This window comes from Narcine bancroftii, chromosome 2, assembly GCF_036971445.1.
Source record: "Narcine bancroftii isolate sNarBan1 chromosome 2, sNarBan1.hap1, whole genome shotgun sequence".
NCBI classification, from domain to species: Eukaryota; Metazoa; Chordata; class Chondrichthyes; order Torpediniformes; family Narcinidae; genus Narcine; species Narcine bancroftii.
The window spans coordinates 173644428-174797860 of record NC_091470.1 but is presented as its reverse complement, the minus strand read 5'-3'; the positions used below and the strand labels follow the sequence as shown (position 1 = coordinate 174797860).

The window sequence follows — 1153433 nt, the reverse complement described above, 5'->3', positions numbered from 1 at the left end:
GAACAAGTAGGTGTGCTGGGGAACATCTGGAATTTCATTCACTTACAAGATCAGTCTGAGCCGCGGGGAAACATCTGAAACTGCATTACCGAACCAGATCAATGGACAGCAGGCAGGGGGAACATCTGGACTTGTATCTCCTGACGAGAGCAGCCCTGAGCCGGGAGAGTGGCTGGGAAAGTCTGGAACTGCATCGCCTAACTGGAGAGGCAATGAGCAGGGAGGGGAAGCTAGGGATCATTCGCAATTTCATTCCCTGACAGGAGAAGTGCTGAGCCGCGCTGGAACATCTGGAACTGCATTGCCTAACAAGAGCGGTGGTGAGCAGGGAGGGGAACTATCTGGAATTACATTGCCTGACCTGAGCAGCACTGAGCCGGGAGGAGACTGGGGAACATCTGGTGAACAGTTCCTGATCTGAGTAGTGCTGATCCTGGTGGGGGGGGGGGTGGGGGGGGACGTCTGGAACTGCTTTGTCTGACTGGAGCAGCGCTGAACCAAGGCAGAGGAAACATTTGGAATTGAATTGCCTGACCAGAGCTGCGCTGATTCGGGAGGGGTAACATCAGGAACTGCATTGTCTGACTGCAGCAGCTCTGAGCCAGGGGATGTTTGGGGAACATCTGTAACTGCATTGGCTGACCAGAGCAGCGCTGAGCCAGGAGGGAGCGAACATCTGGAATTGAATTGCCTGATCAGAGCTGCGCTGAGCAAGGAGGGAGGGGACATCTGGAAATGCATTTCATGGCGAGAGCAGCGCTGAGTTGGGGGGTGCAGGAGAACATATGAAACTGCGTTGCTTGACCAGAGCAGCGCTAAGCCGGGAGGGAGGGAACAACTGAAATTGCATTGCCTAACCAGAGCACCACTGAGCTGGGAGCTTGGTATCATCTAGAACTGCATTGCCTGACTGAAGCAAACTGTGAGCTGGGTGGGGTGAGGGGGACATATGAAACTGCATTGCCTGACTGAAGAGCTCTGAGCCTAGAGGGGATGCTGGTGAACATCTGGAACTGCATTTCCTGACCAGAGCAGCGCTGAGACGGGAAGGGGAACATCTGGAATGTCTTAACCTGACAAGAGCAGCGCTGAGTTGGGAGGGCGGGGGTGTATGTGGAAAGACATTGTTTGACCAGAGCAGCGCTGTACCAGGTGAGAGTGAACATCTGGAATCCAATTGTCTGACTATAGCAGCGCTGAGCAAGGAGGGAGGGCACATCTGGAACTGCATTGCCTGGCAAGAGAAGCGCTGCGATGGGGGGCCGGGGAAATATCTAAAGGCAATACATGACTGGTGCAGCCTTACCCGTAAGTGAGGTGGGGGAACATGTAGAACAGTATTGTCAGACCAGTGCAGCACTGAGGCGGGAGGGGGTGGAACATCTAAAACTGCATTGCCTGACCAGAGCATCGCTGAGACGGAAGGGGGAACATCTGGAATGGTTTTGCCTGACAAGAACAGCGCTGAGTTGGGAAGGCGGGGCAGATGAATATCTGGAAAGGCATTGCCTGACTGGTGCAGCGTTACCCAGTAGGCGAGGCGTGGAACATCTGGAACTGTATTGCCTGACCAGAGCAGCACTGAGGCAGGAGGGGGAAAGAACATATGGGACCGCATTGCCTTACCGGCGCATACTGTGCCAGAAGGGAAGCTGGGGAATATCTGGAATTTCATTCCCTGATAAGAAAAGTGCTGGGCTATGGGGGAACATCAGGAAATGCATTGCCTGACCGGAGCAGCGGTGAGCAGGGAGGGGGTACATCGAGAACTGTATCGCCTGACCAGAGCAGCGCTGAGCCGGGAGAGGGGCTGGGAAAATCTGGAACTGCATTGCCTAACTGGAGAGGCACTCAGCAGCGAGGGGATGCTGGGGATCATCCGCAATTTCTTTCCCTGACAGGAGAAGTGCCGAGCCGCGGGGCAACATCTGGAACTGCATTCCCTAACTAGAGCAGCGGTGAGCAGGGAGGGGGACTATCTGGAATTACATTGCCTGACCTGAGCAGCACTGAGCGTGAGGGGGGATTATCTGGAACTGCATTGCCTGAACAGAGCAGCGCTGAGATGGGAGGGGGCCTGGAGAACATCTGGAATTACATTACCTGACCGCAGCAGCGCAGAGACAGGTGGGGGGTGGGGGAACATCTGAAACTGCATTACCTGACAAGAGCAGTCTTGACCCGGGGGGGGGTGTGGGGTGGTGCGATCATCTGGAACTGCACTACTTGACCGGAGCTGCACTAATCCGGGAGGCGGGCTGTGAAACATCTGGAACTGCATTATCTGACCAGAGCAGTGCTGTGCTGGGGTAAACATCTGGAACTGCTTTGCCTGCGGTGTAGCGCTGCGCCAGGAGGGGGAGGGAGAACAACTGGAACAGCATTACCTGACAAGAGCAGTGCTGAGCCGGAAGGGGGAACATCTGAAGCTGCATTACCTGACAAGAGCAGTGCTGAGCCGGGGGTGGGGGTACATCTGGAACTGCATTGCTTGACTGGAGCTGCACTAAGCCGGGAGGGGGGCTAGGAAACAACTGGTACTGCATTTCCTGACCTGAGCAGTGCTGAGCCTGGTGGGGTGGAACTCATCTGGAACTGCATTGCCTGACCAGAGTAGTGCTGAGTGGGGATGGGGGAGTGGGGAAACATCTGGAACTGAACTGCCTCTCGGGAGCATTGCTGAGCCAGTAGGGGAGAGCAACAACTGGAACTGCATTAACTGAACAGAGCAGCCCTGAGCCGGTAGGGGGGAGGAACATCTCGAACTGCGTTGTCTGACTGGAGCTGCGTTGAGCCGGGAGGGGGAGGGGAACAGCTATAACTGAATTACCTGACTGGTCTGCACTGAGCCAGGAGGGGGTGCTCACATCTGGAACTACATTGCCTGGCCGGAGAAGCATTGCGAAAGGAGAGGGAACATCTGGAACTGCATTGCCTGACCAGAGCAGCACTGAGTAAAGAGAGAGGGAACATCTGGACTTGCATTGCCTGACCAGAACAGCACCTAACCGGGAGCGGGTAACATCTGTAACTGCATTGCCTGAACAGAGCAGTGCTGACCTGGGAGGGGGCCTGGGGAACATCTGGAACTGCATTATCTGACCAGAGCAGTGCTGTGCTGGGAGAAACATCTGGAACTGCTTTGCCTGCGGAATAGCGCTGAGCAAGGAGGGGGAGGGTGAACATCTGGAACAGCATTACCTGACAAGAGCAGTGCTGATCCGGGGGAACATCTGGAACTGCTTTGCCTAACCAGAGCAGCGCTGAGTGGAAGGGAGAACATCTAGAATTGCATTCACTAAACGGAGCATCTGTGAGCCCGGAGGGGGTTGGAAGGAACATCTAGAACAGCATTAACTGAACAAAGCAGCGCTGAGCCGGGAGGTGGTGCTGGGCAATATCTGGAAATGCATTGCCTGAGCGGAACAGTGATGAGCCGGGAAATGAGGACAAGAGCATTGCTTAGCCAGGGTGAGCATCTGGACCTCCTTTGCCCAACCAGAGCAGCGCTGAGCGTGAGGGGGGATCATCTGGGACTGCATTGCCTGAACAGAGCAGCGCTGACCTGGGAGGGGGCCTGGGAAACATTTGAAACTCCATTATCTGACCAGAGCAGCGCTGAATCAGGAGGGGGAAGGGGAACATCTGAAACTGCATTACCAGACAAGAGCAGTGATGAGCCAGGGGGGGATATCTGGAACTGCATTGCTTGACCGGAGCAGCACTAAGCAAGGAGGGGGGCTGGTAAACATTTGGTACTGCATTTCCTGACCTGAACAGCGCTGAGCTTGGTGGGTGGAACACATCTGGAACTGCATTGGCTCACTGGAGCAGCGCTAAGCCAGGAGAGAGGGAACCTCTGGACTTACATTGCCTGACCAGAGCAGCGCTGAGCCGGGAGAGGGGAACATCTGGAACTGCATTTCCTGACAAGAGAAGCGCTGAGCTGGGGGGTATGGAGCATCTGGAAAGGCATTACCTGACCGGTGCAGCACTATGCTGGGAGGTGAGGCGAGAGAACATCTGGAATGCCATTTCCTAATTGGTGCAGCACTGAACCAGGAGGAGGGAGGAACATCTGGAACTGCATTTCCTGACCGTATCAACCCTGAGCCAGGGGGGCAGACATCGGGAAATGCATTGCCTGACCAGAGCAGCGCTTAGCTGGGAGGGAGTATGGGGAACATCTGGAACTGCATTATCTGAATGGAGCAGTGCTGAGCCGGTAGGGGAAGAAACATCTGGAACTGCGTTGTCTGACTGGAGCTGCGTTGAGCCGAGGGGGGGAGGGGAACAGCTAGAACTGCATTACCTCACTGGTCCAACACTGAGCCGGGAAGGGGTGCTAAGATCTGGAACTACACTGCCTGGCCGGAGGAGCATTGAGAAAGGAGGGGGAACATCTGGAACTGCATTGCGTGACCAGAGCAGCACTGAGCCAGGAGAGAGGGAATATCTGGACTTGCACTGCCTGACCAGAACAGCGCATAACCGGGAGTGGGGAACATCTGGAACTGCATTGCCTGACTGGAGCAACCCTGACCAGTGCAGCGCTGAGCCGGGAGGTGAGGCGGAAGAACATCTGGAATGACATCACCTGACTTGTGCAGCACTGAGCCCGGAGGGAGGAGGAACATCGGGAACTGCATTGCCTGACCAAAGTAGCGCTCAGCAGCAGGGGGACATCTGGAAGTGCATTTCCTGACCAGAGCAGCGCTGAGCCTTGTGTGTGTGTGGGGGGGGGGGGGGGGACACATCTGGACGCATTCCCTGACCAGAGCAGCGCTGAACCGGGAGGGGGGTACATCTGGATTTGAATTGCTTGACCGGAGGAGCTCTGAGCCAGGAGGAGGGGTTGCTAGGGAACATCTGGAATTGCATTGCCTGTCTGGAACAGCGCTGAGACAGGAGAAAGGGAACATCTGGAACTGGATTGCCTCTCCGGAGCATTTCTGAGCCAGTAGCAGAGTGGAACATCTGGAACTGCATTAACTGGACAGAGCAGCGCTGAGCCGGTGGGGGGAGGAACATCTGGAACTGCATTGTCTGACTGGAGCAGCGTTGAGCCGGGAGGGGGAGGGGAACAGCTAGAACTGCATTACCTCACTGGTCCAGCACTCAGCCGGGAGGAGGTGCTAACATCTGGAACTACATTTCCTGGCCAGAGCAGCATTGCGAAAGGAGGGTGAACATCTGGAACTGCATTGCCTGGCCAGGGCAGCACTGAGCCAGGAGAGAGGGAACATCTGGACTTACATTGCCTGACCAGAACAGCGCCTAACCGGGAGCGGGAAACATCTGGAACTGCATTGCCTGACCAGAGCAACCCTGACCAGCACACCGCTAAGCCACGAGAGAGGGAACATCTGGACTTGCATTGCCTGACCAGAGCAGCGCTGTACCGGGAGGCAGTAAACATCTGAAACTGCATTTCCTGACAAGAGCAGCGCTGATTTGGGGGTGGGTGGGAACATTTTGAAAGGCATTACCTCACCGGTGCAACGCTAAGCCGGTAGGGGAGGTGGGAGTACATCTGGAATGCCATTTCCTGACTGGTGCAGCACTGAGCCTGGAGGGGGAGTAACATTTGGAACTGCATTGACTAAACGGAGCAGCTCTGAGCCAGGAGGAGGGAGGAACAGCTAGAACTGCATTGCCTGACTGGAGCAACCCTGACCAGTGCAGCGGTGAGCCGGGAGGTGAGGCAGAAGAACATCTGGAATGACATCACCTGACTTGTGCAGCACTGAGCCTGGAGGGAGGAGGAACATCGGGAACTGCATTGCCTGACCAAAGTAGCGCTGAGCAGGAGGGGAACATCTGGAAGTGCATTTCCTGACCTGAGCAGCGCTGAGCCTTGTGTGTGTGTGGTGGGGGGGAACACATCTGGACGCATTTCCTGACCAGCGCGAGCAGCGCTGAACCGGGAGGGGGGTACATCTGGGACTGAATTGCTTGACCGGAGGAGCTCTGAGCCAGGAGGAGGGGGGTGCTAGGGAACATCTGGAATTGCATTGCCTGTCTGGAACAGCGCTGAGACAGGAGAAAGGAAACATCAGGAACTGCATTGTCTAAGCAGAGCAGCGTTGAGCTGCGATGGGGGATATATCTGGAACTACATTGCCTGATAAGAGCAGTGCTGAGAAGGGAGGGAGGAACATCTACTTTTCTTTGGCTTGGCTTCGCGGACGAAGATTTATGGAGGGGGTAAAAAGTCCACGTCAGCTGCAGGCTCGTTTGTGGCTGACAAGTCCGATGCGGGACAGGCAGACACGATTGCAGCGGTTGCAGGGGAAAATTGGTTGGTTGGGGTTGGGTGTTGGGTTTTTCCTCCTTTGCCTTTTGTCAGTGAGGTAGGCTCTGCGGTCTTCTTCAAAGGAGGTTGCTGCCCGCCAAACTGTGAGGCGCCAAGATGCACGGTTTGAGGCGTTATCAGCCCACTGGCGGTGGTCAATGTGGCAGGCACCAAGAGATTTCTTTAGGCAGTCCTTGTACCTTTTCGTTGGTGCACCTCTGTCACGGTGGCCAGTGGAGAGCTCGCCATATAACACGATCTTGGGAAGGCGATGGTCCTCCATTCTGGAGACGTGACCCATCCAGCGCAGCTGGATCTTCAGCAACGTGGACTCGATGCTGTCGACCTCTGCCATCTCGAGTACTTCGACGTTAGGGATGTAAGCGCTCCAATGGATGTTGAGGATGGAGCGGAGACAACGCTGGTGGAAGCGTTCTAGGAGCCGTAGGTGGTGCCGGTAGAGGACCCATGATTCGGAGCCGAACAGGAGTGTGGGTATGACAACGGCTCTGTATACGCTTATCTTTGTGAGGTTTTTCAGTTGGTTGTTTTTCCAGACTCTTTTGTGTAGTCTTCCAAAGGCGCTATTTGCCTTGGCGAGTCTGTTGTCTATCTCATTGTCGATCCTTGCATCTGATGAAATGGTGCAGCGGAGATAGGTAAACTGGTTGACCGTTTTGAGTTTTGTGTGCCCGATGGAGATGTGGGGGAGCTGGTAGTCATGGTGGGGAGCTGGCTGATGGAGGACCTCAGTCTTCTTCAGGCTGACTTCCAGGCCAAACATTTTGGCAGTTTCCGCAAAGCAGGACGTCAAGCGCTGAAGAGCTGGCTCTGAATGGGCAACTAAAGCGGCATCGTCTGCAAAGAGTAGTTCATGGACAAGTTTCTCTTGTGTCTTGGTGTGAGCTTGCAGGCGCCTCAGATTGAAGAGATTTTACCTAACCAGCGTAGCACAGAGCCGGTAGAGGGTGTCCATCTGGAGCTACAATGCCTGGCTAGAGCAGCACTGAGCTGGGAGCGAGGCTGGGGAACAACTCGAACTGCATTCCCTGACAAGAGCAGTGCTGAGCCGGGGGGAACATCTGGAACTGCTTTGCCTAACCAGAGCAGCGCTGAGTGGAAGGGGGAACATCTGGAACTGCATTCACTAAACGAAGCATTTGTGAGCCGGGAGGGGGTTGGAAGGAACATCTGGAACTGCATTAACTGACCAGAGAAGTGCTGAGTGGGGAGGGGGTGGGGGATAATCTGGAACTGAATTGCCTCTCTGGAGAATTGCTGAGCCAGTAGCGGAGAGGAACATCTGGAACTGCGTTGTCTGACTGGAGCTGCGTTGAGCCGGGAGTGGGAGGGGAACAGCTAGAACTGCATAACCTCACTCGTCCAGCACTGAGCCGGGAGGGGTGCTAACATCTGGAACTACATTTCCTGGCCGGAGCAGCATTTAGAAAGGAGGGGGAATATTTGGAACTGCATTGCCTGACCAGAGCAGCACTGAGCTAGGAGAGAGGGAACATCTGGAACTGCATTGCCTGACCAGAGCAACCCTGACCAGTACACCGCTAAGCCACGAGAGAGGGAACATCTGGACTTGCATTGCCTGACCAGAGCAGCGCCGAGTTGGGGTTGGGTGGGAACATCTTGAAATGCATTACCTCACCAGTGCAACGCTAAGCTGGGAGGTGAGGCGGGAGAACATCTGGAATGCCATTTCCTGACTGGTGCGGCACTGAGCCTGGAGGGAGGAGGAACATCGGGAACTGCATTGCCTGACCGAAGTATCGCTGAGCAGGAGGGGGACATCTGGAAGTGCATTTCCTGACCAGAGCAGCGCTGAGCCTTGTGTGTGTGTGTGTGGGGGGGGGGGGGGGGGGTGGGGTGGGAACACATCTGGACGCATTCCCTGACCAGAACAGCGCTGAACCGGGAGGGGGAATTGCTTGACTGGAGGAGCTCTGAGCCAGGAGGAGGGGGGTGCTAGGGAACATCTGGAATTGCATTGTCTAACCAGAGCAGCGTTGAGCTGCGATGGGGGAAATATCTGGAACTTCATTGCCTGATAAGAGCAGTGCTGAGAAGGGAGGGAGGAATATCTACTATGCATTACCTAACCAGTGTAGTGCAGAGCCGGGAGAGGGAGTCCATCTGGAGCTACAATGCCTGGCCAGAGCAGCACTGAGCCAGGAGCGAGGCTGGGGAACAACTCGAACTGCATATCCTGACAAGAGCAGTGCTGAGCCGGGGGGAACATCTGGATCTGCTTTGCCTAACCAGAGCAGCGCTGAGTGGAAGGGGGAACATCTGGAATTTCATTCACTAAACGAAGCATCTGTGAGCCGGGAGGGGGTTGGAAGGAACATCTGGAACTGCATTAACAGAACAGAGAAGTGCTGAGTGAAGAGGGGGGTTGGGGTACATCTGGAACTGAATTGCCTCTCCGGAGCATTGTTGATCCAGTAATGGAGAGGAACATCTGGAACTGCATTAACTGGACAGAGCAGCGCTGAGCCGGTAGGGGGGAAACATCTGGAACTGCGTTGTCTGATTGGAGCTGCATTGAGCCGGGGGGAGGGGAACAGCTAGAACTGCATAACATCACTTGTCCAGCACTGAGCCGGGAGGGGGTGCTAACACCTGGAACTACATTTCCTGGCCGGAGCAGCATTGAGAAAGGAGGGGTAACATCTGGAACTGCATTGCCTGACCAGAGCAGCACTGAGTCAGGAGAGAGGGAACATCTGGACTTACATTGCCTGACCAGAACAGCGCCTAACCGGGAGCGGGGAACATCTGGACTGCATTGCCTGACCAGAGCAGCGCTGTACCGGGAGGGGGTAAACATCTGAAACTGCATTTCCTGACAAGTGCAGCGCTGAGTTGGGGGTGGGTGGGAACATCTTGAAAGGCATTACCTCACCGGTGCAAAGCTAAGACGGGAGGGGAGGTGGGAGAACATCTGGAATGCCATTTCTTGACTGGTGCAGCACTGAGCCTGGAGGGGGAGTAACATTTGGAACTGCATTGACTAAACAGAGCAGCTCTGAGCCAGGAGGAGGGAGGAACATCTGGAACTGCATTGCCTAACTGGAGCAACCCTGACCAGTGCAGCGCTGAGCCGGGAGGTGAGGCGGAAGAACATCTGGAATGACATCACCTGACTTGTGCAGCACTGAGCCTGGAGGGAGGAGGAACATCGGGAACTGCATTGCCTGACCAAAGTAGCGCTGAGCAGGTGGGGGACATCTGGAAGTGCATTTCCTGACCAGAGCAGCGCTGAGCCTTGTGTGTGTGTGTGTGTGGGGGGGGGGGGACACATCTGGACGCATTCCCTGACCAGAGCAGCGCTGAACCGGGAGGGGAGTACATCTGGAACTGAATTGCTTGACCGGAGGAGCTCTGAGCCAGGAGGAGGGGGGTGCTAGGGAACATCTGGAATTGCATTGCCTGTCTGGAACAGCGCTGAAACAGGAGAAAGGAAACATCAGGAACTGCATTGTCTAACCAGAGCAGCGTTGAGCTGCGATGGGGGAAATATCTGGAACTACATTGCATGACAAGAGCAGTGCTGAGAAGGGAGGGAGGAACATCTACTATGCAATACCTAACCAGTGTAGCGCAGAGCCGGGAGAGGGGGTCCATCTGGAGCTACAATGCCTGGCCAGAGCAGCACTGAGCTGGGAGCGAGGCTGCTGAACAACTCGAACTACATTCCCTGACAAGAGCAGTGCTGAGCCGGGGGGAACATCTGGAACTGCTTTGCCTAACCAGAGCAGCGCTGAGTGGAAGGGGAACATCTGGAACTGCATTCACTAAACGAAGCATTTGTGAGCCTGGAGGGGGTTGGAAGGAACATCTGGAACTGCATTAACTAACTGCTGAGTGGGGAGGGGGGTGGGGAACATCTGGAACTGAATTGCCTCCGGAGCATTGCTGAGCCAGTAGCAGAGAGGAACATCTGGAACTGCATTAACTGGACAGAGCAGCGCTGAGCCTGTAGGGGGAGGAACATCTGGAACTGCATTGTCTGACTGGAGCTGCGTTGATCTGGGAGGGGAGGGGAATAGCTAGAACTGCATAACCTCACTGGTCCAGCACTGAGACGGGAGGGGGTGCTAACATCTGGAACTACATTTACTGGCCGGAGCAGCATTGAGAAAGGAGGGGGAACATCTGGAACTGCATTACCTGACGAGAGCAGCACTGAGCTTGGAGAGAGGGAACATCTGGACTTACATTGCCTGACCAGAACAGTGCCTAACCGGGAGCGGGAAACATCTGGAACTGCATTGCCTGACCAGAGCAACCCTGACCAGTACACCGCTAAGCCACGAGAGATGGAACATCTGGACTTGCATTGCCTGACCAGAGCAGCGCTGAGTTGGGGGTGGGTGGGGACATCTTGAAAGGCATTACCTCACCGGTGCAAAAGTAAGCCGGGAGGTGAGGCGGGAGAACATCTGGAATGCCATTTCCTGACTGGTGCGGCACTGAGCCTGGAGGGGGAGTAACATTTCGAACTGCATTGACTAAACGGAGCATCTCTGAGCCAGGAGGAGGAACAGCTGGAACTGCATTGCCTGACTGGAGCAACCCTGACCATGCAGCGATGAGCCGGGAGGTGAGGTGGAAGAACATCTGGAATGACATCACCTGACTTGTGCAGCACTGAGCCTGGAGGGAGGAGGAACATCGGGAACTGCATTGCCTGACCAGAGTAGCGCTGAGCAGGAGGGGGGACATCTGGAAGTGCATTTCCTTTACAGAGCAGCGCTGAGCCTTGAGTGTGTGTGGGGGGGGGGGGGAGACACATCTGGACGCATTCCCTGACCAGAGCAGCGCTGAACCGGGAGGGGGGTACATCTGGAACTGAATTGCTTGACCGGAGGAGCTCTGAGACAGGAGGAAGGGGGTGCTAGGGAACATCTGGAATTGCATTGCCTGTCTGGAACAGCGCTGAGACAGGAGAAAGGGAACATCTGGAACTGCATTGTCTAACCAGAGCATCGTTGAGCTGCGATGGGGGAAATATCTGGAACTACATTGCCTGACAAGAGCAGTGCTGAGGAGGGAGGGAGGAACATCTACTATGCATTACCTAACCAGTGTAGTGCAGAGCGGGGAGATGGGGGACCATCTGGAGCTACAATGCCTGGCCAGAGCAGCACTCAGCCGGGAGCGGGGCTGGGTAACAACTCGAACTTCATTCCCTGACAAGAGCAGTGCTGAGCCGAGGGGAACATCTGGAAGTGCTTTGCCTAACCAGAGCAGCGCTGAGTGGAAGGGGGAACATCTGGAACTGCATTCACTAAACAGAGCATCTGTGAGCCGGGAGGGGGTTGGAAGGAACATCTGGAACTGCATTAACTGAACAGAGCAGCGCTGAGCCGGGAGGTGGTGCTGGGCAATATCTGGAAATGCATTACCTGAGCGGAGCAGTGATAAGCTGGGAACGGTGGACAAGAGCATTGCATAGTCAGGGTGAATATCTGGACCTCCTTTGCCTAACCAGAGCAGCGCTGATGTGAGCGGCGGATCATCTGGGACTGCATTGCCTGAACAGAGCAGCGCTGAGCTGGGAGGGGGCCTGAGGAACATCTGGAACTGCATTATCTGACCAGAGCAGCGCTGAATCTGGAGGGGGAAGGGGAACATCTGAAACTGCATTACCGGACAAGAGCAGTGATGAGCAGGGGGGGGGGGATATCTGGAACTGCATTGCTTGACCGGAGCAGCACTAAGCCAGGAGGGGGACTAGTAACCATCTGGTACTGCATTTCCTGATCTGAACAGTCTTGAGCTTGGTGGGGTGGAACACATCTGGAACTGCATTGGCTCACTGGAGCAGCGCTTAGCCAGGAGAGAGGGAACCTCTGGACTTACATTGCCTGACCGGAGCAGCGCTGAGCCGGGAGGGAGGAACATCTGGAACTGCATTGACTATATGGAGCATCTGTGTGGCGGGAGGTGGAGGAACATCTGGAACTGCATTGCCTGATCGGAGCAACCTTGAGCTGGGGGGGGGGACATCGGGAACTGCATTTCTTGACCAGAGCAGCGCTGAGCCAGCGAGGAAGATTTGGAACTGCATTGATTGACCAAAGCAACACTGAGCCAGGATGGGGTTCTGGGGAACACCTGGATCTGCATTGCTTGACTGGAGCAGCTCTGAGCCAGGAGAGGGCTGGGGAACATCTGGAACAGCATTGCCTTGCCAGAGCAGCGCTGAGGAGGGAGGGGGAGGAACATCTGGAACTGCATTGCCTGACCCGAGCAAACCTGATCCAGGAGGTGTGCTGGGGAACATCTGGTACTACATTTCCTGATCTGAGCAGCGCTCAACCTGCTGGAGGGGGGGGAGGGGTGGACGTGAACTTTTGGAATTGTATTGTCTGACTGGAGCAGCGCTGATCCAGGATCGGGGGTACATCTGCAACTGCATTGCTTGACTGGAGCAGCTCTGAGCCAGGAGAGGGTTGGGGAACATCTGGAACTGCATTGCCTGACCAGAGCAGCGCTGAGATGGGACGAGGAACATCTGCAATTGCTTTGCCTGACAAGAGAAGCGCTGAGCTGGGCTGGGGGGAGGGCGGGGGAATATATGGAAATGTTTTAGCTGACTGGTGCACCGTTAGCCGGTATGTGAGGCGGGGGAACATCTGGAACAGCATTGCCTTGCCAGAGCAGCGCTGAGGAGGGGGAGGAACATCTGGAACTGTGTTTCCTGACCCGAGCAAACCTTATCCAGGAGGTGTCCTGGGGAACATCTGGAATTTCATTCCCCGACAGGAGCAGTTCTGAGCCGAGGGGGAATCATCTGGAACTGCATTGCCTATCAAGATCAACGGAGCAGGGAGGGGAAAATCTGGAACGGCATTGCCTGACCAGAGAAACGACGACACGGGAGGGGGAACATAGGTAATTGCATTGCCTGACCAGATCAGCGCTGAGGTGGGAGGGGGAACATCTGGAATGGATTTGCCTGACAAGAGCAGCGCGGAGTTGAGAGGGCGGGGGAATATATGGAAAGGCATTACCTGATTGGTGCACCGTTAGCTGGTAGGTGAGGCGGGGATCATCTGGAACTGCATTGCCTGACCAGAGCAACCCTGAGCCAGGAGGTGTGCTGGGGAACATCTGGAATTTCAAACCCTGACACGAGCAGTTCAGTTCCGCGGGGTAAAATCTGGAAGTGCATTGATGACCAGAGCAGCGCTGAGCCAGGCGTGGTGCTGGAGAACATCTGGAACTGCATTACCTTACTGGAGAGGCACTGAGCAGGGAGGGGATGCTGGAGATCATCCGCAGTTTCATTCCCTGACAGGAGCAGTGCTGAACTGCGGGGGAACGTCTAGAACTGCATTCCCTAACCAGAGCTGCGGTGAGCAGGGAGGGAGACTATCTGGAATTACATTGCCTGACCTGAGCAGCACTGAGCCGGGAGGGCATCTGGGGAACATCTGGTACTACATTTCCTGATCTGAGCAGCGCTCAACCTGCTGGAGGGGGGGGGGGGTGGGGCGTGAACTTTTGGAATTGTATTGTCTGACTGGAGCAGAGCTGATCCAGGATCGGGGGTACATCTGCAGCTGCATTGCTTGACTGGAGCAGCTCTGAGCCAGGAGAGGGTTGGGGAACATCTGGAACTGCATTGCGTGACCAGAGCAGCGCTGAGATGGGACGAGGAACATCTGCAATTGCTTTGCCTGACAAGAGAAGCGCTGAGCTGGGCTGGGGGGAGGGCGGGGGAATATATGGAAATGCTTTAGCTGACTGGTGCACCGTTAGCCGGTATGTGAGGCGGGGGAACATCTGTAACAGCATTGCCTTGCCAGAGCAGCGCTGAGGAGGGGGAGGAACATCTGGAACTGCATTTCCTGACCCGAGCAAACCTTATCCAGGAGGTGTCCTGGGGAACATCTGGAATTTCATTCCCCGACAGGAGCAGTTCTGAGCCAGGAGGGAACATCAGGAAATGCATTGAATGACTGGATATCTCTGAGCCGAGGGTGCTGAAGAACACCCAGAACTGCAGTGTCTGACCTGAGCAGCGCTGAACCATGAGAGAGGGAACATATGGAATTGAATTGACTGACGAGATCAGCGCTGAGGTGGAAGGAACATCTGGAATGGCTTTGCCTGAAAAGAGCAGCACAGAGTTGAGAGGGCGGGGGATTATATGGAAAGGCATTACCTGATTGGTGCACCGTTAGCTGGTTGGTGAGGCGGGGGATCATCTGGAACTGCATTGCCTGACCAGAGCAACCCTGAGCCAGGAGGTGTGCTGGGGAACATCTGGAATTTCATTCACTGGCAAAATCCGTTCTGAGCCGCGGGGAAAACATCTGGAACTGCATTGCCGAACCAGATCAAGGGACAGCAGGTACGGTGAACATCTGGAATTGCATTGCCTGACCAGAACAGCGCTGTGTCGGGAGGGTTAACATCTGGAATGGGTTTGCCTCATAAGAGCAGCGCTGAGTTGGGAGGGTGGGGGAATATATGGAAAGGCATTGTTTGACCGGAGCAGTGCTGTACCAGGAGAGAGTGAACATCTGGAAGTTCATTGCCTGACCAGAGCAGCGCCGAGCCAGCGAGGAACATCTGGAATTGATTGATTGACTGGAGTAGCTCTGAGCTAGGAGGGGTGATGGGAAACATCTGGAACTGTATTGCTTGACCAGAGCGGCACTGTGGTAGGAGGGGAAGGAACATATGGAACCGCATTGCCTGACCTGCGCATACTGAGCCAGGAGGGGGGCTTTGGAACATCTGGAATTTCATTCCCTGTCAAGAGAAGTGCTGAGCCACTGGGGAAACATCGGGAAATGCATTGCCTAACTGGAGAGGAACTGACCAGGGAGGGGATGCTGTGGATAATTCGCAATTTAATTCCCTGACAAGATAAGTGCTGAGCCTCGGGAGAACATCTTGAACTGCACTCCCTAACAAGAGCAGCGGTGAGCAGGGAGGGGGTTACCTGGAATTACATTCCCTGACTTAAGCAGCATTGAGCCGGGAGGTGACTGGGGAATATCTGGTGCTACATTTCTGGATCTGAGAAGCGCTGATCCTGGTAGGGGGGGAACATCTGGAACGGCATTGTCTGACCACAGCAGCGCTGATCCAGTATCGTGGGAACACCTGGAACTACATTGCTTGACTGAATCAGCTCTGAGCCAGGATAGGTTTGGGGAACATCTGTAACAGCATTTACTGACCAGAGCAGCGCTGAGCCAGGAGGAAGCGAACACCTGGAATTGAATTGCCTGATCAGAGCTGCGCTGAGCAAGGAAGGAACATCTGGAACTGCATTGCATGACGAGAGCAGTGCTGAGTTGCGTGGGCATTGGAACATCTGGAACGGCATTGCCTGACTGGAGCAGCGCAGAGCCGTGGGGGAGAGAACAACTGGAACTGCCTTGCCTAACCAGATCAGCGCTGAGTTGGGGGGTCGGGAGAATATCTGGAAAGGCATTACGTGACTGGTGCAGCCTTACCCGTAAGTGAGGTGTGGGAACGTGTAGAACGGTATTTTCAGACCAGCGCAGCGCTGAGGCGGGAGGGGGTGGAACATCTGGAACTCCATTGCTTGACTAGAGCAGCTCTGAGCCAGGGGATGTTTGGGGAACATCTGTAACTGCATTAGCTGACCAGAGCTGCGCTGAGCCAGGTGGGAGCGAACATCTGGAATTGAATTGCCTGATCAGAGCTGCGCTGAGCAAGGAGGGAGGGAACATCTGGAAATGCATTGCATGGCGAGAGCAGCGCTGAGTTGGGGGGTGCAGGGGAACATATGGAACTGCGTTGCCTGACCAGAGCAGTGCTAAGCCGGGAGGGAGGGAACAACTGAAACTGCATTGCCTAACCAGAGGAGCACTGAGCTGGGAGCGTGGTAACATCTGGAACTGCATTGCCTGACTGAAGCAAACTGTGAGCTGGTTGGGGTGCAGGGGGACATCTGAAACTGCATTGCCTGACTGAAGAGGCTCTGAGCCTAGAGGGGATGCTGGTGAACATCTGGAAATGCATTGCCTGACCAGAGCAGCGCTGAGACGGGAAGGGGAACATCTGGAATGTCTTTACCTGATAAGAGCAGCGCTGAGTTGGGAGGGCGGTGGTGTATGTGGAAAGGCATTGTTTGACCAGAGCAGCGCCGTACCAGGTGAGAGTGAACATCTGGAATTCAATTGTCTGACTATAGCAGTGCTGAGCAAGGAGGGAGGGCACATCTGGAACTGCATTGCCTGGCAAGAGAAGCGCTGAGATGGGGGGCCGTGGGAATATCTGGAAAGGCAATACGTGACTGTTGCAGCCTTACCCGTAAGTGAGGTGGGGAAACATGTAGAACAGTATTGTCAGACCAGCGCAGCGCTGAGGCGGGAGGGGGTGGAACATCTGAAACTGCATTGCCTGACCAGAGCATCGCTGAGACGGAAGGGGGAACATCTGGAATGGTTTTGCCTGACAAGAGCAGCGCTGAGTTGGGAGGGCGGGGCAGGTGAATATCTGGAAAGGCATTACCTGACTGGTGCAGCGTTAGCCAGTAGGTGAAGCGAGGGAATAACTGGAACTGTATTGCCTGACCAGAGCAGCACTGAGGCAGGAGGGGGAAGGAGCATATGGAACCGCATTGACTGACCGGCGCATACTGAGCCAGGCGGGAGGGCTGGGGTACATCTGGTATTTCATTCTCTGACAAGAGAATTGCTGAGCAACGGGGGAACATCGGGAAATGCATTGCCTGACCAGAGTAGTGGTGAGCAGGGAGGAGGTAAATCGAGAACTGCATTGCCTAACTGGAGAGGCGCTGAGCCGGGAGAGGGGCTGGGGATCATCCGCAATTTCATTCCCTGACAGGAGAAGTGCTGAGCCGCGGGGGAACATCTGGAACTGCATTCCCAAACAAGAGCAGCAGTCAGCAGGGAGAGGGACTATCGGGAATTACATTGCCTGACCTGAGCAGCACTGAGCCGGGAGGTGACTGGGGAACATCTGGTATTACACTTCCTGATCTGAGGAAAGCTGATCTTGGTGGGAGAAACATCTGGGACTGCATTGCTTGACCTTAGCAGCGCTGAGTCAGGAGGGTGGGAACATCTGGAACTGCATGGCCTGACAGGAGCTGCGCTGAGTTGGGGGTCGGGGGATTATCTGGAAAGGCATTACCCACTGGTGCAGCGTTAGCCAGTAGGTGAGGCGGGGAACATCTGGAACTGTATTCCCTGACCAAAGCAGCACTGAGGCAGGAGGGGAAAGGAGCATATGGAACCGATTTGATTGACCAGTGCATAATGAGCCATGCTGGGGGCTGTGGAACATCTGGTATTTCATTCCCTGACAAGAGAAGTGCTGAGCCACGGGGGAACATCGGGAAATGTATTGCATGACCCGAGCAAACCTGATCCAGGAGGTGTGCTGGGGAATATCTGGATTTTCATTCCCCGACAGGAGCAGTTCTGAGCCGAGGGGGAAACATCTGGAACTGCATTGCCTATCAAGATCAACGGAGAGCAGGGAGTGGAACATCTGGAACTGCATTGCCTGACTAGAGCAACGCCGACACGGGAGGAGGAACATCTAGAATGGCATTGTTTGACTGGAGCAACGCTGTACCAGGAGAGAGGGATTATTTGTAATTGCATTGCCTGACCAGATCAGCGCTGAAGTGGGAGGGGGAAGATCTGGAATGGCTTTGCCTGACAAGAGCAGCGCTGAGTTGGGAGGGCGGGGGAATATATGGAAAGGCATTACCTGACTGGTGCACCGTTAGCCAGTAGGTGAGACAGCAGCAGTGCTGAACAACGGGGAAACATCTGGAACTGCATTCCCTAAACAGAGCAGCGGTGAGCAGGGAGGGGGACTGGGGAACATCTGGTACTACATTTCCTGATCTGAGCAGCGCTGAAGCTGATGGTGGGGGGGGGGGGGGATGGGAACTTCTGGAATTCTGTTGTCTGACCGGAGCAGCGCTGATCCATGATCGGGGGAACTTCTGCAACTGCATTGCCTGACCAGATCAACACTGAGCCAGGAGGTGTGCTGGGGAACATTTGGACTTTCATTCCCTGATACGAGCAGTTCACAGCCGCGGGGGAACATCTGGACGTGCATTGCCTGACCAGAGCAGCGCTGAGCCAGCGAGGAACATCTGGAATTGATTGATTGATTGGAGTAGCTCTGAGCTAGGAGGGGTGATGGGAAACATCTGGAACTGTATTGCTTGACCAGAGCGGCACTGTGGCAGGAGGGGGAAGAAACATATGGAACATCATTGCCTGACTTGCGCATACTGAGCCAGGAGGGGTGCTTTGGAACATCTGGAATTTCATTCCCTGGCAAGAGAAGTGCTGAGCCACTGGGGAAACATCGGGAAATGCATTGCCTAACTGGAGAGGAACTGACCAGGGAGGGGATGCTATGGATAATTCGCAATTTAATTCCCTGACAAGATAAGTGCTGAGCCTCGGGGGAACATCTTGAACTGCACTCCCTAACAAGAGCAGCGGTCAGCAGGGATGGGGTTACCTGAAATTACATTGCCTGACCTGAGCAGCACTGAGCCGGGAGGTGACTGGGGAATATCTGGTGCTACATTTCCTGATCTGAGAAGCGCTGATCCTGGTAGGGGGGGGGGAACATCTGGAACGGCATTGTCTGACCACAGCAGCGCAGATCCAGTATCGTGGGAACACCTGGAACTACATTGCTTGACTGAATCAGCTCTGAGCCAGGAGAGGTTTGGGGAACATCTGTAACAGCATTTACTGACCGGAGCAGCGCTGAGCCAGGAGGGAGGGAACATCTGGAATTGAATTGCCTGATCAGAGCTGCGCTGAGCAAGGAGGGAAGGAACATCTGGAACTGCATTGCATGACGAGAGCAGTGCGGAGCTGCGAGGGCATTGGAACATCTGGAATGGCATTGCCTGACCGGAGCAGCGCAGAGCCTTGAGGGAGGGAACAACTGGAACTGCCTTGCCTAACCAGAGCAGCGCTGAGTTGGGGGGTCGGGAGAATATCTGGAAAGGCATTATGTACTGGTGCAGCCTTACCCGTAAGTGAGGTGGGGGAACGTGTAGAACGGTATTGTCAGACCAGCGCAGCGCTGAGACGGGAGGGAATGGAACATCTGGAACTGCATTGCCTGACCAGAGCATCGCTGACCCGGAGTGGTAACATCTGGAACTGCATTGCTTGGCTAGAGCAGCTCTGAGCCAGGTGATGTTTGGGGAACATCTGTAACTGCATTGGCTGACCAGAGCTGCGCTGAGCCAGGTGGGAGCGAACATCTGGAATTGAATTGTCTGATCAGAGCTGCGCTGAGCAAGGAGGGAGGGAACATCTGGAAATGCATTGCATGTCGAGAGCAGCGCTGAGTTGTGGGGTGCAGGGGAACATATGGAACTGCGTTGCCTGACCAGAGCAGTGCTAAGCCGGGAGGGAGGGAACAACTGAAACTGCATTGCCTAACCAGAGGAGCACTGAGCTGGGAGCGTGGTAACATCTGGAACTGCATTGCCTGACTGAAGCAAACTATGAGCTGGTTGGGGTGCAGGGGGACATCTGAAACTGCATTGCCTGACTGAAGAGGCTCTGAGCCTAGAGGGGGATGCTGGTGAACATCTGGAAATGCATTGCCTGACCAGAGCAGCGCTGAGACGGGAAGGGGAACATCTGGAATGTCTTTACCTGATAAGAGCAGCGCTGAGTTGGGAGGGCGGTGGTGTATGTGGAAAGGCATTGTTTGACCAGAGCAGCGCTGTACCAGGTGAGAGTGAACATCTGGAATTCAATTGTCTGACTATAGCAGCGCTGAGCAAGGAGGGAAGGAACATCTGGAACTGCATTGCATGACGAGAGCAGTGCGGAGCTGCGAGGGCATTGGAACATCTGGAATGGCATTGCCTGACCGGAGTAGCGCAGAGCCTTGAGGGAGGGAACAACTGGAACTGCCTTGCCTAACCAGAGCAGCGCTGAGTTGGGGGGTCGGGAGAATATCTGGAAAGGCATTATGTACTGGTGCAGCCTTACCCGTAAGTGAGGTGGGGGAACGTGTAGAACGGTATTGTCAGACCAGCGCAGCGCTGAGACGGGAGGGAATGGAACATCTGGAACTGCATTGCCTGACCAGAGCATCGCTGACCCGGAGTGGTAACATCTGGAACTGCATTGCTTGGCTAGAGCAGCTCTGAGCCAGGTGATGTTTGGGGAACATCTGTAACTGCATTGGCTGACCAGAGCTGCGCTGAGCCAGGTGGGAGCGAACATCTGGAATTGAATTGTCTGATCAGAGCTGCGCTGAGCAAGGAGGGAGGGAACATCTGGAAATGCATTGCATGTCGTGAGCAGCGCTGAGTTGTGGGGTGCAGGGGAACATATGGAACTGCGTTGCCTGACCAGAGCAGTGCTAAGCCGGGAGGGAGGGAACAACTGAAACTGCATTGCCTAACCAGAGGGGCACTGAGCTGGGAGCGTGGTAACATCTGGAACTGCATTGCCTGACTGAAGCAAACTATGAGCTGGTTGGGGTGCAGGGGGACATCTGAAACTGCATTGCCTGACTGAAGAGGCTCTGAGCCTAGAGGGGGATGCTGGTGAACATCTGGAAATGCATTGCCTGACCAGAGCAGCGCTGAGACGGGAAGGGGAACATCTGGAATGTCTTTACCTGATAAGAGCAGCGCTGAGTTGGGAGGGCGGTGGTGTATGTGGAAAGGCATTGTTTGACCAGAGCAGCGCTGTACCAGGTGAGAGTGAACATCTGGAATTCAATTGTCTGACTATAGCAGCGCTGAGCAAGGAGGGAGGGCACATCTGGAACTGCATTGCCTGGCAAGAGAAGCGCTGAGATGGGGGGCCGAGGGAATATCTGGAAAGGCAATACGTGACTGTTGCAGCCTTACCCGTAAGTGAGGTGGGGGAACATGTAGAACAGTATTGTCAGACCAGTGCAGCGCTGAGGCGGGAGGGGGTGGAACATCTGAAACTGCATTGCCTGACCAGAGCATCACTGAGACGGAAGGGGGAACATCTGGAATGGTTTTGCCTGACAAGAGCAGCGCTGAGTTGGGAGGGCGGGGCAGGTGAATATCTGGAAAAGCATTACCTGACTGGTGCAGCGTTAGCCAGTAGGTGAAGCGAGGGAATAACTGGAACTGTATTGCCTGACCAGAGCAGCACTGAGGCAGGAGGGGGAAGGAGCATATGGAACCGCATTGACTGACCGGCGCATACTGAGCCAGGCGGGGGGGGGCTGGGGTACATCTGGTATTTCATTCCCTGACAAGAGAATTGCTGAGCAACGGGGGAACATCGGGAAATGCATTGCCTGACCAGAGTAGTGGTGAGCAGTGAGGGGGTAAATCGAGAACTGCATTGCCTGACAAGAGCAGCGCTGAGTTGGGAGGGCGGGGCAGGTGAATATCTGGAAAAGCATAACCTGACTGGTGCAGCGTTAGCCAGTAGGTGAAGCGAGGGAATAACTGGAACTGTATTGCCTGACCAGAGCAGCACTGAGGCAGGAGGGGGAAGGAGCATATGGAACCGCATTGACTGACCGGCGCATACTGAGCCAGGCGGGGGGGGGGCTGGGGTACATCTGGTATTTCATTCCCTGACAAGAGAATTGCTGAGCAACGGGGGAACATCGGGAAATGCATTGCCTGACCAGAGTAGTGGTGAGCAGGGAGGGGGTAAATCGAGAACTGCATTGCCTGACCAGAGCAGCGCTGAGCCGGGAAAGGGGCTGGGAAAATTTGGAACTGCATTGCCTAACTGGAGAGGCACTGATCAGGGAGGGGATGCTGGGGATCATCCGCAATTTCATTCCCTGACAGGAGAAGTGCTGAGCCGCGGGGGAACATCTGGAACTGCATTCCCAAACAAGAGCAGCAGTCAGCAGGGAGAGGGACTATCGGGAATTACATTGCCTGACCTGAGCAGCACTGAGCCGGGAGGTGACTGGGGAACATCTGGTATTACACTTCCTGATCTGAGGAAAGCTGATCTTGGTGGGAGAAACATCTGGGACTGCATTGCTTGACCTTAGCAGCGCTGAGTCAGGAGGGTGGGAACATCTGGAACTGCATGGCCTGACAGGAGCTGCGCTGAGTTGGGGGTCGGGGGAATATCTGGAAAGGCATTACCCACTGGTGCAGCGTTAGCCAGTAGGTGAGGTGGGGAACATCTGGAACTGTATTCCCTGACCAAAGCAGCACTGAGGCAGGAGGGGAAAGGAGCATATGGAACCGATTTGATTGACCGGCGCATAATGAGCCATGCTGGGGGCTGTGGAACATCTGGTATTTCATTCCCTGACAAGAGAAGTGCTGAGCCACGGGGGAACATCGGGAAATGTATTGCATGACCCGAGCAAACCTGATCCAGGAGGTGTGCTGGGGAATATCTGGATTTTCATTCCCCGACAGGAGCAGTTCTGAGCCGAGGGGGAAACATCTGGAACTGCATTGCCTATCAAGATCAACGGAGAGCAGGGAGTGGAACATCTGGAACTGCATTGCCTGACTAGAGCAACGCCGACACGGGAGGAGGAACATCTAGAATGGCATTGTTTGACTGGAGCAACGCTGTACCAGGAGAGAGGGATTATTTGTAATTGCATTGCCTGACCAGATCAGCGCTGAGGTGGGAGGGGGAAGATCTGGAATGGCTTTGCCTGACAAGAGCAGCGCTGAGTTGGGAGGGCGGGGGAATATATGGAAAGGCATTACCTGACTGGTGCACCGTTAGCCAGTAGGTGAGACAGCAGCAGTGCTGAACAACGGGGAAACATCTGGAACTGCATTCCCTAACCAGAGCAGCGGTGAGCAGGGAGGGGGACTGGGGAACATCTGGTACTACATTTCCTGATCTGAGCAGCGCTGAAGCTGATGGTGGGGGGTGGGGGGGATGGGAACTTCTGAAATTCTGTTGTCTGACCGGAGCAGCTCTGATCCAGGATCGGGGGATCTTCTGCAACTGCATTGCCTGACCAGATCAACACTGAGCCAGGAGGTGTGCTGGGGAACATTTGGAATTTCATTCCCTGATACGAGCAGTTCACAGCCGCGGGGGAACATCTGGACGTGCATTGCCTGACCAGAGCAGTGCTGAGCCAGGAGCGAACATCTGGAACTGCATTGATTGACTGGAGTAGCTCTGAGGCGAGGGTGCTGCAGAACATCTAGAACATAGTGTCTGACCAGAGCAGCGCTGAACCATGAGAGAGGGAACATTTGGAATTGCATTAATTGGCCAGATCAGCGCAGTGGTGGGAGGGGGAACATCTGGAATTGGTTTGCCTGACAAGAGCAGCGCGGAGTTAAGAGGGCGGGGGAATATATGGAAAGGCATTACCTGATTGGTGCACCGTTAGCTGGTAGGTGAGGCGGGGGATCATCTGGAACTGCATTGCCTGACCGCCGCATACTGAGCCAGGAGGGGGCTGGGGAACATCTGGAATTTCATTCACTGGCAAAAGCAGTTCTGAGCCGCGGGGGAAACATCTGGAACTGCATTGCCGAACCAGATCAACGGACAGCATGTACGTGGAACATTTGGAATTGCATTGCCTGACCACAGCAGCGCTGTGTCGGGAGGGGGAGCATCTGGAATGGCTTTGCCTGACAAGAGCAGAGCTGAGTTGGGAGGGCGGGGGAATATATGGAAAGGCATTGTTTGACCAGAGCAGTGCTGTACCAGGAGAGAGTGAACATCTGGAAGTTCATTGCCTGACCAGAGCAGCGCTGAGCCAGCGAGGAACATCTGGAATTGATTGATTGATTGGAGTAGCTCTGAGCTAGGAGGGGTGATGGGAAACATCTGGAACTGTATTGCTTGACCAGAGCGGCACTGTGGCAGGAGGGGGAAGAAACATATGGAACATCATTGCCTGACTTGCGCATACTGAGCCAGGAGGGGTGCTTTGGAACATCTGGAATTTCATTCCCTGGCAAGAGAAGTGCTGAGCCACTGGGGAAACATCGGGAAATGCATTGCCTAACTGGAGAGGAACTGACCAGGGAGGGGATGCTATGGATAATTCGCAATTTAATTCCCTGACAAGATAAGTGCTGAGCCTCGGGGGAACATCTTGAACTGCACTCCCTAACAAGAGCAGCGGTCAGCAGGGATGGGGTTACCTGAAATTACATTGCCTGACCTGAGCAGCACTGAGCCGGGAGGTGACTGGGGAATATCTGGTGCTACATTTCCTGATCTGAGAAGCGCTGATCCTGGTAGGGGGGGAAACATCTGGAACGGCATTGTCTGACCACAGCAGCGCAGATCCAGTATCGTGGGAACACCTGGAACTACATTGCTTGACTGAATCAGCTCTGAGCCAGGAGAGGTTTGGGAAACATCTGTAACAGCATTTACTGACCGGAGCAGCGCTGAGCCAGGAGGGAGAGAACATCTGGAATTGAATTGCCTGATCAGAGCTGCGCTGAGCAAGGAGGGTGGGAACATCTGGAAATGCATTGCATGGCGAGAGCAGCGCTGAGTTGGGGGTTGCAGGGGAACATATGGAACTGCGTTGCCTGACCAGAGCAGTGCTAAGCCGGGAGGGAGGGAACAACTGAAACTGCATTGCCTAACCAGAGGAGCACTGAGCTGGGAGCGTGGTAACATCTGGAACTGCATTGCCTGACTGAAGCAAACTGTGAGCTGGTTGGGGTGCAGTGGGACATCTGAAACTGCATTGCCTGACTGAAGAGGCTCTGAGCCTAGAGGGGATGCTGGTGAACATCTGGAAATGCATTGCCTGACCAGAGCAGCGCTGAGTTGGGAGGGTGGTGGTGTATGTGGAAAAGCATTGTTTGACCAGAGCAGCGCTGTACCAGGTGAGAGTGAACATCTGGAATTCAATTGTCTGACTATAGCAGCGCTGAGCAAGGAGGGAGGGCACATCTGGAACTGCATTGCCTGGCAAGAGAAACGCTGAGATGGGGGGCCGTGGGATTATCTGGAAAGGCAATACGTGACTGTTGCAGCCTTACCCGTAAGTGAGGTGGGGGAACATGTAGAACAGTATTGTCAGACCAGCGCAGCGCTGAGGCGGGAGGGGGTGGAACATCTGAAACTGCATTGCCTGACCAGAGCAGCGCTGAGCCGGGAGAGGGGCTGGGAAATTTGGAACTGCATTGCCTAACTGGAGAGGCACTCAGCAGGGAGGGGATGCTGGAAATGCATTGCCTGACCAGAGCATCGTTGAGACGGAAGGGGGAACATCTGGAATGGCTTTGCCTGACAAGAGCAGCGCTGAGTTGGGAGGGCGTGGCAGGGGAATATCTCGAAAGGCATTGCCTGACTGGTGCAGCGTTAGCCAGTAGGTGAGGCGGGGGAACATCTGCAACTGTATTGCCTGACCAGAGCAGCGTTGAGGAGGGAGGGGAGGAACATCTGGAACTGCATTGCCTGACCGGAGCAACCCTGAACAAATAGGTATGCTGGGGAACATCTGGAATTTCATTCACTTACAAGATCAGTTCTGAGCCGCGGGGGAAACATCTGAAACTGCATTACCGAACCAGATCAACGGACAGCAGGAAGGGGGAACATCTGGACTTGCATCTCCTGACCAGAGCAGCGCTGAGCCGGGAGAGGGGCTGGGAACGTCTGGAGCTGCATCGCCTAACTGGAGAGGCAATGAGCAGGGAGGGGATGCTGGGGATCTTTCGCAATTTCATTCCCTGACAGGAGAAGTGCTGAGCCGCGGGGGAACATCTGGAACTGCATTGCCTAACAAGAGCGGCGGTGAGCAGGGAGGGGAACTATCTGGAATTACATTGCCTGACCTGAGCAGCACTGAGCCGGGAGGAGACTGGGGAACATCTGGTGAACATTTCCTGATCTGAGTAGCGCTGATCCTGGTGTGGGGTGGGGTGGGGGACGTCTGGAACTGCTTTGTCTGACTGGAGCAGCGCTAAACCAGGGCAGACGACACCTTTGGAATTGAATTGCCTGACCAGATCTGCGCTGATTCGGGAGGGGGAACATCTGGAACTGTATTGTCTGACTACAGCAGCGCTGATCCAGCATCGGACGAACATCTGGAACTGCATTGCTTGACTGGAGCAGCTCTGAGCAACGAGAGGTCTGGAGAACATCTGGAACTACATTGTCTGAGAGGAGCAGCGCTGAGTCGGGAGGGATGGAACAACTGGAACTGCATTGCCCGAGTGAAGCAGCTGTCAGCTGGGAGTGGGCAGGGCGACATCTGGAATTGAATTTCCTGACCAGAGCAGCGCCGAGACGAGTGGGGAACATCGGGACCTGCATTGCCTGACAAGAGCAGCTCTGAGTTGGGATGTCGGCGGAATATCTGGAAAGGCATTACCTGACTGGTGCAGCCTTACCTTTAAGTGAGGTAGAGGAAAATGTAGAACGGTATTGTCAGAGCAGCCCCTTCCTGCTGTCCGTTGATCTGGTTCGGTAATGCAGCGCTGAGGCGGGAGGGGGTGGAACATCTGGAACTGAATTGCCTGACCAAAGCATCGCTGAGCCGGGAGCGGTAACATGTGGAAATTCATTGCTTGAATGAAGCAGCTCTGAGCCAGGAGAGGTTTGGGGAACATCTGTAACTGCATTGGCTGACTGGACCACCGCTGAGCCAGGAGGGAGGGAACAAGTGGAATTGCATTGCCTGACCAGAGCAGCTGTGAGCTGGGAGTGGGCAGGGCGACATCTGAAACTGCATTACCTGAATGGAGAGGCTCTGAGCCGGGATGGGGTGCTGGTGAACATCTGGAACTACATTGCCTGACCAGAGTAGCACTGAGGCGGGAGGAGGAACATCGGAAATGGCTTTGCCTGAGAAGAGAAGCGCTGAGCTGTGGGGGGTGGGGGGCGTCTGGTGAATATATGGAAAGGCTTTACCTGACTGGTGCACCGTTAGCTGGTAGGTGAGGCGGGGGAACATCTGGAACTGTATTGCCTGACCAGAGCAGCGCTGAGGAGGGAAGGGGAGGAACATCAGGAACTGCATTGACTGACCAGAGCAACCCTGAACAAGTAGGTGTGCTGGGGCATATCTGGAATTTCATTCACTGACAAGAGCAATTCTGAGCCGGGGGAAACATATGACACTGCATTGCCGAACCAGATCAACGGACAGCAGGCAGGGGAATCTTCTGGAATTGCATTGCCTGACCAGAGCAGTGCTGAGCCGGGAGAGGGGCTGGGGAACATCTGGAACTGTATGACCTGACCTGAGCTGTGCTGAGTTGGGAGGGGGAACATCTGGAATGTCTTTGCCTGACAAGAGCAGCGCTGAGCTGTGAGGGCGGGAGAATATATTGAAAGGAATTGTTTGACCGGAGCAGCGCTGTACCAGGAGAGAGTGAACATCTGGAAGTTCATTACCTGACCAGAGCAGCGCTGAGCCAGCGAGGAACATCTGGAACTGCATAGATTGACCGGAGTAGCTCCTAGCTCAGAGGGGGGCTGGGGAACATCTGGTACTGTATTGCTTGACCAGAGCTGCACTGAGGCAAGAGTAAAAGGAACATATGGAACCGCATTGCCTGACCGACGCATACTGAGCCAGGAGGTGTGCTAGGAACATCTGGAATTTCATTCCCTGTCAAGAGGTACTGAGCCACGGGGGAAACATCTGGAACTGCATTGCCTAACAAGAGCAGCGGTGAGCAGGGAGGGGAACTCTCTGGAATTACATTGCCTGACCTGAGCAGCACTGAGCCGGGAGGTGACTGGGGAACATCTGGTGCACATTTCCTTATCTGAGCAGCGCTGATCCTGGTGTGTGTGTGTGTGGGGGGGGGGGCGTCTGGTACTGCGTTGTCTGACTGGAGCAGCGCTGAACCAGGGCAGAGGAAACATTTGGAATTGAATTGCCTGACCAGAGCTGCGCTGATTCAGGAGGGGGGACATCTGGAACTGCATTGTCTGACTACAGCAGCGCTGATCCAGCATCGGACGAACATCTGGAACTGTATTGCTTGACTGGAGCAGCTCTGAGCAACGAGAGGTCTGGAAAACATCTGCAACTGCATTACCTGAGAGGGCAGCGCTGTCGTGAGGGAGGGAACATCTGGAACTGCATTGCCCGAGTGAAGCAGCTGTCAGCTGGGAGTGGGCAGGGCGACATCTGGAATTGAATTTCCTGACCAGAGCAGCGCCGAGACGAGGGGGGAGCATCGGGACCTGCATTGCCTGACAAGAGCAGCGCTGAGTTGGGGTGTCGGCGGAATATCTGGAAAGGCATTACCTGACTGGTGCAGCCTTACCTGTAAGTGAGGTGGGGGAACATGTAGAACGGTATTGTCAGAGCAGCGCAGCGCTGAGGCGGGAGGGGGTGGAACATCTGGAACTGAATTGCCTGACTGGAGCAGGTCTGAGCCAGGAGAGGTTGTGGAACATCTGTAATTGCATTGGCTGACCAATGCAAACTGCATTACCTGACTGGAGAGGCTCTGAGCCGGGAGGTGGTCCTGGTGAACAACTGGAACTGCATTGCCCGACCAGAGCAGCCCTGAGGCAGGATGAGGAACATTCTGAAATGGCATTACCTGACAAGAGCTGCGCTGAGCTGGGGGGGGGGGGGGGAAGATAAGGAAAGGGATTACCCGACTGGTGCAGCGTTAGCCAGTATGTGATGTGGGGGAACATCTGGAACTGTATTGCCTGACCAGAGCAGCACTGAGGCAGGAGGGGGAAGGAACATATGGAACCGCATTGCCTGACCGGCCAATACTGAGACAGGAGGGGGGGCTGGAAAACATCTGGAATTTCATTCACTGACAAGAGCAGTTCTGAGCCGCGAGGAAACATCTGGAACTGCAATGCCGAACCAGATCAACGGACAGCAGGCAGGGGGAATATCAAGAATTGCATCGCCTGACCAGAGAATCGCTGAGCCGGGAGAGGGGCTGGGAAAATCAGGAATTGCATCGCCTAACTGGAGAGGCAATGAGCAGGGAGGGGATGCTGGGGATCTTTCGCAATTTCATTCCCTGACAGGAGAAGTGCTGAGCCGCGGGGGAACATCTGGAACTGCATTGCCTAAAATGAGCGGTGGTGAGCAGGGAGGGGAACTATCTGGAATTACATTGCCTGACCTGAGCAGCACTGAGCCGGAAGGAAACTGGGGAACATCTGGTGCACATTTCCTGATATGAGCAGCGCTGATCCAGGTGTGGGGGGTGGACGTCTGGAACTGCTTTGTCTGACTGGAGCAGCGCTGAAGCAGGGCAGAGGAAACATTTGGAATTGAATTGCCTGACCAGAGCTGCGCTGATTCGGGATGGGGGACATCTGGAACTGCATTGTCTGACTACAGCAGCGCTGATCCAGCATCGGGGGAACATCTGGAATTGCATTGCCTGACTGAAGCAGCTGTCAGCTGGGAGGGGGCAGGGGGACATCTGAAACTGCATTGCCTGACTAGAGAGGCACTGAGCAGGGTGGGGGTGCTGGTGAACATCTGGAACTGCATTGCCTGACCACAGCATCGCTGATGTGGGAGGGCATGAACATCTGGAACTGCATTGCTTGACTGGAGAAGCTCTGAGCCAGGAGGTTTGGGGAACATCTGTAACTGCATTGGCTGACAAGAGCAGCGCTGAGCCAGGAGGGAAGTAACAACTGGAACTGCATTGCCTGACCAGAGCAGCGCTGAGGCGGGAGGAGGAACATCAGAAATGGCTTTCCCTGAGAAGAGCGGCGCTGAGCAGGGAGGGGAACTATCTGGAATTACATTGCCTGACCTGAGCAGCACTGAGCCGGGAGGAGACTGGGGAACATCTGGTGAACAGTTCCTGATCTGAGTAGCGCTGATCCTGGTGTGGAGTGGTGGGGGGGACGTCTGGAACTGCTTTGTCTGACTGGAGCAGCGCTGAACCAGGGCAGAGGAAACATTTGGAATTGAATTGCCTGACCAGAGCTGCGCTGATTCGGGAGGGGGAACATCTGGAACGGCATTGCTTGACTGGAGCAGCTCTGAGCCAGGAGAGGTCTGGAGAACATCTGGAACTACTTTGCCTGACAGGAGCAGCGCTGAGCCGGGAGGGAGGGAACATCTGGAACTGCATTGACTGACTGAAGCAGCTGTAAGCTGGGAGGGGGCAGGGGGCATCTGAAACTGCATTGCCTGACTGGAGAGGCTCTGAGCAGGTAGGGGGCTGGTGAACATCTGGAACTGCATTGCCTGACCAGAGCAGCGCTGAGGTGGGAGGGGAGGGAGATCTGGAACTGCATTGCTTGACTGGAGCAGCTCTGAGGCAGGAGAGGTTTGGGGAACATCTGTAACTGCATTGGCTGACCGGAGCAGCGCTGAGCCGGGAGGGAGGGAACATCTGGAACTGCATTGCCTGACTGAAGCAGCTGTAAGCTGGGAGGGGGCAGGGGGCATCTGAAACTGCATTGCCTGACTGGAGAGGCTCTGAGCCGGGAGGGTGTGCTGGTGAACATCTGGAACTGCATTGCCTGACCAGAGCAGCGCTGAGGCGGGAGGAGGAACATCAGAAATGGCTTTGCCTAACCAGAGCAGCGCTGAGCTGGGGTGGGGGGGGGAGGCTGGGGAAAACACGGAAAGGCTTTACCTGACTGGTGCACCGTTAGCTGGTAGGTGAGGCGGGGGATCATCTGCAACTGTATTGCCTGACCAGAGCAGCGCTGAGGAGGGAGGGGGAGGAACATCTGGAACTGCATTGACTGACCGGAGCAACCCTGAACAAGTAGGTGTGCTGGGGAACATCTGGAATTTCATTCACTTACAAGATCAGTTCTGAGCCGCGGGGGAAACATCTGAAACTGCATTACCGAACCAGATCAACGGACAGCAGGCAGGGGGAACATCTGGACTTGCATCTCCTGACCAGAGCAGCGCTGAGCCGGGAGAGGGGCTGGGAAAATCTGGAACTGCACCACCTAACTGGAGAGGCAATGAGCAGGGAGGGGATGCTGGGGATCATTCGCAATTTCATTCCCTGACATGAGAAGTGCTGAGCCGTGGGGGAACATCTGGAACTGCATTGCCTAACAAGAGCGGTGGTGAGCAGGGAGGAGAACTATCTGGAATTACATTGCCTGACCTGAGCAGCACTGAGCCGGGAGGAGACTGGGGAACATCTGGTGAACAGTTCCTGATCTGAGTAGCGCTGATCCTGGTGTGGGGTGGGGGGAGGGAACGTCTGGAACTGCTTTGTCTGACTGGAGCAGCGCTGATCCAGCATCGGACGAACATCTGGAACTGCATTGCTTGACTGGAGCAGCTCTGAGCAAGTAGAGGTATGGAGAACATCTGGAACTGCATTGCCTGAGAGGAGCAGCGCTGAGTTGGGAGGGAAGGAACATCTGGAACTGCATTGCCTGAGTGAAGAAGCTGTCAGCTGGGAGTGGGCAGGGCGACATCTGGAATTGAATTTCCTGACCAGAGCAGCGCCGAGACGAGTGGGGAACATCGGGACCTGCATTGCCTGACAAGAGCAGCACTGAGTTGGGGTGTCGGTGGAATATCTGGAAAGGCATTACCTGACTGGTGCAGCCTTACTTGTAAGTGAGGTAGGGGAACATGTAGAACGGTATTGTCAGACCAGCGCAGCGCTGAGGCGGAAGGGGGTGGAACATCTGGAACTAAATTGCCTGACCAGAGCATCGCTGAGCCGGGAGCGGTAACATGTGGAAATGGATTGCTTGAATGAAGCAACTCTGAGCCAGGAGAGGTTTGGGGAACATCTGTAACTGCATTGTCTGATTGGAGCAGCGCTGAGCCAGCAGGGAGGGAACAAGTGGAATTGCATTGCCTGACCATAGCAGCTGTGAGCTGGGAGTGGGCAGGTCGACATCTGAAACTGCATTACCTGAATTGAGAGGCTCTGAGCGGGGATGGGGTGCTGGTGAACATCTGGAACTGCAATGCCTGACCAGAGCAGCGCTGAGCTGGGGGGGGGGGTCTGGGGAATATATGGAAAGGCTTTACCTGACTGGTGCACCGTTAGCTGGTAGGTGAGGCGGGGGATCATCTGGAACTGTATTGCCTGACCAGAGCAGAGCTGAGGAGGGAGGGGGAGGAACATCTGGAACTGCATTGACTGACCAGAGCAACCTGAACAAGTAGGTGTGCTGGGGAACATCTGGAATTTCATTCACTGACAAGAGCAGTTCTGAGCCGCGGGGGAAACATCTGAAACTGCATTACCGAACCAGATCAACGGACAGCAGGTAGGGGAAACATCTGGAAATGCATTGCCTGACCAGAGCAGTGCTGAGCCGGAAGAACGGCTGTGGAACATCTGGATCTGTATGGCCTGACTAGAGCTGCGCTGAGACGGGAGGGGGGTACATCTGGAATGGCTTTCCCTGACAAGAGCAGCGCTGAGTTGGGAGGGCTGGGGAATATATGGAAAGGCATTGTTTGACCGGAGCAGCGCTGTACCAGGAGAGAGTGAACATCTGGAAGTACATTGCCTGACCAGAGCAGCGCTGAGCCAGCGAGGAACATCTGCAACTGCATAGATTGACCGGAGTAGCTCTGAGCTAGGAGGGGGCTGGGGAACATCTGGAATGTATTGCTTGACCAGAGCTGCACTGAGGCAGGAGTAAAAGGAACATATGGAACCGCATTGCCTGACCGACGCATACTGAGCCAGGAGGTGTGCTGGGGAACATCTGGAATTTCATTCCCTGTCAAGAGGTGCTGAGCCACGGGGGAAACATCTAGAACTGCATTGCCCAACAAGAGCAGCGGTGAGCAGGGAGGGGAACTATCTGGAATTACATTGCCTGACCTGAGCAGCACTGAGCCGGAAGGTGACTGGGGAACATCTGGTGCTACATTTCCTTATCTGAGCAGCGCTGATCCTGGTGTGTGTGGTGGGGTGGGGGGGGGGGGCGTCTGGAACTGCGTTGTCTGACTGAAGCAGCGCTGAACCAGGGCAGAGGAAACATTTGGAATTGAATTGCCTGACCAGAGCTGCGCTGATTCGGGAGGGGGAACATCTGGAACTGCATTGTCTGACTACAGCAGCGCTGATCCAGCATCGGGGGAACATCTGGAACTGCATTGCCTGACCAGAGCAACCCTGAACAAGTAGGTGTGCTGGGGAACATCTGGAATTTCATTCACTTACAAGATCAGTTCTGAGCCGCGGGGGAAACATCTGAAACTGCATTACCGAACCAGATCAATGGACAGCAGGCAGGGGGAACATCTGGACTTACATCTCCTGACCAGAGCAGCGCTGAGCTGGGAGAGTGGCTGGGAAAATTTGGAACTGCATCGCCTAACAGGAGAGGCAATGAGCAGGGAGGGGATGCTGGGGATCATTCGCAATTTCATTCCCTGACAGGAGAAGTGCTGAGCCGCGCTGGAACATCTGGAACTGCATTGCCTAACAAGAGCGGTGGTGAGCAGGGAGGGGAACTATCTGGAATTACATTGCCTGACCTGAGCAGCACTGAGCCGGGAGGAGACTGGGGAACATCTGGTGAACAGTTCCTGATCTGAGTAGCGCTGATCCTGGTGGTGGGGGGGGGGGGTGTGGGGTGGGCGGGGGGAACGTCTGGAACTGCTTTGTCTGACTGGAGCAGCGCTGAACCAGGGCAGAGGAAACATTTGGAATTGAATTGCCTGACCAGAGCTGCGTTGATTCGGGAGGGGGAACATCAGGAACTGCATTGTCTGACTGCAGCAGCGCTGATCCTGCATCGGACGAACATCTGGAACTGCATTGCTTGACTGGAGCAGCTCTGAGCCAGGGGATGTTTGGGGAACATCTGTAACTGCATTGGCTGACCAGAGCAGCGCTGAGCCTGGAGGGAGCGAACATCTGGAATTGAATTGCCTGATCAGAGCTGCGCTGAGCAAGGAGGGAGGGGACATCTGGAAATGCATTTCATGGCGAGAGCAGCGCTGAGTTGGGGGGTGCAGGGGAAAATATGAAACTGCGTTGCTTGACCAGAGCACCGCTAAGCCGGGAGGGAGGGAACAACTGAAACTGCATTGCCTAACCAGAGCAGCACTGAGCTGGGAGCTTGGTATCATCTAGAACTGCATTGCCTGACTGAAGCAAACTGTGAGCTGGGTGGGGTGAGGGGGTCATATGAAACTGCATTGCCTGACTGAAGAGGCTCTGAGCCTAGAGGGGATGCTGGTGAACATCTGGAACTGCATTTCCTGACCAGAGCAGCGCTGAGACGGGAAGGGGAACATCTGGAATGTCTTAACCTGACAAGAGCAGCGCTGAGTTGGGATGGCGGGTGTGTATTTGGAAAGACATTGTTTGACCAGAGCAGCGCTGTACCGGGTGAGAGTGAGCTTCTGGAATCCAATTGTCTGACTATAGCAGCGCTGAGCAAGGAGGGAGGGCACTTCTGGAACTGCATTGCCTGGCAAGAGAAGCTCTGCGATGGGGGGCCGGGGGAATATCTGGAAAGGCAATACATGACCGGTGCAGCCTTACCCGTAAGTGAGGTGGGGGAACATGTAGAACAGTATTGTCAGACCAGTGCAGCGCTGAGGCGGGAGGGTGTGGAACATCTGAAACTGCATTGCCTGACCAGAGCATCGCTGAGACGGAAGGAGGAACATCTGGAATGGTTTTGCCTGACAAGAGCAGCGCTGAGTTGGGAGGGCGGGGCAGGTGAATATCTGGAAAGGCATATCCTGACTGGTGCAGCGTTAGCCAGTAGGTGAGGCGGGGGAATATCTGGAACTGTATTGCCTGACCAGAGCAGCACTGAGGCAGGAGGGCGAAGGAGCATATGGAACCAATTTGCCTGACCGGCGCATACTGAGCCAGGAGGGGGACTGGGGAACATCTGGTATTTCATTCCCTGACAAGAGAAGTGCTGAGCCACGGTGGAACATCGGGAAATGCATTGCCTGACCAGAGCAGCGCTGAGGAGGGAGGGGGAGGAACATCTAGAACTGAATTGCCTGACCGGAGCAACCCTGAACAAGTAGGTGTGCTGGGGAACATCTGGAATTTCATTCACTTACAAGATCAGTCTGAGCCGCGGGGAAACATCTGAAACTGCATTACCGAACCAGATCAATGGACAGCAGGCAGGGGGAACATCTGGACTTGTATCTCCTGACGAGAGCAGCCCTGAGCCGGGAGAGTGGCTGGGAAAGTCTGGAACTGCATCGCCTAACTGGAGAGGCAATGAGCAGGGAGGGGAAGCTAGGGATCATTCGCAATTTCATTCCCTGACAGGAGAAGTGCTGAGCCGCGCTGGAACATCTGGAACTGCATTGCCTAACAAGAGCGGTGGTGAGCAGGGAGGGGAACTATCTGGAATTACATTGCCTGACCTGAGCAGCACTGAGCCGGGAGGAGACTGGGGAACATCTGGTGAACAGTTCCTGATCTGAGTAGTGCTGATCCTGGTGGGGGGGGGGGGGGGGTGGGGGGGGACGTCTGGAACTGCTTTGTCTGACTGGAGCAGCGCTGAACCAAGGCAGAGGAAACATTTGGAATTGAATTGCCTGACCAGAGCTGCGCTGATTCGGGAGGGGTAACATCAGGAACTGCATTGTCTGACTGCAGCAGCTCTGAGCCAGGGGATGTTTGGGGAACATCTGTAACTGCATTGGCTGACCAGAGCAGCGCTGAGCCAGGAGGGAGCGAACATCTGGAATTGAATTGCCTGATCAGAGCTGCGCTGAGCAAGGAGGGAGGGGACATCTGGAAATGCATTTCATGGCGAGAGCAGCGCTGAGTTGGGGGGTGCAGGAGAACATATGAAACTGCGTTGCTTGACCAGAGCAGCGCTAAGCCGGGAGGGAGGGAACAACTGAAATTGCATTGCCTAACCAGAGCACCACTGAGCTGGGAGCTTGGTATCATCTAGAACTGCATTGCCTGACTGAAGCAAACTGTGAGCTGGGTGGGGTGAGGGGGACATATGAAACTGCATTGCCTGACTGAAGAGCTCTGAGCCTAGAGGGGATGCTGGTGAACATCTGGAACTGCATTTCCTGACCAGAGCAGCGCTGAGACGGGAAGGGGAACATCTGGAATGTCTTAACCTGACAAGAGCAGCGCTGAGTTGGGAGGGCGGGGGTGTATGTGGAAAGACATTGTTTGACCAGAGCAGCGCTGTACCAGGTGAGAGTGAACATCTGGAATCCAATTGTCTGACTATAGCAGCGCTGAGCAAGGAGGGAGGGCACATCTGGAACTGCATTGCCTGGCAAGAGAAGCGCTGCGATGGGGGGCCGGGGAAATATCTAAAGGCAATACATGACTGGTGCAGCCTTACCCGTAAGTGAGGTGGGGGAACATGTAGAACAGTATTGTCAGACCAGTGCAGCACTGAGGCGGGAGGGGGTGGAACATCTAAAACTGCATTGCCTGACCAGAGCATCGCTGAGACGGAAGGGGGAACATCTGGAATGGTTTTGCCTGACAAGAACAGCGCTGAGTTGGGAAGGCGGGGCAGATGAATATCTGGAAAGGCATTGCCTGACTGGTGCAGCGTTACCCAGTAGGCGAGGCGTGGAACATCTGGAACTGTATTGCCTGACCAGAGCAGCACTGAGGCAGGAGGGGGAAAGAACATATGGGACCGCATTGCCTTACCGGCGCATACTGTGCCAGAAGGGAAGCTGGGGAATATCTGGAATTTCATTCCCTGATAAGAAAAGTGCTGGGCTATGGGGGAACATCAGGAAATGCATTGCCTGACCGGAGCAGCGGTGAGCAGGGAGGGGGTACATCGAGAACTGTATCGCCTGACCAGAGCAGCGCTGAGCCGGGAGAGGGGCTGGGAAAATCTGGAACTGCATTGCCTAACTGGAGAGGCACTCAGCAGCGAGGGGATGCTGGGGATCATCCGCAATTTCTTTCCCTGACAGGAGAAGTGCCGAGCCGCGGGGCAACATCTGGAACTGCATTCCCTAACTAGAGCAGCGGTGAGCAGGGAGGGGGACTATCTGGAATTACATTGCCTGACCTGAGCAGCACTGAGCGTGAGGGGGGATTATCTGGAACTGCATTGCCTGAACAGAGCAGCGCTGAGATGGGAGGGGGCCTGGAGAACATCTGGAATTACATTACCTGACCGCAGCAGCGCAGAGACAGGTGGGGGGTGGGGGAACATCTGAAACTGCATTACCTGACAAGAGCAGTCTTGACCCGGGGGGGGGTGTGGGGTGGTGCGATCATCTGGAACTGCACTACTTGACCGGAGCTGCACTAATCCGGGAGGCGGGCTGTGAAACATCTGGAACTGCATTATCTGACCAGAGCAGTGCTGTGCTGGGGTAAACATCTGGAACTGCTTTGCCTGCGGTGTAGCGCTGCGCCAGGAGGGGGAGGGAGAACAACTGGAACAGCATTACCTGACAAGAGCAGTGCTGAGCCGGAAGGGGGAACATCTGAAACTGCATTACCTGACAAGAGCAGTGCTGAGCCGGGGGTGGGGGTACATCTGGAACTGCATTGCTTGACTGGAGCTGCACTAAGCCGGGAGGGGGGCTAGGAAACAACTGGTACTGCATTTCCTGACCTGAGCAGTGCTGAGCCTGGTGGGGTGGAACTCATCTGGAACTGCATTGCCTGACCAGAGTAGTGCTGAGTGGGGATGGGGGAGTGGGGAAACATCTGGAACTGAACTGCCTCTCGGGAGCATTGCTGAGCCAGTAGGGGAGAGCAACAACTGGAACTGCATTAACTGAACAGAGCAGCCCTGAGCCGGTAGGGGGGAGGAACATCTCGAACTGCGTTGTCTGACTGGAGCTGCGTTGAGCCGGGAGGGGGAGGGGAACAGCTATAACTGAATTACCTGACTGGTCTGCACTGAGCCAGGAGGGGGTGCTCACATCTGGAACTACATTGCCTGGCCGGAGAAGCATTGCGAAAGGAGAGGGAACATCTGGAACTGCATTGCCTGACCAGAGCAGCACTGAGTAAAGAGAGAGGGAACATCTGGACTTGCATTGCCTGACCAGAACAGCACCTAACCGGGAGCGGGTAACATCTGTAACTGCATTGCCTGAACAGAGCAGTGCTGAGCTGGGAGGGGGCCTGGGGAACATCTGGAACTGCATTATCTGACCAGAGCAGTGCTGTGCTGGGAGAAACATCTGGAACTGCTTTGCCTGCGGAATAGCGCTGAGCAAGGAGGGGGAGGGTGAACATCTGGAACAGCATTACCTGACAAGAGCAGTGCTGATCCGGGGGAACATCTGGAACTGCTTTGCCTAACCAGAGCAGCGCTGAGTGGAAGGGAGAACATCTAGAATTGCATTCACTAAACGGAGCATCTGTGAGCCCGGAGGGGGTTGGAAGGAACATCTAGAACAGCATTAACTGAACAAAGCAGCGCTGAGCCGGGAGGTGGTGCTGGGCAATATCTGGAAATGCATTGCCTGAGCGGAACAGTGATGAGCCGGGAAATGAGGACAAGAGCATTGCTTAGCCAGGGTGAGCATCTGGACCTCCTTTGCCCAACCAGAGCAGCGCTGAGCGTGAGGGGGGATCATCTGGGACTGCATTGCCTGAACAGAGCAGCGCTGACCTGGGAGGGGGCCTGGGAAACATTTGAAACTCCATTATCTGACCAGAGCAGCGCTGAATCAGGAGGGGGAAGGGGAACATCTGAAACTGCATTACCAGACAAGAGCAGTGATGAGCCAGGGGGGGATATCTGGAACTGCATTGCTTGACCGGAGCAGCACTAAGCAAGGAGGGGGGCTGGTAAACATTTGGTACTGCATTTCCTGACCTGAACAGCGCTGAGCTTGGTGGGTGGAACACATCTGGAACTGCATTGGCTCACTGGAGCAGCGCTAAGCCAGGAGAGAGGGAACCTCTGGACTTACATTGCCTGACCAGAGCAGCGCTGAGCCGGGAGAGGGGAACATCTGGAACTGCATTTCCTGACAAGAGAAGCGCTGAGCTGGGGGGTATGGAGCATCTGGAAAGGCATTACCTGACCGGTGCAGCACTATGCTGGGAGGTGAGGCGAGAGAACATCTGGAATGCCATTTCCTAATTGGTGCAGCACTGAGCCAGGAGGAGGGAGGAACATCTGGAACTGCATTTCCTGACCGTATCAACCCTGAGCCAGGGGGGCAGACATCGGGAAATGCATTGCCTGACCAGAGCAGCGCTTAGCTGGGAGGGAGTATGGGGAACATCTGGAACTGCATTATCTGAATGGAGCAGTGCTGAGCCGGTAGGGGAAGAAACATCTGGAACTGCGTTGTCTGACTGGAGCTGCGTTGAGCCGAGTGGGGGAGGGGAACAGCTAGAACTGCATTACCTCACTGGTCCAACACTGAGCCGGGAAGGGGTGCTAAGATCTGGAACTACATTGCCTGGCCGGAGGAGCATTGAGAAAGGAGGGGGAACATCTGGAACTGCATTGCGTGACCAGAGCAGCACTGAGCCAGGAGAGAGGGAATATCTGGACTTGCACTGCCTGACCAGAACAGCGCATAACCGGGAGTGGGGAACATCTGGAACTGCATTGCCTGACTGGAGCAACCCTGACCAGTGCAGCGCTGAGCCGGGAGGTGAGGCGGAAGAACATCTGGAATGACATCACCTGACTTGTGCAGCACTGAGCCCGGAGGGAGGAGGAACATCGGGAACTGCATTGCCTGACCAAAGTAGCGCTCAGCAGCAGGGGGACATCTGGAAGTGCATTTCCTGACCAGAGCAGCGCTGAGCCTTGTGTGTGTGTGGGGGGGGGGGGGGGGACACATCTGGACGCATTCCCTGACCAGAGCAGCGCTGAACCGGGAGGGGGGTACATCTGGATTTGAATTGCTTGACCGGAGGAGCTCTGAGCCAGGAGGAGGGGTTGCTAGGGAACATCTGGAATTGCATTGCCTGTCTGGAACAGCGCTGAGACAGGAGAAAGGGAACATCTGGAACTGGATTGCCTCTCCGGAGCATTTCTGAGCCAGTAGCAGAGTGGAACATCTGGAACTGCATTAACTGGACAGAGCAGCGCTGAGCCGGTGGGGGGAGGAACATCTGGAACTGCATTGTCTGACTGGAGCAGCGTTGAGCCGGGAGGGGGAGGGGAACAGCTAGAACTGCATTACCTCACTGGTCCAGCACTCAGCCGGGAGGAGGTGCTAACATCTGGAACTACATTTCCTGGCCAGAGCAGCATTGCGAAAGGAGGGTGAACATCTGGAACTGCATTGCCTGGCCAGGGCAGCACTGAGCCAGGAGAGAGGGAACATCTGGACTTACATTGCCTGACCAGAACAGCGCCTAACCGGGAGCGGGAAACATCTGGAACTGCATTGCCTGACCAGAGCAACCCTGACCAGCACACCGCTAAGCCACGAGAGAGGGAACATCTGGACTTGCATTGCCTGACCAGAGCAGCGCTGTACCGGGAGGCAGTAAACATCTGAAACTGCATTTCCTGACAAGAGCAGCGCTGATTTGGGGGTGGGTGGGAACATTTTGAAAGGCATTACCTCACCGGTGCAACGCTAAGCCGGTAGGGGAGGTGGGAGTACATCTGGAATGCCATTTCCTGACTGGTGCAGCACTGAGCCTGGAGGGGGAGTAACATTTGGAACTGCATTGACTAAACGGAGCAGCTCTGAGCCAGGAGGAGGGAGGAACAGCTAGAACTGCATTGCCTGACTGGAGCAACCCTGACCAGTGCAGCGGTGAGCCGGGAGGTGAGGCAGAAGAACATCTGGAATGACATCACCTGACTTGTGCAGCACTGAGCCTGGAGGGAGGAGGAACATCGGGAACTGCATTGCCTGACCAAAGTAGCGCTGAGCAGGAGGGGAACATCTGGAAGTGCATTTCCTGACCTGAGCAGCGCTGAGCCTTGTGTGTGTGTGGTGGGGGGGAACACATCTGGACGCATTTCCTGACCAGCGCGAGCAGCGCTGAACCGGGAGGGGGGTACATCTGGGACTGAATTGCTTGACCGGAGGAGCTCTGAGCCAGGAGGAGGGGGGTGCTAGGGAACATCTGGAATTGCATTGCCTGTCTGGAACAGCGCTGAGACAGGAGAAAGGAAACATCAGGAACTGCATTGTCTAAGCAGAGCAGCGTTGAGCTGCGATGGGGGATATATCTGGAACTACATTGCCTGATAAGAGCAGTGCTGAGAAGGGAGGGAGGAACATCTACTTTTCTTTGGCTTGGCTTCGCGGACGAAGATTTATGGAGGGGGTAAAAAGTCCACGTCAGCTGCAGGCTCGTTTGTGGCTGACAAGTCCGATGCGGGACAGGCAGACACGATTGCAGCGGTTGCAGGGGAAAATTGGTTGGTTGGGGTTGGGTGTTGGGTTTTTCCTCCTTTGCCTTTTGTCAGTGAGGTAGGCTCTGCGGTCTTCTTCAAAGGAGGTTGCTGCCCGCCAAACTGTGAGGCGCCAAGATGCACGGTTTGAGGCGTTATCAGCCCACTGGCGGTGGTCAATGTGGCAGGCACCAAGAGATTTCTTTAGGCAGTCCTTGTACCTTTTCGTTGGTGCACCTCTGTCACGGTGGCCAGTGGAGAGCTCGCCATATAACACGATCTTGGGAAGGCGATGGTCCTCCATTCTGGAGACGTGACCCATCCAGCGCAGCTGGATCTTCAGCAACGTGGACTCGATGCTGTCGACCTCTGCCATCTCGAGTACTTCGACGTTAGGGATGTAAGCGCTCCAATGGATGTTGAGGATGGAGCGGAGACAACGCTGGTGGAAGCGTTCTAGGAGCCGTAGGTGGTGCCGGTAGAGGACCCATGATTCGGAGCCGAACAGGAGTGTGGGTATGACAACGGCTCTGTATACGCTTATCTTTGTGAGGTTTTTCAGTTGGTTGTTTTTCCAGACTCTTTTGTGTAGTCTTCCAAAGGCGCTATTTGCCTTGGCGAGTCTGTTGTCTATCTCATTGTCGATCCTTGCATCTGATGAAATGGTGCAGCGGAGATAGGTAAACTGGTTGACCGTTTTGAGTTTTGTGTGCCCGATGGAGATGTGGGGGAGCTGGTAGTCATGGTGGGGAGCTGGCTGATGGAGGACCTCAGTCTTCTTCAGGCTGACTTCCAGGCCAAACATTTTGGCAGTTTCCGCAAAGCAGGACGTCAAGCGCTGAAGAGCTGGCTCTGAATGGGCAACTAAAGCGGCATCGTCTGCAAAGAGTAGTTCATGGACAAGTTTCTCTTGTGTCTTGGTGTGAGCTTGCAGGCGCCTCAGATTGAAGAGATTTTACCTAACCAGCGTAGCACAGAGCCGGTAGAGGGTGTCCATCTGGAGCTACAATGCCTGGCTAGAGCAGCACTGAGCTGGGAGCGAGGCTGGGGAACAACTCGAACTGCATTCCCTGACAAGAGCAGTGCTGAGCCGGGGGGAACATCTGGAACTGCTTTGCCTAACCAGAGCAGCGCTGAGTGGAAGGGGGAACATCTGGAACTGCATTCACTAAACGAAGCATTTGTGAGCCGGGAGGGGGTTGGAAGGAACATCTGGAACTGCATTAACTGACCAGAGAAGTGCTGAGTGGGGAGGGGGTGGGGGATAATCTGGAACTGAATTGCCTCTCTGGAGAATTGCTGAGCCAGTAGCGGAGAGGAACATCTGGAACTGCGTTGTCTGACTGGAGCTGCGTTGAGCCGGGAGTGGGAGGGGAACAGCTAGAACTGCATAACCTCACTCGTCCAGCACTGAGCCGGGAGGGGTGCTAACATCTGGAACTACATTTCCTGGCCGGAGCAGCATTTAGAAAGGAGGGGGAATATCTGGAACTGCATTGCCTGACCAGAGCAGCACTGAGCTAGGAGAGAGGGAACATCTGGAACTGCATTGCCTGACCAGAGCAACCCTGACCAGTACACCGCTAAGCCACGAGAGAGGGAACATCTGGACTTGCATTGCCTGACCAGAGCAGCGCCGAGTTGGGGTTGGGTGGGAACATCTTGAAATGCATTACCTCACCAGTGCAACGCTAAGCTGGGAGGTGAGGCGGGAGAACATCTGGAATGCCATTTCCTGACTGGTGCGGCACTGAGCCTGGAGGGAGGAGGAACATCGGGAACTGCATTGCCTGACCGAAGTATCGCTGAGCAGGAGGGGGACATCTGGAAGTGCATTTCCTGACCAGAGCAGCGCTGAGCCTTGTGTGTGTGTGTGGGGGGGGGGGGGGGTGGGGTGGGAACACATCTGGACGCATTCCCTGACCAGAACAGCGCTGAACCGGGAGGGGGAATTGCTTGACTGGAGGAGCTCTGAGCCAGGAGGAGGGGGGTGCTAGGGAACATCTGGAATTGCATTGTCTAACCAGAGCAGCGTTGAGCTGCGATGGGGGAAATATCTGGAACTTCATTGCCTGATAAGAGCAGTGCTGAGAAGGGAGGGAGGAATATCTACTATGCATTACCTAACCAGTGTAGTGCAGAGCCGGGAGAGGGAGTCCATCTGGAGCTACAATGCCTGGCCAGAGCAGCACTGAGCCAGGAGCGAGGCTGGGGAACAACTCGAACTGCATATCCTGACAAGAGCAGTGCTGAGCCGGGGGGAACATCTGGATCTGCTTTGCCTAACCAGAGCAGCGCTGAGTGGAAGGGGGAACATCTGGAATTGCATTCACTAAACGAAGCATCTGTGAGCCGGGAGGGGGTTGGAAGGAACATCTGGAACTGCATTAACAGAACAGAGAAGTGCTGAGTGAAGAGGGGGGTTGGGGTACATCTGGAACTGAATTGCCTCTCCGGAGCATTGTTGATCCAGTAATGGAGAGGAACATCTGGAACTGCATTAACTGGACAGAGCAGCGCTGAGCCGGTAGGGGGGAAACATCTGGAACTGCGTTGTCTGATTGGAGCTGCATTGAGCCGGGGGGAGGGGAACAGCTAGAACTGCATAACATCACTTGTCCAGCACTGAGCCGGGAGGGGGTGCTAACACCTGGAACTACATTTCCTGGCCGGAGCAGCATTGAGAAAGGAGGGGTAACATCTGGAACTGCATTGCCTGACCAGAGCAGCACTGAGTCAGGAGAGAGGGAACATCTGGACTTACATTGCCTGACCAGAACAGCGCCTAACCGGGAGCGGGGAACATCTGGACTGCATTGCCTGACCAGAGCAGCGCTGTACCGGGAGGGGGTAAACATCTGAAACTGCATTTCCTGACAAGTGCAGCGCTGAGTTGGGGGTGGGTGGGAACATCTTGAAAGGCATTACCTCACCGGTGCAAAGCTAAGACGGGAGGGGAGGTGGGAGAACATCTGGAATGCCATTTCTTGACTGGTGCAGCACTGAGCCTGGAGGGGGAGTAACATTTGGAACTGCATTGACTAAACAGAGCAGCTCTGAGCCAGGAGGAGGGAGGAACATCTGGAACTGCATTGCCTAACTGGAGCAACCCTGACCAGTGCAGCGCTGAGCCGGGAGGTGAGGCGGAAGAACATCTGGAATGACATCACCTGACTTGTGCAGCACTGAGCCTGGAGGGAGGAGGAACATCGGGAACTGCATTGCCTGACCAAAGTAGCGCTGAGCAGGTGGGGGACATCTGGAAGTGCATTTCCTGACCAGAGCAGCGCTGAGCCTTGTGTGTGTGTGTGTGGGGGGGGGGGGACACATCTGGACGCATTCCCTGACCAGAGCAGCGCTGAACCGGGAGGGGAGTACATCTGGAACTGAATTGCTTGACCGGAGGAGCTCTGAGCCAGGAGGAGGGGGGTGCTAGGGAACATCTGGAATTGCATTGCCTGTCTGGAACAGCGCTGAAACAGGAGAAAGGAAACATCAGGAACTGCATTGTCTAACCAGAGCAGCGTTGAGCTGCGATGGGGGAAATATCTGGAACTACATTGCATGACAAGAGCAGTGCTGAGAAGGGAGGGAGGAACATCTACTATGCAATACCTAACCAGTGTAGCGCAGAGCCGGGAGAGGGGGTCCATCTGGAGCTACAATGCCTGGCCAGAGCAGCACTGAGCTGGGAGCGAGGCTGCTGAACAACTCGAACTACATTCCCTGACAAGAGCAGTGCTGAGCCGGGGGGAACATCTGGAACTGCTTTGCCTAACCAGAGCAGCGCTGAGTGGAAGGGGAACATCTGGAACTGCATTCACTAAACGAAGCATTTGTGAGCCTGGAGGGGGTTGGAAGGAACATCTGGAACTGCATTAACTAACTGCTGAGTGGGGAGGGGGGTGGGGAACATCTGGAACTGAATTGCCTCCGGAGCATTGCTGAGCCAGTAGCAGAGAGGAACATCTGGAACTGCATTAACTGGACAGAGCAGCGCTGAGCCTGTAGGGGGAGGAACATCTGGAACTGCATTGTCTGACTGGAGCTGCGTTGATCTGGGAGGGGAGGGGAATAGCTAGAACTGCATAACCTCACTGGTCCAGCACTGAGACGGGAGGGGGTGCTAACATCTGGAACTACATTTACTGGCCGGAGCAGCATTGAGAAAGGAGGGGGAACATCTGGAACTGCATTACCTGACGAGAGCAGCACTGAGCTTGGAGAGAGGGAACATCTGGACTTACATTGCCTGACCAGAACAGTGCCTAACCGGGAGCGGGAAACATCTGGAACTGCATTGCCTGACCAGAGCAACCCTGACCAGTACACCGCTAAGCCACGAGAGATGGAACATCTGGACTTGCATTGCCTGACCAGAGCAGCGCTGAGTTGGGGGTGGGTGGGGACATCTTGAAAGGCATTACCTCACCGGTGCAAAAGTAAGCCGGGAGGTGAGGCGGGAGAACATCTGGAATGCCATTTCCTGACTGGTGCGGCACTGAGCCTGGAGGGGGAGTAACATTTCGAACTGCATTGACTAAACGGAGCATCTCTGAGCCAGGAGGAGGAACAGCTGGAACTGCATTGCCTGACTGGAGCAACCCTGACCATGCAGCGATGAGCCGGGAGGTGAGGTGGAAGAACATCTGGAATGACATCACCTGACTTGTGCAGCACTGAGCCTGGAGGGAGGAGGAACATCGGGAACTGCATTGCCTGACCAGAGTAGCGCTGAGCAGGAGGGGGGACATCTGGAAGTGCATTTCCTTTACAGAGCAGCGCTGAGCCTTGAGTGTGTGTGGGGGGGGGGGGGAGACACATCTGGACGCATTCCCTGACCAGAGCAGCGCTGAACCGGGAGGGGGGTACATCTGGAACTGAATTGCTTGACCGGAGGAGCTCTGAGACAGGAGGAAGGGGGTGCTAGGGAACATCTGGAATTGCATTGCCTGTCTGGAACAGCGCTGAGACAGGAGAAAGGGAACATCTGGAACTGCATTGTCTAACCAGAGCATCGTTGAGCTGCGATGGGGGAAATATCTGGAACTACATTGCCTGACAAGAGCAGTGCTGAGGAGGGAGGGAGGAACATCTACTATGCATTACCTAACCAGTGTAGTGCAGAGCGGGGAGATGGGGGACCATCTGGAGCTACAATGCCTGGCCAGAGCAGCACTCAGCCGGGAGCGGGGCTGGGTAACAACTCGAACTTCATTCCCTGACAAGAGCAGTGCTGAGCCGAGGGGAACATCTGGAAGTGCTTTGCCTAACCAGAGCAGCGCTGAGTGGAAGGGGGAACATCTGGAACTGCATTCACTAAACAGAGCATCTGTGAGCCGGGAGGGGGTTGGAAGGAACATCTGGAACTGCATTAACTGAACAGAGCAGCGCTGAGCCGGGAGGTGGTGCTGGGCAATATCTGGAAATGCATTACCTGAGCGGAGCAGTGATAAGCTGGGAACGGTGGACAAGAGCATTGCATAGTCAGGGTGAATATCTGGACCTCCTTTGCCTAACCAGAGCAGCGCTGATGTGAGCGGCGGATCATCTGGGACTGCATTGCCTGAACAGAGCAGCGCTGAGCTGGGAGGGGGCCTGAGGAACATCTGGAACTGCATTATCTGACCAGAGCAGCGCTGAATCTGGAGGGGGAAGGGGAACATCTGAAACTGCATTACCGGACAAGAGCAGTGATGAGCAGGGGGGGGGGGGATATCTGGAACTGCATTGCTTGACCGGAGCAGCACTAAGCCAGGAGGGGGACTAGTAACCATCTGGTACTGCATTTCCTGATCTGAACAGTCTTGAGCTTGGTGGGGTGGAACACATCTGGAACTGCATTGGCTCACTGGAGCAGCGCTTAGCCAGGAGAGAGGGAACCTCTGGACTTACATTGCCTGACCGGAGCAGCGCTGAGCCGGGAGGGAGGAACATCTGGAACTGCATTGACTATATGGAGCATCTGTGTGGCGGGAGGTGGAGGAACATCTGGAACTGCATTGCCTGATCGGAGCAACCTTGAGCTGGGGGGGGGGACATCGGGAACTGCATTTCTTGACCAGAGCAGCGCTGAGCCAGCGAGGAAGATTTGGAACTGCATTGATTGACCAAAGCAACACTGAGCCAGGATGGGGTTCTGGGGAACACCTGGATCTGCATTGCTTGACTGGAGCAGCTCTGAGCCAGGAGAGGGCTGGGGAACATCTGGAACAGCATTGCCTTGCCAGAGCAGCGCTGAGGAGGGAGGGGGAGGAACATCTGGAACTGCATTGCCTGACCCGAGCAAACCTGATCCAGGAGGTGTGCTGGGGAACATCTGGTACTACATTTCCTGATCTGAGCAGCGCTCAACCTGCTGGAGGGGGGGGAGGGGTGGACGTGAACTTTTGGAATTGTATTGTCTGACTGGAGCAGCGCTGATCCAGGATCGGGGGTACATCTGCAACTGCATTGCTTGACTGGAGCAGCTCTGAGCCAGGAGAGGGTTGGGGAACATCTGGAACTGCATTGCCTGACCAGAGCAGCGCTGAGATGGGACGAGGAACATCTGCAATTGCTTTGCCTGACAAGAGAAGCGCTGAGCTGGGCTGGGGGGAGGGCGGGGGAATATATGGAAATGTTTTAGCTGACTGGTGCACCGTTAGCCGGTATGTGAGGCGGGGGAACATCTGGAACAGCATTGCCTTGCCAGAGCAGCGCTGAGGAGGGGGAGGAACATCTGGAACTGTGTTTCCTGACCCGAGCAAACCTTATCCAGGAGGTGTCCTGGGGAACATCTGGAATTTCATTCCCCGACAGGAGCAGTTCTGAGCCGAGGGGGAATCATCTGGAACTGCATTGCCTATCAAGATCAACGGAGCAGGGAGGGGAAAATCTGGAACGGCATTGCCTGACCAGAGAAACGACGACACGGGAGGGGGAACATAGGTAATTGCATTGCCTGACCAGATCAGCGCTGAGGTGGGAGGGGGAACATCTGGAATGGATTTGCCTGACAAGAGCAGCGCGGAGTTGAGAGGGCGGGGGAATATATGGAAAGGCATTACCTGATTGGTGCACCGTTAGCTGGTAGGTGAGGCGGGGATCATCTGGAACTGCATTGCCTGACCAGAGCAACCCTGAGCCAGGAGGTGTGCTGGGGAACATCTGGAATTTCAAACCCTGACACGAGCAGTTCAGTTCCGCGGGGTAAAATCTGGAAGTGCATTGATGACCAGAGCAGCGCTGAGCCAGGCGTGGTGCTGGAGAACATCTGGAACTGCATTACCTTACTGGAGAGGCACTGAGCAGGGAGGGGATGCTGGAGATCATCCGCAGTTTCATTCCCTGACAGGAGCAGTGCTGAACTGCGGGGGAACGTCTAGAACTGCATTCCCTAACCAGAGCTGCGGTGAGCAGGGAGGGAGACTATCTGGAATTACATTGCCTGACCTGAGCAGCACTGAGCCGGGAGGGCATCTGGGGAACATCTGGTACTACATTTCCTGATCTGAGCAGCGCTCAACCTGCTGGAGGGGGGGGGGGGTGGGGCGTGAACTTTTGGAATTGTATTGTCTGACTGGAGCAGAGCTGATCCAGGATCGGGGGTACATCTGCAACTGCATTGCTTGACTGGAGCAGCTCTGAGCCAGGAGAGGGTTGGGGAACATCTGGAACTGCATTGCGTGACCAGAGCAGCGCTGAGATGGGACGAGGAACATCTGCAATTGCTTTGCCTGACAAGAGAAGCGCTGAGCTGGGCTGGGGGGAGGGCGGGGGAATATATGGAAATGCTTTAGCTGACTGGTGCACCGTTAGCCGGTATGTGAGGCGGGGGAACATCTGTAACAGCATTGCCTTGCCAGAGCAGCGCTGAGGAGGGGGAGGAACATCTGGAACTGCATTTCCTGACCCGAGCAAACCTTATCCAGGAGGTGTCCTGGGGAACATCTGGAATTTCATTCCCCGACAGGAGCAGTTCTGAGCCAGGAGGGAACATCAGGAAATGCATTGAATGACTGGATATCTCTGAGCCGAGGGTGCTGAAGAACACCCAGAACTGCAGTGTCTGACCTGAGCAGCGCTGAACCATGAGAGAGGGAACATATGGAATTGAATTGACTGACGAGATCAGCACTGAGGTGGAAGGAACATCTGGAATGGCTTTGCCTGAAAAGAGCAGCACAGAGTTGAGAGGGCGGGGGATTATATGGAAAGGCATTACCTGATTGGTGCACCGTTAGCTGGTTGGTGAGGCGGGGGATCATCTGGAACTGCATTGCCTGACCAGAGCAACCCTGAGCCAGGAGGTGTGCTGGGGAACATCTGGAATTTCATTCACTGGCAAAATCCGTTCTGAGCCGCGGGGAAAACATCTGGAACTGCATTGCCGAACCAGATCAAGGGACAGCAGGTACGGTGAACATCTGGAATTGCATTGCCTGACCAGAACAGCGCTGTGTCGGGAGGGTTAACATCTGGAATGGGTTTGCCTCATAAGAGCAGCGCTGAGTTGGGAGGGTGGGGGAATATATGGAAAGGCATTGTTTGACCGGAGCAGTGCTGTACCAGGAGAGAGTGAACATCTGGAAGTTCATTGCCTGACCAGAGCAGCGCCGAGCCAGCGAGGAACATCTGGAATTGATTGATTGACTGGAGTAGCTCTGAGCTAGGAGGGGTGATGGGAAACATCTGGAACTGTATTGCTTGACCAGAGCGGCACTGTGGTAGGAGGGGAAGGAACATATGGAACCGCATTGCCTGACCTGCGCATACTGAGCCAGGAGGGGGGCTTTGGAACATCTGGAATTTCATTCCCTGTCAAGAGAAGTGCTGAGCCACTGGGGAAACATCGGGAAATGCATTGCCTAACTGGAGAGGAACTGACCAGGGAGGGGATGCTGTGGATAATTCGCAATTTAATTCCCTGACAAGATAAGTGCTGAGCCTCGGGAGAACATCTTGAACTGCACTCCCTAACAAGAGCAGCGGTGAGCAGGGAGGGGGTTACCTGGAATTACATTCCCTGACTTAAGCAGCATTGAGCCGGGAGGTGACTGGGGAATATCTGGTGCTACATTTCTGGATCTGAGAAGCGCTGATCCTGGTAGGGGGGGAACATCTGGAACGGCATTGTCTGACCACAGCAGCGCTGATCCAGTATCGTGGGAACACCTGGAACTACATTGCTTGACTGAATCAGCTCTGAGCCAGGATAGGTTTGGGGAACATCTGTAACAGCATTTACTGACCAGAGCAGCGCTGAGCCAGGAGGAAGCGAACACCTGGAATTGAATTGCCTGATCAGAGCTGCGCTGAGCAAGGAAGGAACATCTGGAACTGCATTGCATGACGAGAGCAGTGCTGAGTTGCGCGGGCATTGGAACATCTGGAACGGCATTGCCTGACTGGAGCAGCGCAGAGCCGTGGGGGAGAGAACAACTGGAACTGCCTTGCCTAACCAGAGGAGCACTGAGCTGGGAGCGTGGTAACATCTGGAACTGCATTGCCTGACTGAAGCAAACTGTGAGCTGGTTGGGGTGCAGGGGGACATCTGAAACTGCATTGCCTGACTGAAGAGGCTCTGAGCCTAGAGGGGATGCTGGTGAACATCTGGAAATGCATTGCCTGACCAGAGCAGCGCTGAGACGGGAAGGGGAACATCTGGAATGTCTTTACCTGATAAGAGCAGCGCTGAGTTGGGAGGGCGGTGGTGTATGTGGAAAGGCATTGTTTGACCAGAGCAGTGCCGTACCAGGTGAGAGTGAACATCTGGAATTCAATTGTCTGACTATAGCAGTGCTGAGCAAGGAGGGAGGGCACATCTGGAACTGCATTGCCTGGCAAGAGAAGCGCTGAGATGGGGGGCCGTGGGAATATCTGGAATGGCAATACGTGAATGTTGCAGCCTTACCCGTAAGTGAGGTGGGGAAACATGTAGAACAGTATTGTCAGACCAGCGCAGCGCTGAGGCGGGAGGGGGTGGAACATCTGAAACTGCATTGCCTGACCAGAGCATCGCTGAGACGGAAGGGGGAACATCTGGAATGGTTTTGCCTGACAAGAGCAGCGCTGAGTTGGGAGGGCGGGGCAGGTGAATATCTGGAAAGGCATTACCTGACTGGTGCAGCGTTAGCCAGTAGGTGAAGCGAGGGAATAACTGGAACTGTATTGCCTGACCAGAGCAGCACTGAGGCAGGAGGGGGAAGGAGCATATGGAACCGCATTGACTGACCGGCGCATACTGAGCCAGGCGGGAGGGCTGGGGTACATCTGGTATTTCATTCCCTGACAAGAGAATTGCTGAGCAACGGGGGAACATCGGGAAATGCATTGCCTGACCAGAGTAGTGGTGAGCAGGGAGGAGGTAAATCGAGAACTGCATTGCCTAACTGGAGAGGCGCTGAGCCGGGAGAGGGGCTGGGGATCATCCGCAATTTCATTCCCTGACAGGAGAAGTGCTGAGCCGCGGGGGAACATCTGGAACTGCATTCCCAAACAAGAGCAGCAGTCAGCAGGGAGAGGGACTATCGGGAATTACATTGCCTGACCTGAGCAGCACTGAGCCGGGAGGTGACTGGGGAACATCTGGTATTACACTTCCTGATCTGAGGAAAGCTGATCTTGGTGGGAGAAACATCTGGGACTGCATTGCTTGACCTTAGCAGCGCTGAGTCAGGAGGGTGGGAACATCTGGAACTGCATGGCCTGACAGGAGCTGCGCTGAGTTGGGGGTCGGGGGATTATCTGGAAAGGCATTACCCACTGGTGCAGCGTTAGCCAGTAGGTGAGGCGGGGAACATCTGGAACTGTATTCCCTGACCAAAGCAGCACTGAGGCAGGAGGGGAAAGGAGCATATGGAACCGATTTGATTGACCAGTGCATAATGAGCCATGCTGGGGGCTGTGGAACATCTGGTATTTCATTCCCTGACAAGAGAAGTGCTGAGCCACGGGGGAACATCGGGAAATGTATTGCATGACCCGAGCAAACCTGATCCAGGAGGTGTGCTGGGGAATATCTGGATTTTCATTCCCCGACAGGAGCAGTTCTGAGCCGAGGGGGAAACATCTGGAACTGCATTGCCTATCAAGATCAACGGAGAGCAGGGAGTGGAACATCTGGAACTGCATTGCCTGACTAGAGCAACGCCGACACGGGAGGAGGAACATCTAGAATGGCATTGTTTGACTGGAGCAACGCTGTACCAGGAGAGAGGGATTATTTGTAATTGCATTGCCTGACCAGATCAGCGCTGAGGTGGGAGGGGGAAGATCTGGAATGGCTTTGCCTGACAAGAGCAGCGCTGAGTTGGGAGGGCGGGGGAATATATGGAAAGGCATTACCTGACTGGTGCACCGTTAGCCAGTAGGTGAGACAGCAGCAGTGCTGAACAACGGGGAAACATCTGGAACTGCATTCCCTAACCAGAGCAGCGGTGAGCAGGGAGGGGACTGGGGAACATCTGGTACTACATTTCCTGATCTGAGCAGCGCTGAAGCTGATGGTGGGGTGGGGGGGGGATGGGAACTTCTGGAATTCTGTTGTCTGACCGGAGCAGCGCTGATCCATGATCGGGGGAACTTCTGCAACTGCATTGCCTGACCAGATCAACACTGAGCCAGGAGGTGTGCTGGGGAACATTTGGACTTTCATTCCCTGATACGAGCAGTTCACAGCCGCGGGGGAACATCTGGACGTGCATTGCCTGACCAGAGCAGCGCTGAGCCAGCGAGGAACATCTGGAATTGATTGATTGATTGGAGTAGCTCTGAGCTAGGAGGGGTGATGGGAAACATCTGGAACTGTATTGCTTGACCAGAGCGGCACTGTGGCAGGAGGGGGAAGAAACATATGGAACATCATTGCCTGACTTGCGCATACTGAGCCAGGAGGGGTGCTTTGGAACATCTGGAATTTCATTCCCTGGCAAGAGAAGTGCTGAGCCACTGGGGAAACATCGGGAAATGCATTGCCTAACTGGAGAGGAACTGACCAGGGAGGGGATGCTATGGATAATTCGCAATTTAATTCCCTGACAAGATAAGTGCTGAGCCTCGGGGGAACATCTTGAACTGCACTCCCTAACAAGAGCAGCGGTCAGCAGGGATGGGGTTACCTGAAATTACATTGCCTGACCTGAGCAGCACTGAGCCGGGAGGTGACTGGGGAATATCTGGTGCTACATTTCCTGATCTGAGAAGCGCTGATCCTGGTAGGGGGGGGGAACATCTGGAACGGCATTGTCTGACCACAGCAGCGCAGATCCAGTATCGTGGGAACACCTGGAACTACATTGCTTGACTGAATCAGCTCTGAGCCAGGAGAGGTTTGGGGAACATCTGTAACAGCATTTACTGACCGGAGCAGCGCTGAGCCAGGAGGGAGGGAACATCTGGAATTGAATTGCCTGATCAGAGCTGCGCTGAGCAAGGAGGGAAGGAACATCTGGAACTGCATTGCATGACGAGAGCAGTGCGGAGCTGCGAGGGCATTGGAACATCTGGAATGGCATTGCCTGACCGGAGCAGCGCAGAGCCTTGAGGGAGGGAACAACTGGAACTGCCTTGCCTAACCAGAGCAGCGCTGAGTTGGGGGGTCGGGAGAATATCTGGAAAGGCATTATGTACTGGTGCAGCCTTACCCGTAAGTGAGGTGGGGGAACGTGTAGAACGGTATTGTCAGACCAGCGCAGCGCTGAGACGGGAGGGAATGGAACATCTGGAACTGCATTGCCTGACCAGAGCATCGCTGACCCGGAGTGGTAACATCTGGAACTGCATTGCTTGGCTAGAGCAGCTCTGAGCCAGGTGATGTTTGGGGAACATCTGTAACTGCATTGGCTGACCAGAGCTGCGCTGAGCCAGGTGGGAGCGAACATCTGGAATTGAATTGTCTGATCAGAGCTGCGCTGAGCAAGGAGGGAGGGAACATCTGGAAATGCATTGCATGTCGAGAGCAGCGCTGAGTTGTGGGGTGCAGGGGAACATATGGAATTGCGTTGCCTGACCAGAGCAGTGCTAAGCCGGGAGGGAGGGAACAACTGAAACTGCATTGCCTAACCAGAGGAGCACTGAGCTGGGAGCGTGGTAACATCTGGAACTGCATTGCCTGACTGAAGCAAACTATGAGCTGGTTGGGGTGCAGGGGGACATCTGAAACTGCATTGCCTGACTGAAGAGGCTCTGAGCCTAGAGGGGGATGCTGGTGAACATCTGGAAATGCATTGCCTGACCAGAGCAGCGCTGAGACGGGAAGGGGAACATCTGGAATGTCTTTACCTGATAAGAGCAGCGCTGAGTTGGGAGGGCGGTGGTGTATGTGGAAAGGCATTGTTTGACCAGAGCAGCGCTGTACCAGGTGAGAGTGAACATCTGGAATTCAATTGTCTGACTATAGCAGCGCTGAGCAAGGAGGGAAGGAACATCTGGAACTGCATTGCATGACGAGAGCAGTGCGGAGCTGCGAGGGCATTGGAACATCTGGAATGGCATTGCCTGACCGGAGTAGCGCAGAGCCTTGAGGGAGGGAACAACTGGAACTGCCTTGCCTAACCAGAGCAGCGCTGAGTTGGGGGGTCGGGAGAATATCTGGAAAGGCATTATGTACTGGTGCAGCCTTACCCGTAAGTGAGGTGGGGGAACGTGTAGAACGGTATTGTCAGACCAGCGCAGCGCTGAGACGGGAGGGAATGGAACATCTGGAACTGCATTGCCTGACCAGAGCATCGCTGACCCGGAGTGGTAACATCTGGAACTGCATTGCTTGGCTAGAGCAGCTCTGAGCCAGGTGATGTTTGGGGAACATCTGTAACTGCATTGGCTGACCAGAGCTGCGCTGAGCCAGGTGGGAGCGAACATCTGGAATTGAATTGTCTGATCAGAGCTGCGCTGAGCAAGGAGGGAGGGAACATCTGGAAATGCATTGCATGTCGTGAGCAGCGCTGAGTTGTGGGGTGCAGGGGAACATATGGAACTGCGTTGCCTGACCAGAGCAGTGCTAAGCCGGGAGGGAGGGAACAACTGAAACTGCATTGCCTAACCAGAGGGGCACTGAGCTGGGAGCGTGGTAACATCTGGAACTGCATTGCCTGGCAAGAGAAGCGCTGAGATGGGGGGCCGAGGGAATATCTGGAAAGGCAATACGTGACTGTTGCAGCCTTACCCGTAAGTGAGGTGGGGGAACATGTAGAACAGTATTGTCAGACCAGTGCAGCGCTGAGGCGGGAGGGGGTGGAACATCTGAAACTGCATTGCCTGACCAGAGCATCACTGAGACGGAAGGGGGAACATCTGGAATGGTTTTGCCTGACAAGAGCAGCGCTGAGTTGGGAGGGCGGGGCAGGTGAATATCTGGAAAAGCATTACCTGACTGGTGCAGCGTTAGCCAGTAGGTGAAGCGAGGGAATAACTGGAACTGTATTGCCTGACCAGAGCAGCACTGAGGCAGGAGGGGGAAGGAGCATATGGAACCGCATTGACTGACCGGCGCATACTGAGCCAGGCGGGGGGGGCTGGGGTACATCTGGTATTTCATTCCCTGACAAGAGAATTGCTGAGCAACGGGGGAACATCGGGAAATGCATTGCCTGACCAGAGTAGTGGTGAGCAGTGAGGGGGTAAATCGAGAACTGCATTGCCTGACAAGAGCAGCGCTGAGTTGGGAGGGCGGGGCAGGTGAATATCTGGAAAAGCATAACCTGACTGGTGCAGCGTTAGCCAGTAGGTGAAGCGAGGGAATAACTGGAACTGTATTGCCTGACCAGAGCAGCACTGAGGCAGGAGGGGGAAGGAGCATATGGAACCGCATTGACTGACCGGCGCATACTGAGCCAGGCGGGGGGGGGGCTGGGGTACATCTGGTATTTCATTCCCTGACAAGAGAATTGCTGAGCAACGGGGGAACATCGGGAAATGCATTGCCTGACCAGAGTAGTGGTGAGCAGGGAGGGGGTAAATCGAGAACTGCATTGCCTGACCAGAGCAGCGCTGAGCCGGGAAAGGGGCTGGGAAAATTTGGAACTGCATTGCCTAACTGGAGAGGCACTGATCAGGGAGGGGATGCTGGGGATCATCCGCAATTTCATTCCCTGACAGGAGAAGTGCTGAGCCGCGGGGGAACATCTGGAACTGCATTCCCAAACAAGAGCAGCAGTCAGCAGGGAGAGGGACTATCGGGAATTACATTGCCTGACCTGAGCAGCACTGAGCCGGGAGGTGACTGGGGAACATCTGGTATTACACTTCCTGATCTGAGGAAAGCTGATCTTGGTGGGAGAAACATCTGGGACTGCATTGCTTGACCTTAGCAGCGCTGAGTCAGGAGGGTGGGAACATCTGGAACTGCATGGCCTGACAGGAGCTGCGCTGAGTTGGGGGTCGGGGGAATATCTGGAAAGGCATTACCCACTGGTGCAGCGTTAGCCAGTAGGTGAGGTGGGGAACATCTGGAACTGTATTCCCTGACCAAAGCAGCACTGAGGCAGGAGGGGAAAGGAGCATATGGAACCGATTTGATTGACCGGCGCATAATGAGCCATGCTGGGGGCTGTGGAACATCTGGTATTTCATTCCCTGACAAGAGAAGTGCTGAGCCACGGGGGAACATCGGGAAATGTATTGCATGACCCGAGCAAACCTGATCCAGGAGGTGTGCTGGGGAATATCTGGATTTTCATTCCCCGACAGGAGCAGTTCTGAGCCGAGGGGGAAACATCTGGAACTGCATTGCCTATCAAGATCAACGGAGAGCAGGGAGTGGAACATCTGGAACTGCATTGCCTGACTAGAGCAACGCCGACACGGGAGGAGGAACATCTAGAATGGCATTGTTTGACTGGAGCAACGCTGTACCAGGAGAGAGGGATTATTTGTAATTGCATTGCCTGACCAGATCAGCGCTGAGGTGGGAGGGGGAAGATCTGGAATGGCTTTGCCTGACAAGAGCAGCGCTGAGTTGGGAGGGCGGGGGAATATATGGAAAGGCATTACCTGACTGGTGCACCGTTAGCCAGTAGGTGAGACAGCAGCAGTGCTGAACAACGGGGAAACATCTGGAACTGCATTCCCTAACCAGAGCAGCGGTGAGCAGGGAGGGGGACTGGGGAACATCTGGTACTACATTTCCTGATCTGAGCAGCGCTGAAGCTGATGGTGGGGGGTGGGGGGGATGGGAACTTCTGAAATTCTGTTGTCTGACCGGAGCAGCTCTGATCCAGGATCGGGGGATCTTCTGCAACTGCATTGCCTGACCAGATCAACACTGAGCCAGGAGGTGTGCTGGGGAACATTTGGAATTTCATTCCCTGATACGAGCAGTTCACAGCCGCGGGGGAACATCTGGACGTGCATTGCCTGACCAGAGCAGTGCTGAGCCAGGAGCGAACATCTGGAACTGCATTGATTGACTGGAGTAGCTCTGAGGCGAGGGTGCTGCAGAACATCTAGAACATAGTGTCTGACCAGAGCAGCGCTGAACCATGAGAGAGGGAACATTTGGAATTGCATTAATTGGCCAGATCAGCGCAGTGGTGGGAGGGGGAACATCTGGAATTGGTTTGCCTGACAAGAGCAGCGCGGAGTTAAGAGGGCGGGGGAATATATGGAAAGGCATTACCTGATTGGTGCACCGTTAGCTGGTAGGTGAGGCGGGGGATCATCTGGAACTGCATTGCCTGACCGCCGCATACTGAGCCAGGAGGGGGCTGGGGAACATCTGGAATTTCATTCACTGGCAAAAGCAGTTCTGAGCCGCGGGGGAAACATCTGGAACTGCATTGCCGAACCAGATCAACGGACAGCATGTACGTGGAACATTTGGAATTGCATTGCCTGACCACAGCAGCGCTGTGTCGGGAGGGGGAGCATCTGGAATGGCTTTGCCTGACAAGAGCAGAGCTGAGTTGGGAGGGCGGGGGAATATATGGAAAGGCATTGTTTGACCAGAGCAGTGCTGTACCAGGAGAGAGTGAACATCTGGAAGTTCATTGCCTGACCAGAGCAGCGCTGAGCCAGCGAGGAACATCTGGAATTGATTGATTGATTGGAGTAGCTCTGAGCTAGGAGGGGTGATGGGAAACATCTGGAACTGTATTGCTTGACCAGAGCGGCACTGTGGCAGGAGGGGGAAGAAACATATGGAACATCATTGCCTGACTTGCGCATACTGAGCCAGGAGGGGTGCTTTGGAACATCTGGAATTTCATTCCCTGGCAAGAGAAGTGCTGAGCCACTGGGGAAACATCGGGAAATGCATTGCCTAACTGGAGAGGAACTGACCAGGGAGGGGATGCTATGGATAATTCGCAATTTAATTCCCTGACAAGATAAGTGCTGAGCCTCGGGGGAACATCTTGAACTGCACTCCCTAACAAGAGCAGCGGTCAGCAGGGATGGGGTTACCTGAAATTACATTGCCTGACCTGAGCAGCACTGAGCCGGGAGGTGACTGGGGAATATCTGGTGCTACATTTCCTGATCTGAGAAGCGCTGATCCTGGTAGGGGGGGAAACATCTGGAACGGCATTGTCTGACCACAGCAGCGCAGATCCAGTATCGTGGGAACACCTGGAACTACATTGCTTGACTGAATCAGCTCTGAGCCAGGAGAGGTTTGGGAAACATCTGTAACAGCATTTACTGACCGGAGCAGCGCTGAGCCAGGAGGGAGAGAACATCTGGAATTGAATTGCCTGATCAGAGCTGCGCTGAGCAAGGAGGGAAGGAACATCTGGAACTGCATTGCATGACGAGAGCAGTGCTGTTGCGAGGGCATTGGAACATCTGGAACTGCATTGCCTGACCAGAGCATCGCTGACCCGGAGTGGTAACATCTGGAACTACATTGCTTGACTGGAGCAGCTCTGAGCCAGGGGATGTTTGGGGAACATCTGTAACTGCATTGGCTGACCAGAGCTGCGCTGAGCCAGGTGGGAGTGGAACATCTGGAATTGAATTGCCTGATCAGAGCTGCGCTGAGCAAGGAGGGTGGGAACATCTGGAAATGCATTGCATGGCGAGAGCAGCGCTGAGTTGGGGGTTGCAGGGGAACATATGGAACTGCGTTGCCTGACCAGAGCAGTGCTAAGCCGGGAGGGAGGGAACAACTGAAACTGCATTGCCTAACCAGAGGAGCACTGAGCTGGGAGCGTGGTAACATCTGGAACTGCATTGCCTGACTGAAGCAAACTGTGAGCTGGTTGGGGTGCAGTGGGACATCTGAAACTGCATTGCCTGACTGAAGAGGCTCTGAGCCTAGAGGGGATGCTGGTGAACATCTGGAAATGCATTGCCTGACCAGAGCAGCGCTGAGTTGGGAGGGTGGTGGTGTATGTGGAAAAGCATTGTTTGACCAGAGCAGCGCTGTACCAGGTGAGAGTGAACATCTGGAATTCAATTGTCTGACTATAGCAGCGCTGAGCAAGGAGGGAGGGCACATCTGGAACTGCATTGCCTGGCAAGAGAAGCGCTGAGATGGGGGGCCGAGGGAATATCTGGAAAGGCAATACGTGACTGTTGCAGCCTTACCCGTAAGTGAGGTGGGGGAACATGTAGAACAGTATTGTCAGACCAGTGCAGCGCTGAGGCGGGAGGGGGTGGAACATCTGAAACTGCATTGCCTGACCAGAGCATCACTGAGACGGAAGGGGGAACATCTGGAATGGTTTTGCCTGACAAGAGCAGCGCTGAGTTGGGAGGGCGGGGCAGGTGAATATCTGGAAAAGCATTACCTGACTGGTGCAGCGTTAGCCAGTAGGTGAAGCGAGGGAATAACTGGAACTGTATTGCCTGACCAGAGCAGCACTGAGGCAGGAGGGGGAAGGAGCATATGGAACCGCATTGACTGACCGGCGCATACTGAGCCAGGCGGGGGGGGCTGGGGTACATCTGGTATTTCATTCCCTGACAAGAGAATTGCTGAGCAACGGGGGAACATCGGGAAATGCATTGCCTGACCAGAGTAGTTGTGAGCAGTGAGGGGGTAAATCGAGAACTGCATTGCCTGACAAGAGCAGCGCTGAGTTGGGAGGGCGGGGCAGGTGAATATCTGGAAAAGCATAACCTGACTGGTGCAGCGTTAGCCAGTAGGTGAAGCGAGGGAATAACTGGAACTGTATTGCCTGACCAGAGCAGCACTGAGGCAGGAGGGGGAAGGAGCATATGGAACCGCATTGACTGACCGGCGCATACTGAGCCAGGCGGGGGGGGGGCTGGGGTACATCTGGTATTTCATTCCCTGACAAGAGAATTGCTGAGCAACGGGGGAACATCGGGAAATGCATTGCCTGACCAGAGTAGTGGTGAGCAGGGAGGGGGTAAATCGAGAACTGCATTGCCTGACCAGAGCAGCGCTGAGCCGGGAAAGGGGCTGGGAAAATTTGGAACTGCATTGCCTAACTGGAGAGGCACTGATCAGGGAGGGGATGCTGGGGATCATCCGCAATTTCATTCCCTGACAGGAGAAGTGCTGAGCCGCGGGGGAACATCTGGAACTGCATTCCCAAACAAGAGCAGCAGTCAGCAGGGAGAGGGACTATCGGGAATTACATTGCCTGACCTGAGCAGCACTGAGCCGGGAGGTGACTGGGGAACATCTGGTATTACACTTCCTGATCTGAGGAAAGCTGATCTTGGTGGGAGAAACATCTGGGACTGCATTGCTTGACCTTAGCAGCGCTGAGTCAGGAGGGTGGGAACATCTGGAACTGCATGGCCTGACAGGAGCTGCGCTGAGTTGGGGGTCGGGGGAATATCTGGAAAGGCATTACCCACTGGTGCAGCGTTAGCCAGTAGGTGAGGTGGGGAACATCTGGAACTGTATTCCCTGACCAAAGCAGCACTGAGGCAGGAGGGGAAAGGAGCATATGGAACCGATTTGATTGACCGGCGCATAATGAGCCATGCTGGGGGCTGTGGAACATCTGGTATTTCATTCCCTGACAAGAGAAGTGCTGAGCCACGGGGGAACATCGGGAAATGTATTGCATGACCCGAGCAAACCTGATCCAGGAGGTGTGCTGGGGAATATCTGGATTTTCATTCCCCGACAGGAGCAGTTCTGAGCCGAGGGGGAAACATCTGGAACTGCATTGCCTATCAAGATCAACGGAGAGCAGGGAGTGGAACATCTGGAACTGCATTGCCTGACTAGAGCAACGCCGACACGGGAGGAGGAACATCTAGAATGGCATTGTTTGACTGGAGCAACGCTGTACCAGGAGAGAGGGATTATTTGTAATTGCATTGCCTGACCAGATCAGCGCTGAGGTGGGAGGGGGAAGATCTGGAATGGCTTTGCCTGACAAGAGCAGCGCTGAGTTGGGAGGGCGGGGGAATATATGGAAAGGCATTACCTGACTGGTGCACCGTTAGCCAGTAGGTGAGACAGCAGCAGTGCTGAACAACGGGGAAACATCTGGAACTGCATTCCCTAACCAGAGCAGCGGTGAGCAGGGAGGGGGACTGGGGAACATCTGGTACTACATTTCCTGATCTGAGCAGCGCTGAAGCTGATGGTGGGGGGTGGGGGGGATGGGAACTTCTGAAATTCTGTTGTCTGACCGGAGCAGCTCTGATCCAGGATCGGGGGATCTTCTGCAACTGCATTGCCTGACCAGATCAACACTGAGCCAGGAGGTGTGCTGGGGAACATTTGGAATTTCATTCCCTGATACGAGCAGTTCACAGCCGCGGGGGAACATCTGGACGTGCATTGCCTGACCAGAGCAGTGCTGAGCCGGGAGCGAACATCTGGAACTGCATTGATTGACTGGAGTAGCTCTGAGGCGAGGGTGCTGCAGAACATCTAGAACATAGTGTCTGACCAGAGCAGCGCTGAACCATGAGAGAGGGAACATTTGGAATTGCATTAATTGGCCAGATCAGCGCAGTGGTGGGAGGGGGAACATCTGGAATTGGTTTGCCTGACAAGAGCAGCGCGGAGTTGAGAGGGCGGGGGAATATATGGAAAGGCATTACCTGATTGGTGCACCGTTAGCTGGTAGGTGAGGCGGGGGATCATCTGGAACTGCATTGCCTGACCGCCGCATACTGAGCCAGGAGGGGGCTGGGGAACATCTGGAATTTCATTCACTGGCAAAAGCAGTTCTGAGCCGCGGGGGAAACATCTGGAACTGCATTGCCGAACCAGATCAACGGACAGCATGTACGTGGAACATTTGGAATTGCATTGCCTGACCACAGCAGCGCTGTGTCGGGAGGGGGAGCATCTGGAATGGCTTTGCCTGACAAGAGCAGAGCTGAGTTGGGAGGGCGGGGGAATATATGGAAAGGCATTGTTTGACCAGAGCAGTGCTGTACCAGGAGAGAGTGAACATCTGGAAGTTCATTGCCTGACCAGAGCAGCGCTGAGCCAGCGAGGAACATCTGGAATTGATTGATTGATTGGAGTAGCTCTGAGCTAGGAGGGGTGATGGGAAACATCTGGAACTGTATTGCTTGACCAGAGCGGCACTGTGGCAGGAGGGGGAAGAAACATATGGAACATCATTGCCTGACTTGCGCATACTGAGCCAGGAGGGGTGCTTTGGAACATCTGGAATTTCATTCCCTGGCAAGAGAAGTGCTGAGCCACTGGGGAAACATCGGGAAATGCATTGCCTAACTGGAGAGGAACTGACCAGGGAGGGGATGCTATGGATAATTCGCAATTTAATTCCCTGACAAGATAAGTGCTGAGCCTCGGGGGAACATCTTGAACTGCACTCCCTAACAAGAGCAGCGGTCAGCAGGGATGGGGTTACCTGAAATTACATTGCCTGACCTGAGCAGCACTGAGCCGGGAGGTGACTGGGGAATATCTGGTGCTACATTTCCTGATCTGAGAAGCGCTGATCCTGGTAGGGGGGGAAACATCTGGAACGGCATTGTCTGACCACAGCAGCGCAGATCCAGTATCGTGGGAACACCTGGAACTACATTGCTTGACTGAATCAGCTCTGAGCCAGGAGAGGTTTGGGAAACATCTGTAACAGCATTTACTGACCGGAGCAGCGCTGAGCCAGGAGGGAGAGAACATCTGGAATTGAATTGCCTGATCAGAGCTGCGCTGAGCAAGGAGGGAAGGAACATCTGGAACTGCATTGCATGACGAGAGCAGTGCTGTTGCGAGGGCATTGGAACATCTGGAACTGCATTGCCTGACCAGAGCATCGCTGACCCGGAGTGGTAACATCTGGAACTACATTGCTTGACTGGAGCAGCTCTGAGCCAGGGGATGTTTGGGGAACATCTGTAACTGCATTGGCTGACCAGAGCTGCGCTGAGCCAGGTGGGAGTGGAACATCTGGAATTGAATTGCCTGATCAGAGCTGCGCTGAGCAAGGAGGGTGGGAACATCTGGAAATGCATTGCATGGCGAGAGCAGCGCTGAGTTGGGGGTTGCAGGGGAACATATGGAACTGCGTTGCCTGACCAGAGCAGTGCTAAGCCGGGAGGGAGGGAACAACTGAAACTGCATTGCCTAACCAGAGGAGCACTGAGCTGGGAGCGTGGTAACATCTGGAACTGCATTGCCTGACTGAAGCAAACTGTGAGCTGGTTGGGGTGCAGTGGGACATCTGAAACTGCATTGCCTGACTGAAGAGGCTCTGAGCCTAGAGGGGATGCTGGTGAACATCTGGAAATGCATTGCCTGACCAGAGCAGCGCTGAGTTGGGAGGGTGGTGGTGTATGTGGAAAAGCATTGTTTGACCAGAGCAGCGCTGTACCAGGTGAGAGTGAACATCTGGAATTCAATTGTCTGACTATAGCAGCGCTGAGCAAGGAGGGAGGGCACATCTGGAACTGCATTGCCTGGCAAGAGAAACGCTGAGATGGGGGGCCGTGGGATTATCTGGAAAGGCAATACGTGACTGTTGCAGCCTTACCCGTAAGTGAGGTGGGGGAACATGTAGAACAGTATTGTCAGACCAGCGCAGCGCTGAGGCGGGAGGGGGTGGAACATCTGAAACTGCATTGCCTGACCAGAGCAGCGCTGAGCCGGGAGAGGGGCTGGGAAATTTGGAACTGCATTGCCTAACTGGAGAGGCACTCAGCAGGGAGGGGATGCTGGAAATGCATTGCCTGACCAGAGCATCGTTGAGACGGAAGGGGGAACATCTGGAATGGTTTTGCCTGACAAGAGCAGCGCTGAGTTGGGAGGGCGTGGCAGGGGAATATCTCGAAAGGCATTGCCTGACTGGTGCAGCGTTAGCCAGTAGGTGAGGCGGGGGAACATCTGCAACTGTATTGCCTGACCAGAGCAGCGTTGAGGAGGGAGGGGAGGAACATCTGGAACTGCATTGCCTGACCGGAGCAACCCTGAACAAGTAGGTATGCTGGGGAACATCTGGAATTTCATTCACTTACAAGATCAGTTCTGAGCCGCGGGGGAAACATCTGAAACTGCATTACCGAACCAGATCAACGGACAGCAGGAAGGGGGAACATCTGGACTTGCATCTCCTGACCAGAGCAGCGCTGAGCCGGGAGAGGGGCTGGGAACGTCTGGAGCTGCATCGCCTAACTGGAGAGGCAATGAGCAGGGAGGGGATGCTGGGGATCTTTCGCAATTTCATTCCCTGACAGGAGAAGTGCTGAGCCGCGGGGGAACATCTGGAACTGCATTGCCTAACAAGAGCGGCGGTGAGCAGGGAGGTGAACTATCTGGAATTACATTGCCTGACCTGAGCAGCACTGAGCCGGGAGGAGACTGGGGAACATCTGGTGAACATTTCCTGATCTGAGTAGCGCTGATCCTGGTGTGGGGTGGGGTGGGGGACGTCTGGAACTGCTTTGTCTGACTGGAGCAGCGCTAAACCAGGGCAGACGACACCTTTGGAATTGAATTGCCTGACCAGATCTGCGCTGATTCGGGAGGGGGAACATCTGGAACTGTATTGTCTGACTACAGCAGCGCTGATCCAGCATCGGACGAACATCTGGAACTGCATTGCTTGACTGGAGCAGCTCTGAGCAACGAGAGGTCTGGAGAACATCTGGAACTACATTGTCTGAGAGGAGCAGCGCTGAGTCGGGAGGGATGGAACAACTGGAACTGCATTGCCCGAGTGAAGCAGCTGTCAGCTGGGAGTGGGCAGGGCGACATCTGGAATTGAATTTCCTGACCAGAGCAGCGCCGAGACGAGTGGGGAACATCGGGACCTGCATTGCCTGACAAGAGCAGCTCTGAGTTGGGATGTCGGCGGAATATCTGGAAAGGCATTACCTGACTGGTGCAGCCTTACCTTTAAGTGAGGTAGAGGAAAATGTAGAACGGTATTGTCAGAGCAGCCCCTTCCTGCTGTCCGTTGATCTGGTTCGGTAATGCAGCGCTGAGGCGGGAGGGGGTGGAACATCTGGAACTGAATTGCCTGACCAAAGCATCGCTGAGCCGGGAGCGGTAACATGTGGAAATTCATTGCTTGAATGAAGCAGCTCTGAGCCAGGAGAGGTTTGGGGAACATCTGTAACTGCATTGGCTGACTGGACCACCGCTGAGCCAGGAGGGAGGGAACAAGTGGAATTGCATTGCCTGACCAGAGCAGCTGTGAGCTGGGAGTGGGCAGGGCGACATCTGAAACTGCATTACCTGAATGGAGAGGCTCTGAGCCGGGATGGGGTGCTGGTGAACATCTGGAACTACATTGCCTGACCAGAGTAGCACTGAGGCGGGAGGAGGAACATCGGAAATGGCTTTGCCTGAGAAGAGAAGCGCTGAGCTGTGGGGGGTGGGGGGCGTCTGGTGAATATATGGAAAGGCTTTACCTGACTGGTGCACCGTTAGCTGGTAGGTGAGGCGGGGGAACATCTGGAACTGTATTGCCTGACCAGAGCAGCGCTGAGGAGGGAAGGGGAGGAACATCAGGAACTGCATTGACTGACCAGAGCAACCCTGAACAAGTAGGTGTGCTGGGGCATATCTGGAATTTCATTCACTGACAAGAGCAATTCTGAGCCGGGGGAAACATATGACACTGCATTGCCGAACCAGATCAACGGACAGCAGGCAGGGGAATCTTCTGGAATTGCATTGCCTGACCAGAGCAGTGCTGAGCCGGGAGAGGGGCTGGGGAACATCTGGAACTGTATGACCTGACCTGAGCTGTGCTGAGTTGGGAGGGGGAACATCTGGAATGTCTTTGCCTGACAAGAGCAGCGCTGAGCTGTGAGGGCGGGAGAATATATTGAAAGGAATTGTTTGACCGGAGCAGCGCTGTACCAGGAGAGAGTGAACATCTGGAAGTTCATTACCTGACCAGAGCAGCGCTGAGCCAGCGAGGAACATCTGGAACTGCATAGATTGACCGGAGTAGCTCCTAGCTCAGAGGGGGGCTGGGGAACATCTGGTACTGTATTGCTTGACCAGAGCTGCACTGAGGCAAGAGTAAAAGGAACATATGGAACCGCATTGCCTGACCGACGCATACTGAGCCAGGAGGTGTGCTAGGAACATCTGGAATTTCATTCCCTGTCAAGAGGTACTGAGCCACGGGGGAAACATCTGGAACTGCATTGCCTAACAAGAGCAGCGGTGAGCAGGGAGGGGAACTCTCTGGAATTACATTGCCTGACCTGAGCAGCACTGAGCCGGGAGGTGACTGGGGAACATCTGGTGCACATTTCCTTATCTGAGCAGCGCTGATCCTGGTGTGTGTGTGTGGGGGGGGGGGGGCGTCTGGTACTGCGTTGTCTGACTGGAGCAGCGCTGAACCAGGGCAGAGGAAACATTTGGAATTGAATTGCCTGACCAGAGCTGCGCTGATTCAGGAGGGGGGACATCTGGAACTGCATTGTCTGACTACAGCAGCGCTGATCCAGCATCGGACGAACATCTGGAACTGTATTGCTTGACTGGAGCAGCTCTGAGCAACGAGAGTCTGGAGAACATCTGCAACTGCATTACCTGAGAGGGCAGCGCTGTCGTGAGGGAGGGAACATCTGGAACTGCATTGCCCGAGTGAAGCAGCTGTCAGCTGGGAGTGGGCAGGGCGACATCTGGAATTGAATTTCCTGACCAGAGCAGCGCCGAGACGAGGGGGGAGCATCGGGACCTGCATTGCCTGACAAGAGCAGCGCTGAGTTGGGGTGTCGGCGGAATATCTGGAAAGGCATTACCTGACTGGTGCAGCCTTACCTGTAAGTGAGGTGGGGGAACATGTAGAACGGTATTGTCAGAGCAGCGCAGCGCTGAGGCGGGAGGGGGTGGAACATCTGGAACTGAATTGCCTGACTGGAGCAGGTCTGAGCCAGGAGAGGTTGTGGAACATCTGTAATTGCATTGGCTGACCAATGCAAACTGCATTACCTGACTGGAGAGGCTCTGAGCCGGGAGGTGGTCCTGGTGAACAACTGGAACTGCATTGCCCGACCAGAGCAGCCCTGAGGCAGGATGAGGAACATTCTGAAATGGCATTACCTGACAAGAGCTGCGCTGAGCTGGGGGGGGGGGGAAGATAAGGAAAGGGATTACCCGACTGGTGCAGCGTTAGCCAGTATGTGATGTGGGGGAACATCTGGAACTGTATTGCCTGACCAGAGCAGCACTGAGGCAGGAGGGGGAAGGAACATATGGAACCGCATTGCCTGACCGGCCAATACTGAGACAGGAGGGGGGGCTGGAAAACATCTGGAATTTCATTCACTGACAAGAGCAGTTCTGAGCCGCGAGGAAACATCTGGAACTGCAATGCCGAACCAGATCAACGGACAGCAGGCAGGGGGAATATCAAGAATTGCATCGCCTGACCAGAGAATCGCTGAGCCGGGAGAGGGGCTGGGAAAATCAGGAATTGCATCGCCTAACTGGAGAGGCAATGAGCAGGGAGGGGATGCTGGGGATCTTTCGCAATTTCATTCCCTGACAGGAGAAGTGCTGAGCCGCGGGGGAACATCTGGAACTGCATTGCCTAAAATGAGCGGTGGTGAGCAGGGAGGGGAACTATCTGGAATTACATTGCCTGACCTGAGCAGCACTGAGCCGGAAGGAAACTGGGGAACATCTGGTGCACATTTCCTGATATGAGCAGCGCTGATCCTGGTGTGGGGGGTGGACGTCTGGAACTGCTTTGTCTGACTGGAGCAGCGCTGAAGCAGGGCAGAGGAAACATTTGGAATTGAATTGCCTGACCAGAGCTGCGCTGATTCGGGATGGGGGACATCTGGAACTGCATTGTCTGACTACAGCAGCGCTGATCCAGCATCGGGGGAACATCTGGAATTGCATTGCCTGACTGAAGCAGCTGTCAGCTGGGAGGGGGCAGGGGGACATCTGAAACTGCATTGCCTGACTAGAGAGGCACTGAGCAGGGTGGGGGTGCTGGTGAACATCTGGAACTGCATTGCCTGACCACAGCATCGCTGATGTGGGAGGGCATGAACATCTGGAACTGCATTGCTTGACTGGAGAAGCTCTGAGCCAGGAGGTTTGGGGAACATCTGTAACTGCATTGGCTGACAAGAGCAGCGCTGAGCCAGGAGGGAAGTAACAACTGGAACTGCATTGCCTGACCAGAGCAGCGCTGAGGCGGGAGGAGGAACATCAGAAATGGCTTTCCCTGAGAAGAGCGGCGCTGAGCAGGGAGGGGAACTATCTGGAATTACATTGCCTGACCTGAGCAGCACTGAGCCGGGAGGAGACTGGGGAACATCTGGTGAACAGTTCCTGATCTGAGTAGCGCTGATCCTGGTGTGGAGTGGTGGGGGGACGTCTGGAACTGCTTTGTCTGACTGGAGCAGCGCTGAACCAGGGCAGAGGAAACATTTGGAATTGAATTGCCTGACCAGAGCTGCGCTGATTCGGGAGGGGGAACATCTGGAACGGCATTGCTTGACTGGAGCAGCTCTGAGCCAGGAGAGGTCTGGAGAACATCTGGAACTACTTTGCCTGACAGGAGCAGCGCTGAGCCGGGAGGGAGGGAACATCTGGAACTGCATTGACTGACTGAAGCAGCTGTAAGCTGGGAGGGGGCAGGGGGCATCTGAAACTGCATTGCCTGACTGGAGAGGCTCTGAGCAGGTAGGGGGCTGGTGAACATCTGGAACTGCATTGCCTGACCAGAGCAGCGCTGAGGTGGGAGGGGAGGGAGATCTGGAACTGCATTGCTTGACTGGAGCAGCTCTGAGGCAGGGGAGGTTTGGGGAACATCTGTAACTGCATTGGCTGACCGGAGCAGCGCTGAGCCGGGAGGGAGGGAACATCTGGAACTGCATTGCCTGACTGAAGCAGCTGTAAGCTGGGAGGGGGCAGGGGGCATCTGAAACTGCATTGCCTGACTGGAGAGGCTCTGAGCCGGGAGGGTGTGCTGGTGAACATCTGGAACTGCATTGCCTGACCAGAGCAGCGCTGAGGCGGGAGGAGGAACATCAGAAATGGCTTTGCCTAACCAGAGCAGCGCTGAGCTGGGGTGGGGGGGGGGGGGGAGGCTGGGGAAAACACGGAAAGGCTTTACCTGACTGGTGCACCGTTAGCTGGTAGGTGAGGCGGGGGATCATCTGCAACTGTATTGCCTGACCAGAGCAGCGCTGAGGAGGGAGGGGGAGGAACATCTGGAACTGCATTGACTGACCGGAGCAACCCTGAACAAGTAGGTGTGCTGGGGAACATCTGGAATTTCATTCACTTACAAGATCAGTTCTGAGCCGCGGGGGAAACATCTGAAACTGCATTACCGAACCAGATCAACGGACAGCAGGAAGGGGGAACATCTGGACTTGCATCTCCTGACCAGAGCAGCGCTGAGCCGGGAGAGGGGCTGGGAAAATCTGGAACTGCACCACCTAACTGGAGAGGCAATGAGCAGGGAGGGGATGCTGGGGATCATTCGCAATTTCATTCCCTGACATGAGAAGTGCTGAGCCGTGGGGGAACATCTGGAACTGCATTGCCTAACAAGAGCGGTGGTGAGCAGGGAGGAGAACAATCTGGAATTACATTGCCTGACCTGAGCAGCACTGAGCCGTGAGGAGACTGGGGAACATCTGGTGAACAGTTCCTGATCTGAGTAGCGCTGATCCTGGTGTGGGGTGGGGGGAGGGAACGTCTGGAACTGCTTTGTCTGACTGGAGCAGCGCTGATCCAGCATCGGACGAACATCTGGAACTGCATTGCTTGACTGGAGCAGCTCTGAGCAAGGAGAGGTATGGAGAACATCTGGAACTGCATTGCCTGAGAGGAGCAGCGCTGAGTTGGGAGGGAAGGAACATCTGGAACTGCATTGCCTGAGTGAAGAAGCTGTCAGCTGGGAGTGGGCAGGGCGACATCTGGAATTGAATTTCCTGACCAGAGCAGCGCCGAGACGAGTGGGGAACATCGGGACCTGCATTGCCTGACAAGAGCAGCACTGAGTTGGGGTGTCGGTGGAATATCTGGAAAGGCATTACCTGACTGGTGCAGCCTTACTTGTAAGTGAGGTAGGGGAACATGTAGAACGGTATTGTCAGACCAGCGCAGCGCTGAGGCGGAAGGGGGTGGAACATCTGGAACTAAATTGCCTGACCAGAGCATCGCTGAGCCGGGAGCGGTAACATGTGGAAATGGATTGCTTGAATGAAGCAACTCTGAGCCAGGAGAGGTTTGGGGAACATCTGTAACTGCATTGTCTGATTGGAGCAGCGCTGAGCCAGCAGGGAGGGAACAAGTGGAATTGCATTGCCTGACCATAGCAGCTGTGAGCTGGGAGTGGGCAGGTCGACATCTGAAACTGCATTACCTGAATTGAGAGGCTCTGAGCGGGGATGGGGTGCTGGTGAACATCTGGAACTGCAATGCCTGACCAGAGCAGCGCTGAGCTGGGGGGGGGGGTCTGGGGAATATATGGAAAGGCTTTACCTGACTGGTGCACCGTTAGCTGGTAGGTGAGGCGGGGGATCATCTGGAACTGTATTGCCTGACCAGAGCAGAGCTGAGGAGGGAGGGGGACGAACATCTGGAACTGCATTGACTGACCAGAGCAACCTGAACAAGTAGGTGTGCTGGGGAACATCTGGAATTTCATTCACTGACAAGAGCAGTTCTGAGCCGTGGGGGAAACATCTGAAACTGCATTACCGAACCAGATCAACGGACAGCAGGTAGGGGAAACATCTGGAAATGCATTGCCTGACCAGAGCAGTGCTGAGCCGGAAGAACGGCTGTGGAACATCTGGATCTGTATGGCCTGACCAGAGCTGCGCTGAGACGGGAGGGGGGTACATCTGGAATGGCTTTCCCTGACAAGAGCAGCGCTGAGTTGGGAGGGCTGGGGAATATATGGAAAGGCATTGTTTGACCGGAGCAGCGCTGTACCAGGAGAGAGTGAACATCTGGAAGTACATTGCCTGACCAGAGCAGCGCTGAGCCAGCGAGGAACATCTGCAACTGCATAGATTGACCGGAGTAGCTCTGAGCTAGGAGGGGGCTGGGGAACATCTGGAATGTATTGCTTGACCAGAGCTGCACTGAGGCAGGAGTAAAAGGAACATATGGAACCGCATTGCCTGACCGACGCATACTGAGCCAGGAGGTGTGCTGGGGAACATCTGGAATTTCATTCCCTGTCAAGAGGTGCTGAGCCACGGGGGAAACATCTAGAACTGCATTGCCCAACAAGAGCAGCGGTGAGCAGGGAGGGGAACTATCTGGAATTACATTGCCTGACCTGAGCAGCACTGAGCCGGAAGGTGACTGGGGAACATCTGGTGCTACATTTCCTTATCTGAGCAGTGCTGATCCTGGTGTGTGTGGTGGGGTGGGGGGGGGGGGCGTCTGGAACTGCGTTGTCTGACTGAAGCAGCGCTGAACCAGGGCAGAGGAAACATTTGGAATTGAATTGCCTGACCAGAGCTGCGCTGATTCGGGAGGGGGAACATCTGGAACTGCATTGTCTGACTACAGCAGCGCTGATCCAGCATCGGGGGAACATCTGGAACTGCATTGCCTGACCAGAGCAACCCTGAACAAGTAGGTGTGCTGGGGAACATCTGGAATTTCATTCACTTACAAGATCAGTTCTGAGCCGCGGGGGAAACATCTGAAACTGCATTACCGAACCAGATCAATGGACAGCAGGCAGGGGGAACATCTGGACTTACATCTCCTGACCAGAGCAGCGCTGAGCTGGGAGAGTGGCTGGGAAAATTTGGAACTGCATCGCCTAACAGGAGAGGCAATGAGCAGGGAGGGGATGCTGGGGATCATTCGCAATTTCATTCCCTGACAGGAGAAGTGCTGAGCCGCGCTGGAACATCTGGAACTGCATTGCCTAACAAGAGCGGTGGTGAGCAGGGAGGGGAACTATCTGGAATTACATTGCCTGACCTGAGCAGCACTGAGCCGGGAGGAGACTGGGGAACATCTGGTGAACAGTTCCTGATCTGAGTAGCGCTGATCCTGGTGGTGGGGGGGGGGGGGTGTGGGGTGGGCGGGGGGAACGTCTGGAACTGCTTTGTCTGACTGGAGCAGCGCTGAACCAGGGCAGAGGAAACATTTGGAATTGAATTGCCTGACCAGAGCTGCGTTGATTCGGGAGGGGGAACATCAGGAACTGCATTGTCTGACTGCAGCAGCGCTGATCCTGCATCGGACGAACATCTGGAACTGCATTGCTTGACTGGAGCAGCTCTGAGCCAGGGGATGTTTGGGGAACATCTGTAACTGCATTGGCTGACCAGAGCAGCGCTGAGCCTGGAGGGAGCGAACATCTGGAATTGAATTGCCTGATCAGAGCTGCGCTGAGCAAGGAGGGAGGGGACATCTGGAAATGCATTTCATGGCGAGAGCAGCGCTGAGTTGGGGGGTGCAGGGGAAAATATGAAACTGCGTTGCTTGACCAGAGCACCGCTAAGCCGGGAGGGAGGGAACAACTGAAACTGCATTGCCTAACCAGAGCAGCACTGAGCTGGGAGCTTGGTATCATCTAGAACTGCATTGCCTGACTGAAGCAAACTGTGAGCTGGGTGGGGTGAGGGGGTCATATGAAACTGCATTGCCTGACTGAAGAGGCTCTGAGCCTAGAGGGGATGCTGGTGAACATCTGGAACTGCATTTCCTGACCAGAGCAGCGCTGAGACGGGAAGGGGAACATCTGGAATGTCTTAACCTGACAAGAGCAGCGCTGAGTTGGGATGGCGGGTGTGTATTTGGAAAGACATTGTTTGACCAGAGCAGCGCTGTACCGGGTGAGAGTGAGCTTCTGGAATCCAATTGTCTGACTATAGCAGCGCTGAGCAAGGAGGGAGGGCACTTCTGGAACTGCATTGCCTGGCAAGAGAAGCTCTGCGATGGGGGGCCGGGGGAATATCTGGAAAGGCAATACATGACCGGTGCAGCCTTACCCGTAAGTGAGGTGGGGGAACATGTAGAACAGTATTGTCAGACCAGTGCAGCGCTGAGGCGGGAGGGTGTGGAACATCTGAAACTGCATTGCCTGACCAGAGCATCGCTGAGACGGAAGGAGGAACATCTGGAATGGTTTTGCCTGACAAGAGCAGCGCTGAGTTGGGAGGGCGGGGCAGGTGAATATCTGGAAAGGCATATCCTGACTGGTGCAGCGTTAGCCAGTAGGTGAGGCGGGGGAATATCTGGAACTGTATTGCCTGACCAGAGCAGCACTGAGGCAGGAGGGCGAAGGAGCATATGGAACCAATTTGCCTGACCGGCGCATACTGAGCCAGGAGGGGGACTGGGGAACATCTGGTATTTCATTCCCTGACAAGAGAAGTGCTGAGCCACGGTGGAACATCGGGAAATGCATTGCCTGACCAGAGCAGCGCTGAGGAGGGAGGGGGAGGAACATCTAGAACTGAATTGCCTGACCGGAGCAACCCTGAACAAGTAGGTGTGCTGGGGAACATCTGGAATTTCATTCACTTACAAGATCAGTCTGAGCCGCGGGGAAACATCTGAAACTGCATTACCGAACCAGATCAATGGACAGCAGGCAGGGGGAACATCTGGACTTGTATCTCCTGACGAGAGCAGCCCTGAGCCGGGAGAGTGGCTGGGAAAGTCTGGAACTGCATCGCCTAACTGGAGAGGCAATGAGCAGGGAGGGGAAGCTAGGGATCATTCACAATTTCATTCCCTGACAGGAGAAGTGCTGAGCCGCGCTGGAACATCTGGAACTGCATTGCCTAACAAGAGCGGTGGTGAGCAGGGAGGGGAACTATCTGGAATTACATTGCCTGACCTGAGCAGCACTGAGCCGGGAGGAGACTGGGGAACATCTGGTGAACAGTTCCTGATCTGAGTAGTGCTGATCCTGGTGGGGGGGGGGGGGTGGGGGGGGACGTCTGGAACTGCTTTGTCTGACTGGAGCAGCGCTGAACCAAGGCAGAGGAAACATTTGGAATTGAATTGCCTGACCAGAGCTGCGCTGATTCGGGAGGGGTAACATCAGGAACTGCATTGTCTGACTGCAGCAGCTCTGAGCCAGGGGATGTTTGGGGAACATCTGTAACTGCATTGGCTGACCAGAGCAGCGCTGAGCCAGGAGGGAGCGAACATCTGGAATTGAATTGCCTGATCAGAGCTGCGCTGAGCAAGGAGGGAGGGGACATCTGGAAATGCATTTCATGGCGAGAGCAGCGCTGAGTTGGGGGGTGCAGGAGAACATATGAAACTGCGTTGCTTGACCAGAGCAGCGCTAAGCCGGGAGGGAGGGAACAACTGAAATTGCATTGCCTAACCAGAGCAGCACTGAGCTGGGAGCTTGGTATCATCTAGAACTGCATTGCCTGACTGAAGCAAACTGTGAGCTGGGTGGGGTGAGGGGGACATATGAAACTGCATTGCCTGACTGAAGAGCTCTGAGCCTAGAGGGGATGCTGGTGAACATCTGGAACTGCATTTCCTGACCAGAGCAGCGCTGAGACGGGAAGGGGAACATCTGGAATGTCTTAACCTGACAAGAGCAGCGCTGAGTTGGGAGGGCGGGGGTGTATGTGGAAAGACATTGTTTGACCAGAGCAGCGCTGTACCAGGTGAGAGTGAACATCTGGAATCCAATTGTCTGACTATAGCAGCGCTGAGCAAGGAGGGAGGGCACATCTGGAACTGCATTGCCTGGCAAGAGAAGCGCTGCGATGGGGGGCCGGGGAAATATCTAAAGGCAATACATGACTGGTGCAGCCTTACCCGTAAGTGAGGTGGGGGAACATGTAGAACAGTATTGTCAGACCAGTGCAGCACTGAGGCGGGAGGGGGTGGAACATCTAAAACTGCATTGCCTGACCAGAGCATCGCTGAGACGGAAGGGGGAACATCTGGAATGGTTTTGCCTGACAAGAACAGCGCTGAGTTGGGAAGGCGGGGCAGATGAATATCTGGAAAGGCATTGCCTGACTGGTGCAGCGTTACCCAGTAGGCGAGGCGTGGAACATCTGGAACTGTATTGCCTGACCAGAGCAGCACTGAGGCAGGAGGGGGAAAGAACATATGGGACCGCATTGCCTTACCGGCGCATACTGTGCCAGAAGGGAAGCTGGGGAATATCTGGAATTTCATTCCCTGATAAGAAAAGTGCTGGGCTATGGGGGAACATCAGGAAATGCATTGCCTGACCGGAGCAGCGGTGAGCAGGGAGGGGGTACATCGAGAACTGTATCGCCTGACCAGAGCAGCGCTGAGCCGGGAGAGGGGCTGGGAAAATCTGGAACTGCATTGCCTAACTGGAGAGGCACTCAGCAGCGAGGGGATGCTGGGGATCATCCGCAATTTCTTTCCCTGACAGGAGAAGTGCCGAGCCGCGGGGCAACATCTGGAACTGCATTCCCTAACTAGAGCAGCGGTGAGCAGGGAGGGGGACTATCTGGAATTACATTGCCTGACCTGAGCAGCACTGAGCGTGAGGGGGGATTATCTGGAACTGCATTGCCTGAACAGAGCAGCGCTGAGATGGGAGGGGGCCTGGAGAACATCTGGAATTACATTACCTGACCGCAGCAGCGCAGAGACAGGTGGGGGGTGGGGGAACATCTGAAACTGCATTACCTGACAAGAGCAGTCTTGACCCGGGGGGGGTGTGGGGTGGTGCGATCATCTGGAACTGCACTACTTGACCGGAGCTGCACTAATCCGGGAGGCGGGCTGTGAAACATCTGGAACTGCATTATCTGACCAGAGCAGTGCTGTGCTGGGGTAAACATCTGGAACTGCTTTGCCTGCGGTGTAGCGCTGCGCCAGGAGGGGGAGGGAGAACAACTGGAACAGCATTACCTGACAAGAGCAGTGCTGAGCCGGAAGGGGGAACATCTGAAACTGCATTACCTGACAAGAGCAGTGCTGAGCCGGGGGTGGGGGTACATCTGGAACTGCATTGCTTGACTGGAGCTGCACTAAGCCGGGAGGGGGGCTAGGAAACAACTGGTACTGCATTTCCTGACCTGAGCAGTGCTGAGCCTGGTGGGGTGGAACTCATCTGGAACTGCATTGCCTGACCAGAGTAGTGCTGAGTGGGGATGGGGGAGTGGGGAAACATCTGGAACTGAACTGCCTCTCGGGAGCATTGCTGAGCCAGTAGGGGAGAGCAACAACTGGAACTGCATTAACTGAACAGAGCAGCCCTGAGCCGGTAGGGGGGAGGAACATCTCGAACTGCGTTGTCTGACTGGAGCTGCGTTGAGCCGGGAGGGGGAGGGGAACAGCTATAACTGAATTACCTGACTGGTCTGCACTGAGCCAGGAGGGGGTGCTCACATCTGGAACTACATTGCCTGGCCGGAGAAGCATTGCGAAAGGAGAGGGAACATCTGGAACTGCATTGCCTGACCAGAGCAGCACTGAGTAAAGAGAGAGGGAACATCTGGACTTGCATTGCCTGACCAGAACAGCACCTAACCGGGAGCGGGTAACATCTGTAACTGCATTGCCTGAACAGAGCAGTGCTGAGCTGGGAGGGGGCCTGGGGAACATCTGGAACTGCATTATCTGACCAGAGCAATGCTGTGCTGGGAGAAACATCTGGAACTGCTTTGCCTGCGGAATAGCGCTGAGCAAGGAGGGGGAGGGTGAACATCTGGAACAGCATTACCTGACAAGAGCAGTGCTGATCCGGGGGAACATCTGGAACTGCTTTGCCTAACCAGAGCAGCGCTGAGTGGAAGGGAGAACATCTAGAATTGCATTCACTAAACGGAGCATCTGTGAGCCCGGAGGGGGTTGGAAGGAACATCTAGAACAGCATTAACTGAACAAAGCAGCGCTGAGCCGGGAGGTGGTGCTGGGCAATATCTGAAAATGCATTGCCTGAGCGGAACAGTGATGAGCCGGGAAATGAGGACAAGAGCATTGCTTAGCCAGGGTGAGCATCTGGACCTCCTTTGCCCAACCAGAGCAGCGCTGAGCGTGAGGGGGGATCATCTGGGACTGCATTGCCTGAACAGAGCAGCGCTGACCTGGGAGGGGGCCTGGGAAACATTTGAAACTCCATTATCTGACCAGAGCAGCGCTGAATCAGGAGGGGGAAGGGGAACATCTGAAACTGCATTACCAGACAAGAGCAGTGATGAGCCAGGGGGGGATATCTGGAACTGCATTGCTTGACCGGAGCAGCACTAAGCAAGGAGGGGGGCTGGTAAACATTTGGTACTGCATTTCCTGACCTGAACAGCGCTGAGCTTGGTGGGTGGAACACATCTGGAACTGCATTGGCTCACTGGAGCAGCGCTAAGCCAGGAGAGAGGGAACCTCTGGACTTACATTGCCTGACCAGAGCAGCGCTGAGCCGGGAGAGGGGAACATCTGGAACTGCATTTCCTGACAAGAGAAGCGCTGAGCTGGGGGGTATGGAGCATCTGGAAAGGCATTACCTGACCGGTGCAGCACTATGCTGGGAGGTGAGGCGAGAGAACATCTGGAATGCCATTTCCTAATTGGTGCAGCACTGAGCCAGGAGGAGGGAGGAACATCTGGAACTGCATTGCCTGACCGTATCAACCCTGAGCCAGGGGGGCAGACATCGGGAAATGCATTGCCTGACCAGAGCAGCGCTTAGCTGGGAGGGAGTATGGGGAACATCTGGAACTGCATTATCTGAATGGAGCAGTGCTGAGCCGGTAGGGGAAGAAACATCTGGAACTGCGTTGTCTGACTGGAGCTGCGTTGAGCCGAGGGGGGGAGGGGAACAGCTAGAACTGCATTACCTCACTGGTCCAACACTGAGCCGGGAAGGGGTGCTAAGATCTGGAACTACATTGCCTGGCCGGAGGAGCATTGAGAAAGGAGGGGGAACATCTGGAACTGCATTGCGTGACCAGAGCAGCACTGAGCCAGGAGAGAGGGAATATCTGGACTTGCACTGCCTGACCAGAACAGCGCATAACCGGGAGTGGGGAACATCTGGAACTGCATTGCCTGACTGGAGCAACCCTGACCAGTGCAGCGCTGAGCCGGGAGGTGAGGCGGAAGAACATCTGGAATGACATCACCTGACTTGTGCAGCACTGAGCCCGGAGGGAGGAGGAACATCGGGAACTGCATTGCCTGACCAAAGTAGCGCTCAGCAGCAGGGGGACATCTGGAAGTGCATTTCCTGACCAGAGCAGCGCTGAGCCTTGTGTGTGTGTGGGGGGGGGGGGGGGACACATCTGGACGCATTCCCTGACCAGAGCAGCGCTGAACCGGGAGGGGGGTACATCTGGATTTGAATTGCTTGACCGGAGGAGCTCTGAGCCAGGAGGAGGGGTTGCTAGGGAACATCTGGAATTGCATTGCCTGTCTGGAACAGCGCTGAGACAGGAGAAAGGGAACATCTGGAACTGGATTGCCTCTCCGGAGCATTTCTGAGCCAGTAGCAGAGTGGAACATCTGGAACTGCATTAACTGGACAGAGCAGCGCTGAGCCGGTGGGGGGAGGAACATCTGGAACTGCATTGTCTGACTGGAGCAGCGTTGAGCCGGGAGGGGGAGGGGAACAGCTAGAACTGCATTACCTCACTGGTCCAGCACTCAGCCGGGAGGAGGTGCTAACATCTGGAACTACATTTCCTGGCCAGAGCAGCATTGCGAAAGGAGGGTGAACATCTGGAACTGCATTGCCTGGCCAGGGCAGCACTGAGCCAGGAGAGAGGGAACATCTGGACTTACATTGCCTGACCAGAACAGCGCCTAACCGGGAGCGGGAAACATCTGGAACTGCATTGCCTGACCAGAGCAACCCTGACCAGCACACCGCTAAGCCACGAGAGAGGGAACATCTGGACTTGCATTGCCTGACCAGAGCAGCGCTGTACCGGGAGGCAGTAAACATCTGAAACTGCATTTCCTGACAAGAGCAGCGCTGATTTGGGGGTGGGTGGGAACATTTTGAAAGGCATTACCTCACCGGTGCAACGCTAAGCCGGTAGGGGAGGTGGGAGTACATCTGGAATGCCATTTCCTGACTGGTGCAGCACTGAGCCTGGAGGGGGAGTAACATTTGGAACTGCATTGACTAAACGGAGCAGCTCTGAGCCAGGAGGAGGGAGGAACAGCTAGAACTGCATTGCCTGACTGGAGCAACCCTGACCAGTGCAGCGGTGAGCCGGGAGGTGAGGCAGAAGAACATCTGGAATGACATCACCTGACTTGTGCAGCACTGAGCCTGGAGGGAGGAGGAACATCGGGAACTGCATTGCCTGACCAAAGTAGCGCTGAGCAGGAGGGGAACATCTGGAAGTGCATTTCCTGACCTGAGCAGCGCTGAGCCTTGTGTGTGTGTGGTGGGGGGGAACACATCTGGACGCATTTCCTGACCAGCGCGAGCAGCGCTGAACCGGGAGGGGGGTACATCTGGGACTGAATTGCTTGACCGGAGGAGCTCTGAGCCAGGAGGAGGGGGGTGCTAGGGAACATCTGGAATTGCATTGCCTGTCTGGAACAGCGCTGAGACAGGAGAAAGGAAACATCAGGAACTGCATTGTCTAAGCAGAGCAGCGTTGAGCTGCGATGGGGGATATATCTGGAACTACATTGCCTGATAAGAGCAGTGCTGAGAAGGGAGGGAGGAACATCTACTTTTCTTTGGCTTGGCTTCGCGGACGAAGATTTATGGAGGGGGTAAAAAGTCCACGTCAGCTGCAGGCTCGTTTGTGGCTGACAAGTCCGATGCGGGACAGGCAGACACGATTGCAGCGGTTGCAGGGGAAAATTGGTTGGTTGGGGTTGGGTGTTGGGTTTTTCCTCCTTTGCCTTTTGTCAGTGAGGTAGGCTCTGCGGTCTTCTTCAAAGGAGGTTGCTGCCCGCCAAACTGTGAGGCGCCAAGATGCACGGTTTGAGGCGTTATCAGCCCACTGGCGGTGGTCAATGTGGCAGGCACCAAGAGATTTCTTTAGGCAGTCCTTGTACCTTTTCGTTGGTGCACCTCTGTCACGGTGGCCAGTGGAGAGCTCGCCATATAACACGATCTTGGGAAGGCGATGGTCCTCCATTCTGGAGACGTGACCCATCCAGCGCAGCTGGATCTTCAGCAACGTGGACTCGATGCTGTCGACCTCTGCCATCTCGAGTACTTCGACGTTAGGGATGTAAGCGCTCCAATGGATGTTGAGGATGGAGCGGAGACAACGCTGGTGGAAGCGTTCTAGGAGCCGTAGGTGGTGCCGGTAGAGGACCCATGATTCGGAGCCGAACAGGAGTGTGGGTATGACAACGGCTCTGTATACGCTTATCTTTGTGAGGTTTTTCAGTTGGTTGTTTTTCCAGACTCTTTTGTGTAGTCTTCCAAAGGCGCTATTTGCCTTGGCGAGTCTGTTGTCTATCTCATTGTCGATCCTTGCATCTGATGAAATGGTGCAGCGGAGATAGGTAAACTGGTTGACCGTTTTGAGTTTTGTGTGCCCGATGGAGATGTGGGGGAGCTGGTAGTCATGGTGGGGAGCTGGCTGATGGAGGACCTCAGTCTTCTTCAGGCTGACTTCCAGGCCAAACATTTTGGCAGTTTCCGCAAAGCAGGACGTCAAGCGCTGAAGAGCTGGCTCTGAATGGGCAACTAAAGCGGCATCGTCTGCAAAGAGTAGTTCATGGACAAGTTTCTCTTGTGTCTTGGTGTGAGCTTGCAGGCGCCTCAGATTGAAGAGATTTTACCTAACCAGCGTAGCACAGAGCCGGTAGAGGGTGTCCATCTGGAGCTACAATGCCTGGCTAGAGCAGCACTGAGCTGGGAGCGAGGCTGGGGAACAACTCGAACTGCATTCCCTGACAAGAGCAGTGCTGAGCCGGGGGGAACATCTGGAACTGCTTTGCCTAACCAGAGCAGCGCTGAGTGGAAGGGGGAACATCTGGAACTGCATTCACTAAACGAAGCATTTGTGAGCCGGGAGGGGGTTGGAAGGAACATCTGGAACTGCATTAACTGACCAGAGAAGTGCTGAGTGGGGAGGGGGTGGGGGATAATCTGGAACTGAATTGCCTCTCTGGAGAATTGCTGAGCCAGTAGCGGAGAGGAACATCTGGAACTGCGTTGTCTGACTGGAGCTGCGTTGAGCCGGGAGTGGGAGGGGAACAGCTAGAACTGCATAACCTCACTCGTCCAGCACTGAGCCGGGAGGGGTGCTAACATCTGGAACTACATTTCCTGGCCGGAGCAGCATTTAGAAAGGAGGGGGAATATCTGGAACTGCATTGCCTGACCAGAGCAGCACTGAGCTAGGAGAGAGGGAACATCTGGACTTACATTGCCTGACCAGAACAGCGCCTAACCGGGAGTGGGGAACATCTGGAACTGCATTGCCTGACCAGAGCAACCCTGACCAGTACACCGCTAAGCCACGAGAGAGGGAACATCTGGACTTGCATTGCCTGACCAGAGCAGCGCCGAGTTGGGGTTGGGTGGGAACATCTTGAAATGCATTACCTCACCAGTGCAACGCTAAGCTGGGAGGTGAGGCGGGAGAACATCTGGAATGCCATTTCCTGACTGGTGCGGCACTGAGCCTGGAGGGAGGAGGAACATCGGGAACTGCATTGCCTGACCGAAGTATCGCTGAGCAGGAGGGGGACATCTGGAAGTGCATTTCCTGACCAGAGCAGCGCTGAGCCTTGTGTGTGTGTGTGTGGGGGGGGGGGGGTGGGGTGGGAACACATCTGGACGCATTCCCTGACCAGAACAGCGCTGAACCGGGAGGGGGAATTGCTTGACTGGAGGAGCTCTGAGCCAGGAGGAGGGGGGTGCTAGGGAACATCTGGAATTGCATTGTCTAACCAGAGCAGCGTTGAGCTGCGATGGGGGAAATATCTGGAACTTCATTGCCTGATAAGAGCAGTGCTGAGAAGGGAGGGAGGAATATCTACTATGCATTACCTAACCAGTGTAGTGCAGAGCCGGGAGAGGGAGTCCATCTGGAGCTACAATGCCTGGCCAGAGCAGCACTGAGCCAGGAGCGAGGCTGGGGAACAACTCGAACTGCATATCCTGACAAGAGCAGTGCTGAGCCGGGGGGAACATCTGGATCTGCTTTGCCTAACCAGAGCAGCGCTGAGTGGAAGGGGGAACATCTGGAATTGCATTCACTAAACGAAGCATCTGTGAGCCGGGAGGGGGTTGGAAGGAACATCTGGAACTGCATTAACAGAACAGAGAAGTGCTGAGTGAAGAGGGGGGTTGGGGTACATCTGGAACTGAATTGCCTCTCCGGAGCATTGTTGATCCAGTAATGGAGAGGAACATCTGGAACTGCATTAACTGGACAGAGCAGCGCTGAGCCGGTAGGGGGGAAACATCTGGAACTGCGTTGTCTGATTGGAGCTGCATTGAGCCGGGGGGAGGGGAACAGCTAGAACTGCATAACATCACTTGTCCAGCACTGAGCCGGGAGGGGGTGCTAACACCTGGAACTACATTTCCTGGCCGGAGCAGCATTGAGAAAGGAGGGGTAACATCTGGAACTGCATTGCCTGACCAGAGCAGCACTGAGTCAGGAGAGAGGGAACATCTGGACTTACATTGCCTGACCAGAACAGCGCCTAACCGGGAGCGGGGAACATCTGGACTGCATTGCCTGACCAGAGCAGCGCTGTACCGGGAGGGGGTAAACATCTGAAACTGCATTTCCTGACAAGTGCAGCGCTGAGTTGGGGGTGGGTGGGAACATCTTGAAAGGCATTACCTCACCGGTGCAAAGCTAAGACGGGAGGGGAGGTGGGAGAACATCTGGAATGCCATTTCTTGACTGGTGCAGCACTGAGCCTGGAGGGGGAGTAACATTTGAAACTGCATTGACTAAACAGAGCAGCTCTGAGCCAGGAGGAGGGAGGAACATCTGGAACTGCATTGTCTAACTGGAGCAACCCTGACCAGTGCAGCGCTGAGCCGGGAGGTGAGGCGGAAGAACATCTGGAATGACATCACCTGACTTGTGCAGCACTGAGCCTGGAGGGAGGAGGAACATCGGGAACTGCATTGCCTGACCAAAGTAGCGCTGAGCAGGTGGGGGACATCTGGAAGTGCATTTCCTGACCAGAGCAGCGCTGAGCCTTGTGTGTGTGTGTGTGGGGGGGGGGGGGGGGGACACATCTGGACGCATTCCCTGACCAGAGCAGCGCTGAACCTGGAGGGGAGTACATCTGGAACTGAATTGCTTGACCGGAGGAGCTCTGAGCCAGGAGGAGGGGGGTGCTAGGGAACATCTGGAATTGCATTGCCTGTCTGGAACAGCGCTGAAACAGGAGAAAGGAAACATCAGGAACTGCATTGTCTAACCAGAGCAGCGTTGAGCTGCGATGGGGGAAATATCTGGAACTACATTGCATGATAAGAGCAGTGCTGAGAAGGGAGGGAGGAACATCTACTATGCAATACCTAACCAGTGTAGCGCAGAGCCGGGAGAGGGGGTCCATCTGGAGCTACAATGCCTGGCCAGAGCAGCACTGAGCTGGGAGCGAGGCTGCTGAACAACTCGAACTACATTCCCTGACAAGAGCAGTGCTGAGCCGGGGGGAACATCTGGAACTGCTTTGCCTAACCAGAGCAGCGCTGAGTGGAAGGGGAACATCTGGAACTGCATTCACTAAACGAAGCATTTGTGAGCCTGGAGGGGGTTGGAAGGAACATCTGGAACTGCATTAACTAACTGCTGAGTGGGGAGGGGGGTGGGGAACATCTGGAACTGAATTGCCTCCGGAGCATTGCTGAGCCAGTAGCAGAGAGGAACATCTGGAACTGCATTAACTGGACAGAGCAGCGCTGAGCCTGTAGGGGGAGGAACATCTGGAACTGCATTGTCTGACTGGAGCTGCGTTGATCTGGGAGGGGAGGGGAATAGCTAGAACTGCATAACCTCACTGGTCCAGCACTGAGACGGGAGGGGGTGCTAACATCTGGAACTACATTTACTGGCCGGAGCAGCATTGAGAAAGGAGGGGGAACATCTGGAACTGCATTACCTGACGAGAGCAGCACTGAGCTTGGAGAGAGGGAACATCTGGACTTACATTGCCTGACCAGAACAGTGCCTAACCGGGAGCGGGAAACATCTGGAACTGCATTGCCTGACCAGAGCAACCCTGACCAGTACACCGCTAAGCCACGAGAGATGGAACATCTGGACTTGCATTGCCTGACCAGAGCAGCGCTGAGTTGGGGGTGGGTGGGGACATCTTGAAAGGCATTACCTCACCGGTGCAAAAGTAAGCCGGGAGGTGAGGCGGGAGAACATCTGGAATGCCATTTCCTGACTGGTGCGGCACTGAGCCTGGAGGGGGAGTAACATTTCGAACTGCATTGACTAAACGGAGCATCTCTGAGCCAGGAGGAGGAACAGCTGGAACTGCATTGCCTGACTGGAGCAACCCTGACCATGCAGCGATGAGCCGGGAGGTGAGGTGGAAGAACATCTGGAATGACATCACCTGACTTGTGCAGCACTGAGCCTGGAGGGAGGAGGAACATCGGGAACTGCATTGCCTGACCAGAGTAGCGCTGAGCAGGAGGGGGGACATCTGGAAGTGCATTTCCTGTACAGAGCAGCGCTGAGCCTTGAGTGTGTGTGGGGGGGGGGGGGGAGACACATCTGGACGCATTCCCTGACCAGAGCAGCGCTGAACCGGGAGGGGGGTACATCTGGAACTAAATTGCTTGACCGGAGGAGCTCTGAGACAGGAGGAAGGGGGTGCTAGGGAACATCTGGAATTGCATTGCCTGTCTGGAACAGCGCTGAGACAGGAGAAAGGGAACATCTGGAACTGCATTGTCTAACCAGAGCATCGTTGAGCTGCGATGGGGGAAATATCTGGAACTACATTGCCTGACAAGAGCAGTGCTGAGGAGGGAGGGAGGAACATCTACTATGCATTACCTAACCAGTGTAGTGCAGAGCGGGGAGATGGGGGACCATCTGGAGCTACAATGCCTGGCCAGAGCAGCACTCAGCCGGGAGCGGGGCTGGGTAACAACTCGAACTTCATTCCCTGACAAGAGCAGTGCTGAGCCGAGGGGAACATCTGGAAGTGCTTTGCCTAACCAGAGCAGCGCTGAGTGGAAGGGGGAACATCTGGAACTGCATTCACTAAACAGAGCATCTGTGAGCCGGGAGGGGGTTGGAAGGAACATCTGGAACTGCATTAACTGAACAGAGCAGCGCTGAGCCGGGAGGTGGTGCTGGGCAATATCTGGAAATGCATTACCTGAGCGGAGCAGTGATAAGCTGGGAACGGTGGACAAGAGCATTGCATAGTCAGGGTGAATATCTGGACCTCCTTTGCCTAACCAGAGCAGCGCTGATGTGAGCGGCGGATCATCTGGGACTGCATTGCCTGAACAGAGCAGCGCTGAGCTGGGAGGGGGCCTGAGGAACATCTGGAACTGCATTATCTGACCAGAGCAGCGCTGAATCTGGAGGGGGAAGGGGAACATCTGAAACTGCATTACCGGACAAGAGCAGTGATGAGCAGGGGGGGGGGGGGATATCTGGAACTGCATTGCTTGACCGGAGCAGCACTAAGCCAGGAGGGGGACTAGTAACCATCTGGTACTGCATTTCCTGATCTGAACAGTCCTGAGCTTGGTGGGGTGGAACACATCTGGAACTGCATTGGCTCACTGGAGCAGCGCTTAGCCAGGAGAGAGGGAACCTCTGGACTTACATTGCCTGACCGGAGCAGCGCTGAGCCGGGAGGGAGGAACATCTGGAACTGCATTGACTATATGGAGCATCTGTGTGGCGGGAGGTGGAGGAACATCTGGAACTGCATTGCCTGATCGGAGCAACCTTGAGCTGGGGGGGGGGACATCGGGAACTGCATTTCTTGACCAGAGCAGCGCTGAGCTGGGAGGGGGTGCTGGGCAACATCTGGAAATGCATTGTCTGAGCGGAGCAGTGATGAGCCAGGAACGGGGGACAAGAGCATTGCTAAGCCGGGAGAAACATCTGGAATTGCTTTGCCTAACCAGAGCAGCGCTGAGCGTGAGGGGGGATTATCTGGAACTGCAATGCCTGAACAGAGCAGCGCTGAGATGGGAGGGGGCCTGGGGAACATCTGGAACTGCATTACCTGACAAGAGCAGTGCTGAGCCGGGGGGGAACATCTGGAACTCCATTGCTTGACTGGAGCTGCACTAAGCTGGGGGGGGGTGGGTCTGGGAAACATCTGGTACTGCATTTCCTGACCTGAGCAGCGCTGAGCCTGGTGGGGTGGAACTCATCTGGAACAGCATTACCTGACAAGAGCAGTGCTGATCCGGGGGGGGGGGTAACATCTGGAACTGTGCCTAACCAGAGCAGCGCTGAGCGGGAGGTGGGAACATCTGGAACTGCATTGCTTGATCAGAGCAGCATTAAGCTCTTGTTTACAAGAGGGGCTTGTAAACATCTGGTACTGTATTTCCTGACCTGAGCAGCGCTGAGCCTGGTGGGGTGGAACACATCTGGAACTGCATTGCCTGTCCGGAACAGCGCTGAGCCGGTGGGGAGGGGGTGGGGGAACTTCTGGAACTGCATTGCCTGACCGGTGCAGCGCTGAGCCGGGAGGTGAGGGGGGCTAGGGAACATCTGGAACTGCATGGCCTGACCGGTGCAGCGCTGAACCGGGGGGGGGGGGGGGGTCTGAGGAACATCTGGAACTGCATTGCCTGACCGGTGCAGCGCAGAGCCGAGGAGCAGAGCTCCAATCACATCTGGATGATTGACAGCCGCGGAAGGTACCATTCCGGAAATGTAGGGGGGGTGGTGTGGGTGGAGACGGGTGACCGTGGACAGCGATGGACCACGTTGCCTCGTGCCTGCTGTGGTGAACGGTGACTGGGCTGTGAGCGGCACATTGAAGGCGGCGGCTGCCGGAGAGGCGGCGCGGGTCGTCGCGCCGGCGGCTGTGAGGCGACCCCTCCCCGTGCCGCGGATGGTGCGGCGCTGTGCGGCCAGGGCGGGCAGTCGGTGGCGGAGGCTGAGGCAGGAGGTCGGCGGCTCCGCGCTCCCCACAATGGCCGTCTTCCTCATCGTGTGGCTGCTGCCGGCCGCGGGGGCGCTGGAAGGTACTGGCGCTCGGGGCGGGCGCGGGGACCCGAGGGCAGGGATGCCCAGTGCTCCCACCCCGGGGGGCGCTCCCTCCCCGGGGTTGGTGGGGGGGTGCACAGGCAGGGAAAGTTGTCCACTTGTGTGCACGGAGTGACTGAGCCCGCACCATCATCGGCTCAGGCCGGGGAAGCCCCCCCATCCCGGGTGGGTGTTCCGATCCAGTCTGGGGGGATGGGATTCCGATCCTGTTCGGGGGAGGACTCTCGATCCAGTCTGGGGGGGGGGGGGGGCGGGGTATCACGATCCGGGGTAGGGTTCGCCCGATCCGGAGTGTGGGTCTCCCGATCTGGGAGGATCCCGATCCAGTCCGGGAGGGGGGGTGGAATGGTCCAGCAGTCTGGGAGGGGGTGGGTATCCACAGGAGTCTGGGAGGAGGGGTGGGTGTACACAGGAGTCTGGGAGGGGGGTGTCCCCGACCAGGAGTATTGGGGGGTGTCCCTGTATAGGGGTATCTGTAGGCGGGGGGTGGGGGGGGGAAATCTCCTGGTCCAGTGATGCCTTTAAGAGGGATGGCTAGATGTGGGTTCAGTGTGTATGTGTGGGGGTGGGGCTGGGTGGAGAGTGGTGGATGTGGTGCTACAGCTTAGGGGTACCCGGTGTATGAGAGTGGGTGGGGTGTGGTGGTGGGGTCCCGGCTAGGGGTTACATTCTGACTGTGCTCTGGTCCTGCAAGCCATGGATTTTTCCTCCTGACCTCCTGACACATGGCCATCCAGGACAACTCTTACCCTCTCTGCATAGTCTTGATGTTTCAAACTTTACCTATCCCCCACCTCCTTCTGTTTCCATCTCATCTTTACTCACTCTTATGCTAATTTTTCCTGAGGTTTGCCCCTCTACCTGCCTCTCCACCTCTCACACCTTCTGTCCCATCAATCCTGCTGCCCCCATCCCAGCTTCTTTTCCCCTTTGTTCACGGGATATCACCCAGAATGTTGATCTCCCATTTCTACCCATGGATGAGCCTGACCTGCTGGTATCTCCAGCAGGTCCTTGCCTGCTCCACATTTTCCTGCTAGAGGAAGAGTTTCTTGTGGCCTGTTACTGACCCTCCTGCCTTGATGTTGGGTCACTTGCCAAAAGTGAGCTCAGTGGGAGTGCAGAATTCATTTCCATCATGGGATCCAGTTTGTAGAATGTTTGTTTCTTTAATGGCATGTTCTCTGTTTTAGTGCTGGGTGAAAACATTTGTTGAGTACATTAAACGTCCATCTGTGCATGGTTAATGGGATGGTTGTGTCAATGGGAAAACACTCGTTCATAATCCACATCGAAAATTTGTGATTTTGGATTTACTGTATGACTTGCTCCTTGTCCTAATGCTCCCTGGCTGCGAGTCCCCACTGTCAGGAGTAATAAATCGGGAGAAGCAGTTTCATTCAGAGTGATGTACGATCATGGCATTGAGTAAAAAGATTGATGAAGTGGAAGGTGCTCTAGGATGTAAGAGGATACAAGGGCAGATTGAAAGTTCATGTAGAACATTTTGGTGCTGTCAGATCTGCTGGATCTGGACTCTGTGGTGATTGTGGTGCCAATGTGAGTGACTTGTTATTCTGTGTTCATCAACCAAAGCCATCAAGCACCATTCCTTGGCTCGTGAGTTGGCCCGGCCTGGATCTTGGGCTATTTTGGGCTCTCTTTGACTGTGAGCCAACAGAAAGGTGTTTCACAAGCCATCTCTCACAGTGAGATGACTTGAGGACCACATGCAAATACAGTTACATATTTCACCATACATTATAATGTTGATTTGCAAAGCATGAGAACTCCGTTATAGTGAGGGTACATTTGCCGCGTGGTTCACAAATTGTGTATGTTTCCAGACAAACTTCCAGAACCTTCAAACAGAGTTAAGATGTTTCTGAGGATTTGTTCCTTACCCAATATTTTACTGCCTTTGGAAATAAGGAGTCACAGCAGAATCATCAAGCCACCCAATGGAATGTGCTCTGCTTCTCTACGTTTGTCAATCATATTCCGCATGAAGAATGCACTCTGTTGGCTCCCGACCACTCAGTTCAGGGATGGATCTAACGTGGGGCCTTCCAGGTGATCTATTTCTCCTCTGCTCCAGGATGGATCTAACGTGGGGCCTTCCAGGTGATCTATTTTTTCTCTGCTCCAACACCAAGCTGCTCGATCCTCCTGACGTCCTGTTTACTCCACTGTCGGTATTTCCCACTTGTGTCTGCACAGTTCTTGCTAATAATTTTCATGCCAGCCCTGGCTACCTGAAGCTGTTTTACTGCAGTGATGAGACTTCCCACGCGTTTTCCTCTTTGTTTTGGTTCCGTCGATAGGATCTGTGCAGATATTTGCTGGTTGAATGCAGCCAGCACTGGGCCATATTGTACGGACAGAGCATTCCCACTCTAGGCAAGCACTCGATACAGGAGGAAGGAACACTAGGTCCGGTTCTGGTTGACATCGCTCTGCTTTTCTGGTGTGCAAGATCCAGGATGATATTGGTTCAGGCAGAAATGCTCGTTTTGAATTCATTGTGGCTGTTGTAAGAAGGATTGCCCTGAGGAAAGCTGGATTTGTGTAGTGATCAAGATGGGTTGTCTTTCCAGTTGATGTTAACTTTTCTACCTGTACGGTGTGATTGGGTTAATTAGCGGGAGGGACCATGAGTCAGTCTATCAGGGCTACACCAGCAGGATGAAGCTGGCTGCCTGCTCAAGGAGTTAGGGAGAGAGCAGCTGCAGGTAGGTACACATGGAGTAGCTGGAGACTTTAGTTTTCTCCCAGTTTTACATAAAAGGTAGAGTTTAGATAACAGTTATTTGTGAAGTTCTTCAGCCAGAAATTCGTGAGTCAGCTGTGGAAGTGAGGCCGTTGGGTGTATTTAAGGCAGAGATTGACAGGTGTTTGGTTCGTCAGGCCATCAAGGGTTACTTACGGGAAGAAAGCAAGGTTGTGAGTGGATGGATCAGCTCATGATTAGAATGGCGGAGCAGACTCGATGGGTCACTTTCTGCTCCTATATCTTGTAACCTTGTAGATGTTTACAAGAAGCAAAGTGTGCAAGTGGTTGGTGGTATGGAATGTGCCCCTAGCATGGAGTTTGGGGCAAAAGGTCATTCCCAATCAACATGCCATGGTTCTTTCGCCTGGCGCTCTGCCACTCTTTGCCAGTTCAGAGTTGCTCCCACCGTAACCTTTAGTCAGAAACTGCTCAAGCTCTGCATTAAGCCTAAAAAGTAGGGAATTTTGTCTTTATGCTTCAGGCTGACTCAATGTTTTGTGCCAGACTTAATTATATCAAGGATTAGTTTACATTGAACTGACGCAAACCCAAAAAGAAATGATAACTTGAATATAAGTGAGAAAATTGTTTTTGAGACGAGTGACAAAACAAGCTGACAGTTAAGTGAGGCGTCAAGATGAATTGGGATCCATTGAATATTGTGCATTTGGAGAATAGAACAATGGAGGGAGTAATGCTTGCATGTTATAAACATGAAACTGGAAGAGGTTTAATGCTGCACCTCAGAGAATGATCAGAACTGTTCTTTACCTACAAATCCAAGGCGTAGAATTGCATCTTTGTCTTCTAGTATCCAAAGGAAACTCCCTGCTTGCTGTTCTCTTTATTTTGGTCCTTTTTGGTCACATTGTGCGCTGATGAGTGTGTCATCACGGGAGGGTTTCACGGAGAATGCTAATGTCGAGCTGCTAAGCTATCGTTTTCCTTTGTTCCACTTTATTCGATTGGGTGCATTATTTTTATTGAAAGTGCAATTGCAGGCCTGTTGCAGGAAATAACTTGATTGCAAATTGCAGCTTAAAAAAAAACTGGTAAAATTAATTTGCCCCTCATATCGTGTGTTTCGTGGTGCCCTATAAGTTAAGGGGCAACAGTTGCGAGCTCCTGCATGTGGAAGTCTCCCTTCTCCAATGCTAATCATTTGGTAAATCTCCAGCATTCAATTTGACATACAGACTGCATACGTAGTACATCCTCAGCTGAGAGCTCACTCAAAATCACATGGGCTGCATGCTACTTTTTACTGCAAATTAAATGAAGCATTCTGAGCAGGAATACGTTTCGCAAATAAAGTTTTTAAGAGGCATTGATATTGCAAAAGGAAAACAGAATGTGGATACTGTGGTTTTCTGAATAGATTTGGCTCAACATCACAAAACCTGCATAAGGATTCTAGAAGATAAATGTAGCATAATAAATTGAGGTGGTGTGAACATTGTTGTATTCCAGAGCGATGAATTAATGATATGTGTTCACCTGTTTGAGGATTGGCATCTTAAAACTTTTGGTGTGAGCCATATAACCATATAACCACTTACAGCACAGAACAGGCCAGTTGGGCCCTACTAGTCCATGCTGTAGCAAATCCCCACCCTCCTAGTCCCACTGACCAGCACCCGGTCCATACCCCTCTAGTCCTCTCCTCTCCATGTAACGATCCAGTCTTTCCTTAAATATAACCAATGATCCCGCCTCGACCACGTCTGCCGGAAGCTCATTCCACATCCCCACCACCCTCTGCGTAAAGAAATTTCCCCTTATGTTCCCCTTATAATTTTCCCCCTTCAATCTTAAACCATGTCCTCTAGTTTGAATCTCCCCCTTTCTTAATTGAAAAAGCCTATCCACATTTACTCTGTCTGTCCCTTTTAAAGTCTTAAACACCTCTATCAAGTCCCCTCTCAATCTTCTACGCTCCAGAGAAAAAAACCCCAGTCTGCACAACCTTTCCCTGTAACTCAGACCCTGAAATCCTGTCAACATTCTCGTGAACCTTCTCTGCACTCTCTCTATTGTCAGTCATGTGTTGCTGCTGTGTACTTAGGGATTTGAGGTTTGCGGCGCTAAAGTTCAAGATGTAGACATACGTCCCCACAACCCAATTATCCTCCAACCTTGATACGTTTTGAAGGGTGGGAGGAAAATGGAGCCCCCAAAGGAAACCCACGCAGCTGCGGGATTTGAACCTGTGTGCTGGTTCATATCAAGTTCATATTTTTGTCACATGTACCAAGCTGAGAAAGTTTCTTTTGTGAGCAGTCCAGGTAGTCAAACCCTTCATAGTGCAGCAGTTAAAAACAGTGAATGTGTAGAGTTACAGAGGGATGAATTGGTACACAGCAAACGCAACATTGTTTTGCTGTATATCAGGTGTCTGATAACCGTGTGCTCTTGAATCTGGCGGTGTGAGATCTCACACTCATGACTTTTCTTCCCTGTGGGGGGGGGGGGTGAAGTGTGTGTATCTGGGGTGGGATGGGTCTTTTAATATGCTACCTGCTTCTCCAAGGCAGTCTCCCTCCCACCCCACCTTCCCCCTTCAACGTAATCCAGTGGGATTGTTGCCTGAAAAGGGCACGCAAAATTGTTGAGGACCCCTTCCACCTGACACACAGCATCTTTCAGCTGCTCCTCTTGGGTGGGAAAGAATTGCAGGAGAATTAGAGCCAGCGCCACTAGGCTGAGGAACAGCTTTATCCCCCATGGGCAGGGAGAATGCTAAACGACCATAGGAACTGCTCACACTAACTCTCAAATTGACAGAACTATTGATTTATTTGTATTTATGAAAATTTGTCCTACATATGTATTGTTTGTCTGTATGTCTGTTATTGTCTGGTTGTGACTCTGCATGTTTTCCACTGAGGTCCAGAGACCACTGTTTTGTCGGGTGGTACTTGTGCATTCAAATGCCAATAAACTTGACTTAATTTGAAGCATTCTGACTGGATCTGTGGAAGTTGCTGGGAGAATGCAGGTGGCATGCCAAATTCTCTTGGCCTTCTGAGGAGGCCGAGGCGCTGATTTGCTTTCTTTGCCATTACGCCAGTGTGGTTGGACTAGGACAGGTTGCTGGAGGTGTTCATTCTGAGGAACTTAAATCCTCCTTCAGCAATTCAGCCAGCTGAGTGACAGAAGCCATGAAAATAGAACTTGCAGCTTCCAATCTGGAAGAACTGATTTGGTAGTTTGAGCAAAGCTTAACTATTTCTTCCAATGTGTGATCTAAATGATGCCAGACTTATCTTTGAACTTGGTATTTGGCTCATAATAACATGCTGCAATGGAAATGAGAGATTATTGGGAAGACTTGGCCTTTGCGAACCATTCTGACAAAAAGTCTGTCTTATTACTTGTATCTTGAAGAAAATCTGAAATTGGGGTGTCACGCAGCGCGATCACAGCCCCACAACCCAGGTCCCAATGTGGTGTGGTCTGTAAGGAGTTTGTACGTTCTCCCTGTCTCTGCGTGGGTTTTCCCTGGGGGCTCCAGTTTTCTCCCACCCTTCAAAATATATTGGGTTGGTAGGTTAATTGGGGTATTTGGGCAGCACGGACTTGTGGGCCAGAAGGGCCTGTTACCGTGCTGATTGTCTAAAATATTAATTAAACCTCTAAATGTAGGTTTCCTCTCAATTTTATCTCAAACTAGATGTATGAAAGAGTGCTCTTTTGCCTTCAAGCACCCTTCAGGCCAAAAGATTGTAGCTTGGCATGAGTTGGTTGAGAAAAGGTCACAACATTACCGTTGGTTCCAGACTAATTGACATTTGGGTTCTAATTTGGTTGCTGTTGGAAGTAAGCCACACAAAAGAAGGTTGCATGAATCATTATTATGTGGTTTTACTGGTCCAAAACATTGCTGTGGTGTGTTCTAACTTCATGCCTGAAACCCAGAAGGGAGGGTGGGAGTCAGATTTGTCAAGATAAATAAATCCATTTCTACATCCACCAGAAGAGTGCCATGCTTTGATGCCTCGAGTTTTGTTGTAACGTGTGCTTATGAATTCAGCGTCAAGTTAGAATTGGAACAATTGCAAGAATTAATATTGACTTTAAAGCATAGCTGTGCTTAAGGGAAAGTCGCATGGGGCTGACACGTTGGACTAGTAATTTGGGGGATAGGACATTGTCTGTAGATGTGAGTTCTGATTCTGCCACAGCAGCTGGAGAAATAAGTTCATTAAATCTGGATGGTAGGAGAAGGTTCATCCCATATATTTCGGTGTCTGTCGAGTCTCGAAACCCTCAAAAATCTGTCAAAAAATGGGGGTTGTCTTATAGATATACTGTTGAGACCTTAAATTCAACTCAAAAAAATGCAAGACGCAAATTTGGCGTAGAAGGTGACCCTTAAAAACCGATTGGACAAATAAATTTACCCTTGAAAATCAAAAAAAAACACATTTAGAATCCTTCAAAATCACATTCATCGTCTGAGGCAAAGATTGTACGGGTCCCAGTTTGTGTCTGATGAGGCAGTTTCAGCTTCATCGTCAGTGTCCCACAATAAATCATCTTCCGTACCGTGCATTGCACAAGAGATACCGTACTTATTAAACTATTATTAGTCTCTGCTTTCATTTTATCCCATGCTTTGAGCACATCAAGTGATGCAGCAGGCATTGCTCCGCCTTTTGTAAATGATTTTTCTGCCATTGACATGTATTCCATTCCTCGTGTATATAGTCTTTGAATGGCTTGTTCAAGCAGACATTGAGAGGTTGCAAGAGAGACGTCAAACCACCTGGGATAATCACCATCTAAGTTTTATGTAGTGCTAATCTGCTTGTGGTGTTCTCAGTTAAGTGGCTATGAAGCATATCCCAGACCATCAAACTCCGTTCCTTGAGTAAACTGCCTGGCCACCTGTTCCACCCATTGTCTATCCATAGTTTTACACCATTTTTCATCCATCCATCCTTTTTCATGAAAATGTACAAAATTACAGGCACCAGACTTTACTCCATTGAAGATATCTACATAAGGTAGTGTCTTTAAAAAAAAACGCTGCCTCTATCCTCAAAGATCCCCACCACCCAGGCCAATTTCTGAGCAATTTTTGTTTTTTTTTTGTTTTGCACCAACCAACTGTAGCCTCAAAATCTTTACTGCATCCTGGGAGCGACTTTGCCCACTCCAGTCCAAATGTTCTTATTTTATTTCATGTAAATCTAGTAACCTTGCCTTTGTTCACGTACCCATGTTGCGACATGATTTTCCAACAAGTGATTCCTCTTCACGTCGAACGTTGTTTCTTTTTGTATTTTTCTTAGAGTCTCTTCTTTCTTTCTCCAATCTCTTACCAATTTCTTGTATATATCAAATTTTCTTGCAGTGACACAGTTGTTAGTTTTCTTGGCCATTTCTATTACTTTTAACTTAAATCTCGCTTCATACTTCCGTTGTTTTGCTGGAGGCTCCATGATAACAACGAGCCAACCCCCAACAGCTCAGTCATCGCGATTTTTGAATGTCGACCATATGCCAAATATATGATTAAAAACCATTAAAATTAAGTTGAAAAAGTGGGGTGGGGGGGGGGGTCAGCCTATCTACTGGTTGACTTATACATTGAAATATATGATTAACAACAAGCTGCCTAAAACCCAAACTTGCTCACTACAGACAGACATCCTTTGAGTAATGATGTCTGCAGTGCCTCACTGGTTTGGCCCAAGTGCAACAATAGAAGAAGAGTTAAGCTTAACACAGCCATCCAATCCACCACACCTGTGGCGAAGGACATTTTTAATATTTCTGCCAGAGCTCCTGTAATTTCTACACTACCCTCCCTCAAGTTCCAAGGGAATATCTTGTCAGGCTTTGGGGATTTATCCACCCTTATTTGCTTTGCACTCCCTCCTCCTTAATCAGTATAGGTTCCATAACCTCATTGCTTGTTTTCCATACTCCCCATGGCTCTGGGCTAGTTTCCTGAGTGAATACTGATGGAAAAGACATTTAAGATCTTTGCCCATCTATCCTGGCTCCATATAAAGCTGACCACTCTGATCTTCAAGGGGACCAATATTGTCCCTTACTATCCTTTTGCTCTTCATATACCTGTAAAAACACATTGGACTTTCCTTCACATTGTTTGCCAAAACAATTTTGTGTCATCTTTTAGCCTTCTTCATTTCTTTCTTGAGGTATTTCTTGCATTTTTTATTCTCCTCGTATCTCATTTGCTAAACCCCTCTCTCTTGTTCTGAACCAGATCCCCAATATCCCTTGAAAACCAAGGTTCCCTATGCCTGGTAACCTTGCCTTTGATCCTGACAGCAAAAAGACAAACTCTGTCCTCTCAAAATTTTACCTTTGAAGGTCTTCCACTTACCTCACACATCCTTGCCTGAAAACAACTTCTCCCAGTCCATGCATTCTAGATCCTTCCTCATTTCCTCAAAATTAGCCTTTCCCCAATTTAGAATCTCAATCCAAGGCTCAGACCTATCCTTCTCCATAATTAACTTGAAACTAATGGCATTATGATCACTGGACCCAAAACACTCCCCTACATGTGTCCCCTGTCCTGTCTCGTTCCCTAATTGGAGAGCCAATATTGCACTCTTTCTAGTTGGTACCTCTATACATTGATTTATGAAACTTTCCTGAACACAATCTCCAAGCCGTCCAGCCCTTTTACAGTATGGGAGTCCCAGTCAATATGTGGAAAATTAAAATCTTCTCCTATCACAACTTTATATTTCCTGTAGCTGTTTGCTCTCTCTCTCTACGGATTTGCTCCTCCAACTCTCTATTGGGTGGTCTATAAAACAACCCCATGAGTGTGATCATACCTTTCCCGTTCCTCAGATCCACCCATATAGCCTCAGAAGACGAGCCCTCTGGTCTGTCCTGTCTGAGCACAGCTATGATATTTTCCCTGACAAGCAATGCCACTCCTCCCCTTCATTTCCCCCCCGTTCCATCGTGTCTAAAGCAACGGAAGCCAGTCCTGTTCCTCCTGCAACCACACACAATTCCACATGACAATCCTCGCTCTAAGTTCATCCTCCTTTCCTACAACACTCCTTGCATTGAAATAGATGCACCTGAGAACATTTCCACCTCATACAACCAGTTGACTTCTCATGGTGTCAGCAATTTTCACATCATCTTTTCCCTCCTCCACTCCTCTATCTACTCTTACACTCTGGTTCCCATCCCCCTGCAAATCTAGTTTAAACCCACCAGATCAGCACCAACAAACCTTCCCACAAGGATATTAGTTCCCCTTCAGTCCCATCAGAACAGGTCCCACCTGGCGAAGCTTCTCTGCACTACATCCAAAGCCAGTATAGTAAAGCCTCCGGTATCTGGCACCTATGGGGATAAATGAATTTTCCAGTTGCTTGAGATTTCGTGTTGTGTGGTTGGCAACCTAAGCGCAAGAGGCACCAATTTTTAATGTTTGTATTTTTTACCTGTGTATTTTCTGCAATTTTTTTTGCTGGTTGCTTGAATTCTGGATAACAGGGATTTTTCTGTCAATCTCCAGGAGTAGTCTCACCAGTACTCTGTACTGTTCAGCAGAACATCCCTGCTCTTACATTCAATCCTTCCACCAATAAAGGCCAATGTTCCATTTCCTTTCTTGGTTAAAACTTGCAACCTTTTGGGATTCACACACCAGCACTCCAAGGTCTCCCTGCACTCTTTCAACATTTGTATTCATCGGATTTACTATCTTTCTTCTAAAGTGGATGACCTTGCATTGACCAACATTGTACTCCATCTGCCAGGCCATTGCCTGCTTATTTAACCTTTCTAGATCTCACTCCAGACTCCCTCTCTATACAATTTGCTTCTTGACTCAATAAACTTCAGTAAGCTTAGATAAGCTTCGCTTGCCCTTCCTCCAAATCATTAATGTGCTTTGTGAACAATGTGGGCCCAGCACTGACCCCTGCACCACTCCACTCATTATGGATTGATGAACACCCATTTGTCCCAACCGTCTGCCTTCTATTGGTTCACCAATCCTCTATCCATGCTAACACATTACCCCTAACTCCATTGATCATTATCTTGTACTGAAATCTTTTGTGCAGAACCCTGTGGAATGCATCTGTTCTCCTTTCTCCACTGCCCTCATTATTATCCTCAAAGAAAATCAGTAAGTTTCCAAAACTTGACCTACCCTTCCTGAATCCATGCTACATCTGCCTGATGGCACAATTTCTATCTAAATATCTCTATATTTCTTCCATAATGATAGCTCCAAACAGCTTCTTGACTGGCCTGAAATTATCTGCCTTTAGTCTATATCCTTTTTTAAACAGTGGTGCAACAATCACTGTTGTCCAATCCACTAGCACCTGCCTAGAGTCCAAAGTATTCTGCAGGCACCGTGGGAATATCCAAGATCGCTAATCCTATTACTTTGGTGTGATAACTACTGTGTAGACCGACACAAAATAGTTGTTCAAAGCCTCGACCATTTCCGCATGGCCTCATATAGTAAAACTCCCAGTATCCGGTTCCTATGGGGATTGGTAGTTGTTGGATAAGTGAATTTTCCGCTTGTTTGAGATTGCATGTTGAATGATTGGCAAACTGACCACTAAGGGCGCCAATTTTAAACTTTTGTACAGGTACACAATCCTTTATCTCGAACCCTTGGGGGACAGTGTGTTCTGAATTTTGGAATTTTCCAGATTTCGGAAAGCCAGATTTAAGCCCACCTAAATTGTGCTGCGGTATCCTTTCCAGCATGCTGCCGTCTCCCCCCTCCCTTGCCCGCCCAACGCGCTGCTTGTCTCCCTCGCCTGCCCGACTTGTGTTGCTAGTCTCCCCCCCAACCCCCGCCCGCTTGATTCGCGCTGCTGCTCTCCCCTCCCCACCGCACCCGCCCAACTCGCGCTGCCGGTTTCTCCCCCTTGCCCACCTGACTCACGCTGCTGTCTCTCTCCTCACTTGCCAGATTTTGGAGCTTTCTGGATTTTAGATGTCTGGATAAAGATCGTGTACCTGACGTTTAAATCTATTTATTTTCAATATTTTTTTTTGCTGTTTGTTTGAATTCTGGATAATGGGGAATTTACTGTATTCTCGTCATCAAGGGACCTATGATGTCTCCACCTCTCCCACCTTCTGAAAAATACCCTCTTGGCCCATCCCCAGCTTCTTTCCCCTTCATACAGGTGATATCACTCAATTTTTTCTTGAATTTTGATGAAGGGTCTTGCTCTGAAACATTGACCATTTCTCCCCATGGACATTGCCTGACCTGCTGAGCTCCTGCAGCTGCTCATTGTATCCCACACTTTCCATGTCCAGCATAACGTGATGCGTGTCTTGTAACATCTGCCAGGTGGTCTAGCTGCTGCTACTGTGGGTACATCTGTAATTCCCCACATCCTACTGGTTGAGCACTCCTCTGGTCTAACATCCATGGCCTTTATCCCAAAACCTTCTGCTGAGAAAGAGAACAACAAACTTACCTGGTCAGTACTTGCCCTTCTCCCTGCAGGCTGCACTTTGACCTTGACCAGAAGCACTTCATCACCAGCCCCATCTCCGCCCCCCCCCCCCCCCCCCGACAATGGCCACTGTGGGTGGGTTGGCCTCTCCCTTGTGGACAAGCGCTGTTGTTGTACCACTGCACGACTCATCTGCATGTCTCAACGATGCCTTAGCATGGCACTTGCTCCACTCCTCCTGGTATTAGTGAAAATTAGCCAAAAGACAAAGCAGGATAAATCCATCTGGCCAGTTGCTGGAAGAGTATTCTCAGCCATCATTAAGGTGATGGAAACAATTGCCGATGGTGCTCTCTGCTGCATGGCCTCAAGGCAGTGGCTACCAGATCCACGCAGCTCCTGGGTTGCAAGATGGGGAGGGGGGGGGTGTGTGGAGAGGGGGTGGAGGGGTAGACCTTCAAACTGAACTGTGTAGGAGCCACCTCTCACAGAGGAGGGTGATCATAGGAATGCTGTATTCCTGTGTTGATAATAGTGGGCCATTAGGAATACGTAAATAGGAACAGATACATTTTTGAAAGGCCAGGAAATCGAGCTTGATGGAGTGCATAGGAATATCAGAAAAAGGAGCAGGAGTCAGCCATCTGGCCCATCAAGGCTGCTCCAGCATTCAATAGATCGTGGCTGATTTGGCCATGGACAGCTCCACCTACCCACCTGTTCCTCATTACCCTTAATTCCCCTGCTGTGCAAAAATCTGGGTCTTAAACATATCCTCTCCTGCTTACATGGGCAGGCCCAAAACCAACACCTGCGGCACCCGGCTCACCACTGATTGCAAACCAGCACTCTGCTTCCATTGGTTAACCAATCCTTTATCCATGCTAATATATTGCCTCCCAACTCCATGCATCCTTATCTTGTACAGAGGTCTTTTGTGTGGCACCTTATCGAATGTCTTCCGGAAATTTAAGTAAACCACACTCAGCAGTTCCCCTCCATCCACTATGAACATTACATCCTCAGAAATCTCCAGTACAGTGGTTCATCATGTCCGCCCCATTCTGAATCCATGCTGTGTGAGCCAAATGGAACCGTTTCTATCCATATGTCTCATTATTTCTTTCCTAATGATAGATTCAATCATTTTTTCGAACTCCAGATGTTAAGCTGACTAGCGTACCTTAGTGAAGTTCCTTTTCTCTGCATCCTTTTGAGAAACAGTGGCATGAAATGTTTATTTTATTTCATATTTCTCATTTATTCATCATGGATGAATGAAGTGGTTCAGTAAGTATGCAGATGATACCAAAGTTGGAGGTGTTGTGGATAGTGTATATGGTTTTCGTAGGTTACAATAGGATACAGACAGGATGCAAAGACGGGTGGAGTTTAATCTGGATAAGTGTGACCTGATGCATGTTGGAAGGTCACACTTGAAGGAGGAGAACATAGATAATGGTAGGATTCTTAATGATGTAGAGGATTCCATGTGTAAGAATGCCATGCAAGTTGATGGGGTGGTTAAGAAGGTGTATGATGTTCTGGCCTTCACTAGATGGGGGTTTGAGTTCAAGCTGTGAGGTAATGTTGGAGCTCTATAAAACTCTGGGGAGGCCACACTTATTCAGCTCTGGTTGCCTCATTACAGGAAGATACAATGGAGAAGGTGCAGAGGACATTAGGAGTGGCATGGTTTACCTAGAGCAGTGGTTCTCAATTAGATATGATCAAAACAGTGGTTTTCAAACTTTTTATTTCTATCCACATACTACTTTAAGTAATCCCTATGCCATAGGTGCTCTGTGATTAGTAAGGGATTGCTTAAGGTGGTATGTGAGTGGAAAGAAAAAGGTTGAGAACCACTGGCGTAGAGGCCAGCTCCCGTAATCGGGACCATGGTTCGAAGAAGTTTGTACGTTCTCCCCGTGTCTGCATGCGTTTTCCCTCCCACCATTAAAATGTACCGTGTGTAAATTGGGTGGCACGGACTGGTGGGCCGAAATGGTCAGTACCGTGCTGTATATCTAAGTTTTAAAAAATTTACCAGGATGATGCGTGGGTTGGAGAACATGTCATCTGCAGCAAAGTTATCAGAGCTCAGGCTTTGGTCTTTGGATGAGAAGAGATTTAATAGAGGTAGATAAGATTCTGCTGGGTTTGAATAGGGAGGACAGTCAGCACCTTTTCCCAGAAGCGACAGTAGCAAATACCAGAGGACATCTGTTAAAGATGAGTGCACGGGGAGAATGACCAAACTACTTACAGGCAGTGAGGGATTCAAACCCAAATCCCAATTGCTGGTGCTGTCATGCATTGTTCTAACCATGCCACCCTAAATTTAAGGGAGACCAAAGAGGCTAGTTATTTATATTGTGGTAGGTGCCACAATAGGTGGTATTGTGATGAAGCCTGGTTCAATAGGGACATTTAAAAAATTCTTAATTATATGTAAGAAAAATAGAGGGTTATGAGTATGTGGTATGGAAGGTATAGATTGTTCTGGAGGAGGATGGGCCTCTACTCTGTTGTCTCTGTACTGTCAGGTTCTTGATTGGCCAGGGAATCAAAGGTTATGGGGAGAAGACTGAGTGGGAAAATGATTGAATGGCAGGGCAGACTTGATGGGCTGAAGAGCCTATTTCTGTCTTCCAGTACTGCTTTTAGCTTTATGTTCTATATTTGCTCTAATCCAATCCACTGGAACCTGTCCAGAGATTTACTTGAATGTGGTAAAATATGAGAGTGCTTCAAATATAGGGTGCCATTTCCTTTAGGATGCTGGGATGCATTCCCTCAGGACCAGTGACTTATTTAGACCCAATGGTTGGCTCAGCACGACCTATTCAGTGATCGTAATTATAAGTCTCTCGCATCGCTTCCTATACCTCAATCGTTAGCATGTGACTCGTGTCTTCCAATTGTGAAGATTGGCACAAAATACTACGACAAGGCCTTGGCCATTTCTGCCTGACCCATTATTAATTCCCTTTCTCATCTTCTCTGGGACCTGCGTTCATTTCAGCCATTCTTTTATATTTCAGAATTATTCAGTAATTATCTGAAATTCAAGCAAATGGCAAAAAATAGAGGAAAATGAATTTTAAAAAATTAAAATAAATAAGAATAAAATAACAGGTAAAAATTGGTTTACAAGTTTAAAATTGTGTAAGTAAATGTTCCCTGAAGAAACGCATGAACCTTTGGGAGCCAATATTCAGCCAGCGGAGGCCTTGGTCAGGCTTTGCTCGTAGCAGCGGTTTGAATAAAGTTGTGTGAAACAGCAATGGTGTCGCCCAGGATGAAGAGGTAGTAGATGCCGCTCGCCATTGGGGTGACTCTCTTAAAGTATTTTCTTATCCTTGCTTAGTAAGAGTTGCCCTGGTCAAAGGCTTTATCTGTAAACTTGGGATGGGGGGGGGTTAATTATCTATAATGTTATTGTTCGTCTTTCAGGAGTCTCCTTGGGGGGGGGGAGGAACCTGCAGATGCAGCGATGGTTAAATGTTTTCAAAGAATGTGTGTGAAAATAAAGTAAAATGCTTTAAGGTTTATATATTCATACAAGTGAAGTTTGGTCAGTGTAAGTACAGGATAGCACCGTAGGTGCTGGATACCAGGGGTTTTATTATCTTTTGAAATTCTTTGTTAGTTTGCTTTCTTCCTTTATTGCTATCACAATTGTTAGTTTTAAGTTTCCCAGCCTTCCAATTGCTCAACTACTCTTGGCAACTTTGTGTGCATGAGCTTATCATGAATTCTTCGTTAATCTTGGCTGGCTATCCCCACCATCCATTCATTGGTCATAACTGGAATATACTTTTGCTGTGAAAATTCTTTGAAGATCCTCCACTGTTCTCCAACTGCCCCACCATTGTCTCTGCTCCCAATCTACATCGCTCATCTCTTTCCTCAACCCATGGTCAACATACCAGGATCACCCTTTCCCAGATAACCCCAACGATTGAGAACTCTGGTGAGACCACACTTGGGCTATTGTGCTCAGTTCTGGTCATGTCATTACAGAGAGGAATTGGAACCTTTAGAGAGGGTGCAGAGGAGATTTACTAGGATGTTGCCTGGACTGGAGAACTTGTCCAATGCAAAAAGGTTGACAAAGTTAGGGGTTTTCTAACTTTGGGGCAACTAAGGATGAGAGGTGTACAGGATTATGAAAAGCATAGAGAGGGTGGATAGCCAGGGTGGCAATGGCCAATACTGTCCATATAAGGTGAGTGGAGGGAAGTTTACGGGTGATGTCTGTCAAGTTTTTTTTTCACACTGAAGGTAGTGAGTACCTGGAATGCTTTGCTGGGGTTGGTGGTGGAGGCTGGTACATTAGGGGCATTCAAAAGACCCTTGGCTAGATGCATGAATATGAGAAAAATTGAGGGTTATGAGTGTGAGGTACAGAAAGAATTGATTGTTATGCAATAGATTTGCACACATAGGTCGGCATTACATTGTGGGCTGAAGGGTGTGGACCGTGCTGCACTGTTTCTTGTTTTATGTTGGCATGAAGGTATTGTTTTATGTTGGCATGAAGGTAGTATTTAATTGGGTGTGTATTTGGGAGCTCTCGAACTTGCCCAACAACAGGGGAGATGCTGAGAAGGTTCACCAGGATTTGCTTCAGCTATGAGGAGAGCTGGCTGTATGTGTTTGGTGTGCTTGGACTCCCAACCCCAAGACAGTCGGCATGTGGGGGTATCATACCGGGCAAGTGCTTGGAGCTGCCCATCATTCTGAATTGTCAGGGTCTCTCCAGTCCTCATTTGTTGCTGGGTCTAACCTTGGTGTTCTCTACATAGTGGCACATTCCATCTACCCACAGCAGTCCAACAGGGTAGCTCACTGCCAGCTTTATCAGGGGGATTTAGGGAGGGCAATTAATGTTACTCGTGATGGCAGGATCCGAGAATAATGACAGCTATCGCATCATTGGTTACTTTAACGATCCTTTGAAATTATGCAGAAAACAAAGCATTTATGATAAATGATTTGATGAAAAAATGTCCATTAGGCACCATATGTGGCCTGCAGTCAGGCCCAGCTTGCAATAAGAGAAGGGAATGGAGAAGTTGAGGTGGTGAATGTCTTGGAAGTACATATCTGTCTCGTCTTCTAATCCAGGCAAAATCCTTGTGAAGGAAAACAAGAAAATCTGCAGATGCTGGGGTCCAGTACGGTGCACAAGAAGTACTAGAGCAGGGGTGGGCGGATCGGGCCTGCGATCCAAATTTATCCGTCTGCAATGCAACCCAATGATCAGCAATTGGCTATGTTTTTTTTTATACCCTGCCTATATTAGCAGCTTGCATGAAACCCTTGCTTTGGTTACCATAGTGGACCATACCATAGTGGACCATACCATAGTGGACCATACCATAGTGGACCATACCATAGTGGACCATACCATAGTGGACCATACCATAGTGGACCATACCATAGTGGACCATACCATAGTGGACCATACCATAGTGGACCATACCATAGTGGGGCAATTGAGCGGTGCCATGCCAATGGGCACGTGGATCCGATTTTGAATGGAAAACCAATGAGTTTGGAACACATGGTTTTGGCTCGCAGGTAACATGCACTGCCATCATTGGGCCGGCGGGGCGAGACCAGGCCGTCGGCGCCAGCAGGTGAACAAGGGAAGCTGGTGTCCAGATCCCACAGGCTGACAGCCAGTGTTTGCTGGCGGGCTCAGACAGGGGTTCCCTGGGTCAGTGGGCCACAGCTGGTCGGTGCCACAGGAAGTCATTCGAGGATGAGGAGGTTAACTCGACTGCAGGACAAGGAGCATCAAGGAAAGGAGGGAGGCAGGTGAAGAGAGTGGACATGAGCTGGGGTACAGGTTGGTCCAGTGTGACCTAATGTTAACACCGTTTGCATCATCATTTTTTTGGTTGATCTCGTTGCTTGAACTTTTTCTGTGGATGTTTTTTTGATAAATTATCATCAGTTATGTCATACATTGTACATTACGTACTTCAAGCAGAGACCATCAGAAACTTCAATTACATTATGCATGCGTTTCAGTATTTATTTCATTTATGGTATGCTCAGTGCAGCCCGCCGTTCAACCACTGACACACCATCTGGCCCACGCATGGTAAAAGGTTGCCCTCCCCTGTGGTAGAGGAAGTCAGCAGGCCACACATCATCCACAGGAAGTAAAGCAGCAGCCGATATTTTAGGCCTGAGCCCTTCATCAGGAATGTTGAAAATTGGGCAGACACCTGAATGAAACAGTAGGGGAGGGGAGATAAAGGGGGAGTCGCACAGACTAACAGGTAACAGGTGGACACAGGTGGGAGTCTGGAGAGAAAGCAGCTGAGAAGTGATAGGGGAGAGGGAAAAAGGATTGGAAAGGAAGGGGGTGGGAACTGGATAATGGGACAGAGGGGTAAGGAAAGAGCAAGTGATGGGGGTAGGGCCGAAGGGAAATTGGAGGGCGACCTTGATGCTGGCTGGTTGGAGACTGCGAAGTGGAATGTAAGGTGTTCCTTCAATTTGTGGGTGGCCTTGGTTTGGCAGATCATGGACAGTATGGCACTGGTGTGTGGAATTGAATTGGGTGGCCACTGGGTGGTCCTTGCTTTTTCAGGGTGAAGGTGCTCCATGAAGTGATCTCCCAGACTCAGGGTTGGTGCCAAGGGGGGCATCCGCGGAGATTTCCCCCCTCCAAGCGAGGTGCTATGCCCCTTCCCCCACTCGATCGCGGCCATCACTCGCTGTCAGACCAGCCCCCTCCCCGGTGTCATTAGTGTGTGTCTAGTCACACCTGATGCAATAAAAACAGGGCTCTCGTCACCTACTTGGAGGGGCAGGTGATGTTAATGTTTGTGGCAGGTAGGTCCCAGCATCCAACAGCAACCCACCGTGCCCCCCCCAACACACTAATACCCCCTCTAATATTCATTCTGGCACCAACCCTGCCCAGTCTGCATCCCGTCTTTTTGATATGGAAGAGACCAGAATGGGAGCACTGGATGCAGTCGATGATCCCTGCAGATTCACAAGTGAAGTGTTGCTTCACTTAGCAGGACTGTTTGGGGCCCCGAATGGTGGTGAGGGAGGAGGTGTGGGCACGTGTAGCATTTACATTTTCAATGTTTAAATTCGATTTGCAGCCTGGTGGAAGCCAATGCTGGCCATTTAAATGGGTGCCAGGCAATTACACCCAATTACCTAGAACCCTGTATGATCTGGAGGGTGGGAGGAAATCGGATCCCCCGGGAAAAACCCATGCAGACACGAGGAGAATGTCCAAACTCCTTACAGACAGCGCGGGATTCGAACCTGGGTCACACTAACTGCTTGTGGTCATAGTGGTAGGGGATGAGTGGATGAGGGAGTCCTGGAGGGAGCAGTCGCTGTGGAAGGGGTAGGAGAGGGGAAGTCATGTTTTCTGAAGAAGGAAGATATCGTGTGAACCTTTTTCTACGCTGTCTTGTTCAGCCTCTCCCCTCCCCCTTGCCTTTTTATTCAGATGGACATGGGCTAAGTGTGACCGGGGAAAAGTTTAGGGGGAACATGAGCGGGAGCTTCTTCACACGGAGTGTGTGGAACAAGTGGAAGTGTGAATTCAGGCTCACTTTTGACCTTTAAGAAAAAATTGGGCAGGCATGTGGTGGGGTCAGGTATGAAGGGATGCAGGTCAGTGGGATGAGGCAGAATAATCGTTTGGCACAGACTAAAAGGGCTCTGCTCTGCTCTGCCTTATTTTTGACATTCCTGTATGGTGGTGACCGGACCTCTCACATTTGCATTGTAGTCCAACAAACACTTAATCTAGCTGTAACATTGATCCTGGAAGGTACTATTTTAATGAGGTCAGGGTGGGGCTCTACTGACAGGTTAATTCTGGACCTTAGTGTTTCTGATGCGCGTGAGTAGTGAGCTTCCCCACCGTTGAAGAGGATTCAGTGCCTGGTTACTTCGGCAGAATCATTTACTCTGCATGACATCAAATATTGAGAGATGGAGGTGATCAGGAGACTTGGACACGAGGAGTTGAAGGAAGGAGGAAAATGAGCATCGTGGGGAAAATTGTAATTATGGTTTGGCAGTAACCACAGGTAAATGACAATGTGCTACAGGAGTGATTCATTCCTTAAACAAGTGCTTGCAAGTGTCAGTCTGGTGCTCAAATCTGTTGCATTGATACGAGGTAAGAATCAGCTACTTAAACTTGAGCTGTTTAATTCACAATCTGTCAAAGGAATTGTGGAATAATTGGTGACTGTTGGACAATGGAGCTTGTGCAAGAGCAAATTCAACCAGATGTACTGCTTAATTCTTTCCCCGTGAATCTTTGTTTTCTCGTGAAATACTTTCAGAAAGATGCAGAATCAGAATTTACTGTCAGGACCATGTTGGGGATTTGTTGTTTTGCGGTAGTATTACAGTGGAAACATTTATATAACCTTACAAAATAAATAAAAATAGTGCAAGAAAAAGACAAAGTAAGGACGTAGCTGTGGTTCATTGTTCAGGAATCTGATAGAAGAATGGAAGAAGTTGTCCTTGTGCTCGTCTTCAGGCTCCTGTACCTTTTCTCAGAGTGAAGAGAGCATGGCCTGGGTGGAGAGGGTCCTTAAGGATAGAGCTGCTTTCTTAATACACCGCCTCTTGTAGATGTCCTCGATGGAGTGGAGACTCACACTTGTGATGTCGCAGGCAGAGTTAACAACCGTCTGGTTTTTTTTTCTCTTGTCCTGAGCATAAGCACTTCTGTACCACACAGTGATGCAACCAGCTAGAATGATCTCCACAGTTCACCTGTAAATGTTTTCCAAGAATCTTTGGTGACATACTGAATCGGGACAGCTCCTTGTGTGGTGATGTCACACTGTGTTCCAGGTCGGACAGCTCCTTGTGGGGGGACGTTAGTCAGTTTTCCAAATCGGGAGCATTTCAGTGAGAGTGACCACAACTCCTTGAGTTTTAGCACAGCTATGGACAAGAATAAAAGCAAATAAAATGGGAAAACGTTTAATTGGGGAAGGGCTAATGAGGCAGGAACTAGCGAGATAGGTTGGTAGTGTATGTTCACTGATGAAAGCACAGAACTAATGTGCAGGAAATTTAGGGTTCAGGATAGGTTTGTTCCACAGAGTAAGGGAAAAGAGGGTTGGAAAAGGGAACTGTAGTTGATAAATGAGGGAGTTTGTTAAGAGGAAAAAGGAAGCATACATTAGATTTAGGAAACAGGGAGGGCTTGTGAGAAGCATATGGTAGCCAGGAAGGAACTTAAGAAAGGCCTTGGCATGTAGAATTAAGGAGAACCCCAAGGCGTGCTATGCGTATATGAGCAGAAGGATGACGAGAATGAAGGTGGGGCAACCCAAGGATAAAGGAGGCAATATGTATCTGGAGGCGGAGGAGGTTGGGGAGGTCCAAAATGGATCATTATTCATAAGGAGAAAGGACCTTGGTCAGGTTAAGGTCAGAATAGAACATGCCTGTGTTTTGGACAATGTGGTGATTAAGGAAGTGGAAGTCTTGGATCTTCTTAAAAACATTAAGATTGATAAGTCCCTGGGCCAGACATGATATACCCAGGCTGCTGAGGGAAAAGAGGGAAGAGATAGCTGGGGCATTAGATATGATCTTTGTGTCCTCCTTTGCCAGAGGGGAGGTGTCGGAGAATTGTAGAATGGCAAATATAGTCCCCTTGTTTAAAATAGGTAATAGGGAGAATCCTGGGAATTATAGACCAGTGAGTCTTACATCAGTGGTGTGCAAACTATTGGAGAGGATTCTTAAGGACAGGATCAGTGATTATTTGGAGAAGTCCACTCTACTCAAGGATAGTCAGCATTGCTTTGTGAAGGGAAGGTCGTGCCTCATGAGTCTAATTGAGTTTTTTGAGGAGGTAACAAAAGAAGTTGATTTTTGGGCATTAAATGTGACGTATATGGATTTTAGTATGGCATTTGACAAGTTCTCATGAGAGACTCTTTCAGAAAGTCATGGGGCATGGGATCCACAGAGCTTTGGCTGACAAGATTTTTTAAAAATTGGCTTGCCTGTAGAAAGTAGAGAGTGCTAGTGGACTGGAGGTCAATGGCTACTGGAGTTCCACAGGGATCTATTCTGGGATCCCTCCTCTGTGATTTTTAGAAATGACCTAGTTAAAGAAGCAGATGGATACATCAGCAAGTTTGTGAATGATGTGAAGTTTGAAGGAGTTGTGGATAGAGCTGAAGGTTGTCGTAGATAACAAATGGATATAGACAGAATGCAGAGTTGGGCGGAGAAGTGGCAGATAAAGTTCAACCCGGATAAATGTGAGGTAATACATTTTGAAAGGTCAAACCAGAAGGCTGAGTACAGAGTTAATGGTCGAATACCTAACAGTGTGGAGGACAGAGGGACCTTGGGGTACAAATCCATGCATCTCTCAAGGTTGGCGCACAGGTTGATAGGATAGTTAAGAAGGCCGATGAGATGTTGGGCTTCATTAATAGGGGGATTGAGTTCAAGAGTCGAGAGGTTGTGTTGTAACTACAAATCTCTGGTGAGACCACACTTGGAGTATTATGTTCAGTTCTGGCTACCTCATTATTGGAAGGATGTGGAAGCTATGGAGAGGGTGCAGAGGAGATATACCAGGATGTGGCCTGGATTGGAAAATAAGTCTAATGAGACAAAGTTAGCAGTGCTGGGACTTTTCTCTCTGGAGATGAGAGGAGACAATAGAGGTCTACAAGATTCTGAGAGGCATAGATACCGTGGACAGCCAGCGCCTAGTTCCAGGGCAGGAATGGTAAACCGGGGAACACCTCCACAAATTGAAGGGAGTTATGTTTAGGGGAGACATCACCGGTAAGTTTTTACACAGAGAGCTCTGGGTGCTTGGAATGCCTTCCCAGAAGTTGTGATGGAGGCTGAAACATTTGGGGCATTTAAGAGTCTCTTAGGCAGACACATGGATGGAAGAAGAATAGAGGGTTTTGAGGTATGGAAGGTTTAGTACTTTTTATGGTAGGAATATATGGGTCAGTACAACAGTGAGGGCCAAAGGGCCTGTAATCTATGTTCTATCCTTGTGTGGGGACATTGGACTGTGTTCCAGATTGGGACAGCTCCTTGCGTGGGGATGTTGGACTGTGTTCCAGGTCGGGACAACTCCTTGTGTGGGGATGTGGGACTATGTTCCAGATCGGGACAGCTCCTTGTGTGGGGACGTTGGACTGTGTTCCAGCTCGGGACAGCTCCTTGTGTGGGGATGTTGGACTGCGTTTCAGGTCAGGACAGCTCCTTGTGTGGGAATATGGGACTATGTTCCAGATCGGGACAGCTCCTTGTGTGGGGACGTTGGACTGTGTTCCAGCTCGGGACAGCTCCTTGTGTGGGGATGTTGAACTGCGTTTCAGATCAGGACAGCTCCTTATGTGGGGATGTGGGACTATGTTCCAGATCGGGACAGCTCCTTGTGTGGGGACGTTGGACTGTGTTCCAGCTCGGGACAGCTCCTTGTGTGGGGATGTGGGACTATGTTCCAGAATGGATATCTCCTTGTGTGGGGATGTTGGACTGTGTTCCAGATCGGGACAGCTCCTCGTGTGGGGATGTTATTTCCCCACATCTCCTTTGCTTCATTGTCACTTTATCAGATGTCCTCTCCCTCTCAGGACAATTCCCTGTATTTTCTGCGTGTATCATTCTGAGGAATAAAATCAAAGTTGCCTGTAAAGTGTTAGATAATCGGCTCACTGTCCCTGATTTAAATGGGACAATTAGTTAACACAGAGGGTGATGGATATGTGGAAGTGGTGGATATTGGGACATTTACAATGCTTAAAAGACATATTGATAGGTTCATGGATAAGAAAGCCTTTTGGAGGGACATGGGCCAAATGGGACGAGCTGAGGTAAACGACTTGTCTTGGCATGTCGAAGGCACTGTTTCTGTGCTATCTGTCTCTGACCCTCTTATGCTGAGGCTCAATGTTGGGAAAGACTGCTGGATTTTTGTGTGTCCTGGCAATGATTTTGCAGGATTTAGTGGAGGCAACAGATGTAGTCGAGCACTAGTACATTGAAGTGTCCACTGTGGTTAACTATATCTCTGAAGCCTATAGTCCGGTAGGAAGCACTCGTGAGGTTGATGCCAGATTTCAAACATCCTTTTCATTGTTCCGGACTCTGGAGGCAGTAGGTATTGGAAGAAAGTCATGAAGTTAGAAAGGATGTAGGAACTGGTAAACTCTTGCTGCACAAATAAAGAGGGTTCACACGATTTGTGTCGGCAGATAATCTTGTGACATTTATTCTTCGTTTTTCACTGTAACCTTCTAATTCCCAGCCTCCCCTTCTCTGTTGCTCCTTCCCCTCAGGTGACTGCGATGCTGCCCTTGCTCCCATTGTTGTCCCACGTATGCTTGTTTGCGCCTCCCTTCCGTCACCAGCAGGGACTGGCCCAACGCAAAGCCCACGTGGGCATGTGGCTGCAAGAAGGGTTCAAAAGAGATAGTCCAGGATGTTACCAAGACTAAAGGGCTTGAGTTTCTTTTAAGAGATAAAGCATGGTAATAGACTGTTCCGGCCTACAAGCCCGCGCTGCCTGAACATACTCATGTGACCAATTAACCTACAAACTCTGATGTAAATGGCTGCTCTTTTTTCTGTGCTTTGGCCAATGAAGGCCAGTGTGCATTCTAGCCACCTGCTTGTCTCTCCTGCTTCCCTCCTGATCACACCTGCCTTCCACTCCAGTGCTTCCACCTCACTCCTCTCCGGCCTCACCCGGTCACCTTTCCCTCCCTTTGTCTGTCTCTTTCCCTCCCTCCTCTCCCCCTTTTCTAAGGAGGAAATGTTTTGGTAATCTGGATAAAAACTATAGACAAATTAATTAACATATGAGATTTTTTTTAGCAACGATCAAATAAACTTATTTAGTGAGGCCACTTGTGTGATTGACAGAAAGAACCATCTGGGGATCAGAACACTTGACTCCCGACAACATCACCGGCAACATCCATTTCCGTCACCGTTAGGCACAGGGGCTCCCGTCAATGCCAGCAACATCCATGTCCGTCACCGTCAGAACAGTGACTCCTGACAGCACCAGCAATGTTTATGTGCGCCACTGCCAGAACAGGGATTCCCGACAACACCAGCAAGGTCCTGGCGTGAGGACACTGTACTCCTGTACATATTCTGATCTGCTGTGACCCAGGCCTTTGTGTGCAGTCACATGCATACATCCGGAATGTATTGAGGACAGGGAATGGTAAACCAGTATGGACCGCTTTCTTTTATTCTTTATTTTTTTAAAATCTTTCACAACAGCACAGAAAACAGGCCATTCAGCCCTTCTAGTCTGTGCTGACCACTATTTCGCTAATCCCACTGGCCTGCTCCCGCTCCATAACCTTCCAGACCTCTCCATGTATCTATCCAATCGATTTTTAAAACTCAAGATTGAGCCCACATTCACCACATCAGATGGCAGCTCGTTTCACGCTCCCAGTGCTCTCTGGTGAACTTTCCCCTAATGTTCCCACTAAATCTTTCCCCTTTCAGCTTAAAACTATGAACCAAACTAAGTGGAAATAATCTACTTGCATCCACTCTGTCTATTCTTCTCATAATCTTGTAAACCTCTATCAAATTTCTCCTCATTTTTCTTCACTCCAAAGAATAAAGTCCTCACCTGTTTAATCTTTCCCTGTAACTCAACCCCTGAAGAGCTGGCAACATCTTAGTAAATCTTCTTTGCACTCGTTCAATCTTATTGATATCCTTCCTGTAATTAGACAACCAGAACTGCACACAATATTTTAAATTTGGCCTCACCAATGTCTTAAACAACTTCAACATAACATCCCAACTCCAATACTCACTACTTTGATTTATAAAGGCTAAGATGCCAAAAGTTTTCTTTACAACCCTGTCCACATGTGACACCACCTTCAGGGAACAATGTATCTGTATTCCCAGATTTCTGCTCCTCCACACTCCTCAGTGCCATACCATTTACTGTGTATCTTCTACCCCCTTCCAAAATGCATCACCTTACACTTCTCTACATTAAACTCCCTCTGCCAATTTTTGGCCTATTCTCCAAACTGGTCCAGATCCCTCTGCAAGCTTTGAAAATCTTCCTCACTGTCTACAATGCCTCCTATCGTTGTGACATCAGCAAACTTTCTGATCCGATTCACCACATTATCATCCAGATCATTAATATATACAACAAACAAGAATGGTCCTAGCACCGATCCCTGAGGCACACCTCTAGTCACAGCCTCCAGTCCGAGAAGCAACCATCAACTACTGCTCTTTGTTTTCTCCCACAATTCACAACCTCTCCAAACCTGAACTCTGAAGTGTTACATAGAGGCATTGAGATTAAAGGACCTGTTCATTGGACAAACTGCAGTGAATGACAGTCAGTCTGGATGGGAATTTCAATGACTGACCTGCATGGGCATCCTGGTGACATCTCCCTTTATGTCATTCTCATTTTCAACACTTAGTAGGTGAGCAATGAAGAACATTTGAAGTGATTTAATCCATTACAGCTGTCCTATTATATGTGGCCCTTGTAGTAAAAGATGGCATTACATGTGAATTTTCAGCTTCCTCTTGGTGGTAAACCATTCTCAAGTGTTGAAATATAAACAGGAACTTCTGGAAATGCCCAGCAGGTCAGGAAGTATTTGTGGAACGACATCCAATCCAAGATGCTTGGTCAGGTGACGTTCCCAGACCTGTTCCAAGTTCTGGAGATGCTGCCTGATCTGCTGAGCGTCTCCCGTATCTGTTTTAATTTCAGTTTTCCAGCATCTGCGGTCTTTGAGTTTTATTGGAAGTGTCGAGGTTAGAGATGGTTCAGAGGAGTTTCACGATTCTGGGAATGAAAGGGTTATCATATGTGGAACATTTGACTGCGCTTGTCGGAATTGAGGAGAATGGGTGGTGGGGGAGGAGCATTGGAGCATTTTGAATGTTGAAAGGCATGGACAGAGTGGATGTAGAAAGGTAGTTCTGCACACGGAGTCTCTGAGTCAGGCTCATTCGCCATCTCCATCATCAAGGCTAAGGTGACTAGTCATCAAGTCCTGCCACAACCTCTTGTGGAACCGCACCATCCTTAACTTTGTTTACACTTAGTTGTTTAAGGGACTTGAGCTCACCTGCTAGTGTAGATGTGGGGACAATCTCCACCACTGCCACACTTACAGCCTGGTGGAGAAGCTGTGGGAACAGTGCCCCCACACGTCAGCTGCCCCTGTCATCATGGTTGGGACCTGCATTGCTGGAGTGGTCTAGACGAGTGGCAGAAGCGTGCTTTGCTGTCACCCCACACTCTGCAGCTGTGGTGGGGGGAGCGAAGAATCGTTCAATTGTTGGGGTAGTGGACACAGCTCAGGATATCATAGGCAAAACCCTCCCCACATCAAGAACATCTACAGGGAACGCTGCCGTCAGAGAGCAGCAGCCATCATCACACACTCTGTTCTCGCTGCTGCTATCAGGAAAGAGGTTTCGGTGCCACAAGACTCGCACCCACCAGGTTCAGGAACAGCTGCTACCCCTCCACCACCAGACTCCTCAATGACAAACTCAGTCAGGGTCTCATTTCAGGACTCTTATTGATTTTTTTCTCTCTGTATTGCATAGTCAGTTTGTTTATATTTCTTAATTTGTTTACATGTGTACGCTGAGTACAGTTTTGTTTTTTCCCTACCAATAAGTGGTGATTCTGCCTGGCCCACAGGAAAAAGAAACTCAGAGTTGTGTGTGATACTCTGACAACAAATCTGAAATTGGAGTTTTGTGGTTGTATTCAGCTTTCCACGAGCTGTTGGTACTACATTCTTCCACCAGACACCAGACTCAGAGTAAAGAGTCCTCACTGGAGGGGCTCAGTGGGTGACTGACTTGCTTTAATGTGTTGTGAGTGGGATTATGCCCCTGAAGCAGTGGAAGGAAAATGGTCCATGAAGGTGTGACCCGCACAGGGCGAGCATGGAGCTGCACACCAACGTGCTCCAGGGATCCGTCCTTGGTCTGATGTCTTTGACGTGAACCCTTGCTTCTCTTAGTGCAGGTGCCCCCCTGACCTGCTGAGTGATTCCAACATTTTCTGTTTGATTTCCGCCAATTCCAAGGTTTTGCAATTGTGAGCAGAAGAAATGGAATGAACAAGGCCTATGTGATTACCAGTGCTCGGACACCTGCTGGTTGGACACCTTCTTTGAGAAGGGTTTTCCCAGTGAATCGACATAATAAAATAATGGTTGGCAATTGATAGTGAGAGACCAAGATAAACTGCTCATTAATGGACTAGCTCTCAGGGGCTGTGGTAACAGCAATTGGGTGGAATTAATTGGAGCTAAGCAAAAATGCAGATGATTAAAATTACAACAGCAAGATGGAACACACACCAGAGTTTTCTACCAGTGGGCCACACTCATTCTAGAATTGAAAGCAGCATTCATGAATAGACAAAGAACATGGATTCACAAATTTTGCAGAATACCTTAACAGACAGCAAACACGATAGTCTGCAGACACCGCGATTGAAGTAAAAACAATGCTGGGAACACTCAGCAGGTCAAACAGTGTCTGCTATAGAGTAAAGATACATGATGAAAATGTATCTTAAATCGGTATGATCTTTGCTCTAGAAAAGACACCGTTTGACCTGCTGAGTCTCTCCAGCGTTGTGATTCTAGCAACAAGGAGCCTTTGAGGGAACGCACCCTTTATGAATATGACATATGATTCACATCTGTGGTCAGATCACAAGGAGCTGGAGCAGACGAGCTATTGGAGCTAACTTGAGAAGACAAAAGTCCCAACGGTCAATGTTTAAGATCATGCCCCTCAGAAATAAAATATTGCACTGGAGCTGTGGGTTATCTCTCTCAAGTTGAAGAATTATTTACATGTTCGTTATAAATCTTTTAATTATCATTGTGTCTGTAATCACATATTCAAAGCTGCTTCCTTCTGGTAACCTCAGCCTGCTTCCCGATTTGTCCTTTAAGTAGGCTTTCAGTTGATGGTATGCAAACATTGTACCATTCCATATTTGTACTTCATTTGTTCAAATGTTAATAAATTATTTCCCAAAAAACAATTTTCTATTCTTTTAATTCCTTTCTCTCCCATTCTCTAAAGGAAAGGTTATCTATTGTAAAAGGGATTAGTGGATTTTGCGTCAATAATAATTTTGGTAGTTGGCAAGCAAGAAAAGGAAAATGATGAAAAAAGCTACAAACCCAAACAAAAATGGGAAAAAGATTTAAACATAAAGATAAAAAATGAAACATGGGAAAAGTTATACTCTGGAACTATGAACAATATAATAAACACGAGGTTACGCATGATAGAGTATAATTGGTTAGACAGGTTATATATCATGCCCCAAAAGTTAAAAAAATGGAATCCAACATTATCAGATAGATGTTTTCTCTGTAAGAAGGAAACGGGAACAACAGTACATGCAATTTGGGCATGTGAGAAAGTGGAAAAGTTTTGGGAAGATCTAAATCAGGTATTAAATAAAATCACAAAAAGCAACATATCAAAAAATCCAGAGATCTTCCTTCTAAGTAATATAAGAAGTAAAGAATTAGGCCTCAAATTGGATGAAGCGCAAAAAAGATTTATTATGATAGCCTTAGCTGTAGCAAAAAAATGTATAATGTCAACCTGGAGATCAGAAGAGAGCCTGAGAATACAGCAATAGTACATAGAAATGAATAAATGTATTCCATTGGAAAAAATAACATATAATTTACAAAATAAAGTCACATTATTTGAACAAATTTGCGAACCGTACATGGAACACAACAGACGAGAGGGCTTGCCCCGGACATCCACCCCTTAAAATGATAAGAAGACAAAATGACTTGATCCAGTGTGTAAAAGTAGATGACATATTTTTATTGTTTAATTTTCATTGTATGATAACATTGTTTAATGGTTTTATTGTATTGTATATGTTGAACTTTAAATGGGTTTGGAGGGGGGTGGGAAGGGGGAAGGAAAGGTAGGGGGGAAAAGGGAGGAAATGACACTGTGTATATTTAAGAGGGAAATGTTTGTATGTATTTTGGTTGATATAGTTCACAGTGTGAAAAATTTTTTAAAAATTTAAAAATTTGAAGAATTATTCATGGACATGCAAGGGAAGATGGGCTGTGTTGCTAGAATTAATATGTGGAAAGACAAGGCAGGCATATTGATCACTCCCTACAATCTCTGGCAGACACATTCCCAGGACAGAGCAAGTGACTCGTGCTGACTGACACAGGCAAGGACAGAACGGTGTGGAACACTTCGTTGCTGCTACTGCTATGCCTGTGTTGGCCGGACGTGTCTGTATGTACTTGGGGCACTCACTCCTCAGATGCAAAGTTTCCTTAATCATTTCCAAAACTAATCTTTGTTTTGCAGTTGTAAAAAAGACCGTATAGTAAAAACCCCTACTGTCCAGAATTCAACCAACCTGCAAAAAAGTAGTGGAATATAAATAGGTAAAAAATACAGGGTTAAAATTGGCCCGTTAGTTCACTAATCATGCAACTGGAAAATTTACTTATCTGGCATCTACCATTCGACATAAGTGCCAGATACTGGGGGTTTTACTGTACGGAGAAACTCAAGTCGGACAGTAGAAGTGAAGAGAGAAATGGTTTCTATTTTAAGTCAATGATATATCATCAGGATCTTTCATGCCTAGACAGTCCAAAGGTGCTGAGGAGCAGTGCTGCATATTTGTTTTCCTCTGGTGGGGAATGGATGAAGTTGTCTACCCAGGCAGCAGTTTCCTGAACCAAAGAGATCACTGCATGGAATTATTTTGGGGAGTCCGATGTTATTTGCCTTATCTGGAACTGTGCCTCCGCTTGGCTGAACCAAGTGCGGAGTCGTAGCGTCCAGAAGGTAAGTAATTTGAACGCAACGGCCTTCACTGCTGCTGCTTCCATAATACTGGGTCAAAAATACCTTTTAGACCGTCAGGGTCACCAATGTAGCATTCGCGCTAACAGAGCAAATAATGAAACTGGCAGTTGACAGGTTCATTCCAAAGCTCGTTGATTTAATATTTGGTTCGCCGAAGTTTTTTAAAGACGCCACCTGTTCCCGCTGTTGGGAAGTCGTGTCACTGACTAGCAACTATTCAGATTTCGCACATGTGGACTCTTTCCTTTGGGGGAAGGGGAAGATGCCCAGCACCATCTTTAGTGCAGGCTGCTCTGACTGTATGTGTGTTACAATCGGAGCTGGTTCACCTGTACACCAAAATCGTCGGTCGCCACAACATATACAAAGGAGAGAAATGTAAGCAAACTGTGCAATACAAAGAAAAATAAATATTCAGATATAAATAATCTGCACAAGTAAGAGACCTTAAACAAATTTCTGATTGAGTTTGTCGTTGAGGAGTCTGATGATGGAGGGGGAGCAGCTGTTCCTGAACCTGGTGGTACGAGTCTTGTGGCTTCGATACCTCTTTCCTGATGGCAGCAGCGAGAACACAGCATGTGCTGGGTGATGTGGATCCTTGATGATCGCTGCTGCTGCTCTGTTCCCTATAGATGTTCTCGATGATGGGGAGAGTTTTGATTGTAATGTTCTGGGCTGCATCCACTACCTTTTGCAGAGCTTTCCAATCAGGTGTATTGGTGCCCCCATACCAGGTTGTGATGCTGCCAGTCAGCACACTTTCCACTTAACATTTGTAAAAGTTTGCCAAGGTTTCCAATGTCATATCAAACCTATACAAACACCTGAGGAAGTAGAGGGGCTGACATGCTTTCTTCACGATGCCATTAGTGCGTTGGGTTTATGAAAGATCCTCCGAGATAGTGACTCCCAGGAATTTAAATGTGCTCACCCTCTCCACCTCTGATTTTCCCCTCCTAAAGTCTACAATCAGCTCCTTGCTCTTGGTGACATTGATTGTAAGGTTGTTGCTGGCGCACCATTAAGCCAAGATTTCAATCTCACTCCTGTCTGCTGACTCAGTGCCCCTTTTTACACAGCCCACTACTGTGGCATTGTCAGGAAATATGTAGATCGTGTGGTCGCACTGAGCCACGTGGTCATCGAGGTGAGTAGAGCAGGGGGCTAAGAACGCAGCCCTGTGGTGCTCTGGTACTGATGGAGATTGTGGAGATGTTCTTACCAATCCTCACTGATGAGTGTCTGGAGGTGAGGGAAATCCAGGATTCAGTTACACAGTGGGGTGTTGAGGCCCAAGTCTTGATCTGTCTGCAGAAGCGGTGAATGAAAGAAAAGTGAAAAGAGAAAACAATGAGATATAAACTGGAGCAAAAAAACATTGCGGCTGTAAGAAATCTTTAATAAAAAAGGAAGAGCTAGAAATCCTCATCAGGTCGGACACTATCAGGGAGGGAAGATACACATATCGTTACTGTCCAACAACCTTTCATTAGAATTGGCCAATGCTGACGTAGCTCTGAGGCTGGTTTTCAGTGGAATGCAAGCTGCCCTCTGAGGTGTCAACACAGGTGATTGGGTGGTATGGTGGTAGAAGGCATTGCTGCCTTTGTTGGTTGAGGACTTAAAAAAAATCAGGAAATCATGTTATGGATGATGACACAGTTAGTATAGAGGTTAGCACAATGCTGTTACAGCGCCAGCAACTGGGGTTCAAATCTGGCGCTGCCTGTCAAGAATTTGTATGTTCTTCCTGTGTCTGCGCGGAGTTCCCCTGGGTGCTCTGGCTTTCTCTCTCCGTTCAAAAAACACATCAGGGGTGTAGGTCAATTGGGCATATATGGATGGCACGGGCTCGTGGGCTGAAAGGATCTGTATGCCTAAAATTTAAAAACAACGTCAAAAGATGTGCAAAATTTTGCTGGCACTACACCTGGGGTATTAGGTGTAGTTCTGGGACGTTTGGAGAGGGTGCAAACGAGGGTCACCAGGATCTTGTCTGAATGTGTGTCTGTTTGCTGCAAGGAGGTTGTATAAAGTTGGACTGTATGTTTTGGAAACGGTAGGGGAACCTGATAGAAGCATATAAAGTTATCGGAGGTGTGGATCGGGTTGTTTTCGTCAGGGTGGAAATGTCAAATACAGTACTAGAGGACGAGGGAGAATATTTCAAGGAGAGTGGTTGGTGCCAGGGATAGTGATGGAAGCAGGTAACCATAGCAACATGGAGGAGGTACAGTAAAACCCCTCGTCTCTGGAATTCAAGCAACCGGCAGCCTCAACAACTGGGGAAGAAAAAAAAATCATTAAGAATAAAATAATTGTTTAAAATTGTAAAAGTAAATGTTCTCTGAAATACACCAGTGGTTCTCAACCATTTTCTTTCCAATCACTGATCACTTTATGTATTCCCTTTGCCATAGGTGCTTTGTGATTAGTAAGGGAAGGTTTAAAGTGGTTTGTAAGAGGAAAGAAAAAAGGTTGAGCACCACTGACATAAATCTTTGGTGAAGATGGGAGCAAATATTTCCTTTAGGATAATGGGATGCCTTCCCTCAGGACCAGGGGACTTATTTAAACCCAATGGTTGGCCCAGTATGACCTGTTCAGCGGTCGTAATTGTAAGTCCTCATCTTGCATCGCCTCCCATACCTCAATTGTTTGCATGTGACCCGTCTCTTCCACTTGTGAAGACTGGCACAAAATACTACGACAAGACCTTGGCCATTTATCATTCTCTCTGGGACCTGTGTTCATTTCAGCCATTCTTTTATATTTCATACAATTATACAGTAAAACTCCAGGTATCTGAAAAAATAGAGGAAAATTTATTTTAAAAATTAAAATAAATAAGAATAAAATAATAGGTAAAAAACTTAAGTTTAAAATTGTAAAAATTCATGTTTTCTGAAGTAACATATAAACCTTTGGTGAAGATGGGAGCAAATATTCAGCCAGCGAGTGTCTTGGTCGTGCTCAGCTTGTAGAAGCTGTTTGAATAATGTTATGTGAAAAAGTAATGGTGTCGTCCAGGAGGAAGAGCTGGTTGATGCCGTTTTCCGTTGAGGCGACTCTCTTAAAGTGTCACCTTATCCCTGCTCAGTAAAAGTTGGGATGGGGGCTTAATGTTATTGTTTGTCTTTTGGGCTGCTCCGTGGAGGGGGAGGAACCTGCAGATGCAGAGACGTTAAATGTTTTCAAGAAATGTGATTGAAAATAAAGTAAAATGCTTTAAAGTTTATATATTTATGCAAGTAAAGTTTGTTCAGAGTAAGTACTTTTTCCTTAAACTGTTTATTCTTAATGCAGTTGTATTAGTTAGGCATTGTAAGAGTAAATCTCAAGCAACCAGAAAACACACTTATCCGGCATCTACCAATTCCTATAATTGCCAGATACCAGGGGTATTACTTCATTCAGATTGGCATGTGAAAAGGCAAGGGATGGAGGAGTACAGAGCATGTGCAGTTTAAGTTGGTCTTGTGGTTCTCTCTTTGACATGGGTGAGGTCCTCAAAAAATTCTTCACATCTTTTTTCACCAAAGAGAAGTACATGCAGATAAAGGCACAGTATTTATGTGATGGCTGCAGTTGATTATCAGGTCAATGGTGTCTGCAGCAATGGTCTTGGAAATTCAGCTCTTTTGTCCCAGTTTTGGACAAAAACCTGGAGTTGAGTGGATCTGGCACAGGCCCATCCAGGGATCACAGTCTAGATTTTTGGGGTGTACTGATTGTGCTTTGTCCAACAACATGGCATGGAATGCCAGTGAGAACAGTCAGTGCAGCCCCATAACTGGGGGGACTGGCCTGGCTTCTGCCATAAAAACACACAGAAATGCTAGAGGAACTCAGATGGTCTCACAACATCCATTAGGAGTTAAAGATATATTACCGATGTTTCGGGCCTAAGCCATTGAAAAAGCAGGCAGGTGTCTTGATAAAGAAGACTGGGTAGAGGAGGGGGAGGAGTCCAAACCACAAACAAAAGGTGTTAATTGGATATGATAAGAGGAGAGGGGAGAGTGAGCGAGAAGGGAGGGAGAGAGAGGAAAGGAGTCGGGGGGGTCGAAGAAGGGTGGGATGGTGTGCCAGAATGACGCAGCTCCAGGCTCGTTACAGTGGCTTCCCGTCCACCTTGTCCCACAAGCTCTTCACTGACAGCATTTATTGCACTTGCAGCTCAGGAGTGAAGAATGTGCTTCATCAGCACGGATTGTATTGTCCTTCAGGGAGAAGTGGATGTGATCGAAAGCTCTGTTGTTTATGAGGGGGCCTTTGCACTTTGGGAGTCATCATCTGCCAAAAGCAGTGACAATGCAAGGTTGTGCCTTGTTGTAAATCAGTCACAGTTATGCTACCCACACTGACCAGCTGATTTATGGATAGGTATTGCAAAGTCTTCCAAGGCATTTGGCAGCTCGTCCTTGGCGCCACAATGTCTTTGTAGGACCTTTTTTATTCCGAGAGCTTTATGTCCAAAGTGACAAGTGCTGTATCGTGGCTGTGCCTGCCATCTCACCAGCTGCTTCAGTGCAGAAATTGCAGACCAACTATTAATATATTGATTGATGCTGTCAAATATCATGTCAAACATTGAGCTGTCCCTCCGGACATATACAGACGGCCAGTCAGTCAACAAATAGAATTAACCACTGCCGTTCATGTCACCGACAAACTGTGCTGTCAATCAGGGCTATTGGTTTGTTTTCATAATACTTGGGTGTAAATTGGGTGGCACAGACTCGAAGGCTGAAATGGCCTGTTACCTTGCTGCATTTCGAAATTAAAAAAATACATTAAAAAATTACTTTTACATACAAAGTACCATAAACAAAGGAAAACGTTATCTCAGTGTATCTACCACAATTAAAAAGATCATCTATATTTTGAAGAGATGATCGGAACAATTCCAGTGATTTTCCCCACATGATCCACGATTCTGAAACCCAGTCCAGATTCACAGGAGCATCAGAGGCCACTCAGCCCAATTCAACTGGACAAAACATTACTGAACCATTCCTGGCACTCCTTTCCTCCCTGCATTCGTCCCCTCCCTGCGACCCCTGCTCCTACCTCCCCATTCCATCCCTCCCCACTCTCTTCATCCCTCCCCACTCTCTTCATCCCTCCCCACTCTCTTCATCCCTCCCCACTCTCTTCATCCTTGCCCTCTTCATCTCTCCCTGCCCCCTTCATATCTCCCTGGCCTCTTCATCTCTCCCTGCCCTCTTCATCTCTCCCCACTCTTTTCACCTCTTCCTCCATCCCTCTCCTCCCTCTTCATTCTTCCTCTCCCTCTTCATTCTTCCCCTCCCTTCATTCATTCTCTCCATTCTTCCCCTCCCTTTTTATCCCTCTTCATTCCTACCCTCCCCTCCATCCCTTCCCTTCCTCTTCATTTTTCCTCCATCCTTCCCCTCCCTTTATATCCCTTTTCATCCTTCCCCTCCCCTCTTCATCCCTCCCCTCCCCTTCATCTTCATCCCTTATCACCCTTTCCACAAACTGTCCCATCCCTCCATCCCCATACCCTCCCACCCTCTGACCCTCTCTACCTCCTGACCCTATAACTCTCCCGAACCTCTTGACCTCACAACCCTCCCACCCCTCCATCCCTCTCAACCCTCCATCCCTCCCAATGCTGCCAACCATCAGCAGCTCGTGTGTCAGTATCGACAGGTCAGCATGTACATGACTGCCTGATGCAGTGTGGCTGATGTACAGAATGCACCATGGATACTTACCCAGGCTCCTAGCAGGTCTGCTCCAACCCACGGCCTCCAACTCCATGAGGGACATGGACATCACTACCTTGTCCCGACTGAGGTGCTGGTACTTCATTCCCATGGGTCCCACTTCTGGATGTCCAGTCCCTGCGCTGAGCACCCTCCCACAACAGTCTGAGAGGCAACTTCCCATCACCTTCTCCAAAGCAACAAGGGACAGGCCTGACCAGAACGGCCATGGTCAAGCCTGATCCCACGGGGCTGCTATTGAGGCACACAATGGATCCCATCCTCCACACATTTACACAAGGGTTTAATGCTGACATGTTTTCTCGTCTGATGCTCCACCACTTCATTCCTCTCACCGCCCAGCGCCGTACACTCCATCCCAGCTCTCTCTCCACACTTCGATACAGAGTATTCCATCCAGTTCTGCACATTTGCCCACACACAATACTCCATGTGGTCCAGATCCCATTGCAAGCTTTGTAAGGTTTCCTCGTTGTCCACAACGCTTCCAATCTTAGTGTCATCAGCAAACTTGCTGATCCAATTCTCCTCATTATCACCCAGATCATTGATATTTGAGGCGCACCACTAGTCACAGGCCTCCAGTCTGAGATCCAGTCATCTACAGCCACTCTGTGGCTTCCCCCATAAAGTCAATGGCGAATCTGGTTTATGAACACTGAATCTTCCTGACTAATCTCATGTGGGACCTTGTCAAAGGCCTTACTAAAGTCTTTGTAGACCACATCCACAGCCTTTCCTTCATCAATTTTCCTGATAACCTCCTGAAAAAACTGTAAGATTTGTTAAACACGACCTACAAAACCATCACGACTAACTCTAATCAGTAAAAACTCAGGAATGCTGGAGGAGCTCAGCAGGCCTTGCAATGAGCATAGGAGTTAAAGATAAATAACCAACATTTCAGGCTTGAGCCCTTCTTCAAGGCATCAGAAAAAAAGCCAAGGAGGTACTTGAATGAAAGGAATAGGCAGTGTGCAAGTCCTGTCCATCAGACGAAAGGTATTAATTGGATATTGAGAGGAGGACAAGAGAGTCGAAAAGTGAGGATTCAGTGGGGGTGGGGGTGGTTTGGCTCTTTGAATGCAGCGCTGGCGGAAAGGAATCAGAGGAAAGAGAGAGAGCTGGAGGAAGTCGTCAAGATATTGTCATCTGATTCCACAAGTACAACCCAATGAAACAGAGTTCTCCGGTCATCGGTGCATAACGTGTAGACACACAACCAGACATAACACGCATACAGACAAATATACAAATGCAGGACAAGTTTTCAAATATCAAAATAAATAAATACATAAAGTTTTGTACATATGAGGATCTCAGAGGGTGAGTGTGAGCAGTTCCTTTGGTCGTTCCGTATTCTCACTGCCCGTGGGAAGAAGCTGTTCCTCAGCCTAGGTGCTGGCTCTGATCCTCCTGCATCTCTTCCCCAATGGGAGCAACTGATTTTGTGAGCCCTCTTCAGAAAATGTTCCTTGTAGATGATGGGAGTGGGTGGGGGGGGGGGGAGGGAATGGCCCCAGTAATCCTCTCTGCCATTCTAATGGTCCTGTGGATTGACCTCTGATCCATTTCTCTGCAGCAACTGTACCCACACTGTGAAGCAGCCGGCCAGGACGCTCTCAATAGAGCTCTTGTAGAAGGTTGACATGATGGTGGCCGGTGGCCGGTAGCCTTGTCCACTTCAGTTTTCTGAGGAAGTTCAGTCACTGTTGCGCCTTCCTGATAAGTGAAGATATGCTGAGTGTCCATGATAGGGCACTAGTTAAGTGAACTCCAAGGAACTTGGTGCTCTCCATTGCAGAGTTGTTGATGTGTAGTGGAGGGTGGTCATTCCTGGTCCTCCTGAAGTCCATGATCATCTCCTTATTCTTGACAGATTGAGACTCGTGTTGTTGCTGTTTAAATACATTTAAGAAATAATTTCACCGATGAAAATAAATCCTTTGTTCCTTTAAATTTAAATTTAGATATACAGCACAGTAACAGGCCCTTTCGGCCCATGAGTCTGTGCCACACAATTTATGCCCAATTAACCTACACGTTTTGAATGGTGGGAGGAAAGCGGAGCCCCCGAGGAAAACCCACTCAGGCACGGAGAATGTACAAAATCCTTACAGACAGCGCGGGATTGGAATGCCGCTGCCGATTTCTGGTGTTGTGCCAAGCGTGCTGCCTCAAACGAAATCTTTGACATTACTCTTTCTACTTTCGTAGAAGAAAATGAATTTTTCCTCCAGATTTTACCTTCCCCCCCGCCCCCACCATTTTATATTTACTGCATGAACAAATTGGAGCAGTATTTTAACCTCTACAAAACAAATCTTGAACACTGAGGGGAAAACACGGGTGACACAATTAGTGTAACAGCGCCAGCAACCGAGGTTCGAATCCACTGCTGTTGGTTAGGAGATTGGACATTCTCCTTGTTTCTGTGGGTGTTTCCTCCGGGAACTCCAGTTTCTTTCCATGTTTCAAACACATGTGGGGTTAGTTGGTTCATTGGTCACATTGGTGTTAATTGGGCAGCACAGGCTTGTGGCCCAGAAGGGCCTGTTACCGTGCTGCAACTCTAAAATGAACCAAAACATAATTAAATGGTGTGCAGTGACTGGGACCATGTCAGCTGGGGCTCTTCAGTATGAAATCAGTATGAAATCCATGAAATTGTCAGTATGAAATCCAGTCTGAGAAAAATAAACATTTTTTTCTCACAGTTTAGCTGAAATCTGGATCTGGGATGAACTTGGTAAAATACGATTGCTAATTTATTTGGTATAATAATGCTGTTGTTTAAGTTAAATACCAGGAATTCATCAGCACGCTGTTTTCTAATTAAATTATTTCAAATGGTCTATCTATCACTGAGCCCTGGGTTGTAACGTTCACTACTGCTGAGTGTGCATGTTGACAGCAGTTGCATTGTGATGGTCACGAGCTACCGTTCCTGCATTGGCTCTCGGGGAGGGGGAGGATTCTCAGTGGTCAGCACGGAGCCCTGAAACTGAACATCGTTTGGGAGCAGATGAATATTGACTCCGGGCTGTAGCTGAATGTGACTTCACATCTTCCTTTGCAGCAATGTGATTACCACGTGAACTTGTATGAACATAGATCTGGACGCACACTGCACAAGTGTTCTTGCCTGCTTCGTATCTTCAAAGGTGCGCACCAGGAATACATGAATTCATTTGGTGCAAGGTTAGTGTAAAAGAGTTGCGCATATAGTATGTTCCACCAACAGAGGATGAGTTCAGGCAAAGAAAGGATTGTGGGAGCTGAGTGAGTGTGTTGTGGATGGCTAATAAATTAGCCATATGGTCAGGCCTCTCAAAGGAGGCACATTGTGATAAAATAGGGGGTTGTTGGAAGAAGTATAACTGTGCAGAGGGTGATGTGCTTGGGTAAAATCACCCAAATCCAAAGACAAAAGAGCCGAATTGAAAGCAAAAAATCTCCACGATTTCTCATGACGCCTTCATTAATGGAAAACGTTCTGAGGGTATTTCAAATGCATCCAGTAGACCCCTTTAATTCAGTTTATTTGCAAGTTCGTTGGAGAAAGAAAAAATGCTGGAAACGAATCAGGCAGCATCTGTGGAGACACAAGCAACGTCAAAGTGTATGTGGGTTGAACGAGGTAATTTAGTGGGTCTGTACACGGTAGTAGCATGGTGGGAAATGTCCCAACTGGGCAGGGGAGTAAAAATCAACTGGGCTATGACTCTTGGTGGGGGCAAGTGTCAGAGCCCGGCTGATTTAACTCGTTAATCACTCTGTGGCTTTGTGAATGGTCTACTCGAATTACCGGGTACTGTTAGTGCCTGCATGCTTGCTTGCAGCAGTCTGTCAGAGCACAGCCAGTGAGGCTGTAGAATATAACTGTGCATTCGGCGGGGCGGCTGGCGGGGCTATTAGTGTGTACCTGTACTTTAAATCATTATAAGATTACTACCTAATACAAAGTAAATTGTTGTTATATACTTTATTGTTTAGGGAATAATGACAAGCTGCTTTGTCGGTTGGCCTAAGTTTGGACAGGCTGAAGCCCATTGCGGTAGATTTTTCCAGTCTTTTATACATCTAGCATGTATCCGCTTTATTCCCACTACAGTTTTACGGCCCTGCAAGTATGTAACATTGTAACTTGTAATGTTGCCGCTGGACCCCCCCTTAAAATCCCAGGTTCCCCATGAACCAAGTAAATCACGGTGCAGTGGGAAAGGCTTCTTGTCTGCAGCAGGCCCGGTAAGTTTACCCACTTCCTAGGAGGGTTGGTGGTGTGAAAGACAGGTCCAAGACCCTTAATTAGTGCTGGAAAGAGAGAAAACTCGTTACATTTCAATAGCAGAAAAGATGGGAGATTGATGAATATAACTAAGTGGAACTTAGTTCATTACGTGAAAGCAAATGGGTTCATTTTTTAAAAAACATACAGCATAGTAACAGACCCCTTTGGCTCACGAAGGGAATGAATAAATTCGTACAGACAAGCCGGTCAGGATGCACTCAATGAAAAACTGAGCCATAATGATAACGGACAGAACAGATGAATGGCCAAAACCAGTGGTTTTCGAACTGCCCCCTCAAGTCGCATTCCACCTGAATGCCACTGTTTTAATCGTACCTGATTGACTCGTTATGGGCACGGTTTCATAACTCCAGAGGAAATGGGCCAATGACAATTTTTCTCAAGCAAAAAATTTCAGTAAGAATTGGGTCTTGAGCAGTGATTCTCAACCTTCCCTTCCCATTCACATCCCACCGTAAGCGATCCCTTACTAATCACAGAGCATTTATTGTATAGGGATCGCTTAAGGTGGAATGTGAGTTTAGGTGAGCAGTTTGAAAATCACTGCTATAAACTCTGGTGAGTTGAAAATTGAGTCGGAAAGTCTGCTCTGATACCAGTGCGGACTAGAAGGGCCTAATGGCCTGTTTCCGTGCTGTAAATTGTTATGTTATGTTATGTTATATTTAAATCAACCTTGTGTGAGAGAGAATCAGGATTTATTGTCATAAACAAGTCATGAAATTGGGTGTTTGTGGCAGCATCAAGGGACAAACATTCATATTATAACCATCTTACAACATTACTATAAAAAACTGCACCAAAAAGTAAGGCAGTGTCTTTGGTCAACACTATTATCTAATTCATAAATTAGATCAGCCATGATCGTTTTGAATGGCGGAGCAGGCTCAATGGGCCATTTTTGGCATACTCCTGTTCCTACTTCCTATGTTCCTATGTTGGTCCATTGATTATTCAGGAATTTGATGGCAATGGGGAAAAAGCTGTCCTTGTGCCACTGAGTGCTCGTCTTTAGGCTCCTGTACCATTTCCCTGATGGTAGCAGAGTGAAGAGGGCATGGCCTGGGTGAGGGGTGAGGGGGTGGGGGGAGAGGTTCTTTGAGAATAGAGGCTGCTTTTTTAAGATAACTCTTCTTGTAGGTGTCTTCGATGGAATGAAGGCTGGCGCCTGTGACGTCGCAGGCTGAGTTAACAACCCTCTGAAATTTATTCTTGTCCTGAGAGTTGGCGTCTCCATTCCAAGGCAGTGTTGCAACCAGCCAGGATGCTCTCCACGGTCCACCTGTAGAGGTTTATGAGAGTATTTGGTGACATATTGAATCTCCCCAGATACTTGACAAAGTATAGCCACTGGCAAGTCTTCTTTATGATTGCAGCAAAATGGAGGCTCCAGGACAGATCCTCAGAGATATTGATGTACAGGAATATGAAGTTCTTGACCCTCTCCACTACTGAGCCCTCAATGAGGACTGGGTCATGTTCCCCTGACTTCCTCCTGAAATCCACAATCATCTCCTTGGTTTTGCTGACATTGAGTGCGTTTGTTGTCGTTACACCATTCAATGAGCTGATCTACCTCCCTCCTGTACGCTTCCTCATTGTCGTTTGTGATTCTGCTGACAACTGTGGTGTCATCAGCAAACTTGTAGATAGGACTGGAATTGTGCCTGGCCACATAGTTTTGGGTGTATAATGAGTAAAGCAGTGGGCTAAGCCTGCATCCTTGGGATGCGCCTGTGCCATTTCAGCCTACAGGGCTGTGCCGCCCAATTATACCCAATTAACCTGGACCCCCCTCCCAGTACGTTTTCAACAGTGGGTGGAAACCAGAGTCGCCAGGGAAAACCTGGGGAGAATGTACCAACTCCTTACAGACAGTTCAGGTTTCGAACCCCAGTGTCGATTGCAGGCATTGTGCTAACCACTACACCATCCGTGCTGCCCCGGTCATCCCCTTTGCAATGAAAAGTAGAAGGTCAGATAATTATTCAGAAATATATATAAAATATGATGAAAAGCTAAATGGAGGCAGGAAAGTTGTTTTCACTGGCAGGTCAGAATACATCCGGGGAACAAAGCCTTGAAATTTGAGGGAGTAGATTTAGTACGTCATAGTGCAAACATTCATATTATAACCATCTTACAACAATAAATAAAAATAATGCATGCACAAAAGCTCATGAAAGGTAGTGTCTTTGGTTCATAGATTATTCAGGAATCTGATGGCAGCAGAGAAGAAGCTGTCCTTGTGCTGCTGAGTGCTCGACTTTAGACTCCTGAACCTTTTCCCCGATGGTAGCAGAGTGAAGAGGCCATGGCCTGGGTGGCAGGGGTCTTTGAGGATAGAGGATGCTTTTTCAAGACACTGTCTCATGTAGATGTCCTCGATGGAGTGAAGTTTGGTGCTCTTGATAGCGCAGGACGAATGAACAACCCTCTGGAATTTTTATCTTGTCCTGAGAGTTGGGAACTTTGTACCAGGCAGGTTGCTCTCTACAGTACATCTGTGGAAGTTTTGGGAGTCTTCGGTGGCATACCGAACCTCAAAATATAGCCACTGGCGAGCCTTCTTCGTGATTCCATCGACATGGAGACTCCAGGACAGATCTTCGGAGATGTTGACACCCAGGAATTTGAAGTTATTGATCTTCTCCACTACTGAGCCCTCAATAAGGACTGAGTCGTGTTCCCCTGACTTCCTCCTGAAGTCCACAATCAACTCCTTTGATTTGCTGACGTTGGGTGCAAGGTTGTTATCGTTGCACCATTCAATGAGCTGATCTATCTTCCTCTTGTACGCATTCTTATTGCCGTTTGTGATTCTGCCGATGACAAAGTTGGTGTCATCATCAAATTTGGAATTGTGCCTGGCCTCACGTCATGAGTATATAGTGAGTAGAGCAGTGGGTTGAACAAGCATCCTTGATAATCACTGAGGAGGAAACATTGTTTGCAATTTGTACTGAGTGCTGTCTTCTGATGAGAAAGTTAAGGATCCAGTTGAGGGGGGGGGGGGGGATACAGAGACGCAGGGTTTGGAGTTTCTTAACCAGCACTGGGGGAATAATTGTATTGAGGGCCAAGCTGTAGTCGATGAAGAGCGGCCATATGTATGAATTACTGTTTTCGAGCTGAGTGGAGAGCCAGCGATATTGCATCCACTGTGGAGCGATTGTGATAACAGGTGAATTGCAGTTGGTCCAGACCTTTGCTTAGGTACGTGTTAATTTTGGCCAAGTTAGTGGTGCTGGGCGATAGTTGTTGAGGCAGCTCATAAGTACCGGGATTATTGATGCCTTTTTAAAGCAGGTGGGAACCTCTGACTGCACCAATGAGTGTCCGTGAACACTCCAGCTAGTTGGTTGGCACAGATTTTCAGTACCCTGCCAGATATGCTGTCAGGCCCTGATGCTTTGCGAGGGTTCACCCCCTTGAATGATGTTCTGAAGTTGGCCACAGAGACAGATATCCCAGGATCCTCAGCCTTTTCTGGATTCTGGTTGGCACTGTTGGGTTTTCCTTCTCCAAGCAGGCATAGAAGGTATTCAGCTCACCGGGTAGTGAAGCATCGCAGCCGTCTAAAGTGTTCACCCTCGCTTTGTAGGTTTTCCCAGAGAGGGGTGAATCTGTGGAATTCTCTGCTCAAGGAAGCAGTAGAGGCTGATTCATTGAACATATTTAAGATAGTTAGATAGATCTTTGTACAGTTGGGAAAGCAAAGGTGATGGGAGAAGGTAGGTCAGTGGAGCTGAGTCCAGATTAACCAGATCTTAATGAATGATGGAGGAAGATCTCCATGGTCCTATTTTTTTTAGATTCTTGTGTATGACCTCACCAAGGCTCTATATAAATGCAGAAAGACCCTGCTTCTATATTTAATGCCTCTTGCAATAAAGGCCAACAGGTAATTTGCTTTCTTCTGCACCTGCGTTTTAACCTTCACTAACTGTTTAAATCATTAGGGGATCTTTAACCTGTACCTTCTCATTTTAGATTTCCCTCCCATGGAGGGAAGACGATGACCATTCACTTTATTTATGCCCCTCGTATATTTATTAGCACCGCTTCACAAAATCACCAGCGTCTTCGGTACAGTGAATTGTCAGGCTTTTCTCAAGGGTGGGGAATCTAACACGAGGCATAGGTTGAAGTTGGGAGGGAACGATTTACTAACCTCCCGAGGGACACCTTTGACCCAGAGGGTGGGGGGGGGGGCAGTTGGAGTTCCCAGAGGAAGTGATGGAAACCGGCACAATGGAACGTCTCAAGACATTCAGACAGGTCGGCGGATGGGAAGGTTTCGAGGAATTTTAGCTGAAAGAAAGCAAATGTGACCTATGGATCGGCATCCTCCCGGCATGGTGAAGAGCCTGTTTTCACGCCGCCTCACTCGGTGACTCTGCGACCGTGGCTATGGTGCATCAGCGCAGACTGGCTGCTGGGTCCAGGGCTCAACTATCCTGGTGAAACCGAAGATTGAGGAGATCAAAGAAGTTGGTGTCCAACCTTGCAGAATAGACGAAGTTGAGTTGTGGGGGGGTCAGGTATCCCAACCTGCCAATGTCAGTCAGCTGTAGTTCAGACCAATGATTGACTCATCCTTCTTCGCTGTCATTCGTAAGGTCAGAAGTGGGGATGCACATTTCCATACAACCATAGGATTTAGAGGGGCTTGTGGTGGTGTCGGTCCTTGAGATGCCTGTGTCAGTCTCCCATCTCAGAAAGTCAAAAGGCATGGCCCACAAGATCATTCTAAGATCTTGATATCGAAGCATCCTTTCCATCAATTGATGAGGTGGTGCAGTTTACGGAGGTGTGCAGGATCAGAGGATGTTCCAGTATATAGGATCATAAATGTGGAAGGGCGAGTAAAGTACAGAAAAATCCCCATTATTCAAGCAACTGGCAAAAAAAATCACAGAAAAAAAAGGTGAAAAAAATACAAAAGTTTAAAATTGGTGCCCCTGGAGGTCAGTTCACCCGTCACACAACACACAATCTCAAGCAACCGGAAAATTTCCTTACCTGGTATCTACCAATCCCCATAGTTGTCGGATACTGGGTCTTTCTGCATATGGATTTTCTTAAAGAATAGAACAAAAAGAAGGGCACATTGCACATGTATTTTAAAAACAAGACCCAGAACAGATCACAACTTCAACGTTACATCCAATTCTGGTCTCTTTTCTTTCAGAAGGAATTGAAAGCCTTTGTTCAGGTGTTGTAAAGACGAACGCTCCCAGACACAAGAGTGAAGGGTTTCATTTCCAGGCTTCAGGAGGTGGAGGGAGGATGGTTAGGCTGGAAGGGACAAGTGTCAGAGGGCACAGATTCAACACTTTGGGCAACAAAGGAAGGGAACTGAAGGAAAGAGAGAAATGTCATGTTCCAGAACTCAGTGCTTCACTCAATCTGGGCTTTGAGAAGGTAGTTTGATCAGTACTGCAGAGAAAACGATTTACAGGGACAAGCCAAAAAAGGTAGAAAGTGGGAGCTGGCACAGTCAATGGGCCAAATGGCCTCTACCCCTGCTGTCCATTCTTGTCAGTGTAATTTAACAACAATAACTGTACAATGGCAAGTGTTTCTGGCTATCTTGAAAAGAATGGTGATATAATTCAGTATTTTTTCCATTTATTACACTCCACACAATGAAGACATCAAGCGGGAACACATACCACGCTGTTAAAAGTCATTGCCTCCGGCAAAGATGTCACTCACTGGAATCAGGCTCCCTCCCATTCAGAAAAATTTCCTTTCCTCTGCTCCACTCTTGTGGCAAGGTAACTGCAGAGGTTCTTGGAGTCAAATGGAGCAGCTTGGGCTGCAGCTTCCCCTGGTGGTGTGAGAGAGCAGGACCGTCGGCAAAGCTTGACAATCAGTGTCCTACAGAGAGAAGGCGGCTCTTCAGCCCACCCTGCCTTCGCTCACCATCAGACCCCAATCAATACCAATCTCATTCACCTGCTCTCGCTCCGTTAGCCTTGGCAATTCACTTACTTGTCCAAATATTTAAATGATGTGAGGTTATGTGCCTCCCACACCACCCAGCACGTGCTCTGTTCTTGCTGTTACCATCAGGAAAGAGGTATTGGTGTTACAAGCCCCACACCACCAGGTTCAGGAACAGCTGCTCCCCCTCCACCACCAGACTCCTCAACGACAAACTCAGTCAGGGACTCATTTAAGGACCCTTACTTGTGCACATTATTTTTTTTTCTCTCTGTATTGCTGTCAGTTTACATTTTTTTTGTTTACATGTACAGTATATGTATCTTCTTGAGTACACTATTTTGAACTACCAATACGTGGTCATTCTACCTTGCCTGCAGGAAAAAGAATGTCAGAATCTTGTCCTCCTTGTAGTTGTTAGCAGTTAGTCCCATCTGCCATCCTTACACCTTGAATCTCTGATGATCCCCTCATTAACTTTTATGTCATCTGACAAATTAACCAGTCGTTCCCCAAGCATTCTTATTCCACTTGTCGATCTATGTAATGAAAAGTCACTGATCCTGGTGACACGCCACAGGTCGCAAGCATAACAGAAGGAAACTAATACCATCGCCCGATCTTACGGTAGACAAAAGTTAAATAATTCATGTATGTTACATTCTAAATGTAGCATTATGTGACAAGAATGGAACCTTTACCTTTTACCCTATTATTTTTGCACCATTCCAAAATATGGTTAGTTACCTGCTTCTACGAAGCCTATTTTGGGGACTGTAGACTGCTCCCTTCCTCTTTGGCTTTCACCCACACTGACCGAATAAACAATCCGGCCACAATATCCTCACTTTTTACAGCTGTGATTCTATCACTGATTCGTAATGCTACCCCCCACTCACCTGCATCAGCCAATCCCGTCCTTGTGTCAGCCAAGTCTCTGTAAATGCCATGAAATTGTAATTCCACATACTGATCCATGATCTAAATTCATCTCCTTTAATGTGAACATTTCATTCCTTCCAACTATCCACGTTCATGCTTCCTCCACTGCCTGTCCTTCTTCATAACCTCATCATCCTTTCCACCATCTGCTCCATTCGCTTCCCCAACATTCCGGTTCCCACTCTCCTGCCAACTAGTTTAAACCCTCCCCAACACCTCTAGCAAACCTCTCTGTCAGGATATTGCAACCTGACCTTTTTGTACAAATTGTATCTCCCCCTGAAGAGATCCCAATGATTCAGACACCTGAGAACCTGCACCAGTTACATAGCCTGCATTCATCTGCCTTATCATCTTCGTCTTGCCCTGACTGGCGTGTGCCTCAGGCAGCAATCCTGGGACAGTGACGCTTGTAATCCCATTCTTCAGCCTCCTACCTCGCTCCCTGTATTCTCACTTCAGGAACTCATCCCTTCTCGTACTTATTATCAACAATACAAATATGTTCCACGACTTCTGGCTGATCATCCTCCCTTTTCAGGATGCCTTGGACACAATCTGAGACATTCCTGATGCGGGCACCTGGGAGGCAACAAAGCATTTAGGTGAGAGAAGTGAGTTGAGGCTTTAGACTGGATAAACTGGGGTCCCTGTGGAACAAAGAAGGGTGAGGAGTTTTGACAGATGGGGGAAAGACTGGGTGGCGTGGTTAGTGCCACACAATTACAGCACCAGTGACCCCCGTTTGACCCCCATTGTCTGTTAGGGAGTTTGTTCGTTCTCCCTGAGTTTCCTCTGGGAACTCCGGTTTTTCTCCACACTCTAAAAACATACAGGTTAGGAGGTGAATTGGACATATGGGGGCGTTTGTACTCATGGGCCAGAAGGGCCTGTTATTGTGCTGTATCGCTGAATTAAATTAACATTTAGAGGGATATGAGGAGTGCCATGGTCCTCTCTCACAGATGATTCAAGGTCCATGAGGGTGGGACTTTCAGTTGTGGACTGTATTGACCTCTGCTCCTCCAGCGGTTGTGTGAGCAGAGCTTGTCACTGGACCTACTTGTGTGTGTTGGCCAATTCTGCAAGGATATGAGGATGACCCAGGAAATGTCCCCAACGGCTACCTCAGCCTCCCTCCCACCACCTGTTGATTTGAACCATCCAATCTTGTACTGTTCTGAAAATTAATTCAGGAGGGGATCTGGGTCAGACGGACTGCACACCAACTCTCTTGATCAGACCTGTTCCCATCCTGGACACTGACTCCTTGGTTCTTCTCCCCAGCTCACTGACTGGAAGTCAGGAGAGTGGAGTATTACCTCAGCTTTAGATTTGGTTCACTGCAGATACACTGCGGATAACAACCTTTAGGATAATCCCCAAAATACAAGCAGCTGTAATAACATTTGCAAATCACACAAGTCCTCAGCTTGGAGATTACTCTGTAGATTGTTCGTGCTTTGCTGGAGGATACCCTCCTCTGCTGGATGGTTTCGGCCAGAACTTTTCACTGTTTGATGTCTCACTGTTGCAGTTGGAATAACCAATGACATTGGTTACTTGACTACAGTGGATCTTAAATTTAATTTTAGGCATACAGCACGGTAACAGGCCCTTCCGGCCCAATTACACCCAATTGATCTACAACCTCGGTACGTTTTTGAACAGTGAGAAGAAACTGGCATTTCCAGAAGCAGTCCCCAGAGGAAATCCACACAGACACGGGGAGAACGTGCAAACTCCTTACAGAAAGCGCGGGATTCGAACTCTGGTTATTAACGCTGAAACAGTGTTGCACTAACTGTACCACTCTTAGCATATAAATAACGCCAAGCCCACGTTGTGCAATTGTACTTCTTGTTGCCAGCAGGCAGTGGGTGAGATTTGGCATCTTTTCCAGGCTTGGCAACCTATCATCACCCTCCAGTGGGATACTGGGCGTGATCGACATCTGTTGGCCCTCAAAGATCAATCCTGATGGGGACATCTTAAAGCTTCATTATTCCATGTGTTGGGACACCTTTGCAGGGGACACCGACTGGTCCATTGCCGATTCTTTTCACCCTTCCACATTCTTGTCCCCAAAACCTCGAAGAGGAGGTGTTTGAAAATTAGCCAAAAGTCCTCAGAAGCATTTGGAACACATGAATCTCTCTGTATCAGACGTGCTGGGGAACTTGCTTCCATTGTCAATACATTACACAGCTGTAGCCTCACCTGCAGAAACATCCAGTCTTACAAAGTTTTAACAGGAGCTCTTTTCTGTCCTCATCTTGCACAATGTGCTAACAGCAGTGATGTTTTGTTTTTAAAAACAAATGTTCACTTCTCTCAAGTAAAACAGCTCAGGTTTATTAAAATGACAATGTCAAGGAGTGTGCTGAAAGGTACATTGGCCAAGCTGGGTCAAGTTGGATGATGTAACATCACCAGAGATGCTGTGAATGTATAAACCACCTGGACTTGTCTAGATCTTGTGCTTGTAAAATTTATGTCATCAGTTTGTATCACTGATTTCTATTGTGGATAATGGAAATCCCAGTGCTTCAAGCTGAAAATAAAAAGAAAATCCCTAGAAATAACTGGCAGATCAGGCAGTGTCTGTGGTCAGAGAAGTTGCCATTTTTCAGGTTGATAAACTTTACCAGAACTAGGTGAAGTTAAGTGAAGACAATAAGAATCTGCCCTTCAGAAAACATTCCTTCCCCTCCACTGCCACTAATTCACCCTTTGCCCACATCTCTGTATTGCCAGCACATCTGCCCTTGCCCCGCCACCTTCTCTCCCCCACCCCTCCCCCCACTGCTACCCTTAGATGCCACAAGGACAGATTCCACCATGGTTACCGTAGTGCTGTTACAGGGCTAGCAACTGTAAGGTAAAACATCATGAGATGGGAATGTGTAGGGAGTTACCCTGTACAGGGCAGTAACAAGAAGGGGAGGTGTCCTTGTACTCCTGTTAGGTAAAACATCATGAGATGGGAATGTACAGGGCTGTAACAAGATGTAAATGCATCCTTGTACTTACAAGATAAGAGAGACATTGATGGATTGAGAGGCAGGAAGCTAGCAGGGAAAGGATAGCAACAGTTTTAGTCATTGGACAAGTAATGATATGATGATGTTCTAAGCATGTATCCAAGGGTATAAAAAATCACCATTTTGCTGATAACGGCAGAATGCATTCTCCGACTAACATGTTTAGTCGCAAGTGTTACAATCCGGTAATAAAGAACAAAGAACCCTGATTTCGACTCAGCCTGGTGTTTGTCTCACTCATTCATGAACAAAGCAGACCTAACACAACCCAGGTTCGAATCGCGCGCTGGCCTATAAGGAGTTTGTTTGTTCTCCCCGTGTCTGCATGGGTTTTCCCTGAGGGGGGGGCGTTCTGGTTTCCTCCCACCCTTCAAAAAATTTACCAGGTTGTAGGTCAGTGGGGTGTAATCGGGCTTGTGGGCTGATAGGGCCTGTAACTATGCTATTTGTCTAAATTAAATAAGTTATAAATTTAAATATTATCCCCCACAATTTTCACCATTTACAATTTGATCCCACCACCAGACTCACCTTCCCCTTCCTTCTGCTCTCCACTTTCCACCGGAACTACTGCCTCTGTGACTCCCTCCTCCTTCCCCAACCAGTCAACCCCTGGGTACCTTCCCCCGTGACCGCATGAAGTGCCACTCACACCTCTTCCGCAGGACTAATAGGGAGCCCTCAGTGGCCAACTATTTTTATTCCACATACCGTTGCCACCCTGACATGACTGTCCATGGCCTCGTGTCCTGTCAAACTGAGGCCATTGGAGGAACAACCCTCGTATTCTGTCTTGGCCCTCCCCAACCAGACGGCATCAATATCGACCTCCAATTGCTGTTAACCCCCTCCCCGGTCTCTCTTTTTCCCCACCCTTCTGGCTTCATTCCTCCAGATCCTATCAAATATCAGCTTTTTCTGTTCTCACCTATTGCCTCTGAGCTGTTAGCCTGGGCTCCTTCCCCTTCCTTCTCCTCCCCCTCCCCTCCCCTCCCCCCACCTGTTTTACCATGCTCCTGATAAAGGGCTAGACCTAAAGCCTCAACTGCCCTTTACTTCCTCTGGACGCTGTGTGACCTGCTGAGTTTCTCCAGTCCATTTTTGTATTGAACGTCTTTGGAACATGGGAGGAAACAAGAGCCTGCAGGGAATACCCCCACAGTCACAGTGGGAGCACACCCAGCGCCAGAGGTCAGGACGGAGCCTGGGTCACGGCAGCTGCGATGGAGATGTACCATTGTGCTGATGTTTTGCCTTCAGATTAGACTCATTTCACCACTTCTATTTGAAGAACCACTGATCTCCAGATTTCTCCCTCTGTATTTTCTGATCTTCTCATTCCGATCGAGTTCACTCTGGACTGTGACGGTGATGACTGTGCTATCTGATCTCCTCGTTTCCTCTCTCTCACACTCACCCTTTCCCCTCTCTCTAACACACTCCCCCTTTCCCCCCTCTCCCCACAGACCCTCCTTTCTGCTCTCACACACTCCCCCTTCCCCTCTCTCTAACACGCTTCCCCTTTTGCCCTCTCCCACACATTCCCCCTTCCCCCTCTCTCCCACACACTCTCCTTTCCCCCTCTCTCCCACACATTCCCTCTTTCCCTCTCTGCCACACATTCTCCTTCCCCCTCTCTCCCACACACTCCCCTTTCCTGCTTTCTCCCCACACACTCCCTCTTCCCCCCTCTCACTTCCTTTGTCTGCTCCCTCCTCCCTCACTACATCTTCAAATCTGCCCATTTTCTCACTTTTCCCAGACCTGTTGAAAGGTTGTGGCGATGAAATATCTTTCTGCATGTTCCCAGAAATTTGTGTTTTGTTGTATTGTAGACTCTGCTTTTGGCTATCTTCCAGAGAAACATTAAATCTTCCAGCGAAACATTAAATCTTCTAGGGGAACGTGATGATGTGACAGGGACATGAAATAGATTTTATTGTTTTCTATATGCAAGGTCCAATTTTTATGTGACTTGCTGCACTGTGTTAATGAGATTCAGAGTAAGGTGTTGACCCAATTATTAGACGGAAGGAAATGATAATATCTCAACAGTTCTAGACAGGTTGTCACAAAGGTCTCCAACCTGTATCAGCAGATTGATCCAGGGAAGCAATGTCGTAGTTGGAAATTTGCTCGTGATAAGGGAGAGGGATGTGAGGACACTTCAGGGGAACATGGACAAGCTGGGCACAGGATGAGAACAGAATGTGCTTACCCACCTGTTGGATGTCAGAGAGAAGCAGAGCATTTGTTTAATGGCCCAAATGGGGTTGAAAAGGATAGAGCAAATCACTGGAGGCCAAGACGTAGCTGCACCCAGTGATAGGAGAGCATACACTGTGTTAGCCTTTGTAACACGAGGATATAATAGGGTGGTATGGTTAGCACCACACTGTTACTGCACATGACCATGGTTCTGGAAGAAGTTTGTACCTTCTCCTGTGTCTGCATGGGTTTCCTCTGGGTGATCCAATTTCCTCCCACCCTCCAGAACGTGCAGGGTGACAGGTGAATAAGGTGTAGTTGGGCAGCATGGGCTGGAAGAGCCACCGACTCTGCTATTTTGTTAAAATTACAATTAGGAAGAGATGCTGGAGCGAGAGAGCAGTTCAGGCAGCGTTCATAGAGAGAAATGGTGAGTCAACATCGGGTCGGGACTCATTTTGTGACAGGAGGGCAGACCAGGTGAACAAGAGAGACTTCCCAGAGTTGTGTGGGACCTTAACAAGTCTGCACCCAGTGCTGAGTACAGCTGTCCTTCCCCTAACCCAAGGAAGGAGGTATTGAATTCAGGATGCGAGAGGGTGCAGGAGGCCTCCTGATCATGTTGGAGGTGTGTGCCTGGAGCTCAGCTTGCCGAGCTGAGGAATGTGAAGGCTGTGTGACTGTGGGAGCACTGGAGACAAATCCATGGACAATCAGTGACTCTAGAGGGACTTTCTTGTGCTTCTCTTTCTCGGACTGTAAGGGGCACTGGGCAATTTCTGCTTATAGAGAATTTTTGTCTACCTTACGGGAGACTAAAGGAAATTTTGTGTAATGTGATGTTTTCTGTTTTATTACATGACAATAAGATAATCTTGAGTGAAACATGAAAGTCTGAAGATGTAGTAAAACCACATAGAAATGCCGGCAGAACTCAGCTGGTATTTCAGCGTCCATAGAAGATGGAGATATATCACCGACGTTTCGGACCTGAGCCTTGCTTCAAAGATTGAGCAGAATGAGCCATAAAAGGAAATCTCAGAATTCAGACAGTGCCAACTGGGGGTGGAATCCCGACCAACAAAAGGAGTTAATGGGATATGATAAGGGGGAGAGAATTTGTCATGTCTGTGAGAGATTTCCTGCTTTTGGTTCATTCTTTCGAAGGCCCTATCGCTCCATGAAACCCGTGCCACCCAATTAACCTACCCACCCTTCACAAGGGAGGAAACCCATGCAGACACAGGGACAACGGGTAAACTCCCTAAAGACTTTGCCAGATTCACAAGGAAAGGATTGAGGTGATGAGAATTTTCTTAATTCAAAGGATGGTGAAACTTTGGAATTTTCTCTCCTTGGAGAGCTGTGAATTTTCTCTCCTTGGAGAGCTGTGAAGATTCAGTCATTTTGTTTATTGAAAACAACTGGATAGGTTTCTGGAAATTTAGAGTAAAGGTGAATATTTGAAGCAATGTGTGCTGTCATTGAATGTAAATGTCTCTTCAGCAAACATGATGATGGGATGTTTGCTGACTTGAAGCAATTCCCAATGGCAGCTGATGTCAGGCAAGAGAAGATTCCACAGCGATTCCATGACACATGCCATCTTTTCACCACCGTTTCCATTCAGTCTTCTGTAACATGGCATGAGAACATATGAGGTAGGAGCAGGATTTGGCAATCTGGCCCGTCGAGCCTGCTCTGCCGTTCAATGAGATCACTGCTGATCTGGCTGTGGATTCAGCTCCATCAACCTGCCTTTTCTCCCTCACCCTGCTCTGCAAAAAACGATTATACAGTAAAACCCCTGGTATCTGGCTGAAAATAAATTTAAAAAATTAAAATAAGAATAAAATATTAGGTTAAAAATACATAAATATAAAATTATAAAAGTAAATGTTCTCTGAAGTAACACATAAACCTTTGATGAAGATGGGAATAAATATTCAGCTAGAGGAGGGCCTTGGTCGCGCTATGCTCGTAGCATCTGCAGTGAACTGGGATTTACTAGTAGGGTGTTGTGCTGGTGGCTGGCTCCGCCTCCTGGCTCTGCCCCCTTTGGCCCACATATAACCCTGGTTTCCCACCTAAACCAGAACCCTTCTAAGGACTACTGCTGGACCCTACCCATAGTTAATAAAAGCATTTGTTTTCCCTCCAGTCGTGAGAGCTTTTATTCAGGCTACAATTTTATTAGCTTATTCCCTAAACGATGGAAGTGCTCCTCAAGCCTGGTTTGCTACTGATAGACCCTCTGTCCCCTAAGTGGCTGAAGAGTTCACATACTAGCTAGACGGCTTCCAGGCGACCAGTGATGTCTTCCACACCGATGAACTCACTTGATTCGAGGGTAGGAATGAAAGGGTATGCAGTCATCAGGATCTGGACTGCACTGCATATGATGCTGCCATCGAGGCTTTGAAGGCAGAATGAAGTCCTAGTGAAGCACTGACTCGCTCTAAGTCACCAGTGGCCAGGAGAGACCATGATGACTACCTGCTGGATCTGTGGACGCTTCCCAAGTGCAGGTATGGAGTGGCTAGGGGCTGCATTCATGAGGAAGAACAAATCCAGGACACTCTAGTCGTGGATGTCCACTTGAGGTACATGAGGCAGCGACTTCTCAAGTAGAGAAAGAAGGACCTGGCTTCATGTTGAGCTGGTCAATTCGCTGGAACAGGCCAAACTCGAGAATGACAACCTCGAAGCTAGCAAGCTCCCCACCCAGCTTCCAAGGATCAGCTGCTCCCACTACCCCTGCCCTAATAGCTGCAGCTTCCTGCACTAGGGGGTGCTTTTTCTGTGCAAGAGCTGATCTTGTTTCCCAGCAAAAGACTTAGTGTGTCCCATCTGTGGCAAGAAAGGACATTAGGTGAGGATTTGCCGCGCGAGGGGAAGCTTGGGGAAGTCCGCGGCCTGCACTGCTCCTGGATCAGATTCCAGCCCCAAGCCGTCTGCCCCGAATTCACCCAAACCCTCTTGCTGCACAACACGCTGATGCAAGGTAGCAGTGACGAAATGGCGCGAAAAGGCTTGGTGGCCATCTTGCAGCGACCCAAATTCAAACTAGCCACCATCATCGTCGGAGGAAGAAGGAGGGTGGCCATCTTGTCACGCCACGAATTCGATGTCAGCTTACCCACGCAGGACAACCCAGGACGGTGGGAGCCACTCGCGTGAGGAGTATGGAGTCTCTGGAGTCCTAGCCTCGATGGTTCTAGATCAGGACAGACCTCACCAGCTCAGCAACTCCATAGTGACTGTGAAGGTAAATGGACTCTCCACTAAATGCCTAATCGACATGGGCTCTACTGAAAGCTTCATTGACTCATGGACTGTGCAAAAATACAACCTGAAGATGTATCCTTCTAATTACCGCATATTTCTCGCTTCTCATTCATATTCTACGCATACAATAACATTTGAATCACATCTGTCATTTGAAGGGGGAAGATTTCTGTAAATTTCGCTTGTATATTCTTGATGAATTGTGCACTTAGGTCTGGACTTCCTGTGTCACCTTAAAAGCGTGACCTTGGAGTATTCTGGTACCCTCCCCCCCATAAAATCAGAACCCCCATGCAGCCTCTCCACACTGAATATAGACCCCCCCCCCCCCACCCTTCCTCTCTTCCCGAATCTGTCTGCAAACTGCAAGCCCATTGCTGCTAGGAGCAGGAGGTACAGTGCAGCAGACCGAGAGTTTAGAAAGATGGACACTCAACGCCTGCTGGATGAAGGTATCATCGAACCAAGCACCAGCCCGTGGAGAGTGCAAGTGGTAGTGGTAAAATGGGAAAACAAGTCCAGGGTAGTAATTGACTATAGTTAAACTATTATAATTGGTACACACTCCTGGACGCTTACCCCCTCCCTTGTATTTCAGACATGGTGAATGATATTGTGCAGTATTGGGTCTATTCGACCATCGACCTGAAAGCTGCTTATCACCAGTTGCCAATCTGTTCTGAGGGCCATCCATATACGCATTTGAGGCTAACTGTCGTCTCTATCAATCCCGTAGGGTCCCTTTCAGTATTATTCATGGGGTTTCTATATTCCAGAGGCAGACGGACAGAATGGTGGATGAGCATGGGTTGAAGGCTACCTTCCCCTACCTTGATAACGTCACTATCTGTGGCCACACCTTGGAAGACCATGACACCAACCTCCAGAGTTTTCTCCATGTAGTGAAAGCGCTGAATCTCACTTATAACTCTGACAAGTGCGTGTTCAGGACTAAACAGCTGGCTATGTGGTGGAGAATGGCATCATTGACCCAAATCCCGATAGAATTCCCCATCCCCAGGACCACAAAGGCTTTGAGGAGATGCCTGGGGTTTTTCTCATATTACGTCCAGTGGATCCCTCAATACGTTGATAAGATTCGCTCTCTCTTAAAAGCCACTAATTTCTCCCTCTCGGCTGAAGCCCAAATGGCTTTTAACTATCTCCGGAACAATATTGCAAAAGTCGCCATGCACATGGTGGACGAGAATGTACCTTTCCAAGTGGAAAGCGACAGTTTGGATGTAGCCCTGTCCGCTACTCTCAACCAGGCGGGCAGGCTGGTTGCATTCTTTTAACAAACATTACAAGGCTATGAATTCCAGTATGACTCTGTGGAAAAGGAGGCTCAAGGCATTGTAGAAGCCATAAGGCACTGGAGTCACTACCTGGCTGGTAGGAAATTTACAGTCCTCACTGACCAGTGCTCAGTCACATTCATATTCAATAATGTCAAGAGGGGAAAAATCAAGAATGACAAGATTGCTAGGAGGATCAAGCTCTCCACCTACAATTATGACATGGCCTATCAGCCAGGAGCCCTTAATGACCCTCCAGATGCCTTATCCAGAGGAAGCTGTGCCTCTGCACACACATTGGCAAACTACAGTCTCTGCATAATGAGCTGTGCCATCCAGGGGTTACCCACATGGCTCATTTTGTCAAAGTGCACAATCTGTCCTACTCCATGGAAGACGTCAGGGAAATGACCATGTCTTGCCAGGTCTGTACGGAGTGGAATCTGCACTTCTACCGCCCCGCAAAGGCGCACCTGATCAAGTCATTCAGGCCCTTCAAATGGCTCAGTATCAATTTTAAGGGACTTCTCCCCTCCACGAACGGGAACACCATTCCATGGCGAACACGGGTTCGCCATTCCATGTCCAGACATGTCCACTTCATCAGTCATGAAAGCCCAAAACTCCATTTTTACTCTGTTCGGGTATCCCTCTATATACATAGTAACTGGGGTTCATCTTTTATGAGTGACGAGCTGCGTCAATACCTTCTGGTGAGGGGCATCGCGTCCAGCAGGACTACTAGCTACAACCCTTGGAGGAACAGGCATGTTGAAAAGGAGAACGCCACGGTCTGGAAAGCTGTCAATTGGCCCTGAAGTCAAAAGGCCTTCCAGACTCACCCTGGTAGGATGTCCGCTCCATGACGCTCCATTTCATCCGGTCGCTACTATGTATCATGACCAATGCTACTCCTCATGAGCTCCTATTCATTTTTGAAAGAAGGTTGGCATTGGGAACTCCCATCCTGGTCCACCATTTCTGGTCTAGTCCTTCTTAGGATGTACGTGAGGAGAAGCAAGACTGGCCCCCTGGTGGAAAGGGTGAAATTGCTCCAAGCCAATCCCACATACGCTTATGTGGAGTACCCAGATGGCAAGGAGGACACCGTCTCCCTGGGACCTAACACCCGCCGGAACAGAGGGTCCATTACCTTAAGTGCCCTGCAAGTCATGGAGCTCATTCTCACCACCCCCAATCAGGGCCTCGGGGGATCCGATTCAGGAGGAAAGTGCATCCCCCTCCATCGTCAAGCTGGAGACCCAGGTCACCTCTCCTCCTCACAAGGGGACCAGGAGACCCAAGGAGTCCAAAGCCTCCTGGTGCTAAGGTGCTCCACCAGGATCTCCAGACTCCCAGACCGCTTAAACCTGTAAATTACCACTTGTTTCTGAACCCATGTTTTCTGTCTTCATTCACACACCCTAAATTCTACAGGAAGGGGTGAATGCAGTGAATTGGTAGGGTGTTGTTCTGAAGACTTCTGTTGAACCCTACCCTTAGTTATAAACTAATAAAACTAATGAAAGCATTTGTTCTCTCTCCAGTCGTGAGAGCACTTATTCATTCTATACTCTCTTAAAGTGTCGCCTTGTCCCTACTTAGTAAGAGTTGCTCCAGTCAGAGGCTTTATCTGTAAGCGTGGGAGGGGGAGGGGGTTAATTATCTATAATGTTATTGTTCGTCTTTCAGGCGGCTCCATGGAGGGGGGAGGAACCTGCAGATGCAGCGATGGTTAAATGTTTTCAAAGAATGTGACTGAAAATTATGTAAAATGCTTTAAGGTTTATATATTCATTATATATTCATGCAAGTGAAGTTTGTATTTTAAACTGTTTATTCCTAATGCAGGTGTATTAATTAAGCATTGTTCAGCAACTGGAAAATACACTTACCGGCATCTACCAATCCCCATAGGTGCAAGATACCAGGGGTTTCACCGTATTTAATGAGACAGTCTCTAATGTGTCAGGGCCAATAGAAGGCCAATAATCTAATCCAATGTTACTAGCTCAATGTATGATCTTTTTTGCACAGAAACTCTGATGGATTCTACAACAGCCACAGCGGAACTGGGATGGACTGCATTTCCTTCTCTTGGTGTAAGTATCTTCTCTGCACAAAACCATATTTGCCTATAGAGCAGAAGAGTTTTGAGGTAGCAAAGGATGGTCTATAAGTTTCTAGGGGTGTTGAGGAGAGAGAGGCTCTAACAGAAAAACATCACAACATTTAGCATTGAGTAACTCCAGGTATTGGCAAGGGTTTCATGCAATATCCCGATCTCAGCCACTTGCTGTAACCCTCGGGCTTCATGGCCTCATTTATGGCCAGCCCGCTGTTAAATTGGTGATGAGGGCATAGAAGAGGAGAACTGGGGGATGTGTTTGGTGAAGCTTGAGGAGATTATGGTTCAGGATTAGGGCTGCAGTTTGTCATGTTAGTCCCATTCAGTCAAACCCTACTGTGATATCTTTTATTTAAGACAGAGATTGATTGGTTCTTGATTAGCCAAAGGTAATGGGGAGAAGGCTGGGTGCTGGGGCTGAGTGGGAGAATGGATCAGCTCATGATTTAATGGCCGGACAGACTCAGTGGGCTGAATGGCCTATTTCTGTTCCTCTGTCTTTTGGTCTTATTTCTGGCAAATTTGCTGCAGCAACACGAAGGGAGATAAATGTACCTTGTGCCTTCATCTTATTTGCAATGTTGTTTTCCCTTTTGTTTTAAAACTTGCTAACCATAAACTTCTAATGCAAATAACAAAGAATAGGTACACTAAAACTCCTGCTATCCAGCACCTATGGTGATTAGTAGATACTGAGTTAGTGAATTTTCTGGTTGCTTGAGATTGCGTGTTACATGATTGGTGAACTAATTGTGAAGCGTGCCAGTTTTAAACATCCGTACATTTACCAAAATTTTTTTTTACCGGTTGGTTGAGGCTGCTGGTTGCTTGAATTCTGGATAACAGGGGTTTTACTGTATTTCTCTCTCTCTCTCTCTCTCTCTCTCTCTCTCTCTCTTTCTCTCTCTCTCTCTCTCTCTCTCTCTCTCTCTCTCTCTCTCTCTCTCTCTCTCTCTCTCTTTCTCTCTCTCTCTCTCTCTTTCTCCAACATCCCACATAATCCTGGGTGAACGTGGGGTATCTATTTTTTGTTTGTTTCCCTCAAGCCAGAAACATAGCATCCTGGGCATTCATGTTTCTGTGTTGCTACTAAGTGTTAGAGGAGAAGGTGGGGTGGTGGGGAGAGAACTAGTGTTCACGCTTGATGGATGAATGTCAGGGAGAAATGTACCTCACCACCTGCCTTGAGCTCACTCGGGTAATTCTCTGCAAGATCCCTTCCTGAGGAACCCAGTGGAGACCCAAGCAGTTAATCGTGTCCTTCTGTGGCAGGTCAGACCTTTCCTGTTTGGACTGTTTCTCTTGGTACTCCAGTAAAACAGCGGTTCAAGGAGCACCTGGGGAGAGAGAATCAGATTTAATGTTTCAGACCCGAGATCCTTTGTCAGACTGTAAAAGAGACGTTTTCGGTGGCTGAGGAGGTTGTAGAAGGCTTCAAAGAGCAAAAGGGAATATCTCTGATGCCGTGAGACCAGAAGGGTTAGTGTGGCATCCTACGACTTGTCTTAGTGTTGCTAATTGCCCAGTAGGCCAGACAAGGAGCTGGAAGGCCTCAGCAGGTCCGACAGCTTCTATGAAGAGAAATGGACAATCAACATTTTGGGTTTCCGACCTGGAATAGGGTCTGATTCACTGAGTCTCTCCAGCTTCTCTCTTTGATCGGGATTCCAGCATCTTCATCTAGTCAGACCAGACTGCACAAATAGAGAGAGAAAATCAGAGAGGAATGACTAGCAGAAATGGCAGTTCTGATGTTGTTGTGCTGAAGAGAGAGCAGAGGAGATTCACCAGGGTGTTGCTTGGATGACTGTCGATATGGGGAAAGACTTGGTGAAGTAAGGGAGACTGAGGGCTGATTAATGGAACACAGCACAGTGCATGCCTTTTACCCGATGATGCTGTCACATGGAAACCTATCCACATCCCCAACCTAACTCTTCCCTCCCTCACACCCATAACCTTACATTTTTCTTATTGAATGTCCCTATTGCACCAGCCTTCACCACCACTCCTGGCAACGCATTCCAGGTACCCACCACGCTCTGTGTTAAAGAACTTACCTGTGACCTCTTACCTGTTAGCCTGTGCTCATCCCACTGTCCTTCCTCCCTCCTCTCATCTTTCTCTTTCCCACTCTCCACCTTTTTATTCTGGAAGCTGCTCGTTACTGTTTATAACTGACGAAGGGCTCAGGCCCAGATTTACCCTATACTTCCTATGGATGCTGGGAGACCTGCTGAGAGTCCCGCCACGTTGACCCCAGCGCCTGCCAACTTTCCTGTTCAACTCCAGCCGCTCCACTGCAAAGTCTCTGCGAGAGATGTCTATCTCGAGCAAGTTCTTCCCTCTCTCTCTTATGAGGTGGGAAGGGTTTAGTATTTTTTTTGGTAGGAATATATAGGTCAGCATAACGTTGAGGACCGAAGGGCTGTATTGTGCTGTAATGTTTTTTGTTCTCTCCTCCTCTTCCCTGCACTCCGCCCCCACCTTTTTTCCTCAGGCTTATATTTTTGCTTATACCTGATGAACAGCCCAGGTCCAAAACCTTGCTTCCCCTTTACTTCCTACTGACGCTGCCTGATCTGCAAAGTTTCTCCAAAACGCTGGTGTATTGCCCTCAACCCCAGCGTCTGAAGATTTTTTTGTTGAACCCTGAAACATTTCTCTCCTCAGATGCCAGCTGAGCCGCTAAGTTCCTCCAGCAGTTTCTTTTTTGGTCTGTGCCAAAGTCCTGGCACCTCTCTTCCCCCTGAAGCTGATTCACCTGCGTCGTGCCTCCGCCACTTTTAATTTCTTGTGCTTTAACAAGTAGCTTCATCCTTTCCCAGTAACAGACCCGTCAACTCAACTGCATCCCCACGACGGTTAAAATCTTACTTTAAACATCTTCCATCTCCATGGGCACTGCAGTCCCATTTCATTAATGCACACTGAGCCTCAGGGTGAACTGAAACATTGACAGACAGTCTCTCTTTATGAGTCAAATACTCTCTGTGAGGCTCCTTCAAATCTCCACTGGAAGTTCTAACCAATTACAGAGCCTTGCTGAATATTTTACACACAGTTAATTCTAATCTGCTGTGACAGGTATGGTCCTTTGAAATGGAACATGGATTCAGAATCAAAAAGCAGGCAATGCATGATCTCCCAGCAATGGTAATTCAATTAGAACTGTTAATATTTTGGACCTAAAAGTACAGATTGATTTTTCATAAATAATTCATGTTTCTGGCTTGCTGCTGTTCAGAATTTGATATTGGGTCAGGGTGGGATTGATGACTGAATGTTCCAGGGTATAGGAGCAGACAGAGGAAAATATGTAAGAGAAAGGGAAGTTAGGCCCTTGAATTTGGAGACTATCAAGGCCGTACTTTGAGAGGATATCCTGGAGTGATTGCCCAGTAAGCCCATTGGTGGAATATAGGGTCATCAAGTTTATTGTAATCTGCACAAGTACAACCCGACGAAACAGCGTTCTCCGGTCCTCGGTGCCAAACAAGACATAACACACATACAGACAAACGATGCAGGACAAGTATTCATATATACAAATAAATAAATATTGTGTGGTCAAAATGAGAGTCTCGGATGGTCAGCGTGAGCAGTTCCTTTGGTCGTTCCCATTCTCACTGCCCGTGGGAAGAAGCTGTTCCTCAGCCTGGTGGTGCTGGCTCTGATCCTCCTGTATCTCTTCCCCGACAGGAGCAGCTGAAAGATGCTGTGTGTGGGTGGAAAGCGTCATCCATCATTTCTCACTCCTCTCCAGGCAATGATCCTGGTAGATCACGCCAATCCAGGGGGAGCGAGACTCCAGTGATCCTCTCTGCCACTCTTGTGGTCCTGTGGATTGACCTCGATGCCATTTCTCTGCAGCAACCGTACCACACGGTGATGCAGCCAGTCAGATGGCTCTTGATAGAGTCCTTTGAATGTTGGCAGGAGGTCCTCCTAAAGTTCACGATCACCTCCTTCATCTTATCCACAATGAGACTCAGATTGTTACTCTTGTACCATATCATGAGATTTTTCCATCTTTTCTCTGTAGCATGACGACAGATGGGCAATTCCTTTAACATGGAACACAGAACAGTCCAGCACAGGAACAGGCCCTTCATCTCACGTGTCTGTGCTGAACATAATGCTCGAATTAAAGTTCTTTTGCTTATAATCTAAGGCTTGGGATCTGCTCCACCATTCAAATCATGGCTGATGTATTTTTCCTTTCAACTCCATTTTCTACCTTTTCCCCATAACCTATCAACCTCTGCTCTAAGGACACATAGTTAGTATAGCCATTAACATGACACTATTATGGCACCTGTGACCCGGGCTTGAATCCCGTGCTGCCGAGAAGAAGTTTGTACGTTTTCCCCATGACTACATGCATTTCCTCCAGGTGTTCTGGTTCCCTCCCACCATTTGAAGATGTATGGGATTAGTAGGTTAATTGGTCGCATGGGTGTATTTGATCATCACGGGTTCATGAGCCGAGGGTTTGCTGTATCCCTGAGTTTGAAAAGATTTAAAATATTCTGAATGACTTGGCCTCCTCAGCTGTCTGTGGCCTCGAACTCCACAGATACACCACTCTCTGACTGAAGAAACTTCTCATCTCTTTTCTAAAGGGAAATCCTTTTATTCTGACACTGCGCTCTCTGGTCGGAGACTTCCATGCAACTTGAAACATCTTCTCCATGTCCAGTCTATCCAGCATTCACTGTTCAGGAAACTTGCAAGATACTTTACCTTTCATCCCTCCAGATTCATGTGTCAATCCTGCAGCCTTTGCACCAGGACTGTTGTTTCTGTTTCCACCAGTACCCATGGCTGCTCGTTCCAGACACCCACCTCTCTGTGTGTGTAAAAAAAAATTCCCTGCACATCCTTAAACTTACCCCCTACCCAAACCTTGAATTTATTGCCCACTAGAGTGTAATTTCTTTTACCTGAGGGAAAAAGATTCAGGCTGTCTACACAATCAATGTCTCTCATAAAAACTACGATCAGGTTTACCCGCAGTCTCTGATGCTCCGAATAAAACATCCTATTGGCCCAATTCCCATTCTGAGTCATCCACACTAATCCAAGCGATATCCTTAATGAAAGTTCAAAGACTGCAGACACAAGAATTTTGAACAGACTAAGAATTGCTGGAGGAACTCAGCAGGTCAGACAACGTGCAGGGGTATAAAAGGTCAGTCAGTGTTTTGAGTATGAACCCTTCATCAGATGGAATAGATGGAATTACACATATTCATAATTACACATAGTATATCTATACAAGAGCTCTCTCTCTCTCTCTCTCTCTCTCTCTCTCTCTCTCTCTCTCTCTCTCTCTGTGTCTCTGCATATATTTGTGTACACACAGATGTATGTGGGTTTTATCAGTGACTGCCCTCGCCTGTTATGAAAAGAACATTCTGGACGTTCTGTAGTGGAAGGCCTCATGTGATGGAGGTAGAGGTATGGAGAATGTAAGGATGTCATTCCCTTTTTCCCCATATTTGTTCCTAGGATACACTCTCACTCTCCCCCCCCCCCACTCTTCTCTTGCCCTCTCTCTCCCCCATCTCTTCCCCCATCTCTCCCCCAGACACAGATCTATATGTAGATAGGTATGGGTATAAATGGAGATAGATAGTGACCCCACCATGCCCTTTGTAAGGATGCCACCCCTTTCTCCCAGACCTCTGAGTCCGCCACATCTGTTCCTGTAGCTAACTGTTTCACCTCCCCCACCCCTCCAGTCACTGACGTGTTTGTCCTTGTCCTCATCCATTGTTGGGGGAGGTCCAGCATAAACCTGAGGAACAGTGCTTCACATTTTTCCTGGACACCCTCATACATAATTTTAGATAACCCCCATGCCCATCTGATTCCTCTGTTCCCTCCTCTTCCTTACCTTCTCCTGGGCTATTTTTCCCCTCTCTATTTCTTCACTTTCAGTCTGATACCCGATCACCTGTGGGCCCCACCCCCAAGTTTTTTTACCCCTTTACATACGCAACACTCACTGACTATTTCTGCCCGTTGATGCTGTCAGATTTGTTGAATTCCTCTGCTCAACCTCCAGATAAACCTCTTCGGTATTTTTCCAAAGCCTCCCATCCTTCCTGTGATGGGACAAGTGGTATTGCACACAATACTCCAGACGCGGCCTCACCAACATGATTTAGTACCCTTTATTCTCATTGCCCTTCCCAAAAGAACAAAGCATACTGTACACCTTTTACTTGTGTGGCCATTTTGGAGGATCTGTGGATCTGGACCTCTGATCTCTCTGCTCATCAAAGGCCCTGCCATTAACTCAGCTCCCAAAGGGCAACATCTCACACATATCCATCTGCACTTTCTCTGCCCATATCTGTGACTGATCCATATCCTGTTGTATTTTTCAGTTGTCCTCTACACCATGCATGACTTCACCAATCTTTGTGTTTCTGCAAACTTACTGACCTACCCACCTATTTTTCATCTAAGTCATATATGTATGTCACAGACAACCACTGGTCATGGCCACCCCCTCACTACCCCCTGTCTATGGGCCAGCCAACTCTTTATAAGATCATCAGACAGGGGCAGAAATAGGCTATTCAGTCCATCAAGTCTGTCCTGGCATTCAGTCATGAGCTGATCTTATTTCTCCAAGCAGCCCCACAGCCCAGCTTTCTCCCCATAATCTTTGAGGCCCTGGCTAATCAAGAACCTATAAATCTTTGCCTTAAATACACCCAAAAAGTTGGCCTCTAAATTCAACAGATTTACCATCCTCTGGCCAAATAAATTTCTCAACATTTCTGTCCTAAATGGAGACCCTTCAATCCTGAAGTTGTGCCCTCTTGTCCTAGCCTCTCCCAGCATGGGAAGCAACCTTTCAACACCTACTCTGTCCATGCCATTCAGCATTCAATGTTTCAATGAGATCCCACCCCCCCCTCCACTTCTCCTAAAATCTAGTGAGTACAGACCAAGAGTTGACAAACATTCCTCACATGATAACTCTTTCATTCCCAGAATCATCCTTGTGAACCTCTCTCCAAAATCAGCACATTCTTTATTAGATGAAGAGCCCAAAACTGCTCCCAGTGCTCCACGTGAGGTCTTACCAGTGCCATATAAAGCCTCAACATCACATCCCTGCTCTTATATTCTATTCCTCTTGAAATGAACACCAGCATTACATTTTCTGTCTTCACCACTGACTCAACCAGCAAGTCTACCTTCAGGCGATTCTCCATGAGGGCTCCCAGGTCCCTTTGCATCCGGAAATTTTCAATTTTCTCCCCATTTAGAAAATAGTCTGCACATTTATTTCTTATCCAAACAATCAGGTCACCATGGATCTCAGGTATCTTCATATGGATCATTCTACCCCTTGTCAAATGCCTCACTCACATCCATATTGAGAAAATCCACTGCTCCACTCTTGTTTACCACTTTTGAAACCATCTCTCACATTTGTATGACTTAAGATGCTCTCACAAAACCGTGTAGGCTCTCCTGAAACTCTCATGCTTTTTGAAATGTGTATTAATCCCATTTCTGAGTATTCTCTCCAGTAGTTTCCTTACAACCGATGTGAGGCTCACAGCCATTATCCCCATTTCCCTTTTTTTATTTTGGACTACATTCATGACCTCTTTCACCATTCAAAGTTTTCTTCCCTGTCCATCCCGTCTTTCCTCCTTACTGGAACATGTTGGTCGTAGAACCTTAGCTAGTTTTAATTTAAACTTACAGCATGGTAACAGGCCCTCTCGGACCTCCATTTACACCCAATTGATCTACAATATGGTACATTTTGGAGGGTGGGAGAAAACTGGAGCCCCCAGATGAAACCCACATAGAAATGTAGAGAACGTACAAACTCCTTACAGACAGCTCCAGATTCAAACTCCGGTTGCTCGCAATGTATCAGTGTTGCGCTAACTGTGCCCCCCCCCTGAACAATCCCCACATCAGTTGTACACTTGTGCGATAACACCTGATCTCAGTGACCTTTCTTCCTGCCTCAATATGTCTTCATTCCCCCTTTCCCATACTAATGTTGATTTATAACTATCTTGAAACTTCGAGATTCATACTCATTATTTCCCAGAATGCTCCCCCTCTGAAACTCCCATCACTTGGCCGGGATAATTTCCCAGGACAAAGTTCAGTACAGCCCAGTGAAGGAGGATGGGGTCTTGGCGATGGAGGGTTGGGGACATGGTAGGATCCAATCCGTGCCATTGGTGCTCCTCCTTGCACATAACAATGAACTAATAATGCTCTCAGCTCCTGACTGTCCAGTGGATATTGGTGTGAAGGCGACATTCCAAGGTTATAGAATTTCTAACCCCCCCCCCCCCCCGCCACCCCCGTGATATGGGGAAGAAGTTCAGCAAGTTTGACAAGCAATGCATCTGAACATGTTAATTACAGCAAAGATCTTTATTTGCCCATGCGGAGAAAGTTGTCAGGGATCTCATGCACACACAAGGTACATGCATGTACAAGCACACAAGGTACACACACACACACAAGGTACACATGCACAGACATCCAAGGTACACACAATACACTTGCAGTGAATGCAAATGATAACAATGGCAACAATTAACTATAGTGGAAAGACATATCAAATGGTACCCACCACCTCTCGATCAGGTGCGAGCATGGCACCCCATTTAATTAAGATAAGTATCTACAGTGATTCTCGCTCCTCAGGCACAATAGTGTATCTAGATATGCACCTCGATAAGCCCTCAACCCTTTACCAGCACACACCTTGCAAATGTGTCATCCATGTCTCACAGCTTGGTTCTTTCCCAGGAGAAAAGGAACTAGCTGCTCCATATGTTGGCCTTTATACCCCAGCCAGCATTTGGGCTGGCTCAGGTCTGCCCAAAATAGGGCAGGTGAAGAAGGAGGCTAATGGCAAGGTGTGTGCTCACTCTGGGTGATTTCAACCTTGACTGGCAGATGTGGTGGCTTCCAACTAGGTTCCCACCAGAAGGGGTCGTATGAGTCTCCATCCACCAGAAGGGCCATGTTACCCTTCATACTACAACCCTCCCACAGGGCAGCACGTTTAGCATAACTCTATTACAATGTCAGGGACTCCGGTTCGAATCCAACACTGTAGGGAGATTGCAGGGTATTGGGGTTGAAGTTAATTGGCATATTTGAATGTCATGGGTCTGTGTGCCGGGAGGGCTGTTACTGTGCTGTATGTCTAAATTTTAAAATAAAATTACACCACTCATTGAGCATTTTTAAATAAAATTAAATGTTAACACATAGGATTTTGAAAACTGGGAAACAAAATGAGCTTGTGCTCAGGAAAAGCTTTGGAAGAAAAACCTAGGGATGGTAGAAGAATGGAGACCAATGCTATTGGAGAGGGGTGATGAGCTTCCTTCAATGCGGTTCCATCCATCAGAATGACATTTCACCCACAGGTGGGGCGTGAGATTGATTCAGATGGAAGCAGTGACAACCCCTGTCCCTGCCTCTTCATGGTGTCTGTCACTCCAAACTCCTGCTGCCTACCTCATATGCAGGAGAGGTTCCTCAGATGTCCTGTGGCTGGGTGGGTTGGTGATAAAGAGGTGCACTGACACATTATCTGACTGTTTCAATCAATCACGGCCAAGGCTTGATCTCAACAATAACTGTCCTTGATCCACATCCGGTTATTCCCAAAGAGGCAAGAAGGAAAAATCTAAGCTGCATCGCTAACGTACAGGAGAGTGCACGTGTTTTGGGGGGAATGGTGGGGAGAAAGAGAGTGATGGGGTGAGAGAGTGATAGGGGAGAGTGGTGGGGGGAGGGGAATTGGTGCGGTGGAGTGGTGAGGGGAGGGGAAATGGTGGGGGAGAGAGTGGTGAGTTGGAGTGGTGGGGGAGTGGTGAGGCGGAATGGTGAGGGGGAGGGGGAGTGGTGGTGGGGCGGAAGTTGTTGGAGAGAGTTTGGCCCATTATGTCTGTAAGCCTCCTCCATCTACCTGTCTCAATATCTTTTAAATGTTACAATTGTCCCCATCCCTTCCACTGGCAGTTTGTTCCATATACCCTCCACCCTCCATGTGAAAAAGGTGCCATTCAGGTCCCCTTTAAATCTTTCCTCTCTCTCCTTAAACCTGTTCCCTCTAGTTTTAGACTCTCCTACCCTGGGGAAACATCCATCTTCATGATTGTATAAATCTTGATAAGGACTCCCCTTCACCATATACACTCTAGAGGAACAGTCCCATCGTATGCAGCCTCCAGCCCACCAGACCTGGTAACATTATCATGAATCTTGTCACCACCTTCACTGTCTATTGATATCTGCAGCTTAGTGACCAGAACTGCATACAATAACTTGAAGAAGGACTCAGACCCAACATGTTAATCTTTGCCTCCTGTGGACGCTGCGAGGCCGGCTGAGTTCCTCCACCATCTCTAGTTTACACTGCACACAGTATGACATGTGTAGTCACACAGTCTTGATCAGGGGTGTCAAACTCAAATTCACGGAGGGCCAAAATTAAAAACTTCGACTAAGTCGAGGGCTGAACTAAATATTTATTGAAAATTTTCAACAACATCTGCATTTTTTCTCTTCTTTCAACATATGTTAAACTTTAGGATATAACTTTAGGAGTATAATGTTACAGGTCAGGAGTAGGTAGCTCAAGTTCACCCTTTGCTTGACCTGAAGGAAACATATTTGGTCCCTGTGGAGATGTAGTCAGCATTCACAGGCTGTGTCCATTTTGGCCTGCATCAGGACTCAGCATTTCCTGCTCACTCCTCAGGCTCTAGGCCTCTATTCACCCTCGACCCACCATCCCTCTACCTGACCAATCCTTTACCCAACCTCTACTCACCCCTCACTCCACTCACTCTGCCTCTACCCACCCCATCCTATACACGCCCCTCTACTGCCTCTCCCCTCAACCTGTTCCTCCCTCTACCCATCTCTCACCCTCTAATCACCCGTCCGCTACTCGCCCTGCCCCTCCCCTTTTACCTCTTCCCTATCCACCCCTCCTTCTACTCATCCCTCCCTCTAACTGCCCCTCACACCACCATAACTTCCCCTGCCCATTACTCCTCACCTACACCCTCTGCCCACCCCTGCTTACCCACCCACTCAGGCCCAGTGCGCTGCCGATCAGCCTTTGCGGACAGCCACCATCTCTCTCTTCACGTGCAGGGCCGAACCAGCCATCCCTGGGGTCCGCGCGGGTGCAAGCGCTGAAGGCCGTGGCGACTGGGAGAAGTGTGCTCACGCTGTGGAAGGGCCGTCCGGTGCCAGTCGCGTAGGGCTCACGCTGCCCGGGGGCAGTGCGCAGCCTGCCATGCCCATCGCGCGACAGGAAATCACAGGCGCTCGCCAATCCGCCGCACCGCTCGACAGGTGGGAGAAGTGACTGGTTGTGCGGGGAGCCTTCCAACCGGCTTGCTGGCTGATGACATCGACAGACTTCTCGTGTTACAATTTCTCGTGTTACAATGGGGAAGGATGTGCAATGAAGGGGGAGTATGGTGGGGGTGACATTACCAAAAAACAGCATCGGCTCTCGCTGCAGGGCGGGCCACCTCTAATACATTTTTGAAATGATCTTGCGGGCCAAATATAATTATCGGGCCAGAGTTTGACATGTGTGAGTTATAACATGATGTCTCTGCTCCTATGTTCAGTGCCCTGACCGATGAAAGCAAGCGTGTTAATTTCCTTTGCTATGGTGTTCAAGTGATGTAGAAAATCTGATTAGGAAAAGAAAACCATGTGAGAGATTCAAACAGATAGGAACTGATATAATTTTTCCAGCATTTTTGTGTATGAACCTGTACACTTAGCCTCTCCCTGTTCCACAACACCCTCTAGAATAGCTGTTCTCAATGGGACCTACAACCACTGAGTGGCCACAGCAAATTTAAGGGGGACTCACGTTTGTAGTCAGTAGGAGAGAGGTACGGAAGAAACCAACTAAAATTGACTGCTTCACAGGGAAGGGGGGCCCATGAACTTTGAGCAGAGACCTTAAGGGGGTCACAGCCAATAAAAGGAAGGGAATGGCTGCTTCCTGGCATTACCATTCACCATGTTAGTCCTGCCGGTTTCACCTTAGAATGCAGCACCTTGCATGTGTCTGAGTTAAACTGCAGCACACATTATTGGATGTGCTTTGCAGCTCTGGATTCATCTCGATTGAACCTCCCGCCTGATCACTGTCGGAGCGAGTAAAAGTGCACCTTACATATTGCATTTTGCAACTGTTTACATTTTTCTGGACTTTTATATTTATCGTTTTTCACTCGTGCACTGTGTTAATTGAAGTGTACTGATTGACCTTGGTGTATGTTACAGACCAGTGTAGCTGCAGCAAGCAAGAATTTCATTGCATCTGTACATTGTGCTTCCATCAGAATCAGGATTTATTTTCACGAACATGTCATGAAATTCAGTGTTTGCGGCAGCGTCACAAGGGAAAAGTTCATATTATAACTATATTACAACATTACTATAAAAAATAAAAATAACAGTGCACGAAAAGTTTATTGGTTTATTGGTTATTCAGGAATCTGATGGCAGCTTTGAAGAAGCTCTCCTTGTACCACTGAGAGCTCGTCTTTAGGCTCCTCTACCTTTTCCCCAATGGTGGCAGAGTGAAGAGGGCCTGCCCTGGGTGGTGGGGGTCTTTGAGGATAGAGGCTGCTTTTTCAAGATACCGTCTCTCATGTCGATGTCCTCGATGGAGTGAAGTCTGGCACCTGTGATGTCGCAGGCCGAGTTAACAACCCTCTGGAGTTTATTCTTGTCCTGAGAGTTGGCACCTCCATACCAGGCAGTGATGCAACCAGCTAGAATGCTCTCCACATTACACCTGTAGAAGTTTACAAGAATCTTCAGTGACACACCAAATCTCCTCAGACACCTCACAAGGTATAGTCACTGGTGAGCTTTCCTTGTGATTGCATCAACATGGAGGCTCCAGACAGAACCTCGGAGATGTTGACACGCAGGAATTTGAAATTCTTGACCCTCTCCACTACTGAGCCCTCAATGAGGACTGGGTTGTGGTCTTCTAACTTCTAACTTCCTCCTGAAGTTCTGGTCCGCAATCATCTGCTTGGTTTTGCTGACATTAAGCCCAAGATTGTTATCATTACACCATTCAACGAGCTGACCTATCTCCATCCTGTACACTTCCTCATTGCCGTTTGTGATTCTGCCAACAACTGTGGTGTCATCGGCAAACTTGTAGATAGCATTGGAATTGTTCCTGGCCAACAATTATGGGTGTATAATGAGTAGAGCAGTGGGCTAAGCACGCAACCTTGGGGTGCACCTATATTGATAATCAGTGAGGAGATGCTGCTTCCAATTCGTACTGACTAAGGTTTTCTGATGAGAAAGTCAAGTTGCAGGGGAGGGACAGTGGCCTAGAATTTGAAGCTTCTTGACCAGCACTGAGGGAATATTGGTATTGAAGCCCAAGCTGTAGTCGATGAAGAACAGATATATGTATGAATTTGCTGTTTTTGAGGTGATCCAGAGCTGAGTGGAGAGCCAGCGATATTGCATCTGCTGTGAAGACAATAGGTGCTGGAGTAGGCCAATTAGCCCTTCGAGCTTGCACCGCCATTTATCGGATCATGGCAGATCTTTCCCTTTCAATAACCAATCCCAGCCTTATCCCAATAACCCTCAACTCCCCTGCCCACAAGAGCCTTATCCAACTCTCTCTTAAATCTATCCAACGAATCTGTCCCCACTACCCTCTGTGGCAATGCATTCCACAGACCCACAACTCTCTGGATAAAAATATTTCTCCTCATTTCTGTGTTAAATGGCCTTCCCTGTATTCTTAAACTATGCCCTCTAGTCCTAGTCTCTCCCCATCATTGGGAACATGTGCTCTGATTGCACCTGTCTAGCCTTTTGATAATCCTAAATACCTCAATCATGTCTCCCCTCATCCTTCTAAACTTCATTGCATATAATCCAAGTCTTTCTAACATATCTGCGTATGACAATCCTGCCATCCAGGAACTAAACTTGTAAACCTGCGCTGCACTCTCTCCATAGCAAATATGTCCTTTCTTAAATATGGTGACCAGAACTGGATGCAATATTCCAGGTGAGATCTCATCAGGGCCCTGTACAACTGCAGGAGAGCTTCTCTACTGCTATACTCCAATCCCCTCTTTATGAAAGCCAACATACCGTTCGCCTTCTTCACCGCTTGCTGAACCTACACACTAGTTTTCAATGACTGGTGGACCAGTCCACCCAGATCCCTTTGCACTACCCCACTCCCTAGCTTAATTCCATTTATATAATATTCTGCTTTCTTGTTTCTGCCTCCAAAATGGACAACCTCGCATTTGCTCACATTAAACTTCATTTGTCATCTTTCCGCCCACTCCCCTAAACTGTCCAAGTCCCCTTGCAATTTCTTGACATCCTCCTCGCTCTTTACATTACCACTCAGTTTAGTGTCATCTGTGAATTTGCATATGTAGTTATTTATCCCCTCATCCAAATCATTTACATAAATGATAAACAACTGAGGGCCCAACACCGACCCCCTGAGGGATCCCACTCGTCACATCCTGCCACCCAGAAATTGACCTGTTTATCCCAACCCTTTGTTTCCTATTTCTCAACCAATTATCTATCCATGACAGCACCCTACCCCTGATACCATGCTCCTTGATTTTGGAAACTAGCCTCCTGTGTGGGACTTTATCGAAGACTTTCTGTAAGTCCAAGTATACCACATCCACCAGCTCTCCCGAGTTCACCCTCTTTGTTACGTTCTCAAAAAATTCCAGGAGATTAGTCAAGCAAGATTTTCCTTTAAGGAACCCATGCTGACCAGCACCGATACTATTATTCCCTCCTAAGTGTTCTGCTATTTCTCCTTTAATGGTGGATTCCAATACCTTCCCCACCACCGATGTAAGGCTGACCGGTCTATAATTTCCTGTATTCTCTCTCCCTCTCTTCTTAAAAAGTGGTACAAAACATCAGCTACTCTCCAGTCTGCAGGCACTTCCCTGGAATCTAAAGAACTTTGGAAAATGTCAACTCGTGCTTCCACAATTTCCAGAACAACCTCTCTAAGCAGCCTGAGATGCAGCCCATCAGGCCTAGGGGACTTATCAGGCTTCAGTTCCAATAATTTGCTCAGAACCACCTGCTTCTGGATCTGAATATCTATCAAATTCTTGGTTTCCTTCGGTAATTTCACCAAGTCCCTAGATACTGCTTGACCCCTACCCCTATTCTGATCATAACCTATATCCTCCTTGGTGAAAACAGATGCAAAGTAATTGTTAAATTCCTCAGCCATCTCCATGTCCCCATGTGATTGTTATGATAGGCAAATTGCAGCAGGTCCAGATCTTTGCTTAGGTACGTATTAATTCTGGCCATGACCAGCCTCTCAAAGCATTTCATCACAGTAGAAGTTAGTGCTTTCATCACAGTAGAAGTTAGTGCTATTGGGCGGCTGTCGTTGAGGCAACTCACATTAGACTTCTTGGGCACTGGGCTGATTGATGCTCCTTTGAAGCTGTTGGGGACCTCTGACTGCAGCAATGAGAGGTTGTAAATGTCTGTGAACACTACAGCTAGTTGGTTGGTGCAAATTTTCAGTTCCCTGCTAGGGCCTGATGCCTTGCGAGCGTTCACCCTCTTGAACGATGTTCTGACGTCACCCTCAGAGACAGATATCACATGGCCCTCATCCTTTTCAGGGATTCTAGTGGGCACTGTTTGGTTCTCCTTCTCAAAGTGGGCATAGAAGGTGTTCAGCTCATCGGGTAATGAAGCATCACAGCCATCTACAGTGTTCGCCCTCGCTTTGTAGGCTGTAATGCCCTGCACTCCCTGCCATAACTCTGTCTCTAGTTTCCTCTGGAATTGCCATTTTGCTTCAGAGATGGGTTTCTGTAGGTCGGTCCTGGAGTTCTTGTAAAGATCTCGATACCCGGCCTAAATGCTCTCACCCTCAACTGGTTACAAATTCTCTGATTCATCCAGGGCTTCTGGTTGGGGAACACCCAGTATGTGCGTGTGGGTTTTCATAAAGTCGGTGGATGAATTCTTGAATATGTTCCATTCCACCGAATGGAAGCAGCCCTGCAGACGCTCCTCCTCCTCTCTTCGCTGTCTTCACCACTAGTGCTGTGGTCTTCAGTCTCTGCTTGCATGCCGGGAGCAGAAGTACAGCCAGGTGATCAGACTTGCTGAAGTACAGTCGTGGTCTGTCTCGGATTGCGCTCTTCCTGGTGGTGTAGCAGTGGTCGAATGTTTTGGTTCCCCTGGTCTCGCATGTGACGTGATGGTGGTGGTTTGTCAGAGAATTCTTCAGGGAGGCCTGATTAAAATCTCCCACAGGGTGTGCTGCCTTGTGGCTGTTTACTACAGTGCTCAGCCCCTCCAGTGCCAGCCTGACGTTAGCTGGGGTAACATCAGGTTAGGACGTAATAATCTAATCATCAAATGTAAATACACAATGCTGGAGGAACTCAGCAGGTCAAACAGTGTACTTGAAATAGCAAAGATATGTGACAAATCTTTTGGGGTTGAGCCCTTTATTAAGGTATGATGAGGGGCTCAAGCCTTTAACGTTTGTTGTGTATCTTTAACTTTGCGACTGAATATACTCATTGATACTGTATAACAGTCGACCCCTGCTTTTTCGGGCCAAAAATCATTGTTTTCGTATGACCTATGTAAAAGTTGTTTCCCCCACCCCCACTTTGAAGAGAAGGAAAGATAAAAGGAGAGCAGTAGTGATAGGAGATGCAAGACTTCGAGCAACAGACAGGAGATTTTATGGACACGAAAGAGACAACAGAGTTGCCTCTCAGGGTCTAGGAGTCTCAGATTGGGTCTATAGCAACCTGAGAAGAGAGGGTGAGCAGCCAGAAGTCATGGTACATAGTGGTACCAACAACATTGGGAGCAAAAGAGTTGAGGTCCTGAAAAGAGAACTCAAGGAGGTAGGTCGGAAGTTGTAAGGCGTTGTAATCTCTAGGTTGCTGCCTGTGCCATGTGCCAGTGAGGGTAATAGGCAGCTGAAAGTATGGCTGTGAAATTGATACAGGAGGCAGGGTTTCAGCTTGCTAGATGCCACAATGTTGGTGTGGGGTCAGTTTGTCATCACCCAGTCAGTGTGGGTCAGCGTGGGTCCCCACCCAGTTGGTGTGGGTTGGAGTGGGGCAAAGGACACGGGTTGATATTGACCGCACTCTGGATATTGAGGAAGGCCCATCCACACCTGGGTCAAGAGTGCCTTGGAACACAGCCCTACACAGAGGCACCTGCTACTTCTGAACAATGCGCACCCTCCCCCTTCCCCTATCCTCTCCCCTTCCCCCTCCCCATCCCCTACACCCCCAACCCCCCTCTACCACACCTCTCTACCTCACCTACCTGCCCTACCCCCCCGACCTCCTACTTGGTTCCCTATTCCCTTTCTCGACCACTTACACTGCTTTCTCCATCCCCCTTCTCCTCTCTCAATCCCCTCCTCCCTATCCCCCATCTCTATCCCCTCTCTTCCCCTCATCTCTTATCCCCCATCTCTATCTCCCCATCTCTATCCCTTCTCTCTATCCCACTCTCTATCCCCCTCACTATCCACTATCCCCACTCTCTGTCCCCCCCACTATACCCCTCCCCTCTATACCCCCTCTCTATCCTGCCTCTCTACCCACCTCTATCCCCCACTCTCCCTGTCCCTCTTCCCCCTCCTCGACAACCCTCCCTCTCTAGACCCTTCCATCTCTTACCTCTCCCTCTCTTACCCTTTTGCTCCCATACCCCTCCCTCTTCTGCCCCCCTCCCTTACTTCCTCCCTCTCTAGCCTCTTCCATCATACCCCCTCCCTCCCTCACCCCCTCCCTCTACCTCCTCCCTTCCTCTGTCTCTAGCTCCTTCCATCTCCTACCCCCTCCCTCTCCTTCCCCCTCCCTCTCCAACCCCCTCCCTCCCCTACCCCCTCCCTCTCTACCCCCATCCCTTACCCCCTCCACCTCCCTTACCCCTTCCCTCTCCTACCCCCTCCCTCTCTACCCCCTCCCCTAACCCCCCTCTCCCCCTTCCCCCTCCCTCTGCTACCCCCTCCCTCTCCTACCCCCTACACCTTACCTCCTCCCTCTCCTATCCCCTCCCTTCCTTACCCCCTACCTTCTATCCCCTCCCTCCCTTACCCCCTCCCTCTCTAGCCCCTTCCATTTCCTACCCCCTCCCTCTCCTACCCCCTCCCTCTCCCACCCCCTCCCTCTCCAACCCCCTCCCTCTCCTACCCCTCCCTCCACTACCCCAACCCCTACCCCCTCCCTCTCTACTTCCTCCCTCTCCTGCCCCCTTCCTCTCTACCCCCATCCCCTACCCCCTCCCTCTACCCTCTCCCTCCCCTACCCCCTCCCTCTCTACCCCTCCCTCCTACGCCCTCCCTCCCCTACCCCCTCCCTCTCTACCCCTCCCTCCTACGCCCTCCCTCCCCTACCCCCTCCCTCTCTACCCACTCCTACACCCTCCCTCCCCTACCCCCTCCATCTCTACCCCCTCCCCTACTCATCACTCTCTACCCCTCCCTCCCCTACCCCCTCCATCTCTACCCCCTCCCTCCCCTACTCATCACTCTCTACCCCTCCCTCTCTACTCCCTCCCTCTCCTACCCCCTCCCTCTTCTACCCCATTCCTCCCCTACGCCCTCGCTCTCTACCCCTCCTCGCTACCCTGTGCTGTAGAATTTGTAGGAGTGTATAGTTCAGGTACTTTTTGGAAGGATTCCTTTCTGTTCTAGACTGGTAAACAAGGTTGTGGAAATACATTTAGTTTTGATGAACTAATTAAACAAATCTCAGAAATCATGTCCAATTTACATGTTGCTATTGAAATTCACCCAGAAAATGCATGTGGGCTGATCATTCTGCAACGTCTGTACTTGGGTGGATTTTGTTGATGTATCTGAATATTTATATTGACCAATGTATTCTGCTCACTGGTTTCCTCAGAAATTCTCATGTCTGTGTCTGTTCAGGACGTTAAAGAGATAGAAGACTGAAATTCCAAAAACGTCCAGCCCCTTCGGCCCATGCCAAACTAACTGATCTTTCCCTACTTCATAACCCTCTATTTTCCTTCCATTCATTCCTTTCTGTATCTTTTAAATGTTCCTATTTTATCAGGCGACACCACCCCTGGCAATGCAAAAAAAATACTTGCCCTGACGTCTCCCCTAAACATTCCTCCCCTCACTTTGTACAGACGTCTTCTGGTGTTGGATGCTCTTGCCCTGGGAAGAAGGTGCTGGCTAACCACCCTGTCTGTGCCTCTCATAATCTTGTAAACTCTCTATTAAGTCACCTCTCATCGTTCGCTCCAAAGAGAAAAGACCCAGCTCTGTTAACCTTGCCTCATAAGACCCGTTCTGCGATCCAGCCAACTTCCTGGTAAATCTCCTCTGCTCCCTCTCCATAATGATCTTAAACCACATAGAAGAATGGTCATTGGTTCCCAGAGGCTCATCCAAAACATTTCATCCACTTGGCCTTCCTAATTTCTTGTCTAGATCAAACAGTGCCCTCTCCCATGTGGGAACCTTCCAGAGGACATTCCTGAACACGCTTGACACCGTTTTAACCTTTCACACTGTGACTTTCCCAGTCAATATTTGGAAAGGTAAAATCCCCTATTATAACCTTATTTGACCTGCAGCTGGCAGCAATCTTCTGCAATGTATGCTCGTTTAATTTTCATTAACTATTTGAGTGCCAATAAGGTGCTCCCCAGCTCTATCCTTATAGCCTCACTAGCCGACATGTCTTTAGTGTCACCTCTGACCATTGCCGTAACATCCACCTTAACCAATAACACAGCACCCCTCTTTTAGCCCATCTCTGTGCCTCCTGAAGCTCATGTACCCTGGAATGTTGAGCTGCCAGACCTGCCCCTCAACCAGGTTTCCTTGATGGTGACTACATCGATGTCACACTGCCAGAGATTCGCGATTCATTCATATCTATATTCTCTTTCTATTTTGGTATTTGGATATGTAATGTTGCCTTTGTCTGAATAATTTGTCCTTCTGTTTTCAGTGGGTGACATGGATTATTTGAGTTGAATTAGTCTCAGTGTGGCTGATCATCTCCTCCCATTCTCATGTTCATTGTGAGTTTATTGTCATACACTGAAGTACAATGTACAGATGCTGTGTAAGGAAGCAGAACCATGCTGGTAAATGATGTCATCCACTTTGAAAGAAAAACATAGATGAGATTATTATTTAAATGGTGGAAGATTGCAGTGTGCTATTGTGCCGAGAGACGTGGAAGTGCTTGTGTGCAAAATGCAAAAAGTTGGTTGGGGGTACAACAGTTAATCAAGAAGGCAGATGGGATGTGGCCTTCACTGTCATAGGGACTGAATTAAAGGCAGGTTCTCCTGTAAGTGGACAAGGTACTGGTGAGGCTGCACCTGGAGTACTACATGCAGCTCTGGTCTCCTTACTCGAGAAAGGATGTACTGGCTTTGGAGGTGGTGCGGAGGAGATTCACCAGGTTGATTTATGAGGTGAGGGGGTTGGCCTTTGGGAGATCAAATCACCTAGAAATGTACTCTTTAGATTTCAGAAGAATGAAGGAGGATATTATAAAAAAACATAAAATTATGAATGGAATAGATCATCTCGAGGCAGGGAAGTTATTTCCCCTAGTATGTGAGGCAAGAATTAAGGGATGCAGTCTCAAGATTCGAGGGAGTAGATTTGGGTTAGAAATGAGGGGGATGTGCTTTTCCCAAAGATTAGAGGATGTGGGAGGTCAGGGACAGCACGTTTGTTCCTGATGACGACACCTGCAAAAGGTGCATCCAACCTCAGCTCCCGACAAACTGAGTTTGGAGCTGGATGAACTGCGGATCTTGAAGGAGGCAGAGGAAGTGATAGGCAGGAGTTACGCGGAGGCAGCCACCCCTAAAGGTCAGGAGACAGGTAACTGGGTGGCTGTCAGGAGAGGGAAGGGGAAGAGGCAGAAAGAGCAGAGCCCCCTCCCCCCCACCCCTTGTGGCCATTCCCCTCAACAAATATACTGTTTTATATACTGTTGGGGATCATTCCAGAACGTCGAGGTTGTCACATCTCCGCACAGAGGCTGGCCCCCCAGCTCAGAAAGGAAATGGGGAGAAAGAGGAGAGTGATGGTGATTGGGGGCTCATTGGTTAGACAAGTGAATATGAGGTCTGTGAACAATATTGAGGCTCCTGGATGGTATGTGCCTTCCAGGTTCCAGGGTCAGGGACGTCTCTGATCAAGTTCACAGGATTCTGGAGGGGATGTCCTGGTGCATATGGGGGACCTGGATAAAGAGGCAGATAGATGGGTCATTAATTTTGGAGGAGTTATGGATGGAGCTGAAGATTGTCGAAGGTTCTAAGAGGATAGAGACAGGATGTAGAGTTGGGCAGAAAAGTGGCAGATAGATTTCAATCTGGATAAGTGTGAAGTGATGCATTTTGGAAGGACAAACCAGAAAGCTGAGAACAGGGTTAATGGTCGGTTACTTAATAGTGTGGATAAACAGGGTGATGTTGGTGTGCAAATCCATGATGAGGTTGATAGGATAGTTAAGAAGGACTATAGGATGCTGGGATTCATTAATAGAGGGATTGAGTTCAGGAGTAGAGAGGTCATGTTGCAACTCTATAAATCTCTGGTGAGACCACACTTGGTGTATTGTGTTCAGTTCTGGTCACCTCGTTATAGGAACGATGTGGAAGCTATGGAGAGGGTACAGAGGAGATTTACCAGGATGTTGCTTGGACTGGGCAACAAGTCTTATGAGGCAAGGTTAACAGAGCTGGGACTTTTCATTTTGGCGAGTAGAAGGATGAGAGGAGACTTGTTAGAGGACTACAGGATTATGAGAGACATTATCAGCACCTGTTTCCCAGGGCAGGAATGACAAACACTAGAAGACATGTACAAAGTTAAGGAAGAGAAGTTTAGGGGAGACATCAGGGGTAAGTTTTTTTTAACACAGAGTTGTGGATGCCTTGCTGGGGTTGGTGGTGGAGGCTGAAACGTTAGGTGCTTTCAGGTGGCCAGAATTCCTGAATATAAAGCCGCCTAAAATGCCAGAATGCGGCTGTCGGGAGGCCATCTGAAAGTGGAGAACCCGGCCCCGAGGAGCACTTACCCAACCCTCCTCGGGGAGGTATATTCTCCGGCTCGGAGCGCTCCCCCTAGGCACCTGAAAGCAGCAAGGCAAAGCTGACTAGCAGCTTTCAGGTGCCTAGCAGCAAGCAGGCTGTTAATAGTCAGCTGGTGACCCGCTGACAGCTACCCTACACGCTGGTGACAGCTACCCTCCCCGCTGCGGACACCTACCCTTCCCACTGCGAACTAGAGTCAGTGTGGGACAGGAGTCCCCACTGGCAAAACCTACCCTCCCTGCTGCTGAAACCTACCCTCCCCACTGGTGACACCTACCCTCCCCGCTACGAACTGGGGACAGTGTGGGACAGGAGTCACCGAGCGGACCAGGGACAGTGTGGGACAGGAGCCCCCAATGTCGAAACCTACCCTCCCCACTGCAGAAACCTACCCTCCCTGCTGGTGACACCTACCCTCCCCGATGGCAATACCTACCCTCCCTGGTGCTGACACCTACCTTCTCCGCTGCCTGACAGTACCCTAGCGCAGGGTTATGGGGCTAGAGTGGCCGGCGCGGGACTACAGGGCTGGAGCGGCCGGCACGAGACGTCAGGGGCCGTGTCAACATTTGCGTCCTTAAACTGACACCCTCAGAAATTCTGTCATAAATGATCATTTATCAAGAGGAAATGATACATCAATAGGGAGCAATGCGCAGAGAAACTTGTGAAAACAAACCAACAACTGTTTTGTGGACAACAATTAAAGCTTATTTCTTTTCCATTATTTTCATGTAGTGCTGCTACAAGATGCTCCATAAACAAGAGTGACTGCGGCCACAGGAGCCGGGGTTTGTCGGACGCATCTCCTTCAGCCGGCACGTTCAGGTGACAGAAAGGCATCTTCTCCGCGGCCACCTGAACGTCCCAGCTGCACTCCTCCAGCCGCGTCTGCCGGCGCGTTATCTGCGCACGAGCACCTGAAAGTGGCTATTGAGGGCACATAAGAGAATTCTAGACAGGCTCATGGATGGAAGGAAAATGGAGGGTTATGGGGTAGGGAGGGTTTAATACTTTTTTTTAAAGTAAGGATTATCTGGGTTGGCACAGCATCGAGGGCTGAAGGACCTGTACTGGCTGTATGTTCTACATTTTGTAGAATTCTCTGCCCAAAGAAGTGGTAGAGGTTGCCTCATTGAATATATTGAAGAGAGAGTGAGATAAATTACTCACTGTAGGGATTATGTGCAAAGGCAGTAGAGTCCATGGCCAGATATATTCCATTCAGGTATGGAAAGGATGGAAGGTGAAAGAAATCTGGTGTGCAAGGGATATAAAAAGTCATTAAGAAAAGAAAAGTTCACAAGAGGTTTAAGAACTAATAGACCTCCAGAGAATTCCAAAACTAGAAAGGGCCATGAGAAGGTCTTGGTGAGGAGGATTAAGGAAACTCCGAGGAATTCTACAAGTATGTGAAGAATAGGAGTCTGAGGATAGGACCCAGCAGGGGTGATGGTAGAAGCGTGTACATGGACGTAGCAGAGGTCCGTAATGAATACTTTGCTTCAGTATTCGCCAGAGAAAAGCATCTTGGCAATTGTTGGGGATGACTTAAAGCGGACTGTTTGAGCATGTTGACATTAAGCTATCAAGACCCTAATTAGACTCCACTTGTAATATTGTGTTCAGTTCTGGTCACTGTAATATAGGAAGTATGTAGATGCTGTAGAGAGAGTGCTGTGCAGAGAAGATTTATGATAGAGCATGAGGGGTGACCTGATAGAGGGGTATAAGATGATGAGAGTCTATCGTGTGGACGGCCAGAGACTTTTTCCCAGGGTGAAATGGCTAACACAAGAAATTTAACATGCTTAATGAGTTAGTGCAGGGGGGATGTGAGATGTAGGTTCGTCACACAGAGAGTGACCTATTAGAGGTAGGTATAATGGGATCTTTTAAGAAACCCTTAGATAGGTACATGAAACTGAGTAAATTCAAGGGTTATCCAGTAGGGAAATTCTAGGCAGATTATTAGGTCAGCACAACACTGTGGGCTGAAGGGCCTGAACTGTGCTGTAGATTTCTAAGTTCTATGATCTCATTGAATGGCGGAGCCATATCGCCAAATTCTGCTCCTTATACACCAAATTTCTTATGAGCTGCAGCCACACAGGTATGTAAGATGCATCAACTGGAATAATAAACAAACTGACCACAAATGCAAGAAAGAGACCTTAAATATCAAAGCATAATTACATGAGCATGCACAGTTGTAGATTCTCACCCAATTGGCCTAAAACTCCCGGTACGTTTTGAAGCATGGGAAGAAACCAAAGCACCCGTGGGTAATTCATGCAGATACGGGGAGAACGTACAGACTCCTTACAGACAGTGCTGGATTCAAATCTGGGGTCCTGGTACTGTAATAGTGTCATACTAACTGCAAAGCTAAGGGTGTCACCACTACCCTCACTGTGCTGTCCCTACGCTAATCGTGCCATGCCAAACGGTAACCGCGCCCACCCCTATGTTAACCGTGCCCACCCCTACGCTAACTGTGTCGCCCCTAAACTAACCGTGTAACCCCCATGCTAACCACGCCCACCCCAATGCTAAACGTGCCACCCCTATGTAAATGAGTGTCTCTATGCTAACCCTATGCTAACTGTGCCACCCCTCCGCTAACCGTTTCACCACTACGCTAACTGTGCCACCCCTACACTAATCTTGCCGACGCTATGCTAAACATGCCACCCCTACGTAAATGTGTTGTCCCTACGCTAACCATGTCACCCCTACACTAACTGCAATCCTTAGCTAACCATGCCACCCCAACTTTAACCGTGCCACCTTTAGCTAACTGCACTGCCCCAACTGTGGCGCCCCAACATTAACTGTGCCACCACTACATTAACCATGCCACCCTTAACTAACCGTGCTGCCCCAACGCTAACCGTGTCACTCTTAGCTAACCATGCTGCCCTTAGTTAACCATGTCACCCTTAGCTAACTGTATCACCCTTAGCTAACTGTGTTGCCCTTAGCTAACCACGCTGTCCCAACATTAATTGAGCCACCCTTAGCTAACCATGCTGCCCCAATGTTAACTGTGCTGCCCCTAAGTTAACTGTGTCACCCTTAGCTAACCGTGCTGCTCCAACGTTAACCATGCCACCCCTACACTAACCGCGCTGCCCCAACATTAACCGCGTTAACTGTGCCACCTGTAGCTAACCGTGCGGTGCCCAACGCTAACCGTGCTACCTCCTCTGTTAACCTTTTTGCCTCGGTTAATCGCGCCGTCCTCTAGGTTAATTGCACTGTCCCTATGCTAACCGTGCTGCCTGCTACACTAACCTTGTCGCCCCCTATGCTAGCAATGCCACCTTATGATAACCATGCTGCCCTTATGTTAACCATGCTCCAAGCAATAAGTGACTTCTCACTAGTACAGACAGACTAAATCAGGGGTGGGCAACCATTTAATTTTCAATTTGGACATGCAGCACGGCTCACGAGTTCGGGCTACCAGATTACACCTACACTCCCGATACATACTCGTGGGCCTTATTGGCCTGTTACCGTGCCATCCAAATTAAAAATTAAAAGTTGCGGCTTTTTTTAAATTATTACAATATTTTAATGGAATTTAAAGTAAAACAATTTAGAGAAAAAAGATTACAAATATGATCGTAATTAAGAAATCCAGAGCACATTCTTAATAATAGAATAAAACACAACCACAAAAACACACAATAGAGAAAAGAAAGGAGGGAAAGCATTTTAACCCCCTTCTCAGAGAGGGACAACACGGAACCAAAATTCCAGAACAACACGGAATCTTAAGATTATGACAGTCGTCCATAAATGAGCCCATGTCTTTTGGAATTTCATATTTGAATCTGTGATATATCTAATTTTTTTCTAGATTTAAGCAAAAAACAATATCGTTTAACCCACTGTGCATATGAAGGAGGGGTATTACCTTTCCATTTTATCTGGCCATCACGAATTAAAAGATAAACTTTGGCTCTGACTGGAAGTCAGTAAAACATCATCTTCCTGAGAGGCAAGGTTCCAATTTTAAATTTAAAATCACAGATAGTGTTTGAAAAACATCTTTCCAAAATTTTTCTCAGCTAGGACAGGGCCAGAACATATGAAATAAAAAGGCATCACCTGTTTTACATTTGTCACATAAAGGACTCATATCTGAATAAAAACAGGAGAGTTTAACTTTAGACATATGTGCTCTGTGGACCACTATAAATTGCAGCAAACAATGGGATGCTCAAAAGGAAGTAGTGTTTTTTACAGTCGCTTTGAGATAGGATGCCAGGGAACATCCAGAGGAAATCGGATAAGCCTTAATTTAAAAACAAAATGACCACCAAAACAAAAATCAGAAATGTAGGCAAAACTCAGCAGACCAGGCAGCATCTAATGATCCTGCTCTCTATGAAGAGATTACATGTTCCTCCTGAGAACACATGGGTCTTTTACTCCCCCCACCCCAGGTTTTCTTCTCCGATCCCAAAGATGTGCAGGTTGGCAGATTAACTGGCTGCTGTAAATTGTGCAACATGTGGAGGGAAAGGTGGTGGGGGGGGGGGGGGGGTAGGGGATAGGGGAGGAGAGTGAGGGGAATGAGAGAATAAAATGGGATTCATGTGGGGTGTGTGACAAAGGGACATTGACTGTCAGCATGAACCCAATGGGACGAAGGTTCTGTTTTCACTTGGAGTTACTCCATGACTAAATGCACATCATTTGAAATTCTGGAAGCTTCCATGGCTGATCTGACCACACCTATAGCAGGTGATGCTGGTCCCAGATTCAGGGGTAGGAGCAGGGGAAGGGCTGCTGCCTGCCTTCTGATGGACACCTGCTAGAAATGGCATCCTGTTCGCCCACCATCTGCAGTCCATGTTCATCTCACTGCTTGCCAAATCACTGCTTTACTCTTTCTCTTCCAGTGGGAAGAAGTCAGCGGGTACGATGAAACGATGAACACAATAAGAACGTACCAAGTCTGCAACGTGTTTGAAGCCAGTCAGAACAACTGGCTCCGCACCAAGTACATCAGACGTCGAGGGGCCCAACGCATACACGTGGAGATGAAATTTTCCGTGCGTGACTGCAGTAGCATTCCAAATGTTCCCGGTTCTTGCAAGGAGACCTTTAATCTCTACTATTATGAATCCAACGCAGATTCAGCAACAAAGGCAGCTCCAGACTGGATGGAAAACCCCTGGATGAAAGTCGATACAATTGCAGCAGACGAGAGTTTTTCTCAAGTGGATCTGGGAGGTAGGGTGATGAAAATTAACACAGAAGTCCGAAGTTTCGGCCCGGTGTCCAAGAATGGCTTTTACCTGGCCTTTCAGGATTACGGGGGATGTATGTCGCTGATCGCGGTGAAGGTCTTCTACCGAAAATGTCCACGTATTATCCAAAACGGGGCGATTTTTCAGCAAACGCTGTCCGGGGCAGAGAGCACGTCGCTGGTGGTGGCTCGGGGGATCTGTGTCCCAAATGCCGAGGAAGTGGACGTGCCGATCAAACTGTACTGCAACGGAGACGGAGAGTGGATGGTCCCGATAGGGCGATGCATGTGTAAAGCTGGCTACGAGTCTGTAGACAATGGCACCGTCTGTCAGGGTAAGAGCCCGTCCGTTCCCATTGCTTGTGGGGAGTGGGGACATGTCAGTGGTGGGTATTGACAGAAGGAGAGACTTTAATTTTTAAGCATTTCCTGCATTTATATGTTTGCATTTTATGACATCCCCATTAGAAAGGACAATGACAAATTCAAATATAAAAATACAATAATGAATAGTTGAAGATGATGGTGTACAGCATGTCAGAGCTGACCGGATTCCCCATCCCCTGCCGAGAGGCACGTGTCAGGATCTGGTGCAGGGCACTCCTGGAGTCAGGAAGGACTCCCAGCTCTTTAGCCTGGCTATTCACACTGTGTGTGAAGGACAGCATGGTTGGTGTAAGGGAGGCATGGTTGGCGTAGCGGTTAATGCAACACCTTCACAACACCAGAGATCGTGACTGGGGTTCGAATCCCGCACTGTAAGGAGTTTGTACTTTCCTTCCCATGTCTGCATGGGTTTTCCCAGAGGCTTCTGTTCCCTCCCACCTTTCAAAACGTACCGAGGGTATAGGTCGGTTGGGTATAAATTGGGCGGCATGGGCTCGTGGGCCAAAGTGGCCTGTTACTCTGCTCTACGTCTAAACCGGAGCCCCTGGAGAAAACCCACGCAGACATGGGGAGAATGTACTGTTACGGGAAATGTTAGAATAGTTATGGGTAAAATATGTTTTAAAAGCGATAGATTGTGGGGGGGGGGGGTGTTTGTTTAGGTAACACTTCACAAACAGAGGAACACTTCACAAAAGACATCTAATTTAAAATGTGAGACGCTATGTCACCAGTGACTTTGCAGAGACAATGCAACTGCTTTAGAAAGGACTTCACATGGAGGTGTAAGTGGAACGTAACATAATGTTGATGATGTCCAGTCTCAGATACTGATAAGATCTTTCAAAAATTTGGTTTGGTGCCTTGGGAGAGGTCATTTGTTTTTTACAAGCAGAGAGAGGAAAAAAACAAACAGATGATTATCTTTCTGAGAAAGAGAGAAATTCAGTTCTGCAGCAGTAGTTGAGGCTGCAACATGGCCAGCTGGCGACTTGTTGAAAACCCATTTTGAAGTTGGGTTATAAGTTCTGAGTTCAGCCTGTTCAAATTCCTTAAAAGAGGAAATGGCGGGCTCGAGTGTTTCTCCTGAAATAAGAGAAACAAGAGGAACTCTGTGGTGACCTGGAAGAAGAGGTTATCATTTGGAAAACCCATGATGGGCCAAGTTTCTTTGGCAACACACAGAAGTGACTGATTAGAGGAATCAGTTTGTGTGTGTCCAATGAGCAACAAATCTCTCTCTGAAACCAACAAGAACCTTCCTGAGTGGTAACCATTTAACTTTAAGTACCAGAGCCTGGTGGAAATAATAAATGCTGAATTCTGGGCACAGTATGAGAATTGCCTGATGCTGGTGAACATGGAGGAGTGAGAAGTGAGATTGGACTGTGAATCAAAGAACTTTCCTGAACTTATGCACATTAGATACACATGTGCTTAGAATTAGAAGGGGGTTAAGTTAAGAGTAAAAAAGTTAAAGATTTATCCTGTAATTATGTTTAAAGAAAATTAAAAGCAACTTTTGTTTAAGTAACCATTGTCTTGGTGAATTTCTATTGCTGCTGGGTATTGGGGTCGTAACAGTACAAACTCCTTACAGACAACGTGGAATCCGAACCCTGATCCAGTCCTGATTGCTGGCGCTGTAAAGGCATTGCACGAACAGCTCTGCCAACTGTGCTGCCCTTTTTCCTTAATCCTGCTCACCAAGGCCTTGTCCTAAATCCCTTCTGAAGCTTTCTTGGTATCATTCTCTCCAATCTTCTTAAACCTCTCGTAAGCTTTTCTTCTTAACTAGATTTTCTATATCAATTGTACATCACGGTTCTTTCCCCTCACCATTCTTTCAGGTTTATCTTCCTAGCTCATGAAACCTTATCACGACTTAATTTACCCGATTGCAGTCGCTGGACCTTGTGATGCTGTTGTGGCTGAGGCAACGAGTGTTTTGGTACATCTGAGAATTGTCCTTATGTTTATGGCAATAAGCTCCCACCCCACCTCATCCCCACCCGAACCCACTCAGTCCCCACCTCTTCCCACCCACCCATCTCCTTCCACCGCCTCAACCTACCCACCTCCTTCCCCTCACCCCAACCCACCTCGCTCCCCACCAATGCAAACTCATCCTCCCTCGCCCCACCCTGGAAACGACTAACAGGGCCAAGAAAAGTGAGTAGGACCCGGCGACCAACACAAAAGCATTTTCTAAAAGTAGCCGAGGAGTCAGTGGGGCCCATTGTTGAAACATTTCATCACTAGTTTGGATGCAACAGATTTGAACACAGCAAATGTGCCTCCCTTGTTGAGAGAGACTGAAATACAGGGCAATGTCGGTTCATTATCCAAATATCTGTTGTGGTAAAATCTTCACTCCAGGATGGAATAATTGGTAATTTATCAAGTCATAGAGTCAGACAGCGTGGAGACAGGCCCTTTGGTTTAACTTGACAACATCAACCATAATGTCCCACCCACACCTCGAACCACCCGCCTGCATTTGATCCGGATCCCCCTAAATCCATCTGTCCATCTGATCCATGGATCCGTTGAAATGTTTCTTAGACATTGCAATAGTTCCTGCCTCAACCAAACCTCCTCCTGTTCCATGCAACCCACCAACCACTGAGTAAAAAGGTTACCCCTCAAGTCCTTGTTAAATTCCTCACCTTAAACCTCTGTCCTCTGGTTTCCGATTCCCCTACCCTGAGCAAAAGCGTTATGTAACCACAGCAAGGCAACATGGTGAAGATAAATCCCAACTTGACACATTTTCTGGAATTCTTTAAGGCTGTGAGCAGAGTTGAATCTGTAGATGGAGGATTTCTAGTAAACATTTGACAGGGTGCCAAGTCGGCTGGTATGTGTCCACAGTATTGGGCATGTGTTAGCATGGATTAGAAGTGGGTAATCACACAGAAGATAGAGAGTTGGAATAAATGGGCCCTTTACATGTCGGATGACGTAAATACAATAAAACCCCTAGTATTCAGCACCCACAGGGATTGGTAGATGCTGCAAAATTGAGTTTTCCAGTTTCTTGACATTTACTCTTATAATGCACCTTAAAAGACAAAAATACTAGACTGCACTAACACTGAACAAAGTTCACTTGCGTGAATATATAAACATTACAGCATTTTACTTTATTTTCGGTCATATTGTTTGAAAACATTTAACTGTCGCTGCATCTGCAAGTTCCTCCCCCTTCACGGAGCTGCCCGAAAGGTGAACAATAACATTATAGATAATTAACTCCTCTCTCCCAGGTTCACTGATAAAGCCTGTGACTGGGGTGACTTACTAAGCAGGGATAAGGTGGCATTTTAAGAGAGGCACCCCAATGGCGAGAGGCATCAACCATGGGCGATGCCATTGCTCTTTCACACAACTTTATTTAAATAGCTGCTCTGAGCAAAGCCCAACCAGGACCTCCGCTGGCTGAATATTGGCTCCCATTTTCACCAAAGGTTTATATTTTACTTCAGAAAACATTAACTTTTTCAATTTTAAACACATATTTTTACCTTTTCTTATTAATTTTAAATTTTTTAATTTATTCCTCTATTTTTTTTTGTCGGTTGCTTGAAGCTGCCAGTTGCTAGACCAGGGGGTTAACTGTAGTGAGAATCTCAAGCTTCAGTTCACAACCTTCAATGGGACCTGGAGAGGGAAGAGTATTCATGTTTGCACTTGGCACTAAAATAGTTGCAATTGGGACATTTGGACATGGATATGAATGAGTGAGTGGAAACTGGGCAAATGGATTTAATGTGGGAACATGTAGAGTTGTGGACTTCAGGAAGAGGAATCAAATGGCAGATTATTATCTAAACAGAGACATATTGCATGAGTGAAGTTCAGAGGGAGTTCTGAAACCGGAAAGCAGACATGCTGGAATAGTAAGCAAGGCAATTGGTAACTTACCCTCTATTGCCAGAAGGTTGGAGCTCAGAGATAGAGAGATTTTGTCCAAATTGCTGGGCCTCATTAATCGGGGAATTGAGTTCAAGAGTCGAGAGGTCATTTTGCAGCTCTGTAAATCTCCGGTGAGACCACACAGAGTACTGTGTTTAGTCTGGTCATTTAGAAAAGATAGGGAAGTTTTGGAGAGGGTGCAGAGGAGATTTAACAAGATGTTGCCTGGATGGATTGGGAAATCTATTTTATGAGGCAAGGTTAACGGAGCTGGGGCCTTTCTCTTTAGAGTGATGAGAGGTGAATTAATAGAGGTCCACAAGATTCTGAGAGACATCGATAAGGTTGACAGTTGGAGCCTTTTTCCCAGGGCAGGAATAGCAAACACCAGAGGACTTTTTTTTTTACACAGAGAGTTGTGGTTGCCTGGAGGGCCATTTAAGAAATTCTTAGACAAGGACATGGATGTCAGATAAAGAGAGGGTTATGAGGTAGGAAAGCTGTAATTATATTTTTAGTAGAAATATATAGGTCAGAATCAGAATTTATTTTCATGAACAAGTCACGAAATTCGGTGTTTTGCAGCAGTATCATAGAGCGAACATTCATGTAAACCACTTTTACAACAATATATAAAAAATAATAATGCACGAAAGAAAGGCAGTGTCTTTAGTTCATAGATTATTCAGGAAGCAATCGTTGTGACACTGAGTGCTCGACTTTAGGCTCCAGTACCTTTTCCTTGATGGTAGCAGAGTGAAGAGGGCATGGCCTAGGTGGTGGGAGTCTTTGAGGATAGAGGCTGCTTTTTTAAAGACACGGCCTCATGTCTATGTCCTCGATGGAGTGAAGTCTGGAGCCTGTGATGTCACAGGCTGAGTTAACAACCCTCTGGAGTCTATTCTTGTCCTGAGAATTGGCACCTCTGCACGAGACAGTGATGCAACCAGCCAGAATACTCTCCATGGTACATCTATAGAAGTTTTCGAGAGTTTTCGGTGACGTACCGAATCTCCTCAGACCCCTCATAAAGTATAGCCGCTGGCGAGCCTTCTTTTTGATTGCACTGATATGGAGGCTCCAAGACAGATCCTCGGAGATGTTGACACCCAGGAATTTGAAGTTCTTGACCGCTGACCCTTTGTGGAGGACTGGATCATATTCCCTTGACTTTCTCCTGAAGTCCACAATCATCTCCCTGGCTTTGCTGATGTTGAGTTGTCATTACACCATTCAACGAGCTGATCTCTCTCCCTTCTGTACGCCTCCTCTTTGCCGTTTGTGATTCTGCCGACAACTGTGGTGTCATCGGCAAGTGTGTAGATAGCATTGGAATTATGCCTGACCACACAGTCATGGGTGTATAATGTGTAGAGCAGTGGGCTCAGCACGCATCCTTGAGGTGTGTTGAAAATCAGTGAGGAGGAAACATTGTTTCCAATTTGTACTGACCTTGGTTTCCGATGAGAAAGTCAAGGATCCAGTTGCAAGGCCTAGAGTTTGTAGCTTTTTGACCAGCACCAAGGGAATAATGGTGTTGAAGGCTGAGCTGTAGTCGATGAAGTGCAGCCATATGTATGAAATGCTGTTTGAGGTAAACCAGAGCTGAGTAGAGAGCCAGCGATATTGTGTCTGTTGTGGAATGAGAGAACTTGTATGTGCTATAGTGTTCTATGTTCCAGGTGTGAGTAAGGCCACTGTGTAGTGAAATGTGGAAACTTATGGCCACCTTCTTTCTGAAAGCTTCTCTGATATTGGAGGCGGACCAGAAGAGGCAAATTCCTGGGATGAGAAGTCATGGATCAGCCATGATTTTGAATGGCAGGACAGACTTGAGAGACCCCTCCTCCATCCCACCCTAGGTGGTGCAGATGAAGGAGGGATGGATGAGATGTGGATGGAGTTGATAGAGGGAAGGTGTAATGAGGTGTAGATGGAGTTGATGGAGGAGTGGGGAGGGGTGGATGGTGTAGACAGAGTTGTTGGAGGGGAGGGGGGTTGTGACGGAGTCAGTGGAGGAAGAGGGGGTTGTGATGAGGAGTAGATGGAGTTGATGGAGGGGACGGGGTTGTGATGAGTTGTAGATGGAGTTGATGGAGGGGACGGGGTTGTGATGAGTTGTAGATGGAGTTGATGGAGGGGACGGGGTTGTGATGAGTTGTAGATGGAGTTGATTCCACTGTTCCATCTTTATCTACAGTGCCCCCCCACTGAATCGTCCCTCAACCCCCCCCTCCACATCTTCTGTTCTATGACCTCTGGGCTTGCCCCAGTTTCCTTCCCCGTTATAGAAGTAAGTTCACCTTTTTGATTTTAGTCTTGATTACAGGTTCAGATCCGAAACATTGGCTGCCCATTGCTGTCTAACCTGCTGACTTCCTCCACTAGTTATTTGTCTTATCGGAGTAATGATCAAACACATGGGGAGTGGTAACGTGGACAGTCAGAATCTTTTCCTGAAAGCATCACAGGCTAGAGGGCATGTTTAAAGTGAGGGGGAGGAGATTTAAGGGAGATGTGCGGGGTAGGTGTGAATGCCTGGAATGGTGAAAGCAGATACAATGGTGTATTGAAGAGGCCTCCAGATCAACACACGAATATAAGGAGATAGAGGGATATTTGTCAGGTTCCACTTAATTTGGACATTGTTCCTGCACTGTTCTCTTCTATCTTCTGTTCATTTGGAGATTGAGGAAATTAAACTGTAAAAATGTATAACCCTTAAAAATCCAGAACCAAGAAAATTACAGCACAGTAATGTTGGAAGCATTTGGAGATGCAAAGCCCTATCAGGGATAGTCAGCATGGCCTTGTGAGGAGCAGGTCATGCCTCACGGGTCTAATTGAGTTTTTTGAGGAACTGACAAAATAAATTGTTGCAGGTAGGGCAGTGGATGAGGCATGGGATCCATGGAACCTTCGCTGTGTGGATTCAGAATGGGCTTGCCTGCAGAAAGCCAGAGGGTAATAGTAGATGGAAAGTATTTTGCCTGGAGGTAGGTGACTAGAGGTGTGCTGTAAGGATTTGTTCTGGGACCCCTGCTTTTTGTGATTTTTATAAATGACCTGGATGAAGAAGTGGAGGGGAGGATCAATAAGTTTGCATATGACACAGAGTTGTAGGTTACAAGAAGATATAGACAGGATCCAGAGTTGGGCAGAAAAGTGGCAGATGGAGTTCAATCTGAATAATTATGAGGTATGCATTTTGGAAGGTCAAACCAGAAGACTGAGTACAGGGTTAATGGTTGGATATTAACAGTGTGGAAGAGCAGAGGGACCTTGGTGTCCAAATCCATGCATCTCTCAAGGTTGCTGCGCAGGTTGATAGGATAGTTAAGAAGGTCTGAGGAATGCAGGGCTTCATTAGTCGTGAGATAGTTGGAAGTCATGAGATCATGTTGCAGCTCTTCCATTCTCTGGTGAGACCATACTAAGAATATTAGGTTCAGTTCTGGTCACCTCATTACAGGAAGGATATGGAAGCTATGAAGAGGGTGTAGACAAGATTTACCAGGATGTTGCATGGATTGGACAATATGTGGCAGGGTTAGCAAAGTTTCTCTTTGGAACGATGAGAGGAGACTGAAAAAAGATCTAAAAGATTATGAGAGGCATAAATCAGGTAGACTGCCAACACCAACTTCCCAGGAAAGGAGCAGCAAACACCAGAGGCTGCTCACAAAGTGAGGTGAAGATAGTTTATGGGAGACATCAGGGGTAAGTTTTTTATATACAGAGTTGTGTTTGCCTGAAATGCATTGTCGGGGGTGGGGGGGCGGGTGGTGGTGGAGGCTGGAACAATAGGAACATTTATAAAGCTCATAGACAGGCACATGGATAGAATAAAATAGAGGGTTATGAGGTAGGAAGGATTTTTTTGGTACAAAACATTGAGGGCCAAAGGGCCTGTACTGTGCTGTTCCACATCCTCTCTCACACACACACACACACACACACACACACACACACACACACACACACTCACTCACACTCTGAACTATCAGCCTCAATCTCCATACCTCCATTGAATGTCCACGTTATCCCTCCATTCTCACTAATTTACATCTCTCTTCCTTCTACTGTTAGCCCAAAGGACCCCAAAACCCAGCAGCAACAGACATTCACCAAGACAAATGGCTTTCAAAACAAAAGTTATTTTTAATCAACTTCAAACATGAAAATAGAATCAAACTTTAACTTAACTCTATTCTTATACTATACTCTATACTAAGCCAAATTACCCCCTTCTAATTCTAAGCGCACATGTATGCAATTTGTGTGTAAATTTAAGAAAAGTTCTTTGGTTCACAGTTCAATCTCATTTCTTCTTCCAAGTTCTCTGGTTGCAGGCAATCACCATACTGTGCACAGAATTTAACACATAAAGTTCACCAGGCTTGGTGCTTGAAAGGTAAATGTTTACTGCTCAGGAAGGTTCTTGTAGAGTTTGCAGAGAGAGATATCTGTTGCTCCAGGATTTCCACAACTGAGGTACCACCACTAGTCACCTCAGGGTCTTGCTGATGAAACTTGCCCCATCAGGCCCTTCTAGATGGTCCACTTTCTTCAAGCTACCACAGAGTTCCATTCCTTCCTCGATTTCAAGAGAAACATCAGACAGATAGCACTTCCAGCCATCTACTGCTCTGGAACTTGCTTTCATCAGTTTCAAACAGTTTTCCCTGGATTGCACTTTTCAGTTACTTGTCCGTGTCCTACACACTGACTGGTTGACTGACTGAGCTGTTAACTCAACTCTCTCTCTTTTCCAACTGCAACTCCAAAGAGCGCATGTGACTCGTGTCTTGCAAAACCTCCACCATCTCCAGCAAACAACAGAAGAATTTTTCTTCTTCTCAAGTTGTTATCTTAGGTCTTTCTTTGGCTTGGCTTCACGGACGAAGATTTATGGAGGGGTATGTCCATGTCTGCTGCAGGCTCGTTGGTGACTGACAAGTCCGATGTGGGACAGGCAGGCACGGTTGCAGCGGTTGCAAGGGAAAATTGGTTGGTTGGGGTTGGGTGTTGGGTTTTTCCTCCTTTGTCTTTTGTCAGTGAGGTGGGCTCTGCGGTCTTCTTCAAAGGAGGTTGCTGCCCGCCGAACTGTGAGGCGCCAAGATGCACGGTTGGAGGCGATATCAGCCCACTGGCGGTGGTCAATGTGGCAGGCACCAAGAGATTTCTTTAAGCAGTCCGTGTACCTCTTCTTTGGTGCACCTCTGTCTCAGTGGCCAGTGGAGAGCTCGCCATAGAACACGATCTTGGGAAGGCGATGGTCCTCCATTCTGGAGACGTGACCCACCCAGCGCAGTTGGGTCTTCAGCAGCATGGATTCGATGCTTGCGGACTCTGCCAGCTTGAGTACTTCAATGTTGGTGATGAAATCATTCCAATGAATGTTGAGGATGGAGCAGAGACAGCACTGATGGAAGCGTTCTAGGAGCCGTAGGTGATGCCGGTAGAGGACCCATGATTAGGAGCCGAACAGGAGTGTGGGTATGACAACGGCTCTGTACACGCTGATCTTTGTGTGTTTCTTCAGGTGGTTGTTTTTCCAGACTCTTTTGTGTAGTCTTCCAAAGGCGCTATTTGTCTTGGCAAGTCTGTTGTCTATCTCTTTGTCGATCCTTGCATCAGATGAAATGGTGCAGCTGAGGTAGGTAAACTGGTTGACCGTTTTGAGTTCTGTGTGCCCGATGGAAATGTGGGGTTGCTCGTGGTCATGGTGGGGAGCTGGCTGATGGAGGACCTCAGTTTTCTTCAGGCTGACTTCCAGGCCAAACATTTTGGCAGTTTCCGCGAAACAGGACGTCATGCGCTGGAGAGCTGTGTCTGAATGGGCAACTAAAGCGGCATCCTCTGCAAAGAGTAGTTCATGGACTAGTTGCTCTTGTGTCTTGGTGTGAGCTTGCAGGCGCCTCAACAATGAATACGGTGTTTACATCCGGTACCGCACGGATGGCAGTCTCTCTTATCTTAGGTAAACAATTCAGAATTGACCTTTCTGTGAACACTTTGCAGAAAGGGTTCTGATAGACAGCATGAGTCCAACAAGACAATGTTCAAGCATTTTATGATGTCAGTTCAATTAACACCTACTTGTGAAAGATGCTTACATTCTCCAGAGATCTTCAGTCTTTCAAATATGATCTGTTTTAAAATGTGTTTATGTATGTGACCTACTCTAAATCTTATAAATTCTTCCCAAATATTAATATTGTTACTACTCCATCCCCTCCTCCCGTTTCTTTTTCCTTCTCCATTTATTCTCAGCATTCCTTTTTCATTCTTTCCCCTTTGCTCCTCTTCTATAATGTTCTTTCTTCTTTCTTTATGCCTCTCCATTTTGAAGTTCGTTCCAGAGTCTGATAACAGTGGGGTGGGAAAGAAGCTGTCCTTACACCTGGTGGAGGTGTGAACCTTATTCCTGATGCCATGGGTGGGATCCATTATTTAACATGTTCGTTATTTTGCTGAGCAGTGGGGTTTATAGACGGAGTGAATGGAAGGGTTTAGTGTAAAGAGGAACAGACAGAGTTGATGGAGAGGAGAGGGTGTGTGATGCAGTGTAGACAGAGTTGATGGAGGGGAGGGGGCTATGATGTGGTGTAGATGGAGTTGATGGAGGGGAGGGGTGAATGAGGTGCAGATGAAGGAGGGATGGATGAGATGTGGATGGAGTTGATAGAGGGAAGGTGTAATGAGGTGTAGATGGAGTTGATGGAGGAGTGGGGAGGGGTGGATGGTGTAGACAGAGTTGTTGGAGGGGAGGGGGGTTGTGACGGAGTCAGTGGAGGAAGAGGGGGTTGTGATGAGGAGTAGATGGAGTTGATGGAGGGGACGGGGTTGTGATGAGTTGTAGATGGAGTTGATGGAGGGGACGGGGTTGTGATGAGTTGTAGATGGAGTTGATGGAGGGGACGGGGTTGTGATGAGTTGTAGATGGAGTTGATGGAGGGGAAGGTGTAATGAGGTGCAGATGAAGGAAGGATGGATGAGATGTGGATGGAGTTGATAGAGGGAAGGTGTAATGAGCTGTAGATGGAGTTGATGGAGGAGTGGGGAGGGGTGGATGGTGTAGACAGAGTTGTTGGAGGGGAGGGGGTTTGTGACGGAGTCAGTGGAGGAAGAGGGGGTTGTGATGAGGAGTAGACGGAGTCGATGGAGGGGACGGGGTTGTGATGAGTTGTAGATGGAGTTGATGGAGGGGAGGGGGGTTGTGATGAGGTGTAGACAGCGTCGATGGAGGGGAAGGGGTGATAATTCACTCACTCTTCCTTGTCACTGACCTTTCTCTTCATGTTTCAGCATGTTCATTGGGATCATTCAAGCCTATCCAAGGAGATGATACCTGCCTGAACTGCCCCATCAACAGCCGGACGAGTAATGAAGGAGCCACAAGTTGTGTCTGTCGGAATGGATACTATCGTTCTGACTCTGACCCACACAAAATGCCCTGTACTAGTAAGTTCAACATAACCATCTTCCACAGTGCAGCTGAGGTGCAGACTGGGTCAAATGGACAGATTAACAGTGGAATTAAGGAGGTTCAGGTGGATGGGAGGCACGGAAAGCGGAACAGAGCTGATTCTCACCTATCCACATGGAAGATTTAGAGCCACATGTCAGTGAATGTAATCCAATTATATAGATCTGAGGAGCCAGTCATAATTCACAGTCAAAAACAGGTGTATTCATCAGTGAAAATTAACCTGTTCAAAACTGGAACACGGAGATCATGATCCATAGGGAAAAAAGCAGAAAATATCGGGGTGTTACTGAGCTACACACAGTGGGAATTATCCGTGTGTTACTGAGCTACACACAGTGGGGATTATCGGAGAGTTACTGAGCGACACACAGTGGGAATTTGGGGATTATCGTGGTGTTACTGAGCTACACACAGTGGGGATTATCCATGTGTTACTGAGCGACACACAGTGGGGATTATCCATGTGTTACTGAGCGACACACAGTGGGGATTATCGGGGAGTTACTGAACTACATACAGTGGGGAGTATCCGTGTGTTACTGAGCTACACACAGTATGGATTATCCGTGTGTTACTGAGCTACACACAGTGGGGATTATCGGAGAGTTACTGAGCGACACACAGTGGGAATTTGGGGATTATCGTGGTGTTACTGAGCTACACACAGTGGGGATTTGGGGATACGTCGGGGTGTTACTGAGCTACACACAATGGGGATTTGGGGATTATCAGGGTGTTACTGAGCTACATACAGTGGGGATTATCCATGTGTTACTGAGCAACACACAGTGGGGATTATCCATGTGTTACTGAGCTACACACAGTGGGGATTATCAGGTATTACTGAGCTACACACAGTGGGGATTATCGGGGAGTTACTGAGCGACACACAGTGGGGATTATCGGGGTGTTACTGAGCTACACACAGTGGGGATAATCGGGGTGTTACTGAGCTACACACAGTGGGAATTATCCATGTATTACTGCGCTACACACAGTGGGGATTATCGGGGAGTTACTGAGTGACACACAGTGGGGGTTTGGGGATTATCATGGTGTTACTGAGCTACACACAGTGGGAATTATCCATGTGTTACTGAGCTACACACAGTGGAGATTATCGGGTGTTACTGAGCTACACAGTGTGGATTATCGGGTGTTTCTGAGCTACACACAGTAGGGATTATCGGGGTGTTACTGAGCTACACACAGTGGGGATTATCCATGTGTTACTGAGCTACACACAGTGGGGATTATCGGGTATTACCGAGCTACACACAGTGGGGATTATCAGGGAGTTACTGAGCGACACACAGTGTGGATTATCGGGTGTTACTGAGTGACACAGTGGGGATTATCGGGGTGTTACTGAGCTACACACAGTGGGGATTATCGGGGTGTTACTGAGCTACACACAGTGGGGATTATCGGGGTGTTACTGAGCTACACAGTGTGGATTATCGGGTGTTTCTGAGCTACACACAGTAGGGATTATCGGGGTGTTACTGAGCTACACACAGTGGGGATTATCCATGTGTTACTGAGCTACACACAGTGGGGATTATCGGGTATTACCGAGCTACACACAGTGGGGATTATCAGGGAGTTACTGAGCGACACACAGTGTGGATTATCGGGTGTTACTGAGTGACACAGTGGGGATTATCGGGGTGTTACTGAGCTACACACAGTGGGGATTATCGGGGTGTTACTGAGCTACACACAGTGGGAATTATCCATGTATTACTGCGCTACACACAGTGGGGATTATCGGGGAGTTACTGAGTGACACACAGTGGGGGTTTGGGGATTATCATGGTGTTACTGAGCTACACACAGTGGGAATTATCCATGTGTTACTGAGCTACACACAGTGGAGATTATCGGGTGTTACTGAGCTACACAGTGTGGATTATCGGGTGTTTCTGAGCTACACACAGTAGGGATTATCGGGGTGTTACTGAGCTACATACAGTGGGGATTATCCATGTGTTACTGAGCTACACACAGTGGGGATTATCGGGTGTTACTGAGCGACACAGTGTGGATTATCGGGGTGTTACTGAGCTACGCACAGCGGGGATTCTACACAAGTTTCAATTTGTCAGCTGAGAACTGGAACAGTGAGATGTATTCCTCAGCGATCTGTCTATTCTGTCAACTTTAACCTTCATATGGCTGCCTCAAGTAGAACAAGAACACAAAGCACCCGTTAGTGTAAAGCCAGCATGGCACTTTGTGGGGTTTATTCCAGAGCCCGATGGCTGTGGGGAAGCAACATTGTTGTAGAAAGTTGGTGTGCACTTTCACACTCTTGAACTTTCCCTCTTACATGAAGAGGTCTGATTGGTTCTTCAGTGTGTTAGCTGCCTTTCTGAGGCTCCGGGAGGGAGGCGATGAAGCCGATGGGGGGAGGGAAGTTTGCATGGTGTTTTGATTGTTTTTAGCGAAGGGTGTACGTGACGGCTGCAGGGAGTGTGGTACTGCAGTTTCAGTGTGGTGAAGATTGGAAAATGTGTGGTGAGGACTGGAGATGACTGAGAACAAGAATTGTGTAAAGTTCGTCTGCTGGAGAGCTAGCACAGGGAAACTGGCCAAATGGCCTTCACTTCTCCTCTTGTCTTAGATTGTTAGGAGAGACTGGATAATACGATATTCGTCATTATGGAGCATAGAAAGGGTGATGCGGATCTTGCAGAGTTTATGAAATGCCGAAGTTAAGGAGTTTATTGTCCAGCATTTTGTGCAATGTTCGCATGCACTGAAATTCTTACTGCTGCAGCCAACAGGTCTTTGACAAGAAAAACTTTAAAAGTACAGTGAATTGGATTAGCAAATACGGAATAAATATTCCCAGTGATCCCAGTGATAAAGAAATTGACTTGCAGCAGTGCAGACGGTCCTTTTGAGGTGTTGGAATGGTCCCTGAATTGTGTAACAAGGGTCAGTTCAGGTAAAAGCATGAGAGGCAACGATAAAGTAAATTATTATCGAGTTGTTTTTGAGGAATGGGAGTCAACATTTTGTATTCTGTCTGGCAATCTCCAACTAGACGGCACTACATTGAATTCTCAAAGTTCAAACTTATTGTCAGAGAATATACTGTCCACCCTATCGCTACCACTCATGACTTTCTCAACGAGCCTAACATGAGGGACCTTGCCAAATGCCTTACAAAAACCTATGTACATCACATCTACAACATCCTACCTTCATCAGTTTCTTTTATCACCTTCTCAAAAAACTCAGTTTGGCTCGTGAAACAGGACATGTCTGTCAAAGATCATGCTTCTCTAAATGCTGCCCCTGAGAATCCTCTCCAATAGTTTGACCACCACTGATGCAAGACTCACTGATCTATAATTCCCAGTATTCTCCCTCTTACCTTTTTAAGCAAGGGAACATTTGCTGTTCTCCAATCCTACGGTGCCTCTCCTGTGACCAGGAAGTAAAGACCATCGCCAACACTCCAGCAATCTCTTGTTTACTGTAGTACCTGGTCCTGGCACTTTCCTATCCTTAATATTTATTACCTAAATTAATTAATATGGACCAAACAGGCTTTGTTAAAAAGAAACAGTTAGCTGATAATGTGGGTAGATTACTTGGTATTATACATTTAGCACAAAAAAGAAAAATCTCAAGTGTCACTCTGGCCTTAGATGCAGAAAAAGGTTTTGATAGATTGGAATGGGATTTTTTTGTTTAAAATTCTGGGTAAATTTGGATTTGGAGAAACTTTTATAAATTCGATTAAGGCACCATGTAATGACCCTGAAGCTAAAGTAGTGACTAATGGGCAAATATCTACTTCATTTCAACTGACGAGACAAGGATGTGCTTTATCTTTAGCTTTGTTTATATTAGCTATAGAATCATTAGCAGGTTATTAGAAGTGATTTGGAAATTAAATGATTTAAAGTTGGTCAAGAAGAGTAAAATTAGTTTGATTGCAGATGATGTTTTAATATATTTGACAGAATCAGAGGCTTCTTTAAGGAAATTACAAGTGAATTTAGAGAATATAGTAAGATTTCTGGTTATAAAATAAATTAGGATAAAAGTGAAATTATGCCTCTTACAGAAGGAAATTATACCCTCTATTAGAGAAATACTCAATTTAAATGGGATTAAATACTTAGGGGTACCTGTAGATAATAATTTTTAAAACATATAAATTGAACTACTTTCCATTACTTAAAAAGTTGAAGACGATTTTAAAAATTAACAGGAAGAGTTAATGGTATAAAGATGAATATATTTTCAAGAATTCAATATCTTTTTCAACCTTTACTTATATTAATACCACAAAAGTTTTTCCAAGAATTAAATAAATATGTAAGGAAATTCCTTTGGAAAAGTAAAAAGCCAAGAGTCTCTATAGAAAAACTACCATGGAAATATAAACAAGGAGGTCTACAACTCCCTAACCTGATATTCGTTGCATCTTTCTTTGAAGAAGTAGAAAAGCCGGCATGGGTTAGCATAGAACTAGATAAAACCAGAGAGATGATAGCAGAGGAATGAACATATAAATGGGATTCTAAATTATTAATTGGGGCTAAAGAGACACCATTGCTGAAACACTTGATTACTATTTGGAATAAGATAAATGATGAAATTGGAACCAGAGGAAGTATGTTGTCTAAATAGCCTTTTTATTCAAAATCAACTTGTACCTTTTCAAAGATAATTTATTTTTAATCACTTGGTCCAAAAAGAGCATTAAAAATATTGAAGATTGTTATGAAGAAGGACAATAGATGTCATTTGGACAACTGAGGAACAAATGTGGAATCCTAATAATACTTTCTTTTGTTATTTCCGACTGAGAGCAGACTAAGGGAAAAAAACTAGGTTCAGAGATGTTACCTATTTGTAGCGAGGTGAAAAATATCATCAGGAGTGGAAACACTGAGAAATTTACATTAGCAATATATCTTTTACTGCAAAAAAGAACTATTAAGCAAGGACTACATAAATGGGAGCTGGATGAGCAATACCCTTTTTTAATAAATTTTATTTTTGGTTTTCAAGCATATATCAGATATACAGCCTTTACATAAATATAGAAAAATGGCCTATTTACATACAAAATATAAATTCTCTTTTTTATAGAAAAATACAACATCCACACATATTGAAAACAAAACCAAAATATAATCCCAAAGCAAAAACATTCCAGCAACACCCCCCCCCCCCCCATTTCCCCTTTCTCCTTAATTTAAACAAGGTAAATGGATATAGGGCCTTTCCTTCCACTACCGGAGCTCACAGTCTATTTTACTAATGAAAATAATAATATAAATTTGAGGGCGGATCACGAATTTGCAGCACCAATATTATACTTGTGCACCAATGTAATTCAAATACAGTTGCCAGGTCTTCAGGAATGTGTCATGTTTATTTCTTAAATTATGAGTAATCTTTTCCATGGAATACAACTATCCATTTCTGCTATCCATCTTTTCAGAGAAACCGGCGTGTCTGTCTTCCATGTGACTGCAACACATGTCTTGGCTATGGCCAGTGCAACCTTACTATCAGTTACGTAGTTACTGATATCTATGAAGTTCCCCAATAGATACAGTTCTGCATTACTGGGAAAGTTGACTCCAGTAATCTTTATTACACTTCCAATACCTCTTGCCAGAAAACATTAACTTTCACACACACCCATACGGAGTGGAAAAGTGTCCTTCTATTTCACATCGGGAACATTTGTCTGATATTCCTGGCTTTGATTTGTGCAATCTTTGCAGAGTCAAATATAACTAATGGAGAAAAATTTATTGGACCAAACCGTACTTCACATAATAATTGGTTACCCCATCCTTACACCATTCAGTCCAAGATTGTCCAGATATGTTCACTGTTAGATCCGCTTCCCAACTTTCCCTGGACCTATGAATTCCCAATTTTTTCCCATCCATTTCCAGGGCATAATATATTTAGGGAATAAATTTAGGTATATTACCCATCCATAATGTGCGTTCCAGTTGACTTGTCCCTGGTGGAGTCTTATTATTCCCCCAGCTTACTCTTAGAAAGGCACTTATTTGCAGATAGCAAAGAAAGGCGCCATTTGGAACATCATAAATTTGCTTCATTTGTTCAAATGACATTAAGACTCCATCCTTATAACAGTCCACAGTGTACCCAATTCCTTTTTGAGACCATATATTTAAAATCCTATTCCCCATTATCATGGGCAATATTGGAGACCTTAAAAGAAATTCCAGTTTTCCTTCCTATACTATCATTAATCTCTTTCCAAATTTTTATCAAATGAATCAGAATAAGGTTTGAATTCTTTTTCTTGATTAATTTCAGGTTCCATCTATAGATAAAATCTTTGGGTTATACTTTGTCTATCTCATGTACCCATTTTGGTAAGTCATTTTCAAAGAAAATTGCTAAAAACCTCAAATGTGAAGCCAGATAATATTTCTTAAAATCTGGAAGCCTCAGACGTCCTGATTTGTAGTCCCATGTCAATTTATCCATTGCTATTCTTGGCAAGCTCACACCAAGACACAAGAGAAACTTGTCCGTGAACTACTCTTTGCAGACGATGCTGCTTTAGTTGCCCATTCAGAGCCAGCTCTTCAGCGCTTGACGTCCTGTTTTGCGGAAACTGCCAAAATGTTTGGCCTGGAAGTCAGCCTGAAGAAAACTGAGGTCCTCCATCAGCCAGCTCCCCACCATGACTACCAGCCCCCCCACATCTCCATCGGGCACACAAAACTCAAAACGGTCAACCAGTTTACCTATCTCGGCTGCACCATTTCATCTGATGCAAGGATCGACAATGAGATAGACAACAGACTCGCCAAGGCAAATAGTGCCTTTGGAAAACTACACAAAAGAGTCTGGTAAAACAACCAACTGAAAAACCTCACAAAAATTAGCGTATACACAGCCGTTGTCATACCCACACTCCTGTTCGGCTCCGAATCATGGGTCCTCTACCGGCATCACCTACGGCTCCTAGAACGCTTCCACCAGCGTTGTCTCCGCTCCATCCTCAACATTCATTGGAGCGACTTCATCCCTAACATTGAAGTAATCGAGATGGCAGAAGCCGACAGCATCGAATCCACGCTGCTGAAGATCCAACTGCGCTGGGTAGGTCTCGTCTCCAGAATGGAGAACCATCGCCTTCCCAAGATCGTGTTATATGGCGAGCTCTGCACTGGCCACCATGACAGAGGTGCACCAAAGAAGAGGTACAAGGACTGCCTAAAGAAATCTCTTGGTGCCTGCCACATTGACCACCTCCAGTGGGCTGATATCGCCTCAAACCGTGCATCTTGGCGCCTCACAGTTCGGCGGGCAGCAACCTCCTTTGAAGAAGACTGCAGAGCCCACCTCACTGACAAAAGACAAAGGAGGTAAAACCCAACACCCAACCCCAACCAACCAATTTTCCCCTGCAACCGCTTCAACCGTGTCTGCCTGTCCCACATCGGACTTGTCAGCCACAAACGAGCCTGCAGCTGACGTGGACATTTACCCCTCCATAAATCTTCGTCTGCGAAGCCAAGCCAAAGAAAAGAAAATTCTTGGAACTTTGTTGTTCCATAAAAATTACCTAACCAAGCCCTTTATTATTTTGAAAAACTTATTTGGTAAATATATTGTTATCGACTGGAACAAATATTGAATCTTTGGCATAATCATTTTAACACAATTGACCCTTCCTATTAACGTCAGGGGAAGGTCCTTCTATTTCTGCAAATCTTTTTCTACTTTTGCCAGCAGAGGAGAATGATTCAATTTGTATAAATTATTCAAATTATGATCAAGTATGATTCCCGAATATTTAATTCCTTCACTTTTCCATTTGAGAAAACTATTTACTTTAAAGCACTCTTAGTCCTGATTTGTTGTTGGTAAAATTTCCCCTTTTTCTATTTTATTTAGTATCCTGATACTCTCCCATTGTAGTGGGTGCACAGCACGGTATTGCGAAACGCCACCGTAAGTTCACAGACTTATCTGGCACATCGTGGACTCGCAGTGTTGGGCGCCAAAGTACAGCGAGTGGTTCAGATGAAGCCCCTGCCTAAAGGCACGGGGCACTAATGGCTCATAGCTTTAACCTGCTGGCCATTAACAGGCAGGGAATAAAAGGTCTGTGTATGTCTGCAATAAACCAGTCTTGAGTTGACTACCTTTGTGTGTGTTTTCCTTTATTTAGTAGCATATACCATAGTAGCCGCTACACCATATTATTAAAATTTCCTGTAATTTTTCCATCGACCCTCATCATTTCTGCTAGAGCTTTTATTGCCATAACGAATAATGCCGGAGAGAGGGGGCAACCCTGTCTTCTCAATCTGATTATTAGTTATTATTTTCACCTGTGGATTTTGTTATAATGCCCTAATCCAGTTTATAAATCCTCGACCTATCCCCAATTTTTCCATTGTTTTAAACAAGAAAGGCCATTTGACTCTATCAAATGCTTTTTCTGCATCCAAAGATATTACTATATTGGGGTCCTTCCATGATTGAGCTAAATGTACTATGTTAAATAATCACGCCAGGTTATTTGATGCTTGTCACCCCTTAACAAATCCTACTTAATCTGTATATATTAGTTTAGTAAATACTGTCCCAGCCAGTGTTTTTGCTATTATATTATAATCTATATTTAAAAGTGCTATTGGTCTTTTAGAGGTTTACAGAGGATCTGTATTATTTTTTGGCAACACAGTGATTATTGCTGTTGAGTCTGGTAATGTATGAGATTTCACTGCTCGCTCTATTACATCCATAAAACATAGGCACTAACCGTTCTTTAAATTCTTTATAAAATTCCAACTTCAGGAATTCCACTCCATGAAGAACTTCCTTTATTCCAACCTCATCTCCTGGCGAGTCAGATTTATATACATTTTTATAATATTGTTGAAATGTCTCATTTATCTTTTTCCAATTATATGTAATTGTATCATTTTCCTTCTGTATAGCATTTATGGCTCTTGCTGATTCTTCAGCCTTCACTTGCCATGATAGTACTTTATGTGCCCTTTCTCCTAATTCGTAGTATTTCTGTTTTGTGTTTAATATTGTCTTCTCTAATCTATATGTTTGTTAAGTATTCGATCTTCTAATTTTCCATTGTTCTATATTTATCCTGGTCTCCCGTTCTCTGATATTCTTTTTCTAATTCCCCTATTTCTGTCTCCAGTTTATTTATTTCTGCATTAAATTCTAATATTTTTTGTGTATGAAATAATTTGTCCTCTCAAGTATGCCTTTAATGTGTCCCATATCAAAAAGCAGTTATCAGTGGAACCCAAGTTAGTTTCACAGAAATATTCGATCTGCTGTCTTATCAATTGTCCAAAATCCTCCCTTTTCAGTAACATCGTATTTAATCGCCATCTATATTTATTTTCCTGTTTCTCCGATAAGGTTAGCAGTGAGTGATTCAAGTACAGCCTAGGTAAATATTCTGTTTTTACTACTTGGTCTTTCAGATTTGACGATAATAAAAATAAATCTATTCTAGTATGTGAGTCATATTATTTTGAAAAAAATGAGTAGGCTCTCTCCTTAAGATTGGACAGTCTCCACACATCCATCAAATTTAAATCTTTCATATAAGAAAGAGTACCTTGGCTGTTTTAGCTCTTGTTATCATTTTTTCCCCGATTTATCAAGGATCAAGACAAAAATTAAAGCCTCCTCCAGTCAATATATTTTTCCCTCCCTCTGCTGCTTTTAAAAATACAACCTTCAGAAAGGCTTCGTCGTCATAATTTGGAGCATAAATATTCATTCGCATCCAAGATTCTGAGTGAAGTTTGCCCTTTATCATTACATATCTACCCGCTTGGTTCATTGAAATACTTTCCAAGGCAATCAGGACATTTTGATTAAGCAGGATTGCCACTCTCGCTGCTTTTGAATTAAATGATGAAAAAAGACCTCCTCCCCACCCCCACAACCACCTCAGTTTATCATGTTCCACTTTAGTAAGATGTGTTTCTTGGAGAAATACCACGTCGGCTTTTATCTTTTGTAAACATGTGAGTATTCCTTTCCTTTTGACCGACCTATTCAAGCCATTAACATTAAAACTTATAAACTTCAATGGCTTATCTATAGTAGCATATTAAAAATTCTGTGCAAATAAATAAATATGTAAATCGTGTTGTCATCTGTATCCCCACCATATATATCATGCAACCTCCACTCCAGCAGGGACATAGACAGGAAGACACTGAGGCCAATGAAAAAAAGCCTGCGAAAGCCTCCAGGGATAAAGAAGAAGGAGAACCCCACCACAAAGCACCATCTTGAAAACTATACTCCCCATTACCCCCTTAGCCAAAGTTGTATCGTGCTGAACCTTCAGTACCTTATTTCCACTATCTGAGCTCCCAGAGAACCATAGATAGGATAAAACTTTGACTTTTAATAATAAAATTAAGACAACCTTCAAACAAAAAAAACTAAACTTTTACTATGTCTTTAAATATCTTATTTACACCAGTCTTTTCACAGTCAACTTTCTTGTTCTTCATGACTGTTGAATAAACTCTTCTACCTCCTCCTTCGATTTAAAGTATCTTCGGTTATCTTCTACTCTCAGCGTTGCTGGGTACAACATTGTGTATTTTAAGTTCTTTTCACGGAGTTGCCTCTTGACCATGTCGAATTCTCTTCTTTTCGGAGAGTCTCAAACTTCAGCAGCAGGACCATGGCTTATATTACCCAAAACCTGCTTACCCAAGCACCTATTCCCAGCACATTGCTGAAATCCTGGAAGAACATAAATTTTTGGATTGTCCCATTATATGGGAGAATGAGAGTTCCATGTATTCTCATAAGCAGCTCTCAGGATCATCTCTCTGTCCTTGAAGCTCACCAATCTCACCAAAACAAGTCTAAGGTGGGCTTCACCCATTCTCCTTGGTCCCAGTGCTCGAGCACATTCAATATGCACTTGTTTGCCGAGTTTCTCGGTGCGAAGGACTTGAGGGAACCAAGTTTCAAAGAATTTTAAGGCATCTCTGCCTTCTGCACCTTCTCTCAGGCCAACTATCTGCACAGTTTTCCTCCGACTGAAGTTCTCCGTGTGATCCAGTTTATCCAGAAGAAGCTGCTTATCTGTGACCCATTGTTTTTTTAATTCCTCGATTTGATTATCTCTTTCTGCGTCATCCATTCTTTCAGTTAAGTCATTAATGGCTTCACCCACCTTTCTCACTGAAGTGGTAAGCTCTTTAATGGCAATTTCCATATTTGTTAATCGTTGTCCAAGACCTCCAAATTCTTGCAACAGAGTTTCCAGGTCCACTGTTCATTGGGAGGAGGAGGCATCTCCACCCATATTGTTCGTCAAAGTGACTGGCGAAGCCGTAGCATTTTCCATTGCAGATTTTGTTTTTTCCCGTGTGATCTTCAGTCATCCTTCGGTAGTTGTCTTCAGAAGATATTGTCTTGGGTAAACTTATACCTCTCATTTTGTTCAATTTAGTTTGGTCACAGTGTTTGAGCTACCGAAAGAAAATAGACACACACACACTGAGAGCAGTTCAGATTATACAAATGTTTATTTACAAATTCAAAAGCTGATTTCAAACTACAATATGCAAGCCCTTCCCAACTATACTTATCAATGCCTGGACTGGTCCCAACTGCCGAAGCGAGGCAACGACTGCACACTTGTAGTTGGTTGTCAGGGTGCCGGTAGCAGCTTCTCCACCTCCCCCGACCGGGACGTTGGCTGGACTCTAGAAGTGCTTCTTGCTGAGAGTTGTTGCCACCTCTCGGAGAGTCTCAAACTTCAGCAGCAGGACCATGGCTTATATTACCCAAAACCTGCTTACCCAAGCACCTATTCCCAGCACAGCAAGAAAGATAAGCGAGCAAGCTAGCATGCTAGGCTTCTATCGAATAGCATAATTTTCAGCTTATCACTTTGAATACAATGGTTTATTTTGCAGCAAGGCTAGGCCTCTTGACAGTCTGTGACCAAAACAAGCAGGAAGATTAAATGTTCTTGGTATACAGATGTCCTTTCGTCAGATAACAGCATCTCTGGCCCTTCGGTGGAATTTAGCTTACGTCTGCTGATTCTAAAAACAAGTAGGTTCTCAGCCTTCCAGAAGCAAAGGCTGCAAAAGTAAAAAAAACATGGTTAAAATCTTCCAATACAGATATATCCATACTTTTGGAGTCAAAAAATTCTATCAAAACCACTCTTTGGTCATCTTTTAGAGAATTTTCTCAGGGAGCTCGGGGAAGCTTGTCTGCTCAGCCACACAGCATGGCCACCTCTCCGACGAGCAAAGATGGTCTGATCTCTGTCAAAACAGCATGACAATACTATTTATGTAAGATATAGATTGGTTCAATATCATTCATATTTAACACCACAAGAATTGAATAGAATTAAATCAGATTTATCAGATCATTATTTTAGGTGTGGTGAAGAGACGGGTACTTTTTAAAAAAAAAACACGAGTTGGTCATGCTCTAAGTTAAAACCTTCATGGGCAGACTTAAAGGAAATGTTTAGAACAAGTTACAGGTGTAGTATTCCCTTTAAATTCAGACTTATTTTTATTGGGGAATATAGAAAGAACAAGACCTAAACTGAAATTATCAATTTGTCAAATGAAATTTGTTAAAATAGCTTTAGCAGTAGCGAGGAAATGTATTGCAATGACTTGGAAATCAGACTCACATTGAGGAATGGGAAGATGGAATGCTGAAATTCAAAGCTGTATCCCTTTAAAGAAAATGATATATGATTTGAAAAATAAATATATTGTATTTTTGTGAATTTGGAGCCCATATGTGCAAATATTAGGCATAAATATGAAGAAATGTTCTTCCAACCTCAAGCCCTGTGTTAACCTTCTTCCTTAAAATGAAATGACTATATAAGATTTGTTTAATTCTAATGTGTTGGAATACGATGCTCCAGGGAATCCAGGGAAACATACTGCTTCTTTCTTTCTTTTACTATATATAACCTATTTCACATATATAGTTTTATTAAGGTGGGGGGGGGGATTGGGGAGGAAGGGAAGGGGAGGGGTATAGACAACACTTTCCAGGTTCTAGTATTTCCAAATTTCAAAATGTGTCATATTCAAGGAAATGTGGCAACGGTATTCCGAATTACTATCATATTAATCCAATAAGCCAACTTAGTAGGTGCATCTTTTATGTAGCTTTAATTCATTGATAAAATGGATAAACATTTTTCCTAACTTCGCATTGAAACTTTCATAATGATGAATAAACAAAGCATTTGCTGTCTTTAAAGATATAATAATATTCAACTTTAAAGAGATATACAAGAAGAAATAAGATGAATTCAAAGAAAATTATCTCGAGCTCACGTCCCTTCGTAGTTTGTCGATGAATGAGATGCAAGCTCTTAGTCTGCATGTGACGTATGCATGTGACATATGACATCATGGTGACACTACAAACAATACTTTTCCTTAGAGACGCACAAAATTAACTAAGAAGCAACACAAGGTTTTAACATTCACAAAGGGATATAACCATCATGTAACAAATGAAAGTCTCTTCCATTTAAACACTCTGTATTGTGTAATGATTTAAAAATTTTCAAAAAAATATCTAGCTGTAAAAGTAGAAAATAATGCTAAGTACTTTCAAATGTTTAAGACATATTTCTGTCATTTGGGTTACATGAGGCTAATCATTTTGCTTCTACTATCTTCAAGCAACACCATCGGAGCCACAAGCTGTTATTTCCAGCGTAAATGAGACATCCCTGAACCTGGAGTGGACGTCTCCTCGGGAGACAGGAGGCCGTGAAGATGTGGTTTACAACGTGATCTGCAAGAGCTGTGGTTCGGGCCGGGGGCCCTGCACTCGATGTGGGGATAACGTGCAGTTCGTCCCTCGGCAGTTGGGCCTGGCTGAGCCTCACGTCTACATCAGCGATCTGTTGGCGCACACACAGTACACCTTCGAGATCCAGGCTGTGAATGGAGTATCGGACCAAAGTCCCCACTCACCCAGCTTTGCGTCAGTCAATATCACCACCAACCAGGCTGGTAAGAAATCTGCTATTTTTCATTCTGTCTGGGTGTATTGGAATACATCAGTAGATCATTCCTACTGCATATTCATGAACACTAAGCTGAAAGAAAATCACTCACCCTCATTTAGAATGCAGGTTCCAAAACAGATATCGGATTTTTGCCTGTCAGGTGACGAGTCTAATGCAGGAATCTGCAGCAACAAACAATCTGCTGGAGTAACTCAATGGATCAAGCAGCATCTGTTCCAGGAGGAAAGGAATGAACAAAGTTTCAAGCCTGAAGGGTTAATAAGGGTATCAGCTTGAAAAGGCCATACCTTTTCTCCCATGGACACTGCTCGACCCGTTGAATTCCCCAGCAGATTGGTTTGAACAGCGCTTCTTTATTGTGGTGCATAATCTTTCCGGAATGATTGGCTCAGTGGGCTGATCCCCAACACTGCTCTGCCGCTGAAGCTAAACGAAGAAGGTTGCAACTGCTGTTGGGAATATGCACCTGTAAATAGAGCCATGGGACTCTACAGCACAGAACCAGGCCCCTTCATCCCTTCTAGTCTCTGCTGAACCATTTTTATTGGTGGAGTTCCATTGTCTTGCTCCCAGTCTATAGCCCACCATTCCTCTTCCATCCGTGCACCTGTCCAAATTCTTCTTAAATGTTCAAATTCAGCCCGCATTAACCACCACAGCCGGCAGTTCGTTCCTCACTCCCACCACTCTCTGTGTGAAGAAGTTTCCCCCTCATGTTCCCCCTAAACGTTTCCCCTTTCACCCTTAATCATGTCCTCTGGTTTGTATCTCTCCTACACACAGTGGAAAAAAAGCCTATATACACATTTACTCTGTCTATCCCTCTCATAATTTTAAATACCTCTAACAAATCTCCCCTCATTCTTCCATGCTCCAGGGAATAAAGTCCTAACCTGTTTAACCTTTCCCTGTAACATCAGTTCCTGAAGGCCGGGCCACATCCTAGTAAATCTCTGCCCTCTTTCTATCTTATTGATATCTTTCCTATAGTTAGTACTGCTCACAGTACTCCAAATTTGGCCTCACCAATGTCTCGTACATCTTTACCATGACATCATAACTTCTGTACTCAATACTTTGATTTATGAAGGCCAAGATGCGAAAAGCTCTCTTTACTACCCTGTCCACTTCTGACTCCACTTTCAGGGAATTATATATCTGTATTCCCAGGACTCTCTGTTACTGCGCTCCTCAGTACCCATGTACGTCCTTCCAAAATGCAAAACCTCACACTTGTCTGCATTAAATTCCATCTGCCATTTTTCATCCTATTTTTCCAGCTGCTCCAGATTCTTTTGCAAGCTTTGAAAACCTTCTTTGCTGTCCACAACAGTTCCAATCTTAATGTCATCTGCAAACTTGCTGATGCAATTTACCACTTTACCATGCAGATTATTGATATATATGACAAACAACAATGGTCCCAGCACCGATCTATGAGGCCTTCAGTCTGAGAAGCAATCCACTACTCTTTAGCTCCTCCCATCCAGCCATTGTCGAATTCAGTTCACTACTTCACCTAGTGTTGAAATCTTCTTGACTAACCTCTCATGTGGGACCTTGTCAAACGCATTACTAAAGTCCATGAGGCCAACATCCACACCTTTCCTTTGTCAATGCTTCTGGTAACCTCTGTGAAAAAGTCTTTCAGATTGGCAAAACCTACCACACACAAAGCCATGTTGACTATCGCTAATCAGTCCATGGCTAAACAAATAATTGTATATCTGATCTCTTACAACACATTCCAATAAATTTACCTACTACTGACGACAGGCTCACTGGCCTATAATTTCCAGGGTTACTTTTGGAACCTATTTTAAACAATGGAACAACGTGAGCTACCCTACAATCCTCCGGCACCTCACCTAAGGGAGCATCTCAGATAGATGTCTACAATGCACGGAAGGTGACTATGATGGATCTAGCTACATTTGCAACCACCTGGAACCTGAATTCTCAGACATTTAAATCAAATTGGATTTGATGCAGGAAAACAAATGCACTGAAATCTTTGACAGGGAAGAGCTGGGAGGAATTGCAGACAATCTTGAGTGGGGAGATGTCACTGTGGGGTGAGGGGAGTGCGGAGATGTCACCGTGGGGTGAGGGGAATGCGGAGATGTTACCGCAGGGAGAGGGGAGTGTGGAGATGTCATGGCAGGGAGAGGGGAGTGCGGAGATGTCACCGTGGGGTGAGGAGAGTGGGGACATGTCACGCGGGGAGAGGGGAGTGTGGAGTTGTCGCCATGGGAAGAGGGGAGTGTGGAGATGTCACTGTGGGGAGAGGGGAGTGGGGAGATGTCACCACAGGGAGATGGGAGTGTGGTGATATGACTGTAGAGAGTAGGGAGATGTCACAGTGGTGGGGAGAGGGGAGTGCGGAGATGTCACCGTGGGGTGAGGGGAGTGTGGAGATGTCACCGTGGGGGGAGGGGAGTGTGGAGATGTCATGTCAGGGAGAGGGGAGTGTGGTGATGTGACTGTAGAGAGTGGGGAGATGTCACCGCGGTGGGGAGAGGGGAGTGCAGAGATGTCACCGTGGGGTGAGGAGAGTGTGGAGATGTCGCCGTGGGGGGGAGAGGGGAGTGTGGAAATGACACCCGGGGGGAGAGAGGGGATAGCGGAGATGACACCGCGGGGAGAGTGGAAGGCGGAGATGTCATCACGGGTGGGAGAGGGGAGTGTGGAGATGTCACCGCAGGGAGAGGAGAGTGTGTAGAATTCATGCAGGGAGAGGGGAGTGTGTAGATGTCATCACGGGGGGGGGGAGAGGGGAGTGCAGAGATGTGACTAGAGAGTGGGGAGATGTCACCGTGGTGGGGAGAGAGGAGTGCGGAGATGTCACCGTGGGGTGAGGGGAGTGTGGAGATGTCACCACAGGAGGAGGGGAGTGTGGTGATGTGACTGTAGAGAGTGGTGAGATGTCACCGCGGTGGGGAGAGGGAAGTGCGGAGATGTCACCGTGGGGTGAGGGGAGTGTGTAGATGTCATCACGGGGGGGGGGGAGGGAGAGGGGAGTGCAGAGATGTGACTAGAGAGTGGGGAGATGTCACCGTGGTGGGGAGAGAGGAGTGCAGAGATGTCACCGTGGGGTGAGGGGAGTGTGGAGATGTCACCGCAGGGAGATAGGAGTGTGGTGATGTGACTGTAGAGAGTGGGGAGATGTCACCGCGGTGGGGAGAAGGGAGAGCGGAGATGTCACCGTGGGGTGAGGGGAGTGTGGAGATGTCGCCGTGGGGGGGAGAGGGGAGTGTGTAGATGTCATCACGGGGGGGGGGGAGGGAGAGGGGAGTGCAGAGATGTGACTAGAGAGTGGGGAGATGTCACCGTGGTGGGGAGAGAGGAGTGCGGAGATGTCATCGCAGGGAGAGGAGAGTGTGTAGAATTCATGCAGGGAGAGGGGAGTGTGTAGATGTCATCACGGGGGGGGGGGGAGAGGGGAGTGCGGAGATGTGACTAGAGAGTGGGGAGATGTCACTGCAGGGAGTGATTATTACATCTGCCATGAAATTGAACAGTGCAGTCAGCTGGAGCCACTCTCGCTCCTCACTTGTGTCATTCATGACTGTGGAATCACTGCCAGTGGAATCGTTGCTTTATGCCTGAACATATAGCCAGTGGGATGCTGTTACCCACAAAGTGCCTCGCTGAGATCAGTGCCTACCACCCTCTTTCAACTGGGTCCATTGCTGGGATAAGACACATCGAGGTGGGCTTGCTCCACAGATCCCTCTTCCAAGCCCAGTATCCACTGAGACCCCATTGAGATAGTTCATTCACTGACAACCTTCAAAGTGATCCTTTCCGGATAAGTGCGATCTTGACACGCAATGTCAAATATTGGAGGCAGAGCAAAGTCTGAGATGGAGATTAAAGGAATTTAAGGTGATGCAGTGAATGGCGGATGGAATTACCACTGAATTGTCGGCAATATAAAGGACAGGGGCTAGTTCTGGACGGGCCATTTCACGTTTCATGTGAATGGTTTTGTGTTGATAGCAAAGTGGTTTAAAAAAAAACATGCAGAATCCTGAGCTTCCTAAAGCCAGGCCCAACAAGGAATATCTGATGAATCTTGATCTAATCCTGCTCTAGCACACCTGGAATACTGTGTCCAGATATTGGCACTGCTTTTCAGAAAATGGCCTTCATGACCTTCATGAACATGTGTAATTAAAATCTTTTGTGAATGACCAACACATCAAAATTGATCAGAATTTTACTCAGCGTACTCTTTGAACTCTGTAAATTTATTGTTTTAAATTGAATTAAATTTAGAGATACAGCCCTTCTTCCCCACAAGCTCTTGCTGCAGAAATGCACCCAATTAACATTGGGAAGAAACTGGAGTCCCCAGAGAAAACCCACAGGGAAGATTGTGCCAAGTGCTTACAGCCATCGTGGGTTTCGAACCCGGGTCACTGGTGCTGAATTGGTGTTGTGCTAACTGCTACACAAACTGTGCTGCTTTTCGTTCACGCAAAGTGAACAACGGAAAGAAAGAACAGAATTTGAAAAATTTCCAAAGAAACTTTTCTTGGTTCCCAGGCACTATGAATTGGAGGACATTGTCAAGGTGCTCCTGGCTACCTGTGGAATTCCAGTGTAGTCTCTTGCTGATCAACGTTGACTAATTGGGCCAGGGGCACGATCCCATGAACTGAGCACAGGCGGGACAGTCCCAAAGGGAGGAATTTGCCTCAGCCGATTTCCAATGGCACAAATCTTCCCAGTTGCAGGAGGTTGGGGTTGGGCACAAACGTGGGACAAGTCTGCTCAACCCTGACAGATGCCTCCATTGCCAGGGTGAGTCGCAAACATAGAGTCAGACTTCTGCATGCGATTTGAAGAGACAGTTGGTCAAGAATCGGAAGCTCTTTAAAAGAACGAGGACAATGTTAATTAGTTCTAAATGTAAGTTTAGATGTAAATGATGGTAAGAGGCCTTCCGGCACACGAATTGACCTAGCCCACTACACCTCTGGTACGTTTTGAAGGGTGGGAGGAAACCCACGCAGACACGGGGTGAACAACCAAACTCCTTACAGACAGCTTGGGATTCAAACCCTGTCACTGGTGTTGGGCTAACCACGCTGTTCTTTTGTGATCTATCACATAAAATCCGAAGTAAAATTCTTTTGTCATGTATTATTTTCAGTATTTTACACATCATACGAGGGATGATTGTCATTTCATTCAAATTAGCATCAAGACTGAGTCCTGAATTGTTCTTCACCCTCCCCCAACTCCCCTTCCTGGACAAATAAGTATGACTAAAGGCTACCCCTGGATGAGAGACACAGTTAGCCTAGCAGTGCCAGCAACCCTTTGTACGTTCTTCCTATGTCCACGTGGGTTACATCCAGGTGCTCCAGTTTCCACCCACTGTCCAAAACATACCAGGGTTATAGGTTAATTGGTGGATTTGAGCAGCATGGGCTCGTGGACTGGAAGGGCCTGTTACTGTGCTGTATGTCTAAATTTAAATTGAAAAACAACCATAACAGTTCCAGAGACTTTTGATACCCGGATTGACTGGAGAAGAGCGGGCTGTTCTCGTTGGAGAGGAGGTGGTAAAGGAATCTGGCTGAGGTATTTAAATAGATGAGGGATATGGTGGGTAGAGACACGCTGTCTTACTGGAGGAGAGAGCAACCAGGGACATGGACGGTGATTGGGGTAAGATCCAAACATGACACGAAGCAACCTATATTTATGCAGCTCGTGTTTCAGGTCTGGAAGAGCAGCCAAGGCTTGTGAGAGAAGATTCATTTGTGGATTTCTAAAGGGTGCTGGGTGAATTTCTGATAAGAAAGAATATGCCGTGGAAGGAGGGAGGAGTGGGCCCTGAGACTTCCCATGATGGGCTGGGGCAGACTCGATGCCCTGAATGGTCTTTCATGCTGTGACCACGATGACTGGAACGTAGGCTGCTGTGAATGGAGAGAGAGAGAGAGAGAGAGAGAGAGAGAGAGAGAGAGAGAGAGAGAGAGAGAGAGAGAGAGAGAGAGCGAGGATCAGAATATGCTGTTCATGTTCAAAACATGTAGATTGTGGGTGGATTATTCAGAGAATCACTTTGTTAAGGGATCTGACATTTTCCAACATTCAAAACGCACTGAATGAAGTAAAAACACAATGCTGGAGGAACCCAGCGCCCCACACGGACATGTCTGTTCATGGGCCTCATGCACGGCCAGACCAAGGCCACCCATATACTGGAGAAGCAACACATGATTTTCCATCTGAGCACTCTCTAAATGGATGCCATTAACATCGACTTCTTCCATTTCTGCTAGCCCACTCCCCATTCTCCTCCTCCCCGTCCCTCAGTCTCTCCACCAGCTCTCCACCCTCTTCACAGAGCCATTCCCCCTTCCCCCCCCTCCCAGTGTTTACTGATGAGGCCTCCCTCCCTTATCCTCCTATTACCTCCTGCCTGTGGGCCTGTGCTCCTCCCCCTAGCATTTTGTTCAGACCCCTGCCCACATTTTGCTTAGAACTTGATGAAGGCCCCAAGTCCAAAAGATTGGCTATTTATCTTCATCTTTGATATACGAAGAGCGTTGCGTGACCTGCTGAGTTTCTCCAGCGTTGTGTTTTTACTTCAATCCCTGCATCTGGAGTCTTTCATGTTCCACTCCATGCACTGAATGAAGTCACAGTTCACCTGCCGAGCATTTTCGCCCTGACTCACAGAAATTAAGCTGCTGTGTGTCACGAGTGAACTTTGCTGACATCCACAAGGCAACCAGGAAGGACGATGCTGAGACAATGGATGAGCAATGTTCTCTTGCCTTCATTTCAATACTGAAGGTGGTGGAAACCTCATCCCACACGACTCATGTTGGTGCCCTGCTCCACCATTGCTGCCTCACCACACACCATAATCCACACGGTTGTGTGGAGCCATCCACAGCCAGGGTTCAGCAGGTCAGGTCACCCAGGGGTTGGCTGGATATTTGAGAGTTCATAGGGCCATCCTTTCCTCCCCCCCACCACTTCCAGTGTTTTTCCTTATCTCACGAGTCACCTTTCAGTGTGGGGAGAGTTCCTGAAAGGTTCCACATATTTCCAACGCTGGGAACCTCTTGTCAGAGACTACATAGAAATGATGGGTCTCAGTTAACAACACAAGTGCTGATTTTAAAGTCCAATAACACGATCCACAACTCGCGTGACAGAAAAGAAGGAAATCTAATTTCTGTGTGTTTAATTCCTCTGAGAAATATCTCCCATGTAATCCATGAGAGCATTGCTGAAAAGCCTCTGTAACTGTCTGAAGTATAATCATTGGGTGGGTGTCACTGTGTGTGAGTGTGAGCAGGAGTGTAAGGATGTGAGTACAGGTGAACAGAAGTGTAAGGACATGAGTGCGTTTGAACTGGAGGGCAAGGATAGTGTGTTTGTTAGTGTGTAAGTTGAGTGTGAGAAGATGTGTAAGGATGTAAGAGTGAGCAGGAATATATAGACATGTGTATGTTTGAACTGGAGGGCAAGGATAGTGTGTTTGTTAGTGTGTACATGACCACCGCCAGTGGGCTGATATCGCCACAAACCGTGCATCTTGGCACCTCACAGTTTGGCGGGCAGCAACCTCCTTTGAAGAAGACCGCAGAGCCCACCTCACTGACAAAAGGCAAAGGAGGAAAAACCCAACACCCAACCCCAACCAACCAATTTTCCCCTGCAGCCGCTGCATCCGTGTCTGCCTGTCCCGCATCGGACTTGTCAGCCACAAACGAGCCTGCAGCTGACGTGGACTTTTACCCCCTCCATAAATCTTCGTCCGCGAAGCCAAGCCAAGCCAAGTTGAGTGTGAGCAGGTGTGTAAGGATGTGAGTACATGTGAACAGAAGTGTAAGGACATGAGTGTGTTTGAGCTAGTGTGTAAGGATGTGTGTGAGTTTGAACAGGAGTGTAAGGATATGTGTGTTTGTTAGTGTGTAAGTGTGAATAGGAGTGTAAGGACATGTGTACATTTGAGCCAGTGTGTAAGGATGTGTGTGAGTATAAACAGGAGAGTACAGATATGTTTATGTCTGTTAGTGTGTAAGGTAAGTGTGAGTGTAAGATCACGTGTACGTTTGAGCCAATGTGTAGGGATGTGTGTGAGTTTGAACAGGAGTGTAAGGACATGTGTGTGTTTGTTAGTGTGTAAGGTGAGTGTGAGCAGGAGTGTAAGGTTAGCTGAATGTTAGCTGGAATATAAGGAAATATGTATGTGTGCGCCCGTACGTAAGGTTGTGTTTGAGTGTCCATGGGCATGTAAGGATGTGAGTGTGATCAGGGAGCCGGTGAGTAAGCATGTGTGTAATGTGTGTAATTGTGAGCAGGAATATCAGGATGTGTGTGAGTATGAGCAGGTGTGCAACATTCTCCATCCGGTTTGATGGTATGTTAATTTTCTGTTCCAGCGCCATCCCCAATTTCATTCATGCACCAAGTGAGCAAGACAATGGACACCATAACATTGTCCTGGGCTCAACCCGACCAGCCCAACGGAGTCATCCTGGACTATGAGCTGCAGTATTACGCGAAGGTATGGAACCTAGAGTTGTGAAAGAATTTAGAATGAATGATCTTGAACCTCAAAGACTGGAGGGCAGCATATTTACTGTAGCACCAACGATCTGGGCTGTCTGTAAGGAGTTTGTATGTTCTACCTGTGACCGCATGGGTTTTCCTCTGGTTTACTCCCACGCTACAAGGCCAAAAGGCCTTCTACTATGTGGGATCGGTGAAATAAAATTTGGGGGGAAGGGGTGGCGTAGAGGTGAACGAATGAAACTAGATAAGGGTGACTGGAGTTAGGATTGGAGGCTTCATGCCACAGAACAAGGTATCGGACCATGCAGAGCAACACTGGTTGGGACCATGGGTAGCAACCTCGGGTCCATGGGCACTGTGTTACCTGCCTGCTAGAAGGAGATACCTCCAACTAAACTGTACTGTTGTTTTATGGGGAATGAGCAGTGCAGGTCACACCATGTCAATGATCCATGTGCCATGCCAAACAGTGACATCATCAGCTGTGCCAGGCACATTGGCCAATGACTCCCTGGGTTTGGTTCCCGTAGGACTATAAATTGATTCAAACACTTCAAATGTCAGAGCTCGACACAACTTGCACATCAGAACACGTAGAAGAGGATTCTTCTAATCTACTTGCTGGGCTGGTTTTAATAGTCTTTAACACTTGATTGAATGTTGTAAACGAAAATTTACATAGAAAACACAGCACAATAGTGTGTCATTAATCCCAGCTGGTTAATAATGTTACCAATTAATCATTCACTATCCTCTGCTTTGAATTCCAACAGCGTATTGTTACGAGCCCAGAGGTCCCCAAAACCCAGCAGCAACAGAAATTCACCAAGACAAATGGTTACTTAATCAAAAGTTACTTTTCATTATCTTTAAACATGAAAACAGGATCGAACTCTCACTTATTACTATTAACTTACTTAACCTAACTTAACCCCCTTCTAATTCAAAGTGCACATGTATGTAATGTGTGTGTAAGTTTAGAAAAGTTCTTTGAGTCACAGTTCAAGTTCGCAGGTTGCAGACAATTCTTATACTGTGCACAGAATTTAACATTTATGAAGTTCACCAGGCTTTGGTGCTTGAAAGGTAAATGGTTACCACTCAAGAAGGTTCTTGTCGGTTCTCAGAGAGATTTGTTGTTTGCTGGACACAAACTGATCCCATTTAATCAGCCACATCAGTGACTTGCTGAAGAAACTTGCCCCATCAAGGTTCTCCAGATGATAACCTCTTTCCTTCAGGTCATGACAGAGTTCCTTTCTGTTTCCCTATTTTCAAGTGAAACATGAGGCAGCCAGTCCTCTCCTCTTGTATGAACCACAAGGGCTTTAACCAGGCTGAACTAAGCACTCACAACCCATCTTCAAAATGGGGTTTTTCCACAAGCTTGCCAGCTTGTCCTGTTCCAGTCCTTGCTGCTGCTGCTGAACTGAATTCTCTCTCTCTCTCTCTCTCTCTCTCTCTCTCTCTCTCTCTCTCCCTCCCCCCTCAGAGAAAAGCGTGTTTTATTCCCTCTCTGCTTGCAAAAACCACATGATCCTCTTAGAACAGCAACCTGCACTCCGTCAGCCTGCGGCATCTGTTGGTTTTCAAAACAACGATCCATTAATGAAGTCTCTATAGGCACTCCCCATAGCTTTTGCAAAGGCACTCGGAGCCAGACTGTCTGGCTGGAGCAGAGCTCCAGTATTTTAAATGAGATCTGTTTTGAAGTGTTTGTATGTGATGAAACCCTGCCACAATTGATCTGCTTTTAAACTTATCTATTTACAATATAAAATACAGCATAATCTGTCAGAGTATCCTTCAATTCCTTTCTGCTGTTCAATAAGTATGTAGATGCTGGAATAAAGTGCAATACACAAATGTGCTGGAGAGGCTCAGCAGGCCACGCAGCGTCGTTAGAAGTAAAGGGTAACCAGTGTTTCGGGCCTGGGCCCTTCGTTGAGGTATGAGCTAAAAGAAGGCAGGTGAGTGTGGGAAGAAGAGGAAAGGAGGGGGGAAGGGGAAGGAACACTGGCTAACAGGTGGGAGGGGTGAAGAGAAAAATGCTGAAAAATGATGGGGAGAGTGTGGCTCTCTGAGAGGATGAAGGGAAGAGGGTGGGGATCTGGAGGAAGGGAGACAGAGGGATGAGGGAAAAAGAGAGACTAGGGAAGGGATCAAGAGAAATTGGAGCATTCTATAAATGCTGTCTGGTTTGAAGTTGCGAGACAGAATAAAAGGTGCTGTTCATCAATTTGTGGGTGGCCTTGAACAGGCCGTGCATGAGGCCATGACAGATATGTCCATATGGCAAAGGTCTGTTAAAATTAAAATGGTTGGCACTGGGAGTCCTTGCTGTTGCTGCAGTCAGAGCTAAGGTGCTCAACTAAGTGATCCCCCTGTTTGCGTCCAGTCTCACTGATGTAGAGAAGGAGACAATGGGAGCATCAGGTGCAGGAGATGTCCCTGCCAGATTCACAACTGTTGCTTCACTTGAAATAAGTTTGGCCGAATGATGGTGAGGGAAGAGGTGTGGGCACAAGTGCAGCATCTCCTGTGGTCTCGGGGTGGTCAGTGGAAGGGATGTGTAGGCGACAGAGTAACAGAAGGAATGAACCCTACAGAAAATTGATGAGGAGAGGGGAAGATGTCTCTCTTCATGGGATCCTGTTGCAGATTGCAGAAATTTTAAATTTAGCCGTACAACACGGTAACAGACCATTTCGGCCCACGAGTCCCTGCCGCCAAATTTACACCCAATTAACCTACACCCCCGGTACGTTCAAATGGTGGGGAAAACCCAGGCAGACATGGGGAGAATGTACGAACTCCTTACAGACAGTGTGGGATTCGAACCCCAGTCCCAATCACTGGCACTGTTAAGGTCTTGCGCGAACCGCCACGCCCACTGCCCGCTCTATTGTGGTCATCATTGTATTGGAGAAAAGTTGAAGAGCCTTGCCTTTATAGGTGCACCATGGATTTCTCCATGTAGCCAACACAAAGGCATCTATAGCTTGGACTCATGTGGGTACCCATGGGTACTGCTTTGACTTGGAGAATGTGCGGTGAGTCAAAGGAGAAGTTATTGCACCCACCCACTCTCCACGTTGCAACGTGTTATTCTCTGCAATTTCCACCACCTATATCTCCTTCATTAGCTCAGAGAGGCTCTGATAGCCCAGTGGTTAGAGCACTTGTAAACCAGGAGTTGCAAGTTTATTCTTCGCTGGAGCCTCATTTCTGTGAACAGATGGACAATGTGGTGACTCTGCTTCCTTATGGTAGACAAAGTAAAATAATTTCATGTATGTTACATTCTAAAAAAAAATGTAGTATTACGTGGCAATCATGGAGCCTTTACCAGCTCCCCAGCACATTTCCTTCCCTTTCCTGTCACAGAGCTACCCTGCTCAGCCCTGCGCTCTCTCCCCTTTCCTATCTCTTCTCAGCTTCTCTTCTACCCTCTCACCTGTATCCCCCTGTTACCTTCTCCTGCCGCTGCCCCTTCCTCTCCTCCCATCCATTGCCCTTCCCCACCTTTTTCTTCAGGTGCCTATGGATGCCTTGTGACCTGCTAAGTTTCTCCAGCACATTTATGACCTTTCCTTGCTTTTAGATTTTAATATGAACCCTGTAATGATAACTGTCTCGGCACAGAAAGTTGTTGAGGCCGATACATCTGATGCATTCAGAAGGCAATTGGAAGTGGCCCTTATGAATAAAGGATAGGGCACTAAGGTCATGTGATCAGCGGTGAATGCATTGAATGATGGAGCAGGTTCGAAGAGCTGAATGACCTTCAGCTCCTGTTTTCCATGTTCCATAGCTGACATTTCCCCACTACCTGGTGAGAGAGGTTTCTCCTGATACGTCTCCCAGTGACCATCATATTTTCTTTGTCCCCTAGTTTTGGATATCCCGCATATATAGGTTTGTATGGGTCAGCCCGACATTGTGGCCTGAAGGGTTGTATTGTTCCATATGGAGGTATGCTAGCCTGGAATTGAAGGTGGTAATGATGAGATGTTTGACACAGAGACTTCAATTCCCATCATTGTGTGGTATGGTAGCTGTAAACCATCAGACCAATACAGAGGTTTCATCAAAACAGCTGAGAAGATCCCCTATTGACAACATTCACCGGGAGCACTGCTTAAGTAGGGCTCAAATAATTATTAATGATCCTTCCCATCACGGCATGGTTGGCGTAGCAGTTAGCGCAACGCTGTTACAGCGCCAGCACGCGGGGCCGCGGTTCAAATCCTGCGATACCTGTAAGGAGTTTGTATGTTCTCCCCATGCCTGTGTGTTTTGTCCCCAGATACTCCGGTTTCCTCCCACCGTTCAAAACGTACCAAGGTTGTAGATCAATTTTGGGGGTAATTGGATGGCACGGACTCATGGGCCTGTTACCGTGCTGCATGTCTAATGAATTATGAGGGACCTTTGACCCACCACCATCATGAAATAGGAACAGGAGCATCAATATCAGGACTGCCTGGCTGGGAAATGGCTTCTTCCCCGAGAAGTTATATTTCACCCGGTTATAAATGTGCAGGCAGATGATGATAAACTTGGGGTTTCTGTGTACGTATGTTTCAATGTGGAAACTCCAAAGCTGCCACATTTTTCGAAACAAGGATGTGTATTAACGTGATGCATGAACCATGTGGCAGGGTGATGAGTGAAAGCACTGGCAAGTTGGAGCCACAGTGGACTGGTCCCAACACCACAAGGAAATGGCGTTTGGATCAGATGCAGATTAACTACCACGCGGGCCCTAAACTGAGCATTAGTAGGGCCCCCCACCGACCTTGCCATCCCCGTCCCACAGCCCCCACCCTTCGTTGAATAGAATAAAGTGAAATTGTTCCATTTATTAGCCCTCACATATTCCAAATCTATCTGCTGGGTATGTGCTGGGAATACACCAGTTGGAGTTTGATTGGAGGAGGGGAGAAAAACTTCATTAAAATCAAACACAAACTTCACCTTCCAGAAGCCGTCAGCTTGCCCCAAATAATTTGAAAAGTCTGTTTGTTACAAAAGGAGAAATAAAATCAGTTCTAAAAAAAGTCTCAATATAGGAGAATGGAGAGTCTTTTTTAGAAAAGTAAACCTCCCGTGAGCGACGCTGCATGAGGCAGACCTCAGACTCACGCGCGAGTACAAACACGGGCATTGATTGACGGGTATCATTGGGACCGGCGAACCCCAAATTGATCGATGGGATTGAGACCCCGCTCCTGATTGGCAGGTGAACCCTGTACTTCCGTGAGCGTCTATTGTTGGCTGGACCCAGGACTAACGCTAGGCCATCTTGACTAGTGGTTACATTGGAGTACCAGTGGTTGCAAGGGGGCCCCTTTACCTTCCGTGCTTCTAGGCTTCAGCTTAATGGTTAATCCGCCACTGGTTGGGGCCAGTCACGACAAGAGGGTTGCCTGTCCTGAGGCTGCAGAGATCTCAGAACCTGGTTCTTTGCTTCTTGGGGAGTATGTTCGTACTCTAAAGCGAATTAGCATTAATGAATTTGGACAAGAAGTGGCCATGAAAAAGCTATATCAACGCTTATTAAAAAAAAAGTCCACTACAAGTCCCTGTTATCCAGCAGCCTCAAGCAACAGCCAAAAAAGTGGAAAAAAAGTTTTAAAAAACCAAACATTTAAAATTGGCGGCTCCCCAGGAAAATTTGCCAAACATGCAAAACTCAATTGCAAGCAACTGGCAACTTCATTAAAGAGGCTTCTCTCAATCCCCATAGATGCTGGATACAAGGTTTACTCTGCCTCTCATTTATTCAGCCCTTCGGCAATAGACATTGAAAATTTCACTGCCTTGCTTGACAAGTCTCACTGCCCATTCAAAATCATCCCTCCAGCCCCACACCCACCCCACCACCCTTTGGCCCTGTCAGATGTTCCCCTCCCCCACTCCCTTGATAATTCAACAGACCAGAAATGGAAGCAGTCCTGATGACTTTCAGGACGTCAAGTTAAGGTGTCAAATATAACGCTTGTCACACTGGAAATGTTAGGAGACACACTTACCGGGGATGGAGTGGTGGGAGACAGGATGAAAGACATTAGAGGGGAGAGAGAGAGAGAGAGAGAAGAGAAAAAGAGCAAAAAACGAGGAAACACTGGGCGAGAGGAATAAATGGATCAGGGAAGGCTGTGAGGAGAGAGAATGTTCTGCTCACATTGTTCACCTCCCTCTAGTGGTTAGACAATGGCACAAAAATAAAGTGGCTTTATATACTTTGAGAAGAACTTGTTGATACCCAACAATGAACGTCCTTAATGTGTGCAGATCCTGAATGATGCTGTTATGGTCACCAGTCACAAGGATGTACACAAATTAACCAGGATGTTTACTGAGGTGTTGTCTGGCTTCCATCAGATACGAGAGTCAACATTCAAGGTTATTTTCATGTTGTATAATAAGTACACAAAATTCATCAACTTTTGCTTGCCATAAAGTCACACAAAGGGGTCTGCAGTCCCCCATCAATAGGAGAAAGAGGAGTAAAGGGAGTCCCATCAGAGACATCGTGTGTCTTTTTTTATAAATTTATTTTTCAACGAATGAAGGAAAACTTTAATGTTCCAAATAGTACCTTTTTTTATTATTATCAGGTGAGGGCTTTCTTGATTGACAAGTTAGATCATAATTTGCTATTACCTAGGCAGAATGAATTAGAATTATTGATATGTAAAGGCAGTATAAATAAGTTTATTTCAGAGATATATAAATTACTTCTAAAAGCAGCTCCTAAGTTAGGAATTCATAAATCGAGATTAAGATGAGATTTAAATAGACGAATAGATGAAAATGACGAGTTGCAATTATGTAAAGAAAATATGACGAGACTTATTAATGTTAGGTATAGACTGGTTCAATATAATTTTCTACATCAATTCCATTTAACTCTGCAAAAATTTATAAAAGTTGAATCCAGCATTATCAGATTTATGTTTTAGATGTGGTCAGGAAGGTGGTTCATTTTTTTCATTTACTTGGGAGTGTCCTAGAGTAAAACCTTTCTGGTTAGAGGTAGGACATTTTTTGGAGAAAATATTGAACTCCCACAGGACCTGATGCTATTTTTGTTGGGTAATATTAAAGTGATTAGTTCTGAATTAAGATTAGCTTTGTATCAAATTGAATTCTTATGACTGGCTTTAGCTGTTTCTAGGATGTGCATAGCCATTACTTGGAAATCAGATACGGATTTAGAGATGGAGAGGTGACAAAATGCTTTTTTTTAAATTCTTAAATAAAATGTTCAAAGGAAAAGAGACATTGCATGTGTGTGGATTTGCCTTCTGCGCTCCTGAAACCTCTGCAGCCGTATGGCCTCTTGTCCATTCTAGCGATGACCCTGAGCTCCCAGTTACAGACCTCCAATATAATCAGGAAACTGTCAGCGCTCCAGGAACTTCTGCATCAGCATCCTCCTGGATCCTGGTCCCAATCCCTGGATGCCACAAGCTGGTCACAGCAGCCTAAGGCCTGTCTGAGACCTTCAGCTCCCAAGCCCCTCGCTCATCTCCTGCTGTGGTCTCCCAGGGTTCTCGTGAAGGGGTAGGGGGAAGTGGCGTTTTCCCAAACTGGAGCCCTGTGCCAGTCCTCTGCTCCCACAGAGCCAACACCCTTTGTGGTCCGCTGCCAAGCATGGGCGCTGCCATCTTGGGTCCGGACCTCCATATTATCACAGATATTTTTTTTTTAAATCACTGCCTCTGTTCCAGAGGCTGTTTAAACTCTGTCTGTGACTGTTGGCAGTAGGCCTTCAGAGGAGCACTGTCTCTGTATAACAAGTGGACAATAGAACCCTGCAAAGGAACACAGTGTTTCCACTCCACAGGGTCATCAACATAGCGGCTGTGGAAGAGCACTGAATCTTCGTTCCCCTGGGGTACAGGGCCATCAGGGTAATGGGCGGGCAGTGGGACCCTGTAGAGGAGTGTCATTTCTCCAGTCTCTGCTTTCCCATGGTTATTCAAGTAATGGGTGGATGATAGGACCTTGTGGAATATCACTGTTCATACACCCTCATAGCTGTTGGGTTAATGAGTGTGGAGTAAGACCTTGTGGTGGAGCACTATGTCCCCGCAGCCCCCAGGCCTCTTGGGGTAATGAGTGATGTGACAGATTATGTCATATTTTATATTGAGTATAGCTATGTTCTTGAAGGAGATCATTTGTGGGACTAGTGTAGGTCACAAACAAACACAAACACTTCACAAAACAGATCTCATTTAAAATCCCAGAGCTCTGCTCAAGCCAAACAGTTCAGGCTCCGAGTCCCTTTGCAAAAACTTTGAAGAATGCCTATAGAGACTTCACAAGTCGGTGTTAATTGGACCTGCTGTGGAGTAATGGTTATTGTTTTGAAAGCAACAGATGAACGTATCAGAAGATTGGGTCTAATGCCGCAGTCTGTCTGGATGGAGTTTGCTGTTCTAAGAAGATCATGTGCTTTTGCAAGCAGAGAGAGAGAGAGCTGGTTTCTGCAGCATGGCAAGCTGGCAGCTTGTTGAAACCCCATTTTGAAGATGGGTTGTGAGTTCTGAGATCAGCCTGTTGAAAAAATTTGCAGTCCATACAAGAGGAAATGGCTGGCTAGAGTGTTTCACCTGAAATAAGGGAAACAAAAGGAACTCTGTGGTGACCTGCAGAAGAAGAGGTTATCATTTAGAAAACCCTGATGGCGCAAGTTTCTTCACCAAGACACTCAAGTGTCTGATCGGAGGGAATCAGTTTGTGTTTGTCCAACGAGCAACAAATCTCTGTCTGAAACCAACAAGAACCTTCCTGAGCAGTAACCAAATACTTTTGAGTACCAGACCTTGGTAAAAATTCATAAATGTTCAATTCTGTGCACAGTATAAGAATTGCCTGATGCCAGTGAACTTGGAGGAGTGAGATTGGACTGTGAATCAAAGAACTTTCCTGAACTTACACACACATTACATACACGTGTGCTTAGAATTAGAAGTTAGGTAAAGTTAATAGTAAAAAGTTAAAGTTTGATCCTGTTTTTATATTTAAAGAAAATTAAGTAACCATTTGTCTTGGTGAATTTCTATTACTGCTGGGTTTTGGGGTCATCTGGGCCCATAACAGTGGGAAGTAGGACCCTGCAGAAAAGTGCTTGTGTCTCCCTCTCCAACTCCTCCCCCCTCTCCGGGGTTGCACGTTTCTCATTCTCTGTGTTTGGAGCTCTCTGTAGACTGAGCTATTGGGCCAATTTGTTTACACTTGTTCTCCCATCACACATTAGAGGTCACAATGACCTCTTGCGGCATGTTATTCCCTTCAATTGTTCCATGGAGATCACTGTGAATCTATGGAACTTTACTACAACCAACATCACAGGGACCAGAAGTGATCCAGGTGGTCCCAGCCTTGTCCAATTGGTAAAGGTCTTGTTACTCTCAGCAATACGAAGGTGTGTTGAAGAGTTAGAGTGGTGAACACCTCCTGCAGCAACAGGCCAAAGTTAACAGGATCTCCAGGTGCTGGAGATTTGTGCAAAGTGAAGGGAGGGAAGTTTAGGGGAGGCCAGGGGTATTTTACACAGAGAGTGGGGGTGCCTGGAATGCCTTGCCAAAGATGGAGGTGGAGGCTGAAACATTGGGGGCATTTAAGAGATTCTAAGACATGTTATTTTTTGAGAGGACTATATAAGTTGCCCCATCAAAGGCAGAAGGGCATTGGTGAATACAGTGGTGGGGGGGGGGTGTCCATGAGTCATAGGGCTATAGTGTTTTGGGGATCATGGTGGGGGAAAGTCCAAGCAAGCTTATTGAGTTAGAGGAAGCAGATATTTACTTTTACCCAGGTGACGAAGACCAGGTTAAACAAGCACAGGATGTGGAACACCACACAACAGACTTCATTCCTGACTAGGGGTTCAGGCCCAAAACGTCCACTGCCTGTGGTGTCTGCACGCCTGCTGCCTGACCCGCTAAGTTCCTCCAGCATTTTAAATTTAAATATTTCAAATTTAGCCCTACAGCATGGTAACAGGCCATTTAGCTCGCGAGTCCGTGCTGCCCAATTTACACCTAATTAACCTACATCTCCAGTTCGTTTCGAACATTGGGAGGAAACCAGAGCTCCTGGGGAAAACCCACGCAGGCACAGGGAGAGCATACAAACTCCGTACAGACGGTGTGGGATTCGAACCCCAGTCCCGATCGCTGGCACTGTAACCACTACACCAAACTTGTTGCTTTATTTTGTGCGTTCTTCTAGTTCTCCAGCATCTGTAGACTTCTTGTTTAAGCACAGCGCCCAAGCGAAGGCTCTGGGTTCATGCATTGTGGTGGTTGGGTGCCACAACATCTTCAGGAAAGAGAAGAATCTCCAATGTGGGTGACATTACGTTATAGCAGCATCTACACTGAGTGCAGACACATAGACTGATGGTACATCTGGAGGTCCAACAGTTTGTTTGAAAACAAAGCAGGAACACAGTGGAATGAAGCCTTTTAGGAAGAATATTGGCAGTTATTGTGTTCATGTATAATGTGAAGATCAAGGTGCATGGTGCAGATGGTCAAAAGCCCACAAATTAGTATTAAATTGAAACAAAGAGATTGTCAATGTTGCTACAGTATACGTTAAAGTTTATTGTCATCTGATTGTACATATACATAAACAACGTGACGAAACAGCACATCTCCAGACCCTAGTGCACTCTATACACAACGGACTTAGATACATACCGATCGAAAATTAATATACAGGATGCCAGGGTTGTTGAACTGTCTGCCAGTCCTGGTTTCTATGCTCCTGTACCTCGTCTTCGAAGTTTGTCTCTCAAAGATATTATCGTCTGGATGGTAAGGTCCTTGATGATTCTCTGAGGCCTGTCTAAACACCATTCCCTGTAAATATTGTAGCGCCACTGATTTACCACAGCTTACAAACAAATAAAGAATACACTCACTCATTTCTTCCAGCACACCATGAAGTCGACTTTCTTTTATTAATCACTAGACGCAATGATGCAATCTTCCACTCCCCAAACACCACCTGACCTTCTCATTGCCTCACTGCCACACGGTGATCCTGACACTCTCATTCTCCTCCTCCTCCTCCTCCTGCATCTGAGATTCATCTCCCGTATACCGACGCTTAATACACCCGTTCATGCATGCTATTATCCCCGCGCGTCGTATCGTTTACGTCATCAGAGGCAGCCGGCGCAGCTCCCAACAAAGATAAGTAGGTGACTCCAAGACATGCAAGGAGGGGACTGATTGGAACTGTCCTGCTACGTAACGATCCAGAGGGCTGACAGTTCGGCCCAACTTCGTACGATAGTGCAAAACAGGTGATGCACGATCCAACTGGCAAGGGTGTAACTGGTCCTCTGGCTCTGATGCAGAGCATGGACCGGTGACGTACGCCAACATCAACCTGTGGATGGAAACCACGTCAGCCCTTTCATTCCTATCGCTAATGAAAGTATTCAGGTGGCGTCGTAAGACCTGAAAATGATTATCATAAACAGGTTGAAGAGGTTTGCAAACAGCATCATGGCAGAGGAACACATGAGAACAATGTGGTAAATCATTCAGCACATGTACTGCAGGTGACACGTGCCACGTAGGAGTAGTTTCCCGAAGATGATCGACATAACTAACCGGATCATAGAGCTTGGATTTGGGTTCCCAAACTCACCTGGCAAGGTTAACTTAGTGCCATAAACTAGCTCTGCCACCAATCATCGACAATCTGCCTTAAGAGCAATACGAACACCAAGGAGAACCATGGGCAAATGTTTGCTCCACATAGAATCATCACCACCTGCTCTTAATGCTGCCTTTACTTGTTGTCCTGCGGATGGTAAGGCGTTGTCCTGCGGATGGTAAGCCATAGTGCGAATATGGGTAGTGCCCAAAAGATCAGTGAGAGCTCAGAACAACGCCAACTCGAACTGAGACACTTGATCCATTGTAATAGTGACCAGAACCCTGAAAGATGGAATCCAATGTTCCATGAAAGCCCTAGCAACCATCTCTGCAGAGATGTCAGTGATAGGAATGGCCTCCTGCCACCTGGTAGTCCGGTCTTAACAGATAAGTATATCCCCGAGATGGCGGAAGCAGGCTCACCAAATCTCGGTGCACATGCTGGAAACGGGAATCCGGAACAACAAAATCCCCCAGCTTGGATTTCGTGTGTCTGGAGACTTTCGAGCGTTGACATGTCAGGCAGCTCCACGCCCATAATCCAACATCTCATTTAACATGAGGCCAGGTAAAATGCTCCCACCTTGGAAATGGAATGGCCTTTGGACATGGTTCCTTTTAGTAGTTCAGTAAGGGTAACGTCGTGCCATAAACTAGCTCTGCCACCGATCATCTACAATCTAGCTTAAGAGCAGTACAGACACCAAGGAGGACCATGAGCAAATGTTTGCTCCACGTAGAATCATCACCTGCTGTTAATGTGAATGCCACGATGCTTATGCATCAAAAGCCTTTCTCTTTCTTATCACAGATCCTGCAACATTCGGCAGGAATCGGTGATAAAAATCGACCATGCCGGAAAAACGTCGCAATTGGTCAAACGTGGCGGGGTTTAGGAAATTCTCTAATCTCTCGCACTTTCAATTCATCAGGCAGAATATCATGTTGAGTAACTCTGTGTCCTAAAAATGTAAGATCAGCAGCGCCAAAAATGCATTTACTGGGATTGGTCTCTTTTGCTTCCCTTTCTCTAAGTATAAAGGGAGCTGGGCAATGCTAACTGTGAATCTTCGTCTGCTTTACAACACACAAAATGCAATTTTGTGTAATATTACATCTGTTTTATTATGTGACAATAAAAGAATATTGAATCTTGAAGTCAGAAGAGATAACAATGAGCAGAGAAGCAAAGACTCCTGATGATTTGTTTGTTCAGCCAGGAGGGGCGCTCTTCATCTACGGTGACACAACAGCCACCTGCACGTCAAGGTAGATTGAAGTTCAAAGGGGTATTCAACAGATTGCATCATCTCTGTTAATCTTCCAGAGATTGATGGGCACTCTCATCTATCCTGGTATCGGAAAGACAAAACAAGGATCATTTGGAGGGCATTCTTTGACAATTCCAGAAACACAGCCTGTGCTCTTGATGATGCATCAGTTATAGAGGGCAGAGTTACAGAGTGATTGGTCAGTACAGAGCGATGGGGGGGTGAGGTTCATTCAAGAATTTGATAATGGTGGGAACAGAACTGGCCTTGAATCTGCTAGTGTGTGATCTCACATTTGTGAACCTTCTTCCAGATGGGTGGAAGCTTTCTGGTGCTGTCTGTAAGGAGTTTGTACGTTCTTGCCCTTGTCTGTGGGTTTTCCCAGGTGCTCCAGCCACTTCCCACCCTCTAAAATGTACGGGGTTGTAGATTAACTTTGATGAAATTGGGCATCATGGGTTTGAATGGACGGTTTCTGTCGTGCTGTGAATAAATTTGAAGTGGGATCAGTCTTTCAAATTTGACTGCTTTTTCAAGGGAGAGGGAATTATTAATGGAGTCAGTGGAGGGGAGCAGGGTGTGTGGTGGACTGAGCTGCATAAACAACTCTCTACGGTTTCTTGTCATTTTGGCTGGAGCAGTTCCCGTCCCACACAATGTGTTGTGCAGATTAAACCCTGCCTTCTGCAAGCTGACAGAGGTATCTTCTTTGTGCAGGATCAAACCGAGTACAACTCCTCAACAGTGAAGAGCCAGACAAACGCAGCCACCATCGGCAACCTTCGTGCCGGCACCATCTATGTGTTCCAAGTGCGGGCACGGACTGTGGCTGGGTTTGGCCAGTACAGTGGGAAGATGTACTTCCAGACAATGACAGAAGGTAAACGACCTGCCTCAGTGGAAGAAGTAATGGCGAGGTTCTGTATTAATGATGTGCATGAAATGAATTGCTTATTTTCACATGCACCAAGATACAGTAAGAAGTTGTGTGCTCTCCAGGCAAGTCAGCTCATGCAGTAGATGGTGCTATAGGCAAATAATTTCCAGTATAGGGAATAGTGTTAAGATACACTATTAACAGGCTAGAGAGAAGTACAAGTCAAACAAATCCGTGAGAGATCTCTAGGCCTGAGAACAGCAGGGAAGAACTGCTGAATCTGGAGGTTATAAAACATGAAAGTCTGCAGACACTGTGATAGCAGTAAAAACACACCGGCATTTCGGGCCTGAGCCCTTCTTCAAGGAATAAGCAAAGAACGGGAAGGCGTCAGAATAAAAACTGAAGACTGGCAGGGGGAAGAGTCCAGGCAACAAAAGACATTAATTGGGTATGATAAGAAGAAAGGTGAGAACTGATTTTGGCTCTGTGAAAGGGACAGAGGGAAAAGGGAGAGAGAGCTGAGGTAAAGGCCACAGAGCGAGGAGGGGAAGGTGTTTAACAGGAAATGGAGGTTGATGGTAGTGCCATCTGGTTGGAGGGTGTCCAGATGAAAGATGAGGTGTTGTTCCTCCAATTTGCAGGTGGTCTCAATCTGGCAGGGCATGAGATCATGGACAGAGATGTGACATCAGCAAGGGAATGGGATGGGCAATTGAAATGGGTGGCCACTGGTCAATAAAGAAATGTATTTTCAAGTTCATGTATCTTCCATTCAGTGGATTTGGTGGGGAGAGTGGGGGGGGGGGTGCAGGAGAAGAGAGTGTGACTGTGGTGGGAGGGACCCTTTGATATTTAGCAGCCTTCTGAGGTTTAGGGAGGGGTGAGTGGACAGAGTTGATGAAGGAGAGAGTGGTTTGTGTGAGGTAGACACGCTGTCTGATTTCAAATGTTAGAGGACCAAAAATGTCTACTACAAAGATTCCAAAGTTAAATGCAGCAAATTCTCAGCAGGTCAGGCTGCCTTGATAGAAGAAGAAATAGAGTTAACACTTCAAGTCGAAGACTCCAAACTTGTTGATTAGCAGCACAAGGTCTTTTTTTTTAATATTTAATGTTGTGGTCAAACATGTATCAAGAAATAACAATTAAGTAAGTACATTAATTGAAATGAAAAAAAATCATTGGTACGAGTTGGCCATATCTCCAAACAGCCACGTTCCCCCCTCCCCTAATCAAAACCCCCCAAAATGGAAAGATAGAAAGAAAGAAAATAGAAAGAGAAAAAGAAATAGAAAAGCGGAAAAGAAGAAGAAACTGTCAGGAGGCGGGGTCCCCTTCAGAGGATTTCATTTCTTTTCTTACCTAGATCTCAAATAGGGGAAAGAACAAGGGCGTAGAACTCGGGAACAAAATATGTATCCTTAAATATTCAACCCTGCCTTCTGCAAATACGGCTGCAAAACCTGCAAAAACATGTTGATCTTCTTCCTTCAACTGTAAGTGATTTTCTCCAGGGGAACACAACCCTGAATCTCCTTATTCCATCAGGCAATACATTTCCTGGCCACCACCAGCGCAACTTTAAGAAATTCTAGTTGGTACTTAGACAGCCTCATTTTAGGTGTTATATCCACAATATTTCCTAAGAGAAACGATTCTGGACTTATTTCCCAATAATATAATTCTTGAATTTTCCCAAAAAGGTTTCACTTTAGACCATGACCAGGTTGAATGTAAAAAGGTTCCCATTTCTTCACCACATCTAAAACATATATTCAATGTATTGGAATTTAATTAATGCATCTTCTGTGGGGTAAGATATAGCAGTTGCAAGATGTTATATTGCATCAGTCTAGATCTTACATTTATTGTATTGGTCATGCAGTCCTGACATAAATCGGACCAGTCCTAATCACCAATACTAATATTCAAGTCTGATTCCCATCTTTGTTTTGATTTGTATAACTCCCACTTGGAAGTTCCTGATTGAAGTAGGGAATACATTGTAGATGTAAACTCCCTTGTGTTCCCCTTTGGAATCAGAGTCTCCATTTCACTGCACTCTGGTAACATCATGACCGATCCGAATTCATCTCTGAAAAAAACCACAATGCCTGTGTTCATCTTTATTGCTAAAAAACAATGATTGATTGTAACTTATATTCATTTTATCAAAAGAACAAGTCTTCACTTTTATAACTGTCTTTGGAGATGCAGCAGTGAGTAGTTAAAATAGCGGTACCTCATCTAAACCTCCCCCCGCCTCCCTCATCCTCAATGGCCATCGCAAGAAGCTACGGATGGGAGACACACCTGTGCTGGCCAGTGAAGGGGAATAAAGTATTTATCCGTTTCCTCGCCAGACTCTCAGTCACAGGTGGGTCTGTCGGTGATCATTTTTAGTAGATTTACAACATGATAGAAGTAAATCCCAGCCATTACGTTTTGGAGGGTGGAGGAAAACCAGAGCCCCTGGAGGAAACCCACATATACACAAGAAGAATGTATAGAATCCTTACAGATAGCGCTGATTTAAACCTGAGTATCTGGCGAGTAATAAATAGAATCATGCCAAGAAGGATGGATCTAGAATCACCTAACCACTCCGCACAGGGAGCAGGCAGTGATGGGAGCTGTACGTAGCAATAAAACTGAGATACAATAACATCTCATTCCAACCATGACCACGTCAGCTCGATGAACTGTACAGGCATGGAAACACAAGCCATTCACTCCCGTTGGTCAATAGTGGGCAGGTTGATGTCACTTTCCTGGTCATGAGGCACCTTCAACATGATGGGATTTCTGCCCCAGTCATCCTTTCAGATAATGAGATCCTGATACCTCCTACTCATTGAGTGAAAGGTTTTCTCCTCAACTCCCCACCCATCCTGCTCTCAGTTAAAATCAAACAAATGTTCCTCTGCCAGGGGAAGCAAATCCTACCTGCTTAACCAATATTTGGATGCACCTCAGCTAAATTTCCCCTCCACCTCCTTTTTCTAGAGTTATTCCCAACATGACTACACTTCTCCAGCCTTGGTAACATTCCCTTGTCCCCTTCTCCAGCCCTGATAACATTCCCTTAACTCCCCTTCTCCAGCACTGGTAACGTTCCCTTAAATCCCCTTCTCCAGCCTTGGTAACATTCCCTTAAGTCCCCTTCTCCAGCCCTGGAAACGTTCCCTGAACTCCCCTTCTCCAGCCCTGGTAACATTCCCTGAACTCCCCTTCTCCAGCCCTGGTAACGTTCCTTTAAATCACCTTCTCCAGCCCTGGTAATGTTTCCTTAAATCACCTTCTCCAGCCCTGGTATCATTCCCTTAACTCCCCTTCTCCAGCCCTGGTAACGTTCCCTTAAATCACCTTCTCCAGCCCTGGTAATGTCCCCTTAAGTCTCCTTCTCCAGCCCTGGTAACATTCCCTTAAATCCCCTTCTCCAGCCCTGGTAACGTTTCCTTAACTCCCCTTCTCCAGCCCTGGTAACATTCCCTTAAATCCCCTTCTCCAGACCTGGTAACATTCCCTTAAGTCCCCTTCTCCAGCCCTGGTCGTTCCCTTAACTCCCCTTCTCCAGCCCTGGTAACATTCCCTTAAGTCCCCTTCTCTAGCACTGCCAAACCTTTCATGTAATGTGGTGACCAGAACTGTCTACACAACTCCGGCTGTAGTCCAGATGGTATTCTCTTCACTGCTTGTTCTCATCCAGATGTTCTATATGATCTAATGTGACCTCCCTGCTTTTACCTTTAGCGCCTCAGCTAATGAATGTGAGTACTGTATCGAGTAGTGCATCTCAATCAATTTATAGAAACATAAAAACATAGGTGCAGGAGTAGGCCATTTGGCCCTTCAAGCCTACACCGCCATTCAATATGATCATGGATGATCCATACCCGGTTCCTGCCTTCTCCCCATACTCCTTGATCCCCTTAGCCACAAGGACCAAATCTAACCTACTCTTGAATATTGGCAAGGAACCGGCCTCAACAACTTCCTGTGGCAAAGAATTCCACAGATCCACCACCCTCTGAGAGAATAAATTTTTCCTCATCTCAGTCCTAATAAACTTCCCCTTTATTCTTAAACTGTGACCCCTGGTTCTGGTTTTTCCCTTTTCTCTGGCTTGGTAGTTCATACACAACCCGATGAAACAGCTATCTCTGCACCATAGTGCGCACACACACAGACACACAGTACGCCCTACACACAAATGACATAGATCCAAAATAAATATATATAAAAATAATGTTCAACCGTCTCAGTGTCTGCGGGAAGAAGCTGTTTCCCAGCCTGGCAGTCCAGGTTTTTATGCACCTGTACCTCTTTCTTGAATGGAGTTCTCAAAGATACTGCTGGCTGGATGTTAAGGGTCCCGTGGATATCATCGATAGAGGGAAGGGAGACCCCAGTGAGGTTCTCAGCAGTTTTAATTACTCTCTGTGCTGACCTCCAATCTGTTGCTCTGCAGCTACCATACCATAATGCAGCCAGCAACCTCCTGACCAGTTGGCCTTTCCTGACTGATGAGGAGGGTCCCGGATAGGATGGCCTTGAAATAGACACCAAGGACCTTTGTGCAGCCCACTCTCTCTTCGACAGAGCCATTGATGTGTAGTGGGGAGTGGACCTTCTTCCTCTTGAAGCCCACAATCACCTCCTTTGTCTTGTCCACGTTGAGACTCAGACCATTCCGTCCACTGAATCTGTGTAACCCATTTCTACAATGCGATTTCCACTCTGCATGTTTTTTTTGCACGCTTCACCAATTTCTCATTATCTTCCTTTATCCAAGCGCTTTCTTCCTTGTTATCAGTCACTTTGCCAGTCTTGGATTCATTTGCAAATTTTGTGATTGTGGCCCTGATGTATGAACCAGATGATTTAATCGAGTGACCTGGTATTGACTCTCACTGCATACAGCTCTGCCTGACACCCTTCTAGCTTGTAATCAAATGCCACTTTCCCTTGAATCCTATGGGAATTTATATTCCTGATCAATCAGCCAAATTGGATTTTTCAAATGCTTTCCTAAAATCAAATCTGCTGCCAGATTGACATTCCATGCTACTGCCCTCAAACATCAACACATCCAGTAAAACTCAACTTCTCCTGAACAAATTCATGCTCGCTTCCTGATTTGTGCTTCTCTAAATGTTGATGGTGTCGCAGAATTTCCTCCTGACCTCTTCCAGACTGACCCAGTTACTTGCTCCATCTCTTTCCCTCTTCTTAAACTGGTACCACATCAGCCATTTCTGCTCCTCCGACTGCAGCCACATGGAATCAGAACGTGAACCTTCGTCACTGTCATTGTTTCCTTTGAGAGTCTAATTCTGGTCTGGCCTTCCACCCACAATGAAAGTATTCAAGAACCAGCATATCATTTCAAACACTATCTTGTTTCCCCTGCACCTGTGACATCCCTGGTCCCCAACACTCCAGGGAGGAAAAGAGGGGAGGAGGGGCTTCCGAGAGGCTTCTGATGCTGAAGGTCTCATGATTGTATCAGAGGTGTGGATCTGGAGCTTGGGTTACCAATGAATAGAACTGGAGTATGTGTGGCTGCAGAGGCTGTGGGGAGGTGGCAAATCCACCAATGTTCAGCGACTCTGAAGGGACTCTCTTTTGCATCTCTTTCCCTGACTCTATGTGGTACCAGGCAATTTTTGCTGATGGCAATTCATTGCCTCATAACAGACTAAATGCAGTTTCATTCGATCAGTTCTTCTACATGACAACAAAAGAATCTTGAATCCCTTTTTCACAATCAGTCAGAACTTTGCACACACCTGTTGCCTCCGCCCTTCAGCTCCAGCCAACCCCACTCTTCTCTTTCTATTCCTCTTCTCTGGTGATTTATAAGAAATCTTGGGGTTTTGCTTGTCTTTGTTTGCCAATGCCATAAAACCCCTGGTATCCGGTACCTTGCAGGATTGGTAGATGCTGGATAAGTGAAGTTTCCAGTTGCTTGGATTCGCAAATGAATGATGAGGTGCACCAATTTTAAACTTCTGTATTTTTTACATATTTAGTTTCTGCAATTTTTTTTGCCGGTTTCTTGAGGCTGTTAATTTGCTTCAGTAACAAGGGTTTTACTGCACTTCAATTCCAGATAACAGGGGTTTTACTGCACTTTCTTGTGCACCTTCCTTGACTTCATAATTTCCTCTTCAATTTCACTGTTGCACTTTTTTATTCCAATAAATTTTTCTCAGTGCTTCAAGTAACTGCCAGCATTGTTACTTTATACTGCTCTGGAACACATCACATCATATCAGATACAATTTATTGTCATGTAACAATACAGAAATGTAATTTTATACAAAATTGCTGTAAGGCAGACTCTAACCCCTTTCACACTTGCAAGTGATCCCAGGAATCGATCACCAATCGGCCTTTAAAGTGGCAAATGTGAAAGCAAAATCAGCTCAACGCCGGCGTGAGATGACGTCATCTCACGCCGGGGATTGACGGCCTCAAGCCAAAGTCTGCAGATGCAACCAGGCAAGTGTGAAACAGGTAATTGCATTCTGGGATTGAAATTACCCAAGATTTTTGCATGAGTGCAGGAAGAAAAGATTAAAATGAAAATATAAACTTGGCCATGGGAAAATCTCGGGTGGGGGGGAGAGAGAGAGAAAATAAATAGCAATGGAGGACAATTTTTAAACAGCATGAGAAAATTGGTAATGCTATCGTGCAGAATTTATAAAGACCATAGGGGAAAAAAAAGCAATGGTGGACCTGACTTCCCAGAATGCCTTGCAGCAGAGAAACCCCTCTATTACTGCTCCATATATGCAGCCGGGCATACAGCCCTTTCTCTGTCGCATGGAATTCTGGGAGGGAAGGTCCGCCATTGGTTTTTACCATCGTCTTTATAAATTGTAACGGGTAGTGCTATCAACTTCCCACCCTGTTTAAATTGTATGCGATAATGCTACCAACTTCCCATGCTCTATAAATTGTGCGCTATAGTGCTGCCAACTTTCCCACCTTGTTTAAAAATTGTCCACTATTTATTGCTTGCACTTTCCCACAGTCCTTTATAAAGGTTTATATAGGTTGGCACAACAACAACAGGGGCTTCAGGACTCATACTGTGCTGTAGATAAAGCTTAATTATGTTATAATTAGGCATGATTAATTTTGTTCAAATATAAGATCATAATACATTGATCAGGATTTAAAGCAGGTCCACCATCACTCGATGTGTCAGGATGTTAACAGTAGAAGGTAGAACCCCAGGGATGGCTCCTTGGAAGTGTGAAAGCATTCAGTGGCCCAGTTAGGAGTGGTCAAGTGTGAAAAGCCAAACCCCCTCACACAATCCTATCGCAGGACACTGAATAGACAATTTTAGTGGGATGCATGTGTTAAAGGGGCTAAATATTCACCATTAGCATTGCCCAGTGCCCTTTACAGTCAGAGAAAGAGAGGCAAAAGGAGTGTCCCCCTCTCCCCCACCCACCACCCCCCCCCCCCCAGGGAGGTTAAGAGCTTCTCCTTTAATCAGAAGCAAGTTTGTTCTGAACATTCTACAATGCCGTGAAACACGGGCATCTGCAGACACTGTGATTGTGGTAAAAACATGCAGAAACGCTGGAGGAACTCAGCCGGTCTCCAGTGTCCACAGGAGGTAAAGATACATTACTGACATTTCGGGCCAGAGCCCTTCATCAGGGTACAAGAAAAAAGCAGGCAAGTGTCTGAATAAAAGAAAGGTCAGGGGGAGGAGCACAGGCCAACAGTGTTGCAGTAAAATCCCTATTATCTGGAATTCAAGCATTACAGCATCTACTTCAGTAGAGCTACTAAAGCAATACACACACACACACCAGGTTAGTCAACACAAGAATGTTTTATTTAGACTTTACAGGCCTCTTTTATATTCCTCACGTCCCGGGCTCCACAGGATGGGGTGGAACATCATTATGAGTTTGCTGCCGATCCACGGAACTGGCAGGTTTAAGTTAAGCACAGTGTAAGTCCTGCACTTTTCAGCAGGAGGCTCAGTAAATCAATGTGCCGTTACTCAGCACGTAGCACCTCGCGCGTGCGGTCCATTAAATGGGTGAGTACCCAGCTGTCTGTCTTACGGCTCCGCGTGCCCGCTGAAGAACCACGCCGGCGACATTTCACAATACTGTGCGCCCACTCGGCCCACTTCACAGCCGCTACACCAACTCCCCCCCCACAAAACCGTCGCCAGAAACCAATACACCGGCTGCATGCACCTTAGGTGGACACTCTCGCAGCCTGGGCTGGGGGTAATGAATGGGTGAAGTGGGATCCACATGGGCAGGCTTGAGTCTGTCCACACTAAACAGTTGCGAACGCCCCCCAATCTCCAAAGTAAACACAACCCTGCCTTCTTAATCACATGGAAAGGGCCCTCATACAGTCATAGTAACAGCGCTCCTGGAATCCGTCTGCGTACAAAAACAAAATCAGCGTCCAGGAGCGGTGGGGGAACATGCCGTTTAGGGGTTCCGTGCCAGTTGGTAGGAACAGGTTTGCTGATTACGAAACCACATCAAAGCTGCTGAAGGACCTTCAGGTCAGATTTGGTTGTGAAATGAATGTCCCCTGGAACTGTAAGGGCTGTACCATAAACCATCTCCACGGTTGATGTAGGCAAATCTTCCATGGTAACTTGTCGATCCAATTGGGACTGGTGAGTCGGGCCTGAAGTCTGGGCTTTAATTGTCTGTGGGAAAGTTTCACAAGGCCGTTGGATTGTGGATGGTACACTGTGGTGTTGTGCAGGTGTGTGCCACAAAAGTGCGCAAGGGCACTCCATAACGCAGAGATGAATTGTGCTCTGTAGTCTCAAGTTATATGCGTCAGGACACCAAATCTAGTGAACCAATTGACGATGAATGCTCTGGTGTATGTCTCAGTGTCACTGGATGGGAACGGGATGGCCTCTGGTCAGCACGTGAAACAGTCTACGACTGTTAGGATGTATCTCATGTTTTGAGATACTGGCAATTGTCCGTCTAGGTCCACATGCACATGTTCATACCGCAGAGAAAGGTTGAAGAGGCACCTTGGTGTGCCGCTGAATTTTGGAAGTCTGGCAGGAGGTACCTCTGCGGGCCCATTGCACGGCGTCTTTTTTCAGTCAATGCCATACATATTTATTTGACATGAGCTTGACAGATGTTCTGATGGATGGACGAGACAAGCTGTGTACCTGGTCAAAAAAGCATCGCCTGCAAGATACCGGAATCACTGGTCTAGGGTAGCCCAAAGACATGTCACAAAGTAAAGTTGGCCACCCAGTTGTGGTGACACCTGCTGTATGTCCAGGTTAGTAATGGCCGTACTGTATGCCTGAACATCAAGGTCCATTGCCTGTACACTGGCTAATTCAGGAATATCAATGCCACCCTGAATATGATATACATTCATTCTGGACAGCATATCCGTGATGAAATTGTCTTTACCAGAAATATAGTGCACGTGGGTGGTAAATTCGGAAATGCATGTTAGTGACGTTGCTGTCTTGTCGACTATGGGTCCATTATTTTGCTGAAGGCAAACACGAGCTGCTTGTGGTCTGTAAATACAGTGAAATGCTAACCCTCCAAAACAAATCGGAAGTCCCGTGTGGCTAGATAAAATGCTAACAGTTCCCGATCAAATGCACTATATTTCATCTCCGATGGACATAGATGTCGGCTAAAGAAAGCAAGGGGTTGGCAATGGCCATCGATGTACCGCTCAAGAACCACTCCCATGCCTGTTCTCGAGGCGTCAGTGCTAAGTGTCGAGGTTAGGATGGGGGAGTATTGCTGCGTTGGCTAAAGCGCCTTTGGCATCGTAAACCCAACCTCTGCCCCTGTTGTCCAGGGAACGTCCCTGTGCTTTGTGGTGAGGATCGGAAACCGTGGTCGAAGAATGCCAGCAGCTGCTGGAATGAACCGGTGATGGAAGTTTCTTATGCCCAAGAATTTCTGCAGGCCCTGAACCATGGTAGGTGTTGGAAAAATACGGACTGTGTCTACCTTGCTGGATAAGGGAAAGACATTGTTGGCCTGATCTTGTGTGCCAGGAAGTCGACGGTGGACTTGCCAAATTGACATTTGCCAAGGTTGATGGTAAAACCGAATTTCTGCAGCCATTGGAACAGGCGGCGTAAATGCAGTTGGTGATCCTGTTCAGTTTGACTGGCTATGAGGATGTACCCAAAGCGTCTATAAGATGCTGGAAAGTTTGGGTGGCGTTCTTCAACCCAAATGGTATCCTTAAGAAATTCAAAAAGCCCGAAAGGGGTAATAATGTCATCCTTGTAGACCGGGATCTGATGATATCTCTTGACAAGATCAACTTTGGAGAAAACACAGAAATTCTGCAGATGGGCAGCGAAATCTTGTATATGAGGGATCGAGTATCTGTCGAGTGTAGTTATATCATTGAGCCTACGGTAATCGCCGCAGGGTCTCCATCCACCTGTTTTTCTTGGGTATCGTGTAACGGTGATCCCCAAGGACTGTTGGAGTGCTGAATGATACCTAATTCCTCCATTGCAGTAAACTCTGCCCTTGCCTGCCATAGTTTCTCAGATGGAAGACGACGAGCCCTGGCATAAATCGGCAGGCCTGAAGTGTCTGTGTAATGGGACACACCATGGGCTATTTGGAGGCATTGAAATTAGGAGACGGAATACCGGGAAATTCTCCGAGCAGGGCATCTTTGTGCAGGGTATGTATCCCAAACTGGGAAACTGTCCCTTTACTGCATACCAAGGAAAAGTGGGGGCATTAACTAATTTCCTCTGCTTCATGTTGACCAGCAAGTCATGGGATCTTAAAAAATCTGCACCCAAAATGGGCTGTGCAACGTAAGCCAATATGCAATTCCAATGGAATGTCATACCTTCTATCCCAAACGTGACCCGTCGTGTGCCGAAGCAGGGAATTGTAGTCTCATTTGCTGCTTGAAGAGCCAGGTGTTGTTGCGTATGTGTCTTTTCAAAATAGGTTGGCGGGACCAAACTGACCTCAGCGCCCGTGTCTACCAGAAACTTACACTTGCCAGTATCATCTTGAAGATAAAGTTGTGCCAGCTACCGAGGCCACTACTGGCAGCTGGCTTTTTTGTTTCCTGCCTTTTTTATGTAATGCGGGACACATTTATGGGCATTTTTTCCCCAACGACGATGGTAAAAACACCATTCTCACCACCAATCAGTGCGTTCATCCTTCTTTGACTGAATCACAGATATAGGAGGCTTGTAGAACATGGGGGATGGATCTTCTGTGAAAACAGTCTGTATGTGAGCAGACTCTTGCATTGGAGTATGACAGAGCTTGTCAGCCTCCTGCGCTATGTCATGAGGACGGCGAAAATCCGTGATAGCAATTGGTATTGTGACAAGACCTGGGAGTTTGGAATAGAGTCTCAAAAAGTAAACAATGAGAATGACCATCTGCTAATGCAGGCATCTCATTCATTAGATCAGATGAATTCCTGTCACCCAGGTCCTCCATATTTAAAAGTCGCATGCCGCGCTCATGTCTAGTTAATTCCAGCGTGTCCAGGAGAAATTGGCGGAATCTGGTTCTCCACCGAGGGATTGGCAATAAATTTGCTTACTTCAGCTGCTGTGGCAGCGTCCAATGCACCTACTACGTGCCATAATTTCATGTCCTCTGCCATTATGCCACAAAGACAAAACTGGGTTTCAGCCTGATTAAGCCATACCCAAGGTTGATGGGTCCAGAAAGGAGGCAAGTGAAGTCCCACCACATTAACTGCAGCCGTGGTGGCACTTGCTGCTGCTGTGGTCGTGTCCATGAGAACTGGAGATTCAAGCTTCGGCTGAATCTTGCAGTCAGGGTCACCAATTATTCGCAATACCATGCTGGGCACCCACTCAGCCCGCTACACGGCTACTACAGCATCCAGCAGCCTCAAGCAAATGGCAAAAAAATCACGGAAAATAATTAGGAAAAAAATACAAAAGTATTTCCCCCCCCCCCACCCCATGGTTCATTTGCCAATCCACGCAACACACGAAGCAACCAAAAAATGTACTTATCTGACATCTACCAATCCCCATGGGTGCCAGACACCGGGGGTTTACTGGAATTGGATATGCAGAGGAGGCCAGGAAAGAGGAATTAATGGGGAGAGGACAGCAGGTTGGGGGGTTATGTTGGATCTGTGAATGCAGAGCTGGGACAAAGGAGACGGAAAGAAAAGGGGAGAGGGAGAGATAGATTGAGGAAAGGAAGGAGACATAGGAGAGTATGGTGGGGGTGGGCTCACAGAAATTAGAGAAGTCTAATTTCTTTTACTGTAAAATTGCTTTTACTGACTCTACCATTTTAACATAACTCTCCTCCCTTACTAAAACCGTTCTTCAAATGAGAGGAAGTGACCTCGCCCTCATTTACGACTGTGAACTCTGATGTCTAGTCTTTTCCTTAATTAGGTTTAATCTAACTGAAGTTTGATCTCTCCCGTTGTCACCATCACCACAGCCATCGTTCATTACCTCTCAAAGAGAGACTTTGGAGTGCAGGCACAGAGTTGCCTGACTCTGGCAACACAGGTAGACAGGGTGGTGAAGGTGGCATTTGGCAGGCTTGATTTAATTGGTCAGAGCATTAAGTACAGGAGTTGGGATGATATGTTACACATGTACAAAATGTTGGCAAGACCACACTTGGGGAATTGTACACAATTCTGGTCACCCGGCAAGGGGTGCAGAAAAAAAATCACCAGAATGTTACTAGGACTCATGGGCTTGAATACAAGGATACTCTGTATAACACGGTCAATACTTCCCAAACACGTTCAGTGTTATGGAAAACCACACTGTTCAAGCAGTGTTTCAATGTACTTTTATGTCATACGCTCCAGTCCTACAATTATTTATTAATTTTACCTAGAACTCTTATGCAAACATGTGCATATAATATAACATATAATCCTGAAAAATGACAAAGATCTTTATTGGCAATAAGTGAACAATCCGGTTTTGTCAACATTGAAAAGGTGCTCATCTTTGTAGCCTCCTTGGTCAATTACTTCTATTAGTGTAGCAGTTAGCTCAATGCTCTGACAGTGCAATCGACCCGGGTTCGAATCCTGGAAGGAGATTGTATGTTCTCCCAGTGTTGCGTGGATTTCCTCCAAGAGTTCCGGTTTTCTTCCATCTTCCAAAATATACGGGGATTGTAGGTTATTTGCGTGGCACCGGATCATGGGCCAGAAGAACCTGTAACAGTGCTGCATGTCTAAATTTAAAATCAGCTATCATCCTTTTCAATGATGGAAACAGAGATCTGATTTAATCATACAGACTTCTATCAGGTCTACCCTCAGCCTCTAATTCTCCAGACAATACATCCAGGACAGTGGTGGTGTGTGTGTGTGTGTGTGTGTGTGTGTGTGTGTGTGTGTGTGTGTGTGTGTGTGTGTGTGTGTGTGTGTGTGTGTGTGTGTGTGTGTGTGTGTGTGTGTGTGTGTGTGTGTGTGTGTGTGTGTGTTCATGTTCATGTTCCAGTATCTGGGTGGTGGTGTGTGTGTGTTTTCGTGTTCCTGTATGTGAAAAATGGTTAAAAGTGATTAAACTCGCACCATTCTGTGAAAAGTGATGGAATGCAAAGTATGTAGATTAGAGCTTGAGAGTAGACAGTACTAGCTAGTGGGCCCCTTCTTATCTCGAGCCCCAAGGATGCAAGGATCTGGTTCAGGCTGGTACCGTGACCTAAGGTAGTCTATAGCTAGTACTGCACTTGCTTAATAGAGACATGAATATTAACTTAGACGCCCCTAAGGAGAGAATGAACTAATTAACATAACATGCGATGTATGAAGAGGGAGGAACTGAGTGATACCTGGACTGATGGAAGGAAGAAGGAGAATGTTGTAATGTATTGGGATTCTGATTAGAAGAAGGTAAATGAAGGTGGGGTGATGTTGAGCGCGGGACTGTACAAAGGAGTGATGATTCTGAACCTCCAATGTGTCTTCAGACCAGGGACACCCGACACTGCAGACTCGAAATAAAGCTGAAACTGTTCTCCAAGACTTTGTCCCCAGAGTAGTGATTGTGAACACTTTATATTTCACACTGTATCTGAGCAAATACTAGGCTACACCCTGATACATCTCTTCTGCACCTTCTCTGAAGCCTCAACATCCTTCCTGTAATGAGGCAATTCCACAAATCTCCACACAATTCTCCAAATATGGAGATTATTACTGCATCAGTTAATGTGGGTCTATAACTGCCCCAGTTAATGTGGGTCTATAACTGCCCCAGTTAATGTGGGATGTGTTACTGCCCCAGGTAATGTGGGGACTGCTACTGCCCCAGTTAATGTGGAGATTGTTATGGCCCCAGTTAATGTGGGTCAGTTACTGCCCCAGTTAATATGGGTCTTTTACCGCCCCAGATAATGTGGGATCTGTTACTGCACCAGTTAATGTGGGGACTGTTTCTGCCCAGGTTAATGTGGGGACTGTTTCTGCCCCAGTTAATGTGAGAACTGTTATTACCTCAGTTAATTTGGGGACTTTTACTGCCCCAGTTAATATGGGTCTGTTATTGCCCCAATTAATGTGGGGACTGTAACTGTCCCAGTTCAAGGAGGGATTGTACTGTTCTGGTTCATGTCACAACCGGTTTAAACCAGTGTGGATACGAAGTGTAATGTATATTATGTGAAGCTGTGCCCCTCTTGCAATCTTGAAGTGTTCCATTTGTGAATGGATATTTGTGAAAGGATATTTCAACGTTAAATTTAAATTTAATCTTATAGCAATGAAACTGACTATGTGGGCCCACGACTTCATGCCACCCATTTACCCCCCCCCCCCCTATCGACCTACAAGCCCCCAGTACCTTTTGAAGTGTTGGAGCAAACTGGCCCCTTGGAGAAAACCCATGCAGACATGGCGAGAATATACTGGATTCGAATCACTGGCACTGTAGCTGCATTGCGCTGTCTGCGATGTTAAAAGGATGGTTTAGTACAGACCGGAAATCTGCACAGGCTGCATCTCATTCAATCAGTTCACTGTCGGTTGACACTACGGACAGTATCCATCAACCTACTGCATTCCATGATCTCCATCTCATCCCAGAATTGGTTGTACACTTCTCTCTGTGCATTGAATTGAAGTGTCGTAGGTCAGTTCTCTGTCCTTTATGTGCTCCTGCTCCCACCATATCCCACTCCACTCCTCCCTCCTTGCTCACTGTGCTGGGTATTGGGTCTTTTTTGTCTGCAGTCACTGGGAAACCTGTGATGTGGATGAAGAGGTTGTGGCTGGGGAAGGGTGGGGGTTAACATCACAGGGCTCATATGTACTTAATATTCCAGCGATACAGCGTTGGGGCCAGGAGGACGGGACCGGGGCAAGGGCACGTCTCAGCAATGGCTGAGTTCAGGTGTTGAAGAACCCAATCCCAGAGCCAGGTGTTAGATCCGAATGGTCACTGCAGCCATGAGCAAAAGTGGACCTCACTTAACTTGTGCAAGAGTGATCCCAGCAGTTGATAGGCATCACGCACACAAGTGAGCCCTGCACAACTGAATTGAAAGCCTTTGCTTCATGTTGCCTGTGAATGTCTGCATGGCTCTGTACAGATATTTCACTGCCAAAGTCTACTGAGCCTTGAATAGGATGACGGATAGCTCAAAGCGCTTGTGTTGGGTGAGTTGCACGAGAAGGCAGAGAGAGGGTCAGATCAAGCCCAGTTTGCCACTTTAGCATTGTCAAGCCTTTGGCCTCCTTACTGAAGCAGCTGTTGGCTGTGCTCAATGCAGAGATATGTCCGTGGGAATCAGAAAGCAAAGGCCAGTGGTGATGAAAGCCATGGTCTCTTGAGTGGTGCACCTGGGCCATCCGGTTCTTATCCTGTGTTCTTGTATGTCTCCAGCAGAGCCCAGGAAGGATCTGGAGGCAAGGAAGTGGTGACTGAGAAGGGTGGACACGAGGTCCAGCAAGCAGCAAGTCCTCTCCCAGGAGGCTGCAGATGTCTGCCGGCTCCTGATGTGAATCCTGTGCCACTCCAGTCACTGCTGCTCTCTCTTGTCAAAGAGAACCGGCCTGTGCCTCTCCACTCGCTGTCATGGGCTCCTCTGCTCTTCCTGTCTCTGCTCCCATCTCCCCCCTCCCAACGCCCCCATGTTGCTTCAGCTGCCCCCTTTGCGATAGCCTGCCTGCTCTGCTCTCCGGTGTTGCCTGCTCTGCTGCTCCCTCTTGCTACTGCTGCCCCTGCAGGTCCCCCCTCTGCTGTCTGGCTGCAAGCCATTGAACAGCAGGCTGGTGAGGTGGTTGTGGTTACGTTGTTCCTTGCACAAGGTCTAACCAGAGGCAGCCAACATTGCCACCTCCCCGCTCTGACGGAGGAGAGCTCCGAAGTGTGGGAACAACCTCAGAGCTAAACATGTGAAAAAAACTTTCCCCATTAGGTAAGACCTCAGCTGTGAGTATTGGGCAGACCTTGCAATGTGTTCATGAAATTGAATCTGCCTTGTCAATTACTCTTCTGTCTGCCACCTCCCTCCCACTGGACAGTTTTTGGAAGCTTGAGACACCGATGAATTCTGATGAACTGGAAAGTCAGTGAAATATTCCTCAATTGGGGAAGAGCTAATTACGATGGGATGAGTTAGGAACTAGGGAGAGTAACAGATGTTCACGGAAGAAAGCCCAGAAGTAATGTGCCTGTCTCTCGGCAGATAGCAGGTCAGGTGCTGCAGTTCACTTCCCAAGACAATGTCATCTTCATTCCACCCCCTTTGCCCTACATCAAGACCACCAAGTTAACCTTGTCCTTGCTTTTCATCATCCAAGGTGCAACCAACTGCAACTAAATGTGCATTTATTGTTCATGTCAGTTTTTTGCCCAAATGTATTTATTTCTGCTATTCCCAGAACATTGTGGTTTGTAACTGGAGAGGGATCAATATCCTGCTGGGAAAGTTCACTGGGGCTGTTGGGGGGGGGTTTCATCTAGTTTGGTAGAGGGGTGGGAACCAGAATTTGAGGTAGAGAATAGGGCAGAAAGTGGAAAGTGTGTAGTGGGTTTGTGCGGAAGGACAGGCAGGGGAGGAAGCAGAAATGTAGTCGGTTGGAGGAAGGGTAATGCATCTATTTCAATGCAAGGAGTATTAGGAATAAAGGAGATGAACTTAGAGCTGGGTCAGTATGTGGAACTATGATGCTGTGGCCATTGCAGAGATTTGGCTGGAGGAAGGGCGAGATAGGCTGATGCAGGCACTAGAGTTTAGGTGTTGTAAAAGGAATAGGATGGGAGGTAGAAAGGGGGAGGGTGTTGAGTACATTACTGGTCAGGAATAATATCACGGCTGTAGAAAGGGAGGACGTTGTAGAGGGTGTGTCCACTGAGTCAGTGTGGGTGGAAGTCAGAAATAAGAAGGGAGCCTCACTGTGCTGGGAGTCATCTATAGGCCCCTAAATAACCCTCGGGACACCGAGGAGGAGATAAGCAGGCAGATTTTGGAATGGTGCAGGAAATATAGGGTTGTAGTTACGGTAGACTTCCACTTCCCTAATATTGACTGGCACCTCCTGACTGCAAGATAGATAGATGGGGCTGAATTTGTCAGGTGGGTCCATGAACGCTTCCTGACACAATATTTGGACCAACCAACTGGAGGAGAGGCCACACTGGATCTAGTGCTGGGGAATGAACCTGGTCAGGTGGTGGACCTCTCGGTGGAGGAGCATTTCGGTGAGAGTGACCACAACTCCCTGAGCTTTAGCATAGCTAGAGGCAAGGATAAAAGTAGACTAAATGGGAAAGGGTTTAATTGGGGAAGGGCTAATTACAATGGGATGAGGCAGGAACTAGCAAGAGTAAATTGGGAGCAGGTGTTCACGGGAGAAATCACAGAAGTAATGTGGTGGATGTTTCAGGATCAATTGAGCAGTGTTCAGGATTGGTTTGACCCACTGAGACAGGGAAAAGATGGTAGGAAAAGGGAACCGTGGTTGACCAAATAGCATTTGGTTAAGAGGATGAAGGAAGCAAGAAAACAGGAAGGCTCCTGAGAATTATATGGTAGCCAGGAAGGAACAAGGGTTTAGGAGAGCATAAAGGGGCGTGAGACGGCCTTGGCAAGTAGGATTAAAGTGAATCCCAACACATGTTACATAATGAACAGAAGGATGATGAAAATGAAGGTGGGGCCATTAAAGGGGACCACATGTGCCTGGAGGCAGAGGAGGTTGGAGAATGAATACTTTGCATAAATCTTCACCAGAGAAAAGGATTTTAATCAGGGTAAGGTCTGAATAGGACAGGCTTGTGTGCTGGACGGTGATGAAATTAGGCAAGAGGAAATGCTGAATATTCTTAAAAACATTAAGATTGATAAGTCCCCATGGCCAGATGATGCTGAAGGAAAGGAAGGAAGAGATAACTGGGGCAGTGGTGAAGATCTTTGCATCCTCCTTGGCCACAGGGAAGGAGCCAGAGAATTGGAGAATGGCAAATATGGTCCCCTTGTTTAAAAAAGGTAATGGGGAAGAATCCTAGGAATTATAGACTGGTGAGTCTTGCATCAGTGGTGTGCAAACTAATGGACAGGGTTCTTAAGGACAGGATTTATGACCATGGAGAAATACTCAGGGATAACTGGCTTTGTGAGGGGAGGTCATGTCTCACAAGCCGAATGAGATTTTTTGAGGAGTTAACAAACAAAATTGATGAGGTAGAGCAGTAGATGTAGTCTATGTGGATTTTAGTAAGGCTCTTTACTTTTAAGGTCCCCCATGAGACTTGTTCAGAAAGGCATGGGATTGTTGGCTGTGTGGAATAAAAATGAACTTGCATGTTGAAAGCAGAAAGTAGTAGTTGATGGGAAGTATTCTGCCTGGAGGTCAGTGACTAGTGGAGTTCCGCAGGGATCTGTCCTGGGATCTTTACTCTGTGATTTTTATTAATGATCTAGATGAAGAGGTTGGAAGTATGGGTCAGTAAGTTTGCGAATGATGGGACATCACGGTTGGGCATAGTGCTTTGCACAATGTTGTTACAGCGCCAGAGATCGGGACTGGGGTTCGCTGTCTGTAAGGAGTCCGTACGTTCTCCCCGGGTCTGCATGGGTTTCCCCGGGAGATTCAGTTTCCTCCCACCATTCAAAACATGCATTGTAGATGAATTGGGCGGCACAAACTCGTGGGCTGGAAGAGCCTTTATGTCTAAATTTTTAAAATGCAATAAGTTTGGAGGAGCTGTGGATAGAGTTGAAGGTTGTCATAGGTTACAAAAGGATATAGACAGGATGCAGATTTGGGTGGAATTGTGGCAGATGGAGTTCAATCCGGATAAATGAGATGTTGCATTTTGAAAGGTCAAACCTGAAGGCTGAGTACAGGGTTAATGGTCAGATATTTAACAGTGTGGAAGACAGAAAGGCCCTGGGCTCCACATTCATACATCACTCAAGGTTGCTGCACACGTTGATAGGATAGTTAAGAAGGCCTATGGGATGCTGGGCTTCATTAGTCGGGGGATTGAGTTGAAGAGTCGAGAGGTCATGTTACAATTCTACAAATCTTGTGAGACCACACTGTGTTCAGTTCTGGTCACCTCATTATAGGAAGGATGTAAAAGCTATGGAGAGGAGGAAGAGGAGATTTACAAGGATGTTGTCTGGATTGGGAAATAAGTCTTAAGAGGTAAGATGAGCAGGTCTTCAAGATGGAAAGCCGGCACCTCTGAACCCAGGCCAGGAATATCAAATACCAGAGGATAAAATTTAGGAGCGACATCAGGGTTAAGGTTGTCACCCAGAGAGTGGTGGGTGCCTGCAATACATTGCCAGGGATGGTGGTTGAGACTGGAACAATAGGAACATTTAAGAGGGTTATGAGATAAGAAGTGTTTATTATTTTTTTGCACAACAACAAGGGCCGAAGATCTGTACTGTGGGATACTTTCGTTGAAGTAAATTACCTCTCATGTTTCAAATTTAAATAATTGCACCTCAAATGCACTCACCAAATGATTGGGAGAGAGGTGCCCCTCTAAAGGGAATCACTGGAGAGAGATATGTCACTGACAGGAATCACGGAGAGAGAGGTATGTTACTGACGGGAATGATAGGGAGAGAGGTATGATACTGACGGGAATGATGGGGAGAGAGGTACATTACTGACGGGAATGATGGGGAGAGAGGTACCTTACTGACGGGAATGATGGGGAGAGAGGTACATTACTGACGGGAATGATGGGGAGAGAGGTACGTTACTGACCGGAATGATGGGGAGAGAGGTACGTTACTGACGGGAATGATGGGGAGAGACATACGTCACTGACATTTCTTTATGCCAGGGTATAGTTTCAGTCCAACAATGAATCCCTCAGGTGTCAGTCTGAGAACGCAAGGGAGTGCTGCTGTGGGTTATTGAACCCAAGAAATGAGAGAAATAAATTAGCAGAAAATTCAAAGTCCTCCTCTGGGAGGATGTGGGAGTTGAATGAAGCCACCAGTACCCCTGATGACTTTACATGTCAGGTGTGCCCCAGTAGCTGATAATTGAAGACCTCATGGAGGAACTGGAGCTCGATGAACCACATCATTCGAGAGGCAGAGATAATATTTGTAGGGAAACAGTCCCTCCTAGAGGCAGGTAGCTGGATGACATTCAGGGGATGGAAGGAGAACAAGCAGTGGAGTCCACCATAACTCCTGCAGTATTTTGGATACTGTTGAGGGCACAACCTACCAGGGAAAAGCCACAGCGTCATGGCCTCTGGACCAGTGTCTGGCTCTGTGGCTCAGAAAAGAAGCAAAGAAAGGAGGAGAGAAATAGTTCCAGGGCAATCATTGCTGTGAAGAATAGTTAGGAGAGACTGTGAAGATGGTCAAGACTCTCGGATGGAATGTTGCCTCCCAGGTGTCTCTGCCCGTGTCCTCTTGAGAGGGAGGTTGAGCAGCCAGATGGGGTGATGCACATTGGTACCAATAACAGAATAGGATCTGAAGAGTGAATATAGGGCTTGGGAAAGAATATAAAGAGCTGAGTTTGGGATTGCTGCCTGTGTCTCATGCCGGTGTGGTTATGGAAGATGAATGTGCGGCTGGGGACTTGGTGCAGAGTGCAGGGTTCAGGTTTGTGGACCATTGGGAACTCCTCTGGGGAAGGTGTGACCTGTACAATAGCAACGCTGTTACAAAACCGGCAACCCAGGTTCGAATCCAATGCCATCTGTAAGGTGTTTGTACGTTCTCTCCATGTCTGAGTGGTTTCCTCTGGGTGCTTCGGTTTCCTCCCAACGTTCAAAACGTATAGTGGTTGTAGATTAATTGGGGTAGTTTGGCGGCACGGGCTCATTGGCTGGAAGGGCTGTCTGTCTAATTTGAGAAAAAAGATGGGTTGCACCTGAACTGGAAAGGACCAATAACCTTGCGGGCAGGTTTGGTAGGACTGTTGTAGAGGGTTTGTACTCACTAGGCAGGGGTTGGGAACCAGAGTGTTAGGTCAGATAATAGAGCAGTTGGTGAACAAAAGCAGATGCTATGTGTAGTGAGACTATGAGGAAGAACAGGCAGTCTGTTGGATAGTTTGAAATGTGTGTACTTTAATACAAGAACTATTAAGAATAAGGGCAATATAGAGCATGGATCTATGTATGGATTTGCAACGTTGTGGGCGTTAACAGACTTGGTTGATGCAAGGACAGGAATGGCTAATACAGGTACCAGCATTTAGATGTTTCAAAAGGGATAGGAAGGGGGGTAAATAAATAGGTGGAGGGTGTTGTGGCATTGTTAGTCAGGGATAGTATCACAGCTACAGAAAGGAAGGGCATTGTGGAGGATGGGTCTTCTGAGTCACTGTGGGTGAAAGTCTGAAACAGGAAGGGATTGATCACTCAATTGGGTCGGGAATCTATAGGCCCCCACATAGCCACCAGGGCCCTGAGGAGGAGGTAAGTCAGCAGAAACTGGAAAAATAACAGGGTTGTTATTATGGGAGACTTCAATTTCCCTAATGTGACTGGGAACTCCTTACTGCGAGATGGATAGATGGGGCAGAATTTGTCAGGTGGATTCCTGACGCAGTATGTGGACCAGCCAACCAGGGGAGAGGCCAGACTGGATCTAGTTCTGGGTGATGAACCTGGTTAGGTGACGGGCCTCTCGGTGGGGAACATTTTAAGATAGTGACCACAACTCCTTGACCTTTAGCATAACTAAGGATAGAAGTGCACTAAATGGGAAAGTGTTGAAAGGGGGAAGGGCTAATGATAATGGCATCGGGAAGGAACTGGGGAGAGTGAATTGTGAATAGATGTTCTCAGGGAAATTCACAGCAGAAATGTGAATGTTTGGTGACCACTTGCACAGAGAGAAGGATGGTAGGGTAAGGAACCATGGATGACAAGGGACAAGGAATAGTGAGTCAGGAGAAAGAATGAAACATGCTTTAGATTTGAAAAGATTAGGCAGAGTTCATGGGAATTATAAGGTAGCCAGGAAGGAACTTAAGAAGGCACTTTAGCAAACTGGATTAAGGAAAACCCAAAGATGTAAGAAACTGGAAGATGACTAAAGTGAAGAAGGTAGGACCACTCAATCACAAAGAGGGAAGCATGCCTGAGGGAAGAGCAGGTAGGGGAGGTCCTCAATCATTACTTTACTTCAGTGTTCACGAGGGAGAGGGACCATGGTCAATGTGAGATCAGTGTAGAATGGGTGACTGCGGTAGTTAAGAATGGGTAAAGAAGATGTGATCCTGGGACTTATAGACAAGTGAGTCTTACATCAGTGGTGGGCAAACTATTGAAGAGGATTCTTAGGGACAAGATTTATGAGCATTTGGAGAAGCATAGTCTTCTCAGGAAAAGTCAACATGGGTTTTATGAGGTCATTCTTCATAAGCCTAGTTGAGTTTTTTTTGAGGCGGTGACAAAATTAATAAAGGTAGGGTGATAGATGTGTATATGGACTTTAGTAAGATCGTGGGCCAGCGATCCATGGAACCATGGCTATGTGGATTCTGAATTGATTTGCCTGCAAAAGTCAGAGATTGGTAGTAGATGGAGTGCAAATCCAATTGCATGAACATCACTTTTTCTCATTTCTATCTGGTTCCAATATTTACATCTCTTTACTTACTCCAGATCTTACTTTTCTTTTGAACTTTCCCTCCCCCCCCCCACCTCCAGTGGTCTCTTTCTTGCCCTGTCTCCCCACCTCTCCCCCCTTCTCTCCAATACCTCTTGCTACTTAGCCCCTGTTTCTTCTACCCCTCGATATTGTGATACCTTCCTTCCCACGTTGGTCTCCATTAAGGGTCCCAATCCGAAACATTGACCAATCATTTCTACTTATGGGTATTGCCAGATTTGCTGAGTTCCTCCAGAGGATCAAGGCACACTGGAATCTGTCCAAACACAATCTGCCGTAGGAACTCAGCCAGTCGCACAGCATCAGTGGGTGAAAAAGAACCATCGATGTTTCGTGCTGAAGCTCTTCATCAGGGCTGTTGTAAAGAGGACAGGGTGGAGGATGAGGCAGGGCCCCTAAATGAGATTGGCCAATCAGTCAGAGGTGAGACATGGTGAACCGGGGCAGTGGCAGAGGTCAGGCAGTTGGAGGGAGAGGCAAGAGTAACAGATGGGTCAGGTTGCGGAAGATGAGTCGTACATGGTGGAGCGGGTGAGAAGGTAGGGGTTGACAGGGAAAGTAAACTAGTCAGGATGGAATGGCAGGATGGACTTGAAGGGCTGAATGACGTGGACTTTCTGGTAACAAAGGCTGCCAGTCCTGGAACCTGAAAATGGAGGAGAGATAAAGAGAGATCAGATGGAACTAAGGGAGGGGATGGGAAAAGGAGAGAGAAGGTTGGGGAGATGGGATAGAGAAGACCAAAGAGGAAGGGGATGAGATATATGGGGGGCTGGTTAGGAAGGGAACCCAAAAAGGGGGAGTAAAGATGGGGGCACAACAGGAGAGAGAAGGTCTCATTGCCTGAAATGAGAAAATTCAATGTTCAAAAGCTGTCCAATCGGAATATGTTGTTCCTCTGGTTTACATTGGGCATCACTCTGGCAGTGGGGAAGGCCGAGGACAGACAGGGAATGAGAAAGAGAGGTGAAATGACAGCCACTTGGAGCTTAGGATGGCCATTGTAGACAAAGTCCAGGTGCAACAGTCCCCATTTGGCCTCACCGATAGGGAGGAGGCTACATGGAGAGCACTGGATGCAGATGATGAAGTTGGTGGAGGTGCTTCAGAATTATTCAGGACACTTGATTAAAGTTTAATTAAGATTTATTTATAGAATTTTGAAATATATGAGACACAAATAAAGGGCACTGTCAGTACTGGTAGAGAACAACTTGAAGAAGAGCGCCACAGTTAGCGTAACGCTGTTACAGTGCCAGTGACTGAGGTTCAATCCTGTACTGTCTGTAAGGAGTTTGCACGTTCTCCCCGTGTCTGCGTGGGTTTCCTCCAGGCCTGGTTTCCTCCCTCTGTTCAAAATATTAATTGGGCGGCACAGGCTTGTGGGCTGAGAGGGCCTGTTACTGGGCTGTGCGCCTAAATTCAAATTTAAAATCTCTTACTGGATCTATCGCCAGCAAGAAAGGGCTTTTCAGGGACACATCAAGTAAAGATTAACGCTGGGGAGAGATTTCACCTCTCCCGTGCATACAGGCAGCGAGTTCCACGCCTCACCAACTTCCGCTGGAAAATATTTTCTCTTTTTTCCTCTAATCCTTCCACCAATAACCTCAAATTCATTCCCCTGAATTTTGGCTCTCTTTGGAAAGGGAAATTAATGGTTCCAGTTTTACTCTGTTGGGTTCCTTGTAATTCCATGAACTTCAACTCCTCCCCCAGTCTCTGTTCTAATAGCTAATAGCTAATCCTCAGAGCTAATGTTTTCCTATCTTGGCAACATCCTTGTGAATCTCCTTTGCACTCTCTCCAGTGGAGTCGTCTTTTTCTGTAATGTGTGACCAGAACTGCATGGGATGTTCAAGGTGAGTCTTAACTGTTCACATTCTCGTCACCTGATTTTCTGCCTCTGGGTGGGCTAATGAACAAAGCACCCACATTCTGAGAGAGTATTGTTCTGCTACCATAAAGACACAGATGCTAGAAATTTGGAGAAGGTTGCTTTGGCGATGATGGGGTATTGATTTGGCAATGGTGAGTTATGATTTGGCCATGGTGGCATATTGATTTAATCATTGGGAGCCTGTGGCCAGTAATATGCCACAGGGATCACGCTCCTTGTATATACATTGAGAGCATTGATATCATTAAGCAGCGAGCATTATTAGCAGATGATACAACAAATCAAGCCACAGAGAGATATTGATCAGTGGAGGAGATGGAATTTAAACATGACAAATGCAAAGTGCTGCATTTTGGAATTTTAAACAAGACCAGAATGGTTGACCATCATGAATGGTTGGACCTGAGGCAAAATGAAGGAACAGAGCGACCTTGGTGGACAAAATTTCCAAAGGTCGCAGGAGGGATAGGTTGGGTTATAAAGAAAGGGATGGTGGCTTTTATTAGCCGGGACACCGAATACAGCAGCAGAGCATTATGGTAAACTTCAAGAAAGCCACACCTGCAATATTGTGGACAGTTTTGGTGGCCACAATATAAGAAGGATGTGATTGTTTTAAAAAGGTGTAGAAAAGATTCACCAGGATGATACCTCAGATGCAATGTCTCAATTACAAGGAGAGACTTGGCTTGTTTACCTTGAAGGAGCAAAGACTGAGAGAAGATCTGATGGAGGTGTCAAAGATTATGATAGACATAGTTAAATACGCAGTAAAATCTACCCCCTACTCTTAATCTTCTTGTTGTTCCAATGTCTATCAAGCCCTCTGGACTGTGGGACTGGAGTTCCCAAGATCCATTTCATCCTCCTTAAATGTGCAACTTCTCATTTTGAAATCTTTCTCCAGAACTAGGGATAAGATTTCACCACATCTCTATTTTAAATTGGTGTCCTTTACTGATGAAGTTGTGCCCTCTAGCTCTAGACTCCCAACTATGGGAAGCAACTTTGCCACATCTACTCTGTCCTGGGATTTCAACATTCGAAATGCTTCAATGAGATCCCCTCTCATTCTGACCTCCAAGGAGCACAGACCAAGAGCCGTCAAACGTTCCTCATATGCTAATCCCTTCATTCCAGGAAACAGTCTTGGGCATCTTCTCTGAGCCCTCTCCAATGCCAGCACATCCTTTCTTAAACAAGGAGCCCAAAACTGTACCCCGTCCTCCAAGTGAGGCCTCAGCAATGCCTCAACATCACATCCCTGTTCTTGTATCCAATTCCTCTAGATATCAATGTCAACATTGTATTCGCCTTCTTCACCACTGACTCACCCTGAAGGTTAACTTTTGGGGTATCCTGCCCAAAGTCTCCCAAGTCCCAAATTTTGATTTTTCTCCCCATCCAAATAATAATTTTATTCTTTCTACCTGGAAGAAACCTATGCAAACACGGGGAGAACGTACAAGCTCCTTACAGACAGTGTGGGATTCAAACCCTCTAACTGCTATGCTAACCGTGCTGCCCCTGCCCTGGGAGTCTAACTGCATGCTTTACATGCACCTGGACCCCCTGATCCTTTTCCAGTTCAACACTATTAATGTAATTTTCATTTCTTTCTCCCTTCCTAAGTGAATATTTTCCTTCAAGATACTGCATCCATGGATAGGTTGTCACGGACTTATTGTTCATTGAACCAGTCCATATCCCATTGTGTCTCCATCATACCTTCAGTTCTCTGAATTAAATCCACTTTGCTATTTCTCCATTTAATTAATCCTGCAGTCTGGATAATCTGGATAATGTCGTTCTCATTTGCAAAACCTTTATCACGCCACCTCCATTTACCACGAGGTTAGTTGACAGTAAGTAAAGGCTGTAAACTAAATCCAATGGAATCTCACCATTCACAGATCCCCAGTCACTGATAACATTTGCCTTCTGTCACTGTGCAACCTGACACCAGCTCTCCCATTGGACCATGTGGATTCCAATGATGCAGTTAAGTGGCAGGTCTGTGGCTGTCTCTCACAGTGAGCTTTGGCAGTCCAAAACTCTAAATTTCCAATGACTGAAAGTCGGTGGTATCAATTGGAACTCTTCGTTCCAAAGGGCAGTTTCAACCTATGCTAAATATGGTTGGATGAATTGTACAAAGGGTTCTTCAAGAAACATGACTAAAATTACACCGAATCTGCAAGGATTCCCCCATTGAATGTGTGTTTTGCTTTGCAGATGAATACCAGACCAATCTACACGAGAAACTTCCCCTCATCATTGGGTCAGCGACTGCTGGCCTGGTCTTTATCATCGCCATTGGAGTCATTATCATTGCCTGTAACCGGTAAGTCTTTGCTGCATGACCCCCAACCAATTGTATTTCTCGGGCTGATAGAACATGTCTTTCTACGACCAAAAACTTTCATGAAATCTGAAACACTGTTCATGATTTTCTCAACAATCAGTCTCACCCATTTAATTTAGTTTATCAGCTTAGTTTAGGAACTGATTAGTTTTCTTCTTAGACTCTGCTTGGGACGCACTGAGAGCTAGTTGCATCAACAGCAGTTTTCCTTGTCTGGGATTGCTTCAGTGCAGACACTGCTCCAGTCTCCCGATCAGCTGCTACGTGGAATGGGAGGAACCCTTGGTCCAGTGCTCTGTGCCCATGCTTGCCAAAGCTGGTCTTTACATGACTTTCCTGCTTCAGTCCATTGCACTGGGTCTCATCTCTTCAAGGATTCCTCCAGCTATGTTTAAAGTGGGAAGTGATTCCTGGTCAGCTTCTGAGAACCTAGTTGGACGAACTGGGCCTTCAACTTTTCCCTGCTACAAGCTGATGTTCCCACCTGCTTCTAGAAGACTGCAATCATCCAGGTCCAAAAGAATCACAAGTTCAATGTGCCTCAGTGATGACCTCCCAGTGGCTCTGATGTCCATTCAAGGGCAGCATCGCGAACGTAGCGGTTAATGTGCCAGGAACCTGGGTTCGCATCTGGCACTGTCTGTAATGCGCTTGTACATATTTCCCGTGTCTGTGTCGGTTTCATCCGGTTTTCTGTTCAAAAATGTAACAGGCCTTGTAAGTTAATTGGAGTATTTGGACAGCATGGGCTTGTGGGCCAGAAAAGCCTGTTACCATGCTGTATGTCTAAATTAAAAATTGAACCTACCTCTCCTCCCCCTACACCTCCCGTCGTCTCAGGACACCCGCCAATATATTGAAGGACTTTTCCCGCACCAGTCACACTCCCTTCTCCCCTCTTCCATCTGGCAAAGATCCATGAATCCTCCAGATTCAAGAACAGTTTCTTTCCCACTCTTATCAGACTTTTGAGCAGATTCTCTTTGGTAAAAGATGATGCCTCTCTGCACTGTTTTACGGTACTTTTCTCTATATAGTACACTTTGTCTCATTAACAGTGCACCTTGACTAACTTAACTAACGACTGACACGATATCCTTTCAGTATTACACTACCTGCTGCACTCAAATATGAGTTGACTAGCCTGGATAGCACGCAAATCATGTCTGTTCACTGTATCTGGTGCATGTGACAAAAACATTTCAATTCACTTTACTTCAAAGTGTGTTGAGAGTTTCACATCCTGTCAGACAGTGAGTTTGAGGTGCTCATTGGTGTTTGAAATATTTTCTCAGCTCTTCCCTTGTTCTCCTTCCATTAAGTTGATGAATCAGTCACCGAAGGAAAATAAACTTCTGACTGCTTCCTGTATCTTAGCCGGTGAATTGCTGGGGATGGCTGGAACAGCACCTGCTGAGCCTCGTACAGAACCACTGGGATTCCCAAAAAGTGCTTGTTTCATGTGTAGAAATGTGGCCCTTCTGGCCCACAAACTCACACCACCCAAATACACCCATGTGGCCAATGAACCTGTACGTCTTTGTAATGTGGGAGGAAACCAGAGCCCCCGGAGGAGACTGATGCAGTCACAGGAAGAATGTTCAAACTCCTCACAGATAGCGGCAGATTCAAACCTGGGTCACTGGTGCTATTACAGCATTATGCTAGCCATGCCACAGTAAACAAAGAGGAGATATTCCATGGTGTTAATCCCCACCCCTTCCACCAAAGATTGAACCTACTCTTCACTGTGTCCATTGAATCCATTTCCTTCTTATGGCCTGGTCACCGGACCTGTGCAGTGGCCAAAATAATATTCCACCCAATTTGAGTGTGACCTCATCTCTCTTGTACTCTGTGAATCAGCCAATAATGACTTATGTCCTCCTTCTGTCTCTCACCTTCCCAGCTGCCTTCACTGTGGCTGTTTGTACCAAAATCTTTCTGTGAAAAGAGAAATCCACGACCCTGGGCTTTCACAATAAAACCAGAGGCTTGATGGGCCATATAATCTCCTATATCAGAGAAAAGGCAATGAAGTCACGTTTCTGCAATTTTAAAAAATTTTAAGTTAGACATACAGCACAGTAACAGACCAATTTAGCCCTATGAGTCCATACTGCCCATTTTACACCCAATTAACCTACACGTTTTTGAAGGGTGGGAGATGACCGGAGCCCCTGGGGAAACCCCACACAGGCATGGGGAGTAAAAACCCCTTACAGATAATTTTCAGATTTCATATTTATTGTCAGAGTACATACAAGACTGTTGTGAGTGAGAAACACAGTTTTGACGTAGGGATTTTATTTGCAGAAGGCGAGTGTGGGAAATGGTAACTGAAATAGCACGCACATGCACACACACACACACACACACACACACACACACACACACACACACACACACACACACACACACACACACACACACACACACACACACACAGTTTGCACCAGCCATTGGAAAGAAATAGTGGACAATTAATAATACAAGGGACACTAATTAAACGCTCCCAACCCTTTAACAGTGCGCATCTTACAACACTTTCTCCAGCACCCTTACACATTTCTAGGCCTGGAGTGAAGCAGGGTGGTCCCAAGCTGGCAAAGAGAGAGAACAATAAACACATGGCATCTTTATAGTGCTGGAGGTTCCAGCCAGGTCATTAGCAGGATCAAATGGCTCGGTGCCAGGAGGGTTCATCCAATTACAACAACCAAGGCCCAAGGCCAAGTACAGGCAGGCTGAAGAGTGGAGTCCAGGTAATTTACATGGATCCAACAGCAAGGTGTGCACTAATGGGTGGGGTGGAACCAAACCTTGATTGGCAGCTGTTTGTCCTCCGACTAGGTAGGGGACAGTGCTACCACATGACAGTTGCAACCCTTTCCAATACAATGCATCCCTTGGAGGCCACACCACTCACCAATCATGAGACAATCAATAACTCTATGCATATGTTATAAATAAAAACAAAAAGACCTGTTTAAAAGAAATACTAATCAAGTGGGTCAATATATGCACTAGTTCCGTCTGAATGCTGGACAAGCCACATAGTCAAATTCAGGGGTTGTTATGTTATCAATTGGGCAGGGTGCTGTGTGAGCTGCTCCCCAGTGCCAGAGGGGAGGGTAGAAAAAGGAAATTATTTGATTACCGACTCTTACACCTGGGTTTTCCGGCTTTGCTGGCAAATGTGAGCGCCCTTACCACCAACGTCTGTGAGGGGCCCGTGCAAGGTCATCCATCAGGTGCCAGAGCCCTCTCTTGCCTTGCGCCTCCCACGCCTTGGCCTCACGCTTGGGCGCTCCCTACGCACACAGCCCAAATGCCTGTCATCGTGCTACTCCATGGTGAGGCAGGGGATAGGCTGGCAGGTATACATCCAGGGTGTACCCGGGGCACCTGCTTTTCTGGGCAAACATTTGACACCAGGTTGCCATTACTGCTTGCGTTCTCTTTCAACAGGTGCCCCAAGTGCCTGTGTTGTATCCCTGTAAGAAAAGCCAGGAGGAGTCAGGACAGAAAGTTAGTCCATTTAGTGTTTTTAAATAAAGGTTCCCATAGTCCCCACCCCATGAGGTGTTTTTCTGTTAATGGGAGTTCTGGAGTGATCCTGTTATTGTGAAACAAATTATATACAATGTTTCCTACCATGGTCAACTTACAAACTGTAACTTTACATCCACAGATTGCAATTATGTATCTATAAATTATATGTTAAGTTACTCTGAGTGCGCTTAGAGACATCATGCATGGTAAAAGCCACAGCTAAGGGTGCCATTTTAAAAATAAATCAATTACAAAGGCTTGATAAGATAGAATGTCCAGTGATAAAGTTTCCATAAAAACAGCTGTTCTCTGGCTGAAACTTTTTTTGCATAATACATGGTGAACTGTCACATTGGTCAGTAGTCAGTTCAGTGTCACTGTGCAGGTGCTCACAAAATCACAAGCGACCCTGAGCAGAGTGTTGGCCTATGTCCCGTTATCGAATGGGTTTTGGGGGCGGCACCAGGTATAGAGATTTTGTCCAGAAGACTTAGCAGAACTCTGCACCCTTGGATCTTCTGCCAGAGGTTCCATTCGGTGACCACCTCACTGGCCGAGATCTGTAATCTAAAAGGAATACCTGCCTGGTGGGGGGGGGTGGGGTGCAAGTGGAAGTGCTTGTTCAACAGCTTGCTTTGCTGTGTCAAAAGCTGCCTGTTGTTCTGGTCCCCATAGGAATGTGTTTTTTTTTTAATGGGAGATCCTATAGGGTGGTTCAAAGTGTATGATAAGGTGGGGTATGTGCTGCCACCAATAACTTAGGAGGTCCACAACATTCTGGGTGTCTGTTGTATTTGAGGGGATAGCAAAATTCAAAATTTCATTCTTGGCAGTGTCAGAAATATCTCTGGCCTAAGCACCATTGTATCCCCAGAAACAGGACATTCTCGTTGGGGCAAACCTTGATTGGCAGCTGGTGTGTCCTCCAACTAGGTAGGGGATAATACTGTCACATGACAGCCACAACCCTTCCCAATACAATGACATCACATACAACCCTGAGATTCCTTTTTCCTGCAGGTACGGCAGAATTACCACTAATTGGTAGTGGAAAAATTAAACTGTACACAATGTAAACAAATTTTTAAAACTGTAAACAGATAATGAATATAAACAAACTGACTTTGCAATACAGAGAGACAAAGAAAATCAGTAAAGTGCACAAGTAATAGTCCTTAAATGAGTCCCTGATTGAGTTTGTCGTTGAGGAGTCTAATGGTGGAGGGGTAGCAGCTGTTCCCGAACATGGTGGTGCGAGTCTTGTGGCACCAATACCTCTTTTCTGATGGCAGCAACGAGAACAGAGTGAGGCTGAGGGGTGACCAGATCGAAGTATATAAGATTGAGAGGTATAGATTGGGCAGATAGCTGGAATCTTTGTCCTATTGTAGAAGGGATCAAAAACAAGTGGGAAGCGGTTAAAGTTGAGGGGAAGAAGTTTCAAAAGGGGATCAGAAGGGGTTTGTTTTTATACTGCCAAATGGTTAACATCAGAGGAGACAGTGGAATTGAGCGCAATCACCACGTTTAACAGGCATTGAGATGCAAGGCTGAGAAGTATGCGGACCAAACAGGCAAATACAATTCATGCAGATAGATAAAAACAATGTTTTGAATGAGGTGGGGTGACAGGCCTGTTCCTGTGCTGAGCCACTCTTTGATCCATGGAATCAGGCGAAGGTCGTGGAACGGGCAGGGAATTTGCTTTGTGTATGAAATCGATATGTGGAGCTGGATCTATCCGCTTGAGATGCAATTTACAGGGATCAGTTTGGGTCCAGTCTTCCAATGGCTATCTTTAAACAACTCTGCCTCGGGTGCATTTTACCATTTCCAGGCGGCAGTGTCGAGGAGTGTTCAAACTATAGAATCACGTGGCTAAAGGGAAAGCTTTTTGAGTCATTTATTGTCATATAAACTAAGAATCAGTGAATAAGTTTGCTTTGCGGATTATCCAGCAAACTCACCTATCCATACTTGGGTACAGCGAGTAGGCAAGAATAATCCAATTGTGTTAGAGTTGAAGTAGAGTGGAACAAAGGTAGTGGATGAAGGAAAGGATATGCAGGGACAACTTGCCAAACATAGCCACAAAAGTGGATGTGAAAATTCTGGGTGGGCAGAGAGACTTTCATATCCCGGTGGAGTGAGTCTGCAGATGCTGAGATTGTGTTTAAAAACACAGAAATGCCGGAGAAACTCTGCAGGTCTCATAACAGCCACAGTAGATAAAGATACATAACTGGCGTTCCGGACCTGAGCCCTTCTTCAAGGTCACAGGCAGGCATCTAAATTGGAAGAGTGGGCAGGGGAGGAATTACTTGGAGATGGCCACATCCAATAAACACCTTTTGTCTGTTGCTCTATGCTCCTCCCCCCGCCCTTTCTTCCTTCCACCCAAGCCTTTTAATTCAAGCGCCTGCCTGCTTTTACTCATCCCTTGGAAGAAGGGCTCAGGCCTGGAATAGCAGTTGAAGATCTTTACCTCCGATAGACACTGCAAGACCTGCTGGGTTCCTCCAGCATTTTTGAGCTTTGGATATCCAGGTGCACTAAAGCTTGAATGTGGAAAGGGAATATGTCAACGTTTTCTAAACAGAGCTCAAATGATGTAAATCTTAATAAAGCATGATTACATGAGAAGCCTCTATCCTCAAAGACCCCCATCACCCAGGCCAAGCCCTCTTCATTCTGTAACCTTTGGAGAAAAGATACAGGAGCCTAAAGACGAGTCCTCAGTGGCACAAGGACAGCTTCTTCCCCCTGCCATCAGATTCCTGAATAATCAATGAGCCAAAGACACGGCCTTACTTTTCGCGCCCTGTTATTGTTATTTATTTTTTTATATAGTAATTCGTAAGATAGTTATGTTTGCACTGTGACGCTGTGGCAAAACACCGAATTTCATGACTTGTTCGTAACAATAAATCCTGATTCTGATTTGGAGTGCAAAGAACAATTTAAGGCCGCACACTTCAGTGAGGACATTGGACGTGGGACAGTTCAGCAAGGATGTGGGATGAGGAACGCCCTGCAACACAGGAGCTTCACCAGAGGTGACCGGCATTGGTCACAAGCAGAGATTAGACAGTTCGATGGTGAAAAGCAGAATCGTGTTTACAATATTCTTTCTGGGCAGTGGTCAAGAGTCTGAGATAGTAGAACTGACATTATTGACAAAAACTGCAGTGGGCTGATGAGCATTTTTTCCAATTCCTTCGCAAAAAGAACGGTCATGTGACTGAGTACCGTTGTTCCAGCTCTGACTAAGTTTCTTCTTATTCAATAAAGGAATGAACTTGAAATAAGAACAAAGGAACATATGACCAAATTGCAGAATTATTCATACCATGTCTCATGATTTCTATTTTTCCAGGAGGCAAGGATTTGAGCGAGCAGACTTGGAATACGCAGACAAACTGCAGCATTACACCAGTGGTCACAGTGAGTGGAGATGCCATCGTTTTATTGATAATAAGTTAAACAGAAAGTTGCTGAACCAATCACAGAACACACCCTGGTGTACTTCCAGATCTGATCTGTTGGTCCTGCCAGGGTTCTGGGGACAAGCTTTGTATGAAAAATCCTTTTCATGCTTGGTGAAAAGGAAGAATGGGAGAAGAAGGTTAAAAACAGAGGTGAAGGCAGGATTAGTTTGAATGGGCCAGTAGTAAAGATGGGCTGAAGGGCCCGTTTCTGTGCTATAATTCCCCCTCCCCTCCCAAGGATTCTCACACAGTTTGAGCCTCGAAAAGTTCCTGAGCCAACTTTGGAGAACCCAGAGTTGAATGTTGTCTGATCATCGCTGTACCAGCCTGTATTTGCAGGGGGGATGGATGCTGTTGAACAACGTGTCTCAGTGGCACCACTTTAGCTTGGTTACTGGTAAAACGTATACAAAGATAAAGAACGCAAAGATTCAAGAATGGAGGCTGGAACTTGCAGCATTTAGTTAAACAATAAAGTACGGTCCTGGGAAAGAGAATGTGGTCCCTGACATATTTAGTCTGGCGTAAACTTCTTCAGCCTTTACTGCCTCCACCCTCGCTGACATTCACAAGTCTTTGTCATCCAGGAATAACTCGGCTGCTACATTTTGTTAGAGAAAAGAATCTCCCTTTTTCTGCAGAAGATGTCAAGAAGACGGGCTTCATGCAGGGTCTGTGCTGAACTAAAGCCTCAATTCTACCACCAACCACGAGAGACTCTTCAAAGCAACAAAATGTATGGAACTGCTTAGTATTGATTTCAAGGGCCCCTGGCCCACAGCTTCGTGCAACCCACATCTACTTACAGTAGTTGATGAATGCTCACGTTTCCCAATGTGTTTGCATGTCCCAATATACCTACTACAACATTGATCAGATGCCTGGATCTGCTATTTAACCTTTGCAGAATGACAAATTACATACACTCTGATCGAGGCACCACCTTCAGAAAGATTATCTCTCCCAGAAAGGGGGTTGCCACATGTCATAATACCAATTGGGAATGGGCAGATAGAGAGGTTCAACAGCCATCATATGGAAGACAAACCGTTTGGCCCTTAGATCATGTAACTTGCCCAAGAAATATTGGGAACTATTGCTTCCTGAGGTACCACACTCCCAAAAATCACTGTTGTGTACAACAATAAATGAGTGTTTTTTTTTTGCATTCCAATGCTGCTCATCCCATGGAAATTCACTGGCCTCCAGGCTAATGACCCCTGGACCCCGACTTCTACGAGGGTTTGTGAGGAGTAACAAGAACGAACCTCTTGTAGATCAAGTTGAACTTCTTGACAGTGATCCAACAGATGCAAACTTCAGGTACTCAGATGGATGAGAGTCTACTATGTCTGTGACTTGGCACCTTGTCCAGAAGCCCAGGCAGTCCCCACATCTCCTATTGTGGAGCAAGATAAAAGAAATGTGGTGGTACCAGTGCTGGAGGAGGAGGAAGATATGACTTGCCTTAGCATGAAGGATGATGAAACAGGAGGTCCACAAAAACTAAGGAGATCCTGTCATCCACCAAAACCTCCCACTCGATATGGATGGGAGTCGTCCTGTAAAGTGTTGCTTGATCCTGCTCGTGTTTCATTTAGGAGGGAACAATGTAATATTACAAAGTTATTCTTAATTGTTCTTCCACCCATCAGCTTTTCGCTGCTGCCTTGCGCCTTTCTTTTAAATTCTAACTGTAATGGGACAATTAAGTTGAGTAAAACTTCCTTGTGGCAAGTTCAGAGCATTGTACAATCAAAAGATCACAAGAAAAAGGAACAGAAGCAGGCCATTTAGCCCATCGAGTCTGCTCCGTGAAACCTCCCTGAGCTAAATTGTTCTTGCATCTAGTTCCAAGTTCCAGCCTTATCCCCATATCCCATGACACCCCGACTAATTAGAAACCTATCAATTTCCCCTTTAAATTCCCCCAATGGTCCTGCCTCCACATTTGGCAATGAGTTCCACAAATCCACGATCCTCTGGCTAAAGAAATTTCTCCTCATCTCTGTTAGAAATTGGTACTTTTTAATTCTAAGATTGTGCCCACTTGTCCTGGAATCACCCAACAGGGGAAACATTTACATCCACTCTGTCCAATCCATTAATTATTCAAAATGTTTCTGACATCCCCTCTCATTCTTCTATATTCCAATGAATCGAGTCCAAGAGCCGCTAAGTGTTCCTCACATGTTATCCTTCTCATTCCTTGAATCATTCTGGTAAACCTCCTCTGTACCCTCTCCAACCCTGCTATATCCTTTCTAAGATATGGGGCCCAAAACTGCACACAGTTCTCCAAATGAGGTCTCCCCAGTGCCCCATAGAGTCTCATCAACACCTCTTTATTCTTATACACAATTCCATTTGAAACAAATGCCAACATAGCATTTGCCTTCTTTACCACCGATCCAACCTGGCAGTCAACATTCAGGTTATCCTGCACTATACTTTGTACTTTGTCCCTTTGTACTTCTGAGGTTTGAATTTTCTCCCCATCCAAATAATAATCCATTTATCTCCTTGACCAAAACGCACAATCATACATTTCTCAACATTATATCTCATCTGCCATTTCTTCACCCGTTCTCCTAAGCTGTCCTAGTCTCTCTGCAAGCTTTCAATTTCTTCTACACTTCGTACTTTGCCACTTTTCTTCATGTCATCTGCAAACTTTGCCACAAAACCATTTAATCCTTAATCTAAATTATCAATGTACATTGTACAAAGAAGCGGCCCCAACACCGGCCCCTGCGGACACCCCTAGTAACAGGCAACCAACCAGAACAGCCTTTGCTTCCTGCCTATTAGCCAAAGCTCCACCCAATCTATTAATTTCCTGTAATTCCATGGGCTCTCATCTTATTAAGCAGCCTCTTATGCAGCACCTTATCGGAGGCCTTTTGAAAGTCCAAATACACAACATCCACAGCCTCTCCCTTGTCCACCCTACTTGAGATTTCTTCAAAAAATTCCAATAGGCAGGATCTTCCCCTCATGAAACCTATCATGGACCTGTCGTACCATGCACCTCGAAGTATTTCATAATGTCGTCCTTGAGGATCGATTCCATATCTTTCCAACTACTGACGACAGACTAATAGGCTTATAATTTCCTTTTTTCTGCCTCTCTCCTTTCTTAAACAGTGGAACTACCTTTGTGACCTTCCAATCCTCGGGAACCATGCCTGAATCTATTGATTTCTGGAAAATCAATTCCAATGCCTCTACAGTCTCCAAGGCCACCTCCTTCAGAACCCGTGGGTTCACCTCATCTGGTCCCGGAGATTTATCTACTTTTAGTCCATTCAGCTTAATAAGCATTTTCTCTCTAGTCCTCCTGGCTGTACTTATTTCTATTCCCGGAGACCTTTGAATATCATTGACTATTGGGCCAATTTCATGCAAAAAGTCAGTGCGAGAGAGCATGGAAAGGGTATAGGAAACACAGAAATGTCTGCAAAGTATCTTCTAAGCATGCTAACATAATTTGACAGTATAGCTGTTCTTTTCAAAGTGTGTGCACAAATTTCTAGCTCCTGATTGGGTGAATACTGATGAAAATGTAAAGATATCAGTGAGTCCCTAAAATCTTTGGTTGCAGCTTCTCAGGCAGTTGGATTGAGGACAATAGATCCCTGTATGATGGAAAACACACAAATCCTGGAGAAATTCGGCAGGTCAAACAGTACCTTTATGTAGCAAAGGTGAAGATACAGAACCAACGTTGATGATGTATCTTCACCTTTGCTGAATAAAGGCACTGTTTGACCTGCTGAGTTTCTCCAAGATTTGTGCGTTTTTCCACTTCACCACAGTGTCAACAGAATCTTGGTTTTACCCTTGCTTGATCCCTGTATGATGTTTTCTACCACCATCTACCAATCAAAGTTTTGAGTATCAGTCATGTAGATTCATGTCCTGACACACGTTGAGCTCTCCAGATTTTAGGCGTGACTTCTCTGAAATATTTTGAAAGAATATTTTGGCTCCTTAATGTTTTCTATTTGTTACAGTGACTGGCACTCACTTTAAAAGCTGCTGTGAATTCACAGTCAATAAAGCTACCTGAAGACTTTCGCAGGAAAGTTCTTGGTAATGCTTGATGTCTAGATACGTTGAAGAAAGATGAGCATGGTTAGTGTAGCAGTTAGCACGACGCTGTTACAGCGCCAGCGACTGGGGTTCAAATCTGGTGCTCTATTCCTCCGGATACACGAGTTTCCTCCCATCCTTCAAAACATATGGGGGTTGTAGATCAATTGGGTGGCACGAACTCATGGGTCTGTTACCGTGCTGTATGTCTACATTTTAAAAAGATTCTCACAGGCCAATTTTCTCCTGGCAGTGACTCCTGGAATGAAGATTTACGTCGATCCTTTCACTTATGAAGATCCAAATGAGGCTGTAAAAGAATTTGCTAAGGAGATCGACATGTCCAGTGTGAAGATTGAACAGGTCATTGGTGCAGGTATGCACACATTCTCACGGTCTTATCTTGCTTATTTTAAAGAAGTCTGATTACATTTCCTGTATTTTGCCAGGTTATACTAAGCTGCTGGTAATAATAAACTGATTTCCATTCAGTATTGCAGAAGGCAGAGTAGTAAACACTTCCCTGAAAGAATGGGCCCATTTGAAGAAAGAAAAACAGAATCTATACTTCAGGTGGAAGATTTTTAATCGGAATTGGGATCGAATAGCATTTGGCCAAAGTGCAGTTTTCAGGGGTATTAGTAAAATGGATCATGGGAAGCAAGACCCACCAGTCAAATGGTATTAAGATTGACAACGAGATGTTGTCACCATAGCTAACTGAACTCAAAGGAACTTGGTGCTCTCAACTCTCTCCACCACAGAGATGTTGATGTGTCCTCCTGAAGTCCATGATCATCTTGTTCACGTTGAGACTCAGGTTCTTACTCTCGCACCACATCATGATGTTTTCCATAGTGCGACTCCTCGTTGTTGCCGATCAGGAGACTGTCGCGTCTCCTGCAAACTTGATGACTCTGTTGGAGCTGGTTCTGGTGACACAGTCATGGGTCAGTCGCGTGAACAGGAGTGGCCTGGGCTCACAACCTGAGGTGTGCCCATGGAAACAACTTTCCTGCCTCTATCTTATCTATCCCTTTCATAATATTCTATGTTTCTATAACATCCCCTCTCATTCTTCTGAATTCCAGCAAGTACAGTCCTAGATGACTCAATCTCACTCAATGGTGGAGTAGGCTCCACAGACCAGAAGCCGGTACCTGCACCTGTTTCTTATGTTCTTATTGCCAGAAAACGTAAAATGCAGGATGCTGGAAATCTGAAATAGCAAAAATGTTGAAAATTCTCAGGCAGCCTCTGTGATAGTCAAGCCATGGACAGATCTTTAATAAAATTTTCGGCCTGAATAAAATCTTCAGCCTTTAATAAAATCTTCAGCCAGTCACATGAGATCCTGCCAGCCACGCCAAAGGTTAAAGTGAATTCTATGTAGAGGGCACAATAAAACTACAGACCCCATATCAACAGTTCAACACAATAAAGCAAATGGGAACTTTCTTATAAGCAAAGCCATTGTAACGAACAACAACTGGGTTTTACTACAAGAAAGCTGGTGCTCCGAGACACAGATATTTATAGAGGCTGGCTTCCTTGTCACCCTATCTTACAGTCACCCTTCCTCCATAACATGGCAATTAAACAATTCATCAAAAGCGGCATCAATGCAATATGTGAAGTTAGCTATCCTGTCCCACAGTCCTTATCAAAGGTTGTTTATCAGAATGACCACTATAAATTATGTCGAGTTCAAACACCTTATCTCCCAATGGTTCCTGACCAGAAATGCCTCAAAAGGTGTTTGTCACGTGCCTGACCATCTGTTTGGTCAAACGTTTCTAAACCATCGCTTTAATTGTGAGATAAGGTGTGATCAGTTCCTGTGGCCCCACCACAGGCAACAACTACACCATTGTTAAGATAAATATTCAAATCTATTTTCTCTCTGGAGCCATACATTTACACTCGTGATTCCCCAAACTGTGTGCTGACCCCCCCCCCCTCCAAGATCCAAGGGAACGGTGAGGAAAAACTCGGGGTGGCCATGGTGAGCAAAATAAATGTTGCCAAGGCATCCTCACAACAGCTGATCTTGGTGGCCACCATGTTGTACTGGCATCACAACCCCCTGGACAGCACCACCACTAACCCCACTCTCTGCACCACCACTAACCCCCCTCAGCGCCACCACTAACCCCCCCCTCTCAGCGCTGCCACTCACCCCCTTCTCAGCATCTCCACTAACCCCCCCCCCAGTGCCACCACTAACCCCCCCCCTCTCAGTGCTGCCTCTAACCCCCCGCTCAGCACCACCCGGTTCAGTGCCATCATTTACTCCCTTCCCAGCTCAGCACCACCACTACCACCCCCGCCCCCCCCCCCCACAGAACCATTTTATGGGGGGGTGGGGATGCTCAGGATGTGGCCTGGCAGCCAAGGGGGTGGCACCCAATAATGTTTGGGAACCACTGGTTTACAAGAGTCAGGGAATTCCCAGCTGTAAGAATACCTTATGGGGAGAAGAGACAAGTACTCTTGTTTCGACGTCCTTGGGTGTACCTCGTACACCAGATTGATTCCTGCTTTGCCGGGGCTATTGACTGAGATAGGCCTTATATTTTGATGCACTTTGAAGAGTGAAAGATGAAATCTGTGAAGTACTTACTTGCACCTGCCCATCAACGGCCTTTGTCCACCATCTTTCACCGGTCCCTGGTTCAGCTATCCCTTGTTGTTCCTCTATCTAATACCTCGTCCCACCAGCTATCTCCCATTTAACTCCAGTCCCAATGAAGGCTTCTGGCCAAAAACATTGACATTTTTTTTCTCTGCTTGAACCACTGAGTTCCCCCAGAAGATTGTTTGACGCTTCAGATTCTAGCATCTGAATTCTCCCCTGTGTCTCCAGTACTTCCAAGTCTTGACAAGATAGAGGCAGAGTTGAAGTCTCCCCTGGCTGTGTTTCTTAAACCAGGGGTCCCAGTTCCAAAAAAAGGAAAAGTAATAGATTCAGGAAAATGAGAAAAATATCCTTTCACCACATGATGTGGTGCGAGAGTGGATCGTTGGATTTTCTGCATAAAAGAGTTGTTTCTGGTCGGTTGTGATTATATTCAAGTCAAAAGTTGATAGATTAATTTTTAAGGAATGAAGAAGATGATGTTCATGCAGGAAGTGGTGTTCATTCAGTGGGATCAATTAGTGTAGCTGTTGGCGCAACACTGTTACAGCACCAGATCGAATTTGGCACTGTCTGTAAGGGGTTTGTACGTCCTCTCTGTGTCTGTGTGGGTTTTCTCTGGGTGCTTTGATTTCTTCCTACCGTTCAAAAACATATGAGAGTTGTAGGTTAATTGGAATATTTGGAGGAGATGGGCTCGTTACTGTGCTGTATGTCTAAATTTAAAATCAGCCATGATCTTTTTGAATGATGGAGACAAGATCTGAAGGGCCTCGACCTGCTACAATTTTTTTTACTGAAAAAGAAGAGGTGTGATTAAATCATGTCAGTATGGAAGTTCTCCAAGTGTGGAATCAAGATTGATGACATCGTTAATTTTAAGACTTAGCTGCAGGAACTGTTGATGAATCACGAGAAGGAATTCCTCGATTTGCCCTGCTGGAAAGTGGATCCTAATAGACACTGTGCAACAGTTATTCTTTTGGGTTTCTCTTCAGGTGAATTTGGAGAGGTGTGCAGTGGGCATCTCAAGTTACCAAGAAAGAGGGAGATATTTGTGGCAATCAAGACCTTGAAATCTGGTTACACAGAGAAGCAGAGACGGGACTTCCTGAGTGAAGCGAGCATCATGGGGCAGTTTGATCATCCGAACGTCATCCATCTGGAAGGTGTGGTCACCAGGAGCAGTCCAGTGATGATCATCACAGAGTTCATGGAGAACGGGTCTCTTGATTCCTTCCTACGGGTAAGATATCAGCCATTATGTCTTGTTTCTGGAAATGAAGGTGTTTCACTGACTGAGACAGAAATGGAAATGTGTCTCTGTCCAGGCAAAGGAACAAAGTCATCTGGCCCTTCTCACAGCCAGAATCCAACAGACAGGAATACTCTTTAGAAAGGAACTGAACAAGCATTAAAAAGATGCAAATAGACTCTTTGGGCTATGTAGAGCATAAATTAAAGACACCTGGTGGTTAAATGGCAAATGTGATTTTACCCAGAGCAGTAGAAAGACCAAACGAGAGAAATGCATATGGTTTGGTGAGTGGAGAGAATGCAGGTGAAAAAGTGCCTTTCTAAATGGCATAGTTAGAGTAACGATTAGTACAATGCTGGTACAACACCAGCGATTGGGACTGGAATGCAATGCCTCATAGTCTGTAAGGAGTTTACACGTTCTCCCCATGTCTGCGTGGGTTTTCCCCAGGGGCTTCAGTTTCCTCCTACCGTTCATAACGTATCGGGGATGTGTCAGTCGGGCTGTAATTGGGTGGCATAGATTCGTGGGCCGAAAGGGCCTGTTACCATGCTGAATATCTAAATTTAAAACTATAAAGTAGGAAAGTGTAGCTGGCAACAATATCCCAAGACACTTGTCGACACCTTGTTTGGACACTACCCCACAAAGAATGTTCCAGCATGGCACAAAATGAAAATACAAAGTCCACCACCCCCCCTCCAACTCCAGAAATATGTTCACTGTGAGCAAGAAAATGTGAACTGGAGAACAGTGCAGATATGGTGAGACCACATCTGGAGAACTGCATGCAGTCTAGTCTCCTCACTTGAGGAAGGACGTACTGGCTTTGGAGGCGGTGCAGAGGAGGTTCACCAGGTTGATTCCAGAGATGAGAGGGTTAATCCATGAGGAGAGTTTGAGTTGTCTGGGACTGTACTTGCTGGAATTATTATGAAAGGCATAGAAATGATAGAGCTAGGTAAGTTGTTTCCATTGGTGGGGTGGGGGGGGGGGGGTGGTGGTGAGACTAGAACTCGGGGACATAGTTTCAAGATTCAGGATGGTAGATTTTGGATCGAGATGAGGAGGTTTCACCGGACTTCTGAATGAATTCTATGGAATTCATTGCCTATTGAAGTAGTGGAGGTGACCTCAGTAAATATATTTAAGACAAGGTTGGATAGATTTTTATGTAGTCGGGGAATTAAGGGATATAGGGAAAAGGCATGTAGGTGGAGATGAGCCTATCATCAGATCAGCTATGATCTCATTCAATGGTGGAAAAATGCCCCATAAAACTTTTCATGTGCTTCAAGCATTGTTGGAATTAGGAAGGGGATTTTTTTCAACTAATTTTATCTGTTGCCCACCGCTGCCAACTTCTCACGAGACGCTGTTTTTTACCATAGATAGGCTCAATTTTCACCATAATCGCCACATTTTACATTTTTTCTTTAATTTTTTTGTAATTTCAGTAATATGTGCAGATGGGCGTAGGTCCCAAGTCGGGGAGTACCTGTATCCTGATCTCCGCTTGTGTGTCCATTTTCAGGGAACTGCAGACGTGCCCCACAAGATCCCTCCAAGCATCACTGCTCCAAAGGGTCCTGCCATTTACAGTATATTTTCCCCAGGCATTTGACCTCTCAAAATGCACCACCTCAAACTTGTCCGGATTAAACTCCATCTAGCATTTCTCCAACCAAATTTCAAACTGTACACTTAAAAAAATGGTGGTACTGGTGATGAAGTTGAAGATGAAGTGGAGCGGGGGGAGTGGAGACACAGGGCTCTCTCGCGGGGTCCTTCCACCCATTCCTATTGCAGATGGCTCTGCCCAGGATTTAAATGGCCTGTTAAAGGAGCCAGTGGTGTTTTAATTTAAAATCCTGCGACTACGGGGTCTGGGTCATGAGAACCAGATATCAGAACCGGGATTCAGAAGGGTCCTGGGTGCAAGAAGGGCTCCAGAAGGGTTTCCTCATGGTGTTGGAGGTTTGGATCTGGACTTGGATTGCTGATGGTTTGAAATGAAGTCTGAAGTTAAGCACAAAGGTCTGGACACCGTGGCTGAAGTAAAGACACAAAGTCTGCACAGCTGCAGAGACTGGGAGCGCTGGAGATAAGTCCCTAGATACTCGGAGTCTCTGAGGGGACCCTCTGTTGCTTCTCTTTCTCTGACTGTAAGAGGCACCGGGCAATGCTAATGGCAATTTCTGTTTCATTCATTCATTCAAGTGCCTTGCCGTTCGGCGGGGAGCGATCATGCTTCACGATCTCTGACCCTCCCCTGTTCTCCATCTTTGAGCTGAGACCGTCGTCGATGATTATACAAGGGAAAAATACTGAAGTGGTTTCCTGTTCTTCAGTTGCAGTGTCCATACTAGACAGGTCTCCCTGACCATTGATCAGCAGATTAATCTGCCCAGCGATTTTAGTTTTGCAACCATAAATTCCGATTTGTAGAATCTGCTTGTTAAAAACCATCCACCCTCTACAATCCATGTCTTCACGTGACCCTGATTGGGAGGCTAAACAGGTCCTACACCTTGCCCAAGGGTGTCCTGTAGGCTATCGAATGGAAGGAACACCTTACACTTGCTTTTGCTGAGAAATTGCATAGCACCGACACCGATAATGTTCTATTACATGACAATAAATAGTATCTAATCTGATGTGACAATTCTGATAGCCAATAGCTATCCAATTTATGTGTTGACAGCAAAATATCAGACCTCAGACCCAACATATACCATCATAGGGTCCTGACTCTGATCCTTACAGAATACAGTCGCAGTCCTTCAGAGAAACACTCTCCATCATTTCTGTCTTCCATGGCCAAGCCAATTTTGTATCCAACACCCAACTCCACCGTAGATCCCATGTGCCTTATCCTTCTGTGCCAGCCCACCATGAAACCACAGTCGTCAGCAAGAAAAACCTGCCAGGAGCATCTACAAAGAAATGATGTGATCCCTTTTGTTGTTTATTTTCCAGCAAAACGATGGACAGTTCACGGTCATCCAGCTGGTTGGAATGCTGCGTGGGATTGCTGCCGGGATGAAGTACCTGGCAGACATGAGCTACGTGCACCGAGACCTGGCGGCTCGCAACATTCTCGTCAACAGCAACCTTGTGTGCAAAGTTTCCGATTTCGGACTCTCCAGGTTCCTCGAGGATGACACCTCAGACCCAACATATACCAGCGCTTTGGTAATTCACACGATTGTAGTCGCCATTGAGCCTCGGGAATACTGCACGTCCTAATGTAATTTATTTATTTTTAATTTAATTTAGAGATAGAGCACAGTAACAGGCCTTTCCAGCCCATAAGCCATGCTGCCCAATCACACCCACGTGACTAATTGACCTATACCCCCGTACATGTTTGGAATGTGGGAGGAAACTCATGCAGGTCATGGGGAGCATGTGCAGACCTCCTTATAGTCAGTGCCAGATTTGAACCTGGATCACTGGCGGTGAAATACAATTGTGCTAACCGTTACACTCTCCGCACCAGCCCAGTCCTGCTTCAACACCCATCTTCCCCGCAATGCCCACTGCCTGTACTTTTGCTCTTTACCCATTTCTTGCCTCATCCTTCACTGCGATGTTGATGTCCCTTGTCGGAATGAGGGAAGTGGTCCAGGGTCTCTGCTGCAGGTTCAACCACAGATAGGGGCGTTATGGTTGGGACTGGAGTTCAAATCCTGCGCTGTCTGTAAGGAGTTTGTACGTTTTTCCCATGTCTGCTGGGTTTTACACAGGGGCTCCGGTTTCCTCCCACCCTTCAGAATGTACTGTGGGTGTAAGTTAATTGTCTGTAAATTGGGAAGCACGGGCTCATGGGCTGAAATGGTCTGTTACTGTGCTGCATGTCTAAATTTAATAAATTTAAACAATTAATATTCATATTAGAGTTTCCAATCAATGCTTTAATTGACAATTAAGCAATAACAATGTACAAAATCCAAAGCAATAACACAATGTTGTACGTGTACTGAATGGGCTCAGACAGGAGGGGCTGGCTCGATGAACTTTCTCTTGTTCCTTGTTCTTCGAACATCAATGTTAAACCAAATCCACGGTGACACACAAACCCTTCCTTTTATTCCCTGTGTTTCCACCTTTCACTCTCCATTCTATAATGTATTTTTCAGAAATACCTAAATGTTTTATCACAATACTCCATCTTTTTGGTTCTGCTGTTTCAACCTTGCCATGCTACAGGTTCACTTGGCTATCCACACAGGAATAGGCCTTTCAAGCTCTGCTCTTCATGGCTCATCGTCCTTCTGCTTTCTCCCCGAATCCTTCTCGCACTTAGAGAAACACTCAACTCCACCCTGAGTACATTACTGGTTTGTCTTCACCTCCTTCCTGTGGTCCAAAATCCCACAGGTTCACTGTTCTTTGGGAGAAGAAATTTCTCCTCCCTTCCATCCTAACTGGCTGTGAGCCTGGCCCTGGCGGCATCCCATCTGTTCTATTCTGTGGGAAGTTGCAGATTTTGTTGGGATTTCAACTCGATCTCAGGATTTCTCCCGGTGCCACACACCAGTGAGTGGAAGAGTAGGACAGTATGGTAGATGAATGTGTGGCTGTGGAGGAGGTAGGGCTTCTAGATCATTGTTCCTTCTGGGGAACGTTCAATCTATGCAGAAATGACAGGTTGCACCTGAACTGGAACGGGCAATATTCTGGACGAGACGTTTGTTAGAGCTGTTGGGGAGGGTTTGGCAGGGGGTTGGGAACTGGAATGATGGGGCAGAGAAGAGAGCAGATGGTGGAAAGATTGATGCAATGTGTAGCTGAATGGTGAAGAAGGATCAGCAGTGGATGCATGTGGTCAGTTGGAAGGATTGAAATGTGTTTACTTCAACACAAGAAATTTTGGGACCAAGGGTGATGAACTTCGATCATGGATCAGTTCGTGGAACTGCAGTGTTGTGGCCGTAACTGATTCTTGGATTGGATGATGCAGGTACTGGGGTTTAGATGTTTTTAAAGTGATAGGAAGAAGTGTAAAAGATGGGGGGGAGGGGAAAAGTAGCATTACTAATCAGGGATAGTATCACAGCTGTTAAAAGGGAGGACACTGTGGTGGGAGAGTCTACTGAGCCAATGTAGGTGGAAGAAGAAAGAGTTTATTAACCCCCAAACAGCCCTCCAGATACTGAGGAACAGATAAGTAGACGGATTTTGGGTTGGTGCAAAAATAACAAGATTGTTGTTATCAGTGACTTTAATATTGACTGGCCGCTCGTTCCTGTAAGTATCGAATTTGACAGGTTTATCCAAGAAGGATTCCCGACACAGTAGGTGGACCAGCCAACTAGAGGAGAAGCCACACTGGGTCTAGTACTGGGTAATCAACCTGGTCAGGTGACAGACCTCTCAGTAAGAGAACATTTTTAAAAAATTATATTTAAATTTAGACATACAGCACGGTAACAGACCATTTTGGTCTGGACAAATATAGGAGTGGGCAAAATGGTAAAGTAGTTAGTTGGGGAAGGGCTAATTATGATGGGATGAGGCAGGATCTGGGGAGAGTAAATTGGGAACAGTTGTTCTCGAGGGGGGGAAAGCACAGAAATAATGTGGAGGTTGTTTAGTGATTGTGGATAGGCTTGTCCCACTAGGGCAGGGAAAAGATGAGATGATAAGGCAACCGTGAGTGACAAGAGAGGTGATTCAGCTAGTGGAGAAGGAGGTATGCGTAAGGTTTAGGAAGCAAAAATCAGGAAGGGTTGTGGGATTCAGTGCCCCTCTCATCCATGCCATGGGGTTCCGACAGGGGTTTATCAGGCTTTACCCCTCTTTTACCCAACATTATTTCTCCACTGATTTCATTCCGTTCATCTTTCCCACAAGGCCGTCTGCTCCCCAAATCTCTGGAAAACCTCCTTTGGTGAAGTCAATACGCCAATATGTGCTTGAAAGAAAAAGAAAAGAAATGGTGGAAGAGCTCAGCAGATCAAGCAGTGAATTAACTTTTTACATTTAATTTAATTCAGTTGGGTAGGCCTTCCGGCCCACGGGCATGCGTCGCCCAGATACACCCATGTGACCAATTATCCTACCAACTCCAAACATCGTTAGAATGTGGCAGAAAAGTAGAGCAGCTGGAGGAAGTGCTCACTGACACGAGGAGAATGAATAAACTCCTTGCGGATGGTGGAGGATTCGATCCTGGGTCATTGGGACAGAAATAGCATCGTGCCCCTACTCCCCAAATAGCGTAATACTGCACTCGCTCACCAGCACTTGTGTGGCACAGGAGGTCCTCCTGAGATGACCTCCTTCGAAATGCTACTTATTAATTCAGTTACTAATCCTGTAAATTGAAGGGGGAGAACGACCATCCTGGATTCCCGTTCTTTCACAGAAACATCTGTTTGCTCCCCTTGCAACTCAATCCCCATCAACACAGCTGCAAAAGATCTTTGTCCACTCCACCGGTGAAGCACAGCCATCCATAAGGCCTCCTGAGAGCCCAGAAGTGTCCAACACCCTATCCCACTTTGAGAGAGTGGTGGGGGGAAGCCACAGGAGTCTCCTACACTGCTCCTGTTGGTCATTCACTGATGGTCTGGCTGCGGAGCCGTTGTGACCACAAAATATGTAATCAAGGGTGCTCCGCCGTGACTCCTCCTGCAGCTCCAGATGATCGCGGTCTTGTTTCAGCATTGTGGGGCCTCCACCATGAATCCTCCCACACCTACGGTTGTGCACCGTGGTCAGTCAGGAGCTGCAGTGGGGCACACTTCCTGCACACACCAAGCCCAGACTGCTCCCTGCACACTCAAACATTCAGGGAGGAATTGATCAGGTGAATACAGAGAGTTGGGGAATCAGAGGGCAACGGTTTAAGGAGAGGGGAGATGGGGAGATTTAACAGGAACCTGAGGGGTAATGTTTTTTACACAAAAGGTGGTGGATGTATGGAACACTGCTGGAGGAGGTGGGTGAGAATGTTTAAGAAGCAATTGGACAGATAGGATAGGCCAAACACAGCTATGTGGGACTAGCACAGGAGGGACATTTCAATCGGTGTCGACAAGTTGGGCTGAAGGGCCCTGTTTCCACACTGCGTGACTCTATGGCTCTCCCATGTCCCTGAACACCCTGTGAAGACTCCTGAGATGCCCTTCCTGCTTTGCAATCACTACACTCTCCTCAAACCCTAATCTCTGCTCTCTTCCCTCGTACACTCCCCCTCGCCCTCTTCACACACACACTGAGCCCAGAGCGATCAGAAGGAGTCACTGAGACTGAAGGATCTGTCGAGCGCTGTTATCAACATCTCCCCATCTTCAGCTACAGGACCATCTACTGCTTCGCCTTTTATCCCAGCAGAGTTTCAGAAATCCTTTTGGTTGTAATTGTCTTTTGATTCAGCAGTTAATCTCCACGATTCATGGCTTGATCTGCCAGTGCTGTTCTGTGATATGCAAAACACAAACTTTGAGTTTTGCATATCACAAGTTTGGAGTTTGGAGCAAGCATTCAGAGACATAAACCCGACTGCTTGACCCATTTAACCCTTTCCTGGTGTTTATACAGGAAAGCCATTGGAGCCAACACTGGCAATAAAGCAAATGGGAGAAGGTGCTTCAGTAAAATGTTTCTGCCAATTCTTCATGCATTTAAGTTAACTTGAACAAAATTGATCTGGTATATCTTATCTGCCTCCACATCCATTCCAAAGGATTCAAAGCCCTTTGTTTCTTCCTCAGTAACAGACCCAACTAGTCCCTCTTCACCACCACCCTTCTCCACTGGCAGAACTTGTTCTCACACTCAGTAATTTCTTTGGCTCATCCCACTTTCTCCAAGTCAAAGGGGTAGCCATGGGTACCCGCATGGGGCCCAGCTACACCCACCTTTTTGTTGAAGATGTGCAGCAATCACTGCTACAAGCCGACACAGGCCAAGCTCCTCAACTCTTCCTCCACTACATTGATGGCTGCATTAGAGCTGCCTTGTGCACTCATGATGAGCTCATCAACTTGCTGCTAACTTTCACCCCGACTTCAAATTCAATTTGTCCATCTCTGGCAGCACTTTCTTCTTTTTCAATCTCTCTGTCTCCATCTTGGGAAACAAACTCTCAACAGAAATTTTCTAAAAGCCCACCAACTCCCACATTTACCTCGAGAACACTTCTTCACACCCTGTCCCCTGTAAGGATTCCATTCCTTTCCCTCAATTCCACTGTCTCCATCAGATCTGCTCCCAGGGCGAGGTCTTCCATTCCAGATTATCCGAGATATCCTCCTTCTTCAAAGAACATGGCATCCGCTCTACTACCATCAATTCAGCCTTACCTGCATCTCCTCCATTTCCCTCCCGCACATCTTCCCTGGATCCCTCCGTCCCTAGATGCAACAAGGACAGGATTCCCCTTGTCTGCACCAACTACCCCACCAGCCTCTGCATCAAATATGAATGTTTCTTTGCAATCTCTGTAACCTATAACATGATCACACTACCGTACACATCTTTCCTTCTCCCCTTAAGGCCATCCACAGAGACCACTCCCTCTATGACTCCCTCGACCACTTATCCCTCCCCACTAATCGACCCCTTGGTACCTTCTCATGTGACCTCAAGAAATGCTGCCTTTGCGCTTGCATCTCCTCCCTCACCACCACTCGGGACCCCAAAAAGTCCTTCCAAATGAAGCAAGACTTCACTTGTGAATCTCCAGGGTTATCTACTGCATCCAGTTCCCTCATTGTGGTCTCCTCTACGTTAGAGAGGCTGGACACAGACGTGGAGATCATTTCATTGAGATTCTTTGCTCTGTCCACTGAAACAGCGGGGGTCAACCATTTTCATTCTGCACCCCATCCTCACATGAATGTATCTGTCCATGAACTCATGCATGGCAAATCACTACTACCTACAAATCAGAGGAACAGCACCTAATGTTTCATCTGGGCGCCCTCCAACTAGTTGGCATTGACATTGACATCTCCGGTTTCTTTTAGGCCCCTTCTCTGTCTCTCTCTATTTCTGTATCCCTCTGTCCATTCCTCCAGCTCCAGACCCCCTTCCCTCTCCATTCAGAGAGCTACCTCCCTCCTCCTTTCACCTCAGCTTTTTTCTCCACCCCTCCCACCCATATACACCTCTTCCCTGTGCTCTTCCCTCTACCCCTTCTTCCCCTCCTTTTATTCAGGTGGCTGTCTGCTCTTTGCTCTTACCTTGATGAAGGGCTCAGGCCCGAATTGTTGGCTATATTTCTTTGCTTCCTGTGGACGTTGTGTGGCCAGAGTTTCTCCAGCACTTTCATGTATTGCAATACAAATCATACCTCTGCAGACTACCTTGTTTAACTTGTATGTCTCTTGTGCTTTAAAGTGCTTCCCTTTCCTTTCAGGGAGGGAAAATTCCAATACGCTGGACAGCTCCCGAGGCCATTCAGTACAGGAAGTTCACGTCAGCCAGTGATGTGTGGAGTTATGGTATCGTCATGTGGGAAGTAATGTCCTATGGAGAGAGGCCTTACTGGGACATGACCAATCAAGATGTGCGTTAATTACTCTGATGTTATTTTATCTGAGGAATTTTAACAAGGTTGTGAAAATGACTGTAAAGTCAACTGAGTCCATGTGATATAGATTGTGCCATCAACACATCTTTCAAATTGAGGAGGTTACTAAGAAGGTAGAGGAAGGAAAGGTTGTGGATGTTGTCTACGTAGACCTTAGTAAGCCTTTGGCAAGGTCCCACATAGGAGGTTAGTTCAGCAGATTATGACACTAGGTATCTATGGAGAGGTTTTAAACTGGATTCATAATTTGGCTGTGTGGGAGAAAACAGAGAGTAATAGTGGACGGTTGCTTCTCAGACTGGAGGCCTCAGGGATCCGTGTTGGGACCATTGTTGTTTGTTTTATATATTAATGATCTGGATGATAATGTGGTGAATTGGATCAGAAAGTTTGCTGTTGACACAAAGATATGAGGTGTTGTGGACAGTGAGGAAGATTTTCAAAGCTTGCAGAGGGATCTGGACCAGCTGGGAGAATGGGCCAAAAAATACCAGATGGAACTTTAATGCGGATAAGTGTGAGGTGATGCCATTTGGAAGGGCAAACCCAGATAGGAGATGTACAGTAAATGATAGGGCACTGAGGAATGTGAAGGAGCAGAGAGATCTGAGAATACAGATACATTGTTCCCTGAAGGTGGCATCGTATACGTCAGGGTTATAAAGAAAACTTTTGGCATCTTGGCATTCATAAATCAAAATATTGAGTATTGTGTGCAGTTCTGGGCACCAAACTACAGAAAGGATATCAGTAAGATTGAACGAGTGCAGAGAAAATGTACAAGGATGTTGCTGGGTCTTCAGGAGTTGAGTTACAGGGAAAGATTGAACAGGTTCGGACTTTATTCTTTGGAGCGGAGGGGAGATTTGAATGAGGTTTACAAGATTATGAGAAGTATAGACAAAGTGGAAGCAAATAGGCTTTTTCAACTTAGATTGGGGGAGATAGATTTAAGCTGAAAGGGGAAACATTAGGGGCATAAATACAGGCTTGATCTTGTATTTTAAGAATACATTGGATCGATACATGGATGGGCGAGGTCTGGAGGGGTATGAAATGGGAGCAGGTCAGTGGGACTAGCGAAATGATGGCCAGCACAGACTAGAGTGGCTGTAGCGTCCTATGGTTCTAAATAGTAGATAAGTATTTCAAACAGGGGGAAGGGATGAAACCCAGTAGCCGCTGACCAGTCAGATGAGACTCAGTATCAGATTCACTTCAGGAGCACTTGCCAAGAACAAATTGAGCAGGTCAGGTGTGATGCAGATAGAGTGACAAAACGGAACCAGGAGAAGCTGGTCTTTTACAGGAAGACAAGGTGTCAGCAGTGGGACACCACTGGAACCAGTACTGAGGTTTCAACTATTTATGGAACATACAACATGACAGCACAGTACAGGCCCCCACCACATGTTCTATCAGTGATGAAGGGATCAAGTGTATTGTAGAGTCTGCAATGGGGTATTGGTACATATGGAGAGAAATTGGCAGGAACAATGGTGAGAGGAAGGTTCAAAACTGAATCTTGTTTAAAACCAATAACTCCAGAGTCCTGCAATACAAAGTCACAGAAGGTAAACGTATCCCTCCCTGTTCCCCTCACTACCCCTCCCTCTCCCCCTTCCCACTACTCCTCCCAATCCTCCTCTCCACTCCCCCCTCACTACCCTTCCCTCTGCCCCTCCTCTCACTATCCCTCTCCCCCTCCCCACTACCTCTCCCTCTCCCTTCCTCACTACCCCTCCTCCCCTCCCAACTCTCCCTCTACCCTCGCTCTCCCCTCCCCACTACCCCTCCCTCTCCCCTCCCCTCTCCTGCTCATTGCCCCCCTCCCCCTCATTACCCCCTCTCCCCCTTACTACCTCGCCCACCCCCTCACTACCCCTCCCTCCCCACTTCCCCTCACTACCCCTCCCTTTCCCCACTTCCCCTCACTACCCCTCCCTCTCCTCCCCTCCCCACTACCCCTCCCTCTCCCCCTCACTACCCCTCCCTCTCCCCACAGTTTCCCTCTCACTCTCCCTCCTACTCCCCCCTCACTCTCCCTTGCTCTCTCCCTCCTTCTATCCCCCCCACTCCCACCACACTTTCCCTCCTATTCCCCCTGTCTCCCTCCCTCTCTCCCAGCTCTCTCCCACTCACCCTGAGCTACCTGTTAGAACTGGCCTGCAGTCCATAACAATGCACTTGTTCTGCTGTGATTTCCACATTGTACGTTGCTTTGTATTATAAGATTATAAGATGTGGTTGTTCAGTGAGCCTGACGGTTCCAGGAGTCCCTTCTCCTGTCTCACCATGTTTGTATGGTTAAATTTAAAAGGTGATTAATGCGATCGAACAGGATTATCGCCTCCCTCCACCCATGGACTGTCCAACAGCTCTCCATCAACTAATGCTCGACTGTTGGCAGAAGGACCGGAATAATCGGCCGAAGTTTGGGCAGATTGTGAACACCTTGGATAAACTGATCAGGAACCCAAACAGTTTAAAGACCCTGACACCATTACCTTCGGGGTAGGAGCACTCTTTCTTATTTCTCCCCTGATTATCCGGGACTTGCTTCCATCTTATTCTGAACTTCAGGAACGGGAGGTGCATGAATTCACATGGAAATTTGCATGTACGTCTGATTGGCTGAAGCTTCTTCATTATTAGGCAAAAATCTTTAGTGAAGCAGTCCGTCATAAACGGGGCCAAACCCCATGGAATTAATGTAGCTACTCTATATAACTAGAGAAGGCCTTTAGTATGAACAATCATGTCACATCTTTTACCCAAAACAGAAATACTGGAGGAACTCAGGAGGTCTCTCAATGTCCACAGGAGGTACAGAAAGAGCTTTGGCCCGAAACATCAGTGACGTCCTATGGACGTTGTGAGACCGGCTGAGTTCCTCTAGCATTTCTGTGTTTTGACTACAGTCACAGCGGCTGCAGACTTGCGTGTTTCACTCTATCCTTTACCCCAACACATTCACTTCCTTAATATTTAAAATTGTATCGACCTCTGGAAAATCCTCCCAACTGAACCTCCAGAACCCACTTGGAAACAGAATTCTACAGATTTATTGCAATTGGTTCAACTGCTACTTCGAAACTGTGAATCCTGGGTTCTAGATATCATGGCAATGTGACATCGAGAACCCATCCTTGCCTTGACTTTGTTAAGCTCTTGAGGCAGGACGGTAGGTGTAACGGTTAGCACAGTTCCTGTACAGCTGTGGCGATTGGGACCGTACCTGGGTTTGAATACTGCACTGATGTAAGGAGTTTGTACGTTCTCCCCATATCTGCATGGGTTTTCTCCAGGGGCTCCAGTTTCCTCCCATCCTTCAAAAACGTCCTGGGGTGTAGGTTAATGGGGTGTTAATTGGGCGACCCGGACTTGTAGGGCCGAATTGAAGGATGTTATCATTTTCAACGAGGACATCTCCGATCCTTCTAGACTTGTGGTATAGTTCCAGTCTAAATAGTTTCTCTTCTTACAACAACCCACAACTCATATTCACCATTCAGTGAACATTTTATTGACTCCCCTTATTTCAAGAATGCCCTTCCTTCAGTAGGGAGACAACACCACAATTTCCCAGCTGCTTATGAGATCCCCGATAGTGTCTTTACCTTTGCAATTAAATACTCTTGTCGTGAAGATCACACACTTTTGGTCAATCTAACTGCTGGCTGTAGCTTCACGTTAGCATTCAGTAAATATCCAAGGCCACCAGGGTCCGTCTGAACACCAACACCTTTGAATATCTCACCATTTAAAGAGATGCTGAGAATGGTGCGCTCATTGGAGTCAGCGTGAATATTTCTGTGAAGTTTGACCAGATTCAGATGTCTATGCTCAATTTCCTGAATTCTGTTTTCAGGGTCACTTTACCTTTGCTCGACCGAACAGTTCCCGATTTTTCCAGCTTTTCCACTGTAAGTGATTGGTTGGAGGCCATTAAGATGGGTCAATATAAAGAAAACTTTTTGAATGAAGGCTTCACATCATTCAACATTGTCTCTCAAATGACTGCAGAGTAAGTTTGCAATTTTGTCTTGCATGATTCTATATAGAATTCTTGAGTCATGCTGTACAGATGTGTGGAATCACCCTCTGGGATAAAAAAAAACAACCCACTAAACCTCTTGCACCTTTCCCTGAACCTACAGCCTCTGGTCTCACACATCTCTGCCATGGGGTAAGTTTTCTTCCTATCTGCCTCATCTATATGCCTCCCAGAATTTTAAATTCCTCTAAGAGCCTCCCGTGCTCCAAGCCAATCCAGTGTCTCCCTCAGACTGAAGCAATCCATCCCAGACAACATCCTTCCAACAATGTGTTGGCCAGAACTCCCCACAGTTTCCAAACAAGAATCTGTAAATTTGAAGCAAAACCTCAAAGGCTTTGCATCACAGAAGTCCACCATCACCCTGCCTCTCAATGTCAAGCCGATTTTCACCAGCATTGTTAAAGCCCTTACCAAAGTCCATGTAAAGCACACTGTCAATATATAAAGCAGAACCCTTGGTATCCGGAACCTATGGGGATTAGTAGATGCTGGATAAGTGTATTTTCCCATTGCTTGAGACTCACTCTTACAATGCCTAACTAATACATAGGCATTAAGAATAAACAGTTTAAAAGACAAAAGTGCTATCCTGTACTTACACTGAACAAACTTCACTTGCACGAATAGATGATCCGTAACACATTTAACTTTATTTTCGGTCACATTGTTTGAAACCGTTTAACCATTACTGCATCTGCAGGTTCCTCTCCCTCCACGGAGCTGCCTGAAAAACAAACAATAACATTATAGACAATTAACCCTCCTTCCCCCCCCAAAGTTTACAGATAAAGTCTCTGACCGGGTCGACTCTTACTAAGCAGGGATAAGGTGGCAGTTTAAGAGAGGCACCCCAACGGCGAGCGGCATTAACCGTGGGCGACGCCATTGCTGCTTCACACAACTTTATTCAAACAGCTGCTACGAGCAAAGCCTGACCAAGGGCCTCCGCTGGCTGAATATTGGCTCCCATCTTTATGTGTTGCTTCAGAGAACATTTACTTTTACAATTTTAAACTTGTATATTTTTTACCTATTATCTTATTCAGATGCAATTTTTAAAAATTTTATTATTTATTTTCCTTTATGTTTTTGCCAGTTCCTTGAGGCTGCCGGTTGCTTGAATTCCCGATACCAGCAGTTTTACTGTAGAATGGTTAAATTTGCGTCCAAATATCCTAACTGAGCCCAACCATCTCTCCTCGTAGGTGCCTCCATTCCAGGCACCATGCTTATCAATCTCTTGTAAATTCTTTTCTGGGGTGTGGTGACCAGAACTGTATACAATATAAACAGCAATGGTCCCAGCACCGAACCCTGTAACAGTCTTCTGGTCCAGAAAACAACCTTCCACCATCACCCTCAGCTTTGTACCATGAAACCAATGTTCCATCCATTCTATTGGATAGGTGTGACAAGACTTGCCCCACCAGGTTCAGAAACAGCTGCTCCTCCTCCACCATCACACTCCTCAACAACAAACTCAATCAGGAACTCATTTAAGGATTTTTACTTTACACTTTATTGATTATTTTTCTCTTTGTATTGCACAGTCAGTTTGTTCACATTTCTTTATTTGTTTACATGTCTAGGTATCTTCTTGAGTATAGTTTTTTGCACTGCAGTCAAGTGGTAAAAAGTAGAATCCCATTATCTGGAATTCAGTCAACCGGAAACCTAAATATTTGGCAAAAGAACATAACATAACATAACATAACATAACAATTACAGCACGGAAACAGGCCATTAGGCCCTTCTAGTCCGCACCGAACCAAACACCCCTTTCTAGTCCCACCTCCCTGCACAATGCCCATAACCCTCCATCTTCTTCTCATCCATATACCTGTCCAACCTTTTCTTAAATAATACAATTGACTCCGCCGCCACTATTTCTCCCGGAAGATGATTCCACACAGCTACCACTCTCTGAGTAAAGAAGTTCCCCCTCATGTTACCTCTAAACCTCTGCCCCTTAATTCTTAACTCATGTCCTCTTGTTTTAATCTTTCCTCCTCTTAACGGAAATAGTCTATCCACATCCATTCTGTCTAACCCTTTCATAATCTTAAATCTTAAATACTTCTATCAAATCCCCAAATCGAGGAAATAAATAAATAAATACACTGAATTGTAAAAGTAACTGTTCTCCAAAGCAACACACGACCCTTTGGTAAAGATGAGAGCAAACATTTCAGCCTGCGGAGTGCCCCGGCAGCGGCGCCCAGGATGAAGAGCCGGCTAATGCTGCTTGCCTCTGAGGAGACTCTCCCAGAGAGTCTCCCTATCCCTGCCTAGTTAGGGACTATATTTTTATTAGTGTTGGGTATATCTTTAAGGCCTTGTTCATAAACTTGTGGGAGGATGTGGGTCAGTTATGATGGCAGCATGGTGACTAGTGCCACGCTGTCACAGCACCAGTGACTGCAGTTTGTATCTTAATTACCTGATTAAAGTGAACTTCACATAATTAAATACAACTATACTGATTTTATTTTCAAATTACTTTACATTTGGCAGTTTTGTCTTTTAAACTGTGTATTTTTAATGCAGGTGTATTAGTTAGCATTGAAACAGTGTGTCTCAGTCAACCAGAAAATTCACATATGCGGCATCCATGATCCACCCAGCTCCCAGATAATGGGGATTCCACTGTAATTCTGCCTCACCCACAGGAAAAAGAATCTCAGGGTTGTATGTGATGTCCTGTTCTGACAACAAATCTGAACTTTTGAACCTTCCAGAGCAGGCTTTGGAATTCTCTTTTATCAAAAGAGCCATTTCAAATCCCCTTTTTACCTTCCAAGCTGCTTTCTTAAGATCTCTCCTGCACCCTCTATAATTTTCGAAGAGATTGATAACAATGCCAAGCAATGGAAAAACTAATGGCAGATTGAATTTGAAATAGCAATGAATTGAATCATATAAATATCTCAGATCTACCTTAAATTCCATAAATGAAAATGTTAAATTACAGATTTGGTTATTTCCACTGCAATTACTGCAATAACCCATGTCGCTACTGAATAAGCAGTGATTCCGGTTGCGTAATCCAGCGGGAGAGAATATCCTGTAGATTTCACATTCCTTACGATCCCCTTTTCTTTCCCACTAGGGACATGCTTCGAGTTGGTGTAACCTTGGCAGGACATCAGAAGAAAATCTTGAACAGTATTCAGATGATGCAATCACAAATGAATCAAATTCAGTCGATGGAAGTCTGATAGCGGGTACGGTCTCTATAAAGACTTTCCAGACCACCATTCTGGGTAATCTCAAACCAGGAATCATTGTGAGACTCGGGCATTGCTCCTGAACCTTCACAGCCCTTCCGAGAGCTTCAGTGGAAACTGAATAAACTGTGTGAAACAAGATAAGTATTTACATTAATCCAGGAAAACCCTTTAAAAGGGTTCAGTCACCTGTACATAAAATGAACAGGATATTAAGGGACCCTGCATTTAACTCACGGTCTTTAAATACCATAAACACTTTGTGTGATCATTCACATTGTGACCAAGGTGCCAGAGACATTATTTTTACTGAAACTACCATAAAAACAACAAAATGATGTGTATAATGAACTCAGTTTGGAAGTATACATATCAGAATTGTTCACAGCCATTTATGTGCAAGAAAAAACTTCAGGGACTAGAGGTAGTGCAAGTTCAGAGGCTTTCAACGCAAGTTGTGTGCATCTCTCCGAGAGAAAAGCCGAAGACCAGCAGAAGAGGCTACGCTGGCAACTGTCGAACCTTTGTCAGATGGAAATGTGACTTGAAGCTGTTCCTTTGATTCTTTCCTTAGAACTTGTAAAGATTTTCTGACCTTCAACACCTCAATGTTGTTGTAGTGCACTTTTCCCCAATGGTCATTATCCTGGTCCAATAGGCGAGACGATACTGGCTGAGTTTAGAAAAAACACACCACAATTATTTTATTCTGCTCTCACAAAGAGAGTTCTTTCACATTTTACTAAATCTTTATAATGTACAGCATATGTTTGTTGACAGGGGATTGACGTTCAGGTCTGTCACACACATACTTCTACTTGAATTTTTAATGTGGAAGATGACCAGCTAGGTTAAAACTCCACTGCAATATGTGTATGGAGAGGCCAGGAAGACATTGCATGGTTATTTTGTGTCTCATCCGTGTGGTGTGAAGACACTCACCACGATGGCGAATAGGTCAGAAGACAACCCCAAGTGTAATTGAATCCAATGACTGACTGTCAATTTCTACCCAGTGACCAATGATCTTTGCTGATACCTCACAGAACAGAGTTCAAATATTGTTGCTTGTAAAACACAAATCTTCTTTGTTAAACTTGCCAACAAAAATTGACATTTTATGAAACAATTCACACTGTACAGAAAAAAAATTGAGCTGTCTGTATTATAAAGTTTAAGATTGCTTTGAATTTTTGTTCAAGTACAAATTGCTGACAGGCTGGGCTGTGGGACTATTCTCCTGCCTGACAGATCTAAAAGAAGAAAACAGTCTTAGGACCCAGGGTAAGATGATGCAGAGGAATATCTTCACACAAAGCATAGTGAACCTGTAGTGTTCTCCACTACAGAGGCGTGAAGGGCAAGGCCACAAATATCAACGAGGAAAGTAGGAGGTCAGTTTCTAGATTCATACAGGGGCATAGATCGAGGATCAGGCAGGATCATACTGACAGAGAGGCGTGAAGGACAGAATGCCCCCCTCCTGCTGTAATTTCCTAAGTTTCTAGACCATCTGACCATGATGGATGGAGTCCCTTGGTTATGCATGGCCCAAGCCAATAAATGAAGGGTCACAAAGAAATTTAAGGAAGGAATGAAAGGACCAAGAGTGCCCACTACTGAAGTAAATGTTCAGAACATCTCTGGAGCACATTATAAAATGGAGAAAAATCCTTTTAATATTGTCCAATGGAGAAAAATTCTTTTAATATTGTCCAATGAAATCCTAAATAGCAGAGAATGTCAGTGCTAAAAGCAAGCATTCAATGTTCTTTTGAGATCTGCTCACTCACTGGTTTGCTGACTATATCCTAAATTACGCAGACATTAATAATCTCCAAGAAGTCAGAATGTTGTAGCCAGTGTATTTCCAACATTAATGCATTAGAAAGATCTCCATCAAAATACAGGGCTTTGAGCATGAAGCAAAAACGGTGGGAGTGAAGAAGATGGGTAAAATGATGGACTTAAAAATGGAGTGGGGGAGTAGATCTTACTGAGGGAGAGACTGAGAGCAGAGTGGGTGTCAGCGAAACATAGGGGTCCAGAGAAGGTGACAGAGAGAGTAAAAGGCAGAATTAGAAAAAGAGAGAAAGGACAAGCAGATTACGATTCAGGAGAAATGAAGGAAATGAGAGAGAGAGAGAAAGAAGGAAACATTCATAGGAAGAGAATAAGTGGGAGTGAAAGGGAACACGAGTCTGCCACAGAAACTGTTTTAGTGACTGAGAGGTGAAGAGGGAAACTGAAACAGGTCTTCAAAGGGGGGGGTGGGGAGGCAGAGACACACAATGGCAGGAGGAGGGAGACTGAAAGGGCAAGAGGACATTAAAGAGGGAAGGAGAGATGTTGTGTAAGAGAGAAGGAGAAATGAACAAAGAGTGGAGAGGGAAAGTTAGAGCAAAAGGTAGGAAGTGAGGGGGACATGGAGCAGCACAGTTAGCTGAGCGGTTAGCTCACATTGTTACAGCGGCAGCAACCCTGGATTGAATCTGGCGCTGTCTGTCAGGAGTTTGTATATATTGTGTGTGTGTGTGTCCATGTCTGTCTGTGTATGTGTGGGAGGGGGTGACTCTGTGTTTGTGTGTGTCTGTCTGTCTGTGCGTGTATCTATGCCTCTGTGTGTGGGTGGGGTTATCTGTGTGTGTGTGTGTGTGTGTGTGTGTGTGTGTGTGTGAGGAGGTGTCTGTTGTGTGTGTCTCTCTCTCTGTATGTGTGGGGGGTGTCTCTGTGTGTGTCTGTCTGTGTGGGGGGAGAGTGTCTGTCTCTACGTCTGTGTGTGTGTGGGAGTGTCTGTATCTGTGTCTATGCCTCTGTGTGGGCGGGGTTATCTGTCTGCGCGTGTGTGTGTGTGTGTGTGTGTGTGTGTGTGTGTGTGAGGGGGTGTCTGTGTTTTGTGTATGTCTCTCTGTATGTGTGGGGGAGTGTTTCTGTGTGTCTATGTCTGCGTATGTGTGAGAGGGTGTCTGTGTGTGTGCGTGTGTGTGTGTCTATGTGTCTATGTCTGTGTGTGTGGGGGAGTGTCTCTGTGTGTGTGTGCCTATGTCTGTGTGTGTGTGTGACTGTGTGTGTGTGTGACTGTGTGTATGTGTCTGTGTGTGTGGGGGGGTGTCTGTGTGTGTGTGTGTGTGTGTGTGTGTGTGTGTGTGTGTGTGTGTGTGCGCACGCGCGCATGTTTCCTCCAGGTGCTCCGCTGTCCTCCCACCCTTCAACCCTGGGATGTAATTGGGTAGCAGGGCCTCGTAGCCCAGAAAGATTTTATTACAGTGCTGCATGTCTAAATTTAAAATCTGCTTTTATATTTAAAATAGAGAGAGACAGAGAGTGGAGCAGGTAGACAGAAGGGATAGGCAGGCAGAAAGAGGATGGAAATTTAGAGATGGAAAGGCAAGGACTGTGCCAAAGTCCTGGGATCATAAAGCACAGAAACTGGCTCTTTTCCCCACATCCGCACCCTTTGCCCATCTACTCGGATCCAATTTGACCATATTCGGTTCATCTCTGCCTTAGCAATTCAAGTGCCAGTCTCTGTCATACAAACAAGCTGGTTGTATCTGATTAGACCACCACCTCAAACACACTCTGCATAGAAACAAGCTTTCCCCTCAAATTTCCTTTAAAATTCCTTCTTTCCTGTAAATTGTTGCTTATTCTATGTCTCCTTGCCACAGTATAAAGGTCCTGACTACCCTTTCAATGTCACCTCTCAGCCTTAGCTCCGAGGATAAGATACCTATGCAACTTCTCCCCAAACTAAAGTCCACCCATCCAGGCAACATGTTGCTGAAGCTTCTCTGCCCTCCCTCCATTGAAACCACATCCATCCAAGTGGGCCTATCGGAACTGCACACAATGCACCAAGTACGACATAATCCGTGTTCAGTAAACTTGTAACGTAACTTACCAGCTTTTATACTCTATGTCCTAGTTAGAACCAGAGAACAGTACAACACAGTAACAGGCCCTTTGGCCATCTAGACTATGCCAAACTGTTAATCTGCCTACTCCTATTGATCTGCACCCAGTCCGTAGCCCTCCAAATTTTGTCCAAATTTTTCTTAAATGTCAAAATGGAGTCCACATTCACCATTACATCTGGCAGCTCGTTCCACACCCCCACCACTTTCTGCATGAAGAAGTTCACCCTAAATCTTTCCCCTTCTAACCTTAGCCCATGTCCTCTGGTTTGTATCTCTCCTTCCCTCAGTGGAAAAAGCCTTTTTGCATTTATTCAGTCTATACCCCTCATAATTTTAAATACCTCTATTGAATTTCTCCTCATTCTTCTACACTCCAAGGAATAAAGTCCTGACCTGTTTAACATTTCCTTGTAACTCAGTTCCCTATAAATCAGTTCCTCAATCTCTGGCAACATTCTTGTCAATCTTCTCTGCACTCTTTCAACCTTATTACCTTAGTTAGGTGACTAAATTTCCACAAAATGCTCCAAATTTTGCCTCACCAATTTCTTCTATGCTTCACCATAACGCATTCATTGTTTTGATTTTTGAAGGACGTGTCAAAAGCTCTCTTTATGCCACTTTCAGGGAATTATGTACCTGTATTCCCAGAACCCTATGTCCTTTTGCACTCCTCAGCGATCTATTGTTTACCATGTATATCCTATCTTGGGTAGTCCCCCAAAAATGCAACACCTCACATTAAATTCCATCTGCCATTTTGCAACCCATTTTCCAGCAGGTCTGCATCTCGCTGCATGCTGAGAAAGTTTTCCTCACTGTTCACAACGTACCCAGTTTAATGAGGTCAGGTGTGCTGTACGACATCATCACTGCCTGTGTTGCCATGTTTAGGGAAGTGTGGAGTTAAGTCATTGGTAGGAAAGTTATTGGAAACTTTCCTTGGGACAGGATAATCAAAGATGGTCCACATGGCTAATTCCTGCCAGATAATTAATTGCATGATGAAAGAGATAACAAACTGGACAAGGGAAGTGTGGTTGATGTTTTCAATATCCACTTCAGCAATGTTCCACATCAGGGACTGGTTGAAGCCTAATATAGCTGGGGGAATCAGTGGCAGATGCAGCATTGTACCACAGGAGAACTTTAAGCTTGTTACATGCATTAATTGGAATATTAACGTGGGAGGTAGGTGAATACAAATGGGAGGGGGAAGAAGAGAAAGGGACTGGGCGGTGATAGACACGGTGAAGATAGCTCTCTGATGGGGGAGGAAGGACAGGGGACAGAGAACGAGGAAAGCAGGCAGAGGGCTAAAGAAAGAGAGACTGGGTGGAGGGGGGTTTAATGGAAATTGGAGGTCGCTGTAGATGCCAATCTGTTGGAGAATGCCAAGGGAATACAAGATCCCAGTCGCCAACCACTGACATTCATGGCCTCATGTACTACTAAGTTGTAAATTAGAGGAACAACATCTGATGTTCCTCAGCCCCCGCCCCATCATCTCAGCTCCCTTCTTTTCTCTCCTGTATCCACCTACCACCTGCTAATCTGAGCCCCTACCTTTCCCATTCCCAAACATTTTAATAATTTTTTTACATTTATTCATACAACACAGTAACAGGTCATTTCAGCCACCCAATTAACCTACAACTCCCCCCCCCCCCCCCCCCCGCCCCGGTACATTTCGAGCGGTGAGAGGAAACTGGAGCCCCCAGGAAAACCCACACAAACACAGGGAGAATGTGCAAACTCCTTACAGACAGCATGGGATTTGAACCCCAGTCCCGATTGCCAATGCTGTAAAGGCCTTGCACTAACCACTAGGCCAACTGTGCCTCCCTATTGGCCTGTCTGCCTGAGTTTTTCCACATTCCTGAAACATCAACGTTCCATGAATACTGAGATTCTCCAGCACTTTTTGTGTACTTCAGAGAATGAGTAGACACAGACTGAGGACAGAGAGGGAGAGACTGACTGTGGGTGGAGAGAGAGAGAGAGAGCCGGAGGATGGGGAGAGAAAGAGAGCATCAATAGAAGGTAAAGATATATTACCGATGTTTCAGACCTGAAACAATCTCTACTTCCTATGGACCCTGTGCGACCAGCTAACTTCCTCCAGCATTCCTGTTTTTATTAGGAGATGGTGGGAGAGATGGAGAAAGGAGAGGACAGAGAGATGGACAGGCAGAGAGAGAGAGGAAAGGGAGGAAGAGATGGACAGAGAGTAACATGGGTAGAAATAAAGGGAGACAAGTGAAAGAGAATGAGGGATTATTTTGATATCAAATTGGCTAGCTCACAAATGATACAGGGTAGTGATGGAGGCTGTTACCTGTGGTTACTTAGACACATCTAGGTGAGTGGGTTAGAAATTTTGCAGATGATGCAAAGATTGGTGGGGTTGTGGACAGTGAAGATGGAAAGCAACACACACAGGTGTCAGCAACACACAAATTGCTGGAAGAACTCAACAGGTCATGCAGCCATGGGTGACAGGCAATGTTTCGAGTGAAAGCTTTCATCTTGTTTACAGCAGTATAGAGTCCACTTATAAATATGAGAAGGGAGATGGCAGATGGAGTTTAATTCGGGTAAGTGTGAGGTGCTGCACTTCGGGAGATAAATGTATATTGTATGGTTCTTAAAATTGTTGATGTGTTGACGGATCTGGGGGTCCAGGTCTAAAGTTCATGAAAGCAGCCACGCAAGAGGACAGGGCGGTAAAGAAGGTGTCTGTTTCGCTTGGATTCATTGGGCAGGACATTGAGTATAAAAGTAAGGACATATTAGAGTGATATAAACTTTAGTTAGGCCATACTTGGAGTACTCTGTGTAATTACAGGATGGACATGGAGGCCATGAAAAATTTCAATTTATTGAAATTTGATTCAATTTACTGTCATTGTAATAAAATAGTGTCACATTACATGAATTTTTTTTGTCAGCTGTAAGGCAGATGGATTTCACATTGGCTGAAATGCCTCTTACAGTCAGAAAAAGTGAAACAAAAGAGAATTTCCACCCCCACCCCCAGCCAGGATCACCGAATGCCCGTAGATTCATCTCCAGCGCTTCCGCAGTCCAGTCCAGATCTGGAGCTCCAGATCTGAACCTCCAACACCGTCAGGAACCCTTCAGCACCCTCTCACATCCCGATTCTGATAACTGGTACCCCTTTCAGCCAGTTTCAAGCCAGTCTCCGGCAGTCTGCAGCCTGGCTCAAGTCTCCCGACAGCAGTCTCTTGGAGCCCGCAGCCTCCGTGGGCTCCTCACCTCGAATTGCCAGCAGCCCACCGCATGCATTGGTCTTTCAGCCGCAGAGCTCGCTCATGGACCGCCACCGCGGTCACTGCCGCCGTGGGTCGTCTCCTCTGCTTCTCCTCAGGCAGGGGATGGTCTCCTTTTCCTGTACCCTGCTCTAGTCCTCCACTCCGCTGGAGTCTGCAACCCCATCCCCCTGTGGCTGCTACTGATCAGATGCGCCACCATCTTGGCTGCAGACCCCCACGGTCATGAGATTTTAAATCAAACTGCAGACTGCAATTGACTGGGCAGTTGGACCCTGCAGGAGCGCTGTATCTCTGCTCCCCATTGGTCTGCTGCCATTCATCCATTGAATGTTGCCTGGTTTGGAGGGTATGAGATATGAGGAGAGGGTGGACAGCCCTGGGTGGTTTTCTCTGGAGCGTCAAGCACTGAGGAAAGACCTGATAGAGGTTCATAAAATCATGGGAAGCTTTGATGTGATGGACAGTCTGAATCTTTACCCCAGGGTACAAGCTCCACTCACCAGAGGACATGCATTTAAGGTGAGGGGAGGAGGTTGTCAAGAGATTTGCAGGGTGAATATTTTATACAGAGGGTGATGGATGCCTGAAATAAGCTGCCAAGAGTACATTTTAAATTTTTTTTAAATTAATTTTTAGACCTACAGCACAGCAGGTCTTTTCGGCCCACATGCCTGTGCCACCCAATTTAACTACAACCTCCAGTACCTATAAAGGGTGGGAGGAAACCGGAACCCCAAGGGCAAACCCACGCAGATACACGAGGAGAATGTAAAAACTCCTTACAGACAGAGTGGGATTCGAACCCTTGCCCCAATTGCTGGCGCTGTAAGGGCATAACACTAACTGCAGTAGTGGTGGAAGCAGATACAGAGAGGCATTTAAGAGACTCTAGATAGACATATTATTGTTAAGAGACTGAAGGGATATCCATCAGGTGAATCTGCTTGATTTGGACATCGGGCAAGTGGGCCTGTTCATGTGCCGTCTTCTTCGATGGTCCATGTAAAAAGTGTAACCTGTAATAGAGAGTGACAAATGTATGGAGAGAGAGGCAGGAGTAAATGGAAGATGAGGCAGAGAAAGAGGGGAGAGTGGCAGACAGCAGGAGAAAGTGGGGAGAATGACAGACAGCGGGAGAAAGAGGGAAGAGTGACAGATTGTGAGAGAAAGGGGAGAGTGATGGACAGCGGGAGAAAGGGGAGAGTGACGGACAGTGAGAGAAAGGGGAGAGTGACAGACAGTGAGAGAAAGGGGAGAGTAATGGACAATGAGAGAAAGGGGAGAGTGATGGACAGCGGGAGAAAGAGGGGAGAGTGATGGACAGCAGGAGAAAAGGGGAGAGTGATGGACAGCAGAAGAAAGGGGAGAGTGACGGACAGTAGGAAAAAGGGGAGAGTGGCGGACAGCGGGAGAAAAAAGGGAGAGTGACCGACAGGGGAAGAAAGAGGGGAGAGTGACGGACAGCAGGAGAAAAGGGGAGTGACGGACAGTGGAAGAAAGGGGAGAGTGACAGACAGCAGGAAAAAGGGGAGCGTGACGGACAGCGGGAGAAAAGGGGAGAGAGACAGACAGTGAGAGAAAGGAGAAAGTGATAAACAGTGGGAGAAAAGGGGAGAGTGATGGTCAGCAGGAGAAAGAGGGGAGAGTGACGGATAGCTGACAGTAGTGATGGAAGGGGGCTGGTTGTGTCTGTTATGAGGAAGAAATGGAGGGTGTTGAGACCTTCAGAATAGGGAATGGAGATGTATCAGGATTGGACATCCATGGTGAAAATGAGGCAGTCGAGTTCCAGGAGCTAGAAGTTGTTGAAGTGCTGCAGAGTTCCAGGGAACTGGAAGCTGTTGCCTGGTTCATGAAACCTGGTGATGAGGGAGATGGATGGCACTCATTGTGGTGCTCCTAAAGTGAGGTGATCTCCTCACGCTGTCTCCCACCTCAGCATGGACTACAAGATCTTTGCCTGGCCACTGTCCACTCTCTGGGCTCTGTGATGTCCCGTTTGATCCACCCGACCAATCCCAGGTTTCTGGACCATCTCTCCCGGGGGGGGGATGGTCTGTCAGTCACTTCCATCTCCCTCGTCCAGGAGGCATTTGTTAGGATAGATCATGGATTCTCAGACTGCGAGCGTTGGGACTCAGGTTTGAAATGAGACCGGATGGAGGTGCCACACCCCTCCTCAATCGGGGTGTCAGCCGGAATACCACTTAGACTCTGGCCTGCAGACTGGCAGGAGTTGGAGGCGAAAGTCACCACCTGGCCAAGCCACTGGATAGGTGTGCCCCATCCTTCCCTTCAGGAGTTGAGCAATGATTATAGACCAACTGGCGGCCTCAGTCCTGTCGAACCAGTTGCTCAATCTCCCTCTCCTTTTGCTTCTGACATGCGGAAGGCACTGGTAAACTTGTTCTGAGAAAGAGGAAGCTGAGGATCTCTGCCATGACTCTAGGTCTGCTGATTGAGGAGGACGGTGTGTCCTGCCCACAGGCGGTGACCCTCCACCTGCAGACCTTGGGTTAAGCATCTGTCCAGTTGGCATGTAAGGATAGCAAGGCTAAGGACACTGCTTTCTGAATGAGTAACAGCTGCCTGCAGGACAGTAATGGCACTAGTGGGGACCTCGCCAGTGCCAGACACGACTGGCAGCCCCTTCCAGGTACCTCCCAATGTCTGTGCAAAATATTCACCCTGCTCATCTCTCAACAACTTCCTCCTCCTCGCCTTTAATGGATGTCCTCTTGTGTGTGGTGTTTTTATCCCGGGGAAAAGATTCTGACTGTTCATCCCACTAAAGCCTCCCATGATATTATGAACCTCTATCAGGTCTTTGCTCAGCTTCTGACAAACCCAGGTTTGTCCAACCTCTCCCCATAAGTCATCCCCTTTCAACCACACAACATCCAGGTAAACCTATTCTGTACCCTTTCCATGGCCTCCATATCCATCCTGTAATTACACAGAGAACTTCAAGTACAGCCTAAGTAAAGTTTATTTCTCTGTAACATGACCTTACTTTTATACTCAATGTCCTGCCCAATGAATCCAAGCGAAACAGACACCTTCTTTACCGCCCTGCCTACTTGCTTGGCTGCTTTCATGAACTTTAGACCTGGACCCCCAGATTCGTGAACACATCAACAATTTTAAGAACCATACGGTATACATTTACCTCCCGAAGTGCAGCACCTCACACTTATCTGAATTAAACTCCATCTGCCATCTCGCTCCCCACATCTTTCACTGATCTACACTCTGTTGTAAACAAGACGAAGGCTTTTGCCCAAAACACTGCCTGTCACCTATTGCTTTCCACGGATGCTACATATTCATCAGAGCCTGTTTTACATGCTACTGAATAAGATTCAGACCTTCATTCTGCAAATGCTGTTGACATCTTTCCTTTGCAGTCGAACTAATCTGGTATTCCTGCTTGAACAAAGTGGTCTAATTTAGAATATCTACAGCGTAAAATAAATTGATTCAGTTGCAGAGAATCAGAATGAGGCTTGGAGATATTTTTTACAGATTCCTTTAGATTCTTTGTGTGAAATGGAATGCTTCGTACTGCAAATGTAATGAACCAAAATGACTTGGCCTGACCAAACCAGTATTGCTCGTTACATGAAGTAGGTTTGATGGTTTCACAGAGAGCAACAGTCCACTTTAGATACGACTGAACAGACGTGCCGAGAGGGGAGAGAGAAAGTGATGTGGAGAAAGGGAAAGAATGGGAAGAGAAAGAAACTGAGGTGGGAGTTAGAGAATGAAACAGGTGTAGAGGGAGAAGGAGAAGAATGGAGTGAGAATTTTTCAAACATGGAACAATTTATTTCCAGATGTCTTGGGTATTTCTTCCTTAGTTTTCCCAACTACAGACGTTATGCTAACTGGCCCATAGTGACCTGGCTTTTGCCTGCCATGCTTTTCTTTTTTAAAGATTGAGGTTGCATTTCTTGTCTTCCAATCTGCCAGGAACCTGCCCATAGCATTTTGATAAATTACTATAACTTTTGCCAATTCCTTCAGTATTTGGGATTCATTCTGTCAATACCAGGGGATGTAGCTCTCTTTAGACCCATTAGTTACTCAACAATCACCTCTGGTGACAGCAATTCCCCTTCCATTGCTTCCTTAACATAATTTTTTAATTTTAGAGTGTCTCCCATTATGCAATAGTGATTTCCCCTTATCTTCCAAGGGACCCAAGTTTACTTTTGTCACCCTTCCCCCTTGGACAAGGAGGCACACATTCAGGATTGAAGGGTGACTGCTTACATCAGAGAGTGGGGGAATTTTTTCAGCCATAGGGTGCTAAATGGGTGGAATTGGCTGCCACAGACAGTTGTGGAGGCCAAGTCATTGGGTGTATTTGAAACAGAGATGGATGGGTTCTTGATTAGCCAGGTCATTAAAGGTTACGGGGAGAAGGCCAGGCAGAATGGAGGAAGATATTCAGGACATCTCTGTTAGATGTGTTATAAAAAATACATGAAACTTTATATAACCCAAAGTAGAAATTCTGAAGAAGAGAGGAATGTGATGGATCGAGAGCCTTGCTTCGGTTACCTCTTTTGATTCATCAGTGGAAGAGCAGGACAGCACCTTGCCGATCATTCTTCTTTTGTTCTCATTGGAGAGGAGAACATGTCCATGGTCCAACACATCGAATGATGCACACAACACATACCGATAATTGGGCTACTCATCCTGGGAACTGGGGACATTGCACTCAGTAAAAGACACTTACTTAGGCACATGAGGGAAAGAAGAATTGTAGGTACAAGGAAGGGAAGCTTTAGATTGTTGAGTAAGCTTATATAGGTCAGTTGAGGTTGGTACAACATCGTGGGCTGAAGCCCCTGTACTGTGCTGTAATGTTCTAGATTCGCCCCATTTTCAGTCGTTTGCAGGCCAACTGATCCAAACTTCTCCAGGTAAATGTACTCAGTGAAGTGGATTCCACAGTCCCCACCAGGTTCCGAGCTGGCTTTAGGTGGATCATCCTCGTGCTAAGGCAACCTTGTCTTGGAACTCAATGGCAGATCTTCCATCCACATCTGACTCTGTGCCATCCTTAAATTCAAGTTCAAATGTATTTATCATCCACTTATACAAGTACAACCTGATGAAACAGCGTTCTCTGATCCTCAGTACAAAAACATGCAAACACGCAACCAGACAGAACTCACATGCAGACAAACGATATGCATGCAGTACATGTATACATGTATACTGTTTAATGCATAATAGAGTCTCGGAGAGTTTGTATTGTCGATCGGAAGTCTCTGATCTGATAGAAGAAGCTGCTTTTCACTCTGGTGTTTCTGGTTCTGATGGTCACCTGTAATTCGATTTCCCAGCGGGAGCAGCTGAAAGATGCTGTGTGTGGGGTGGAGGGGTCCTCAATGATTCAGGTAATGATCCCGGTTTATCACGTTGATGGTGGGGAGATGTAGACCCCAGTGATCCACTCTGCCGTATCCATGTGGATTGCCCACTGATCAGTGCGTCCCAAGTGTATGAGTCAGACTCCACACAGAGCATAGTGACAAGTTCAATATCACATCAACCTTTCCCAAGCTGAGACAGATAATTGCTCAACAACTATTTTTTACCTTAGTGTGTTCAAAAAGCATGTTTTTTGCATCCCCTTATAGAACCATACAACATTACAGCATGGAAAACAGGCCCTTCAGCCCTTCTAGTTTGTGCAAAAATATTATTCTATCTATTCCCAGTCCATAGCCCTCCATACCTCCTATCCATGTACCTGTTCAAATTTTTCTTAAATGTTAAAATTGAGCCTGCGTTCATCACTTCAGCTGGCAGCTCGTTCCACACCCCCACCACTCTCTGTGTGAAGTTCCCCCTCATGTTTCCTCTAAACTTCCCCTTTCACCCTTAAACCATGTCCTCTAGTTTGCATCTCACCTACCCTCAGTGGAAAAAATTTACTTGCATTTACTCTATCAATGCACATCATAATTTTGCGTCCCTTGATCAAATCTCCCCTCATTCTTCTATCCTCCAGGGAATAAAGTCCTAATCTGTTTAACCTTTCCCTGTAACTCAGTTCTTGAAGTCCCGGCAACATCCTGGTAAAAATATTCTCTGCACTCTTTCTATCTTATTGATATCCTTCCTGTAGTTAGGGACAAAATTGGCACATAATATTCCAAATTTGGCCTCACTAATGTCGAATGTTACCATGACATCCCAACTCTGATACTCAATACTTTGATTTATGAAGGCCAACATGCCAAAAGGTCTCTTTATGACAGAGCCAGGTCTGGCAGCAATGGTGACATTTGTTCTTCTTCATGATCAGCCTGGTACACACCGTACAGTTCAGGCTGAACGATGTTGGTCTTGTCCCATAGTGGGAACAGTCTGCTCGCATACACAGTGATCCGTTTAATATTTTTGTCGTAAAGCTCACCGGAGTGAACCGTCACTGATCGCACTAGCTGACAATCCTTGAATGGGCCATAAATGGGTTGGGAAATGGCAAAGGTGTTCAGTCAGTATTTCTCACAGTGAAAGAGAACTCAAAGGAAACAAGAACAGGAAATGCAGCAGCTGCCTTGTGCCTAGCAAGATCCCAGAAGCAGCAATATGATTGGCATCAGAGAAGACTGTTCGGTGGGTTGGCTGGGGCATACACATTGGACCAAAACGCTATTGGATCAATCCACTTACAGGTGATCATTCTGCAGCTGAGCTCCTTGAACCCCCCCAATCCCCCCCACCCCGAGCTGTTTCGTGCACAAGTTTGGAATCAATATCTTTTTGCCTAGAAAGTGAAGACGTTCTGTCTTACCCCTGTCGACATTTCCGATTTAAGACGGTGTCAGTGAATGCTCAGTGGACTGATGGCCTACTGTCTCTTTGTTGAAATGAGCAGTGCACACCAATTCCAAGATTCTCCTTGACAGTGCATGAGAAAAGTCAACATGGATGTAAATGAAAAGCTTCTGCACCACTTGGGGATTTACGAGTCAACTACAAATGCCTGTACTCGGTATTTAGAAGAATGAGGAGAGATCTCACTGAAATATTTTGAACGTGGATAGAGTTGATGCAGAAAGGTTGTTTCTCTCGATGAGAGAGTCTTTGGGGGCAAGAGGGCAAAACATCAGGATTGCAGAGCATCCACTTAGAAGAGAGATGCAGAGGAATTTCTTTCGCCAAAAGGTGGGGAATTTGAGAAGTTTGTTGCCACAGGTGGTGGTGGAGGCCAGGACATTGGGTTTATTTCATCAGAGATTGATAGGCTCTTTATTAGCCAGAGCATCAAGGTTGTGGGGAAAAGGCCGTGTCGTGGGACTGTGAGAAAATGGATCAGCTCATGATTGAATGGTGGGACCAAGGTACAGTAACCGACTTATACAACTGCATAACCATCAGAATAGTTAGTAAATACATAAAGAAATAAGAAATCAAGACAGGAAAAGGAACGAGCTATGGGATACATGTGATATCGTTGTTTGGTGTGGCACTGAGGCATTGGAAACGAGAATAAAATCTTTCAACACCCTGCCCCACTGCTCAATACCTCAAGTAAGGATCAACACTTCACATTCTGTCACAGGAAGACAAGCAGTGCTTCCTGTCCTCGATAACCAACCTAAAGCATTAAAAACCAAATGTGGTCTATACCTCTGTTATCAGCTCTATCAGATGTCCCACCTCCATTAATTCAAGACAGGTAAAACTTCTATGTGGGTAAAACTAATGCCATTTTCCGGTAAGTGCAATCAAGAATCTACCTGCAACACACATCATCAGCCATTATGTGAGGTGGGAGACAGTTCGAATCCCTAAGGAACTTGAGGAGTGAGTATAGAATATTACAGCACAGAATATGACACCTTTGGCCCTTGATAATGTGCTAATAGCCTTCTGAACCTGCCTACGTCAACGTCTTGCTAAAGTCCATATTTATAACATCTACCATACTGCCTTCAGGAATCGACACGGTTCCCCTGTATAGAGCCATACTGACCAATCCCTGATCAGCCCCTGCTTTTCCTTATGTACATTAATCCTACCCTGAGGACATAAGGTTGGTTAGTTATCTAGATTGTCCCCAATCCCCTTCTCAAGTAAAGGCACAACATAACCTTCCTCCAGCCTTCTGATGCCTCACCAATGACTGATGAAAATGCAGGAATCTCCATTAGGGACCCAACAATCTCCTCCCGTGCCTTAAACAACAACATGGGATAGATCTCAGGCTGCCCTGGGAATCTATCCATTTTTCTGTATTCCAAGCAGCAAACAAACAAGCACACGGCAAGGATCCCAGCACCGATCCTCTAGCACACCATTGTTCACGGAAGCAACTCTCCACTGTCACTTCTCACTAATCCACCTGCCAACTTGCCTTGGATCCAGTCTCCCATATGGAACCTTCTCAAAGCCTAGATCTATGTACACTATATCAACCACACTGACATCAAAATATGTCATTAAATCTATATTTTAAAAAATCAATAACTTTAGTCAGATGGAATCTCCCTGTATCAAATCCATTTGGACTACCTCTGATTAGACATTTAGACACACATACAGCACCATAACAGGCCATTTCAGCCCACGTACCCATGGCCACAGAGAAATCCCATAGGGAGAACATATAGATAGCGTGGGATACGAACTCCAGTCCCGAACACTGATGCTGTAATAGTATTGTGCGAACCGTTACGTTAACCGTGCCAACTTCTGCTAATCCTGCCTTTTAAGTATAAATCAATAGACAGGGCTTCAGTCCACAGAAAGTCTCAGTAGGTCACCGACACCGCGATCCGACCAGATGGTTTCACTGTTCACAGACGAGATCAGAATTCAGATTCTGGAAAAGGGAGAGGGGATTGTGTGTCCTTTATTGTTAATACTGGGTGATGCACAGATGCCTGGGTTATGTCGACCACCTGCCCTACTGCCTTAGAGAAAATCTCAATTAAATACAAACCCTTTTATCCACCCCAAGAATCCTTATCAGTGATTCTAACTGGAGTTTATATCTCTCCGAATGCCAATGACAAACAGGCACTTTCGGAGTTGCACGACGTGGTCAGTAAACAAGAAACAGCTCACCCAGAAGCACAACAAATCTTGGTCGGTGACTTTAATCTGACCTGTGTCAAGAAAACGCTGCCCATCTACCAGCAGCGTGTAACCTACTGTACCAGAGGTCCCAGCACACTCCATCACTGCTGCACCAAGACAAGGAAGGCCTAACGTTCTTTCCCGAGACCACATTTTGGCAAGTGGGATCACCTGGCTGTGCTTCTTCTGCCTGCATACAGACAGACCCTCATAAGAGAGGCTCCAGAGGTCAAGACGTTAGAAGTTGGTCACAGGAGGCAGAAGGGCCTTTTATGTGCTGTAATGTTGTATGGTTCTATAAGGGGAAGCAAAAAACATGCTTTCTGGACACACTAATGTAAAAAAATAGTTGTTGAGCAATTATCTCTCTCAACTTGGGAAATGTTGATGCGATATTGAGCTTGTCACTATGCTCTGTGTGGAGTCTGACTCATACACTTGGGACGCACTGATCAGGTCACAGGACTCCATCAAATCAGAGAATTGGGCCATGTTCAAGGACTCAGCTGAGAATCTGAACAATTATCTGGACAGGGAGTGAGGCCTTGACTTATTTAATAGCTGGAAGCTTACAGAGGTGGAGAAAAATGATCCAAAACAGATACTTGCAAAGTTTGCTTCTCACCTTGAACCCAGGTCTAATTATAGAATTAAACACGATAAATTTCAAGGCTTAATGCAAGAGACTGATGAAACTGTTGATAACATCCTCACTAGACTAAAATTTGTTGCTGCAAAATGGAGATTTAAGAATATAGATGAAAGATTAGTTGATCAACTAATATGGGGGAGCGCCCATCCTGAAGTGCAAAAGTCTCTTATAGAGAAGCTGGTCAAAGCTATAGACACAGCCAGAGCCTTCGAAGCCACGAGTATGCAAATGAAATTCCTATCAATGCAGACTTACCCACAGCAAAGAGAAGGAAGGGTTGATGCTCTAAAGAACACAATCATATAAAAGTGCAAACCCCCAAGACCTGCAGGAAGTGCGCAGACAACACCCCTTCGATGACTAAAACAAATGCCCTGCATACGGTTCTGAATATAGAGCCTGTGGTAAAGCAAACCAATGGGCGAAGATGTGCAAGTCTGGCATGAAGAAAACAGTAATACCAGTGAAGAAAAAAGACAAGGAGAAGATGCACCATACAAAAGGAAACCCCGACATCCCAATACTGGACATAGAATCCATACACCTTCACCAGATGTCAGGTGAGATGAAAGAAGGAAGCGAGTTGCACACAAGGATCCAAATACAGAGAACAATCCAGAACAAGCCTACGATATTTAACCTAAAGGTGAAGCTGGAAACTGGATCACAAGGCAACGTCCTTTCACTCAGACTCTACCACCAGATGTTCCCAGAGAACATAATAAAAGGGTATCCAAAAGACAGTGTATTGGAAACAGCAAATGTCACATTAACAGATTATGGTGGACCCATGATCAAGCAGCTGGGGAGAGCTAAGATCAATGGTTGCCATAAGGGAAAGAACATCCGCTGTACGTTCTATGTAGTTAATGCAGATAGACCAGCAATTCTAGGTTTGGATAGCTGCCAGGAGTTGCAACTACATCATCCCCACACTACCCCAAAGGTCATGGGTACATAAAAAGACAGATGCAAACTGTGAAACGCACACTAGTTAAGTGTTGCTAAACAAAAGGAGACCCATATCTTGTTCTTCTATCATTACGAGCAACACCTTTACAAGCTGACATGAAGTCCCCACAGAACTTCCAAATGGCAGAAGATAACAAACAACTCTGCCAAGCAAGATACACCCTCCAGAAGACCAGGAGGAAACCAGAAGACTGGCTGGCCCGCAGGAAGAAGGACTCCAAACATGCACAAACATTGCATTCAAGAGCCGATGTCGAAAACATGGACCCCAGCAAAGGTCATCAGAGAAGCTGAGACACCATGATCATACATTGTCAAGACAGACTCCAGCAATCAGCTGAGGAGGAACAGAATTCACATCTGGCTGACACAAGATGTGATGAAGCAGAAAGCTTTAAGACCAGCCAAGCCTGCAACACCCATCTCCAGTGAGGCATCAAGTGAAGAGACCACAACCACTAAACATCAACCCAGCAGTTGTCAGGTGAAGCACAACACGTGGACCAGCAACACAGAGCCCGACGGTCACAGCCCAATCCACAAGACGGCCACCAGTGCGATATCGATAAGGACTATTTTAAAATAGTTGTGTAAATATACGAATGTACAAGTTCAGTTACTTAAGTTACACTGGAAATAAAGTGATAAAGAACAGTAATTTTTTTCTTTATCTTGAGAAGGAGGGATGTTATATAGTCAGGACAATGTGAACTATTTTGTAACCATGTAAGAATACACCCTTCTCACTGTAGTCACTGTAGTGCACCACTATGTATGTATATGTATATTAGTTTCCTAAGATGGTGGAAGACATCAGTAAGTAAAATCTCTTCTGTTATTTGAATCTTGCACCTCTAAGTTATTTAAAAACATCCCAAGTCACACAGAAACATAACAGGAACAATCACTGCTGGGAGTCATCTATAGGCCCCCCCAAATAGCCCTTGAGATACCGAGGAGCAGATAAGCAGGCAGTTCTTTGGAATGGTGCAGGAAATACAGGGTTGTAGTTATGGGAGAATTCAACTTCCCTAAACCTGATTGGCACTTCCTGACTGCAAGAGGGATAGATGGGTCTGAATTTGTCACGTGTGTCCCAAGAAGGATTCCTGACACAGTAGGTGGACCAACTGACAAGAGGAGAAGCCATACTGGATCTAATATTGGGTAATGGAAACTGGACAGGTGACAGTCCTCTCAGAGGCAGAGCATTTTGGTGAGAATGACCACAACTCCTTGAGTTTTGCATAGCTATGGATAAGGATATACCAGACTAAATGGAAAAGTGTTTAATTGGAGAAGGGCGAATTACAATGGGGATAAGGCAGGAACTAGAGTAAATTGGAAACAGATTTTCAAAGGGTGAAAGCACAGAACTAATGTGGAGGAAGTTTAGGGCTCAGGATAGGTTTGTCCCACTGGGACATGGAAAAGATGGTAGGAAAAAGGAACCATGGTTGAACAAACATGTCAAGCAACTAGGGAAGAGGAAGAATGAAACATACATTAGATATGGGAAGCAGGAAACAGGAAGGGCTCGTGAGAAGTATATGGTAAACAAGAAAGAACTTAAGTAAGGACTTAGAAGCCTAAAAGGGAATATGAGAAGGCCTTGGCATATAGGATTAAGGAGAACCCCAAGGCGTTCTATGCGTATGTGAAGAACAGAAGGGTGATGAGAATGAAGGTGGGGCCACTAAAGGATAAAGGAGGCAATGTGAGCCTGGAGGCAGAGGAGGTTGGGGAGGTCCTAAATGAATATTTTGCTTCATTATTCACAGGAGAAAAAGACCTTTATTCGAGTGAGGTCGGAATAGAACAGATGTGTGGTGTTTGATGCTGAGATTAAGGAAGAGGAAGTGTTGATCTTCTTAAAAACATTAAGATTGATAAATTCCCCGGGGCTGGATGCAATATACCCAGGTTGCTGTGGGAAGTGAGGAAAGAGAAAGCTTGGGCAGTGTCTGAGTTCTCTTTGGCCACAGGGGAGGTGCCGGAGGATTGGAGAATGGCAAATGTGGTCCCCTTGTTTAAAAAAGGTAATAGGGAGAATCCTGGGAATTATAGACCGGTGAGTCTTACGACAGTGGTGTGAAAACTTTTGGAGAGGATTCAGACTAGAGAGGAGACAGATACTCACCAGCAATGGCAGGGAGTGCAGGCCATTACGGTCCACAAATTGAGGGTGAACACCATAGACGGCTGTGATGTTTTACTACCCGATGAACTGAACACCTTCTTTGCCCACTTTGAGAAGGAGAACCCATCAGTGCCTACTAGAATACCTGCAAAGGCTTAGGACCCCATGATATCTGTCCCTGAGGTCGATGTCAGAATATCATTTGCAAGGCATCAGACCCTGATGGCGTACCTGGCAAGGTACTGAATGGATGGAAGGAAAATAGAGGATTATGAGGTAGGGAGGGTTTAGTACTTTTTTTAAGGAAGATATGATTAAGCACAACATCGAGGGTCGAAGGGTCTGTCATGATCTATTTTCTTTGTTACTTTGTTCAATGGTAAAGTACGCCTGGGAAATCACCAGGAATGCACCTCAAAAGCCTGGATCTTCCAGTGGCCATCCATTTCAATTCCTCATCCCATTCCCTTGCTGATGTGTCTGTCCATGGTCTCATGCACTGCCAGACTGAGACCACAAACTGGAGGAACAGCACCTCATCTTCTGTCTGGGCACCCTCCAACCAGACGAAATTAACATTGACTTCTCCAATTTATGTTAAGCCCCCACCCCTTCCCCCTCTCATTTTATCCTTGTTGTCTTTCTCCAACCTCTCTCTCTCTCTCTCCCCCCCCCCCCACCCATTTTCTCTCCTTTCACAGTCAAAACCAATTCTCACCTTTTCTCTTATCATATCCAAGTAACCCCTTTTGTTGGTCTGACTCCTCCCCCAGCCAGCCTTCAGTTTTTATTCTGACGCCTTCCTGTTCTTTGCTTAAACCTTGAAGAAGGGTTCCGTTCTGAAATGTCGGTATGTTTCTACTGTTTCTAGTGTCTGCAGACTTTTGAGTTTCACTAAGGTTTTTAAGACCAAGGCTTAATATTAAAACCTTGATTTCTTTTGAATTGTGAACATAAAAAACCTGCAGATGCTGAAATAAAACCAGAAATTGTTGGAAATGCTGATCAGGTTTATCCTTCCATAAATTAGTGTGGGACTTCAATTCTGTTTTCAACAGGATGCTTCAGTGGTGCTGAGGGAGCAGGTAAATGGGACCGTTGCACAAAGGGTGGGCAAGGTTGGGGGAGACCTGATGAAGGTGTTTTCAAATTGTGATGTTTTTTGGACGGAGGTGATTGGGATATATGTTTCCTGCTGATTAGTAATCAGTGGAGACACCCATCACTACACAGGGGAACATTACACTGGGCAACTAATTTTTTCAAACGGTTGGCTTCCTGAAAAAAATGGAGATTATGATAGAAAACCTCAGGCTGAACACAAGCATCATTTCAGATTTCCTGTATCACTTAGGAGGGTGGAGAAACATTAAATGAACTTTTATTGAATTGAGCACGTTTAATCGCATCGTGATGCCGGCACATTGTGTTCGTTCAACTGACCTAAAAACGTTTTGCTGCTGATTTTCGCTTGTACTCAGCATCTGATGCCTCTCATGTCAGTGTCCAACAGCAGTCGGCCAACATGGATGGGTTCCAGTTGTCCTGATACCTCTTTTCCATGGTCACAATGTCCCGGTGAAACCTTTCACCGTGTTCGTCGCTGACGGCACCAAGATCAGCGGGGAAGACGTCCAAGTGCGAATGCAGGCAATGAATTTTCAATGACATGTTGTCCTTCATGGTTTTATATTCTTGAAATAGACTTAAAATATGACAGGAAATCACAAAATTAGGTTATATCTAAAAAGTAGTACACGATAGGAAAATGTTTATGTGATTTTCGAGATCAGCAGCCCAAAATCCATAAAGTATAAATGTTCAGGAAGAAAAATCTTCATTGTCGAATGTGATTGGAAATTGCCTCAGGAGGACGACTAGAGGGAAAGATTGTGGGAATGGAGTGGGAGGCTTTTTCAGAGAACTGTCAATGTCAACTCAAGCTGCCTCCTTCTAAATGCACCATTCAACAGTCCTCTCTTGCAACCCTTGCTCTTGGCTTATCGTGCTTTTGCAAATGTAAATCTTAATTCATAATTCTTTGATTTTCCCACCCACCAGTCCAAGGAATAATTGGTGCAAAAGCCATTGGGTAAAAATATCAGACTGTTCCAGAAAAGAACTCATTTGAGTTTGAAGTGCGGAACACATTTAATACTTTGCCAAACATCTTGAACAGTAAAAACATTTCCTCATTTGAAACTTCATTGCTGCACTGTTATTCATTAATTACATTGGAAGGGTTTAAATAAATGTCATTTCAGTGGGTTCAAAATCATTTTGAGTGCTCTCTGATTCATGGTGCTCACGTTATTGAAGATATATCAGATGACTTAAAAATCACCAACCAAGTCTTGAGAAAGGTATTTTGATACAACAGATTAAATTTGTTTCAAGCCATCATCAGGGACCATGAGAGCAGTGTGGGCCGGCATTCTGCTCAACGCCTGCTTCCAAATCCTCTCCGGGGTTGTTGTCGTTCGGGTAAGTTCAATGCTCAGACAATCTGACTCCTCTGTCATGTAATGAAGACTTGCTGATGCATCCAACCATCTTCCACTCCCGCAGCAGGCTTGGAGGGGATTCCTGTCCACAGGATAGTAAGTGGAGCTGAGCAGGCAGATGAAGAATGAGCAATATAAAAGAAAACTGCATTGTTAAGAACCAAATATTAAAACATGTTTAATTACATGAAATAACATTTGATTTGACAGCTATTTCAAGTTGTGTCTAAAGCCTTTGGTAACTAATCTTTCAGATTATGGGTGTCGTTACAGACATTCTCCTTGTCAATGCCACAGGCTTTCAAAGTCTGCAATGGTGTTTGAGCTGTTTGATCAATATACTGAACCCCCAAGACAAATTAATTCTCCTTCTTGGTCACCATTCACTGAAAGAGTTGCGGGGAACAAAGAACATTCGAACAGTGTGGCACAGTAGCCCATGATGTTGTGACGGCCTACAAAATCTACTCCAACCATTCCCTTGTTCTCAGCCCATAACCCTCCATGTTTCTTCCCTCCAGTGGGACTGCATGCTCTGTACTCCCTCAAGATTTAAGATTATTTTATGGTCATGTAATAAAATGGAAAATGTGCTATTACGATGAATTTCCTTTAGTTGTCTGTAAGGCAGACAACAATTATCAGCAAAAATTGCCCAGCACCCATTACAGCCAGAGAAAAAGAGAGTCGTTTCCCCCCCTTCCCTCAGCCAAGTCACTGAGTGTCCATGGCTTCACCTCCCGTGCCCAAGTACAATACAGCAGCTGAAGATTAGTAGAGTTGATGGGGCTATCACAGACAAATTGTTCCTCATGTGAATTGTCCAAAATAAGATGTCTTAAGATTAGATGTTGCTCACTTATCAAGGTGAGTGAAATCTCAAAACCTCTCCTCAAAATTCTAAAACTGAGACTGGGATGGGGAGGGAGGTGGCTGAATGGGGTCTTTTTTTTCTGTGTTAATCTGGACAGAGTTTCCAGATAATACCTTTCTTTGTTCTGACCTACACCTACCACCTGTCAGGGCGATTGGTTGACTTCCGTTGTTCTGCACTAGCCCGAAGTTTGGTGTTGTAGTCCACCCAATGTCAACAGAAACCCTGCCAGAAGAGCCACCGCCTAGATTTCATTATAACACAAATCCTGTGTCCCTATTTTTGCTTTGAGCAATGTCTCTTACAATCAGAATCAGGATTTATTGCACGAAAGGTCACAGTAAGGCAGTGTCTTTGGTTCATTGATCATTCCAGAAGCTGTCCTGTGCTGCTGAGTTCTCGTCTTCAGGTTCCTATATCTTTTTCCTGACGGTAAGAGAGCATGGTCTGGGTGGTGGGAGTCCTTGAGCAGAGAGACTGCTTTATTAAGTCATCACCTCTTGTGGATATCCTTCATGGAGTGAAGACCGGTGTTCGTGATGTCTTAGGCTGAGTTAGGAATCCTCTGATATTTTTTCTTGCCCTCAGTATTGGCACCTCTGTACCAGACAGGAATGCTATCGGCCAGAATGGTCTCTACGGTGCACCTGTCAAAGTTTTTAAGTTTTCCGTGACATACTGAAACGTCCCCAGATTTTATCCAGGTGCTTTTAATATATTCTTCCACTCTTTCTCCAGGGAACCTCCCGATGGGTCTCATTCTGGTCCCATCTGACAGTCCGACCTCTTTGCTGAGCTTCCAATTTACACATTTTGGCCTGAACCATGTTTTGTAATTTGAATTCCAATTGACTCTGGAAGCTCAGTGCAGTTCTGCTTCTTTGAATTTTCAGGCCTGCCACAAAAGACTGGGTACCAAGCTGCAGCAGTTACAGTCATAATGCACATTGCTGTCTTCCATGGGTGCCATTTCCCAGTGAGAGTTTGTGAATTCAAAAGGTGACCTTCCCTCCTCAGGGAAACACACTTCCGTGACATTGACAAACATGCAAATAATGATGGCCAGGAGAAATCCCACAAGCCTGGCACACACTCTGGGACCACAAACCACAAACACATCCAGCAGACAAGAACTCGTGATGTACCAGACAAGAACTCGTGATGGTTTTGGCCAGGAGAACAAGCGTGGAAGTAGGCCGATTTACATAACCCGCTGGTTAAAGAAATCTGCTCTCTGTTCTAAAGGCATATTTTTGTATTCTGAGGCTGTGTTCTCTGGTCCCAGGTTCCCCCACCACATCCACTCTAACCAGGCCTTTCAGTATTCAATAGGTTTCAATGAGATTTCCCCTCGTTCTTCTGAACTCCAGCAAGTACGGAGTCATCAAACGCTCCTCTTATGATATAACTCTTTCGTTTCAGAGAGTAGTCCTAGCGAATGTCCTCTCTCCAATGCCAACACATCCTTCCTTTGATAAGGAAGGATGTCTTACAATGTCCAATGTCTTACAATATTCTAAACCTGTTAAAATGAACGTTAATGTTGCATTTGCCTTCCTTGCCACCGACACTACCTGTGAGTTAACCTTCGGGGAACCTTGCACGAGGACTCCCAAGTCCCGCTGCCCCTCTGATTTCTGAACTTTTTGCCCAGTAAGAAAATAGTCTACACCTTTATTCCTGGCACCTAAAGTGCATGGTCATGCATGGCTACTCCATCTGCATTTTAAACCAAGCTATAAAGTTTCACTCCAATCACCCCTTTCACGGCGTGTTCTGCAGAAATCAGGATGAACTCATTGACTCTGTGCCTCAGCTGCCTGTATTAGTTTGGTAACAGCTTGTTGTCTGTCTCTCATCACTCCTCAGATGGGGACTCATGATTTTCCATTGGATGACGTCATTCACCTGAAAGACGTGATGGATGACGAGATCTTTGAGAGACCACGTTTCACCTACATGGGTACACGCACTTTCTGCAACAATACAAATCTCCCTAAAGTGTTCAAGCCGATCTGCACCAAGGGAGATGCTCCCCAGGTCTTTTACACCCTCAGTAAGTATCTCCAGGGAATCTTAGAGCGTTTATGCGGTCTTGATGAACAGATGTCAGTTCAGTTCACTGGAGACACACAGGAGGCTGCAACAAGCAATCTGCTGGAGGAGTGAAATGGGAATTGTTGCCAGTGATTGAAGTAAAACACAAAGCTACAGACACTCAGCAGGTCAAATTTTGAGTCACGTTTATTATCATCTGATGGCACAAGTTCAATCTGATGAAACAGCATTTTCCAGTCCACGGTGCCAAACACACAGACACACAACCAAACATAAGAGACAAACATTACACGTGCAGCAGAAGTATTTTATCTATACAACTGAATAATTAAGTATTGTTTTGTACATTTGAGAGTCTCGGGTGGTCAATGTAAGCAGTTCCTTTGGTTGTTCAGCATTCTCGCTGCCCGTGGAACGAAGCACCTGGCTCCATTGTGCTCATACCTTGATAAAGGGCTCAAGCCTGAAACATTGGGTTTGTACCTCTATCTTTGTTACATAATGAGCACCGTTTGACCTGCTGAGTTTCTCCTGCAGGAGCAAAATGTAGGCATTTCCACCCACGGATGCTTTCTGGCCTGCTAAATCCCTCCAACTCATTGTTTGCTCAACATTTCAGCAGGCCTGCAGCTTTTGTGTCTCCTAAATACTTTTTTCTCACCTTGAAGAATCCAATTTTCAATTCCAGTCATTAGCCCTTTTCAGTTTAAATTCCTTCCATTATGACTTGCTCTTGCTCCCTGAAACTGAGGCCTGCAAAACGAAGCCCTTCAGTGACCTCGCCACATTGAACCCACGTCTATGACCCAGTCAGAGTTCCAGCAGGTTTCGAGCACTGTGGTTTAATTAAAGGGGATGGGATGGGAGTGCGGAAGGGTGGAAGGTGGTGTCCTTGGTAGCCAGATGTGCAGTATGTTTTCTGATGGCAACAACCCAGCTGACCCTGATTTCAGCCAATGGCATCCTGCTGGCATACTCCACGTTCTGCCATCTCCCAATTGCCTGTCAATGAAAGCCAAGGGAGGAAGTGTGGCCTGATGTTGCCAGGAGTGAGTGTGACCTTGCCAATCAGACAAGCATGAGGGGTAAGTGAATTGAGATATGAAATCAAGCAAAGGTATAGTATACTGAACCCCAAGACAAATTAATTCTCCTTCTTTGTCACCATCACTGAAAGAACATTCGAACAGTATAGCACAGTAGCCCATGATGTTAGAGGTCCTCCTCCCTCATTGTGAGGTTCAGGAGTCCTCATTAATCTGAGTTCCTTCTCCCTCAGTGAGACCGTCAGTGGTTCTTCTGCCTCAGCGTTAGGTTTGGAGATCTTCTAGAGATTGAGGGAACCTCGATAAAGGGCTCAGACCCAAATGTCAGTTATCTTTGCTACATAAAGAATGCTGCGTGACTTACTGAGTTTCTCCAGCATTTTTGTGTAATCTACGGCAATAGTGCTGAGAACAGAAGGGGCCCTGGAGCATTGGGGTTGGGAGGTTCCAGCTCGAGCAGCAGGGCCCGGTGCCATCTTCACGTTCAGGGTGTCTTCTGACACTGCTTCCTGCCAAGGCTGGGCTTTCTTATGCCAGCGGTGGAAGGACAGAACTATACCAGGGCCACAGGAGGTAGGGAAGTGTCCTGTCGTCAGGCAGATCCAGATCACTGACAGAGGCAACATAATTGCCAGTGGACCTGGCCAACAGAGAGAATTAACACTGGCAGTTTAGGCAGCAGGCAAGTAATGAGTCTTAGGGTTAAAAATTCACTTGGAAATTCACCAGGCATCACAAATCTCAATTGTGCTCTTTTATGAATCTTAAGCAAAATTGACATCAAGGAGAAGGAGCAATGACCATTTCAGATGTACATTTCATATTGCAAATAGACAGGACATCGGTGGTGCCACATCTGGAATACTGTGTACAGTTCTGCTCGCCATGCTCCTGGCAGGGAAGGAATTAAAATCAGGGGTGCAGAAATGATTCACCACAATTTTTACATTTTTTAAAAAAGGTATACATACTGAACGATAACAGGCCAGTTTGACCCACAAGTCCTTGCCGCTCAATTTACACCCAATTAACCTACACCCCTGGTACGTTTAGAATGATGGGAGGAAACCAGAACCCACAGGGAAAACCCACACAGATAAGGGGAGAACGTACCAATTCCTTGCAGAACTGGCAGGCATGTGTGAAAAGGTACCAAGCTGGGACTGTTTTCCCTGGCATTTTCCTGACGGAAACAGAGGAGGGATATAAAATCATGAGAGAGGGTGGGAACAGTAATTTTCCCAGAGCAAGGGTGTATTGTTACAGGTTTAGGATGAGATGGGTGACCTCCAGGATGGACAGGCTAGGAGTGTAGGATTCTCCTGTAGCTGGTTCCCCTCCCGAACAACTCGACCATTATGGACAACGTTTCGGAACAGCCTTCCAGGGGAAATTGACAACAGCAGTAAACAGGACTCCTGTGAGCACAGAGGGACCTTGATGTGAAATTTAGGTGGTAAGGACACACTTGGAGTATCGTGAGCAGTTCAGGTTCCTGCATTACCGGAAGGATACGGATGCTTGGGAGAGGGCGCAGAAGATGTTCACCAGGATGTGGCCTGAATTAGAGACTATTAATAATGAGAGACTGGATAAACTTTAGCTTGTTTTTTTTAGAGAGTTGGAGGCTGAGAGGTTCATATCTAAGATGTGTTGGCATTGGAGAGGGTCCAGAGGATGTTTCCAAGATGATCCCTGGAGTGAAAGGGTATGAGGAGTGTTTGAAATCTCTGGAACTGTTCTTGCTGGAGTGTATTAGAATGAGAGAAGATCTCACTGAAACCTATCAAACACTGAAAGTGGTAAAGTGGATGTGGAGAGGATGTTTTCTACAGTGGGAGAGTCTGGGAATAGAGGGCACAGCCTCAGAGTAAACAATTATCCTTTAGAACAGAGATGAGGAGGAATTTCTTTACTTGGGGGTGGTGAATCTATGGTTTTCGTTGCCGCAGATGGCTGAGAAGGACAAGTCACTGGAGATATTCAAGGCAGAGGCAGATATGTTCTTGATCAGGAAGGGAATCAGGGTTACAGGAGAGGGCAGGAGAATGGGGTTGTAACAGAGAGGGAGAAGCCATGATGGAATAGTGGAGCAGAATTGATTGGCTGAATGGCGAATTGATGGATGTTTAGGAGAAGCAAAGATGGCAATAGCAGTCTTTTAACCAGGGCAAACATGGCCCAAATGGGAGGACCTGCATTTAAGGTGAGGTGGGGGAAGAGGGGGGATGAAGTTTAAGGGAGATATGTGGGGCAAGTATTTTTATACAGAGAGTGACCGATTCAGGAGGTTCTGTCAGGAAAAAAAATCAAGTCTCAACCAATCAGGATGGACAATCCTTGTATAAAAGAGGTGAAGATTCCTCTTTCTTTCATCAGTGCAAACATTCTGCATGAAATCTTGGCCTGAAGTTTAAGGGTGGATCACGTATGAAGTTTAGGATTCCAAACATTAGTCTGCACTCTCACAACTGGGTTCAATCAATGAGTTCAAATCTTCAGGAACCTTCATTAAACAAATGGCAGCAGTAACCCTCCCCCAACAAGCAACTGGGAAACCATTCAGTATTGACTCAATTACTGAGTGTTTTGAACCTGAAAAATCAGAACTGGATCTTAAAGTGATACATCACTTCACACAGATTTTGTTGGTAATGCAATGGTTGATTTTAAAACAATCCATGGTTAACTTCTTTCTAATCTATTGTTGCAGGACAGATTGCTACAAACCCCTACCCTTGCACCATTTGCGCCTACATTGCTTGTATTGGGTGCAGCTAACTTCAGTTGAGGATACCTGTTTCATATGTTCGATATTCTCCCATCAATTCAACCATGGAGTTCGCCAGAAAAGAATCAAAGAAATGTGTTATAACCCTCTTCTCCGCCCCCCCCCCCCCCCCCACCGCATGATTCCACTGGCTTCAGAATATTGATGTTGCAGTACAGATGAAGGTTGCTGAGACTGCTGTGTAAGGTGAGAAGGGACCAGCTTCAAACTTATCGACAAAACAGTGTGCTCGCTTTCCCAAAGCCATTGACAGGATTCCTATGTTCAGTGCAACATTCAGTTCATTTATTCTTCAATGTTTAAGATGAGTAGTCTGGGATCCAACAAGCCCTCCCTTGAGTCCTGTGCTCCGGAGTCACTGCGGTTTTCAAAGTCCATTTGCTATTTTGCCTTCTTTTGATGACACAGGAGAACAAATTTTTTTCAAAAGGCTTGCTTTCTGAAAAGAAATGGGAGATTATGATAGATAACTTTCAGCTGAACACCAGGATAATTTCTGATTTGCTATATCACGTAGGAAGTTGGAGAAACGGTAGATGAAATTTTATTGAATTTTGCATGTTTAATCAAATAATGCACCTCTGAGACGGGCTCTCAGGTTGACTGCTCATGTTGCACAATAAATGTGAGGAGCCCAGGGTTTGTCTTGGTCACCAATTTTACAACCCAAGTGGAGCTCATAAACTTTCTTAATACATGCGGTCATGTTCAGCCTTTGAGTCTTAGTGTCTACTCACCACAAATGTAGCAGAATGTATCGCAGCTGTGGCAACATTGACGAGACATTTCTGCTGTGTTGAATCTTCCTGAAGGCAATAAATGCTCTTGTTAAGTACACTCACTGTGCTGTTGCCTGAAAAACATGTGCATCAACATGGGTTCAATCTAGGTCAGTGTAATGCACAGCATCTATATATGTGAGCTGCTTTTATAACTTGTCTGCATCTATCCTGACTAAGCATGCCCAGGCCTAAGACAACATTTGAATAGCTCTTGCACTGAGTGCATGCCCAGGCATGCTTGGACTGACCAAAATAGCTTGCTTTGTGGGCAATATACTTGTAGACTTTATCACAAAAAATAGTTTTATATCTAAAAAATGGTACACGATTGGAAAATTTAAAAATGATTTTCAAAACCGTTCAGGAAGCAAAATCTTCATTGTCCAGCATGATTTATTTATATTTCACCAATGTTCAGGGCACCATTCCTGTTGTGGGAGGGTTAAACTAGCTTGGACATGGACAATGTTACAACACCCGCCTTTACACTGAGAATGCCCCTCATGGCTTCCCTACCCAGGAAATCCAAGCAGCAAGTGGGTATGAAAGACATACAACTGGAATTGGGGTGGGTGGGGGGGGGGGAATAATTTCATGCTCCTTTTACCAGCGACTGTACCCATTGGAACAATATGATTGATGCTGCTGGGGAACAAGGATTTTGCGGAATTATCCTGCACCAAGCCAGGCGGCAGACTGGAATCCTGTGGGGCTATTCCTTCCTTGAATTTACAGAAAAAGCTACTTCTTCAGTACAAACGTTCAGTCACAAATAATGTACCAAGCAAAGTGTCCCACACATATTGTCCCATTATTAGTGTTCCAAGCAGTGTGTCCCATGCACATTGTCCCACAAACAGTATTCATCATACTGTGTCCCACTCACAATGCCTCACCCAGTGACCCACATGCCCTACACACAGTGTCCCACACACATGTCCCACACAGTGTCCCAAGCAGTCCAATGTGCATTGACCCACATACAGTGCCACCTGCAATGGCCCACACAGTATCCCAAACACAATGTCCCATGTCTCATGCAGTGTCCCACACACATTGTCCCACCACTGTTTCCCACATGCAGTATCTCACACCCAGTGTCCTACATGCAGTGTCCCATGTGTAGTGTAGCACCCAGTTTTCCACCTGCAGAATTTCTCATGCAGTATCCCACTCACAATGTCCTATCAACAGTGTCCCATTCAGTTTTTCACAGTGTCCCACACACAGTGTCCCATGTACATTCGCATGCAATGTGTCCAACGCAGTGTTCCACACAGTGTCCCTCACATATTTTACCATGCACGGTGTCCAATGCAGTGTCCCAAACACAGGGTCCATGCACAGTTCCACGCAGTGTCCCTCATGCAACGTGCCACGCACAGTTGCATAAAGTGTCCCACTTGCCGTGTCCCATGCAGTTAACCATATACAGTGTCCCATGCACAGTGTGACCCACACAGTGTCACACAAGCAATGTCCCACGAGTATCTCCCTCACACAATGTCCACAAAGTGTCCCATACTCATTGTCCCACCACTGTTCCACACACAGTTTCCCACAGAGAGGCCCATGTGCGGTGTCCCACTCGTAGTGTCACGCATGCAGTGTCCCATGTGTCCCACACATAGTGCACCACGTAGTTTCCCAAACACGGTGTTTCACACCCAGTGTCCAACACACAGTGTCTCTCACGCAGAGTCCAAAGCACAGTGTCTCACACAATGTGCCCAAAGCAGTGCCCCACACATTTAGCCACACAAAGTGTCCCATGCACCATGTCCCATGCACAGTATCCCACGTGCCGTGTTCCACACAAAGCATCCTACTTAGCGTACCACACACTGTTCAATATACAGTTTCCCACACAGTGTCCTGCATACAGTGTCCCAGGTATAGGCTTCCCCTGCACAGTATTACATGCACAGTATCCCATGGACAGTTCCACACAGAGTGTCCCACTCAGCATCCCATGCAGGTCCCACATGCAGTATTCCTCATGCCATTAACAATGCACAGTATTTCATGCATAGTGCCCCACACAGATACCGACATAATGTCCCTTGTACAGGGTCCCATGCACAGTGTTCCATGCAAGGACCCACATACAGTATACCATGTGCGGTGTCCAATGCAGTGTTCCTTGCACAGTGTCTCACTTGCATTGTCCCACACACATTGTCCCATGAAGTGCTCCATGCACAGTATCCCACGAACAGTGTCCCATGATCAATCTCCCACACGCAGTGTCCCATGCAGCATCCCATATGCAGTGTCCCACGCATAGTGTCCCACACAGTGTCCCACATGCAGTGTTCCATATGCAGTGTCCCCACACACAGGGTCCCATGCCGGTGTCCCATGTGCAGCGTGCAATGTGCGACATCCCACACACACCCTGGCCACTTCCATGGTGGCCGCTCCTCAGCGGTCACCCCACTTGAGCTCCCCTTTCTTCTTGCCACCACAGTTAATGAATCAATCTCGCTCAAGCATCAACCCTTACTGATGTTTTCAAGCAGACCAAATCTTGCTGCTGTTCAGGTAAAACTCACACATGAAGGGCCCGATGAAAGGAAAATTTGGGCCTTTGCTCATTGGTGTGGAGAAGTTACCATTGAGCACAGAAAAGTTCCTTCAGCCCAACTCATCTATACTGACCAAGTTGCTCCTCTCAGCTGGCCACATTTTCCAGCATGTCGCCTATATCCTGTCTATGGGATAGTGTGCATGTAATACTGTGCAGGGGATCCCTGTACCTGGGAGCCTTTGCAGCTCCCTCTGGAAGCCCATTCCATATATCTTCCACCCTATTTGAAAAGGTGCTCCTCAGATCCCCCTAAGTCTTTCCCCAGCCCTTTTGGGGTCACTTGTCTTGGACACCACTGCCCTGTGACCATTCACCTTTTCCATGCCCCTCATGATTTTATGAACCTCCTTTGGGTCACCGGTCAGCTCCGTACAAATGTGACTGCCGAAACTGAGCGACCATGGTCTCTAAGGAATGAGACAAGAATTGTACAAAACTAATCTTAAATTGTCCAACTTAACCTCGAATGAAGCACTCAGATGATAGGATCCAGATGATATTCTTGCTTCAAAGAGGGAGATAAAGTCTTGGATAGTATTTGTAAGTCAAACGCTGAATCATAAAAGAACCCAAACCCAGCAATGTTAATCTTCACCCAAACAAACCAACAGTTCAACCAAGATATATCTCATTAATCAATAAACCCATAAAGTTCAACAACAGAAGATAATTGTGCAATGTCTTCAAATCACAATGGAGAGAGCTGACGTAATAACAGGGTAATTTCCTCTGTCAACGTTTAAACATTTCAGTTACTGTTCAGCAAGATTTAATGATGTTGGCTAATGATCTTTACATAAAGCACAAATAATTACTCACACTAGGATTATCTTGGTATCTATTGGAATAAATTTAAGCTCAAGTTTATTGCCATTTGATTGTACAAGTACAACCCAACAAAACAGCGATCTCCTGTCCTTGATGCAAAACACGCAGACGCGCAACCAGACATAACACACATACAGACAAACAATACATAAGCAAGACAAATATTCATATATACAACTGAATAAATAAATATTGTTTCATGAATATCAGTGGTTAGCGCAAGCATCGGGAAGAAGCTGTTCCTCAGCCTGGAGGTGCTGGCTCTGATATTCCTGTACCTCTTCCCCAACGGGAGCAACTGAAAGATGCTGTGTGCAGGGTGGAAGGGGTCCTCAATCGTTTTTCACACCCTCTTCAGACCACGATCCTGGTAGATCACATCGATGGAGGGAGAGGGAGACTCCAGTGATGCTTTCTGCCACTCTTATGGTCACAAGATAAAGGAACAGTTGGGCCCATCATGCCTGTTCTGCAACTCCACCCTGAGCTAAACTGTTCTCACATCTAGTTCCAAATTCCGGCCTCTTCCCCATATCCACTGACACCCCGACTAATTAGTCACCTATCAATCTCCTCCTTAAATTCCCCCAATGCTCCAGGCTCCACAGCTCTATGCGGCAACGAATTCCACAAATCCACCACCCTCTGGCTAAAAAAAGATTCTCTTAATCTCTGTTTTAACTGGGTATCTTCTAATTCTAAGACTGTGCCCTCTTGTCCTGGACTCACCCATCAATGGGAGCATCTTACTCACACCCTACTCTGTCCAATCCTTTCACCATTCATAATGTTTCGATGAGATCCCCTCTCATTCTTCTGTACTCCGATGAATACAGTCCAAGAGTCGTTAAGTGCTCCTCCTATGTTAGCCCTGGGATTCCAGGAATCATCCTGGTAAATTTTCTCTGGACCCTCTCCAACATCAGTGCATCCCTTCTAAGACAAGGGGCCCAAAATGGCACACAGTTCTCTAAATAAGGCTCCATGGAGCCTTATTTACTCTTGTACACTATCCCTCTTGAAGCAAATGACAACATAGCATTTACTTTCTTCACTGATGATCCAGCTTGCTGGTTAACATTCAGGTTATCCTGCACAATGACCCCCCAAGACCCTTCTGAATTTTGAATTTTCTCCCCATCCAAATCTGCTGTTTATTTCCTCTTCCAAAATGTACAACCTCAATATCGCCTCATCTGCCATTCTTTGCTCAACTCGCCAGGACGTAACACAGATACAGACAGACAACACAAATGCGGTGCATACACTACATACATATATAAAATAACTCGTACACTCTCAGAGGGTTTGTATGAGCACTTTGTTCAGTTGTTCAGGTCTCTCACTACCTTTAGGAAGAAGCTGTTTCTCAGCCTGGTGATACTGGCTCTGATGCTCTCTCTTTCCTGATGGGGAGCTGAAAGATGGTCTGTTCAGAGGGAGAAGGGTCCCTCAATGATTTTGCTCCTGATTAATAATCCCAGTAGATTGCGTCGATTAGAGGGGAGGGAGAGACCATATATATCATATTGTTTAATATCTTAAATATCTAGGATACATCTTGAAAGACCTGCTATGTAACTGGTGAGAGCTTGAAGAACTATGAGCTCCAGAGAGAGAGGGAGAGAGGGAATAGCTGCAACATGACTTCAAGGCACTCCATCTCAATCCTCTGACTAATGAAGGCCACCATACCATATGCCTTCTTAACCATCCTATCAACTTGCACAGCCACCTGGAGGGATCCATGGACCTGGATCTCAAGATCCCTCTGCTCCCCCACACTGTTAGAATCCTGCCATTGGTGCTGATTAGAATTCTGGGAGCGGTGGTGAGGAGGGTGAGGGCAGAAGAGTATGGCTTTCTGCGTGGTAGATCTCATTTTGGAAAGACAAATCAAGAAAGGATAGTCATAGTAAATGGAAACAGTACCATAGAAAACTACAATACAGAAACAGGCCCCTTCAGCCCTTCTACTCTGTGCTGAACCATTTGTTGCGCCTCGTCCCACCCAGTCCATAGCCCTCCAATACCTCCCCATCCTGTCCAAATTCTTGTTAAAACTGAGCAGGCATTCACCACTTCGGTGGGAAGATCATTCCACACCCCCACTACTCTCTGTGTGAAGAAATTCCCCCTCCTGTTCCCCCTAAACTTTTCCCCTTTCACTCTTAACCCATGTCCTCTGGTTTGTATCTCATCTACCCTCAGTGGAAAAAGCTGACCTACATTTACTCTGTCTATCCCCCTCATATTTTAAATACCTCAATCAAATCTCCCCTCATTCTTCTATGCTCTAGGGAATAAAATCCTAACCTTTTCATCTTTCCCTGTAACTCAGTTCCTGAAATTCTGACCACATCCAAGTAAATCTTTGCACACTTTTTTATCTTATTGATATCTTTCCTGCAGTTAGGTGACCAAAGCTGCACAGAAAACTCCAAATTAGGCCTCACATCATAAATCTACATAGTGTAGTGGTGCTAAAGATAGACTACAACTCCCAGAGGTCTGGCGAACTGCCAGGGGACATTGTAACGCCATGATGTCATGTGCCGCGCGTGGTTCAGTGTTTTAAAAGAATACATGGGTGACTCAAGTAAATGAGTTCTTATTCACTGTGTGTGTCATTATTTCGTGTTCATCAGCCACCACTGCGTTTTCAGTGGCTACAATTGGTGACCCCGATGGATCCAAAATGAGCTTTTGGGCCATATGGTTACTGCAGCTGTTGCTATTAAGCTACTGCCCTTCTGGATGGCGGAACCATGGCAAAATTTCACCTCAGGAAGATCAAGGTGCACCAGTACTGAACCATCTGCTCAACATTTGGATTCACGTAGAAAGGAAAAAAACAAATTATCAACTACCAAAATTAATATTGACACAAAATCAACTAATCCCCTTCACAATAGATAACCTTTCCTTCAGAGAATGGGAGAGAAAGGGATCAAAAGAATAGAAAATTGTTTTTCTGGAAATAAATTATTATCTTTTGAACAAATGAAGTGCAAATATGGTATAACTCACAGTACAATGTTTGCATACCACCAACTGAAAACCTACTTGAAGGACAAATTGGGAAGCAGGCTGAGGTTACCAAAAGGAAGCAGTTTTGAATATGTGATTACAGACACAATGATAATTAAAAGATTTATAACAAACATGTACATCAAACTGCAAGAGTAAGAGAATGAAAAAACAAGCTGTAAACCCAAACAAAAATGGGAACAAGATCTAAACATAAAGATAAAGAATGAAACATGGGAAAAGCTATGCTCCGGAACAATGAGAAATAGAATAAACACGAGGTTACGCATGATACAATATAATTGGTTACACGGCTATACACCACTCCCCAAAAGTTAAATAAATGGGACCCAACAGTATCAGACAGATGTTTTTGCTGTAAGAAGGAAACGGGGACAACAGTACATGCAATTTGGGCATGTGAGAAAGTGGAAAAGTTTTGGGAAGATCTAAACCAGGTATTAAATAAAATCACAAAAAACAACATACCAAAAAACCCAGAGATCTTTCTTCTAAGTAATATAAGAAGTCAAGAACTTGCTCTCGATTTGGATGGAGCACAAAAAAAGATTTATTATGATAGCCCTAGCTGTAGCAAAAAAATGTATTATGTCAACCTGGAAATTAGAAGACAACTTGAGAATACAACAATGGTACATAGAAATGAATAAATGTATTCCATTAGAAAAAATAACATATAATTTAAGAAATAACATCACAATATTCGAACAAATTTGGGAACCATGCATGGAACACAACAGAGAAGTCCTACCGCGGACCTTCACCACCTAAAATGACAGGAGAAGAACACGAAATGAACTGACCCAGTATGGAAAAGTAGAAGACACAAATTTCTTGTTTATTTTCATTGTGTGATGACATTGTTTAATGGGTTTAATGTATCATATATGTTGAACGTTGAGTGGGTGGGGAGGGGGGTGAAGGAGGGAGGGAAGGGAGGGGGGAAAAGGGGAGAAAATGACACTGTGTATATTCAAAAGGGAAAAGTTTGTGTATATTTTGGTCAGTAGGGTTCATAGTGCGAAAAATAAAAAAATTTTTAAAAAAAGTAAGATCAAGGTGGACATGACTTGCTATTATGCCTTGGGCCAGGCCACTGCCAAGCGAGTCGGTGACGTTCTGCGCGATCCACCAGAGTCTGGAGAGCGCAAGTATGACACTCGAAAAGTGATCCTGCTTGAACTTATGGCATGTCCTCCAGAGAGAGAGGGCTGCCAGACTGTTACTCTGGAGGAGTTGGGTGACCGCGCCCCGTCCGAAATAATAGGCGACATGCTGAGATTGGCATCCAGCCAACGGCCAGACAAGTTATTTGAACAGATCTTCCTGGAGAGGATGCCAGAAGACATTAGACCGTGTGGCCCTTGGCCTACTGCGGAGGCCAACACAGGAAATGGCGATCAAACGCAGCAAACAAACAGATGACGTGTGAGCTGAGCAGCCCGTTACCATAGGCCGCAACAGCAGAGTCTAAACCAGCCAATCACCAGCAGTGGGTCGCAGGGGGTCAATTCCAGGCTAGTGGATCACAAGGTGACCAATCTACAGCCAGCAGATCACAAGCCACGCCCCTAGTGATGTGGCAGTCAGCCTATAAAAGGCGGAGCAGAAGGTCAAATAAATTTAGTGTCGACTGCACGCTCTTGATGTGAGCCTCTTCGTCAATAACCCATAACTATAAACATAGCAGTGTGCTACAAAGACCCTTATTACCGCAGAGTTCTTTCAAAGACCCCAGGGCAGTACCTGCACAGGCAGACATCCTGTAGCTGGCAAAAGAACACACAAAAAGGTTTTCAGACAAAGTCACTAAGTCACAGCTGTCCCCACCAACACCTCCGTTGTTGATACTACTTCCCAAGCCAATGCTCTCAACACACCAGCTCCTGTAATGAGGCAACATCTCAACGTGTCGACACTTCCACTTGGTGTTTTTACCACTTGCGATGGTGAATCAATGCACGTAGGTGCCTGCCACCCTGTGCAATCTAGGGAAACCGTCATAAATGGCTGTGATGGTTGGCTGAAAATCTACGTGCCTTCTAGATGTTTGGGATCAGCTATTCCAACATAAATTTTGGTGAACACAGGATCAGAGGTTAGTGTTTTCCCACCCAATGGTTTTGATACACATTATCCTACCTAACCTCCATCTCAATAGTTCCCACAGACCCATCTATGTCACCAAAAATTGAATGTTCAGTTTGACGGGAACATTTGCACACGGCCTTTTATTACAGCAGTAGTGTCTCGACCACTATTCGGCATCGATTTCCTTTGAGCTCATTCGTTCATGGTGGATTTAAAAGGGGGTTGGCTGGTAGATAGTATCACCTTTCAAACTATTCGTCTGGCAGAATCGCATGTTCATGCACTATGCCTGCAAGCCCTGCGTAAGACTGTTGATGTTCTCCAGACTTGTAGAAGAGTTTCACAACTCTGTAGTTTTCGACCCCCACCACGAAACATGGCGTAACTCACCATATTTCTACCAAGGGTCCTCCCTTTCATGCTAAGGCACGTTACTTGCCTCCAGAGAAACTGAAATTTGCTAAACAAGAATTCCAAAAAATAGAAGAGCTGGGGATAATTCGAAGGTCTAACAGCCCATGGGCGTCTCCATTACATTTAGTCCAAAAATGCACCGGTGGGTGGAGTCCTTGTGGAGATTATAGATGGCTCAATGATGCCACTATACCGGATCACTACCCTATTCCCCATATTCAAGGTTTTTCAGTGAATCTGCACGGGGCAAAAATCTTTACAAAAGTGGATGGTGCGCGGATATCACCAGGTGCTAGTGAAACCAGACGGCATCCCGAAAACAGCAATAATTATCCCTTTCGGACTGTTCAGAGTGCCTTTTGGATTAAAAAATGCAGCTCAGACCTTTCAGCGAGTTATGCACGCAGTAAGGCGTGGAATGACCAACACCTTCATTTATCTAGATGGCATCTTAGTCACCAGCAAAACTAAAGAGGAGCACATGGAAGATCTGCGGACACTCTTTAAATTTCTGCGAGAATTTGGACTGACCATCAATCCAGATAAATGTGCTTTCGGACAACAGTCTATAGAAGGGCATGGTTCCGCTGCCTTCTAAGATCGATGCCATTACTGAATGTTCCAGATCTGCAAGAGTTCTTGGGTGTGGTTAATTTTTACCATCAATTCTTTCCAGCAGCAGGCTTATATTATGTTCAATCTACCAAATCTATTCAGTGGACAGATGAAGGGGTGAAATGCTTTCATAGAGACAGAAGAACTCTCAGCTCGGTCCTAAACGCAGCCACTGACCTTTCAACAGATGTGTATGATATGGCTATAGGGGGCACTCTGTAGCAATATGTCGATGGACAACAGAAGCCATTGGGCTTCTTTAGCCGCCACCTCTGTGAAGCCGAGAAGAAAGGCAGCACCTTTGATAAAGAGTTCCTAGCCATATATTTGTCCATCCGTCACTTCCGTTACTTTTTGGAAGACGGACACTTCACCATGTTCACAGACCATAAACCCTTCGAAGGTGTCAGAGCCCTGGTCAGCTCGACAACAGCGGAGTAATCCTTCATTTCAGATTGATTTCTTTCTTTCTTTTCTTTTTCAATCTTTTTATTATTATTATAATTTATAAACACATACAGTTCAAAGAGATATAAAAAAATACATAGTAAATAATGAATTAATACAGAGATATTAAACAATAATATTACAGAATAAAAATATATCATAAAAAATTTTTTTTGATCAGTTTAGGGTGTGAACTATCTCTAAAAAAAAAGATATAATTAATAACAATATATGAAAAAAGAGAAAAAAAAAACCCCAAAAAAGAAGAAAAAACAAATCTGAATTAAAAAAAACTTTAAAAAAAAACTTTAAAAAAAACCTACAGATATAGCTAAACCACGCCGATCACTCCGATCTCATCTTACAGCCCAATTATCATACATAATCATAGAAAGAAAACAAAGCCAGATCAACTCACCACAAATGAAAATATTGAATAAATGGTCGCCAGGTTAACTCAAACTTAGAAGGGGATTCATAGACAGAGTTTCTAATTTTCTCTAAATTTAATTTCTCTAAATTATTTCTCTACCAGAATAATTCACATTTCTGGAAAAGACAATGTAGTGGCTGATCCGCTCATTTCCGCTCGAGGTATCAGTGATGGACCACGGTACTGACTGTGAAGCTCTTTCCACTGCCCAATCACAAGACGGTGAGGTGGAGTCGTATTGCACCTCAATAACCAACCTGAAATGGAAAGATGGGCAAATTGATGCCGACAGTAAGCTGCTCTTTTGTGGCGTGCCAACAGGACATTCACGGCCGCTGGTTCCAGTTTCGTGAATACATCACACTTTTGATTCTGTCCATGGTCTTTCGTATCCATCCATCAGATCAACCGCTCATCTGATTTGGCACGGTCTGAAGAAAGAGATCATGCAAATGACCAGAACTTGTGTAGCTTGTCAGAAAGTCAAAATCCATCGGCATACAAAAGCACCACTACAACCCTTCCCACCAGTAACTCGTCGCTTCAAACAAGTCCATGTGGACATTGTGGGACCAATTCCAGTTTCACAAGAATTACTCAATGGCTTGAGTCAGTCCCCATGGCAGATGCTTCTACGGACTCTTGTGCATGAACATTCCTTAATTCCTGGTCGCTTTATAAATCAAAGCATAGAATATAGGAGCTGGGAGGTGATGCTGAGACTGTTCAAGGCCAGGTTTGGAGTATTGTGTGCAATTCTGGTCCCCAAATTAGGTAGAGAGGGAGCAGAGAAGATTTGCAAAAATGTTGCCTAGATTGCAGTATCTAGAATATGGAGAAAGATTGAGTAGACTGGGACTTTATTCATTGGAGCGTAGAAGGTTGAGGGGGGATTTAATCGAGGTATTTAAAATTATGAGGGGGATAGATAGAGTAAATGTGAACAGGCTCTTTCCCTTGAGGGAAGGTGAGATTGGAACAAGGGGTCATAAGTTAAGGGTTAGGGGACAAAACATGGGAGGAAGCTTCTTCACTCAGAGAGTGGTGGCTAGGTGGAATGACCTTCTGGAAGAGGTGGTTGCAGCTGGGTCATTTTTGTCATTTAAGAGAAGGTTGAATGAGTGCATGGATATGAGGGGATTGGAGGGTGATGGACAGGGAGTGGGTAGGTAGGACTAGAGGAGTTCACTTAGATCAGTGCGGACTAGAGGGGACGAGATGGTCTGTTTCCGTCCTGTAATTGTTATATGGTTATATGGCTCTCTTCGCCCAACCAGTGGACATCACTTCTGACAGAAGACCTCAATTTACATCTTCATTATGGACTGCCTTATCTAGGCTTCATCATACAAGTGCATCTTACCCGCAGTGCAATGGGATGGTTGAACGATTCCATCGTCCCCTTAAATCAGCCTTAATGGCCCATTTGGACGGTCCCAACTGGGCAGATGAATTACCATGGGTATTGATCAGCATTAAGACAGCTCTAAAAGAGGATCATCATACTTTGTCTGTGGAGCTTGTATACAGCGCGCCATTGGTGGTCCCAAGGGAATTCATTCCACATGGATCCAGTAAAGATGAAGATCCCCAAGAGATGCAGAGCAGACGAAAGGATACCGTGGGCAAATTGTCCCCTGTACCCACCATGATGATGAGGCAAACATGTTTCGTTTGTGCCACACGAACTGAATGACTGTGAATACATGTTCATGTGTAGAGGAACACGTGGGCAGCCCTCCCAGGAGCCATAAGAGGGATCATACAGGGTGATAAGATGAACGAGGTCAACCTGCATCTTGGACATTGCTGGGCAGCCTTGTCATTCACAATTGACAGGTTCAAACCTGCCCATGGGAGGGGGGGTGGGTTTACAACTCCCAGAGGTCTGGCAAACTGGCACAGGACGTCATGGCGTGGCGCGCGTGGTTCAGTGTTTTAAAAGAGTACGCGCAGCTCGAGTAAACAAGTTTTGATTCACCTGCAACTGTTTCACATTCATCAGCCACCACTGCGTTTCTGGTAGCTACTCTAGAAAAATAATATAATACAAAAATAAATATGTATAAATATGTTGGAATCATTGATTCATTTACAAGGGATCAAACAGGATACCATTCACCAATCTCACAACCTGCAGGAAGAAACTATTCCCCAACCTGGTAGCCTTGATGTTCCTGTACCTCTTTCCTGTTGGAAGAGGGTGAGAGATACTCTGTGCTTGATGGAAAGGGTCCTGCAGAATTATTTGATCCATATTTAAGCAAAGCTCCTGCGGAATATCCTCTCAGTAGAGGAAAGGGAGACCCCAGCAATCTTTTTGTCCATTTTGATGATCCTCTCCATTTGTTAGAAGCCCAGAGGGCTCCAAAAACCAGCAGCAAATAGAAAGTTACCTCAGCAAAAATGTTTTTAATATTCTTCACAATCTTCGTCAACCTCATCCTTACTTGGCATATTTGTTAATCTCAAAACTGACCCAACTTTATCCCCCGCCACGTCATTCCCTAATAAGAAAGAGACTCCTCGCATGGGTAACTTTGAATTCCATAACTAAAGACAAGGGGTACTTAAACAAAAATGTTTTTAATTTTCTTCGTACATAATAGTAAGATCAATATTTAACTTGCTATTAATTTAATTTAATCTAATTTATCCCCTTTCTAATCCTAAGTGTATGTGCATGTGTTCAGGGAAGTTCTTCTTTTCACTGTCAAATCATTCAATTTTCACTTCTCCAAGTTCACTGGTATTGGGCATTTTTCCACACTGTGCTCAAATTCTAACATTTATGATCTCTGCTGCTTTAACTTAAATTGTTACCACAAAGGAAGGTCTTTGTTGGTTTCAGAGAGAGATATTCATTGTTTGTCAGACACACACACAAGTTGATCTTCAATCAGCTGCTTCAGTATTTAGCTGAAGAAACTTTCCCCCTCGTGGGTTTCCCAAGAGGTAACCTCTTCTTCCAGGTGACCACAAAGAGTTCTTCTTTTTCCCCTAGTTCAGGAGAAACATAATAACCAGCCACATTCTCTTGAAACTGACAACAAGGGTTTAGAATAGGCTGAACTCAGAACTCAAAACCCATCTTCAAATGGGGTCTTTATAGGAGGAGTGCAAAACTTGTAGTTTACAACACCAACTCCTGATGTAAGCTGACTCTCTCTCTCTCTCTTTTTTTGGTTGTAATAGATAATAATTAATTTTAATCGATAAAAAATATTGAGCAGTACTGAAAATAATGGCCAGTTAGGAACAAAAGCAATATTTTTAAAGAAACAGTATTTTCACTGACAAAATCTTTGGGGTGATTGAACCTTCAGCATTTGGCTGTTTTTGTTTGTAATTAAATTTAATATTTTATTCATTCAATTTTATGCCCAATGATTAAGAAAAACAGAAGCCAATGTTCATCAATAAATCAATCTCCATGACATTTGGCCTTTGAAGAAATTCTCCATACAGATTAATCCCACTCACACACCTTCAACAGAAAAGTTAAGGTCCATTTATTTAATTTGTAATATAAAGGTGCTGTTTGTAACTTCATCCATGCTGTGCTGTCTCGTTCCTCATTCCTCAGGGGCCTCATCTGAATGACAGCAGGACAATTACACTGGAAAAACACAGAGGTGCTCAGGAGGTCCAGCAGCGTCCATACGAGACAAAAATATACATGTATATATTTTTAAATTTTTTTATTTTTCAGACTATGAACCAAATTAACCAAAATACACACAAACATTTCCCTCTTGAATATACACAGTCATTTCTCTCTCTCTCTCTCTCTCTCTCTCACTCTCACTCTCTCTCTCTCTCTCACTCTCTCTCTCTCTCTCACTCTCTCTCTCTCTCTCTCTCTCTCTCTCTCTCTCTATCTCTCTCTCTCTCTCTCTGTCGGCATATGACCCTTCCTAGAACAGCAGACTTCAAGCTGGCGCCAATTTTAATAGCAAAAGATTTTTCAGTTTCTAAGCCTTGGCATCTGTTCCTTTAAAGATAATAGTCCCATTTCAATTCTACTACATCAGTCCCATTAACCCCTACTTGTGAAGTCTTCACAGGCACTCTTCATGGTTTTTGTAAAGACACTGGCAGACATGAAGTCTGCTCTTGCATTTCAAAGGAGATGTCTTTTGTGAAATGTTACTAATACCTAAACCCCCAAATCTAACCTGAACCCTTAAAATATATTTTACCCCATAACTGTATTAGCATATTCCATAACAAATGACTTCTAGTCCAATGCTTTGCGGCCTACTGACTCACAAAATGATGCAGCCAGACAGGACCCTCTCAATTGTGCCCCTGCAAAATGTTGTCACGATGTGGGCCAGAACCTTTGGCCTCCTCAACCACCTTGGAGAGTGTCAATATTAGTGTTCAAGTTCAAGTTTATTATTATTCAATTGTACAACTGGTCGAATTGGGCGAAACAGGACATCACGTAGCGATTAGTGCAATGCTGTTACGGCACCAGCAATCAGGACTGGGGTTCGAATCCTGCGCTGTCTTTAAGGGCATTCTCCCTGTGTCTGTGAGAGTTTTCCCTGAGGCTCTGGTTTCCTCCCACCATTTGAAATGTACCGTGGACATTCTGGTGTAATTGGGTGGCACAGGCTCATGGGTCGAAATGGCCTGTAGCCATGCTGTATGTCTAAATTTTTTAAATTGTAATTTTAATTTAAAAATCTTTAAAATTTAAATGTAAAAAGAAACAATGTTGACGGTCCTTGGTGTAAAAACGTGAAAACACATACTGTACACAGACATAGCTGGCATATTTACAAGCAATTTATATGCGGTACATATAGAAAAATAAATAAAAATTGTTAAATAAATAGTAGAGTCTCACAGGGATTGCATGAGCAGTTCATCAGTCATTCTCACTGCATTCTCACCGCCCGTGGGAAGAAGCCATTCTTCAACCTGGTGGTTCTGGCTCTGATTTTGCATCTCTTTCCCGATGGAAGATACAAGGGGTCCTTAGTGAATTTTGAAATTTTTATCGATGCTGTGAACCTACCTCATTTGGAATGATATTGTCCTGTAAAAGGGGAGACTAAAATTGGAAGAGTGGGGAACATGCAAGGGATCGGTTTCAGGAGGCATGTCCAGCCAGCAGCAGTAGCCAATCATAGTATAACAGGAGGGAATGCACTGAGATGGTCCATCTGATCAGGAACACTCCCTGACCAAGGGCTCAGGCCTGAAGCATTTACTTCATGCGGATGCTGCCATGTTTCTCCAGCAAGTTTGTGTACTGCGCTTGACCCCAATGTCTGCAGACTTTCTTGTACCATGCCTACTTGATCCAATTAACATCTTCTGTTGGTCTGGATTCCTCCCCCATTGTTTGAATTCTGCATCTGGCTTATTCTGCTTAATCCCTTGAAGAAGATCTCAGGCCCAAAACGTTGTCAATATATCTCTGTCTCCTATAGACCCTGAAAAGACCGGCTGAGCTCCTCCAGCATTTTGATGTGTTTTTAATGCAGTCTCAGCATTTGCAGACTTCCGTGTTTCATTCACTGTCACAGAGGTTTGCAGGGCAACCAGACATGTGGAACGATCAGAGCATGAAATTAGACTGTCTCCCACCAGTGAACATGAGCGAGTGCTGTATCAGGTTTACCTGCTGCTGCCATTCAATCATGACTGGCTTAGAAAGGAGATATTCACACACACCTCTGTAATCAGCCTTTTTGTCTGTGGTTCATGGCTGCAGTGTGTGAGCAATGCCAGACTGAACTGCAACCTCTCACTGCATTCAATAGCTCTGCGAATGATTAACGCCACCAATATTTCCGGGACATTTATTTAATTTTGTGAGGCAAGAATCATTTTTCTGCTGATTATTGACTTCAGCGCCTTTACTTCCTCAGGAGTTTGTGGAGGTTCGACATGACACCAGAAACCCTGGCAAATTTCTACAGATTTGTGCTGGAATGTGTGCTGACCGGCTACATCATGGTCTGGTATGGGGACACCAATACCGCTGTGCGGTAAAAGGTAGGGGAGACACCCCAGGCAACACAGGCAAAACCCATCCCACCATCGAGAACATCTACAGGGAACGCTGCCGTCGGAGAGCAGCAACAATCATCAAGGAACCACACCACCCAGCACACGCTCTGTTCTCGCGGCAGCCATCAGGAAAGAGGTCTCGGTTCCACAAGTCTTACGCCACCAGGTTCAGGAACAGCGGCTCCCCCTCCACCATCAGACTCCTCAACGACAAACTCAATCAGGGACTCATTTCAGGAATCTTACTTTTCCACTTTATTGTATTCCATCCGTTATTTGTTTACATGTGTACGTATCTTCTTGAGTACAGTATTTTTGTAGCACCGATAAATGCTAATTCTGTCTCGCCTGCAGGAAACCGTGTACGTGATGTCATGTATGTACTCTAACAATAAATCTGAACTTTGAACTTGGAACTTGAACTTTAGAGGGAAATGAGGAGATTCAGTCTGGCATCACCTGTGGAGCTGACTGGGTGTGCCCTTCCCTAACCAAAAAGCAAAACCAACTGCAGATGCAGGAAACCTGAAATAAACTGCAAACTGTCCACCGAAGGAATCTGCAGTTTCTCTCTGCACACATGCTGCCTTACCTGCTGAGTATTTCAAGCCTTTTTCTCTTTTGTTTTAATGTTGGATTTCCTTTCCAAGATAGGTAAAAAACAGAATGTATTTAATTCACTGAATTAAATCCAACAGCAACAACCTTCAGTTTATTGAACAGGTTAATGAGTTATTTATTTCTGTTTTTATTCAATTTAAGTGCACTTTTGTGGTGGCTGTTTGAGTAATTGATGTTTCATCAATCACTCAGGAGACTATTGTGGAGAAACCAATGGGCTTACATTCACTTGAGAACATAGCACATCCCTGCACTGAGTTGCAGGGGGCTGTGGAACAGTCCACTGTGGGTGTGGGGAGGGACCGCAGGTACAATTGTGTGTTTGACCATATAATTATACACTACAGTGGTTTACCACATTCACTCCTTGTTTTTATAGAGCCCCGTGGAGTGAAGTGGAACTTAGAAAGTTGCACGTTTACTATTTTAAAGTCATAAGTTCAGCCTATCAGGTGGACTGGTTGTTCGCTGGGACCGTCGTAGAAATAGTTGTGGCTGCGGTACAGCAGCGGAGTCCTGAACGGTGTCAGGCACCTGACTGTATCCATCAGTATTGTGCTGGTGGGTGGGCACTGTGCCTAGTGTACCCTCCCTCAGGGTGGAGGCAGGATACCAGTGGTCGGGTGCATCATATGCGTTCAACAGTGAGGAGGGTGTGGGGTGACTAGCAGGGGTCTCCAGGGTCCCTATGGGAGCCAGGCCCCTGATGGAAACAATGTCCTTGTGTCCATCCAGATAGACATATTGGGAGTTGGCATGGAGGAGGTGGACCCTTTCGACCAATGGAGCAGGACGGGCCTTGGGGACATCAGCCATGCCGGTAGTTTAGACCCTGTCACAGATTTCCTGGGGAAGGAAAACATACGTTCATATGGTGTTGCGTTAGTGGTGGGGCACAAACTGGTAGAGTGGAGTGTCTCCGAGAGAACCTCCTGCCAGCAGGAGACTGAGAGACCTTTGGACCGCAAGCCCAAGACAGCTGCCTTCCAGACCGTAGCATTCTCCCTCTCCCTTTCCACTTCCCTCTCGTGGTCCTGCTTGTGGCAGTGCCTCTGGAGCAGCTCGTCACTCATGAAGGAAGGCCCACAGTCGCTGTGGATATAACTGTGGAAGGCAAATAGAGTGAAGAGGCTTGATGACTGGGTTAGAGGTCATGTCCGAGCAGGGTATGGCAAATAGAGAGCGAGAGTATTCGTCGATGAGGTTAAGGAGGAGGGCAGGAGTCCTTTAAAGTTGACACTAAGTCGCTTGAAGGGGCGTGACTTTAATAGGTTGTGCCCTGCCTGGCCAGTAGAAGTGTGGCTTACCTAGTAGTGACCGGATGAAATGGAACGCCATTGGGAGGATTTCCTGCCAGCAAAAGACTGGAAGGCCTTTTGACTTCAGGGCCAGTTTGACTGCCTTCCACACTGTGGAGTTTTCCTTTTCAATCTGCCCATTCCCTCGGGGATTGTAGCTAGTAGTCCTGCTGGTTGCGATGCCCCTCGCCAGCAAGTACTGACATAGTTCGTCACTCATAAAGGATGAGCTATGTATATAGCTGGGATACCCGAACAGGGTGAAAATGGAGTCTAGGCCTTTATGACTGACGAAGTGGACATGTCTGGGCATGGGACAGTGAACGGGAAGCGGGAGTCCTCATCAATGATGGAGAGAAAGAAAGTGTTCCCATTCGTGGAGGGGAGAGATTCCTTAAAATTGTTACTGAGCCATTCGAAGGGCCTGGATGACTTAATGAGGTGCACCCTTGCGGGGTGGTAGAAGTGCGGCTTGCACTCCACACAGACCTGGCAAGACCTGGTCATTTCCCTGATGTCTTCCATGCAGTAGGGCCAGCACTACCAAAATTTCAAAATGAGCCATGCGGGTAACCCCTGGATGGCAGAGCTCATTATGCAGAGACCACAGTTGGCTGGTGTGCGTAAAAGCACAGCTTCCTCTGGATAAGGCATCTGGAGGGTCATTAAGGGATCCTGGCCAATAGGCCATGTCATAATTGTAGGTGGAGAGCTCGATCTTCCGCCAAGCAATTTTTCATTCTTGATTTTTCCCCTCTTGACATTATTAAACATGAATGCAACCGAGCATTAGTCAGTGAGGAGCATAAATTTCCTACCAGCCAGGTAGTGTCTCCAGTGCCTCACGACTTCTACAATGCCTTGAGTCTCCTTTTCCACAGAGGGTTCCGGAGCTCGTGGCCTTGTAATGACCGAGAAAAGAATGCAATTGGTCTGCCCGTCTGGTTAAGGGTCGAGGCCAGGGCTACGTCCGAAGCATTGCTCTCCACTTGGAAAGGTACATTCTCGTCCACCATGGCGGCTTTCGCAATGTAGATAAAAGCCATTTGGGCTTCAGCCGAGAGGGGGAAATTAGTGGCTTTTAAGATGGGGTGAACCTTATCAGCATATTGAGGGATCCATTGGGCATAATATGAGGAAAAAACCCAGGCATCTCCTTAAACCCTTAGTGGTCCTGGGAATGGGAAGCTCTAACAGTGGGCACATCCTATCAGGATTCTCCACCACATAGCCAAGGATAGCCAGGTGCGTCATCCTGAACACGCACTTGTCAGAGTTATAAGTGAGGTTCAGGGCTTTCGCTGCCTGGAGAAAACTCTGTTTTCTGAATCAATGTTCTTCATCCTCATCTACAGACCCTAAATTCTGCAGGAAGGGGTGAATGCAGTGAACTGAGATTCTCTGGTGATGTGTTGTACTGATGGCTGGCTCAGCCCCCATCTTCCCATATATAACCCTGGTTTCTTGCCTAAACCATGAGCCCGTCTGAAGACTATTTAAGACCCTACCCTCAGTTATAAGCTAATGAAAGCATATGTTCTCCTTCCAGTCGTGAGAGTTTTTATTCACACTACACAGTGTGTGGTGTTACACTGAAAGATAAGTCGGTACCAAGCAAGGCCAGCATGGTTTCCCTTGTGTGAAGTTAATTTTCCAAGTCTGATGGCTGCCAAAAGAAATTGTCTTTGAATCTGCCGGTGCATGTTTTCACACTTATGAGGCTTCTCCTTGATGGGAGGAGGGAAAAGTGGGTGTGACTAGGGTGGGACGGGTACAGCAGTGTGCTGCTTGTGGATTTCAACCATGCTCTTTGCATTGCTTTGGACTCAAACAATGAAAATTGGGTGTCTTACTGATCTGACATTTCTCAACTGCTCCCGTCAGGGAAAAGATACAGGAGGATCAGAGCCAGCACTACCAGGCTGAGGAACCGCTCTTTCCACGGGGAGTGAGAATGTTGAACGACCAAAGGAATTGCTCATACTAACCATTCGCGGCGCTAATAATTAAGATCATTTTTAATTTGGATGTACAGCACAGTAACAGGCTCCTCTGAACCACGAATCTGTGATGCCCAATTATACCCAATTCATCTACAACTGCGGTACGTTTTGATGAGTGGGAGGAAACTGGAGCCCCTGGAGGAAACCCACATAGACACGGGGAGAAAGTACAAACTCCTTAAGTCAGCACCAATAGAGTGACTTCAGTCCAATAAATAGTCACTTGAAGGCTAAGGAAGATACTTATTTATTATTAGGATTTTTTAAATGCCAAAATATCTGAAATAGCACAATCAGATTTAAAAAAACATTGAATCACAACTTCAGATTTAGAAAGAGTAAATGGTCTCGGAGAAAATGGATCCAAAACCCTATTTAAACAATAATTAAAATTCCCCTCCTAAAATCAATGAATAATGGGTTAAATCAGGAAGGAGTGAGAAAAGCTTCTAAAAAATTCCAGCTCATCTATATTCAATGAATAAATATTTGCCAATACTGTAGCGGGGTCATTACGGTTATAGCTTGAGGTATAATGGGTTATACCTCGAGGTTGATAGAAGGTTCACACACCAAGGGAGTGTAATCGACACTGGCTTTATTGGGCTGCAGCTCTGCCTTTTATAGGCAGCTGGCCGTGTCACCACCGGGTCGTGGCTTGAGCGAGACCAGCTGCTGATTGGCTGTCCCGGATGCACGGGCCCAGATTGGGACCCCCTGCAATCTGCTGATAGCGATTGATTGATTCAACCGGTATTCCTGTGGCCTATAGGAGCGGCCATTTCACCTCGTGTGCTGTCTACCCTATCATTGTGCGGAGCAGGCCACAGGCCCAACAATTCGACCAATTTATTATGTAATTTACCTGAAACAATGACATAATAGCCTTGTTTATCTAGAACACTATTGTGAAATACAAATTGGATATTTTAATTAAAATAGAAACCCCTTTAACTTTAGCCTCTGAGGAGGAATGAAAACATTGTCCCTTCCACCTAAACATAATTCTATCTTTATTAGCATTTCTAATATGAGTCTCTTGAAAGAAGACAATATCCGCTTTTAATTGTCTGAGGTAGGTCATTACACTACATCTTTTGATTGACCTATTCATTCCTTTTACATTCCAAGAGATCATTTTAATGCAGGACATCACCAAAGTGATTAACCAATCCTAACTATTGTTGCTGAGCACTCGTGAGCTACCATCAATGACACAGAGATCACCAACTCCAGCTCAGTAATATCCAAAAAAAACAAACTATATCTCGCAGGTGACCGTGGAAACCTAAATACCCCGAGATAGAAAAGAAAACCCCTTCTGACTCTCCCATATCTGAAAATTGGCCACAATCTGCTTTAAAATGAAAAGTATAACCCACATACCTCTGCTACAGGTGTTAATCGCTTCCTGTGATAAGGAAAACTCCAAAATTGTAATCTTTCCTCATCCCATTAACATCTATATCTTATCAGAAAATACATTATAACTTAATATCAAGCAAATCTTCAATATCTTATGTAAATATACATTCATACCATGACCCAATCCAATTACTGCTCTTTTTGGGTTTATTGAACTAGATATAGGGAATTTTTCTATACCTGTTCAATGGGTTGTGGCCTTCTCTACTTTTCTGGCTAGAAGAGCCATCCTATTCAAATGGAAGGACTGCAGACCTTCAACAGTGTTTCAATGGTTCTCTCATATTATGTCCTGTTGAAGTTTATTTAAAAAAATAGATATCATGCATTTGATTCATCTGTGAAATTTGAAGATACACAGTGACCTTTTATGTCTTATTTTCATTTGATGTAAATATTTGATGTACTGTTTGAAGTTTTATCTTGATATATATACAGAAGTAATATTATATTTTCAGTTTCATTCCCTTTTCTTCATTGTACTGCATTTATTATAAAAACTAATAAAAAGGATTTAAAAAGAAAGAAAAGAATTAATTACAATAAACAATCATAATTAGTTTATCATAAGTTTAGATAAATCAAATGCTAACTTCATTCCTTTGACTCTGGAATGAATTAATAAGCCTGACCAGGAGAAAAAATAGTGAACTCAACCTCTTCATGGATACGTCGTGTATAAACCTATATAATTCACCAATCCTACCTTTTCTTCTTTCGTTTTCCAAATCCGTCAGTACAGTGTTACAAAGTGTCCCCAGTTTTATATGGAGAAGGGAGAAAACCCTCACAACTAAATCAATGTGAAAGATTGCTATGATAAGTGAACATTGAAAAATAAAGAGCATTTAATGTCCCCAGAATTCATCATCTGTGGGAAGCGAACATGCAGATGAACTGATCCAGGCCTGATGTGTACACAGCTCTGCCCGCTGTCCACTCAGTGCACGCGGTGAACCAAAATGTCCCCGGGCATGCACGGTCATAACGTCCATCATTCACCTATTAAACCTAATGATTAATAAGTCTCCCCACAATTTTCTGTAAACAAATAAAAGCCCAGTAGAGCAATTAAAAGGTCATAGAGTAACAGAAATACTAAGGTTAGATTTGCAGAGCCATAAAAATAACTACTCCCATCACGAGCATGTGCAGTAGAATCGGGAACCCAACAGACCTAAGAAAAAGGCTTGTCCAGTCGACAGACTACCATCCCCCACGTGAAGTCAGTCTCACATGAGCAAATCACATCCTTTATGCTCCCTCAATAAATCAGACAGAGGGCAGTGCCATTTTATGTATATAGGAAAAAGGCCAGGAAACCCACCCTCTGACAGTTATATAAAAGGAGGAGAAAAATATCAGTAGCTTATCTGCAATTCTCCAGCTGAATATTTATAAACCATTAAATATCTTTATAAAAATTATTAAAATTAAGCCTTTGATATGTATAAAGGAAAATTGTTGGTGGGAGATGGGGGGTGGGGTGGGGTGGTGGAGACCAATTTTCTTTCCCGACAACAGCTTAAATTGCTTTTTCCTCTCTCTTCTTGCTTACTTTCTTTTGGAAGAACATGTAATTTGCTTAAATATTTCCTTTATACATATCAAAGCCTTAATTTTAATAATTTTTATAAAGATTTATAATGGTGTATAGATATTCAGCTGGAGAATTGCAGGTAAGCTGCTGATATTTTTCTCCTCCTTTTATATAACTGTCAGAGGGTGGGTTTCCTGGCCTTTTTCCTATATACATAAAATGGCGCTGCCCTCTGTCTGATTTATTGAGGGAGCATAAAGGATGTGATTTGCTCATGTGAGACTGACTTCACGTGGGGGATGGTAGTCTGTCGACTGGACAAGCCTTTTTCTTAGGTCTGTTGGGTTCCCGATTCTACTGCACATGCTCGTGATGGGAGTAGTTATTTTTATGGCTCTGCAAATCTAACCTTAGTATTTCTGTTACTCTATGACCTTTTAATTGCTCTACTGGGCTTTTATTTGTTTACAGAAAATTGTGGGGAGACTTATTAATCATTAGGTTTAATAGGTGAATGATGGACGTTATGACCATGCATGCCCGGGGACATTTTGGTTCACCGCGTGCACTGAGTGGACAGCGGGCAGAGCTGTGTACACATCAGGCCTGGCTCAGTTTATCTGCATGTTCGCTTCCCACAGATGATGAATTCTGGGGACATTAAATGCTCTTTATTTTTCAATGTTCACTTATCATAGCAATCTTTCACATTGATTTAGTTGTGAGGGTTTTCCCCCTTCTCCATATAAAACTGGAGACACTTTGTAACACTGTACTGACGGATTTGGAAAACGAAAGAAGAAAAGGTAGGATTGGTGAATTATATAGGTTTATACACGACGTATCCATGAAGAGGTTGAGTTCACTATTTTTTCTCCTGGTCAGGCTTATTAATTCATTCCAGAGTCAAAGGAATGAAGTTAGCATTTGATTTATCTAAAATGATTATAAACTAATTATGATTGTTTATTGTAATTAATTCTTTTCTTTCTTTTTAAATCCTTTTTATTAGTTTTTATAATAAATGCAGTACAATGAAGAAAAGGGAATGAAACTGAAAATATAATATTATTTCTGTATGTATAGGACATGGAACAGTTAAGGACTCCAAGAGGCCATTCAGCCCACGATATCGGCACAATGCCACCTTAATTTCAATCTTTTCCTTCTGCATATGATCCATATCCCTCCATTCCCTGCAAAATCATGGGTCTATATAACAGCCTCTTAAACACTACTGTCACACTGCTTCCACCACTATTCCTGGCACTCTGTGTAAAAAAAACAGAATTGTCCCGTAAGTCTCCTTTGAACTCCTCCCCAAAGTTAAATCCAAGTCCTCTATGACTGGCTTTTTTTTTAAACCTAGGAAAAATATTCTGTCTGCGCTATCAATGTATCCCATAATTTTATAAGCTTCTAATAAGCTCCAGTTTGTTCAGCCCTTCTTTCCAAATAAAGTAACACTTCACTTGTGTATCCATAGGAGTCATCATGTTCCCATTGTGACCTTCTCTACATCGGAGAGAATGGACACAGACTGGGAGGTCAATTCTCTGAGCACCTTCACTCTGTCTGCATCAGTGACAAGGATCTCCCAGTGGCCAACCATTTCAATTCTGCACCCCACTCCCGCGCTGACATGTCTGTCCAGGGCCTCATGCACTGTCAAACCAAGACCACCTGTAAATTGGAGGAGCAACACTTAATTATCCATCTGGGCCCTCTCCAACCAGGTGGCATGAATATTGACTTCTCTGGTTTCTGCTAACCTGCTCTCCGTTCTTCCCCCATCCTTCAGTCTTCTTACCTCCGGCTCTCCACCTCTTCCCTCTCCTTTCAAAGAGCCATACCTCCTCCACCTGTTTGATGGTTTCCCCTCCTTCATCCAAATGTTACCTCCTGTCTGTGGGACTGTGCTCCTCCCCTGCCACACCCCCCCCCCACCCCCACCCTCTACACTTTGCTCATACTTTGATGAAGGGCTCAAGCCTGAAACATTCATTATGTACCTTTACCTTTTCGATGTAAAGGACACTGTTTGACCTGCTGAGTTACCCCAGCATTGCCTGTTTTTACTTCCATCACGGTGGCTGTAGACTTTAGTGTTTTATTCCAGGTTTGTCCAACCTTTCCCCAAGGCTCATACTTTCTAATCCATGCATCATCCCCTTCTACTCCCTCTCTGAAGTCTCCACCTCCTTCCTGTAATGGGCCGACCAGACCTGCACACGATACTCCAAATTGCAGTGCACATCTACATTGTGTAATGTCTTTGACAATAAACCCATTATCACTGTGAGAATCACCCTGACCAAGGTTTTCTGATTTTATTTCACATTTTTACCACCTGCACTTCATTTTTTTTTTGGAACGTTTCTGTATGTAGTTTATTGTCAAATTCTCCGTAAGAAATATGACTTGATGAAGCATCTTGTTCTATTTGGGATGCATGCAATCAGTTCACTATTACCCCATCATCAGCCTGAAAGTAAACTCTTTATCTGGTCTCTGCACAAAATGGGTTGGGCAAGCTCTGATTACCAATGAGACTCATGTTGACCGCGAGCCGCAGACTTCGAAGTGGAGATCAAAGGTGGAGAAAGTCAGGCGATAAGCAAGAATAAAATAAAAGTGAAACCCTGCAGAAAAGGTGGAAAGAGAAACCAGGGGCAATGTTTCACAAGAATAAGCTTTCACCAGGAAAGTGGGGGAAGGGAGAAAGCAAGAATGAAGGGACTGATGAATGGGATCATTCAGGATGCCAAGGGAATGAGAGACTAGAGTTATTGGGAGGCAGTCACACCGAGGAGGCAAGAAGCAGGCAGCTGGGTGACCTTCAGGAAAGGGAACAGGTAATCAGTGCAGTTATCCTGCCATTGTTCCCCTCGATAACATGTACACCATTTTGGATACTGTTGACGGAGGTGGAAAGGAACGGTGGAGGGGAGGAGAGCAATAGAGACAGGGGATTCATGGTTCAGGGACGACTAAGCATGAGCTTCTGTGGAAGGGATCGAGGCTTGCGGATGGAATGTTGCCTCCTAAGTATCAGGGTGATGCACGTTGGTGCCAATGGCAGGGATACGAAAAGGGATGAGGTGCTGAATGATGGACATAGGGAGTTAGGGGTGTTAGGAAGGAAACTGAGAGCAGGACATCAAGGGTCGTAATCTCGGGATTGCTGCCTGTGCCACATGCCAGTGAAGTATAAAAAGTAGTAACAGATGAATGTGAGGCTGTGGAGATTGTGCAGGGAGCAGGGATACAGGTTTGTGGATCACTGGAATCTGCTCCTGGGGAAGGTCTGACTTGTACAAAAGGGTCAGGCCTGCTCCTGAACTGGAAAGAGACCAATAACCACATGGGCAGGTATGGTAGAGCTGTTGGGAAGGGCTTAAACTAGTTTGGCAGGGGGATGGGAACCAAAGTCTTAGGTCAGATGATGGAGCAATTCTTCTTCTTTGGCTTGGCTTCGCGGACGAAGATTTATGGAGGGGGTAAAAAAGTCCACGTCAGCTGCAGGCTCGTTTGTGGCTGACCAGTCCGATGCGGGACAGGCAGACACGATTGCAGCGGTTGCAAGGGAAAATTGGTTGGTTGGGGTTGGGTGTTGGGTTTTTCCTCCTTTGCCTTTTGTCAGTGAGGTGGGCTCTGCGGTCTTCTTCAAAGGAGGCTGCTGCCCGCCAAACTGTGAGGCGCCAAGATGCACGGTTTGAGGCGTTATCAGCCCACTGGCGGTGGTCAATGTGGCAGGCACCAAGAGATTTCTTTAGGCAGTCCTTGTACCTTTTCTTTGGTGCACCTCTGTCACGGTGGCCAGTGGAGAGCTCGCCATATAATACGATCTTGGGAAGGCGATGGTCCTCCATTCTGGAGACGTGACCCATCCAGCGCAGCTGGATCTTCAGCAGCGTGGACTCGATGCTGTCGACCTCTGCCATCTCGAGTACCTCGACGTTAGGGGTGTGAGCGCTCCAATGGATGTTGAGGATGGAGCGGAGACAACGCTGGTGGAAGCGTTCTAGGAGCCGTAGGTGGTGCCGGTAGAGGACCCATGATTCGGAGCCGAACAGGAGTGTGGGTATGACAACGGCTCTGTATACGCTTATCTTTGTGAGGTTTTTCAGTTGGTTGTTTTTCCAGACTCTTTGGTGTAGTCTTCCAAAGGCGCTATTTGCCTTGGCGAGTCTGTTGTCTATCTCATTGTCGATCCTTGCATCTGATGAAATGGTGCAGCCGAGATAGGTAAACTGGTTGACCGTTTTGAGTTTTGTGTGCCCGATGGAGATGTGGGGGGGCTGGTAGTCATGGTGGGGAGCTGGCTGATGGAGGACCTCAGTTTTCTTCAGGCTGACTTCCAGGCCAAACATTTTGGCAGTTTCCGCAAAGCAGGACGTCAAGCGCTGAAGTGCTGGCTCTGAATGGGCAACTAAAGCGGCATCATCTGCAAAGAGTAGTTCACGGACAAGTTTCTCTTGTGTCTTGGTGTGAGCTTGCAGGCGCCTCAGATTGAAGAGACTGCCATCCGTGCGGTACCGGATGTAAACAGCGTCTTCATTATTGGGGTCTTTCATGGCTTGGTTCAGCATCATGCTGAAGAAGATTGAAAAGAGGGTTGGTGCGAGAACACAGCCTTGCTTCACGCCATTGTTAATGGAGAAGGGTTCAGAGAGCTCATTGCTGTATCTGACCCGACCTTGTTGGTTTTCGTGCAGTTGGATAATCATGTTGAGGAACTTTGGGGGACATCCGATGCGCTCTAGTATTTGCCAAAGCCCTTTCCTGCTCACGGTGTCGAAGGCTTTGGTGAGGTCAACAAAGGTGATGTAGAGTCCTTTGTTTTGTTCTCTGCACTTTTCTTGGAGCTGTCTGAGGGCAAAGACCATGTCAGTGGTTCCTCTGTTTGCGCGAAAGCCGCACTGTGATTCTGGGAGAATATTCTCAGCGACACTAGGTATTATTCTATTTAGTAGAATCCTAGCGAAGATTTTGCCTGCAATGGAGAGCAACGTGATTCCCCTGTAGTTTGAGCAGTCTGATTTCTCGCCTTTGTTTTTGTACAGGGTGATGATGGTGGCATCACGAAGATCCTGAGGCAGTTTACCTTGGTCCCAACAAAGCTTGAAAAACTCATGCAGTTTGGCATGCAGAGTTTTGCCGCCAGCCTTCCAGACTTCTGGGGGGATTCCATCCATACCTGCTGCTTTGCCACTTTTCAGTTGTTCGATTGCCTTATATGTCTCATCCAGGGTGGGAACCTCATCCAGCTCTAGCCTTAGGGGCTGTTGAGGGAGCTGGAGCAGGGCGGAATCTTGGTGAAATGATAAATATACAGTGTAGTGAGACAGTGAGGAAGGACAGGCAGTGGATGGAACAGAAATGCAGTCAGTTGGATGGGTTAAAATGTGTTTACTTTAATTCAAGGAGCATTAGGAACAGAGCAGATGAAGTCAGAGTGTGGGCCAGTACGTGGAACTATGATGGTGTGGCCATTACAGAGACGTGTGTGTCTCGGGGGCAGGAATGTCAGCTGGACATGCGAGGCTTCAGATGTTTCTAAAAGGACAGGGAGGGAGGGAGGGAAATGAGGTGGGGAAGTGGTATTGCTGATCAGAGGTCCTATAACAGCTGTAGAAAAGGGTGAAGTAGTTGAAGGATTGCCCACTGAGTCAGTGTGGATGGATGTCAGGTACAGGAAAGGGGCAATAACCCTCCTGGGACTATGTTATAGATCCTCCCCTCAAGAGTAATAGAGACATCGAGGGGTAGACAGGGAGGCATAATGTGCAAAAAGAATAAGGTTGTTGTGATCGGTGATTTTAACTTCCCTCATTGGCACCATCTTAGAGAGAAGGGTCTGGATGGAGTGGAATTTGTTTGGTGGGTTCAGGAAAGTTTCCTGACCCAATAGGGCCAATGAGAGGAGAGGCTATACTTGGCCTGGTATTGAAAATGATCCAGACAATTTCAGAAAAATTTTAATTCTATTGGGAAAATTATGATTCTATTAGGCAGGAGCTTGGGAGCATAAATTGGGAGTACTCAGGATAAAATATGGCGGGAATGTGTAGCTGTTCAGAGAACATTTGTGTGACGCTATGCACAAGTTTATTTGATTTAGGCAGGGAAAGGATGAAAGCACCAAGGGATGCAGAAAATCCAGTTCAGAAAAACTTACGAGAGGTTTAAGAAGATAGGGAATGATCGGGCTATAGAGAATGACAAGATTACGAAGAGTCACGTGATGGATTAGTGGCTGGTCGGGAAAACCAGCCCTCTCCAGAAAAATTGGAAAAAAGTTAGGAAAAGACAAAGCACAACAAAAATAAAATTTAAGAAATAGAAGATAAAGTTACAGAGAAGATGGCACCCAAGAAGGAGAAAATAAAAACAACCAAAACAAAAGTAGAAAAGTCACCAGAGAAGAAAGAAGAAGGCCTTACCTGCATAAAGGAACAGGGAACAGTGGTGGCAAGAAGCACCCGATCCCCGAAGTTAGTGCCGGCCCTGTGGAGTCGCGACCACCCAGCCGGTGGACTTCAAAAATGGCTGTTGGAGCCAAACAAAAGTGTGCAACTGTGCAATCAAAGGAAAAAGAAGACACCAACGGGAGGGGGGCTCAGCAGAGGAGTAGGCAGCCACAGCGCAAACAGCTGAGGGACACGCGACACCAGGGCGCTCAGCTGGTGGACGAGAAAGACGGCAGAGTAGTGAGCGAGGAAACAGACAAGGGAGAAAGATGGAGAGGTGACCAACAAGAGGATCAACCACAGGAAGCCCGACAGATGAGGAGCCCAGGAGGGGAGGACCAGCAGCAAGAGGCCCAGCAAGAGGAGGCCCGTCAAAGGGATACAAGCAGCTCATCAGGAAAAACAGAAGAGACACAGTCACAAAGAAGAGAAGAAGAAGAGACAAACACAGGTACAGACACAGAAGAAGAGCAAGAAGAAGACCAAGATCTTAACAGAGAAATAGAAGATAAAACTGATGGACAAAGAGAAATAAAAGGTAAAACTGATGAACAGAATATAGATAAAGTTTTATTTGAAGAACAAATGAGATCACTAAAAGAACGGTTATCATTAGAATTTAATGCAATTAAAAGGAAAATGAAAAGAACAGAAGATAAAATGCAAAGGTTAGAACTGGTAATGACCGAAATAGGGAAAAGAGTAGAGAGTGTGGCAGAGCGGGAAACGGCTGTAGAAATGGAAGCAAATGACTTAAGAGGAAAATTGAAGAAAGTGACAAAAAAATTAAAGAGACACAAGAGTTGTTATCTCAGAAAACTGAAATGGAAAATTATAGTAGACAAAACAACATAAAAATAGTGGGCCTGAAGGAGGGTGAAGAAGGCACAGACATGAAGGAATTTATAAAAGAATGGATCCCGAAGGTCCTAGGAACGACAGAAATGCAGGAAGGAATAGAAATAGAAAGGGCACACAGAACACTAGCTCCGAAACCACAGGCACATCAAAAACCAAGATCCATTTTAGTAAAATTTTTGAGATATACGACAAGAGAAAATATACTGGAACAGGCAAGAAATAAAATTAGAGAAGATTTGAACCATTGGAATACAAGGGTCAAAAAATATTTTTTTACCCAGACATAAGTTTTGAACTCTTAAAGAGGAGGAAGGAGTTTAATACAGCGAAAATAATTTTATGGAAAAAAGGTTACAAATTCATGTTAAGACATCCAGCTGTGCTTAAAATATTTATACCGGGGAGCAAAACAGACTGTTCATGGATCCGGAGGAAGCACAAAAATTCACAGAACATTTGCAGGACAGAAGAAGAGATGTAGCAAGAATGAAGAATGGCGATAAAGTATATATAAAGATGTCAAAACAATGTATATGTAAAGTACTAAAGAGGGAAAAGAGAAGGGAAGGATGGAAGTAAGGGGAAAAAAAGAGAGCTTTGTTATATGTGTAAAAAAAAGTGTTTTCTGGGGAGGGCTGAGGGGAGAGGGAATAACCGTCACTGCAAAATCAGTTGACACTTGCGAGGAAGATCGCAATCTAAATGGAAAGGGGAGTTGTGGTTGCTCGGCAAGGGATAAGGGGCAACTCAGAGAGGGTGGCCTTCTCCCCATAACTGTTACTGATGAGGAACCCGTAAACTTCTGCTTTAAACCTACCCAGTGATTTGGCCAACACAACCATCTGTGGCAATGAATTTCACAGATTCACCAACCTCTGGCTGAAGAAACTTCTCTTCATCTCTGTTCTGAAGAGGCTTTCTTTTATTCTGTACCATCTGGTCCTGACTCTCCAACTACTGGAAACATCTTCTTCACGTCCACTCTATACCAGCCATTTCAATATTTGGTAGGTTTCAATTAGAACTGCCCTCATCCTTGAAAAGCCCAGTGAGTATAGAGCCAGAACCATCCCATGCTCCTCATACAGAGTGTGGGAGCTCCAGTTTCTGGGGTTTTACATAAGTCTATGCTACTGCAATGAGGCCCCTTGGTCTGGGCTGTTCTTACTGTTGGCACGACCCTTGTCACCTGTATTGACTAAGGGCGGTGATGACAGGATCCAGTGATTCAGTGTGACCCATGTTGGCCACTGGGGCAGACCTGAACTTGCCATATGGAAAGCGTGGGCCAAGTAAAAAAATCTCCCTGCCAACTTACATCGGTACATCGTTCCCTGAAGGTAGAAACTCACGTGAATAGGGTGGTGAAGAAGGCTTTTAGTATGCTGGCCTTTATCAATCATTGCATGGAATATAGGAGTTGGGAGGTGATGTTGAGATTGTATAAGACGTTGGTGCGGCCTAATTTGGAGTTCTGTGTGCAGTTCTGGTCGCCTAATTATAGGAAGGATATAAACAGAGTGGAGAGAGTGCAGAGAAGGTTTACCAGAATGTTGCCTGGGTTTAAGCATCTGGAGTATGGGGAGAGATTGGACAGATTGGGTCTTTATTCTTTGGAGCGTAGAAGGTTGAGAGGGGATTTGATAGAAGTATTTAAGATTATGAAAGGGATAGACAGAATGGATGTGGATAGACTATTTCCGTTAAGAGGAGGAAGGTTTAAAACAAGAGGACATGAGTTAAGAATTAAGGGGCAGAGGTTTAGAGGTAACATGAGGGGGAACTTCTTTACTCAGAGAGTGGTAGCTGTGTGGAATCATCTTCCGGGAGAAATAGTGGCGGCGGAGTCAATTGTATTATTTAAGAAAAGGTTGGACAGGTACATGGATGAGAGGAAGATGGAGGGTTATGGGCATTGTGCAGGGAGGTGGGATTAGAAAGGGGTGTTTGGTTCGGTGCGGACTAGAAGGGCCTAATGGCCTGTTTCCGTGCTGTAATTGTTATGTTATGTTATGTTAACTTCAAGGGCTGCCTTCACTCAAAGATCCATAGAAAAAGCAACAAAAATTCTTCATGCAGACAATAAGCTTCATTCACATCTATCCTTCAACGTCAGTCTCCCCAGCTGGAGTGACACTCCAAGGCCACAGTGGTTTCCCCTCCACTCCCTCATATAACTTGGTTACTGTTTAGAAACATAGAAGCCTCTCGTTATCCATTAATGGCAGAAAGAGAAACCAGCAATTAAACATGATGTGCGGGTGTTATTGTGCAAGGATGACTGAGATGGATTGACTCCAATTGTTCCAGAGTCTAACTACAGTAATTACAGCTTTACAAAGCTGCCAGTTCAATAACCTGCATCTGTGAGCATCCCCACCTGCATCTCAGATCCAGATTCACCATGATAAACCTTGGGTCACTTGTTTTGATTGCCTGTTATAGGTCATGTCCTGATGCAAATGTCATTGTTCAGGTAAGAATGAACAAATTCTTAACAGCATTCTCCAAAGTTAACAGAACTGAATCATGGTGTCAAAAGAAATTGATCATTGTTTTAGTTTAATCAAAACAATTAATTGGGTTTCTTCTGTATTCTGGTTTCCTCCCTCCCTTCTTAGTGTACGAGGGTTACAGGTTCATTGTATGGCAGCACGGTTGGTGTAAGAGTAGTGCAACGCCTTAACAGCGCCAGCAATCAGGACTGTGGTTCCAATCCTGTGCTGTCTGTAAGGAGTTTGTACATTCTCCCCGTGTCTGCGTAGGTTTTCCCTGGGGGCTCCAGTTTCCTCCCACTGTTCAAAAGGTACCGGGGAGCAGCTTAATGGGGTGTAAATTAGGTGGCACAGACTCATGAGCCAAAAAAAGTCTGTTACCGTCCTATATATGTAAACTTAAATACTTAAATTTTCAATTTTAAAAAATTGGGGTACTTGGGCAGAATGGGCTCGTGGGCCAGAAGGCCCTGTTCCTGTGTTTAAAAGGATAACTATATAACCATATAACCATTTACGGAGCAGAAAAAATATTTTAAATTTAGGAAGGGGGAGAGAGAGAGTGCGATCGATAAAGAGAGAGAGAGAGAGAGAGAGAGAGAGAGAGAGAGAGAGTGGTGAATGGGAGAGAGAATAGGAAAGGGAATGAGGGAGGGAGCGAGGGTTTGAGGGAGTGGAGGAATAAGAAAGCAGTGTTAATCTTGTGTGTTAATGATATTCATTTGATAGCCACATTTCTCACAAGTTTTTTACTTACTGGTGATGCAGCTAAATGAAAGTTGTTATGAGCCGAGAGGACCCCAAAACCCAGCAGCATTAGATATTTACCAAGTCAAATGATTACTTAAACAAAAGTTTATTTTAATTATCTTTAAACATGAAAACAGAATCACACTTTAATTTATCACTATTAACTAACTTAACCTAACTTAGCCCCCTTTTCTAATTCTAAGCGCACGTGTGGGTAATGTGTGTATAAGTTCAGAAAAGTTCTTTGATTCACAGTCCAATCTCACTTCTCCACTCCTCCAAGTTCACTGGTTACAGACAATTCTTATACCGTGCACAGAATTTAATATTTATGAAGTTCACCGGGACTTAAAAGGTAAATGGTTACTGCTCAGGAAGGTTCTTGTTTGTTTTAAGAGAGAGATTTGTTTTTCCCCATCAGGGTTTGCCAGATGATAACCCCTTTCTTTCAGGTCACCACAGAGTTCCTTTTTGTTTCCCTAATTTCAAGAGAAACATTAGGCAGCCAGTCCTCTCCTCTCGTATGGACCACAAGGGCTTTGAACAGGCTGAACAACCCGTCTTCAAAATGGGGCTTTCCCACAAGCTTGCCAGCTTGTCCTGTTCCAGTCCCAGCTGATGCTGCTGAACTGTAGAACTGAATTTTCTCTCTCTCTCTCAGAATAAAAAACACATGGCCCTCTTAGAACAGCCAACTCCACTCAGACAGACTGCGGCACCAGACCTAATCTTCCAAGTCCAATCATCTATTGCTTTCCAAAACAATAATCCATTACTCCACAGCACGTCTAATTAACATCTACTTGTGAAGTCCTCATAGGCATTCTTCAAAGTTTTTGCAAAGCCTCGACTGGATTGAGTAGAGCTCTGACATTTTAAATGAGAACTGTTTTGTAGTGTTTATATGTGTGCTACACTTATTAAAAAAAAACCTGCCACAATTTATCTCCTTTAAAACATATCTATATACAATATAAAAGATAACATAATCTGTCACAGTTATCAAGACATTTGTCTGTTTAGCTGATGTATGTCTGAGAACAACTTGTGTTAGAAGGTGCTTCAGTGAAGTATTTCAAGATTCAAGCTTCCTTCTCTATCAAATATTCAACATATACAATATGTGTTTACTTTGTTTGCCTGTGAAAACACTTAGAGGTGCCGCTGGTCAAGAGCTCTCAGCTCTCTTCAGTGTCTGAGGGTCCGTGAATCTCTCCACCTCCTCTGATGCCTCTTGCACTCCTGTAAAGCAACACTGCATTTTACTGCATCTGGTGCTCCCAATGTGGCCTCCTCTACCCAGACTGGGAGATAATTTCTCTGAGCAACTTCGCTCTGCCCACTGCAACAGGAAGGACTTTGCAGGGGCCAACCACTTTAATTCCACACACCATTGCCAGGCTGAAGATGTGACCAAGAAGGTTGACGACTGAGTTGTAGATGTTGTTTACAGTAAAATTCCCTTTAACCAAAATTCAAGAAACCAGCAGCCTCAAGCAACTGGCAAAACAGTTGCGGCAAATAAATGGGTAAAAAATATAAATGTTTAAAATTGCCCCCCCCCCTCAAACCCCCAGCAGTTACTTCGCCAATCACACAACACGTGATCTCAAGCTATTTGAAAAATTCACTTATCCAGCATCTATTAATCCTCATAGGTTCTGGATATGGGGAATTCTACTGTATATGGACTTCAGCAAGGTTCCACACGGTAAGCTATGATGAAAGGTTAGATCACATGGGCCAAAGGACCTTCCTTCTATGGCTGGCTCCATAACACATGCAAATTATTGGAAATGCTGGAAATCTGGACATTTTGGAAGCACTATCTAGGTCAGGATGCATCTGCAGAGAGAGTGAAACAGATGATTGTTCCAATCGATGACTTTCTTTCATCCTGCTGAATCGTGGCAGAACTTTTGGTATTGATCCAGTTTGGCAGGGAACTGGGCAGCCCAGCTGGGTGTGACACCCACTCCTATTGGAGAGCCATCACTATCACCGTTGTTGCGGGCAAACATCCGTTCTGCGGAGAGCTGCATCAACTAACAGAAGGTCAGTGTGTACTAGGATTGCAGCAACAGTCCCTGGACAAACCTGAACACACTGCCCCAACTAACCTTCTAGTTCCCCGCTGCACTGTGGCAGCTGTTACCATTTGGGGCAGTGCGGTTGAACTGGGACCACTTCACCCTCTCTGGTATAAATTTAAATTCAGGCATAAAGCACAATAACAGGTCCTTCCTGCCCATGAGCCCATGCCACCCAATTGACCAACAATCCCAGTACAGTTTGAACAGCAGGAGGAAAATGGAACCTCTGGAGGAAACCCACATAGACTTGGGGAAAACATACAAACTCTTAACAAACAGTGCTGGATCTGGACCAGGTCACTGGCGCTGTAACAGCGCTGTGCTAAATGTGCCGTGTATGTTTACAACTCCAACGCAAGCAACTGCAGGAGAACATCTAATAGGCTTCCCCGCTGCCCTCAGACGAATCACTAATGACATAGTTAGATCTTGCTGTGCACAAACTAACAGCAGTTTGACTGGCACAGCTGCAGTGAGGAATATGAAGTGATGACATTGTGTGCGGAGCTGCTGAACTGTTCCGAGTTTGTTGTCATCTGATTGTACAAGTGCAACCCGACGAAACAGCGTTCTCCCGTCCTTGGTGCAAAACACGCAGACACACACAACCAGACATAACACACACTCAGACAAACAGTATATATGCAGGACAAGTAAATAAACATTGCTTCGTGAAGATGAGAGTCTCGGATGGTCAGTGTGAGAAGTTCCTTTGGTCATTCAGTGTTCTCACTGCCCATGGGAAGAAGCTGCTCCTCAGCCTGGTGGTGCTGGCTCTGATCCTCCTGGAGCAGCTGAAAAGTACTGTCTGAAGGGTGGAAGGGGTTCTCAATGATTTTGTGAGCCCTCTTCAGACAACGATCCTGGTAGATCATTTTGGTGGGGAAGAAGGAGTCTCCGTTGATCCTTTCTGCCACTCATGGTCCTGTGGATCTATTTCTCTGCAGCAATCATACCTCACTGTGATGTTGCCAGCTAGGACACTCTCGATAGAGCTCCTGTGGAACGTTGATGTAATGGTAGCCTGTAGCTTTGCCTGCTTCAGTCTTCTCAGGAAGTTCAGTCACTTTTGCATCTTCCTGACAAATGAGATGTTGTGTGTCTACTACAGAGTTGTTGATGTGGTTGTACCTGGTCCTTCTGAAGTCCATGATCATCTCCTTCGTCATGTGTATGTTGAGACTCAAGTTATTAGTCTCGCACCATTTTATGAGATTTTTCCACCTCTTCTCTGCAGTGTGGCTCATCATTGCTTTTGATAAGCCAACCACTTTTGTGTCATCTACAGACTTGATTACACTCGTGGAGCTGGATCTGATGATCCAGTCATGGGTCAGTAATGAGAATTGGAGTGGGGTGTGCGCACAGCCCTGAGGTGTGCCAGTGCTCAATGTAGCAGTGCTTGAGGTTCTGTGTCTTTCCATTAGGAAGTTCAGCATCCAGTTGAAGAAGGGGTGTTGAGCCCCAACTAGGACAGCTTCTTCATCTGTGTCTTTTCAACCAAAATTCCATACCATTCTGCTTTGTACAAGTTTAGTTGGATGTATGTTTATTTGTCAAATTTGAAATTTTAAGTTTATGTATGTACAGATCGGTAGAAGATGATTCTGGCCATTTAAAACCATACCGCCCTGCCAGCTCCCCCTCCCACCAGTGTTCACCTGTCACCCAAATTAGCCTACACAACCCGCCCCCCAACCACCCCGTATATAAAACCAGAGCACACAGGGAAAAACCATGCAAAATGGGGAGAGCGTACAAACTCCTTTCAGACAGCAGTGGATTCAAACTCAGATTACTGATGCTGTAATAGCAAAGGGTTCTTCTTGTGAGCAGTCTAACAGATTATCTCTAACATTTATTGCAGCTGTGTAAAGTGCACAATTTACACATTTGGCCTCCTCTACATCAGAGTGACTGGGCGCAGACTGGGAGATCATTTTGTTGAGCACCTTGGCTCTGTCCGCCGCAATAGTGTGGATCTCCCATTGCCCCCTCCCTTTCATTTCCCCATCCCATTCTCTTGCTAATGTGTATCTATGGTCTCGTGCTCTGCCAGACTGAGACCACCCACAAATCAGAGGAACTTCCATTTGGGCACCCTCCAACCAGATGGCATTAACATCTAGTTGTCCGGTTTTGTTTAGACCCCCCTCCCCAACTTCTTATTCTCCCTGGCACCTCTCCCCAGCTCTTCCTCTTGGTTTTTTTCCTCATCTCCTTTCACAGAGCCAAAATCAATTCTCACCTCTCCTCATATCATATCCAGATAACACATTTTGTCAGTCGGGACTCCTCCCCCAGCCAGACTTCAATCTTTATTCAGATGCTTTCCTGCTTTTGCTTGCACATTGAAGAAGAGCTCGGTGATATATCTTTACCTTATACCAGCTAAGTTTCTTTAACGTTTCTATGTGTTTGTACTACAACACAGCGTCTGCAGACTTTCATGTTTCACTCAATTTACACATTATAGCGTTAGAAATGAAGATCTTCTAGGGACAGGGAAGAGCTACATGTGAACAAATACTTGCTGTGTTTCTGTATTTCTGGAAGGATGGAAACTACACATTCCCCTTGAAGGATGTGAAAAAGCTGTGAACATTAATGGATTATCTGGCCAAAAATAACCCAAGCGTTTGCATCTCCGTCTCAACAGGCCTTTGCACTTCCTCCGAGCTACCGCAGGTGTTTCGATCAGTTTGTGCCTCAAGAGATGTTGCTCAGGTTTTCCTTCAGCTGGGTAAGTGAGACTGGATTAAACGGTCTATCCAGATAAAAGGTCATTGACCCAAACTTTGACACCATTTCTATCTCCATAGGTGCTGTTGCCTTTGTCTTTGTTTGACACTCTATCATCTGCAGTTTATTTGCTAAATACAGTAGCCCTGATATCCAGCACCTATGGGGATTGGTAGATGCCAGATAAATGAAATTTCCGGTTGCTTGAGATTTGCATAATGTGTGATTAGTAAACTATCATCAAGGGATGCCAATTTTAAATTTTTGTATTTTTTTACCTAATTATTTTGCCAGTTGCTTGAATTCTGGATAACAGGTGCTTTACTGTAATATGTCATTTGGAGATACAAGTCTTCACAAGATAGCATTTACATACTGCAGCTTCAGATGAAAGAAAACCTTTTTCAAGTCCGATGTTAACACCGCATCTCTTAACTTTTGAAGTGTGGGGGAGACCAATGTTTAATGAGAATCAAGCAATCAACAGAGTCAAACATTAAAAACAGAAAATGCGAGAAATATTGAGCAGGTCATGCAGAGGCAAAGGGAAACAACGTTTCACTGAAGACTTCACCAAAGGGAAACAGGAGAATCTGGAATTCTCTGCTTAAGGAAGCAGCAGAGTCTGACTCGTTAAAATATATTTAGGACACCATTGGATTTTTGCATAATCAAGCAATCTGAGTCCACAGCCAGATCGGCCATGACCTTATTGAATGGTAGAGCAAGAGCGATGGGCCAGATGGCCGACCCCTGATCCACTAGTCACCGACCTCCAAGAAGAATACTTTCCTTCCACTACTACTATCTGCTTTCTTCCTGCAAGCCAATGTTTTATCCATACAGCCAAGTTTTCACTGATCCCATGACTCATGACTTTCTGGAAGAGTCTCTCATGAGGGACCTTGTCAAATGCCTTGAAAAAGTCCATGTAGACAACATCTACTCCCCTATCCTTTTTTTTTGTTTTTCTTCTGTTACCTCCTCAAAAATCTCAATTAGATTTGTGAGGTGCGAACTTCCCTTCACAAAGCTGTGCTGACTAACCTTGAGTAGACGGTACTTCTCCAAATGATCATAGTTTCTATCCTTAAGAATCCTCTCCATTAGTTCACACACCACTGATGTAAGACTCACCAGTCTATAATTCTCAGGATTCTCCCTATTACCTTTTTTTAAACAAGGGGATCACATTTGCCATTTTCCAGTCCTCTGGCACCTCCCCTATGGGCAAAGAGGGATTCAAAGATCATGGCTACTGCCCCAGCTCTCTCTTCTCTCACTTCCCACAGCAGCCTGGAGTATATCACATCTGGCCCCAGCTATTTATCAATCTTAATGTTTTTTTTCAAAAGATCCAACAATTCCACTTTCTTAATCTCCACATTGTCCAGCACACAGGACCATTCAATTTTGACCTCACCATGATCAAGGTCCTTTTATAGAACCTCCCCAACCTCCTCCACCTCCAAGCACACGTTGCCTCCTTTATCCTTTAGTGGTCCCACCTTCATTCTCGTCATCCTTCTGTTCCTCACTAATTAAGAATTCAGACCTGAAAAGCTGATATTCTATATCTCCCACTGACGCTGCACAATCTGCTGAATTGTTCAATGTCAGTTTGAAGTGGTAGAAGGATGCTTCTGATCTGAGTTCATGTAACTAGCGGCAACCGCATTTTTTTTTATTTTCAAGGTGAGTCAGGTATTGGGGATGAGGAGATTCTGGGCTGCATCTCATTGACTGTGCGAGAAAGAGAGAGAGAGAGAGAGGGCAACGAGGCCTGGGATCCTGAGGAGTGGCTAAGGACAGAGAGGGAAGATTGCAGCAGTAAAATGTGCAGGTGGGAGAGTAGGTTCAGATGGTCAATGGAGAGGTGACCCAAGAAATCACATAATATGTATTTTAGCCTATGAGGAGAGATTGAGTCGAATGAGAGTGTATTTGCTGGAATGTAGAAGAATGAGAGGGGATCTTATTGAAACGCATAAAACTATGATAGAGGTCGGTAAGTTGATCCTATTGGTGGGGGAGTCTAGAACTTGGGGATATAGCCTCAAGGTCCAGGGTAGTAGATTTAGGCCAGTTTTCCCCAGTGGCATGTCACACAGTGGAGGTGACCTCAGGAAATATATTTAAGACAAGATTGGGTAGATTTTTACATAGTGGAGGAATTAAGGGATATGAGGAAAAGGCAGGTAAGTGGAGATGAGCCCATCATCAGATCAGCCATGATCTTGTTGAATGGTGGAACAGTCTGGATGGGCTGAATGGCCAACACCTGCTCCTAGTTCTTATGAAACAATTTCAAACCATTTTGTTAATATGCTGGTAAATTGCTCCGTGGGGAACCTAAATTGATTAAACTTGTGTGTCTTCCCTTCCCATTTGCTACCTGCCACCTCCCACCTGTATTTACCTGTCAGATCCTCCTCCAACCTGCCACCTCTGTCACCTGCCTGCTCCTGCTCCTCCCCTCCCCCATCTGATTTAGCCTTCTGCCCCTTTTTTCCCTCATCCTGATGAAGGGTCCAGGCCAGGAGGCTCAATCTCATGGATGCTTCCTCATCTGTGGGGTTCTTCCAGCATTCGGTGTGCCACTCCAATTCCCCAGCATCTGCTGACATCTTGTTTGCCTCAAACCTGTGTCACTGTTGAGCACAGTTTGATTGTTCAATTCACAGGTGTATCGCATTTCAGGATGTTGATCCAGAGATGGTCCAAATCCTGGAAGCTGGTAATTGTTAGCTCTTTCTCTAACAGAGGAACTAGCAGGGCAAGCTGATGTCTGCGAAATCTGTTCTTAACCTACCTGCAGTGGATGTGAGTATAGGCTGCACTGAGGTGAATGGTGATGGTCCAACTATTGGACTGAAGGACACAACATGGACGTTGTCAGGACCAATGATAAGCAACAAAACTGTCACATCTCCTTCCAGCTGATGAGTGGCCTTACACCCCTGAACCCATTTTCAGCATTGCATTCTCACCGTTCTCTGTTATCTTTGGACTTCATTCATTAACACATGACAACAAATTTTGTTTGAAGGTTTGTTTCCTGAAAAAAAAGAAGATTATGAACAAAAAGATCATTTCAGATTTGCTGGAAGTTGGAGACACATTCAATTAACTTTTATTGATTTTAGCATGTTTAATCGCATAACAATTTGTCAGATTGCGTTAGTTCAACTGACCTTAATATATTTTGCTGCTGGTTTTCATTTGTACTCAGCATCTGATGCCTCTCATGTCAGTGTCCAACAGTAGTCGGCCAACATTGATGGATTCCAGTGACCCTGATACTGCTTTTCCATGGTCACATTGGCCTGGTGAAACCTTTCACCATGTTTGTTACTGACTGCACCAAGATCAGCAGGGAACCAAGTGCGAATGCAGAAAATAAATTTTCAATGATATGTGACAGGAAATCACAAAAAAATAGGTAATATCTAAAAAGCGGTACATGATAGGAAAAATTTAGAGTGATTTTCATGATCAGCAGCCCAAAATCCATAAAATAAACCCATAATTGTCAGGAAGCGAAATCTTCATTTCCAATGCAATTTGTTGTTTTATGCCAATAGAAATGTTAAAAACTTGAATGAGTGTCTGGATTTTCAAAAGGTATTTCTTATGTTCATTAATAAAGAACTCGGTAAAGCACCTGATGAAAGGCTGCAGCTCAAAACAGGTCACTGAAATCGGGAGGAGTATACGACAGCAGAGGTGCAGGAAGAACTCGGTGAGTTAGGCAGCATCTGTGGAAAGAGAACCAGTCAACATTTTGGTTCAGGGCCTCTCCCTCAGAACTGAAGAATAGGGATTATTGCTTTCAAAGCAGTTAGGGAGGGGTGGGGAAGTGGCTCCTTCTGAAAGCTATAACCTCTCCACTCTCCCCACCCCAGTTCTGAAGGAGGGGCCCTGACATGAAACATGAACAGGTTTCTCCTTCCCTGACTGCCTGAGTTATTTTTTTTTCAGATTCCAGTTGCCACTCTTTCACTGATTTCTGGAGATGGAGAACTGATTGGCCAAAGGACAGCAAACATTGCCTTTGTCAGATGGGCAGAGACCCTCAGATGTACACCAACACACAGCGGGCTCCGACGGAAGGCCAGGCCGTGAGGTGTCCACGCTCACTGATGATGCCACCACTCAGAGATGACACAGTGACACTGGGACCGGGAAGGACTAGGGAAATGGGATTTGGAATTCATGAACTCGGACACAGAGGGGGCTCAGATCATCAAGGCTGAGACGGAGATGATTTCTTCACATGAAGGGATGGGGGAACAAACAGAAGCTTGGGGCAGTGATCTGACTGCGGCCCCATTGAATGGTGGAACAGGCCCAAGGAGCGAATGGTCAACTGCTGCCCTGTTGCTCTGGTCTCACGGGGCTCTGACCGTGTTCAGTGGAAGCTGGTTTGGTAAGCCACCCTGGTGCTGTACTTCCTGCAGAGTGGGTATCATGGGCCCAGCTGGAGTCAGTGATCTCTCTTCCAATTACTTTATAAACAAGCATTTATATTACATATTCGTTAATAATTTCAATGCAATAAAGATCACTAATCACAACAGTTTGTCATTGTCAAACAGAGAAATGAATATGGACTTCACCCTCTGCAGGATTTAGATCAGCTGGAAAGTTGATAATGAGTATGAGTTTATTGTCATACAGATTGTATGATTATACATACACACTAACATTTCTTACTGCAGCCAAACAGGTAGTTTATTTTAAAAAGTACATTACATTAAATTAAAAAGAGATCATAAATGCTCAAGACAGAGGGAGACACTGAATATTCACAGTTACCATAGCATTAGAAATGTGCCTTTGCAGAAGTGCAGACAGTCCTTTTGGAGCGTTGGAGCAGGGGAGGTTCAAGAGCCTCATATCAGTTGGAAAGAGCCTAGGATTGCTGGTCCCATAGGTAGTAGTGAGAAGAGGTTGCAACCAGGGTGATGGGGGTCCTTTGTGATGTTGGCTGGCGGATATCTTCAATGGAGTGGCAGATGGAATTTAATTCAGCCCCTCATTGGCCGAGACATTGAGTGCAAGAGTTGGGACACCATGGAGGAGTTTAACAAAACATTGGTTGCACCTCACCCAGAGTATTGGAAACAGCTCTGGAGAAAGCGCAGAAGAGATTCCCTGGGATATTACCTGGGAAGGAGCACTGCACTTATGAGATGAGAATGGATCACATGGAATTTGGGAGTCTTCTTCCCAGGGCAGGGAGACTAAAACCAGTGGGCACAGGCATAAAGGAAGAGGGAGGAATTTAAAGGAGATTCAAGGAGTAAGTTTTTCACACAAATTATGGTGAATATTTGAAACAAGGTGTCAAAAATGGCAGACCCACAAGGAGTGGGTCCCACTGCACAGTCCAACTGCCGCTAGCTCCATACAGGCTTTAAACAGCCTCTTGAAGGAACTGATGGTGGTTTATTTTAAGATCCTTTGACCGTGGCATAAGGGCCCAAGATGGTGGTGCCTATGTATGCCAAAGGCCTTGAGGGGTTGCAGACTTTAGGGAAGCAGAGGACTGGAGCAGGGCATCAGAAAATGGAGAGACCAGCCCCAATTGAGGAAAAGCAGATAATACTTACTCTTAAAATGCCTGCATTAAGAATTAACACTTTAAAAGACAACAGACAAAAATACTAGACTAAATTTACACTTAATAAACTTCACTTGCATGAATATATAAACTTTAAAACATTTTACTTTATTTTCAGAAACATTCCTTGAAAACATTTAACCGTCACTGCATCTGCAGTTTCCTCCCCCTCCACAGAGCTGCCCAAAAGATGAACAATAACATTAAACCCCCCCACCAACCCCATGTTTACAGATAACCTTCTGACTGGGAGACTCTTAATAAGCAGGGATAAGGGAGTCACCCCAACGGTGAGTGGCATCAACCTGCTCTTCATCCTGGGTGACGCAATCGTCATTTCACACTACTTTATTCAAACAGATGTTACAAGCAATGCCCGACCAAAGCGTTCCACTGGCTGAATATTGGCTCCCAACTTTACCAAAGGTTTCTGAGTGACCTCAAACAACACATACTTTTACCATTTTAAATGTACATATTTGTACGTTAACTGAGGTATTTGGGCGGCACGGGCTTGTGGACCAGAAGGCCCTGTTACTGTGCTGTATGTCTGAATTTTTAGAAAAATGCAGCTGTCGAGAATGTCTGCACATCTGGCAAGCAAGTTCTGCAGGAGGTCTCAGACTGGAAGCCAAATGGATGTAAAGATCAAGGGAATGCTCTTTGAGCACCAGTGCTGTCAATGGCTCAAACCCAGCAACACTGGCAAGTCCCTGTGCCCACATCCATTCATCGCTGAAATCAAATGGATGAATTCACTCCTTGAGGTATGCTTTGGGGGATGCTGCCGAGATCCACTTGGAAGAAGCACATGGCAAGGGAGTTGAGACATGAATTTGAACTTGACCTACATGGAAAGAGACCAGTCTAGGGAAGGAAAAAATGGCCTGATGCCTTCCCAGAGTATCTCAGTGATGGCAGCCTTGTTCATCAGAGAGCTCTGGGCAAGAGGTACTGCCTCGATGTAAGAATCAGCTCTTTTCTGAAGCATGTCTCCACTATTCCTGAGTAACTGGTTCTATCCAACCCATGGTCCCATCATGTACCCATTGGCCGAGCAGGGGCGACACCGTTAGTGTAGCAGTTAGCACAATGCTATCCTACGCTGTCTGTAAGGAGTTTACACATTCTCCTGGTGCCTGTGTAGGTTTCCTTCGAGTGCTCTGGTTTCCTCCCACCCTTCAAAATGTACTGGGGGTTGTAAGTCAATTGGGTTTAATTGAACAACATGGGTTTGTGGCCCGATAAAGCCATTACCATGCTGTATGTCTCAAATAAAGACATATTGTTCGTAATAGTAAAAACTCACTGCTGGAGAAACTCAGCAGGTCAAACAGTATACATGATACAGCAAAGATAAAGATATATAACCAATGTTTTGGGCTTGAGCCCCTCATCAAGGTGTTGCTATGGTGCTTGACAGACATTGTTTAAGAGCCATTACTGATCAAGTTCCTTGGATAACCCAATGATCAGGTATGAGAGATCTTTGAACACTTCAATATCCTTTACACCTCAGTCTCAAGGCATCAAGTGTGGGAGAGTCCCTCTTCAAACCATTCATGTGATAGAAATGGGATTGCTAAACCAAACATGGGAGGAGAATCAGCAGAAAATCTTTAATGGAAAGAGTAACATAGAAGAAAATAGGATCAGGAGGAGGCCATTTGTCCTGATAAGCCTATCCACCATTTCACTCTTTTGTCAGTTCCCCATAACCCTCAAATCCATGATCTTTCAAATATTTATCTACCCTCAACTTCTTACAGGGACTGGAAATTCCAAAGATTTGCCTCCCTCGGAGGGAAGAAATTTCTATGTAGCTCCATTTTAAATGACTGGACCCTTATTTTACAGACATGTTCCTTTCTTCAAGACACTTCCACTGGTGAAAACATCCCAACACCAGCTCTGTCAAGATGGATGGATCTTATATGTTTGAATCAGGTCACCCCCTCATTCCCTAGGAATAGAGTCCCACACTGGTCTGTCTGTCTGCCAGATAGTCATCTGAAGGACTGCTAGTGCAGGGGCATTATTGTGACTGGAGGTCTGAGACCACTGGTGTTCCCAGGCACCAAAGCTACCTCATAAAATGTTTGAGCTTTAAGAACCATAGAATACTGGAGCAGAGAAGCAGAACCTTCTGCCCATCTAATCCACACCATGCCTTGTCCCAATGACCTTGACCAGGATCATAGCCCTCCAAACCCCTCCCATCCATGCACATGTCCATATGTTTCTTAAGTTGCAGAATTAAGCCTGCAGTTGCCATTTCAGGGACAACTCACTCCACACTCCCACCACCCTCTCTGTGAAGAAATCTCGCAAAAGTCCCCTTTAAACATTTCCTCCTTTAACCCATGTCATCTCAGTGGAAAGAAACCTGCTTTCATTTACCCTCATAATTTTAAATACCTCCATCAAGTCACCCCTCATTCTTCTACACTCCAGGGAATAAAGTCCTAGCCTGTTTAATCTTTCCCTGAAACTCAGTTCCTGAAGTCTGGGCAACATCCCAGTAAATCTTCTCTGCACTCTTTCTATTTTATTGATATCTTTCCTTTAGTTAGGTGACCAAAACTGCACACAATATTCCAAGTTTGGCTTCACTGTCTTACACAACTTTACCAAAACATTCCTACTCCTATCCACAATACTTTGATTGTTTAAGCCCAATGTGCCAAAAAGCTTTCTTTTTGACCCAGCACGCACTCTGTTCTCGCTGCTACCCTCAGGAAAGAGGTATCGGTGCCACAGGACTCGCATCACCAGGTTCAGGAACAGCTGCTCCCCCTCCACCATCAGATTCCTCAACGACAAACTCAGGGACTCATTTCAGGATTTTTTCTATTTTCTCTGTATTGCTCAGGCAGTTTGTTTATATTTGTTATCTATTTACAGTTCTTTATTTGTTTCCATACGCTGTGCACAGTTTTTTGCACAACCAATAACATAGAAAACATACAGCACAATGCAGGCCCTTCGGCCCACAATGTTGTGCCAAACATGTTCCTACCTTAGAAATTCACATTTCTATCCAAAATTCTCTTAGAAGACCCCATCATATCCACCTCCACCACCATTTCCGGCAGCCCATTCCATGCACCCACCACTCTTTGCATAAAAGGCTTACCCCTGACATCTCCTCCGTACCTACTCCCCAGCACCTTAAACCCATGTCCTCTTATGGCAACCATTTCAAACCTGGGGAAATGACTCTGACTTTGACACGATCAATGCCTCTCATCATCTTATCCACCTCTATCAGGTCACTTCTCATCCTCTGTCGCTCCAAGGAGAAAAGGCCGAGTTTACTCAATCTGTTTTCATAGGGCCTGCTCCCAAATCCAGGCAACATCCTTGTAAATCTCCTCTTTACCCTTTCTATGGCTTCCACATCCTTCTGGTAGAGAGGTGACCAGGATTGAGCACATTATTTGAAGTTGGGTCAGACTTAGCTGCAACATTAAGTGGTAATTCTGCTGCACCAGCAGGAAAAAGAATCTCAGGATTGTATGTGATGTCATGTATATATTCTGACAACGTCTGAAATCTGAAGCAGCTGACTCAAGGCTCCCGGGAGTTAAGAAGAATAGAGGGTGAAGTGTGGGATTTTCTATAGAGAGTTAACAGGGTAAATGAGCTAAATGGAGGAACTGTGTGAAGACATAAATGGTTTCCTGTTGCTATAATGTCGAAGTCTGGCTGAATTATAAGTCAGCGATCATAATGTTATTTGTTTCAAAATAATTATAGATAAGGATAGGTCTAAATTGGGGGGCATGATTACCATTTGATGGGAACGATTAGCGTATGGGTTAGCGCAACCCAGTTACAGAGCCAGTGACAGGGGTTCGAATCCAGGGCTGTCTGTGAGGAGTTTATATGTTCTCCTCATGTCCATGTGGGTTTCCTCTGGGCAATCCACTCTTCAAAATGTACCAGGGTTTTGGGTGTAAAGGGCCTGCTAACATGCTCCATGACCAAATTTAAAATTAACGGCCATATTTGATGAAATGAGAAAGGATCTGACAAGCGTGGATTGGGACAGGTTGTTTTCCGGCAAGGGTGTGATTGATGAGTGGGTGGCCTTCAAAGGTGAAATGCTGAGAGTGCAGAGTTTGCATGCTCCTGTCAGGATTAAGGACAAGGTTAACAGACACTGGATATTGAGGTTCTGATCAAGAGGAAGAAAGAAATGTACAACGCGACAAGGAGGTACTAGCGGAGTTTTAAAAATGCAAGATAAAAACAAGGAAATGAGGAGGACTAAAATTAGGCATAAGGTTGCTCTGGCAAACAAGGTGAGGTAGAATCCTAAGGGCTTCTACGTCTATTAATAAAGGATAAAATTGGTCTAATCGAAGATCAGAGTGGTGTGGAGCCAAAAGAGATCGGGGAGATCTTAAATAGGTTTTTGCGTCTTTATTTACTCAGGAGTTTGTCATTTGTCTGGCAGTGGAGGATGGGGTAGCAACTGTTCCTGAACCTGGTGGTGTGAGAAGTCAAGAGAAGTGAGACAAACAAGCAGTCATGAAGGAAAGGACATGGATGTGGACTTTAATGAATGTGGTGATACAAGCACTTCACTGGCCACATTGTTACCAGCCCTACTGCAGGGAACAACCACTGTACCTGCAACTTGGCAACCTGGGAGGGAAGGGAAGGTTGAGAATCACTGCTCTTGACTCTAATGTAAGTGAAATATTTTGCTTGAGAAAAATTATCATTGGTCCATTTCCTTTGGAGTTATGAAACCGTCCACATAATGTCAATGAGGTACGATTAAAACAGTGGTTTTCAAACTTTTTTTCTTTCCATCCACATACCACATTAAGCAATCCCTTACTAATCTGAGTTTTTAAAAAAGGTTGCCCACCCTGATCTAGATGACAGTGGTAAATTGGATCAGGAAGTTTGCAGATGATTCTAAGATTGGCGGTGTAGTGGACAGTGAGGAAGTTTTCAAAGTTTACAGAGAAATCTGGACCAACTGGAAAAATGGGCTGAAAAAATGGCAGATGGATTTTAATGTGAGGTGTTGCATTTGGGAAGGAGAAACCAATGGTAAATGGTCAGGCACTGAAGAGTGTGGTAGAACAGACGGGCCTGGGAATACAGATACATCATTCCCTGAAAGTGGTGTCACAGGTGGATAGGGTTGTAAAGAGTGCTTTTGGTACTTGGCCTTCATAAATCAAAGTATTGAGAACAGGAATTAGGATGTCATGGGAAAGTAGTCTAAGACGTTGTTGAGGCCAAATTTGGAGTATTGTGCGCAGTTTTGGTCACCTAACTACAGGAAATATAGCAAAAAGGATTGAAAGAGTGCAGAGAACATTTATGAGGATTTTGACTGGTCTTGAGGATCTGAGTTACAGGGAAAGGATAAACAGGTGAGGACTTTATTCCCTGAAGCATAGAAGAATGAGGGGAGATTCGATAGAGATTTACAAAATGATGAGGGGTAAATACAAGCAGGCTTTTCCCACTGAGGCTGGGTGAGACAATAACTAGAGGACATGGGTTAAAGGTGAAAGGGGAATATTTTGGTGGAACCTCTCCACACGGAGAATGGTGCGAGTGCGGAATGAGCTGCCAGCAGAAGTGGAGAATGTGAACCTGACTTTGACATTTAAGAAAACTTTGGGCAGGTACATGGATGGGAGAGATATGGAGGTCTATGATCAGTGCAGCTCAAAGGGAATAGGAAAAATAATGGCACAGACTAGATGGGCTGAAGGGCCTGTTTTCATGCTGCAATGTTCTATGATTGAACAGGCTCAGTTTGCTGAGCGTGAAAGCAACAACATTGGTTCATGAAGCAGTAAGGATGCCCTGTCTGTGGAGGCCCCATAAAACTTTAAGCATCAAAATATCTGGAAAAAAGTAAACTACTGTCAAGTTATAAAACAGAGCAGAAGAGTCTGTGTCATTAAACACTATTTGTAATGAACAGGATTGCTTCCACAGATGTTCTCATTTTCCTGACAGTCCTCCCCAACCGAGTTCTTCACCGTCTGCTTTTATGCTGGAAATGAAACATAAACCTCGTTATCCATTATTGGCACCGGGAGAACAAAGCCCATCCTGCGGCAATAACACTTTATGCATGGGTGTTGAGATGTAATCAGCGACCTGTCATATACTGTGTTTACACCAATTCTCTCACAACAGGTGACTCAGTCGCCATGAACCAGAGCTTTAAAAGCTGCCGGCTTGCACTGTTCACAAGCAAACCTCCACGGAGAACTCCGGCCGCACCTGCTCACCATGAACGTCCCTCTCTCTCTTGTTTTGGCCCTCAGTTCCTTGTCAAGTATTTTGGCAAATGTTATGGTTCAAGTAAGTGTACAAATTTTCAAAACTGCACTGTCAAACTTTTGTACATTTAATTATAATTTTGCAACTATGTTATTCTGGATCTTAATTGGTCTGCAACAGAAATATTTTCAATGCATGTTTGTGAAATCCAAAGGGAAATATTTCACCATTAGTTATGGGTTTTGGAAAAGAGTGAGGAGGGGGAGGGCCATTCATCGTGTGAGTTGGAGCCATTCACTGGCACCCCTGGTTCCACCAGTCTGTATCCACGAGCATGTGTGGCCGCTGCATTTCTGCACATGATGTGGGATCACACTGGTGGGGTTCTGAGGAATCTCTGCCCTGGCACAGCCACCGTCTTCAATCAGCCCAGGGAAAGAGAAGGTCTCATTTCCCCAGTTTTCTCGTAAATTTTCTGAGAGTAACACTCACCGCCGGAGCAGGGTGACCATTTACTGCTGATGTGCACGACACTTGCCTCAGTTCTTCATGTGTCTGCTAGTGAACATCTGTGGGTGCCTGGGGATGTGATGAGCGAATCAGCATTGCAACTTCCTCTCTCGAGTAACTCTTCCTCCGCACTTTCTCCCCTCCCTTTCTTAATATTTAAACTGTGGCGGTCACCCATGGACTGGGTCTGGGCCAGGCTAAAGTACAGCAGGATTAATTTTGGGATCAGAAAAACTTCAAGCCAAGGTGTGGGACACGCAGCATGCATGGGCAAAGGCAACCACCATTTCTGGTCTATGCCTTAAGGTATGGGGAGAGAGGGGACGGAGGAGCACAGGCTGACAGGTGAACACTGGTGGAAGGGTTTCCACCAATCACAACATTGACATAAGGAAAGGATGGGGTGTGGATATGGAGGAAGGGAGACAAGAGGAATACAGAGAGAGGGAGAGCAGGAGAGGGGCTCTCCTCCTTTGCTCTCGGCCCTCTCTCCCTATCACTTCTCAGCTTATTTCCCTCTACCCTCCCATGTGTTACCTCTTACCTGTTAGCCTGTGCTCCTCCCCTTATCCTTCCTACCCCCTGAGCCCACCGGATTTTCTGCCTGATTTTCCCCATTCCTGTCATATGGCCCAAAATGTCGACTGCGTGACCCTTCTGAGTTCGTCCAACACTTTCGTGTACTGAATTTGACCCCAGTCTCTGCAGATATTTTCTTCATTTTTTAAAATTCTTTATTTTTTAACATTTAGATGTATCCAGGCCCTTCCGACCCACGAGCCCATGCTGCATAAATACAGCAATTAATCTACAAACCTTGCACATTTTTTTTAGGTAGGAGGGAGGAACCGGAGCACCCAGTGGAATCCCATGCAGATACGGGCAGAACATACAAATTCCTTATAGACAGCATTGGATTTAAACCTGGGTCTCTGGCACTGTAATAGCATTGCACTAACCACTCCACTAACTGTTCACCACACTAGATCACCAAGGAATTAATGTTTTGGATGCAAACAAGGCCTCCATTTAGGACTCTGGCATGCTCTTTCTCTTTCCTTTGTCTTTTCGTGAATTAAGTTCAGAATCTGTTAATAGCAGCAACAGTTTACATTATAGAATCCCTTTTATGTGGTAAACTGTCGTGGAGTGATGTTGGAATGAAATATGACACCAGGTGATAAGAGGACAGGTGATCCAAACACAAAGTTTTGCAGAATAAGGAATGGTGCCAACACTTGGCAGGTCAGACAACATCTTTGCAGGGCTTTGCTTGAATGGGATTTTCAGAGAAAATAACTGTGTATGACACACCAGATTGGCCAGGCAGAACAACGTACGAGGAGCAAGGGCTTGATGGCTCCAGGCCTGAAATCAAAGAGTTTGGGTGATCACAATGAATGGGCTGCAAAGAGTGGACGTGGGGAAGATGTTTCCTGCAGTGGGAGAGTCTAGGACAAGGGGACACAGATCCGAAATAAAAGGGCATCCCTTTAGAACAGAGATAATGACAAATTTCTTCAATCAGAGAGTGGAATTTGTTGCCACAGATGGCTGTGGAAGCCAAGCCATCAGGTAGACTTAAAATGGAGGTTGATAGGTTCTTGATTAATATGGATGTCAAAGGTTACAGGGAAAACAACTGGGGGTGAGGAAAAATAAATCAGCCATGATTTGAATGATAGACCTACCTTGATGGGTTGAAGGGCCTCATACTGCTTGTACACTGTATGGTCTGATAAATTGGCCACATCAACAGAAAACATTTGCTGAGTGATCCAAGCACAAACCCTGCTCCATCTGAAGTATTAACAGAAGATTCCAGAAACACTCAATGGGTCAAGCAGCATCCGTGGAGAAAGTGTTAACTCCTCCAATAAAGTGTCTTTTACCTGAAATGATGTCCTTCTTTCTCCTTCTATAGTTGCCACCTGACTTGACGAAGATTTTCAGGTTTTATTTTGGATCTCTGGCATCTGCGGTATTGTGTTGTTTTTATGCTGTGGATTTGAGCTTACTTCCAGGGAAGAATCAGCAGATGCTCCACATGTGGTGTCAGAATGACCGTCTTGCTCTCAACATTCAGCGAGATCAAGGAGCGTCTCCTGGACTTTGGGAGGGGGACAAAGGGACCGCACACCTGCCTTCAATGGTGAGAAGGCTGTGAAGAGGGTCAACACCTTGTGGTGGGCAACAGGTTGTAAGCGTGATCACTCTGGACATATGATAGTATCAAACGAGCTTTATTTATGGGGGGAGAAAATATGCAAAAGGAGTCACACAAACCTGTGCAGCGGGCCAAGCGACCGCGTGGGTGGACAGGCCAAATCACCGCAACAGTTGGCCATCCCAAGATGGTATAGGCCCTCCTTCACTACCGAGAAGAAGTCCACAGTTAATGCCATGCATAAGCTAAGGGAAGTCCCCGATTCCGTGTGGCGCACCACCAGCTAAGGAGTGATGCAGCGACATGCTGATGTCATTTCCAGAACCCGGTGCATACGTCACCAGAAGTGGGCGTTCCCCAAGGTGAAATGCGGTGAATTCAAATAATAACGTCAGTTTTTGGTGCACCCTCGTACTGTGTGGACGCCTCTTCATTTCGTAGCACGGCCACAGCAGTCGCTACAGTGGTGACCCCGACGGTTGCAATATCTTGGAACCCACATCAAACACATCTGAAGGCAAGAATCTGCTGCTACTACAGTCGCAACGGCTGCGACCAATGCGGTGGGCATGTATTTACCACCTTTCTGGTCAAACCAGCCCAGGAACTGGCTGCAACTGGCTGAGTCCAAGTTCCACATCTGGGAATTGTCTCAGAGGACACCAAGTTCTGGCACGTAATCAGCGCTCTGGATGCCATTACCACTGCCAAAGTAAGCTCCTTCATGAGAACCTGCCAATGGAGCACAAGTATGAGCAGTTCTGGTGGTTCCTCCTTGACTCCCTAGAACTTGGCCAGCACAAGCGCACCATTCAGATCTTAAACCTGCGGGGCCTGGGCGACAGGAATCCCTCTGAGCTCATGCATGAGATGGTGGGCCTAGCAGATGGACATACAGACAGTTTCCTCTTCGAGGCCTTGTTGATCTCCAATTGCCGGTACACATTTCCTCAGCAGTTTCAGACATGGATTTCAGTGCCCAGCACCTGGTAGCCAAGGAGGCAGACAAGCTCTTCCACACCCCACAGCAGAATTCATTCCAAGTGCAGCCCATCTACGGTGTCAGCGCCACCATCGCGACCAGCCCGACAGAAACCCCAACAGTGACCAAGGCACAGCAGCAATGCAACAGGCGCCCAGAAAAACATGGTGAATACTGTTTCTACCACCGCTGACAGGTCCAGAATGCCTGGAGGTGCACCTCCCCCATGTTTATATCCCACTACCAAATCTAACACAGCGAAAGGAAACGGGCAAGCCAGCCGCCAATAGTGGCCTCAGCAGTTGGCTCTCTGAAAAGCCCTGTCTTTTGACCAACAGACAAAGAGGAACTTCCTAGTTGACACGGGCACAGAAATCAGGCTCATCCCACCGACATATTTCAAGGCCAAACACAACCCCAAGGGCCTCACCCTGCAAGCGGCCAACGGATCCTCCATCCCGAGGTACGGGACCCACCTGGTCACCATTCACGTCGCAGTCAAGATCTTCCAGATGGAGTGCATAATCATGGCCATGGGACAGGCACAACTCAGAGCAGACTTCCTATGAGCACACAAAATGCTGGTGGACGTGACGAGATAACTACCATGTTCCAGTCTTTCCCCCTCACCCTGCGGCTATGTTTCTTTCTGCTGTTAGGGATCCATGACCTGGACTGAGATGATTTCGCTTGCCTACTGGCCAGGTACCCAGCCTTACTGGCCACAAACTTCCATAAATCTAACCTACCATATGGAGACTGTCAAGCCTCCAGTTCACGTATGGACCTGGCACCTCCCGCAAGACAAACTCCAACAAGCCAAGGCCAAGTTTGACACCATGGAGGAGCTGGGGATTGTCCACCTTTCAAACAGCCCATGGGCCTCCCTACTCCACTTGGTGCAGAAGTGGTCTGGTGGTTGGTGGCCGTGCGGACACTACAGACACCTGAATGAGGTGACAGTCCCAGACCGATACGCCATCCCACACGTCCAGGACTTCACCACAAGGCTACAAGACTGCTGAATTTTCTCCAAGGTGGACCTCATCAAAGGTACACCCCAGCGACATTCCGAAAACAACAATCACCCTTTGGCCTTTTTGAGTTCCTGCGGATGCCCTTCGGACTAAAAATCGCAGTCCAGGCACTCCAGCAACTAATGGATCTGGTTCGCAAGGACCTTGATTTCATCTTTGTCTACTTAGATGACGTCCTTGATACCAGCCCTGATGCCAGCACTCGCAGGACGCATCTGACCCTCCTGTACGACAGACTGCAGCAGTTCGGGCTCACGGTGAACCCGGTCAAGTGCTAGTTTGGCTTAGAGACATAGACTTCTTGGGACACTGCATCACCCTAGAGCACACATGTCAAACTCTGGCCCGCGGGCCAAATTTGGCCCGCGATATAATTATATTTGGCCCGCAAGATCATTTCAAAAATGTATTAGAGGTGGCCCGCCCTGCAGCGAGAGCCGATGCTGTTTTTTGGTAATGTCACCCCCACCATCCTCCCCCTTCATTGCACATCCTTCCCCATTGTAACACGAGAAATTGTAACACGAGAAGTCTGTCGATGTCATCAGCCGGCAAGCCGGTTGGAAGGCTCCCCGCACAACCAGTCACTTCTCCTACCTGTCGAGCAGTGCGGCGGATGGGCGAGCGCCTGTGATTTCCTGTTGGCGCGATGGGCATGGTAGGCTGCGCACGGCCCCCGGGCAGCGCGAGCCCCCCACGACTGGCACCGGATGGCCCTTCCACAGCGCGAGCGCACTTCTCCCGGTCGCCACGGCCTTCAGCGCTTGCACCCGCGCGGACCCCAGGGACGGCTGGTTCAGCCCTGCACGTGAAGAGAGAGATGGTGGCTGTCCGCAAAGGCTGATCGGCAGCGCGCTGGGCCTGAGTGGGTGGGTAAGCAGGGGTGGGCAGAGGGTGTAGGTGCGGAGTAATGGGCAGGAGAAGTTATGGTGGTGCGAGGGGCAGTTAGAGGGAGGGATGAGTAGAAGGAGGGGTGGATAGGGAAGAGGTAAAAGGGGAGGGGCAGGGTGAGTAGGGGAGGGGTGATTAGAGGGTGAGATGGGTAGAGGGAGGAACAGGTTGAGGGGAGAGGCAGTAGAGGGGCGTGTATAGGATGGGGTGGGTAGAGGCAGAGCGAGTGGAGTGAGGGGTGAGTAGAGGTTGGGTAAAGGACTGGTCAGGTAGTGGGATGGTGGGTCGAGGGTGAATAGAGGCCTAGAGCCTGAGGAGTGAGCAGGAAATACTGAGTCCTGATGCAGGCCAAAATGGACACAGCCTGTGAATGCTGACTACATCTCCACAGGGACCAAATATGTTTCCCTCAGGTCAAGCAAAGGGTGAACTTGAGCTACCTACTCCTGACCTGTAACATTATCCTCCTAAAGTTATATCCTAAAGTTTAACATTACATATGTTGAAAGAAGAGAAAACATTCAGATGTTGTTGAAAATTTTCAATAAATATTTAGTTCGGCCCTCGACTTAGTCCAAGTTTTTAATTTTGGCCTTCCGTGAATTTGGGTTTGACACCCCTGCCCTAGAGGGAGCCAAGTCACTGCCTGACATGATAGAAGCCATTCAAAATTTCGCCAAGCTGAGCTGAGGAGTTCCTGGGGATGGTTAACTTCAGAAGATCACAAGATAAAAGAACAGAAGCTGGCCACTAGGCCCACCGAGTCTGTTCTGTGACTTAACACTAAGCTGAACAATGCTCACATCTAGTTCCAACTTCCAGCCTTTTCTCTATATCCCTCGATACCCCTACCTATTAAATACTTATCCATTTCCTGTTTAAATTCCCCCAGAGATCTGGGCTCCACCATTATATGTGGCGGTGAGTTCCATGGATCCACAACCCTCTGATTCTTGCTCAGCTCTGTTTTAAATGGATAACTTCTAATTTTAAGACTGTGACCCCTTGTCTTTGATTCACCCACCAAGGGAAACAACTACATGGCACTCTGTAAAAGCCTTTCAAAATTCAAAATGTCTCTGTGAGATCCTTTCTCATTCTTCTGTACTCCAATGAATACAATCCAAGAGCTGCCAAATGTTCCTCATACGTTAGCCCTTGTATTCCAGGAATTATCCTAGTAAATCTACTCTGCACCCTCTCCAACAACATCACATCCTTTCTAAGATAGGGGGCCCAAAACTGTGCACAGTTCTCCAAATGAGGTCTCACCAGTGCTCTGTAGAGCCTCATCCACACCTCTTTACTCTTGTACACTATTCCTCTTGAAATGAACGGCAACATAGTATTCGCTTTCTTCACTACCAATCCCACTTGGTCATTAACTTTTAGGTTTTCCTGCACGAGGAAGCCCAGTTCCCTTTGCACATCCAAGGTTTGAATTTGCACCCCATCCCCTGCCTGTTTGTTTCCACTGCCAAAATGTACAACTGTACATTTCTCTATGTTAAATCTCATCTGCCATAATTTTGCCCAGTCTCCTAATCTATCGATATCCTTCTGCATCTTTACGGTCTCTTCAACTCTTTCTCCACCTATCTTGGAGTCATCTGCAAATTTGGCCACAAAACCATTAATTCCATAATCCAAATCATTAATATAAATTGTAAACAGCAGTGGCCACAGTAACGACCCATCTAATATTTTCTCTGTAATTCCATGGGCCCTCATCTTATTTAGCAGTCTAATGTGTGACACCTTATCGAAAGCCTTTTGAAAATCCAAATATACCATACCCATGACCTCCCCTTTGTCTATCCTACTTGAGATTTCGTCAAAAAACTCTACTAGGTTGGTCAGGCAAGATCTACCCTTTAAAATCCATGCTGACTTGGACCTATCCTGTCATGCGTCTCCAGGTATTTCATAACCTCATCCGTGAGGATTGACTCTAATAGCTTCCCAACCATCTTCTACCATCACTACCTACCAGGAGCAGCCGCTCTCGTCGAGCTTGGTGACAAGACACTCCAATGGACGTTACACGCCACAGAAGCCTTGCACGCCACAAAAGCGGCAGTAGCAAGGGCCACAGTGCTGCCACACCCAGACTCCTCCCCCCCTCCCCACTGGCCCTTACAGTAGATGCATCAGACAGAGCAGTGAGCGCAGTGCTGAAGCAATGGATCGATGATCTCTGGCACCCCCTGCCTTTCTTCAGTAAACACCTTCGAATGCCAGAGCTAAAATACAGCGCATTCGGCCGCGAACTGTTGGCCCTGTATTTGGTGATACGGCATTTACGGTACTTGCTAGAGGGAAGGGTTTTCACTGCCGACACAGAACACAAAACCTTAACCTATGCACTTGGCAAAGTCTCGGACCCATGGTCAGCAAGACAACAGCAGCACCTCTCTCATATCTCAGCGTATACCACAGATATTCACCACGTTGCAGGCAAGTCCAACGTAGTGGCCAATACACTGTCCAGACCCATGATTGCCACAACCTCAGGAGGGCTCGATGTGGCCCAGCTCACCAAGGTCCAGATAGATGATGCGGACATCCAGGCCTTCAGGTCAGCCATCACCAGCCTGAAGGTCAGCGATTTCTGCTCCTCTCCGGGAGGCCCATCCCTGATGTGTGACATCTCCAAAGGTTTTCCCAGACCTCTCCTACCCGCGACCTGGCAACTGAGGGTTTTCGACCAGATCCACAGCCTATCCCACTCCTCCTTAAGGTCCACAGTCCACCTGCTGTCCGACAAGTTCGTGAGGCCTCTGCCACGACGTTACCCTGTGGGCCCGAACCTGCTTACAATGCCAGTGCACCAAACAAAAGCCCCACTCCAGACTTCCGAGCCAGTGCAACACCAGTTCGAGCATGTCCGCCTAGACATCGTTGGCCCACTCCCCGTGAGCCAGGGAATGCTGTACTTGTTCACGGTGATTGTCCGTTTTACCCACTGACTGGAGCAATACCTATGCCTGCGTGGAACACGGAGACATGTGCCAGGGCTTTCCTATCCACCTGGGCCGCGCGCTTAGGAATCCCGACCCACATCACCTCGGACCGAGGGGCACGGTTCACCTCCTCGCTCTGGTCCAACCTGACTGAATTCTGTGGCAGTTGAGTATACCATCCCACAGCCTACCACCCCAAAGCAAACAGCCTGGTCGAGCATTTCCACCGCCACCTGAAGGCTGCCTTGAAAGCCTGACTGCATGGCCTGATTTTAGAGGATGAGCTCCCGTGGGTACTCCTAGGTATTCACACAGCACCGAAGGAGGACCTGCAAGCCTCGTCTGCAGAGATGGTGTACGGTTTCTCACTCACCATTCCTGAGGACATCTATTTCAACCCCCACAGCCCAGCGCCTTAGACATCCTCCAGTGTTTGAGGGTGCAAGCGGGTGAACAGCCTCCCCCCCACCGCCACCGTCTCGACACAGCTCACCACCAAACCATGTTCCCACAGACATGCAGTCCACCCCACTACATTTTCATAAGGAGAGGACAGCTACAGTGCCCGTACGAAGGCCCGTTCAAGGTACTATAGAGAGACGGGGTCGTGTTTACACTGGACATTGGCAGCTGACTGGACAGATGACCACCTCAAAGCCATGCACCTGGACTCCGAACTGCCGGCCCCGGACCCCCCAGGTCAGACACAGAGGCCGACCACCCCAGAGATTGTAAGTTAAACCGCTCAGGGGGCAGTGGCGATTCTGGCGGGCGTCGGTGGTTTAGCGGGCCGAGCGACCACGTGAGTGCACAGGGAGAATCGCCACAACAGTCGGCCATCCCAAGATGGCGTGGGCCCTCTTTCATTACAGAGAAGAAACCCGCAGTTGTCGCTACGAGCTAAGGGATCTCCCCTACTTCAGTGTGGCGTCAGTAATGCGCTGACGTTACTTCCAGAAGCTGGTGTATACGTCATCAGAAGTGACCATTCACCATGGGGCAACACGGCAAATTCAAATAATAAAGTCAGTTTTTTGGTTCACCCTCATATTGTGTGGACGCCTCTTCATTTCGTAGCAGGACCACAACAGTCGCTACACCTGCAAGCAAAACAATTTCACTAGCATACAGGTTCACGACAGATAGCCACAGAGGGTTAAAACAAGCAATACCAGCCACCATTCCCCCCACCAGCGGCCACAGCACTCATTTACAGAAACTATGTACAGCCCACAGTGGTCGCTTTGAGATGCATGTGAAAGAGAGCCCCAACCTATATGTATTCTCCAGCATGATCTCCAGTCTAGCGCAGCTTGAGGAGTTAGTAAAAACACAATGCTTGAGAAACTCAGCAGGTCAAACAGTGTCCTTTATAAATAACAGGCATTTCAGGCTTGAGCCCTTCATCAAGGTATGGAAAAATGTATGCAGGTGTCCAAACAAAAGAGTAGGAGGGGAAGTGTGATCATAAAGGCAGGAGGTGGAGAAGGGAGGGTGGGGACAGCAGTGATCAAGAGGAGGAGGGAAGGCCAGGTGAAGGGAGGGGGGTAGGGATGGAGGAGAACTGGGAAAGGGAAGGGATGGGGAGAGGGGAAGAAGAGAGCAGGTTAGCAGAAACCAGAACAGTCGATGTTAATGCCATCTGGCTGGAGAGTGTCCAGATGGGAAATCAGGTGTTGTTCCTTCAATTTGCCGGTGGTCTCAAGGTATGGAAAAATGTCAGCAGGCATCCGAACAAATGAGTAGGAGGGGATGTGTGATCGCAAAGGCCGACAGGCATCTGAACGAGGCATCGGGGAGTTACTTCAAGAGAAAAGAGTAAAAAGAGAGTGGCTGGATGACATGGTGGAATTTTATAGCCAGCACCTGGAGGCTGACCCAGGTGAGTTCAGGTGACCAACAGTGAGGTGGTATTGGCTGAGGATGGGCCTGACTCCTGTGAGGGCCCCTGGAGCAGCATGTCGTCGATGTACACTGTCACCGTCGCCATCACATGCCATCTTTCTTTCGTTCAGGCCACACAGGTTTTGTAGGGAGAGACGTCAGAGTGGATGATACTCCCCACTCCTGCAACAGGCCAGCCACTGTCTCCCCAATCTCTTTCATGCCCTCGTCTGATACTGATCACCCTCAAACCTCTACCAGGACAGAATTCCTACAGTCTCCCACCTGGTCGACCTGACCCGTACCTACTCTCAGGCTGCCTCGGGGTGATCTGCCCCTTGCTGGGTTTTAGGGACTGGCCTTTCCTAGGATGCACTCTGGGGATGCAGCAGCCAGGACAGGCAGAGGACTCACCTGTTCTGTGCTGACAGCTGCCCAGAGAGAGCCCACATTGGTGGGAGTGAAGACGTCCTTGAACTCTCGATGGAAACCCAGGTCCCCACCAGTGCCAGTGACCTCTGGAACATTACCCTTTCCCCAGTGTAAGGCTCTGTATGGGGCCTCTGAACTCCCAATCGGGAAAAGGCCACCGAACAAATTCACCGGGAGACCAGGACACATCCTGCTACCACTGTGGCTCCACCATAACTTCCTGCAGGGACTTGGTGTGGTCTGAAGCGGCACAGGGACAGTGTGGCCTGAAGGGAGGACAAGGACTCGGTATGGCCTGGATGGTCCCTGATGAGGGCTCAGGCCCACTCTTGCCCTCGAGGAAGGGATTCCATCCCTCGCTCATCTTCGCTGCACAATGCACACAGAGAGTGAGTATTCTATTGAGCAGATCCCAAGGATGTAGCCATCCTCCAGCTCTCTGGTCCAGGTTTGGCAACCCCAACCGCTTCCCCCAAGGTGGAACAACACTTCTGTGGTGTTCCTGCCTCGCCTTGTAACTGGGGGATCTCCTGTTCCAGGGCTTTGTGTGGATGGCTCAAGATGGATACCAACAGCCGAAAGGCACCTCTCTCACTCCCTTTACTCCCAGGAACCTCAATTCTTTGAGGAGAGACACAAGATAGTGCCCAATCTCCTCCACTCGTGTCTCCAGCCTATCTAACCACTCCACTGGCCTGCCATGGTCTACCAGCAGGTTGGCTAGACTGCCAAACCCAGCACCATTGTTGGTCCTCCCCAAAACTCTGTCCCTCTACACATGGAGCCCTTGTTCCAGAACATTACTTCAACCCATTGCCTGGATGTTTGTCCCTGAACCCTGCTCACAGCTCCAATTTGTGTTGGGGAACACGTTCAAAGGGTTCAAAGATTGATGCCACTGGGCCTGCAGTATTAAACCGTGCACTTTATTTACAATGGGAAATAATCCACAACAGGACACATGTACATTTGCATGCAAACTGATTTCATTATTTCACAACTACAAAGAGTTACAACTTCAGAAGGTTACCCTTCCCCGACAACAGACACCGAATGAAGCTATCTACAATTTAGATCAGTCGACCCAGGATGGTTCCCTTTGAGGTGCATGTGAACGAGAGCCCGACCCATCTACATACTACACAATTGGTTCGTTCTCCAGCATTGTTCATGATCCCCAGTCTGGAAAGGCTCGGAAAGTTACCTCAGCAAGAGGACTGAGGAGAAAACATGTTTAGGTTTTATACCCAACATTTGGGATCTGACCCAGGTACTGGGTCATTTGACTCCAATTATGGGTGGGTTTAACATTCAGAGGGAAGTGACCTTTCACCTTGTCTCCTGTCCGATCTGCAGTGAATCTCCGTGTTACACACCTTCAACCTCCTGGTTGTCCAGGTATCAGAGGACCTCTCCTGGAGCCAGCACATCATGGCAACCATGAAGAAGGCACAACAACACCTCAACATTTGAAGGAGTCTGAGATGATTTGGCATCTTGTTGACTTCTCTGTCAAACTTCTACAGGTTAAGTCCTCAGGGATTCAGAAGAAAGCAGAAAGCAGCAAACGTAGCCAGGCCGATTATGAACTCCGACCTCCCATCCATTGAAGACATCCACGTGAGGCGCTGCCTCAAGAAGACAGCCAGCATCAGATAGAACCCCCATCACACTGGTCACAAGTGCTTCTCACCTTCAGGCAGAAGGTACAGAAGCCTGAAGACCAGCACCTGGTGGTTCCAGGGCAGTTTTTATTTCCCACAGTTAGCACCAGTTAACATAGAGGTTAGAGCAACACTGTTACTGCATCAGTGACCAGAATTCGAATCCCACCCTGTCTGTAAGGAGAATGTATATTTTCCCTATGTCTGCATGGGTTTCCCCCAGGTGCTCTGGTTTCCTCCCACCCTTCAAAATGTAGATTAATAGGGTGGCACAGGCTCATGGCCTGTTACTGTCCTGTATGTTTAAATTCAAATTTATCAGATTCTTTAACTCCCTAAGCTGAACTATAAACCACCCTGGTTTAGACATAGAGAATGGAAACAGGCCCTTTCTGCCCATGAGTCCGTGCCGCCCAACTTACACCCCATTTACCAACACCCCCGGCTCATTTTGAACAGTGGGAGGAAACCAAAGCCCCTGGGGAAAATCCACATGGAAAACATACAAACTCCTTTCAGCGCGGGATTCGAACCCTGGTCCCGATCGCTGGCGCTGTAAAGGCATTGCGCTAACTGCCACGACAACCATTTTTCTGAGTCATGGCATAATGAGGTAATTTAATTTATACTTTTTTTGGTGGACTGCAGCATGAGAACTTCAGTGCATCTGTGCATTGTATATATATATATATATATATATAAAAAACAATAAACTCTTACTCATTTGCCAGCAATCACTGCATTTCCACCCAAGCTCAACCACTCGCAAAATGGGCCTCGACAAGGCTGCTCCACTTCCTTTAATCGGCTGATGCGTCTTAACCAATGTTGAACCAAGCCTCTGCTCCATCTCCTGGCTCCAGAAACTGATTCACTTGGCTGATTTCTTTTCCACAGATCCCAAAGAACCGAATTCATCCTCATTCAGAATCACTAAACATCCAGTGAGGCATTGACAGACAATAACCCCTGCATGTTCCATCTGAAATACAGAGCACGATCACCATTACAACCTCTTGGAGGTGCAAGCAAGTGAATACAAACCTCTGCCAGAGCTTCACCCCCGCCCTCAACCAACTCTCTGTAACCAAACAGCTGGAACAAAACTCAGCCAGTCATGCAGTATGTATGAAAGAAGAAACCCGTCAACTTTCCAAATTCTTGAGCCTTGCTCAGAACTGGGGTGGGGGTCACAGATCTGACCCGAGAACTAAACTGCTTTCTTTCCCCACATGAGGAACAGCTTCTTCCCACAGGCCGTGAGAAGCCTGAACGACCAAAGGAACTGCTCACACTGACCATCCCAGACTATCATTTGTACAAAACGACATGTATTTATCTATCCATCTATTTATCTAACTATTTATTTATTTAGATAAAATATTTTCCTGTATACATATTATTTGTCTGTTTATGTGTATTGTCTGGTGTCCAGGTATCAGAGAGTGTCTGCATGTTTTACACTGAGGACAGGTTGTAATTTGACAATCTCATGACAATAAACTTGACTTGCTGACTGACTGTATGAGTCCTTCCACCACTTCTTTTTGGTTCTGGTTCCAGCACCTGCAATGTGGGAAGATTTCAGTGGATACAAGCAAACCGCCATGTTTCGTGCCACACGGACAAGTTCACAGGTTACCTCGCTGGTGGTGAAACGTAAGGCTAAGTGCCGGACTCGAGACAAGTTGACCAATTCTTTACATTCCTTTACGTCTGCACTTCCTCGTCAGACATTCAATTCCACTGACACGGTTGTGTTTCTCTGTTCCTGGAAGGATGGAGATTACAAGTTCCCCTTGAACGATGTGAAGCAGCTGTGGGATTTGATCAACCATCTGGCCGAAGGGGTCTCAGATAAGGACAGCACCATTTCAACACCGCTGTGCTCTTCCACTGGCCTTCCACAAGTGTTTCAGCCAGTTTGTGATTCGAAAGACGCTGACCATGTTTTTCTCAGGCTAGGTAAGTAAAATTTGGATTACACGATCCGTTCAAGATATTTAATCACAGATACAACATGGTAACAGGCCTTTCCAGCCTGCATCCCCAATAACACCCATGTGACTGATTAACCTACAAATCCCATACATCTTTAATACGAGGGGAGGAAACCAGAGCACCCAGAAGAAATCCACAGTCATGAGGAAAAACATACAGACAGCAGTGTATTTGAACCAGGTCTCTGGCCCTGCAACAGTGTGCGCTAACCGCTTTGCTAAATGTGCCATCCAGTTCTGATGTAAGGTCAATGACACAAAACTTTCATTCTCTGTCCAAACCACATTTTTTTTCTATTTGATTTATAATGTGCGTGTTTCTTGGTTATTTATCACAATGAAAATACATGTTAATTGGAGGAAAAATAATCCGACCCAGTTAGGATTTGCTCTTTGCAAGTAAACTCTCTTGTATGCATAATAATGAACCTCCAAACATCTGACGCAGTGACTGAAAATACCAGCAGGTTCAGAGACAGGGGAGGTGACCAAGTTACTACAGCGACAAGGATGAAGTGAGCCGAGGGTAGACCCCAAAGACTGTTGAAAACGGGGAAGACAAAGAGTCTTGGGATCGTGAGAAGGAAAAGAGTCACAGTGTGGAAACAGGCCCTTTGGCACAACTTGAAGTCCCATCCATTTTAGTCCCATCTGTCTGCGTTTAGCCCATATCCCTTAAAACCCAGCCATGTGACTGCAATAGTACGTTGCAATAGTACATTGCAATAGTACCTGCCTCAACCACCTCCTCTGACAATGCATGTCATACACCCACCACCCTCTGTGTGAAAAGTTACCCCACAGATTTCTGTTAAATCTCTACCCCCCCCCCTCACCTTCAACCCATATCCTTGGTTACTGATTCCCTACTCTGGGCAAAAGACCCTCTGCATCCACCCAATCTATCTATCTCATGATTACGTTCACCTCTGAGATCGCCCCTCAACCTTCTAAGCTGCAAGGAATAAAGCTCCAACCCACTCAACTTCTCCCTCTAGCTCAGGTCCCCCCCCCACCCCCACCCCGCCAAGTCCTGGCAACATCCTCTCTGCACCCTCTCCAACTTGACCACATCTTGTTTCCCTCTCTTTCTGTTGCAGAAAAAATGGCCAGACATGCTGACCACTGTGATATCTGTGCCTACGCTGCCTGCAGTGGCTGTGAGGTCGGGGGAGGAGGCACTGTCATGAACAGACAGTAACAGTGAAGCAGCAGCCAGGGCTACTCCATCAATAACTAAATCCGCGAGCTGTCAGTCTGCTGGTAATTGTACTGACTGCCATTTGAATCCCCTTCGATCTCCTTCGAGCTGATGCAGAACTGATCACTGCAAAATGACTTTTGTAATCGCCTGGGGTATTATTCCTCCAGTTAAGGGGTAGTGTTGAGACATTTCCACACCCCTCCACTCTCCCCATGATTCCATCCTGTCCACTAGGGTTGTTGTCACACCCTCCCTCTCCCCCCACCCACAACACCCCTGGACCTCCTCCTGTACCAGACCATACAGAATCCCTAGTAAATTTTTTGTACTAATGTTACGCATCAATCATAATTCCCATAGATCACTGAATGTAACCGCAATAGTAGTGAGATAAAATTAAAATTACAATATTGTACGCACAGCCTAAATGTATTTACATGGACATTGTTTCTTTCAATTACTGGTTCATTCTCAAAAAGGTTATTGACATAGGTTCACGAACACTAATCACCATAATATTGTTCATTCGTCCGTTCCGGGACCTTGCCGTTCGGCGTGGCTAATCAGGTCTCTCCACCCATCGCGGCCTTTCAATTGTCATTTGCTGCCTCCCCTGTTTCTAACCTACTGCAGTAATTGTTATTGTAGCGCAAACGCCAGAAAATCTGACACAAGCCGTGACTATCAAAACACCAGCGGCAACGTGTAGCGTGTGCAGATGAGACCACGTGATTCGAAGTGTCGTTGTAATTGGGGAATAATGATGGTTCAGACCAGAGCACATTAGAAGGTTGAAAAGGTGAATGAGCATTGAGTTTTAGCCCTGTAGGTGTCCTGATACATGGAAGCAGGTCTTCCGAAAAATGTTTTTATTGTTTAATCCTAACTGCAGGAATATTTCTGCTGAAACACTGCACAAAAATTTTACAGACAATCATTTTGGTGTCACCTGGTGCGGCCTGCAGCCCCCTAGTGAGATCAGTGATCCTGTCCATTACAGAGCCACAAGGTGATGTTCTTCACCATTACTCCATGTCTTTGATGTGTCCCCAATGGGTCTGCTGCTGTATTCAAGAGGAACATTCAGACCCTAGACTTTCGAGACTCCAATGAGTATCTGGGATCTGATAGATCACCACAGCACAATGCTGCAGCGGGTAGTGCTGCTTGGCAACAGACCCAGTGACCTGGATTCAATCCTGGTCTCTGGGGCTGTCGGTGCGGTTTGCCTTCACCCTGTGGACATGTAGGCTTCCTCCCACATCCAGGTGGCTGGGTTCATGGGCTAATGCTCATTGCCCTTACTGCATTCATGGGAGGTAAATCTGAAGGGAGTTATGGGGAATGTGTTACAACTGGGGAATGGAATTACCCTGTGAGCTGGCAGAGGGTCAATGGGCTGAATGTCTTCCTGCTCTATTGTACAGTAGGATGAAAATAAAATGGTTGCAGTGAACATCTCCTGGTTTGGAGCAATGGAATGGGATGGAGAACTGATTGGTCAAAGGACAGCAAACATTGCCTTTGTCAGGCTGTCAGTCCATTACCTGTCGACCCATTGGGATGGGCAGAGGCCCTCAGATGTACACCAACACACAGCGGGCTCCGATGGAAGGCCAGGCCGTGAGGTGTCCACGCTCACTGATGATGCCACCACTCAGAGATGACACAGTGACACTGGGACCGGGAAGGACTAGGGAAATGGGATTTGGAATTCGTGAACTTGGACACAGAGGACATCGAAGTTTGAGACGGAGATGATTTCTTCACCTGAAGGGATCAGGGGAATGAACACAAGCTTGGGACAGAGATCTGACTGCCATCCCATTGAATGGTGGGACAGGCTCGAGGAGCGAATGGTCAACTCCTGCCCTGTCTTTCTGGTCTCACAGAGCTCCAACCAAAAAGGGAAATTGGTGCAGCACCCTGTCCGGACCCAGTCCCAACACCAGAACATGGCGTTGTGTCCTGTCCATATCATTCCCAATTCCCAATTCATTCCAAAACAACACCATTGGGAGATTCACAACAAGGCACATTCTCTCCTTACGGTATATCAGCTGCTTATCAGGTGTTCCCCGAGATCCCTGTTCTACATCAGGGGAAACATCTTCCACATAAACTCCCTGCTGCCATAACAACATCCCCTGTCCTCTGCAGCGGGCACTTTATGTGGATGTTCAAGTCAAGTCGCATTTATTGCCATCTGATTGTACAAGTACAACCCGACGAAACAGTGTTTTCCCGTCCTCAGTGCAAAACACACAGCCATACAACTAGGCATAACATACATACAGACAAACAATACAAATATATACAAATGTATATAAATAAATGTTGTTTTGTAAATGTGAGAGTCTCAGATGGTTAATCCCTTTGGTCGTTCACCGTTCTCACGACCCTTGGGAAGAAGCTGTTACTCAGCCTGGTGGTGCTGGCTCTGATCCTCCTGTATCTCTTCCCCAACGGGAGGAGCTGAAAGATGCTGTGTAGGGTGGAAGAGGTCCTCAATGATCTTGCATGTCCTCTTCAGACAATTAACTCAGTAGATCACCTCAATAGGGAGAGAAAGAGACCTCAGTGACCGTCTCTGCCACTCTTATGGTCCTGTAGATTGACCTCCGATCCATTTCTCAGCAGCAATTGTACCACACTGTGATGCAGCCGGCCAGGACGCTCTCGATAAAACTCCTGTAGAAGGTCAGCGTGATGGTGGCCGGTAGCCTTGCCTGCCTCAGTCTTCTCAGAAAGTGCAATCACTGTTTTACCTTCTTGACAAGTGAGAAGATGTGTCCACGATAGGTCACTCGTTAAGTGAACTCCAAAGAACCTGCTGCTCTCTACTCTCTCCACTACAGAGTTAGTGATGTGCAGTGGAGGGTGATCCTTTACCCTCATGAGAAGATGAACTGGAACATGGAGCTACCAATCCTCAAACCTGACTTATTCAAAAACTGCAGAGATGGTGTGTGCATCTTCCCAGATTTGACCACATGGGCCACATCAAGTTCAAGTTAAATATCTTGGTGAATCAAACAGAAATTCCTTTAGCGATACATAAATGTGCTGGAAAAATTCCTCAAGCATCCATAGAAAGTAAAGGGTGACAGTCATTAGGTACCTGAGTCCTTCGTTAGGTTTAGACACAGACGTTTTGGTCTCACACATTACCCCACACATTCTCTTTCTTTGGCTTGGCTTCGCGGACGAAGATTTATGGAGGGATAATGTCCACGTCAGCTGCAGGCTCGTTTGTGGCTGACAAGTCCGATGCGGGACAGGCAGACACGGTTGCAGCGGTTGCAAGGGAAAATTGGTGGGTTGGGGTTGGGTGTTGGGTTTTTCCTCCTTTATCTTTTGTCAGTGAGGTGGGCTCTGCGGTCTTCTTCAAAGGAGGTTGCTGCCCGCCGAACTGTGAGGTGCCAAGATGCACGGTTTGAGGCTATATCAGCCCACTGGCGGTGGTTAATGTGGCAGGCACCAAGAGATTTCTTTAAGCAGTCCTTGTACCTCTTCTTTGGTGCACCTCTGTCACGGTGGCCAGTGGAGAGCTCGCCATATAACACGATCTTGGGAAGGTGATGGTCCTCCATTCTGGAGACGTGACCTACCCAGCGCAGTTGGATCTTCAGCAGCGTGGATTCGATGCTGTCGGCTTCTGCCATCTCGAGTACTTTGATGTTAGGGATGAAGTCGCTCCAATGAATGTTGAGGATGGAGCGGAGACAACTCAAATCTTCATCTCCAACATCGAAGTACTCGAGATGGCAGAGGCCGACAGCATCGAATCCACGCTGCTGAAGATCCAACTGCGCTGGGTAGGTCACATCTCCAGGATGGAGGACCATTGCCTTCCCAAGATCGTGTTATATGGCGAGCTCTCCGCTGGCCACTGAGACAGAGGTGCACCAAAGAAGAGGTACAAGGACTGCCTAAAGAAATCTCTTGGTGCCTGCCACATTGACCACCGCCAGTGGGCTGATATCGCCTCAAACCGTACATTTTTGCGCCTCACAGTTCGGCGGGCAGCAACCTCCTTTGAAGAAGACCGCAGAGCCCACCTCACTGACAAAAGACAAAGGAGGAAAAACCCAACAACCAACCCCAACCAACCAATTTTCCTTGCAACCACTGCAACCGTGTCTGCCTGTCCCACATCGGACTTGTCAGCCACAAACAAGCCTGCAGTTGACGTGGACATTACCCCTCCATAAATCTTCGTCCGTAGAGTTTTTCTTTTGCAGCACTGGCTTTCTTTGAGCACCAAGGAGAATCAATCCTGAATATCACTGAAGTCAAGGATGTCAATACCAATCTTTGGCTGCTGTCAGGAGTCATACAGCGTGGAAGCAGGCCCTTCAGCTCTACCTGCCCATGCTGGCCAAAATGTCCCACCCCCTACCCAAACATCCCAGGCCCAAAACATTGGTTACCTTTAACTTCCTATCAATGCTGCGTGGCCTGCTGAGTTCCTCCAGTACTTTTCTCTATTGCGCTAGTCCTGCATGCCTGCATTTGGCCCATATCCCTCTCAACCCATCTATCCATCAATATTTTTCTTAAACATTGCAAGAGTACCTGCCTCAACCGCCTCCTCCTTCAACCCGATCCATACAATCAGTGCCCTGTGTATAAAATTTCCCTTCATGTTCCTGTTAGATCTGCCCCACCTCCCCCACCTCTCAGCCTCTGGTTTTCGATTCGCCTGCTCTGGGAAAAGGATTCTCTGCGTTCACCAGTTCCTCATGATTTTGTAGACTCTATGAGATCCTCCCCCCCACCCCCCTCATCCTCCGGCGCTCCACAGAATGAAGCTCTAACCTGCTCAACCTCTTCCCATACCTCAGGTCCCTGAGTCCTTTCTGCACCCTCTCTGACTTGACAACATCCTTCCTGCAGCTCAGGTGAACACAACTCCCTTGTCTACTTTTTAAGCTATTACCTGCATGTGAAGTGCTAATTAGTTACTGAGATACAACCGATTGCCTCAGAGAGCAGCCTTATACACCTGAGATCATCTTCAGGGAAGATTCTGGCAACAATCCAGGGTTCATCTTGGTGATGACAGATGAGCAGGGAGCGGGTTCAGTCTTGTTCGCCTCCCATTCACTAATCGACGGCTGCATATTATCTTCATGTGAAGGAAGATCTTTGCCAGGTGGTGGCTTCATGCCGGGGTTTTCCCTGCTCTCTCCCCCCTTGGCTCCATTCACCCTGAGTCCTTCAGAAGAGATCCCGGTGGAAGCCCAGGCTGTGATGGATGGTAGGGACCTACTGATGGCCTGGAGGCACCACTCTCACCGATGTTTGCTTCAATTGTTAGAATTCTCCAGGAAGCCATTAACCTTCTTCATCTTCCTTTGACATCAGTTCATCAAAGCTTTGGCTAGCCTACCCTCACTCAGACCCAGCATGTGCTTTTTTTGCTCATGCCTTGAGGAAGTTTTCAAGCCCAAAATGTCAGTCTTACAGACACTGAGAATTGTTGAGTTCCTCCAACATCTGTGTGTGTGTGTGCTGGCCAGATTTGTTTCAACCCACTGTCCAACAAGACCTCACTTTTAAAATTCTTCATCTCATTTCCACATCACTCGATTGGCACTCCCATCCCTTTTTGGATCACCTGACCAAGAGAAATCTCTAGCACTCAGTTCTCTTCCTGTCCGGTACATTCCTGCCCTTCCATCCCCACCATGGACATTCAGAATGGAGTAGGCATTGAATACTGCCCAGAAACTAGTCTGTGACAATTTATAGTGTGGCAGCACATGACTATGCTTGGCACTTTTTCCAATTACATCTCCTTATAAATCCCCAACTTGGCACAAGCATCTGAGACCTCATTATGTCAATATCCAAAAGCAATCTAGTCAAGTCACCTTTATTTATCATTCATCCCATGCTTGCATGGTAAAGACCAGATAGCGTTTCTCCAGCAGATTTACATAAATAGAAGTTAGAATAGAAGTTAAACACATTGAACTATTAAGACGTCTAGAGTAAAAGTCCACATTACACTATCCACATATGTTCTGGGAATTCAGGAGCCTGATGGCTTGGGAGGGGAAAAACTGTTACCCCATCTGGACGGAACAACCCAAATGTTGCAGTGCCTCCTCCCAGATGGCAGAAGGGATAAGAGCTAACATGAGGGGTGTGATGTTTATTGCCTTTCTCCTGCATTGAGTGTTGTAGATATATTTTATAGTAGGAAGAGAGCCATCTATGATCTTTTCCACTGGCTTCACTGTCCTCTGCAGGGTCTTGCAGTTCAAAGTGGTAAAACAGGATAACATGATATCAGTCATTAAAGACACACTCCCTCCATTGTCGGTCAACAGCAACAAGACCTGGAGGATTCTGCAACTCTGGGGAGAGAGGAACAACTATATATTCACCTAAAAAGAGGTCAAATGTCTGGTCAACAAGGTCCTTGCCAGGGGGAAGGCCTTCTGTACTGCCTGTGAGATGGAAAGGGGTTAGAATATAGAACTTAGAACATTCCAGAATAGTACATGATGTTGGGCTAACCTGTGTCAGCCTACTCCACAACAATATAACCTTCCCCAAACGTACACCCACAATCCCTTATTTTTCTTACATCCATTTGCCTATCTAAATGATGCGCCAGATAGTGAAGAGATCAAAGGCAGTGTAGTTAAACACATATCATGGCTTTTATTGGTAGAAATTCAATAGTACAATAATGAACAGCACGACACAGATTTACCACACTAAGAATGTTTTTAATGTCCATATTTTTCTAGCCTCCACTAACATCCCTGGTGATGTTTTCCAGGCACCCATCATTCTCTGTGCAAAAATCCTCTGACATTTTCCTAAACTTTCCTTCATTCACCTTAAACAGATATCCTCTGGTACGTGCTGTCCTCCTGACCAAAGCCACTCATAACCCTACATCCCTCTATTAAGCTGCCTCCATCCTTTGTCACTTCATAGAGAAAAGCCCTAATTCTGTCAACCTTGCTTCATAAGACATGTTCTCCAATCCAAGCAACATCCTGGTAAATCTTCTCTGCACCCTCTCTAAACTCTGTACATCCTTCCAGTAATGAGGCCACCAGAATTTTATTTATTTATTAGTTTTAAATTTAAATTTACCCATACACCACAGTAACAGGCCATTTTGGCCCATGAGTCTGTGCCACCCAATTTCACCCAATTAACCTACAGCCCCTGGTATGTTTTGAACAGTGGGAGGAAACCGGAGCTCACGGGGAAAACCCACATAGACACATAGAAACATAGAAACATAGAAAATAGGTGCAGGAGTCAGCCATTTGGTCCTTCAAGCCTACACCACCATTCATTATGATCATGGGTGATGTACCTGGTTCTTGCCTTCTCCCCATACCCTCTAATCCCCTTGGCCACAAGGGCCAAATCTAACCTACACTTAAATATTGACAGGGAACCGGCCTCAACTACTTCCTGTGGCAAAGAATTCCACACATTTACCACTCTCTGAGAGAAGAAATTTTTCCTCATCTCAGTCCTAAAGAAATTCCCCCTTATCCTTAAACTATGGCCCCTGGTTCTGGTTTTTCCCAGCATTGGAAACAACCTTCCTGCATCTAGTCTGTCTAAACTCTTAAGAATTTTATAAGTTTCTAGAAGATCCCCCTCCCTCAATCTTCTAAATTCCAGAGAATACAAGCCTAGTTTATCCAACCTTTTTCATATATGAGTCCCTCCATCCCTGGTATCAGCCTAGTGAACCTTCTCTGCACCCCCTCTAAGGCAAGGATATCCTTCCTCAGATAAGACAACCAAAACTGCACGCAGTACTCCAGGTGTGGTCTCACCAAGGCCCTGCACAGCTGGAGCAGGATCTCCCTACTCCTGGACTCAAATCCTCTCACTATGAATGCCAACATACCATTCGCCTTCCTCACCGCCTGCTGCACCTGCAGGCCCACTTTCAATGACTGATGCACAGCAACACCCAAGTCTCGCTGCATCTCCCCTTTTCCTAAACAGATACCATTTAGATAATAATCCTCTTTCCTGTTCTTAGCTCCAAAGTGGATAAACTCGCATTTATCCACATTAAACTTCATCTGCCATGTCCTGGCCCACCCACCTAACTTTTCCAAATCACCCTGCACTCTCCTAGCATCCTCCACACAGCTATCCCTGCCACCCAACTTCGTATCGTCTGCAAATTTTGAGAAACTGCTATCTATTCCCACATCTAAGTCATTGATATATATCGTAAACAACTGCGGCCCCAGCACTGAACCCTGTGGTACCCCACTAGTCACTGGCTGCCATTCTGAAAATAACCCATTTATTCCTACTTTTTGCTTCCTGTCCCTCAACCAATTCTCTACCCATCTTAATACCATACCTCCTATACCATGCTCTTTAAGTTTATACGCTAGTCTTGTGTGCGGAACCTTATCAAATGCCTTACGAAAATCCAGATATATCACATCCACTGGTTCTCCCCTATCCACTCTACTGGTTACATCCTCAAAAAACTCTATTAGATTCATCAGACATGATTTCCCCTTCACAAAACCATGCTGACTCTGTGCGATGATACCACGACTTTCCAAATGTACTGCAATTGCATCTTTAATAACCGATTCTAGCACCTTCCCTACTACTGATGTCAGGCTAACTGGTCTGTAGTTTCCCAATTTCTCTCTCCCTCCCTTCTTAAAGAGTGGGGTTACGTTGCCCACTCTCCAATCCTCAGGAACTAATCCAGTATCCAAAGAGGTTTGAAACATTATCACCAACGCATCCACTATTTCCTGGGCTACTTCCTTCAGCACTCTCGGATGCAGACTATCCGGCCCCAGGGATTTATCCGCCTTTAATCCCTACAATTTAACTAATACAATTTCTCGACTTGCAATTATTTACTTTAGTCCTTCTGTCACAATAGATCCCCGATCCTCAATAATTTCCTGTAGATTAGTTATGTCTTCCTTGGTGAAGACAGAACTAAAATAGTCATTCGAACAGTCTGCCATACCCTTGTTCCCCATGATCAACTCACCCGTTTCCGTCCGCAACGGACCCACATTTGTCTTAACTAACCTCTTTCTCTTAATGTATCTATAAAAGCTTTTACAGTCATTTTTTATGTTCCTTGCCAGCTTCCTCTCATAATCCCTTTTACCTTTCCTAATTAATCCTTTTGTCCTCCTCTGCAGAACTCTGAATTACTCCCAATCATCAGGGATTTTTTTTTGGCTTATTTGTAAGATCCTTCATTGGATTTGGCACTCTCTCGGATCTCCCTTGTTAGCCATGGATGCGCTACCCTCCTTGATTTATTCTTCGTACAAACTGGGATGTACATTTTCTGCACTTGCTCCAAGCTATGCTTAAATGATTGCCATTGCATTTCTAGCATTAGTCCTTTAAGTATCATTTGCCACTCTATTTTAGCCAATTCACATCTCATACCATCAAAGTTACCCCTCTTCAAGTTCAAAACCTTTGTATCCATATCAACTCTGTCACATTCCATCCTGATGAAGAATTCCACCCTATTGTGGTCACTCTTGCCCAAGGGGTTCCTCACAACAAGATTGCTAATTAACCCTTCTCCATTACTCAATACCCAGTCTAGAATGGCTTGTTCCCTCGTCGGTTCCTCAACATGCTGATATAGAAGACTATCCCGCATACATTCTAAGAAATCATCTTCAACCTTACCCTTACCAATTTGGTTCATCCAATCTCTTTGGCTTGGCTTCGCGGACGAAGATTTATGGAGGGGGTAAAAAGTCCACGTCAGCTGCAGGCTCGTTTGTGGCTGACCAGTCCGATGCGGGACAGGCAGACACGATTGCAGCGGTTGCAAGGGAAAATTGGTTGGTTGGGGTTGGGTGTTGGGTTTTTCCTCCTTTGCCTTTTGTCAGTGAGGTGGGCTCTGCGGTCTTCTTCAAAGGAGGCTGCTGCCCGCCAAACTGTGAGGCGCCAAGATGCACGGTTTGAGGCGTTATCAGCCCACTGGCGGTGGTCAATGTGGCAGGCACCAAGAGATTTCTTTAGGCAGTCCTTGTACCTTTTCTTTGGTGCACCTCTGTCACGGTGGCCAGTGGAGAGCTCGCCATATAATACGATCTTGGGAAGGCGATGGTCCTCCATTCTGGAGACGTGACCCATCCAGCGCAGCTGGATCTTCAGCAGCGTGGACTCGATGCTGTCGACCTCTGCCATCTCGAGTACCTCGACGTTAGGGGTGTGAGCGCTCCAATGGATGTTGAGGATGGAGCGGAGACAACGCTGGTGGAAGCGTTCTAGGAGCCGTAGGTGGTGCCGGTAGAGGACCCATGATTCGGAGCCGAACAGGAGTGTGGGTATGACAATCTACAGGTAGATTAAAGTCACCCATTTAAACAGCCATCCCTTTGTTGCACGCGTTACCAATTTCCTTCATGACTCCTTCACTAACCTCACTACTACTGTTAGGCGGCCTGTACACTACTCCCACTAGCATCTTCTGCCCCTTCGTGTTTCGCAGCTCTACCCATATGGATTCCACATCCTCTACACTGATGTCCTTCCTTTCTATGGCATTCACTTCTTCCCTAACCAAGAAGGCTACTCCACCTCCTTTTCAATTCTGTCTATCCCTCCTGAATGTCGAGTAAGCCTAAATGTTGAGCTCCCAGTCATGTTCCCCCTGAAGCCACGTCTCTGTGATTCCAACTATATCATAGTTATTAATAGCTATCTCCACATTCGATTCAGCCACTTTATTACAAATGCTCCTTGCATTGAGACTCGAAGCATTCAGTCTTATCCCTTTTACCATTATGTAAATAAATAGCTTTTTTTGATTTTCCACCCACTTTTACTTGCCTGCCACTAATGCTTTTCACTTTGCAACCCTTGGCTTCTATTCTCATTTTACACCCCTCTGACTCTTGGTCCCATTCCCTGCCACATTAGTTTAAACCTTCCCCAACAGCAAATCCCCAAGAACATTGGTCCTGGCCCTGCCCTGATGCAGACCGTCCTGTTGGTACCAGTCCCATCTGCCCCAGAACCGGTCCCAATGTTCCAAGAATCTGAAACCTTCCATCCTACACCACCTTTCAAGCCACAAATCATTCTAGCAATCTTGTTGGTCCTACTCTGACTAGCTCGTGGCACGGGGAACAATCCAGATATTGTTGCCTTTGAGGTCCTACTCCTCAATTTACTTCCTAAATCCCTAAATTCATCTTGTAGGACATCATCCCTATTTTTTCCTATGTCATTGGACCATGACAGCTGACTGTTCTCCCTCCCCTTCCAGAATGTCCAACAGCTGCTCTGAGACATCCTTGACCCTTGCACCAGGGAGGTAACACACCATCCAGGAGTCTCGTTTGTGGCCATAGAAACTCCTGTCTATTCCCCTTACAATGGAATCCCCTATGACTATTTCCCTATCACACTCTTTTCTGCCCTCTTGGACAGCAGCACCACCTATGGTGCCATGAACCTGGCTACACAGGGAGAATGTACAAACTCCTCACAAATAGCGCCAGATTCGAACCCCGGTTCCGATTTATGGTGCTTTAAACAACACTAATCACTACACCAACCGAGTTGCCCTAATGAAGACCCAACTGTGCTGGGTGGGTCACATCTCCAGAATTGAAGACCATCGCCTTCCCAAGATCATGTTCTATGGCGAGCTCTCCACTGGCCACCGAGACAGAGGTGCACCAAAGAAGAGGTACAAGGACTGCTTAAAGAAATCTCTTGGTTCCTGCCCCATTGACCATAGCCAGTGGGCTGATCTCGCCTCCAACCGTGCATCTTGGCGCCTCACAGTTCGGCGGGCAGCAACCTCCTTTGAAGAAGACCGCAGAGCCCACCTCACTGACAAAAGACAAAGGAGGAAAAACCCAACACCCAACCCCAACCAACCAATTTTCCATTGCAACCGCTGCAACCGCACCTGCCTGTCCCGCATCGGACTTGTCAGTCACCAACGAGCGCAGCAGACGTGGACATACCCCTCCATAAATCTTCGTCCACGAAGCCAAGCCAAAGAAAGAAGAAGGAATGACCAGAGTTTTATAAAGCTGCAACATCACCTCACGGCCCACGAACTGAATCCTCTGACAAATGAAAGCCAACATCCCATACTGGAGTGCTCAAATATGAGGCAGAGAGAACTCAGTGATTCCTGGATTACTCTCCGATCTTCCCAGCTACGAAAAGGGTGACACAAATAGACAGTGTGGTTAAAAATGTATCTGGCAGATGGGGGGCACTGAGTACAGGCATCACATACAACTGTGCAAGTTGTTAGCAAGGTTGAATAGAGTATTGTGCAGAGTTTTGGTCACAATGGATTTCATTGAAGCTGGGAAGATTGCAGAAAAAATTCATGGAAAGTTACTGGGAATGCAGAGAAGATTTACAAGTTTGTTGTGTTATGAGCCCAAAACCCAGCAGCAATAGAAATTTAACAAGATAAATGGTTACTTAATCAAAAGTTATTTTTAATTTTCTTTAAACATAAAAATAGTATCAAACTTTAACTTATTATTATTAACTTAACTTAACCTAATTCTAAGCACATGTGCATATGTTCAGGAAAGTTCTATGATTCACAGTCCAATCTACCTTCTCACTCCTCCAAAGTTCACCGGTATCAGGCAATTCTTAGACTGTGCGTAGAATTTAACAGTTACAAATTTTCAGCAGGTTCTGGTGCTTAAAGGTTATTGGTTACCACTCAGGAAGGTTCTTGTTGGTTTCAGAGAGAGATTTGTTGCTCGTTGGACACCCACAAACTGATTCCTTATGATCAGCCACTTCAGTGTCCTGCTGAAGAAACTTGCACCATCAGGGGTTTTCCAAATGATAATCTCTCTTCCAGGTCACCACAGAGTTCCTCTTGTTTCCCTTATTTCAGGAGAAACACTCTCGCCAGCCATTTCCTCTTGTAAGGACCATGAGGGTTTTCAAAAGGCTGAACTCAGAACTTACAGCCCATCCTCAAAATGGGGTTTTCAACAAGCCTGCCAGCTTTTCATGTTCCAGCCCCAGCTGCTTGCTGCTGAACTCACTTCTCTCTCTCTCTCTCTCTCCCTCTCTCTTTCTCTCTCTCTCTCACTCTCTCTCTCTCTCTCTCTCTCTCTCTCTCTCTCTCTCTCTCTCTCTCTCTCTCTCTCTCTCTCTCTCTCTCTCTCTCTAAGAGAGATTCTGTTTGGTCTTTTCACTCCCTGCTGGTAAAAACCAACCCAATCTTTGAAAGATTTTTATCAGCTCTTTAGCCTGGGCTTTGATCCATTTGCACCTGCTTTTGAAGTTCCTTCTAAAGCAATTTCATTGTCTGAAAAGACATTCGGAGCCTGGACTATCTGGGCTTCAGCAAAGTTCTGGCATTTTGTTTTGTATCATCGGTTTGTGAAGTGACCTACACCCTAAACCCCACAATCTATCACTTTTAAAAATATATTTATATATAATATAAAATATAACATAACGCATCACAGTTGCCTGGGTTTCAGAGTTTGAGTTATAGGGAAAGATTAAACAGGTTAGGACTTTACTCCCTGGAGTGTAGAAGACTGAGGGGTGATTTGATAGAGGTATTTAAAATGATGAGGGGGTCAGATAGAATAAATGTGGACAGGCTTTTTTCATTGAGAGTGGGGGAGATTCAAACAAGAGGACATGGATGGAGATTGAAGGGGAAAATGTTTAAGAGAAACATGAGGGGGAATTTCTTCATTCAGAAGATGGTAGGGGTGTGGAATGAGCTTCCAGCCAAGTGGTAGATGCAGGCTTGATTTTAATACTTAAGGAAAGGTTGGGTAGGTATATGGACGTGAGAAGTGTGGGAGGTTATGAGCTGGGTGCGGGTCATTGGGACTAGGTGGGAGAATGTGTTAGGCATGGACTAGAAGGGCCGAGCTGGTCTGTTTCTGTGCTGTAATTCTTATATGGTTATGTGGTTAAATGGAGGGCTTGAATTTTAAAGAGAAACTGGATAGGCTGGAACTTTTCTCTCTGGAGTGCTGAAGAGTAAGGGGAAAACATAAAGAGGAGTATAAAATTATGAGGGGCACAAATTAAAATTGTGATGTTTTGTTTCTGAGGGTAGTAGAACCAAAAACTAGAGGGTATTGATTTAAAATGAGAGTAGAGATTCAAAAGGGAACTGAGAGGCAACTTCTTCACACAAAGGGTGGTGGGTGTATGAATCGTTACTTTAAAGGGCAATTAGACAGGTACAGGTAGTCCTCGACTCCCAACCTACACGAGTTAAGTCCACCTGCACATATGACCAAATTTTTTTTTAAACCTTTATTAAAACTACTGTACAAGTACATATTTTTGGTTAAAAGTTCTGTATACAGAGGTCCCAGTTCCCCGCGGCAGCCTGAAGTCCCCGCTCCCTGTCAGCAGCCCGAGGTCCCTACTCTTGGTGACAGCCCGAGGTCACCGTCCCCCCCACCCCGGCAGCCCAAGGTCCCCATTAAAGGTTCATTCGTTGAGTCAATCCGACTTATGGCCAAACCCGAGTTACAACCAATCCTTCAGTCCCCATTATGGGCGTATATCGGGGGCTACCTGTAAATAGACAGGAAAGTTTCAGGGGGATTTGTGCCAATGAAAGGGCCATAGTTGGCATAGCAGTTAGCGCAATGCCCTTACAGCACCAGCGATCGGGACAGGGATTCAAATCCTGTGCTGTCTGTCCCCGTGTCTGCGTGGGTTTTCCCTGGGGGCTCCGGTTTCCTTCCACCCTTCAAGTGTACAGGGCGGGAGCCATTGGCCAATTGGGTGTAAATTAAGTGGCATGGACTCATGGGTCAAATGGCCTGTTACCATGCTGTACGACTAAATTTAAATTTAAATGTGATGAACTTGGTCAGCATGGACTCTGTACTAGATGTTTAGGTTAATGTTAAGCAATATTTAATATTAAATATAAAAATGCTTTAGTAAAAGTAAGTTCTAGAGTTAAATTTATTCTTAGTGAAGGAATTGTGGGCTGGTCCAGGGTTACACATTCCCACAAGAGAGGTCATCTTTCAGAGTCTTGATGTATTGAAAGTCAGAGCTAATGGAACTGAAGTGGATTTTAATTGATTCAAGAACAATAGAATGTTTGATTTATTAGAAACTGAAGTATTCAAGTACTGAAGAAGAACTGCTGAAGGAGGCCATCTGTTTAAACAAAAACAGGTTATGCTTGTGACCATAAGACTTTCCAGAATCAACCAAACCACTTAAGCCTCTTGGAATAGAGATGAGTTCAGAGGTTGTTATGGATATGGAGTGGGTTTGGAAAAGGCAATAGGTTTTGAGAAATGAAACTAAAACTGTTAAAGGTTCCAGTACATGGACACATAGCTTCCAAAAATTGAGATTATCTCATTGATGATGTAATGTCACATGATTTTGAGAAATAGATTGGCAAATTCAAACATCTTGAATCAATTCAGAAGTCATGACCCTGTGGGACACACACAGGAGTTGCAACCTTGTGAAAGACAAGGTTGAATTACAGTAACCAGAAGAGGTGCTGTTATGTGTTACTCCTAATAAAAGGGGAATAGAGAAAGAGTGGATTTCAAAAGGGACACCACTTTCCAACTGCACTTTTGTGGAAAACTGAAGAGAGAAGACAAAAGATCTGAATATTTGACATCCTGGAAAGACAGAAGTGCTTTTTTAAGAAAAGTGAAGCAGCCTCTTTGTGCCCAGAATATGGTCTCTTTTTTAATATTTTATTTCCAAATTTTAAACCAGACTAATAATTGCATTACATTCAATTCAAAAGTTATTTCAAAAAGTTATACATCCCATCACCGCTCCACCAAAACCCCTAGAAAGAAATTAGAAAATAGAGAAAGAAGGAGCAGAGAATGCTGAGGGAATTGAGCGTTTATATCATAAAGTCTAATATTGGAGGTTACGAAGAAGTGTGGTCTTCTGGGAATCTATTTAACATGCAAACCCACATTTTGTAAATAAAGGTGCCATATTTTCCAAAAGACATGATATTTATTTTGTAAACTGTATGACATCTTTCCATACCTAAATCTATATTAGACCATTAATGTTGCTATACATTTCCTAGAAACTGCTAAAGCAATTTGTACAAATTCAATTTGATACATAGTTAATTTTAATCTAGGTCTTATAACCTTAATATTACTCAATAAAAATAACATCGGACATCGGATCCTATGGGAACTTAACCATTTTATTTGTAATAACTTATATATCTCAGAGATAAGTTTATTTGATTCTTCCTTAGTAAGCAATAATTCCAAAGCAGATTGCCTAGGTAATTTTAAACTGTGGGCTAATTTCTCCAATAAAAAAGTTTTAACCTGGTAATAACAAAAAAAAGTATTATCAGGAACTTGAAACTTCTCCTTCATTAAATTGAAAGATACAAATTGCCCCATTTCAAAACAATCTTCAACTTTTTAAATCCCCGTTTGATTCCATATTTTCAAAAACTGATTATTAACAGTAAAGGGGAAAAGTTTATTATGATGTAAAGGCATTTTCACTGAAATGTTCCCTTCCCACATATCTGATAATCAATTTTATTCTATATTTCAATTAAATGTTTCAGAATTGGTGGATCTATACCAATTAACAACTTTGAATTCTAATTAAAAATAAATTTGGCCATAAACTTCTCATCAATTTTATCTAACCCTGTATTCGCCCAAATAGAATATTTATTCAAATCAAACATTGTACTAATAAATTTCAATTGTGTGGCTTTATAATAATTCTGAAAATGAGGAAGTTGTAAATAACCTAATTCAAATTTCCAAGTTAATTTCTCCAAAGATACCCTATTCATTTTCCCCTTCCATAAAATTTTTCTTACAATTAAATTAAGGACTTTTTTTAAAAAATTGGGGTACTAAACAAGGGATAGATTGAAAAAGATATTGAATCATTGGAAAAATATTCATTTTGATTCAATTCACACTTCCTATTAAAGTAATAGGTAAATCATTCCATCTATTTAAATCTTCTTTAATTTTATTAAATAATGGAACATAATTTAACTTATACAAATTATCTAAATTTTTATCAATTCTAATACCTCAATATTTAATTGGATTATTTGTCTACCTAAATTGAGCTACTCATTTACAATGATCATAATCTCCTTCTACTAACGGCATAACTTCACTTCTATCCCAATTAATTTTATAACCAGATATTTCTCCATAATCTTGTAACTTTTTATATAAAGAAATGAAAGAATTTTCAAGATCTGTTATATAAATCAAAACATCATCTGGAAACAAACTAATTTTATACTCCTTGTTATTCACTTTAATACTTGCCTTATTGATTGTGCCAATGGTTCATTTGCTAAAACAAATAATGCAGGAGATAAAGCACATCCTTGTCTAGCTGATTTCGTTAATGAAAAAGGAGAGAATTATCTGTTAGTAACTACTTTAGCCATAGGATTCCTAAATAAAGCTTTAATCCAATTAATATACTTTGACCCAAATTGAAATTTTTGTAAAACCTTTAAAAAATAATTCCATTCTAACCTATCAAAAGCCTTTTCTGCATCTAACGATAAAACTAATGTTGGATTGAATTGTCTCTGAGAACTATGTATTGAACTGATTAATTTTGCTACATTATCAGCAGAGTATCTTTTCTTCACAATTTTATAATCAACTTTTAATAATAATATAGGTCAATAAGACTCAGGTTTTAATCTTAGGTATTCCTGTTATCACAGCATTGTTTTAATAATTCCATTAATAAAGGCATCAATAAATCTTTAATTTTTTAAATAAAATTCAGACATAAATCCATCTTCTCCAGGAGATTTCCCATTTTGTGTAGAATTTGAAGCTTTAATAACTTCTTTCAATGTAAATGGGGAATCTAAATCTTTCTGAGCTTGGCAATTCAAAGATGGTAATTGAAGCTTCTGAATGAAATCATTCATTAATTATTCGATGATTGAGATGAATATAATTTGGTATATTACTCTCTAAAAGAATCATTTATTTCCTATGGTTTATGTAATTTTTGAATTCTTTTTAACAGATTGAGGCAATGCCTCTTATGAGCGTAGATCTTTGCTCATAAATGATGATCCCTGGTCACTATGGATATAGCTGGAATACCAGAACATGGCAAAAATAGAGTGCAAGGCCCTGATGAATGTGGTGGTGGTCATGACTGGGCAGGGGATGGTGAACGGAAAATGAGAATGCTTATCAATAAAGATGAGAAACTACATGTTTCCATTGGTGGAAGGGAGGGAACCCTTGAAATCAACACTGGGTCATTCGAAGGGGCAGGGTGACTTTATCAGGTGCACTTTGTTGAGGCAGTAGAAGTGTGGCTTGCATTCCATGCAGACCTGGCAGGACCTGGTCATTTCCCTGATGTCCTTGTCGGAGTAGGGCAGGCTGCGTGCCTTGATGAAATATGACATGCGAGTGATACCCGGGTGGCAAAGCACATCGTGCAGTGACCTCAACTGGCCACTGTGTGCAGAGGCACAGCTTCCCCTTGACAGAACATCTGGAGGCACATTGAGAGTTCCTGGCCTGTATGCTATGTTGTAATTATAGGTGGAGTTCAATCCTTCACCTAGCAATCTTATCATTCTTTATTTTTCCCCTTTTTGAATTATTAAACATGAATGCCACTGATCACTGGTCAGTGAGCACTGTAAATTTTCTGCTGGCCATATAATGCCTCCAGTGCCTGACGACTTCTGCAATGGCTTGACCCTCTTTCTCCACAGATGGGTTCTGAAGCTCATGGCCTCGTAGGGTGTGGGAGAAAAGGGCAACCAGCTTGCCTGCCTGGTTAAGGGTAGTGGCCAGAGCTATGTCAGAGGCATCGCTTTCCACCTGGTACTTGTCGACCATTTTGTCCATCTGTCTCTGGAAGACCGAGAGCCCATTGCTGATGCGAAAAGGGACCCTCCAGAACTGATAGGGACGTCTGTCTGCCTTGAATGCTGTGAAGGGGCAGTCCTCAGAACAAATCAGTAACTGATATTAAGCAGGTTTCAGGACATTTGGTCAAATAGGCCTGGTACTGTGCATTTTGTTAACCATGTCCGAAATTCGAGGGAGGGGATATGCATTCAGAAGCATGAAATGATTGATTGTTTGGCTGTAGTCAATCACTAACCTGGATTTTTCTTCCCCTTTTACAACTACCACTACCACCTGGGCTCTCTATGGACTGTTGCTGGGCTCAGTGATGTTTTCTTTGAGGAGCCACAGTGTCTCAGCTCCAATAAATTCCCGATCCCCCGCATTGTATTCCCTGCTCTTTGTGGCTATTGCTTTGCAATCATGAGTCAGGTTTGGAAACAGTTGTGGTGGGGGGGGCGGGGGGGGGAAACAATGTTTAGTATGGAGAAACCACATGTGGCGTCCGGCTTTTGAGACCTTCCATTCCGCACTGTGATTGAAGGAAGTGGGCCAGAGTACTCCACGGTCACGCTTTTAAAGTGACACAGGAAGTCCAGGCCCAACAACACAGGAGCACACAAATCCTTCAGTACAAAACTTACAAAATTCCCTCCCCTTCCCCTTTACAATTAGATGTACTATACAATACCCCTGGGTCATCGCAGAGTGTGAGTGTGAAGTTCGGAAAATATGATAGTCCGTCAGGTACACATTTAAGTTGAACCACAGAGCCATCACAGAGTTTATAAACCTCTCAGTGATGCCAATGTCTCCAGGCAATCAGTCAGTGTCCGTTTACCCTCACCTCCATTGTCGTGTTATTCAATTGGTATTGCCTGATCCAGGACAACCAATGCCAGTGCTCTGGAAACCCCATCACTCCCATGCTGATGTTGACTCTCTTCTCTTGGCCCATGGGAAGACAGGATGGAGTCGACCATGAGGCACGGCAAGATGGCCACCATGGCTTCCCTCGATGCTTCACTTTCAGTGGCGGAGAGGCAGAGACCAGTCCTTCAGAACTCGAGCACGGGTCAGTTGATGATTCGGGGTTGCACACGTGGTTGCCCTCTTTGGGTTCCCTTTAGCCCAGCAGACCTTCACCCAGTGCCCTCGCTTACATGAAGTCCTTTGTGGGGAATCGGGCATGGGGGTGCTGTGCCTATCCATAAAAGTAGCATCCCCAGTCGCACATGGCCGTAGCAGTCGGCATTGGGTCTGTGGGGGCCACCGGCGCCTCAATGACCTGGTCCTCTGAAAAGGCGCCATTTTCACCCGTGAAGTTGTCAGCTCATAGTTGGGCCTATTTGAGTGCTTTCGCCAGCTCCAGGGTGCTGGCCAAGTCTTTCTTCCCTAATTCTAGCAGTGGCTGCCTCACATACCTCAATCTTACCTCTGTCACGAGGGTGTCCCGGATTTGTACCTCCTCTCTCACCCGGGCCGTGAGTACTTCGTAGTGGCATTTTCTGGTCAGGGCTCACAGTTCAAAAACATCATAGTCCAGCGACTCGCCAGGACGCTCCTGACATTGAGAGAGCCAGTGCCTCACCAGCACACCGTTCTGAGGCCTCATATAGTGGGCCTTCAGGCCTTCTATGGCTGACACATAAGTAGTACAGTCTCTGCTGATTGCAAACTCCTTGGGGCTGACTCGAGAGAGAAGTGCAGATCTCCAGAGACTATCGGAGTTGAAGACGACGTGTGGCCATCAGATAGGACTGGAAGCACTCCAACCAGTAGGTGAATTCCTCCGGGGCCTATGGGGACAGAGGGTCGACCTGGAGCATGCCTGGCTTCAACAGGGCTTCCATCATGTAAAGCTAAGCTATTAAAATTTTAACGCGACTGATTGTACTCAGAGACAAGTGAGGAATACAAACACACTTTTAATAGCTTACAATCAATGGATGGTATACACAATAGTCCTCAGGTGAATCTGAAGTAAGGCAGGAAAACCTGGGTTTATATTGGGGTAGGTGAGGATGGAGTCAAGGGAGGAGTCCACTGTCTGAACAACACACAGACAGTGAATTCCATTTCACTGTACTCTCCAAGCTTTCTTGTCTACCTCCAATCTTTGTGTCATCTGCAAACTTGCTGATCTAATTTACCATTGATTTAGATGACAAATAACAATGGTCCCAGCACCAGTCTCTGAGGCACATTATCAGACACAGACCTCCAGTCTGAGAAGCAATCATACTCTCTGGCTTCTCCCATCCAGACATTGTCGAATCCAGTTCATTAATTCACCATGAACACCAAGTATCTGAACCTTCCTGACTAACCTCAGATGTGGGGCCTTGTCAAAGGCTTTACTATAGTCCAGGGGTGGCCAAACTTGCTTAATGTAAGAGCCACAAACGATAAAGCTCAGATGCTTGAGAGTTGCAGGACGAGAACAAAATTCACACAGACGTTTTTATTGTTACATACACATTTTGTTGCAAAAATGTTATATAAATTTTAAGAAATGCCTATTAAATGCAATAATATTTATTCATGCATGCAGTTTCAGTAATCGCAAAGACACAAATATGTAAAGAAAGGTAAACCAAAAAATTAGAGATATTTTAATAAGATTTCCACCTTACAAAATTAGTCTTATTAGTCTGGCGGACGAGAGAATACCTTCCAATAATTTACCTACAACTGACATGAATCTCATCGGCCTTTAATTTCCCAGGGTAACTTTTTTAAGCAACGGAACAATGTGAGCTACCTTCCAATCCTCCGGCACCTCACCCATGTCTAAGGACATTTTAAATATTTCTACACTGGCCTCAAAGTCTGAGGGAATATCTTGTCAGGCCCGGGGATTTGCTTTAAGAGACCAAGCACTTCCCCCTCTTTCTGTGTAGGTTCCTCACTCACTGCTTGTTTTCCTTACTTCCCACCACTTTGTGCTTGTTTCCTTAGTGAATAATGATGAATTTATGATCTCTTTTGGCTCCAACCCAAGCTGACCACCCTGATCCTCAAGGGGACCAATTTTGTCCCTTACTATTCTTTTGGATTTCCTTTCACATTGTCTGCCAAAGCACCTCAAGTCTTATTTTACCCTTTCTGATTTCTTCCTTGAGGTTTTTCTTGCATTTTTATACTCCTCAAGTACCTCGTTTGCTCCATGTTGCCTATACTTGCTATAGTCTTCGCTCTGCTACCGAACCAATTCCCCAATATCCCTCGAAAACCAAGGTTCCCTATGCCTGCTAACCTTCCCTTTAATCCTGACAGGAACGTACAAACTCTGATCTCTCAAAATTTCACCTTGGAAGGTCCTCCACTTACTTCACACATCCTTGCCCAAAAACAACATCCCAAACCATGCATTCCAGATCCTTTCTCATTTCCTCAATTTAGAAGGCTTTCTACTGTGCTCTCTTGTTCAAAATATCTCCAGTGCCCTTTTACCTCAGCCAGAGGCAGTAACGGTATGGAAACATCTCTCTGGTAACATTGCCGGAGGATCAGTACGTTTACTTATTGATTGATAAAGGCACCTTATCAATCAATCAAGTAAATATAAGATGTAATAGCTGTCTGCCATGGCTGGAGGAAATTTATTGCAGAGTTTACGATTCTGGTGCTTTATTGCCTGGTTTTATCACTGCACCAGGTGCGCTGACATGCGTGGATTGTGGAAAGTACACATTCTATGTGGTGATCATTAAACAGTGCTAGATATCAATGGTTACTCCATAATCCAAACTTATGCTTCCAGTAGCCCTTTTTACACTGAAAAGCTGCGTTATTGCCATATATAGGACCCGTCCCTGGAAGCCAGCTTGATTGTTCTTTTGCACAACAAGCCAGCTTCCCAAAGGAAAAGAGGCAGGATATGTAGATCAGTCCCGCATCGATGCGCTCCACCACTGAGAGTACCTACCTTGGGTGGATCAAAGACGGACAAGTCTAAACCCACCCAGTCCACCATCGATGCTTTCACACAGTGCTGAAAAGGTGGATAAAACCCGGCTTTCAAGTGCTGTGCAAAAGGGGCTAGTGACTCTCAGAGACCACTCCATCTTCTCTCTCACCTCAGGCATGCCATTGGTTGTTGGGTCGCGACCCTGCTGATCATGTGCTCTGATCCCAGGTTCATGACTGTCCTGGGCAGCCTCGGTGAGCATGACGGTGTTTCAGCACCGACAACCCAGGTTCAAATCCACCACTGTCCTTAAAGAGTTTGGACATTCTCTCCATGTTTCCATGGGGTTTCCTCCAACCCTCCAAAATGCTCGGGGTATTTGGGTGGCAAAAACCTGTGGGCCGGAAGGTCCTGTTACCATGCTGCATGTCTGAATTCAAAATTTAAAAATTCCTATGATGTTTATCTCTACATCCCAACCACAACATGCCAGCAGGGTGACTTTCCTCAGGTGGAGTTTCCAGACCTCACATCATCTCAGTCCATCCATGCATTCAGTCTCTTTCAGGGCTGAGATTTTCCCCAGTTCATCTCCCTAATTCAGCCTAGTAGTTTGGCTCAGTGAAGGGGTCCAAACCCACCTGTACAGTTGAGTGAGGCCATACCTGCACTACCGTGTTCCACCACAATCCGCACTCCTGATTACCTGTCCAGGTCATATGGGAGTAATTATACAACATGCCAATCCATGCATTTGGAGATGGCTGCATCTGCAGGCAGGGATACTGATGCATGTGGTTCAATCAGCATGTCAAATGCTTGGAGCAAGAGGAAGAGAAAACATAGGGGGAACTGTACTGTGTTGAGGCAAGAACAAGGAGGAGAAAGTAACCACACCTACGGGAGAAGAGGTGAGGGCTTTTGAGGACATTAAATCGCATTTGTTGGATCTCAAAGTCAAATGGAAGATCACCATTCATGGAGAATGATTTTAATGCCACACTCCTGCCACAGCCTGAGCAAATGTGAAACAGTTCAATGGACATATCATGTGAACTTCTGACAGATCATATAGGCTGCCACGCCTGGCAAATTATGGATATGGTGGAAATGTCAGTAATCAAAAACAGGTCCTAGCCTTTTCTACATTACAGGCTAGAAGAGGAATATTGGTTAAAAAGAAAGAGGAATAAATAATGGTTACTGGATATTATGTCCTTTCTAAGTTTGGAAAAAAAAATCAGACATAATGTTCGGAAGATTAAGATCTCTTTAGATAAGACTTGGGGTCCATTTATAACTTATTTTCATAATTGGAATGATCAAGGTGCAGGGAGGTAGTAAATGGGCATGTTTGGTTGGATCCACAGAGGCCGTTGCTCGATTTCAAGTCTGCTTGACTATCAATTCCATCCTTGGTTGGTTGATGGGGCTTAATCTTTATAAACAACTTTTGTCTCTCTCTTCATTTTCTTTTACCTTTTCTTTTCCTTTTTCAGTATTCACTCTGTACTGACAATAACCACACCAGAAGTGCGAGTATAAGACAGCTTTAAAATGGACACTAAGAGGTTTTGTCTCTCTGCAAGACGAACCTGGAAGGCTAGACTGTAGCTCTGGACTGCTTTATAGACAAGGTCACCGGGATGACCCCTGGTGACCTAGTGGTGTAATTACATATCTCCACACACTCTTATGTTTAGATTGGAATACGAGTCAGAGATCTTCTGTCAAGGGACTTCAAAAAATTGAAAATCTATCACTAGAATCTGGAGTGACATGTGTAATTAAACAGCATCAATTTTCCTGACAGTCCATCCCAACCGAGCTCTTCACCGACGTCTGCTTTTATACTGGAACTGAAACATAAACCTCGTTATCCATTATTGGCACCAGGAGAACAAAGCCCATCCTAGGGCAATAACACTTTATGCAGTCACCATGAACCGGAGCTTTAAAAGCTGCCAGCTTGCACTGTTTACAAGCAAACCTTCCACGGAGAACTCCGGCCACACCTGCTTACCGTGAACGTCCCTTTCTCTCTTGTTTTGGCCCTCAGTTCCTTGTCAAGTATTTTGGCAAATGTTATGGTTCAAGAAAGTGTACAAATGTTCAAAACTGCACTGTCAAACTTTTGTAAATTTAATTATAATTTTGCAACTATGTTATTCTGGATCTTAATTATCTTAAGATCTTAAGATCTTAACGGAAATATTTTCAATGCATGTTTGTGTAATCCAAAGGGAAATATTTCACCATTAGTTGTGGGGTTGGGAAAAGAGTGAGGAGGGAGAGGGCCATTCATCGTGTGAGTTGAAGACATTCACTGGCACCCTTGGCTCCACCAGTCTGTATCCGATGATGATCTATATCTGCCACAGCAAATATAGATTCACGAGCATGTGTGACCGCTGCACCTCTGCGCGTGATGTAGGATCACACTGGTGGGGTTCTGAGGGATCTCTGCCCTGGCACAGCCACCATCTTCAATCAGCCCCAGGAAAAGAGAAGGCCTCGTTTTTCCCGATTTCCTCGTAAACTTTCCGAGAGTAATCCTCACCGCCGGAGCAGGGCGACTATCTACTGCTGATGTGCACGACACTTGCCTCAGTTCTTCATGTGTCTGCTAGTGAACATCTGTGGGTGCCTGGGGATGTGATGGGCGAATCAGCATTGCAACCTCCTCTCTCGAGTAACTCTTCCTCAGCACCATTCCCTTTGCTGTCATCAACATTTAACCTGTGATGGGACCCATGTTCTAGGCTATGTTGATGTTCAGTGGCACCATCAGTAAGATTTGCTTCTGGTTTAGAGAAACTTCAAACTAGATAACCAAGGAATCAATGTTCAGGATTCATATCAGGCCTCCAGTTAGGACACCGGCATGTTTTGCTGCTTGTAAATAATGCCTCTCATTCTTCTTTCTTCATGAAAAGTGTTCCGAATTTGTTAACAACAGCAACATTTTACATTTGGTAAATGTGAGGTGATCTACATTGGAAGGAAAAATGGAAGATCTAAGTATTATTTAAATGACAGGTGATTGCAGCCTGCTCCCCTGCAGGACTTGAGAGTGCTTATGCATGAATCGCAAAAGGTTGGTTTGCAGATGCAATAAGCTATCAAGAAGGCAAATAGAATATTGACCATTGCTAGAGGGGTTGAATTTAGAATCAGGGAGGTTATGCTGAAACAGTACAAGGTACAGGTGAGGCTGAATCTGGAGTTCTGCATAGAGTTCTGTTCACCCTACTTGAGGAAGGATGTACTGGCTTTGGAGGCAGTCGAGAGATTGATTCCAGAGATGAGGGGGTTGGCCTATGAGGAGAGATTGAGTCGTCTGGGACCATACTTGCAGGAATTTAGAAGAATGAGAGGGGATCTTATAGAAATGTATATAATTATGAAAGGTGTAGGTAGGCTAGAGGTAGATAAGTTGTTCCCATTGATGGGGGGAGACTAGAACTATATATTTAAGACAAGGTTGGATACATAGTGGGAGGATTAAGGGAGATCGGGGGGGAAGGCAGAAAGGTGGAGATGAGCCCTGATCTCATTGAATGGCGGAGCAGGCTCGACGGGCCGGATGGCCGACTCCTGCTCCTATTTCTTATTTACACAATCCCATTTGTGATAAACGTCCATCTGGTGATGTTGAAAATAAATATGACACCAGGTGATGACAGGATAAAATAAAGGATAAAATACTGTAGGTGCTGGAAATCTGAAATAAAAATGGAGTCAATGCTCAGCAGGTCAGGCAGCATCTGTCAAGGTGAAACAGAGTCCGCCTTTCAGACCACCAACCTTTCTCCCTCCACAGATGCTGCCTGGCCTGCTGACCCTGTCTTTGATTCTTTGAATAAACTCACAATGTTTTAAGCTTAGCCAGTCAAAGCTGTTCAAGGTTCTAGATTCCTTTATTGTGATGCACTAATGCACAAATGCAATGATGCACCAAGTTCCCCACCATAAAGGCCCAGACAAGGGGGAGGGGGCACCAGCATTTCCCGCAGTCCCCACGAATAGGAGAAAGAGAAGCAGAGTTCCCTCAAGTCTCCTCCCCTCCCGGAGCCACTGCAAACTCACAACCTCCTGATCGAACCAGTGGTGACCCCGAGTTCCCAGATCTGAACTTCCACTACAACCAGTGGCTGAGGCCCTTTTGGGAGCCCTCTTTGCCATCTCAAATCCTGGTCCCAATACCTGGTTCCCACGAGCCAGTCTTCAGCATATCCAATAGTTTGCGTTTGTCCTTCAGCCTCTGAATCCTTTGCTTGTCTGTCGTCACATTCCCTGTGGTGCTTTCCCCCAGGTTTCTTCTTCTCAGTGTCAGAATGGGTGGGGGGGGGTGGAGGATGTGAGGCTGGTGTTCTTCCGATCTGGTACCCTCCATTATTTCCCCCAGAGTCCGTACCCCTCAAGCATTGCTGCTAAGCATGGGCGCTGTCAATCAGCGTTTCAAGACGTTGAAAAAGCCTTCTCCTGGCTCCTTTAACAGGCTGTTTAAAGCTGTACAGGGCCGTTGGTGTAATGGCTGGCAGTACTGTGTTCCCACTGCCCACTCCCTGGGGCTCAACAGCACCTGCATGGTCAGCCTGTTGAGAGCAGGCAACTGTTTTGCACAGAGCCGCATCAGCCATTTCCTTTGTACGCGGTCATCGGGTGTTCTCCAAACTGCTAGTCAGGGGTGCATGGGGTCAGAAAGATGTGGTTGGCGCAGCCCAGGTGGGGGTGAACCTCACCCTGACCTAGACAAAGGAGCTGAAACCTGATTCAGCTCTCTAGGATTCCAGACTCGCCTGTTGCCACCTCTACTTCCCTTCAGTGGAGGAGAATTCCTTTTTAAACCCCAATGCGGCAAAAAACATGGGAAGGCCTTTCTTCAGTTTGACCAACAGCTGAAATTTTAGGGTAAGGGCCATCCTTGAGATCATTCGTTCATGGACATTACCTCTCGTAGTTATCGATACAACATTAGGTCACGGGGTTAGTGTTGTGGTTAGCGCAGTGCGAGTACAGCGCCCTTTGAATCCGTGTGTGGGTTTCCTTCAGGTGCTCTGGCTTCGTCACATCCTCTAAAATGCAAGTTTGGTGACATAGATTTCATGAGCCAGAGGGCTTTCTACTGTGCTGTATCTTTAAAATCTTTTAAAATAATATCGACACATGAAACTTAATGTGACCCTTCTCAAGCGCTCCTCTCGTTTTGCCAGTGTCTGTGACATGGATCCTTGCCTGAGGGAAATCTGTGGGTCTGAAGCTGTGAGCTCATGTCCCTCTCCAAATGCTCACTACAGGATGTTATCGCATTGAAGGTAGCATTAAACTGAGATCATACCACCCTTTCTATGGAAACATAATGGCCACACAAATGACAGAGGATGAAGCTCCAACAAAGTTCCCTCGTGCCCTGAATAAGAACATAGAAATAGGAGCAGGTGTCAGCCATCCAGCCTGTTGACCCTTCCCTGCCATTCATGGCTGATCTGATAATAGGCTCATCTCCACCTACCAGCCTTTTCCAATATCCCTCAGTTCCCCTAGTCTGCAAAAATCCATCCAACCTTGTCTTAAATATATTTACTGAGGTCGCCACCTTGGCTTCAATGGGTAGAGAATACCATTGACTCCTTACAGACTGTAAGGAGTTTGTCCATTCTCCCTGGGTCTGCGTGGGTTTCCTCCAGGAGCTCCGGTTTCCTCCCACCATTCAAAAGTGTACCAGGGATGTAGGAAATTGGGCGACACAGGTTCATGGGCCAAAAGGGCCTGTTAACGTGATGTAAAATTATAAAATTAAATTTTAGTTCACTGAAGCTTAAGCTGTTCACTCATTGGCTCATTGGCTGCTTGCATTTGGCTTTTAATTGAATTTATTATTTTTATTTTCTCCAACAGAAAGGATAGCTGTGAGATCTGACGAATGTGAAATCTGTGTGCATCCTGCCTGCACTGGCTGTTAACCTGGCACGAGCTCCCCAACAAGGGGTGAAGCAGCCAACACTGCAAAAGCTGCAAACTGCAACCTTGATTCCCAGCTTTTAATGTGCAAGCTTCCATTCAAATAAAACTCCTCATTAATGATACTGCACTTTGAAATTTTAAAATTATTCACATGGCAAACTTCTTCCTGACTTTGAGGTAATGTTAAACGTGCTGGTTTGTTCATGCCTTTGAAGTTCAATCTCCTGCTGAACAGATTCTTCAAACCCTGCCAGGTACAGTGTCACTATTCGAGGTTCCACCCAGGAGAGACTGTGGTGGAACATATATTACCGTCATTGTATTGATTCGCCCGCCCCTGATACTGTAACTCCTCCCCTTCAGGATTCCTAATAAAGGCAATATTGCCCAATCCCCTCTCTCGGTACTGTTTCATCTTGTATTTGTGTGTGTGAGTTCTTAGTCAACACATGGTTGAAGGAAAAGGTTCTTTACTTTAAAGTTGTTGTAAACAGCACCATGAGGCTACAAGTCTCCATGACAGATCCAACATACTGTGTGTCAGCCCCCAGCTGGCAGCCAAGTCCAATCAAACAGTAAGGTATTGCTAGTTGCATTGCAAACATGATCATTATCATTACATCTCCCTTTCTTAAAACAAAAGTAGCTTACTTTTAACTAACATGTTTTCTTTGCATAACTTCAATTTTAATTTTTACACCAAGAACTTACATTTTCATTATTATCAACATTTTTAAACTTGTTTTGTGTGTTCACATTTACATATTCTAAAACTTAAAATAGCACTACTTCATTCTAGAACAGGAGTCCTGAAATTTGCTCAATGAGTCATGTGTCTTGACGATCTCCTGATTGATTGTCCTTGAATCTGAGTTGTTGCCTCAGCCGATGTCTTCTCAAATGTGCATTCAGATTGTTCAACAGTATCTGTCTTTCCATCTACAGTGGCTGGTCTTGACGATTTCTTCGCAGAGCAGTGCCTTCATCTGCCTGAATGGTGTATGATCTTGGTTGAACTTCACTCAGGACAGTTCCCCTCTGAGTCCATAAGTTTGTTTTGTCTTTTCGCCTGACTTGGTCACCAGTGTAGAGTTCCAGTAGGTTTTTTTGTTCCTCTGTCAAAATAAAACTTTTGCATTTCTTTCTGTTGTTCTTTGAATTTCCTCACTTTCTCCCCTTCTTTTGTGTTTTGGAAGTTTTCCTGAATGGGATGGTTTGATCTTAGCCTACGATCCAGAAGAAGTTGTGCTGGTGGCATAACCACACTCTAGTGGTGTTGTGTGATATACTAGCATGCTCCACTAAAAGTCTATTCCACCGTCTTTTGCCTTGTTCATCACTCTTTTCACTGTCTGTATTGATTTTTCCATTAGACCATTGGACTGTGGAAAATGAGGACTTGATGTGGTGTGTACAAAGTCCCATTCTTTGGCAAACTGTTGGAACTTTAAATTGCAAAAACTGGGGTCCATTGTCTGTGAAGATCTCATTTGCCACGCCATGTGAGGAGAATATGACTTTCATACCTGTTATTACAGCATCTGTTGTGGTGGTGTTCAGTTTACATACCTCTGGATACAGAGAGTAATAGTCTATGATTACAAGATTGACTTCCCTTCACATTCAAATAGTTCAGCACTTACCTTCTGGTAAGGTCTGTGTGGTGCGGGGAGTGCCTTTAGTGGTTCTGCAGGATTGCTTGCTTGATATTTCTGGCATATTGTACAGTTTGACACTTCATTTGTTATATCATTGTTGATTCTTGGCCACGACATCACCTCTCGTGCTCTTTTCTTACACTTTTAAATTCCGAGATGTCCTCCGTGGATCCTTTTTAGCATCTCTTTTCTCAGACTCTTTGGGATAAGGATTTTTCTTCCTTCGTAGATGATGTCTTCAACCACTGATAGTTCCGTCCTGTAGTTCCAGTACTCTGCAACATCAAGTGAGCAGTCCTGCTTCATGTTGGGGCATCCATCCAAGATGTTTTTTCTCAGTTGTCTCAGTGTTTCATCTTTGTTTGTCTCTGACTTTATGAGCTCCATTTTTGCATCTGATATTGGCAGTGCACCTGTGATCATGTCCATGAAGGTGTTCACGTCTTCATCCATTTTGGTGTTTGCGGGCTTTCCCACGTCAACAGTTGGAGACAACATGTCTGCTGTGTATATTACCTTACTCGGAGTGTACGCCACATTCAGCGTGTAGCGTTGCAGCCTAATCGTAATTCTTTGTATTCTAAGAGGACATTCATTTAATGGTTTTGGAACAATGCAATCAAGGACTTATGGATAGTCTCTACACTGACACAAAATGATGAAATATTTCACAGGTGTATGAGATGCTGAGCAGCTCCTTTTCAATTTGAGCATATCGTGTCTCCACGTCTGTCTTTGGACGTGATGCATATGCAATGGGTTGCCAGTCATCATATTTTTGCAGAAGAACTGCACTGAGCTCACTTTGTGATGCATCTGATGATATCTTGTTGGGTCTCGCTGGGTCGTAAAACCTCAGAACAGGTTCCTCTGTGAGCAGTTTCTTTAGTTCACTCCATGCTCATGATTCCACTCCCATTCAATGTTCTTTTCTGTTCATCTTCTCAATGGAGCCATCTTTTCTGAGAGGTTGGATATGAATTTACCCATATCATTGACCATTCCCTTAAACCTCTGTATGTGCTTTTTGCATTGTGGCATTGACATGTTCCCAATGGCGGACACCTTTCTGAGATCTGGTCTGATGCCCTCACTGCCAATAATATCTCCTACAAATGTTAGTTCTGTCACCCTGAGCTGGCATTTCTCTCTATTCAGCTTCAGGTTTGCTTTCCTTGTTGCTTCCAGCACTTTCCTTAGTCTCTCATCATGCTCCATTCTCATGGTTCCCCATACTATGATGTCATCCATTGAGGAAGCAACTCCATCCAGATGCTCATCGACCATTTGGATAGTTTTGAAATACACTTCAAGAGCTGAGGCAATTCCGAATGGGAATCTTAGGAATCTGTATCTGCCAAATGGACTGTTGAACTTGCTTCATCCATTTTCAACTGCCAAAATCCTGATGATGTATCTAACTTGCTGAAAAACTTTGCATTTGCAAACTGTGACATGATTTCTTCATGCGTCGGGAGTTTAACATGTTCTCTCTTTATTGCTCTGTTTAGATCTCTTGAATCTAGGCAAATTCTAAACTTTCCATTATTTTTGTCCACAACAACAAGTAAACTCACCCACTCCATTGGCTCATCTATCTTCTGAATCATGTTCAGGCTTTCCATTCTGTCGAACTCTGCCTTTATTTACTTTTGAAGTGCAAATGGAACTTTTCTGCATGGATGTATTATCGGTACCAAATGTTTATCCGCTTTGATTGTGTGTTCACCTGGAAGGCAACCTAGACCCTAAAGTAGGTCATTGTACTCCTTCATGAGTTAATTGTCTCTTTCACTTTCCACAATGAGGACTCTTTTTACCAGGTTCCGTTTCTCACAGGCTGTTAAACCTAGTATGGCCTGTACTTCCTTTGGTACCACAATGAATGTTAGCATGTGCTCTTTGTCCTTGTGTTTCACTTTGACCATCCATTCTCCTTGCACTGGTATAACAGTACCTGAATATCTTATCACCTTCAATTTTGTTCCATACACCTTTGGTCTGGCTCTAATCTTCTTAAAATCAATCTCTGATGTTACATTAATTTGTGCTCCAGTATCCAATTTAACTGAAATGTATATGTCATTCACTTTTAATCTCAACATCCAGTCTCTGTTTTCTTTCTTGTTTTCAGCCACAACATCTACATAGAATTCCTCTACCTCCCTTTCATCTACTTCATGAACCTTGCTTTGTTGCACTTGGTTCCTACAGCCACGGGCATAATGGTTGATTTGTTGCACATATAGCATGTTTTACCATTACACTGGAAACCTTTTTGGTAGGTGTTGAGATGACATGGCTTTCGGTTATCTCTTTCATTTTTGTTCACTGGCCATGCCTCTCTTTCTACTTTGGCTTGCTTTTTGTTAAATGGTTTATGTCCGTTCTTGCTCACTGAACAGCTCTTTTTCCTGCATTTTTACAGTTTCTGTAGCCCTACAGAGTGCTATGGCTTTTTCCAGGTCTTGATTTTGCTCTCTTAGCAGTCTTTCCCTTAGACTGTTATCTGAAATACTCCATGCAAGTCTGTCTTTTATCTGTGAGTCAGTCAGTCCACCAAATTCACACATTTTGCTTCTGTTTCTCAATTCAGTCACAATACTTTCTTCTGTTTTCTGTGCACATGTGAAAATTCTGTGCCTCTCAAATGTCATGTTATGTTTAGATATGCAGTATGCCTCAAACTGTTCCATTATTTTTTCCAATTTCATTTTGTCTCCTTCAGCAGCAAATGTGAAGTTATTATATACCTCCAGGGCTTCATCACCCACGACACATAAGAAAACTGGCGCTTTCATTTTAATACTTTTCTCATCAGCTCCAATTGCCACTAAATACAATCCAAAATGCTGTTTAAATCTGTTCCAATTTTCAGCTCACTGGTTGATGCAATCCTTCCATTTTTCCATTGTGTTAGCTTCTCTTCACTGATCAGTTGCTGACTTTAGATTTTACCTTTTAAAGTACTTCCTTTTAACTTCTTTCATCCCACTTCTGACACTATATTTCATCTTGTATTCATATGTGTGAGTTCTTAGACAGCACATGGATGAAGGAAAAGATTCATAATTTTAAAATTGTTGTAAACAGCACCATGAGGCTGCAAGTCTCCATTACAGATCTGCATACAGTATGTCAACCTCTGCTGGCAGCCAAGTCTAATCAGACGATAATCAAATGATTGCTAGTGGCATTGCAACCACGATCACTATCGTGACAGATACTACCTTTGAATCGGGCCAAGAGCAGGTAAGTTTATAGCAATTAAAGCCTATTAATCTAGATTTCTGTTGTGCCTGATCTAAATGATAGCACTGCAGAGACTATGACTGACACCTCCATGCTCTGCCCACAAAGGCCTGATGCAAGTCCTTCCACCCAAAATGTTGAAAATTCCCTCCCACCCACCCCCAACTGCTGCTCGTGGTTACATGTTCCAGATTCCAGCATCTGAAGCCTCGTGCTCTGTCCTGACAGAGTTACATCCTTTACTTCCATCAGAATTGTTGTGTTGAATTTGGAGAAGCATTGCTAATGTTGGGAAACACTCAGTTCTGGAATGAGACAGACAGGATTTGGTATTACCTGGGCAAACTAAATTCAAGAGTTTAATTGCAGATAGTAGGCAACAAAAGGGTTTATTTCAGAAATGTAAGCCTTGTTACAGGAGAAGATGATTAAATTAGACTTAAATAAAATGAAGAATGAAGGAGTCACGTGATGGAGTAGTGGCCAGTAGGGGAATACCAAACCTCTCAAGAAAAGAAGAAATAAAGTGAAGAAAATACAAAGTTCAAGAAATACAAAATATAACAAATAAAAGATAAAATTGTAGAGAAAAGAAAGAAAATGGCACCCAAGAAGGAAAAAGTAAAAACAATGGGGAAAAAAAGAAGAAAAGATGCTGGAAGAGAAAGAAGCATGAAGAACCAGGGAGCCATCGTGGAGAAGAGAGCCCGTTCTCTGAGGTTGGTGACGACCCTGCAGAGTCGCGACCCCCCGACCGCTGGACTACAAAAATGGGTCTCTGAGCCAAACAAAAGTACGCAGTGTGCTTACTAAGGAGAAGGAGAACATCGACAGGGGGGGGGGGCTCAGTTGAGGAGCGGGAAACCACAATGCAACCACCTGAGGGATACCTGACACCAGGGCTCTCAGCTGGAAGAAGAGGAAAGCGACAGGAAAAGGAGTGAAAGGAAAGAAGAGCACCAGCAGCAGGAGATCCAACAGATGAGTAGCCCAGAAGAAGAGGACCAACAGCAAGAAGCCAAGCAAGAAGAAGCCCAGCAAAGTGAGACAAGCAACTCATCAGGAAAGTCAGAATAGACACAGATACGAAGAAGAGAAGAAGAAGACACAAACACAGGTACGGACACAGAAGAAGAGGAAGAAGAAGACCAAGATCTGCCCGGAGAAATAGAAGGTAAAACAGATGGACAGAATATAGAAAAAGTTTTTTTTCAAGAACAAATGAGAGCATTAAAAGAATGGTGGACATTAGAATTTCGTGAAATTAAAAGAAAAATGAAAAGTACAGAAGATAAAGTGAATAGATTAGAGCTGGTCATGACAGAAATAGGGAAAAGATTAGAAAATGTGGAAGAACGAGAAACAGCTATAGAAATGAAAGTGAATGACTTAAGAAGAAAATTGGAAGAAAGTGACAAAAAAATTAAAAAGACACAAGAGTTGTTAGCTCAGAAAATTAATATGTTGGAAATTTATAGTAGGAGAAACAATATAAAAATAGTGGGCCTGAAGGAAGATGAAGAAGGCACAGATATGAAGGAATTTATAAAAGAATGGATCCCAAAGGTCCTGGGAATGACAGAATGAGAGGAAGGAATGGAAATAGAAAGGGCACACAGAACATTAGCTCCAAAACCACAGACACATCAAAAACCAAGATCCGTTTTAGTAAAATTTTTGAGATATACGACAAGAGAAAATATACTGGAGTGGGCAAGGAATAAAATTAGAGAAGACAATAAACCATTGGAATACAAGGGTCAAAAAATATTTTTTTACCCAGACATGAGTTTTGAACTCTTAAAGAAGGGGAAGGAATTTAATACAGCAAAATCGATTCTATGGAAAAAAGGTTATAAATTTATGTTAAGACATGCAGCTTTGCTTAAAATATTTGTCCCTGGGGAGCACAACAGACTATTCCCGGATCCGGAGGAAGCACAAGAATTTGCAGAATGCCTGGAGGACAGAAGGAGAGATGTAAAGATGTAAAAATAATGTATATGTAAGAACTAAAGAAGGGAAGAAACGAAGTAAAGGGGGACAAAAGAGCATGAGCTTTGTTATATGTGTAAAAAAAGTGTTTTCTGGGGGGATTGGGTGGGAGAAAATAACCGTCACTGTGAAATCAGTTGATGCTTGCGAGCCAGTTCACAATCCAAATGGAGAGGTGAGTTGTGGTTGCCTGGCAAGGGATAAGGGTAAACTCAGAGAGAGGGGGACATTTGGAGCTAAGGGAATATTGGATGTGGGAGTTGTTGAAGTATTTTATGTTTTAAATGTGTTGTCATACATTGAGTTTAAAAAGGGAAAACTGAGAGATGAAAATGCGGAAAAGGGGGATGGTGGTGACGAGGAAGCGGAAATGAGGTGTAAACAGGGTATGAGATGGCCATGTTGAATTATATGACTATAAATATTAATGGAATGCATAACCAAATTAAACAGAAGAGGCTATTAAATTTACTGAAAAAAGAAAAAATAGACAAGCATTCATGCACGAAACACATCTAACTGAAGTGGAACATAATAAATTAAGGAGAGACTGGGTAGGGCATGTAACGGCAGCATCATATAATTCAAAAGCCAGAGGTGTAGCTATATTAATTAATAAAAATGTACCAATCAAAATAGAGGAGGAAATAATAGATCCAGCAGGGAGGTAGAAATGATAAAGTGTCAGATATATTCAGAATTTTGGAATTTGCTCAATGTATATGCACCTAATGAAGAGGATCAAAAGTTTATGCAAGTATCTTTTTGAAGATTGTAGATACTTAGTGGAATATATTGATAGGAGGGGACTTTAACCTTAATTTGGATCCAATGTTGGATAAAACAGGACAAAAGACTAGCAAAAAGAGTAAAGTGACCAAATTTATGGATAAATCAATGCAGGAAATTAAACTTTTGGATATATGGAGGAGGCAGCACCCAAGAGAGAAGGAATACTCATATTATTCGAGTGGGCATAAAACATACTCAAGGATTGATATGTTTTTGTTGATGGCCCATATTCAAGGGAGAGTTAGAAAAACTGAATATAAAGCTAGATTGTTATCTGATCATTCACCCCTATTATTAGCAGTAGCACTGGAGGACACCCCACCAAGAACATATTCTTTCTTTCTTTGGCTTGGCTTCGCGGACGAAGATTTATGGAGGGGGTAAAAAGTCCACGTCAGCTGCAGGCTCGTTTGTGGCTGACCAGTCCGATGCGGGACAGGCAGACACGATTGCAGCGGTTGCAAGGGAAAATTGGTTGGTTGGGGTTGGGTGTTGGGTTTTTCCTCCTTTGCCTTTTGTCAGTGAGGTGGGCTCTGCGGTCTTCTTCAAAGGAGGCTGCTGCCCGCCAAACTGTGAGGCGCCAAGATGCACGGTTTGAGGCGTTATCAGCCCACTGGCGGTGGTCAATGTGGCAGGCACCAAGAGATTTCTTTAGGCAGTCCTTGTACCTTTTCTTTGGTGCACCTCTGTCACGGTGGCCAGTGGAGAGCTCGCCATATAATACGATCTTGGGAAGGCGATGGTCCTCCATTCTGGAGACGTGACCCATCCAGCGCAGCTGGATCTTCAGCAGCGTGGACTCGATGCTGCCGACCTCTGCCATCTCGAGTACCTCGACGTTAGGGGTGTGAGCGCTCCAATGGATGTTGAGGATGGAGCGGAGACAACGCTGGTGGAAGCGTTCTAGGAGCCGTAGGTGGTGCCGGTAGAGGACCCATGATTCGGAGCCGAACAGGAGTGTGGGTATGACAACGGCTCTGTATACGCTTATCTTTGTGAGGTTTTTCAGTTGGTTGTTTTTCCAGACTCTTTTGTGTAGTCTTCCAAAGGCGCTATTTGCCTTGGCGAGTCTGTTGTCTATCTCATTGTCGATCCTTGCATCTGATGAAATGGTGCAGCCGAGATAGGTAAACTGGTTGACCGTTTTGAGTTTTGTGTGCCCGATGGAGATGTGGGGGGGCTGGTAGTCATGGTGGGGAGCTGGCTGATGGAGGACCTCAGTTTTCTTCAGGCTGACTTCCAGGCCAAACATTTTGGCAGTTTCCGCAAAGCAGGACGTCAAGCGCTGAAGAGCTGGCTCTGAATGGGCAACTAAAGCGGCATCATCTGCAAAGAGTAGTTCACGGACAAGTTTCTCTTGTGTCTTGGTGTGAGCTTGCAGGCGCCTCAGATTGAAGAGACTGCCATCCGTGCGGTACCGGATGTAAACAGCGTCTTCATTGTTGGGGTCTTTCATGGCTTGGTTCAGCATCATGCTGAAGAAGATTGAAAAGAGGGTTGGTGCGAGAACACAGCCTTGCTTCACGCCATTGTTAATGGAGAAGGGTTCAGAGAGCTCATTGCTGTATCTGACCCGACCTTGTTGGTTTTCGTGCAGTTGGATAATCATGTTGAGGAACTTTGGGGGACATCCGATGCGCTCTAGTATTTGCCAAAGCCCTTTCCTGCTCACGGTGTCGAAGGCTTTGGTGAGGTCAACAAAGGTGATGTAGAGTCCTTTGTTTTGTTCTCTACACTTTTCTTGGAGCTGTCTGAGGGCAAAGACCATGTCAGTGGTTCCTCTGTTAGCGCGAAAGCCGCACTGTGATTCTGGGAGAATATTCTCAGCGACACTAGGTATTATTCTATTTAGTAGAATCCTAGCGAAGATTTTGCCTGCAATGGAGAGCAACGTGATTCCCCTGTAGTTTGAGCAGTCTGATTTCTCGCCTTTGTTTTTGTACAGGGTGATGATGGTGGCATCACGAAGATCCTGAGGCAGTTTACCTTGGTCCCAACAAAGCTTGAAAAACTCATGCAACACCCCACCAAGAACATATAGATGGAGGTTAAATTCCATGCTACTTAAAAGGCAGGAATTTAGAGAGTTTATTGAATGCCAAATTAAAACGTACTTTGAAATAAATATGGAATCAGTGAAAGACAAATTTATATTATGGGATGCAATGAAAGCCTTCATTAGAGGGCAGATAATAAGTTATGTAACTAAGATGAAAAAGGACTACAATCGGGAAATAGAAAAGTTGGAAAGGGAGATAGTAAGTACAGAAAAGGAACTAGAAACGAGGGATGATATAACAAAAAGAAGAGAATTGGCAGACAAAAAAATAAAATATGAAATATTACAAACGTATAAGGTGGAGAAGAACATAATGAAAATAAAGCATAAGTATTACGAACTGGGAGAAAAAATACACAAAATATTAACCTGGCAACTTAAAACAGAACAAGCTAAAAGAATTGTATTGGCATCAAGGAAAAAGGACAAACAAATTACATATAATCGAATGGAGATTAATGAGAACGTTAAGGAATTTTATGAACAATTAAACCAAACTGAGAATGAGAGGAAAGATGATAAAATAGAAGAGTTTTTAGTTAAAATTGAACTGCCAAAATTGCAAGAAGAGGAACAAAACAAACTGATAAAAAAAACCATTTGAAATAGAGGAAGTACAGAATATATTTAAAAAGCTGCTGAACAATAAAAAGCCTGGAGAGGATGGATTCCCAATAGAATTCTATAAAACATTTAAAGAGTTATTAATTCCTCCTTTCCTGGAAGTAATGAACCAGATAGAAGAAACACAAAACTTGCCAGGTTCATGTAAAACAGCAATAATTACAGTAACACCAAAGACGGGGAAGGATCCACTCGCACCAGCATCATATAGACCAATATCTCTACTTAATTCAGATTATAATACAATAGCAAAATTATTAGCAAACAGATTGGCCGACTGTAAAACAAGATCAAACTGGATTTATTAAGAAAAGATGAACAGCAAATAATGCCTGTAAATTAATTAATTTAATTCATGCAGTTCAAGGAAATAAGATGTCAACAGTGGCTGTTGCTTTAGATGCAAAAAAAAGCCTTTGACAGGGTAGAATGGAATTATTTATTCACAGTATTACAGAGGTTCAGTCTACCAGAAAAAAATATATTAATTGGATTAAAGCATTATATAATGGACCATTGGCAAAGGTAACAGTAAATGGATATGTATCAAACCAATTTAAATTAAGTAGGTCAACTAGGCAGGGATGTCCATTATCTCCCTCACTGTTCGCTTTAGTAATAGAACCATTGGCAGAACTGATAAGAACAGAAGCTAAAACAAAAGGGATAAAAATAAAGGAGAAGGAGTATAAAATCAGTTTATTTGCAGATGACATCATAGTATACCTAACAGAACCAGAGATATCAATAAAAGGACTACATAAGAAATTGAAGTAGTATGGAGAAATATCGGGGTACAAGATCAACGCAAATAAAAGTGAAGCGATACCAATGAGTAATGCAGATTATACAGAATTTAAAAAGGAATCACCATTTAAATGGCAAACAGAAGCAATCCGATACCTAGGTATTATGTTAGATAATAATTTAAGCCACTTGTACAAACTAAATTATCAGCCATTAATAAAGAAATTGCAGGAAGACTTGGAACATTGGAAAGAATTACCGCTAACGTTGATAGGGAAGGTAAATTGCATTAAAATGAATGTCTTCCCAAGGATACAATACTTATTTCAATCATTGCCAATTCCCTTAACAGAGAAATTATTTAATGAACTAAAGAGAATAATAAGGAATTTTTTATGGAAAGGGGGGGGAAACTGAGGGTAGTGTTAGATAAATTAACAGAGAGGTACAACCAAGGTGGTTTGCAGTTTCCAAATTTTAAAATTAATATAGAGCAGCATAATTGAGGAATTTATCAGATTTTTATCAGACATGGGAAAATCCAGATTGGACTAAGATAGAGCTAGATAAAATAGGGGAGAAGTTACCGGAACATATACTTTATAAGTGGGTTGAAAAGCTGGTACGATATAAAAGCTCACCAGTATTGTATCATTTACTCAATATATAGAAGAAGATTCACTTAGAAAGGAAAAAAAATTACCAAATACCAAAATTATTATTGACGCAAAATCAGCTAATCCCTTTGACAAAAGATAGCCTTTCCTTTAGAGCAGGGGTGTCAAACTCAAATTCACGGAGGGCCAAAATTAAAAACTTGGACTAAGTCGAGGGCCGAACTAAATATTTATTGAAAATTTTCAACAACATCTGCATGTTTTCTCTTCTTTCAACATATGTAATGTTAAACTTTAGGATATAACTTTAGAAGGATAATGTTACAGGTCAGGAGTAGGTAGCTCAAGTTCACCCTTTGCTTGACCTGAGGGAAACATATTTGGTCCCTGTGGAGATGTAGTCAGCATTCACAGGCTGTGTCCATTTTGGCCTGCATCAGGACTCAGCATTTCCTGCTCACTCCTCAGGCTCTAGGCCTCTATTCACCCTCGACCCACCATCCCTCTACCTGACCAGTCCTTTACCCAACCTCTACTCACCCCTCGCTCTGCCTCTACCCACTCTATCCTATACACTCCCCTCTACTGCCTCTCCCCTCAACCTGTTCCTCCCTCTACCCGTCTCTCACCCTCTAATCACCCGTCCCCTACTCGCCCTGCCCCTCCCCTTTTACCTCTTCCCTATCCACCCCTCCTTCTACTCATCCCTCCCTCTAACTGCCCCTCACACCTCCATAACTTCCTCTGCCCATTACTCCTCACCTACACCCTCTGCCTACCCCTGCTTACCCACCCACTCAGGCCCAGCACGCCGCTGATCAGCCTTTGAGGACAGCCACCATCTCTCTCTTCACGTGCAGGGCCAAACCAGCCGTCCCTGGGGTCTGCGTGGGTGCAAGCGCTGAAGGCCGTGGCGACCGGGAGAAGTGCGCTCGCGCTGTGGAAGGGCCATCCGGTGCCAGTCGCGCAGGGCTCGCGCTGCCCGGGGGCCGTGCGCAGCCTGCCATGCCCGTCACGCCGACAGGAAATCACAGGCGCTCGCCCATCCGCCGCACCGCTTGACAGGTGGGAGAAGTGACTGGTTGTGCAGGGAGCCTTCCAACTGGCTTGCCGGCTGATGACATCGACAGACTTCTCGTGTTACAATTTCTCGTGATACAATGGGGAAGGATGTGCAATGAAGGGGGAGTATGGTGGGGGTGACATTACCAAAAAACAGCATCGGCTCTCGCTGCAGGGCGGGCCACCTCTAATACATTTTTGAAATGATCTTGCGGGCCAAATATAATTATATCGCGGGCCAAAGTTTGACATGTGTGCTTTAGAGAATGGGAGAAAAGGAATTAAAAGAATAGAAAATTGTTTTCTGATAAATAATTTATTAACATTTGAACAAATGAAATATAAATACGGAATAACTCATGGTACAATGTTTGCATACCATCAACTGAAAGCCTACTTAAAGGATAAATTGGGAAAAAGACTGACATTACCAGAAGGAAGCAGCTTTGAATATGTGATTACAGACACAATGATAATTAAAAGATTTATAACGAACATGTACATTAAGCTGCAAGAGAAGGAAAATGTGAAATAAGCTATAAACCCAAACAAAAGTGGGAAAAGGATTTAAACATAAAGATAAAAAATGAAACATGGGAAAATTTATGTTCTGTAACTACGAAGAATATAATAAACACAAGGTTAGGCATGATACGGGGCCGCCGCCTGCCTCACTCGACCGAGGCTGGGACTGCTGCCTCCCCTTCGCTCTTGCCCAGATCAGGGCCGCCGCTGCCTACCCTCTGCCCGGACCAGGGCCGGGGCTGCCGCTGCTTTCCCTGTGCCCAGACCGGGGCCGCCGCCTCCTTCTTTCTGCCCAGACTGGGAGATCCAAAATGAGTGGTGGACTAGCCTCACCAAACGAACCCAGCTCAGTGCGGACATTGGCGACTTCAGGGGTTTTTACGAGGCTCTAAAGGATGTGTACGGCCCCTCACCCCAAGTCCAAAGCCCGCTGCGCAGCTCAGACGGCAAAGTCCTCCTCAGCGACAAGAACTCCATCCTCAACTGATGGTCAGAACACTTCCAATCTATTTTCAGTGCCAACCGCTCAGTCCAAGATTCCGCCCTGCTCCAGCTCCTTCAACAGCCCCTAAGGCTAGAGCTGGATGAGGTCCTCACCCGGGAAGAGACATATAAGGCAATTGAACAACTGAAAAGTGGCAAAGCAGCAGGTATGGATGGAATCCCCCCAGAGGTCTGGAAGGCTGGCGGCAAAACTCTGCATGCCAAACTACATGAGTTTTTCAAGCTTTGCTGGGACCAAGGAAAACTGCCTCAGGATCTTCGTGATGACACCATCATCACCCTGTACAAAAACAAAGGCGAGAAATCAGACTGCTCAAACTACAGGGAATCACGCTGCTCTCCATTGCAGGCAAATTCTTCGCTAGGATTCTCCTTAATAGAATGATACCTAGTGTCGCCGAGAATGTTCTCCCAGAATCACAGTGCGGCTTTCGCGCAAACAGAGGAACTACTGACATGGTCTTTGCCCTCAGACAGCTCCAAGAAAAGTGCAGAGAACAAAACAAAGGACTCTACATCACCTTTGTTGACCTCACCAAAGCCTTCGACACCGTGAGCAGGAAAGGGCTTTGGCAAATACTAGAGCGCCTCGGATGCCCCCCAAAGTTCCTCAACATGGTTATCCAACTGCACGAAAACCAACAAGGTCGGGTCAGATACAGCAATGAGCTCTCTGAACCCTTCTCCATTAACAATGACGTGATGCAAGGCTGCGTTCTCACACCAACCCTCTTTTCAATCTTCTTCAGCATGATGCTGAAACATGCCATGAAAGACCTCAACAATGAAGACGCTGTTTACATCCGGTACCGCACGGATGGCAGACTCTTCAATCTGAGGCGCCTGCAAGCTCACACCAAGACACAAGAGCAACTTGTCCGTGAACTACTCTTTGCAGACGATGCCGCTTTAGTTGCCCATTCAGAGCCAGCTCTTCAGCGCTTGACGTCCTGTTTTGCGGAAACTGCCAAAATGTTTGGCCTGGTAGTCAGCCTGAAGAAAACTGAGGTCCTCCATCAGCCAGCTCCCCACCATGACTACCAGCCCCCCCACATCTCCATCGAGCACACAAAACTCAAAACGGTCAACCAGTTTACCTATCTCGGCTGCACCATTTCATCAGATGTAAGGATCGACAACGAGATAGACAACAAACTCGCCAAGGCAAATAGCGCCTTTGGAAGACTACACAAAAGAGTCTGGAAAAACAACCAACTGAAAAACCTCACAAAGATAAGCGTATACAGAGCCGTTGTCATACCCACTCTCCTGTTCAGCTCCGAATCATGGGTCCTCTACCGGCATCACCTATGGCTCCTAGAACGCTTCCACCAGCGTTGTCTCCTCTCCATCCTCAACATTCATTGGAGCGACTTCATCCCTAACATTAAAGTACTCGAGATGCCAGAGGCCGACAGCATCGAACCCACGCTGTTGAAGATCCAACTGCGCTGGGTAGGTCACGTCTCCAGAATGGAGGACCATCGCCTTCCCAAGATCGTGTTATATGGCGAGCTCTCCACTGTCCATCGTGTCAGAGGTGCACCAAAGAAGAGGTACAAGGACTGCCTAAAGAAATCTCTTGGTGCCTGCCACATTGACCACCGCCAGTGGGCTGATATCGCTTCAAACCGTGCATCTTGGCGCCTCACACTGAGGCGCCTCAGTTCGGCGGGCAGCAACCTCCTTTGAAGAAGACTGCAGAGCCCACCTCACTGACAAAAGACAAAGGAGGAAAAACCCAACACCCAACCCCAACCAACAAATTTTTCCCTGCAACCGCTGCAACCGTGTCTGCCTGTCCCGCATCGGACCTGTCAGCCACAAACGAGCCTGCAGCTGACGTGGACATTTACCCCTACATAAATCTTCGTCCGCGAAGCCAAGCCAAAAAAAGAAGGCATGATACAGTATAATTGGTTACACAGGTTATATATCATGCCCCAAAAGTTAAATAAATGGGACCCAACAGTATCAGATAGATGTTTTCGCTGTAAGAAAGAAACGGGAACAACAGTACATGCAATTTGGGCATGTGAGAAAGTGAAAAAGTTTTGGGAAGAACTAAGTCAGATATTAAATAAAATCACAAAAAACATACCAAAAAATTCAGAGATCTTTCTTCCAAGTAATATAAGAAGTAAGGAATTAGGCCTCAAATTGGATGAAGCGCAAAAAAGATTTATTATGATAGACTTAGATGTAGCAAAAAAATGTATAATGTCAACTTGGAAATCAGAAGAGAGCCTGAGAGTACAGCAATGGTACATAGAAATAAATAAATGTATTCCATTGGAAAAAAAAACATAATTTAAAAAATAAAGTCACATAACTTGAACAAATTTGGGAACTGTACATAGAACATAACAGAGAGGGCTCGCCTCGGACCTCCACCCCCTAAAATGATAGAATGAGAAGAAGACAAAATGAACTGACCCAGTGTGCAAAAGTAGATGACACAATTTTATTGTTTATTTTCATTGTGTGATAACATTGTTTAATGGTTTTATTGTATTGTATATGTTGAACATTTAATGGGTTTGGAGGGGGGGATGGGAAGGAGGGAGGGAAGGTAGGGGGGAAAAGGGGAGAAAATGCCACTGTATATATTTAAGAGGGAAATTTTTGTATGTATTTTGGTTGATATGGTTCACAGTGTCAAAAATTTTAAAAATTATATAAAAAAAAATAAAATGAAGAATAAGTGGGAGAGGAATTTATCTATTTTACTATCTCTGGAGGAATGGATGACTATGCGTACAGATAGTGTAATGAAATTAATTAGTTAATGTGAGATATAGTTGAGTTAATTATAACTTTATGCATCAGTTGTATTTAACTCCTGAGAAGTTAAAAAAAAAAGATATGGTTTTAGATCTTCAGACTTGTGTTTTCATTGTGGAATACAGGCAGGTACATTTTTACATTCAGTATGGATTTGTGAAAAAGTTAAACTCTTTTAGGAAAGAATTATGAAGTTTTTGGAATATTTGTTCAAGATCGAACTAACACTTGATCCATAACTTTTTTTAATGGGTTATACTACAACATTAGCATTGGATAAATTTCAAATTGCATTTATTCATCTGGTATTAGCTGTAGCTAGGAAATGAATTGCTATTACATGGAAGAATGACATTGAATTGAACATACAGAGATGGCATAATTAATCGAGATTGTACTTTTACTTAGAGAAGGTAACATAATTTACAGAATAATTATTCATTTTTTTGTTAAAATGTGCACACCACATTTGAAATGTATGGGTCTGGATATATTGTAAATGGGTTTTTTTAAGCTGTTCAGGGTTGGTACACTCACCACAACAATGGATAATCAATCAATATATATTTTTGGGTTGGGATCTAGGGGGAAGGGTGGAGGTTATTAGTAGGGACATTAGTAATTAGTAAAGAATTGGTTTTATTTTTTCTACTTTAAATTTTATAAATAAATCTTTCAAAATAAAGGACTGGAATGAGACTCAGTGTCACTCCCAGAAAGTTTTATTTCTTGAGCTTTATTGGGAACAATTATAAATTATTTATGTCTATAGGCATTCGTTAATACTGGTTATATTTGTTACTAAAGGTACACAATCCTTTATCCGGAACCTATAGGGGAGAGTGTGTTCCGAATTTCAGATTTTTCTGGATTTCAGAAAGCCCACCTGAATTGTGCTGCCGTATCCACCCCCACCCCTTGCCAGTCGCCCGGCCATCTCCCCCGACCGCGGTCCCTCAGCCACCCGGCAGTCTACCCCAACCGGGTTCATCGGCCGCCTGGCAGTCTATCCCAATCATGGTCCCTCGGCCGTCTCCCCCGACCACCGGTCTCTCGGCCGCCTGGACGTCTCCCCAGACCATGGTCCTTCGGCCGTCTCCCCTGACCACCAGTCCCTCGGCCGCCCGGCAGTCTCCCCCAAGCACGCTCCTCAGCCACCCGGCAGTCTACCCCGGCCATCTCCCCTGACCGCCGGTCATCACTTGCCAGATTTTGGAATTTCCGGATAATATTTTAAAATACAGTAATAAAAGACATTAAAATCATAATTTTGTTGTTTTCGTGAAGGGAGTAACAGATACCAAATTCACCCTTTGACCATTAAATTCAGTGCTGTTTAAAATGTTATATTTCATTTCTACAGTTGATATTTTCTTAATTCTCATTTAATTACAATTCAAAGGGCAATTATGACCGATCGTCTGACCGTAAAGTAAGGGTTATAGTGTTACCCGGTTATGTTTTCCCTTATCTGAGATAATACTGTTATCTGTGGGAACTTGGCTCCATACCACAAAGACTCGATTACTGGCATATTTTCTCAGAACTACGTGTGAATAACAATGGACTCAGTGCAGGATCACGACCGGGGCCGCAAATGACCTGGTGCCCACCAATATTGATATTGCGTGTTCCTTCCACCACTGCCTCCTAGATTTGCTAATCACCCTGACCAGGTCATAAGGAGCTGAACACGAGAAGAATGCTTACAGAAGGTAAGATTATTGTCTGAATGGTGAGAGATTGGTAAAAAGGGGAGACTCCAGGATTCCTCAGAGAATTGCACATCCGTCGCAAACAACAAGCTGCCAGTGGAAGAGATGTTAATGTTCAGGGTGGGCAAGGTCTTGTTGCAGCTTAACAGGACCTGGGGAGACTTGGTCTAGAGCAGGGGTCTCAAATTCAATTTACCTGGGGGCCGCTGCAGGTAGAGTCTGGGTGAGGCTGGGCCGCATCAGGTTTTCCATAAGAAAAGCTCTTACAAAAACATTCCAATGTTATCAAATGTCTTTATTTTTATTTTTTAACACAAAATAATATGAAAAAATAAATAAATTAACAATTCATGAGAAAAAAAATAAAATCAATCAGTAATAAATAAATAAAATGAAAATATTAATAATACAGCAGATATAGAAGACTGAAGAAACCACATATACTTGCTGACTGGAGAAATGTAATTATTATTATTCAGATTCAAATGTCTGTATTAACAGTTTTTTTACCTTTAACTTTCTGAACATGAATGGAACATTGATCATAAACTGTTATGAACATGTCTTCTTCTGCCTACTTCTTACTGCTAGAGATCTGGCAGCGCTTCCTCTCACATAGCCGAGCCACATTTGGCTTAAGGAAGGAGGCAGTTGAGACCCTCAGTAGGGCTTGAAGATGCTCGACAGTAAGCCTGGACCTGTACTTGGACTTATTGAAGTTCAAGGTAGAGAAGAGCTTTTCGCTCAAGTATGTGCTCCCAAAAAGACACATGGTCCGCTTGAACATTCGGGAAAGCTCATGGACGCTGGGGGCCAATTCTCTCAAAAATTGCCCAAGCTTGTCTGCTTTTCCACTCACCTCCCTGAACTTGGTTTTGAGTTCAGAGTTGCACTGCAGGTCAATGAGCTCCATTTGAAGCACAGGAGGGGCATCTTGCACTTCAAAGGAGAAGGGGTCTGCAAAAATTTGAAATGTGGCTCTGTGCATCTTGAAGTCTGCAAATCTGTGATCAAATTCCTCCTGTAGCTTCAAAATGACATCCACACACTTCTCACCACTGAATGGTGTGCCTGAATCCATGAGTGCCTTGCATGCTGGGAAATGGCATAGGTTTGTCTGAGAAAGCTGGCCTTTCCATAACAGAAGTTTCGCAGAGAATGCTCTCACGTTGTCATAGGCAGCACTGACAAGTTGCCCCTGGCCTTCTAACTTCTTGTTCAGTACATTAAGCTCATGTGTAATATCATGTCCATGCGACTCCCCCTTCAAAACAAGCGTCGCATCACCCTCATCAGTGTCTATGCTCCAACCCTCCAGGCGGAACCAGCAGAAAAGGACAAGTTCTACACCGACCTGCGCAACCTCATCCAACGCACCCCTACAGCCGACAAGGTTGTCATCCTGGGCGACTTCAACGCTCGTGTCGGCAAAGACTCAGAAACCTGGCCAGGAATCCTGGGCAAGCATAGCGTCGGCAAGTGCAACGACAATGGGCGCCTCCTGTTGGAGCTCTGCGCAGAACAGCGGCTTGTCATTACAAACACCCTTTTTCAGCAGAGGGACAGCTTTAAGACCACCTGGATGCATCCCCGATCCAAACACTGGCACCTCCTGGACTACATCCCGGTGCGAGAAAGTGACAAACGAGATGTGCTCCACACCAGGGTCATGCCTAGCGCGGAATGCCACACTGACCAACGGCTGGTTCGCTGCAAGCTCAACCTTCACTTCAAGCCAAAGCCCAGGAACAGTAAAGCCCCCAGAAAGAGGTTCAATGTTGGAAACCTGCAGTCAGACGAAGCGAGAGGAAACTTCCAGGCAAACCTCAAAGCAAAGCTCGACGATGCAACCCGCCTCACGGACCCGTCCCCTGAAACCCTCTGGGATCAGTTGAAGACTACCATACTGCAATCCACTGAAGAGGTACTGGGCTTCTCCTCCAGGAAAAACAAGGACTGGTTTGACGAAAACAGCCAGGAAATCCAGGAGCTGCTGGCAAAGAAGCGAGCTGCACACCAGGCTCACCTTACAAAGCCGTCCTGTCCAGAGAAGAAACAAGCCTTCCGTCACGCATGCAGCCATCTTCAGCGCAAACTCCGGGAGATCCAAAATGAGTGGTGGACTAGCCTCGCCAAACGAACCCAGCTCAGCGCGGACATTGGCGACTTCAGGGATTTCTGCGAGGCTCTAAAGGCTGTGTACGGCCCCTCACCCCAAGTCCAAAGCCCGCTGCGCAGCTCAGATGGCAAAGTCCTCCTCAGCGACAAGATCTCCATCCTCAACCGATGGTCAGAACACTTCCAATCTCTTTTCAGTGCCAACCGCTCAGTCCAAGATTCCGCCCTGCTCCAGCTCCCTCAACAGCCCCTAAGGCTAGAGCTGGATAAGGTCCTCACCCTGGATGAGACATATAAGGCAATCGAACAACTGAAAAGTGGCAAAGCAGCAGGTATGGATGGAATCCCCCCCAGAGGTCTGGAAGGCTGGGGGCAAAACTCTGCATGCCAAACTGCATGAGTTTTTCAAGCTTTGTTGGGACCAAGGAAAACTGCCTCAGGATCTTCGTGATGCCACCATCACCCTGTACAAAAACAAAGGCGAGAAATCAGACTGCTCAAACTACAGGGGAATCACGCTGCTTTCCATTGCAGGCAAAATCTTCGCTAGGATTCTACTAAATAGAATAATACCTAGTGTCGCCGAGAATATTCTCCCAGAATCACAGTGCGGCTTTCGCGCAAACAGAGCAACTACTGACATGGTCTTTGCCCTCAGACAGCTCCAAGAAAAGTGCAGAGAACAAAACAAAGGACTCTACATCACCTTTGTTGACCTCACCAAAGCCTTCGACACCGTGAGCAGGAAAGGGCTTTGGCAAATACTAGAGCGCATCGGATGTCCCCCAAAGTTCCTCAACATGATTATCCAACTGCACGAAAACCAACAAGGTCGGGTCAGATACAGCAATGAGCTCTCTGAACCCTTCTCCATTAACAATGGCGTGAAGCAAGGCTGTGTTCTCGCACCAACCCTCTTTTCAATCTTCTTCAGCATGATGCTGAACCAAGCCATGAAAGACCCCAACAATGAAGACGCTGTTTACATCCGGTACCGCACGGATGGCAGTCTCTTCAATCTGAGGCACCTGCAAGCTCACACCAAGACACAAGAGAAACTTGTCTGTGAACTACTCTTTGCAGACGATGCCGCTTTAGTTGCCCATTCAGAGCCAGCTCTTCAGCGCTTGACGTCCTGCTTTGCGGAAACTGCCAAAATGTTTGGCCTGGAAGTCAGCCTGAAGAAAACTGAGGTCCTCCATCAGCCAGCTCCCCACCATGACTACCAGCCCCCCCACATCTCCATCGGGCACACAAAACTCAAAACGGTCAACCAGTTTACCTATCTCGGCTGCATTTTTTCATCAGATGCAAGGATCGACAATGAGATAGACAACAGACTCGCCAAGGCAAATAGCGCCTTTGGAAAACTACACAAAAGAGTCTGGAAAAACAACCAACTGAAAAACCTCACAAAGATAAGCATATACAGAGCCGTTGTCATACCCACACTCCTGTTCGGCTCCAAATCATGGGTCCTCTACCGGCATCACCTACGGCTCCTAGAACGCTTCCACCAGCGTTGTCTCCGCTCCATCCTCAACATCCATTGGAGCGCTTTCATCCCTAACGTCGAAGTACTCGAGATGGCAGAGGTCGACAGCATCGAGTCCACGCTGCTGAAGATCCAGCTGCGCTGGGTGGGTCACGTCTCTAGAATGGAGGACTATCGCCTTCCCAAGATCGTGTTATATGGCGAGCTCTCCACTGGCCACCGTGACAGAGGTGCACCAAAGAAAAGGTACAAGGACTGCCTAAAGAAATCTCTTGGTGCCTGCCACATTGACCACCGCCAGTGGGCTGATATCGCCTCAAACCGTGCATCTTGGCGCCTCACAGTTTGGCGGGCAGCAACCTCCTTTGAAGAAGACGCAGAGCCCACCTCACTGACAAAAGGCAAAGGAGGAAAAACCCAACACCCAACCCCAACCAACCAATTTTCCCCTGCAGCCGCTGCAACCGTGTCTGCCTGTCCCGCATCGGACTTGTCAGCTACAAACGAGCCTGCAGCTGACGTGGACTTTTACCCCCTCCATAAATCTTCGTCCGCGAAGCCAAGCCAAAGAAGAAGAATATCAACAAGAAAAGCTAAGTCCATGAGCCATTTGGGATCACTTAGCACGGGAACAGCAACCCCATCTTTCTCCATGAAGGCTTTCACTTCTGCTCTGAACTCAAAAAACCTCTTCAATATGTTTCCCCTGCTGAGCCAACGTACCTCGGTGAAGTGGAGCACATCTCCATAATCTGACTCCATTTCCTCTAAAAAAGCACGGAAACGTCTGTGCTTTAAGCTCCTGGATCTGATTTGGTTGATGCATTTCACAAGGACAGACATCACATTGTCAAACTTCAGGCATTTGCTGCAAAGAGCCTGCTGATGGATAATGCTGTGCAGAGCAATGGCCTCCTCCACACTCTCCTCTTCCAGTTTTTTTTTTAACAAGTGCCACCAGTCCATTTTTCCTCCCTGTCATCGATGGCGCTCCATCGGTTGTTATTCCAACAAACCTCTTCCATGGCAAACCGGCATTCTCAATGGCATCACACAGCTGGTAAAATATCTCCAGAGCGGTGGTCTGGCCATGCAGTGGAATTACTGTGAGCAACTCCTCTGTGACTTCAAAATTGTCATCAACACCACGAACATAGATGGCGAGCTGGGCAGTGTCGGTGATGTCTGTGGTCTCATCAAGAGCGACTGAGTACACACTGAAACATTTTGCTTTCTCACACAGTTGATCATAAACGTCACTTGACAGGTCAGAAATGCGCTCTGCCATGGTGTTGGCAGAAAGGCTGATGTTGCTAAACTGACCTTTCTTTTCTGGACAGACAATACTTGCAGCCTGTAATATGCACTTTTTGACAAATTCACCTTCTGTGAATGGCTTTCCTGCTTTAACAATCATCTCACTAACCACGTAGCTAGCTTCGACTGCTGCATCATTCTCTTTGGTTGCTTTCTTAAAGAAATCTTGTTGCCTCACTCGACATGTTTTAAGATTAGCAACCCGGTTGGCTCTCTCATCTCCTTGGTATTTTGCATACTCCTCAGCATGTCTAGCTGTGTAATGACGTTTCAAATTGTATTCGTTGTGCACTACAACTTTCTCTATGCAAATAAGACACGTCGGGATACCCCTGTGCTCAACAAAGAAATATTGCACTTCCCACTTTTCCTGAAATTGTCTGTGCTCATCACCAATCTTTCTCTTCTCTGCAGGCTTTGAAAAAGACATGTTTGGGGCTGTATAATATATATAATTCCACTTGGTGTCACTGTTCCGTTGAAGTTTCAGTGTTTAGCCAATGCGTCTTTTCCACTTCTTTTTCTGTCCCGCTGAGCAACAACTTCCGGGATCAGACTGGATGCCGAAGCGCGTGAAGCGGGAGCGGCCGCGGAAATTGCGCATGCGCCGCGTGCACATAATGACAAATAGAAAATGCACACAAATATGCTTATATTCGCAATAAGCCCAGGCGATGTCCCGCCCCCGAGAGCAATATACCCCACCGTGATTGGTAGGTTCGTTCAGCTCCGCACACAACACTGAAAAGTGCCAATCATATCAAACTCGCGGGCCGCACTAACATTAAACTTTCATATTAAGGCGGAGCCACAACTATCGTCCTGAGGGCCGCAGTTGAGACCCCCTGGTCTAGAATTTTGTTGTAGAGTCAGAATCATAGAAGATGGAACATCCCACCACACTACACTACAAGCCCTTAATCCCATGATGTTGTGGTGACCCCTATAAGCCAACTCCACAACTATCTAATCCTTCCCTTCTTCACCCCCATCTGTCTATCCAAGAGTCTTTTAAATTGTACTAGCCTCCACCACCCTATCTCCAATGCATTCCAGGCACCCACCACTCTCTGTGTAAAAACCTACCTCTGATGTCTCCCCATGACCTTGCTCGCCTTATCCTCTGGTATTTGCTATTGTCACCCCAGGTAAAAGATACTGGCTGTTCCCGCCCCCCCCCCCCCCCACTACATTTGGGAGGATCAGGAATGACCACCCTCCACTACACATTAAAATTCAGTAGTGGAGAGAGTTCCTCAGAGTCCTGGACACATCTCTTCACTTGTTAGCAGTGATCTAACTCATTATTAAGATGAGGCACAGAGCAGAATCCATCAGTTTCATACACTGAATTTACACCAAAATAGAATTATAGATATGAGGCTTTAGATTTGCCACATCCATCCAACCTCTTTGTCCATCTACAATAATCCCGATTGCCTGCACTTCCTGAGAAGACTGAAAGGGCCAAGGCTTCCGGCCACCATTATGTCAATCTTCTATAGGAACTCTACTGAGAGCACCCTGGCCAGCTGATACAGTTGCTGTAAAGAAGTGGATCAGAGGACAATTCACAGTACTAAAAGAGTGGTATAGAGGATCTCCGCAGGCTCCCTACCCATCCACCCCCCCCCCCCCCCACCAATCAATGTGATCTACCAGGATCGTTTTCTGAATCATTGAGGACACCACCACCACACAGCAACTTTCAGCTGTTCCCATCGGGGAAGAGATGCAGAAGTATCCAAGCCAGCACCACCAGGCTGAGGAACAGCTTCTTCCCACGGGCAGTGAGAATGCTGAACAACCAAAGGAACTGCTCACACTGACCATCCAAGATGCTCCTATTTATTAAACAGTATTTATTTATTTTTAAATATGCTTATTTGTCCTGCATATGTATTGCTTGCCTGTATGAGTGTTCTGTTTGGTTGTGTGCCTGCATGTTTTGCACCGAGGAGCGGAGAACGGTCTTTCATCAGATTGTACTTATGCAATTAGGTGATAAAATAAACGAACTTGAACTAAACCCCTCATGATTTTATATCCCTCTATTGTCACTTCTCATCCTTCATCGCTCCCCTAGCTCCGAAAGACATGGTGTCCTCCAGTCCAGGTAACATCCTGGTAAATCCCCTCTGGGCAGTTTTCCAAAGGGTCTACATCCTTCCTGTAATGAGGGGACCAGAACTGAATGCAGGGGAGATGAATTCACATAGAAATGGGTCCAGTGACGCCAGTCAACACTGACCTGGGGCAGTACCAGAGCAGAGTTTGCACCTTCTCCCCATGACCAAGTAGCTGCCCGCTGGGTGTCCTGCTTTCCCCAGCTCAGCAGGTTAACTGGCAACTATGAACAAGGGATGGCCATACTGATGTGGACGTTGAGTGTGCAAGAGAGCAGGCTGGAGGTCAACAAAACGACAAGGAATGATGGGGGCAGCACAGTTGAAGTAGTGCCAGCAATTGGGACCAGAGTTCAAATCCCACCCATATCTGCATTGGTTTTCCCCAGGGACTCTGGTATCTTCCCACCATTCAAAAATGTACCAGGGATTGGAGGTTAATTGGGTGTAATTGGGCAGAAATGGCCTGTTACCATGCTGTATGCCTAAATTAACATGGATCCAGTGGGGCCTGATTCTCCACATTCTTGAACAAGGGCTCAGTCCTGAAACCTCAACTGTCTTTAACTTCCAGTTTCTTTCCCTCTTTGTATATGTAACGTCACCTACTCTATTTTAGCCTTGATAAGAGGTTCAATGCTGAAATGTTGACTATTTCTACAAAAGAGCTCAAGAAACTCAGCAGGCCGTTCAGCAATTAGGGGAGGCAGTCGACATTCTGAGCCTGAGACAGGCAGTGCATCCACGTTTCCCCCACACACATTCAGCCCGACTGGCAGGTTTCTCATTGCCACTAGTTGGAGCTAGCCATCTGATTAACTCTCATGGACCTCATCTAGACCCTCCTTCTTAGATAAGGAGGCTACTCACAAAACTGCTCAAGATACACCAGATAACCATAGAAAATTACAGCACAGAAACAGGCCTCTTTGTCCTCTTTGTCCTAAATTGTTTAACCTTTCTCTGTAACATCAGTTCTTGAAGTCCAGGCAACATCCTAGTAAATCCTCTCTGCACTCTTTCTATATTATTGATATCTTTCCTGTAGTTAGGTGACCAAAACTACAAACAATACTCCAAATTTGGCCTCACCCATGTCTTAGACAACTTTACCATAACATCCCAACTCCTGTAATCAATACTTTGATACATGAAGGTTAATATGCCAACAGTTCTCTTGATAATCCTATCCACCTGTGACACCATGTTCAGGGGAAGTGTATTCCCAGATCTCTCTGTTCTATCACACTCCTCAGTGCCCGACCAGTATGTCCCTTCTTGGTTGGTCCTTCCAAAATGTAACACCTCAAGCTTGTCTCCATCGGCCATTTTTCAGCTCATTTTTCCAGCTGGCCCAGATCCCTCTGCGAGCTTTGAAAACCTTCTCTGCTGTCCAGATCGCCTCCTATCTTAGTGTCATCTGAAACTTGCTGATCCAATTTACCACATTATCATCCAGATTGATTGATATAGATGACAAGCAGCACTGGTCCCAGCACCGATCTCTGAGGCACTTCACTAGTCACAGGCCTCCATTAATGCTCTCTGGCTTCCCCTGTCCAGCCATTATTGAATCTAGTTTACTACTTCTCCATGAATACCAAGCGTCTGAACCTTCTTGACTAACCTCCCCTGTGGGACTTTATCTCGGGCTTACTAAAGTCCTGATAATCTCCTCTTAAAAACTCTATAAGTTTGGTTAGACACGAATAATTGACTATTCAATCTCTTAGAACACCTTCCAATAATTTACCTATTTATTGGAATAGATAAATTATTTCTTTTTCATGACATCAGGCTCACCAGCCTATAATTTTCTGGGTTACTTTTGGAGCCTTTTTTAAACAACAGAACAATGTGAGGTCCTCTCCAATCCTCCAGAACCTCATCAGTGGCTCAGGATATCACACACAAGCCACATCCCACCTTGCCTATCAGCAGACTGTTCCATCTCTCCACTGCTGATTCAGTTCCTTTTCCTTCATCCCTGCTAGTTTCATCTCCCATTCTGGGTGATAGAGAATTCCAAATTGTGCAATTGACGATCTGTGTAATGTCATTGATTTATTATTTCCTGTCATACCATTCTCCTTATCCCTCTGGTTTTGGCTTCACTAAAGCTCCTTGTCGCTTGAAAGTTGCCTGCTGGGCATTCGAACCTGTCAATTCAAAGAATTGGCGAGACCACGAAGGAGAAGAAACAAAATGTATTTATTTATGATCAATCTCCAGCACGATCTGTCTGTGACATGGGAGCATTCTGTGAACCGGTGACCATCTCCACGGATGGTGACAACCAACACCTGGCCAGCCATAGCCAGTGGTGAGTCCGTGAGGTAGCACTGACGTTGTTTCATTAATAGATAGGTAGTAGGTACAACAGCAAGATCGTTTTCCTCATGCTTATCTCTCCGTCCAAAATCGGGATGCCTATTCATATCCTGTTCCCATGAATCACTGGAGAGGTAAACTGTTAATGTGGGGTATAGTGTAAAATAAATCCTGGCTCTTATAAACTATACTGGCACTGCTCTAAGAATAAATTACAAACAATCAAACATAATATGAGATTCAGTTCATTTGAACCAGAAATATCATGTTTAAGCTGGAGAAAATATTTTTTTACATTCTTCTTAACAACATGGAGCAGAGCAGGCCAGCTGCGCAAACCCAGAAATCTCCAGCTCAAGTAAAAAGCTGCTCAATCATGAGATCGCTTGAAGCCTTTCGTTCCTGTGCTTCAATTCTTCAGTTGTGTCTCATGGTCTTGAAGGGAAATAAAAGAGGAGAGGTTGTGAATATAACTTCTGTCCATTGTCAGATCCAAAAAGGTGGATCCTATTGATTGTTGGCAGATTTCTAAGCTGCAACTATGGCCTTTAGATTGAATTGCACCACTTTAACCCTTCTCCCCCAATATCCTATCCACAGGAACTACCCAGAGGTGCCCTTAGATGTTCCCATCCTGCACCCAGTTTGCTGGTTGAAGTAGGCATTGAATTGTTCATGAATACAGAGAGAGAGAGAGAGAGAGAGAGAGAGAGAGAGAGAGAGAGAGGGGGGGGGTGGGAGGGAGGGAGGGCTCCTTTAGACTCAAGGAGAAGCACATTATGCTTCATTCCTGCTTTCATTCCTGTTTGCACTTGACAATGTGGTCATAACTCTGGAATCTTATTGAACAAGTTCAGCTGTGTAACAAACATAATTGACCAACAGAGGTGCAGCCAGTTAACAGTGATGTTTTTGATTGGAAGATTACATGACATACTGAAAGATCATGGCTATGGCAACTTTAAGGAAAATCCATCAGTTGCATTCACCTGGGGGTGAAGGAGACTGACAGGTGACCTGATGGAAACAGGTAAAAGATGACATCTAACAATAGAGGCCTTGAAAAAATGGGCTGATATTTAAAATGAGTGGCGGGAGTTTAAAGAAGGATTTGAGGGATATGTTTTTCACACAGAGAGAACAATTGATACCAGGAATGTTGTGCCAGAGGGGTTGTGGGAATCAGATACAATCATTATCTTTCAGAGACATTTAACAGAAACTTGATTAGGCACAGCATGGAAGGACACAAATCTAATGGCCTCAGGGTAGAGAGGCAAAAGGGTCAACAGTGGTGTGATGGGCTGAAGGGCCTGTGTCTGTGCTGTGTGATTCTATGACTCTGACATCAGAAAGATTTATGCATGATCATGTCAATGAAGAACCATGGTATTGGATTGAATATCAGGATCAAACAGAGAATGAATGAGGAACTCAGCAGGTCAGGTTGCATCTGTGGGGAGAAATGGCTGATCAACGTTTCAGGTTGGGACCCTTTATCGATTCTAAATTGAAAGGAAGATAATAGAATGTACATGAAGGGGGAAGAGTGGAATCAGATGCGGATTGGGTTACCTAAAATTAGAGAAATCGATGTCCGTGCCATTATGTTTACGGCTATCCAGGAGGAATGTGTTGTTCCTCAAGTTTATGTTTGGCCTTTCCCTGAACACTGTCACTGTTGGGATGGATGGGGGAGTTAAAATGGTCAGCTACAGTTTTTGCCTCAAGTTCAGACCCACACACAGAGCGGGTGTTTGGTGAACCGGTCACCCAATGTTCTTTTGGCCTCACCAATGTCGAGGAGATCACACTAGATACAGTAGAAGCAGTAGGTCAGGTTGGACGAGGTGCAGGTAAAGCTCTGCCTTGCCTGGAAGATATGTGTTTGGCCCTGAATGCAGGTGAGGGGGAGAGGTAGGGGCACGTTATGCACATTCTAGTGGTGGAGTGGCTGAGGGGGTGGAGGGATGGGAGGACACATCGACTATTACCTTGGGGGAAAATTCGGACTGTCCAACCTATCAATGCATTTCATGGTTTAATCCAATAGTGATGTTTCTCTGCAATGAGATATTGACACCTCCAATGAGATATCTCTTTAACAAAGGAAATAACCTCACTGCAGCATAGCATCTCTTCACCGTGCTGAGGTTTCTCAATACCATCAGTGTATAGACTCGTGTTTCAATATTGTTGTGCTTCATTGGGACATCTACTCTACAGTGCACACCTCATGAGCTCCAGTTACAAGGGCTCTCCCATCCCACAGTGAAAGGCTGGCATTTTCACAGGTGAGTGCACCATCACTTTGCATTCACACTCAATGTCCGTCGTGGAATGGAAAGGGTGGACTTACATCATTGATCCAGCCGTTGAAGGCCGACACTCGAGTGTAGACACTGGGCTTCTTTGCCGTGTTGCACTGAACGGGTCCCAGGAAGCTTCCCACGCCATTGACATACCACCTGCCGTCATGACCGAAACAATTCAAAGGACCGCCTGGATCACCCTGAAGTAAAAGAAATCTTACATTATGTTGTTTTTTAATCTGTTCCCCTTCTGCTCTACTCACGTTCCCATGTGATTCCAGTACCATGTGGGTAAGGAATATCAACACCCCTACTTTGGAAACCTGTTATTAGACACTTCGCTCCAAACCTACTCTAAACACCAACTGACTCATTGTCATCTGATTGCACAAGTACAACCCGACCAAACAGCGTTCTCCGGTCCTCAGTGCAAAAAACACAAATGCAGAACCAGACATAACACACACACAGACAAACAATACGTATGCAGGACACATATTCATCTATATGAATAAAAAATATTTGTTTCATGAATATGAGAGTCTCAGCGTTCTCACTACCCGTGGGAAGAAGCTGTTCCTCAGCCTGGTGGTGCTGGTTCTGATCCTCCCATATCTCTTCCCCAATGGGGTCAGTGTGCAGGGTGGAAGGGAGTTCTCAATGATTTTGTGCACCCTCTTCAATGATCCTGGTAGATCACATCAATGGGAGGAACGGACACTCCAGTGATCCTCTCTGCCGCTCTTGTGGTCCTGTGGATGGACCTCCGATCCGTTTCTCTGCAGCAACTGTGCTCACTGAGATGCAGTCAGCCAGGACGCTCTCGATAGAAGGTCCAGCCAAAGTGGCACCCACAATGCTCAAAAGAGTTTCCCTCTGGCTTTAAGTCTTAACAGAGAATTAAACTAGATTGAAGATTGTCAGGATCTTGTTGACATTTATCTGATCCAGGGTTAATGCAAGTATCCATCAGTACTGTTTCTCTGCACTTACCCTAATCCAGAACTTATTCCTGCAAATTGAAAGCATTGAATCTACCCAGTCACTCCATTCAATTCCAGAGCCACAACTTATCATCGATTTATTCCAATCATTGCATGGTGCATTCTGGTTCTTGTCAGTGGGTTGATTCAATGAAGCCCATGCCTACAGTTGGCATGGTGCAGCAGGAATAGAGAAGGTAATTCTTCTGGTAGTAGATTCCACAATCAGGGACATTACCTGAATAGGGTAATAATTAGTGCAATACCGCTAAAACACCAATGACGCTGGTTCAAATTCAATGCTGTATGTAAGGAGATTTTATATTCTCCCTGTGTCTATGTGGTTTTCCTCTGTTTGGTCCAGTTTCCTCCCACCCTTCAGGGTTGTAGGTTAATTAGGGCAGCAAGGGCTCATGTGCTGGAAGGGCCCATTTCCATGCTGTATGTCTAAATATAAATTTTAATTTATTTTTCATGATATCAGGAAAAATGTTTCTTCAGATCAGATTTGTGAGTTTCAAGGCTGTGGAGGAAAAGCTTTGTGTTGAATGGCCTCTCCCATTCCCTCTCCACTGGACCTGAAGCTACTGATGAAGACACACATTAAAACAATTGAAATAGAACTCTTATAAGATGGATGGGTCTTCTTTCTCGGAGGCCAGGAATGATATAACCATATAACCATATAACCATTTACGGAGCGGAAACAGGCCATGTCAGCCTTTCAAGTCCGCACCGGTTCACTAGAACAACTCCTCTATCAAGGAGTACACGAGCTCAATGATAGGCTTGTTTAAACATTGTGTGATTAGTAAAGGATTGCTTAAGGTGGGATGTTGGTGCTCTTTAAATCTTCCCTGGTCACAAGAGACAGAGAGGACAGTAGGTGTTGAGTCTAGATTCAACAGGGCTGCAGAGATCCTCCTGGTCATTGCAATCAGGTGAATCTTACAGGGAAGCTCATGCAGAAACTCAGAGGTCTGCCCAATTTGGCTGAACATTTGAAAGAGGAAACAAAGTGCATTGATAAGGGTAGTGGTATCATCTACATGGGCTTCACCAAGGTCTTTGACAGACTGTCCAAAAGCTTGGAACACTTGGGATCATGGCAAATTGGATCCCAAATTAGCTTCATAACAGGAGGTGTTATGATGGAGGGTGATTTTTGTGATTGGAAGTCCTTGACCTGACTGAACGTCAAAGACTCTTATTGTTAGTGCATTCACGCACAATATGGATGTGAATGTGGGAAGTTCAGTGATGTCTTAAATATTCCTGGAATTGTTGATAGTAAGGAGAATAGTCATAGGTTACAAGATAATGTTGTCAGCTAGTAATGTTATGCATTTTGGAAGGACTTGGGTGTACATAGTGCTCCAGGGATATTCATGAACTGAGGGACATTTGTGAACGTCCATAGATCCACAGGTGTGTAAGGTGTAGAAATAGAGTAAGGGAAGCCTATATTCATGGGAGTTTGGAAGTTAAAGAGCTGCTTTATGAAACATTAGTTCCTTCATAGCTGGAGGGTTGCCTACAGTCTAGTGGGCCACACAATTTGAGGGCTTGAGCAGGGAGGTTATGCTGCATCTGTACAAGGTACTGGTGAGGCCACATATGGAGTACCAATTACAGTTCTGGTCTCCTTACTTGAGAAAGGATGTAGTGGCTTTGGGGGTGGTGCAGAGGAGCTTCACCAGGTTGATTCCAAAGATGATGGTCTTAGCCTATGAGGAGAGATTGAGTCATCTGGGACTGTGCTCACTGGAATTTTAGAAGATTAAGAGGAGATCATCTCCTCTCATTAGGCAGCACGGTTGGATTAGGCAATCAGGACCGGGTTTCAAATCCCGTGCAGTCTGTAAGGAGTTTGTATGTTATCCCTGTGTCTGCGTGGGTTTTCCCTGGTGGCTCTGGTTTCCTTCCTCTGTTTGAAACGTACCGGATATCGGAGGTTAATTGGGCATAAATTGGAAAGCACTGACACGTGGGCCAAAATGGCCTGTTACCCTGCTGTAAGTCTAAATTTAAATTTTGTATAAAATTATGAAAGACATGGATAAGGTAGAGGTTGAGATTTAACAGGAACCTAAGAGTTAATTTTGTTATACACAGGGTGGTGATGGTATGGAATGAGCTACTAGAGGAAATGGTTGAGGCAGGTATTATTGCAGTGTTGAAGAAACATTTTGACAACTACATGGATAGGATGGGTTTGGAGGGATCTGGGCCTAATGCAGGCAGGTGGGACTAGTGTGGGTGGGACATCTTGAAAGGTATGGACAAGTTGGGCTGAAAGCCTGCTTGCATGTTGAGTGACAATAATGAGATGGTGCAGAAGAGATTCACTAGGATGCAAACAAGATGCTGGGTTCTAGTGAAATACAGAAACGTGCTGGAGAACCTCAACAGGTCACACAGCGTCAGTAGGAAGTAAAGGCAGTTGACATTTTGGGCCTGAGCCCTTCATCGGAAAATTCCAACAAATAATTCCAGTAGATAGTAAAATGAACGGACAGATCATCAACTTCAGGAAGGGAAGAGGAACAAACTCATTGGTGCAGAGATGGTTTTGGTAGGGAATCTCAACCCCTGTTTTTTTTACCTCGAGCGCAGTGAATAAGGTCTTTCCTATTGAAACACCTCATAATTCTATCTCCCTCAGTCACCTCCATCCCAAAGAAATCACCGAGAAGATTTACTGCATATTGGGAAGTAAGGAAACAAGAAAGAAATTGCACAAATATTTTGTGTCTGCCTTTATGACAGGAGACAAGAGAGCCTCTCAGAGTTAATGAGGAACTGAAAGAAATTAGCGTAGTAATCACTGAGACTGAGAAGTAATAAATAATTCCCCAGGACCCATGGCCATCAGATGTAGGGGCAGATTTAGGCCATATGGCCCATCAAGTCTGCTTGCCATTTGATCATGGCTGATGTATAGTTCCTCTCAACCCCATTTTCCTGTCTTGTCCCTATACCTTTGACACCCTTACTGATCAAGAAATTGTCCAATGCCACTTTCAATCTACCCAATGACTTGGCCTTCACTGCCATCTGTGGAAATTTCTCCCCATGTCTGTTGTAAAGGGACATCCTTTTGCCCTGAGGCTGTGTCCTCTGGTCCCAGACTCTCCCACTATGGGAAACACCTTCTCTAAGTCCACTCCATCCAGCCCTTTCAATATTCAGTGTGTTTCAATGAGATTTCCCCCTCATCCTTTTGAACACCAGTGATCCATCAAACAATCCTCACATCCCCAAGATCATTCTCATAAACCTCCTCTCTCCAACACCAGTACATCCTTCCTTAGAGACAGGGACAACTGCTCACAATACTCCAAAATCCTTGGATATTGATGGCGAATATATTGGTGGTCATCTTTGATCGATCGATCCTTGAACGGTTTCCACAGCAAGTGTAAACTGACACTGAGAAATGAAGGGGAGAGAAATTCAGCCAGGTAGCCTGCCGACAGGAGGAGGAAAATACTTATGGTAGCAGGATACTTTGAAAATAAGTATTACGTCCGGCAGAGTCAACATAGATGTACGACAAAGCAATTGGATCTGAAATTAGCGCAACGCTATTATAGCGCCAGTGACAGGGATTTGAATCCTGTGCTGTCTGTAAGGAGTTCGTACATTCTCCCTGTGTCGGCATGGGTTTTCCTTGGGGGCTCCAATTTCCTCCGACCATTCAGAAAGTATTGGGGTTGTAGGTTAATTGGGTGTAATTGGGCGACATGGGCTAAAGTGGCCTGTTACCGTATAGTATGTCTAAATTTAAATTTTAATCTGTGAAATATTTGTGTAGTTGCAACAGGATAGATAAGGGGCGACTGGATGACTTAATCTGTTTGAAGTTTCATTAAGCCTTTGATAAGTGGGCATAAATTAGTTTATGAAACAATATTACAACACCCAGATTTGAGAATAGTAGTCAAGCATGAACCGAGGATTGGTTTACAGATAAAAAATAGAGAATAAGAATTAAGAAATAATTTTCAGGATCGGAGACTGTGAGGTGAGAAAGTGACTGGTGCTGAGGTAGCTGTTCAAAGTCAATGTCACTGATTTAGATCACAAACTATTAAATTGCCCCCAGTGTGTTGCTTGTACAAATTTAGATGGCACTGTGGTCTCCACAGAGGATGGTGTAAGTCTTCAGGAGAATATAGGAGTTTGATGAATGTGTATGGATGTGGTAGATGTAACATAATACAGAAATGTTTAAGCCATTCTCCTTGGTTGACAAAGTCTTCCCCCACCAAACACAGAAAACTACTGCCGAAACCCGTCCATTCTCTCTGACATATCTATATACTCTGGCGGTGCCTGTGTCCACAGGGGGATGCAGATTACATGGGAGCAGCAAATTGGTGCAGGGGACCAGTAACAAGAAGAACAGCCCCACCAACTGCCCCCCGCCCTGTCCCCTTATTGAGAAGGAGAAGCAGTCGAGAGGACAGTGATTATGGAGGCGGACTAGCAAGGGCAAGGGCTCTGCCGTTGAAGGACTCTGTTATAGACTTATGTTATTTTCAATCTTTAGGTTATAACACATAGATTTTTAGTAAACTTACTTTGTGGGTTGGACAGGGAAAGACAGATCTATGTTCAAGGTCATAAAACCAGAGTTATTGTTCAATTGAAATGCTGGAACAATGAAATGTTTGCTAAAGAAGACATTTGTGTAAACAAGCAGGAGGCCATCTGCCATGACTCATACTTTTGTAGAAATTGGAAATTGAAACCTAAAAATCATGTATTGCTCAAACAAGTGATTAAAGTCATCTGAAAAAGAATCCCTTTTAGTATTCAACCAGAATTATCTGGACACAGAACTGGAATGGCTTCAGAGAGGATGACCATTTCGACTGCTTCTCTTTGTCAAGATAGAGAACAGTGCTACTGTGACCATTGTAATGGTCACTTTTGACTGACCCATACCTGGGTAAAAAAAACAAGATCTATTCTTGCATTTGGATCATAACCATTTTTAATGGTTCATTTGTTTAATCTTTGCCTGGATTTGTGAAATCATCGTGGAAATCACAAGTTCTGTAACCTCCATGCAAGAGAGGAAAATTGTGAAAAATCATTCATACGAAGAAACATTTCTCTGGAACCAACTCAACATGAATTCATGAGTTTTGAGAAATCTGACGATTTGATGCCTCACCTACTCCATAATTATTTTTAAACTTCAATTTAAAGGCTCTGTTTCAACTCAAGATTTCTAAGACTGAACTTCGAAACTGACTTTTAGGAATTGTGCCTCAACTGTAATGGTTTGGGTGATTAACACACATATATTTCCATATAGCTGGGGTTAAGTTTAGAGTTAAGTAAGATTCCATATTATTAATAGTTATTAATAAAAAAATATTGTTTTGAAGATACCACTGACTTGGTGAATTTCTATTACTGCTGGTTCATGACATAACAACACACACAGGTCATGGGCTGATGGAGAGAGGCTCGAGAACCAGCTATTGGGACTGGGATTCTAAAGGGTGCTGAGGGAAAGAAGGGTTCCCAAAGGGCCCTGGGCACTGAAGGCTTCCTGATTGCATCAGAAGTTTGGATATGGGCTTGGGTTGCCGATAGATTGAGCTGAACTGGAATCTTGTGTGGCTGCATAAGTCACAGAAGCACTGGAGACTGATCCACGGTGACTCTGGGGGAACAGGGGGGGGCGGGGGAATGACTCTCCTTTGCTTCTCGTTCTCTGACTGTTAGAGGCAATGCCAATGCCGAATCTTTGGCTGCCTTATGTCAGACTAAAGGCAATTCCATGTAATATTGCATTTCTTTTTTTAATTACATGACAATAAAGAGTATCTGATTTGATCTGATATCCAACTATTGCCAGTAATTTTAATCCAATTCCCTGACATAACCCATTTTATTACAGGAGGATGGTGCTGGGAAAATTAGGCTTCTTGACACGTTAAATCCTTGCAGCAGTGCAAAGTCAAGTATATGGGGAGAAGTGGGTGCAACCTCTCTCTGTCACTGCCATCACTTTCAATGCTCAAAGCTCTGACACAATTGTTGTAAATCCCTGGTTCATCCTGGAATTACAGGCAAATACTTTCCCCTTCATGTTGAAATGAGATTAGTCGAACACGTGCTATGAAGATTAAGCTGCATTTATCTACCAAAGCGGCATTTATCTACCAAAGATGGCCGTGGAGTTAGCAGGACCTGTGGGCTTGTAATGCACTGACCTTTGCCCCACTGTTTCTATCTCCTGCCAGTAAACATTTAATGGAACTCAGGAGAAAGGAAAGGTTTAGGCTTAAGGACATACTTCACATGCATTCTTGGAGTAGCCTCCCACACAAATCATGGTGTCCGACACTGATTTTCCCCACCATTCGTTCTGGCTGCACGTGTCATAGTCGACGGCGGGGAGAAGTGATTGTTGCATCTTGTGCGGTTTTGATCCTTTCCCTGCATAACATCAATACATATCATCAGTTTGGATTTCAACATAAAATGACTTCTTGGGGCCCAAGAAAGAAGTTAAATTCACTTTCATTTAGCTTCAGGCAACCCACATAATGGAGGAAAAGCACCATAGGTTCCATCTTGACAGCCTCCAAGCAGACGGCAATAACATCTACTTCTCTGATTTTCTTTAACCCCCCTCCCCTAGTCTCCCTTCCTTCCATCTCCTTTCCTCCAGATCCCCACCTCCTTCCCTTCCTTCTCCTAACAGAGAGCTACTGTTCACTGCCCTCTCCCCTGATTACTTCTCAGCTTCTCTCTCTACCTTAACGTTACATCTTACCTGGAAGTAAAGCATAAAAGTCTGCAGACACTGTGGATGAAGTAAAAAAACACAAAGCTGGAGAAACTCAGCAGGTCAAACAGTGACCTTTATACAGCAAAGGTTTATTACATCTGATAGCCTGTGTTCCTCCCATCTTTCTCTACCCACCCACCACCTCTTCATTCAGGAATCTCCCTGATTTTTTGGCACTCCTGAAGAAAGGCTCAGGCCTGAAATATCGACTGCCTTTTACCTCCCATGGATATAGCATGATCTGCTGAGTTTTTCTGGCACTTTCATGTGCTGCAAGTATCTGGGTATAGTGTGGAACATTTAATTGGCAATAGTTGGCCACATGATGCCAAGGTTGCTTGTACTGGAGGGTTACACTGACAGGAGCTGAGATAGTGGCACAGCAGACAGAGCTACATCACAGCTCCAGTGGGCCTAGGTTCAATCCTCAGCTCTGTTGTTGCGAGAGAGTGGTGGGATAGAGAAAAAGAGAGAAAGAGAGAATTGAGAGAGGGAGAGAGAAGAGAGAGAGAGAGAGAGAGCAAGAGAGAGAGAGAGAGAACACACACACACACACACACACACACACACACACACACACACACACACACACACACACACACACACACACACACACACACACACACACACACACATTGTCTGGAGACTCACCCTTCAACCCAAATTGCCCATGCCAACCATAGTGTCCCACTCTAATCCTGCCTACCTCCGTTTGGCTCACATCCCACTAAACCCATACTAATCCTGCATTAAATTTAGACCTGCTGCCTGGTAACTGGCCATTTCGGCCCACAAACTCCTGCTACCTAGTTACACCGAATTAATCTACGACCTCGGTACATTTTGGAGGGTGGGAGGAAACCGAAGCCCCCGAGGAAAACTCACGCAGATATAAGGAGGATGCACAAACTCCTTACAGACAGTGTGGAAATCAAACCCCAGTCTCAATCGCTGGTGCTGTGGTGCTAACCGCTAAGCTAACCATGCCACAACTGTTCAATTTGTCTTTAACATTGTGATTGTACTGGCCTGAACCACCTCCTCCAGCTGCCAATTCCACACACCCACCACCCTCTGTGTAAGAATGTTATCCCTCAGGTTCTTATTCAAATTTACCCCACCCCTTACCTTAAACCTGTGTCGTCTGGTTACCGATGCCCCCCTACTCTTGTCAAAAGACTTTGCATTCACCCAATCTATTCCTCTCGTGATTTTTTACATCTCTGTGAGATCAACCCTCATCCTCCTGCACTCCAAGAAATAAACCCCCTGCCTGCTCAACTTCTCCCTATGGCTGCATGGAGTTCTCATGTTGTCTCTGTGACTGCATGAGTTTCTTCTGGGTGATCCCAAAGGCATGGGGGGGTGCGGGGTCGATAAGTTTATTGGTCATTGTAGGTTATCCCAAATGTCTAGTTGAGTGATAGTACCTTGGGAGAGTTGTGCAGGATGTGGAGAAAATAGGAGGATAGGATTTGTTTAAACAAGTTTGGGCTCAGTGGGCCAGTTTCCTTGCAGTATGTCCTTGTGTAGAGGGGTTCAGTAATGATATCAGGAAAAATTAGTGGATTTTATATGTCCTTGCCGCCCAATTTACACCCAATTAAACTACACCCCCAGTACATTTTGAACGGTGGGAAGAGCCCCCAAAGAAAACCCATGCAGACACAGGGAGAACGTATAAACTCCTTACAGACAGCGCAAGATTTGAACCCCAGTCCCGGTCTCTGGCGCTATGAAGTTGTTGTGCTGACCGCTACGCCAACTGTTCCACCTGAGAAATCATGTTCTGACTGTCAAAATGGATGGCACGGCTGATGAAGCATCATTCAATAGGCTCCAGCTACAGAAGTTACAACAGATGCAGCATCTGGGCAGGGGAGGAGAAATGGTGCTCAAACTGAATGATAAGAGCATTGATGGTAATGGCAAGAGGCATGTTTAGAATCTTCATGCTTTTTGTTTAGTGCACATTAGAGGGCGACACAAGACCTTGTTTGAAAAGCCAGCTGTTGAATAAATAGGAGTTGTTTTTTCCCTAGTTGAACCTAGTTGCTGCCAACACCTGTCAATGTGCTCTCCGCTGTCTTTTGAAGGTCCTCGGTCAGTCCCAGTTGTAGAAATGACCCAGAGAGAGGAATTTCAGGAACCCTCTAAAAGTCCAAATATCTACTGGGGCTTTTAAATCAGCTTGTATGGTGGTAGTGGGCAATGGAAACTTAATGTCAATGGACAGGTCCTGCACCAGAAATAATTGTACCAATGTTAAATAAACTCCAATTGGGTGAAGGCCAAAGATCTTGGATTTACAAATGAATACCTTCTAGACATTCATGTTCAGGACTTTCAAAGGTGAATAGTCTCCAAGCACATTGACAGGTGTTAGTAGCTACTGTGTGACAACTGGATGCAGATAATTCATCCATCCACCCTTCTCTTTAAGACTGAATTGGTGTTCCTTTCTCTTCAAATGAGCTTCTCATAGAGCTAGCAGAGGAAGGAATGATGCTGACGCCTTGTTTTGCTTTGAGGTTTGGAGTCACTGGGTTGGACACATGCAGCCCCTTTGAGGGGCAACTTCCTCATTCCTGCCTTGTCCTTCCTCTTCAGTCCTGTCAGGAGGCACCAGATCCAATGCAGTCCGGGAGCCTAAGGAACGTTGATGAGTCTCTGATTCTCTCCACATCATCAGCCGCATTCACCAAGTCATGGTGTTTCTCTTTCACTCTCTCCATTGCTCCAGTTCTCTCTCCCTTCTCAATGAACATCCCTTTAAACATGGCTCCTTCGAAGGCTAAGGTGATCCAGTGCTGGTCATGACCTGAGGCATACGCCCTGCCGACACTCTCCCACCCCACAACTCCAACAACTCAGCAAGTGGTCAGTTTCCATATCTTGCCACTTTCCAGTTGATCTATAATCTGTTGTGACTCGCGACAACATTCCTCACTGTCCACCCCACCTCCTATTTTGGAGACATCAGCAAACTTGCTAATCACATAGCTGGCGTCCTCATCGAAGACATTAATATAGTTGACAAATAACAGTGGGTCCAGCGCCAATCCTTGTACCACACCACTAGTCACAACTAGGTGACCATCCTCCTAACATCAAACCAAAATTGTATCCGAATGGATCCCATCCTATCAAGCAGCACCTTGTCTAAAGCCCTGAGAAAGTCCATGCTGACAACTTCCACTGTCCTGTCCTTGGTCACCTCTTTAAAAACTCAATATTATTTTCCCCCACACTAAGTCATGCTAACAATCTCAAATCAGCTGTTGTCTTTCTACATGACGTTAAATCCAGTTCTCAGATCCCCTCAGTAACATAATCACCTCCAATGTTAGGCTCACCAGCCTTTCTCAAATAAAAACACAACAGTTACCACCAGAGGCGATACTTTGTGAGGAGTTTGAAAAGAGTCTCCAAAGACTCTTGAAAATTTCTACATGGAGAGCATTCTGACTGATTGGAGATGCCAATGCACAGGACAGGAGGAGGCTACAAAGAGTTGTGAACTCAGGCCATCATGGGGATTCGACTTCAATCCAGTAAGATTCAGAATTGGTGTCTTGAGAAAACAACCTCTACCGTCGAAGACCCTCACCCCCAGACCATGCCTCTTCTCACAGCTACCATCAGGAAAGAGGTACAGGAGCCTCAAGACAAGCACCCAATAATACAAAAACAGTTTCTACCCCACTGCCATCAGGTCTCTGAACGGACAATGAACCTATGGACATTATCCCACTTTCTTCTTTCTTGAACTAATTATATATTTTTTTTTAATTTTGTCTTTAGGAATTGTAATTTATAGCAATTTTTTCACCTGTGATACATAAAACACATTTGTTGTTACACATGTTCAAGACAATCAACCTGATGTCGATTCTGACCTCAGTCTTCTGTTACCTCACCTATGGCGATCGAAGACACAAAAATCTCTGCCTGAGTCCAGGCGATCGTTTCCCTTGCTTCCCACAACTTCCCAGGATTTATCCACTTTTGCATGCCCCAAAACCACCAGCTTTTATAATATCAATATTCTTCCAATAAAATATTTTACACGAATGAAGAAAACGCAGAAATTCCGGAGGAACTCAGCCGGTCTCATGGCGTCTACAAGAGATAAAGATAGATTATCGTCATTTCAGGACTGAACCCATCTTCAAGGTAGAAGCAAGTATAATCCTTCTGCTTGTACTTTGAAGAGGGCTCAGGCCCGAAATGGCGGTAATCTATCTTTACCTCCTGTAGATGCCATGAGACCGGCTGAGTTCCTCCAGCATTTCTAGGTGTTTCTACTATCATCTCAGCATCTGCAGGCTTTCAGGTTTCACTCCAATATTTTATTTGATCATTTCCTTGCTCTCCTCATTCACTTGATGCCTCCACTATTTCCTGGAGGTAAACATAATATTTGTTCAATTTCTACCCAATGTATTTTTTCCTGTCTCCATTTGTAACCCAAGCTAATCTTTTTAATTTTACCTTTGACTTCCTATTCTGGAGGCCACAATCAGGGAGGGTTAGTGATAGGACTTGCTCCATCCTGGAGCACCACATGGCTGTGTGCTCAGCTCCCTCCTCTACTCCCTATACCTCCATCACTGTGTGGTCAAACACCCTTCCAATATCATCGATAAATTTGTGGATGATACCACCGTCAGCAGGATGATCTCTATCAATGAGGAAGGGGAGAACAGATGGGAGATAGAGGGACTTGTGCCTTGATGCCAGGACCACCACCTCTCCAATGTCAGCAAGACCAAGGATCTGATTATAGGCCCAGAGGTCCGCAACAGTGGTGCTGAGGTGGAGATAGTAGCCAGCTTGAAGTTCTCAGAAGTAACCATCTCCAGTAACCTGCCCTGGTCCCATTGATCCAAAGGCCAAGAAAGTCCCAAATTGCCTCTTTTTGCCCAGGAGCCTGATGATGATTTGAATATCACCTGTATCCCTCAACAACATCCGCAGGTTTTCCATGGAAAACATTCTGTGTGGGACAGGAACTGCTCCGCCAAAGATGGCAAGAAACTGCAGAGGGGCGTGTATGTAGCTCAAGCCATTATAAGCCCTTTTCACACTGGCACCTTGTCCCAGTAATTGATGGACAATCTACCGGTATGAAAGCTGCTTAATCGGCTTGCAGGCTGGGGGTGAAACAACCTAGGTAGGTTCTATCATCCCCAGTGTCAACTAATGCCTGTGTGCCAATTAGCCCAGTGTGAAACAGACATAGGGTATCTTGGGATAAAGTAGTGATACGTTGATTACATTTTTATGGGAGTGAAGGAACGTGAATGAAACAAAAGATTAAAAAGGTTTAAAATTTGCCAACCTGTATAAACCTTTATAAATGTCTAAAGGACAGTGGGAAAGTCGCAGAGAGAGAGAAAGATGGTGGATCTGCCTTCCCAGAATTCTGTGCGGCAGAGAAACCCCTCCACGATTGCTCCATGAGTGCTCCATGCATACAGCCTTTTTTCTGCTGCACAGAATTCTGGGAGGGCAGGTCCGTCATCTCTAATTTGTGTGCTATTGTTGCCTGGACTTTCCCACTATGTTTATAAATTGTGCAGCTATATTTTCCCACGGTCTTTTATAAATTTATATAGGTTTATATAGGTCAGCACAACAACGGGGACTGAAGGACTCATACTGTGCTGAACATATGTTATAATTAGGCATGATTAAATTTGTTTAAATAAAGGATCATAATACATTGATCAGGATTTAGGGCCAGTCCACCATCATTCGATGCGTCACTCACACGTCACTGGTGGAGGATGGAATCCCCTATCCCCAGGGATATCTTCTGATGAGTATGAAAAGAGACAGAGAACTGGTTAGCAGTGGTCCAGTGTGAACGGCAAAAGCAGCTTCCTTAACTGGTTCACTGAACGGCTAGTCTATTGGCTAAAAGGCCATGGATTCTTCCTTCTTCTGGAGGCTCCATCTTTAACTCCTGGTGCCTTGGAAAAAGGCTCATACCATGCTAGTCACACACACTCTTCATAAGTGTGAGATCACCTGCCACCAGATACAGGGACAGTTCCTTGCCAGCCATTATCAGCTTCCTGGATGAACCCCAAAATGTGCAAAATTATGTTGCCATTCCTTCATATCAAATGTAACCTGCACTTCTGTACTGCATCTTACTTGTACTATGTTTCGTTGGCTTGGCTTCGCGGACGAAGATTTATGGAGGGGGTAAATGTCCACGTCAGCTGCAGGCTCGTTTGTGGCTGACGTCCGATGCGGGACAGGCAGACACGGTTGCAGTGGTTGCAGGGGAAAATTGGTTGGTTGGGGTTGGGGGTTGGGTATTTCCTCCTTTGTCTTTTGTCAGTGAGGTGGGCTCTGCGGTCTTCTTCAAAGGAGGTTGCTGCCCGCCGAACTGTGAGGCGCCAAGATGCACGGTTTGAGGCGATATCAGCCCACTGGCAGTGGTCAATGTGGCAGGCACCAAGAGATTTCTTTAGGCAGTGCTTGTACCTCTTCTTTGGTGCACCTCTGAAATGGTGGCCAGTGGAGAGCTCGCCATATAACACGATCTTGGGAAGGCGATGGTCCTCCATTCTGGAGATGTGACCCACCCAGCGCAGTTGGATCTTCAGCAGCGTGGATTCGATGCTGTCGGCCTCTGCCATCTCGAGTACTTCGATGTTAGGGATGAAGGCGCTCCAATGAATGTTGAGAATGGAGCGGAGACAACGCTGGTGGAAGCGTTCTAGGAGCCGTAGGTGATGCCAGTGGAGGACCCATGATTCGGAGCCGAACAGGAGTGTGGGTATGACAACAGCTCTGTATATGCTTATCTTTGTGAGGTTTTTCAGTTGGTTGTTTCTCCAGACTCTTTTGTGTAGTCTTCCAAAGGTGCTATTTGCCTTGGCGAGTCCATTGTCTATCTCGTTGCCGATCCTTGCATCTGATGAAATGATGCAGCCGAGATAGGTAAACTGGTTGACCGTTTTGAGTTTTGTGTGCCTGATGGAGATGTGGGGGGGCTGGTAGTCACGGTGGGGAGCTGGCTGATGGAGGACCTCAGTTTTCTTCAGGCTGACTTCCAGGCCAAACATTTTGGCAGTTTCCGCAAAACAGGACGTCAAGTGCTGAAGAGCTGGCTCTGAATGGGCAACTAAAGCGGCATCGTCTGCAAAGAGTAGTTCACGGACAAGTTGCTCTCGTGTCTTGGTGTGAGCTTGCAGGCGCCTCAGATTGAAGAGACTGCCATCCGTGTGGTACCGGATGTAAACAGCGTCTTCTTTGTTGAGGTCTTTCATGGCTTGGTTCAGCATCATGCTGAAGAAGATTGAAAAGAGGGTTGGTGCGAGAACGCAGTCTTGCTTCACGCCATTGTTAATGGAGAAGGGTTCAGAGAGCTCATTGCTGTATCTGACCCGACCTTGTTGGTTTTCGTGCAGTTGGATAACCATGTTGAGGAACTTTGGGGGGCATCCGAGGTGCTCTAGTATTTGCCAAAGCACTTTCCTGCTCACGGTGTCGAAGGCTTTGGTGAGGTCAACATTGATCCTTTGTTTTGTTCTCTGCACTTTTCTTGGAGCTGTCTGAGGGCAAAGACCATGTCAGTAGTTCCTCTGTTTGCGCGAAAGCCGCACTGTGATTCTGGGAGAACATTCTCAGCCACACTAGGTATTATTCTATTTAGGAGAATCCTAGCGAAGAATTTGCCTGCAATGGAGAGCAGCGTGATACCCCTGTAGTTTGAGCAGTCTGATTTCTCGCCTTTGTTTTTGTACAGGGTGATGATGATGGCATCACGAAGGTCCTGAGGCAGTTTTCCTTGGTCCCAACAAAGCTTGAAAAACTCATGCAGTTTGACATGCAGAGTTTTGCCGCCAGCCTTCCAGACCTCTGGGGGGATTCCATCCATACCTGCTGCTTTACCACTTTTCAGTTGTTCATTTGCCTTATATGTCTCTTCCCGGGTGAGGACCTCATCCAGCTCTAGCCTTAGGGGCTGTTGAGGGAGCTGGAGCAGGGCGGAATCTTGGACTGAGAGGTTGGCACTGAAAAGAGATTGGATCAATGGAATTTTTTACTATCTGTTCCTTGATGACTCTTAACATTTACTTTTCCATCTGAATGACTATATATTCACACCAGACGTTAGTTCATGAAGATCTTAGGGTTTATCTTAATGGCAACTACTTGCCTTATTTACCATTTCCCCTTGGCCATGATGAAATGATTGGCTATGGCTAAGTGAGTGATCCCTTTGTCCAACGATGGCTAATGGATGGACCGGAAACCCAAGGAATGTCCTGAGGTGAAGCTTTGGAAATCAGTGGTTCTCAGACTACAGCTTGGCAGAGACCATGCCTCTTGTGGCATCTGGCATGGTCAACTTCTCATGGCAACTGCTCTTCCTGTAGCTCCATCTTCTCCTCTCCCTCATCCTCATTCTTCCTTCATTCAGAATACTGGTGGGGACACATCTGGAGTTCTGCATGCAGTTCTGGTCTCCTTACTTGAGGAAGGATGTACTGGCTTTGGAGGCAGTGCAGAGGAGGTTCACCAGGTGGATTCCTGAGTTGAGGGGTTTAGCCTATGAAGAGAGACTGAGTTGTCTGGGACGGTACTCGCTGGAATTTAGAAGAATGATCAGGGATTGTATAGAAACGTGTAAAATTATGAAAGGCATAGATGAGATAGAGGTCAGTAAGTCATTCCCATGAGTGGAGGAAACTAAAACTAGCGGATTAAACCACTTAAAGATCCAGGGGAGTAGATTTAGGACAGCAATGTGGAGGAACTGCTTTCCCCCAGAGGGTGAAATCTGTGTATCTGTGAAATTTGCTGCCCGTTGAAGCAGTGTAGGCGATTTCAGTAAATATATTTTAGACAAGGTTGGATAAAATTTTACATAGTAGGGGAATTAAGGGATATGGGGTAAAGGCAGGTAGGTGGAGATAAGCCTATGATTTTATTAGATGGTGGAGCCGGTTAGATCGCCTACTCCTGCCACTATAACAGAGATGAGCTAACCGTCACAGTAACTGTGCCGCCTTGATGCAGAGGAATTTCTTCAGCCAGAGGGTGGAAAATCCGTGGAATTTGTTGCCACAGGTGGTTGTGGAGGTCAGGTCATTGGGTGTATTTAAGGCAGAGATTGATAGATAGTTGATTAGCCAGGGCATCAAAGGTTATGGGGAGAAGGGCGGCCAATGGGGCTGAGTGGGAGAATGGATCAGCTCAGGACTGAATGGCGTGGCAGACTTGTTGGGCTGAATAGTGTATTTCTGCTTCTATATCTTATGGTTTTATAAGCATTTTATCATCTGAGATTTGTCCATTTGGTACAAACATTTCAGGATCATTCCATATGGAAAGAATTTTAATACCCAGAGAACATGGTCAATTATTGAATGAAATTCAATGTCCTGACTTGAAAGGCATAGAATATGATTAGAGTAAATCAAAACTGTTGTTCTTTCCCTGCAATGATTGTAGAAGAGATTTATGTGGATAAGAGTATTCAGCTGTGGAACAGTTGGAGCAGAAGGAACACTTAATTAAGATGTTGAAACCAATGAGGGGCCTAGTGAGTGATAAAGGAGAATATATGGGGCTTTGGACAGAGTATTGGGGGGAGGATTATGTCAGAAGGCTCCATTTCACCTAGATCAGATGTGATGGGCTGAATGGACTTACTTTGTATCATAAATTTCCTGACCTTCCGTCATACCAGCAAAGTGCTGCAATCAATCACTTAGCCCTAAATAAGTTATTTGAATCGGAAATTTGGAATGATTTCTTCCTTCCAACAAAAGGTTCATTCGCTTCACAATTTCCACAGCCTTGCAACCAATGTGGACATTCAGTTCTGCGCTACAACTCAGCAAGAGGTGAAGGCCAACCTGAGGTGAGATAGTCCTTGATTCCAGTAAATCATTGAAAAGGAGGGAGTGAGTTACGTTTGGTCTATGGTCAGATAATGAAGATACAGTCCCTCAATTTATGCCTGATCTGATTTACACTTCACCTCGATTTACACTCCTACAACATCTTAAATTTTTGATTTTAATTTTAGTGATACAGTAGAGTAGGAAGCCCCTTCCAGTCCTTGAAACCTGTACCACCTAATTACACCCATTTACCAGCCCCTTGCATTTTGAAGGGTTTCAACGCATGGTGTAGAGGAGGTCCGGTTAAATATATCTCCTTATCTCTAGGTGTTGCTGAACTGAATAGACACTAAAAAGCTGGACAGAACTTTGTGGTCATCTCATGACAGGATCACCAAATAGCTGGAGACAACCTTTTGGGCAATTGTAATTCATTCAACTGAAATTAACTTGAAGTCCCTGCATTCCACCATCTCACTGCAGACAGACGCTTGCGACTTCTCCATCGTCAGACTCTCAGGTAGCCAAACCAATGAGCAGATCAAAGTTTATCAAAATGTTTTTTTCACATTTTTTTTTATTTAGTACTTCACCGTGAACCACATCAGGAACAATATATACAAACATTCAGTATTAAAATATACACAGTGACATTTTCATTTTCCCTCCCTTTCCCCCCATCCACTTCACCCCCTATAACTTAAAGCAGGAAATGAAAGAAAGAAGGAAGAAGAAATAAAGGATAGAATAACACAAAGGAGAAGAAAAAGAAATCATGTCGTCCAATATATTATATCTAATGACTTTTGTACTTGTAACATCACTTCAAGAGATGGGGGTCTGAAATTGGTGGTTTCTAATATATTCTATGTTTCTTTTTCTTTGGCTTGGCTTCGCGGACGAAGATTTATGGAGGGGGTAAATGTCCACGTCAGCTGCAGGCTTGTTTGTGGCTAACAAGTCCGATGCGGGACAGGCAGGCACGGTTGCAGCGGTTGCAGGGGAAAATTGGTTGGTTGGGGTTGGGTGTTGGGTTTTTCCTCCTTTGCCTTTTGTCAGTGAGGTGGGCTCTGCGGTCTTCTTCAAAGGAGGTTGCTGCCCGCCGAACTGTGAGGCGCCAAGATGCACGGTTTGAGGCGATATCAACCCACTGGCGGTGGTCAACGTGGCAGGTGCCAAGAGATTTGTATGGTTGCCAAATTTGTTCAAAAAGAGCATATTTGTCTTTTAGATTGTAGATAATTTCTATTTCATTTCTATGAACCCTTGTTGTATTTTTCAGGTTGTTTCCATTTCCAAGTATCATTATGCACCTTTTTAGGCCTAATTCTTTATCTTTTATGTTTAACAGGAAGATTTTTGGGTCTTTTGATATCTTTTTTTGTAATTCTATTTAATATTAGGTTTAAATCCTCCCCAAAAGTTTTCACTTTTGTACATGTTCAAATTGCGTGCAATGTTGTTCCAATTTATTGTTTACAACAGAAGCATCTGTCTGATATTGTTGGATTCCATTCTTTTAACTTTTGAGGTGTAACATATAGTCTATGGAGCCAATTATATCATACAAAACCAAGTATTTATTGTATTACTCAAGATACCTGCACATAGTTCCTTTCATGTTTCATTCTTTATTCATATACTTAATTTTTTTTCCCAACCTTGTTTGGCTTCATATATTGCTTCATTATTTTCCTTGTATTGGAATTTGCTGTACATGTTTGTGACAATTTTTTTTTGGCAGTGCCTGTAATTAAGTATTCATAGCAGCTACTCTTAGGTAAGCTGAGCCGACAACAAGAACATATCAATCCTAGAATAGCTTTTATGTCTGTTTGAATAATATGAATAATCTCTTTCTTTTGGATGTGGTTTTCTCCATATATCAATGATCTTCATGTAATGCATGGAGTTTAATGTAAATTTAGCTGCTTTATTTTTTTGTAGTTGTCTTCCCGGTTTTATCTATTGATGGGTCAAGGTTAAAATTAAAGCCTCTCCCTCGTAAAATGTGTCCCTGTGTGTCTGCTATCTTTAAAAAAAGTCTTTCATAAATTCCTTCATTAGGTGCATAAATGTTCAACAAGTTCCAAGATTCGGAATAAATTTGGCATATCATCATTATGTATCTGCCCATTGGGTCTGTTAATACTTTCTTTAACTTAATTGGCAGATTCTTATTAACTAATATAGCAACTCCCCTGGCTTTTGAATTGTATGATGATGCAACTCGGTGGCCTACCCAAACTCTCTTCAGTTTACGATGCTCTAACTCAGTTAAGTGTGTTTCTTATATAAATGCTAAGTCTATTTTCTCCTTTTTAAGTAGTGTCAGTAACTTTTTTCTCTTAATTTGATTGTGAATTCCATTAATATTAATAGTCATATATTTCAATGTATTCATCTTATCCATCCATTTTCACCTCTATTCCACCTCTTCAATCCTTCCATCTCCCTTCTTCCAAAATCACTCTTTAGATTATTCTTATTCTTTACTATATGTGACGACACAACTAGTAGGAAAATAACAAAAACCATATGAAAACCAAAGAATAATATTGAAGAAAAGCACATAAAATCCCCCTTTAGTGAGTTGCCCTTGCCACCTCGCAAGACAACCATCATCATGGCCCATCCCTTCATGATCAAAGATGAGCACGGTGCCTTGTAGCTCTTCTGCCCTCACAGAACTCTTTGTAGTTGTTGGCACATTGTGATGTGCCACTGCGAATCGCAGTAAGCCATACAGTGCAATTTTTTGTGAGGCCCTTCCAGTCAATATGGTTGGCATGGAATGACTGGAGATCGTGCTTGATTAAGTCTTTGTAGCAAAGACATGGCCAAGAGGGCGGGGAGCATCTGGTAGCCCACCATAGAGGACATCATTGGGCAATCAGCCATCCTCCATACGGACAATGTAGCCAGCCCACCGCAGGCAGCGAGCGCGGATGATTGAGTAGAGGTCTGTACTTCCAGTCTTCTCCAGGATTTGGACATCTGTGACTCTGTCGTGCCATGAGTAGCCTAGGATGGGTCTCAGGCAGCGGAAATGGAATGCGTTATGGTGGTGTTCTGGTATGTGACCCAGGATTCCCAGCCATAGAGAAGAGTACTCAGCATGTAGGCCTCATAGACTCGGATCTTCAACTTGATGGAGAGGTGGCAGTTATCCCACACCCATGCACGGAGGCATCCAAAGGTAGTGGATGCTTTTCCTTGGCGTGTGTCCAGTTCTGCGCCAAATGAGTTTGTTGCTGTCATAGTGGAGCCCAAATAACAGAATTTCTCTACATCGGCGAGCACTGACTTCAATGATGGAGTGTCGTGGGTTTGTTGGCTAAAGATGACCATCTTGCCCAGGCTAATTTTCAGACCAAATTCAGTGCAGGCAGATGTAAATACATCACACAACGTTTGCAGCTCTAGCTTGGAGTGAGCCACGAAGGAAGCAGCATCTGCATAGAGCAGTTCTCGAATCATAACTCTTCTGATTTTGGTCTTGACCCAGAGCCGTGACAGATTAAAAAGTTTTCCAGAGCTCCTTTTCTGCAGAGCTGTTCCTGAAGCCCCTGGAAAGGCATGGCGCAGAAGAGCAGAGAAGAAAATTCCAAACAGAACTGGAGCGAGTACACAGCCCTGTTTTACAACGCAGCGGATTGGGAACTCTTCTGATCTCGAGCCATCGAATTGGACTGGACGATGATGGGCAGTAGTGTGTCAGGGCAGCCAAGACGTTTTAAGACATGGAATAGGCCAGAGCGACTAACATAGTCAAAGGCCTTGGAGAGGTCGATGAAGCACACATAGAGGGGTTTGCGTTGTTCGATGCATCTTTCTTGCAGTTGGAGGAAGGTGAAGGCCATATTGATAGTTGATCAAGATGGTCGAAAGACAACCTCAACTCCCTTTTCTACATGGGTTGCATTATATGCCTCAAATGTCAGCAGATTTCACAGTGGGCAGTTTCTCCCCCCTCCCCAGCCCTCCCCCTAGAGAAATCACTATTATTCTTAAAAAAAAGCCTTTTTTTACCTCCTTTTTCTTAAATGACTGTACTCGAACTATTAACTTTCAAACTTATTTATATACATTATCTTGACCGTCCTTTTATTATTTTCTTTATTCCTCTTCTTGTTGCTTATTTGGTCCTTGGTCTGCAAAGCAACGAGCTTCTGGATCTGAAAACAATCTATTTTGCCCACCAGGGATGAATATCTTCAATACAGTTGGATGCCGTAACACAAAGTTTTATCCATAGTACAGTTTGTTAAATTAAACTCCTTACACTTCAAGCTTATATCTGGATAAAAAAATTATGTTTTCCATTATGTTTTCTTGTTTTATTTCACTCTTTTAATCACAAGTTCCAATATTTTCTCTTTCGTTGTATATCGTAGTAGTTTTATTCGTATGGATTGCGGTTTCTGCTGTGGCTGCAGTTTTGGCGCCAATGCTCTGTGGGCTCTTTCAATTTCTATCTCTTCTTGGAGTTCTTCTACTCCCAAGATCAGTGGGATCCATCTTTTTATAAATCCTTTTATATCCGCCTCTTCTTCACCTTCTTTCAGGCCCATTATTTTTATATTACTACATCGACTAAAATTCTCTAAAATGTCACTAAGTCATGTCTTAATCTCCTTTTCTCCATCTTCTAATTTTTCTCTTCTCATTCACCTCCATTTCCATGCCTATCACTCTGTCTTCTACTTCATCTCTTCGCTTTCTCATTTCTGCCGTAGACTTCTCCATTCTTTGTATTTTTACATCTGTTTCTTGCATGGTTTTTTAATAGTTCTGAACTCAGCCATTATTGCTTCCATTAGAAGCTTTATTTGACTGTCAAAGTATTCCTTATTTACCACCTGGGTCTTTCTCTTCCTCCATTTCTTGGCTCCATGTTGATCTTGATTCTATCATTGTCTTCTCCGCGGCTGCTCCCATTACGGAGTCAGCGTCTTTCTGTCGGCATCCGTTCCCTTCGGCGCCCTCCTTAATATGCGTACCATGCATTTGTGACTCCTTGTGCATGTGTACTGGCATTTCTTTTTCAGACTCCGCAAGCCAGCGTTCTAGACCGTCCCGAGGGAAGTCGCCCCCGAGCTGCCCACATACCGGCTTCTCAGCTCAGGTCATCCTCCTCGGGAGAGCTCCCTGCTCATGGACTTCCGCTTTTATTTCCAGCAATTTCTTCACTTCTTCTTTGCTTGCAATTGTAGTCTTTTCCTTCTTTGGAGCTGACCTCAGGTTCTTCTTAAACTTTTTTATCTTGCAACCTTTTTATGTTTTCCCTCTCTGCTTTGTTTTTCTATCTTTTTTTCAACTTTCTCTGTGGAGGGCTGGTTTTCCCTAACCAGCCACTACTCTATCTCGTGACCACCCCAAAAGTTTATCAAAGTTGATTGTGATGATAGGGCGGTACGATTAGCCTAGCGGTTAGTGAACACTGTTATATGCCAGTGACCCATGTTCTAATCTGGTCTGCCTGTAAGGAGTTTATACATTCTCCCCGTGTCTGTGTGGGTTTCCTCCGAGTGCTCCAGTTTCCTCCAAGCCTTCAAAAAGTATCAGGGCTGTAGGTCAATTGAGTACAATTGGGTGGCGCGGCCTCCTGGGCCAAAAGGGTCTGTACCATGCTGTATGTCGGTTTGTCTAATTTTAAAATGTAAATTTAAATGGCAGTACTTCTGTTCAAACAAAATTTCTCATGTCTTAGGTTTGGTTTGCCTGCTACAGTATCTCCAAGTCTGAGGAAGACCCAGCAATTGCTCTTTTTCTGGAGTGGGGACCGAGCATCCAACCTGTGTATTTCTAACAACCAAACAAATGAGATGCAAGGCAATGATGGGCAGTCTAATGGTGACTGAATTTGAATTTAGAACCATAAAACCATAGAAGATTACAGCACAGAAACAGGCTCCTCCATCCCTTCTAGTCTGTGCCGAAACTTTTTTTTTGCCTAGTCCTGCTGACCTGCACCCTCCATACCTCTCCTATTCACGTACCTGTCCAAATTCCTCTTAAATGTTAAAACTAAGCCCACATTCACCTCCTCAACTGGCAGCTTTTTCCACACTTCCACCACTCTCTGTGTGAAGAAGCTCCCCCTCATGTTCCCCGTAAACTGTTCCCCTTTCACCCATGTCCTCTGGTTTGTATCTCACCTACATTCAGTGAAAAAAGCTGACCTGTATTTACTCTGTCCATCACCCTCATAATTTTAAATACCCCTATCATATCTCCCCTCATTCTTCCACATGCCAGGGAATAAAGTTGTAGCCTGTTTAACCTTTCTCAGTAACTCAGTTCCTGAAGTCCAGGCAAAATCCTAATAAATCTTCTCTGTGCTCTTTCCTGTAGTTAGGTGACCAAAACTTCACACAATACTCCAAATTTGGCCTCCTCAATGTCTTGTACAACTTTTCTATAAAATCCCAACTCCTATACTCATTACTTTGATTTATGAAGGCCAATTGCCAAAAGCTTTCTTTACAACCCTATTACCTATGACTACAATTTCAGAGAATTATATATCTGTATTCCCAGATCCATCCATTCTCCTGCACTCCTCAGTGCCCTACCGTTTATCGTGTACGTCCTTTCTTGCTTTGTCCTTCCAAAATGCAACACCTCACACTTATCTGCATAAAATTCCATCTGCTGTTTTTCAGCCCATTTCTTCAGCTGGTCCAGATCCCTCTGCAAGCTTTGAAAACCTTCTTCACTGTCCACATCTTAGTGTCATCTGCAAACTTGCTGATCCAATTTACCACATTATCATCCAGATTGATTGATATAGATGACAAGCAGCACTGGTCCCAGCACCGATCTCTGAGGCACTTCACTAGTCACAGGCCTCCATTAGTACTCTCTGGCTTCTCCTGTCCAGCCATTATTGAATCCAAGCATCTGAACCTTCTTGACTAACCTCCCATGTGGGACTTTATCTAAGGCCTTACTAAAGTCCATGTAGCAACATTCACTGCCTTTTCTTTATCAACTTTCCTGGTAAACTCCTCTAAAACTCTAAGATTGGTTAAACGCAAAGCCATATTGACTCTCTGTAATCAGTTTCTGGCTAGCAAAATAATCGTATGTCCGATCTCTTTAGACACCTTCCAATAATTTACCTCCTACTGACGTCAGGCTCAACAGCCTATAATTTCCAGGGTTAATTTTGAAGCCTTTTTTTTAAACAACAGAACAACGTGAGCTACCCTCCAATCCTCGGCACCCACATCCGTGCCTAAATATTTCTGCCAGAGTCCCTGCAATATCTCCACTAGCCTCCCTCAAGGCCCTGGAGATTTATCCACCCTTATTTGCTTTAAGACAGACCTCACTGCTTATTTTCCTTACTTTCCGTGATTCTGTACCCATTCCTGAGTGAATACTGATGAAAAAAAAAGAAATTTAAGATCTCTCCTAATCTCTTTTGGCTCCATACAAAGCCAACCACTCTGATCTCTAAGGGGACCAATTTTGTCCCTTACTATCCCTTTGCTCTTAATATATCTGTAGAAACCCTTAAGATTTTCCTTCACATTGTCTGCCAAAGCAACCTCACCTCCTTCCTGATTTATTTTTTGAGGTTTTTCTTGTATTTTTTATACTCTTCAAGTACCTCATTTACTCCATGTTGCCTATGCCTGTTATACACCTCTCCCTTCCCCAATATCACTTGAAATCCCTATGCCTATTAACCTTGGCTTTAATCCTGACTATGATCCCACTGTAGAGTCCAACAGCATAGATCAGCTGCTCAGAAGAAGAACAAGAGAGCATCTGTTCATTATGGATACTGTGAGATATCTCACCATCTTTCTCAATCTCAAAGAGAACTAAGTTTCCAGCTGACCACTGACATTCTATGCTGTCCACCTCCCTGAACAAGGTGCAGCAGTGGTCCCACCAGGGATTATCAGTCCAACCTGCTATTAGCTGGAATGTCGTATGGCCCAGGAACAGGCCCTTCATCATTGGTAGACAGAATCTCCACACAGAGAGTTGATGGTAGGTGTGGAACGAGTTGCTAGAGGAAGCGGTGGAGACAGAAACAATGACAATGTTTAAAAGACATTTCTACAGTGATAGGAAAGGTTTAGGGGGATGTGGGCCAAATGTAAGTAATCAAAATAAACTCGATAGGTAAACAACCTGGTCGGCGTGGACAAATTGGGCAATTAAAAAGATCTATTGCTGTCAAGCAATGACAAGTTTTACGATTGGCTTTAGTTGTTTTTAGGAAGTGCATACCCATTACTTGGAAATCAAGTGCAAATTTAGGTATGGAGAAATGGCATACTGAAATGCGTTCTTGTATTCTATGAGAAAATAACATAATCTATGTAATAAGTATCAAATATTTTTGAAAATATGGAGCCCATATTTAGGTATGGAGAGATGGCATACTGAAATGCGTTCTTGTATTCTATGAGAAAATAACGTTATCAATGTAATGTATCAAATATTTTTGAAAATATGGAGCCCATATTTACAACACATTGGTTTGAAAATTTGGACTCTCTGAAAGTCCATCCTGTTGGTAACCCCCAGTTCCATTATTATTAGTATTGAGACTTTATATCTTTTTGACATTCTCCCAATTCTTTCTTTTTTCTTTTCTTTTTTTCTTCCTTCTCTGATATATTTTGGGGGAGGGTGGGTGGGTGGGGGGAAGGGGGAGGGAGAGAGGGATAGCTTTTTTTATATATATAATATACCACGTGTTTTATTCTCTTGTAGTTTTATTCAATATGTATACATGGATGTGGTTTTTAAATTCTTAAATAAAATACTTGAATAAAAGGCAATGGCAAGTTTTAAAAATTATGATGGGCTTGATGGGCTCAACCACGAAATGTTGGTTTTGTACCTTTATCTCTGCTGTATAAAGGACACTGACCTGCTGCGTTTTCCTAGATTTGTGTTGTGGTGTCTGCTGACTTTCATATCTTACTTTTTAAAACTTAATGCATAGTTTGGAACGAATATGTAAAAATCCTGTAAAAACACAATGTTGGAAGACCTGCTGAGTTTCTTCCATTTTAACCTTTGCTGTATAAAGCACATGGTTTGATCTGCCGAGTTTCTCCAGCATTGTGTTTTACTTCAACCACAGTTTCTACAGATTTTTGTGTTTTACATATAAAAATCCTGGTTCGGAACAGTGAGCCTAAAAATAAGGGGAGTCCCCAAATAAATGAAAGTAGGACAAAGACATTGTTGAAGTTTAGGGAAGTAGAACCCAAGCAATCCAGCAAGAAACAGCAAGTGCAAAATCTCCAGATAACAAGGAAGATAAAAGTATATCTTGCAGCCTGACAAATGATGTAGGTAATTAAAAATGGCAGTGATGTTAAATATGGACTTTGAGTCTGCATTCACAGAAATGTAGTAACCCTGCTGGAGAGTGAAGGAGGAGGTGAGCAAAATGAGGGTCAGCGATCACACAATGCCGCAGAAATCAGTGGGACAGATCAGCAATGAGTATCCAGGAACAGAAGTCCTCATCCCAAGAGCTGACTATTGAGATAAGGGATTGTGGACAGTTCCCAATATCCCTGATGTTCTCGTGATTCCCATGAACTGGAAGGCAACAAATGTGACCCTTGATGTCCCACCTCCCCTCTTTAATGGTGATTGATGGAGAGGTGACCACCCTAATGTCCCACCTCCCCTCTGTACTGGTGACTGATGGGAGAAGTGATCATCCCAATGTTCCAACCCTTCCCCCCCCCCATACTGGTGACTGATGGAGAGGTGACCACCCCAATGTCCCACCTCCCCTGTGAATGGGTTCCCAGCCCAAACTATTCAAGCAACGTGCCTCGAGTGAACCAGTTTAGAACCACCAAGCAGATGTTTTACTTAGACTTGATGTTAGTTATTTTTATTTTTTGTCTTTCAAAGCTAATTCGAAATGACATACTGTACCATTGAACTTTCCCCATCCACTCACAACACAGGTGTAGTTATCCGGTAGTTCTTCGCCCGCTAAAGGAAGGCACGATAGTCTGATTTTATCAGTGAAGACCACAGGCCAGGAGAGCTTTAACAAAGCTAAATCAAACCTACAAGTAATAATGCAAATACCTTACTTTCAGTTAAATATGCTTTAAATTTTATTTCAAATCTATGGGAACATAATTTACAGATGATTATAAACCACAGGAGGTGGAGTGTTATGGGAAGAAATGATGAACAGCCCCTAAACCTGTTCAGCAAACCTGTTGATGGAGGCCATTCCTCCCATCAGCAACGTGTCAGCTCCCTGCAGACCAATCCCACCCCCTTGTTTTGCTTTACACACAAGACTCTCTCACAAGCCCACCAAGCCTCCTTTGGGTATTTTTCCATTTATTTAACCAAGAGATCATTCAGAAAGGCCAATTAATCACCATAGATACATCTTTGGAAGCTGGGAAACTGACAGTGATGTGAGAAAGTGGAAACCCCAGGCTGCACCAGAGGTCAAGATCGAATGGGGAGCTGTCAGGCCATGATGCCCACACCAGCACCCATTGTCAGTAGCAGTCCAAACACACAGACAACCTTTTCACTTCCACACTTCTCTCATTTGCTTCACTGTTCCTGAAGGTTGCAGAGAATCCCTGGAACTCCTTGACGAATACATCTAGGGATTGGGAAAGTCTGTCACCATGAGAGGAACAGCAGAAGGCCAATAAGCATAAACCTTGCCTGTTTCCCCTTCCCTGATGCCACAAGGCATGGAAGTTAATGTACACCAATGGGTCAAATTGGTGTTCAAGACTGACCTCCAATAGAGATGGGGCTCTCCAACCCCACACTGCACCAACCTAGATCAGGAGATTTAAATGTTCAGGTTATATTTCAAGTCAAGGCAGTCTCATCCTGCCTCTTAGCCCACAAAGGGGCTCTGATTCTGCTCATAAGCAAAACAGTGCCGTGGGTTACAAGGATGATGGTGGACAATGAAGGAGGTGAAATAACGGCAAGCACAGCAGGCACCCAAAGGGAAGATGGCTCCATGAATAAAGGAGGAAGGTTGATGCCCCACATAATGGAGGAAACTGTGTGTGGCATAAACCCAGGCACAGAGGATTTGGGCAGAATGGCCTTTTTCTCTGCTGTAATTTCTCTTGTTTTATGAGTCAGGCTGCCAGCTGTGGTAGAACTGAGGAAGAAGCATCATATTCCAGTACACTTTGTAAACAGCACCTCTCACAGACCTTGTCACCACCTCCAAAGCAAAATGTAATTTGTATATATTCTTTTCTTAAAAATTAAAAAATATATAATTTTTTTAAATGTTTAAAAAAGTTTAAACTGTATTTGTATTCTCACTATTTTAGCTGGTGAATGAAATGTTAGTGGTTCCAGAACACCAACATGAAGATTAATGTTGGGCCTACTCACTGGAGATTAGAAAGAATGTTGAAGTGGGAGGGGTCAAAGAGACATAAAATGATGGCGAGGATGTTTCCATGGATGGGGAGTCTAGGACAGGAGGGCACAATGTCAGGATTACTGGGCGCCAATTTAAAACATAGATGCAGAAACATTTCTTCGGCCAGCGGGTCGTGAGTTTGTGGAACTTGTTACCAAAGGCAAGGTTGTTGGGTGTATTTAAGACAGATAATGACAAGTATTTGATTAGTCAGGGAGTCAAGGTTTATAGTGAGAAGGTTGTTGTGTGTGCAGCACTTCTATTGACAACATTTGGGAAGAAGAAAATCCCACCAAAAGGCAGAAGACAGCTTTCACGGAGGGGGCAGAGGTTGCTCTACTCTGGGCTAAACGGCATTGGACCAGCAAAAGGCTCAATGGCTGAAGGATTCACACGAGCTGCTGGAGAACTGGGATTTGGGAAGATATTGAGAGCAGGAATTGAGGATGTGAGGCGCTGTCTATAAGGAGTTTGTACGTTCTCCCTGGGATTTTCCCTGAGAGTTCCGGTTTCCTCCCATCCTTTAAAACGTACAGGGTTGTAGGTTAATTAGGTGGCATGGACTTGTGGGCTGAAAGGGGCTATTAGTGTGCTGTATGTCTACATTCAAATGTAAAGTTTAAGAAGTCTGGATGCAGGATCTTGACCCGAGACATTGGCCATCCCTCCAGTCTCCACAGATACTGCCATTGTCCCGATTCCAGCATCTTCACGTTTCAATATGCCTTCAGTGGGAAGATTGACAGAAAACAGATCGCAGGTTCACCTCCTCCCTCTCCACCATCCAAAAAAGGCAGATATTCACCTGCACCCCCCTCCAATCTCGACAACTGCATTTGCTTGCTCTCCATGTGGCCTCCTTAATGTCAGTAGAGGAGCCAACATGTGCGCTCTGTCCGCAATAGCCACTGGTTGTGTGCATTTGAACCCGGAAATCCATTCCCCCCCTTCCCCCACCTCCTGCACCCCCAACATCCTGTCTACCCTGGGCCTCCTCCACTGTGAAAGGTCCAACATTATTACTATCTCTGAGTATATGCAGAGCAGGTGAAGGGGACCATGTGGATCCTGAAGCAGTGGGAGAATCATTCAGATGGGCTGACACCAAGTGAGTTGACCATCTGGTTCATACTCCACTCCAATGTTCTTCAGTAAGTTCAACAGTAGGTGCTACTGATCCAAAGTCATCGCTTCGTGCTGTGGACAAAGATGGGTCTTCCAGGAGAGGGGCAGCAGAATATCAACAAGAAGAGAAAATAAATGACATCACATTTTGGTGAAGATTTTAACATTAAATTGAGAAGAAATGCATCATGAACACGTGGGATTCCAGACTGTGACAGAGTGCATCTCATGCTCCTGACCAAGATGGTCCCATCTTTCCTGCTCCCAATCCCTCCTTCCTCCTCAAAATCCTGTCATTGAGAGTCCATTCTGAGCACATCTGTCGTTCCAGAGCCAAGTGACAGCTGGCAGGAAAATATTTGATGTGAATGGTAAGAGATTGCTGCAGAGAACTGCAGAGGCCCCTGTGGTGTGGCAGAAAGTTTGTCTGCAGGTATCACAAGTGATGGGGAAAGGTCAGAGAACAATAAAGAAGGTATTATTTAATGTTGTAGATTGTAGTTAAAAATGTTCCTATTACAGATCAAAATTGTCTTTGGGTGAGGTATTACGAGCTCCCATTTTAGTCAAATGGGATTTTCACTGTCAGGGATAGTATAGACAGGAGGGAGTGAATGGTCACAGTTAACATTTAACATTTCACACACACACTATCATAACATGAGTGATAATTCGATACATTGGAAGAACTGACCAGATTCGATACATTTTTGATCTTACGAGGGAGAACCATTCTGATGATGGAGAGCAAGCAACATTATGAAGCAGCTCTTATGGCCGCCCATTCAGAGCAATTCAGAGCCTTTTCGGCCAATTGACCTGTTCCAGGAGGGTCTTTTGGAAAGTGACGTGCTTCATTTTGATTGTGAAAAACACTGGAGGCCACTTGGAGAGACTGTTTCAATTTAAAGGTGAAGGTGCGGTGAACTGAGATTCACTGGTGGTGTGTTATACTGATGGCTGGCTCCGCCTCCCAGCTCCGCACCCCCCCATCTACCCATATATAATCGTGATTTCCCGCCTAAACCCCAAGCCCCTCTGAAGACCCTATTCTCAGTTATAAGCTAATAAAAGCATATGTTCTCCTTCCAGACATGAGAGCTTTTATTCGCACTACAATTTTATTAGCTTATTCCCTAAAGGATGGAAGTACTGCTCAAGCCAGGTTTGCTACTGATAGACCCTCTGTCCCCTGTCACAGCTGAGGAGTTCACATACGGGCTCGATTGCTTCCAGGCCTAACTGAACGCGACCAGAGACGTCTTCCACATCGATGAACTCAGGAGAGCTGCACTTGTTTCGAGGGTAGGAACGAAAGGGTATGCGGTCATCAGGGACTGCACTACATATGATGCTGCTATCGAGGCGTTGAAGGCCCAGTACCTGAAGTCACAAAACGAGGTTCTAGCGAGGCCTTGACTTGCTATACGTCGCCAGCGGCCAGGAGAGACCATCAATGACTACCTGCTGGATCTGTGGACGCTTGCCAAGAGGTGCAGGTACGAAGCGGCTACGGGCCATGTTCATGAAGAAGAACAGATCTGGGACATTCTAGTCACGGGGGTCTGCTCGAGGTACATGAGGCAGCGATTGCTTGAGTTGGGAAAGAAGAACCGAGCTAACCACGTTGAACTGGTCAAGTCACTGGAACAGGCCAAGCTCAAGAATGACAACCTTGAAGCCAGCGAGCTCACTCACCCAGGTGACCCCTTCCAAGGACCAGCTGCTCCCGCTACCCCAGCCCTAATGGCTGCTGCTTCCCACGCTAGGGACAGCTTTATCTGCGGCAAGAGCCAGCATCCTTGATCTCGTTGCCCGGCTAAAGACTCAGTTGGCTTCAGCTGTGGCAAGAAAGGACATTGGACGAGGGCCTGCTGCGCGAGGGGAAGCCCAGGGAATTTCGCGGCCTGCATTGCTCCCAGATCCAATTCCAGCCCCAAGCTGTCTGCCCCGAATTCACCTGAACCCACTTGCTGCACGACCCGTCAACGGAGGGTGGCTGAGAGAAAACAACTCCGAAAAGGCTCGGCAGCCATCTTGCTGCAACTCAAATTCAAACTCGGCGCCATCATTGTCAGAAGAGGAAGGAGGGTGGCCATCTTGCTATGACACAAGGTGAACACCATCTTACCCATGCAGGGCAGGTAAGTGGGGCCCACTTGAGCGTGGAGTGTGGAGTCTCCTGAGTCCTAGCCTTGATGGTTCTAGGTCAGGACAGACCTCACCAGCTCAGCAACTCCATAGTGACTGTGAAGATAAATGGACTCTCCACTAAAGGCCTAATCGACACAGGATCTACTAAAAGCTTCATAGAATCAGGGACTGTTCACGAATACAACCTAAACATGTATCCTTGTGATTATCGTATAGTCCTTGCTTCTCAATTGCACTCTACACGTATTCAACAACATTATATAGTGCATTTGTCATTTGAAGGGGGAATTTTGTAAAATGCACCTGTATGTATTTGATGAATTGTGTGCTCCGGTGCTGTTGGGTCTGGACTTCCTGTGTCACCTTAAAAGCGTGACCTTGGAGTATTCTGGTCCCCTCCCCCCCCGTAACGGTTCAGAACGGAGGGCTATAGTCAATTACTAAAATCAGAACCCACATGCTCCTCACCTCTCTTCCCAAATCTGTCCCCATACTGCAAACCTATTGCTACCAAGAGCAGGAGGTAGAGCACAGCAGACCGAGACTTCATAAAGGCTGAGATACAACATCTACTCAATGAAAGTATCATCGAACCTAGCACCAGTCCGTGGAGAGCACAAGTGGTAGTGCTAAAATGGGAAAACAAGTCCAGGCTAGTAATTGACTATAGCCAAACTATTAATCGGCACACACTCCTGGATGCATGGCCCCTCCCTCGAATTTCAGACATGGTGAATGATATTGCACAGTATCAGATCTACTCGACCATTGACCTGAAAGCTGCCTATCACCAGCTACCAATCTGTTCCGAGGACCATCCATTTACGGCATTTAAGGCTAACGGTCGTCTGTATGAATTCTGGAGGGTCCTTTATGGTATTACTAACAGGGTTTCTATCTTCCAGAGGCAGATGGACAGAATGGTGGATGAGTATGGGTTGAAGGCTACCTTCCCCTACCTTGATAATGGCACCATCTGTGGTCATTCCCTTAAACACGATGACGCCAACCTTCAGAATTTTCTCCACGCACTGAAAGCCCTTAACATCACTTATAACTCTAACAAGTGTGTGTGAAGGACTAAACGTCTGGCTACCCTTGGCTACGTGGTGGAGAATGGCATCATTGCAAAAGCTGCCATGAACGTGGAAGGATGGTGCCTTTCCAGGTGGAAAGTGATGCTGCAGCCACTACCTGGCCACTACCCTCAACCAGGCGGGCAGGCCAGTTGCATTCTTTTCTCAGACATTGCAAGGCCACGAGCTCCGGAACCCCTCTGTGGAAAAAGAGGCTCAAGGCATTGTAGAAGCCGTGAGGCACTGGAGACACTACCTGGCTGGTAGGAAATTTACACTCCTCACTGACCAGCGCTCGGTCACAATCATGTTTAATAATGTCAAGAGGGGTAAAATCAAAAATGACAAGATTTCTTGGTGGAGGATAGAACTCTCCACCTACAATTATGACATGGCCTATCGGCCAGGAGCCCTTAATGACCCTCCAGATGCCTTATCCAGAGGAAGCTGTGCCTCTGCACACACCAGCCAACTGTGGTCTCTACATAATGAGCTCTGCCATCCAGGGGTTACCCACATGGCTCATTTTCTCAAGGTGTGTAATCTGCCCTACTCCATGGAAATGGAAATGATCAGGTCTTGCCAGATCTGCGTGGAGTGCAAGCCGCACTTCTTCCATCCCACAAAGGCGCACCTGATCAAGTCATCCAGGCCCTTCGAATGGCTCAGTGTCGATTTTAAGGGACCTCTCCCTTCCACGAATGAGAATGCTTTCTTCCTCTCTGTCATTGACAAGTATTCCCACTTCCTGTTCACCATTCCATGTCCAGACACATCCACTTCGTCAGTCATCAAGGCCCAAGACTCCATTTTCTCCCTGTTTGGGTAACCCAGCTATATACATAGCAACTGGGTCTCATATTTTATGAACGAAGAGCTATGTCAGTACCTGCTGGCAAGGGGCATTGCATTCAGCATGACTACTAGCTACAACCCTCTAGGGAACAGGCAAGTTGAAAAGGGAAAATGTCACAGTCTGGAAGGCTGTCAAACTGGCAAGAGGCTTTCCAGACTCACGCTGACATAAAGTCCTTCCTATGGCGCTCAATTCCATCCGGTTGCTACTATGTACTGCGACTCCTCAAGAGTTCCTGTTCAATTTTGAAAGAAGGTCGGCATCGAGAACGACGCTCCCAACCTGGTTCATCACTCCTGGTCTAGTCCTTCTCAGGAAGCACGTGAGCAGAAGCAAGACCAACTCCCTGGTAGAAAGGGTGAAATTGCTCCACGCCAATCCCATGTGTGCCTATGTGGAGTACCCAATGGCAAGGAGGACACCGTCTCCATCAGGGACCTGGCACCTGCTGGAACAGAGGGTCCGTTGCCTCAAGTGCCCGGCGAGCGATGGAGCTCATTCTCGCTGCTCCCAGACAGGGCCTCAGGGGATCCAGTTCAGGAGGAAAGTGCATCTCCCTCCACTGTTGAGTCAGAGACCCTGCCCACCACCTCCCTCACCAGGGGACCAGGAGACCAAGGCCCTCCCATGCTCAGGCGCTCCACCAGGATCTCCAGACCCACACCTCCCCACCAGACCACTTAAATTTGTAAATGAATGTATATTTTTTGAATTTTTTTTCTGAATCAATGTTCTCTGTCTTTTATCCACAGACCCTAAATTCTGCAGGAAGGGGTGAATGCCATGAACTGAGATTCACTGATGGTGTGTTATAGTGATGGCTGGCTCTGCATCCAAGCGCCGGCCCATCTACCCATATATATCCCTGGTTTCCTGTCTAAACCTTGAGCCCCTCTGAAGGTCACTGTAAGACCCCACCCTCAGGTATAAGCTATTAAAAGTGTATGTTCTTCCAGTCGTGAGAGATTTTATTGGAGAGACCAAGAATGTCCCCGATCAGTTCTTCTTGATGAACATGGCCCGTAGCCGCTTCGTGCCAGGGTCTTGGAAGCTTTGTGGAAGCCACCCAGTTTGAGTCTCGCCTACAAAAGGACCAGGAGTGTGATGACCACAGCTCGAGTAGATGGACGTTTCTTCAAAGGCAACACAAGGAGAATTCGTGAGTCTGTACCATCTACAACTCCAGTCTCCCCATCAGTTCCACATTAACTGTGGGCATCAAATTCAACACTGAATTTAAAAGACTGAACACACACACACACACACACACACACACACACACACACACACACACACACACACACACACACACACACACACACACACACACACACACACACACACACACACACACACACACACACACACACACACACACGACACCTGTACATAGTTGGGGATAGATTTCATGTTAAGGATAGTTTAAAAGTTAAGATTATAGTTTAAGAGTAAGAAATAAAATTTGTGTTTTAAAATTAAACATTCTCTGGTTCATTGTCAGTTGCTGCTCATTGCGTGCGGTTTGTAACAAAGAGCAATGAGGAAATTTATCGGAGAATGGTGAGACTTATCCGGAGAAATGTCACGGTCTCCTCGTTTGAGGAAGGATGTGACTGCAACAGTTGCAATTCAGGGGAGGTTTACTGGACTAATATTTGGTTTCAGAGAGCTGTCCTCATGAGGGATGGTGAGACAGGCCAGTTTGCCTCTAGTGGAGTTGGAGGGGTGAGAGAGGTTGATTGTTTTCTTCTCAAAGGGTCATGAGACTTTGAAACTCTCTTCCTCCGAGGGCAGAAGGAGCAGGGGCTTTGAATGCTTTTAAAGCTGAGCTAGCAAGATAAGTAGTGGGGACGTGGCTGAACATTTCATCATCAGAACAGGGCCTGGGGCCAGACAGCCCAGTCCTTCTCCTGCTTTATACATTTATATATCCTCAATCTTTTACAGAGCCTGTACAACAGTGATGTAGTATATCATAATTTCCACTAAAGCCTGGACTTACCCACAAGTGAGACATTTGGGATTAAACATTGGGTGAGCAATCATTTTGACAGGTTCGATGTATTGTTCAGTACCTTCAGTTAACGACAAATCATACTTCCCCAGTACAACTCGGTATTTAGTACCTTCACTTTAAAGACAAGAGCACAACATTAGTAATGAGTACAATGAGTGGAATGTTTTAATAGCAAACTATTTGTTGCCACATCGTGAACTGGCATCTGTTTAAGTGACTGGCAGTCGTAAGCAAATGGCAAAACAAAAATAGAAGAAAATAAAGTTAAAAATCAAAATAAATAAGAAACATACCAGGGGTTGTAAGTTAATTGGGTGTAAATTGGGTGGCACAGACTCGTGGGCCAAAATGGCCTGTGACCATGCTGTATGTCTAAAGGTTAAAAAAAAAATTTAAAGTTTAAAATTGCAAAAGTAAATGTTCTCTGAAATAACACAAAAACCTTTGGTATAGATGGGAGACAATATTCAGCCAGCGGAGGGCTGTTTGAATAAAATTGTGTGAAACAACAATGGCGTCGCCCAGGATGAAGAGCTGGTTGCTGCCGCTCGCCGTTGGGGTTGACTCTCTTAAAGTGTCTCCTTACCCCTGTTTACTAAAAGTTGCCCTGGTCAGAGACTTTATCTGTAAACTTGTGGCAGGTTTAATTATCGTTAATGTTATTTTTAGACTTTCGGGCGGCTCTGTGGAGGGGGAGGAACCTGCAGATGTAGCGACAGTTAAATGTTTTCAAAGAATGTGATTGAAACTAAAGTAAAATGTTTTAAAGTTTATATATTTGTGCAAGTGAAGTTGGTTCAGAGTAGGTACAGTCTAATATTTTTGTCTTATAAACTGTTTATTCTTAGTGCAGGTGTATTAGCTGGGCATTGTAAGAGCAAGTCTCAAGCAATCACACTTATCTAGTATCTACCAAAACCAGGGGTTCTACTGTGTTTTAAAGAGATAATTGGTGGAAGTTCCTGATATAGTACTCACTTTATACAGGTTCCAGCAGTCAGGATCCAGACAGGGTCAATGAGGGCTCCTCCACATATATGGAAATAGGAGATTCCTTTTTTAGCTTGCAACAAAACCTACACGCAACAAACATGCTGTGTTGTTGGCACTGCCAGAAGGGATTATTTGATGCACAGATTGAGTTGATATCTTGGTTTACCTGCCATGGCCAACTGAATGGGACCACACTGCTACCCTTCTGGTTCATGCTTGGTTTGTAGACGGGATCTCCACAACTGAACTCGTGAGTCGAGGCTGTAAACAAAAGGATTCATTCCCGAGAGGTCATAAGTCATGGGGATCAGTGGAAAATTGGCCATATGGACAAATAAATTGGCTCGTAGGAAGAAAGCAGAGAGTAATAGTGGAAGGAAAATTCAGTGACAGCAGGGGCAGTCGGCCCGTGCCCGACAGGGTCCTCCACCGCTTGCTCCTCGACACTTTCGCCTTCAAGGTGGATTTGATTCAGCTGCTCCTTGGCATACATCGCTGTGGCTTCACCTTCTTCCGACAGTGGTAGCCTGAAGCCCCAGCATGTGGCTCCAGAGCCTGTGGCCTGTGAGGCCAGCTCTGTACCCAGATCTGCTAAAATTGGACAACAGTGTTGGGCCAGCATTGGTGGGGGGGGGGGGGGGGTCAGACTGCTCCTGCTGTGGAATAATTGTCTTGGGCTTGGTCATCCTGACCCACCAGAGGCAGGAGATGGAGAAGGACGAAGAAGCAGAGGGCAAGGCCGGTACCCCACTGATGATGACTAGCCCACGGTTCTCTGGCATAAACATGTTCCCTAAACAGTCCTGGGCTGCGTGCTGACGCTGTCATCAGCCCACTTCTAGCCATTCGCTTGCAGTGGCTGGATATTTATGGAGTGAGGTGGAGTGCTCCGCTCCATCTCTGCCACAAGCCTACAGAAGGGTTGGAGTCAGCGCCCTGGAGCTCCTCAAAGACCATTTACGAAGGTAAGGTTTGCGACGTAAGGGTGAAGAATCTCAGCCTTTACGATGGGATTTTCTTTGCTTCCTATAGAGTCATACAGCGTGGAAGCGTGGCCTTTCAGCCCTACTTACTGACACTGACCAAAATGCCCCACCCACCCAGTTCACCTGTCCGTGTTTGACCCATATCCCTCCAAGTGAAACATGAAAGTCTGCAGACGCTGTGGTTGTAGTTAAAAACACATCGAGGTGGTGGAGGAACTCAGTCGGTCTTTCAGCCTCGATGTTTCGGGCCAAAGGCCTTCTTCAAAGAATAAGCAAATAACAAGTAAAATGAGGAGAAAACAGGAAATCTCAGAGACAGTTCCAGCTGGGGGAGGAGTCCAGACCAACAGAGGTGTTAATTGGATATGATAAGGGGAAAGGTGAGAATTTATCATGTCTGTGTAAAAGAGGTGAGGGAAAAGGGAGAGAGGCAGAGCTGGGGGAAGGTGAGAGGGAGGGGGGGGGGGTGGGGTGATGGGGGGTGGTTAACAAAAGCCACAGAAGTTGATATCAATGCTGTCTGGATGGAGGGTGCCCAGTCGGAAGATGAGGTGTTGTTCCTTCAATTTGCTGGTGGTCTCAGTCTGACAGTGCATGAGCCAATGGACAGACATGTCAGCAAGGGAATGGGATTAGGAATTGAAAGGGGGGGGGGAGCTACTGGGAGATCCCCACTGTTGCAACAGACAGAGCCAAGATGCTCAATGAAGTGATCTCCCAGTCCGTGTTCTGTCTCTCCAATGTAGAGGAGACCACAACATAATGGCATGCTTGGCATCGCGCTTAGCGCAACATGGTTACAGCACCAGTAATCGGGATCGGGGTGTCTGTAAGGAATTTGTACGTTCTCCCCGTGTCTGTGCTGGGTTTCCTCCAGGGGTTCCAGATTCCTTCCTCTGTTTGTAGGTTAATTGGGTGTAATTGGGTGACATGGGCTGAAATGGCCTGATACTGTGCTGTATGTCTAAATTTAAATTTAAAAGTGAGTGCAGTAGATGAACCTTGTAGATTCATAAGTGAAATATGGCTTGGAAGGACAGTTTAGGGCTTGAATGGTGGGGAGGGAGGCGTGGGTGCAATTGGAGCATCTCCTGCAGTCACAGGGGTAGGTACCAAGGGAGCGATTGGTGGAGAGGAAGAAGTGGACAAGGGAGTCACAGAGGGAGCGGTCCAGGCGGAAGGCAGAGAGGGGAGGAGCAGACAATTTGTGTCTAGTGGTGGGATTCAACTGGATGCCATTAATATCAACTTTCGTTAAAACCCACCCCCATCACTTCTCTTCCCCCATCTCCTTCTCTCCCTTTTCCCTTTTTCCTTTTACACAGGCATGATAAATTCTCACCTCTCCCCTTATCATATCTAATTAACACCTTTTGTTGGTCTGGACTCCTGTCTGAATTCTGAGATTTTCAGCTCTTGGCTCATTCTACTTAAGGAAGGTCTCAGGTCCGAAACATCAACAACATCTCCTATGGACGCTGAAAGACCGGCAGAGTTCCTCCGGCCTTTCACTGTGTTTTTAACAGAGCCCTCTAAACCTGTCCTATCCATATATCCATTCAAATGTTTCTTCAGACATTGCAATAGTACCTGCCTCATCGCCCTCCTCCAGTAACTTGTTCCATACACCCACAACCCTCTGTGAAAAAAGGTTCATATTCTGATTAAATCTCTCCCCCCCCCCCCCACCGCCCCCCCCCCTCACCTAAGCCTATGCCGTCTGGTTACCAATCCCCTTACTCTGGGGAAAATACTTTCTGCATTCACTCCAATTCACTCCTACAGTCCACCTGTAGAGGTTTGATGAAGTTTTCCATGACATGCTGAATCTTCTAATTTAGACAGGACAAGTTTGAGTTTAAAGCAGGATTTGAGATGTGATGCCTCAGATACAAATTTCACAAGGTATGTCCAAGACTTACTGTTGACTGCAAGAAGTAGGGTGAGAAGAAGTTCCCTCATCATCCTTCTGGAAAGCTGTGAAAACAAAAACATTGTGCTGACTAATTGTGGATCAAACCACTCATCAGGGTTACTTAGCAGGCATTGAAGGCATTTACTGGTGCACACATGGCCCCCTATTCCCTCAGTGAGAGGGTCTCTCATGTGAATGTTCTGGGCACGCAGGAGAATGCAGATACTGGAATCCGGAGCCAAACAAAATCTACTGGCATAACTCTGTGGTCGAGCAGGATTATTGGGAGACCACGAATGGTCGACGTTTCGAGCCAAAACTCTTAATCGGAATTGAGGGAAATTAGTGCAGGAGTTATGTAAAGAGGCAAGTGCCCCAGACGGGATTGTTCTGGACACCGATCTATTAACCTCTCAAATGGGAGTTGGCCATGTCACTGATCTCCCCACAGTACAACTCCTCCCTGAGCTCAGTCTGGGCTTACTGGCCTTACGACGTTAGGGGAGAAGAGGCACAGATGCAGGTGATGGTACCTGCATTTCAGATCAACACATTAGCTTGAAGCCTTCACCCTGAAATAGGTTCTCACTACCGGCAGTGAGAACACTATAATTAGGTTGGAGTAGTCATAGGAAAGGTCTGGGACAGATCAAAAGTGCAAGGGGGAGGGGTGGGTAACTGGAAGGGAAGCAATTCCAATGCCTTGGACTCAAAACAAAAGCCTGTGCTGGCCAATGAGGAATGAGCAGGGTTAGGTTGCGCAGCAGAAATGGTCTTGGTACAATCTCCATGCATCCCCATGGATGGAGCACGGGGAGAAGAAATAAAGCACCCAGATGTGAATGAAGGCAGTTAAAGAAAAACAGGAAACAGGTTTAAGGGGGTAAACAAGAAGGTAAAAGCCTTCCATAGAGTAGAATCATGGAGCAATAGAACATTACAGCACAGAAAAAATAATCTGTGCCAAACTATTATTCCGCCTCGTCCCACAGACTTGCACCCAGTCCATATCCCACCATGCCTCCCCCTTCAGTTTGTCCACATTTTTCTTAAAATTGAGCCTGCATTCACCACTTCAGCTGTCAGCTCATTCCACGCCCCCGCCACTCTCTGTGTGAAGAGCTTCTCCCTCATGTGTTGCCCCCCCAAAACCTTTCCCATTTCACCCATGACTTCTGGTTTGTATCTCACCTACCATCAGAGGAAATACTCCACCTACATTTATCATTCATTGTCTCCCACTAATGCTGCTCGACCACAGAGTTCCGCCAGCAGATTGTGTTTGGCTCCGGATTCCAGTATCTGCATTCTCCTGCGTGCCCAGAACATTCACATGAGAGACCCTCTCACTATCCCCCTCATAATTTTAAATACCTCTATCAAATCTCCCCTCACTCTTCTATACTTCAGGGAATAAAGTTTGAACCTGTTCAATCTTTCCCTCTAACTCAGTTCCTGAAATTCTGGCAACATCCTAGTAAATCTTCTCTGCACACTTTCTATCTTATTGATATATTTCCTGTAGTTAGGTGACCAAAACTGCACACAATACTCCAAATTTGGTCACCAATGTCTTATGCAACTTTGCCATAACATCCCAACTACTGTATTCAATACTTTGATTCCTGGAGGCCATGATGCCAATAGCTCTCTTTACAGCCCTGTCCACCTGTGGCGTAACCCTATCAACCTGTCTATTCGAGACATTGGTGTGATGAGTAAATTGGTGTTGGTCACCAATGGATGCAAGGAGAACTTGTCAGAAAGGAAATTTGGGATGACAAAGGATGAGTTGGGTGACAAAGATTAAGAGGTGATTTAATAGAGGGAGATGAGATTTTGAGGGCTCAGATAGGTTGGACAGCCAGAATCTTTCTCCTGGAGCACCGATGGTCAATACCAGAGGACATTTATAAAATGTGAATGGAGGAAAGTTTAGAGGAGACATCAGAGGCAAGTTTTTTTTACATAGAGACCAGTGGGTGCCTGGAATTCATTGTCGTGGGTGGTGTAGGAGGCTGGTATAATAGGAACATTTGAATGAGTCTTAGACAGGCATATGGATGTTAGAAAAATCAAGTGTTATGCGTGTGAGGAAGGATTAGAGTAACTTCAAAATGCTGGAGGAACTCAGCCTATCTTTTCAGATGCAGAAAGGACTGGCTGAGTTCCTCCAGCATTTTACTACAATTTGCAGCCCATCATGTTTCACGAAGGATTAGGCTGTGGTGGAGTTGGTTTATATGGGTTGGCACAACATCATGGTCTGAATATTTGGTGAAATACAAACATTTTGCATGATCTCTTCAGACAATGATCCGGTAGAGGAGTGACTAAAAGAAAGGTCAATTATTTTACCCACATGTACCTTTGCAGGTAACACGGCAGTGACCCCATTCATATACCAGGCATCCACTGCTTAAATCTTAGGGGTCAGATGTAAACTGAAGGTGTGATCTGATCCAATCCCAGCACAGCAATGGAGTGGAGGATTGGTGGGTGGATGTCAGGCCTCCACCTCCTTCCCCACCCCAGATTTCAGTACACAGGCAGGTATCAGGAGCCCAGCACTGAAGAGGGGGCGGGGACTCTGCCCTACTGGTAGCCCAAAAGCAGCACGTACCAAGCCACCAAACCTAACCTAATCTGCATTGCAATTGTTCCAGGGACTTGGGAAAAGGCAGCAGCTAAAGGAGACAAGACTAAGTGCAGGAAGCATCAAGAGGTCTGCAGGCGGTGGAATCAAGCTCATCAGCAAGAAGACCTAGTCCATCAGATTATAAACCCATCTACACAGGCTGATTGGACAGTGGACTGGAGAATATCTTTATGGACATGTGGACACAGGTAGCTACAGGTGGGGCAGAGACAGGTGGGGTGGGGACTGCCTGAGTGAGGAAAAAGGAGAGTTCTCTCCAAGAGCAGTCATGGACACAGAATATTGAACATAGCACAGTACAGGCCCTTAAGCCCTCAATGTTGTGCCAACCTATATATTCTTTAAAAATTGTACTAAACCCTCCCTACCCCATAACTCTCTATTTTTCTTCCATCCATGTGTCTAAGAGTCTCTTAAATGTCCCTAATGTTTCAGCCTCCTCCACCATCCCTGATAAGGTGTTCCAGGCCCCCACAACTCTCTGTGTAAAAAAAACACCCCTAAAATCTCCCCTAAACTTCCCTCCCTTCAGTTTGTTCATATGTCCTTAGGGGTTACAGACAGTGCCTTTTTAACAATCTATGCCTCTCATAATTTTGTAGAACACCAGTTCATGAAATGAGCAGCAGGGACACAAATTGTCCCACGGAGTAAAATCTCACTGATCAGGCTGGCAGAAAACAAATGGGCCTCAAGGATCCAAAAACACCAGGTGACACTAAAACAACAGTAAATTCTTGTTTGGTCCACCTTTAATAATATTTCATCAACCCCAAGAACTGATCGAAATCAGACCTGCACCAGCGTGAAGATTTGCCTTTCAAGTTTGATTTTTTTTTCATGGAGAAAAAACAAATTGCTGGAGGAACTCAGTGGATCATCCAGTATATTCCACGTATATATTTGATTATGCAGCGAGCATTGATTGCAGACAAAGTGCTCTTCTGCATTTCCTTTAGTGGCCATATTAGAACAGATGGACGCAACTCCATCAAAATAGCAACACACTTTTCAAACAGCCTCAGCATTCACTCCCAGAAGACACAACATTAAAAAAAAATTTCAATTCAAACACAGATAAAGTCAAGTTTAATAGAGGGAAACATTACATTTTGATTAATTTTCCTACTTTTCCTTTGAGACGGTGGGGTGATGGACGGGTCTAGGTAGGGTCAGCAAGGCCAAGGAGGTCAGGCGCTGGGAGTAAGATGGGGGGGTGATGGACTGATCTAGGTAGGGTCAGCGAGGCCAAGGAGGTCAGGCGCTGGGTGTTAGATGGGGGGGAGCGACGGGCGGGACTAGGTAGGGTCAGCAAGATCTAGGAGGTCAGGTGCCAGGGGTTAGATGAGGGTGGAGAGGGGCAACAGATGGGGCTAGGTAGGGTCAGCAAGGCCGAGGGGGTTGCGCACTGGAAGTTCGATGGGGGGGGCAATGGATGAGGCTAGGTAGGGTCAGCAAGGCCGAGGAGGTCGGGCTCCGGGAGTTAGATGGGGCAGGGGGTGACGGATGGCCAGGGCTAGGATCAGCCAGGCCGTCGGAAATCGCGTCGGGCTTAGGAGTTAGATGTCGGGCTTACTCAGGCAGCTCTTCAGCGGAGGCAGGATCAGCAGTCCGATCGGCAGACAACAAGCACAAGCTGAAAGGCGATGATCTGCATTGGGCTCAGGAGTTCGATATTGGGTGGGTGAAGCGAGGACAGTGGCGCCCCCTTCAAATGGCAGCCAGGGCCCTCGATATGCATATGCTTCCATGTGTGACACATGGTTTAATTAGTCTTCACCAAGGCCATCTTTGATGACGACTGTTTATTGACTACCCTGACAAAGTCCCAGGTAAACCCATCCCCAAACCTTGAGACCTCTGCCCCTTCTGCACCTGGAACCTTGACTTCTCATCTAACAGACCACAATCAGTGAAGAAAGGCAGCCACATCTCCAACATGATCACATCCATTAACGGTGCCTGCGAGGCTCTCGACACCGCCCCCTTATTATACCCCCAAACACTGCTCCAGTCTCATGTTCACTGGTGACACTGCAGTCACACAGCAAATGATGATGAGAATATTGAATCGTGTAGTTAATTTGGTCTTTCTGTGAGCAGGTGGTCTATAACATTCTTCAAACTGTATAATGAGCACAATTTGCAGAGTGTGGAATTACAATGGAAAGGAAAACAATTTGCTCAGAGCAAGGGCAGCATGAGAGCTCTGCTGTGGGGTTCATTCAGGAGTCTGATGGCTGCAGGGAAGAAAACTGCCTTTAAGTCTGTTGGTGCATTCGATCCCACTCTTGTTCCTTCTCCCCGATGGGGGGAGGAGAAGAGAGTGCATCCAGGGCGTCATAAGTCCTTCAGGATGTTGGCCACCTTTCACCAGCAGCAGGAGATGTCGGTGGAGTCAATGGAGGGAAGGAAAGTTTGTGTAATGCTCTGAGATGAATTCGCGACCTACTAGGTTTCTCTCACGTACCACACTGGGCCCCAGCAAATGCAGATTTACCTTAAGGACCACCTTCTGTAGCTTCTGATCCTGGCCAGCTCCCATCCCGGACGGAATACAGGAAAGAGACTGAGATCTTAATGGTCTGGTGCCAAGATAACTTCGCTCAATGCCAGTAAGACAAAGGAGCTGATCATTGGCTTTAGGAGGGGGAAGAGCCCACTCTCCTTTACCACATTAATGGCTCTGAAAAGGTGACAGTAGGTTCCTTCAAGTTATTGGGCATAAACATTTCTAGCAACTTGACCTATATCAGCCTGAGGAAAGCTCTCCAAGGCCCATTTTTCCTTTGAAGTTCAGCATGGCCCCAACAAGTTCTCCAGAGCATCTGGCCCGCATGTATTACAGCATGGGATGGGAGCTGCTCCCCTGAGATGGGAGGAAGCTGCAGAAGGTGGTGAATGCAGCTCAGAATCTCACACAAACTTCCCCTCCTTCAACTTCATCTGTCGGGCCATCTCAGGAATGAAGTTCGATCCCACCCCAGCCATGCTCTCTTCTCCTTCATCCATTTGGGGAGAAGGTTCAAGAATGAGCTCACACACCATAGGTTCAAAGACAGTTTCTTCCCCAGAGCCATCAGGCTTTTGAATGAACCTCACCTCAGCAGGCTTATGCTGCCCTCGCCACATATGAACTCTGCGCCCTATAGGGCACTCTTCTTCTCCTACTTTGTGCCTCTGAAAGCATGTTAGAGTTGATTTGATTGGATGCCTGATGAGCCAAACCCTTTTCACCATACAAGGTCTGATGTGACCATCAGTGTGCACCTTGAGTTGCTCAGTCTCACTCATAACTAGCTCTTCCTTAAGGTCATTCTTGTAGCATTCTTGGTGACTCATGTTATATCATGGGGCACAATGGTACAGAGCCAGTGACCCAGTCTGAATCCATCGCTGTCTGTAAGGAGTTTGCACGTTCTCCCCATCATTGCTTAGATTTCGTCCAGGTACTCCAGTTTCCTCCCATGTTCTAAAGATGTACAGGGTTAGTAAGTTAATTGGTCACATGGGTGTATTTTGGTGGCGGGGACTCATGGGCTGGTAGGACCTGTTATGGAGCTGAACTACTTCAACATTCTAACCTCATGTTATGAGCTGGGCACTGAAGACTCTAGCTCCAAATGAGCTGAGATTTGTACAGGTCATGGGGTTGGGGGGGTGGGTGAGTGCAGGAGGACAACTGTGAATTAGATCAGGTGAACCTTGAGGGGATTAAGCAGCTTGCAAGATGAAACAGGGTGTGGACAGCCAACATTCGCAAGGAGGAGAAATTGCTGGATCGAATGGAACACTGGGAAGTACACAGTCAAGTTTATCGTGACACAGCAGGGGTTGGAATAGGAATTGAGGTGTTAAGTGCAAACACATGAAAGATGATGGCTTCAGTTCCTCATGAGAGCTACCAGTGGAGGCTGCAACTTATCATGGAGACATGGAACAAACTCCAGAAGCAGAGGTGTTAACATGGTGAATCTATGGAATTCTTTGCTCATTGAAGCAGTGGAGAATACCTCAGGAAATAGCTTTAAGTCAAGATTGGATTGAATTTGCATACAAAGGGGTATGGGAGAAAGGCAGGGAGGTGGAGATGAGCCTAACATCAGACCTCATTGAATGGCAAAGCAAGCTTGATGGCCTGAATGGCCCTCTCCTGCTCATATTCCTTTTGTTTTTATGTTCGAATAGGACAACAGTGATGGGAGGAGGAGTTGCCCTATCGGCCCTATGAGTCTACTCCACCAGTCATCAAGTTCACGGCTAGACTTCTGCCGCACCTTTATATTCCATGTCCTTTCATGCCCATAAATCTATGCACCTTCAGCTGAGCTTCCAGGATGGAGATGGACAAATGTTCACCCACCTACAAGTGATGATATTTCTCCTCTATGCTTTCTCAAACTATGAGCCAGGGGAACACTCTCCCTGCATCAAAACGTGTTAGGCACTGAAAATTCTGCAAGTTTCAATGAGATTTCCTTCCATTCTTCACTCATGCACTCCTACATGCAGACACAATCTTCCCCTCTCTCCCATCCAAAATCCCTTTCCTTCATTCTCCCAACCTCTACCTCCTTTCCCCTATCTCTCCCACAGTCACCCTCTCTTTCATCTGCCACCCCACTCCTTCCCTGTCCCGTTCCCCAATACACCTTCCTGCCTGTGGCACTGTACTCCTCCCCCTGCCCCTCTGTCCCACCATTTTGTTCAGACACTTGCCCACATTTTGCTCACACCTTGATGAAGGGCTCAAGCCTGAAACATTGGTTAGTTATCTTTATCTCTGCTGTTTGACCTGCTGAGTTTCTCCAACATTGTGCTTTTACTTCAATCACATTGTCTGCAACTTCTTCGATTTTTCTCATGCCTACATTTCCGCATTTTATCTCTCTGATTGAGGTCTCTTCCTGATCCCAGCATTGGGCAGTGGAAGACTGCACCTCATGAGAGCTGGGGAGAGTCCTGCTGGCCGTGCGATGTTGTTTGACAGCAAGCAGGTAATGGCATCCTGGCACCCAAATCAAGGATGGGATGATCCTGGCCAGTGGAGGTAGATTCAGCCGGTGGGATCGGGAGCTTCTCACGCAGATCCAAAAGTCCGACCAGCCCCAGGGCCCCTCCTCCACATCTGCTCAATAACTAATTCGGTCTGGAATTCTCTTCCATTGGGGCAATGGAGACTGTGGTAAAAGAGCAGTGAACAGGTTTTCAGCTGTTGGTGGAGTTCACCAGGAGAAGTGTGAGGAACATCTCTCTAGTGCTTTAGCTCCTCAGCCTTCAGTTTATGAACCATTGAGCACACAAACACAGCCTCAAACTGACCAGCCTCGCCTCTTATCAAGATTTCCCTGATGTTGGAGGCACCATTGGGATGAGATAAAACCTTCCATTCAAGGGACAACTTCATCAAGCCACCATCAGGGAAATAGTGGTCAATGGGAATGTTGGTTAAAAGGGCAAGGAAATTAGTGGTTGTGAAGAAAATAAACTTCACAACACTGGTAATTTATTCTAATTCAGAAAATTCATCATGTCTCACAGCTTGGAGACAGACCCTTCAGCCCAATGCCCACGCCCAGTCACACTTGTCCTACCTGCCTCCATTTGGCCCAGATCCCTCTAACCCCTCTTCCCCATGTATTTGCCCAAATAGTTCTTCAACAATGCAATTGTACCTGCCTCGACCTTCTCATCCAACTGCCTGTTCCACACACCCACCGCCCTCTGTGTAATAAAAATGTTACCCCCTCATATTCCTGTTAAATCTCTCCCCCTCATCTAAAGCTGATGCCCTCTGGTTCCCGATGCCCCTGCTCTGGACAAAAGAATCTCTGCACTCACCAAATCTATTCCACTCATGACTTTGTACATCTCTGTGAGATCACCCCCTCATCGTCCTGCATACCAAGGAATAAAGCCCACGTCTGCTCAATCTCTCCCTATAGCTCAAGCCTCTGAGTCCTGGCAACATTTTCATGAATTTCTTCTTCACCTAGACAATATCTTCCCTGTAGCACGATGACCAAAACTGAGCAGAATATTGAAATAGGGGCCTCATCATGTTTTTATACACCTGCAGCAAGCATGACCTCCCAACTCTTATACAATATTCTGACTGATGATAACCATTGTGCCAACCCCTTTTGACCATCCTATCTATCTAGGGCTCCACTTTCAAGGTACTATGTACCTGTACTCCCAGAACCCTCTGCTCCCCAGATCTTTATGTAGGCCCTATCTATGTTAGACCTCTGAAAATGCACACCTCGCATTTCTATGCATTAAATTCCATCAACCACCTACTAATCGAATCAAGATCTTTTTGCAACTGTCTTCAATATCTACAATACTAGACACTTTAGTGTCAACTGCAATTCATTGATAGCGATGAGAAACAATAATGGGCCCAGCACTGAATCCTGTGGCACACCATTAGCCACAGGGTTTGATAAAACAACCTTCTACCATCACCCTCTCCTTTCTTCCATGAAGCCAATTTTCTGTCCATTCTGCTCTCTCTCTCTCTCTCCCTGGATCAAATGCAATCTCACCTTTAAGAGCAGCCCACCGTGTGAAACCTTATCAAATATTTGCTGAAATCCGTATATACAATATTTACAACCCTGCCCTCGTCAGTCCTCTCGGTCACATCTTCAAAAGACTCATATTTGTGCGAAATGACCTTGCAGTTACAAAACCCTCTTTCTAATCAACTCTTGACAATCCATGTGCATGTACATTTTCCAGTGCGACCATACTCTTTAATAACCTACCGACAACTGAGTTAGACTCACGGCCCTGTAGTTCCCAGGCTTTTCCCTGCAGCTCTTCTTGAACAGAGACACAATATTTGTCTCCTTCCTGTATCACCCATACTTAATAATAACTCAAATCTCAGCCAGGTTGCTTGCAGTTTCTTCTCTGGCTTCTCATGGTGTCCTTGGAAATACTTTATGAGGCCCAGGAGATACGCATCAGGATATTCAGCACCTCCTCAACTGTAATACATTACCATTGGCATCCCCGCTCCCCAGTCCTCTTGGCTTTCTCCACAATAATACAGAGAAAACTCGTTGAGGCCTTGCCCATCTCCTATGGCTCCAGAATTGACCACATTGATTCCAATAGAATCCCATTGTTTCTGATTACCTTTATCTCCTTTATAAAACATGAAACTACAGCAAAGTACAGGTCCTTCAGCCCACAGTGTTGAACCAGCCTGGTAACCTACTCCAGCAACTGCATAAGCTTCCATTTTTCTCAGTTTCATGTTCCATCGAATTGCCAGCAGAGCAATTGCAACCCCCGCTCTCTGTGTGAAGAACTTATCTCTTAAATCCCCCGTACGTATTCCTAACCACCTTAAAACTATGCTCCCTTGTGTTAGCCATTTCAGTCCAAAGTAAATGCCTTTGGCTATCCTCACGATCAATGTCTCTCATCACCTTATGCACATCTATTAGGTCACCCCCTCATCCTCCATTACTCCAAAGAGATAAGACCAAGTTCACTCAACCTATCCCCAGAAGACGCGCTCTCCGATCCATCCTTGTAAATCTCCTCTGCATCCTCTTTATAGGATCCATATCCTTCCTGCTGAGAGATGACCACAATATTTCAAGTGTGATCTAACTTAAGGGTCTTATTTGGCTGCACATTACCTTGTGGCTCTTGAACTAGATCCCATGGCTAATGAAGGCCAACACTCCATACGCCTTCCTAGCAATGCTGTCAACCTCTTCAGCAGCTTTCAGTGCCCAAGAGACACACCCACCTCCCCACCCCCACCCCAGATCTTGCAGTTCCTCCCCATGTCTTATCATTCACATTGTATTCAGCCTTCAGATTTGATCTACTGAGATGAACTACTTCACATTTTATTAGGCCCAGGAGATACGCATCAGGGTATCATCATCTGTGACCTCTGGCAACCTTCCAAACTATCCACACCACCACCGAATTTGTAAATCCACAGCCTTACTAACCAACTCTTCCACTTCCTCATCCAGGTCCTTAATAGAAATTACAAGAAGGAGGGGTACCAGAACAGATCCCGTGGAACACCACTGGTCACTAAACTCCATGCAGAATACAAACCTTCCACATCCACAAAGCAAGGCCTCCTTAGATTCCATTCCTCCTGACTTTCTGAATGAGCCTTGCATGGGGAACCTTATCAAATGCCTCACTGTCATCCATATTTACTACATCCACTGCTCTACATTGATTAATGTGCATTGTTGCATCCTCAAAGAATTCTTGATCTTCCCCTGTCGAACCATGTTGACTATCCCCAATCAGATTATGTCTCTCTAAATGCTTGTAAATCCTCTCTCTCAGGATCTTCTCCAACAGCATCAAAATAAGATTCACTGGTCTATAATTTCCTGAATTATTTCTACTCCCTTTCTGGAACAGGGGAACAACACTTGGAACCCTCCAAACCTCTGGCAATTCTCCTGTCCCCAGTGACGATACGAAGATCTCCAGTGACGATACAGCAATCTCCTCTCTCACTTCCCACAGTAGCCTTGGGTAAATTCTCCCCCAGAATTTGTCTAACTTCATGATTTTAAAAATGCCAACACATCCTCTTTGTTAATGTCAACACACAGAAGGACCTCAGTCCGATTTAAGTCATCCTCACAATTGCCAAGTTGCTTTTCTCTGGTGAATACTGAAGAAAAGTATTCATTACGGACCTCTGCTACCTCCTCCAACTCCATGCGCATGTATCCACCATCGCCCTGATGCGTCCTATCCTCACACATCTCATCCTCTTATTCTTCAGTGCCTTGCAGATTTCCTTAATCCTGCTGACCAAGATCTTCTTATGGCCCTTCTAGCTCTCCTAAGTCCTTTCCTGGTAATCTTGTCTGTCTCTAGAGCTCGATCATTCCCTACCTTCTTAAACCTCTTGTAAGTTTTTCTTTTCTTCTGAAATGGATTTTCAGCATCCCTTATTCACCATGGTGCTTTCACCTGACCATCCTTTCCCTGCCTCAATCGAATATACATGGGCAGAGCGCCACTTACACCCAATTAACCTACAAACCTCAGAATATTTCAAGCGTTGGGAGGAAACTGGAGCCCTCATGGAAAATTAACAACAATAACACAACACCCCCTACTCTGTAATCTCCATTCCTGCCTTTCCAAAAGGGAAAAGCCCCAGCTTGCTCAGTTTTGCTTCATAATCCAGGCAGCATCCTGGTAAATCTTCTCAGGACCCTCTCCAAAGCTTCCACGTCCTCCCTGCAATCAGGCGATCAGAACTGAATACTCGAAATGTGGTCTAACCAGAGTTTTGCCAAGCTACAATAAACCTCACAGCTCTTGAACTCAATCCCCTGACTAATGGAGGCCAACACACCAGACAATTCCTTCAACACCCCATTAACTTGCCCAGCAACTTTGGAAACACTCAACAGGACAGGCAGCACCCGTGGGGGCGGGGGAGGGAGAGAGAGAGAGAGAGAGAGAGAGAGAGAGAGAGAGAGAGAGAGAGAGAGAGAGAGAGGGGGGGGAGGGAGAGGGAGGGAGAGGGAGAGGGAGAGGGAGAGGGAGAGAAAGAGGGAGAGGGAGAAGGAGAAGGGGAGAGAGAAAGAAAGAGAGAGAGAGAGAAATTTAAGCAGTGATAATGGAAAACAAAGGGAATATCTCTGATAGGATGTACCAGGTGACAGTCAAGAGGCAGTTAAAATCAATTTAAGCTTCTTTGTCTGTGTAATTTTTTGCACAGTATGTATAAAGAAAAAACAAAAGGGAAAGAAATGGATCCAAAATAATAACAGGCAGTAGTGGGAGAGAGGGGGGATGAGCATGTCATCAGAAGTTGGAGAGTTTGGTATTGAGTCCGGAAGGCTGCAGCCTGTCCAAACAGAAGATGAGGTGTTGATCTTCAAACTCACATGCAGTGACAATGCAGGAGGCCACAGACTCTACACAGACACAGAGGCCAGAGTGGGGGTGAGATCCCGAATTGAAGTGACAGGCCCAAGATGGCAGTGCCTGTGTTCGGCAGCAGCCACAGGGGGTGGCAGATTCTGGCGAAGCGGAGGATTGGCGCAGAGGACCTGAAAATGGGGAGACCACCCTCCCATTTAAGAAGATGAAGCAGAAAAGACGACCCATGGGATAGTGATCAGGGCGGCAAACCAGGAGCAAACCAACGGCTCTGCAGCTGAAGAACACAGCACCTCCAATCTTTGTGTCATCTGCAAACTTGTTAATCCAATTTACCATATTATCATCCAGATCATTGATATAAACAATGGCCCCAGCACCAATCCCTGAGTCACACCACTGGTCACAGGCCTCCAATCTGAGAAGCAGCCATCCACCACTACTCTCTGGCTTCTCCTGTCCAGCCATTGTTAAATCCAGTTCACTACTTCACCATGAATACCTAGCATCTGAACCTTCCTGATTAACATCCCCTGTGGGACCTTGTCAAAGGCCTTACTAAAGTCTATGTAGACAACATCCACACCCTTTCCTTCATCAATTTTCCTGGTAACCTCCTCAAAAAACTATAAGATTAGTTAAACACAACCTACCATGCACAAAGCCAAGTTGACTATTCCTAATCAGTCCCTGGCTATGCAAATAATTGTATATCTGATCTCTTACAACACATTTACCTACTACTAACGTCAAGTTCACTGGCCTATAATTTCCAGGGTTATTTTTGGAACCTTTTTTAAACAGTGTGAGCTACCCTCCCACCCTCTGACACCACACTCGTGGCAAAGGACATTTTAAATATTTCTGCCATTTATACTCCTCATTTGCTCCATTTTCCCTATACCTGTTATGTACCTTCTCCTTCTTCCAAACTAGATCCCCAATATCCCTTGAAACCAAGGTTCCCTATGCCTGCTGGCCTTGCCTTTGATCCTGACAGGAACATACAAACTCTGTAATCTCAAAATTTCACCTTTGAAGGTTCTCCACTTACCTTGCACCTCCTTGCTGAAAACAACTCATTCCAATCCACATATTATAGATCCTTTCTAATTTCCTCAAAATTGGCCTTTCTCCAATTTAGAATCTCAACCCAAGGCCCAGACCTAGCCTTCTCCATAATTATCTTGAAACTAATAGTATTATGATCACTGGACCCAAAATACTCCCCTACACATACTTCTGTCACCTGTCCTGTCTCGTTCCCTAATGGGAGATCCAGTATTGCACTCTTTCTAGTTGGTACTTCTATATATTGATTTAGGAAACTTTCCTAAACACATTTGACAAACTCCAAGCCATCTATCCAACCCTTTTACCAGGTGGGGTTGTGGCAATATGTATATACTGTTCTGTGCTGTCCTGTGTATAAGTGGCTGGCTTGCCCACTGATGACTCGATCTCTTGTAACCTTTCCCCTGTGACCTAGCCATAAAGATTGACCTCCCTACCCCCTTTCATTCATTCAAGCACATGGAGTTTGGCCAGCTGAAATCTAATGTCTATTAAAGCCTATCGCTCTCACTCAGTCTTTAGAGTAACTGAGAGTGCATATCAGGGGTCCCAGTCAATTTGTGATAACAGTTAAAATCTTCTACTATCACAACCTTATGTTTCCTGCAGCTGTCTGCTATCTGTCTACAGATGTGCTCCTCCAATTCTCGTTGCCTACTGGGTGGTCTATAATACCATCCCATGAGTGTGGTCATACCTTTTCTGTTCCTCAGTTCCACCCATATACCCTCAGTAGATAAGCCCTCTGCTTTGTCCTACCTGAGTGCAGCTCTGGCATTTTCCCTGGCAAGCAATGCCACTCCTCCCCCTTTCATCCCCCCTGTTCTATCGCAACAGAAGCCAGTCCTGCCCCTCCTGTCACCAAGTTTTACTAATGGCCACAATTCCATGTGTCAATCCATGCTCTAAGCTCGTCTGCCTTTCCTACAATACTCCTTGCATTGAAATAGATGAATTTAGAACATTTCCACCACTTCTAATGGTGCATGCAATTTTCACAACATCTTTTCCCTCCTCTATCTGCTCGGACACTCTGGTTCCCATTCCCCTGCAAATCTAGTTTAAACCCATTAGAGCAGCATTAGCAAACCTTCCCTCAAGGATATTAGTTCCACTCCAGTTCAGATGCAGGAACAGGTTCACCTTCCCTGGATGGGAGCCCAAGGATCCAGAAGCCTGAAGCCCTCCCTCCTACACCATGTCTTTAGCCTCATGCTAAGCTGCATCCTCCTCCTATTTCTAACCTCCTGAGATCACAACCCTGGAGATCTTGTTCTTCAACATAGCACCTAACTCCCTGAACTCTCCTTGCAGGACCTCCTCAAGTCCTTTCTTCCCTTCTTAGCCACAGGACCAGACACCGTGCCACAGACCTGATCGCCGGGGCTTGTCCCTGGTATGTCCTCCCCTAACAATATCCGAAATGGTATACATGTTATTGTGGGGAATAGCCACAGTGTGCCCTGCCCTGCCTGACTGTTTCCTTGCCCTCTCCTGACTGTCACCCCTCTAACCCTCCTCCTGCCTCCAAGTGTGATTGTGTCCCTGTAACTCCTGTCTATCACCCCCTTGGCCTCCTGAATGATCCAGAGTTCATCTAACTCCATCTCCAGTTCCCAAACTCAGTTTGTCAGGAGCTGCAGCTGGATGCACTTCTCGCAGATACAGCTGGTCTCCCGTGTTCTGCAAGAGGAGCATTCCCCTGTCTTGGCTGCCATTCCCATAGTCTATGACTAAAGGAAAAATATATGGTATATAAAACCTACCCTTACCTGGGCCCACTTGCTGAATACTTTGTTTTCCTTGAATATGGTGGCCCTTTCTTGCTTCAACTCCTGCACTGCCACCTCAGCCTCTTGAGTCAAAAGCTTGGCTCAACCTACTCCAATGATGTCCACTCCCTTCTCCCTTATCTTATGGCATCTTTCTGAAGGACCTTATCACATTCTTCTGGAAATCAAAGTACACTACATCCACCTGTTCCCCTCTAACCACTGTGTCTGTTATATGCTCAAAGAACTTCAGAGAATTTGTCAAATATGGCCTCCCAATGCTGAATCTGTGCTATGACTGTCTGATGGAACAATTTCCAATTTCTCTCCAGATAGAGCTGAGCTCATCCCATTGGCCTACATTAGGTCCAATTAGCTGAGCTCATCCCATTGGGCCTACATTAGGTCCAATTAGCTGAGCTCATCCCATTGGGCCTACATTAGGTCCAATTAGCTGAGCTCGTCCCATGGGCTTACATTAGTCCATACACCGTTTAATCTTCCAATTCATGCTCATGTCTCAACTTCTTTTAAATGTTGCAACTGTGCTTCTCCATGAAAAGAATGCCCCCTTCCACCTTCAAACGTCCACCTTCACCTCAGCCTTCTACGTTCCAGGAAGAAACCCACCTCATCCAGTGTCTCCATCTATTTCAAACCTTCCAGTCCCAGTAACATCCTTGTGAATCTTTTCTACATCCATCTTAGTGATATTTTCCCTGTAGCTGGGTGACAAGAACTGCACACATTACACCAAGTGTGGTCTCACCAATGTATTGTCCCATATCCTATATCATTCGCCTCAGCTCCTTCACTGCAACATACCTCCTCTGGGATCTCTAGGGCATTGATGGATCCTTAGGACACTGGGCAGATCCCTGGTGTACTGGGGGAGAGGACAGATCTTTGGGATGCTGACAGATCTCTGCGAGACTACACTTGGGTCTCTGGGAAACTGGACACATCCCTGGGGGACTGATGGATCTCTGGAAGATTAATAGATCTCTGGGAGACTGGACATGTCCCTGGGAGACTGGACTTGGATCTCTGCGAGACTGATGGATCTCTGCGAGACTGACACATCCCTGCGAGACTGGCCTTGCTATAATTCCTCAGGATGGCAGCACACTAGTTCTCCGTAGCCAGGCAGCCAATTCTCTCCCTGGGTCTGAATACCCAAGCACGGGCACTGTGGCCAGTAACCAGGCTTTCAAAGATTAAGCCATGTCTGTCAACCCAATGGATGAAGCACCAGACTGAGCAGGAACAGGAGAACAGGAACATCTCCATGTTTGGAACCATAAACAGAGCTTTCAAATGGGACTCAAATCCAGGATGCTGCCAGCAAGCTGAGTTGTGAATCTGGCACCCAACCTGATGACACTGGACACTCTACAAACAGTGCAGGCCAGCATTGGACTCTGTCAGCAGGAGGTCACAGGTGCAGAGCTTATGAAGCCACTGCCTTGCGATTCCAGAGACCAAGGTTCGATCCTGACCTCAGGCACTCTGAGGGGATGTTCCACATTGACCCTGTGAGCACATGGGCTTCCTGTTTTCTCCCACAGACATGATAGGTTAATCAGCCCCAGCATATGTAGTGGAATCTGCAAGGAGTTGATGGCAGTGTTGGTGGGGAGAATCAGTTCCAAGGGAATCTGAAACTCTGTAAACTGGAAGGGACTCAATAGGCTGTTTAGCCTCTTAATCACAACAGAAAATGAAATTACATGGAAATTTGTAGGGGACCATTGAAATACAAGTGACATGCAAAAATATGGACAAAAATTCTGTAACTGTGAATAGCTAAGTGAGTAAAAGGACCTGGTTTCCAAAAGACATGAAGTTAAAGATGGCACATTTCTTTAATATTTTAAGCAAGATTACTTTTTTTGTTTCTATCTTTTACAGTTTCAAAATAACAAAAAAGGAAAAGGGCCCAGAGAAAAGATTGGGCCCCCTGCAGAGTCAGTATTTCAGTAACATCCCTTGGGCAAATATCACAGATTGTAAATGCTTTCTGTAGCCAGCTGAGAGTCTTTCAATTCTTGTTTGGGGGATTTTCGCCCATTCTTCCTTGCAAAAGGCTTCTAGTTCACTCAGATTCTTGGGCTGTCTGGCATGCTCTGTTCTTTTGAAGTCTATCCACACAGATTCGATGGTGTTTAGGTCGGGGGACTATGAGGGCCATGGTAAAGCCTTCAGCTTGCACCACTTGAGGTAGTCCATTGTGGATTTTGATGTGTGCTTAGGATCATTACCCTGTTGTAGAGCTATCTTCCTCAGCTTTTTTTGAGAGACGGTGTGATATTTGCTTCCAGAATTTGCTGGTATTTAATTGAAGTCATTCTTCCATCTACCAGTGAAATGTCCCCCGTGCCACTGGCTGCAACACCACCCCAAAGCAGGATCGATCCACCCCTGTGCTTAACAGTTGGAGAAGTGTTCTTTTCATGAAATTCTGCCTCCTTTTTTCTCCAAACATACCTTTGCTCATTGAGGCCAAAAAGTTCTATTTTAGCTTCATCAATCCACAGGACTTGTTTCCAAAATGCGTCAGGCTTGTTGAGATGTGTTTTTGCCATACTTCTGATGCTGAATTTTGTGCTGAGGATGCTGGGAAAGTTTTCTTCTGAGGATGCTGGGAAAGTTTTCTTCTGATGACTCTTCCATGAAGGTCATATTAGCTGCACATTCTGCTAAATTTTCCTGAAGGTCTTCTGCTGTCAAACGGGGGGTGGGGGGGGTTTGATTTTCTAGCAATCCTACGAGCAGTTCTCTCAGAAAGTTTTCTTGGTATTCCAGGCCTCAACTGGACCTCCACCATTCCTGTGAATTGCCATTTCTTATATACGTTACGAACTGAGGAAACGGCCACCTGAAGTCATCTTGATATCTTCTTATAACCTTCTCTTGCTTTGTGGTCATCTATTTTAACTTTCACAGTGCTAGGCAGATGCTTATGGTGGCTGAACAATGGGACAAGGTTTGAGGAGTCGGGGTGATTATAAAGCTTTGAATTTTTCATCACCAAGCCTTTCCTAACAAGGACTGTGAGCATACCTTGGTAAAAGTTATCTGAGAGCTCAAACCTCTTGCGGGCTGCCCAAACTTTTTCATAGTGCTCTTTTCTTTTTTTTCCCCATTCTATAATTGTACTAAACAAAAATAATACACTAATCTTGCCTAAAATGTGGAAAAGAATGTGTCATCTTTAACTTTATGACTTTTGGAGATCAGTTCGTCCTCTACTTACTTAACTATTCACAGTAACAGAAAAGGGTGCCCAAACTTTTGCCTACCACTGTATATGTTATTCATTGACAGGATGGGACCAGCCTCCAGCCAAAAGTAACCAGGATGCTGTCCATGTGGTCACCTCCCACTCTCGGTTCGAACCAGAATGACTAGGATAGTCCCATAGCCTGCCCAAGGGCAGTGGTTAACGCAGTCATGAACCAGTTTTCTCATTATACTCTCATTCTCAAGGAAGCATAATGCACTTTGTCACAAAGGGTCATCTTTGTAACCCACAACACGCAGGCCGAACCACAAGAACCAGGAGCACAAATGTGGTATGTAATGAAGTGATCTGTTCCTGGTAACATTGGTCAGCTCACTGTGTTGGACCCTGCTGTTTGTACCTAATGAGATCAACACATCCACCAGAGGTGTGAGAGTGCCCTCCAGCCCAGCACTCCTACATACTGCCGCAGGTCTGTGAACAACCTGATTATCCCATCTATTTGCTGGGAGTTAAACAAGGCTTAGCACATGAGCAGCGATTGTCGACTCTTGGATTGTACTCATTGGAATACATAAGGATGGGAGGTTGGGGGGTGTGAACCTCATAGAGGCATTTCAGGTGCTGAAAGGCCTTAACAGAGTAGATGTGGCAAAGATGTTTCCCAGGTAGGGGATTCTAGGTCAAGAGGGCACAACTTCAGGATAAAAGGACATCAATTTAAAACAGATGTGGAAAAATGTCTTAAGTCAGAGGGTGGTGTTGCCAAAGGCAGCTGTGGTCGTGAGGTCGATGGGTGTATTTAAGGCAGATATTGATGGGTATTTGATTAGTCTGGGCATCAAGGGTTAAGGGGGGAAGGCCGGGGAGTGGATCTGGTCATGATGACGGAGCAGACTCGATGGGCCAGTGGGCTGACTTCTCTTTGTGAAATTCTGTGAACTTGCTCTGGACATTAGGAACATAGCGTCCATCTTATGTTGCCTGCCGTATCCCACCCACCATGCACGGTGCTGGATGTAACTCCCTAAAAGAGCTGCCCGAGGAACTCAAGGGGCCAGACAGCACCAGAGGAGGTGGTGCCAATGCTTTGTATTGAGACCCTGTATCAGACTCTCACTGCTCCGGATGACAGTGCCTGCAGTCCCCTGTGTCTCCCAGAGGAATGACTGTGTCAGGCAGAGGTATTTTTCGGCACCAGGAAGCTCCCTTTTTTGGGAACACCTCTTGAAAAACTGGTTGTTAAAAGCATCCGAATGGAACTGTGTCCCCCTGCAGGAGCAGAGTCAGGGTCAGATAGGGCAGAGGTCAAACCATACCTGCAGTCTGCAACCCCTCTGGCTCAGAGTAAAGGCAGTCAACAGAGTAACCAGCCTGTCGCGGGAACAACATGTGATTAAAAAGCACCGGCTTCCGTAGTCACTTGAGAAAGGAAGAAGCCGTGAAATTACAGTTGAAATTTAACCTGGCTGATGATGTCACAATATCTGAATTTCTCAGTAAGAATCAAGCTGATTGGTGACATCAGAGGATGGTTCTAGGGCAATAGCATCCATGAAACTGGACAGAACCAGCGACACATTGGCCTGGTGAGTGAGAGTGGTGCAATGTTCTCCCAGCTGGCTCCCACACACACTCTGTCCACTGCACATCTACAACAATAACCATCAGTTCCTCTTTTCTCTTGCTCTCCAGGTGAGGTTTGTGACAAAAAATGAATCAACCTCAATTTTCCACACACAAGCTTGAAATTAGCTTGAAAAAACAATTAGCCAATAACTCACAAAAACTCCAATTTTCAATCCGAAAGGATGAGCCCCCATAAAATGCTACGAGCCCAGAGGACCCTAAAACCCAGCAGCAATAGATATTCACCTAGGCAAATGGTTGCTTAAACAAAAGTTACTTTTAATTATCTTTAAACATGAAAATAGAATCACACTTTAACTTATCACTATTGACTTAACTAACCTAACTTAACCTCCTTCTAATTCTAAGCGCACTTGTGTGTAAGATCAGAAAAGTTATTTGATTCACAGTCCAATCTCACTTCTCATTCCTCCAAGTTCACTGGTTGCAGGCAAGTATTACACTGTGCACAGAATTTAACATTTATAAAGTTCACCAGGCTTTGGTGCACTAAAGATAAATGGTTACCACTCAGGAAGGTTCTTGTCGGTTTTCAGAGAGAAATTTGTTGTTCACTGGATACCCACAACTGATTTCTTTTTTAATCAGCCACGTCAGTGTCTTGCTGAAGAAACTTGCCCTCTCAGGATTCTCCAGATGATAACCTCTTTCTTTCAGGTCACCTCAGAGTTCCATCTTGTTTCTCTTATTTCAAGTGAAATATTAGACAGTTAGTCCTCTCCTCTTGCTGACCAGGTTGAACTAAGCACTCACAACCCATCTTCCAAATGTGGTTTTCCACAAGCTTGCCAGCTTGTCCTGTTCCAGTCCCAGTTGCTGCTGCTGATTGTAACACTGTAGATCTGATCTGTGTGTGTGTGTGTGTGTGTGAGTGTGTGTGTGTGTGTGTGTGTGTATGTGTGTGTATGTGTGTGTGTGTGTGTGTGTGTGTGTGTGTGTGTGTGTGTGTGTGTGTGTGTGTGTGTGTGTGTGTGTGTATGTGTGTGTCTCTCTCTCTCCAAGAGAAACACTGCTTGTAAAACCACATGACCCTCCCAGAACAGCAAGTTCCACTTCAGACCAAAAGTGGCTTCGATAAGTTCTTTCATCTGTTGCCTTTTTGTAAACAACAATCCGTTAGTGAAGTTTCTTGGACACTCTCCAAAGCTCTTGCAGAGACTCTTGGCACCAGCCTGTCTAGCATGAGCAGAGCTCCAGTATTTTAAACTGTTTTAAACTGTTCATATGTGGCCAACATTAAAACCTGCCCCAATTTATCTACCCAAAACATATCTATATTCTGTCACACTGCCCCACCTATCTCCTGCCAGCCCCTGCATCACCCCTACCTCTAACCACTTTATTTTGGCTCTCTCCCTCTCTGCTCTCTCAATCCTGATGCAAGGTCTTGACACAAAGATTACTGATCCACTTGCACCCCACAGATGCTGTTCGACCTGCTGAGTCCATCCTGCAGTTTGTTTGCAGCCTGTTCAAACACCCTGGCAAATCTACAGAACCTGAGATAACTAACATGGTGGCAAAATCAAAACACGTGCAGATATTGCAAATCTGAAATAAAAACAGAGAAAATGCTGGAAACGCCCAGCAGATTGGGCAGCATCTGCGGAGGGAGAAATGGAGTGTGCATTCCTGTCTGTATCTCAGCCCTACAGCAGGAGAGAGGGAAACAATATCTCCAGGTGGAAGTCCAACATCTCAGGACTTTGTATTTCACTTAGTGTGGAGTTTATTATCTCCTTCTGGCCCACAAGCCAGTGCTGCCCGAATGACCAGTGACCTACTAATTACAGCCAATTAACCAACAACCTATGTTTTGAAGGGTGGGAGTTTCTCTTCCTGAAGCATTCACTCTCTTCTCTCGACCAACCTGCTGAGCTTTTCAAGCAATCTGTTGATTTTCCTTCAGATTTCCAGCGTCTCTGTTTCTGTTGTCCTCTGAACCCTCGAGGCAGCAAATTTGGCCAAGTGATTAGCTCAACTCCTTTACAGCACAATCATTTGGGACCAGGGTTCGAATCAGGCGCTGTCTGTAAGAAGTTTGTATGTTCTCCCCGTACCGGTATGGGTTTTCCTCAGGTGCACTGATTTCGTCCCACTGTTCGAAGCATGTTGTAGGTTAATTGGATGCAATTGGGCAACACAGACTCATGGGCCGAAATGGCCTGTTACTGTGATGTATGTCTAAATGTCCAAACCCAGTTCAATCGCTGTCCTTTATTCTGAGTACTTGTGGTTCAGCTAACTGTGGGTAGTGGTTAGTCCAACGCAGAGCCCACCTAACTGACAAAAGACAAAGGAGGAAAAACCCAACACCAATCCCAACCAACCAATTTTCCCTTGCAACCGCTGCAACCGTGCTTGCCTGTCCCGCATCGGACTTGTCAGTCACCAACGAGCCTGCGGCAGACATGGACATACCCCTCCATAAATCTTTGTCCGCGAAGCCAAGCCAAAGAAAAGAAGAGAAGAAGAAAGAATTGGGCAGCATGGGCTCATGGGCTGAAAGGCCCGGTTACTGTCTAAATATAACTTTAAATTTTAAAATTTAATTCCCCCAGTGGAAGGCTTGCACTGATGTGATTCCAACAGTGGACTAGGAGCTCGACCCTGCAGAAAGACGATGCAAAGGTTCTCACAGTGAATTCACACAGGTCACCTGCAGACAGTGTTGCCAGATGCCCCAAAAATTTAAAGCCCAAGCAGGCGTGAAAACCAGATCAAATATAGATTCAATTAGAACAGTACAAGTACAAAGCCAAAAATATGCATTTATTAGTGTCCAACCAGAAGTTAAAAAATAGTGCTGTATACAAATAACTACGTGTAAATAAAAACAAGTGCATTCAACAAGCAAACAGCTCTAAAAGTACTGACAGTACAATGTGGGTGGCAGGACCACTCAGCGCTGGGATTTAAGGTTCAGCAGACTCACAGCTCTGGATTCTTTTTATTGTGGAAGATTCTCTAACAAGCCCTGAATTACATGCAGATAAATTGACAAAAAAACAATCCTGTGTCTAAAAACAATGGATATGAAAAAGTCTTACACAAAGCTAGAAAAACGGAGAAATCAAAGTTGCTGTGTTCATTAAGCTCAGTCACCTGCTGCATTATTACATCATAATCGGTGCGCGCTGGAAGGGAGGCTGGAGTCAGAGAGAAACCTCTGACGACACCATTTCCCCATGTCTGCCCTGCCACATGGCAATACAAGTGGGGCCGGTTCGCCATGAGGATGTGCGCTGCCACACAACACCCCCCCCCCCAGAACCGGCTATGCGTCTTGTCGTTTTGGCGGCCAGCCCCGGCACTTGGGCGCAACCGTCTGCACTGGTTGTGATAAGTCCAGATGGGTCACCTTCTGGTGGTCCACCATAAAAAGTTCCAGGGTGAAAGTTCCGCCAGACTGGTGCAAGACTTTGTATGGCCTTTCGTGCAGTTGCTGTAGCGGTGCACCTTGTGTTCCCTCCGCATGAAAACAAACGGGGCCAAGTCGAGGTCTTTGGGGAGATGAAACGGCCGGGTGTCGTGGAATGCCGGGATGGGGGAGCTAGGAATACTAGTCTCCTGTGTAGGTCCGTCAGCAGGTTTTTGTCGGTGGGCGTGGTGTCAGGGTCTGGGCTGAAAAATTCACCTGGCAGGGAAAGCGGTGCGCCATAGATCATCTCCACTGCTGAGGCTTGGATGCCATCCTAATCCTGAGGAGGATCCGGGGTAGTTCGTCCGCCCAGCGATGCCTTCAGGTGCCTGTGGAACCTCTCCACCAACCCGTTGGACTGTGGGTGGTATCCTATGGTATGGTGGAGCTTGACCCCCAGAAATTTTGCCATCTGAGTCCACAGGGCAGATGTGAACTGCACCCCTCTGTCGCAAGTGATGTGAGCCGGGACTCCGAAACGGGCGATCCTTTGGTTGACCAGAGTCCTGGCGCACATCACTGCAGAGGCCTCCTTAATCGGGATGGCCTCTGACCAACTTGTTGCCTGGTCCACCACTGTGAGGAGGTAATGAGGCTTCTTGGACACTGGCAGGGGCCTGACAACATCAACGTGGATGTGTTGGAATCTACGAACTGCTGGATTGAAGTTCTGGATGGGGGCTCGCGTGTGTCGCTGGACCTTGGAGGTCTGGCACTTGGTACAGTTCCTGGCCAGTTCTGCCACCTCCTTCTTCAGCCTGTGCCACACAAACCACTCCGCAACCATCTGCACGGTTGTCTTTACCACTGGGTGAGCGAGGTCATGGATCAGACTGAAGACCTTCGCCATCCAGTGCAGCGGGACCACTGGGCGCGGCGTGCCTGTTGAGACATCGCAGAGCAATGTGTCCAGGTTGCTTGGCATCCTTGAGCTTGAGGCCCTAGATGGCGGTCCGCAAGGCCTGCATCTCCACATCGTTCCTCTGTGCCTGAGCCAGTTGCTCATAATCCAGGCCAGGTGCAAGAGTGTTGATGGCTGGATGGGAGAGCACATCCGCCACTATATTGTCCTTGCCGGTCCTGTGTCGGATGTCAGTCATGAACTCAGACACGTACAAGAGGTGGCGCTGCTGTCTGGTGGACCACGGATCCTTGGCCATCACCAGTGCTTGAGTGAGGGTCTTGTGGTCAGCTGGCTCCTGGTCATGCCACCTGGTTGAGGGCTGCCTCATTCTACCTCTTATTGTGCCAGAGGGCATCCACACGAGCTGCTGCTCTCCTCAGGTTCGAGAAGTCTTCATCTGTGAGGAGCAGCTGGATGTCCTCTGGCATTTGTTCCAGGAAAAACTGGCGGAAGAGAAAACAAGGCTTGCGGTCTTCCGCCAGGGCCAGCATTTCGTCCATCAGTGTCGACGGACTACAGTCCCCAAGCCCATCTAGGTGAAAGACCCTGGAAGCCCATTACTGGAGAGTTAGCCCGAAAGTTCCAAGCAGCAGATCTTTGAGGGCGGTGTACTTGCCAGTAGCTGAGGGAGTGGTGGATGATGTCATCCACCCTTGCTGCTGTGTCTTGGACCAGAGCGCTCACGGCATGATAGAACATGGTGGCATCTGAGGGGATGTTGCGGTGTTGAAATTGTGTTTCGGTCTGCCCGAACCACGTTCTCGGTCGGTGGGTCCAAATGGGGGGAAGCTTGATGGAGACAGCATTAATCTCTGCTGAATCCATGGTGTTTTGAGTCCAGAAAAATGTCTAGGCTCGTTGGGGTCACCACTGTGGTGGTGTGAGCAGTGGAAGAAACACAGCCACCATGTTGAGAGTCATTAAAATTCAGCGCGCCCCAATAAGGGCAGCATGAGCTCAGTCACCTGGTGCCTGTGACGTCATAATCACTGCCCAGGGTGCACACTGGAAGGGATGCTGGAGTCAGAGAGAAACCTCTGATGGTGCCATTTCCCCATGGCTGCCCCATCATGTGGCGATACAAGCGGGGCCGGTTCGCCATGAGGATGTGCACAGCACACAATCATACAGCTGATAGCAACTGTTTTTTTTGATTCAGATTAAAATCATAAATTATCCCTATCAAATTTATAGCAGGATCTTGAAGAAATTCAAAAAACTCCTAATTTGCAGGTATCCAAATAAATTATATTTGGGAAGTTTAAATGTAAGAAATATTTGTTTGAATGAAGCTAATTTATTATCAATAAATAAATCTTGAAAAGATTGTAACGTGAATAAAAGCTCTCACAACTGGAGGGAGAACAAATGCTTTCATTAGCTTATAACTGAAGGTAGGGTCTCTCAGAGGTCTTCCGAAGGGTTCTGGGCTTAGGTGGGAAACCAGGGTTATATGTGGGCAGATGGGGGCTGGGCCAGACATCAGCACAACACCCTACCAGCAAATCACAGTTCACTGCATTCACCTTCCTGCAGAATTTTGGGTGTGGATGAAGACAGAGAACATGGGTTCAGAGAAGTCAAAAAATATACAGTTATTTACAAATTTACAGATTTAAGCAGTCCGGGGTTCTGGAGATCCTGGTGAAGCACCTTAGCAGGGAGGAGAGGTGGGGGTACTCCACGTAGGCGTAAGTGAGATTGGCTTGGAGCAGTTCCACCTTTTCCACGAGGGGATCGGTCTTGCTTCTCCTCCCGTGCTTCCTGTGAAGGACTGGACCAGAAGTGGAGTGTAGTTCCCGATGCCGACCTTCTTTTGAAATTGAATAAGAGCTCGTGAGGAGTAGCATTGGTCGTGGTACATAGTAGCGACCGATGGAGTGGAGGGCCATAGGAAGGACTTCCTGCCAGCGTGAGTCTGGAAGGCCTTTTTATTTCAGGGCCAGTTTGAAAGCCTTCCAGACCATGGTGTTCTCCTTTTCAACCTGCCCGTTCCCATGGGGGTTGTAGCTAGTAGTCTTGTTGGATGTAATACCCCTCACCAGCAGGTACTGACGTAGCTCGTCAATCATAAAGGATAACCTTAAAAAGAATCCAGAGCTGTGAGTCTGCTGAACCTTAAATCCCAGCGCTGAGTGGTCCTGCCACCCACATTGTACTGTCATATTCACTATGAATATAGCTGGGATACCAAAGGGCGAAAATTGAGTCCAGGGCCTTCATGACTGATGAAGTGGACGTGTCTGGACATGGGATGGCGAATGGGAAGCAGGAGTCCTCATCAATGATAGAGAGGAAGAATGTGTTCCCATTTGTGGAGGGGAGAGGTCCCTTAAAATCGACACTGAGCCATTTGATCAGGTGCACCTTTTTGGGATGATAGAAATGTGGCTTGCACTCCACACAGACCTGGTAAGACGTGGTCATTTCCTTGATATCTTCCATGGAGTAGGGCAGATTGTGCGCCTTGACAAAATGAGCCATGCGGGTGACCCCTGTCATTATGCAGAGACCAGAGTTGGCCGGTGTGTGCAGAGGCACAGCTTCCTCTGGATAAGGCATCTGGAAGGTCATTAAGGGCTCCTGCCCAATAGGCCATGCCATAATTGTAGGTGGAGAGCTCGATCCTCCACCAAGCAATTTAGTCATTTTTGATTTTTCCCCTCCTGACATTATTAAACATGAATGCAACAGAGCGCTGGTCAGTGAGAAGTGTAAATTTCCTACCAGCCAGGTAATGTCTCCAGTGCCTCACGGCTTCTACAATGGCTTGAGCCTCCTCTTCCACAGAGGGTTCTGGAGCTCGTGGCCTTCTAATGTCCAAGAAAAAAATTCAACCAGCCTCTCCACCTTGTTGAGGGTAGCAGCCAGGGGTACGTCCAAAGCATTGTTTTCCACTTAGAAAAATACATTCTCGTCCACCACGTGCATGGCAGCTTTTGCAATGTGGTTCCAGAGGTAGTTAAAAGCTGTTTGGGCTTCAGCTGAGAGGGGGAAATTAGTGGCTTTTAAGAGGGATTCAGGGATCCATTGGGTGTATATTGAAAAACCCCCAGCATCTCCTCAAAGCCTTTGTGGTCATGGGAATGGGAGCTCTAACAGGGGGCGCATCCTATCGGAGTTGGGGCCAATAATGCCATTCTCCACCACGTAGCCAAGGATAGCCAGCCATTTAGTTCTGAACATGCACTTGTTATAAATGAGTTTCAAGGCTTTCGCCACAAGCAGAAAACTCTGGAGGTTGGCATCATGGCCTTCCAAGGTATGGCCACATCAAGGTAGAGGAAAGTGGCCTTTAACATAATCTCGTCCACCATTCTGTCTGTCTGCCTCTGGAAGATAGAAACCCCATTAGTAATACTGAAAGGGATCTTCCAGAATTGATAGAGACGATCATTAGCCTCAAATGCCATATATGATGGTTCTCGGAATGGATTGGCCAGCTGATGATAAGCAGTTTTCAGGTCGATGGTTGAAATGACATGATACTGCGCAATATCATTCAACAAGTCTGAAATTCGAGGGAGGGGGTATGCGTCCAGGAGTGTGTACCAATTAATGGTTTGGATATAGTCAATTACTAGCCTAGACCTGTTTTCCCCTTTTTCACCACCACTTGCGCTTTCCATGGGGTGGTGCCAGGTTCGACGATACTTTCATCGAGCAGATGTGTCTCAGACTTTAGGAAATCTCAATATGCTGTGCTGTACCTCCTGCTCTTGGTAGCAATAGATTTGCAGTCTGGGGACAGATTTGGGAAAAGAGGAGGGAGATCAATATTCAATGAGGAGAGGCTGCATGTGGGTTCTGATTTTAGTGGCCCTCCATTCCGAACCGTTACAGAAGGGATGGGACCAGAATACTCCAAGGTCACACTTTTAAGATGACAGAGGAAGTCCAGACCCAACAACACCAGAGCACATAATTAATCAAGTACATAGAGGTGAGTCTTACAGAATTAAACCCCCCCCCCCTCCTTCAAACGACAAATGTTGTTGAATATGCATAGAATCCGAATGAGACACAAGGAATATACGATAATTAGAAGGATATATCTTTAGTCCCTGAGTCTATGAAGCTTTCAGTAGAGCCTGTGTCGATTAGGCATTTAGGCATTTACCTTCACAGTCACTATGGAGTTGCTGAGCTGGTGAAGTCTGTTCTGATCTAGGACCATCGAGGCCAGGACCCTGAAGACTCTGTACTCCTCACTTGAGTGGCCCCCTCTGTCCTGGGTTGCCCTATGTGGGTAAGATGGCATAAATCTCGATGGCTGAGCTCTTTCCTCCTCTGGGTATGATAGCGTCAAGTTTGAATTTGGGTCATGGCAAGATGGCCGCTGAGTCTTTTCACAACATTTCTTCACCACCATCTTCTGTCGGCATATCACGCAGCAAGTGGGTTCGGGTGAATTCGGGGCAGACGGCTTGAGGGTGGAATTGAATCCAGGAGCAGTACAGTCCACAGGCTTCCCCTCGCGCGACAAACCCTCACCCAAAGCCCTTTCTTGCCACAGCTGGAACATACTGAGTCTTTAGCTGGGCAATGAGATCAGGGATGCTCTTTAAATAAATTATTATAATTTTCTGTAATCGTAACATCAAGGTAATTTCATTGATTTTTATCTGTTTTAAAAGGAAAGCTAGTAAAATAAATAAATTAGCACAAATGAAGAGGAAAAAATTGTGAGGTCGTGCTTGTTGGTTCATTGTTCATTCGGGAATCTGATGGCGAAGGGGAAGAAGTTCTTTTTTTACCGTTGGGCGTCCATCTTCAGGCTCCTGGATCTCCTTCCTGATGGTGGCAGCGTGAAGAGGGCACGGCCTGGGTGATGAGGGTCCTTTACTATAGAGGCTTCTTTCTTAAGACACCTTAAGGGAGTGAAGCCTGATGCCATGATGGGGCTGGTTGAGTTCACAACCCTCGGTAGCCTTTTCCTGTCCTGTGTATTGGCACCTCTGTACCAGAGAGTGATGCAACCAGTCAGAATGCTCTCCATGGTCGGTAGAAAAATCTCCTCAAGCTCCACCTGACTCAAGTTCAGCCTAACTTGAAAACTGGTGTTCGTCCAAAGCACCCCCAATGCCATTCTGTTCACCTGCAGGTACCTCACTGCGTGTCTGATCCCAGACACCAGATCACACTAGCACACCCCAGCCTATACTCTTTCTTGGAGGTCCAGCAACCCAGGTCTGATACCAACCACTATCACTGTCTGTGTGAAGCCATTCCCCCATGTAGCAATGATGGAGGCCAATTGGAAGATGTGATCAGGTGAACTCAGAGCATTTTTTGTCCAGATTAGGGCAACCAGTAACCAGAGGGAATAGGTGCAAGGTAAGGGTGGAGAGATTGTACTCAGAGGGTGGTGGGTGTCCGGGATGTGCCAGAGGAGATGTTTGAGGCAGATACTATTGCAACATTTCACAAAAAGTTGGCAAATCCATGGATAAGATGGGTTTAGAGGGATGTGGGCCAAACATTGGTGGGTGGGCTATTTTAGTCGGTATGGGCAGGTTAAGCCAAAGGGCCTGTTACCATGCTGTCTGCTCTATGGCTCAGTGAGTGGGGAGTTCATAGGAATGTGGGGGCAATAAAATGGGTTTCAACAAGCATCATTCTTGATCCTTAGACAAGGTCATCTCGATGGTGGTATTGATTGAGGGTGAAGCGTTGCTTAGTAAAAACACAATGCTGAAGAAACTCAGCTAGTCAAACAATGCCTTTATATTACTAAGATAAAGTATGAGAAAATGTTACCATGGACCCAAACAAAATGGTACAGGAGGAGGACCAGGGGAGGAGCACAGTCCCAAAGGAAGGAGGTGATAGGCAGTGAAAGCACAGTGGCAAGTAGAGGGAGAAGGGAGGGAGGAGAGAATGGAGAGGGAAGGGGGTGGAGAGCTGGAAGGGAGGGAGGACAGAGAGTAAATTACAGAAGTCAGTTAATGCCACCCCTGTTGGAGAGTGCCTGGTCAAAAAATCAAATGTTGTTCATCCAATTTACAGGTGGTCTTGGTGGGATAGCACATGAGGCCATGGACAGAGCACGGGAGTGGGACACAGTGTTGAAGTGGTTGGCCACTGGGTGATGTCTGTCACTGATGTGGACGTAAATAGTTTCTTCAATGGAGCACGACAGGATCTTCTGGGGCAGCACAGAGACACAATTGGTGGTGTTGTTGCCTCACAGAACCGGAGACCCAGGTTTGATCCAGACCTCGGACTCTGTCTGGTTGGAGTTTACACCTTCTCCCTGTGATTGGTGGGTTTCCCACAATGCCCTGGACCTCTCCCTCTCCTCATGGCGCATGGGTCAGTGTGGGTTAATTGGCCAGTGTAAAATATTTGCAGAGTGTAAGTGAGCAGAAGATAATTGATGAGAATGGAGAGAATAACACAATGGAATGAATGAAGATCAAGAGTCCCAGATCGGTACAGCAGAGAAAGACCATTCAAGCCATCATCCGAGCTAACCAGTGAGGACCCGTCTGTACTTGGACAAGGGTCCCTCGGGCAAGCTGATTCCTCTGCATAAGTCAGTGACCTGGCTTCAACTCTCTCTCTCAGGCTCTGAAGTCCAGGTACTCAGCCCTCGCTTGGTGGAAAAGGACATCAAACAATCTTTCTAAATATCTTACTGCTACCCTACATCTATGACCTCCAGTTTTATTGAGCTATGATGTGGAGAAAAGTTTCCTATGTCACCCTCATAATTTTGTACATCTCAACAAACCCCCCCCACCCCATTTCCCCCAACTGTGTGTCTCTCTCTCCCTCTCCGTTTCTCTAGCCCCTTTTCCACTGGCACCCTGTCCCAGGAATTAACTGGGAATTTACTGGGACGTAGTCCAGTGGAAAAGGTCCAGTGACATCATTTCACACCAGAGATTAACGGCCTCTACCTGTACTCATATCCACAGCATTTGCTGACACCGACGTGCTGATAAAACCAGTGGAAAACAGGCAGCAGAAAGTCACCCGTTCCAGTTGAAGGTAGAATACTCTGATCCCCGGGGATGAGTTGTGTTCAGTGGAAAAGCAATTCGTGTCCCAGTTAAAGGGGGCCCAGTGGAAACGGCACAAAGGGCTTCCTATCCCGAGACCCTTCCCGGCCAATTAACTGAGATGCCAGTGGAAGAGGGGTTTCTCTCTCTCTCCCTCTCTCGCATTTTTCATAGAGCCAAAATCAATTCTCACCTCTCCCCTTATTGAATCCCATCAACACAATTGTTGATCTGGACGCCTCCCCCCGCCAGTCCACAGTCTTTATTCTGACCCCTTCCTGTTCTTTGCTTATACCTTAAAGATGTCCTCAGACCCGAAACGTCGGTGATATATCTTTACCTCCTTTGCACGCTGTGAGACCAGCTATGTTCCTCCAGCATTTCTGTGTGTGTTTTATGACCCTTTTAACCACGTGTTTCAGGGATACAGATGTGACTGAAATATTCCATCCCATGCGACATCCTGGGGAACCTCCTCTATCGTGCTCTCCAGCACTCTCACATCCTTCCTGTGCCTTGGTGACCAGAACTGCCCATGGAACTCCAACAGGGTCCCGACCAAAGTTTAATAAAGTTGCAGCATTACTTCTGCACCTCAGCAGTCGATGCCCTGACTGAAGAAAGACAGGATCCCGAATATCTTCCCAACCATGTCTACCTGCTTTTCCATTTTCAAGGATCCATGGGCTTGTGCTGTTAGGTGCTGCTGTTTCTCAGTTCTCCTCAAGACCTACCATGTCCTAGTCTCCATAGTTCTCCCAAAAGTCATTACTTCATAGTGTCTAGGTAAAGCTCCTGCTATTTTTAGACCATTTCACCAACATGTTACTATCCCTCTGCAGCCTGAGAATCATAGACAAAACGTGCGAGGAGGCCATTCAGGCCATCAACCCTACTTCATTCAATCGTGATCATGGCTGATCGTGCGACCTCAGTGACTCTGAAGAGCCTCTCTTTTGCTTCTCTCTCTCTCTTGTACTGTAGGAGGCGCCGGGCAACACTAATGGCAACTCTTTGTCTGTAGAAGGCAGGTAGAAGTCAAAGTTTATCATGTATGTTGTACTTTTAACGTATGAAAGGTACCTTGAGCCTTGAGGAACCTCTCCACACACCTTGAATGCTTTAACCACAAGGGCCACATCCAATACCCCATTGAATGAATCGAATGAACTGGTCTCAACAACATTCTGTGGCAGGCATTTCCACAAGTTAATGAGTGGAAAGAAAATCCTCATCTCAGTTCCGAATGGCCGACTCCTTATCCTTACACTCCTTATCTGACACCTTCTTACTGCATCTAACTGGTCTGCTTCCGACAGAATTTTAAATGTTTCAATGAGATCCTCACTTATTCTTTGAAATTCAAATGATGTTCATAATATGAATGTTTGTGCCGTATTTTGTGACTTGGTCCATGATAATAAACTCCGACTCTAACCCCAGTCTATCTTCATCCAGGAGTCCTGCCATCCCAGGAATCAGTCTGGGTGCAGAGGCTGATGGGATAGAAAGTGAAGACTAAAGGGGCTCTGTCCATAGAACTATACAACGTTACAGCACAGAAAACAGGCCTAAATATTTTTCTGCCTCATCCCACTGACCTGTACCCAGTCCATAGCCCTCCATACCTCTCCTATCCACGTACGTGTCCAAATTCCCCTTAAATGTTAAAATCGATCCTGCATCTACCACTTCAAGCTGGAAGTGTAGAGCTCGTCGAAAGAACCAAAGACTTGTTGATCCAAACCAAGGCTTTTATTAGCAAAAGACAGGAGCTCTTCACAGGTGGCCGACCAGTCCAGAATGATCCGACCTGGCTAGGGACACAACCCTTTAAGGCCCAGACAGTAGGCGTGGCTAAGCTCTCAGCCAATCGCTGTAAGCACAGTCATTACACTCTAGATACTGTAACTATATACATTGGTGATAGGTCTGTACTATCACAGGAAGCTCATTCCACACCCCCACTACGCTCTGTATAAAGAAATTCCCTCTCATGTTCCCACTAAACTTTTCCCCCTTCACCCTTATCCTTTGGTTTGTATCTCACCTACCCTTGTTCTTCAGTCACGTATGGTGTCGGACATGGAGACCCACATTATCCTCCGACACTTCTACCAAATTCAGTGCAATCCCACCATCAGCCACATCTTCCCCTCTTCTTTTCTCAGGAATAAGTCTCTCCGAGATTCTCTGGTCTTCCCTTCCCACCTACCCCTCCCCCCAGTCCAGGCACCTGTCATGGTAGAAAGTGCAAAACACATCCCTGCATCTCCCCCCTCACACCCCTCCAGGGCCACGGACAGACCTCCCATGTGAAGCCAATCATCCAAGCCAACCTACTGAATTTGGTGTGTCCTCCTCTACATCGGAGTGGCCAGATGCAGATTGGGTGACCGCTTCACTGAAAACCCGCACTCTGTGTGTGGGTCTGAATTTGAGCTTCCTGATGCCAACCATTTCAACTCCCCCACCCATCCCGACAGTGACATGCCTGTCCTCGGCCTCATCCATTGTCAGAACAAGGCCAAACCTAAACGTGAGGAACATCACATTCCTCCTGGACTGCCTTAAGCCAAATGACATGAAGATTGATTATTCCAACTTTTGGTAACTCCTCCATTTGGTTCCCTTGTTTCCATCTATTTTTCACACACTCCTGCCTTTTTTTCTTTCTCTGACTTTTGCTTCCATCCTACCTCCCCCTACACCCACCCCACACACCCCCTATGTACACCCTTTTCCCCCCCCCCCCAATGATCTCTCCCTCTACCTGTCTCTCCACCTCTCACACATTCTGTGCTGCACTCTATCACCTCTGGGCCAATCCCGAGATTCTTTCCCTCTCTGCTATATCAATCCCTTTTATTAGTCTCAGGTGAGGTCCCTGACCCATAACATTGACTGACCAGCTGCTCCCCGTGGATCTCGTCAGACCTGCTGGACCCTCCAGCAGCTCTTCGCTGTTCAAGTTTCCATCTTTGTGCTTCTCTGAAAACCAGTTTTGGTGCAAAAAAAAATACATAATATATAAAATGGGAGGTTACAGATTGTAAATCAAACAGATATCTGTCATAAACAGTCATTGATTCCCCACAGCTCTATTACACTCAAATAATAAAAACAGTGGAAAAGATAAATATTCTCAACTATCTAACTGATCCTAAACTAGGGTTATCTGGCTTCATTCTGACCTAGTCTTGGGAATGTTTAATCACCACACCATTGTAGTATAATGAAAACATTCATCACATTCACAATCCGCCTGTGTTTTGATATGAAAGGCGAGAAATAACTCACATTTCCCACAGCCCACATTATCCACAGACACAGTGGATCACTCCGGGCTGAAATGCTGTCAGTCTTTATCTGATAAGGACATAATTCTGGTTAAAACCATTGGCTGAAAACATGTTCAGTGGCACTGAACACTGCCTCTCCAACAATGAACCTTGATCTGAAAGGAGAATGAGGGAAGATTTGAGAAAGATGTACAAAATTATGGTGAGGAGAGGGAGGGTAAATGCAAACAGGATGGGTGAGTCAAGAATGAACAGTCATGGGTAAGAGTGAAAGGTGAAATGTTTAAGGGGAAGATCAGGGAGAACTTCTTCACTCAGGGGGTGATGAGACTGGGACCAGCTGATGAATGCAGGTGGATTTGAACATTTAAGGACAGTTTAATAGGTACCTGGATGGGAGGGTTGGGATTAGGGGTTGAGGTGTCAATATGGAATCCCTCTTATGTTCACTGGTCCCCCCTCTCAGAGGTTCTGTGTCATTATAAACTGCCATTTTTGGTTGGCCCATGATTTCATTACCCTGTGTCTATTTCTAGCTCCTGGTGGGACTTGCTTCTTCTCCTCCTTTGGTACTAATTGTGCCTTTTGATGTGTCCTGGACTAAATTTTCCTCTCTGCTCAGTGGGGAGACCCTCGATTCGAGCCAGGGTCAAGTGTAAGGTTTAGGGGTAGAGTTAGGTGTGGAGTTCCAGTTTGGGATGGTTGGGGGTGGCAAGATTCTGGTTAGTTAGGGAGTTCAGGTTTGGGTTAGTTGGGTAGGGTTGGGTTTGGGTGGGGTATGGGTTTGGGCTGAGGTTAGGGTTAGTTGGGGAGTTTGGATTTGGGTAAGTTTGAAGGTTAGTGTACAGTGGTTCTCAACTTTTTTCTTTCCACTTACATACCACTTTTACTAATCCCTCTGTGATTAGGAAGGGATTGGTTAAAATGGTACGTGAGTGGAAAGAAAAAGTTTGAAACCCACTGTTTTACTCGTACCTAATTGACTCGTTATGTGCACAGTTTCATAGGTCCAAAGGAAATGGGCCAATGACAATTTTTCTCAAGCAAAATATTTCGGTATCAATTGGGTCTAGAGCAGTGATTCTCAACCTTCCCTTTCCACTCACATCCCACCTTAAGCAATCCCTTCCAACAGCGTTGTCTCCGCTCCATCCTCAACATCCATTGGAGCGCTTTCATCCCTAACGTCGAAGTACTCGAGATGGCAGAGGTCGACAGCATCGAGTCCACGCTGCTGAAGATCCAGCTGCGCTGGGTGGGTCACGCCTCCAGAATGGAGGACCATCGCCTTCCCAAGATCGTGTTATATGGCGAGCTCTCCACTGGCCACTGTGACAGAGGAGCACCAAAGAAAAGGTACAAGGACTGCCTAAAGAAATCTCTTGGTGCCTGCCACATTGACCACCGCCAGTGGGCTGATATCGCCTCAAACCGTGCATCTTGGCGCCTCACAGTTTGGCGGGCAGCAACCTCCTTTGAAGAAGACCACAGAGCCCACCTCACTGACAAAAGGCAAAGGAGGAAAAACCCAACACCCAACCCCAACCAACCAATTTTCCCCTGCAGCCGCTGCAACCGTGTCTGCCTGTCCCGCATCGGACTTGTCAGCCACAAACGAGCCTGCAGCAGACGTGGACTTTTACCCCCTCCATAAATCTTCGTCCGCGAAGCCAAGCCAAAGAAAAGAACTAATTACAAAACACCGATGGCATCGGGAATGCTTAAAGTGGGATGTGAGTGGAAAGAAAAAGGTTGAGTACCATTAGGATATAAATCATAGAACAATATAGTGCAGTACAGGCCCTTCAGCTCTCAATGTTGTGCTGACCCAAATATTCCTTCCAAAAAAAAGTACTAAACCCTCCCTACCCCATAGCCCTCTATTTTTCCTTTCATCCATGCATCTGTCTGAGTTCCTTAAATGCCTCTAATGTTTCAGCCTCCACCACTATCCCTGGCAAAGTATTCCAGGTACCCACAGCTCTGTAAAAAAACACCCCTGATGTCACCCCTAAACTCCCCACCCTTCACTTTTGTACACATGCCCTCTGGTGTTTGCTAATCTTGCCTTGGCAAACAGGTGCTGGCTGTCCTCCCCATTTATGCCTCTCATAATCAGGTCTCCTCTCATCCTTCTATGCTCCAAAGAGAAAAGTCCCAGCTCTGCTAACCTTGCCTCATAAGACTTGTTTCCCATTCCAGGCAATGTCCTGGTAAATCTCCTCTGCACCCTCTCCAGAGTTTCCACATCCTTCCTATGATGAGGTGGCCAGAAATGAACACAATGTTATCTGTGTGGTCTCACCAGAGATTTGTAGTGTTGAAACATGACCTCTCTACTCCTGAACTCAATCCCCTATTAACGAATCCCAGCATCTCATAGGCCTTCTTACCAACTCATGCGGCGACCTTGAGGGATGTATGGATTTCTGTTCATCCAGACTCTTAAGTAACCGACCATTAAACTTGTACTCAGCCTTCTGGTTTGTACTTCCAAAATGCATCTCCTCACACTTATCTGGATTGAACTCCATCTGCCACTTTTCTGCCCAACTCTCTATCCTGTCTATATCCTCTTTCTAACTTTTGTCAACCTTCAGCACCATCCACAACTCCTCCAACCTTCGTGTCATCCGCAAACTTACTGACCCATCCTTGTACCTCTCCATCCAGGTCAATTATAAAAATCACAAATATCAGGGTTCCCAGAACAGATCCCTGCTGCTCTCACTTGTCACTGACCTCCAGGTAGAATACTTTCCTCCCACTTCTACTCTCTGCTTTCATCCTACAATCCAGTTTTTATCCACTCAGCCAAGGTTCCATTGAACCTGTGCCTCATGACTTTCCGGATGAGTCTCTAGTGGGGGAACCTTGTCAAATGCCTTACTAAAATCCATGTAGACCACACCTACCACCCTTCTCTCATCAATTTCTTTTGTTACCTACTCAAAAGTTCGATTAGGCTCATGAGGTATAATGGGATGAGGCAGAATAATATTTTGGCCTGGACTAGCTGGGCCAAAATATCCATGTCTGTGCTGTACTGATCTATAGCTCCCTCCATTTATACCAAAGATAAAGCAAGATTCCGACTCATTCAACAATCTGATTCCCATTTGCCATTAGAGGCATTGCGAGTGTTTCACATGAGGAGCTGGGTTCCACACCTGTCCCATCGAGAGGGTCTGGGTGCGGAGCTGCAATCCCCACCGGTACCATTGTCAGGGTTCAGGTGAGGAGCTGGGATCCCCTCCTGTATCATCGACAGAGTCCATGTGAGGAGATGGGATACCTATCTGTACCATCAACAAGGTCAAAGACAAATCAAGTTTTTTGTCATCTAATTGTACAAGTACAAGCCAACAAAACAGCGTTCTCCAGTCCTCGGTACAAACCATGCAGTTACACAACCAGACATAACACACATACAGACAAATAATACATATGCAGGTCAAGTATTCAAATGAACGTCCCTACAGAAGCCTGAGAGGGGAGGAGAAGGAAAGATGTGTCTGGTGGTGGGGTCCTGTAGTAAGTGCTGGAAATTCCGGAGGATAATGTGTTGGATGTGGAGGCTGGTGGGGTGGTAGGTGAGGATGAGGGGGATTCTGTGTTTATTGTTTCTGGGGGCAGGGGAGCTAGAGCAGATGAGTGGGGAATGGAGGAGATGAGGGTGAGGGCTGAGTTTCATGAATATGAGAGTTAGTGTGAGCAGTTCCTTTGGTCATTCATCATTCTCACTGCTCGTGGAAGAAACTGTTCCTCAGCCTGGTGGTGCTGGCTCTGATCCTCGTGTATCTCTTCCCTGACAGAAGCAGCTGAAAGATGCCATGTGCAGGATGGAAGGGGTCCAAATTTTGCATGCCCTCTGGTAGATCAATGGGGAGTGGGGTTGGGGGGAAGACTTCAGTGAACCTCTTGGCCACTTTTATTGACCTCTGATCCATCTCTCTGCAGCAACCACACCATACTGTGATGCAGCCGGCCAGGACATTCTCTACAGATGGTGGCCGATAGCCTTGCCCACTTCAGTCTTCTCATGATCTCCATTCACTGTTGCACCTCCTTGACAAATGAGGAGATGCTGAGTGTCCATCAAAGGTCACTAGTTAAGTGAACTCCAAGGAACTTGGTTCTCTCCACTTTCTCCACTACAGAGTTGTTGATGTGGAAGGTGGTCATTCCTGGGCCTCCTGAAGTCCACGACTGTCTCCTTCATCTTGTCCATGTTGAGACTCAGATTGTAACTCTCGCACCATTTCATGAGATTTTCTTTTCTGTTGTGTGACTCGTCGTTGTTGCAGATGAGGCCAACGACTGTTGTGTCATCTGCAAATTTTATGTCATTTTTGGAGCTGGATCTGGTGATGTAGTCATGGGTCAGTGGCGCAAATAGGAGTGGGCCGAGCACACAGCCCAGAGTGCACCAGTACTCAGCGTGACGGTGCTCATTATTCTGCTACTGACGCAGACAGGCTGTGTCTTTCCATTAGGAAGACCAGAATCTAGTTACAAATAGGGGTGTTGATTCCCAGTGAGGAGAGATTCCCCACCAGCCTGGGGATTGATCGTATTAAATGTCAAGCTGAAGCCTGGCATGTGAGGCATTGTTCTCCAGGTGGGCCAGGATGGAATGAAGGGACAAGGCTGTCGCATCAACTGTGCAATGATTTATAGGTGAATTGAAATGGATCCAGCGTCTCTGGGAAGTGGGCTTTGATGTGTTCCATCACCAGACGCTCAAAGCATTTCTTAATGGTGGAGATCAGTGCAGAGCGGTAGTCATTGAAGCCTGTTATTGGCACCCTCGTGGTACCAGGAATGATTGGACCCTGCAGGAATGAGTCACAGCTGCAGTGAAATGTTGAAGATGTCCATGAAGACTTTTGGCACTGGTCTGCGCAGTCCTTCAGTACCTGACCAGATATGTTGCCTGGTCTTGCCGCCTTGTGTGGGTTCACCTTGGATAAGGTTCACCTCACCTTGGCTGCGGTTATGCAGGGGCCCCGTTCATCAGGGGGGACCTGGAGGTTTTTTTTGTCATCATCCTGTTCTCATCAAACTGTGCATAGATGCTCAGTCTGTCTGCAAGGGAGGCTTCATTGTCGCACAGGGTTGCCTTGCGATCTGTTTGTACTGACAATAACCACACCAGCAGTGTGAGTATAAGACAGCTTTGATATGTACACTCTGCAAGATGGAAGGCTAGACTGTAGCTCTGGACTGCTTTATATACAAGGTCACCGAGATGGCCCATGGTGACCTAGTGGTGTAATTACATATCACCACACTGTTATGGCCTTGATCCCTTGCCCCATGAGCCTCGTGTCGCCAGTGTTGAACAGCTGTCTGTGGATCTTTAATGCATACCCTGCTTTGCCTTCTAGATTGCGTGGGAGAGTTCATTCCTGGCTGACCTTAGTGCCAACCTATTGTTATGAACTAGCAACCCTCTCATTTGTTCGGGACTGTGCACTTTTAAGACTGTGGCAGGTAAATATAGCCTCAGGTCCCCCAGGCAGGAGAGGGCAACAGAACAAATGCGCCAGGGGCTCTGGCCTTCACATATGGGAGGGGGATGGGGTTCCGCCACCTCGTGAGTGAGGTTTCCTACTGGTGCAGATGGGAGAGTTCCTGTCTCAGCAGGTCTCTGAGTTCAACCTTGAGGGCAGGAGAGACTGTTTCGAGTGGGGAAGGAGCAGAGACAGTGTCTCTGGGGGGCTGCCTTAGGCTTTATCCCAGGGTGGTTGTGGGTTTTCTCCTGGCCAGATACCCCCCCCCCCCCCAACAAAGCTCATTCCACAGGGTGTAAATGGTAGAGGTCGGGATCCCATCTATGCTGAGACGTTCCACCTCTGTGTGCAGTAGATCCAAATGCAGATGCCTGCCCTACGGACCCGTGTGGGTGCCCCTGCTGCATGGATTCTCACCCTTCCAGGAGTGTGATGGCATCCCACATGATCTTCCCATTATCCGGTGCAGGACCACGACTTTAAATTGGGGCGTGCTGTGGTGACCTAGTATCCTGCTAGGGCACCGATCACCTGGATATTTTCTTCAGAAATCATGGTGGAAGGCTCCCTGGAAGATGCCATTGACTAGCACCCACTCTCTAACAACCTGAGTGCCCTTACTGACCATGCCCCATTACGGACGCCCGTGTAGATCCCACACCAGAAGGATGGGGTACCAGACCCTCACCATGGTCACAACCAAATCCCACAGGGTATTGCCTTCCTCGATTTCTGGCTGTGGTAGCCATAGGGCATTGTTGATGCTTTGTTGGTCAGAGAGGCTCGCCAGGGCGCTTGAGAGGATCAAGTTGAGGGGTCCCTCATCCCACAGCCGGAGTAGCCACGTGTCCAGTTGTTCACCTGGCCATTGGCAGCACTGATCCACCAGCTGGGTTAGTTCCTTTGGGTTCTCTGTGGTCTCGGAGTGACCACGTGCATGATGGCCCCTGAGACTTGGTCTTCTGTGGTGGACCTGGGACCAGGTAGTGACGGATCGAGCATGCAGGGGTTTGGACGCATAGGGGGAAGAGTGGTTGTGAGACCTAGGCTCCTCAGGCACCCCCTCCTCATCACTGTTTAGCCATATATCCCCATCCCCTGGCCATGTGTCCAGCTTGTTAGTTTGCTGGATTTTTTGCAGGTCTGGCTGCAGCCAGACCTGTGCGCTGCCCACGCCTGCTGCAGACATATTATCCTGCAGGTGACGCTGTCTCCCTATTCTCAAAATTGATGGCTCGAGTCTGGGGAGCCTGGATTGCCTCCTTAACCAGCCAGCAACACTGCTGGAGCTCTTCTAACTCCCTGTCTTTCTGGCTGCATAAATGATGTGTCTGGTTAGTAGTCTCAATCTGGCATCTCAGGAGGGATGCAAACAGCCAAAAGGAACCCCTTTGACTCCCTTTGGCTTAAGGAGGGAGACCACTTGGTGCCCCAGTTTCTCATCATATGGGTCCAATTGCTCAGACCAGTCCACTGGTTTACCATGGTCAGCCAGCATGCTGGCCAGGCCCTCAAATCCATCTCTCTTGTCTATCCACCCTAGAATCCTATCCTTGGTACCTGCATTGGCTTTTTTGCCCCTGTTACAGAACATTTCCCCATACCTGTGTCCAGCCAAATCCCGTAAGACCCTGTTTGCAGCGCCAATTAGGATTGGTTGGTCTCAAAGGCAAGGACTCAGGACACAGTTTTGGAAGGGAAGGATTTTATTTACAGAAGGCAAGAGTGAGAAATGGGATCATTTCTGTCTATTAAGTTCATAATGTCCTTTCACACAGATGTGCTAAAAGCATCTAAGACCACTTATCCCTCCATGATGTTTGCTTATATGAGAGCAAAATACAGGGGCTTCTGAAATAACACATATTGTTTTCTGTATCTCAATAACCATCATAAATCCTTTCAACTCTTGCTGCAAGGATCATGTGTGTCTGTTGAAATGCTACTAATCTAACATCTAAAAGGTGATGGTGGTCCTCAAAAAAATAAGCTAAGGAATAATTTGGGACAGATTTCAATTCCAAATCTACCCAGAGTGGACGATCAAATTCGTGTTCTCCTCTGTGTCTACATGACAGTTGTAGGTGACCATCTCCCTGAAACAGCTCCAGTCTTGGTCTCAAAGCAGTTTTGCAGCATTGTCATGCTCCGCCCACCTCCTGCCCTCCTGGCCACGGCCTGATCTGCCTGTGAACTGACCATTTGCTTTGCCAGCAGTCTGTAAGCCTGGGTTAGCTGGATGGATATGTGACCTGAGTAACCATGGTGGGGGTGAGATGCAGCCTTGTACGCACCGGCGATGTTGGTGTACCCTTGATCCATGCCTCTAGTAGTGATGTGCTGTTGAAACCCGTGGCAAGTCCATTTTCAGGTTGGCGTGACCAGCAACAATCATGTCACTGGTCATGGCATCAGTTGCAATCCAGGTGAGGAGGTCAGTTGCCAATCTGTACCATTGACAGGGCCCAGGAGAGCAAATGGGATCAACACATGTACCATTGACAGATCTCATACATGTCTGCCTTTTCCATGGTCTGGACCATCATCTTCCTTTTCTATGGCTTGAACCATCATCTTCCTTTTCCATGGCCTGAACCATCATCTCACTTTTCCATGGTCTGAACAATCATCTGCCTTTCCTATGGCCTGAACCATCATCTCCCTTTTCCATGGCCCGAACCATCATCTGCCTTTTCTATGGCCTGAATCATCATCTATCTTTTCCATGGCCTGAACCATCATCTCACTTTTCCATGGCCTGAACCATCATCTTCCTTTTCCATGGCCTGAACCATCATCTCACTTTTCCATGGCCTGAATCATCATCTGCCTTTCCTATGGCCTGAACCATCATCTCCCTTTTCCGTGGCCCGAACCATCATCTGCCTTTTCTATGGCCTGAACCATCATCTCTCTTTTCCATGGCCTGAAACATCATCTGCCTTTTACATGGCCTGAACCATCATCTTCCTTTTCGATGGCCTGAACCATCAACTGCCTTTTACATGGCCTGAAACATCATCTTCCTCTTCCATGGCCTGAACCATCATTTTCCTTTTCAATGGCCTGAAACATCATCTCACTTTGACAGGGTCTGAACCATCATCTTCATTTTCTATGGCCCGAACCATCATCTTCCTTTAACGTGGCCTGAACGATCATCTTTCTTTTTCATGGCCTGAACCACAATCTGCCTTTTCCATGGCCTGAACTATCATCTTCCATTTCCATAGCCAGAACCATCATCTTCCTTTTCCATGGCCTGAACAATCATCTTTCTTTTTCATGGCCTGAACCACAATCTGCCTTTTCCATGGCCTGAACCATCATCTTCCATTTCCATGGCCAGAACCATCATCTTCCTTTTCCATGGCTTGAACGATCATCTTCCATTTCCATGGCCAGAACCATCATCTTCCTTTTCCATGGTCTGAACTATCATCTGACTTTTATATGGCCTGAACCATCATCTTCCTTTTCTATGGCCTAAAACATCATCTGCCTTTTCCACGGCCTGAAACATAATCCGCTTTTTCCATGGCCTGAACCATCATCTGCCTTTTCTATGGCCTGAACCATCATCTTCCTTTTCCAAGGCCTGGACCATCATCTGCCTTTTCTATGGCCTGAACAATCATCTTCCTTTTCCACGGCCTGAAACATCATCTTCCTTTTCCGTGGCCTAAACCATCATCTTCCTTTTCCATGGCCTGAACCATCATCTTACATTTCCATGGTCTGAACCATCATCTTCCTTTTCTATGGCCTGAACCATCATCTTCCTTTAACATGGCCTGAACTATCATCTTACATTTCCATGGCCAGAACCATCATCTTCCTTTTCCATGGCCTGAACCATCATCTGACTTTTCCATGGCCTGAAACATAATCCGCTTTTTCCATGGCCTGAACCACAATCTACCTTTTCCATGGCCTGAACCATAATCTTCCATTTCCATGGCCAGAACCATCATCTTCCTTTTCTATGGCCTGAACCATCATCTGACTTTTCTATGGCCTGAACCATCATTTTCCTTTTCTATGGCCTGAACCATTATCTGCCTTTTCCATGGCCTGAAACATAATCCGCTTTTTCCATGGCCTGAACCATCATCTTCCTTTTCCAAGGCCTGGACATTCATCTGCCTTTTCTATGGCCTGAACCATCATCTTCCTTTTCCGTGGCCTAAATCATCATCCTCCTTTTCCGTGGCCTGAAACATCATATTACTTTTCCACAGCCTGAACCATCGTCTACCTTTTCATTGGCCTGAATCATCATCTTCCTTTTCCATGGCCTGAACCATTATCTGCCTTTTCCATGGCCTGAAACATAATCCGCTTTTTCCATGGCCTGAACCATCATCTTCCTTTTCTGTGGCCTAAACCATCATCCTCCTTTTCCGTGGCCTGAAACATCATATTACTTTTCCACAGCCTGAACCATCGTCTACCTTTTCATTGGCCTGAATCATCATCTTCCTTTTCCATGGCCTGAACCATCATCTTCCTTTTCCATGGCCTCAACCATGGTTAAAAGGAGGGGAAAAAGGTTTGAGAGAGCCGTGGTTTTCAAGGAATATTGGAAACTTGGTTCGAAGAAAAAGGGAGGCGTACATTAGATATAAGAAGCATGGAGTTAAGGGGATGTTTGAAAGATACATTGAATGTAAGAGGAATCTTAAGAGAGGAATTAGGAAAGCTAAAAGAAGGTACGAGGAAACTATGGCAAGCAGGGTGAAAACTAATCCAAAAGAGTTCTACAAATATGTTAATGGTAAAAGGAAAGCTAGAGACAAAATTGGTCCCTTAGAGAATCAGAGCGGAAAACTGTGTGTGGAGCCTAGAGAAATGGGGGAGATATTGAACAGTTTCTTTTCTTCGGTATTCACTAAGGAGAAGGATATTGGGAGATGTGAGATAAAAAAAAAGCAAATTGGGTAAATATGGGGAATATAGAGATTACAAAAGATGTAGTTTTAGGGCTTTTGAAAAATATAAAGGTGGATAAGTCTCCGGGACCAGACGGGATCTTCCCCAGGACATTGAGAGAAGTGAAGGAGGAAATAGCAGAGGCTCTGGCGGTAATTTTCCAAATGTCATTAGATATGGGGATAGTGCCGGAGGATTGGCGCATTGCGCATGTGGTTCCGTTATTTAAAAAGGGTTCAAGGAGGAAGCCTGGCAACTATCGGCCTGTAAGTTTGACGTCTGTGGTAGGTAAATTAATGGAGAAAATTCTTAGAGATAGTACTTATAAACATCTGGATAGACAGGGTCTGATCAGGAGCACTCAACATGGATTTGTGGGAGGAAGGTCATGTTTGACCAATCTGATTGAATTTTTTGAAGAGGTGCCTAGGAATGTGGATGAGGGTAGCGCAGTGGATGTTGTCTATATGGACTTCAATAAGGCCTTCGATAAGGTACCACATGGAAGGTTAGTTAAGAAGGTGCAGTCTTTAGGTATAAATTTTGAGATAGTCAAATGGATTGAACATTGGCTGAAAGGGAGAGGCCAGAGAGTGGTAGTGGATAATTGTCTGTCAGGTTGGAGGCCAGTGACCAGTGGTGTGCCTCAAGGATCTGTATTGGGCCCATTGTTGTTCGTTATATACATTAATGATCTAGATGATGGGGTGGTGAATTGGATTAGTAAATATGCAGACGATACTAAGATAGGTGGAATAGTGGATAATGAAGAAGGTTTTCAAGGATTGCAGAGGGATTTGGGCTGCTTAGAAAAGTGGGCTGAAAATGGCAGATGGAATTTAATGCTGATAAGTGTGAGGTGCTTCATTTTGGTAAGAAGAATCAGAACAGGACATACGTGGTAAATGGGAGAGCACTGATGAATACAGAAGAGCAGAAAGATTTAGGAGTGACGGTACATCGTTCCCTGAAGGTAGAAACTCACGTGAATAGGGTGGTGAAGAAGGCTTTTAGTATGCTGGCCTTTATCAATCATTGCATGGAATATAGGAGTTGGGAGGTGATGTTGAGGCTGTATAAGACGTTGGTGCAGCCTAATTTGAAGTTCTGTGTGCAGTTCTGGTCGCCTAATTATAGGAAGGATATAAACAGAGTGGAGAGAGTGCAGAGAAGGTTTACCAGAATGTTACCTGGGTTTAAGCATCTAGAGTATAGGGAGAGATTGGACAGATTAGGTCTTTATTCTTTGGAGCGTAGAAGGTTGAGAGGGGATTTGATAGAAGTATTTAAGATTATGAAAGGGATAGACAGAGTGGATGTGGATAGACTATTTCCGTTAAGAGGAGGAAAGATTAAAACATGAGTTAAGAATTAAGGGGCAGAGGTTTAGAGGTAACATGAGGGGGAACTTCTTTACTCAGAGAGTGGTAGCCGTGTGGAATGAGCTTCCGGGAGAAATAGTGGCGGCGGAGTCAATTGTATTATTTAAGAAAAGGTTGGACAGATATATGGATGAGAAGAAGATGGAGGGTTATGGGCATTGTGCAGGGAGGTGGGACTAGAGAGGGGTGTTTGGTTCGGTGCGGACTAGAAGGGCCTAATGGCCTGTTTCTGTGCTGTAAGTTGTTATGTTATGTTATGTTATGATCTTTGTTTTATATGGCCTGGACCATCATCTGCCTTTTACATGGTCTGCTGTTCCTCCTATGCTTTTGTGCATTGTTCTTGAACCTTGAGGTGCTATACTTTATCCTTCTGTACTTTCTATGTGAAGGTAGTAGTGGAAAGAAGTTTTGACCAGGACAATAGGAGTCCTTTATGATGTTGGCTGCCTTCTTGAGACAGTGCCTCACATAAATACTTTGAGTGGCTGGGAGGTTCGAGCCTGTAATGGACCTGGCTATGTTTGTTACCTTCTGCAACTTTCTGCATTCCTGGACACTTGAGTTGCCAAACCAGGCTGTGATGCTACCATTCAAATTTCCGATTCATTGTCAGAGTACATACATGACATCACATACCACCCTGAGATTCCTTTTTCCTGTGGGTGTGGCAGAATTACCACTAATTGGTATTGCAAAAAATAAACTGTACACAGCATAAACATGTCAACAAATAAAGAACTGCAAACAGATAACGAATGTAAACAAATTGGGCAATATAGAGCGAACAAAAAGAAAATTGAATAAGTGCACAAATCAGAGTCCTTACATGAACCCCTGATTGAGTTTGTTGTTGAGGCATCTGACAGTGGAGGGGGAGCAGCTGTTCCTGAACCTGGTGGTGCGAATCTTGGGGCACCAATACTTCTTTCCTAATGGCAGCAGCGAGAGCAGAGCATGTGCTGGGTGGTGAGGGTCTTTGATGATTGCTGCTGCTCTCCAAAGTCACTGTTCACTGTACCTGTGCTCAATAGTGGAGAGGGTTTTGCCTGTGATGTCCTGGGCTGTGTCCACTATCTTTTATGCTTTACACTCAGATGTATTGGTTTCCCCATACCAGACTGTGATGCAGCCAGTCAGCACACTTTCCACCTCACCAAGTTTCCTGGTGTCCTGATTTCCGCAAACTCCTGAGGAAGTAGAGGCGCTGATGTGTTTCCTTCATGATGCCTTTGGTGTGTTTTCACAGAGCCCCTGTAGAAGTTCAAAAGAATATTCAACGACATTCCAAATATCTTAAAAAGAATTTTTTAAAGCGTCGACAATTGTTTTGAATTTCATTTATTGATTTAATCCCATGTTGTAAAAATATATGAAATGATTATCCTCGCCCATCTGCTTTCCAGATTTCTGGTATCCTCAGTGAGAGGTGACTGAGAAAACTGAGGTTGTGACTTGGAGGCCATAAGATTAATGTATATATGACTATAGGGGTTAAAGGAATTTTAGATAAGAGAATAGTGGAAATATTTTATGTTTTAGAAATGTTGTCTTACAATGTGTTCAAAAAAATAAAACAGAAATGGATAAGAAGGGAAGGTGGTGATGAGGAAACGGAAAGGAAAGATAAACAAAGTATGAAATGGCCATGTTGAACTATATTACTTTAAATATTAATGGAATATATAACCAAATCAAAAGGAAGAAACTGTTAAATTTACTGAAGAAAGAAAAAATTGAGATAGCATTCATGCAAGAAACACATCTAACTGAAGTGGATCACAAGAAATTAAAGAGAGATTGGATAGGACATGTAACAGCAGCATCATATAATTCAAAAGTCAGAGGAGTAGCTATATTAATCAATAAAAATGTACCAATCAAAATAGAAGAGGAAATAATAGATCCAGCAGGGAGGTATGTAAGGATAAAGTGTCAGATATATTCAGTATTTTGGAATTTACTCAATGTATATGCACCTAATGAAGAAGATCAAAAATTTATGCAAGATTTCTTTTTGAAGATCACAGATACACAAGGGAATATACTAATAGGAGGGGATTTTAACTTTAATTTGGACTCAAACATGGATAAAACTGGAAAAAAGACTAACAGAAAGAACAAAGTAACAAAATTTATAATTAAATCGATGCAGGAAATGCAACTTTTGGATATATGGCGGAAACAACACCCAAAGGAAAAGGAATATTCATATTATTCAGGTAGACATAAAACATACTCAAGGATAGTCCTATTCCTGTTATCAGCCCACATTCAAGGAAGAGTTAAGAAAACAGAATATAAAGCTAGATTGTTATCGTATCACTCACCCCTGTTATTGGCAATAGAACTAGAGGACATCCCACCAAGAATGTATAGATGGAGATTAAACTCCATGCTACTTAAAAGACATGATTTTAGAGAATTCATTGAGCGACAAATTAAAATGTAGTTTGAAATAAATACAGATTCAGTGAAAAATAAATTTACACTATGGGACGCAATGAAAGCATTCATCAGAGGGCAAATAATAAGTTATGTAACTAAGATGAAGAAGGACTACAATCGAGAAATAGAACAGTTGGAAAGGGAAATAACAAATACAGAAAAGAATTAGCAATAAAGGAAGATACAACTAAAAGAAGAGAATTGACAGTCAAGAAAATAAAATATGAAACACTACAAACATATAAGGTGGAGAAGAACATAATGAAGACAAAACAGAAATATTATGAGCGAGGAGAAAAAAATCGCACAAAATACTAGCATGGCAGCTTAAGACAGAACAAACTAAGAGAACGGTATTGGCATCAAGGAAAAAGGACAAACAAATTACATATAACCCAACGGAGATCAACGAAAACCTCAGGGACAACGAACAACTATATCAAACTGAAAACGAAGGGAAAGAAGACAAAATAGATGAATTTCTAACTAAAATTGAACTACCAAAATTACAAACAGAGGAGCAAAATAAATTAATAAAACCATTTGAAATAGAAGAAATACAGGAGATATTAAAAAACTACCAAACAATAAAACACCGGGAGAGGATGGACTCCCAATAGAATTCAATAAAACATTTAAAGGCATTAATCCCTCCTCTCCTGGAAGTAATGAACCAGATTGAAAAAACACAAAACATACCAGATTCATGCAAAACAGCAATAATTACAGTAATACCAAAGACGGGGAAAGATCCACTAACACCAGCGTCGTATAGACCAATATCTCTACTTAACACAGATTATAAGATTATAGCTAAACTATTAGCAAACAGATTGGCCGACTGTGTACCAAAAATAGTAAAACTAGACCAAATCGAATTTATTAAAAAAAGACGAACAACGGACAATATCTGTAAATTCATTAACTTAATCCATGCAGTACAAGGAATAAAAACTCCAACAGTAGTGGTTGCTTTAGACACAGAGAAAGCCTTTGGCAGAGTAGAATGGAATTATTTATTCAAAGTACTACAAAAATTCAACCTACCAGAGAAATATATTAATTGGATTAAAGCATTATATCAGGGACCAATGGTGGAAGTGACAGTAAATCGATATATATCAAAACAATTTAACTTAAAGCAGATCAACAAGGCAGGGATGTCCACTATCTCCCTTACTATTCACGTTAGCTATAGAACCACTAGCAGAACTGATAAGTACAGAAAATAAAATAAGAGGGATAAAAATAAAAGAGAAGGAATATAAAATGAGTCTATTTGCAGATGACATTATAATGTACTTGACAGAACCAGAAATATTAATAAAAGAATTACATAAGAAATTGAAGGAATATGGAGAAGTATCGGGGTACAAGATCAACGCAAATAAAAGTGAAGCAATGCCAATGAATAATGAATAAAGTTTAAGAAACAATCACCATTTAGATGGCAAACACAAGCAATTCGATACCTAGGTATAAATAATAATATAGGCCATCTATATAAACTAAATTATCAGTCATTAATGAAAAAATTACAAGATGACTTAGAGCACTGGAAAGACCTACCACTAACACTGATAGGAAGGATAAACTGTATTAAAATGAACATCTTCCCAAGGATACAATACCTATTTCAATCATTACCAATTCACCTAACAGAGAAATTCTTCAAGGAACTAAAGAAAATAATAAGGAAATTCTTATGGAAAGGGGGCGGAAACTGAGGATGGCACTAGATAAATTAACAGAATGGTACAAACAAGGAGGTTTACAACTACCAAACTTTAAGAATTATTATAGAGCAGCACAATTAAGATACCTATCAGATTTTTATCAAACAAGGGAAAAACCAGATTGGACCAGATTAGAACTAGATAAAATAGGGGAGAAGATATCTGAACATATACTATACAAGTGGGATGATAAATTGGTACAACGTAGGAATTCACCAGTATTGCACTATCTGTTCAACATTTGGAAGAAGATTCGCATAGAAAGGAATAAAATAAATTATCAACTACCAAAATTAATATTGATACAAAATCAACTAATCCCTTTCACAATAAATAACCTTTCCTTCAGAGAATGGGAGAGAAAAGGGATCAAAAGAATAGAAAATTGTTTTTCGGGAAATAAATTATTATCTTTTGAACAAATGAAGGACAAATATAATATAACTCATGATACAATGTTTGCAACTGAAAACCTATTTGAAGGACAAATTGGGAAACAGTCTGAGGTTACCAGAAGGAAGCAATTTTGAATATGTGATTACAGACACAATGATAATTTAAAAATTTATAACAAACATGTACATCAAACTGCAAGAAAAGGAGAATGAGGAAACAAACTGTAAACCTAAACAAAAATGGGAACAAGAGCTAAACATAAAGATAAAGAATGAAACATGGGAAAAGCTATGCTCCGGAACTATGAGAAATACAATAAACACGAGGTTACGCATGATACAATATAATTGGTTACATCACACCCCAAAAGTTAAATAAATGGGACCCAACAGTATCAGACAGATGTTTTCGCTGTAAAAAGGAAACGGGAACAACAATACATGCAATTTGGACATGTGAGAAAGTGAAAAAATTTTGGGAAAATCTAAACCAGATAATAAATAAAATCACAAAAAGCAATATACCAAAAAACCCAAAGATCTTCCTCCTAAGTAATATAAGAAGTAAAGAATTTGGACTCGATTTGGATGGAGCACAAAAAAGATTTATTATGATAGCCCTAGCTGTAGCAAAAAATGTATTATGTCAACCTGGAAATTAGAAGACAACTTGAGAATACAACAATGGTACATAGAAATAAATAAATGTATTCCATTAGAAAAAATAACATATAATTTAAGAAATAACATCACAATATTCGAACAAATATGGGAACCATACATGAAACACAATAGAGAAATCCTAACATGGACCTCCACCACCTAAAATGACAGAAGGAGAAGACAACGTAATGAACTGACCCAGTATGGAAAAGTAAAAGATACAAATTTCTTGTTTATTTTTATTAAGTGACGACATTGTTTAACGGGTTTAATGTAACAGTTAGATTGAACTTTGAATAAATAGGAAGGGGGGTGAGGGAGGGAGGGAAGGGAGGGGGGAAAAGGGGAGAAAATGACACTATATATTCAAGAGAAAAAATGTCTGTATGTATTTTGGTTAGTGTGGTTCATAGTGTGAAAAATTTAAAAAAAATTTTTAAAAGATTAATGTATATATTGTGTATATAAAGGGGTGCAGAATCTGGGGGCAGGGGCCAAGAGGTGATAGAGTTAACTGTTCAATTTTAAATTTTTAATTTAGACGTACAGCATGGTAACGGGTCCTTTCAGCCCATGAGCCTGTGCCGCCAAATTACACCTGATTGACCTATAACCCCCGGTACATTTTGAAAGTGGGAGGAAACCCAGAGCACCCAGAGGAAACCTACACAGACACAGGGAGAACGTACAAACTCCTTACAGACAGCACAGGATTTGAACCCTGGTTGCTGTAACAATGTGGCACTAACCTTATGGGACAGAAGGTGTGATAGAAGGTAAGAACTTCTATTCAATAATCTAATTCTTCTTGGGCTCACCCCAGTCTCCTTTCATTGACAATATACTCCTTTACATTGGTCTCAACAAAAGGTTCCAACCTGCAATGTTGACTGATCTCCTCTCCGCATGGATGGTGCCTCACCCACTGAATCCCTCCAGCAACTAACACTTTTGCTCCAGATTCTAGCATCTGTAGTCTTTGTGTTTTTCCTGTCCATCAGTATTGTGCTCTAGAGCTTGAGTTTAAACAATCCACAAGGACGACACCATTCTGAGTGGGGCTGAACAAGTCCATCTGTGTCCTTCGCAATAGTGCAGAGGGGTCCACAGCCACATCTGGCCGGCTGCATAATGCCAGTTTTGTTTTGGAAAGGTTGATAGATTTGGCAGTGAAAGATAGCAGCTGATGCACAATATAACGACAATTCTGTACAGCTATCAGTTCCATGAGAAGTTCTTCGTAAATTTTCATCTGATATATTTCACTATAAGTTCTGGTTGCCAATGCGACTGAGCCACCTTTGTTTACGCCACTGATCCTTATCACAATTCTCGTCTTTAAGCTTGCAGAGACAGATTCAAGTTGAGAAAACTCCTTTGAAAACTTTCTTTCAACACACTGGATAATTTCATACAAAGATAAGTCTTTTTTCAAACTCCAGTGATATATAAATAGATTTGAAGATTGAGTGGGATGCAATTCACAAACCTCTGAGACCAGGGTCAAAAATAGGAAATGAGGAAGCCAACAATTGTTGCTTCACAACCTCGAGTTATTTGGCATACTTGAGAACGCAAGAATTCTTGAAATTTCTGTTCATTTTAAATGATGTGGAAACCCCGCCAGCCTTTCTGTGCCCAGCAGAGTAAGTTGTCACAGGGTTTCCTTGAAGGGATTAGAACTGGCCAGAATAATCTATAGAACCACAGAATGCTGCAGCACTGAAATAAGGCCATTCAGCCCCTTTTGTTAGAGTAGTGCCTATCTTGAAAGCAGGGAGGATATCACCTCAGTTAATTTGGAGTATTGTCTTCAGGTTTGGTTAGCATGCTACCAAACTGTAGTGATGTGGAGACTCTAATTTGAAAGGGAAATAGAAAGAAATTTACTTCAGCAATGTATCTTTTACTTCAAAGGGGAATCCCCAAAACAGGGGGTTTGTAAATACAGACAGAGAAGGGAATCAGACTTAAGTGTAAGAATCGATGAGCAAACCTGATCTGAGCTATGTCGCGATAGTATGACTAACATAATAAATGCAGGAGATATAGTGCAAAAGAACTTTTTGCATGAGTTATATCTCACACCACAGAAATTAAATGTATTAATTCAGCCCTATCAGACCAATGTTTTAGATGTGGCGAGGAGATAGGAACTTTGTTACATTCAGCTTGGTTTGTTCTAAAGTATAGCCTTTTGGGGTTGATTTAGGAAATTTTCTAGAGCAGATCACAGGATTCAAATTCCCACGAAACCCAGAATTATTTTTACTGTTAAATACAATACCATGTATAACAGGAGCCCCTGAAAATGGCTTCCACCACCAGCCAAGCTCCGTCTCATTCTTCTAACTAGTGCACTTCGCGGGGACTCGAGCATGCACAATAGGATCATAGTGAGTACAGTGGCTGTAACGAGTGCAGATGGCCAACAGAAGTGCCTGACTACAAACCGCCTCATGTCGATGTCCTTGATGGAATGAAGTCTGGTGTCTGTGATGTCGCAGGACGAGTTAACAACCCTCTGGAGTTTATTCGTCCCGAGAGTTGGCGCCTCCATAGCAGGCTGTGATGGAACCAGCCAGATGCTCTCCACAGTACGCCTGTAGAAATCTTTCAGACTCTTTAGTGACATATCGAATCTTCTCAGACATCTCACAAAGTATAGGTGAGCCTTCTTTGTGATTGCATCAACATGGAGGCTCCAGGACAGATCCTCAGAGATGTTAACACCCAGGAATTTGAAGTCCTCTCTAGTACTGAGCCCTCAAAGAGTACTGGGTCGTGTTCCGCTGACTTCCTTCTGAAGTCCACAATCATCTGCTTGGTTTTGCTGATGTTGAGCCCAAGATTGTTATCATTATACCATTCAACGATCTGATCTATCTCCCTCCTTTACGATTCCTCATTGCCATTTGTGATTCAGCCGACAACTATGGTGTCATTGGCAAACTTGAAGACAGCATTGGAATTGTGCCTGGCCACACAGTCGTGGGTGTATAATGGCAAAGCACACATCCTTGGGGTGCACCTGTGTTGATAATCAGTGATGAGATGTTGTTTCCAATTCGTACTGATTTTCGTCCTCCGATGAGAAAATCAAGGATCCATTTGCAGAGGGGGTTACAGAGGCCTAGAGTTTGTAGCTTTTTGAGCAGCACTGAGGGAATAATGGTGTTGAAGGCTGAGGTGTTTTCAATGAAGAGCAGCCATATTTATGAATTGCTGTTTTTGAGGAGATCCAGAGCTGAGTGGAGAGCCAGCAATATTGTCTGTAATATACGTCTGTAATATCTCTTATGGATGCTGCAAGACTGGTGGGGTCCTCCAGCATTTGCTGTGTGTTTTTACTACAATCACAGCATCTACAAACTTCCATATTTTACTTTATTTCTCAGAACACAGGAGGATGAGGGGTGATCTCATCAAGGTGCACAAAATTATGAGAGGAATACATCGGTTGAACGCATGGAGTTTTTTGCCCAGAGTCAGGGGATCGGTAACCAGAGGACATGGGTTTAATGTGAGGGGGGAGAGATTTAGCAGGAACCTGAGGGATAACTGTTACACACAGGGTGGTGGGCGTATGGAACAGGCTGATGGAAGAGGTGGTTGAGGCAGGTGCCATACCAATGTTTAAGAAACATTTTGACAAATGCATGGATAGGATGGGTTTAGAGAGATATGGGCCAAATACAGGCAAGAGAGATGAATGTGGACAAGATATTGTGGTCAGGCAGGCTGAAGGGCCTGTTTCCATGCTGTATGACTCTATGGTCATCTGACAGGAGGAAGTTCTAGCAGTCAATTTCCCTGCCCCCCCCCCACCCAACCCCGAGTATCAGTCCACAGGCTGTGGTCCAAGTAACTCTGAGACCAGACCTCCCAGACTCAGAGGCCTATCACTGAGTCCTGGTCACAAGATCACTGCAGCTCGCGGCTTACCAAGCAATTAACCCAAAACCCAAGCTCTGAAACTCTTGGTCCCATCCTTTTAACTCCGAAAGCACCAGGTCTTCTTAGTCTGGATATCATCACACAAGATATGGAATCACATGGCTGGTTCAGGAAGTCCTAAACCCTCAGCCCTCTAAAGGAAGCCCTGTAGCATGCCACCAAGCCTCAACACACAAGGTTACAACAGGTCTTGGCAGGCAAGCCCTGTGACTCTAGAATGGGAATAAAATGCAGGAAACACTCAGTAGATCAACCAGCATCCATGGAGAGGAAAACCATGGAAGTTAAAGGTTGAGGACAGTCCACCAGACTTGAGATCACCATATTGCAGGGATCAGGTAAAGGAGGAGAGAACAACAAGGGGCCTGATTACTGATTAGAGTGTGATTTTAGGTCTGTACGAGCCCTAAGTCACAGCATGTTCCACCACCTCCCTATAAATTATTTCAGATGTTTATCAAGATTTCTTTCTATAACTCCAGCCTCCACAACTCTTCCCTGGAAGTGACAGTCAGGTAACAGCAGGGGAGAAGACGGCATTCAGCATGCTCGTTGGGCAGGCCATCGAGTACAAAAGATGAGTGCACGTGATGCACCTGCACAAGGCATTGGTCAGACCACACCTGGAGTATTGCTCTGGAAAGGGCATCACTAGGTTGGGAGGGTTGCAGAGGAGATTCGCCAGGATGCTGTTGGTTAACCTATACTTCCTACAGATGCTACTTGGCCTGTGTGATGCATTATTATCATCTGACTACACACATACAACGAAGTGAAACAGCATTTCTCCTGACCATGGTGCCCACATGTGCATGCAATCACAAACATACCGTACATGCAAGTTCAAGTTCGCCGCTATTTGCCACTTGCAAACCAAACTAGACATGCAGGGTAAAAAACGAGACGGCAATCCTCCAAAAACCATGGTGCTACATTTAAATGACGTGAGACTACACAAAAGCAGCGTCAGACAACACAAGATTATGCAAGACAAAGCGACATAAAGTGAATAAAAACAGTGCAACAGTACAGTAATTAATCAAAAACTAGACTAAGGCACAGTAGAAACAAGCTACAATGTAATAGACTCTGGATATTAAAAGTTTGATGGCTTATTTAAATATAATTTAAAATGAAGATGTATAAATATTTTGAAATTATTTACTACAGTTACAGGATATTGTTCATCAATTTCACAGCCTGTGGAAGAAAGTTATTCCCCAGCCTGGCCATCCTGATTTTGATGCTCCTGTACCTCCTTCTTGATGGTAGTGGGTCAAAGATGCTGTGTGCTTGGATGGAAAGGGTCCTCAATAATTCTTTGAGCTCTGTTCATCCATGTTTTAGTGAATTTGATTAAACAACAGCAAAGGGAGATGAACCCAGGCCAGGTTTGTGCATCATGAATGGTGGGCAGTGTCGAGCAGAGGAAACTAAGGGCACAAGTTCATTGAAGGTGGTACAGGGATAGACCACAGGACAAGGAAAGCTTTCATTAGTCAGCCCACTGAATACACTAACTTTATAAAACCTTGGTCAGAGTCCATCTCGAGTACCTTGGGCAGGTCCATACCCCAACCCCAAGGTAAAGAAAGAATGTGATGGGGAGGTGCAGAGGAAATTCCGGAGATATTGGAATGGAGTGGTTCAGAATCTGGATCTGTTATCCCTTAAGCAGAGAGGGTTAGGAGGCGACACGTTTGAAGTATCTAATAATTTGAGGGGTGAGGACAGGAAATCTTTGGAGGGGCAGAGAGTGGTCCGAACCTGGACTGCACTGTTTGAGAGAGTGGTTGAAGCTGGATCACTGACAGTGTTTACAAGATGTCAGGGTGAGTTTGAAACATTTCTGCACAGAAAGCGATGGCTGATGGGGTGAGAATGGCTGAGTGCCCATCAGACAGTTTGGATGACAATAGTTGATGGGGATAGTATGACTGGGTGCCCATCAAACAGTTTGGATGACAATGGTTGATGGGGATAGTATGACTGGGTGCCCACCAGACAGTTTGGGTGACAATGGGTGATAGGGTCAGTATGACTGGGTGCCCACCAGACAGTTTGGGTGACAATGGACTAAATAGCCTGTTACATTGGACAATGAAGATTTTTCTTTCTGAACAGTTTTGGGTGTATTTTATGGAGTTTGAGTTGCTGATCGCAAAAATCAGCTTAAAAATTTCCTATCACATAAATGTTTTCTTTTTAGACATAAATTAGCTTTGTGATTTCCTGTCATATTTTAAGTCTACATCAAGCAGATAAAACCATGAAGTGTAACACGTCATTGAAAATTCATTTTCTGCATTTGTACTTGGACTTCTTGCCTGCTGATCTTGGTGCCTTCAGTGACAAACTGAAAGGTTTCACCAGGACATTGTGATCATGGAAAAGCGGTATCAAGGCAACTGGAATCCATCAATGTTGGCCAACTATTGTTGGACACTGACACAAGAGGCATCAGATGTTGAGAACAAATGAAGATCAGCGGCAAAACATATTTAGTTCAGTTGAACTAACGCAATGTGTCAACATCATTATGCAATTAAACGTGCTAAATTCAATAAAAGTTCATTTAATATTTCTCTAACTCGTTACGTAATACCGGAAATCTGAAATGATCTTTGTGTTCAGCTTGAAGTTGTCTCTCGTAATCCCCAATTTTTTCCAGGAAGAAATCATTTTGGAAAAAATTGTTGTCCAGTGTTATCATGCTGTATGAATCTATGATTTTATGAAGGGAGTCAAGGAATAAATTCATAGCTTCATAGACTCCCATAGCACAGAATCATATCCTTTGGCTCAGCTTGTCTAAAGAGGGCGTGCAAAATCATTGAGGACCCCCGCACACAGAATCTTTCATCTGCTCCCATTGGGGAAGAGATACAGGAGGATCAGTGCCAGCACCACTAGGTTGACGAACAGTTTCTTCCCACAGGCAGTGAGAATGGTGAACGACCAAAGGAACTGCTCTGACTCTCACATTTACAAAACAATATTTATTTATATATATGTGGCAGCGCACATCCTCATGGCGAACCAGCCCCGCCTGTAGCGCCATGTGGTGGGGCAGCCATGGGAAAATGGCATCGTCAGAGGTTTCTCTCCAATGCCAGCATCCCTTCTAGTGGGCACCCTGAGCATTGATTATGACGTCACAGTGAACCAGGTGACTGAGCTCATGCTGCCCTTAAAGGGCGTGCTGAATGTGAATAAAAGCAGACGTTAATGATCCTCACTGTGGTGGCTGTGTTTCTTCCACTGCTCACACCGCCACAGTGGTGACCCCGATGAGCCCAGATGTTTTTCTAGGCTCAAAACACCATAGATTCAGCAGAGGTTAATGCTCTCTCCATCAAGCTTTCCCCCTTTTGGACCCACTGACCAAGAATGAGTATATATAAATATTTGTTCTGCATATCTATTGTTTGCCTATTTGTGTGTTATGTCTAGTCTAGCTGTGTTCCTTTGTGTTTTTGCACTGAGACTGGAGAATGCTGTTTCATTGGGTTGTAATTGTGCAATCAGATGACAATAAACTTGACTTAACTTGAACTTCACGCCAACCAAGATGCTTTGCTCGTTTTCCTGCATCTGTTCCTGATTCCTCCAAATTGTTCCTGTCCAATCCGAAAGTCTTGGAGAGACTTAGCAGGTCACGCACCATCCATAGAAAGTAAAGAGCTACCAAAGTTTTGGGCCTGGGGCCAGGAATGTCGAAAATCGGGCAGACGCCTGAGCAAAAAGGTGTGCGGAAGGGAAGGAGGAGTAACACAGGCTGATGGGTACATGGTAGCGAGAAGCTGGATACAGGTGAGAGGGTAGAAGGTGAGCAGAGGGCGAAGAACCCTGGTTCTCTGAGAGGAAGGGAGACAGAGGTGTTGGGAAAGAGGTCCACTGGGGAGGGAGTTATCGGAAATTGGAGATCGATTTTGATGCTGACTGGTTGGAGACTGGAGAGACGGAATGCGATTTGTTGTCCATCCAATTGGTGGATGGCCTCGATTTGGCAGCACTAGGCCATCAGTGTGGCAAGTGGTGTGTGGAATTAAAGTGGCTAGCCACTGGGATTTTATGAAGATATTAAGGAAACAAAAATAAATCATAGGGTCTAACAGCAGAGAAAAATATATTTTCTTCTCCATTCCAACTAAGATGCATACAATGACTGTTCTCATTTTCCTGCATTTGGCACATATGCCTCAAAGCATTTCCTCTCCAACACTGGCCACCTTTTACCATCCCTCTGTCTCCATCTCAGGAGACACACTCTTTACGGATATTTTCCACAAACCTATAAACTCCCACAGTTGCCTTGACAATTCCTACCCCACTGCCACACCTGCTCCCAGGATGAGGTCTTCCATTCCAGGACATCCAAGATGTCGTCCTTCAAAGAAGCATTGTTTCCCCTCTACCACTCACCCCTTACCCACATCCTCTCATTTCTCACACATCTGCCCTGGACCCTTCCGCCCATAGAGGCAACCAGCCTCTACATCCAACATATTCTCCATCATAATTTCTGTCACCTACAACGTGATCCCATCACCAGGTACAGCTCCCCCTCTTCTCGTCTCTCTGTGAGATCCACACCCTTTGGGACTCTCGTTAACTTCTCCCTTCCCATTAATCATCACCTCAGTACCTAACCCTGTCACCACAGGAAGTGCTTCATGTACCCACATCTCCCCCCCACCACTATTCAGGGCCCCAAACAGTCCTTCCAGGTGAAGCAATGCTTCCCTTGTGAGTCTGCAGGGGTCATCTACTGCATCCAGTGCTCCTGTTATGGCCTCCTCTACATCAGAGAGACAGGACTCTGACTGGGAGATTGTTTTATCAAGCACCTTCGCTCTGTCAACTACAATAACAGGAACCTTCCAGTGACCACCCATTCCAATTGCACACACCATTCCCACACCAACATGTCTAGTCATGGCCTCGTGCACTGCCAAACCAAGGCGACTCACAAAATGGAGGAACAGCACCTGATTTTCCATCTGGGCACACTCCAATCAGATGCATTAACATCCCCTGTCTCTCTCGTTCTCCTCTAGCTCCTCACCCCCTTTCCTGCTGTTCGCTGTCAATGTCCTGCCTGGCTTAACTTCCCTAAAGTCATCACTCCACACTTGTCAGAGTTAAAGTCCGTCAGCCAGTCCTTTGCCCACTTTCTCAGTTGATCTGCCTGACCTTCTCTTTCCGCAGCACCACCAATATCAGTGTCATCTGCAAACACACTCGTTTCCAATTTCTGCATTGACTTGGACTTCTCCATTGTCTATTAACTCCCTTTCCCCAATCTCTCTTTCTCCCTACCCCTCTATATCCTTTCCTCCAGCTTCCACCACCAGTCCTTCCCTTCTCCTTCAGAGAGCTCACAAAAATCACAAGATATAGGAGCAGGTCGGCCCATCGAGTCTGCTTGCCATCATGAGCTCGTCCGTGGTCCCACTCAGCCCCACTCCCCGGCCATCTCCCCAGAATTCCTGACGCCCTGACTCATCCAATACCTGTCAATCTCTGCCTTAAGCACATCCAATGACTTCGCTTCCACAACCGCTTGTGGCAGCAAGTTACATAGGTTCACACCCCGTCAGCTGAAGAAATATTTCTGCACACCCTTTTTCACCTTCTGCTCTCTCCCCCTCTTCTACCCTCTGACCTGTTCCAACGTTACCTCTTACCTGTGCTCTTCCCCATTCTTTCTCCCCCCACCTCTCTATTCTGACGTTGGCCCATTTTCTCTCCGTTTCCTGAGAAAGAACCTGGTCCTGAAGAAATTAACTACCTTTAACTACCAGTAGACCTGTGAGTTTCTCCTGCATGTTTGTCTATCTCACACTGATCATACCACCTCCGTTCCCCTCCAGCTCATTAATACACATGATAATTAAAGGGCACTGCACTGATCTCTGCGACACACTGCTGGTTACAGGTCTCTGAACTGGAAAACGACTCTCCACTATCACCCTCCTGTAGAGCTCGTCGAAAGAACCAAAGACTTGTTGATCCAAACCAAGGCTTTTATTAGCAAAAGACAGGAGCTCTTCACAGGTGGCTGACCAGTCCGGAACGATCTGACCTGGCTAGGGACACAACCCTTTAAGGCCCAGACAGTAGGTGTGGCTAAGCTCTCAGCCAATCGCTGTAAGCACAGTCATTACACTCTAGATACTGTAACTATATACATTGGTGATAGGTCTGTACTATCACACCTCCATAAAACTCATTTTGTGCCGGTTTAGCCTGGATCCCGTATTCTAAACAATTCTCACCATGTGTTTATTGGTCTGGACTCCTCCCCACCCCACCCCCAATTCTTCCACCTTCATCTCTCCGTCTTGATTGCGATACCTGCCTGCTTTTTGCTTATAATGAAGAAGGGATCAAGCCCAAAACGTCAGAATATATCTACCCCTCCCACAGCATTTGCTGTGTTTTTATTCTAACCTTCTGCACCAGCCAATCGTGTGACCTTGCTGAGGCCCAATATAGACAGCTCCCACTGTCCTGCCCTCTCAATCCTCCTGGTCACCTCTTGTAATGTGATCGATGGTATGCGGAAACTTGTGAAGAACACAAACTTGCTTTTATTAGCTTATAATTATCAGCCAGTATATACAGAGGTCTTCAGGTCACTCTGGGGTAAGGCAGGAAAATAGCATTTATATTGGGGGCTGACGGAGGCAGGGCCAAGAGGAGGGGTCGGCCGTCCACTCTACATACAGACAATGAATTCCAGTTCACTGCATTCACCCCTTCCTTTAGAAAAGAACCTGAGGGTGAAAACAGAGACCGTATTCAGAAAGAAACAACATTTTTACAGTTATTTACAAGTTGAGTCGATCAGGGGGCCTGGTTATTCTGGTTTGGCGCCTTAGCACTGGTGGACTTTGCTCTTCCAAAACTTCCTGCGCCTCCTGTGGTGGGGCTCAGAGGGGGACTTTGGGGTCTCGGTTGGGGTCCCGGATCTAGTGGTAGATCCGTTGGAACCATGTTATCCAGAACCCTGCGTGGAGTGCTTGGAGGCTCCAGGCCCACAGTAGGTGTCGGGACCTCAGTTCCTGAAGGTGCCATATCTCTGATCGAGACGGTGTCATCCCTGCCATCTGGGTATGTCACATAGGCATACATCAAATTTGCGTGCAGTAAGTACACTTTCTCGACCAGCAGTTCTGTTTTGCTTCTCTTCACGTGCTTTTTCAGCAGGTCTGGTCCTGGTGTTGTCAACCATGCTGGAAGAGTGATCCCTAACGTGGATTTCCATGGGAATGCAAACATTAGCTCTTGAGGAGTCACATTGATCACGGTGCAGAGGAGTGACCTCATGGAGTAGAGCATGGTGGGCAGAATCTCTTGCCAGCGTGAGTCTGGAAGACTTTTAGACCGGAGGACCAATTTTAAAGCCTTCCAGACAGTTGCGTTCTCCTTTTCAACTTGTCCATTCCCCCAGGGGTGTTAGCTAGTCGTCCTGCTGGAGGCGATGCCTCTTGTGAGCAGATACTAGTGTAGCTCTTCACTCATAAACAATGAGCCCCAGTCGCTATGAATATAGCGGGGATACCCGAACATGGTGAAAATGGAGGGCAGAGCTCTGATGACTGTGGTGGTGGAGGGGTCTGGACAGGGGATCGTGAACGGAAAATGCAAGTACTCATCGATAACATTAAGAAAGTACCCATTTCCACTGGTGGAAGGAAGGGGCCCCTTGAACGGGCAGGAAACCTTTATCTTTGTTGGGGCGGTAGAAGTTCGGTTTGCACTCGGCAAGGCATCTGGAGGTTCATTGAGCGCACTTGGCCTATACACCATCTCATAGTTATAGGTGGAGAGTTCGATCCCCCACCTCACCATCTGGTCATTCTGTTTGTATTATTGAACATGAATGCTACAGATCGCTGATCAGTGAGCAGTGAATCTCCTGCCAGCCAGGTAGTGTCTCCAGTGCGTGATAGCCTCCACAATGGCTTGAGCCTCTTTCTCCACAGATGGGTTTTGGAGCTCATGACCTTACAAACTGCGGGAAAGAAAGCTACCGGCCTACCTGCTGAGTTAAGGGTTGCAGCCAGAGCTACGACGGAGGCATCTCTCTCCTACTGGAATGGTGCGTTTTCGTCCACCACATGCATGTTGACTTTTGCAATGTAGCTCCTGACGTAGTTAAAACTCGCCTGGGCTTCGGCCGACAATGGGAAGGAGGAGGATTTTAAGAGGGGTCAGACCTTGTCAATGTATTGGGCACAGAATGTGAAGAAACCCAAGCACCTCCTTAGTGCCTTCATGGTCCGTGGGATAGGGAGATCTGCGGGGGGCACATACGCTTGGGGCCAATGACACCGTTCTCCACCACAAAGCCCAAGATTACTAGGCATTTGGTCCTGAACACGCACTTACTGACATTGTACGTGAGGTTCAGGGATTTGGTTGTGTGGAGAAATTTCTGGAGATTGGCATCATGGTCCTCCAGGTTATTTCCGCAAATGGTGACATTGTCGAGATAGGGGGATGTCACCCTTAGCCCGTACTTGTCTGCCATTTCATCCGTCTGCCTCTGGAAGACCAAGACCCCATTCATAACCCCAAAATGAACCCTCAGGAACTGAAAAAGCCTTCCATCTGCCTCGACTGCGGAGTAGTGACTGTCCCCTGAACGGATGGGTAACTGGTGATATGCAGCTTTCAGGTCAATGGTTGAATAGACTCGATACTGTGCAATTTCATTCGCCATGTTCAAGATTCAGGGGAGGGGGTATGCATCCAGGAGTGTAAGCGATTAATAGTTTGACTATAGTCAATCACTAGCCTGGGCTTTTCTCCCCCTCTAACGACTATTACCTGGGATCTCCACGGGCTGTTGCCGGGTTCAATGATTTTTTTTCTTTAAGCAGCTGCTGTGTTTTGGCTCTAATAAATTCTCTGTCCCCTGCACTGTATTGCCTCCTCTTTGTGGCTACTGACGGAGCAAAGTCAAGAAGAGGGGTCAGCCACCTACTCTACATATGGACAGTGAATTCCCACCTTTGCTTCTCTTCCGGTAGCAGTTCCCACCACAAGGTGCAGCAAGATGGCTTCAGTGAGCAGTGTGGAGAGGCAGGGGCCCATGCTTCGGACACAGGGTTTGCGACTGTTCAGGGGCCGCACACACGGTAGCCTTCCTGAGGTTCCCCTTTCCCCAACTGTAACTCGACAAATCTCTGATGAGACCACTCTTGGAGTATAGTGTTCAGTTCTCGTCACCTCATTATATAATGTGGAAGCCATGGAGAAGGGTCAGAGCAGATTAACCAGGATGTTCTCTGGATTGGAAAACAAGTCTTATGAGGCAGGATTATCAGAGCTGGGGCTTTTCTTTTTGGAACAAATAAGGATGAGAAGAGACTTAACAGAGGTCTACAAGATTCTGTGAGGCATAGACAAGATGAACAGCCAGCACCTTTTTTCTCAGGGCAGGAATAGCAAACAGCAGGGAACACATCGACAAAGTAAAAGTTTAGGGGAGACATCAGGGGTAAGTTTTTTTTTACACAGAGAGTTGTAGGTGGTGGAGGCTGGAACATTAGGGGCATTTAAGAGACTCTTAGACAGGCGCATGGATGAAAGAAAAATAGAGGGTTATGGGGTAGAGAGGGTTTTGTGTTATTTTTTGAGAGGAAAATATAGGTCAGTACAGCATTGAGGATAGAAGGACCTGTACTGAGCTGTAATGCTCTATCTGTACCCCTAAACATTGAACCACAAAACATCCTTGTTTCTGAAAGAGTTCTTATCTCTGGTCCCATGTGCAACCTTGTCCCCTGTCCTGGCTCAGCCTAGCTCCGTCTGACCCTGTCTGGCCCTGCCTTAGCCCTGCCTGGCCCTGCTCTGGCCCCTGTCTGGCCCTGCCTGCTGGACTTACCAACTATATTTGCTTCAACTTCCTCACTTGCTACACCTCCTCTTTGAGGGGACGTGGGGTTTGTTTAAGTGAAGCTGAGGCCATGATCTCGGTCAGTGGAGGAGATGAGCCAGCGAATGATCCACATGACTGGCAGCTCGTCTGTATGATTTTATTTGCAAGACTTTTTAAATCAAAATCTTCAAAAACAGAGCCATAAAAATTCCACAAATGAAGCAAATAAACTATTTCCTGGAAAACAGTGAAGCCTTATGTTCAGAACCAAACGGACAAGAGCAGTAAGTTGTAAACCATGAAACCTGAAATGATTGCAGACTTGTGAAGATTTTCCACACAAAGTAACAAAGCATTCAATATGTGTGCAAAGAAATTAGAACATAGAACATTCCAGCATAGTTCTGGTCCTTCAGACCACGATGTGCCGATCTAAGTAAAATTTCTCCACAATAATCCAACCTTCCCCTCCCTCACCCTTTATTTTCCTTACATCAATGTGTCTGTCTACAAGGCGGTTATTGTACCACCACCCTGGCAGGTGACGTGATTATTAGATTAAGATCAACCATTCCAAAAGGAGGTTTCCACTCTCCTATTTTCCATGAATCACAGCTCAGTAATTCCAAGATTCTTTTATGGTCATGAGCAGAATATTGCATGTCCAGAACATGTAGTATTACACAAAATTTCATTCTGCCTGCAAAGCGTCGCCACCACCCTTTCCAGTAAGAGAGCAAGAGAAGAAAAAGAGAGTCTGTTCAGAGACACTGAGTGGCCGTGGATTCGTCTCCAGCTCTCCCTCAGCCTCTGCAGCTGCACAGGCCCCTGTTTGATTCATCGGCTGCCCGAGCTCCAGATCCAAACCTCTGATATGATAACCTTCAGCACCCAAAGCCCTTCAGGTGACGATCTTGCCCTCAGCCTCCACACAAATCCCAGCTCTGATCCCTGGTTCTGATGAGCCAGTCTCCAGCAGCCCACCACCCGTGTGGATCCCTCGACCACAAGTCGCCTGTGAGAATCCCTCAGCTGCCAAGGACATCGCTGGTCCCCCACTGTGGTCAACTTTTCTGTAGGGTTGTCTCCTCTGCTTCTGCTCAGCAGGGGGTGTTTTCCCCATTTTCGATGTTCTGCAACGGTCCGCTGCTCCCCCGAGTCTGCAATCTGTCGTGGCCACTGCCAATCACAGGCGCCACCATGGTTGCAGGGTTTTTAGTTTAAAAATACCCCTTCCTATCTCTATATCCAGTTCTCAAGCCTCCTTAAGATCTTTGCATCCTACTCTTTTTCATTGTGCACTTCTGTTTTGCTTCACTACTCCCAGTCGCCTTATCTTTGGATGCCTGGTGCCACGACCTCTCTTCCCCTCCAGCATTCTTTCCTAATGCTCTCCAACAACATGCGCGCACTGACCTATTTCCAATTAGAATGACACCATAATCATTCTTTCAATTCTCGCATTTTTGTGCGTTTTCCAAAGGCTGTTGTAATTTGTTCCCGCTCTTGCATGAAGGGCTCAGGTCAGTAATGTCGATGTGATGCACAAAAGTCTGCAGATGATGCGATTGTGATAAAAACCCACAGAAATGCTGGAGGATCTCAGCCAGTCTCACAACGTCCATGGGAGGTAAAGCTATGTTACCGGCGTTTTGGGCCTGAGGCCTTCCTCAAAGTATAAGCAAAGAACAAGAAGGCTTCAGAATAAAAACTGAAGACAGGAAGGGAGAGGATTCTAGACAAACAAAAGGTGTTAATTGGATATGATGAGGATTGATTTTGGCTCTGTGAAAGGAGACAGAGGGAAAAGGGAGAGAGAGAGAGAGAGCTAGGGCACTGGGGGAATGGCGACAGAGGAAAGAAGAATGGGGTGGGGTTTAATGGAAACTGGAAAAGTTTATATTGATGCCATCCGGTCGGGTGGTGCCCAAACTGTAGATGAGGTATTGTTCCTCCAATTTCCAGGTGGTCTCAATCTGGCAGTACATGAAACCATGGACAGACATGTCAACAAGGGAATGGGTCAGGGAATGGAAATGGGTGGCCACTGGGAGACAGAGCTGAGGGGCTCCACAAAGCAATTGCCATTTACCTCCTACTGACCTGTTGATTTCTCCAGCACTTTTGTTACTGCACCCTTAGCGCCAGCATATTTTCTTGTTTACCCCCAAAACTTTTCCCTGTTTATTTTGATGTCCTTTGTAAGTTGTTTTGCATTCTCCTGTTTTAGCCGATGACTCTCCCCATTCTGTTCGCTATTTGCGGTTCTTTGTTTGGCTCACAGTAAACATTACGTCTTTCCTTGCAAGGTCCCGTTTGCCTTTTCCTCTTTGATTGTTTGTTGATTTTTATTCTTTGCGGCATTGTGCTCTTGTCCCTTGAGGCCACAAGAGGTCTGCATCACATCAAGTCCGTATTAGTCACACCTCCCACTCATCGTGTTTATCCACTGCCCCAATCTAGAAAGTCAAAGGTTGGTTGCTGTTCCATACTTGCAAACACAAAGTTCATATTAACTCCATTAATACTATGTTTGTTGTTGGATCTCTGTGCTAACAATAATGTCCAGCTCACTACTGAGATCCAAGTTTCATGTGGGAACTTTGCAATTTTGAAAAGATCATTGCAAAACACTGTCTCAAGCAGAGTCAAAAAGATCCTTCAATCACTTAGTGAAGTTGGCTGTTGTCTGCATGAATGATGAGAAAAAATAATGTACTGATGTAATGAAAGTGTTGCTCATTGCAGCTCTGCAGGTACCTGGAACACACCAGCAATCTAAGATCAAGTTTCTTGTCGTCTGATTGTACAAGTACATCCCGACGATACAGCGTTCTCCAGTCCTCGGTGTAAAACACGTAGACACACAACCAGACATAACATACATACAGGCAAACAGCACACATGCAGGACAAGTATTCATATATGCAAATAACTAAATATTCTTTTGATAGTGTGAGCATTTCCTTTGGTCGTTCATCATTCTCACTTCTCGTGGGAAGAAGCTGTTCCTTGGCCTGGTGGGGTTGGCTCCTGTATCTCTTCCCCCACGGGAGCAGCTGAAAGATGCTGCATGCAGGGTGGAAGGGGTCCTCAATGATTTTGCTTCTTCAGGCAATGACCCTCATAGATCACATCGATGTGTGTGGGGGAGGGGGGGTGTGGAGGGGAGGAAGACTCTAATGCTCTAATGATACTCTCTGTCGCTCATATAGTCCTGTGGATTGACTTCCGGTCCAATTCTCTGCCCTGTAAGGCAGCCGACCAGGACACTCTCAGTGGAGCTCCTGACTTGATGGTAGCTGGTAGCCTTGCCCGCTTCAGTCTTCTCAAGAAGTTCAGTCACCGTTGCACCTTCCTGACAAGTGAGGAGATGTGTGTCCATGTCATGTGAACTCCAAGAAATATGGTGCCGTCTATTTTTTCCACTACCGAGTTGTTGATGAGTAGGGAAAGTGGTTGTTTCTGAAGTCCATAATCATCTCCTTCATCTTGTCCACACTGAGGCTCTGATTGTTAGGTATAGTTAACACAGAGGACACCATGAAGAGAGAAAGAAAGATCATAAATACAGGAAGAGGAAAAAAAAATAAAATAATAACTTCACAGTTAGCTGGTAATGCAAAAATTGTTGTCAGTCCTGTAGTCAGATTGTTGGGTCTTGTGATCATGTTTCTGTTAGGTGATGGGGAAGGCTGAGAGTTGTTGGAGCCTGAGGCAGCAGAGAAGAGAGCGTAACAAGGGTAATGGGAGTTTGTCGGGGTGTTGCCTGTGTAGGCTACTAGCATCAAACCACACGAGGCAAAGTGCAGGTAGAAACATTTGTTTTAATAGACTGATATACAGCTAGGCTTTGAGGCCTTGGTCTTGCCTCTGTACAAGCCGAGATCAGAATGAGGAGGAAGGGATCCCCCCCCCCTCCCCCGGGCTTATATACACCAGGTGAGCCAGCTGGTGACCTAGTGGTGTAATGACGTCGTGAATGACATACCACCACAGCCTGCTTTCTTGAGGCAGCATCCCACAGAGATGTTTCGAACACTCGTTGCCTTAAATTGGCTCAAATTCAAATATATTGCCTGAGTTTAGACAGTACATGACACCACACACAACGGTGAAAATCTTTTTCCTGTGGGCCAGAGAGAATTTCTAAACTGTACCTAAGAAAAAGATACATGCACAATAGAGGGAAATGTGAACAAAGAAAGAAATGTAAACCTACTGCGCAAATATATAAAAAATATTCAGTAATAAATAATGTGCAGAAGTAAGAGAATGTAAATGAGTCACCTGATTGAGTTTATTGTTGTGGAGTCTGATGGTGGAGAGGAGCAGCTGTTTGGTGCAGGTCCTGTATCCTGTGGCACCTCATGACAGGGTGCATAGCCCATCAGTTCCCGCGACTGACCCCCGCCAGATCCAGCTCCAACTGTGTCATCAAGTTCGCAGATAACACAACGGTATTTGGCCTTATCAGGAGTTTTACCTGTGAAATACTGTACTAGACTGTGACCACTACCTTTGTAGGGCTTTCTGCTCAGGGATATTGGTGCCCCCACTGCATATTTGTAGAAATTTGTCAAGGTTCCTAATGACACACCAAATCTCCGCAAACTCCCGGGGGAAGTGAAGGAACTCACTTGCTTTCTTCATGATGCCATTAGTGTGTTGGGTCCAGAGAAAAGGTCCTCTGAGATGGTGACTCCAAGGAATTTAAATTTGCTCACCCTCCCCACCTCTGATTTTCCCCCATTGATCACTGGATCGTGCATCTTTGATTTCCCTTTCCCAAAGTCCACAATCAGCTCCTTGGTCTTGGAGATATTGAGTGAGAGGTTGTTGTTACTACATCATTTAGCCAACTGTTCAATCTCCTTCCTGTATACAGCAAATGTGAAAATCATGTTGTACTTAGGTGTAAAGCAAGTAGACCAACAGGCAGGCCTGTGGTGCTCCGCTACTGACAGAGATTGTGGAGATGTTTTTGCCAATCTGGAGTCTGGAGCTGAGGAAATCCAGGATATAATTGTACGATTTACCTGAGTAAGACATGAAAGTCTGCAGACACCGTGAATGAAGTAAAATCGTGACAGGTACAGACCTATCACCAATGTATATAGTTACAGTATCTAGAGTATGTAATGACTGTGCTTACAGCAATTGGCTGAGAGCTTAGCCACACCTACTGTCTGGACCTTAAAAGGTCGGATCATTCTGGACTGGTTGGCCACCTGTGAAGAGCTCCTGTCTTTTGCTAATAAAAGCCTTGGTTTGGATCAACAAGTCTTTGGTTCTTTCGACGAGGTCTACAATTTTATTAGCAAAAAAGAATGCTTTTTATTAGCCAAAAAGAATTTTTTTTAAAAGGGATGGAGTGTCTGACTCAACCAGAAAACTTGACATCGACCCACAGTCAGCTACAGCCTTCAAAGCCTTTAAGTTCTGGCTGATGAACTGTGAAAACTTCCTAAGGCTCATTGAGGTGGAGGAGGATAACCAGCGTCTAACAGCATTGCTGTCTATGGTGTCCTTGAGAGTCTACGAGAACATCCAGGATGAGACCACTTACACTGCAGCCATAAAGGTACTGAAAGAACTGTACGATCAACCAGTGAACAGAGTTCATGCCCGGCTCGTGCTTGCGTCGAGGAAGCAACAGCCCAGCAAGTCCAGCAGGGCATATTTACAAGTATTAAAGGCGTTGGGCAAGGACTGTAACTGTGTGGACAAAACTGCTGCCGAGATCACAAACGATCTCATCCGGGATGCCTTTGTGGCCGGGCTCCGATCGAACGAAGTGAGGCTGCACTTGCTCAAACAAGGGGTAGAAAAACTAGAGGACGTGGTCCTGATTGCAATCACAATGGAGGATGCAGCCTTAAAGTAAAACGAGCTCTCTAGGGACTGGACCCCACGCTCTGATGTGAGTAGAGTGCCCTTCTACCCTACCATCCCCCGAGATACTGACGGCCTGTCGGCTGCTGCTACACTGCCCCTTGCGAACCCAAAATGTTATTTCTGCGGGAGGGACAAGCACAGCAGGTCCCAGTGCCCAGCCAGAAAAGCCAGGTGCCAGAAGTGCCTTAAAAACGGCCACTTTGCTGCAGTCTGTAGGTCTAAAATGGCCGCCGGCAAACACAGTGCCTCGTGTGCGGGAGGGCTCCCCTGCACGGCAACGCCTGACGTCACGGAGACGCCGAACCCGGAAGGGGCAGCCCACCCTAGCAACCATGATGTTGGCCCGCCTCTCGCCCCTGTGTGGAACACTCGACCCGGCCTCGGTCCCGACTGTAGAGCCCGCTATTGCCACGGCCACGACCACCCCCGGGGCCAATGCTACCGCTGCTGCTGCCGCTGCCACCGCCACAGCCGCCCCCGGAGACGATGCTACCGCTACAGCTGCTCACTCCCATGCTGCCACTGCCCACGCAGCCACCGCGACCGACCAGGTACTCGCCCTAGCGTCCATCGCTGATGACCGCTGGGGCCCGTCCGCCGCGACCAACGACCTACCCACTGCCAACCACGAGCAACAACCCCCACTACCTATCGTTCATCCACCGACACCGCCACAACAGCACCTCCAGGAGTACCTCCAACCTGCTCCTCCAGCACTGACTGTGTCTATGACGTCATCCCATTGCGTGACGTCATCCCGTTGCATGACGACAACACGCGGAACCTTGTCAACAGGATAGGTGGCTGATTCTATAACACTAAATCAGCAATGCTCTCATCCTCTCACTAAAGCAATGGATCTAATTAAAGTACATGGACACTACACCAATTGCTTATTTGACTCTGGGTCAACTGACAGTTTTATCCGGCCAGATCTGGCCCTCCGTTGCGGACTTGACATTATCCCCATTACCCAGAGGATCTCATTAGCGATGAGGTAGCACTCGACCGGGATAAAGGGGTATTGCATCACCACGCTGGAAGTACAGGGCGTAATGGTCACCCACTTCAAATTATTCATCCTTCCCCAATTGTGTGCCCCAGTGTTGCTGGGATTAGACTTTCAGTGTCAGTTTCAATCAGTGTCCCTACACTTTGGGGGGCCTCGCGCCCCCCTCTCGGTCTGCCATCGCCCCACCCCTGAAGCACCCAAGCAACCCACCCCCGTGCCCCGGGGCCACTCCTGCGGCCTTTCCACACTCCGGATTGCCCCGCCAGCACTCTTCGCAAACCTCACCCCTGTCGGCAATATAGTTACGAAAACAGGCAATTCATTAGGAGTGAGGTGCATAGATTGCTAGATGAGAGCATCATCGAACCTAGTTCAAGTCCCTGGAGAGCCCAGGTGGTGGTTGTCAAGAACGGGGAAAAGCTACGGATGGTGGTCGACTATAGCCAGACCATTAACCGCTTCACGCTCCTGGATGCGTACCCCCTGCCACGCATCACGGATGTGGTGAACCAGATCGCCCAATACCACATATTCTCCACCACTGACCTATGTTCGGACTATCACCAGCTCCCGATCCGCAGTGAGGACCGACCATTCACAGCCTTCGAAGTGAATGGGCGGCTGTATCAATTTCTCAGGGTACCTTTCGGGGTCACGAATGGTGTCGTGGTCTTCCAGCGAGAAATGGACCGGATGGTGGACCAGAACGGGCTAACCGCTACCTTCCCGTATCTGGACAATGTCACCATCTGCGGCCACGATGCGCAGGACCACGACGCCAACCTAGACAAATTTCTTCAAACTGCCGGTCGGCTGAACCTGACCTACAATCTTGACAAGTGTGTCTTCCGGACCACACAACTCACGATTCTAGGTTGCGTGGTGGAGAACGGGGTAGTGATGCCAGATCCTGACCGCATGCATCCCCTAATGGACTTACCCCCCCCCCCCCCCCACCCCATACCCAGAAAGCGCTCAAACACTGCCTGGGCTTTTTCTCATATTACGCACAATGGATTCCACACTACGTCGACAAGGCGCGTCCTCTTATCAAGACCACTTCCTTTCCCCTCTCGACTGAAGCCAGAGTGGCTTTCAATCGAATCAAATTCGACATCGCCGCTGCAACGCTGCATGCGATCGATGAGTCTGTCCCGTTTCAAGTCGAGAGCGACTTGACAGCCACCTTGAACCAGGCCGGTCGGCCTGTAGCCTTCTTCTACAGAACCCTCCAGGGTCCAGAGAGTAGACACTCCTCGGTCGAGAAGGAGGCCCTAGCCATAGTTGAAGCAGTGCGTCGTTGGAGACATTACCTCGCTGGGAGGCTCTTTACACTGTTGACTGATCAACGCGCGGTCTCCTTCATGTTCAGCAACACCCAGCAAGGTAAAATAAAAAAACGACAAAATCGCCAGATGAAGAATTGAACTCTTCACCTTTAACTATGACATCCTGTACCGGCCTGGTAAGCTCAATGGCCCACCTGACGCCCTCTACAGGGGGACGTGCGCCAGCGTACAGATGGACAGCCTACAGAAACTCCATGAGGCGCTCTGTCATCCAGGGATCACTAAGTTTGCCCACTTTGTGAAGGCACGCAACCTACCCTACACAGTCGAGGAGATTCGCTCCATTACCCGAGCCAGTTCGGTGTGCGCTGAATGCAAGCCCCACTTCTTCCATCCGGGGAACTCCCACGTTATCAAAGCCACCCGCCCCTTCGAGCGTCTTAGCATAGACTTTAAGGGGCCCCTACCGTCGACCAACCGTAATAACTACATCCTCACGGCCATCGACGAGTACTCCCGCTTCCCATTCGCTGTGCCCTGCCCAGATACCACCTCCACCTCAGTGATACAGGCCCTTCATAATATCTTCGCCATTTACGGGTACCCCAATTCCATCCACAGTGATAGGGGGTCCTCATTCATGAGTGCAGAGCTGCAACAGTACCTTCTGGAGTGTGGTATCGCTTCAAGCAGGACTACCAGCTATAACCCACGCGGTAACGGCCAGGTCGAGATTGAGAATGCCACCATCTGGAGAACGGTTACACTGGCTCTCCAGTCTAAAGGTCTCCCCATCTCTCACTGGCAGGAGGTTCTCACTAGTGCCTTACACTCCATCCGCTCCCTCCTATGTACCGCAACAAATGCCACCCCCCACGAAAGGATGTTCCTTTTCCCAAGGAAATCCGAATCAGGAACCACTGTACCGGCATGGCTCACCGTCCCTGGCCCCGTCCTTTTGAGACGCCATGTCCGGCACTCCAAGAATGACCCCTTGGTTGACCGAGTGACTCTACACCACGCGAACCCACATTACACCTATGTTGAGTTCCCAGACGGGCGGGAGGACACTGTTTCGGTGCGGGACCTAGCTCAAGACACAGAAACCCCCCCCAACCCAACCTTCCCCAACTTTTTATTCCCCAAGCCCCGTGCCGGAACAGAAGGACCATCAGCACCCCAACGACCGGGCCACCCTGCCGACAACACGGCTGGGGAATTGAGTGAAGGAGCGGTCGCACCCGACGAGCCCGCTGGCGACACCACTCCAGCTACCCCAATCCCGGCACCACGGTGGTCACGCCACCGTGGTGGTCAGACCCCCTGACCGCTACAATCCTTAACCTACCCCTTCCGTTCATTCTCTCCCTCGTTTTTTTTTCCTTCCCTTCTCCTTCTTCAGCCCTTCCACCCCAGGGTCAGTTCTCCAAGAAGGGGTGAATGTGATAGCACAGACCTAGTTACAGTATCTAGAGTATGTAATGACTGTGCTTACAGCGATTGGCTGAGAGCTTAGCCACACCTACTGTCTGGGTCTTAAAGAGTTGTGTCCCTAGCCAGGTCAGATCACTCCTGACTAGTTGGCCACCTGTGAAGAGCTCCTGTCTTTTGCTAATAAAAGTCTTGGTTTGGATCAACAAGTCTTTGGTTCTTTCGATGAGCTCTACAGCTGGAGAAACTCAGCAGGTCAAGCAGTGTCCTTTATGTAGCAAAGATAAAGACCAAAGTTTCATGTTTGAGCTCTTCATCAAGCTATGAACAAAATGTAGGCAGGAGCCTGAATAAAATAATGGCGGAAAAGGGTAGTGGGGAGGAGCACAGTCCCACAGCCAGGAGATAATGTGGATAAGGGAGGGAGGGCACACCAGCAAAAAGGGAGGGGGGGGGGAATTGCTCTGTGAATGGAGAGGGAAAGGGGAGGAGGGAGTCACGTGATGGAGTAGTGGCCGGACGGTGAACTCCAGCCCTCTCCAGAAAAGTCGGGAAAAACAAAGGAAAACACAAAGGCACAGAAATAAAAGTTATAGAAAAGTGAGTATAAAGGTGCAAAGAAGATGGCGACAAAAAAAGAAAAATCGAAAACAACAGTAAGAAGAGAGGAAGAGAAGACAAAGGAGGAAAAAGGTGAAGGCCTTACCTGTCCGAAGAGGCTCGCTGCGGAGAGAGAAACCCGCTCCCTCAGGTCGGTAAATAATGGACTACAAAAATGGCTCACAGAGCCGAGTAAAAGTGCGCAACCGCGCATGCGCGAAGTATCGCGCATGCGCGATGCGAATGAAAAAAAACACACCGACGGGAGGGGGGACCAGCTGGGGAGTCGACCTCCACAGCTGGCAAAGACAGCTGCAGAACACCTGCAGCAAGAAGAGACCACAGAAGACAATAGAAACAAGAAAGAAGAGGAGGAAAGGGCACCAAAGAAACAACAGATGGTCAACCCAGAGGAAGAAGAAGAGGAAGAGGAAGAGTACAGTGAAATAGAAGAAGAAAAGAAAGGCAAGGTAAAGGATATACTTGCTCTTATTAAAGGATACATGGAGTCATTTAAAGAATGGCAAACACAGGAATTTAAGGATTTAAGAAAAAGAATAAACAACACAGAAGAGAAAATAAATAAAATGGAGATGACCTTAACAGAAATGGGAAAGAAAATGGACAAGATGGAAGAGCGGGCAGTAGCAGCAGAAATGGAGGTAGAAGACTTAAAAAAGAAATTGGAGAAATCTAATAAAAAAACTAAAGAGACACAAGAACTACTAGCTCAAAAAATAGATACAATTGAAAACCATAACAGAAGAAATAACATAAAGATAGTGGGCCTTAAGGAAGATGAAGAAGGCAAGAATATGAGGGAGTTTATAAAAGAGTGGATCCCTAAGACCCTAGGATGTCCAGAACTACAGCAAGAAATGGAAATAGAAAGGGCACATAGAGTATTGGCCTCTAAACCACAACCACAACAAAAACCAAGATCTATTGTAGTAAAATTCCTAAGATATACTACAAGAGAAAAGGTACTGGAGAAGACAATGGAAAAAGTAAGAGAGGGCAACAAACCACTGGAGTATAAAGGGCAAAAAAATCTTCATTTATCCAGATATAAGTTTTGAACTCCTAAAGAAGAGAAAAGAGTTCAATACAGCAAAGGCGATTTTATGGAAGAAAGGGTATAAATTTATACTAAAGCATCCAGCGGTATTGAAAATATTTATTCCAGGACAACAAAACAGACTATTCTCGGATCCAGAAGAAGCACGAAAATTTGCAGAACAATTACAAAAATAGACTGAGGGAGGAAGACGGGTAATGAGAGTTAAAATGATCACGATTGATATGGATGTGGGTAAAGACAAAAATAGACTGAGGGATGAAGACGGGTAATGAGAGTAAAAATGATCACGATTGATATGTATGTGGGTAAAGAGGTATAAGAGTGAATAGAGACAATGTGCATACGTGAATGTATCTGTACTTAGAGGAAAATATAGATAGTATAGACAAGAATTAATAAGGGAAGGTAATGGAATAGAGAGAATAAGGAGGGAATTAAAAGAGTGACCTTTGTGACATATGAAAAGTGAAATCTTTTCTGGGGGGGCGGGGTGGGGGGAAATAGCGGTCACTGCAAAATCAGTTGACGCTTGCGAGTGGATTCGCAAATCCAAATGGAGAGGGGAGATGTGGTTGTCCGACAAGGGATAAAGGACAACTCAGGAGGTGAAGGGGAGATTGGGGATAAATAAGATAGAAATAGGAGAATAAGGAAAATGTTGGATGTTGTAGAAATGTTGTCTTATAAAGAGTTGAAAATAAGAAAACAGAAATGGAAAAGGAGGAAAGGTAATGATGGAAAAACGGAAAGAGAAGATAAACAAAATATAAAAGGGCTACGCTGAACTATATGTCTTTAAATATTAATGGAATACATAACCAAATTAAAAAGGAAGAAACTACTAAATTTAAATGAATAAATGTATTCCATTAGAAAAAATAACATATAGGTTAAGAAATAATATTGAAATATTCGAACAAGTATAGGAGCCTTACATTAAATACAATAGCGAAAACCTACCGGGGACAAACATTACCTAAGTTGATGGAAAGAGAAGGAAAGAAAAGAATGGACTCAGTAGAATTTCTGGTGTAATTTTGTTGAATGACAACATTGTCTGACTGGCTTAATGCAACCTAGATTGTATACCTAAAATGGATGAGAGGGGGGGGGGGGTGGGGGGGTGGCTTGGGAGGAGGGGGGGGGAGAAAAAGTCACTGTATATGTGTGAAAAAGAAATAGTGTATATCATGGCTAATGTGATTTATGGTGTGAAAAATAAAAAAATTTAAAAAAAAAAATGGAGAGGGAAAGGGGTGGAGAGCTGGTGAAGTGAGGGAGAACAGAGAGTGGCTCGCAGAAACCGGAGAAGTTGATGGTAATGCTGTTGGTTGTGGAGTGGCCAGGCAGAATAATTCAGTTGCTCCTCCAGTTCACTGGTGATCTCGGTTTGGCAGCGCATGAGACCATGGACAAACGTATCAATGTGGAAATGGAGTGGAGAATTAAAATGGTTGAACACTGGGAGATAAAGCGAAGGTGATAAGTGAAGCGATCTCCCACTCTGCTTCCAGTCTCTCCAATATGGAGAAGGTCACAACAGGAATATCGGATGTAGTGGATGACTCCTGCTTCACCTGGAAGGGCTCTTTGGAGTCCCAAATGGTGGTGAGGGAGGAGATGTGGGTGCAAGTGCGACACTTTATCCAGCCACAGGGGAAAGTGCCAAGGGCTGATTGGTGGGAAAGGATGTGGACAAGGGGGTCATGGAGGGAGTGATCCCTATTGAAGGCAGAGAGGGGAGGGGAAGATGGGTCTGGTGGTGGGATCATGTTGTAGGTGACGGAAATTGTGGAGGATAATGTGCTGGATGTGGAGGCTGGTAGGGTGGTAGGTGAGGACAAGGGGAACCCTGTTCTTGTTCTGCCTGGGGATACTGGGAGCTAGGGCTGATGAGTAAGAGATGCAGTTAAAGGCTTGGTTGATGGTGGAGGGGAATAGTGGCATATCTAGGTAGAGTGGTGTCTTAGGGCTGCCACTGACATCAGCAACCCCCTGATAAAAAAAACCTCCACGAACCAACCACGCCACTGCCACCCGAAAGCGCCCGTCACCACCACCTCATACACAGGTTGTGAGACACCGAACTGTCTTTACCCCCTGATCACCAGGAGGCCACATTCTGGCGATGGAAGCGTGTTTGGGGAGTGGGACATGGGCCAGGAGGTCAGCCTTCACAACCACGTAACCGGTTTCCTCTTGTGGGCCCATTTATTCCCCCACCGCCAAAACAATCCGCCCAACAACCCCGCCCCCTTCCTCATCCACAGACGGAGACATGGTGCTTTCTCATTCTTTAACACTATCAGACTAGCATGGCTACTGACATACAGAGATATGGAGGGGGTGACATCATGTCATGATGTACATGCTTATATACAACAGCAGCCACCACCATCTTGCCCCAGAAACGTTTCCAAAGCTGGCCGGCACCTCCCTCCATGAAACAATCAACATTACAGGAGGCAGATGCTCAGAGGGGGATGGAAGCCATGCAACAACGTGCAGGCTGCAGGGAACTTGGCCGGGGTGAGCTGTGACACCATCTGGCGGGCGGCTGCTGAGCCCGGTCGAGCCCGCAACTGGTCGTCTGCACCAGCAAGCCTAGGCACGGTTGAGCCACTCCAGGTTGTAGCCGTTGGCCGTGCTTCATGGTAGCCCGCGCTGCTCCTTCCCTGGGTCACGGCCACCCTGTAGCTGATCTTCTTCTGCCGCCTGACTTCTGCTTCTCCTTTGCCGCTGCCTTGTCCACCGATGACACTGCAGCAGAGAACTCCGTGTCTGTTTCTGTCGTGAGGTGCAATGGCATCGCTACTCCCCGCCACCCGCAGCTCCACTCAATGCGGGATGAACGGACAAAATGGCCAGCGCCAAGGGAACACAGAGCAGGGGGGGAACAATGGGTCAGGAAGCCCATTCATCCTGCATTAAGCTGAGATGCCGTAGCGGCTCTCAAGTGATCCCCGGGAGCACAGCACAGCACCCCTGGGAAGGAGATTCATTATTGGGCTAGGGACTCGAATATTGGGCGGGTAAGGACAGTGGCATCCTGTTTCTGAGCCATTCCCTAGATCCGCCTATGGAGGGGAGACTACATTTTTGGAAGAAGGCAGTGTGGTGCACTGTTAGACAGAATCAGACACACACAAGGAAAAGTCTGTACAACAGGCTTTAATCCACAAAGACCTCCACAGAGCCAGGCTGGCTGTGGCTGCAGCAACTCTGTGTGAGTCCTCGGGAGGTCGGCGCAGGCTTATATCCCAGAGTGTAATTGACACCCGACCGGGTGGGGCTTGATCCATTCAGACCGACTGATTGACAGCCGGCCAGGTGTTGTCCTGTCCCCTTACACTCCTGCAGTTCAGAGGTTTCCCCCTGCAGTAGGCCGGTGGTGAACCACCACATTCACCCCCTTCTTTAAAATTGTCCCGGGAAGGGCAGTAACAAGGAATTGCACCCTATCTACATACAATATTTATAGGTTGAGACGATTCGGCAGCTGCCGGGGTCTCTGTGACCATTGTAGGACTAGCTCCTGGTCACTGGTCAGAGGGGAAGTGCGGGGGCTGGCGGCAGGGGTGAGCGTGGCTGGTGTGGTACCGCGCAGATGGGTGGCCAGGGGGGCCAGGGTCAACGTATGCGGGTCGTATTGGATGGGTGGGGGGGGGTGAGTTCGTCTCCTAAGACTGAAGTGGGCCCCTGGTAGTCAAGGAGGTCCTGCGTGCCCCATAGGTGCCTGGGGACGGGGATGTATGCCCGGTCAGCGTCGTCCTGGGTTGGAGGGTGGCGTGGTGTGGAGGGTGCTCCTGCTGGTGCCAGGTCCCTGGTTCAGACGGTGTCCTCCCTGCCACTGCCAAACCTAACGTAAGCGTAGTTATGGTTTGCATAAAGAAGGAAAACCTGCTCTACCAGGGCTTCGGCCTTGTGCATCCATACATGCTTACACAGAAGCACCGGTCCCGGGGACGTGAGCCATGCTGATTTCCTGGGGAATGAGAACAGGCGTTTGTGAGGGGTCTCGTTGGTAGTCGTGCACAGCAGTGACCAAATGGCATGGAGCGCCTTGGGCAGGGCGTCCTGCCAGTACTCAACGGCCCACCCTTTTGACCTGATAGCTCGGAGGACTGCCTTCCAGACCACCCCATTCTCGCGTTCCACTTGCCCGTTACCTCTCGGGTTATAGCTTGTCATAAGACTGGTCGCGATGCCCCTCGCTGTCAGGTACTGGCGCAGCTCGTCGCTCATGAAACTAGACCCCCAGTCGCTGTGGATGAAGGCAGGGTAGCCAAACATGGTGAAAATCTGTCCCAAGGCCCTGATGACGGTGGTCATGGAGGTGTCTGGACAAGGGATAGCGAAAGGGAAGCGTTAGTACTCGTCCATTGCCATGAGGAAGTAGACGTTTCGGTTCATGGAAGGCAGGGGCCTTTTGAAGTCCACAACAAGACACTCGAAAGGTCGAGTAGCCTTTACAATGTGGGCCTGGGGGGGTGGAGGAAGAAGCAGGGTTTACACTCCGCACAGACCCAACATGCCTTGGTCATGTCCCTGATGTCCCTGATGCTGTAAGACAGATTTCGGGATTTAACAAAATGGTACAACCAGGTGACGCCTGGATGGCAGAGGGACTCATGCAATGCCTGCAGCCTGTTGTCAAGCATAGACACGCGAGTGCGAGAGAGGGCATATGGGGAGTCATTAAACTTCCTGGGATGGTACTGGATGTCTCCAGTGCAGGATCTGGTTATTCTTGATCTTGCTCTTGTGGGTAGTGTTAAACATGAATGCCACGGCCCACTGGTCCATGAGGAGGGTGAATCTCCTGCCGGCGGAATGCCCTAGCTCGGAGCCATGGTCCTGGAGAAGAAAGCGACAGGGCGCTCCTCTTGGTTGAGGGTAGCGGCGAGGGCTACCTTGGAAGCATCGCTCTCCACCTGGAAGGGGGAGTCCTCATCCACAGCCTGCATCGTGGCATCCGCGATGTCTTGTCTGATGCAGGTGAAGGCTGCCTGCGCCTCAGGTGGGAGGGGAAAAGTTGTGGTTTGGGCCAGTGGGCGGACCTTGTCCAAGAAGCGAGGAACCCACTGCGAGTAATAAGAGAACAGGCCCAGGCACCTGCAGAGGGCCTTTAGCGTGGGGGGAAGGGGTAATTCCATTAATGGGCGCATCCTTTCCGGATTTGGGCCGACGACTCCAGGGGTTACAATGTACCCGAGGATGGCGAGGCGGATGATGCTGAACACCCACTTCTCCTTGTTGAGTGAAGTTCAGCTCCCCAGCCGTCTGGAGGAATTTTTCCAGGTTAGCATCGTGATCCTGCTGGTCATGGCCGCAGATAGTGAAGTTATCCAGATATGGGAACGTCGCCTTCAGCTTGTGCCGGACTACCATGTGATCCATCTCCTGCTGGAAGACGGAGACCCCGTTTGTGACCCCAAAAGGAACCCGGCGGAACTGGTACAGGCGCCCGTCCGCCTCAAAGGTGGTGTACGGCTTGTGTTTCGGGTGGATAAGTATTTAGTGATACACCAACTTCAGGTCAATCGTGGAGAAAACCCGGTAGCGGGCTATCTCATTGACCATGTCGGCGATCCTCGGCAGGGGGTAGGCATCCAGCTGGGTGTACCGATTAATGGTCTGGCTGTAATCCACGACCATCCTCAACTTACTTCCCCCTTTGACCACCAGGACTTGGGCTCTCCAAGGGCTGTTATTGGGCTCTATAACGCCTTCTGCCAGGAGTCGACATACCTCCGCCTTGATGAAGTCCCTGTCTGCAGCGCAATAGCGCCTACTTCTGGCGATCAGCTTGCAACCTAGCGCAAGATGTGGAAAAAGCACCGGTGGGGTGATGCGCAGTGTGGAGAGGCCACAGGTTGGCTGGGGCTGGTAGGTTGGCGTGATGTGCAATATGAGTGGAAGTTGGGCTCCCCCGAAGGCAAGGGTGACCCTCTGCAGGTGGCACTGGAAATCCAGGCCCAGGAGGAGTGCTGCGTAGAGTTTGGGCATGACCAGGAACCTGAATCCTGTGTAAGTCTCTCCTCCCATCATTATATCGACCAAGCAGTGCCCGAGGCTACCAACAGTCTTAACCTTGGTGGCGAAGGTGATCGAGCAGGTGGTGGGGTGGACCTTTAACATTAGGGAGTGTGCCACGTTCGGGTGAATGAAGCTCTCGGTGCTGCCGCTGTCCAACAGGCACTTTGTTACCTGCCCGTTGACTCGCACATCCATCATCGAGCACCCGAGATCATGGGGAATGTCCCTGATCAATGTGGTGGCGGCCAGGACCATCTCAGAGCCAGAGTTGTCACTATCCGGAGTGATGGGGAGTGTCAATAGGGTGGCCTGGTCATTGCCCGTGTTGACCACGTTGATATCGGTCGTGAGGTGCAGCATGTGGTAGCCGATGGCCTCTGGAGTCGTGGGGAGCATTGGTAGGGCAGCCTGGTCATCGCCCGTGTTGGCCACATTGTTCTCAACATCATCAGGGGCCCTCCGTGTCGGGCACTGCCTGGCCCAAGCTGGCGACGGCACGTGGGAAGCGCTGCGTTTCTGGCTTCTTTCCCCAGCCGTGTCCGTTGCGCTGGGGGAACTGACGTCATCACGACCGGTTGTAGTTCTCAGTGAGCGGTGCCAGCGAGGGCGGGGGCTGGTGCAGATGCTCGTGGCACACGCTGTGACAGTCACTGGCGGGGCTGGATGTTGTGCGGTTGAAGTCGGGGAAGGGGGAGGTCGTCGCGGGGACACTGGTGCCACCTGGCACACGCATATTGGGGGGGCGGGAGGTGTGGAGGTCATAGAGGACCGCTGAGCTGCCGGCACGTTTAGAGAGGCACACTTTTGCAAAGTGGCCTTTCTTGCCGCATTGGGATCAATACTGGTTCCTAGTTTTGGAGTGATCGTCGATCTGACCCACACCAGGACCCACAGTACTTACAGGGGCGCTGGGCTCCTGCCGCAGTGATGTTCTCCTCTCCAGCTCGGCCTGAGGCTGCAGCTGCATTGTGAGAGGGCTATGAGGGAGCCTGGGGGAACCTGGAATTGAAGGCTTCGACGTGCAAGGCTGCTGCTTCCAGGGTTTGGACCACTTCCACATCCTGGTTAGGACATAGATGTTGTCTTCCAGTAGCTTATGCCAGATGGCCCACAAGCATAGCCCTTGGACGAAGATGTTCTGGATCAGCCTCTCGACCTCCTCTACACCTACCCCAGTTCAGCCAGACATGGTCAGGCCAACTCTCGCAAGTGTCCCAGGTAAGACTCAGCCGTCTCACCGGGTTGCTGGGCTTGGGTGTTAAGAAGATACCTTGCACAGACCACATTCATGGGAGGCTTGTACAAGTTCTTGAGAGTGTCCATTGCGCTCTTGTACGTGGAGCAGCCTTTGGTTACCTGGAGGGCGCGGGGACCCAGCTTTGACTGGAGTAGGACCAACCTCTTCCAATTGGAGTCAAGGATGTTGCCCTCGTGTGCCTTGATGATTGCCTTAACCACGTGCTTTCTGATCTCGAAGCGTGTCTGGGCTTCCAGGTGGCGTGGGTTGACTTCAAGGCTCTCTGCTCAGAGGAGTTTTTCCATGGCAGCCATGGAAAAATTTTGTGGATTAAATTGTGGTGCGCTGTTAGCCGGAAACAGACACACACAAGGTAAAGACTGTACAACAGGCTTTAATCCACAAAGACTTCCACAGAGCCAGGCTGGCTGTGGCTGCAGCAACTCTGAGTGAGGCCTCAGGAGGCCTGCATAGGCTTATATCCCGGAGGGTGATTGACAGCCGGCCAGATGTTGTCCTGTCCCCTTACACTCCTGCAGATACAGAGGTAATCCCCTGCAATAGGCCGGTGGTATACAACCACACCCTGTAGCTGATCTTCTGCTGCCTGGCTTCTGCTTCTCCTTCGTCGCCACCTTGTCCGCCGATGCCACCGTGGCAGAGAACTCCATGCCCGTTTCTGTCATGTGGTGCCCACACACGCCGCCCACAGCTCCACTCAATGCAAGATGAATGGACAAAATGGCCAATGCCAGGGGAACGCAGAGCGGGGCGACGATAGGAGAAGACAAAGATGATCATTTTGCCCATTCATCCTACATTGAGCCAAGGTGCCGTAGCAGCCAAATGCGATTCTGGCCTGGAGTGGCCCTCAAGTGATCCCTAGCAGCGCAGCACAGCACCCCTGGAATGGAGATTCGTTATTGGGCTAGGGACTCGGATATTGGGCGGGTAAGGACAATAGCGTCCTGGTTATGGGCCATTCCCTAGATCCACCTATGGAGGGGAGACTGCGTTTTTGGAAGAAGGCAGATATTTCAGGAGATCTGGATTGGAAAACCTCATCTTGGTAGCAGATATAACAGAGGCAGAGTAATTGAGAGAAAGGAATAAAATCCTTGCAGGGGACGGTGTGTGAAGAGTTGTCGTTGAGACAGTTGGTTTAATTGTTTCTTGCACACCCATTTATCCAATCTAACAAGGGGTTAGGACGAGGGAACTCATGGAAGTAAATTCTTGGCATGCAGGCAAGTTTGCTCAGCACACTGAACTTTATTTGATGGCTCCTGGGTCAGTAGACTAGAAATGATTACAGATAGGAGATTTAGATGGTAAGATCCCATGTGACCTATTTTGTAGTTGGAGTGCATCTGTCCAATCTGTCCAGGCAGCCCAGGAGCTCTTGCAGCCTCTGCATCCCTCCATTTCACAGAGTCCGATCGATCTTATGGCTTATCAGCTTTCAAGCAGGGAAATCAGCCGTCTGTAAAGGTGGAGGATCTTCACCCTTATGCCTAAAGGCCTCCTACCTCTCTGCGCTGTGGCCAGCTCCAAGGCACCAATTCCAACCCTTCTTGGGGAAGGATAATGGGTGGACCGCTGCACTGCGCCACCTGACCTGAACATACAGCCACTGTTGCGGCTGGTTAGGGACAGGTTGATGACGCCGTCAGCCTGTGATCCATCTTCCCGCTCACCCCTCTCCCTCCATGACCCCCTCAAGGCAGGGGCGGTGGGCGGGGGTCATCGGGGCAGCGGGGCCATCGGGGACAGACAGCGTAGGCTGTGACAGCCTCACCGGGCCGCTTCAGCCTTCAGGGCCGCTCTCTGCGGCTCAAAACGCGGTAGAGCAATTCTTTGCTACCCATAATCCCCCACATAGGTGGAACCACTCAGTGTTTCCCACAACAGTTCCAGATGCGTGGGGGATTATGGGCATGGAAGATGGTCATTGCTATGTTGCGTATTTATGACAGGTGGCGCTGCGGTACCAGTCGCCGCACCTCCATCGGATCCGGAGGCGGCTACGAGGCGCCTCTGGATAAGAATGGGACACTGGAGCAGCCTTTTAGCGCTGCTGTCTGAAATGGAAATTTTAAGTTTTCGATCCGCTCTCGTAAACCAGTCTCCAGGCGGAGGCCTGACTTGAAATGGCCTTTAGACAACTCAACAGACCAGACCTATCGGTGCGCCTCTGAGATGAAATGCTCTATCACCTGGCACCTGAGAAACATTCTGTCAACAACAACTGGGGTAAATGGACTGTCTGGGCCAGTATTTAGATCAGCTTAAAGCCAGAGTGTGCAATGTGAAGTGGGCAACAGCTGTCAGACCCTTGTACCTCCCATTGGTTCATTCCTCCAATATCACAAAAGGTTTATCCACACAATTGCAAGTCCCCCTTTTTTTTGCTTGAGGATTAATGTAAATATTTAGAGGTAAAACACACAATTCTGTTGACACCAGTGATTAAGTGAAAAAATGCACAAAAGCTGGAGAAACTCAGTGGGTCAAAGAGTGCCTTTATATAGCAAAGGTGAAGATACATCACCAACGTTTCAGGGTTGAGCCCTTCATCAAGGTATAGGGGAACATGAGAGATGTCCAAACAAAAGGGGGAAGTGGGGGGTGAGGGTGGGAGATGATAGGTGGGGGTGGGGGAACACAACAAGAGGAGGGAGTCTAGGCTAAGTGGAGAGAGAAAGGAAGTAGGAACTGGAATAACTAGTTAAAGTGGGGGAGAGGGGGGAAAAAGCAAGCTGATTAGTAGAATGGAGTGAACTCAATGTTCATGTCCTGGGGTTGAAGAGTGCCCAGACGAAAAATGAGGTGTTGTTCCTTTGCAGGTGGTCAGGGTGGGGTCGTGTGAAAGGTCATGGACAGACAGGTGAGCTTGAGAGTGTGACTCAGAATTGAAATGGTTGTCTACGGGGAGGTCGCTTTTGTTGCGGACGGAGAGGAGGTGCTGGGTGAAGTGATCTCCTAATCTGCGACCGGTCTCTCTGATGTAGAGAAGGCCACAGAGGGTGCGTTGGATACAGTAATGAGTTCTTTGGAGGTACAGGTGAAATGTTGCTTCACCTGAAAGGTCTGTTTGGGACCTTGGACAGTGGTGAGAGAGGAGATGTGGGTGCAGGTATTACACCTTCTATGACCACAGTGGAAGGTGCCGGCAGGGAAATGGGTGGGGAGGGAAGAGTGTTCAAGGGAGTCATGGAGGGAGCGGTCCCTACGGAAGGCTAAGAGTGTTCAGTTCTAGTCACTTCATTATAGGAAGGATGTGGAAGCAGAGGAAATTTACCAGGATGTTGCCTGGATTGGAAAATATGTCATGAGGTAAGGTTAACAGAGCTGGGACTTTTTTCTTTGGAGCGAAGGGGGATTAGAGGTGACTTCATAGAGGTCGACAAGATTCTGAGGCATAGATAAGGTAGTCTTTTTCCCAGGGTAGGAGTAGCAAACACTGGAGGACATCTGTACAAAGTAATGGGAGGAAAGTTTAGGGGAGACATCTATATTGCAGAGGATCGGGGCTGACATGTGACAGCGGTGCCCATTACCTGGTCAGAAGAAATCTACCATCCAAGGTTTGTCTCCACCCCACCCATCAGAGCACACCTGATCATTGGTTTCTTTCAAAAGACCAGAAGAATCTTTATGTTCCTGGTAGATTGAAAGGAAAGTTTAAAAGATTGAAGGAGCCATGCTTTTCAAGGGAAATTGGAAATTTGTTTCGGAAAAAGTGCAATGTCTACAGTAAATATAGATGGTGTGGAGAAAATGAGGTGAGGAATATAAAGAATGCAAAAAGGGTCTGAGGAAAGAAATTAGAAAAGCTAAAAAAAAATATGAATTTGCTTTGGCAAATAAGGTGAAAGTAAATCCAAAGGGTTTCTACAGCTCTATTAACAGGGATAAAATTAGTCCCTTAGAGAATCAGTGGTCAGCTGTGTGTGGAACCAAAAGACATGGGGGAGATTTTGAACAATTTCTTTTCTTCAATATTTACTGTTGAATTGTGTAAGGTAAGGGGAAACAAGTGGGGAAGTTATGGAAACTGATGACTGACGAGGAGGAAGTTCTAGAGCTTTTAAGAAATATAAAGATGTATAAATCTCTGGGTCCTGACAGCATATTTCCCTAGGACTTTGAGGGAAGTCAGTGTAGAAATAGCAGGGGCACTGACAGAAATATTTAAAATGTCATTAGTGACAGGGATGGTGTTGGAGGATTGGCAGATTGCGCAGATTTTTCCATTGTATAAAAAGGGTTCAAGGAGTAAGCCGAGCAACTACCGACCTGTAAGTTTGATGCCAGTGGTGGGCAAACTAAGGAAAATGTTCTTAGAGATGGTATAATTATCTGGATAGACATGGTATGATAAGAAACAATCAACATGGATTTGTGCGTGGAAGGTCATGTTTGACAAATCTTATTGAATTTTTTGAAGAGGTCACCAGGAAAATTGACCATGGTAGGGCGGTGGATGTTGTCTTTGCTCTTCAGTAAGGCCTTTGACAAGATCTCACATTGAAGGATAGTTAGGAAAGTTCAATTGTTAGGTGTGAATATGGAAGTGGTAAAATGGATTCCACAGTGGTTGGATGGAAGATGCTAGTGAGTGGTGGTGGATAACTGTTGGTCGGGTTGGAGGCTGGTGGCTGGTGACTAGTGGTGTGCCTCAAGGATCTGTACTGGGTCCACTGTTGATTGTAATATACATTAATGATCTAGATGATGGTGTGGCAAATTGGATTAGTAAGTACGCAGATGATATGTGGTGTTGTGGATAGTGAGGAAGGTTTTCAAAGCTTGCAGAGAGTTTTAGGCAAGTTAGATTGGGCTGAAAGTTGGCAAATGGAGTTTAATGCTGACAAGTGTGAGGTGCTACATTTTGGTAGGACTAATCAAAATAGGACATACATGGTGATTGGTAGGGTGTTAAAGAATGCAATTGAACAGAGAAATCTAGGAATAATTGTACACAGTTCCCTAAAAGTGGAATCTCAGGTGGAATTCTGGCCTTTATAAATCAGAGCATAGAGTAGAAGAGATGGGAGGCAATGTTAAAATTGTACAAGGCATTGGTGAGGCCAAATTTGGAATATTGTGTTCAGTTCTGGTCACCAAATGACAGGAAGGATGTGAACAAAATAGAGAGAAGATTGACCAGAATTATACCTGGCTTTCAGCACCTAAGTTATAGAGAAAGGTTAAACAAGTTAGGTCTTTATTCCTTGGAATGTAGAAGGCTGAGGGGGGAATTTGATAAAGTAGATGTGGATAGACTTTTTCCATTGAGGATAGGGGAGATTCAAACAATAGGACATGAGCTGAGAGTTAGGGGGCAAACATTTAGATGCAACACTCTTTACTCAAAGGGTGGTGTCTGTGTGGAACGAGCTTCCTGTGGAAGTAGTAGAGACAGGTATAATATTATATGGTTATATGAGAGGCAGATCATTGACCTTACATTGGGCTTTGCTGAACTATGGGGAGTCAAAATCAGAGTTCAGTGTAACACGACATGAGAAGTTAGTGACAGGACCATGGACACACATGCAGAATGAACGGTGATGTATGTAATGTACCTCACTACATGCTAATCAGCATTCGCAATTGTATCCTCCATCTTCCTCCACCAGGGTCCCGACAATCTCCTCACCTCCTTTGATATGGGAGGACCCTCAATATCGCAAACAATGAGGAGAAATTTGATAAAAGTATATTAAGTTATGAGGCGTACAGAGAGACTAAATACAAGCAGATTTTTTCCACTGAAGTTAGGTAAGATAAATTTTAAAAAGTTAAAGTTCAGATTTATTGTCAGAGTTCACACATGACATCACATATGACCTGAGATTCTTTCCCTGTGGGTGAGACAGAATTAAAACTAATTAGTAGTGTAAAAAAACTTTACTCATTGTACACATTCAAACAAGAGAAGAAATGTAAACTGTGAATACAGAGAGGAAAATATCAATGAAGTGTCTTTAAATAAGTTTCTGATTGAGTTTGTTGTTAACGGTGGAAGGGCAGTAACTGTTCCTGAACCTGATGGTGTGAGTCTTGTGGCATCTATATCTCTTGCAGCAGCAAGAACAGAGTGTGTGCTGGGTGGTGTAGATCTTTGATGACTGTTACTGCTCTCCGACAGTAATGCTCCCTGTAGATGTTCTCGATAGAGAGGAAGGTTTTGTTTTGTCCTGGGCTGTGTCCATTGCCTTTTGCAGGGCTTTATGCTCAGGGGTATTGGTGTCCCCATACCAGACCGTGATGCAGCCAGTCAGCACACTTTCTGCCACACATTTGTAAAACTTCGCCATGGTTTCTTGTGTCATACCAAACCTCCGCAAACTCCTGAGGAAGTAGCGCGCTGACGTGATTTCTTCACAATGCCATTGGTGTGTTTGGTCCGGGAAGTTACTCTGAGATAGTAACGCCAAAGAACTAAAATTTGCTCATTCTCTCCATCTCTGATCGCCCAATGATCACCGGATCGTACCTCTTTGGTTTTCCCTTCCTGAACTCTACAAACAACTTCTTGGTTTTGGTGACATTGAGTGCAAGGGTGGTGCACCATTCAGCCAAATTTTCAATTTTCCTCCTGTAAGCTGACTCATCACCCCTATTTATACAACCCACTACCGTGGTATCATCAGTAAATTTGTGGATGGTGTTATTGTACCGAGCCACACAGTCGTAGGTGTAAAGTGAGTAGAGCAGGGGGCTAAGAACACAGCTCTGTGGTGCTCTGCTACTGATGGAAATTGTGGAGGAGATGTTCTTACTTACCACTCCTCACTGATTGTGGTCTGGAGGTGAGAAAATCCAGGATCCAATTACACTGAGGGGTGTTGATTCCTTGGTCTTGAAGTTTGCTGATCAATTTTGAGGGGAAAATAAAAACTTGAGGACATGGGTTAAGGGTGAAAGGGAAAAAGTTTAAAGGGAATATTAATGGCGACTTCATCACACAGAGTGTGGAGGGAGTGTGGAACGAGCTGCCAGCTGAATTGGTTAAATGCAGGTTTAATTTTGACATTCAAGAAAAATTTGGACAGGTACATGGATATGGGAGAAAAATAGTTTGGGACAGGCTAGAAGGACCGAGGGGCCTGTTTCTGTGCTTCCATGGTTCTATTATTTACATATTTTGTTCTCACCCCTTCTCCCATTTCAAGGAAGAACAGAACTTCCCTTTCACCCCACCCACCCCCTCCCCCACAGCTTCCATAATTTATAGCACTGACTCTAATGCCACAGGGAGAGACCCCTTTACCTGCTTACCCTCTCATCCTTCTGAGCAGACCGTCCCTTCCACGGCTCCCTCAAGGAATCAGTGAGTGAGTGAAGGAACCATGAATGAAAGAGAGTTTACTGTCACATCCAGAATTGTCACAGTTTCCCAACTACATAAAAGAAACTAACACAAATTATGTAAAATTAAGATGTCAAAAAGATTTTTAAAAAGATAATAAATATAAAAGGAAGAGAAAAGAAATAAGAAATATTCACAATTGTTTGGCTAATAGTGTTGTCAGTCATTCGGTTAGATCTTATCGCTGTATTCTGGTTCAAATGATTCAAGGAGGTTCAAGAGCCTAATATTTATTAAAGGAAACCGTTGTTGAACAGAAATATGCTGAAATTCACACTTGTGTATCTTCTTGAATGCAGCAGTGAGAGAAAATTAATGACCAGCAAGGGTATTTTAAAATGTTAGCTGCCTTTTACAACAGCACTTCACATGGATATCTTCAATGGACAGGAGGTTGACACCTGTGATGGATTTGTCTGTGTCTGCCACAGGTACAACACCTGCACTTTTATCTCTTCATTTCCTACCGACTGGTGAATTGGCAAATCAGTATCCTGATTCGAATGCTTGTAATGTGGTCTTCTCCATACTGGAGAAACCTGATAGAACCACTGTTAATGCTATCTGTATGTGTATGGCTGGCCCGCCCCTTGTTGATTGTACCTGTGGCTCCTGCCCCTTGATTCCCCTAATAAAGGCGGCAACGCCATAACCCGTCCCCCAGAACAAGCTCGGGTCTCGGGTCAGAAACGTGAGACGTGCCTTCTATTTAAGTTGATCAGTCAGGGAACTTCTAGTCTTTGGAGTTACTGATAGTGCATCAGCGAGGTTCCTTTTGTCTGTCACACCCATTCTTCCCTCCCCGCCTTTGTCCTCCAACAATGACACTGAACCTAAGCTCAAAGACAAGGTCGATGACAGTTTTGAGGACCTGAACATTGAGCACAGCCATTCCAGCCCTCCCAAAACTCTGGTTCACCTGTGCATCAGTCAGATTCTTGTAGTCTCGATCCATTGCAGGCCTTCCTTTTTATTCTTAATTCCCTCCACACTTTTCTCTACAACCTAAACATGTTTTATACCTTAGTGTTCCCAGTTCTGATGGAAGGTCAATGACCTCAATGTTTGAGATTCTTTTCATTGTCACATAACAATATTCATGATGTACTTTTTGTCCTGAAGGCAAAGAGTCACCATGAGCTTGGCACAACAAGAGAAAGAGAAGCAAAAGAGTGTTCCTTCAGAATCTCGGAGTGTCTGTGGATTCACTTAAAGCCCTCCCGCAGCCTCTCCAGCCACACAGCTCCTGTTCAGTCCATTACACCCTCAGCTCCAGATCTAAACCTCCAATGCGATCAGGAAACCTTTGAGAGGCCTTCTTGCTCTCAGCACCATCTTGAATTCCTAGTTCTCGTGACCCATTCTCCAGTTGCCTGCAGCCTGTGTGGGTCCATCAGCCCCTTGCTGGTCCTCTGCCGTGGTCACCATCCCGAGGGTCATCTCCTCTGCCTCTTCTTCTCATGGGGGGGGTGGGATGTTTCTGGTGCCCTGTGCCAGTCCGCTACTCCCCCAGAGTCTATAACCCCTCATGGCTGCTGCCCAGCCTTTTTAGATAGAGACCCCGTGGTTGCAATTTCTTTAAAAAAAAAATCAATTGGCTAATTATAACTCTGTTGCTCCCTCAGGTCTGATCTATTGAGTATTTCCTGCATTTCATATTTACCTTATTCCCTTAACCCTAAACTTGATGACCTAGACCTTTTTCCTAATGGCAGCACTGAGAACAGAGCAACAGTGCTGGGTGGTGTGGATCCTTGATGATCCTTCATTATCTCTGAAGGCAGCATTCCCTGTAGATGTTCTCAATATTAGGGAGGGTTTATCCTGTGATGTCCTGGGCCATGTAAACTACCTTTTGGAAGGCTTTACACTCAGGGGTATTGGTGGCCCCATACCAGAATGTGATGCAGCCGGTCAGCACTCTTTCCACCACACCTCTGTAGATATTTGCTAGGGTTTCTGATGTCATACCAAACCTCTGCAAAGTTGAGGCACTGACGTGTTTTCTTCCGGACCACCTGGATGAAACTGACACAGAGATGGAGAGCACATATAATCTCCTTACAGACAGCACCAAATTTGAACGTGGGTCGCTGGCACTGTAATCGCATTGCGCTAACCTTGCCATGAAGATTGTAAAGGCAATGCCATTCATTTCTTTGTCTCCCCCCCTTTCCTTATCTTTGCTGCATGCTCTCTCCAGATCGCCCAATAAATTCTCCATGTAATGGCCTCTTCTTGGTATTCAGTTCACCACTGTGATGTGAGTGAGGAGGGAACAGCTGGCTCTCAACCTTGCCCCATCTGTAGTTGGCCAATGTAGAAACCTGCTGCATATGCCCCAGCTTCTGGCCCTGGCTCTCCTGGCCCACCCCACCAAAATACACCCAATTCGGTGTGTTTCTCCTACACCCAATTCACCGATTAACTCCCTACATTTTTGGAACATGGGTGGGGGGGGTGGGAAACCAGAGCACCTGGAGGAAACCCAGGCAGACACAAGGAAAACGTACCAACTCGTTTCAGACAGCTCCAGATTCGAACCTCAGTCGCTGGCACCCTAACCGTTAAGCCAACTGTACCGCCACAATGAGGTGTCAAGATGGTGAGGGACTGATAATTTTGTGGGTTTACTCTGTCAAGGTCTCCTGACCATGTTGGAGGTTCGGATCTGGAGCTTGGGTTGCCCATGGCTTGGAATGGACTCTGTGTGGCTGCGGGGGCTACTGGAGGCGAAACTACGGACATGCGATGAATCTGGAGGGGACTCTGTTTTACTTCTCTCTCTCTCTCTGACTGACTGTAAGTCTATCTGTAAGAGACGCTTTTGCAATTCCTGCCAATGGCAAATCTGCCTGCCTTGAAGTAGGCAAAAAAAGAATTTCATGTAATATGACAGTTTTATTACTATGACAATAAATTGAATTTTTATCTTGAACTTGATCTTGACTCTTGATCACAGTGTGGTGCTATTGCTATAGAGCATTGGATTGGAGATTAATCCCTGGGACCATAAGAGCGGCAGAGAGGATCGCTGGAGTCTCCCTCCCCTCCATCAATATGATCTACTGGAATACTTGTCTGAAAGGGGCTCGCAAAATCACTGAGGACACCTTCCACCCTGCACGCAACATCTTTCAGCTGCTCCCATCAGGAAAGAGATACTAGAGTATGAGAGCCAGAACCAACAGGCTGAGGAACAGCCTCTTCCCACAGGCAGTGAAACTGCTAAACAACTGATGAACTGCTCACACTAACCCTCTGAGACTCTACTATTAATTTAATTTTATATATGTATTTTATTTATATATGACCACCGCCAGTGGGCTAATATCGCCTCCAACCGTGCATCTTGGCACCTCACAGTTCGGCGGGCAGCAACCTCCTTTGAAGAAGACCGCAGAGCCCACCTCACTGACAAAAGACAAAGGAGGAAAAACCCAACACCCAACCCCAACCAACTAATTTTCCCTTGCAACCGCTGCAACCGTGCCTGCCTTTCCCGCATCAGACTTGTCAGTCACCAACGAGCCTGCAGCAGACGTAGACATACCCCTCCATAAATCTTCATCCGCGAAGCCAAGCCAAAGAAAAGAATTACAATTATTCTCTCATATTTCATATTTAAAAGTGGACAGAGTATTAGCTCAATATATTCATCTCAATGTAGGATGCACCTTACTGGTCGTGACTCTAAATATCATGACTGGCCCAAGCCCATGACTCATCTCTGCTCTCCTGGCAGTGTGAATCAGAAACATTCTACAGCACCCCTTTAACATTACCAAGAGAGGCAGAGGTTGGCTATTCACAGCTCGCACTGCTGTATTTGGCTGGCCTTTCACCTCAGCGTCACTTTCCTGTCTTGATTCCTTAAAATTCAAAAATCTATTGACCTCTGTCCTGAATATCGTCAGTGGCCTGAGCTTATTCAGCTTGCTCTGGTGAAGAAATGAAATGGTCCATCACTCTCCAGGTGATGCTTACCGTTCTCAATGTCCGATCCCTTTCTAAATACCCTGGATCCACTCTGTAAAGCTCATATCTTAAATGAGATCAACACTTTTCCAAAATTATCTCAATAAACTCTGGAGAAGATAGTTCCAATCTTTTTAATCTCTCCCCGTCCATCCCGAGAACCAATCAGGTGTTTACAAGAAAATCTATAGACGTTGGGGCAATGTGCAAATGTGCTGGAGAAACTCACCCTTTATCTGATTGGGCCAGTTCTCTCAGCATCCATAGGAAGTAAAGGGTAACCAATGTTTCGGGTTTGAGCCCCTCGTCAGGAATCAGGAAAACAGGCAGATAGGTGGGGAGAGGAGGAGGCGGGAGAGGAAGGTCAAAGGGAGGAACAGGAAGGCAAGTTGGTGGGGAACTGGAGCAAAGAATGGCAGGGAAAGAGAGAGACTGAGGGAGGGGGTTAACAGTAATTGGAGAAGTCGATATTGATGCTGTCTGGTTGGAAAGGGCTAAGGTGGAATATAAGGAGTTGTTCCTCCAATTTTCGGGTAGTTTCGGTTTGGCAGTGGATGTTGTGGGAATGGGGTGTGGAATTAAAGGGCTTGGTCACTGAGAGGTCCTTGCTGTGGCAGCAAGCCGAGTGAAGGTGCTCCACAATGTGATCTCCCAGGTTGTATCCAGTCACACCAATGTAGAGGAGAAGACAACAGGAGCTGTAAATGACCACCGCAGATTCACAAGTGAAATGTTGCTTCACTTGGAAGGATTGTTTGGGGCATCGAATGGTAGCGTGGGAGGAGGTGTGGGTGCAGGTGTAGCACTCCTTATGGTCAGGGGAGGTTATGTGGGAAGGGATGAGTGGTCCCTACAGAAAGCAGAGAGGGGAGCAGAGGAGAAGATGTGCCTGGTGGTGTAATCGGTGTTGTAGTTGGAGGAGGATGTGTTGGATGTGGAGGATGGTGCGGTGGTAGGTGAGGACAAGGGGAACCCTGTCCTTATTGTGTCCCGTGATGGAGGAGCCATGGCAGATGTACAGGAAATAGAAGAGATGCAGGAGCGGGCTGAGTTAGTGGCTGTAGAGGGGAAGCCACGTGTTCTGAAGCGGAAGGATATCTCTAATATGGTGGAATGGAAGATCTTATCCTGGGAGCAGATGCAGAGAGAAGAGACAAGGGAATTGAGAGAAAGGAATAGAATCCTTACAGGAGAGAATGTGTGAAGGTAACTTTGGGAGTTGGAGGGTTTGCAGAGAATATCCACAGAGTGCTGCCAGAGATTAACCAGAGTGGAAGTTGGCAACGAAGCCTTGCCTGTGTAGGCTTGTAGCATGAATTGCTCCACATAGCCAACAAAAAGGCAGGCATAGCTGGGACTCATGTGGGTACCCATGGCTATCTCTTCGACGGAGAAAGTGGGATGAGCCAAAGGAAAAATGTTTGAGGATGAGAACAGTTTCTGCCAGCCAGATGAGGGTAGTAGTGGAAAAGGGGCTGGTTAGGTCTGTTATTGAGGAAGAGCGCATTCAGACCTTCAGTATTGGGGATAGTGTAGAGGGAGTGTTATAGAAATTCACCAAGACAATGGTATCTTCAAGACAATCATTTTATTAATATCTATTAATAATATAAAATCTTATTTAACTATATTTAACTCCACTACACCAACATGTGTTTGTGTGTGTGTGTGTGTGTGTGTGTGTCTGTGTGTGTGTGTGTGTGTGTGTGTGGGGGGATGGGGTGGGGGGTGGGGGGGGGGAACAAACCCAAATCATTATAGTTCAGGCATAATTCTGAAGAGATCATTTTAAAGTTCAATGTCAGAAATCTTTTGTGTTGAAACTAGAGTCTTAAAAACTGGCGTTCAGAAGTTCTCAAACTCACAAATTCTTTGTAGATTGGTTTTCAGAGAAATGTTTCTTCATACAAATGATTTTCCACAAATCCCCCTCTCTGGCATGGAGGTTTCGGAATCAGTGCTTCACACAATGATTTCACAATCTCAGACAATGGTTCAATCTAGAATCAAGGATGATCTTGCTTTCTTTTACCCAGAATTGGGTCACTCACAAGTGGCTATTACAATCATTGCTTTCCCTGGACAAGGAGAAACAACAAGTGCCCATCTCACAGAATGTCACTGCAATTTCCGACTTCAGATGAAGCTGGTACAATATTAAAGATGTTTCCTTGAAGTGTCTTTAATCACATGACATGACATGACATCACTGTGATTTTGTTTGAAGTTCCTCTCCTGGACACACACAATTTCTGTGTGTGTGTGTGTGTGTGTGTGTGTGTGTGTGTGTGTGTGTGTGTGTGTGTGTGTGTGTGTGTGTGTGTGTGTGTGTGTGTGTGTGTGTGTGTGTGTGTGTGTGTGTGTGTGTCCAACCCACAAAATAACGTAACTTAAAATTATATATTTTAGAACTAAAGATTAATAATACCACAATTCCATCACAGGTGAGATTGGACATTCATGGTGAAAATTCATGGTCTCGCCCGACACCTGAGGAATCCCAGAAGTAGGTGGGAAGGGACTGGACCAAGGAGAGGAAGTTAACCTCCCAGTGGCAAACTATTTTAATTCCACGCCCTTATGCTAAATCAGCATGTCTGTCCAGGCCTCGTGTACTGCCAAATTGAGCCACCCAGAGATCGGAGGAGCAACACCCTATATTCAGTCTTGGTCGTCTCCAACCAGATGGCATTAATATTGACCTCCAATTTTCATCACCCCTCCACCACACAGGCTCCCCCTTTCCCTCTCCTTCTCTGTCTTCTCCTTCATCGCTTCGCATCTTCTTTCTCTTCTACCCTCCCACCTGTTACTTGCTAGTCTGTTCTCTTCCCTCTTCCCTTTTCTCTCTCCTCGCCTCCCCCCACTTTTATTCAGGCACCTGCCTGTTTCTGCTTGTACCTTGATGAAACATTGATTACCCTTTACTTCCTGTGACCTGCTGAGTTACTTCAGCATGTTTGTGTACAGCACAGCAGGAGACTAGCAAGGAGCTCTGTGGCTGAAGGATGCACGACCTCTGCGGGCCGCTGGAGACTGGCTCATGGGATCCAGGGATCGGGACCAGTTTCTGTGAGAGACCTTATGGTGAGCTGAGCTCCTGAAGGGCCTCAGGCACTGAAAGCTTCCTAATCATTTCGGGGGTTGGAAACTTGAAGCTTGGAGTCAAGGCCGCGGAGGCTTCGGGAATGTTGGAGGCAAATTTCCAGACTGTCAGTGTCTCTGAAGGGACTCTCTTTTGCTTGCCTTTCTCTCATTGGTGGGGGTCCTGGTTCTTATGGCAGGCAAAGGTTAACACATTTTATGTATTGTACATGACAATAAAGGAACTGAATTTTCTCCTGGTTTTTCCTGTGGTGAAGATTACACCCACTTTGATTCTGGAGGACAGAAGCTGCACTGCGACTCAGGGAGAAGTTCTCCGCACACTTGCGAGGCCGGTGACATGAACATTGGCAAGGGCCTTCCCAACAGCAGTCTCCTCCATAGCTCCCAGAACAGTAACAGGCCATTTTGGCCCACACTGCCCAATTACATCCAATTAACCTTCAAGCCCCCAGTATGTTCCAAATGGTGGGAGGACACCGGAGCCCCCAGAGGAAACCAATGCAGGCAAAGGGAGAACGTACCAACTCCTCAAAGACAGTTTGGGATTTGAACCCCAGTCCTGATTACTGGCCCTGTTAACTGTGCCGCCCCGCTTGTAGAAACATAGAATACAGCACAGAAACAGGCTCTTCAGTCGACCTTGTCTGTGCTGAACAAGTCCCACTATATCCCTCCAGGCACCTCCCATGTTTTCTCTTGAATGTTAAAATTGAGCCCGCACTCACTTCTTCAGCTGGCAGCTCGTTCCACACTCCCACCACTCTCTGTGTGAAGGGCTCGTCTCCTTCCTTTAAAATGTTAATGATCACATCCACTCCAAGATCTCCGGAATCTACTCCTCTTCTATGGATTTGCCACTTCAGCATCAGTAACAAATGTTATCTGTTCCCAAGGCCCTGTTTTCTTTAGCTGGCATCTGGACCTTGATTTCTTTTTGGTCAGGAGTGGTGGCAAAGCTGCCGTCAGGCTTTAAAATGTTCTCTTCAGCAGCCTCTGATGGTCGCTCTGCCTTCGATAATTTAACTCCCATTCAGTGTGGAGCGTTGGGGCTGTAGATTTTATTACTTTGATTAGCCTCCTCTGACCTAACATCTGCTGGGCTTTCTGCCTGCAGGTGACTGTGAAGCTGTGTCTCTTCCCTTGAGTGGAGCTTCCAAACCAGGAATATTTACTTTTTACAATTTTAAATTTTAATTCAGGGATGCAGCCCGGCCAATTATACTGACGTGACTAATAACCCCATACAGGTTTGAAAAGTGGGAGGGAATCGGATCACCCAGAGGAAACCCATGCAGACACAGGGAGAATGCACAGACAGTGTTGGATGTGAATCTGGGCCACTGGCGCTGTAACAGCGCTGCGCTCACCTCCACGCTAAGCATGAATGTCCAGTGTTTGTGATCCATCTCCTGGTCTTTGTCAACAACAACGAACTCAGGCCAGCTGTCAACACTTTGTGTGAGACCTGGGGGCTAGAAGGGGCTGTCTGAGAAGAGGTGCCTTCGAGTGGTCCTTGACAGCTTCAATAACACTGCAGTGGCAGGTGATGTTGTAGGGACACGGTGATTAAATAAATACCCTGAGCTCTGCCACTGTGGAGTGGATTCTTGGCTTCTCTGGCAAGAGAAACCAGGACTGTTTTTTTTTTAATGTGAATGTACTTTCCAATAGATGCTCAGGTTCACTTTGTGTTCCAGCCCCTAGTGCAGAATTAGGAGTGCTGCAGCCTAAGTTTACTCCCAGAGCACCATTGAGTGTGCTTCACATTTCCTTGCAGAGTTGGAGGACATTCAGCCTATCAAATCTCTGCTGGCTCTCAAACCTATCTCACGAGTCTTCTTTCCTCACTTATTTCTCTTTCATGTGCCAGGAGTAAAGCATGAAAACCTGCAGTCACCATGATTAAAGTAAAAGCATCAAGTCTGAGAAACTCAGCAGGTCAAACAGTGTATTTTATGCAGCAATTATACATAACCAATGTTATGGGCTTCGGCCCTTCATCAAGGTATGAGCAAAGTATAGACAGGAACCCGAACAAAATGGTGGAGGGGGGGAGGGGGAGGGAAGGAGCACAGACTTACAGGCAGGAGGTAATAGGTGGATAAGGGAGGGCGGGCACAGCAGCAAACGGAGGGAGGGGGAAGGGGAATGACTCTGTGAATGGAGAGGGAAGGGGTGAATAACTAGAGGAAAGAAGAGAGAGGGATGGGGAAGGGGGAGAATGGGGGTGGGCTAGCAGGGACCAGAGAAGTCAATGTTAATGCCATCTGGTTGGAGAGTGCCCAGATGGATATTTAAGTGCTGCTCCTCCAGTTTACAGGTGGTCTTGGTTTGACTGTGCATGAGCCAATGCACAGACATGTCAGTGCAGGGGCACAGAATGGAAAGGCTGGCACTGATTCTCAGGTGCTCAATGAAGCGATCTCCCAGTCTGCGTCTAGTATCTCCAATGTAGAGAAGGCCACTCTTTCAGGTGCCCATCAGTTCAGCAGGCACCCATTCTAAGGGTAATTAAGTGGCCAACTAACATCCAGCAACTAGTAGGTCTCCAAAAGGTAAGACTTTGGGAGGTTCATGAGCTAGAAGGGCTGGATTGTTGAAATTAAGACTTTTAAAAAGTGCAGAAACCCATGTGGTCCAATTGAGAGGTTTAGACCCCATGTAGACAGCAGTCGAGTCAGGATTGAACATGTTCCTGCCACCGGGGTTGGACTGACATGCACCTGGCCGGTCATTGAGGAGGAGTCCCCTGATCTTCCAGGTTTACAATTCAGGGGATAGCTGTTTGAGATAAGATGAGGTCATTTATTTTCTCCTCTCAGCGGGACCTGTCCCAAAGGAAGCAGAGGCCACGAACCATGGCACGGTTAGCGTCACTGTCGATACAACGCTGTTACAGTGCCAGTGACTGGGGTTCGAATCCTGCTCTGTCTGGAAGGAGTTTGTGTATTCTTCCCGTGCTCCGGTTTCCTCCCAGTATTCAAGACGAACAGGGGTTATTGGTTCAACGGGTGTAATTGAGTGGCATGGGCTGTTGGTCTAAAATTTAAAAACAGTTTAAAGCAGAGGCAGAGAGAGAGAGTTGAAATGAACAGGTACAGAGGTACAATCACATTGGCAGTGACCCTATTTGTAGGGTGGTCCAGGCACGGGACCTTGCCTGACCGGTAGGGAGCCTTGGTTCAAGCTCCCCGAGGCACATGACCATCATCCCAAGGACTTGAACACTGGGAAGAGCCCAGTGTTTGGGAATGTGACCCCGTTCCTGAGAATCCAGTCCGGGGAGTGGGAGGAAGGAGAGGGGCGGGACCAGGTCCAGTCGGCTCCGCTCCGGGGAATCCATGCTGGGGTTTGTGTTGGGAGCGGGTGTCGACGCCGAGAGTCGGGCCGAGGGGGCACGGAGCGGAGGGGCTGAAGTAAGCGGCCGGCCGCTGAGCCACCGAGAGATGGGAGGCAGAGAAGGCTGGCGGTTCCTCGCCCAGGTCCTTGTGCTGTCCTTCGCTGTGAGTACGAGGCGGGTTGAGCGGGGCAGCGGGGCGCTCCGTCCCGGGCAGCGGGCGATCGGTCCGGGGCAGCGGGCGATCGGTCCGGGGCACGGTCCCAGGGCTCGCACCGCCACGGACGGAGAGGACTGAGCAGCGCGGGGCGGGGGGAGAGAGAGAGATCCCGGGGTGGGGGGGAGGAAAGAGTCAGGGAGAGAGATCCCGGGGTGGGGTGGGGGGGAGGAAAGAGTCAGGGAGAGAGATCCCGGGGTAGGGGGGGGGGGGAAGAGTCAGGGAGAGAGATCCCGGGGTGGAGGGAAGGGTCAGGGGGAGAGAGATGGGCGGGGGGTGGGGGGGGAGGAAAGAGTCGGGGAGAGAGATCCCGGGGTGGGTGGGTGGGTGGGGGGGGGGGAAGAGTCAGGGAGAGAGATCCCGGGGTGGGGGGGGGGGGAAGAGTCAGGGAGAGAGATCCCGGGGTGGGTGGGGGGGGAAGAGTCAGGGAGAGAGAGAACCCGGGGTGGGGGGGGGAAGAGTCAGGGAGAGAGAGATCCCGGGGTGGGTGGGTGGGTGGGTGGGTGGGGAGGGGGAAGAGTCAGGGAGAGAGAGATCCCGGGGTGGGTGGGGGGGTGGGGAGGGGGAAGAGTCAGGGAGAGAGAGATCCCGGGTGGGGGGGGGGGGAAGAGTCAGGGAGAGAGATCCCGGGTGGGTGGGTGGGTGGGTGGGGAGGGGGAAGAGTCAGGGAGAGAGAGATCCCGGGGTGGGTGGGGGGGGGGGAGGGGGAAGAGTCAGGGAGAGAGAGATCCCGGGGTAGGTGGGGGGGGGGAAGAGTCAGGGAGAGAGAGAACCCGGGGTGGGGGGGGGAAGAGTCAGGGAGAGAGAGATCCCGGGGTGGGTGGGTGGGTGGGTGGGTGGGGAGGGGGAAGAGTCAGGGAGAGAGAGATCCCGGGGTGGGTGGGGGGGTGGGGAGGGGGAAGAGTCAGGGAGAGAGAGATCCCGGGTGGGGGGGGGGGGGAAGAGTCAGGGAGAGAGATCCCGGGTGGGTGGGTGGGTGGGTGGGGAGGGGGAAGAGTCAGGGAGAGAGAGATCCCGGGGTGGGTGGGGGGGGGGGGAGGGGGAAGAGTCAGGGAGAGAGAGATCCCGGGGTAGGTGGGGGGGGGGGGAGATCCGGGATTGTGGGGAGGGGGGGAGAGTTGAGACCGGGGGGGGGGCGGGTGGGGAGGGAAGAGTCAGGGAGAGAGATCCCGGGTCGGGGAGTGGGGGAAGATCCGGGGTTGTGGGAGAGCGGGGAGAGTTGAGCCCGGTGGAGGGGGGGGGGGGGGGGGGGGATGAGCAGCCACAGCCGCAGCTTGAAGCTGGGTTGCAGCCCGCGGGATGTGTGTGTGACCGGATAGTAGCGACCCAGGTGGGGACCATCATAATTTCGGTCCACTCGGTTTCTGTGTGCAGACGGGTTCTGGTTGTTATACAGGGACCTTCCATCGCACCTTTCAGGATTTAAGACAAATTGGTTGACCTGAAAGGGTGTTGAGAAAGGCAGGAAGGGAGTTCCAGTCACCCGCACCCATGGAAAAAGTTGGCTGAGATGCTGCGGGTTGCCCCGGGGCATATTCCTCGGCGCAGACTTTTATTCTGGTAGAGACCCCCCCCCACCCCCACCCTCTCTCTCTGTCTCTCTCTCTCTTCCGCTTCCCCCTCCCTCCCTCCCTCTCTCTCTCCCCGCACCCTGCTGTGGGACTTGATTCGTGGAGGAAAGACCAGTCTCGGGCAGAGGCAGTGATTTCACGGTCTGTCTCCCCTCCCAGCGCCAGTTTGAGTTGTTGTTGTTGTTTCTCTGCAGTTAATCCGAGAAATTGAAGGCTTGTTCCACATTTGGGAGTTTCTGGGGTTAATGCAGTGCGGGAGCAATTCTTTCCTTTCTCTCCCAGCCACTGGTTCACGGGCTCGTGTGAGGGAAGTCCCGTTGCGAGCAGGGCGTCCGGTGGTCGGGGTGTGGGCATCCCCTATTGCAGATGGGCGGGGTGGGCTCAGCCGTGCAGTGGGCCATTGGTGGGAGCAAGGTGTTGACCACATGCACATCATGTTTGCTTGATGAAGGGCTCAATTCCAAAACGCTGCTGATGTATCTTTATCTTTGCTCCATAATGTTCAGGGGTTGACCTGCTGAGTTTCCCCATTACTTTTTTGTGTCATGTTCCTTCCCCACCCCCTCTTGTGGAGGTGTCTGTACTCTAATAGCATTGATTCAGGGAGGAGGGGCGGGGGAAAGTTGGAGGACAGGAAATGATTGTTAAATGTCTGCATGACCCTATTACTCTGTACTGAACGCAGGTTGAAACTGCCCTGGGCATAGCCTTGAACATGCAGCATTCCCTGGTGAACCTTCCGCGCCGTTCTGCGTGCACAGTGGGAGCCCCTCTTCCTGATCCATAGAGCATTACAGCACTGGAAACAGGCCCTTCGGCCCTTGTCTGTGCCGAACTATTATTCTGCCTCGTCCCACTGACCTGCACCCGGTCCATAGCCCTCCATACCTCTCCCATTCATGTACTTGTCCAAGTTCTTCTTAAATGTTAAAAATGAGCCCACATTCTGCTGAGTGACCACAGCAAGAGCGTTGCGGCTATTGGAGGTCAGAAACCCTGGTTCAAACCCAACTGCTGCTGGCTGTGTGGAGTTTGCACGTTCTCCGAGAACGTAAGTAGTAACAGCAGGAGTAGGCCATTTGGCCCTTCAAGCCTGATCCATCTTTTTTTTTGCAAAGTGAGGAAATTAATGGTGAGTCAGGTTGGTGGAGCTGACCAGATCAGACATGATCCTTTTGAATAGCAGAGCAGACCTGATGAGCCGCATGGACTCACTTGTGCTCCTATTTTGTATGTTCTTATTCAATAAGATCCACTTACCTGCCTTTTCCCCCATAACCCTCCATTCCCCTACTTTGCAAAAATCTACCCATCTACATTTTAAGTGCATTCAATGAGCTGGCCTCCACTGCTTCCCAGGGCAGAGAATTCCATAGATTTTCCAATCTCTGGGCAAAGCAGTTTATTATTCTCCATTCTTCCTGTGATCTGTGTGGATTTCCTCTCGAGTCTCAAGGATATATGGAATGGTAGTTTAATTGGTGATTGTGAATAGGTGTTGGTAGATTTGGGAGGGGAGGGGAGTTCCTGTGACAATGGAGAGAATTAAAAAATGGGATTAATGTGTTGATGAATTGGAGGGTGATGTCTGGCACAGACTTGATGGATTGAAAGGCTTGTTATGTGCTGTATCTCTCGCTCTTCCCTAATCACTATCTCTAAGCCCTTGGCCTGTTCTCTTCCACATCTGCCCTGTGGGGAAATTGCTGGTACACTGGGTTAGCTTGGATTCAGTGAAAATGTGCAGAGATACTCAGGTCAAGTGCAATACCGAGCAAGTCATGCCAAGAGCAAACAACGATTCAGTCCTGGGACCTTGGCCCTTGACTTCCAATGTGATCTGGCGTGCTTCTCTAGCTTATTTCTGCACTACACCCACTGAAGAGTCTCAGGATGGCCTTGCCATTGAATCACTTTGCATCTTAAACGGAATGAATCCAAACCATTGTCAGAAAGCTGGAAGCTGATTGTATTTTCCATTGCTTGGCTGCATTCACTTTGAACAAAGAGTTTGCAGTCTGGCTGTTTATCACTGAGCTCCAAGATCAAATTAATCCCTGACTTTGGGGGAAAAAAATGCTTTCTCTGAAACATTATACCTGGGATACTGCCTAATTCTCTTTACCTCAAGAAGGCAGCCAACATTGTAAAGGACCCCCATTGCTCTGGTCACAATCTCTTCTCACTGCTCCCTTCAGGGAGAAGGTACAGAAGCATGAATCCAGCATCTCAAGTTTCAAGAATCGTTTTTATCCAACTCTTGAACCTCCCCGTGCTACCCTAACCACAAATTACACTGGGACCACCCAAAGACCTGTCTGCATTTTTGAAATATCAGATTTTTTTGTACTGACTCCAACTCTAAATATTTATCTATACTTTTGTATTGAATTCTTTTTCTGTCCTGGCGTGTTGTGGTAATTACTGCGGCAGGTTAGCCTTGCATTTAGTGCAACACTATTACAGCCCAGCGGCCTGGGTTCGAATCTGGCACGGTCAGGAAAGAGTTTGTACGTTCTCCCCATGTCTGCATGGGTTTTCCCCGGGTACTCCCACCCTTCAAAATGTGTGGGCTTTGTAGGTGAATTGGTTAATTCGGGGGGTTGGGTGGCTCATGGGCTGGGAGGACCTGTTACCATAAGACACAGGAGCAGAAATAGGCTTTTCAGCCCATTGAAGCTGCCCCGCCACTTAATCATGACCTGATCCATTTCCCCACTCAGCCCCACTATCTGGCCTTCTCCCCATAACCTTGGCTAACCAAGAACCTATCAATCTCTGCTTTAAATACACCAATTGATCTGTCCTCCACAGCTGCCTGTGGCAACAAATTCCACAGGTTCACCACCTGCTGGCTGAAGAAATTCCTCCACATCTCTGTTCTAAGTGGATGCCCCTCAATCCTGAAGCTGTGTCCTCTCATCATAGACTCTCCCACCATGGGAAACAACCTTTCTACATCTAAAGGCATAGACAATGCCTTTCAATATTTGAAATTTTCAATGAGACCTTCGCCGCCCCCCCCCCCCCCCACCCAATTCTCCTAAATTCCAACCAGTACAGGCCATCAAACACGCCTCCGACGATAACCCTTTCATTCCTGGAATCTTCCTTGTGAACCTCCTCTGAACCCTCTCCAATGTCAGCACATCCTTTCTTAAATGAGGAGCTCTAAACTGCTCACAATCCTCCAAGTGAAGTCTCACCTGTGTCTTATAAACCCTCAACATCACATCCCTGCTCGTATGTTCTATTCATCTTGAAATGAACACCAACTTTGCATTTGCCTTCTTCACCACTGACTCAACATGAATGTTTACCTTTAGGTTATTGGGCACCATGCTGTATGTCTACATTTAAATTAAATTTAATGTATATTGATGCATCTTGTGTACCTGTATGGCTGCAGCAAGTAAGAATTTTGGTGCATCTGTACATTGCATTTGTGAACATGCCAAACTCTTATGACACATTTTCCCTCTCTGAGCTCTCTATTCCTGAGTTGACTGCACCAAGATTCTCACTGATAACCTTCCCTCATCCAGTAATATTGGACCTATCCAACACTAAGGTATGCATTCTTCTCTACCTTTATGTTCATCTCACCTGCATTCCGTTAGCCTATGCTTTCTCCATGTTCTGCCATAGACTGGAGGACCACAGATACAGTTGGAGGGTTGTAGGGTCAGAGGGCATGGGGGGTGGAAGAGGGTGGTAAGTGACAAAGCGGATAGTTGGCTAGGAATGACTGGGTCAGCATCTCGAGGGGGGGAATGTTGGAAATGGGATCCAGACTGATTAAAGACCTCTGAGATGGGGTGAGAAATTGTGGATGAAAAGTCGGAGACTGAACTTGCTTGTCCTTTGATTGCGATTGTCTGAATTTCGATGCTGTGGTGAAAGACTAAAGGAAAATTAGAAAATTAGCTCAGACAGTAACTGTGACTCATGCACTCAGCCCACAGATTGTCCTCATTTTACATCATGGAAAATGCAGAGTTCCTTTCAGAATCTAGAAGTTGTTGGCCTTGCCTAGAAGCGTGACTAAATCATCTGGTCTTGAGTGTTATAGAATGGACGTGGTCCAGATGAGTTATGATTCAGAACTGCTGGCTGTTGAGGTGTGGCCCAGTGAAGGAATAGACATGGAGCTAGCTAGCTGACCACATGGAGAAGTGAATCTGCAGGGACATTCGGTGAGATAAGAGTTAAAGCATAAGAACATCTGAAATAGGAGCAAGGGGTGGCCTTCTCATCCGGGAAGCCTGGTCTGCTATTCCAAAAGGTCATAGGAGATCTGGCCACAGACTCGGCATCACCTACCTGCCTTTTCCTCATAACGCTTCATTCCCTGATTTTTCAAAAATGCTTCCATCCTTACTGAATTCAGTGAGGTAACCTCTGTTGCTCTCTTGAGCTTATTGATGAGTTCGTTCTTGCTTGCATCAACAGCCACTTTAGTGATGCCACGAGGAGATGTTGACTGCAGGGCAAGCCCCAGATTTTCTACCATCGGGAGAGCAACGTTAGTGGGGCATTACCAAAACACCTCACATCTCAGTGAACAGAAGCCAAGGAGTGAGAGGTGGAACAAGCTGTTTTGGGAGTTATTGTAATTGAATCTCTTTCCATCGATGCTGTATTTTTAGAGAAGCTAATTTTACTGTACAACGCTCTGCTTAGAATTGTGGGCTGGTTAATGCCTTAAGAAGATGGAGTTGGGCAATATGAGGCACAGGATTAGATCATTGAGTTCCTTGGAAAGAGAGAATTAGGCCTCAGCGGTTTGAGTACCTTATGTTATGTAATTAATGAATGATTGATGTTTAGGCAGGTGATTGGCAAGGATAATTATCAAGGGCAGTGACCGTGTTTTTCATTGGTGGAGATTGGAGCTTTCTCCAGATGCATTTTCAATGCTCACCTTAAAACGTATGCCTGCAATGGGCGGGCTCTGAGCTCTGAGTGAACTGGAATGGGACCACGTCTGAAAGCGTCCAGGGTGTGGGACATGCATTTGCTCCTGAGATCCAGGAACCTTGGGTGAAGGGAAGACTTGTCCCAAGTGTGTGAAGCAGTTACAAAGCAACAAATGTTGGAGACAGTGCATGAGCTTTCCTTGATCTCCACTGATCCAGATTTGCTGGGATGATCTTGGACAAAAACCAAATTGGAATTAATTCCTTTCAGTCTTCCCTTTATCCTGACCAGTCACAAGATGATCAAATACCCCAGACTGCAGACCTTGTTGTCAGTTCATCTGATAACGTAGATTCCATTGGATTTGGATGCACAAAGTACTCCATGGATTATTTTTCCCATATTGAATACTACTTGTGCTGAGATGTGACAGTATTGTGAAAGATGCCACAGCAGTGAGAAGATCCCCACCTTGAAACAGATTTGGAGAACACCAATCTATCCCAATGCATACTGCCACATGAACGTTAGCTGGTTGATGTTTCATCTGAATCATTCACTCTGGTTTCAGGAGGGAGAGATTGAATCTGAAACTATTGTCCTCCACTTTCACAATGTGGATCTCGCCAACCAATGTGTGTTCCATGCTGTCCACATCCTGCAAGTGCAATCTCACCAATGCTTTGTAACTCAGAATCCTTGAACGGATACTCATGGATCAATGTGGTGAATAGTGGGATATGAAGAATGTCCCACTTCTAAAAGGGCAAAGACGATTCTGTGAGAAACATCAGGAGTGAGGTCACGAGTAATCACGAACAAAACTCTGGTCCAGTCACTATTGCAGAATCATGTGTCGTTCTGGGCATCAGGCTTTGGTGGGTGGGGGATGTGAGGGCAAAATGTAGAGGAAAACTATTCCAGAGAACTTTGGTTCTGTGGATAAACTTGGAATCTGGAACAGAGAAGCTTGTGAGAAATAGTATTTAAAATCATGAAATGTACAGGTGGAAAGTAATTGTTCCCAATGATGAGCAGTCAGGAGTAGTGAAAGGCAGGAAATGTTCCCATTGGATGAGGGCCAGGAGTCAGGGATCATAGAATGAAACCAATTAACAAATAAAACAAACATGGCAAGGGGTTGGTAAGTTGATGAGGTCTGGAGTGAACTGGCAGTGGGAACATTCATAGGGGAGCTGATTAGCCTTCTGGAGGGAAGGGCTGTATTGGGCTTGGGGAGATGGGCTCAGAGTGGTCCTGCCTGGATTGGTGTTGCACAAAGCTGCGATGTACAAGGCAGATGGAATGGTTTCCGTTGATGCTTCAACCTTGCAATGAATCTGTGAAGTATTTTGTTTCCAACATTATTTTGCTTTTTAGAATTGGCCACATTTCAGAATCAGAATCTGGTTTATTGTCAAGAACGTGTTACGAAATTTGTTATTTTTGTGGCAGCAGTATTGTGCAGACGAGGTGCAAAATGACTATAAATTACTGTTCAGTAAATACAAGATGTATATAAAACATAACAAAAAGAGGAAAGTGAGGTTCATCTTTTATGTCACATCTTTCACTGATAACGAAAGATGGGTCATGCGGATGGCTTTTGCGGAATAGTGGAATGTATCTGTGTGAACCTCTTCTGTACCTCGGTCTTGCTGGTTGTGCTTTAGCCAGGACAGGTCACGTTTTGAGTGAATTAACTCGGAAGAACTGCTGGTGAAGAGGACTGAAACACAAAAGTCTGCAGACACCGCGATTGAAGTAAAAACACACTGCTGGAGAAACTCAGCGGGTCAAACAGTGCCCTTTATATAGCAAAGATAAAAGTGCGTAACCCACATTTCAGACTTGAGCCCTTCATCAAGGTCTGAGGAAAATTGGATAGTTTCCGAATTCATTGCTATTTGAAGAACACAGTTTGACCTGCTGAATTCCTCCAGCATTGTGTTAGAAGTTATGGTGAGTTTACCAACACAACTGAACTGGACTGCCCATGGATGGGCTTATTAATACATGTTGTGCCTTGTCAGCCCCTCAGGATTGAGAGTAACTTGCACACCATTTCTGTGGGTCCTTAGCATCAGGTGGCCAGGCTGTGAAGTGGCCTACTCCATCCAATGCTTATAATCTGGCTGGTCCTGATCCAGGGCTACAATGTTCTCAATATCAGGTTTTACCTGGGCCATACTCATCCTGCGCATTGGGCTAAAATAGGGAGTTGGAGTTAGATTGGGTGCCTATTGGCCAACATCAATTACTATGGAGCTTGGCTGGCCTTCTACTGATGGAGAGGATCTCATCACTGAGACTAAATGTATGATATGCATACTTACTGAGGTCTGAGAGATCATTAATCACATAGAGCATTACAGCACAAATGTTGTGCCGATCTATCAAAAAGTCAGCACCCTTCCTACCTCGTTACCTATTTTTATTTCATCCATGATGATGACTAGCTTTCACAGAATTAACAATAAGGGGGGACGTGGCAAGATGGTGTAGAAGAAAGATGTGTACTCCACCTTCCCCAAGCTGGATTACTATATACCCAGTTTTTAAAAAGCATAAAATGGTTAAAAATAATATTTATAGCTGTTTAAATCACAGTGATTTATGATGGCATCAAATGTAAAAAAAAATTAAACCTCAACTTCAGAAAAAATTACCATACAAAAGTGCGGAAGAATTGAGGCCTACCTACATAGCTGAATCCACGGAATTGTCATTGGGAGTCTCCAAGCCTCAAAGGACGCCAGCCCGTTCGAGTTTGACCTCTGCGCCAATCCTGCCTCCACAAGATGGCGCCGGCACTTTGGTGAGCTTGGCTGTGGCCAATCTGTGAACTCATGAGGCTGTGCGTGCGGGCGGCACGGCCGACAAGGGAACCCGCGACCTCGCTGGGCTGCCCGGGGGAGCACAGTGTAGCGTCAGAGGACGCTCCCACGTGTCCGGTGGCTTTGCCTGGCTTGCGTGGGGCATCCCGAGTCCGAGAATTGCTCGACAAAATATGGGCTGTGGGGGAGCCCGAACGCTGATATCCCAATGAGGCTGGGGTGCCGGCGGAGGAAGAAGGGGAACTTACCTTATTGGAATTTATCCAGGAGGAGGAGCCTGTAGTTTAAGGAGGTAGACCTAAAAAAGTGGAGGTGGAATCTGGAATGGATTCAGTGTTTACTATTTTGGAAGGGATTGCTTGTCAAATGCACAGTATGTCAAAACAGATATCAATCAAACCAGGTGAATCAAGGATTTATGGAGATGAAAATAAAAATGAATACCCTGTGTGATGAAATGTCAACTGTGAAACAGGAAATGACTGTAGTTAAGAGTGATATTATGTATATAATCAGTTGATACCATGCAAGATAATTTTAAGAAAATTGAAACAGCTTTTCTGAGTGTCAAAATCAGGTGGAACGTAATAGAGAAAAAAATGGAAAAAGTGGAAGGTTCTTTTATTGATTGGGGGATTCAAAAAAGAGATTTATTGAAGAAGATTGATTCGTTGGAAAATCAAAGCTGAAGGAATAATGTGAAAATAGTTGGTCTTTCAGAGGACATTGAAGGTTCCGATCCTAAAAAAATTTTAAGCATTGGATCCCAGAGGTGCTGGGTAAAGAGTTTTTTCCTGAAGGTTTGGTATTGGATCGGGCTCATAGAGCTCTGAGAAGAAAACACTTTGAGGACAAACACCGAAGGCTGTCTTGGTTCGTTGTTTAAAATACCAAGATAGAGAAATGATTCTACATATGGTGGTACAGAAAGCATGGCAGAATCAGTATCCATTAATGGTTAAAAACAACAGTGTTTTTTTTAATGCTGATTTGAGCCAAGAGGTTATTAGTAGATTATGAGAATTTAATATGGTCAAAGATGTTTTGTGGCGAAAAGGCTATAAATTTGCTTTTCATTATCCTGCAATTTTGAAAGTTTTTTATGGAAACTTCCAATCTCAATTTTTTGAGAATGATCGTGATGCTTTGGTTTTTGCTAATTCTTTGCCGGAACTGTGAAGAAATGGGTGTTCTCCTCCGTTGTCTCCTAAGAGGAGAGGAAATGGAAATGGACATGGGCATGGAAAGAAAGAAGAGTTGACACAAAGTCTTCTTGATGTTGAAGATCCGGAGCAGTCGTTGGGAATGGAATCATTGGGCTGAATATATGGATTATATTTTATTGTATTTAATTAAATAATAAATAGGTATCTGGCTGGGGGCGTGGATGACACTGAAAACTTTGGTAGTCATCTGTCGCTAGTGGGTTTACCACACCCAGATTTTTAGGGTATTACTACCTTAGGGGTGGTGTTTGTTTTGTGTTTTTTTTTTCCAAAGAATTATAGAGGGGAACATTATTTTATAGCGTGTATTAGTAGTTAAAAAGGATGTCTAAATTGAATTTTGCAACTTTAATGTTCAGGGATTAAATAATCCAATTAAGAGAAAGAATATTGACTAATATTTTAAAAAATGAAAATTGCTATTGCTTTTTTACAAGAAACACATTTGACTGAAAAAGAACATTTGAAACTGAAAAGAGATTGGGTTGGTCATGTTTTTTCTTCTTCTTTTAATTCTAAGGCAAAGGGAGTAATGATTTTGATTCATAAAAAATTACCATTTGAATTGGAATCTTCAGAGGGGTATGTTGCCAAAGTATTAAGAGTGAACTGTAAAATTTTTGCTGAATCTTGGACTTTGCTGAATTTTTATGCCCCTAATAAAGATGATGAGTGGTTTATTTCAGAAGCTTTTTTATTGTTAACTCAAACTAATGAAAATGTTTTAGCTGGTGGTGATTTCAATTGTGTTCTTGATCTTTTATTGGACAGAAATTCAAAAAGTATCAGGAAATCAAAGATGGCAACACAAATTAATGTATTAATGAAAGATTTAAGTTTAGTGGACATTTGGAGAAAAGTTAATCCTACAGAGAAAGATTTCTCTTTTTATTCTTCTAGACATGATTCTTTTTCTAGAATTGATTTATTTTTGGTATCAGCACATTTACAAGATAGAGTACTATGAGCTGAATATAAAAATAGAGTTATATCAGATCATTCATTATTACTTTTTTCCTGTGAAAGTTCGGAGGTAGTACGTCCGTTGTTTAGATGGAGGTTTAATGTAATGTTATTGAAAAAACCAGAGTTTGTTACTTTTGTTAACGAGCATATTTCTTTATTTTTGACAGAAAATGTTAATTCTGTGGATAGTCATTTTGTAATATGGGATGCTTTAAAAGCTTATTTGGGAGGGCAGATTATTGTTATTCTACGAAAGTTAAGAAATAATATATAGCAGAAAGAGTTAGAAAATAAGATTGCTGAGTTAGAGAGGTTTTCAGGAAGGTGTAACAGAAGATAAAAATAAGTTGCATTAGCGAGGTTGAAATTATGTTATAGTACTTTACAAACTTATCAGTTTGAGTGCTTAATTAATCAATTTAAACAACGTTATTATGAGTTGGGGGAAAGAGCTGGTACTTGCTTGGCAATTGAAAGCTGAACAGACATCTCGGACTATTAATGCTGTTAAGAAGAATTCAAAAGTTACTTACAAACCTCAGGAAATCAATGACCATTTTTATTCATTTTATTTAAAATTATATACTTCTGACGGGAAACAGGATAATGGTTCTATTGATGCTTACTTATCTAAATTAAAGTTACCGGTAGTAGATGGAAATGATGTTCAGGAATTGGAATCTCCATTTACGGATTTTGAAATTAAGGAAGCTATTCAGGAAATGCCTAATGGTAAGTCCCCAGGGGATGATGGATTCCCTGTGGAATTTTATAAACTCTTTTATGATGATTTTTCTTATGAATTTGGAGAAGTGTTGAATCAAGTTACTGAAGATCAGAAGTTACCAGAATCATGTTGAAGTGCTTTAATAACTGTCATTCCAAAAAAAGATAGAGATCCATTAGAAGTGTCTTCATATGGACCTATTTCTTTATTAAATGTAGATTATAAAATTATAGCGAAAGTATTAGCTAATAGACTTGCTAAATATTTACCCAAATTGGTACATATTGATCAAACAGGTTTTATTAAGAATAGAAATGCATCAGACAATCTTTGGCTTGGCTTCGCGGACGAAGATTTATGGAGGGGGTAAAAAGTCCACGTCAGCTGCAGGCTCGTTTGTGGCTGACAAGTCCGATGCGGGACAGGCAGACACGATTGCAGCGGTTGCAAGGGAAAATTGGTTGGTTGGGTGTTGGGTTTTTCCTCCTTTGCCTCCTTTGCATCAGACAATATACTCCGATTAATTACCTTCGTCAATGCATATCGAAAACAACCTAACCATTAGGTACAGAAAATGCTTTTGATAGGGTTGAGTGGGATTTTCTATTTAAAGTGTTAGAGAAATTTAAATTTGGCCCTTTTTTTATTGGTTGGTTAAGACTCTATATACGAACCTGATTGCTAGGGTGGTGACAAATGGTCAGATTTCTTCACCATTTAAATTGACTCGTTCAACTCGACAGGGCTGCCCATCATCACCAGCCTTATTTGCGTTGGTTATTGAACCATTAGCTCAGGCTATTAGACAAAATAAAGAAATTAGAGGGATGAGGGTTAAGAATCAAGAATATAAAATTAATTTATTAATGGCCAATGTGTTGGTATATTTGACGGAACTGGAACAGTCGTTGAAACAATTGCAAGAGTGTTTGTTGAAATTTGGAGAATTATCGGGTTATAAAGTTAATTGGGATAAAATGAAATTTTACCAGTTGGAGTGGGGGATTATTCTGAATTTAAAACTATTACAAAATTAAAGTGGTCAAGTAAAATTAAATATTCAGGTGTGTTTATGGATATTAATTATCAATCATTATATCATTTAAATTGTGTACCTATATTAAGACAGATTAAAGTAGATTTGATTAAGTGGAAAGATCTTCCATTTTTATTTCAGTCAATACCTTGTTTACTTTCTAAGGGTTTTTTTTCAAGATTTGAATAAAGCAGTGCAAGAGTTTTTACGGAAAGGTAAATTAGCTCGAGTGGCATTGCCTAGATTTACATGGAAGTATGCATTGGGCGGATTACAATTACCACATTTTCAAAACTATTATGAAGCGGCCCAGTTGATGGATTTAGATCAGCCTCCTAGCTGGGCAAAAGTGGAGATGGCGTGTATTTCTAGGGTTGAGATACATGAATTTATATTTCGTTGGAATTTGATTTAGTTGCAGCAATATATGTCAATATTGAAACATTTGTTAAAGATTTGGATTAAAAAAAAGTAGGGTTGAAAAATAAATTATCAATTTTAACTCTATTGTATAATAATCAGCTTATTCCTTTTTCAATGTTTAATAATCATTTAAAGATTTGGGATTATAAAGGTATAAAGACAATACAAGATTGTTTTGTAGAGGGGCAATTTCTTTCTTTTAATCAATTGAGAGAAAGATTTGATATACCTGTAAATTCTTTGTTTGTGTATTATCAACTTAGAGCTTTGATAAAAGATAATTATGGTAGAGATGATTTTACCTACTTTGTTGAGATTTGAATCTTTGATTTCCTCTATACCGAAAAAGGGTTATGTTTCAAATATGTATAATTTGTTACAAGATAGTATGGATAAGTCAGATTGGGAAAAATCTAAACTTAAATGGGAGAGTAATTTATTATTTATTTTTCCCAAAGATGATTGGGCGAATATGTGTCAGGACAATGTAATTAAATTGACTAATGTAAGATATGGAATGGTTAATTATAATTTTTTACAATAATTATATTTGACCCTGGAAAAGCTAAAAAAAAAAATATAGGTTTAGTAATTCGGAATCTTGTTTTAGATGTGATGTATGTACTGGAACTTTTCTACATGCCGTTTGGACTTTCGTTAAAGTCCAATCATTTTGGCAAGGAATCAAAGTAGTTTTGGAAAAATTATATAATTTTATATTATCGTTAGATCCAATTTTTTTTGGGGGGGAAATTTGTATTCGTTAAGGTGAATGGGATTGGACAAAATTCAAATTGCTTTTGTACGTTTGGTGTTATCAGTAGCCTGTAAATGTGTTGCTAGTACTTGGAAAGATGATACTGAGATTAATATATCATGTTGGCACAATGAATTGGAAGTATGTATTGTTATGTAAAAAATTACCTATATTTTACATTATACTTATTCTTTTGTTAGCAAGTGGTCTCTATATTTGAAATATATGGATTTAGATATACTTTGAAATGTTATTAATCATTATTTATTTTCTTTTTATTTATATATATATATATAATCTATTTTTTTGTTGCTCCCCTTAAGGGAGTTGGCTGTAGGAGCAGGAGGGTGGGAGGGGTATTTTTGTAAAATCTTTTCCTGATTATTTCTATTCTGTATGTTTTTTTTCCCACTATCTTTTAAATAAAGTTGAAAAAAAAAGAATTAACAATAAATAAAATTTGTCAAACTCTGGATTATTTGCCAATTCAATGAAAACTGGTGGTGGTAATGAGGGCTAGTTGAGGGAGATTTCAGTGAGAAGCGTATTTTTATACAAGACTTGCAGTTGGCTTACTGGAATTGAGCGAATGAGAAATTGAGGTTTTGGATAATCTTGGATAATTTTTGGGTTGGAAAGACTTTTCAGGTTGTTATATTTCTCTTGGCAGAGCCAACTAAATGCTGAATCATGCCCTGCATTGCATATTTAACCTTTTTAACTCAATTTTGTTTATTTTTGGTTTACTGTGACAATTAAGTGGACCATTCTGAATCATGAGAGCTCAGTGTGATTTAAAAAAAAAATCTCCCTTCGCCCCCTGGGGTTCTTTGACTCCAAAATTAAATCATGTAAGTTGTTTTCTTTTAGTGCCAGTAAATGGTTAAAACGAGCTAGAAATAATGGCAGAACATGCTGGAAATAGTGTGCTAGCCACACAGTCCTCCTGTGAAGAGAGGAACGGTTAATGTTTCAGTTGACGACCTTTTATTAGAAGTGGGGGGAAAAAATTAGAAATGCAACAAGTAGCTGCAAAAGGGAGGGAGGGAGGGAATGAAGAGGAGAGCTCTGGTAGGGTGGGGAGCAGGGGGGCTGAGTTCTGCTGGTTCTTCTGCTGGCTAATCAGTAAACAGAAGGTGCCTCGAGGCGAGCTATAGATTCCATCAGACATTCCACAGTCTCTCGGGAATGTGTGGTATTCCTACCACATTTACCAGAAGACCTGGAGAGAGTGGGGAAACACTGCTCAAGGCCGAAAGTGCAAGACATTGGAACTCTTGGTGGCCAGCCGTTTTGATCCCCTTCACCATTCCCACGCAGGCATGTCTGTCCTGCAACACTTAGCCCAAACATAAGCTGGAAGGACAACCCTGGGACCAAACGCATGAACATTGGGTTTATTGAGTTTAATTAATCCCCGTTTCGATCTGATTCCACTGTTTCCATGTATCATGTTCCTGCCCCACAACCCCCCCCCCCCCAAACCATGGTCTTCTCCCTACTATATCCATCTCTCCCCCCATTATCCAATATCCTATCACCTTGGCCTCTCCAGCCCCAACTCCTTGACGTACTTTCTCTGTCTCTCTTCCCTTCCCAATTTTTTCTTGACATAGGGTCCTGGCCCATAACGTTCACTGTTCCATCTCTCTCCACGGATGCTGTGTGGTCCACTGAGCCTCCCCAGCATGCACTTTGTGAGATATGAGGACAGACCAGTTTATCAGATGAGACTGTTGAATTCAACACTGCTCTCCCTTTGCAAAGCCCTCATGGTTACCTTAGCAGTCAGTATAATGCTATTACAGCACCAGTGGCCTATGCTTGAATCTGGTGCTGTGAGGAGTTTATGTGTTCACCCCGTGCCTATGTGGGTTTCCTCCCTTGTTGAAAAGCTGTACAAGGTTAGTAGGTTAATTGGCCACATGGGTGTATTTGGGTGGCACAAATTCACAGGCTGAAAGGGCCTGTTGTCATGCTGAATCTCTTAAGTTGCTACCCCTGATTCCCATGCTCTCTCTGGCATTCTGGACTCCTTGATATCTTGCTTCCCACTCTTTCACCCCACCCTGCCCCCCCCTCCCCCCCACAGTTCTCTCGATTTCCATCATCCCTCTAACTCCTTTCCTTCTCTTTCACCCACACCTTCTTTCCTCCAGCTCCCCACCCCTTTTCCTTCCTCTGCCCCCTCTCCATCACCTCTCCGCTGCATTCTTTCCCCCCCCCCGCCCCTCCAAACCACCACCTGCATCCACCTGCCAGCCTGGGCTCCTCCCCTGTTCCTCTCCCCTTGTCCGGACGATTGATTGACTGATCTTTGGCACTCCCAATGAAGGCAGAGGCTCGAGTGCCTTGGGCTCTCTATTAACCTGCTGAGTCCCTCCAGTACCCTTGTTTCCCAGCATCGGCAGACTCTTGGTTTACCTCATCTTGAACTCTCCCCGGTTCTGATGAGAGGTGAAGCATTAACTGCACAGATGCTGCCTGACCTTCCAGCATTTTCTATTTTTCTGTCAGATTTCAAACAGTCAGTGTTTTCCTTCAGAGGGAAGTTCACTAATAACAAGTATGTCTCCCCCTTTGATTTGAGATTCGAACTTGATTTAAAATTGGGCCTTTGCCTGATCTCCACAAAATTTGCCGTAATCTTGCTGTTGAACTCATTTAAACAGGTATTCCACTTGCTCCCTTGGCTTTCTGTGAACAGCTTGGGGCTCATTTGTTTCAGGCTTCCACAGTCGGGTGTGTAAACAGCGGAGAGTTTGATCCGAGGTTCGGATAGCTGGGAGCATGGTCGGACTTTCAGAAGCAGCTTTGCCTGCGGCTCCATGGTGTGAACCCAGCCTGTCTCTCCCGGGAGTGTCCTGATGCCTGACAACAGAGGAAGGATGGGGCTTGTGTTGAAGGAAGCCTGCAACACTGAAACAAAGATTTAGGAAGCTGGATTGAAGAATTCTGTCATCTGGCCAAGCATGCTTGGGCTTGTGTTCAGCCAGTATGTGTTGCCTGGAGCTATGCAGCATGTTTTCAGATGCTGGGATAAGCTGGGCCGCTATTGTAAAGTTGCAACTGGGCAGGAGATTTTTTTCTTCATTAAATGTGTGGAGATTGAACTGAGCATGTCTGCCAACTGAAGCTAAGGTTATTAAAGAACAAAGTGTGTATTGCGTAGTGACCCTATGCCATGTCAGCCGTTGGGGCTCTAACAAGAATGTTTAAGTTCATTTGTCTCAAAATACCTAGAATAATGAGATGTGCTCATTTGCAAACAGCCCCACAGGCTATCTCTAACATTTGTTGAGCTGGGTAAAGAGTGTGGGATTACCATGGGAAGGAAGATGAATTAGCGCCATAAGAGCGCTGCTGTGGGGTTCATTCAAGAGCCCAGAGTCTTCATAGCTTGTTGTTGGTGGATGATTTCATATGGGAGGAGGGAGAAGAGTGTGTGTCTGGGGAGTGATGGGTCCTCCAGTGTGTGGCTGTCTTTCTTAGACAGCTGGAGATGTAAATGGAGTCCATGGAGGGGAGGGATATTTTTCGTGATGTTCTGACCTGTGTTCATCCCCTCGTAACCTCTTTGCCAATGTGAGGTATCATGAGATCTACAGTGTGCACCTTTCATTGTTTCAAATAGGTCAATCAAACTCTTCCTTCCCCCATCCCCTCCACCAGCTTGCCGTGCTCCGCATTAGCAAAGTTCCTCATTCCTGAAATCACCTGCAGCACCCTTGCGTCTTTCCAGCTGTGCTCTGTCCACGATTGGACACTCTAGCACACAGGCTGTTAGGTTTCCTCGTGCCTTCCCAGCTCTGGTTCTCGGCTTTCTATTTATAAATCTCTGGAATCCTCTGCTTTTTAAAACCACTTTCGTTGCCAGTTTAAATGACCTATACACACATTTTCATTTGTTCGGAAAACGTTTGGCTCCCAAGACAAAAGTTCTGCCAGCTAAAACAAGAGACCACTTGTACTGAGGCAGTTAGTGTGAATGGGTGTGATGCTCAGGTAGCTGAACAGGGAGAAGTCATTTAAAGAACCCTGACTGGGTAGGTAATTGGGTATAATTGGGCAGCTCGGGCTCGAGGGCCAAAAGGGCCTGTCATGCTGTACGTCTAAATTTAAAAACACTCCAATTTAACCTTCCATGTTCTGCCGTACATAAGCTAGTTGTGTAAATTTAGTTGAAAAGAGGAATCTTACCATTCACAACAAACCGAAGGTCAGGCTAATTTTATGCTCTTTGGCGTAGCAGCATCTTTCTGTGCATGAGAATACGTCTGGATTGAATGTGGTTCTTGTTGGACTTCAGTGTTGCTCTAATCCAAGAGGAGGGTCGCAGCAGTAACATGATTGGGGAGGAGAAGTGCAACTGAGAAAGCAGAGAAGCTCTTGGGGCACAGATGCTGGAACCTCGGGCAAACAAAGAATTGTTGGCGCCCCTTTGGCCCACGAAGCCCATGCTGACCAAATTAAACTAAAACTCTGCTTTCACGTGATGCACATCCCTTTATTCCCGGCACATTTGACATAGCGCCTAGCGCAACCACTTTGCAGAGCCAGCGATAGGAACTGGGGTTCGAATCCTGCGCTGTCTATAAGGAGTTTGTATGTTCTTCCCGTGTCTGTGTGGGTTTTCTATGGGAGCTCCAGTTTCCTCCCACCATTCAAAACGTACCGAGGATGTAGGTAAATTGGGTGTAAATTGGGCAGCATGGACTCGTGGGCCGAAATGGCATATTACCGTGCTATATGTCTAAATATTCATGTGTCTATCTAGAAGCCTCTTGAATGTTCCTATTGTATCTGCTTCCACCACTAACCCGTTCCAGACACCCACCATTTTACCAAAAACACATGACCTAGAAATCTCCTTTAATAGACAATAGACAATAGACCATAGGAGCTGGAGTAGGCCATTTGGCCCGTCGGGCCAGCACCGCCATTTTAGATCATGGCTGATCATTACCATCAGTACCCCTTTCCAGCCTTATCCCCATAACCCTTAACTGCGTTACCCACAAGAGTCTTATCTAACTCTCTTTTGAACATAGTCAGTGAATCCACCTCTACCACCCTCTGTGGCAGAGCATTCCACAGATTCACACTTCTCTGGGTAAAAAAAAATGCTTTCTCATCTCCGTCCTATAGGGCCTACCCTATATTCTTAAACTATGCCCTCTAGTCCTCGTCTCCCCCATCATTGGGAACAAGTAATCAGACTTCACCTTGTCTATCCCCCTGATGATTTTGTATGCCTCAATCATGTCCCCCCTCATCCTTCTAAACTCCAATGGATACAAGTCCAGTTTTTCTAGCCTTGCTGCATATGACAACCCTGCCATCCCTGGAACTAACCTTGTAAATCTGCGCTGCACACCCTCTATAGCTAGTATGTCCTTCCTCAAGTTTGGAGACCAGAAATGGACGCAATACTCCAGGTGGGGTCTCACCAGGGCCCTGTATAACTGCAGAAGGGTGTCTCTGTTTCTATACTCCAATCCCCTCTTTATGAAAGCCAACATTCCATTTGCCTTCTTCACAGCTTTCTGAACCTGCATGCTAGCCTTCAGTGACCGGTGAACAAGTACACCCAGATCCATTTGCACTTCCCCACTCCCTAGCTTGTCTCCATTTAAATAATACTCAGTTTTCCTATTACTTCCCCCAAAATGAATAACCTCACATTTGTTCACATTGAAATTCATCTTCCATTTAGCCACCCACTCCTCCAGCCTGTCCAAGTCCCTCTGCATTTTCCTTACATCCTCCTCACACCCCACACCGCCACCCAGTTTAGTGTCATCTGCAAATTTGCTCATGTTATTTATAATCCCCTCATCCAAATCATTAACATAAATTACAAACAACTGAGGACCCAACACCGATCCCTGAGGCACTCTACTCGTCACATCCTGCCATTCTGAAAAAGACCCATTTACTCCAACCCTTTGTTTCCTATCTCTTAACCAATTTCCTATCCATGTCAGCACCTTACCTCCAATACCATGCTCCCTGATCTTGCCCACTAGACTCCCGTGCGGTACCTTATCAAAGGCCTTCTGGAAGTCCAAATACACCACATCCACTGGCTCTCCCGAGTCCACCCTCTTTGTCACATCCTCAAAAAATTCCAGAAGGTTAGTCAAGCATGACTTACCCTTAAGGAATCCATGCTGACTAGCCCTTATACTATTATTACTGACTAAGTGTTCTGCTATTTCTCCTTTTATGATGGACTCCAATATCTTCCCCACCACTGATGTCAGGCTAACTGGTCTATAATTTCCAGTTTTCTCCCTCCCTCCTTTCTTAAAAAGCGGCACCACATCAGCCACTCTCCAATCCTCAGGGACCTCCCCGGAATCTATGGAACTTTGGAAAATGTCGACCAGTGCCTCCACAATTTCAATAGCCACCTCTTTAAGCACCCTAGGATGCAGCCCATCAGGCCCTGGGGATTTATCAGCCCTCAGACCCAACAATTTACTCATAACCTCCTGCTTCTGGATCCGGATATCCATTAGATCCCCTACCTCCCCAGTAAAGTTCCCCAAGTCTCTTGGTACCGCATGACCACTACCCCCTAACTGACTATAACCTATATCCTCCTTGGTGAAGACAGTTGCAAAGTATTTGTTAAATTCCTCTGGCATCTCCTTGTTTCCGGTAATAATTTCACCCTTGCCCATTTTCAAAGGGCCAATTTTAGACCGAACCAATTTCTTCCTCTTCACATACTTAAAAAAGCTTTTGCTATCCTCCGCAATATTATCTGCTAATTTCCTCTCGTACTTCATTTTCCCGTCTCTTATGGCTTTCTTAGTTACCCTCTGATGTTCTTTGAAGGTTTCCCAATCCTCTAATTTCCCACTCCGCTTCGCTATCTTATAATTACTCCCTTTGGACTTGATAATGCACTTGATTTCCTTAGTTAGCCAGGGCTGCCATTTGCATCTCCTAGAACCTTTCCTCCACTTTGGAATAAATTTGTCCTGAATCCTGTGAAAAATGTCCATAAAAACCTGCCATTTTTCCCCAGTTGTCCTCCCAGCTAGTGTATCTTCCCATTTTATTTTGGATAGCTCCTCCCTCATAGCTGCAAAATTCCCTTTATTTAACTGAAGTACAGATGCTTCCGACTTCCTTTCCATTTCCCTTTCTAATTGCAGCTTAAAAGTAACCATACCATGGTCACTATTCCCTAATGGCTCCCCTACATCAAGGTCACTTATTAAGTCTGCGTCGCTGCACAGCACCAAGTCCAGAATCGACTTCCCCCTGGTAGGTTCCTCCACTAGCTGTTCCAAGAAAGTATCTCGTAGACATTCTATAAACTCGCTCTCTTGTGTTCCTGCCCCCGTCTGATTATCCCAGTCCACCTTCATGTTGAAGTCCCCCATAACTACCGTATTGCTACCACTTTGACATACCACTCTTAATTCCTGATTTATACTACTACCGATATCTGAGCTACTTTTCGGAGGCCTGTAAATGACCCCCATTATATTCCTCTTGCCCTTGCAATTTCTTAATTCAATCCAAACAGACTCTACCTCACCTGTTTCAATGTCCTTCCTTTCAAACGCCTGAATCTCATTTCTTACCAACAGAGCTCCCCCACCTCCTCTTCTTAACTTTCTGTCCTTTCTAAAGGACGTGTACCCTGGAACATTTATTTCCCAATCCTGCCCTTCCCGCAGCCATGTCTCCGTTATTCCGACAATGTCATAACCTCCCATCGCCATTTGCGCCTCAAGCTCATCCATTTTATTCCTTACACTCCTTGCATTCATACACAATACCTTGATGCCATACCTCCTTTCTCCCTCCACCTTGGTTCTTGGTGCATTCGTTCTTATTCTCCTATCACTTTTAGCTCCCTTATTCCTTATTGTTTCACCGTCTATCAGAACCACCCCTATATTCTCTCTCCTATCTACTTCCCTATCAGTCCTGTTCCCTTCCCCCTGCCAAATTAGTTTAAATCAGCTCCGACAGCTTTATTAAACCTAACTGCCAGTATATTGGCCCCCTTCGCATTCAGGTGTAAACCATCCCTCCTGTATAGGTCCCGTCTTCCCCAGAAGAGATCCCAATGGTCAATGAACCTGAATCCCTGCACTCTGCACCATTCCCTCAGCCACATGTTTAACCTCTTGATTTTTTTATTCTTGCCCCCACCCTCGCACAGTACAGGAAGCAGCCCCGAGATTACAATCCTGGAGGTCCTGCTTCTCAACCTCCTTCCGAGCTCACGGTAGTCTCTCTTCAGGATCTCCTCCTTCAATCTATCTACGTCATTTGTGCCCACGAGTATCAGGACCTCTGGCCGGTCTCCTTCCCCCCCCAGGATACTCTGAACCCTATCCGAGACGTCACGTACCCTGGCTCCTGGGAGGCTACACACCATACGGGAACACTTGTCAGGTTCGCAGAATTTTCTGTCCGTTCCCCTAACGATGGAGTCCCCAATAACCACCTTGTTCCCCTTCTTCTCCTTCTGTACCACTGTCTCCCCTCCATCTTGTATCTGGTGTTTTTTTTTATTCTGGGGAAAAGATTCTGACTTAACTATGGCTCTTGTAATTTTCTAAACTTCTTTCAGGAAACCCTGCAGACTCCAGCACTAACCACCCAAGTTTGTCCAACCTCTCCCCATAACTCACACACTCTAATCCAGGGAACACCCTGGTAAACTTCTTCTGAACCTTTGCAAAGCCTCCACATCTTCCATGTCGAGGGGCGACCAGAATTGTGCACACTGTTCCAAGTGCAGCCTATCTAAAGTTTTGTGTAGTTGTATTTTGTTTGGGTTGAACCAAGCCTTGCCAGTCTGAGCTGAGGATGCTATTGATGGCCACGTGATGTCTGATCTCAACCAATGGTTTGACACGAGGGCTGTCTATATCCCACCTCGTGGGCTGTGGACATTTAGGGTTAGACTTTAACTTTCGACCTGAGCTGACCTCCCCCATGAGAACATTCTCTGCAGTTTGCGTTTGTTCGAAGGTTTTGTGGAACATGTTTGTGCTTTTGACAGGCAAGTCACCAAATGTGTTTCTTTGCCTGTCAGATTTTCGACAAAGTGTTCTCAAAGCATTTTTTTTTTTTTTTTTTTTGCCCCTTTTTCAAACTGACAGCTTGTTACCTACTTAAAGTTTATAGTGCAGGGAATGAGGTAGCCAAGATAACATCGAGATCAGTGCAACGACCAGGTATCCTGCTGTGGGACCAAGTGGAAGGATCCTGGGAGCTTTGATTGAATACATCTCAAATGCAACACTTGTAAGAATGTCACCCCCTCACTACTGCTTTAGCTCAGCCCAAGTCTTTAGAGTGGAACATCATGGACAGCGTCCACTCCTAATGACCTTCCTCACCAACCCCCCCCCCCCCAACTCTGCCTCCAGTACCTCTCTCAACCCATCTCCCTTCTGTTGGTGTGAGCCAACAAGGGGCAATGTATCTGCTAAATTATTCCTTGGAACTGTTTGTGACCTCCACGTTTTTGTATGTTGTCAGAAAACATGCATGACATCACATAAATCCCTGAGATTCTTTTTCTTGCAGGGGCGGCAGAATTAAAACTTAATCATAGTGCGAAAAAATACTCATTGTACACATGTAAACAAACTGTGCCATACAGAGAGAAAAAAAAACAGAAAATGCACAAGCAAGAGTCCTTAAACGAGTCTCTGATTGAGTTTGTCATTGAGGAGTCTGATGGTGGAGGGGGAGCAGCTGTTCCTAATCCTGGCAGCGCGAGTCTTGTAGCACCTAGACCTCTTTCCTGATGGCAGCAGCGAGGACAGAGTGTGTGCTCGGTGGTATGGGTCCTTGATGATTGCTGCTGCTCTCCGGCAGCAGAGTTCCCTGTAGATCAGTGGTTCTCAACCTTTTTCTTTCCACTCACATCCCACTTTAAGTAATCCCTATGCCGTCGGTGCTCTGTGATGAGTAAGGGATTGCTTAAGGTGGGATGTGAGTGGGAAGGGAAGGTTGAGAATCACTGCTCTAGACCCAATTGTTACTGAACTATTTGGCTTGTGAAAAATGGTCATTGGCCCATTTCCTTTGGCGTTTTGAAAATGTGCACATGATGAGTGAATTAGGTACAATTTAAACAGTTGTTTTCAAACTCTTTCTTTACATCCACATCCCACCTTAAGCAATCCCTTACTAATCACAGAGCACCGATGGGCTTGGGGAAGACAAAAAGTGGTATGTGAGTGGAGAGAAAAAGGTTGAGAACCACTGCTGTAGATGTTCTCAATGGGATGGTTTTGTTTATGATGTGTGCCCAGGACATCACATGAAATGTTATCCCAGCTCTACCAGGGTGGCTTCTTTTTCCAATCTTGTGTGCCGAATGAGGAGAAAATTTACATAATCTGAACCAGTCTGTCTTTGCCAAACCTAGCTGTATTTCTAATACCCAGCTCGTTGGAAACATGTGGCAGTTTACTGCAGATGATTTAAGATTTTCCAGTCATGGACCAATCCTTTCCAAGCATCCTTTATAGCTGAGTGTGGTTGCTGGGTGTCAGGACTCGCTTTCTGCTCTGTTGCAGTGGGAGCCAAGAGGAAGAAGCACATTTACAGGGTTGGGACAAGCTATTTCCATGTTTGAACATGCTTCATGGCTTCTTGCATGGGATTGGAGAGAACAAAGAACCAAAATGACATTTTGTAGAATTTGGTTGGATTCCCATTCGAAAGTTTTACTTTTATATTATTAAAAACCATCCAGATATCAGAATTGGGAAGAAACATGATTGATGCTTAAAATGGGGCTGCTAATTTTTAAAAAATTTATATTTGGATGGACAGCATGGTTACAGGCCATTTTGGCCCACAAACCTGTGGCACCCGATTGACCTCTACCCCCAGTACATTTTTGAATGATGGGAGGAAACCTGAGCCCCCGGGGAAAACACACACAGGGAGAATGTACAAAATCCTTATAGTCAGCACCGGATAATTTGAACCCTGGACCCGATCACTGGTGCTGTAAAGGCGTTGCGCTATCGGCTATGCCAATCATGCCACCCAGACCATGGGCAAACATTAAAACTGTGCTTCAACTGAAGTGGTCCTGGTAGAGCAGTGAGGCAAATCATTGGGTGGCAGCCATTATTCGTTCACAGGTGGATCCATGTGGCGTTTTCCAGACTCTCTGTTCCACAGGCTCTTTTACCGAAGCCAACCTTGCACCTAGTGACCAAGAGATGGGAGCTAAATAGGACCGTGGTCCTACTCAAACTTTTGTTCACGTGGCACTTTGTTGGTATGTGGTGCTGGCAAGGTCTACGAGCTCACGTTTGGAGTGGCCCTTCAACTGTGTCCTCTCACGCCAACACTGAGTTTGGAGATTTGGGAAGACTAGGTAACTGAGGGTGAGGGGGATGTGTCTCACTTGTTGTTGGTTGAAATTAGAAGGTATCCAGATACCTCAGGAGTCAGGATGAAGATTTGCCAAAATCCTTTTTCAAATTTGAGGGTAGGTGGGGAAAAAAGGAAGATTAAAATGATCTGAAGAATGAAAGCTGAGGTGAGAAATTTAACTGAGTTAGAAATTAATGTTGGGGACAGAATCAGCCATGTGGGGTTAAAATGGGATGCCAGTAGTTCTCCAGCAGATTGGTGTATTGCAGGAGGGTCACGGTGACTGGATTGTCATTGGGGGTGATGGGCACCAGCCTTTGGGCTGTAGTTAAGAGGTTGAGGCACATTTTTTCTGGGTTCACCCCTCCCCAGGATCCCAGGCCTCTCGACCCCCTCCCCTTCACCGCACTCCCCCTCCCTGCTGGGGCTCCTTTCTGGGTCACCATCAGCCCGAGGCTTCGAATTCTTCAGTGATTGAGCTGTGCCAGATGTTTTGGGTGCAGACTGCGTCGGGGCGAGGAACCACTTGTTGATGGGAGTGTCCGAGAGATTCCGCTCCCAGCGAGGCATGTGCACATTGTGTGTTGCCCAACTATGTAGGTGTGAAGAGTTTGAGAATGATGAACTTGTGAAGGAGACGCTGTTTATACAATGCATGATGCAAGCATCACTTTCTGCTGGCAGCAACTCCACCTGTGGTTATAGATCTAGCTTTTATATTTATAACCTGGTATTCTGTTTTGGCAAATTGGAATACTTAAACCTTCAATTGTCATGGTTTACTTTGTGTAATGTTGATGCATCTGAACATTGTGCTTGGGTGCATGAATCGCACCATCAGGTTCAGGAACACCTGTTACCCCTCCACCACTAGATCCCTCAATGACAAACTCGATCAGCATTTAAAAAAAAAAATTCTCTGTATTGCACAGTCAGCTTGTTTACCTTCATTATCTGTTTACAGTTCTTTATTTGTTTACGTGGTGTACAGTTTATTTTTTGCACTACCAATTAGTGGTAAATCTGCCGCGCCCACAGGATAAAGAATCACAGGGTTGTGTATGGACTCCGACAATAATTCTGAAATTTGACAGTAAGCTCTCACATTCCTCACTAGTGCAGTGAGAAGTTGTCCACAGCATTTTGCACTTGTGTAGAGTCTGGAAAAGGGGGTGACTTCTGCAGTGCTGCACTGACCATGTGCCATTAAAGTATTCCTTTGGCCAAAAGTGAAAGGGACACTTGCTGAACTCCAGACGTGGGGGATAAAAGATCAGTGTCGATAGCCACACTGTAGAATTACCTTGCTTCTGTGTACCTGCGGGTGAAAGGTTTGTCCACTCACAGCCATTCAGCACCCAGATATTCTGGCACAATCCCCATGGTGCAGTGAATCTGAGGGGGGAGGGAGAAGGAGGTGGTAGGCGATCTTGAGGGAGAAGGGGGTGGTAGGGGATCTCGAGGGAGGAGGAGGTGGTAGGGGATCTCGAGGGAAGAGGAGGTGGTAGGTGATCTCGAGGGAGGAGGAGGTGGTAGGCGATCTTGAGGGAGGAGGAGGTGGTAGGCGATCTCGAGGGAGGAGGAGGTGGTAGGCGATCTCGAGGGAGGAGGAGGTGGTAGGCGATCTCGAGGGAGGAGGAGGTGGTAGGCGATCTCGAGGGAGGAGGAGGTGGTAGGCGATCTCGAGGGGGGAGGAGGAGGTGGTAGGCGATCTCGGGGGAGGAGGAGGTGGTAGGCGATCTCGGGGAGGAGGAGGTGGTAGGCGATCTCGAGGGAGGAGGAGGTGGTAGGCGATCTCGAGGGAGGAGGAGGTGGTAGGCGATCTCGAGGGAGGAGGAGGTGGTAGGCGATCTCGAGGGAGGAGGAGGTGGTAGGCGATCTCGAGGGAGGAGGAGGTGGTAGGCGATCTCGAGGGAGGAGGAGGTGGTAGGCGATCTCGAGGGAGGAGGAGGTGGTAGGCGATCTCGAGGGAGGAGGAGGTGGTAGGCGATCTCGAGGGAGGAGGAGGTGGTAGGCGATCTCGAGGGAGGAGGAGGTGGTAGGCGATCTCGAGGGAGGAGGAGGTGGTAGGCGATCTCGAGGGAGGAGGAGGTGGTAGGCGATCTCGAGGGAGGAGGAGGTGGTAGGCGATCTCGAGGGAGGAGGAGGTGGTAGGCGATCTCGAGGGAGGAGGAGGTGGTAGGCGATCTCGAGGGAGGAGGAGGTGGTAGGCGATCTCGAGGGAGGAGGAGGTGGTAGGCGATCTCGAGGGAGGAGGAGGTGGTAGGCGATCTCGAGGGAGGAGGAGGTGGTAGGCGATCTCGAGGGAGGAGGAGGTGGTAGGCGATCTCGAGGGAGGAGGAGGTGGTAGGCGATCTCGAGGGAGGAGGAGGTGGTAGGCGATCTCGAGGGAGGAGGAGGTGGTAGGCGATCTCGAGGGAGGAGGAGGTGGTAGGCGATCTCGAGGGAGGAGGAGGTGGTAGGCGATCTCGAGGGAGGAGGAGGTGGTAGGCGATCTCGAGGGAGGAGGAGATCGTAGGCGATCTCGAGGGAGGAGGAGATCGTAGGCGATCTCAAGGGAGAAGGGGTGGTAGGTGATCTTGGAGGAGGGAGAAGGAGGTGATAGCCGATCCTGGAGGGAATTAGAAGGAGGTGGTAGATGATCATGGAGGGGGGAGATGGAGTGGAAGTTGATCACTGAGACCAAGTGAGGGGGATGGGGTTGGTATTAGATCTCTGAGCCTGGGAAAGGGGGAAGAGGCTGGTGGTCTTTGGAGAAGGACCTTCTCTGACACTGGCAAATCGGGAAGCAATGTCATCCCTGGGGTTTGTTTGAAGCCCAATTTTGTCATTTTCTTTTAATGAGCTGACCCACATGAAGCATGCGGAAGTCCTCCTCGCAGGGTTTGCTCTCTAAAGTTGTCCAATTCCACTTTGTACTAAAGATGGGAATGGGGGAGAGGATAACTATTGACTTCTGGTGTAGAGTAGGTGGTAGAATTGGGGAATTGAGTGAAGCAATGGGACTGATGGGATTGCTGAGAACCAGGATGGATGCCATGTGCTAAATGTCTTCCCTCTCTGTAGCAAGGGGAATGGAGTTGGTCAGCTTCACGAGCTAATGTCGGCCCTTGATTGGATGTTGGTTATATGCTCTGACCTGTTTTGTAGCCTTTGCTGTGGATCTGTTCCCTCTACCTTCACAGCTACACTAAACGTGTGCATAAAGTGTTTCAAGTTGCATCGCGAACCTTGGTGGGGGACATTGAGAAGCAGTTGGCAGTGATGGAGAGTAAGCTGGAATTGTTTCTCTATTCCTTCTTGTAATGGGCAATGTTGGTTGCCTGTCACTACTGCGTGTCATTGAGCAAGATCCAAAATATTAAGAAGGAAGCTGTGATTGGAGCCTTGACAGAGCGTTTGTGGTGTGGAATGAGTTCTGCAGAAGGCTGAGAAAAGATTCTTAAAAAGGAGTCTGATCATTTGAAACACGGTAATGGCTATATAAATAGTTTCTGAGTTGAGTCATCCCTGTGTGAGTGAATTCCTGGCAAGTCACAAATTGGAATAGATGCAACAAATGAGGATCAGGTGTCATTTGCTTAATATGAGGGTGTTATAAATATGGACTCGAAAAAGGAGGATTTTCCAGACTATGAGTTGCTTCAAAAGCAAATGGTGCGTTGCAGCAATTGTAATGTTTGTGTTTATTGGCCTTTATATGGATTGGAAAAATGAGTCATGACGTAAAGTTAGTAGGGCTGGGGATTTTCTCTGGAGTGAAGGATGAGAGGAGACTTAATGGAGGTCTACAAGATTCTGAGAGACATAGATAAGGTAGACAGCCAGCACCTTTATTCCCCAGGGCCGGAATAGCAAACATCAAAGGACATCTGTACAAAGTAAAGGGAGACATCAGGGGTAAGATATGGCCAGAGAGTTGTGGGTGCCAGGGGTGGTGATGGAGGCTGAAACATTGGGGCATTTAAGAGTCCCTTAGGAAGATGGTAGGAAAGGTTTTGGTTTTGTAAGTATATATGGGTTGGCACAACATCGAGGGCAGATGGCTATACTGTGCTGCATGGGAATCTGCTGCCTGACCACTGTCTCCATTCTGGTGAAGGAGCTCCCACAGTTCCGCTGGGCAGGATGTCGCAGGATTTAGCACAACCAACCAGTGATACATTTCCAAGTCAGGGTGGTGTGGGATTTGGTGGTTGGAATTCCTTTTGTCTTTTGTGTTGTTCTGGTTTATGGAGGTGAATATTTGGACAATTAGGCATTTTGGGATATTGTCTTCAAACACTGTGGTAGAACCATAGAACAATGGTGGGGGAGGGAATGAATCTTCAGAATTGAAGTTGAATTAAATTTTCCTGCAAGATATTGAGCTTTTTGAGAGTTGTTGGTGCTTCAAGTGGAAAAGTTTTCCAGACCGTGTAGCTTGAAGAGATTTGGGGTGTCAGGATGGAGGGCATCTGCCAGCTCTTGCATCCACTGTGCTCGTGTGGTTGGACCCGGTTGAGCTTCAGGTCAACCTCCGGGATGGTGATGGTGCAGCAAAAGGAGGTAGCACGTCCATCAAATGTCAAGGCTGTGTGGTTGGACTAGGCTCTGCCACATTTCCTACTCATTGGCCTGTGTCTATGCTGCCTGGACCTTGCTGATGGAGCTTTGGACTAAGGGGTAATGTTCAGCAGAAATGCCATCTCGGATGGCAAGAAAGGCTGCTGAAGGTGCAGCTGAAGATGTTGAAGAAGTCAAACCACCATAGCATCTTCCTTTCAGCCATTGGACAGTTTGCCCATTGCCTTCCCAGGGCTTCTCACTAAAATGCTGCCTGGGGCAGCACTTTCCCCTCCTCTTGGAAACATGGGCCCTGTTGGAGCAAATGGCAATGAGCTGGGCGGACTTGGCCAAGCACCAACACTGGTTATCATTCAGGACCTTTGGCAATGAATGAATTTTACTGGTGCTGTGCTTGTGTTCGAGAGACTGACATTTATTTTCCTTATTGAGTTTTCACTGAATTAGGTCCTCTCAAAACTTGGTAGTGTGACATCAGTGAGGTGATGTTCTGGTAGGAATCCAGATTAGATTTTTAACAGTGAACACAGCCATTAACTTTTACATTAAAAAAAAATGGTTCATTTGGACGTGCTGCACGGCCTATTACTGGCTGCATCGCGAGGCTGAAAACAGGAGCACCTGGGGAAAAATCCCACGCAGGCATGGGAGAACATACAAACTCCTTACAGACAGTGGGGGATTCGAACCTGTGTTGCTGGCGCTGTAACAGCATTGCACTAACTGCCTCATGAACCGTATTCAATCTGGGCACCAGTTTTTCTGATGAATCCTTGCCTGCAGAAATAAGAAAGTAGGTAATCACACTGCACACTGTGAACCCATTGTTCAAGTTGCATTAAAATACAATCTTTCAGCTCTAAATTGTGCATTCAGTTGGCAGCTGCAGAATGAGGCATTTTGCTTTGTATGTTCTGCAGTTTTTTAAAATTTAAATTCATTTAAAAATTTTAATTTTGACATTCAGCACGGTAACAGGCCTTTCAGCCCACAAACCCGTACTACTCAATTACACTCAATTAGCCTTCAATCCAGGAATGTTTTGAACGGTGGGAGGAAACCGGAGCCCCCAGGGAAAACTCGCGCAGACATGGGGAGCACCTTATAGACAGCGCCCGATTCGAACCCCAGTCACTGGTAATGTAATAGTGTTGTGCTGACTGTGTCGCCCCTGGGCGAGGTTGTTTTTGTACTGGTGAGCACTTGGTCGAGTGCAGTAGCCACTGCGCTTTCATAGGGAGCTGCCAGGGTGGTCCGATGGCCAATGCTGGTGCGCATTCTGTGGGTGTCGTTGAGATTTGTTGTGATGTGCCCCCATCCCATTAGGGATATGTGATACCTTTTCCTTCGACAAGTCCTCATGTTCCTGTTTGAGGCAACAGACGCGGTTTGTAAATATATTTCCTGATTCAGAAGGAATTGCCACCCACAAATCGACTGAGGTGAATCTGTCTTGTATGCGCGAGTACTTCTCAACACCCGTGGCCAATCTGAACCACTCAGTGAGCATCTTCCCTCATTCAACCACCATGAGATTTTGGATCTGCATTTACAAATCGAGGTTCAAGGTTCCTTTTTGATGTCATCTATTAATATATTAAAAATGTAATATATGCAATATACTTTAACTTTTGCCCGCCGTAAAGCAAATAGTCGCTGTTAGTATTACCCAACACCCCTTACAGTACGAGAGAAGGAGAAGCAAAACAGAGTTGCTTCAGAGTCACTGAGTGTCTGTGGATTGGCCACAGTCACTGCAGCCGTAAAAACTCCTGTTCTTGTACTCCAGTTCTCGTTCTCCAGATCCAAACCCCTGACACAAGACATCCTGTTGTCCTTGGTGATGTGTGGCTCTCTTCCTGCCCTGGGAACCACGTTGAGCGTTTAATCTGCTTTATTTATGGGTACAGTACTTCAATTGTAGGAAAGGTAATAGTTCCATTATTGGAACATAATATTACATTTAGAATGAAATTCCTTAACTTTGGCTACTGTAAAGCAGACAGAGAATCACCATTTTGCTCAGCACCTCTCACAAAAATTAGGCCCCAGCAAGGGACGAACTTACGACCCCAGTTTACAGGACTAGTGCTCTAACCACTGAGCAATCAGAGCCTTTGGTTGTCCACTGTTCAAAGTTGTCCACTTCATCTGGTCCAAGTTGTTTTTAATGGGAAGCCATTGGCTGTGAACAGGAAGGATTTGGTATTTGGTGTTGGACAGAGTGGGGGCACAGAGAAACTTGAGATGGTTCAGCATCCCATTGGAGGGGCTTGGAAGTTTCAGTCAAGTCGTGGATTTGAATGCTGTCAATGGACTATCTTTGGCACCAATTAATTGGAGTTTATCTCGACGATTGTCCACAACACACAAGAATCATCCAGATTCTGTTTTTGCTGATATTGATCAAGATATTTTTTTGCCACGTGTGCAGGTATCACTGGAGAGACTTTTCCTCCCTCCACTCTTACCATTCTCCCCACGGCCTACACTAGGAGGGAGAAAAACCTTTACTCCCCTCTTCACAAATGCCTAGGAACTTAATTCAGAACATGCACGATAATTTAGAGAAAAATATTTTATTTTGAATATCACACAAACTGGCGAAAGCTAGTGGTGACCCTAATTAATGCTCTGCCACTCAAGTGGGTTCAGTCAAGTTCATTCTTCCTGCATTCATGGTCCTCCGTATCAGATGCCACTTAATTCCATGCTCCGTATATCCTTGAAAGTCACCATGCAAGTAGAAAGGGTGGGAAAGGAAGTTTTTCTTCATTGGGCAGGATTCTAAATTAATTTTAAATTTAGAGTCAGTGGTTCTCAACCATTTTCTTTCCACTCACATCCCACTTTAAGTAATCCCTATACCATCATGCTCTGCATTGCTTAAGGTGGGATGTGAGTGGGAAGAAAAAGTTTGAAAACCACTGTTTTAATTGTACTTAATTGACTCGTTAAGTGGACGGTTTCATAACTGCAAAGGAAATGGGCCAATGACCATTTTTCTCAAGCAAAATAGTTCAGTAATAATTGGGTCTAGAGCAGTGATTCTCAACCTTCACACTCACAGACCACCTTAAGCAATCCCTTATTAATCACAGAGCATTGATGGTGTAGGGATTACTTAAAGTGGTCTGTGAGTGGAAAGAAAAAAGGTTGAGAGCCACTGATTTAGACATACAGCACAATAATATCAGCACCATTTCGGCCAACAAGTCTGTGCTACTCAGTTAACTTACAATCCCTAGTACATTTCGAATGGTGGAACCCCCCCCCTCCCTCCGGGGAAAGCCCATGCAGACACAGGGGGGACGAACAAACTCCTTACAAACAACATGGGATTCAAACCCCAGACCTGATTGCTGGCGCTGTGAAGGTGTTGTGTTAACTGCTACACCAACTGAGCCACCCCAGATTTCTGTCAGTCATCTCCCATGCTTCCTATCAACAGAGGGCAGGGGGGGAGAGGTGTTCACCCATTTTTGGTGCCTGTGCCGGTCCAATGATTTTCTGAAATCTTCAACCCCTTGTGATACACTGCCCAGCACAGATGCTACCATCTTGGGCACAGACCTCTGTTGCAGAGTTATTTAAAAAAAATCACTGGCTCCTTTAATAAGTCATTTCAAGGCTGACTCTTGACTAGGCAGTAGGATTCTGCAGAGCAGAGCTGACTCTCTTCTCTCCGCTTGGCCGGGTCCACACCAGTTATAGCACTGCCATGATTAGCAGCGCTAATAATTTTTATCAATACAGCACGTCAGCGATTTACTTCCTCAGGAGTTTGCGAAGGTTTGGTATGACACGAGAAACCCTGGCAAATTTCTACAGATGTGTGTATTACGGTCTGGTCCAAAAGGTAATAGACACAGCTCAGGACATTACAGGCGAAACCCTCCCCACAATTAAGAACTTCTACAGAGAACGCTGCCGTCAGAGAGCAGTGGCAATCATCAAAGACCCACACTACCCAGCACACGCTCTGTTCTGGCTTCTGCCATCGCGAAAGAGGTATCGGTGCCGCAAGACCCGCACCACCAAGTTCAGGACCAGCTGCTACCCCCCCTCCCCCCACCATCAAACTCCTCAATGACAAACTCAATCAGAGACTCATTTAAGGACTCTTACGTGCACTTTATTGATTTTTTTCTCTCTCTCTGTATTGCAGTTTATTTACATTTATTATCTATTTACAGTTTTTTATTTGTTTGCATGTTTATGCTGTGCACAGTTTATTTTTTTGCACTACTAATTAGTGGTGATTCTGCCTGGCCCGCAGGAAAAAGGAATCTCAGGGTTATATGTGATGCCGTGTATGTACTCTGACAATAAACCTGAAATCTGGGATACGCAGGAGATGGAAGGATATGGATCACATTCAAGTAGGAGAGCTATGGTTAATTTGGGCATTGTGTGAGACGCAGACAGGCTGGCCGAAGTGTCTGTTCCTGTACGGTACTGTCTTGTATCCTATTTTCCAGAAGATCCCACCTGGGTTGGAGATGGTGGCCCGCTCACGTTGTGGTGAGAAGGATCAGAGGGTTTGGAGAGAAAGCAGGAAGAGGAGACCAAGGTTGGGTGATCAGCCATGATCATATTGAATGGAGATGCAGGCTTGAAGGGCTGAATGGCCATTTCCTGAATGTATTTTCTCTGGTTCTATGACGTGGAATAGTTTGTCGGAGCTTCTGAGCCTTAGCACCTGTCGAAAGTTGATAATCACTGTCTGGCTCTTGCACCAAAAACCTAAAAAGCAGTTCACGTAAATTCCTCACATTCTCTAAGCATTGATCCCGATTTGAAGGCAACTCTGTGTGTGTGCGCGTGCGTGCATGTGCAGGGGGTGGAATCTTGATAACGATGTTTATATAGGACATTGCAAAGGGAAGTATCAAGTGTGTGGCTTTGCTGGTATCGACCGAGGTGCTCGTGTTTGAGGGAATCACTTTGATCTCTCCCGATTCCAAAGAGGGCTGGGCTAACAAACGTGTGGTTTGAAAGCAGGCTCTTACTGTGGGTCTCTCCAACCCTGTTTAACTTACATCTGTGAACTGTGTCAGGATTTGGGCAGCAGGGTTGGGCGGGGGGGGGGGGGGGGGGGTGGGGGGAGCAGAAGTTGTTTACCGTTTAATGTTCTGGCTCGCTTGTAATGCTTCACGTTAAATCTCATGGCCTCTTTTAAAAACTAACCCGATGCCTGGGGCTTCCTTCAGTGGTTTCCGAGTTAATGGGTTTCCTGCCAGACCAAGTGCTGCATGGTGTTGGCATTGATGAGACCCAGCCTGGGAGGAGTGTGAAGGTTCCATGGAGTCTGGTTCATTTGTGCTCATTTTTTTTCTGACATTTTTTTACCCTTGTTCTCCCAGGTTGTACTCCCACACAGCCGAATTCCACCTTTCTAAATGTGTGCAAAAAAAGGGCAGTTTTGTCTTGTAATGTGAAATATTTCATCCTGGGAGGCAGTTATTGGGCACACCACTTTGATGCTGCCCCTTGCAGCAGCCCCCATTCCCCCACCTATGATCAAAATGCCATGAGAAAGGGGTCACCCACTTTATGTATCTGACTATATGTTCCAAGCAGCCAGCACGGTTAGCACAAAACACTGTTACAGTGACCCAGGATCGAATCTGCTGCTGTCTGTAGTCAGTACATTCTACTGTGTCTGCGTGGGTTTCCTCTGGGTGCTCTGGTTTCCTCCCAATGTTCCAAAGACGTACGGGGATAGTTGGTTGATTGGTTTCTCGGGTGCAGCAGTCATCATCAAAGACCCAGACAACCTCTGTTCTCACTGCCACCATCAGGAAAGGGGTATCGGTACCGCAAGTCTCACGCCACCAGGTTCAGGACCAGCTGCTACCCCTCCCCCATCAACAACAAGCTCAATCAGAGACTCATTTAAGAACTCTTACTTGAGCACTTTATTGATTTTCTTTTGTTCTCTCTCTGTATTGCACACTCAGTTTGTTTATATTTGTTATCTGTTTACAGTTTCATTCATTTACATGTTTACGCTGTGTACAGTTTATTTTTTGCCCTACCATTTGGTGGTAATCCTGCTGCGCCCACAAGAAAAGAATCTCAGGGTTGTACGTGATGTATTAAATCTGAAATCTGATTTGGGCGTTGCAGACGTGGGCTGGAAGGGCCTGTTACCGTAAATTAAAATAAAATTAAAATGTAAGCGGTGTGCAGCCAGGTGATTGAATGGCCTTTTTATCTGAGCACCCAGGCAACTCCCTGGGCGATGTGACTTGGTGGTTGGACTTCCCAAGTTCTCCTGGTAGGGTGACAGTGGTGTTTCTGGGCACGAGTAAGGAAATGGTTTCCATTTCTGGATGTTTACCCCCAAGACAAGCTTGCATCCTGTCACTTGAGTTCGAGGTAAAATGCGAGGGGTGAACATGAGTCTGGAATCCGGACTTCTGTTTGCACTGTCCTGATGGAACATTCCCGTGATGTCAGGGACTTGAGTTACCTCTTCTAACTAGATACCTATTTTGCTGCTCTGACTGAGTATACTTACCCTCTGTTTTCATGGCTGCCACAACAAAGTAATCCATCCCACTCACTGGATGAGAACATCCCATCCCCTTGCTGACGTGTGCTCGTGGTCTCATGTACTGCCAGACTGAGACCTCCCGCAAATTTATGCAGCTTTTTCTCAGAGTGTGGAAGTTTAAAACTAGGGGGATAGATTTTGAGAGGAAAAAGATTTAGAAAGGTCCTGAGGGGCATGTTTTTCCACACGGTGGTGGGTGTGTGAGGAAGCTGTAGGGGACAATTATGACGTGTAAACGCTGCGACCTCCAGCATTTCCGTGTTTTTACTACCATCGCAGCACCTGACACATTTGTGATTTGCTGTAAAAGACTGGTACTTGATTTGGAAAGGTACAGAAGGCTATAGGCCAAATGCAGGAAATTGGGACTTGCTCAGCAGACGGCCCAGTCGGCATGGATGGGTTAATGCTGGATAATACCGATTCTGTGAGGGCACATGCAAAATTCGGTTTGCAGGGGATCTGTTGTGGTTGAGAAGGAGGCTTGTCACCACCTCCAGGAGGGCACAGTGGGCAAGGCAATGGAATTGCTTATTACTGAGAGTGAAGCCAGGTCATCCCAACACAGTATTGTATAACGATAAAATGTGAGGAGCTTCCGAGGCAGACACTTCTCATGCCAGGTCTCCTGACACTGATAACAGATGCTGATACTGATAACAGATGATGCAATTTTTCACAATTTCTGCCTGGAGTGGAGCACAGGCTAGTGTTTGTGTTGGGAGTTTGGTCCCACGCATAAAATGCTACCTCCCTGATAGATCGGACAGCACGGTTAGCAAGTTAGCGCGGTGCTATTATGATGCCAACGACCTGTGTTCCAATCTGGCGCTGTCTGTAAGGAATTTGTACGTTCTCCTCATGACCGCGTGGGATTCCTCCAGGTGCCTTCCAGCCTCCAAAACGTACAATGTTGTAGCTAATTGGGTGAAATTGGGGAACATGGGTTTTATAGCCAGAATCTGCTTCTACCGTTTCAATGATTTTTTAAAAAGTTCCTGCTGTGAGTGATGAGTCGCTCAATGATGGTGATGTTGGACTGAGAGGGGACATCGATTTAAATGTTGTGCTGGTGGGGTTTGAAGGATTTGTAATGGATGCTCTCCAGTGCCAGTAGGAGTCTGCTGTAGGTGTTGTCCACCTTGGGAAAACTTGGGGAGGAGTGAATGATACCTGTTGAAACATGACTTTTATATCAGGTTTAAGTTCCCCTTGTAAAATACCTTGATGAAGCCTCAAGCCCGAAACGTTGGTTATCTTTGCTATCCAAACAAAGGACCTGCTAATTTTCTCCAGCTTTGTGTTTTTATTTCAATCGTGGATGTCTGTAGACTATCCTGTTTTTCTCCCGATGTTTCCCGTTTACTTTCAACAATGCGATACTACAGAGCTCTGTTGTATTTTTGTGCATTCTATTCACTTGGACACCTGAGAAAATCTCTCTGTTCTTCACATGTTAACACTTTTAACATCAATCTTAGGGTCTTGGTGGCCATGTTGTTTAAATTGCCTCCACAGTGCAGCATTTAGCATATGAAGGTTGTGTTGTTGGGGTTAGGAAAACTTCCAGGTGGAAAGGGGCTGGAGAATGTGGGGGTGATATCTAAAAGTCTTTAAAAATCCTTTTTGACCCCCCTTTTAAATAATTTTACAAAAATTGCATTGTTTTGTTTGTAAATTGATGTGTTGAAGATAAAACTTTCCATTTACAAATTCATATAAGCAATTAGCTAAGATTTTAAGAAATCTTCCTAAAATCAACTCACAATTGGCATTTTTACACAGAAACTTCGGAATTAATCTGAAAAAACAATGAGCATACTTGCCTCCGGTGTGTCCCGATGTTTTCACAGGGGGTGTTTTAGGGCACCTTTACATAGCCTTTCTGTGTTGTAGAGTTTGTCAGGGAGGAACGTCGTATTCATTCGGCCTGTTTCTTAGAGTGCCTGTGGTCATTTTACACGACAGTTGCTCTGTAAAAATGTGTAGGGGTTCCAGTGAAAAAATTATGGAATGGAATTTACATACTAAATTCCGTCTTGACATTTTTACACTGCCACCGGAGCAGAAAAATTTCCTGGAATTTTCTGGTCTTCAGCGGCTGTGTAAAAGTGCTTAATGTCCCAACTCTTCTCAGCCAGTGAATGCTGTTGCAATGTTTGAGATGTGTCTCAATCTGTGCAGAGCAAGTTTCCATTGGCATCCATGTGCTAAGGACCAGATCACTCTTTTCCTGCTGTTAAATGTTGGATGAAACACAAAAGTCTGTGATGCTGTGATTACAGTAAAATTGTCCCCTTGGTACCTACCCCTGTGACTGCAGAAGGTTCTCCACATGCGCCCAAACCTCCTCCCTCAGCACCATTCGGAACCCCAAACAGTCAATTCAAGTGAAGCAGCATTTCACTTGTGAATCTGCAGGGGGGTCAAATACTGCTCCCGTTGTGGTCTCCTCTCCCATCGGAGAGACTGAGCGCAGACTGGGAGATCGCCTTGTTGAGCACCTCGGTTCTGTCCACCGCAAAAACATGGACCTCCCAGTGGCCGCTCATTTCAGTTCCCCGTCCCATTCTCTTGCTGACGTGTCTACTCACTGCCAGTCTGAGACCACCACCTCACCTTCTGACTGGTCACTTTTCAACCAGATGGCATTAATTCAACTTCCCCAGTTTCTGTTTAAACTGCACCACCTCTTCCCCTGTCACATTTCCTCCATGACTCTCTCTCTCTCCCTCTTTCTCTCTCTCTCCCCCTTCCCTTTTCCCTCTGTTTCCCTTCACTGAGCCAAAATCAATTCTCACCTCTCCTCTTTATCATATCCAGTTAAGACCTTGTATTGGTCTTGACTTTCCTACACCCAGCTATGACTTTATCCAGATGCCTTCCTGTCTTTGCTTATTCATTGAAAAAGAGCTCAGGCCTCAAACATGAGTAATGTATCTTTACCTCCTATGGTTGCTGACAGACCAGGTGAGTCCTCCAGCATTTCTGTGTGTTTTTGAACACTTTCCATCTCAACTTTCTGGATCTTGGTTTGATTGGGAAAAGACATTGTCCATCCCTAAATGCCCTCAAAGGTGAACTGCTACCTGGAACCATCGCATTCCCTCTGGTGTAAGTGCCTCCTTGGTGCTGTTTAGGTGGATTTTGGACCCAACGGCATTGAAGGATTGGTGATAGATTCCCAAGTTGAACTGAGGGAGGGGAACCTGCAGGTGGTGGTGCTGTCGTCTTCCTCATAGACAGAGGTTGTGGGTTTGGGAGGGTGTTGTTCGGGTAGCCTGGGTGGATATCTGCAGTGACTGGGGAGGTATTAACTAAGGGTCTCCAGCTCAGCTGTTAAAGTGATGTTTTACAATAGAACACACCTTCTGACACTCCCCTCCCCACCAACGTGCCTGCATCATGTTTAATTCTGAGCACGTTATATTTGAATGAATCCGTTGGTGAAAGAGTTCAGGTTCATTATTATACAGTACAGCTGGACGAAAGAGTGATCTTCAGTCCTCTGTAAAAACATGCAAACAATTATGTAGACACAGCCCACATATTTACAAGTGACTAATAATTATACATATATAAAAATAAATAAATATTGTTCAATGAATAGTAGAGTCTCGGAGGGATTGTCTGAGAAGTTCATCAGTTCACCATTCTCAGGGTTCCGTGGCTGTTCCTCAGCCTGGTGGTGCTGGCTCTGATCATCCTGCATCTCTTTCATGACAGGAACAGCTGAAAGATGCAGGGTGGAAGGGGTCCTCCATGATTTTGCGTGCCCTCTTCAGACAATGATTCTGGTAATCACTTTGATGGGGAGGGGTTGCGGGGGGGCGGGGGGGAGAAGACTCCAGTGATCCTCTCTGCCTCTCTAATGGTCCTGTGGCTTGACCTCCAATCCAATGCCTACAGCAACTGTATCACACTATGATGCAACTGGCCAGGACGCTCAATAGACCTCCTGTAGAAAGTTGACAGGATGTCCTTGTCCACTTCAGTTTTCTCAGCAAGTGGAGTCACTATTGCGCCTTTCTGACATTTGAGGAGTTGTGTGTCTAGGTGAAGTCATTACTTAAGTGAACTCCATGGAACGTGGTGCTCTTTACTCTCTCCACTACAGAGCTTTTGATGTGTAGAGGAGGGTGGTCTTTCCTGGTCCTCCTGAAGTCCATGATCACCTCTTTTGTCTTGTCCACATTGAGACTCGGGTTGTCATTCTCGAAACATAGCACCTCGTTGTTGCTGATGAGGCCAACTTCTGTTGTGTCATGTGCAGACTTCATGACTTTTCATTGCCAGATCCAGCTCCAATGTTTCATGGTAGAATAGATTTTCTCTTTGCTAGTTTTTCAAACTCTGGGAGCAGTGTTTAGTCTGCAACCTCAATAACATCATCTTCCAGTCAACAGAACTATGACTAACTTTAACCTGATTGTATGTTTAAAAGGTGTGCGAATAATTCTGACTTTTTTTCACGCACCTTTGGGGAAGATGTTTTGAAGGTGACAAGGTTCCCATGGTAGGCTCATTCAGAAGGTCATGAGGCATGGGATCCAAGGAACTTTGGCTGCCTGGATTCTGGTTTGCCTGCAGAAAGCAGACAATAGTAGTCGATGAAATGAAGGAAGAGGGCAGTAACTAGTGTAGTTCTGCTGGGATCATTTCTTGTAGCCCTGCTCTTTGTGGCTTTTATAAATGACTTGGACAAAGAAGTGGATGTCAGTAAGTGTGCAGATGACACAAAGGTTGGAGGTGCTGTGGATAGTATAGAAGGCTGTCATACGTTACAACAGCATATCGACTGGATGCAGAGTTGGGTGGAGAAGTGGCAAGTTGGAGTTCAATGCAAATTAAAGTGAAGTGATGGACCTTTAAGGTTAACTTGAAGGTGGACTATGTGGTTAATGGCAGGATTCTTGAGTGTGGAGGCTCAGAGGTGTTGGGGTCCAGATCTACAGATACCTCAAGGTTTCTGTCCATTTGTTAGCATGGTGGTTGAGAAGGCATATGGTGTGTTGGCCTTCATTAGTTGGGGTGTTGAGTTCAAGAACCATGAGGTAATGTTGTAGCTCTGAATGCCAACTTGAACAACAACCGAAAGGCCTGTTCCATGCTGTAGGACTCTACGCTTTGGCATTTCTCCAATGCACAGAGCTGCCTGGTGTGAGAAATCGAGGTCTCTGAAGCAGGAAGGAGCAGGGAGATATTCATGGAACAGTTAACTTCACAGCACAATACACACCCTTTGGCCCATGATGTTGTGCCGACCTATATAAACCCCCCTCCACAATGATCGAAACCTACCCTCCCTTACACACATAACCCTATATTTTTCTTACATCCATGTGCCTATCTAAGAGCCTTTTGAATGTCCCTATTGTACCAGGCTCCACCACCACCATTCCAGGTACCCTCCACTCTATGTAAAAAAAAAACTTGCCTCTGACATCTCCCCTTAACTTTCCTCTGCTCACATTAAACAAATGTTCTCCTCTTGTCCCAGGAAAAAGATGCTGGCTACCCACCCTGTCTATGCCCCTCATAATTTTATGAAGTCGCCTTTCATCCTCTGTGGCTCCATAAAGGTCCAAGATCTTATAACCTTGCTTCATATGTTTTCCAGTCCAGGCAACCTCCTGGTAAATCTTCTCAAGCATTGACAGTCGAAGTCCAAAAACCCAGATACCAGAAACCTGGGCCACCTGTGAAACTCTCAAACTTCTAAAATTCACCGAGCTTTTGTGTGCGCGCCCAGCGGCAAAAAAAATGACCACACTGGTTGACTTTAATTTTCTATAAAACTGCTCGCTTTGATGAATGAACCACGCTATATTTGCTAATAAAAAAACTATTAAAATTTACCTGCTCATCTCTTCTTTATTCCTCCTTAAATGTGAATTTCCCAAGAATTTGGACTTCTCTGTACATCCTTCCTGAAACAAGGTAGGAGACGTTGCCATAGGGTACCTTTGAATCCAATGTTTGCCTCTGCTGTCCTAACAGTGGTTGTATATAAACAGATACTTGTTAGTGCAAGGAATGGATGCCATTTATTTGAGAGCGACATTTTCAGGTCCAGGGGTGGGATTCTGTCGAGGGGCATCGCTATGGGGCAAAGCGCAATGTTACCCTTCTGGACTTCATTGTTCCAAGGTGGGAATTGGGTAGGAATGAATACAAAAGTTGTCTGATATGAAGTTATTTGCTGAACACACTAGACTGCCTTTGTGCACTGTCTGCCCTAAATCACAGGGCACATTGTCACATTATCACTCTCTAAACCTTTTATCAACTTCAATTGTACGGAAGCAGGAGCCACAGGATAAAGTTTGCTTTGCTGTGCAGTTTTGACTCTTTGCCAAGTCGTTTGTCTCTGTGGGTTTGCTGGCCCCAGTCGCCTGGGCATATGGGTTGGGGCATGCCGCATGGAGGTTACAAGAGTATTCAAGCAGACATAATATACACCAGAGCATGATGGAGCAGGGTGCAGTCAAGGAAGTCGATGACATATGTAGGAACGAGGCCAAAACTGTGGAATAGAATTTAATACAAATGAGGAAAATAAGGTTGTCTGAAGTGTTTGGGTTTGGCCGTAGATGCAAGTGTGAAGTACCTTCCAGGGCTGCATGGCATTGACGATGCATCTTCAAGCATGTCTTGTGCTTGACCTTAAGAAGGAAGAAGCAGTGTCCAGTGCTCTATAACTCGAGGCTCATGATTGAAGGCCCAGACTGTGGTAATGATGATGAGTTTATTGTCGTACACATTGTATAATATGCATTTGCTCCAAAATTCTTACTTGCTCCATCTGAACAGGAATTTGCAAAGAAAACAAAAACTGTTTACAATTTAAACTTGGACCATGCACCACAGTAACAGGCCATTTCGGCCCATGAGTCTGGTTTGCCCAATGTACACTCAATTGACCTACAACATTGATGTAGGTTCATTAACCTACAACATTGGTCGAATGGTGGGAGGAAACCCATGCCGACAATCCCCTTAAAGACAACGCGGGAGTTGAACCCCAGTCCCAATCGTTGGGGCTGTAATGCCATTTTGCGAACCACTACACCAACTGTACCATTATTTAACTCATTAAATTAAATTGAAAGAGCCAATAAATACAGAAGGTAAATAGATTATAAATATTCAGTTATCGTGGGTCAAACAAAGTAGAGTTGCAGTCATGCAGACAGACCTTTTGTGGTGCCATAACTAGTGCCACAAGGGACAGTTTAAAAGCATGATAGTTGTTGGAAAGAAACTGATCTTGAACCTTGAGGTACTGGACTTCTGCATGAAGGTAGCAGCGAAAAGAGGTTGTGACCAGGGGTAAGGTAAGGGGTAACCTTTATAGTGTTGGCTGCCTTCCCTTGCTATGACAAAATCTATCAAACTGTATCTTAAAATACATTCAATGAGGTATCCTCTCATGTTTCCTTGGGGGGGAGAATTCCACAGATTCACCACTCTCTGCAAGAAGCATTTCCTCCTCATCTCTGCCCTAAATCGACCTTCCTGATTCTTGACAGCATGTCTTCAAATTCTTGTCTCACCTCCCAGTGGAAACAACTTCCCTGTCTCTATCTTATCTATTTCTTTCACAATTTTATGTTTTTATGAATTCCCCTCTCATTCTTCTGAATTCCAGATTAGTATAATCTTCAAAGGCAGAAAGCAATTTTGATCAATATTACGTGTTCTGTATGAGAGCGTAACAATAAATGTATCTTGAATTTGAACTCGATTTCTCCTCTTAGGGTGGCTCCCTCATCTCCAGAATCAACCTGGAGAACCTCCTCTGCACCACCTCTGAAGCCAGTACATCCTCTGCATTTAGTACTCCAGGGGCGGACTCACCAGGACCCTGTACAGATGCAGCGGAAACTCCCTGCTCTTAAATTCAATCCCTCCAGCAATGCATTGCATTTACCTGTTGCCCTTGCAACCCAACTATTTGTAATTCGTGCTCAAAACACACCCAAGTCTCGGTGCACGGCAGCACGTTGCAATCTCCCAAAATTTAAATGATAATCTGAGGTACTATTTTTCCTTAAAAGTGGATTGCCTCACATTTACCAACATTGTACACCATCTTCCAGATCTTTGCCCACTCACTTAACCCTGGAGATCCGCACCGTCTGCACAATTTGGTTTTCCACATAATTTAGAGCTCTCAGCAAATTCAATACACCACACTCTTCCAAATCTTCATTGTATATTGTGAACAGGAAACACAATACCTGAAATACTCAGTGAGCCAAGCAGCATCTGTGGAGGCAAAAGTGTCTGATGCAAAGTCTTGACCTGAAATGTTTCTTACTCCAGTGAAGTGGTTGGGTGTGTCCTACACAGAATACAGGTATCAGTGCAGATACTCAATGCTTGGGATCCAGTGAAACCAGGAACAAAGTTAAAGTGAACACCATTGATAAAACTAAGCACAGTAAACCCCCTGTTATCTGGAATTCAAGCAATGGGGCAGCCTCAAGCAACCGGCAAAAAAAAATTAAAAAGTAATTAAGAAAAAAACAATAGGTTAAAGCGTACATTTAAAATTGTTAAAGTAAATGTTCTCTGAAGTGACACATAAACCTTTGGTGAAGGTGGGAGCCAATATTCAGCCAGCGGCAGGCTTTGGACAGGCTTTGCTCGTAGCAGCTGTTTGAATAAAGTTGTGTGAAACGGCGATGGTGTCACCCAGGGTGATGTAGCTCACCATTGGGGTGACTCCCTTATCTCTGCTTACTAAGTCTTTATCTTTATTAGTTTTAGTATGGGTCTACCCCACTTCATGAAACTAGAGCGTTCCTATGAAACCTTTCATAAACTAAAATGGTGTAAAGTGATGACCCATTCTCTACTATTGGAGGGTATTTTTGTAAAAGCGAAGACCCCTTCAAATCCTTTCGTAAAAGCGAGCACAGGTTTCTTTGTAAAAGCAAATTTTCACAAAGCGAGTATTCGTAAAATGTCTATTATTAAGAATATTAGTAAGGCTTTATCTGTAAACGTGGGAGAGGGAGGGTTAATTTTAATGTTATCATTCATCTTTCGGGTGGCTCCGTAGAGGGGGAGGAACTTGGCAAAGAAATGACTGAAAATAAAGTAAGATGCTTTAAATTTATTTATTCATGGAAGTGAAGTTTATTCAGTGTAGGTACAGTCTAGTATTTTATTTATTTATTGTGAACGCAAGTGTATTAGTTAGGTATTGTAAGAGTGAGTGTCAAGCCACCAGAAATCTCACTTATCCAGCATCTACAAATCCCCACTGGTTCCAGAGATTGGGGGGGGGGGGGTTGCTGTACCTACAGTCTCCCCATTGTGGAAGTTAAACACATTAAGGAATAACTATGAAATGTGGTAACTTAGCATCCCACGTTCTTCTGTGGAGTGGAGCAGGGAGACATCATCAACCACTTACAGTATTTACACTCATGCTACGCTTCCACCTTCGTTATCCTCCCATTCGAACGTACCCCCTCCGGCTGCTATCACTCCCTTACACACGAAGGATGATTTAGTGGCCAATTAACTGAGCAGCCTGCATGCCTTTGGATGTGAAAGGAATTAGGAAGCCCCAAAGAAACCTGAACTGCTCATAGACTGTTCCAGAGGTCAGGATTGAACCTGGGATACGGGATTATCAAAGCGCAACTCTTAACTGCGCCCTTACTGATTCTAGAAATCGCAAGAATGTGTTCTTAAATTCAAGTGCAACCAATCTCTTGGCCTGAGCGTGTATTGAATATAAAATGTTTTGGTTATCCTCCTGTCTGAACTTAACTGTGGCAAGACCTTCATGCAGTTAAGAATTCAATCCTGAGTTTGAATCTGGCAGAGTCTCTCTGCATTCTGAGGTCTGAGAGAGGGTGACGTCTACTGGAGTTGGCTGTCTTGAATGATCGGGTGAGGTTTCTGGGATTTCTGCCCTTATTGATTCACATCTTTCAAAGCCTGACTTGCTGTAAGGAGCTGTGCACTAGAGTGCATGTAAAGCTTTGTGCTTTGCCAGAATTTATCAAAGAATGCTTCTTTGTGATCCCTTGTTATTTGTAAGAAATGTAAGGCTTTAATATTGCATTTTTTCCCCCCAAAAAAATCAATTGCTATACCGTTTTAATTGAGAATGGAAAAAAAAGGGGAGGAAAATGTGAATGAGTGAAAAGACACTGGAGCCGATTCTGATTAAAGCCTTTGGAAAATGTGTGCAGTTGTTCCCCTGACTGAGTGAGGAAGGGACATGAAGCACAAATGTCCTGGAAAATCGTTCTGAGCCCAGGCTCAGTTAAGTCGGGTAGTTTTAAGGCCCTGCAACCTTCTGACCCTACTGACCTTTTAGCCCACTTGCCCACATCAGGTATGGGTCCTTCTGCGCTTTGCCTATTTGGGAATCTACCTGAAATGCAGTGATTATATCTGCCACCACCTCTGGCAGAGTTCCAGACATCAACCTTCCCTGTGTAAAATACTTGCTCCTCAGAGCCCCCTTAAAGCTCCTTCGTCTCACCTTGCACCTCCTGTTTTTATGCTTCCACCAAGGAGAGAAGCGTTCTTACTACCCTGAACAACAAAGATTTTGCTTCCTGAACACTGATCACGAGAATCACCTTAAAGTTGTATCTATCGCGCACCTTTTTTTAAGGTCATTTTTATGATTTTTCTGTCAAATTTTAAATCTACTTATTTCTTGCATACAAAACCATGAAGTTCCACATTTTCTGCATTCGCACTTGGACATCATCCCTGCTGATTCTGGTGTCGTCAGTGACAAACATGGTGAAAGGTTTCACCGGGACATTGCGTCCATGGTAAAGCGGTATCAGGGCAACTGGAACCAATCAATGCCGGCCGGCTATTGTTGGACACTGACACAAGAGACATCAGATGCCGAGTGTAGGTAAGATACAAACCAGAGGACATGGGTTAAGAGTGAAAGGGGAAACTTTTAGGGAGAACTTCTTCACAGAAAGTGGTGGGGGTGTGGAACGAGCTTCCAGCTGAAGTGGTGAATGCTGCTCAATTTTAACATTTAAGAGGAATTTGGACAGGGATGGGAGAGGTGTTGGAGGGCTATGGACTGGGTGCAGAAAATGGTTCAGCACAGACTAGAAGGGCCAAAGAGGCCTGTTTCTGTGCCGTAACATTCCATGGTTCTGCAAATGAAAATCAGCACCAAAACATTTTTGGGTCTGCTGAACGAACGCATTATGCGATTAAACGTGCTAAATTCAATACAGGTATATTTAATGTTCCAACTTCCTATGTGATAGAACAAATCTGAAATTATCTTTGCATTCAGCTTGAAGTTGTCTATCATAATCCCCAATATTTTTACGGAAGCAAACCTTTTAAAAAAAAAAAAAAAAAAAAAAAAAAATTGTCCAGTGCTATTTACCCTGGTCATGTTCCTATTTGTAAGGATTTTGAATTCTATTTCATTGCGAGCAGCCGAGCAATAAGATAGGGACCTCACCCGGCCATAGCCTATTGAAACTCCGATCACATCTGACCCGACCTTCTCTTGAATGTCTCGTGCCCAGCATCGGACTCTTACCTATTCAATCAGATGGTGTACGTGCAATGTTCAAACCCAGGCGCAGTCCCTTCTGCGGCCCTTTCTCCCCTTCTGATCATTCACTGGGCCACCAGCCAGAACCTGAGCTGTGTCTCGTAGAACCTCTCTGGCCTGTCCATCAGTATCGGGTGCAGGATGTACCCACTGAGAGAGTGTCCCCTCTTTCCTGGTATGGGCAGAGTGCTCAAGGACCAAGCTGGCTCAGCCCAGCCCAGCCCGAACTGTGCCCAAAGGCTCCTGTTCCACTGATCACCAGCGCGGTCAGTGCATGAACGGTCAGTGATATCCATCTTGCACAGGATGTGATAGAGGGGAGCTCAAGCAGGAAGCTTCCGTGAATGTGACTGCCTGCAAGTGGCCCTAAAGCCTCCAGTCTGCAAATCACAGAGGTTAAATGCCTTGTTGTGGCACTGCTCGACTCTCACTTTCCTGTTCCCTTTCAATGTACGTTCAATATTATTTGCCTTTTAACTTTTTGTTCTGTCTCTCTAAGAGTGAGAGTATTGTAAGCTACCTGTCCCCAGTAGAATCATGCCTACAGCTGGCCTTTGGCCGTGTCACAGTCGACCTACCAGTGAGGGCTCCAACCTGAAGACCTGTAGCGAGTTTACCTGTCCGATGGTGGACACTACTGGTCACAATTGACGGAGTTTATAACCTGCTGTCTCGATAAAGGGTCCCGGCCTGAAACGTTGACTGGCCATTTCTACCCATGGATGCTGCCTGACCTGCTGAGTACCCCCAGCTCCTCATTGTTTGCTCAACATTGCGCTTTGTTCCTCTGTTGCATTTTGATGTTTCCTGCAGTCTCACATGCACCTCAGTGCAGCCGGTTTTTACTCAGGAAGTGCAGAATGTTGATACTGTGATGTTCTCCTTAAAGAAGACCAGTCACCAGAGCACGGTAACGGGCCCTTTCGGGCCACGAGTTCATGCCACCCAATTACTCCCAATTGACCTTCAATCCCCCACCCCAGTACATTTTGAAGGGTGGGAGGAAACTGGAGACCCCAGGGTAAATACACACAGACACGGGAGAACACACAAACTGCTTACACAGAGCGTGGGATTCGGTTCTGATTATTGGTGTTGTAACAATATTATGTTAACTGTGCCACACAATTGAGATGGAAGATCCAGCTGGGCTTTGGCCTTCAGGGAAAGGAAGATGTAGGGTAGGATTTCAAGATGCACTTGAAAAATCAAGTGCCTTTTTAAGTGGAAAGGTTGGAGGGCTTACTGTTTGGAACAGCTTAACATTTGAGGTAGCCTTTAGCTTGAAGCTGTGAGCTTGACTCGATCTAGTGCACTGGCATTGTGGAGAATAGCTCCAATCAGGTCCTTCAGAGCAGATGTTACTGTACAATCTCTGGGTCTCCATGGAAGTTTGTGTATGGTTTGGATGCAGGAATACATCTCCTCAGAGATCAAGCAGTGCTGTTCACAAACTGCTGTAAGAAGCAGATGTTCTGTGTTAGTGTTTGCTGCAAAAATTTATATTTGCATGCTGGAGCCTTGACAACTTCTATTTCCTATCAGTCTTTGGGCATATTGACCTAGTAACTGACCAATACCAGATGTCATTTGTTCAGCATTTTGTCACCGGCTTATCCATGGACTGAGTGAGAAGTGGATGCATTTGTTTCTCTTCTCAACCATGAGCCAACATCGAGGAGTCTCCCTCTCTTTGCTTTGGTTCGCTGCTTCTCTCACCTCCTGGCCAAAGGAGGTGTGAAAGTCTTCGCCATTCTTCGGGGCAACACTTCACTTGTGAAACTGCGGGGACATCTGCTGCTCCCATAGTGGCCTTCTGTGCATCGGAGAGACTGGGCGCGGGCTGGGAGTTTTGTTGAGCACCTTCGCTCTGTTCCCTGCAACAATGAGGTCCTTCTAAGTGCCAACCATTTAATTCCACACATCATGGCCACACTGACACTGCCTGCATATGACCTATGTCTAATGGAGGCCACCTGCAAAATGGAGGAACAACACCGTACATTCTGTCTTCGCAATCTCTCACTAGATAGAATCAATTTCAACCTCCAATTTCCATTCACCCCCACCCCGAGTCTCTCTCTCTCTACCTCTCTGTCTCCCTTCCTCCAGCTTCCCACCCTTTTCCCTTCCATCTCCTTTCTCCCACCTGCACCCATCTGTGACTTTTCACCTCTGAGCCTGTGCTCCTTCCCGCCCCCCCTTTACCTTTTAATTTGGGCATCTACCTGTTTTTCCACATTCCTGACAAAGGGCTCAGTCCAGAAGCATTGGTTCCCCTTTACTTCCTCTGGATGCTGTGTGACCTGCTGAGTTTCTCCAGAGTACTTTTGTATTTTGTCATGAGAAACCTGTCCTTTTTAGGTCATGAATTTTTCTCTGCTCTTTGTCTATTCTTGTTTTTTTTTAAATTTGGCTTCAACGTTGGCAGTGGATGTAGATTGCTGACAAATGACTGTGTGGGTAATTTTCTTTCACTGTTATTCAATCCAAGTCGGTCTGTCTGCCTGCTGGTTGTGTCAGTCCATGGCAGTTCCTGCTGACCACTGGGATGTTTGACTCCCGCCTGAGTAAGTTCACATGAATGTACAAACCCGGCAAGTCTGTGGAAAAACCTGGCTGTCTCCGCGTCATCCAAAGGTTGGCTTGCCCCAACCAGCATCTCACACTCAGTTTCCAAAGGTCAGACAAATTGTGTGGATCATCACTCGAAGACTCAATTTTGGGCGTTCACTAGTCTACCGTAATTTGGCCTGGTGAATTGTCGAACTGCTGAAACGAGGGCAAGCAGCGGTTAAGTTGGTGGTCTAGTAATCCAGAGATCGGAACGTAAAGATGGAGAAATAAGAGGTCAAACCCACCCGAAGGCAGCAGTGAAATTTAAACTGGAATCTACAAATATTTTTGTGCTCTATGGTGGCCATGAAACTACCATAGTCATTAAAACTCTACAGAAAGGGTTCTGCCCATGTTCTATTGTGGCTGCCTTTGGACTTGTAACCACTGCATCGCCTGGGGGAGGAGAGGCTGACCTTGGAGGGGGAAGGGTGGGAGGGGGGGAACAGTTGGGGGTTATCTCCTACCTATTATCCTGTGTTCTTCTCCCGTATCTTCTCTCCCCAGCCCACCACCCACCGTTTTTATCAGGCATCTGCCTGATTTTTGACACTCCTATCAATGGGCTGAGGCCCAAAATGCTGACTGCCTTTTACTTCCTCAGGATGCTGCGTTGCCTGCTGAGTTTTCCCAAAACTTTTGAGCACTGTAACCTTGCCTAGTGTTTTCCAGCTCTGACTTGGCCCAGACCATGGACCATGAGTTGCTGTAAGCCCAAGCGTGTAAGTGCATCGCGGGTCCTGTGTTGGATGTTGTGGATCAGGATCTCTGCATTGTTACCCAGACAAATCAATTCTTGTTATAAGAAGAAGTTGACTGCACAGAGCTATAAGTAGCATGCTCCGGCGTGCAGTGAGATACATGGGGAACATCAGATTTGGGCACGAGAAAGCCATTCAATCCCTCAAGCTTGCCCGACTGGTCATAACGACCATGGGTGATAGTCTACTTCTCCTGTTCTTTCAGAATCAGAATTTATTGTGATGAACAAGTCATGAAATTCAGTGTTTTGTGGTAGAATCCTAGTGCAAACATTCATATTATAACCATCTTAGAACATTACTATAAAAAATAAAAATAATAGGGCATGAAAAGTAAGGCAGGGTCTTTGGTTCATTGATTATTAAGGAATCTGATGGCAGCGGGGAAGACACTGTCCTTGTGCCATTGAGAGCTCGTCTTTAGGCTTCTATGCCTTTTCCCCAATAGTAGCAGACCAAAGAGGACATGGCCTCGGTGGTGGGAGTCTTTGAGGATAGAGGCTGCTTTTTTATGACACTACCCTTGTAGATGTCCTTGATGGAGTGAAATCTGGTGCCTGTGATGTCACATGCCGAGATAGCAACCCTCTGGAGTTTATTCTTGTCCTGAGAGTTGGCACCTGCTACCTTCGGGAAAAAATGTACAGGAGCCTAAATCCTCCTCAATTCCCTTCATATTTAGACCTCTAGATATTTGCCTTCATTGAGTTGAGCTTTAACACCCTTCATGGATAGAGAACTCCCACGTCTCATCACCCTCTTTGCCATCCTCAATGGCTGAGCCTTTATCCTAATCCTCTGATGCCCTACCTCTGGACTCTTCAGGAGAAATACTCTCCTGGGATCCAAAATAAAATGCTGGAATCACCCCACAAGCCAGCCCTGAAATGCGGAGCTGACATTTCAGGTCAAAGACCCAGCGTCAGAACTGAGAAAGATACAAAAGAAGATTATTAATCAATCTCTGTTTTTTATTTGGAAGTTCCTGTATCTGGAGTTTTATTTTTCTCATTTCTGGTATCGAGTCCGTTGAGTCTGTAAGGAATTAAACAAACACATTTTCAGATGCTGGGGTCGAGTCCATAAGCGTTCTAAGTTTCGGTTTCAGTGAGATCATCTCTCATCGTTCTAAAGTCTGGAGTGTACGGCCCTGACGCACTTCATCCCTCTCCGTTGTCCTCTCCAAAAGGCAGCTCTAGCTTTTTGAATTGGGAGCCCTATCAATTTATGGGGTTTGGAAAATGAAAAAATATGGATTTAGTAAATCAGATCTGTGGATTATGTGTTGGAACATTTCTACATTCTGTTTGGTTTTGTGATAAAGTTCATCCTTTCTAGTTTAAAATTATGATTCTTCAAAATTTGTTTAAAATTCAATTTCCTTTAGATCCAATTTTTTTTTAAGGTTATTTTACTCTGTTAGTGGATTTTGGGGTTGGATAAGTTTCAGACAGCGTTTATTCGTCTAACATTGACAGTTGCTCGCAAGTGTATTGCTATGTCTTGGTAAAATGAAGCGGAATTAAATGTAGTTTGATGGCAGAATGAGTTGATGTCGTGAAGAAAATAACATATAATTTACATAATAATTATGATTTTGTTTGTTAAGATGTGGACACCATATATGAAGAATATGAATTTAGTAATATTGTAAATTACTGAATGTTTTTGTTTATTTTTAATACTTCCCTTTAGGGATCAGTTGTAGGAGGGGGAGGGGATGGGTTTGTTTTATTGTTTTATTATTAGACTACTTATTCTGTAAAAGTCTGTTTATTTATATTGAAAAAATACTAAATAAAGTTTTTTTTAAATTACAGGGTTTGGGGGGGGAGGTGGGGGGAACCAGCTGATGGTGGACAGGTGATGGGACTGTGATCTCGGCAATTGTACTAGCTTTAATTCGTAGTGAAACACAAAAGCCTGCAGATGCTGTGATTGTAGTAAAAACGTGCAGAATTGCTGGAGGATCTCAACCAGTCTTGCAGTGGGAGGTAAAAATACTGATATTTCGGGCCTGAGCCCTTTTTTCAAAGGTAGAAGTGAACAACATGCGTCTCAATAAAAACTGAAGACTGGCAGGGGGAGGGGTCCAGAGCAACAAAGGGTGTATATTGGTTATGATAAGAGGAGAGGTGAGAATTGTTTTGGCTACATGAAAAGAGATAGAGGGAATGGGGAGAGAGAAGGGGGTGGGGGAGAAAGACAACAGGGGAAGAAGGGAAGGGGGGAAGAGAGGGAGAGACAGAGCTGGGAAGAAGGGTGGTGGGGGCAGAATTAAACAGAAACCGGTTGATGTCAATTCCATCAATGCCCAGATGGAAGATGAGCCGTTGTTCCTTTATTTTGCGGGTGGTCTCAGTCTGACAGTGCACGAGGCCACGTCAGCAAGGGAATGGGTCAGGGAATCGGAATGGGTGGCCACTGGGAGACAGAGCCAATGTGCTCAACGAAGTGATCACCCAGTCTGCATCCTGTCTCTCTGATGTAGCGACCACAATGGGAGCACCGGATGCAGGCGATGATCCCTGCAGATTCACAAGTGGTATCATTGCTGTTGTGTTGGCCACATCGAGTTATCAGAAGTTGTTGAGAGGAGAAGAAAATCGGACACTGAAATGCCCTTGGGCAATGCCCTGCGTTACTGCATCCAGGACCCCTGCTGCATGCCCATCCATCACCTGCAGCACTCCTATAACCACCGTTGGTTTCTCCAAGCTCATGCCTCACGATCTTGCCAATTCACCTGAAATGAAACTTGGCTGTCATGGAGCATTAGCTTTCTGAAGTGCCTGGTTTGATATGCAGATAAGTTCAAGACCACTGCAAGCTCAGCCATGATCATAATAGACCACTCCGAAACACAGCGGTTTGACTCGTGTGGTATCCCATCAAGACCATCCGCAAATTGGAGGAACAACACCTGATTTTCCGTCTGGGCACTTCCAGCCAGATGGCATTAACATCGACTTTTCCGGTTTCTGCTAACCTGCTCTCCTCTTCTCATACCCCTACCCATCCCTCCTCCCCTTGATCACCACTGTCCCCTCCCTTCCTTCTCCACATATCACCTCCTGCCTTTGCGATCGCACCTCCCCAATTCTTTTGTTTGGACACCTGCCAACGTTTTTCCTTACCTTGATGAAGGGCGCAAGCCCGAAACATTGGTTGAGTATTTTTACCATTGCTACATAAAGGACACTGCTTGTCCTCCTGAGTTTGCATTGCAGGGTGGTGGTGGAGGCTGGTACAATAGGGACTCTTAGACAGGTACATGAAAACAAGAAAAATAGAGGGTTATGGGTGTGAGGTAGGGAAGGTTTAGTTTGTTAAGTAGGTTTCTTTTGGTCAGTACAACCATGTGGGCCGAAGGGCCTGTACTGAGCTGTAATGTTCCATGTTTATAATGTGGTTGTTATGGTAGCATGATTGTTATACTAACTGTCAAAGAACCTGCTGATAAAGAACGGAAATTGGCCCCTGCTTCTGAGAGCCTGCATGGGTTTCCTCTGCACGAGCGTTAGTGTACTAGTTAGCGCGGCGCTATTACGGCGCCAGTGACTGGGGCTCAAATCTGGCACTGCCTGTAAGGTGTTTGTACATCCTTCCTGTGTCTGCATGGATTTGGCCCAGGTGAACTACTCTTTGCAGATGATGCCGCTTTAGTTGCCCATTCAGAGCCAGCTCTTCAGCGCTTGACGTCCTGCTTTGCGGAAACTGCCAAAATGTTTGGCCTGGAAGTCAGCCTGAAGAAAACTGAGGTCCTCCATCAGCCAGCTCCCCACCATGACTACCAGCCCCCCCACATCTCCATCGGGCACACAAAACTCAAAACGGTCAACCAGTTTACCTATCTCGGCTGCTCCATTTCATCAGATGCAAGGATCGACAATGAGATAGACAACAGACTCGCCAAGGCAAATAGCGCCTTTGGAAGACTACACAAAAGAGTCTGGAAAAACAACCAACTGAAAAACCTCACAAAGATAAGCGTATACAGAGCCGTTGTCATACCCACACTCCTGTTCGGCTCCGAATCATGGGTCCTCTACCGGCACCACCTACGGCTCCTAGAACGCTTCCACCAGCGTTGTCTCCGCTCCATCCTCAACATCCATTGGAGCGCTCACACCCCTAACGTCGAGGTACTCGAGATGGCAGAGGTCGACAGCATCGAGTCCACGCTGCTGAAGATCCAGCTGCGCTGGATGGGTCACGTCTCCAGAATGGAGGACTATCGCCTTCCCAAGATGGTATTATATGGCGAGCTCTCCACTGGCCACCGTGACAGAGGTGCACCAAAGAAAAGGTACAAGGACTGCCTAAAGAAATCTCTTGGTGCCTGCCACATTGACCACTGCCAGTGGGCTGATAACGCCTCAAACCGTGCATCTTGGCGCCTCACAGTTTGGCGGGCAGCAGCCTCCTTTGAAGAAGACCGCAGAGCCCACCTCACTGACAAAAGGCAAAGGAGGAAAAACCCAACACCCAACCCCAACCAACCAATTTTCCCTTGCAACCGCTGCAATCGTGTCTGCCTGTCCCGCATCGGACTGGTCAGCCACAAACGAGCCTGCAGCTGACGTGGACTTTTTTTACCCCCTCCATAAATCTTCGTCCGCGAAGCCAAGCCAAAGAAGAAGAAGAAGAAAAGAAGAAGTAGGTGTAATTGGATGGCACAGCTTCAATGGCCAGAATCTGCTTCTCCTGTGTTGTAATAAAATTTAAAAAAATTAATCCTACACAAATCCCATGTTCTCATTTTATTTTCTCCAAGCTCCCAACAATTCCACCCAGACTCTTATCACTCGTCCCAATTTACAGCGGGCCAATAAATTCCTTTGAGGTGTGGCAGTAAGCCCAGGTAGTCACGGAAAGCATGCAAACTCCACATAGTGGAAGAGGTCAGGATTGAACCCAGGTCTCTGGAGTAGTAAAGGTTCAGATCTACTCTGTCTCACTTTGCCTCATGGCTTGGTCAGGACCACGAGCAGAATTTGCCCTTGAATCAGTAACCATGGGATCTATGTTCTGATTCAAGGCAGTGGACCAGCTTAAATCTGCTCCGAAGGGCTGCAGCCCAGGCACTGAATTGCTCCCTCCACACCACGTTATAGTGAGCCACCATGTCCGATCCAGTGTGAGGCCTGACCGCTCAACCTTTGCACCTCAGGGCGAGGAAGATGCATGGGCCTGTTTGCTTTAAACTGTAACCATAATTCCCAGCGTTTGCATCTGCTTCTGTTGAAAGAATGGCTCAGGGATGAGTTGTGGCTACCATGGGAGGTTTGTGGTGGAGGTTTCAGACAGCAGTGGGTGGTGAGGATGGTTTGAAGCTGAGAATCAGAACGTTGAACCCACTAAGTACACAACTTCAATCTTTTGTTCGGAAAGCTCCATTTCCTGGCAATAAACCACATTCTCATTGCTTTCATCAATGACTCATTCTATCTAACATAAAATATATTTTTGTTTTTTTTATGTAGTTGGTAGAGAAGTACAGAAGAAACCAAAACGTGACTGCTTCCGAGGGAAGGGAGCCAGAAACTTTGAGCAAAGTTCTGGTGGGGGGGTTGGGGAGGGGGATCATAGCCAAGAAAAGGTTGAGAATGGCTGCTCTAGAGTATTTTGTGTTCAGGTTTGCTTTCCCAGTTATTGCACTTTCTCTCCATTAGAGTTTGAGGATTTATCAAGTCTTTGAAGCGCTCTTTCCATTGCTGAGGAAAGGTGCAAACACACTCCATGGACTGGGGTCTGGCCTCCCGCATTATTCCTTCTCCCAATCTCAGGAATTTCTTGTTTCACGTTCACCTGGTTCCTTTCCAGTGAAGGACAAGAAGTGGAATGGTCACTGGTTATTGCTATATTCAATTCCCTTCAGCACTCATGACCTGAATAACAGCCGTGAACGAACAGGACTCGCGGCACCAGGTTCAGGATCAGCTGCTACCCCATCTCCACCAGACTCCTCAACGGCAAACTATCAGGGACTCATTTAAAAGCTCTTACTTTTGCACTTTATTGATTTTTCCCCTCTCTATATTGCACAGTCAGTTTGTTTACATTTTTTTATTTGTTTCCATGTCTACATTGTGTACAGTTTTTTTTTGCACCACCAATAAATGGTAATCCTGCCTTAGCCTCAGGAAAAAGAATCTCAGGGTTGTATGTGCTGTCATGTATGTACTCTGACAATAAATCTGAAATTGATAAATCTGAATTTGAATAAGGGGTAAATAAAATCTTGTGCCAAAAATGTATCTGGCAATGACCAACTCCAACAAGATGTCCATCCATCTATCCTTGAATTCATTGGCAATGCTGAGTTTCCTTCAACATCCTGGGGATCTTTACTTCTCCCTTTTCCCATCCCCCAAGGATTGAGAGAGTGAAAGCATACACCAGCAGACTTAAAGACTGTTTCTTCCCTCCAGCCATCAGGCTCTTTAATGAACCCCACCACAGCACTATCCTGCAGCCCTTGCTTGGTGCTGATAGGTCATTGTAATCTCCTCTCAGCAGTGCAAATGTGCAAGATGACCTGTTGGTCTGTTTGCAGTGGAATCCTTCTTTCTCTGCTGGGTATTTTGCGACAAATAAGCTTAAAACTGAAAGTTCAACTGGACGAGTTACACAAAACACTGTCCATGATACAGTGGGAGGCTGGGCAGCATGAGACAAGCGACTCATCTCCTGATATCCCACAACTCTGCTGTAGTCTTCGAGTGAGGACTCCGAATTCCCTCCCCTTGCTGACATTGATCCACCATCCTTGCCGTGACTTGTTCAGTCCAAAGCACAGTGGCTGGACTCCAGGATACCAAAGAACACTACAGTACAGAAGCAGGCCCTCTCGGCCCTTCTAGTCTGCACTGAACCATACATGTTTTAAAATACTGAATTTGTTACGGCATCAGATCCTGGTTTATTCACCAAGAAATGTTTCTGTGCTCATATTGGACTGATTAACAATATTGGAGTTCATATGGAGGATGGAGTACCTAGAGTTTCCTGGATGTCTTTCCATGCCACCCAGTGACTGAAACTTGTCCAGATTTGTCTCATAGTTAGCCACTGGTGGTGCGTTTGTATACTGGAGAGAGACTAATGTTGTGCCTTTTATGTAAGAACTGCAAGGACATGCCAGACCAGTGAATCTAACACCTTGTCTGCTGCCAAGGTGATTGAGGTAAAAACACAAGACTGGAGAAACTATGGCACCTAATAGACTGAATATGCTCAAGATTGTCTGATCTCTGGAGCTAAGCAGGTTCAGGCCTGGTCAGTACTTGGAGGGGAGATCGCCTAGGAATGCCAGGTGCTGTAGGTTTCTGTGGGGAGGGGGCTCTGAACAACGTGGTGATTGTCTGCCTTACTGTAGACAAAAGTTAGTATGCTTCATTCTAAATGTAGTATTACATTTAGAACCGTTACCTTTACTCAGCAGGTCACATAGTGTACTTTATATAGCAAAGATAAAGATACATAGGCCTCAGGCCTGAAGCTACATAAAGTGCACTCTTTGACCTGCAGTTTTTCCAGCAGAGTTTTTAATCTAACATCAGTGATGGGGAAATTTCTAGAGGGAATTCTACGAGATGGGGTCTAGCTGCATTTGGCAAGACAAAGATTCGTCAAGGAGAGTCCACTTCACTTTGTGTCTGGGAAATTGTCTCACAAATTCTTAAAGAGGCAACTGACAGGATAGATGATGGTAGGTGTTGTCAATGCAGACTTTTAACAGGCCTTGACAAGGTCCTGCCTGGTTGACTTGTCCGGGAGGTTGGGCCAGGGTGATTTGGCCAATTTGATGCAAAATTAGCTTTGAGGTATCAGAGAATGGTAGTGAAGAGTTGTTTCTATATTGTGAGCAATGGTGCCACTCGGATTGTGTCTGGTCTCACTGTTATTTGTCATCGATATGAATGATTTTGATAGGAAGGGAGGTGGCGTTAAAACCAGTGCTGGAAGTACTCCACAACCCAGGCAGCGAATCTGGGATGAGTTCCGCTCAAGAGTCTTCCAGCTGACATGCTCCTTCTTTCTTGCTTGAGTTTTTCCAGCATTTCTCTGTGCCCGAAGTGAAACCTAGTCTCTATAAGTGTAAGTGTCTTCTAAAGGCCCCAGTGCTTCATGGTCCCTCACACTAGCTGCTGGGTAGAAACCTGACAGTTTTTTTCAAGAGAATCAGGATTTATTATCACAATCAAGTCATGAAGTTAGGTGTTTGTGGCTGCATCATAGAGCAAATGTTCATATTGTAACCATATTGTAAGTCCACGAAAAGTGAGGTAGAATCCGAAGGCAGTGGGAAAGAAACTGTCCTTGTGCCATTGAGTCCTCATCTTTAGGCTCCTGTACCTTTTCCTTGATGGTAACAGAGTGACCTTTGGAAGACTACACAAAAGAGTCTGGAAAAACAACCAACTGAAAAACCTCACAAAGATAAGCGTATACAGAGCCGTTGTCATACCCACACTCCTGTTCGGCTCCGAATCATGGGTCCTCTACCGGCACCACCTACGGCTCCTAGAACGCTTCCACCAGCGTTGTCTCCGCTCCATCCTCAACATCCATTGGAGCGCTCACACCCCTAACGTCGAGGTACTCGAGATGGCAGAGGTCGACAGCATCGAGTCCACGCTGCTGAAGATTCAGCTGCGCTGGATGGGTCACGTCTCCAGAATGGAGGACCATCGCCTTCCCAAGATCGTATTATATGGCGAGCTCTCCACTGGCCACCGTGACAGAGGTGCACCAAAGAAAAGGTACAAGGACTGCCTAAAGAAATCTCTTGGTGCCTGCCACATTGACCACCGCCAGTGGGCTGATAACGCCTCAAACCGTGCATCTTGGCGCCTCACAGTTTGGCGGGCAGCAGCCTCCTTTGAAGAAGACCGCAGAGCCCACCTCACTGACAAAAGGCAAAGGAGGAAAAACCCAACACCCAACCCCAACCAACCAATTTTCCCTTGCAACCGCTGCAATCGTGTCTGCCTGTCCCGCATCGGACTGGTCAGCCACAAACGAGCCTGCAGCTGACGTGGACTTTTTACCCCCTCCATAAATCTTCGTCCGCGAAGCCAAGCCAAAGAGACAACAGAGTGAAGAGCCCATGGCCTGGGTGGTGGTGGGGTCTTTGAAGATAGAGGCTACTTTTTAAAGACACCGCATCATGTCGATGTTCTAGATGGAGTGAGGTCTGGTACCTGTGATGTCGCAGGCCGAGTTAACAACCCTCTGGGGTTTATTCTTGTTCTGAGAGTTGGTGCCCTTGTACCAGGCAGTGATGGAACCAGCCAGAATGTTCTCCACGATCCACCTGTCGAGGTTTACGACAGTTTTTGGTGACATGCGGAATCTCCTCAGACACCTCACCAGGTATAGCCGCGGACGAGCCTTCTTTGTGATTGCATCAACATGGAGGCTCCAGGACAGATCCTCTGAGATGTTGACACCCAGGAGTTTGAAGTTCTTGAAGAGAAAACCAATGAAAACAACCGCTGGAGTTACTTTGAAGAATGGAAGTTGCCACATGGGTTTGGATAGTGTTCAGTTTTAATCAAGGTAGGCAGGTGTTTCAAGTATTTAGACACATTTGCAAAGACTAAACATGACCATCTGAAGCTGAACGAGGACTAGACTCTCTGTGGGAAGTATTATGTTGGGTAGACTTCTCAGATCTGATTACATAATCTCTGCGATCTAATTTCTACAATTGCATTTATTTTCAACAGAGGGATTTTGGGGACCCTGCCTGTGTGATAGGTGCAGTGGGCTGATTGGCCTCTCTGTCATAAACCTGTGATGTTTTGCAATGTTCAACACATCATTTAAACCTCTTCCCTTTTTCACCTCAGATCTGATGTAGGTTCGTACTTTATTTTGTTTTTTTTTCAACCTGGCATTAACCTGATTAAATAGAAAGGTGAGTAAAAAAAAATTAATTTGAAAAAAATATTGGGATAGTAAGGACCCCCTTAACAGGTTGCCGCTCACGTGGATCTGGAGGAGTGGAGACACAATGATGCTCTGCAGGGTCCTACCGCCCAGTTTTAACGCTGACGGCTCCGTACAGGCTTTAAACCACATGTTACAGGAGCTCTAAAATCCTGTAACCTCTGGGTTTGTGGCCAACATGGCAGTGCCTGTGCTGAGTAGCGTATCATGAGGGGTTGCAGACTCTGGGGAACAACAGATGGGCGCAGGGGAGATGGAAAATGGGGAGAACACCCTCAGTTGAGAAAGAGAAGCCTGGGAGACTAGCCTATAGGAAGGGGACCACGGCAGTGGACCAGCCAGGGACTCAGTGGCTAAAAGTCCACCCAGGCTACGGGCTGCTGGAACTAGCTCATGGGGAACCAGATATTGGAACCAGGATTTGAGGGGGTGCTGAGGGCAAGGATGGCTCCCGAAGGGCCTTGGGCACTTGTCTTCCTGATCACATCGGAGGTTTGGATCTGGAACTTGGATTGCCAGTGGTTTGTACTGAAGCCTTTGGTGGCTACAGAGGCTGTGGGAGTGCTGGATGCGAAACCACGGACCCTCAATGACTGAAGGGATTCTCTTTTGCTTTTGCCCGTTGTTAGGGGTGCCAGGCAATGCGGCAGATGTGCGGACCTGCAGAGAGCGAGGAATGGAGACACAGTGCTCCCCGCAGGATCCAACCGTCCAGTCTGACTGCCTTAAACAGCCTGTTACAAGAGCCAACGGTGGTTTACCTTAAAAATCCTGCGACTGCGGGGGTCTGAGCTCAAGATGGTGGCGCCTATGTCGTCAGTGGCCAGGAGGGGTTGCAGATGCTGGGGAAGGGGACAACTGATGCAGGGTACCAGAAAACAGGGAAACCTTCCCCCATTTGATAAGGAAACCACGAGACAGCCCACAGGAAGGAAGCGGAACAGCGAGGGTCTCTGAGGCTGAAGAACATGTAGGCAACGGGCTGCTGGTGACAAGGCTAGGAGCCCACATGGACTGCTGGTGACTGCAGTCAAGGGGCCCGCAGCAGGCTGCGGACTGCTGCAGACTGGCTTTTCATTTGAATTTTATTTAAATTTCCATACATGTATTAAGATCCAAACACAGAAAATAACAGTCATATATTCCAAATTAATTATACATGTTGCGTTATACCCCGCTTAAATCCCACCAACAGCCCTTCCCCCAAATAATAATCCCTAAAGAATAGAAAAGAAAAACAGAAATAAACAAAAAGTAGAGAAACAAACCTGATTAGCAAAATATCACCACCATTCACCAACTTTGCCTTCTGAATATCATTCATTTATTTATCCCATGGAGATAGCAAGGTTTCATGAGGTTCAGGGAAAGCTCTTTATAAATTAATACCTAAAGTATGAGCATCAAATTTTCAAAAAAAGTATAGTCATTCCTTACATTTTATGTAATCTTCTCAAGGGGTATTTCCGCCCTAAATGGGAATCCAATTTCCAAGTCATCGCTGTACATTTTCTGACCACTGCTAATGCAATTTTCACAAATTCCTTTGGAAAGAGACTGGCTGAAAGTATTGGAACCATGATGCAAGAGGGTGGCGCTTAGGCCTTCCGTATCATGTCAAAGGTTTGGATGTGCCGATGGTTTGGACTGAAGGCTGCTGGAATGCTGGAGGCGAATCCACAGACGCACAGAGACTTGGGTGGGGTGGGGGGGTCCTCTCTTTTGCTTCTCTTTCTCTGACTGTGAGGGGCGCCGGGCATCTTGTGCCAATGGCGAATCTTCGTCTGGCTTCAGGTAGACAAAAGGAAATATTGTGCAATATCAGATTTTTGGTTTCATCATGTGACAATATAGTATCTTTAATCTACCATGCAACAAGGTGGGAGGGAATCACCAGCCTGATCTGGAATCAGCTTCTCAAAAACATTAATCCAGAATCACTTTCCCTGTTGGCAGACGCTGTCCATTTTGAGAGTTGAATTAAGAGAGTTTCCTGCTGCAATTTCCTTTGTACTTTGAAACACAGATTGCATTGTGTAGAAAAATGCACTTCCAATGCATCCCAGACGAAACAGACTGGCCCTGGAGACAAAGCTTTCAGCAGTCCGTTCACTCCATTTAGCAGGTTGTCTCTAAACAGCTGAGGAGTCTTAACGCTGGTGTGCATTTTTGCATCTGATCTTGCAAGCTCGCTGCTCTGCCTCACTTGACGTCAATGTAAACAACACACACACACACACACACACACACACACACACACACACACACACACACACACACACACACACACACACACACTTCCTGTCCAGCTGCAAATGTCGTTCAGCCATGGGGTATCGATCGGCTGTGGGACGTCAGTTGGCCATCAGGTGTCATTCGTTCATGTGTTGTGTGCTGGTGGGCTCTAGAATCCTGGACCTGTGGTGCAAGTGCATTGGAGCAACTGACATCTAATCCCAGCCATGCTTGAAAAGGGAGTGCCCAAGATTCAGTAAGGAGACCAAAGTATTAGATTACTGGGGACCTGCAAACAGAACAACACTGGAACAATTACAAATGGAAATGCGTTGAACTGCGCATTATCTTTTAAAACCTGACTTTAATTTAGGGCCTGTTGCTTTGGCATTTCAAATGTTTTCATTGTTATAGCCTGACATTTCACATCTGTAAGGGTTGGCCTTTTAAATCCTGATTTGCACCACATGTTCAATCTTCATTGAATCAAGTAAACATACAATGCTGGAGAAACTCAGCAGGTCAAACAGTGAACCTTGTACAATGATAGAGGTACACAACCAACGTTTTGGGTTTGAGACCTTCATTAAGGTGTGAGCAAAATGTAGGCAGGCCCCAGAACAAAATGGTGGGGTGGAGGGGCAGGCCCCCAGGCAGGAGGTGATAAGGGAGGGAGGGCTCTGTGAATGGGGGTGGAGAGCTGGAGGAAAGAAGACTTTCCCCATTTTCCACTGGCATTCCAGTTAATTGGCCGGACAGGTTCCTGGGATAGAAAGCCCTTTGTGCCGTTTCCACTGGGCCACCCTTAACTGGGACACTAATTTCTCTTCCACTGAACACACTCATCCCTGGTGTGCTGTCTTCTTTTTCCATTGGACCCTCTCCCAGTAAATTCCCCATTAATTTCCCCAGTGGAAAAGAGGATGATGGGAAAGGGAAGGGAGTGAGAACGGAGAGTAGGCTAGCAGAAACCAGAGAGGTTGATATTAATGCTGTCCAGCTGAAAATTAATTGATTCAAGCTCATTACTGGATGGAGCCTCGTTCAAGATCAGTTTATTTCCAGTTATCTTTTAAGAGGGTTGAAGTATTTTTAGTGAAAAGTCCTTTGCATATTCTGCCATGTGTCAGATTTCACCAGGAATTATTTTTCGTGAATTAGGGCTCTCTCCAACTTTTATGCCAAGATTAAATGGCGGAAGAGGCCAAATGGTTGGAAATCTGGGCTTGGGACAATGTGGGCATAGGTCATTGACAGATGCCGCCGCTCTTGTCGAGCAAGTTCCTGCTGCACTCTGAGAACTGGGGGCCACCGGTGCCCCGTCAAGGCAGGGTGGGTGAAATATTGTCTCTGCTCTGAAGAATAAAATGGGGAATTCAAGATCCTACCAGAAGATGAATACACCCGTGTACCCTGCCTTTCAACATGACAATGGTGCCCTCTCCTGTGCCAGTTCCCGTTCACCCTCAGGTTGCGTGAAATATTTCCAATGATTCTGCCTCTATCACCCTTGTGGGGAGAGAATTCCAGAGAGTCACCACCATTTGAGAGACTACATTTCTGCTCAGCCTGTGCGAAGAGCCAGATTATTTTTGTTTGCTGAGGTCGAGAGGAGAAATATTGGCCTGGGATCGAAGGAAGGTGTAAAAATAAAAGCCAGAAGATGTTAGGTTGGGACATCTGAGAATCTTGGTGAAACTTCAGATCGCTGAGTCTGGGGAAACTCTGAAATGGTGTTGAGAGCTTTTTCCTCTGCAATCGGGGGTGCCTAAGGCTTTACTTTACTGTCAAACGATATTTGTGGGAGCCACCTGCAAAGACCACGGAGATGTGGTCAACTGCTTTGGCTCATCCAAAGGGTTTTGCCAAGGGTAGTGTTCACTGGGCGATGTTCCGTTCACAGGTACATCCTGAGCTTGTCCACAGCACTGCCACTGGTGGACCTGGCCCCAGAGGTGAGGGTTCCTCTCAGTAACTTCTCGGCAGTTGCACAGAACAGCTCTTTATTTTGGGGCTTTCAGGTCTTATCAAGGTTCAGACCAAAACCTTTAAAATCATCTTCGAGTAGCTTCAAAGATGTGCGCCTTTTTTGCTTTGTGAAAAGCATGGAGACCCGAGGGGGTTTCAAACAATTACAAGCATTGTGTCTGTGGGAACGTGATTAAACATGGGTGCATTATTTGTGGTCAGGTTCCTTTCTGTAGTACAGGAACCTCTGGCTGAGAATAAATCTGCACCATATCAGCCTCGTCCCCATGAGACTTGCATCCACACCCCTCCCCGATCCCCTTTGGATCTGCTCCCTGCCCCCCCCTGTTCTCTCAAGATCTTTGCCCTGCTATCCTATCCCCTTGCAACCTGCTCCCCTGCCCCCCCCCCTCATCTCCACAGTACCTGCTTCCCACGCCCTGGTCCACTTGGGACCTGCTCCCCACTCCCCCATCTACTCAGTACCTGCTTCCCACCATTCCTCCCTTCAGGACCTGTCCCCCCCACTTGGGACCTGCCTAGCCTCCCACCCCCGTTTTCTCTCAGGATCTTCGCCCTGCCCTCCCATCCACTTGAGACCTGCTCCACGCACCCCCATCCAGTCGGGACCCGCTCCCCTTCACCCTGCCCTCCCATCCACTTGGGACCTGTTCCCCGCCCCCCCCACCCCCATCCACTCAGGACCCACACCCCCATCGCCCCGTCCCCTCGGGATCTGCTCCCAGGCCATCCCCACCCCCGTTCTCTCAGGATCTTCACCCTGCCCTCCCATCCACTTGGGACCTGCTCCCTGCCCACCTCCCCACCCCCGTTTTCTTTCAGGATCTTCGCCCTGCCCTCCCATCCACTTGGGACCTGCTCCCCGCACCCCCATCCACTCAGGACCCACACCCCCGTCGCCCTGTCCCCTCGGGATCTGCTCCCAGCCCACCCCCACCCCCGTTCTCTCAGGATCTTCACCCTGCCCTCCCATCCACTTGGGACCTGCTCCCCGCCCCCCCCCCCCATCCGCGTGGGACCTGCTCCCCGCCCCCCCCATCCACTTGGGACCCGCTCCCCCATCGCCCCGTTCCCTTGGGACCCATTCCCAGTCGCCCCGTCCCCTTGGGACCCACTCTCCGTCGCCCCGTCCCCTTGGGACCTGATTCCCTTCACCCCGTCCCCTTGGGACCTGCTCCCCGCCCCCCCTGCATCCACTTGGGACCCGCTCCCCCGTCGCCCCGTTCCCTTGGGACCCATTCCCAGTCGCCCCGTCCCCTCGGGACCCACTCTCCGTCGCCCCGTCCCCTTGGGACCTGCTCCCCGCCCCCCCATCCGCTTGGGACCTGCTCCCCGCCCCCCCCATCCACTTGGGACCCACTCCCCCGTCGCCCCGTTCCCTTGGGACCCATTCCCAGTCGCCCCGTCCCCTCGGGACCCACTCTCCGTCGCCCCGTCCCCTTGGGACCTGATTCCCTCCACCCCCATCCCCTTGGGACCTGCTCCCTGGCCCCATTTACTTGGGACCCATTCCCCACTTTACCATCTCAGTGACAGGAGCACAGGACCGGTCAATCCCATTAGAAACAGGGAGTCCATTTAGCAAAAGAAAACATTGTTGTTGGAGCAGCATCCTCAAACCAGTGAGCAGAGAGTCGCCAGGATGTAGTGGATCAGTCTGACCCAAACCCTCACAAGGATGAAGTACTGGTGTCCTTTGTGAATGCATTCCAGTTCCTTCATCCTCTCAGCCAATCACATTCCAGTTCCTTCATCCTCTCAGCCAATCACAGATCTTTCCCTCTCAAAACCCACTGGACTCAGTTGTACCTGTGCAGCTACAAGTAAGAATCTTGGTGCATTTCCTGCCTGAATCTCAGCAGGTCACGCAGGATCTACTGGAAGTAAAAAACAGTTGATGCTTCCGACCTGAGCCCTTGGTCTGGAATGTTGCCCAAATGGAAAGGTGTGGGGGGGAGTGGGGAGAGAGAGAGAGAGAGAGAGAGAGAGAGAGAGCACAGACTAACAGGTAAGAGGCTGCAGGTGGAAGGGAGAAGCGAATGATGCGGGGGAGACGGCAGAGGGTAGCTCTTTGATGGGAGAGAAAAGTGGGTGGGGAGCTGGAGAAAGGAAGCAGAGGGATAGGGAAAGAGACAGACTGGGGAAAGCGTTAAGAGATATTGTAGGTCGGTGTTAATGCTGTCTGGTTGGAGATGGAATACAGTATGATGTTCTTACAATTTGTAGGTAGCCTTGATAGGGCAATACATCAGAATCAGGATTTATTTTCATGTACGAGTCATGAAATTCTGAGGTTTGTGGCAGCGTCATAGTAAGGCAGTGTCTTTGGTTCATTTATCATTCAGGAATCTGATGGCAGCGGGGCAGAAGCTGTTCTTGTGTCGCTGAATGCTCGTCTTTAGGCTCCTGAACCTTTTTCCCGATGGTAGCAGAGAGAAGAGGGCATGGCCTGGGTGATGGTGTGGGGGGGGGTGGGTGGTCTTTGAAGATAGAGGCCGCTTTTTAAAGACACCACATCATGTGATGTTGCAGGCCGAGTTCACATCCCTCTGGAGTTTATTCTTGTCCTGAGAGTTGGCTCCTCCGTACCAGGCAGGGATGGAACCGCCAGAGTACTCTCCACGGTACGCCTGTAGAAGTTTACGAGAGTTTTACATACCGAATCTCCTCAGGCACCTCAAGGTATAGATACTGGCGAGCCTTCTTGCTGATTTCATCAATGTGGAGAGGCTCCAGGACAGATCCTCAGAGATGTTGAAACCCAGGATGAGGACTGGGTCGTGTTTCCCTGACTTCCTCCTGATGTCCACAATCATCTCTTTGTTTTTGCTGATGTTGAGCGCAAGGGTGATGTTGTTACACCATTAACAATCAATGCAAAATAATCCCCTTTAATACAAACCCCAAATAAACACTAGCATGGATTAATAAGCGTATTAAAATATTTGATACCTAAAAAAGAAATGATTAGCTACAAACTGTCACTTACAGGCAGATGTAATTATGTAAACAAGGACTCTCCCTGGAGAGCAGGGAGCCACTTAACATAAGTACTTTGAAAACTGATCACTATTTCTGCAGTATGATTCCTCCATATGGGTGTCTAGAGCAGCTATTCTCAACCTTTTTTTTGGCTGAAAATTTATGGGCCCCCTTTCCTCATGTAGATAGGGTGGTGAAGAAAGCTTTTGGAATATTGTCCTTCATAAATCAGAGTATTGAGTAAAGGAGTTGGGATGTCATAAGGCATTGGTACGGCCAAATTTGGAATATTGTGTGCAATTTGGTCTTCGATTTATAGGAAGGATAGCAACAAAATGGAGAGAGTACAGAGAAGATTTACAAGAATGTTGCCTGGGTGTCAGGATTTGAGTTATAGGGAAAGGTTAAACAGACTAGGACTTTACTCCCTGGGGCATATAAGATTGAGGGATGATTTGATAAAGGTATTTAAAATTATGATGGGGATAGATTGAATAAATGTGTATAGGCTTTTTCCATTGAGAGTGGAGGAGATTCAAACAAGAGGACATGGATTGAGATTTAAGGGGGAAAAGTTTAGGGGAATTTCTTCACTCAGAAGGTGGAATGAGCTTCTGTCCAAAGTGGTAGATGCGGGCTTGATTTTAATATTTAGGGAAAAGTTGGATGTTATATGGATGAGAGGGGTATGGAAGGTTATGGGCTGGGTGTGGGTCATTGGGACTAGGTGGGAGAGGGTGTTTGGCATGGACTAGAAAGGCCGAATGGGCCTGTTTCTGTGCTGTAATTGTTATATGAAGCAGTCAAGTTTTGATTTCTTCTGTACTTCTACTGACAAGAAAAAAAACATTTAAAATATTTGTTGCGTGAGTTGAAAAGAAAACAAGGCTTTTTCTTAAATATGCTGTGGGCCCCAGAGGATCGTAGGGCCCTGTTGGTCTGGAGAAATATATATTTATTTAATTTAAAATAAACAAGTGATGGAGCTTAGGGCTAACCTCATGAGTCCACACTTCCATGGATGGTAGATCCAAGATTATAAGAAAAGGTAATAATATTGCACAAACTTTGCTCTAGTCCTGCTATAAGACTTTCAGCAGAAGGTGCCAGGGGCCTCTTATAGTCACAACTTTGGTTGGAAGGTATTCCACATTATCTCGAGTTTAGGATGGACTTTCGCCAGTTGTGCATTATTTTCAGACATGTTTGAATTGGACTCATCTGGTCGTAGTTCTCGTCTTTCCTGATGCACAGTCTTTGGTTTCCTCTCCTGCCACCTTTCCTGACCCAAATGTATGAAATGGACATTTTTTATCCGAGATTCCTTTATTGTCAGAACATGCAGAAAGGCAATCAACATTTTGTCATCAATGTTGCCCAGAGCCCCTTACAATAGGAGAAAGAGAAGCAAAATCGAGTCCCTTCAGAGACGGTGTCTGTGAATTCTTCTCCAACCCTCCCGCTGCCTCTTTAGCCACACAGAACCCTGTTTAATTTATTGGTAACCCGAGCTCCAGAACCAAACCTCTGACGTGATGAGGAAGTCTTCAGCACCCGAGGCCCTTCAGGAGCCTTTCTTGCCCTCAGCACCTTCTTGAATCCCAGTTCCGACACCCGGTTCCCATGAGCCAGTCTCCAGCAGCCCATGACTCCAAGTCTCACATGCATTGCTAAGCAGCGAGGTACAACTGTGTGAGCATCTCGGTGATTTTCCACTGGCAGAATGTACCTGCAGTAAGGGAAAGATTCCTCTCTGTGTCAGTGACAACGTTGGTCCTTGCTGTTGAGGGAATTGTACGTGGAGGATTTTCAAGCTGACACCGGATGAAAGTTCATTGAACTGTGCTTGCTCCAGTTCAGTCACTGCCCTCTGGAAGCACTGAACATCTCTCCCCTTCTGGGATTTGCATTTGAAGCAAGGCCAGGCAAATGAGAACAAGCTGAGTAATTTGGTGACCTTCGTCTCTGTGAAACCTGGATGAGTTCCACTTGGATGAGTGAAGAAGCCTTCACTCCCCAAATGTGACCAGACTGGACAGACAGTGTGTGGGGAATTTTGTGGAAATGGAGTTTTTTTGCAGAGAAATGGCCTGAAATTTGTGGTTGGTGGAGATTACTTTGCATCTTTTATTGGTGTAATTCTGCCTGCAGAGTGAGTGGGGTCGATGTTGGAAAATGAATGCAGAATGTGATGAGGAGGGCAGGAGGTTGAGGCTGTTTCTCGTCCCATCACAGGCCTGACTAGCTGTCTGGTTCAGAGGTTGGGAATGTGTCTACTTAGCAGTTAGAATCGTGTTTATTGTCATGAACCTGTCACAAAATTTGTTGTTTTGTTTTGCGGCAGTAGTAACGTGTATTACAGATGCAAAACTACTATAAATTAAAATCTCTAAATACGTTTTTTTTTAAAGTGCAAAAAAGAGGACAGTGATAGTGTGTCTGTGGTTCATTTTTTGGAAATCTGATGGCGGAGGGGAAGAAGGTGTTTTTGTAATGTTGAGTGTTTATCTTCAGGCTCCTGTACCTCCTACTTGTTGGTAGCAGAGAGGAGAGAGCATGGCGTCCTTGATGGCAGAAGCTGCTTTCTTGAGGCCCCACCTCTTAATTATATCCTTAATGGAGTGAAGAGTAATGCTCATGAAGGCACTGGCCAAGTTTACAACCCTCTGTAGTCTGTTCCTGGTCTGAGCTTTGGCTCTTCCATTCCAGAGATGCAACCAGTCAGAATGCTCCCCAAGGTACACCTGTAGAAATTTGCAAGTGTATTTGATGATGAACCAAATCTCCTCTCAAAATATCGTCGCTGGCATTCCTTCTTCATGATTAAATCGACAGGATGGTCCTCGGATAAATCTTCAGAGATGTTGACGCCCAAGAATTTGAAGTTGCTTATCCTTTCCACTGCTGACCCTTTGATGAGGTGTGGTTTGTGTTCATCTGGTTTCCCCTTTCCTGAAGTTCACAATCAATTCCTTAGTTTGAGTGCAAAGTTGTCATGAGGCCACTCAACTAGCTGATCTCTCTCACTCCTGCATTCTTCCTCATTGCCATCAATGGATCTGCTGACAATCGTGGTGTCAGTTACTCCGCCAACAAAAGCGGTGTCATCGGCAAGTTTGTAGAAGGCATTTGAATTGTGCCGACCCCCACACTCATGGATGTAGAGTGAGTAGAGTAGTGGGCGAAGCACGCATCCTTGAGATGAGGATGAGACGTTATTATCGATCCTCACTGACTGTGATCCAGTTGCAGAGGGAGGTACAGAGGCCCAGGTTTTGAAGCTTGCTTACCAGGACTGAGGGCTCTGTGTTCTGTGTTGATTGTCTGTGGGGAGATGTTACCGGTCTGTGGAGTTCTGATGAGGAAGACTAGGATCCAGTGGCAGAGGGAGGTGCAGAGGCCCAGGTTTCGACGCTTGTTGACCACCACTGAGGGGATGAGCGTGTTGAAAGCTGAGCTGCAGTTGATGAAGAGTAGATGGATACACATCCTACTCTTGTCTAGGTGATCCAGGGAGATTGCATGTGGTGTGGCGATTATGGTGATAGTTAATGGGAAGTGTAGCACGGAAGAGGAAAGTTCAATATGGAACAGATCCCCTTTCCACAATCCTGTTTAGAAAGAGCAGATGTTGAAATGATCAGCGAGAGAATTATGAATTTGGGATGGTCTTGGTTAGATGCCTAATTGGTGGGATCCCCAGACACGCAACTGCCCCCACAATTCTCACTTTGTCTCAGCACAGTTCCCAGTTGCTTCCAGCTGCTCTCCACAGCTGTTTTTCCATCGAAAATGACATTCTCTATTAAGTAGGAGTGCTCCAAGACTCTCTGGAAAACAGTTTTTGGGGTTGTGGAGAGAATTTGCTATCCTTTGTCCTCTGCTGCCCACGGATATCTGGGTTATTGGCGTCATGGTTGAGACGCTGGAGTTCCAGAATGTAGTTGTCACTCCTCTCCTCTCCTAAGGGAGCAATCCATCAGTCTCACTTCCGCTCCCCCCCCCACCCCCTCCTTATTTGCCTGGGTGGTGCGTTTGGCATAGCAGTTAGCGCAATGCCTTGATAGCGCCGGCGATTGGAACCAGACCGGGTTTCGAATCCCGCGCTATCTGTAAGGATTTTGTATATTCTCCCCGTGTCTGTGTGGGTTTCCCCTGGGGGCTCTGGTTTTCTCTCATCATTCAAAACATTCCAGGGGCTGTAGGTTAATTGGGTGGCATGGACTCGTGGGCCAAAATGGCCTGTTACCGTGCTGTAAGTCTAAATTAAAATTATTTAAAATTTCTCCCTCTCATGCCCAGGTGATCAACCGTAGCCATGTCCTTGGGATGTGAGGAAACCAGAGCACCTGGAAGAAACTGTGGCAGTTGGTACTTGAGATCGGGGTTGAACCTGGTCCCTTGGAGCCTTGAGGCAACAGCTCTCCCTGCACCATTCTGACATCTAAATCTGTAAAGCCCTCTGGTACTCGGCAGCACCCTGTGACAGTATCTCTGACAGTCTTGTGGCCGATATGTGACAGTCTGTGTCAGTCGTGCACCCACAACACCACCTTGAAACTTGGGGAAATCATTTTAATTACACAGAACATGGAACATTACAACACAGTAAAGGCCCTTCAGCCCACGATGGTGATCTGACCCATATGTACCTCCCAAAATAAAAAAACTAAACTCTCCCTAACTTGTAACGTCCGAGACCACCCATAAATTGGAAGAGCAACATTTGATTTTATGTCCAGCCACATGGCATTAACATCAACTTTTCTGGTTTCTACTAACCTGCTCTCCCTTCCCCCATCTTTTTTCCCTCAGCTCTCCGCCTCCTTCTCTCTCTATTCACCCAACCATCCGTCCTCCCCTTGCTGCTGTGCCCTCCCTCCCTTCTCCATCTATTACTCCCTGCCTTCGCGTCCACACCTCCCTCCTTACCTTTATATTCGACGTCTGCCGACATTTCTCCATTCCTCGATGAGGGGCTCAAGCCCAAAACGTTGGTTCTGTATCTATCTTTGCTATATAAAGGACACTGTTTCTCCTGCTGAGTTTCTCCAGCTTTGAATTTTGATTCGTAACTCTCTATAGTATTATCCTTGCAGGTCTAAACGCCCCTATTTTTCCAGCCTCCACCACCACCCCTGGCACCCACAACTCTCTTGTGTGTAAAAGTAAAAACTTTTTACTCCTGACGCCTCCCCTAAACTTTCCTCCCTTCACTTTGCACACATGTCCTCTGGCGTTTGCTGATCCTGCCCTGGGAAACAGGTGCTGGCTGCCCACCCTATCTCATAACCTTGCAGATCTCTATTAAATCTCCTCTCACCCTGCTTCTCTCTAAAGAGAAACCTTGCCTCATAAGACATTTTCCAATCTGGGCAATATTCCTGAGACTTTTCCTGTGAATTTCCTGTGAAAATCCATCCAACTGTTTCCCTTTACTCAAGAAATAGCTGCCTGTCTTGCACCCCAGTCTATTTTCCCATTTCAAGTTAAATTTACACTTGTGATGGAATTTTCCCACTTGGAGCAAGATTTGAAGCAGTCATACTGTCTGCCCTGTAAACCTTAAATCTCTCAATCCCTAAGATTGTCAGATTAGGATTTGAGCAGGACATCCTCTGTACAATTTCTTGCCTCACAGCACCTAATAGCCTGAATACGGCTGGGATTGTCTGATCTCGGAAGCTAAGCAGGCTCAGGCCTGGTCAGTATTTGGAGGGGAGACCTCCCAGGAACACCAGGTGCTGTAGGTTTCTGTGAGGGCACCTGGGTAAAGTATGTTACTTTCTAAATATAGTACAGTGAAACCTTGTTAGAACGCGATTCATTAATCCACGGAATCACTTATAAGTGTGGGTGTCTGTGGACCCCAAACTTTGCAAATTTTGAAAGACAGATGGATGGAAAAAAGGATGGGTTTGACAGATTATTGATATGCGTTTTGCCCTCAGAATCCATTTCTTTGTAGCTTTAAAAAATAGAAATAGATCCAGTTCATTTGCCCAAGTCTGGAGCTTTTGATTGGTCAATAAAAATGGAAATGATCTTGTTAAGACGTCCTCGGGCCAATCAGCATCCACGTTATATATCGCTTTGATCTGTAATGGCGGCTCCTTTTAAGTGGTTATTTTGAAGGAAAATTCAATTTTTCTGTAAAATAAGTTGATTAAAATTCAGAATACGAATATTAAAAGAATGTGCTTGCTTTCTTTCATTGGAATTGTTAGTTCCAGACAGCGGATCCTTCATAAACTGGTACTATTTGGGTTTGATTGTCCGTGGGCACTCTGACATAGATGCATTTGTTCCGCGACTCAGCTGTAATGCAGTTTGAAATCTTGGACCCCAACTACCATGTTCTAACAAGGTTTTACTGTGCTACGTGACAATAATGGAATTTTACCTTTTTTTGTGCCCTGGTGTGTATATTACATCTATCATTGCTAATGCATTCAGATTTTGTAGCAAAACAAATTCAGGTCTTGGTCAAGCAGGCTCATCCAGAACATGACCATCTGTGGATATTCATGAGAAAAGGAGGAGTTCTTTGGAAATATTTGCCTCGAATGGGCAACCCTTGAGATTTAAACAGTAGCTCTTCATTTTGGATTCTCCAACAGGAGGAAATATCCTCTCCACGTTCTACTTCCAGGTCCCACAGGTTCATCTAAGTCTCACTGTCCTGAGCTCCTGCAGGTACCCACCTTGCCTCCCTAACTTGTCCTCAAAAGATAACCTGCCTATTGTAGGCCATAGTTTAATAAACCTTACTTGAATTGCATCCAGTGCATTAAAATCTTTCAAGATTCTTTTGTTGACGTATAATAAAACAGAAAATGTGATATTACATGGAATTTCCCTTCATCTACTGTCATCAGATTTCTCATTTATTGTCAGAATACATACATGACCTCACATACAACCCTGAGATTTATTTTTCAGCTTTGTATGTCATGTTTGTACTCTGACAACCTGCCATTGTCACAAATCAGTCTTAGTCAGAGAAAGAGAAGCAAAAGAGAGCCGCCCCCCCCAACCCCGAGTCATTGAATGTCCATGGATTTGCCTCCAGTGCTCCAACAGCCTCCGCAGACGCACAGCCTTCAGTCCAAGCCATCGGCAGCCCAGCTCCAGAGCTCAACCTCTGACATGGTCAGGAAACCCTGGCACCCTCTCACCTATTGGTTCCAATACCTGTGGATTATTTCCTCTGCTTCCCCAGAGTCTGCACCCCTCGAGGCCTGGCCAAACACAGGTGGCACCATCTTGGACCCAGAGGCAACGGTCACAAGATTTTAAAATAAACCATCTTTGGCTCCTTTAATGGGCCGTTTAAAGCCTGTACAGAGCTGATGGCTGTTGGATCCTGTGGGGAACTGTGTCTCCGCGAGTCAGCACCAGTGCAAGACTTGCATTTTATTCCAAGAAAAGAACATGTGGCTAGCCGCTGCAAGCTATGGCTCTGTGGAGCCTATCAGTGCAGGCGAGGTTATAGCTGCAGGCAGGTTAGCTCAGAAAGAACGACATGAACCCCAGTTTGGTGTAGTTAACACTGAGCTTTATTGGGCTCACAGCCCTGCTTTCATTCTCAAGTTGAGTGGCATTTGTGATCCGTTTTCCCTAATAGGCCAGTTAGGCTCCTTTAGTTGTGGCTAATTGGAAGGCAACGCTGCGGGCCTCGTGCAACCTGCTGGATCGTCGCGTTCGTCCTTCACCTTGTGAGGCCCCCCCGAGGGGCTGCGAGGAGCCATCACAAACACATTATTCCAGGTAGCACAACAGCATGGGCTGAAGGGCCTGTACATTTTTTTATTTAGACATTCGGTAACAGGCCATTCAGCTCATGAGCCTCTGCCACCCAATTGATCTACATCCCCGGTACGTTTTGAATGGTGGGAAGAAACTGGAGTCCCCGGAGAAAATCCACGCAGACATGGGGAGAACGTACAAATTCCTTAGAGATTTGAGCCCCGGTCCCAATCGCTAATGCTGTAACAGTATTACGCTAACCGCACTGCACTGTAATGTTCTTTAAGGTCTCACCACTACTCCATTATCTTTTCACAAGTATTACTTGACTTGATGGTAAAACTTGTATGAGTCCTCTTGGAGTTTTCCCATGTGAAATTTGCCACCTCATAATGGTTTGTACAATCCAACTTTGGCATCTGAGCAGCTTATGTACGTTCTGTGGCAGCCTCATTTACACTGTACTCACTGAGGAGCTATATTTGGCCAAGACCTTGAGACATCATTTCAATTTTCCATTGCCATTGGAGAGAAACAGTCCTGGTTCCTGGATTCCTGAAGTTGTTGATGCCAGAGCATGAGTATAGCTGAAGTTTATCGTCACCTGACTCGATGTGTACAACTCGATGTGTTTCTCCAGACCAGTGTACACATGCATATATAAATCAAAGGTATACGAAGATGTAGTGTTAAATAAATAGAGAGAGAGAGAGAGAGAGAGAGAGAGAGATAGATAGGAAAAAAAATTTTGAAATATAAATTTTTGGGATTTATTTACACCGTTCATTAATCTCACAGCTTGCGGGAAGGAGCTATTCCCCAGTCTGGGAGTCTTAATTTTGATGCTCCTTTACCTCTTTCCTGATGGTAGAGTGTCACAGATACTGTGTGATGGATGGTAAGGGTCCTCAATAATTTTTTTGAGCCCTATTTAAGTAACACTTTTGGTGAATGTTGTCAATAGCAGGAAGATGAACCCCAGTGATCTTAACCATTTTAATAGTTCTCTTTATTGACTTCCGGTCAGATTCTTTGCAACTACCGTTCCACATAATGATGCAGCGGTTTTGCATAATGAGTTGTTGTGGGCCTAGTATAGTCCACCTATGTGACTTGAGTCCATCCGCACATACGACCAAATTTTAAAAAAATATATAAGTAAAAGTATAAAATTTACATGGTTTATGTTGCATTGACAAACCATAACAGGATACAGGGCATGTAAGAGCCAAAATGTGTGTACTTACTTTTTTAGACGGCATCCCGGGGTACGTAGGCTGGGCACATGCGCAAGTGTTCGGTTGGTGCATGTGTGGTAGGTTCGCGTATTGGAGTTAAGGGCACAAATTCAATATTGTTAGGGCGCATATCTGCTGTGCGTGTGCCAACGAAGCTCCAATACGTAAACCCACCATGCATGCGCCAACCGAACACTCGCGCATGCACACAGCAATCAAGATGGTCGTGCCCAGCCTACAGACACCGGAACCCTGACTAACAAGGTAGGCAAAGACCAGAATGTGGAAAGATTTGCCAAGGTTGATTGACAAATTCAGGAAGCTTTAAGCTCCTATCGTCAAATCTACTATGAAAAAAAGATTTGATTTAAAAACTTTGCGTTAAGACTTTGGTACTCCACATGCATGGGCAAAATTCTAGCTTGCATCCTTTTCGAGATGTGATTAATCCTTCTGTCCCAATTATGGTTGTAAGTCGGGGAGAACCCGTATATGCACACCAAGGAACTCTCCATGTCGGAACCAATGGGGAGTGGGGAAGAGTTAACATCCTGAAGTCCACAACCATCTCCTTTATCTTGTCCAAGTTGAGACTCAGGTTGTTCTCACACTATTTGCCTAACATAAATGAGAATGGGAACGGTCCTTGGGCCTTGATATCATTGTGTCGTTCAGTAGGATCCTGGGTGATCCAATTTGCCCTCAGAGATGTTCTTGATCCGTCGTAGTCTTGAATGTTGGTCTCCACTGCTAAAATGCCCACGTGGGAATGTCCGTTTCCTGGCTCTCCTCATCCAGTCGCTCTGAATGCTCTCATCAGGCAATTAGAGTTCATCATAGAACATACAATGCTACAACACAGTTCAGGCCTTTCAGCCCTCAATGTTGTGACAACCCATATATTCCTTTAAAAAAATACTAAACTCATCCTACCCAGTAACTCTCAATTTTTCTTTCATCCATGTGTCTATGTAAGAGTCTCTTAAATGCCCCTAATGTTTCAGCCTCCACCATCATCCTGGCAAGGCATTCCAGGTCCCCACAATTCTCTGCATAAGAACAACCTACCCCTGAAGTCTCCCGTAAACTTCCCTCCCTTCATTCTGTACATATGTTCTCTGGTGTTTGCCATTCCTGCCCTGGGAAACAGGTGCTGGCTGTCCACCCTATCAATGCCTCTCCTAATCTTGTAGACCCCTATCAAGTCACTTCTCAGTCTTCTTCGCTCTAATGAGAAAAGAACCAACTCTGCCTCAAAAGACTTATTTTCCAATCAAGACAACATCCTGGTAAATGTCCTCTGCCCCCTCTCCATGGCTTCCACATCCTTCCCATAATAAGGTGACAAGAACTGAGCTCAATACTCCAAGTGTGGTCTTACCAGAGATTTGTCAAGTTGCAACATAACATCTCTACACCTGAACTCAATTCTCCTATTCCAGCATCATATAGGCCCTCTTAACTATCCTATCAATCTGTGTGGCGATCTTAAGGGATGTATGAATTTGGACCTCAAGATCCCTCTGTTTATCCACACTCTTAAGAACTGACTATTAATCCTGTATTCAGTCTTCTGGTTTGTCCTTCCAAAATGAACTCCATCTGCCACTTTTCTGCCCAACTCTGCATCCTGTCTATATCCTCTTGTAACCTTCAACAACCTTCAGCTCCATGCACAACTCCTCCAACCTTCATGTCATCCGCAAACTTACTGACCCACCTTTCCACCTCTTCATACAGGTCATTTAAAAAAACCACAAAGAGCAGGGGTCCTGCTGCGCTCCACTAGTCACCGACCTCCAGGCAGAATACGTTTCTTCCACTACTACTCTCTGCTTTCTTCCTTCAAGCCAATTTTTTATCTACACAGCCAAGATTCTGCTGATCCTGTATCTCATGATTTTCTGCATGAGTCTCTCATGGAGGACCTTGCCAAATGCCTTGTGGAAATCTAAGCAGAGCCATGGGTCAGCGGGGGAGAAGATGTCTCCTCCGCACTGCAGAAGGCTGGACAGTGTCAGTAGAGAGCATGTGAGGCAAGAAGGGTTTCTGACAAGGGCAGGAAAGTTGAGTGGTGATATTCAGCCCCTGAGCCAAACGGTTATAGTTTCAAATCTCACTGTATCATCTTAAAAATTTAAATTTTAGACATGCAGAATGTAACAGGCTCTTCTGGCCCATGAACCCGTGCTCCCTAAATCCACCAATTAACCTACAACTCCCGTAAATTTTTGAAATGTAGGAGGAGAACTTACAAACTCCTTGTAGACAGCACCAGGTTCAATCCTGGGTCACTGGCGCAGTAGCAGCACTGTGCTGACCACTACGCTAGCTGTGCAGCCCAGATAAACCAGCTGGATGAGGGAGGGTCTGACCTGGGACGGTGCAGTGGTGAGGAAGGGTCTGACTCAGGATGGAGCAGTGGTGAGTGCCACTGGTGGGGGTGAAGAGGGTGGGGGGGGGGGGGAATGGGGGGTGGAAGAGAATACTTTTTATTCAAGATTCCTCTATTGACATGTAATGGTACAGAACCTATAATACCCAAACTTGCCTTCTGCCTGCCATAAGGCAAAGAGTTTCCATCACCCGTTTCTGGTGAGGTGGAGATGGCTTTTATGTTGCAATGAATTCCAAGGTTCTGATGTGCTGGAAGAGGCATTCTCCAAGGCACTAGGGTAGCTTGGGAATATAATGCTCAAATTGTGTGTGAGTCTTGTGAACACGCTGTGGTTTGTGTGAAGGCCGGAGGTGGTCTACCTTGTTCAATGACAGCTGGCACTGTGCACAACACTGTGGTGAGGGCTGTACCTTCCAAGCAGGGAACTATAGCAAAAAAAGACATTGGTTTGAGATCTGTATTTGCTTCTAAAGTTACAGAGCTTACGATTCCTTAATGGTAGAGTGACTCCTGTGAATAAAACAAAGTCTGCCCATGCAATGAAATATTCCTTTTATTAAAAAGAGGAATAAAATGCCTGGGATTCTTTTGACATTGCAATCAGCAGGTTGTTTGAGAAGAACACTGGTGTTATTGTCAGACTGGCTGGATTGATGTATTGGTGTCTCTCTCTCTCTCATCCATCCTCGCTTTCCTGAACCCTTTCCCTCTGAGTTTCCTTTTCCCTCCTCTTCTCCCTTTGATCTACTCATGTGCATCCACACTCTTGACACTCTCTGGGAGAATCTCTGGCTCCTGGTTCTGGCCACGTTAGCTCTTGCCTTTACCCCATCACACTAGGCTTGCTGCCCCCCTGCTCCCACGGAAACACCACTGCTCCTGACATGACAAGAAATGCTCTTAACTTGCGGATGTTGGGCCTTGCGGCAGTGAGCACTGCCGTGGAGTGTCCCCACTGATCACGGTTTAGGCCTGCAGGCACGGTTGGAGCAGGGTGGGGTGAAAGTTTTGAAGAGCGGTGCTGGCACACTGGAAGCTTGCTGTGGACAAGCGTACATCACTGACATTTGGATACAGCTGTGGATGTCCTGAGCCACAAGTAAACTCTGGAATCATTCTGTAAGAACCTTTCCAAACAGAAATCTAAAAGCTGACACACGAATGGAAGATTGGGGCAGGAGTAGACCTGCCCAGCCATTCAATGCCATGGCTAATCTGCCGCAACGCTCTTCATTCCATGTAACCCTCAATTCCCTGATCATCCTCAAATTTTCACTCCCTCCTCTTTAAATCCCTCCTGATGGAGGAAATGTCAGAGATGAGATTCACCTCATTTTACAAGATGAAATCCTGACACACTTCGATTTTGAATGATAGGGCCTATGTCCCCTGGTTCGAGGTTCTCCCAGTACTGGAACCACTTCAACGTTGATCCTGTCCGTCATGCCCTCTTTCAAGGAATTCTCCTGAACATAGAATAGAAGAGCAAGAACCAATATGATGGAGTCATGAGAGGTGATTTAATAGAGGTGCACAAAACGATGAGGGGTATAGATCGAGTTTTTACCATTGAGGTTAAGTGAGATACAAGCCACAGGGCCTGGGTTAAGGGTGAAAGGGGAAATTTTTAAAGGGAACTTTAAGGGGAATTTCTTCACACAGAGAGAGTGGTGGTCGTGTGGAATGAGCTGCCAGCTGAAGTGGTGAATGCAGGCTCAATTTTAACATTTAAGAAAAATTTGGACAGTTGCGTGGAAGGGAGGGGTATGGCGGGCCATGTTCCGAATAATCGTTCGACAGAGATGAGAAGGGATAAAGGGCCTGTTTTTGTGCTGCAGTGTGTTTATGGTTCTATTCCATGGTTCATCTAAGAAAGTGTGCAGATGCTGGCGACGTGTACAATACACATTTAAATTTACAGTTAGACATACAGCAGGGCCGTCCAGCCCACAAGCCTGTGCCGCCCAATTAACCTACAATTTCTGAACGGTGGGAGGAAACACACAGACACAGGGTGAGGGTACAAACTCCTTACAGACAGTGTTATGCTAATCGTGCCGCCCAAATGTGCCGAGGTCACGTCATCCTTTTCTCTACTTCACCTGTATCCACCGATGACCTATTAACCTGTACTCCACCCACTGGCCCATCCTCCCTCTTCACACCCCTGTCCCCTTACCTTTCTATTCAGGTGTCTACCTGTTTTCCCTTACCCCTGACGAAGGTCTGAAACATTGGTCACTCTTTACTTACTATGGATACTGCATGTCCTGCTGGGTTTCTCCAGCACGTCTGTGATCTATAACCCATACAATATGACTTTGGTGGTATTTTCCTCTTTAACTCAGGATAGCTCACCCGAAATGTAAACGTTTGTAGTTTCAAATCTCACTGTATCATCTTAAAAATTTAAATTTTTGACATGCAGAATGTAACAGGCCCTTCTGGCCCATGAACCCGTGCTCCCTAAATCCACCAATTAACCTACAACTCCCGTAAGTTTTTGAAATGTAGGAGGAGAACTTACAAACTCCTCGTAGAGGATATAATAGATGGCACAGGAGGCATTAGGTATTGAATTTAAAAAAAAACATTATATTTAGACATGAAACAGGCCATTTCAGCCCAGGAGCCCATGTTGCTTTAATTGCACCCAATTCACCTACACTCCCAGTAAGTTTCAAATGGTGGGAAGAAACTGACGCCTCTGGGGAAAACTCATGCAGGCACAGGGAGAACGTACAAACTCCTTACAGGGTTCAAACCCTGGTCCTGATCGCTGGCGCTGTAAGTGTACCTGATGATACTTGAGAGTTACAGTGTACAGTGTTTGCATGCACTGAAATTCTACTTGCTGCAGGCAAACGTACTTATTTTGAAAAGAAAAAACTGTACTAGTATACTGAATTGAGATTCTGGTGTTTTAGAATTGCAACAGCCCTCTGAGACCTGAGAAAGTAAATCAGAGAAGTGTAGGGAGTGAGCCGGAAGTCAGCTGTCAATACCACGAAAGCTGTGTGGAGGGAGGGGGAGTGGGTGTGGTCCTTCTCCGAATGCCCACTGCCCCGTGAGGAATTTCTGTAGGCTGGTGTGGCCTGAAGGCAGCACCCAATGGCGAGAGCTGGGTGAGCTAGTGTCCACTCCGAAACAGTGAGCAGGCCATGTGCGGCCAGTCCCCGCTGTGTGTTGGCCAGACCAGGATGATGTGCTGAGATTTACTGCACGTCCCCTGTTCTTCAACAGTGCCCAGTGCTTCACCCTCATGTGGCACAGCTGCTGCCTCACAGGCCCAGGGAGCTGGCATATTCCCAGTCTCCAGGCCTGTCAGTATGGGGTTTGAACCAACTCCCTGTACCAGCACATTTCCCCCAGGGAATGTTTTCCTCACACACTCCAAAGATGTACAGGTTGGCAGGTTAATTGCCACTGGCCCTGGTTTTGGGGCGTGTGGTGTTGAAGAATATGAGCGGGAAAACGGGGAATGGAATTAATGGAAGTGCCTTGAGAGCCAGCAGAGTCTCAATGGGCCAAGGGGACCTCCTGCTCCACAATGAAGTGAGGTGGATCAGTAGCATGTTCGAGATTGATCCAGAGGTGGCCTGGTTGGAAGAGAGTCCATGTTGTGGAATGGGGTCATTTTGGGTCAGGATTTATTTTCCCTGTTGGACAGAGGCCTGGGTTCCCTGACATCACCTGGAAGGCAGGTTCTCAGAATAAGGTTCTGGTCTCTTCCACGTATTAACGCTGCAGGTGTTAAAAGTGGGCAGAAAGGAGTGAAAATGTGATCAGGAATCTCTCTGGTGATTGGCTCCGTCTTTAACTTCAGTCTAGTCTCTTCAATCTGAGGCGCCTGCAAGCTCACACCAAGACACAAGAGAAACTTGTCCGTGAACTACTCTTTGCAGACGATGCTGCTTTAGTTGCCCATTCAGAGCCAGCTCTTCAGCGCTTGACGTCCTGTTTTGCGGAAACTGCCAAAATGTTTGGCCTGGAAGTCAGCCTGAAGAAAATGGAGGTCCTCCATCAGCCAGCTCCCCACCATGACTACCAGCCCCCCCACATCTCCATCGGGCACACAAAACTCAAAACGGTCAACCAGTTTACCTATCTCGGCTGCACCATTTCATCAGATGCAAGGATCGACAACGAGATAGACAACAGACTCGCCAAGGCAAATAGCCCCTTTGGAAGACTACACAAAAGAGTCTGGAAAAACAACCAACTGAAAATCCTCACAAAGATAAGCGTATATATAGCCGTTGTCATACCCACACTCCTGTTCGGCTCCGAATCATGGGTCCTCTACCGGCATCACCTACGGCTCCTAGAACGCTTCCACCAGCGTTGTCTCCGCTCGATCCTCAACATTCATTGGAGTGCCTTCATCGTCGAAGTACTTCGAAGTACTTCGAAGTACTCGAGATGGCAGAGGCCGACAGCATCGAATCCACGCTGCTGAAGATCCAACTGCGCTGGGTAGGTCACGTCTCCAGAATGGAGGACCATCGCCTTCCCAAGATCGTGTTATATGGCGAGCTCTCCACTGGCCACCGTGACAGAGGTGCACCAAAGAAGAGGTACAAGGACTGCCTAAAGAAATCTCTTGGTGCCTGCCACGTTGACCACCGCCAGTGGGCTGATATCGCCTCAAACCGTGCATCTTGGCACCTCACAGTTCGGCGGGCAGCAACCTCCTTTGAAGAAGACCGCAGAGCCCACCTCACTGACAAAAGACAAAGGAGGAAAAACCCAACACCCAACCCCAACCCACCAATTTTCCCCTGCAACCGCTGCAACCGTGTCTGCCTGTCCCGCATCGGACTTGTCAGCCACAAACGAGCCTGCAGCTGACGTGGACATTTACCCCCTCTATAAATCTTCGTCCGCGAAGCCAAGCCAAGCACCACCACAAGCTTACTTGTTCTGCCTTGAGTGGTCGAGGTCTGGGATATTAGCATTTAAAGGCTGCTTCTGCCTTTAAACACTGATTTCAATCGTGGTCCCCACTGCTAACTTTTCTGCCAGGGAAAGTTCAGTGTCCCTTATCCTGGGAAGTTGGTCCCATGACTTCAGGGCAGAAGATCCAACCATGCTTACCGCAGCAGAATTGAACTTTTAAGAGAAAATTCAGATGTTTAGCACGGTAACAGGCCCTTTTGGCCCATGAGCCCATGCTGCCCAATTTCACCAAATTAATCTACCAACAATCCTGGTACCTTTTGAACAGTGGGAAGAAACCAGAGCACCTGGAGGAAGCCCACTCAAACACAGGGAGAACGTGCAAACTCCTTACAGACAGTGCCATATCCAAAACACACAGCGCTGCCCTAACTGCTATGGTAATCGTGGTGGCATAATGGCATCAAGGGAGGTTCAGTGACCAGCCATCAGCAGCCTCACTCCCTGCAGGTACATTGTGGCTCCATGATCTTATGGTTGTACCATCTCAGCGGGTGGTTCATGGTTGCAATTTGTTTGTTAAGATCAAATTCTTGGTGAGCTTCACTTCAGAAATGTCCGTGCTTCACAGTAACAAGGCAACTTTGGAGTCATGAATTCCAAAGTCCTTCACCACTTTTGCCATATTCCCACATTTCCCTGTGGCACAAGAGGCCATTGCAACCTGTTGAGCAATCCCATTCATCCAGTAACTTCTTCTATAGCCAATTGTGAGACTCCCTCCCCAACAGCTACCAGCCACCTTTGCCCTGGGGGACCACCATCTGACCAACCCACGAGCAGGAAACCACAGCACCTGGAAGAAATGTGCAAACTCCTTGGCAGACAGCACCGGATTTGAACCTGGGTCACTCGGGCTGTAACAACAATGCACTGACTGCTGCATGCCATTCTAAAAAATGTGAGAAAAGTCCTGGAATTCTATGTCAGAAAATTTCCATTTCCATGGCCAATGTGGATGCCAACATCAAAGGAACTGCAGGGGCTCTTATTGAAGGAAACTAATGCTGTATTTCCTTGGCATTCTGCATGGCAGTTCAATTAGAAGCAGTGCACGTAACATCTCCATTTTGGGAGGCGCATTAACGACCTGAATGCGGCTGGTCGTAGTCAGAATTTAAATTTTGTTATATTCTTCACAGGTTAAATCTGCTGCTGTATGGAAATCTGGAGTCCGTAATTATACATTGATTCAAGGTGAATAGACCCAAGTCTTGACAGGTCTTGTGTCTCCAAACAAAATTAAAAAAAAATATCTAATGACAGTGTTTGTTGAACCCGAAGAGGTTTTAATTTTGAATGGCTCAAATTTACCCACACTCCAGTGCTTGCTAAATGACTCCTCCCTCGCTAAGACGCATTCCAAGTTGAGATGTTTGGTATCATCTACTCTTGTCTCTTTCTTATGCCTGAAGTTCAGTGACTGTGGAGGATGGTGTGGAGTTTCAGCCAGGATTGCGTTAGCGCAGCCCAATGTCAGCATTCTTTGGACAGTTCCTGCCTCACATTTTGGAATGTGGTGTCCGGTTTCTGCATCCCAGATGCGGGGTTAATCTGGAAAGCCCTAACTGACGAAGCCAGCTGCAAATTCCTGCTGAAAATGATGGACATTTCTGCCCATGCTGTGTGAAAAGATTAATCCTTGAACCAAAAAGTTACATTTCAATGGAGGCTGCTGGTTTGCCCTCCAGATTTTTACACTGAGATTATCTCCCAGACTTGGAATTAATTGTGCAATATGATCACTTTCTGGTTGTTTGGAACACTGACCAGCCTTTGGCTTTTGGATCAAAGGTTATCTGGCTAGAAAATATTGCACAGAAAATGAGAGGGTGTCTTTTCAGATTTGCAGGCTAGATTCTGTCTGAGCAGTGATGTCATTGGATTGGTGTCGTTGGACGGAAGATGCTTCCCCAGGAACCATTGGTGTGTGTCTCGTCCCCGTCATTCTTTGAATGGCACTGGAGGGGACCTGCAGGAGGTTGGTCAGCTGAAAATGAGAAGAAGGGGTGAAAAGGTCCCTTCCAAACATCTCAAAACACTTTAGAGTCAATGGACAATGTCTCTTGGAAGTCTGGTTACTACTGAGATGCAGAACAGACCAGGACCAATTTGCATATCTCTCAATATATATCCAATAAGTCAAAATTGAATCCAAAATGTTAAATGAGGGATGAATATCACACAGGACATGGTGGAAATTTCATGTAGTTCTTCCTGATGATCCAAAGTTTGGGGTCACCCAAGATGACAGACAGAGGCTCACCTGAAGAGGAGGACCTTGGGAGTAGGGTGGGGGATGGTGGGAGGGTGGAGTAGGGAGTGATGGAACCATTCCTCACTGCAGTGGTAGAACACAGTTTGTTTCATGTGGGCAGAGGGGTTACGGGTTATGGGGATAAGGCAGGGGAAAGGTTACTGACGGAAAATGATCAGCCATGATCTGAAAAATGGCAGTGTTGGCTCGACAGGCCAATTGGCCTACTCCAGCACCTATTGTTTATGACCTCTCTGGAGTGGGACCTGGGAGATGAGATGGATCAGGGAAATGGTGATAAACCTTTCCCCCTGGTGCGGGTACAGGTTTGAGGTAAGAAATGGGAGTTCTCAAGGGGATCAGAGGGGGGAATGTTTTCATTTGGAGGTTGGAATCTGGAGGCCATTCCCTGAGAAGATGGTAGAGGGGGCATGTTCACAACCTTTAAGAAGCAGTGTGTGAAGGCTGCCGAGCTGGAAATGAGATTAGTATAGTTGGTCTGTGCTCCTGTGACCTTCTTATCCAGAGGCGTGAGTGTGACCAGCCATTTCTGTCCTTGATAAAAGGAAGTGAGAGAGATTTAAGGTAGCCAGTGATTACTGAAAAGGAGGAAGACAGCCACAGGAAAGCCATCTGTGATCATCTCTGGATAAAGTTCCAGCTCAGGAAAGCAAGGCAGGCACCATCTTGTTGTTTCTCTGTTGGTGAGCTGATCTTCGTGTTGTGGCCCATATTTAGTTTTATTCACTGACAAAGCTTGCCTTGATGAAGTGGTTATGAATTAACCACCGTAGAAGGACATTCGGCAAGGCGGACAGCAGTGAAACTTGGCGATAAAACAAGACCTCGTGCCAAGTTTTAAATTATAAATTACTTCTCTGACTCATGCAGAGTGAGACCCAAAAAAAGGCCACGTTGTATTCCTTGTTTCTTAGGTTTCTGTGCTGTTGTGACAGGATTAATTTCTTGCTCCACCCCTGTGCCTGTGTGGAAATCCCATGTAGCAGAGTCAATGCTGAAAAATCTTTAGGGACAGCCATTCTCAACGGGGGGCCCCTGGGGGCCACAGCAAATTTAAGAGTTGGGGGGTGGGCGTCGCAGACTGAAATCATAAAATGCTTTTTATGTAGTCAGTAGGAGAGAGGTACGGAAGACACAAACTAAACTTGACTGCTTCATGGGAACAGGGACATTAACTTTGAGCACAGTCCTAATGGGGCCATAGACAAAATGTCTGCTCTGGAGTGAGTGTGGTGAATTTACATCACTGTAGCTTTTGCCTGGCTGGAGTTCCAGTCTTGGGATGCAGACAATCGACGGGTAGTTACATGTAATGACCTCAATGTCAGAGTCCCAGTGCTGGATTGTACGAGTTCAGAACTGAAACATGCTCAGGACCACCGGTGTCCTGCGTTATACTGGGCTGGGTTCGTGGAACATATATGGGATGGGTGTTGTAGAACATATGTTAACAGTTTGCTCAGTGCTGAAGATGTTTCCCATGTTACACGAGGCTGAGTTTGGGAATGCATGTGTCCTGTGCTACATAGGGCTGGGTTTGTGGAGTGTATGTGTCCTGTGGTGCCCAGGGCTGGGTATGTGGAGTGTATGTGTCCTGTGGTGCTCAGGGCTGGGTTTGTGGAGTGTATGTGTCCTGTGGTGCCCAGGGCTGGGTTTGTGGAGTGTATGTGTCCTGTGGTGCCCAGGGCTGGGTTTGTGGAGTGTATGTGCCCTGTGGTGCCCAGGGCTGGGTTTGTGGAGTGTATGAGTCCTGTGGTACCCAGGGCTGGGTTTGTGGAGTGTATGTGTCCTGTGTAACACAGGGCTGGATTTGTGGTGTGTATGTGTCCTGTGTAACACAGGGCTGGGTTTGTGGAGTGTATGTTTCCTGTGTAACACAGGTCTGGGTTTGTTGAGTGTGTGTGTCCTGTGTAACACAGGGCTGGGTTTGTGGAGTGTATGTGTCCTGTGTAACATAGGGCTGGGTTTGTGGAGTGTATGTGTCCTGTGTAACACAGGGCTGTGTTTGTGGAGTGTATGCGTCCTGTGTAACACAGGGCTGGGTTTGTGGAGTGTATGTGTCCTGTGTAACACAGGGCTGTGTTTGTGGAGTGTATGTGTCCTGTGTAACACAGGGCTGGGTTTGTGGAGTGTATGTTTCCTGTGTAACACAGGGCTGGGTTTGTGGAGTGTATGTGTCCTGTGTAACACAGGGCTGGGTTTGTGGAGTGTATGTGTCCTGTGTAACACAGGGCTGGGTTTGTGGAGTGTACGTGTCCTGTGTAACACAGGGCTGGGTTTGTGGAGTGTACGTGTCTTGTGTAACACAGGGCTGGGTTTGTGGAGTGGATGTGTCCTGTGTAACACAGGGCTGGGTTTGTGGAGTGTACGTGTCCTGTGTAACACAGGGCTGGGTTTGTGGAGTGTACGTGTCCTGTGTAACACAGGGCTGGGTTTGTGGAGTGTACGTGTCCTGTGTAACACAGGGCTGGGTCTGTGGAGTGCGTGACCTGCTGTGCCACTGATAATATGTGACTTTTCTGGGCTTGGGAAACTGGGCATGTGGGAGTGGTGGTATCAGGGTGGTAACCCTTCACATTTGGCCCCAGGGAGCAGGATAGTGACCCTTCACCATATGCCCCAGGGGACAGGATGGTGACCCTTCACCCTCAGCCCCAAACACAACCATCCTCCTCCTACTTCTTGCCTCGTCCTCTCACCCTCACCCCAGTCTCAGACCTATGTGTCAGGATGTCCTTTGTCCAGTTTCTGTTTCCACTAAAGACCCTCGCCCCTTCTTCACCCTGTCACATTTCCTCCAGCATTCTCACTCTCTCTCTCTCGATTTAAGATTCAATTTATTATTACAGTAAATAAACAGTGTCATATTTCATGAAATTCTTTTTTGCCTGCCCCAAGTCAGACAGCTTCGCCACCGGCAGTAATCGCCTTAGCACCTCTTACAGTCTTACAGAGGGAGAGAGGGAGAGAGAGAGAGAGAGAGAGAGAGAGAGAAGCAAAAGAGAGCTCCACCCCCCCCCCCCCGCACCCCCCCCCCACCCCCGAGTCACCGAGTGCCCATGACCATTGGCAACCTGAGCTCCAGATATGGTCAGACACCCTTCAGCGCCTTCGGCACCTCTTCACATCCCAGTTCTGATACCCCTCCAGCTAGTTCGAGCCAGCCTCCATCAGTCCGCAGTCCGACAGCCGTCTCCAGCTGCCCACAGCTTCCATGCCCTCTTTGCTTCAAGTCGCCAGCAGTCGGCCGCAGAGCCCCCTCAGTGGTTCGCTGCCATGGTCATCGTTCCCAAGGGTTGTCTCCTTCGCTTATCCCTCTCAGGCAGTTCATGATCTTCCTGTCCTCTGGTGCCCTGCTCCCAGTCCTCCGCTTCCCGGATTCTGCAGCTATGAGGGGCTGCACTCTCTTTCTCTCTCTGTCTGTCCTCCCTTTTCCCTTTCCCTCCCTCTCCTTTTACAGAGCCAAATTCTAGGTTTGTGGAGTTCATGTGTCCTGAGTTAGACAGACTGGCTGGGCGGTACAACACCCCTGCAGTGCCAGCAATCGGGACCAAGGTTTGAATCCCGTGCTGTCTGTAAGGAGTTTGTACGTTCTCCCCGTGTCTGCATGGGTTTTGCCTGGGGACTCTGGTTTCCTCACACAGTTTGAAACGTACTGGAGTTGTAGGTTAATCGGGTATTATTGGGCAACACTGACTCGTGGGCTGAAATGGCCTGTTACCATTCTCGCCTTGCCTTTTATCTTGCCCAACCCAATAGCCACCTTTCGGTTTGGAATCCTCTCCCTGCCAGTCTTCCCCCTTTTCTCTCCAGTCTATACTGAGATGCCTGCCTGCCTTTTGCTTATTCCATGAGGAAGGGCTTAGGCCTGAAATGTCAGAAATCTATCTTTACCTCCTCTGGTTGCTGCGGGACAGGCCGAGTTCCTCCAGCATTTCTGTGTGTTAGTAGCGCCTGCAGACTTTCATGTTTCACATCTTGTGTCCAGACCTGATCCTATCCCTGCTCATACCCTGCACCATATTTTCCCTCTGACCCCTGCGACACTGCTGGCATAAGGTCCAAATACCCAGCGTGGTCTGTACAATACTTCTGCGCTGCACACTGTCCTGCACTTTTCTGCCAATCTCGATGCTCTGTAATCAGGCCAGACTGAAACATCTTGACTTCCAGATCAGTTACAAACAAAACAAATGGGAACGCAGCAGTAGATGAATACTGGCAATTAACAGCTGACTAATCTAGTTATCCATTCATGGACTGTATGCAGTGGATCTTGCCTCCAGCGTGAATGTTTCTGACATTTCCACAAAGCTTTGATTGCAGTCATTTCCCGCCCTTGTGTGATGGGACGGGCGAGGTCAAGGGGCAGCAGGAAAGAGGTGGGTTTGAAGAGTGTGTTGAGGTTGCACCAAAGCTTTTGCCTGAAGGATCTGGCCATTACCACTCGTGCAGGGTCCAACACGATTGTCGGCCATCCTTGCCTGAACCAGTGAGTTCTATCAGCAGCTGGTTTGTGCTTCAGGTTTCGGCATCTGCAGTCTGGTGTCTCCTGCTGCTCAGCTGGATAATCAAAATTTGTATAATGGAATAATTTAAACTTCCCTATTCCCCTTGCATTTGGCTTGGACCCACCACTATCCTACCCCAGTGATGTACAGTGACTGACCCGTCCCCACCAGATCTACTGTACCCCAATGTTATATAATGACAGACCCATCCCCACCAGGACTGTACCCCAGTGTTACACAGTGACAGATCCGTCCCCACAAATAGTGTATCTCAGTTTTATACAGTGACAGACTCGTTCCCACCAGTACTGTACCCCAGTTTTATAGTGACAGACTCATCCCCATCAGTACTGTACCCCAGTTTTATAGTGACAGACCCGTCCCCACCTTTACTGTACTCTAATGTTTTATAGTGACAGACCCATCCCCACCTTTATTGTACCCCAATGTTTTAGAGTGACAGACCCGTCCCTACCAGAACTGTATCCCACTGTTATCCGGTTTGTGCTTTATTTTGTACCATGGGCTGGCAGTTCTGTGGAAAAGAACCATCTTTAATGGTTTCCAATTCCAATTGCAGGTCATCATCCTGAATGTTACCTGTTTCTCTCTCCACTGATACTCCCTAACGGGAATTTCCTTTGTTTGCTGGGCTTTTTCTCAGATTACCAGTATCGGCAGTAATTTTGCTTTTTGGGATGTTGCTATTCAGACAGCTTCGCCACGGTTTCACTTTGTGGGTTGCATAACTTTGAACACAATGCTATTTTTCCTTGCACACGTGGAGGAGGGAAGGAGGGGCTGATTTGCTGTGTTTTCAATTTGCTGGTTGATGGAGCTCTGCTCTGCCTGTATGGTCCACAATGTCTATGCTCACTGCCATTCTGATAGAAACTATTCCCATTTGCCTACACGTGGTCCACAATCCTCCATCCACTTCCTGTTCGCGTGGCTCTTAAAAATGTGGCTGATGGATCTGCTTCCAGTGTCTTCAAGGACAATGTGTTCCAAACGCCCACCTCTCGGCATTGAAGGAAATCTGCCTTGTAGATCTTTCAAAAAGGAAAAGACTGACCATGTACCCTGTCAATTCCTTTCATAATTTTATAAATGGCTTCAGCCTCCAGAGAAAAGACCCTAAACCCACCCCCCACCCCCACCCCTGTAATTCATCCTCTGGAAACCAGACAACATTCTGGTGAACCCTCATATCAGTCCTGTCATGGGTACTGACCGGCTTGCCTGCCTTACTGGAGTGAAAGTCTGCAGGCAATGTAGTTGCAGTGAAAACACAGAAACGCTGGAGGAACTTAGTCAGTCTCACAGCGTCCACAAGAGGTAAAGATAACTAGTGTTTCGAGTCTGAGCCCTTCTTCAGAGTACAGGAGTGCCTTACCTGACCGATTGGTTGAAACTTCTTGAGGTGTGAGGCATTTGATGAAATGTGGACTTTTCAATTCTGCCATTTGTTCTGATTTATTTTGGTTCTCAATGGCATTGATAAATTTTCTTCCTAATGTTTAGATTGGCAGTCCTATGTCTTGCTTTGAAAGGGACAGACTAGAAGGGCCGAAGGGTTTATTTTATCGGCTCTAATGTTCTTTGATTCTGTGTTACCTGCATCCTCCGGCTTTGAGGAAGATGCCGGAGGGCATCAGCGGGTCAGACAACATCTGTGGGTAGAAACTGTATTCAGCCTATGACTCATCATGTCTGAGAGTAGATCTCATCTCACATAGGTTCTTAAAAATTGGACCCCATTCCAAACCGGTTCTGAGTGAGTGGACCCCATATCACGCAGGTTCTGAGCGAGTGGACCCATCCCACGCAGGATCTGAGCGAGTGGGCCCCATCCTACTTCAGTTGTGAGGGAGTGGGCCCCATTCCATGAATGTTCTGAGGGAATGGGCCCCATCCCACGCAGGTTGAGTGGATCCCATCCCACACCAGTTCCGAGGGAGTGGGCCCCATCCCAGGCAGGTTCGGAGGGAATAGGCCCCATCCCATGCATGTTCTGAGGGAGTGGGCCCCATTAAATGCAGGTTCTGAGGGAGTGGCCCCCATCCCACGCCAGTTCTGAAGGAGTGGGCCCCATCCCAGGCAGGTTCTGAGGGAGTAGCCCCCATCCCATGCAGGTTCTGAGGGAGTGGGCCCCATGCCACGCAGGTTCTGAGGGAGTGGACCCATCTCACGCCGGTTCTGAGGGAGTGGGCCCCATCCCACGCCAGTTTTGAGGGAGTGGGCCCCATCCCGTGCTGGTTCTGAGGGAGTAGGGCCTATCCTACGCAGGTTCTGAGGGAGTGGGCCCCACCCCAGGCCAGTTCTGAGGGAGTGGGCCCTGTCCCACGCAGGTTCTGAGGGTGTAGAGGAGCTGGCCTATTTTGTGGCCATTCTTGTTCCTCACTCTGAAAGGAACATGCTCCCCCCGAACCTACCATATCTCTCTGTCAAAATCCTTGAAACACTCAGAAGGTCAGGAAGGCTGCAAGGAAAGAGAAACTGAGCTAACATTGGGTTAAGTGTCAGTTACCAGAACGCGATTTGAGATTTTGATGTTCCTGCCTCTCTGGTGAGCTGCTTCTAATTCCATCCGTGAGACAATGCTAATTGTTGCATTAATTTGGAAGAACTAAAAGATTTGATTGGAATTTTGGGGTGGGTGGGAAGGAGCAAAGAACATTGCAGGGTGTTTGTGAAGAGATTGGAAGAGTTGCTTCTTATCTCTTCAGTTATATCCTCCTTGAACTCAGGCACAGAACTGAGTGGACGAGTTAAGTATCTTGTTTTATGGAGTGAATATTTACCCTATTTAATATTTTGCTGCTTTGGATATTTTGGAGAGTTTTATTTGGAGGCATAAGCCCCTTTTTTCCAGGGCATCCCAGTTAATTGGCTGGGCAGGAAGCCTTTTGTGCCGTTTCAACTGGGCCACCCTTAACTGGAACACAACTCATCCCTGGGGATTGGAGTGTTCGACCTTCATCTGGAAACGGGTAACTTTCTGCTGTCCCTTTTCCAACTGGTTTTATCAGCATACACTGGGGATATGACTAGGGGTCGAGGCCATTAATCCACGGCATGAAATGACATCATTTGACGCCGGCGTTCGGACAGTGTCCCTTTTCCACCAGACCCAGTTAATTCCCAGTTAATTCCTGGGACAGCGTGCCAGTGGAAAAAGGGGTAGTATTTGGAATTATCAAGGCATCAGCCTTGGTAAATAAGATGAGCATTAATGGACTAGTGTAAATAGTCCTGTAGCTGTACAGAATGAAATGGGTTCGGGCTCATTCAGTTTATATCCCTCCAAACCTTTATGAACCATGTACATGTCCAAATGTCCTTTGAATGTGGTAATTGTCCCCACCTTTACCACGTCAGCTTGTTCCATATTCCCTCCACCCTTTATGTGGAAACACATGGCCCTCATGTTCCTTTTAAACAGCCCCTCCCCCCCTCAATAATACCTATGCCCTCTAGCTTTTAGACTCTCCTACACTGGGATAAAAAAAAGATTGTGACCATTCATCATAAACCTCTATCAGGTCACCCTCCAGCCTTCAATTGTTTAATTGCTGAATTGCATGCTTGTGTACCATGAAGCTCAAAGCATTACAACTGAATTCTTGGATCATGTACTCATTTTCCTGCAGGGGATAGTATTTTGAAACCTTTTGATAATTTCTTCCGTAAATAAGCTTTTTGTTTTTTTAAAAAAAAAGCTTCAGGGATTCCTGTTGTATTTCATCATTTAGGAGAATAATGTGAGGCTTTTAGAGTTCGGGCTATGGTCGTAATTAACGAACCTTTCTGAAATAAACAAGTTTCTATCAGTGTGTTGGTTCCCTTGAAAATAAATCTTGAGTGATCACATTACTGCATGTGAATCACATTGCTCTCATTTATTTGGGCTTCTGCAAGAATAGTTTGAGACAGATATAAAGTTTTGATACTTGTACTGGAACTTGCAGAATTAAGGGCGTGGTCATAGACATACACCACAGGACCATTCACACTTACTGAGGCTGATAACTTGATAATTCTTCTGTTTATCTCAATGCTTCTTAAATATTGAGGCAATGCTGTTACAGCACCAGCGAACGGGGTTTGAACCCAGCGCCGTCTGCAAGGAGTTACATTTTCCCCCCATGTCTGCGTGGGTTTCCACTGGATGTTCCGGTTTCCTTCCACCATTCAAAAATATACTGCAGGTTGTTGGTCAGTTGGGTGTAATTGGGCAGCATGGGTTCATGGGGCAAAAGGGCCTGTTACTGTGCAGTATGTCTCAATTGAAAAAAATGAATTATGAGAGCCTCTACTTCTGGCACTCCCTTCAAGCAGTGTGCTCCATCCTCTCAGTGACAAGGTCACTGAATGCCCTGCGGTTTGAGACACAAGTGAAAAGTTACTCACAAGCTGCCCTGTCTGTCTCTTTCATAATTGTATTTACCTCCAAGTGTTTCCTCCCCTCGGCCACCTCTGCTTCAATCAACGCCATCCAGCTACTCATTACTGAATGGTCCATCTCAGGCACTGACCTGGTAAATCTCCTCTGACGCCCCCCACTCACACCCGGTGCTCCACTTCTGCTGTCTGTTGGTATATTTACCTTGTGTCTCATCATCGCATGTTAGTGAAGTCACGGGATGTTATTCAGGGAAAAACGATCACTCAATATCGCCTTAAATGTTGGGTGATTGCAGCTATCACTGTTTGAAATATATAGGAGAACGCACCCAACAGTTGGCAGATTTGCCAGGAATTTCTTTTCACACCCTGCAAAGTGCTCCTTTCATCTTGCTGTGCTTTGTCTGCATGAGAGGTGGTTGAACTGCAGTTTAACCCTGACAAGAAATGTGTTTTATCAGCTGGGATGGTTGCTGACAGTTTAAATGTCAGACTTCAGATCCTGGAATCTGGAGCAAAAGCAATCGTGGTGAGGCCTGGATCTGCGGAATCGATGAAGGGTTCCAAGCTGAAATGCCGACAATTATTTTTCTCCCACAGAGTTCCTCCAGCAGAGTTTGTTTTGAACAAAAGTCGGAGCAGCTCACCGGAGGTGACCCTCTCGGCAGGGCACCAATCATCTGCAATCCCAAAATCTGCACTTCAACCCGACAGCAACTTCCTCTTTTTATATATTTTTTCCACACATAATAATTTACGCCCTGATTGGGAAGTTTATTTTCCAAGAATTTTGTCGCGAGCACTCTGAGGGAAGCATTCTTGTTGAGGCGGTTATCTGATAAACATGGAGCAAAACACAAAAGTCTGCAAATGCTGTGATTGTGGTCAAAACATAGAAATGCTGGAAAAGCTCAGCAGGTCTTGCAATGTCCACAGGAGGCAAAGATATATTACTGACGTTTTGGGCTCAGGCCCGAGATGGCAGTATTATATCTTTACTTCCTATGGACCCTGCAAGACCTGCTGAGCTTTACCAGCAATTCTGTGCTTTTATCAGATAAATATGTATTTGTTTAAATGGAGGGAGTGTTGGCCTCAAGTAAAATGCCAGATCTTTCTGCATGACTTCACCTCCATCCCTCCCCGTCCCCTAAATAACAAAGAGCATTGAAGAAGTGGGGCCGAGCAACGTTGGTCGCCTGAGCCTGCTGTGCGACAGGTGGGGGTCCAGCGGTGCCCCGTGTTTGTGGAGTCACTGAAGAATGCTATTGACAGTGTTGCAAGGAGGCTGTGCTCACAAAATCCAAAGTCTACGGCAGTGTAAAGTGACCCTTCTCCACCCATCCCCCGACGAATGGGACACGATTCAGCCAATTCTGCAGAGCGGCTGGGTGCGAATGTGTGCGGGCATGCCACTGCAAGACGAGCTGCAACTGGGGAGAAAAAAAATCACTTTTGCATTGGATTTGCTGATTGTGAATGTTAGTTTTTGTTCATTTTAATTGAAAGATTCAGCACGGTAACAGGCTCACGAGCCCCCACCACTTAAATAAATCTTACCTCACACTATGACTTACTAACTTGTAGATCTTTAGAAGAAACCAGAGCACCTGGGGGAAACACACATACAGGGAGAAGGTACAAAGTCCTTACAGACAGCCTGCTGCTGTAATAGTACTGCACTTACCATGCCTCTCTGCAAAAGTAAAGAACTCTAAACTGATTAATATTTTCACAAACCCTTATTAAGCTTTGATGAATGGCATTGGTGATTTATCCCCGATACTCACCTCGGAAATATCTTATTAGTAGAGTGACCCTGTCCATCACGCACTTTCAAAGAGCAATTATTAATCCAACAAATTACATTTCGAATGATGAAAGTCACAAAGTCGATGTGGAAAGGTAGTTTCCCAGGGTGGGAGAATCTAAGACAAGGGGGCACAACTTCAGGATTGAAGGGTGTCTGCTTAGAACAAAGCTGTGGAGAAGTTTCTTTAGCCATATTTTGGTAAATCTGTGGAATTTGTTACCACAAGCTGTTGTGGAGGCCGGGTAGAGACTGATAGAAGTTATGGAGAGAAGGCTGGGCAGTGGGCCTGAGTGAGAAATTCAAATGGAGAGGCAGACTCGATGGGCTGAACAAGCTATTTCTGCTCCTATGTTTTATTGGTCTAAGTTCCCGTTGTGTAACATAACAACTGGGACATCTTGTCTTAATGGAGCACCCTTCATTGAATAATTTGCCAACTGTTTTTTTTTAAAAATGGGAGCAATAATTAACCAACTTCGTTCAGAAACCCTATCAAAGCAAATACCAGAGGCAAGTTTGTCACAGCATCTACAGGGTCTGAGGATGGTTGGAGAGGTGCCTCGAGGGGAGCCCAGAACAAAATCAAAGGTTTCAGACAGTTCTGCACAGTATTTGTGCAAGTAAACATGCTCAAATTGTGACAGTTGTCAATCTAACCTGCCATTTGGGATATAATTAGGTTTGGGTGTGAAACGGGATTTAAGTTTCCCACCCCCATGGCTCCAAGTTAAGCAGTAGGTGATGTAGAATTATCTGTAACATGTGTGGTTGTTGGGGAGAGTGTTACAATCTCCAGATACTTCCAGCAGTTGTTTTACTTGTATATATTTTAATCTGGGCCTGGGCTAAGGTCAATGTTAGTACATTGCTATGCAATAAAAAAAAGGGTGGATCCGCTCTGTCCAGTAACAGCTCCAAACCACTTTCAGTCTCACAACGGGAGAAGTGCTGCACGCAACCTGCACTTGGATTTCACAGATAATGCTTGGCCTTGAATGAGGAGATGACCCAAGTCCCCCGAGTGAAGAATGGGTCCCGAGGGGACTCGGGCACTGAAGCCTTCTTGATCATTTCGGAGATTTGGACCTAGCGCTTGGGTTGACAATAGTTTGAACGCGAGTCTGAGTGACTGCAGAGGCCAGAGGCAAATCCACGGACATCGGTGTCTCCTCTGTTTTGGTTCTCTTTCCCCTATCATTAGGGTCACCAGGCAATGCTCCTGGTGACTCATTTTGCCTTGTAGCAGACAAAAGTTGAAGAATATCATGTATATTTTTATGTTACAATAAAATGGAACCTTGTGGTCAAGGAGTCCAGCTAAAAGCCAAACAATTGTGGTTCAAGTTAAACATAGGAAGTAGGAACAGGAGTAGGCCAAAAATGGCCCATTGAGCCTGCTCCGCCATTCAGTAAGATCATGGCTGATCTAATTTATGACCTAACTCCACCTACCTGCCTTCTCCCCATATCCCCTAATTCCTCTATCATGTAAAAATTTATCTAACCGAATTTTAAATATGTCTAATGAAGCAGCCTCAACCACTTCCCTGGATAATGCTGTTCCCACTGAGGTCATACCTCGTAGAAAGGAGGGTGAGATCTTCTGTCTGGTTGAAGAGTCCCAACCCCCAACGTTGACTATTCTTGTTCTCTCACTGATGCTGCTCGGCCCACTAGTTCCTCCAGCAGATTCCAGATCCCATCACCTGCAGCCTCCCATCTCCTTTTCCATTCAATTAGTCAGGCCCACAGAGCTTGGAAACAGCCTCTTTGGCCCCAGCAAGCCTACGTCACCTTCATTAATCCTACACTTGTCCCATTTTATTTTTCCCATACTCCCATCCCCTCCCCAGATTCTCCCACTCTCTACACCTGGGCCACTTTAGAGTGGTCAATGAACTGTCAACTAGCTTGTCCTCAGAAGGGAATCAGAGCATCTGATGGAGACCAGGCTGTGTCTGCACTAGCAGCCGGGAGTGAACTGGGGTCACTGGAGTTGTGAGGCAGAGGCTCTCTGACTGCAGCACCCTGCTGACCTTTCTTGTGTGCACATTTCCAAACTATTCTCTTGGTACATGCACGATCGAGGTGTCAAATAGCATTGAAGCTTTTTTAAAAAAGATGTCAACCAAAGGATGACAGGTGACCATCTTCTAACAGCATTCACAGAAGGATCTCATTCAGCCCAACATATTCGTTCTGGCCAAGGACCTTCAGATGCCTTTTCACATACATTTTTACCTTTCCGTAAGGTGTGAGCCCTGACAAAGGGCCCAGATCCAAAGTGATGGTTACCCTTTACTTCTTGTGGATGCTCTGCGACCTTCTGAGTTTCTCCAGCACTTTTGTGCACTGCCCTCACCTCCAGCATCTGCAGACTTTCTTGTTTAATCTCTTCATGTCAAGCAATTAATTAAAAATGAAAATGAATTAATTATTATTCATCCCTTCTCACTTAAGTCTGTACCCTCTGATTGTGATAAGACTCTGACCCAGGAGTAGAAATAGGCCATCCAGCCCAGTGGGTCTGCCCCACCAGTCAATCGTGAGCTGATCTATTTTCCCACTCAGCCCCACTGCCTGGCTTTCTCCCCAATAACCTGATTAAACAAGAAAATACCAATCTCTGCTTTAAATACACCCAATGACCTGGTCTCCACAACCATCTGTGGCCACAAATTCCACAGATTTACCTCCCTCTGGTTGAAGAAATTTCCTACACATCGCTGTTTGAAGTGGATGTCCTCGACTCTCCCACCTTGGGGTACTCCTTTCTGCATCTACTCTGCCTATTCGAAATGATCTCTCCGTTAAGCCAGAATTCAAAGCATCAACCTGCTGAAAGTAACAATTGATTGGGCAAGGCCCAGACATCTTGGCTGATTTGGCTTCTCGTTCTGCACCCAGCAATGGAGTGCCCAACTTCACACTCTTTCAATCCATCTGCATTTTACAATGCTGCAGGGTAAGAGCCTAACTGCCCTGTCTGGCTGGGTGTTGGCGATTTAGATAGAACCATCTCTCCATTAAAGGAACTTCCTGTCAAGTAAGGAGAAAGTAATGCAAAGGAGTACATCACTCCTACTCTTTTATGGGTCTTCCCTTTCTCCATCCTCGTCTTCCCAATCCAGACATTGGCTTGGAGCCCAGGAGACTTTGTATAGCAAAGTTTAAGCAAGTCTGGGCATATTTTCGGGCTCTCAATCTGCCGGATTAAAAGAGAGGCTTGGAGTTATGTAAGGTTTTCACCCCAGCAAGTTCTCCCTGGTGAGCCCTCCCTGTGCTCTCCATGGTCAATTAACTTGTTTTGCGTTTCGGCTTCATGGATTTGTATGTTCACTCAACTAAACTATGTATCAAACCCACAGACTGTAGCCCATCAAGAATGTTAAGGTATACTTTGGGCTATCTTGAAACACAGCTCAGAAATGAGCACTGGTTTCTCATTGGCCAGGACCTCGTCAAGAACTACAGTTCGGTGATTGCACCCTCTTTCCCCTTGTGCAATTCCTGCCTCCCCCTCCCTCCACTCCTTGCCAGACACTTTACAATTACAGCTGATGAATTGGACAAGGGCAGGGGTGATTGATTGACCTGGTTTGTCCAATTTAGCCTGTCTGAACCTGGAGAATTTTTCCAAGGTTACCTGCTTCTGTGCTCCCATTGTTTCAGTCCGATTGTGTGTTCCTCCACTTGGGGGTCCACACGAAAATGTAGTTGAATATTAGGCTGCTTTATCACAAACTCTTGAACAGCTGGAAGTGAGCAATGTTTGCAGAAAGTGAGAAGTGATTTTCCCATGATATAATCCTCTCCAATGGCCATACTGGGCCTGTGAGGGCAGTAGGTGCAAGACCAGCGACTAGGCAGGAAGAGTTGAAGGGTCCTGAAAAGTGTGGCTGGAAATATAAATACAACAGCACTTTAACATGATGACAGGAAGGGACAAAACTGTCTGTTCGACGTTGGGAATAAATTTATCATAAAGCACTTCTAACTTCTCTAAATTTCAGTTCACAAGATCACAAGACAAAGGGACAGAAGGAGGCCACTAGGCCCATCTGTCTGTTCCATAAATCAACACTAAGCTACTCTACACTAGTTCCAATTTCCGGCCTTTTCCCCATATCCCTTGATGCCCTCACTAATATGATACCTATCTATTTTTGTTCTGAGGAATGAGTACTTTTTGAATCAAATCAGTCATTTTTTATTTGCTTTTATGGGTTAAGAAATCACAGCTTGGTTGAAGTTGATAAATGTAGAACATGGAATATTACAATACAGCATAGGTTCTTCATGCCACAAGTATAGGGTGCCCGTTTGAGCTCATTATCAGATTTATGCCTGAATTTGGAACAAGGTTATCACACCAGCTGCCCAGGGTCTTACTACATTCACAACAGTTGAGATGTCTGTCTGGTATTCAAGGAATGACTTATCTTTCTTTACAAGTGTATGAGCTTTTGGCTTAAGACTTGCCTGATACGTCAGGCTGCTGCTCATTGATTTCACCTCAGTGTTTAATGCGATCTTTCCCCCAGAGGCTGGTGGAGAGACGGTCTTTGCTGGGACTCAACCCTCCTCTCGGTAACTGGATTCTGGAGTGTTCCTTGCGGAAAGACCACAGTCCGTATGAGTTGCCAGCATAACTTTGGGCACAAGCTCACAGGAAAAGGGATTAGAAGCGGGCCATTTGGCCCATCGAGTCTGCTCTGCATGTTGAGCACCTCTGGGCTGTGCGCTCAGCTAGCTCCTGTTCAGGCCACGACTGCCTCACCAGATCCAGCTGCCACACAGACATCAAGTTTGCGGATGACTCAACAGTCGTTGGCCTCATCAGCAACAATCCACTACAGAGAAGAAGTGGAAAATCTCGTGATATGGTGCGACAAAGATAACCTGAGTCTCAACGTGGATAAGTCAAAAGGAGATAATTATGGACTTCAGGAGTACCGGGGCGACCACGTTCTCAGCTTGGTTGTGAATAGAATACAGAGCACAAAGTTCCTCGGCGTTCACTTAACAAGTGACCTATCCTGGACACACAACGTCTCCTCGCTTGTCAGAAAGGAACAACAGCGACTGCACTTCCTGAGAAGAATGAGGCAAGCAAAGCTACCGGCCACCATCACGTTGACCTTCTACAGGTGCTCTATCAAGAGCATCTTGGCCAACCACATCACAGTGTGGTACATTGCTGTAGAGCATTGGATAGGTCAATCCACAGGACCATAAGAGCAGCACTGAGGATAATGGGGGTCTCCCTCCCTCCATCGATGTGATCTACCGGGATTGTTGTCCGAAGAGGGTGGTCAAAATCTTCCACCGTGCACACAGCATCTTCCAGCTGCTCCTGTCGGGGAAGAGATACAGGAGGATAAGAGGCAGAACCACCAGGCTGAGGAACAGCTTCTTCCCGCGGGCAATGAGATACTGAATGTCTAAAGGAACTCCTCGCACTAACCCCCCCCCCCACCGAAACTTGACTATTTATTAAACGATATTTTCATAATGTTAATAAACTTGGACTTGATGCTGAGTTCCTCCAGCAGATTATGTTTAGCAACAGATTCCAGCAGCTATTGTCTCCTGTGTGTCTTCCGTACTTTACAGCTTGAATGGAGGTGGATGGTTGAGTGTCAAATTATATGAAGTTCAAGTTTATTGTCCAACCCAACGAAGCAGTGTTCTCTGGTCCTCGGTGCAGACACACATCCAGACATAGCACACATATAGGCAAAAACAATACATAGCCAGTACATATATACCGATATAAAAATGAATAAATATTGTTAAATAAATAGTAGAGTGTCGGAGGGATTGTTTGAGCTGTTCAACAGTCTCGTTGGCTGTGGGAAGAAGCTGTTCCTCAGCCTCGCTCTGTTCCTCCTGTATCTCTTTCCCAACAGGAGCTGGAGATGCTGCATGAAAGATGATTTTTCTCGCCTTCTTCAGACAACGATCCCAGTAGATCACGTCGATTTGTCGGGGGGTAGGGGGCGGTGTTGGTGGTGGAAGGGAGACCCCAGTGGGAGAATCTGCTTTGAAGGTGTCTGGGATAGTCTGGTTCATTGCAAATGCTTGAGAAATGGGTATTGTTTCTCTCGAAGTGATTATAAATGGAAATATAATACAATTAGCAAGTTTAACTATCTAGCCAGTGGAACAAAGGGAAGTAAGAAGGTTGCTTGTGCTTAGTTCTGGTGCAAGCACATGCTATTAATGATGTTATTAACAGAAGTGTTCTCTGGAGGTAATAATATCCTACAGGATGATGGGTTCGTGAAAAGGTAATTTATCCTTTTGTGGCCACTTTGTGCTTTCTGCAAGCTTCGTGATTGATGACTTTGTGGGAAAAGTAAAATGTGGCACTAAGCGAGTAGAGGCTTGTTTTGACAGGCATGCCATTTCTTTGCCATTCATCCTGACTTGCCTGTTGACTTAGTGATAAGAAAGGCCGAGTTGGCTGAGTCAACATTGTCATGTTGCCATGTATGTCTTCCACAATGCTTCTTGCTTTTATCAGGATTTGCAGCTCTGTGGTATCGTTTGACAGTAATAATGAGTTTATTGTCGTACAATTGGACAGAACCATAGTACAGTAGAGAAACAGGCCCTTTAGCCCATATAGTCCATGCTGACCCACTCACCCACATCAGGACCATAACCCTCCCATTCATTTCAGCACGGTAACAGGCCCTTTAGCCCATATAGTCCATGCTGACCCATTCACCCACATCAGGACCATAACCCTCCCATTCATTTCAGCACGGTAACGGGCCCTTTCAGTCCATGAGCCTGTGTGCTGCCTAATTTACCCTCACTTAACCCATGCACCCGGTACGTTATGAACAGAGGGAAGAAACCGGAGACCCCACCCCCGGGGAGAAGCCCACTCAGACACAGGGATACCGTGCAAACTCCTCACAGACAGTGCAGGATTCGGACACCAGCCCTGGTTGCTGGCGCTGTAACCACATTGCGCTAACCGCCACAATAATCGTGTGCCCATGTACCAATCCAATCTTCTCTTCAATGTTAAAATCAAACCTATGCCCACCACCTCTGCTGGCAGCTCATTCCACATTCCCACCATCCAAACAAAATTGCCCCTAATGGTCTGCTTTAGCATCTCAACCCTTGTCCTCTAGTTCTGGCTTCACCTAACCTCAGTGGAGAAAGCCTGCTTGCATTTACTCTGTCTCTAACCCCTCATAATTTTGAATGCCTCTATCAAATCTCCCTTCATTCTCCGACACCCCAGGGAATAATGGCCTAACCTGTTACACCTGTAACTAAGCTCCTCCCTCAAGTCCCAATAACATTCTGATGTTGTTCTCTGCACACTTACAATATTTCCTGTAGTTAGGTGGCCAAAATTCCACATAATATTCCAACTTTGGCTTCTCTAAGGTCTTGTACAATGCACCATAATATCCTAATTCCCATACTCAATGCTTTGATCTTGGAAGGCCAATGTGCCAAAAGCTCTCTTCATGTCTCTATCTACCTGTGATGCCACCTGAAGGAAGCATGTTCTTGTATTCCCAGATTGTTCTATCGCACTCAGCTGTTCTCTACCATTTACCGCGCAAGTCCGACCCTGGATTGGCCTCCCGAAGTGCGTCACCTCACACATGTCCGCATTAAATTCCATCTGCCATTTTCCAGCCCATTTTTCCAACTGGTCACTGGAAATTTTGAAAACCACCTTCACTGTCCTCTCCACTTCCAAATGTGGTGTCATCTGCAAACTTACTGTACAATTTACCATATTATCATCCAGATCGTTTGGATAGATGACAAACAACAATGGAACCAGCACTGATCCTTGAGGCGAGCCACCAGTGACAGGCCTCTAGTCACAGAAGGAATCCTCTTCTACCATTCTCTTGTTTCTCCATAGGACCAATGTCTATCAGAATCAGAATTTATTGTCATGAACATGTCATGAAGTTAGTCGTTTTGCAGCAGCGTCACGGGGCAAATATTATATAAACCAACACAACAATAAATAAAAATAGTGCATGAAAAGTCAAAGTCAGAAAAGAAGCTGTCCTAGTGCTGTGGAGTACTTGCCTTTAGGCTCCTTTTTGTTTTTTCCAATGGTAGCAGAAGAGGGCACGGCCTCTTGTAGATGTCCATAATGTCGCAGGCCAAGTTAACACCCTCTGAGTTTTTTCTTTGTCCTGAAATTGGCTCCTCCAAACCAGACAATGATGCAATCAGCCAGAATGCTCTTCACAGTCTACCTGTTGAAGTTTTCAAGAGTTTTTGGTGACCTACCGAATCTCCTTCAGCCACTGGCGAGCCTTCAACGTGATTGCATCAACCTGGAGGCTCCGGGACAGATCCTCGGAGATGTTGACACCCAAGAATTTGAAGATCTTGATCTTCTCCAGTACTGAGGACTGGATTGTGTTCTCCTGACTTCCTCCTGAAGTTCACAATCATCTGCTTGATTTTGCTAAGTTTGAGTGCAAGGTTGCTGACGTGACACTACTCAACAAGCTGATCTATCTCCCTCCTGTACACAAATTCCTATTTGTGATTCTGCTGACAACTGTGGTGTCATCAGCAAATTTGTAGATAATATTGGAATTGTGCCTCGCCACACAGTCGTGGGTGTATAATGAGTAGAGCAGTGGGCTAAGCACGCACCTGTGTTGATAATCAGTGAGGAGGAGACGTTGTTTCCAATTTGCACTGACTGTGGTCTGCCGATGAAGTCAAGGATCCAGTTGCAGAAGGTGGGGGAGGGAAAGAGGCCCAGGGTTTGGAGCACTGAGGGAATAATAGTGTTGAAGGTTGAGCTGTAGTTGATGAAGAGCAGCTGTATGTATGAGTTGCTGTTTTTGAGGTGATCCAGAGCTGAATGGAGAGCCAGCGATGTGGCATCTGCTATGGAGCAGTTGTGACGATAGGCGAATTGCAGTGGGTCCAGACCTTCGCTTAGGCACGTGCTAATTCTGGCCATAAAGAACCTCTCAAAATATTTAATAATTCTTAGAAGTTAGTGCTAATAGCCGACAGTTGTCGAGGCAGCTCGCACTGTTCTTCTTGGGCACCTCGATGATTGATGCCCTTTTGAAACCTCTGATTCCATTTACTGCCTCATCCTGGATGCAAAGAAACTGAACCTGTGGGACCTTGTCAAAGGCCTAACGAAAGTCAATGGAGATAACATCCATTGCCATTCCTTCATCAACTTTCCTGGTACTCATAAAAATACAGTATAATAGTAAACTAATTGAATTTAATTAAAAGAGGACATAAGATGTAAATATTCAAGCAATCCTGGCGTAAAACCAAATAACTTGAATAGTGCAGATGATTAGAAACAAGGAGAGATTCAAGGGTCTGACAGCTGTTGGAAAGAAACTGTTCTTAATCCTCAAGAACCTGGTCTTCAGGCTTCTGCCTGAAGGTCGTGGTGAGAAGAAGTTGTGATGAGGGTGACGAAGTTCTTTTGTGATGGTGGCTGCCTTCTTGAGGCACTGCTTCATATAGATGTCTTCAATGGATGGGAGGTCAGATGGTCCTGGTGACGTTTGCTACCTTCTGTGTTCCCGGCTGGTTGGAAGTCCAAACCAGGCTGTGGTACAACTAGTCAGTATACTTTCCATAGTGTACCTATAGAAATAATGATGGAGGACTTGACAACATGCCAAATCTCCTCAGACTCCTTAGAAAGGAGGAATGTTGGTGTGCGTTGTTGGGGTTCAGTTGCCTCGATGGGCTGGCTCTTCTGAGCTATGGACTCCTTGGAATTTGAGGGTTCTGACTCTCCACGTCCGTCCCACCAGTGCAGACAGGTGTGTCGTCCCTCTGTCTCTCCTTCCTAAATTCAACAATGGGCTCCTTGGTCTTGTTCTGGCAACACCTTCGATCTCCATCCCGAGTTCTGACTCATTATTTCCAGTTATTCAGCCAATGATGGTGGTATCATTAGTGAATTTCTAGGCAGGGTTTGGAGCTGAACTTGGCTATGCAGTCATGTAGCAGGAGTAGAGGATGGAGCACACATCCTTGGGGTGCCCCTGTGTTGATGGTCAGGTGATGCTGCTGATCTATACTGATTGGAGTCTGCCAATGAGGAAGTCAAGGGTCCATTTGCAGAGAGACAGATTCCAGATCCTTTAGCTTGGCCGTGAGTTTTTTTTGTATGATCGCATTGAATGCTGAGCTGTAGTCAGTGAACAACAGCCTGATGTGGGTGTTTCTGTGGGGCAGGTGATATAAAAATGCATAGAAATGATGGAGGAATTCAGCCGGTCTCACGGTGTTCATAGGAGATAAAGCTATATTACTGACATTTTGGGACTGAGCCCTTTGACCTGGACCGTGGACAAAGGACCAGGGAGGAGGTAGGGGCAGCCTTGGCATGCATCAAGATGGTAAAGTCCCCAGTTGGTGTGCCACAGGGGTCAGTCCTTGGTTATCGTTATCTGTTTTAACGATTTGGATAGCAATTTGGTGGACAGTGAGGATCTAAGATGTCATCAGGATCTAGATCGGGTGGGGGGGGGGTTAGGTGGGCCAAGGAGTGGCAAAAGGAATTTAACTCTGACAAGTGTGTGGTTTTTTTATGAGACAAACCAAGGCAGGACTTGGACGTAAACCGCAGGGCCCCTTGAGAGTATTGGAGAACAGAGAGTCCTAGGGGTCCATGAAAGTGGTGACTCAGGTGAACACGTGGTGAAGAAGGCATGTAGCATGTTGCCCTTCATTGGGCAGGTCCTTGTGATGGAGCTGTAGTCGGTGTTGGAGAGGCCATACTTGGGGTACTGTGTACAGTTCCAGTCATCCAGTCTTAGGAAGGACAGCAGCAAATTGGAAGGACTGTAGAGGAGATTCACCAGGATGTTGCCAGGTCTGGAGGGTTGAGTTAACGGGTGAGGTTGGATGGGCTAGGTCTTCAGCCCCTAGAGTGTAAGAGGCTGAGGGGTGATTTTAGAGATATTTATAAAATCATGAATAAAGTGAATAATCACAGTCTATATTTTAATAATTCCATTTATTCACAACACAGTGGAAGCGGATTCTGCCCGTTGAAGCATTGGCTGCCCAACCTATCATCACTGAATGTTTTGGAACAAAGGTGGAAACTGAGGCATTGGGGAAAACCCATGCAGTCTTGGAGAGAACGTACAAATTTCTTACAGGCAGCACCAGATTTGAAGCTGAGTTGTAATAGGATTGTGCCTACCACAACACTAGCCACGCTGCCCAGGGTGGGTGATACTACAGCAAAAGGAAATAGGTTTAAGGTGAGAGGGAAAAGATTTGAGAGAGGTGGTTAGTGCACAACACTATTACATCGTCAGCGACATGGGTTCGAATCCAGTGCTGTCTGTAAGGACCTTGCACATTCTTTCTCTGTGTGGGTTTTCTCCCACCTTTCAACATGTATGGAGGTTATAGGTCAACTACGTGTCATTGGGTGGCACAGGCTCATGGGTTGGAAGTGCTGAATGTCTAAATTTAAATATGAAATTTAAAAATGCAAACTTTAAAACTTAAATTTATTTTTCAATCAGAGAAGAGTCTGTACCCGGAATGAATTGCCGGTGAAGCCATAGAAGCAGGTACAATTACAAGAGGGATAAATACATGGCTGGGAGTGTTCAGAAGGATAGGGACCAAATGCAGACAAATTGCCCTCGCCCAGAGTATCAACTTGGCCAGCACAGACTTTGTTGCACCATTCTTCTGATAGTGGGGGCTGGACATTGACCTCCATGAATGGATGGGAATGGGTCTCTCATGGTCGACATCCATGGATCTGCTTTCTTTGGAACTAATTGGAGTGGTGTTGACTGGCAGAGTAACGTTCTCATCTATAAACCGGTTAAGTGATGTAATTTCACTACTACCCGCATGTATTAGTTTGAAAATAGAACGCAATAAAGTAAAGTTATAAATAAATTAAACATAAAATGACAGGCTGGGAGACAAGTTTAGAGCATAGAATACTACAGCACCGTACAGGCCCTTCAGCCGACCCAAATATTCCTTTAAAAAAGTGCTAAACCCTCCCAACCCCCGTAACCCTCTATTTATCTTCCATCCATGTGCCTGTCTAAGAGTCGCTTAAATAAATTTGGTGCTTGACATTTTGCTTCAAGAATTTAATAAGGAGCAAACCAACAAGACAGAGGTTCTGGGTTGTACCTGGAATGAAATCATCCCAAATTTACCCTCGTGATCTCAGTGGATTCAAGACCTGGCTCCAAGGCGTTGACATTCTTGTTCGACAACATATCCATAGCCAGGGCACGACTGGCTCTCGTTCAACATAGAGAATCCACGCGGAGCATTTTACAGAAGAACTTATTCCCTCTTCTGAATTTTCATCCCCATTTGATTTTTCAATTTGGGTTTGAAGAATTCACTGAATCATCAAAAGTGCATTTACTTCATTAAAAAGGAATGCTTTGAGGCAAGCAAGGGTGTTTGTCGAAGCTGGGGTCTCTAGTGCAGTACACAACAGTGCTGGAGAAACACACCAGGTACAGCAGTGTCCATAGGAAGAACAAGGCTTGAGACCTTCATCAGGAACATTGGAAGTCAGAGAGAAATTTGAATTTAAAAAGTTGGGGGGAGTAGAGGAGAGGAGCACAGGTAGGAAGTAATAGGTGGATGCAGGTGGGAGGGTAGAAGGGAAAGAAGCTGAGAAGTTGTAAGGAGAGGGCTCTCGTGGGAGTGGGGAACTGGAAAAAGGGAGGCAGAGGGGTGGGGAAAGAGAGAGAGACTGGGGAGGGGATTAGCAGAAATTGGAGGTCAGTGTTAATGCCATCTGTTTGGAGAGTGTCGAGATGAAAGATAAGGTGTTCCTCCAATTTGTGGGTAGCCTTGGTTAGGTTAGGTCTGAGGCAACGGATAGACATATTTGTGTGGCATTGGTGTGTGGAATTGAAACAAAGGTAGACCCCGACTTACGATGGGGTTCGATTCTGCGACTCGTATCATAAGGTGAAATGATCATTTGTTGGGGTTTACCTGCATAGGTAGGTTTATGCTCCACTCCTGGCAGGAGGCCGAGACGGCACCGGGTAACTTGGGGCAGCGGCGTCGTCTCGCAACCTACGTTGTGATTTGGAACGCATGCAGAGATTGCCGTGGCTCTCCCTCTTCAATCTCTCTCCCTCCCCAGCAACGGCAATCTGCACGTGTTCCAAATCCTGAAAAAACAGCATTGGGTCATCTCAGATGTCCTGTAATGGAAGACTTCATCCTGGGAGCAGGGGAATTGATAAGAATCCCTACAAGAGATAGAATGGGAACTGATATTGTCAAGGTAACTGTGAGATTTTTTGTAGAAGATGGCTGTGAATAGTTTGACTGCTGAGACCGAGAAAGGGGAGAGTGTGCCCCAAGATGGACCAAGTGAATTTGAAAGTTGGCAACACAGTGGATGAAGCTAACGGACTCATTGTCAGTACATGAGGCAGCATGAATGTAGTGTTTGAGGGTGAGGACAAGTTCTGTCAGGCGGAGGGGGAGTGGTGGTGGTGGGGATTGGTGGAGGGAGCCTCTTTGTTGCTGGGGAAGATGTGGCTGTACAGCCAGGGCTGAATAACATGGTCAATACTCCCATGCGTTGGCAATGTGGGTTGTTTAGAACAAGGAACTGTGTCTCTCCTTATGGCCTGTGGTGGGTCAGGGTTGATATCAGCAGCTCCTTCCCTTGTTAAAATTTTTTTTTCTGTCTCACTGAGACTGAGGGTGAAGTGTGAAATGGGTAGAGTTGGAACGTTTCTGAGTTATTGTATAATCCAATTGTCGGAGGCAGCGAATGCACACACGTGGAGTAGAGTGGCCAAAAGTAATCTGTGACAGGTCACTGGAGCACATTTAAAATCCATGTGATGCAGTCATTACAAGAGTGGAGTATCTGGTCCTGATTAACGCCATCTGTTTCCAATTATATGCAAAACATCTTGACGTGAAGCCACACATCACCTCAGAGAAAAGACTGCGGGACTGGTTGCCACAGGGTTGTGGATGGCCTGGCGAACACTGGTTCTGCTCCGGGAAAGGCTGCAGGGAGAAGGGAATTGAATGGCATGTAGTGAAGGTGTCGACTCACGCAGAGTATGGACTGGCCGCCACAGGGAGCTTCTGAACCGTGACGGCGGTTTCCGTGGCATTATCGCCAGATCAGTTGGGGGGATCTGCTTTGTCTCGTCCTCCACTGCAAGATCTCCTTCTGTCCAAGGCAAACTTGTTTTGAGAGAAGCAGAGGATTTCAGGAATGATACCAGGAAATGGTTTGCACATGAAGAATGTTTGTCAGCTCTCGGACTGTTCTTATTGGAGTACAGAAGGATGGGGGGTGGTGGGGGTCCCACATAGAGGCATTTTGAATGCTGAAAGGCCTGGACTGGGTAAATGTGGCAAGGATGTTTTCCATGAAAGGGCAATACTTCAGGATAAAAGGGCATCAATTTAAAACAGAGATGAGGACAAATTTCTGTAACCAGAGGGTCGTGAGTCAGGAATTTGTTACCACAGGTGGCTGTGGAAACGCGGTTGTTGGGTGGGTTTAAGGCAGAGAATGACTAGTCTGTAGTCTGGGCAATGTTACAGGGAGGAGACTGGGGAGTGGGTGTGTGTGTGTGTGTGTGTGTGTGTGTGTGTGTGTGTGTGTGTGTGTGTGTGTGTGTGTGTGTGTGTGTGTGTGTGTGTGTGTGTGAGAGAGAGGGAGAAGGGAAAATAGGAGTCAGGAAACTTTGCCTGGCATCCATTCCTGTGGGTAGAATGACTGTCTCCAAGATGGATAGATCTTCCCTTTGTTGGTTTCAGACTGAAGCTTCTCAGACTGATTTTGAGTAAGTAGCCTTTCTACCAATTGCTACGGCTGCTGAACGTATGGGCAGAGCTCCCCTGATCGCCTAGTAGGGATGCTTTACAGCGAAGGTTACCCATTTATTAACACTGCTATCCTGGGACCTCACTTGTCAAGATCCTGGTGGAGTTAAAGTAATTCTGAGGTTGAGTACAATACACAAACGTGCTGGCAAAACTCAGCAGGTCACGCAGTGTCCACAGAAAGTAAAGCGTGACCCAAGTTTCAGCCCTGAGCCCTTCGTCAAGGTGTGAACCTTGCCTACCTTCCTACCAGTCGTGACCGAGGGCCCAGGCCCGAAATATTGTGCACCCTTTACTTTCTATGGATGCTGCATGACCTGCTGAGTTTCTCCAGCATGTTTGTGTATTGCAAGATGCTAGTGTGTGGAGAGGAAAGAATGTCCCACAACATCATCTGATTGTCCCTCTGCGGTCATGCTGGAAGTTCAGGAACAGACAGCTATGTGAACGTTCAGACCTTTAACCTTCATAAATGGGTGGATTTAGAGTGGCTTTCACGCACATGTGTTGGATCTCAACAACGCTTTGTGCACACACTTGGCATCAAAGGCAGATCCAGCTGTTAGAACTGATTATTAAAGAAAGAGCAGCCAGGGGAGATTAAATGTGGGATTCATTCGGGTTGATAATGCCAGGCCAGATTGTTTGTGTTCTGGGATTGAAGTTATCCAGCTGTGGTTTCTCTGCTGTTTGACAGCAGCCTTGCACATAGTCTAATGTGGATCACACCATCTCTTCCACTCCTGTATGAGCCAAGTGCAGGCTCCAAGCAGAGCGGTGAAAGGCCAAAGGAATAATTACATTCTGAATGAACACAGGCCCCTTTCAACCGCCATACGTTCTGTTATTATTTTCAGATGATTCAGTCGGTTTATGTTCTATTTAATTGGTAAAATTTGGGGCAATTTGGGCAGAACGGGGGGGGGGGGGAATTCAGGGTTTTGACCTGGGAGGGTGGATAAAATTGACAGCAAGGAAGAGATCATTAAGGCCAGTCGGACCTGGCCCATAATTGTAGACTACCGAATCCCTAGTAACGTTCACCCCCACTGTACTCCCAACCCCAGTCTGGCAGCTCTGCAATCTCCTGGAGAGTCAGAAATGAGAGAGAAAATCTCCTCCGGCACATCCCATCTGAACCGGAAACTTGAAAGAGCTGGACTGACACAAAATGCTGCAGGCACCTTTGTTGAAAGAACAAAGGCTCATTCCTGATCCACCAGGACTGCTGGCTCACCAACCCCCGCCAGAATTACCCCCCACACCCCCCCCCCCCCCCCCACTCCTGCACTCAGCCTGTTAGAAGCACGAACACTACAATGCAGAAACAGCCCCTCATTGCTGAACCATTATTCTGCCTAGTCCTGCTGACCTGCCACCGGTCCATAGCCCAAAATACCCATCCCATCATATACATGTCCACTGTTGAAATCAAGCCTACAATTACCCCTTCAGTGTGCTCTCACCACTCTCTGTGTGAAGGACTTCCCACTAAACACCCTTAACCCATGTCCTCCAGATCTGCTGGTTCCACGGTCTGAATCGAGGGAGTAGCTCATGTTTGGTCTCTGCCCGGTACCTATGTCCCTCTCCCTCCATCCGAAAGCTGTTCATGCTCAGATTGAATTCCTGCTTTTTATTTTAATTTTAGACAAACAACATAGTAACAGGCCCATGCTGCCCAAATACCCTAATTAACCTACAACCTCACTATGTATTGAAGGATAGGATGAAACCCACACAGACACAGGGAGAACGTACAAACTCCTTACAGACAATGTGGGATTCGAACCCCCAGTTGCTGGTGCTGTAACAGTGTTGCGGTAACTGCGCCATCCCCCAACATTTTCTGCAAAGGTCATTGAGACACTGGACAGGAGGAAGCTGGTCAGCCCACCGTCCCCTTGCTGGCTCTGGGTGTCTCTGGCTGGGTGTTCCGGGCTTGAAGATGAATCAGCACACTTGGTGGTCGAAGGGGAAAGTGCATGCTCTGACTCTCCTCCTCCAGCCCGATGCAACTCTTTGAGGTGGCGACTGGTGACCAGAGCCAGGCATGCCAGAGCGGGGACATTCTGAATTTATTCTGAAATTTATCCTCTAAAAAACAACTTGCCAGCCCCAGTGCTCCATGGGGGCCCCACAAAAGGAGTCCATGCAGTCTCAAAGCTGTCACCATGGCAACTTCTATCACTTGTTGCAAGCAAATTCCTGGTCAGACGTGATGGCCCTGGTATGTACAACCCAATGCAGTGGGGAGAGGGCAGCATGCCAGGGAGCTACACCAGCATGGGATTTCAACAAGGAAGTCTTCAGATGCTGATGTCATGCTCAATGCACAAATGTGCTGGAGAGACTCAGAAGGTCATGCACTATCCTTGGGAAGTAAAGAGTATCCAATGTTTCGACAACCAGGTTCCTGATAAAGGGCCCAGGCTCGAAACCTAGGTTACCCGTGTCCTGCTGTGTGACCTGCTGAGTTTCTCCAGCACTTCTGGGCATTGCAGGTACACCAGCATGTGCTGTTGCCAGACGTTCAGGGTTTGGGGCTGATGTGGAAGTAGTTATTGCAGGAAATGTTCCCATTTGTTTGTATCTCTGCCTTCTTTACGGTTCCAGACTAATACACGGTAAGAAATTGGCCAGAATCAGGATTTATTGTGATGAACACATCATGAAATTCAGTGTTTGCGGCAGCGTCACAAGGCAAATGTTCATATTATAACCATCTTACAACATTACTATAAAAAAATAAAAATAATAATGCATGAAAAGTGAGGCAGTGACTTTGGTTTATTGGTTATTATTCAGGAATCTGATGGCAGCAGGGAAGAAGCTGTCCTTGTGTCGCTGAGAGCTCGTCTTTAGGCTCCTCTACCTTTTCCCTGATGGTGGCAGAGTGAAAAGGGCATGGCCTGAGTGGTGGGGGTCTTTGAGGATAGAGGCTGCTTTTTTAAGACACCACTTCATGTCAATGTCCTCGATGGTGTGAAGTCTGGTGCCTGTGATGTCGCAGGCCAAGTTAACAACCCTCTCAAGTTTATTCTTGTCCTGAGAGTTGGTCCCTCTGTACCAGGCAGTGATGCAACCAGCCAGAATGTTTTCTACGGTACACCTGTAGAAGTTTACGAAGGTTTTCGGTGACGTACCAAATCTCCTCAAACATCTCACCAAGTATAGCTGCTGGTGAGCCTTCTTTGTGGCTTTCTTCTGTCTTTCTTCAGACTTGCTGAGAAGACCAGGTCTGAGTCGAAGGCGTGTGAGCAGCTCTGGGTATTTTATGCACAGTTAGCTTCAGGTTGGGTGATGGTCTTGACCTGAATGGGGTGAGCATAGGGCCAGCTCTGGGTGCAGTCCCCTGTTGGCTAATTGCCCAGGTGGACAACTGTAGCCTTGCCCTTTCGATCTGCTCCTGTTTGAGCTGATGGGAAAGAAGTCACTCTGTGGATTGGGCTTGAAGGTAGTGGTTCTTATTGATGCCCTGCTCTGGTGTACTCCACGGAAGTTAATCTATGAGTCCCTTTCACACTGGCACTTAAAGGTGGGAATTAACTGGTAATTTATCGGTTCACCTGCCAGTGTGAACGCTCCCAACCCAGTATGTGGGGGAGGGGGGTGTCCAAATCCACCCAGGAATTAACTGCCTAGGGAGGTAGTATCAAAGCCGATCTGTTTAGAATCGGCTCCAGTGTGAACAGGTGACCCGGTTGGTACGCCTGGTCCTATTAATGATGTGAGAAGAAGTACTTGCATGTGTGGGAGGTTTCTAAACTGGCTGGGAATGGAAAGACACAGCAGAGAACAATGTTAACTAGCATATGGAAAGAGTGCAGAATGAGAACAACAGGAACTTGTCAGCTTGACTACAAGCAGATCACATGCTGTTCATCAAATTGAACATTTGTGGTATGGAGCAATAACAAAATCCTCAGTTACTTTTAGCAGTTCTAACAGTTGGGTGGCAAGATACCATTTTTGCGCATATTTCCCTGTCAGTGTGACTTTGCCCTCCTCGTATATGTTAACCCCGTTACCACTTTCCCACTGCGTTCAGATTCCTTGCTTTTGAGACCCATCAAATCTGTTTATCACACCTACACAAACCCCCACATACCCCACCTGAACAGTGAGGGCTTGAGGTTGGGTGTTTGTAATCTTATAGAACAAAGCATTCACTGCCTGCGCGCACATAATACGTCACTCAGCTACGCTCATCTCTGTGATACTGGGTTGGTAATGTGAAAGGATGCAAGGAAACGTATTTTCTTGCTCCAGTATTTAAAAAAGGCCCGTTCACACACCAATTTAGTGGGTTGCCAATGGGAAAAGGCCTAATATGACTGACAAAGCAATTCCCGCCTGCATTCCAGGAATGTTCAGAATCCGTGGAGCAAGGTGGTGGATGTAACCCATCCACTGTCAGTTTTCCACATGGTTGTTGTTGTCAGAGTACATGAGTACAACCCTGAGATTCTTTTTCCTGTACGTTGACTTCTCCAGTTTCTGCTAGCCTACTTTCCCATCTCCCTCCCTTCCCTTTCCCTTCTTTCCTCCAGCTCTCCACCTCTTCTATCACCATTCACAGAGCCTTCCCCCACTCCCCTGTTTGCTGGTGTGCCCTTCCTCCCTCATCCATTTATTACCTCCTGTCTGTGGGACTGTGCTCCTCCACCTCCTCCACCTCCCCCCCACCACCCCCCCACCATTGTGTTTAGGACATTTTCCATACCTTGATGAAGGGCTCAAGCCTGAAATATTGGTTATGTATCTTGCTATATAAGGTGTACTAGTTGACCTGCTGAGTTTCTCCAGCATTGTGTTTTGGACTTCAACTACGGTGTTTTATTTCAGACAGAATTTCTACTAGTTTCAGATTATCCCTTATCAATCTGATAATTTGTCTCAAAACCTTTGATAGGGTCTCACAAGTTACTTGTAAGTTACATTGGGTTGCATTGTTCATTTGGCTTGGTTTCAAGGTTAATTATAAGATGTTAATTTGTCCCATTAGAAGAATGATTACTGTTCCTCTTTGTCCATTGTGGCAAAAAGTATCTTGACATTCCTCGTGTGATGCTGTCTCCACCTGACAATCTGTGTGGATTTTCAAGATAATTAGTTCAATCTCTTGTTCTGTCTGTGGGGCATTTCAACAGGACACAGTTTAATATATGGAAGAGTTCTCCAGTAACTGTGTTGTATTCCTTCTTTGGCTTGGCTTCGCTGATGAAGATTTATGGAGGGGTAATGTCCACGTCAGCTGCAGGCTCGTTTGTGGCTGACAAGTCCGATGCGGGACAGGCAGACACGGTTGCAGCGGTTGCAAGGGAAAATTGGTGGGTTGGGGTTGGGTGTTGGGTTTTTCCTCCTTTGTCTTTTGTCAGTGAGGTGGGCTCTGCGGTCTTCTTCAAAGGAGATTGCTGCCCGCCGAACTGTGAGGCGCCAAGATGCACGGTTGGAGGCGATATCAGCCCACTGGCTGTGGTCAATGTGGCAGGCACCAAGAGATTTCTTTAGGCAGTCCTTGTACCTCTTCTTTGGTATTCAATGGGACACAATTAGCATAGTGACAGCTTGTAACCTTTGTAGACCAGTATGTGATCGGATTTATTTCTGACCTCTAAGTGATATACTTATAAACTTTTACAGGTCAAGACAGAAAAGACATCAAAAATATGATATATATAAACCCTACCCTACTCTATTTAAAAAAAAGAAAACTAACCAAAAAAAAAATCTGGACAGCTGATCAGGAGGGTTACATAAATTTTGTAGCTTTTGATTCAAACTGTGAATCAAAAAACAAAGGTAAGACTTTGTCTCATCTGGAAGAGTGAGTACATCTAATTACATTTAAAGACATTTACATCAAATGAAAATAAGACATAAAAGTCAAATACATGAAACCTAATTTTTTCTAAACTTCAACAGAGAGAACCATTGAAACACTGTCGGAGGTGTAGAGTACTTCCACTTGAATAAGATCGCGCTTTTAGCCAACAATGTAGAGAAGGCCACAACCCCATTATACAGGTTCTGAAAAACTCCCGATGTCTGGTTCAATAAACCCAAAAAAGAGCAGTAATTGGATTGGGTCGTAACTCCACCTGAAATACAGTTGAAAAGATATTAAACATGTCTTTCCAATAGATTTCTAAGGATGCACAAGACCAAAACATATGTGTTGATGTAGCAGGTAGGGTTAACATTAAAAAAGATACAGGCCAATTTATCTTTGGACACGTGAACATGATGCATCACTCTGAATTGGATTAATGAATGTCGGGCACATATTGAAGATACATTCACCAGTTTAAGAATCTTGCCCCATAAATCCTCCAAGAAGGGTCTTGCAAATTCCAATTCCCAAGCCGTTTAATCTTGTTGTGAAGTACTGGACAGTGAATATATATTATCTATTATCATTTTTATTTCAATTAAATTACATCAGTAGTTTCAGGCCAGTCTCTCTGCACCCAGTTTTTTTCTCAAGTTGACTGCAGTAAGTAAGAATTTTGATGAATACGTACACTGTCCGATGGGCATGTGGCTAATCAGTAGCATGTGAGAAGGGTGGTGATTGCAGGGATGGTCATGATACCAGACCAGCAGGCAGATCCCTGAACTCCCATTCTCCCCTCCACCTCCACCGTCCAAAACATTATCTGGGGAACTTGAATTCAAGCTAGCAAATAAAAACAATTCTGGGATTAAAAAAACCAGAAGGCTGGTCTCAGTGGTGGTTATCGGAACATTTGGAAAAGCTTGGCTGGTTTATGAATGCCATTTGAGGCTGGTTCATCTGGGGCTCCCAACCCACCATTGCTGAATTATTTAACTGCCTCCATTCAGGGCAATGAGGGACAGGCAGTAAATGCTGGCGTCGTTCATATCCTAATGAATACAAGAAAGCAGTTTGAGCCTGCCCTCATTAACTGGATTTCAACAGTTTGCAACGCTTGAACTTGAAAGATGTGTATTTTTATAAACACTATTAGAACTGATAGATTCGGGTGGGTCCTCCCCAGGCAAACTTCTGGCAGAATGAGGCTGGCATCACAGCAGAAAAAACTAATTGACCTGTGGAATACTTCATCCCTGTGAAGCGTTAATTCTCTGAGGTCTGTGTTCAGCACAAGGACACTGACAGCCTGGTGCACAAACACAACATGAGTCTTTTTGTGTTTATCTGCACGTAAGGCTTGCTTCCATGCCATTTTACATTGAGGAAGTCCCTGCTTTGCATTGATGTTCTGTGGCTTCAGCTTCTGGAAGTAGGCCAGGGTTTTCCTCACGTCCTGGGTTAATCTCTGCTGCATCATATGTTGCTTCGGTATGCTGAGAGGGGGTTCTTCCCAGAGCCGTCTAGCCGGTCAACTCTTAATGTGCATGGAGACCGACAGCATGGTGACAGGCCATTTTGGCCCATGAACCTGTGCCGCCAAGTTACACCCAACTGACATTTTGAAGGGTGGGAGGAAACCCATGCAGGCACGGTGAAAAAGTACAAACTCTTTACAGACACTGCACGATTCATACCTGGGTCCTGCTCATTGGCATTGTAACAGCGTTGCACTAACCGCTACACTTTACATTCATACAAAGTAGGGGAACAAGACCACCGTTACAGAGGACAGGGTTCCATTGAAAAGATCAATTCATACATAGTATGAGCATGGGAACATTGTTGTGGGCTTCATTCAGAAGCCTGATGGCTGCGGGAAAGAAAATGTCTTGTAAACTGTTGGGGTACGATTTAACTCTCTTGAGCCTTCTCAACGGGAAAAGAAGTGTCCGGGCCTTGATGGGTCCTTTCAGCTTGTCGACTGCCTCTCCGTGGAATCCATGGGGTGGGGGAGGGAAGGTTTGGGTGATGTTCTCAGCTGTGTTATCCACCTTCTGTCGCAGAGAAGCTCCCGCCCCACCCTGTGATGCATCCAGCTATGATGCGTGCAGTGGAGCATCTGTAGGAAGTTATTCAGGGACAAGGAGGACATGGTGAATGAGAGGAATTAGAAGCGTTGATGAACTTAGTCGTCTCATCTATGTAGTTGGCCCAGGTCAGATCTCTGGAAATGTTTGCTCCCAGAAACTTGAAGCGATCACTTTAGCACCATTAATGTGGACAGGGGAGAGGGCTTATTCCTTAGTTCTACCGACGTGAGAGATGTTAAGGCCAGATGACATCTTTCCTCTACTCTTGTCTTGTCATTGCTTGATTAGGAGGTGTCATCAGATGACTTAAAAATGGAGTTGGACATTGTTTGGCTCTGCATTCGTGGGTACAGAGAGAGTGTAGTTGAAGAATGCTGGTGTTAAGTGATTGTGAAGGAGATGTTCCCCAATTTCTAAGGGTCCTGTTGTGGGGGGCACTGAGGTCTGGATCCAGCAGTGTGGGGATAGAGTTTGTTGGGGAGGGTGGTATGGAAGATAGTGCTATCATCAATGGACAGTTGGTGGTGCTATTGTCTGACAGGTGTCTTTGGTGTCCAGCTGTTCCAGGACCAGGGCCTATTCGGATGGTGGACAAATTAAAGGGATGCAGGACTGAGGTCAGCCATGACTTGCATCTTAGTGCATGACGCTGGTTGATTCACGAGCCACCGGGTAGTAGGCCTGTTCTTGTGTTCTGTTCACCTCTGTCGTGACGTTGGTCTGCCCAGGATGTCAGGACTCAACCTGGGACTCGGTCGGTCTTGATTGGTCATTCTTTGCAAGTTCACAACTTCACTCTCCAGAAGGCCACCCTGACTGTGGGTTCAGAGAGACTGTGGGTGCTGCAGAGAAACTGTTGGGTTCAGAGTGCTGCAGAGAAACTGTTGGTTCAGAGTGCTGCAGAGAGACCGTGGGTGGTGCAGAGGGACTGTGGGTGGTGTAGAGAGACTGTGGGTGGTGCAGAGAGACTGGGTGGTGCAGAGAGACTGGGTGCTGCAGAGAAACTGGGTGCTGCAGAGAAACTGGGTGCTGCAGAGAGACAGTGGGTTGTGGAGAGAAACGGTGGGTGGTGTAGAGAGATTGTGGGTGGTGCAGAGACGATGGGTGGTGTAGAGAGATTGTGGGTGGTGCAGAGGAACAGTGGGTGGTGTAGAGAGATTGTGAGTGGTGCAGAGGGACGGTGGGTGCTGCCGAGAGACTGTGGGCGGTGCCGAGAGACTGTGGGCAGTGCAGAGGGACAGTTGATGGTGCAGAGCAGTATGGGTGCAAGGGAACTGTGGGCACAGAGTGGCTGGGTGTCGAGTGATGTGTGTGCAGCAGTGTTTGTCTGTCGCTTGTGACCAAAGTGCCACAACTGAGTGTTGAAGCTGGTCCATTGTTCACCATCTGGGAGAATCAGAGAATCCAAACAATGCGACACGGAAATAGGCCATTCTGCCCATTTGACCCATGTTAGTGCCATCATTTTATATCAAGAGCCTGTCCAAGCCTTTTCAGTGGGGATTTTACCATGGAATGAGTGGAAAGGTTCACCTATACCGCCTCTCACTCTGGGACCCTGTTTATTGACCTGCTCCTCATTGAATCATTAGCTGTCCTTTCACCACCTTGTAATGTCCCTTCTGGCTTCCTTTGTTCTGCGTGGAGTTGCGTTGTTGCAAATACAGTAAAAATCCCTGGTATCTGACATCCAAGGGGATTGATAGATGCTGTAGAAGTGAATTTTCTGGTTGCTTGAGGTTGCGCATTGCGTTATTGGCCGACTAACAGCAAGGTGCGCCAATTTTAAATTTCCGAGTTTTTTACCTAATTTAGTTTCAGTGGGTTATTTTTGCCAGTTGCTGAGGTTGCCGGGATAACAGGGATTTTAATGTATTACTAAGAATTGGTAGCCCAGGCATTCAAACCAAGTTATTGACTGTAAAACTGGGGCATTGTAATCATTGCGTTAAATGGCAGAATGTAAAAGAGCCTGTAAATAACATGACTTCCTGTTGGAGAGAGCTTCGATTACATGTTTCGCTTGACTTCTGTGCACTCAATGTGTGATGGGCATGGTGTCAGTCTAAAAATGGCCCTTTCTTCCCTTTCGCCTGCAGACTGTAAATGCATCAAAGGTTTTGGATGAAGTCTCTATCCCAGTGGATTCGGAGTTGGACCTGACTCACCTGAGGCATAAGAGGTTCCTGGAAGAATCCGATGATGAGGACTTTGGCGTGTCTGCTGGTAAGTGTGCATTGGAACAGGAATGACTGTGTAAATGGGCTGGGTGCAGGGCAGAAATTCTCGGAATAATCTTAAATTATTGTCAATCATTGGACAATAAAATAACAGAAGGTGCATAAGGTGGGCTGGACTTATCTGAGGTGGCCATTCCACCCAAAGCTGAGGGCAGAGGCCTCAAAGTGGAATTAATGTCACTGTTTTGTTGTGTTCTGCAGAGGGGAGCGCTGATTTAGAAGACGGCAGCACAGTGGACTTCACAATTCAATTTCCAGACAGTGGCATTCAGAAAACTGGTAAGAATTGCGTGGGATGGTCTGGAACCCCTCTGTTAGAAACTCTGCAAACCGCACACTGTACTCATGACGGGAGAACAGTCTAGTCCTGTTTACGTTGCATTCCATGTAAACTAATTGTGGGTGTCATCGTGTGCTGATGTCAGGTACACAGTTCCAGTATGTAGTCAGTGGAGATCTGCTTTCTGAAGTTGTGTGATTAGAATCAGTTTTGGCAATATCCTCAGTGGCAGCCAAAGCTGAGCTTGCTCCTTGAGATCAACACCCGCATCCACCAGCATCTGTACTGTTCTGTAGGGGAGGAATGTAGAGCGCCTCCTTTCTCACAACCGAGGGCCCAGACAACAGTAACAACTTGAACTTTAGAGGTGATTTGTGTCTTTTGAAGGTCACGCTGAGATTGTTGATGCCTATTAAACTCTGCACGCTCTCCGTTTCTCTGCGTATATAATAAGCACGTGTGATGTCAAGCTGCTGCTCTGTCAGTCCCTGTGAAAACGCCTTCAGATTTTGCATGAAGCTCAATCTTCCACAGATGAAATCCTCCATGGAGATGACTAGTAATTTGCGAGGTCTCTTGATCTCCACAAACTGGCCGTCCCACAGTCTTCTTTCTTCCTGCATTGCTTTATATTCCACATACCTTTGGAAATATTCACTGTTGCAGCTGCGCTCAAGGGTTTGCATGCAAGGCTCCACAGTCGACAGTCTACAGCCGAGGTTCTCAACCCTTTTCTTTCCACTCACATCCCACCTTAAATAATCCCTTACAGACTGCAGAAGGTCTATGGAATTCAATCTTTGCTCTATCAAGTGCACTGTTTGACTTGCTGAGTTACTCTCGCATTGTGTTTTCTTGATGCCTGCAGAATTTTGAGTTTTGCTCAGATACTTTGAGCCCAATTTAAGCAATGCTGCAGACAATGTTGTCAGTAGAGGAAAGGGAGACCCCCCTCCCCCAATGATCTTCTTCTTCCCTGGTGATTCTCTGTATTGACTGATGCTTTGCAGCTCCTTTTCCACACAATGATGCAGCCAAGGCAGGATGCTCTCAGTAAAATGTTGTCAACCTTGCCTTCCTCAGCCTCCTACACCTTCCTGAAGTCGCTAGTCCTTCCTTGTTTTCTTCAGCGAGCATTCATCCCCAAACAAGGGCACTTCGGTGGATTGACATGCCACACCCCCCTTGCTGGTGGCCTGGTTGTGGGTAAACTGGCTGTTATTTTAATTTGACCATTTCTTGGCTGTATCGCAGTTGAGTCCTCTTCAGAAGGAGCTCTTGGTAGGGGGTGAGCTGGTATTTGTTGCTTCATTTCGTCTGAGACCTTGGGCCATTCAGCCTGACTCTCTCCTGGCCTTTTTCCTCACTGCTGCTTTGATGGGAAAACCTTGATCCAATTCTCTGAAATTCCTCTTCCAAGCAATCTTTGGGATCTTACTCTTCAGATCATCTTCCTCCTCCTTCTGAAAGCAGCCTTGGAGTGTGGCCATCTAAATCCCAGTGGAAACGTTGGAAAATGACGCAGTGTAGGAGAAAGGTCCCAGCAAGCAGCTCACACGTGTCTTTTGTCATGTACACTGAGGTACAGCGAGAAAGTTTATTTAGAGAGAAATTTAGCTTGTTAACCCAAACATAGCACAATAATTAAAACCCAGTAAAGAGCAACAGAAAAAAGATCAGTTGGAGCACAGGAAAGACAACATTATTTTACTTGTGGTGGTGGTGGGGGGAGGAGGGGGGTCCTTCAGGAAACTGATTACAGTGGGAAAGAAACTCTCCTTGAATCCGGTGGTGCATGGTCTGACACTTGTGAATCTTTGGGAGGGGAGGAGGAGGGTGAAAATGGATGGGATGAGCTCATTACCATGTTAGCTACTCTACTGAGGGAGTCAAAAGACGCGAGGTGATCGGGAGATTGACATGCCAGCAAAAATTCCTGTGGGCCAGGCGTGGCATGAGCCTGCTGGAGGCGCAGGATGCACTGTTCACCTCTGGAAATCGATCAGTCGATCACACAGGAGCAGGACGAGCTGAGGGACTCTTCCGAAATGGAGATTTGTCAGGGCTGCGTGTCTCGGAATAATTTTAAACAATTTTTGTGATAAACATTGCACTGTGTGTCTGTGTTGTCCAAGTTTAGACTTGGCGAAATGATGCAGTTATTTCTACCTCAGCTGATGTATTTGAACAGCTGGTGTCAGAGCTACACCGAAAATGGAAGGTTTGCACAGGGAAGATCAAGATTTATCCACTAACATGGCTGTGTTAGTAACCATAATATCGAGACTTTGCTTTCAACCTTTCCTGACAAGTATTTTGAGTCTGTGACATAGAAGATCACAGGTTAGCAGCGACAGTAATAAAACTCTATCACCAAATATTGCTTACAGTCCTCCCAAAATAGAGAATCATTTCATTATACGAAGATAGACTGTAAGAGCAGACAAACTTATTTTTCTTGTGGTTTAATATACTCAGGATATCCAAGCGCCAAAAATCTCAATGTACTATGTAGGAATCGATGAGTATGTTTGGACATGAGCCTTCAAATAGTCAGTGCTACCCTTGCAAGTTGAAATACCCTTTTCTGGATCAAGCTCTTCAATTCACAAAACCATCTGAAAAAAGTCTCAAAGAGCATCTGTTCAAGGTGTGAAACCTTAATGGATCTGTCCTCAACGAATTGGAGTTCTGCTTCAACGTAGTTGCAGCAAGAGCTGTCTTGTGAAATGTTTTCATACAGGCTGGTGATTGTAATTAACCCTCGATGCCTGAGAACATAAGAAATAGGAGCAGGAGTCGGCCATTTGGCCTGTCGAGCCTGCTCCGCCATTCAATGAGATCAGGGCTGATCTGATGATAGGCTCATCTCCGCCGACCTGCCTTTACCCCATATCCCTTAATTCCCCTACTATGTAAAAATCTATCCTTTCTTCTTTGGCTTGGCTTCGCGGAAGAAGATTTATGGAGGGGTATGTCCATGTCTGCTGCAGGCTCGTTGGTGACTGACAAGTCCGATGCGGGACAGGCAGGCACGGTTGCAACGGTTGCAAGGGAAAATTGGTTGGTTGGGGTTGGGTGTTGGGTTTTTCCTCCTTTGTCTTTTGTCAGTGAGGTGGGCTCTGCGGTCTTCTTCAAAGGAGGTTGCTGCCCGCCGAACTGTGAGGCGCCAAGATGCACGGTTGGAGGCGATATCAGCCCACTGGCGGTGGTCAATGTGGCAGGCACCAAGAGATTTCTTTAAGCAGTCCTTGTACCTCTTCTTTGGTGCACCTCTGTCTCGGTGGCCAGTGGAGAGCTCGACATGGAACACGATCTTGGGAAGGCGATGGTCCTCCATTCTGGAGACGTGACCCACCCAGCACGTTTGGGTCTTCAGTAGCATGGATTCAATGCTTGCGGACTCTGCCAGCTCGAGTACTTCGATGTTGGTGATGCAACCTTGTCTTAAATATATTTACTGAGGTCACCTTCACTGCTTCAGATTTACCACCTCTGAGAAAAGCAACTCCTCCTCATCTCCATCTACTAAACCTGAATCTAGAGGCCATGTCCCCTAATTCTGGACTCCCCCACCAATGGAAACAACATACCTACCTTTCCATGTCTTTCATATGTTTCTCATTCCAGCAAGTACAGTCCAACTCAATCTCTCCTCATAGGCTAACCCCTTCATCTCTGGAATCAACCTGGTGAATCTCCTCTTGACCGCCTCCAAAACCAGTAACATCCTTCCTCAAGGAAGGAGACCAGAATTGCACGCAGAACTCCAGGTGTGACCAGCTGCAGCAGATCCTCCATGAGGTGGCGCTGTGTGAGTGGAGTGCCGCAAGGATCTGTTCTGGGACCTCTGCTAATTGTGATTTTTATAAATGACCTGGATGAAGATGCTAAGGATGGGTCAAAGGTGAGAGGAGTTGTGGATGGAGCTGAAGGTTGTTGAAGGTTATCAGAGGATATAGAGTTTGGCAGAAAAGTGGCAGGTGAAGTTCAGTCCGGATAAGTATGTATTTTGGAAGGACAAACCAGGAGGTTGTACAGGGTAAATGGTCAGTTATTTAAGGAGATAGACAACAGACTCGCCAAGGCAAATAGCGCCTTTGGAAGACTACACAAAAGAGTCTGGAAAAACAACCAACTGAAAAACCTCACAAAGATGAGCGTATACAGAGCCGTTGTCATACCCACACTCCAGTTCGGCTCCGAATCATGGGTCCTCTACCGGCACCACCTACGGCTCCTAGAACGCTTCCACCAGCGTTGTCTCCGCTCCATCCTCAACATCCATTGGAGCGCTTTCATCCCTAACGTCGAAGTACTCGAGATGGCAGAGACCGACAGCATCGAATCCACGCTGCTGAAGATCCAACTGCGCTGGGTAGGTCACGTCTCCAGAATGGAGGACCATCGCCTTCCCAAGATCGTGTTCCATGACGAGCTCTCCACTGGCCACTGAGACAGAGGTGCACCAAAGAAGAGGTACAAGGACTGCTTAAAGAAAGCTCTTGGTGCCTGCCACATTGACCATCGCCAGTGGGCTGATATCGCCTCAAACCGTGCATCTTGGCGCCTCACAGTTCGGCGGGCAGCAACCTCCTTTGAAGAAGACAGCAGAGTCCACCTCACTGACAAAAGACAAAGGAGGAAAAACCCAACACCCAACCCCAACCCACCAATCTTCCCTTGCAACCGCTGCAACCGTGCCTGCCTGTCCCGCATCGGACTTGTCAGCCACAAACGAGCCTGGAGCTGACGTGGACATTACCCCTCCATAAATCTTCGTCCGCGAAGCCAAGCCAAAGAAAGGATGAATGAACAGGATGAAATACAAATCTGTGCATTTCTCAAGGTCACCACACAGGTTGATAGAATTGTTAAGAAGGTTTATGGGATGCTGGGATTCATTAATAGGGGGATTGAGTTCAAGAGTAGAGAGGTCATGTTGTAATTCTACAAATTTCTGGTGAGACCACACTTAGAGTATTGGGTTCAGTTCAAGTCACCTCATTATATTCCTATGTGAAAGCTATGGAGAGGGTGCAGAGAGATTTATCAGGATATTGTCCGGATTGGAAAATAAGTCTTATGAAACCAGAGCTGAAATTTTTCTCTTTGGAGAGTAGAAGGATGAGAGGACATGTGTACAAAGTGAAGGGAGGAGTGTTTAGGGGAGACATCAGGAGTAAGTTTACGCAGAGCGGTGTGGGTGCCTGGAATGCCTTGCCAGGGATGGTGGTGGACGCTGAAACATTAAGGCCATTTAAGAAATTCTTAGGCACATGGATGGAAGAAAAGTAGAGGGTTACAGGGAAGGGAAAAAATGAGGGTTACAGGGCCTGTACGGTGCTGTAGTGTTGTATGTTCTAGGTTAGGACTTTATTCCCTGGTGCAGTTCTTCTCAACCTTTTTACCCTTGTGGAACCCTTGAAATAGTTTTCATGTCTCGGGGAACCCCTGCATAAAAATTATTATATACCATTATTAATATCTATCTCTTTTATATTTTTATCCTAGTTCACGTGGTAAACAATGTATATTTTTTTCGGATAACTTGTTTAAGGAAAAAATTGTACCTTTTTTGTCAAATTTATTGGCAATGCAAAATACTGCTCGTTTATGAGACCACACCGAGGTTTACATTTTAAATAATATAAGAGGTTGAAGCCTTTATTATAATAACCAAGGATTTTCCAACAATATGCCATCTGTGTATAGTAAAATTACAAATATAAAATTAAACAAAAATTACAAAAAAATGCATCAGCCTATTTATCACCATTTCCCATGGAACCCCTAGCGACCTCTTGCAGAACCCTAAGGTTCCAGGGAACCCTGGTTGAGAAACAATCCCCTGGAGTGTTGAAAATTATGAGGGGTATAAATTGAGTAAATGCAAGCAAGCTTTTCCCACCGAGGGTAGGTGAGATACAAACCGGAGTAGTAAAGGGGGAGAAGTTTAGGGAGAACTTCTTCATACAGAGGTGGTGGGAATGTGGAATGAGCTGCCATCTGAGGTGGTGAGTGAGGGCTCAGTTTTAACATTTGAGAAAAAGATTGGACAGGTTCATGGATGGGAGGGGTATGGAGGGATATGTACTGTTTGCTGGAGGGTGGGGGGGCTGGACAGAATAACAGTTCTGTGCAGACTAGAAGGGCTGTAAGGCCTGCTTTCTGTGCTGTGGTTCTGTGCTTCCACCAACACTTTGGCTGAGCCTCACTTTTTATGTGAATGTACTTCTGTGAAAGTGCGAGAACACATGCTTCTTACAACTTTGCTCACCACTGGGATATTTAAAGGCACTAAATGAGTTCAGTAAAACAAATAACCTTGGCTTCTCTGGGGGAATATGATGTTTAAGGAGATCAGGCCTGTGTGACTTGTTCTGCAGGATTTTGTTGAAGCTCTGGGTTTTATGGCTTTTGTGACTGTTCCAGTCACTGGGCTACATTGTGCGCTGTTGCCCTAATGCAAACCACATTGAAATGCTTAATGTTCTTAAAGTAACTCTGGTTAGGAAGCTGGAAGAAACTCTCCAAAGAATTCAATTTCAACTTACTTCCTTGAATGCCAGTCTTTCAGGCCATGTTTCCATGCTGTAGCCTGTGGCTGAAGAGGTCTGCAGCAAATCACAGCATTAATATACCTGTCGGATTGGGAAACTACTGGCAAAAATAACACCGGTAACTCTAATGTGGAGTTAAACAAAAAAAAAGTGCTGTGATTGCAGATCATGCAAAAATTCTGGAGAAACTCAGCAGGTCACACAGCTTTCTTCATGTGTCAAAGATACAGAACCAATGTTTCAGGCCTGTGCCCTTCATCAGGATTTGAACAAAAGGCAGGTTGGCGCCTGAATAGATTGGTGGGGGTGAGGGGCAGGGGAGAGGAGCACATGCCTAGAGCCAAGGTTTGGTTATGGGTCGGGGGAAAAAAAACTGAGAAGTGATGGGGAGAAGGTGATAGCTCACTGAGCAGAGAGGAAAGGGGACAGAGGGATAAGGAAAGAGAGACTCTTGGAGGAGGTTCAATGGAACTGGAGAAGTCGATGTCAATGCTAACTGGTTGAAGAGTGCCCAGATGGAATATTAGAGGTTGCCCCTCCAATTTAAGGGTGGCCTCGGTTTGGCAGCACATAAGACTATGGACAGACATGTCAGCGTGGGACTGAAATTGAATTGGTTGGCCATTTGGAGATCTCCGAGATTGCAGTGGACAGAGTGCAGGCACTCAGCAAAGCAATCTTCCAGTTTGTGTTCAGTCTCTCTAATGTTGAGAAGGACCACTGGATACAATAGATGACCTCCGTAGATTCACAAGTGATGTGTTGCTTCATTTGCAAGGACAGTCTGGGGCTCTGAATGGAGGTGTGGGAGGGAGGAAGTGTTGGCACAAGTATAATAGCACTTCTCGTGGTTATGGAGGTAGGTACCGAGGGGGCAATTATTAGGAAGGGATGAATGGACAAGGACGGGGAGGAGAAGGAAAATGCGTCAGGTGGTGGGATCATGGAAATGCCACTATAATGTGGTGTGCTTTGGGAGAAAGATCATTGATTATTCTGGAGTTACAAGTCCTGTTGGTGCATAAGCACAGGACTCAAAGAAGTTTATACCAATCACTGAAAGTCATCCTGTAGGCTGACAAGGACATGACCAGAGTAAAGCAATCACCAAGATTTACTTCTTGAGGAACAGAATTGAAAATTGAAGAAGTTGCGCTCAACTTGCACTGTTTTTTTTGGTCAGGGTCGTACATCATGTACTGAGATGCTCCACCTCCTCCTTCACCACCATTTGGGGCCCCAAACATTTCTTCCAAGTGATATAACACTTCACTTGTGAATCTGCAGGGGGTCAGCTCCTGTTGTGGTCTCCTCTACATCAGGAAGACAGGACGCAGACTGGGAGATCACTTAATTGAGCACCTCGGCTCTGTCCGCCGCAATGAGATGGATCTCCCAGTGGCCACCTATTTCATTTCCCTGACCCATTCCCTTGCTGGCATGTTTGTCCATGGCTCGTGCACTGCCAGACTGAGACCACCTGCAAAATGGAGGAACAACACCTCATCTTCTGCCTGTGCACCCTCCAACCGGATGGCTAAAACATCACCCCTCTTCCCCATTCTTCCATCTACTTCCTCCTGCCTCCTTTTCTCTAGTTCTGTCTCTCTCCCTCTCCTCCCTTTTCCCTCTGTCTCCTTTCACAGAGCCAAAATCATTTCTTCTATCCAATTGACACCTTTTGTTGGTCTGGACTCCTCCCTCTCCCATTCCTCCCACTTCCTCTCCCTGATGTTTAATTCTGATGACTGCCTGCATTTTCCTTTTACCTTGAAGAAGTGCTCAGGCCCAAAATGTCAGGAATATCTCTACCTCCTCTGGACGCAGCAGGACTAGTTGGGTTCTTCCAGCATGTTTGTACTACAATCACAGTTTTTGCAGACTTCTGTGTTTCACTTTGTGTACCATGCACATTTTTGGTCACTATTTTATAAAAAAATGATCCAGAGAACATTAATAATCCCAGAAACACAATGGGAAAAGTGAACCAACTATCCCCTTCTTGGCTTGAGGAAATGCGGCTGACAGGTATCCGAATGGTCTTGATGGATTGGATGCAGAGAGATCGTTTCTCTTATGGGCGAGTGCAGAACTGAATTGGGCCAAAGTTATATTCATGTTATATTAATTCAAGTTCAAGTTTGCTCGAGTTTATTATCACATATTGAAAATGCAGTGATAGTTGTTGTTTTGCAAGCAGGCCAGCAGGCATCTCATATATAGTACAAGTAGGACACTGTGCAGAGTTGTGGAGGGAGATCAGTTGGGTAGAGACTCCATAACATTTCCCCCCCCCCCCCCCCCGTGGAGGCTGCCTGACCTATTGAGTCCCTCCAGCAGCTCAGGATTCCAGCAGCTGGTGTCTTTGTGTTTCTCTTCAAAATTAAGCCACTGCCAGTGTCGAGTGGCTGCAGGAGCACTGGAGATGACTCTGTGACTCTGAGGGGATGTATTTTGCTTCCCTTTCTCTTACTGATAGGGGACCTGGCAATGCTCACGCCGACTCTTGGTTTGCCTGTTGGCCGGCAAAAGTTGAAGTATATCATGACATGAGATTTTTGTGTTATTACATGACAACAAAAGGAACTTTGAACCTCTGAAAGAATTGGGAATCTTTTCTGTACAAGTCTTGCAGATTTATTGGCAGTTTTGTGTAGCAGAATTGCTAGCAGTTATTTGTTATTGCAATAAAACCTTCATATCCTGCAGGATCTGTACACTCAGATCGTTTGTTAGAAGAAAATTAATCTCGAGAAATTTTGGAATTTGTGTTAACCCAGAAAATCATCCTTGCCTTTGGACCAGATGTGAAGCGCCCACATTAACTTCCTCTGACGCTGCTTTGGTGAGATGATTCAAAATGCATTTCATCACATGCTTCAATCTTGGCACTGCACTGTTTCCCCTCAACCCATCCCAGAATCAAGATGTCCCTGGAATGATGAATCGAAGCATACCACCCATTCCCAGCAGTTTGCCACAAGGTTTCCTGCAATGGGCCATCTTAGCTGGGGAGTGCTTAGGCTGTGAAAGGTACATGTAAATGCAAGTTGGTCCTCTGTTCAGCTGTGGGATGGGTGTCAGGGAGAAAGGTTTTAATTGGTTGGCAGTAAATTGTGTCTTGCAGGTAGTGGCTGCCTGCTCGTTGGCCAACTCAGGTTGTCCTTGGCTGATCTTTACAGCATGTCTTCAGCATGTAAAAGATTATTTTGATGAGGCGAGCTTTGCCTACAGTATCTGAAACACGTGCAGTGCTGAACGTCTTCCAGGGTTCGACTACCTGTATTACAGAGGAGAGACTGCAGTTAACTTCACAATCGATGGTGTCTTTCAATTTGATAAAGTTGCTCATGGTCTCGTGCAGCGTCGAGCCAGTTCTGTCTCGTCCCCTCTGAACCTGTTACCCCTCAACCTAATACTGCACCCTTTGGTTTTAGCCCCCTCTGCTGTGGGGAAATGTTTCCTACTATCTACCCCGCGCATGCCCCTCCTAATTCTGTCTACCTTGGTCAGATCCCCCCTCAGCTTCCTCCCACCAAGAAAAACAGACTGTAAGATATAGGAGCGGCTTTAGGCCATTTGGCCCATCGGGTTCACTCAGCCATTCCATCATGGCCAATGTACTATCCTTTTCAAGCCCATTCTCCTGCCTTCACCCCGTAACCCTAGATTCCCTTCCTGATCAAGAACGTATTTACCCCTGCCTTAAATCTACTCAATGACCTGGCCTCCACAGCTGTTCATGGCAAATAATTCCACAAATTCTTCCTCATCTCTGTGCTAAAGGTACGTTTTTGTATTCTGAGGCTGTTCCCTCTGGTTCTAGACTCACCCACCACTGGAAACATCCTCTCCATCCCCACGTTAACCAGGCATCTCAGTGTGTGATAGGTTTCAATGAAGCCCATCCCCCACTTCATTCTTCTAAACTCCAGTGAGTACAAACTCAGATCTTTTAAAAGCTCCCCTTAGGAAAACCCTTTCACTCCGGGGATCATCTGTGTAAACCTCATCTGGACCAGCACATCCTTCCTTAGATATGGAGCCGAAAACTACTCACAATGCTTCTTACATATTGGGCAGTATCAATTAGTGAATACTCTCTTTGAAAGTTGTGTTTTGGAGGAGCCACGTGATGGAGTAGTGGCCGGACGGAGAACTCCAGCCCTCTCCAGAAAAGTCGGGAAAAACAAGAGAAAATACAAAGGCACAGAAATAAAAGTTAAAGAAAAGTGAGTATAAAGGTGGAAAGAAGATGGAGACAAAAGAAGAAAAATCAAAATCAACGGTAAGAAGAGAGGAAGAGAAGTCAACGGAGGAAAAAGGTGAAGGCCTTACCTGTCCGAAGAGGCCCGCTGTGGAGAGAGGAGCCCGCTACCTCAGGTCGGTAGAAAAAGAACTACAACAATGGCTCACAGAGCCGAGTAAAAGTGCGCAACCGCGCATGAAAAAAAACACACCGACGGGAGGGGGGACCAGCTGGGGAGTCGATCTCCACAGCCGGCAACGACAGCTGCAGAACACCTGCAGCAAGAAGAGACCACAGAAGACAATAGAAACAAGAAAGAAGAGAAGGAAAGGGCAACAAAGAAACAACAGATGGCCAACCCAGAGGAAGAAGAAGAGGAAGAATACAGTGAAATAGATGAAGGGAAAGGCAAGGTAAAGGATATACTTGCTCTTGTTAGAGGATACATGGAGTCATTTAAAGAAAGGCAAACACAGGAATTCAATGATTTAAGAAGAAGAATAAACAACACAGAAGAGAAAATGAATAAAATAGATATGACCTTAACAGAAATGGGGAAAAAAATGGACAAGATGGAAGAACGGGCAGTAGCAGCAGAAATGGAGGTAGAAGACTTAAAAAAGAAATTGGAGGAATCTAATAAAAAAGCTAAAGAGACACAAGAACTACTAGCTCAAAAAATAGATATAATGGAAAATTATAACAGAAGAAATAACATAAAGATAGTGGGCCTTAAGGAAGATGAAGAAGGCAAGAATATGAGGGAGTTTATAAAAGAATGGATCCCTAAGACCCTAGGATGTCCAGAACTACAGCAAGAAATGGAAATAGAAAGGGCACATAGAGCATTGGCCTCTAAACCACAACCACAACAAAAACCAAGATCTATTGTAGTAAAATTCCTAAGATATACTACAAGAGAAAAGGTACTGGAGAAGACAATGGAAAAAGTAAGAGAGGGCAACAAACCACTGGAGTATAAAAGGCAAAAAATCTTCATTTATCCAGATATAAGTTTTGAACTCCTAAAGAAGAGAAAAGAGTTCAATACAGCAAAGGCGATTTTATGGAAGAAAGGGTATAAATTTATACTGAAGCATCCTGCGGTATTGAAAATATTTATTCCAGGACAACAAAACAGACTGTTCTCGGATCCAGAAGAAGCACGAAAATTTGCAGAACAATTACAAAAATAGACTGAGGGATGAAGACAGGTAATGAGAGTAAAAATGATCACGATTGATATGTATGTGGGTAAAGACAAAAATAGATTGAGGGATGAAGACGGGTAATGAGGGTAAAAATGACCACGATTGATATGTATGCGGGTAAAGAGGTATAAGAGTGAATAGAGACAATGTGCATACGTGAAAGTATCTGTAATTAGAGGAAAATATAGATAGTATAGACAAGAATTAATAAGGGAAGGTAATGGAATAGAGAGAATAAGGAGGGAATTAAAAGAGTGACCTTTGTGACATATGAAAAGTGAAATCTTTTCTGGGGGGGGCTGGGTGGGGGAAAAGAGCGGTCACTGCAAAATCAGTTGACGCTTGCGAGTGGATTCGCAAATCCAAATGGAGAGGGGAGATGTGGTTGTCCGACAAGGGATAAAGGACAACTCAGGAGGGGAAGGGGAGATTGGGGATAAAGAAGATAGAAATAGGAGAATAAGGAAAATGTTGGATGTTGTAGGAATGTTGTCTTGTAAAGAGTTGAAAATAAGAAAACAGAAATGGAAAAGGAGGAAAGGTAATGATGGAAAAACGGAAAGAGAAGATAAACAAAATATAAAATGGCTACGCTGAACTATATGACTTTAAATATTAATGGAATACATAACCAAATTAAAAGGAAGAAACTACTAAATTTACTGAAAAAGGAAAAAATAGATATAGCATTTGTCCAAGAAACACACTTAACTGAATTGGAGCACAAGAAATTAAAGAGAGATTGGGTAGGACATGTAACAGCAGCATCGTATAATTCAAAAGCAAGAGGAGTGGCTATATTAATTAGCAAAAATGTGCCATTTAAAATAGAAGAGGAAATAATAGATCCAGCAGGGAGATATGTTATGATAAAATGTCAGATATATTCGGAGCTTTGGAATCTACTTAATATATATTCACCTAACGAAGAAGATCAAAAGTTTATGCAAGATATCTTTTTGAAGGTAGCTAATACGCAAGGGAACATACTAATAGGAGGGGATTTCAATCTGAATTTGGATCCAAATATGGATAAAACGGGGAAAAAAAATAACAGGAAGAACAAAGTAACCAAATTTATAATTAAATCAATGCAAGAAATGAAACTTGTGGACATATGGAGGAATCAAAACCCAAAAGAAAAGGAATACTCATACTACTCGACTAGACATAAAACATACTCAAGAATAGACCTATTTTTGTTATCAGCTAGTATGCAGGATAGAGTAAGAAAAACAGAATATAAAGCGAGAATGCTATCACCCTTAATACTGACAGTAAAGCTAGAGGACATCCCTCCAAGAATGTATAGATGGAGATTAAACCCCATGCTACTTAAAAGACAGGATTTTAGAGAATTTATTGAAAAACAATTAAAAATGTATTTTGAAGTAAATACGGAATCAGTGGAAGATAAGTTTATACTATGGGACGCAATGAAAGCATTCATTAGAGGGCAAATAATAAGTTATGTAACCAAGATGAAGAAGGACTATAATCAGGAAACAGAGCAGTTGGAAAGGGAAATAGTAAACATAGAAAAAAAATTAGCAATAAAGGAAGATACAACCAAAAGAAGAGAATTGGCGGATAAAAAAATAAAATATGAAACATTACAAACATATAAGGTGGAGAAGAATATAATGAAGACAAAACAGAAATATTATGAACTAGGTGAAAAAACACACAAAATCTTAGCATGGCAGCTTAAGACAGAGCAAACTAAGAAAATGGTATTGGCAACAAGGGAAAAAGACAAACAAATTATATATAATCCAAACGAAATTAAGGAAAACTTCAGAGAATTCTATGAACAATTATACCGAACTGAAAACGAAGGGAAAGAAGGGAAAATCGATGAATTTTTGACTAAAATTGAACTACCAAAACTACAAATAGAGGAACAAAATAAATTAACAGAACCATTTGGAACAATAGAAATACAAGAGATAATAAAAAAATTACAAAATAATAAGACACCAGGAGAGGATGGACTCCCAATAGAATTCTACAAAACATTTAAAGACCTATTAATACCGCCCCTCCTGGATGTAATCAACCAGATTGATGAGACACAAAACTTACCAGATTCATGTAAAACAGCAATAATTACAGTGATACTAAAACAAGGGAAAGATCCACTCTCACCAGCGTCATATAGACCAATATCTTTGCTAAACACAGATTATAAGATAATAGCTAAACTATTAGCAAACAGATTAGCAGAACAGGTACCGAAAATGGTAAATTTAGACCAAACTGGATTTATCAAAAAAAGACGCACAACAGACAATATTTGTAAATTTATTAACTTAATTCATGCAGTAGAAGGAAATAAAGCACCTGCAGTAGCAGTTGCTTTAGACACAGAGAAGGCCTTCGACAGAGTAGAATGGAATTATTTGTTCAAAGTATTGCAAAAATTCAGTTTACCGGAGAAGTATATTTATTGGATTAAAGCATTATATAAGGGACCGTTAGCGAAAGTGACAGTAAATGGACATGTATCAAAGCAATTTAACTTAAGCAGGTCAACGCGGCAGGGATGCCCACTATCACCATTATTGTTTGCGCTAGCTATAGAACCACTAGCAGAAGCGATAAGAATAGATAATAATATAAAAGGAATAAAAATAAAAGACAGGGAATATAAAATCAGTCTATTTGCGGATGATGTGATAGTGTACTTAACAGATTTGAACTATCAATAAAAGAACTATATAAGAAATTGAAGGAATATGGAGAAGTATCGGGATACAAGATAAACGTAAATAAAAGTGAAGCAATGCCTATGAATAATGCGGATTTCTCAAAATTTAAGAAGGAATCCCCATTCAGATGGCAAATGCAGGCAATAAGATACCTATTACAAATAAACAAAAATCTAGGCCAATTATATAAACTCAATTACAATCCACTAATGAAAAAATTACAGGACGATTTAGAGCATTGGAAAGAGCTACCACTAACACTGATAGGAAGGATAAACTGTATTAAAATGAACATTTTTCCAAGGATACTATACTTATTTCAGGCATTGCCAATACAACTGACAGAAAAATTCTTCAAAGAGTTAAAGAAAATAATAAGGAAATTTTTATGGAGAGGGGGGAAACCGAGGATAGCACTAGATAAATTAACAGAATGGTATAAACAAGGAGGCTTACAATTGCCAAACTTCAAAAATTATTATAGAGCCGCACAATTAAGGTACCTATCAGATTTTTATCAAACAAGGGAAAAACCAGACTGGACGAAATTAGAATTAGATAAAATAGGGGAAAAGATACCTGAACACATATTATATAAATGGGACGAAAAATTGGTACAACATAGAACTTCTCCAGTATTACACCATCTCCTCAATATATGGAAGAAGATTCATGTAGAAAGAAATAAAACAAATTATCAATTACCAAAACTAATATTGACGCAAAATAAGCTACTCCCTTTTACAATAGACAACCTTTCCTTTAGAAAATGGGAAAAAAAAGGGATTAAAAGAATAGAAAATTGTTTTTCAGGAAGTAGATTCTTATCCTTTGAACAAATGAGACATAAGTACAATATAACTGGAGATACAGCGCTGGCATATTACCAACTGAGATCCTACTTGAAAGATAAATTAGGAAGCAATTTTAGTTTACCAGAGGGAAGTAACCTTGAATATGTGATTACAGATACAATGTTAATCAAAAGATTTATAACAAATATGTATATTAAACTGCAAGAAAAGGAGAATGAGGAAACAAATGGTAAAACTAAACAAAAATGGGAACAAGATTTAAATATAAAGATAAAAAAGGAAACATGGGAGAAATTATGTTCTGAAACGATGAGAAATACAATAAATACGAGGCTGCGTATGATACAATATAATTGGTTACACAGACTATACATTACACCGCAAAAGTTAAATAAATGGGACCCAACAGTATCTGATAGATGTTTTCGATGTAAAAAAGAAAGGGGAACAACAATTCATGCAATCTGGACATGTGAGAGAGTAGAAAAATTTTGGGATGATCTCAATCAGATATTAAATAAAATAACAGAAAACAATATACCAAAGAATCCAGAGATCTTTCTCCTAAGTAACATAAAAAATAAAGGATTTGGAATTGACTTGGAAGATGCACAAAAAAGATTTGTTAAGATAGCCCTAGCCGTAGCAAAAAAATGTATTATGTCAACCTGGAAATTGGAAGATAATTTGAAAATACAACAATGGTATATAGAAATGAATAAATGTATTCCATTAGAAAAAATAACATATAGTTTAAGAAATAATATTGAAATATTCGAACAAGTATGGGAGCCTTACATTAAATACAATAGCGAAAACCTACCGGGAACAAATATTACCTAAGTTGATGGAAGGAGAAGAAAAGAATGGACTCAGTAGAATTTCTGGTGTATTTTTGTTGAATGACAACATTGTCTGACTGGCTTAATGCAACCTAGATTGTATACCTAAAAGGGATGAGAGGGGGGGGGTGGGGGGGGTGGCTTGGGAGGAGGGAGGGGGGGGAGAAAAAGTCACTGTATATGTGTGAAAAAGAAAAAGTGTATATCATGGCTAACGTGATTTATGGTGTGAAAAATAAAAAATTTAAAAAAAAAAGAAAGTTGTGTTTTAACCAACATTTGTTACTAAACATGCAACAACGTGGGGAATGCATTTCCCTCCTTGGACCAGCACATGCCAGGCTCGGGAAACAATCTCTTATCTTGAGAACAATGGCTGTAAGTAGCAGGACGTTAGGCAGTGTGAACCATTCAGTGGGGAAGCAGCATCCATACCACAGTGGGCAGTTCCAGCAGTCCCATTATCTCATCACTGAAACGCTCCACAGCAGGCAACATCCTGGTGAAACTCTCCACCCTCCCTAGTGTATATCTTTGAGAGTGATCAGACCTCCTTCAGTCCCGACTGCCATGGGTTTAATTTCTTCATCTTGCTCCCAGAAGATCATGTCGTGGTGTGTGGCTATGCTTCACCACATTGGCGTGGTCCACATTAAATGTTTAAATTTTATTTACAACACAGTAGAAACTGATTCCGACCATTGAAACCCAACCAATTACATCTAAATTGACCTAAACCCCATATGTTTTGAATGGTGGGAGGAAATCCGAGCCCCCAGACATGGGGAGGACGTTCAGACTTCCTACAGACTGTGCCGGATTTGGACTCGGGTCACTGGCACTGTATTAGTGTTGTGCTAACTGCACAACAGTATGTGGAGGAGGCAGCTGGACACTTACCTTTGACATAAGTGTTAGGTGTTGCATTTTGGTAGGTCAAACCTGAAGGCTGAGTAACAGGTTAATGGTCGGTTACTGAACAGTGTGGAAGACCCTAGATTCCCTTCCTGATCAAGAACGTATTTACCCCTGCCTTAAATCTACTCAATGACCTGACCTTGGGGTCCAAATTCACAGATCTCTCAAGGTTGCCGCTCAGGTTGATAGGGTAGTTTAGAAGGCCAATGGCTTGCTGGCCTTCATTAATTAGAGTATTGAGTTCAGAAGTTGTAAAGTGATGTTGCAGCTCTACATATCTCTGATGAGACCACTCTTAGAATATTGTTCAGTTCTAGTCACCTCATGACAGGAAGGACGTGGAAGCTATGGAGAGGGTGCAGGGGAGATTTACTAGAACATTGCCTGGATTGGAAAATATGTCTAACGAGGCAAGGTTAATAGAGATGGAGTGAAGGAGGATGAGAGATGAGTTAATAGAGGTCTACAAGGTTCTAAGAGGTATATTGCGAGCTCTCCACTGGCCACCAAGACAGAGGTGCACCAAAGAAGAGGTACAAGGACTCCCTAAAGAAAGCTCTTGGTGCCTGCCACATTGACCACCGCCAGTGGGTTGATATCGCCTCGAACCGTGCATCTTGGCGCCTCACAGTTCGGCAGGCAGCAACCTCCTTTGAAGAAGACCGCAGAGCCCACCTCACTGTCAAAAGACAAAGGAGGGAAAACCCAACACCCAACCCCAACCAACCAATTTTCCCTTGCAACCGCTGCATCCGTGTCTGCCTGTCCCACATCGGACTTGTCAGCCACAAACGAGCCTGCAGCTGACGTGGACATTATCCCTCTATAAATCTTCATCCACGAAGCCAAGCCAAAGAAAAGAAGAAGAGATATGGTGGATACTCAGTACCTTTTTCCCAGGGTGGGAGTAGCAAACACTAGAGAACATCTGTAGAAAGTGAAGGGGGGGGGGGAATTTTAGGGGAGACATCAGGGGTAGGTTTTTTTTACGCAGAATGTTATGGGTATGTGGAGTGCCTTGCCAGGGTGATGGTGGAGGCTGGAACAATGGGGCATTTAACAGACTCTGAGACGGGTGCATGGAAAATAAAATAGCAGGTTATGTTGTAGGGTGGGTTTAGTTTTTATGGTAGGTGTACAGAGGTCCGCACAACACTGTGGAGGACCAACGGGCTTGTACTGTGCTGTAAAGCTCTATGTTCTACATGATTGGTGTTAAAGCGCCAGCGATCCAGGTTCGAATGCGGTGCTGTCTATGAGGAGTTTGCACATTTCCCCCCCCCCCCCACCCAGTGTCTGCGTAGATTTCACCCGAGCACTCCTGTTTCCTCCCACCCTTTCAAAACCTATGGAGGTTGTAGGTTAATTGGGTGTAATTGGGCGGCAGGGGTTTGTGAACAGGAGGGTTCTGGTTCACAATCGATGGTGTCTTTCAATTTGATAAAGTTGCTCATGGTCTCGTGCAGCGTCGAGCCAGTTCTGTCTCGTCCCCTCTGAACCTGTTACCCCTCAACCTAATACTGCACCCTTTGGTTTTAGCCCCCTCTGCTGTGGGGAAATGTTTCCTACTATCTACTGGAGGGGCCCCAGTACATCAGGTGGCATCTGTGGTCAGTCAACATTCTGTGTTTATCAACCCAAAATATTGACTGACAACTTCTACCCACAGATGCTGCCTGACCTGCTGAGTTCATCCAGCAATTCTTTGTTTGCTTCAGATTCCAGCACTTGCATTATCTGTGATTCTCTGTTCATTACACAATATTTGACCATGGGCATGCAAACTTGTGATGACAGACAGTTTGAGGTCTTGATCGGAGTCTTTATTGAATGAATATTTTAGTGTTTGGTTTCTGTCAAATGAATTTGAAATGAACATGCACGCCCATGTTGAAGATTTAAATGTATGATTTGCAAGCCATAAATTTTCCTCAAACAATTGCTCATTTGATGCTTTTGTAGAATAACCTAAAGATAAATAGCATACTGTTAGTGGGGCTGCATAACTTGACACCCACAGGGATGTGAGTCTTCCCTCAGACTGCCCTGAACTCGAGCTCCACTGCTCTGCGTCACTCCAATCAAGTGTCCCCGAGTCATTACATTGTTTGCGAGCACTTTGAGACTTGCCCAAATTCTAAATGGACGTCTTTCATGGTGGAGAATTCATGGATGAGGGTGACATTGCCAGGAATGTGGAGATTGTTCTGCTGGTCTTAGACCAATCTGTCCCGTTGAAGATCCTACAGCAGATAGTGTGTTGCTCCCAATGCAGTCTCCTGGGTGACCCTGTGTCCTGTAACTGAGATCTGTACTCTCTACGCACAGATTATTATGGTTGCCATGACACTGTACAGGGGGGAAAAATAGATTCTGGCTTGTGAACTTGAGCCAATGTCGTGGCCTCCCTTGTTCTACTATCCTTCCGATTTACATGTTGACTTTTCACGCTGCCTCCTGCGAGCTGAGGTGAGGTCTGTTTCACGTACTTTTGTAGATCTCCCTGTTGGCCCTCAGTCTAGATGAGAAGGTGGAGAGTTCAAGTACTTGAGCACAGAATCCGGGCAACTCCTGCATAGGAGGGAGGGAGTGCAGTACTGGTGGAGAAATTCCCTTTTGAATGTGGTGTGAAACACTGATTGTGAATATGCAGCAGGGCTAAAAGATCATTCACAGATACCAGAGAACATCTATATAAGGTGAAGGGAGAAAGGTTTGGGGAGACCTCTGGTAAGTTTTCTTGCCCAGGGAATAAGGGGTGCCTAGAATGCATGACCAGAGATGGTAGTCATTTGGTACAATGGGAACATTGAAAAGACTTAGATAGACCTCGGCACGATGGGGTTCATGGAGTTGCATTGAAAATTGAAATGTTCCTCTGTCTCTCCCTCGGTGACAGTAGGAAGCTATCTCGATGCACTGTTGGGATGGAAGATTTCCTTCAGAGAAGGAAAAGCAGCCACATTGATATAGGTAGACCCCAACTTACCTTTAGTCAAAACAGATTCTGACACTTGGAACTTTGAAACATCATATCGAGCCTGAAGATCTACCGGGACCAATGTCTGAAGAGGGCGCACAAAATCAGTGAACCGGTGTGGACTCAAAAGGCCAACATGGCCTGTTTCCGCTCCGTAAATGGTTATATAGTTATGATCACTTGAATCCCGGCTGAAGTTGCGACATCCTCAGAATCTCTCCACACGTTGACTGCGTAATGTTGCATTGGAACTACAGTGCGATTCCTTTCTCCGACTCGCCCCTCCATCAACCTGTCAGCTATCTCCTGCCCTGTCTGGGGTTCCCACCCTGGTCTCACCAGGCACCCAAGAATCCACAAACCGTGAGTGTATGTAAGTCACCCTCAATCCCCATGGGCTGGCTAAGAGTAGCCATTGAGTCGTACAGTCCAGAAACAGGCCCTTTGGCCCAATAAGCCCATGCCAGCCAAAATCTTAAACATTCTTAAACACCTCTCTATCTATTGAGAGCGTCCTGGTCAACAGCATTACAACGTGGTACAGTTTCTGAAAGGGATGGATTGGAGTTCAATCCATAGGACCATAAGAGGAGCAGAGAGGATCACTGGGGTGTCCCTTCCCCCATCGACGTGATCTTCCAGGATCGTTGTCTAAAGAGGGTGCGCAAAATTATTGAGGACCCCTTCCACCTGCACACAAAATCTTTCAGTTGGGAAGAGATCCAGGAGGATCAGAACCAGTACCACGGGCAGCGAGAATGCTGAACGCCCAAAGGGACTGCTCACAGAAACCATCTGAGACTCTCAAATTCACGAAACAATATTTATTTCTTTGTACATGTGGATACTTGTCTTGATATGTATTGTTTCTCTATATGTGTGTTATGTCTGGTTGTGTGTCTGTGTGTTTCATACCGAGGACAGGAGAATGCTGTTTCGTCGGGTTGCACTTGTGCAATCAGATGACAGGAAACTTGACCTGGTTACCAATTCTTCTACTCTGGGCTTCTGCCCTACCTATTCCACTCATAATTTTCAACACCCCTGTGAGATCACACCTCACCATTGTGCCTGCTAAACCTCTCCCTGTTGCTCAAGCTTGGAAATTCCTATCATTCCAACAGATTGGTCATGGGTGCAGGCAGGTTTAGTAATGCTATGTGGATGGCTTGGAGTTCGTTGAATGTGTTCAGGAAAGCTTTCGAAATCAATATATAGAGGTAACAACGAGAGAGAGAGAGAGAGAGACCGAATACTGGATCTCCTTCTTGGGAACGAGACAGGACAGGTGACAGAAGTATGTGTAGGGGAACATTTTGGGTCCAGTGATCATAATGCCATTAGTTCGAAGTTAATTATGGAGAAGGATAGGTCTGGGCCTTGGGTAAAGATTCTAAATTAGAGAAAGGCCAATTTTGAGGAAATGAGAAAGGATCTAGAATGTGTGGATTGGGATAAATGGTTTTCAGTAAGGATGAGCGAGGTAGGTGGAGGACCTTCAAAGGTGAAATTTTGAGAGTACAGAGTTTGTATGTTCCTGTCAGGATCAAAGGCAAGGCCAGCAGGCATAGGGAAGCTTGGTTTCAAGGGATATTGGGGATCCGGTTTGGAAGAAGAGAGAGGTGTATAACAGGTAAAGGCAACATGGAGCAAATGAGGCACTTGAGGAGTATAAAAAATGTAAGAAAAGCCTCAATAAAGAAATTAGGAAGGCTAAAACAAGATATGAGGTTGCTTTGGCAGACAATGTGGAGGGAAGTCCTAAGGGTTTCTACTGGTATATTAAGAGCAAAAGGATAGTAAGGGACAGAATTGGTTCCCTTGAAGATCTGAGTGGTCGGCTTTGTATGGAGCCAAAAGAGATGGGGGAAGGTCATAAATGTTTTTTTCCCTCCATATTCACTCAGGAATTGGCCCAGAGTGGTGGGAAGTAAGGAAAACAAATAGTGAAGTCAAGGAATCTATACAGATTAAAGAGGGGGAGGTGCTTGCTGTTTAAAGTGAATACATCCCTAGGGCCTGACAAGATATTCCCTCGGACCTTGAGTGATGCTAGTGTAGAAATTGCAGGGGTTCTGGCAGAAATATTTAAAATCTCCTTAGCTACGGGTGTACTGTTAGAGGGTAGCTCACATTGTTTTAAAAAAAGCTCCAACAGTAAGCCTTGAAATTATATTCTGGTGAGCTTGACATGAGTAGTAGATAAATTATTGGAAGGTATTCTAAGAGATCTGGTATACAATTATTTGGATAGCCAGGGACTGACTATGGATATAAGATAATCAATTTTAGAGAGTTTTTCAAGGGGGTTACCAGGAAATTTTGTGAAGGAAAGGCTGTGCATGTTGTCTACATGGATTTTGATAAGGTACCACATGGGAAGTTAGTCAGGAGGTTCAAATGTTGGGTATTCATGGTGAAGTAGTGAACTGGATTTGACAATGGCTGGATGGGAGAAGCCAGAGAGTAGTTGTGGATGATTGCTTCTCAGACTGGAGGTCTATGACTAGTGAAGTGCCTCAGGGATCGATGCTGGGATCATTGTTGTTTGTCATCTATATCAATGATCTGGATGATAATGTGGTAAATTGGATCAGCAAGTTTGCAGATGACCCTAAGATTGGAGGTGTTGGGGACCTCATGAAACTCATTGTTTTATAGCAGCATCGCCGTATATAAAGCTTGCAGAGGGATCTGCACCAGTTGGAAAAAATGGGCTGAAAAAATGGCAGATGGAATTTAATGCAGACAAGTGTGAGGTGTTGCATTTTGAAAGGACAAACCAAGAAAGGTAAATGGTAGGGCACTGAGGAGTGTGGTAGAGCAGAAGGATTTGGGAATACAGATACACAATTTGCTGAAAGTGGCATCACAGGTGGACAGGTACTGGAGTCGAAAGGCTATGGTAAAGTTGTATAAGACATGGGTGAGGCCAAATTTGGAGTATTGTGTGTAGTTTTGGTCACCAAACTACAGGAGAGATATCAATAAGATAGAAAGAGTGGAGAGAAGATTTACTAGGATGTTGCCCGATCTTCAGGAACTGATGTTACAGGGAAAGATTAAATAGGTTAGGACTTTATTCCGTGGAGCGTAGAAGAAAGAGGGGAGATTTGATAGAGCTATTTAAAATTATGTGGGGTATAGACAGAGTGAATGTAGGTAGACTTTTCAACTGATGGTAAATGAGAAACTGTAACAACACTGATTTACCACAGCTTATGACAAATAAAGAATACACTCACATGTTTCTTCCAGCAAATCATGAAGTCGACTTTCTTTTATTATTCACTAGATCCTCAATTTTAGACATTCATCTCTCCAAACACCACCCAGCTAAACTCCTCTGACCTTCTCATTGGCTCACTGCCACATGGATGATCTTACCACTCTCAGCCTCTTCCTCCTGCATCTGAGATCCATCACCAGTTTACTGACGCTTAACACACCCGTAAATGTGTGCTATCACTTGTGTCATCAGTGGCGGCCAGCACAGTTCCTGATGAGAGTAAGTATGTGTCCAAAACACTGCAAACCAGAGGACAAAGGGTTAAGAGTGAAAGGGGAAACGTTGAGGGGAACCTCTTCGCACAGAGAGTGGTGGGAGTGTGGAACGAGCTGTTAGGGGAAGTGGTGAATGGTGGCTCAATTTTAAGAAGAATTTAGACAGATACATGGATGGGAGGGAGTGAGACCAGGCAAAAAAAAAAGGTTCAGTGCAGACTAGAAGGGCTGAAGGGGCCTGTTTCTGTGCTGTAATGTTCTGTGGTTAATAACAAGGTGAGCACATCAGGAATGTTATGGGATGTTTCAACAGTTATCAAAGGAATAATTCTGCAGGCAAATCCTGGACCTTTGATGTGATTCATCAACACTGATTGATAGTGGTATTATCAGTTGGGAACTCATTAAGTTGGTTTGCACCTGATGTCTTTGAAGTGAACTCTGTGGGCTGTGTTGCTGTGTTGGGTTAATTGTTAGTGGGTTACAATCACCATGTCATTTTATTTTTGTTGTTTTATAATTCAATTTAATATTTTACATTGAAAACTTTGTTCCCAGGCTATAATCTTGTTGGGAAATAATTGTTTATAGGAAGCACCTAATGAATATTTGTGCGGTGCAGAGGGTAGATGAGTGCTTTCATCTCTCCACGTCCTCCTGCTTTCTCCTCGCCCATGCTCGCTCTCAAATCAAATTGAGTGGGTCAAAGGCAAGTGCTTTCATTTCTCAAGGTTTTGATGAGGGATGACCTTATAAGTCATCCCTTTGTCCTCACCAGATGACAGCGTTGTTGATTTAATGCATTGTATCAAGATTCAGAATTCATTGTCACGAACATGTCATGAAACTCATTGTTTTATGGCAGCATCGCCATATATAAACCACCGTACAAAGTAAATAAAAATAGTCCAAGAAAAGTTTTGAGGCAGTGATCATTCAGGAATCTGGTGGCGGAGAGGAAGAAGCCATCCTTGTGCCGCTGAGTGCTCGTTTCTGATGGTAGCAGTGTGAAGAGGGCATGGCCTGGGTGGTGGGGTCCTTGAGGATAAAGGCTGCGCTTTCTTCGGACCACCTCTTCTAGGTGTCATTGATGGAGTGAAAACTGATGCGCTTGATGTTGCAGGCTGAGTTAACAACCCTCTGCAGTTTTTTTCTTGTCCTGAGAGTGGACACCTCCACACCAGACAGTGATTCAACCAGCCAGAATCCATTGGTAGAGGTGATCGAAAGTCATTAGTGACATTCCACCTCTCCTCAAACTCCCTATGAAGTATAGCCACTGGCAAGCCTTCTTCGTGATTGCATCAACATGGACAGATCCTCGGATATGTTGACACCCCTGAACTTGAAGTTCTGACATTCTCCACTACTGACCCCTCAATGAGAACTGGGTCATGTCGACCTGATTTCCTCCTGAAGTCCACAATCATCTCCTTGGTTCTGCTAACACTGAGTGCAAGGTTATTGTTGTGACACCATTCAATAAACTGATCTATCTCCCACCGGTACACTTCCTCATTGCTGTCTGTGATTTTGTCGACAACCATGTGTCATCGGTAAAAGTTCAAATATATTGTTAAAGTACATTTCATCATATACAACCCTGGGCCAGGCAGAATTTCTACTTATCAGTGGTGCAAACTGTACTCAAGAAAAAAGAGAGAAATGGAAACTGATTGAGCAAGCACAGAGAAAAGAATATTCAGTAATAAATAATATACAAAAGTAAGAGTCTTAATTGAGTCTTTGATTGAGTTTGTTGTTGAGGAGTCTGATGCTGGAAGGGTAGCAGTTGTTCCTGAACCTGGTGGCGCGAGTCTTGTGGCACCTGCGCCTCCTTCCTGATGGCAGCAGCAAGAACAGAGCGTGTGCTGGGTGGTGTGGATCCTTGACGATTGCTGCTGTTTCCGATGGCAGCGATCCCTGTAGATGTTCTCGATAGTGGGGAGAGTTTTGCTTGTGATGTCCTGGGCTGTGTCCACTATCTTTTGCAGGGCTTTATGCTTAGAGGTATCGGTGTCCCCAAACCAGACTATGATGTAGCCAGTCAGCACACATTCCACTGTACATAAATGTGGAGGTTTGCCAAGGTTTCTGATGTCATACCAAACTTCTGCAAACTCCAAGGAAGTAGAGGCACTGACATGCTTTCTTCACGGTGACATTAGCATGTTGTACTGCTCTCCCTTGCATTCTGGAGCCATGCAACACAGAACAAGCCAAACACCAGTGCGTCGAAACTCTGACCTCATCCCATTTGTCTGTATTTGGCCCACACCCATCTTCACTCTTTCAATCCATATATTCAGTCTTCTGAATATTGTAAGTGTGCCCCTTCTCCAGCTCCTTCTGTAACTCGTTCTGGATGCGGACCACCCTATGAATGAAAACATTGCCCCTCAGGTGCCTCTTACACCTCTCCCCTCCCATTTTAAATCTCTGCCTAATTCTAGAATTGTCTACCCTGGGAAAAGCAATGAACACTATCCCTGCCCAATGTGGCACACCATGCAACACACATTGCCATCCATCCTGCCATAGGCCTTCAATAACATCTCCAAGATGCCCTGGTTATCCAGGCTCTTGGACACAGGAGAACAGATGCAGTACCTTTAATGTGGTTAACCCAGGGGTGAAGTGACCTGCACTAATGACTGCCCTTCCAGGTGTAGAGCTTGTGAGATGAGGCTTATGAGGGTGTGAATGGTGTGTAACGTGGCCGATCTCACTCAGGAGAGCTTTGTAGAGGGAAAGGATTTAAAAGGAAGAAGGCAACTATTGTGACTGCTGTGGGGCCAAAGAAGATCACTCCCCAAAGTGAACAAAGTCACAAATCAGAGGGCATTGGGTGCTGGAGAAGGAGGTGTTTCTCGGAGGTGGTTAAGCCACAGTTAAAGGAATCCATCTTTTAAGGGCTAAAGGCAGGATTCTGGGCCAGAGGCAACTTTCTCCAAAGTAGGAGAAAGAGCAGGATGCAATACATGCTGGAGAAACTCAACAGGATATTCAGAATCCACCGGAACTATTAGGTTTGGCCCCGAAACATTGGTTACCCTTTACTTTCTGAGCTTGCTGCGTGACCTGCTACGTCTCCCCAGCACGTATATGTGTCACACTGGACCCCACCATCTGCAGACCCTCGTGTTTAACTTGAGATAGAGCATCATTTTGAAGAGCTGGAAATACAAACATAGCTAGGATTAAAAACATAGGAATTCACCTTGCAGTGACTCTTCCAGAAAAAAAAACGTATTTCTGTATGCCAGGGGCTTTCATGTTTCATGATGTTTTGGGCCAAAGGCTACTATCCTGTCTGTGGATATTAGCAGGCATCGCTGGCTTCGACCATTCATAAAATAAAACCATAGACAACTACAGCACAGAAAACTTGGCCCTTCTTTTTGTGCCAAAACATTATTCTACTAGTCCCAATGACCTGCACCCATTCTATGTCCCCCTCCACACCACACCCATCCATGTATCTATCCAATTTAATCTTAAAACTTAAGAGTGAGCCCGCATTTACCACGTCAGATGGCAACTTGTTCCAAACTCCCACTGCTCTCTCTGAGTGAAGAAGTTTCCCCTAATGTTCCCCCTAAACCTTTCCCCTTTCACCCTAAAGCCATTGTTCCCAATCTAAGTGGAAAGACCCTAGACAACTTGCACAATTAACTTCTAAATGGTTCATCTTGTTCCAGGAATATGTTTACTCTATGGACAGCAGATAGCTGATTAATGTAAGGAGCTGTATGAGACTTCCGCCACCCAAATTCAGTTGCTGGAGTCTTTATAAGTAACAACAAGAATTGGGCTTTTCCTGGCCTTCCTCCACCTGAGGTAACATGATCAGATCAAGAAGTAGGAACAGGAGTTGGCCATCCAGCCCTTCGAATCTGCGCCACCATTCAATGCGATCATGGCTGATCTGATGATCACCCCCCTTTAACATATCCCTTAATTCTCCTACTATGTAAAAATCCATCCAACCCTGTCTTCTATATACAGGTATACCCCGCTTTACGAGTACTCAAATTACAAATTACAAAAATTCACATACAAAGAAAGCCGTGTTCGCTTTTACGAAAGGATTTGAATGGGTTTTAGATTTTACAAAATGGCCTCCAATAGTAGTGAATGGGTCTTCGCTTTACGCCATTTCAGCTAAAGAAAGGTTTCATAGGAATGCTCTAGTTTCATAAAGCGGGGTAAAACTGTATTTACTGAGGTAAAACTGTATTCACTACTTCAATGGGCAGTGAATTCCACAGATTCTACTACCCCGAATCATGATCCTATCTGAGATCTAGTCTCCCCCACCAAAGGAAACAACTTACCTACCTCTGTCTTATCAATGCCTTTCATAATTTTATGCCTTTCTATAAGATTCCCTCTCATTATTCTAAATTCCAGCAAGTCCAGTCCCAGAAGATTCAATCTCTCCTCAAAGGCCAATCCTTTCATCCCTGAAATCAACCTGGTGAACCTCTTCTGCACCACCTCCAAAGCCAGTATGTCCTTCCTCAAGTAAGGAGACCAGAACTGTACGCAGAACTCCAGCTGCGGTCTCACCAGGACCTTGAACAGTTGCGGCACAATCTCCCTGCTCCTAAGTTCAATCCCTCTAGCAATGAAACCCAGCTCTCCATTTGTCTTCTTGATAGCTTTTGCACCTGGAAGCCAATCTTTTGTGATTCATGCACCAGCACTCCCAAGTCCTTCTGCATGGCTGCATTCGCTTGCCATTGTCACATGTTACGACAGCTCTGGAGGGGACGTAACATAGGTTGACCAGAAAGAGACATTATTTAGGGGACAAAACTGCTGGAGAAACCCAGCAGGTCATGCAGCATTCTTTATGGCAAACCAATGTTTCGTGACTGAGCCTTTTTATCAAGGATCCTATGGACGTGATATGACCTGCTGAGTTCCCATGGCACTCTTGTGTATTAAACTTCAGTCACTGCACCTGCAGTCTTTCCTGTTTAACTTATTAAATGGGTTCATATTTGGGGATGGATTGCATGAATCTGACTTGCCCCTCATAAATTTACTGGAATTCCAAATGTTGAAAGGATTGACATGAGATTGCAGATGCTGGAATCTGGAGCTAAAGACGCACTGGTGGAGGAACTCAGCAGATCGAGCAGCCTTCAGTGGGAGAAAATGACCAGTAGTTCAAGTTTAAACTCTTTATCCAGACTGGGAAAATGAAGAAATGCTGGAGAACTCGGCTGGTCTCGCAGCGCCCATAGGTGGAGATGGGGGTTAAAGGGACAAAGGCATGAAGGGATAATTATACTGAGGGCTCGATGAACTTTTGAGAAAGAAATCAAAAATGTGAAATACTTGCAGACTAATTCAGTCTCAGGTTACTAGCAATGTAATATTTTACTTTTGGAACTGAATTACAGGGAAAGGTTAAAAAGATTAGGACCTTATTCCCTGGAGCATAGAAGAATGAGGGATGATTTGATCGAGGTATTAAAATTATGAGGGGTGTAGACAGATTAAATGTAGGTTGGCTTTTTCCACCGAGGATAAATGAGATACATACCAGAGGATATGGGTTAAGGGTGAAAGGGGAAAAGTTTAGGGGGAACATGAAGGGGAAACAACTTCACACAGAGAGTGTGGTGGGAGTGTGGAACGAGCTGCCAGCTGAAGTGGTGAATGCAGACTCAATTTTAACATTTAAAAAGAATTTTGACGTACATGGATGGGAGAGGGATAGAGGGCTATGGACTGGGTACAGGTCAGTGGGACTAGGCAGAAAAATAGTTTAGTACAGACTAGGAGGGCCGAAGAGGCTTGTTTCTGTGTGTAATGTTCTATGGTTCAAACTGTTGCTTCACCCTGGAAGTGCAATATATATAAAACAGAGATCCCTGCTGCTGTGATTAAAACTCTCTCAAAATCTTGGCTGGCCAACTAGACATCACCCTCAGGTGCTCTGTAACTGAATGATTGACTTAAATTAGCCCTGTCAAGTTTTACAGACAAGCCAAACTCCTTACAGACAGCGCGGGATTTGAACCCTGGTCCTGGTCACTGGCGCTGTACTTTGTTTGAACCAGACTTTGTTTGAATTTGACATGTTCACAAAGCAATTTTTTTTTAATTGGAATCTTTTTACTGGGAATTTTAAGCATAAAAGATTCCCTACTTTCCGGGAGTGGCAGTTCACACAGGAACAACCAAAACTCCAACTATCCGTATCACACTGCGAGTTTAGACAAAATACCTGAAGTGCAGTATTTAAAGAGGCTGGATGTTAGTTCATTGTTCACAGATCACCTGAAGTTCAGTTTAGACCGCAGGCGATCTGTGAAAATAGCTAGGGGTCGAGGAGGTAAAATGTCAGAATGGGAATGAGTCCCTTATTCCCGTTCCGATATTTTTGCACAGACTGTGCTCCGCAAAATTGGGAATAATTTCCTGGAAAACACCGGCTGTGTAAAAAATCAGAGACTGGTCAAACCAGGACAACGGTAACCTGAGCCAGCCACTTCTTGGCTTCATGAGCTAATTTCCCACCTGATGCGCTTTGTCCTCTCATACTAATTGACTCAGTCCGCAACTCAGAAGTGGATGGGGGTTTTTACAACAGGGTGGCTCTGTGTGGGGGTGGGGGGGGGGGGGGAGTTCATGTGACCGTTCCATGCGGGGGGCGGGGACTTCACGTGACAGTCCGTTTGGGGGGAGTTCACGTGACTGGTCCATTGCGGGTCCGTGGTGGGGGGTAGTGGAGTTCATTGACTGGTCCATGGGGAGTGGGGGGGAGAAGTTTACATGACTGGAATGTGGGGGGGAGAGATCACGTAACTGGTCCGTGGGGTGGTGGGGGGGTTTCACGTGACTGGTCCTGGGCTTGTGTGGGACCCATTCTGAAAAGCGTTTGACATGTTCAGAGCGAGTCAAGGTGCACCCCAGCATTGTGCTATGTTGGGCCACTTCAATCAAGCTTTTGTATGGGTTTGAAAGGCAATGAGATATAAATGAACTCCATTGAAATTGGTTTTATTTGTGTTTTCATTCATCTCAATTATACAGCTGTCTTGTAATTGCCATTGAAGTTGTCTGAATACATCAATAAAGCATGCGTCCCTACGAGGAATTTAACTCTGCATGAAACCTTTTCAAGCAGGAGAGCAAAGTGGAAGAAATCAAGGAAAGAATTAATCACTGGGTGTACACGTCACAATATTACCCGTTGGAAGTTCAGCTGAATCCAACTGAAGGGAAAGGGAGGCCTCTCTGCTTCCATGTTGCAGAGCTACCCAGTGAGAGAGAGGGGGAGGGTGGGGGAATGAGAAGAAGGGAGGGGGAGAGGTGGGAGAGAAAGGGGCAGCACGGTTATCCCAACACTGTTACAGCGCCAGTGACCGGGACCAGGGTTCAAATCCCGCGCTGTCTGTAAGGAGTTTGTGTTTGCATAGGTTTTCCCGGGGGCTTCAGTTTCCTCCCACCATTCAAAAACATACTGGGATTGGAGGTTAATTGGGTGTAATTGGATGGCTCAGGCTCGTGGACCAAAAGGGCCTGGCACTATGCTGTATGTCTAAATTTTTAAAAATTGGAAGCGGGTGGTGGAGGGAGAAAGAGGTGTAGAGAGATACACTTGCAGTTACTTGCAGTTAGGCCTGGAATTTTTCATGGCCTTGAGTTTAGTTAGAGGAAAGAACAATTTCAACAGGCCAGGAGCGATTAAGGCAGCAACGTTAACAGCCAAGGTAAAGTCTGGTAAAGATTGTCAGAGCTGGGAAGGGAAGGTTATGAATAAATGGACAAAGAAACAATTTGCTGGAAGAGCTTAGGGTGCAGGGTGGAGATGGAGTGCAGGGTGGGGACAGTGTGCAGGGGATGGGGAGATGGAATTGTCAACGTTTTGGGTCAGGCCTTTGTGTACACTGATCATGGAGAGGGAAGACAACTTATTGAAGGAGGGGAGGATTCTCCCCACTCTCTCCCCTTCCCTACACCATTTCCTCTTACCCCACACATTTCCCTTCCCCACACTGTTTCCCATTCCCCACCACCATTTCCCCTTCCCTCCACCCATTGTTTTTCTGTCCACCCTCACCATTTCCCCTTCTCTCATTTCACCCACCAGATCCCCTCACCCTTGTGGTCCCATGTGCTCCTGTCTCCTTCACCCCTTCCCTAATGGTTCTCATCAACACGTTTACCTGTCAGGTCGCCTTTGTCTTGCCACGGGCAGGTCTGACAGCAGATTGCTTGTTTCCTCAGGTCCCTCCATCCCTGTCAGTCGCGTCTCTTATGAGTGGACACCAGTGAGAGGGCTGAAGCCTGTGGCCAGGTCATTTGGAACTGGAACCAAGCTGTAGATTTGGAGAGTTAAATAAGAAAGCCTGCAGATGCTGGGGTCAAGGGCCATGTAAAATGCGCTGGACAACATCAGGTCATGCAGCAACCTGGTGGGGAAAGGAGGTGTGTTTTGCTCATCGTCTTGTGACATCAACAGACTGGTTTTCTGTGTGAGTGCAGAGCTTGATACAATGTTGTGCCTTTTACTTCCCATGGATGCTGAATGACCTGCTGAGTTTCTCCAGCATGATTATATATTCAGATCCAGATCAATCTGTAAAAAGGTTCTTGACTTGAAAAGTTACCACAGTCTCTCTTACAGCGGTGCTTTGTTTCCAGTATTTTCTCATTTAACTTCACTGGGAAATGGGAACAGTCTGAAACCCTTTTCACACTAGCTAACCAGTAGATTGGCCGTTCAGTGAACCGGTTGAAGAAACAATTTTTGCCGTTCATACTGGACCACTGTTAACCGGTTCTCTGTCTCCTTTCACTCTCATCACAAGATATTCCTTGGGATTGGGGATTCTGTCGTCCACCGGTGACCATCTGAGTGACGCATCGAATGATGGTGGACTGGCCCTAAATCCCAATCAATGTAAATATGATTTAGGATTAAAACAAATTAATAATGCATAGTTATATCATAATTCTTTATGTACAGCAAAGCACGAGCCCTTCAGCCCCTGTTTTGTTGTGCTGACCTGTATATACTTTCATAAATTTATTAAGGTCCATGGGAAAGTGGTAGCGGCAATATGGGACAATTTATAATGACTGTGGGAAAGAGCGATGGTGGACATGCTCTCCCAGAATTCTGTGCAGCAGTGAACCGGTGCGGACTCGAAAGGCCAATATGGCCTGTTTCCGCTCCGTAAATGGTTATATGGTTAAATGGTTAAAGAAAGCTGTATGCACAGAGCACTCATGGTGGGGTTTCTCTTCCACATGGAATTCTGGGAGGGCAGATCCACCATCTCTCGCTCTCGCTCTCACTCACTCTCTCTCTCTCTCTCTCTCTCTCTCTCTCTCTCTCTCTCTCTCTCTCTCTCTCTCCCTCCCCCTCTCTCTCTCTCTGTGACTTTCCCACGGTCCTTTAGAAATTTATAAAGGTCTTTGTAGGTTGACAAAATTTATTACCTTCTTTTTGATCTTTTGTTGTTTCCTTCATGTTCCTGTAATCACACAAGAACGTCGTCAGCGCGTCACTACTTTGTCCCCGAATAGTCTATGCTCCTTCCACACTGGGCTAATCAGCACGGAGGTGTCAGGTGACCCAGGGATGATACAACCTACCTAGGCAGTCCACCCTGGTGAGATTTGATGCCTGCGTGCTGATTAAGGAGATTTCACACTGGACCCTTAACCGATAGATTGGCCGTTAATTACTAGGACAAGGTGCCAGTATGAAAGGGCCTTGAATTCCCAGGACTGCTGGATTTGATGGTTTTATTCTGAAAGCCTGTCAGCTTCCTGAAAGCTGACTGACTTTGACAAACATGGACACGCAAAGTGTTGGGACGTCTCTTTGAACTGGATGTGACTAGCCTACCTGCTTGCTTCAGGAACTGATAACCCAATGACTTGCATTTATGTGACGCCTTTCCCTGTCTCAGGCTATCCCAGGCCATCTCCAAGGGGTTGTGGAATGTAATTACTGTTGTGCCATTTGCTCATCGTGACCATTCCTCGTTTGGCAACGTGGGATCCAGGAGGTCTCACTTTCAGGCCTTTTCCCCCAAATTGGTTTTGGGGAGGGTTGCGGGGGGCATGGGAAAACACTCAGTTGGTCCAGGCACATTTTTACTGGACTTCTAACTAAATTAAAACCAAAAATCTCAGACCATTCTGTGAGTCAGTGGGATGTGGTAAGGTTTCTCAGTCAGGCTGCCTGACTGTGGATGTTTCCTGTTTGACATTAGCAGATTTGATTCTGCCCTCTCGAAACAAAAGCAGCTGTCTTGGGAATCAGCCAAGCTTAAATTTTGAAGCAATCTAAACAGGGTACTTATTAGTAAATTAAATCTCTTGTGTTTTTTTTTGCTTGTGGTTAGTTGAATGGAGTGTTGGTTACAGGGACAAGAATTTTGTTCGGTGTCCCAGCCAATGTATAATTCCGTGGCTAAACTGGTTTCAAGCTTGGAACCTCAAGGCACAATTCAGTATAGAAAGCATTGGAGTTGGGTGACTGAGCTGCGCCAAAGACTTCTAAACTTCAAGCTGCAGTTTAATAGGTTTAAGGTTATTTTGCATTTGTGATGGCCGTGCTGACAGAGATACGCAGGATGTAGAATCCTTGCTCACAGTCTGCAAGACCAATTTTCGATCCTGATGTCCACTGCTGTCTGCCTGAATATTCTCCCTGTGACCAAAACTCACTTTGTCAGGGGAAGTCAGTAGGTCGGGCTGGAAAAGAATGGGAGTCAATTCGGGCTGGAACCCTTCATCAGGCCTGGCTCGAATCGTTGACCGTTCTTTTTTCTCACGCAGACACTGCCTGACCTGATGAGTTCCTCGAACAGATTGCGTTCAGTTCCAGATTCAACGTTAAGCCTGGAAAAGATGTTGTTCTCCGTGCTCTGAGCCAATACTTCCCTACCCAGGGTAACAGATCCGAGAGGAAAATTTTGCAATTTGCATCTACGTTTGAAAGTTTGGACAAACATTCCAACTTCAAATATGGGAATACAGTGACTTAGGTTTCTCAAATGGGTTGCACTAACTGTCAAATTCTACTTAAAACCTTGAAGTTGGAGCAGGGGTTTGCCCCTCTGCTCCTTGAGCCTCATCCAACATTCAACAGGCTTGTGGCTGATCTGATGATCTCATGTCCACTTTCCTGCCTGTAGTCCTTGATTAATTCACATCTCCTGGTGATGTTCATCAAGGGACACCACAAGATAGTGCAACTGCAAACCCACTTCTTAACTCTGATGCCTCATGGGTTGCCAACACTATGCGTGGATTGCCCGAGGCTGTCAACATGTGGGATTGAGGGCAGTTGGCACAGTGGATAAAGTTGTATTAACAGCACCATTGGCCAGACATTCAGGTTTCAGAGGTTCGAATCTAGTGTTGTCTGTAAGGAGTTTGTATGTTCTCCCCGTGTCTGCGTGGATTTCCTTCAGGGACTCTGGTTTCCTCCCACCCTTCATAGGTTTATTGGGCGTAATTGAGCAGCATGGGCTCATGGGCCGAAAGGGCCTGTAACCATGCTGTATGTCTAAAATTTAACTTTTAAAAAATGTAACCTTGGAGGTTAAGGTATGATTTTATAGAAGCTCATAAAATTATGATGTAGAGATTCGGTCTTTATCTGAGGGCAGGCGAGTCAAGAACTGGGTGCACCAGTTCAAGGAAGGGAGGGTGAACTGAAGGAGGTGTGAGGGGTATGATTTACACACAGGATGGCAGGGAATATTTGGAACAAGTTGCCGGAGGAGGAAATCAAGACAGATACACTGAGAAAATGAATGTGGACGTAGTGCTAGGAGAGGAGAGGTTATAGAGAGATATGGACTCAAAACAGGCATCAAGGGCAGGTTGGACCTAAATTTTCTGTGCTGTCTAACTGCTTAGCCCTCTCTATCTGCCAAAAGTTCCAGGCCCGAGCTGGGGGATCAGTGTGTGGAAACACTCACTAGGACAAACTGACGAGCTTTCTGTTCCTTCTCTGAACTGCCTTCACCGGCTCTGACGCCTCATTCTGTAAGCTCAAAGTGCAACATTCCACGTGACTGGCTCATGCATCACCCAAGGAACATCCTGCCTCGGGACAGAGCCTGCTGCTGCATGGACAGACGGGGCAGATCTGGGCCAGATTCACACGGCATCTCACCTTGTGAGACCTCACCTTGTGAGACCTGGCCGTGTGTCCAGTGGACCAAAGGTGCGGATGGTCTTGCTGGCAGAGTTGCTGCCTCTCGGCTCCAGAGATGTGAGTTTGATCGTGACATCCTGTCCATTCTCCCTGGGGCGCGTGAGCCCCCTCCCACAGTCCAAAAACTTGCAAGTCGGGAGGTTCGTTGGCAGGTTGGGCCTGGTTTGGAAGTAATGGGTGAATCAGGAAAGGGGGTTGTGATAATGGTCATGCGTTTATTGTCATAAACATGCACAATAATTCACCAAAATTCTTACTTGCTGTAACTAAACACATACAATAAAACAAGTACAGTAAAACCCCTGTATCCGGAATTCAAGCAACTGGCAAAATAATCACGGAAAATAAATAGGTAAAAAGCATGGGTTTCAAATTGGCGAGCCTCGTCATTAGTTCACCAATTAGGCAATCTCAAGCAACCGGAAAATTCACTTACCTGGCATCTAACAATCCCCATAGGTGCTGGTTACCAGGGGTTTTACTGTACATTAAATTTAAATAAAGAGATAATAAATACAAAAGATAGATGGATGATAAATATTCATGGTTGCCATAGTGCAAGAAAACAAAGTGGTTTCAATAATCAGTCCTTCTGTGGTGTCAGAGCAGTCCCCGATTAGTGCACCAAGAGGAGGTTCAAGAGTCTGATAGCTCCAGGAGAGAAACTGATCTTGGACCTGGAGGTGGTTTCAGGCTTCTGCTCGTTCTGCCCGAAGGGAGCAGTGAGAAGAGGTCTTGACTGGGGTGATGGGGACCCTTTACGATACTGGCTGCCTTCTTGAAATGTCGCCTCATGTGGATGGGAGGTGGGAGCCTGACTATATTTGCTACCTTCTGCAGCCTTCTAGGTTCCTGGGCACTTGAGTCGCCAAACCAGGCTGTGATGTGACCATTCAGTATACTTTCCACTGTTGAGGTTTCACAGCGTATTTGACAACATGCCAAATCTCCTTTGACTTTTAGAAAGTAGAGGTGTGCCTTCTTCATTGTTGCCTTGCTGTGCGGGCTCCAAGTTTCTCCCAGAAACTTGAAGGGACTGACCCTCTCCACCACTGTCCCATCAAGGCAGACAGGTTCGTGATCCTTCAGCTACTCCTTCCTCGAAATCCTGTCCCTGTGCTCTTTGACCCTGTCTACACATGAGAATGAAAGCAGGCACCTCCATCTTCAACACCACAAACAGTCCTATGCATCTTGGTTTTGTTTAAAAATTAATGACTGACTTGAATCAATTTGGGCTGACCATTCTTTACTGGGCGTAACGACTTCCTCGACAGTTCTGACAACTAGCTCCACCCGCCTGAGAGCTTTGATGGAGATGAGGTGCGACGAGAAAGAGTGACCGAAGTGAGAGAGAACAACAACATGGTGCATCAAAGGTGACGATGTGCATTTGCATCACCCAGCATCTTCCTGCATGTGAACTGTAGCATCATTGTCCATTGAATTCATCATCCAAGGCACTTCACAGTGTTATCAGTAAAAGTTAGTTGGCACCGCACCATGCAAGACAAACTTGGGTCAGTTTTAGGGAGTACCAGGAGTTGGGGCGTCATGTTGCTGTTGGACCACACGTGGAGTATTGTGTGAATTTGTGCTCACCATTGTGGTCCCTAGGATGGCAGGACTGACACATGATGAAAGACTGGATAGACCAGGATTATACTTATTGGAACTCAGAGTATGAGAGGTGATGTGTTTGAGTATAAGGGAATTAGGGGTTACAGAGAGAAGGCAGGGACGGGGTACTGAACTTTAAGATCAGCCATGATCTTGTTGAATGGCGGAGCAGGCTCGAAGGGCCGAATGACTTACTCCTGCTCCTATCTTCGATGTTTCTATGAAACAGATACCTTTCTGACAGGACTGGACACATTAGATACAGGAAGAATGTTTCTGATATTGGGGGTGCAGAATAACGTGATCAGGGAGGGCCATGGATGGGCAAAAAGGTTGGCCTGGAAACAGTGGATCGAATGACTGATTTATAACTACACCAAACAGGCGCCCTTCCACCCTCCTTAGTCCCACCACTGTGATTTCAGTTAAGTTGTGCTTGACATATCCTTTCTGACTGCCAAAATCCAATCTATATCTTTCTAAATCAAGTTAACACTCCTCTGAATGAATTCCAGAAACTTCTCTCTTACCAAAGTTAATCTTGCCTATGATTATTTAGTTTATCCTTTGATCCTTTCCTAACTATTAATGGCGCCATTTCTCCAGTAATATTTCTGTAGCCTTGAAAATTTGTCTTGAGAGCCTTCTCAGTGACGGTTTGATGTCTGGACATGAGGGTGAGGATTTGAGTCTAGTCCTGAGGGTGATGGTTTGATGTCTGGATGTGAGGGTGGTGGTTTGATGTCTGGACGTGAGCGTTATGGTTTGATGTCTGGTCCTGAGGGTGATGGTTTGATGTCTGGTTGTGAGGGTGGTGGTTTGATGTCTGGATGTGAGGGTGATGGTTTGATGTCTGGTCCTGAGGGTGATGGTTTGATGTCTGGACGTGAGCATGATGGTTTGATGTCTGGTCCTGAGGGTGATGGTTTGATGTCTGGTTGTGAGGGTGATGGTTTGATGACTGGTTGTGAGGGTGGCGGTTTGATGACTGGCCGTGAGGGGGACGGTTTGATGACTGGCCGTGAGGGTGGTGGTTTGATGACTGGTCGTGAGGGTGGTGGTTTGATGTCTGATGTCTGGCCGTGAGGGTAGTGGTTTGATGTCTGGATGTGAGGGTGGTGGTTTGATGTTTGGATGTGAGGGTGGCAGTTTGATGACTGGTCTTGAGGATGATGTTTTGATGTCTGGATGTGAGGGTGGTGGTTTGATGTCTGGATGTGAGGGTGACAGTTTGATGACTGGTCGTGAGGGTGATGGTTTGATGTCTGGTCCTGAGGGTGATGGTTTGATGTCAGGTCCTGAGGGTGATGGTTTGATGTCTGGACGTGAGCGTGATGGTTTGATGACTGGTCGTGAGGGTGGTGGTTTGATGTCTGGATGTGAGGGTGATGGTTTGATGTCTCGCCGTGAGGGTGACGGTTTGATGTCTGGCCGTGAGGGTGGTGGTTTGATGACTGGTCGTGAGGGTGGTGGTTTGATGTCTGGATGTGAGGGTGGTGGTTTAATGTCTGGACGTGAGCGTGATGGTTTGATGTCTGGCCGTGAGGGTGACAGTTTGATGTCTGGACATGAGGGTGGTGGTTTGATGATTGGTTGTGAGGGTGGTGGTTTGATGTCTGGATGTGAGGGTGGTGGTTTGATGTCTGGATGTGAGGGTGACAGTTTGATGTCTGGACATGAGGGTGGTGGTTTGATGACTGGTCGTGAGGGTGGTGGTTTGATGTCTGGATGTGAGGGTGATGGTTTGATGTCTGGCCGTGAGGGTGACGGTTTGATGTCTGGCCGTGAGGGTGGTGGTTTGATGACTGGTCGTGACGGTGGTGGTTTGATGTCTGGATGTGAGGGTGGTGGTTTGATGTCTGGATGTGAGGGTGACAGTTTGATGACTGGTCGTGAGGATGATGTTTTGATGTCTGGATGTGAGGGTGGTGGTTTGATGTCTGGATGTGAGGGTGACAGTTTGATGACTGGTCGTTAGGGTGACGGTTTGATGTCTGGTCCTGAGGGTGACGGTTTGATGTCTGGTCCTGAGGGTGACGGTTTGATGTCTGGACATGAGGGTGGTGGTTTGATGACTGATTGTGAGGGTGGTGGTTTGATGTCTGGACGTGAGGGTGACGATTTGATGTCTGGACGTGAGGGTGACGGTTTGATGTCTGGACATGAGGGTGGTGGTTTGATGTCTGGATGTGAGGGTCATGGTTTGTTGTCTGGCCGTGAGGGTGCTCTCCATTTTCCACACTTGGCCCTGTGTCTCCCAATGCTGTGATTAATCTGCTGGATGTTGTAGAAAACCCTGGGATATTTGAATGTTTAATGCCAACATCCTGTCAACCATCTCCAGCGCTGAGACCAATGCGAATGCAAACAATTCCAAACTTACTTAGTAATTCCTTAGTCAGCATTGAACTATTCACTTGTGCTAAATGAGATTGTATTTTAGAATTGTAAATATTCTGTTTTATCGTGTCTTTGCTTACCTTCTTTCTCTTTCTCTCTCTCTCCCCCATTCTCTGGGTCTGTCTGGTCTTGTTTCTCTTCCACCTTTTTGCCCTTTGCTCCTCTTCCTCTCCCTCCTTGTGGCCGTGTTTCATTGGGGCACCACTGCCCTTCTCCCTTGCTTGTCTGTGTCTCCCTCCTAAATGGCTCAGTTCATCCTGTGGTGTTTCCAGTTGTAGCAGAAATGAACAGCAGCCCAAAGCCTCCTGAGTACGGTAAGTGTTCTTGCACCCAGTTCTGCTCTGTTGTATCTGCCTTGGGTCAGAGCAAGACATGGCATGCTGCATGCAAAGGTAGAATGGTTTTTTTGCATGTGAACATCACTGATACTTCTTTCAAAAAAAAACAGTCCTGAAAGTGCAGAATTACTTGTAATTTACAGCAGGGAAATAGGCTGTTTGATGCTGTTACGAGCCCAGAGGACCCATAAACCCAGCAGCAATAGATATTCACCAAGACAAATGGTTACTTAAACAAAAGATACTTTTAATGATCTTTTAACATGAAAACAGAATCACACTTTAACTTATCACTATTAACTTAATTAACCTATCGACCCCCTTCTAATGCCAGCACACTTGTGTGTAATGAGTGTGTAAGTTCAGAAAAGTTCTTTGGTTCACAGTCCAATTTCACTTTTCATTCCTCCAAGTTCAATGGTTGCAAACAATTATACTGTGCAGAGGATTTAACATTTATAAAGTTCACCAGGCTTTGGTGCTTGAAAGGTAAATGGTTACCACTCAGGAAGGTTCCTGTCGGTTTAGAGAAAGATTTGTTGTTGCAGAACATCCGCGACTGATTCCTTTTTAATCACCCACTCCAGGGCCTTGCTGATGAAACTTGCCCCCTTTAGGGTTCTCCAGATGATAACCCCTTTCTTTCATGTCACCCAAAAGTTCCTTTTTGTTTCTCTTATTCCAAGTGAAACATTAGACAGCCAGTCCTCCTCTTGCATGAACCACAAAGGCTTTGACCAGGGTGAATTAAGAACTCACAACCCATCTTCCAAGTGGGGTTTTCCTTGTTTGCCAGCTTGTCCTGTTCTAGTCCCAGCTGCAGCTGCTGACTGTAACATTGTCAAGTCATCTCTGTATCTCTCTCTCTCTCTCTCTCTGACAAATACTTTCATCTGTCGTCTTTTTCTAAACAACAATCCATTAGTGAAGTCTCTTGGGCACTCTCAAAAGCTCTTGACAAGGCTGTGGGGCTGATATGTCTAGCATTAGCAGAGCTCCAGTGTTTCAAATAAGACAAGCCTTTCCCAGTTTATCTCCCACAAACATATCTAAATCCTCTGTCACAATGCAATCGGTCTTTGCCGATTGCTGTGGTCTTCATGCGCCTCCTTTCATTCAACTTCATCTCAACCCCCTTTGCTTTCCCCTCCATGTGGATACACATCTTCCCTTCCATCAAGGTGCATTCTATTTGTCTCCGTTGCTGTTCCGTGCCAAAAAGTTCAACATTCTCATCACTTTCTCATTGGAGTTTCCTTCAGACCATCTATGGAATTTGTTGCCGTAGACAGCTGTGGAGGTCAAGTCACTGGGTATATTTAAAACAGATCAGTTCTTGATCGAAGGGAATCAAGGGTTGCAGGGAGAAATGGGATTGAAAAGGATGGTAAATCAGCCATGGTGGGCAGAATTGATGGACCAAATGGCCTAATTAGGCTCCTTTGTCCCATGGTTTTATGATTTTGCATATAGTGTCCCAGTATAAAGGAAGTTACTTTCTATTTGTAGCTTTCCCTTCTCAGTAAAACCTCCCAGGTGTGCTAAATCACCAGCCACGCAGGTTAAAGGGAGCGACTGAGCATGGAAGAAACCACTTCATATCGCATTTTTGGTAACCTTGGATTTCCAAAAATGCTTCATGAAATAATATTCATTTGGAAGTGATACAGAGAGGGTGATTTATACAGAAACGCTGATAAATCCCGCTGATGTTGAGGAATTTATAGTTAAAACATAGAAATGCTGGAGAAACTGGTCTCACAGTAGGTAAAGATATTTTACTGATGTTTCGGGCCTGAGCTCTTCCTCTTAAAAGGAGGGTGAAAAGGGAAAAAAGTCAAGGGGAGGAGTGCAGTCCAGCAGATAAAAGGTGTTAATTGCTTATGGAAAGAGGGAGGGCAGGAAAGAGGAAAGGATGGATGGATGAGGGTAGATTTTGGCTCTACGAAAGGAGATCAAGGGAAAAGGGGAGAAAGAGAGCTAGAGGAAAGGTGACAAGGGATTGAAGATGGGGGGGGGGGAGAGGGAGTTTCTAATGGAAACTGGAGAAGTTGAAATTCATGCCATCTGGCTGGGAGGGTGTCCAGATGGATGATGAGGTGTTTTCCCTCCAATTTGCGGGTGGGCTCAGTTAAGCAGTGCATGAGACCATGGACGGATACGGCAACAAGGTTGTGGGATGGGGGAGTTGAACTGGGAGCGGACTGAGCCAAGGTGCTCAACTAAGCAATCTCCCAGTCTGTGCCCAGTCTCTCTGAAGAAGGGGAGACTTGATGTAGAAGATGACCCCTGAAGATTCACAAATGAAGCATTGCTTCACTTGGAAGGAGAATTTAGGGCCCCAAATGTTGGGGTGGAAGGAGGTGTATAAAACTGGAGCATCTCCTGCGGTCCCAAGGGTAGGTGCCAAGGGGGCGATTGGTGGGGAGGGAGAAGTGGGCTAGGGAGTCACGGAGGGACTAAAGGTGGAGAGGAGAGGGGAATAGGAATAGCCAGTGGCCACCCATTTCAATTCCCTGCCCCATTCCCTTGCTGACATATCTGTCCATGGTCTTGTGCACTGCCAGACACAAATTAGAAGACCAACACCTCATTTTCCATCTGGGCACCCTCCAACTGGATGGCATTAACATTGACTTCTCCGGTTTCCATTAGACACCCCCTCCCTTTCTTCCCGCTGTCTCCTTTCCTCTAGCTCTGTCTTTCTCATTTCCCTTGTCCCTCTGTCTCCTTTCACAGAGCCAAAATCTACCCAAATCAATTCTCACCTTTCCTCTTACGATATCCGATTCACACATATTGTCTGTGGGTGTGCACTTCTCCCCCTCCCAATCTCTCCAACCAGACGGGTTTTATTAAAACCTCCACCCCCTGCTTCTCTGACGTATTTCCATTCCCTGTCTCCCTCCACAGGCCTGATAAATTCTACCTCGTCCCTCATCACATCCAATTAGCACCATTTATTGGTCTGGATTCTTCCCCCATTGTCTGAATTCGGAGATTTCCTTATTCTGCTTATTCCTTGAAGGGGTCAGGCCCGAAATGTCGGTGATATATCTTTGTCTCCTATGGATGCTGAAAAGACCCGCTGAGTTCCTCCAGCACTTTGGTGTTTTTGCTACAATCACAGCATCTGTGGCCCATTGTGTTTCCCTTTTCATCAGCCTTTTGGTGTAAGCCCCTGCCTGTCTTTTGCTCATTCCTTGAGGAAGGGCCTAGGCCTGAAAAGTCAGTAATAGATCTACCTTCTATCAATGCTGTGAGACCCAGCATTTTTTTTTAAACTACAATTACAGCATCTAAAGGCTTTTGTGTTTCATTCGAGGAATTTCTATTGTTTGACGCACCAAGGACTGGCTTCTGCTGTAAGTCACGTGGTCGGATTGTTGGTGTCACCTTGGAAGGTTGTAGGTTAAATTGAGGGGCACAGATAGGGTTAATACAAAAAGGCTGAGTTTGAGTGAGCCTTTTTGGACATGAGAAGTGAAATGTTTAAGGGGATCTTCTTCACTCAGCGGTGGAACGAGCTGCTAGTGATGGTGGTGGATGTGGGTTTGATTTTGACATATAAGGGAAGATTAGATAGGTACATGGGTGGGAGAGGAATGGAGGACTATGGGCTGCCCCTACACAAAGCCATGCTACTATCCTGAATAAATATGCTTTTGCAAATCCAAGTAAATCCTATTCCTAACAACCCTCTCCTTTGCTTCCCTACCACTAATAGGCACACCGGCCTACAGTTTGCTGGAAGATCCCAAATGCCCCTCTTAAACAAAGGAACAACACTGGCTACTCTCCATCCCTGTGGGATCTCCTGTAGAGATTACAGACACTCTTTATTGTCATGTAATAAAACAGAAATGTCATATCATATTACATGAAATTGCCCTTAGTCTGCAGACAAAGATTCACCATTAGCATTGCCCAAGAAAGAGAAGCAAAAGAGAGTTCCCTCAGAGTCCATTTGAACCTAGGTTCAAATCCAGCGCTGTCTATAAGGAGATTGTACATTCTCCCTGTCTGCGTGGGTTTTCTACCGGGTGCTCCAGTTTCCTCCCACTCTTCAAAATGATTGTAGTGTGGCGGTGTGAGCAGTGGAAGAAACACAGCCACCATGTTGAGTATCGTTAACGATTGCTTTCATTCATATTCAGCACACCCCTTTAAGGACAGCATGAGCTCAGTCACCTGCTGCATTGTGATGTCATATCGCTGGGAAGGATGCTAGAGTCAGAGAGAAACCTCTGATTACACCATTTCCCCACGGCTGCCCCACCACGTGGCGATACAAGCGGGGCTGGTTCGCTATGAGGATGTGCGCTGCCACAGCAGGTTAATTTGGGTGTAATTGGGTGGCATGGTCTCATGGGCTGGAAGGGCCTGTTACTGTTTGTATGTCTACATTTAAATTTAAAAACTACAGGGGTTGTAGGTTAATTGGGTATTTGAGCAGCATGGGCTCTATGTCCAAATTAAAACTTAAATTGGCCACCTTAATGATCTTCAACAGACCTAAAACACCCAGCCTCTTGATAGCCATGCACCCTCAAATATGAGCAAGCCCCACATGAAACTATTCCACTCTGTATCCTTCTTGGTGAATACTGATGCAAAGTACTCACTTCCTCTGGCTCGGGGCAGAAATCCCCTCCTTTGTCCATGAGTAGGCCCACCTTTTCCCCTGCTATCCTCTTTAGTAAATGCATGTATAAAATGCCTTGGGATTTTCCTTAATTCAATTTGCCAAGGGCACTTCGTGGCCACTTTGACCCTCTTGATTCTCTGTTTTGAGTTTTGACATGCTTGCTTTCTATTCCTGGAGGGCCCTGTCTGATTTCAGCTTCCTAAACTTTTCTTCCTGACTAAATCATCCTGATTGATTCCTTCCTTCCTCGCTTCTGTTCAAAGCTAGGGAAGAAGCACTCTATGTTAATACTTGAAGCTTAAATAGATAAAAGAGTCATGTTTGACAGGTTTCAAAACAGTCTTTCTCAGCTGCAGGGAAGCTGTCAAATCCGTTCCTTTTGTTGGATTTTAATGTCTGCCATTAGCCATGTGAATTTATGGGTCTGTTTAACTTTCAGTTTGAATTGAGCTCAAGACACTCCACTCGAAAAGGGAAAAAGGGATTTATCTTTCAGTTCAATATGGAATTGGTGTGATCACTGCTGGAGCATTGTGTGCAGTGCTGTTGACCTTATTTAAGAAAGGGCTTTGGCAGCAGTTCAGAACTGGTTTACTTAACTAAGTGTGCATTAATCTGATGTGGAAAGGTAACCATCAGGAAGGAGGTACAGCAGCATCAAAATCTGGACTGCCAGGTTGGGAAGTAGCTTCTTACCGCAGACTGTGAGGTTGATGAACGTTATCCTCTAACCTTGATCTCTTGAGATTGAAGTAGGGGTGGCATGGAAAGCACAGCGCTGTTGCAGTGCCAGCGACCGGAGTTCGAAACTGGTGCTGTCTGTAAGGACTTCATAACTTCTCCCCATGTCGTTCCTCCAGGGGCTCTGGTTTCCTCCCACCCTTCAAAACGTACCAGGGTTGTTAGGTCAGTTAGGTGTGATTAGGGAGCACGGGCTCGAGGACTGAAACAACCTGTTGCCCTGCTGTGTGTCTAAATTTAAATTTATTTGCATTGTTTATATCCTATCTTTAGGTATATCTGTGATTATTATGTGCTGTGAATGTGTGTGCACCGTAGTCCAGACCAATGCTGTTTCGTCTGGTTTTATATGATCAGTCAGATGATAATAAACTTGAACTAGGACCTGTTTTGTGTCAACTGAAGACAAAGAGTGTGAATCAACTTGACTAAAAATGAAGGAATGCTAAGTAATCACAGCAGATGGAGGGGGATAAGATTCGCTGGGAGAATCTGATACCAAGAGGTCACTCGTTTAAGGCAGAGAGAAAGTGATTTTATTTTCCTCTCAGAGGCTGATCTGTGGACCCTCCTCTAACATACCGTAGTAGAAGCAGAGTCCTTGAATATGTGGAAGGCATAAGTCGAATCATAAGCCTGATTCAAACTATTGCAGATTTCAGATTTATTGCCAGAGTACGTACATGACATCACATACAACCCCGAGATTCTTTTTCCTGCGGGCCAGGCAGAATTATTGTTGTTAGTGCAAAACAGAAACTGTACACAATGTAAACAAGTAAACAACTGCAAACAACCCTCTATGCAATACAGAAAGGAAAAAACATCAATAAAGTGCAAAAGTAAGAGTCTTTAAACGAGTCCCTGATTGAGTTTGTCTGAGGAGTCTGATGGTGGAGGGGGAGCAGCTGTTCCTGAACCCGGTGGTGCGAGTCACGGCACCGATGCCTCTTTCCTGATGCCAGCAGTGAGAACAGAGTGTGCTGGGTGGTGTGGATCCTTGATGATCACTGTTGCTGTCTGCCAGCGACCTGGGTTCAAATCCTGCGCTGCCTGTAAGAAGTTTTGTACGTTCTCCCAGTGTCTTCTCCTGGCTGTTTCCTCCCACCCTTCAAAAAGTACCGGGGGTTGTAGGTTAATTAGAGTATTTGGGCACCATGGGGTCATGGGCCAGAAAGGCAATGGTTTGGGTCAGATCGTGATGATGGGAGGGGGAGATGGGAAGTATAAAAAGGAGTTGGAGAAGAGGGCGGGGAGGGGCCAGGAAGCCATAGGACACTGGAGAATTTGTAGGGGAGGAGTCTACTAGAGAAAGGTGAGAGGTGGAAGATACGAAGGGCTAAAGGAGAGATTTAAACAGTGGAACACTGGGTCAGGCGAGGGATTGATGAAATTCGAAAATTCACTGTTCATGTCGATGGGTTTTACCCAGGAGGGATATTAGTTTACATTGGGCCTTACCCAGTCACTAAATGAAGCAGAGGACAGACACAGTGTGGGAACGGGGAGGGGAACGAAAAATGCTGGCAACTGCAGGGTCTAGCTGGCATCTGAAGAGAGAGCTCAGGTGCTCAGGAAAACCTATATCCCACCTGCGAAAGGAATTCCGCAGCCCGCAACCTTGGTGCCCGGTCTGCAGGTCCGAGGTTGGAATTGGCAAGAGGCTGGTATCAGGGTGGATGGTTGGCTGGAGGGTTAACAGAGGAACGAGAGAGGTGCAAGAGGCATTCAAAATCGAGGATGAGAACGAGTACCTGGAAGTAAAAGACTCAAGTCTGCAGACACTGTGAATGGAGTGAAAACATGATGCTGGAGAAACTCAGCAGGTCAAACGGTGACCCTTATATAGTAAACGTAAAGATACAGAACCAACGTTTCGGGCCTGAGCCCAGACATTATGAAGAAAATGCAGGCAGGTGAGGGGGGAGGAGGGGTAGTGCTCCCCCCTGCCCGCTCCCCCATCCCCATGAGCCTTTGCGGCCCAAATACACCTACAACCCTGGAGGAAACTGGACCACCCAAAATAAACCCACAGAGACACAAAGAGGACATACAAACTCCTTACAGACAGCGCAGGATTCGAACCGCAGTTGCTGGCGCTGTAATGGTTCGAATCTGGCTTTTCTACTCGTTTACTCCCTGTTCTTCCCCTCTTCCTTATCGCTTTCTCTTCACTCCTCCAGCTTTCCACCCCCTTCTCCATTCACAGAGTCATCCTCCTCCCCCCTGTTTGCTGGTGTGCCCTCCTCCCTTATCAACCTATTACCTCCTACCTCCACTGTCCCTCCTCCCCACCATTTTGTTTGGGCGCCTGCCTTACATTTTGTTCATAGTATGATGAAGGCCCCAAGCACAAAACGTCGGTTATGTTTATCTTTGCTACATAAAAGTAAGGGTTAGGGTTAGGGTGAACTGGGAGTCGGAGGAGGTCAGTGAATGTGTTGGCATGTACGTCGATAGAGAAGGGTAAAACACCCGAGATAAACGTACTTTTCAACTGAGTAACTCCTGTAGTTTGATTTAAAATTTACAAGTGTTTTTGTCCAACGCAGACACTACGTGAATAGTCCACTCTGAAAGTTTCTCCTCCTTCATACATTGCTTTAAAACTTTATGACTTGGTTGATGTGACCAAAAGATGAGTAAAAATGAATCCTGTTATAAACCAGATGGAATTCTTTCCCTGATTCAAGTCCTCATTCTCTTCCATATCAGGACAAAAGATGGCAAACATTTGCTGACTTTGGATAGAAGTATGTATCTCCACAGTGCTGTTCATTTCATGATTTAAGATTCAAGTTTCAATTGATTATCACAGTAATAAAACAGTTTCATATTGCATGAAATTCACTTTTGCCTGCTGCAAGGCAGACAGGTTCGTCACCGGCAGGAATTGCCTGAAGCGCCTTTTACAGTCAGAGATAGAGGAGCAAAAGAGGGTCCCCCCAGAGTCACTGAGTGTCCGTAGATTTGCTTCCACACAGAGTCCAGTCCAAACCACCGGCAACACAAGCTCCAGATCCAAACCTCCGACGGGGTCAGGGACCCTTCGGTGCCCCTCCAGCCAGTTCGAGCCAGTCTCCAGCAGTCCACTCCCGGCGTGAATCTCCTGACAGCTGTCTCCTGCAGCCTGCTGCTTCCGTGGGTTCCTCGCCTCGAGTTGCCAGCAGTCGCCTCACTGCTCCATTTCCATGGTCACAGTCTCGTGGGTGCCTCTTCTGCTTCTCCTTCTCACACTAGGGTTGGCCTTTCTGTTTCCTGGTGCCCGGCGCCACCCATCTGTTTCCCCGGAGTCTGCAGCCCCTCGTGGCTGCTGCCAATTAATAGGTGCCACCCTCTTGGGCTCAGGCCCCGTGACCACGGGATCTCAAATAAAAACCACTGTTGGCTCCCTCAACGGGATGTTCGCAGCCTGCGCGGAGCCGACGGCAGCCGATAGGGCGGCTGGATCCCGCGGGAGTGCTGCATCTCTGCTCCTTCACTCTCCGCAGGCCTGCAGCAGCAATGGCACCACCATTCTCAGCGGCTCTGGCAGTCCTCAGAAGATGCACCAGCCTTCACTGGTCAAGCAGGCCTGCTGATTGACTGAAATCACCTTGACCATCAAGTAACAACGTTGGTAAATCCAACATTCATCTGTAACGGCAGGGCTGCCCCTGGTGCAAACCCAGGAGACTGGGGAGCACAGACACAGCCTGGCCGTAATTCTGACAGCTCGGCACCGACTTTAAACGGCCTGTTAAAAGGAGCCAACGGTGTTTTGCTTTAAAATCCTACAACCCCAGGGTCTGTGCACGATTGTGCTGGATTGCAGGCTCTGGGGAGGAAAACTGGGAGAAGAGGCATAGGAGACAGCCCACGGGAAGGTGGGCCAGAAAGGGGCTCACCTACTGAGGAATCCGCACAGCCTGCTGGATTCATGGGAACCAGGTATCGGAACTGGGATTCGAGAGGGTATTGAGGGCAAGAAGGGCCTCGGGCGTGCAAGGTTTCCTCATCATGTCGGAGGTGTGGATCTGGAAGCTCGGCTGGCCAATGGATCGAACAGGAGTCTGTGGCTGTGGAGGCTGGGAGAGCGCTGGAGGTGAATCCAGGGACACTCAGTGTCTCTGAATGGACTCTCTTTTGCTTCTCTTTCTCTCTTAGTGTATGGGGTATCGGGCAACACTAATGGCGACTGCACTTATGTAATATTACATGTAATGTTTGGTTACATTTTGAATCTTGAATCTTTCCAAATCCCCACCAATTCCAACCTTTACCTCCTATGTCTTGAACTCGCTCCTGATCCTAGTGGCCACCTGTCCTCCATGTGACTTCATGTATTTCCCCAGGGGCTCCAGGTTCCTCCCACATCCCAAGGCAGCACTGGCTGCAGATGGCTAGATCAGGTGGGAGTTGGAGACCATGTCTCATCCAACTGTGTTATTGCCCTTGGTCCTGCAGTGAAACCCCAGCCTCAGTCTGGTCCCTCTCCACCTTCCGTAGAGACTGCTCCCTCCGTGACTTCCTCGACCACTCCTCCCTTCCCACTAATCGCGCCCTTGGCACCTTCCCCTGTGACTGCAGGAAGTGCCACCTATGCCCACGCCCCTTACCATGGCTCAGGGCACCAAACAGTCCTTTCAAGAAAATCTGCAGGGGTCCTCTATTGCATCCAGTGCTCCTATTGTGGCCTCCACCTACATCAGAGAGACTATCCGCATCCATGTCAGGGATCTCCCAGTGGCCAACATTTCAATCTGTGCCCCACTCCCGCACTGATGTGTCTGTCCATGGTCTCATGCACTGTCAAACCAAGGCTACCTGTAAACTGGAGAAGCAACAGCTAATACTCCATCTGGGCACTCTCCAAATAAAATGCATTAATATGGACTTCTCTGGTTTGTGCTAGACTACTCCCCATTCTCCCTCTTAAATTATATTTTTTAAATGTAAATTAGACATACAGCACTGTAACAAGCCAATTTGGCCCACGAATCCGTGCCACCTAAATTACATGGCATTGACCTACACCCCTGTGCGTTTTGAAGTGCGGAAGGAAATCGGAGAAAACCCATGCAGACATGGGGAGAATGTACAAACTGATTACAGACAACGCTGGATTCGAACCCCAGTCCAGTCCCGATTGCTGGTGCTGTAAAGGTGTTGCGCTAACCGCTACGCCAACTGTGCTGACCCATCCCTCTGTCTTCTCTCCTCCAGCTCTCCACCCCTTTCCCTCTCCATTCACAGAGCCATCACCCCTTTCCCTGTTTGCTGGTGTGCCCTCCCTCCCTCATCCACCTCCTGCCCGTGGGCCTGAGCTCCACTGCTACCTCTTCCTCTTTGCCATTTTGTTTGGATTTTGCTCATACCTTGATGAAGGGCTCAAGCTCCAAACATTGGTTATGTATCTTTGCTCTATAAAGTATGCTATATGACCTGCTGAAGTTTCTCCAGCATTATGTTTTTACTGGCGTTCAGATGTCTGAACTGGGCATCGAAATTCGGAATGTCTGATCCCGAGCTGGGAACAGTGCAGCAAACAATAATGTTTCTGATGATAATAATCATGAGTTTACTGTGTGACAGAGTCTATAGATATGTTTTTGGGAGATAAACTGGGAGAGGTTTGTTAGAGTAGGTCACAAACAAACACATTAAAACGGATCTTATTTGAAATACTGGAGTTCTGCCTCATACTAGACATATCGGCTCCACAGCCTTTGAAAGAGCTTTGGAGAGTGCCCAAGAGACTTCACTAATGGATTATTGTTTACAAAAAAGGCTACAGATGAAAGGTCTTGTCAGAGCCCCAGATTGTCTGGAGGGTCGTGTGGTTTGGCAAGCAGAGAGAGTCAAACAGGCTTTCTTTCAGAGAGAGATACAAAGATGACTTGTCAATGTTACAGCCAGCATCAGCAGCTGGGACTGGAATAGGACAAGCTGGCAAGCTTGTGGAAAACCCCATTTTGAAGACGGGTTGTGAGTTCTTAGTTCAACCTGGTCAAAGCCCTGGTCAAAGAGGAGAGGACTGGCTGTCTAATGTTTCACTTGGAATAAGAGAAACAAAAAGGAACTCTTGGGTGACCTGAAAGAAAGAGGTTATCATCTGGAGAACCCTGAAGGGGAAAGTTTCGTCAGCAAGACCCTGGAGTGGCTGATTAAAAAGGAATCAGTTGTGGATGTCCTGCAACAACAAATCTCTCTCTCCAAACCAACACGAACCTTCCTGAGCTGTAACCATTTACCTTTCAAGCACCAAAGCCTGGTGAACTTTGTAAATGTTACATTCTATGCACAGTATAAGAATTGCCTGCAACCAGTGAACTTGGAGGAATGAGATTGGACTGTGAACCAAAGAACTTTTTTGAACTTACACACACATTATACACACATGTGCTTAGGATTAGAAGGGGTTAAAGTTAGGTTAGTTAAGTCAAGTGATAAGATAAAGTGTGATTCTGTTTCAATGTTTAAAGATAATTAAAAGCCACTTTTGTTTAAGTTACCATTTGTCTCGGTGAATGTCTATTGCCGCTGGGTTTATGGGTCTTCTGGGCTCGTAACTATTGCCACATTGTTATGTACAATGTACACTGGCAACAAAATTCTGACTTGTTGCAGCCCAACAGGTATTTGTAAAAGAAACTAATGGTAAACGTCATCGAATTTTGAAAAAGGCTATGAAAATAAAATTCACAAAAAAAAGTGTTGGAGGAAATCAGCAGGTCTCACAGAGCCCATGGGAAGCAAACAGAGGATCTTTTTGGAGCAGCTCTTGAATTATATTTGTGAGTTGTAAGTATTTCATGCCAATATTTTGTGCTATGAAACATGCAATTGAAATCTCAGCATGGTCACATGACGTGAACAGAAATTGCTGGACACTTCTGAATGTCAGTACAAAGCTTCCTACAGCCTTCCTGCTGTATAACTAACACAGTTACACTGGTGACCAAGATTAGGTCCTAGTTAGAGTGCTCATCTCAGTCAGTAATTTCCCAATTCGTATATGTTCATTTACTTGGCCTCCTATTTGTTTCTCTCTCTCTCTGTCTCTCTTTGTCTGTCTGTCTGTCTGTCTGTCTGTCTGTCTGTCTGTCTCTCTCTCTCTCTCTCTCTCTCTCTCTCTCTCCACAAATCCTGCTTGACTTGCTGAAGATTTTCAGTGCTCTCCTTCACTCTAGCCGTGGTCTGTATCAGTCTTATTTCTATCTCCTCTCCACCTCATTTCACCTCCTTCAGGCTGAGATTAATAACGCTTTAACGGCCTCTCTCTGCAGCCGCCGCCCCAAACCTGTCAATCAGCCCCCTTGAGGGTTTTGAAAGAGGTGTCTTGGGGATGGTGAATTGTCTCATTACCTCCTTCCAAAATCCATTAGATTCTGTAACTTGCTCTGCGATTGGGTGGCTCCACAATTCAGAAGGCAGAATATTAAGTGTTGCTCCTCCAATTGATGGGTGGTCTGATGGTCTGACCGTACCTATCGCCATGGACAGACATGTCAGCGTGAGAGTGGGGCGCAGAATTGAAATGGTTGGCTACTGGGAGATCTCAGTCACTGATGTGGAGGTGCTCAGCAAAGCGATCGCCCAGTCTGTGTCCAGCCTCTCTGATGTATGGATCCAATCCCCTGCAGGCTTTGTACTCGATTCAGAGAAATCTGGATGTCAAAGCAAGAAAAATTTCATTTTGACAACCTCTTGGCTCAGCATATACTTACCAGTTGTTCAGGTCTCCAGGAAGTTCCAGATCTCCTCCCATGTCGCATTGCAGTGATTCAGAGTTGAATTGTCAGCAGTGTGAAGAACACCAATCTCTCGGCCACTGCGTGTAAAGCATGGTACTTCCCTGAATTAGAATAAACCAAGGATGCACATGTGCTCCAGGATTCTAATTTAGATGACTTTTATAAATTTGATTACATTTTCTTGCAGACTTCCAAATTGAAGGAAATTTGGATGTGTTTGTGAGGAAGTCGTGTTTTGTGATTAGTGCCCAGCATTCAGCACAGATTTTGATAAATGATCATGGTGGGGGAGTTTTCATACAAAGGCAAAGGTGGAAAAACCCAACACCCAACCCCAACAAACCAATTTTCCCTTGCAACCGCTGCAACCGTGTCTGCCTGTCCCGCATCGGACTTGTCAGCCACAAACGAGCCTGCAACTGACATGGACATTACCCCTCCATAAATCTTCGTCCGCGAAGCCAAGCCAAAGAAAGAACAGTACAGTAACAGGCCCTCCCTGCTCACGGGCCCTTGACGTTAAAGTGCACCCATGTGACCAGTTAACCTGCTTCACCATACATCTCTCAAATGTGGGAGGGAACTGGAGCACCCAGAGGAAATCCACGGGGAGATCATATGTATTCCTTAGAGATGGCGGCGGACTGAACCCCGGGTCGATGGCGCTTATTAGTATGGTGCTACCTGCTACACAAACTTTAATTTTTGTTCAACCGTTTTATTTTACTTGCTAAGCCAAAGGGCCTGTATCGTGCTGCAGTATCTTTTAGACATACAGTATGGTAACAGGCCCTTCCAGCCTGCGCGACTTCCCCACCCAAATACTCCAGTTAACCTACTAACCCCATATGCATTTGGAAGGTAAGCAGACACGGGGTGAATGTACAAACTCCTTATAGACTGTGCTGGATTAGAACTGGTTAGTGTTGCAGTTAACGTAATTCGGCCGCTGTAATAGTCTTACGTTAACTGCAACACTAACTGTACCGCCCTGAAACAGCTGTGACCTGGGATTGAATCAGGGACCTTTAAATCTACAGTTTAACACTCTGCTGGACTGAGCTATTTCGTCTCAGACGATCCCTGCAGATTCGTAAGCGAGGCATTACTTGGAAGGACCGATTGGGACTGAAGAGTGTGATTGGACTCATTAGACGACGAGGACCTGCTTGGGCAGTTTTTTATGTGATTGAGTAGCTCTACAAGAACAGTTGGCTGGAAGTACAACTACTTTTGGAGTGCAGTACTAGTTGGCGTGATGTTTGGTGCATGTGTCTGTCTGCTTTATGATTGCTGAGTTGTGGGAGAACCTTCTCGATGTTTCTCCTTCGCCAGTACGTGTGGAATACATGAGTTTTCATTTGAAAACACGGGTTATGGGTGGCAAGGTTGGTGTAACCGCTAGTGCAGCGCTGTTACAGCACCAGTGACAGGGTCTTGACTGCGATTTGAATCCCGTGCTCTCTGTAAGGAGTTTGTACATCCTCCCTGTGTCTGTGTGGGTTTCCTCCAGGTGCTCCGGTTTCCTCGTACCATTCAAAAATAGGTTAATTGGGTGTAATTGGTCGGCATGGGTTCATGGGCTGGAAGGGATTGTTCCCGTACTGCCTGTCTAAATTGAAATTTATTTTGCATGGTAAACTTTCGTGAGGGGGTATGTGACGCATGTGCCAAGAACATGGATTTGGAACGGGTACATTGGTCAGTGTTTGGGGCTTGTGGATGAAGCAGGATTGACATCACTGCCCAGCTATGCACGGAAACCTCCCAGATCCTCAGAGAGGCACTGATCAACTGTAGCTGATGGGAGGCGAGTGCAGAGGATGTATGCAATATGTTCTCAAATAATTGTTGCCAACAAAGCTCAGCTGCTACTTGTGTAAATCAGCTGTGAAAGTCCTTCTGAAAAAACATGTTTGGCTTCAGATTCCAGCATCTGCAGGTGCACATAAACCCAAACACTCCATTTTGTTCCAGTCAACGGCCTTTGCAGAGGGCTGCAGAGTCTCCGGTTCAATCCTGCCCTCCACTGCGATCCGTGTGGGTTCGGACTTTCTTCGTGTGACTGCATGGGTTCCCGCTAGGAGCTTCGATGACCTCTCCCGAGCCAAACACCTTGAGCTGGTAACTTAAATGGGTGCTGAGAGTTATCCGTGGTGCGGCTGAGAGGGGATGGGTTGTAGGAATCTGAATGTCAGCATAGACCAAGGGCCCAATGATTTTCTTCTGTGTCACAGAAAAGGCTGACCATTAGAGATGGAAGAAGAGACTAAACCCTGCACGCCTTCTTGTATACATGGAACCGCAACTACTGGTCATTGTCCACACAGATTCCTTGTGTTTGGCCAACCTTGGCACAGTCCCCAGCTACGGTGAACAGTGGCAGATTGTGTGACTGACGGTGAACCGTAGGAACACTTCTGATTTGGATGCTGAGACCTACACAGCGCTGGACAGAAGAGCCAACTTGAAGCATCAGTGTCATCTAAAGCAGGTCATTCATCCACTGAGTCTTCCCGGGGCCCAGGGGGAGAACATTGAGGGTCTTATGAGAAACATATTTCAGGGGCATTATCATTGAAGAGACATTATGGAAACGGAACAAAAGCCCAACAGGATTAAGGACATGAGCTGGGAGATTAAAGGTGCTTCAGAGATGAGCCACTGGATTATAAAGAGGTCAATGTTCATACTTCTGCGCACGAGAAAGGGCTGTTGGAAAAAAAACCTTGAGAAAGGACTCAAGGATGTGGGGAAAGAAGAAGAGGGCAGCTTGGAGCGAGTTAACCCGTAAATTTGAAATCTTCCTCAAACGGCAGCACAGTTCGCGTCGGGCGGCACGTTTAATGCAACGCTGTTACAGCCCCAGTGACCACAGTTTGAATCCGGCGCTGTCTTGTAAGGAGTTTGTACCTTTTCCCCGTGACTTCGTGAGTTTCCTCCGGGTGCCCCAGTTTCCTCTCACTGGTCAAAAATGTATTGGGGTTGGAGGTTATTTGGGCGTGATTGGGCCGAAATGCCCCATTACCGTGTTGTTTGTTTAAATTTATATATTTCAAAATTTAAATTAAAAAGCTCAGGGGTGCCGTGCTGGAGGGGATAACTTTTCTCAGAGGGGACGTAAAGATGGAGGAGCAGTTAACCCTGACCACCTGGTTTGGCATTTCTTCCCTTCCTGTGTTTCGGGACCTTGTTGTTCATATTGGCAGCTGTTTTACCCCTCTTTACAAGTGAGAAATCCCCAACTTTATCACTCAACAGCTCCGGTAAACCTGGGTTTGGTCCTGGTCTTGGCATGGTCTATGTGGAGATTGCTTGATCCCACGAAGGCCTGTTTATGTTTGTAGAGGTACCATGAGCTTGGACAAAGGATGAGATGGTTTTTGTACTGTGTTTGGTGTGCCCGGGGCAGGTCTGGAGAATGAGACGAAACCGCGGGTAGGTTTTGTGTGTTCCTGAATGAAATTTTACAGGAGAAAAAATGCCTGGGGTGTCATCTTGTTGGATCTACATAGAGTACTGTTTCTCTCTTTACAGATTACTACCGTGTGTTGGTGAACTTCACAAATTCAATTGAGTACAATCCACAACTGGAAGATTTTGAGTCCGAAATATTCAAAGAAATATCTGAAGGAATCATAGACACGGTGAGTAGAGGAGGCCAATTCTGTCACCCGATCCTGGATTTTAGACCAGGATAATGTTCATTTTCTCAATGGAGTTATCAAGTCACGTAGCATGGAAACAACTTGCTAACCAAGGTGTCCTACCCACGCTCGTCCCACCTGCCTGCATATGGCCCATATCCCTCTCAACCCATCTTATCCATGTATCCATCCAAATGCTTCTTAACCAATGAAATAGAACCTACCTCAACCGCCTCCTACCAGCCTCTGTGCAAAAAAGGTTCCTCAACTTAAACCTAGGTCCTCTGGTCACCGATTTCCCTTCTCTGGGCAAAAGGCTCTCTGGGTTACCCAATAACAATCTATTTCTCTCATGATTTTGTACACCTTTACGATATCACCGTCATCCTGTACTAAGCCATAGCCTGGTCATTCTCTTCCCTACAGCTCAGGCTCCCACGTCCTGGCCACCTTCTTGTAAATCTTCCCTATGCCCTCTCCCGCTTGCCAACATCTTTGCTGAAGCACAGGGTCCAAATGAGGCCTCACCAACATCTTAAGCAGCTGCAACATGACGTCTATACTCAATCCTCTCTACTGACGAAGGTCAATGGGCCTAAGGGTTTGTGACCACCCTCATCAGCAGAGGCTTTACTCCTGGAGGAAAGAACAGATTGAAGTGGCCCAGTGGTGCAGCAGGTCGAACTGATGCCTCAGATCCAGCCCAGGTGACATTGGGGGGCCTCTCTGTGTGGCGTTTGCTCATGCTCTCTGTGTTCCTGTGGATTTCCTCTGGCTGATCTGCTATCCTCTCACATCTCCAGTTTAACACATGGGTTTCATGTTGCTACTGTTCAAAACATACCAGGAGTATAGGTCAATTGGATGCAATTGGCCAGTATGGGCTCGTGGGCTGAAAGGGCTTGTTACTGTGCTGTATATCTAAGGTTTAAAACAAAAATAAAATTTAATCTCCAAGATGTGCAGGTCTGTTTGTAAATTGTCCCTGGTTCAGGAGACACAGGGAGGAATAGAATGAGCAGCCGAGAAACTGGTGGGGGAAGTCGGACTCGGGTGAAAGGTCTGAGATCCAGCAGAGTCTTCATTAGCTGAATGGGCTCCTATACTTTACGGAATCTGAGATCCAGCAGAGCTTCATTGGCTGAATGGGCTCCTGTACCTCAGGGAATATGAGGAGGGGACTGAGGTGAAACTGGACCACCACAGAATTATGGATGGAAGCAACATTTCTGTAATGATTTCAGGAGAAGGCTGTGGTGAGACTGGGGCCAATGTATTAGAGGAGATATGGAAAGGGACTGGAAGATGATTTGGGAAATTATCAGCAAGGCTTGGGGTTAACTGTGGCGAGGTTGGAACAGCTGGTCTCCACTATGAATTCTGAGCGTTTTCATATGCCTCTATCTATTTTTTCTGTTTTCTGAGTTCTTGTCGATAGTCAAGAGCAATAATTCTCAACCTTTTTTTTGTCTACGGCCTCCTTCAGGATGTGCTCAAAGTTGATGGACCCCTTTCCCTGTGAAGCAGTCAAATTTAGTAGATTTCTTCCGTACTTCTCTCCTACTGGCTGCATAAAAACAAACTATAAAAAAATATTTTCATGATTTCAGTCTGTGGCGCCCTCCTTAAATGTGCTGTGACCCTCTGGGGGTGGGTGTGGGGGGTGTATGGCTCCACTGAGAATGGCTGGTTCAGACAGAGTACATTTGGTACTCACATTCTACATCTGCTGTGGTTAACTGCATCATTCCCCACAATGCTGAAGAAAAGGTGGTAGTGTGTGGGTTTCTTGTGATATGGCAGAGCTTTTGCTGCAGAGGCCTGGAGACCTCAAGCCATTTGATTTTTCCAGCGTGTGTTGAGTCTAACTTTAATCACTTTGCTCTGAAGTTGGTCTGCTATTGCCTGGCACCCAGGATTTGCCCAAGTCCCAACTTGCTCTGACATTTAATGTGCAAAGTCCCTGATAAGACTCACAAGCTGCCGATCCATTTGATTCTTTGGGGAACTTCATGCTACAGACGAGGTGTCTGTTACGCTAGGATTGGCTGCTGCCGACTGGACCCGTCTCCTGAAACTGATCCTACCCATAGACCCCTTCCACGCTCCCCATTCCACTCTGCCTCGAGCAGTCAGTGAGGTTGACGGCTGTTCCAGTCCACAGTTAATAAAACGCCAGTCTTTTGTGATTATTGATGGTGCATCAATTTTATTAACTATAGACTGGAACAGCCATCAACCTCATCGACTGATCAAGGCAGAGTGGAATGGGGGGCTATGGATAGGATCGGTTTCGGGAGGCGTGTCCAGCCGGCAGCAGCCCATCATAGCGTAACGGTGGTTTACCACAGTGTCAGTCGCACAAGCACAACCCTCTGCTGGACTCAAGACAAGCTTTGTTTGGTTAAGTCTTAATTCAATGCTCTAAGTAGAGGCAATATAAGACATAGCGAGATCTATCGTCACATCTAACAATGTCCTCTCTTCTCAGCTTGAATCTGAATTCTACAGGATCCCAGGAGTCCAGTCGGTCACCGTGGTGTGGATTAGGTGAGTGTTGTGGCTTAATTTCATTCTCTGAGAACCAGGGGAGGGCAAACCAAGCATGGGATTGAAAATGGTGCACGTCGTTCTGAACACCTGCAATAACTGTGAAAGCTTATTTTTGTGCTCTACTTGCTCGGGATGTAAAGAAAGGTCGTTTAGCCCATCAAACCTGTTATGGCTCTCAGAGCTTTCCCATCAATCCCAACACCCAATTATTTTGCAGCAGCATGCCTCCCACAATTCCCATCAACTTTCCACCCCACCCCCCACCAGATTCTATCACTCACCTACACCCTTGGGGCTGTTTACACCAGCCATAAACCCACCAACTTGAGACGTGGGAGACAGATGGAACAGCTGATGGAACGTAGTGAAGACATGCAAAATCCACACAGACATTGCAGCAAAAAGTAAATCCGTCTTCCTGCTACTGAGTCGTTTCACGATTAATTTAACTGATGTTCACTGCACAAACTTCCCTGACAGGTTGAGTGAACTTGCTCTTTTATCCTTGGAGAGACTAAGGATGAGGGATGTCCTGATTGAGGTATTTAAGATGATGAGAGACATTGACTGAGTGGGCAGCCAAATGCTTTTTCCCGTGGCTGAAATGCCTAACACAAGGGGGCACAGTTTTAAGGTGCTAGAAAGTAAGAACATCCTGCAAGGTAGGAGAGTCCGGCCAGCAACAGTGGTGGAGGCAGGCACAATAAAATCTTTTAAGAGATTGTTAGATGGGGCATAGAACTGGGTTATGCAGTAGGGAAGTTCTAGGTAGGTGTTAGAGAAGGTGATGAGGTTGGGACAACACTGTGGGCCGAAAAGCCTGACTGTGCTGCAGATTTCTACATTGAGTGATACCTTTTGTTTTCATATAAAGACAATTCTGGCTACTCTCAATGAGGTAAATGTGAAAACACAGAGCAGGCGAAATTCAGCAGATCAAACAGTGTAATTTATACAGCAAAGATATAGATCTTTAACTAACGTTTTGGGCTCGAGCCTTTCATCATACCTTGATGAAGGGGTTAAACCTGAAATGTTAGTTATGTATCTTTATCTTTGCGGTATAAAGTACAGCACAATGCCTAACCTTTTATCCGGGATCGTCAGGACCGGACACCTGCCGTTGTTCGGAATCATCTGGATTTCAGAAACATTTTAATTTTTGCCCCTTTAAGCCCGTTAGCCCGAGTTGCGCCGCCGTCCCCCATCCCCGCCACCTCTCTTGCCCACCCGAGTCGAGCTTCCTTCTCTCCCCCCTCTCCCGTCTGCATGAGTCACGCTGCCGTCTCTCCCCCATCTGCCCGAGTCGAGCTGCCTTCTCTCCTCCACCCCCCCGTCTGCCTGAGTCGAGCTGCCGTTTCTCCCCCGTCTGCCCGAGTCACGCTGCTGTCTCTTCCCTGTCTGCCCTAGTCAAGCTGCCGTCTCTCCCCTGTCTGCCCGAGTCGCGCTGCCGTCTCTCCCTTCTTCTGTCTAGTTTTAGCTGCTTAAGACGTTGGGTCCTTGTGCATTGTCATACGTAGTGGAAGTCCAGAAAACTGGCTGCCAGAAATCTGGGCCACCTGAGAATATTTTTGAAAACTTTCAAACTTTTAAAATTTAGTGGGCTTTTGTCTGCATGCAGTGGCATTTTAATTTTTATTTAAAAACTGCTCGTTTTGATCAATGAATCACGCTGTATTTGCTAATGAATAAACTATCGAAATTTACCCATTCGTCTCTTCTTTATCCCTCCTTAAATTTGAATTCTAAAAGAACAGCCCAAGAATCTGGAAAATCTGGACCGACCCAATCCCCAAGCAGTCCAGATTTTCAGACTTCTATTTTATATTAAGTATTTAAATGAGAATCAATCAAATGGAATAAATTTTTTGATCAACATTGAAATTGGTGGTGAAGTGGACGGTGAAGGAGATTGACTAATCGGACATGGATGGACATGGAATGGCAGACGGAATTTAAGTTGGACCAATGTGAAAGGATGGGTTTAGGGAAGTTGAACCAAGCCAGGACCGACACCGTGAATGGCTAGGTCCTGACCTTGGGCTGCAACAACATAGTTTGCTAAAGATGGAAGCACAGGTGGACAGGGTGGTGAGGTCTTCCTCAGACAAAGCTATGAACGCAAGAGGTGTGGTGTCACATTGGTTAGGGTGCACTGTAGTATAGTATGCAATTCAGATCAACATATTGTAGGGTGGCTGTGATTAAGAAAGAGTGTGTTCAGCGGAGTCACAGGGATATTCCCTGGATTGGAGGGCTTGAGTTATATTGAGAGATTGGATGGACTGACTGTGTACCCTGGAGTGAAGGAGGCTTAGAAATGACATTATGGAGGTAGCATTTATACTCGTGTATAAGTTGATACTGTGTAAAAGTTGACCCCCTCCCTCCCATTTTTGGCCCTGGCCACCTGCTGATCGGAGCTCCCAAAGCCTCGACCACGGACTCTCACTAAGGCCCTGGCTACCAGCTCTTCAAATTCCCGACACCTTGAACATGGAATTACCACCCAATCTCCCAGCTGTCTTCCTGCCCATCGCCAATGCCTTGAACAACGCAGGTATTTACCACAATCAAAAGTAGAATGCATGAAATGGTCGACCCTCTAAATTTAGTGTTAAGATGGTCTTAAAAACTTGACTTTTACACAGTATATAAAATGATGTGAGGCACAGATAGGGTAGATGGTTAGTGTCTGTGTCCCATGTCGAAATGTAGAGGGTTGTGTTTTAAGGAGAGAGGGGGAGATACAAAGGGGAGCTGAAGAGTATGATTATGTGAATGAGGTGCCAGAGGAGGCGGGAACAAACAGGATAGAAGAGGCACCTTTGTCAGAATGAGCAGGGTATTGAGGAATATGGAATCAGTCGGGTTCATATGAGGGTCAGGATAGATGCTGTGATCCAAAAGGCCTGTACTAGTCTGTGGCTCAATGCTGACAGCGGTCAGGATTGATTGAGCCTGGATTCCGAGAGCTGTAAGAGAGCACCACCTCTGAGCCCATGTGGTGCAGATGTCGAGTTGCTGGGAACCTGGCTGACAATGTACTTGAGGTATTCCGGCTCGTGGCTGCGGTAAGGATTGGGGAGATGAGGTAGCAACTAACCTGCAGCTGCAACCAAGGAGACAAACAACTGGATTCTTTCATCACACAGAAGAGGAAAGTTGAAAAATGTCCCACTGACCCACAACATTCCAAAGTCATCACTCATCGGTGCTTGAGCAACACCCTTTTGGAAAAGATCATGCTTTCCTCCCACAGACAGCCCACTCTTCGTCTCCCCCTGATAACAATCCACACATTATTTTGCCCAGTGCAGCAAATTCCAAGACCTTTTTTGGCTTCTTATTGCATGAGATAACAATTTTAATCTTTACCTAACTGTGGAATAGTGTCTCACCATAGATTTTCTCCATCAGGGCTCTGCCCTCTCTCACTGTAGTTAGGTCTGCCGTTCTGTCCCTCAGGTGACTAACTTGGCGCAGGTTCTGATCTCATCTCCAGTTTGTGCCAAGCATTTAAATTCTGAAAGAAAATTTGAGAGTACAGGGCAGGCCCTTACAGCCAATGAAACCCATGCTGCCCAATTACACCCACCAACCCATATGATTTGGAGGGTGGGAGGAAAGCAGAGCACGTGGGGAAAACCTGGGCAGGTCACAGGGAGAATGTACAAACTCCTTACAGACTGCAGTGAAACATGGAAGTCTGCAGCCACAGTGATTGAAGTAAAAACACAAAGCTGGAGAAATTCAGCAGGTCAAACAGTGTACTTTATATGGCAAAGATAAAGATACACAACCAACGTTTCAGACTTGAGCCCTTCATCAAGATATGAGCAAAATGTAGACAGGCGTCTGAACAGAATGGTGGCGGGAGGGGCAATCCCACAGTTAGATGGTAAGGAAGAACCAGGTTTCTTCTAGCCCACTCCCCATTCTTCCTCTCTTCCCCATCCTGTCTTCTTTCCTCCAGCTCTCCACTCACTTCCCTCTCCATCCCCCCTCCCTATTTACAGGTGTGCCCTCTCTTCTCGGTCCACCTATTGCCTCCTGCCTGAAGGCCTGTGCACTTTCCCCTGCCCCTTCCCGACCACCATTTTGTTTGGGCGCCTGCCAACATTTTGTCAATACCTTTATGAACGGCTCCAGCCCAAATTGTTGATTTGCTAAATAAATTACACTGCTTGTCCGGCTGAATTTCTCCAGCATTGTGGTTTTCCTAACAGACGACGGTGGATTCGACCTGGGTTACTAGCGCTGTAATGGTGTTGGGCTAACCGCTGTGATAGGCAGGTCACCCATGGAGCTTTTCTTCCAAGAATAAAGGAACAGGAGCAGGCTGTTCAGTCCTTCACACCTAGCCCACCATTTTGGGTGCTCATCGCTGATCTCCCCCAGGCCTCAATTCTTCTCTATTGCAATTCTGAAACTAATTCCCCAGCAATTTAGCATGTGGAATCTCTGTTACTTGCTGCATTTTACCATTCATGCATGGACTAGTTGGGCTGATGGCTCTGAGTCTGAGTCTATCAAGTCCAGTCATTTATTGACATCTGATTGTACAATGAAACATCATTTTCCGATCCTCGGTGCAAAACACGCAGACACACAAACAGACATAACACACATACAGACATAACACACATACAGACAGACAATACATATGCAGGACACACACACACACACACACACACACACACACACACACACACACACACACACACACAAATATTGTTTGGTATATTTGAGAGTCTCAGATGGTTAGTGTGAACATTTCCTTTGGTCGTTCACCATTCTCACTGCCCGTGGGAAGAATCTTTTCCTCAGCCTTCTGTATCTCTTCCCCGACGGGAGCAACCGAAAGATCTCGTGTGCAGGGTAGAAGGGGTCCTTAGTGATTTTGCACGCCCTCTTCAAGCGGCGATCCCAGTAGATCACATCGATGATGGGGAGGGAGACTCCAGTGATCCTGTCTGCCACTCTTATAGTCTTGTGGATTCACCCCAATCCATTTCTCTGCAGCCACCACACGGTGATGCAGCCGGCCAGGATGTGCTTGCCTGAGCTCCTATAGAAGGTTGACACCATGGTGGCCAGCAGCCTGGCCTGCTTTAGTCTTTTCAGGAAGTTTCACTCATTTGTGGTCTCCCTCAGGTGAAGGAAAGTTGCCTTGAGCTCCCTAAATCAATGGCTATCCTATGATCCAACCTTCGCAAGCTGCCTTAGACACAGTCACGCAATTCCGTGTGAGTGCCTGAATATTGAGGGCCAGTGCGACGCTCACCCAAAACTCATGCCCGAGCTTGGATTTAAATTACAATGGTCGCTCAACAACTGACCAAAGACAAAAATGGCTGGTCATTTTACTGGAGCCATCTTCAAGGAGAGAGGAAGTTGGCAGTGTTCCAAACGTGGACACTAACCAAAGTGATGAAGCCAGTTGTGGAGGCTCACCACCCGCAGATCTCTGCCTGTCCTTCCCTTGACTCCAACTTGCAGTCCCCGATGGATCCTTTCCATCCAGCTGACAGCAGAACTTCCACCCGCCTTCATGGCCCAACCTCCATCAATGGTCAACACCTTCACTCGTGCATTCACGTCAGACTTGTTTTCCATTCTGGCCAGCCTTGCGGTTCCAGGGAAGCCCCTTGCGCCCTTTCTGTTGAGCTGCTGTAGCCGGCTCCTTCTGCTTCCTGCCTGTGAGACAGCAACCTTGATATTTTTTCTTAATTCTTTGTTTTGATATCCTGTCTCCTTCCTAAACTGTGGAAAACATATATTCCTGCTTTGGGTTATTTTTTGAACTGATCTCCTGCTATTGTGTTGGATAACCAGTGCCCTTTGGTCTATCAGCAGTTCCTTTCTGATTAATGTCTTCCTCCCAGGAAAAAATTAATTGTCTAGACTTCATGCATCATGTTGCCTTTGCTGTTCACTGTCTGCTTTAAATTTAAGTGAACACATTTAACATGAGGTTAGTAGATCCCTTCATTCCATCCACAGTGATCCTAGTTTTAGTTTGGACTCGTGCTTAACTGGCAATCAACCTGCATGCAGCAATGTGGGTAAACAGGAAAATGACAGCAGATCCTGGCGTCAGGTATAAAGTGCTGGAGAAACTCAGCAGGTCATGCACTGCAAGGACCTCCCAGTGGCCAACCATACCAATCCCTCCGTGACTCCCTCGTCTACTCCCTTCCCATTAATCGTCCCTTTGGCACCTGCAACCGCAGGAATTGCCATACTTGCACCCACACCTCCTCCCTCACCACTACCCAGGGCCCCAAACGGTTCTTCCAAGGGAAGCAATGTTCCACTGCATCTGGCCCTCCCGATGTGGCCTTCTCCACATCGAGAGACTGGGCACAGACTGGGAGGTCGCTTCGCTGAGCCACCATCGTTCTGTTCGCATCAGTGACAGGAATCTCCCAGGGGCCAACCATTTCATTTCTGCACCCCACTCCCTGCTGACTTATCTGTCCATGGCCTCAGGCACTGCCAAACCAAGACCACCCGTAAATTGGAGGAGCAACACCTAATTCTCCGTCTGGGCCCTCTCCAACTGGATGGCATCAACATCGACTTCTCTGATTTCTGGTCGCCTTCTCCCCATTCCCCCTCTCTTCCCCATCCCTCTGTCTTCTTCCCTCCAGTTCTGCACTCCCCTTCCTGCTCCATTCACAGAGCCATCCCCCCTCCCTTTGTTTGCTGCTGTCCCCTCCCTCCCTTATCCTCCTGCTACCTCCTGCCTCTGCTCCTCCCACCCCATTTTGTTCGGGCGCCTGTCTACATTTTGCTTACAGTTTGATGAAGGGCTCAAGTGGGAAATGTTGGTTTATCTTTGCTCTGTAAAGGACACTATTTGACCTGCTGAGTTTCTCTAGAAGTGTGTTTTTACTTCAATCCAGTCTGCAGAGTCTCGTGTTTTACTCACATTAATTGCACACTCCATTTCAACCCTGACATGTCTGTCTATGGCCTCTTGGAGTCAAGTTGAAAACACCTGCAAATTGGAGAAACAGCACCTTGCAATCTTCAATCAATATCGACCTCCAATTTCCATTAACCATTCCCTGGATGCTCTCTTTCCCTCATGTCTCTCTCCCCATCTCCAGCTCCCCACCTGCTACCCTTCCTTCTCCATTTAGAGAGCTATCCTTCCCAGCCCTCTGGCCTCTCCTCCGTCACTTAGTCATGGAGTAATACCACGTGGAAACAAGACCTTCGACCCAACTTGCCCAGGCCAAGCAAAATGCCCCACCCACACCAGTCCCACCTGACTGTCTTTCACCAATATCTGTCTAAAACCATCCTATTCATGTATCTTAAACATTGCGACAGTACCTTCCTTAACCACCTCCTCCACCAGCCTGCTCCATACACCCACCACCCTCTGTATAACCCCTCATGTTCCTGTCAAATCTCCCCACCCTCACCTTAAACCTAGGACCTCTGTTTACTGATTTCCCTACTCTGGACAAAAGACTCTCTGCCTTCACCTGATCTATTCATCTCATGATTTTCTACATCTCTATGAGATCACCCCTCATCGTATGCATTCCAATGAATACAGCCTGAACCCGCTCAACCCCATCCTCTTGCTCACACCCCCGAGACCTGGCAATGTCCTTGTTGATGTTCTCTGCACCTCCCCGGCTTGACAACATCTTGCCCATAGCAGAGTGACCAAAACTATGCAAAATACTCCAAATGGGACCCCACCAATGTCTACTGCAGTGGTTTTCAAATTTTTCTTTTCACTCACATACCACTTTAAGTAATCCCTATGCCACAGGCATTCTGTGTTTAGTAAAGGATTGCTTAAGGTGGTCTGTGGGTGGAAAGAAAAAGTTTGAAAACCACTGTTTTGATTGTACCTCATTGACTCGTTATGTGTTTGGTTTCATAACTCCAAAGGAAATGAGCCAATGACAATTTTTCTGAAGCAAAATATCTCAGTAACAATTGGGTCTAGAGCAGTGGTTCTCAACCTTCCCTTCCCGCTCACAGACCACCTTAAGCAATCCCTTACTAATCACAGAGCACTTATAGCATAGGGATTATTTAAAGTGGTAGGTGAGTGGAAAGAAAAGGTTTGAAAACCATTGATCTAATGCATCTGCTACATGACCTCCCAACTTCTCTACATGATACGCTGACTGATCAAGGCTAATGTGCTGAAAGCTTTTTTGACCACCGTATCTACCTGCGACACCAGTTTCAAGGTACTATGTACCTGCACTCTTAAATCCCTCTGCTCTACAACTCTCTGCAGATCCATGCCATTCACCCTGTAGCCCCTACCCACATCAGGCCTCCCAAAATACAACCCCTTACATTTCTCTGCTTTCGCTTCTGTCCTCCCACCTGTGTCCAACTATTGCCTCCTACCAGTTAACCTACGTTCCTCCCATTCTCCTCCCCCTATTCTCCATCCCACCTTTTTATTGGGGTATTTGCCTGAAGGGGTCAGGCCCGAGACGTTGACTGCCTTTTATTTCCTATGGATTCTGTTTGACCAGCGATTGTGTGCACTGCAGGCATGTGGGCTGATTTTTCACTCTCTTGGTAACTAATGGAATTTCAGAGGAGATGAAGATCTGGCCCAGTTCCAAGCTAGCTTAGCGATGATTTCGTTGGAAAATGCAATCAAATTAATTCTACTCCTTGGCCATTTCTTTGATTAGTTAGCTAATTTCCCTTTTGTCTGCAGCACATCTCCTGATGGATGGAAGAAAAATAGAGGGTTGCGGGATAGAGAGGGTTTGGTAGTTATTTTTAAGGAATATATGGGTTGGCACAACTTTGAGGGCTGAATGATCTGTACTGTGCTGAAGTGTTCTGTGTTTATTGTCATGCGCAGAACATGTAAAATTACGCAAAATTGCCTTCTACCTGCCGCAAGGCAGACAGTTGTCACGAGTGTCGCCTGACGCTCCTTTCAGTAGGGGAGAAAGAGAAGCAAAAGAGAGCCCCTTCAGAGTCACTGAGTGTGTCCGTGGATATCCTTCCATCATAGACATTGCAGCCTGAGCTCCAGATTCAAATCTCTGTGATCATGAAGCCTTCAGCACACGGAGCCCTTCTTGCCCCCAGCCCCCTCCTGAATACCAGTTCCAGGGCTTGGTTCCAATGAGCCAGTCCCCGGCAGCCTGCAGCCCGTGCAGATCCCCCAACCGCAAGTCACCTGCAGCCTGTCTAAGACCCTCAGCTGATAAGCCCCTCAGTGGTCCACTGCCGTCCTGAAGGGTTGTCTCTACTTTTTCTCCCTCTCAATGCGAATGCTCTGCCCATTTCTGGTGCCCTGCGCCGGTCCTTTGCTGCCCAGAGTCAACCCATCGTGGCCACTGCTAGCACATGTGCACCATCTTGGGCACAGACCCCACTGTTGCAGGATTTTAAAATAAAACCCCACTGGCTCCTTTAGCAGGCTGTTTAAAGCGTGTACACAGCTGTCGTCATTAGGACCGGGTGGTTAATCCCTTCGGACCAGTGCTTTGCGCTCTTTGCTTTCCCAGGTTCTCTGCCGTGCCACCATTGTTGTCTTCAGTAGGTGCCTTCAGATTATGTCCTCAGTTCCCCCAACTCTTCCAAGTGACACATCTTCTTCCAAGAGAAATCTTGTGCCCTGACCTTCCCAATGCAAGAAAAAATTCTCCTTGTTTATTCTCTCAAAAGGAATAAACAGGGGCACGAAGATAGATGGGACACTCGAGTTTTAATGGACCAATGAAATTTGAATATCCTCAGAGAATATTCCAATTTACCTCTCATTTCTGAACAAGTTTCTTGTGTGTTTTGTTGCCTCTCTCATTGCAGTTTGAAGATTTTTAATTTTTTTATTTTTTTATTTTTCACACCATAAATCACATTAGCCATGATATACACTTTTTCTTTTTCACACATATACAGTGACTTTTTCTCCCCCCCACCACCCCCTCTCATCCATTTTAGGTATACAATCTAGGTTGCATTAAGCCAGTCAGACAATGTTGTCATTCAACAAAAATACACCAGAAATTCTACTGAGTCCATTCTTTTCTTTCCTTCTCCTTCCATCAACTTAGCTAATGTTTGTCCCCGGTAGGTTTTCGCTATTGTATTTCATGTAAGGCTCCCATACTTGTTCGAATATTTCAATATTATTTCTTAAACTATATGTTATTTTTTCTAATGGAATACATTTATTCATTTCTATATACCATTGTTGTATTTTCAAATTATCTTCCAATTTCCAGGTTAACATAATACATTTTTTTGCTACGGCTAGGGCTATCTTAACAAATCTTTTTTGTGCATCCTCCAAATCAATTCCAAATTCTTTGTTTTTTATGTTGCTTAGGAGAAAGATCTCTGGATTCTTTGGTATATTGTTTTCTGTTATTTTATTTAATATCTGATTGAGATCATCCCAAAATTTTTCTACTCTCTCACATGTCCAGATTGCATGAATTGTTGTTCCCATTTCTTTTTTACATCGAAAACATCTATCAGATACTGTTGGGTCCCATTTATTTAACTTTTGCGGTGTAATGTATAGTCTGTGTAACCAATTATATTGTATCATACGTAGCCTCGTATTTATTGTATTTCTCATCGTTCCAGAACATAATTTCTCCCATGTTTCCTTTTTTATCTTTATATTTAAATCTTGTTCCCATTTTTGTTTAGTTTTACCATTTGTTTCCTCATTCTCCTTTTCTTGCAGTTTAATATACATATTTGTTATAAATCTTTTGATTAACATTGTATCTGTAATCACATATTCAAGGTTACTTCCCTCTGGTAAACTCAAATTGCTTCCTAATTTATCTTTCAAGTAGGATCTCAGTTGGTAATATACCAGCACTGTATCTCCAGTTATATTGTACTTATCTCTCATTTGTTCAAAGGATAAGAATCTACTTCCTGAAAAACAATTTTCTATTCTTTTAATCCCTTTTTTTTCCCATTTTCTAAAGGCAAGGTTGTCTATTGTAAAAGGGAGTAGCTTATTTTGCGTCAATATTAGTTTTGGTAATTGATAATTTGTTTTATTTCTTTCTACATGAATCTTCTTCCAAATATTGAGGAGATGATGTAATACTGGAGAAGTTCTATGTTGTACCAATTTTTCGTCCCATTTATATAATATGTGTTCAGGTATCTTTTCCTAGTTTGAAGATTTTTTTTTTGAGGGCGATTACATCAGATTTGAATCAACGCCCTTGATCTCTGAGTCAGCATCTGTTTCTCCAGTAAATGGTTCTTCCATGTGATCCCACTGTTTAACTACATCAAAACCCAACAACCAGATTTTAAAATCCACTGCACGAATAGTGAGCTTCGAATGTGCCTCCACATCTTCCTATTCCAACGTCACAATGGTTCGGGATATTATTTCAGTACTAATTGTCAGTGTTTCTATTTTGAAACCCTTGGAACGTTTAAGGATTCATGGAAAGGACCATAAAACAATAGCCTTTGTAAGTGCTGTGTTGGAAGATAAAGTGGAAGAGATTTTGATACAGTGATGCAAACCCCTGGGGACTTCACATCTGGAACACAGTATTCAGCTCTTGTATTCGTTTTGCAAAAGATTTATTGGTCTTGGAAGCTGTGGGCGCAGACAAACCATAACAGTTCCAAAGGTTTGATTGTGAGAAGGATTGGAATTTGGAAGATTAACATGGATTTGATTGATTTTTTTTTTAGAATTTAAAAAAATTTAAATTTAGACACGGTGACAGGCCGATTCGGCCCCATCCAATTAGCCTACACCCCCAGTACGTTTCAAATAGTGGGAGGAAACAGGAGCTCCCGGGGAAACACTACGTACAAACTCCTGGGCAGCGCGGGATTCGAACCCCACTCCAGTCCCGATTGCTGGCACTGTAAAGGTGTTGCACTAACTGCTACACCAACCGTGTTGCCCTTTTTTTTCAGTTGAGACATATTAATGGGACAGCAGAGCAAAACCGTCCTGGTTCTAAAATATTAACTCTGTTTCTCTCCAAAGGTGCTCTGACCTGCTGATTTTTTCAGATTGCATTTCAAATTTCCAAACTCTGTTTTTCTATTGTAACACTTCCTTAGTCCAAGGGGTTAGTCCAAGCAAGGCAGGATCATCGATGTGGAGCCAGCCTATTTGGAAGCAAATTTAGCCATAAAACTAAGGATGATACGTCTAAAGTGTTAAGTCTGGTATGAACAATTGAATCTTGTGCTCTTTGTAAGGAGTTTGTACGTTTTCTCCGTGTCTACATAGGTTTCCCCCCCGGGTGCTCCTGTTTCCTCCCCCACTTCAAAAGGTACCAGGGTTGTAGATCAATCGGGTGTAATTGGGCGGCACGGGCTCGTGGGCCAAAAGGGCCTGTCACTGGCTAAATTTTAAAAAAACTCGGTGGTGCTTAATTCAGTGTGCCATTGAGGATTAGCAGGGCATGGTTGTACAGCTGGCGTCACAGCTCCCAAGGCACCCAGGTTCAAACCTGACCTCTTGTCATTAACGTGGAGTGTGAGAGTTTATTGTGAGAGTACACAAGTACGATGTACAGATGCATTGACGTCGTGGTTTGCTGCAGCCACAGATATTCACAAATTACATAAGTGACAACAGTATAAATTCAATAGCTGCAATATGTCAGGACAGGGTAAGGAATAACAAATCGACAGAGCTAAAGGAAACTCCATAGGTTTGTCCAGCTTCGTCTCATTAGCTCAAACACGGGAGTTAATTGGCTGCTGCAAACTTCTCTTTTAATATCGCTGTAAAAGTAAATAGAGTTGGAAAATTTGAGAAAGAATATGTTGCAGAGAAATAAGAAGGGGAATGGGATTTCTCTTCGAGAACCAGAGGTGAATGGTCTCCTGTGTTGTACTGAGCTTATCATCCCAGAATTGTGTCTGTTCCATCTAACAGAGAAGTGGACAACAACGTGATCGTGGAGCTGGACGTGGGATCTGACGACAACAGCAATAATGCGGAGATACGAGAGGTGGTCTACTCAGCGGTTCGAAGTGGCTCCATCGGGCCCTACGAGACTTCAGTGGAAGGCTTCTCATTCCGGCACCTTGGAGCAGGTATGCAGCTGATCACCTGTGTGGACAGGAATGAAAACTATCCAAACTGGGCTGTGCTTTCCATGGGGAGCATTTCTAATAATGCAGGTGGTGCTGATCCAGGTTCTAGATCTGCAAACAAGGGCAACGCTTCCAGAGACTGAACTAAGGTTCAAGGCTGAGGACATCATGCAGTGTCTCGAGGTTTGACCCTTCCTCCCCCACCCACTCCCCCTCTAACTTCTCCTCTCCCTTCCACTCCCCCTCCTCCTTCCCTCTCCCCCTCTTCATCTCCCTCCCTCTCCTACTCCCCCTCTTCCCTCCCTCTCCCTCCAACACACTCCCCCTCCTCCCTCCCTCTCCCTCTCTCCCTCATCATCTTCCTCCCCCTCCCCCACTTCTACCCCTCCTCTCTCACTATCCCTTCCCATTCCACTCCCCCTCCTTCCTCTCACTCCCCTCTTTGTCTCCCTCTCTTTCCCCCACCTACTCCCCCTTCCCTCCCTCTCCAACTTCCACTACTCCTCCTCCCTCCCTCTCCCCTCTCACTCTCTCTCCCCCTCCCTCTCTCCTCCTTCCCTCACCCCACTTCTACTCCTCCCTCCCCACTCCCCCTCCTCCCTCCCTCTCCCCCTTCTTCCTCTCCCCATCTTCACCTCCCTTGCTCTCCCCCACCTACTCCCCCCTCTTCCCTCCCTCTCCCTCCAACTTCTACTCCCTCTCATCTCTCTCCCTCTCCTTCCATCTTTCCCTCTCTCTCCCCTTCTCTCTCATCCATCTCCCTCTCTCTCCCTCCCTCCCTCTCTGACTTTTTTACAACCTACAGAGGTGTGTCTCTCAGACCAGGGGTGCAGACATTTCTGGCCCTTCGTTCTGATATTTATCTAGGTTGATTCTTTCCAGACACTGATGTTTTCTTGCATTTATGACAGTGAATCACCCATAATTAGGGAATCAAATGATGTTGCAGATGCTCCAAATCTGAGGTAAACATCAAAAAGGATGATTTCTCAACGCAGCAGGAACCTTCGGGACCTGCCTTGTGTTCGTTTTGCCCTCTCTTCCTCTCCTTCCTGTACCTGCCTCTTAAATCCTCTTGCCACATCTTCCTGTCCCAGAGAGAAGTCAAATTGCGCAGAACTGCTGGAGGAATCCAGCCGATCTCACAGCGTTCGTAGCCTGAGCCCTTCTTCGAGATGTATCTCCTTTATATTTCCAACTCCCACCGAGACATCACCCATATCCACTCCGATCTCACCCCCTCAGAATGCATGGCCCTCCACTCTCTCCCTACCAATCCCAACTTCACCATAAAACCTGCAAACAAGAGTGGCGCTGTTGTGGTCTGGCACAAGATAGCTTGCTGAAGGGCTCAGGCCCGAATCGTCAGTAATATAAGAAAATTTCAAGGCTCGTGGAGTTGCTCCAGAATTTCTGTGTGGTTTTAACTACAATCAAAGCATCTGCAGACTTTCATGTTCCCTTCCAGAGAGAAGTTATCAACCTGCAATACTCTCCAGTTTTATCATTAGAAATAAATGAGGCCTTCTCATACAATCCTGCTGTTGTTCATGAATGAGGTTCAGTCAGTATCTTAATCTTTATTATGTGCCTGGCTGCAGTGACAACTGAATCATTAATCAACAGCAATCCTATGACACCTCAACATATCTATGCCCAAAGTGACATTAAACAGCGCAATCTTTGAGAACAAACAAGATTCAAGATTCCTTTAGTATCATGTAATAAAAGCAGGTCAAGAACTGAGGCAGAAATTGTCGGGCACCACTGACAGTCAGAGAAAAAGAATCCACCACGCCCCCCCCCCCTCCCCCCCCCGAGTCTGAATCACAGTGCATTCATCTCCAGCCCTTCCCACATCTTCCACAGCCACACAGAGTCCAGCCTGAGCCATCGGCCACCCGAGCTCCACATCCGAGCTCCCAGCACAATTCGGAGCCCTTCAGTGCCCTCGGCACCCCCTCGCATCCTGGTTCCGGTAGCCGGTGCACCCTGCAGCCAGTCTTGAGCCAGTCTCCAGCAGATGCAGCCTGGTGTGAATCCTGATCGCAATCTCCAGCAACCCACAGCCTGCGTGTGTTCCTTGCCCCAAGCCGCCGTCTGCCCGCTGCCTGAGTGCTCCTCAGCCACAGAGCCTCTCACTGGCCCGCTGCCATGGCTACTGTGCCGTGGGTCATCTCCTCAAATGGAAGATGTTCTTCTTGCTTTCTGGTCCCCTGTGCCAGTCCTCTGCCTCCCTTGAGTCTGAGCCCCCCCCCCCCCCCCCCCACCCCGTGACTGCTACCAATCATAGCCGCTGCCACCTTAGGCACAGACCCCACTGTTGCAAGTTGCAAACAATCTGCATTTGGCATCGATTTAATATGTAAAGTCCTCTTTTTTTTTAGTTAATTAATTTCTTTTGCAGTTAAACACTCAGCAAGCATCAAGATCCAACGGACAGTCATGAGATAAAAGATCAGGACCTGATTGTTCAAGTGCAGACAAGGAATTGTGGGAGGACGCAGTGGGTCAGAAATCATTCGTGGGTAGAAATGGTCAGTCAACGTTTCAGGTCTGAACCCTTTGTCAGGATGAAGGGTTGAAGATTAAAGGTGCAGACCCGAAAGGGTGATTGACCACTTCTACCCACGAATGATGTGTGACTCACTGGGTCCTTCCAGTAATTCCTTGTCTGCACAAGATTCCAACTTTCTGCGACTTCTGTGTTTCACTTTGGTGATTATTCTTCTGTTAATTTGAATTGATCACAATTGTGCCAGGGGATCTTTTGTGTCCACTCAAGTCAGCCGTTAGCCTTAGTTTAATGTATTGTCTGTCTTGCAGCCCTCCCTCAGTTTGACCCCCAACTCTAACCCTGACTCACAGCACTGATCAGAGTGTAAAACCATTCCGACACCTCCATCTGCAGAGCCCTCATTGAAATGGACATCAAACTCTCTAATTAAATATTTCACCATTTCAACATTGAAGAATGAAAGGTTCTTCCTGCAAATTTTCATCATAAATTCTAAAAGTAATTGCATTTAAACGGAAATTCTGAAAAAGTCAGAACATCATAACTATCAATTAAACATACTGGGATCATCAAGACATACATAGAAGATGCTGTATCGTTTGTCTGTACGTGCTATGTCTGTATGGTGTCCGCATGTTTTTGCCCTGCGGACCAGAGAACACCGTTTCATTAGGTTATATTGTTACAATAGGATGATAAGTAAACTTGAACTTGAAGTGCAAAAACATAAAAGTGCTGGAGAAACTCAGCAGGTCACACATGCTTAAAAGCAAAAAGCAGTCTTATGTTTCTGGCCTGAGCCCTTTGTCAGGATTGTTAAAAACCAGGGAGAGTCCTGAATGGAAAGTGGGGGGGGGGGGCGGTAGGGGAGCACAAGCTAACAGGTAAGAGTTACAGGTGCGAGGGGGGCAGAGAAAGAAGCTGAGAAGTGATGGGGGATAGGACAGAGGGCTAAGAAGGGTGCCTCTAATAGGAGAAGATGGGAAGGGGATGGGGAGCTGGAGGTATGGAGTCAGAGGGGTAGGAAAGAGGGACTGTGGTAGGGGGGTGCGGTGTTAACAGACATTGGAGGTAAATAGTGATGCAGTCTGGTTGGAGACAGGCAAGATGAAATATAAGGTGTTCATCCAAATTGCTGCTGGTCTCAGTTTACAGTACATAAGACCATGGTAGACATTTTGGTGTGGGGGAGTGATCTGTGGAATTAAAATGGTTGGTCACTGGGCAAGTCTTGTTGATGCAACAGACAGCACCAAGACGCTCAACGAAATTTTAAAATTTAGTCATTCAGCACCACAAAAGGCCCTTTCGGTCCACGAGCCAGTGCTGCCCAATCATGCCTAATGTACTTATAACCCCCAGTACATTTTGAAGGGTGGGTGGGAACTGGAGCTCCCCAGGAAAACCCACACAACACAGGGAAAATGTACAAACTCCTTGCAGACAGCCCAGGATTCAAACTCCGGTCCCGATCTGTTGCTCGAAACGCTACGCTAACTGTGCCGTCCTACGACTGGGAGAAATAATCTCCTCATCTGCGTCTTGTCCCTCTGATGTAGAGGAGGCAACATCAGGAGCAACGGATGCAGTAGGATGACCCCTGCAGATTCACAAGTGAAGTGTTCCTTCCCTTGGAAGGACTGTTTGGCCTCCCTGGTAGGGGAAGAGGTGTGGGCTCATGCAGCACATCTTATGGTCACAGGGGTAGGGGAAGATTGGAGAAGGGACTCCTGTAGGGAATGATCCCTGCAGAGAGATGAGGGGATGGAAAGATGTGCCTGATTGGGAGATTCCCATTGTAGATGTGAAAATTGTGGAGAATAATGCATTTGATGCAGAGGGGAATCCTGTAAATATCTAGGGGTGGGAGGCATCCAGGGCAATTGTGAGGGAAGTCGAGGAGATGTAAATAAGGGCCAGTAGAAAAGCCACATTTTTTGGAATAAGGTGGATATTCTGGGATGATCTGGAATGGAAGACCTCATCCTTAGAGCAGATACAGCGAAGACAGAGGAATTGAGAGAAAGGATTAGAATCCTTAATGGAGACAGGATGGGAAGAAGTGGCGTCGAGTTAACCGTGGGAGTTGGTGGGTTGATAAAAAATGTCTGTAGATAGTAAATGGAGACAGAGATCAAGAAAGGTGACTTATTTTGATTTTCTGTAACTGCAGGAAATGTGTTGACACTTTGAGTCAATTCTTGCCATCTCTGACCACACAGGAAATGTACAAATCCTTGGAAATAAGTGGCATGGCTACTCATTATTGTTCATATAAAATATCCAATGATTCCTCATTCCTCAGATCTGACCGCTGCAGACTATATAATCAGGAAATGGAGCAAATGATTTATTTCCTATTTCGGTTAAATTATGCTCAGTGTGTACTGCAGTTGTCACAGGTTTTCTTTTTGTGCTGTAGCTTGTTGAACATTTTCCTTTGGGATCTGGGGGTTTGCTGTAATCTCTTCCAATTGATTTACCCTCCAAGATTCTATTGTTTTCCATTCCTGCTCCCTGGATCATTGCAAATTTGAACATAACCTTCAACTATCAAGAATTCAAGGTCAGGAATTCCATCTCCTTTGGCCAAATGTCTCCTAAACACTGTAATTGCTTCTGCCTTCACAGCTTCCTCTGGTAACTCATTCTATATAACCATTAGCCTCTAAATTAGAACCTTTCACTCCAAGAAACTTTCCACTCCAAGAAAACAATAATGACAATTTTCCCTAATCGATGTTATGTTCCTATGATGTCCCCATTCAGATTCTTGCACTCCAAGGAAAGAAACATCCAAGACAATCCACCCTCTCCTTTTAACCCAAGACTCCAGTCCCTGTAATGTCCTTGTGGATCCTTTCCAGCTTAATGACACATGGGTTACTATATTAAAGATTCCTGACATAAGAATGAGTGTGTACTTAATGGAATGTAGTAATCTGTAAGGAGTTTGTACATTCTCCCTGTGTCAGCGTGGGTTTTCCCTGGGGGCTCGAGTTTCCTCCCACCGTACAAAATGTTCTGGTTAATTGGGTGTAGATTGGGCAGCACAGACTTGTGGGCCGAAATGGCCTGTTACCGTGCAGTATGTCTAAATTTTTTTAAAAACTAAAACACCTGGTATCCGGCACCTCTGGGAATTGGTAGATGCCGGATAAGTTAATTTTCCAATTGCTTGAGGTTGTGTATGGCGTGATTAGTGAACTACCACAAGGTGCGACAATTTTAAACTTCCGTATTTTTTCACTATTTATTTTCCACAGTTTTTTTTCCAGTCACTTGAATTCCAGATAACAGAGGCTTTAAAATAATAAATATTCTTCAGACAGTGATCCTTGTCCAAATTGGACAAGGATCACAGTTGAAAGTATCACAGTGAAGACTCCTTTGTTAAATTTTCAGTTTGGCCAAGATTTATGATGTTTCTGCCACAAATAGTTCAGATCAAAATAGACCAATTGTAGCAATAAATGTGGCAGGACCAGGGGTGATCATTTACTGGCCACCCATTTCAATTCTCCAACCCATTCCCTTACCGACATGTCTGCCCTTGGTCTCGTGTACTGCCAGACTGAGACCATCTTCTGACTGGTGTAACAAGATCAAACCAGCAACCACAAAGAATGCATATCACACAGGGGTAAAGATGAACAATTACTGTATTAATAAAAAATACACCTTCAAACTTTAATTCAAAATCCCCCCTTTTGTAACAATGCCCACTGGTTACTATGCAAATTTATATAACATTGTAAAACTAATAAATTCCCCAGCCTAAATATAACATATGTAATTAAAGTCTGTTATATTTCCAACCAGCCCACAGAAAAACTTAGACACAAAACAAACACAAAGCATACAAGACTCATAAAACTTCGATCTCAACCGAAGCAAAGATCATAAACAAAATTCAATTTGTTTGGTAAACTGAAGCCAAAAGATATTTGAGAGAGAGAGGAGAGAGAGAGAGAGAGAGAGAGAGAGAGAGAGCACAAAATTCGAAGTTGTCTTGTGTTGCTGCAGAGAGAGGAAAAATGGCTTGGTCTGGATGCTTCTGGCTGCCTTCAGAATGTTCATCCTTTTTGAAATCCAACATTCTAAACTGTTCTCCAGACCATGACTCATGCTCTGGGCCTCCTTCCACTCCACAGCACCAACCAGTGGTGGTTTATCGTCCAAGTCCAGAAATTATTTTTCATTTTCTGCACATGCTTAGTCTGTCTCCCACTCTCTCAACAGTCCACCTTCACCGTGGCTCCCTAAGGCAAACTGTCACTTTTTAACATAAAACCACACAACACATAGGCCAATACACAACACAGAACTTTGTAACACTGGACACCCTCCAACTGAATGGTGTAAATATCAATTTCTCTGGCTTTCGTTAACCACCACCCCCATGCCCTTCCTTCCCTGCCATCTCTCCATTCCCTCTCTCCTTGCATATAGACATGATAAATTCTCACATAGTCGCTTATCACATCCAATTAACTCCTTTTGTTGGTCTGGGTTCCTCCCCCATTGTTTGAATTCTGAAACTTTCTGATATATCCTGCTTGAAGAAGGGCTCAGGCCTGAAATGTCCATAATATATCTTTGTCTCCTTTTGACACTGAAAAGACCTGCTAATTCCGTCCAGCATTTTTGGGTGTTTACTACAATCACAGCATCTGCAGCATATTGTGTTCCATTTAAAACTGGGTGCAGCGACTTCTTACAGAGAGTGAATCTTGGGAATTCGGTGCTTTAATGTTGTGGAGGAGGGGTCATTGGGGGTGACAGATCAGCAGTAATGATGGCGGGGCAGTCTGGAGGGGATGAATGCCTCCTGCTGCTCCCCCGTTGTTAGGTCCTCAGGATACAGGAAAGATCGAGCAGTGTCACACTCTCAAGGGCAAAGTCCTGTCTGAGAAAGTTAGTGCTCACTCTGCATCCTCCTGATCATGCTGGTGCTGCCAGCCCATCCTGATCCCTCTACCCGTCATGTCTTTCTCTCCCCTTTCTGCTTCCATGACTCCCTAGTGCATTCATTCCTCTCCACCCACACCTCTCTACCCTCTAACACTTCCCACTGTAACCCCAGGAGCTGCAGCACTTGCTCTCTCCTCTCCTCTCTCACCACCTTCCAGTCCCTTCCAACCGCTTCTACTACTTTCAGTGTTGGGGACGTGGCCTCCACAGGAGAAAAGAAACAGAAACTCTGTGACCTTTTTGCATTCTTTCCAGTTGCATATCTCCCCTTCCCACTTCCACACCAACCTGTCTTTCCCCACTGCTGGGTGCGGCCAAAGGCAAATTGGAAGGAAGGTGTCGCGTTTCAGGTAACACGTTCAGTGCTGTCATCTCACACACATTCATCTCTACACCTTGCTCTCTCACACTCTTGTTCGCAGCTCCCAGCCTTGGCCTCCACACCACCACATCCCACCTGGTTCCACCCGTCACCTACCAGGGTCTATCCCACCCACTTCCTATTAATGATAATGAGTTTATTGTCAGTGTACAATGCCCAAAATTACTCGCTGCAGCCAATAAGAATACATAATCATAAATTAATTGAATTAAAAATGACAATAAATACAAAGGATAGATGTACAATAAATAATCAAACTAACCCCTTTCCTGATGCAGGGTCCAGACCAGAAACATGGGATGACACCTTTTGCCTCCACAGATGCTGCCTGATCCATTGTGGTCTTCCAATTTTACTTTGAGTTCTTCCAAATATCAAGCGAGCACATAGCAGGTGGATGAAACACTTGCATTGTCCAACCTGAGACCTCTCGCAAATCAGAGGAACTCTTCATATTCCGTCTGGGCACCCTCCAAGCTGATGGCATGAGCATCAACTCACCCATTTTCTGTTAGTAACCCCCCCCCCCCCCACCCCATCTCTCCCTTTCTCTATCCCTGTTTCCTTTCTTTGAGCCTTGTCTCTCTTTCCCTATCCGTCTGTCTCCTCTCCTCCAGCTCTGGATTCACGGAGATACCCCACCCCCTCATCAATTCTCAGCTCTTCTCTTCTGCCCTCCCACCCATGTCCAACTTGGACTTGTTGCCTGTTGACCTGTGCTCCTCCCCTGGCCGTTATTCCCTCCTCACCCCTCCTTTTTATTCAGGCACGCCTGCTTTTTGCTCTTGCCTGGATGGCAGGCTGAGGCCTGAATCCTCTTTGCCTCCGGTGGACACTGCATGACCTGCTGAGTTCTTCCAGCTCTTTTCTGTATGAAGCACATGACTTTCTTTTAACTCTTTGGCTGGAACACTGCACTTCCAACATATGAACAATCTATGAGCCCAGCGTTAAAAATGCCCTAAAGTTTGTGTTTATCTAAACCCTCCAAAATGTACCAGATTGGTAGGTTAATTGGGTGTAATTATGTGCCATGGGTTCCATGGCATTCTACCATGCTGTATCATAAATTGTATGGGTGAAGCCACAGCTTTGAAGCTATGGTGAGATTGCTGTTTGATCTTCCAAAAGCAGTGGTGCCAACGGTTAGAACTTCCTGTCTGTTTAATTATTCTAATGAATTTTGTTTCCCCCCTTGTCTGCAGATACGAGACCAAGTTCTCGCCAGTGCCTCAGCAACGAATTTTCCTGTGGGTCTGGCGAGTGCATTCCCCTTGATTACCGTTGTGACCTGAGGGCTGATTGCAGTGACTTGTCCGATGAAGACAACTGTGGTAAGAGCTCCGAGGCGGAAGAGTGCGGCAGTCACAACACACACCCGTTGCGGACGGCTGAGAATTTCCCCTTCCCTCGGGGAAACGTGCCATCAGTCAAGGCATTTGTCGCATGCACAGCACTCCATTCACGTCGGAGTTAGGGATTGGGATAACGCCAAGCTCTGGTTTTTCAATCGCATTAACTCACACAGCAGTGACCTCAGAATAGACTATTGATTGGGCAATATTCATGGAAAGAAAACAAATTAATGTTTCTTTAATTCATTCAACCAATGAATGTCTCTGGCCCTTCAAAGTGCTTTTAAGCTTTAGATAAGGTGAGGAGAGAGTAAGGCAGGACTGAAGGAATCACAAAGAAGGCTCACCAGCGGCTATACTTTGTGAGGTGTCTGAGGAGATTCGGGATGTCGCCAAAAACTTCTACAGGTGGAGCATGGAGAGCATTCTGGCTGGTTGCCAACTCTCAGGACAAGAATAAACGAGAGGGTTGTTAACTCAGCCTGCAACATCACAGGCACCAGACTTCACTCCATCGAGGACATCAATGTGAGGCGGTTCCTTAAAAAAGCAGCGTCTATCCTCAAAGCCCCCCATCAGATAGGCCACGGCCTCTTCGCTCTGATACAATCGGGGAAAAGGGTACAAGAGCCTAAAGACGAGCACTCAGTGGCATAGGGACAGCTTCTTCCCCGTTGCCATCAGATTCCAATGAGCCAGACCTTGCCTGAAGTTTCACGCACCTATTATTTTTATTTATTGTTGTAAGGTGGTTAAGACAAATGTTTGCGCTGTGATGCTGCTACAAAACAATGAATTTCGTGGCTTGTTCGTGACAATAAATTCTGATTCTGATATCCACGACCAGGTCAAATTGACGATGATTACATTTCATTGACAGTGTTATGTATTGCTCGTTGCAGGAGCACGGGACATGTTGAACAGGTTCAGCGTTACTCATTGAGGGAGAAACTGAGCCAGTATCACAAACAAGTGACGTAGCAGAAATGGCCACTCCTGAAGCCAATGGCCCAGAACAGTTACCTGAGGTTGTCCCCCTTCCTTCTGTAGTGTGGCAGCCAGATGTGCTCTAACCAACGTGTTCTGCAGCCACAACCTGCTTCAATGCACCTGCCTGCATTAATCCCATTTACCAGCACTTTGTTCGAAAGCTGGGTGTGATTCAGTGGTGGCCTAGATACTCCTTAAATGTGAGTTTTCACAGAGTCCAACGGCCCTCTGGATGGTAAAGCTTCTTCATATCCTCTCTGGACCACTAACCCCTCCCCCTAGCCTGACACACCTCTGACACGGGGAGAAGGTTGTTACTATCGACGCAATCCGTGGCCCCAGTGATTTTGTACAACTCCATCACCTTCCTTCCCTTCATGGAGACCAATCCCACCCTACGCAATCTCTTCTCATTACTAAAGTGATCTATCCCAAAAGTCTGGTGCGTCTTCTCTGCACTTTCTCCAGTGTAAATCACGTCCTTCTGGTCACATGTAAATAGTCCCCCAGCTTATTCATCTGCTCCGAGAAATAATGTTTCCTTCCCATCCCATTTGTTTGTGTTGTGAAGCTGGGTCCACAGGACCCACCAAAAGCAGATCGGCAAAAGTCCACTGACCTCATCCCACTGACAGTAGTGACTCCCAAAAGCAGACAGTCCAGAGTGCTACTGAAAATGGGTAATAAGTGCTGGATGGTTCCAATCACATTCTGAGGGACTAACGTCAAAGAGATTTTCCTGCTTCCATTGTGAAATAAGGCTGCAACAGTGTGGGAATAGAATGAGACATGAAGTGTTACAATCGTTGGCCTGTGTTCTCCAGATAGCCAGAATAAGCACTAGGTGGAACCCATGCATTTATGAACACAGTTGCTTTCAAATTCAAGCTATGCAAACCATCCGTAGCCTTCTGGTTTTTCTTTGTCGATCAGCTTCTGCTTGCCTCATTAATCTCGGAAAAACCATTTGCTGAATGCAGCGGGTGTGCTGATTTTTAAAGCTTGCGATCCCAACTCCTTGCAGTTTCTTTTCCAAGCATCTTCTCTCAATTTAACAATTCAGCTTTGAGCCAGCACAAGTCTCCCCATAGTTCCTCTGGAGACTTTCGAGACTGTGGTCCCCCTGCTCTTTCCCAATCCTGAGTAAGGAGCAGGGAACAAACAGGTGGCAATATTAATCCACCTGGCATCCAACATGAAAAGAGTCAGTGGAAGACCAAACCTTTGACAGCAAAAAATAACTAGATGACCAGTTTGCTGTCATGAGTTCTGCGCATTTTGAATTAATTTATTTTTAGACATACAGCACGGTAACAGGCCATTTCGGCCCACAATGCCGTCCAATTTACCTTCACCACCAGTACATTTTGAGTGGTGGGAGGAAACCAGAGCCCCCAGGGAAAACCTATGCAAACATGGAGAGAATGTACAAATCCTGGTTTCGATCATTATCGGTATAAAGGCATTGTGCTAACCGCTGCACCAACCTTGCCACCCCTCTTAATATCCTCATAATTTCACATGCAAAATATCAATTGTGTTGAGGGTGAAAGTATCAAGTTTAATTCATCAGACTGTAATATTTTAAATGACCATGGTTTCTTGGTCAAATACTTTTTGCCTTTTGTGCTACAGTGTAGATGTAATGGTCCAGTTCCTCAGTGTCTCTGATGATTTCTCTGTCAAACCCACAACAGGTATAATCTACACCGTTTCCTCTCTTCCAACTGCCCATCCGACTGAAGCAGAAACCACGACGGCCGCATTTGTCACCACCACACCAGGCAGGCCTGTGCACGGGTCCACTGCTGCACCTGTTTCCACCATCGGAGGTGTTCTGCGCCCCTGTCCAGTCGACAAGGCGGTTTGTCAAAATGGCCAGTGTATCCCCAGGGACTATCTGTGTGATGGAGAAAGGGACTGCACCGACGGCAGTGACGAATTGGACTGTGGTATGTTCCCAAAGCCCAGCCTCCTGTCCACCCTGTGTCCTTGCCTTGGTGCTGCCAGGGGAGATGTTGCAGTTGCCAGCTTCTCTTGTGGTTGTCTTTCAATCATTACATCTGAGAAAAGACCACCGGTCTTAGGACAAAGAGCAGAAATTGGTCATGAAATCTTTGATCCCTCCTGGAACATCTAACATTTTAACATTTTGAGATAGCTCGATAACAGGCTCTTCAGGCCTACAAGCCATTCTGGAGTTCCAGTTTTGTAGGTTAACTGTTCCCCCTTAAGTTTCTGTGATTAACAGAATCCAGTGATGTTGATGGGGAAAAGGTGGTATTGATGTGGCATTCATGTAGATAACTGGTACAGACTCAGTGGGCCGAGAGACCTCTCGTTGTGTTGGATATCTCTGACTTACTAAATCTGAATGGCTGGAGCCACCGGTTTGTTGTAACCACTGGCTCACAAGCAGGTATTACATGTTGTTTGGGCATTTAGAGCATGCGTGGATTAAAAAAAACCTGTCAGGTCATAGGTCAAAAATACCGGAAGCTTCCTTATCCCCAGAAGCAGGAGGAGGCCGAGTTGCATCACTGGAGAGGAGGAGTGGGGACAGAGGCTGACCAATCACGATGTGCTGGGCAGTTTCTTGACAAGAGCAGCTCTAGGGTTCGTACAGAGGGGATGAGCTGGGGGGGTTTGTACAGAGGGGATGAGCTGGGGGGTTTGTACGGAGGGGATGAGCCAGGGGTTTGTATGGAGGGGATGAGCCAGGGGTTTGTACAGAGGGGATGAGCCGAGGTGGGGGTTTGTACAGAGGGGATGAGCTGGGGGATTTGTACAGAGGGGATGAGGCAGGGGATTTGTACAGAGGGGATGAGCCGGGGAGGGGGGGGGGCAGGTTTGTAAGGAGTGGGTGAGCTGGGGGGGTTTGTACGGAGGGGGTGAGCCTGGGACACGAGGAAGTGAGGGTGTGTTTAGTCCCTGATTTCATTCCCCAGGGACACCGTCACCATGTGAGCCGAATGAGTTCAAGTGCAAGAATGGTCGCTGTGCCGTGAAGCTGTGGCGCTGCGATGGCGACAACGATTGCGGGGATAACTCTGACGAAGAATACTGCCGTAAGTATTTTGGACGCTATTACAACCCCAGCGACCCAAATTCGAATTCCACACTGTCTCCTCATGCCTGCGTGGGTTTCCTCTGGGTGCTCCAATTTCTTCCCACCTTCCAAATATATATGGGGATTAGAGGGTTAATTGGGTGTAATAATGCGGCACAGGTTTCATGAACCGGAAGGGGCAGTTACCACGTATTGTTAAAAAAACACAGAGAAGGGTGTGGTCGCATTTAGTTGAGGTGAATGACAGGAAGAGGGGCTGCCATAAATAGGAAGGTCCAACTTACTTTAGCAAAGGGATGAAGAACGAGGGGGTTGCGTTTGAAGTAATTGGTGGAAGTAGAAGAGGGTAGAGGCTGTTAAAGTGTTTTCACCCAGACGTGGTGAGTCATTTTCTGATTGGGTGATGGAGTTGTCTCACTGGAACAGTTCTCAGATGTGTTCCTTGAGGGCCTGCAAGCTGACAGACCAAATGCTGAAAGTAGGATTTGATGGGGAAGCTGGGTTTTTTCCCCAAAAGGAGCAGATGGGATGGGCAGAGTGGCCTCCTTTGTAAATTATGAATGTTCTCTTTCTGATTCTTAGTGAACAGAGAGTGGTCAGGAATATTCATCCCTGTCCCGACACCCTACATTGCCAGCACGCCTGCTCCAAACATCCAGTCAGGTGCTGTTAATTAAGTGTAGCAAAGTGGGGGTGGTGTAGTGGCTCTGTGACAGGGTCCCAGGGCTTGTGTTTACTTGATGGGAAACTATGACTCCAACCCGTGGAAGGATCCCAGCTCCATCACTGCCTTTGATTAGACCCACCTCAATGAAGATTTAATGACCTACTGATGTCAGTAAAATTTAGGCATGCAGCATGGCAACAGACAATTTCGGCCCACGAGTCCATGCCACCCAATTACACCCATTTAACCTATGCTCCCCTGTATGTTTTGAATGGTGGGAGGAAACTGGAGCCCCCAGGGAAAACCCACACAGACATGGGGAAAGCAAGCAAACTCCTTACAGACAGCGCGGGATTCGAACCCCAGTCCCGATTACTGGTGCTGTAACAGCGTTGCACTAACCGTTACACCAACTGTGCCGCCATGCTTTTCAGTGGGAACTCTGGGCTGGTGCTCCGTTAAGGGAGAGGTTTGCAGATGCTTCGCACGTACTTGCTGGGGTCTCTCAGCAGGTCCACCCAGCAACCACGGGAAATAAAAGACAGTGGACATTTTGGGCCTGAGACCTTCTTCAGGGGGTGTGGAAAACAGGGAGACGTCTGAATAAGATGGTAGTGGAGGGGGAGGCAGGGGGGGTGGGTAAGGGGAAGGAGCCCAACCGAACAGGTAAGCAGTAACAGGTGGAGACAGGAGAAGGGGCCGACGAGGAAGAAGCTGAGTTGGGGAGACGGCAATGGGCACTGCTCTGAATGGAGAAGGGAAGGCGGTGGGAAGCTGGAGGAAGGGGACAGAGTGGAGAAAGAGAGAGACTGGGTGGAGGTTAACGGAAACTGGAGAAGTCGATATTCCTGCTGTCTAGTTGGAGACTGCTTCCCGATTACCTGTCAGCCTGTGTCCTCCTCTCTCCTTCGCCCCGTTTTGATGAGGTGGCTGCATGTTTATTCATTGCCAATTGCATGACCTGCTGATTTCTCCAGCACTTTTGCTCAATGTATTTGATGGCGATCTTTAAGACCAGGGTTTTCCCTTCTACTCTCGCTTCATTTCAACTGTATTCCGCCAGTTTTGATCAGGCCCATCTGGTGATTAAATTCTTGTACTTGTACCTTTTACCCACGCAGCCACCAAAGGGCCTGGAGATATGTGCTCCCCTGAACAATTTGTCTGCGTCTCGAATCGGCAGTGTATCCCTGCCAGTTACCAGTGTGATGAGGAAGCTGACTGCCCGGATCGCTCAGATGAATTTGGATGCAGTGAGTAGCCTGCAACGTTGTGTTCACCAACAGCAGACTCTTCATTGTACATCACTTTGCTCTTCATGCAACTGTGTATATCCCCTCTCCCCTTCTGCCTGCTCCCCTCCTCCTTCATTCTCCCTCACTCCTCTCCTCCTCTCCCTCCCTCTCCTCTCTGCTCCTTCATTCCTTTTCTCCCACACCCTTTCTCCCTCACTCTCCATCTCCTCTCTACTCTCCTCCTCCTTCACTCTCCTCACTCCTCTCCCTCCCTCCTCTCCCTGCCTCCCCTCTCTCCTCCTTCACTCCTTTCCTCCCATACCCTTTCTCCTTTCTCCCTCACTCTCCATCTCCTTTCCCCTCCTGCCTGCTCCCCTCCTCCTTCACTCTCCCTCACTCCTCTTCTCCCTAATTTTCCATCTCCTCTCCCCCTCCCTCACTCTCCCTCAGTCCTCTTCTCCTTCCCTTTCCCTCTTCGCTCCCTGCCTCTCCCCTCCTCTCTGCTCCCTCATGTTGCTAGTTGTCGGGACAGGGGTGGGGCTGTGGGATCTGACCAATAGGAAAGTCCCTTCCCCATTCATTGATGCACTTGGTGAGTGGAAGTGTGAGAAAAATTGAAGCTTTCAGAGCCCAAGCCACGAAAGTCTGCTGTTGCCATGATTGTAGTCAAAACACGGAGAAATGCTGAAGGAAATCAGCCAGTCTCGCAGTGTACATAAGGAGATAAAGATATGTTACCGACGTTTCGGGCCTGAGCCGTTCTTCAAGGTATCAGCAAAAACAGGATCGCTTCAATATCGTGGATCTCCCAGTGGCCGCTCATTTCTGTTCCCTGTCCCTTTCCCTTGCTGACATGTCTGCCCATGGCCTCATGAACTGCCAGACTGGGACCAACTGCAGATTGGAGGAACAACACCTCATCTTCCATCTGGGCACCCAGCTGGATGCATTAACATCAACTGCTGGTTTCTCCCTCCCCTTCTTTTTCCCCCAGTCACCCCACCCCTCTCTCTCCCTCCTCTTTTCCTTCTGTCTTTTCACAGAGCCAAAATCAATTCTCACCACTCCTCTTATCATATCCAATTAGCCCCTTGCATTAGTCTGGCCTCCCCCCCTCCCCCTGCCAGTCTTTATTCTGATGCCTTCCTGTTCTTTGCTTGTTCTGTGAAGATGGACTCAGGCCTGAAACGTCAGTAATGTACCTTTACCTCCTATGGACGCTGCAAGACTGGCTGAGTTCATATCAGACCATGGAGGAAATATCTGGAACAATGGAGGCCTCCCGATAATTACCCAGTGATCGGGGTGCTGACAATTTCCATGCCTCAGGGACATGAGAGAATTGCGTAAAAAGCAGTCAGAGACCACAGCGACGGTGGAGAGGCTGAGCTGCACAAGGCCCTCCAGCTGCAGCCGGGGAGATGTTGACCTCAGAGGGCAGGAGGTGAAGAGCCAGCGTCCCAGATCGGAAGTGTGGAGTGTGCATGTCTCTCGTTACCAAGCCTGCTGACTTCCTCCAGCTCCCCTTTGTTGCCTCAGGGCCCATGCTAGGCATGAAGACCATGGAATAAGGGCACAGGGTGATCCTCCAGAATACTTTCCCCTCAACACTGCTTCCCATTCGCAGAGGAGACGATCACATGTGGAAGGAGTGAGTCGGCAAAGGAGTTGTTATTAAATCATAGAACCATTAGCAGAAAGAGGCCCTTCAGCCTATCTAGTCAGTGTTGAATTATTATTCTGCTGAGTCCTGTTGACCTGCACCCAGACCATACACCTTCATATCCTGGCAATAATTGCTGCCAATATCCATCTCTGTTATCTCTACACTACGCTAACTGTTGGGAGTTAAACTGTCATCACTGATGTATTTGGATGGTTATGATGGTGAAACAGCGATACCCCTCTCCAGGGGGACTGGCTGCATCACTTGATGGATCCTGGGAAGATCAGGAATTAACACTGAATACCATCTGCATCCCCCACATCCGCTCCTGGTGTGTAACCATCACTTTAAGAACCTGAGGTGATTTTTGGGTGCTGGAGCTCACCAAAAACGGCAACAAGGAGGTACCGGAGCAGCTCCCTGAGGTGCTCAGAGCGGCCCCCTGAGGTGCCAGAGCAGCGATCCAGTGAGGTCTGGCAGAACTGCACCCCTGCATTTAATGGAACAATCCTCCACAGTCGCCAAAGGGGCCACACAGGTCAATAAACCAACGAGCATCCCCAGAAATGTAGACCGCAAAACAGGTCTGTGCCGGACACGATGTCCAAATCAAAACTAAAACTCCACTTCTTCCAGCTGATACATATCGCTGCATTTCCCCCCCCTCATATTCACCTTGGACACGTGTGTGGACAGCAAGATTCTTACTATCCATCCTACCAAAGCCTCCCATGATTCTATTCACCTTCTCTCAACTTCCAACATTCCAGAGAAAGCAACCCAAGTTTGTCCGATCTCACCCCGTGACTCATACCCTCCAAACCAAGCAGCATCCTGATAAAAGTGAAACCCAAAAGTCTGCAGTCATCATGGTTGAAGTAAAAACACCACGCTGGAGAAACTCAGTGGATCCATGTCCCTTTATATAACAAGGATAAAGATACGAAACCCATGTTTCAGGCTTGAGTTATTCATCGAGTGAGGAAAAGATAGGCAAGACCCCTGAACAAAATATTGAATCCATGAAAATCTGATCCTCCCCTCTGCCTACGGAGCACGCAGTGCTTTACCCTAAGTTGGAGGATCTCAGGGGTCTGTGGTGAAACCAGCTGTAGCCCCGAGCCAGGCATCTACTGATAACCGATATCATTCTTTGCAGCCCCTCCTCAGGTGATCACTCCGCCAGAAGAAACGGTGATGGTGAAGCGAGGTGCCACCGTCACTCTCACCTGCGTGGCCTCTGGAGTCCCCACTCCCATCATCACCTGGAGGCTGAACTGGGGTCACATCCCCGTCACCAGCAGGTAACACTCTTCAGCCAGGTCAAAGTAGAGTATGGAGCCAGTAGGACTGGCAGCGAAGATTGGAGTGAACAAAGCACTCTGGGGCATGGGGAAGGTTGGGGAGGGGGTGGCATGGAAAGAAAGCTTTAGTCTCATCCCACTCAAAAAACTTTACAACCCCAATCACTTGGACGGATGGAAGTATAAACCTCCAGAGAAAAATTCTGACTAATTCCTTTCCCGGGGCAATCCAACCGTAGCAGATCAGTCCGACTGGGTTCATGACAGAGTGGTGTAGCCTTGCTGGTCGCCTACATGCAGAGCCGAAACTAACACCGTGCACACTTATCTCCACCATCCCTTGACCTGTGCCCACATTTGTAGCTCACTGAAGTCCATGAGATGTAGAAGCAGAATTAGGCTTTTCGTCCCATTGAGTCTGCTCTGCCGTTCAAATCATGGCTGATGGATATTTTCTCTCAACTCCGTAACTTCTCCTCGTAACCTTTCTAATTAAGAACCTTTCAACCTCCGCTTTAAATTACTTGGCCTCCAAAGCTGTCTGTGGTGTGGCAATGAATTCCACAGATTCACCACCCACTGGCTGAAGAAATTTCTCCGCATCTCTGCTCTCAAGTGACAGCAATGTTTCAGTGCTGGTAGATTTCTGAAGCTTTGATTTCTGGATGTTATTTTGAACTTTTGATGACAGCACTTTTGGGGTTTTGGGTCTGGCATGTTTTATTTGTAATATAATTTGAATAATTATTATCTAGGGTGATGACCATGAAGCAAATAAAAATAATTGCTAATGCCAAACAATGCCTTGGTCAAAGATGATTTCTATTCCCCTCTTGCTCTTTCTGTAACATCCCCCTTTTGCTTTCCTGTCTCGGACCCTTGTCCCTGCTGAACCCACTCTCTGCAGCATCCACACTGTCTTTGCCTTGCCCATCACCCATCCCTTCCCCTGCCTACTCCCTCTGCCGTGCTCTATCACCCATCCCTTCTCTTGCCCATGACCCATCACCCAGCCCTTCCCTCATCCACTCCCTCTGCTGTGTCTCATCACCCATCCCTTCCCTCGTCGTCCCATCACTCAACTCTTGCCTTGTCCACTCCCTCTGCTGTGTCCCATCACCCAGCCCTTCGCTCGCCCGTGCCCCATCACCCAGTCCTTCCCTCACCCATGTCCCATCACCCAGCCCTTCCCTCGCCTGCTCCCTCTTCTGTGTCCCATCACCCATCCCTTCCCTCGCCCATCCTATCACCCATCCCTTCCATATCCCTCTCCCTCTACTGTGCCCCATCACCCACCCCTTCTCTTGCCCATGTCCCATCACCCATCCTTTCTCTCGACCATCATCCACCCCTTCCCTCGCCCATCACCCAGCCCTTCCCTCACCCACTCCCTCTGCTGTGTTTCATCAACCATCCCTTCATCTACTGATTTTCCCGTCCATTCATTCTCTGCTGTCTCATAGGATTCCCTTATTTCTCACCCACTTCTCTGTATCCTTTGCTCCCAACAACTCACCCCTATCAGCAGCGAGTTCACCCATTGGCCTCCTATGCACAGTGGCACATCTTGGTAAAGTGGCGCCCTAGGGGGGGCCACTGACATTAGCGCCCCTCCCCATTAAGAAAACACACAAAAAACCACCACACACCAACCGTACCTGCTGCCACCCAACATGGTTTCCGTTTTAACCATAGGCGTATGGGGACCCTTTGGTTAAGGGGGACAGACGGGTTGATTTGCCCAAAATTTTACATGGAGCCCACATGGCACCCCTGGACCCGACCAGTGCAGCTCTGGACCCTGGACGCGGCCAGTGTACCCCTCGACCTCTGCATGCCCCCATAGTTTCGACCAGAACTGGTGGTTCCTGCTGTTTAGCCACTGAGCAGTGACTTGCAGAACGAGGCAAGGAGCTCAGCACATCCTGGCCACCTCCCTCCCTTCCTCCTTCCTGGGCCAATGCTCGGCCCTCTCTCCCAGGGCTAACCTGCTGAGGACAGGACGGAGAGCTAGGGACTTGGATATTGGACAAGTAAGGCGAGAACAGTGGCTCCCCCTACAAGTGGCATCCTGGTTCTGTGCCCCACCTGCCATACCCTAGATACACCTATGCCCATGCCTTTGGGAAATGTGAGCTCGCGGACAAAGGGAGAACCCAAAAATTCCACCTGCACAGCACCCAAGGTCAGGGTTGAACCTGGGACTCTGTGCTGCCCCCGCACCTTCATCCCCACCACCCTTCCTCACTGGCCTTTCTTGTTGCAGAGTGACCATGACAAGTCAGAACGGGCAGGGAACGCTGATCATTCGGGACGTCAAGGAATCTGACCAAGGAGCCTACACCTGCGAGGCCATCAACGCCAGAGGAATGATTTTCGCAATCCCTGACGCATTGCTGATTTTGAAATCCAGCCTAGGTAACCCCTTCTCACCATTGCAACGATCTGCTGCGGAAACAGGTAGTGTCCACCCAGCATGGAAACTCCAAACCCCTGCAAAAAGTTGGAGATGAAAAGAGATCTGGTTGATAGAAAGCCTCAGCCCCGCCATTGCCTTCTCTTTTAAAACTTTTTAAATAAACTTAAAAGCACAAAAGATTCACATATTTTACAGTAATACAAGTCCATTTGAAATACATGTGGTACATATAAGAAAAAGAAAAAAATGAAAGAGAAAGAACGCACCTCCCATAAACTTCCTACCCTTCCCCCTCTAACCCTCTACAAAGCAAAAAAGAAAGAAAGAATGGGACAAGAGATCTTCAATAGGCTCCCTCATTACTATCAGGCTTCTTCTAATATACAGAGACCTTTAGGGAAAAGGGTATGTCTGAGATTCATTTAAATATTCATACCCACTCGATGTAAATATGGGCTCCAAATTTTCCAAAATATATGATATTTGTCTCTTAAATTATGTAATTTTCTCAAGTGGTGTACAACTCCGAACTTCCACATTCCGCCCTTTCCCACCTCTCCATTCTGCCCTTTCCCACCTCTCTGTTCTGCCCCTTCCCACCGCTCCGTTCTGCCCTTTTCCACCGCTCCCTATTCCACCCTTTCCCACCTCTCCGTTCTGCCCTTTCCTTTCTGCCCTTTCCTTTCCCACCTCTCCTTTCTGCCCTTTCCCATCTCTCCATTCTGCCCTTTCTCACCTCTCCATTCCTCCCTTTCCCATCTCCATTCTGGCCTTTCCCATCTCTCTGTTCCTCCCTTTCCAACCTCTCCCATTCCGCCCTTTCCCACTGCTCTGTTCCTCCCTTTCCCACCTTTTTGCCCTTTCCTTTCCCACCTCTCCTTTCTGCCCTTTCCCATCTCTCCTTCCTGCCCTTTCCCATCTCTCCATTCTGCCCTTTCTCACCTCTCCGTTCCTCACTTTCCTATCTCCATTCTGGCCTTTCCCATCTCTCCGTTCCTCCCTTTCCAACCTCTCCATTCCGATCTTTCCCACCGCTCTGTTCCTCCCTTTCCCACCTCTCTGTTCCTCCTTTTCCCAGCTCTCCATTCCACCCTTTCCCACCTCTCCGTTCTGCCCTTTCCCACCTCTCCATTCCGCCCTTTCCCACCTCTCCATTCTGCTCTTTCTCACCTCTCCGTTCCACCCTTTCCCATCTCCGTTCCACCCTTTCCTTGAATTGTTTAGCTCTGGTAATTGCCATTGGGAGGAAGTTGTTCCCTGGGTTTCTGCAAAAGTGGACAGAAAAAAAGGCATTTCACATTGTTGAAATTTAAGAGTAGACACCATGATTGGAGTAAAAACACGAGGCTGGAGAAACTCAGCAGGTCAAACCATATTCTTTATGTAGCAAAGATAAAGATACATCACCAACGTTTCAGGCCTGAGCCCTTCATCAAGGTGTGACCAAAATGTAGGCAGTCGCCCAAACAAAATGGAGGGGGGAGGAGCACAGACAGGAGGTAATAAGTGGATAAAGGAGGGAGGGCACACCAGCAAACGGGGTGGGGAAATGGCTCTGTGAATGGAGAGGGTAGGGATTGGAGAGCTGGAGGACAGGAGACCGGGATGGGGAAGAGAGGGAGAGCAGGGAGTGGTCCAGATGAAACCTCTCTATTGTCAGAATTTAAATGGCTCACTGCCCCAGACAGCAAGAGTCATTATCCTGGTATTTCAAAAGTCCGCGTTGTTGTATATCGTTGGCCACACACCTGATCTCGAGCTGTGCAGTGTGTATCAGGGAAACAACGTTTTACCCTCTCCTGCTTGCCATTCAATAGCTCTCCCCCACATCTGGTGAGAGGTTTGGGGAAGGTCAGACATCTGTAGACACAGTAGCAGAGCTCGTAATCACGGCTGCCAATTCTTCCTACCCCATCCTCCGTGCACTGGCTATCTCACTTTGCACTCTCTGCCTTGACGAAGCGTTTCGAACCATTCTTTCCCTCCCACTGATGCTTCTCGCCCCAATAAGTTCTTCCCACAGATTGTACCCAACAAGGGAAATTGCGAGGCAACAGGCAGTGAGTTTGTTTGGGAGAGGATAAAACAATTGGTGAACATTTTAAAAATACGTTGGACTTTTTTTTTCTCATCTTCCATTTTTGCCTGATAGTTCAGCTGCTGTTCAAGAATTCCAGGCTTTCTTAAGAAGGAATTGTATGTGTGGCATTCTGAAAATGCATATTAAAGGGATTGGCAGGGACCTCACTTCACTGGCATTACATTTCAAACGTGCCTGGCAACTGACTTGAGATTTTACAAGTAATAAATAGTGGTTTAACCCAACTCAGCCAACGGGCAGTGAGAATGCTAAATGACCAAAGGAACTGCTCACACTAACCTTCATATTTACAAAAAATTATTTATTTGTGTACGAATACTTGTCCACGTGATGTCTGAACGTGTGTGTGTCCACATGTTTTGCACCGAGGACCAGAGGTTTGGTCGAGATGTAATTGAACAATGAGATGACATTAAACTTGACCTTGACTAAGGGACGGGGGAGAGGGCAGAGGGCTGAGGAAGATAGGAGAAGGGAGAGAGGGATGAGGGAAAGAGAGAGATTTGACTTGATCCCAGTGATGGGATTAGCATAATGCTGAGGGAGGGAGGTGAGAGTGAGGGGCTCCCTCTGGCAACTAGGAGGGAAAGGAAGTGAACTCTGCAGCTCCAGCCATGCTGAATGAGTGATCTGAGGTGAATGATGGCCTCTGTCTCTGCTTAGGATCACTTTGAGAAAAGCACGAGTTCATCAAGACGCCGGGGTCGAATACAGTGCACAGCTGTGCTGGAGAAACTCAGCATGCAGCATCCTTGTAGGAAGTACAGTAAAACCCTACAGAGATTAGTAGATTCCGGATATGCAAATTTTCCGGTTGCTTAGGATTCACTGTTCCAATGCCTAACTAATGTACCAGCATTAAGAATAAACAAAAAAAAACAGTGCAAAATCTAAAGTAATTTGATTTTTAAAAAAATCAGTATTGTAGTACTTAATTATGTAAAGTTCACTTTAACCAAGTAATTCCCATAACTTACAAAATTTAAAATCGAACCCCGGTCTAACAGTGTTGTTCTAACCTCTATGTTAACCGTGCCGCCATCATAATTACCCCCCCAGGTTTACAGATAAAGCTTTACTAATACACTGAATAAGAATAAAAGCTAGGTAGGGGGAGGGAAACACTGTGGGAGAATCCCCCCAGCTGGCTCTTCATCCTGGGCGCCGCCATTTTATTCAAATGCAACTTTACTGAAATTTTATTCAAAGAGCTGCTACGAGCGGGCAGGGGCTCCGCGAGCTGAAAGTTTGCTCCCATCTTCACCAAGGGGTTATGAGTTGCTTCGGAGAGCATTCATTTCATGATTTTCAACTTTTATTTAAATTTGTATTTATTGTTAATTATTTTAATTTTTAAAAATTATTTATTTCCTCTTTTTTTATGCCTCTTGCTTGATGCCGGGTACAGAGGCTTTGCTGTAAGAGGCAGTCGACGTAAAGGGCCTGGGCCTTTGGTTATCCTTTGCTTCTTCTGGATGCTCCCTGCCCTGCTGAATTTCACCAGTATTTTTGTACCCTATAATTGAATGAGTTGAGGCCAGAACTGAATTTACCCCTCCTCTCCGAAGGCCTGCAATGGTGGAGCAGTCAGAGTTGATTTAAGGCACTGTTTTCTTTTCCAGGAATTTGCCCAGATGGTCATTTTAATGTGGAAGGCACCCTGCGATGTATTCCTTGTTTCTGCTTTGGCCTGACAAAGACTTGTGTTTCCACCAGTCGCTACAGAGATCACATACGTCTACGGTTCACTGAAGAGGATAATTTTATGGGTAAGTGATCAGTCGTGGAGATGTTGGCCATTTGGCCCAGTGGGTACAAGATGGCCACAAAGTAGATAATGGATCGTACCCTCACCCACTTCATTCTAGCCATTCCCATGAACTCCCCCCAGAATCTCCCGCCCACCTACATGCTATGACCAGTCTACACTGACCAAACAACCAACCAACCTGTCTCTGGGGGATGTGGGAAGAAAGTAGAGCTCCTGAGAGAAGGCACAGCATGGGAACATGTAAACTCCTCACACACACCCAGCACCACCCCACCACACCCTCCCCCAACATACCACTTCACACACACACACACACACACACACACACACACACACACACACACACTGTACACATTCACAAATACACATGGACACACACATTCGTGTACACACCCAACACAAACACACTGCACATACACCTTGCGCATGCGCACACACACCCCCACCCCACACATATGTGTGTGCACACACCCTGCACAAACACCCCGCACACTCCCATAGCCACACCACACACACACTCCCACCGACACAAGAACACATACGCACATGCACACATAGTCACAGAGCCACACACACACAAACACACCCTCTACACATACACAAATACACACACACACACACTCATGAACACACCCAACACAAACACACTGCACACACACCTTGCACATACACACCTCCACACACGCAAACACCACACACACGCACACACCCTGCACAAACACCCCACACACACCCATTGACACACCACCAACACAAGAACAAGTACGCACATACACACATAGTCACAGCCATACACACATACACTCGCAAACGCACGCACTCGCAGGCACGCACACTAACAAGTGCACATGCGCATGCACAAGCACACACATCCCCACACACACATGTACACGCGCACGCACCACATAGACACACCCCTGCCCGTCGTCCCCCCCGTCCCCCCCAGCATGCACACATACACACACCACTAGAAGTCAGGATTGGCCACTGTTGCTGTGAGGCAGCAGTTTTACTCGCTCTGCTTTTGTGCCACTCTGATTGTTAATAGCGCCTGCTCATCTGTAAGCTTATTTCAGGTTGTGCTTGAGCAGATGCCCCATGATCAGAGTAATCGGTTTCCATAGGACAGCACAACATTGTGGGCCAAAGGGCCTGTAATGTGCTGGAATGATATATGAAATGAAAGCAGCAAGATGGTTACACTCTCTAATAACTAGAATTTAGAAAGTTGGGAATGGGACTTTCACCAAGCTCGATTGTGAAAACTTTGGACTAGCTTAAGAAGACTAGGGGAAATTTTGCAGTTTGTCCTCAACTTATAGTTGTAACTGGAGTGTAATTAACTTCTTAGAGAAACACAGAATTTTTTATGAATGCTATAAAAATGCATAGAACATGACACCTGCAGTACCAGCCATATAGCCCACGATGACTCCACAACAATCTAATCCTTCTCCTCACCCCCTCATACCCATAACCCTCTATTTTTCTTGCATCCATGTGCTTGTCTTAAGGATCTTTTAAATGATCCCTACTGGACCGGCCTCTCCTCCACTCCTGGCAATGCATTCCTGGCATCCACAAATCTTCTGTGTAAAAACACTGACCTCTAAACTTTCCTCAACTTCCCTTAAACAGATAGGTCATGTGGTATTTGAGTAAATTTTGCAGACATCGGGGTTGAAGTAAAAACCCAATGCTGGAGAAACTCAGCAGGTCAAAGAGTGTTCTTTATGTAGCAAAGATAAAGACCCATAATCGATGCTTCAGGCTTGAGCCCTTCATCAAAAAAAAGGGGGCGGCTGCAGCTGAGATGGGAACCCACTCGGAAGGTCGCAGAGGCTGCAGTCTCTCAGGAGGCGAGCTCGTGATCCTAATTGCTGTAATCCCCTCCACCAGTCTCTCTCTCTCTTTCTTAATTCCTCTGTCATCATTCCTCCAGCCCCCAGCCCTTCCTTTCCCTTTCCCTGCAGACCTACCCCCTCCCCATCACTGCTCAACTTTTTCCTCCCATCTGAATCCACCTATGATCTCTGACCTCTAAGCCTGTGCTCCTCCTAACCCTTCCTCCCTCCTCTCCTCTCCTTCTCCCCCTTCCAGTTCCGGTATGTTCCGGTAGTTGCCTTGATGAAGGGCTCAGGCTTTATATGTTGGGACCTGCTGAGTTTCTGATGCTGTGGGACCTTTATATGTTGGAACCTGTTGAGTTTCTGATGCTGTGGGACCTGCTGAGTTTCTCCAGCATGTTCATGTATTATACAGCTGTTTGGGTTAGGCGTTGATGGGTGACGTGTGGGTGCATTCTCTCTCCTAGGTGTGAATGTGACGGTGCCCACCCAGCCACTGCTGCCTCCACTCTCCATCTCTCAGATGATAGTGGACCCAGATTCAGGGGAATTTCAGCTGGTCGATCTCTCAAGACGGTTCCTCAATCACAATGCCTTCTGGATTCTTCCAAAGCAGTTTTTGGGAAATAAGGTGCATGAACTGTTCAGATTTTGAAGTATTCATGAATTCTCCTGCATTGTCATTGAGTTTCCCCTCATATTTTACCGTTAAAGGATTAACTCTTTGAAAGTTTTTAACTCTTCGCGCGGATGATTGAAATGTTGCTTTTATTGCATTCTCATGGGCAATCTCATGCTGCAAATTCTCTGCTGATGCATTTTATTGGCGCAGTTTTACTTGCACTGCAAGTTCAAGGCCATCAAGTGGACGTGGTCTCATTTTGAGTTATAACAGAAGCAAATAGGTGTTGTAGAGAGTAAGTAGGTTGTCTGGCTACAGTGGATGAGGGGAGAAGGGGCTCAGAGAATTGTCCAACTGGAAGCTGGCAGAGAACAGATGGGGGCAAATGGCTTCCTATACCATGATGGGGAGGAAATGGGGCATAAGATCTGTCATGTACAGCCAAAAGCTTTGATTGGCGTACTTTCTGCACAATCCACCTCACACAGCAGGAGGTACAATAGTGTCATCAAATAAATAGACGAATAAGTAATTGCAGGGAATAGTGTAACAAATAGTGCAGGGGATAGTGGAACTCATCCTCTTGGCTACTGCTCGTGCTCGAGGATAATGCCCTTCGTTCCGTTGACCAACAGAGTGAAGACGTCTGTATTTGTTTAACATGTACTTGATGGTTCACTCCAAGTAGACAAATCAACCAACTAATTCCAGTGGCATGGAAACCACGACCATTGGAGCTAATGGATTTGTTGCAACCTTCACTGCAGTTGAGTTCAGAGCAACTTCATCCACCTGTTCCACCGTTGAGGACTTGGTTGTATTGTTCTTTGTCAGGGACCTCACCCTCGACCTTCCCACCATGGTTGGCCCAACCAGGAGCATAGCTCCAGATGGCATTGTTCTCAGGGTCTCAGGAGCACAGAAGCTTCTCCACCACGACAAGGTGACAATCCACAGAAAGGCTGGAGGAAGAACAAAAAAACCTAGTGTAGGGATATTGAGCTCTGGATAGGCTAAGCTGTGAGGCAAGTATTGTCTTGTATCTACTGGGGTTGGAAAGAAAGAGGAGGGGGTGTTTTCTATTGTGAGTGAATCTGGGAATAAAGGATTTTTGTTGAGACAATCTTTTTAAGGCAGAGATGAGGCTTGTGAGACCTTTGGAAGTCCTCAGATGATGGTGGAAAGATTGATGAACATTTTTACGGCAAGGATAGGTACATCAGCCACACTGTTACAGTGTCAACAACCCGGGTTCGAACAAGGCGCTCTCTGTAAGGAGTGTGTACATTCTCCCCATGTCTACGTGGGTTTTTCCCAGGTGCTCCGCTTTCCTCCCACTGTTTGAAAACGTACGGAGTTTGATGTAATTGGGTGGCACTGGCTCATGGTCCTGAAGGGCCTGTTACCGTGCTGAATGTGTAAATTTAAAAACTTACATTAAAAATTTAATTTAATTTAATTCTTGGCAAGCAATAGGCTGAATTCATCAGTCATAATTGTGTTAAACGCATCATGCATAGTGGCTTCCTCTTGAAGGGACGCTGATTTTTACTTTCTACTCAGACTCAGAGTGAATCTGATTGGGGAGAACAGTGCCACATTTTAATTCAGCCACCTTCACTTGTCACCATCCCAGCAAAGAAGGTCAAGGAAGGGAATTGAGTGGAGAAAGGAGTACAGGATTGGCTCTGGGCAGGGCTGTGGCAGAGAAGCACAAAAGTCAGCAGGTGCTGTGATTGTAGTAAAAGCACAGAAATGCTGGAGGAGCTCAGCGGGTCTTGCAGCGAGGTAAAGATCTATTACCGATGTTTCGGGACGGAGTCCTTCACTCCAGCCTGAAAATCCCCCATCAGATTTTTGTGTATTCGGCAATTATCTAACCTTCAATTCACGATTTTGATTTCTGAAGTTCCCTTGTATATTCCCTTATCATTTCTGATGGCAGGGTGTGCAATTTGAGCAGATTGCACGACCTTCAACTCCCCTTCCCACCTACACACCGTTCTATCTGTCCTCGTCATTTTCTGTATGTGTAAAGGTTTGGTCTTAATTTAATCTCTGATCTGCAGAGCACGATTGATTATGAGTTCTCCACTTGTGCCCACACCTCCTCTTTCACCACGGGGCCCCAAACAATCCTTCCAAGTGAAGCAACACCTCATGTGATTCTCCAGGAATTATCTGCTGTATCTGGTGCTGTTGTGGTCTCCTGTCCATTGGACGCAGACTGGGAGTTCGCTTCGTTGAGCCCCTTCGCTCTGTAATAGCGGGGATCTCCCATTTCAACTCAGCGACCCATTCCCACACCAATATATCTGCCCATTGTCTCATGCATTGCCAAACCAAGGCCACCCGCAAATTGAAGGAATAACACCTACCCCATGTTCTGTCTGGGCACCCTCCAGTCAGACAACATTAACGTCAACTTCTTCTGTTCTTCCCATCCCACACACATCCCCCCCACCACACCCTCATTCCTATCTCTCTCTCTCTCTCCTTCTCAATCCTTCTGTCTCATTTCCTTCAGCTCTGCATTCACTGAGTTATGCTATTTCCCCCGATCAATTCTCCCTGCCCTCCCCCATAGCCTTTTTCCCGTTGGCCTATGCTCCTCTCACGTCCCTTCTTTCCTCCTCCCCCCCTTTTTGTTCAGGCACCTGCCTGCCTTTTGCTCAGACCTTGATAAAGGGCTTATGTCCAAAATGCTGATTATATAGGCTATTTATATTTGCCTCGTATTGACGCTGCAGGATCTGCTAAGTTTCTCTAGCTGTTTTGTGTATTTACTGTGGACTTTCTGGGTATTCCTTAGACTGGAAGAAACAATGAGTTCTGCCTTTGGAAGGAGCAGAACTGTGTGAAGGAGGGAGGTGCTGCCGGAGTTATTGTAATAGCTGCAATGGTGCGGACCCTCGGGGAGGGAGGAGCAGAGATACATTGCTCCCATGGGGTCCAACCACCCGGTCAAAGCACAGGCTTTGAACAGCCCGTTAAAGGAGCCGACAGCAATTTTATTTAAAATCCTGCGGCCACAGGGTCTGCACCCATGGTCGCCACTTTGTCCAACCCCTCACAGAAATGAGGCCCCTAACTCGCAACCCCTGGTTTACAAGACTAGTGCTCTAATCACTGAGCTATTGGAGCCTCCAACCAGGGCACAAGAAAACGAGGAGACCATCCCCCCGTCTGAGAAGAACAAGCAGAGGAGATGATCCACGGAATTGTGACCACGGCAGTGGACCAGTGAGGGGGCTCTGTGGCTGAGGGACCTACACATGGGGTGGGCTGCTGACGACGAAGCGAGGAACCCATAGAGGGTGTGGCTGCTGGAGACTAGCTCAAAACTGGCTGGAGGGGTACTTGGTATCGGAATGGTGAGGGGGCACTGAAGGCACCGAAGGATCCCTGACCACGTCGGAGGTTGGGTTCTGGACCTCGGGTCGCCAGTGGTTTGGACTGGACTCTATGTGGCTGCGGTTACTCGGTGACTCTGGGGAGACCCTCTTTTGCTTCTCTTTCTCTTACTATAAGAGGAGCTTCAGGCAATTTCTGCCAATGACAAATCTGTCTGCCTTGCAGCTGGCGAAAGCAATTTCATGTCATGTGCCACTTTTAATGCAATGACAATAAACGGAATCAGGTTGGCATTGTTCTGCCTTGCCCCAATCTAAATACAACTTCACAATCAGTACAGTTAGCACATCCAGACCCACTGGCAGCTGGATCTCTAATTTCCCCCAATTTCAGTAAACATAGGAACATAGGAAGTAGGAACAGGAGTTCCTATGGGAACACAAAATGGCCCATCGAGCCTGCTCCGCCATTCAATACGATCATGGCTGACCTAACTCCACCTACCTGCCTTCTCCCCATATCCCCTAACTCCCTCTCAAAATGGGTTGCAAGAATTTTGCTCCAAGCATTTAATTTGACTGGAACCATACGGGTTCGCTCAATTTGGCTGAGCTGCCTGTGGCTGGGCAGTAACTGGGAAGGTATCATCAAGTTGAAGGTGGTTTCTTCAGAAGGAAGACTATGGCATACAGTTCACTGCACTGCCGGACCTGCTGACTAAAACTTTACGAGCTAATTTAATGAGTTTGGCAGCTATTGTTTCACAGATATTGTTTAGCACGATTGGGGGAAAATAAAACATCTTTGAAGTTAATAACAAGATTGAATTTGTATTCTAAGTTATGTTAATATCACGCTGGCTGAAATCTGCCTTCTTTGTGTTCCAAAGTTTCTTCTTTGGGAATTTATTGCTGCTGGTTTATCGTTTTAACTTGCCAGCATTATGAGGTTCTTCCAGAATGAAGATAATCTTACTTAGATATCAGGACTTTTATCAAAATATCATATTCATTATCTGATTTTCATGAAATCACGTCTAAATTATCTCTAAGCCACTAATCGATTTTACTCACAGAACTAATGTATTTCCTTCCAAAGGAGATACAATCCTATTGTCATTTACGGATTAGGACAGAAGGCGTTTGGCAGAGCTGCTGGTCATTGATCTGATATATTTACCCAGCCAGATCCATTTCTGAGCAGTGATTCTATTTCATTCTCTCTCTTCTTTGGCTTGGCTTCGCAGACGAAGATTTATGGAGGGGTAAATGTCCACGTCAGCTACAGGCAGACACGGTTGCAGGGGAAAATTGGTGGGTTGGGGTTGGGTTTTTCCACCTTTGTCTTTTGTCAGTGAGGTGGGTTCTGCGGTCTTCTTCAAAGGAGGTTGCTGCCCGCCGAACTGTGAGGCGCCAAGATGCACGGTTTGAGGCGAGATCAGCCCACTGGCGGTGGTCAATGGGGCAGGCACCAAGAGATTTCTTTAGGCAGTCCTTGTACCTCTTCTTTGGTGCACCTCTGTCACGGTGGCCAGTGGAGAGCTCGCCATATAACACGATCTTGGGAAGGCGATGGTCCTCCATTCTGGAGACGTGACCCACCCAACGCAGCTGGATCTTCAGCAGCGTGGACTCGATGCTATTATAATTCTTCTATTATAATTTTCCATTCTGGAGACGTGACCTACCCAGCGCAGTTCACTCACAGAGCATAGAAATCTACAGGACAGTATGGGCTCTTCAGCCCACAATGTTATGCTGATCAAATAACCTACTCTAACAACAGCCTGGAATTTCCCTAGTGCGCAACCCATTATTTCTCAGTTCCATGTTTCTACCTTTTGAAAGAACCTGTTTTATATTTAGACATACATCACGGTAACAGGCCATTTTGGCCCACGAGTCCGTGCCACCCAACTTACACCCATTTGACCTACAACCCCCAGCACATTTGGAACGGTGGGAGGAAGCCGGAGCCCCCGGGGAAGACCCACGCAGACACGAGGACTGCCCAAATTCGAACCCCAGTCCAGTCCCAAGAGCTGGCGCTCCAACAGTGTTGTGCTAACCACTACTGCCATTGCTGGCCTTGCATTCCATTCACCCACCACTCTGTGTGTGAACTGACCTAGTACATCCATCCCTGAGCACCTTAAAACTATACCCTCTGGCGTTAGCCATTACAGCCCGAGGAAAAGGCCTCTGGCCATCCACACGATCAATGCCTCATCATCTTATTCAACTCTCTCTGGTCACCCTTCATCCTCCTTGGTCTTCATTGACCATCAATAACTATCGCCCTTTTAGGCAGCATGTGCTTCCATTATCTTCATCTGACACTTCTGCTGATCAATGTTTAACTGAGGTTAAGATCCTAACACCAAGGGTCGGCCTCACAACCTCCAATGTGCTTGGGTTGTTTGGCAGCTCTGTATAGAAACAGATGTAAAGGAAATGGCTACTTTCTCCCGAGCTTCAGTTGGCAGAACCCTCTTTAGATTTATGAATTTATGAATCTACAAATTTGGTTCATTAAATGTATCTGTTATTGGGAATGCAAGTATGTGTCATGAGATGTTTTGACATAACAGAAGCTGCAAAATCTCAGTGAAGAAACATGAAAGGTTTCTTTCAGTGAAGTAGAAAATGTATAATTATAGAATCGAACAGAACATCTGGTCAGCAGGGCCATGTAATTCCTACGTATACTAAAGCTGTTTGCTTAATTTAGATTTAGAACCACAGAACATTACAGAAAACTGGACCCTCGGCCCTTCTAGACTGTGCTGATCTATTTTTCCCACTGACCTGTACCCAGTCCACAGCCCTCCATACCACTCCCATCCATATAACTGTCCAAAATTTTCTTAAATGTTAAACTTGAGCTCGTATTCACCTTGTCAGCTGGCAGCTCGTTCCACACTCCCACCATTCTCTCTGTGAAGAGATTTCCCCTCATGTTCCCCCTAAACTTTTCCCTTTCATACAATCCATGTCTTCTGGTTTGTGTCTCACCCACCCTCAGTGGAAAAAGCCTATCTACATTTACTCTGTCTATCCCCCTCATAATTTTAAATACCTCTATCAAATCTCCCCTCATTCTTCTACACTCCAAGGAATTAAGTCCTAACCTGTTAAATCTTTTCCTGCAACTCAGTTACTGAAGTTGGGGCAACATCCTAGTAAATCTTCTTTGAATTTTTTCAATTTCATTGATATCTTTCCTGTAGTTAGGTGACCAAAACTGTACACAATACTCCAAATTTGACCTCTCGACTGCCTTATATTACCATAACATCCCAACTCCTACACTCTGATTTATGAAGGCCAATAAACTAAAAGCTCTCTTTACAACCCTATCCACCTGTGACACAACTTTAGAGAATTATGTATCTGTATTCCCAGGTCCCTCTGTTCTACCACACTCCTCAGTGTCCAACCATTCACTGTGTATGTCTTAGTTGGTGTGTTCCTCCAAAATGCAACACTCACATTTGTCTGCATTAAATTCCATCTGCCATTTTTCCAGCTGGTCCAGATCGCTCGGCAAGCTTTGCAAACCTTCCTTGCTGCCCACAACACCTCGAATGTCAGTGTCATCTGCAAATTTGCTGAAACTATTTACCACATTATCATCCCACACTTATTTTTCTATCCAAGGACTCTCCACCACTGCCTCTGACAACTCGTTCCAAATATTCACCATGGTCTGTGAGATGAGCATATCCTTCCAATCACCCTTAAATTTCTTCTGTCTCACCTTAAGCCTATGCCCTCCAGATCAGCCAGTCTCAACGAGGGCCACACAGCCCCTCCCTGAGGTCTACAGTGCATTTAAAGGTGGATGGGCTGTGAACTATAATCAGAAAATATTTTTGTTTTTTATGTAGTCAGTAGGAGAGAAGTACAGAAGAAACAAACTAAACTTGACTGCTTCCCAGGGAAGGGGCTCATAAATTTTGACCAGAGTTCTAAGGGGGCCATAAACAAAAATAAATGGTGGAGAATAGCTACTCAAGATTCCCTTGCTTTGAGCGTAAAGATTTTGTCTTGATCCAATCCAACCCTGCCATAATTGTGTAAACCTCTCTAAGGTCACCCCTCAGCATTGTAATTTCCAGTGAGAATCAACTCAGCCTATCCAATCTCTCCTTATGATTACAGCCAGGCAACATCCTGGTGCATCCTTTCTACACTCTCTCCTTTGCTCTCTGGCAACCTGAACTGTACACAATACTTGCCAAAGTGTAGTCCCACTAATGTTATGCGCAACTGCATCAAGGCAACCAGCTGCCCTGTCCTTCTACACTACTTTCTATGGAGGTTATCCATGTCCATACCCTCAGTGCCAACTCCCTGCCCTTCACTATACATGTGCTTCCAGAATTTAATTTACCTGAACTGTATTAAACATCCAGTGATAAGAGTTCATTATTGATGATTTTAGAACATAGAACAATATGGCATAGTACAGGCCCTTCAACCCTCAATGTTGTGCCAACCCATATATTCCTTCCGAAAATAAAGTTCTAGACTTTCCCTACCCTGTAACCATTCATCCATGTGTCTGTCTAAGAGTCTTCTAAACACCCCAATGCTTCAGCCTCCACCACCATTCCAGGCACCCAGAACTCTTTGCATTAAACACACCCCTGATGTCTCCCTCAAACTCCCTCTCTTAACTTTGTACATACGTCCTCTGGTGTTTGCTGATCCTGCCCTTGGAAACAGGTGCTGGCTGTCCACCCTTTCATAATCTTGTAGACCTCGATCAAGTCTCCTTCTTTGCTCCAAACTGAAAAGTCCCAGCCCTGCTAACCTTGCCAATTTAATTTAGCAACTGGCTCACGCATGTTTTGTGTGCGGACGTGGGGGATTCCCAAACTGCTGACAATTTCCAAAATGTTGTTTTCCACAGGTCGATTCTTATGGTGGGTACCTGCGCTACAAGGTTCGCTACAGTGTGCCAAGGGGGCAGCGGGAGCCTGAGAAGAAACCCGATGTCATTATCACAGGAAATGGAAGAAAACTAATGTACAAACTGAAGAACCCCACTAAGGCCAATGTTATAAACCAGAGGGAAATCCGCTTCACTGAGGTAAATGTCAGTCTATTATCCTTCTCCGTCTGGGGGCGCTGGTGTTGCTGGATTACTCTTGATGCTCAAGAGGGACGGTGGGAGGGGACAGTGGAGCACTTGGCCTCCCATTTATTACCAGCATTCCCCAGCTAGACCGTGCTCTAAACCTTGAGAAATGGTAGGGAGTAAAACACGAGAGTCTGCAGACACTATAATTGAAGTGCAAACCCAATACTGGAGAAACTCAGCAGATCAGTGTTCTTGAGATAGCCATATAACAATTACAGGCCAGTTTGGCCCTTCTAGTCCATGCCAAACACCTTCTCCCACCTCGTCCCATTGACCCGCATCCGGCCCATAACCTTCCACACCTCTCTCATCCATAAACCTATCTAACTTTTCCTTAAATATTAAAATCGGGCCCATATCTACCACTTTGTCTGGGACCTCATTCCACACTCCCACCACCCTCTGAGTGAAGAAATTCTCCATCAGGCTTCCGCTAAACTTTCTTCCTTCTCTAAGCTGCTCCTCCTTATGTAGCAAAGATAAATGCTACATAACCAATGTTTCAAGCTTGAGCCCTTCATCAAGGTATGAACAAAATGTAGGCAGGTGCCCAAACTAGCCTACTCTCTGTTCTCCCTCTTCTCTCCATCCCTCTGTCTTTCCTCCAGCTTTCTATCCCTTCTCTCTTCATTCACAGAGCCCCAGAGCCCCCCCCCCCCATTTGCTTATTACCTCCTGTCTGTGGGACAGTGCTCTTCCCGCTGCCCCTCGCCCCACCATTTTGTTCAGGCGCCTGCCCACATTTTCCTTGATTAAACCTTTATCTTTGCTACATCAAGTGCAGTGTTTGACTGGCTGAGTTTCTCCAGCAGAGTGTTTTTAACCTGAGATTAGATCTTCAGTGTGCGGTGTTTTGCGAAAGGACATTTTTCAGGGATGTGCCTGTTGAAGGTCTCCGATATCCTCCTCTGGCATCTGGGGAGGAGATGCCTTGAGAACCAGTCACTGTTATCAACTTGAGGTGGGGGGGGCAGATATTTGGGAAGTATCACTACACGCACCAGTCTCTGAGACATAGAAAGCTACAGGTTGAGTCCTGGACCAATTGGTTCATTGATGAATAAGCAGTGGTTTCACCTTAATGAAGGGTGGACTTGCCTTGGCACACGATTCATTAAGGCAATGCTTGCAATTGGAGGGTTGTTATATAACAAGGGAACGCCGAGAAGTAGGGGGAATGGTTTCAGAGTTAAGGATCAGAAACTTGGTGGAGATGAAGAGAAAGTCCTTTAAGCATGATTAGCAAGTTAAACAAGATGCCAGAGCAAAAGGATGGCACAGTTACTATGGCGGTTACCGCAATGCTATTACAACAGCAGTGACCCAGATTCGAATCTCCCTGAGACCTGCGTGGGCTTTCCCTTGACCTTCCGGTTTCCTCCCACCCTCCAAAACCTACGGGGTTAATTGAGTCTTATTGGGTGGCATGAGTTTCAATGGCTGGAATTGTTTCTACCACCTTAATTTAAGAGATCGTCAACCTCTGGAATCTCCCTCGTTGGTGGCACGGTTAATGTATCAGTGCAATGCTCTGACTGCACCAACAACCTTGGTCCGAATCAGATGCTGTCTGTATGGAGTTTGCACCTTCTCCCCGTGTCCACACTGACTTCCTCCGACTGCTTCGGTTTCCTCCCGCATTCCAAAACGTATGAGGTTAGTAGGTTAATTGGTCTCATGGGTGTATTTAGGCAGTGCGGGTTTGTGGGCCGGAAGGATGTGTTACTGTGATGTATCTCTGAATTAAAAAAATAAGTAGATGGCAGTGAAGACTTGGTTGTAGTGGAGATTTTAATGAATGCAAGAAACGTGGTAATTGGTTGGAAAAATAATTGTCGCAGGGATAAGACATGACTTCACTGAATGGGGAAGGAGGTCAAAGGAACACATTGGAAATTCCCACAGTTCCGCTTTGCTTCAATATGGAGAAAGATACAACTGCAGGGATGTTTCTAACCATTCCGTGGTTTCCCACAGGATAACTGGCAGCACGAGTCAGGCAAGCCTGTGTCTCGCGAGGACCTCATGATGACTTTAGTCAATCTGGACAGCATTCTGATCCAAACAAAGTATGACAATAGGATGGCCAGTGTAGGTCTCCGCGACATTGTCATGGATACCACCAGTGAGGAGATTACAAATCTGGGAAAAGCACTGAATGTTGAGGAATGCAGGTAACCGGAGCTCTTTGCCATTTCCGAATCTGGTTTCCCTAGTCCTGCCCAGCACTGAAACTTCTATCCACTTCGCTCTGAACTTTCCTGACAATGAAAATGACCACAGAAAAAAATCCCATTACTCCCAGCATTTTGCCTGTAACTTTGGGTTCAGAGAACAGAGTCCTCTGGTCTTTTGGGTGAGGTTGAGGCAATAAATAGGCCCTTTCAAGCTGCCATATAAAATGGGGTTAACCGGGCAACTTGTGCAGTGGCTTGACAGGATCCGACCCAGTCAGCATGGTGCAAGTTCATCCAGGTCCCTGACTTACCTCGGAGTTGGTCGGGAACCCAGTTAAAATTACCTAGGACGCATCCTCCGGCAACTTGAACAGCAAAATAGCCGATCCGGTTACTGGTGCTGGTTCACAGGGAAACCTCTGGGAGAAGTGACTGCTGTTATTGGGGGTGAGAGAGGGATTGCTGCTGCGGGGGGAGGGAAGAGGGGTCGCTGCCGTGGGGGAAGAGAAGAGGAGTCATTGACATGGGGGAGAGAAGAGGGGTTGCTGCCGCAGGGGGAGAGAAGAGGGGTCGCTGCTGCAGGAGAGAGGAGAGGGGTCACTGCCGCGGGGGAAAGAATAGGGGTCGCTGCTTCAGGGGGGGGGGGTCATTGCCATGGGGTAGAGAAGAAGGGTCACTGCCTCAGAGGGGGAGAAGAGGGGGGGGTCGCTGCTGCAGGGGGGAGAGAAGAGTGGTCCTTGCCGCGGGGACGGGGGAGAGGGATCGCTGCCGCGGGTGAGAGAAGAGGGGTCACTGCCGCGGGTGGAGAGGAGAGGGGTCAGGGGGGTGGGCGGCTGACGGCCGGGAGAGACTTACCAATAGTTGCCCTGAGTGTGTGATGTGTCACTTACCGTGCCGTTGCGAGAGTGGGATACCCCTTAAATTGCTGGGTTGGCGATTTAATGGGATGATCCCCTGCTGCTTTAAAGGTGGTGGAAGCAGCTTTGCCCCAGTAATCGGACCTGGGTCCCAGGTGGGCTGGCCAGGTGCTGCAGCTTAAAAGTGCCGAACATTAGCAATTACATGGAACTGAAGTGGGAGGATATCAAACCAAAACTGGTATTTTCCTGTAGCAGTGCGTGGAATTCACATATCATTTAGATACAGATTTTGCATAACAATGTCACTCATCCAACCTTCTTTATTTAGTGTTTCACTTGCACCTCGATTATGCCAAGATATTGTTGGAAATCTGGCTCAATGTTCATTTACTGAGTACATAGCATACAGAAGGAAAACCCTGTGTACTTATAAGTTGTTTTTTTTGTGGAGAAAAATGAACACAGTTATTAAAATGACTGTCTTTGCCTTCAGATGCCCTCAGAGTTACATTGGTCTTTCATGTGAGAGGTGTGCCTCTGGATTTAATCGTGTCATCTCCGGACCTTACCTTGGTGTGTGCGATGGCTGCGGCTGCAATGGTCACGCCAGCACTTGTGACAAGGTGACAGGACACTGCCTGGTAAGAGCCTCAGACGTCACCACATGGTACATTACAGCAGATGGAATTGGGTGCAAAATACTCAATGGGATTAAGGGTTAGCTAACAGACAGAAAACAAAGAAGCACATCTGGATGGATCATTTGGGAGGCCGAGAGGGTGATAGACAAGAGTTACAGGAAGACAGTCACTCCTTCAGGTAGGAGGGCAGTGGCTTGGTGACTGTCAGAGAGGGAAAGACAATAGGCATTCAGTGCCGGCTGTGGTTTTTCCACCAAATAACATGGATACTGTTGTTCAGGATGACCTACAAGGGTCAAACCACAGTGGTCAGGCCTCTGGCACAGAGTCTGGCTCTTTGACTCAGAAAGGAAAGAAGGGGGGAGGTGATAAGGTGAGCTGCAGCGAGAGGGGTTCAGTGTTTAGGGGAAGACATTGGAGGTTCTGGGAACGAGATTGAAAATCCCAGATGGCATGTTACCTCCCAGGTATCAGGGTAGATGTAGTTGTCTGCATAAATAGAATGGTTGAGCATGGTGAGAATAATGTTTTGAGTTGGATTCAATGCAAGGAGTAATTCGGGAAAGGGAGGAGAGCTTGGAGCATGGATCAACATGTGGAATTATGACATTGTGGCCATTTTCAGCTGCCGCAGAAATAAATTTCATAACACACGTTCATGTCAGTGAACCTGATTCTGATTTGTGAGAGTTGTTACACAAGGCCAGGCCAGGACTGGCAGCGCAATGTTCGGGGACTCCGTTGTTTCAGAATTGAAAGCGGGGGAGATATAAAAAGGGGAGACAAGCATTGCTAGTCAGGGAAAATGTCCCAGTACAGATTGGAGGGCTCATCACCTGAGGCTATATGGTGGAACTGAGGATTGGGAAAGGGATGACCACATTAATAAGATGGCATTGTAGACCACCCAATAGTCTGCAGGAATCGGAGGAGCAAATTTGTAGAGTGATAGCAGACAGTTTTAAGAAACATAAAGTTGTGACAGTGATTTTAACTTTCCACACATTGACTGGGACTCCCGTGCTGTAAAAGGGCTGGATAGATTTGAGTTTGTCAGATGTGTTCAGGAAAGTTTCCTGAATCATATAGAGAAAGTTGTGATAGGATCTCCTATTATGAGGGAACAGGGCAGACCAGAGATGAAAGTGTGTGGAGGGGGCACTTTGGGCCCAGCACCATAACGCCATTAGTTTCAAGACCATTATGAAAAAAAATAGGGTTGAGATTCTAAATTGGAGAAAGGCCAATTGTGTTGGAATCAAAAAGGAGGTGCTATGTAGGTTGAGACAAGTTGTTTTCTCTCAAGTCTGTGCTTAGTAAGTGGGAGACCTTCAACCTTGACATTTGCTTCTTCCTGTCAGAATTAAAGGTAAGGCTAACAGATATGAGGAAATTTAGCTTTTGAGAGATACTGAGGCCATGATGATAATGACAAAGACTAATACGAAGATGAAGAATGAAGATGAAGACAGGTGTAGGATGCAAGGAACAAATGAGTTACTTGAGGGGTATAAAGAATGCAAGAAATCACCAGAAGGAAATCAAGAGGACTAAAAGAAGGCTCTGGGAAATAAGGTGAAGGAAAATCCCAAGGGCTTCACAAGATCACAAGAAAAAGGAACAGAAGCAGGCCATTTTGGCCTATTGAGTCTGCTCCGTGAAACCTCCCTGAGCTAAACTGTTCTCACATCTATTCCAAGTTCCGGGCTTGTTCCCATATCCCATGATGCTCCGACTAATTAGATACCTATCAATTTCCTCTAAATTTCCCCAATGCATGTGGCAACGAATTCCACAAATTCACAACCCTCTGGCTAAAGAAATTTCTCCTCATCCCTGTGGTAAATTGGTACTTTTTAATTCTAAGACTGTGCCCACTTGTCCTGGAATCACCCAACAGGGGTAATGTTCCGGCAAACCTCCTCTGTACCCTCTCCAACCTTGCTATATCCTTTCTAAGATATCAGACCCAAAACTGCACACAGTTCTCCAAATGAGATCTCCCCAATGCGCCATAGAGTCTCATCAACACCTCTTTATTCTTATACACCAATCCCATTTGAAATGAATGTCAACATAGCATTTGCCTTCTTTACTACCTATCCAACCTGACGGTCAACTTTCAGGTTATCCTGCACGAGAACCCCAAGTCCCTCTGTACTTCTGAGGTTTGAATTTTCTCCCCATCCAAGTAATAATCCAACTGTTTATCTCCTTGACCAAAATGCACAACTGTACATTTCTCAATATTATATCTCTGGATCCATTATCATTATTTCAGATTTATTGTCAGACTATCACATACAAACCCTGAGATTCTTTTTCCTGCAGGCGAGGAAGAGTTACCTTTTATTACTAATGCAAAAAAACTATACAATGTCCATGTAAACAAATAAAGAACTGTTAACAGATAAAGAAATGTAAACAAACTAACTGCAAGACAGAGAATTTTTTAAAAATCAATAAATTGCACGTCAGGGTCCTTAAATGAGTCCCTAATTGAGTTTATTGTTGAGGAGTCTGATGGTGGAGGGGGAGCAGCTGTTACTGAACCTGGTGGGGTGAGTCTTGTGGCACTGATACCTCTTTCCTGATGGCAGCAGCATCAACAGAGCGTGTGCTGGGTGGTGTGGAACCTTGATGATTGCTCTCTGACAGCAGCGTTCCCTGTACATATTCTCGATGGTGGGGATGGTTTTGCCTGTGATGACCTGGGCTGTGTCCACTACCTTTTGGAGGGCTTTACACTCAGGGTATTGTCTCCATACCAGACCGTGATGCAACCGCTCACCACACTTTCCACCACACATCTGTAGAAATTTGCCAGGGTTTCTGATGTCACACCAAACCCTCCACAAATGCCTGAGGAAGTAGAGACGCCAACGTGCTTTCTTTGTGATGCCATTGGTGTATCCGATTTCCCCAATGTAAGCCTCTCGTTTTCCCTTCCTGAAGTCAACAATCAGCTCCTTAGTTTTGGTGACATTGAGTGCGAGGTTGTTGTTGGTGCACCATTCGGCCAAGTTTTCAGTCTCCCTCCTGTGTGCTGACTCATTTCCGTTCTTTATACAACCCACTAGTGTGATATTGTTGGCAAATTTGTAGATGTGTTATTGTTGTACCGAGCCACAGTCGTAGCTGTAAAGTGAGTAGAGCAGGTGGCTAAGAACGATCTGGATCATGATGCGGTAAATTGAATCAGTAAGTTTGCAGATGACACTAAGACTGGGTGCGTAGTGGACAGTGAGGTTCCTACTGGGATTAATTCTTGGGTCCTAACTTTACATAACCCATATCAGCATATTGGACAGCACAGTTTGCTTAGCGATTAACGTGACACTGTTAAAGCGCCAGCGTCAGGGATTCAAATCCCGCCCGTGTCTGCGTGGGTTTTCCCCGGGTGCTCTGGTTTCCTCCCACCGTTCAAAACATGCAGGGCTTGTAGGTCATTTGGCAGCATGGGCTCATGGGCCAAAAAGGGCTGTTACTGCGCTGTAAGTCTGAATTAAAACTTTAATTCGACTCGGATTAGAGTTCCAAACTTACTGGGGATATGACCAGGGGGCAAAGAGATGTCAAGACATTAGAGACAATCTGAGTCAACGAACAGCAACTTGGGAGATGCAGGACAGCACCAATTTAGGTGGCAATGTCCATTTTAGAAGAGTAATGTGCTATGGGCATTGTTTCCTGTATCTTGGGTTGAGGTGCTGGTTTGATCCAGAAACATTATAAAGAGTGAGAGGATTTGAAGTAAATCCTGTTTCATGCACCAATATGCAGTGATACATTTCTTTTATATCTCACAGAACTGCCAGCACAACACAGAGGGCCCGAAGTGTGACAAGTGCAAGTCAGGGTATTTTGGCAATCCCACCCAAGGAACACCCAACGACTGTATGCCATGTCCTTGCCCATTCACTGAACCCAACAGGAGGTGTGTGTTACTGAGCTGGGAACTTGGAAAACTACAGTGCTGGAACAAACCTCGGGGAACTTGGACGCTGTCTCATTCACTGTGTCAGACTTACAATTTGGCATTGAAATGAGAGAAGATTACAACTGTTTCCATGTTCATCACAGTCTCTGTTCAGCCATCACCCTGCAGTTGCACATTCAAGTCTGCCCAGTCCACTCGCCTACACAATTCTGCCACATTTCCCAAAGTTACACTTACCAACAGCCTGATGTTTCCATAGTGTTCCACTGCTATCTCCCCATCCTGACCACCTCTGTACCCCCATCCTGATCACCTCCACCTTCCCACCCTGACCATCTCCATCTTCCCATCCTGACCACCTCCATCTTCCCACCCTGACCACCTCCGTGTCTCCATCCTGACCACCTCTATCTTCCCGTCCTGACCACCTCTATCTTCCCATCCTGACCACCTCTATCTTCCCATCCTGACCACCTCCATCTTCCACCCTGACCACCTCCGTGTCTCCATCCTGACCACCTCTATCTTCCCATCCTGACCACCTCTATCTTCCCATCCTGACCACCTCTATCTTCCCATCCTGACCACCTTCATCTCCCCATCCTGACCACCCTCACCTCCTCTGTTTCCCACCCACCTCAACGTTTCCCCAGCTTATATATCTGTTGCCCCACCCTGCATCTCTATTTCCCCACCTTACCAACTCCTCCTTCCCACTATGATCACTCATTTTTTTCCCCACCATCAATATCTCCATCTTCCCACTCCTGACCACCTCCCATCTCCCCGCTCTTGATGGCCTCAGCCCTCCCTTGCCCCCTGCGCCCTGACCCACCCCTGCCCTTGACCATTCCCTGCCCCCTGATCCTCGCCTGCCCCTGACCTTTCACTGTCACCTTCCCCTGACACTCCCATGACCCTCTTTGCCCCCTGACCCTCCTCTGCACCTCTTCTGCTCTTCTCTCTTGCCCCTCCCTCATATTCTTCCCCTGCCCACACCTTCAGTCTAGCATCCTCCATCCCCTTTTCTGGTGCCTCCCTCACCCTCCTCCTCCTAACCCTCTGGATCCCCAATATTCCTCCCCACTCCTCCCTGAACTTTCCCCTCACCTTCCTGTGTTCCTCCTTCCCCCAGTGCACATTCTGCCCCAGTTTCACACTCCCCACCTCCTCACCTCTCACCAAATACTCGCAACCCCCTCTCCTGATACCTACTCCTCCCTATCTCCACTCCCACTTTGCCCATTCTCCCCTTACACCAACACTCCCAATCCACCCAGTCTCGCCACTCGCCCACACTCCTCCCACTCTAAACCCCACACCCACATCCACTCTCCCCCCCATCCCATAAACCCACTCAGTCTTCCTCTCCCTCCATCTTATGAGAACTGCAGCACGAGCCTGTTCTCTGCCACAAGGTGCAGCTCAGGGTGTCAGGCAGTGGGGGTGGGGGGGGGGGTGACAGTTTGCCGGGCAATGTTTCTGTTTGGTGGGGGGAGGGGTGGTGTTACTGTGGGGGGATAGCTTGCCGGGTGGTGTTACTGTGTGGGGGTGTGTTACTGTCGGGGGGAGTGGAGAGGGGTGGTGTTACTGTGGGGTGGGTGGTGCGATTTGCCAGACAGTTTTATCGTGGGTAAGACGGTCCAGCATTACCACAGCCCTCACTGCTCTCCGCCTGTGTGCAGGTTTTCGGATAGCTGCTTCTTGGACACGGATGGGCGCCCCACCTGCGATGCCTGTCGGCCTGGTCACATCGGCCGAAGATGTGAGAAGTAGGTGCATCTCTACCACCACGTACTTCACTGGCTACCGCCAACAGGGTGGTCTCGTTCTCACCCACCTTTGCTTTTTGCAGGTGCGTTGCTGGTTACAGTGGAAACCCAATGCTTCCTGGTGGAAAGTGCACACCGACGGGTAAGTTTCATCACACAACCTCCACACAGTTGAGGGAGTGAGTTGTCGGTTACCTTGCTTATTGAGTTGGATTTCATTCACTCGATCAGTAGCTCAACATCAATGTCGTTAGCGGTGTTTAATTAAACTTAATCAGTGGACGATCAGGGCACTGCACATCTAACGCCAGTAACAGCATGAGGGACAGATGGTTCTGTGGATTCTCGAATCTGGAACAAACACCTGCAGGAACTCAGTCGGTCGAGCAGCATCTGCGGAGGCACAAGAACCTTCTGGGCCAAAATCCTCATCGGAACTAAGTAGAAAGTGTAAAAAGTGAGAGGGAGGAGTAAGATAGGGGCTGTTGGCGGGTGTAGGGGCCGATGTTACGAGTCGCATGTAACGAGCAACGAACCGGCAATGAACCGGACAGTGTTTAATTTTAAAACACTAATTTTATTTCTAACTTTTAAACTATAGTCTTAACTTTTAAACTACCCTTAATGTTAAATCTATCCCCAACAATGCGCAGGAGTTCTAGTGTGTGTATGGGTGGGTGGGTGGGTGGGTGGGTGGGTGGGTGGGTGGGTGTGTGTGTGTGTGTGTGTGTGTGTGTGTGTGTGTGTGTGTGTGTGTGTGTGTGTGTGTGTGTGTGTGTGTGGGTGTGTGAGTCAGATATACCCTAACCATTGCAGTCCAGACCAAAATCTAGAAAGTTACCATCAAAATGTAGGCCGTTGAAATATGATTCTCAGAATTCATGTCCAACTGATGGGAAGAGTGGAGTTGTGGCTGCTACAGACTCATGGATTCTTCTTGCGTTGCCTTTGAAGAAATGTCCAACCACACAAGCTATGGTCATAACACTCCTGGTCCTTTTATAGGCAAGACTTGAACTGGACGGCCTCCATGAAACTTCCAAAACCCCGGCACTGGTCTATACAAGTGTTAGTCACAATCAAAATTAAGTACTTCACTTCCCAAAAGACTCTCCTGGCACAGGTCAATCTGCCGAAAAGGCCCAGTCATTTACAAAGCATGCTTTGCTCTGAATGGCTGGCCACAAGAGCTGCTTCAAAAAGCTTTTTTCTCTTCACCAGTCAGAATGGTTCTCCCTTGCAAAATCACAATGCCTTTGCAAATGTACTGAATCTGGAACAGACTGTTACAAACCTTCCCTCAGTTCTTCGAATTTATCGAATTGTTACTGGGCTGTGACTCGTGATATTGCTTGTGTGAAATGTTAATGGTGACCATTCAATCCCTTCTGTCCATACTATCCCTTACAGTGATAATCCCATTTTACTAAAGCAGGATCTTGTAATACTGCTGATGGAGGTAGGAGGTTTTGACAGGTGTAAGGATTGGTAAGGAGTGTAGGGCCCAGTGACAAGTGTAGGAGCTGGCGATAGGAGTAAGGGTTGGAGCCAATTGTAGGGGCCAGCGACAGGTGTAGGGGCCGGTGACGGGTGTAGGGGCCGGGGTTGGGTGTAGAGGACAGTGATGGATGTAGGGGCTGGCGACAGGTGTAGGGGGTGGAGGCAGAATGGTGTGCAGATGGCGCTGGGTGGGAAGGGGGAATACATGGGGCTGGGAAATGGTGGTCGGTGGGTGACAAGTGGAGACAGAACGAAAAAGAAAAAGAGGAGCAGATGGAACTCGGGGGTGGGGGGGAGATTGAGACGGAGGCAAGAAGTTGGTGAGCTGGAATAGAAGTCTGCACGTGCTTCAATCTGATGAGTAAGAGGGATAAATGGAACCATTTGGGTGGGAGGAGACCAGAGCACATGGTGGAAACCCATCTGGACCTGGGTAGATGTACAAACTCCTTACAGACAGCGCCGGATTCGACCCAGGTTACTGGCACTGTGTGATAGCTTTAAACTGACAGCTTTGCTCACGGTGTGGCTCATTATATGTTGACACTAATATTCAATAAAATGAGCAGTAACTGGTTGTGGGAAATATTACCCATTTCAGTTCTTGTATCCTCAACAATCTTTGTGACGATCCTGAGTAAAGTTTCTTGTTTTATTATAAAGCAGGTGAAATTGCAAAGTGTGACAGCAAAGGAACGGATACCACAAAGCCATCTGAAGGATTCTGTGTGTGTAAGGTACGTATGGATGGGGGCACTGAAGCACTGGGTGACTACATTAGACATCCAGTGGAGAAGACAGTGCTTTGTAGAGATGGGGCAACAGTGGGTGGCTCCTGTCGGAAGTACCATGTAATAGCTTGACACCATGTAATAGTTGACCCCCCCCCCCCCCCCCCTATTTTTATTCCAAAAATCTGGAATTTTTCATATATCGCGTGTCAAAGCCGTCCCCCTATTTTTGGACCTGGCCGCCCGTCCACTGAACTACCCAACACCTCAACAGCGGACTCTCTCCACCCACCCATTCGATCTCCTGATGCCTCAAACGTGGACTTAACACCTCAACCCACCCATCCAACCTCCCAAGGCCCCGAACACTGACTTACCACCCAGACCCTGCTGGCTGCCTGCCCATCAACACTCCCAAGACCTTGAACGATGCAGGTACTTACCGCAGTAGTATGCGTGTAATAGTCGACTGCCTAGATTACCGAAAAAGTTGGTCCACAAGATCTGACTATTACATACAGTAGTTTTGAATAATGTGTTTGAATCAGTTATGGTCACTGCATCATTGAGATGGAACATATCAGTTGGAAGGAGAGATTGTTTGTGTCCTGGACTAGAGGAGGTTGTGGTAGGATTTGACCAAAATGTATAAATCTTTTATGGCTGAGGAGAAACCTTTCCTCGTAATGGAGATCTCAAACACCAGAAGGCATAATTTTGAGGTCAGGAGGCAGGGATAAAGGAATCTGAGGATTTTGTGTCAGCCGGCATTTTGTTTGGGTTTTGTGTGCACTGTGTGCAAATACTCTCACAACATTTAAGAAGCTAAAATAAGCTTCTGAATGGCCAAGACATGGAAAATGATGGTCCCAGTGTCGAGGAATAGGTCCAGTACTTAATCATCTCTCTAACCACAGGTGGGGTTCAAAGTCACTGTTTATCACTGTACATATGTTTTATACATGTGGCTGTGCATTTGAAAAATAAGAACTTTGTATTTATACTGATGCTTGCTGAATTTTGAAATTGATTGTTTGCCAGTAATGATTTGAAAATCCAGTCTCCTAATTTTCCATCTCTATGCCAGGCTAAGTACATGGATCTGAGAACCATCTGTAATCTCCCACACTCATCTTGATCCATCCCCACCCATTTCTGCTTGGTAACTCTTCTTCCTTTTCCCACCAATTTCATAAGTGAACTCTCCCCGTGTTCTCTCCACAGCTGGATGTTCAGCTCTCCTGGCATTGAGATTGACCTTTCCATCTCGCCACAAGAGTATCAGCCCTGCACTGGAGAGGACAAATCCCAGCAGTTCCATTTTATAACAATGTGGCCATTCTGTTCAAACTCACCTTTCCTCTCACCACCAAATACCTTCTTGTTAATTTTACTGTTTTAATTTGAACCTGACATCCACTTGAATTCTAAGATATTGCTGCTCTGATTTCATCATGTCTGGTGCCATAACTTCACAACTCTATGTTCCCATGGCTCAATGTGCCAACTTTATATGTAGATATGCAGTTTTGACCAGCATTGACGTGTACATTTGACCACCGTAGACGCAGTTTTGACCAGCGAAGATGCATAGTTTTGACCGGTGTGGATGCGCAGTTTTGACCAGCATAGACGCACAGATTTGACCAGCGCAGACGTGTATTTTTGATTAGTGCAGATGCACGTTTTCCTTCAGCTCATTCTTTCTTGAAAGTGTTTCGCATTCCAGCTGAACCACCTTCTTCCATGTTGTATGTCTATAAGCAATCTTTTCCTTGCTTCACCTGCTACTGGTCCTTCCTGCCTGCCATTTTAGTTCATGTCCCCAGTTTCTGACGCACCTACCTATAGGAACAACTTATTCCATCATAAATCTTTGCAACTTCCTTTGTCTCAGTGATAGGATAATTAATTGGTTTATTGTGAGCATGCTGAATATAGGGACAAGAGGGCACAACTAGGATTAAACGGTGGCCAATATGAACAGAGATGTGGAGGAATTTCTTCAGCCAGAGGGTGGTAAATCGGTGTAGTACTTGTTGCCACAGGTGGCTGCGGAGGCCAGGTCATTGGGTATATTTAAGGCAGAGATTGATTAGCCAGAGCATCAAAAGTTATGGGGAGAAGGCCGGGCAGTGGGGCTGAGTGGGGAAAATGGAACAGCTCATGACTAAATGGTGGGGCAGGCTCAAAGGGCTGAATGACCTATTTCTGCTTCTCTGTCTTATGGCCAACAGCAAGTCTTGCTGTTGGGGAAAGTTATAATTATGTTTTGGGAAGAAGGAATACCTTCATTGCATGCACCTTTGTTGTGTCTTGTCCCTTTGAGTCTGAGTGTACATAGTGGATTGGAGGCCCAGGTCTTGCATCCAGCTGTTCTGAAGCTCTTGTTCTGTTGGCCCCCTTTCAGCCCAATGTTGTTGGAAGATTCTGTGATGAATGCTCAACGGGATCCTTCAATTTGGACGAATCCAATGCAGACGGTTGCCTGAAATGTTTCTGCATGGGGAACAGCAAAGAGTGTGCCAGTTCGTCTTGGCATCGTGACCAGGTTAGTCCTCAGGTAGTCCTGTGTCTCGGTAAAGTCATTCCTTGGTTCGCGGCGGTTTTCAGATTTATTTTTAACATGACTGTGGCTGCCTTCACTGTTCAGTGGGCAGAGGATAAGTAAGGAGGATGTCTGCAGGAAAACTGCTTGTTCATTGCTCTCCACTGAAGAAGTATAAACTCGTTTCTCTCCTACAAGGTGGGTTCATTGAGGAATTTGTCCTGAGGTGCTTCTGGAATCGGGGTGAGTGGGTGTTGAGTGTTCCATACAAGAGATTAAAGCTCAGAGGAGATCCAACTCTTTGTAATATTTTTTGTTTCAAGGATTTTTCTCATTAGCCATGATTTCAGATTTTATTGTCAGGTGTCTTGTGTCATCAAGGTTCACATCAGAAAACCTCAGATTTCAGATTGATGGTCAGAGTGCACATTTGACATGACATAAAACCCTGAGATTCTTTTTGCTGAGAGCCAGGCAGAATTACCACTTAATAGTAGTACCAAAAATAAAACTGTACTCAATATACACATGTAAACAAATAAAGAAATGTATTCAAATTTACTGCAATGCAGAGAGAAAATAAAACCATTAAAATCCACAAGGAAAAGTCCTTAAATGAGTCCCTGATTGAGTTTGTCGTTGAGGAGTCTGATGGTGGAGGGGGAGCAGCTGCTCCTGAACCTGGTGGGGTGGGGCCTGTGGCACCAATACCTCTTCCCTGATGGCAGCAGCGCGAACAGAGCATGTGCTGGGTGGTGTGGAACCTTGATGATTGTTGCTGCTCTCTGATGTCAGTGTTCCCTGTAGATTTTTTCGATGGTGAGGAGGGTTTTACCTGTGATGTCCACTGGGCTTTAACACTGTCTGATATGGTGTCCCCATACCCGGCAGTGATGCAGCCGGTCAGCACACTTTCAACCACACCTCTGTAGAAATTTTCCAGGGCTTGCAATGCCGTACCAAACCCCCGCACACTCCTGAGAAAGTAGAGCCACTGACGTGCTTAGTGTGCTGGATTCCTTCGAGATAATGGCTCCGAAGACCTGACTTTGCAAGAACCTTTCGTGAAATTGTTCAGCAGCTACCCTGACATTTACAATGACATACAAACCTGCCTGATTTTCCTGTCTAATCTTTCATGTTTCTGAGCTTAATTGATGTAAATGATGGTGTTGAATCTGCTTTGTTTAGTAATTTCTAAAGCTCGCAGTGTCAATGCCTTAAAACGGATTCTGGCAAAGGATCTACGGCCTGAAAAATGTGTTGGGTTTCTCTTTCTGTAGACGTTGCTTAACCTGCTGAGTGTCCCCAGTGTTTTCTCTTTTTTGATTCAGCTGGTACAGCAACTGCATGCTGTGCTTGTGCAAAGAGCTCCCGTAAAACAGGACTTTCTGTAGACGTGGACAAAGCAGTTCATCTCAGTTCTTCACACACTAGATGTAAATAAATAAATCTGCTCACAGTTTTCTAGTTGTGCCATTATTTAATTGGGCTGTTGGTTCTTCACAAGGTTCGGGGTGCTTTTAACGAACAGGAGCAAGGTATTTACATGTTGACCAATATGGCGAACTCTCAAAGGATCACTTCAGGAATCCGAGTTGGTGCCTCGAACGAGCTGATATTTACCGACTTTGCCACAATCCCTCGAGACATCTACTATTGGGTTCTACCTGAGAGATTTAAAGGTGATAAGGTAAGTGAAGCCCCTGATTCCAGTTGCAATTGCCAGTGAATCTACAGTGCAATAGAGCGGCAAGAAAAGGGGTGATCCTTCGTTTTATGTGGGTCTGTGTCCCTGTCTGGTCCCAATCCTACTTTTATTTTCCTGCATTAATTTCCCTGGAATACTGTGAGAGCCAGTACTCTATTGGTCAGCTGAATGACCTTCTTCACTGAAGGAATATCTGAGAATGGTTAAAGGTATAAGAGAACTTGTAAATTGACTGTCAATCTGTTCTTTGGATGGCATTTCCCTGGTGATCAGATGTCTTGTTTACATTTACTCACCTCTGTTGGACATAGTTCCTCCCTTTTTCTTTCACTGTTTACTAATGCCTCTTTTCTGAAGAATTTTGTCCAACAAAATCTAATAGAACAGATGGCCAGCGAACAAATGCAGCTTCAGTGTCTGATCTGGACATCAGTGATGTCAACCTTTGAATGAAGATCTTTTCATTTAAATTTAGACACAGCACGGTAGCAGGCTCTTTCGGCCCACAGGCCCATGCCGCCTAATTACACCCAATTAACCTACACCCCCGGTGCATTTTGAATAGTGGGAGGAAACCGGAGCCCCTGGGGAAAACCCACACAGACATGGAGAACGTACAGACAGAGTGAGATTCGAACCCCGGTGCATTTTGGAGGGTGGGAGGAAACGAGTGCCTAGAAGAAACTCACGCAGACATGGGGAGAACGTACAAACTCAGACAGCGCTGAGTTTGAATACCAGTTGCTGGCACTTTAACAGTGCCACCCTGACAGAGAAAGGCATCCATTGTTTTTGCTAAATGTCATTTGATAGTCTCCATGCCAAATAATTACACAATTGCTTCACTGCTAAATTTAATGATTTAATTATAGAGAAAGAATAACATTGTTCAGTTCCTATTCTGTTGGTTTCCAGAGGCGTTGCCTTGGCTCAATCCTAATCTGTTTAACCTTTCCTTGTAACTCAGTTCCTCAACTCCTTACAACATCTGAGTAAATCTTTTCTGCAATTTTTCAAGCTTATTGATATCTTTCAACACATGTTTGAATTTGCAAATTTCTAGCAAGTTATAATTATTAGTTCCTGCCTTTTCTTTTGTGGCGTTATTAATTGCATCTTTCCTTTCATCGATTTCTACAGGTTACTTCTTATGGAGGGAAACTGCAATACACAATTCTGCATCAATCCTCTCCTGGGGCTTCCACAGCCACTGGATTACCAGATGTCATTCTACAAGGCAACAACATCTTCCTAGAGCACTACACCAGGAGACCATACCAAGGTGTACACACCATCATCACAGTTCCCTTCAAAGAAGTAGGTCATCATTTTTTTCCCAACACATCTGAAGTGGAATCATAGAACATGACAGCACAGAAACAGGTCCCACTGCCCTGCACACAGTCTGTATCCCTGCGCACTGCTCCATTCCATGTACCTGTGCAAATTTTTCTTAAATTGAGCCTGCATTCACCACTTCAAAGGAAGCTTGTCCCATACTCCCACCAATCTCTGTGTGAAGAATTTCCTTCTAATATTCCATTTAAAAATTTCCCCTTTCCACATCCTCTCGTCTTTCTCACCCATCTCAATTGGAAAAAACCCTGCTTGCATCTATCCCCCCCCTCATAATTTTAAATACCTCTATCAAATCTTCCCTCATTCTTCTACACTCCAGGGAATAATGTCCTAACCTGCTTAATCTTTCCCTGTAATTCAGTTCCTAAAGTCCGGGCAACATCCTAGTAAATTTTCTCTGCCCTCTTTCTATCTTATTGATATCTTTCCGGTAGTTAGGTGACCAAAACTGCACATAATACTCCAAATTTGGCCTCACCAATGTTTTTTTTTTGTTCTATCTTTTTTATTGTTTTTTTAATCGGAAGAACAATGAAGAAAAGGGAACCAAACAGAAAATGCAATATCTTCTTTAACCTCCATCAGTTGCAGTTGGCCATAGGTACTGCACCTCTGGTAGTAGCTGGAGTGGCCTCTCCAGAGCACAAGCCAGGACGGAGTTTTGAAATACGTCTGTTGCCCATGCAGTTGGACCCCTCCCCCAACCCCACCACCCCATGCTAATGACAGACCTAAAGGAATGACGAAGGCCGATACAGTTTGGTGCCGGTAGCATCACTGGAGTTACGGAGCCAGTGCTGCGTATAGCCTTCGGGACTCTGGATTTTCCCCTCGGGGTTTAGTCCTAAAGCCTTTCCCATGAGCGGGTAGAGCCACAAGGCAGTGGAGGCTTGAAATCGGAGTTTTCCCTCTCCTTGATGAGTTAATCTATGGTTAATGAGCCCCTTCTGCCCGAAGCAGCTGGTTTCAAGGTACCTTTGCCCCTTCTCCTGTCAGTCAGAACAGCTCCGCTGGGCATAAGAACTTTGCCACATGAAAGCCAGGAGTTGGACTTAGTTGTCAGAGGCTGCTTGAGTCTCACACCATGAAGAACATATTGTAGAACAATATCACATGTGTATATATTATATACATAAAGCTTCGAATAGTATAAACTCGACAGCCACCCCCTCGCCCCCACTGCAATGAGTGAAAATGAAAAAGATCAAAAATCCTCCAAAAACCCCACCTGACCTACTCTAATTAAAAAAAAATAAACAGCTGAGCAGCTTATCCTGAGGGTTACATCGATTTTGTAGTTTTTGGTTCCTACCTTAAATCAAAGAAAAAGGTAAAATTATGACAGCATGGGATTCGAACCCTGGTCTGATCACTGGCGCTGTAACGGCATTGACCTAACTGCCAGGCCAACCGTGCTACCCTTGATAGGGTTGTAAAGTGAGCTTTTGGCATATTGGCCTTCATAAATCAGAGTATGGGAGTGGCGATGTTATTTTAAAGCCGTACAAGACATTGGTGAGTCCAAATTTGGAGTAATGTGTGCAGTTTTGGTCGTCTAACTACAGGAGAGATGTCAATAAGATTGAAAGAGATCAGAGAAGATTTACTAGGATGTTGCTGGGACTTCAGGAACTGAGTTAAAGAAAACAGCTTTATTCCCTGGATGTTGAAAAATGAAGGGATATTTGATAGAGGTACTTAAAATCATGAGGGAGCTAGACAGAATAAATGCAAGCAGGCATTTTCCACCGGGGGTAGGTGTGAGCCGGAGGATATGGGTTAAGGGTGAAAGAGGAAAAGTTTAGAGCGAACTTCTTCACACAGAGAGGGTGGAACAAGTGGGGTCAATTTGAACAAGCCAGAAATAATTGGACAGGTACAATGGAGGGCTATGGACTAGGCAGAAAAATAGTTTGGCACAGACTAGAAGGACTGAAGGGCCCATTTGCTGGGCTGCAATGTTCTATGGTTCCAGGATTGTAAACACAAAATAACATGAAAGCTGGAAGTCTAAAATGAAGGCAGGAATCCTCTAAACATTCAGCAGTTTGGGCATTATCACGAGCAAATCTTTCACATCAAGGTTTTAAAACAAAATTGGCCTTTGATGTGATTTTGGTGTATTTTCCATAATGTGCCGGCCACTTCAGTCGTTCACTGGTCATCTGCATCATTTTTCAGACGGAGTGGCGCCGTGCAGATGGCCAACCTTCCACCAGAGAACACCTCCTGATGGCCTTGGCCAATATTAATCTCTTCATGATCCGAGCAAGTTATTCTGAGGAAGCAACTGAGAGCAGGTAATGCATCCACGCATCCCTGAATAGATGGTTTAACTTGGAGGCCAGCAAATTGCTCCAAGATTGGCTCATTCTTCCACTCGATCCATGCAAATGTTTTATTCTAAACAAAACATAAAAAAAGAATTCTGAATTAAATGCTGGAAAATTCGGATTCAAAATCATTTTATGGTCATGTCACGAAGTTCATTGTTTTGTGACAGCATTCCAGGTGCAAAATTGCTATAAATTACATTTTTAAAAATCAATAAGTCCAAAAGAAGAGGAAATGCCTGTGGGTCATTGTCCGTTCAGAAATCTGAGGGCAGACAGGAAGAAGCTGTTCGTCTTCAGGCTTCTTACCTCCTTCCTGATGGTAGCAGGGTGGGTCTGGGTGGTGAGGGTTCTTGAGGAGAGAGGCTGCCTTCTTAAGACAGTCTCTTGTATTGTAGTGGCCATGATGGTGCCAGCCAAATTCACAACACTTTGTAGTCTTTTACTGTCCTGTCCATTGGTACCTCCATACCAGGCCGTGATGCCACCTGCAACATATATAGAGAAATATTTAACGATTCAGCTTGGACACCTCCATTAATCTTTCTTATTCTCCTCATATTTCCATTAATACACCCCCCCCCCCCCCAAATTCTGCTACTTGCCTGAGAGACGATGAACAACAACCAACTGAGCTGCCAACCCCCATGTTTTGGTTGGGGTAGGAGGGGGGCATGGGCATGGACTATAACACTTGGAGGAACCCAGCGGGGGAACACCCAGAGAGCAACTAAAGTCAGGATTGAACCCAGGTCATTGGAGCTATAAGGCAGCATCTTTTCGAGGGTCATGGAGTTGAACATCACAGAAGCAGGCCCTTTGGCCCAACCTTTTCCTGTGGACCGTGTCACCAACCTTAGCCAGTTCCATCTCCTTGAATTTGTTCCATATCCCTCCAAACCTTTCCCATCCATGTACCTATTTTAGGTATTTTACCATTGCATTTGTCCTCCCCTCCATCACTTCCACATACCCACAAAGTTCTTGTGAGATAAAAGTGCCCCTTAGGTCACTTAAATCTACTAGATTCAGACTCTGGTACCCTGGGATGCAGACTATGCCAATTGACCTTATCCATTCCTCTCTGGATTTTATAAACCTCCCTAAGGTCTCCCTTCACCTCCTGGGTCCCAGATAGAAAACTCCCAGCCTATCCAGTCTCTCCTTACAACTCGAGCCCACCAGGCTCAGTAACATTCTTCTTTTTCAATCATTTTTATTGGTTTTTGTAATAAATTTAGTACAATGAAGAAAAGGGAGCGAAACTAAAAATACAATATCACATTAGAGACATTTACATCATATAAGACATAAAAGGTCACCGTGTATCTACAAGTTTCACCATTGAATCAAATACATGATATCTAATTTTACCTAAACTTAAACAAGACATAAGATGAGAAAACCATTGAAATTCTGTTGGAGGACTAGAGTCTTTTCATTTGAATAGGATGGCTCTTCTAGCCATCAATGTAGAGAGGCTATAACCTTTTGAACAGGTTCAGAAAAACTCCCAAAAAGAGAAGTTATTGGATTGGGTTGTAACTCCACCTGGAGTATAGTTGAAAAGATATTAAACATTTCTTTTCAATAGTTTTTTCAGGATGCACTAGACCAAAAAATATGTGTTAATATAGTAATATCAGATTTGCATCTGTCACAAGTAGGGTTAATACTAGAAAAAATACAAGCCAATTTATCTTTGGATGAGTGAACACAATGCACCACTTTGAATTGGATTAATGAATGTTGGGCACATACAGAAGATGTATTCACCAGTTTAAAAATCTTGTCCCATAGATCCTCAGTAACATTCCTGTGAATCTTCTCTGAGCCCTTCTCTGCTTCCTGACCTCCTTCCCATAATTAGTCAACCAGCACTGCTCCAATGTGTGCAGGCTATAAGATGCAAGGAGTTTTTTCTCTCAGAGTGTAGGAGACTGAGGTATATAAATCATGTTAAGTCTATTGTTATCTGATTGCACAAGTACTATATGACGAAACAGTGTTCATCCAACCTCAGTGTAAAACATGTAGACACAACCAGACGTACAGACACACATACGGACAAACAATACATATTTTAGATTTAGACATACAGCATGGTAACAGGGCATTTCGACCCATGAGTCCGTCCCACCCAATTTAAACCCAATTGACCAACAACCGCCAGTACGTTTTGAATGGTGGGAGGAAACCGGAGCCCCCAGGGAAACCCATGCAGACATGGGGGAGCGCACAAAGTCCTTACAGACAGCACCAGATTCGAATCCCAATCCCAGTGTCTGGTGCTGTAACAGTGTTGTGCTATTTATTTGTACAGTACGTATGAATACTTGTCCTGCACAGTTAGTGTAGGGCTGGCACGGGTGGTGTAGTGGTTAACACAATGCTGTGTCAGCAATCAGGACCAGGGGCTCGTATCCCACACTGTCTGTAAGGAGTTTGTACGTTCCTCCCGTGTCTGTGTGGGGTCCTCTGGGAGCTCAAGTTTTCTTCCAGCGTTTAAAAACATACCGGGGGTTGTAAGTTAATTGGGTATGATTGGATGACATGGGCTCGTGGGCCATAATGGCCTGTTACCATGCTGTACGTCTAAATTTTTAAAGACAAATTAACTGCTACACTAACCAAGAAGGACAGGTATTCATAAATAGAAATAAATAAAATGTGTTTTGTAAATATGAGAGTCTCGGTCAGTAAGTGTGAGCAGTTCCTTTGGTCATTCAGCCTTCTCACTGCCTGTGGGAAGAAGCTGTTCCTCAGCCTGGCGGTGCTGGCTCGGATACTCCTGTATCTCTTCCCCAACGGGAGCAGCTGAAAGATACTGTGTTGCGGTTGAAAGGGATCCTCAGTGATTTTGTGGGCCCTCTTCAGACAACGATCCTGGTAAATCATTTCAATAAATCATGAGGGAGATGGGTGAGGTGAATGGTCATAGTGTTTTTCCCAGGGTCAGGAAGACTCAAATTTCCACAGGTTTAAGGTGAAAGGGGAAAGATAGAGTACCTGAGTGACCTCTTTATCCCACAGATGGTGATCCATGTGTGGAACACGGTGTCAGAGGAAGTGGTAGATATGGGTGCAATTTCAATGTTTGAAAGCCATTTGGTTCGGTAGATGGATAAGAAAGAGGGATGTGGTCGAAAGCAGAAAAATGGCACAAACAACTTGGTTGCTATGGACAAATTTAAATTTAGACATACAGGACGGTAACGGGCCATTTCGGCCCACGAGCCCATGCCGCCCAATTACAACCAGTTGACCTACAACCTTCGGTACATTTTGAATGGTGGGTGCAAACAGGAGCCATCGAAGGTAATCAATGTAGACACAGGGAGAACATACAAAATCCTTTCAGACAGCGCTGGATTTGAACCCCAGTCCGGATCATTGGCACTATAACAGTGTTGCATTAACCACTACACCAACCATGCTGCCCCTATAGTTGGGCAGAAGGGCCTGTTTCCATGTGGCATTACCATGACTCTATTTGGCCTCGTGTTGGGTATTGGTTTGTACTGATTAGAGCTGTTCTCATAATATTTAAAACATGGTATAAGTAAGAAAACCAGCTTGAACAATGAAAGGCAAATATTAGGCTTTTTGTCCTCAAATTTATTCTGAAAATTTCACTGCTATTGTTCATCTCTGTGTTCAGTCTCTGTCCTTCTCCCTTTTCCTGGGAGAGCTTCTCCACCTTGGATCAAGGCTGTGATTTGTCTCCTGAATTCTGGTCGGGATGTGGGGTGTTCAATAACCATATAACAATTACAGCACAGAAACAGGCTAACTGGGCCCCTCTAGTCCATGCCGAAAACTTTCTCGCATCTAACCCCACTTACCTACACTCAATCTGTAACCCTCCATTCCTTTCCCTTCCATGTACTTATCCAACTTCGCCTGAAATGCTAATATCGAGCATGCCTCCATCACTTGGTCTGGAAGCTCGTTTCATACACCTATCACTCTGAGTAAAGAGGTCCCCCCTCATGTGTCTCCAAACTTTTGGCCCCTAACTCTCAACTCCTGTCCTCTCGTTTGTATCTCCCCCTTTCTTAAAGGAAAAAGCCTCCCCACATCAACTCTCTACATCCCTAATAATTTAAAAGATCTCAATATAATCCCATTTCAACCTTCCAAAGAATAAAGACCTAACTTATTTAACCTTTCCCCATAACATAGACCCTGTAACCCTGGCAACATTCTCGTAAATCTTCTCTGCACTTTCTCCAATTTATTGGAATTCTGTGGACACCGTGGTTGAAGTAAAACACACACAACGCTGGAGAGACTCAGCAGGTCATACGGTGACCTTTATGTAGCAAAGGCAGACATAAATAACTGATGTGTCAGCGAACTTCAGAATAAAAGATTGGGAGGAGGAAAATTATTGGCAGGGTAGCAGATGATAGGTAGAGAAGGGAGGGAGAGGACAGCAGCACTGAGAAGGAAGGGTGGAAAAGGAAGCAGGTTTAATGGAAAGCAGTGAAGTCAAAATGTTCATGCCATCTGGCTGGAGGGCGCACAGCTGAATTATAAGGTGTTGTTCCTCCAGTCTGCGGGTGGTCAGGGTGGGACAATACATAAGGCTATGGACAGACATGTGAGTGCGGGAGTGTGACCCGGAATTGAAGTGGATGACCACTGGGAGGTCGCTGTGGTTGCGAACAGAGTGGAACAAGTGGAGGCGCTGAGTGAAACGATCTCCCAGTCTGCGACCGGTCTCTGTACCGCATGTCACAAAGGGTGCACCAGATGCAGTAAATAAGTCCTTTGGATGTACATGTGTTGCTTCGTGTGAAAGGCCTGTTTGGGGCCCCAGACCGTGGTGAGGGAGGAGGTGTGTGCTCGTGTTGCACCTCCTACGGGCACTGGGGATAGTGCCAGAGATGTGCTTCTCCTCTCTTGGCCTTCCTTAGGGACTGCTCCCTCCGCGATACCCTCGTGCATCTATTCCCTCCCCACCCATTACATCTTTGGGAGATCACTTCGCACAGCACCTCCACTCCATTCACAACCACGGCATTCTGGGTCACACTCCCACGCTCACATCTCTGTCTATGGCCTTATGTACTGTCGCACCCTGACCACCTGCAGATTGGAGGAACAACACCTTATTTTCTGTCTGGGCCCCCTCCATCCAGATGGCATGAACATTGACTTTGCTGCTTTCCATTAAATCTGCTGCCTTTTCTTCCCCAGCCCCCATTTCCTACCTTTGCAGTTCTTTCACCTTCACAGCCATGCCTTTCCACCCCCCCCACCTCCAGTGCTGCTGTTTCCTCCCTCCCTTCACCACCTATCATCTCCTGCCCTGTGAACCCCCTTACCCTTCCCACTTTTTCATTCTGATGCTCACTTTCATTTTCTCATACTTTGATGAAGGGCTCAAGCCCTAAACGTCAGTTATGTATTTTTACCTTTGCTACATCAAGACCCAATTGTCCTCACCAATGTCTTGTACAATTTTAACATAACATCCCAGCTCCTAGACTCAATGCTCTTATTTATAAAGGCCAACGTACCATAAGCTTTTTTCACCACCCTATCCACATGTGACTTCATCTTCAGGGAACTATGTACCATTATTTGTAGATCCCTCTGTACAACTGCATTCTTCAATGCCCCACCATTCACCATGTATATCCTATTTTGATTAGCCCTACCAAAATGTAACACATCACATTTATTTGCATGAAACTTCATCTGCCATCTTTCAGCCCACTCTTCTAACCAGCCTAAATCCTCTGCAAGCTGTGAAACCCTTCTTGACTATCTACTGCTCCACCTTTCTTCGTATCATCCACATACTTACTAATCCAATTTACCACCCTACCATCCAGGTCATTAATAGATATGACAAATAGTAACGGTCCCAATACTGAAAGGAAGGAGTTCAGACTTTTCTCCCCGGTGGGGAGCTGCTGTGGGCCCCTGTAGTTTTAGATTCTTGGATGTTTTCAATGTGAGAAAACAGCACAAGGTTGATAGAATAGTTAAGAAGGCCTATAGGATGCTGGGCTTCATTAATAGAGGGATTGAGTTCAGGAGTTGAGAGATCACGTTTCAACTCCTCAAATCTCGGAATATTGTGTTCAGTTCTGGTCACATTATAGGAAAAATGTGGAGGCTATGAAGAGGGTGCAGAGTAGATTTACCTGGATTGGAAAATAAGTCTTATGAGGCAAGGCTAACAGAGCTTGGACTTTTCTTTTTGGAGAGTAGAAGGATGAGAGGAGACTGTGATAGTACAGATCTATCACCAATGTATATAGTGTATATAGTTACAGTATCTAGCGATTGGCTGAGAGCTAAGCCACGTCTACTGTCTGGGCCTTAAAAGGTTGTGTCCCTAGCCAGGTCGGATCATTCCAGACTGGTCGGCCACCTGTGAAGAGCTCCTGTCTTTTGCTAATAAAAGCCTTGGTTTGGATCAACAAGTCTTTGACTCTTTCGACGAGCTCTACAGAGACTTCATAGCGATCTATCTTAATAGAGTCTACAAGATTATGAGAGGCATAGTCAGGGTGGACATCCAGCACCTTTTTCCCAGGCCAGGGATAACAAGCACCAGAGGGCATACAGTTTGTACAAAGTAAAGGGAGGGATGTTTAGGTGAGGCATCAGGGGTGTATTTTTACAGAGAGAGTAGTGGGGGCCTGGAATAAGGGTGGTGGTGGAGGCTGAAACATTAGAGACATTTAAGAGGCTCTGAGACAGACACATGGATGGAAGAAAATAGATTTTGGGATAGGGAGAGTTTAGTATATTTTTTAAGGAATATATGGGTCGGCACAACATTGAGGGCCAAAGGTCCTGTACTATACTATAATATTCTATTTCATTGTGGATGGAAATTCTGCCCGTGAAGCTTGGAATAAGAAAGTGACCCCTGGGGATTAACTGCTGTTGTCCATTCACAGGATTTCCCAGATCCGTATGGATTTCGCCGTCTCACACCCCACTGGGCAAGAACAAGCAGTTGAGGTTGAGGAATGCATCTGCCCAGAAGGTTACAAGGGAACTTCCTGCCAGGTACAAAACACGTGCATTTGTTTCGTGCTTTTCATGACTCCTGGCAAACCATTGTGTTCCACACCCACACCAATGACAACATTGCGAAAATTGTAAAAGCATAATTTAATCATTGATAAAATTTGTCTTTCTTGTGTGCAGGAATGTGATTTTGGCTACACACGCAGCAGAAGTGGACTTTACCTGGGAACATGTGAACCCTGTGAATGTCATGGTCACTCGGACTGTCATGTGGAAAGTGGAGAATGCCTGGTACATCTTCATGAAACAATCCTCTCATCTGTTATATGTTCGAAATTGGAGAATTGTCAGTGTTCCGCTATTGCCATGATGTCTTTCTCTGCTTGATATGTGACGGGTCTCTACCCCAGGAGGAAGAAAAGGCAGCAGATTTAATGGAAATAGTGATCTGTTAATTTTCTTCCATTGTTTGAAATTTCAGTGTCTGGCTCAGTGCAAGAAGACAGGAGCATCCCTTCTGAATTCCAGACCGTTAATAAATTGACTATACACATACATGCACATTGGTTGGACGCTGACCAATAAATGAATACAATCTTTTAAATGGGCTCCAACAATTACCAGCCCTGGCACAAAGCCTTTTTTTTTTCTGAGAGTTAATTTGAAAGTATTTAATGTTTTAAATTTAATTTTGACATACAGGACAGTCACAGGCCATTTTGGCTCACGAGTCCTTGCCGCTCAATTTACACCCCCGGTACATTTTGTGAATGGTTGGAGGAAACCGGAACCCCCAGGGAAAACCCACAGGGAGATTATACAAACTCCTTGAAGACAGTGCGGGATTCGAACCCCAGTCCCAATCACTGGCGCTGTAAAGGCGGTGTGCTAACCCCTACACAAACCGTGCTGTCCTGAGTTGGTTGAATTTAATAGCTCTATTGCTCTTTCATGTTACATACTCCAACTTGGTTCATATTTTATTTTTATTTCAGATTATAGTTAATGTCAGATGTGACAAGCACATTCTCCACCACCTGTGTCACCACTTTCAGGGAAAGTCTCTCTGTCCTTCAGTACTCCATAGTTTAAAGAGAAAATACAATCATGTCAGAGCCATAAGAGATGGTGACGTCTTCAGCAAAAACAATCAAACTGCTGGAGGAACTCAGCAGGTTCAACAACAACTGTGGGGAGAAAGAAATTGTGGCTGTTTCAGGTCAAAACCTTGTTTCAGGCCTGGAAGTGGAGAAAGAAGATTATCAGTGTAAAGAAGTGTGGGGAAGGGTGAGACGAGGCTGGGCTAAGGAGAGGTGAAGGATGGCAGGCAGAGCAGTGAGAATGCTAGAACTACAAATGGGTAGCAGCCTGTTGGTGGGAGGGGAGTGTGAAGATGGAGACAGCTGTTGACTGCAGCTGGAATCTGATTAGTTGGGAAGGCGATTATGGGCAACCATTTTGTGGGAGGCGAAAGGTCGACAGAAGGAGATGGAGGAGGGGATCTGGGAGGTGAAATGTGCAGGTGGATAGAGCCAGGAAGGGAAGGGGTGAGACTGGGTGATGGGGGGTATGGGAAAGGAAACAAAAATGGGATGGTCACTGATGGATCGGGAGGAGAGAGAAAGTGGAACAGAGGAGGTGAGAGTGATGGAGGCACGTTTACCGTAGCAGCGCTATTACAGCACCAGCGATCTGGCTTCGAATCCGGTGAAGTCTGTAAGGAGTTTGTACATTCTCCCCATGTCTGCATGAGTTTCTTCCGGGGTCTCTGGTTTTTTCTCACCCTTCAAAACGTGCCGGAAGTGCAGCTCAATTGTGTGTAATTGGGCATTACGGGCTCGTGGGCTGAAAAGGCCTGTTACCGTAATGTTAAAATGAAAGTGACCTGAAGTGGGAAAATTCAATGTTGATAACATTGAGCTGGAGACCTCTCCAGGTGGAAGATCAGGGCTACGAATAAAACAGAAAGAATAATTGCCACACAGTCCCTTCAGCCCATGACCATGTGCGGACCTCTGTAATCTAATCCTTCCCTACATCACACCCATAACCCTCTATTTTTATTGCATCCACGTGCCTAACTCGGTCTTTTTAATGTCCCTATTTTACCAGCCTCCACCACCTCCTTTGACAATGCATCCCAGGCACCCTGTAGCATAGATAAAAGCTCAAATTCGACTGGAGGGAGAACAAATGCTTTTATTAGCTTACATCGCAGGTAGGGTTCCTGAACAGGCTTCAGAGGGGTTCTGGGTTTAGGTGGGAAACCAGGGTTATCTAGGGGGAGGAGCCAGGATGCGGGACCAGTCATCAGTACACACCCACAACTCTCTGTGTAAAAAGCTTACACCCCTGATGTCTCCCCTCATCTTAACAGATTTCCCCTGGTATTTCCTATCGTTGCTCCAGGAAAATGGTGCTGGCTGCCCACTTTTTCTCAGCCCTTGTACACCTCCATTACACTTCCTTTCATCCTTCATCTGTTAACCTTGCTTCATAAGATGCATTTTCCAATCCAGGCAACATCCTGGTAAATCTCTGCCCCCTCTCTAAAGCCTCCACATCCTTCCTGTAATGAGGAGACCAGGACTGAACGCAATACTCCAAGTGTTGTCTCATCAGAGTTTTATAGAGCTGGTGCTCTTTCTCTAGTGTGCATTTGGCCGCATTCTGGGAGTGCAGAAGGCCAAGGATGGACAGAGAGGTCAGTGCCATATACCCAGAGATAGGTGAGCAGATCAGGGAGTCACAGAGGAAGTGGCCTCTGCAGACAGTGGGTAGGGGAAGATGTAGCGACTGGTGGGGTCCCCTTGCAGCCAGCAGAAATGATAAAGGGTAATAGGGTTTATCCCTCTTCTGTTTGGAGGGAGGGGTTGGGTGATCATGTCCAAGGAACAGAGGAAATGTGAGAATGGCCACCTCAGTGGAGAGGAAGCCCCATCCAGTGAAAAAGAAGCATGTCCTAGAATGGAGAGCCTCCTGTTTAGATAATGTGGGAGAGACAGAGAAGCCAGGAGAAAGGGATGGCATTTTAGCAAGAGAGAAAAGAGGAAAAGGTGCAGTCAAGGCTGCTGTGGGAGTCAGGGGGCTTATATCAGTGGATAGTTTATCCCCTGATACGGAGACAGAGATACATAAAAGGATGTCAGAAATGGTCCAGGTGAATTTGAGAGCAAAGAGGAAGTTGTGGCAGTTCAGTTAATGCAGCGGTTAGCACAATGCAGTTACAGCGCCAGCGACCAGGGATCGAACCTGTCGATGTCTGTAAGGAGTTTGTACCTTCACCCCGTGTCTGTGTGGGTTTCCTCGGGATCCTCTGATTTCATCCGACCCTTCAAATCGTATAGTGGTCATAGGTTAATTGGGGTATTTTGGATGGCATGGGCTCGTGGGATCGAAGGGCCTGTTACTGTGCTGTACGTCTAAGTCTAACTTTTAAATTTAATTTAAAATTTATTCTTATGTGCCAAAATTAATAATCTTAACGTAATTGAAAATTAAAATAACCTCAATGCTGGAAATCTGAAATAAAATCTGAAAATGCTAAAAGCTCAGGCAGTGTCTGTGAAACAATTTAAACAGTTAATGTTTCAGGCCCGAGTCCTTGTGTCAGAATGGCCATCTCCCTGAATATTATGTTTTCAACCTGTGATTGAAGTATGTGTTTCTGGTTCATGTAACTGCAGGGATGTCAACACAACACCCAAGGCCAGAGGTGTGAGCAGTGCCGACCAGGTTTCTATGGGAATGCCAGAATTGGCAAACCAGGTGACTGTCGACCTTGCCCCTGCCCTGGAACCAGCCCCTCAAACCAGTGAGTGTCTAGCCTTTTGACATTTAATATCAATATTGCTTCATTCAGGTTCCAGAATTAATTCTCAATTACACAATCCACATGAGCCAAGATGCAGCATCTTGGAGTCTGGAATCGAGCATTATGTGTGATTCTCTCCCTCTCGGCTTACATAACGTATCTAAGAGTTTCCCCCTGCAACTAACTAACCCATTTTCTGCAAATGGTGGTACTTAATCATAACTTGCTTTCTTTCCAAAGGATGTACTTTTTAATGACCCCTCTAGGTAAGGGACTATTTTGTATCAATACAGGAAAAGTTGGTCATTTAAAACTGAGGTATGTTGTAATTTCTTGTTGAGACAGTGTCTGGCTGGAGTTCTTTACCCAGGGGCTTGTAAAGACCAGATATTTGGAAGAGGTTGCTAAATCTTTCTTAGATTGAATAATGGAATCTGTGTGGAGCTGAGGTTTGTGCTGATCTGCCCTGGTCACACTGAGGGGCGGTCAGGCTTGGGCCAGATGGTCCTCCCTGCTCTGTATTCTGGTTGTATTGGAGAGGTGTGACTGCAATGTGACTTTACCCAGAGAACTCGCACAGGTGTGCACAGTTGTTCACCACATCGCATCGGCTGATCAAATGAGATAGAGACAAAGATGAAAATTATTGCAGCTATAACAGAGATTTTACTGGAATAGTCAGGAAGATGAGGTGGGAGGTGACCAGAGAGAGATGATTAGAGAACAATAAAGGTTTGGCAATGGACACGAGGCAAATGGAGTTAAACTCTATATTTTAGAGTTTAAAAAAAAAGTCTGCAGATGCCGGGATCGAATGCAATACGCCGACATGCTGGAGAAACCTTTACCTGGCGAAAGGCCTGGGTCCAACACATTGGTTTTCCTCTTTCCAGATGTTGCGTGACGTGCTGTGTTTCTCCAGCATATTGGTGCATTGCAGGTCATAGATATACTCACTTATAAGGCCGCGAGGGGGCCATGGGGGTGTATTGAGAAATACATCGCACACGCATTGAAGTTCAGTGCAGGTGGATCCCCCCCGCCCCACCAAACAAGCACCCTGCCCCTCCCACATAATGGTTTCCCTATAAAACCACCAGCAACATGAAACCCTGTATGCATTGAATCCCATGTTATATGGAAGCCCAATCTTACAGCAATGGTGGCATCACAGCTGCCAGCCCACAGGGGCAAGATTGCCAAAACAATCTGCAGTGGCCACTAGCTGTGCTCCAGCAAGCCCCACCACTTTAGATGTCACACCAAGAACTTCCCCAGCAACAACCCTTGGTAAAATATCTTGGTTTGCATCCAGTGACATTCCTTGGCACTTTGACTCGTTGGCCCTGCATAAGACACTTGAAGGTCATTCATGTGGAAAATGCTTGGGGAAAAAAATTGCACAGACTCTAAAATAACCCCAGAGAAACGCGGACATCTGCAGACGTTCTGATTGTAGTAAAAACACACAGAAAAGCTGGAGGTGCTCAGCCTGTCTCTCAGCATCCAGAAACCACCACCCCCCCCCCCCCCCCCCCCCCCTTTGTCAATCCCGGTCACCTTTATCCCTGTGCATGCTACCTCTCACTCTCTCTCCTTTTCTCTCTGTCTTCTTTCACAGAACCATACAGTAAGGTCAGTGTGGGGACTAATGCAGGTCTGTGGGGAGAGAGCGGGGCAGTAGGGTCAGTGTGCGGACTAATACAGGTTTGAGGGGAGAGAGCGGGGCAGTAGGTTCAGTGTGGGAACTAATAGAGGTCTGTGGGAAGGAAGTGGGGCAGTAGGATTAATGTGAGAACTAATATAAACAGAGTGGAGAGAGTGCAGAGAAGGTTTACCAGAATGTTACCTGGGTTTAAGCATCTAGAGTATAGGGAGAGATTGGACAGATTAGGTATTTATTCTTTGGAGCGTAGAAGGTTGAGAGGGGATTTGATAGAAGTATTTAAGATTATGAAAGGGATAGACAGAGTGGATGTGGATAGACTATTTCCGTTAAGAGGAGGAAAAATTAAAACAAGAGGACATGAGTTAAGAATTAAGGGGCAGAGGTTTAGAGGTAACATGAGGGGGAACTTCTTTACTCAGAGAGTGGTAGCCGTGTGGAATGAGCTTCCGGGAGAAATAGTGGCGGCGGAGTCAATTGTATTATTTAAGAAAAGGTTGGACAGGTATATGGATGAGAAGAAGATGGAAGGTTATGGGCATTGTGCAGGGAGGTGGGGCTAGAAAGGGGTGTTTGGTTCGGTGCAGACTAGAAGGGCCTAATGGCCTGTTTCCGTGCTGTAATTGTTATGTTATGTTATGTGGGGACCTAATACAGGGCTGTGGGGAGAGTGTGGGGCAGTAGGGTCAGTGTGGGGACTAATACAGGTTTGAGGGGAGAGAGCGGGGCAGTAGGTTCAGTGTGGGAACTAATAGAGGTCTGTGGGAAGGAAGTGGGGCAGTAGGATTAATGTGAGAACTAATATAGATCTGTGGGGAGAGAGCAGGAGAGTAGGGTCAATGTGGGGACTAATACAGGGCTGTGGGGAGAGAGTGGGGCAGTAGGATTAGTGTGGGGACTAAAAGAGGTCTGTGGGGAGATAGAGGGGCAGTAGGATCAGTGTGGGGACTAATACAGGTCTGTGAGGAGAGAGCGGGGCTGTAGGGTCAGTGTGTGGACTAATATTGGTCTGTGGGGAGAGGGTGGGGCAGTAGGATCAGTGTGGGGACTAATACAGGGCTGTGGGGAGAGAGCGGGCAATAGGAGTAGTGTGGGGACTAATACAGGTCTGTGGGGAGAGAGAGGGGCAGTTGTGTCAGTGTGGGGACTAATACAGGTATGTGGGGAGAGAGCGGGCAATAGGAGTAGTGTGGGGACTAATACAGGTCTGTGGGGAGAGAGAGGGGCAGTTGTGTCAGTGTGGGGACTAATACAGGTATGTGGGGAGAGAGCAGGGCAGTTGGATTAGTGTGGGGACTAATACAGGTCTGTGTGGAGAGAGAGGGGCAGTAGGGTCAGTGTGGGGACTAATACAGTTCTGTGGGGAGAGAGAGGGGCAGTAGGGACAGTGTGGGGACTAATACAGGGCTTTGGGGAGAGAGAGGGGCAGGACGGTCAGTGTGGGTACTAAAACAGGTCTGTGGGGAGAGAGCAGGGCAGTTGGATTAGTGTGAGGACTAATACAGGTCTGTGGGGAGAGAGTGGGGCAGTAGGGTCAGTGTGGGGACTAATACAGGTCTGTGGAGAGAGAGGGGCAGTAAGATCAGTGTGGGGACTAATATAGGTCTGTGGGGAGACAGCGGGACAGTAGAATCAGTGTTGGAACTGGTACAGGTCTGTGGGGAGAGAGTGAGCAGAAGGATCAATATGGGGACGTACAGGGCTATTGGGAGAGAGGGGCTGTAGGGTCAGTGTGGGGACTAAAACAGGTTTGTGGAGAGAGTGTGGGGCAGTAGGATCAGTGTGGGGACTAATACAGGTTTGTGGGGTGGGAGAGAGGCAGTAGGATCAGTGTGTTGACTGGTACAGGTCTGTGTGGAGAGAGAGAGGCAGTAGGGTCAGTGTGGGGCTAATACAGGGCTGTGGGAAGAGAGCAGGGCAGTTGGATTAATGTGGTGACTGATACAGGTCTGTGTGGAGAGAGAGGGGCAGTAGGATCAGTGTGGTGACTAATATAGGTCTGTGCGGAGACAGCGGGACAGTAGGATCAGTGTTGGAACTGGTACAGGTCTGTGGGGAGAGAGTGAGCAGAAGGATCAATATGGGGACTGGTACAGGGCTATGGGGAGAGAGAGGGCCAGTAAGGTCAGTGTGGGGACTAAAAAAGGTTTGTGGAGAGAGTGTGGGGCAGTAGGATCAGTGTGGGGACTAATACAGGTCTGTGGGGAGGGAGAGAGGCAGTAGGATCAGTGTTGACTGGTACAGGTCTGTGTGGAGAGAGAGGTGCAGTAGGGTCAGTGTAGGGACTAATACAGGTCCGTGTGGAGAGAGTTGGGCAGTAGGATCAGTGTGGGGACTGATACAGGTTTGTGGGGAGATAGCGGGGCAGTATGATCAGTATGGGGACTAATATAGGGCTGTGGGGAGAGGGTGGTACAGTAGGGTCAGTGTGGGGACTAATACAGGTCTGTGGGGAGTTATTGGGGCAGAAGGATCAGTGTGGGGACTAATACAGGTCTGTGGGGAGAAGGTGGGGCAGTAGGATCAGTGTTGGGACTAATACAGGTCTGTGTGGAGAGAGGGGCAGTAGGGTCTGTGTGGGGACTAATACAGGTCTGTGGGCAGAGAGAGGGGCAGTAGTGTCAGTGTGGGGACTAATACAGGTATGTGGGGAGAGAGCAGGGCAGTTGGATTAGTGTGGGGACTAATACAAGTCTGTGGGGAGAGAGTGGGGCAATAGAGTCAGTGTTGGGTCTAATACAGGACTGTGGGAAGAGAGCAGGGCAGTTGGATTAATGTGGGGACTAATACAGGTCTGTGTGGAGAGAGAGGGGCAGTAGGGTCAGTGTGGGGACTGGTACAGGGCTGTGGGGAGAGAGAGGGGCAGTTGGGTCAGTGTGGGGACTAAAACAGGTTTGTGGAGAGAGTGTGGGGCAGTAGGATCAGTGTGGGGACTAATACAAGTCTGTGGGGTGGGAGAGAGGTAGTAGCATCAGTGTGGGTACTGGTACAGGACTGTGGGGAGAGAGTGGGGCAGTAGGGTCAGTGTTGGGACTAATACTGTTCTGTGGGGAGAGAGTGGGGCTGTAGGATCAGTGTGGGGACTGATACAGGTTTGTGGGGAGATAGCGGGGCAGTATGATCAGTATGGGGACTAATATAGGGCTGTGGGGAGAGGGTGGGGCAGTAGGATCAGTGTTGGGACTAATACAGGTCTGTGTGGAGAGAGGGGCAGTAGGGTCTGTGTGGGGACTAATACAGGTCTGTGGGCAGAGAGAGGGGCAGTAGTGTCAGTGTGGGGACTAAAACAGGTTTGTGGAGAGAGAGTGGGGCAGTAGGATCAGTGTGGGGACTAATACAAGTCTGTGGGGTGGGAGAGAGGTAGTAGCATCAGTGTGGGTACTGGTACAGGACTGTGGGGAGAGAGTGGGGCAGTAGGGTCAGTGTTGGGACTAATACTGTTCTGTGGGGAGAGAGTGGGGCTGTAGGATCAGTGTGGGGACTGATACAGGTCTGTGGGGAGATAGCAGGGCAGTATGGTCAGTGTGGGGACTAGTACAGGACTGTGGGGAGAGGGTCGTGCAGTAGGGTCAGTGTGGTGAGTAATACATGTCTGTGGGGAGTTATTGGGGCAGTAGGATCAGTGTGGGGACTAATACAGGTCCGTGGGGAGGGAGCGGGTCAGTAGGATCAGTGTGGGTTCTAATACAGGTCTGTGGGGTCGGAGTGGGGCAGTAGGGTCAGTATGGGGACTAATACAAAGTTGTGGGGTGAAAGCGGGGCAGTTGGATTAGTGTGGGGACTAATACAGGTCTGTAGGGAGAGAGAAGGGCAAGAGGGTCAGTGTGGGGGCTAATACAGGTCCGTGGGGAGTGAGTGGGTCAGTAGGGTCAGTATGGGGACTAATACAGGGCTGTGGGGAGAGAGTGGGGGAGTTGGATTGGTGTGGGGACTAATACTTGTATGTGGTGAGAGAGCGGGGCAGTAGGGTCAGTGTGGGGACTGGTACAGGTCTGTGGGGAGAGAGCGGGGCAGTAGGGTCAGTGTTTGGATTAATTCAGGTCTCTGGGGTGAGAATTGGGCGGTAGTGTCAGTGTGGGGACTGGGACAGGTCTGTGAGAAGAGAGAGTGGGGCAGAATGGTCAGTGTTTGGATTAATACAGATCTGTGGGGAGAGAGAGGGGCTGTAGGGTCAGTGTAGGGACAGATACATGGCTGTGGTGAGAGAGTTGGGCAGTAGGGTCAGTGTGGGGACTGGTACAGGTCTGTGAGAAGAGAGAGTGGGGCAGAATGGTCAGTGTTTGGATTAATACAGATCTGTGGGGAGAGAGTTGGGCAGTAGGGACAGTGTAGGGACTAATACAGGTCTATCGGGAGAGAACGGGGCAGTCTGATTAGTTTCAGAGTATGGGTATCTGAAACCGTGGATAATGGGGGACCACTTCATATCTGTCCCTTCTCTGAACGCTGCAAGACCGTCTGAATTCCTTCAGCATTTCTGCGTGTTTTTACAAAAATTCCCAGCACACCTGGGAAAAGTCATAATATCTGCAGGAAGAAATGTGGCAAGAAAAATAAACCAGGCAAATTTTGCTTCTTTTGTATTTTGTAATTTTTTTAAATTTGTTTTGCCACACAACTCCCTCTCCTGCACTGGAGAAGAACAGGGATAGAGAATTTGGGAAAATATTTAAACGGGAAAGGGGAATTTATGTTGCTATTCGGCAGGTGTACTCAGGGAAGAGTACAGCAGAAATGTGTGGCGCTCTGCACGAGTGTATTCTGTTGAACCAGGAAAAGGATGGTCAGGTGAAAGGAATATTCAGTTCAGAAGAAAAAATCTTATGAGAAATTGAGGAAGGTAGGAACTTATAAAGACCCAGAGATTTTGGCCTTGGCCAGCAGGATTAACCCTTTGGACTCAGTGTCCCTGTTTTCAGGGACCACCAACAGGCGCATATATTCCGTGTTCCCGTTTTCTGGGACTGTTTTTTTCCCCCAGCCAGCAGCTGTTTCAAACTGGTGGTCATACTGCAGTTTACTCATGGACCCAGTCCAGAGTATATATTATGAAAGGTTAAAAATAGCCAGAGTCCAAAGTGTTAAGGAAACCCCCCCAAGGCATGGTACAAGTCGGTGAAGAACAAGAGGATGAGTCGTGTGAGGATAGGACCCATCAGGGGTGATGGTGGAAATGTGTGCATGGGGTTGGAGGAGGTAGCAGAGGTCCATCATTAATACTTTGGTTCAGTATTCACCAGAGAAAAGCACCGTGGCAATTGTGAGGATGACTGAAATCGGACTGAGGTCCTTCTGTGTGTTGACATTATCAAAGAGGATGTGTTGGAGCTTTTGAATAGCATGAAGTTAGATAAGTCACCAGGACCAGACGAGATTCACCCAAAGTCACTGTGGGAAGCGGGGGAGGAGATTGATGAGGCACTAATGACAATCTTTGCAGTGTCACTGGGGCGAGGCGAACCAGCGGACAATTGGCGGGTTACAAATGTTTTTTCTCTGTTCAAGAAAGGAATTAGAAATAATCCATGAAATTATAGTCCATGAATCTTATTTCAATGGTGGGCATGCTGTTGGAGAAGATGCTGAGAGACAGGATTTACAAGCATTCAGAGAGGCCCATTCTGATTGGGGACAGTCAGCAAGGCTTCGTCTCACGAGCCTGATTGAATTCTTTGAGGATGTAACTAAGCACAATGATGAAGGTAGAGCGGTGGATGTAGTGTGTATGGATCTCAGTGAGGCCTTTGATAAGGTTCCCCATGCAAGGCTCATTCATAAAATAAGGAGGCATGGAATCCAAGGAGGCCTTGCTTTGTGGATACAGAATTGGCTTGCCCAGAGGAGGCAGGGCAGTGTAGAAGGATTGTATTCTGTGTAAGGGTTGGTGACCAGAGGTGTTCCACAGGGATCTGTTGTGGGACCCCTCCTCTTTGTGATTTTTATAGGTGGTCTCGTTGAGGAAGTGGAGGGGTGGGTTAGTAAGTTTGCCGGTTACACAAAGGTTGGTGGTGTGGTGGATCGTCTGGAGGATGGCCAAAGGTTCTTGGAGCTTGACTGAGAAGTGGACGATGGAATTTACCCCTGAAAAGTGTTTCAGAAGGTCACATTTTAAGCCAGAAAACAATATTAATGGGAGCACTGCGCAGTGGGGGAGAAACTGCGAGACCTTGGGGTCCATGTTTATATGACACTCAAAGCTGCTCCATTAACATAGGGATCAAGTTCAAGTACCATGAGGCAATTTTTCAGCCAAATAAGACCCTGAGACCCCATGTGGACTTTTTTGTTCATTTCTGGACACCTCACTGCGGGAAAGATATTGGTGCTATAGAGAGGATCCAGAGCAGGTTTATAAGGACGTTGTCTGGATCGGAGAGCAGGCCTTATGAGTGAGCTTGGTCTTTTCTCCTTGGAGCGATAGAGAATGAGGGGGTGACCTGCTAGAGGTGTAATAGAAGATGACAAGAGGCATTGATTGTGCGGATGGCCAGAGGCTTTTTCTCCATTTCCGAAATGGCGAACAGAAGGGAGCATAGTTTTAAGGTGCTTGGGAGTAAGTACAGGGGGCTGCAAGTTCTCCATTCAGAGAGTGGTGGGTTCATGGAATGGTTGTGGAGGCAGACTCAATACAATTTTATGAAACTTTTTGATAGGTTCAAGGTTCTGAGAAAAATGGATGGTTAATTCTAGGCAGCTGTAATAGTAGGTTACCAGGTCGGCACAACTCTGTGGGCCGAAAGGCCTGTACTGTGCTGTTTTGTTCTGTGCTCTATAATTCCATGAGTGAATTTTCCCACATAAATATTGTAAGAGTGAATTTTATTGTTTATGTGGGAATTTGGGTGGATATTTTTGACTTTGGCTGGGATGGATTTCCATAAACAGAGCAGCTGTGACATGGGTCACCTGTACCTACTTATCACGGGAAGGGAGGATGTGACGAGTGATTGAGAGGAGCCCAGACTGCCACTTGCTGTGCCCTTTCACGTTGGATGTGAATTGGAGGGATAGGGAAAGAGAGACAAGGGTGAGCTAATGAAACTGGAGAAGTCGATTTAATGCCATCTGATTAGAGGGTGCCCAGATGAAATACGAGGTAGTGTTTCTCCAATTTGCAGGTGGTCTCTGTCTGGCAATGCATGAGAGCATGGATCGATGTGCCACCCCAGTTGTGAACAAAGCAATGGCTGATGCTGGTTGGATAATGCTTGTGTAAACATTTTATTTTCCACCCAGATTCTCATCGACCTGCTTCCTGGACACCGATGGAGATCCGACGTGTGATAGTTGCCCGATCGGCTTCGGAGGCAGGAACTGTGAAAGGTACAGTGCTGGAGCAGCATGTGACCTGCTTTATCACCATCTATTTTAATGGTGCAGTGTAATATTTCCCAATTGGCCATTCCAGGTGGTTAGCCCTTATGTTCAACCGGAAACTTCGAGCTACTTCCTGAATGGTGTCATTTCCATGAACCAGCATCTCACCGGATGTACTGACCCCCCCCCCTGCCTGATTGGGACATCTCCTATTTCTGGTGTGGTTCGACAGGCATCACAAGACGTTGGCATTAAATCCCCAAAATTGAACAGGAGTATTCTCCACTGAGGGTTCAATCAAACAGAGTCTACCAAATGAGTCCCAGAGTTGAAAGGATTTGTTAACCTTTGGCCAGGAATTTTAAAGATTAGAGATTCATCAAAGTTTCGGTGCACTCCTTACCTATGTTGAGATCTGGCTTAGACAGATATGGGATATGGTTCCTTTTTTCTTACTGCACAAAGCCCCCACAAGATTGAGTTTGGCTTAACTTGGGTCATTGGTTTGAAGGACTCAAGGCTGAGTAAACGTACGAACATCTGTGTGGTGTATCGCCACTTCCCTGCCGGCTCCCTCCAACGAAAGCAGTATACCATTGAAAACTTCATTTGGGTACATGACATCCAACAATCTCCATTGGAAGCAGGCTTTTTTTTGGTGTAGTAAACTCTGGGCAGTATGTTAAACATGCAGGAGAATGACTTATAGAAAGATAATGTGGGTCTCATCAACGAGTGAATGTCCAGCAGAAGGTCTCAACTATTGCTTTTTTTGGAAACTGGGAGAGAGATGGGGTGGGTGGGGGGGGGGGGTGGTTGGGCAAACGGTTGTGTCTGTCTGCTTTAAGAAAGGATTTTCGGATCACTTTCAATTTGTTGTCATTTATCAGTATCATTGGGAACTCTTTTAGAACTCTGGTTCATTATTCTGTGTTCTATTGTTAAATGTGAATATCTCACAGAAGGAAAGGGGATTTCTGGATGTCCAATTACAGTAGATTAATTGCAAGCTTCAGTCAAAGTGGAGGTTCGATTTGGCCACCAGTCTGAGAAACTGCACTTTCAGCTTCTGTGAAGAGGGAGTCTATAATAACACTGAACAACACATTTTCTTTTCCAAAAAGTTTGCTTCCTGAAAAAAATTTGGGGATTATGAGAGACAACTTCAAGATGAACACAAAGATAATTTGATTTGCTGCATCACATAGGAAGTTGGAGAAACATTAAATTAACTTTTATTGAATTTAGCATGTTTAATCGCATAATGATGCTGGCACATTGCATTAGTTCAGCAGGCCCAAAAATGCGTTGTCCCTGATTTTCGTTTGTACTCAGCATTTAATGCCTCTTGTGTCAGTGTCCAACAATAGTCGGCCGGCATTGATGGATTCCAGTTGCCCTGATACCACTTTTCCATGGACGTAAGGTCCTGGTGAAACCTCTCACCAAGTTCGTCACTGACTGCACCAATATAAGCAGAGAATGAATTTTCAATGACATGTGGCTTTACGTGGTTTTGTATAGACTTAAAATATGACAGGAAATCACAAAAATAGTTTATATCTAAAATAAGGTATACGATAGGAACTTTTAAAGGCAACTTTTATGATCCGCAGTTCATAATCCATAAAATACACCCAAAAGTGTTCAGGAAGCAAAATCTTTGTTGTCCAATGTAACAGAAAAATCCATGGAGCTCTGCATGGTGCAGGTGGGATCTCCTGGTGTACTTGCAGTTGGACAATCTTTCTCGGTGTTCTTGAACTTTCTTAGCTGGCTGGACTGAAGGCTTCTAGTGGCGTGTGTTGGGTGTGCATTTCTTCCTTCTGGGATTTTCACCATTTTCAACTTTAACATGGAAGTCAGGTTATGTATCCACTTCCTGGTGTCACTGTTTCAAGGCTATACTCCAGTTTATTCACTAGCTACAAATTAGATTTAATTGCAAGCAAATATATCCAGTAACTTTCATAGTTATAGAGTTGCACCTTCAGCTCTGAGGAATGCAGAGAAACCAGACTTTTTCAGGTGATTGGGGATGATTTGCTTTCGCTCCAGTTCTGGATCGTCAGGTGGGTGAAAAGTCTTCGGTGAGACCACAAGGTGGAGCAGATGGAGTTTGATGGGGTGGGGAGTCAGGGATGGGTGGAGATTAGCGCCTGGGTTGGTGTTCCCAGACAATTTGAACGGCCACATTGCCCCAGGTACCCACAGTTTGGACAGAGGGAAAGCTCTGAGGACACTGAGACATTCTCATGTTCAACAGGTTCCAGTGGTCAAAACCATGTGGTCCCTTGTTGACGCCAATCTCCAGGAGACACCTTCATGTCCTGAGGTTGTCAGTTAGCTGTTTTATTGTACTCCGAATGACTCCAAAGCCAGCTTCTTGTTGGAAATCACTGGTTAGTCCATGATGATGGTTTCTGTTGAAAATTCTAACCCTCATCTTTACTCTCTCCACTACAAGCACTGGTTTAAGTTTCTCTGAAATTGGAACTATTTTTTTTTCTCCCTTTATTTACGTTACTCTCACCCACCCATAATTACCTTGACAATGGTATGCAAATTGCATGTTCTGCAGTAAAACACCGCGAGGGTCTTCAGTGATATGAGAAGGAAATTCATTGCTTAAGCCAGTGGTTCTCATCCTTTTTAACCCCCCCCCCCCCCCCACACATACCACCTGAAGTAATCCCTTATTAACCATGGGGATACCACCTGAAGTAATCCCTTATTAACCATGGGGATGCAATAGGTGCTCTGTGGTTAATAAGGGGTTACTTCAGGTGGTATGTGAGTGTAAACTAAAAGGTTGAGAACCACTGGCTTATGGTTCTATGAGGAGGAGGAGGAGGTAGAAGCTGGATGGCAGAGGAGGGGTGGTTTATTTAGTGGTCCTTCTGGCTAAAGCCTCCTCAACCCTGTCACATCTTCCCACCTCACGTCGAATATCATGGGTGTGTGAACTCATTGTAGCTTTGTCAAAGACATTACTTTCCCTCAGACCTTTCCCCAATTCCTGCCTCATGTTTCCCATCAAATATTTCTCCAACTGGGTCTTCAAACTAATTATTGAGTCATCACATCTGTGCGCTGATTCTCTTCATGTTCTCTGCCAGTGACCTTAAATCTGAACCCATTGGTGACTGTGTTCACGATTGCCTGCGTTAAATTCTTTGCTCCAAGGAAGAAACCCACATCACGTAACTGAAATCCCTCATCCATTCTGGGAAATTTTAGCAGCCCTATCTCCACTCATGATGGTCCAGCTGGATCTAAGTATCTTCATGAGGATGACTCATCGAGTCTGTGAGTCATGGAAACAGGTTATTCACCCCCCACCCACAGTCCATTCTGATTCATTCCAATTAATGGTATCTTCCAGTGCTTGGCCTGCAACTTCTGTGCTTGGGTGATTCAGGTCGAGACACTCATTAAATACTGTCAGTGATTCTGCTTCAGTATTATCTTGGGCAGAGTGTGGCAGGGTCACCCCTCTCTGCTTCGACCAGGTCTCTATTCCAGCACTCTGGACCTGTGGTGGCAAGGAAACTATTCAACGGTTTTGCACTCAGTATAGTTAAAGCTCAGGTGCAGTCAGGAGCTACAAAGGGTTTTTTTCTCTCCAAGCTGAGGGGATGTAGCAGCCCCTGGATGTCACAGCATTTATGGCCCATGGGGGACTGTTGTTTCAAATGCTTGCATTCACAAAAGCATTCAGACTTTTTGACAGGCAGTTGGTCATGGTGATGTGGCCAGAAACTGTCCACAAATGCATGCACCACACCATTGCCGGAGATGTTGCCTTGATGGTGATTCATTGAAGGAATGGTGCTGCAATGGACTGGGCTGAGATGAAGATGATTGGTCTCTTCACATTTATCATCTGCCTTTATGATACTTGACAAGATCCCCCATGAGAGACTTGTTCAGAAAGTCGTGAGGCACGGGATCCATAGAACCTTGGCTGTGTGGAAAAAAAAATTGGCTTGCAGGTAGAAAGCTGAGAGCAGTAGTAGAAGGAATGTATTCTGCCTGGAGGTCGTTGACTAGTGGAGCACAGCAGGGATCTGTTCTGGGACCCCTGCTCTTTGCGATCTGTATAAATGACCTGGATGAAGAAGCGGAAAGATGGGTCAGTAAGTTTGCAGATGATACGGAGTTTGGAGGAGTTGTGGATTGAGCTGAAGGTTGTTGTAGGTTAAAAAAAGGATATAGGCAAAATGGCGAATAGAGTTCAATCCAGGTAAGTGTAAGGTGATGCATTTCAGAAAGACTAACCGGAGGGCTGAGTAGAGTAATCTTAACAGTGTGGAGGAATGGGGGGAACCTTGGGGTCCAAAACCATACATCCCTCAAGTATGCCACGCAGGTTGATGGGATAGTTAAGAAGGCCTATGGAATATTGGGCTTCATTAAGAAGGGGATTGAGTTCATGAGTCAAGAGGTCGTGTTGTAATCCTACAAATCTCTAGTGAGACCACACTTGGAGCATTGTGTTCAGTTCTGGTCACCTCATTATAAGAAAGATGTGGAAGCTTCGGAGAGGGTGCCGAGGAGATTTACCAGGACCTGGTTTGGAAAATAAGACTAGATTTTGGAGCGTAGAAGGATGAGAAGAGGCTTAATAGAGGTCTGCGTGATTTTGAGCAACAATAGAGATAGGGTGGACAGCCAGTGCCTGTTTCCTAGGGCAGGAACAACAGACACCAAAGTATAAAGTAAAGGGAGGGAAGTTTAGGAGAGACATGTTTTTTTTTACACAGAGTTGTGGGGGCCTGGAATGCCTTGGAGGTGGAGACTGAAAAATTGGGGGCATTTAAGAGACTCTTAGACTGAGGTCCTCCATCAGCCAGCTCCCCACCGTGACTACCAGCCCCCCCACATCTCCATCGGGCATACTGAACTCAAAACGGTCAACCAGTTTACCTATCTCGGCTGCACCATTTCATCGGACGCAAGGATCGACAACGAGATAGACAACAGACTCGCCAAGGCAAATAGCGCCTTTGGAAGACCACACAAAAGAGCCTGGAAAAGCAACCAACTGAAAAACCTCACAAAGATTAGCGTATACAGAGCCCTTGTCATACCCACACTCCTGTTCGGCTCCGAATCAAGGGTCCTCTACCGGTATCACCTACAGCTCCTAGAACGCTTCCACCAGCGTTGTCTCCACTCCATCCTCAACATTCATTGGAGCGACTTCATCACCAACATTGAAGTACTTGAGATGGCAGAGGCTGACAGCATCAAATCCACGCTGCTGAAGATCCAACTGCGCTGGGTAGGTCACGTCTCCAGAATGGAGGACCATCGCCTTCCCTATGGCGAGCTCTCCATTGGCCACCGAGACAGAGGTGCACCAAAGAAGAGGTACAAGGACTGCCTAAAGAAATCTCTTGGTGCCTGCCACATTGACCACCGCCAGTGGGCTGATATCGCCTCACACCGTGCATCTTGGCGCCTCACAGTTCGGCGGGCAGCAACCTCCTTTGAAGAAGACCGCAGAGCCCACCTCACTGACAAAAGACAAAGGCAGAAAAACCCAACACCCAACCCCAACCAACCAATTTTCCCCTGCAACCGTGTCTGCCTGTCCCGCATCGGACTTGTCAGCCACAAATGAGCCTGCAGGTGACGAGGACATTACCCCTCCATAAATCTTAGTCCGCGAAGTCAAGCCAAAGAAGAAGACAGGCAGATGGATGGAAGAAAAATAGAGGGTTACAGGGAAGGGAGGGTTTAGTACTTATTAAGGAATATATGGGTTGGCACAACAATGAGGGCCAAAAGACCTGTACTGTGCTGTAGTGTTCTATGTTCTGGGATGCACTAGGATCCCACTGGGATCCAGTCACTCATCTCTCGATCTCAGAACTAAGCCTGCAATGAAATCAGGAGTATCATATTGGTGAGCAGATTCTCGGCATGCAGCACACTGCTGATTGAATGGGTGCTCATTTACCTGCTTTTTGTGGACAGGAGAGACCACACTGTTTCCCACCACGGGCTGGATGGCAGATCTGAATCAGTATCGATCCAGCCTCAGCCCGGGCTAATTCTGGAGCACGCCTTCAGCAGTGAGATGCAGCTCTCCATCATCCCTGAGGATGTGTTCAGCAGACCTACTTCAGATTTCACCCGTCCACCATGAAATAGGGCCAGGAGTTCAATGCTTGACCATTCGACCATCCTCCAGTGTTCATCAGATTCACAGCTGATTGCCAGACTCAGATCCACGACCCTTGATTCCCTGAGCATCCAGATATCTGCTTAGCATGAACTTGTTGATAGAGCTGGCACTGCCTCCCAGAATAGAAAATCCCTAAGATTTGCGTGAAGAAATGTTTCCTCACCTGTGTCCTGCTATTTAACCTTTGTTCGGAGACTGGCACACCCCAGGTTCTAGACATTTAAGCAAGAGGTAACATTCTCCCTGTAAGAGCCTTGTAAGAATGTGTGGCTTCAATGAGGTAATATTTCACTCTTCTAAACTCTAGAGAAAATTCCAAATCCTTCCTCTTACGCAAAGTCATCACGCCAGATGGGTCAATATCTTCATAGTATTCTCTCTGCAGCAGGCACATCCATGTATCAGATAAGGATACAAAAGCTGTACACATGCCTTCAGGTGTGTCTTCACTGGATGTGAGAGGTTTGCAGATTTTTAAACTGATCCACTCGTTTCCTTCAGCTCTGAGTCACACCTGCCGCTCTCTGTCACTGGTCAAGAGCCTGGTACAGACATTAATTGTCAGGGCGCCACGCTGAGAGGGCCAAAGGTGGAGGTTGGAGATACTGTAAAGCATTGACAGTAAAACCCCTGATATCCAGCATCTACGTGGATTAGGAGATGCCAGATAAGCAAGTTTCCTGGTTGATTATGACTAATACACCAGCATTAAGAATAAGCAATTTGAAAGACAAAACTATACTGTAATTACACTGAACAAACAACATATAAACCTTAAAGTATTTCACTTTGTCATATTCTTTTGAAAACATTTCACTGTTGTTGCATCTCCACGGAGCCGCTCAAAAGGCGAACAATAACAGTATAGATAATTAAGCCCCCCCCCCTCCCTTCCCCAAGTTTACAGACAAAGCTTTACTACTATATTTAATAATAAGATAGACTCTTACTAAGTAGGGATAAGGAGACACTTTAAGAGAGTCACCCCAACCGTGAGCGGCATCAACCAGCTCTTCAAACACCACTTTATTCAAACAGCTCCTGCGAGGAAAGCCCAACCAAGGCTCTCCGCTGCCTGAATATTTGCTCCCAACTTCTCCAAAGGTTTATGTTACTTCAGAGAGCATTACTTTTACAATTTTAAACTTTTATTTAAAATTTCATGTATTCTTATTTATTATAATTTTTTTCATGTAATATTTTCCTCATTTTGTTTGGCGGTTGCTGGATAACAGGAGGTTTTCTGTATATTCAAAATGCAAAGGCAGTATTACGAGAGTAAAATAAATCGATCTGCATTTCCAGGCAGAACCGTTGCGGTTATACATTGCTTTGAAGTTATGGTGCCTGGATGGACACCATGATTGGGTTGGGGATGGGGCTTCCTTGAGCTTTAATGTAGTGCTAGCACCGTGTTCGGTCTGTGGTCTCGCTGTAAGGTTTAGTAGCTCTCTTTCAAAGGGTTAAGTTTCTTTACATCACAGTTCTTTCCCATGGATAAGGAATGAAGTAAGTGATGCAGACAGAAATCACTGTGAACTCCTTTGTGAACTTTACGCGCGGAACTTCAAAGGACAAGAAAGAAAAGTAACTCTGCTCCCTGAACCCAGATAGCACCTGAGCTCCCCCATTATGATGTCTTGATATTTTGAGGTAGTCTCTGTTTATAACATTCACCAGATTTTCACTTTAAATAGTTAAGCTGCCTCAAGGAGACCAAGTTGAACCTGTGCCAGCAGCTCTCAGCACAGACTATCTCCACAGCTGATTTTGTGCATCACCGAGAAAGTGGATTTTGTCTGAAGAACATAAGAAACAGGAGCAGGTGCCGGCCATCCGGCCCATCGAGCCTGCTCCACCATTGAATGAGATCCTGGCTGATCTGGCTGTGGACTCAGCTCCATCTCCCTGACTGTTCCCCATTACCCTTGATTGCCCTGTTATTCAGAAATCTAGCTAGCTGAGTCCTGAGGCCCTTTTACATATGAAGCATTTGGTATTGGGAGAGCGGGCTGGTGGGCAGTTGTTGATGTTCATTGTAAATATTGTCCTCTTATTTAAGTCACATGGTTGTAACTCAGTTGATCAATAGATACTCTGAAATAAAAGTCTGTTCCTGAAACAAAAGGCTACCAATGAAAGGAGGAGAGCCACAAATTTCAGATTTATTGTCAGATGACATGACATCACATACAACTCTGAGATTCTTTTTTCCTGCGGGCCAGGCAGAATCACCAGTAATTGGTAGGGCAAAAGATAAACTGTACACAGCATAAACATGCATGTAAACAATCAAAACAACTGTTAACAGGTAACAAATGTAAACAAACTGACTGTGCAATACAGGGAGAGCAAAGAAAATCAATAAAGTGCACAAGTGAGTGAATTTGTCATTGAGGAGTCTGATGGTGGAGGGGTAGCAGCTGTTCCTGAACCTGGTGGTGTGAGTCTCGTGGCACCGACACCTCTTTCCTGATGGCAGCAGCGAGAACAGAGCATGTGCTGGATGGTGTGGGTCCTTGATGATCACTGGTGCTCTCCGATGGCAGTGCTCCCTGTAGATGTTCTCCAGGTGCCTATTGAGCTTCAGTTTGTTTTGTTCATTTCTGACCACAGTGCTGCCTCCTGTGACAGGCATTGTGTGCTTCTCAGCTACACAGGCTAATTCACAGAATGAGATTGCTTTACTTTGGTTTTTGATGATTACACGAGAATAAGAGAAAGATGAGTGAAGTCTAAGGCGCAAGAGCTTTTGTGTAAAGACTTGCCTGGTACCTTTGCTTTAATCACTACCTAATCAATCTCTTGCGGCCTCTGCTTCTGCTACTTACTAACTGTATGCACTAACGTGGGGCTTCCATGTTGGTTACCTGTTGGTCATGGCGTGCAAACACTTTGAGCTGTTGCATAAAATCTTTCCACACAAATACGTAGCCAGAAAAACAACCTGGCTGAAATATGTCAATAGCGTTTTCCGTGCTCCATGAGAGTAGCCCAGAGCACACTATTTAAAATAAAGTCTAAACCAGTTGGTTGCCGAGGCCAAATTGTCAAATTCCATGTGTATATTTTTCTTTAAAGAAGCACAAAATGTCTTTGTTTGCTGACCGAGACCTTTGATCCTTTAAAAAGAAATCTGACAGAATTCTGCAAAGTCTGGGTTCCCCCTGTGATACTGGAGTCCAACAAGCTCATTCCAGATGACTGTCAGAATATCTCCCAAGCGGGGTCCGGAATCAACGAGAACACAACAGCGCCAGTCGGTCAGCGAGGTGACGGAAACACAAGCAGCAGTGGAGGAACTGCAGTCAACTCTTCCAGTGTCGATACAACTCCCCAGCTCCAAAATCCAACTTCAAGGACCAATTTGACACGACGAGTCCGTAACTTTAGGCATTTAATGAAGTCCTCCATCATCAGCTTCAACAGACGATTGACAATGTTAGAGAGCGCTGGTTTGGATATGAAAGACGTCTTCAAGCACTTGCAGAAACGACAGGATACCTTGAGCCTGCAGTTGAAAAACCTCAGCCGCATGTTGGCAAAGCCCCCCAAGGACAGACTGATTTCGGATCTCCAGTGGAAGTACATCGAGGTTAATGACCAGTTGACTGCCTTGCAGGTCCGGTTGGAAATTCTGATTGACGGGTTTGCAGCTTTGGCGGAGGAGGTCTCTAAACTGAATAAGAGGAGGGCCTCTCACACCAACAATGATCAGCCCCCCCTCTCACCAATTACCACCAGCTCTCCTGAAAGCCCACTCACAGCACGACAGAAGAAGCATCTCAAAACAGGCTTGAAGTTGAAGCCAACGACTTCTGGGAATGATGGTGTGGCTTCCAGGCTCGTTTATGCGAGATCTTCTACAAAAGGTCCGTCTCTAAACACAACAGAACAAAAAAAAGGCAAAAAAACCCGCCTTCGCGGGAAGCCAACTACTCGTGGTGATTCTTTGCCAACTGAACCAACACAGGTCAGAACAAAGACGGCTCCTGTGGCGAGCACGAGAAGAATCCATGCTCACAGGAAATTGACAGAGCCTGCTAATTACAGAGTGAAAGATAAATCTCTGTCTGGAAAGGGCAGAACAATTGCAAGAAAAGCCCCCAGACCAGATGTGAATCCTGCCGTCACACTTGATCTAGTCTCGCCGACACTGTATTCAAATTTGACCATCTTCACGGCGACCCCAAATGTGGTGAGCACTGAACCATCTCCCACAGCTGTGCTGGAGAAATCCAATCCGTGGGTATCGAGGCAGAAGGTGAACATCAGGGATGTAAATACTGGAAATCGTGCAGAGGTCCCACCCAGGGCTAAAGGTGTGACAAATTCCAATTATAAAACACGTGCAGAGTCCACAGGTAAATCCAAAGCTGGCAAAGGTTCATCTGGGCAATCCAAGGTGAAAGTAAAACATGGTAAAAAGTTTACAGTACAGCGAAAAGATAAAACAAAACGTGGCAGTAAAACAGCTGAACCGGTTCCTACTGGTGTGAAGTCCCCCATCGCAACGGGTAATCAAAAGCAAAGGATCAATCATCCATCGTCAGGTACTAAGTCAATGAACAGGAAAAGAAAGACACTCTTTAGATTTGATATGACCACGTTGTCCCCTGAACCAGCGCAGCTTGAACTTGCTGGCAAAAGGCCCCGACCGACGTCAGAGCCTGGCAAGATGATCTCTAGGAAAGGAGGAACCACGGAGAGCCCAGCCCCTGCACGGTCACAGAAGAGATTTGAAAAACAGCCAGCCGTGGAGTCACAGAGTAAAATATGCGCCGATGACGGTCTCCTGAGAAAAAATACAGGAGGCAGGAAGAGAAAGACTAAAATAAAGTCTGCATTGGACATCTTGCAGTTGCTGAAAGGTGGACACCAACATTATTCCAACACCAACAAGAAAGACAGAGAGGTGCCTCTTTATATCACTCTTGGTCGCCTGGCCATACCCATTCGGATCATCCCAGACTGAGGTGCTTCTGCATGGGCTTCCTGAGTGCACGCCAGTGAAAGAAATGCAGGAAATAGAACTCGCAGCTCGCGTGCTGAAGAATCTCTTCTGCCTGAGTGTGGGGTGCAGAGTGACCGAGAAGAAACTGAGAGCCTTTGCGCGCGCTTGTCTGTATGAAACATGGTACAAGTTAACTGTCAAAAGTTTTGAAGGTGTTTTGTATATGGTTTGTGAAAGTAAACTGTGGCTCATCTCAGTCAGAACTAAGGTGCAGGTAACTACCTCAACAGGAGCAATGCATGTGTTCCTTTTACATTCTTCCTCTGGAAGATCTGTACACGGCTGGATTAATAATTTATTAACTTCAACATATTAGTCCATTTCCAATTCAAAAATTTGATTATTACATTCAAAAAATGAGCAGGACGTCCTTTGATTCTAATCCAAGTTCAGCCAAGTCCTTCAGTTGTCTTGCTGGCCGTTTGCCAACTCAATGTGAAATCTCTCATCATTTTTGCCTACGGTTTTTGGAAGAAAGTAAAGAATCAGTGGTTAATGACCACATCGTTGTGGTCAGGGTTACGGTGAGATCAATTGCAGAGGCCCTGATGGGGCACTTCTCCAAGTGCACTGACACTCCACGTTGGGCTCAAGAGCAAAATATTGCAGATGCTGGAAATCTGAGATCAAAGTGCACAATGCTGGAGGTCATGTCAGAATCAGGTTTATGATCATGTGTCACAAATATTTTTTGTTTTGCGGCAAGAATTATAACTCCGTAAATCAAGATTTTAAAAAAAAATTAATGCAAAAGTGCAAAAAGTGAGGTAGTGTCCATGGGCCCATTCAGAAATCTGAGGGCGGAGGGGAAGAAGCTGTCTTTGTCACATTGAGACTGCAGTCCCTCCTTCCTTCCTGATGGTAGCAATGAGAAAAGGTCATGACCTGGGTGGCGAGGGCTCTTGATGATAGAGGCTGCTTTCTTGACACACTACTTCTTGTAGATTTCCTTGATGGAGTGGACTAATACCCACGATGGTGCTGGCCAAATTTACAAAACCCTGGCCCCTCTATACCAGACAGTAATCCATCCAGTCAGAATGCTCTCCATGGTACACCTGTGGAGATGTATAAGTCTTTGGTGACGTGCCAAATCTCAAATTCCTTACAAAAATATAGTTAGTCACCAGCGAGCCTTCTTCATGATTGTATTGACACGATGGCCCCAGGACAGGTCTTCAGAGATGTTGACACCCAGGAATTTGAATCACTTTTCCCTTTCCACTGCTGACCCCTTGATGAGGACTGGTTCATGTTCTCCTGGTTATCCCCCTTCTGAACTTCACAATCAGTTCTTTAGTCGTACTAACACTAAGTGCAATGTTGTTGTTGTGACCCCACTCAACCAGCTGATCTATCTCACTCCTGTACGCCTCCTCTTTGTCGTCTGTGATTTTGCCAACAACTTTGTAGATGGCGTTTGAATTGTGCCTGGCCACACAATCATGGGCATAAAGTGAGTAGAACCCACATCTTTGGGGTGCGCTTGTGTTGATTGTCAGTGAGGAGGAGGTGTTGTTACCGATCCACACTGACTGTGGTCCTCTGATGAGGAAGTCAAGGATCCAGACGCAGAGGCCCAGGTTTTGAAGCTTGCTGACCAGTACCGATGCTGTTGAAAGCTGAGCTGTAATCAACAAACAGCAGTCTGATGTTGGTATTATTGATGTTCAGGTGATCCACAACTGAGTGGAGAGCCACTGAGAATGCATCTGCTGTGGAACGATTTTAGTGGTAGGCAAATTGCAGTTGGCCCATGTACGAGTTAATTCTGGCCATGACCAAACTCTCACAGTAGGTGCCTGTGAAGAGTTTCATCAGAACTTGAAAAGCTTGAGAGGGGGAGGAGGGATGGAGAGGACAAAGGGGATGTTTTTGATAGGGTGGGCACCAGGGTTGTCCATTGCCACCATTGCTTTCATGCCACTGGTTAATTGTGGGTGAAATAGACCAAAATGAATAATGTATAATAAACAACAATAGATCTGTGAGATGCCGAGCTGCAGTCACTGGGTCGCTGAAAGCGAAGATAACACTGGAAGTTGCGTCAGATCAGGATCTCTGCGAAGCGACAACAAATGGCCAGTTCATAAATAAACAGGAAAGGCTGGTTATCCAATGTCATTGTACACAGTATTGAAGCCCAGAGGCCAAGTTGGGGCGAGAGGGAAGGTGTTCCTTGACTTACGTTGGGCTTCGTTGGGACAATGAAAAAAGCCAAAGTGGGAGTGGGATGGAGAAGTAAAGGAATTGGAAGCCCAGGGTCAATCTTGCAAAGGTGTTCATCCAATCTGCATTCAGTTCTTCCATTGATCAAAGGATCATATTGGGAGCAATATGAATGAGAAGGAGTACAAGTGAATCTCCACTTCCTCCGGGAGGGCTGTTTGGGTCCCTGGTGGTGGAAAGGAATCCAGTGCAGAGTGGGATGGTACATCTCCTGTGGATCTGTGGGCAAGTGGAGACAGAATAGTGAAACAAGAAATGGGGTCCCTCTGGTGCACTGACAGGGAGGGGGGAAGGACGACATGTGCAGGAGTGAATCTACACAAAATAGCGCCTATGGCAGGGATGGCCAATGCGTCAAAATATACATTGTCAAGGAGGCCGCCACGTTGTATTTGGAATTGTACAAGTTGAAAGCAAATGCTAGGACAAGAAAGGAGGACGAGTATACTGGGAATAGAAGAAACAGGTGTGTTCCTTATACTTCCGGGGTGGCAGCGGCAGCGCTGAGTGGGGGGGCCTTCAAGTAGTTCCCCCGCCTTCACATGCCATGCCTGCCATACCCCTGAACACACGTAGTAGTGGAATGTCATTAAAGGTAATAGGAATGAGAAGGGATGACTCCCTCGCTCTGGGAGTTAGTGAAGGGGGGGGGGGGTGTAAGGTGATGATCCCACTCCATGTTCTGACTGAGAGGGTGAGCACAGAGATGAGGGGACGGCCAGCCATGGAAGAATCATCGAATATAGTACAAGAATTCAGCCTTTCAAAGCTACTCTAGCATTCCATGATCATATTGAGTGGTGGTACAGATTCGAAAGGCTGAACCTATATTTGATGATTCCAAGCTATCAAGACCATGAAGAAGGAGCATTGAACATACACTGAGTCACATGGACCATTTTCAGGCTTTATTTTCCACCAAATCTGTCTAATTCCAAAGAACACAGCCTTCCAGACTCAATATTTAGCTCAACATCAGATCACCAGTGTACCCGAGACGGACACTTGTTGTTTTAATTTCCGAGTTGGTAATTTCAGATCCTTATTTTGCACCCACTTCACCCCCACTCCCCCACCCCCCACCTCCTGTTTATCCTTCTCTGGACTCATGTTTTGTTATTCACTGAGGCTTCTGTCCGCTGCTTCATCATCCATCTGTCAGTTAATCTCTTCTGACTGCAGTCCCATCACAAATTAGTTCCTGCCCTTCCCTCACCCCTCCATTTCTCTTCATGTTTTAGTCATGCAGTACAATATCAGGCCCTTCCAGCCCATGAGCCTGTGCTGCCCCAATTACACCACAACTCTGGTATGTTTTGAATGGTGCGAGGAAACTGGAGCGCCCCCCCCCCCCCCACCCCCAGAGGAAACCAACACGGACATGGGGAGAACATACAAACCCCTTCCAGAAAGGGCCAGATTTAAACCTCAATCACTGCCACCGTTGCAGCATTTCGCTAAGTTTAGAGTCATAGAGGTGACAGCACAGAAATGGACCCTTCAATCCATTATGTCCCCGCTGGCCATCAAATCCCCTTCTATAATAATCCCAGTTTTAATCTGGTTATTTCTCACAAAATACCTGGTACAGTGAGAAAGGTTCTTCAGTGAATGGACTAGCAGGTTATCTCTAACGCAGCAGTAAATAACAAAAATCTGCAGATACTGCAGTTGAAGTGAAAACGCACAATCCTGGAGAAACTCAGCTGGTCAAACAGTGTCCTTGATGTAGCAAAGGTAAAAATACATAATTGACGTTTTGGGCTTGAGCCCTTCATCAAGGTGCGGAAGAATGTTGGCAGGCGTCTAAACAAAAGTGTAGAGGGGAGGGGGGCAAAGACAGGAGGTGATAGGTGGAGAAGGGAGGGGACAACAGCAATGAAGGGGTAGAGGGATGGCTGGGTGAGTGGAGGGGAAAGAGAGGAAGGAGAAATGAAAAGACTGGAAATGGGGGTGGGGAGAGGAGAGCAGTTTAGCAGAAAGCAGAAAAGTCAGTTAACACCATTTGGCTGGAGAGGATCCAGACAGAAAATCAGGTGGTGTTCCTCCAATTCCCAGACAGAAAATCAGGTGCTGTTCCTCCAATTCCCAGACAGAAAATCAGGTGCTGTTCCTCCAATTCCCAGACAGAAAATCAGAATCAGAAAAATGTGGACTGGAAGACCTCATCTTGGGAACAGATTTTAAAAAATCAGTCTAGATCTTCTGCCTTCCACAAACGTGGGTTCCCTTCCACCCCATCAACTCAGCCCTCACCTGCATCTCCTCCATTTCCCGCTCATCTGCCCTGGCCCCTTCTACCTCCATTATCCTCTGAAATTTGCAGTACTTACAACAGGTCCCCACCACCAGACACACTCCCTTTTCCTCCCCTCTCGGCCTTCTGCAGGAACCGCTCCCTCTATGATTCCCCTGTGCACTCGTCCCTCCCCAACAATTTGCCCCCAGAACCTATACCCACTGGAGGTCCAACACTTGCACTCACACCTCCTCTCTCACCATGGTCTGGATCCCAAACAAGCCTTTCAAGTGAAGCAACAATTCACCTGTGTATCCGCAGGACTGATTTACTGCATACAATGCTCCCTGTGTAGCCTTCTCGACGTTGGAGAGATCCATCGCAGATTGGGAGATCGCTTCGCTGAGCTACAATGACTCCATCCGCTACAGTAACAGAGACCTCCCAGTAGCCAACCATTTCAACTTTGAGTCACGCTCCACACTCAAACATTTGTCGATGGCCTTATGTACTATCCCACCCAGGCCACCCGCAATTTGGAAGAACAGCACTTGATTTTCTATCTGGAAACTCTCCAGCCAGACGGCATTAACACTGACTTTTCTGGTTTATGCTAACCTGCTCTCCTCTCCACCCCTCCTACCCCTTTTCCCTCCCCCTTTCAGTTTTTCCAGTTCTCCTCCCTTCCTTCCCACTCCACTCACCTATCCATCCCTCCTCCCCCTGATCACTGCTATCCCCTACCTCCCTTCTCCTGCCTTTGACCTCCTCCCCCCACAATTTTGTTCAGACACCTGCCAACATTCTTCCATAAGTTGACGAAGGGCTCGCCCGAAACATCGGTTATATATTTTTACCTTTGTTGTGTAAAGGAGACTGTTTGACCAGCTGAGTTTCTCCAACATTGTGCATTTTTATCTCCCACACAGCAACTTTCTCTGCAGGACTGCAGAACCCCTGTTTAAAAAATACCCCTTGTTATTACAGCACAATTTGAAAAGGAAGAACAATTAAGCAAGGGCAGCGTGGTTTAGTTCAGTTATGGGGTTCATTCAAGAGCCTGATGTCTGCTGGGAAGAAACTCTTAGCTTGTGGTTTCACATTCTTAAGCCTATTCCCTGATTTACCAATATTTTCTCTGTAGAATTCTATGCCTTTGCTATTTAAGTTCTCATCCAGATACATCTTAAATGTTGTGAGAGTCTCTGCATCCAACATGTTCTCAGCCAGAGCGATCCACGTTCAAACCACTCTCTGGTTTTGTCTGAAGAGTGACTCTGTCTGGCCTGCTGAGTCTTCTCATTCATCATCCAATCTCCCATGATCAGTGTAATCTTCACAATTTCGCGCTAAATTTACATCCATCCCTTTTGAAACTGGCAACTTATTTGTGAAAGAATACCAGCAGGGTATCAGACCTAACAACTAAGGCCTAACAAGGGCAGCACAGTTTGCATAGGGTTAGCACAACGCTGTTACAGCACCAGCAACTGTGGTTCGAATCCCGGGCTCCCTGTATGGAGCTTGTATGTTCTCCCCACGTCTGCATGGATTTCCTCCGGGTGCTCCTGTACCGTCCAAAATGTACCAGCGTTGTAGTTTAATTGGGTGTAACCGGACTAAATTTAATTTTCTATTCAACAAAAAAAATTAAATTTAAATTAAAAAAAAATTAACTTCACAACAAGATATTTAAAAGTAATTAAAATCTTGTTTAAATGTATTATTTTAAATTTTAGAGACTCGGCAAGGTAACAGGCCCTTCCAGTCCATGTGAGAATGATTCTAATCAACACACAATAGATTTATCTTTGGATTTGTGATAAATGGCCATTAACGTTAATTCTTCACGTCTACTTCTTCAAAAAACAATGTCTCTCTTCATGAATTTCATTGGGCTTGCCCCTTTTCTTGTATGGAAGAACACTATTTCAGCCATCTCTCCTTATTATTAGCCACAATAAGAAAGTTTGCTTGCAACATTTTCCCTATGTCCACACCTTGAATCATTTTGGGGGAAGATCTTTATATCTCACATAAGATCAGAGTTGTACCTAACGCAAAAAGCTCAAGAAGCTGCTAAGGTGGAATAGGTCTCCAGTCCCCTTGAGCCTGACCCTCCATTAAGTATAATTATGGCTTATCTGCCTGATGCCTCAACCCCCAACCCCCCCCCCCCGCCATCAAGCCATATTGCTCAATTTTCCAGCCTGTTAAAAATTATCCACCTCCTCTTTAAACACCTCAAGTGATCAAGCATGCGCAAGCCCCACAATCAGGAATTACAGTGATTACCACCCTCTGCCAGAAAGTTCTTAGAAGCCAAGAGGATTGAGCAGAGGAGGGAGGTAGATGTTGTCTATGCGGACTTCAGAAGGCCTTTGATAAGGTTCTGCATCGCAGGCTAGATGGAAAGTCGTTTTGCATGGGATCTGACTTACATCAAATATATTCCAAAATATTTATTTACAGCATTATAGAAGTTGATTCCAGCCAAAGAAACTGTGCTGTCCAATTACACCCATTTAACCTACCAACCCTGTATGTTTTGGAGGGTGGGAGGTAAGTGAAGCACCCTGGAAAGTCCAGGCAAACACAGGGACAACTGACATACTCCTTACAGACAGCGCCAGATTGGATCCTGAATCACTGGCACTGTCATTTATTATGGCTTGGCTTCACGAACAAAGATTCAGGAAGGATTGTGGACATAGGCATGTCCTTCAAGCCTGCACAGTGGATTTTTTAGGTGGCATGTAGTGTGTGCAGTACTGGCCCCACCGTTTACACCCAGGCTTTATCTGCCATGGTCTAGCGCGCTGGGACGGTGACAGCCAGCTCCTCGGGTCATAGGCGTTAGATTGGAGTGTCCTTCTCCCAGATGGATGGCCTGACAAGGCTAATGAGCTTTTTCTGCCCAGGTTTGCAATCAGAGTTTTCCTTCTCTGAGGCTGGCTGCCAACCAAGGCTAACAAGCCCAGCCTACCCGTACCAGGGGGTATAGGTTAATTGGGTGTAAATTGGGCAGCATGGATTCGTGGGCCGGAAGGGCCCATTACCATGCTGTATGTCTATGTCTAAGACAAGAGGGCACAACTTCAGGATAAAAGAACATCAATTTACAATAGAGATTCAGAAAAATTTCAGAGGGTCGTGAGTCTGTGGAACTTTTTGCCACAGGTGGCAGTGGAAGTGAGGTTGTTGGGGGTATTTAAGGCAGAGATTGACAGGTATTTGATCAGTCAGGGCATAATGGGTTACGGGAGGAGGGCCAATTGGCCTACTATCTTGTGACAAGGTCTTATAATTAAGGTTGTGGAGGTTGCCTAATGTGCTTCCCTTTGGCCACCATCTCACTCCAGTCACTGAAAGTGTCCCAAGGAACCTCAGTTATTACAATCATAATGAATCAAACACTCTCTTGTTGGCAGATTGTCCTTCAATCCACCTTCTGCCCTTCAGCTCCTGGTATCATAACAAGGTCAAGAATATGAAGGAACTTAGATCCAGTGAACCTGGAGCTAAATGAGGAATGAACAGGACGTGCAGGGGATGTTGTTTCACTCCTTCCATCAGTTAATTACCTGAAGGCCAATTGATTCATTCTACTTTCAGTGGATGGACAGTCCCAGACATCTTTTACATATGGTGACTGGAGCTGTCTGTAAGAAGTTTGTATGTTATTCCCCCATGTTTTCATTGGTATCCTCCGAGTGCTCCGGTTACCTCCCACCCTTCAAAAAAACGTACAGGGGTCGTAGGTTGATTTATGCATTTGGCCAGCACGGGCTCGTGGGCTCAAATACCTGATGTATGTCCAATTTAAAAAAAAACAATGCTGGTATGGTAGCTGCTTTTGTTGTGGATTGAATGTCGCTGAGCCTTGCTGTGAGGATCTTTTCTCTTTGCGGCTCTTAGTTCTTCGACCTTGTTATCTATCAAGAACCATTTCTGACTTTTATTCGCCCGTGTTATGTTTGGTTGAAGCTTTGTCAGAATCAGTGTTTGCAGAGAGATAGGGAAGAGCATCTGATCATAATTTTACCAATTCAGTAGACAACTGTCAGGTTAGGTCCAAGTGCAAACAGAAGGAACAGCATCTCAGATTCTGCCTGAATAGTCAGAAACGTGGCATTTTCAGAATTTTCCCATTTCAAACCTTCCTCCTTTCTCCTTCTGGTCCACCAAAATCTTCTCACAACCTCCAACTCCCCCCCCCCCCCCACCACCCCATCCCCATTATCCAGTAACTTGCCTCTTCCTCATCTGCGCTCATCTAACTCACAGACTCAACCCTCTGGATTTCTTATCTTTCCCACTAGTTCTTGAAATTCCCTCCCCCTCCACAGTTCCCATCATCCTTCTAATCAAATCTATTGTCAACAAGTTTACTGTCATCCAATTGGACAAGTACAACTTGACAAAATAGTGTTGCCCAGTTCTCAGTGTAAAACATGCAGGCGCACAATCAGACATAACACAAATGCAGACAAATAATACATAATGCATACAAGTATTCATATATACAAATAAATATTGTTTCGTCTATATAACAGTCTCAGAGGGTGAGTGTGAGCAGCTCCTTTGGTCGATCAGCATTCTCACTGCCCGTGGGAAGAAGCTGTTCCTCAGTCTGGGGGTGCTGTCTTTGATACTCCTGTATCTCTTCCCGATAGGAGCAGCTGAAAAATACACTGTATGCAGAGTGGAAGGGGTCCTCAATGATTTTGTTCACACATCGATCCCAGTAGATCACGTCAATGGTATAATCCTCTCTGCCGCTCTTATGATCCTGTGATTGACCTCCGATCCATTTCTCTGCAGCAACTGTACCACATTGTGATGCAGCCAGCCCGGATGTATTTGATAGAGCTCCTGTAGAAGGTTGACATGATGGTGGCCAGTAACCTTACCCGCTTCAGTCTTCTCAGGAAGTGCAGTCGCTGTTGCGCCTTCCGGACAAGTGAGAAGATGTGTCTACAATAGGTCACTAGTTAAGTGAACTCCAAGGAACTTGGTGCTCTCCATTGTCTCTACTGCAGATGTGGAGGATAGTCGTTCCTGGTCCTCCCGAAGTCTACGATCATCTCCTTCGTCTTGTCAGCGTTGAGACTCAGGTTATTACTAATCTGGTTCCCCTCATTCTTTCTCACCAATTCCATCATCTGCACCCCTTCGTTATCTTCCCTCATCACCTCCCAGCCTCTACTGCTATTTCTCCCCTCCCCTCCCCATCGCCTGCATCCAATCATCATTACCCTTTCCCATCGCGCTTTGCTATTGGCCCTCTCCCGTAACCCTGATGCAGGGTTTAAAACAATTCTGGAGAAACTCAGCAGGTCAAACAGTGTACTTTATAGAACAAAGTTAAAGAAACTAAACCAATGTTTCAGGCTTGAGCCCTTTGTAGAAAAACTAGTTAGATGTGAATTTCCTAATCACTGCTACATCTACAGTCAATAGTTCTGTCTCCAGACTGTTGAAATGGATTAACACAACCCTATGTCACAAGAAACACACATCCCCTATTGTCCAATCAGCTTCCTGCTAATTTGAGTTTTTCAAATCCAACTGCCTGAGTCACCTGACTCCAATCGCCTGGTGCAGCCTCCAGATAAAATCCCTGCTGAAGTCTGCTGCACCTTCATCAAGGTGCCATTGATGAGGGGCTCAAGCCAAAATGTTAGCTGTGTTTCTTTATCTTTGCTCTGTAAAGGATACTGTTTAACCTGCTGAATTTCTCCAGCAGTGTGTTTTTACTTCAACCTCGGTGTCTGATGCAGGGTTAGTCAGCCAACAGATGCTGTCTGACACTGAGTTCCTCCACCAACTTGTGTCTTGTTCCATTTTCCAGCATTTGCAGGCTCTCTAAATCAACTTGTAATCGCAGGCCTCACGAGAATACAAGTCTTAAAAAAAAAATTGCATTCCAAGTAGGACAGTAACAAAAGCAGATCAACCCACCAGCACAATTCAATCGCATGTACTTTCAAGGTGTATGGAATCCTCTGTCAGGGGTCCTTGTGAGCACAAGTGCAGAGTAACTGGAGGAAGTTTTGTCCAACTGAACGAAAGGCAGCAGTGTGACGTGATCTCTCAGTAGGCATCAGTCAAAGCCAATAGCTGAAGGATGTCACAAAGAGATTTGAAATGCATTTTTCTCATTCAAATGAAATGTGAATTACTGGCTGATTTTGGACCACTATGTTCCTCCTGTTAATGTCGATCAGCATTGACTGAAGAATGCAGAGGTTACATGAGTGAATTCATGCCTTCCACCACCCAGCTGAGCGAGTAGCACAGATTGTCCACTCCTGTCTGTTCAAAGACAGAAGCCAATTTAAACTCGATCTTTGGTGCTTTATATTACAGTTTCTTTTCAGGTATTGTTCCTTCTGGACAAATATTGCAAAGCTTAAGAAAGGAATTGAGATCATGTTGAATTCGTGACTACTGTTGAAGTATTCCTCCATTGTGTTTACATTGACATGTTCTTTTTCCCTCGATGTCAATAAAAATTCCTCATGAAATCAAATGCCACTTTCACAACCTGCATTACTTGACCACTCTTTGTTTCCCTGCAGCCAAACATGACCATTTGGACGTGCACACTGTTTCAGTCTGTGGTTCCCCTCTGTGGTTAGCTGAGTTACCTTCCACATTGCTTGCACTGCTCTTCATTGAATGGTAGGCTGCTTCAGGGACTTGATCCTCCGCCGGAGCAATGCCTTTAAATGCTCCCATGTAGGTCTGCTCGAAGTTGAGAGTGGAGCTTAGTGAAATCACCAGATTTATCAGGAATGTTCAAACTCTCACCTCCACCTAGTGTAAGGCTACACACAAAGTTCCTGGTCATGGTCCACTGAGTAGCTTCTATCCCATTGCTCATGTTAATCACCCTATTACCCTCATTTAAGAATTTTAAGACCATAAATATAAGGAGCAGAAATAAGCTATTCAGCCCATTAAATCTGCCCCTCTCCCCCCCCCCCCCCACCCATTCAGTCATGAGCTGATCCATTTCCACACTCAGCCCCACTGCCTGGCCTTCTTCCCATAGCCTTTGATGGCCTATCAAACTGCTTTTAATACACCTAATGAACCGGCTTCCACAACCACCTGTGGCAACAAATTCCACAGATTTACCACCACCCTCTGGCTGAAGAAATTGCTACACATCTCTGTTTTAAGTGGATGCCATTCAGTCTTGAAGTTGTGCCCACTTTTCCTAGACTCTGCTACCATGGAAACCACTTTTATACATCTACTCTGTCCATACTTTTCAACATTCAAAATGTTTCAATGAGGTCCTCCTCAATTCTCTTAAATTCCACAGCATACAGGCCAAGAGCAGTCAAACACTCCTTGTAAGATGAACCTTCCATTCCTGGAATCATCCTTATGGACCTCCTTTAAATCCTCTCCAAAGTCAGCACAGCCTTTCTTCAATGAGGAGCCCAAAACATTTCCACAATACTCCAAGAGGGGTCTCATTGGAGTCTTGTCGAGCCTTAACATCACATCCCTGTGATGACAAAAGCAGTTGGTGAAGGTAGGACAGTGGATGTTGTCTACAGGAAGACATTTGACAAGGGTCCCCATGATAGGCTGTCCCAGAAGGTACAGATGCTTGGGATCCAAGGTGAATTGATAGTTTTAGTTCTGACATAGAAGACAGTGGATAATGGTGGAAGGGCGTTATTCTGGCTGGAGGACTGTGTCCAGTAGTGTTCAGCGCTGGGATCACTATTGTGTGTAATATGTAAAATGACTTAGATGAAAAAAATAAATGGGTGGGTTTGTAAATGAGCAGATGACACAAAGATTGGTGGAGTTGTGGACAGTATAGATGTTACAGATATGGGCAGAGAAATGGCAGTTGGATTTTAATCCCAATAAACGTGGTGTTGCACTTTGGGAGGTCAGGGTCCAGGAGAAGGTATACTGTTAATAGTAGATCCTTAACAGTACAGATGTACCAATGAAACTGGGGGGTCCAAGTCCATAGCTCCTTGATGCAAGTGGATAGGGTGGTAAGAAGGAAATGGTATGTTTGCTTTCGGAAGCAGAGTTTGAGAATAAGGAAGACAGGATCTGTGTTACAGTTATATAAAAGTGTGCAATTCTGATCACCCCATTATGGGAAGGATGTGATGACTTTGGGACTGGTACAGGAGAAAATTACCAAGAAATTGCCTGGAGTAGGGGGTACGTGTTATTAGGAGAGGTTGGACAAACCTGAGTTGTTTTTTCTATGGTCCGTTGAAGGGGGAGGAGGATTACCTGATAAAATTTATAAAATTAGAACAGAATCTCAAAATGTCAAATATTAGAGGACATGTGTTTAAGGTGGGTGGGAAGGAGTTTTGGGAGATGGGTGGGAAGATTTTTTGGGAGATAGGTCGGCAAGTATTTCAAAGAGAGAGAGAGGGTTGCCTTGAATGAGCTGCCACGGGCACCAATGGCAGCTACAATAGGGGTGTGTATGAGGTATTCAGATTGACATGGATTATGTGCAGGTAGCAGACGTTGAGTTTAATCTGGCATCATGGTCAGCGCAGACATGCCACACTGTTCAGTGCTTCTGACTGATGTTCCGAATTGCCCTTTTCTGAAACAGCATGAAGGTAGCTTGGCCTCCTCTCCGCGATCCAGATGGCCAGAGTTTGGGTGTCCTGCTCCAGATGCCCAATACTCTGCACCTTTTCTGTGAGAATACCGGAGCTTTGGAATTGGTGTATGAAGAAGAATGGGCTCAGTTTACTTTCTCCCAGGATAATCTGGTCAGTGACGGATCTGAGCGATCCTACAGTCTCTCCCATAGAAGACATCGAGACCAGGCCACAAGAGAAATGAGACCGATATGGAGCTTGGAGAAGGGTCACCTGATACTCCCAAACATTTCACACACCCGTTTGTTTCAGACATGCAAATCTAAAATTCTTTTTTGCTGAATGGTTCAATTTTATTCTGCTTATTTACAATGATATTTTACAACATTCAGGGATAAACATGTTCCGTTGAGTTGTGTAACTTGGAAATGGGTCTTTGGCCATCAGCACCCTTTTACACCTGCATGACATCAGATACAACCCTGAGATTCTTTTTCCTGTGGGCCAGGCAGAAATTCTACTTACTGTACATTTCCATCAACTCCTACCCCCAGGTTCTCCAACTCAGCTGCAGACTTGTTAATCCACCAACACAAACATCTTTGAGATTTGGCAGGAAACTGGAGCAGACAGGGAAACCGACACTGACAGTGCCGGTGGTCAGGTCAAGGAAGAGTCCTGGCTGCTGGAGTTGTTGATGAGCTAATATGTCTCGGATATTGGATCAGGAAGATGGCAAATAATCAGTCTCTAAAGGCGTGCAAGCAACATCACTGGGCCTTGCATCAGAGAGGTTACAGGGTGACAATATAATAATCCCAGTGGATCAATGAAAGCCAGACATGTACAGATAAGCATGAAATATGGGAGTAGACTGGTTATAAATTGAAGCAGGTTGTCGTTTTTAATTTTATTTTAATTTGACCCTTCAGAACTGACAGCATTAACTACGGGAATGATTGCTGGGAATTGTGCAGTAGAGTACATTTTATTCTTTGGTATCTAGGAAGCTCCCAGATGATTGAACGATGTTCATGGAGTGTGGAATTTTTACATGACATCTGACCTCTTCACATAAATGTGCCTCAAAACACAGTGTGAACTCAGGCCATTCAACATGTTCTCCATATTGGGAACTGACGAACACAAGTAAAAATCTCTGTAGGACATTGCAAATCATTCTCACTCCATTTCAGAAGTTAATGCTGTCAGAATGGGTCAGTGAAATGGAAGGGCAGGTTGTGTTGAAGAACAAGTCTCCTCAGTACAAAATGTTAAATGGCTTGTTTTGTGCGCACACATGGCTCTAGACGCAGGTGAACAAAACTTGCGGCTAGAGCAATCCATGGACCCATACCCTGCCATCTCATTGGCCACACCACGGCCAATCCGCGAGCATCTGGGCAGGATTGACATTCCCCGCACCATCGAGGCAGAGTGCTTAGAGCAGCGGGTCAGTCAGCCACGGCTGGTGACTTTTGGTTTCACCCCCACCATCGATTTGTATTGGACCATGTAAATCCTGAATTGGGAAGCTTCCAAGCTTTAAACCTACATCTCACATTCACAGATATTGCCTCTAAGTCAATGCATCTTTGCTGGTTACTGTCAGCAAAAGCTTTAAAATGCTTCGGACAGTGAGCTCAGATCTTCTTAACTGACCATTTCCTTAAAAGTGGTACGTTTTACTGATGTGATAGTCCAATTAGTGGGATGGATGTAAGTGATCATCAGAAGGAGAAGCCGCTCCTGATCAATGTCCTGTTTACTCGGCCGTGTAGCATCCAGATTACAGTAAAACCCCTGTTATCCGGAAATCAACTGGCAAAAAGAAATCATAGAAAATAAATAGGTACAAAGTATAGAAGTTTCAAAATTGGCGCACCTCACTGTTAGTGAGGTGGTCCACAGAGGCTTAGAGTGGCTTGTGGAAGGGGTGTTGGCCCCATCTGGGCGAACGATTTCCTTTGATTCATTATTTGAATGTTCTGCTGCACGTCCAGGTGATTGTTTTCGCCAATCACACAATCTCAAGCAACTGTAAAATCCACTTATCCGGCATCTACCAATCGCCGTATGTCCTGGATTCCAGGGGTTTTACTGTGTTATCTTTGCAAGAGGTACAAAACAGGGTTTACAGACGTGCGTTGATAAGTGTAGCATGTGTGCTTCTCATATTTTTACCTCATTTAAGATCTAGGGTGTTTACCACAATTAATGCAGTAAAGTGTTCATAGATTCAGACCTGTGGTCTGGTGCAAGAATTGTTCTGGCTGGCCACACAGATGCTGAGGGTAAGCCACTTCAAGGTAAGAGTCAGGGTGATATGCAGGGCAGCTCTTGCACTTGTAGTTCTGCTTCCACCGTCCTTTCCATGCTCCTGGGAAGGGTCGCTTTGCTGGGTTAGTTGGACTTCAAGCTATCCCCCTTACCTTTGGGTGCAGGTGGCTTTATTTCTTAATGAGGTTCTATATGTATGAACATGTGCATGCACGTATTAATGTGTGAATCTTCATCTTCGGTTCAAATAGTAGTCACATAAAGTCTGTAAGATTGTGCATGTCACTTCATATAGATTCCTTTAGTATAGCTTTCTTTTGTCTCCCCTTTATTCCTTGTTACAGTCCAACAACAGGTCCAATATCTGCTGTTTGTTTGAATGTGCTTTTATTTGCAAATTATTCAGGTTAGCTGAGACATCGGGCAAGAAGAAAAGTTGCATTTCGGCTGATCACACAGCTTCGGACATCCTTGTATTATTGCCATCTTACTGTCACTAGGAAGCTCTTCACAGAGGTCCTGGTGAACAGATTGAATGGAACAAGGTGCAAAGGTGTTATCAGCCAGCCTTGTGCTCTGTTAGAGACACATAGAGTTAGTATTTTAGTGATGTGGGCAGCACACTTTGTTCACAGATATGCTGCAAACTTGTTCCATGGCTTTGCACACTTGTTACCTGAATGAGCCCAGTACCAGGTTCTTTGAATAATACCCGAGAATTAAGTGTGAAATTTAAAAGCAGTCTTCACACTTTTAGGAGATGGTAAAGTGCCTGACAATTACTGATTTGCCTCTGAAGTTACTATTACATGGGCAAGCACGTTTGCTCAAATGATTGTCGAACTAGTTGGAATGATGGCATGTGTCTCAAAGAACGACTGATGAGAGACGAGTGTTGTCTGAGAAGATCTGCTGATCTTCTTTTGTCAGATCTCCCTCTGCCCTGCATTGAATTGCTAGCCTTGGTGAAACATTGAAGGGATGCTCGAACCCATGGCCTTCCAATCTTCAGTGCTGCCACTAAGCCAAACACATGGTTGAGGAAATGTCATCATGCCCACAAGTGATGACCACGTGGTGCCCCGCACAGAACTCGTGCACAACATTTTCACTCTGCAGCAAAGCTATTTTTCATTACAACACTCTAATCCATCGTAACCGAGACGTCCAATCAAATCTGAAGCACAAATTAGGCATGGAATATATTCCTTGCAACAAGTTGAATTTATAGAGTGGGGGAATTTTATCCATTTGGCGATGTTCTCTAGGTGCTGACCTGCAGATGTGCAGCAGCGCACAGGACATCCCACAAAATATTATCATGAGAAAAGGGGCTCTGAGATTAGTAAAGAGTAACACGATGTGGTGCTGTGGGCAAGCGTCCTGCACCACATAACGGGCTCGTTCCAAAGATGGTTCGTACTTTGTGCATCCTGGATTTGATGCAGCCTTCACTCTCCTTTATGTGACACCTTGGCTGACCATTTGCTCAATATTGTGGAGCTGGATAGTTAAGCCCTCCAATAATGAATCGTTGATAAGGTTGGCCATGCTTGAGGTGAGAAACCAGGCCCTCGGAGACTTGTGAAGGGGCGTGCGGTGGTCCACAGAGGCTTAGTGTGGCTGTTGGCCCCAGCTGGGCGAACGGTTTCCTTTGTAACGTTATTTGGATGTTTGGCTGAACGTCCAGGTGATTGTTTTTGTCAGATCCCAAATTTGAGGGAGATCCTTAAAAAGTGTTTGTTGTCAGAACCTCTGATTTGCTGCCTTGATCTATCTGCCCCTTTGCTGCTATTGCCTCTGGTTGGTGATGGTGCACATTTGCTGCTGCTGTGCTCAGCTCTTCTGCCTGCCAGTTCTCCATGTATAATGTTGTTGACTGAATAAAGCAACTGCTCCCCATCTGTCACTGTAAAACCAATAACTGCTCTTCTTTTTCTTTTATAAAAACTCACTGCTAGGTTATTTTGGGGGTTGATTAGTGAAGGAGTATCATAATTAATCCGTAAACTTGGCACCTTCCAAAATCTGCAAGTTAATGTGTAACTAATTGTTTCTTACCCTTTTATAATTTTAAATAATAACCCAAAATCAGGTCAGGAAGATTGGAAACACTGCAGGGAAGCAGTCACTGTAATTATTGAGAGGATAAACATAAACCTGCATGAATGTCAGGAGGAGTAAATTCTCCCAGTTACACCAAGTCCCCACCACAGTGGAGTACACCACCTCGCCATGGTGGTACGATTTGGTTGCCCGGGTCTGTGACTGCTTTTTGAGAGAGCTCTCCATTCAGTCCCAGTCATCTGTTCTCCCCACCACATTTTTTTCTGTTTTTTTTTCATTTTCTGGAACAGTTAGCATAGCAGTCAGTGTACCACAGTTACTGCACCAGCGACCAGGTTTGATTCCAGCACTGTCTGTAAGGAGCTTGTGCGTTCTCACCGTGAGTTTCCACCAGATGGTCCAGTTTCCTTCGACCCTTCAAAATGTACAGGTGTTGTAGGTTAATTGAAGAATTTGGCTCGTGAGCCAGAAGGGCCTGTTACTGTGCAGTATGTCTCAATTAAAAAAGTACCCAGTTTTTTTTTAACTATCTTGTGACTCAACTTCCCACTTGGTCCTTATACCAGGTGCCGTTAATGCTTATTACCTGGTTGTAGTCTCCCTGCATGGTAAATTATTCTTTCAGATTCTCTCGTAATCACTCCATTCCACCCATCCTTATCTTTACACTGGGGAGAACACTCCCAGCCCATTGCGACCCACATCTGAGTGATCCATCAGTTATTTCCCTGAAACTGTCTCAGTGCCACCTCCCCACGCCACATTCACAATACAGATATAATTTGTGCACAGTCAGAATTAGTAACACTGGCAAAACCCACAAAGGACAATTCTGGGGAGGGACCCTTCATTTTTTTTTAACATTTAGACATACAGCACGGTAATGGGCCCTTTCGACTCACGAGCCTATGCCGCCCAGTTACACTCAATTGACCCTCAACATTTTGGAGGGTGGGAGGAGGAAACCAGAGTACCTGGAGGAAACCCATGCAGACACAGGGATAACACGCCAATTTATTATAGATAGCGTCAGATTTGATTAGATATTAGTGATGCCCGTTCACCCTTTCTTTGTGTCCAAGGACGTAGAATTTTCCACAGCTGTTGTCTAATTCGGGAAATTAAACTTTATATCACCTCCCAGGATGCCTTTTTTCAGTAATTGAGCCAAAGGATGGATCTTGCTCAACTGCCATTTTATTCATACATAAAGGGTGAATCAGGCCCTTGGTCTGTTTCTCTCTTGTAATTGTAACTTGGTATTCACTGTAACTGGAGATCAAGGATAAAGCTTTTGAGAATCAAAATTCAAATCCCACCTGAATTGACCCTGAACTGTGGGCTCTAAAAATCCTTTGTGTGCAACCAATTTTGGATTTTGTTTTAAGATCTGGTTCTAATCTGTATTTGCGTTATCTATTACAGATGTGCTCCAGGATATACTGGGAATCCTGTATTTGGACAGCGTTGTACTAGTAAGTCTCAAAGCCCGGCAATTTTTCTCACAGCTTGTATTTGCTCGTGCTCTCACAGCTGAAATTAAATTAAGTCCAAGGATAAAATTTCAGGCCCAGATGGATTCCACATAACAAGCCTCAAAGGAAGGAGATGATATTCCAGTGTAAAATTCAGCAAAACAGTCGATAGTTACAAAAGACATGGAAGGTACCATTGATCTGGTATCTCAGCTCAGAGGTTTAAAGTGACTGGCAGCTTTCCATTGGATCAAACAGCAAAAGAGAATGTGAAGTAGCAGAAGAGACCATTTGGCCCTTCAATCCTGCTTCACCATTTAAGATTTTACTTGATCCAAGTCAGCTTCGTTCTCCCTGCACTATCACCATATCTCTCAGCAACAGCACGGTTAGTGTGGCGGTTAATGCAACGCTGTTACAGCGCCAGCAACTGGGGTTCGAATCGGGCACTGTCTGTAAGGAGTTTGTCTATTCTTCCAGTGTGTGTGTGGGTTTGCTCCCACTGTTCAAAACGTACCGAGGGTTGGTTGTAGGTCAGTTGGATATAATTGGGCGGCATGGGCTCATGGGCCCTGTTACTGTGCTGTATATCCAAATTTTAAAATTTAAATTTTAAAACTGACAGGGCTGAATTTTCTCAATGTGAGTGTTTTTTTTATGTGGTCAATCTCTGGTGTAAGATTTGACTATGTGCCCTAGTTAATATGGAATCTTATTGCTCCCTGAAAATAGGACTTTTTTAAATTGAATCCAACACCTTATCTGTTGGCAGAGCCTAATATTTATCACATACTAATGTATCGCACATAGGGTTAGGGTAACGCTTTAACAGCGCCGGCGATTGGGACCGGGGTTTGAATCCCTTGTAAGGAGTTTGTACATTCTCCCTGTGTCTGAGTGGGTTTTCCTCCCACCATTCAAAATGTACCAGGTTCATTGGGTGTAAATTAGATGGCTCGGACATGAAATGGTCTGTTATCGTGCTGTAGGTCTAAATTTCTTTTATAAATTAATGAGCATCTTCACTTTTCGCTCATTTTTCTTGCTCAGCCGACATTGATTTTTTTCTCTCCAGGGGATTATCTCCTTTCTTTCGTTGTACCTTTATTTTGCAGTGAGAGTCCGACCGGAGAAAGCTGTTTCTTTGGTTTGTACTTGTGCGATTAGATGGCAATAAACCTGACTTGAATGAATTCTTTGTTGTTCCCTGCTCTGCTCCAGTGTTTTTGTTTTACTTTATGTGAAGCCAGCGCTGATCTCCTGCCAGGTGCGACTGGGATCATGTACAGAAATTTAACCTTTCTGACCTTGTTAAATTTATAAATGAAATTCTGATTTTTCTTGTTTACTCAGTTACAGGTCACTGCACTTGTGATTGGAGAGGCAGCATCGAAACCCAATGTGACGCCAGTGGGAAGTGCAGATGCAAGGTAAAAGACATCTGTCCCTGGAGATTCCCCCCCTCCCCCTCCTTCATTAATGTACCCAGACAAATCAGATTTTTAAAAGATTTAGACATGCAGCACAGTAACAGGCCCTTTTGGCCCATGAGTCCATGCCACCCAATTAATCTACAAACCCCAGTGCACTAACCATGCCACCACCCCAATTTGATCCAAGTATGGTTCAAAGTGTAAAGTACTTTTAAATTGGAGGAGTAGCAGGTAAAAGGTGTTTCTTAAAAAGATGGCGATTATGGGAAGCAGGAGGGGAGAGATGAAGGGCAACTGGAACCAGATGGGGAGGGGATCTGGTGGGTAGGTAGTTCAGTAGAGGGAGGGAGATGAAGATGGGTGATGAGATTGGACAAGGGTCTGTGAAAGGGGATAAACATGAGAGGGACCAGAGAGAGGAGAACCCGGGACCTGAGGGGTTGCCTGAAATGTTCATGCCATTTGTTGTTCCCTTCCCAGATGCAACATGGGTTGTTGTTCCTGTAGTTCGCCCTGCTGATCACCATGGTAGCCAAAAAGCCCCAGGAAGGATGAAGACTTGGTGTGGGAATGGGAAGGGGAATTGAAATGGCAACAACCAGACACTGAGGTTGACCATGGTGGACAGAGTGCAGGGGCCTTGGGGGGGGTCTGTGCTTGGTTTCGCCATTGTTGCTGAGGCTACATCAAGACCCCAAATATAAATGAGGTCGGCGTGAACCTTTCCCTTTCTTCATGGGTGCAGGAAGAGGAATTGCAACGGCCTAGCATCACAAATTTAGGGACGTGTTTTTAGACCAGCCCCATCATCCCAGCAACTGAGGATAGACAGTGCCTGTTCATCATGGCATTCAGTTTGATGTTGAGACAGGAAGTTGGTTGATTGATAAACATTACTGTCTTTGAGTCTCTGAGATAGAAGAGTTCTCATTGGTCTTTCTCTCGCCTCTTTTTCACTGGCTCCTTGTCCCAGGGAATTAACTGGGCATTTACTGGGACAAGGTCCAGCGGAAAAGGAAGACGGTCATTTCACGCCGGAGATTAACCACCTCCCCTCTTCATATCTCCAGTGTTTGCTGAAGCTGGTGTTTGCTGATAAAACCAGTGGAAAAGGGAGAGCAGAAAGTCACCCATTTCCAGTTGAAGGTAGAATACTCCGATCCCCGGGGATGAGTTGTGTTCAGTGGAAAAGCAATTAGTGTCCCAGTGGAAACGGCTCAAAGGGCTTCCTTATCCTGGGTCACTGCACAGCCAATTAACTGGGATGCCAGTGAAAAAGGTGCTCCTGAGACCTGGGTGGGACCACAGCTCATGATTGTGCACATTGTGATAGACCAGAGATTTAGCTCCCTCAGCAATACAACTACCATGGCTGCAAGAACTGGCCAAAAGCTTGGCATCCTAAAGTAAGTCACACAATCACCTGGCTTTCAACTATTTATAAAGGTCGTTTGACTGAAAGATTCGAGTGTGTCAGTGCCATCCGCGGGAAGGCGGCCTGCTCGAACGGCCACACATTTGCACTGCATTTCTGTGCTGCGATTGCTCTGATCCGACCTCCCACACCTACAACCTCAGTCACCAAGGGAGCACGGGAGCCAAAGCCACCACACCTTCCACTCTTAGTCATGCTACATTGACTTGTCCAGGTATTGTCGTTCCTCCACCATTGCTGGGCTTGAATCCTGGAGCACCTCACTCATCAGTATAGCTGGTATCACCGCTTCATCTTGGCTCCACTGAACTGAGCTTAGTCCTGGCCTATGGCACTGTCCTTGTGGAGTTTGTCTGTTCTCCCTGTGACCAAATAGGTTTCTGCCGGGTTCGTCCCACGTCCCAAAGATGTGCAGGTCGGTCGATTCATTGGTGCGGTAAATTGCCCCTGGTGTGTAGGGGAGGGGTAGATTAGCTGATGCCATTGTGAGGAGAACACATCACTGGGGGAATGAGGGAGGGAATGAGATCGGTCTGTAAATGTGCATGGACTCCATTGGCTAAGGAATGAGATGAGTTGATTAACAAACACACAGATATGCACCAAAATTCTTACTGCTGTAGCCACACAGGAACATTTTGTTAAAAAAAAACTCCAATTCTATACACTAAATTAACACAGTCATGAGATAATGCATATAAATATAAAAGATGGATGCCAGTAATATATAGTCACAGTTACAGTTGGTGCAAGATAAAGAGTGGTGTTTCAGTACCGCAGATAATCTGTGTTGGATCTAATGGTTGGGGAATAACCAGAGGTTCAAAAGCCTGATAGCCATTGGAAAAGACTGGTCTTGAACCGAGAAATGCTGATCATACCTGTGTCATGAGAAAAACTGAAAGGACTGAGCTGTTCAAGGATGCTACTCCCACCTTGTTACAGGCTCATGGCAAAAAATGTATTACCCATGCAACACACCCAACTCCAGAAACACATCACATACACACCCAACTCTGGTAACACGTCACATACACACCCAACTCCGGTAACATGTCACATACACACTCAACTCCAGTAACATGTCACATACACACCCAACTCCGGTAACACGTCACATACACACCCAACTCCGGTAACACATCACATACACATCCAACTCCAGAAACCTGTCACGTACACACCCAACTCCGGTAACATGTCACATACACACTCAACTCTGGTAACATGTCACACACACACACACCCAACTCCAGTACACGTCACATACACACCCAACTCCAGTAACACATCACATACACACCCAACTCCGAGAATATGTTAAACAAATATCCAACTCCGATAACACATCACATACACACCCAACTCCAGTAACATGTCATACCAACATCCAACTCTGGTAACACGCCACGCACTCACCCAACTCCAGTAACACATCACGTACACACCCAACTCCGGTAACATGCCACACACACACCCAACTCCAGTAACACGACACATGCACACCCAACTCCAGTAACACATCACGTACACATCCACCTCCAGAAACAGATCACATACACACCCAACTCCAGGAACACATCACATACACACCCAACTCCAGTAACACGTCAAATACTCACTCAACTCCAGAAACACGTCACATACACACCCAACTCCAGGAACACGTCACATACACACCCAGCTCCATTAATACGTCAAATACACACCCAACTCCGGTAACATGTCACATACACACCCAATTCCGGTAACACGTCAAATACACACTCAACTCCAGAAACGTCACATACACACCCAACTCCAGGAACACATCACATACACACCCAGCTCCAGTAATATGTCAAATACACACCCAACTCCAGAAATACGTCACATACACACCCAACTCCGGTAACACATCACATACACACCCAACTCAAGTAACACGTCACATACCCACCCAAAGCCTGTAACATATCACATACACAGCCAATAGATTATTCTTCCTGAGAAGGCATTTTGTTAACAATCTGGTTCAAGTGCTGTCCCCTTTTGAAAGAGACTTCAAAATGCTTACCATATTTAACTTGTGCTATTAATACCACTCAACTTTAGTTTGCTAGGTGTTTAAATTGAGCCTGATGGTATGGTGTTTCTTTCTAATTGCAGCCTCTTGTGGAAGGCCAGTCTTGTGACAAGTGCAAGGCCGGTTACTTCTTCCTGAGTGCAGATAACAGAGAGGGATGCCTTCCGTGTTTCTGTATGGGGGTGACCCAGCAATGCAGCAGCTCCTCCTACTACAGGAAACTGGTACGTTCCTTCTACAAAGGGGGATTACTCTTTCAGAGATTGATCTTAACTACGGGGGGAATTCGCTTTCCTTGCTGTGCTATGACCAGGACCACTGGGACAGCTGTGGTGTTCCTGCCCTGCTAATGATCTGACTTCGTAACTGGGGTCAGCTGTAGGTCCAAGGTCTGTTCAACTGTGATAGGGTGAATACCGCCATCTTTATAGTTGGTGAACAAACTAAGAATTACTGGATGAACTCAGCAGGTTGGACAGAATCAGTGAATAGAAATAGTCAGATAGTGTTTCGTGTGCCAAACCTTTATCGTTTGTGATTTCAGTTCTTCCATAACAAGTAACTTTCCCTTTGTCAATGGTCACATTTATCTGGAGCAGAATTTGCATCTGTGGAGCAGAACTTGAGCCTCCATTAAGGGGTCAAATGCATGTTCCAAATGTGGATGAGTGCAAAGGGAAATAGTCTCCAGGTGGTCAATGGTATGCACTGGGAGATAAGTGAGCTGTTAGGATCTTGACCATGCCTTGATGAGTTGGAATCAGTCATATTCCAAAGATGTGGCAGCCTTGTGCCTCATTGAAGTTAAGGATGAACAGCATGCCCTCAATTGAAACTTCACGTTATAGATATAGAACCTAGAACATGACAGCACAGTACAGGCCCTTCGGCCCTCGATGTTGTGCCATTCCTTAAAAAAGGTACTAAACCCACCCTACCCCATAATCCTCTATTTTTCTTCCATTCATGTGCCTGTCTCAGAGTCTCTTAAATGCCCCTAATGTTTTAGCCTCCACCACCATCCCTGGCAAGTCATTCCACGCATCCACAATCCCCCTATTAATGAAGCCCATTGGCCTTCTTAACTATCCTATCAACCTGTGTGACGATCTTGGAATTGCACCCCAAGTTCCCTCTTTTCATCTCTTAAGTAACCAACCATTAACCCTGTACTCAGCCTTCTGGTTTGTCTTTCTAAAATGCATCACCTCACACTTAATCCAGATTGAACTCCATCTGCCACTTTTCTGCCCAACTCTGCATCCTGTCTATATCCTCTTGTAACCTTTGACAACCTTCAGCTCCATCCACGGCTCCTCCAACCTTTGTGTCATCTGCAAACTTACTGACCCATCCTTCCACCTCTTCATCCAGGTCATTAATAAAAATCACAAAGAGCAGGGGTCCCAGAACAGATCTTTGCAGCATTCCATGTCACCGACTTCCAGGTAGAATACTTACCTTCCACTGCTACTTTCTGCTTTCTTCCTACAAGCCAATTTTTGATCCACACAGCCAAGGTTCCTGTGCCTCATGACTTTCTGGAAGAGTCTCTTGTGAGGGACATTGTCAAATGCCTTGCTAAAATCCATATAGACCACATCTACTGCCCTAACTCTCATCATTGTCTTTTGATACCTCCTCAAAAAACTCAATTAGATAAGACCATTCAACACAGATGCAGAAATAGGCTATTCAGCCCATCGAGTCTGCCCCAACATTTAATCATGAGATGATCCATTTTCCCAGTCAGCCCCTCTGACTGGCCTTCTCGCCATAACCTTTGGTCTTCTGACTAATTAAGAATCTATCAATCTTGTCCAACAAATTCTACAGATTCACCACCCTCTGGCTAAAAGAATTCTGTGCATCTCTGTTCCAGGCGGATGCCCTTCAATCCTGAAGTTGTGCCCTCTTGTCCTAGACTCTCCCACCATGGGAAAAAACTTTTCTGCATCTACCCTGTCCATGCCTTTCAACCTCTGAAATGTTTCAGTGCGATCCCCTGTCATTCTACTGAATTGGAGAATTTCGGACAGGGGATCCTTCAGAAAGATTCTGATTTTTAAAAAAAGTTTATTGTCACGGACGATCGAAACACCAAAGTCTGCAGACACCGTGGTTGAAGTGAAAGCACAAGGCCGGAGAAACTCAGCTGGTCAAACAGTATACAGCGGAGATAAAGCTACATAACCAATTGTCACATGTATAGTACAGTGCCCAAAATTGAGCAGGTATTTGTAAAAAAAAACTACAAAACAGCTGCAAGATGATAAATACATCAAAAAATAGATAATAGATAATAAAATTGAAGTGCCAGTTAATGAAGGAACCAGGCTGTATAGTTAACCAGAATTCATGCATTTATTAGTAGAAACTTAGTAATAGAATAATGAATGATAATGGGTGCATTCACAGTTTATAGCCAAGGGGAGTGTATTTCGTGGTAGAGATAATACACGGCCAATGTCAGGAGAACAGACTAAGCACAGAGAAAGGCTGACAGCATGACGCAGATTCATCACAAAAATAAAAATAGGTAATAAATCCTACTGCAAAAAAATAGTGACAGGAATATTTCAGACAGTCCTTTTGTGGTATTGGAGCTGTCCCTGATTCGTGAAGCAAGGGGTTGTACGTTCTGGTGCTTCAGATACCCTGCTGAACTGGCTGCAGGTTCTGTACTTCACCTTTGTTGATCACACGTCTTAAATATTCCCAATGGAGAATCGGAATCTTCAATGGATATTACCGACTATTGCCCCTCTTTTAACCAAGTTGATCTGGTTCAGCATGTCATTATCTATCGAAAATTAAAAGTTAAAAGGCTCGAAAACGAAATCAGTTGTCGAGACAAGAGTGACATATTGTATTTCAGCCCTTGAAGTGTTGTCATATCTAATCTATTCTCGGGGTCATTTCAAGGTCATGGGAATTGATGGATCTGGTACCCCTGTGGTCACGTCACTGAATGTCATTCTGTTACCTTTTGCAGGTTGCCAGTCCATTTGTTCCACCGAATAACTTCCAGAATTTCTCCCTGGTGAGCCGTCAGGGCACCACACGCATCACCTCCGGATTCACGGTGACAGTGAGGCAGGGACAGCCACAACTCTCCTTCGGACGCTTTGGCCACTACACCCAGGAGTCCTACTACTGGCAGTTGCCAGAAGCATTTAAAGGAGACAAGGTAGGGGGCTGCAGAACCGCACACTGCCCATCGGACACCGGAGCTTTGCGGTTAATTCTCTGAGGGGCTGCTCACAACTTTCACGGGACTCGTGAGGGAGATGGTTCAACTGACCGTTCACATTGAATCTCCCTCCACTGTCCCAATGGTGAGGATTGGTTAAGTTTCTGTGCCTTGAATCATTTCCACATGATCGTTGACTGAATGAGCAGGAGTTGGTGTGAACTCCGGAACATAGAACATTACAGCACAGTACAGGCCCTCCAGCTCACAATCCATCAATTACCACAGCAACCTTGAGGGATTGATTGACCATTGTCTACACTAGGGCTCATCTTGGGCAGCCAGGCCAGTGAGGGGTCACAGCCCTGGACTGTCGAGAGTAGATGCTGCCTTTCAGTGCTTTGGTTGGAGGCCAAGGCATCCTTCAGAGCCCTGGAGGGAGTACATCTGCTTCCCTGCTCCAAAGGATCACTGGAAAAGTACTCAGTTCCTGGCCTCTGGGGAATGAGGTAGCTACTGTGAATTACAAATGGGGATGCAGGAATTCCCATCTAATGAGCTTGACAGATGTTTGAGCAACACAGTGCAAACTCCTGAGTTCGGAGAATGTTAATGTTGACCTCTTCCCCTCCATTGTATTTTCTTCCACCCAGCTGTGAAAATCATTGAGCAGGCAAACCCTGGTATTCGGCACCTATAGAACATTACAGCACAGGCCCTTCACCCCTCGATGTTGTGCCGACCTATATATTCCTACCAAAAAAAACTAAACTCTTCCCACCTCTTCACCCTCTCCTCTTCTTTCAACCATGTGCCTATCTAAATAAGAGTTCATTAAATGGGCCCAGTGTTTCAGCCTCCGCCACCATCCCTGGCAAGGCTATGTTAAGAAAGCTATGGGGATTGGTAGATGCTGGATAAATGATTTTGCCAGTTGCTTGAGATTGCGTATTGTGTGGATTGACAAACCGACCACTAGGGGGCGCTGATTTTTTTTTTTAAACCTCTGCCGGTTGTTTGAGACTGCCAGTTCCTTGAATTCCGGATAACAGGGATTTTACTGTGTAATGTTCAGAAGGCACAATTTTGTGAATGTTTGTGAGTATTATTTGAACTGATGTATCTTTAAAACCAGGGCCATACACTCACCCTGGGGCCCACAGCACATTTAAGTAAACACCTTGTTTTCTTTTCACCACACATAATATAAATATTTTAATGTGTTTTATGTAGTCGGTGGGAGAGAAGTACGGAAGAAACCAAAACTCAACTGCTTCACAGGGAAGGGGGCCCATAAACTTTGAGCAGAGTCTTAAGGGGGCCATAGCCAAACAAAGGTTGAGAATGGCTGCTTTAGAGCACCCAGTGTTCCCATAAGGAATAACTGTGCAGTCTACCCAAGTTAATAACTCTGATGGCATCTGTTTCTGGAGCCGAACAAAATGCACTGATGGGAATAAAAAACCGAGTGTCTGTTTCTGTGAACCGGTGAGTCCTGGCGAAGGGTTGACTCCACATCCCAGTGTTAGTTGTCCAATTCTTTCTGCAATTCTGCTGGAGGCTGATGCCACGTGCTCTTAAACTCACTGAATACTTCAATATTAACAGGAGACTCGGTAACCATCTGACAAGGGTTTAAGGTGAAGGGGAGAGATTTACCATATATACTCGTGTAATAGTCGATCCTATGTAAAAGTCGACCCTAATTTTTTGACCCTGATCGGCCGCCCATCCGAGCTCCTGACACCCCAACCGCGGATCCTCACCTCAGCCAACGCCCATCCAAGCTCCTGATGCCCGATCGCGGACTTACTTCCTGGTCCTGGCCATCCAAGCTCCTGATGTCTCAAACGGCGCAGGTACTTACCGGGGTCAAAGGTAGTATCCGTGTGAAAGTCAACTAGCCAAATTGGACCTGAAATATTGGTCCCCAAAACGTGACTATTACATGAGTATATGTGGTAACAAATAATTTGAAGGGTAACTTTTTTGCAAAGAGGGTGAGTGTGCAGAAAAGGCTGCCGGAGGAGGTGGCCAAGGCAGGTTGAAGAAAAATATTGGACAGATACATGAATAAGATGGGTTTTGAAGGATATGAGCCAAACACAGGCAAGTGGGATGTGTGGGTGGGACATTTTGGTCAGCAGAGGCAAGTTGGGCTGAAGGGCCTGTTCCTGGGCTGCGTGATACTATGAACAATGTGAGTGTGTTGTCATATACAAAGAGAGACTTGCTAACCTGAATTAATTATGGAACTGTACTTTGTCCATAATTAATTCAGGTTAGCAAATCCCAAAGTTGGAAGGTTAGATTATATCTGCGGTGTATTCTGTGAACATTCCCAGACTGCCATTCAAAGGCAGAGAAGTCCTGTTCTGTTGAAATAAGCTAATCCCTGTCTGCACACAGGGCTCATTAAGGTACGGCTTTGGATGAGGCGGTTGGAACAGCATCAGTAATTTGAGACAAGGTCTTGGTTAATGTGATTAAATTTGAATTGCCTCCAAAACAATTCTCACCACAAAATAATGGACGTAATATCTGGCTTGCAACACAACTCATTAATCATACATCCTTCTGCCCACTGCCCCAGTGGTAAGATACCAAATCTGTCATCAGTTCAAGTTAAAGAGCAAACATGTTCCCACAGTCAACATTGGAATCAGGAGGTCATGGAGCGCGCAGATCCAAGCTGTGATCCAATGCAGGGCTGACAAATTGTTCTGCCTTTCACTCAAGACCTGAAGCTGAGAGCCTGTCTGCTCTGTCAGGTGGATGCAGAAGGTCCCATTGCATGGTTTTGTGGTGTCCTGGCGAATCCTCGTTTAGCATGGCTAAATCAGTTTAACTGTTTAATTAAAAACATTGGAAGTGCCTCTCCAGGCAAACAGCATTGGGAACAAAAAAAAGGGTTGTCGACTTGAAAAATGACTGTTTTTCTCTCCCCCTGTATGCCTGCTGGGTATTACCAGACATCTGTAGTTTCACATGATGTGGTCACTGTGTTTCTGAGCTGCTACAATGCATGTGATTTGGCAACAATAAATCCTATGTTTCAATAGTGACTTACACCTGGGGTTCATTCTTGGCCACCGAGAGATCTGACACATCCTGAGAATAAGTGAAAGACACCACAGAAAAGTGGGTCTTCCTTGCTCTGACTGTACCTGGACCCTTGGTGAAACTGGTCAAACTGCACCGTTTAACTCTCACTGTTGTTCATTCCCTTTCTTCAGCGGGAGGAGTTCTATGCCCGCATTCGACGTGGGCACAAGGTAGAGCGACCCTTCTCTGCGATGCAATGCCTGTGTTTGCTCGAGTGTGCCTTGGCACGGTTGACGTCAGTAGTAAAAGGGGATTTGCTTTTGCAAAATTATTGAACCAAATTGTGTTTGAATCCTGTGTGGAGTGTCTAAGGCATGGGGTTATGTGTGCATTTGTGAGCACATAGTGTATGGCCAAGCATGGTGCAAAGACTAAAAACAGCCCATAATAATGTGTCAATTATGAGGAGAGTGGTTTGCCTGCATGTCAACTCTGAGTGGTTGTCAGAGACATTTGGGCACTTTGCAATAAGAAAGGAAAATGCCCTGTTCATTTCCGCTTTCAACAAAGTTTACCTTTTCACAAGCAGGGCAAGAGCTAGTTAAAGGCAGTGCTGTACATTTGTCATGACGGCCAGTGATCTGTCCCCACAGTGTGGTGACATCACCAGAAAAACCCTAGAAAAACACACTGCTGGAGAAACTCAGTAGGGCTGATAATGCCTCAAACCGTGCATCTTGGCGCCTCACAGTTTGGCGGGCGGCAACCTCCTTTGAAGAAGACCGCAGAGCCCACCTCACTGACAAAAGGCAAGGGAGGAAAAACCCAACACACAACCCCAACCAACCAATTTTCCCCTGCAACTGCTGCAACCATGTCTGCCTGTCCCACATCGGAGTTGTCAGCCACAAACGAGCCTGCAGCTGACGTGGACTTTTTACCCCCTCCATAAATCTTCGTCCGCGAAGCCAAGCCAAAGATATACCAAAGATATAGATACATTACCAACATTTCAGGCTTGCGCCCGTCATCAAAAGAATAATTTATTGACATGAACAAACCATGAAATTCAGTGTTTAGTGGCAAACATTCAGATTAAACCATCACAATAATAATATAGAAAAATTAAAGATAAAAATAACAATGCATGAAAAGTGAGGCAGTGTCTTTGGTTTATTGGTTATTCAGGAACCTGATGGCAGCGAGGAAGAAGCTGTCCTTGTGACGCGGAGTGCTTGTCTTTAGGCTCCTGTACCATTTCCCTGATGGTAGCAGAGTGAAGAGGGCCTGGCCTGGGCGGGGGGGGGGGGGGGGGGGATTCTTTGAGAGGCTGCTTTTTTAAGACACGGCCTCATGTCGATGTCCTCGATGGAGTGAAGTCTGGTGCCTGTGATGCCGCAGGCCGAGTTAGCCACCCTCTGGAGTTTATTCTTGTCCTGAGAGTTGGCACCTCCATACCAGGCAGTGATGCAACCAGCGGAATGCTCTCCACGGTCCACCTGTGGAAGTTTTTGAGTGTCTTCGGTGTCATACCGAATCTCCTCAAACACTTCACAAAGTGTACCACAGGCAGGCCTTCTTCCCGATTGCATCAACATGGAGGCTCCAGGACAAATCCTCGGAGATGTTGACACCCAGGAATTTGAAGTTCTCGATGACTCAGTGAGAACATTCAGGCACCTGCCTGCATTTTGCACAAACAGATACCTTGCTGAAGAATTCAAGTCCAAAACATTGGTTATGTATCTTTATCTTTGGTGCATAAAGTACACTGCTTGACCTGCTGAGTTTCTCCAGCGTTGTGCTTTCACTTCAATCAGTGTCTGTAGACTTTTGTATTTTACACTAGTTAAACCCTGACTACTTGAGCTGATGATTCCTCGTGTGACATTGAAATATTGCTCTTCAACCTCTTGTTCTATTTTTTGTCTGCATTCTCTGCTTTCCATTTGTATCTCATCGACAATTTTCTCCCAATTCTGCTCCTTATTTAGTTCAAGCTCAAGATGTTTGTGTTGGCCTTCCTTCCCCCTTCCTCCAAGATGCCATTGTCTGCTGATCACTTTGCCAGCTGGAGTTACTTTTGATCTCAAAGACCTTCCTGGCTAGCCGGAAGTTCAGATTTAAACTAAATTCATTGGTGGAGATGACGGGAGTAAGCTTGAGTATTGCTTCCAAACACTGAAAGATTACTTTGTGCAAAGTTCCAAAACCTGAGGTGTTTGTATGCTTTCCCCCCAACAATTAGGGTGGCCCAGTTAGTGTAGTGGTTAGCGAAACGCTGTTACAGGACGAGCAGTCAGGGTTCATATCCAGCACTGTCTGTAAGGAGTTTGGTCATTCTCCCCATTGTCTGCGTGGGTTTCCTGTGGATGCTCTGGTTTCCTCCCTCTGTTCAAAACAGACCGGGGATGTAGATCAATTGGCTGTAGTTGGGCAGCATTGGCTCGTGGGTCGAAATGGGCACGGTCTGTGGCCGTGTTGTATGTCTAAATAAATAAATAGATTCTCGGCCATTTTTCTGCTGCTTGGGAACAAGATCCTGGTTGTCTCTCAATTAACAGTTAAAGTGTGAGAACAAGCACTTGTATAGCATTTAATGTGCAGGATGTCCCATTTTTTCACAAGGACATAAAGGTCTCAAGTTTTATTTTGAGACTTGAACACAAAAGAAGCTCCCAAGGGTGCTGTTTCTCGCAGGAATGAAGAACACCATCCGGAGAGGAAATTGCAGTGCCCATTAGTGTGTTAATCCTCAGTTTTACTGATTCGCGATCATCCGTCATCTTGGTTATATTTGGAAAGCTAGTTGTAACTTTGTTATTTCTTCCTGTAACAGATCTGGCCACCCTCACCTTGAAGTTTGAACTTACAGGAACATTCTCTGTTGTGTCTCTGAATATTCAGCATGCTTTGAAAGTGTGTGCGCGATGAACCACGCTAAATTAGCCTCTGTGTGGTGTTGAGCTGCCAACTCCTCATCTTGGCCGACCACAAGCCGACGATGAGGCTGCATTTCGTGAAGCATGTTTTGCTAACGTTGAATTCACACGTTTGTGGTGCGATGTTGAATTTGATTGGGGGTGGGGGGTGACATGCTAAGTGGAATGATGGTTCTGTTGGTACGAAATAACATGCAGAATTACATTGAATAGAAGGACCCGTCCATAATGGAGGAACAGCTAAGAAAGGATGCAGCCATCTGGGAACTCCTGGGCTCCTCCTCATCGCACTCCAGGATTAAACGGTCTTCAAAGGTAGCAGCCAGTCTGCATGAGGCAGTGTGAAGCTTGATCTCACTGAGTGCACATGGAGCAAGCAAATGTGTAAAGGGAATCTAACAACCTCGTTCCCATCAGTTTCATCAGATTATCTACTTATTTTATCACTGAGTGATCATGTAGTGCTTTGTAATCCCCTTTAAAAGTGTGGAAAAGCAAGGGAGCAATGTGCTTATTTCACTCTCTAGATGGTGTGAACTGACACTGTGCATGAAGTGTAAATGGAGCAGGTGATTGACTTCATCTGGCCTGTTAATGAGGATCTGGTATTAATTTCTCTGGGAGTTGACAAACCACGTATCCCATTCCCTAATCATGGCGTGTGAGCAAGTATTTCATAGCACACGGACCCACCTCATAACACACATGCCATTTCACACTGTTTTTTTACACAGAGGAGTTTGGCCTTTTCTGGATATTATTTTAACAGTCATATAATCATACAATACAGAATTGAAGCCTTCCCACACCGACCAAAATGTTCCTCCTAGACTGAGCCCACCTGCCTGCATTTGGCCCATATCCCTCTAAACCCCTCCTGTCCAATGATCCAACATTGCAATAGAACCATAAGACCTAAGGAATATGAGCAGAAATAGGCCATTCAGCCCAGTGAGTCAGCCCCACCATTCAATCATGAGCTGATCCATGCTATCACTCATTCCCACTGCCTGGCCTTCTCTCATAGCCTTTGATGCCCTGGCAAATCAAGAACCCTCTATCAATCTCTGTCTTGAATACACCCAAAATGACCCGGCCTCCACAACTCCACAAATTCACCAACCTGTGACTGAAGAAATTCCTCCCCATCTCTGCTCAAAGTGGATGCCTCTCAATCCTGAAGAGGGATATCCTCTTGTCCTCGACTCTCCCACTGTGGGAAAGAACATTTCTACATCTACATTGCCATGCCTTTCAATATTCAAAATCCTTCAATGAACCCCCCCCCCCCCAAATTCCAGTGAGTACATCAATCATTCCTCATATAATTATTTCATTCCTTCTGAACCCTCTCTAATGTCAGATCATCCTTACTTAAATGAGGAGCCCAAAACTGCTCACATATTCCATGAGAGGTCTCACCAGGGCCATATAAACCCTCAACATCACATCCCTGCTCTTGTATTCTGTTCCTCTTGAAATGAACTCCAGCATTGCATTTACCTTCTTCACCACCGACTCATCCTGCAAGTTTACCTTCAAGCGATCCTGCATAAAGATCCCCAGTTCCCTATGCATTGGGTATTTTCAGTTTTCTCCCATTTGAAAAATAGTCTGCCTGTTTATTTCTTTTACCAAAGTGCATGACCATACACTTTCATATTTCATTTACCACTTCTCTGTTCTTTCTCTTCGTCTAAGTCCTTCTGCAGCCTCCCGTGTTTCTTCAACACTCCCTGCTCCTCTATCTACCTTTATGTCATCTGCAAACTTGGCGACAAAGCCATTCGTTCCATAATCCAAATCATTGATGAGCAATATAGATAGAAGTGGCCCCGACACCGACTCCTGTGGAACACCAGCAGTCAACCAGAATATGATCTCTGAATTCCGATTCTCTGCTTCCTACCAATCAGCCAATGTTCAACCCACTCTTGTATGTTTCCTGTTATACAATGGGTTCAATGGCCTCCTGCAGCCACCCGTTCGGTACACCCACCAGCCTCTGTGCAAAAACGTTACCCCTCAAGTTCCCATTAAATCTCTCCCCTCTCACAACCCAATGTCCTCTGGTTACCGATTTCCTCTACTCTGAGCAAAAGGCTCTCTGCATTCATCCAATCCATTCCTCTCATGATCTTGTACACTTTGATGAGATGACTTCTCATCATCCTGTTCTCAAAGGAATAAACCTCCAGCCTGCTCAACCTCAGGGTCCTGAGTTCTGGTAACATCTTCATAAATCTCTGCATCCTCTCCATCATAACAATGTCGTTCCTGCAGTACGGTGACCAGAACTGAACATAATACTCCAAATAGACACTCACCAATGTCTTACACAACTCCAATATGACCTCCCAACTTCTATTCGCAAATTGATGAAGGCCAATGTGCCAAATTTTACCACCCTATCGACCTGTGACCCCACTTTCAAGGTGCTATGTGCCTGTGCTCCCAGATTCTTCTGCTGTATAACTCTCCCCAGATCCAAAGTATTCACTGTGTAGGTCCTACCCATGTTGGGCCTCCCAAAAATGCAACACCTCATATTTCTCTGATATAAATTCCATTAACCATTCCTCTGCCACCTGCCCAAACGATCAAGATCCTGCTGCAATTGTTTTGGCAACATCTTCACCGTCGACAATACCTATGGTTTAATACTTGGAGTAAATTGATGTTATTGTGCAGAATAGAAACCTTTCACAGTGAGAAAGGCTGTGATTCTGGAATGCACCAGTTGAGAATAAAATCAGTGAAACTCGAGTAAACCATTATCCAGATGTTTGAAGTTCCCAATGACAACTCCGAGCGTGCTCCTTTCCAACCCCCTGGCCCACTCACCCTTTAAACTCAGGGCCCCCATTTTCATACTATTATCTCACCAGCGCTGTGTCCTATGTTCCTTTTGTACTCACTGGTTCATTGGAAAATGTATTCTGTGTTAACATCTAAAAACACATTGGTGTATCAGTGAGAGTCCCGAGATATTGGATTTTCAGGGTTTAACTGTATATTCATGAAAGTTAACAGAGGAAACACCTTGGAACAGAGAGAAAGTTCGAGAACAGCCTGTACAATCGTTCACTATTTGCCCATGTTGTGATTTGGTCACCTAACAAGAAGAGAGAAAGCAATAAGATTGAAAGAGTGCAGAGAATATTTACAAAGATGTTGCTGGGATGTGAGGAACTGAGTTACAGGGAACAGTTAAGCAGGTTAGGACTTTATTCCCTGGAACTTAGAAGAATGAGGGGAAATTTGATAGAAGTTTATACAATTATAAAGGGTGCAAGTAGGCTTTTCCCATTGAGATGAGATGAGATACCAACCAGAGGATATGCGTAAAGGGTGAAAGGGGAGAAGTGTTAGCAGAACCTTAGGAGGAATGTTTTTAAGTGGTGGGAGTGTGAAATGAGTTGCCAGCATAAGTGGTGATTGCAGGCTCAATTTTGACATTTAAGAAAGATGTGGATGGGAGGGGTTTGAGGGGCTATGGTCCGGGTGCAGGAAGTGGGACAGTAGTCCAGCAAGGCCAAAGGGCTTGTTTCTGTGTTCTATGGTTTGCTGCAGGGTTGATGCTTTGTTATCGAGATGCCATATTATGGATGACTTGTTCCTTCACTCTCTGTAGTCTGATCTGGAAGAACAGAAGCGAAAAGATGATGAAATATGGGCCATTATTACCAGCTTTGCCTCTGAGCCAGTGCACAATCCGCACGCTCCTGCCCTGCCCGGTGTCAGGAATCTGTCGCTGTCACCACCTCACTCATCTCGACTGCTGTCCGCTGGACCACCTGCTCCCCCTGCCTCTCGCAGCAAGTCATCTCACTCCAAATCCTCCTCTCCCACTTCAAGAACTGCCTCTACCCACTCTTCTCGTCCCCCATCTTTGCTTTCTCGTCCTGCCCACCACAATAAGGTATGGAGATTTTGCGTTGTAGTCATTGCAATCATCCCTTTAAGGAATGGGGCAGGAATGAAATGCCCTTTTCAAAAGTGAGGAGATATTTCACTTTCTACTCAGTGTCAACCTGGAGCAGTTTCACACAAAGCTCTATGGCTTAAATACACGATACAGTGGCCCCTCCAACCTTCGTTAAGATTGGAATGGTTCAAGTATCGGTGGGCTGGATCTGTTTTCCTTAACAACGGATTGGGGTATTCAAATCGATAAGGGCCGTAGGTAAAACCTTTGCCTTTAGCAGAGATGTGACTGGGGGCACAGGTTATGGTAAAGGGTAGGAGGTTTAGAGGGGAATTGAGGAAGAATCGTTTCCACCCAGAAGGTGTTTGGAATCTGGAGCACATCTCCTGAGTGGATACTGGAAGCAAATGCACTCACAACATTTATATTCAGTAAAACCCCTGTTATCCGGCACTTATGGGGATTGGTAGATGCTGGATACGTGAATTTTCTGGTTGTTGAGATTGCATGTTGTGGATTGGTGAACCAATGGTGAGATGTATTTTTTACCTATTTATTTCCCACTTTTTAGTTTGTCAGTTGCTTGAATTCTGGATAACTGGGGTTTTACTGTGATATTTAAATGAGCTTTGAACATGACAGCATAATGCTGACCCTTCAGCTCGTGATGGTGTGCCCCCCCCCCCCATGCAAACCTACTTCACCATCAGTCAGGGTGATGGGATTCCCTTGTGAGCTGGCGTAGGCATTGGTTTGAATGGCCTCCTCTGTATTGATAAATGGAAACTTCCATCATCTGTGCAATTCAAATGAACCAGGAAAACATCTGCCCACAGATTTTTCAACTTTTGCTCACTTGCAAAATAGAAGGGGATTCAGCAGATGCTTGAGGACAAAGCAACTTTCTCACCTCCATTCCTGTCCGTTTTCAAAATCAACATGATCGTGTTGGCTTGGCTGTTAATCGTGACGATTTGCTGTTTGGGGATATCACCACAAGTGGAGCAGGAGATCAATGCTCTGAGTTTAGGTGCAGCCTTTGATCGGCAGCTGGGCAGGGGTGAGGAGCGTGGAGCACATCTGTAGAGCCACATGTTGCTCTGTGAGACCTCCCTCATAATACAGAGGCCATTCCCTTCACTGGTCTTGCCCACACACTGTGTGCTCGCTTGGTAAATTTAAATTGAGACACACAGCACGGTTACAGGCCCTTCCGGCCCACACCCGCTTAGTATAACCTATCGTCACAGGTGGGAGGAGACAGGAGCAGCCAGAGGAAACCCACGCAGACACGGGGAGAGCATACAAACTCCTTACAGACAGCCGCAGATTCGAACCCCAGTTGCTGGTCCTGTTACAATGTAGCAGTAACTGCTACACTAACCGTGCTGACCAAGGGAAGGCTGAACACAACATCCTATCACCTGAGTAATATAAATTGCAGTTTTATTATTTCTCAGTTTGGAAGCAAGGATTTGCATTGAGTTGTTGACTTTCCACCCAGATGAAAAGACTTTCTAAGGTCCCTTCACTGCAAGCTCAGCAATCAACAAATCTTATTCCTTCCTCTATGTGGGACCCAAGTCCAGAGAAGGTAGTGACAGTTAAACTGCATGGAATCTTCCAGAGTCTTTGTGGCTTTCTGCATGTTCAGGACATTACTATCCTCAGAAATCTGGCTCACCGGGCCTGCTGGAAGTTCTCGGAAGGCCAAGCAGCATTTGTGGAAAGAGAAGCCCCTTCCTGTTAAAGGCCCTTGGGTTGAAATGTTAACATGATTTCTCTCTTGCTGAATATTCCTTGCATTATATCGGATTTCCAGTATTTTCCTGAGGATCAGTATACTGCCTGTTGAATGACAAACTCTGGCCCTCTGGGCATGACTGGTTTGAGGTGGCCCAACTCCATACTGGGTGTAACAATGTGATGACTGAGGCCTCTCCAAGATCTAGCTGATTTGTGCATGTGGTTTTGAAATGAAACTATAAGGCCTCTGCTAAAGGCATGATTTTTTTGGTCTAATTTAATATTCTGTGTGCTTTGCTGTGATAGGCTCGGAAGTGTGATTTTGAACCTGACAAGCTCCCCGTTTGCAAATTATCTCAAAGAGAGTTCTTATTCAGCTTGAGCTGGGGTGACACACACACTCGTACCCCGTGACTGTTAAAAGAAAAGTGACCACAGCAGACAGGCCACTTCCTGCTTTTTGACTTTCTAATGGAAGTAATGTTGGTTGTGTCCACTCGAACCTGGTGGGTGTCGCGTGTTGCGTGGTTTTGGCGGATAGGTGCACACCAACGCAGGGCTCACTGACTGCTGATAAGGATATTTGCATTTTATTGGGGTGTAACTAAATGGATGCCGATCTTTGAAAGATCGTCAGCAAGGTAATAACGAGCCAAGGAGCTGAACTGGATTTCTCCTGGACACTGGTCGATTAAAAACCTAATTGAAGCAAGGTGACCCCTTTGTCAGAGCCCCGTTAACCCCCCCCCCACCCCCCGAGGCCTGCAAGAGCTACAGAAGATGACGTGGCCTGGATTTCAATAGAACAGAACTAACTGGGGGCATAAAGTAGACTTTCAGCCACGTGTAAAGCCAGAAGATATTTTCCCCTTTTATTCCTTCCACTTCTCATCTTAACAGCTTCTTTCCAACTCATTTTTAACCCAATTTTATGAATGGGCCTGAAATTGTTACCTGTGTTGCTTATGGGACAGAACAGCACAGGAGCATTCCCTTCGGCCCACAGCTGTGCTGTCCATTATACCAGAAGAATCCCATGCCTGCACATGTTCAAGTTTATTTATAATCCAATTGTACCAGTACAACCTGACAAATCTCTCTCACACACACACACACACACGCACACACACACACACACACACACACACACACACACACACACACACACACACACACACACACACACACACACACACATGTATTTAAAGTCTCGGAGAGTTGTCTGAGCAGTTCATCGTCCTACTGCCCTTGGGAAGAAACTGTTCCTCAGTTTGGCAGTTTCTGGCTCTGAATCCTCTCGCCTGAAGGTAGAAGCATTGTCCATGACCCTCCATTCTCTGTCTGAAAAACCTTGTAAATATTGCAATCCTCTCTGCTTCCACCACCACCCCTGGCAGCACATTCCAGGCATCTAACACTTACTCAGTTAAAAAAAAGTTTCATAAATCTCCTTTGAACACCCCCCTCTCAACTTCAAGCTACATCCTCTAGTATTTCACATTTCATTTCTGGGATATTGGATCTCATAATCTTATAAACTCTAACGGGTGTCCCCTCAACATCTGACACTCCAGAGAAAACATTCATTGTTCAGACAACCTCTCCTTTCTGCTGACACTATAATCCAGGTAGCATCCTGTTGAAACACTTTTTCAGACTTATTGTCAGAGTACATACATGACATCACATACAATCATGAGATTCCTTTCCATAGACATACATTTTCATTTCATAGATTCTTTTTATGGACCTTCTGCATGGTAACAGGCCCTTCCGGCCCATGAATCTATGCCGCCCAAGTACACTTAATTGACCTTCTAACCCTGTAGGTTTTTAGAGGATGGGATGAAACTGGAGCCCCCAGAGGAAGCCCTCACAGTCACGGGGAGAATGTACAAACTCCTTACAGAAGCGCGGGATTAGGACCTGGATCTCTGGTGCTGTAATAGCGTTGCACTAACTGCCACTCAACTTGGGCCGCCTTCTGCATCTTCTCCCAGATCTCCTCCTCTTTCCTGTTATGCAGCAACTGAACACAGTACTCCACATGTTGCCTGGCCAAAGTTTTGTACAGCTTCAACATGACGACCTGACTTTTGTAATCAATGTATGGCAAGAATGCCATACATCTTCATTCCCTCTTTCAGGGAGCTATGGACTTGCAGCACAAGACCCTGTGTACATCAATGCTCGTGATGGTCCTGCCACTCGCAATATATTGCCCTCTGACCCTTGACCTCCCAAAGAACAGGAAAATCTCAATATTCAGCACTTATAGGATTAGTACAAGCCGGATAAGTGAATTTCCCAGTTGCTTGAGATTGCATGTTGCATGATTTGTGAACTAACCGTTAGGGGGCGCCAATTTAAAATTTTCATAATTTTTACCTATTTTCCACAATTTTGCCGGTTGCTTGAATTCTGGATATGGGATTTTTACTGTACATTACCTCATACTTATCTGGATTAAGCTCTACCTGCAATATTTCTCAATCTGCTGGGATATAAATAGTCAGGGAGCCAAAGCCCTCTGCAAAGAGAAAAAAAACAGCCAGTGTTTCAGGTCGATAACCATACATCGATCTCTTGGTTGTTTTTATAGAGATACAGCATGGTAACAGTCCCTTTCAGCCCATGCTGCCCAATCTTAGCCATGTGACCTGTTAATCCCGTACATCTCTGGAGCGTGGGAGGAAACCAGAGCACCCAGACAATAACCAATGTGGCCACGGGGAGAGCACACTAATTCCTTACAGGTGGCAGTGGATTGGAACCTGGGTTGCTGTCATTGTAATAATGTCGAACTAACTGCTACGCTAACAGTACATCTTTTTTCCTTAACCATGTACATGCAATACTTCTGACAAACAATAACACTTTAATTTTTGCAATAAGGTCCAGCACTCTTGTTAACACATCTGAGCTCAATTTAACAGCAGGAAACGAGGGGTAGGTTCTCAGGGAAAGAGTTTACTTCAAGCTTTTCTAGGGAGGGGATTTCGGAGTCTTCAGCTGATCATGGCTTTGACTGCTGCTCTGCCTAAACTCTCTCTGTTCATCTTTTCTCTGCCTCTTTCCCTGTCCCAGTATGCTCTGCTATACAAGGGCTTCAGCCTCCTGCCTGAGAACAATTACTATTGGCGACTACCTCAACAGTACCTGGGCAACAAGGTAACCTGCATTTTCCAGTCACGAATTAGAAAGCTTCATTTTTGCACGTTGTAGTTCCACTTGGTATGAGTGATGTGCCTGCTTCGAATTGAACAAGATAGCACCTTTGCAATTGAGCTTTAAATGTTACTGACAATATGGTAGAAGCCATGGAAACCTGTGTTGCTCTATCACACCCTAAGTCCCTGTATGTTGTGGGGGGTGGGAGGAAACTGGAACACCCAAGGAAAGCCCACGCAGGTCACGGGGAGAATGTACAAACTCCTCGCAGACTGTGTCAGGTTCGAACCCGCGCTGTAATAGTATTGTGCTAACTGCTATGTTGATCTTGCTGCCCCTATATGTAAGGAGAGATTCATTGGTTGGATTATCCTCCCTGGTATGGGTGTTGACACTAGCTCTGCCTGTTGAGGCAGCAAATCTGACCACTGCTCTTTGTAGCCAAGGATAACAGCTTGGTCAACCTCATAAGGCTTCCTGCTCTTATTGTTGGAGAGTGTTTAAGCAAACGGCAAAAGTCCTTTCGATAGAGGGGAAAAACTGGAGCTTGGGAGTCCTGTTGGGGGTGGGGGGTGGGGAGGGCACCACCAACATCACCCCTGCTACAAATTGCTACTTTGTTCCGTGCTATAGGCAACAAAAGGAGCTGAGAATTGTCTGGGTCTGAGCAGACAGTGAGAGGCTCAGTAGGCCAGGCAGCATCATGGAGAGAAACAGACAGTGCGCGTTTTGGGTCGGGACTCTTTTCCCGCCTGCCATTTCTCGGTTGCTCACGATTCCAGCATCTGCAGGTCTTTAGATTCTGTCGGAGATGGATCCTTCTGGTTTTAAAGGGAAGTAAAACACATGGAAACTATGAATATTAGTGCTGATCAGAGGGAGGTGGAAGTGCATTTTTACAGACCAGTGTGGTTGCAATTATATAACTCAGATGCTCTTGTTTCCAATGAAGTGCTCATCTAAAGGCAGTGACAGACTTTGAATCAGGTGGTCCCATTCACCAGGAGAAAGTAAGATGGTGCAGTGTTACCTGTGCAGTCTTGTACCTGAGCTCACAGAGTAAGTACTGTGAAGTAGTTATTTCAGTAATATTCAACGGCAAGAAGCTCAGAGATGAAAACCAAATTCAGGAGTAAATCCTGAGAGTCTTCCGATGCCGTAATTGAAGTAAAATCACAAGCTGGAGAAACTCAGGAGGTCAAACAGTGTCCTTTACGTAGCACTGCATTAAGTACACTGTTGGCCCCTGATAGCCTGAATAAGCCTGGGATTGTCTGATCTCAGAAGCCAAGCAGGCACAGGCCTCCCCTCTTGGAGGGGAGACTGCCTAGGATCACCAGGTGCTGTAGGTTTCTGTGAGGGGTGCTGGACAAAGTGGCGACTCTCTGCCTTACAGTAGACAAAAGTTAAAGAATTTCATGCATGTTACGTTCTAAATGATGCCAGGCTGTGGGGATCACCAATAAATATGCTTCAATCAGGAAGTTTACTTAAGCATCCCACAGCTAACGTTCAGCCACCATCCTTCCGGACATTGCAACAAGGAACAATTTCACCTAATGGCAGGAGTTGTTACTTAGCAGACAAAATAAAACTGAACTGGTCGCCATCGCCTCTGCCATTAGTCCAGCCCCTTCTCCCAAGGCGCTCCATTCCCTAGATCGGGGTTCCAGTCCACACTTGCTTTCCAGCTTTGAGCTCTGATGCAGGAGAACACTGGAGAAGGCATTATTTTGTAAATTCATTTCTATTCAACAGCTTAAAGTTTCCTTTGCTCAAGTTTCAGCAAACTGTACAAGGTTTTTGTGGACATAGGACCAGACTGTTGCCTGAAAGGTGATGTGTGTGCCCTTGCAAAGCCGACGATCCTGCTGTAAGAAGGGTACTAAGTAACCTTACTCTATTCTCTGACAGGTGACATCCTACGGTGGACTGCTTCGATACACACTCTCCTACGACTCAGGGTTCCGGGGTTCCACTGTCCCAGATGCAGACATCCAGATCATTGTACGTGACTTCATTTCCTCATCTCCATTCAAGTTTGTTGACGCCAAGGAAAAGTTCACAAATGTTGACTTTTAGATACCTACCTTAGGTTTCCCATGAATGACGAGGTGGGGTTCGGGCATTAGAAGGGGAATGGGCTCTGACCTTGTTTGGTGAGGTGATCAGTCACACATCAGCTTCCAACACCACAAAGGAGCTCCAGCATCAACCTGTCAGATTATTCCCCAAAGGGGTCACCACACATTGCTGTCTTTGTACTGAACTTGTTTTTCCAGATGGTTCCTGAAAGTTTACTAATAGATAAAACCTGATATCTCAACAGAATTGTTTTACGCTGTTTGGGAGTAATTAGCAAATTATTTGCTTTCTGAGTCCTTTTTTGAGGGAAGAAGCTGTTCCTCACCCTGGTGGTGCTGGCTCTGATCCTCCTGTATCTCGTCCCCAATGGGTGCAGCTGACGGGGTTCTCAACGATTTTGCATGCCCTCTTCAAGCAGTGATCCCGGTAGATTGTGTCGATTGTGGGGGGAGGGAGACTCCAGTGATCCCCTCGATGTAGGCGAGGAAATGTAAAGAGAATCATGGTGCAGCCCTTGTTTTTGTCAGGTGTTTGTGGGATTTTACTCTCACCGTGCTCAGCCAGAGAAATCCATGGAATGTGGATCTAGACGTTTTCTCTTTAATCTTTCAGGGTAATGACATCACCTTGGTCACCTCCCACACTCACCAGCTGCAACCAAGAGAGGCCATGACCTTTGAGGTCACGTTCAGGGAGGTAAGGATGTACTTCAATTATTTCATTTCATCATCACTCTGCCATCATCTTCAGCAATGGAAGAGTGAGGGAAATTAAGCCAGCGCAGTCTCACAGCTCAAGGAAGCCAGGCTCAATCCTGAGCACAGCTGCTGTCTGTGTGGAGTTTGAACATTTTCCCTGGGACCGTATGGGTCTCTCCTGGGTACTCCTGTCTTTCCACATCCCGGTCACAGGCTGGGAGGTCAACAGGTGTCTGACAGCCCTGGAAGAGGAGGGAAAGATGCAGGACGTTGAGAGGTTGCAGGGATGCTGAGGCCTCAAGGCTGAAGGAGAGCAGTCGTCAGGGTTGGTGTATGGGTCCAGGGTGGGGGGGGTGGTGTAGGGATGGGGGGATGAGTGCAAATATGAGGGGGAGGGCTAAGATGAGGAGGCATATGGCGAGGTCAGATGTTGTTTGGTGGATGGGGGTGGGGACGTGGGTTGGAGTGGGGTGGGGAGGTGGGTTGGAGTGAGGTGGGATGGTGGAGTGAGTGGGATGGAGGAAGTGGGGTGGGGGAGGTGGGATGGGAAGATAGGGTGAGATGGCGGGGGTGGGTTGGGGGAGGTCAGGTCAGGTCAGGTCAGCTGGGGTAGGTGAGGCTGTTTTCTGAAGCCCAGTCCCAATTGTGAACCTCTCCTACCCTTCCAGCAATTTTGGAAACGTCCAGATGGACAGCCAGCCACCAGGGAGCACCTGCTAATGGTCCTCGCTGACCTGGATGAAATCCTCATCCGGGCCACCTATTCGACTGACATGATCTCAACCAGTCTGTCCGACGTGAGCATGGAGATTGCAGTGCCATTCTACACCAATCGCCCCCAGGCACTGGAGGTGGAAGAATGTCGTTGTCCACCAGGCTACCAAGGCTTGTCGTGTCAGGTAGTCACCGTGTGAACCCTTTGGCCTTCAGTCTTCACTAATGCTCAGGTTTTCAGTAACACCGATGTTAGGTTCTGGCACATACTTGGGGCTCGCAGTATAACCACCTACCTGCAGTAAGCAAGATTTTATCAGTGGACAGTAACAGCAAGAAGTGTCTATCTTAGGATGGCAGTGTAACTTGTACGGGGCTCCATTTCTTGTCCGTGTCAGTGATAGGTAGTTGGTTAAAAAGAACTACAAAGAGGAACATCACATCCAACTCCTCCCCTTCCATCAACTCCATCTATAACACCTCCTGAGAAAAGCTACCAACTTATTAAAATACCCCGGCCAGGAAGAAGATTCACGCGTGAATCATGCACCATCAGATTCAAGGACAGTTTGTTTTCTTCCGTTATCAGATTCGTGAATGAACCCCAAAATAGTACTTCTGCCTTTACTCTGCACCACCTGCATTCTCTCTGCAACTCTGTACTTTTGTACTGTGTTCTGTTGTTCTATGCATGAGATGTACACTTGTCTGCTCGCCTGAAAAACTCCATCACTGTTATAAGAACATAAGAAATAGGAGTAGGAGTCGGCCATTTGGCATGTCAAGCCATTCAATGAGATTATGGCTGATTTGATAATGGGCTCATATCCACCGACCTGCCTTTTCCCCATTACCCTTAATTCCCCTACAATGTAAAAATCTATCCAACCATGACTTAAATATATTTACTGAGGTCAACTCCACTGCTTCAATGGGCAGCGAATTCCACAGATTCACCACCCCTCTGGGAAAAGCAGTTCCTCCTCATCTCCATCCTAAATCAACTACTTGAGGCTATGTTCTGGTCTCCCCACCAATGGTAACAACTTACCTACCTCTATCTTATCAACATCTTTCATAATTTCATATGTTTCGACAAGATCTCCTCTCATTCTTCTAAATTCCAGCGAATACAGGGATTCCAGATGATTCATTCTCTCCAAAAAGGCTAACCCTTTCATCTCTGGAATCAACTTAGTGAACCTTCTCTACACGGCCTCCAAAGCATCCTTCCTCAAGTAAGGAGACCAGAACTGCATATTCGAAATGTATTATTTCAATATATGACAGTAACCTTGGCTCTTCTGCCCACAATGTTGTATCATCCTTTATAATCCTGCCCCATACAGAAAGTAATATATCTGCTCAGGGATGACACATAGTAAGGAAGGTGAGACATGAGAGAGAGGTGTAGTTGTTGCAAGGATGTCATGTGACCCCATTGGAGCACATGTTTAAAATCTGCACAGTTTTTTTAAGAAAACATGGAGATGCTAGAAACCGGAAATAAAACAGAAAATGTGGGAAACACTCAAGAAGTCAGTCAGCTTTGGATGAGTGAGAAACAGAGTTAATGTTTCTGACCTGAGACTTTCCATCAGTCCTGAAACAATAGCCTGATGCTGCCTGACTACTGAGCTTTTCCAGCATTTATTTCTGTAAAAAAATCGTCCTTTTTTTGTTGCAAATCATGCAATTTGCACAGACCACTGGAAGTTGGCAATGAGCTGCAGTTCTCGGTCAGATTGATGAAGCTGTCTCAAGGTTGTGGTTGGAGAGGGTTTGAGGAAACACCATACTTACCTGGGGCTTCACCAAAACCACTCCTGGAACTGTGTCTCTGGTCCATTGTCCACTGAGCACCGTAATGGGGATGGGGAAATTGACCTGGTTGAATAAGCTGTTTTCCAGAGATGGGACTATGCTCAAAGTCTAGAAAAATTAATGATTTCAATGATTTAAAAGAAGTCCAAGTGTCTTGGCAGGGAAGACTGTGGTTGGTCTTTGTGTTAGCTTGAGTGAGGGGCGTATGGGGTCAGGATAAGGGGCACTGAGATGAAGAGAAAGTTCTTCATTCTGGTGTTGGTAAACACTTTCCTGTCCATGAAACTATCTGACCGTGGCTTCTGGCTACAAGACCATATAGGGATTGGGGAGAAATGTAGAGCAAAAAGCACTCAACACGAAAGGGGGCAAAGGCCACCTAACCTGTTTATATTTAAATTTAGACATACAGCACAGTAACAGGCCCTTTTGGCCTACGAGCCCGTCCCACCCAGTTACACCCAATTAACCTACACATCTAGTACGTTTCGATCAGTGGAGCGCCTGGGGAAAACCCAACAGACATGAGAAGAACATACAAAATCCTTACAGACAGAATGGGACTCGAACCCCAGTCCCGACCGCTGGCACTGTAAAGATTGCATTAACCGCTACGCAAACCGTGCTGTCCCAAACGCTTGTTTGAAACTGTAACAGTTCTAAGTGTTTCACTGAGAAATCCAATCAAGTGATATTACGCCATACAACTCAAAGTTTCTGTTAGAGTTTGCAATTTAAACAGACAGCATGATAACAAGCCCTTTTGGCCCACAAGCCCGTGCTGCCCATTTACACCCAATTGACCTACAAACCCGATACATTTTGAACAGTGGGAGGAAACCCTTCTTGATGAAGGTGCACAGTGTGTTCGCAAGCATGTTTCAGAGTTCCAATTTGAGGTTGCTCTCTAATCAGGAAAACTCGGTAAAAAAATACTGTGTGAATTATTTTATTTTGTCATTTCTAGGATTGTGCCCCTGGTCACAAAAGAACGGGAGGAGGTCTATACTTGGGACATTGTGAGCGCTGCAATTGCAATGGACACTCAGACACTTGCCATCCGGAGACCGGTGTTTGCTCGGTAGGTCGTCTCACAATCTACTCCAGCATGTCAGTCGTGTAGCATCTAGTAAACAATAAGCTGGTGGAGGGACTCAGTGGGTCAGGCAGCAACCCATGGCCAGAAATGGTCAGTCAGCGTTTAGGGTTGGAACCCAGTATTGGGACTGAAATGGGAAGGATATCAAGGGACGGGCGAAGAGGTGATAGGATGTCAGACTGAAGGTGGGCGAGGTGGAGGGACAGGAAGAGGGAGAGAGGGAGACCATTGCGGGGTGGGGTGGTAGTGGGGGGGGATGGTGGGGTAGGGGTGTGGTGGTAGTGGGGGGGGGATGGTGGGGAAGGGGGGAGGTTGGGGTGGGGGAAGTTTGGAGAGGAAAGTCTGAATGGAAGTGTTAAAGATCTAGAAACAGTGGAACCCAAGTTAACTAAAAATCAATGTTCATGCCATTAGGTTTAAGGCAGACCAAGAGGAATATGATGCGTTGTTCCTCATGTTTGCATTTGGCTTCCCTAGCAATGGTTGAGGCTGAGGCAGACATGTTAGTGTGGGAAGGCTGAAGAGATGAAGCTCAGACTCACAGACAGGGTGCAGGGGTGCATCAAACATTCAGTCTCAACCATGTCGAGGAGGCCACACTCAGCCACTCCATTCCCACTCAGACAAGTCTTCCCTTGCCAGGGTAATGCCAAACAAAAACTTCAGATATAATGGCATCTTCACTGCCTCAAAAGTGATTACAGTTTAGACGAGCGATTAAAGGTGTTTATGGGTGATGTTTCCCTCTTACTGAAAGGAGCACCAGATGACACTAATGGCAACTATTTTTTTGCCATATGGCAGGCAGAAGGCGATTTTGTGTAATATTACATGCTCCGTCCTATTACATGACAATGAGAGGAATTATTTTAATTGACCATGCGTAACAAGAGGTTTATGAGAATGAAGGAGCTATTTACTTCCTCTGATTTCTTCAGGATCGTGGAAGCTCTGCCTGACGAGGCAGTGGAAGTAGATTCAGCAGTAACTTCTAAAGCTTGTGCATTTTAACAGAGAAGTTGCAGGTTAACAAGTAAAGCCCCATGAACATTGCAAGCTGAGGGTTTTAGCTGTGTATCTGGCTTAACTCAACCTTACACCACGCTGCTGAGAATACATAGCAGGGGTTCACCTCTCTCAGTGGAGGGCCATGGACCAAGAACCTTCGGCAGAGGGAAAGCTCCAGAATCAAACAGGCTGTGGCTGGCTAGTTTGCTGTGTGCTGTATTAATCACGCCCAGCTGCTTGCTCGAGTGTTTCGAGATACTGATTGAGAGCACAGCCTTTAACAATTAAACTACCTGCAGCGGAGGTTCACGTTGGAACTTGGTTCTGTGCACTCAAGTTCATTGGGTCCAATGCTAAAGAGAAAGGAAACTGAATAACAAAAAGGTATTCACATGAATTTTGTGTCACAACATACCAAAGCCAACAGCTGTATGAATATTTCAGATTTATTGACAGAGTTACATACATGACATCACTTGCAACCCTGAGATTCCTCTTTCCTGCGGGCAGAAAAAAATTTAAATTTTTAAATTCATTTAAAACATGGTAGAAGCCGATTCCAGCCATTGAAACCCATGCCGCTAAATGATATCCAATTAACCTATGTTTTTGGAGGATGGTGAGACCACACAGAGTTCTGGTCACCCCATTACTGGAAGGAAGTGGAAGCCATGGAGAGGGTGCAAAGGAAATTTATCAGGATGTTGCCTGGATTGGGAAATAAGTCTTATGAGGCAAGGTTTGGAGTGTAGAAGGATGAGAGGAGACTTGATTGAGGTCAACAAGATTATGAGAGGCTTAGGCAGGATGGACATGCAGCACCTGTTTCCCAGGGCAGGAATAGCAAACACCAGAGGACATCTCTACAAAGTGAAGGGAGGGAAGTTTAGGGGAGACATGAGGGGTAAGTTTTTTAATCAGAGTTGTGGAGGCCTGGAATGCCTTGCCGGGGATGGTGGTGGAGGCTGAAACATTAGAGGCATTTAAGAGATTCTTAGACAGACTCATTGATGAAAGAAAAATAAAGGGTTATGGAGTAGGGAGTGTTTAGTTTGTTTTTTAAGGAGTATATGGGTTGGCAAAAGATCAAGGGCCGAAGGGCCTGTGCTGTAGGTTTCTATGTTCCATATGGGAGGAAAGCGGAGCAGCTTGAACCAACCCACAATGGGCACAGGGTCATCGCTGGATTCAAACCCGGGTCACTGCACTGGCCCTATAATACACTAACCATGCCAATTTAGTCTTCACAACATCACAAGTCATAGGAGCAGAAGTAGGCCCATCACCCCATCGAGTCTTCTCCACCATTCTAATCATCCTCTCACTCAGCCCCACTCCCCGACTCTGATAATCCCTGATGCCCTGATGAATCAAATACCTGTCAATCTCTGCCTTAAATACACCCAACGACCTCGCTTGTGACTACATTCCACAGACTCACGGCCCTCTCAAGAAATGTTTCCACATCTCCGTTTTAAATTGCTTCCCTTTTATCCTGTTGAGCCCTCATATTCTAGAATCCCTACCATGGGAAGCATCCATTTACTGCATCCAGGCCTTTCAGCATTCGAAATGCCTCTATGAGGTCCCTCCGATCCTTCTGTACTCCAACAAGTACAGTCCAAGAGCCAACCCTTTCATTCCTGCTATAATTCCAGTAAATCTTCTCTGAACCCTCTCCAATGCCAGCACGTCTTTTCTCAAATAAGATACTCAAAACTGTACACAGCAACTCCAAGTGAGGTCTCACCAGTGCTTTAAAGAGTCTCAACATCACGTCCCTGTTATATGCTACTCATCCATGGCAACATTTCACTCACCTTCTCCTCCACTTGGAGGTTAACCTAGTAGGTGTTACCAACCTTTTAATTTTTAATTTAGACAAACAGCACAGTAACAGGCCATTTCAGCCCACGACTACGTACTAGGGGTGTAGGTTAATTGGGCGGCACAGACTCATCTAAGTTAAAAGGTTTGGCCACCCATGCTTTAGGGTATCCTGTACGAAAACTTCCAGGTCCCTTTGCACCTCACAATTTTGTATTTTCTTCCTTCAAGGCAGAACATCCCCAGGGTATTATAACTAGAGAAATGTTTCTGAAGGAAACATTCACACTTTCACCATTATATTTAACTTCAATTAAAGAGAATTTCTTTTGAATATGGGGACAGTCTAAAGCAGCAACAGGACCCATCCTGATCCATACTCAGCATGGATTGCTTCTCCAGGAAATTTGTGCACTTTCCAGAAAGGGTATGGCAGCCGGGGCGAGAAACAGAGCAGGCAGCCCACAGACACTCGCCCAGGTAGACACACTGCCATGGGTCTCTTGAGACGGGGACAGGAGAGTCAGCGACCGGCAGAGAGAGAAGGCGGCAAGGATAGGTAAGGAAAGCAAAGTGGATGTCGTGGTGGCAGCAAAAGATGCCATAGGTGTTCTGTGGTTGCTAAGAGCAGTGTTTGGGATAACAATGAATCGGCTTTATTTACACAATATTGTTTTTTACAATTGGATGTAAGTGTAAAAGATCTTCTCTTCAAAGGGAAACTTGACTCTGTGTCAGTACATTGGCACAAGATGAGTTGCTGAACCATTCACTGGCAGTGGGAAAGATTTGAACTAATGAATTGAATCCAACACAAAAGAGATACCGTATATACTGGTGTAATCTTCAAATTTTATGGACCACTTTGTCAGGCCAAAAAGGGGGGGGTGGTGTTGGTCAACTTTTCCACGGCTCAAACTTTTGACCTCATGTGTCGTTCAAAGCATCAGGGGTTCGGATGGCCAGGACTGGATGGTAAGTCCGCAGTCAAGGCGTTGAGAGCTTGGATGGGCATGTGGCCTGGACATTGGGTTCTGGATGTGGGCGGATGGCTGGGGCGTCAGGAGTTCAAATGGGCGGGCAGCCAGGGCGGCGTGAGTTTGGATGGGTGGGTTATTGGAACGTGGGGAGTTCAGATGGGCGGGTTGTTGGGACGTGGGGAGTTCGGATGGGCAGGTGGTTGGGGCATGGGGTGTTCAGATGGGCAAGTGGTTGGGGCACGGGAAGTTCGAATGGGCGGGTGGTTGGGACATGGGGACTTCAGATGGGCAGGTGGTTGGAGCATGGGAAGTTCGGATGGGTAGGTGGTTGAGACATGGGGAGTTCGGATGGGCGGGCGGTTGAGACATGAGAAGTTCAGATGGGCGGGTGGTTGGGGCATGGGGAGTTCAGATGGGCGGTCAGGAGCTAGGTGCGAGGGCGGCTGGGGCATCAGGAGCTCAAGTGGGCAGGCAGCAGGGGGGAAGGTCTGCTGTCGGGGCATCGGGATCTCTGGTAGGTTGGCGGTCGGGTCGTTAGGGGCTTGGATCTGTGAGCAGTTGAGGCCAAAAATAGGGGGTAGACTTTTACATGGGTCACACAAAAACACCGGAGTTTTGGGACAGAAAAGAGGTTTCGACTATTACACAGTATCAACGATTACACGAGCATATACAGTATGTATCACTTGAGCTGAATGGCCTTTTTTCCCTTTGCACAAGTTGATACAAAAATCTGGTATGAAATGAGTTGAACAAAAGCATTTATTTTTATTCATTTAAACAGGAATGTTTACATCACACTGCTGGCGACTCCTGTGATCTGTGTGCCCCTGGCTATTATGGTGACGCCATAGCTGGTACTCCCAGGGATTGTCAGCCCTGTGCATGTCCTCTGACGATCCAAGAAAACCAGTGAGTCACAGATTTGTGAACAGCACATTACATTTGTTGCTCATTATGCTTTACATGCAGTTTTGAAAATTGTACAATCTTTAAGAGTCACTTTTTAAAACATTACAGCACACTATAGGCCCTTCAGCCCTTGATGTTAGTCGACCTATGTAAACCTACTTCACACCCATAGCCATCTGTTTTACTTACATCCTTTGTGCCAGCCTCCATCACCACTCCCAGCAATGCATTCCAAGCACCCAGTACTCCCTGTGGAAAAATACCTCTGACTTCTTCCCTAACCTCACCTTAAACACACCCTTTGCTGCTCTCCGTGTGGTGGTGAAAGTCAAGTTTATTGTCACCTGATTGTACAAGCACATCCCGACGTTACAGCGTTCGTTCTCCGATCCTCGGGGCAAAACACCAGACACGCAACCAGATGTTACACACATACAAACGACATATATACTAGATAAGTGCTTATATAGATAAATAAATTTTGCTTCGTGAATATGAGAGTCTTGGGTGGTTTGTTGGGCAGCTCCCCGTCACTCACCTTGAGGGTCTGCGTAGTTCACTGTTTCTGATCTTGCGGGGCTGAGGGCTGCAGCAATTTGCTCTTGCTTCATTCACTTCTCTTTTTCTCCAAGGTTTTCGCCTCTTTGTGAAAGTAACGGAGCAGGTGGCTATAGATGTACAGCATGTCTGCCTGGTTACACAGGCCTGCACTGTGAACGGTAATTTGGTCTGATTGTTGGTCAAAATTAGGTTCTTTGCAATCCCCTTGATGACCTTTTGACCTCTGGCTCCAGGATAAAGTGGACAGAAACAAAAGAGCTCTGACTGGGATGTCAGGACCAATTCCTCATCCCCTCTACCCTGGGAAATTCAGCAGTCAGTGAGCATTGACCAGCATTGGCTTGGTTAGACAGGGCCACCAGCACCTGTCTCAATTTCCTGATTGCCAGTTGGAAAGAGCTATCTTCTCTTTGGGAGGTTCAGATGATCATGGCACCTCTGATAAGATTCCACTTTCCCAATGGATTTTGGGGCCTGCACCTCCTCTCTCCTGTTTCCTGCCCCATTCTCTGAACCCTTGGTCACCCAGGTCCAGTGCTCTCCATCTAGATGTTCTCCGAACTGGTGCTCACCCAGATCCAGTGCTCTTCATGGAGAGAACTCTGAACATACCTGAGCGCTGTTCACTTTGGGTTGCTTCCCCTGATCCCTTGGTTTGCAACCTTCCTTGAATGATGTTTTAGGTGAAGTGTTAATCATTTTAACTTGCCCTGCTGTGGCACAAACAAGATTCTTAATATGAATGTTCAAGGCCCCATACTGGGAAATGCCACTCACAGGAGTAATTGAGTCAGAAGGCCAAGGGTTACGGGTGTCGTGTAAACTCCCCGTTTAATATGTCAACAAGCACCCTTCTGCTCGTTCTCCATCCAATTAACCGTGTGGCTTTTGTTTTAGCTGTGCCCCTGGGTATTCCGGAAATCCTACAATTCCAGGACAGGAGTGTCTTGCAGTAGGTATGTATGCACACAGAGGTGAACATTTGAAGCTCTCTTTTTTAAACAGCATCTCAGTGTTACTGTATATCTTGCAGAAAAATTGTAGCAATTTCTTTGCATCCTGAGCCATTTCAAAAATTATCTCATAAGGGAGTTGAACTTCTGTTTTCCAAAACTAGAACGTGGATTTGAATAACTTAAACATTGGAATTTTGAATCCTAAGCCCTTCACCATTCTACTGCCATTATTGGGGATCTTTCAGAGTTATGCAATCGAGCACAATGTGATGGAATGTCTATGCAGAGGTCAGAACAGGGTGCTAGCTTTGCCAATCAACTCTGCAACTTGGAAATCTATAGATATCTTGTCCTTGATGGAACGCATCAAAGCCCACCTCCCAGAGATGCTGGATCCATTTCAATTTGCCTATAGAAGAAACCGTTCCACAGATGATGTTATAACCTTGTCACTTCACTCCGTCCTGGCCCACGTGTCGAACGATGCCTCATACGCCAAGCTGCTGTTCATTGACTTCAGCTCAGTGTTTAATAAGATCGTTCCCCGGAGCCTCATGGAGAAGGTGTCCTCGCTGGACTCAACACCCCCCTCTGTAATCGGATGCTGGACTTCCTAATGGAAAGACCACATAGTCTGTCTGGGTCAATAGTAGAATATCAAGCACCGTCACACTGAGCACTGACCCACGACTGCATCATTAGATCCAGCTCCAACAGGTTCATCAACTTTGCAGATGGCACAATAGTCGTATTGCAGAGAAGAGGCAAAATAGTGCAAGAATAACAACGTGGACAAGATGAAGGAGATGATCGTGGACTTCAGGATGACCTGGAACGACCACCCTCCACTACACATCAACATCTCTCTGTAGTAGGGAGGGTGGAGAGCACCAAGTTTCTTGGAGTTAACTTAACCGGTGACCTATTGTGGACTCTCAACATATCCTCAGTTGTCAGGAAGGTGCAAAAGCAACTGCACTTTCTAAGAAGACTGAAGTGGGCAAGACTACTGGTCACTGTTATGTCAACCTTCTATAGGAGCTCTCTCTGGCCAGCTGCCTCACACTGTGGTACAGTGGCTGCAGAGAAATGGATCAGATATCTATCCACAGCATTATAAGAGTGGCAGAGAGGATCACTGGAGTCTCCCTCCCTCCCATCAATGTGATATACTGGGATTGTTGTCTGAAGAGGGCCCGCTCCTTTTCAGCTGCTCCTTTCGGGGAACAGATGCAGGAGTATCAGACCCAGCATCGCCAGGCTGAGGCCCAGCTTCTTCCCACAGGCAATGAGAATGCCGATGACCAAAGGAGCTGCTCGCACTGACCATCCAAAACTCTCATTTGTACAAACAATATTTATTCATTTTTATAGATCTAATACTTGTCTTGCATATGTATTGTTTGTCTGTATGTGTGTTACGCCTGGTTGTGTGTCTGTATGTTTTGCACCGAGGACTGGAGAATGCTAATTGTCAGGTTGTACTTGTAGAATCAGATGACAATAAACTTGACTTGAATCATTAGTAATTTTGTATCACAGAATCGTGTGATAGAAATAACAGCAAAGTGCTGGAAATACTTGCCTACACCACGGTGAACAAAGGAGAGCTCATGTTTCACCACTTACAGGATATATAGAATATACAGTGCCCTCCATAATGTTTGGGACAAACATTATTTGCCCATGTGCTCCACAGTTTTAAATTTGTAATCAAACAATTCATGTAATTAAAGTGCCCATTCCAGATTTTATTCAACATTATTTGTATACATTTTGGTTTGATCATGTAGAAATTATAGGACTTTTTGTTTCAAAAGTTCCCCCATTTCAGGACACTCTAATATTTGGGCCATTTGGCTTCACGGGTGTTTGCGAGTACTCGGGTCTGTTTAATTGCTTCTTTGGTGCAGGTATAAGAGAGCTCGGCTTGTGTCTACGCTTTTCCTCACCTTTGGAGTCTGTAGTTGCAATTTTTTACTATGATGACCACAGCTGTGCCAAAGAAAGTCAAAGAGGCTGAAAAACAAGAATAAAACAGTAAGAGGCATCGCTCAAGTCATAGGATGACCAAAATCAACTGTCTGGAACATCATTAAGAAGAAAGAGCGTACTAGTGAGCTCAGTAATCACAAAGGGACTGGTCGGCCAAGGAAGACCGCCACTGCTGATGGCAGAAGAATTCTCATCGTAATGAAGAAAAATCCCAAACGTGTGTCTGACAGATCAGAACCACTCTTCAGGGAGAAGGTCAGGATGTGTCAATGACTACTGTCCGCTGAAGACTTCATGAGCAGAAATACAGAGGCTGCACTGCAAGATCCAACCACCAGTTTGCCACAGAAACAAGATGGCCAGATTTCAGTTGGCCAAGAAGTATTTAAAAGAGCCTGTATAATTTTCAAAAAAAAAAGCTCTTGTGGACCGATGAGACCAATATTCAGGGAAAAGTGTGGAGGTGTAAAGGAACTAGCCAAGATCCGAACCATATCACCTCATCTGTGAAACGTGGTGGGGGTGTTATGGTCTGGGCATGTGTGGCTGCCACAGGTTCTGCCGCACTTGCCTTCATCGGTGATGGCCATAGCAAAATGGATTCTGAGGTGCACAGAAACATCTGCTCAAGTTCGAGCAAATGCCTCCAAACTCATTGGACGACGCTTCATCCGACATCAAGGTAATGATTCCAAAGCAACAAAGAAGTTTTTCAAAGCTAAAATCAGGAAAATTCTAGAACGCCCAAGTCAATTACCTGACTGAAATCCAATTGAGCAGGCTTTCCATTTGCTGAAGAGAAAGCTAAGTGGACGAGCCCCTTAAACGCTAACCGTGCCGTCCTTTTGTCCTAATTGACAGCCAAGCAACGCATTTTTGTCTCATCTGAAAATTTATTTTCCAATTTCTCTTTCTTTAAGTCGTAATCATTCAGATACATCAAACTAAGCAAGGCGCTGCTGAGTACATGGTTCACAAACTTTCACCCATCGTTCTCCCTCCCTTCCCCATCCCTCTGTCTTCTTCCTCCAGCTCTCCATCCCTCTCCATTCACAGAGCCAGCCCTCCTCCCCCTATTTGCTGGCATGCTCTCCCTCCCTTATCCACACCTCTTGCCTGTGGGCTGTGCTCCTCCCCCTGCCCCTTGACCCTACCATTTTGTTCGGGCACCTGACGAAATTTGCCTCGATGAAGGGCTCAGGCCTGAAATGTTGGTTCCGTATCTTTATCTTTGCGACATAACGTGCCCTGTTTGACCAGCTGAGTTTCTCCAGCTTTGTGTTACTTCAGCAACGGTGTCTGCAGACCTTCGTGTTTTATTCCCATCAGCGTGATTATTTACCTCCTGGCTTTGAACCAATTCTGGACAGAATTTGCTGCTTTCCCTGGGTTTCCACAGACTTTTTCCTTCTTCACTATCCTGCAGTGTGGGTCATAACTAGCCACTAATTACTGATTTTATCCCTTGCATTCTTTCCAGACAACAAAGCAATGTCAACAATTCTCTTGCACCCTTCCTGTAAACAAAGGAGATTGAAATTTGAAAATATTAAAATGTTTAGATCACTTGAATAATAGCTAATAACATGAGAAGGACTGATCCATCAAGCTGGATAGGAATTTCCTGTCGCTGCTGTGAGTGACAGCTTGTGAAAATGTATGGAAATGATGTTATTCTTTGTTCCATTTCCAAAAATAAATATCCTGTATCAAGAAAACAAAGTACATGTCTATATGTTGCTCTTTCCAGAACGTCCCGATCCTGTTCCTGTTCTCCCTGAGAGGAAAGAAGTGGAAGAAGGTGGCACGGTGATACTGAAATGTCAGGTGACCGGACAAGGCTCCTCCTACTACTACTACTGGAGCAGAGTTGATGGCCAACCCTTATCTAGCCGCACTCAGCAAAGAGGGCAAGGTAATGCTCCCTGGCAAAGGTTTCTCAATGTCAGGCAGGACTTGTAACTGGGACAACAGTCTACCCTCTGAAAGCACTGGGTGTTTGTCCTTCACTGGCTCGGGTCCTTCTATCGACAAGCACCGTGCATCGCTTTGCCCCATCGTGACAAGGGCAGCAGTGAGAATAGTGCCAGGCCTCAACAGAACTAATTTTGTAGTGCCCAAAGATGTTCTGATGGGATGGGTGATAAGAGTTGGCATGGAGCAGAACAGATCATACAACCTTGCATCTGAGAGTCATACAGCCCAGAACCAGCCCCTTACTGATGTGGTCTGACTGATGGTGGATCAAGTATCATAGACCTCATGCTCACTGTACATGATATTTCCATTCACATCAGCAAGTGAAGCAAGATCAATTAAAATTTCATACTTTATTCTCTAGGAGGTGACAGTCTGTCCTTGTCATAAAACAAAGAGTGGGTTTGGATCCTTGGGTTTTGGCTGGTTCGTTAAATGCTAGTCTTTCTGTAAATTCATTGTCAATTAAGGTCATCACTCCGACTGATCTGGCCTTCAGTTGTGTTCCCCTCACAGCGACCAGCTGAAATGCGTGAGCACATGTCCATTCCTGAAGATGATGTAGTTGGCAACTTCGCTGCTTGTGATAAACTTTTAAAATTTAGATGTACAGCACGGTAACAGGCCCTTTCGTCCCACAAGTCCTTGCCACCAAATTGCACCCAATTGACCCACGACCCTCCTGGTACGTTTTGAAAGGTGGGAGGAAACTGGAGCACCTGGAGGAAACCCTCACAGACAAAGGGAGAATGTGCAAACTCCTTACAGACAGCACGGGATTTGAGCCCTGATCCCTGGTGCTGTAACAGTGTTGCACTAACCACTAGGCTAAACGTTCCACCCATTTTCTAGCTCTTTGAGAGCAAAACATCAAAGACAGAAGAGACTTCAGACTTGTGTCGTGCAGGAGCTGAACTTTCCCTTCCACCAAGATTAGTTTTCCTCTTTGTTCTTTGGACCTCTTCCATGCACAAGACGAAGTGCGGGTGAACTGACTGTTGGGTCCAACTGCCAATCTCTGAAAGGTCCAGAAACACTTTGCTTTGGATCCCACTGTTAGGAACAGTGCAGTCCCTTTAGTGAAAATTGTTTCTCCGAAGTATCAAAAGAAACTCCACTCTTCATGCATCAACGCAAACACCCTTGTGTCTGTGTTTAGCCTCAGGAGAAGATTGTAATGAAGCTTTCACTAATTGGACGTCCAAATGAAAGGTTAGGTGAGTGGCACAATTAGCCTAGCAGTTAACACAACTCTATTACAGCGCCAGTAACCTAAGGTTCGAATCCAACGCTGTCTGTAAGGAGTTTGTACGTTCGCCCCGTGTCTGCGTGGGATTCCTCCAGTGCTCCAGTTTTCTTCCATCCTCCAAAATGTACAGGGTTACAGGTTAATTTGGGGTCTAATTGGGTTTAAGTGGGCAGAATCAGCTTCCACTGTGCTGTAAAAATTTTTTAATTAAAATTTAAAAGACAGAGCAGAAAAGAAGTTGCAAGGTTTGCTTTTCAAAGCAGGAGGGTAAGATTTTCTTGTGATAGTATTTTAATATTTGTGATTGGTCAAACTGCAGGTTCAAGCTAGTTGGGAGGGCAGGCCTTGGCCTTGGTGCTACGGGGAGAGTTGTTGCTGAGAGCCTGATGCAGTTTGAGGAAGAAAGAACTTGTGCAGCTGAGGCTAGAAGTAACACAAGGCGCCTCATCAGTTTCCACTGCCTCCTTCACTTCCAGGTGATGAGCTGTTGATCCGGGAAATCAAGCCATCTGATGCTGGGATTTACATATGCACATGCCGTGATATGGAGGGCACTAATTCAAGTCGGGTCGAAGTCGTCGTGACTGGTGAGTTCGGAAAAACAACTTCAAATCCCTTGATGTGGCACTGCACATTGAACAAAAATCACAATACTGTAACAATTCAAACCTCACATCTCACTTGTCCCTGGGAGAATGCAGACTTGTATTTAACCACATCTGCATCCTTGTAAATGTTTGATATCTTTTTATTGCTGTTGGCCCTTGTGTCATTTTATCAATAGAATCAATTGTCTGAGTTTGAAAGTAAATGGATGCTCCATGGGTTCATGAGGGGGCATAATTCCCTACTTCCAAGCCTCTCGTGATTTTTAGGGTACATGAGATTGGTCTTCCCCGTTCATAACATCAATGCCGACTGTTTTAAATGTTATGAAATCAGAGTTCGTTGACCAGAAATGACATTTTTATTGTCCATTTACTGAACTGTGGGAGTGCTTTTCAATCTGTGCAACCGTAAATCTGCAAAAAGAATTGCATTATTGCCTTGTAGTGACTATGGTGTTATTTTCTAAATTATGCTCAATATATTCCAAGCAAACTTTGTGCAGAGGTATGTGGATGGCTCAAAATGTCAGTCCTGCAAGCCCCACTGAAGGAAATCAGTTCCGTGTGTCCTCAGCGGTGTTCACGGCAATGTCTTGGTCAAGAACTTGCATTGCATTAGATGGAGTGCCCAGGACAATTTCAGTGAAAGTTCGTGTCTGTTCTTCACCACGAAACCAGGCGCTATACATTTAAATCAAATCAGATTTGATTTGAACAGTTCACCTCCTTTTCATTTTTTTAAAATGTAGACATGCAGCACGGTAAATAGGCCTTCCGGCCCATGAGCTCAATTACACCCAATTGGCTTACAGCCCCCAGTACGTTTTAAAAGGTGGGAGGAAACTCGCACAGACAATGGGAGAACATACAAATCCCTTGGCATAATATTCAATTCCACCTTCAAGTTTGACAGTCAAGTCAATGCAGTAGTAAAAGCTAGCTTTTTCCAATTCCGCACTATTGACAAAAATCAAATCATTCCTGTCACTGAAAAACCTCGCGAAAGTTATCCACAGCCTCATTTTCTCCCATTTAGACTACTCTCTATATACGGGAATCAGTCAGTCGTCATTATCCCGTCTACAACTGGTTCAGAATGCTGCAGCCAGGCTCCGGACAGGTACCAGCAAGAGGGACCCTATGGCCCCTATTCTTGCCTCCCTTCACTGGCTGCCAATATGACTCAGGGTCGATTTTAAAGTTTAAAGGACTAGCCCCCACCGATCTCCTAACGCCCCACTCCATTTCAAGACCTCTTAGCTGGCAAACTCAGGGAAGATTCAAAGCATCTTCTCTAAGTTAGAAACTATTCACAAGTTATAGGAGCAGAGGGAGGTCTATCGGCCCATCGATTCCGCTCCGCCATTCTAATCATGAGCTGATCCATCCTCCCACTTGGCCCCCCTCCCCGGCTTTCTCCCCTTAACCCTTGATGCCCTGACTAATCAAGTACCTGTCAATCTCTACCTTAAAGACACCCAACAACCTTGCTTCCACAGTCACCTGTTCCTCAGACTCATGTCCCTCTCACTCAAATCTTTCCGCACCTCTATTATAAATTGACACCCTTTTATCCTGACTTCCTTGGGAAACATCCTTGCCACATTGACTCTGTCCAAACCTTTCAGCACTCAAAATGTCTTTGAGGTCCCCCCCTCATCCTTCTATACTCCAACGAGTACAGTCCAAGAGCCGACAATCATTTCTCACAGGTTAACCCTTTCAAAAGCTCACAAGAACAAAAGTAGGCCATTCGGCCCATTGAGTCTGTTCTGCCACTCCACCATGAGCTAAACCATTTTCCCATCTAGTTCCAATTTACGGCCTTCTCCCCCATATCCCTTGACACCCTGACTAATTAGATACCTATCAACCTCCATCTTAAACTCCTCCGATGATCCGGCCTCCACAGCTCTATGCGGCAATGAATTCCACAAATCCATGAACCTCTGGCTAAAGAACTTTCTCCTCATCTGTTTTAAATGGGTACCTTCTAATTCTAAGACTGTGCCCTCTTGTCCTGGATTCATCCACCAAGGGAAACATCTTATTCACATCTACTCTGTCCAATCCTTTCACCATTCAAAATGTTTCTATGAGATCTTTTTTACTCCAATGAATACAGTCAGAGCTGCTAAACTCTCCTCAGATGTTAGCCCTTGTATTCCAGGAATCATCCTGGTAAATCTTGTCTGAACTCTCTCCAACATCATTACATCCCTTCTAAGATAAGGGGCCCAAAACTGCACCTAGTTCTCCAAATGAGGTCTCACCAGTGCCCCATGGAGCCTCATCAACACCTCGTTACTCTTATACACTATTCCCCTTGAAATGAACGCCAACATGGCATTCACTTTCTTTACTGCTGATCCAACTTTTAGGGTATCCTGCACGAGGACCCCCAACTCCCTTTGCACTTTTGAATTTTGACATTGCTCCCCATCCAAATAATAATCTGCCTGTTTCTTTCCTCTTCCAAAATGTACATTTCTCAACATTGTATCTCATCTACAATTTCTTTGCCCACTCTCCTAAACTGTCCAAGCCTCTGCATCCTTTCAATTTCTTCAACACTTCCCACTGGTTTCATCTGAAAACTTGGCCACAAAACCATTTAATCCATAATCTAAATCATCAATGTACATTGTAAAAAGAAGCAGCTCCCACACCGACCCCCTGCGGACACCACTAGTAACCAGCAACCAACCAGAACAGGATCTGTTTATTCCTGCCCTTTGCTTCCTGCCTATCAGCCAGTGCTCCATCCATCTTTCCTGTAATTCCTTAGCTCTCATCTTATGAACCAGCCTCTTATGCGGCATCTTATCAAAGACCTTTTGAAATCCAAATATACAACATCCACAGCCTCTCCCTTGTTCATCCGACTTGAGACTTCCTCAAAAAATTCCAATAGGTTGACCAGGCAGGATCTTCCCTTCATGAACCCATGCTGGGTTGGACCTATCATGTCGTGCACCTCAAGGTATTTCATAACCGCGCCCTTGAGAATCATCTCCAATAACTTTCCAACTACCGATGTCAGACTAATAGGCCTGAAATTTTCTTTTTCTGCCTCCCTCCTTTTTTAAACAGCGGAACTACATTTGCAACCTTCCAGTCCTCCAGAACCATGCCAGAGTCTATTGATTCCTGGAATATCATTCCCAATGCCTAATCTCTAAAATCACCTCCTGCAGAACCAGGTCCAGGAGACTTATTTATCTCTAGTAATCCTGACTGTACCTAATTCTATTCCCTGATACCTCTGATTATCAGGTACATTGCTATTGCCTTCCTCAGTGAAGACTAACACAAAATCCTCATTTAGTTCCTCTGCCGTCTCCCTGTTACCCATTATAATCTCCAGTCTCTTACTTTTTATATATTTAAAAAAATATATCCTTTTGAATGTTATTTGCCAAGTTCCTTTCAAAATTCATCTTTTCTTTCCAAATGACTGTAAGTTTTTAAACATTTTCCCAGTCCTCTGTTTTCCCACTAGTTTTTTCTTCCATGTCTGCCCTCTCTTTTGCTTTTATTTTAGCCTTAACCTCTCGTTAGCCACATTTTTACCATTTTTCCATTCATAATTTTTTTCTTTTTCTTGAATATGTCTATCTTGCACTTTCCTCATTTCTTGTAGAAATATCATCCAATTCTGTTCTGCCGTCCCTCCTTCTATCTTACTTTTCCAGTCAACCGGGGCCCGTTCCTCTCTCATCCCACTGTAATTCCCTTTGTTCCCCTGAAATATTGACACACCTGATATCAGCTTTTCCTTTTCAACTTTGAAACTGAACTCAGTCATATTATGATCACTTCTTCCTAAGGGTTCCATTACCTTTAATTCCCTTAGGTTCATTACACATCACCCAGTCCAAAACCACTGACCGCCTGGTGAGCTTATCGAAAAGCTGCTCCAAAAAGCCATCCCGTAGGAATTTTACAAACTCTCTTTCCTGAGATCCAGAACCTTCCTGACTTTCCCAATCCCCTTTCATGTTAAAATCCCCCATAATTATCTTGACATTTTCCTTCTGACACACTTTTTCTATCTCCAGCTGTAACTTGTAGTTGCTTTTTGGGGGCCTGTGTATAATTGTTATTAGGGTCCTTTTATTCTTGCTCAACCCATAAGGATTCTACCATTTCTGACTCTATATCCCATCTTTCTGTCTTTGGCTTGGCTTCGCAGACGAAGATTTATGGAGGGGGTAAAAGTCCACGTCAGCTCCAGGCTCGTTTGTGGCTGACAAGTCCGATGCGGGACAGGCAGACACGGTTGCAGTGGCTGCAGGGGAAAATTGGTTGGTTGGTTGGGGTTGGGTGTTGGGTTTTTCCTCCTTTGCCTTTTGTCAGTGAGGTGGGCTCTGCGGTCTTCTTCAAAGGAGGTTGCTGCCCGCAAAACTGTGAGGCGCCAAGATGCACGGTTTGAGGCGATATCAGCCCACTGGCGGTAGTCAATGTGGCAGGCACCAAGAGATTTCTTTAGGCAGTCCTTGTACCTTTTCTTTGGTGCACCTCTGTCACGGTGGCCAGTGGAGAGCTCGCCATATAACACGATCTTTCTAGTGATTTAATATCATTGCTTCCAATCAGGGCCACGTCACCCCCTCTACCTACCTACCTATCTTTCCTCCACACTGGACATTCAGCTCCCAATCACATCCATCATTAAACCATGTCTCAGTGACGGCCACAATGTCATATCTTTTAATCTGTAGCTGAACAACTAGGTTATCTAGTTTATTCTTAATGCTCCATCCATTTAAGTCCAGTGCCCTTAGACCAATAACTTTTACCGATGTTGCTGTGTTTCTATTGTACAGCAAATTATCCCATCTTTTCACCTGCCTGTCCTTTTTGTCCTCCTTGCAGCACATTATCTTTAACTTTTTTTTCTATTTTCCTCTTTCTCGGCCCTACATCCTGGTTTCCCTCCCCCTACCACCTTAGTTTAAACCCTCCCTATTAGCTATATTAAACATCCCCGCCAGGACGTTGGGACCCTTTGAGTTCAGGTGAATCCCATCCTTTTTGTAAAGGTCATGCCTTCCCCCAAAATAGATCCCAGTGATCCAAGAATTTAAAGCCTTTGCCCTGCACCAGTCTCCTAGCCACGCATTCATCTGCTTTATTCTTGCCTTCATACGCCAGTGGCACGGGCAGCAATCCTTGAGATCACCACCCTGGAGGTCCTGCTTCTTAACTTGCATCCCCACTCCCTGTCAACTTCCTTCAGGACCTCCTCGCTTATTCAATCTTTGTCACTGGTACCAACATGTACCAAGTCCTCTGGCTCTTCGCCCTCTCCCCTGAGAATATTCTGGACCCAACCCGAGACATCCTGTACCCTGGCGCCAGGAAGGCAACACATTGGCCAGATATCCCTATCAGGTTCACAGAATTTCTTGCCTGTTCTCCTCACTATGGAATCCCCTACTACCACTGCATTTCTCCTTTCTCTCTTGACCACGGCATCGTGCACAGTGCCAGAGCCTCTGTCAGGTCAACCTCTCCAACAGTACCAGTTTCTGAGGAGGACTGTCGCAGAAGTGCTCCCTACTATCTCTCTATATCAATCATCTCCTCACTTTCCCTAATTAACCGAAGGTTATCAAGCTGCAGCTCCAGATCCCTAACATGGTCCTTAAGGAGTTGCATATCAACGCACCTGGTGCAGATGTAGTCCTGTGGGAGGCTGCTAGTCTCCCAGGGTCTACTCATCTGGCAATCCAAGTACAACACAAATCCTAGATGCAGACCACCAATGCTACTGTCTGATGTTACAAAATAAATGTACCTGCAACTAACCCTTTTATTATAATTCTCACCTCTTTCTTGTTCTGGCCGAAGCCACATTTGTACCATGTCTATCTTGCACTTTCCTTATTTCTTGTAGAAATATCATCCAATTCTGTTCTGCCGTCCCTCCTTCTATCTTACTTTTCCAGTCAACCTGGGCCGGTTCCTCTCTCATCCCACTGTAATTCCCTTTGTTCCCCTGAAATATTGACACACCTGATATCAGCTTTTCCTTTTCAACTTTGAAACTGAACTCAGTCATATTATGATCACTTCTTCCTAAGGGTTCCATTACCTTTAATTCCCTTAGGTTCATTACACATCACCCAGTCCAAAACCACTGACCGCCTGGTGAGCTTATCGAAAAGCTGCTCCAAAAAGCCATCCCGTAGGAATTTTACAAACTCTCTTTCCTGAGATCCAGAACCTTCCTGACTTTCCCAATCCCCTTTCATGTTAAAATCCCCCATAATTATCTTGACATTTTCCTTCTGACACACTAAGCCAAAGCCTTACCATTCTGACTCAGACCACTCTTAATGATGACCTCGAGGACTACATCGGCAGCAGATGCATTGAGCTGTGACTCCCGGTAATGTAAGGAACAAGCCCCTCCTTAGCCTGGTATCATTCTAGTAAATTTTCTCTGAACCCTCTCCAATACCAGCATCTCTTTCCTCGAATAAGGTGCCCACAACAATTCTCCATGTGAGGTCTCACCAGAAATTCCTCTCCCATTTATAATCAGGGACAATATATTGTCACTCTATAATTTCCTCCTTTTTCATCTTAGAAACATAGAAACATAGAAGATAGGAGCAGCAGTAGGTCATTCGGCCCTTCAAGCCTGCTCCGCCATTCAATGAGATCATGGCTGATCTTAAAGTTCAGTACCCCGTCCCCGCCTTCTCTCCGTAACCCCTAATTCCCTTATACTGAAGAAATATATCTAATTTCCTCTTAAATATATTCAATGAACCTGCCTCTACTGCCCTCTGTGGCAATGAATTCCACAGATTCACCACCCTCTGGGTAAAGAAATTCCTCCTCATCTCGGTCCTAAAAGGTTTGCCTATTATCCTCAAACCATGGCCCCAGGTTCTGGATTTTCCCATCATTGGAACTTTCCATTCTTTGCCATCTGGGATTGGGCTTTTAACGTGTTGCTTGATTAAAAACCTGCAGATATATCTATGTTCGTAGACAAAGGTGCTGGGAAACTCAGCACGTCATACAGCATCCATGGAGAGAAAAAGGCAGTTGGCATTTCAGGCCTGAGACTTTATTCAGGTGTGCGCGATTAAGAAGATGAGATGGGGGATGTGTTGGAGGAGGGGAAGGAAGGAACACAGGCTTACTGGTGGATACACGCGGGAGGGAGGAGAAACGAGCTGAGAGGTGATGGGGGAAGCCCTATCAATTCTGTAGGTGACATATAGGCCCCAGGATCTGCAAATTTCTTGTTTGCCAGCTAAATGGACCTCTTCCCTCCACAGTGCCCTCTTTTAAAGCCATAACCGTGACTGTTGAAGAGCCAAAGACACAGACTATGAGAGCTGGAAGCACTGTCAGCTTTATCTGCACAGCAAAGAGTCAGGTAAACAAGACACTGATTACATTCGGAAGTCTGGCGTACTTTCAATGCGACTCTTCTTGCTTTCAAAACATTCGTCTTCGAAATGGAGTCATACAGCATGGACTGGCCCCTCGGCCTGACCCCTTTGTGCTAGTGAACCATGTGTTCTGGGCTAGTCCCATTTGCTCCCATCCATATATTTGTCCAAATGTTTTTTGTATGTCAAAATCCTTCCTGCTTCCATGGTTTTCTTTAGCAGCTCATTCCAGATACGGACCACACTCTGAGTGAAAAAGTTGCCTCTCATATCCTTTTCAAATCACTTCCCTCCCATCTTAAACTGATGCCTTCCAGTTCAGGGAAAGAAAAGGACTGTGAGCATTCACTTTATACATGCTCCTCATTTTATGAACCACCATGTCTCACTCACACTGATAGCCTAAATTCCCTATAACTCCAGCACTCCAGTCCCAGAAAACATCCTGGTGAATCTCCTCTGAACCCTTTTCAACCACCTGATATCCTTCCTACAACTGGGTGACCTGAACTGCTCACATTTGTCTAGGTGCAGCCTCATCAACAGCTTAGATTTCAGATGGAGATGAGGAGGAAGTGTTTTTTTTTTCCCAATTTGCTGCCCATTGAGGCAGTGGAGTGAGCCTCAGTAAAGATGGGGTTGGATTGATTAACGACAAGGTAGGAGCGGAACTGTTGGCGTAGCGGTTAGCGCAGCACCTTTAAAGTGACAGGATTCTAATCCTGCGCTGTCTGTAAGGAGTTTGTGCATTCTCCCTGTGTTTCCTCGGGGTCTCCAGTTTCATCCCACCCTTCAAAACCTTCCGCATGTGTAGGTTAATTGGGTGGCATGGACTTGTGAACCGAAATAACCTGTTACTGTGCTCTATGTCTACATTAAGTTAAATTTTTACATAGTAGGGGAATTAAGGGATATGGGGAAAAGGCAGGATGAGCCTGTCATCAGATCAGCCCTGATCTCACTGAATGACTCGACAGGCCGAATGGCCGACTCCTGCTCCTATTTCTTATGTTCCATTCATGATGGATTACTTGCACATAATACTGTAAAGACTTTCAGTTATATCATCAAAGTTAAATTATGACATGTACAACAGTTAAAGAGGAGCATCTTCCCATGTTCAGGTGTAAACCATGTTCTTAGTTACATCTAGTGTGGTGAACAGCAGTGGATTTTTTATCTAGGGAAGGAGTACAGTGAGTAGTTTTGGGCTCCTCATTTAAGAAAGGATGTGCTGATGTTGGAGAGGGTTCAGAGGAGGTTTCAGGGAATGAAAGGGTTACCATTTGAGGAGTGTTTGACAGCTCTTGGCTTGTACTGGTTGAAATTTAGGAGAATGGGGTGGGTGGGGTAGGGTGATCTCATGGAAGGCTGGTCTCCCTGAACCCTAAGTGGCAATGTGAGATAAATCTGCTAGGTCCTGGGGACACATGCTTGTCTGAGTCATGCAGCAAGAATGTTGTCCACTGAGCCGCAGTGGACCTAACTTTGCAATTTCACAGAATGTTTAAGGGCTTAATTTGATGAACGTTTTTTTTTGCAAAACTATTGTTTTCACACCAGTATTTGGTTGACAACTGCCAACTTCCAAAGGGAACATGTGACGATGGAAGTTCTTTTGATCTCTAGTCCCCAGCTTACACATTGGTGTGGACCCGTCAACTTGGAGGTAAACTGCCAAACACAGCGGTGGACTTTAATGGAATCTTGACCATCCGCAATGTCCGTCTGGAGGATGCTGGAGTTTACGTCTGCACGGGCTCCAACATGTTTGCCATGGATGAAGGATCAGCTGTCCTGCACATACCAGGTACATGGTCTACACCTTTCCTTAATGTCAGGGTGTGCATGGCATCCCACCACCTTCCCCCAGGCCCTTTGATCTGCCACAGTACAGCACTTGGAACATCTCTCTCTGCCTGTTCCTTCACTCTTTGCTTTCTGAACGTTACAGCTGATTTCTTCACCTGCAGCTTCAGGATGAAGCCTTTCTGATCCAGATTACCATTAATCCCTTTTATGTAATCTAGCCTTGATGCAGCAAGTTAAAGTTTATGGTGATTGAATTTAATTACAGGTAAAATAATAAGAATTTATTTGGAAACATTCATTCACAGACTTTGTTCTGAAGTATTAGGTTAAGCCTTTTTGCTTATACCTTGAAGAAAGGCAAACACTCAAAACATATATCTTTACCTCATTTGGACACTGCAAGACCAGCAGTGTTCCACCAGCATTTAATATTCAGCGACCCAAGTATTCATTTACCCTGCCTGTGCTCTGGGTGAACAGTGTTGTAAGTCACCCTTTTGTTCCTGTAAAAGAGGGAGCTTGGTTCCAGACACAGGGGCAATGAATGGACCTCCACAAGGAGCCAGATAATCTCCTGGGTGGTGTCTGCATCTAATTTGGGCTTAAGGTTCCTGTCGTTATGCAGGACCAGTGAGAAAAGTTCTTTCCTCTCAAAGAATGAACGTTTTTTTTTCACCTTATTCTTCACCTTGACTCATTTTCAGATCTGAATTTGCATCTACCTTGCTTTACTCTGAAGCTCAGATGATTACAAAGTGAACATCCGAATGGATGGCATTAACATCAACTTTCCTGGTTTCCATTCACCACCATCTTCATCCCCCTGTCTCCTTTTCTCTAGTTCTGACACTCTCCCCCTCTCTCTCTTTCCCCTTTTCCTTCTGTCTCCTTTCACAGAGCCAAGATCAATTCTCCCCTTTCCTCCTTTCTTTCTGTCTTTATTCAGTCCTGTCTGTTTTGTGCTTGTACCTTGAAGGCCTGAAAGATCATTCATGTATCATCCGCACCCCCCCCCCCCCCACCCAGTGCACGCTGCGAGACGGCCTGAGTTTCTCTATCATTTACTGTGAGTTTTTCCTAGTGAATGCCCAGTGAATGACCTTTACCTGTGCTAAAAGTCACGCACATCTGATCAGTCAATCCAAGGTTGTTATTGCCTAAAATGCTGACTCCATATTTGTTAAAGTCAGCCAAATGGCAGAGTTGATTAGCAATAAAAGTTATCTTGCTTCCAACAATTTACTCAAGGGAGTGCAGACAGGGTCTTGCCCCAGTCATTTCTTCCACCAATGTGCGTATGGCATCAGTGGGTCCTAGTCTTGGTTTGTATTTCAATGGTGTGAGGTTTATTTCTTCTGACAATAAAATGCCAGAGTAATCGTGAGTGGCAAAAACCAGTCAAACCATTTCATGCTTCTGAGAGAATTATCAACCATTTGACTAATCATGGACACTTTAACACTTATGGAAAAATTATTCAAGTTTAAAGCAAGGTTTATTGTGTGTGATCCAGAAAACTGGACTAAGTAGGTGACAAGATTTCACCAGTCATTGAAGTGATTAATTTATACAGGAGTTGATAATACTGTTGTTGGAGATGGTAAATATTTCTTCTCCCATGTTGTTGTCAACAAACAGTTTGGGGACTGATATCGGGCTGTGGGCGGGACATCCCCGCGCTGACAGCCCACGCCAGCTGCCCCTGCCTTGATGTCCTGCGCCGGGGGAAGGGGCTGCTGGGAGTGGAGGTGTCAGTCGGCTGTATTCAGATGGCTGGGGAGGCCACTGTGCTACGGCAATTATCCCTCTCAGAGGAGGGTTACAAAGTTTGCCTCACAGGCGCCTCCTGTGCCAAAATATGCAGCTTTACAAGCGGGGCAATTGGCCACATGAAAATGCCTATATTCTTCAGTTCGGAGAATCCCCCGTTGTACCTGAAAGCAGCAGTGGGACTACGGCCACAGTCCACAGGAGCCGGCGTTCCCTCGAACGCGGCTATCCTTCAGCCGGCACGTTCCGGTGACAGAAAGGCATCTTCTCCGCGGCCACCTGAACGACCCAGCTGCACTCCCCGTTTTCTGGCGCATTATCTGAGTCCGAGCACCTGAAAGCGGCTTCTGTCTCCTAGTGTCATGTTCTGTCAGTCCTATACCTACTCGTGCCTCGTTTTTACTCTTCATTTACTTAACAAAAAGAATTTGGTATCCTTTTTAATATAATTTGCTAGCCTCCTTTCAAAGTTTGTCTTTTCCTTCCTATTGAATGCCCAGTGAATGACCTTTATCTGTGCTAAAAGTCACGCACATCTGATCAGTCAATCCAAGGTTGCTATTGCCTAAAATGCTGACTCCATATTTGTTAAAGTCAGCCAAATGGCAGAGTTGATTAGCAATAAAAGTTATCTTGCTTCCAACAATTTACTCAAGGGAGAAGCTGCAGAGTTTTCCAGAGATTGATTCATTAAAGCATTCAGCAGATATGGTTTATGGAACAGTTCTTGTTGTTCTATCGAAGGACAACTTAAGTCCTTCACTTATTTATATAAATAAGTTGCTGGCGGGAATATGATTAGTTATCTCAACCAATGCGTTTGATCGTATTCCCGCAAGAAGTTCAAAACAGTGTTATATAAACCTTGCTATTACTAATTGATGCTGTGTGATGAGATTAAGACACTTTTCAGCCGAATTTCTGTCTTACAAGTGAAACCTTTTTTAAAGCATAGCTGTTACTCATGCTAAAAGGATACACGGTGAATTTTTTATCCCACTTGATTTCCACCATGATAGATGATGAAGTAATTTAAAATAATCCCTGTTATTGTATTTTGTAAAGATATGTCAGCAGGCGCCTGAATAAAATGGTAGATGCCTGCTTAAATTTTGCTCATTACTTGATGAAGGGCTTAAGCCTGAAACATTGTTATGTATCTATATATTTGCTCTATAATGGACACGAGTTTCTCCAGCGTTGTGATTTGACTCCAACCATGTTTCACTCCAACCTTCCTGTTGTTTTTCTATGAGTGTTTAGTTCTGAAGGATTAGGGTGACTTTCTTTCTCATGGCCCTGATTTGCTTTTCATATCATTCTCGTTTACTGTGACACCACTTCACAGTGAGGAACTTGGAAAAGTAAAAATAATTAGGACATAAAACATTATAGCGCAATACAGGCCCTTTGGCCCTTGATTTGTACTTTCCTTTCAAATAAAAAACCCTTCCTACCTCATAATCCTCTATTTTCCTTTCATCTATGTGTCTGTCTCTTAAATGCCCCTATTTCAGCCTCCCTTGGCGAGGCATTCCAGGCACCTACAACTCTCTGCTTAAAAAAACTTAGCCCTGATCTCTCCCTTAAACTTCTCTCCCTTCACTTTGTACACGTGTCCTCTGGTGTTTGCCATTCCTGCCTTTGGAAAAGGCCCTGACTGTTCACCTTATCTATGCCTCTCATATTCATGTGGACCTCTATTAAATCACCTCTCATCGCTCCAATAAGTTCAAGCTCTGCTAACCTTGACTTTTCTCCAATCCAGGCAAAATCCTGGTCAGTCTCCTCTGCCCCCTCTCCATAGCTTCCACATCCTTCCTTTAATGAGGTGGCCAGAACTGAACACAATTCTCAGAGTGTGGCCTCTTGAACTAATTCCCCCAACTAATGAAGCCCAGCATCTCATAGGTCTTTTAACTGTCCTATCAACTAGGTCCCTCTATTCCTCCACTCTGTTAAGTATCCGACAATGAACCCTGTACTCAGCCTTCAGGTTTGACCTTCCAAAGTGCATCACTTCATAATTACCCAAATTGAATGCCTTCTGCCATTTTTCTGCCCAACTCTCCATTCTGTCTATATCCTTTTATAACCTATCACAACCTTCAACACCATCCACAACTTCTCCAACCTTCATATCATCCACATATCATCCTTCTGCTTCTTCATCTAGGACATGTATAATAATCATAAAGATCAGGGATCCCAGAACAGATCCCTGTGGAACTCCACTAGTCACTGACCTCCAGGCAGAATACTTTACACCCATGACTACTCTGCTTTCTACAGGCAAACCAATTCTGAATTCACACAACCAAAGTTCCATGGATCCAATGCCTCATGACTTTCTGAATGACTTTATCAAGTGCCTTACTAAAATTCATATAGACCACATCTACTGCTCTACCTTCATCAATTTCATATGTTACCTCCTCAAAAACTCAGTTAGGCTCATGAGGCACGACCTTCCCTTCATAAAGCTGTGATGCCTATCCTTGAGTAGACTGGACTTCTCCAAAAATGCTCATAGATCCTGTCCTTAAGAATCCTCTCCAATAGTTTGCACACAACTGACGTAAGACTCACTGGCCTATAATTCCCAGGATTCTCCCTATGACCTTTTTTAAACCTTAACACCCTGAGAGGTAGTTCCCTTGGACTCCTGTCAGTTCTTAGTATGTGTGAAATGTCCTCATTAATCATAGCAACTGAATCTTCATAATCATTTTAAATGTTTGGACGTGGTTAAGTTTGTCAAGGATTTTTTGATTCTCTACTTAAATGTACATTAGGTCTGTCTCTTAGACTGAAACTAGTTTCATACCCTGCTCCACTGTTCAGTATGGTTGAGGCAGATGCTCTAACTCTTTACCATATTCCATACCCCAGGATGCCTTTTCTGCCTTGAAATCTGTCCGTCGCCTTAGATACATTCCACAGCTTGGCCTCCAGTGTTTTCTGTGGTGCAGAACTCCATTGGTTCTCTACATTCTTCTCCTCCCCACAGACAGGAATATGTTACCCAGATCTAGAGATGATAAACAGCGGTAATATCCCTGTTATCTGAAATTCAAGCTACCGGGAGTATAAAAGAAATACGGAAGCTTAAAATTGGTGCACCTCGGCATTAGTTCGTCCATCACACAACATGCAATCTCAAGCAACTGGAGAATTCACTTATCTGGCATCTATAAATCCCCATAGTCGTTGGATCCCGGGGTTTTACTATACTTCAAACCCTCACCAAGTCCTAACAGAATTCTGCAAATTTCAATTTGATCTCCTCTCATTCTTCAGAACTCAAGGGAAGACCAAATCCTAAGAAATTTTCAGGTGGACATAGAAAACTTACAGCACAATACAGGCCCTTCAGCCCACAAAGTTGTGTTGAACATGTCCCTACCTTCCCTCTCTGCCATGTAAATCTTTTTGTCAATAAAGAGACCAAACCTCCACCTGGTACTCCAGGTCTGGCCTCTCCAAGGCGACCCTTGCTCCTGCACTCAAAACCTCATGCAGTGAAATAATTTGTCTTAACTATTTATGCTCCTCCACAATTGCTTTCAGTGACAACTATGATCCCTTTGCACATCAACCTTTTCCAATCAATCGACACTTAAAAACACTTTTCCTTTTGAGTCATAGAGTTTACAGGACAGAAACAGGTTCTCCAGCCGAACAAACTCGTTCCATTTGCACGTTTTCAGCCCACATCCTTCAAAATCATACCTCTCTAACTGCCTTTTGAATGCTACACTTGTCTCCACTCTACCACTTCCTCCCAGTGGACACCCGTTTCAATTATCCTTCCCATTCCCTTGCTGACATGTCTGTCCATGGTCTCATGCACTGTCAGACTGAGACCACCCATAAATTGGAGGAACAACACCTCACCTTCCGTCTGGGAACCCTCCAACTGGATGGCATTAACATCGACTTCTCTGGTTTCCGTTAAACCCCCCTCCCCCCACCTTTATCTCCTTTGCTCTAGTTCTGTCTCTCTTTCTCCCTCTTCCCTTTTCCCGCTGTCTCCTTTCACAGAGCCAAAATCAATGTTCACCTTTCCTCTTATCGTATCCAATTAACACCTATTATCTGTTGGTCTGGACTCCTCCCCACTGCCATTCTTCACCCTTTCACTTCCAGTCTTTCTTCAGACATCTGCCTGCTTTTTGCTTGTACCTTGAAGAAGGGCTCAGCCCGAAATGTCAGTAATACAGTTTGACCTCCTATGGAAGCTGTGAGACCGGCTGAATTCTGTGTGTTTTTACCTACAGTCATGGTGTCTGCAGACTTCCGTGTCTCACTCATTCCACACGCCCACCACCCTCTGTGTGACCAAGGCACCCCTCTGGTATCTTTTAAATCTTTCCTCTCACCTTCCCAATTTTAGACACCCTATCCTGGGAAAAAAACTGACTGTTTACCATATCCATGCCCCTCATGATTAAAACCTCTATAAGGTACCCCTCCCCACCCTCAGCTCAGCCTCCTACTCTCCATGGAAAGAAGATCCAGTCTATCCAGCCTCTCCTTATAATTCTCACCTACTACACAAAGTACTCCAAATATGGTCTACCAATCCTCTCTCAAGTTGTAGCATGACATCCCTGTTCCTGTACTCCAATGCCCCAAACATGCCAAATCCTTCTTCGCAACCCTCTCTACCTTGTATTGCATGGACTCTGTACCTGTATCCCCAAGCCTCTCTGTTCTACACCATTTTACAGTCACTGTGTGAGTCCTGATCTGGTTTAACCAACAAAATGCCCACCCTCCTTTTGCCTGGGTTCAGTTCTGCCATTCTTTGGTCCACTTTCCCAGTTCCCTGGGTCCTGTTGTAACCTCATAATCTTCACTTGCCTTCTGTTTTTATGAACAAAGTGAATCTCTTCATGTTCATCTACATTGTTGCTGCACGTTTCCATTCATTCAAACTGCTCTAAATTTTCCTTGAGGCCTCTTTGCATTCTCCTCACCCCACAACCACACCCAGTTCTGTGTTGCCAGCAACCAGAGAAGCATTGGTTCCCCTGTGCAAATTATTGATGTGCATTGTGAATGCTCCTCATTGACCTCATTGGCTGTTTCCCTGAGAAAGATTCTTTTATTCCAACTCTATCTTTCCTGTCCGTGGACGATGTTCCAATCTATGTGGTTGAATTTTACACAATAAGCTCTTGTAAAGAACTTCGTCAAAAGTCTTCTGAAAATCCAAGTGCACCACATCCCCGGCTCTCCCTTATCTATTCTACCAATTATGGCTTCCCAAACTCCAGTAGGATTGTTAAAAAAATGTTTCATGAATCCGTGCTGATGTGTCAAGGGCCCTGTTATCACATCTGTTGGAATGGAATCGCGTGTCAGCGGGGTGGATGGTTGGATTGTTTTGACATTGTTCCGTCCTTGTAATCAGTAACTGTGGATTTGTGATTACATTTTGTGCTGCTAGGGGCTTGACTTGGATTGTTGATTGAAATCTTTGGACCTCTTGGATTCAATATCCGAGCATAGCATTTAGAACACAAACCATTTAGCATTTAGTTTGGATCTGAATAGAAACTGGTTCACTTAGTCCCTCTTATATTCATTATTGTTTTGAACCAACTTTGCGGATAATGCTGTATTTTTGGGGCAAGCTTTAGCCCCAGTGAGTGCAGTTCATTTCTGAGTGAAACTAACAATATTAATGTCCAATCCACATTTCATAGAAAGAAGCCTGTGGTCAGTCAAAGTTACCTGATAGAGTGAACCACTAACCTGAGAACCAAATTCCACAATCTTACACCATGGCTGCCATGCAGATGCCTCAGGCCAGGTTCAGCAGTTCTAGATATTTGCAGCTTTATTTTGCTGATTTATTCTTGTAATAATGTCCATTCATTTGGTTAGCGACGCGAGCAAAGTACTTCAAAAGTTAGGTTCCAAGCACGACGAGAACTTTGGTGAAATTACTGCATGTGCTTCAGAGTCCTAAGTCAAACTGTTTGTGGCGAGCTTCATGTGGACGGGTTGTCTTCCAGTTTTCCATTATCTGTGGAAGAATGGGGTATAAAAGAGGCAAGTTACTCACTGGATTTATAATCTGGCATGTTAACTCAGCAGCTACGATACACGTCCACTTTCAGGCATTTGAAACACTAGAAGCACACAGACAGTGTAAGTCAGCATGCTGTGGTGATGGTGATGTATTACTTGTCTCTAGAATATTTCTTTCTCGTTTACAGACCTCTCTCCATTAGCCCTTTGTGAAATTGGTGTGAGTTCTTTGCGAGCTGTGGGAGAGAAATGAGGAGTGGGACTAATGCATTGGCTGTTCTGGGTAACAGGATAGACGTGATGGGTTGAATGGTCATCTTCTGTGCCATTTCAAGTATACAAGAGGAGCTGAGCAGGAAATCACAGAACAAGCCCAGCAAGTCTGGATCTTGCTCTCTGCCCTGTGAATTCTCATGTTGTCCACAAAAAGGCCCTGCAAAGAGCTTCGTGTTATTCTGAACTCTGGTCTTGTACAAACGTGCTGTTACTACTTTCTACCCCATCTCAGGTCAGATGTTGCATTCTTGTAGGGCCTATCCCTTTAATGCAGGTTTCTTTTATCCAATGAGGAGACACCACTGAGTTCTCCACACTGATTCCATCCAGCTGATGATAAACTCAATCAGTCAACAACTGGCAGCTCCTTTCAGCCAGACTTCAATGTATTTTCAAATGGAGAGGGTGCACCAATCTTAGTCACAGAGACACTTGCTCCATTTAATTCTCATACATTATGCCTCTGTAGCAGTGCATGTGATCAGATGAGCAGACAACACAAATATGACTTATCTCTCACATGATCTCTCGCCAAGTTACATGCATGAACCTGAATCATTCCTGCTCTTTCAGATCAGACCAGACATTGCGTCAGCATGCCTTCCTCCTGTGTGTCTGATTTTATTTTTAATCCATGTCAGTTGTTAATACCTTTTTATTTGCTGTGACTGTGACGTTGGTAAAGCTGTGGGAAAAGCGAGTTTATTCCCAAACTACTGAGCCCGATTTGAGTGATTGGGGTTTGGGATACTGTACAGTCACACCATAGGAGGAGAAGAGATGGTAATCAAATAGCAAACTAAATTTCATGAACATAGATAGATTAATCTTATGTTAGGGACACAGGAAGGGGAGAGGATCGTTGAGTTGGTGTACTTATTCCCATTCTGGTTTGAGCATCTCCTGAAGCCTACCCTATCTCAAAGTAACATGTTGCAGATGCTCTTAAATGGTACTGGATTAAAGGCGTTCAATAATACTAGACCTGATTTAATTTGGTTCTGTACCTTGAGTTTAGGGGATGTTTGGCTAATCCCAGTATTGCGGTTATTGCATTATAGGTTAGCTCATGTAGGGCAGTGAAACACGAACGTCTATAGATGCTGTGAATGATATAAAGACAGAAATGCTGGAGGATCTCAGCAGCTCGCACGGGTTCAATGGAGGTAAAGATATGTAACCGACGTTTCGGGCCTGAGCCCTTTTGTCAAGATATGAGTAAAAATGAGGCAGACTCCAGAATAAAAGGCTGGGGAAGGAAGAATGAGCTGTTGAGGACACCAGACCAGTGGGTAACAGGTGTCAATTATGTATGGATGGGACACAGGAGAGAGCAAAGGCAATTTGACTATGGGAGGGGTGGGGGCTGCTTGGGGCCCTTTGGAAGCAGAGCCAGGGGAAAGGGAAGAGAGAAGGAGGCAGAGAGAGACAGAGAAAAGGAGACATGGGAAAAGATGTGTGTGGGGTGGGGTAGAACGAACGGAAACTGGAGAAGTCGATATTAATTCGGCTGAAGCGTGTCCAATTTGCGTGCTACTCCAATTTGCAGGTGGACTCATTAGCATCAACATCAATTTCTCCAGTTTCCATTCACCCCCCATCTTTCCTCTAGTTCTCTCTCCCTCTGTCTCCTTTCCCCCAGCTCTGCTTCCACAGAGCCCCCAAACAACCCCTTCTTCTCTTGTATTTGCTCTCTCCTGTGTCGAATCCATATCCAATTTAATTAAGTTTTGTCTGTTGGTCTGTACTCCTCCTCAGCTTTTTATTCGGGCTCCTGTCTGCTTTTTTTCTCAGACCTTCAGGCTTAGGCCTGAAAAGTCGGTAATATATCTTTGCTAGCTACAGTCGCGGCTATACCAGCTGAGATCCTCCAGCATTTCTGTGTTTTGGCCACAATCACAGCATCTGCAGACATTTGTGCAGGAAAATGAAAGCCAATGTTTCAGGAGCTTTGAAATTAAATATTTCATTGGTTTAGCAGCTAAAGTATATCGCTCCTGACTGTTTGCTGTACCAGATGTCATGGTATCAGTGAATGGCTTTATCCATTAATTCAGACAGAGCCCCATTCATCAGCTCATCTCTGCCACTATCAAACTCCCTCAAAATGTTTAGCTGAAATTTCCAGCCTCAAAAGGATCATTAAAATTAAAAGTAATATTTAAATCGTCACAGATACGAAGCTAATGGCTGCTGGGAGCAGTTTGACGCTGGGAGGGTTAAGCAGGAGGTTGCACTGATGTTGAACATCAGCATAAATAACAAAAGCTGGCTCCTCACTCTGTTGCTATAATCCATTTGTAAACTAGCTGTAATCCCAAGGTCTTTAGACAGAAACGTGAATTTACACTTTAATATTGTTTGAGCTCATGTACAGCCAAGCTGGCACAGAAAGTGCAAAATGTGCTCAATGCTTTGCCTGGGCTTTTAGACTGTCAGTTTGCATCAGTGTTGTAGGGCCAGCCAGTCTCCGCGGCAGTGCTAACGTGCTTGTGTCAAATATTCATCCAAGATCACTCTGTGATCAATTGGTACTTTAAAGAACATATGTTAAGAATGTCTTTTTTTTAATCAAGTCCAAATGATGCACAATCTTCCAAGTTGCCTTAGATAGCTCATTCCTTTTAGAACAGAGAACAAGGTATAGAGAGGATTTAGAATTGGGCAGAGAAGTGGCAGATAGAATTCAATCCAGTTAAGTGTGAAGTGATGCACTTTGGAAGGTCAAACTTGAAGGCAGGATTCTTCAACAGGGAGATTTTGTGTTCCAGGCTTGTGCTGTAATATTCCATGTTCTATGTACAGACCCTTCAGCCCATGATGTTGTGTTGACCTGTGTAAACCTCCTCCTTAACAATCTAATCCTTCCTTGATTCCCACCTATAACCCTCTATTTATCTTACATCTATGTGCCAGCCTTCACTGCCACCCTCATCAATACAGACCAGGCACTCACCACTCTCTACATAAAAAAAGGAATTCCCTTTGGACGTCTCCCCTAAACTTTACTTCACTCACCTTAAAAAAAAAGTGTTGACTCACTCAATCTTATGCATCTCTATTAACAGTCAAAGTGAAAAGCTCTTGTTACATAAGACAGTAAGGGATTTTATGAAGGATTTTTCCAATTCGCCTGCCCCCCCCTCCCCCCGTGAAAGTAAACCAAGTTTTTTTAAGGAGGACGAATATCAGAGAAATTGTAAGTTTAAGCTGAGGTCTTGGGGTGTGAGAATGTATTAATGTTCCTGAACAAGAAAGTCTTCCAATGGTGGGGTCAAGTGCAGCTCACAAAATCAGCAGGTCACGCAACATCCATGGGAAGTACAGAGCAACGAAGGTTGGGGGCCTGTGTCGTTCGAAGGGCCCAGGCCCAAAATGTGGGTTACCCCTTTCTTCCTATGGATGTGGTGTGACCTGCCGAGTTTCTCCAGCAGTTTTGGGTCCTGGGGAAACTGAATTGTTTTCAGTGACTCAAGTGGAAATCTAGGTTCCAAAGGAATTGAGAGGGGTCCAGTCCTTGAAAGTCAGTAGTCATTAAAAGTGACCAATACGATCTGCAGGTACATTGGGCTTCCATGGTGGTGCTCATCACCTGCATTCAAGATTTTTTTTAAACTATGTCAATAGAAATGATGCCCTGCAGCTATTAATAATGGACATTTCAACTCTATTCCCTTTACTGTTTCCATTGGTGGGAGAATCTTGAGAAGCAACCATGTTATATATTTAAAACTTAAGGCTCACAGCTTCTCACAGAAGATGGTGAATCTCAGGAATTCTCTATACCGACGGGGTGGGTGGGGGGCGGGGTTAGAGTCTAGATCACTGGAGATATGGAATGATCAGGGGATTGAGGGCTGTCAGGAATTGTCCCTGAGGAGATGAGGCCAGTGGCAGATCAGCCAGTATCATGTGGGTCATTTATTTTGGCCTTAGAAAATGTGTCTGGATTTATTGTTTAAATTTTTTCCGTTGTAGTACTTCAAATTGTTGTTTGAAGGAGTGTCTGCAAGACACTGTGATTGTGGTAAAAACACACCGAAATGCCAGAGGAACTCAGCCGGTCTCGCAGCATCCAGAGGAGGTAAAGATATATTATCGTCGTTTTGGGCTTGAGCCCTTCTTCAAGGTAAAGGCAAAGAACCTGAAGGGATCAGAATAAAGACTGAAGTCTGGCTGGGGGTGCAGTCCAGACCAAAAAAAAGTGTTAATTGAATATGATAAGAGGAAAAATGAGAATTGAATTTGACTCTGTGAAATGAGAGAAAGGAAAAAGGGAAGGGAGAGAGAGAGATAGAGTGGGGGGGAAGAAGAAGGGAGGAATGGTTTAATAGAAGCTGGAGAAGTCGATATTAATACCATCAGTTGGAGGTGCCCAGACGGATGATGGGGAGTTGATCCTCCAATTTACGGGTGGTCTCAGTCTGGCAGTGCATGAGACCATGGACAGACATGTCAGCAAGGGAATGGGATGGGGAATTGAAATGGGTGGCCTTTGGGTGATCCACGCTCTTAATTAAACCTAGTCAGTAAATTGCGCAAGTTATTCAACCCAACTCAAATGGTTTCAACTTAACTGGAAAACCATCCTGGCCAGCCAGGATGTTCTCGATAGGGCTCCTGTTAGGTTGGCATGATGGCAGCCGGTGGCCTTGCCTACTTCAGTCTTCTTGGGAAAGGCAGTCACTGATGCGCCTTCCTGACAAGTGAGAAGATGTGTGTCCATGACAGGTCACTAGTTAAGTGAACTCCAAGGAATTACAGAGTTGTTGATGTGTAGTGGAGGGTGACATTCCTGGTCCTCCTGAAGTCCACGATCATCCCCTTTGTCTTGTCCACATTGAGACTCGTGTTGTAACTCTCACATCATATCAAGAGATTTTCCACCTCTTCTCCGTAGTGCGACTCATTGTTGTTGCTGATGAGGCCAGCGACTGTTGTTTCACCTGCAAACATAATGACACTATTGGAGCTGCATTTGGTGATGCAGTCATGGATAAGTAGCGGGCTGAGCTCACAGCCCTGAGGTGTGCCAATGCTCAGCGTGTCGGTGCTCGACATTCTGCTACCGACCCAGACAGACTGTGATCTTTCGATTAGGAAGTCCAGGATCCAATTATAGAGAGGGGTGTTGAGTGTTGAGTTCCAGCGAGGACAGCTTCTCTACCAGCTTCTGGGGAATTACTGTATGTTGCTGTTCATCCTTCGTAGTCGAAGATGACCATGACTTCAAATTAGGTTTAAGTCATGACTTGCGCTTGACTTAGATTAAAGTGAGGGAGAGTTGCGCAGGTCGTCAGCCTCACTCTCTCATCCCAGCCTATCTGAACCCAGTGGCAAGACATAGTCGAGATGGCTGGAGACAGGTCAGGTTGCAGTGGATGACCAGCAATGTCTCACTGTGCCCTCCACGACACATTGGCTGAGAATTGCCTTTCTGCCTGTTGAACCAGTGATGGCTTCTTCCACACAGTCGCCAAATCCAGGCTTCACACACCAGGTAGACAAGCCCTGAGTGTTGTGGGTCCACGGCAGTTCTTGCGGTGTACTCACAAGCCTCCCCAGCCATTGTTGGGCATCCTCATCTGTCTGCTCCACCGTTGGGATGATCACCTAGTGGTGCAGTAATGACACCACCCCCTCACTTGTTTTCGCCCGCTGACTGAAGCATTTCCAGGGTGTGGCACGAAGAGCCAACAAGTGAGAGATTTAGGAGATGAGTGAGGTCCAGTGATGCCCACCATCCCCACCTTAGTGAGGTGCAGCTATCAGGATCAAAGGAACTCCCTCTCCTCAGAGCTCCCTACATCCCTACGGTATGTGGAGGGATTATAACAAAGAGAAGCTGGTGAGGCAGCAACCATGGAGAAAAATGGACAGTTGACATTTCTGGTCAGGCTCCTTTGGTGGAGATGAGCTGCTTTGTATCTGAGAATTAGAAATGGTCAGTGTGGCAGAGAGGCTGAACCAATGGAGAATGGATAGAGTTGTAATAATTTTCCTTGATCTCAGAATCCACAAAGAACATAGTGTTATAGCAACATTTTTAAGATTTGTCTCCTCCATTGTCATGTAATGATACAGAATGTGTAAATGTTACGTGAAATTGCCTTCTTCCTGCCATAAGGCAGACAAGTAGTTGCCATCAGTTTCCCTGTGCCCCTTACAGTACGCAAGAATGAGAAGCAAAAGAGAGTTGGCGTAGCAGGTAGTACAAAGCCTTTACAGCACTAGCAATCAGGATCGGTCCTGGGTTTGAATTCCATGCTGTCTGTAAGGAGTTTGTACATTCACCCCGTGTCTATGTGGGTTTTCTCCGGGGGCTCCGGTTTCCTCCCACCATTCAAAAACATATTGAGGTGTAGGTTAATAGGGTGTAATTTGGCCGGCACTGACTTGTAGGGTCGAATTGGCCTGTTACAGTGCTGTATGTCTAATTGACCTCCAGCGGTCCCACAGCCTCTGCAGCCACACAGACTCCTGTTCGATCCATTGGCAACCTGAGCACCAGATCCAAACCTCCAATACCATCAGGAAGCCCGAGGCTCTTTGGGAGCCTATCTTGCCCTCAGCCCCCTCTTAAATCCTGGTTCCAACACCTGATTTTACTAAATGCAATGTAAACATAAGTGAGAGACAACTGCCCAGTTTTAAACAATATATTCCTCCTGAGGTCCTTGATATAACAATGAAACTGGGGGTTGAAGTTGTGCACTTTATTAGCCCCCTCTGTCTGGCAGAGAGTCTGGAATATTCCAACACGAACTGGCCTTCCAGCTGTGCTGTGGTGATTCTTTGGCTTGGCTTCGCGGACGAAGATTTATGGGGGGGGTAAATGTCCACGTCAGCTGCAGGCTCGTTTGTGGCTGACAAGTCCGATGCGGGACAGGCAGACACGGTTGCAGCGGTTGCAGGGGAAAATTGGTTGGTTGGGGCTGGGTGTTGGGTTTTTCCTCCTTTGCCTTTTGTCAGTGAGGTGGGCTCTGTGGTCTTCTTCAAAGGAGGTTGCTGCCCGCCAAACTGTGAGGCGCCAAGATGCACGGTTTGAGGCGATATCAGCCCACTGGCTGTGGTCAATGTGGCAGGCACCAAGAGATTTCTTTAGGCAGTCCTTGTACCTCTTCTTTGGTGCACCTCTGTCACGGTGGCCAGTGGAGAGCTCAGCATATAACACGATCTTGGGAAGGCGATGGTCCTCCATTCTGGAGACGTGACCCACCCAGCGCAGCTGGATCTTCAGCAGCGTGGACTCGATGCTGTCGACCTCTGCCATCTCGAGTACTTCGACGTTAGGGATGAAAGCGCTCCAATGAATGTTGAGGATGGAGCGGAGACAGCGCTTAGTACTTTAGGAATTCAGTATCTACTCAGCAACTTGATTTGATAACATAATGGCTATTTGTTCATTGTACTGCTCGGACAATTAGCAACCAACTTTACATATATTGAGATCTGCTGGTTGGAAACATTCCCAAAGTTTCACTTTTCTCAAGAGGTTCTGTTGCTTGCTAGAATGTCTAAAACAATTCCTCAAGCCCATTCCATAGTTGTGTTTGAGAACAATTTGAATCTGGATCTGATCTTACTCAGAGTGTTTTGTCTCAGAAGGTTAAGACAAAGCAGATGCCAATTGTTCGGAGCTGAGGTTGATGCCGAAAGGCTCCCAACCTGAAAGGTTGACTCTCCACGGATGCTCCCTGACCCACCAAGTGTCTCCAGCTTCTCAGGGTTTGCTCAAGTCCATGTTGTTTGGTTTGGAGTCTCCAGTATATGGACCAAGCAGTGGGTAAATGCTGAGCGGGGCATCTGCGATCAGATGAAATTGTGGTTAAGATTTGAGCAAACGAAAACCTTCCTTCCTTAAACGGTAGCTGACTAATGATGGGTTGAGATGGCATGAAATACAGAACAGAATCCTTTGGCCCATGCCAACCCTTTTATCATCTACATAAATCCCATTTGCCTTCAGTAGGTCTACATGCGAGTCCTGCCTTTTAGAGTGCCTGTCTAAATGTCTCCTGAATGTTCTGATTGTGCCCGATTTCTCCCCTTGCAGTGTAAAAAAAACTTTCTCCTCAGATCCCCCTGAAAGTTTCTTCCTCTCGCCCTAATCAGTGCCCTCTTGTTTTCTATCTACCTATGACTTTTTAATTTTCTATATGTCTGACAGCCTCCAGTCCAGGAAAAAAAAAATTCCGGCCAATCCTAACCCCATAAATCAAGTCATCCTGGTGAATCTCCTCTGCTCTCAGAACAGAGATGCATGCATCCACCTCTCCGCAGTCCAACCAGTTGCCACATAATGTCCCAGCATTCACATCCTATGAAGGCAAGCATGCCATATGCCAGTTTCACTGCCCATCTACTTGTGTTGCCGCTCTGAGAACAATGGGCTTGAACCCCATTGTTCATTAACATTTCTGAGTGGACATGTCCTCCCCTTGGTTGACTTCCCAAAATGCAAGACCTCCACCCAGCTTCCCTATATTCATAACCTCCTTTAGCCTTGGGGAATTTCATTCACTGAGACGACGGCACGGTTAGCACAACACTGTTCTAGCTCCAGTGACTGGGGTTTGAATCCAGTGCTGTCTGCAAGGAATTTGTACGTCCTATCCTGTCTGCATTGGTACCCTGGTTTCCTTCCACCATTGAAAACATACCTGGGTTGTAGAACAATTGGGTGTGATTGCACGGCACGGACTCATGGGCTGCAATGGCCTGTATGTTCATTCTTAATTTTAATTTAGACATTGTCTGAAGAGTTCATTCCAAGATGAAAAAAGTTTGCAACAAAAGTTAAAGGAAGAACTCCTTTGCGTTTTATTGTATTATATATTTTCTATCATTAATTATAACTGGTCTTACCTTAATCAGACAACATAAATTAATTGGTGCCAATCTTTCTCTGAAGAAACCAATGTGAGGAGCTGTGGGATCTGACCGATACTCCAGCTGACTGCCTGCGGCCTGTGGATAGGTTCTGGAATGTACACCAATTGGAATATTTTCTGCCCTCAAGTGCTGCTCTCAGTTTGAGAATCAGAAATCTATATAATGTGCTGTGTCACAAACAATTTGTTGAATTTATTAATTGATAAACTATTTGCCACTGTTAGCCCAGGAATCTGTGAACCCAACAGTGGTAAATGGGATTTAACGAGGATTCTTTCCTAGTTGTAAGATAGCAAGTTCTCTCACTTCATGTAACTGCGAATGGTGCCAATTTCATGGGTTAAAATGTTGTTTGGGTCAACCAGGACATTTCCAAAGTGAATTAGATTGGAAGTGGGGTGGCAGTGTTCCAGTGACTGGGCTTCGAATCTGCCCCTGTCTGTCAGGAGTTTGCACATTCTCACCGTGTCTGCGTGGGTTTCCTCCAGGGGCTTCAGTTTCCTCCCACCTTTCAAAATGTTCAGGGTTTGTAGGTCAGTTGGGTGCAATTGGGCGGCACGGGCTTGAGGACAGAAAGGGCCTGTTACCGCGCTGTATGTCAAATTTTAAAAAAATGTTAACATTTAATTTAAAATAGTTTGAAGGTCAGGGTAAGAGAAGGGATGAGGGACTCTGGATTGTTCTACTGAGAACTATCATGCATTGGATGGACTGAATGGCTTTTTCTGCACTTTATACTTCACTGCTTCTGTCGACCAATTGCCAAATTAATGTGTGCAACCACCATAAGGCTAAAGGGAGTGTGTGTAGGTATTGGGATTTATTCATAATATCAGGCGTCAAAAAATTATTTTTTCATTGTCCTCCTCAATGCTGCTTGTCGGACAATGCCAGGATTTAAAACATGCCATCTTTTATTTCACTAGTGACCTACCAAACCATGTCTTTTTCATTGTTTCAAGAATGTTACTCACCCAACACTTGGACCCCCCTGATTTCTCAGCCATTGAGCCTCCTAGCCAACAAGGTGTTGGAGAAGAGCCAAATAACCTGATGTCCTGAGACAAAGTTTGTTATTGAAGTATTGAAATGGAATAAAATTGTATTTTTACCTTACTTTAGCAACACCGCCTGTAGCAACAATCGAACCTCCCTTCCTCAGAGTCAATCAGGGGCACACTGCTGAATTCCGATGTACTGCTACTGGACATCCCCGACCAACCTTGGAATGGTTTGGTAAGTTATTCCATCAATGTTACATTGGTCTTACCATACTGTGAAATTGTTAGGTTTAGTGTTAAAAACATTTCACATTTTTAGATAAGCCTTTATTACAATCACATATCATCCCAGTTGGAGAAGTTAGATAATACAGTAAAAACCCATTATTGGGAATTCAAGCCACCAGCAAATACATCTCAGAAAATAAATAGGAAAAGATATGGAAGTTGAAAATTGTGTGCCTCGTCGTTTGCCAATCTTGCCACACGCAGCCTCAAGCAACCAGAAAATTCACTAATCCAGCACCTACCAATGCCCATAGGTGCCGGACACAGGGGAATTTTACTGTAGCTATCCTTAGTATGCCTGCAAGTTGACTGGACTCCCAGGAATTTTTAGATTCAAGTTTAAGAACAAATCCTAGTGCAGAAATTGAGCCAGTATAATTGTCCCCTCCGAATGTTACGGGGAGCTGCTGAGGTAATCTCAGGGCTCACTGAACTTTGCATCCTGAAGCTCTAGGGCTTCCTTGACCTTCTTGTCCCAGGAAAAAGGGTTAGTGAAAGAAGACGGTGAAAAACACGTGGTGAAAGGAGAGGGTGAAAAACGGGTGGTGAAAGGAGACTTAAATGTGGGTAGTGAAAGGAGATGGTGAAAAACAGGTAGTGAAAGGTGATGGTTAAATGCAAGCAGTAAAAGGAGATGCTGAGAAAAGGGGTTGTAAAAGGAGACAGTTAAAAACGGGTGGTGAAAGGAGACGGTGAAAAACGGGTGGGTAAAAAGACGGCGAAAAACGGGTAATGAAATGAGACAGCGAGAAACGTAGTGGAAGGAGACGGCGAAAAACGGGTAGTGAAAGGAAATGGTTAAATTCGGGTAGTGAAAGGAGACGTTTAAATGCGGGTAGTGAAAGGAGACAGTGAAAAACGGGTGGTGAAAGGAGACTTAAATGTGGGTAGTGAAAGGAGATGGTGAAAAACAGGTAGTGAAAGGTGATGGTTAAATGCAAGCAGTAAAAGGAGATGCTGAGAAAAGGGGTTGTAAAAGGAGACAGTTAAAAACGGGTGGTGAAAGGAGACGGTGAAAAACGGGTGGATAAAAAGACGGTGAAAAACGGGTAATGAAATGAGACAGCGAGAAACGTAGTGGAAGGAGACGGCGAAAAACGGGTAGTGAAAGGAAATGGTTAAATTCGGGTAGTGAAAGGAGACGTTTAAATGCGGGTAGTGAAAGGAGACAGTGAAAAAAAGGGTTGTGAAAGGAGACAGTTAAAAACACGTAGTGAAAGGAGACAGTTAAATGAGGATCGTGAAAGGAGACAGCAAAAAACGGGTAGTGAAAGGAGACGTTTAAATGCGGGTAGTGAAAGGAGACAGTGAAAAAAAGGGTTGTGAAAGGAGACAGTTAAAAACACGTAGTGAAAGGAGACAGTTAAATGAGGATCGTGAAAGGAGACAGTGAAAAACAGGTAGTGAAAGGAGACGGTGAGAAACAGGTAGTGAAATGAGACGGCAAAAAACGGGTAGTGGAAGGAGACAACAAAAAACTGGGAGCGAAGGAAATGGTTAAAAACGAGTAGTGAAAGGTGACGGCGAAAAACGGCTAGTGGAAGGAGAGTGTTAAAAATGGGTAGTGAATGAGATGGTTAAATGCGGGTAGTGAAAGGAGACAGTGAAAAAAGGGGTCGTGACATGGGTTGGTTAAAAACGGGTAGTGAAGGAGATTGTTAAAAATGGGTAGTGAAAGGAGACGGTTAATTGCGGGTAGTGAAAGGAGACGGTGAGAGAAATGAGTTAAAAATATTGCTCGCAGTTGCCCATTTCATGAGGGATGAGGTTACCTTTATTTAGCTGAAAAGGGTCCAATCCTCAAAGTATTCTTCAGTATTTTAAAACACAATTATCCCCACATAATGAAAAAGGCATTCAGTAAAATGGGCTCTTATTTAAATAAGTAAATTAGATTTTATTCATCTCATTTAAATTTAAAAGGGTCTAGTTCATTTCATAATCACAGACTAAATACAATTTACAATGTATGCTTCATTTACCTTAACGTAATCTTTGCAAACGAATGCAGGTGCCGTCTGATATTGCTGGCTCAGATAGCCCACAGGTTTGTGCAAGTTTGGAATTCTGAGTTAAAGAGAGTTCAAGGATTCCTCATTTAACTAGTATGAAGACCTGCTCTGTCATGTCCAAGGAGCTTTTGCAAATTAAAACACAATCTGCAAGGAGTTTATATGTTCTCCCCATGGCTGCGTGGGTTTTCTCCAGGTGCTCAAGACTCCACTCCCCCCTCAAAACATACTGGGGTTGTAGGTCAATTGGGTGGCACAGGTTAGAGGGTTGAAAGGGCCTGTTACCATGCTGTATGTTTAAATTTAAATTTAAAATGCTTTTCTTGGATGGGCACTTGGACCTCCCACTGCCCTGCTACTGGAGTGGGCAACTGATCTGATAATAAAAAGTATTGCAAGTGTTAACCCTCATTCCATCAAGACAGAATGTGAGTTGCAAATGACCAAACCTAAAAGGTTCTGATGGTGGACTTTTCAATCCTGAACTGTAAACTGACAGTTTTGCAAAAGGTTGCAAAAGTCTGGTCTCTGTTCACAATAAGAAAAAAGGGAATGAAGAAGTGTTTTGGCATTCTAAATCAGCAACAACTGTAGAAAATAACTGGTGATATAAACCCCTTTCCATGTTCATAATTGTTGAATCAGTCGAGCGGGTGCAGTTCTCTATCAAGGGCTTGAAGGTGGGAGGAGTCACGTGATGGAGTAGTGGCCGGACGGTGAACTCCAGCCCTCTCCAGAAAAGTCAGAAAAAACAAAGGAAAACACAAAGGCACAAAAATAAAAATTAAAGTAAAGTGAGTATAAAGGTGGAAAGAAGATGGTGACGAAAAAAGAAAAATCGAAACCAACGGTAAGAAGAGAGGAAGAGAAGACAACGGAAGAAGAAGGAGAAGGCCTTACCTGTTCGAAGAGGCCCGCGGTGGAGAGAGAAACCCGCTCCCTCAGGTCGGTAGAAAGTGGACTACAAAAATGGCTCGCTGAGCCGAGTAAAGGTGCGCAACCGCGCATGCTAAAAAACACACCGACGGGAGGGGCGACCAGGTGGGGAGTCGATCTCCACAGCCGGCAATGACAGCTGCAGAACAGCTGCAGCAAGAGGAGAACATAGAAGACAATGAAAACAAGAAAGAAGAGAAGAAAAGGACAACAAAGAAACAACAGATGGCCAACCCAGAGGAAGAAGAAGAGGAAGAGGAAGAGTACAGTGAAATAGAAGAAGAAGGGAAAGGCAAGACAAAGGATATACTTTCTCTTATTAAAGAATACATGGAGTCATTTAAAGAATGGCAAGCACAAGAATTTAGTGATTTAAGAAGAAGAATAAACAGTACAGAAGAGAAAATGAATAAAATAGATATGACCTTATCAGAAATGGGAAAAAGAATGGACAAGGTGGAAGAACGAGAAGCAGCAGTAGAAATGGAGGTAGAGGACTTAAAAAAGAAATTAGAGGAATCTAATAAAAAGGTTAAAGAGACACAAGAGCTGTTAGCTCAGAAAATAGATATAATGGAAAATTATAACAGAAGAAATAACATAAAGATAGTGGGCCTTAAGGAAGATGAAGAAGGCAAGAATATGAGAGAGTTTATAAAAGATTGGATCCCTAGGATCCTAGGATGTCCAGAACTACAGCAAGAAATGGAAATAGAAAGGGCACATAGAGGGCCTTTAAACCACAACCACAACAAAAGCCAAGATCTATTTTAGTAAAATTCCTAAGATATACTACAAGAGAAAAGGTACTGGAGAAAACAATGGAAAAAGTAAGAGAGGACAACAAGCCACTGGAGTACAAAGGGCGAAAAATCTTCATTTATCCAGATACAAGTTTTGAACTCCTGAAGAAGAGAAAGGAGTTCAATACAGCAAAGGCGATTTTATGGAAGAAAGGGTATAAATTTATACTAAAGCATCCAGTGGTATTGAAAATATTTATCCCAGGACAGCAAAACAGACTATTCTTGGATCCAGAGGAAGCACGAAAATTTGCAGAACAATTACAAAATAGACTGAGAGATGAAGACATGTAACAAGAGTACAAAAGACTGCGAACTAAAAAGACACATAAGTTTTGAACTCCTGAAGAAGAGGAAGGAGTTCAATACAGCGAAAACGATCTTATGGAAAAAAACTATTCTCGGATCCAGAGGAAGCAAGGAAATTTGCAGAACAACTACAAAACAAACAGAGAGATGAAGACATGTAATAAGAGTAAAAATGACCACGATTTATATATATGTGGGTAAAGAGGTGTATGTATAGTGTGCATACATGAATGTATCCGTATTTAGAGGAAAATATAGAGTATAGACAAGAATTAATAAGGGAAGGAAATGGAATAGAGGGAATAAGGAGGGAATTAAAAGAGTGACCTTTGTTACATATGAAAAGTGAAATCTTTTCTGGGGGGGCTGGGTGGGGAGGAGTTACGGTCACTGCAAAATCAGCTGACGCTTGCGAGTGAATTCGCAAATCCAAATGGAAAGGGGAGATGTGGTTGTCCGACAAGGGATAAAGGACAACTCAGGAGGGGAAGGGGAGATTGGGGCTAAAGAAGTTTTAAATAGGAGAATAAGGAAAATGTTTGATGTTTTAGGAATGTTGTCTTATAAAGGGTTCAAAACAAGAAAACAGAAATGGATAAGAAAGAAAGGTAATGATGGAAAAACGGAAAGGGAAGATAAACAAAGTATAAAATGGCTACGTTGAACTATATGACTTTAAATATTAATGGAATACATAACCAAATTAAAAGGAAGAAACTGCTAAATTTACTGAAAAAATAAAAAATTGATATAGCATTTGTGCAAGAAACACATTTAACTGAATTGGAGCACAAGAAATTAAAGAGAGATTGGGTAGGACACATAACAGCAGCATCGTATAATTCAAAAGCAAGAGGAGTAGCTATATTAATTAGTAAAAATGTGCCATTTAAAATAGAAGAGGAAATAATAGATCCAGCAGGGAGATATGTAATGATAAAATGTCAGATATATTCGGAGTTTTGGAATCTACTCAATGTATATTCACCTAACGAAGAAGATCAAAAGTTTATGCAAGATATCTTTTTGAAGATAGCAGATACGCAAGGGAACATATTAATAGGAGGGGATTTCAACCTGAATTTGGATTCAAATATGGACAAAACTGGGGAAAAAATTAACAGAAAGAACAAAGTAACCAAATTTATAATTAAATCGATGGAAGAAATGCAACTTTTGGATATATGGAGGAAACAACACCCAAAGGAAAAGGAATATTCATATTACTCGGCTAGACATAAAACATACTCAAGAATAGACCTATTTTTGTTATCAGCTCATATGCAAGATAGAGTAAGAAAAACAGAATATAAAGCTAGAATATTATCGGACCATTCACCCTTAATATTGACAGTAAAGTTAGAGGACATCCCTCCAAGAATGTATAGATGGAGATTAAACCCCATGTTACTTAAAAGGCAGGATTTTAGAGAATTTATTGAAAGACAAATTAAAATGTATTTTGAAATAAATACGATATCAGTGAAAGATAAGTTTATACTATGGGATGCAATGAAAGCATTCATTAGAGGGCAAATAATAAGTTATGTAACCAAGATGAAAAAGGACTATAATCAGTAAACAGAGCAGTTGGAAAGGGAAATAGTAAATATAGAAAAAGAATTAGGAATGAAGGAAGATACAACTAAAAGAAGAGAATTGGCGGATAAAAAAATAAAATATGAAACACTACAAACATATAAGGTGGAGAAGAATATAATGAAGACAAAACAGAAATATTATGAACTAGGTGAAAAAACACACAAAATCCTAGCATGGCAGCTTAAGACAGAACAAGCTAAGAAAATGGTATTGGCATCAAGGAAAAAAGACAAACAAATTACATATAATCCAAAAGAAATTAAGGAAAACTTTAGAGAATTCTATGAACAATTATACCGAACTAAAAACGAAGGGAAAGAAGGGAAAATAGATGAATTTCTAACTAAAATTGAACTACCAAAACTACAAATAGAGGAACAAAATAAATTAACAGAGCCATTTGGAATAGTAGAAATACAAGAGATAATAAAAAAATTACCAAATAATAAGTCACCAGGAGAGGATGGATTCCCAATAGAATTCTATAAAACATTTAAAGACTTATTAATTCCACCCCTCCTGGAAGTAATCAAACAGATTGATAAAACACAAAGCTTACCAGATTCATGTAAAACAGCAATAATTACAGTAATACTAAAGCAAGGGAAAGATCCACTCATAGCAGCGTCATATAGACCAATATCTTTACTTAACACAGATTATAAGATAATAGCTAAACTATTAGCAAACAGATTAGCAGAGTATGTACCGAAAATGGTAAATCTAGACCAAACTGGATTTATCAAAAAAAGACGCACAACAGACAATATTTGTAAATTTATTAACTTAATTCATGCAGTAGAAGGGAATAAAGCGCCAACAGTAGCAGTTGCTTTAGACGCAGAGAAGGCCTTTGACAGAGTAGAATGGAATTATTTGTTCAAAGTATTGCAAAAATTCAGTTTACCGGAGAAGTATATTAATTGGATTAAAGCATTATATAAGGGACCATTAGTGAAAGTGACAGTAAATGGACATGTATCAAAGCAATTTAACTTAAGCAGGTCAACACGGCAGGGATGCCCACTATCACCTTTATTGTTCGCGTTAGCTATAGAACCACTAGCAGAATTGATAAGAACAGAAAATAATATAAAAGGGATAAAAATAAAAGACAAGGAATATAAAATCAGTTTATTTGCGGATGATGTTATAGTATACTTAACAGAACCAGAACTATCAATAAAAGAATTATATAAGAAATTGCAGGAATATGGAGAAGTGTCGGGTTACAAGATAAATGTAAATAAAAGTGAAGCAATGCCTATGAATAATGCGCATTTCTCAAAATTTAAGAAGGAATCACCATTTAGATGGCAAATGCAGGCAATAAGATACCTAGGTGTACAAATAAATAAAAATCTCGGCCAACTATATAAACTCAATTATTATCCACTAATGAAAAAATTACAGGACGATTTAGAGCATTGGAAAGATTTACCAATAACACTAATAGGAAGGATAAACTGTATTAAAATGAACATTTTTCCAAGGATATTATACCTATTTCAGGCATTGCCAATACAACTGACAGAGAAATTCTTCAAAGAGTTAAAGAAAATAATAAGGAAATTTTTATGGAAAGGGGGGAACCGAGGATAGCACTAGATAAATTAACAGAATGGTATAAACAAGGAGGCTTACAACTGCCAAACTTTAAAAATTATTATAGAGCCGCACAATTAAGATACCTATCAGATTTTTATCAAACAAGGGAAAAGCCAGATTGGACTAGATTAGAATTAGATAAAATAGGGGAAAAGATACCTGAACACATATTATATAAATGGGATGAAAAATTGGTACAACATAGAAGTTCTCCAGTATTGCATCATCTACTCAATATTTGGAAGATGATTCATGTAGAAAGAAATAAAACACATTATCAATTACCAAAACTAATATTGACGCAAAACAAGTTACTCCCTTTTACAATAGATAACCTTTCCTTTAGAGAATGGGAGAAAAAAGGGATTAAAAGAATAGAAAATTGTTTTTCAGGAAATAGATTATTATCCTTTGAACAAATGAAAGATAAATACAATATAACTCAAGATACAGAGCTGGCATATTACCAATTGAGATCCTACTTGAAGGATAAATTAGGAAGCAGTTTGAGTTTGCCAGAGGGAAGTAACTTTGAATATGTGATTACAGATACAATGATAATCAAAAGATTTATAACAAATATGTATATTAAACTGCAAGAAAAGGAGAATGAGGAAACAAATGGTAAAACTAAACAAAAATGGGAACAAGATTTAAATATAAAGATAAAAAAGGAAACATGGAAGAAGTTATGCTCTGGAACGATGAGAAATACAATAAATACGAGGTTACGTATGATACAATATAACTGGATACACAGGCTATACATTACACCTCAAAAGTTAAATAAATGGGACCCAACAGTATCTGATAGATGTTTTCGATGTAAAAAAGAAATGGGAACAACAATTCATGCAATCTGGACATGTGAGAAAGTAGAAAAATTTTGGGAAGATCTAAATCAGATATTAAATAAAATAACAGAAAACAATATACCAAATAATCCAGAGATCTTCCTCCTAAGTAACATAAAAAACAAAGAATTTGGAATTGATTTGGAGGATGCACAAAAAAGATTTGTTAAGATAGCTCTAGCCGTAGCAAAAAAATGTATTATGTCAACCTGGAAATTGGAAGATAATTTGAAAATACAACAATGGTATATAGAAATGAATAAATATATTCCATTAGAAAAAATAACATATAGTTTAAGAAATAGTATTGAAATATTCGAACAAATATGGGAGCCTTACATGAAACACAATAGCGAAAACCTACCGGGGACAATCACTACCTAAGTTAACGGAAGGAAAAGGAAATGAAAAGAATGGACTCAGTGGAATTTCTGGTGTATTTTTATTGAATGACAACATTGTCTGACTGGTTTAATGTATCCTAGATTTTGTACCTTAAATGGACGGGAGGGGGGAGGTAGGGAGGGTGGGTTGGGAGGGGGGTGGGGTGAAAATGGCACTGTATATGTGTGAAAAGGAAAAAGTGTGTATCATGGTTAATGTGATTTATGGTGTGAAAAATAAAAAAAAAATAAAAAAATGCTTGAAGGTGCATCCACTCCGTGATAAGTTTGCAAATGATGACTAAAAAATGTATAGCCGTGTTAATCTTTTTCCATGGTTGTAATCCAAATATTCCCCTGGTAATCATTAAAATAATTGTGTTTATGTGTGTGGCATGTACATATATTTCTCTTGCCACATGGTGGTCTGGAAGGTCAGATCACATGGGATCTAGGGTTAGCTGGTGTTCTGGGTACAGAATTGGTTTGGTGATGGGAGACATTGTCTAGATCAGACAACCTTTTTTTAAAAAACTCACTTTCCACCTTAAGTAATCCCTTATGCCATCGGTTGGTGCTCTCTGATTAGGAAGGGATTGCTTAAGGTGGGATGTGAGTGGGAAGGGAAAGTTGAGAATCACTGCTCTAGACCCAATTGTTACTGAAATATTTGTCTTGAGAAAAATTGTAATTGGCCCATTTCCTTTGGAGTTATGAAACCGTCCACGTAACGAGTCAATTAGGGGCAATTAAAACAGTGAGTTACATTGAGCTCTCTTTTCTACCTGCAGGGGGTCAAGGCAACATCATTTCACCAAATGCCGTAATTCGGGATGGGCTTCTACGCATTGTCGCAACAGAGCACTCTGATGAAGCTGAGTACTCGTGCAAAGCAACAAACAGCGCTGGACACCACACTGCCACCACGGTCCTCTACGTGCAGAGTAAGAACTCCTCCTTAGCTGCCTTCACGTTGCCTGTGGCAGGGCAGTTCCCCAAGAAGCATGCAATCAGTTAATAGGTTTGGAGCTTTCAGCTCCAAAGGAGGAGCTCTCCTATGAATAGTCCTGTATTGAGTCAGATTGAGGGCTGCATGTAATTCTACATCCATAGACCAGAGATGAGAACAATTAGATCAAATCTTATCATGCAAATCAAATTTTGCAGCCCATGCTCTCATTTGGCAGATCACTTGCAAAGAAAGGCATTTGTATGTAATTAAAACTTCAATATTCCTGGTCTTGGATTGTGGTGCTAAATACAAGGCCAGTAGATGTTGGTCACCATACAGTCCCTTGGCTTTGGTCCACCATTCACTAGGATAATGGCTGATATAGCATTCCTGCCCATCTTTTCTGTTTTTTCTCATTCCACTTGACTCAGAATCTCAGTCTTAAATGTGCGCAATAACTCCAAACCTCCGCCCTCTGGCAAGCAGCTCTTAAGACTCAGGTCCAAGAGGAGAAATTCATCCTCATCTCACTTTTAAAGGGCTGCTACCTCAAAGTCGGAGACCATGCCCTCCACGTCTGGATTCTCCCAGCAGAGGAAGCATCCTTTCAGTTTGTACCTTGCCTAGTCTCGTGAGAATATAAGATGGTTTCATGAAATATCATTGTTCCAGAATTACTTGTGTAACAGTCTAATTTTTTGGACCAGATTTTCGTCAAATTTGGGAGGGGATCAAATTTTAGATGGGTCATACCTTTTTGACCGTGGTCATTACATTCATCGTTCAAGGCGTTGGTAGCTCGGATGGCCAGGACTGGGTGGTAAGGCTGCGTTCGGGGCATCGGGAGCTCAATGAGCCTGCCATCAGTGGTAGGTAAATTATTGGAGGGTGTTCAAAAAGATTGGGTATATTACTTGTATACCCAAGGGCTGATTAAGGACAGTCCGCATGGTTTTGTGCATGGTAGGTCATGTTTAACGAATCTTATAGAGATTTTCCGAGGACGTTACCAAGAAAGTAGATGAAGGAAAGGCTGTGGATGTTGTCTAGATAGACTTTAGTAAGGCCTTTGACAAGGTCCCACATGGGGCATGGTATCCATGGAGAGGCTGTAAATTGGCTGAATGGGAGAAGACAGAGAGTGGGAGTGGATGATTGCTTCTCAGACTGGAGGCCTGTGATTAGTGGTGTGCCTCAGTGATCGGTGCTGGGACCATTGTTGTTTGTTGTCTACATCAATGATCTGGTTGATAATGTGGGAAAAAATTGGATCAGCAAGTTTGCTGATGTCACTAAGATTGGAGACGTTGTGGACAGTGAGGAAGGTTTTCAAAGTTTGCAGAGGGATCTGGACAAGCTGGAAACATGGGCCAGAATATGGCAGATGGAATTTAATGAAGATAAGTATTAGGTGTTACATTTTGGAAGAAAAAACCAAGGTAGGACATACACAGTAAATAGTAGGGCACTGAGGAGGGTGGAGGAACAAAGGGATCTGGAAATACAGATACATAATTCCCTGAAAGTGGCATCACAGGTAGACAGGGTTGTAAAGAAAGATTTTGGCTTCTTGAGTTCATAAATTAAAGTATAGAGTATAGGTGTTGGGAGGTTATGGCAAGGTTGTATAAGACAAAGAAGATTTACTAGGATGTTGCTGGGACTTCAGGATGTGAGTTGCAGGGAAAGATTAAACAGGTAAGGACTTTCCTTGGAGCATAGAAGAATGAGGGGAGATTTGATAGATGTTTACAAAATTATGAGGGGTATAGACAGACTAAATTCAAGTAGTCTCTTCCAACAGATTAGGAGATATAAATATAAAAGGACATGGGTGAGAGGGGAAAGGTTTAAGGGGAACATTGTGGGGAACTTCTTCAGTCAGAGGGTGGTGGGAGTTTGGAACAAGCTGCCATCTGACAAGGTAAATGTAAGCTCACTCTTAAGTTTTAAGAATAAATTGAATAGATACATGGATGGGAGAGGTCTGGAGGGTTATTGGAATGGGTGGAGGTCAGTGGAGCCAGCAGAATGATGTCTCAACACAGACTAGAAGGGCTGAATGGCCTGTTTTCTCTGCTGTAGTATTTTATGGTTCTATTTCACTTCAAGTTAGAAACTTAAAATTGACACAAAACTGAGAAAACCAATGAGAATCAGAATTTATTATCGTGAACATGTCACAAAATTTGTGTGGTTCATTGTTCATGAATTTATTGTCATACACAGAGTACAATGTACGTGTGCACCAAAATTCTTGTGCTGCAGCCAAACAGGTATTTAAAAAAGAACTGATAAGAGTAATTAAAATTGATTTTTTTTTAAAAAAGCAATACATACTTAAGATGGATAAGAATATTTACCATAGTCCTAATGCAAATGGAAAGTGACGCAGTGGTGCAGGCCGTCCTTTTGTGGTGTGGTACCCTGATCAGTGTTACAAGGGGAGGTTCAAGAGCCTTTGGCTGCTGGAAAGAAACTGTTGTTGAACCTGGAGTTGCTGGTCTGCCCGAAGGTAGCATTGAAACGAGGCTGTGACCGTGGCGATGGGTGTCCTTCATGATGCTGGCTGCCTTCGACAGGCAATAAATATTAAATAATATTAATTTTAAAATATTTAAAAATTGAATAATTATCGCTGCCACAAAAGAGTGTGATGAGCAGTTTCACCAGTAACACAGGCCCACAGCACCATGGTTACTTCCACCTGCTGAAAAGTCTTGTCACATTCTTGTGCATTCATGCTGAACTGGGATTGGTGAATGGGGATTAACTGTCTGCTCTGGATTGATGAGTTCTGTCAGGGCCATTGTTGAGGTCTGCGTACATTTGATCTTGGACTGATTGACACAATGCAATCAAATGAAGCAACCAAAACTGTCTGCATTCCTTCTTCCTGACCCAAGTTTAGCGTTGCTGTGGCAATGGTTAATGGTTGGGAGTTTGACACATTAATAAAATCGAGCTGCGAGCCAGTTAAATTTCTAATGTGTCTCAGCCAGAAAGATTCCAACGGAATGCCACTTGCTTTCACTGCTACACCCACTAGTATTTTTTTGAGCACTTGCAATATTTATTCAACCAAACTCAGCTCAGCACTAATTATCCTGAAGTGTCCATCTGAAATAATTTAGGAAGTCACATCCCCAGGTAATATCCAGGAGAACATGTCAGAATCAGTTTAATATTTTAAAATTGGTTCAAGTTTGCAAACCTGTTCTAGTAACAATTGTTTAATTTAGAGCTGCAGTATGGTAACAGAGCCCATGCTGCCCATGTACACCCATGTGACAAATTAGCCTAGCCCCATACTCTATGGAAGGTAGGAGGGCACCAGATCACCTGGAGGAAACTCACAAAGATGATGGGGAGAACATAAAAACTTCATACAGACAGTGCCAGATTCAAACCCGGGTCAATGGCACCATCATAATGTTGTGTGCTTTGTCTCATTCAGTCTATAAATATCTTCCACCATTACCCAACCCTTCCTACCAAACCAAATATTCACTCCCTCCACCAGCAGTACACATGATGATCTACAAAATACACTGCGCTCATTTACCGAGTCTGTTCTGTCAACATCCCCTCAATGCACAATCAGTAGAAGGTTCTGTGGGAGTTTGGAAGAATATCATTATGCCTTTATGGGTTCTAATCCCTGAAGCTGCCGACCCAATATCTGGATGGGAATCCCTTCACCAGGACAACTGCAGTGGTTCTCTAAGCTTCCCTCCACCTTCTCTAGGGGCAATAAAAAATTGGCCTTGCTGGTGATCCCCACATTTGCACCTGTTTCCCATTTACATAAAATTAATATAGAACAGTGCAGCACAGTACAGGCCCTTTGGCCCACAATGTTGTGCAGGCCCATCTAAACCTACTCCACTTTCAATCCAACCCTTCCCTCCCTTGCAGTCCTACTTAAGTCTGTGTCTATTTTAAGGTGAGAACTGGAAGGTGTAGGGGAGAGTAGTGGGTGCCTGGAATGCATTGCTGGGGGAGGTAGTGGGCAATGGTACAATGGGACATTTAATGGGTGTGGATGTAAAAAAATAGGTTCTGGGTGTCAGGTAGAGAACAATTAGATCATTGTGGAGTAAGTTTACTTGGGTCAGCACAACATCATGGGCTGAAGAGCCTGCAGTGTGCTGTAATATTCTTGCTTCTGTTCTCTTGCATCAAATTCTACAATCATTCAAGAATCTCGGGATTCAGTACTGTATCTTCACCATTTGACATGATGGGTGAATAGTGAATTGTGTGATGGAAATTAGTCCTGGGTGGAGGGTTGAAGCTGAAGGAGATTAAATATACCTCTGAAAAGAAACAGGAAGATGAATGTTATCCTTCAGTCTCTCCCACCCATGGGCCCTTTGACCAGGGGTAATGTTGACATGAGTCCATATTTTTCAGTGACTTAGAAGACAAAAAAAGAGTTGTATTTGCTAATTTTGTTGACACTATATTGCACTTAAAAAGAAGCTATTTCACTCTCTGAGCAGAACATCGAACTCGCTATTCATAAATGGCCTCTCTATTTCACCTCTCTCTTTTCCTGCTGTCATCTCCCCCTCCCTGAAATCAATCTTTTCATCGACTTTACCCTTGATTTTGTTGTTTATTGTATCATGTTGGACCTGAGTATTGGGATTCTCAACCTCGCACAGCTCCTGGGCTCCTGAGAGTGCGGCGCTTGGATAATTGTCCTTCACATCTTACGGGTGTTCCTGAAAATTTGGGGAATCGTTTCTCCATCCTTTTTGGTTTTTAGCCAGTGAGCTCAGAGCTTCTCTCAGCTTTTTTTCAATTATGAGTAGAACTCTAAGATCACCTCTGGATTTCCTGTACAGAATTATTTGATATAGATCAGTTGGAGATGTGGTTATAAACTGCCAGACCTTTCATGAGCTGACTTACTTAAGTCTGGAGTTTAAGCTGCAGTTTGGGGAGGGGATGGTGATAAGTTATGGTTTTAGTCATAGGATTTTGTAGGATGAAGACCGGTTAGAAATATAAATGGAAAATGGTGGATAGAGTTTTATCCAGACCATGTGTGAGGTGGGTGCACTTTGGGAGGTTAATCCTTACCTGTCTCGGAAGAGGACAGTGATTGGCAAAACCATTCAGAGCAGTGATGTACAGGGGAACCTTGAGGTGCACATTCATAATTCCCTGAAAATGGTGACATCAGTGGTTTGGTGGTAAATAAAGCATACGATATACATGTCGCGTGCCCAAAGTTTTGAATATCGAAAAGATGCAAAAATGAACTTTTTTTTAGCACTGGCATGACATCATAAGTTGAAAAAAATTCACCACCTGACTTGCCCAGTCAGTGACCCTCAGGTGCAGTGCTGTTCGCATTGAATTCTGAACAGGAGCAGGGACTGGTGGTAATGATGGGGAGGTGTTGGGGACCATTGGTGGTGGTGAGGAAGTGTCAGGGACCAGCGATGATACTGGGGAGGTGTTGGGACTGGGAGCAATGGTGGGGGGGGGGGGGGTGTCAGGGATCAGCGGCAGCAGAGGTGGGGAGCTCATGAGCCAAAACGACATGTGCTACCGTGCTGTATGTCTAAACTTAAAATTTAAATTTTATTCCCGGAACTGTGTCATTGCATTGTGGATCTCCTCCTGCCATTATAAGATTACACAATTCATTATACAAATGATTGAACCAACTGTTAAGGCACCAAACCATCAAGGTTTATTGTACTTTCAAAAGGTTTGCTTCCTAAAAAAAATTGAGGATGACGATAGACCACTTCAAGCTGAACACAGAAATAATTTTAGGTTTTCTGTACCATGTAGGAAGTCGGAGAAACATTAAATGAACTTTTATTGAATTAAGCATGTTTAATGGCATAGTGATGCTTACACAAGCTTTCAGGTTAACTGCTCATGTTGCACAACAAATGTGAGGGACCCAGGGTTTGTGTTTGTCATCAATTTTACTTCTGAAGTAGAGCACATAGGCTTTCTTGATAAGAGCAGTCATGCTGCATCTTTGAGCCTCAAGTATATACTTGCCACAATTTATAACAAAATGTATCACCGCTGATGCAACATTGATGAGACATTTCTGCTGTGTTGAATCTTCCTGAAGACAATAAATGCTATTGTTAAGTACACTCACTGTGCTGTTGCCTGAAGAACATGTGCATCAACATGCGTTCAATCTATATCAATGTAATGCACAGCATTAGTATATGCGAGCTGCTTTTATAGCCTGATGAAGCATGCCCAGACCTAAGACAACATTTGCATAGCTCTTGCACTGAATGTATGCCCAGGCATGGTTGGTCTGACCAAAATAGCTTGCTTTGTGGACAATATACTGGTGGATTTAAAATAGGAAATCACAAAAAGGTACATGAAAGGAAAATTTAAAGGTGATTTTCATAATCAAGCAGCCCAAAAATCCATAAAATATATCCACAAGTGTTCAGCGAGCAAAATCTTCATTGTCCAGTGTTACCTGAGTGTTTGAATCACCGCGTGGCAGTTGTTTGGCAGTTCTTTAGCTTCTCTTGTTTTAAGCTATGGATACAAACAAACTTGATATCCTTTGGAATTCCTGATATTTGTTTTGGTTTGTTTCTATAGGTGTTGGTAACCTGCCCCAGGTGCAAGTTAGTCCACAGCGGACAGAGGTACCAGAAGGCGATACAGTGAGGTTGTACTGCCGTGCAGGAGGGCATCCTTCACCAACACTCTCGTGGAAGAAACATGGAGGAGAACTACCACCCCAGGTACTGTTGAGTTTCACTCAAAAATCCTGAGCAAAGTCAATTGTTGAGTTGGGGGCAATTTTAAGGATCTTACATTCAGAGAACAATTAATTTTGCCACTTGTATGAATGAAGTAGGTTGCACCCCAGTTATCCCATCAGATCTACTGATTTTCTGCTTCCAACTGTTAATCATTGATGAAATTTCATTGAGATAGATTACACGTTGCTCCAGTAATTTGTAGAATGGTGGTAAACAATGACAAAATGAAATGAAGGATGATTTCTTGCACTGAAAGCTATGGGAGTGTGACATATCAGTGTTACTAGATTAATGTAATTGCTGAAATAATGCAAATTCCTGAAAACAACCTTGTTAATTTTGCTTTTACTGGTTATACGTTTACTTATTAATATTGTTTTTGCCAAACAGGATGGTAATTTTTCTGACCTTTGCTTTGGAGAATAGTTCCATTTCATGTTGGAGTTGGGACATTATTGATCATTTCTGTTTTGAAACACTCCATTGGAACTGCCAAAATGCCTCAATGTTTTCCTTGATATTCACAATTCATTTGCCAGTTTCTGGCCAGGCTTACTTTGATTGGCCATTTCATACCAGCTTAAGAATTTAGCTGAGTGTTTAGCAGGCCTTTGCCATGGGAAGTTTAAAAGGTGCTCGTGTTCGGTGTTGGAGTCGTGACAGATCATCAGCGATCAAGCTCCAAGTTCAACACTTTTATTATAAGCCCTTCCATTGAGGTTCACAAAGGTGGAACTGGTGACCTCTGCCATTACTGAAGTTTGAAGAAGACGTGTGAATCTCGCATTTAAAAATAACTGAATGTTTCTTTGATAATTAAATGTTGTATGCTAATCCTTTGAAATATCCATTCCAGGTTACTGAAAGATTACATTCAGTTTGCCACACAAACAGCAAAATATCCAGAAATGTTTCCCTCATTACAGTCCGTGGAAGGCTAGACCTTGATGGTTTAAATGTACTACTTCTTGCACAATAGAATTGAATAAAAGCCAATGAGGTTGAGCCAATGAGATCAGGCACCATTTCCAGACAGGCCTTCTCTGGAAATCTTTAGTCAATGAAGTTCTCAGTTACGGGTAACGGATGTAGTCTGGCAGAATGAGATGTGATCCTAGTGTAGCAGTTACCACAGTACTATTACAACTACAGTGACCCGAGTTTGCATCTGCCGTTTTTGTAAGGAGCTTGTGTATTCTCCCCATGACCACGTGAGTTTTCTCTCGGTGATCCGGTTTCCTTCCACATTCCAAGGACCTATCGATTAGTGGTGTACTTTCGTGGTGTAGTCATGTGGGCTAGAAGGTCCTGTTACTGGGCTTTATCTCTGAATGAAATTTTAAAAAGTTTTTTTTTATTTTAACAATATGGCATGGTCAAAGCCCATGAAACCCGACGCACCCAATTAACCAACTAACCTCATAAGTCTTTGGAATAAGGGAGGAAACTGGACCATCTGTAGGAAACCCACACAGTCACAGGGAGAATGTACAAACTCCTTAAAGACGGCGTGGAATTCAAACCCAGATCACTGGCACTGATAACTGCTACACCAACTGTCCCCCCGTTCTTAGGGCATTCACAGGGTCACTGCTGAGAGGATGTTGTGGGGGAATCGGGAGCTTGCCCTCAAATGTGGGGGTAGTCTATTTCAGACAGAGATGAAGAAGATTCCTTATGTCAGAGGGTTGTGAAGCTTTGGAACCACTCACCCAGTGAACCATGGAGGTGGATTGATTATTTGTGTATTTTCAAGGTGGAGACTGACAAATCATTCAATTTACAAGGAGGAAGGGGACGTGGAGAGCGAGTGGGAACGTGGTGCTGAGCGCAAGATGGGATCAGTCATGATTGAAGGAGGAAGGAAGTGTGGAGAGCGAGTGGGAACGTGGTGCTGAGGGCAAGATGGGATCAGCCTTGATTGAAGGAGGAAGGGGGCATGGACAACAAACGGGAATTTGGTGCTGAGGGCAAGATGGGATCAGCAATGATTGTGGAGGAGGCTGAAGGTTCACTCCCCCTGCTGTAGTTTTTAGGATCTTAATGCAAGATGCCCCACAACATCCTTTGTTTTATCACAGAATGAATCTTTACGACGTACTTCCAATGTCTTGAAAGCCTCAGTAGGCACTGGGGATCAGAACATTTCTGGATGTTTGTTTATCATTCATGTTTCTAATTTTACCTCCCTTCTCTTTCATCCTCTTCTGGTCCCGTGGACACTGTCCTGTCCCAGAAGCATTCCCAGATGGCAGTTTGCACCTTTGACCTAAGTTAAGAGAGCAAAGAACCTCTTCCTCTGTCAGTCATTGAGCACTGGACAATTCTCTGGCTGGTAACAGATGGGGATGTTTGTCTCTGTGCGAATCTCGGCCACATGACCCTTTGATATCCTACCTGAAATAATTCCGTATTAAACAAGGAATGTTCACTCTTTCAGAGCAGAGCTGTGCAGGGTTTTGAATGCTTATTATCGAAAGGCAGCAGCATGTTTCTCATTTATGACATTTATCTCATTCAAAGAACGTACCGGGGGTTGTAGGTTAATTGGGTGTAATTGGCCGGCATGGGTATGGGCCTGTGCTGTTTGGAAAAAAAAGGCATGCCTGATCGATTTGCACACTCACTCACAGCTGTTTCTCTTTGTCTCCCAAATCATGGTTTAAGAAGGTAATTGGAGGTTTTGAGCTGTGGTTCCTGCTGTGATGTTCAGAGACAGGAGGGACGTGGCTTCTCCAGATTCGATGGAAGAAGTGGGAGGTGTGAGGCTGGGACCTTGCGGATCACATTTCCAAGCTGCCAGGGTTACGAATGTCTCTCAGCAACACGGCACTGAGAACACAACAAAGCTCCACCTTTGGTGCACCTGATCAGAGAACGCTGTTTGCACTTGTTTTCCTTTCTCCTCTTTCCTCTCTGTCCAGGCTGTCTCCTTGTTTGGTTTCCTTCCAGTGGCAAATGGTGGCAAGGCTGAGAATTTGGAGAGGCGCATCCAAGAGCTGCAGGTAGCTGCCCCGGCCAGGGCACCAGACCTTGCTTAGCACCCACTAACCCCACCGGCTTTCAGACCACTCCACCGCAGCCAGACGTGCAGCATACCCAGGGCAGGAAGAGACGGCAGTGCAATCATGCCTCATCATGCCCAGGGTGACTGCAGGTGTGCAGCCAGAGCCCAGAGTAGGAGTAGACATGCAGCATCCAGGATGGGGGTAGGCATGCGGCATGGGTCCAGGAGGGCAGCAGACGGACAGCAAGAGCGTAGGGTGGCGGCAAGCGTGCGGTGTGTATGCAGGTTAGCATGTCTGTTCTGGAAAACTCACCCCGTGCTCGACAAACCCACCTGGGTTTGTCTGACATCTCGGAATGAACTATTTGACTGCGTAACTGTTAAAATGAATTAATCGTGTTCCTATTTTCTAAAACTTTCTGATATTTCTCTCTCTCCAAAACACACGGTGATTGCTTTTTATTTTTCTTCAGATTAAAAATAATTTCCATCCCCAATTGGGCACCAACTACTGATGAAATCCTGTCCATCCACCTATAACTTCCAACTTGGGTGAAGTTATTGCAGAAGAATCAATATGTAGCGCAACACAAAGTCCTCGGTGCCAGTAACTAATAACAATCTGCCTTTTCCTAGTAGAGTGGGAGAAAGTTTGCGACTGAGTCTCAGACCTTTTCAGAGCTGTAGCGCGATAAGTTGTGTTCTCAATAGGTTGAGACTTGTACCAAGCAACATACCATTTGTGAATCTGCTGGGGACATCTACGCCATCTGGTGCCCCCGCTGTGGTCTTCTCTACATCGGAGAGACTGGACGCAGACTGGGAGGTCGCTTTGTTGATCACCTCGGCCCTGTCCGCCGCAATGGCTTGGATCTCCCAGTCACCACCCATTTGAGTTCCCCGTCCCATTCCCTTGCCAACTTGTCTGTCCATGGTCTCATGAACTGCCAGACTGAGACCTCCCACAAATTGGAGGAACAGCACCGCATCTTCCATTAATATCGATTCTCCATTTTCCATTACCCAGCCCCGCCCTTTCTTCTTTCCACCAGCATGTTCTCTCTCTCCCTCCCTCCTTCCCTCTCTCCTTTTCCCTCTGTCACTTTTCACGGAGCCAAAATCAATTCTCTCATCTCCTCTTATCATATCCAATTAGCACCTTTAGTTGGTCTGGGCTCCTCCCCCCCTTCCTCCTTTCTCTCTCTGTCTTTATTCAGATGTCTTTCTGTTCTTTGTTCATAGCTTGAGGAACGGCTTAGGCCTGAAATATCAGTAATAAATCTTTACCTCCTATGGATGCTGCGAGACTCGCTGAGGTCCTCCAGCATTTCTGTGTGATTTTGCACCAATTAACACACAGGTAACACCAGACCATCATGCAAATTGTGTCAAGTTTATTCATTGGCTTCTCACAGACAATTTCTGGATCTTTCTACCAATATTGGGAGTAACGAGTCACTCGATCGTTACTCTGATCCTCTTATCCCTTTGTGGTTTGCAAACTATATCACACGAAGGGCATTGTTTTCCTTTTCTTTGACAAATCTGATTTTGATTTTTAAACTCACCAAAGAGGCAGTTTTGTGCCTCGTTATATTTTTGTTGATTCCCCTTGTTCTTTCCTTGAATTCAACTCTTCAACGGATATTGTTTTAGAGTCAAACCCCTCTGGGTTCAGTTTGTCTCTCAACGTCATTCTAGTCAGAAAGATCACATTTTGGCTCTTCTCAAACCCTTGAATTTTCATAATTTCTCAACAATGTTAATGAAGTGATTCACAGATTACAAAGCTTCAGTATTTCCTGATGTGTGATCTTCTCACCTCCAAGTTGTCGAATTCTCTGCACAAAAATTCTACTGTGTAGCTTTAAAGGATCATGGGCCAAACTTGGGCAAGTAGGATGAGGGGAAATAGGTATCTTGGTTGGCATGGATGAGTTGAACAAAAGGGCCTGATCCCAAGCTGTGGAACTCCATGATCCTATGCTGTTCACTCTTGACTGTCAACCATTATCTGATATCACTTCTTCAGGAAGCAAACTTGTGGCAAGGATTGATCCCAAATCCCCTTTCGGATATTCTGCAGTGGTGTGTGGCCACCCTTTACCCACCATATTTTCTCCCAACTACTCCACAGGATTTTTAATATCGACTAAAATATATCTCCAATTTTTAAAAAAAACTTTATTTAAAAGATAAATAAAAAGTACAATATACAATCTAAATATTCAAACGAAGTAATTTTACAAAGATTTATAATAAAGAAAAACAAAATACAACAAACATTAAATTCTTTTTAAAAAAAGAAAAATTTAAAAAAAAACCTTCCCCCCCCCCCCCACCCACCCCTTCAGCCAGCCCCCTTAAGGGGAGCAAAAAATATAAATCATACATATAAATTTTTTTAAATAAATGTTAATAACAGTTCAAAATACATCCAATTGCATATATTTCAAATACGGAGACCACTTATCAACAAAAAAAGAATAATTATCATGTAAATTACAAGTAATTTTTTCCATAACAATACAAGCTTTCAATTCATTCTGCCAGCGTATTATATTAATTTCTACATCATCTTTCCAAATACTAGCAACGCATTTACGCGCTACCGATAACACCAAACATACAAAAGCAATTTGAACTTTATCCAAATCCATTCCCCTTAACGAATATAAATCTCCCAAGTAAAAAATCATTGGGTCCAAAGGTAGTTTAAAATTATACAATTTTTCCAAAACTATTTTAATTTCTTGCCAAAATGGTTGGACCTTCAAACAAGTCCAAACAACATGTAAAAAAGTATCAGTACATAAACCACATATAAAGCAAGAATCTGAATTACTAAACCCATATTTTTTTTAACTTTTCAAATACAATTGATGTAAAAAATTATAATTGACCATTTCATATCTTACATTAGTCAATTTAATTACATTGTCCTAACACATGTTCGCCCAATCATCTTCAGGAAAAGCAAACACTAAATCAGTCTCCCATTTAAGTTTAGATTTTTCCCAATCTGATTTATCCATATTGTCCTGTAATAAATTATACATAACTGAAACATAACCCTTCTTTGGTATAGTAGAAGTCAAAGATTCAAATTTTGACAAAGTAGGTAAATACATCTCTCTACCGTAATTATCTTTTATCAAAGCCCAAAGCCCTAAGAAGAAAGAAGCTGATAATACACAAATAAAGAATTTAAAGGTATTTCAAATCGTTCTCTCAAATGGATAAAAGAAAGAAATTATCCCTCTACAAAACAGTCCTATATTGTCTTTATACCTTTAGAATTCCAAATCTTTAAATAATTATTAAACATTGAAAAAAGAATAAGACAATTATTGTATAATGGAGTTAAAATTGATCATTTATCTTTCGACCCTAAATTTTTTTAAATCCAAATCTTTAATAAATGTTTCAGTCTTGGCATATCATATTCCAGTAATAAAATCAAATTCCAACAGAATATAAATTCATGCATCTCCTTTCTAGGTAGACATGATATCTCCACCTTAGCCCAACTAGGAGGTTGGGCTAATCCATCAGTCTACTAATAAACTTCAACTGAGCTGCCTCATAATAATTTTGAAAATGTGGCAGTTGTAAGCCACCCAATGCAGATTTCCAAGTAAGTTTATGCAACACTACTCGAGCTAATTTACCTTTCCACAAAAACTCTCGTACTGCTTTATTCAAATCCTGAAAAAAACTCTTTGAAAGCAAGCAAGGTATTGATTGAAATAAATATTGAGGAAAGATATTCTTCTTATTACAATTAACATGTCCAATTATAATTAATTGGAGATCTTTCCATTTAGTTAAGTCTGCTTTAATCCGCCTCAATATAGATACATAATTTAATTGATATAACCATATACAGCACAGAGCAGGCCAGTTTGGCTCTACTAGTCCATGCCGGAACAAATCCCCACCCTCCTAGTCCCACTGACCAGCACCTGGTCCATACCCCTCTAATCCTCTCCCCTCCATGTAATTATCCAGTCTTTCCTTAAATGTAAATAATGTTCCTGCTTCAACCACCTCCACCGGAAGCTTATTCCACATCCCAACCACCCTTTGCGTGAAGAAATTTCCCCTCATATTCCCCTTATAATTTTCCCCCTGCAATCTCAAACCATGACCTCTGGTTTGAATATCCCCCACTCTTAATTGAAAATGCCTATCTACGTTGACTCTCTCTGTCCCTTTTAAAATCTTGAACACCTCCATCAAATCCCCCTTCAATCTTCTACGCTCCAGAGAAAAAAGCCCCAGGCTGCTCAACCTTTCTCTGTAACTTAAACCCTGACATCCTGTCAACATTCTCGTGAACCTTCTCTGCACTCTCTCTATTTTGTTTATATCTTTCCTATAATTCGGTGACCAAAACTGCACACAGTATTCCAAATTTGGCCTCACCAATGCTTTGTACAATTTCATCATAACATCCCAACTCTTGAATTAAATACTCCGATTTATGAAGGGCAACTTTCCAAATGCCTTCTTCCCCATTCTATCTACCTGAGTATCAACTTTGAGGGTACTATTTACCATAACTCCTAAATCCCTTTGTGCTCTGCACTCCTCAATTGTCTACCAATCAATGTATATGACCTATTTAGATTTGCCTTTCCAAATTGCAACACTTCATACATATCCGTATTAAATTCCATCAGCCATTTCTCAGCCCACTCCTCTAGCTTTCCTATATCTCTTTTTAAGCTACGGCAATCTTCCTTGCTGTCCACAGTACCACCAATCTTTGTATCATCTGCAAACTTACTTATCCAATTTACCACCCTTTCTTTCAGATCGTTACTATATATAACAAACAATAGTGGACCCATGACCGATCTCTGAGGAACTCCACTGGTCACCGGCCTCCAATTGGACAAACAATTTTCTACCAGTACTCTCTGACACCTCCCATCCAACCATTGCTGAATCCATTTCACTACCTCCTTATTTATACCTAATGCCTCTACCTTTTTACCTAACCTCCTGTGGGGAACTTTGTCAAAAGCTTTACTAAAGTCTAAATAGACAACATCCACAGCCTTCCCTTCATCAATCTTTTTTGTAACCCCCTCGAAAAACTCTATATAAGGTTTATTAAGCATGATCTACCCCTGACAAAACCATGCTGACTACTACCTATCAATCCCTGTTCATCCAAATATTTGTAAATGCCATCCCTCAGAATACTTTCCATCAACTTACCCACCACAGACGTCAGACTCACAGGTCTATAATTTCCTGGCTTACATTTGGACCCTTTCTTAAACAGCGGAACAACATGAGCCACCCTCCAGTCCTCCGACACTACCCCCGTGACCAGTGACATCCTAAATATCTCTGTTAATGGCCCCACTATTTGTACACTAGCCTCCCTGAGTGTCCTTGTGAATAATTTGTCCGGACCCGGAGATTTGTCCACCTTTATCTTTTTTAACACTACCACTACCTCCTCGGTTATCCTTAAATGATTCATGACCTCCCCATTATTTTCCTTTACTTCAACTGGTACAATATTTTTTTCCCTAGTGAATACCAAGGAAAAGAAATCATTTAACATTTCCCCCATCTCCTCTGACTTTTCACATAGCCTACCCTCCCTATCTACAAGGGGTCCAATTCTATCCCTCACTAATCTTTTACTTTTAATGTACCTTTGGATTTATTCTTACTCTGTCTGCTAAAGCCTCTTCGTGCCTCTTTTTGGCCTTTCTAATTTCTTTCTTAAGATTTTTTCTACACTCCTTGTAGTCCTTTTTCAATTTCTCATCACCCTGCTGTTTATACCTCTTGTACACCTCCCTCTTTCTCCTAACCAAATTTCTAATATTCCTCAAAAACCAAGGCTCCCTATGACTTCCAGCCTTTCCTTTGATCCTCACTGGGACATTTCTACTCTGTACTCTCAAAATTTCTTCTTTGAATATTCTCCATTTTTCATTTACATCCTTTCCTGAAAAAATCATGTCCCACTCAATACTCCCCAAATCCATTCTTATTCCTTCGAAATTTGCTTTTCTCCAATCCAGAACCTCAACTTTAGGCCCTTCTTTGCTCTTCCCTAAAACTAATAGAGTTGTGATCACTAGACCCAATTTGTTCTCCAACATTAACCTCAGACACCTGACCTATCTCGTTCCCTAACAGGAGATCCAGTATTACACTATCCCGAGTCGGTTCCTCTACGATTGATAGTCATTGTCCACAAACACACCTAAGTATTTGATTTTATTTGTCCATCTTAATTTTGTAATATTTTTAAATTCAGAATAATCTTCTACTCCAATTGGCAAAATTTCACTTTTATTCCAGTTAACTTTATACCCTAACAATTCTCCAAATTTCGATAAACACTCCTGTAACTGTTTCAACAATCTCTCAGGCTCTGTCAAGTATATCAACACATCGTCTGCAAATAGATTAATTTTATATTTTTCATCCTTAATCCTCATCTCTCTAATTTCCTCATTTTGTCTAATAGCCTGTGTTAACGGTTCTATAGCCAGTGCAAATAGGACTGGCAACAATGGGCAGCCCTGACAAGTTGATCAAGTCAATTTAAAAGGTAAAGATGTCTGTCCATTTGTCACCACCCTAGCAATCGGATTCATATATAAGGCGTTAACCCAACCAATAAAGAAAGGGTCAAATTTAAATTTCTCTAATACATTAAATAAAAAGTCCCATTCAACCCTATCAAAACCTTTTTCAGCATCTAATGCAACTACCATAGGATGATTAGGTTGCCGTCAATAAGCATTGATCAAAGTAAGCAATATTATCTGAGGCATTTCTATTCTTAATAAAACCTGTTTGATCAATATGTACTACTTTAGGTAAATATTTAGCAAATCTGTTAGCTAATACTTTTGCCATAATTTTATAGTCTACATTCAATAAAGAAATAGGTCGATATGAAGATACCTGTAAAGGATCTCTGTCTTTCTTTGGGATAACAGTTATTAAAGCACTCGAACGTGTTTCCAGTAACTTCTAATCTTCAGTAACTTGATTTAACACTTCCCCAAATATATTAGAAAATTCATCATAAAAAAGTTTATAGAATTCCACAGGAAACCCATCATCTCCTGGGGACTTACCAGGAGGCATTTCCTGAATAGCTTCCTTGATTTCAAAATCAGTAAATGGATTCCAACTCCTGAATATCTTTCTCATCTCGTACCAGTAATGTTAATTTATATAAGTAAGAATCAATAGAACCATTATCCTGTTTCCCCTCAGAAGTATATAATTTTTGATAAAATGAATAAAACTGGTCATTAATTTCCTGAGGCTTATAGGTAATTATTAAATTCTTCTTAACAGCATTAAAAGCCTGTTCAGTTTTCAATTGCCAGGCAGGTACCTTGTGAACCCTTTCCCCCAACTCATAATAATGTTTTTTAGATCTATTAATTTAGTGCTCAAACTGGTAAGGTTGTAAAGTATTATAGCGTAACTTTAACTTCGATAAAGTTGGGCTTTTTTATCTTCTGTTAAACCTTTCTGAAAGTCCTTCTCTAATTCAGCAATCTGATTTTCCAACTGTAAACTTTCTGCCATATATTGTTTCTTAACTTTCATAGAATAGCTAATGATCTGTCCCCTCAAATAAGCTTTTAAAGCAGTGGTTCCCAACCTTTTTCTTCCAACTCACATACCACTTTAAGTATTCTCTATGTCATTGGTGCTCGGTGATTAGTAAGGGATTGTTTAAGGTGGTATGTGGGTGGGAAGGGTAGGTTGAGAGCCACTGCTCTAGACCCAATTGCTACCAAAATATTTTGCTTGAGAAAAATTGTCATTGGCCCATTTCCTTTGGAGTTATGAAACCATGCACATAACAAGTCAATTAGGCACGATTAAAACAGTAGTTTTCAAATTTATTTCTTTCCACCCACATCCCACCTTAAGCAATCCCTATTAATCACAAAGCACCTATGGCATGGGGAATACTTAAAGTGGGATGTGAGTTGGAAGAAAAAGGTTGGGAACTACTGTTTTAAAGCATCCCATACTACAAAATGACTCTTTAGAGAATTAACATTTTTGATCAAAAATAAATAAATATGCTCTATTACAAAGGTAACAAACTCTGTTTTTTTTCAATAACATTGCATTAAACCTCCATCTATACGTCGAACATATTATCTCCGAACTTTAACAAGAGAAAATTAATAATGAATGATCTGATATAACTCTACTTTTATATTCAGCTTGCAGTACCCTACCCTGAAGATGTGCTGATACCAAAAATAAATCAATTCTAGAAAACGAGTCATGCCTTGAAGAATAAAAAGAAAAATCTTTCTCTGTAGGATTAATTTTTCTATATCTCCAATTTTTTGTAGCCAATTGGACCAATTGGAATGGCATTGTTGGCCAGGTCCACAGCTTTTGGAGGTGTGTTTTAGCATCCAGATGTGACAACTGGGGCCTAGGCTTCCACATCTTTGTCTTTGCCTCGCTCGAAGACAAACCCACTGCCTCCATACTCGAATGTTCTTCATGAAGTTCTTCCATAACCATTGGTCCAAGGGATGGTGTAGGGGTTAGTGCAATGCTGTTACAGCACAGTGACCAGGATTCAAATGTGAGGAATTTGTACGTGCTCCCCATGTCTGCGTGGGTTTTCCCCGGGTGCTCCGGTTTCCTGCCACTGTTCAAAAAAGTATCAGGTTTGTAATTGGGCAGCATGGGCTCGTGAGTCGGAAGGGCCTGTTACCGTGCTGTACTACTAAAATTTTTAAAAAATTAATTTTAAAACTTCATTCCTTCTCATTTCACACAGCCGTGGCTGACAGCTACAATACAATAGCTTCATGTTCACACCGTGCATTTGTTCCTCCACTGAACGTAGATTCATATCATAGAAACATAGAAGATAGGAGCAGGAGTAGGTATTCGGCCCTTCGAGCCTGCTCCGCCATTCAACGAGACCATGGCTGATCTTAGAGTTCAGTAGCCCGTCCCCGCCTTCTCTCCGTAATCCCTAATTCCCTTATACTGAAGAAATATATCTAAATCCCTCTTAAATATATTCATTGAACCTGCCTCTACTGCTCTCTGTGGCAATGAATTCCACAGATTCACCACCCTCTGGGTAAAGAAATTCCACCTCATCCTCAGAATCAGGTCTATCTGTGTAGCTCTGGCTAATCCCATGCAATGATGGGGAGATCATCATCTACTTCCTCGAGAATGTCATCTCTCATGTTGGATGCGACTTCTCAGTGGAATATGTCTACTTTAGTATTTCAGTGGATACTTTGTACCTAATGCTGTGATCATACAAGGATGAGCCAGCTCTGATTCCTTGATGCTTCCATTTGGGGAAGACCAGATTTCAGTCCCAGAATGTCCAGCAAATTTTTTTTAAATTCAAAAAAAGCATCACAGTCAGTGTAGCGGTTAGTCCAGCGCTGTTAAAAAAGCAATCAGGACCAGGGTTCAAATCCAGGGCTGAAAGGAGTTTATATGTTCCGCCCGTGTCTGCATGAGTTTTCCCCCGGTATTCCGGTTTCCTCCCACCGTTCAAAGTGTACTGGGGTTGTAGGTCCTTTGGGAGTAATTAGGCCACTCGGGCTCGTAGGCTGAAATGGCCTATTAGGTGTTGGATGTCTAAATTTAAAATGTTAAACTTTAAAGTACTGTGATCAGTGACCAGTGTCAATTCTCTTCCGAGCTGAAAACATTAAACTCCAAGCATCATTGCAGTCATTTCACGCCTCTGAACACAATTACTTTTCACTTTGGATTGAAGTGTTTGATGTGTAAGACGTGAACTTCTGGTGACCACTGTCCACAACACGGCTCATCTATGGTCTAATAGCCTGAATATGCCTGAGATTGTCAGATCTCAGAAGCTAAGCAGGCTCAGGCCTGGTCAGTACTTGGAGGGGAGACCATCTATGACCACAGGTGCTGTAGGTTTCTGTGAGGGGCGCTGGACAAAGTGGTGACTGTCTGTCTGTCTTACATTCTAAATGTAGTGTTACATGACCATAATGGAATCTTTACCTTTTACCTTCTCCCACAGAGAGGCTTCACAAGCAAGTTTTGGCTTAGGGTTGGTGATGCAATCCATCAAACCTCTGAGCTTCTTTTCCAGGCCGTGTGCCTTTTGCTGACCTGCCCTGAAATCTCTGGGCTGTCCAGTTGATGGAGCAGAGTGCGACCATGCCAGCAGTCTCTGGAGCAGTCAGTGAGCCGTTATTTTGATGATTTGATTATTAATCTTTCATTTTGAAATTGCGACCGTTAAACCCACCAGAAGGGGTGCGGTTCCTATTTCACACCTGCTCCTTGGTGATTTTCTGCGGTGGTGGTTCCATTCCACTGGGATAGCTGCAGGTTGCCACTGTTTTGGTGTGCTGCATTGTGTCTGCACTGCATCTTCTGCATTTTGTTATGCAATTCTGAATGATCTCCACCTCAATAGGAACTGGGTTACTTCAGCCACCTCACCCCCATGACCCAGGCTCACTGTTCAAGTCCCCTTCCTTGTGTATCTCAGCGTTCTTTACCAGAGAGAAATCTTTCACAATTTTAGAGGTCATTTCTTTGCCCATTTGAACACGAGATCCCATGTATCTGCTATCTGGAACACTTTTCATGTGGTCCACACACAAACGTATCTCACAATCTGCACAGAAGAGATGGAGTCCAACTGCCAACAAAATCTTGCCTTCTCAGACCTTGGGTTCCCAGCTCCTCTTGGTCAAAATGGTCGGTGAAGTTTTGCTGAGAATTAAGACTATCAAGTTGGTGGAGGGAGACTTATTAGCAGGTTGAATTGCAAGCACCCTGCCAAGATTTGAAGGGGGGGGGGGTTCTTTTCATAGTGTAAAAATATGATAAATCAAACTTAATGACCCTGATTTTAGTTGATATTTATTAATTATTTGTGGGAACAAGTGGAATGGCCTGAAAGCAACTTGTTTTGCCCTGTAATCACCCTAACACTTGTGAGGTTCAAGCTGGTTGTGAGTTTGAGAATGGGTCTTGGTGGTGTGATGACGTCCTGGAATAACAGACCTATTGGCTCCATGCTTTATTACCTTCGTCAGTTGTTTCCTACTTGGATACCTTTGTTGATGAGTTAATACTTTACCTGTCTGTCCATGTTCAGGAACAATGATGTGCCCCTAACCCCCCCACCCCGTCCTCCTGCCAATTTTTCTGAATCAAAGTTACAGTGTAAGGTTGTTAACAAAATACCTCGTGTTCCACCTGAGTGCCCAGGTGATAAATAACATGCCATGTGTCTTTGTGTCAAATGATTTTCAATAGAATTTTACACAGGACTGTGTCTTACGCTTAAATCACTGTGTCTTTTTCCAACCAGCAGGTGAGTGCTTGTCTTCCCTTTAACTCTTTAATCTCATAACATTTTCACTGGAAAGTCTTACCAGAACCTGAAGGCACTTAAAGGCTTCAGAGCTCATTTGGTGATGGTGTCTTCTCCACGCGTGACTTCTTAAGCGACTTTACAGTAAATCAGTACCTCTTCTGGGTTCATTATCAATCACTGCATGGGAAATCCAAACACACCCATGGTCCCTGACCAGGCCTTGGCCATGAAACTCATTGGCACCTTCAGCACCAACTGTCCCAGCTGGAGGGAATAAAGGGATGTGCCGGTGAAGTTTGATGCATGAGAATGGGTGGAAGCTCCAATGGTGCACAAAGGTCAGATTTCTGTCAGTCGTGGAAGGATACGATATGGAAACTGGCCCTTCTGCCCATTGAATCCACGCTAATTGGCAACCACTCATAGTATTAATCTGACATTAGTCCCATTTTCCTATTTTCCCCACGTTCCCATCAACTGCCTCCAGATTCTCTCACCAGGGACCATTTGCACAGACCAGTGAGCACCTTTTTGGGATGTGGAAAGACATAGATGGGTCGTGCAAACTCTGCGTGAATAGCGCCGGAGATCAGGATTGAACCTGGGTCACTGGAGCTATGGGGCAGAGGCTCCACCCTGCTACCCCAGTTTAAATGGCATCTTCCCAATGTCCCCGCTGATTCTCAAATGATTGGCCATGGTTCCTCTATCTTTATGGATTAATTAACAATGTCGTGGATGAGCTATCCTAAGGTCAAGTATTGTGCAATATAACTTTTTCTCTGGAAATCTCCTTTCTTCCTGTTTAAAACCATGGAACAAAGCTGCAGTAAAAATAAATCTCTAAAAATAAAGGAAGAGAATATTTTAACTCCTCACTTGAAAGAATCAGGTTCTAAACAGATTGGATCTCGATCAACTTCCAACAGCTGAGCATCTCCGTGCAGGACAGGACACATGTGCCCCCTACCGGTGATACAGTGCAGTTGAACGTTACTAATGTTAAATAATTCATTAACAAATATGAGTGCTAACTGATGCTTTTACTTCTCTAAACTGTTACTGAATCCAAGCTTTTCCTGTTGACAAACCTTGCTTGGAGTTCCGTGCTGCTTCAAACAGTGGTAAAATGGGAAGGCGCAGGTGGTGGCATGAGAGTGAATTCCATCAAATTCCACCCAGTCTTCAATTTAAAAAAAATAGGTTTTGCTGACATTAGCTGGGGTCCCAGAGAAGGAGCTGGTCAAAGCCCCAACACTTTTGTCGAAGATGTTGGTGAGGTCCCATTTGGAGTATCATGTTCAGTTCTGGTCACCGTGCCATAGGAAGGATGTTGTCCAGGGTGCAGAGAAGATTCACGAAGATGTTGCCAGGACTCAGGGGGCTGAGGGAGAGGTTGAGCAAGCAAGGGCTTTATTCCTTGGAGCACAGGACATTGAGGGGTGATCTCACAGAGGTGTACGAAATCGCGAGGGAATAGAGCAGGTAAATTATTTTTTCCCAGAATTGGGGAAATCAGTAACCAGAGGGCACAGTAAGTTTGAGGTGAAGGGGAGAGATATAACAGGAACCTTATGGATATCATTTTTTTTATATAGAGGGTGTATAGAATGGGCTGCCAGAGGCAGCAGTTGAGGCAGGTACAATTGGACGGATATGTGGATAGGATGGATTTGGAAGGACGGGACCAAAAGCAGGCAGGTGGGTCTAGTATGGATGGGCATGGGCAAGTAAGGCTGAAAGGACTGTGTCCACACTGTATGACTGTATAAACATCTGTCCAACATCTGCATTTGTATAGCGCCAACAGTGCAAGGGATTTAATGGGTAGTGGGGTGGGGGAGTTTGTTATGATCAGGGTGAACAATGGTCCAAACAGAGACTGAGATCAAGTGCAATGTGTTGTGAAGTCTGCCTCAACAAGTTCTTACCATTATTCAGCAGGGTAACGTTTCATTGAAAAACTCTGTGGTGACCTGCGAAGGTCCAGATGCTCCTCAAGTCACCACCGCCAAAGTCTACCTGTTATCGTCATGGATGCGGTACATAACCCCTGCAATCCCAAGGTTCTTGGTCATCCTTGATGGAAGTGGCCCCTTCGGTCCAGCAAGTCCATTTCATTCCGCCTGTTTTATTGGTGTGTGATCTGTAAGCTATACCAAGAGGCTGTGTGTTCTACCTGCCCCTGAGTTAGGAGCAGAGTTCGTCATTAATAGGACGTTGTTAGTTGGAAGAAGCAGTGAAAAAACATGCCGGAAGTTACAGTGTCAACTTCACCTTCATGTCCCAGAGACTGATCAGGGACATGGGAAGATGGACTGTCGTCGCGATGAAGCTGTTCTCTGTTGGTGGCATCAGCTAGTCAGGCGATGTGATGATGTGAGAGGCATGACTGAGGTCTCCCTTGCAGGAATGTGCTTGGTTCCACTGTGGCTGAAAATCAGAGATCACCAGTGATATTCAGGGTGTCCAGGCCGTGTGTCATCTTCAGCTGATGTAGATTTCAGGGCCAGAGGCAAATGATGTGGAAACAGTTATTCACTCTCCAGTTTTCAGTTTGCATTTGGTTTCATGATACATCTACAAACCAGTATCTGGATGGCTAGTAGATACTTGGTGAGAGAGAGGGGTGAAACCTGAAATTCTACAGACACTGTAACTGAGGTAAAAACACAGATGCTGAAGGAACGCAGCAGGTTTTCCAACCTCCATAGGAAGTAAAGTATTGCTGACGTTTGGGCCTGATCCCTTCATCAAGGTGGGAGTGAAAAGTGGGCAGGTGCCTGAAGTAAAAGGGCTGGGAAGAAGGAGTGAAGAGAACTCAGACCTGAAGCATCAGTAATATATCTTTCCCTCCTATGGACGCTGCGAGGCTAGCTGAGTTCCTCCAGCATTTGTGTTCTTGACACTTGGTGAGATATCATTGCAGCCTCCCGACATTCGAGGCCCTGTTGCTATGCATCTGTGGGTGGGGTTTTCATAATGAAAGGAGCGGACAAACAAAGCACAAAAGTAAGGTTCTCAACAGGAAATGTGTCCTTGTCATTGCATTTAATCACACTATATGTTCCATCGGTGTGTTGCCACGTGATGCAAAGTGCTGTTCGTTTTTGCAGGCCAAGATTGAGCGGACCGACATTGGAACTCTCCTCATCCCTTCGATCACTACTGCTCAAGCTGGCGTCTACTTATGTGTGGGAACCAATGCGGTCGGCTCCTCTGAAGGTCGCATCGAAGTCGTCGTCTTTGCCTGTAGGTTTCTGTTTTCCAAAGTTCTCCAGCGCCCATGGCTGGCAAAAGTCCGCTAACCGTTGCTCTTCCAATGAACAGTGATCATTATAGGTTTCTCCGGGATGCCCAATTCAAAGCCTGCACTTAAAATAAGAAAAAAACCATTTCCTATCGAAGAATGGGCATTGATGTCCATCAGGTTCCGAGGGAAATGGTGTCATGGAGTCAGAATGTTACAGCACAGGGGAACAGTCCCTTTGGCCAAGCACGTCCATCCTGTACTTGACTAAATCTCTTTTTAAACATAGGAATGCCCCCTCTCCTTACAGCTTCCTCCGGCAGCTCCGTCCACACACCTACAGCCCCCTGGGTGGAAAAGTTACCCCTGAGATCCCTTTTAAATCTTTGACCTCACACTGTGTTTTAGATTCCCCTTTATCCTGGGTAAACAATTTTTTGCCTCACCCATGTCCCTCCTAATTTTATAAACCTTTATGATCCCCCTCAGCTTCCTTCATTCCAGGAAAAAAAGGTCACCGACTATCCAGCCTCTCCTTGTAGCTCAAGCCCTCCAGCCCTGCTTGTGAGATTATGAGTTTATGGACATACATGTTGTACAACGGTCGTATGCACCAAAATTCTTACTTGCTTCAGCGAAAGGGGTACCTCATAAATCTTCTTTGGCTTGGCTTCGCGGACGAAGATTTATGGAGGGGGTAAAAAGTCCACGTCAGCTGCAGGCTCGTTTGTGGCTGACAAGTCCGATGCGGGACAGGCAGACACGATTGCAGCGGTTGCAAGGGAAAATTGGTTGGTTGGGGTTGGGTGTTGGGTTTTTCCTCCTTTGCCTTTTGTCAGTGAGGTGGGCTCTGCGGTCTTCTTCAAAGGAGGTTGCTGCCCGCCAAACTGTGAGGCGACAAGATGCACGGTTTGAGGCGTTATCAGCCCACTGGCGGTGGTCAATGTGGCAGGCACCACGAGATTTCTTTAGGCAGTCCTTGTACCTTTTCTTTGGTGCACCTCTGTCACGGTGGCCAGTGGAGAACTCGCCATATCACACGATCTTGGGAAGGCGATGGTCCTCCATTCTGGAGACGTGACCCATCCAGCGCAGCTGGATCTTCAGCAGCGTGGACTCGATGCTGTCGACCTCTGCCATCTCGAGTACTTCGACGTTAGGGGTGTAAGCGCTCCAATGGATGTTGAGGATGGAGCGGAGACAACGCTGGTGGAAGCGTTCTAGGAGCCGTAGGTGGTGCCGGTAGAGGACCCATGATTCGGAGCCGAACAGGAGTGTGGGTATGACAACGGCTCTGTATACGCTTATCTTTGTGAGGTTTTTCAGTTGGTTGTTTTTCCAGACTCTTTTGTGTAGTCTTCCAAAGGCGCTATTTGCCTTGGCGAGTCTGTTGTCTATCTCATTGTCGATCCTTGCATCTGATGAAATGGTGCAGCCGAGATAGGTAAACTGGTTGACCGTTTTGAGTTTTGTGTGCCCGATGGAGATGTGGGGGGGCTGGTAGTCATGGTGGGGAGCTGGCTGATGGAGGACCTCAGTTTTCTTCAGGCTGACTTCCAGGCCAAACATTTTGGCAGTTTCCGCAAAGCAGGACGTCAAGCGCTGAAGAGCTGGCTCTGAATGGGCAACTAAAGCGGCATCGTCTGCAAAGAGTAGTTCACGGACAAGTTTCTCTTGTGTCTTGGTGTGAGCTTGCAGGCGCCTCAGATTGAAGAGACTGCCATCCGTGCGGTACCGGATGTAAACAGCGTCTTCATTGTTGGGGTCTTTCATGGCTTGGTTCAGCATAAATAAAACTGCAGTAAAACCGCTGGTATCCACCACCTATGAGGATTGGTAGATGCCGGAAAAGTGTATTTTCCAGATGTTTGACACTTGCTCTTACAATGCCCATCTAATACATGTGCATTAAGAATAAACAGTTAAAAAGACAAAAATACTAGACTGCACTTACTCTGAACAACTTCATTTGCATGAATATATAAAGCATTTTACTTTATTTTCAGTCACATTCTTCGAAAACATTTCATGTCACTGCATCTGCAGGTTCCTCCCCGTCCATGGAACCACCCGGAAGATGAACAATAACATTATAGATAATTAAACCCCCCCACCCCCCCACAAGTTTACAGATAAAGCCTCTGACTGGGGTGAGTCTTACTAAACAGGGAAAAGGAAACACTTTAAGGGAGTCACTCCCACAGCAACCAGCATCAACCAGCTCTTCATCCTGGGCGACGCCATTTTATTCAAACCCAACTTTATCCAAACAGCTGCTAGGAGCAAAGCACGACCAAGGCCCTCATCCGCTGGCTGAATATTGGCTCCCATCTTCACCAAAGGTTTATGTGTTACTTCAGAGAACATTTACTTTTGTCAAATTTAAACTTCTTTATTTTTTAAATTCTTTTTTTATATTTATTTTCCTTTTTTTTTTTGCTGGTTGCTTGAGGCTGTTGGTTACTTGAATTCTGGATACCAGGGTTTTTACCATACAATAAGAAAGACAATAAATACATAAGATAGTTCATAAATATTTCGCAGTGAGTTGCAATAGTGCAGACAGTCCTTTTGTGGTGTCGGAGCAAGGGAACGTTCAAGAGGCTGATGCTTTTGGAAAGGTACTATTCATGAACCTGGAGGCGCTGTTCTGTAGGCTTCTGCACTTTCTGCCCAAAGAGAGAAGTGAGATAAGGTTGTGACCAGGGTGATGTGGGTCCTTTATGATGTTGCCTGCCTTCTTGAGACAGTGCCACACATGGATGTCTGCAGTGGATGGGACATCGAAGCCTGTGATGGACCTGGCTGCATCGACTCATTCTCACAGTGTCGACTACTGTTAAATTTACTTCTTAGACCTGGCTATGCTTGTTACTTACTGCAACTTTCTGCATTCCTGAGTTCTTGTGTTGCCAAACCAGCCTGTGCTGCAACCAGTTAGAATACTTTCCACCGAGCATCTGTAGAAGTTTGAGAAAGTTTCTGACAACATGCCAGTTGTCCTCAGACTCGCTGCCTCACACCTCCAGTCAGACAGGTTCACTCCTGGCCTCGAGTGCTGCCTGCGTGGCGTTTGTACGTTCTTATCTTGCGCTGTGTGATGCTGTAGTTTTTACCCCCTCCCCCCCCATCCCAAACAAGTGTGAACAGAGTGATTGGTTATTGTATGGCCCCTTTGTTTAGGCTGAAGCTATACAGAAGGGCTTAATACTAAATGACTGGGAGAATTCTAGAGGAGTTAATGGGCACATGTGAAAAACAGTTCAGATTTATTGTCAGAGTACGTACATGACATCACATACAACTCTGAGATTCCTTTTTTCCTTTGGGCCAGATAGAATTTCTACTCATTGGTGGTGCAAAAAGAAACTGTAAATTTTTTAAATTTAAATTTTTAAAATTTGGACATGCAGTACAGTAACAGGCCATTTCGGCCTATGAGTCCGTGCCCCCCAATTTACAACCCCCAGTACGTTTTGAACGGTGGGAGTAAATCAGAGGCCCCAGGGAAAACCAAGGCAGACATGGGGAGAGCGTACAAACTCCTTACAGGCAGCACAGTGTTTGAACCCTGGTCCCGATCGCTAGCGCTGTAAAGGCATTGCATTAACCACTATGCCCACCGTGCTGCCCTTCTTGTATTCAAGCATACAAAATGGAGAAATGTAAACAAAGAATGAAATGTCAACTAACTGTGCAAATCCAAAAAATAAATATTTTTTCAAGAGCCAATAGGGAAGATCTAGGGGCATTTTCCCTTATTCCAGGTTCTCATTGTTTGCTTTCCCTCTGCTCACAGCTCAGGGGTCTGTGCCTATGGTTAGAATTCATCCCTCCCCCGCCACAGTAACAGAGGGGGCAATGCTGGAGTTGTACTGCCAGGCCACAGGAGACCCTCAACCTGACATCACCTGGCGCAAGTCACATGGTTACCTGACCACCAATCACCAGGTATGTAAGTGTGATTGCCATTTCTGAACTGGTGGCAATTAATGGGGAATCTGAAGCTTTTGGATGCAAACCAGTGCAGGAGAGTCTCCCCAAAGTTTTATTTGCCATCAATGTGGATGGTCTTCTGATTTATTTCACTGCTCCCTGCAGGAGCATTCAGCGCTTGAATTGGATGCGTGTTTCCTGCAGTGGAACTGGGATACAGCCCAACCCTACAGGGATGGCTGTCAAACAGAATCAAAAATCGCAGCTGTTGGAATCTCGAGCAAGCAGCAAGAAGCTGGAGGGACTCAGCAGTCAGGCAGTGCTTGTGGAGAGAGAAAGTCAGTCAGTGGAAAGGGGGTAGGGGAGGCTGTCACTTTTCAGCCCCACCAGCTTCTTCCACCCCTCAATACAGTTGATACCTTCCCTTTCCATTCTCGTCTTGATAATGGGTCGGGCCCTGAAATGCTGACTGGCCATTTCTCCCTAGAGATGCTGACTCACCGGCTGAGTCCCACCAGCACCTCACTGCGATGCTGTGAGATTGTGAGATGCCCCTCTTCATGACCCTGCTTCTGGTGGAATGGGAAGGATGCGAATATTTTCGCAGAGTTGGGCCGTTTCATTCAGCGGAGACGTTGGGGAACGAGTTCTGACCTTCTGATTTTGCAGGTCCAAGGCCCGGTGCTGCGCATCCGACAGGCAAGTCAAGCCGATGCTGGAGATTACATCTGTCACGCTGAGAACAATCTCGGAATGCAGGATGTGGCGGTGACTGTTTCAGTCACCACCGTCAGTTCATGTATGTATCCCAGCCATTCTCATCCACAGAGTCATTCAGCACAGGAAGAGGTTCTTCAGCCCACCTTCCCCATGCTAACTATCGAACCCACCTGCACTTATTTAACATCAACATTATGAGAGGTGCAGATAGAGTAATTGCCAGGAGGCTTTTCCCTGACAGGTTAGTGAGAGAAGAACTAGAGGGGGGTAGGTTAAGGAAAATGTTCAAGAGGAACTTCTTCACATAAAGAGTGCTGAGAGTGTGGAACGAGATGCCTGCAGAAATGCTAAATGTCGACATTTATGAAAAATTTTGACGCGTACATAAATGGGAGGGGTATGGAAGGGCTATGATCCAGATGCACAATAATTCAGCACAGACTAGATGAGCTAAAGACCTGTTTCTGTGCTATAATCCTCTATGCCTTGGCAATGCAAGCACTCATTCAGATGTTCTGAGACCACCTGCCTCCATCACCCCTCAGATTCCAGTCAGCCTCTAATGAACAGCTTCTCCTCAGGCCTGCTGTTCTCCCGAACCTGCACCATCTTATTCTAGATACCTGCATCCCATCGCGATTCTCATTTCTCACCTTCTATTGGGAGGCCGTCACAATGGGCTTTATTGCACACACGACATCATCTCAACCGTGAGGCCAGTGTATGAGGGTCTGGGTTGCCATTCCTCGATCCTTGTGATGGTTTAGCTTGGCATTACAGTACTGAAGGAAATGACAATTAGAATCAGTGAGGTGAATAGAGACGATATCAAAAGTCCCTCTCATGTTGGAACTGAAGCTGGGGAATGTTGTCCTGACCTTAGAGGGAGTCGAGAAGAGATTTACTGATATTAAGTCAAGTTTATTGTCATCTGATTGTACAAGTACAACCCGACAAAACAGTATTCTCTGGTCCTCGGTGCAAAAACACGCAGACAAGCAACCTGACAAAACACACGTACAGACAAATAATAAATATGCAGAACAAGTATTATATCTATAAAAATAAATAAATATTGTTTGTAAATATGAGAGTCTCGGATGGTCAGTGTGAGCAGTTCCTTTGGTCGTTCAGTGTTCTCACTGCCCGCGGGAAGAAACTGTTCCTCAGCCTGGTGGTTCTGCCTCTTATCCTCCTGGATCTCTTCCCCGACAGGGGCTGTATGCAGGGTGGAAGGGGTCCTCAATGATTTTGCATGCCCTCTTCAGACAACGAGCCCAGTAGATCACATCAATGGGGGAGAGGGAGACTCCAGTGATCCTCTTTGCCACTCTCATGGTCCTGTGGATTGACCTCCAATCCATTTCTCTGCAGCAACCGTACCACGCTGTTATGCAGCCGGCCAGGATGCTAAATTAAATGTGTATATAGGAGGATATTCAAGAAATTAGGGATTGCTTCATTGCTTAAAAAAAAACTGATGTATGGGAAAGGCTGTTGGGGCATTTGGTCAATGACCAATTAATCAACAGCCAATGAAGATAAACAAGACAATCCCAAAAGTAGCAGGGAAACAATTTAATTAAATTTAAGTGAAGAAAAGTTTTGGGGTGATGTCAGGGATAAGCTTTTTAACCCAGGGAGTGGTGGGTGCCTGGAATGTGTTACTGGGAATGGTAGTCGAAGCGGAACAATAGGAACATTCTGAGATAGGCACATAGACATGAAAAATAGTGTTAGAGATTCAAGATTCTTTTATTATCATGTAATAAAACAGAAAATGTAACATTACACATAGTTTCCTAAAGTAGACAATGTCGCCCGGTGCCCCTGTCAGAGAAAGAGAAGCAAAAGAGAGTTCCCTCAGAGCCACTGAGAGTCCAAATCCTGTTTGATCCATCAGCCAACCTGAGCACCAGATCCAAACCCCTGATACGATCAAGAAGCCTGAGGCCCTTTGGAGCCTTACTTTCCTTCAGCACTTTCTCAAATACTGGTTCCAATACCTGGTTCCCACGAGCCAGTCTCTACCAGCCCACAGCCTGCGTGGGTCGTTTGTCTGTAAGTCGCCAACAGCCCATGGCCGTGTGGTTCCCCCAGCTGCTGAGCTCCTCGCTGGTCCGCTGCTGTGGTCACTGTTCTGTAGGGTCAGCTCCTATGCTTCTCTTTATAACAGGTTGGGGGGGGGGTGGTGTGGTGGTGTTTCTCCCCTTCTCTGGTGTCCCGTTGCATCGACAGAATCTGCATTGCTCGATGCCACTACCACAACAGGCGCCTGTGTGGTTGCAGGATTTTAAGTAAAAATACCATCAGCTCCTTTAACAGGTCGTTTAAAGCCTGTATGTGTCCGCGGCAGCGCTGCTGTTACAGTGCCTCCGTCAGCACCGCCATTTTTACTATGGGTGTGAGGTTGGGAAGGATTAGATTATTGTAGAGAGTTTCTTGATCACTGGGCTCTGTTTCAGGAAAGGTGGCATCTGTACATACAGGACAGATTTCTTCTGACCTGTAAGGGGATGAATATCCTTGTGGGTAGGTTTGTTCGTCTGGTCCGAGTGGGGTTAAACTAGATTTGCGGGGAAGGGGAACCAGAATGTTAGAGCAGTTAGTGGGGGGGGGGGGGGGGGGGGGAGGGTAAAGGTCATGTGAGGACTGCATGTACAGGCAGAAATCAAATTTTCTCAGGTGAGTTTATTTTAATGCGAGTGTTACTGGAAAGGCTGACGAGCTAAGGCATGGATTGACATGTGGGATTATGATATTATTGCTATTAGTAAGACTTGGTTGCAGGAGGGGCAGGACTGGCACCTTAATGTTCCAGGGTTAAGTTCCTGCAGAAGTGATAGAGGGGGAGGGATGAAAGAGGGAGGAGTGGAATTGTGAGTCAGGAAAATATCACAGCTGTGCGAAGTCAGGACATCCAAGAGGACTTGTCTACAAAGGGCATATGGGTGGAGTTGAGGAACGGAAAAGTTTTGACCACACTAATAGGGTTATATTATAGACCACCCAATAGTTCAGAGAGAAATGGAGGAGCAAATCTGTAGAGAGATGGCAGATCAATATAAGAAGTCGAAGTTGTGATAGTAGGAGATTTTAACTTCCCAAATATTGACTGGGACTCCCATACTGTGAAAGGACTGGATGGCTTGGAGTTGGTCAAATGTGTTCAGGACTGGATGCAATACGTGATCTCCTATTGGGGAACTAGACAGGTCAGGAAGCAGAAGTATGTATAGACAAACATTTTGGTTCCAGTGATCAAAATGTCATTAACTTATTTATGGAAAAGGATGCATCTGGTCCTCATGTTGAAATTCTAACTTAGAGGAAGGCAAATTTTGAGGAAATGAGAAAGGATCTCAGAAGAGTGGATTGGGATAAGTTATTTTATAGCCTGGGTGTGTTAAGTAAGTGGAGGACCTTCAAAGGAGAAATCTTGTAAGTGCAGTGTTTGCATGTTCCTGTTAGGATTAAAGGCAAAGTTACCAGGCATAGGGAACCCTGGTTTTTGAGGGATGTTGGCAATCTGGTTAAGAAGAAGAAGAAGGAGATGTACAGCAGGTATAGGCAACAAGGAGATAACGAGGTACTTGAAGAGTACAGAAAATGCAAGGAAATATTCAAGAGGGAAATCAGAAAGGCAAAAGGAAAACATGAGATTGCTCTGGCAGATAATGTGAAAGTAATCCCAAAGCGTTTATACAAGTATGTTAAGAGTAAATGGATAGTAAGGGACAAAATTAGTCTCCAAGAGGACAGAGAGGCCAACTATGTGTGGAGCCTCACATAATAGGGGAGATCTTAAATGCTTTGTTTGCCTGAGTATTTACTCAGCAAACTGTCAGAGTGCATAAGGAAGGAAGGGAAACAAACAGAAGATTCATGGAACAGATGGAGATTAAGGAGAAGGTGCTCCTGCCTTACAGCGAATGAAGGTAGATAAATCACCTGGGCCAGATATGATATTCCCTCAGACCTTGAGGGACACTCGTGTGTATACAAAATGTCCTTGGCCATAGATGAGGTGCCAGAGGATTGGAGGGTAGCTCATGTTGTCCCATTGTTTAAAAATGGCTCGAAAAATAAACCAGGTAATTTACCAGGTAAACCAGGTAAAGCTGGTGAGCCTGACGTCAGCAGTGCGTAAATTGTTGGAAGGAGTTCTGAGGGACAGGATATCGAAGTATTTTTATGGTCATGAGCTGATTAAGGTCAGCGTGGCTTTATGCATGGTAGGTCGTGTTTAACGAATCTTGTAGAGTTTTTCAAGGAGGTTACCAGAAGGTAGATGAGGGAAGGGCTGTGGATGTTATCTACATGGACTTTAGTAAAGCCTTTGACAAGGTCCCACATGGGAGGTTAGTTCGGACTTTAGTAAAGCCTTTGACAAGGTCCCACATGGGAGGTTAGTTCAGACACTGTATCCATGGAAAGATTGTAAACTGGATTCAAAATAGACTGTGTTTTGAGAAGACAGAGGGTGGTAGTGGATGATTGCTTCTCCGATTGGAGACCTGTAACTAGTGGTGTGCCTCAGGGATACATGTTGGGACCATTGTTGTTTGTTGTATATATCAGTTATCTGGATAATAATGTGGTGAATTGGATCAGCAAGTTTGCTGTTGACACAAAGATATGGGGCATTGTGGACAGTGAGGAAGATTTTCAAAGCTTGCAGAGGGATCTGGACCAACTGGGAGAATGGGCCAAAAAATAGCAGATGGAGTTTAATGCAGACGTGTGAGGTGATGTATTTTGGAAGGGCAAACCAAGGTAGGAGATGTACGGTAATGATAGAGCACTGAGAAATACAGAAGAGCACAGAGATCTGGGAATACAGATACATTGTTCCCTGAAGGTGGTGTCAAATGTGGGCAGGGTTGTAAAGAAAGTTTTTGGTATCTTAGCCTTTATAAATCAAAGTATTGCATATAGGAGTTGGGATGTTATGTTAAAATTCTTTAAGACATTGGCCAAATTTGGAATATTGTGTGGAGTTCTAGGCACCTAACTACAGGAAGGATACCAATAAGATTGAAAGAGGGCAGAGAAGATTTGCTGGGATGTTGTTGGGAAAGATTAAACAGTTTAGGACTTTATTTCTTGGAGCGTAGAAGAATGAGGGGAGATTTGATAGAGGTTTACAAGATTATGAGAGGTATAGGCAGGGTGGATACGAATAGGCATTTTCCACTTAGTTTGGGGGAGACAAATATGAGAGGTGGTAGTTTTAAACTGAAGGGGGGAATATTAGTGGGAGGTTCTTCACTCAGAGAGTGGTGGAAGTGTGGAATGAGCTGCCATCTGATGTGGTGAATGTGGGCTTGATCGTGAGTTTTAAGAATAAATTGGATAGATACATGGATGGGAGAGGTCCTGAGGGTGACGGAATGGGAGCAGATCAGTGGGACTAGGGAGATGATAGTCAGCACAGACTAGAGGGGCCGAAGAGGCTGTTTTCTGTGCTGGAGTAGGTTTACAACAGGTTGACACAACATTGTGGGCTGAAGGGCCTGTACTATGCTGTAATGTTCAATGTTCTAAAATTGGACAGGATATTCTGAGACATTCTCGCAGTGAACACATGGATCAAAGAAATATCCAGGTGGTTCCAAACTCTCATGAAAATAATGGACATATCCATGAGCATTTCTCTGCAATGAATGGATGTCTTGCCTGGCACAGACCAATAATGAGGTCTCTTATCTACATAATCTTCTCAGAAAAGTATCAGAAGAAGAAGTAGGAAGGAGTGAAACACGAAAGTCCGTAGACACTGGGGTTGGAGTAAAAACATAACGCTGGCGAAACGCAGTGTCGTTTATATAGCAAAGATAAATGTACTACAGGAGAACTTCTTCAGGATAGGGCATCCCTTGATACTTTTAATGAAGGGCTCAAGCCCAGAAAGTTGGTTTTGTATCTTTATCTCTGATACAAAAAGTACACTGTTTGACCAGCTGAGTTCCTCCAGTGTTGTGTTTTTATTTTATATCAGAAATAGTTTGTTTGAAGCCCATCACTGGAATTAACCGTTCATCTGTACCCTGCATTTGCATGTTTTAATTTAAAGATGACAGCAGGCCTTCTGGCCCACGAGCCCACGTCCAAATGCATCCATGGCATGGGTGGCACGGTTGGCATAGCGGTTAGTGCAACGCTGTTACAGCGCCAGCGATCGGGTCCGGGGTTCGATCCCCACACTGTCAGGAGTTTGTCTATTCTCCCAGCATCTGCGTGGGGCTCCGGTTTCCTCCCACTGTTCAAAATGTACCAGGGGTTGTAGGTCAATTGGGTGTAAATTGGGCAACGTAGGCTCATGAGCCGAAAGAGCCTGCTACAGTGTTGAATGTCTAACTCTTAAATTTAAATGTCACCAATTAATCTCATATGGCTTTGGGATGAAGGTTAAAACGGTTCAAGATTCCATTATTGTCACATAATGCTGCGTTTAAAATGTAACGTACATGAAATTCTTAACTTGGTCTACCATAGGGAAGACAGGGAGTCGCTACTTTTTCCAGCCCCTCACAGAAATGAGGCTCCAGCGAGGAACAAACTCACGACCCCTAGTTTACAAGACCAGTGCTCTAACCACTGAGCTGTCAAAGCCTCACCTATATCTCTAAATTAAAATATTCAACGACCTGTGAGGTTAGCGCAGCAGTTAGTGCAATGCGGCTGCAGCACCAGTGACCGGAATTCAAATCCAGCACTGTCTGTAATTTGTAAATTCTCCCCATGTCTGTTTGGGAGATTGGGTGGCACAGGTTCATGGGCCAAAAGGGCCTGTTACCGTGCTGTATGTCTAATGTTTTTTAATGTGAAAAAAATGTAAATTAATAAACCAGAGCCCTCAGAGGAAACCCATGTGGACGTGCTGTGAGCACGCAAGCTCCTTTCAGGCAGCGGCCAATTGGAAGAAATGTGTCCGGGATTCAGCTGGACACAACCATGTGACTCATTTGAAATCTGCTCTGGTCTTCCTGTTCCACAGCAATGAGAGCTGCACCCACAGTGAAGGTGTACTCCTCCCCCGACACGGTGACAGAGGGCGGCATGCTGGAGTTACACTGCCAGGTGACAGGTCACCCACCTCCCAGGATCACATGGTACCGGGCAGCGGGCCCACTAACAGCCAATCACCAGGTAGGTGAAGGTGAATTCTCTTTGTGGGGATAAAAAGGCCTGGCCCGAGATTGATGCCAACTCCCAAGAACGTTTCCAAGGGAGAATGTAGAATTAGTTCCAAGACCTGATCAGCGGCTCTTGGAGAGTGCGGCTGTCCTCCGTCTTTCCAGTGTGGTACTCAAGTCATGGTTCAATCTTAGCAGCAATCAGACTGGGAGGGGGAACATCGACATCTGAGATGAGAATTTATAAGTACAATAAATAAATGGACCAACATTCCTATTTGCTGCTGCCAAGCAGGTCCATGGTTTTATAAATTAATTTGCCAAAAAAGAAAAAGAGATCATAAATACAGTAAAACCCCTGGTGTCTGAAATTCAAGCAACCAGAAAAACAAATCTGTGTCTTGTCTGGTGAGCAGAAATGAGCAGTTCATGAGGAAGTGGATAAGTTTTAGTAAGGCGTTGTAAGAGTAAGTCTCAAGCAACCGGAAAATATGCTTATCCGACATCTACCAATCCCCATAGGAGCTGGGGTTTTATCAAAGTTGTTTATTATCATCTGACTGTACAGGTACAACCAGAAGAAACACTGTTTCTCCAAACCACGGTGCTCACACACACACACACACACACACACACATACACAAAATACAGAGCATGTATACAGAATATATACAGAAAGATGAAATTTAAAATAAATATACAATATGTAAATATTTTGCAATTATTTACTCGGTTACAGGGTATTGTTCATTAATCTCATCATCTGCAGGAAGAAGCTATTTCCCAAAAAGAATCGGTGATATATAATCTGTGCCTTGTTCTGCTATTTACAGGAGACCCTTTGAATCTGCAGGTGGAGAGCAACACCCATCTCAGCAATCCCCCTTGATCCCTTTCCCCTCCAGCTCTGTGGTTCATTGTCTAACACTCTCCTGTGCTGCGTTTGCCATTCACCCACTGGGATGTGGGAGGATAATGGAGCAGAAACCCAGAGGGTCACAGCAAATTTCAGTCAGACAACGCCGGAGGTGGGGATCGAAACATGAGCCCCATACAGCCACAGGGCCGTGGCTCTAACTGCTGCACCACTAGTCCCCTTGGCCCTGGGTGGCAAGGAAGAGCCCCATGGCTCTTAATTTCTTTGTCAGAATACCAGCAAACGCTGCCCCTCACTCTTTCACAGCCGCCCCCACCCCCCACCCCGTCTCTTGCAGCTGTGAATGTGTTCGTGCCTCTGACCCAATCTCGATTTTCCTCTTGGCTGTGCAGGTGCAGGGACCCGTGTTACGCATCATTCACATGATGCCTGCTGACATCGGCGATTACATCTGTCGTGCTGAAAACGTGCTCGGAATGCGGGAGGTCAAGTTTTCCGTCTCGGTCACCGGCTCAGCCTGTATGTAAACCCTTCATACTCTCTAATCTTCGTGTGTGTCGCCCAGCTTCATTGGTCGGGCAGAAGGATATTGATGAGGAAAGGGAATATATTGTCATCCGCTGTGGGCTATGGGAAGATCAACTAGTATTTTGTGAGTTGTTACAGCTGAGAGAATTAAGAGTCACCTTAAAAGGGAGGAAGAAATGCTGGGCTCAGTCTCAGGGGCTGGTGTCACAGAGTGACAGGGTTATATTTCAGTGGAGCATCAGTAGCCAAGTCCCAGCTGGATTTCTGCAGTCAGTTAAGGCAACATCCTGAGCAACAGGTGTGGGTGCAGAGGGATGGTTCCGATGAGAGCTCATTAACCGCATCCTTTAAAATGAAGCAACACTTCACTTGAGAATCTGCAGGAGTCACCTACTCGACATGGCCTTCTCTGCATTGGAGAGATGCAGACTGGGAGATCGCTTCGCTGAGCACCTTCGCTCTGTCTGCAAAAGTGACAGGGATCTCCCAGTGGCCAACCATTTCAATTCTGTGCCCTACTCCCACGCTGACATGTCTGGCCTCGTGCACTGTCAAACCAAGGCCATCGGTAAACTGGAGGAACAACACTTAATTTCTGTCTGGCCCCTCTCCAACCGGATGGCATTAACATTGACTTCTCCAGTTCTGCTAGCCTATTCTCCCTCTGTTCCCCATCTCTCTGTCTTCTTTCTGCCAGCCGTCCACCCCTTCCCTCTCCATTCACAGTCCCATCCCCACTGGTGTACCCTCCTTCCCTTATCAACCTACTCGCTCCTGCCTGTGGGACCGTGCTCCTCCCCCTGCCCCTCCTCCCCCACTATTTTGTTCGAGTGCCTGCCATTTGCAGACAACTTGATGAAGGGCTCAAGCCCGAAACATTTATCTTTGCTATACAAAATACACTACTTGACCTGCATTTCTCCAGCTTTCTGTTTTTACTTCCAGCAGGTTCCAATAAGGCCTCATTAACCAGACACTTTAACTCTGTTTCACTCTGCACGAAGGCTGCCTTACCAGCTGAGTGTTTCTTGTGGTTTTAAGGGAGATAGTAACCCATAAGGGTTCCAACCTGAAATTTTGGCCAATCATTCCTACCCACGGACGCTATCTAATCTGTTGAGTTCTACCAGAATTCTTAGATTGCTAGTATGTGAACTGTTTAAGCAATTTCATAAAGTTCATCTTCCTTCTGGGACAGGATGAGGGGAATTTTAAGTTCAAGTTGAATCTCATCTGACTGTAAATTACAACTGAGTCCTTTAGGGAGGATGTTCCAAAGCTTTCTTTCCAGAGCAAGAGGTATAGAAATTTGGAACTTTCTACCTCAGGAGAGCATGGGTGATAGGGAATAACTGGACCTTTCTGAACTTTAGTGGATAGATTTGGATATGGAGCTACATCAACTCAATACAACTCAACTCATGGAGAGTAGGAACAGAAGGATTGATCCCATTCCAGACCTTCTTGCACTTTGAGAAAGGACATTAGTCACAGTCCCAGGATAAGGATTTGGGACTGAGATGAGGAGAAACTTCTTCACTCAAAGTGTTGTGAACTTGTGGAACTCCCTACCTCAGACAGCCAAGGGGTTGTACAGTATCGAAACAGGCCCACTGGAGGGGTTGTGTGCACTGAAGAGGGGGTCAGGAAGCTCCAGTGTAATTTGGATAAATTGGGGGACTGGGCAAATGCACGACAATGTGGATAAGTGTGAGATTATCCACTTTGGTAATACAAACCGGAGGGCAGATTACTATTTGAATGGCAATAGATTGGGAGATGGGGAAGTGCAGAGAGACCTAGGGATTCTTGTGCACCATTCACTGAAGGCGAGCATGCAGGTACAGCAGGCGGTTAAAAAGGCAAATGGTATGTTGGCCTTTATATCAAGAGGGTTTGAGTATAGGAATAAGGATACCTTACTGCAACTCTACAGAGCCTTGGTGAGAGCACACCTGGAGTATTGTGTGCAGTTTTGGTCGCCTTATCTGAGGAAGCATGTTCTTGCAATGGAGGGGGTGCAAAGGTGATTCACCAGGTTGATACCTGGAATGGCAGGAATAACTTATGAGAAAAGATTGCGCAATTTGGGATTGTACACGCTGAAGTTTAGAAGATTGAGAGGGGATCTCATAGAGACATATAAAATTTTGGCAGGACTGGACAGAATGGATGCAGAAGGGATGTTTCCAATGGTGGGGGAGTCCAGAACCCGGGGCCATGGTTCGAGGATAATAGGCAAACCATTTAGAACCGAGATGAGGAGGAATTTCTTTACCCAGAGGGTAGTGAATCTGTGGAATTCATTGCCACAGAGAGCAGTAGAGGCAGGTTCATTGAATATATTTAAGAGGGAATTAGATCTATTTCTTCAGTATATGGGAATTAGGTGTTACGGAGAGAAGGCGGAGACGGGGTACTGAACTTTAAGATCAGCCATGATCTCATTGAATGGCGGAGCAGGCTCAAAGGGCTGAATGACCTACTCCTGCTCCTATCTTCTATGTTTCTATCTCATCCATGCTGAACGCTGAGCCCTCCTGCATTAGTCCCACGTGTCCACATTAGGCCCACACCCTTCCAATCCCTTCCATCATGGAGTTATCCAAGTGTTTCTTAAAGGACACTATGTCTCTGCATCTACCATGTAGTCTGGCTGCTTGTTCCAAGGCCCACCACCCCCGAGTGAAAAACTGACCCCTCACCTCCCTACTAAATCCCATCCCCCTCATTTTATAGTTATGCCCTCTTGTCTGAGATTCTCCTACTCTCGGAAACAGACTATTCAAATTATCGCTGCCTCTCATAAAATCTTATAGACCTCAGTCAGATCCCCTCTCAACCTCCCACACTCTAAGGAGAAGAGACTGAGTTATTCCAATCACTCATGACACCTCAAACTTACCTAATCCCGACAATCACTTCATAAACCTCCTCCCTACCCATCCCAACTTTTCAATATTCTTCTTGTAGCTAAGCACACAATATTCCAAGCATGGCCTCACCAGCGTCTTGTACAACTTCAACATGATGTTCGCACGATGACCCGGCCAATGAAGGCAAGAATCCCCAACACTCTTTTCATTCACTCTGCCTTGTTGTGGAGATGCTGAGGCCAGTGCATTATATACAGTAGCCTTCTTGGCTAAAGGGATCTGGGGGTATGGAGAGAAAGCAGAAGAAGGGGGCTGAAATCCCACGAATTGGTGGTGCAGGCTCAAAAGGCTGAATGGCCTTCCCCTCCTATTTTCTGTGATTCTATGAAAACAAGCAGATTCCGTTAGTTTTATGGGGAAGGATGTGTTTATGCTTTGTATAATTCCTTGTTTTATCCCACAGACAAATATATTTATGAACATAATGAACAAGGTTCCTTTTTGGATGCTGAACATTGTTTGAACAAGCTGAAGCCTATCCAAGCAATGCCACTGACTTAGGAATGCAGTTGTCCTTGGTAATAATTCCCCAAATAGTCTTTAGAAGCTGGTGGCAAATTGGCAAATTGGTCCAGAACCTGTAGACAGCAAGCAAGGCCAAGCTTCACATGGCAGATGGTGTTTAGCCAAACCCTCTCTCCTGTCAATCATTGAAACAGTTGTCATGGGTTCCCTGCCTCAGGCCTAATCATTTAAACTAACATTTTTGGATGCACAGATCAGTGAAGATCAGTGCACTGTGCCGTGAGGTAATTCAGCGTCTGGTCCCTGTAACCATCTAAAACAGGGAAGGTCTATTTGTTCTCCAAGAACAAATTGTGATGGCTCGAGTTCTTCCTTCTACTCTTACCACCAATGAAACACTCCCCTTATTTACAGCAGCCTGCAGATTTTCCCCCTTCCCAGAGGACCACAAGCCAAAGATGGCAGCAGTAGCTCCTGCCAGTATTTAACCGTTGTCCAATTACACACATCACATCTTCCTCTGGGTCATTTGTCTGTGTCCTCCCATCAACCTGCCAAATTGTCCTTTGCTCCTTCTAATTGTTCACCCATTGACCCAGTCCTCCGCCCACCATCTTACCATTCATGGTTCAAGGTTCTTTCTGTTGTCACGAAGTAATACATTAAAAATTTAACATATATGGCATATTTTAACTTTTACCTGCTGAAACACAAGGAGTCATAGTGAGCATTGCTGGGCACCCCCAACAATAAGAGAAAGAAAAGGAAAAGAGAGTTCTTTCAGCGACACTGAGTGTCCATGGATTCATCTCCAGTGGTTCCACAGACACTGCATCTGCAGATTCATTGGCAGATCGAAACCTGATCAAGAAGCTTTCCGCGTCTCTTGAATCCCGGTTCCGATACCTAGTTCCCGTGAGCCAATCTCCAGCAAATTGCAGCCCATGAAAGTCTCCCGACCCAAGTCGCTAGCAGTTCTGTGTGGGACCCTTCAGCTGCTGAGCCCCTCTCTGGTCCACCATTGTGATCACCGTCCTGTAGGATTCTCTCCTGTGCTTCTCCTTCTCGCGGGGGGGCGGTGGGGGGGGGGGGGATACGGAGGTGTTCTCCGCGTTTCTGATGCCCTGCACTGGTCTGCTGCTCCTCAGGGGTCTGCAACCCTTCTTGGTCGCTGGGAGCATGGGCGCCACCATTTTGGGAACAGGCTTTGCAGTTTAATTACAAACACTGTCGGCATCTTTAACAGGCCATTTGAAATCTGTACAGAGCTGCTGACATTAGGACCAGGTGGTTGAACCCTGTCTCTCTGCTCTCCCCCCGGGTCTGCCCCTCCCTACCTCCTGTTGGAGTCGCCACTCCATTCTCCTCCAACTGCCCCTTTTAAATTCTGACTCGACACCGGGACCCCTGCAATTCTGCAGCTCCAGACCCAGTGGATCAATATATCGTGTCAGTCATTTTGAACCGACGTTCTTCACTTGGGCTTGTGAACCTTTGCAAGTCTCTATCCAACTGGCCAGTGGAACGTCCTATTTTCAAAGCTGAGAGGACCAGATATACGAACACTGAGAATGCTGGAGAAGGGTTGTAAAGAAGATTAAGGTTATTTGGAAATTGGAGATGCTGTAATCTGAAGCTAAATGCACTCTGCTTTAGGAACTCAATGGGTCGAGCAGCATCAGTGGGGCGGGTGGAGGGGTTTGGCATTTCAAGCCGAAACCCTTCATGGAGATTTGTTCATCTATGATACTATGAGTTGGTAGAGTAGGTTTGATTGATTGGCCTTAGTCCCCCATTCTTGCCCCTTCTGCTCTTTCCCTTCAACATTAGGATGGTTGCTCATTCTAGGTGCAGAATTGTCCCATGGATTGGCGTGGAGCTAAAAGCACATGTGACAATGCGTCACTCCTGTCTGTGGCACGGATTTATACACAAGAGGGCAGGTGTTTTAACTCTGCAGCCAACTTATATTCCCAGGTCTGCCTCAGAGGCAGAAGATAAGCCATCAGGAATCATATATTCCTCAGATCATTGACGCAGACTCGATGGAAATAGATTCAGAATCGGGTTTATCTTAAGACATCACCAATTGTAGGTGTCCTCAAGCCCATGATGATGCTGGCCAAGTTCACCACTCTCTGAGGTTTGTTTTCCTATCCTGTGCAGTGGCACATTGATACCAGACAGTGATGGTTCTATAATGCAACCAGTCAGAATGCTCTCCACGGTGCACCTGTAGAAATTTGCAAGAGTCTTTGGTAACATAACAAATCTCCTCATACATCTCATGAAGTGTAGCTGTTGTCGATGCTGTGTATCGACTGGGAGCAGTTCAAGATGCACCAAAGGAGGACAAAGGGATTAATCAAGAGAGCAAAAATAAATTACGAAAGTAAGCTTGCGGCAAATATAAAAACCGACTGCAAAAGCTTTTATAAATATGTCAAGAGGAAAAGATTGGTGAAATCCAGAGTAGGTCCTTTGCAGTCGGAATCAGGGGAATATATAATGGGGAATAAGGAAATGGCAGACCAATTAAATTCTTACTTTAGTTCTGTTTTTACAAGAGAGGATACAAATAACCTCCCAAGGATGTTGGGAAACATAGAGACTAATGCAAGGGAGGAACTGAAAGAAATCAGTATCTCTAAGGACATGGTCTTGGGGAAATTGATGGGATTGAAGGCAGATAAATCCCAAGGGCCTGATAATCTACATCCTAGGGTACTTAAGGAAGTGGCCATTCAGATAGCAGATGCTTTAAGAATTATTTTCCAGAACTTGATAGACTCAGGATCAGTACCAATGGATTGGAGGGTAGCTAATGTTACCCCACGATTTAAAAAGAGAAAAAGCGGGGAATTATAGGCCGGTGAGCCTTACATCAGTAGTGGGCAAAATGATGGAATCCATTATTAAGGATGTAATAGCGGAGCATATGACTAGCAGAGAAGGGATCGGACAGAGTCAACATGGATTTACAAAAGGTAAATCGTGCTTGACAAATCTATTGGAATTCTTTGAGATGGTGACAGGTAAAATAGATGGGGGAGAGCCAGTGGATGTGGTGTACCTGGACTTCCAAAAGGCCTTCAATAAGGTCCCGCATAAACGACTGGCTTCCGAAATCAAGGCTCATGGGATTGGGGGCAAAGTATTGATGTGGATTGAGAACTGGCTGGCAGGCAGGATAAATGGCTCGTTTTCTGAGTGGCAGGCGGTGACTAGTGGGGTGCCACAGGGATCTGTACTGGGACCCCAGCTGTTCACAATTTACATTAATGATCTGGATGAGGGGATTGGATGTAATATCTCCAAATTTGCAGATGACACTAAGCTAGGAGGGGTTGTGTGCACGGAAGAGGGGGTCAGGAAGCTCCAGTGTGATTTGGATAAATTGAGGGACTGGGCAGATACATGGCAAATGCACTACAATGTGGATAAATGTGAGGTTATCCACTTTGGTAATACAAACCGGAGGGCTGATTACTATTTGAATGGCAATAGATTAAGAGATGGGGAAGTGCAGAGAGACCTAGGGGTACTTGTACACCAGTCTCTGAAGGCGAGCATGCAGGTACAGCAGGCGGTTAAAAAGGCAAATGGTATGTTGGCCTTCATATCAAGAGGGTTTGAGTATTGGAACAAGGATACCTTACTGCAGCTGTACAGGGCCTTGGTGAGACCCCACCTGGAGTATTGTGTGCAGTTTTGGTCACTTTATCTAAGGAAGTATGTTCTTGCAATGGAGGGAGTGCAGAGGCGATTCACCAGGCTGATACCTGGAATGGCAGGAATGACTTATGAGGAAAGATTGCGCAAATTGGGATTGTACTCGCTTGGAGTTTAGAAGATTGAGAGGGATCTCATAGAGACATATAAAATTCTGGCAGGACTGGACAGAATGGATGCAGATGGGATGTTTCCAATGATGGGAAAATCCAGAACCCGGGGCCATGGTTTTAGGATAATAGGCAAACCATTTAGGACCGAGATGAGGAGGAATTTCTTAACCCAGAGGGTGGTGAATCTGTGGAACTCATTGCCACAGAGGGCAGTAGAGGCAGGTTCATTAAATCTATTTAAGAGGGAATTAGATATATTTCTTCAGTATAAAGGTATTAAAGGTTACGGAGAGAAGGCGGGGACGGGGTACTGAACTTTAAGATCAGCCATGATCTCGTTGAATGGCGGAGCAGGCTCGAAGGGTCGAATGACCTACTGCTGCTCCTATCTTCTATGTTTCTATGGAGGCCACAGGGTAGGTCATCAGAAATGTTCACTCTCAGGAATTTGTTCATTCAAACCATTGTTGCAGATATTAATTTAAATATCTCTCCGGCCCTCTTTCAACCTGCTTCTCTCATTCTGGTTTCCACCGTCCCACAGCCGAAACACAGCCTCCGACTGTGCTTGTTTACCCCTCCCCCAGCTCAGTAACAGAGGGAGAGATGGTGGAGTTGCACTGCCAGGTCACAGGTCAGCCAGCACCAAGGATCACCTGGTACAGGACCGCCGGTCCTCTGACCACCAGCCACCAGGTAGGGGACCACCTCTGCTCTGTAGTTCTGAGCGCTTGAGCCAGTCTGGGCAAGTATTAGTGACGGAGATACTCCTGTTGATGCTCCAGGTGGAGGGCCCCGTGCTGCGCTTCCTTCAAGCGACCCCCGCGGACTCCGGCGATTACATCTGCCGCGCCGAGAACTTCCTTGGAATGCAAGAGATCAAATTCTCCGTCTCCGTCACCTCAATGAGTACGTTTCCTGTTATTGTCTAAAATCTTCCGTTTGTACTAACCGTTCTCCTCGTGGTTATCCGAAGTTTCGATTACTGGGATCAAGAACACACTTGCTTTGAAATATACACCACTGTTGGAAAATAAGGTTCAGAAGTCTTTATGGAGACATTTTGATAACCAGAGAGTATTGTAGAATGAGGAGCCCATTGTGTAGATCATTCAATTAATTTTTGAGGAGAGAAAATGTTTGACGTGTGTGGAGAAGGAAGGCATCCACTGCCTCTATCTTCGGATCACCCATTCAAGTGGTTTTATCACGTGAGATTCACATTGCTGATTATTACCGGTGAAACCACATATAATCTGGAACTTCGTCCTGGTGCTTTCACACATAATCCGCCTAATAATGTCGATGGAATGAATGGTTCGCCAATCCACGCAGCACACTATCTCAAGCAACTGGAAAATCACAATAGGTCCCAGTTACCAGGGAGTTTACTGTATAGGGAATTGAAGAGAGTGGGGAGACAAAGCAGGTGAGGAGGGAGATGATGGGCAGATAGAGGCAGGAGAGGGAGGGGGTGGTGTTGAGCTCCGCTGGTGGGGACTGACCAGGTGAGGGGATAGAATAAAAGGAAACAAATGGAACCAGATGAAGGAAGGGGGAGGGGGAGGTGGAGACACAGGCTTCAGATGCTGGTATGTGTTCAGAAAGGGACTAGATATGGGCGGGGGGGGGGGGTGAAAGCAATGAGATGAAGGGATTGGAAACCCAACAGGGAATGCGTGTGGGTGGCAGGCAGATGGAAGCAGATGTATCAAAACAAGGAGCACAGAGGATGTCATTCAACCTATTGGGTTGTGCACTGCCCAGGTGGAAAAGGAGATGTTGATCTTCCAATTGGGTTCTTCACCTTGGTCACAAGTTATAGGAGCAGAAGTTGGCCCATCGGCCCATCAAATCTGCTCCACCATTCTAATCATGAGCTGATCCATCTTCCCACTCCCTGGCTTTCTCCCCTAACCCTTGATGCCCTGACTAATCAAATACATGTCAATCTCTATCTTAAATACACCCAACAACCTTGCTTCCACATCCAACTGTGGCAACATGTTCCACAGACTCACGACCCTCAGACTAACAAAATTTTTCCACATCTCTGTTTTTAAATTGATGCCATTTTATTCTGACGTTGTACCATCTTGTCCTAGACTCCCCTACCACATTGACTCTGTCCAGGCCTTTCAGCATTCAAAATGTTTCTATGAGGTACGCCCTTATCCTTCTGTACTCCAACGAGTACAGTCCAAGAGCCAACAATTGTTCCCCACATGCTAACCCTTTAATTCCTGAAAATCTATGAATCCTCTCCAACGCCAGCATGCCTTTTCTCAAATAAGGTGCCCAAAACTGTACATAGTACTCTGAGTGAGGCCTCACTCAACATTCTATCCCTGCTCTTATATGCTAATCCTCTAGAAGTGAATGCCGACATTGAATATGACTTTTTCACCACCAAATCAAACTTTAGGTTATCCTGCACAAGGACTCTCAAGTCCCTTTGCACCTCCCCATCCTAAATAATAGTCTAAATAATAATTTCTTGTACCAAAGTGTATGGCCGTACACTGTATTTCATCTGTCATTGTCGAAGGTCCAGGTGTGGGAATGAGAATGATCATAATGTGTAACCAGGAGCTCAGGGTGGCCATTGTGGACAGATCACAGGTGGGATGGGGAACGCACTGTCTGGTTGGGTGGCGGAGGCTGGTAGTCTCACACCATTCAAGGAGCTCCGCGGCAAACATCAAGGTATCGAAGGCAGTGGACTACTGCAGAAAAGTGAAATCAGTGTGAATAGGTAATGGTTCCATGGATTTGCTGTTCTGTTTGACATGATGATTACACAGGACATATCCAACAGGAGAATGCCATACTCCAAACCCACTCCTCTTATACATTTGACAGATGTGGTGCAGCTGTCGTAGGAGAGTCTATCCAGTCTGAGACTAACACTGGACAACAAATTTTTCCCAAAGGTTTGCTTCCTGAAAAAAAAATTGGGGATTCTGAGAGATAACTTCAAGCTGAACACAAAATTAATTTCAGAATTGCTGTATCATGTAGGAAGTTGGAGAAACGTTAAATTAACTTTTATTGAATTTAGCATGTTTAATCGCATAATGAAGCTGACTCTGCGTTCGTTCAACTGACCTAAATATGTTTTGCCGCTGATGATCTTCATTTGTTTTCAACATCCGATGCCTCTCTTGTCAATGTCCAAGAATATATGGCCGGCATTGATGGATTCCATTTGCCCTGATACCACGTTTCCATGGTGGCAATGTCCTGGTGAAACCTTTCACTGTGTTCGTCGCTGACTGCACCAAGACCAGCAGGGAAGAAATCCAAGAGCGAATGCAGAAAATGAATTTTCAATGGCACGTTCAATGGATTTGTCTGCTTGAAGTAGACTTAAAATATGACAGGAAATCACAAAAATATGTTATATCTATAAAATGATAAATGATAGGAAAATTTTACAGTGAATTTTTGATCAGCAGCCCAAAATCCATAAAATATAGCCAAAAGTGTTCAAGAAGCAAGTTCTTCATTGTGCAGTGTTATCAATGCATCAGTAACACAGGAGTTGAGAGATATTCGTGGAGGAGTCCCACACATCCTATGCTGGCACATGGTCCGTGCACAAACTCCAAGAGCGTTGCAACTAATATATTTTTTTCTAGTTTGATGAATTTTTTCATGAGCTCCAGTTGGAGCAAAACTCGATGATTAGTGCTCCAAATGCAGAGGGAAACAACTGCTCAACATGCCCATCTTAACTTCGCTGTCGAATCCGCAATCACAGTTTCAAATATGGATTATAATGAATATAATGTCCAGTGTGTTCCTCTGATGTCTGTGGTAACGGAACTGGTGCTGAGGCTAAAGTTGAGTTAGCATGGTCATTCATTAGCTGACCAGGTTTGAGGACTGCCTGGCATACTTTTTCGATGTGACTCACAAGATCTGTCCTGCCTGCCTTGGACCCTCTTCTCATTCTGGTTTCCACCCTCCCGCAGCCGAAACACGGCCCCCGACTGTTCTCGTTCACCCCACCCCCAGCTCAGTAGCGGAGGGAGAGATGGTGCAGTTACACTGCCAGGTCACAGGTCAGCCAGCACCCAAGATCACGTGGTACAGAACCGCCGGTTCTCTGACCACCAACCACCAGGTAGGAGACCATCTCTGCTTTGTAGTTCTGAACGCTGGAGCCAGTCTGGGTGAGTGAGTGACGGAGGTTCTCCTGTTGATACTCCAGGTGCAGGGTTCTGTGCTGCGCATCCTTCACATGAGTCCCGCGGATTCCGGCGATTACATCTGCCGTGCCGAGAACATCCTTGGAATGCAAGATATCAAGTTCTCTGTCTCCATCGCTTCCTCGTCAATCCGTATGTAGCACGTCATTGCTTGAGTGTTCGATTTGCCCTTTGCTGCCCTACTCTTTCTTGACGTTGTTGAACTCCAGTAATTTCTGGTGGTCTCTTGAAAGGCAGTCCTAACATAGTGGTCTCCAACCTTGAGACAGCAGCAATCTCAATGGGATGGCAATACAGATAGTGGGGCTATTGCCCCACAACTCCAGAGAATCTAATTCAATCTGGATCTCTGATTGTCTCTGGAGTTTGACCATTTGGTCTGTTACAGTATGAATCTGGATTTGTCCCACAGAATTGGAGGTGAATTGAATGATAGTAAGTGAGTGATAGAAATGCTGTTACAGCGCCAGTTACCTGAGTTCGTATCCAGCGCTGTCTGTAAAGAATTTGTACATTCTCCCTTAGTCTGCCTCCATGTGCTCCAGTTCCCTCCCACCCTTCAAACCATGTGGGGGTTGTAAGTTAATTGGAGTATTTGGGCGGGCAGGCCTAGTGGGCCGAACGGGCCTGTTTCTGTGCTGTATGTCTAAATTTAAATATATATTTATACTGGGGCCAGGGGGGAGGAGGGGGAAATTAATAGAAACTAGGGGAGAGTAGGATTTGTGGGAGAATTGAATTATTCTATGAGCCTGCATTCATTCAGCTGACCAAATCACCTACCGGTTGAACGATAATGGGAGGGGAATTATTTTGAAACTTTGTTCTCCAGCTTTGCTCTCAGAGTTGAAGCTGTCAAGCCTATTCTAAAATTGCTATTAGTGAAATGAATAATTCAAATAATCAGAAAAAAATTAAAAGTCACTCAAAAGCATCTGTGAGAAATTAGAAAAGTTACTGTATACATAAATAACCCTTCTGAAGTCCAGGTGGATTCACAGGCCCCTAGTCTGAGAGCCCTTTGTTTGGATGCACTGACACAGCCATCCCTTTACTGACTCTCCCAGGCTAATATACAGCCTTTCCCAGTAGGGTTCAGCCCTACTTTCTTTGGAATTTGAGAAGATTTTTGATGCTTGCATGTAAGTTGGTTCCAGCTCACAGAGTTTCCAGCTGCAGGGCTCAAATCAAATGAATGAATGAGAAACAAAGTGGTGGCTGGGGCAGGAAGTTGGGTTGAGGGCTCCTGTGGTAATTAGATTGAAAGTGTTAGAGGCAAGATGGGGAAAGAATCTCTGTGAAGAAGCCTATAAGTGGATGTGCAGTTCAATAAGATCTAGCTTATTACCATCTGCTTTTCTCTATTAAAAATCCTTCTCTGCTCTCTACCCTCACCACAGCACAAGGATCAGCTCCTGTAGTGAAGGTCTACCCCTCTCCCAGCTCGATAACAGAGGGGCATCTGTTGGAGTTACATTGCCAGGCCACAGGGCAACCAGAGCCCAGGATCACATGGTACAGGGAAACTGGCCCTCTTACAACCAATCACCAGGTAGGTGCATGAGGTATTATTTTACCCACATGCACTGAATGTGGGATTTATAGTTTCAACCATATCACAGGGGAAGGAAAGAAATTTTACGAGAAAAACCCAAGGGAATTGTGCCCAACCCAAGTGGTTATTGCTGTTACTCTGTGGTGGATATGGAAGTGGAGGGGGAGGACTCTTCCAAAGAGCGACTGAACTGGTGTACTGCAAGTAACCTCTGAATGCAGAAGGAGCTCAGGTGAACTGCTCCCACTGCAGGTAATGGCTACAGTGCCAGGGAAGGGTGTGTCAGAGATGAGAAGGTTGTGCGCTCATAGCTCAAGGGTTAGCAGTGAAGTTGAGGCAAAGGTACGCCATTTTCTGCAGGAGTGTTGGTGACAGTTTGCAGTGAAATATTTGTGCCTATGGCCTTTAATAACACTGGACAACAATTTTTTTCAAAAGGTTTGCTTCTTGAAAAAAATTGGGGATCATGAGAGACGACTTCAAGATGAGCACAAAGATAATTTCAGATTTGCTGCTTCATGTTGGAAGTTGGAGAAACATTAAATTAACTTTTAGCACGTTTAATTGCTTTGTGACACTGACACATTGCGTTTGTTCAACTAACCTAAAAATGTTTTGCCGCTGATTTTCACTGTTCTGAACATCTGATGCCTCTCATGTCAGTTGGTTGGCATTGTTTGGTTCCACGTTTCCATGGTCACAATGTCCTGGTGACACCTTTCACCGTGTTCGTCACTGACGGCACCAAGATCAGCAGGGAAGAAGTTCAAGTGCGAATGCAGGCAATGAATTTTCAATGACATGTTGCCCTTTATGGTTTTGTATCTAAAAAAACAGTACATAATAGAAAAATATCTAAGGTTATTTTCATGATCAGGCACCCATAATATTCAGGAAGCAAAATCTTTGTTGTCCAGTGTGATCAAACCAGGCATGCAATCTCTGCCATGTTTGCAACGCTGAGCTCATGGTCAGTGGCCTGAAACAACGCAGAGGGAAATCCTTCTAGGAGGGAGTTTTGAAGGATGGGGAGTGATATTCCTGAAAGGGCCTGAAAAGCTAGATGTTAAAATATTTCCACAAAAGGGATAGTGTAACGAATCAGAATTTATTGTCAGGAACACGTCACAAAATTCGATGTTTTGTGGCAACATCATAGCGCAAGCATTTATATAAACCGCATTTTAAAATAGTGCATTAAAAGAAAAAGACAAAATAAGGCAGTATCTTTGGTTCATTGATTGTTCAGGAATCTGATGGCAGCAGGGAAGAACCTGTGCCCCAATGGTAGCAAAGTGAAGAGGGCATGGCCTGGGTGGTGGGGGTCTTTGAGGATAGAGGCTGCTTTCTTGAGATACCTCCTCTTGTAGATGTCCTTGATGGATTGAAGTCTGGTGTGCGTGTTGTCGCAGGCTGAGTTAACAATCCTCTGGAGGTTTTTCCTGTCCTGAGCGTTGGCACCTCTATAACAGACAGTGATGCAGCCAGACAGAATGCTGTCTCGGTACACCTGTGGAAGTTTTTGATGCCGTACCGAATCACCACAAACTCTTCACACGGTAAAGCATGGAGGCTCCCATACAAAAGCCATGTGTGGGAAACTTCTCACAGAGGGGAGTGATCCCCTGGAATACTATGGGTTGTGGAAGCTGGATAAATTCCTTCAAGATTGGGGAATTCAGGGGGATGGGCAACTGGCCCAGAGGAGGACAGAGCAGCCCTCACTGTGTTACGAATGATCCAAGGGCCCAATGGCCTGCTCTACACCCATTCCCTTCCATCCCCCTTGAATATCTTCAATTCATTAACCTGAAAACTTAAAATGTACATCTGAACCTCAATCACATCGGCGTTAGAAAGCCTGCTGATGAGGTGAGTCAAGGTCTTTTTCTGTTTTCCGATTAGAGTGACCACTGTCAAAGATGTTGGGCACATTTAGTTATAAATTTATATTTACACAAGCCATTTTGGCCCATGAGTCCGTGCCGCCCAAATACACCCAATCAACCTACACCCCCCCCCAGTATATTTCAAATGGTCAGAGGAAACTGGAGCCCTCGGGAAAACCCACGCAGTCACAGGAAGAGCGTGCTAACTCCTTACAGACAGTGTGGGATTCAAACCCCAGTCCCGATTGTTGGTGCTGTGGAAGCGTGGCACTAACCGCTAAGCCAACCGTGCCTCCCCTGTCCCATTCCCTTTCAATTTTAGACACCTTTTATCACTGATCTAATCCATAGACACATTCATTTGGGGTTCTGGAATTGTATCCAATCATTGATGGAGAAACTCAGCAGGTCACACAGCATTCAGGAATCAGGAAAAAAAATAGGTAGAAACGAATAAAAAAGGTGTGGGAGGGAGGGGGAAGAGGATGGGTGGCAAGTAGGTGGATAAAGGCAGGGGGAGAAGAGAAATAAGATGGAGAAATAATGGGGAGATGTAGCCCTTTGACTGAAGGATCGGGTGCTGGAAGAAAGGAGATGGAGGAGGGAAAGAAAGAGACCAGGGGAGGGGTTAATGGAAGCTGGACAAGTTGATGATAATGCCGTCTGATTGGAATACCACGACATAAGGTGTTATTCCTCCAAATTCTCATCTTTTCCCGTCAATCCAACTGTGAAGTGGCAAGTGTCCTTGTGGGATTATTGTAGGTGCGGATGGAAGTCCATCTTTGCTCCTCCAGTTGCCCACTACATTGTGGCCCTCGCTTGGGTGAGCGCTGGAGCCAGTCTGGGTAAGTGAGTGACGGAGATTCTCCTGTTGATGCTCTAGGTGCAGGGTTCCGTGCTGCGCATTCTTCGCGTGACCTCCAAGGACATCGGCGATTACATCTGCCGCGCTGAGAACATCCTCGGAATGCAGGAGATCAAGTTCTCCGTCTCAGTCAAGTCCACAGCATCCTGTACGTAATCCGTCACTCCTGTCATGTGCAATGTCCTTTGATACCATCACCCCCCCTATGCTGCCACCATTCACTTTTCATGTGGGATTTTGTCTGCGGTACAGGGCAAGGTTGATCATCAGGAAGATTTCATTCTCATCTGCCCTGCAATTGGCAATCCCATGGGGTCATTCCTTGTCACACCGGCCCCTGATGCCTATTTTTCTGCAATTGCCGATGTGGCCTGCAAGGACCTCATTAAACATAGGCACCATACTGGCTGAGGCAGGTACTATTGCAAGTGTTTAAGAATAATTTGGACGGATACATGGATAGGATCGGTTAAGAGGGATATGGGGTCAAAGCTTGCAGGTGGGTTTAGTGCGGGGAGGAATTTTGGTCAGCAGATTGAGCTGTTTCCATGCTGTATGACTCTATACTGGATGTAACTACCACTGTGAGTGGTAAATGTCAAGAGTGCCATCAGATTTGTGGGCTTCAACATTTGCTCGTAGACCCTGGAAACCAATGGAAAGTGAATTGTGTGAACTATAAAGGAGCATGATGTGGGTGGGGTGTTACCAAAGGCTTGAGGGCTCAAAGCAAGGGGTCACCATGGAATGAGGACAAGAAGAAATCTCTTGACTGGGAGAATTGAGAGGTATAGAAACACTCACCCATAGTCGCGTGGATGGCCGTAGTACAACGAAGCTCTGTATCTTTACCTGCTAGCAGAATCCTGTCACGTGCATTTTGTAGACAGTACGAGGTGAAGTCGAGGGGAAAGATCAGCAAGGATCTTGTGCAGTTGAGCAGCTCAAAGGGCCAAAGAGCCCTTCCGCTTTGGCTCATATTCTCGAGTGGCTGTTCTTTATAAAAATTGTGTAAAAAGATTCACAGAACAATGGGACATTTATATTGTGCCTGTGGGACCTGTGAGAAAGCTTTTGTTGTCTTTGAATGACACAGTTGTCCAGCCCATATTTTGAATTATTTATCATGTGTACCAGAGTACAAAGCTTTGTGCTACCCAGCCGATCCATCTCATACAGAATAACGAACAGATAAATAGGCAAATTAAACATTTCAGGTGCAGTCAAAGTGGATGGTATGGAGAAAGTCCATAGAGTGCATGGAATAAAGAAAAGTAGAGTTATACAACACATCTTTCTGTCTGATATCAGCAGGAAAAGAGCTGTCCTTGAATCTGGGGGTTTGTGTTTTTAAGATCATGTACAATCAGCCCAAGGGAAGTGGTGGGGGGGGGGGGGGGGGAAGCAGTGTTTTCAAGCAGTGGGATAGATCATTCAATATTTTGGAAGCTCTGCCAAGTCTGCGAGAGCTGCAGATGGAATTGGTGAAGGGGAGGGAGTTGTATGAGATGGCCTGAGCTGCACCCACAGCTCCCTGCCGCTCCTTGCAGCTTTGGGTGGAGCAGCTCCCGTCACATGTGTGATGTTTCCGGGCAGGCTACTTTCAGTGGTCCGCCTGTCAAAGTTGACGTGTCTCACTAACACTTCTAACCTCCACTTCACAGTACATGAGGGTGCTCCGATAGTGAGAGTGCAACCCACTCCCACCTTGGTGGTAGAGGGAGACATGCTGGAGTTGCGATGCCAGATCACAGGACACCCAGAACCCATGATCTCATGGTACAAGTTGGGCAGTGCTCTCACCGACAGACACCAGGTGTGTAATTATGGCAGCGTGCTCCATCGTTTTTTGGGTTATCATCTCTGACAACCAACCCACCACTTGACCTGCTCACCCGACAGAGGCAGGACCCAATCTGCCAAATGTCTGGTAGAGTTCAGAATCTCTCCCTCCATCAGAGTTGACGGGACATCATGTAACCAGCCACATGTACATCCCCAAAAAACTCTGTCCTCAATCTCGATGGTGGGGATGAGCTCTGAGTTCCTTTCAATCTGAAGGAGTGTGGGATGGTCGAGTAAGACGTGAGTTTATTTTAATTAAAGTTTTCCAGATAAGAAGCTTTTTTATAAATGAAACGTTTGCTATTTGTTGTGTGTGCCTTTGTATTAAGTTTTTCATAAGCATTTTATTTGTTATTTAATATCCCGACGTGAATATTGTCACCCCTGGATGTTGTACCATAGGTAGGTAGGAGTGCAGTGTCAGTCCAGTCAATGTTTGAAGGCAAACCAAATCCTGCACCAAAGCTCCACCGTATCCACACCATAAGATAAAATAAAGACCACACAGGGAGTTTCTTGTTTTGCCCAATTCCCAAGGGCCAAAAATTGGGGCTGAAGTGGCGAGATCCTGTGCAACGTGGAGACGCCAGCCACGATGGGCATATCTCTCTGAACTGAATCAAAACAATTGTTTCAGGCCATTTCCTTCCTCCTTCTTGCATCACTAGCCACATTTCTTGCCCCTTGTGAAGGTGGTGCTGAGCCATCTTCTGTCGGTCCCTCTGGCGATGATACTTCCACAGTGATGTTAGGAGATGCAGAGCCAGTGAAATATTTCCAACTCAAGATAATGCATGCAAGTGGGGGATTTCCCATATGCTTGGCTTTTGGAGTTTGGGAGATCCAATAATTCCAACCCACTTGGTGATATTGTGCAGTAGATTCAAGATTATTTTATTTTCATGTAATAAAACAAAAAAAAAGTGATACTACATGAAATTTCCTTTAGTCGATCGTTAGGTAGACAAAGATTCACTTTCAGCAGAAATTGCCCAGTTTCCCTTACAGCCAGAGAAAGAGAACCAAAAGAGTTGGCCCAGGGTTTCTGAGTGTCCATGAGTTCATCTCCAGTGCTCCCGCAGCCCCTGCAGCCACACAGCCTTCAATCCAAACCATCTGCAACTTGAGGTCCAGTTGCATGCCTCTGACAGAATCAGGAGGCCTCCAGCACCCTCTCGCATCCCAGACTGTTGGTGACTCGAGGTGAAGAACCCCTGCAGGTTGCTGGCAACTGCAGTCAAAGGACTCACACCAGGCTGTGGATGGCTGGAGACTGGCTGAAGTGAGTACCAGGTGTCGAAACTGAGATATGAGAGGGAACTGAGGGCTTCCTGATTGGACCTGGACCTCGGGTTGCTGAGAGTTTAGACTAAAATCTATACTGCTGTTGGAGCACAGGAGGCGAATCCACGAACACTCAGTGACTCTAGAGGAACTTTCTTTTGCTTCTCTTTCTAACAACATTGTCTGACTGGACAATTTCTGCTGATGGCCAATCTTACAGTAGACTAGAGGAAATTTTGTGTCATATTGCATTTTCTGTTTTATGACAAAACAATAAAAGAATCCTGAAACCTTGTTCAACCCCCTAAGCAGTGACAAGCCCTTGTGATTTTCTTCTTGAACAGGTAGAGGGCTCTGTGCTGCGGATCCTGAAGGTGACTCCTGCTGATACCGGGGATTACATCTGTCGTGCCACAAACATCTTCGGAACGGAGCAGCTGAAGTTCCCGGTCTCTGTCACCTCCATGTCAACCAGTACGTAATGCAGTCAATTCTTCACGATCAATGGTTTTCCTGGTTTTTTTTCCCTGCTGTATGTAATACAGATTTAAATTTAGACATACAGCAAAATAACAAGCCCTTTCAACCCATGATCCTGTGCTGTCCAAATGCACCCAATTAACCTACAACCACCATACATTTTGAATAGTGAGAGAAAACTGGAGCACCCGGAGGAATCCCACGCAAACACAGGGATCGTGCAAACTTCTTACAGACAGTGCTGGATTTTAACCCCAGTCACCGGCACTGTAACAGTGTTGCACTAACCACTACACTAACCGTGTCACCCCTACACTAACCATGCCACCCCTACACTAACCATGCCACCCCTACACTGTGTCCCCTACACTAACCGTGCCACCCCTACACTAACCGTGTCCCCCTACACTAACCATGTCACCCCTACACTAACCATGGCACCCGTACACTAACTGTGTCACCCCCTACACTAACCGTGCCACCCCTACACTAACTGCGTCCCCTTGCGCTAACCGTGCCACCCCTACACTAACTGTGTCCCCCTACACTAACCTTGCCACCCCTACACTAACTGTGTTTCCCTACGCTAACCGTGCCACCCCTACACTAACCATGTCATCCCTACACTAACCGTGTCCCCCTACACTAACCGTACTGCCTCGATGCCAACAAATTAATACTGTTTCATTGCAATAGAAAAGTGGGCTGCCATCGATAAAATACTTTTCACAATCTCCCAAATCATGTCTTGGCCAATAAATGTGTAACTTTAAGAGTACAGTATGGTTTATAACTTTTTTCAAAGACCTATATCCCATAATTTGCAGAGTTTTATAGCATCCTGACAGAGGAGCAAACTATTGACTATTTTTAGCACAGGCCATGGAACAAACGATTTGCATTTGGAAATCTATAAAGATAGGAGGTGTACTTAGGGAATGGGAAATGTTGAAGAAGCCAAGATAGCCCAATTACTCACACATATGCTGGCCAAGGAAGTGTTAGCAAGGAATTCATTCAATCCATCTCCTCCACGGTAATGAGCCCTTCCGGCTTACATGCCTGCTATGAACCGCATCCCAGAATGGTCAGAGAAAACTCCTGCAGACACGAGGAGAACATTCAGCGGCGGATTGGAACCCAGGTTGATGATGCTGAACTAACGTGGCTCGAACCACTACACCGGCCGGGCCACACCACTCAACTCAACTTTACTACTCAATGCTCTCAAAGTGTCGTGCTACCTACAAGGGTTTATGCCCACGTGCATCTGGCTGCCCTCTGATCTTGCACACACTTTCAAACTGTGCCATTCAGTCTGCATTTCCCCTGAATATTCTTTTTTATCATCGTGCACCACTTCCCTGTACCAGGTCAGGTCTCACCTGCTCCTTCTGTTAGTCTTCCTGCAATCAGTCGCTACCCTCCCACCATTTATTGCACCTTGTTATTTGGTGTGTCATCTCCAATGTAGAAACATCACCTTGGACATCATGGAATAAGTTATTTTCTTAAATTTAGACCTACAGCATGGTAACAGGCCATTTTGGCCCGCGAACCCATGCAGCTAAATTGACACCCAATTAACCTACTCCGCTGGTACATTTTGAAGGATGGGAGGAGACTGGAGCACCTTGGGAAAACCCACACAGACATGGGCAGAACATACAAAAGGCGCTGTGCCAACTGTGCTGCTCATTAAGTCATTAAAGGATATTCAAAGCATGGCAGTGCTAGCTGGAGACCACACCACCAGTCCCTCGTATGGGAAACAACACCTCACTACAGTAAAACCCCTGGAGTCCAGCACCTATGGGGATTCGTAGATGCTGGATAAGTGTATTTTCCGGTTGCTTGAAGCTTACTCTTACAATGCCGAACTAATTAAGAATAAACAGTTTAAAAGATAAAAATACTATCCTGTACTTACACTGAACACTTGCATGAATAGATAAACTTTAAACCATTTTACTTTATTTTCAGTCACATTCTGAAGGTTCCTCCCCCCTCGCCCGAAAGACGAACAATAACATTGTAGATAATTAACCTCTTCCCCTAACCCCCCCCCCCCCCCAGTTTACAGATAAAGCCTCTGACCGGGGCAGCTCTTACTAAGCATGGATAAGGAGACACTTTGAGAGACATGCCAACGGCGAGCGACATCAATAGGTATTGCCATTGTAAACCTCATTCAGACTTTATTCAAACAGCTGCTACGAGCAAAGCCTGGCCAAAGCCCTCCACTGGCTGAATTTTACTCCCATCTTCACCGAAGGTTTACGTGTTACTTCAGAGAACATTTAGAACATTGAAAATTCCAGCACAGAGCACAGTACAGGCCATTCGGGCACTTGATGCTGTGCAGACCTATACAATCCTACTTTAAAAAAAAACTAAAACCTTCCTACCCAATAACTCCCTATTTTTATCACATCTGTGTGCCTATCTAAGAGTCTCTTAAATGCCCCTGATGTTTCAGCTTCCACCACCACCACTGGCAAGGCATTCCAGGCACCCACAACGCTCTGTGTAAAAAAAAACCACACCCCTGATGTTTCCCTGAAACTTTACTCTTCACTCTGTACAGATGTCCTCTGGTATTTGATACTCCTGCCCTGGGTAAAAGGCGCTGGCTCTCCAGACTATGCATGCCTTGTAGACCTCTATTAAATCTCCAATCGTCCTTCTACGTTAAAAAGAGAAAAGACCCAGCTATTAATGAAGCAAGCTTCATTAGACTTATTTTCCAGTCCAGGCAACATCCTGGTCAATCTCTTCTGCACCCTCGCCATAGTGGTGGTGAATTAAATGTCAGAATGGGAGTTATACAAGTAAGACTGCAAGTCCTGAGGTCCAGTGTAGTCCTGGATAAAAATATGGAGGGAGGGATGGGAGGAAGGAGAAGAGGGAGGAGCACAGGCTAATAGGTCATAGGTGTGGCTAACAGATAAAATAAGGTGATGGCGAAATTGCCCTGAAAGACCCGATGGACCATGTCCTTTGTCCAGAAAATGTATGGAAAAATAGCTTGTGAGTTAATTGGGTGCATTTGGGCAGCATGGTCTTGTGGGCCAGAAGGCCCGATTATCGTGCTGTATGCGTGTAAGTGTATAGGAAGGGAGTGACTTTCTGAATATTCAGCTCAAGGTACATTGGAGACATGGCTTCCATGCTGCATCTGTAGCAGTGGTCCCCAACCTGCACCACCAAATAATTAGATTAGATATGCCAGCTGTTGCTTTGTCATAACCTTTTCGAAAATACTCAGTTGGCCAGCTGCATTTGACACTCTGCACAGATGCGATGCATGCTTCAGAAATTTACCGTCTTTCCTGTAAATGGAAGTTCTTAAATTTTTATGAAAATGTAGCAATTAGCACACGGTTAACTTATGTTCTTTTATGCTGTGCTGCAGGGGAGAAGATACCAGTTATAGCCATTGGGCCACGGGACGTTACAGAAATCGAAGGCAACGACGTGACCTTCAAGTGTGAAATCGTGGAGGGGGCTCAGCCAGTCACCATGGAGTGGAAAACACCTCAGCACCAACAAGGTAGACGACAACATTCCCACAGAGGAGATTAGCGACAGAGAGAGGTTCCAAAAACTAAATGTAAAATGGTGCATCCTAGAGGAACAGGCTCTAGAAACTGTTCACAGTTTGAGGAAGGGCTCATGCCCGAAACCTCGGTCTGTCGACCTGCTGAGTTCTTCCAGCATTTCTGTGTTTTCACTTTGTAACTTTGAGGTATTGCCATTGCTGGTGTTAACACTTAGCAGACACCACATGAAGGTTATCTTCTTGTCCATGCATTAATGAGGCTCAAGGACATAAATGCCAGCTTTTAAGATCAGCCTGCTGTGACATAGGAGAAGAGCACTGTCTGCAACGATCATTTACGGCCAAATGAGGGTGGAAGTGCTGACTGATGACATCATTTCCCATCTGCTGTTGAATAATGTAACGGCAGCATTGCCACTGGTGTGGGCCCAGGGAGACCAGAGAGTGGAGACACAGCACTCCCCTGCAGGGTCCTGCCACCCAGTCCAACCTGGTAAAGAAGCTGGCATGTTTTTTTTAAAACCCTTCGCCCGCGGGATCTGGGTCCAAGATGCTGGCACCTGTGCTCAGCAGCGGCCTCGAGGAGTCACAGACTCCAGGGAGTAGTGGACTAACACAGGACGCCAATAATGGGGAGAACTTCCACTTCACTGGGAAGTAAAGGCAGAGGAGATGAACTTACAGGACAGCAGCCGTGGTGGCGGAGCAGCGAGGGGCTCTGCAGCTGAGAGACACACAAAGGTGGTGAGCTGTTGACGATTTGCGGGTGAGGAACCTACACAGGATGTAGGGGGCTGTAGACTGGCTCCTGAGAACCAGGCATCAGAACCAGATAAGTATACCCGCATGGTGTGCTGCCTCCCTGGATTGTATTCACTCGAGTTCAGAAGAATGAGAGGAGATCTTATAGAAACATATAGGATTATGAAGGGTATGGATAGGATAGATGTAGGAAAACTAAAACGAGAGGACACAGTCTCAAGATTCGGGGAAGTAGATTTAGGACAGAGATGAGGAAAAATAGTTTTTCCCAGAGAGTAGTGAATGTTTGGAATTCTCTATCCAGGGAAGTGGTTGAGGCTGCTTCATTAAACATATTTAAAATTCAGTTAGATAAATTTTTACATGATAGAGGAATTAGGGGATATGGGGAGAAGGCAGGTAGGTGGAGTTAGGTCATAAATTAGATCAGCCTTGATCTTATTGAATGGCGGAGCAGGTTCGATGGACCATTTTTGGCCTACTCCTGTTCCTACTTCCTATGTTCCTATGTTCCTAACCGGGATCCGAGAGGATGCTGGTGGCAAGAAAGACTCCCAAATGGTCCAGGGCGCCGAAAGCTTCCACCTCGTGTCGGAGGTTTGGATCTGGGGGGGGTTGCCGATGGTTTGAAGTGAACTGGAGTCTTGTCCAGTTAATATATTACACGAGCGCTGGGGGCAAATCTACGGACACTCGCTCTTTTGCTTCTCTTTATCTGATGCTATGAGGCACCAGACAATGCTAACAGCAAATGTTTGTTTGCCTCATGGCAGACTAAAGGCAATTTTGCATAATTCTGTTTTATTACGACAATAAATAGTATCTGATCTGATGAATGTATGACAGATAACTCAAGGAAAGGTGTTGGAACTGAAGGCCATGCCTTATATATTAAGAATATCATAAATGTCTAGATGTAATTATTTTCCGTAAAGAGCCTTGATATTCTGCGGCTTCATGCAAAGTATCAACTTCTTATTACGTTAATCCCAGATCCCTGGCAGCAGAATGGGAATCTCGTCTGCCACGCAACTCGAGCACCTTTGTCATTTCATTTACTTCTTGGAATCACGATTCTTGCATGTGGAACTTTTCTACAGTCATGATGAAGTTTTAGCACCTCTCCTGCTTGTCTTGTGTTTCAGACAATGTAAAGATCAGCAGCGATGGCTCCGTGTTGACGGTCACGCAAATTCGTCAGCAGGACCAAGGCCAGTACAAATGTGTGGCTCGGAATCGGTTTGGGTCAGCATTCAACATCATGACTCTGATCGTACAAGGTAGTCCATTGCAAATCTATCGTAAGGTTTGAAACTCCACTTCTGATCAAGGTGTTTATTTTTGTATGAGATTTGGAAACTAAATGGTCTAAGGGTAAATAAGCCTCCCAGACTGGATGGGATGCACCCTCGGGTTCTGAAAGAGGTTGCTGTAGAGATTGTGGAGGCTTTGGTAATGATCTTCCAGGAATCAATAGAGTCTCTCCTGGTTCCGGTGGACTGGAGGATCACGAATGTCCCTCTGCTGTTTAAGAAGGGAGTGAAGCAGCTGAAAGGAAGTTATAGACCGATCAACCTGATGGTAGAGAAGCTGTTGGAGTCGACTGTCGAGGATGAGATTACGGAATATTCGGAGGTGCATGAAAAGATAGGCCCAAGTCAGCACAGTTTCTTAAAAGGAAAATCGTGTCTAATAAATCTATTGCAATTTTCTGAAGTGATCACAAGTTGGATGGACGGGAGATGGAGGGGATATTGTGTATTTAGACTTTCAAAAGGCCTTCGACAAGGTGCCACACACAAGGCTGCTAAACAAGATGAGGACCCATGGAATTACAGGAAGGAATCTAGCATGGGTGGGTCATTGGCTGATCATCAAGAAACAGAGTAGGAATAAAGGAATCCTATTCTGGTTGGCTACTGGTTACCAGTGAAGTCATGCAGGAGCTGGTGTTGGGCCACTTCTTTTTGGATTGTATATAAATGATTTAGATGGCTTTGTGGCTAAATTTGCAGATGATACCAAAATAGGTATTTGAGAAGGTGGTGCTGAGGATTCGGAGGCTGAAGAGACTTGGATAGATTAGGCGGGTGGGCCACTTTATTTTGCATTGTATATAAATGATTTAGATGGCTTTGTGGCTAAATTTGCAGATGATACAATTTAGATGGGGAGAAAATTCAAAATCCCGAGGTGCAAAGGGTCTTGTGACTCCTTATTCAGGTTACCCTAAAGCCGGTGTGGCCAACCTTTGAATTTTTAATTTAGGAAAACAGCACGGTAGCAGGCCATTTCGGCCTATGGGTATGTACTGGGGGTTCAGGTTAATTGGGCGGCATAGACTCGAGGGTGGAAATGGCCTGTTACCGTGCTGTGGGTCTAAATTAAAAATTAATTGTTGGCCATCCCTGCCCTAAAGGTTAACCTGTAGGTTGAGTCAGTGGTAAAGAAGGTGACGTTTGTTTCTAGAGGAATAGCACTTCAGAGCAGAGATGTAATGTTGAGACTCTATAAAGCACTGGTGAGACCTCACTTGGAGCACTGTATACAGTTTTAGAAAAGATGTGCTGGCTTTGGAGAGGGTTCAAAGCAGATTTACTAGAATGAGACCAGGAATGAAAGGGAACAAGCATGGGCTCTTGGACTGTGCTCCTTGGAGTACAGAAGGTTTGCGGAGGGGGGGGGGGGTTGTCAGAGAGGCATTTTGAATGGTAAAAGGGCCGAACAGAGTAGCATGGTTGGCGCAGCGGTTATCGCAATGCTGTAACAGCGATCGGGGCCTGGGTTCAAATCCAGCACTGTTTGTTCTTTCTCCCCGTGTCTGCGTGGGTTTTCCCCGAGGGCTCCAGTTGTAGGTCAATTGGGCTCGTGGGCTGAAAGGGCCTCTTACTGAAATCCGTGATTTCGAAATAAAATTTAAAACGGAAATGCGGGAAAAATTCTTTAGTCAGAGGGTCGTGAGCCTATGGATCTTGTTGCCACAGGTGGATGTGGAAGTGAGCTTGTTGGGTGTATTTAAAGTAGAGATTGACAGGTATTTGATGAGTCAGGGCATCAAAGGTTATGGGGAGAAAGCCGGGGAGTGGGGCTGTGGGTGGATGGATCAGCTCCTGATTAGAATGGGGGTCCAGGCTCAGTGGGCCAACCTGCTCCTATGTCTTGTGATTCTGCGATTAGGTACATATGCACCAAAATTCCTGCTTGTTGCAGTTAAAAGGTGTGTAAGATATATCTACTAAAATAGTATTTGTTAAATACTATTTTAATACGGAAAAACTTAATAAATAGAAAGGATAGATAAATAAATATTCACAGTTACAGTTCATGCAAGAAAAAGATGTGTGCTTCAACAGTGCAGATCAGTCTTCTATTTCATGTGGAGTAGACCCTGATTTGTGTCGTACATGTAGGTTTAAGACCCGGTTAACTGTAGGAAAAGAAGCTGTTCCTGGGCTGGAGGCAGCAGCAGGAAGAAATTGTAACCATGGTGATGGGGGTCCTTTATGATGTGAGCTGCTTTCTTGAGGCAGTGCCTCACACAGACATCTTGAGTGGCTGTGGGGTCAGAGAACATGACTCCAGGAATCTCTGCAATTTGTCAGCAATCTTGGTGCTCCTCTCTTTGCACGATGTTGGCGTTACCTCTCACTGCAGGTCTGCTTTTAGTGGACAGGCTAAGTGACGATACCCTCCCCGTGGGGTCAGGTGTGGTGGGTTCAAGCCCTACTCCACCTTAGCCCAGCAATGTCCTACTGTAAGACTGCTGCCCTGTGTCTTTGAGAGGAGATGCCAGGATAAGGAGCGTTCCACTCCCTAATGCAAAGACAAAGATCCCCACCATCATGTGTGGAAGAGACCTTGCTCTCTCCCAAGACTTCTGGCCCACATCTTTCCCTTGTTTGTTTCTACCAAAGTAACTCAGTTGGTTATTTATCTCTTTCCATTCTTTGGGAACATAATGTACACACCTTATCCAGAGGGTTTTCCCCACACTGCCACAGAGAGTAAGTTGGGGCAGGTCCCACTCCTTTGAAAGGTGCATAATACTACACATTTGATTGTTTTCTCTCTTGCTTATTCAATGACAGGAAAATCCCTGTTATCCAGAATGCAAGCAACCAGCAGGCCTCAAGCATCCGTCCAAAAAAATCACGCAAAATAAATGGGCAAAAAATACCAAAGTTTAAAATTGATGCGCCTCACCGTTAGTTCTCCAGCAGTCTCAAACAACTGGAAAATTCACTTATCCGGCATCTACCAATCCCCATTGGTGCTGGATACCAGGGATTTTACTGTTTGTGCATTCCTATCAGCATTGAACACTCAGTGAAACATTTATTATGCAATAGACATGGGTGTAATTTGTTAAAGTTACAGCTATTTGCTTACCTAAGCTGTCAATAGGATGAATTGAACTGTATTTGATTCATCTGAAGTGTTGAGTGAAGACCTACCACACTGACTCTGTACATCAATGTCTGTTTCATCAGTGGTTTTTCTCCCTTCCTTCCAGGACCTCCCACAGTGTCCATCTCTCCCCGAGGGCCAGTCCGATTGGGTGTAGGTAATTCCATTACTCTGGAGTGCATCGCAATGGGCGAACCTCGTCCAACAATCAGTTGGCATCGGGTCAGCAGCAGGCCGAGGAACAACCTGGGCCGACAGCTGCCAAAGAAGGGGGATCCCATCCTGACAGTGAGTAAACCTCAATTCTTAACTCTGATGTGGTTCTCTCTCCACAGGCACTGCCCCACCCACGGAGTGTTTCTGCCATTTTCTGATTTTATGTATGATTCACAACTTTCACTCTGCCATAATTGTCCTCAACAAATTTAAACGTGAAAGATGCAATGAAAAGGGAGCCGTTAGTTTCTGGAGACTGCTCCATCATTCAATGCAGTCACCCCATCCTGTGCATCAGAATTATATTCTCCATCTTCCCTGTGGTTTCTTCATGCCTTTTGTATCCCAAAGTCTCAACATCTTTTTTAAATATACCATATGTGCTCGAGTTAAAGTCAAACCCCTATATTTGGGGAAAAAAAATCTGGAATCTTCTGTATATTTCATGCAAGAATCAACCCTAGTTCTTCACAGAGAACATATCATCAGTTGCAAGGACTGCCACAGTTGATGTAGTGGTTAGCGCAACGCTGTTACAGCGCCAGCGATCGGGACCGGGGTTTCAATCCAGCACTGTCTGTAAGGAGTTGATACGTTTTACCCGTGTCTGTCTTAGTTTTCATACTCCAATTTCCTCCTACTGTTCAAAATGTACCAGGGGTTGTAGGTCAATTGGGTGACACAGGCTCGTGGGCAAAAATGGCCTGTTACCATGCCGTATGTCTAAATGTTTAAAAATATGTGCATAAATGTTACGATGAGGAAATTATTTTTTTCTCTGTGTTATTAGGGTGTTTCGATGTACAATTCATACAAACATTAGGGTTACAGATTCCCTAAGTTCATTATTGACCAAGAACGATAATCACTGGAAGTGTAATTTGTATTCATATTCACAAAGTATATCACACCACCATTAGATATTAGATTGACAATATTAATTTACTTCACTATAATTACTGTCCCCCTGAATGGGAGCTTAATACTGTAACTACGATAAAATTATGAAATCCTTAACACAGCACTTCGTCTGCTTGCCATTGGTCAATGTGAGCAGTTCCTTTGGTCGTTCACCATTCTCACTGCCCGTGGGAAGAAGCTGTTTCTCAGCCTGGTGGTTCTGGCTCTGATCCTCCTGTATCTCTTCCCCAACCGGAGCAGCTGAAAGATGCTGTGTGTGGGACGGAAAGGGGTTCTCAATGATTTTGTTTGCCCGCTTCAGATGTTTTCTTCAGTAAGGAGTCTAAATCAATTCCAAGTACTCCAGGTGTGGCCACACCATGTTTATGATATCCTCACTCTGTACTCAAAGCCTCTTGCAATGAAGTCCAATGTCCCACTTGGCCCAGAAACGTATTTTTTGCACCTGCATCAGTGACTGGTGGACAAGCTATGTAGATGGCTTCTTCCATCAACATTTCCCAATCAATCACGGGTTCAGGGATAGTCTGCCTTTGAGTGCTTTTCCCAACCAAAGAGAATGACTTCACATTTATTTGCATATTTTGCGATGGATTTTCTCCTTCACTGAACCTTCTCCAATTACCTTAAAGCCCATCTGATCCCAGCCAGTTGGTAAATGTACAGATATTCCATTTGGTTCCCTTCACCACAAGAGGAACAGGAACAGTTGCAGGCCAGTTCACCCTCGATCTTGTCATGACAGTCTCGAACATTCCCCCACCTCTCCACTTTCCTGTGAAGCAGAAGGTTTGGTTTCTTCCGTTCTTCTCTTCCACCACTCACGTGAAAAACATAAGAAAAATATATTATGTTACGTGAGGTGAAAAGAAAACAAGGATTTTGGTTAAATGTGCTGTGGGCACCAGGGGGAGGGGGGAGGGTGTAGAGCCCTCATTGAGAATGATTTTAATTAAGGTTCTGTCACTGGGTTAATTAAAGGCACCATGAAGCCTGCAATGTGCACTTCACTTAAAACATCTGGTTACAAGATGACTACGAAATATTGTAACAGTAGCAGAAGTCCAAATGATCTCAGTATTGACTCAGTAAAAGGGTAATATATTGTTAATGAATTTCAGCCTAGCTGTGTTCCTACCCATGACCATTTATATCCGGGAATGACAAGCAGACAAAGTGTTGGGTTAAGGCTTTCAAAACTTTATGGTGGTTACGGTATTAAACACCCATTCAGGGATACAGTAATTATAGTGAAGTAAATGCATATGATCTATCTTGTGTAAGAAATGGTGGTGTGATATACGTTATGAAAATTAAATGAAATACACTGCCAGTAATTGTCGTGAAGAAGGGGTATGAGGAGGAGAACAGGTCAACAGGCAAGAGGTCATAGTCAAGCTGAAAGGGGAAAGCTCTTCATTCAGAGCGTGATGGGAGTGTGGAATGAGCTGCCAGCTGGGTGCAGCTTCGATCTTGTGTTTTAAGAATAAATTGGATGGAGAGGTCTGGAGGGTTCTGGAACGGGAGCAGGTCAGTGGGACCAGTGTGATGATGGTCAGCACAAACTAGAAGGGCAGAATGGCCTCTTTTCTGTGCTGTGTGTTCTATGGTTCTAGGTCACAGGTGGATATGGGTGGGCAGGCAGAGGGAAAACGCTGGGAAACGTAACATTTATGTACAGGTACTTAATTATATTTAAAATTGAGCCATACAGCACAGTAACAGACCCTTTCAGCCATGAACCCATGCTGCTCAATTACACCCAATTGACCTACGACATGGGATGCTTTGAAGGGTGGGAGGAAATCGGGGTAAACCTACACAGACTCAGGGAGGATGTACAAACTCCTTACAGATAGTATTCGAACTGGAAACTTGTTTAATGTAATGTAAATGTTCGTTCACCTTCAGCACATACTCTAACTAGTGTTTTAGTTACTGGCACATTGTTATTCATCTTGTGTTACATTGAGAAGGCTGCCCCTTCAAGTAGAGAATCACATCAGGATTTTCTGTCGAACGACCATGGCTGAGGTGTTAACCAGAGCAAATCGTGCATCCTTTCTTGTAATGGCACTGCTAACAAGCTTGTTGAACCAAAGACACTGCCTCACTTTTCGTGCCCTATTATTTTAATTTTTGTTGTAAGATGGTTCTAATCTGAATGTTTGCCCTGTGACCCTGCCGCAAACACTGAATTTCATGACTTGTTTATGACAATAAATTCTGATTCTGAAGTTGAAAATCTGCCGTTGCTGGTGTCTTGTGTAGTGCATTAAAAGTGCTGGAGTAATTAATTCACAGCTCACGTGACTTCCATAGGAAGTAAAAGAGAGTCAGCGTTTTATGGAGTGCAGGAACTCCATCTCTCTCACTTTCTGTATCCCTCTATCTCCTTTCTCCAGCTCTTACCCCCTTTCCCTCTCTACTCAGAGATCTACTCCCTTCCCCCTATCATTTCCCAGAGTTTTCCCTCTGCCTGCTCACCCATATCCACCTGTGACCTAGAACCATAGAACACACAGCACAGAAAACAGGCCATTCTGCCCTTCTAGTTTGTGCTGACCATCATCACACTGGTCCCACTGACCTGCTCCCGTTCCAGAACCCTCCAGACCTCTCCATCCATGTACCTATCCAATTTATTCTTAAAACACAAGATCGAAGCTGCACCCAGCTGGCAGCTCATTCCACACTCCCATCACGCTCTGAATGAAGAGCTTTCCCCTTTCAGCTTGATTATGACCTCTTGCCTGTTGACCTGTTTTCCTCCTCTTACCCCTTCTTTCTTCTTCACCTCCCTCCCATCCACCTTTTTCTTCAGGTGCCTGCCTCCTTTTTGCTCATACCTTGGGGTAGGGTTCACGCCAAAAACATTAGTTACCCTTTGCTTCCTATAGATCTGCTGAGTTTCTCCAGCACTTTTGTGAACTGCACTGTAATCACAGCATCTGCAGATGTTCCGTTTAACTCCATTCACAGAGACTGATATAGTGCAAGAAAAAAAGTTGTGTTACAATAGTATAGACCAGTGGTTCTCAACCTCTTTCCACTCCCGTACCACTTTAAGTATTCCCTATGCCATAGGTGCTCTGTGATTAGTAAGGTTTTGTTTAAGGTGGGATGTGAGTGGAAAGAAAAAGTTTGAAAACCACTGTTTTAATCGTACCTAATTGACTCGTTATGTGCACGGTTTCATAACTCCAAAGGAAATGGGCCAAGGACAGTTTTTCTCAAGGAAAATATTTCAGTCACAATTGGATCTAGAGCAGTGATTCTCAACCTTCCCTTCCCACTCACAGACCACCTTAAGCAATTCCTTACTAATCACAGAGCATCGATGGCATGGAGATTACTTATGTGAGTGGAAAGAAAAAGGTTGAGAACGACAGGTATGGACAGTTCTTCGGCGTCAGGACCGTCCAAGTAACAAGATGAGGTTCATGAGCCCGATTTTGTCAAATTATGAAGACTTCTTAGAGTAGAAAACCGCTGGACTTTGGAGAACTTTCGAGAAAAGGGAGGCATGGTTAGCATAGGGGAACAACACCTGTGGCCGGGGTTTAAATCCGGTGCTGCCTGCAAGGAGTTTGCATGTTCTCCCTGTGTCTGCGTTGGTTTCGTCCTGTGCAGGCCTGTGGGCTGGAAGGGCCCGTTTCCATGCTGAGTCTAAATGTTTTGCTTAATTAAATTTTATTTTATTTTAATTGCCTCAAAATGTCCCTCAGGTTCTTCAGCTTCCTCTTGCCACTTGATCCTGAATGGATCCAGACTGTACTTCTATCACATTGGAGTCTGGAGTGGTGGCATAAACACATACCAAATAAAACTGGAGTATCCAGACAATTGTATGAGCACAAAAAGGAAGAGGAACTCAGTGGGTCAAACAGCATCTGTGGAGGGAAGGGGATGGTGAGCATTTCAAGTCCTGACCTGACAGCAGGACTGACAGTGTTTACTGTACACTCAGTCCCTATGTTAGGACCTGACCTGAAACAGCGACCACCCCTTTGCCCCCACTGATGCTGCTCAACTAGAGTGATTTGCTTTATACTCCAGATTCCAGCAACTACCATCTCTTGTATCTCCAGGTGTATGAATTTAACATCACCAATATCCCTTGCAGAATACAAGAAGAAATGTCACTTTGAAGCCCAATTAAGTCTAATATTACAGTACAATCCCTGTTATCCCCTGTTATCTGGCATAGTGGTTAATGCAACGCTGTTGCCAGCGATTAGGATTAGGGTTGGAGTCCCTCGGCTGTCTGTAAGGAGTTTGTACGTTCTCTTCGTATCTGTGTGGGTTTTCCCCAGGGGCTCCTGTTTCCTCTCACCCTTCAAAACGTACCAAAGGTTGAAGGTGAATCGGGTGTAATTGGACGAAACGGGCTCGAAGGCCAGAAGGGCTTGGTACCATGCTGTACGTCTAAATTTAAATTTATCTGGAATTTAAGCAACTGGCAGCCTCAAGTAACCAGCAAAAATAAAATCACAGAAAATAAATACATTAAAAAATATGGGTTTAAATTTGGCACACCTCATCGTTAGTTCACCTATCACACGACATCCAATCTCAAGCAACCAGAAAATTCACTTATCCTCCATCTACCAATTTCCAAAGGTGCGGGATGCCAGGGATTTTACGGCAATTATACACTTACTTTAAATCTTAAACTCGTGCAGTGTTTCTTTCAACGCAACTTTTGTCAAACTTTGATCATATTTGTGTACTTACTTTCTGCATTAAATATCAAAGTCCATATTGCTGGAGAAAACAGCCTGAGGGAACTGCAATCGCACCATCCCACCAATGGAGGAGCTCAAATGTGCGCGTCTAGATCCTCAGTCATCAGTGCAGAGAAAACCCGAATCTTCAACAGCTGGAATCAGTATGATGTAAAAACGAGGACAATATGAGATGGACCAAACTGAGCTCCTTTCCTTCACCCTACCTTACCTGAATCACTGTACACCATCCTTCGATCTCCCGAACTACTGCCATGAGTGAGCCTCTTGTGTTACTTCACGGTTTATGACCAGGGCTCCAAACAGAGGAAAAGCAACATGAGCATTGATCTCCTGTAATCGCTGCCAGTTTAACCCCAGTTACTGTCCTCTCCATTTCAGATTCCTTCTGGCCGGTTGCAGGATTCTGGGATCTACTCCTGCAGGTCGACCAATATGTTTGGCACAGCAGAAGCACAAGTGGAGGTCATCGTCGACCGCTCGCCCTCCACACCTCAGGCTCCTCAGGTGACCGCAGAGGAACCTTCAATAACCACCACAGCAGGCCAGACAGCTACCCTGCGTTGCTCAGCTACCGGTATGTCCTGATGTTGGCAATTTCTGCTGATCATCACAAGGCTTGGAATATCGTTGATCACCTCATCCCTATTTTGCCTGTTTGGACCTGCTGAGTGCATCTACCAAAAGACGTAGAACATCAGTATTCACTCAGGAAGCAAGTACGGTCATAGGAAGTAGGGAAAACAAGCAGTGAGGTCATGGAACCGATACAGATTAAAGACAAGGAAGGGCTTCCTGTCTTTTTTTTTTTTTTTTTTTTTTTTTTTTTTTTTTTTTTTTTTTTTTTTTTTTTTTTTTTTTTTTTTATTTTTCACACCATAAATCACAATAGCCATGATATACACTTTTTCTTTTCCACACATTTACAGTGACTTTTTCTCCCTCCCCCCTCCCTCCTCCCAAGCCACCACCCCATCCCTCCCCCCTCTCATCCATTTTAGTTATACAATCTAGGTTGCATTAATTCAGTTAGACAATGTTGTCATTCAACAAAAATACACCAGAAATTCTACTGAGTCCATTTTTTTCTTCTCTTCTCCTTCCATCAACTTAGGTAATGTTTGTTCCCGGTAGGTTTTCGCTATTGTATTTAATGTAAGGCTCCCATACTTGTTCGAATATTTCGATATTATTTCTTAAACTATATGTTATTTTTTCTAATGGAATACATTTATTCATTTCTATATACCATTGTTGTATTTTCAAATTATCTTCCAATTTCCAGGTTGACATAATACATTTTTTTGCTACAGCTAGGGCTATCTTAACAAATCTTTTTTGTGCATCCTCCAAGTCAATTCCAAATTCTTTATTTTTTATGTTACTTAGGAGAAAGATCTCTGGATTCTTTGGTATATTGTTTTCTGTTATTTTATTTAATATCTGATTGAGATCATCCCAAAATTTTTCTACTCTCTCACATGTCCAGATTGCATGAATTGTTGTTCCCCTTTCTTTTTTACATCGAAAACATCTATCAGATACTGTTGGGTCCCATTTATTTAACTTTTGCGGTGTGATGTATAGTCTGTGTAACCAATTATATTGTATCATACGCAGCCTCGTATTTATTGTATTTCTCATCGTTCCAGAGCATAACTTCTCCCATGTTTCCTTTTTTATCTTTATATTTAAATCTTGTTCCCATTTTTGTTTAGTTTTACCATTTGTTTCCTCATTTTCCTTTTCTTGCAGTTTAATATACATATTTTTTATAAATCTTTTGATTAACATTGTATCTGTAATCACATATTCAAGGTTACTTCCCTCTGGTAAACTCAAGTTGCTTCCTAATTTATCTTTCAAGTAGGATCTCAGTTGGTACTATGCCAGCGCTGTATCTCCCGTTATATTGTACTTATCTCTCATTTGTTCAAAGGATAAGAATCTACTTCCTGAAAAACAATTTTCTATTCTTTTAATCCCTTTTTTTTCCCATTTTCTAAAGGCAAGGTTGTCTATTGTAAAAGGGAGTAGCTTATTTTGCGTCAATATTAGTTTTGGTATTTGGTAATTTATTTTATTTCTTTCTACATGTATCTTCTTCCATATATTGAGGAGATGGTGTAATACTGGAGAAGTTCTATGTTGTACCAATTTTTCGTCCCATTTATATAATATGTGTTCAGGTATCTTTTCCCCTATTTTATCTAATTCTAGTCTCGTCCAGTCTGGTTTTTCCCTTGTTTGATAAAAATCTGATAGGTACCTTAATTGTGCGGCTCTATAATAATTTTTGAAGTTTGGCAATTGTAAGCCTCCTTGTTTATACCATTCTGTTAATTTGTCTAGTGCTATCCTCGGTTTCCCCCCTCTCCATAAAAATCTCCTTATTATTTTCTTTAACTCTTTGAAGAATTTTTCTGTCAGTTGTATTGGCAATGCCTGAAATAAGTATAGTATCCTTGGAAAAATGTTCATTTTAATACAGTTTATCCTTCCTATCAGTGTTAGTGGTAGCTCTTTCCAATGCTCTAAATCGTCCTGTAGTTTTTTCATTAGTGGATTGTAATTGAGTTTATATAATTGGCCTAGATTTTTGTTTATTTGCACACCTAGGTATCTTATTGCCTGCGTTTGCCATCTGAATGGGGATTCCTCCTTAAATTTTGAGAAATCCGCGTTATTCATAGGCATTGCTTCACTTTTATTTACGTTTATCTTGTATCCCGACACTTCTCCATATTCCTTCAATTTCTTATATAGTTCTTTTATTGATAGTTCTGGTTCTGTTAAGTACACTATCACATCATCCGCAAACAGACTGATTTTATATTCCCTGTCTTTTATTTTTATTCCTTTTATATTATTATCTCTTCTTATCGATTCTGCTAGTGGTTCTATAGCTAGCGCAAACAATAATGGTGATAGTGGGCATCCCTGCCGCGTTGACCTGCTTAAGTTAAATTGCTTTGATACATGTCCATTTACTGTCACTTTCGCTAACGGTCCCTTATATAATGCTTTAATCCAATTAATATACTTCTCCGGTAAACTGAATTTTTGCAATACTTTGAACAAGTAATTCCATTCTACTCTGTCGAAGGCCTTCTCTGCGTCTAAAGCAACTGCTACTGCCGGTGCTTTATTTCCTTCTACTGCATGAATTAAGTTAATAAATTTACAAATATTGTCTGTTGTGCGTCTTTTTTTGATAAATCCAGTTTGGTCTAAATTTACCATTTTCGGTACCTGTTCTGCTAATCTGTTCGCTAATAGTTTAGCTATTATCTTATAATCTGTGTTTAGCAAAGATATTGGTCTATATGACGCTGGTGAGAGTGGATCTTTCCCTTGTTTTAGTATCACTGTAATTATTGCTGTTTTACATGAATCTGGTAAGTTTTGTGTCTCATCAATCTGGTTGATTACATCCAGGAGGGGCGGTATTATTAGGTCTTTAAATGTTTTGTAGAATTCTATTGGGAGTCCATCCTCTCCTGGTGTCTTATTATTTGGTAAATTTTTTATTATCTCTTGTATTTCTACTGTTCCAAATGGTTCTGTTAATTTATTTTGTTCCTCTATTTGTAGTTTTGGTAGTTCAATTTTAGTCAAAAATTCATCTATTTTCCCTTCTTTCCCTTCGTTTTCGGTTCGGTATAATTGTTCATAGAATTCTCTGAAGTTTTCCTTAATTTCTTTTGGATTATATGTAATTTGTTTGTCTTTTTTCCTTGTTGCCAATACCGTTTTCTTAGTTTGCTCTGTCTTAAGCTGCCATGCTAGGATTTTGTGTGTTTTTTCCCCTAGTTCATAATATTTCTGTTTTGTCTTCATTATATTCTTCTCCACCTTATATGTTTGTAATGTTTCATATTTTATTTTTTTATCCGCCAATTCTCTTCTTTTGGTTGTATCTTCCTTTATTGCTAATTTTTTTTCTATGTTTATTATTTCCCTTTCCAACTGCTCTGTTTCCTGATTATAGTCCTTCTTCATCTTGGTTGCATAACTTATTATTTGCCCTCTAATGAATGCTTTCATTGCGTCCCATAGTATAAACTTATCTTCCACTGATTCCGTATTTACTTCAAAGTACATTTTTAATTGTTTTTCAATAAATTCTCTAAAATCCTGTCTTTTAAGTAGCATGGGGTTTAATCTCCATCTATACATTCTTGGAGGGATGTCTTCTAGCTCTATTGCCAATAACAGGGGTGAGTGGTCCGATAATAGTCTAGCTTTATATTCCGTTTTCCTAACTCTCCCTTGTATGTGGGCTGATAACAGGAATAGGTCTATCCTTGAGTATGTTTTATGTCTAGTCGAGTAGTATGAGTATTCCTTTTCTTTTGGGTTTTGTTTCCTCCATATGTCCACAAGTTTCATTTCTTGCATTGATTTAATTATAAATTTGGTTACTTTGTTCTTCCTGTTAATTTTTTTCCCCGTTTTATCCATATTTGGATCCAAATTCAGATTGAAATCCCCTCCTATTAGTATGTTCCCTTGCGTATTAGCTACCTTCAAAAAGATATCTTGCATAAACTTTTGATCTTCTTCGTTAGGTGAATATATATTAAGTAGATTCCAAAGCTCTGAATATATCTGACATTTTATCATAACATATCTCCCTGCTGGATCTATTATTTCCTCTTCTATTTTAAATGGCACATTTTTGCTAATTAATATAGCCACTCCTCTTGCTTTTGAATTATACGATGCTGCTGTTACATGTCCTACCCAATCTCTCTTTAATTTCTTGTGCTCCAATTCAGTTAAATGTGTTTCTTGGACAAATGCTATATCTATTTTTTCCTTTTTCAGTAAATTTAGTAGTTTCTTCCTTTTAATTTGGTTATGTATTCCATTAATATTTAGAGTCATATAGTTCAGCGTAGCCATTTTATATTTTGTTTATCTTCTCTTTCCGTTTTTCCATCATTACCTTTCCTCCTTTTCCATTTCTGTTTTCTTATTTTCAACTCTTTACCAGACAACATTCCTACAACATCCAACATTTTCCTTATTCTCCTATTTCTATCTTCTTTATCCCCAATCTCCCCTTCCCCTCCTGAGTTGCCCTTTATCCCTTGTCGGACAACCACATCTCCCCTCTCCATTTGGATTTGCGAATCCACTCGCAAGCGTCAACTGATTTTGCAGTGACCGCTCTTTTCCCCCCACCCAGCCCCCCCCAGAAAAGATTTCGTTTTTTATATGTCACAAAGGTCACTCTTTTAGTTCCCTCCTTATTCTCTCTATTCCATTACCTTCCCTTATTAATTCTTGTCTATACTTTCTATGTTTTCCTCTAATTACAGATACTTTCACATATGCCCGTTGTCTCTATTCACTCTTATACCTCTTTACCCGCATACATATCAATCGTGGTCATTTTTACCCTCCTTACCCGTCTTCATCCCTCAGTCTATTTTTGTCTTTACCCACATACATATCAATCGTGATAATTTTTGCTCTCATTACCCGTCTTCATCCCTCAGTCTATTTTTGTAATTGTTCTGCAAATTTTCGTGCTTCTTCTGGATCCGAGAATAGTCTGTTTTGTTGTCCTGGAATAAATATTTTCAATACCGCAGGATGCTTCAGTGTAAATTTATATCCTTTCTTCCATAAAATCGCTTTTGCTGCATTGAACTCTTTTCTCTTCTTTAGGAGTTCAAAGCTTATATCTGGATAAATGAAGATTTTTTGCCCTTTATACTCCAGTGGTTTGTTGCCCTCTCTTACTTTTTCCATTGTCTTCTCCAGCACCTTTTCTCTTGTAGTATATCTTAGGAATTTTACTACAATAGATCTTGGTTTTTGTTGTGGTTGTGGTTTAGGGGCCAATGCTCTATGTGCCCTTTCTATTTCCATTTCTTGCTGTAGTTCTGGACATCCTAGGGCCTTAGGGATCCATTCTTTTATAAACTCCCTCATATTCTTGCCTTCTACATCTTCCTTAAGGCCCACTATCTTTATGTTATTTCTTCTGTTATAATTTTCCATTATATCTATTTTTTGGGCTAGTAATTCTTGTGTCTCTTTAGTTTTTTTATTAGATTCCTCCAATTTCTTTTTTAAGTCTTCTACCTCCATTTCTGCTGCTATTGCCCGTTCTTCCATCTTGTCCATTTTTTTCCCCATTTCTGTTAAGGTCATATCCATTTTATTTATTTTCTTTTCTGTGTTGTTTATTCTTCTTCTTAAATCATTGAATTCCTGTGTTTGCCATTCTTTAAATGACTCCATGTATCCTCTAACAAGAGCAAGTACCTCCTTTACCTTGCCTATCTTTTCTTCTTCTATTTCCCTGTACTCTTCCTCTTCCTCTTCTTCTTCCTCTAGGTTGACCATCTGTTGTTTCTTTGCTGCCCTTTCCTCCTCTTCTTTCTTGTTTCCATTGTCTTCTGTGGTGTCTTCTTGCTGCAGGTGTTCTGCAGCTGTCGTTGCCGGCTGTGGAGATCGACTCCCCAGCTGGTCCCCCCTCCCGTCGGTGTGTTTTTTTGTATGCGCATCGCGCATGCGCGAGGAGTCGCGCATGCGCGGTTGCGCACTTTTACTCGGCTCTGTGAGCCATTGTTGTAGTTCTCTTTCTACCGACCTGAGGTAGTGGGGTCTTCTCTCCGCAGCGGGCCTCTTCAGACAGGTAAGGCCTTCACCTTTTTCCTCCGTTGTCTTCTCTTCCTCTCTTCTTTCCGTTGATTTTGATTTTTCTCCTTTTGTCTCCATCTTCTTTCCACCTTTATATTCACTTTTCTTTAACTTGTATTTCTGTGCCTTTGTATTTTCTCTCGTTTTTCCCGACTTTTCTGGAGAGGGCTGGAGTTCACCGTCCGGCCACTACTCCATCACGTGACTCCTCCCCGAAGGGCTTCCTGTCTTAAAGCAAATAAGGGTGGATAAATCCTAAGGACCTGACAAGATATTCCCTCGGACCTTGAGGCCAGTGTAGAAATTGAAGGGGCTCTGGCAGAAATATTTAAAATGTCCTTGGCCACAGGTGGTTTGGCGGGTAGTTCAAGTTATTTAAAAAAGGCTGCAAAAGTAACCCTGGAGATTATAGGCTGGTGAGCCCAACGTTAGTGGTAGGTAAATTATTGGAAGGTCACAAGATCACAAGAAATACGAACAGAAGCAGGCCATTTGGCCCATCGAGTCTTCTCCACGAAACCTCCCTGAACTAAATGGTTCTCGCATCTAGTTCCAAGTTCCAGCCATGATACCCTGACTAATTAGATACCTATCAATTTCCCCTTTAAATTCCCCCAATGGTCCTGCCTCCAAAGCTGCATGTGGCAATGAATTCCACAAATCCTCGACCCTCTGGCTAAAGAAATTTCCCCTCATCTCTGTTGTAAATTGGTACTTTTTAATTCTAAGACTGTGCCCTCTTGTCCTGGAATCACCCAGCAGGGGAAACATTTACATCCACTGTGTCCAATCCATTCATTATTCAAAATGTTTCTGTCATCCCCTCTCATTCTCCTATATCCTAATGAATCGAGTTCAAGAGCCACTAAGCATTCCTCACATGTTATCCTTCTCATCCCTAGAATCATTCTGGTAAACCTCCTCTGTTCCCTCTCCAACCCTGCTATATCCTTTCTATGATATGGGACCCAAAACTGCACACAGTTCTCCAAGTGAGGTCTCCCCATCAACACCTCTTTATTCTTGTACACAATCCCCTTTGAAACAACAGCCAACGTAGCATTCGCCTTCTGTACTGCTGATCCAACATTCAGGTTATCCTGCACAAGGACCCCCAAGTCCTTTTGTACTTCTGAAGTTTGAATTTTCTCCCCATCCAAATAATAATCCGTTTATTTCCTTGACCAAAATGCACAACCCTACATTTCTCAACATTATATCTCATCCGCCATTTATTCGCCCATTCGCCTAAGCTGTCCTAGTCTCTCTGCAAGCTTTCAATTTCTTCTACACTTTGTACTTAGCCAATTATCTTCATGTCATCTGCAAACTTTGCCACAAAACCATTTAATCCATAATCTAAATCATCAATGTACATTGTAAAAAGAAGCTGCCCCAACTCCGGCCCCTGCAGACACCACTAGTAACAGGCAACCAACCAGAACAGGATCCCTTTATTCCCTCCCTTTCCTTCCTGCCTATTAGCCAATGCTCCACCCAATCTATTAATTTCCTGTAATTCCATGAACGCTCATCTTATTAAGCAGCCTCTTCTGCGGCACCTTATCGAAGGCCTTTTGAAAATCCAAATACACAACATCCACAGCCTCTCCCTTGTCCACCCTATTTGAGATTTCCTCAAAAAATTCCAATAGGCAGGATCTTCCCCTCATGAACCCTATCATGGACCTGTCATGCCATGCACCTCGAAGTATTCCATAACCTCGTCCTTGAGGATTGATTCCAATATCTTTCCAACTACTGATAACAGACTAATAGGCCTATAATTTCCTTTTTTCTGCCTCTCTCCTTTCTTAAACAGTGGAACTACCTTTGCGACCTTCCAATCCTCAGGAAGGTGTTCTAAGAGATCGGATATACAATTATTCAGATAGCCAGAAACTATGCATGGTAGGTCGCGTTTAACCAATATAGAGTTTTTCGAGAAGGTTCCAGGAAAGTTGAAGAAGGAAAGGCTTTGGATGTTGTCTACATGGACTTTAGTAAGGCCTTTGACAAGGTCCCACTTGGGACCTTGATCAGGAAGGTGCAGACATTGGGTATTCATGGTGAAGTAGTGAATTGGATTGGACAATGGCTGGACAGGAGAAGTGGTGGATGATTGCTTCTCAGACTGGACGCCTGTGACTAGTGGTGTGCCTCAGTGATCGGTGCTAGGACCATTGTTGTTTGTCATCTATATCAATGAGCTGAATGATAATGTAGTAAATTGGATCAGCAAGTTTGCAGATGACACTAAGATTGGAGGCGTTGGGGACAGTGAAGAATGTTTTCAAACTTGTAGAGGGATCTGGATCAGCTGAAAAATGGCAGATGGAATTTAATGCAGACAAGTGTAAAGGGCCTACACAGTAAATGGTCGGGCACTGAGGAGTGTGGTAGAATAGAGGGATCTGGAATACAGATACATAATTCCTTGAAAATGAAATCATAGGTGGATATGTTTGAAAAGAGATCTTTTGGTATATTAACCTTCTTAAATCAAAGTATTAAGTATGAGTCGGGATATTATGGTAAAGTTGTATAAGACAGTGGAGAGGCCAAATTTGGAGTATTGTGTGCAGTTTTGGTGACCTAACTACAGGAAAGATATCTATACGATAGAAAGAGTGGTGGGAAGATTTACTAGGATGTTGCCTGCACTTCAGGAACTGATTTACAAGGACTTTACAAGTTAGGGTTTTATTCCCTAGACTTTAGAAGATTTTAATAGAGGTATTTCAAATTATGAGGGGGATAGACAGAGTAAATGCAGATCGGCTTTTTTCCACTGAGGGTAGGTGAGATACAAACCAGAGGATATGGGTTAAGAGTGAAAGGGGAAAAGATTAGGGGGAACTTTTTCACACAGAGAGTTGTGGGAATGTGGAACGAGCTACCAGCTGAGGTGGTGAATGCAGGCTCAATTTTAACATTTAAGAAGAATTTGGACGTACATGGATGGGAGAGGGATAGAGGGCTATGGACTGGGTACAGGTCAGTGGGACAGGCCCCTTCAGCACAGACTAGGAGGCCCAAAGGAGCCTGTTTCTGTGCAGTAATGTCCTGTGGTTCCCACAGCACAGTACATTATGTCCACGATGTTGCGCCATTTATGTGAATCTACTCCACCACAAAATAATTTTTCCCTCACACCCATAACCCTCCATTTTTATTACATCCATGTGTCTGTCTGAGTCTTTTGAATGCCCCTATTGTACCAGCCTCCACCACCACCCTGGCAACGCATTCCATAAATCCATAACTCTGTGTAAAAAATCTGACCTCTGACATCTCCCCTAAACTTTCCTCCACTCACTTTAACCAGATGTCATCTGGTATTTGCTAGTCTCACCCCAGGAGAAAGGTACTAGCTGTCCACCCTATGTAACCCCCTCACAATCGTACATACCTCTATTAACTGACCTCTCATCCTTCTCTCTTCCAAAGAGAGAAGCCTCATTAGACACGTTCTCCTGGTAAATCTCCTCCTGTGCCATCCACAGGGCTTCCATATCCTTCCTGTAATGGGGTGACCAGAAGGGAGCACAATCCTCTGAATGTGGTCTCACTGGAGATTTACAGAGCGGCAACATTTCTAGATTCTTTTGCAGGTGCTCCTTGACATACGTTCTGGAAAACCCAGGATAAATTGGAAAAATCATAAGTTGAAGAAGAATACTGCACCTACTATTTTTAATAATTAAATATTGAATACCTTTATTCCACACTGAAAAATTCCATTGACATACACAGCTGAAAGCACACTGGGCATGAAGAATGCTTGGAGCATTGAGACTGAGTGTGGTTGAGTCAACATTGCGAGAGAATATGCTGTATGATACTCTCGCCCGATGTTGCCATCGCCCAGCATCTTAAAAATCACAAAGAGCAGGGGTCCCAGAACAGATCCCTGTGGAACGTCACTAGTCACTGACCTCCAGGCAGAATACATTCCACCTACAACTGCCCTGTTTTCTGCAGTCAAGCCAATTCTGAATCCACACAGCCAACACTCCTTGGATCTCATGGCTCATGACAAATCTCCCATGACAGACCTTGTCAAATGCCTTTCCATATCCACATCCTCCACCTCACCTTCATCAATTTCCTTGGTCACTTCCTCAAAAAACTCAACTGGGCTTTATAAAGCTGCTATGATTCCTGGAATTTTCTTGAATTAACCCTTGGTTTTCTTCCCTGTCTCTGTAGGTTATCCTACCCCCATTATCCAGTGGTCTAAACTGCGGGCCCCATTGCCATGGCAGCACAAGATTGTTGAAGGGTCATTGGTTATTCCTAATGTAGGACTGCAGGATTCAGGCCAATATATCTGCAATGCCTCCAACTCAGCAGGATTTAACGAGCTCTTCATAATGCTGGATGTTGAAAGTAAGTACAATCCAGTGGAAGAGAGCCAAAAAAGCAGCTCAGGTGACGTCTGTGGGAATTGATGGTTCAGGTTGATGACCTTTCATGGGAACCGCTTCAAATAAAATGCCATCAAACTGAATCATTAACTTCCTTCCTGCATACAGTACCCCAACCTTGCAGGAATATGTTCTCCACTCTTTGGAAATCAGAGCATCTGGTCCATAAGTTATAACTTACTTGTTTTGTGTGCAAATATTAAATTGTTGAATATAACTGTTCATCATCTGGAATTTGACTGAAATTGGGTAACAGTCCCTTCTGGCCCACAAGCCTACATCACCCAAATACTCCCATGTAACCAATTAACCTACTAACCCCATATGTCTTTGGAATGTGAGAGGAAGCCGGAGTTCCCATGGGGTGAATGGTCAAACATTCCTTACAGACAATGGTGGATTCAAGTCCTGGTCACTGGCCCTGTAATAGCATTGTGCTAACCACTACACTAACCCTATGCTAGCCGTGCCGCCCCACGCTAACTGTGCCACCCCTACACTACCCCAGCTGTACCACACCACTGAAGGTAAAAGTGAGCAGTGAATGGAAGAGACACCCGAGAAGTGGGCGAAATGCTTGGCGTAGTGGTTAGTGCAACGTCTTTACCGTGCCAGCGACTGGGACCAGGGTTCAATTCCCATGCTGTTTTTAAGGAGTTTTTACATTCTCCCCGTGTCTGTGTGGGTTTTCCATGGGCGATCCCGTTTTCTCCCAGCCTTCAAAACATACCAGGGGTGTAAGTTAATGGGTTGTAAATTGGGTGGCACCGACTCGTGGACTGAAATGGCCTGTGACCATGCTGTATGCCTAAATTAAATTTTAAAAAATATTGAAGTGCAACAGCAGGTTCACTCCACAGCAATGTCAAGCCATTCGTACAACTTCCTCGCACATCCAATGGTCCTGGTTCAACCTCAGCCTCAGTCCGATCTCTGTGGAGTCTGCAGCTTCACCCTGCATCCATATGGGATTCAACCCACACCCCAATAAAGTATGGGTTCATGGTTTAAATGTCTCTGTAAATCATCCCTCGTGCTATAAGTGAGTGGTGAAACTTTCTAGGAAAATCCCAACCCTGAAATGACCAGAGCTTTGACGAAATGAGTGTCTGGTTAACAGTTCTCATTTTAAAAATTTGTTCTAAAGCCACCGTTCCTTCTTCCTTAGCCATACCATATGCCACCTTCAACGTCGAGGTTGTCACTGTTCGTGTGGGTGAGATCATCCGCTTACACTGCCTGTCCCAAGGAACCCCACCAATCACATATGAATGGTCGAAGATAAACGGAACCTTACCTGATCGAGCAATCACACGCAATGGAATCCTGCAGATTAACCTCGCTGTGGTTTCGGACTCGGGCAAGTACCGATGTCTGGTGAAGAACAAAGTCGGTCAAAGTGAAGCAATTTCAACAGTAAATGTGAAATGTGAGTCCATGCCTTCACTTCCTTTCCCTGGTCTTCTCAAGCTTATTTTCTGTTGCATTATCACCATTTTCAAATAGGAAGTGGATGAGTGATGGGCGGGGACGTGGGAAGGTCAGGGATGTGGGAAGGAGGAAGTGGGTGAGTGATGGATGGGGACGTGGGAAGGAGGAAGTGGGTGAGTGATGGACAGGGATCTGGGAAAGAGAAAGTGGGTGAGCGATAGATGGGGATGTGGGAAGGAGGAAGTGGGTGAGTGATGGACAGGAACGTGGGAAGGAGGAAGTGAGTGAGTGATGGACGGGGACGTGGGAAAGAGGAAATGGGTGATTGATGGGCGGGGACATGCAAAGGAGGAGACAATTCCAACCAAAAAGGGCTGATATTCTCTGTGTAAATTCTTGGACTCAATATCCCATCATGTAACAGGCACATGGATGGAAGCAAAATATAAGGTTACATGGTAGGAAGGGTTTAATATTTTTTGGTAGAAGTACAGTCTGTAGGCCAGCATAATTTCAAGGGCCTGTACTGTTCTGTAATGTTCTATGTTCATTTTGCATCCATTTGCTTTATGACCCTGGATTAAAGCTACCTGAGCTCATAGAATAGCAACCACTGGATAAGCATGTCAATGTCACGCAAACCTATCATCTACGACTCAGCAGGGAACACATGGTTCAGATAGGTTCTACAAAAATTTGGCAGTTTGGTTTCTTTTAGGATGTAGCAGAGTCAAAGAAGAAAGCAATAATGTCCATATATTGACCAGATCCCTTCATATTTCATTCACGTGCCTTGCTGTTACGGCATGGGCCATCATGTCCCTCCATTTTTCACAATCTCTGACCTTCTGAATTGTAGTTGTTTCCTCCCCTTTGACCTGAGATACTGAAGTGGTTTCCCGTTGCCTTCTTCAGTTGCAGTGTCCGTTCTGGGTGGGTCACTCTGGCCATTGATCGTCAGGTTCATCTGCCCAGCGTTTTTAGTTTTACAAACATAAATTCCAATTTGTAGAATCTGCTTGTTAAAAATCATCCATCCTCTGCAATCCATGGCTTCACGTGACCCTGATTGGGAGGCTAAACAGGTCTTACACCTTGCCCAAGGGTGGCCTGTAGGCTATCGGATAGAAGGAGTGTTTACACCTCCTTTCGCTGAGCAATTGCACTGCACCGACACATGCAGGGCATTAAACAAGAATGCTGGGGTCTACGGATGCTGGGGTCAAGTGCAATACACAAATATGGTGGAGAGACTCAGCAGGTCATGCAGTGTCCACAGCGCCATCAGCCACTCCTGACGAAGGAAGGGCTCAGGCCCGAAATGTCGACTGCCTTGCGCTTTCCACGGTTGCTGCATGACCTGCTGAGTTTCTTCAGCGCGTGTGGGTGTTGCATTTTTGCAAGGTGCCGATTTTCACTGCACTCACCTTTAAGCTTGTGGCAGGAAAGGCTGGGAAACCTTTGTCAGATGCCTGCTGCTTCAGGGAGCTGCAGCCTTTCGTTTAGGCCCAGAATTCTTGAACATTTTGTGGGGGAGTGGGGGGGAGGAATCAAGAAACTGCCCCTCCTTCACCTGATTTGTCTCAGGCTGATCTAATGGAAGCTACTGGGAGAAAAGTCTTCAATCAGCCAACAGCTATGAGAGCATTTAAAAGACCTGTCAGTTCACAGGTGGGTGTTATAGGCCTTTTACACGTTTCCCTCTCAGTAGCATTTTGGCATTATTGATAAAGATTCTCCAAGCTACCAAGTGAGAGAAGTTGCGGCAGGTACGGGATGAGGTCAAAAATACACAGTAAATGCTGGAGGAACTCAGTGGACTGAGGAGTATCTATCAGTGGGAGAATGGTCATTGAAGATTTTCACTAGGTTAATGTAGGGCAGCACAGTCAGCGAAGCTTTTAGAAGGTTCAAATCCCACACAGTCTGTGAGGAGTTTGTACATTATCCACGTCTGAGAGCGTTTCCTCCGGGTGCTCTGGTTTCCTTTCACCCTAAATAAAGGCATGGGGATGGTGGATTAATTGGGAGCCACAGGGTTCATTGGCCAGAATGTTGTAAATAATTTTAATTTTTTTTTTAATTTAAGATTTAAATTTAAGACCATAATTTTTCTCCCACTTTTTCTGCCAATCAGCTCAATCTGCTGAGTTCCTCTGGTTTATTGTATTTGAACTTCCTACACTGCACGTTTTTGGGGTGAGGTAGGACCCAAGGTCACAGGAGGAAGCTCAGACAGTACCGTCTCCGAGGACAGGTTTGAATGGGGCAGCAGCTCCACTGCCTGCACCACTGCGCTGACTCATATATGTCACGAGAAGGTACAGGTCTTGGGTGGACATTGTGTCTGCCTCAAGGAGGTTCACCTGATGCCCTCACCAGTGATTCCCCTGAACGGCAGCTAGTTTGGGTGAAGTATGTTCACACACACAGTGATGTGCCAGTGACCAGTGCCTCCCTCTCTCTCCCCCACTGTGCTGGTTATGACACCAGCTCCCCCCGCAGCACGAATATCGCCGCGGATTGAGGTGAGAAATGTCGGCAGCACCGTGGAATTCACCTGCTCCGTTATCGGTCACCCGATGCCCAAGATTGAGTGGTTGAAGGAAGGAGGGCATTTGCCACCAAACCACAGAGTCACAAAAGGACATTTGAGGTACGATGATTGCTACGTTCTACATCTGCATGCACTCAGTATCCAGTCGTACGACAGGGCGTTGTCTTTCAAAGAGTTCTATAAATCAAACAACAATCATAATGTTGAGTGAATTACAGTAAAACCCCTGTTATCCAGAATTCAAGCAACCAGCATATAAATTGTGGAAAATAAATAGGTTAAAAAATACAGAAGTTCAAAATCAGCATATCTCGCCGTTAGTTCACCAATCATTCAACATGCAATCTCAAGCAACCAGAACATTCACTTACTCGGCATCTACCAATCCCCAAGTGTGGGAGACCAGGGGTTTTACTGTATTTGACAGCTGAACAGTAACCAGTGGTCCAACTTGAAAATTCCACAGAAGGCACTGACCAATGTATACCCCTGCAGAAGGCACCAGTGTGTACCCTCTACAGAGGCACTTACCACAGTGTGTACCCCCTGCAGAAGGCAAAGCACCAGTGTCTACTCTCTAGAGAAGGCACTGACCAGTGTGTACTGTTATGGGCTCAGAGGACCCCAAAACCCAGCATCAATAGAAATTCACCAATGCAAATGGTTACTTAAACCAAGGTTACTTTTAATTTTCTTTAAACTAAAAACAGGATCAAACTTTAACTTAATACTATTAACTTAAACTAACTTAACCTCCTTTTCTAATTCTAAGTGCACGTGTATGTAATGTGTGTGTAAGTTCAGAAAAGTACTTTGATTCACAGTCCAATCTCACTTCTTACTCCTCCAAGTTCACGGGTTGCAGGCAATTCTTATGCTGTGCACAGAATTTAACATTTATAAAGTTCACCAGGCTTTGGTGCTTGTAAGGTAAATAGTTACCACTCAGGAAGGTTCTTGTTGGTTTTCAGAGAGAGATTTGTTGCTCATTGGACACCCACAACTGATTCCTTCTGATCAGCCACATCAGTGTCTTGCCAAAGAAACTTGCCCCATCAGGGTTTTCCAGATGATGACCTCTTTCTTTCAGGTCACCACAGAGTTCCTTTTCATTTCCCTTATTTCAAGTGAAACATTGGGCAGCCAGTCCTCTCCTCTTCTGTGGACCACAAGGGCTTTGACCATGCTGAATTTAAAAACTCACAACCCCTCTTCAAAATGGGGCTTTTCCACAAGCTTGCCAGCTTGTCCTGTTCCAGTCCCAGCTGCTGCTGCTGAACTGTAGAATTGATTTTCTCTCTCTCTCTCTCTTTCTCTCAGAGAAAGCCTGTTTGACTCTCTCTTCTTGCAAAACCACATGACTTACTAGAACAGCAAACTAGATTCAGGCAGACTTCAGCACCAGACCTAATCTTCTGAGTCCATACCCCTGTTGCTTTCCAAAACAATAATCTATTTACTCCACAGCACGTCCAATTACACCTACTTGTGAAGTCCTTATAGGCATTCTTCAAAGCTTTTGCAAAGGCACTCGGATCCTGAACTGTCTGGCTTGAGCAGAGCTCTGTCATTTTAAATTAGATCTGTGTTGTGAAGTGTTTGTATCTTTTTGTGACTTACACTAAAAAAAACCCCATAATTTATCTCCTTTAAAACATATTTACATGCAATATAAAATATAACATAATCCGTCACAGTACCCTCTGCAGAAGGTGCTGACCGCAGTGTGTACCCCCCTGCAGAAGGAGCCATTTGATGTAGTAATGCTTCTGTTCTTGCATTCTAAATTGTGGCACCCAGCACTGAACACAACATTCCAGGTAAGGTCCACTTAGTGACGTCCAATGAGTTCCTTTTCTTATATAACAATCAAAAGGGATTGGCATGGGGGCCTGAGGGAAATAAGAAACCGGGTCTTGCTCTAAAGATGAACTCTCATGACAACATTCAACCCTCTCACGCAGATAAACAACAGGTTCTCTGGTCACTTGCCATTGATATTTGCAACAGTCTCACTACGAAGATGTTAGCTGATGCGATGTAACTTCAAAAATAGTTAACTGTGAAATTAATTGGGACTCACTGAAGTTATAAAAAGGGACTATCAATAATGTTTTTATCTTTCCATCTCACTGAGACTTGCTGACATTGAACATGAGAATGAATTATATAAAAGCAGACTGGAAAATCTTGACTCGTTAATTTTTCCACTTAGTACCTAACAGTGCACTAACAACGTTGATTTGGGAATGGTGCTGATATGACATGTTGGCCATCTTACAGAATTCACAACATACAAGAGGGAAATGAAGGGGTTTACATCTGCAGAGCATCGAATCAATTTGGACAGGCCCAGGACAGTGCCAAACTGGTGATCCAAGGTAGGTCTTAGATAATTTGTTGGCTAAAAAGAGGGGCAATATTTCGGTCTCATGGAGGGTTCTGAGGTCAGTCCCTTTCACAGATGTTGCCTGACCTGAATCAGAGTTTTTTGTCATGAATGCACTACAAAATCAATTGTTTTGCTCCACCATCTCACACACAAATATTGCTCTAAATTACACATTTAAAAAAATTAATTGGTGCAAATAAGAAGAGACTGTTCATTGTCCGTTAAGAAATCTGATGGTGGAGAGAAAGAAGCTGTTTTTGTGCTGTTGACTGTTCGTCTCTGGGCTGCTGTACCTCCTTCCTAATGGTGACAGTGTGAAGAGGGCATGGCCTGGGTGGTGAGGGTCCATGAGGTTAGAGGCTGTTTTCTTAAGACACCACCTCTTGTAGATGTCCTCGATGGAGTGAAGACTGATGCCCATGATGGCGCTGGCCGAGGTCACATCCCTCTGTAGTCTTTTCTTATCCAGTGCATTGGCACCTCCACACCAGACAGTGATGCAACTCGTCAGAATGCTCTCCACAGTACACCTGTAGAAATTTGCAAATGACTTTGGTTACAGACCAAATCTCCTCACAAAGTATAACTTACTTGCTGGATGGCATCAACGTGTTTTTCATTTTGATTTGCAGCTTCTGCGTTTTTTTAATTTTCACCTGATGTTGATCTCTAATTGTTCTATCAGAAGGAGCTACACTTCCCTTTTAAAGCACTGATGTGTCTAAAAGCTGTGACTTGTGATGGGTTATTTTCTGAGCAGCTCCACCTCTTCTATAAATGGTGATCAACATGAGGAAATTGAAAGTGAAGTTCAGCTTCTGCTGCTTGACCTTTTGACGAAGTTTGCAGATGAGACGAAGATTAGAGTTGTGGTGGATAGTGTTGAATGTGGTCAAAGGTTACAACAGGATATAGACAGAAGGCAGAGTTGGACGGAGAAGTGGCAGATGGAGTTCAATCTTGATAAGTGTTGTGATGCATTTTGGAAGGCGGAGTATATGGAAAGTGGCAGGATTCTTAACAGTGTGGAAGAACAGAGGGATCTTGGGGTCCAAATCCATAGATCTCTCAAGTTGCTGATAGAGTAGTATGCTGGCCTTCATTCATCGGAGGGTTGACTTCAAGACCCATGATGTAGCATTGCAGTCTTTAAAAACTCTGGTTAAACCACACTTGGAATATTATATTCAGTTCTGGTCACCTCATTGCAGGAAGGATGTCGAATCTCTGAAGATGGTTCAGAGGACATTTGCTGGGATGTTGCCTGGATTGAGAATGTGTCTTATGAGACAAGGTTAACAGAGTTTGGACTTTTCTCTTTGGAGTGAAGAGGGTTGAGAGGTGTCTTAACAGAAACCGACAAGGTTATGAGAGGCATAGTAAAGGTGGACAGCCAGCACGTTTCTCCCAGGGCGACAGTAGTCAATTCCAGAGGACATCTGCATAAGATATAGGGAGGAAAGTTTAGGAGAGACGTCAGGGAGAGTTTTTTATACAGAGAGTAGTGCCAATGACTCCATTCTCCACGACGCAGTCAAGGATAGCAAGGCGTATCGTGCAAAACTCGCATTTAGCCTTATTGTATGTGAGGTTAAGGAGTCTGGCGGACAGGAAGAACTTTTTGAAGTTGGCATCATAATCCTGGAAGACATGGCCACAAATGGTGACATTGTCCAAATACGGGAATGTGGCCTGCAGCTCATACTGGTCTACCATTCAGTCCATCTCCAGCTGGAAAACGGAGACCATGTTGGTGACACCAATGGGAACCCTCAGGAAATGGTAGAGGCGGCCATCTGCCTCAAAACCAGTGTATTGGCAGTCCGCTGGGCAGACGGGGAGCTGGTGGTGTGCAAACTTTAGATCCCTGGTGTAGAATACCTGATATTGGGCAATTTGGTTTACCATATCGGCTATGCAGGGGAGAGGGTACGTCCAGCTGTGTGTGTGTCTGTTAATCGTTTGACTGTAGTCAATGACCATTCTGTGTTTCTCCCCATTCTTCACCACTACCACTTGGGCTCTCCAGGAGCCTGGAATGCATTGCCGGGGATGGTGGTGAAGGATGGTACAAACAGGATATTTAAAAGACTCTTAGACTGGCATATGGATGCAAGAAAATAGAGGGTTAGGGTTATGGGTGGGATGGTTTAGATTGTTGCGTAGGTTTATATAGTTTGACACAACATCATAAGTTTAAAGGCCTGTAACGTGCTGTGATGTTCCATAGGTGACAGCAAAGTGAAGTGGGTACTTGACACTGTGGGCATCCTTGGTATTGGTCAGTTAAACCAAGAGAAATTCATTATATTCAATCAGAGAGAAGGAGCAAGATAGTCAGTGGCAAATGCAAAATCCAACCATTGGATGTTACTCCAATTAAAGGATTATTTTATTTTACTTCATAGAGAATCACATCAACACTTAGATTCAGAATAACTGGTTTTAAGATTCTTCGTGGAAATTATCTTTTCACATTTCAGCATATCAAAATAAGTGGCAATAATAAGTCTTGTGGTGGACCCAATGAGTTTAAAGGGGTGGGAAACTGGGTACTGGTTGGTTTACAAGGAGCACAGGATATCAAGTCATTTGAATTTCTGAGCAAGGGGACATCAGATTGTCAGAGTTTACAGTGGAGCTGGAGAGTGAGGAGGGCCAGTTAATTCTGAGGTGCACAGAGACTGTTGGAAGAGGATATCTTCAATGAGCTCCTGTTCAAGGTGGTCAACAGATCGTGCTCATCAGAGGACTGGTATGTAGGAAGCCTTGATTGTGTCTGGGTTCTTCAATGCAGAAGATTTATTTTGACCTTCCTCCATCTGAGATTTGATCGTTAGGGAAGGAGACGAGAGGGCGGGAGAGAATTCATTCCATTCTGAATTGAGAATTGATCGTTAGGAAAGGAGACGAGAGGGCGGGAGAGAATTCATTCCATTCTGAATTGAGAATTGATCGTTAGGAAAGGAGTCGAGAGGGCGGGAGAGAATTCATTCCATTCTGAATTGAGGATGGTGCATATGTTGGAAACATTTCACTGGTACCATTTGTACCTTGTTCTTATTGATCTGATCTCTGCCTGTGGTCAAGCTACCAACTTGGATCTTCTACCAACTTATCTGTTGTCCCTGTGCAGGATCAAAATCTTACAGATTGTGAGGGAAGTTGTGATGGAATTGTGTAGGGATAAGCTCCGGAGTTGAAGATATGGCTGGCAAAGTGAATGGAGTGGGTTAAACGAAAGCGGCTGCTTGGGTTGTGAGCACAAGTCCTGGCGAGTTTTTAAAGGCTGGGATGATCATTTTGAACTGTGCCCTCAGAGGATCAGTATCCAATGAAGATGAGCAAGGAGAGGATGGATCATCGAATATGGGTAGTGATGAGAGCTTTAGCCACAACAGACAAGGGAGGTGACGAAATCAGCCATGCTACCAATGGGATGGGGCCAGAAGCTCAGCCATGTGTCCATAAGGCTTGAGTTTCCCTACAGTCTGGCCCAGCCTGAGGCTGTGACCTGGGTGGAACATGAACGCAGTGGAGTATTTAGACTTCCCAGTGCCTGATTGAAAAAAATTGTTGGGTTTTAACAGCACAGTGGCAGAGGAGGGATTCAGCCCAATAACCCCGTGTTTTCAGATGATATTCCTTTCCATCTTATCAAAGACTGCAGAGAAGTTGTGGTAGTAAAATACACCATGAATGTTATCAATTATGGTGGCATTTGTGATTTAGATGATAAACACTCTCTGCTGAGGGATTTCACTGGGTCGAACAGCATCAGTGGGAGAAAAAGAAGGGTTGATATTTTGGGATGGGACACTTCATCGGGACCGAGTTCAGAGGGGAGGGAGCCAGTATAATCCACAGGGTGGGATTCCATCAAACTCCAACCAGGACATCTGCACCCTCCTGCGATTTAGACATGTTCCATTACCATATCCTCCAGGCAGTCCTTAATGCTCTCGACCAATAGGAAAGGTTAGTTATGTGCACCTGCCACATCACATGACTGGTTCTTGTGCGAACATTTCATGGGTTGGATCGTCTCCAATGCAGGGGATATGGGACAACTGATCCTGGAAATGGCATCTGCTAATACTTGAGTGAAATTATTTGGATAATGGAAGTCATCCTGAGACGAGTTCTTTACATGCACTTGAATTAGTTGAAGAGAAATAAATTTTCCCTACCTACAACTCATTGATTAGAGATCCAAAATTCCTTTTATTGTCATGTAATATACAGAACATGTAATATTACACAAAATTGTACAATAAGGCAAAGAGTCGCTATTCATGTTGCCCTCTGCTCCTAACAGTAAAAGTGAAAGAGAAGCAAAAGGGAGTCCCTTCAGAGACGGTGAGTGTCCGTGGATTCATCTCCAGCCCTCCCGCAGCCCCTGCAGCCGCACAGACTCCTGTTCGACTCGTCTAGTGTCTGAAGGCTCAATGTCACCGTGGGCCTCTATGAGGGCTATGCTACTCTGTCCTTCTGAGTTCAAGGCTCCGCCATAGATGATCAAGAACAAATCAGACCAAGAACTGATAGCCAATATCGGGCTTCCCAAAATTAGAAAGATGATACACCTTGGTGTGAGATTTTGACCAACACATATGGAAATGGGCGAGTGACACAAAAGAAAAGTTTAGCAAACAGTGCAAAGGGTTGTGAGGACTAAATACCCCAGCAAATCGAGCAGGAGAATGGCCAGGTGAGCAGTGTCATTGTCCCAAGGACATGCCCCCTTGGAGAGTGAGGGAGCGGTGAAGCAATGAAAGCGACACTGAGACGATAGGGGGCTTCAGTGGGGGGGGAGGTCCATGGAATGAGAATGACTTTCCCTGTGATCATTTTCAGCCCTGCCCATCGTCATGATAAACGTCAGGACGTCGATGCAGATGGTAATGGTCGGTGGTTCGGTGGAATTCGAATGTCAGGCCATCGGAGATCCCCAGCCTTTTGTCCGCTGGAGTAAGGTGGAGGGAGCACTTTCTCCTGAGATCCTTGTCAACAATGGGATGCTGAAAATCGAACACGTCAGGGAGTCTGATGCTGGACGTTACAGATGCACGGCCACCAATGATGCGGGATCTGTCGAGTCCGAGGTGGTTCTGTATGTACAGAGTAAGTGTTGTGCAACATGATGAGTGACGTGGAATGCCCGTGACTAGGCAAGACTGGCAACTCAGTTAGCATAGTGGTTAACACAACCCAGTGCTGTCTGTGTCATTACGAGCCCAGAGGACCCATAATCAATAGATAGTCACCAAGACAAATGGTTACTTAAACAAAAGTTGCTTTTAATTATCTTTAAACATGAAAACAGAATCAAACTTTAACTTACCACTATTGACTTAACTAACCTAACTTAATTTAACACCTTTCTAATTCTAAGCACACATGTATGTAATGTGCGTGTAAGTTCAGAAAAGTTCTTTGGTTCACAGTCCAATCTCACTTTTCACTTCTCTTGTCGGTTTTCAGAGAGAGATTTGTTGTTCCAGGACACATCTCAGCATCTTGCTGACGAAACTTGCCGCATCAGGGATCTCCAGATGATAACCTCTTTCTTTCAGGTCACCACAGAGTTCCTTTTTGTTTCACTTATTCCAAGTGAAACATTAGACAGCCAGTCCTCTCCTCTTCCATGAACCACAAGGGCTGTGACCAGGCTGTCTTCCTAAAGCTTGCCAGCTTGTCCTGTTACAGTCCCAGCAACTTCTGCTGACTGACATTGTCTGCTGATCTCTGCTTCTCTCTCTCTCTCTCTCTCTCTCTCCCTCTCTCTCTCTCTCTCTCTCTCTCTCTCTCTCTCTCTCACTGAGACTGAGAGAAAGCCTGTTTGACTCTCTCTGCTTACAAAACCACATGAACCTCTTACAACTGCAAGTCTCCTGGAGACAATAGCGGTGCCAGCATTCTCGTTCATCTGTTGCTTTTGAGTAAACAAGAATCCATCAGTGATGTCTCTTGAGACTCTTCAAAGCTCTTGCAAAAAGGTGTGAGAAGCCACTATGTCTAACATAGCTCCAGTATGTCAAATAAGATCTGTTTTAAAGTATTTGTATGTGACCTACTCTAACCAACCATTCCCAATTTATCTCCCAAAAACATTTCTATATACTCTGTCACAGTATGTTCTCCCTGTGACCAAGAGGGTTTCCTCCAGTTCCTCCGGTTTCCTCCCATCTTCCCAGGGTTGGTGCCAAAGTGGGGTCATCTGAGGGCATTGTCCTCCAAAGAGGTGCTGTTCCCCCAATATGGTCACTCCTATCCCTGGCTGTCAGACCCACCCCACTCCCTTCCGCATCAGTTGCGTCTAGATTGATGCATGCTAACAAAACTCCACCTGCCCCCGGCTGCTTCACTAGCATGCGTCAAGAGTCAGTAACTTGACGGAATAAAAAGAGCGTCCTCGTGCCCCACATTGGAGGGGCGGATGATGTTAATGGTGGTAGATCCCTGCCAGCACCCCCCTCCACTAGATGAGCCCCCCTCAAAATCACTAATGTCCCCCCCAACATACATTCTGGTTCCAACCCTGCATATTCTAAAATGTAAGGGGGTTCATTGGGATTTGGGCAGCATGGGTTTGATACCATGCTTTAGATATAGGCTGGAAGGGCTTGATACCATGCTTTAAGTCTAATTTTTTAAATTAAAAATTGGCTTTTTATAAAAATCTAAGGTACAGGAGCAGGAAAAGCCCATGGGTCCTCCTGTGGGTGCTCAACCCTCAATCAGATCGCAGTTATTTGCAATCATCTGAATGAAGGGGTTCCCTCTCATCTCATTGATAAATGCCTAATCCCTTGACCTGCGTCTGCCCCTTAGTTCGCAGCATCCAGCCAGGACAGAGTGTTTCAAGACGTCACCAAATCCTCGAAGTTCCGGAGAGTATAGGCCTCAAAATGTAAGAAATAGGAACAGGAGTCGGCCTGTCGAGCCTGCTCCGCCATTCAATGAGATCAGGGCTGATCTGATGATAGGCTCATCTCCACCTACCTGGCTTTTCCCCATATCCCTTAATTCCCCTACTATGTAAAAATCTATCTAACTTTGCCTTAAATATATTTACTGAGGTCGCCTTCACGGCTTCAATGGGCAGCAAATTCTATAGATTCACAGCCCTTAGGGAAAAGCAGTTCCACCTCATCTCACCTCAAATCCGCTAACCTGAATCTTGAGGCTCTGTCCCATAGTTCTCCCACACCAATGGTAACAACTTATCTACCTCTATCTTATCTATGCCTTTCATAATTTTGTACCTTTCTACAAGATCCACAATCTCACCTCTGGTGAACCACTCCTGGAAGGAAAGTGCATCCTTCTGTAGGAATGGACTCCAAACCCACTCACTGAATTGATGGCTATGCTCGTCAGGGATTTCCTTCCACCCAACCTGGTCCCATCCAATCGTTACGTCCACCTCACCCTACTTCCCTCAGGCATTCGTGTTTCCCTTAAAAGTGGTAATTACTCAGTGAAATAACATTCAAACTCTGTTTTCACAAATTCTATAGCAATTTCTTTTTCTTAATATTGGATCATCTAAAAGTAGTAACAATGGCTCCATGGTTTTGTTTTCAATGCCTTTAATAAATTTGAGACCTTCAGTTTGGTTTCTAACCTCAAGGCTTGGCCTTCATCCTTCAAGAACCAGGCGAGGCAGTTAGCGCGACCCTGTTACAGCGCCAGTGACCCGGGTTCGAACCTGGTGCTGTCTATAAGGAGTTTGTACATTCTCCCCGTTTCTGTGAGGGTGCACTGGTTTCCTCCCACCATCCAAAAATGAACGGGGTTTGTATTTATAGGCAACACAGGCTTGTGGGCAGAAGGGCCTGTTACCGAGCTATATTCATAATTTAAAAATAAATTAGAACTCAAACACAGCCAAAGCTTGGCTGCCCCTGTCCTGGTGCAGTGCGCTGGAGAAACTCACACAGTGTTCATGGAAAACAACCCTTGGTCTAATTTGGCCGGGTTTCTGAATTCAGCTTCACCACTTCGGTAGGTTGTATTTGGTGGCACGGTTAGTGGTTGATGCAACACCATTACAGTACCAGTGACACAGGTTGCTGTCTTTAAGGAGTTTCTACATTCTCCCCATGTCCTCGTGGGTTGCATCCGGGAGCCCCAGTTTCCTCTTACATTCCAAAGACTTCGGGGGTTTGAAGGTTAATTGCTCACAGGGTGCATTTGGGTGCTGCAGGCTTGTGGGCCAATGGGCCTGTAACCCTGCTGTGTCTCTGATTAATATATTTAAAACTTGTGCATCCTGCTCAGGTGTTTGTCCACCCTCACTGGACACCCCTGGAGTGTTTATCCACTCCCACTGCACACCCCTGGGCTGTTTGTCCACCCTCACTGGATACCCCTGTAGTGTTTATCCACTCCCACTGCACACCCCTGGGGTATTTGTCCACTCCCACTGGACACCCCTGGGGTGTTTGTTCTCTCCCACTGCACACCCCTGGGGTGTTTTTCCACTCCCACTGGACACCCCTGGGGTGTTTGTCCTCTTCCACTGCACAGCCCTGGGGTGTTTGTCCACTCTCACTGCACACCCTCTGTTTTCTGGAACTGTGGAAAGGCGTGATTCCAAAATAATTGTGGTTTCAATTTTCTACCACTACTTTTTGATTCTTTATGACCTTTGAGTAATCACAATATGGACATTAATTGTGATTTTACTAATGTTAGTTGCATCCCAAGAACAAATGCAAATAAAACTTAAACTGAGCCATTCCTTAAATTTTCATTTGTTTGTCAAAGATCACATTTGTATCATTGGGCCACTTAAATTATCAATATAGGATATACAGTATCTGGAAATCAAGCAACTGGCAAAAAAAATAAGAATAAAATAATAGTTTAAAATTGTAAAATTAAATATTCTCTGAAGTAACACATAAACGTTTGGTGAAGATGGGAGGCAATGTTCAGCCAGCAGAGGGAGGGCCTTGGTCAGGCTTTGCTCGTAGCAGCTGTCTGAATAAAGTTGCGTGAAACAGAGATGGCGTCGCCCAGGATGAAGAGCTGGTTGATGCTGTTGGCCGTTGGGGTGACTTTCTTAAAGTGTCTCCTTATCCCTGCTTAGTAAGAGTCACCCCGGTCGGAGGCTTTAACTGTTAATTTTGGGAGGGGGGGGGTAATTATCTTTAATGTTATTGTCAGTCTAAATGTGTTATGGATCATATATTCATGCAGGTGTATTATTCGACATTGTAAGCTAAGTCCCAAGCAAATGGAAAATGCACTTACCTGACATCAGCCGATTCCCATAGATGCCGGAAACACAGAGTTTTACTGCATTTTTGCCCTTTCCATTGTTTTGAAGTGTATGTCGCCTGTGCTTCAAGTAATGTGTTGAATTATTGAGTTCAGGAGTTGCAATGTGACGATCCATATCCCTGTTTCTGTAGCTGTTCCCATGATTACTCCCCACCCAGAGCTGAAGGAAGTAGCAGTTGGATCCACAGCTGTCTTCCCGTGTCTGGCCTCAGGCTTCCCCGCACCAGTGATCACCTGGAATAAGGTAATTACTCTTCCAAATCATTCTTTACCTCTATCATTCAGTCAGACATTTTTACTCTTGTTCTCAAATCATTTTTCAATAGTAGCCAACATACCTCCTACCTTCCCAATTGCTTGTTGTATCATCATGACTTACCTTTTGTAAACCCTTCACTTGTGTATTTGTAGGGGCACCTACTGCATCTAGTGCTCCCATTGTGTGGTCTCCTCTACATCGGAGAGATTGGACGCAGACTGGGAGATCACTTTGTTGAGCGCCTCAGCTCTGTCTGCCAGAATAGCGTGGATCTTCCAGTGGCCGCCCATTTCAATTCCCGGTCCCATTTCCTTGCTGACACGTCTATTCGTGGTCTCATGCACTGCCAGAGTGGGACCACCTGCAACATGGAGGAACGACACCTCATCTTCTGTCTGGGCGCCTCTCTCTGGGAGGCTGAGTTTCGTAGTTTTCAGCTCACCTGCCACAAGAATCAACTTCCCTATCTTACCCATCCCTTTTGTAATTGTACTCAAGGTTCTCCACGCCCCTCCCCCTCCCCCACCACAATGCTCCTGAACTTCAATGGGTACAGTCCCAGGCTACTCCCATCTCTCTTCATAATTTAACCCCTTCATTTCAGAGTCAACCTGGTGAATCTCCTTGGCTCTGCCACCAAAGCCAGAATATCCTTTGTTAAGTCAGGTGACCAACTTCTCAGGTTTCCATCTTCCCCCATTTCGTTTCCTTCAGTTTTTTTTTTCCTCTCTCTCCTGTCACAGAACCAAAATCAGTTCTCATTTCTTATCATATCCAATTAATGCCTTTTATTTGTTGGTCCGGACTCTTCCCCCTGCCATTCTTCCCCTTTCTCTCTCATTCTTTATTGAGATGCCAGCCTGCTTTTTGCTTATACCTTGAAGAAGGGCTCAGGCCCGAAATGTCAGTAATATATCTTTACCTCCAGCATTTCTGTGTTTTGACTACAATCATAGTGTGTGCACACTTCTGTGTTTGACAGGGATAGTCCCCCAGCTGGGGTCATGGGGATTAATTTTGGTATTTTTCATGTTTGTGGTTGTGTGTGTATTTGTATATAACCTTTACCTTTTAGACCTTATTCCCCACACACACCTACTGATAATGTTGGGCTGAAACCACCGTTCTTGGATGTACAGCTCAACCTGAAAGTGTGTCTTGGACCAAGCATGGAAGGAGGTGCTTTGCTAAGTGTGGGTATGTTGAGTGAGGGGACTTCCATCCTATTCTTACGTGTTTGTAATTGTTTTTAGCTGGAGGGAGACCTCCCCGCTGGGGCTTATGTCGAGAACAACCTGTTGACCATACCATCCGCTACCCCTGAACACACTGGGACATACGTCTGCACAGCCATGAATGAACAAGGAACTGAGACGGCCTATGCTATGCTAAAAGTGCGAGGTATATGAGAATGCCCGCCGTATCATCTGCTCCACAGTAGCTGTTGCACCAGGCTCATGATGCTTGACAATGTGCAGTGTGAAATGGAATCTGAGAATCTTACCTTTCCAATGGGAAGTGAGCTCGTTTGGAAAATGTTGAGTGAGATTATTATTAAACAATCAGCCAAATGCCTGAACTATTGATTTGAAGACATGAGTTTACATCCTTCCATTGGCAGCGAAGGAATTCAAATTTGTGTAATTAAATCTGGAATGATTATGATTTTATTGTCTTTCACACACATAAACATACAATCTGCACCGAAATTCTGACTTGCTGCCTGATTAGTATAAATTAAACTATCCCCATACAGAAGGAGCTAATATATTTAAAAGATAGATATAATATTAATAAAAATCTAATTAGAAGACAGTAATAGGTCCAGTTCCCTTAATTCCAACAGAATTCTCTAAAAACAACACCTAATTTCGTGCAGTGAGGAACTCTCCTTCCAGGCTTGGTGTGTGGCTCTGGGACCACCAATATACTTGATTCATGATTGTCCCTTAATAGCTCGACCAGACACTTAGGATCGAGGATCATGAATGAATAAGCTGTCAACCTGCAGAAGCAGGACCAAGAGTCAGCCCTCTGTCCCGTCGAGCCTGCTCCTCTGGCCGTGGATTCAGCTCCAATTACTTACCAGCCTTTTCCCCACAAACCTCAGTTCCCCAAGTCTTCAAAAATCTGTCTGCGTCTTAAATACAATTAATGAGGTTTCCTTGGCCAGAAAATTCCACAGATTCACCTCTCTCTGGGAGGCTGAGTTTCGTAGTTCTCGGCTCACCAGCCACAGGAATCAACTTCCCTATCATCTATCCCTTCTGTAATTGTACACAAGGTTTTCCATGCCCTTCCCCCTCACCCACCACAATGCTCCTGAACTCCCAGGCTACTCCCATCTCTCCTCATAATTTAACCCCTTCATTTTGGAGTCAACCTGGTGAATCTCCTCGGCTCTGCCATCAAAGCCAGAATATCCTTTGTTAAGTCAGGAGACCAAAGCTGTATGTTGGTTAGAAATGAATGTTTTTGACCTTGAGGTGAGACAGAGGCAGCTGTGTCTGTATTATGGGATAGGGGTGGTGATTCCTTCACTTTGCTTACCATGGTACATTTTCTGTTATTACAGAGCGCAAGATTCCATACTTCACACAGAACCCCATCTCCTATATTGCTGTGCCCACCATAAAGGATGCATACCATGAATTTGAAATCAAGATCACATTCCGTCCAGATGCAGCTGATGGTGAGACTATTTCTCTCTCAGTTTTCTCCAAATCTATTTTGCACTCTGTAAATCAAGTCTGGGTAACAAAAGGCACTGGTGTCTCAGCTAGGTGACATGGTTGGTGTGTCTGGGCCCATGGGTGACACGGTTGGTGTGACTGGGCCCGTGGATGACATGGTTGGTATGACTGAGCCTGTGGTGACATGGTTGGTGTGACTGGGTGAAGTGCCAGTTGATGAATTAGACAAAGACGATGTGGTCAAACAATAATCATGGCTTTTATTAGCAGAAACTCATGATACAATAATGAAAGATGCATATACAATAAATATCCAAGGGGAGTGTCCTTAACAGTAGAGATAATGGACAGCCAATGTTAGTACAGCAAGGCTAGCCAGAGGGGGGGGGAGACAGGCAGCTTGGTTGACATTCATCACAGTCTCCCCCCAGCAGAAGAAGGGTTAAAATCAAAAGGACAGCTGCTAGGAAAACTATACATGGATACTATGTTTGGTGTTGAGATACAGCCAAAATAGGCCAGTATCTAGCAAGCAATCAAAATATAATGAGATGTTCTATGAATATGTCAGCCTATCAGGTTGTTTATGAATTCTGGTGCTTCATCTCAAAACAGGTGGCTCCTTTGCAACCTTGGCAACTGGTACAGGTCCTGGGTCTGTAGTGTGGGAAGGACTGGCTTCTGGACCCATTCCAGAATCGCCAACATGAGGCAGTGGAGCCTCAGCATGGCCATCTGAAAGCTAACTAGGGGTCACAGGCTGGGGGGGTGAGTCCATCCTCTCAGGCTCACTCTGAGTAGGGGCGTGAGGAAGGGGCAAACCAGGCAAGGCCAGATCTTTTAGGGGTACAGTGTCAGTACTCCCGTCTGGGAATTTAACATGAGCGTAGCTGGGGTTAGTATGCAGTAGCTGAACTGGTTGGACTAGGGGGTCTGTTTTACGCGCCTGAGCGTGGCTCTTCAGCAGCACGGTTCTAAGCTCAGGTAAACAGGCTGGTCAGTCCATCACAGTTCCTGATTTCCTAGGAAAGGCAAACATACGTTCATGAGGTGTTTGATTTGTTGCAGTGCACAATAAAGACCGAATAGAATGTAGTGCCTCAGGCAGCACCTCCTGCCACCAGGTAACAGGGTAACCATGTGTTTTTAAAGCAAAATTAACAGTCTTCCAGACTGTAGCATTAGCCCTTACAACCTGCCCATTGCCCTGCGGGTTGTAGCTCGTGGTACGGCTGGTGGCAATCCCTTTCCGTAGCAGGGCTCTCCGCAGTTCAGCGCTCATGAATGCTGAGCCTCTATCGGTATGAATGTAATTGGGAAAACCAAAAATGCTGAAAATTCTGTCAAGTGACTTAATGACAGACGCTGACGAGACAGGGTATCGCAAAGAGAAATCTGGAATATTTGTCAATTACAGTAAGGAAACATACATTTTTGTTGTTGGAAGGTAACGGCCCTTTAAAATCTAAGCTAATCCTATCAAAAGGTCGGGTTGCCTTGATGAGAGTGGCCTCTGGAACTTTCAAGTATTGCAGTTGGCATTCTGCGTAAACGGGACTGCTTTTAGTCAGTTTCATGACTTCTTCCAGGGAGTAAGGAAGGTTGTTATCCCTTATGTAATGGAAGAATCTCGTGACTCCAGGATGGCACAGTCTGCTATGGATCTCTTTTAGCCCCTCCAGCTGAGCACCAGCAGCAGATCGTGACAATGCGTCAGAGGGACCATTTAACCTGCCCGGTCTGTACTGGATCTCATAATTATAAGTTGAGAGTTCTGTTCGCCATCTTATCGTTCTTGATTTTACTTTTGTGTTTAGTACTGAACATGTAGGCTACAGATTTCTGATCAATGACGAGTAAATTTTCTGTCTCCAGTAGCAAACAGCTTCAATAATAGCCTGGGCTTCTTTTTCAATGGCAGGGTGTTTTAGTTCAGGTCCGCGTAACGTGCGGGAGAAGAATGCCACCGGTCTGCCCTTTTGATTAAGGGTTCCTGCCATTGCACAATCTGAGGCATCAGTTTCCACTTGGAATGGGACATCCGCGTCAATGGACGAGAGTGCAGCTTTGGCTTTAATTCTCTCGAAAGCCTTCAAGGCCATTGGAGAGAGAGGAAAAGATTTAGTGTCAAACAGAGGGCGTGCCTTCGTGGCGTAGTCCCGAACCCATTTGTAGTAGTAGGAAAAGAATCAAATACGCCTTTTAAGGGCTTTTGCTGAGTTTGGGGGTGGTAACTTCTTAAGGGGGGGCCATTCTTTCCGGGTCAGGGTGGATTTCGTCCTTGTGGAAAATGTAGCCCAGAATGGGTAGCTCTGTCACGTTGAACACACATTTACCCTCATTAAATGTAAGGTTGAGGTCTTTAGCTGTTGATAAAAATGTCTTTAAGTTGTTGTCGTGCTCAGCCTGTGTTTTCCCACAGATAGTGACATTATCCAGATAGGGAAATGTACCTGGTAACTCATACATCCTAACAATCTTATCCATTTCCCTCTGAAACACTGACACACTATTAGTGACTCCAAAAGGTACCCTTTTAAACTGGTATAACCCCCCATCAGCCTCAAAGGCTGTATAGGGTCATTCCTTTTTTTTAATGGGGATTTGGTGGTAAGCTGCTTTGAGGTCGATAGTGGAGTACACTTTGTATTGCGCTATCTGATTAATCATTTCATTGATGCGTGGCAGGGGTTAGGCATCCAGGTTAGTATAACGGTTGATTGTCTGGCTGTAGTCAATAGCCAGTCGTTTCTTACTTTGATTTTTCACAACTACCTCCTGGGCTTGCCACGGACTCTTACTGGGTTCATTTACTCCCTCTTTAAGCAATCTCTGGGTCTCAGCTTTGATAAACTCACGATCCTCTTTGCTGTAAGAACAGTGGCAATCGGCCGACACTCGGGGGATAAATCACTGAAAAGGGAGGGAGCTTTGATCTTTAATGTGGACAGACCACAGTAACTAGCACGGGGGATGGTAAGTGTGTGTAGTGGCCCACCGAAGTTTAACACTACACTGTTCATCTGTACACCAGTACCACAGGGGCGCAGAGCTCCGGCATAATAAAGAGCCACACATCAGCCAGGCAATGTCCCTGCAAACTTAAAGTAACTTTACACTTGTCCCGTACAGTTTTTGTAAGTTCACTACAAGCCATCGATATCTTTCGGTTCGCCGGATATCTCCACAAATTTCAGGCTCTGCCAACTCTCTCATGGATGTGCTGTCAGCACTCCCCGAGTCTATTAGACAATCAAGAGTCTCACCATTCACCTCCCCCTTCATAGTCAACTGTTCCAGTCCGTAACATCCCCCAAGCTTTGGAGTCAATTGAGCTATCACAGGGGATCTCACCTAGCCGTCACTTGAAGTCGATTCAGCCTGCTTGTCTGAAAATTCCCCCTTTTCACAGTTGTCTTCCATTCCTGCAGCTCCAGGATGCATTTTCTTGGTGCCTCTCTTCTTCTTATCAGTGGGAGTACTTTTCACCTTACACGCTTTAGCAAAGTGGCCGAGTTTCCCACAATAGCTGCAGGTAGCAAATCGATCCAGGCATTTCTGTCTGGGGTGCCAGCTCTTATCACAGAAGTAGCATTTTTCAGGAGTTTGCCTTTTTCTTTCCTTCGGGGTTCCAGCACTCCTGGATATTTCCTTTTTGGTTTCTAGCATTTCACTGGACCGCATGGCACTTTTCAGTGTTTTGGCTAGAGTGACTGCCCGGTCGTAGGTTAAGGGAGCCGTCTCCAGCAGCCTCTGTCGGATGTAACTGGAGTCAATCCTGTTGACTAAAGCATCCAGCTTCAAGGCATTGCGGTGTTGTTGCACATTGACTGCCCTGACATCACATTCGTTTGCCAGTGAGTCGAGGGCCAGTGCATAGGCAGCATCACTTTCCCTGGGTTTCTGGTGTCTAGTCAGCAACTGGTGTTGAGCAAGCACCACATTCTGTGGCACTGCATAGTAAGCAGTTAGATGTTCCCGGGCTATAGCCAGAGTGGTAGCTCCTTGCGTTACGGTGAAAGGGAACTCACCTAGCAGAGAGTTCAGGTGGCCCCACTGTATCACCTCATCGTTGTTTCGAGCCATGTAGTAATCGAAACAAGCAATCCAGTGGTTGAAAATTTCTCTGGCCCTCGGGGCAGACTGGTCGATTATCAGCCGCTCTGGCTTGAGGGCTGCACCCATTTCTGCTAATAAAATTGAAGTGTCAGTTGAAGAAGTAGACAACGACGATGTGGTCAAACAATATTCATGGCTTTTATTAGCAGAAACTCATGGTACAATAATGAAAGACAATAGGTGCATATACAGTTATATCCAAGGGGAGTGTCCTTAACAGTAGAGATAATGTACAGCCAATGTTAGTACAGCAAGGCTCGCCAGAGGGGAGACAGGCAGCTGAGCAGAGATTCATCACACTGGGCCCATGGGTGTCATGGTTGGTGTGTCTGAGCCCGTGGTGACATGGTTGGTGTGACTGGGCCCATGGGTGACATGGTTAGTGTGACTGAGGCTGTGGTGACATGGTTGGTGTGACTGGGCCCATGGGTGACGCGGTTAGTGTGACTGAGCCCGTGGTGACATGGTTGGTGTGACTGGGCCCATGGGTGACATGGTTAGTGTGACTGAGGCCGTGGTGACATGGTTGGTGTGACTGGGCCCATGGGTGACGCGGTTGGTGTGACTGAACCCATGGTGACATGGTTGGTGTGACTGGCCCCCTGGGCAGAGAGGGAGGGGGAACTGCACCATCATCGTCCAATGACCCCTCCATGTGCACGTGATTCTGTTCCTGCACACACAGTGCACCTGCGCTCAATGAGATTGTTCAAGTTGTGATAAAAGAGATCATTGGCGAACCGAATTCAGGGGAATTTAGAGCGTGCGCTCATTTTCATCCATTCTGTCTTTAACCATCGGTTGCTTCTGTTATCTCCAGGCAAATTCTGACTATGGCTATAGTTTCAGTGAAATTAATGACCAATAGTTAACAGTGTCCCGGGTTCAAATCCTCCACTCTCTGTGAAGAGTTGGTGCGTTCTCCCCATGTCTGCGTGGGTTTCCTCTGGGCGCTCCTGTTTCCTCCCACACACCTTGGTTCATTGATTTATTTGGACGGCATGGGCTCAGGGGCCAGAAATTTAAATGTAAACAATTGACAAGCAGTGGTTGAATGGCAAATGTGTGTCAGGATGTTGAGGAGAACTCCCTTGGTCTTCTCATTGATTATACCGACGAACTCTCCCACTGAGAGTAGCTATTTATTCAGAATTTAATGTAATGAAGGAAAAGGTTAGTGACAATCCAGACTTCCGTGCCTCATGCCTGAGCGATCTCTGTTTGCCAGTCTCAGTCACATCTGTACTTGCATTATCACCAGAAAATACGTTGCTGCCAACCCGTTGTTTGTCACCAACCGTTAACCTAGCGGTTAGCACAGCGCTGTTATAGTGCCAGCGATCGGGCCGGGGGTTCAAATCCCACGCCATCTTGTACGTTCTCCCCATATCTGCGTGAGTTTCCTCCGGTGGCTCCAGTTTCCTCCCACCGTTCAAAATGTATTGGAGGTGCTGGTTAATTGGGTGTAAATTGGGTGGCAGGGTCTCATGGGCAAACATGTGCCCCCGACGTGAAGCAGCAGGACCTGTGAAAAATTATGGAGCAGGAATTCCAGATTCTAAGTGGCTGTAAATGTATCAATAGTTGCTGAGTTGTGACCCGATACCCAATGTTGTTTTCTTAATTGTTGGACCCATTCACAGTGAATGTCCTGTTCCCAGGTGATGGACAATGAATGTGTGTCCAATGCCAGAGTCCCGAGAGGGCAAATACTCTTTGGGAGCAGGAAGCAGCGACTGCCTCTGACAGTGTCCCTCTGCTCACCCCTGGCAGGGGGCATTTGGCCATTGCTGCTTCAGCCCCTTAATGAATGCAGGCAGGGGAAGTCATGTTTTCTGCTCAGTCCACTAGGTGCAGCTTAATTGAACTGCCCGGGAGTAAATACGTAATTCCACAGATCCTACACCAGGGAGAAAAGCCATGTTGTCATATCATTAACAAGCTTCACCTAAATCATGTACGTCAGTGACTCTTCTTTGCCTGGAAGAGGCAGAGAAGCACATCTTCAAACCAACATCTGGCCACCTGAGTGCATCCTGTCTCAGTGGCATTCCAGGACCACAATGCAATAGTCTATCATTTGGATGACATGGTTAGTATAGTGGTTAGTATAACACTGCTCCAGTGCCAACCACCTGGGCTCAAATCTGCCGCTGTCTGAAAGGAGTTTGTATGTTCTCCCTGTACCCTCATGGGTTTCCTCCGGGTGTTCCGGTTTTCTCCAACGTTCTAAAGATGGAAGGGGTTGGCACTTTATTCGTAGGTTAGTGGGACTATTCCCTGAAGAATGAGGGGAGATTTGATAGAGGTATGCAAGGTTATGATGGGTGTAGATAAATGCAAGTAAGCATTCTCCACTGAGGTTAGGTGAGATACAAACCAGAGGACCTGGTTTAAGGTTTAGCGGGAGCATTAGGGGAATTTCTTCAAACAGATAGCGCTGGGAGCGTGGAATGAACTGCCAGCTGAAGTGATAATTAGGGGCTTAATTTTAACACGCAAAAAATTGAACAGGCGCATTGATGGGAGGGATGTGGAATGTGTTCAAGTCAGTGGGTCCAGGCAGAATAAGAATTCGACACAGACTCGAAGGGCCTGATTTCTGTCGCATGATGTCATATGGGAGTGTAGAGCTCGTAGGCCGCAGGAGCCTCTAACGGAACTGCATCTCTAAATTGAACTAAAATTAATGAAATCATTGTGGGAGTGGCTCATGGTCAAACACAGGGAGTGAAGCCTTCTCCAGATGATCACCTGCCATCCTCCTCCAGTTCCAGTAGATTTCCTCCATGTTCTGAGAAGACCGACAGGAGAAGCTAAGCCACGGAACTCTGGTGTAAGCAGAAGTAAGCACTTCTCAGGTTCCTTTTGTTGTCACTTCATAATCCATTAAAACCTTTGCCTGCCGTAAGGCAAGCAACGAGTCGCCATGAGCGTTGCCCAGTGCCCCAACCATAGGGGGAAAGTCGAGCAAAAGGGAGTCCCTCATCAGAGCTTCCGATCGAAGTTCTGCACATCCTGTCGTGAATGGTGATTACTATCAATTCATTAATTAGAGAAGGCTCCACACGCATGCTGCATCTTCCCTGACGGCAAGGCACAGCATGCGGATACAAAAAATCCAGCTGCATGGTTTGTAAACACCTTCCACTGTAGAAGGACGAGGGAAGTGGGAACTGAAGAAGAGCAGGAGTGACCACACTTTCAGCATTTTACCAAGGCACGTCCTTCTGCACGCTTGTCGCATTAGCAGCCTCAGGTAGAACACGTGGCTGTCTGCGGATCGAGAACTTGTCTTTTTCTCACTTTCTTTGTCTTTCTCTGTCTTCTTTCCCCATCTCTGTTTCCAAGCCCTCTTATTGTATTCTGGTGAGTTTGTGCTGAATCTCTGCAAGTTGCCCTCATTGGTTGTGTTGATGAGTGCTCTGCGTTTGAACTGCATGCAGTTATTTTTCAAAAGTTACTAAAACGGGAACAGCTATTGAACCTCTGTGCCCGGGGAGTGAGGGGCAGGTTGGGAGAAGGTGGATTGCTACCATTAAAGCAGACTAACTTCCCAAGTGTACAGCTAAATTATTGCAATGGATGTTGGTGCAATAAAATGACCTAACGGTTTGGTGGAGACAGGTCAGTGGAGCTAATTACTCTCCTCCTATTCCTTGTAATAACTGTGTGCTAACATTTATAGCTAAAGTTTCCATCAATCAGAAAGGTGAGCTAACTGACTGCAGGTCCAAAACGTCGGACTTCCTATGAACGCTGTGTGACTTGCTGACCTTCTCTAGCACGTTTGTGTACAGGTGGCTCCCCGACCTACGACCTATGTGACTTAGGACCATCCATACACAAGACCTTTTTAAAAATAAATTTAAAAAAAAAGTGTAAATATAAAAATTATGCTTTTGGGGTGAAATTAGGGGCCTAGCCATGGAAAATAGCGCCTTTGACAGGGGCAGCCAACCTCTCGTGAGAGCTGGCCTCAGTGGCCGCCAGGTTGTATTTGACGAACCTTAAAACGGATACAGTGAATTTCCGACTTACGTCCATTTCGAGATACGACCGGGCGGTCAGAATGGAACTCGGTCGTAAGTCGGGGACTACCTGTATTGCACTTGAGCCTAGTGCCTGCAGACCTTCTCGTTCCATTCCACTAAGTGAATTAAAGAGCTCTTTGAAAGAGCTGGCAGTGATTTGATGGACTGATTGATCATCTCCATAATGTATGATCCTGCGACTCCAATTTAACAGATAATTCCCATTGGCTTGAGAGAAGCTTTGAAACGTGCATCACAAATGCTTTGATGAATGATCCCGGGCTCTGAATAAAAATTCAAATTTTCGTCGTTAATTCCCTCATTCTCGGCATTGCAGGTATGATCATCTACAATGGCCAAAGGAAAACCACTGGAGCAGATTTCATCTCCTTTACGTTAGTGGGAGGCCGACCTGAATTCAGGTGAGGAACAAAGATTTGGGCTCAATCTCGATATCCATCAATTATCTTGAATGTTAAAACCTTGCGTGAAGTGAAGTACAGATTTGTAGGAATGTGTCTTAAATCCTAAAGAAAATCAGAGGCTTAAATGGCCAGAGATGGTATTATTGTTCATGAATACAATAAACCTGTGAGGGTCCTCCCCAGCCTCTCCACTACACTTCCATGTTTCACCAATGGCCTTGAAGAATGAACTTGAACTCCACTTTTGCTCTGGCTTTCCACAGTCATTCAGACTGCATGCAGCCTTCCTTCGACAGATTTCAGTAAACTGCCACAGACTCTTCCAAGTGTTCTGTTGGGTCGACCAGCCTTAAAATCGGCCCTCACTCACAGAGTCCCAGCTCCTCTGCTCTGCTCAGTTTAAACCAATGGAAAATACATCAGGCTCCTTCTGGGAATGAGAGGATTATTCCATCAAGAGAGGCTGAACAGGTTAGATCTGTATTCCATGGATTTTAGAAGAATGAGGGACGACCTTATTCAAACATCCAAGATTCTAAGGGGGCTTGACAGGATAGACGTTGGGATGGTTTAAAATTCAAGCGTGTTGTCACGTGCACTGAGGTACAGTAAGTTTGTTTGTCAGCAGTCCAATGAGCTTCCATGTAAGCCTCCAAGTTGATGCAATCACAAAAAAGGCTCACCAGCGGCTATACTTTGTGAGGTGCCTGAGGAGATTCAGTATGTCCCCGAAAACTCTTAAAAACTTCTGCAGGTGTGCTGTGGAGAGCATCCTGGCAGGCTGCATCACTGTCTGGTATGAAGGTGCTAACTCTCAGGACAAGAATAAACTTCACAGGGTTGTTAATTCAGCCTGCAACATCACAGGCGCCAGACTTCACTCCATCAAGGACATCGACATGAGAGGCGGTGTCTTGAAAAAGCAGCCTCTATCCTCAAAGACCCCCACCACCCAGGGCAGGTCCTCTTCACTCTGCTACCATCGGGGAAAGAGATTCAGGAGCCTAAAGGCGAGCACCCAGCGGCACAAGGACAGCTTCTTCCCCACCGCCATCAGATTGCTGAATGATCAATGAACCCAGACCCTGCCTTACTTTTCATGCACTGTTATTTTTATATTTTATAGTAATGTTGTAAGATGGTTATAATATGAATATTTCTACTAGGACGCTGCCACAAACACCGAATTTAATGACTTGTTCGTGACAATAAATTCTGATTCTGAGTTAACCCATACAAAATACAAAAGTAATTATGCGGCACAGATCAAATTTAAATTTAGTTTTTAAAAAAAGAATTAGACGTACTGCCCGGTAACAGGCCCTTCTGGCCCACAAGCCCGTACCACCCAATTACACCCAATTGACCTTCAACCCCCGGTATATTTTGAACAGTGGGAGAAAACTGGAGCCCCCAGAGGAAAGCTCATGCAGACACGGGGAGAATATACAAACAGCGGCAGATTTGAACCCTCGTTGCTGGAGCTGTAACAGTGTTTCACTAACCAGGCCTCCCAAGCAACAGAGGGAGATCAGTCAGAACACACCAAAGGCAACATTATTGCACTTGTGCAAGTTTTGTTCAGGAGCTGCATAACATAAGCAAAGAAATGGGGCTTAAATCTGGTGACTGCACGATCTCGCTCTTGTGAGTCTTCCCGACCTGGTCTGGGTGGGGTGATTCAATTTGCTGGCTGCTTTCCCGGAGCAGTGGGAAGTGCAGATGGAAGGGAGTTGGGGTTACATGGCAATCTGAGCTGCATTCACAACTCTGCAGTTTCTCACAGTCTCAGGCAGTGCAATTCCCATCCCACACAACGAGGCATCCTGACAGGATGGTTTCAACACTGCAGTTCTAAGAATGAGGCCTTTCAAAAGGAGATGTAGCCACAAAGTAAACAGCTGCTTTTTCAAACTGAGGAGTGTAGATATACCTGAGGAGTGTAGATATGCCTCTCTCGGAGGGCAGCAAATCTCTGGAATTGTCTGCTGTAAGGATGATGGAGGCTGGATCATTGGATATATTTAAAGAGGAGAAATATAAAGATTTGGAAGATAAAGAAATTGAATGTTGTGGAGAACTGGCACAGAAGAGGAATGAGTCCAGCCAAGATCATAGTGAATAGTGAGGCAGGCTTTACAGGCTTCTGTCTCCTTATGGGTGATGCTCCCTTGTGAATATTTGGAGGTCGTAATGTTCCTCTGTATTGAAATGAACTCACAATGGGTTCATGGTAATTATGCACGCCCATGAGACATTTACCTTTTGTGAAACTTTGCCGTTCATTTTGTGTACTTCTCACCAGGGTCGGTGCCAAAGCAAGTCTTAGCGGGGGGCATGGGGGGGTGGGGTGGGGGGATGTCACAATCTGATGCTCGAAAACCCATTCAGTGGGAGGAGTTGAGGGGGGATGCCTATCTGCCTTCCACGAACCTCCTCTGTGCAGTGGCTGCGCCACTATCCCTCCGACAAAGTTGATAAATGTGCCGTGTATATTGCGTGGAGACACTAGACCCTAGCAACTCTAGATGCCAGTGATGCTTGGCTGCGGGTGGGGAGTTTGGAGGAGGGGGGCGATGGCTGTGAGTGAGTGGGAGGAGTTGCAATACCTCGTTTGAATGAGCAGTGCCCCCTCCTTGGCGCTGACCTTGCTTCCCGCTCCCATTCACTGTCTCTGATCTTTACATATGCTCAGTTTTCTAATGCATCTGCTTCCTCCAAAGGTTTGACGTGGGATCTGGCATGGCCACCATTCGCTACCCGAACCCTATCTCTCTGGGGGAGTACCACACGGTGGTGTTGTATCGGAACTTAACTCAGGGCTCCCTCTTCGTTGACAACAACCCCCCTGTAAATGGCAGTTCTCAGGTAAGAAATGGAAATGGTGTTGGAGGGTGAGTTTTGGTTTGGTGCCCTCAGTGGGTGATGAGGTCCCTCTGTGTTTGAGTGATACATTCATTAAGGGGAATGGGGAGAGGGCAACATGGCACATTCAGCCCTCATGAGTCTGGAACCTCTGTGTTCAAGGCAGTTCAGAGTGGTGGATGAGACTGGCATCACTGCAAGATCTTTCTTTCCAGTGTGACATTATCCTCGTGTCCTGTTTGCCTGCCCAGGCACAATTCAATGGAGTTGCGGATGTCCAGGCCACAGTAGCGTAGCAGTTAGCACCACGCTATTTCCAGCGCTGGCGATCTGGTTCTGAATCTTCCACTGTCAGTGTCTGCGTGGATTTCCTCCAGTTGCTCTGGGTTCCTCCCTCATTCCAAGGACATGGGGTCAGATGGGTAATTAGTCACCATTAGATACCACGTGGTAGCTCTGAATTAAATTAAGTTAAATGACATCCTCAACCAGCATCACGTAAAGCAAACTAGCAGGGAATGTTCTGTCAAAATTATAGTGAAGTGCACTTCAGTGGACGCTGAGTTATCTTGTAATTTGTGACGGTTTATTAGCACAATTCCTTCCTTTTTGGGGAGAGAGTAGGCACAGACTTTGTTGAACACCTCTGCTCTGTCAGCCACAGTAGTATGGCCACCCACTTCAATACCTCATCCCTTTTCTTTCTCCTCCCAGATGCCTTCTTTTTTTTTGTTGCTTCTATCTTGAAGAAAGGCTCAGGCCCGAAACATTGGTATTATATCTTCACCTGTTATGGACACTGTGAGACTGATCGGGATCTTCCAGCATTTCTGTGTGTCTTACAACAATCAAAGTGTCTGCAGACTTCTGTTTTTCATTTTAGTCATAAAGCCAGTTTCCCCTCCCTGAGCAATGTCCAAGTGCTTTTCTGTCTGTTGCGTTTCAATGTGGGAAATCCTGCAGGCCAGTCCACAACTACATACAATGATCTGTTTTTGAGAGGAGGTTGAATGGTGGATGTTAACCCAGTAAATGCAGAATCCTTTTATATATTGTGAGGAGTGGATAGGGCACATCTGAGAGGTTGCCCACAACAAGCCCAGGTCAAAACCTGGGCTATATTAAATGCTCAGGTTTCACTTGAAGCTTGGACCCAACACCCTCCCCAAGTTGCTTACTTCTAGTGCTCCCCAAATCAATATCCTCCAGCACTTTTGTGCGCTGTCCACACCCCTTATGTTTACTCCAAAAAAAATCCTTCCTCCTTGTTATTGTCCACCACACCACCAGTGTGAAATACACGGTTCCACCTGCAGTCACCTCACTGTGACCTCTTTAACCCTGCCACTGCCTCTAATGTGTCAGACTGCCGGGCATACATACTGTCCTAGACAAGCAGTCGTTCCCTCCATCCCACCTGGGGAGAGCTGACCCCCATGGTCTCCAACTCATACCCCAGACCCCAGTCTTTTTCCCCATCACCTTTCTGAATCTAAAAACCCACCAAAATGCTGGAGGAACTCGGCCAGTCTCACAGCGACCTTAGGAGGTAAAGATATGTTATTGATGTTTCGGGCCTGAGCCTTCTTCAAGGAATAAGCAAAGAACTTGAAGGTGTCAGAATACAGACTAAAGCATGGGAGAGGCTGTAGTCCAGACCAGCACAAGGTGTTAATTGGATATGATAAGGTGAAAATTGGTTTTGGTTCTGTGAAAGGAGACAGAGGGGAAAGTGAAGACAGACAGAGCTGGGGGGAAAAGGTGACAGGGGGAAGAGAGGGTGTTTAACAGAGAAGTCGGTTAATGCCATCTGGTTTTAGGATGCCCAGGCAGAAGATAAGGTGGTGTTCCTCCAAATACTTCTCCCGCAGCCAGTCTTCTGTCTTTATTCTGATGCCTTTCTGTCTTTCAAGAAGGGCTCAGGCTCAAAATGTCAACAATCTATCTTTACCTCCTGTGGATGCTGCAAGACAGGCTGATCTCCTCCAGCATTCCTGTGTGTTTTTACTACAATCATAATGGCTGCAGATGTCCGTGTTCCTCTGCATTCTGAAGATGAACCAGTCTCCATAACCTCACTGTTACCTGAGCCAAAGATGATCTGACATTACCGTTGATTGTCATCCCTCATGCCTCAGTTCACCTGCCACTCAAAGCCCCTCATCATGGCTTCTGCCTCTTCTAGCCTTGACTATTCCCATCAACCTGGTGCATGATTTAAGCCCTATTCATTCATCGCTATTAGACCTATTCACCACCTTCCAAGCACCACCTCCTTTCCATTCTCATCCCTGTTCCCTCTGAATCTTCAGCCTGGCCTCCCTTTTTTATCTGAATCTGCTCCCACATGACGAATCTCCAGCAAATATTTTCTTCTCCTCTGCTAGCTTTGTGAATATTCCCATATCCGACCTCTCCACCACTGAGGCAGTAACTCCACCTCCTGTTACCGCAGTGTGGCCCATCTCTCATGCCTTCTCATGGAGTCATCTCATGTTAACTAGCCCCTCAAGTTTACAACACTAAATTATTAATTTCATAATAAATCGTGAAAAATACTGCAGAAATTAGAGTGTAAAGCTGCAGATTTTGCGGTCTTCGTGATTCAGAGGTGATTACATTGCAGCTTCGCTGCCACCAGTGTTGAGACTCAGTACCTACCTCTGGTTCACAGATGAAGGCCTGGGTTTAAATTTTAAATGTTTTAATTTAGACATACAGCACGGTAACAGGCCCTTTCAGCCCACGAGCCCGTGGCGCCCAATTACTCCCAGTTGACCTCCAACCCCAGTATGTTTTTGAACAGTGGGAGAAATCCAGAGTATATGAAGGAAACACATGCAGACACGGGAAGAACAAACCAACTCCTTACAGACAGCGCCAGCCTCGATCCCTTATCGCTGATGCGATAAAAAGGCTGTACTGGCCACTATGCTAACCGAGCCGCCCTTTTTAGGTGTGGTAGACCATTCTAAGAAATGGGCTCAAGCCTCTTCACACAACTGATTGGCACGAGGTGTTTGTGGACAGACTCCTTCATCTTTGTGAAATCCACCACAATTCTGGAGAAACCCTGCCTCCATTGTGTGATGCTGAGTTTCTCCAACATTTTTCTCTATTACTCTCAACTCCCAGACCTCTTGTTTAATTCCATCCATTTGTGAACACTGCTGCTTCTGATTTGAAGGTGAATTGGCCTCAATCTCTCCGACGCAACAAGATCTCATCCAGGAAATGGAAAAAAGCCCGACTGGTGCCATGGTGGGAGAGTTAGGAGGCAGGGAAACATACGTTGGAGTGGATCTGAGTTACTCCACTACTCAGGACAATATGCATGAATGACTTGAAATCTTTGCAAAATTACAGGAAGGATGTGGAAGCTATGGAGAGGGGGCAGAGGAGATTTACCAGGCTGTTTCCTGGATTGAAAAAAGTCATGAGGAACGGTTAACAGATCTCAGGCTTTTCTCTTTGGAGTGAAGGATGAGAGGTGATTTAATAGAGGGCTACAAGATTTTGAGAGGCATAGATAAGGTGGACAGCCAGTGCCCCCTTCTCTCCAGAGTGAGATTTGCAAACCACAGAGGCCATCTGTACAAGGTGAGGGGAGAAAAGTTTAAATGAGACGTCAGGGTTAAGTTTTTTTAGTCAGGAAATGAGGGGAAAATCACCTTGGAAATAAGCCATTCACAAAAGCAAATGGATCTAATCACATTTACCTTCTCTGTTTGGTATCTCCTGTTCCCCTTCTCTGAAACCACCTCTCCAGTTGATCATACAGAGTTTATTCCTACCTCTCCCTCACCCCAAAGGAGAGAAGTGAATTTCACCTCCTCACAACTCCCAGGGAAGCTATTTCCCAACCGGTCTCCTCCTGTTCATTCTATATTCCTTATCATTTTTTCTGCACAATTCAATCCCTAGAAATTTCTCACAATACTTCAGACACACTGCCTGAGATAAAGAACAGGTCTGCCGTACAAGTCTAGCCTATACATGACTCCAGAACCCACCAACATGGTTGTTTCATAACTGCTGCCAGAATCCATGGGCAATTGAGGAAAAACGATGATTCCTGGTGTTAATGTGACATAAAATTAACCCCATTGAAATAATATTATTTTTTGATGGCAGGGGAATTTCCGAGGCTTGGATTTGAATGAAGAGCTGTACATCGGTGGCTATCCTAACTTTGATAACATTTCTAAAGTAACTGGAAGTAACAGCGGATTTATGGGTAAGGGGGACATTCACAAGTTTACAAATCTAATCAAAGTCTCCTGATTCACTCCATCTGTTGGAACAACGGGCAAAGCTAATCTTGCAAGACTCATGATAAAAAAGAACTAAATTTGGGTGGCACGGTTGGCGTAGCGGTTAGTGCAACGCCTTTACAGCACCAGCGATCAGGACTTGGGATTGAATCCCGTGCTGTCTGTAAGGAGTTTGTGCATTCTCTCCGTGCCTATGTGAGTTTTCCCTGGGGGTTCTGGTTTCCTCCCAACATTCAAAACGTATCAGGGTGTAGGTTAATTGGGCGGCATGGACTTGTGGGCTGAAATGACCCTTTACCATGCTGAATGTCTAAATTTTAAAAATGAAATGTGAGGCTTGGCAGTCAGTGGGAAAGAACCGTGCCCACTCCCGTGCTTCATATCCAAGCCATCAGATGCATGGTGAGGCTGTGATTGTAGTGAAAGTACAGAAATGCTGGAGGAGCTCAACGGGTCTCCCAGTGTCCATCGGGGGTAAGAGATTTATTACCGACATTTCAGGCCTGAGCCTTTTTTCAAGGTCTGAGTAAATAGCAGGCAGGAGCCTGAATATAAAGGCTGGGGGAAGGAGGAGCACAGGCCAACAGGCAGAAGGTGATCATTGAACATGAATAGGAGGGGAGGTGAGAATCGATCAGGGGGAGGATATAGCTCTGTGAATGAAGAGAGAGTGGAAAGAAGATAGAAAAGTAGGGGAAGGGGTTTAACAGAAACCAGAGAAGGTGATGTTGGGCAGCACAGTTAGCATAGCGGTTAGAGCAATGCCTTTACAACACCAGCGATCAGGACCGGACCTGGGTTCGAATCCTACACTATGTTCCCAGGGGGCTCCGGTTTCCTCCAACCATTCAACGTACCAGGGTTGTAGGTTAATTGGTGTAAATTGGGCAGCATGGACTCGTGTGCCGAAATGGCCTATATTGCTACATTTTAAAAAAATAATTTAATGGCATCTGGTTAGAGGATATATGAGAAAGTTCCTTCAATTTGCATGTGGTCTCAGTCTGTCAGCCCATGAGACCATGGGCAGAGGGGAGGAGTCACGTGATGGAGTAGTGGCCGGTCAGGGAACTCCAGCCCTCTCCGGAAAAGTTTAAAAAAAATACACAAAACACAAAGGCACAAGCATAAAAATCAAAAAAAAGTGAAAGTAAAGGTGGGAAGAAAATGGCAGCGAAGAAAGAAAAGTCGAAAGCAACGGGAAGAAGAGAAGAAGAAAGAATGTCAGAAGAAGAAGGTGAAGGCCTTACCTGTCCGAGGAGGCCCGCCGCAGAGAGAAGCCTGCTCTCTAAGGTCAGTTGAAGTCCCGAGCTTGGGACTACAAAAATGGCTCGCGGAGCCAAGTAAAAGTGCGCAACCGCGCATGCGCGAGGAGTCGCGCATGCACTAGTCGCATGAAAAAAAAACACTGACGGGAGGGGGGACCAGCTGAGGCTCGATCTCCACACCTGAGAATGACAGCTGCAACACAACAACAGGAAGAGAACATAGAAAATAAAGAGAACAAGAAAGAAGTGAGTAAAAAGAAAACAAGGAAACAACAGATGACCAACCCAGAGGAAGAAGAACATAGAGAAATGGAAGAAGAAGGGAAAGGCAAGACAATTGATTTTTTTTTAAAGAATATATGGAATCAGTAAAAGAATGGCAATTACAAGAATTTAGTGAAATAAAAAGAAGAATTAAAAGTGCAGAAGAAAAAATGAATAGATTAGAGATGGTCATGTCATATATAGGAAAAAGAGTGGACAAGGTGGAAGAACGAGAAACAGCCGTAGAAATGGAAGTAGAGGACTTAAAAAAGAAATTAGAAGAATCTAATAAAAAAGTTAAAGAGACACAAGAGCTGTTAGCTCAGAAGATAGATATAATGGAAAATTATAATAGAAGAAATAATATAAAGTTAGTGGGCATTAAGGAAGATGAAGAAGGCAAGAATATGAGAGAATTTATAAAAGATTGGATCCCCAGGATCTTAGGATGTCCAGAACTACAGCATGAAATGGAAATAGAAAGGGCACATAGAGCATTGGCCTTTAAACCACAACCACAACAAAAGCCAAGATCTATTTTAGTAAAATTCTTAAGATATACAACAAGAGAAAATATATTGGAGAAAGCAATGAAGAAAATAAGAGAAGATAAAAAGCCACTGGAATACAAAGGTCAAAAAAAAATTTTCTAACCAGACATAAGTTTTGAACTCCTGAAGAAGAGAAAGGAGTTTAATACAGCAAAAACGATCCTATGGAAAAAAGGAGATAAATTTATGCTAAAGTACCCAGCGGTACTTAAAATAGTTATTCCGGGGCAGCAAAACAGACTATTCTCGGATCCGGAGGAAGCACGAAAATTTGCAGAACAACTACAAAACAGGCAGAGAGATGAAGACATGTAACGAGAGTAAAAATTACCACGAACTATATGTATGTGTGTATATGGGTATGTGTATATATATATATATATATATATATATATATGTGTGTGTGTGTGTGTGTGTGTGTGTGTATGTATATATGTGTGTACATGAATGTATCCGTATTTAAAGGAAAATATTTAGAGTATAGATAAGAATTAATAAGGGAATGAAAGGGAAGAGAGGAAGTAAGGAGGGAATTAAGAGAGTGACCTTTGTTATATATGAAAATTGAAATCTTTTCTGGCGGGGCTGGGTGGGGAGGAGTTACAGTCACTACGAAATCAGTTGACGCTTGCGAGTGAATTCGCAAATCCAAATGGAGAGGGAAGATGTGGTTGCCCGACAAGGGATAAAGGGCAACTCAGGAAGGGGAGGGGATAGTGGGGTTAAAGAAATTTTAGATAGGAGAATAAGGGAAATGTTTGATGTTTTAGAAATGTTGTCTTATAAAGTGCTCAAAACAAGAAAGCAGAAATGGATAAGAAGGAAAGGTGATGATGAGGAAACGGAAAGGAAAGATAAACAAAGTATGAAGTGGCTGTGTTGAACTATATGACTTTAAATATTAACGGAATACATAACCAAATCAAAAGGAAGAAACTGCTAAATTTACTGAAAAAAGAAAAAATTGATATAGCATTCGTGCAAGAAACACATTTAACTGAAATGGAGCACAAGAAATTAAAGAGAGATTGGGAAGGACATGTAACAGCAGCGTCATATAATTCAAAAGCTAGAGGAGTAGCTATATTAATCAGTAAAAATGTACCAATTAAAATAGAAGAGGAAATAATAGATCCAGCAGGGAGATATGTAATGATAAAATGTCAGATATATTCGGAGTTTTGGAATTTACTCAATGTATATTCACCTAACAAAGAAGATCAAAAATTTATGCAAGATTTTTTTGAAGATAGCAGACACGCAAGGGAACATACTAATAGGAGGGGATTTCAACCTTAAGTTGGATTCAAACATGGATAAAACTGGGAAAAAAAATTAACAGAAAGAACAAAGTAACCAAATTTATAATTAAATCGATGGAAGAAATGCAACTTTTGGATATATGGAGGAAACAAAACCCAAAAGAAAAGGAATATTCATATTATTCGGGTAGATATAAAACATACTCAAGAATAGACCTATTCCTGTTATCAGCTCGTATGCAAGATAGAGTAAGAAAAACCGAATATAAAGCTAGACTATTATCGGACCATTCACCCCTGATATTGACAACAGAGTTAGAGGACATGCCTCCAAGAATGTATAGATGGAGATTAAACTCCATGCTACTCAAAAGGCAGGATTTTAGAGAATTCATTGAAAGACAACTTAAAATGTACTTTGAAATAAATACGGAATCAGTGAAAGATAAGTTTATACTATGGGACCCAATGAAAGCATTCATCAGAGGGCAAATAATAAGTTATGTAACCAAGATGAAGAAGGACAACAATCAGGAAACAGAGCAGTTGGAAAGGGAAATAGTAAATATAGAAAAAGAATTAGCAATGAAGGAAGATACAACTAAAAGAAGAGAATTGGCAGATAAAAAAATAAAATATGAAACACTACAAACATATAAGGTGGAGAAGAACATAATGAAGACAAAACAGAAATATTATGAACTAGGAGAAAAAACGCACAAAATTCTAGCATGGCAGCTTAAGACGGAACAAACTAAGAGAATGGTATTGGCATCAAGGAATAAAGACAAACAAATCACATATAATCCAACGGAGATTAATGAAAACTTCAGAGAATTCTACGAACAATTATACCAAACTGAAAACGAAGGGAAAAAAGACAAAATAGATGAATTTTTAACTAAAATTGAACTACCGAAATTACAAACAGAGGAACAAAATAAATTAACAGAACCATTTGAAATAGTAGAAATACAAGATATAATAAAAAAACTACCGATAAATAAAACACCAGGAGAGGATGGATTCCCAATAGAATTCTATAAAACATTTAAAGATTTATTAATTCCTCCCCTCCTGGAAGTAATGAACCAGATTGATAAAACACAAAGCTTACCAGATTCATGCAAAACAGCAATAATTACAGTAATACCAAAGACAGGGAAAGATCCACTCGCACCAGCGTCATATAGACCAATATCTTTACTTAACACAGATTATAAGATAATAGCTCTTTTTCTTTGGCTTGGCTTCGCGGACGAAGATTTATGGAGCGGGTAAAAAGTCCACGTCAGCTGCAGGCTCGTTTGTGGCTGACAAGTCCGATGTGGGACAGGCAGACACGATTGCAGCGGTTGCAAGGGAAAATTGGTTGGTTGGGGTTGGGTGTTGGGTTTTTCCTCCTTTGCCTTTTGTCAGTGAGGTGGGCTCTGCGGTCTTCTTCAAAGGAGGTTGCTGCCCGCCAAACTGTGAGGCGCCAAGATGCACGGTTTGAGGCGTTATCAGCCCACTGGCGGTGGTCAATGTGGCAGGCACCAAGAGATTTCTTTAGGCAGTCCTTGTACCTTTTCTTTGGTGCACCTCTGTCACGGTGGCCAGTGGAGAGCTCGCCATATAACACGATCTTGGGAAGGCGATGGTCCTCCATTCTGGAGACGTGACCCATCCAGCGCAGCTGGATCTTCAGCAGCGTGGACTCGATGCTGTCGACCTCTGCCATCTCGAGTACTTCGACGTTAGGGGTGTAAGCGCTCCAATGGATGTTGAGGATGGAGCGGAGACAACGCTGGTGGAAGCGTTCTAGGAGCCATAGGTGGTGCCGGTAGAGGACCCATGATTCGGAGCCGAACAGGAGTGTGGGTATGACAACGGCTCTGTATACGCTTATCTTTGTGAGGTTTTTCAGTTGGTTGTTTTTCCAGACTCTTTTGTGTAGTCTTCCAAAGGCGCTATTTGCCTTGGCGAGTCTGTTGTCTATCTCATTGTCGATCCTTGCATCTGATGAAATGGTGCAGCCGAGATAGGTAAACTGGTTGACCGTTTTGAGTTTTGTGTGCCCGATGGAGATGTGGGGGGGCTGGTAGTCATGGTGGGGAGCTGGCTGATGGAGGACCTCAGTTTTCTTCAGGCTGACTTCCAGGCCAAACATTTTGGCAGTTTCCGCAAAGCAGGACGTCAAGCGCTGAAGAGCTGGCTCTGAATGGGCAACTAAAGCGGCATCATCTGCAAAGAGTAGTTCACGGACAAGTTTCTCTTGTGTCTTGGTGTGAGCTTGCAGGCGCCTCAGATTGAAGAGACTGCCATCCGTGCGGTACCGGATGTAAACAGCGTCTTCATTGTTGGGGTCTTTCATGGCTTGGTTCAGCATCATGCTGAAGAAGATTGAAAAGAGGGTTGGTGCGAGAACACAGCCTTGCTTCACGCCATTGTTAATGGAGAAGGGTTCAGAGAGCTCATTGCTGTATCTAACCCGACCTTGTTGGTTTTCGTGCAGTTGGATAATCATGTTGAGGAACTTTGGGGGACATCCGATGCGCTCTAGTATTTGCCAAAGCCCTTTCCTGCTCACGGTGTCGAAGGCTTTGGTGAGGTCAACAAAGGTGATGTAGAGTCCTTTGTTTTGTTCTCTGCACTTTTCTTGGAGCTGTCTGAGGGCAAAGACCATGTCAGTGGTTCCTCTGTTAGCGCGAAAGCTGCACTGTGATTCTGGGAGAATATTCTCGGCGACACTAGGTATTATTCTATTTAGTAGAATCCTAGCGAAGATTTTGCCTGCAATGGAGAGCAACGTGATTCCCCTGTAGTTTGAGCAGTCTGATTTCTCGCCTTTGTTTTTGTACAGGGTGATGATGGTGGCATCACGAAGATCCTGAGGCAGTTTACCTTGGTCCCAACAAAGCTTGAAAAACTCATGCAGTTTGGCATGCAGAGTTTTGCCACCAGCCTTCCAGACTTCTGGGGGGATTCCATCCATATCTGCTGCTTTGCCACTTTTCAGTTGTTCGATTGCCTTATATGTCTCATCCAGGGTGGGAACCTCATCCAGTTCTAGCCTTAGGGGCTGTTGAGGGAGCTGGAGCAGGGCGGAATCTTGGACTGAGCGGTTGGCACTGAAAAGAGATTGGAAGTGTTCTGACCATCGGTTGAGGATGGAGATCTTGTCGCTGAGGAGGACTTTGCCGTCTGAGCTGCGCAGCGGGCTTTGGACTTGGGGTGAGGGGCCGTACACAGCCTTTAGAGCCTCGTAGAAACCCCTGAAGTCGCCAATGTCCGCGCTGAGCTGTGTTCGTTTGGCGAGGCTAGTCCACCACTCATTTTGGATCTCCCGGAGTTTGCGCTGAAGATGGCTGCATGCGCGACGGAAGGCTTGTTTCTTCTCTGGACAGGACGGCTTTGTAAGGTGAGCCTGGTGGGCAGCTCGCTTCTTTGCCAGCAGCTCCTGGATTTCCTGGCTGTTTTCGACAAACCAGTCCTTGTTTTTCGTGGAGGAGAAGCCCAGTACCTCTTCAGTGGATTGCAGTATGGTAGTCTTCAACTGATCCCAGAGGGTTTCAGGGGACGGGTCCATGAGGCGGGTTGCAACGTCGAGCTTTGCTTTGAGGTTTGCCTGGAAGTTTCCTCTCGCTTCGTCTGACTGCAGGTTTCCAACATTGAACCTCTTTCTGGGGGCTTTATTGTTCCTGGGCTTTGGCTTGAAGTGAAGGTTGAGCTTGCAGCGAACCAGCCGGTGGTCAGTGTGGCATTCCGTGCTAGGCATGACCCTGGTGTGGAGCACATCTTGTTTGTCACTTTCTCGCACCAGGATGTAGTCCAGGAGGTGCCAGTGTTTGGATCGGGGATGCATCCAGGTGGTCTTAAGGCTGTCCCTCTGCTGAAAAAGGGAGTTTGTAATGACAAGTCGCTGTTCTGCGCAGAGCTCCAACAGGAGGCGCCCATTGTCGTTGCACTTGCCGACGCCATGCTTGCCCAGGATTCCTGGCCAGGTTTCTGAGTCTTTGCCGACACGAGCGTTGAATTCGCCCAGGATGACAACCTTGTCGGCTGTAGGGGTACGTTGGATGAGGTTGCGCAGGTCGGTGTAGAACTTGTTCTTTTCTGCTGGTTCCGCCTGGAGGGTTGGAGCATAGACACTGATGAGGGTGATGTGACGCTTGTTTTGAAGTGGGAGTCGCATAGACATGATTCGGTCCGAGAGGCCTGTCGGAATGTTTTCGAGTTTGGAGGCAATGAAGCTCTTGACCATGAAGCCTACACCAGATAGGTGTCGTTCATCCGAAGGCTTGCCAGACCAGTAGAGTGTGTAGCCCGCGCCGCGTTCTTGGAGGCTGCCTACATCTGCCAGGCGGACTTCACTGAGAGCGGCTATGTCGATGTCAAGTCTGAGGAGTTCATGTGCAATGAGGGCAGACCGACGTTCAGGTCGGTGGCTGTCAGCCTTGTCTAGCATGGTTCTGATGTTCCAGCATGCTAGCTTGAGTTTGTGAGCATCTTTTGAGGGGGAAGACGTGGAGGGGGAGCACGTGGAGGGGGGGGACGTGGAGGGGGAGGACGTGGACCTGTCCTCGGGCCTGCGCAAAGGAGCTTTTAGGTGGAGTGCAGTGCGCGCAGTACTGCGCTAAATAGCTAAACTATTAGCAAACAGATTAGCCGACTATGTACCAAAAATAGTAAATCTAGACCAAACTGGATTTATTAAAAAAAGATGAACAACAGTCAATATCTGTAAATTTATTAACTTAATTCATGCAGTAGAAGGAAATAAAGCTCCAACAGTAGCGGTTGCTTTAGACGCAGAGAAGACCTTTCACAGAGTAGAATGGAATTATTTATTCAAAGTACTACAAAAATTCAGCTTACCAGAGAAATATATTAATTGGATTAAAGCATTATATAAGGGGCCATTGGCGAAAGTGACAGTAAATGGATATATATATCAAAGCAATTTAACTTAAACAGATCAACAAGGCAGGGATGCCCACTATCACCCTTATTGTTCGCGTTAGCTATAGAACCTGGAAGTCAGCCTGAAGAAAACTGAGGTCCTCCATCAGCCAGCTCCCCACCATGATTACCAGCCCCCCCACATCTCCGTTGGGCACACAAAACTCAAAACGGTCAACCAGTTTACCTATCTCGGCTGCACCATTTCATCAGATGCAAGGATCGACAATGAGATAGACAACAGACTCGCCAAGGCAAATAGCGCCTTTGGAAGACTACACAAAAGAGTCTGGAAAAACAACCAACTGAAAAACCTCACAAAGATAAGCGTATACAGAGCCGTTGTCATACCCACACTCCTGTTCGGCTCCGAATCATGGGTCCTCTACCGGCACCACCTACGGCTCCTAGAACGTTTTCACCAGCGTTGTCTCCGCTCCATCCTCAACATCCATTGGAGCGCTTACATCCCTAACGTCGAAGTACTCGAGATGGCAGAGGTCGACAGCATCGAGTCCACGCTGCTGAAGATCCAGCTGCGCTGGATGGGTCACGTCTCCAGAATGGAGGACCATCGCCTTCCCAAGCTCGTGTTATATGGCGAGCTCTCCACTGGCCACCGTGACAGAGGTGCACCAAAGAAAAGGTACAAGGACTGCCTAAAGAAATCTCTTGGTGCCTGCCACATTGACCACCGCCAGTGGGCTGATAACGCCTCAAACCGTGCATCTTGGCGCCTCACAGTTTGGCGGGCAGCAACCTCCTTTGAATAAGACCGCAGAGCCCACCTCACTGAAAAAAGGCAAAGGAGGAAAAACCCAACACCCAACCCCAACCAACCAATTTTCCCCTGCAACCGCTGCAATCGTGTCTGCCTGTCCCGCATCGGACTTGTCAGCCACAAACGAGCCTGCAGCTGACGTGGACTTCTTACCCCCTCCATAAATCTTCGTCCGCGAAGCCAAGCCAAAGAAAAGAGAAAAGCTATAGAACCACTAGCAGAATTGATAAGAACAGAAAATAAAATAAAAGGGATAAAAATAAAAGACAAGGAATATAAAATCAGTTTATTTGCAGATGACGTTACAGTATACTTAATAGAACCAGAAATATCAATAAAAGAATTACATAAGAAATTGAAGGAATATGGAGAAGTGTCGGGTTACAAGATTAATGCAAATTGAAGCAATGCCAATAAATAATGCGGATTTCTCAAAATTTAAGAAAGAATCACCATTCAGATGGCAAATGCAAGCAATACGATACCTAGGTATACAAATAAATAAAAACCTCGGCCATCTATATAAACTCAATTATTATCCACTAATGAAAAAATTACAGGACGACTTAGAGCATTGGAAAGACTTACCACTAACACTAATAGGAATGATAAACTGTATTAAAATGAACATTTTCCCAAGGATACAATACCTATTTCAGGCACTGCCAATACACTTGACAGAGAAATTCTTCAAGGAGTTAAAGAAAATAATAAGGAAATTTTTTATGGAAAGGGGGGAAACCGAGGATAGCACTAGATAAATTAACAGAATGGTATAAACAAGGAGGCTTACAACTGCCAAACTTTAAAAATTATTATAGAGCCGCACAATTAAGATACCTATCAGATTTTTATCAAACAAGGGAAAAGCCAGATTGGACTAGATTAGAACTAGATAAAATAGGGGAGAAGATACCTGAACATATATTATATAAATGGGATGTAAAATTGGTACAACGTAGGAATTCTCCAGTATTACATCATCTGCTCAATATTTGGAAGAAGATTCATGTAGAAAGGAATAAAACAAATTACCAACTACCAAAACTAATACTGACGCAAAATCAGCTAATCCCTTTTACAATAGATAACCTTTCCTTTAGAGAATGGGAGAAAAAAGTGATCAAAAGAATAGAAAATTGCTTTTCAGGAAATAAATTACTATCCTTTGAACAAATGAAGGATAAATATAATATAACTCAAGATACAGTGTTGGCATACTACCAACTGAAATCCTACTTGAAGGACAAATTGGGAAGCAGTCTGACGTTACCAGAAGGAAGTAACTTTGAATATGTGATTACAGATACAATGATAATCAAAAAATTTATAGCAAATATGTATATTAAACTGCAAGAAAAGGAGAATGAGGAAACAAATGGTAAAACTAAACAAAAATGGGAACAAGATTTAAACATAAAGATAAAGAAGGAAACATGGGAGAAGTTATGCTCTGGAACTATGAGAAATACAATAAACACAAGGTTACGTATGATACAATACAACACCTCAAAAGTTAAATAAATGGGACCCAACAGTATCTGACAGATTTTTTCGTTGTAAAAAAGAAATGGGAACAACAATTCATGCAATCTGGACGTGTGAGAAAGTGAAAAAATTTTGGGAAGATCTAAACCAGATATTAAATAAAATCACAAAAAGCAATATACCAAAAAACCCAGAGATCTTCCTCCTAAGTAACATAAAAAACAAAGAATTTGGACTTGATTTGGATGGTGCACAAAAAAAAATTTGTTTTGATAGCCCTAGCCGTAGCAAAAAAATGTATTATGTCAGCCTGGAAACTAGAAGATAACTTGAGAATACAACAATGGTATATAGAAATGAATAAATATATAATTTAAGAAATAATATTACAATATTTGAACAAATATGGGAGCCATACATGAAACGCAATAGAGAAAACCTACCGGGGACATCTACCACCTAAAATGACAGAAGGAGAAGGAAATGAAAAGAATTGACTCAGTGGAATTTCTTGTTTATTTTTATTGAGTGACAACATTGTTTGATGATTTTAATGTATCTTAGATTCTGTACTTTAAATGAATGGGAGGGGAGGTAGGGAGGGTGGGATGGGAAGAGGGGGGGGGGAGAAAACGACACTGTATATATTTGAAAAGAAAAATGTATGTATCTTGATCAGTGTGGTTTATAGTATGAAAAATAAAAAAATTTTTAAAAAAAACCATGGGCAGAGATGCTGGCAAGAGAATGGGGTGGGAAATTGTAATGGTTGGCCATTGGAAGTCCTCCGCTAATGCAGCGGACAAAGCGGAGGCTGAGAGGTAACAGTGGTAAGATTGTAAAGACTGACTTCTCTCCACTGGCACCTTCCAAGTGGATAACATACTCTGTGGGCACGAGACTAGCAGCATAAATCTTGGATCATTGATCCCGAAATGTGGGTTCAAGTCCCACGGTGGCATCTAGGGAATTTAGGTTCGAGTTACTGACTAAAGGTTTGTCTGAGTACAGCGAACAATCATCTTCCTTTGATGGCACAGAAAAGAAAGCTTTAGAATGGGATTATATATTTAAAGTATTGAAGGTTTTTGGAATTCCAAGAAATTTTATAAGTTGGATAAGAGCATTAATTAATTGTCCAAAGGCAATCTTCAAATGATTTCAAATAGACAAATATCGACTTTTATCCTTGGGGATATCAGTGAGATTGATCTCAAGGGGATATTAAATTGGGAGACGGCTGCAAAGGAGGACTGGTCATATCTACAGAGAACGCTGCCGTCAGAGAGGAGCAGCAATCATCAAGGATCCACACCACCCAGCACCAGCTCTGTTCAAGCCGCTACCATCAGGAAAGAGGTATCGGTGCCACAGGACTCGCACCACCAGGTTCAGGAACATATGCTCCCCCTCCACCATCAGACTCCTCAACAACAAACTCAGTCTGAGACTCATTTAAGGACTCTGACTTTTGCACTTTATTCATTTTTTTCTCTCTCTCTCTGTATTGCACAGTCATTTGCTTACATTTCATTATTTTTTAAAAGTGTACATTGAGTGCAGTTTTTTTTGCACTACCAAAAAGTGCTTCGCCCACAATAAAAAGAATCTCAGGGTGGCGTGTGATGTCATGTATGTACTCTGACAATAAATATGAAATCTGTTTTCCATCACTTGAGTAAAACAAGCCTCGTGCTGCTTACCAAATATGTACATCACTTGGACGACCCAACAGTGACTCACTCTGCTCTCAACAGGTTGTATCCGGCAGCTCGTTATTCAAGGGGATGAGGTGATCTTCTCTGCTCCACACCTGAAAGCTAAGGGAATATCCAACTGCCCAGTCTGCAAAGATAATCCTTGCAAGGTACAGGCTTCAGTTCTGCTCTTTCGATTGTCTCCACTTGTCAATTTAACGTTACTCTCGCAGGACCTCAGAGGATTTTGGATCTGGGCGACGATTGTGGTGTGGTGCAGTGACACAGGCCTCTACCACTATGCTCCATGTGGAGTGTACGTCAGAAATAGGAGCAGGAGTCGGCCATCTGGCCTGTCGGGCCTACTCTGGTCATTCAACGGTCATGGCTGATCTGGCCGCGGACTCAGCTCCACATTCACGCATTCCCCATGATCCTTAATTCCCCCTCCCCCTCTGTGTATTAAATATGTTTACAGAGGCAGCCTGTGGCATAGAATTCTAGTCACAGAATGATGACAATGGTCAGCCAGGAGAGCTTTTATCTGGCATTTAAATAGCTGAGAATTGGCATTATGGATTGAAACATCTTCCCCATTACCTGGGTGGCAAACTACCTGCTTATTATTATCTACATCCACCTGTGCTCATGGAACCAAGTATAAGATACAAATTTTAAATTTCAATTTAGACTTACAGTACAGTAATTTGCCCTTCCAACCCACAATCCTGTGCTCCCCACATACACCAATGAACCTACAACCCCATAAGTTATAGGGTTGTGGGAGGAAACCAGAACACCCGGAGGAAACCTCGCAAACGCGGGGAAAACGTACAAACTCCTTACAGACAGCGCCAGATTAGAACCTGGGTCTCTGGCACTGTAACAGCGTTGCGCTAACTGCTCCAGTAGCCATGCTAATGATGACGCTTATTGTCGATATAATTCACACAAGCTCAGCATCCGATTGACCGACTTTTGCTTTCACTCCGCCTGAACTCTTTTTGAAGTGGTTACAATTTGTACTTTTTCATTTCTTCCAAGTTTAGTCTCACTTTTCTTTTTCAGAATTCAAATGTCCTGTTCTTCGACGTCCCAGTATAAACCTCTACATTGATCCTTATTAGATGGATCACTTTTTCACTGAGTTTTAATTTCTCAATGTTGAGAATTCCAACATACAGTAAAACCCCTGTTAACCGAATTCAAGCAATCAGCAAAAAAAATCGAGGAAAATAAATTTTAAAAATTAAAATAATAGATAAAAAATACATAAAAGTAAATGTTCTCTGAGATAACGCACAAACCTTTGGTGAAAATGGGATCAAATATTCAGCCAGCGGAGGGCCCTGGTTATACTTTGCTTGTAGCAGCTGTTTGAATAAAGTTGTGTTGAAGAGCTGGTTGATGCCATTTGCTGTTGGGGTGATTCTCTTAAAGTGTCTCCTTATCCCTGCTTAATAAGAGTCGCCCCAGTCAGAGGCTTTATCTGTAAATTTGGGGGAGGGGGAGGAGTTAATTATCTATAATGTTATTGTTCAACTCTCAGTTGGCTCCATGGAGGGGGAGGAATCTGCAGATGCAGTGACGGTTAAATGTTTTCAAAGAATATGACTGAAAACAAAGTAAAATGTTCACCCAAGTGAAGTTTGTTCAGTGTAAGGACAGTATAGTTCTTTTATACTGTTTATTCTTAATGCAGGTGCATTAGTTAAGCATTATCAAGCAACCGGAAAATACACTTATCTGACATTTACCAATTCCTATAAGTGCTGGATACCAGGGGTTTTACTGTATTTCTTTATATTTGTGTTTTTGTTTGTCTGCCGTCAATTTTTGAGCTACCTTGTACAGGACGGAACTGAAATGGTGGCCCATTGCCACAGTAATATGTCTGTCCATGGCCTAATGCACAGCCAAAACGAGGCCACCCGTAAATTGGGGGAATAACACCTACTAATCCGTCTGTGCACTCTGCAACCAGAAAGTATTAATATTGGCTCCTCTAGTTTCTGTTAGGCCCCTTCCCATTCTCCCCCCGTCTCCTTTCCTCTAGCTCCCTGCCACTTCCTCCTATCACTCCTCACCTTTTTTTCTCCTGCCCTCCCACCCTAGTCCACTTTTGACCTTTTGCCTGTTGGCCTGTGCTCCTCTCCTGCACCCCCCCCCCCACATCTCTCCTCCCCCCGCTATTTTACGCAGGTGCGTCTGCTTTCAGTTCATACCTTGGCGAAGGGCTCAGGCCCCGATCATTGGTTTTATATTTTTGCCTCCTGTGGGTTCATTGGTGGGTTGGTGTTTTTGGGTGGCGTTGGCTAATGGACCAGAAGGGCCTGTTATTGAGCTGCCTGTCTAAATTAAATTAAATTAATCCTGACCCCTGAGGTGATCTGATGACCCGTTGTCTCCAGCACATTAAAAACCACAATCACACATCACTTTGACTCTCTTGTTAAATCAAACCTTAGTAATCAATAATACTATAACAACTGGCAATGCTAAGGATTTACTGTTCATGAATGTCTTCTCTTTCAGAACGGAGGTCAGTGCGTTGACTCTGAAACAAGTAGCTACGTGTGTCACTGCAGACCAGGGTTCACTGGAAGCAACTGTGAACATTCACAGGCATTACACTGTCACCCAGGTAAATATGCCAAGAGAAACTATGGAAAAGAATCCACAGTTTCATTGGGTCTGGGCTTTCGGGAGGCGAATCATTTGCTGAACCCATGCAACTGAAGTTGTCCAGATTAAGAGTGGCCACTACCCAACAGAGATGGGCCAGCCTCCTGTGTGTTAGTTCAACACAGAGGAGCACGTCACCTCTGAAACTCACATTTGTGGTTCCTCATCACAAATAGAGTGCGGTGAACTTCCAGAAATGCAGAGTTTAAGTCAATTTAAATTTAAACGTACTGCCCGGTTACAGGCCATATCGGCCCACGAGCCCGTGCCACCCAATTACATCCAAATGGCATACACACCCCTCCGATATATTTTGAACAGTGCGAGGAAACCGGAGCCCCCAGAGGAAACCTTTGCAGACACAGGGAGAACGAACAAATTCCTTACAGACAGCGCGGGATTTGAGCCCCAGTCCCGATCACTGGCGCTGTAACAGCGTTGCACTAACCGCTACGCCATTCATGCTGGCCTCATTCTCCTTATTCACTGCTCAATTGTCTCCTTGTTTTATTGACCCCCGCTACATACGTATAGTCATAGCAACAGGTATTTCATTTAAGCAATATTTGCAACGTCATAAGAACGCTAGGTAGAAAATCATTCATATGATTTTACTGCGCTTGCCTCTTTACAGCAGTCTCCTGACATCAGCCAGTTTCCATGTGGGGGAGAGTTAAATTGAGAGCAATGAAATCATATGCATATACTGTAATTTGAGAATATGGTCAAATTCCCGTTATCCGAAATTCAAACAACCGGCAAAAAAAATCGCGGAAAATAAATAGGTTAAAAAAAATGAAAGTTTAAAATTGGCGCCCCCTAGCAGTCAGTTTGCCAATCACACACCACTCAATCTCAACCAACCGGCAAATTCTCTTATCTGGAATCTACCAATCCCAATAGGTGCTGGATATCGGGGGTTTTACTGCATAAAATTAGGTTTTTTAAATAATTGGTGTCGTTCCTTTGTGGAGATGACTGGGCCGGATGTGTAACTCATCCTAGAGAGGAGTGGTGAAGGGAGCAGTAATATCTTTGTTAGGAGGCGCTCCCATGTTCTGTTGGGCACAGTCATGGTTACAAGAACCAGAGCGCATGGGTTACGGGTGATCAGGGAAACGTTTAAAGGGAACACGAGGAGGAAATTCCTCACACACAGACTGGTGGGAGTGTGGAACACCCTCGATTTTGATATTTAATAAATATTTGGACAGGTTAATGGATGGGAGGGGTGCAGATCAGTGGGTCTTGGCAGAATAACAGTTTGGCTCAAACTGGATGGGCCGAAAGGCTTGTTTCTGAGCAGTAGTGTTCAGACAGAGAGTCACAAGCAAATCCTCTGCTTGACCATAGAGAGATCCACTGCAGTTTGGAGTAGGGAACTGGTTTAACGGTGAGAAAAGGGGCTTCACTGTTTCCAGTAACCTAGACATGTTAAATAGTGACATCAGTTTACAGGGCTAAAGGCCCTTAATGACAAACTGAAGATGAAACTCGGCCAAGGAGTTGGCTTAGAGTGGTTTAAAGCTGGGCAAAGAAGTGGGGGAGAGAATGGAACTGATGACACCTGTTATTCTTTGGATCTGCAGAAGCGTGTGGCCCAGATGCGACCTGCGTGAACAAGCAGGATGGTCGTGGTTATATCTGCCGATGTCATCTGGGAAAGAGTGGGCCAAAGTGCATGGACGGTAAGTCTCCCCTTCACTGACTGGACAGGACGTAGAAATGACGTTTTATTTGCAAAATTATGATGAGATAAGGAAATTACAGACATCAAGAAAATAAAGTTATTCCAACTCTCTTTATTTCACTGAACTTGTCATGTCCATTTTGTTAGAACAGAAATCTCAAACCATGGTCAGGTTCACCAAAAACAAGTCAACTCAAGTTTATTGTCAACTAATTGCACAAGATTCTGACTCCATCTCATGGGACGATGATGGTTCCTTTCAGTCAGTTTGTGGGGTTTGATATGAGGATACCCCATCCTTCAGAAATGAACAGCGTGTGCGCGAATGGATATATGTGTCCAGCACCACGATGAGGTCCAAGACGACTGGGTTGTTGCAGTGAATGGCCAGACCAAGCTTCGATGCAAGGGATACCCTTTCCACACTTCACAGCCCGTGTTTGCTAGATAGCCATTGACCCTTCGAGAGGGTTCATCTGCCCTTTGTCAAGTCTTGTTTTTCATCCTGCAGGGTGTCCAGCTACCCTCCTCACCAGGAAAGCCTGGTGGGGAAGCCGGTTTAGTCACCGACCATGCAACAAGTAGTACTGGGTTACGTGGTACCAGTAGCTCTCAGACAAGTTACCTGACACATTTGTACAAGATACAACCCAAAGGTCCTCAGTACAAAATACATAGACACACAACCAGACATAACACACTTACAGACAAAAAATACTTATGCAGGACAAGTAGTCATATAAATAAATAAATGAATAGATAGATTTTGTTTCGTTAATATGCGAGTCTCAGATGGTTAGTGCAACATTTCCTATGGTCGTTCAACATTCTCACTGCCCGTGGGAAAAAGCTGTTCCTCAGCCTGGTGGTGCTGGCTCTGATCCTCCTGTATCTCTTCCCCGACGGGAGCAGCTGTGTACGGGGTGGAAGGGGTCCTCAATGATTTTGCACGCCCTCTTCAGACAACAATCCCAGTAGATCACGTCAGTGGGGGAGAGGAGACCCAAAACAATCCAAACACAGAGTTAACTCCCTTTACGCAGGTTCAAGAACTGAAAATAATAACTCAAGTTAAAACCTTTCAAATTTCCTCGTGCATCGATTCTAAACCTCGGTGAAAGCTGGAGCTCGAGTGAAGAATGGAATAAAAATGAAAAATGTTGCAAATACTCAGCAGGTCAGTCAGCATCTGGGATGAAAGAAATGAGAGTTCACATTTCAGAACTGTTCTGAAGGAAGGTAGTCACACTCCTGTTTCTTGCTTCATATGCGCTGCCTGGGCGGCTGAGGGCTTCCAAACATTCTGTTCTTATTTCACATTTCTAACGTTTACAGATTTTTGCTTTTCAATTATGCATAACCAAGATAATGCTCTGAATTGGAGAGGGTGTTATCTCAGAGGATCTTTCCTGGGCCCAAGACACTAATGATGTTGTGAAGAAAGCACGTCAGCGCCTCGACTTCCTCAGGAGTTTGCGGAGGTTTGGCATGACATCGGAAACCCCGGCAAATTTCTACAGAGATGTGGTGGAAAGTGAGCTGACTGGCTGAAAGAAGCATAAATGAAGATTTGAGGATTCCAACATCTGCATTGGAATGGTAAAGTAGCCCTAATGGGTTGAATGGCCAACCTAAGAGGGCAGTTCCATCAAAGGCGTCAGAGCACAGGACATCCAATTTGTTTCCTCCCTCAAATAGGAGCAAAGATGTCTTGGAGAGTCCTGTTCATGCTGCTAACCTATGCCTGCCTCACCAGATCCAGCTCCAACAGTGTCATCAACTTTGCAGGTAGCGCAACAGTAATTGGCTTCATGAGCTGCAACAATGAGTCGCATTACAGTGAAGAGGTGGAAAATCTTGTGAAATGGTAAGAGTAATAACCTGAGTCTCAACATTTAAAAAAACGAAAGAGATGATCATGGACTTCAGGAGGACCAGGAACGACCATCCGCCACTACACATCAACGTCTCTGTAGTGGAGAGCACCAAGTTCCTTGGAGTTCACTTAACTACTAACCTATTGTAGACACTCAACATCTCCTCACTTGTCAGGAAGGCCCAACAGCAACTGCACTTCCTGAGAAGACTGAAGCAGACAAGGCTACTGGCCACCATCATGTCAACCTTCTACAGGAACTCTATTGAAATGTCCTGCCCAGCTGCATTACTGTGTCACATGGTTGCTTCAGAGAAATGGATAGGAGATCATAAGAACCATAAGAATGGCAGAGTTAATCACTGGAGTCTCACCACCAACCCACCTCCCCCCCCACTTCCGCCCAGTTGATGTGATCTACTGAAAGATGCTGTGTGAGGAGTGGAAGGGGTCATCAGTGATTTTGTGCTCCCTCTTCAGGCACCTGAAGAGGCCATGGGTAATCATGGAGGACCCCTTCCACCCCGGATAGAGCAGCTTTCAGCTACTCCCATCGGGGAAGAGATACAGGAGGATCAGAGCCAGCACCACCGGGTTGAGGAACAGCTTCTTCCCACAGGCAGTGAGAATGGTGAATGACCAAAGGGACTGCTCACGCTGACCATCCGAGACTCTCATATTTATGAAACAACGATTATTGATTTTGTACATATGAATTCTGAATGTGTACTGTCTGTCCGTATGTGTGTGTTATGCCTAGCCGTGTGTCTGTGTGTTTTGCACCGAGGACCAGAGAACGCTGTTTTGTAAGGTTGTACTTGGGCAATCACAACAATAAACTTGATTTGAATTGAGTAAAAAGATCAATAGAGGGGATCAGACAGCCCAAATAAACAGGGAGGTCTCCCTTCAATTGGAAAAGTCCTTGGTGAGGCCACCGTGGGTATGGTGTAGTGTTTTGGTGTCCTACTCTGGAAGGGCATTCTTGATCTGAGGGACTGCAGTGACGATTCACCAGATGGTTCCTGGGATGGCAGGGCAGACTGTGAAGAAAGACTGGCTAGATCATGGTTATACCCACTGGAATTTAAAAGGGGAAATTCTGACAGGACTCGATAGGTTAGATGCAGTAAGAATGTTTCCAATGTTGGGAAAGTCCAGAACAAGGGATAATGGTCTAAGGATGACAGATCGGCCGTTTGGGACTGATATATGAAGAAACTGATTCATTCAGAGAGATGTGAACTTGCAGAGCTCCTTGATGAGAAAGTTGTTGAGGCCAGTTCATTCAATATACAGTAGTGAGTTAGATGTAGTGCCTATAGCCAAAGGCATCCCGGAATGTGGAAAGGAAGCCGGAGGTATGGAAAGGTGGAGCAGGCCCGATCGGACAACACTCTCCTTTGTTGAATTAACATTTTACAGGTTGCCGGATTGTTGACTACTCTCACTTCTGTCTCCTTGCAGGTGTTCTGATTACAGCTCCTTCCTTCCGAGGAGGGCACTCCTTCGTCACATATCCACCGCTAACTAACGTTCACAACGAGCTGGTCATTGAGCTGGAGTTCAAACCTCGCTTGCCCACAGGCCTCATGTTCTACAGTAGCGGCAAAAGAATGAAAATGAATGACTTTGTCTCCATCGCCATGTTGCGGGGACATGTGGAGTTCCGCTATGACTTAGGATCAGGTGCGCTGAGCATAATCCAGATTAGATTTTTCTAAAGTGGTGTGATTCTTTATCTGCAATGATTTGTTAGTTGAGTTTCTTTAATATTAAGCATTGTTCTTTAGTTCAGATCATGTAGCAGTTAACACGGTGACCCGTGTTTGAATCCGTTGCTATCAGTAAGGATTTCGGACAATCCCACCTCCCCCCCACCTTTAATGTGTGGGTTTCCACTGGATGCTCCGGTTTCCTCCCTGTTCCAGATATGTACAGAGTTAGTAAGCTAATTGGTCACATGGGTGTAATTAGGGCAGCACGGGCTTATGGGTCAGAAGGCCCACTTACTGTAATTTACTTCATGTGAAAGATTTCCTTCCTTGTTCCATTTCCTTGCAAAAGGAAGTCATGTGATAGTGAATGGAACCAGTGGGAAGTTGTGGGACTTCTGTTCTTTGGCAGGGTATTGGTCTGCAAAGATCTTCAGCTCCCCATTGCGGAATCATCTGATATGATTGATGGGTGGACTGTGCCAGATTTACCATAAATATTTGTATATAATGCAACCCGTGTATAATGCGACCCCCCCCCCCATTTTTGAGGGGGAAAAGGGGGAAAGTTTTACCCCCATGTATAATATGACCCCCCTCCCCTCGCCCGCCCAAGTTGCGCTGGCGTCTCTCACAACCTCCCCCTCCCCTCACTCGCCTGAGTCGCGCTGACGTCTTTCACGACCCTCCCCACCCACCTGAGTCGCGCTGGCGTCTCTCACGACTCCTCCCTCACCCGCCTGAGTCACACTGGCATCTCGCATGACACCCCCTCCCCTCAGTTGCCTGAGTAATGTTGCCACTCGCCCACCCGCCCAAGTTGCGCTGCCGCCCGGCCACCTGAGTCGCTCTGCTGCCCGGCCGCTCGCCCGAATTGGACTCGACTGATGCTGTATTGCTGGTGAAACATGGGCGCATTGTTTCCTTCACTGGCCATCTGCCCCTCCCTCTGCCAGAGATCATCCAATAGCAGCCCTGGTGTTTGGGATTCCACCAGCTTGCATCATGAGCGCCTTTGATGTGTGCGCGTGAACTTCGTCTACTCACCTGGGCAGTTGACAAGCAGCATTGCCACTACTTGGACCTGAGTTCTGCTCAGCCAGACTGCCGAGGGTGGGACTGGATGCTGCTGTGATCAACCTGCTTATTGGTCATGGGACATCCCGTGGAACAGCATGGGCTCCCTCGCCTGAGAAAGCACAGAAAGTCAGACATCCTTATAAGCCACACGGGTGGCCCACTTCCTGTGCTCTCTGTGAATAGCAACCCCGACTTCTGTGTCTAGGAACAGAAGATTCTTTGCCCTCGTTAGGGCCTGATTTCCTCTCTTTGATTTAGGTAGAACTGGTGTTTCCTTCATGTACTGAAACCCAGCCTCTATTTGTGTCTTTTCTAGGACTGGCAATTCTGCAGAGCACCAAACCAGTGGCTCTCGGCAAATGGCATAGACTGAGAGCACATCGACATGACAGGGACGGTTCATTGACCGTTGACAACGAGGAAGAAATCCGAACCGTGTCTCCAGGAAAAAGCCAAGGTCTTAATCTGCGAAGCCCAATGTATCTCGGTGGTGTGGCGAAATCAGAAGTTCTTCCCAAAGCAATCAATGTTACAGAGGGGATTGATGGGTGTATTGCTAAGGTGCGTTTTTGAACCAAGGACATAGGGAAAGCTACTTGTTGACACCAAGTCTAAACATGTTCTCCTGAGCACTGCCTAAAGACTGAAGAGCTTGCAGTCCACTTCTCGATTCTGATGTGTATTGAACGGTGGGAGAAGCCTGTGTTGATCACTTCTCCCCCACCCCTCCACCAGTGTAAAGCCTGCACCCATCTCACCTGTCCTCAACTCATTCCCAGTTAAACCCCCACTTCTCTCCACTCTTCCCACAAAAGATTCTTGCCTTTCCCCCAGTGCAGTAAAATAACCCACCAAGACCACCCGTAAATTGGAGGAACAACACCTGATTTTCCATCTGGACACTCTCCAGCCAGATAGCATTAACATCAACTTTTCCGGTTTCCGCTAACCTGCTCTTCCTTTCTCCCCCCCTCAGCTCTCCACCCACTTTCCTCTCTATTCACAGAGCCATCCCTCCTCCCACTGCTTGATGCTGTGCCCTCTCTCCCTTTCTCTTGTGACCACGCTCCTCCCCCTACCTTTTCGAAAACACCTGCTGACTTTTCCCATACCTTTGATGAAGTGCTCGCGCTCAAAATGGCGGTTATGTATGCTTATCTTTGCTACATAAAGGACACTGTTTGAACTGCTAAATTTCTCCATCTTTGTGTTGTTACCTCAACCACAGTGTCTGCAGATGTTCGTGTTTTACTCCTACCTGTTATCATTCCCAGTCATGGACCCTTGCAACCCTGGTGAAATATCCCCTCCCCCCCCCCCCCCCCACCTCACCAACCCAACGATCAGAAACTCCTTGTGTGACTCCTGCACTCCCTGCAGCCCCAGATGTTGTTTAGTTCTTTGCTGACCTCTTCAAATGAATTAAATAACTAAAGAATTACAAAAAGACACCAGACATGAGAGAAATCCTACAGGAACGACCCTTCTGGTGGGCGTTCATTGACATGATCCCAAGTGCAAGTCATCATCCCAATCTGGGAAGAATAAATTGGGTCAAGTGTGGGTTATTATTTGTACCAATGAGATAATTCCAGCACACATCCAGTCTCTTCTGACTGGTTTAAATCTCTCGTGGAACTGATCTTCCCCACTATTGGCAGATTGATTGGTGTCACTGAGTGGTCACTCTGCACCTCTCGCCTCTCTCTTATTAACCAGGTGTCAATCAATGGGAAGAAAGTGGATATCTCCTACACCTTTACAGAGAGCCAGGATGTGGATCAGTGCTATGACAACACACCGTGTGACCGTGTGCCTTGCCTTCATGGTGGAAGATGCGTGATGATTGGGGAACGTGATTATCAGTGCATCTGTACGAATGATTACCAGGGTGAGTTGGCAGGTGCTTCCACGGGGCTAGTTTCATGCCATCTACAGGTGGGCAGAGTTCTGCTGGGATGTCACCAGCATTTATTGGGACAGATTGATAGGGAACATTGCCATATTGTCTAGACCAGTGGTTCTCAACCTTCCCTTCCCACTCTCACACTACCTTAAGCAATCCCTTACTAATCACAGTGCACCTGTGGCATAGAGATTACAAATGGTGGAATGTGAGTGGAAAGAAAAAGGTTGAGAACCACTGGTCTAGACAATTTATGTGTGATGTCACACTCGAGGAGCATTAAATCCATTGGTAAAAATGACGAATATAGTTACAAAGCCTCTGAATGGAGCAGACATGCCAGAGTTCAATGCTGGAGAAAGTCATTTGTAAAGGGTAAAGGGTCACCAACATTTCGGGTGCAATGGTATATTTGGGCTGATGAAGAGTTTGTGTATTGCACTCAACCCCAGCATCTACAAACGTTCTTGTTTCAACAGTTTAAACACTTGTCAGTCTGTTCCTCAGTCAGATTTATCAGCTTCAAGGAGCCAGGATCCATCTGCCCTTCTAACCCCCACGCTGCACATTCTCCTCAGTCTCACAGCTGCTCTTTGCTGCCTCAGCAGCAGGGATGGGTATTACAACTGAGCCTGGGTGATGGAAGCCCACCCCTCTTTCGTGTCCTGTTAACACTGGACAACAAATTTTTTCAAAGAGGTTCGTTCCTGAAAAAAATTGGGGATGTTGATGGCCGACTTCAAGCTGAACACAAATATCATTTTAGATTTGCTGCATCACGTATGAAGTTGGAGAAACACTAAATTTACTTTTATTGAATTTAGCACGTTTAATCGTATAATGAAGCTGACACATTGTGTTAGTTCAACAGACCTAAAAATGTTTTGCCGCTGATTTTTATTTGTACTCAGCATCTGATGCCTCTCGTGTCAGTGTCCAACAATAGTCGGCCGGCATTGATGGATTCCAGTTGCCCTGATTCTGCTTTTCCGTGCTCACAAAGTCCCGGTGAAACCTTTCACCGTGTTCTTCACTGACGGCACCAAGATCAGCAGAGAAGACGTCCAAGTGCGAATGCAGAAAATGAACATGTTGCCCTTTATGGTTTTGTCTGCTTGAAGTAGACTTAAAATAGGACAGGAAATCACAAAAATAGGTTATATCTTAAAAATACGATACCTGATAAAGGAAAATTTTTAGGTGATTTTTATAATCAGCGGCCCAAAATCCATAAAATACACCCAAAACTGTTCAGGAAGTAAAATCTTCATTGTCTGGTGTAATTTGTGACAACTCGCCAAAGGATATTTAATTTTTTAGATACCTTTGCTATTTAGAAACACTAAAAACTGTTGAAACATATCAAAATAAAAATAATTGAAAAAAAAATCATTTAGTGCATTAATTAATTTAAAGTATAAATATGAAGTGAAATAGTGAAAAATAAATGTGAAACAGCCAACTGTATCTTTTTATGGAAAACAAGTGTCCCCATTCAAATAAATGGTCACCACGGGCAGCGTACTCTTGAGGGGACAGATGTGAAGTGCATGTATAGGAAGAGATCAGATGTATGTTTCAGATCCCCTGTATATTCTGTTCCACAGTGAAGTGTGCAGATGTAGACATTAAAGAGTCAGTGAAAAACAGAGGCTGATCAGGTGATCATTCCCTTTGGATTCACCTAACTCATAGAATCCTGAATTTGCAGACACTGTGATTGAAGTTAAAAAACACAATACTGGAGAAACTCAGTTGGTCAAAAAGCAGAGATAAGGACACATAACCAACGTTTCGGGCTTGAGTCCTTCATCAAGGTATGAGCAAAATGTAGACAGGCCTGGACTAGAGTCTTGTTCCATACCATTTAGAAGTGCTTTCTGTATGAAATCCTGAGTTTGGGTGATGCAGGGGCGTAACAGAGTTCGATTTCACTAATTAACATCTTCCACAGTGAACTGTGGAAAATCACACCAACCTCTCCCAGCTCCAATACCAGGATACAGTTCTGGCAGTTGACCACTCTGTTCCCATTTAAGGACCTATGACACCAAGCATTAGGTCATTCTCAGGCCTCTCTCCCTTCAGAGACCTATTCTGTTCTGGGGGAAACTAAGCAGGGTCATCTATAGGAAGTAAAGTGTAAGCAAATTTTCAGGCCTTTCAAGGCATCAGCAAAATATAGCTGGGCACCTATGGGGGGAGGGAGAAAGGGACAGGAGCAGGTATATGGGCTAACAGTTAAGAGGTGAATATAAGTGGGAGGTTCAAAGAGAAAAAAGCTGAGAAGTGATAGGGAGAGGTGTCGGGGAGGCTGGAGGAAAGGAGACAAGGGACAGGGTAAAATATAGACGGGGGGAGGGGTTTAACGGAAACTGAAAAGGTCCAAGTAAATTTCCGTTGCCGTCTTCTGTCCTGTTCTATGCTTGGAGATCATTGTACACCTCTTCACAAATTAATTTCAGGTTTATTCTGTGCTTCGGGCTTTATTCCTGAGAGCAAAGCAGGCTGAGGGGTGGTCTTACGCGGGCTTATAAATCTGAGGGGCATGGATGAAGTGAATGTTCACGGTCTTTGTTTCCATGGTAGATGATTCTAGAATCTGGGGCATAGGTTTAAGATGGGAACGGAAAGATTTAAGAGGGACATGAGGCAACTTTTCACTCAGAAAGTGGTCCCTATCCAGAGGAAATGGTAGAAGTGTGCACAGTAACTATGTTGCAAAGGCATCTGGACAGATTTATGGAAGGGAGGGCCCTAGAAGGATATGAACCAAATGCAGGCAAATTGGACTAGCCCAGAATGCCAGCATAGATGAGCTGGGCCGAAGGGCCTGTTCTACGCTGTCACACTTGATGACAAGAGAGTGGGCAATGTGCAGTCACTGGCACTCATTGATCTGTAGCAATAAAAGCAGTCGCTAAATACTCCAAGGAAGGTCTTGGTGTTAACCCAATGAGCCCGTTCTTCCAGGTGGTTTGGCAACCCAGGAGTTGAAGGTCGGGAGGGGCTGAGGGGGTTAGTGAGGGTTAGGGGTCAGGGACAAGAGGGGTGGATGAGTTCCTTTTCATTACTTGTGGTCCAAAGTTACTCCCACGCCCACCCCCAATTGAATACCTCCCCCAAATGCAGGCCCATCTCACTCATCACCCCCTTCCAATCAGACCCGCCAGCCGGCCGACACCCAGCCCTAGTGCAACCCTTGTTGTTGGTCCACTTTCTCCCCTTCCTCCTGATTGGCTGTGCATTCCACTTTAATCTCAACCCCAGTCTCTGATTGGCTAATCAAATTGTGAGGTACAAATTCTCGTTCCTCCTCCTTTCACTTAACCGCAGCCCCAACTAGTCTCTCCCCCGCCCCCCCCCCCCCCCACCTCCTCACTGCCCTACTCAGGACACAGCTCCTGATCTCTTGTAACCAGGAGACCTTTGAGAAACAATGACCTCGATTCCCTGAGATCCCTGTGCACATTCCATTGGTATGGTGAAAGGAATGCTGCTCTCTCTGCCAGTTTTACCCACGTATATTAACAAGGAAAACAATTTCCCCGTCTTTTCATTAGAGCATTGTGTTTTTACTTCAAATCAGGGAGTCTACAGACCTTTTTGCTTTACTCTGCGTTTTTTTTAATGCTGGTTTATATGTGAAGTTTAATTTCAGTTCTTCTCTTTCCAGGTAAACACTGTGAAATCTTCCAGGACAAATGTCTGCAGGGGAACCCGTGCATGAACGGTGGAACATGTGAGAAGGGCCGATGTTTGTGTCCCATGGGATACACTGGATCAGACTGCGAGCTAGGTACAGATCTGCTACAGTCCCATCCCAACTCTCCCACCATCTGAGAGATCATCAGAATGTTTCCTGTGTCCAAGAATCAGAAATGTTCTTTATCACTGGGCGGGTGGTTTTTGCTGAGTTTTGTGAAGTGAGCAAACAAAGAGTCACTGGAGGAGCACAGCGGGTAAGACAGCATCCACGGGTAGAAATGGCCAGTCACCGTTTCAGGTCTGGACCTCATGCTCACTCTGAGTCCAAATGTGAGCTTCCTTTAGCCAACCATTTCAACACTCCCCCAGCTATTCCCACAGCGACATGTCTGTCCTTGGCCCCATTTATTGTCAAGGGGAGGCTAAACATAAACCTGAGGAACGACTCATCGTATTACTCCTGAACAGCCTTAAACCTAATGGCATAACCATTGATTTTTCCAATTTTAGGTAACCATCCTCATTTGGTTCCACTGTTTCCACCTCTTCATTACCTGCTCCTAGACATCTTTTCCATCACACTTCCCCACTCATTTCCAGTCATCTCTCCACCTGTCTCTCCACCCCTCCCATCTTATGTTCTCTACTCCATCACCTCTGGGCCCCTCCCCAGCTTCTTTCCGCCTTTATGTATGCAATTTCACCAGTCTAGATAAAGGCTCCTGACCTCCTATGGGTTCTGCGAGACTGGCTGAGTCCGTCCAACATTTCTGTGTTTTGACCGAAACGTTGGCTGACCACTTCTACCCATGGGCACTGCCTGACCCACTGAGAACTCCCAGCATCTCTTTGTTTGCTCAAGATCCCAGCATCTGGAGGCTTTGTGTTGCTCTGTGTGACTGATGTGTCTGCTTCACAAAGGAGGTTACTGTAGATGGGTACTGAACAAGAATACAAGAAAATAGGGCCTTCATTTCTGCCAATTGTGTCAATTTAGCCCAGGCCTCAATTCCCTTTCTGGGCCAGTTCTTTTGAAAAAGATTATCCACTTGCATTTTTAAGCAACCCAGTCCACAACCATCCAAGGCAGAGAATTTAAAGTCCAACCACCCATTGCAAGGAGTTTTACAGTTACAAAGTTTGAGGTTCGTGGAAGCGACTCAACATCTACCCCACCATTCCCTGTAGGATTTAAATGTTTTAACACGTAAATCCTACGTGTCTTCTGCACTCCAAAGTATATGCAGTAAATGCTCCGATATCTGGCACCTATGGGGATTGGTAGAGCCCGGATAAGTAAATTTGACAGTTGTTTGAGATTGCATGTAATGTGATTTGTGAACTGGTCGCCGATTATAACCTTTTGTAATTTTTTTACCTATTTATTTTCCGTGATTTTTTTTGCCGGTTACTTGATGAATTCCGGATAACGGGGATTTTACGGTAATTCTAACTCTCAGCTGTCCATCAGCAGACATCCCTCTCGTCTCAGGAACTACCTCACCAACAACTTGCTCAAATACAACAGCAATCTAACCCCTCGGCAATTAAAACCAATATTCCAAGTACCTTTCTCTCTACCTGCTGCATCTGGCTATGCATGAACTTTGTGATTCATGCGCAAGAATCCAAGGTCCCGGCGCTCACTTGCAGACTCCCCACACAGAAGGAAGTCTGTCCATTAATGTACTCCTGCCCCAAAACTCTCTCACATTAAATTTAATTTGCCCACTTTTCACCAAGAGCAACTTTGGTTTATTCCATCCCTTTGAAGTGGAATACCATCTGAAGGTTCTTCCTAAAATTGGTCACTGCCAAACCAAAGACAAATGAATAAAATATTTGTGAAAAACTAAAGACATTTGGAACAGAAAGCAAACACCAGTTAAAGCAGCATCTGTAGGGATAAAAGGCCATCTTCAAGGAGGGTTAAGGAAGAGAGTTCTGCAGCTCAGGAAGTGGCTTAAATTCCAAATAGCCAATGGGGGTGATGGGAGTGGGACACGCGAAGGTTGACCTGGTGGAAGTTGGAGTGAATGGATTGCAATAACATAAGCAGTTAGTGCAGCGGTTAGTGTAGTGGGTTGGTGTAGCGGGTTTGAATCCCATGCTGCCCGTAATGAGTTTGTTCGTTCTACCCATTTCTACATGGGTTTCCTCCTGTTTCCTTCTACCTTTCAAAATGTAGTGGGATTGTAGGTCATATTAGGTGTAATTGGGTGGCACAGAAGGGCCTATTACCATGCTACAAATTTTTCAAAAAAATTAAAAACTATCCCCTGAAACATCTCCAATGCCGATTGTACATTCAAATTATGAAGGAAAGGATTGCAAATTTTGGCATATATGGAACAAAAACAAATTACGGAAAGAATTCTGTGGGTAAAGCAGCATTTATGGAGGCAAAAGGTACAAATTGATGTTTTGAGTCTAGATCCGGCATCAGGACAGAGAGGGAAGAAGAATAATTGTCAGTGTTTAGTGGTACAGAAGGGATGGAGACAGGGAATAGAGGCTGTAGGTGATTGGTGATAGGGGTTGATGAGCAGATGGAACCAGATGGGGAGAGGGGATGGGCAAGGTGCAGAACACTAAGTGGGGAGGTGTATGCGTGAAGGCAGGGATCACCAGGGGAGTGGGTTACCTGGAACTGGAGAATTCAGTTGGGGTTCTAAGCTAACCAAGTGGAATATGAGGTATCCTTCCAGTTTGCGAGTGGCCTCTCCGTAGCAGTAGAGAAGGCAAGAATGAATAGGTCATTGTGGAGTGAGAACGAGAGGGAGAGTTGAAATGGGTGGCAACTGGGAGCTCCAGGTAACCATTCTGAACAAAGTGCAGATGATCCATCAAGTGGTCACCTGGATCACATTTGGTAGCAGAGAAAGGAACTTCAAATGATGAATCACCCCTCCCGATCCTTTCAGACTGTCAATCAATGTACTCTGAGAGCTCAATGGTTTTGTTATAGGCTGTTCAGTGGATTTGCTTCTAAGCTGGGCTCTCAAAGGTATTCCACTCGTCCCATTCTCCCTGCAAACTTTTCTCTCTCACACGTGTAAGATAGTGATGCCAACAAACAGATAACAGTTAATAGTCATCTTTGTCTTGGAACCTCAAAACATTGGAAATGGTGAGCGTTGAAGTCGTGAACCACCAGATAATTCTGTCAAAGTAGTAATGTTGGTGATATCGAAAGGTCCTTCTGTCATTAATTTGTGTTGATTCACTTTACTAAAACTCTTGTTAACTTTTAACTATTTGCACAACGCTGTTTGTTTGTGAAAGATGCATGCTCAATGTCCTGAGATCTGGCATGGGCTGAATTATTCCAAGGACACAAAGGAACAGAGGCAGGGGCATGTTCACAGCTTCCGGGAAGGGGCGCGACATCCCTACTGGCCCACTCAAAGTGGAGAAGGAGATTGTGAGCACTGGGGGCATACACAGGCCCTGCACCAATGGTAGAAGGGAAGCACCTCACACACCACCTGCCCCCACAGCCCTACCTACCCTGTCTGTGGAAGAGTCTGCTGTTCCCACATTGACCACATTAACCACCTCCAAACTCACCGAACTGGAGTGGGGGGGCGTCATCCTAATCAGGGATTGTCTGCAATATTGCAGTCACTTTTTTTCACAAGAATAATTCAGAATATTTATTAACTACCCTTTTTTTGTATTGATTTCCTCCTTTCAATTCAATTGTTCACCAATGTAGTTGTTTTTTTTTAAACCAAGTACCTGTTCGGCTACAGCAAGTTAGAATTTTGGTTCACATGTACATGGTACAGTATGTAAGACAATATGTTCATGACCAGAATCATCCTCAATGCCGGAAATAGTCAAAGAAATGGTCATGGAAAAGTGCATTAGGTATAATAATTACAGAACATTACAGTGTTCAAGACTATGAATATTTAACTCTTGCGAAGGGAAAACCCCGAGAAAAATTATCCTCTGTGACCAATGAACGAAGTAATTGCTTGTCCCTTGTATTTATCTCAATCCGTTTAATCCATTGAAATGTTATCAGGGATGGAGAGGACAGTTTTAGGGTAAGTGATTGATTATTTAGGACCAGGAAAAGGAGAAATGTCTTCATTAGATTTCATGTCAATCTCTGCAATTCCATTCCTCAAAGAATTAGGAATGGTAAATCCTTAAATACTGAAAGTTAATTTCAAACACAAAGAAGGATGGAGGGTTTGGGGATGAGGAGGAGCAGTGGAGTCGGGGCATAGTGTCATCAGAAGGTTAGTTAGCTCACCAGGCAAATTCCCTCCCCTCCTCCCAATTCCACTGGACAACATTTTCTTTCAAATGGTTTGTTTCCTAAAAAAAAATGGGGATTATGAGAGTCAACTTCAAGCTGAGAACAAAGGTAATTTCAGATTTGCTGCATCACGTAGGAAGTGGAGAAACATTAAATAAATTTTGATTGAATTTAACACGTAAATCCTACGTGTCTTCTGCACTCCAAACATAATGATGCTGTCACGTTGCACCAATTGACCTGAAATATTTTGCCGCTGATTGTCGTTTGAACTCGGCATCTGATGCCTCTCGTCAGTGTCCAACGAGTGTGAATGCAGAAAATGAATTTTCTTTCTTCTTTTTAAAATATTTTTAATGAGTTTAACATGACAATCCATATACAAGATAATAATACATAACAAAATTAAGCTAAACACGCAATATGAAATTTTTAAATTCCATCCCTTATTATTAAAGGTGATTGCCTATTAAAATAATTATACTGTTATAACAAATTGCATTATACCTTAATGAAATCTAAAGAAAGGGCTACGATCTAGGATAATCATAATTAAACCCCATAAATTAATTTATCTAAAAGGGAAAAATAACCTCAACCAATATGAATCTAACCCATCCCTTTCGTCAAGGTTACAAGAGAAAATCAAAGATGGATCAGGTCGTGACCTGAAGACGGACGGATCACTCCTAGAGACTCATATCCTCGAAAACTGCCCATTATGATAGTTTTCTATAAATGGGCCCCAAATCTTTTCAAACTGAATCTTTTTATCTATTATTATTACCTAATTTTCTCTAAACTTAGATATGACATTACATCCTGTAGCCACTGTGCACAAGTCAGTGAAAGTTCATTTTTGCATTTCACTCAAACTGCCCGTCTGGCTAAAAGCTAAAACTTTCTCTTGAGGTGCCGATAAAAGTTTATCCGGTTCACGCAAAAAAAAACAAGGCAATTAAAGGGCGTGGATCTAATTTAATCTTAAAGATCATTGACAAAGACTGAAAGATATTCTGCAATAACTTTGTAATTAAGGCATTTCCAGAACATTGGAATCACCGAGGCTTAAAAAATCTTACACTTTTCACAAAATGAATTTTCAATGACATGGGTTTTGTATGCTTAAAGTAGACTAAAAATATCTTTTAAAAGAAATAGGAAAATTTTGAGATGATTTCGTGATCAGAAATCCATCAAATACATCCAAAAGTGTTCAGAAAACAAAATATTCCTTGTCCAGTGTTTTTATCATCTGGGCATCAGGGATTTTTCTTTCTTCACAGCAGGAGAAACTTGGCAGCTGATTTGGACACAGCAATTCCTACAAAGCACAGGGAAAGGTTATATCACAGGAGACCATTTGTTTTATTAACCTTCTTTGTTATTTCCTCCATTTTGATAGAAGGGGAATCAGCTTGAGCTGAGATTGCACCTGGGGAGAGAGAGTTTATGAGGCCTAACCTCTGAGACCTGGATTAAAATTTTCATTTTGAAGAGTCATATTTTGGTTTGACTTGTTTATGAACATACTTCATTTGACATCTCCTAATGGGTAGTGGCTCAGTAAATGCTTAAATTCCCTTTAATCTTTGAAGGATATCGAATTCAGGCACAAATATATTGTGGACTTACCAAGGTGACATTGATGATAGGAGCCTGTGGGATTTAATTCCTTCCAGTTCTTGAATATCAAGATGGGTCATGAGGAAGCAGTAACAAGATGCCAAAGCACATCCTCCTTGTTTTTAGCTATTAATCACAGTATAGTTGGTGATGCTAAACCAACTCTCTGGGGATCCAAGGACTCTGCCCCAAATTATGAGTTAAACCATGACTTCGTTCAATCCATGTTTAACCTTGATCTTCAGGAATGGGCTTCAGGATTGATCGTACTTCAGTGTAACATTACAATTCCTTTGAATCAGGCAATACAATTTGAAGAAATTCAAAAGGAATTGTCCCTCGATAATACAGGATAACAGTGTTGATAAAGGGTCCGGACCTGATGAATTAACTCTCCATGGATGCTGCCTGACTCATCAAGTCCTTCAGCTCAAGATTCCAGCATTTCTAGTGCCTCTGGGAGAGCAGAATCTGGGCATTGTTCACAGTTCCATCCTTTACCAAACTCTGCACCAGACCCAATCACAACTTTCTCCAGTGAGAGGCAAGAGGAAACAATCAAAAAACTTGCTGCCTTCACTTTCAAGAGGAGTATGTTGTTTGCAAATATTCGATATGTCCAGGAGCATCTTTGACCTCACTGATTACAGTGAGAGCAGTTTCGTCCTTGAGCAGGGAGGGGCCATGGGTCCCAGCCCAGTCAGCTGGCCAGGGAGAATGCTACATCATGATACCACAAGGTGGGGAGTGGCCTATTTTGTGCATCAACATAAAGATTGGTTGAGACCTTGCGTGCAGAACTTGAAAATCTTCAGAAGAATGTAGTTATCATTAGCTGTCCTGGAAGATCAAAAGACCATTTATTCTTTGCTCACATCAGCTTTAAATGATCTTGCTCTTCCTCAGAATGGAGTCGTTCAGTTCTGGGAGATGTCCCCATACCAACTGCAAGAGTCCAACCCAAGAATATGACTGGTGGGATCATCTACACACCATGACCTGTGCTCAGACGTCTCTCATCTGTCGACTTTTGGTTTGCTCTTTTTTTTCTCAGTATTCACCAAGAGCTGATTCCAATTTTAACTCAGAAAAGATCTACTGCAGTCTGAAACATTTTGGACGAGGTTCTTCCAGCGTCTAGGTTTGTGCAATAGATAAAGTGTTATTAACAAGCTCGTGCACAATTCACACATCTGCACGAAGGTTTACTTCATATTATAATTAAATCAAAAAAATCCAGAATCAGAATTTATTGTTATGAACATCTCACTCATTGTTTTGAGCAGCATTGCCGGTGCAAATATTGCAATAAATTACCTTTTTAAAAATCAATTAATTAATGCAAAAGGAAGAGAAAGTGAGGTAGTTTCTGTGGTTCATTGTCCATTCAGAAATCTGAGGGGAAACACCTGTTTTTATGCCGTTGGGTGTTGGTCTTCAGGATCCTGTATCTTCTTCCTCTTGTAGATGACCTCAACGGAGAGGAAATTGGTGCCCTTAAGTTCACAGCTCTCGGTAGCCTATTCCTGTCCTGTGCATTGGCGCTCTAGACCGGACGTTGATGCATCTAGTCAGAATGCTCTCCACGGTCCACCTGCAGAAATTTGCCGAAGTCTTGGGTGACGAACCAAATTTCCTCAAACTCCTCACAAAGTGTAGGTGCTGTCAAGCCTTCCTGATGATGGCATCCATCCACAGGCATGAAAACCCTGTAGAAACCCCACCATCTGCACAAATAGAGGCCCCAAAAATATGCTTCTTGCTTCAAGAAATGGTGATATTGACGTTTTATTTATCACTCTGAACTTCCTGCCTGTGGAGGGAATTTTATTGTGTTGATGTCGCTTGGGCTTTCAATTTATACCAACTCTGGACCAAGTATTTTTATTGATCTATGTAAATCTGAATTTCCAGATTGCTTATTCCATAAAAGTAAAATTAAAGCATGACGTGGGGAGGGATCCTCCACTCACTGTGTGGAGTTTCCACGCCAGTTAGCCAGCACAGCCGATGAGACATCAACCTTTCTTTATTCTGCCTCCCCCACTCAATAGAGTAAAAGTCCTAAAATTCAGACTCCTCGTGGAGTGGGTCAGTCTGTCTGGATTTTGGGATTTTATGGATTCTTGCAGTACTTTTAAAATTCAAATTTAAGGAGGAATAAAGATAAAGGGGTGCATTTTGATAGTTGTTTCATTAGTAAATACATCGTGCTTCAATGATCAAATTAAGCAGTTTTAAAGAGAACACAACAAAAATGTAAATATAATTTTTTTTTCACCTCGAAGAAACAGCTCGAAATTATGTTTAAAAATGACCATTGTTAACTACAGTATACAAATGAATGTCTTTGTTGTAAGATTACCTGTATTAAATGTGGTCGCTTGTTGCCGCTGTGCATCTGTGGCTCTTACCCACACACATAAACGCCCGCTAAATTTGAAAAGCTTGAGCGTTCGGATTCCTGGGTGCTCCAGATTTCTGGCATCCAGATTTTTAGACTTTTACTATACAGTGTCCTTTCTACAGCTGGTGTCCCAGTTTTTATGCAGGATTGCACTCTCACTCAATTCTGCTGTTGGACCATTGAAAAGGTGGAAGTTTATCTGGTCCATGAGAGCATTGTTTCTTCGGGGAGTGGGGGTGGTGAGAATGGTCAGTGTTATTCCGTTACATGACAGAGATGTATTGATTCATGTTTCCAGGGTATTTAATGGTTTGTGAAGAGATGCAATGGCTTGTTAATAAGTTTATTTACACTTATACAGGAATGCCTGCTGTTACCTCAGCACCAGAGTGGCACATGGAGGGTAGTGCGGGTAATGTCATTTACCAATGTGTTGACCCTTAACCTAACAGGAAGTGATGATGGTGTCTAATTTGGCATGATCCCATAGAACTAGCTGCTTACAACTGCTTTTTGTAACCCTTGTCTGTTAAATGATGCACTGAAGCCAGAGGGGATTTTCCTGAAATTCAGTGGATTTCTGGCAGATACCTCTGGCCCTGATGTTGCCTCACCACTGAAGAAGTTTCATGTGATTACACTCTCTGTTTGGAAGGACAATATGAGGGCCCTTCATATCTAGTCTTATCTGGGGTTGCCAGGACATCAGCAGATTTACTCATCACCCCCCCCCCCACCCTTTCAATGTTCCTCCCCAACATTAATGTTTGACTGGGAATTAAAACTAGCACAGTAGAACCTGAAAATCTGCAGACACCCTCATGACAACTAGCGTGTTGATTATATTTCCTGAGACTTCTCTTCCCGACTGCTTCATTGTAATAGATTCCTTAGCTCCCTGAAATTCCAGCTCAATTCCTTGCTTCTTTTCCCAGGGCGGCAGTTGGTGCAATGCTGTCACAGAGCCAGCGAACGGGGTACAAATCCGCCACTACTTCGCAGAAGTTTGCATGTTCTCCCCATGTGTACGTGGGTTTCCTCCAGCTGCTCCTGTTTCTTCCCGCCCTTCAAACCGTACATGGGTTGTAATTGGGCAGCTCCGGCCCATGGGCCGAAGGCCTGTTACTGGACTGCACGTCTACACTTTAAAACATTTCTCTTCGGTGACACTGAGCAGCCCACGTTATTCTACCAGCTGTGTGGCTGCCATCTCTTAACTGAGCTGATTGCAATCACTGAACGCAAGCCTGCCTTGTTCCAGTCACCCCTCCCTTCACCCTGAAATCCGTTACACGCACAGCTTCCCAAGCAACTAGAAGTCCTTCACTGATCAACTGGGAAAATAATTCCATTCAGACAATGAAATGATGGGTGGGTGAAACACTAGACTGTTCCTGCTCATTTTAATAAGGGAAATGGAGTGAAAATAGAAGTCGTGGCAAGGTAAATGTGGTGGACAGTCGCTGCAGTTGCCTTGAATAAAAAGCCAGTTCAGAGCCTAAATCCAATCCCTGGTGCATCATTTAGCTTTATCAATAAATGATCATTACTAACACTTTCATGTAGTGTCTTTAAACCATCTATTGGAATGAACCCAGATCCCTGATTAACCTTGTAAACTATCAAGGGAGAAGAATCACTTTTGTGATGCTTTAACCATTATCCCCACATCCCCCCCACAGATGAGGTTTGAGGTCCAGAAACTGTTATCTCTTTGTTCACCTTGGAACACATGTTTGTTACCACCATCTCGATATGTGAAATGTGATCAAGGACAAAGCACAGACATCTCGTGCAATTCCTGTCTACAATCTTTTCCCCTTGTGAGTCTGCATTCTGGCCCGATCCATCTGTAAAGAAACAAAGTTCAAGGCACTATATGAAAGAGTTAACAAATTGCTTTAACAAGATTAACCCTATCACCCACAGGTGGTAGTTAGTGATCCTGCGAGATTTTAACTTCTGCAAAATGATTACTGGAATTGTGCAATCAACTGCACATCAGATGATATTTGTCTTTCAAAGTTTTGGGCAGAAACACGGTTTATTAAGTTGCGTGAAAATGTTGATATGTTTATGGTGATTACGTTGGTGTAAAAATGATTTCAATTTCCAATAATAGCATTTTTTACTTCATAAGAGAATAAATGGCATTGAGGCATGGGTAGTAAATCTGGAACTCACACTATGTTAATTCATTTAAAATTAATTTCTACCCATGAAAGGAGTTAAAATGCTGGTGGTTGAAAATCTTTCAACTGAGTTGCACGTTGAGTTGTAGATTTATAGCTTGGCTGTAAATTGATAAAAACATCAGGGCAAAGATTCCACAGTTATTAATAGACTCTGAGTGGAAACTACAACCTCTCTGTTTGGTGTCTAATATATTTGATCTGTATTGAATTGGGAGCCAACTCCACCTCCATACCCTTCACAAGTGTGGTCTCAAGGGGATGGGCCCTTGTGTGGGAATTGTTTACAGTCTATTTTATTATCCCACATCTCTTAGTGTGATATACAATGTGTATAATTAACGCTCTGTGGGAGGATTTATTTTTCCACTTGTTACCTTTGTAGTTCTCGTTCTGAAAGACTTCTCACCAACAAAAAGAAAGAAACTGTTCTAATCTGGGATCATGAGAGCCGACGAGTGTAGCAAGATCCCATAATTGCAACATTATCGTGATCAGATAGACTTTCTTTAATCGTTTTGACTGAGAAGTGAGCTTTGGTCGAGATGACAGAAGAACCCTCCCTGCAAGTTTTGAAATGAATATGTGTTTCTTTTTGTAATCATTGGTTAACATTTTAACCAAACTGCAACATCTCCGACAGTGTAGCTCTCTTCAGATTAAACTGAAATATCAGCCAAGGGTCTGAAGTGGACCTAATGCTGACTCTCACCCATAGCTGACCACCCATCGCAGGTCACTATGAAATCATAGTCACCCTGGGTTACAGGCCCAGGATAGAAAAGAGAAAGGTCCCATGTCTCTTGACAAGCCCTTGAAGCAAGAAGCTGATGCAGTGCACAGGCGGTTGCTGTCTCACAGCTACAGAGAGCCAGGTTCAATCCGGACTTTGGGCACGGTCTGTGTGAACATTGCATCTTTTCCCTGAGGGTCACATTTACTCCCACTTCCCAAAGGCCAGCAGGCTTGCAGGGTGTTGAGCCATTGTGATCTGCCCCCAGTACAGGTGGTCTGTAGGGGATTCGACCACTGTGATCTGTCCCAGTACAGGTGGTCTGTAAGGTACTGTACCACTGTGATCTTCCCCCAGTACAGGTGGTCTGTAGGGGATTCGACCACTGTGATCTGTCCCAGTACAGATGGTCTGTAAGGTACTGTACCACTGTGATCTGCCCCCAGTACAGGTGGTCTGTAGGGGATTCGACCAATGGATCATCCCCCGTAAAGGAGTTGTAGGGAAAGTGGAGAAAGAGGTTGCAGGGAAAATTAGAAGGAAATGGGATTGTTTTGTGTGCCAGTGGGTTGATATGGACTCCAAGGAAAACGGATCTTTTAAATTAAATTTCAGATTTATTGTCAGAGTATATACATGATATCACATACAATCCTGAGATTATTTTTCCTGTGGGCCAGGCAGAATTACCACTTATTGGAAGTGCAAAAAAAAAATGACACAACATATACATGTAAACAAATAAAGAAATATAAACAGACTGTACAATACAGAGAGAGAAAAAAAAATCAATAAAGTGCAAAAGTAAAAGCCTTAAAATGAGTCCCTGATTGAGTTTGTCGTTGAGGAGTCTGATGGTGGAGGGGGTGAAGCTCTTTATGAACCTGGTGGTGCGAGTCCTGTGGCACCGAAACCTCTTTCCTGATGGCAGCAGCGAGAACAGAGCGTGTGCTAGGTGGTGTGGATCCTTGATGATGGCTGCTGCTCTCCGACGGCAGCGTTCCCCATGGATGTTCTCCATGGTGGGAATGTCCTGGTCTTTGTCCACTACCTTTTGCAGGGCTTTATGCTCAGGGATATTGGTGTCCCCAAACCAGACGAGGGTTTGCTAGTTTAATGAGGAAATCTGAGAGCAGCAGGAATCTCATCAGGCAGTCCAACCACAAAACGAAAATCACTGCGGGTCACAGCTGACAATAATGGGACGGTTATACAGGCACCGCAGTTCGTTTAATTCACCTGGTTATCTGTGAAACTGACGGTGATGTAGGAATAACCTGAATTATCACAGCAGCTGCCTTTTGCCTCTGTGCTCTTTGTTTCATTCAAGTTTAGTTGGTTAGCTTACATCTTGCAAAAAGAAAAGTGAAAACCAAAGATGAAGATCAGCAAGTGGGACGACTCCTCACAATGATGGTTCAGAAGCAATTTTGTTAGCTGGTTTATTAGATCAGGTGGATTGTAAAGTGGGACGACTCCTCACAATAATCATTCAGAAGCAGTTTTGTTAGCTGGTTTATTAGATCAGGTGGACTGTAAAGGATGCGATAAGGCAGAGTTTAGTAGCAAGGTCTGGGCTGGGGGAAATGTGGGCCGACGCTAATGTAATCTTTCATTTTTGTGTGTGTGCAGATTCTCCTGTGCAGTATGGAGCTCTCATCCACAGTGGCGGCTATATTGTTTTACCAAAACAGATGTTCCCGCGAAGGTAAGGGTGAAGTAGGGCAGGGGCAGTCGGTGTGTGGGAACGGGGGTGGGAGGGGGGTGGCTGCACAGGAGATGCAGTTGAAGGTGCGGCTGCACGGGGCACTGCAGGGCTGTAGGATGCACGAGGACATGACGCAGACGTGGGTTCCTGGGGAATTGTGGAGGTGTGACACAGACGTGGATTCGTGGGGAGTTGTAGGCATGTACAATGCATGGGGGTGTGACACAGACGTGGATTCATGGGGAATTGCAGGGGTGTAGGATGCATTGGGGCATAACACAGACGTGGGATCATGGGAAATTGTGGGGGTGTAGGATGCATGGGGGCATGACACAGACGTGGGATCATGGGAAATTGTGGGGTTGTAGGATGCATGGGGGCATGACAGACGTGGGATCATGGGGAATTGTGGGGGTGTAGGATGTATGGGGGCGTGACAGACGTGGGATATGGGGAATTGCAGGGGTGTAGGATGCTTGGGGGCGTGACACAGATATGGGGGTGTAGGATGGATGGGGGCGTGACACAGATGTGGGATCATGGGGAATTGTGAGGGTGTAGGATGCATGGGGGCGTGACACAGACGTGGGATCATGGGGAATTGTGGGGGTGTAGGATGCATGGGGACATGACATGGACAATGGGCAACTGCTGGGTCTCCAATTACATTTTGAATCCTAAACCTGGTCAAGGTTTGACCATGGTGATCTTGGTGTGTGGAATTACCTCTGTAACGTTGTGACTGTGGAGGGTGAGTTTAAACTCAGTTTGGATTTAAAGGGTATCAATATTTTGACTTTTTTCATTGGATATAATGATTATGATGAGCAAATTGATGCTGAGTTTATTGTCATACCCATGAGAAGAGTGTGCATATGCACTGAAATTCTTAATTCCTGCAGCCACACCATTACTTTTAGTAAAAAAGGTTCCATTCTTGTCACATAATTCTACATTTAGAATGTAACATACATGAAATTCCTTAACTTTGTCGACCGTAAGGAAGACAGGAAGTTGCCACTTTGTCCAGCCCCTCACAGAAATGAGGCCCCAGTCCCTCACAGAAATGAGGCCCCAGTGAGGAACCAACACACAACCCCTGGTTTACAAGACAGTGATCTAACCACTGGGCTATCAGAACTTAATAAACTACAATAGTATACATTGAAATATATTCCCATCCCCCTTGGAATGAAATATTTGTACACTTTTTTTTAAAAATGTAACATTTAGACATACAGCACGGTAACAGGCCCTTTCAGCCCACGGGGCTGCGCCACCAAACTGACTTACAACACCCAGTACATTTTTGAACAGTTAGAGGAAACCCATGCGAAGAACATACAAACTCCTTTTGGTCAGCGCCAGACTTGAGCTGCAATCGCTGGTGCTGTTACAGGTTTGCGCTAACAATTACTCAGACTGTTCCACCCCGACTTATTTAAAAGAAAGATAAATATTCACAGTTGATGGTCATGCAAGAAAATAGTGAGATTTCAGTAGAGAAGACAGGTCCGGGAGTGGTGAAGACAGGTCCGGGAGTGGTGAAGACACGTCCGGGAGTGGTGAAGACACGTCCGGGAGTGGTGAAGACAGGTCCGGGAGTGGTGAAGACAGGTCCGGGAGTGGTGAAGACAGGTCCGGGAGTGGTGAAGACAGGTCCGGGAGTGGTGAAGACAGGTCCGGGAGTGGTGAAGACAGGTCCGGGAGTGGTGAAGACAGGTCCGGGAGTGGTGAAGACTGGTCCGGGAGTGGTGAAGACAGGTCCGGGAGTGGTGAAGACAGGTCCGGGAGTGGTGAAGACAGGTCCGGGAGTGGTGAAGACAGGTCCGGGAGTGGTGAAGACAGGTCCGGGAGTGGTGAAGACGGGTCCGGGAGTGGTGAAGACGGGTCCGGGAGTGGTGAAGACGGGTCCGGGAGTGGTGAAGACGGGTCCGGGAGTGGTGAAGACACGTCCGGGAGTGGTGAAGACAGGTCCGGGAGTGGTGAAGACAGGTCCGGGAGTGGTGAAGACAGGTCCGGGAGTGGTGAAGACAGGTCCGGGAGTGGTGAAGAAAGGTCCGGGAGTGGTGAAGACAGGTCCGGGAGTGGTGAAGACAGGTCCGGGAGTGGTGAAGACAGGTCCGGGAGTGGTGAAGACAGGTCCGGGAGTGGTGAAGACTGGTCCGGGAGTGGTGAAGACAGGTCCGGGAGTGGTGAAGACAGGTCCGGGAGTGGTGAAGACAGGTCCGAGAGTGGTGCTGGAATGGCTTAATGATTTGGGAATTACACAGAGGTTCAAGAGTCTGAGCCATTTGAAATAAAACCCTCTTTGATCCATCAGAACTGAGGAATCGTTGTGTCTCCAAAACACCCCAAGCACACGTCCATCCCTTACTCCAGTCTCAGATGTATGGTCATTCCAACTAAACCCATTCTCCACCCCCACTCCCTTACTCACATCATTCTGGCCAAGAATGGGTAACACAACTAGCATAGCAGTTAACGCAATACTGTTACTGCACCAGTGACCTAGGTTAAAATCTGGCGCTGTCTCCAAGGAAATTGTACATTCTCCCCGCGTCTGTGTGTGTTTCCTCTGGGAGTTCCGGTTTCCTCCCACATTCCAAGGACACACAGGGTTAGTAGGTTACATGGGTGTATTCGGGCGGCACAGTTCCTTTTCTGTATCTCAAGTGCAAATTTAAAAATTTTTCCTCATAATATTCCAATCTAAACATGGTTCTCACAGTTTTTAACCCCTCAGTGATCAGTCAGCTTCCTCTTCAGATCTCTTTTGGACAAGCTTTCACTTCCCCTCACTATGCTCCTCCAAGCTCAGCTGAGCACTTGTCTCATCCTGTACAAGGCCACATGGCCTGCAGCTCAGAAAGCTCAGATTATAATGGAGACACTCTTCACCCTAGCGCTTGGCGCCCTCCACTAAATGGCCACGGTTTACTAGGGACCTTATGATCAAGGAGTTTCCTCCTCCACGGGGCTCATGAGGAAGTTGCAGAAATTCTTTCCATTTAATGAATCTCTGGTTGAATGTTCACAGTTCTCCAAACATTCCTGAAACCATTGAAATGGAAGTTCGCACGACAACTCTCAATGGCCTGTTGCTCTGGCAGGGTGTGGTAAGTGCTTCGATTATGTTCTAACAAGTCAACATAAGCATTTGAGTGGAGACATTGGTTTACTATATTTTGATGGTGTTAAGACAGTAGTAGTTTGAATCCCAAATGACCAAACCACTGGTGAAACACAAAAGTCCGCAGATGCCATGATTGTAATAAAATCACAGAAGTGCTGGAGAAATTCAGCAGGTCACCCAGCATCCGTAGGAGGTAAAAGATATATCACCACTCTGTAGAGCCTGATCCCTTCCTCAGGTCAGGCAGCATCTATGGAGGTAAATAGATGGTCAACATTTTGGGTTGAAGACCCTGCATCAGGGCTGAGAGCATAGGAGGTAGATGGTCAATGTCAGAAGGGCAGGACGAGAGGAGGCCAGTCAGTGACTGGGGAGCTGGGGGTTGATGGGCTAGTGGGAGCAGGAGGAGGAAGGTGGAGAGAGAGGATGGAAGGTGATGAGTGAAAGCAGATAAGGAGGGGCTGATGGAGCCAGGATAAGAAGGGTGAGGCCATGGATAATAGGTGGGTTTGAGGGGAAGATGAAGCCAGGTGAGGAAGGGTGACCTATCCAGGTAAGGGAGGGAGGGGAATGGACAAGGTGAACAGAGAGAAGCAGCACACAAACATGCTGGAGAAACCTGGCAGGCCACGCAGCGTCCACAGGAAGTAAAAGGTCATCAGCTTTGCAGGCCTGAGGCCTTCATCAGGGATGTGAGAAAGCAGGTAGAGATGCCTGAACACAAAGGTGCGAGGAGAGGCGAGGAGGAGCAGAGGCTAACAAGCGAGGGGGAGAGGAGATAAAAGCCAAAAAGTAATCAGGGAGAGGGTAGAGAGCTAAGGGTAGCTCTCTGATAGGACAATAGAGGGAAAGGGGTGGGAGGCTGGAGTAAATGAGACACAGAGACAGGCAGAGAGACTGCAGTATCCTGGTTTAATGGTCCTCCAGCCTCAGTGCCTTTCGACAAGATCATACCTCTGATTACAGGGTTGTTCATCAGGACACCCGTATGAAACTCTGCATGGAAGCACTGGCCTACATGACAGTCACACAAACACGTAAAGATATCAGACATGGTGTAAATTGTCTCAGGATGGCGAAGCTGGGGGTGCTGCTGGAGCCACTGCAGTGGCAGGGCTGCCACTGGTGCTGACCCGCAGGGAGTGAGGGAACGGAGATGCACCGCTCCCTGTGGGATCCAGCCGCCCAGTCAACTGCTGTCGGCTCCCGCATGGGCTTTGAACGGCCTGTTGAGGGAGCCAGCTCTGATGCACCGTCAGTGACTTGAAAGACTGAAGTTGAGCAAAACTGATAGGTTTTTATTCACAGTAGAATGACCCTGCTGGTCGACTGCCCCGAACTGAGCAGGGGTGGCTGAGGGGCAGTCACCTTTACTCAGGAGCCTGTGGGAAGAGCCAAAGGTACAGTCGACCAATGGGTGAGCCCAGATAGATAAATATATACATCCAGTAGTTTACCACAGGCCCGACGGTGGTTTTATTTGAGATCCCGCAACCGCGGGTCTGTGCCCAAGATGGCGGCAGCCACAAGGGAATTGGAGGACTGGAGCATGGCATCAGACGATGGGCAGATCACACCACCCCACGCCCCCCCCCCCAACTGAGAAGGAGAAGCAGAGGAGGTGACCCGCAGGGAGGGTGACCATGATTCTGCCGTCCCTCACCACTATTCGGGGCCCCAAACACTTCACTTGTGTATCTGCGGGAGTCATCTGGTGTTCCCGTTGCAACCTTCTCTACATCGAGCGACTGGACACAGACTGGGAGATCGCTTCCCCTTCGCTCTGACCACACCAATGACAGGGATCTCCCAGGGGCCAACCATTTTATTTCTGGGCCTCACTCCCATGTTGGCATGTCTGCCCATGACCTCACGCACTGCCAGACCAAGGCCACCCTTAAATTGGAGGAGCAACACCTAATTTTCCATCCGGGCCCTCTCCGACAAGATGGCATTAACATTGACTTCTTCGGTTCCTGCTCGCCCACTCCCCATTCTCCCACTCTTCTCCATCCCTCTGTCTTCTCTCTTCCAACTCCCCTTCCCTCTCCTTTCACAGAGCCATGTCCCCTCCCCTTGTTTGCTGGTATGCCCTCCCTCCTTTTTCCACCTGCCTGTGGGACTGTTCTCCCCCTGCCCCTACCCCCACCATTTTGTTCGGGTGCCTGCCCTGTTTGACTAGCTTTTGAGCTTTTGCTTCCAGCATTTGTAGCTTTTGGTGTTTCTCTTCCATTTGAAGCTGTGGTCAGAGGGATCCTGGGTGATGGGGCTTGATTGGTAGAAGAGAATCAGCAGCGACAGGCAACCAGTGAATGCGGCTGCGCCCTCCTGCTCTGCCACCCAGTCGCTGAGAGGGCCATCATTTCGCTTGTTAATGGGTTTCCTTTTGTTCACAGAAACATGGGGAAAGTGGAAAAGGAAAAGACTACGTTGCCCTCGGGCTCCAGGACGGACACGTGCTCTTCAGGTGAGTGGGACCGGGTGGGTGGACACGGCCTTTCGATGGGCCGAATGTAGAGGCAGAGCTCTCCCCCCAACTCGGTGCCCCTGAGCATTAGCATGGGAGCTGGTGCTCGGCAGGACTGCTCCATCAGTGCTGATGCTGTGGGTGACACTGTACAACAAGGCCCTGTGGTTGATGTAAAGGATCCCGTGGTACGTAACTGCTTGGTGTCCTTTCCAGTGTGCTGATCAATATTTATCAAAATTATTCTTTAAAGGGCAATCATAACCCACAATTTAGAGAAATGACACCATGGCATCAACATCAACCTCCAATTTCCAGTCACCTGCCCTTCCCCATGATTTCTCAAAACACTTCCCATCCTGTTTTACCCCATCTCTCTGGCCCCATTCCTCCTTCTCCTTTCCCCTCCCCTGCATATTCTACCTGCCCATCACCCCCACCCTTCCTCCAGCTCTGCACCCCTTCCCTCTTTCCTCCTATCAGAGGGCCCCTTCCTCAGCCGTCTGCCTCTTCCTCCTATCAGAGTGCCCCTTCCTCAGCCGTCTGCCTCTTCCTCCTATCACCTCCTAGCTTATGTTTTTTCCATTTCTTCCCCTCCGGCCTGCATTCTTCTTCCACCTTCCACCTTCCCCATTCACACAGGTGTCTGCCCATTTCTTGTTCTTTCTGAAGAAGGGTTACAGCCCATAAGATTGACTGTCTGTTGCCTTTCCAGGGATGCTGCCTGCCCAGATGAGTTCCACCAGCCCTCTGTGTGGCTCCTGTGGTCTCTCCTGTTTATGTACATTTACTTGCCTTGAGACGTTACCGAGATGTGACATAAACACAGGATCTTTGTCAATTCTTTATTCTTCCTGCTTTTCCTTGGTGACCAAGCTTCTTCCCCCTCCCCCACCTTCCCCAGTTTCCAGAGATAGGCCTTTGAGCTGCAAAATGCTTCCATCCTCGATTATTATGTTTGGCTGGAACTGATCAGAGGGAAGTCAGGGCCTGACCAATTTTACCCAGAGGGTCTACAACACAATTTCATCCAGTCCCAACAACATCTTAGAAATCTTCTCTGTAGTCCATCACTCTTATTGATATCTTTCCTGTAGTTTGGTGACCAAAACTGCACACAATACTCCAAATTTGGCATAACTAATGTCTTATACAACTTTACCACAACATCCCAACTCCTGTACTCAATACTTTGATGTATGAAGGCCAATATGCCAAAAGCTCTCTTTACAACCCTATCCACCTGTGACATCACTTTCAGGGAATGATGTATCTGTATTCCCAGATCCCTCTGTTCCACTGCACTCCTCAGAGCCCAACCATTTACCATATAACCATATAACTTAATGACCCGTTGTTCTAATCTCACCGACCCTCAAGGGGAAGAGCCAATTCACATCTACTCTATCAAATCCCCCCTCAACCTTCTACACTCCAATGAATAAAGACCCAGTCTACTCAATCTTTCCCTGTATTCTAAATACTGCAATCCAAGCCACATTTTAGTAAATCTTCTCTGCACCCTCTCTACCTTATTGATATCCTTCCTATAATTTGGGGACAAGAACTGCACACAATATTCCAAACTTGGCCTCACCAGTGGCTTGAACAGTCTCAACATCACCTCCCGGCTCCTAACATTTCTTTTTAAAATATTTTTATTGAGTTTAAAACCCTATGTACATGGCCTTCTTGTTAATAACATAAAGCAGGTCGTATCATATGCATATTATCCAAAATTAGTATTGAATAAAAAATAGATAAGATACAATTAAAAATCCCTTATATAACAAAAGGTATTTTCGACATATGATCCATAATAATCCGCAATTAAACCCATTGTTATCTAATTATCTCTAATAACAGAAAGAAAAAAGATTTCTCCTCTACTAATCTAACCCCTCCCTCTAAACTATTTACTGATTTGTCCTTCCAAAATGCAACACCTTACACCTGTCCGAATTAAATTCCATCTGACATTTTTCCAGCTGGCCCAGATCCCTCTGCGACTGTCCTCACTGTCCACTGCTCCTCCAATCTTGGTGTCATTTGCAGATTTGCTGATCTGATTTACCACATTATCATCCAGATCATTGATATAGATGACAAACCACAATGGGCCCAGCACCAATCCCTGAGGTACACCACGTCTGAGAGGCAATCATCCACTCTCATTCTCTGGCTTCTCCCATCAATTCAATGTCAAATCCAGTTCACTGCCTCACCATGAATACTGAAAATTTGAACCTTTCTGACTAATATGGAACCTTGTCAAAGGCCTTACTAAAGTCGAACGTCCATGTGGACCACATCTATATTCTTTCCTTCATCAACTTTCCTAGTAACCTTGAAAAACTCTATAAGATTAGTTAAACACCACCTACCACGCACAAAGTCATGATGACCATACCTAACTGGTTTCTGGCTATCCGAATAATAATATATCCAATCTCTTAGAACACCTTCCATTAATTTACTTACCACTGACGTGAATCTCATCGGCCTATAATTTCCAGGGTTACTTTCAGAGTCTTTTTTTAAACAATGGAACAACTCCGGCACCTCACCTGTGACTAAGGACATGGTAAATATTTCTGCCAGAGCCCCTGCAATTTCTATACTAGCCTCCTCAAAATCCGAGGGAATATCTTGTCAGGCCCTGGGGATGTATTCACTTTAAACTGCAAGCACTTGCTACTCTTTAATCTCTATAGGTTCTGTGACATCACTGCTTGTTTTCCTTACTTCCCACCACTCTGTACCTGTTTCCTGAGTGAATAGAGGTGCAAAAAACCCATTTAAGGTCTCCACATCTCTTCTGGCTCCCTCCAAAGCCAACCACTCTGATCTTCAAGGGGACTTGAGTTACCAATCTGTGACACATTTGACTTTTGCTGTTTCATACTTTCATGCCTGAGGATTGTTGGTTTTGCTTCATGTGCATCAAACCAGGGGAAAATATTGGCCCAGAACATATTTATATTGTTGTCACACAAATAATGAAAGCCCCGTGTTTTCTTGGGTCGGGTTATCACAGAATGGCCCATCCATCAGCCATTTGAATCTGTACCATCTTAATGCTAGAACAATACATTCAGTCCTACTTTTCTAACCTCTTATCACAGCTGTGCAATCCTGCAGTTTCCTGCCCCCCTCCCCAGCCAAATCTGTCCCCACCAATCCCCAGACCGAGTACAAACCACTGCCAGTACACATGCATTCAGCGATGGGGAGGGATGGAATGCCAACAAGTTGTTGAAGCAGGTCAGTAATCTTCTCTGTTTTATTGTGTGCACGCAGCTACCAGTTGGGAAGTGGCGAAGCCAATATCCTCTCAGAAGATCCCATCAATGACGGGGAATGGCATAAAATAATCGCTATGCGGTAAGAAGATTGAAATCACCTTTTCAGAAATTTAAAAAGTAAAACATACAGACACCGTGACTGAAGTAAAAACACACAACGCTGGAGAAACTCATTTGGTCAAACGGTGGCCTTCATATAGACAGATACCCAATTTAGGGGCCTGACTATATTTTCCCACACCTTGATGAAGGGCTCAGGCCTGAAACGTTAGTTTTGTATCTTTATCTTTGCTACATAAAGGACACTGTTTGGCCTGCTGAGTTTCTCCAGCATCGCGTGTTTTTAACTTCAGAAGTTTAATGTCCAATCAACAATATTCCCCGCAGCAGATCACGGAGTACCTTGAAGCATGGACAGGAATGGTTTTGCGGGATATGAGCTAAATGCAGGACAATGGGACCGTCTTAGTGTAGACAGCACTATCGGCTTGGATGTCAGGCCAAAGGGCCTGTCTCCATTCTGTAAAGCTCTATAGCTCTTGCTGAAGATGGAAATGGAAGCCACGAGCATGACATAAGATGTGAGTTTGTTGTCACACAGATACCCGTATATACTCCTTTAATAGTCAATCCCGCGTAACAGTTGATCTTGCGGCCCCCCCCCCCTTTTTTCAGCCCCATCCCCCCACCCATCTGATTTTCTTGACTGTGAATCCTTGCCCTGTGCGCCCGTCCATCCAAGCTCCCATTGCCCCGACCTCAAACCTTCGCCTCGGCCACCTGTCCGCAGGAGCTCCTGGCCTCCCAACCGCGGATCCTCGCCCCGGCCAACCGGCTGCTCACCCATCTGATCTCCTGATGCCCCAAATGCAGGACCTCATCTCAGCCGCCTGCCCATCCTAGCTCCCGACTCCCCGAGCGTGGACTCGCCACCTGGTCTAAGCTCCTGGCGCCTTGAATGACACAGGTACTTATCGTGGTCAAAAATAGTAGCCGTGTAAAAGTGAATCCCCCCAAATTTGACCCAAAAATAAGTCCCCAAAACTCGACTATTACAGGAATATATATGGGAATGTACAAGGTAGAGATGCTCCAAAGTTCTTCCTTGCTGCAGCTACTTGGGTATACTTAGCAAAAGTATAAATTAAATTATCCCAGAGTAGCAGGCCTTCGCTCGAAGGTCTTGAGCGTACATTAGGTCTGCTCAGACTGGAAATCAGTCCCAATTCTCAAAAATAACAAGCAAAAACAAACCCAAAACAAAATCAGGAGGTAATTTTTCAGCTCGATCTTCATTCTTCAGAGAGATTGTTCTAATTACAGTATATTTAAAAAACCCTGGTATCTGGCACCTGTGGGGCTTGGTAAATTCTGGATAAGTGAATTTTCTGGTTGCTCGAGATTGCATATCGCAAGGATTGGTGAACTAACAGTGAGGCGCACCAATTTTAAACTTCCCGTTTTTTTTTACTTACTTATTTTCCGCAGTTTTTTTGCTTGAGGCTGCCGGTTGCTTGAAATCCGCATAACGGGTTGTCTCCAGAAATCTGATTTTGAGTCTTACAGTCATTTCCCATGGCCTGAATCAGAATGATTCTGGAGGTTGTTGTGGAGCCTATGGATTGAGATGGGTGGTGGAGGAGATGGCTAGAATCTCACTTAACGAAAATCAAATTATTGCAGAAATTAGAAATTCTAAAAAACATAAAATATTGGAAGTACTTCAAAAACATGAAGCGAGAAGGAATCTCTGTGTTTCAAGTCGAAGACCTTTTGTTTAAACCCCAGGTTTATATTGATCTTTTCCTCCACAGTGAAGGCAAGTCAGGATATGTCCAACTGGACGGCGATGAGATAGTGCGGGGAGAGTCCAGGGGCGACAAGGTTATGGTAAACACAAGAGGCAGCATCTACCTGGGTAAGTCTAGCTCAGTGTAGTATACGGTTAGCATGGCGGTTAGCTCCACGCTATTACAGCGCCAGTGACCCGGGTTCAAATCCGGTGCTGTCTGCAAGGAGTCTGTACCTTCTCCCTGTGTCTGCATGGGTTTCCTCCAGGTGCTTCGCTTTCCTCCCATCGTGTAATTGGGCGGCACGGGCTCATCAGCTTCGACCGTGTTGATCTTCTTAACACTTTTTTTAATTAAAATTTAAAATGTCTGCACTTCACCTGATTTATTTTTGTCAGAGAAGGTTGTAACTGGATCAGACACTTCCTTTGGCTCTGTGGGAAACTGTTTTCCCAGTCCCGTAGGACACTGCATTCAGAGAGAGGAGAATTCTGCCTTTTTACCTGGATGTCTCCTACTGTCTCCAGCTAATTAATTATTTTATGAAGTGTAATCATTGTGAGCTTGAAGGTTGATAACAGGCAGTGAACAGGATCCAACAAGTAGCCATGAGCTAAGTGTCCCATTGATCCATTTTGATAATGGTGGAGAGGTCATGGGGAGACCCTCCTGAACTGCTTCAGATTCATGTTGCCTTTATTGTCATGTAATATTACACAAAATCGCCTTCTGCTGTAAGGCAGAAAAATACTCGCCATTAGTGTCCCCTTACAGTACGAGGGAAGGAAATGCTCAAGGGCGTCCCGTAAATGGATTCGCCTCCAGCGCTCCTGCAGCCTCAATCTATCGGCAACCCAAGCTCCAGATCCAATCCTCCGACCCAATCAGGAAGCGTTCAGTGCCCGAAGCCCTTCTTGCCCTCCAGCGCCCTCGAATCTCGGCTCTGATACGGGATACCCAGCCCATGGGGGTCCCCCCGAATGCAAGTTGCCCGCCGCCTGTGTGAGTCCTCCAGCCGCTGAGGCCCTCGCTGCTCCCCTGCTGCGATCACCCTCCCTAGAGGATAGCTCTCCTCTGCTTCTCCTTCTCAGCGAGGGATGTTCTCCCTGTGGCTGGTCCGCTGGCCCCCACCCCCGGAGTCTGCCGCCAGAGCCTGACCACTGCCAAGCTGAGGCACCACTTTCTTGGGCACGGGCCTCCGCAGCTCCTTTAGCAGGCTGTTTAAAGCTGGTGTGAAGCTGTTAGCATTAGGACTGGGTGGTTGAACCCTTGGGTGTAGCGCTGTGTCTCTTCTCTCCTGGGTCCACACCAATGCCGCCACTTCTTTGAAGATATGATTTATATCAGCCTGTCAGGACCTCAGTTTGATATCCAATCTAAACCATGGCATTTCCCGGACCATCTGGTTCACATTCTCCTTGGCTCACAGGGGAGACGGCTAACACCTTGCTCAGCATTGCACAACCATAAAACATCCTGCTCTACAAAGCAGGGCACATCACCACTCTCTACACCATGTTATGTCAACAGGGTATCCGATTTTCAATCCCAAACACACTGTCCGCCAGAGGTTTGAGAAGTTGTTGGACAGAATCCAGGATTCCTGTGTGCAGTGGCAGGACACAATACCGAGGTCATTCCCCAGGGGTGTCATTGCTGTGGCCGCGGTGAGTTTCAGTCCGTCCCACAGCAGGCAGTCCTGCAGCTGTGAATGTGCCTGCCCACAACTTCCATTTGTGACAGCTCCTTGCACGGAAGACCAGCATGCTTCAGGCTGTCCAAAGTGCATCTTCCAATGGTGGTCCTCCAGCAGCTGACTTGTGTGACACCGGAAATGGCTGTGTAGAGAAGAGTCCTTTAAATGCTCCACTTAAAGACAGTTCTGCCTTCGTCAGCAATGGCCCAAGCTTTACAATTGCTCCCAACTCACTGCTCCCATACCTCCCTGGCAGACCGAGGTTTTTATTGTGTGTATGTGTGTGTGTGTGTGTGTGTGTGTGTGTGTGTGTGTGTGTGTGTGTGTGTGTGTGTGTGTGTGTGTGTGTGTGTGTGTGTGTGTGTGTGCTTGCCTGTGTGTGTTTGCATGACTGTGTATGTCTGTGTGTGTTTGCATGCTTTTGTGTGTGTTTGCCTCAGTGTGTGTTTGCACGCTTGTGTGTATGCCTCTGTGTGTGTCTGCGTATGTGCCCCTGTGTGTGTGTGTGTGAAGGTACAACAGGTACAAAGCTCTCCTGGGAGCTTTCAAGTGTTTAAAGTTGTGACATTGTAACATCATGATCACGGATCCAGATTTTCTGCTAGCCCGTCCCACCACTGCACAGCTCTGCAGAAGCTGGTGTTTCTGACCACATTCAATGTTTCCTTTTTTGCCTTCAGGTGGAGCTCCAGAAGTTAAATACTTCACCGGGGGGAAGTTCACCTCTGGAATAACTGGCTGCATCAGGAGAGTGGTGCTTGTAAATAAAAGACCCGGACAACATCAAGTTCAGCCCGTTGACCTGTGGGTTCACGCTGAAGGCGGGGTGAATGCTGAACAGTGTCAGTTGTAGTCACTCGGGATTCTCTGAAGGCAAAGTAGAGACTTCTGGGGAAAGGTGCTTTGCTGCTATTAAATTGGATTGTTTTGTGTTTTTTAATGCAGTCCATTTTAACCAAAAAGAAATAATCGCAATGTCATCTGTGTATTCTGTTGAATGAAGGTTTTGACAACTCAGATTGATTTATTTTGTACTACAACAGCCATACAAGAACACCAGCATTTTCCTTCGAGGCTGATGATCCCTATGGATTTAGGTGGCTCTGGCACTGAAGTTTGCAATGTAGGTGAACCAAAACAGCTAGGAATCTCTCCGCTACCCATAGTCTCTGGGTTTTAAGGCAACAGTAGTTGGTTTGTCTCTAGTCAGGAAGACCCAATTCATTTGTTTCAAGAAAAGGTTCACAAGTTGCGTACCTGAAGGTTTTGTGCAAAGATCTGAATTGGTACAAGCAATTTTCTTACTTCTGTCAGTTAGGCAGCCATTTCCTACACATTTATATCACTGACTTACCAACAGTTCTGCAACATTCCCTTAAATCTGGCCTCGAATCTTATAAATTGACCCTGGATAATGTGGAGTTCACCAGGAAAGTCTACAGATACTGAATGCAAGGAACAAGGACCAAACGATGCTGTTTGGATTCCAAGGAAACAACGCCACGGTAGATGTAGCAGTTAGCGCCACGCTGTTACAGCGCAAGGCCACCGGGGTTCGAATCCCGCGCTATCTGTAAGGAGTTTGTACGTTCTCCCTGTGTCCACGTGAGTTTCCTCCGGGGGCTCCGGTTTCCTCCCACCGTGCCGCCCAATTGGGTGTAATTGGGGGGCATGGACTCTTGGGCCGAAAAGGTCTGTTACCGTGTTGCATGTCTAAATTTAAAATTTAAACAGCATTAGTGAAGAATTAGAACTCTAGAGGGGTCTAGACAGGAACCAAGATGGCATCACCTTAACGAAAAATCACTAAAAAATTGCTTCCAGAGTTTGCAAGTCCAAATTCCAGTAAGGCCAAGGTGAAAAATAGGAGTCATTATATTTGGACCTGCTCTCCTTGCCTACGTGGGTTTCCTTCAGATGCTCCAGTTTCTCCCAAAACATACCTGGTTAGTAGGTCAAATGAGTGTAATTGGGCTCGTAGATCGGAAGGGCCTGTTACTGTGCTGTATGTCTCCGTATTTTTTAATTGAAATCAGTCCAACAAAATTGAACCCCGTGAACTATGTTGTTTACTTGGGGGTGGTGCTTTGTTGATTAGAATTAGAAATCCTGCTGACCTCCCCCTCCCCCAAAAAAAAGGGTTTGAGTGTTTCTGATTTGTAAATGAGGGTCTCCATTATATTCAGGTCAGGTCTTCTTGACTGGAGGAGCAAACCTTGAACCGTTGGTAATGTTTTGACATTTATGTGACAGAAGACAATATAGTGATGTAGAGCTCGTCGAAAGAACCAAAGACTTGTTGATCCAAACCAAGGCTTTTATTAGCAAAAGACCGGAGCTCTTCACAGGTGGCCGACCAGTCCGGAATGATCCGACCTGGCTAGGGACACAACCCTTTAAGGCCCAGACAATAGGCGTGGCTTAGCTCTCAGCCAATCGCTGTAAGCACAGTCTAGATACAGTAACTATATACACTATGTACATTGGTGATAGATCTGTACTATCACAAGTGACCTCTGGTATCTGGTATCCCCGATTCAGCATGTGCAAGAATGTGCTGAAACTGATCGAAGGATTGACATTTTATTTTGAAACATGAAACGCTATTCGCGTTCCAATTCTAATTTCTTAATGAGCCACCTTGTGAACCTTTCGAGACACTGCCAGCTCATTTAAAAACTAAGGCAGAACACTCTTGCATAGTCAATGCTTTCTTAGAACTACTGAGATCTCTGTCCCTCTCTCTTTCGGCCAACCACACACACAGCGTATGTTAGCACTTCATATTTATCTAGTCATTTAATTATAGGTACAGCATCCTCGAATGTTATTGTAATATTTGATCATTTTATGTGTTTCTTTTAATCAAAAGCATTCTCTGCCATTAATTGCAGTATTAATGATGTTTGATTCCTCAATTAGTCAGTATTTCAGCTACATATTTATGTATGTTACGATAAGATTTGCAACAACCCTTTGATTTTGTGTGTAGGTGTGTGGAGGGCCATAAAGAATTTAATACTCTTACTCTTGTTAGATAGAATAATTTATAATGGCTTCACTTTGCTTCACATCATTCTTTATTAGTGAGATGCCTCTGGCTTCACAGTAGAAAGGTGCAAGGATTAATTTCCATGCTGATGTAGAACGATTATTTGAGGAACGCCCCTCAACGACATCATTTTCACTAATGCTGCAGACTATGAGATTGACTAGAAAATGAGGCCCTCTTCCATGGATTTTTTTAAGTGAATCTTGGAGACTGTTTTCATTTTCTGATCCCATCAACCTTCTTGGATGCGTCAGGTCCTGCTTGGTGGGACGGGGCTTGAAAAGGAGAGGTCCTGAAGAGCACGTCCCCGAGTCAAACCCCCCCCCACCCCCCTTCAAAGATCAATGGAGACCTTTTTTTGTTGTTGTTGGCAGTTGACACTGGCTGGATCCAGATTAAAGCAGCAAGATAATCTTTCGAGAAACCATTGTTTGTTATTTTGTTTTGTCATGTCACGAGGGGTGGAACTAACATCTGTCTAGACCAGTGGCTCGCAATCTTTTTATCCCACTCACATACCACCTTAAATAATCCCTTACTAACCACAGAACACGTATGGCACAAGATTACTAAGGCATCCTGTGCTCTGAGGTTAGTTAGGGATTACTTAAAATGGGAGTGGAAAATAAAGGTTGAGAACCATGGGTCTAGACGCATGGAGATTTAGAATGCAACTTCAAGAGAATTTAAGCATTTTGTTTAGTCATATTTTAGAAATTTGATTTCCTTGAACCACAGTGAAGCAGCCGGGTGGATAAGCGGTGTGAGATCGTGTAACTGTGATACAATAAGGTGCTGTAGATGTGTTGAAAAATATCATTTCTTTTCAATGCTTGGTCCCAGTTAAACTGATGCAGTAACTTTTGTACTTTCTCACTGTGATAATGCCACAAACTTGGAACAAAGCTGACTGCAACCGATGAGCTAATATATTGTGTGTGGTGCCTGCTGTCAGCCTTAGTAACAGAATGTCAATGAGGGGAAAATGTGAATGAGGCCGATCGAAGCCTGCGATTTGGAAGCAGATTGATTCTTTGTGTGGAAATGGCAGCATTCATCGCCTTCCAATGCATTCACTGGCAGAACCAATGAGCTCTTCTGACAACCTGATTAGCCATACCCACATTGTATTAACCCACTAAAGAAATTTGAAGGATATACAGTATTTTTTTATATGAAGAATAAAGGCCTTGCAATGAAGATTGTTACACAAAACTGTAGTCCATTTGGACAATGTCCTGGGAAATAAGAAGCGAGGATCTGACTGAATTATTATCGAGCTGATCTTTTTTAATACTTACAATGTTGAACAAAGTGATCTCCATGGTTGGGGACTTTTTTTTAACTTCTGACAGGATGAATTTGGTAAAATAGAGATATCATTGCGGGCACAGTGAAAACTGGAGATCCAGTTGCAAAATATATTTTTAATTTCTTCCAGCTAAGGCAGGGCCTGTTGCAGAGTGGCTAATTAACACAGACTGAGAGGTGTCGATTCAAACCTGTTCCCTCACCTTACTGAAAGGAAGGTTACTGAATTTTAGTGCAGTTGGGTGTATGATGGCCTGTGCACTCTCGGTAAGCATTGTTTCTGTGCTCCTTACTGATGGCTGTTCCTTCAATGTTGGAAGAAAGTGAGGTAAAATACAGACTGAGTTGTGTGCAAGTTAAACAGGAAAGATTGCAGGCGCTGTGCCATACATAAATGTGCTGGAGAAACTCAGCAGACCACGCAAAGGTATATAACCAGCATTTCAGGCCTGAGCCCTTCATCAAGGTGTGAGCAGCAAGCAGGCAGGTGCTTGAATAAAATGGTTGGGAGAGGAGTGCAGAAGGGGCAGGGGGTGGAGCGCAGAAGGGGCAGGGGGGTAGAGCCCAGGCCAACAGGCAAGGAGGACGTGGGTGGAAGGGCAGAAAATGGCTGTTTGAAAGCTTACCTGTGCTGGATTCTAATTACAAGGGATGTCCCAACTAAGAGAGCATCCGGCCTCAAAATTGTCAGCCTTTCGGTGGAGAAATAAATGATCAGACCTATTCAAAGAGAGATTTGAGAAAATATATTTGTTAAAATTGGACAGATTGTATATATTTGTATTTTCATAAAATTATGACCCAACATATTATGGAACAGAACTGAAGCAGGTCTGTGTGTCTGTGCTAGACATGATGTCCAATTAATGCTCAAACCTTACCATTTGTACACGATCCAAATCCCTCTCTTCCCAGTGTAGCACTTAACCCAACACTGTTACAGCACCAGTGACATGGGTTTGAATCCGATGCTGTCTGTAAGGAGTTTGCACATTCTCCCCATGTCTGCGTGGGTTTCCTCCGGGTGCTCCAGTTTTAATTCCTCCATTCAAAAGCATAAGTAGGTTATTTGATGCATATGTGGGGAACGGGTTTGTGGGCCGGAAAGGCCTGTTACTGTGCTGTATGCTTAAATTTATAAAAATTTCATTTAGAATCCTCTTAAACACTACTGTCTTCCTTCATTGTCTTGATGTGATCCTTCCAAGCCAAGTTCGCCTGCTCTTCCATCACTGTGTGCTTTGATCCTTGCACCCATCTCTGCCTCGACACCCCATGAACAGGTGCCGTGAGGTAGGGATACCATGGTTGTGAAACTGCAACGTCTTCTCCCGTGACCTCAAAACCTTTCCAAATGAGAGCCTCCCTGTTCAAATACAGAGACGATCGCCTACACCCACCAGCTCCCCTATGTGGTCCAACACCTACCTCCTGCCTTGAGAGTGCAACCCCATTCCCCTGAAACCTCTTCTGTCCACATTCCCCATGATTCGGCCATGCACCCCATACACAAGAGGTGATTTACAGTGACCTAGTAACCCACACCTTATTGGGGGATGTGAGAGGAAACCCACCTGGATACAGGAGGAGAACATGTGAACCTGACTTGGACATCAGCAGAGGACAGAACTGAACCCAGGTCTCCGGAGGTGTGAAGCAGTAGATCATCTCCACCACTGTACCCTCCCCATGTCACTGCTTTCTTTCACACTGTTAAAAAGCAGGTTAGAGTGAACCTAGCTCAGTAAAAGATGTGTGCAGGGAAAGAATAGAATTTTAAAGAGTTTATCTTTCTTTCGAATGGATTAAGTGAATCACCAATGGTGCTCCAGATCGTAACAGAGCAGGCAGTTCTGTGACTGAAGTAGATTTAAAACCGAGCAGAGCATCATCAGAACCCTAGTTCTGTGTTTAGCTGCAGTGGCCGCTGATTTAGTTGTTTGATTTGCTCCAACCTCATTGATTTTTCTTCAGCACAATTCTATTTGTTTTGGTTTCATTTCGCAAGAAGCGATTCCAATGTTGGGCCTACCAAACTGCTGAGTATGTGGCTCATTCCAAAATAATCAGTAACCCTCAGCTTTCATCTCGATATTTCCCAGATCACCGCTCATTATTTTTGGACCGTTGTATTTTTTTAAAAAAGAAACTCCTACCTCAGTCACTGTGACAAGAGAACCCAAGATCAGTATACGGTGCTAACAGGTATGACATGCGTCAACTGTCAGATAGTGGTCTAAGATGTGTCATTTTACCAAGACTCATTTACTTGTCTGTTTAAAAATGTTCAGAAATCAATGCATCCAAGGGCTTTATATCAACAGAAAAGCCCCAGAACAGTGCTCCTGCAGATTTACTCGGGGTCCAATGAAAAATAGGATTGAGGAAACTGTGTTCAATTCTTTCTTGAGAATGGCATTTTTCCATGACATCAGGAAAAAAATATAGCAGGCATAAAGCATAGCACAGCTGTCACAGAGGGGTTGAAACAATCTGGGTGGCATGGCCTGGTGTGAAATGGAACTGAAATCGCGTTCCAGTGGATATTGTGTTTACCAAATCAGAACTGTTTTAAGATTTCTTTAAAATAGTCCTGGCAATCATGTATCAAAAATGCCAACTGGTGCTGAAGTAGGTTCCTTGGACCTACCAATTGCTGTCTATGTTCAATGCATTTTATTTAAACAATAAAAAGCTTTTTAATTCACGGGAGCTGAAATTCTGTTACATATACTGATTTTTGAGCGTATTGTGGGTTTATTCCAAGCTGCAAGCATCCGTCGTGCAAAGATCTTCGGGAGAAGGAAATCACTTTGTTCCGGGAACATCACTCTGCAAGTTGTCTATGTCATTGGAATGTTGCCATTCCTCCACTCTCAAAGGCTCAGTAACTTGGAAGTGAAACGCAGAAATCTGCAAACAGTGTGATTGTAATATAAGCACAGAAGTCTTGGAAGAACTCAGCAGGTCTCACAGTGAAGTAAAGATATATTACCGACGTTTCAGGCCTGAGCCCTTCTTCGAGGTATGTGTAATAAGCAGACAACCATCTGAATAAAAGAAATGATGGGAGGTGAGAGGAGTACAGACTAACAGACAAAAGGTGTTAATTGGATGTAGAGAGGAGGCCAGGAGAGGGACGGTGAGAATTGATGGGGGGAGGAGTGGTTCTGTCAATGCAAATGGAGATGGAATGTAAATGGAAACACTGATCTTTTGAATGTTAGAACGGACGTCAACTTAGTTTCTTGTGTTTTTGCGTGGAGGAATGTTGATGAACTGGAAATCTGAGGATGCAAGTCTATGGTTCCCCAAACTGGTGACACAGTTCGATTATGATGGTTAACCCTCAGAGGTTGGGGCATACGATACACGAGTTGGAAGATTGTGCTGCAACTTGACAGAACACTGGAGAATTGTGTACAGAATGAGGATGGGAACCCAGGCCACTATTCACTCCTCAACCAACATAACAGGTACCATCTGAATAGCTGAAGTGAGCGGAACAATCTCATCGTCACTAGAAAGAACAGAGCAAAGTAGCTCTGAGCATATAAACAAAGGACTTCCAGTTCCATAGCACCTTTCGAGAATTCCCCAAAGCCTTTTGGAACCAATTATTCATTTTGAAAAATAATATTGAATGTATAAACCATGTACACGGAGCAATGTCCAATAATATGAAAAAAAATGAAATGATGTCTCTGAACAGGTGCAGAATATTCTTAAGGGGGAGGGTGAACAGCCAGAGATCGTGGTACGTGTCGGTACCAATATCATTGCCAGGAGTGGGGTAGAGGTCCTACAAAGTAAGTTTAGGGAGTTAGGACAGAGTCGAAGAGCAGGACCTGCAAGGTGGCAATCTCTGGATTACTCCCAGTGCCTCGAGCTGGGGAAGGTCCGATGAGCAAGACAGTGCAGACAAATAAATGGCGGAAGAGATGTTGAGGGTTTACCTTCTTAGATCAGTGGAACCTTTTTCTGGGGAAGGGATGGCATGTACAAGTGGGACTGGTTGCACCTGAACTCGAGGGGAACTACCATTCTGGCCGGAAGGTTTGATAATTCTGTTAAATGATTTAAATGAGATTCATGGTGGGGGAGGGAGGGGGGTGGGAACCAAAGTGAAGAAGCAGAGAAAGAGGTGGTCCATATGTATGGTAGGGAGTTTGTGTGGAACGACAGGCAGATAAGGTAAAATTACAGAATCAAATGTAATAAATCAAGGGCTAAAGGTTTTGTATGTAAGAAATAAAAGTGGATGGCCCTGTAGTACAGCTACACATTGGCAGGTATGATGTGGCCATCATGGAGTTATGGATAAAGGATGGACGTCATTGGGAGCTGAATGTCCAAGGATACGCAGTGTATTGAAAGGATAGGCAGGTAAGCAGAGGGGATGTTCTGTTGGTAAAGAGGTTACATACGATCTGGAGATATAGAAATGTTGTGGGACGAGTTAAGAAACAGACCGTTGGTTGTTATAAGCAGACCTCGAAACAGTTAGCCGGGATGTGGACAACAAATAGCAAGAGCAGATTAGAAAAGGCATGTCAGAAGGGCAATTGTATGGTAGTCATGGGGGATTTTAACATGCAAGTAGATTGAGAAAACTAGGATCTCAAGAGAGAGAATTTGTAGAAAGCCTGCAAGATGGCTTTTTAGAACAGCTCGTTGATGAGCCCACGAAGGGATCGACTACTGGATTAGGTGTTGTAAGATGCAGCAGAGGTGCTTAGAGAGCTTGGAGTAAGTGAGGCATGAGGGGGCAGTGAGTGAGTTCAATTTGTGATTTCACAAGGAAAAACTAAAGTCAGGTGTGGGTACTTCAGTGGAGTAAAGGGAATTACAGTGGGATGAGAGAAGAACTGGCCAAAGTAGGTTGGACGGCAGAGCAGCAATGGATGGAGTTTCTGCAAAAAATGGGAAAGGTACAAGATAAATACCAAGCAAGAGGAAATACTTTAATCAAAAAATGTCACAACCGAGGCTGACAAGAGAAGTCAATGTGAAAGCAAAAGAGAGGGCCTACAAGGAAGTGAAATTAGTGGGAAGATAGATAGAGGATTGGGAAGTTTTTAAAAACTTACAGAAGGCAACTACAAAGATGAACTATGAAAACAGGCAAGTAAAGAATACCAAAGAGGAATACAAAAAATTTCTTCAAGCATGTAAAGAATAAAAGAGAAGTGAGAGTAGATAGAGGACCATTAGAAAACAACACTAGAGAAATAATATTGTGAGACGAGACTAACTGAGAATTTTTCATCAGCCTTCGCTGTGGAAGACACCAGCAGTATACCAGGTGTCAAAGGGTATCAGGGAAGGGAAATGAGGGCAGTTACTATTTCAAGGGAGAAGGTGCCAGAAACCTGAAAGGGGAAGGATGGATAAGTCTCCCAGACCAGATAGATTGCACCCTCGGGTTCTGAAAGAAATAATGGAGGCATTGGTAATGATCTTTCAGGAATCAGTAGATTCTGGCATGGTCCCGGAGGACTGGAAAATTGCAAATGACACCACACCATTTAAGAAAATTACAGACCAGTTAGCCTGATGTCAGTAGCTGGGAAGCTTTTGGAGTCTATTGTAAAGGATGAGGTTACAGAGGCTCATAACTGGATAGGCCAAAACCAGTAAAGTTTCCCTAACGCAGAGCTAAATAGGAGCCTGGGTTTTCATTTCCTTCTTTCATAGAACATTACAGCAGAGGAAAACAGGCCATTTGGCCCTTCAAGTCTGTGCTGAAGGAGGAGTCACATGACGGAGTAGTGGCTGGTCAGGGAACTCCAGCCCTCTCCAGAAAAGTAAAAAAAAGGCAGTGAAAAAACAAAGGCACAAACACAAAAACCAAAATAAATTGAAAATAAAGGTGTGGAGAAAATGGCAGCGAAAAAAGAAAAGCCAAAAGCAATGGGAAGAAGAGAAGAAGAAAGGACTTCGAAAGAAGAAGGTGAAGGCCTTACCTGTCCGAGGAGGCCGGCCGTGGAGAGAGAAGCCCGCTCCCTACGGTCAGTTGAAGCCCCGAACTCGGGACTACAAAAATGGCTCACGGAGCCAAATAAAAGTGCGCAACCGCGCATGTGCAAGGAGTCGCGCATGCGCGTTGCGCAAGGCACTGACGGGAGGGGGGACCAGCTGAGGAGTTGATCTCCACAGCTGAAATTGACAGCTACAACAAAACAGCAAGAGGAAAACACGGAAAATAACGAGAACAAGAAAGAAGAGAGTAAAAATAAATAAAAGAAACAACAGATGACCAACCCAGAGGAAGAAAACCAGCAGCAAGACACTTCTAATAAAAATAAGAAGACCAAAAATACCCAAAAAAATAAAACAAACAAACCAACAAGAAAACCAGAAGAGACAGAGGTAAAGGACACAGATCCTGGAGTGGACTCAGAAGATGAAGAGGAAGAACACAGAGAAATGGAAGATGAAGGGAAGGGCAAGACAATGGATATATTTTTTTAAAGAATATATGGAATCAGTAAAAGAATGGCAATCACAAGAATTCAGTGAAATAAAAAGAAGAGTAAAAAGTACAGAAGAAAAAATGAATAGATTAGAGATGATCATGTCAGATATAGGAAAAAGAATGAACAAGGTGGAAGAACAGGAAACAGCCGTAGAAATGGAAGTAGAGGACTTAAAAAAGAAATTAGAAGAATCTGATAAAAAAGTTAAAGAAACACAGGAGCTGTTAGCTCAGAAGATAGATATAATGGAAAATTATAATAGAAGAATTATAATAGCATCGAGTCCACGCTGCTGAAGATCCAGCTGCGTTGGGTGGGTCACGTCTCCAGAATGGAGGACCATCGCCTTCCCAAGATCGTGTTATATGGCGAGCTCTCCACTGGCCACCGTGACAGAGGTGCACCAAAGAAGAGGTACAAGGACTGCCTAAAGAAATCTCTTGGTGCCTGCCACATTGACCACCGCCAGTGGGCTGATATCACCTCAAACCGTGCATCTTGGCGCCTCACAGTTCGGCGGGCAGCAACCTCCTTTGAAGAAGACCACAGAGCCCACCTCACTGACAAAAGACAAAGGAGGAAAAACCCAACATCCAACCCCAACCAACCAATTTTCCCCTGCAACCGCTGCAACCGTGTCTGCCTGTCCCGCATCGGACTTGTCAGCCACACACGAGCCTGCAGCTGACGTGGACATTTACCTCCTCTATAAATCTTCGTCCGCGAAGCCAAGCCAAGCAGACAATAGAAGAAACAATATAAAGATAGTGGGCCTTGAGGAAGATGAAGAAGGCAAGAATATGAGAGAATTTATAAAAGAATGGATCCCCAGGGTCCTAGGAAGACCAGAATTACAGGAAGAAATGGAAATAGAAAGGGCACACAGAACATTAGCCCCTAAACCACAACCACAACAAAAACCAAGATCCATTCTAGTAAAATTCTTAAGATATACAACAAGAGAAAATATATTGGAGAAAGCAATGAGGAAAATAAGAAAAGATATAAAACCACTGGAATACAAAGGTCAAAATTTTTTTTTCTATCCAGATATAAGTTTTGAACTCCTGAAGAAGAGGAAGGAGTTTAATGCAGCAAAAACAGATATAAAAAAGGATATAAATTTATGCTAAAGTATCCAGCGGTACTTAAAATAGTTATTCCAGGGCAGCAAAACAGACTATTCTTGGATCCGGAGGAAGCAAGAAAATTAGCAGAACAACTACGAAACAGACAGAGAGAGGAAGATATGTAATGAGAACAAAAATGACCACAAACTATATGTATGTGTGTATGTAGGTAGATATATATATATATATATATATATATGTGTGTCTGTGTGTGTGTATGTATATACAAAAAATAGAATATAGGTAAGAACTAAGAAGGGAAAGAAAGGGAAGAAAGGAAGTATGGGGGGAATTAAGAGAGTGACCTTTGTTATATATGAAAATTAAAATCTTTTCTGGGGGGCACTGGGTGGGGAAGAGTTACGGTCATTGCGAAATCAGTTGACGTTTGCAAGTGAATTCGCAAATCGAAATGGAGAGGGGAGATGTGGTTGCCCAACAAGGGACAAAGGGCAACTCAGGAAGGGGAGGGGATAGTGGGGTTAAAGGAATTTTAGATAGAATAAGGGAAATGTTTTATGTTTTAGAAATGTTGTCTTATAAAGTGTTCAAAAAAAGAAAGCAGAAATGGATAAGAAGGAAAGGTGATGATGAGGAAACGGAAAGGAAAGATAAACAAAGTATGAAATGGCTATGTTGAACTATATGACTTTAAATATTAATGGAATACATAACCAAATCAAAAGGAAGAAACTGCTAAATTTACTGAAAAAAGAAAAAATTGATTTAGCATTCGTACAAGAAACACGCTTAACTGAAGTGGAACACAAGAAATTAAAGAGAGATTGGATAGGACATGTAACAGCAGCGTCATATAATTCAAAAGCTAGAGGAGTAGCTATTTTAATCAGTAAAAATGTACCAATCAAAATAGAAGAGGAAATAATATATCCAGCAGGGAGATATGTAATGGTAAAATGTCAGATATATTCGGAGTTTTGGAATTTACTCAATGTATATTCACCTAACGAAGAAGATCAAAACTTTATGCAAGATATCTTTTTGAAGATAACAGACACGCAAGGGAACATACTAATAGGAGGGGATTTCAACCTTAATTTGGATTCAAACATGGATAAAACTGGGAAAAAAATTAAAATAAAGAACAAAGTAACCAAATTTATAATTAAATCGATGGAAGAAATGCAACTTTTGGATATATGGAGGAAGCAACACCCAAAGGAAAAGGAATATTCATATTATTCAGGTAGACATAAAACATACTCAAGAATAGACTTATTCCTGTTATCAGCTCGTATGCAAGACAGAGTTAGGAAAACAGAATATAAAGCTAGACTATTATCGGACCACTCACCCCTGATATTGACAATAGAGTTAGAGGACATCCCTCCAAGAATGTATAGATGGAGATTAAACTCCATGCTACTTAAAAGGCAGGATTTTAGAGAATTCATTGAACGACAAATTAAAATGTACTTTGAAATAAATACAGAATCAGTGAAAGATAAGTTTATACTATGGGACGCAATGAAAGCGTTCATCAAAGGGCAAATAATAAGTTATGTAACCAAGATGAAGGACTACAATCAGGAAACAGAGCAGTTGGAAAGGGAAATAGCAAATATAGAAAAAGCATTAGCAATGAAGGAAGACACAACTAAAAGAAGAGAATTGGCAGATAAAAAAATAAAATATGAAACACTACAAACATATAAGGAGGAGAAGAACATAATGAAGACAAAACAGAAATATTATGAATTGGGAGAAAAAACACACAAAATTCTAGCGTGGCAGCTTAAGTCAGAACAAACTAAGAGAATGGAATTGGCATTAAGGAAAAAAGACAGGCAAATCACATATAATCCAACGGAGATTAATGAAAACTTCAGAGAATTCTACGAACAATTATACCAAACTGAAAATGAAGGGAAAGAAGACAAAATAGATGAATTTTTAACTAAAATTGAACTACCGAAATTACAAACAGAGGAACAAAATAAATTAACAGAACCATTTGAAATAGTAGAAATACAAGAGATAATAAAAAAACTACCGAATAATAAAACACCAGGAGAGGATGGATTCCCAATAGAATTCTATAAAACATTTAAAGATTTATTAATTCCTCCTCTCCTGGAAGTAATCAACCAGATTGATAAAACACAAAGCTTACCAGATTCATGCAAAACAGCAATAATTACAGTAATACCAAAGACAGGGAAAGATCCACTCACACCAGCATCATATAGACCAACATCTTTACTTAACACAGATTATAAGGTAATAGCTAAACTATTAGCAAGCAGATTAGCTGACTATGTACCAAAAATAGTAAATCTAGACCAAACTGGATTTATTAAAAAAAGACGAACAACAAACAATATTTGTAAATTTATTAACTTAATTCATGCTGTAGAAGGAAATAAAGCTCCAACAGTAGTCGTTGCTTTAGACGCAGAGAAGGCCTTTGACAGAGTAGAATGGAATTATTTATTCAAAGTACTACAAAAATTCGGTTTACCAGAGAAATATATTAATTGAATTAAAGCATTATATAAGGGGCCATTGGCGAAAATGACAGTAAATGGATATATATCAAAACAATTTAACTTAAGCAGATCAACAAGGCAGGATGCCCACTATCGCCCTTATTTTTCGCGTTAGCCATAGAACCGAAAATAAAATAAAAGGGATAAAAATAAAAGACAAGGAATATAAAATCAGTTTATTTGCAGATGACGTTATAGAATACTTAACAGGACCAGAAATATCAATAAAAGAATTACATAAGAAATTGAAGGAATATGGAAAAGTGTCGAGATACAAGATTAACGCAAATAAAAGTGAAGCAATGCCAATGAATAATGCGGATTTCTCAAAATTTAAGAAAGAATCACCATTCAGATGGCAAATGCAAGCAATACGATACCTAGGTACACAAATAAATAAAAACCTCGGCCATCTATATAAACTCAATTATTATCCACTAATGAAAATATTACAAGACGACTTAGAGCATTAGAAAAACTTACCACTAACACTAATAGGAAGGATAAACTGTATTAAAATGAACATTTTCCCAAGGATACAATACCTATTTCAGGCATTGCCAATACACTTGACAGAGAAATTCTTCAAGGAGTTAAAGAAAATAATAAAGACATTTTTATGGAAAGGGGGGGGGGGGGAACCGAGGATAGCACTAGATAAATTAACAGAATGGTATAAACAAGGAGGCTTACAACTGCCAAACTTTAAAAATTATTATAGAGCCGCACAATTAAGATACCTATCAGATTTTTATCAAACAAAGGAAAAGGCAGATTGACTAGATTAAAACTAGATAAAAAAAAGGGGAGAAGATGCCTGAACATATATTATGTAAATGGGATGAAAAATTGGTACAACGTAGGAATTCTCCAGTATTACATCATCTGCTCAATATTTGGAAGAAGATTCAAGTAGAAAGGAATAAAACAAATTACCAACTACCAAAATTAATACTGACGCAAAATCAGCTAATCCCTTTTACAATAGATAACCTTTCCTTTAGAGAACGGGAGAAAAATGGGATCAAAAGAATAGAAAATTGTTTTTCGGGAAATAAATTATTATCCTTTGAACAATTGAAGGATAAATATAATATTACTCACGATACAATGTTGGCATACTACAAACTGAAATCCTACTTGAAGGACAAATTGGGAAGCAGCCTGAGGTTACCAGAGGGAAGTAATTTTGAATATGTGATTACAGACACAATGATAATCAAATAATTTGTAACAAACATGTATATTAAAATACAAGAAAAGGAGAATGAGGAAACAAATTGTAAAACTAAACAAAAATGGGAACAAGATCTAAACAAAGATAAAGAAGGAAACATGGGAGAAGTTATGCTCAGGAACTATGAGAAATACAATAAATATGAGGTTAAGTATGATACAATATAACTGGATACACAGGCTATACATTACACCTCAAAAGTTAAATAAATGGGACCCAACAGTATCTGACAGATGTTTTCACTGTAAAAAGGAAATGGGAACAACAATCTATGCAATTTGGACATGTGAGAAAGTGAAAAAAAAATTTGGGAAGATCTAAACCAGATATTAAATAAAATCACAAAAAGCAATATACCAAAAAACCCAGAGATCTTCCTCCTAAGTAACATAAAAAACAAAGAATTTGGACTCGATTTGGATGGTGCACAAAAAAGATTTGTTATGATAGCCCTAGCTGTAGCAAAAAAAATGTATTATGTCAGCCTGGAAATAGAAGGTAACTTGAGAATACAACAATGGTATATAGAAATTAATAAATGTATTCCATTAGAAAAAATAACCTATAATTCAAGAAATAACATTACAATATTTGAACAAATATGGGAGCCATACATGAAACATAATAGAGAAAACCTACCGTGGACATCTACCACCTAAAATGACAGAAGGAGAAGAGAATGAAAAGAACTGACTCAGTGGAATTTCTTGTTTATTTTTATTGAGTGACAACATTGTTTGACGGGTTTAATGTATCTTATTTTCTGAACTTTAAATAAATGGGAGGGGAGGTAGGGAGGGAGGGGAGGAGGGAAGGGGGGGAGAAAACGACACTGTATATATTTAAGAAGGAAAATGTATGTATCTTGATCTATATGGTTTATAGTGTGAAAAATAAAACATTTTTTTAAAAAGTCTGTGCTGAAACATCATTCCGCTAGTCCCACTGACCTGCACCCGTTCCAAATTCTCCAGACCTCTCCCATCCATGTATCTATCCAATTTATTCTTAAAATTTAAGAGTGAGCCAGAATTTACCATGTGAGCCACTACTCCCACCACTCTGAGTGAAGAAGTTCCCCTAAACCTTACCCCTTTCATCCTAAAGCCATGTCCTCTTGTATTTATCTCTACTAACCTAAGTGGAAAGAGCCTACTTGCATTTAATCTGTCTATATCTCTCAAAATTTTGTAAACTTCTATCAAATTTCCCCTCATTCTTCTACACTCCAAGGAATAAAGTCCTAACATGTTTAATCTTTCCCTGTAACTCAATTCCTGAACACCTGGCAACATCCTAGTAAATCTTCTCTGCACTCTTTCTATCTTACTAATATCCTCCCTGTAGTTAGGTGACCAAAATTGTACACAATACTTCAAATTTGGCCTCACCAATGTCTTATAGAACCTCACCATAACATCCCAGCTTTGATTTATGAAGCCCAAGATGCCAAGGGCTTTCTTTGCAAACCTGTCTACCTGTCATGCCACTTTCAGGAAATTATGTATCAGAATCCCCAGATCCCCTTGTTCCTCATGTAACGTCATAGCATCTGAGGGCAGATGAGGCCTGATTTATTGTCCTACCTGTAACATACTTCACGAGAGATGAATATGAACCAACTTAAAGAGGGAACAGGCTGTTTTAGACATCATGTTGGAGGAAGGGAGAAAGGGTCCACAGGACTACAGTGAAACCTCATTAGAACGCGATTCATTAATCTGCGGAATCGCTTATAGTGCGGGTGTTTGTGGACCCCAAACTTTATCAATGACACTACTTGACCTGCTGGTTTTCACCAGCTTTGTGTTTTTACTTCAACCACGATATCTGAAGTTTTACGACGTGGAGGCTAGACTGGGTATGAATTGTTCCTGAACTGAGGAAGCAATAAAGATGGTGACCACTTTGGTGGGTCTCCAGCCACATATATGCATCTGTTCCGCAACTCGGCTGTAACGCGGTGTGAAACCACCGCGTTCTAACCAGGTTTTACTGTATTTGTGTTGATGGAGACATATCTCCTGCATTGAATGGAAGAGTCTGGCAGATTCTCTCCAGATGAGTTCTGCTCCACCTTCTAATCCACTTGTTAACTGTGGGCATCTTTGTCTTCATAAGCCATCTGAGGAAACCAAGGCAGTCGTGACTCTAGTAGCACTGTATTGGAGCAAGCCCCAGTGGAATCCTTCCCTGGTTCTATAGAAATGAAGCAATGAAGAGTGGGCAGAACCATGGTAGCATGTGGCAACTTGATAATGATGACTCTTTTGGACGTGCCCCAAATCCTTGTTACCAGCAACAAATACAGACAAAGAAGCATACGTCTTTATTTTTCATTATTTTTATTAACATTGAAATTTCACATCTAAAAATACAGAGAATATATGGATATTTGCTAAAATTCAAAAGGGTAACATTACACTTAAACCACATTGTTGCTTCCAAAGTACTCCACATTTTAATCAAACAAATTATAGTATTGATATTTTATTTTAAAAAAAGGAAAATCTAAACTCACAACCAAGAAAGAAAGTGTTTGGCCAAAAAAAAGACAGAATTCTTATTGGAGTGATAAACTACCTAATTAGTCAACATTTCTACCTTCATAGCAAATCAAAGATTATAAAAGTAATTCAAAAAGTGTCCCCACCGTATTTGAAAATTTACATTCAAATTAGAAATTGAGCATTTTATCTCCTCTAAGTTTAAACATGACATGACGTCACGTGGCCACTGAGTATGATTAGGCGGGTAACATCCCTCCATCGGAGCAACACCACCCGCCCAGCCATAAGATTTAGGACGGAGATGAGGAGGAATTGTTTTTCCCAGAGGGTGGTGTAACTATAGAATTTTCTGAAGCAGTGGAGGTGACCTCAGTAAATATATTTAAGACAAGGTTGAATAGATTTTTACATGGTAGGGAAATGAAAAGATATGGGGAAAAGGCAGGAAGGTGGAGATGATCTATCATCAGATCAGCCATGACCTCACTGATGGGCTGGATGGCCAACTCCTGCTCCTATTTCTTATGTTTCAGGTCTGAGCTCTTCCTGTCAAAAGGTTTATGCCTGAAACTTTGCTTACCCTTTTAACTCAGAATTAGAAGAGTAACCTTTTAACAGCAATTCCTGAAGTTGCTCTTTCATTCCTCCTCTGCTTCCCTGCATGATACGCTCTATCAATGACTCCAAAAACTGAGAGAGAGAGACGATAGGCTTTAATACACTTTACATTGTAGCTGGCCCGACTCCATGAGCTCGAATGAATGGATAGTGGGGAGGGAGGTCAACCTTTATAGCCACGTCACTGGGGAGCGAGTCGTCATTGGGCGGGCCAGCACTCATTTTCAGTACTATACACATATCCACCACATTCACTCCCTCTTTAAAAAAACAAAACCCCACCAGGTTCAAATCCTAGTTGCTCAGCCAGTCAGGTGGTTTCCTCTGCCTCTGTGACCTGTGCAGCTCCGCTGGTTCTGTTGCCAGTCGTGTGTCTTGAGGCTGGGGGTAGGGCTGTCTCTGTAGTGTTATGAACCCAGAGGACCTCAAAACCCAGTAGCAATAGATATTCACCAAGCCAAATGGTTACTTTTAATTATCTTTAAACGTGAAAACAGAATCACACTTTAACTTATCACTGTTAACTTAACTAACCTAACTTAACCCCCTTCTAATTCTAAGCGCACGTGTATGTAATGCGTGTGTAAGTTCAAAAAGTTCTTGGATTCACAGTCCAATCTCACTTCTTATTCCTCCAAGTTCACTGGTTGCAGGCAATTCTTAGACTGTGCACAGAATTTAAGACATTTATAAAATTCACCAGGCTCTGGTGCTTGAAAAGTAAATGGTAACTGCTCAGAAGAGTTGTTGTCGGTTTTTAGAGAGACTCATTGTACACTGACATCCACAACTAATTCCTTTTTAATCAGCCACATCAGTGTCTTGATGAAGAAACTTGCCCCCTTCAGGGTTCTCCAGGTGATAACCTCTATCTTTCAAGTCACCACAGAGTTCCTTTTTTGTTTCTCTTATTTCAAGTGAAACATTAGACAGCCAGTCCTCTCCTCTTAATATAGATGTAGGTGGAGAGCTCAATTCTCCACCTCAGGATTTATCGTTCTTGATTTTACCCTGTTGAACATAAAGGCCGTGGCTCATTGGTCCGTCAGCAGGGTAAGTCTTTTCCCGGCCAGGTAATGATGCCAGTGGCGAATGGCCTCAACGATCATTTGTGCCTCCTTCTCAATGGAGGAGTGTCATGTCTCTGGGCCATGGAGAGTGCGGGGAAAAAAATGCCACTGGCCTACCTGCCTGGTTGAAGTCAGAGGCATCACTTTCCACTTGAAATGGGATGAATTCATCCACAGCATGCATCGTGGCTTTAGCGATGTCTCCTTTGATCTGCGTGAAGGGTGTCTGGTCTTCTGCCGATAAGGGGAAGTTTAAGGATCTTCCCAAGGGGTGGGCTTTATTGGCAGAGTTTGGCACCCATTGGGCATAGTAAGAAAAGAATCCCAGGCACCATTTTAGTGCCTTGAGATTGTGAGGGATTGGGAACTCTATGAGGGGACACGTGGTCGGGGTTGGGGGCGATGACACCATGAGCCACAATTCATTCCAAGGAGGCCAGGCGAGTGGTGCTAACCACACACTTCTCCTTGTTGTAAGTGAAATTGAGGGACATTGCAAGGTTTGCGTCGTGATCCTGCTGGTCGTGGTCGCAGATGGTGACATTGTCAAGGTAGGGGAAAGTGGCCATCAGTTTATGCCCATATACCATCCGATCCACCTCCCTCTGGAACATGGAGATGCCGCTTGTGACTCTAAAGGGCACCTGGAGGAAATGGAAGAGCCTGCCATCCTCTTTGACTGCGGTATATTGGCAGTCCCCTGGGTGAAGGGGGAGTTGGTGGTACGCCGACTTCAGTTCAATCGTGGAGAACACCCTATACTGGGCGATCTTATTGACCATGTCGGCGACCTGGGGGAGGGGGTTAAGCATCTAGCTGCGTGAATCATTTGATAACCTGGCTGTAGTTGATCACCACACACGGTTTACTCCCACCCCTGACCACCACGACTTGAGCTCTCCATGGGCTCGAACTGTGGGCTGATCCCCTCCGCCAGGAGTCGCTGCACCTCAGACTTTATAAACGCCCAGTCCTCAGCGCTATAGCATCTGCTTTTTGTCATAATGGGCTTGCAGTCCGGGGTCAGGTTCTCAAATAATGATGGAGGGGGTATGCAGAGGGTGGAGAGGCCGCAGGTGGGGGCTGGATGCTGGGGGTGGTTGGAGGGGCTGCGAGTTGGGGTTTATGTACCATTATGGGCAGTTGTTGTCCTCAGAACGCTATTGTCACACTCCTGTACTGTCTCTGGAAGTCAAGGCCCAGGAGGATCAGCATGGAGAGCTGTGCATCACAAGCAAATGAAAGATGTTGAAATGTTCGCTCCCCCCCCTCCCTCACCGTTAATGATGCTACACAATACCCATGGATCTCCATGCATTGGTCCTTTGTGACCATAGCGATGGTGCTACTCAGAGGTCTAACAGAGAGTGAGAGTTTACAAGCAGTGTCCGGATGGATGAAGCTCTCCATGCTCCCACTGTCAAACAGTTCTTTTCCTGTTTACCTCAATCTCCATCATCGAGTGGGCGATTGGGTGAGGCCTGCCTTGGTTCAGTATCACGAAGACCAGGGTTGGATTGTTGTCGCTGTTGGAAGGGGGCCAGGTCGGTAAGATGGCGACCCCCATGTTGACCTCATGGTTGTACTGGGCGAGAAGGAGGAAGAAGGTGGAAGTAATGTCATCCAGGTGCCGGAAGGCAGAAGCAACGTCATCCAGGAAGGCGGGACTTTGGGTAAGATGGCGACTCCTGGGTCGCGCACGTGGATGAGCTTTTCGGGACTGGAAGCAACGTCAGAGTCGATGGCCCACCCCAGGGGTACACGCAGCGCTACTTGCTTGGGCGGGTTTTGATCTACAGACATGCTGATAATGTCCTTTCTTCCCGCATCCCAAAAAGAGTCATTGGGGGTGCTTTAGCTGGCCGCAGGTGGCACTTCGGGTGCCCAATGGCAGTGGTGTTGGTGGGGCCATGGCCTGCTTGCATGGAGGCAGTCTGTGACGCCAGGTCCCAAAATGGCAGTACTCGTGGCCCGCACGTGGAGGGCCTATTCTTACCAGCAGTGATCGCTTCGCGTTATGCTGGGCAGAATCAAGAGTCCTAGTGAGTTGGAAGGCCGCATGTCCTCCTCAAGCAGTCACTGACAGATGTAGTCAGCCCTCACCCCGGACATGCAGGAATCTTGAAGAGGGCCTTCTGCTTGCAGGCATCTGAAGTTACTGATACTTTGAAGACTTGCAATTTTATTTTGTTTCAGTATTGACACATGAATTTGGGGTGTATCCAGTGTGGTGTTATGTAAATACTGCTTTGTACGAATGGCTGGCCGGCCCACTGATGACTCGCTCCCCAGTGACCTGCACAACCTACCCAGAGGTCATGGCTGAACTCCACAACCTCTACCGGCCCCGGGTGAATGAAGTTACTCATGATGCGTGCTGGCCTTGAGGAAACAGCAGCCCGGTGAGTCCATGAATGAGTTCCTTTGGGCCCTGTACGACCTGGGGAGAGACTGCCAGAGCACTGTTTCAATCCCCGTACCTGCAGCCAGTGTGTGGAGGAGCCAGTGTTTGGCCCATTCTTGCTTGCAGGACCTTGCGTCTCTTCTCATCTGAGTCCACCAGGCCCACTGCGACGTCGAGAAAGTTTGAGAAACTGCTCGTACTGTTCAGCAGCTCCAGGCACCTGTGGATCGATGTCTAGCCTGTCAAGCCTCAGCAGCTTGTCCATCCCATGTGGAGAATTAAAGTGTATTAAATTGATACACTCTATCAGTGACTTCAAAGACTGAGAGGGAGATGATAGGCTTTAATACATTTTAGACTGTAGCTGGCCCAACTCCATATGCTCAAAAGAATGGATAGGGGAAGGGAGGTTGACCTTTATGGCCAGGTCACTGGGGAGCGAGTCATCAGTGGGCCGGCCAGCCACTCATACACAGCAGTATTTACATATCACCACACTGGATACACCCCAAATTCATGTGTCAATACTGAAACAAAATAAAATTGCAAGTCGTCAAAGTATCAGTAACTTCAGATGCCTGCAAGCAGAAGGCCCTCTTCAAGATTCTGATAAGACCTAAGGCAGCTCTTTGTTTTTAATACACTGGCAATTTTATAATAATGACTGATGTTGATTACACAATACAGGTTACTTCCCTGACTACAATATCAATTGGATACCAATATTAATACAGTAAAATCCCAGGTATCTGGCACCTATAGGGATGTCAGATACCGGTTAAGTGTATTTTCCAGTTGCATGAGACTTACTCTCATAATGAATAATTAATGCAGCTGCATTAAGAATAAACAGTTTAAAATACAAAAAGAACT

The 1153433-nt window shown here is 45.9% G+C and overlaps 5 protein-coding genes and 2 long non-coding RNA genes across 22 annotated transcripts; 4 read left to right on the top strand and 3 right to left on the bottom strand.

Moving 5' to 3' along the window:
• Positions 1–87795: 87795 nt before the first annotated feature.
• Positions 87796–284184, top strand: LOC138754625 (ephrin type-B receptor 2). Of its 8 annotated transcripts, XM_069919170.1 has the most exons (18): positions 163505–163589; positions 168098–168170; positions 170949–171038; positions 175127–175811; positions 187093–187248; positions 201004–201339; positions 209777–209901; positions 223597–223759; positions 251036–251144; positions 254637–254696; positions 258097–258164; positions 262557–262679; positions 265940–266187; positions 269179–269394; positions 275573–275722; positions 278067–278260; positions 279618–279773; positions 282916–284184. In XM_069919170.1, exons 4-18 carry the CDS (start codon positions 175157–175159, stop codon positions 283022–283024), a joined length of 2868 nt encoding a protein of 955 aa, XP_069775271.1. In that variant the 5' UTR covers positions 163505–163589; positions 168098–168170; positions 170949–171038; positions 175127–175156; the 3' UTR covers positions 283025–284184. The 8 variants fall into 8 exon arrangements, 6 of the variants coding, with proteins under 6 accessions (XP_069775268.1, XP_069775269.1, XP_069775274.1 ...); XM_069919167.1 differs by lacking the exons at positions 163505–163589; positions 168098–168170; positions 170949–171038 and adding exons at positions 87796–87884; positions 147911–147975; XM_069919169.1 differs by lacking the exon at positions 168098–168170.
• Positions 284185–305536: 21352 nt separating this feature from the next.
• On the top strand, positions 305537–312387 carry LOC138752524 (guanylin-like). The gene is made up of 3 exons (XM_069915327.1): positions 305537–305608; positions 308372–308558; positions 312320–312387. The coding sequence occupies exons 1-3, from the start codon at positions 305537–305539 to the stop codon at positions 312385–312387; spliced, it is 327 nt and encodes a 108-aa protein (XP_069771428.1).
• Positions 312388–363796: 51409 nt separating this feature from the next.
• Positions 363797–408507, top strand: LOC138752523 (guanylin-like). Of its 3 annotated transcripts, XR_011350720.1 has the most exons (4): positions 363797–363953; positions 378181–378367; positions 379503–379665; positions 408320–408390. XR_011350720.1 is itself a non-coding variant. In XM_069915326.1 (3 exons), the coding sequence occupies exons 1-3, from the start codon at positions 363882–363884 to the stop codon at positions 408382–408384; spliced, it is 324 nt and encodes a 107-aa protein (XP_069771427.1). In that variant the 5' UTR covers positions 363797–363881; the 3' UTR covers positions 408385–408507. The 3 variants fall into 3 exon arrangements, 2 of the variants coding, with proteins under 2 accessions (XP_069771427.1, XP_069771426.1); XM_069915326.1 differs by lacking the exon at positions 379503–379665 and having other exon boundaries at positions 408320–408507; XM_069915325.1 differs by lacking the exon at positions 408320–408390 and having other exon boundaries at positions 379503–380016.
• Positions 408508–436335: 27828 nt separating this feature from the next.
• Positions 436336–498761, bottom strand: LOC138754624 (proproteinase E-like). Its single transcript, XM_069919166.1, has 9 exons — positions 498618–498761; positions 478651–478705; positions 475909–476003; positions 475728–475825; positions 474735–474863; positions 466027–466163; positions 445721–445863; positions 438466–438618; positions 436336–436541 (listed from the first exon to the last, which is right to left on the bottom strand). Exons 2-9 carry the CDS (start codon positions 478691–478693, stop codon positions 436524–436526), a joined length of 816 nt encoding a protein of 271 aa, XP_069775267.1. The 5' UTR covers positions 478694–478705; positions 498618–498761; the 3' UTR covers positions 436336–436523.
• An 82165-nt stretch (positions 498762–580926) lies between these two features.
• hspg2 (heparan sulfate proteoglycan 2) lies at positions 580927–1137309 on the top strand. 7 transcript variants are annotated; one of them, XM_069919159.1, is made up of 90 exons: positions 580927–581063; positions 704470–704596; positions 704812–704889; positions 761912–762021; positions 764513–764571; positions 777479–777639; positions 786719–786847; positions 789556–789810; positions 790807–790926; positions 792717–792848; positions 795656–795800; positions 798067–798218; positions 801943–802089; positions 804406–804569; positions 812832–813011; positions 815040–815236; positions 816593–816740; positions 820550–820677; positions 822366–822452; positions 822536–822594; positions 824616–824689; positions 827094–827234; positions 828742–828924; positions 830083–830259; positions 832483–832601; positions 839561–839672; positions 839814–839924; positions 843320–843447; positions 852350–852436; positions 882493–882542; positions 883896–883972; positions 887559–887699; positions 890471–890665; positions 907415–907507; positions 908198–908281; positions 908952–909182; positions 911789–911902; positions 916520–916647; positions 917280–917366; positions 918106–918164; positions 921910–922074; positions 923862–923972; positions 931295–931395; positions 933041–933221; positions 951329–951442; positions 960794–960946; positions 967564–967709; positions 970655–970735; positions 985231–985366; positions 989164–989315; positions 989970–990099; positions 997021–997172; positions 998429–998555; positions 1006355–1006506; positions 1006596–1006719; positions 1009788–1009939; positions 1010027–1010156; positions 1011425–1011576; positions 1014355–1014484; positions 1016001–1016152; positions 1017810–1017939; positions 1021361–1021498; positions 1023415–1023549; positions 1026783–1026964; positions 1032943–1033138; positions 1043434–1043613; positions 1044820–1045080; positions 1047576–1047738; positions 1049923–1050020; positions 1054889–1055155; positions 1059457–1059569; positions 1060838–1060985; positions 1062160–1062276; positions 1070768–1070852; positions 1073579–1073723; positions 1077855–1077957; positions 1090307–1090416; positions 1092782–1092890; positions 1094521–1094619; positions 1097965–1098186; positions 1099609–1099853; positions 1101012–1101183; positions 1104875–1104997; positions 1113574–1113624; positions 1117770–1117845; positions 1120886–1120964; positions 1123378–1123448; positions 1126749–1126832; positions 1128568–1128671; positions 1130920–1137309. In XM_069919159.1, the coding sequence occupies exons 1-90, from the start codon at positions 581007–581009 to the stop codon at positions 1131090–1131092; spliced, it is 11946 nt and encodes a 3981-aa protein (XP_069775260.1). In that variant the 5' UTR covers positions 580927–581006; the 3' UTR covers positions 1131093–1137309. The 7 variants fall into 7 exon arrangements, with proteins under 7 accessions (XP_069775260.1, XP_069775259.1, XP_069775262.1 ...); XM_069919158.1 differs by having other exon boundaries at positions 798067–798260; XM_069919161.1 differs by lacking the exon at positions 970655–970735 and having other exon boundaries at positions 798067–798260.
• On the bottom strand, positions 889821–890881 carry LOC138754622 (uncharacterized). The gene is made up of 2 exons (XR_011351855.1): positions 890462–890881; positions 889821–890278 (listed from the first exon to the last, which is right to left on the bottom strand). It is a non-coding gene; the product is annotated as an uncharacterized lncRNA (long non-coding RNA).
• LOC138754623 (uncharacterized) lies at positions 1016846–1025769 on the bottom strand. The gene is made up of 3 exons (XR_011351856.1): positions 1025583–1025769; positions 1018925–1019046; positions 1016846–1017995 (listed from the first exon to the last, which is right to left on the bottom strand). It is a non-coding gene; the product is annotated as an uncharacterized lncRNA (long non-coding RNA).
• Positions 1137310–1153433: the final 16124 nt, after the last annotated feature.

Coding starts and splice junctions, on each gene's coding strand:
- LOC138754625 (XM_069919167.1), top strand. CDS start 87,833: ATGGCCGTCTTCCTCATCGTGTGGCTGCTGCCGGCCGCGGGGGCGCTG. Junction 175,812..187,092: donor CAATGGCACCGTCTGTCAGG/GTAAGAGCCCGT, acceptor TTCATGTTTCAG/CATGTTCATTGGGATCATTC. Junction 254,697..258,096: donor AGGAGGAGTCAGGACAGAAA/GTTAGTCCATTT, acceptor CTATTTTTCCAG/GAGGCAAGGATTTGAGCGAG.
- LOC138752524 (XM_069915327.1), top strand. CDS start 305,537: ATGAGAGCAGTGTGGGCCGGCATTCTGCTCAACGCCTGCTTCCAAATC. Junction 305,609..308,371: donor CCGGGGTTGTTGTCGTTCGG/GTAAGTTCAATG, acceptor ATCACTCCTCAG/ATGGGGACTCATGATTTTCC. Junction 308,559..312,319: donor CCAGGTCTTTTACACCCTCA/GTAAGTATCTCC, acceptor CTATTGTTGCAG/GACAGATTGCTACAAACCCC.
- LOC138752523 (XM_069915325.1), top strand. CDS start 363,882: ATGAACGTCCCTCTCTCTCTTGTTTTGGCCCTCAGTTCCTTGTCAAGT. Junction 363,954..378,180: donor TGGCAAATGTTATGGTTCAA/GTAAGTGTACAA, acceptor TGTTCCTGGAAG/GATGGAGATTACAAGTTCCC. Junction 378,368..379,502: donor CCATGTTTTTCTCAGGCTAG/GTAAGTAAAATT, acceptor TTTCTGTTGCAG/AAAAAATGGCCAGACATGCT.
- LOC138754624 (XM_069919166.1), bottom strand. CDS start 478,693: ATGATGAGGGAACTTCTTCTCACCCTACTTCTTGCAGTCAACA. Junction 476,004..478,650: donor CCTACTTCTTGCAGTCAACA/GTAAGTCTTGGA, acceptor TTTTGTTTACAG/CCTCGACTCACGAGTTCAGT. Junction 474,864..475,727: donor ACTGCTGGAACCTGTATAAA/GTGAGTACTATA, acceptor TTGTCTTTAAAG/TGAAGGTACTAAATACCGAG.
- hspg2 (XM_069919158.1), top strand. CDS start 581,007: ATGGGAGGCAGAGAAGGCTGGCGGTTCCTCGCCCAGGTCCTTGTGCTG. Junction 802,090..804,405: donor TGAAGAGGATAATTTTATGG/GTAAGTGATCAG, acceptor TCTCTCTCCTAG/GTGTGAATGTGACGGTGCCC. Junction 1,009,940..1,010,026: donor CTCTGACCACCAACCACCAG/GTAGGAGACCAT, acceptor TTGATACTCCAG/GTGCAGGGTTCTGTGCTGCG.